The 1,153,433-nt window shown below is 46.3% G+C and overlaps 2 protein-coding genes across 4 annotated transcripts in view; one reads left to right on the top strand and one right to left on the bottom strand.

The window, feature by feature from the left end:
- WASHC4 (WASH complex subunit 4) overlaps nt 1–294,546 on the top strand; it is a 987,939-nt gene extending 693,393 nt beyond the window's left edge. Inside the window, exons 28-33 of the mRNA XM_085653223.1 lie at nt 12,718–12,804; nt 33,895–34,042; nt 82,774–82,870; nt 162,032–162,228; nt 218,112–218,205; nt 290,973–294,546. Of these exons, the coding sequence (XP_085509349.1) occupies nt 12,718–12,804; nt 33,895–34,042; nt 82,774–82,870; nt 162,032–162,228; nt 218,112–218,205; nt 290,973–291,043 (694 nt within the window). The 3' untranslated portion in view covers nt 291,044–294,546. The remainder of the gene's footprint in view (nt 1–12,717; nt 12,805–33,894; nt 34,043–82,773; nt 82,871–162,031; nt 162,229–218,111; nt 218,206–290,972) is intronic.
- A 58,382-nt stretch (nt 294,547–352,928) lies between these two features.
- On the bottom strand, nt 352,929–1,021,741 carry APPL2 (adaptor protein, phosphotyrosine interacting with PH domain and leucine zipper 2). 3 transcript variants are annotated; one of them, XM_085653220.1, is made up of 21 exons: nt 1,021,376–1,021,741; nt 962,471–962,569; nt 817,940–817,999; nt 737,466–737,537; nt 607,255–607,342; nt 604,898–604,939; nt 582,453–582,511; nt 557,365–557,511; nt 553,605–553,687; nt 526,771–526,929; nt 523,429–523,617; nt 483,572–483,614; nt 482,411–482,467; nt 482,228–482,316; nt 446,872–447,039; nt 446,663–446,715; nt 442,576–442,750; nt 407,922–407,958; nt 407,681–407,824; nt 406,576–406,623; nt 352,929–353,583 (listed from the first exon to the last, which is right to left on the bottom strand). In XM_085653220.1, the coding sequence occupies exons 1-21, from the start codon at nt 1,021,427–1,021,429 to the stop codon at nt 353,449–353,451; spliced, it is 2,001 nt and encodes a 666-aa protein (XP_085509346.1). In that variant the 5' UTR covers nt 1,021,430–1,021,741; the 3' UTR covers nt 352,929–353,448. The 3 variants fall into 3 exon arrangements, with proteins under 3 accessions (XP_085509346.1, XP_085509347.1, XP_085509348.1); XM_085653221.1 differs by having other exon boundaries at nt 604,898–604,936; nt 1,021,376–1,021,547; XM_085653222.1 differs by lacking the exon at nt 406,576–406,623 and having other exon boundaries at nt 1,021,376–1,021,663.
- Between the last annotated feature and the right edge of the window lie 131,692 nt (nt 1,021,742–1,153,433).

The raw sequence follows: 1,153,433 nt of genomic DNA, 5'->3' as shown, positions 1-1,153,433 counted from the left end.
ATTCATAAGAGTGTTTCTTTGTCTATCTACTTGTTCTGAGTTTACTCGGGTACCTTCCTCAAGTAATAGATTTTCTCGAGTTTTATTTGAATTCTCTCTACCTTTCTCTTCCTGTCTGAGTGCTTTTTCTGTACGTCTGTATGATTCTTTACGCCATAATTCAATGGCATCTTTCTGTGACTGTCTGGCTTTCTTTTTCCATAATTCTTCTTCTACTCTCATGATGCAATCTGCATCCCAGGTCCCTGCTGCGGGCCATCTCTGATTCTCTGGTAATTCTTTGGTGTAGTCCACCCATAAATCAAGAAATAATACGGCATCTAGGCCATGCTTATGATACATAAAGTATCCTGGAGTGTCCCTAGGTGGGATGGAAACAGCTTCTTCGAGTACCCCTTTTCTAGTTTTGATCTGTCTTAGTTTCGAAAAGAGCGGCATTTTTAAACCTTATTACTAGAACACACTTTATAAAACACAATAATGAACAGTCATTCACACCACAATGTATAGAACATATTAAAACATTTAACACTTAACATTTTTAACGAACAATGATAACTAATAGAAAACTAGTTACTGACATAATACTGACACTAAATAATACTTATTTATATGCAAGACATACTATATATACTGCTAAACAGTACAGATACACTGCTGAAACAGTGCAGACCGGACTTGTGTACCCAAACCCGTCTTGACCGGCACAGACTATGTGCACGTTAAATGCCTCCCCGGTAATGGTACTCACCGGGTAGCTCGGAACGGAAGGCCTCGGAACGGAACTGAAACTGGACCGGACTGGACTCGACTGGACTCGGAACTTCGGAACCTGGTGGGCCTCTGTATACCTCGGATCTTGCTCTCTCAGCTAGGCTCTGGTCGGGATACTTCGCACTTCTCACCGCCTCGTCTGGGTGTTGATCGCAGCCTCAGTCGCTCCCGCTTGGCCGGAGGGAGATACAGGAAATCCTGCAGATACGCGTTTTTGTCCTTTCAGCTGTGGCAGGAGACCGGGCCTGCAACGCACCGCCGGCGCGTGAGATGAGAAAGTGTCCCTATTCGGGCGCCAATTTATGTGGTAAATATTTAATTACCGGTACTATTTTTTATGCGGTAAAGTCTATTAAGAATAACTCAGTAAATATAAGAGGCAGAATCCGTGGTATTAGAGGTTTTTAAAAGGCTTTATTCCTATACAAAGGAATACAATTCGAATTGTAGGCTTTCTATTCCATCACCACGAAAGTTCAGGAAGGAAGGGGCATATATTATTGACAGATAAGCAGTTTTATAGAAAATACATTACATTGAGACAGATGCAAGAGGCGTAACAGCTGATAGTACAGATAAAAGGTGCATACGTCACTAACAAAGGCGTATACATGGGTGTAACTAAAATACGTCATTAAACATGATGTCACAAGTGGGTGGATCCATAGAAGAATCCTGCAATGTCAGCAGAAATATTTGGCAGAGATGCGCGCGCAGCCGCATGACGTGTGATTGACGTGCAACTAGAGGGTGAAGGGGACTTTGACATTTAGCTCTACATGTGGAGACAGAAGTCTGGGGGTTATGTCAACCTAATCCCAAATCATATCTAATATCCTATGTTTAAAGAACTGGGTTATCCAAAAGGAAAGGTCTCTAGGATAGAATCTATTCTATACTGACTGTTAGTACGTGTACAAGCGTCTAAGTGTCTACATGAGATGCGAGGGGGTAGGAATATTCCATGGTAACGGAGCTATGAATTACTTGCATGAGGACAGCGAGGCCTGGCCTCTTTGCACGGTAGCTGAAGGAATGTTTACCTAAACTACTAGACAGGAATGCATCGGATGAGGAGCGGAGTAGATAATCTTGAAGGTGAAATACAGTTTTTGGCAGGCAGTATGCTGGATCAGGCACCGTTAGCCGCGCAGGGAGTAGGACAAAGTTCATGGATACAGATGCAGGCTCAGACTGGAGCTTTCAGAGGCAGAAGGCAGGAAAAGGCTTGATGACAGAATTCAGGGCCTACTCGCCTGAATCTGTAAAATGTGGAAAGTGAACCACATAAAGTCGGTGGCCTTTCATACTTAGGAATGGAATATCTGACCCATTCATGGCGGATCTGAAAGAGGACATGTTGACGGTGGACGCACATATATTTGCGTCTTCAAAACTGGAGTAGGAGGGAACATACATGTACTTATAGCATGCACATGGAGCCGTTGGGGTCTACGATAGGGGACATAACTGATCACAAAATTCATATTTCCTCAAACTGCTGACCCACTAATCCTTCTAATGGGGACTATCCCCCCTCTTACCCCTTTCTCTGGACTCATGCACCCTCCCAGCTGGAGCAGTGCTGCCAGACACCAGAACAGGTGGTACGCTCATTACAGTATTCTCGCCCAGCTCACCTGACATTTTGGGATCCCCCTCAAGGGATGGCCTCCCGATACAGACTAGGCCCCCCCTCCAGGTATTCACTCACTTAACCAACCAGGTCCTGGGACTGGATCTCGGACACCTTGGAACTCAGCCTATCCCCACTCCGTCTTCTCAGAGACAGGACATGGGGCTCCTTGCCCATCCCACTACACTGGGACCTATCTGGGTTACTCCAAACCTCCCCTACCTCACCTGGTTGGGGAAAACATGAGCCACCTCCTTTAGGATCACTCCCAAAACCCTCATCAGACCCTCCTGAATCCACCAAAAGGTATGCCTCCAGTGCAAGCTCCCTGGGATGAGACAACTCACCCTCCACCGGGTGTTGGCATAGCTCTGGAAAACAGGGACTTAAAATATGCTCTCCAACATTTGAGTCACAGAGCCCCTCACATGTGCTAACCACGCTACACTTCACCTCACTATCCAGTGCCTCGTAAACGTACCTCACATCACCTTCCTGAGACTGGCAAGACAGTGTCTGACTGTTTCAGTCAGTTCAAAGGACTTTATTTCGATCACTAAAGATCATAAAAGTACAACATAGAGCATAAACACTTACAAACACGAATAAAACATTTAAAATACTAATTCGCGGTCCATTACAATAGCAGCACAATGAAACGATAAAAATTACATTCTCAGTAGGACCAGAGAAATTCATCATAAAAGTACTTTAAGAGCAACAATAAAACTCAATGAATATCTTAGGTAATATTAAAAAACACAGTCCACACAGAACAATACAAAATACACAATACAGTTTAACAAGACCCTGCAATACGGGGCTGCCTAAGGACTATCAAGAGAACACTTGGCACAACTGATCCACATTGCCATTAGAAACTTGGCTTTACAGAATACGATAATACTAGATTTGTCTGCAGTATTCTATACGCCTTCTTGTACTTGCTTACTCCCAAGTTTCTACATAGTGGGACAGAAAAATAAAACATGCTCAAGTGACTCCAGTCCCCCATGGCAACAGGTACAATTTACATCAACCCTGTCTCCTGCTTTGCACCATTTTTCTTTAAAAGTAGTTACAGGTAGGCAGCCATACCTAAACTGTAGGTATAGTTTCCTTGCTAAAGGAGGTACAATTTCATCAATCGTGTCCACAAATGATGATGTTGGTTTAAAATTAATAAAAGCAGCAGAAAGCGAACCTTTAATATTCATTATAAGATCAAACGCAACAATGCTCCAGTATACAGCTTTCAGGCTGGATTTGTTAATCTGACTCAAGGTTCCTGGTTGATTCCACTATACACCTAAGCTTAGCTTCTGTAACAAATTCTTAAGGATACGCAACCACAGAATCTTGTCCACACATGTTTGTGTCGTTAATTCACGGAGGCCCACCCAATAGTACTCAAGTGCGGTAGACCATATCCGGTGCCGGAACATAAGCATTCTAAGCTCAATTTTCTGAGAAATTCTTTCTGGCCTAGATCTAAGTAGAGTGGAATCAACGGGATGGACACCAGAAGATTCAGCCGAGATCTAAAAAAAAGTGTTCAATTACTGGCAAGTGACTGTATTTTGAGCAGCCCCAAAGCTCCACACTGTATATAACTGCACCAAGGGCTTTGACGTTATAAGTGTCTAGCGCTGGTGCCACCCTTCTAGATATAGTTTTCCTATGGATTTTCGCTATATTCGCTGTTTGTTGAATCAGGGATAGCTGTACCCTTTCCTTCTGTGTAACCCAACTGAAATTCTGTGTAAGTTTAATGCCAAGGTAGTCAAACTTGGTCACTAATTCTAGAGGGGTGACATCCACATACAACTGCTTCTTACGTTTAGTCTTTAGTCTGGGGGAAAAAAGCATACATTTAGTTTTGGATTATTTCGCTCCAGCCCCCGTTCCAGGAAAAATGCCTGAAAGTCGTTCAGCAACTGTTGGAGCCCCTGAGGCGACTTAGAAATAAGCAGTGTGTCGTAAGCAAAGAGGAGTGCAGGTACCCTTCGTCCTTCTATTTTTGGTGCATAACAACAATCCCTGCTCAAGAAATGTATAATATAATTTATATACAGGGTAGACCAGGTGGGTGCTAATACGCCCCCCTGTCTTACTCCTTTATCAATATGAATTTCCTCCTTTAACGCCCGTTTTCCCCCCACCTCACTAGTGCCAGGGTATCCGCATGTTGCCTTATTAAAATGCTCAGAAGGGCAGCTGGCACGCGCGTACCTTCTAGAACTTCCCATATTTTTACTCTGGGGACCATATCAAAAGCGAATCGCAGATCAACAAAGGAAACATACAAGTTGCCGTTGTTGATCATCACTTCCATCCAATAGATGCACATGAAACAGAAGATTTGATCTAAGGTATTCACTTGTGCTCTAAAACCTGCCTGCCACTCTCAAATAATATTCCCCTCACAAATCCAATCCTGGAGATGGGCAAGCACCTGTTTGCAGAAGATTTTCTGCAAAGAGTCTATGAGGCTGATAGGCCTGTAGTTCACTGGGAGTGCACGATCCCCCTTCTTAAAGATGGTAACTATTTCTGCCAGCTTCCATGATTAGGGGATTTCCATGCCCGAGAGGATACTATTAGAGAGCAAATTAACATATGGATCCCACATTTCTGGGTTTTCTCTGTATGGATTGTTGGGTATCCTATCAAGTCCTAGGGCACGTCCAGGAGCACAGGAATTGATTGCCTTTTCAGTCTCACTAAGCGAGAAGTGCAGCTTGTTAGGCTTAAATGGAACACCACTAACATGTAAGATGCCACTATCATTTGTCATCCTGCGCTTATCTGTATGCAGTTGACTAAAATGTGCTACCCACTCTTCTGGTTAAATACAAATATCGAGCACTGGTTTATTCCCATTTGAGACCACAGCTGCATTTGGTGTTCTTATTAGCCAGGGCATCATGCAGGTTCGACCATAGCGAATCTTCCCACTCTCTCATTACATTTGTAATCCCTTCCCTTTGGTGTGCTCTGAATTTGGCAATCTCTACTTGCGATCTAGTTTTGATAACAGCAAGGAGATCACCTTTAGCCACTATACAAGTGTTGTTGTACCAAGACTCAGGTTTTAGACAAGGTTTCTCTTTTCTTCTTGACTTATCCAAGACATCTCTTATTCCCCCCCCCCCCCCCCCAACATATCATGCGTTTGTGCCAACATGTAATTTCTCAGATCACTCAGGAGTTTGGACAGATGTTCATAGTCAGCAGTAACAATTCCCTTGATGGTATCAAGGGCTGCAGGGTTTTTAACTACCCAGTCCCACCTGATAGATCTAAGGTTATTTGTGGGCTGATGTAACGTCCTGGCTTTCTCTGGGTTGGGACAAACAGACGACGGACCAGAGAAATGGAGGTTTAAGGATGATTTAATAAACAGATAAACAACTACAGACAACAAAGAATACCGGTACTGGAATCACCAGTTAAAGTACGATACCCATTCACAGCTCGTCTAACCGTCCTCCGCATGCACACCGGACCCGGTATGCTCCAACGGAGGGCACAGTGCTAAGCAGTGGCCGACAATGCCACTCGACCGCTGTGAAGGGTAGTTCCAAGGTTGTGGAATCTACGGGGGGCACGTGGGAGTCACCCGGCCGGGCTCTCTACCACCTGGGAACAGCCGCTCTACCAGTATCCCCCAGAGTACTGCCACAACACAAAGACGCTGGGAACACCTCCTAGTGTGCGTCTCTTGTATCCGGGTTTAAGTGATGATACCCAAGGTGGCGCAGAGAATGGACGGGAGCAGCCGCTCTACCTATCCCAGTTCTCCTACGAGTGTCGATGGCTAAGACGCGGAAACACCTCCGGGATAGCGTCTTAGCTCTAAGCGTGTGTTTACCCAAGGAACGAGGGTTGGGAGCTTCGGCTCGCACCAACCTCGTTTTCTCCAAATTGTCAGGCCGTTGGGAGCTTCGGCTCTACCAACGGGACTTGTGCCCAATGACGTTGAATACGGCTCTCAGAACGGGACAGGACACGGGCAGGAAGCACACGCCAGCACCTCTCCTCCGCTCCTTAGAATGTTCCTTCCGCCGCTCAACTCACCAACGGGTCTGTGTACCTCAACCAGGTACTCCGGCAAAGATCAGAATATCCGACGCCGAGTCCCAGTGATCTTCTCCTTAAGTAGTACTCTCGGCGTTGTATAACCATGACTCTTGAGTTGCATAACATGAAAACTAGGCGTTACCCTTGGTGTTATGTAACCAGAACTCTTGAGTTGCATAACATGAAAACTAGGCGTTCCCCTTGGTGTTATGCAACCAGAACTCTTGAGTTGCATAACATGAAAACTAGGTGTTACCCTTGGTGTTATGTAACCAGAACTCTTGAGTTGCATAAGGCAGTTGTTGCCGGAGGGCATTCTGGGAGTTGTAGTCCGCTCTCCTCCAAGCGCACCAGGTTCACGGAAGTGGCATCGTGGGAGGGAATCCATGTGCGGGAGGGGATTCCTGACAGCTGAATTGCTCCAATATCACAGTTACACCTGCTCCCATGGTGTATGGTTGTTTTAATACATAATGTCAAACTAAGGGCGTTGTGATCGCTATCTACTCGGTCAATCACTTCCATGTCTATGATGGCAGGCCAAAGCTCAACTTGTACCAAAAAGTAGTCTGTGACTTTGCCCTTGCGATCCGAAGTACATCTGCCGTTAGTGACTCTAAGGTCATAATCGAGTGATAATGCCAGCAGCTGGCCTGCTTTTGGAGACCATCTTACTTTTGATAATTCTAACTGGGGTATGCCCCATTGGTTATCCATCTCAGAAGTCAAGTCGTGGAGCAGAAGCTATCGGTTCAAAAGTTGAGTTGAGATCTCCTGCCACCATGGTAATGTCTCTTGCCCCATATTTCAGAAGCAGTTGCTCAAGTTGGTAAATGGTGGCAGTTTCTCAATTTCACACCCTCTAATCTGTTGTAAACATTGAATATTTTTAAGGACAGGCCAGAGAGGAACAAAAGTCTGAGTGCTAAAATGTCCTTGGAGTCACAGGGCAGGATGCTAATATTACATTGAAGCGTAGTCTTAATCCAAATGCCCAGTCCACCTGAGGGCCCTCCATCTGTAGTCTTAGTTGCTTCAACACAAAAGGAAGTAAACTCATTTCTATAAAATGGTGTAAGACAGCAAGTTTCCTGAAATAGGCATGTATCGAAGAAGTCAATAAATTTACCACACTCGACGTCAGGCAGAAGTTTGACTATTCCTGCTACATTCCACGAAGCAATTCTTATCAATGAGTCCAAAGTTAATTCAGCATCCAGTGGTATGGAGTTAACTTTTAAGTTACTATCAATAGGCACAGTATCAATTTTTGATACCATCGGCACTTCCTGCCTATTCAAACAGTTGCTAGACTACCCTGAATTAAGCTTCCTAACCTTGGGGAATTCCTCTCCTTGAGGGAGGAGTGACAACAAATTCTCAGCCCACACGTCTTCAACTGCATATAGAGTGCGTGGGATCATAGGATCCAGTCACAGGTGATTCCTACTAACAGCACTAGTCTCTTCGCCTGGCCCCCTATCTGTCTTAACACACTGAGGTCTCAGGAGATCTGCAGGGCACAAAATTTAAGTTGGATGGTGGTATGTGCATTAGATATTGTGCGAGCTTCTATCGCAATTAGTTAATCCACCAGGTCATAACTTACAAAAGAAACCCAAATTAGATCTTGCATTGCAGCTGAGGTTGTGAGCCATTCCACATTTTGAATATTGCTCCTAATGATCGATTAGCAGTGTCTGGTTTCACAGAACCAGTGAATGACTTTATTTATCAGGTTCCCCTTGTCTTATCATAACTCAATAAGCAATTTTGGAACATGAACGAGATATACAGCTGCCCTAACAACACCCCCCTCAGGGCCCCATTTTTCGACCACCACAATCTAGCAAGGGGGGTAACGCAGGACCCCAGCCCCCCTCCACTGCTCCTCACTTACAACCCCAGACTCTTCAACTCACCTTCCTCCACACAACCTCTGAGGTGGCATCCATTCCTGACTATTTCATTATTTTGCATCACGGGTAGGTCTGTGGGGGGGGGGGGGCCCGGACACCTATGTTTAGAGGTGGACGGCACTGATCCGAAGGACTAGATGGAGAATTAACTATGCCACAGCTCGTCTCTGGTCTTCCCTCACCCACTCTCCCACCCTACAACAACAGATATGGGTTTTAGTATACCCCTCATCAGGGTTATCAACAGTATCAAAGAGGATTTTAACCTGCTCTTTTAAATCTTTAATGACCTCCATCAAGCTCCGAAACATCATAACAGTCTCAGTGTTCATGCAGTCTCTCCCTATAGGTGTGCATCTTTCTGTTTCAGTATCAACAATGTCCAATACAGAATATCTATTACTGCATTCTATTTTTGGAGTCTCACGGCTTACAGATAGACTTTCGCGGCAGGCGAGATTTGACGAGCCCTCATTCTCCTCGGGCATTGGCACAAGGGATTTCGAAAGCAGCTTTTCAGACATTTTGTGGATACGCTTTGGCGGTACACTGGAAGCGACTGTTGGGCTTAGATTAGATGGCCCAGAGTTGCATGAAATAATGTCAGTGCACTCTGACAAAAGCGAGTCAATTCTATAAAGTACATGACCATCCATTTTCCTGATAGACGTCTTTTTCCCCTTCAGTGCCCTAAGTGCCCCATACGTTTTCCCATGTCGCCAAGCCGATATATTAGCTCAAAGAAGAGGAAAAGGTATAGATGAGTAGATGAAAGAGAGGCAAACTAGGGTCCCAGATAATCTTAGAGTCACAGTACCTGGTCTGCCTGAATTACAGTCCTCTTAGCAGTCAGTATTCCTGTGCCAGCCCCAATTTGGGTGGCCCTGCCTCTTCCTGTCAATGATGGGTGCAGGACGGGCCCGCCCTTGGCCCGGGCTTCGCCTCAGCGCGTCCTGCGCCACGGGAGACAGTTGGCTCTTTTAAGCGCTTGTTGATCCCTCCCTCCAGGGAGCGCTGGCTTGTAGGGGATGCAGTCCCTAGAGAAAGATTGCGGGCAGCTGCAGCGGTTTGGGTCTCCCGCGGGAGACAGTTGGCACTTTTAAGCACTTGTTGAGCCTTCCTTCCTGGGAGCGCTGGCTTGTGGGGGATGGCTGTTTGTCATCCAACCCACACTCTTCTGGTAATCTCCACACACACGTACCAGGACTACTACCATGGGGGGGGCTACCCTCTCGCTGCACCTCTCATGTAGAACCAGTAGAGTGTCCCTCCCACTGTTAGTACTATGAACCCCTGTGCCAGTTCCCCAATCAACCTCAAGAACCCTGCGCACCACTGGAGCTACCTCATATCCTTGAACTCCCAGGTATGTGTCAACCCCCTCCTTCAAGTCAGGCGCCACATCTCTGGGTGTACGTACTTCTCTCTCAGCAATAGACATCACATTTTTGCTACCACCATCTGAGCTGGACTCTGCACTCATGGCTTCTATATCCAGCCCCGCCAAGCTTAGTTCCTGAGCAAAACACATTCCTAACTGTAACGTCCCTGTAACCTTTGTTTTTTTATAAGTGACTTTGTAAGATTTTTTAAAAAGTTTTTATTTCCTAACTATAATGTCCCTGTAACCTTAGGTTTTTCTGTTAATTGCTAAGGTTTTTTAAATTCTGTTTACAAACTGTAACCTTAGAGGTCTGTGAGTGACTGTATAGGCGTATGAGTGTGTGTGTGAGGTGGTGTGGAGATTTCTGAGTGGATGTGAGAGTGGCTGAGTGGGTCTGTGAGTGGATGTGTGAGTGATGGAGTGGGTATGAGAGTGTCTGAATGGGTTTGTGAGTGGGAATATGAATGTCTAAGTGCATCTGTGAGGGCATATATATATATATATTTTTTTTTTTTTTCTTTTCATTTTATGTCCAGTTTCGTGGATCCTCCGTGACTTTACATGGGGAGGTCGCCCTGAGCGTCGCAGCGGATCTGCAGATCCTAACACGTGGGAAAAATAATAGTTTAGGCCCGTTCTGTCGCCCATCATGGATCCCTCACAGGCCCCTATTTTGCACCCGTGGGGTCAGGGGTACTCCTACCCTGACCACTTCTATTGCATTTAATCTGAATTTTCACAGCCTGGGACCGTTACCTGATATCTACAATGATGGTCATAGCTTGCTACTCTGATTCTGGTCAGCCAGTCATATCATGGCTGTCAGTGCGAGGATTCGCATAGTGCCGTGAAGGAGCCACGATAGCTCCGTGTCCCTAAATATAAAAATGTGGTTTCCCTTTAATATCTCTCAACCTACTGAATGGATTTACACCAAATCACGAAAGCACTCTTTCTCAACCAAAATCTAGCGTTCTGACACATTTGGTATAATTCCATTCTGCAGTTTTGGCTGCAGTAGTGTGTATAATATCTATGGGAAATAACATTGGAAGCACACATTTTTTTAAACCCCCCCACCCCACCCCACCCCACACACCCCTTTTTCTCAGCCTCCACTTTACGGATCACCCTGAAACTTTACATGCACAACTAGAAACAGGAGGTCACTTTTTGGGGAAAATGTTGTGAAGATTTGAAAACAGTGACAGTTATAAGCAAACCAAAAACCCTTTTCCATTGAAAACTAGGTCCTAACTATAAACTACTAACTGTCGACTGGCAGTAGGAGATATATAGATATAGATATCCAGAGTCCAGTCGTAAGCATTTTTATTCTTTTGTGAAGGTGCAGTACTACGAGTCGTAACAAGGTGTCCCTCACAAGTCAATTGCAAAAACCTTGAAATTGTTTCATGAAGCTGCAGTTCCACCTTTTGTTAATAGAGGGCCAGCTCAAGTCAGAAGCAACTGCTTCAAATGACCTGCAACCAAATTGAGAGGATTTGGCTTTAATATATACATTTGCAACACACTTCTTATTTTAATCATCTGTGCTTGTTTTCCGTAGGAGTAATTATTTGCCAATCCTGGTTAATAATGAGTCAAAATACAGATTACATATCTTGATTTCTTTGTTTTTTCTTCTTCAAAGTTTGTGGTCACATCCTTCTATTTATAGGAACTTCTATGCACGGTTACGTACAAGTAGATTTAGATTTTTTTGACAGTCTTTATTTCAGTGGGTGTAAGCTTAATCTTTGAGTTGAGAGGAGTGTTTTCTGCATACTGGTAGCGCTGGTACAACATTCCAATAGGGGAGATGTACTTCTACAAGTAATTATTAAAGTGCTCTCTCAGGTGGTTGAAATGTCAATCACAACCTTTGGTGGTGTGACTACAACCCTCGGAATCTGCATATACATGCTAGCTACTTTAATGACTTGTGCTCATTTTCAGTTGGACAAATAAGTATACTAACGCTGGTTTATGGTGAGAAATTAACAGTGTAATTTATAATAAAGATCTTGAGAGTTCTGAAAATAGTTGATGTAACTCTACTACTCATTGAGACGTGTGTGTGTGTGTGTGTGTTTCTGTGTGTGTGTGTTAAAAAATTATATTTATTATATTGATATGAGTCCCTATTTATGTATGTGTTTTTTGTATGCTATTTTTTGCAAAACATGATGCTGGCATCACAGCTAAAGATGCCTTTAGGCCAGACCTAAAAAGGTCTCAATCAATTATTTGTTTAGACTGATCCTCGTCTGAGGGTATGAAAGAGATGTAAATGAAGAAAACTGTCTGTGAAAAGGGTTGGTGGCAATATTTGGTTCAATTTGTCACTTTCCTGGGTAGTTCACGGTTGCCACAGAGCCACACGGCGCCACCTAGTGGCATGCAGTCTGCCGCCTGGGCTATTCTAACGATGACTGATCTGCAGTTAGATAAGAGTATCCACCAGAAATGATTTACAGATTGGAAGTACCCTGTTCGTTTAGGCCACTTGGAGCTGGCTACCCAAAGCAAGCATCACTGCTGATATTAATGCTACATTTGTTTGTATGGTCGTTTAATTTAATAATGAAGTTAATTATTCAGGCAGTAAAAATACAAATGGTGTCTAATCTCAAAGCGTTTTTCCAAAAACATAAGGGAGCTTGACCCCCCAGCTCCCCAACATGACCCCACCCCCTCTATCATATGTTGGTTTGCAGACCCATGAAAAAAAAAAACCCATTATTTCGGATTTGATAAGTTGTAGTACTATTTGTGGGTGATATATTGCTGGAAGAGTGATGTTTGTTAGCTTTCTTCTTAAACACAATTTCATAAATTTATTGTGCCCATAGTAACGCTTTTAAACATTTTTGGGAATTAATAATGTAAATAAAAAAAATCTCTTTACTATTGCTCAGATTTGTCCCTGATCTTGAAGATATTGTCAATTTTGAAGAGCTGGTGAAAGAAGATGGACTTTCAGAAGAAACCTTGAATGCAGCAAGGTATAGTCTCTTTTTTACATTTATTTTTTATAAAACTATGTAATGCTATTCCTGAAATTCTAAAGTATTGTCACTTATTGGAAGAAAATGGATACAAGTAGAGAATCAGATTTTGTTTACCAGGCCTGCAACTATGGTTGTGTGAAAACCCAAAACTGACCTCAGAAAAGAAAATTACTGTATTGTGGATTTGACATTTAAATATACTTCTCAATTTCTGCTGCACCCATTGCACCCAAACCTCTTTAATACATTTGATTCATTGCATCTTGAGTCACCTGTGAGAGGATTCCCTAAATATACAGGTCTTAAAAATAATACAATGTTGGGCTTCCTCTTAATCATTGGGAACCTGGCACCAGCCCATCCACACCAATTCAACAATGTTGCTATAGGGTCTGGGGCACAGAGTTAGCACAGCAGTGCCCTCTACTTCACGCAGTCTTTCAAATGAGATTCCTTAACCAGTCCCTCCAGACGATTGAACATGGTACAGATCTCCAGGATGGCAATGCTGTGTTAACACAAGTGTTTCTGATGGCTACACCTTCCTATAGAGTATCCATCCTTATGAATTATTTTTCAGAGCTTCAGAAGGGTTCACAGCAATAGATCTCCAGCGATGCCATTCAGCTCCAGCTGCAGCTCCGCCATCGGACATAAGGAAGTATATTAAGCACCGGTCGGCACGATGACACCCATTACTGTTTTTCAACACCTTATTAATGCGGATTAGGAGAACTCTCTGTGTCTCACTAAACAAGATTCTTCAGCACTAGCCAGCATCTAGGTTAAACATCTCCTGCAACATGTAATGGTTTAAAGCCTTGTTGCGGATGCTGCAAAAAGATATCCCATGACAACTGAATGTGGTGTCTCAGATTGGAGCATGATGCAACAACTCGCAGTTCTTGTGCCTCCATGCACCGGAAGAACATCCGGGAGCATGATGCTAAATTGTTTCTATCTAAATCTCCCAAGTAATCTCCTTCATCCCAGGTAGGTCACCTGTCCAGGAAAGATGTCCTAGGGCTCAAAGGTTTGCCCAAAGTAGACTTTCAGCTTAGACTCGGATACCTTCACAGTGCATGAAAATGGTTATGGCCCTACAGAGAATGAGGAGCTGTAATCTGATAAACTCCTTTCCAAGTATAATGCTGATGCTGGCTTATGTCAGGGCTTACAAAATGTGAGTTGCTTGGATATCACACTACAAGGGGACATTTTTTATCATCCCGTCACAGCAAGACACCCCCATACCACCCTCCAACCCTATTTATGAAAGTAGGACCTAAAACAGCTAAAGTCATGGCATTGGCAATACCCTCCCTAGTGGTAAAGTCGAACTTGAAGACTTGAGATATTGCCACCCTCTTCTTCTGTGACAAAGCCCTTGATTATTTTCAATCCATCCCTGATGGATCCTGTTGTAGCAGGATGAAATAAATAGTTTTTGGGCCCAGCATTTTACTGACAGATGGCCAGACATCATAGGCCTGCTGTGAGTCATCCCATTTTTGTTATCCTCTCACTTGACACTAAGACGTCTGTTTGTCACAATGTCCTACTCGAAGAAGAACCCAAATTCCTGCCCTGCAGCACCTCCTGCTAAAGTCAAAGAAACTAGACTCTTTTGACAGAAAGGTCTTTGCTTCCTACAGCCTTGCGTTCTACACTGCCAATGCCTCCTGGGAAAATATGTTCATGCCATGTCGGAATTGGAAGCGCTTGCTGTGATCAGCTTGCCAGGTCACATGAAAAAGACATTTTCGAGGCATGTGACCTGTATATCACATGCTTTGCATACTCCTGCCATCTATTGTTGGGTCCGGATGTTTGCAAGTTGTTTTTCTTCGAAGAAGTCTTTCTAGTTACGAGGTAGGTGACTCCTCCTTTCGGTGATAGTGCGCTTTGGCATCGGCTCCATTGTGTTTTTTCCACCATCGGGTTCAGATGTGTATTGCTGCGCTCCGCTTCGAAACTGTTTCTTCAGGTTCCCTTTGGTGCGCATTCCACTCTACCCATGTTGGTATTGTTTCGAATGCGTATCCCACTTCTCTGCGTATCGTATCCGTCAATCCAAGATCTTTGGGAAGGCTGTCCGGCCTAACCGTGTCGGTCCACTTCACAGTTGATGGAACAGACTCTATTCAAATTCTGCCCTCGGTGCCACGCCAAGTATCCACACACCGACTCGCATGAAATGTGCAACGTGCACTTGTCTCTGGAGCACAAGGAACAGGACTGCGACTCGTGTAGATAGTTCTGAAATGCAAAGTTAAAACGTCGAATACACGCCAGACCTCTTCGGTGAAGGATCTGAGCACGAATTCAATGCACAAGGGGCCAAGGAAGTACAAGAAGAACTTGCCTCCATTCCAGAATCTGACTCCGAGATGGAAGAAGACCTGCCACAAGGTCAACATCCCGTGAGTACTGACCGCCCCTTCACCCAAACTCCAATTCAACTGAAACAAAAGTCTTCGGTCCCACCCCCGCCTGTGGGCCTCGGTTGGCACCGAAAAGATGTTTGACACCCCCCCTCTGGCTTGGCACCGAAACACGTCACTAAGCCTTCCAGCTCGGGATCGAGTCGGCCAAAGTCTGGCACAGAGCCTAAACCTTCAGGCTCGAAGCCTAAAACCGCTTCAGAGCCGAAATCACTGACTCCGAAAACTAAACCTCCATCTGCCCCAAAACCTTCCGCATCGAAAACTCATTACACAACGGCATCAAAGTCCTCGGTGTCGAAATCAAAAAATGTTCCTCCGAAGCTGCAGGATCTGATTTTCGACGCCCCAACACCCAAATCAGACCGAAAACGAAAGGAACTCTATATAAATCCAGATACAGGACGTGCCCTTACTAAACCACCTCAGAAATGCAAACCCGAGTCAGAGGACACATCTTATATTCCTTTCAAGAGGAAGAATGTAGGTACTAACCCCTCTCGTCCTCCTCCACGTTCCTCTGCACCACCTTCCCCACCATTGGAACATTTACTCATTACACCAACTAACTCTCCACCACCTGACGATGATGATGATGACGATGATAATGGAGCTGGGGGTACAATATTTTACCGATAGATCCCTGGAAGGATTACAACACTGATTCACCCACAGATAATGACCCAGATCTTTACCCTGCAGAGCCTTCTCCTGATGACAATGTAGGATATATAGAATTAATTGCTAGAGCTGCAGAATATTGTGGGGTACAGTTATACAAGGATTCTCTAGAGGAAGATTTCCTATTTGAAATGCTCAGTAGCACGCAAAGGGTTAGCCATACTACCTATGCTTAAAGGTATGATGAGGCATGGCGATGATAACTTTAAAGATCCAGTGCGTGCTCGCATTTTCACCCCCAGAATTGATAAAAGAAAATATATGCCTGCTCCCTTAAATCCAGTCTTTATTAAAGGACAGTTGCCACTAGACTCCTTAGTGGTCTCTAATGCCCGTAAACTGGCAAATTCACAGACTACAGGTGATGCTCTCCCTCCTGACAAAGAGTCAAAACTATTAGATGCCTCCAGTAAACGAGTAGCCGCCCAAGTAGCAAATCATTGGCGCATCACCAACACCCAAGCCCTGCTAGCCAGATATGATAGGGCACACTGGGACGAAATGGAGCGATTGCTACAACAACTCCCAGATGAGTACAAAGCAAAAGCCCAGGATTTAGTCCAGGAAGGGAAGCTCATATCCAATTCCTCAGTTAGATGCGATTTAGATGCTGCAGACACCGCAGCTAGAGAGATCAACACTTGTCTGTTATTAAGGAGTCATGCATGGTTGAGGATTTCTGGTTTCAGATCTGAAGTACAACAGTCTATTTTAAATATTCCTTTTGACAAGGAACACCACTTTGGACCCGAAGTAGATAAGTCATTAGAAAAAATGAAAAAAGACACAGAAGTAGCCAAGTCTATGGGAGCTCTGCAGTCTCCCTCTAATCTGGCCTTCTTTCCTCGCTCCTTCTATCGTGGAGGGTTGAAAACCATGTCCTCAGACAATACTGCTGCATCCTACAAAGTCAACAATCAATCTTCCTCTACAAGGGGCTTCTTTAGAGGAGGATACAGAGGCAACAACAACAAAGGTCAAGGCAGGGGTTCCACACCACGTAATTCCCCCTGCCCCAACAAGCAGTGACTTCCCCCGATCATTTAACACCTGTCGGGGGAGGTTTTCTACAATTCCTCCCCATTTGGCAATCTATCACCACAGACAAATGCGCACATCTGATAGAGACTACTAGCTGCAGATTCCTTCACGTAGAATTATCCCCAGGCGTGAGACTGGATCCAGAAACTTTTTGCCACAGCATCCCTGCGCGCCGGGGCGACATCACGCGACTCCGCCCAGGCGTCGTCCGCGTACGTGACATCAGCGAGGTCACATAAGACCCGCCCCAGCGCGCCCACATCAGTTTTTTCCTTTTCCACGTGCAACGCGGATCCGTTCCTTGCTACGGGCCTGTTTAGGGCCCCCTTTCTTCTGTATTTTCGTTTATTTTCCCCTTTTTTACTATTATGAATATTAGGTTTGAAGCAGTTTTGGATAGTGCTAATCTAGAGCGTAATCCACAAAAGTATTGCACTTAGAAAGAGCCCCAGAATTTTGATGAATAGGGTATATATCCAAAAGATTAAATTAAACTATGATTCTTTAACTTTGATATTTATATAGATTGAGTGATTTACAGTAGGATTCTTCTTTCTGTTTCTCTCTTTTTTCTATTATTTTATCTTGTTTTAAACAATCTAGTTACATGCCTAACTGACACTGATGTCATTTCATATGTACATCCATTTTCTGAGAGTCAGATCAAGATTTTGAATAGGTAGGCCCCAGGAATTTGAATTCTTTCTCATGAGGAAAGTCTTTATGCACTTTTTGGCCTTATATTGGTGACTGTGTGCCATTCACTTATCTTCTATGCAGTACACGCACTGTGGTGTCACTATGACTATTGCTATTTCTGTACTCTTAAGCTTAATGCAGGTTCTACTAGCAACAGGTTTTTTCATCCTCTCCATCTTTAATTTTTTCACTCCCCCTCCATCTCCCCTTTTCTTATCATAATTGTCACTTAAACAGTTTTTTGTATATAGACACACTAGAGATAGACTGTGTAAGGGCATGTTTGCCTGTAACTAACAGTTACATCTGGTGTAATACAGCCTGACAATAGCACTTGAAGCCTAGACTGTATCTTGTTCCTTTTAATTGATTTGTTTGTAGATCGGTCAACTCTAGATTGTAATTATGTCTTAAAATGTTTTTTTATGTAGTGAACCACAATGAGCGGATTCCTGACGAAGGCTTTGCCGAAACACGTTGTTTGTCACCCAACCGCTAATTATTTGTCCACATGTTTGTCATCTAACCGCCAACAATTTGTGATTCATGTATTTTGCTCATGTCTGTGTATGTTACCATTTGTGGTGATTTATTCGTCTTCATGTATTTTTTTTACATTTTTCATATATCCTTATAACAAATTGTGAATTTGTTTATTTAAAAAAAACAAGAAACAAGAAATAAATTCTTAAAAAGTGATTTATCCCAAAAAATATGTATTTTTGTTGCTTCATTACTGTTTTTATTTTTCAATTTATACGATTTTCCCTTGTCTAGAGTTGACTTGTTTTTTAGATCTAATACATCGTGCCCGGTGTCCTTCCTTCTTTTTCTTTAGGGCCCCCTTTCTTCCATTCTTTTTTGGTGGAACGGTGTGCCAATGCCTTCGGGCTTTAAAACTTGCACTTTTTGTGGGCGTCTTATGTCGGCGATGGACCCTCACCTCATTTGTATGTGATGTTGGGGGGAGGATCACGGCACCACAGATTGTGCGGCGTGCCAAAAGTTGAAGCCGAACTCGCGGCGGGAGCGCTGTATGAAACTTCTCTCAGCGCGTCTCTCCAGGTCGACGTCCTCCCCTTGGTCTGCTTTGGCGGACGGCTTAAGGTCCGTCCGTGGTCGTCATCCTCGCCTTTCTCCGATGTCATGTGAGCGTCGCTTCCTGATAGGTAAGTGTCGCAGTTCGTCCCCGGGAGCTGGTTTCCGGCCTACCGGGGGCGTGGACTCTCCGCGGGTGATGCGGCCCCGCTTGTCGTCCTATCCACCGTTTCCTGGTGTTGGGGCATCGAGAGTCCAGATGGAGACTTACGCGGAGGCTTTGCAGGCCTCGCTAGCGTCTCCTCCTCCTTCCCCTCCTGGGGTGTTGGCGGATCCCTCGCCCTGCGCAGGGCCCTCCGCGGCACCGCCGGTGGCTCCGGTCCCAGCGCCGACTGGGTCGGATCCAGGCTTGGAGGATGTGGTGCTGTTGGGGTGCGGCTCCTCTGGGGCACCTCCTTCAGGCCATGGCATCTCTGCCTCGCTGCAAACTCCTGCGGGGGTCCCTGTAGTGTCGCTTGAGGTCGCCGGGGCTCGGGTCGCATCCCCGAGCCCCTCTCGGTCCCTTAGCAGGGTGGTCCTGTCTAAGGCCGAGGTGACGCCGCTACGGCGCTGGCAGCAGCTGGCCCGTGCGGAGCCACACGGGTCGGTGGCCTCTCCTAGTCCCGCTCCGGGTCAAGGCTGAGGGCGGACCCCTCGTCCCTCTCCGGGCCCCTCTTGTACCTTCCCACAGGCGTCTGCCTCGTTGGAGGGTGAGTCGGAGGTTGTATCGTCTCTGGCGCCGCCACAGGGGTTGCCAGACGACCTTCGCCTCCTTCTGGGCCGCGGCCGGAGGAGGGCTTCGGGGCCCCCCCTGGGCCCGTCCCGTTCCCCCACACAGGTGGTTGCCTAGACGGGGCCCGGTGCGGCTCCAGCTCTACTCCAGTCCCCGCTCCGGTCTCCGGTGTGGGGTGACTTAGAGGTCCCTTGCCCGGTGACGCCGGATGGCGCTGGTCAAGCAACGGACTCTATGGCTCCGCACAGGGGTCGTACCACGGATTTGTCTTCAGACGCTCCTTCTCCGGAGGCAGGCTGCATATTGGTATCGTCCTCCCCGGAGACTGGTCGCCGTGTGGTGTCCTTCTCACCGGCGTCGAAGGGCGGTTCCCTGCCTATCCTAAGGCAGAGGTGTTCGTCGGAAGAGCGGCAGGTCCCTCATTCTTCGGCTCTTCCTGACTTCCAGGTCTGGCCCTTGCCCGCCCCGCTTGGCCTCGGGGACGGCCGTCTTAGTTTGCAGCCGTCGCCCACGGAGGAGCTGCTTTCTCCACCGCGGGGCCCTACGGATGCGGGTGCGGCCTTCACTCACGCGGTGTCCACGGCTGTGGGCATCCTATGCATGGCTGACCCGGTGGCTCACTTTCCGGCAGACCATCTGCTGGAGGTCCTCCACCAGGGCTCTGGTGGAAGGGAAATCTTGCTTCCCTTTGAAGGTTCGCTCCTTTCTGCCTTGACGGGGGCTTGGAGGTGTCCTACCTCCGGGGACCCGGTGCCTCTGCATCTTCTGCATCGGCACCTTCCAACGCCGCGTGACTCCGCGTGCCTGTCCATTCACCCCTCCGCCGCCAGCCCCCTTTTGCGGACTGTTTTTCCCTCCCTGCCGCCCCTGTTGGCTCCGCCGTCCAGAGAGGCCCGCTGGCTGGATACTTGGGGACGCAACATTTTCGCCTCGACCAGCGCGGCCCTGCAGGCCCTTAACACCTTGTGTGTGCTGGCTAGGGCCTCCTCCTGTTTGTGGGACTTGGCTGAGTCTCTGGGGTCTGCAGTGTCCCAGGAGTCTTCTCAGGTGGGTTTGCGGCATCATGCATTGGATGGCCGGGAGCTTGCGACGTTTATTCTCCGCTCCGCTCTGGACGTCTCCGAGGCGCTGGGCCGGGCCATGGCGTCCTCAGTCGATCTCCGTCGCCATGCTTGGCTTCTGAACGGCGTCTTCCCCGAAAATATTCGGGAGAGGCCCATTAATCTCCCATTTGATGGCAGTCTGTTGTTCCATGCCCCGGCCGACTCCGCCATCCAGAGGCTCTTGGCAGGGCTCCGTCCTCCTCCTCCGTGATTTCTGAGTTAGGGTTGCTTCTGGGCCTTCTTAGACCGGCTGTTATGGTTGAGGAGTATGTTTTTCTGGCCGTTTACGTCCTTCTTTGGGACTTTGGCATTGTTGGCTGCTGGACGGCCCTTTTGTTGTTGTGTGTGAGTTCTGCAGGAGTTGTTGCGCAGACTTGGCCCTGAGATTGGGCCTTCTGCTTTGCTTGGGCTGCTGTCAAGACTGCAGCGGGGGAGCTTTTTTCCCCGTGGTTCTTTTGTTTCTTCTTCTGCTGCGGAAGTTCTTCCAAAGAGGGTTCCCATATCTTGGGACTTCACATGTCCTATGTGGGGTTATGGTAGCTGCTTGCGCTCTGCTGGAGGGTTCTGTTCTCCATGGTGTTTACGTAGGTTGCTTTTGCTTCCTGAGGTCGTGTGCGCGACCACTCGTGGTGGTGGCCCGGGCCTCTCCTCCTCTCCCTGCTTCCGTTCTGCGGTCTGGGATGTCCCTGTGTTCTCCCTTGCCAGGCGTCTCCTACTCGGCCTTCCTGGGGCCTCGGGCTGTTCTTCTTGCTTCTGGCCTTGACTGCCGGCATTGTTCTGGCTGGCAGGCTGCTCTCCATCTGGAAGGGGCTCGCTTTCTTCTCCCTAGTTTCCTTGGGCCCTCTAGGCTTCTTCTTCCTGTCTTGGTATTCGGCGGAAGCTCTGTTGCCTTGTTGGGGAGTGGGGTGCTTCGGCCTCTCAGTCCTTGCCCTTGGTTCCTCTGCTGTGAGTGTACGAGCCTCTTTAGTCTTCTTTCCCTCATACGTCCCCTTGGGGTTGGTGGGGTTCTGCTTGTGGGGGTTCCCTTGGCCGGGCAGGGGCGAGGTTCTACCAGGTCCACATATCTGGTCCCCTGTGGGGCCCTCTGTTCTGCATTGGCCGGTGGAGTCCTTTCGCAGACCCTCCTTCCCTGGGGGTATTGCTAGGGTATCTATTCTACATGAAGGAATCTGCGGCTAGTACTCTCTATCAGATGTACGAGTTACTCACCTTCTGTAACGATGTATCTGGTAGAGACGATTCTAGCCGCAGATTCCTTCACGGCCCGCCCGTCCTCCCCTATTCTGCGAGGACCCTTGGGTTGGTCTTCGGTACTCGCCTCCCGGTGGGGGGCTGTGTCTCCTGTGAGTGCCTTCCTTGTTCTTGACGGGTGGCTCCTTCTGGGGGCGGTTCAATCCTCCTTTGGTTCTTTGGAGGATGGGCTTCCGGTGTGCTGGTAACCTGCTGTTCTGGCTACTCCAGGTTTGGGGGGGGGATTGCTTCTATCCTTGTCCTCCCTCCCCTCCCTTCCTTCCATTGCTATTCTCTGGTTTGAGGGTCCTCTGGTCATGTCTTGCCCTTGTCCTTGTGGGTGGTTGCCCTCTAGGTTGGGGTGGCTTGGAAGTGTGTTGTCCCTGTCTGTCTTGGGACTGGTCCCTTTCCTTGCTCAGGATGGGGGGTGGGTTGCCTACGTGTGCCATGACTTTTACGTAGGCTCTTGCCCCCGGGGCACAGGGATGGGAGGTTGTCTGTGCTGGCAGGGTGACTGTGCAGGTTCCTGCTTCTTCTTTCTTCTTTCCCTGCCCTTGGGTTCTGCGGTGTTGGCACTACTCTGGTGTTGTTTTTTCACAGTTTCTTTCCCTCAAACTTTTTCTGCTCTTCGCACACTGTTCCCATGCTTCCACAGTTTTTTATCTGGTGATTCCGCGTTATAATGCGGAAAAGTTCTCCGAAGAAAACTGATGTGGGCGCGCCGGGGCGGGTCTTATGTGACCTCGCTCACGTCAGGTACGCGGACAACGCCTGGGCTGAGTCGCATGATGTCGCCGCGCCCCCGGTGCGCAGGGATGCTGTGGCAAAAGGTTTCCGGATCCAGTCTCACGCCTGGGGATAATTCTACATGAAGGAATCTGCGGCTAGAATCGTCTCTACCAGATACATCGTTACCGAAGGTAAGTAACTCGTACGTCACTTCCAACGCCGACGATGCCACTTGAAGCCGAACGACATCACCTACCAGTGCGCAGAGGTACTGCTCATGAAAGTAGTTACTGGATCCGGTCTGACACCTGGAGCGAATTCTAAGTTTAGGAATCTGCGGCTAGATGGAGTCTCTACCAGATAAGGCATTACCGAAGTTACGTAACTTGTTCTTCTTTGCCTGCACAGATGTGGGCAGAGAAACGACTGGGTGTGGCCTCCCTCTCTCTTTATTAAAATATCGCCTCTCGGGGATGGGGGTCCCAGGGGCGTCGTGGAGGCTTGGGTCGAGGGACCAAGTCCCCCCTCCTCCTAAATTATGTAACCCACCAACAGGCTTGGAGGTCAGAGTATCCCTACCCTGGCACTTTATTTCTCTTTTTTAATGTCATTCTTTGAACTCTGGATTGGGTCCCGAGCAGTGACGGCTCCTCCGCTAAGGCGGAGAAGCGTCGCCCCACTGTTCAAAAGGAAAAATAAAATGATAATAAAGTATAGTTACTATCATTTTATTTGTCCTATTTAAGTCAGTGGATCTTGGGCGGGGCTGGCCAAAGCAGGGAGAGGAGTGGTGTGCACCCCTTAAGTGCGCATGACTGTTTGGCCGACACTCTCGGGCCAGCCAAACAGTCCTGCACACTTTGCATCTTCCCCATCAGGCTTGCTTTACACAGCCTGCTGAGGAACATGCAAAGCCTCCTAGTCCCCGTATGAAACCTGTGGTTCGGCGCTCATACCAATCACAACGCTGTGATTAGCTATGGGGAGCCTGGGGGCTTCCTGCTGCCAGCAGAGACAGGAAGAAGAGGACGAAGGAGAGGCGGCTGCCGGCTCAGGTAAGTGGTTTTTTTTTTTTTTTTATCATTTCGATCCTGTCCCACTACTACAGATCGGTAGCAGCTGCTACCGGTCCCGAGTCCTAAGATGGCTGACACCACATTGTTGTTTTTTTGTTTATTGGTTTTCGCACATAAAATACAATAATGTGGCGCCTACAAACAACGAGGGGCTGATGTACGGGTACAGTGGTTCCATAAGGGAATAATTCTAGGTTTCCCATATGGTATGCCTCTTGACGAATATGTGACTACAGAGGATACTATTTCTACCTAGACCATGATGTTTTTTTCCCCGTAATATTAGCGAACTTTATCCTGAGGTATCAAGATAGGACTCACGCTGACACCTATTTTCTTCTTACTCACTGACTTAGCGTGAGTTATAGAGATAGGACTCCTCATTGGCTCCGAAGAATGCCCCTAACCAGCATTGGAAATTGTAAGGGGAGAAACTTGCTGGCTTATGGCGGATAGTGATACCATTGTACCTGTATACCATACCCCCTGACACGGTCGTCATGGGGTGAAGGTAAAGTTGATGGTGCTTAGAAGTACTCCCCGATCAGAACTCAACATTCACACTCAAGCGAATTTGCAGCTTTTATTATAATGACGATATGTTATTTGCCCTGATGAAGTCTGTTGGTGTATTAACCGTAGAAGACGAAATACGTGTTAGCTAATGTGTGGAGAAAACTTCAAGTCTACAGATCACTATATGCAAATAAAGGATACCGGAACATTGAGCACAAAGTAAATTTGTATTGATTATTTGGGAATGCTTGAGATCTCTCGCTATGTTACGGACTTTGTTCTTTCTGAAGAAGACATGGTGGCTTTTCTTCATCTTGGAGCACCCAGTATATACTGTGACTAATCAATTGTATTGCCTTGCTTAATTTTGGTTTACTGAGTGTGCGCACCATATTATCCAGCCGCCATCACTTCTTCTTAATGTTCCCATTGACTAAGGGGTTAACTTTAGTTGTTATATCTCTTATCCTATATTGGGAGTGCTAGCCTTCACTCCGCCACAATCATACAGCTAGATACATGAGATGTTACAGCTGTTAGACAGAAAGGATTCTTCCTTTCCCTGAGGCCTTGCCAGAAAGAGCAGTACATGTGTGTACAAGGAAGAGTGCTTTCAGAAATTGAAAATATGTTGTGCTATAGCACCTCAATGATCTCTTCGGCTTACAAAGTAGACATACATTTCTTAACAATATAAGAATCTTATCTTGGAATTTGAATGTCATTCATTCTATTAACAAACTTTGCAGCATATTAAGAGAGCTTAGATTTATGATTCCAGAAGTCAGGTCCTCCTGGAAGTTCAATTGTCCAAATACAACTATGGACAACTTCTAAAACGTAGGTTTATAATTATGAGGCTATGCAACAAGAAATATCTCTGTAATGCAATGCTCTGCTTGCCAAAACTACATTTGGCAATGCCACAATATTAAATGTGAGACTAATAGGCGCAGGCCTTTTGCCACCGTTTCCAAATATTCTGCTTTTTGACAATTTGCAATGTATGTGCTCAAAATGCTGATGACCGAGATCTGATTCAACAGTTATTATTGGAACTTGCTGCCTGGGTAGGCCCCTAAATTCTATGTGGTAAGAGTAACTTAGGCAGTGAACATCGTAAGGAAACAACTGGTTTGACTAGGGCTTCAGAATTTAAAACTCACAAGCATCTTTACTCTACATCATGTTTCCCTATGGTCTTGTGGTTGCATGTCCAAGCTGCTTCCCCACTCATCCTGCTTTTACCTACTATTCTGTGTCTCATAAATTGTGCTTGAGGAAAGATATTTTCTTTGTAGCCCAGGATTACATTCCACACATATCAATTTAGTTATAGCCACAGGTTGTGCTTGGCCATTTCCACTTGTGCTGTGCATATCAAACAGTTATCTGAAAGCTCCATTCGCTTCTCACAGATAGACCTTCGATAGAAAACTTCTCACAGGCTCCAAATATCAAGAATACATGACTGAAGTAACCTTCAAGTCCCTTACAATAAATATTCAATCTGTATTCCCCGATATAGTGTGGGATTGTCAGAAGACCGTTATATGAGGGGGTCAATTCTTTGCTTCACAATTTCTATGAACAATATGGATAGATATTCAATAGATCAACTAAAATCATTTGGGCAATCATGGTCTTTCTTAAATAATAATTTATCATCCAAGAGATGCTCCTCAATCAGTTGACCTCTGTTAAAATGCTTCTAAAAGATTGTGGAACATAACAACCCATATGGCTAGTCAAAATCACCTCAAGTGTTTTGACAATAGTAAAAAAATGGGCAGCTTAAGAGCACAAAAACTAAAAGAGCTGCCAATGACCATATATAGGCTGTTCGGGATCCCTAAGGGAATATTGTACAGGATAGTGAATTTATTATTACTATATTTCGTGATAATTACACCAAACTTAGTCGGGTAAACCAAAGGGCCACTCCTTTACAAATTGCTTCTTATCTCTTCGTATTCTTATATTGAAAGATCTAATGTTGAAGGATTATCAATGTTACAGTGTCAAAGTTGAGATATAAAAAAGCTTTAAAAAGTTACTGAAAAATGATCACAAATACTAAAATTAAAGACATTTGCTGGATCTAATAGCTCACCCAGAAAACTCCTCCTGGGAGAATTTTATGATTGTCAGGTCCCTTTTGTCCCCTGACACACGTCAACAAAAAATACCTGTGTCACAAACTTTGGTTAATAATCTTTAAGATTTCTTCTATTAGAAGGTAGAGAACATCTGTACAGGCACAGATTCTTCTTTCCAGCCTCAGGTTGCACTTGTTCGAACCTATTGTGATTGAGTAGTGTTTACTGTCTTTAGTTGCATTACCCTAGCAGAATCCTAATCAGCCATTTCAAATGCCTGCTTGGGGTCCCCTTTGTTATGTCAGCGTACGTTCACCAAAAGGTCTCTTGGCGCTAAAGACTCTTTAGACTATTCATCCCCTGGAGTTCTAAAAATGATAAATCTCTGATTTAACAAAGTAATTAATCTGATCTTTGACCAATAGATCGAATTGGATTTAGTCCCTCTCTGTTGGAGAAAAGTTTGTGCTACTGCTGTGGAGAAAAAGAAAATGCAGATCCCACAATTATGAGTAATTGTAGCCCAATTTTCTTGCTCCCCGTTTTGGGGAAAATCATAGAAAAAGTGGTGAATTAACAGCTCACCCAGTGTACAGCGTTAAATGGGATTTTGCATTCGACACAATCTGGTTTTCGCCCCAGATTTAGTACTGAGGTTGCACTCTGAGAGGTCTCTGAGTTCAGGTTAGATGCAGGCAATAAAGCAGTTGACATAGTTTTGGATTTGTCTTCAGCTTTTGACATCGTATCTCATAATATCCTGTTGGAGTGTCTGGAGACAGTCTGGCTGAAGTGTAGAGCCAATTTATGGATAAAATCCTTTCTTTCAGATAGAGCTCAGGCGGCTTACCTCCCCCCTTTACCTCGGATTTTAAGGAATTAAGACCCAGTTTTTCTAAGAGCTCACCTCAATGCTCACTCTGTTTATCATCTAGATGGCACATTTGGCCAGGGTGGCAGAACAGTAGGGCTTTATTATAATATCATACACTGATGCAGCTCCACACCTGCTTTCTTCCCAGCAGGTAGATGTCGCAATGATGGAATGTTTCTAGCGTTCCCGTGCAACTGTAGCAAATTAGATACAACAGAGCTGTCTTAAGTTGAACTCCAGTAAATCATAAAAATCTAATATTTGAAAACGACTTTCTTTTTGATCTCCTGAGGCTATGGCCAAAAGACTTTGGAGATCCCCAAACTCCTGCTGTAGTGGTGAGATTCCTTTGAGTAAGATTTGATAAGGATCTCTCCTTTAAAACACAAATCCGGAGATTATTGCAACTTGTTTTGAGGTACTTAAATCTTAACAAAAGACTGTATAAATCTTACCTGTTTACACTAGGAAGCCTATTGTCCAGTCTCTGGTGACCTCCAGGTTGGATTATTCCAACTCGCTTTACCTAGGGATCCATTCAAGGTTGCTAAACAAACTACAGCTGGTGGAAGATGCTGCTGCCTGCGTTAATTTTAAATTGCTCAAGGAGACAGTCTATACAGCTTATACTAAAGAAGCTCTACTGCTTACTTGTGAATAAAAGGGTCAAGTTTAATACCATGTTGCTCACCTTAAGAGCCATCCACAAAAAGGAGCCTCTCTACTTTTGCAGGAGATTTAGCGAATATATTCTCAGGAGAGATTTGCGGTCTCTAATCAGGGGCTTCTTTCCATTCCCAGAGTGTGGCTGGCCAGGAGAGACGGTCGTACTTTTTCCCTTCTACCGGCAAAGCTATGAAATGGTCTGCCTAAAAAGCCAAGGGACACAAAGTCAGAAGTTCACTTCAAAAAAGAACTGAAGACCTTTAGTTATAGGGATGTTTATCCTCGGCAAGGATTTTGCCTGCCGCTCAAGGATTTTGCCTGCTTGGAAGCGGCAGGAAATTTACTTGGAAGCAGCTGTTCACACTTTATAAGTAGCATTTTTTTCAATCATTCAACACTAGAAACATCTATCACAAGCCAAGAATTAAGAAAGGCTATTTTTGCTTCCCCTGGAGGAAGGCCGATGGCTCATACGCCATTGCATCGGTTTTTTATAAGACATTGTATTGAACATTGCAAACACAAGGAGTTGACGGACGGAGCGCTGAAACTTTTTGGACACCCCCCCCCACCCCCCGTCACAGATCTGGGTTGAATCCATCATCGCTCTTTAGCTCACTTCGACACCGCAGTTCAGACCCAGCCATATGCAAATCAATCTTGACCCTGTTCATTATGGGAACAGTCCAGACCGAACTGCCAAACCAGGTCTTCCCTGGACCGGAAACAAGCATCCTGGGACCAGTTTGGGGGCAACACCCCTCATCAGGCAGGCTACCTTGAATCCAGTGGCAAAGTGAGTAAGGGACCCACGTCTTGGCATACTCTGCCAACCTGGGGCGAACAAAGCAAACACCAGGAGATGATGGACAGAGCGCTGAAACTTTTCAGATACCCTCCCCTCCCCCCATCACAGATCTGGGTTGAATCCATCATCGTTCTTTAGCTCACTTCGTCACCCCAGTTTAGACCCAGCCATATGAATCTATACTAATGAGCTTTAAAAGGTCTACTTGCCCCTTACAATCGCAAAAGCATTGTTGGCCCTGTATACCACGTATTGTTGGTGGGAGAGGCGAATAATCTTCAGCATATAGCCACCAGACTGACTTGGTCTGTTGGTGACGAGATGAAATAAAGAGCGTTAATCCTAAGTCATAAAGTGCTTAGGGCCAGATGTAGGTAAATTCAATTTAGCGAGTCCTTAATAGCGATTTTTACCGATTCGCTATTAAGGACTTGCTAAATTGAATGTAGGTAGGAATCGCTAAACTATTAACGATTCCTTAAAATTCCTCAGTAAAGAATCGCAAATTGAGATTCGTTAATAAGGAATACCTAACCATTTATTCCAATGAGCTAGGAGGCCCATAGGAATGAATGGGAAGATATTCACTATTCGCGATTCGGTATTAAGGAATCGCAAATAGCGGGAGCTATTTCAAGGGTGCCAGGGTGTCAAAAGGACACCCTGATGCACCCCTGAAATGTGCATGTGTGCACATGTGGTGCACATACATGCCCTAAGGGCATGAATGTGTGCCACTTGGCACTTTAAAAAAAGCAAAAAAGTGCTTTTTTACAGGAAATCGCTAATTACCACCAACTTGAAGTTGGTGGTAATTAGCGATTCCTTAAGCCTAAAGTGCACTTTCTTTTGTGCTACCTACATTGCATTTAAGGAATCGCAATTTGCAATTCCTTAAATGCAAGAGCAAAATAAAGAATCGCAAATTTTGCGATTCCTTATTTTGCTAGTAGGTTTAAACTCACCTACATTGCTCTCAGCCAAATACGCAGGCAATAAAGCAGTTGACATAGTTTTGGATTTGTCTTCAGCTTTTGACATCGTATCTCATAATATCCTGTTGGAGTGTCTGGAGACAGTCTGGCTGAAGTGTAGAGCCAATTTATGGATAAAATCCTTTCTTTCAGATAGAGCTCAGGCGGCTTACCTCCCCCCTTTACCTCGGATTTTAAGGAATTAAGACCCAGTTTTTCTAAGAGCTCACCTCAATGCTCACTCTGTTTATCATCTAGATGGCACATTTGGCCAGGGTGGCAGAACAGTAGGGCTTTATTATAATATCATACACTGATGCAGCTCCACACCTGCTTTCTTCCCAGCAGGTAGATGTCGCAATGATGGAATGTTTCTAGCGTTCCCGTGCAACTGTAGCAAATTAGATACAACAGAGCTGTCTTAAGTTGAACTCCAGTAAATCATAAAAATCTAATATTTGAAAACGACTTTCTTTTTGATCTCCTGAGGCTATGGCCAAAAGACTTTGGAGATCCCCAAACTCCTGCTGTAGTGGTGAGATTCCTTTGAGTAAGATTTGATAAGGATCTCTCCTTTAAAACACAAATCCGGAGATTATTGCAACTTGTTTTGAGGTACTTAAATCTTAACAAAAGACTGTATAAATCTTACCTGTTTACACTAGGAAGCCTATTGTCCAGTCTCTGGTGACCTCCAGGTTGGATTATTCCAACTCGCTTTACCTAGGGATCCATTCAAGGTTGCTAAACAAACTACAGCTGGTGGAAGATGCTGCTGCCTGCGTTAATTTTAAATTGCTCAAGGAGACAGTCTATACAGCTTATACTAAAGAAGCTCTACTGCTTACTTGTGAATAAAAGGGTCAAGTTTAATACCATGTTGCTCACCTTAAGAGCCATCCACAAAAAGGAGCCTCTCTACTTTTGCAGGAGATTTAGCGAATATATTCTCAGGAGAGATTTGCGGTCTCTAATCAGGGGCTTCTTTCCATTCCCAGAGTGTGGCTGGCCAGGAGAGACGGTCGTACTTTTTCCCTTCTACCGGCAAAGCTATGAAATGGTCTGCCTAAAAAGCCAAGGGACACAAAGTCAGAAGTTCACTTCAAAAAAGAACTGAAGACCTTTAGTTATAGGGATGTTTATCCTCGGCAAGGATTTTGCCTGCCGCTCAAGGATTTTGCCTGCTTGGAAGCGGCAGGAAATTTACTTGGAAGCAGCTGTTCACACTTTATAAGTAGCATTTTTTTCAATTATTCAACACTAGAAACATCTATCACAAGCCAAGAATTAAGAAAGGCTATTTTTGCTTCCCCTGGAGGAAGGCCGATGGCTCATACGCCATTGCATCGGTTTTTTATAAGACATTGTATTGAACATTGCAAACACAAGGAGTTGACGGACGGAGCGTTGAAACTTTTTGGACACCCCCCCCCCCCCCCCCCCACCCCCCGTCACAGATCTGGGTTGAATCCATCATCGCTCTTTAGCTCACTTCGACACCGCAGTTCAGACCCAGCCATATGCAAATCAATCTTGACCCTGTTCATTATGGGAACAGTCCAGACCGAACTGCCAAACCAGGTCTTCCCTGGACCGGAAACAAGCATCCTGGGACCAGTTTGGGGGCAACACCCCTCATCAGGCAGGCTACCTTGAATCCAGTGGCAAAGTGAGTAAGGGACCCACGTCTTGGCATACTCTGCCAACCTGGGGCGAACAAAGCAAACACCAGGAGATGATGGACAGAGCGCTGAAACTTTTCAGATACCCTCCCCTCCCCCCATCACAGATCTGGGTTGAATCCATCATCGTTCTTTAGCTCACTTCGTCACCCCAGTTTAGACCCAGCCATATGAATCTATACTAATGAGCTTTAAAAGGTCTACTTGCCCCTTACAATCGCAAAAGCATTGTTGGCCCTGTATACCACGTATTGTTGGTGGGAGAGGCGAATAATCTTCAGCATATAGCCACCAGACTGACTTGGTCTGTTGGTGACGAGATGAAATAAAGAGCGTTAATCCTAAGTCATAAAGTGCTTAGGGCCAGATGTAGGTAAATTCAATTTAGCGAGTCCTTAATAGCGATTTTTACCGATTCGCTATTAAGGACTTGCTAAATTGAATGTAGGTAGGAATCGCTAAACTATTAACGATTCCTTAAAATTCCTCAGTAAAGAATCGCAAATTGAGATTCGTTAATAAGGAATACCTAACCATTTATTCCAATGAGCTAGGAGGCCCATAGGAATGAATGGGAAGATATTCACTATTCGCGATTCGGTATTAAGGAATCGCAAATAGCGGGAGCTATTTCAAGGGTGCCAGGGTGTCAAAAGGACACCCTGATGCACCCCTGAAATGTGCATGTGTGCACATGTGGTGCACATACATGCCCTAAGGGCATGAATGTGTGCCACTTGGCACTTTAAAAAAAGCAAAAAAGTGCTTTTTTACAGGAAATCGCTAATTACCACCAACTTGAAGTTGGTGGTAATTAGCGATTCCTTAAGCCTAAAGTGCACTTTCTTTTGTGCTACCTACATTGCATTTAAGGAATCGCAATTTGCAATTCCTTAAATGCAAGAGCAAAATAAAGAATCGCAAATTTTGCGATTCCTTATTTTGCTAGTAGGTTTAAACTCACCTACATTGCTCTCAGCCAAATACCGATCGCAAACGCTGAAATTCTGCGAATTTCATCGTTGGCGATCAGTATTTGGTCACCTACATCTGGCCCTAAATGTGTTAAAATTAAGGATTCATCATTCAAAATGTATTAAGGATGTATACTGTACTCTGATGCCACATGTAATAACATGTGAAACAAGCAATACAATAAACAATAACATGAAAAGAGAAGTCGTAAAAGAATTATACAGGTGACATGGCATATACAAAAAGAGCCACTCCTCAAACTTAAAGTTTTAAACAACAATCAATAAAATAGGTGGTTACAACTTAATATTAAGTACAGCTTTTGACTTGGCCGGCCTATTGTGTGCCCATCTATTATGACGAGGCTGACCAAATGTGCACTGCTGCTGTATACAAAACTAGCACATCATCTGTCCTATCACAGATTTGGCTCAGCAGTTCTTACTGTTCTGTAACAGAGACATGGTTTCTTCAAAGTTGGTTATCTTATGTTGCCTACAGAATGGCAACAATAATTTATTGCGCTGTTCACCAGATTTTGAGCAAAACAGCATAAAATGCTTTATATTGTCAAATACACCCCCACCCCTTTCATATCAATTGCACAGTGCCTAACCTAATGTACATATACAGAAATACAGTGTACGGCACAGTTCTGGGGTGATCTCAGTTAAGCATGATTCGAATTCTAGGTTTGCTTTTAGGTATAAGTATCCTGACAGCAGCGACTTCCTTTGCTCATTTGATATAGCTGTTGTAGTTTTTTTTCCAGTAGCTATACTTTACAAGCTCAGCAGTAGACAATTCTTTAAGGTTGGGGTTACCCATAGTTCTATCAGCCCATTCTTCAACAATGTTTTGCCTACATGTTCAACCAGCTTGCATTTCCTGTGATGTGTCAATTCTGAAACAGTGGAAAAAGTATTTTTATATGCACCTGCATAAGGGTTCGCTTGTAGCCTGATCCACAGCATGACAGGTCCTAAATCGTATGTGTTAGAGATGCGATTCAAGCCTTAGTGCAGGTAGCTGGGTTCTCAGGCCCACTCTCAGGAGAGATCTCAAGAATCAGTGTTGCTGTCTCTGAATTTCAGTGGTTTTGATATACCCCTAAGTCCTCTTTTATTTTAAATCTGTAGGATAGCGCTTAGTGAGTCACCGCCTAATGTCTGCATGCGTCACCGCACCTGTGGTTTGGCACCATTTGCGAGCATTTTTCCCCTTTTGGCTGTGTGATTAGCCTTATTGTAAGTAGGTATTTTTTATAACTTATGACCCAAATGCTGATCCAGAATGACTTATAAATGTTTAAAAAAAAAATGTGGAAAAAAAAATCGTTTTATACTTGGTGTTCTTTTATTATTAAAAGTGACAGGAATTGTTAGAGAAAGAATAGTACTAATTCAAAACTTGCAAATTATGTTTTTGTTATTTGGTTTATGCAGCTTTGCTGCTATTTAGGCTACTAGGATAAAAATCCCTAGAGCCATAGATGTTGGCTTTTTTTTGCTTGAGAATTCTTAATTCGCAAATGCGCATCCTGGTCGCAATTTTCCTACTTTGACAGGGTCAGTACTTGTCATAGTCATATCCTGTTTATTAATGTCCTTCTTCTGATGTCAGTGAATAAACTTTGAAAGATACTGCTACTTAGCAAAATTAACTTTTTTTGTGCAGGCATTTGGACTCCGTCCTTGGTGATCTGACACGAAATTCTGCTGAAGGCACGGAATATTTTAAAATGCTTGTGGAAGTCTTTGCCTCTGAATTCCGAAGCATAAAAAACATGCACCTTCGCAACTTTTACAGCATTGTACCTCCACTGGTAAGCCCTTTTTCCCTTTAAACTACATAACAAATAACATGCCTATACTTTGTTACATGACCTAGGTGTGCAGTTGTCTATGAAGTTCTGGTTGTAATCACTTATTGCTAGAGATGAGATACCGTTTCTTCCTTGAAATATTGCCCACTTACTTGATAGACTTTCGTGGTGGCGGCTTCAGAAACCTGGATCATCTGTGGTTTATCAAAAGCACGTTTTACACATTGTAGCACAAACCTATTTCTTCCAGTGGTGTTATACTGTCCCTTCCAGTACCATGTTTATTTCACCTCCCTGTAACATCGCAGAAGAATGCCTTGACTCACTGCCCTTTAACTTAGGCTCTTATCAAATGCTGTTGCTTTGATTTTTCACTTTTTCTGAGACTTTTCAGTGTTCAAATAATGTACTGATTATGTAGTTCTTAAGTTAACGACTTAACCAGACTTTGTAATTGAGGAATCTAGTTGTGATTTTTTTTATAGCCTTGTCTCCTTAACCGTACCTCACTACTGTCGCTATAAAGGATTCACTAGAGACTCTTCATCCAGACGGTTGTCTTGTTCAAGATTCTGTGTTGTATGACAGTTTACTATGGTCAGTTTATAAAAATGATGAGCATATTACAAGATTGTCAGAATGGCTATTCACATTTTTTTAACATTTGAAGGCTTTCTCATGGATCTGAAGCCATAAGGGAATTTACCGGTGACTTGACGGTCCCATCTTCTTGTGCCGATGAATCTAAATCCATCATTTAGGTGTCTAAATCTTCCAGATTTCTGTGCAACCACTCTGATATACTATGGATTTTTGCTAAATACATGAATGATGGACACAAACGTGTTTGAGGTTATGAAAAGCAAGCAAAAGAGCAACAAAGTATATGACATTTTTTCTCTTGCCCTAAATGTGTAAAATTAAAGTACCTAGTGGAACAACTCCTGCTTAAATCTTGATTTGTAATATTGCATATTTCATATCTGTACATTTGTTTTATATTTACTTGTTTCTGTCTATATTTTGAGTGTCAGTACCTCAAAACTATTGTATTGTGGCATTTGAAGTTTTGTTAAGGTTCAACAAATGTGGACGCTGCAATCATGAGGAGCATGATTTATAAACCACATATGGGAAGCTGTATGTTTACTGGAGATAGATACACCAACGTTTTTATGATTTTACAGTGATGCTTTCTGGAAATGTTATGTCTTAATGCTCTTGCCTCTGTTTACTAGAGACAGAAGTGAATTTCTGTGCATGCACTCATGATTGTGAGGGAACATGACCGTGTGCCAAATCCTTTGTGATGATATGAAACTAGTGTGTGTGTTTCTGTTACTAAGTTTAAGCAATTTCTGTTGACAACTTCCATTGTTCATATACTATCACTAAAAACAAAAAAGGTGATGGGTGGAATGTTTGCAATAAGTAACCTCTGGCAATCGCGGAATGCTACCGCATGCGATTGCCAGTGGTTAGACTTATTGCAAGCATTCCTCCCATCACCTTTTGTGTGTTACACATCACCACCGTTATCCTGCTGCTTTGTCTCCATTACATCACATTCATCATCACTTTGTCAATTTAATCAACCAATGGCATTCTCCATTGGCAATGTTATGCAGCATATTATTAGTGTGGCTCACCTTATCGAATAAGTTAATTACCTTCGGTAAGCCTTATCTGGTAGAGACTCTATCTAGCCGCAGATTCCTCCTCTTAGAATATTCTCCAGGCGTCAGACTGGATCCAGACAAACTTGAGCAGTACCTCTGTGTGCCGGTAGGTGGTGCTGCTTGGCTCCATGTAGGCACCAGATGTGACGTGCACGGTGCCTATATAGGCACCACTCCAGCGTGATGGCATCTTTTCTTTAGGTGACTAATCTGAAAGATACTATTAGTTATAGATTCCTTACCTTAGAATTACCCCCAGGCTTGAGACTGGATCTGGAAAAAAAGTTCTCAGCAGTACCCCAGCGCGTTGGTAGGTGGCGTCGGCTGACTCCGGGTTCTACTTAAACACCACTCCTGCGCGCTGAGGTCCTTTCTTTCTATTTCTGCGCCAGCCAGCGCAGATCCGGAGAGAGCGGTACCCCTAGTCACTTTTTGACTATCTTTTTACTTTTGTTGACCTCTTTTTCTTCCGACGCCTGGTGCACGCACAGATGTCCTGTCCGCGACCCGGCTTCAAGCCCTGTGACTCCTGTCACAAACTGATGTCGGTTACAGACCTGCACCTTGTGTGCCTTTGGTGCCTGGAGCGTGACCAAGACTCAAGGTCGTGCTCCAACTGTCGGGCCTTGAACCAGAAGTCTTTGCTGGAGAGTTCCCGAAAGCTTCTAGAGGCCCGGCAGTCGGCTCCGCACCGCTCGAGGTCCCCGGCAAGAGGGAGGTCGCAGGACCGGTCGTGGAGTCCCCACCACCTTTCTTCGTCGAAGTATTCGTCTTCGGGTAAGTTGAAGCACAAGAAGCACTCCACCCCCCCACCCCCACACACAGTTCTGATGAAGAACCGTAGTGACTACCGAAAGGAGCACCTCGTGGGTTGAAACGTCGACGATATACCTAGGTCCAGACCAACCACGGCCCTGCATAACAAAAGAAGCATTAATAGCAACCAGGGCTCATGGTTATGGGGCTTGCCACTGAATCAATAACCTTGTCCTGTCCCCTGTACATAAATCCTGAACCACTCTGTATATATTGCACAAATTGTTTTTCCACTTGAGCACATATGTCACTTGAGCACCATATTTCATCCATTACAAACAGTCTCACACTGTAAAAAAATGTTTTGTAAAAAGAACATATTTGAATGAATCAATTCAGATAAAAATGCAAAGTGAATATGCATTCAATGTCTTTTCGTGATTATTTCCGATTAATGTATACATATGTATAGGCGTGGGCGATATACATGTCTTATGAATAGTTTGTTTGTGCGACACTTTGTGCATATATGAAACAACTCTTTAAGCACCCTACAGAACCCCTTTTCTTGATAAACTTTATACCCAGGTTCTGAGGGACACCAGGTCGCCCCTTTTTCTTTGTACACATTCAGACTACGGTGGACCTCCTGCATTCACTGGGGTTTACAGTCAACGTGCGTAGGTCGCACTTGATTCCCTCTCAGAAGCTCCTTTTCATCGGAGCAGTTCTGGACACAGCGCAGTTTCAGGCCTATCCTCCGGAACAGCGAGTCTAGGATATTTGGGCTATGATACCGATGGTCCAGCCTCTATCTCGGATTTCAGTGAGGATGACTCTGAGGCTGCTGGGCCTCATGGCCACCCTCATCCTGCTGGTGATCATGCCAGGTAACATATGCAGGCTCTGCAGTCGGACCTGAAGTTCCAGTGGGTGCAGATCTCAGCGGGGACTGCACAGCAGTTGCAGTGGTGTCTCACGAACCAGGATTGGGTCAACGGCAAATCCCTCTCCATTACCCAACAGAGTTCACAGTGGTGGCAGATGTGTCACTTCTGTGATGGGGCGGCCACATGTGAGAGGCGGAGATCAGAGGCCTCTGGTCTCTGGCGTAGTCCAGGCTCCACATCAACCTTCTGGACCTCCGGGGGATTCGTCTGGCACTAAAGGCATTCCTTCCTTCTGTCAAAAGAAGAGTAGTTCAGGTGTTCACAGACAACACATCCGCCATGTGGTACTGCAACAAACAGGGCAGAGTGGGGTCGTGGACACTTTGTCAAGAGGCCCTTTGACTCTGGAAGTGGCTGGAACATCAGGACATGTCCCTGGTGGTTCAACACCTGGCAGGTTCCCCGAACGCCAGGGTGGACGAACTCAGCCGCCGGTGCTTGATGGATCACGAATGGCGTCTTCACTCAGAGGTGGTGCAAGGTCTCTTTCAGCAGTGGGGAGAGCCTTGTTAGATCTATTCGCCACTGAAGAGTTGCGACCTGCTATACGCCTTTCCGTCCATACCACTTCTGCCCAGAGTGCTGAAGAAGATCAGGCGCGACCGGGCCCAAGTCATTCTTGTGGCTCTGGACTGGGCACGGAGAGTCAGGTATCCCGAGCTCGTGAACATGGCCATCGATCCTCCGATCAAACTGCCCCTTCGGAAGGATCTTCTGTCGCAGCAGCCGGGGACGGTCCTCCACCCGAACCTGCCGAGCCTCCACCTCCTTGCGTGGACATTGAGCGGCAACAATTGACAGCTTTTGACCTTCCTCCCGAAGTCTCTAATGTTATCTTGGCAGCCAGGCGTCCTCTACTAAAACAGTATCCGCCTGCAGATGGATCAAATTTGTGGCATGGTGCACAGCAAAGGCTGTGGATCCCCATTCTGAGGTTCTCCTCTTCCTGCTTTCTTTGGCTCACCAGGGCTCTGCTCTGGGCACACTAAAAGGCTATCTTTCAGCCATTTCGGCCTTTCTTCGCCTACCTGATCATCCTTCTTTTTTCAACTCTCTTATTGTAAATCGTTTTCTTAAGGGCATTACTCATCTGTTTCCTCCTATTCCTTTCGTAATTCCTCAATGGGACTTGAATCTTGTTCTGACTTATCTCATGTGCTATCCTTTTGAGCCGCTACATAATTGTCCTTTAAGGCTTCTGATGCTCAAATCTGCCTTTCTGGTTGCAATCACCTCTGCTCGCAGAGTGAGTTAATTCCAGGCTCTATTTTCTGAGCCTCCTTTCCTGGCTGTTCATCCAGACAAGGTTGTCTTTCGAACTTGACCTTCTTTTCTTCACTAAGTGGTTACCTCTTTCCACAAAGGACAGACCATCACTTTGCCCACCTTCTTCCCGCTCCACATCCTTCTGAAGAGGAGGAGAGGCTCCACCGTCTGGATCCAAAACGTGCGCTTTCATTTTATTTGGATCACACAAAACAATTCCGGGTGGATGACCAGCTCTCTGTTGGCTATGTGGGCGCCAAGAAAGGTCGGCCGTGCAAAAACTGACCATCTCTAGGTGGGTTGTTCTTTGCATTAAAACTTGCTATTCTTTGGCAAAGAAGGAACCTCCGGTAGGACTACACACCCATTCCCCCTGGGCAAAGGCAGCCACTACTGCTTTGGGAAGCGGTGTCTCCCTCAATGACATCTGTCAGGCAGATATGTGGGCATCACTGCACACATTTACTACACATTATTGCCCGGACAGTCGGGTCCGGAGAGACGGCTTCTTTGGCCATTCGGTTCTCCTGATTTTCTAGTGTGAACTTGGTTCGCAGACCCACCTCCTGTTTATCTATACTAAGGTAAGTAATCTATAACTAATAGTCTCTTTCAGATGAACAAGTTATTTACCTTTGGTAACGATATATCTGTAAGAGACATATATTAGTTGTAGATTCCTTACCGCCTCACTCATCATCCCTGTTCTGCGAACTGGCCTCTAGTGTTGGGGACTCCCTTTCAGGGCCCTAGTTTTGTGCACCAGTGGTGAGTATCTTGCATGACTCTGCGCTTCTGGCGTGGAATGTCGTGTAAAAGAACTGACATCCGCGCGCCGGGCGGCGTCTAAGTAGATACCGCGACTACGACGCCGACGACGAACTCGGGGTCAACAACCCTCACCTACCGACGCGCAGGGGTACTGCTGAGAAAAAATTCTCCGGATCCAGTCTGACGCCTGGGGGTAATTCCAAGGTCAGGAATCTGTAACTAATATAGGTCTCTTACAGAAGGTAAGTAACTTGTTCTTTACGCACTAGAGGCACGGAGCCATGTTAGAAGGCTGTGAGACCAGTGTGAAGATTCCAAGGGCATTCATGGACCTTTGTTGGTGGAAAAATCCAGTTGGCTAAATGGGGAGGATGAGAGGGTCTGTAAGGAATTTGCGGCTACTCTTTACCAGATAAGGCGTTACAAAGGTAAGTAACTTGTTAATCTGATAGAGACTTCAAGCTGCAGTTTCCTTACCTTAGAATAGATACCTCCCCTCAAAACTTCCCCATAGGTGGGTTTGCACACTGGCTCAGATCAAAAAGTCCTGGAGGACCTAACAACAGACCTGACTGTCAAGGCACATAGCAGCCTGACAGATGTCCAGGACAGGAACTCCAAGAGCTAACACAGTAGTCACAGCTTTGGCTCTAGTGGAATGAGCCCGCAAGCCCTCGGGGGGGGGGGGGGGGGGGGGGGGGGGGTTACTTTCTGGCTAATGTGTAGCAGATCTTTATGCAGAGTACAGTCTATCTAGAGATGGTCTATTTCTGCACTTCCTTCTCCTTCTTTGCTTTAGTAAACCCAGCGAAGAGCTGATCATCCACCCTGTGTTCTTTGGTACGATCAATATATAATGACAATGTTCTTTTCTTAACCAAGGGGTGGAGTCTCTCTTCTTCCTTGGAGAGAAGAGATGGAGCAAAGAAGGTCAGCAGTGTGGTGCTTTAACCAATGTTCAAAGGTGTCACCACCTTGGGTAGAAAAGGGGCACGGGTTCGGCGAACCAGTTTGTCTGGGAAGAAGCTTGTGTATGGAGGGTGAACAGAAAGAGCCTGTCACTTGTTGGCCCTCCTGGCTCATGTGATGGCCACCAAGAGGGCTATCTTGATGGTCAGAAGTTTTAGAAGGCCGCTATGCATGGGTTTAAAGGTGAAACATATCAAATAAATTAAAACTAAATTAAGATCTTATTGGGGCATAACAAAAGGTTTGGGGGGAAACGTGCCACACTGTGCAACATAACAGGGTGGGTTGGTCCAGCAACCACAAGAATGCTGAGATGGCTTAAAGATATCTTAACTGTGCCCAGAGCAAGTCCTTGCTGGGCTAAATGCAAAACAAAAAAACACTTCAGACAAAGGTGCAGAAAGTGGGTCTACATGTTCTTCAGTGCACCAAGCCACAAGCTTGTCCAAATGGCAGGCATATACAGTTTTTGTCGATGGATGCCTGGCTACCAAAATTACATTGCATACTTTGAGAGGTAAATAGGAATACTCTAAACCGCCGCACAATATCTACACATGAAGCCTTGAGCGTGTGCAGGTTCGGTTGTAGGACCCTGCCCTGTTGCTGCTATCCTGCCCTGTGGCAGCTGGTTCGGAGCGCCGATACTCTTGCTCCGGGATACCATAATCTTCGTGCCTAATCAGGAGCCACTAGGACGACTTGGGCCCAGTCTGTCCTGATCTTCAGAACTCAGATGAGGCATCGGTGGTAAGATGTACAGGAGTACTTGAGATTTATTGCATCTTTGAGAGAGCGTTGCCTTGAAAATTCCAGTGCATAGAAGTGGTGACACTGCCAATTCTCAGCAGTGATTAATAGATTTAACAAATGTTCTCCCGAGGCGCAGAAAAGACCTTGCACCACCTCTGCAAAGAGACGCCATTTGTGATCCGCACAGCATCGTCAACTGACTTTGTCTGCTCTGACATTCAGAGAGCCCACCAGGTGTTGTACGATCAGGAAAATGTCCTGACGTTTCAGCCATGTCCAGAGGCACAGGGCCTCATGGCACAGGGTCCATGACCCCACTCTACCCTGTTAATTGTAGTACCACATGGCATTTGTTTTGTCCGTGAACACCTGAATCAGCCTTTCCTTGATGTATGATGTAAGAGAGCAAGTCTTTCAATGCCAAGCAAATCTCTCTCTCCACTCCAACAAGTTCATGTGGAGTTGAGACTATGCTGGAGACCAGAGATATCTGATCTCCACCTCTCCCAGATGGCCGCTCCAACCCAGGAATGACATTTGTCACCACCGTGAGCTCTGCGTGGGGAAAGGAAAGGGGTCTGCTGCTGACTCAATCGCAGTTCATCAACCACCACTGCAGGTCTTTCACCCTGCCCTCCAATATCTGGAGCAGGCTGGAGAGATTCCCCTTGTTCTGCACCCACTGAAACTTCAGATTCCACTACAGAGCCCACATTGCCATTTAGCATGCTTCACCAGCCGTATGCAGAAGGCTATCAGACCGAGTCTTAGAGTCAGTCTTACCAAAATCCAGGCTGAAGCATCAGGATCATTGCCTGAATATCCTGTGCTCTCCGCTCCAGAGGATAGACGTGGAACTGCACTGTGTCCAGAATAGCTCTGATGAAAGGGAGCATCTGAGAGGGAGTCAGCTGTGACTTAGGCACATTTATAGTGGACCCCAGTGAATGCAGGAGGTCTGCCGTAGTCTGGAGGGGGTTGACAGCTACCTGAAGCGATCTCTCCTTCAATAGCTAGTCATCAAGGTGGGGAAAGAATGGAAACCCTGACCTCCACAGATGGGTTGCAACCACCGCCATCACATTCGTGAACACCCGAGGGATGCTGGTAAGGCCAGAGAGGAGCACAGCGAACTGAAAGCACTTGAGGCCCACCGTGAACCGCTGGTAACGTTTCTGAGCCGGCAGGATGTGGAAATAAGCGCATTGCAAGTCCAAAACTACCATCCAGGATTCAGGGCAGACGGGACTTGAGCCAATGTGAGCATTTTGAATTTCTCCTTTTGCAGGAAGTAGTTGAGGGGGTGCAGATCTATGAAAGGATGGCGGCATCTGTCCTCCTTTGGCACCTGGAAGTAGTAGGAATAGCAACCACAACCTCCTTTTGATGTCGGCACATTCTCAATGGGTCCTTTGACCAAAGAAGCCTGCGCTTTCTGGTGCAGCAGAGAGAGATGGTCCTCCGTCTGCCGATCTGAGGCAGGTGGCAGGGGCAGCAGGGTTTCTGTGAATGGTAGGGCATAACCTTGCCAAACAATTTGGAGCACCCACTTATCTGGAATTTTAGCTACAGGAAGCTGATTGTTTATGTAGTGTACTAATGAAGGGGTATACCATACAAAAAGGCCAGACTAGCCTCATTGGTTTACAGGGGCTTACTTTAATAATCCTAAGTGCTCTATTTGTGGTGGTGTGGTCGAGCAGTTTAGTCTTATCAGAGGAGTGTTGAATAGAAATCCGAGACCAATTTAGAAAAATAACACCGGTTTTTATATATTTTTAGACAGCAAGATCTTTGGAATCAGGTAAGTACTTTCAGAGATCGGATTTTTATAGTAAAATGCTCAAATAACAGTTTTGGAGGCATGAGCCTCAAATGCTGTAATGCTATCCTATGGGAAAAACCAACAATCCATACATATACTTGCAAGTTCTTCTTGAGGGTGCCTTCTGGGACTTAAAGTGCTTAGAGCCAAAGGTCCAAAATACCACCAGCAGTTCAGTTTTACCTGCCTTGGTGCGTCTGGGTGCAGATGTGCTGGTCGCCTTGAGCGCCACGCGTTAAAGTAAATGGCAGGGTACCTGTAAAAGAAAGGCTGCACGTGGGGACTTGGTGACTTGTCCAGCAGAGCCCAAAGGGAGGGGGGCTCGGCTCTTGGGGGTCTCTGGGGCAAGGGGACCCCATCGGTTTATGGGAACTCGAGCTGTGGGGCTTGGGTGCAGAGGTGTTTTGTCCACTGGTTCCCTTGATTGGAGGCTTTTCAATTGCAGAAATACTGGCGCTCGCTCGTACTGAAGGCATTTTGTTTAATTTGGCTACATTGCCCTACAATTATTTATGAAATGGTGTTCACAATTGTAGCAAAGAAGTATATTGACTATCAAATGATTGTATCTTCTGGTTGCATTGTATATTTTATAATTCTGTACCCTTTATAATTTACTATTTCTGATTAACATTAAATCATTTTTTGAATACATATCCCCGTGTTAAAAATGTTCCTTTAAAGATTTGTTCATATGTAAATAATTTGAATTGTTTTTGAAGAAATTGAATTGCAAGCCATTTGACAGAGTTGTCAAGGGTTGATTGGCTTCCCCACGTACTTTTGTTGCTTGGTTGTTAAAACACTGGACAGTCCTCCAAAGGCTTTGGGAGGGTGTTCAGCTTCTAGATGAGTCGGTCTTTGTGATGCCACGGTGCAAGCAGCCAGGCAGGGTTTCTGTTCTAATTTATTTATTTATTTATTTATTTTTTTTTTGAAAAGATTTTATTGTGCATAAAAAGGGGTTACAAACACGGGCCTACAACCACCAGGGCCGGCCGCTAGTAGTCGAAGTGTTCCAGCATATCATTAAACAATGACTGGCCCACAGGGGCTCCGCACTATCACAGTAGATCAAACTGCACATAAGAGAAATCAGAATACACACTTTTAGTATAAATAACAACAAAAAAAAGAAAAATACAAAAATACAAAAACAAGGCGAAACGACTTATGATGGGCGGCGAACACCAGCCGGGGGAGTCAACACCCAACCACCCGAGGGTGGTCAATAAAAGAAGACCCAGGAGGGAGGGGGGGGCCACGAGAGAACCAAATCTGTACTCCAAAGTACGAGATACACAAGGAACCCTCAAGGATCAGGGGGACGAGGCAACCCCGGACGTATCCACCAAAGGGGGAGCACAGATAGACCCACGATACGCGTTCCACTGTCCCCAAATTCTACCCCAAGCCCCCGGTTTACCACGAGCCACATACACCGTTTTCTCCCTGAACATGCACCAGTCCATGTTCTCCTTCCAGACGGACACGGTGGGAGGCCGCTGGGAACCCCAAAGCTGTGCAATATCTCTCTTTGCAATCATGTTCCCCAAGGCCGTCCACCGAGCCTGAGCCGCATTGCAGTCATTGGGCTCCCATACATTCAGCACACAACGACGCACCTCCGGCAGCAAAGCGACCCCGGTGACTCGTCTCATAATATCATGCACCCGGCGCCAGTATTCCGCCACCTCGCGGCATTCCCATAGGATATGGAGAAAGGTAGCAGTGAGCCCGCAGCCACGCTTACAGAGTCCGTCGTCTGAAAACCCCATCGAGACCAGGCGGGGGCCCGTCACATATACACGATGGAGAATCTTAAGCTGGACCAGGCGGAGACGGGCCGGGATGGCCACCTCCTTAGGGGATGACAGTGCAGTCTGCCAGTCCTCGTCGTCCAGCTCCACCCCATCTCCCGTCCATGCCTCCCGAAGACGCACCAAGAGGTCAGCCCGATTGTTTATCAGTTTTTTGTAAATCAGGGAGATAGTACTGTCGGGGACGTGACCATCGAGTATGCGGTCCTCGAGAGGCGAAGAAGAAGGGACCGTGGTCCCCTCCCCAAAGACCGAAAGCAGGGCGTGCCGAACCTGTGCATAACGGAAGAACTCTCTGTCACTAAGCTCATACTCGCGCTGAAGCGCCGCGAAGGATTTAACCGCACCTTTAACCCACAGGTCCCCCACTCTGCTGATGCCGATCGTATCCCAGCGCTCGAAGCCTTTCGTTGTCCAGAGGTTTCCCAAGCGGTCTGAGTCGAATAGAGGAGTGGCGCACGTTAAACGCTCACTCCAGCCCATCGCTACGTTAGCCGCCTTCCACACACGGACCGCAATCCTGGTAGGGCCCGTAAGGGCCCTACCAGCAGACCGCGAGTAAAGCGCTCTGTTATAGTTACCGCCGGGAAGCAGGAATTTATCCATCTCATATGCCGGGTTCAAACCAGGAGCGTACGTAGCATGATTAATGGCAGACAGCTGGGAGGCCCAATAGTACCGTCTAATATCAGGAAGCGCGATGCCCCCGTCATACCAGGAAAGAGTCAGCTTGGCCAAAGCGATACGCGATCGTCCGTCCCAAACCAGTCTCCTCTGCAAACTCTCCACCTCCCTAAAGTAGGCCGCAGGAATGACATCGAAGGAGTTCTGGAGTGCATAAAGGAATCTGGGAAGGGACATCATTTTAAACAGCGCCGCGCGACCAAGCTGGGACAAGGGCAGCTTACACCACCGAGCCGTATCTGCCCTCAAACGCCGGAGTGGAGACAGGAGATTCTGCTCATAGCGGACCGCCGGATCCAACGAAACGTACACCCCCAGGTATTTAAAGCCGGACTGAGATATTTGGAGCGGAAGCCGAGGCGGCAAGAGAGGAAGACCACCAGAGATAGGATACACACAAGATTTGGACCAGTTGATTATCAGACCCGAGTTTTTCCCGAAGGAAGTAAGGACATCAAAGAGAACATTGAGCGACTTCCGCGGTGAGGTGAGATACAAGAGAATATCATCCGCGTACAATGAAACCTGATCCTCGAAGCCCGGGGCCCACCGGAGCCCTCCAATCGAGGGCTCCCAACGGAGCCAGGCAGCGAGCGGTTCCAGGGCGAGAGCAAAGAGCAGCGGGGACAACGGGCACCCCTGCCTAGTTCCCCTCCCGAGAGCGAAAGGCCGAGAAACCCGCCCGTTGACAACCACCTGAGCCATTGGTCCAGCATAAAGGAGCTTCACCCAGCTAAGGAACCCCTCCCCAAAACCAAACTTCGCCAAGACGGCCCAAAGAAATGGCCATTCAATGGTATCAAAGGCCATCGTGGCATCTAGGGAAACCAATATGGTCGGTTCAGCGAAGTACTCAGCCCTAGCGAGGACGCCGTGCAGACGCCGTAAGTTGAGAGCGGTATTACGATGTGGGATGAAGCCACATTGATCCGGATGTATCAAGTCACATATGACGCTCAGCAGGCGATTGGCGAGGACCTTAGCAAGGATTTTGGGTTCGGCATTCAGCAGGGAAATAGGCCTATATGAGGCACAGCGGTCACGTGGCTTACCCTCCTTGGGAATCACCACTATAGTAGCCAGACGCTGGTCGTCAGGAAGGGAACCCCTCTCGAGCGATTCCTGAAACATATGACGGAGGAAAGGCGCGATTTTATCCGGGCGCAACTTATATAGTTCAATCGGCAGACCGTTGGGGCCCATAGCCTTGCCCGAGCGAAGGGAGCGAATCGCAGTAGCTATCTCTTCGACAGACAAAGGGGCATCCATCAGCTCGCGGTCCTCGACGGATAAGCCGGGCAGGGCAATATCCCGAAGCAGAAGACGAGAATCGTCCTCATCTCTATCAGACACCGGGGAGTACACTGCACGGAGGTGATCAGCAAAACACTCAACAATCTCACCAGGCTCAGTCACACACACTCCATCCGACACCCGAAGCTCCGGGACCACACGATTCACTCTCTCCTTCTTGTCCAACCAGGCAATCAGCTTACCCGCCTTGTCTCCGGCGTCATACAACCTACCCTGCTGCTCCCTATACATAGTCTTGGCAGCATCAGTGACGAGAGACTTATATTCAAACTGCTTCAGGCTGAGGGCATGCAGCCCATCCGGGGTGACACCCGCCTCCAAGGCTGCCTCCAGCCCCGAGATTTCAGTCTCCAGCGTCACAACCGCCTCTCTCTTAACCCTCTTGGCCTCCACTATCTGGGACAGGGCATGCCCGCGGAGCACTGCTTTGAAAGCTTCCCACAGGGACACCGAGGACAACACCGACCCCTCATTCTCGGAAAAATATTGATCAATCGACTTAATCAGGCTATCACGGATCTTGGGGTCTCGCAGGTACCAAGGGTTAATAGGAGCGATCCGCCCGGCGGACCGCGACCCGGTGTCAAAAAGTAACCACAGTGGGGAGTGATCAGAAATACCCCTGGCCAGGTGTTTGACCTCTCGAATCCGAGTAGCCTGGGCCGCGGGCATAAGGAAATAATCCAATCTGGAGAGACTCCCATGGGCCCCAGAGTGAAAGGTGTACTGACACTGTGTCGGATGCATTAACCTCCAACAGTCCACCAGACCGAAGGTCTCCAGGAGCCCGTCCAGCCACGCCTGGGCAGCCGGGAGGGTCCTGGGCGGATGACGGTCCAGGTCACCCGAGACAACCGAATTAAAGTCCCCACCCATAAGCAAAAGACTGTCTGGAAGCCCAAGCAACATACGACCCAAGTCTGAGAAGGTGGAGTTCTGGAGGCCCGGGGGAACATAGACCGAGATCAAGGAAACGGACTGCCCCTCCCACCTCCCAGTCAGAGCCACGTAGCGCCCTCTATCGTCTGGGACCACCCTGCTGATCTCCAACGGAAGTGAAGCTCGCAAGAGAATGCCCACCCCTCTCGAACCAGTGGTGAAACCAGAGTGGGCCACAAGTCGATATCCCCCCCTGTTCATAGCCCGACAAACATTGCCAACCAGATGCGTCTCCTGTAAGAACACCACATCAGGAGTCAGACGACGCAGATATTGCAGCACAACACCCCGTTTGATACGGTCCCCCAATCCATTGACGTTCCAAGACATCAATCTCAACCCGTCCCCCCCCCATCCCCTCCAGTAGATCAAGGGCCCCCTAGCAAAGAGCGCAACACCCAAGGATAAAACATAGCCAATACTTCGCCTTGAAAACAAAAAACACAAATCCAAACAACCCCACCCACCCACCAACCCCCCCCCAACTCCAACACCCCCCACCCTGCACCCCTGCGGTCCAAAAACCCCCCCCAACTTGCAGTGTGCCTGTCGCCCTACAAACCCCATTCTACGTAAAGACCCCGGAGGAGGGACGGGACCCGTCCCCGCCCGCCCCCCACACACAACATAATGAAACAAAATGCACAAAAGAAGTAGAACCCAGCCGAACAGTGCAACATGGCAGAGTCCGGGACCATAAGTCACTCCAAAGGAGACCCGCCACCCTCGGTACCGGCAGAGGGCCCAGTCCGGTCACCCCGGTCCGGTAGCGAATCCAGCCAGTCACTCGCAGTCGCAGGAGAGTCAAAAAAGGTAGTCCGATCTTCATGTTCCACTCGGAGCCTTGCGGGATAAAGCATAGAGTACTTGAGACCGAGGTCACGGAGACGCCGCTTCACCCCTGGAAGCCCATCCGCTGTTTCTGGACAAGTTTGGTGAAGTCCGGGAAAAAGTTAATGGACGAGGTCTCATGTCGGACCGGGCCATGGACCCGTGAGGCCTGCAGAATCGCGTCTCGGTCTCTGTAATGGAAAAGTCTCGCAACGATAGGCCTCGGGGGGGCCCCCGGTCGCGGCCGGCCACCTGGGACTCGATGGGCCCGCTCCACAGCGAAAAACTTACTCAGGCCAGCAGGAGCCAGATGTTCAAGGATGAGCTCCTCGACCAGGAGATCAACCGGGCGGTTATCGGAGGTCTCCGGAACGCCTATGACGCGGATGTTATTGCGGCGGGCCCGTCCCTCGAAGTCCTCCAGCCGCCGGGCCATCAGATCATTGGCCGACTTGAGATCGCCGAGAGTGGCCTGCAGGTCCGACACGTCCGTACCAAGGGAGGACGTCCGCACATCCAGCGATTGAACCCTCTCGTTGGTCTTAGAGAGATCCGCCCGGATTAGCGTAATGTCAATGGCCACCGTGTCGATTTTGCGGGCCAGGGCCTCGTACTGCGTAACGATGGTCTCTCTGATGCCCTTAATGGCGCTCATGATGTCCTGCAGGGACAGATCCGGAGAAACGGACGGGCCACCACTGGTGTCCTCCGGGGGGACAGTGGCCGTCCCGGGGGATCCTTTACCCTGAGTGTAGCGGTCCATGTTGTTCGTCTGGACCGGTCCCCCACGTAGGGATGTTTTGGTCTTACGCCTCTCGGGGTCTCCCTTGCCTCCCATGAGAACCTCGATTGCCGAAGGGGACCACCGAGGAAGCGTCGAGGTGGCACAGGCCAGGCAGACGCGTGTCGCACCACAGGCCGCAATATAGCGGAGTGAAGGGACCACCGTCGATGAGCACACTGGCAGCAGACGAAGCCACCGGCATCAAGCGAAGGCAAAGTGAAAGCCCAGTCGCACCAAGCAAGTCCACAGTCCAGCCCCTCAAAGACCAAAAGTGAAAACGAAAGTGATGTGACGGCTACTGGCACAGCCCCGCTGCCGTTGTTGATCAACTACTCCCCGGCTCCACAGATCACCCTCGCATCGGGCACAGCCGTCGGGTGGGCCTCAAAAATTCAAACCACCGTAACTCCGGATTGCCAGGTCCGATTTGATTTCCGAAAGGAGTTTAATGTTCAGCCAGCATTCGTCTTCCAGATTCCATCAACCAAATCAGGATAGAGTCAGGATAAATTCCGAGGAGCAGCTAGGGTCCGGGGAGCCCTGTGCTCACGCGACCATCTTGGATGCGCGCTAGGCTCCTCCCCTCTGTTCTAATTTTTAACGCCCTTTTTTGTGCTTCTTCTGTTCCCAGGTAGAGGAATCTGCATTCCTGGTGTCAGGGGGACCACTAATTACTGAATGTAGGGGTGTTTAGGGGAGTGTAGGGTAGCAGCTAATGGGCTACTTACCCCTAGGCTGGCTATACCCCTCTATATGACCACTTCCTGTGGAGAGTGAGCATAATCCTGACCCAGAGTTCCTAGTTTCACCAAATTCAGAATTGTGAAACCCTTTCTTGGCTGTCCACTTTAGGTGGCCTACCTTATGGGTGTGCCAAGCCTGAAAGTACAACATGCCTACTTACTATCTAAATTCACACCTGCTCTGGTGCCAAATGGGCTCCGAGGCGTGGTGGCATTCCCCAGGTCTGGTCATATCAAAGGCGGCAGAAACTTTGAAGCCTCTCGTCTTGACATGCTAATTCACTAGCCATCTTGCTGGATGTGCTGTGATCACCTTCTGCCGGAGCAGGCTTTGTTCCTGACCTCTGAGAGCGTGGACTCTCACCTACAGGGGGTCAGAAACTAGTCAGTGGTAGCAGGCTGAGAGATACCGGTCAGCCAATACACTAGAAGACTAGTAGGGTTTCAGAGGGCACCTCAAAGGTGCTCTCTGGGTGCATGCCACAATTAATCTGATATTGGCATCAGTATAGATTTATTGAGATGGGGTGTTTATTACCAAACACCATTATTTTCGTGAAGCCATTATGTAGCTGGGTAAATCGCAATGACCCAATGCCCAGTACCTAACTTAAGATGGCTTCCTGATCACTTGCAGTGGAACTAGGCATTACAAGGACACACCAGCTCATGCAGATGTGCCCTCACATGTAATATAACGCACCCTGCTTTAGGGATCAAAGACCTGCAGTAGGAGAGGCTTACATTTAATATTTGCAGTGTACAGCGGCATGGCACACAGGGAGTGTGCCATGTCGTGTTTTCAGAATGGTTTGCACCATTTAATGCATTCTGCAATGGCAGTCTGCTTGCAGTTTGTGTGTGGGGCCCTTAGGGTGGCATAATCATGCTGCAGCTTTTAGGAACCCAGTTTAGTACCCATTCCCTGGGTACCAAGGGTGCCATTTACCAGGGATTTACAAGGTTGCTAAAGTCCTTGCCAACTGGTTTACAATTGAACAAATGTACAGTTTTAGGAAAAGAACACTGGTACTGGAGCCAGGTTAGCAGACTTCAGTGCACTGTCAGCTTCTAGTTGTTCAATTGGAGCAAAAAGTGGGGGGACAGCTGCAAAGACAAGTCCAGCTTCCTACTCTAGCTGTCCATTGGGGCAGGTGGTGCAAGATCTTCAACAGTGTACTTGTGTTGTTGTGAGGGGATACTAAAGGGGTTTGGAGGCTGCAGTTGCGGGAGATAGTGGACTGGGCAAATATCTCACCTTGGGTCCCTAAAAGCTTGTGGGAGCTGTGCCTGCTGCCACAAAAGGACTGGGGAGTCTACTGGCCGTGGTGGCTGGGTGGAAAAGGACATGGCTGTTAGCCCATACCGTAACAGCAGTAGGAGCGAAAGGAAGAATGTGGCTGGCATGGGGCCATGGTGACTCTCTATGACTGGGCGATGGTCCATTTCAGCCAGGTGTGGTGGCTGAGCACCACCAATGAAGCTACAGGACCAAACGCCAGCGAATGTCGTGGATTTGTGACTGGAGTAGTCCTGTGCCTGCTGACAACAGTCTATGGCATGAGCTGGGAGTGACATGAGTAAGTGGACTGAGAAGACTGCCTTGCAGTGCACCAGTGCCCTGCCCTCTGATCCCCTGCTGCTCCTTCGACAACCGCTCTCGACTACATGGACTCCGTCTTGACTCCCACATGTATGGCCTATCACTACTCTGGCTGCATACTTCTGTACAACGCATCATTTCCATGGGGACCTCACCTTCCATTAAGGACTTACTAGTGACTGAAAAGACCTTGTCACATTACTGTCCGGCCGCAATGCGAAGAGTGGCAAGGTTGAGACTACAGGGCAGCCCTTCTCTCTGATTGCGCCGCCCAACTCGGCTATGGCCCTCGCCTCCTATTAACTGCTTACCAGCAGTGATGATTCTTTCACCTGTAGGCTCCTACCACCGGCTTGCAGCTCTTTATTTTACTGCTTCCTTCTGTGGATCTATAGGGCTACGATCACGGGGGCAGATATTTAGCCTGATCCATACTCTGAGGGTCCCATTGCTTAGTTGGTGCTTTTAGTGATATGTGCATACGCTATCTCACCTACCATCTTTCACAGTTGGTTTAGGTTTTAGTACCCGCTGATGCCCAACCAGTGTAGGTGTCTGGGGGATGTGCAGAGACACAAATCCCGGCGGGCTTAGGCCTCCTATACGACCCTAGAGCCTTAAAGTCTGTTCTCTGCCCCCTCCTACTCTTAGAGCAATGTGTTCAACAGGAAGGACTCACATCAGCTCTTAGGAATAGTTAGTACTGTTCATAAGGGGTCACCGCTTTGCTCCAGTGAGGGCATTCCCATTGCCCATAAGACAGTCAGATGGTCAGTTTGGGAAGACAAAGGTATCAAGACATTTGGAGATCTTCTTATTGGTAATATATATATATATTTAATCTTTATTTCGGCCAATTTGGCCATAAAAGATATACAAAAGAAACACATATGAAACATGTAAAACCATCAAGGAAAAATAATCAGGAAACACATCAGATAAAAGGCCATGCGATTAAAATTTTGACTTAAAATTAAGTGAGAGCCTGCGACTTTAGAATACGGGTGCGAATATACCAGACATTAGTAAGAAATTTGGCTAATGCGAACACAATTGGACCTGAAACGTCAGTTTTTAAAATTCTATACACCGGGAGGTACTCCCTAAAACCAAGGTTTCTAATAAGTGGTAGGAGCCAATATTTCCTGGCGGCCTTGTAAGTTGGACAAAACAAGACCACATGCAGATCGCTTTCCTCGGCACACACACATGCCGGGCATTGCTTGGTAGAGGGCGGTGTTGACCAGGAGCAGGTGTAAGATCGCAGAGGCAATGTGCCATATCTCCATTGGAGAAATAGCTTCCTGGCCAACACAGGAGACATAGCGTCCAGAACCCTCTCCAGCCTGTATGAGTCCTTGCTTTGCGCGAATACAAATGTTAATGACCCCTCATCCTTGCAGTCTAGGGCCATAGATAATTTCTGCTCGTGATAAGCATTGACCAAAGCTCTTCGTGGTATCCTTAGTGAGGCGTTAGCTCGATCCGACCACAGGTCGGGGAGCCCCAGTCTCACACAGGACTTTTTTATATATTTTATCCACGGGATCTGTAGAGCTTTAGGGTGGGTTAGAAACTCCCTCGGTTCCGCCCTATAAGAAGAAAGTTCTTCACTGCTCCATAGCCTTCGCCAGAAGACTATGGGTCTGAGACCTAGTTCATCTACTATTGGTCTCAGTCCCAGATCCATCCTCAGGGGGAGGAGCGGGGTGCTGGACGGGAGTGCTACTATCTGTCTAATGAAGTTGTTCTCAGTTATAGACAAGCTGCAGGAGGCTGTATGACCCCACAGTTCCGCCCCATACATCAGAGCTCCTCTAGCCTGTGCCTTGTATATCTGGATAAGCGGCCCCAACGGTCGATATGTGGAGCTTTTCATCAACCGAGCAATGCCGCCAGTGGTCTGCACTAATTTAAGATTAACCCTAGTCTGGTGAGTTCCCCAAGACATGGTTTCATTCAACGTTACACCTAGATATTCAAAGGTGGAGACTCTCTCTAAACGTGATGCTCCCAGTAGGGGGTTCGGGCGTGATCTTAGGGTTGGGTTCAGGACCATAAACTTGGTTTTGGTAGCATTAATTTCTAACCCCCTATCTGTGCAGAAAGCCACAAAAGAATCAAGGATCCTCTGTATCCCCATAGGGGTTTTGGACAGCAGCAGGGTGTCATCTGCAAACATGATTGCAGGCACCCTGCTGCCATTCAATTTTGGGGCGTCAGTGTATTCAGTTCCATTGAGATGGGCGATTACCCCGTTGACAAAGAGGCAGAACAGGGTAATACATTTCGTTCCTTTGAGATGCTTCAATCGGACTTTGCATTACCTCAGTCACAACTGTAGTGGTACTGGCAAATGCGACCGTGCCTGTGGGCTAAACTTGGGCGGGATCCCATTCACCTTTGTGGCTCACCCCTTTTTCTAGAATATTTCAGAAATTGTGTACTTAACCAGGGGCACCGTATCCAACATATGCCAGATCCTCATTAACAAAGCATACTTGCATAGTACACGGATGGCATCTAGAACTTACTGGCAGGTACGATTAGGGCTAGCCTACACAGGTGTAGACTGGAAGGAAATTATGGAATGCAATGACTATTCGCTTCGAGAAGCCCAATTAAAGTATTCCGATTTCAATATTCTACATACAATAAGTTGCATAGAGACTAAAACTGGGGCTTGTTGGCGGTGTCTATCATCAGAAGAGAGCAGCAAACCACTCAAAATACCGCACTTCCCCCTTGTCCCAATTATTAAACAATGTAGTCCTACTACTTCTACCAAATCAAAACACCCACTGCTCCCTAGGTGTGACCAAAACGTCAAATTGAATCCGAATTTCACAGTTGGTAGTGCACCGATTAGTTACAGTCCATTCAACAAAAGTCCAGTTCCAAATGGCATATATTCCAATTTGTCTTTGTTTTCTTTAGTGCTGACATGAGACAGCCAACGTGTTTCTTTTACCACATGTAAATTCCTCAGGACACTTAAAAATCTGTATTCGCCAATTGGGCAACTCGTTACTCAATTCTACCCATCGTTGGTTCGATCCCAGTCCCTTGTATACATCAGGTCCTCATATTCTGAACTGATCCCAATACATCAGTCAGTCATGGCCATTAAGCCCCAGTGGACAACTCCTCATTACATGTCCTCCAACATCCAGCTACCGAGGCATGCGATTTCACATTTGAGAAGCTTGCTGGTGGTGTAATGACAATGGTTGCGAACTCTATCATATACTATGGTCCTGCTCTACCCTGACCATCTATTGCTAATCAGTATGGAGGACACTTCATGCTCTATGCCCTTCAGAGACTCCGCCAAATTGGCCTTTCTACATGACTTTACTGCCATTGACAACACGTCTTCTCACTGGATAAGATGGATGTCAATAGCCCTCATGAATGCCAAGATATGTACTACTGTTAGCACACTGGCACTCAACACAGGTGCCCACACGCCAGGAGAGGTTCATTGAGCTTTACTGACTGGCCACTTATGAAAAACATATTTATAAGATCCATGATGAATTGCACCTGTTTGATAACATTTGGGGACTTTTCCTATGTCTTCAAGAACTTTAATGTGTTATGGTACTGGAGGCTCCTGTCCCACCTGCTCATCCAGGCTGTCAACTGGGACAATATAATCAACTCCACGTCATATATAGGGGGTACATTTGAGGGGCGAAAAATGGCCGAGATGGAAGAGTTACACTCATTTTCGTCTTAAGTCTGTGCAATAGTAGCCTCCGTCTATTCTGCGGATGTGAGCCATAGGGAAGGTAAAACCATAATATGTAATCACAAAGAGAGGTTTCCTAAACTGTGACTGCAATTACTGGTTTTAACAAGCTCATGTTTTGTTATTTTATTGTGTTATAACTGTCGATATGACCTAACAAGCATTTGTGTGCCGACGCTTTTTGTTTTTCTATTGCATGTCTGGTTATTTGTGATACTTTGCGATGGAATTACCTGTGACTGCTTGAAAAGTGAAGAAAGAAATGTTAAAAAAAGCACATCTCGCATGCTGGAGGTCAGGATTTCCACTTTCATCATCACAGGTTAATGATTTGCGTGGAAATTATGATCCTAAAAATGACCAAGCAAAGTTTCATACTCCTTCCTGTGATTCCTTTGTGTTCTTTTCTGTTCTTTGGATAGGCATACAGATAACTCTGATAAACCAAATCTTCCAGATAAAGAGTTCCATTGTGTTTGGCACAGAGTAGCAGCAAAACCTAACATTTCATTCTCGCTAATTTCCTTAGCCAAAGACCGCATAGTGGCTCACCATCCTGGATCATTTTAGATTCAACCAATTCATCATTCCCCTGTTGTGTTTTTTGAGGGTTTTATCCAACATATCCTGCTTCATCTAAATGTTATGGTCACTAAAGCAAACAAGTGGAAGATTGGAAAGAGAATGATGGATGCAGGGGTGTTGCTTGGCGCCTGGGAAGATGGCTGCGCCGTAACTCGGTGCTGCTACAGACATAAGACTCTTCCCTCATCTGTCCATTAATTGCACCCCCTTTGTGGGCAGCCACTACCCCCTGTGACGGGGAAAAGAACACTCATGGTGTAGGGCCCTGAAAAACAATGTGCTGCCCGTCCGTCCTCCAGTCTCAATCCCCCTCCCCCTGGGCCTAGCTGAAGCTGGTGGAAGCCACCCTGTCTAGGAGCACAGTTTGGCGGGGGAAGGGCTCTACATGCGGAAACTGACAGTGTCTGACTTTTGCCTGATAAAGATTCTCCCTCCCCCTCCTCAAGATCCCCCCTATCTCCATGCTGCCTGAGGCGCCTTAGGTCTTCTGAATAGCGAAGTGGTGGAGGCACTGTATTGGGGTGCGGCAGCACTGGTTGAGTGTTGGGGGCACTGTCACATGCAGCGAACCAGAGCCACAACAAGGATATTGCCCCCCATGACTGGGTGCCCCTGCAAAATTTGACGTATGACTACAGGAGACATGGTTTGGGGTCGAGGCCCAAAACAAATGCAACTGAACAAAATGGATAAATATGCCGTTGCAATACCAGCTCCGACTCCGGGGCCAGTGAAGGATGGGACTGGAGGGGCCACGTTGCTGGGGAAAGTGCTGCCCACCCGTGAGCCCTCATTGAGTGAGATGATAGCAGCGATCAGGGACTTGAAAGGCTTGAATAAACCCAAGATTGATACAGTTGCAGTGGATGGCACTCTCCTCTGATCGGACCTCCGGAAACTCTCGGACAAAATGTCCATAACTGTCTCCTTACAATCTACGACAAAAGTACTCAAAGGGAAACTACAACGCATGGAGAAAGAACACGCTCTCTTAGCAGCAGAGCTTGAAGATCAGGAACGCAGGGCAAGGAGAAATAATATCCATGTGGTGGGGTGCCAGAAATTGCAGAGACCAAGAGTAGAATTATTTTTGGCTGTCCTTATTACCTGTGCACTGGGACGATAAGCCTCTCCAACTTCTTCATCGAACGGATGCATTGGCGTCAATCCCTCCTCCCAAGCCTGTGGTCCCACCCAGGACCATTATTGCTAGAGTGTTCAATCACATAGGTCGCAACGCTATCCTGAAGGCCGCCCGAACGCAGGGAGGTGTGCACTATGAGAACACCACAATTCCTTTTTTCCTGGACCTCACACTAAATGTACAGAGGCAGCGGCACAGCTTTGAGGAAGTCAGAAAGACATTACAAATAATGGAAATATATGATGCTGTTCTTCACCAAACTTCGTATTATAGCAAAAGGGAAGGCCTGACACTTTGCGACACCTGAAAAAGCATGGGAGTGGTTGAAGGGCTAGCGCAACCCATAGGGAGAGCGGCGAAGGAATGCAGGAGATAAACACCAGCGGGGCAAGATCAGTGCCCCCGATGCAGAACACTGTGAGGAACAGTAGACCCAAGAAGGACTATGAGTAGGGGGTTGCTGGGCACAAAGGACGCAAACTCCTGGATGGAGTTGTCTCTGACTCCCTGGACACTGCAAAGATGGAACTGTTTGTATGTAAACTCTGGCAAGGGAGTTGAGCCTTGCCCTCTGAGGCGCCTTCGAGGGGTGCACTGAACTGAAGTGAACATATGGTCCACTGTTGTCCTACAGATGGGGCCAGAGGGCACTTTGGGGTTTAAAAAAGAAAAGAAGGATGTCAGAAATTTTGCTCAATATATGTTTCTTTTCTAGGCGGCTCAAGCCATACCTATTGCTTGTTTCTGACGTTATTGGGGCGATAGGTACTCTGCATATTGGGGTGGTGGGCAGATTTGAACCTGCCTTGGCGAGTGGCTGGGAGAGGGGAGTTGGCTTACTTTACATTTATGGTATTATTGTGTTTTCATATGGTTAGTCATTGTTGGTTAACAGTGCATACATGTCCGTCAGGGTTTGGGGGCCCGCGGCAATACTAATCTCTGACATTATGGCCAGTGGTGAGAGACAGTCACTCCATTTCTCATCGGTGCAACTGTCTAATGAGAAAAAGTTCAATTTTTTGATCTGGAACGTAAATGGGCTTGGGAGTAAAATCAAGAGGACTATGATAATGCAATACCTAAAGAGGAACTCCCCAGAGGTTATACTCCTGCAGGAGAAGCACCTTAAGAGCAATAAATACAAGGCGCTTGATAGGTATAGGTTTATACTGGTAGGACATGTGGGCTACACAATGGACTCGAGGGGGGGGGCGGGTATCCTGTTTAAAAAAATCCATGCACTTTGCAACGATCAATTTCTAGTCAGGATAAAATTCCATGGCCGGACCCCAGCGGGGATACAGTGCCGTGGGTTGATCCCTGGTATCTGAAAGACAAGGTCTGTAGAGACAAACCTTGGGAAGTAACCAAACATTATTTTTAGGAAAACGGGGACTGGGTGGCCTCAGCCTGTGAAGTATGGGAGTCATACAAGACAGTGATCAGAAGGCAGGCCCTCTCAATGATTCTTGGTAGGAAGAGGGAGAAGACAGCCTCTCTGCAGACGCTCTAGCATGATATATATGACCTTGAGCTCCGTCTCCTCACTCAGGACAACCTGGACCTCAAACACTGCCTTCTTCTTGAGCAGTCTGAGTTTCGAAAGATGGCAAAGCAGGCCGCGCTGGCCCATTCCTTGGCCACCCAGAGTTGATTGTACGACATGGGCAGCAAGGCTGATAAATTGCTAGCATGGTTGGAGAAAAGAGACCAGGGCAGGAACTGGGTACTAGAAATACACGACCACTTTGGGGTAACAAGACGTAGCAGCACTGAAATAGTAGGTGCATTTGTGACCTACTATGAGAAAATGTATTCCTCCTCCTCCACTATGACACCCGGGACTGCTCGGAGTTCCTTATAGACATCTATTTCCAACCCCTGTCTGAGGAGGACAGGGCAAACCTTGACAGAGCTCTCACTGCGGATGAAGTAGCTTTGGCACTGCGGGGATGGAAGTCAGGGAAGGCGGCAGGCCCAAATTGGCTCCCGGCCAAACTCTATAAAGGCATGGCCAGTAAGATAGTCAATCACCTCATAGAGATGTTCCATGGGGCCTTGGAGTAGGGGGGGCTACTGTTAGTTCTTTTTTTCAAAAAACAAAAGGAGAGAGTCAGGACAGTATGTGGGCCGTCCTTGTATCAATGTAATACTCAAAAAACCAACAGAGACGGGCCACTAGAGAGTGACTAGTTAACCTGAGTAGTGTCTAACACCACAGGAATTGTTTAAAAGAACCCTCACACAGCAACCTGGTTGGTGTCATGCTTCATCATTGGGTTCCCAGTCTGTTAGCCGAATGCTACCCAACTGTGCTACGACACCTGATTACAGTGGAGCAGTGTTTTGGTTTTTGTATCATGATGTTATGAGTGTGGTGACGTTAAAAATACCTCTGGGAAACTCACTATTCGATACTTTAATCCCAGTGGCCCAGGGTATGTTTAAAACAAGGTGAGATGGATAATATGTCAGAACTGCAAATAAGTGTCTGGATTATCCTTAGGACGACATGTTTCAGCAAAAACTTAGTGCTTTATTCAGGACCTCTCTATATGGTAATTAATGTGCAAAAGTGAAAAAGTGAGTGGTAAAAATTAAACCACGTGTGTAACACATTTTTGCACACTCACTAAGGCGTGCTTAGCATGTGGGGATGGACTAACCATGAGTAACGGTCCATCAGTAGTAAAATTCCTGTAGGGAGAAAAATAACAAGAACAAAACGACATGTAACATATAAAAACACTTGTTTGTTGATTGTTGTCACTTCCATACTAATCTCCCCCAAGTGGTGAAATTAACATTCAGTGTCACTCATACGTGTGAGACCATTCATACGAGCAATAGTACAGGTCATATAATTAAAAACAGTGCATGCTCTCGATGTTTGTGAGCATGCTTGCGATGTGGACAGGTGATAGGTTCATGCTGCACCGGTTGTCCATTGCAGCAGTGAAAAAGCGATGTATAGTCGCTAAAATAAACTAGCATGCTTGTTGCCAGAATCTGTGAGCATGCCAAAGTGAGGCGCTCATAATGAGCGTTGCGCTAAACTCGGTAGCGTGCTGAAAAACCGTCCGTAAAACAAAGGGGCCATGATGCTGGAAGATTAAGCAAACGGCCTGCTCGTTACGCGTGAACCAAAGCCGCATAGTATTTACGTAAATCATGGTATTTCCATGGCCATACGAGTCCAGGGCGGGAAGAGCTCCTACTAGGTACTCTAAAGGAAAGGTTTGAAAAAGCATCGATGAGCAAATTGTCCAGAGCAGGAGTGAAAATGTAGCTGCATGGGCCACTTTTGGGATCTGTAAGGAAAGTTCTTACTTGGTCTTGGTGCTCACCCACGTCTCAACCTACTGCGGCGTCCACTGGAACGAGACGATCTCGAGGGACTAGAACCAGCAGGTATAAGAACTAAGGCTGGGCGGGAGCGCTGGTAGTTAATTGGTGACACCTGCACTCAGTACACTTCAACGCTAACCTGCATTTGGCGCGTCGCACGTTGCGAGCAGGAGCCGTTGGGAATGTGAAAGCACGAAAAGACGTCGAGGTGTCAGTGTAAGAATCACTGTGGGAAGACTGGAAAGCTGACCTCTGTCACGTAGCAGGCGGTTAGGCACTAGTGGCATCTGCTGCCTATGAATAGAAAAATTAAAGCCCATAGCGCAAGGAGAGTATCCAGCCGGTAGTGTGCGAATTAAACTAGAAATTAAACGCAGAATAAATAACGTGCCGCTGTGGTGGGTGAGATTAAAAAAGGGCTGTTATCAAGTTCTGCGTGATGTATTAGTGAGCATGTTTGTCGTTACCAGCAAGACGCCTCCGTGTGATCTAGAGGTGCCTGAATCACCTCAAGATTGCCAAATTTATTTTGTGGGGGGGGCAGAAGGGCTGATGAGTTCAAGAGTTGGGAAGCTCAAGAGTTGGGAAGCCTAGCTACACACATAGTTGATAGTCTTTGATAAGGGCAAGGTGTTATAAAGGGTACTGTTAGTTCATGTGTTGATGTCTGTAGTGTCTATCTACTCAGACTGTTCCACAGGATATTATCATTCAAACCCCTGAGATGGGTAGATAACCGGTAAATCCAGCGTTGTTCTTTTTCTAACAGTTGTTGCTGGATGTTCCCACTCCTCGTTTTCAGATGTTCAATTATTACCCATTCCATATCATTCGTGGTGTGACCAGCTTCCAGAAAATGGTTCGAAATTCGTGTTGTGTTTCGTTTGCAACTAATCGTGCATCTATACTCACATACTTTACTTTTCGACTTGTCATGCCCACATACCTAAAACCACATGGAGATGTGATGAGGTAGATAGCGTTATCAGTGTGGGGAATTCCAGCCAGAGACAGACCCGTTTTCTGTTTCGAAGATTTGTTTATTCAGTCTTCTTTTTAAGGCAAAGCAAAAATCCAAGACGTAACATAAAGTTTAGGCCAGTCCATTTGATTTCACACTCCCTTGTCGTCAGGACTTTGGCAGTAAGCTCCCGGTGGTTGGTCCTTCGCTTCAGGTAGGTTGAAGAGGATACCGAATGTGAAATGAAAGAAAATAAAACAACCGTCACTCTGGACTCTAGTGCGTTCTCATCGTGCTGAGGGGGAAGGAGTGAGGGAAGAACACCCGAACCGTCACCAACGCCGTATACAAAAATGGTGATGTGAATAACCAACCAAAGAGAAAACACAACACTTTCGTTTCGGGAGGTTCTAGGGATTTAAAGCTCTCCTCCCTCCCCTAGGTTATGGCTGCTTTCTGGGGACCCCTTCTTAAACCAGCCCCGCACTCTAGAACGTACCTCTGGGAGCCACGCTCCCCTGTGAGCGTGGCTGGTGGTCTCGTGGTACCGGATCGGGTCCGGCTCCCGTTCTTGGTTCCTCCGTGGATGGCAGCTCTGGGGCTTCGGCGTCTCCTGTTCTTCGAGGTGTAACGAGGCTTGGTCGGCGTCTCCCTCTGATTCTGCGATTCCTCTCCAGCTCCTCCTGGTCTCACTGCTTCCGTGGTCCCAATACACAACGTCCTCCTCAGGTCCCGTACTGGTTAAAAAGTCCGCTTCCTCGTCCTCCGGTACTCTCATTGGTGCATGTGACCCGGTCACGTGAGATGGCTGCCCCTCCCGGAAGAGAAAGGGTGTTGAATTAAAGGGGCCGCTGCATTCCTGATTTAGCGTGTCCCATGGTGACTGTAAAAGAAGCACAGGCGAGACGTAAGGAGGCAGTTGGTAATCCTCCCCTTCGCTTAACGTGTCCCCGGTGAGCGTCTTCTGACACATCCCTCCCTTAGGCAGTTCCCGTTCAGGGAACTGAGACACACGGGACAGAAAGTCAGCATTTGCATTGCAACTCCCTTTCCGATGGCGAATTTCAAAGGAGTAGGGCTGAAGGGAGAGGAACCACCTAAGACCCCTAGCATTGTTCCCTTTGTTGCGACACAACCATTGGAGGGGGGCATGGTCAGTATACAGAAGAAAGGGAGATCCTTCCAGGTAGTATTTCATTTTATCAATCGCCAACTTGACCGCCAGGCACTCCTTCTCAATAGTGGGATCGTTGTTTTCTCCTGGGAACAATTTTGACTGATAAAGGCCACCTGTCGTTCCACCCCGTTTTCAGTCTCCTGAGAAAGTACAGCACCCAGACCTGTGTCAGAGGCATCGGTCTGGAGAATGAAGGGGCGTTTGAAATTAGGGGATATTAACACCGGGCTAGAGGTGATACTTTTTTACAACTCAGAGAAGGCCTGGAGGGCTTGGGAGGAAGGTGATAGGAGGTCCTTTTCGCTGATCCCCTTTCGGAGTAAGTCAGTTAGTGGTGCGGCTATTTGGGAATAGTGGGGGATGAACCTCCGATAATATCCAAGTAACCCCAGGAATGCTCGGATCCCTTTCTTTGTTGTGGGAAAAGGTGTGTTGGTGATGGCCTTAACTTTTTCCTGCTGGGGTTCTATGAGCCTATTGCCTAAGAGATATCCTAGATACCGGACTTTCTGGTATGCAACCTTGGGTTTCTTTGAATTAACATGCAATCCAGCAGTTTGGAGAGCCTGAAGGACACTTTGACAGTGTAACAGATGTTGTTCCCAGTTGGAGCTATAAATAATGATGTCATCGAGGTATGCTGATGCATACCCCTGATGTTCTCTTAATAGAATATCCATGAGGCGCTGAAAGGTGGCAGGTGCCCTATGCAGGCCAAATGGTAAGACTGTGAATTCGTAAAGGCCAGATGGTGTGGAGAAGGCTGTTTTATGTTGGAAAGGGGAACTTGCCAATAACCTTTGGTCAGATCCAAGGTCGTAATATATCTGGCATCTCCCAATCGTTCGACTAGTTCGTCCACTCGTGGCAAGGGGTAGGAATCAAACTGGGTGATGGAGTTTACTGCCCTAAAGTCTATGCAGAACCTTATGGTACCATCTGGTATCGGAACCAGGACAATAGGTGAGGACCATTCGCTTTTGGAGGGTTTTATGATTCCGGAAGCAAGCATGTTCTGTACTTCCTTCTCAACGGCTGCTCGTCGAGCAGCGGGAATCCTATACGGTCGTTGTCGTATGATCTTCCCAGGTATGGAAGGGATGGAATGCTCGACTAAGGAGGTCTGTCCAGGTTTGTCAGAGAAGATTTCAGCGAAGGAGGAAAGCAAGGAACCCAGGGACTCTCTCTCGTCTCTTGGTTGGTCCTCATTTATGTCAAGGTGGGACAGAGTAGTTTCTGCTGTTATTGAGACCAGGTTGGATTGTGGGAGAGGACCCAGCCACTTCTTCAACAGATTTATGTGAAAAATCTGTGTTTTAGTTTTAGAAAGGCGAAGTTTGTTTGTAGTGAGACCCAATTTCTCTATTATCTCATAGGCTCCTTTCCACTCGGACCGACCCTTAGGGATTGCGGCGGGTAGTAACACTAAAACCCAGTCATGGATTTGTAGAGGATGCCATTTTTTTCCTTTGTCATAGAACACCTGCTGCTTCCGCTGAGCTTTCTCCAGGTTGTTATGGGCGAACTCCCGTAATTTAGATAACCTTGTCCTCAATCCTCTTGAATATTCCAGTAAAGCATGGGTTTCCTCCGGTGTTTCATTTTCCCAAGCTTCCTTGGTCATCTTGAGGAGAGTACGAGGCTGTCGCCCGTACAGGAGTTCGAATGGAGAGCAACCCAGACTGCTCTGTTTTTGGCAGCAGATGACAAACCGTGCTAAAGGCAATAGCGCGTCCCAATCTGCCCCTTCGGCCGTCATCATCTTTTTAAGGGTAAATTTTTTCTGTACCGTTGTACCTCTCACATAACCCGTCTGTTTGGGGGTGGTAAACAGATGTTTTTATTTGGGTTATGTCTAGACTTTTGCATACCTTACCCATTAAACGTGAGACGAATGGTGTACCTTGATCCGTGAGGATCTCATGAGGAAACCCCACCCTCGAAAAGAGATCCATCAATTTTTCACAGATAGTCACGGTGTTCGGTGTTCTTAAAGGAAAAGCCTCAGCGTACCTGGTGGCATAATCGATAATGACAAGGGCATATTGGTTGCCCTTTCGGGATTTGGGTAAAGGAGCAATAAGGTCCATACCTATGCGATCAAATGGTTTCCCAATGATTGGAAGAGGCTGTAAAGGGACAGCGGGTGGTCTATAGGGGTTTTTCCGCTGGCATACTTCGCATTCCTGACAGTATTTAGTTATCTGGGCATGTATCCCAGGCCAATAAAAATGCTCTAAGATAGTCTGGCTGGTCTTCTGTGCCCCTGTATGGCCTGCTAGAAGATGGGCATGTGCGAAGAACATGACCTGTTCCCTAAAACTTTGGGGGACCAAAAGCTGCGTGGGGCCTGTTGGACTGCCTTTTTTATACAACAGATCGTTTTCTTTTAGAAACGCGGGATAGGTCGTAATAGGAAGGGCCGACTGTTGCCAGGTCATCTGGAGTGTAGGGTCATTTCTTTGGGCATAATGAAAGTTTTTATCCCCTTGCCATGGGGCCTGGGTGAGACAAACAGGGGTTTTGTGTGTATAGCCTTTTACTAAGGTATTTCATAAACTCTGGATAGTAGATTCCTAGTATGAGTTTCTCAGGTACATTCGGAAGGACCCCTACGATAGTTGGAAGTTCCCTCCCGTCGGGCATTCTGACTTTTACGGAAGCTGCTGGGTAGATTTTGACGTCTCCATGTACGCATCTAATGGGTATTTGGCGTTGGATTATGATATCTTTGGGTTTGACTAAGGAACTCTGGATGACAGATTGTCTGCACCCGGAGTCTAAGAGAGCCCTAATGTGCACCCCATCAATGACCAGACTTACATAAAATCCTGTGCCCATTTCTTCAGTGTACAGAACATGGCGTGGAAGATAGCTAACATGCATAGGTTCGTCAGTGTTCCGTTTCTGGGGACAGATGCGAGCTATATGTCCCCATGCCCCACATTCAAAACACTGAGGCCCTTTAGTGGTAGGCACTACGAGTTTGGAGGGATGTATTTTAGCCACTTCGAGCGGGGGTTTGCCAGTACTTTTCTTGTCTTGTTTGTTGGTTGGGGTTCGTGGCTTGTTCTCTCCTTCCCATATGGAGGTCCTCTAGAGTATGTAGCGGCCATTTCTATGGTTTGTTCCACCGAAAGGCCAGTGTGCTGTTTTAACCACCTCTGCGTGGGATGCGGTAGGACCTCTAAAAACTGTTCAAGGTAGGTTAATGACATTATCTCCTCTTTAGTGTGTTCTTGTGGTTTGAGCCACTTGTCCGCAGCTGTCTTCAGTTTATGAAAGGGAGTTTTGGGCGTATCTCTGGGGTTACCCTTCTCTTTTCTGAAACGCACCCGGTATGCTTCGGCATTAAGCCCCAGGTGATCCAGGATGACCTCCTTTATTTCTGTATAGCTAGTAGTGCCTGTAGGATTGGCTGCTTGATAAGCGGCCTGGGCTTCGTCCATTAGGCTTCGTCCATTAATAGGGGAGCCAAAAAGAAAGGCCACTTGTTTTCGGGCCAGCCTGATGCCCGGGCGGCCCGTTCAAAATTTATAAGAAAAGAGTCCGGGTCATCCCCTGCAACATACTTCTGTAGTACAATATTAGAAAAGGAGGTGAGGACCCCTGGCGTGGGTTTGACTCTTTGGTGGCTTCTTCTTGTTGGTCAGATAATTTATGTAACCCTTCCATTTGTTGGTTCATGGTTGTACTAAAACGTTCTCTATCCGCTTGTGCAGATGACGTGTCTTTCGAGAGCCCACTCAAGTTTTGATTGGCCGGCAGTAAGTTGTTGCAGGAGGTTCTCCATTTGGTCTTACAATGGACAGTATCCCACTTCTGACACCATGTGTGGAATTCCAGAGACAGACCCGTTTTCTGTTTCGAAGATTTGTTTATTCAGTCTTCTTTTTAAGGCAAAACAAAAATCCAAGACATAACATAAAGTTTAGGCCAGTCCATTTGATTTCACACTTCCTTGTCGTCAGGACTTCGGTAGTAAGCTCCCGGTGGTTGGTCCTTTGCTTCAGGTAGGTTGAACAGGATACCGAATGTGAAATGAAAGAAAATAAAACAACCGTCACTCTGGACTCTTTTGCGTTCTCATGTGCTAAGGGGGAAGGAGTGAGGGAAGAACACCCGAACCGTCACCAACGCCGTATACAAAAATGGTGATGTGAATAACCAACCAAAGAGAAAACACAAAACTTTTGTTTCGGGAGGTTCTAGGGATTTAAGGCTCTCCTCCCTCCCCTAGGTTATGGCTGCTTGCTGGGGACTCCTTCTTAAACCAGCCCGCACTCTAGAACGTACCTCTAGGAGCCACGCTCCCCTGTGAGCGTGGCTGGTGGTCTCGTGGTACCGATCGGGTCCGGCTCCCGTTCTTGGTTCCTCCGTGGATGGCAGCTCTGGGGCTTCGGCGTCTCCTGTTCTTTGAGGTGTAACGAGGCTTGGTCGGCGTCTCCCTCTGGTTATGCGATTCCTCTCCAGCTCCTCCTGGTCTCACAACTTCCGTGGTCCCAATACGAGACGTCCTCCTCAGGTCCCGTACTGGTTAAAAAGGCCGCTTCCTCGTCCTCCGGTACTCTCATTGGTGCATGTGACCCGGTCACGTGAGATGGCTGCCCCTCCCGGAAGAGAAAGGGTGTTGAATTAAAGGGGCCGCTGCAATCCTGATTTAGCGTGTCCCATAGTGACTGTAAAAGAAGCACAGGCGAGACGTAAGGAGGCAGTTGGTCATCCTCTCCTTCGCTTAACGTGTCCCCGGTGAGAGCGTCTTCTGACACTGTTACAATTAATATGTGTGCAGATTTGCCACACTTTCCCTGGTTCCAGGTTGAGAGTTTTTGTTGGTTTTGTTAATTGGCAAATACTGCAGTCACCGCAGGGGTAGTGTCCAGTGATCATTGGGAGGCCCCATGCATTGTGTATGGTGTTTGTTGACAACCTCACTTGTTGCGGTCCTGTGTGTACTAAACTGTCTTTTAGACTTCTGCCTCTCTTGTAGGAAAACATGGGTTTTTCCCATTGGTGGTTGCCAGTATTGAGTATGTGCCAGTGCTTCTGGACAATTTTAGCCACTTGGCATGAAACAGAGTTATATGAGGTCACGCAGGTCAGTGGTATTGTGGTTTCCTCCTTGGGTGTGCTTTCTACTAGGCTCTCTCTGTTTTGATTGCAAGCTCTCTTCCTTGCATGGTTTTCAAAAATACAGAATATTTTCAGTACCCTGTCAATAGACAGAGCGGGCCGCAAGAGTACGTCATCCGCTTGTCACGATTCGCTCCCTGCACTCTCGTGCCCACCACCATGGTGGAGTGCATAGTGAGACTTTCCTGTGTTCTAATATGCTTCAGACACTCCCCTGCATGCATATCCTGACTTTCAGGCATTTGGACACCATTTGGGAATTGACATCCATTCTCAATCCATGCCGGGTTTTGTGGAAGCCAGTCCGCTCATACTGCAAACTCCATTACCTATAATCCCCTGCTCACTGCTTTGTCTCCACCCCTGCAGGCCAAAGATGGGTGGAAGAATCCAGCTCACCTGTGGCTGGCGGCTGCTAGCCTGCTCACACCTGATGTGCATGAGTATTGTGAGCTATTTTAAGCCCCAGCTCCCTTTAGCCCAGGGTTGGTCATTGTAGCTGTGTTCCGGTTAGACCAACCCTTGTTTCCAGTTTGTCCTGAGCTTTTGGTATCCTTGTTTCCAGTGTTTCCTGAGCTTTAGTTATTTATTTATTCCTGATTTATAGCTATTCTTGTTTCTGGAACCAGCACTGCCTGCAGTGCTACCTTTACTCCTGAGCTTTAGTAATTTCCCTGTTCCTGAACCAGCACTGACTGCAGTTCTACCTTGACTCCTGAGCTTTAGTAATTTCCCTGTTCCTGAACTAGCATTGCCTGCAGTGCTACCTTGACTCCTAAAGCTTTAGTAATTCTCTGTTCCTGAACTAGCAGTGCCTGCAGTGCTACCTTGACTCCTGAGCTTTGGCTCAATTCTTGATCCTGCTCCAGCACTGCCTTCAATGCTACTTTGTTTTCTTGATTCCTGAACCTGCACTATTCTAGTATACCTTTGTAGCCTCCCCTTCTCTATATACTTTTCCAGCCCCTACCTTTCTTCTCATTTCCTTGGTTCCAGTTCCTAGTTTGCTGTCTTTCTATTCCTGCGGTTTGCTTCCAATTACCTTGTATGTTTGTTACTTGCTTTCTGCCACATGTGTCCTGTGATTTCCTTCCTTACCTCTTAAGTACTCCTCCTTGCTTGTCTATCGTGCTTGTGTTTAGTTCTACCCCCTTGCTGTTGCTGCCTTGCGTGTTCCTGTTTGATCGCCAGGATACATGGGCACAGCTGACAACCTAGGTGTTGTTTCTTGTTCACTGTGAGTATTGTCTTTGAGTTACATTTATAACATCACTATAGGTATCGGCTCCACAGACCCAGCCTTTGCATGCATATCCTATATGTGGTTATTGCAGTCAGTATCTGTAACAGCAATTGTGGGTGTGGAATTTGCTGAGCTTCAGTCTTACCGTGTGGAGCTCCTGAGTGCTTTACCCCACATTCCCTTTATTGTTAATGTTGTTTTATATATATGTCTTGCATATCCGTCCTGTGTGTAGTTTTTCTGAATGCTGAATCGTCTCTGAGGGCCTGTCCTTTCTGAGCCTTACCTTATTCTCTTGTACAGAGCTTCCTCTTTGGATTCCCTTTTTCCTTTGCCTCGCTGTGTGATCTTGGGCAGCTCTGTACCCAGTATCCTGCCTACTTTGTCTTCACTGGCACCAGTCGTTGCCAGAGTCCCTGACACATGCCAGAGTCCCGGACTGAGTCATGACACCGCTTATAAGGATATGCATTTTTCCCAGTCCCCCTGCCAACAACATCCTGTATCAGATGATCTTGGGGTACCCAGGATGCCAAGGGTTCAAGGGGTAAAATCATCGATAACGGCAGCACTGCCGTGTCCCTTTGTGAAGTTAGAAGTACCCTCACCCTTGCCATGGGTCGAACGTACAGGAGCTTGAACACAACCACAATATTTCAGGCCAAAGCGCAGAAGTTTGACAACTGCAAATAAGCATATCCCATCTATGCTATCAAATGCCATTTGTGCATCTAAGGACATCACCATCGCTGGGTTCGCGTCCATGCAAGCTACCACATCAATTGGGATGAATCTTGTATTTTCCCACAAAAGGGTGGTCTGCCTGTCTTGCACCTGAGGAATCATATCCCTCTAGCGTCGGAGGGCTTTACCTACTTAGGTAAAATATATATCACTTGGGAGAGTGCCGATTTTTTTTTAAAGGAACCTATATGGCCTTCTAGCCCAGTCCGCTGCCTCTGCCTTTGAGGCACAAGGCTGCCCTATACAAGATGAGGCCACTGCTGAGATTTTTAGATGCTCTTCAGAACACACCACTCCTGATACCTTGGGCCTTTTTCCACAGTGTACCTCATGAAGTCTGTCTGCTGCTGTGGGACGTTGGTGGGTCCCAGATAGCTCTTCATAAGAGTGTAAAACGGCAGTCTGGTCATTCCAGATCTACTCAAATACTATTGGGCTACCCAATTGATTGTAATAAACGACTGGGTGTATGCGGACCAACAAGAGCCAGTGATAAGAGTTGACATAGACTCAGTAGGACCAAGGGGTTATCTGGCTCTACTATATATGCGGAGAGACAGGCTACCCACTCACACTTGCAGAGTGGTGGATGTATGACCAGGGACAACAACATTTCTGGGATGGGCTTGGAAATTGACGGAGCAGACCCTCCTGTGGGACAGTAACTTTCTTAAGGAAGTGGGGATATTTAAGGGATTCTCTACATGGAGCCTCCTGTGCATAGACCATCTTGGACACTTAATGAGGGGGTCCACTCTCTTGTCGTTTGAGGCTTTACAAAACGAGTACATCCTGGCAGATATAAAGCACTACAGATATCTGCAGGTGACACATGCACTCAGAGTACATATGTAAGAGGAAGTGCCGGAGTCAGCATCTATGAGGAAAGACTTCTCTTAGATCTGATGCAGGAAAAGGCTGTGTCTCTCACCTTAAAGATCGAAAACAATACTTCTGATAGGCTAGGTGGACTGCGGGACAAGTGGAGTATAGATCTTGGAGATCTAGATGACGATGTGTTGCGGGCACCCGAGTGCATTGCCATTTGCACAGGGTTTAGACTTGTGCAGCTCTGTATACTACACAGATCCTACTACACTAGGATGTTGCTATACAAGATTAGGAAGGGAAACTCTGTCCTTTACTTCAAAGGCTGTGGGCAGGAGGGCCCCTTTCTCCGTACCATAGGGGTTGTTCAGCTATACAGGCATATTGGGTAACACAGGTGATGTCTGCGTTTAACGTTAGAGTCCCAATGGATGCCAAAGAGCTTTTCCTGCTCATACACGGGGACCTAGACTGCCCCAAATACACCAGGCAGTGGTTGGCGGTAGGCACGGGGTTGAAAAGCGGAATATTGCACAGACTTAGGGATCTCATTTGCCTCCAATAATTTGCTGATTGGGAGCAGGATATGGGCTGGTGCTGGCAGGCAGAGAAGGTGGTCTATCAGAGTTGGTGAAGCTGGAATGAATATCTCGGGCATGGTGGGCTTCAGACATCAGTGACATGGGATGGGCACATTGTCTGACCCAGGATGATGGCTGGGACTTTGTATATCTGTCGATCTCAATGACTTCCATTTCCTAGTGGTTTACCAACTACGTAAGAATGTGTGGTAAGTCAATGCCTCTCTTCTTTGCTGTACTATTGCACTGTTTGGTGTTGTTATGAAATAAATAAAACTTTTTTTTCCCCAAAGAACATGATAAATGCCTGGAAACTTTCTAGATGAGAGCTGTGAAACAATTGGCTACAACTGTTGTCACCTTGCTGCAAAAATACCAAAAGCTTCGAAGTAATTCTGCCTGCCAACAGTAGCGTTTCAGAGCACTTCACTTACTCCCATGGCTCTACCTCAGTCATACACACAATTTAGCTTGCTTTTTCAAGAGAGAAATGCATCTCAGAGTTAACCAAGTAACATCTCTAGAAAGCCACCACGTTTTGACAGTTGTGTGCGCCCCCTCCCAATTTATAAATCATGCTTGAAGGTGGCAGTAGGTGTATTCAGCTGGAAATTTAAAGGTGCGGTGATGGCGAAGAGGATTCCTCTACTTTCCAGGTGTGCCCTTGCAATTTTTGAGATCGTTTTGAGATATAAAAAATTGTGTAGAATAACAGTTGTAATGAGACACTTAGGAGGAATTGGGACACGCTTTAAGGTGGTAAATAAGTGTTCAGCTTAGATCTGGTCTCTTAGGAGGAATGGTGAGAAAACACTGCACTTCATGTACATCCCCACCTTCTTCTCATACATGCGAACAGCAGACGTTTTTGTTACGTCGTTCCAGATCTATAAGGCCCGGTAATAAAGGCTACACCACAGCCCTTATAAAATATTAAGTTGTGCCATTTGAAAGGGGAAATTATGCCTTTGCTAAGGGTACTACAGGTGACCCTATAATCTGTCAGAGTATAGCAGCAGAGTAGCGATTAGATTGATGTTGGTAATAGTATCCTGTCTCTCCACCTCAAATACAAAAATTACCCCTGTCCAGATAAAGATGCTTACTCGTAGTACCATACACACAAACAAGGCAAACAAAGTATTGTCACAGAGACCATGCTCAGAATGGAAGACTGCGATGCAACACTAAACTGAATGCATTCTGCAAACAAAAATGATAAACCTATTATTAACTAGGGGTGGGCGGAATTTGCAAAATTAACTTTCGCAAATTATCGCGAAAATGTTTAAAATTATCGCAAACAAGCGGAAATATCGCGAAGATGCGGAAGTTTTTTTCCGGCATGTTCGCGAGATTTTCTGCATGGTTGCGGGTCGTCAACTTACCCATGTGGTTGCTTGCGGGCGCGGCCATCTTGTTTTGAGTTGTCTCGCGGTGCATGATCGCGAGAAGAAAGACGTGATCGCGTGACGCATGAAGTCACTGCGGGCGCGAACTGTCGCGAGACAGCGCAAATGGCTAAAAACAATACAACATCTCATGGAGAACGCGACCGGATCAAGAAAACTTGTCGGCGAACGCAGGGATTCAGGTAAGGCGATCGCGCGCGAGAATGTATTATTTTACAGCGCGAGCAAGAAACAAATTATCGCCAAGCTGCGGAAACCGGAATTTTTGACATTTTCGCGCTCTCCGCGGAACGCGAAAATGTCAAATTATCGCAATTTCCGCAAACGGAATGAAATTTTCGCACAGGCCTATTATTAACATAAGCTCAAACTGTAAACCCTGAAAAGTGTGAAAATAAATACGTTAAAATTAAAGAACATGTATACAATAGATACTATTCAAATCTACGCTGTAATTTTTGAGGATATTTTTATACATAGACTGTAACCAAGACTTTAAGCTGTATTTTTCAAGAGCTTCCATTGCATGGATTATCCACTGCTCAGAAACCTACAGTTAAGTCTGCACTTTATAAAATAACGATAAATTAAATAAAAGAAAAACCAAGATGGCAAGACAACTAAACTACTGGGTATGTGGATGACCATGGAATATCATAAGCAATCCAATACCACTGCCCATATGCTGTGCCGGAGATATTGATCCCAGCTTCTATAATGATCTAGTATTTGGGACATTCTATGGCCCCAAGGGTAGTTGAGTCCTTCCCACAGAGCAAAGGATTTGTCTTTAATGCGGGTGCTATGAGTCCCACTAAAGGTCTGCACTGCAGCCCTCAGCCCTAGATTAATTTGTAAACGCATATATTACTAAGTATAGGAAGTAGGTGCTTTCTAAAAAAACCAAAGATAACCTCCAATTCTGCCTGAAGAAAGTCGGTGAACTAGAACTGGTAGTAACACAGCCCTCTTTGTAAGGCAGAAATCCCATCCACCATACAACCAGAGTGGTTTCAGCTTCATGAAGGACACAGCATATGGGCAATCGTTCTTCTGCACGAGCTACAGGCCCAGTCTATAAGCCTACACATCTGCTATAGGCAGGGCAGGAAGCCTCGACAAGATCGTACATTTGCCACTGCTTTTTCACCGAGCATCCTAATAGGTGTTTTTTTTGTGGGAAACCATGTACCCAGGGATCTCTATCAATTCTCTAAACCCAAAAGGATGTTCATGGGGAATCCAAGCAGGCGTTGACTGTTTGCCCCTTAATGCTTCTCAGTGCATATTGTTGTTTTGCAAGTGCCTTGAAGTGTAGCGGGCCATTAGTTTAGCAAGAGTGCCATAGGCCCTAATGCAAGCGGTGAAACTGGACCCCCATCCCCTTGGCTGGTAGTAAAAAAAACAGCTATAGTCGGGCAGTTGTCAGCCCCTAAGACTCCTAGGCCCCAGTGCCAGAGCACTTGCTGCACTATTGATGGCATTGCCTCTGTAGAGATCCACACAACAACATTGCATTTACCATGCTTTATGGATTTCAAGGACTAGCTGGATGTGAAATAGTCTCTTTGAGAATTTACTTTTCCGGTTTTAGGGACTTCATCTGTGCTGGTCGAATATGTGTGACCTTTAATTTTATAAGGAAGCAGTTTCCGGGCCTCCATTTTCCATGGGAGGGCGTCCTGCCTTTGACATTTATGCTACATGTTAAGGGCCGCCTTTCCTGTATTAGTTCTTGCTCATTTCTCTTCATGAAAAGCAGTTCTCACAGCTTTCAAAGACATGCTGATAGCCACATTGTATTTGTTCTGTGGCCACTCTCTTCACGATGCAACTGTAATACTTTAGGTGAATGCGTAACCACCTTCCTGTTCTGTTTGCCACGCTGTAAACCGTGAGTGCATTGTTATTGTTGGTCCACTTTTTCTTCTTTCGTTAACAGCACCACACGTCACACCCATATTCCGTTGCTATGTTACTTACATCTTCATTCATCATTTAGCAGGAGAAGAGTGAAGCGCGCACTGGTGGGCAGCACGGATCAAGCTATCAAACTGTGCCTATCTTGAGTTTGCATAGTTCGTAGTCCTGCTGTTGGGTGCCGAAATTGTTACGAAAGAGTGTTTGAACTTTCCTTTGCCTCATGTGCGTGACCGGCACGTTTTTCGTGTGAGCCAGGGCAATTGTCTCTTGTTGTGTAATTCCAATACCTCGGAGGTAAACCCTGCCATAATGATAGATTCCAGAAATGGTTTGTTAGAGTAGTGTTCATATGCCAAGGTCTCTCCCAGGTTAGTTCTTTTATGTGACACTACTTATTGGACGCCTGCGACACAGGGGACTTGCAGTTATTGCTTCTCTTTGCAGAATATTGAATTTGTAAAATGTTCAGATGCACGAAGTTTATGATGGATACATCTGCCTGTGGATTCCTCACTTTCTGAATATCCCCTGTGCCAGCATTCCACGGAAATGTTTCCTAGCTCCCCGTGCCGATTAGGTCATCTCAGCGTCATGGCTCCGCACGCGACTCCGCATGACGTCACCGGAGCAATAAGAAGACCACGTTGGCGTGATGACGTCAGTTCCCTTTTTTCCACGCTGTCGACGCTATCGTTTTTTTCTGGGACTCTCCTTACTTCGTCTTGATACTTTGTATTTTTGATTGTATCATTTCCTTATTTTGTCATGTCTGCTCCGAGGAAGTCAGGCTTTAAGCCCTGCAGAGAATGCGGTAAACGTATGTCAATTACTGACCCGCATGAGAATTGCCTTTGGTGTTTGTCTTCAGACCATGACGTTGAGGGATGCTCTTCGTGCAGGAAGATGAATCCAAAGGCGTTAAAGGAGCGAGAAGCCAAATTTTACATGGCCAAGGCAAAAAGGGGGCGAAAAAGGTCAAAGTCTAGGTCTTCGACGCCGCGCGACTCCAAGAAGAAGCATAAGAAGAAGAGGAGATCTGCTTCTCGACGTCGGTCGTCGAACTCTGTGGTGTCGAGGTCGCCTTCTCCTGCTCCTCGACGTCGAGAAAAGGACTTTGTTTCCCCTTCACCTTCAGAGTCTCCTCAGGTGACTCCGGCTCAATCTTCTTCCAATAAGGGGACTCCAGAGCAGGCGACGACGCCGAGATTCTCACCGACGAATCCGTCTGTTGATGAGGTTCCTTCGGCTCCGGCTGTTCCACCTGTGGCTCCAATGGCTCTGACTCCAGAGGTACCTCAATCGGATCCGGAACCGGCTTCTTACCCTCAGTATCTGACGCGGGTTCTGATCCATCGCATTTTCTTAATGCCATGTATGGTGTGTTCGCCAGATCCTCGTAACCCTCTGGATCACCTTCGGGTCCCATGGGTCCTTTGGCATATAATTTGGGTGTGCCTCATCAGTATCCTCAGGCACCCTTTATGGCGTTCATGCCAGCAACGTCGTCCTGGTCTTTTTCGGCTCTGAGGATGTCGACGCCGTATGGTCAGTCCCCGGCTCCATCTCAGATTCGATCGGCACCGGCTATGGTAGTGGAGCCACCTTCGATGCCGAAGATGCATTCGAGGAGAGAGTCGCAGAGGTTATTGAAAGAGGAGCAGTACCAGGCTGAAAAGAGGGAGGAAGTAGAGGTATATGACACAGAGGATGTGTTTGAGGACTTGTGTGAGGCAAGTAGGCTAGACACTTCTCCAGAGTGGGACTTTGTTCCTCAAAAGGCTTCCCCCTCTAAGATTGTTGCTCCATATCATACAGTTATTAGGAAGGCTGCAGAACCTTTGGACTTGCAGCTTCCCATGACGGAGTATAAGCCTAATCTTCTCACTGAAGTGCTTCACTCTCCATCTTCAGTGGTTGAGCCACTTTTACCATTTAATGATGCTCTGATTGAGCCAATACTTGATGTGTGGCGCAATCCTCTTTCAGCTCCTGCAGTTTCAAGATCAGTCTCAAGAAGGTATAGACCTGCTCCTGGAGATCCGGTTTTTCTTTCCTCTCACCCCTCTCCTGAAAGTCTGGTGATGCAGGCTTCTTTCTCGAAGCAGTCATCTGGGGCGTTTTTGCAGGCTCCTGCAGGCAGAGATTCTAAGAAGTTGGAGCAATATGCGAAAAAGGTATTTTCTTCGGCCAGTATGACACCAACGCCACTTGTCTCTTGGGCAAGTACATTCATGCTTTAATGGACTCTGCGAAACCGATTCTCCCTAAGCTATCTGAGGAGGACAAGGGGAATCTGAATGAGGTGTTGGTGCAGGCTCAAGCGGAAGCTCGCCAGGTTATCCAGTCTGGTCTGGATATAGCGGTGTCTGTTGCTAGAGTAATGGGCTCATCTATTGCGACAAGGAGGCATGCATGGTTAAAATCTTCTGGGTTCTCTCCGGACGTGCAGGCTGCTCTTATTGATTTGCCATTTGATGGTTCTAAGCTTTTTGGTGAAAAGGCAGACACTGCCCTGCAGAGATATAAGGACAGTAAGGCAATGGCGAGTTCTTTGGGTCTGCAGACTCAGTCAAGAGGCTATGGTTATAAAAGATACTGTGGCTTTGGGAAGTCTTCCGTTTGTGGGTCCAGACAGCCTCAGCAGCAGCAGAACCCATTGTATAGGAGCTACAGGGGTAAAGGCAGAGGTTGCCGTCGTGGAGCCGGACGTCAACCCTCTTCCTCCTCCTCCTCTACTTCCCCAACCCCTCCTGGTAATGCAGGAAAGCAGCCCTAGATCTGCCATCCTGGATCTTGTGGGTCCCGTGGGAGGTCGGCTTACCCATTTTCTACTGGATTGGAAATTAATCACTTCGGACCTTTGGGTTTTAGATCTTGTAGAAAATGGGTATGCCCTTCCCTTCAGGGAATTCCCTCCTCCTTACCCTCCTTGCCAGGGGTTTTGCACGGAGGATCATTTGCTTCTCCTTCAGAAGGAGGTTCTTACCCTGTTACAAAAGGGTGCGATAGAGGTGGTTCCGGAGCAGGAAAGGGGTCAGGGATGCTACTCCCGGTATTTCCTGATTCCCAAAAAGGATGTCAGGTTACGACCCATCCTGGATCTCAGAATTTTGAATCTGTTTCTCAAGCAGGAGAGATTCAAGATGCTTACCCTAGCGCAGGTTCTTCAGGTGCTGCAACAAGAGAACTGGATGGTGTCCATCGATTTGCAGGATGCGTATTTCCATATCCCAATCCTGAAGTCGCACAGGAAGTATCTCCATTTTATGGTTGGGTTGCAACACTACCAGTTTGCGGTCCTTCCATTTGGTCTTACTACCGCACCTTGAGTCTTCACCAAGGTGATGGCAGTGGTGGCTGCCCATCTCAGGAGGTCGGGATTCCAGTTTTCCCCTCCCTGGACGACTGGCTCCTGAAGGCAGAGACCCCAAAGATGGTGCTTCATCATCTGCAGGTTACAACCCAGCTATTGTACAAATTGGGTTTTTTGATAAACGTACCCAAGTCTCACCTGGTGCCCTCTCAGCGCAACCTATTCATGGGGGCAGTACTGGATACCCCTGTGTGTCGAGCATTCCCTCCTCCGCAAAGGATTCTTGACATTCAGGAAATGATTCCCTTGTTTTACAATGGAGCGGTTGTTTCGGTTCTGAAGGTCCTTTGCCTGCTCGATCTGTTCGCTTCCTGCATTCTGTTGTTCAACCATGCACGCTGGCACATGAGGGCGCTTCAGTGGTGTCCCCGCAGGCCGTGGTATCAACACAACAGAGATCTCAGGGAGTCAGTTAGGATCTCCAGAGAAGCTGCAGCGGATTTGTCTTGGTGGAGTGTGGAGGGCAACCTGTCTCAAGGAAAACCTCTTCATCTTCCCCCATCGGTGGCCACAGTGATAACGGATGCCTCTACCCTAGGGTGGGGTGCTCATCTGGGGGATCTGGAGATCAAGGGTCTTTTGGTCTCCAATGGAAAGGTTGCTTCACATCAACCTTCTGGAATTGTGGGCGATACATTTGGCGCTCAAGGCCTTTCTCCCTTCCATGCACGGTCAGTCGGTTCAAGTCCTGACGGACAACACTGCCGCGATGTGGTATGTCAACAAGCAGGGAGGAATAGGGTCGTATCGTCTCTGCAGAGAGGCATTGCAGCTCTGGTCCTGGGTTCAGGACCATCAGATTTGCTTGATGGCAAATCATCTGGCCGGGGTGTTGAATGTGCATGCGGACAGTCATCTGACACATGGGTCTGTGATCTTGCTAGCTTCTTCACTGAGAAGATCAAGGCCATCCAGGCCTCTTTTCCGGAGAGGTCTGGTGAGGGGGGGTGCAGCATTGGGGTGGGATCTGTTTCATCGTCCATGCCAGCTGTTGTGCTGGAGGAGTTCCCCGCTATCTCCAACGAAGCTTCCCTGATGCTGCTAACCAATCTTAAATCTGGTTCGCCATTGGACCCCTGCCCGGCCAAATTTTTGGCCAGGGTGGCATCGGTGGTGAACCCATTGGTTAAACCTCTCCTTAATGCCTCCTTGAGGGAGGGAAGGGTCCCATGCGCCTGGAAGAGGGCGATGGTGATCCCTCTCCTGAAGAAGCCTGGACTAGACGCCGAGGTGTTGGCCAACTATAGGCCAATCTCCCTTCTCCCGGCCCTAGCTAAGATCACGGAGAAGCATGTCCATGGCATCTTGTCTGGTTTCTTAGAAACCAACCATTTCCTGCATCCATCACAATCCGGGTTCCGTCCCAATTTAAGTACTGAGACGGCGCTGCTGGAGGTCTCGGAGGTCATCCGGGAGACGCTGGATGTAGGCGGCAAGGCCATGCTTGTCATGCTAGACCTGTCGGCGGCCTTTGACACCGTCCCCCATGAGGCGCTTCTCGCCAGGCTTTATGACATCGGTCTTAGGGGGACGGTGTTCAAATGGTTTACATCTTTTCTCGAGGGCCGCCGCCAAACAGTCTGGGTTTCCCAAAGCACCGCAGAGATGCCGCCATTGGGAGTCGGAGTTCCACAGGGATCTGTGTTGAACCCGACTCTTTTTAATATCTTTATGGCCCCTCTGGCGGCATTGGTGGAGGCTTTTGGGGCCCAGATTGTATCCTACGCAGATGACACTCAACTGCTCTTCACATGCGGGAAAGATCAGGCATTCGATGGAGAGTGTATTCGGGGCTGTCTGGGGATGGTCTTTGACTGGTTCCAGCGGAACAGCCTTAAGGCCAACTCCAGCAAGTCAGAGATCCCGTTCTTCGGATGCACCGCCGACCCTGAATGGCAGGTCTGATGGCCTATGGATATGAGTCCCCCTGCTCAGTCTTCTCTGGTCGCCAAAAACCTGGGAGTTAAGCTGGACAACAAGCTTACGTTAAGATCACATATCCTTGGTTTGGTCGGCACCTGTTTTGGCATTTTGAAGATGCTCCGCAAATTTCTACCATTGCTCTCTGAGGAGCACAGGCGGATCACTGTTCAGGCTCTAATAGGCTCTAGACTGGACTACACCAATGCCCTCTTTCTGGGGCTCCCGGACTACTTGGTCCAGCGCCTGCAGGTGGCGCAGAACGCTGCGGCTCGCGCTATTTTTGGACTCCATAGGCGAGCGGGAGCTTCGGGGCTGGTGCAGGCGCTGCATTGGTTGCCTATCCGGAAACGGATCATGTTTAAAACCTTGACCCTGATGCATAAAGCTCTGTTTGGCACAGGGGCAAAGTACTTGCAGCGGAGGTTTACTTTTTATCACCCAGCCCGCTCTCTAAGATCAGAAGCTCTATACCTGGCCTTGGTGCCACGTGTAAGGAAAGCCCGTACTGGGGGGCGTTCTTTTAGTTTGAAAGCCCCCCAGCTTTGGAACTCGCTGCCTCTGGTTCTACGGAGCACGTCTAATTTGCTTCTGTTTAGGAAGAGCCTTAAGACCTGGCTTTTTAATCTTTAGGTTTTTTCTTCTGACTTTTTCCGTTTTGTTTCCATGTTGTTATGTTATTCTCGCTGAGCTGCAAGTGAAAAGCGCCGGGACACTCTGTCGGAGTAGCCGTGCGCTATAGAAATTCTATATAACATAACATAACATAACAGTCTCAGTCGGCAGTTCTCCGCTGACCACGAGTGGAGGCTTCATCCGGAGGTAGTTCGACATGTCTTCCAGACGTGGGGAACTCCTCGGGTGGACCTGTTTGCCACTCTCGAGAGCGCGCACTGCCCGTCATTCTGCAGTCTCCAGTTTTCGACGCAGGGAGCATTGGGGGACGCGTTTCAGTTGAGTTGGAGCTCACAACTCCTTTACGTGTTTCCTCCCATACTCTTGATTCCTCAGGTTTTGTGGACGATTCGCCAAGACTGGGCCCAAGTTATATTGATCACCCGGACTGGCCAAGAAGGGTGTGGTACATGGACCTTCTTCACCTCTCGTCGTACCCTCCGCTCCGTCTCCCTCTCAGGGCAGAACTCCTCTTGCAGGGGCAGGTTCTACACCCCCACCTCCAAAGCCTTCACCTTCATGCCTGGAGATTGAACGGGGCAACCTGAATTCTTTTTCTCTCCCGCCTGACGTGGTGGATGTTATTTTATCGGCCAGGCGACACTCCACCAAGTCTATCTACCCCTACAGGTGGTCGAAATTTTTTAGATGGTGTGGAGAGAAATCTATTGATCCTCTGGAAGCGCATCTTTCTGATGTTCTTTGTTTTTCACTTCATTTGGCTCAGTAGGGATGTGCTGTGGCCACTGTTGAAGGATATTTGTCGACTTTGTCGGCTTTTCTTTGTTTGCCCGATCTGCCTTCTCTTTTTAAGTCTCCAATAGTCTTAAGGTTCATTAAGGGGCTTACGAACATGTTTTCGCCCACTCCTTTTATTAAGCCCCAGTAGGATTTAAAAATCTGGTGTTGACTTGTTTAATGGGTTCTACGTTCGAGCCTATGCATAGTTGTCCGTTGAGACTACTAACATTTAAAACGGTCTTTCTAGTGGCTATCACTTCGGCTAGTAGGGTGAGTGAGCTCCAGGCTTTGAGTTCAAAGCCTCCTTTTCTGACCATACATGCTGAAAGGGTGGTACTTAGGACCAGGGCTGCTTTTCTGCCTAAGGTGGTAACTCCTTTCCATCTAGGACAGTCCATTACCCTCCCTACTTTCTTCCCTCCCCCTCACCCTTCCAAGGAGGAGGAGAGGCTTCATCATTTGTATCCAAAGATTGCGATTAGCTTCTATTTGGATAGAACAAAGGACTTCCGTCAAGATGATCAGCTCTTTGTTGGATATGCTGGTCGTATGAAGGGCAAGGCAGTGCACAAGCGCACTTTATCCAGGTGGATCCTCTTTTGCAGCAAGATATGCTACTCCCTGGCTGGTAAGAAGCCTCCTGTAGGCATTTGAGCTCATTCCACCAGGGTTAAGTTGTCCACTTCTGCCTTGTCCAGGGGTGTTCCTGTATTGGACATCTGTAAAGCGCAACTTGGGCCTCCCTCCACACTTTCGCAAAGCATTACTTCTTGGATTCCGAGGTGAGGAGGGACGGCCATTTTGCGTGCTCTGTTTTGCAAGATTTTTTGGTATAGAAGGGTGGACACCCTCCTCCGGGGGTTGGACTGCTGTGGGATTCTATTCATAAGGTGAGGAATCCACAGGCAGATGTATCCATCAGAAGAACAAGTTACTTACCTTCGGTAACGCTTTTTCTGGTGGATACAGTATCTGCCTGTGGATTCCTCACTGACCGACCCACCTCCCCGTTGTCCACCCTTTTATACCTTAAAAGATGAGGTATTGGTTATTTGATGTTTTTGTGTACTCAAGACTTATTACCTCGATTTGTCCATTGGTGACTTATTTGAAATGTGAGCTTTCTTATTTCATTTTACACTGACTGTATTGGTGTGAATTCTGTGTACTATATATGCATTGTCTCTATGGTCGGTCCACCCGTTTTGCCTTGGTGGCACAGAAAAAATGGGTGGAACTGACGTCATCACGCCAACGTGGTCTTCTTATTGCTCCGGTGACGTCGTGCGGAGTCGCGTGCGGAGCCATGACACTGAGACGACCTCCTCGGCGCGGGGAGCTAGGAAACATTTCCGCGGAATGCTGGTGCAGGGGATACTCATAAGGTGAGGAATCCAGAGGCACAAACTGTATCCACCAGAAAAAGCGTTACCGAAGGTAAGTAACTTGTTTGTTAGTATCGACAGCTAACATTCTCATCACCTGTGTTTACATTGCAGACCCTGAACTTTGTGGAGCATTCGATTAGCTGCAAGGAGAAACTAAATAAAAAGAATAAAGTTGGTGCTGCTTTTACCGATGATGGGTTTGCGATGGGTAAGTTAATGGTAATACTTTAGCTGACCTATACGTGCCTCCCCCCCAATATTCTTATAAATGCATATACACACCAGAAATGGACCCGAATCATCAGTGTTCAGCTGAGATTTGCATATACATGCACAGTACATTATTGCCTCGCTTTATATATGCTCTGACCACCAAACTCATGCTAGCTTGTCTACAAGTCTGAATCTAGTAGATGCGTCTTTATTTACATGATGATTTGCAAGGGCGCGAAACTGAGCTCGTAAATTAATCATGTTTGCACTAAAAATACAGAAATGGAAACATAAACAGGCATTATAGCAATACATGATTCAATAGTCCATGCTGAGCAAACTATACATGTAAATAAATATTATACAGCTCTGGATATGGTGGACTCGGTTGGTCCCTTGTGGGCAGCCGACAAGCCTGTGCTTCGGGGTCTGGTCAAGGGCTACATTCAGGGTAGGGAGAAACAGAAGCTTGAACAGTTTACGACCTTGGAGCAGGGACATCTTAAGGATTTTGAGTGCCCTGGGCCTGGGCCCTGGGCCTAAAGTAATTTGTGTGGCCCAGTTTTGAATTTATGATACAATTTCAGCTTTTCCAAGCCTTTGGCCAGGTCACTGCCCGTACACAGACATACTGGTCCAAATTCTAAATGTGTTTACACCTAATCAAGGATAGTGACGTGTGTTTTCATTATTATAATACAGTAGCAGCTCAGTCATATAACTGCAAATAATCTTTGTGACCTCTCCCATTTCTCATATGTTAAGTTTTGTTTTGATCTAAAAGAACCTTTGTTCATGGATGCTGCATGGTGTTGAAAAACAAACCTTTCTCTACAAAATATTTCTTATAGATGACTATACATCAACCACATTAAAAATAAATTAAGGGAAAACGTTATTTAAACCAATTTGTTTAAGAATTATTCAAGGCCATAGACAAGGCTCACTGCAGAACAGAAATGGCTTTATCAGGGATCCCCCTTAGACCATGCTTTAAACGTCCCTGCCTTGGAGGCTCGAATCCTCACCCTGGAACGATGTGTGCGGTGGCAGCACTCCGCCAAACTTGACCATCAGTTGGCACGGGTGTGATCTTGCATTCGACAAATCTAGCTGGTGGAAGCTCGGAAATGCTGGATGGCATCAACCTAGAAGGTTTATAAACACAGGGACAAGTCAGGGAAACTACTTGACTGGTTGCCTCCAGGGTGGTTTACCTGATCAGAGTCCTGAGGGGTGATTGTATGAGCGGGGCTCTCTATTGCACAATTGTTTGCAGATTATTACTCCACTCTGTACGAACGCATGCCTAGGCCTCCCCGTGAGGTGGCGCACCCAGTGTTGGGTGCCATCCTGCTACCCTTGGTCCCCTTGTGTTTGGCCAGGGATCTTGACTAGCTACTCACTGTCGAGAAAATCTTGGAGGCGCAATGGGATATGGCTCCGGGAAAAACCCCAGGCCTGGATTGATTTCCTGTTGAGTATTATCGGAAATTATGGTGTTTCCTTCTCACCCATCTGCTAGTGAAGTATAAAAGGCGTTGGAGATGGGGACCTTCCCCGTAGGGGTTGGATTTGGCCATGATTGTGGTGATCCCTAAAGCTGGCCAGCTGTTTCACAACTGCACTTCATATAGATCCATTTCCCACGTACGTGAAGGTATTTGCCAAAGTTTTGGCTAATCGGCTGTGCCGTGTTCTGCCCTACTCGATCCATCCAGATCCATGTGGCTTGATGCCAGCCCGCGGTACCCGGCATTGTATGCGGAGTGTCCAGGTGGCCTTCTCCCAAGCTCACCATGTGAAGCGCTTCAGTCCTTCTCCTAGTGGATTTTGAGAAGGGCTTTGACACAGTTGATTGGTCCTTTTTGAGTGTGGTGTTGGAGAGGAATGGGGACCTATTTGTGTACTCTTGTTGGCCTTCTGTATGCCCACCCAGGTTCAGGTTAATTGAATTCTCCCCCACACCCACTTTCCCCATTCGTAAAGGTACCCAGCAGGGCTGTCCCCTCTCCCCCCTTATATTTGCCCTGGCCATTAAGCCTTTGGCACACCTTATTTGGTGTAACGCTTGTGTGCAGGGGTGGTAATTGGACGATGGCCCTGACGAGTGCATTGCGATGTACACGGAGTACATTTTTCTATTCTTAGGCAATCCACAGGCCTCAGGTTCACGATGCTTAGAAATACTGACACTTTATCAGGAGGCTTCCGGTCTCCGGGTGAATATGGCCAAATCCCTGTTGGTCCCCATTTCAGGTGATTAGGGCACCTGTTTTTGGCACTCTGCAATCCCTGTGCACTACCTATCCTTTCAGTACCTGAGCATCTCTATCACGCACCTACTGGACCTAGTGTGGAGCCTTAATTTGACCTCTCTGGTCACGAGTATGAGAAGGGATCTGCAAAGATGGAAGCGTCCCCCGCTTCATGTCTTGGGGAGGGAGGCCCTGTTTAAAATGATGAATTTGACCCGTTTTCTTTGTTTTCTCGAACTTTTCCCACCCACTTCCCAAGCATTGGTTCCATTCCTTCACTTTAACGATCCCCACTTTCCTGTGTGCGGGCGGTCGCCCCGTGTGACCTTTTTTAATCCCAGAAATCCCCTTATGATGGTGGGATGGGTACGACTGATTTGTATTATTCCTACCTGGCCTCTCAGGTGGTGGTGATGAACGATTGGTTTAACGGGGATGGGACGACCCGACCTACTGCATGGAACTGATTTTTCTAGGCATTGACGAACTCCTGGGCCTGCTCTACCGAACCCCAATTCACTGCTCCCTTCCAGAGAATACATGGGCGGTGCTGTTTTGCTAGAAGGTGGCACTTCACTTTGTGGGCTACGACCGTAGGTTTACGGAGATGACTCTCCTCTGGTAGGGGAGTTGGTTGCACCACACTGCAGGGTTGGAGGCTTTGTGAAATGGGATTGTATTGGCATTACTTACCTTGGGGATGTTTGGGCTGGTACTCCGGTAAAGGCGTGTGGGGACCTGCTGAAGCAGTATCCACTTTCTCGTACTCAGATTCACTAATACCTACAGTTGCAACATGCACTGTCTGCAATTATCCTCCCCGGCACTCTGGTCCCGGAATTCATCCTCATTGTGGATACATTGTTGATGGGGAAGCTACAGAAGGGAGCCAATTCCCAGCTGTACAGCTCCTTAGTCGTTAATGACCAGTACCATTTCACTGAGCTAAAACAGAGGTGGGAGGCGTGGGTGGGGGAGCTTGAAGATGCAGAGTGGCGCAAGGCTAGGATGGCCCCTCTGTAATTGGCTAACGCCACGCTGCGTCGACTGGTCCAACTTAAAACTTACACATTACTAATATGACCCTTATATGGCTTCACCAAACTAGTAGGATCCCTCTGGCCTATTCATTCTGGTGCTCTTGGCTGTATGCAGACTTCTTGCATATGGTGTAGTCCTACCTGAGATTGGTGCCTTACTGGGATGATGTAGGGAGGGAGCGCTCCTTGCTTCTGGGCTGGCCCCGAGATCTTACTCCCAGGGTTGCTTTGCTGGGACTATTGGAAGACGTGGACGAGCAAAGGATGGAACAAATCTTTATTGAGGTTGCAACGCTGGTCTCTAAGTGCGATATTGCCCACAAATTGAATTTCCCAAACCCCTTCGTGGATGAGTGGTGACGAGGGGTGTACTGATGCGCAGAACAGGAACAGTCTGTTTACGAAGTCTGGGGCTGCCCCCAGAAAAATGAGAAAATATGGGGCAAATGGTGGGACTACAACAGATAGGATGCCAGGAATGCCTGGGACTCGGTTGTGCTTTGTAAGGGTGATTGGGTGGGCGAGGGTCTGGTTGCATTGGTTGTCAGTGTATGCAAAAATCAATAAAAGTTGGTTATAAAAAATAATATTATGCATTTGATCTACTGACCATTGTACTCCATCTTTAGTGAACACTTGTAGCAGAGTGAGATAATAGACCTGTTTTACTTCAGAACAGTCTACCCTCACTACTGGGCAAGTACATTGATGTCTGTCTTTTCTCAATGTGATGCCAATCTAATTGCCACTCAAAAGAAAGGTTTTGCTCTCTTAAATAAATTACCCCTAACTCGCTCCAATACAAAGGACAATGTTTCAAAAACGAAGCCTGAAACAATCGTCATCTGCTGTGCATTAAGGGCCTTCTTATTTATAGAACACATTTACAGTGTGTTCTTTCCCCTAGAGACCATCTTTATTTGTAATTCATTTATATCATATGACACGTTTTGACCATTCACTACAAACAAAAAATCATTAAAAAAAATATAATGATAGGGCTTTTCTGAACCCTATGACACCAGTCATCTATTAGAAAAAGAGTCACAATGGATTCTTATTTAAATTGAATATGTAAGTACTCCCTTATTACAATATTCCACTCTATAGGGTCGAGTGGCTCTGCTTCCCAGTTTTGAATGATTTCCCCCTCCCTGCCCCTCCAGATTTTTTTTTTTCCCTTCTTTGCCAGCGCTCTGGAACTACCTCCCACCAATTATCTTTTTCCACCCACAAATTAGAGTTAACTGAAATGATATAGAGTTTACCTCTCTCTAAAAAGGCCCAGCTTCCGATTTTTGTGGTTACCTGGATGTTCCAAAAAGATCAACATTGTCTTCTCATTATGCCCATGGAGGCTTGCATGGCATCGCACAAATGATAACTGAATATTTTGTCTTATTTGATAGACTTCTAGCTGCAGATTCTTTACTTTAGAATTATCCCCAGACTGGATCTGGATATTTTTTGTGAGGAGTATCCTGCATGCCAGGTATGGGGTGTTTGGCTCCGCGTGGTATTGTCGGCGCTGGAAGTAGTGTGCATGGTGCCTTTACCATGGTGCCGCACCCCAGTGCGCTGACGTCCGTTCTTTTCTTTCCTCGCTAGCGCAGATCCAGAGGGCGCAACCACAAGTCATTTTTTGATTGCCTTTTTTGACATTTTGTCAGGTTTTTTTTTTTTTTTTTTAGGTCTTTCTCCTAGCTTCAAGTCCAGCGGCACCTGTCATCGACCGATGTCTGTGATGGACCTGCATCTTGTCTGCCTCTGGTGTATTGAGTGCGACCATAACTCGAAGACCTGTGTTGTCTGCCATGCCATGCACCCCAAGGCCTTGAGGGAGCGGTCCCTCAAGCGCTTTGCCACTCAGCGTGCGATGCAGCGGCTGTCTTGATTCTAGTCAAGAGGAGGGTCCTGGGATCAGTCGCAGAGCCATCTATCTTCAACGCAATCGAAGTTTAAGCGTTCGGGGAAGTCCCACAAGAAGAAACAGAGTAAGAAGTCTAAGAGGTCTTCGACTTCACCCCGTCCGTCAAAGCCATCCGGGACGAGCGAGCATCGTCATTTGAGTCCTGGGTCTGCTTTGAGCCTGGACCTGCCCAACACCACCCCATGTTTCCGGGAGCTGGGGCGACCCCTGCCCAACTCCGTGAAGTTTGAGGCCATGCACCTCACTTTTGGGTGGCCTGTCCCTGCTGGCACCCCTCAGGTTTGGGAGGGGCCCCTACTGGTTCCTGCCGGCAGGTCTGCCCGTGGTGCCAGCCATGCCCCTTGGATCCACAGATTGATCCAGACCGGCGCCGGTAGTATAACTTTAACCTTCCGCAACACTGGTGCCGATGTCAACGCTCCCGGCGCTGTCACTATTCCCAACCCTTACTCCAACATGGAAGAGGAGGAGTGTCACCCGACTGCGGCTATGACTAGAGCCTTCCCCTTCAGACTGGAGCCAGAGCCCCATTCCTACGGTTTGAAACTTGGGGAAGATTGGGAGGGGCCATTGGGCCCTTAAGAATGCCAGCTCCTAGACCCCAACACTGACTGGTGTGAGGAATTGGCAGACACCAGTGGACTGGACATCTCCCCAGATACTGGCATGGTCTCTTTTCTTACCATTTTGCTATGGTGGTGAGAAGACAGGCCGAGGTCTTGGGCCTTAATCCTCCCTCAGTGGCAGACAAGACTTACATTTTGACCGAGATGCTTCATCCGAAAGTGACCCCTTCAGACCTTCTTCTCCCATTTAAGGATGTCCTGATAGACGTACTGTTTGGGACCTGGTCCAAGCCTGGCACAGGGGCTTCTGTGATGGGACAATTACCCGCCGTCATCGCCCCGCCCCCGTGGCATCCCAGATTACTCCCATAACACCCTACCCCAGAGAGCCTGGTGTCCAGGCCTCTACTTGCCATTTAAATCTGGCACATTCCCAGATAGGGAATTCAAGAGGCTGGACACCTTAGGTAAGAAAATATTATCTGAAAGAAACTATTAGTTATAGATTCCTTACCTAAGAATTACCCCCAGGCATCAGACTGGATCCAGAGAATTTTTCTTCAGCAATACCTCTGCGCGTCGGTAGGTGGTGGCAGTCAACTCCACGTCTGTCTTGGTCGCCTGGTTGAAGTTGTGGTGCCTACTTAGGCGCCGCCCCTGCGCGCTGACGTCAGTTCTTGCTTTTTCCGCGCTAGCCTTGCGCAGATCCTGAGAGAGCTTATCCCTCAATCACTTTTTGACTAACCTTTTGTCAACGTCTTTTTTCGAGTTTCGGCTCCTGGTGCACAAGGGATGTCCCATCCTCAGACCAGATTCAAGCCTTGTGACTCCTGTCAAAAGCTGATGTCCGTCACGGATCCGCACCTCGTCTGCCTCTTGTGCCTGGAGCGCGCCCATGACCCGAATTCGTGCTCCGACTGTCAGGCCATAAATCTGAAGTCTTTGCGGGAGCAGTCCCAAAAGGTTTTGTAGGCCCGGCAGTTGGCTCTGCGTCGCTCCTGGTCTTGTTTGAGGGGAAGGTCTCGAGACCGGTCTCGGAGCCACCACACCTCGTCAAAGTCTTCGCACTAATCGGGTAAGTCGAAGCACAAGAAGAAGGCAAAGAAGCACAGTCGCTCTTCGCCTTCTCCCTGTCGGCTGGTCGGCCGACGCGACGAGGGAAACGGAGCGTCGTCACTCTAAGGCTCCATCTCCGGTGCCTGATTCAGGGACGACTCACCGCCTCCCTCTGTTTCTGGGAGTTGGGGTGTCCTCTGCCCAGCTTTGTGCATTTAACAAAGCTCTCCATTCCATTTTTGGGCAGCCTCACACCGCTGGTGCGCTTTCGGGCCCCACGGAGCCGGTCGGGGGCTTTGTGCTTTTGATGTCGACGGCTTCGGCTCTGGCACCACAGGGTCCCCATGGATCCAGGCCTGGACCCGATCGATGCCGGTCGACCTTTCACGGCCCTGATCCCGGCGATGACGTCTCTGGGGTCGGCTGTGCCCCCGGCCGACGCCATCCCCATCCCCATCCCCATCCCCAAGATGGACCCGGAGCCGGATCGACGTCAGCCGACGCCGGAGGGTACTTTTGTTCCCTTGTTCATCCCAAGTGTTCCCTATTACCCCGACGGGGGGTAATGAGGACTGGGAGGCGTGGCTGGACACTTTAGCAGACCAGCTGGAAGAGCCGGACTAGAGAGCCAAAATTGGGTGATGCCAGTGGTATGGATACCTCCCCAGACCTTGGCATGCTTTCTCCCCCTACCGTGGCTACGGAGGAGGAAGCGTCCTATGCAGTTGTGGTGCGTAGAGCAGCCAAGGCTTTGGGCAGGAGCTCCATACATGGTAGTCAGGGCTAACCTCCTGACAGAGGTGCTTCAACCGGCGGCAACTTCCTCTGAGACCCTCTTGCCCTTTAATGAAGCCCTCATGGACGTCCTTGTATGCCCTTAGTCCAGGCCAAGCATACTGGCTCCTGTGGAACGGACGATTGCCCGCCGGCTCCGGGTGATCCCATTTTCCTTTCCTAACACCTTCCCCTGAGAGCTTGGTGGTCTAAGCCTCTTCTTCCAAGGGTGCATACCCTTCCGCACCCCTGATAGGGAATCCAAGAAGCACCTTGGGAAACGTATGTTCTCTTCCTCCAGCTTGACGCTGTGGTCTGTGAATACGGCATGCCTCTTGGCCGCTATACACATACAGTCTGGGATACGGTTGCTCAGGTGCTACCTCAGTGTCCGGAGGAGGCCCGGGCAGTTCTCTCCCAGGCAGTGGCAGATGGGAGAGATGCAGCAAAATTCACAATTCGTTGTGGACTGGACACCGCCGATTCTCTGGGCAAAACAATTGCCATGTTGGTAGCCCTTCTGCGCTACGGCTGGCTGAGGATTTATGTTTTTTTGGGGGATGTCCAGGCAACCTTGCTGGACATGCCCTTTGATGGCCGTCGCCTTTTTGGTGACAAGGCGGATTTGGTGCTTGAGCGTTTTAAGGATTCTCGGATTGCGCCCATATCCTCAGGCCTCGCTGTTACTTCCCGCCCCCCACAGTCTGCCTTTCAGCCCTTTCGTGGCTACTGGTGGGGCACCCCTCTATGTCCGACCCAGTCCAGACACCGGCACACGCAAGCTGCCCAGCCTCTGCATGGCCGCGGACGTTGGACCCAGCGACGTGGGTCTAGGAACCAACGGGCAGGCCTGGTCATCCTTCCGCCACTGCAGTAGCCTCCAAACCCTCCTAGTCTGACCTTACAGAGCCATCAGCGGCCAGTGGGTGGCAGGATTTGTCATCACCTCCCTCACTGGCAATCCATCACGTCGGACACATGGGTTTTGCAGATAGTCCGAAGGGCCTACTCCCTCCCCTTCGAGACTACCCCTCCTTTCATGCCACCATCTCTCGATCACATGTCGGAGGATCATTTTGCGCTTCTCCGCCAGGAAGTTTCAGTTCTATTGGCCAAGGGAGCTATCGAGAGGGTACCTGCACCAGAAGTAGGTCATGGTTGCTATTCCCTCTACTTTCTTGTGCCCATGAAGGACAAAGGCATGCGTCCTATCTTTGACCAACAGGCCCTCAACCGCTTCCTCCGGAAGGAGAAGTTTAAAATGCTAACCTTGGCTCAGGTCCTGTCTGCCCTCGACCCTGGAGACTGGATGGTAGCGTTGGACTTGCAGGACGCTTATTTTCACATCCCCATCCTGCCAGCCCACAGGTGTTTCCTACGGTTCACGGTATGCCACGAGCATTTTCAGTTCACCGTGCTCCCCTTCGCCCTTACCAGTGCCCCATGGGCGTTCATGAAAGTGATGGCGGTGGTCGCAGCTCATCTGCGCAGATTGGGGATTCCAGTCTTCCCCCTATCTCAACGACTGGCCGTTGAAGCCGTGCTAGCCCCAGGCGGTCGTCTCCCACCTCCAGACTACGGCAGACCTCCTTAATTTGCTGGGGTTCACTATCAGCATGCCAAAGTCACACCTGACACCTTCTGTCGCTCCTTTTCATCGGAGCTGTTCTGGACACAGTGCAGTTTCGGGCTTATCCTCCCGAGCAGCGGGTCCAGGATATTCGGGATATGATAGCGATGTTTCAGCCTGTATCCCGGATTTCGGTGAGAATGACACTGAGGCTGCTGGGCCTCATGGCCTCCTGCATCCTGCTGGTAGATCAAGCCAGATGGCATAGGCGGGCTCTGCAGAAGAACCTGAAGTTCCAGTGGGCACAGCAACAGGGGAATCTTTCCGACTATGTCCAGATCTTGGCGGGGACTGCGCAACAACTGCAGTGGTGGTTAACGAACAGGACTGGGTCAGAGGCAGATCCCTCTCCCGATGCATCACTCCTGGGTTGGGGCAGCCACCTGTGGGAGGCGGAGATCGGAGGAGTCTGGTCTCCATATCAACCTGTTGTAGCTCCTGGCGATTCCCTTACCTCCCTCAAGGGGAAGGCAGTGCAGATGTTCACGAAAAACACCACCGCCATGTACTGCAACAAACAAAGCGGGTGGTGTCTTGGACCCTTTGTCAAGAGGCTCTTCGCCTTTGGACATTGCTGGAACATCAGGGCATAACCCTGGTGGTTCAACATCTGGTGGGTTCTCTGAACGCTAGGGCAAACTAAGCCGTTGGTGCCTGGTGGATCACGAATGGCGTCTTCACTCAGAGGTGGTGCAAGGTCTCTTTCAGCAGTGGGGAGAGCCTTGGTTAGATCTGTCCGCCACCGAAGAGAACACGCAAAGTCAGCAGTTCTGCTCGTTGGAGTTTCCAAGGTAGCACTTGCTTGGCGATTCTTTTCATCGCAAGTGGAGCTGCGGCCTCCTGTACGCTTTTCCGCCTGCAACACTTCTGCCCTGAGTTCTGAAGATGATCAGGCGCGACCGGGCCCAAGTTATTCTTGTGGTGCCAGACTGATCACGAAGAGTCTGGTACCCCGAGCATGGCCATCGATCCTCTGTTCAGACTGCCCCTTCGGGAGGACTTTCTGTCGCAGCAGCAGGGGACGGTCCTCCACCCGAACATATCCAGCCTCCACCTCCTTGCATGGAGATTGAGCAGTGGCAGTTGACAGCTTTTGACCTTCCTCCTGAAGTCTGTAATGTCATCTTGGCAGCCAGGCGTCCCTCCACTAAGACGGTATACGCCTGTTGATGGAACACGTTTCTGGCATGGTGCACAGCAAAGGCTCTGGGTCCCCTTTCTGCCCCTCTTTCTGAGGTTCTTTTATTCCTTCTTTCTTTGGCCCAGCAGGGCTCTTCTCTGGGCACTCATAAAGGCTACCTGGCAGACATTTTTGCTTTTCTTCAGCTGCCACATCAGCCCTCTTTGTTCAAGCCCCCTATTGTAAATTACTTCTTTAAAGGCATTTTTCACCTCTTTCCTCCTTCTCCTTTCATAATGCCTTAGTGGGACTTGAACCTTTCCTTGACTTATCTTATGTGTGCTCTTTTTAAGCCTCTTCACAACTGTCCTCTCAGGCTTCTCACTCTGAAGACTGCCTTTCTTGTTGCCATCACCTCTGCCCGCAGAGCGAGTGAACTTCAGGCCCTTTCTTCTAAGCCTCCTTTCCTTTCAGTCCATCCGGACTAGGTGGTGCTCTGAACGAGATCCTCTTTCTTGCCTAAAGTAGTCACTCCCTTTCACATCGGGCAGACTATTACTCTGCCCACCTTTTTCCCACCTTCGCACCCTTACAAGGAGGAGGAGAGGCTTCACTGTCTGGACCCAAAATGTGTGCTGTCCTTCTACCTGTCCTTTGTATCAAGATTTGTTACGCCTTGGCTAAAAAGGATCCTACTGTGGGGTTGCGTGCTCATTCCACTAGAGCTACGGCAGCAACCACTGCTTTGTCGCTGGGAGTTACACTCATCGATATCTGCCAGGCGGCCAAGTGGGCTTTTATGCACACGTTTACCAGACATTACTTGCTGGATAGTCAAGTCTGGGAGGACGGCTACTTTGCCCGTTTTGTCCCTCAGGATTTTCTGGTGTGAAGTTGGTTCATGGACTCTCCTCCGGGGATGGTATTGCTGGGGTATCTATTATAAGGTAAGGAATCTATAACTAATAGTCTCTTTCAGATGAACAAGTTACTTGAGGGCTGAACCATTATGTTTTTACTTGCTATTGTGCTTTTTCTTCCGTTTTAACGCTGCTAAAATTTGTATTTGATTTGTTTTATTTAAAAAAACGATCCTTTTTATCTGCTCCTTTGCACAGCTTTGAGGAACTACAGAATTGGGGGCAATTTCAACTCGTCTCCACTTCCGTTTGTAGGCTGCTAAAATTAGTAACTCTTGTGTTTTAAAAACGATCTTTATTTGCTCATTTGCACAACTTTGGGGAAGTTTGAACCACTTACGAGGTGAACTTTTCCCTCACTTCCGGCGCCTAGAGCTTGACGCCATTTTGTAGGTTTGGCGCTCTAGTCTCCTGGACCACTGACACTACTTAAATGCACGCTGCGCGTTCGCGCAGCGGGTGCGCCTAAGGCAAGCCCGTCTGCGCCCGTCAGCAGCTCGTCGGGAGACGGGGCCAGTCATGCTGCCCTTTTTGGGGTCGCTGATTCCTGCCTCCGGTCCTACTCTAGTGAGTATCTGTCATGGCCTTCGTTGCACAACGACATCATCCCCAGGCCACGACTACACTACATATCCCAGGACGCCCTTCTCGGCCGTCTCGGAGCACCAGGACCAGCTAGCCTCCTGATTGGGAGGCTATATAGCCCCGCCCATGTTGCGAAACGGGGCTTGACAATCGTTCCAGTTCTAGTTCCCCGCTCACGCCAGGCGGACGGTGTTCCCCGCCGGAGGTCGGGCGTGCTTCTATCTTCGCTAATCCGAGCATTTGGGTCGAGTCCCGGAAACTACGTGCCGTGTGAAGGTAAGACACCAGGCGGAAGGTGTGTTCCCGCCGGAGGTCGGGTGTCTTCAAAGGTACTTTGACCAAGCCTCCCGAACTGCTCAAAAGGGGCCACTCGCTCGGGCGAGAACCTCTTCATGTACTTTCCCTGACTTATCAGGGTTTCCCGTTTTTGTAGGTACTTAGGCCGGTGCACGGGTATTGGACCCGCCTTCTCGTGCTCTCCACGGAGCTTCCCCGATCGGAAACCCCATCGGCAGTACTCTTGGGATGCGCGTTATCGCTGTGAGGAAACAGCGAGAGAGTCAGCGCTTGCCTTAAACTAAGGGGGACTCTTCTACCTAGGTGCCCACCGTTATTAGGGGGATTCTCGGAGTACACCTCATCCCTTTAAGGTAGGAAAGGGGGGGATTGCCTTCCAATGCCACAAGCGTGTTTGTTCTGCAGGAAAGACTCTGTGAAGCCTACTCACCGTTTGTTTTGTCCTTTTCAGTTGGTGCAAAACGCCCGTGCGACAGGCCTGCCGATACCTGAATCATTCCTACATCACAACCCCACAGAATCCCGTGTTCCACCCTCTTTTCCCGGGGGGACGTCTGTTCATAGAGCAGTGTGACTCTCTCTGGGGCACGACGCGCCCTCGGAAAGTAGGGAATCTGCATCAGCCACCGTTCCTGCTGCCTTCTAGCCAGGTTAGTGGCACCACACCGTGTACTCCTCAACACGGTCACGACAGATTGTCAAGCCCACGTTGTTTAGGCAGCCCGGACGATGGACTCCAATATGGCTATGACCTCCTTGCTCGAGGGCCTGGCGGCACTGCAGCAAGAAGTGCACACATCACGGTTGGAAAACCAAGAATTAAGAAAGGAGCTGGGAACGCTCCGTAGGGAGGTCGCCTGTATTTCCCGCCAGGAAAAAGGAAAAGGGTCCTATATTAAAGACTGGACGCTTCCTCCTCCGCTCTCTACCACCTCACCAGCATCGGGGGGTGGGGCACAAGGACCAGGGACCTTTTCCATGCCCTCTTCAACAACTCCCCAAGACGGCTCCGTCCCCACCGTTCATGTCTTACAAACGCAAAGTATTCCTCTTCCTCCTCCAGAGAGATTCTTCGGGGATCCGAAGAAATTCGAGGTATTTTTGAACCAAAGTAGACTCCACTTTTTATGCAAACCAGCAATCTTCCGTGATGACGAGGCAAAAACCTCATTCATGATGTCTTACATGGGAGGGAATGCCGCTAGTTGGACCATTCCTCTGATGGCACGCAACGACCCCGTGCTTCACAACTTTCAAGACTTTTGTACAGAAATGAGAAAGTTGTTCGACCGCAAATCCCACATGATGTCGCTAGACCGAGAACTCCTGACTCTCCGGCAGGGATCCCAAGACTTGCTGACGTATATCACGTCCTTCAATCGCCTCGTGGTAGAAACAGAGTGGCCCTCAGAAAAAAGAACAACGTTATTCTTTCAAGGCTTAAGGGGCGAATTAAAGGACGTACTGTCTCAAGTTGTTCAGTTGCCCAACACTTGTGAGGAACTGATAGAACTCACGGTCCAATTGGACCATCGTTTACTAGAACGAAAAAACAAGAAAGGGAGAAACGAGGTACGTTTACCCCCAATACGCATGAAGGCCTTGTTGGATCTTCCTGCAAGACCAACCGATGGAACGGAACCCATGCAACTTGGAGGACTGCGAGGACCGCTAACGCTAGAAGAAAAAGAAAAACGTCCGCAGCAAAAACTCTGTTTATACTGTGGGAAGAGCGGCCACTTTATTCGAGAGTGCCGAGCAAGAGCCAACGCTTCAGAGAGACCAAACCCTTCCCTTAAACAAGCTGCAGCTCTCCTCCCTGTTTCGGAAAACTAGAGCGCCCAAGACCGCAGGAAACCACTGCCTTGGGTCAAGAGATAGAAAAGGTCTCAGCTTCCCTTGCTAACACCATCCAACCTTCGGTAGCACATTTGAACATGTGCGTTCTGCTACGGACCGGACCCACCACAACCGTGGAGGTGGCTGCACTCCTGGACTCAGGTGCCACCGGGAACTTCATCGACCAACACTATGCACGTTCCCTCGGAGTGTCGTACGCCAGAAAAGAGACTCCAGAAGTGGTCAAGGCAGTGGATGGGAAACCACTTACCTCTGGACCCGTACGATATCGCACGGTTCCTCTCCCCATGCAGGTGGGTAGGAATCACCACGAAACATTGCAATTCGATCTCATCGATGCCCCTCACTTCCGCCTCATCCTGAGGATGCCATGGCTCACCCTGCATGACCCTGTTATCAGATGGGCTGAAAGATCCGTTTCTCTTTGTCATGATCCGAATCGCCGCCGAGCCCCACATCGGGAGTTAAACACCAACTTCCAGAAGTCCAGGCGCCGGCCGGCAACCCGTGACCTCCGGAAGCGCATAAAGCGCGGATCCTCCCTGGAGGCGGGGCCGATGATTCCACTCATCTGGTCTGCGTCAGTGAACCCGGACGCGATCTCCGCTTCCAGCTTGCCCTTTGCATCCTGAGCACTCTCTGCTTCCCGCTTGACGGGGAACCCTTGAAGCTTTCACAACCTCCCTGGGCTCGGCACCACGGTGAAACGCTCACTCAGCGGGCTCCGCCCGCGAAGCCGACGACTCGTCTCCGCTTGACGCTCTGTCTACGGGCAGCGAGCGAACCTCCAAGCGACTCTTTTCTCCTCCTGGTGAGTTCCCCGGCGCTCCTCCACCCCAGGAATCCGGGCGTGACGTCGAAGCGCCGGGTTCCCTCACCGGGAATCTCTTCAAGTCATCCGCGTCAGGAACGGGAGAGACCCGTTCCGGCTCCTAGCGCTCCTCCGCCCAGGGATTCCGGGCGTGACGTAGTAGCGCCAGGAGCAGTGTTTGTTTGGCCTGAGGCTTCCCCGTGAAGGAACGGTAGAAGCCCGGGATATTTCCAGCGCTCCTCCGCCCTTGGGGGCACCGAGAGGCGTAGAGTGGCAGCGCCCCACCAGTCAACTACTAACCCCTTCTTGTCCCTTGGCTTTCCTTCCTGGCTACCCGTGACGCAACGAGGTAGACCCGGACTCCGCTCCGCCTTGTACCAGCCCCGCGAAGCGCTTCCCCCTCAGCGGGACGCCGCAGTTCAGGTGTCACACGGAGCTACATTGGAGGGAGGAAGGGAACCCAGGTCAGTGAGCGGAGGAACTCAGGCCCAGGGTGGTGGCAGAACCCTGAAGGACCGCCTTGGTGTAACCTGTCTCCTTCTCTCTTTTCAGGTCTCCTTCCCCGCTGTCCCTATCCTTCCTTCCCTCGCCCACCTGTCTTCCGAGTCCGAGGGTGTTATACATACGCCGGACTGGGGACAGATGGGGGGTGGACCCATACCTAGCATCAACGTCATCCCGAGGAGAGGATCACAGGGCAACATAACACTCTTACTTCAGAATACTGCAGAGAACACTGCCTCCAGAAATCCGAACCCACTGAAGAAGAGAATAGAACCGCGGCCGGGATGTTGGCAGAAGGATGTGAGGAGGCGACTTACTGTTGTGCTACAGTACTGCCGATAACATACCAGGAATACCTCTCCGTCTTTGACAAAGAAAAAGCCACACGTTTTTCCCCACACCGGTCGAACGATTGCCGGATAGACCTGCTTCCCGGAGCCAATATACCATGTAGTAGGGTGTATGCCCTAACCGAGCCGGAAACTCGATACTGGAAGACTTATCTGGATGAGAACCTAGCTTCTGGATTCATCCGGCATTCCTCGTCTCCAGCGTCGTCACCCCTTTTTTTTATATCGAAGAAGGACTGTGACGAATTACGGACTTGCATTGACTACAGAGCCCTAAATAAAATAACAGTAAAGAATCGTTACCCTCTGCCCCTCATTCCCGTCCTATTGGACCAATTGAAAGGAGCACGTGTTTTCACGAAATTAGACCTACGAGGGGCATACCACCTGGTTAGAGTTCAAGCTGGGGACGAGTGGAAGACTGCTTTCAGGACCAAATTTGGGCTGTATGAGTATCAAGTTATGCCTTTTGGACTATGCAACGCCCCCGCCGCTTTCCAATTCTTCATGGACTAAGTACTGCGGGGGTTGCTAGACACCATCTGCATAGTCTATATAGACGATATCCTCATATACTCCGAAACCCTCCAGGAACATGTGGTACATGTTAAAATCGTACTAGACAGACTCCGATTGCATTCCCTGTACGCTAAATTGGAGAAGTGTCTTTTTCATGTGACCGAAATAGCGTTTCTGGGATATGTCATTAATGCCCAGGGATTTCAGATGGACGCAGGAAAGGTAGAAGCCATCACTCTCTGGGAGGCTCCCAGGAATGTCAAGACAATTCAAAGCTTCCTTGGCTTTGCCAATTACTATAGACGCTTCATCAAGGACTTCTCACGAATTATCCATCCCATCATGCGTCTACTCCGAAAGAACACCTCCTTTGTATGGGATTCCGAAGCAGAACAAGCGTTTCAGGAACTGAAGAACCGTTTCACCCACGCTCCCATCTTACGGCACCCCGATCCTAGTCTGCCGTATCTACTGGAGATGGATGCATCACAATTCGCCTTAGGAGGAATCCTCTCTCAAAGACACCCTGACACGGGCCAAATACATCCGGTGGCCTATTACTCCAAAAAACTGAGTCCCAGCGAGATTAATTACTCGATCACTGACAAAGAACTCCTCGCCATCAAACGAGCCTTTGAAGAATGGCGACACTACCTTCAAGGGGCCAGTCACACCGTAGAAATCTACACCGATCATCGAAACCTGCTGTTCCTGAAGTCTGCTAAAGCACTCACGCCCAGACAGCTCCGATGGTCCTTGTTTTTTTCGGATTATGACTTTGTTATAAAATACCGACCGGGAGCCCAAAATGGAAAGGCTGATGCCCTGTCACGCCTTCCATTTCCACCGGATGACTCACCTGACGGGGTCATTGATAGTCCTCCCATCCTCTCGGGGGAAGTTTTTCAGCCGCAGTCTCTAGCCACTACCTTCTCGGAATCCTTTCTGACAGAACTAAAAGAAACCCACACACATCTCGATCAGCAAGGCTGGATCTCCGAACACCCTGAGATTCGAACCGCTCTCCCCGGCCTTCTGTACCACGACCAGAGATTATACCTCCCAGAAAAAGCCCATCAGGAACAAATACAAACCTGGGCCCACGATACAACAGTTGGAGGACACCTAGGAGAGAATAAAACCATCGCATACATAGAGCGTTCCTTTTGGTGGCCTACCATGAAAAACGATATCAAGGAATACATCAGGAACTGCTCAATTTGCGCCCAGAGCAAGACCAGCCATACGAAACCGACAGGATTGCTTCGTCCTATTCCAATACCCGCACGTCCATGGCACACGGTGTCGATGGACTTCATCGTGGAGATGCCCCCATGTGAAGGCTACACCACCGTTTTAGTGGTAGTCGATCATCTCACCAAGATGGGACACTTTATTCCCCTAAAGAGCTTACCTACATCTGCCGAACTAGCACTCGCCTTTCTCCAACATGTGGTGAAGGCTCATGGACTACCAAGGGTACTCATCACCGACAGGGGCTCCCAATTTACGTCCCGGTTTTGGACGGCCTTATGCACCACCATGGGAGTGGACACGAGACTCTCAACCAGTTATCATCCCCAAACCGACGGTAAGACGGAACGTCTTAACCAGACTCTTGAACAGTATCTGCGCTGCTTTCTCCTGCAAAACGCTATGGATTGGTTCCCGTTACTCTGGATAGCCGAATTTTCTTACAACAACGCAGATCATGCTACCCTTGGATGTTCCCCGTTTTTTTGCCTACATGGGTACCATCCTAACATGCTTCCGTTCGACTGGCCTGCTGAGACCAAGCACCCCACCATACAAGAACACCACGCTCATCTCCGACAAGTACTGAAAGAAGCGAAACAACAACTAAAAGATGCACAAGCCACGCACAAACTATATGCTGACAAAAAAAGAAACCAAGAACCTAGCTATCAGATTGGAGACAGGGTATGGTTAGCAACAAAACACCTACGTCTAAAGGGGGTCAGTAAACTAGGTCCAAAATACATAGGCCCGTATACCATTGAACGTGTGATAAATCCTGTAGCCATACGTCTGACTCTTCCCCCTTCCTGGAACATCCACCCAGTATTCCATGTTTCCTTAGTAAAGCCCTGTCCAGAAGATATGCGCCTACCCGTACATCCCCCTCCTGTAGACATCGAAGGACAAGCGGAATATGGAGTCCGAGAGCTCCTAGACTCCAGAACATTGAGAGGAAGGGTACAGTATCTAGTAGATTGGAAAGGATACGGGGTGGAGGATCGAACCTGGGAACCTCTTTCAAACTTGAACTGCCCTAGACTAATCAGGAAATTCCATACGAAGTATCCAGGAAAACCTGGCCAACCGCCGAGACGGCGGTCCTCAAGGGGGGGTTCTGTCATGACCTTCGTTGCACAACGACATCATCCCCAGGCCACGACTACACTACATATCCCAGGACGCCCTTCTCGGCCGTCTCGGAGCACCAGGACCAGCTAGCCTTCTGATTGGGAGGCTATATAACCCCGCCCATGCCACGAAACGGGGCTTGACAATCGTTCCAGTTCTAGTTCCCCGCTCACGCCAGGCGGACGGTGTTCCCCGCCGGAGGTCGGGCGTGCTTCTATCTTCGCTAATCCGAGCATTTGGGTCGACTCCCGGAAACTACGTGCCGTGTGAAGGTAAGACACCAGGCGGAAGGTGTGTCCCCGCCGGAGGTCGGGTGTCTTCAACGGTACTTTGACCAAGCCTCCCGAACTGCTCAAAAGGGGCCACTCGCTCGGGCGTGAACCTCTTCATGTACTTTCCCTGACTTATCAGGGTTTCCCGTTTTTCTAGGTACTTAGGCCAGTGCACGGGTATTGGACCCGCCTTCTCGTGCTCTCCACGGAGCTTCCCCGATCGGAAACCCCATCAGCAGTACTCTTGGGATGCGCGTTATCGCTGTGAGGAAACAGCAAGAGAGTCAGCGCTTGCCTTAAACTAAGGGGGACTTTTCTACCTAGGTGCCCACCGTTATTAGGGGGATTCTCGGAGTACACCTCATCCCTTTAAGGTAGGAAAGGGGGGGGGATTGCCTTCCAATGCCACAAGCGTGTTTGTTCTGCAGGAAAGACTCTGTGAAGCCTACTCACCGTTTGTTTTGTCCTTTTCAGTTGGTGCAAAACGCCCGTGCGACAGGCCTGCCGATACCTGAATCATTCCTACATCACAACCCCACAGAATCCCGTGTTCCACCCTCCTTTCCCGGGGGGACGTCTGTTCATAGAGCAGTGTGACTCTCTCTCTGGGGCACGACGCGCCCTCGGGAAGTAGGGAATCTGCATCAGCCACCGTTCCTGATGCCTTCTAGCCAGGTTAGTGGCACCACACCGTGTACTCCTCAACACGGTCACGACCGTATCTTAAACAGCTGCGCGAGTCATGTTGTAATTCTCTTTCCTCCCCTAACTTGGACGGGGCTCTGAACTTTGTGTGTGGGGATTGTGGTTTTCAACTAGTATTGGGTCCTACACCTTGCGCTAAATCGCTTACCGCCTCCACTATTTCAGCAGCGCTGCTTAATGTCCGCCCTCTGAAAAAGCATCATGCGGAGGTCTTCGAGCTTCTGGAGGACAACTCTTTGGACTTTTTCTTTGTCACGGAAACTTGGCTCGACAATACCTCCGATCCTATTGTACCTCTGGCTATCCCATTGGGGTATAAAATCTAGAGGCTAGACCGGACTACAGGGAGAGGTGGAGGGCTGGCAGTTATCTTCAAAGAGACGTGGGAGGTGGTTGAGTGTTCTCGGACGGATGTGAAGTTTTGGATTTCAGTATCCGCTGCTCTGCCCATTTCTCTTTGGGGGGCTCTCTGATTTATCGCCCGCCAGGCACGGCCCATACTTTTCTTCAGGCCTGTGTGGAGGCCGTTTCTTTGAGAGCCCTGCGTTTCTCCCACTATATGATCCTAGGTGACCTTAACATCCATTTGGACCTTTTAAACTCAAGAGACACAAGTGAGTTTCTTGATATCTGCCAATCCACACAGCTCTCACAATGGATCAATCAGCCTACCCATCTTGGGGGCCATATTCTTGATCCTATCCTTTCTAACTTTCCTATTTCAATCAAAGCGCCACTTGCGGTCTCGTGGTCCGACCATTATTTAATTGGTTTTTCATGGTCAGTGTCCTCGCCTAGCAATAGACCCAGCGTCGGCTCTAAACCAGCGTTTAAGAAAGCTGACCCTATCCTTTTTGCCAGGGCGCTTGAGGATAACAGGCCAGTCCTGCCTCAAGACCTCGATCAGTGTCTGGCTGCTTTTTCCAACTGGATTCTGTGCTCTATGGTGGCAATTGCCATACCAACCTCTGCTAGACAGTCACGGGAATCAACTTCTAAACCGTGGTTCTCGGAGGATCTGCGCCATCTTAAGCAGGGCTGCAAGAAGTTAGAGCGCTCTTGGCGCCTCAGCAACTACTGCCCGGCTGCTAAGGCGCAGCTCAGGCAGGCTCAGAAGAGGTATTATAAAGCTATCTCCTCTGCTAAAAGAGCGTTCTTTACCACCCGGATTGATCTGGCTCAGAACAATGCCAAGGAGATATTCGCTATTGTTTAAAGTTTTACGTCCCCGGTTGCGCAGAGTAGCGTCCTGCCGGCCTCTGTGGATTGGTGTGAGACGCTCTCTGCATTCTTTCGGGACAAGATTCTTAAGATACAAAGCTTCTTCCCTGGCCCGGTCGGCGCTGACGGGCCCTATGTTTCTTTGGACTCATCGGCTATTGGTCCGGTAGCTTTGCCCCCTATTCACTCCTTGTCTAAATTCTCCCCGGTGGATTTGTCGTGCTCCCTGAGAATCCTTCAAGGTCTTCAATCCGGCTCTCCGGACGATCCGTGCCCGGCAAGACTTTTGGCCGCGGTGGCTGAGACGGTGAATGTGGAGGTTAATTACATTATTAACCTGTCTTTGCAAGAAGCCAGGGTTCCCAGCCGTTGGAAGCAGGCTAAAATTCTTCCTTTATTGAAGAAACCTTCCCTCGACCCTTCTACCCCAGGCAACTACAGACCTATTTCTCTCCTTCCTGGCTTGTCTAAGGTTTGTGAGAAAATAGTGAATAAACAGCTGTCGGAGTTTGTCGAGAGTGGGGGACTTCTTCATCCTGCCCAATCTGGCTTCCGTCCCTCCTTTAGCACGGAAGGTGCTCTTGTGGAGGTCTCAGAATCTATCCGAGAGTGTCTGGACGCAGGCGGGAAGGCAGCCTTAGTGCTGCTTGACCTGTCGGCAGCCTTTGACACTGTCCCCCATTCTCTGTTGCTTGATAGACTGACGGAGATTGGGGTATCTGGCCTTGCCTGGGGCTGGATTAAATCCTTCTTGGTGGTATCCAGCAAGTCTGGATACCACCGGTGGCCTCTTCACCGAGACAGGTTGGCACGGGGGTCCCCCAGGGTTCCTCCCTTAGCCCCCTCCTGTTAAATATCTACCTCACGCCTCTGGTTTACCTGGCGGAGGGGTTGGGGGCTAAGGTCATTGCCTATGCCGATGACACTCAACTTCTGTGCACTTGGGATAAGCAGGGATCCTCGGTGGCTCTTGTGCAGAGATGTCTTTCCTCGGTTTTTGCGTGGATGGCTTCTGCTCATTTAAAATGCAACGAGGACAAATCGGAGGTTTTGATGTTCGGTAATTTCCCCTCAGGGTTTAGAGAGTTAATTTGGCCTCCCGAGTTTCCACCTCCGGCTTCTAGCAGCCAGACCGTGAAGAATCTGGGAGTTTATTTCGATTTTAATCTCTCCTTCTCTAGTCAGGTCAAACGTTTGTCAGGTTGCTGTTTTGGCCTACTCAGAATGCTGAGAAGATTTTTGCCGCTGCTTCCGCAAGCGGCTCGGGAATCGGTGGTTCGGGCGCTTATTCTGTCCCGCTTAGACTACGCTAATGCCCTCTATGCTGGGATTCCAGCCTATGCCCTTAACAAGCTGCAAGTGACCCAGAATGCGGCTGTTCGCTTGCTGGGTGGGCTGGGTCCTAGGCAGAACGTTCATGGCTATCGTCGTTCCCTCCATTGGCTTCCAGTGAAGGCTCGTGTTGCCTTTAAAACCCTCACCATAGCCCATCGTGCTCTGCATGGGCAAGGTCCTGGTTACCTACAGAAACGCTTCTCGTTCTACGTGCCGGGTCGCTCTTTGAGGTCCTCGGCACTTAGGCTAATGAAGATTCCTGTCTTTCAGCGGCACCGGTTAGGCGGCGCCTCTCTGGTCGTGGCTGCTGGCCGCGCTTGGAACACGCTCCCCCTATCACTACGTTCTATTGAAGATCTGGAGGTCTTTAAAAAACGGTTAAAAACGTATCTCTTCTCTTAATCCCCTCTTTTCTTTTGGTTCTTCCTTGACCGCGCCGGGACACTCTTTGAGTATCTGCGCGTGTAATAAATGTACATAACATAACATAACTTACCTTTGGTAACGATGTATCTGTAAGAGACATATATTAGTTACAGATTTCTTAACGCCCCACCCATCCTCCCCGCTGTGCGGACTGACTTCTAGGGTTAGGTACACCGCTCTAGGGCCATGTGTGGCGCACCAGTTGTCAGTGTCTTTATGGGTCTGCGCTTCTGGTGTGGAAAGTCATGTCAGAACTGACGTCAGCTTGCAGGGGCGGCATCTGATTGGGCACCGTGACATCATCCCAGTGACCATGACGACGGACGCGGACCTACCGACGTACAGGGGTATTGCAAAAATAAAATTCTCCGGATCCAGACTGACGCCTGGGGGTAATTCTAATGTAAGGAATCTATTACTAATATATGTCTCTTACAGATACATCGTTACTGAAGATAAGTAACTTGTTCTTTCTTCCACCAGCCTTGCACTGCAGTCCGCGAACATCACATGCCTTTTGTCCCGTTACTCCCGTGCACTGAGGGATTCGGTTGCGCAGGTCTTGCCCATGGTCCCAGAGGAGGCCCAGGCCATACTCTCCCAAGCTATTGCAGACTGGAGAGATGCAGCCAAGTTCACGATCAGATGTGGGCTAGACATGAGTGACTCGCTAGGCAGAGCGGTTTCTTCATTGGTGGCCTTATGGCGCCACGCCTGCCTGAGGATGACCAAGCTTTGCTTATGGACATGCTCCTTGATGGCTCCAGTCTCTTTGGAGACAAAGCAGACTCTGCGTTGGGGCTCTTAATGGATTGCAGAGCTACTGCCAGGTCCTGGAGCCTTTCCATGGCCCCGCCAACCCAGTCTGCTTTTCGCGGCCATGGATGTGACTTCCAGCCACGTCTTTACCCGCCCAGTCACCATGGCACATAAGCTCAGCCTCTGCATGGCCGAGGACGCGGTACCCCCGGACCGCGTGGGTTGAGCAGCCAGAGGTAGGGCCAGTCCACCATTCCCCTGGCAGTCACAGCTCCCAAACCTCTTTAGTGCACCCTATAACCCTCATGGGCAACCAGTGAAAGGCAGGATAATCCATGAACTGCTACACTCAAAGTAGATACTCCCTTCCCTTTGTGACTCTCCCTCCAACTATGCCACCCTATTGCGACTGGCTGACGGAGGATCATCTCTCCTTAACCCATCAGGAAATTGCAGCTAAGGGAGCCATAGAGAGGGTGCCAACGCCATAAGTAGGTTGTGGTTGTTATTCCAACTACTTTCTAGTGCCCAAAAAGGATGCAGGCCCTTGTCCTATCCTAGACCTGCACCTTCTAAATTTCTTCCTGAAAAAGGAGAATGGCAAAATCCTCACACTTGCTCAAGTTCTATCTGCCCTCAACCCAGGAGACTGGTTGGTAGCATTGGACTTGCAGGACGCATATTTCCACCCCCGTCTTGCCTGCCCACAGGTGTTACCTGTGGTTCATGGTGGCCACAAGCCGTTTCAATTTGCCTTGCTCCCTTTTGGCATTACCAGCGCCCCTCAGGTGTTCACCAAAGTGATAGCGGTGGTTGTAGCTCTTCTGCAGAGATCAGGGGTACCAGTCTTCCCCTATCTCGAAGACTGGCTGTTGAAGGCGGGCTCGACCCAGGCAGTCATCTCCCACCTCCAGACTATGACGGACCTCCTGCACTCGCTGGGGTTCACTAAAAATGTGCCAAAGTCACACCTTACTCCCTCTCAGACGCTCCCTTTCATTGGAGCTGTTCTGGACACGGGTCATTTACAGGCTTATCCTCTCGAATGGCAAGTGTCCAGGATATTCAGGCTATGATACCAATGTTACAGCCTCCATCCTAGGTATCGGTCAGACTGTCTATGAGGCTGTTGGGCCTCACGGCCTTCTGCATCCTGCTAGTGACACATGTCAGATGACATATGCGGGCTCTGAAGTGGGACCTGAAGTTTCAGTGGGCGTAGCATCAGGGGAATTTCTCCCACATGTTCCAAATCTTGGAGGGAACGGCAAGAGACCTGTAGTGGTGGCTAGCGAACCATGATTGGGTCAGAGGCACACCTCTCTCTGTTCCCCAACCAGATCTTACAATAGTCTTAGCTTTGGTGGGATGAGCTATTAAGTCTTCAGGAGGCTGCTTCTTTGTCAATGCGTAGCAGATCTTGATGCAGAGAACGACCCATCGAGAGATGGTCAGTTTCTGCACACCCTAACCCATCTTCGCACCAACATACCCAATGAAGAGTTGGTTGTCCACCCGGAACTCTCTTGTGTGGTCAAGGTAGAACAACAACTCTCTTTTTGGGTCTAGACAGTGGAGTCGCTCCTCTTCTTCATCGGGATGTGGAGAAAGTGGGCATGGTGACAGATTGGCACACGTGAAATGCTGTTACCACTTTTGGCAGGAAAGAGACCCTAGTGCGGAGCACCAATTTGTTACAAAAAACTGATAGGAAGGGAGGTTTGGATGATAAAGCCTGCAGCACACTCCCCCTCCTGGCCAATGTAATCACCACAAGAAAGGCTGTTTTGATGGTGAGCAGCCTGAGGGGACAATTGTGTTAAGGCTCAGAGGGAGCACACATCAGAATTGGGTGAACCAAATTAAGGTTCCACTTAGGCATAACGAAAGGGGAAGGTGGGAAGATATGTACAAGAATTTTTGAGAAATCTGTTAATAATCGGAGGTTTAAAAAAGGAGGGTTGGTCAGGCAGCTGAAAGAAGGCACACAAGGCAGAAAGTTACCCTTTCGGAGTGCCCAGAGCAGAGCCCTGCTGGGCATGAGTCAAAATAAAAATGAAAATGTCAGAACGGGAGGCAGAAAGAGGATTAATAGGCTTTTCTGTATAATATGATACAAACTTTTTCCATCTGCAGGCGTATACCGTCTTGGTGGAGAGACGCCTGGCTGCCAGAATAACATTACCGACTTCGGGACGAAGGTCAAAAGCTATCAACTGCTGCTGCTCAATCTCCAAGCAAGAAGACGAAGAGTTGACAGGTTTGGGTGGAGGATCCTCCCCTGCTGCTACGACAGAAGATCCTCCCAAAGGGGCAGCCTGACCGGAGGATCGATGCTCATGTTCCAAAGCTCAGAAAAGCACTCTCTCCATGCCCAGTCCGTAGCCACAAGGATGACTTGGGCCAGTTGTTCATGATCTTCTTGAGAACTCTGGGCAGGAGTGGTAGGGGCGAAATGGCATACAGGAGGCCTGAGCTCCACTCGAGACGAAAAGCGTCTAGGAGCGAGAGCCACCTTGGAAACTCAAGCATGTAAAACTGCTGACATTACATGTTCTCGGCAGAGGCAAACAGTGTTGTGTCTTTTAGGATTGTCCCATTGATGTATACCCCACTTTTACATACATTGTCCCATCCACACGACAATAACAATTCTAAACAGGTGACCTTCTACCCTGTAGGTTGCACCTGTCTCCTCGACACCAGGCTCTAAGTATTCTATCATAATCCCTGTACCTGACGTACATAAACATGGCCACAGGCACTGCAGATTTTTTATGTATAAGGGTCACCACTTTTATCATCCTTGGCCAAAAGCCAGCTGTGCATGATCACACTTGTTTAGAATAGAATCTGTGATTGTTTTCAAAACATGTATGATTGTTTTCAAAACAACCATGGTTGTTTTAAAAACATATCGATTCTAGAAAAAACCCTGGCGTGACCACTTTAGTATAAAAGACCCTCACTCCCCCCTACAAATTAGAGGAGAATTTCTTCCAGGGTGAGATGGGGGTCCCGCATGCCGAATCTCCGACATGCAGCGGTCTGACACCCTTTGAGGATTGTCATCCTGAACGCAGAGACGGGGTCATTCATTCTACACCATCAGGTGTAAGGGCTAGTTCATCCCTAGGGGTTTCTTAGCTACAGATACACATAGCTATACGCCTATGCACCTACACATCCAGGTTAGGCTAGGTACATTTAGGAAAATTACTTAGGGCGCGCATTTTAGGAATATGCAAGTGCTACTGGTTTTATCTGAACTGCTTCTGTTCATCTCATTAGCACTATGGTAGAAATGTATCTACTAGTCATGATATTGGTACTAGTAATCTCTTTCGTATGGTTCTGTCTCCTGATTGTCGCAGTTCATATGTTTTACACCAGGCTGTCGCTGGACCAATAAATACTTATTGAAACGTTCTAATCACCATCCTGTGTATTTTGAGAGGAAGCGAGCTCGAGTGTCTGAGCGAAACGTACTGTACTGTTTTCCACGATCCCTGAGGAATCAGGGTTGTCATGTTCAGTGGTTGCCAGAAACTTCCTACACCACTGTAAGATACAAGGGGGTGGTAGTGGCACAGTATAGCCAGCTGGTGTAACGGCTGACATATCCTGCGGGGGTGTCAGGAAGCAGTTGGGACACCTATCCCTCAGTTTAGGTCACCCAAAATGCACAGGTCCACCAGGAAAATACCCTGATGTTACAGCCATGTCCAGAGAAGCAGGGCCTCTGGACAAAGGCTTCACAACCCCACCCCACCCTGTTTGTTGCAGTGGTGGTGTTGTCCGTGAACATTTGTATCAGCCTTTCCTTGATGTGAGGCAGAAAGGCTTTTATTACCAATCGGATCACTCAGAGCACCAACAGGTTGATGTGGAGTTTGGATTCTGCTAGAGACCAGAGTCCTCTGATCTTCACCACTCCCAGATGGCCTCCCCATCCAAGGAGCGATGCAACTGTCACTGGTCCCTGCACATGTTTACATAACACTACTCTCTTGACAGTCTTGTATGTAGGCACAGGCCCTTTCCCTGTTCGGTCCTGCAGGACTTCCTCATGGGAAATTGGTCCGAGGACCCACCTCCGGGGATGATATTGCTTTGTTTATCTATTCAAAGGTAAGGAATCTGTGGCTAGATATCTCTATCAGATGAACAAGTTACTTACCTTCGGTAACACCTTATCTGGTAAAGGCAATATCTAGCTGCAGATTCCTTTCCGACTCAAATCCGTCCTGCTCTGCGGACAGGATTCTAGGGCCAAGGCTGATCCCTTTCATAATCGTGGTTTAGACACACCAGTGTCAGTGCACTTCATGGCTCCACGCTTCTAGAGTAGAAAGTTGTGAAAAGAAACTGAAGTCTGTGCGCCGAGGTGGGGCCTATATAGGTGATGTGGACGTCTCTTCTGGCATGGACTACACAGACGATGCTATGTGGAGCCACCCAACGGCACCTACCAGCACACAGGGGTACTGTTTACGAAAAATCCTCCAGATCCAGTCTGACACATGTGGAAATTCAAAGGTAAGGAATCTGTGGCTAGATATTGTCTCTACCATATAAGGTGTTATCGAAGGGAAGTAACTTGTTCATTAAACCTAGTGAAGTGCTAGAACTAGTGGTTGATCGGGAAACATCTGTTACATCGCGGTGTTCACAACACAATACCTATACAATGCGGGTATTACAACGCAAGTCATTACAATGACTTGCGCTGGATGGCGCTCTAAGCTAAGGAATAGTATGATTTGCTATTCCAACACCTTCCCTACTGTAACGTAGGCAGGAGTTGGAATAGTAAATCATACTATTCCTAAGTCCAGTGCCCTCCAGCGCAAGTCGTTGTAACGACTTGAGTTGTAATGCCTACGTTGTAAAGGTCTCACGGTGTAAACACCGCGATGTAACATCGTATATTCATGGTTGATCTGGTCATGGTTGGACACTTGTTCTGATAAACTGTTGAGCAGTGGGGTGAGGAAATCCTACATGCTTTCTCTGACACTAGAATCATGGGTTAGCATAGCTAGAAAGAACTTATCAGAGGAAAGGTGCTAACAGTCCATGACTTAGCAAAGGCCCAACTATTTCTTTACATTAATGCATGTTTATGCTCCTGATAAGGTAACACTATTTATTTATTTATTTACTTACTTTTACCTTCAGAGTGGTTTTACATAGTGTTCCCATTCGGACATGACACTAGAACTGGACCATATTTCCACCTGACAGATCTTGAGACCAAGTACTGAGGATGGATTTTCTGAACGCTGTAGGATAGTTTATTAACAGGAGCATTTAATATTCTCGCAAATACTTCGAGGAATTTGTGTTTTATTTTTTATACTGCAAGTTAAAAGGAATGTACCTAAATGGATTTCTAACAGAATGGATAGATACAGACTGAGGTTGTGAAACATTAAGTGACTGTGGCCAGTGCCTAATTTGTAAAATAATAAATGTGTGTGATTATTATTTTCTGAGGAGGCCACTGTCCACTGCCACCAGTAGCGTTGCCCACTTTCACCACTGGACCCAACCATTAGCATCTTCCCAAAACTATTAGTGCCCCCTCTAGATACCATCAAGATTTCTAGTTAGGGACCATAGTAGTGTGTCTGAAGGGGAGATTTACATTTTGCAAATGTTGTTCTGGTTGTTCACACGAAGGTTTAATTCTTAACCTGACTGCAGCAAGCAAAGCAAGTAAGCTCGCCTTCATTAAAGGAGGTTGGGTGGGTGGGATCTACACACAGAGAAAATTTTAAATGTTGAAGAAAAGCCAAACAGTGCATTTTATATCCTATTATTTTTTCAATAATTGTCAGTATTTTCATGGACATCTTCAAAATTAGGGAAGTTTCTGGGATATGTAAAGGGGTGTTTTGTACTTCGATGTTAAGTTTAGAGTCTCTGTGTTCCTCTAGTTTAAACAAAAGACTAAAGTTTTATTTATTGTAGGGGACGCGTTTGGTGACTAGCTCTGTTGTACCTTATAGTCAGCATGGCAGCGTTAGCGCAACACAGCTGCTTCTGGGAAAGACAGCCAAGCAATGGTAGCACAGAGGTCATTTCATTTATAAATCTGTTTATTGGCGTTTAACAAGGTTTACAGTACATTTTGAAGCCAGAGTAACTTACATTAGTATTTGTATCGTTGGTATTTACCCAGGCAGGTGTACATTAATTAATGATGGGTGGGTGCATCTCCGTGTCCCATACCAACATTGGAGGCCTCTCGACAGTGGCGGTAACTATAAAGTCCCTGTTGGTATCATGCCGCAGAGAGACCACCCCAATTGAAAAGTGCTACTACTCTCCCCTAGTGTGTCTCCATAAACAGTTAGCAAACCATGGAATAACGGGGCAGAACTTCAAGTGCCCAATCGAAACAACAACAATAGTATCGTCTATCCCTGTCTCTTAGTCCGTCCCCCCTTCCCGGTGCCCCTTATACAAACTGCTTTGCATACAGTGTCACATTTGCTTTTGCGCCCCACCTGGTCAGCTATGCCCTCGCTACAATACTCCATGCCTCTCATCTGGGCTAGCTGGTGTCTGACCCCTCTAGGGGAGCGCCCACATCGCGCTCCAGACAAATCACTGCAGGATCCCCATCTGATCGCATCACGGTCTGCAGAAGTGCCTCCCACTGATTTGCTATGGGCGTCTTCCTGAGGCCTAGTGTTTCTTCCCTCAAGAGAGCCGTGCCCTCCGCCTTAGCCCACACCAGAAAGGAACCCCGCCATGCCCGTATATGTGGTGGATCAGCTGCTTTTCAGCGTTTAGTGAGCAGCCGCTTTGCCACCACTAACCCCAGGTCGATAAACCGAGAGGTGACTTTCATAGATGGAGTTCTGTGGAAGAGGTGTAACAGGTAGGCTGGCCATTTGAACGGGATATTGCGACCTGTGCATGCGTGGAGCGCCTCTCGCACTGTCTGCCGGTATGAACACAGTGCGGGACAGCTCCACAACATATGGATCAGTCCGGCATCTAGTTCCGCTCAGCGAGGGCAGCCCGCATCCGTACGATGGAAGTATCTGTTGATGGATTCGGGCGTGAGGTACGCTCTGTGTAAGATGAAGAATTGTATTTGGCGGAAACGCATATTCCTAGGGATCTTCGGCGGGCCTTGCAGTGCCCTGTCCCATTCCCTGTCGGTCATGGGCCGGGCCAAGTCCGCCTCCCATTTACGACACAGCGGGGCCAGACTGATCGCCGCATGCGTACGCAGGGAGGCCGCAAACCACCGAACCAGGTGCCTCCCCCGTCCCATTACATGGAGGTATTGTATCGTAAGATGTTGTTCCGGTTCCTCCTTGAGATCTCCCCATCAGCTCGTAAGCGTCGCTATCAAAGACCGGTGACGAAGAAAGTGGCCAGGAGCCAGCCCTGTCTCCTCCGGTAGAGAGGCGAACGAGAGGAGGGCACCCTCCTGGTAAAGATCCCCCAGCGTTTGTATGTCTACCGCTCTCCAGTCCACAAGTTCTGAGGCACTAAGCACCCCCTGCCCCCCAGGAGAACCCTCGAGCGGTATGGCCGGGGCGTAAAGAGTCCGGGCCCGGGTGAGATAGAGACTACCGCGGTAGCATTAGTAGGCCACCACCACAAGGAGGGGCACAGGCCACAACACTTTCGCGGCCGGGTGGAATAGTTTGATGATGTCAGCTAAAGGGAGGGGGGGTGCTGCAGTCGCCGTGTCATCTCGCCCTCTATCTGCCAACCACCGGGCTATCCACTGTAACTGCGCTGCCAGGTAATAATGCTCAAAGCACGGCATCGCAAGTCCCCCTTGGTCAGTGGGGTGGTACAGCTTGGGCAACGCAACTCTGTGGCGTGCATTACCCCATATAAAGTCCTGAAGTGACCGCACAAGGGCTGCAAAGAAGGATGCCGGTATATAAGTGGGTAGGTTAGCGAAGTAGTACAGGAGTCGGAGTAAAATCACCATTTTGATTAAGGCGACTCGCCCCGTGACCGTGAGGGGGAGGGTACCCCAGAACCGCATCTGGGTCCTGGCTGCTGCCACAGCTCTGCCCAGATTGCCCTCCACGAGATCCGCCGGCTGACGATATATCTGGATACCCAGATAACGGAAGGTATCCGGCCGCCATTGGACCGGCACGCCCCCAAGATGGTAGTTCGGGTCCGGAGTGTCGGCTCGGAACGCGTAGAGGCAGGACTTAGCAGCATTCACCCGGAGGCCCGAGAGAGCAGCAAAGTCGAGTAGAATGCGCTCCAGTTCGGTCGGGATGTGAGCCACATCTCTGACGAAGACCAGAAGATCATCCGCATAAAGTGATACCTGATGAGTCTCATCACCCAGAGGGATGCCCTCAGTCAGCACCTTGCGGAGCGTGGCGGCGAGGGGCTCTATTGCCAGCGCAAACAGGAGGGGCGAGAGCGGGCTCCCCTGTCTGATGCCATGGCAAATCGGGACGGCGTCGGAAATGTACGGCCCGATTCTCACCCTCACCGTGGGGTCCCTGTAAAGGAGGGCTGCCAGCTGGAGGAACCCGAGGCCCAACCCGTAGTGCGACAATGCCGCCACCAGGGACCCCCACTCCAGACAGTCAAAAGCCTTTTCAAGGTCCAGAACCAGACAGCCCGCCCCAGGCCATTGCTGCACACTGTTGGTAGCCACCCGGAAAAACCGCCGCAAATTGAGGGAGGTGCTACGCTTAGGCACGAAGCCATTTTGGTCGCCGTGCACCGGCACCGGCGGCGCCAGCCGCTCCGTCAGCACCTTGGCCAAGATTTTGTAGTCCACATTAAGCAGGGCAAGGGGGCGGTATGACCCCAGGTTGGTGGGGTCCCGTCCGGGCTTGAGCAGAGATACCAAATAGGCCTCTCGCATGGAAGCGGGCAAGGTACGCTCTTCAAGAGCAGCAAGATAGAGAGCGTGTAGTTTGGGTACTAGTTACTCCCGATAGGTCTTGTAGTACTCCGCTGGGAGCCCATCAGGTCCCGGCGCCCTCCCAGAGGCCAAAGAGGTAACCGCCTCTCCGATCTCTTCCACGGTGAGGGGGCGCTCGAGCGACTCCCGATGCTCATCTGGGACTGTGGGCAGACAGGCAGCCTCCAGAAACCGATCCAGGTCCTTCGCCTCCCGACACCCCGCCGAACGGTACAGGGTCGCATAATGCTCCGTCATTGCCTTATGAATCTCCCACTGTGTGTATACCAGCGACCCGTCGGACCCAGAGAGTGGGAGCCCAACACCCTGTCGAGACGGACGTGAAGGTCGTGCACCGATTAGTACGAGTAGATGCGGTCGTCGGGGTGCAGGCTGCGCCACATATCAAATAAGGCCCAATGCGACAACCAGTCGGTAAGGGTCCTCGCGTTCGAAACCGCCTATGTGTTACGGAGAGGCGTAAAGGACCTATCTAGGTGTGTGTCAAGGACTGAGTTGAAGTCCCCGCCCAGTAGCCAGGGAAGACCCGCATATGGTGCCAGCACCATGGACAAGTGAGCAAGAAACAACGGCTGCTCAGCATTCGGGACATAGTAATATGTGTTGGCCATTAAGCCTCCCACGAGCCAAGGTGTATCGCCCTGCCGGTTCAGCTACTACATCTGTGCATGTAAACGGTGTGCCCGCCCTCACCCAGATCAGTGTGCCTCAGGCGTGTGCGGAATACGTGGTCCCGAAGAGCTGACCCCTCCAACGGGCACGCAGCCGCTCGAGCTCAGGCTGCGTCATGTGAGTCTCTTGGAGGAGGGCTATGGCCGTCTTATGCCGTTGCAGATAAGCAAAAATGGAAACGCGCTGGTGTGTGCATACCCTGTATGTTCCATGTGATTACGTCGGTGGTAGCCATCTAGAGCAATTAAGGGCTGCATGGGCAACGGGGCCGGGGTCTGATCGAACAGGGGAATATAGGCTCCAAGTGTCATGCCGGTGTGCTGCAACAAAAAACCGAACAAAAGAACTTTTGTGTACTGCTGAGCACACGTGATGAAGATCAATAACTGTGTAACCATCAGGGCAAATCCCCAAATGGGCATTCGTCCAAACTGCAAGCTAAACGCTTATGGAGTGAAACTAAGCCAGGTAATGGCTAACGGCTGCGCGGTGTGGCTGTAGCTAACGCAAGCTGCTCCCCCGCTGCGTTACCCCTGCATTCGCTATAGGTGCCTTCTGTGATGCAGGTGTTACTGAGTGTATGCGAGTAGCCTAACTGTGTCTATCTACACAGTCTGCCGCTGACCTCGCATAACGCATGACCCCCCCCCCCTGAGTAGGACTTCCCGCCACCCCACTCGTACGAGGCGACCCAGCGAACTTAACCGCGCCAGCCCACAGCACTGCACCACATCATACATGGGAACCTGTCAACCAACAGTCACCATGACACATTGTCCAACTCATGCCGACCCACGCACTAGCGGGCGCCGCCACCTCACTGCTCTTGGCTCACACAATGGGGTGTCACCAGCGGCATAACTTGATCTTCTGAGAGCATGGTGGACGGGGAAGACTATCTGCTGGTCTCGGGTTCGCTATGTCCGCAAACTTCCACTTCACCCTGGCTGCTCGTAGACCCTAGGGTTGCTACCGCCTCCAGGGCTCCCTGACGCTCCAGCCGTATCCTTTCCGGACTGGGTGCCACAACAGGGCCCGACCCCGCATCCCTGCGGGACTCCCTCCGCCGCCGCGGTCTCCTCTCCGGTCGTCCACCAGCTCCCGGGTCTGGGGGCCTCTGTCCTCCGCACTGCCCCGTCTCCTCCAGCCAGTCCCAGACATCGGATGGGGCGTCGAAAAAACGAGTCCCCTCCTTCGTGACCACCCTGAGACGCAACGGGAACAGCAGGGAATATGGGATCTCCAGGTCGCGCAGCTGGCGTTGCACTGCCAGATAGCTGCTCCTCCGCTTCTGCACTGTCGCCGTGTAGTCCGGAAAAAACATCACCTGCCCACTTCCAACTGTGATTGTGCCCAACTTCCTGGTCTCACGAAGCACCACGTCCCTGTCCTGGTAATTGAGGAGTCTGAAAAGGAAGGGTCGTGGCCGGGCCCCGGGCCTAGGCCTCCGTGCCGGGACCCTGTGCGCCCGCTCCACCACGAACTGCGGAGAGAGCACCCCCGGGGGAAGCATGTCCCGGAGCCACCCCTCAACAAACTGTTCCGGGTTCCGCCCCTCCTCGCCCTCCGGTAGTCCCACCACTCGAACATTGTTGCGCCGAGAGCGACCTTCCGCATCCTCGGCGCGGTCCTCCAAGGCATGGACACGGTCGATCAGGTCTTGCAGGGCTATAGTGTGATTACGCACCACAGGCTGGACATCCTGGAGCGTTTGGCGTTGTTGGGCAACTGATTCCGCCAACTTGCGGTGGTCCGCATGGAGGAGAGTGAAGTCCACTGTAACTTTGTCAATCCAGGACTCCAAGGAGGCCCTTGTCTGCTCCAAGGTGGAGCCAATCCTTTCCACTGCCGCCAGTACTGTGTCTATTTTTGCCGCAAGTGTTGCCGCCTGAGGCTCCACGCTTCTCTCGTGACGTCCCGGCACGGAACCCAGGCCGTCCGCCTGCGACCGGCCACCATACGACTTATTCCGCAGCCGGCCCATGACCAGCTGCTGTGCTGAAGGCATTCGCTGGCAACCCCGGCACCGGACGGGCGATCTGGGCCCAGGCTCCTGTCCCACCGTGGTATCGGAGAGTTGACACCACTTTCCCTCCTCTAGTGTGGGGAGGAGGGAGAAGGGAGGGGGAAGAGCTGGGACCCTCCCGAGAACGGCCACGGCCACCTTCCAGTAGATGCCGGCCGCCTCGTGCTATCCCCGCAGTGCACCAGTATCCCCCGCCGTGCACCTCTCCTCTGTCTTAACGTCTATGTCCCGCGTTGATCAGGTCTAACAATTGGTTACCTCCGCTGTCGGCATCCGCTGCTCCTGGGCCACTGGTAGGTGAGGGGCACCCCCTCGCCGCTATAGGCTCGGTATAGACAACAGCACGGCCCAGGCGGCACTCCAGTCCCAGCTATGCCAGGGCCCTCCACACTATTGTCGCCCGCAGGGATGCTCCCTATGCAAAGAGTCCCCGCTGGCCCGCCAGCTCCCGCAGCCCAGATCGCGTCTCTCCCGCCTCTTCCGTTCCGCTCTGTATACACACAGGCTTAGGCCACACCGCTATGCGCCGGTTCCTCAGGGGGCACGCAGCAAGCCCAGATGCTCTCCTCGTTGCAGCGCCAAGGCGGCTCCCCCCTCCTCCACAGCCGCTCACCCCACTGTCCTTGCCCTGTCTGGCCACTGTCCACTAACCAGGCCTCTGGCTGCAGGCCCCTCGAGTCCTGGGTCTCTGTTTCATTTCTGCAGGCGTTAGGGCAGTCCACCACTCCACAGTCCTCCGCATCTACCTCCGCCGGGCCTGCCACTTCACTGCAGCACGCAGGGAGGCCCGCCTCACTCCCCAGGCCGCCCCGCTGCGCCCCTCAGCCTCGCCAGTGTGCTGAGGTCGGGCCCTCGCGACTCACCCGGGCAGCTCCATCAGGCAGCCAGCCAGATCTCTTGTGGAGGCACTCCCAGCAGAAATACCGGACGGCACGCCGGGGGTATCGCTGCAGATCTGCTCCACAGCCGCGTCTCGACAGTGCGCGCTCCGTGTCACCGCCAGCAGGCAGCAGCCGCTTCCGAGTTCTCCCCGCATTCAGCGCTTGACCGATCTCATCTGACGGGCCGCAGCGTCTCTGGCAGGTCACCGTCTCTGTCACACCCCGCCACCACTTGCACCGGCCTCCGTGCTGGGAAAGCCAGTCGCCGTCCCGCCTCCGCTGCAGGGATCTCGGCCCGCGCGGCCCAGATGCCTCGTGGCAAGCCGCTGGCTGGAGATACACCCCCCCCCCCGCGGCCGGTCGCAGCTCACTGCCCGCTCCTCCTTCCTCACCGGCTCCAGCTTCAGCGCTGCATAACTGGAGCAGCGGGCGGTCACTTTCTCCGGACTTCTCCGTGGGGTGACAGGAAGTCAAGATGCCACGGCTGGCGGTGTCCGTGGTATTGAATAACTCAGCAGACAGGACAATTATCAGGATGATGGCACCGGGCGGCAGGAGCTTCACTCACTGGCGACCATCTTGCAAGCGCGCCACCTAGCGCCCCCATGGTAGCACAGAGGTCATGACATCTTTCCAGCAGATGCCTTGACTCAGAACCCGGGCTTCTTCTAAATTGTTCTTTAGAAAATACTCAGTGATTCAGGTTCGGGGTTTAACCTGGACTGGGAGGGACAAATATCCATAACCGACCCCTATGACATTTGATTGTGGTGTTTGGGTTCTGATCATCAGTTCAAGTCCTTTGAGTCATGTCAGAGATGAATCCCTAGGCTATCATGGAGCAGAAAGCCAATCTCTTTGTGACCAGGGCCAAGGATGGTAGCAGTAGGCATCATTCTAGGCCTCTTTCCAGATCTCTGGCGTCATCGGAGTTGACATCCTCCCACAAAGAACATAAGGAAAGGAGGAGGCATGGAACCAGACACAAGAGAGGTAGGTAACAAAGACATTTCTTTGACTCTTCTTTGGAGACAGATTTTGGTGTAATCAACTTCCCACAAGAGCCAACACCACTGGAGGTGTCAGCACCGCCACTGGCACCATAGCTGTACTTGGTCTTCCCAAAGCAGATCCTGTGCCATATTTAAGCATCTTGTTTGGCATTTTGTAGCATTCAGTGGCCCCCTTGGGAGTGACTTTGGGCTCCATAGGACCTCCGGGGATGCCATATTGGTGTCCATCCAGGCCGTTTCCTCCCAGCTCCCTTCTCCCTTTTTCTGTCTCTACAAATGGTGCCACTGACATCGCCTATGGCACCCACACCGCTTTCAGCATGACCTTTCCCATTGGTGTCACTGATTCTATCCCCTGCTACAGCTTCAGCACCTGATATAGTGAAGATACCGTCTGCACCAAAGCCCTCTTCAGGCTCCCAAACTTCCAGTTCAAAGGCTCAGGAGAGATTATCGGCATTTACTTGAAGAACATCAGCTGTTCATCAGTTATGTAGGCAGTAGGAAAGGAAGGTAGTACAACAGGACCATGGAATAGCTTTGGCATTAATATCTGCTATGGCAAGGCTCACAAAAAAGCCCCAGAGGGCATTTGCACACATTTCACAAGAGGCAAATCTTCCACTTCTACTCTGGCTTGTGTGGTTCCCGTTAGTAACATTTGCAGAAAGGCCACTTGGGCATCCGTTCACCCTTTAGCTAAGCACTACTGCTTGGGTTCGGAGGTGAGAAGAGATGGTCATTTTGCCTCTGTACTCCAGGACTTCCTAGTTTTAACAATCCTTTGAGATCCTCTATCCCAGATGTGGGTATTGCTGGGGAATTTGTGCAAGAGGTGTGGAATCTGCAGGTTGAGGTATCCATCAGAAGTAAAAGTTGCTTACTTTCTTTTGGTAACATTATTACTGGTGAATACTTCAGTTACCTGCAGATTCTTCACCGATCCCTTCCACCTCCCCTTTGATGGTGGATGGTTATGGGTCAAGCCATAATAAGATTCCAGTTTTCTGTTGTTGCCCTACAAGTCTTTCATGATGTCAGTCTCATCTTTCTGCTTCGGCAGTGTCGAAAATATTGATGAGATCCTGATGTTGTCATGATGGGTTGCTACATGGAGTCGAGGACGTCCAGGAGCATTATGTTCGAGGCATATGAGCTGCAGATTACACACTATGCATAGATCGCCATCTGGTGTTGGGCCCGGATGTTGCACTTGTTTTTGTCTTGGAAAGTCTTTGGAAGTCACGAGGTAGGTGACTCCTCCTTTGGATCATAGTGCGCATAGGCATCAGCTCCATCCTCAGATTGTTTTTTCCGCCATCGGGCTCGGATGTGTTCTCGCGCTCCAGTTCGGAACCGTTAACGGTTTTCTCTTTCGACGCGCAATCCTTCCTTTCTCGACGGTATTGTTTCGATCGCGTTTCCTCACTCCACGTGACCCTTCAACTTCGAAGTCTTCGATTCCGGTCATCGACGTAGGCCTTCGGGCCTACCTGGTTCTCATCTCCGGCTCATGGAAAGGACGCCATACAAAAAGTGTCCTCGATGTGGGTCGAAGTTTCCCCACACTGACCTAGATGAGGTGTGTAACCTCTGCCTCTCACCGGAGCACGAGGCCAGAGACTGTCCAGCTTGCGCCTCCTTCCGCTCCAAGAAAACGATCCGGTACCGACGAGCTAGAAGAACAATGGCTCGCTCGTCATCTTCGATCCCCAACGACATCTTCTAGGAAGGCGTCGATGTTCCGGAGCAAGTTCGGGTCGAAGAAGCCATCATCAGCGCCTCCAAAGCAGATGACTCCGACACCGAGGACATCACTCCAGCTCAAAGGGCAGTGAGTACAGACGTCAACCCCGACCCAAACCTCCCCTCGACACTATCAAAAAAGGCATCTGAAAGAAACACGTTAGTTAGATTCCTCACCTTAGAATATCCCCAGGCGCCAGACTGGATCCGGAAGATTTTTCGTCAGCAATACCCCTTGCGCGTCGCTAGGCGTCGTCTGCGGCTCCGCGTCCATCGTCGGCGTCGTGCGCCGGAATGACGTCGTCGGAGTACTTAGACGCCGCCCTCGCGCGCTGACGTCAGTTCTTCTTTTTTCCGCGCCAGTAAGCGCAGATCCGGGAGAGCTACCCCTTTAGTCAATTTTTGACTAACTTTTTTGACTCTTTTTGGTCAATTCTCGACTCTGGTGCCGGTAGGATGCCAGGTTTCAAGTCTTGCGATGACTGTCACCGACTGATGTCGGTGACCGACCATCACCGCCGGTGCCTGTACTGCTTGGGCCTCGACCACGACGCGGCGTCGTGCTCCGATTGTATGGCCCTGACCTCGAAAGCTAGGCGGGAGCGGTCCCGCAAGCTTCTCGAGCTTCGCCACTTGGCTCTGCGTCGCTCTCGATCCCGGGCCAGGAGGAGGTCCAAGGATCGGTCGCGGAGCCGCACTCGACATCGTCACTCGTCTGGCTCGAAGTCTAAGGGTAAGTCGAGGCACTCCAAGAAGTCCAAGAAGCGACACCGCTCTTCGGACTCCCCTCGCCGGTCCGGGTGGTTCCATCCCCGCGGCTCTGCGCAAGTCCCCATACCCGACGGTCCCTGGGACTGACGCGACGCCAGCGGAGTTCAGTGCCTTCCTCTCGGCCATGAGGAGCCTGGCCCCGCCGTCGACGCCCGCTGGCGCGCCTTCGGGCCCCGCGGACTCGACTGGGCGACCTCGCATGCCGGCGGCTCCGGCCCCGGCGCCGTTGGAGGCTCCGGCCCCGACGCCGCAGGTCCCCGACGGGCCCGAGCCTGGGCCCCCGTCGACGCCGGTCGACCTCGTTACGCCTCCTCCACCGGCGCCGACACCGATACCATCCCCGACGCCGGCTCCGGTCGACGTCGATCTCCGGTTCAGCCCCTGTCCGGTCCCGACGCCGATGCGGCGCCGCATCCGACGCCGCTAGAGACACATATTGTCTATCGACCGGCTCCGATCATTCCTCCTGTTTACCAGGAATCGGATGACGGGGGCGACTGGGAGGGGTCTGATGACCCTATGGCCCTTCAGAGCCAACTTGCGCACTTCGGAGGAGGGTGCAGCTTTTTCTGTGGTGCTGCGCAAGGCAGCCGAAGCCCTTGGGCTTGAGCTGCCTGCCGTGGCTGTGAGGACTAACATCCTCACTGAGGTGCTTCAGTCTGCCGCATGCTCCACTGAGCCTCTGCTGCCATTCAATGAGGCCCTCACTGACGTTCTGCAGGGCACCTGGTCCAAGCCCTCCACAGTCCCTCCTGTGGATAGGAACGTTGCCAGGCGCCACCGCCCTGCTCCGGGCGACCCCAGTTTTCTGTCCCAACACCCCACCCCCGAGAGTTTGGTTATCCAGGCCTCTACCTCCCAATCCTCCTTCCCGTCCGCTCCTCCGGACCGGGATTCCAAGAGACTGGAACAGTTTGGTAAGAAGCTGTTCTCTTCGCTCAGTTTGGGCCTGCGGTCTTTGAACACCGCCTGTCTCTTGGACCGTTATTCCCACTCTCTGTGGGATGCGGTGGAGGACGTGCTGCCACTGTGCCCGGAGGAGGCCCGGGCGCGGCTTTCCTCGGCCCTGGCCGATGGGAGAGATGCAGCGCGCCATGCTATCCGATGTGGACTCGACACTACGGACTCGCTGGGTAGGGCGATTTCTACCACGGTGGCGCTTCGACGTCACGCCTGGCTGCGGTCCACGTCTTTTTCAGGGGATGTCCAGAGCACCCTCATGGACATGCCTTTTGATGGCGCTCGCCTTTTTGGTGACAAAGCGGACAGTGCGCTGGCTCGCTTCAAGGACTCCCGGGCTACGGCCACGTCCTTGGGCCTATCGGCCCCGCGGCCACAAACTTCCGCTTTTCGCTCCTTTCGTGGCCAAGGAAGGGGCACCTCCTCACGTCCGCCTAGCCACCGGCCGCAGAACCAGCCTGCACGCGGTCGCGGATGTGGTTTCCGCCGAGGCGGTACCGGAGGACGACGCGGTCAGTCCACATCCACCCCGGCAGCATCCGCCTCAAAGCCTTCCTAGTCCGAGCTTTCAGGCCCATTCCACGCCAGTGGGCGGCAGAGTTCGCCATCACCTGCTCCACTGGCGTTCCATCACGTCGGACAGGTGGGTGCTGCAAATCGTCCGAAGGGGCTACTCCCTCCCCTTTGAGACGACCCCTCCAGCCATGCCACCGCAGCACCACCGTATCTCGGGGGATCATTTGAATCTTCTCCACGAGGAAGTTTCGGCCCTCTTGGCCAAGGGGGCCGTCGAGCGCGTTCCGAGCCCAGAAGTAGGTCGTGGTTGTTATTCCCACTACTTTCTGGTTCCCAAGAAGGGCAAAGGGGGCCTACGCCCTATCTTGGACCTCCGGAACGTCAATGCCTTCCTCCGAAAGGAACGGTTCAAAATGTTGACTTTGGCTCAGGTTCTAGCTGCCCTAGACCCTGGAGACTGTATGGTAGCGTTGGACTTGCAGGACGCATATTTCCACATCCCCGTCCTGCCGGCCCACCGGCGTTACCTGCGGTTCACGGTGGGTCAGGAGCACTTTCAGTTCACCGTGCTCCCCTTCGGCCTTACCAGTGCCCCTCGGGTGTTCACGAAAGTGATGGCGGTGGTCGCAGCTCATCTGCGCAGATCAGGGGTTCCAGTCTTCCCCTATCTCTACGATTGGTTGTTGAAGGCGGGCTCGCCCCAGGCAGTCGTCTCCCACCTCCAGACTACGGCGGATCTCCTGCATTTGCTGGGGTTTTCCATCAACGTGCCGAAGTCACACCTGAGCCCCTCTCAGAAGCTCCTCTTCATCGGAGCGGTTCTCGATTCGGCGCAGTTCCGGGTCCATCCACCGGAGCAGCGGGTCCGGGATATACAGGCCCTGATTCCCATCTTTCGGCCTCTATCCTGGGTTTCGGTCAGGCTAGTGTTGCGGCTTCTGGGGCTGATGGCCTCCTGCATCCTACTAGTGCATCACGCCAGGCGGCGCATGCGGGCTCTGCAGTGGGACCTGAAGTTTCAGTGGGCCCAGCATCACGGCAACCTGTCCGACCATGTCTTGATCTCGGAGGGCACTGCACAGCAGTTGCAGTGGTGGCTCACGGACCGCGATTGGGTCACGGGCAAGAGCCTCTCCCTACCCCTACCGGAGCATGTCGTAGTGACGGATGCGTCCCTCCTGGGATGGGGTGGCCATATGGGAGAGGCGGAGATCAGAGGCCTCTGGTCTCCGGCGGAGTCTCGCCTCCACATCAACTTGTTGGAGCTGCGAGTGATCCGACTTGCACTGAAAGCCTTCCTTCCCTCTGTCCGGGGAAGTGTCGTGCAGGTGTTCACGGACAACACCACCGCCATGTGGTATTGCAACAAACAGGGCGGGGTGGGGTCGTGGACCCTTTGTCAGGAGGCTCTGCGCCTCTGGACATGGCTGGAACACCAGGGCGTCACCCTGGTGGTTCAACATCTGGCGGGCTCTCTGAACGCCAGAGCAGACTAACTCAGCCGCCGGTGCATGATGGATCACGAATGGCGTCTGAACTCCGAGGTGGCGCAAGGTCTCTTTCAGCAGTGGGGAGAGCCTTGGTTAGATCTATTCGCCACCGACGAGAACGCGCAATGTCAGCAGTTCTGCGCGTTGGAATTTCCAAGGCGGCACTCGCTCGGCGACGCTTTTCGTCACGAGTGGAGTTACGGTCTGTTGTACGCCTTTCCGCCTATACCACTTCTGCCCAGAGTGCTGAAGAAGATCAAGCGCGACCGGGCCCAAGTCATCTTGGTGGCTCCGGATTGGGCACGAAGGTACTGGTATCCCGAGCTACTCAGTATGTTGACCGATCCTCCGATACATCTGCCCCTTCGGGAGGATCTTCTGTCGCAGCAGCAGGGGACGGTCCTCCACCCGAACCTGTCCAGCCTCTACCTCCATGCGTGGAGATTGAGCGGCAGCAGTTGATGCCATTTGACTTGCCTCCTGAAGTCTGTGATATCATTCTGGCAGCCAGGCGTCCCTCCACAAAGTCGGTATACGCCTGCCGGTGGAACAAATTTGTGGCATGGTGCACAGCAAAGGCTGTGGATCCCCTTTCCGCCCCTCTTTCTGAGGTTCTCCTCTTTCTTCTCTCTTTGACCCAGCAGGGCTCTGCCCTGGGCACCTTGAAAGGTTATCTTGCTGCTCTCTCTGCCTTCTTACGGCTTCCAGATCAGCCCTCTCTTTTCAAGTCCCCTGTAGTGTCACGCTTTCTTAAAGGCATTACTCACACGTTCCCTCCTGTCCCTTTCGTAATGCCTCAGTGGGACTTGAATCTTGTCTTGACATTCCTGATGTGCGCTCCCTTTGAGCCTCTTCACGATTGTCCTCTTCGTCTTCTAACTCTTAAAACTGCTTTCCTGGTAGCCATCACCTCGGCTAGACGGGTGAGTGAGCTCCAGGCTCTATCGTCCAAGCCTCCTTTACTATCTGTTCATCCGGACAAGGTTGTCCTTCGGCCTCGTCCTTCCTTTCTACCGAAAGTGGTGACCCCCTTTCATCTTGGGCAATCTGTCACCTTGCCCACCTTCTTTCCGCCTCCGCATCCTTCCAAAGAGGAAGAGCGGCTCCACCGTCTGGACCCAAAACGTGCGCTCTCCTTTTATTTGGACCGCACTAAACAGTTCCGAGTGGACGACCAGCTTTTCGTTGGCTACGAGCGGGGGCAAAGAAGGGAAAAGCTGTACACAAACGGACCATCTCCCGGTGGGTCGTTTTGTGTATAAAAATCTGTTATTCCTTGGCAAAAAAGGAACCGCCTGTTGGGCTGCGTGCCCATTCTACTCGGGCCACAGCGGCTACTACTGCTTTGGGACGGGGAGTCCCTTTGCAGGACATCTGTCAGGCGGCAGCGTGGGCTTCGCTGCACACGTTTGCCAGGCATTATTGCCTAGACAGCCAAGTCCGGAGGGATGGCTTCTTTGGCCGTTCTGTCCTCCAGGACTTTCTGGTGTGATCTTGGTTCGCAGACCCACCACCGGGGTTGGTATTGCTTGGGTATCTTGTAGGAGAGTAGGGTCTGCAATCCTATGATCACCCAGCTTTTTTGCTTTTGCTTCATTGGTTTACGACTTTCTCCGGCTGTGGGCCTGCCAATCAGACCCACAGCCTAGCTGTTCTCTCTCGAAATTAGCAAACATGTACGTTAGGTGCATCCACTAATTGGAACTGGGCCACCTTGTCAGTCCCTGTCTCAGCATACCACAGGTATCCAGGGCATCGGTGTACCCAGGGCCTACCAAGGGCCGAAGCATGTATTATGCCACCCCTGGAATGGCCGCCCAAATCTGACACAACTGGCTGCACGACAGCTGGGGCCACGTGGTGTAATCACCCGTTGCTGTAGGTGTAGTATTCCTACACCTAAACCCTAAAATGGACACATGGATTCCTATCAGTCACTCCTATAGCAGGCCTCATCAATCCTGAAGGCAGAGTGCAGGGAACCATGTGGGACGGTGCTCTGGCGCGAGCTGAGCCCGTCGACGGCTTGCGGAACCAAGTCCTAATAGCCGTTCCATGGTGACGCGGGCCAACTACTTTTAATGCATTATAATCCTTGCGGTTATTTGCTAACTTTGGCATCGCATCACCTATACATGTCGAGTAAGGTGTCATACGAATGGGAATACGAACCCCTCGCCAGTCCTGGTGACGGGGTTAGCATTCCCCCCTTTTAGAGGGACACGACATGGAAGTAACCTTGAACCCCGGTTAAAGTTGACTCAAGCCTCAGCATCACAAAATGGATGCTGCCACCAGACACAAGTCTGACCTCCTGCTGCTGGGGGACCTTCCAGCAAGGGGAGCTTGGACAAAGGGTTTCCTGTCGAGGGCGGTGTTAGCACCGTCCCAGACAGGGTTTGTGTATCCCAGGTAGGCAGGGCTGAAAGGAAGGTGATTGCAAGTGGCACCCCGGTGCTCACTGTGCATAGCCCGGCTCAAACCAGTTTCGGGGGCACACCAGCCCCTGAGCTGGCGCGAAGCCGGACAAAGGATAGGGGTGTAACCACCCCCTTCCTGGCTCCACCCATAGGTAGAACCTAGTCACGGGCCAGCCCCTTTTCTTAGAATAAAGGTAGGAGCGAGTCCCCTTCCCAAATTGGATAATCAGATAATCGGATAACTCCGAATCACGAACTACTTTCCACGAAAGGAACTCTTGACTATTTCTGAAGACTCTCCCTTGTGGCTAAGGAGTAGCCACCCTGCGCCAGCAGGCACCATCTAAGCGCTTGCGGTTTGCTGTAAGTCTCTCCTACGGATCAAGACTGCCCAGCTCGACGAGACCCGAGTTCCCTGCCATCTCTGACCTTTTACCTCCCTCATCAGCTCAGCTGAGAGTCGTAGGTGTGACGAGACCTGCGGGACCGGCTATCTTCAGAACCTGCACGACGCTTATCTAGCACGCCCACCGAGGGACCCTCGAGTGAGTGCACCTAGGGTTTGAGAAGCCCTAACCCTGAGCAGCTCCAGCATCGAAGTCTGCCTCCCCGAGATCTGCGTGGGGGCCCTTCCGCTCCTTGTTGCTCACCGCGTTGTTCGACCACTTGCCGACCGGCTTGTGGCCCTCTTCACGACGCACCACGATTGTTTCATCACTAGTCTGGTTGCTCCAGACTGGCTCTTGCTCCCCTTCAACAGAGGAGGACCACGGACCCTCCTGGTCCACTCCCGACGCCATCTTGACTCCCCCGCTTGGGTGGCCACTGCCAAGATCCGCTGCCCCTTCCTGGGCCCAGCATCATCGACAGCAGACACCTTCGTGGGACAGCTCGCCCTCCATCCTGGTCGCCGCCGCGCCTCCTGGTCCGAGGAACAGCCGAGTCCGACGTCACCCACTCACCTGGTCGAGGTGACTTCAGCCGGTACCCTCCTGGTACCCACACGATCGCTGGCTAGCGGTTGAGAACTGAGTCCCCTCTGCTTTCAGGTTTTCCTTCACCACCGATCCAGGCTTGGATCGCTCTGAACATCGTCACTGGTCGCCTGCCAGCAACTTCTTCTTTCGGGCTCCTGAGACTACACGAGGACTCCCGACATCTTGACGAACTTCACGCAGCCGCAGCCTCCGGGCTAGGTAACTCGAGCATCTCGGTGCTCCATCGCAGGTTCGCTTTACAAGTGTCCAGTTCCTTTTTCGTTTAGTCCCACTGATCGGATCGCTCCGGAATCAGTATCTCCAGACTCTAACCATTCGCATTTCACTGTTAGTGTAGATGGTTTCTCGTGCCCCTCGGGCATTTGTGTAAATTGTGCAACTGAAGTATTTTTCTAAGAGTTTTGTAGTGTGCTTAGCTCCCTGACTCATAAAGAGCCAGGGTAGTCTTGTTATAAATAAATATCCTTTTATTTTCATAACAACTTGTGTGGTGTCCTTTCACTTGGTGTTCAAGGGGTATATGTGATGGTAAACAGCTGGCTTAACACGCCCTCTAGAGTTTAGCCTAAAGACTGCTCGTATCCACGCTACTAGGATAGCTGGTCTAAAAGGTTGACTTACAACCAATCATCAATAAGGGTCGTTTGGAATGATACACAGTGATCACTAGAATAGTGAGCACTACATATCAGGCCAACTTCTCACATATCTATTCTAAGGTGAGGAATCTAACTAACGTGTTTCTTTCAGATGAACAAGTTACTTACCTTCGGTAACGATGTATCTGTAAGAAACATTAGTTAGTTAGATTCCTCACCGACCCACCCATCCTCCCCGTTCTGCGAACTGACATCTAGGGTTAAGGCTATCCCTTTCAGGGCCCTAGAATTTTTTGGCACCAGTGTCGGTCTCTTGCATGGCTCTGTGTTCCTGGCGCGGAAGGCTATGTACAAGAACTGACGTCAGCGCGCGAGGGCGGCGTCTAAGTACTCTGACGACGTCATTCTGACGCCGACGACGGACGCGGAGCCGCAGACGACGCCTAGCGACGCGCAAGGGGTATTGCTGACGAAAAATCTTCCGGATCCAGTCTGACGCCTGGGGATATTCTAAGGTGAGGAATCTAAATAACTAATGTTTCTTACAGATACATCGTTACCGAAGGTAAGTAACTTGTTCTTCGGTGCCACCTTCACCTTCGGGCCCAGGTGCACACCGAGACACTGCTTCCCATGCCCAGCCTTCGGGCCCGGTAAAGAAGCCTTCTAAGCCTTTAGGCGACTCGGGCTCGAGTCAGTCTACACTCGGTGCCGAAAAACATACTCAGGCACCGAAAAAGAAGACGTCCTCTTCCTCATCCACGCCGACCGCTGCTTCTAAGCACTCGGCGTCGAAGGCTAGCACCGGTTCCTTGGCACTGACAACACCCTCGAAGCCGACCAAAAAACGACCACCAAAGGGCCTCGACTCCCATTCTTCGAAGCCAAAGACATCGGAACCGAAAAAACAACAACAGGTTCCATCAGATAAAGACACTGCAAAACTGCACGGTTCCAAACCTAGAACTGCTACCGAGTCGGCTCCGAAAAAGCTTACGGCACCGAAGCCGTCGACTCCGAAGGATCTGCCTCCCACTGAAGAACTGTTTCGTCCAGATCCTACCCAAAAGACCTTTGTGAAGGATCCTAAGACTGGTCACTTAATGCTTACCATCAAGAAAAGAGCCCTAGAAATGCCTGCACTGGCACCACCACCGAAAAAGAGAGACTTTGCTACCTCTCCATTAACGATCCCTTCTCCTCTTCCTCCTCCTCCTCCTCCTCCACCACACTGCTCTCCTACACCATCACTTACCCCAGTAGATGATGATGATGATGACAACACCTCAGATGATGCAGGGGGAGGTGCGGACGATCAACCCCTTGGGGACCCTACCCCTACTGGCTCCCCAGACCCCTGGGATGATTACAGTGTCCCCGACGTCCCTTACACCCCACAAGATGACATCTATCCCTCCAGGCCTTCCCCTCCAGGGGACAATATCGGCTTCAACCAGCTCCTTCACAGAGCTGCCCAGTACCACGGGTTTGCCCTTCATACAGACCCAGTAGAGGAAGATTTTCTCATGGACACTTTCGATACCACACAAAAGGTCCACCTCAACTTTACCCATGCTTAAAGGAGTCATTAAGCATGCCCCAGAGATCTTTAAAGACCTAGTCAGGGCTCGAGTCATCAACCCGAGAATAGAAAAAAAGTATAAGGCTGCTCCTACTGATCCAGCATACATTAAAGGCCCCGCACCACTAGACTCCTTGGTAGTTTCTAATGCAAGGAAGAGAGCCAATTCCCAAACATCAGGTGACGCACCACCCCCCAGATAAAGAATCTAAACTCCTGGACGCCTCTGGCAAACGCACAGCATCACAGGCAGCAAACATATGGCGCATTGCTAATACCCAAGCGCTGTTAGCCAGGTCTGACAGGGCACATTATGATGAACTTAAGTCCATAATGCAGCACCTCCAGGACCGGTATAAAAACAGGGCCAATGAACTCATACAGGAAGGTAAAACCATCACTAACACCTCCATACGTTGTGCCTTAGATGCAGCAGATACCGCCTCAAAGGCAATAAACACCAGTGTCCTTTTGCGCAGGCATGCCTGGTTAAACATCTCAGGTTTTAAATCTGATGTCCAGAGTTCCATACTCAATCAGCCATTCGATGAGCAACACCTATTTGGCCCCAATATGGATGTATCACTTGAGAAAATGAAAAAGGATACAGACACAGCCAAATCTATGGGAGTCTTGCAGTTGCAAGCTCCCAGACGGTCCTTTCGTCACTCATCCTTCAGAAGCACCCCTAGAGGCTACTGCTCTGATGGCCCCTCCACTTCTTACAAACCTCCCACCCAATCCACCTTTACTAGAGGTTACCAAAGGGGTGGTTACAGGCGGAACAGCAGCAAAGGCAGAGGCAAAAACAACAACTCCCGCTCTGCCTCCACCCCCACCCCATGACTTCCATCCACTTCCCCCAGACCATTCCACTCCAGTCGGGGAAAGACTCCACCAATTCCTCCCTGCCTGGGCCAACATCACTTCAGACAGGTGGGTGCAAGAGATAATTCAATCAGGCTACTGTCTCTAACTAACATCTACCCCCCCAAACATACCACCCAAACAGCGTCCAATGTCACAAGAACATTTGTTACTGCTAAAGCAGGAGGTAATCTCCCTCCAACAAAAAAGTTCAATAGAACCAGTTCCCCTGCACCAACAAAACAAAGGAGTTTACTCCCTGTATTTTCTCATACCAAAAAAGGACGGCTCTCTAAGGCCTAGTCTAGACCTCAGACCCCTATACATACACTCTGACCATTTCCACATGGTCACACTCCAGCAGGTCCTTCCTCTGCTTTCACAGGGCGACTTCCTTGCTACCCTAGACCTCAAGGATGCCTATTTCCACATTCAAATTCACAACGCTCACAGGAAATATCTCAGATTCGTAGTGGACGGTCAGCATCAATTCAAAGTACTCTCATTCGGAGTCACCACAGCACCACGAGTGTTTACAAAGTGCCTAGCGGTGGTGGCAGCACACCTAAGAAGACAGTACATACACGTCTTCCCATATCTGGACGACTGGCTCATAAAAGCCAGCTCATACAATCAGTGTGTGCAACACACTCACGCCACTATTCAACAAGTTCACGACCTGGGGTTCACAGTAAACCACGCCAAGTCCCAGCTGCAACCGTCCCACACGCAACAATACCTCGGTCCCACAATAGACACCTCAAGGGCGCTAGCCTATCCCAGTCCCGCCAGGATAGCAAGCATGCAAACTCTTCTCACCAAACTCCAACCGCAACACTCTCTTCCAGCTTGAGTGTTCATGCAACTCATAGGGATGATGGCTTCTTGCATATTCATAGTGCCTCATGCAAGACTTCAGATGCGTCCTCTCCAAGAGTGCTTCGCACGCCAATGGAATCGGGCTCAAGGTCAGTTAACAGATCTGGTGTTGGTGGACAGTCATACTCATCTCTCTCTGCAGCGGTGGAACACCAAGAACCTTTCCAAAGGGGGACCGTTCCTAGAGCCGATTCCTCAAATACTTATGACGGACGCATCGCTCTCCGGCTGGGGAGCTCACCTACTACATCACACCATGCAGGGCAAGTGGACACCTCAACAAAAGTTACTCCACATTAACCATCTGGAGTTACTAGCCATATTCCTAGCCTTAAAAGCATTTCAAAAACACACATCAGGCAAGGCTGTCTTAGTCCGCACGGACAACATGACAGCCATGTACTACATACAAAAACCAGGCGGGACACACTCTCTGCAGCTCTCTCAGCTAGCACAGAACATATGGAGGTGGGCTATACCTCAGAACATTTTTATCCTAGCCCAACATGTCCCAGGAGTCCAAAACACCATAGCCGATCTGTTGAGCCGTCAAACACAACAGATCCACGAGTGGGAACTTCATCCGCAAGTTCTTCAACCGTTTTTTCAAATGTGGGGGCAACCATAGATAGACCTGTTTGCCACCCAATAAAACACCAAATGCCCAAGACTCGCCGCCAGATATCCTCACCCATTGTCCAAAGGCAATGCGATATGGATGAACTGGTCAGGCAAATTTGTGTACTCTTTTCCGCCTCTCCCACTCATTCCACTAGTGGTGCGCAAACTAGAGCAACATTCCTTAATGCTCATCCAACTTGGGCCAGACAACCGTGGTACACCATATTGCTGGAACTCTCTGTAGTTCCGCACCAGAAGTTACACCTCTCTCCACGCCTCTTAACCCAGAACCATAGAGAGATCCAACACCCGGACCCAGCTCAGCTCAACCTGGCGATCTGGCTCCTGAGGTCCTAGAATTCGGTTACCTTAACCTTCCCCCTGACTGTATGAACGTCATTAAAGAAGCTAGACGGCCTACCACTAGAGCATGCTATGCAGCCAAGTGGAAACGTTTTGTAATATATTGTCATAACAACACCAATCCCCTGGATGTGTCTATCCAACACATCATAGGCTACTTACTACACCTCCAAAGATGCAACTTAGCCTACACGTCTATTAGACTGCATCTTGCTGCCATAGCAGCATATCTACAAAATAGACAACATCTATCATTTTCCAGAGTACCTGCCATAAAAGCCTTTATGGAAGGCCTCAAAAGAATAATTCCCCCCAGAGTACCACCTTCACCTGTGTGGAATTTAAACATCGTTCTCACAAGACTAATGGGCCCTGCATTTGAACCTCTACATAAATGTGAGCTCCAATTCCTAACATGGAAAACTGCTTTCCTAGTAGCCATTACTTCTCTACGAAGAGTTAGCGAGATCCACTACAAGCACTAACCATTCAGGAACCCTTTCTGTAGATGCATCGTTATAAAGTTGTTCTCCGAACTAATCCTAAATTCCTCCCTAAAGTCATCTCTCCCTTCCACCTCAATCAATCTGTGGAGCTGCCCGTATTCTTCTCACAGCCACAAACAGTCGCAGAAAGAGCTCTTCATACCTTAGATGTCAAAAGAGCACTGCTTTACTACATCGAGAGAACTCAATCTTTTCGTAAGACTAAACAACTATTTGTGCCTTTCTCACCACCACACAAGGGCAACCCCATATCAAAATCTGGGATAGCTAGGTGGATTGTCAAATGCATACAAATTTGCTACCACAAAGCAAAACGTACATTATCTGTTCCTCCTAAAGCCCACTCTACACGAAAGATAGTGGCTTCAATGGCATTTTTAGGGAACATTCCCTTAGATGATATCTGCAGAGCAGCTACATGGTCTACACCGCACACATTCACAAAACACTATTGTGCAGATGTGCAAACTAAACAACCGGCTAGTGTGGGCCAGGCTGTACTCAAAACACTATTTCAAACTACTGCAACATATACTGGTGGTCGCCGCTAGGAGGGGCTACTGCTATACAATCTATGCATAGTGTGTAATCTGTAGCTTATATGCCTCGAACGGAATATGCTACTTACCAGTATGCATCTGTTCTTGGTATGTAGAGCTGCAGATTTACACACGCCTCCCCGGCTACCTTTATCTGTTCCAGTATTATCTTATTCAGATACAGCATACATGGGCATCTTTCCTGTTTCTTACCAAAAACTCCATAATTTCCCTGCTGGCGAAAAACAATCTGAGGATGGAGCCGATGCCCATGCGCACTATGATCCAAAGGAGGAGTCACCTACCTTGTGACTTCCAAAGACTTTCCAAGACAAAAACAAGTGCAACATCCGGGCCCAACACCAGATGGCGATCTATGCATAGTGTGTAGATCTGCAGCTCTACATGCCAAGAACAGATGCATACTGGTAAGTAGCATATTCCTTCCATCACCCCCTACTGTTGAGAAAGAGCTTTGCATAAGTTTTCCGGAACGGTTTGGCTCCTGGGGGAGTATTTAAGAGGTGAGGAATCTGTAGGTAGTATCCACCTGAAATATTTTTACCGAAGGTAAGTAATGTTTTCATGAGTAACTTACGATTGATATACTTTGGAAGAGGAGCTAAACAATAAGTTGAGACTTGTATTGAGCCCAAACCTCTCAAGACGGCAGCCAGTGATTTGTAAGTGGTGCATCTCCAACACAAATCACTTTTATTCTCAATACCTTTTAAGTGCCCAGTCTGCTGAAAACAGTTTCCTCATGGCATCATCTCCTGCAGCTACTTCAGATGTTAACCTGGATTTTGAAGTTGTGGGTCACCAAAGGATTTCCGGGTATTACATTATTGCCTGTCAAGTCACGTACCATCACCTCTGTTTCACTATGGAGGGACAATATTCTGCAATTTCCAAAGAAGTCAAGCTGATGGGGTGAAAATGATTACAATTCCATAAAATGTTATAGCTGGTATACAAGTAGGAATTCCTGCTGAATTGGCAATGCTTACCACGGATTTTGTGTACCTGGTAGCATGGTGCACTTGCTGGCAGTTGTCATGATTTGTGGAATCGTTTCATTATCTTTAATGGTGACTTTCTGGGGCTTTATCGCTACTGCTGTGTGAGGCTAGAGTCTACTACATCGGTGTATTTGACATAAGCAATCTGAGTGATGGCTCTAGTTTGTGAACTTACCAGAGCTGTCTAACCTTAGCTATCTCTCTATGGTCTTCTCATACAGGTTTAGATAATGAGATCCGTTTAACATCTCATTTTCCGAATTGTGAATGTTACTGAAAATCAAGCAGTGCGTTAATGGCTAATCCACACTTTTTTTACTGCCTATCGCTCTATTTTAAGAGCGAAATTACTGATGTTGATCATTTGCTGCAGTTTAGGTAACCTTTCTCCTTATACATTCCAGCGTTGCTTTTACTCGTTACTTTTAAATTGCACATCTTGGTATGTATTTTACCATTTTCAAATTACTGTATTACAGCTGATGCGGCTGAAAATATATGTGGCAAGATAGGGGAACATGATAGGACGTGGAAGTTAGATGTGAAGAAAGATGCAATATGTAGTTTGAATAATGAGAGGTGGTCATATAAAATGGCATACCAAAATTGTTTTAGCTGCCTGTAATACATATAGTTGTAAGGGAAATTAGATCAGAAAATGCACTTTTTGCTAGAATGTGCTGGGGTATTTCATGAGTGAACCTTCACAAATCTCTTCAAACAGTGTCTTTTTTGTAGACAATTAATTTCAAAATGGTTGTGTAACATACACAATAGGATTCAAAGTTTTAAAAATATATATATATTTCTCCAGGGGAAGAATCGACCTAAATTCCCCTAGGAGAAGGTGTGCTCACTCACTTCAGTTTGGGCCTCCTATTTAGAGACCCCCTCTTTAGAAGTTAGCCAGCCTACCCTGGTTGTGAATTCATTGAATGGGGTATGTGCTTGTGTGAAGACGTGAAGGCAGTAATTATTGTGTGCCATCCTCAAGGCCGGTGCTTCTTGATTTGACATTGTAGTAGATTCTCTCCTTTATAAAAAGATAATATAGAGGAGGAAGAAAGGGAGGGAGGCAGTGTGCAGAGCTGGGTGGAATCAGGTGTTATCTGTTTAGCGTATACGGTCTATGTTGAATATTTTCGCTACTGATTTCAGTTGTTGCAAATGGCTAATATATGTGGTCACACTTTACTCCGGGATGTGTTCCCAACAGGCGCAGTGCATTCGGGGTGCAGTTACAATAGTCACTCTTTGCACAGTGTCAGCAGGTCACAGTGGACACCGTTCAGTCGTTATGGGCATGCCAGGTTGCCATTAGTCTTTGATACATGATTACAGTAGGGCCACTTTTTGTTAGATGCAAGGGCCCAGTGGGTAAGCTTTAGATGTATGTTTCCTATTTAATCCAGGGTGGTGAGGCATCAAATCCTGAGGTGCCTGTGAAATGCGAGTATGGATTCCTAACCTTTCCAGCGGGTGGGTTGGTCAATATCATTGGAGCACTATTTCGTTTTCCGGTTCCCTTCTCTGGAAAGGGAACCACATTTCCAAATTCCATTGTAGAAATGGTGAATTGGGTGGACAGCCAGGTCAGAAAATTAAAAAAAGGTTTTGGGCAATTCTGTAGTGAACGTGGCTCATGCGAACTCTGAAAAGGTATTGAAGAAAAAAGGTCTTTTATTCAGGGATAATAGAACTCTAGGCCTTCAAAAGGTGAAGCTTTGAGATTCCACTGAAAGTGCAGAACGCAATGTTCGTGGTACTTTATGTGCAGCTCCCTTTCACTAATGTCGAACGTAGCAGATGGAGCTTTTAACTACAACAATATTACCCATTTTTCACCGATGTAAGGCTTTCACTGTGCTTCCAGTAGAAAGTTCACAAGATTTCTCGAGAGTGAAATTTCCACAATTTTTGCACGATCATGGGAGACCTCTCCCTCTCAAGCGAATCACCAATAGTATCCGGCGTAATTTTTTTTAATGCAAGACTTGCCCTTCATTTCAGTTTTCATGCAAGATAAAAATAAGTCGTTTCGCTCATTTTCTCAGAATCTTGAACATCACGAAGACCTGTATGATAGGTGATTCAACTTCGGATTAGGCACCATTTTTCCTGGGTGACTAGAATGACCTTTTATTTTTAAATCTATAACAGCAAAATGGTTGTTTTGAAGTGTTGACTTACAATATTATTCCCTCCCACCCAAAATATGTGCAGTCTTTCCATTAGTTTTAAATTTGAAATTCCAGCCAACTTTCTGGAAATGTTACCACACTCTAGATTTCATACTGTTTACAACCATTTTGCAGCGTTTTTGGCACTGTCAGTTCTACCTTGCATGCTGGTCCTAACATTTGCATTTAGAACAAGGGGCACAAAGTAACACTTAGGCAGGGCCTTTTACCACTTGCCGCAACAACTCAGTTGTTTTAACGCATATTTGGAAAACGATAACATAAAAGGCAACAGCTAAAGCATGCTATATGTTATAAAATTATCCACGAATTGTCATAACCAATGGCTGTGGCTTTGACTGCCTAGATCAGCGGTTTACAGCCTTTTTACTTCAGTGGACCCCACTTGATCATTACTGGAACCCCCACGGAATAATTATTAGAATCCCGGGATTCCCACTGCGTCATCACTGATGGCCTAACAATTTTTGATGATTTGATTAGCAAAGCAATACACCAAAAATACAGAAATAAGCATTTATTAAACAAAAACACAAATGAAAAAATATTTTACTTCACAAATATAAAACAAGCATTTGCAATGCATTAGGTCTCGCATTTGCGAGAGTTTGAGCTATTGGCATTATAAATGACAATACCTTTTATAAATGTGTTTTGAAAACCTGCAAGCGGTGCGTAAAGACACACTTTGTACTTATAGTCATTGCTTAGGAGAAGCAAGGCTGGTAGTAAAAGAGGCGCAGTTACTGCCAGCCTTGCTTCTCTTAAGCAACGACTATAAGTACAAGGTGCCTGTTTACAAACCGCTTGCAGGTTTTCAAAACGCATAAAATAAAAGGCATTGTCATTTACAATGCCAATAGCTCAAATGCGAGCCCTATTGCATTGCAAATGCTTGTTTTATATGCCACTCGGATCCTATTTCCTGCTTCTTCATTGGAGGCTCGCAGCTGGTTTTCTGGCTGAGTAATAACATTCTCTGGTATCTTTTCCAAATCGCTCGTTTGCTGCTTTCCTAGAGCCTGGATTCAATAGTGGTCGCACTGGGCACTCTCCTTGGGAAGCGCACCCTTCATGCTGGCGATCACAGTAAGCAACATCATTTCTGATTTTCGCTCATTTTCCCTGCCTCTATTTACTCTCCCTAAACTCAGTTGATTGTCAGAAACCCCTGCATGTTTTAAGGCAGATTAGCAACGACAAACGAATGAGCGCCAAAAAGATAAAAAGTGTCTGTGATTGTTGAAGCTATCTAAGACCAGTGTGCTGAAGAATCTCAGTTCTATGTGTGAGCTGCTTGTCCAGTCCGTGTTAATTCTTTGCAGTTTGTAGTACTACTCCTGGTTGTATAATGCAATTATCAGGATTACAAATCCCTTAATCCCGTTCCTGCCAAAAAATGAATGTGTCATTGGGTAATGTAACTGATGCTCATCTAAAGCGCTCCAATACATTTGGGTCGAGTTTGCGCTATATAAAACTGCCCAAAATAAAATAACATATAAAAGCAAATGAAAAACCAGGACTGGATGAATTATTCCCACTGGATCAGGGTAACACAGCTCCTGGTCTAGAGATATGTGGTAATGGAAAACGCTAGGATTTGCGGAGTTCGTGCTAAATGTGGTGGAGAATCTACCAGTCGATTTGCTTTCTCCTAGGCATAATATGTTTGACAATATTATAGGCGCATTTAGCTGTTCCCCAGTTATCAAAGCTTTTTCTGTTACCACCCCAGGCTCTAGGTGTATCCAATGCCAAAATGCCTTGCCTCAAATGCCATTTTTTTATGGCCAGGAGATGCTTAAGTATCGCTGTAGCAGCGGACAAACTGCGTAATGCAACACAAAGTTTAGGCGCGTGAAAAAGTTGCTAGCCCAAGATCACACAATTTGGTGTCCGAAAACCCAGTTTTAGAACTGCTTGCATCTTGCTTCCAAGTCAGTCAATTAGCTACTAAACATCATTTCTTCCCCTCATTTCAGGTTTCTACATGTTGGATGCGTGACGATCATTTTGAGTTGCTGGTTTTAATGGTAAACGTTATGCCAGAAGCACACAATGGATCGGATATTTCATAGCGCCGCGAGGCTGCAGATTGTGGAGGTGTGCTTTGCTGTATTATGGAAGTAGTGTACACGCTCTGACAGAGCAAACGCTGCATGTTTGTGGTTGAACAGTGGCAGGCGCATGCCATGGCTTTGTACTCGCAGTCCAAGGGGAGACAGTTCCCACAGCATTTACTGGGTCCTTTTGCGGCCTCAATAGTGAAATAGCGTTTGGCTATGGGGAAAGCTAAACTGCCATCAATAAACTAGAGGACAGACCCATAAGCAGATGGAAGACCAAATTCACATGTAATATTGTGGCAGAACGGTCTAAGTCGCTGGATTTAGGCTCCAGTCTCTCTGGAGGCAGGGGTTCGAATCCCACCGCTGCCAAAAGTCTTTTTTTTTCAAAGAAATATTGTTACATTAAATAGTGGGCTTACTTTACACTGAATACCTGAACTCACATTTCCTTTCAATGATTACAGACTTTAAGCACACGTTGAAGCCTCAGCTCCAATGTGTGTAACTGAGATATGAAGTGAAACAGAAACCTAACACTGTACAGTTGGTGACAACGTAGCCGCACAATCAGGCTAAGCATACGGCTTCCAGAAGTATATGAAAGCAGCGCCGTGCTGAAAGATATCACGGCGCCCGTGCACATAATTTAGACGCATGGTGGCAGCCTGTGAAGCGGGCAACATGGTAATAAGAAATGAGTAATGAAAGCGCTCGCCGTGCATTTTAAATTTATGAGCTGACGGCCTGAGAAGCATGCGCCTCGGTAATTAAAAAAAAAAAAAAAGTAGTCTCTATACGAAGCAGATACAAACCTACAGCGTAACTGAGCTGTAGTTGGTCCGTGCTGCTTGCCTTAAAACGGATGTGATGTTTCGGAACACCACCCAATAATGAGTCAGGACAGCAGAGCAACACCTGAATGAACCAATTCCAAGCGGCAGGCGGGATTACCCTCTATATTCTGTTAACTACAGGTCTTGCGACAGCGTCTAGGCTCGACCTAAAAAGAATAATAATTTCAATCAGAAGGTTGGAGCTTGTTTACATTTTTGCACTAGCACTGCTCCCTCGAATCAATCTGAGGATAGGAACTTAATTTTTGGCTACCAATGTCAAATTACTTCACATTTACAGAATGTTTTAAAATTACATGACATTTACAGAGTGTTTTAAAATTACTTCACATTTACAGGTTGTTTTAAAATTCTCTGTTTTAAATGTTGCGTCATTATTTATACTCACTTTATTAATCTGCTAATATTATTTAATTTTCTAAGCAGCCGTTGCTCCCTCGGTAGGCTTTGCGGACCCCTTGGGGTCCCTGGACCACAGGTTAAGTACTACTGGCCTGGATTGTTTCTGGTGCAATGGCTAACTGTTGATTAAGATCATTCACGCTATAAAAAAAAAACATTAGTGTGGCCTTTATTAAGCCCACAATGATGTATTAGAAACATATGCAACAAAAAACGAAAACATGCCACAGTGTATAATCTCTGTTATTGACGATACTTTAAAACAACCGTATGGAAAGCAGCACTAACAGAAACATTAACTCATATCATTATTATGCTATGTGCACCTTAAATATATCTGACAGCATCTTCGCCCCTAAAAATTTGTCCAATCTGCCCAATTCTTATTAGGGGAGAACAGACTTTATACACGTTCAAGGTTCAAGGCATACATGCGATCTATCCCGCCACTTATATTTGCCAGGCCAGAGTTAAGTCTATGGTAAAAACATAACATTGTTGGAAATAAGCATTCAGACTAATTAAAAGCAAAACATTAAACTGCATTGGCAATACAACGCTAACCTAGAATTCATTTTGCAAAGAAGAATGCTGCATACAGTTACACGTGACTGTGTCCAAAAGCAGCATACCTGTAACGTCTTTGCCACTTTTTAACCACAAAGGATGAATATAAAGTCTACCACTTTCATAGGCATTCACACTCTCGATGCCCATTGCCACTCCTGTGCACAGGTAAAGTGCCATGACGCAACATGTTGTGTTACTAACACATACTTGTCCTGTCGGCTGGTCTTAGATGAGACTGACGATCCCAACCCAGCCAATAGCTGAAGAGGGCTGACCCACTCCCACACTGTGTCTATGCTTTTCTCTGGGGTGACCCTACTTTACATAAACACTCCAGAAAACCGATAGCTAAAGAGAGCTGACACCTGCCCACTTTGTGAGTGTGATGGTACTGTTAATATGGTGCATTCATTTCATTTCATAAAGCTTTATTCGGTACATATCAAAAATTACCATAAAAGCACGAAATAACATGCATACGTAAGCAAGCAAAAATGCAGGGGTAATTAATTCATTTGACACACAAAATTTTAAAACATCATACTTTTCCTAACATCAATTGATTTGTATAAAAAGGTAGCAGTAAAAAAAGCAAACATCCGGATTATGCATATTAAAAAGTAGTTTCATAGCATCGTTAACAGTACGGACTCCATATTTTACAAGGATCGGTTTTAAATAAACCATGCGGAAATTCCTATAGAGGTTACATAGCAAAAGAAAGTGCAAAGTGCATTGTTTAGATTGACCGTCATAGGGACAAGGGCCAACCGGGTGTTTGTTAGGAGACGGGAAGGCCACCAAATGATGTACTAGCCTGAGCCTCAACCTAGTAAGGACAAATCTATGCGAGGGTCTGGTCACCTGACTTAAATATGGTTGAAATCCCTCGTTACCCACAAATGTATTATAAAACATGCAGGTGGACAGTAAACCATTGCCACTCACCCGCCTCTTTGCCTTGTAGTTCATGAATATGCTCTTCATCTCAAGTTTTGACATTGCTACGGCAGCATATGGGTCAACCAAAATATTTATATCAAAGATTTCCAGGAAACTGTATATTATGTATTTTAACCAAGGGATCTTAGAATGGTTATCCAGAGAGAGAGACAGTCGTTAATTACAGATCTAGTCAGGGCTGTCTCCTCCTTTTGCCAGATCGAGCGCCATGACATTAACGGTCTCAAAGATATCCAGTCTGACAGATAATTGATCCCTAATTCTCTGTGGGTTAAATCATTTGGGGCAGAATTTGGTAAACACAAAAGTTTTTTGAGAAAAATATTTTCCTCAATTTGCAGGCAGCCATTAGAACAGTGTCTCCAGACCCCAGCCCCATATAAGGCAATTGATACACATTGTGATTGATAAATCTGCAACATATCCCTGATGCGTCTGTCGCCTATCTTAGCCGCAAATCTAAAAACCCCATGGGCACTTTTGGCCATTTTGACCCGCACATTGGTAATTTCATGTGCCCAGGTTCGGTCTCTGGCATAGGTGATTTCCAGGTAACAGAATTTGTCAACTTGAAGCACTTTCTGTCCATCAATGAAAAAGGAGGGGATCTCCTGCGGCCACCCCCACAGATCATAGTATAAGTTTTAGTTTTGTTTATAAGCAGTTTCCTATCCCTGATAAAAACGGAGAACCTGTCAATCAAACGTTGGAGGCCGACGGGGGTCCTGGACAGTAACACTGCATCGTCCGCATATAACAATACCGGCACGTCAAGGCCATTGGCCTGTGGAGCATTGGCACTGATTGTTTTTAAAACTGTATCTACCTCATTGATAAAAAGTGTAAAAAGCAAGGGTGCAAGGACACAACCTTGTCTTATACCACTCCTAACCTTAAATTTAGGAGTGCATTCCCCATTTACGCCGTAGCGGACACTAGTTTGAAGGTTATCATACAGCCGGGCTAAAAAGAAAATGATGCCTTCCGGGGCTCCAAGTTCAAGTAGCTTTGCCAAAAGAATGGAGTGATCCACCAAGTCGAAAGCACTACTTAGATCTGCAAAGCAGAGGTAGAGAGAACCCTGTTTAGCCTGGGTATACTTCCCAATAAGCAAATCTAAGTTTAAACACTGATCTAGTGTTCCTTGCCCTCTCCTAAAGCCATACTGGGTGCTAGCCATGATACCTTTCTCCTCTGCCCATTCTTCCAGCCTTACCAGCAGTATCCTGCTCATAATTTTGACAGAGGAATCTAATAAGGAAATAGGGCGGTAATTTTTTGAATCCCCCCTATCCCCCTTCTTATAGATCGGGATTATAATGGATTCCCCCCAGGTCGATGGGACACCGTTGCTCACGGCAGCATTAAATACAATAGTTAACACGGGGCTCCACAGCATCGGGACAGTTTTATATACATCGATGGGAACCCCATCCGGCCCCTGGGCCTTCCCCCCCTTTGCTAGCACTAATGCCTTGTTCGACCTCGGCAATCGTGAAATCCAGAGGGACTATAGGCCAGGAACTATCATTAACACGGTGGGGGTTGTCAGACTTAAATATAGTGGAAAAGTGAGCTACCCATGCCTCACTGGAAACATTAGATGTAAGTTCAGGGGCCATATCATCTTTAAGAAAAGGGGAATTAACTGTTGCCCAAAATAACGCACAGTTAGAAGTTTCCGCCGCCTCTGTCAGCTTTTCCCAGGCCTCTTGTTGTAACTCTACCTTCCTGTGCTTAAGGGCTAATTTATAATCAGATCTCAGTTGGATTACCGCTTTCTTATCTCTCGGCCTAGCTGCTAAGGCCTGCTTTAGTTCGGTAAGCATTACAGTACAGGTGTGATCAAACCACCCCTTATTGTGAACAGTTTTTTTGATGCATTCTTTTAGAAACTACATTAGCCTGATGAAAGCAGTCTCTCGGCAAGCCAAAGTATGTTTATATGCCTATCAACTTTCGCCCAACAACATTCCTCGACGTTGTTAGTTATTTCACGTCATTCTTCTGGTTCTTTTTTGTCAGAAGCCGTGCGATGTGGCACCCTCACAAATGACAGGCACTCTGTATCGTCCAAGCGTCAGTCTGTTGCCCCTTGAGGTGCCTCACTAGGATTATATTGTGCTGCGGAGTGGGTATGAGGGAGAGGAGTACAGAGACTTCATGTGTTTAATGTTCTCTGTTTTTGAGTCTGTGTACTGGCTGCTCGCAGACAGGCAGGGATACTTCCCAGGGCCATTCAACAAGGGACAATCTGATAGAGACATCTTGCCGCAGATTCCTTAACTTAGAATAGCCTCAGGCGCCAGGCTGGATCCGGAAAAGTTTTCGCAGCAGCACCTCTGCGTCCCGGGGAATGGCGCGCACAACCCCCCACCCCCACCCCGCCCCCTGACGTCGTCCACGTACGTAACGTCAGCTAGGTCATATAAGTCCATCCCGGCGCGCTGACGTCAGTTTCCTTCTTTTCCACGTACAGTGCGGATCCGGAGTGAGCGGTTCCTCTGGCCTGTTTTCAGGGGAAACCACCTTTACAACGCAGTCATTACATCGCACTACCTTTACATAGCAGTCATTACATTGCAACATCCTTTACATCGCATGTCATTACAACGCAGCCATTACATCGCATGTCACTACAATGCATGTCATTACAACACATGTCACTACAACGCAGGCATTACATTGCAAGTCATTAAAATGCATACCATTACAACGCATAGTACCCTTACACTATCCAACACTTACCCTACTGTTGCACTCACTGGAGTTAGAATAGTAATTTTTACCCCTACACTATCCAACACTTACCCTACTGTTGCACTCACTACAGTTAGAATAGTAATTTTTACCCCTACACTATCCAACACTTACCCTGCTGTTGCACCCCCTGGAGTTAGAATAGTAATTTTTACCCCTACACTATCCAACACTTACCCTACTGTTGCACTCACTGGAGTTAGAATAGTAATTTTTACCCCTACACTATCCAACACTTACCCTACTGTTGCACTCACTGGAGTTAGAATAGTAATTATTACCCCTATACTATCCAACACTTACCTTAAATGCGATGTAATGGTATGCATTGTAATCATATGCATTGTAAAGGTATAATGCTATGTAATGGAATGCGTTGCAAAGGTAGTTTCTGAAAATGCGATGTACTGGCATGCGATGTAAAAGAATGCGCTGTAAAGGATGTTGCAATGTAAAAACTGCGTTGTAAAGGCATGCATTGTAAATTTATGCGTTGTAACGTCATACATTAGTTTTCAGGCCCTTTCGCGTCTGGAACAGTGTGCGATGCCTTTGGGCTTTAAATCTTGTGCTTCCTGTTCGCGGCAAATGTCCGCCATGGACCCACATCTTATCTGTATGTGGTGTCTGGGCGAGCACCACGACTCCACGGACTGCGATGCCTGCCAACACCTCAAGCCAAAGTCCCGACGGGAGCACCGGACGAAGCTCCTATCAGCACGGCTGTCCCGGTCGGAGTCGTCTCATCCCCCGGCCTCTTCAACGCAGTTCCGTCGTTGATCGCCCTCTGGGGCCCGGGGCCATCGTTCACCACTTCTAGATAAGTCGCGGCGCATGTCGCCGAGGTCCTCAACCTCACTTTCATCTGTTGTCATGGGCACTGGTTCCTGGAATATTCCGGACGTGCGCCCCAGACAATCGTCCCCTCCTCTCTCCGCCCTATTCGGGTGCGTGGGCGACTCAGGCCTGGACGGAGGCCTATGCCACGACTCTGCAGACCTCCCTTGGGTCCTCTCCCGTCCCTGGGGCATCCTCGGTGCCTCCGCTACCTGTGGGGTCCCCGACGGACTCGCCGGTGGGTTCGCCCCCGGCGTCAAATGAGCCCTTGCCCTCCAGGGACGTCGGAGATAATAGGGCACGGCCCGGCTGGGTCCCTCTCTACGATCCATATGGTGTCGTCAGGGTGCGGCCCGGCTGGGTCCCCCTCTGCGACCCATTGCACCCCTGCTGCACCGCATAGTCCCGTAGGGTTCCCTGTGGCATCGCAGGTGGTTGCTGGTGCTCAAAGCCTCGCTTTCTGCACGCCTCGGCCTTCTGGGCAGGCGCCCACCTGTCTGGAGCTGGGGTCGCTTCTTTCTTCAGAGTCGGGGCCTGTTGTGGTTGATGCTGAGTCAGCACCGGTGGCTTGCCTCCCCAGCGCCTTCTCCATCTTCAGACGGAGAGCTTGGAGCCTCCCCGGCTCCGCCTCCGCTACTTCCTTTAGAGTCGCAGCTGGTTGTTGTGGAGGATCCGTCGCCGCCGTTACGGCGCCGGAGGCTTGCACCCCCGGCGCCTTCTCCTTCTTCGGAAGGGGAGCTTGTCGTGGATTCGGCGCCGGACAGGAGTCGAGCCGGCGCTGGACAAATCTCGATTGACGCCGACGAAAGTCGTTTTGGTGCCGCATCGACGCCTGGTTGTTGCCTCTTCTCCGGATGCGTCCGGAGAGAGTTTGGCGTCAGCCTCACGCCCGGCAACGCCGGATGTATTCTTGCCTGTGCCTCCGTTAGAATATGTGGATCCGGCAGGATCCCCGCCTCCTCAAGAGTACCCGCAACCTGCTGGCTCCTTGCCTCCTCTTGAGCCTCATCAGGACCCCCATTCGTCAATGGGGCTCCCCTCACTTGGGCATTGGTCGCACCCTCACTGTCTTGGGAGGGTTAGCTTACAGCCCTCACCTACTGATGAGTTACTGTCCCCTCCTCGGAGGGCTACCACGGCTTGTGCGGCTTTTCTCAGAGTGGTCTCCTTGGCCACTTGGATTTTGAACATGCAACCCCCTTCGGCGCCCTTGTCTGTGGACCCTTTACTTGATGTCTTCACCATGGGGCAGGAAATGTGGAGCTGCTTCTGCCCTTTAAAGCTTCGATGCCCTTTTGGGTACCTGGGTTCGGCCAGCTTCCAGTGATCCGGTGGCTCGTTCGGTCTTGCACCGCCATCGTCCTGCTCCACATGCTCCGGTCTGCTTATTTGTACATCCAGATGTGCAGGGATTTGCTTTGCAAACTGCCTTCCCTCCCTTGCCCCAGCTAATGCTTCATCCCTCTCGGGAGTCCAGATGGCTTGAGTCATGGGGTCGGAACATCTTTGCCTCCACTAGTGCTGCACTACGGTCACTAAATACAGTGTGTATTCTTGCTCGGGCTACCTCTGCCCTGTGGGACTTGTGGTAAATAATTTAATTACCGGGACTTAATTTGATACAGAAACATAATAAAATAGCTCAGTAAATAAGAGGCAGAATCCGTGGTATTAGAGGTTCGGAATGGGCTTTATTCCAATGGTCGATTATAATCGGTTGCTCCAGGTTCCATCACCACGAAGGTTCAGGAAGTGAAGTACATACATTATTGATAATTATTCACTTTTATACAATAGGCATTACAGTGAGGCCAATGCAAGAGGCGTAACAATTGATAGCAAAGATAACATTTCACATGCGTAGCTGAAGGAGGCGTAATTGGGTGTAACAAGGAAAACGTCATTGGTTATGATGTCACATATGGGTGGACCTATGAAATAATTTCGCAATGTCAGCAAAAATACTTGGCAGGGATGCGCGCGCAGCAGTATGACGCATGATTGACGTGCGACTAGGGGGTGAAGGGGACTTGACATTTAACTCTACATGTGGCGACAGAAGTCTGGAGGGTCAAGTCAACCTAATCCCAAATCATATCTAACATCCTATGTTTAAAGAACTATGTTATCCAGAAGGGAGGTCTCTTAGAGTAGAATCTTATTCTATACTGACTATACTGACTGTTAGTGCGTGTACAAGCGTCTAAGTGTCTACACTAGATGCGAGGGCAGGAATCTTCCATAGTAACAGGGCTATGAATTACTTGCATGAAGACAGAGAAGCCGGGCCTTTGCTCGGTAGCTGGAAGAATGTTTATTGAAACTACTAGACAGGAATGCATCGGGCAGGGAACGGAGCAGATCATTTCGAAGGTAAAATACAGTTTCTTGGCAGGCAACAGGCTGATGTCAGGCTTCGTGAGCCGCGCAGGGAATGAGACAAAGTTCATGGTCACAGATGCAGGCTCAGACTGGAGCTTCAGAGGCAGAAAGCAAGAAAAGCTTGATGACAGAATCAGGGCCTACTTGCCTGGACTGTAAAATGGCATAAGTGAACCATATAAAGCCGGTGGCCTTTCATACTTAGGAATGGAATATCCGGCCTATTCATGGCGGATCTGAAAGAGGACATGTTGACGGTGGACGCACATGGGTTTGCGTCTTCATAACTGGAACTGGAGGGAGCATACATGTACTTGTGATTCATACATGAAACCGTTGGGGTCCAAGATAGGGGACATAACTGACCAGAAAAATCCATATTTCCACATTCCCTCCTTGTCCCCTACTTGCCCGTCAAGAGATATCAATCTTCATTAATCCGTTGATCTGTTCATATAGCATCATTTGTTCTTCTTTGTTCTTCTGGGACGAATGAAATCTTGGTGATGGGACACACGATGTGGCACACAGACCACAAATCGCTGGTCCACATTGTAGGCATAGACAGCAACTGAATAGTATGAGAAAGCCAATACCTAGGAAGGATAGGACCTTCCATCCAAAGGTAGATAATACATTCCAAAACCAACCGGACCAAGTCCAGGTGCCTGGATTCTGGTGTATCTGGCTTACAATCTTATGAAGGCGAGTTATGGCTTTATATACAGATGGCGAATTTTCTGGTATGCTTACACATAATTCACCTTTTACTGGAAATATTGACATAGCGGGCAAAATTGGAGTAGCTTCGGATTCGACATTTAGGATTATAAGATTAAGCGTAAAATTACCTAATCCATACACTTCATTTTCTAGATCAGTTCCTGTTCTCTGGGGAAATCCCTCCTTGTTAGGATAGCAGACCTTAAGTAAAACTAAATTCAAATTTCCCCATACCCAGTTATCTTGATAAACTGCAGAATTCGAATCTAGGGAATTGATTAAGCTAAACCATGCTCCACAGGAGCCGTTGTGTGTGAACGGGTATGGAAAGAGAGGTAGAATTCCTTTATAATTCTGATAGGGAGGGAGTCGGCCACATATCCAACAATTTGTAGCATTGCTAACCTGATGGGAATGATGTAACATACTAATAAACGTGTTATTGCGCAGCGCAAATCTATAAGACAACTCAAGCGGAGGTAATTCACTAAAAGAATGTTCAGCAGTAACATTATAAACGTGTCTAAAAATAGGATAATATATATGCAACAATATACTTGCAGTAATTATTAAAAGACTTAAGGAAAACAAAATTAATAACGTCACTGTACAATGACTACGCAGTGATTTACAGTACGCCTGTCGTTTCAACATTTTTCGGGTGCATTCTCTATTCAGGTCCAAGGGATACATGTCAGAGACAATTCAACCGCTTCACCTCGGAGAGGACTTAAACAATCAAATTGCTTGACTGATTGGATCTGAGTTTTAGTTTATAAAGTTCGGAATTACTCTTTTCAACAAAAGGAAGTTTTGAGTCAATGGGTGAAGACACACGAGGTGTGGTATTCACATCCGCTGGTAGTCCATGAAATTTCTTGATATGACTTGAATGAATCCAGCCTTTTCTGCCCTCGATCTTCACGGCTGTCCTTGTGGTGAGCAAGACCAATTTCGGTGACTTCCACCTAGGATCCAGCTGAGTCTTTCGATCAAAGTTCCTCACTAAAACGAAATCCCCCGGAATTACGTCATGGGGTTTCACCTCAGTGTTGTCAGGAAAAGCTGCAGCTACCTGTGAACGACAAGATTGTAGTGCAGACATCAAGGAAGCCAAATAATCTGTCAGCATATTACAGTCAATATCAGTTATTTTGCGTGGTATAGGTGTCCCCCACATATTTGGTGGTCTGCCAAAGATCACCTCATACGGGGATAGCCCTGTTCGAGAGTGTGCTACCATTCTTGTGTAAAAGAGTGCAACTGGTAACGCTACTACCCAGTCGACACCTTTCTGTCTGCATATTTTGGACAATCTAATTTTCAGGGTCTGATTATGTCTTTCTACGAGACCTGCTGCTTCGGGGTGTCGGACACAGTGGAATTTCCACTGATAGCCTAACAAAAGTGAAACGTGTTTCATTAATTCGGATGAGAACGGCTGGCCGTTATCTGAGTGAACAACACGTGGTAAACCGTATCGTGGGAAGAATTCTCGAACTAACTGTTTGGCAGTAGTCGGGGCCGTGTAATCTGAAACCGGGTATGTCTCTGTCCAACGGGAAAGAGCACAGACAACTACGAGAACATATTTGAATCCTCGACATCGTTCCATCTGGATATAATCCATCTGGAGGACTTCAAAAGGGTGATCAGGAGGCTGAAATCCACCCTGTTCTACGGGAACGCTTTTTCCTGGGTTGAACTGACAACAGATCATACAGGTACGAACTTTTTGTTTGGCTGCAGCTCGTAAATGTTTATTGAACCAAATGTGTTGAATGCTGTCTAGCATAGCTTTTTCTCCTAGATGTGCTGGACTATGTACAGTGTTAATTATAACCTGGACCATTGAATCAGGAAGGAACCACACAGACTTTTCCTTCATCAACCATCCTTGATCCGTTTGGATCCCTCCTAATTCAGTCCATTTCTTTATTTCGTCTGGTGTAGCATGTGTCTGTATATCAATTACGTCAAGAGTAGGATCTTTAACCGTCATACAATGTGTTGGCGTCAGGACTATTGTCTTTGTCATGTCGGATGTTTGAGTTTGAGCAGTCTGTTTAGCTGTTCTGTCAGCTAGATCATTGCCTTGAGAAATGATATCAGTAACTTTCGTATGAGCTTTACATTTCATAATTGATATTGCAGTGGGTAGATGTATTGCATCTAATAGAGCATGAATGAGGGGTCCGTGCTGAATGTGGGCACCGTGAGAAGTTAAATAACCTCTCTCTCGCCACAGCACGCCGAAGTCATGTACAACTCCGAATGCATAACGTGAATCAGTGTATATGTTGACTTTTTTATTTGTGGCTTGAATACAGGCTTGTGTCAGAGCGACAAGCTCTGCTGCTTGAGCGGACAAGGTATTTATGCAATTTGTTTCAATGATTTCAGTGTCTGTTGTGACTGCGTAAGCGGCCACTAGTTCTCCTGTACCTTTTCTCATACATGAACCATCTACATACAACGTCAGGTCTGGGTCTGACAATGGGACATCTGTCAAGTCTTGTCTGGGTTTCGTCGTGATTGTAATAATATCAATACAGTCATGAGCTAGTGGGTCTGTTCCATTTACAGGTAAAAGTGTGGCAGGATTCAATGTGTTACAACGTCTGATTTCTATATGTGGCTGAAACAGTGTTAGTTCGTACCCTGTAAGTCTTGCTATTGTCAAATGTTGTGTTTGCGTTCGATTCACAAGAACCTCCACTGCATGTGGTACTTGTACTGTCAATGGATGTCCTAACACTATGGCATCGCTTTGTCTGATTGCTAAAGCTGTCGCTGCCACTGATTTCAGGCACGCAGGCAGAGCCTGAGCTACGGGATCTAATGTACTAGAAAAATAAGCACACGGTTTGTGTGATCCTGCTTGTTCCTGTGTGAGTACTGACAAAGCAGTACCTTCTCGTTCTGTAACAAAGAGTGTAAAATGTTTTCTGTAACATGGTGTTGCTAAAACAGGTGCTTGGCATAGAGCTTTCTTTAAGCTTTCAAAAGCTTGTGTATGTTCCTGAGTCCAAGGCAGAACAGTCGATGTGGCTGCCTCCTGTGTTGTCAACTGAATGAGTGGTTTTGCTAGAAATGCATACTGAGGGATCCACTGCCTACAATATGAAGTGAGGCCTATAAAAGCCCGCACCTCCTTTTGTGTCTTGGGTATTGGCATGTTAGCTATTAACTGAATGCGGTCGGGTGTAAGCTGCCTTCCCTCCTTGGACAGCGAGTGTCCAAGATAAACAACTCGCTGGACACAGAATTGCAGCTTAGAAGGGGACACCTTGTGCCCCTTTTCGGCTAATAATCGTAAAACTGTCAGTGATGCTTTCTCACATTCGGATTCGCTTCTAGCGGTGATCAGCAGATCATCGACATATTGAAGCAAGGCAGTGTTAACTGGCATGTGGATACTGTCGAGTTCTCGTTTCAGTGCTTGGCTATAGATGCTGGGGCTTTCTGTAAATCCTTGAGGTGCGCGTGAGAATTTGAAGCTACGTCCATTTAAACTAAATCCGAACAAATATTGGCTTTCCGGATCTATTGGGACGCTGGAAAAGGCATTTTTGAGATCAATTACAGTAAAGAATGTTGCTTCGGAATCAATAGCTGTCAGTAATGACGAGATATCTGGGACCACAGGGAATTGTGGCACAATGCATTTGTTCAATTCGCGCAAATCAATGACCAATCGATATACTGGCGGGGCCTTCGGATCTGTTCGTTTAAGAATCGGAATTATCGGTGAATTACATACATTGGAGTCTGTTTCTACAACCACTCCTTGGGCAATGAGCTCGTCAATGATTTGTAGTAAAGCCACTACAGCATCTGGTGGTAACTTGTATTGTCGCATTCGTGGTAGTACCACTCCTGCCTTTAGTGTAACTCGATATGGTGTAATATTCATGCACCCAACATCAGTAGGGCTTTGTGCCCATAGATGTGTAGGTAAAGTCTGTAGTCGGGGATCCATGTCTCTAGACACATAGTGACCTTTAAAATCACGTAAAAACAATCTTACTCCTTCCGGAGAACAACATATTATAGCTCCTAGAGCTTTCAGTGTTTTTATACCTAACAAGTTTTCTGGACAGGATTTAGTGAGCAATAAATCTGTAGTTCGGGTCAAAGGTCCTATCGTAAGTGGAAGAGGCTGTGATACTTCATTAACAATAGGTTTTCCTGAAAAACCAAGGGAAATATTCTGTGAGCCTGAGAGGGGTGCCCCTGGAACTTCACTACGTTTTATTGTTGTTCGACTTGCCCCTGTATCGAGTAAAAAGTTTCTGTCTTGACCTAATAATTCACTATGTACATAAGGTCCTTCTTGGTCTACAGGGATCTCGATAAGGGGTAAGTCAACTTCCCTCTCTAGGCTGTTTCATGCATATCGTTGATAATCAGGATAGTCATACTGTGCGGTCTGGTACAGCTGTCGTGTCGTGGTTTGTGTGGCAGCAACAGGCAGCGCAGGTGCAGCTGGCACAAACTGTATAGACTGTTGCGGAGCTGGCATGGACTGTGCATGCTGCAAGGCTCCTTGTTCATTCTGATCCTGTCTAAGTGGCCGTGGTCTTTCTTTTGTAATACCTGTGGCGATATTACGCTTCAGGACTGGACAATCGTGTATATAATGACCTGGTTGTTTACAATAGTTGCATGTCCCTTTTACAGGTCCTGCTGAATCACCGGAATGTGTCGTACCCTTTTTATGTCCTTCAGCTGGAACTGTCTGGGAGACTAGCATTTTCATTTTTGTGTCTTTCATGCGTCTTTGTTCATCATCTTGTTCCTCTCTAATTCTATTGTGATGATACTGTAACATTTGTAACATTTGTGATGGGGTGTTACCTTGCCAGGTACTCTCGAATTTTAATACTCTATTCTTCACTTGGGGCAAGGAATTTTCAACTAATTTTGTCACAAACAGATGTGGGTATGATTCGCTACTTGCTTTTATGCCACTATTTATACCAAAACATTTTTCAAATCGTGCATAGAAATCACTAGTGTCTTCATCTTGCTTTTGTTTACAGGCTGAAATTGCACCCCAGTCTTCCTTTTTCGTGGTTAATAAACGTGGCAGTACCTGTACTAGTAAACCTGGTAGTGCTTTAGTTTTGTCCCCAAGCCCCGAACCTGGACCTCGGGCCTTTTCTTCATTTTCTAATGCTGTCCAGTCTATCTTTTGGTCTCGCCACCTCCCACTCTTTTTCCTTGAGTTTTTCATAAATGCCAGCAGGCATCAATACCTTTAATATGGTCATAATGTCGGGATAGGTATACTCTCCCATGAGTAACATGTCTTTAATTTCTCGGTGGAAACCCGCTGGGTCTTTGTCATGACTGGGTACCACTTTCTTCATTTCTAACAATTCTATTTTCGATATGGGCGTATATACAAATACACGTTTAAACTCATTGTCCTCGCCTTTTATTGGGTGTACTTCTCGTAAGGGATTCTGTCTGTCCATGTAATACGTGGTTCTTTCCTTAATGGGCAGTGAGACATGTTCTGGGCATATAAAAAGAATGTACTGCTTTCTTGATTCTAGTATTTCTTTAATTAGCTTAGTACCTGAACCTCTCCATCTATTCGTGAGTAATTCAGTCAATATATCAGGTAAGGGACCAGGGTCTGAATGTTGGCTTTTATATAGTATAAGAAGTTGTTGAATCATATAAATCCCAGCTAAACGCTGTTCATCTGGGGTGAGATTCAAAAATGTGTGTGCTACTGTATCATCATCATACTTTCCGGGACTGTCAACCCAATGAACGGCTGACCTGGCTAATTCTTGTTCATCCATAGAATCGAGAAAATGATAACCCCTTCGTTCTCGCAGTAATTTGTCAACGGCTTGGAACGACTGCTCGGGGGACCTTATATTTATTATAGGTGTTTGAAAATTCCTGTTATTTTCTAGACATATCGGACGTATCGGGTCAGTAAGACATCTAGTACTTTTACAAGATCTTCCTCTACCTACATAGGCTATGGTTTCTGACCGTCCTGTGGGCAGTCCTGATCCTTCCTCCTCATTTTGTTCAAACTGGTCTACCGCTAATCTCTCTTCGTGTAGGCGTTCTATTTCTTTACGGATCTTTCGGCACATGGCTATTATACAGTTTTGCTTATCATGTCTCCTTCTGATATATTCTGGCTCCATCTGGTAAGAATTTGCATTGCTTCCGGGTCTACCCCCGGTCGGTCTTGATTTCTGATCACACAATTTATGAGGAAACGTAACAGTTCCCCCTGTATTTCCACTTTCTGGTATTCCATAGCTCTGTTAATACATTCAGAATCTCGCCCTGTTTGGACAAAATGGTATATATTATCTAGATGCATAGTCATTCCTGGTAACTTCCCTAAATACACCGCGGCTCGTCTGATACGTAATGATGCCAGGGTCATTTCGTCCTCTTTTCCGGGCACAGGGTCATATCTACAATCTATAAGAAGTTCCTTAAGCGTACGGGCATTTATGAGTTTGGGGGTACGTGGATGTGCTGACTCTTGAAAGGTAAGTTTATTTATTCTGGGTGGCGTAGAAAAAATGTTGGTAGCACCTCCCGTAGCCCCATCTGGGGTATCGGGCGTGAAAGGATTCGTTGAACGCGATACAGCAACTATAGGTGTGGACACAGCTGTAGAAGCAGCTGTAGGAACAGATGTGGAAACAGATGTGCTTGCCGGGATTTGTGTCAGGATTTTGTGCTGTAGAGATACAGATACAGGATCTCGGCGTTGAACCTCCCCGGCCAACGGTCTATGTGGGGCGGGGTTAGCATACTCGGGAGCTGTGTCATCTAAATATGAGGAAAGAAAAACATCTTCTGCGGTTCTAGGATGCCCCTTGGGATGTACCTTTATTGGAAATAATGGGGGTGGCAAGTCTTTTGGTATCCCCGCAGTAGCCTTAGGTAATCCCTCGGCCAGAAGGGGATACATACCCTTCATAAGGGCATGTCTTTGTCTGTCTACTTGTTCTGATTTCACTCGTGCACCTTCTTCAATTAATAGATTTTCTCGGACTTCATTTGAATTCTCTTTACTCTTCTCTTCCTGTCTACGTGCTTTTTCTGTACGTCTATACGATTCTTTACGCCATAATTCAATGGCGTCTTTCTGTGATTGTCTAGCTTTCTTTTTCCATAATTCTTCCTCTACTTTCACGATGCACTCTGCATCCCAGGTCCCAGCCGCGGGCCACCTCTGACTTTCTGGTAATTCCTTAGTGTAGTCTACCCATAAATCAAGAAATAATATAGCGTCTAAGCCGTGTTTATGATACATGAAGTACCCTGGAGTGTCCCTAGGAGGAATAGGAACAGCTTCTTCGAGTACCCCTTTTCTAGTTGTGATCTGTCTTAATTTCGAAAAGAGCGGCATATTGAGAACTGATCTGATACTTGATCTTGAACAAACTTAATACAGTAATCACAATAATGAACAGTCATTCATACCACAATATGCAGAACGTACTAAAAACATTTAACATTTAACATTTAACTGAGCAACAATGATGATACGATCTAAGGAAACTTAATTACTGAACATAATACTCGGCATTAACTGAATTATTCTGAATTTATATACTAGATATACTAGATGTACTGCTAAACAGTACAGATACACTGCTGAAACAGTGCAGACCGGATTTGTGTACCCAAACCCGTCTGGACCGGCACAACTTATGTGCACGCCAGAACGCCTCCCCAGTAATGGTACTCACCGGGTAGCTCGGAACGGAAGGCCTCGGAAACTGAACTGAACTTGAACCGGACTGGACTCGACTCGAACACTTCGGAAACTGGACTCGACTCGGGACTTCGGAAACTGGTGGGCCTCTGTATACCTCGGATCTTGCTCTCTCAGCTAGGCTCTGGTCGGGATACTTCGCACTTCTCACCGCCTCGTCTGGGTGTTGATCGCAGCCTCAGTCGCCCCCGCTTGACCGGAGGGAGATACAGGAAATCCTGCTGGTACGCGTTGTTGTCCGTCCAGCTGTGGCAGGAGACCGGGCCTGCAACGCACCACCGGCGCGTGAGATGAGAAAGTGTCCCTGTTCGGGCGCCATTCATGTGGTAAATAATTTAATTACCGGGACTTAATTTGATACAGAAACATAATAAAATAGCTCAGTAAATAAGAGGCAGAATCCGTGGTATTAGAGGTTCGGAATGGGCTTTATTCCAATGGTCGATTATAATCGGTTGCTCCAGGTTCCATCACCACGAAGGTTCAGGAAGTGAAGTACATACATTATTGATAATTATTCACTTTTATACAATAGGCATTACAGTGAGGCCAATGCAAGAGGCGTAACAATTGATAGCAAAGATAACATTTCACATGCGTAGCTGAAGGAGGCGTAATTGGGTGTAACAAGGAAAACGTCATTGGTTATGATGTCACATATGGGTGGACCTATGAAATAATTTCGCAATGTCAGCAAAAATACTTGGCAGGGATGCGCGCGCAGCAGTATGACGCATGATTGACGTGCGACTAGGGGGTGAAGGGGACTTGACATTTAACTCTACATGTGGCGACAGAAGTCTGGAGGGTCAAGTCAACCTAATCCCAAATCATATCTAACATCCTATGTTTAAAGAACTATGTTATCCAGAAGGGAGGTCTCTTAGAGTAGAATCTTATTCTATACTGACTATACTGACTGTTAGTGCGTGTACAAGCGTCTAAGTGTCTACACTAGATGCGAGGGCAGGAATCTTCCATAGTAACAGGGCTATGAATTACTTGCATGAAGACAGAGAAGCCGGGCCTTTGCTCGGTAGCTGGAAGAATGTTTATTGAAACTACTAGACAGGAATGCATCGGGCAGGGAACGGAGCAGATAATTTCGAAGGTAAAATACAGTTTCTTGGCAGGCAACAGGCTGATGTCAGGCTTCGTGAGCCGCGCAGGGAATGAGACAAAGTTCATGGTCACAGATGCAGGCTCAGACTGGAGCTTCAGAGGCAGAAAGCAAGAAAAGCTTGATGACAGAATCAGGGCCTACTTGCCTGGACTGTAAAATGGCATAAGTGAACCATATAAAGCCGGTGGCCTTTCATACTTAGGAATGGAATATCCGGCCTATTCATGGCGGATCTGAAAGAGGACATGTTGACGGTGGACGCACATGGGTTTGCGTCTTCATAACTGGAACTGGAGGGAGCATACATGTACTTGTGATTCATACATGAAACCGTTGGGGTCCAAGATAGGGGACATAACTGACCAGAAAAATCCATATTTCCACAGACTCTGCAGAGTCTTTGCTCTCCACCAGCACTGAAAGCGCTCGTGTTGACCTCCTTCATCTTCTCTGGGATGGCCGTGACCTTGCTGAGTTTACAGTCCGCTCCGCCTTGGATACTGTTGATTCCTTAATCCGGGCTATGGCTGGTTCAGTCGCCTTGCGGCGCCATGCTTGGTTACGGGATAGCGACTTCCCGGAGAATATCTGGGAGAGATTTGTTGATTTACCCTTTGATGGGATTTTATTGTTTGATGCTCACCCCGACTCGGTTGTTCAGCGCCTCCTTGCGGGCCTTCGTGCCCCCCCCCCCCCCCGCCTTAGGCCTGTGTTCCTCCGCCGTTTATTCTGGGGTGGTACCTTTTCATTTAGCATCCTTTTGATGCTTCATGTGTTTTAGGCTGGTAGTAAGCCTCAGATCTTCCTTTCCCATGGTCGGGGTGATTATCCTTTCATTTAGCATCCTTTGGCTGCATTATGCGTTTTAAACTGGCAGTTAACCTACTGTGACAGTGACAACTGGGCCTAAGAGATCCCTTGGCCTCTATGCATCCTCTGGTGCTCTTATCTGCCGCTGTACGGTGCTCAATGTTATCTGCTGTTGTACGGTGCTCAATGTTGTGTGTTGGCGGCGTCTTCTATACGTCATGGGTCATCTTGCTTATTTGCTTCATTCTCCTCCTTGGGAGGTTTTTCGGGGTGTTCATCACGCTTTAAAGGCAGCTTCCGTCTGTCCTTACTGCATCAGGTGTGTTCCCCTACAACCATGTTGCATAGTCGTGGCTGCTTTACCCGTTTTTACCAAATATATGTATTTATGTATATATACAAGTTCCACGTGTACTCTTCTTCCTAACTCTACACCTCTCTTCGAGGCTGCAAGGTCTGGTCCGAAGTCTCAATTTTTCAGGGAGCTTTTCAGTGCTGCATGCGGAATTGCCAATAAGGCCCTTTTTGCATTCCACTTACTGGGGTGGTTTCCCGGTGTTAAACTGCTCCCTTCTTCGTGTTCAGTTATTGAACGATTTTCTCTTCTGGACAAGGGTTACTTTCCTTCCAGTCGGAGGGTGTGGTCTGAAATTCTGCGATTCTCCCTCCGTTTCTATGCCTTAGTACTTTATTGCCTCTGCTGCACCTTCCTTCGGATGTTCCTCCTTCTTTAAGTTCACCCTATATTATATCAGCTGGGCATGCGGGACGGCTCTTCTGATGTCAAAGTCCTAGGTCTACACCCTGCATATCTGTTTTTCGTATGTTGGTTCTCACCTTGGCCTTCCAGCTGCCTGGTCGAGCGGCCTCATGCTTATTTTTATTTTAGCTACGCCACCTTATGGTCTCTGTGGCTGTTTTATGCTTATTTTAGCTACGCCACCTTATGGTCTCTGTGGCTGTTTATGTGGTGGCCTGCATCAGCGTGCTTCAGATTGTTACTGTTCGCCCCTGTTCCCCCTTTTGGGACTGGGTGTGCACTTGGCATGTTTCTTGTCTCCGCCTGCAATTCTAAAAACATCGCTCATTTCTACTCTTGAACTTTGGTTCTTGGCTGTAGCCTCTCCGGCCTTCCTTCCATGGGCTAGCCTGGTAGGCTCTGGTTGCATCTCTTCATTTTTCTTCTCAACCTTTGGTCGGTGTTCACATAGTGCGCCATTAATCTGAGAGTGGTCCTTCTTCCTCTCTCTTTCTTTTGTTCTGGTATATGGCTGGTGCCGTTTCTACCTCTCATGCTTATACAGGTATGGTGTAGCGCCATTCTGGCGTTTTTGGGATGTCTTGCATCCTGTAATCTTTTGCTCTTCCGAGCTATTTGGGTTGCTGTCTGGCTGTTCTGCCACAGCCTTCCCCATTGTCCGTCACTCTGTTGCCGGCTCAAGTGCTTGGCGCTTTCTGATGTTTTGTCGCAGACCCACCTCCCCTTTGGGGTATGGCTGTGGTATCTATTCTAAGTTAAGGAATCTGCGGCTAGATGTCTCTATCAGATGTATGAGTTACTTACCTTCGGTAACGATGTATCTGGTAGAGACGTTGTCTAGCCGCAGATTCCTTAACGCCCACCCTGCCTCCCCGTTCTGCGAGGACCTTGCCAAGTGGGGTTCTCCGCTGGCCTCTTTCCGTTGCCATTGGTTTTTTTCTCACGGGTGCTCACATTGTTGCGTCCCTTTGAGAATTGCCATAATACAGCTGACTCCCTCTCAGGGGTTTCTTACCTGTAAAATCATGCCTTTTAATTAACCTTCACCAGGAGATTCATCTTCATTTTCTTTTCTTCTCCTGCTACCTTCCCTCCCTCCCGCCTTCTCTATTGGCTCAGGGTTCTGGTCTCCTCTACAGTCGTCTTCCTTGGGGATCTGTTGACGTCTGTTTCAGACTTCCATTACTATAGGGGCAGTGCCAATCTTTTCATACCTTCCTACGGTGGACCGTTGTTCTCTCTGTGCTCCCTTCTTGCTAGACGACACAGTTCTACATAGTAATAACAGTCTATTTCTGTCTGTAGTTCTACATGGTAATGTTTCTGTCTGTTGAGATATTCTTCCCTTGTTGCACTCGCAAAGGGTCTTCGCTTAGCTTGTGGGGTTCTTTCTCACAACTTTTTCACTTGTATGTAGGCAGTGTCTAATACTGTCTTTTACTATCGTGTCTTGCACCATCCTCCTTCTTTATTCACAGATTTTTCATCCCTCGCACACTGTTCCCATACCTTCACAGTTTGTTGTTGGCGGCTCCGCGTTGTACCGCGGAAATGTTTCTCCAAAGAAAACTGACGTCAACGCACCGGGAGGGACTTATATGACCACGCTGACGTCGCGTACGTGGACGACATCAGGGCGGGGTCGTGTGGCGCCGTCCCCCGCGCGCAGAGGTGCTGCTGCGAAAAGTTTTCCAGATCCAGCCTGACGCCTGGGGATATTCTAAGTTAAGGAATCTCCGGCTAGACAACGTCTGTACCAGATACATCGTCACCGAAGGTAAGTAACTCGTACTTCTGTGTCATAATTGCTCTACTGTGCTAAGCCTACATTATGTGCCGTGGCTATAGAAACGCTTTCAGCACAATTGAACAAAGAGACATTCGAGCCCTAGCAGTAAAGACGCGTTTGCTACTCGACTGTGTAAACCAGTGCCCCTTCATCAAGGACCCTGTCTAGAATTGCCTTGCCATTAAACCAGCTCCGATTATATACAGTATACAAATCAAAGTTGATTGTGTGAATGCAGTTTCATAAAAGGACTCTGTCCCTTAACTGCTGTGGTATATTCTATATATTGTTGAATAAAGTGTGACTTTATGTTTATGAATGGTGTAACAGGTAGATCACGTACACTGTTTTGCAGATCCCTTCAAGTTAGTGTGTTTTTTATTATTTTTATTTTCTTACTGTAGGTGTTGCTTACATTTTAAAGCTCTTAGATCAGTACCAGGAGTTTGACTCATTGCATTGGTTCCAGTCGGCACGAGAGAAGTATTTGAAGGAGAAAAAAGCAGTTGTTAAGCAACAAAATGTGCAATCTACTAACCAAGATGAAAAGTTACTCCAGACGATGAACCTTACTCAGAAGAGGTTGGATGTCTATTTACAGGTATTCTTAACTGTTGTATTGTTCAAATGCTTTTTTTCTCTTTCAATCTCTGTTATTATAGTGCATTTTTAAACTTTGGATGCTGATACAGTGAGCCAAACTGTTTCTCATACTGCTTCTTGCCCCATATCACAGTGCACATTTAAAAGTAGATAAAACTGCCCGAGAATCTGTTTTCAGCCATTCTAAAGGCAAAACGTGTGCAATGTATGATGTCTGACCTATTGATACATGCCACATGTTACCCTAATCCCAAGGGTTGCTGGTTAGTTTTCCATTCCACATAAACCTGGATTTGCAGAAAGAGCGAGCAATGGTGAGTACTTCTTTATCCAGGAGTGTATTAGTTAGGCCTTGGTTCCTATTCATAATACTTACTGTTGTTTCCCTTATCCCTTGATCTATTGTTGGTTCTCAGTGTTTTCCTTTAGGTATGACGTTAACCAAGACCTTTTGATTTTACTAAAATTATATGTGTAATATACTTACTTAAAGGGGCTTTCTGCCACTTCTCGTCACCCATTGGTCTGTTGTGTCATTCCCATTTTGCTTCTGCCTACTACAGCATTGGGCAGTGGGTCATACTACTAAAGCCTCTGGTTAGCGTCACTTTGAGTGACTGCATTTTGCTGTTTCAGAAGGTGGACATCCACACACAGTGTACTTCCCTTTAGTGCCAGTGTTGCCTGTCTCCTTCCAATGCTGTTGTGTATTCCTTTTGAAGTGGACTGCTGCTATTTCACATTATACCATATTGCATTCCTGGACTCGGTTTCACCAATGGTTTGTTGATAAACCTTGTCCAGGAAGAAAACAAACTTTATCATGTTTAATTTGCAGCACACTTGTAACAGTTTAATTTAGACAAAAGTGGAGTGTAGAGGACGTGGCCAAAATAGCGTCGGAGCAGTCACATAGTACGGAGCTCCGTGTGCGAACACTTTTAAAATAGCCAACAACTTGGGGGCGGAGCTTGCCGCGCTTGGAAATGGCCGCGATGTAAGCGAGCTCTCCTGACTACGCCGCAATCCTGCATTTATCCTGGATACCACACTGAGAACTCTCCCAAAAAACGGAGGAATCGTGTTGCTGAAGTACCTGCCGTGGTATATGGGCGCTCTGACTTCATCCGCGGTGCACTGGGTCGGAGCGAGAGGGACTGCGGACCCGGCCGGGTGGTGATGGCACGCTTGAGACTGCCTGCGTCGTGCCGCATCCTGCACGCAAGCCTGGGGCGCCGCTATCTGGGGCAGGCCTTCTGACGTGGCCGGAGCAGGGACCAATGTGCGGTGAGCGGACAGTGCCGAGCCGTGGGTACTGGTGGCCGCGGACGACGGACTACTATTTCGCCTCGCTGCACAGGCCTTGTGGTGCTCGAGAGAACGTGAGCGCCGCACTGGAGGTGGAGTGAGGCCCTGGCGCGAGATCGGAAGATTAAAGATCCTAGGAGGCACGATGTCGCGGCACATGGTAAGAGACTCCCGCCGGGATGCTGGCTTGACGCAGCCCCCCTTGTCCTGTTGCGCCCTACCTGTGCCGTCTAGCAAATAAGGGTAATATTGACTGGGGCCGGCATACATTGTGAGCGTCAGTCCCAAGACGCATGGTGGCTTTGAATCTGCCTGACACCAGCATCGCTTCTGGGAGAGGTCCATCTGGAAAATACTGGAGGAACAGCGCTATTGGTGAGGAGCGGCCATATGCGGCAGTCTCGATGGAATACTGGGAGGTGGAGATGTGGTTTGGCGACGGAGCGGTCCCAACAGAGCACACAGCAGTGCGCAGCGCATGCTAGTTACATGGGACGGCGCAAAAAGTGTGAAGCATTCCACTGATGGCGAGGGGGATCTATTAAGTGGCCACGCAACGGGTGCTGTATTTGACGCGCACCTGCAGGGTCTGCTGCACGTGGTCCTGCGCATGCTCTCCAAAGTGGATGACAAGTTGCGCCCTGACTGCTGTTCCACCCGGGGGATCACCCTGTGATATGAGGAAGAAGCCAATTCTGATGGGCGTATAAGTGCCTTCCCTTGTGGAAATATGGATTTTTATGATCAGTTATGTCCCCTATCTTGGACCCCAACGGTTTCATGTATAAATCACAAGTACATGTATGTTCCCTCCAGTTCCAGTTATGAAGACGCAAACACATGTGCGTCCACCGCCAACATGTCCTCTTTCAGATCCGCCATGAATGGGCCGGATAGTCTATTCCTAAGTATGAAAGGCCACCGGCTTTATATGGTTCATTTATGCCATTTTACAGTCCAGGCAAGTAGGCCCTGATTCTGCCATCAAGCCTTTTCTTGCCTTCTGCCTCTGAAAAGCTCCAGTCTGAGCTCGCATCTGTATCCATGAACTTTGTCTCATTCCCTGCGCAGCTAACGGTGCCTGACATCAGCCTGTTGCCTGCCAAAAACTGTATTTCACCTTCGAAATTATCTGCTCCGCTCCCTACCCAATGCATTCCTGTCTAGTAGTTTAAGTAAACATTCTTCCAGCTACCGAGCAAAAGGCCCGGCTTCTCTGTCTTTATACAAGTAATTCATAGCCCTGTTACTATGGAAGATTTCTGCCCCCGCATATTGTGTAGACACTTAGACGCTTGTACACGCACTAACAGTCAGTATAGTCAGTATAGAATAAGATTCTACTCTAAGAAGACCTCTCTTTTGGATAACATAGTTCTTTAAACATAGGATGTTAGATATGATTTGGGATTAGGTTGACTTGACCCTCCAGACTTCTGTCGCCACATGTAGAGCTAAATGTCAAGTCCCCTTCACCCCCTAGTTGCACGTCAATCACACGTCATGCTGCTGCGCACGCATTTCTGCCAAGTATTTCTGCTGACATTGCGAAATTCTTTCATGGAACCACCCTATTATGACATCATACCTGATGACGTTCTTTAGTTACACCCAGTTACACCCACTTTTGCTACGCATGTATGTTTTATCTTTACTATCAATTGTTACGCCTCCTGCATTTGCTTCACTGTAATGCCTATTGTATAAAAATGATTACTTGTCAATAAAGTAGCGTCTTCACTTCCTGAACCTTCGTGGTGATGGAATATGGAGCTCCTCAATTTAAATTGATTTTGGAATAAAGCCCGTTCCGAACCTCTAATACCACGGATTCTGCCTCTTATTTTACTGAGCTATTATTATAGATTTTCCGCATCAAATTAAGTTCCGGTAATTAAATTATTTACCACATAAATGGCGCCCGAATAGGGACACTTTCTCATCTCACGCGCCGGCGGTGCGTTGCAGGCCCGGTCTCCTGTCACAGCTGGACGGACAACAACGCGTACCCACAGGATTTCCTGTATCTCCCTCCTGCCGAGCGGGGGTAACTGAGGCTGCGATCAACACCCAGACGAGGCGGTGAGAAGTGCGAAGTATCCCGACCAGAGCCTAGCTGAGAGAGCAAGATCCGAGGTATACAGAGGCCCACCAGTTTCCGAAGTTTCCGAAGTTCCGAGTCGAGTCCAGTCCGGTTCAAGTTCAGTTCAGTTCCGAAGCCTTCCGTTCCGAGCTACCCGGTGAGTACCATTATCGGGGAGGCGTTCTGACGTGCACATAGGTTGTGCCGGTCAAGACGGGTTTGGGTACACAAATCCGGTCTGCACTGTTTCAGCAGTGTATCTGTACTGTTTAGCAGTATATCAAGTATGTCTAGTACATAATTCAAAATTACCTAGTTAGTATCGAGTATTATGCTTAGTGACTAGTTCCCTAAATGACCATCATTGTTTATTCATTAAATGTTAAATGTTAAAATGTTTTAAATACGTTCTGTATATTGTGGTGTGAATGACTGTTCATTATTGTGTTTTATGGTATTAAACGTGTTCAAAATTAGGTATCAGATCAGTTCTCAATATGCCGCTCTTTTCGAAATTAAGACAGATTAAAACTAGAAAAGGGGTACTCGAAGAAGCTGTTCCCATTCCTCCTAGGGACACTCCAGGGTACTTCATGTATCATAAACATGGCCTAGACGCCATATTATTTCTTGATCTATGGGTAGACTACACCAAGGAATTACCAGAAAGTCAGAGGTGGCCCGCAGCTGGGACCTGGGATGCAGATTGCATTATGAAAGTAGAAGAAGAATTATGGAAAAAGAAAGCTAGACAGTCACAGAAAGATGCCATTGAATTATGGCGTAAAGAATCATATAGACGCACAGAGAAAGCGCTCAGACAGGAAGAGAAAAGTAAGGAGAATTCAAATAAAGTTCGAGAAAGTGTATTAATTGAAGAAGGTACTCGAGTAAAGTCAGAACAAACAGACAGACAAAGAAATGCCCTTGTGAATGGTATGTATCCTCTTCTGGCCGAAGGATTACCTAAGGCTACTCCGGAGATACCAAAAGACTTGCCACCCCCATTGTTTCCGATAAAAGCACATCCCAAAGGCCATCCCAGATCCGCAGAAGATGTTTTTCTTTCCTCTTATTTAGACGACGCAGCTCCCGAGTATGCTAATACTGCGCCACATAGACCGTCTGCCGAGGGGGTTCAACGCCAAGACCCTCCTTCGTCTGTACCTCTGCAACAGCAAACTCCGACACAAGTTCCGGCAAGCACATCTGTTTCTACATCCGCATCCACACCTATGGTTGCTATATCCCGTTCAACGAATCCTTTCACATCCAGCACCCCAGGTGGTGCTACCGGAGGTACATCAAGCATTTTTTCTACGCCACCCAGAACAAATAAACTTTCCTTTCAAGAATTAGCCCACCAACGTACACCCAAACTAGTAACTCCCAACACGCTCAAGGAACTTCTAATAGATTGTAGATATGACCCTGTGCCCGGAAAAGGGGACGAAATGATGCTGGCATCATTACGTATCCGACGAGCTGCAATATACCTAGGAAAGCTACCAGGAATGACTGCACATTTAGAAAATATATATCACTTTGTTCAGTCAGGGCGAGACCCTGAGAGTATTAACAGAGCCATGGAGTACCAAAAGGTGGAAATACAGGGGGAACTGTTACGTTTCCTCATAAACTGTGTGATCAGAAATCAAGATCAACCAGGGGTAAATCCGGAAGAAATGCAAATTCTTACCACATGGGGTAAGAATATATCAGAGGGGAGACACGATAAACGATCATGTATAGTAGCTATGAGCAGAAAGATCCGCAAAGAAATAGAACGAATACACGAGGAAAGATTAGCAGTAGACGAACCAGAACAAACCGAGGACGAGGAAGAATTAGAACTGCCCACAGGACAGTTAGAAACCATGGCCTATGTAGGTAGAGGAAGATCTTGCAATAATACTAAATGCTTTACTGATCCGATATGTCCGATACGTCCAGATAATAACAGAAAATTCCAAACTCCTATAATAAATATAAGGTCCCCCGAACATTCATTCCAAGCCGCTGACAAATTACTCCGAGAACGAAGGGGTTATCATATACTCGATTCTATGGACGAACAAGAATTAGCCAGGTCAGCCGTACACTGGGTTGATAGTCCTGGAAAATATGGTGATGATACACTAGCACATACGTTTTTGAACCTCGCCCCAGATGAACAGCGTTTAGCTGGTATCTATATGATTCAACAACTCCTTATATTATATAAAAGCCAACACTCCGATCCTGGCCCCTTACCTGATATATTGACTGAATTACTCACGAATAAATGGAGAGGTTCCGGTACCAAGTTAATTAGAGAAATACTAGAATCTAGAAGGCAGTACATTCTTTTTGTATGTCCTGAACATGTCTCACTGCCCATCAAGGAAAGAACGACGTATTACATGGATAGACAAAATCCCTTACGCGAAGTGCACCCGATAAAGGGTGATGACAATGAGTTTAAACGTGTGTTTGTATACACACCCATATCTAAAATAGAACTATTAGAAATGAAGAAAGTGGTACCCAGTCATGACAAAGACCCAGCGGGTTTCCACCGTGAAATTAAAGATATGTTACTCATGGGAGAATATACCTACCCCGACATTATGACAATATTGAAGGTATTAATGCCTGCGGGCATTTACGAAAAACTCAAGGAAAAGGATTGGGAGGTGGGAGACCAGAAGATAGATTGGACAGCATTAGAAAACGAAGAAAAAGCTCGAGGTCCAGGTTCAGGGCTCGGGGACAAGATCAAAACACTACCAGGTCTACTAGTACAGGTACTGCCATGTTTATTAACTACGAAAAAGGAAGACTGGGGTGCAATCTCAGCCTGTAAACAAAAACCAGATGAAGACACTAGTGATTTCTATTCCCGATTTGAAAAATGTTTTGGTATAAATAGTGGAATAAAAGCAAGTAGCGAGTCGTATCCACATCTGTTTGTGACAAAATTGGTTGAAAATGCCTTGCCCCAAGTTAAGAATAGAGTATTGAAATTCGAGAGTACCTGGCAAGGTAACACTCCGTCACAAATGTTACAAATGCTACAGTACCATCACAATAGAATTAGAGAAGAACAAGAACATGAACATAGGCGCATGAAAGACACGAAAATGAAAATGCTAGTTTCCCAGACAGTTCCAGCTGACGGTCATAAGAAGGGTATAACACAGTCCAGTGTTTCAACAGGTCCTGTTAAAGGGACGTGCAACTATTGTAAACAGCCAGGTCATTATGTACACGATTGTCCCGTTTTAAAACATAATATCGCCATAGGTAACACAAAAGAAAGACCAAGACCACTTAGACAGGATCAGAATCAACAAGGAACCCCGCAGCATGCACAGTCCATGCCAGCTCCGCAACAGTCTATGCCAGCTCCACCACCGCAGCCTATTGCTGCCACACAAACAACGACCCGACAGATGTATCAGACCGCACAGTATGACTATCCTGATTATCAACGATACTCATGAAACAGCCTAGAGAGGGAAGTTGGCTTACCCCTTATTGAGGTCCCTGTAGATCAAGAAGGACCTTATGTACACAGTGAACTGTTAGGTCAAGATAGAAAATTCTTACTTGATACAGGGGCAAGCCGAACAACAATAAAACGTAGTGAAGTTCCAGGGGCACCCCTCTCAGGCTCACAGAATATTTCCCTTGGCTTTTCAGGAAAACCTATCATTAACGAAGTAACACAGCCTCTTCCACTTACGATCGGTCCCTTGACACGAACTACAGATTTATTACTTACTAAATCATGTCCAGAAAACTTGTTAGGCATAAAAACTTTGAAAGCTCTAGAAGCTATTATATGTTGTTCTCCGGAAGGAGTAAGATTGTTTTTACGTGATTTCAAAGGGCACTACGTGTCCCGAGACATGGATCACCGACTACAGACTTTACCCACACATTTATGGGCACAAGGCCCTACAGATGTTGGTTGCATGAACATTACACCATATCGAGTCACACTAAAGGCAGGAGTGGTACTTCCACGAATGCGACAATACAAGTTACCCCCAGATGCTGTAGTGGCTTTACTACAAATCATTGACGAGCTTATTACCCAAGGAGTGGTTGTGGAAACTGACTCCAATATATGTAATTCACCGATAATTCCGATTCTTAAACGAACCGATCCAACAGCCCCGCCAGTATATCGATTGGTTATTGATCTGCGCGAATTAAATAAATGCATAGTACCACAATACCCCGTAGTCCCAGACATTTCTTCATTACTGACAGCCATTGATTCCGAAGCAACATTCTTTACTGTAATTGATCTCAAGAATGCCTTCTTCAGCGTCCCAATAGATCCGGAAAGCCAATACTTGTTCGGATTTAGTTTAAATGGACGAAGCTTTAAATTCACACGCGCACCTCAAGGATTTACAGAAAGCCCCAGCATTTATAGCCAAGCACTGAAACGAGAACTCGACAGTATCCACATGCCAGTCAACACTGCCCTGCTTCAATACGTCGATGATCTGCTGATCACCGCTAGAAGCGAACCTGAATGTGAAAAAGCCTCACTGACGGTTTTACAATTTTTGGCCGAAAAGGGGCACAAGGTGTCCCCTTCTAAGCTGCAATTCTGTGTCCAGCGAGTTGTTTACCTTGGTCACTCGCTGTCCAAGGAGGGAAGGCAGCTTACACCAGATCGCATCCAGCTAATTGCTAATATGCCAATACCCAAGACACAAAAGGAGGTGCGGGCTTTCATAGGCCTCACTTCATATTGTAGGCAGTGGATCCCTCAGTATGCATTTCTAGCGAAACCACTCATTCAATTGACAACACAGGAGGCAGCCACATCGACTGTTCTCCCTTGGACTCAGGAACATACACAAGCTTTTGAAAGCCTAAAGAAAGCCTTATGCCAAGCACCTGTTTTAGCAACACCATGTTACAATAAACAGTTTACACTCTTCGTTACAGAACGCGAAGGTACTGCCTTGTCAGTACTCACACAGGAACAAGCAGGATCACACAAACCATGTGCTTATTTTTCTAGTACATTAGATCCCGTAGCTCAGGCTTTGCCTGCGTGCCTGAAATCAGTGGCAGCAACAGCTTTAGCAATCAGACAAAGCGATGCCATAGTATTAGGACATCCATTGACAGTACAAGTACTACATGCAGTAGAGGTTCTCTTGAACCGCACACAAACACAACACTTGACTATAGCACGACTTACTGGTTACGAATTAACATTGTTTCAGCCACATATAGAAATCAGACGTTGTAGTACATTGAATCCTGCCACATTGTTACCTCTAAATGGAACAGACCCACTTGCACATGATTGTATTGAAGTTATCACTATCACGACGAAACCCAGACAAGATTTGACAGACGTCCCATTGTCAGACCCAGACCTGACGTTGTATGTAGATGGTTCATGTATGAGAACAGGTACAGGAGAGCTAGTGGCCGCTTACGCAGTCACAACAGACACTGAAATCGTTGAAACAAATTGCATAAATACCTTGTCAGCTCAAGCCGCAGAGCTCATCGCTCTGACACAAGCCTGTATTCAAGCCACAAATAAAAAAGTCAACATATACACTGATTCACGTTATGCATTCGGAGTTGTACATGACTTCGGCGTGCTGTGGCGAGAGAGAGGTTATTTAACTTCTCACGGTGCCCACATTCAGCACGGACCCCTCATTCATGCCTTATTAGATGCAATACATCTACCCACTGCAATATCAATTATGAAATGTAAAGCTCATACGAAAGTTACTGATATCATTTCTCAAGGCAATGATCTAGCTGACAGAACAGCTAAACAGACTGCTCAAACTCAAACATCCGACATGACAAAGACAATAGTCCCGACACCAACACATTGCATGATGGTTAAGGATCCCGCTCTTGACGTAATCGACATACAGACACATGCTACACCAGATGAAATAAAGAAATGGACTGAATTAGGAGGGATCCAAACGGATCAAGGATGGATGACGAAGGAAAAATCTGTATGGTTCCTTCCTGATTCAATGGTCCAAGTCGTTATTAACACTGTACATAGTCCAGCGCATCTAGGAGAAAAAGCTATGCTAGACAGCATTCAACACATTTGGTTCAACAAACATTTACGAGCAGCAGCTAAACAAAAAGTTCGTACCTGTATGATCTGTTGTCAGTTTAACCCAGGTAAAAGCATTCCCGTAGAACAGGGTGGATTTCAGCCTCCTGATTACCCTTTTGAAGTCCTCCAGATGATTTATATCCAGATGGAACGATGTCGAGGATTCAAATATGTTCTTGTAGTTGTCTGTGCTCTTTCCCGTTGGACAGAGGCATACCCGGTTTCAGATTACACTGCCCCGACTACTGCCAAACAGTTAGTTCGAGAATTCTTCCCACGGTACGGTTTACCACGTGCTGTCTACTCAGATAACGGCCAGCCGTTCTCATCCGAACTAATGAAATACGTTTCACTTTTGTTAGGCTATCAGTGGAAATTTCACTGTGTCCGACACCCCGAGGCAGCAGGTCTCGTGGAACGACATAACCAGACCCTGAAAATTAGATTGTCCAAAATTTGTAGAGAGAAAGGTGTCGACTGGGTAGTAGCCTTACCCGTTGCACTCTTTTACATGAGAATGGTAGCACACTCTCGAACAGGGCTATCCCCTTATGAAGTGATCTTCGGTAGACCACCAAATATGTGGGGGACGCCTATACCACGCAAAATAACTGATATTGACTGTAATATGCTGACAGATTACTTGGCTTCCTTGATGTCTGCACTACAATCTTGTCGTTCACAGGTAGCTGCAGCCTTTCCCGACAACACCGAGGTGAAACCCCATGACGTAATTCCAGGAGACTTGGTGTTAGTGAGGAACTTTGATCGGAAGTCTCAGCTGGATCCTAGGTGGAAATCGCCTCAACTCGTATTGCTAACGACGAGGACAGCCGTGAAGATCGAAGGTCGAAAAGGCTGGATACATTCAAGTCATATCAAGAAATTTCATGGACTACCGTCAGACGTAACCGACACACCTTGCGTGTCTTCACCGATTGACTCAAAACTTCCTTTGGTTGAACTGAATAACCATGAACAATATAAACTAAAACTTCGGTCTAACAAGTCAGGCAATTTGATTGTTTAAGTCCTCTCCAAGGTGAATCGGTCGAATTTGTCTCTGCCATGTATCGCTTAGACCTGTATAGAGAAAGAAACAGAAGGATAAAGTTGAAACGACATGCGTACTGTAAATCACTGCGTAGTCATTGCACAGTGACGTTATTAATTTTGTTTTTCTTAAGTCTTTTAATAATTACTGCAAGTATATTGTTGCACACATATTATCCTATTTCTAGACATGTTTATAATGTTACTGCTGAACATTCTTTTAGTGAATTACCTCCGCATGAATTGTCCTATAGATTTGCGCTGCGCAATAACACGTTTATTAGTATGTTACATCATTCCCATCAGGTTAGCAATGCTACAAACTGTTGGATATGTGGCCGACTCCCTCCCTTTCAGAACTATAAAGGAATTCTGCCTCTCTTTCCATACCCGTTCACACACAACGGCTCCTGTGGAGCATGGTTTAGTTTAATTAATTCCCTAGATTCGAATTCTGCAGTTTACCAGAATAACTGGGTATGGGGAAATCTGAACTTAGTTTTACTCAAAGTCTGCCACCCCAACAAGGAGGGACTTCCCAAAAGAACAGGAACTGATCTAGAAAATGAAGTATATGGATTAGGTAATTTTACGCTTAATCTTATGATCCTGAATGTCGAATCCGAAGCTACTCCAATTTTACCCGCCATGTCAGTATTTCCAGTTAAAGGTGAATTATGTGTAAGAAAGAATGGTTCCATACATATGGGCCATAGTAGATGCACCACTGTAATAGAATTTAGTGATCAAGGCAAGTCTACATTTAGAGCTTCCCGCCATTCCTACTTCATATGTGGTCAGACGGCATATATACGTTTGCCTCTAGATTGGGATGGTACCTGCTACATCGGATTCCTTTTGCCACCTGTTTTCCTAGCTCCTCCTGATTATCACAGAAACACTCATTTAGTACACAATAGAGAAAGGAGAGATCTCCCAATAGTCGATTACACTGAGACCGCATGGGAAAAATACACAGATTTCAATAAAGGTCTCTTCCCCTATATAGGTACAGTTACCAATAGTAAGCTGATACGTAGATTAACCAGAACCCTTGAAGCAGTAGTGAACGAAACTATTTCCGCCTTAGGCAATTTAACAGAAGAGCAGTCTGCTATGCGGATTGTTGTGCTTCAAAATCGTCTTGTCCTTGACGTCATCCTGGCCGATAGGGGCGGAGCTTGTAGGGTCATCGGATCAAGTTGTTGCATTTTCATACCAGAAAATTCGCCATCTGTATAGAAAGCCATAACTCGTCTTCATAAGATTGTAAGCCAGATACACCAGAATCCAGGCACCTGGACTTGGTCCGGTTGGTTTTGGAGTGTATTATCTACCTTTGGATGGAAGGTCCTATCCTTCCTAGGTATTGGCTTCCTCATATTATTCAGTTGCTGTCTATGCCTACAATGTGGACCAGCGATCTGTGGTCTGTGTGCCACATCATGTATCCCACCACCAAGATTTCATTCATCACGGAAGAAGAAAGAAGAACAAATGATGCTATATGAACAGATCAACGGGTTGATGAAGATTGATATCTCTTGACGGGCAAGTAGGGGACAAGGAGGGAATGTGGAAATATGGATTTTTATGATCAGTTATGTCCCCTATCTTGGACCCCAACGGTTTCATGTATAAATCACAAGTACATGTATGTTCCCTCCAGTTCCAGTTATGAAGACGCAAACACATGTGCGTCCACCGCCAACATGTCCTCTTTCAGATCCGCCATGAATGGGCCGGATAGTCTATTCCTAAGTATGAAAGGCCACCGGCTTTATATGGTTCATTTATGCCATTTTACAGTCCAGGCAAGTAGGCCCTGATTCTGCCATCAAGCCTTTTCTTGCCTTCTGCCTCTGAAAAGCTCCAGTCTGAGCTCGCATCTGTATCCATGAACTTTGTCTCATTCCCTGCGCAGCTAACGGTGCCTGACATCAGCCTGTTGCCTGCCAAAAACTGTATTTCACCTTCGAAATTATCTGCTCCGCTCCCTACCCAATGCATTCCTGTCTAGTAGTTTAAGTAAACATTCTTCCAGCTACCGAGCAAAAGGCCCGGCTTCTCTGTCTTTATACAAGTAATTCATAGCCCTGTTACTATGGAAGATTTCTGCCCCCGCATATTGTGTAGACACTTAGACGCTTGTACACGCACTAACAGTTAGTATAGTCAGTATAGAATAAGATTCTACTCTAAGAAGACCTCTCTTTTGGATAACATAGTTCTTTAAACATAGGATGTTAGATATGATTTGGGATTAGGTTGACTTGACCCTCCAGACTTCTGTCGCCACATGTAGAGCTAAATGTCAAGTCCCCTTCACCCCCTAGTTGCACGTCAATCACACGTCATGCTGCTGCGCACGCATTTCTGCCAAGTATTTCTGCTGACATTGCGAAATTCTTTCATGGAACCACCCTATTATGACATCATACCTGATGACGTTCTTTAGTTACACCCAGTTACACCCACTTTTGCTACGCATGTATGTTTTATCTTTACTATCAATTGTTACGCCTCCTGCATTTGCTTCACTGTAATGCCTATTGTATAAAAATGATTACTTGTCAATAAAGTAGCGTCTTCACTTCCTGAACCTTCGTGGTGATGGAATATGGAGCTCCTCAATTTAAATTGATTTTGGAATAAAGCCCGTTCCGAACCTCTAATACCACGGATTCTGCCTCTTATTTTACTGAGCTATTATTATAGATTTTCCGCATCAAATTAAGTTCCGGTAATTAAATTATTTACCACACCCTGACGAGATCGTGCCTGCACCGGACCAGCTGCGCGCCTTTCTAAAGTCAACGGACCGAGCTGCGGAGCCACCTCCTACCTCCACCACTGATGCAGGGAATGTGCTGAGGTGCTGGACTAAAGTCGGTCCACCCCTGAACCCGCGCTGGGGCACGGCCTCTGGCCTGTACGAGGTGGCTTGTCCTTCTGTGTCTACAGCTATCTGGAGGCCCATACCGCTGCAATTGAGCCATTTCATTAATGCACTACACAGAGTAAGTGGCTGAGATGGGGAAACCGGATAAAAATCAGCCTAAGCTACACTTTGAACAGCGCCGGACGACGGAAGTTGTGGGTGCTGCGGCGCCGAACCCGAATCCCGCAAATGCTACTGTGTCAGGATCAGCCTCTACAGTGGATTTCCAGTCAATGTTCACCACAATACAGGCAACCCTGTCCAACATTGACGGGAAAATAGACTCCTTGACCTATCGGGTTGACCGTATGTCAGTAAGGCTGGACAAACATACAGAGTGAATAGATGTGGCGGAACGCCGAATATCTGAGGCAGAAGACTCGCAACATCAAATCGAACTGAAACAAACCAAAGCTGACAAAGCAATACAATCTCTGCTGGCGAAGACCGAGGACATAGAGGCCCGATCGCGCCGCTGTAATCTGCGCATAATGGGAGTGGCCGAGACGACACGGACAGGAAACATGGAGAGGTACATTGAAACACTCCTAACCACTCTCCTGGGCAGAGAGGTCTTCTCTGAGGTCTTCATTGTAGAACAAGCTCATAGATCTCTTGCACCTTCACCGATACCTGGAACACGACCTCGTCCCATAATCGCAAAGATACTAAATTATAGGGACAGAGATGCGGCCCTTCGTAAAGCTCGTGAGATAGGAACGCTAAATAATGAGGGAATGAATGACTCCATCTACCCGGACTTCACCTCGCAAGTACAAGAAGCACGCAAGAAATTTCTGGAAGTAAAGAAAAAATTAAGAGATATGAACATCCCCTATGCTATGCTGTATCCTGCTCGTCTGAAAATCACGGAAGATGGCAAAAGCACAATTTGCAACGACTCTAAGGAAGTACTAAAATACTTGCAGCTAAAACACCCTCAGACCCTGCGTCGTAAGTCTCCAAGGGGTAGGAGCGCTGAACAGGATCCCACCTCGGACGTAGAATTACAGCGTATGCCAAATTGACAAGGTGCTCATTATCCGGTGGTGAATGTATCGAACTCACAGAACTCATAGACTTTTTGTAAGTTATCCTGAGATCTTCCATGTTCAGCAAGATATGTAAGTGTGGTTATATGATTACTTATGTAACATCTCAATGTTTCATTATTCTGTTTTTATAACTTCTGAGACATGTTTACTTAATTTTCAGATCTCGGCTATTATATGATATCCCACGATGTTTAAATTACTATGGGGTTGCGGCGTGGTCCCCCAGCCACTAACCGGGTGGGGTAGTCAGCCAGTGGTAACCGTCCCCCCTGTGTATAACACAACCTTTATTTTTGGATCGTGTTTGAATTGTGGAAAGAACTGAGGGAAGGGACCTTTGCTAGCAGCTATGGGGACTTGACTTCGCCATATTTGGGATGGCGAAGTGGGTGGGGGGGGGGGCACGGGGTGGGAATTTGTTATGTTGACGGTCGTAAACATACCAGGACACCATACTCACACGCACAAATGCGTTGCACAACCCAGGATGACACACACGTGCGCCTACTGATTATGGTCAACACACGCAATGTTAGTTCGATAAGAACCAAATGGTAATATCAAGCACATATACGAAGACTAAAGCAACACCCTTGTAAATCATAACGTGGAATGTGAGGGGCCTAAACAATCCTAAGAAGATTAGGCAAGTCTTTGCCTATCTTGACAGGCACCATGTCGATATCACGCTGCTTCAAGAAACACATCTACTTAAGCATAAGGCAGATACACTAGGCAATAGGTGGGCAGAAGTAGCAGTATCTGCCACATATTCCTCATATGCTCGGGGGGTCACTACAATTATACGTAAAGGAACTAACTTTCTTCTGCACCAATCACTTATTGATCCACATGGTAGATATGTCATCGTCATAGGTGTCGTCAGAAGAACCAAGGTAGGCATCGTTAATGTATATGGTCCGAACACTGATGATGCTGCCTTCTTTATGCACCTCTGGGCACAGATCCGCGCACTACCAGATATGGAACTGATATGCGGAGGGGACATGAATGTAGCGCTGGATGACACGCGGGACAGATCTCAGAATACCACAGAACGACACGCGCGTGCAGCCTCCATTATTCTCAATGGCATGACGGAATTCCGCATGCTATATGTGTGGCGAACACGCAACCCGACAACTCGGGATAGCACTCATTCCTCTACAGTAAATAATAGCTGGCCGAGATTGGACTATTGGCTTCTCACAAGTCACGCTTCTACGTGGGCTATAGACATAACACATCTTCCCAAAACACTCTCTGATCATAAACCCGTCCTACTAGCATTAAGAATTCCGACTTACATACCTCCTCCATTTGTGTGGTGATTCAATGCAGCGGCGCTCCATGATCCCATATATAAAGACACAATACAAAAGGCGATAAAAGATTACTTCGCTAACAATGCAAAATCAGTAGACAGTGCAGGTACCTTGTGGGAAGCCTTTAAAGCTACGCTGAGGGGAGTCTGTATAAGCACGAGTGCGGGTATCCTGAAGGATATCAGAACACAACTGAAGATAAGTGAGGATCGCATAAGATGCCTAGAAGCAGAATATGACACATCCCATAGTGCACTCACCCTTAGTGACATACGGGAAGAACTGAATAGATACAATGCGTTGGCAGATGATGAAATAAAATACATCTCCCGACGCCAGGTAGCACGCAGATTGGGGGAGGGTGGAAGACCAGGCAGGGTGCTAGCCCAAAAGGTACGCGTGGAACGCAAACAGCAAACGGTTACCCAGATAGAGGACGACAACAGCGGACAATTACAGTATGACGCTCAGGGTATACTTAACACGTTTGTAGAAACATATCGGGATTTTTATAGGTCACAGTTCACGGCACAAACGGCTGGCATCTTAGAATATATTGAAGATATTGCCTTGGTATGGCTCTCTGACACACATCGGGAATACCTCGCCCAACCTATATCGGAGGAGGAGGTACTGACAGCAATCAAATCGCTACCTAATGGTAAATCGCCTGGTCCTGACTGATATACTGCGGAATTTTATGAAGCATTTCCAGACCTACTCATTCCACCATTGCTGGAGATCTATGATGAAGCCTATCATACCAAACTTCTCCCCCCTACGCTACGTGACGCGCTTATCGTGGCCCTTTTAAAGCCAGACAAAAACCCAGACAAGGCGGAATCGTATAGACCTCTCTCATTGATAAACACCGACGCGAAGATACTAGCCATGATTCTCGCCACAAGACTGCAGCCACTCATGCCCACAATAGTTTTACCTGACCAATCCGGCATTATACCAGCGCGCTCAACAGCACATAATCTACGCACTATATTTTCCCTACTACATCAGTTGAATCCGGAGCTGCAGGCTGTGGCGGTACTTCTGGATGCAGCTAAGGCCTTCGACTCTGTCGAGTGGCCTTATCTGTTTGCGATACTACGAGCAATAGGCTTACCGCCCAGGCTCATCAACTGGATCGCCCTATTATACAAACCCACCGCCCGTGTCAAGGTAAATATGCATATATCGGATACACTGGAAATACAGCGTGGTCTGCCCACTGTCCCCAATACTGTTCTCCATCGCCTTGGAACCGCTGGCTTGTAAAATACGTCAGAACTATGCGCATGCGGCATTGCGGTTCAGTCAGCGACCTATTATCATATCATTATACGCAGATGATATGGTACTATACCTGCGTAACCCGGAAGAGAATCTCTCACCAATACTGCGGGAGTATATAAAATATGGGCGCATCTCGGGACTACTAATTAACTGGAGTAAATCGGCTGTAATGCCACTAACGGCAAACACTAAAGCGCCGCAAATGGAATTTCCCCTTGTTTGGCATGACGATCCAGTTAGGTACCTAGGAATCTGGGTGCACCGAGATGCGGAATTAGTATTGAGGTATAATTATGGAGCCACAATAGACCGCATAGAAACACAAATAACCAGGTGGATCGCACTGCCTCTATCACTAGCTGACAGAATATCATTAATACAGATGGTACTGTTACCCAAACTATTATATCTTTTCATTAACATACCAATAAAACCACCAGCTCCAATTTTTAAACGAATACGATCCAATTTCAGCAGGCTGATATGGGCCGGGAAGCAAGCTCGCATCAGTCTTTGCACCATGTCTCTTCCGTATGAATCGGGAGGTTTTGCAGTCCCGGATATCCATTTATACTATTTATGCGCACAGGCACAATACGCACATTATTGGTTTCACCCGGTGAAATATTTGCCACACTTAGCAGTGGAAGATGGTGATGCAGATCCAATACCACTATCCAGCATAGTTACACACATTCGACATCACCTATCGCTGCGAGAAATAAATACAGTGCGGACGACATCGGAAGCCTGGCACAGCATTAGCCAAAAAGCAGGCAAAACCCCGATATATGCCCCAAATCTGCCACTGGCTCATCACCCTGCGCTATCAGTCACACAAGAAAAAAATAGCATGAAGATCCTAGAACAAATAGGAATAACACAGATGGGTGATCTGTACCCAGACGGCACTTTCATCTCATTAGATGACCTGTCCTACATTAGTTATCAGACTTTGCTATTCAGATTTATTTATCACAGATTGAGGGCAGCCATAAGGGAACTGTACCCCACATTCCCAGCGGAGCCCCCAACGTTACTGCCATTACAGACGTTGATAGCCACGCCCACTCACACTAACAATATATCAAGGCTATATAAGCTTGTTCAAGCGGAAATTGGGACACAAACGCATAAGGCCCGGGACAGCTGGAACAAACTTTTAGACTCACCCCTGACGGATGACGACTGGGCATCATGCTGTGCACTAATTACGCTTCTCACACCTAGTGGTAATCTCTGCATTATTCACTATAAGTATATTCATCAAGCCTACCACACTCCAGCCATATTACATAAATATGGGCTACGGGACGATGCACGATGTAAGAGATGTGGAGATGACCACGCAGACTTCGCACACCTAGCGTGGAATTGTGATTAGATAAAAAAATATTGAGAACTTGTGACTCATCATTTGGGTATGTTGATCTCATGTACATTATTATGCACACCACAGTCATGTTTATTGGGATTGAATATACCTGTGAAATCGACGAAAAAGAAATTAACTGCCATACTGCTGCTCTTGGCAAAACGTAGGGTAGCAATGAACTGGGACAGTAAACTAACCCCTACCTTGACGAATTGGATACAAGACGCTGTATGCTGCAGAGACAATTTTGTATTGTATGCTGTGGAACTGCCAACTATGTCGAAACCATCAGATATTTGGGAGCCACTTACAGTATACCTGCGTGACCACCCTAACTTACTCCAAGATAATCGCTGACTTGACTCTTGCATTGTATATATGATGTTGCTGTGCTGATGACCGTTCAATTGTGTGTTATTAGAAATGTGATTTATAGTTCCTCACAATGTATTATTCCTGCAAAATTGTCCTGGATGTGACGACTGTTATGAACGTTTATCAGGAAATTCAATTAAAAACAACAAAAAAAATAGCCAACAACTTACTTAGGCCCCTCACCAAGGGATGCAGTTGAAGCGGGATGGAAGCAGAGAGCCGTGCAGTGACACAAGGGGAGCCAGCGCAGATCCAGAGAGCAGTACCTCCAGTCACTTATTGACTGACTTTTTGGCGACTTTTGTCAAAATCGTTTTGAGTCTTCGACTCCTAGTGCACATTAGGGATGCCGGGGTTCAAGGCTTGCGGTTCCTGTAACCGCCTGATGTTGGTGACGGATCCGCACTGCGTGTGCCTATTCTGCCTGGAGCGCGGCCACGACCCCAAGTTGTGCTCTGACTGCCTGGCCATGAATCCGAAGTCTTTGCGGAAGGGGTCTCAAAAGGTTCTCGAGGCACAGCAGTCAGCTCTGCGCCGCTCGAGGTCCCGGTCGCGTAGGATGTCGAGGAACCGATCGCGGAGCCACCATCATTCTTCAGCCAGGTCTTCGCACTCGGTCTTCGACTGCTCCCCGTCCGTAGGCTGACACGACGGTGGATGCAGGTGGTGCCCCTCCCACAGCTCTGTGTGCGGAGCCGAACGGTCGACTCCAGGTTTCCCTCCCTTTCTGGGACCTGGAGCAACCCCAGCCCAGCTTTGTCAGTTTTACGAAGCGATGCACGCCATCTTTGGGCAGCCTGACTCCGCCGGCGCGCCTTCGGGCCCTCGGACTCGGCTGGAGGCCCTGGGCCTTCAACGCCGGCCTCGGCACCGCAGGGTCCCCTTGGATCCAGGCCTGGACACGGAACAGCGCCGCTTCCACCGGCACCACGTCCTCAGCTGACGCCAGTTGTGTCCCCAGCCGACGTCGACCCCAGCCTCCATACCGATGTGGACACGGAGCCAGACCGGCATCGACCGACGCCGGATCCGGTGCAGACTGGTACTTTTGTGCCCTTGTTCTACCCTGGCTCTTTTAGACCGGATTGGCAGCCAGTGGAGGGTGAGGAGGACTGGGAGTGGTCTGGAGACCCTTTAACTGACCTGTTAGACTATGAACCGGACTGGAGAGAGGAATTGGGGGAAGTCAGTGGTCTGGATACCTCTCCAGACTTTGGCATGTTGTCTCCTCCTACCGTGGCTACAGAGGAGGGAGCGTCTTACGCAGTGGTGTTGTGTAGGGCGGCCGAGGCCTCGAGCTACCTACAGTGGCATTCAGGACTAACCCCCTGACAGAGGTGCTCCAACCGGCAGCGAGCTCTTCGGAGTCCCTGCTGACGTTTAATGAAGCCCTAACAGACATCCTTTTGGGCACCTGGTCCAGGCCTAACACAGGAGCTCCTGTGGATAGGTTGATTGCCACGGGCGACCCCACTTTCTTCTCCCAACACCCCACCCCTGAGAGCTTGGTGGTCCAAGCCTCCACCTCCAAGGGCGCATTCCCTACCGCTTCACCTGATAGGGAATCCAAAAAGCTGGACCAGCTTGACAAGAAGATTTTTTTCTTCCTCCAGCTTGGGACTGCGGTCGGTAAACACCGCATTTGTGTTGGGCCGTTACACCCACTCCGTGTGGGATACGGTTGCGCAAGTGCTGCCTCAGTGTCTGGAGGAGGCCCGAGCCGTAATCTCTTGTGCAGTTGCCGAAGGGAGAGACGCAGCAAAGTTTACCATCCCCTGTGGGCTGGATATCGCCTACTCACTAAGTAGGACGATTTCCACGTTGGTTGAGGTTGACTGGTTTTTCAGGGGATGTCCAATCCGCCCTAATGGACATGCCCTTTGATGGCTGTCGCCTATTCCAAAGCAGACAACACGCTGGAGCGCTTTAAGGACTCTCGGGCTACGGCCAAGTCCTTGGCCCTCTCCACCTCCCGCCCTGCGCAGTCTGCTTTTTGCCCCTTTCGTGGCTACGTAAGGGTTGCCCTGCCAAGTCCCGCCCAAAGCCACAAGCCAGCGCAAGCTGTTCAGTCCATGCGCAGCCGAGGTCGTGGGAACCACCGCCGTGGTTCTGGGGGCCAGCAGGCGGGCTCGTCCACCACAGTCCCCTCTGCAGCAGCCTCCAAACCCTCCTAGTCTGATCTTTCAGGACCACCAATCGCCAGTGGGAAGCAGGATTCGCCTTCACCTCCCCCACTGGCGCACCATCAAGTCGGACAGGTGGGTTTTGCAAATAGTCCGAAGGGGCTACTCCCTCCCCTTCAAGACTACCCCTCCATCAATGCCACCCCAGTACTATTGCATGTCGGAGGATCATCTAGCCCGTCTCCAACAGGAAGTTTCGGCAATTTTGGCTAAGGGAGTATAAGCGAGTTCCTGTCCCAGAAGTAGGTTGTGGTTTCTATTCCCAATACTTTCTGGTGCCCAAGAAGGACAAAGGCCTGCGTCCTATCTTGGACCTCAGGAACGTGAACCACTTCCTCCTTTCAAAGTCTTGACGATAGCTCAGGTCCTGTCTGCCCTTGACTCTGGACACTGGATAGTAGCGTTGGACTTGCAGGACGCTTATTTTCACATCCCCGTCCTGCCGGCCCACCGGTGTTACCTGCAGTTCACGGTAGGCCACGTGCACTTTCAGTTTACCATGCTCCCCTGTGGCCTTACCAGCGCCTTCGGATGTTCACGAAAGTGATGTCAGTGGTTGCAACTCATCTGCGCAGATCGGGGTTTCCAGTCTTCCCCTATCTCGGCGACTGGCTGTTGAAGGCAGGCTCGCCCCAGGCTATCGACTCCCACCTCCAGACTACGGCCAACCTCCTGCATTCGCTGGGGTTTTCCATCAACGTACCGAAGTCACACCTAACTCACTCTCAGAAGCTCCTCTTTATCAGAGCGGTTCTGGACACAAAGCAGTTTCGGGTCTATCCTCCTGAACAGCAAGTCCGGGTTATTCGGGCTACGATTCCGATCTTTCAGCCTCTATCCCGGATTTCGGTCAGGATGACCCTCAGGCTACTGGGCCTGATGGCCTCCTGCATCCTGCTGGTGGACCATGCCAGATGGCATATGCGGGCTCTGCAGTGGGACCTGAAGTTCCAGTGGGCACAGCATCAGGGGAACCTACCAGATTGCGTTTTGCAAATAGTCCAAAGGGGCTACTCCCTCCCCCTAGCTCTATGCCACGTCTTTCGATTGCATGTTAGAGGATCATTTGGCACTTCTCCATCAGAAAGTTTCAGCTCTCTTGGCCAAGGGAGCTATTGAAAGGGTCCCTGTGCCAGAAGTAGGTCGTGGCTGCTATTCCCACTACTTTCTGGTGCCCAAGAAGGAAAAAGGCCTGCGTCCTATTTTAGACCTCAGGGCCCTCAACCGCTTCCTCCGGAAGGAGAAGTTCAAAATGCTCCCGTTGTCTGCCCGCGACCCTGGAGACTGGATGGTGGCTTTGGACTAGCAGGACGCCTATTTTTATATTCCCTTCCTGCCAACCCACAGACGATACCTGAGGTTCACGGTAGGTCACGAGCATTTTCAGTTCACCATGCTCCCTTTGGCCTTACCAGTGCCCCTCGGGTGTTCACAAAAGTGATGGCGGTGGTAGCAGCACATCTGCGCACATCAAGGGTTCCAGTCTTCCCTTATCCTTCTGACTGGCTGTTTAAGCCGGGCTCGCCCCAGGCTGTCATCTCCCACCTCCAGACTACGGAGGACCTCCTACATTCGCTGGGGTTCACTATCAACGTGCCGGAGTCACACTGGACTCCCTTTCAGTCGTTCCTTTTCATCAGGGCTGTTCTGGACACAGTGCAGTTTCGGGCATATCCTCCCGAACAGTGAGTCCAAGGCTGCTGTGCCTCATGGCCTCCTGCATCCTGCTGGTGGATCATGCCAGGTGGCATATGCGGGCTCAGCAGTGGGACCTGAAGTTCCAGTGGGCGCAGCATCGGGGGAATCTTTCCGACTACATCCAGATCTCGGAGGGAACTGTGCGACAATTGGGTCAGAGGCGGATCCCTCTCCTCTCCCTTCCCCAAACAGACCTCACGGTGGGAACCAATGCTTGACTCCTGGGATTGGGCGGCCACTTGAGGGAGGTGGACATCAGAAGAGTCTGATCTCCGGCAGAGTCCGGGCTCCATATCAACTTGTTGGAGCTGCAGGAGATTTGGTTGGCACTGAAGGCATTGCCTCCCTCCCTCCAGGGGAAGGCAGTACAGGTGTTCAGACACCACCACCGCCATGTGGTACTGCAACAAACAGGGCGGGTCGGGGTCATGGATCCCTTGTCAGGAGGCTCTTCTCCTTTGGACACGGCTGGAACATCAGGGCCTGACCCTGGTGGTTCAACACCTTGCAGGTTCTCTGAACGCCAGAGCAGACAAGCTCAGCCATCAGTGCCTGGTGGATCATGGATGGCGTCTTCACTCAGAGGTGGTGCAAGGTCTCTTTCAGCAGTGGGGAGAGCCTTGGTTAGATATGTTCGCCACCGAAGAGAACGTGCAATGTCAGCAGTTCTGTGCGTTGGAGTTTCCAAGGCGACACTCACTAAACGACGCTTTTCATCGCGAGTGGAGCTGCAGCCCCCTGTAAGCCTTTCCGCCTGTACCACTTCTGCCCCGAATGCTGAAGAAGATCAAGCACAACCGGACCCAAGTCATTCTTGTGGCTCCGGACTGGGCACAAAGAGTTTGGTACCTCGAGCTCCTGAGCATGGCCAACTCCAGGTGGGGAAGGCGAGGTGAAGCACAACTCTCATTTCCTGTAATCTTGCAGATGGGGGGACTTAGCCAACCAGGAAAAGGCTTATGCCCCCATCCCACCGGAGGGTAGCATAATAAGGGGTGTACCCACCCCAGGGAAGGGACCCATTGGTCATAACGTTTTTACCTACCTGTAACGCCCCTAAATCTAGTATTTAGGGGCACCCCTGAACCTTGCTTCCTCAGACAAGAATCTGCAACAAGAAAAGGAGGACCGAACAGCCTGGCCGAAGCTAACAAAAGGAAGACGCCCACTGACTTGGCCTCAGCCCTACCAGCCTGTCTCCACCTCGAACCTGCTCCTACAAAATCTCGGTGTGTCCTGCAGCCAGCGACCTCGAAAACCCTGGAGGACCTACCTGCCTTCAACCACAAAGACTGTGTCTCCCGTGAACACCGGATTTGTTCAAACAGACTCCAGTTCCGCAAGGATCCCCGGGTCTGCACCCGATGGTCTGAGTTTGAGTGGCCCAACACCAAGAGGAGGTTCCCCCCAGCAATCCCGACCCGAGATCCGACGACCCCTGACCTGCCTCAAGCCGACTTGCACAATTGATCGCCTAGAGCATGCGTATTCCCTACTCCATTACCTACACGATTCTGGACTCCGTATAGATTATACCCCCGAGTGCGGCTTAGAACTTCTAAAAAGATTTAAAAACATGCGCAAGCACTCCTCGCATTCGGCAATTATTGCACAGTCAAATAGTTCCCACCAATATTTTTACAAATTTCACCATCAACACACCGTTATTTACACCGCCCGAATCTACACTTGAGAAGTAATTGCCTCCCTTTCTCTACCCGCTAAAATATCCAAACTTTTCACATATGGCATGACACAGCAGTACCTCACACTTCACGAGGTTACTGATTCACAATTTTTGACACAATATACTAGTCATATGCCTTGACACAACTCCGATATTAAGAATTAACAATTAATATACGATGTGACCTAGAAAGCACCAGCACTTTATAAATATATGAATTCACGCAGTCACCCTGGCAAAAGAATCCCAAATCGTTCCTAGACTAATGCGAACCCTTCCTCCCTCTTCCTCGCGCTTGACCCGGTACCCGGATGCGGCCTCCTCATGAATGGAAACTGTAACTATAAATTCATTCTAATCGTCGATAACACTATACGCTCAAACATTATTTTCCTTGGGTTATGCATTACTGTCTCTAAAAATGTAAATAACAAAATCATGTAACCTACCTCTAATTTAATCTCACAATGTCATGCAAATACTTTTAAATGCCAAATTCTAATTGCATATCATACTACTATACGATCCGCAATTCCCCTTGTATTCTTTATATATATGAACGGTTATTTTTCTTAATGCAACTCATTTTTGTTCTCACCGGCTTATATTTATACCGGGCAATGTTTATGACTGTAATATGTACTTTCATTTGAAACTTGTGCTAATACTCGCCACTAATTATATTGACCTTTGTACTCTAAACTCTTACTATTTTATCACAATTACTTATTCTCTCCCTCCAACTCGACAAAACACTCTGTACCATATTATTATCTATTTCTCTGTGTCCCTCAATGACATCACATCTTGATTCTTTCTACCTTCCATACCTGCCGCACGCTTACTTTGACCCCTTCCTCAATTTACTATTTTTCTCTGTTCCCTCACTTACTAATTGCCGTTCAATGCTACGTGTCACTATAACTTTACTACTCTTCCCAAAATTCACCCTCACTATATATGTATATATTATACACATGCCTTATGACACCATGTACTTTTCCTACCTTGGGTTAACATTGTCTGTATACAGCCCTGAGGAAGCCCCAGGCCTGATGGCCGATTAGGGGGCGAAACACGTGTTGGCTGTGCCATCCTTTTTCTTGCAGCTACCCAAAAAAGAATAAAAAATACTTATCTCACCCGGATCTGCATGTCGCAATTGGAATTTATTCCCAAAAACTGAAACTAAAACTCTAGCCCGGACACACCTTTTCAAAACCAGTTTCATTTTAGGGGGAAAGGGGTATCTCCCCCTGTCTCTGGGCAAGAACCATTACTTGAAAGCTTCATGCTTATTAGATGATGAGTAAGGGATGAGGATCTCTTTCCCCTCACACTCTTTCAACTGCCTCAAGCCGACACCTGCAGCCTCAAACCATAAGGTCCCCCCAACTGCAATCAGAAGCTGGTAAGAAGACCCGAACCTAAACGGCACCCCTGCACCGACGCCCCACGGCCTTGGGTGGCCCAACCGACTGTGCCTAACCAACCCCCAACATCCCAACTTACCTCTCGAAGTGCCGCCCAGGGTTTAACAAGAGTGCATTCCTGACCCTGGGGGACCCCTGAGTCTACCACCAGGACCTCAACTCCCACTACGGGATACTTACCCTAAAAACAATAACACTATTTTCCTCCATAGGATAACATTGACTGTTTTTCTTGGAAAGGTTTCTAAGTGTGGAGTTTGAAAACCTAAAGAAATTCTTGAAAATTGTACTAACAAAAACGATTTTACTTACCTGTTTCCAGGAAATGTCACAGTGCAGTATCCAGGCACACTGCACTGTGTAAGAAAAATAATCTCAAAAGTAACTTCCCTGTAATTTTACAAAAAATCCTAATCAAGGTACATGTACTGCATTCTGAAAAACATTGCATTATAAGTAACACTTCTGTAATCAAATCAAAGTACATTTACAATTGCAATCCAAACTGTGTTACAAACTGTATATTTACTGCAAAGTACTTAGCACTTACCTGTGCCAGGCGTGCCTAGTTCTAGGGAATAAAATAACTAAAAGTATATTTTTATACAAAAACAATTGGTATGAAGTTCAGTCTTTGAGTGTGTGAATTAATTTGCTGACTGAGTGTGTACAACAAATTCTTAACACTGTCCTCTGATAAAGCCTTACTGCTCGACCACACTACCACAAATAGAGAGTGAGGTGCTATTTACTTTACCTCTGTCTACCTTTTGGGTTTCACTGGACTCTGTGCACACTTTACCTCACTTTGGTATAGTATATACAGAGCCAGCTTCCTACAGCAGCCATTTCTGCTTATCTTCGGCTACCGGATCAGCCCTCTTTGTTCAAGTCCCCTATTGTTAATAGGTTCTTCAAGGGCATTATTCACCTCTTTCCTCCATCTCCTTTCCTAATGCCTCAGCGGGACTTAAATCTGGTCTTGACTTAATTTATGTGTGCTCCCTTCGAGCCTCTTCACAACTGTCCGCTTAGGCTCCTTACTCTAAAGAATGCTTTTCTTCTTGCCTTCACCTCTGCTCGCAGAGTGAGGGCGCTTCAGGCTCTTTCTTCTGAGCCCCCTTTCTTCTCTGTGCATCCGGACAATGTGGTGCTTAGGACGAGACCCTCATTCCTTCCTAAAGTAGTTACTCCTTTTCACATGGGACAAACTATCACTGTCCACCTTTTTTCCACCTCCGCACCCTTCCAAGGAGGAGAGACTCCACGGTCTGGACCCAAAACGTGCGCTGTCCTTCTACCTCGACCGCACTAAAGATTTTCGGGTGGACAATCAACTCTTCGTTGGCCATGTGGGTGCCAGGAAAGGTCAGGCTGTCCAAATGTGTACCATCTCAAGATGGGTTGTCCTTTGTATAAAGATTTGTTTCACTTTAGCAAAAAAGGAACCTCCAGTGGGGCTGCGGGCGCATTTCTCTAGAGCTACGGTAGCAACTACTGCTTTGTCACGTTTAGTCCCACTTAACGACATCTGTCAGGCGGCCATGTGGGCATCTATGCACACGTTCACCAGACATTACTGCCTGGATAATCTGAAAGAAACACGTTAGTTAGATTCCTCACCTTAGAATATCCCCAGGCGTCAGACTGGATCCGGAAGATTTTTCTACAGCAATACCCCTTGCGCGTCGCTAGGCGTCGTCTGCGGCTCCGCGTCCGTCGTCGGCGTCGTGCGCCGGGATGACGTCGTCGGAGTACTTAGACGCCGCCCTCGCGCGCTGACGTCAGTTCTTCTTTTTTCCGCGCCAGTAAGCGCAGATCCGGGAGAGCTACCCCTTTTAGTCTTTTTTGACTAAATCTTTTTGATCATTTTTGATCCTTGTCTGTCGACATCTGGTGCCGGTAGGATGCCTGGGTTCAAGGCTTGTGAGGATTGTCATCGTCTGATGTCGGTGACCGATCACCACCGCCGGTGCCTCTACTGCTTAGGCCCCGACCACGACGCGGAGTCGTGCAACGACTGTCAGGCCCTGACTTCGAAGGCTAGGCGGGAGCGGTCCCGCAAGCTTCTCGAGCTTCGCCACTCGGCTCTGCGTCGTGCGCGATCCCGGTCCAGGAGGAGGTCCAAGGATCGCTCGCGGAGCCCTAGCCGACGCCATCGCTCGTCCGGCTCCAAGTCGTCGGGTAAGTCCAAACGCTCAAAGAAGTCCAAGAGGCGACATCGCTCTTCGGACTCCCCTCGCCGGTCGCGCGACTCGGCCGAGGGTCAGGGTGGTTCCACCCCCGCGGCTCCGGCGGAGCCGCAGGTGCCGCGTCCGCCCCCATACCTTCCGGTCCCTGGGGCTGACGCGGCGCCGGCGGAGATCAGTGCCTTCCTCTCGGCCATGAGGAGCCTGGTCCCACCGTCGACGCCCGCTGGCGCGCCTTCGGGCCCCGCGGACTCGACTGGGCGACCTCGCGTGCCGGCGGCTCCGGCCCCGGCGCCGTCGACGACTCCGGTCTCGACGCCGCAGGTCCCCGCGGGGCCCTTGCCTGGGTCCCAGTCGACGCCGGTTGACCTAGTCACTCCTCCACCGGCGCCGACGCCTGAACCACCGACGCCGTCACCGGCGCCGCCGACGCCGACGCCTGTGACGCCGACACCCCGGTTTAGCCCCCATCCGGACCCGACGCCGGCACGGCGTCCGCCGACGCCGCATCCGGCGCCGCTTGAGTCCTACCATCTCTACAGTCCGGTTCCGATCATTCCTCCTGTTTATCAGGAATCGGAAGAAGGGGGCGACTGGGAGGGGTTCGAGGACCCTCTGGCTGTTCAGTCACAGCTTTCTCAGGACTGGGCAGATGAACTGGGGGAGGCCAGTGGGCTGGACACCTCGCCAGACACTGGATTCACTTCTCCTCCGACCGTGGCTTCGGAGGAGGGTGCAGCATTTTCTGTGGTGCTGCGCAAGGCGGCCGAGGCCCTTGGGCTCGAGTTGCCTGCCGTGGCTGTGAGGACTAACATCCTCACTGAGGTGCTTCAAACCTCAGCAAGCTCCACTGAGCCTCTGCTGCCGTTCAACGAGGCCCTCACTGACGTTCTGCAGGGCACCTGGTCCAAGCCCTCCACAGTTCCTCCTGTGGATAGGAACGTTGCCAGGCGCCACCGCCCTGCTCCGGGCGACCCCAGTTTCCTGTCCCAACACCCCACCCCCGAGAGTCTGGTTATCCAGGCCTCTACTTCCCAATCCTCCTTCCCGACCGCTCCGCCGGATCGGGATTCCAAGAGACTCGAGCAGTTCGGCAAGAAACTGTTTTCGTCCCTTAGTTTGGGCCTGCGGTCCTTAAATACCGCCTGTCTCTTGGACCGTTATTCCCATTCCCTGTGGGATACGGTGGAGGACGTGCTGCCCCTGTGTCCGGAGGAGGTCCGGACGCGTCTTACCCAGGCTTTGGCCGATGGGAGGGATGCAGCACGGCACGCCATACGATGTGGGCTTGACACCACGGACTCGCTGGGTCGGGCGATTTCCACCACGGTGGCGCTCCGCAGCCACGCCTGGATGCGGTCCACGTCATTTTCCGGGGATGTCCAGACAACCCTCATGGACATGCCCTTTGATGGCACTCGCCTGTTTGGTGAGAAGGCGGACAGTGCGCTGAACCGCTTTAAGGACTCCCGGGCTACGGCCAAGTCCTTGGGCCTCGCGGCTCCGCGGGCGCACACCTCCGCTTTTCGCCCCTTTCGTGGCCAAGGAAGGGGCGCCTCCTCACGTCCGCAAAGCCACCAGCCGCAGAACCAACCTGCGCGCGGTCGCGGACGTGGCTTCCGCCGTGGCGGAAATGGAGGCCGACGTGGTCAGCCCACATCCACCCCGGCAGCATCCGCCTCAAAGCCTTCCTAGTCCGAGCTTTCAGGCCCATACCACGCCAGTGGGCGGCAGAGTTCGCCATCACCTGCTCCACTGGCGGTCCATAACATCGGACAGGTGGGTGCTGCAAATCGTCCGAAGGGGCTACTCCCTCCCCTTCGAGACGACCCCTCCAGCCATGCCACCGCAGCACCACCGTATCTCGGGGGATCATTTGGATCTTCTCCGCGAGGACGTTTCGGCTCTCTTGGCCAAGGGGGCCGTCGAGCGCGTTCCGAGTCCAGAAGTAGGTCGTGGTTGTTATTCCCACTACTTTCTGGTTCCCAAGAAGGGCAAGGGGGGCCTACGCCCTATCTTGGACCTCCGGAACGTCAATGCCTTCCTCCGAAAGGAAAGGTTCAAGATGCTAACGTTGGCTCAGGTTTTAGCTGCCCTAGACCCTGGAGACTGGATGGTAGCGTTGGACTTGCAGGACGCTTATTTCCACATCCCCGTCCTGCCGGCCCACCGGCGTTACCTGCGGTTCACGGTGGGCAAAGAGCACTTTCAGTTTACCGTGCTCCCCTTCGGCCTCACCAGTGCCCCTCGGGTGTTCACGAAAGTGATGGCGGTGGTCGCAGCTCATCTGCGCAGATCAGGGGTTCCAGTCTTCCCCTATCTCGACGACTGGTTGTTGAAGGCGGGCTCGCCCCAGGCAGTCGTCTCCCACCTCCAGACTACGGCGGATCTCCTGCATTTGCTGGGGTTTTCCATCAACGTGCCGAAGTCACACCTGAGTCCCTCTCAGAAGCTCCTCTTCATCGGAGCGGTTCTCGATTCGGCGCGGTTCTGGGTCCATCCACCGGAACAGCGGGTCCGGGATATACGGGCCCTGATTCCCATCTTTCGGCCTCTATCCCGGGTTTCGGTCAGGCTAGTGTTGCGGCTTCTGGGGCTGATGGCCTCCTGCATCCTACTAGTGCATCACGCCAGGCGGCGCATGCGGGCTCTGCAGTGGGACCTGAAGTTTCAGTGGGCCCAGCATCACGGCAACCTGTCCGACCATGTCTTGATCTCGGAGGGCACTGCACAACAGTTGCAGTGGTGGCTCACGGACCGCGAGTGGGTCAAGGGCAAGAGCCTCTCCCTTCCCCAACCAGAGCATGTCGTAGTGACGGATGCGTCCCTCCTGGGATGGGGTGGCCATATGGGAGAGGCGGAGATCAGAGGCCTCTGGTCTCCGGCGGAGTCTCGTCTCCACATCAACCTGTTGGAGTTGAGAGCGATCCGGCTTGCACTGAAAGCCTTCCTTCCCTCTGTCAGGGGAAGTGTCGTGCAGGTGTTCACGGACAACACCACCGCCATGTGGTATTGCAACAAACAGGGCGGGGTGGGGTCGTGGACCCTTTGTCAGGAGGCTCTGCGCCTCTGGACATGGCTGGAACACCAGGGCGTCACCCTGGTGGTTCAACATCTGGCGGGCTCTCTGAACGCCAGAGCAGACGAACTCAGCCGCCGGTGCATGATGGATCACGAATGGCGTCTGAACTCCGAAGTGGCGCAAGGCCTCTTTCAGCAGTGGGGAGAGCCTTGGTTAGATCTATTCGCCACCGAAGAGAACGCGCAATGTCAGCAGTTCTGCGCGTTGGAATTTCCAAGGCGGCACTCGCTCGGCGACGCTTTTCGTCACGAGTGGAGTTGCGGTCTGTTGTACGCCTTTCCGCCTAAACCACTTCTGCCCAGAGTGCTGAAGAAGATCAGGCACGACCGGGCCCAAGTCATCCTGGTGGCTCCGGATTGGGCACGAAGATACTGGTATCCCGAGCTACTCAGTCTGTTGACCGATCCCCCGATACGTCTGCCCCTTCGGGAGGATCTTCTGTCGCAGCAGCAGGGGACGGTCCTCCACCCGAACCTGTCCAGCCTCCACCTCCATGCGTGGAGATTGAGCGGCGGCAGTTGATGCCATTTGACTTGCCTCCTGAAGTCTGTGATATCATTCTGGCAGCCAGGCGTCCCTCCACAAAGTCGGTATACGCCTGCCGGTGGAATAAATTTGTGGCATGGTGCACAGCAAAGGCTGTGGATCCCCTTTCCGCCCCTCTTTCTGAGGTTCTCCTCTTCCTTCTTTCTCTGGCCCGGCAGGGCTCTGCCCTGGGCACCCTGAAAGGTTATCTTGCTGCCATCTCCGCCTTCTTGCGGCTTCCTGATCAGCCTTCTCTTTTCAAGTCCCCTGTGGTTACACGCTTTCTCAAAGGCATTACACACACGTTCCCTCCTGTCCCTTTTGTGATGCCTCAGTGGGACTTGAATCTGGTTTTGACATTCCTGATGTGCGCTCCCTTCGAGCCTCTTCACAATTGCCCTCTTCGTCTTCTAACTCTAAAGACTGCTTTTCTGGTAGCCATCACCTCGGCTAGACGGGTGAGTGAGCTCCAGGCTTTATCTTCAAAGCCTCCTTTTCTGTCTGTTCATCCGGACAAGGTTGTCCTTCGGCCTCGTCCCTCCTTTCTTCCTAAAGTGGTGACTCCATTTCACCTTGGGCAGTCTGTCACCTTGCCCACCTTCTTTCCGCCTCCGCATCCTTCCAAAGAGGAAGAGAGGCTCCACCGTCTGGACCCAAAACGTGCGCTCTCCTTTTATCTGGACCGCACAAAACAGTTCCGGGTGGACGACCAGCTTTTTGTTGGGTACGTGGGCGCTAAGAAGGGGAAAGCTGTGCACAAACGAACCATCTCTCGGTGGGTCGTTTTGTGTATAAAAATCTGCTATTCCTTGGCTAAAAAGGACCCTCCTGTTGGGCTGCGCGCCCATTCTACTCGGGCCACGGCGGCTACTACTGCCTTGGGACGGGGAGTCCCTTTGCAGGACATCTGTCAGGCGGCGACGTGGGCTTCGCTACACACGTTTGCCAGGCATTATTGCCTTGACAGCCAAGTCCGGAGGGATGGCTTCTTTGGCCGTTCTGTCCTCCAGGACTTTCTGGTGTGATCTTGGTTCGCAGACCCACCACCGGGGATGGTATTGCTTGGGTATCTATTCTAAGGTGAGGAATCTAACTAACGTGTTTCTTTCAGATGAACAAGTTACTTACCTTCGGTAACGATGTATCTGTAAGAAACATTAGTTAGTTAGATTCCTCACCGACCCTCCCATCCTCCCCGTTCTGCGAACTGACATCTAGGGTTAAGGTTATCCTTTTCAGGCCCCTAGATTTTATTTTTGGCACCAGTGTCGGTCTTTGCATGGCTCTGCGTTCCTGGCGCGGAAGGCTATGTACAAGAACTGACGTCAGCGCGCGAGGGCGGCGTCTAAGTACTCCGACGACGTCATCCCGGCGCACGACGCCGACGACGGACGCGGAGCCGCAGACGACGCCTAGCGACGCGCAAGGGGTATTGCTGACGAAAAATCTTCCGGATCCAGTCTGACGCCTGGGGATATTCTAAGGTGAGGAATCTAACTAACTAATGTTTCTTACAGATACATCGTTACCGAAGGTAAGTAACTTGTTCGTCAAGTCCGGAGGGACGGCTACTTTGCCCGTTCTGTCCTCCAAGACTTTCTGGTGTGAAGTTGGTTCCCAGACCCTTCTCCGGTCTGCTAACCAAGTTGGTATTGCTGGGGTATCTATTCTAAGGTAAGGAATCTATAACTAATAGTCTCTTTCAGATAAACAAATGACTTGCCTCCGGTAACGATGTATCTCTAAGAGACATTTATTAGTTATAGATTCCTTACTCCACCACCCATCCTCCCCGCTCTGCGAACTGACTAGGGATATGGATATTGCAGCCCCTAGCTGTGGTGCACCAGTGGTCGGTGTCCTTCATGGCTCTGTGTTTCTGGCATGGAAATCTTGTCAGAACTGGTGTCAGTGCACAGGGGCGTCATCTAAGTAGGCACCGCAATGTCATCCCGGCGACCACGATGCCGACGATGGACACGAAGTCGACCGACACCACCTTCCGATGCGCAGGGGTACTGCTAAGAGAAAAATTCTCCGGATCCAGTCTGACGCCTGGGGGTAATTCTAAGGTAAGGAATCTATAACTAATAAATATCTCTTACAGATAAACCATTACGGAAGGTAAGTAACTTCTTCAAAAACAGTAATGTTAAATGCAGCTTTACAAGTAAAAAAGATTCATCATTACTATTCCAAAGATATGAACCATGATGCAGCTACTCCTTTCTAATCAGGAATTTCAGCTTTAAAGTGTTTTAAAGAGTTCCCAAAACTAGTCTATGAAAGGAGTAGGCCTCACAGTAGTAAAAAAACAAATGTAGCTGTTTGTCACTACCAGACATGTAAAATGAAAAAGTACATGTCCTACTTTTTAGTTAACACAAGTTGTTGAATCACGCACTCCTTACTGTTCATTTACACCTAATTGTTTTGCCTTCATATGTTTATGGGCGTGCGTTGAGGTATCATCCCCTAAACCCGGGGCGTATCTAGTAACTTTGGTTGCACCTCCCTGCTGGGAAGTGTCCCTCAATGCGCACTGCAGTGAATCAAAAGATAATTACATTACTCAAATAATCCAAAAGAATCCAACGTTGCAGTCAGTACCTCTTTTTTATGTATTCTGCAAAAGTTCATACTCATTATTTTCATGAGGTCATTGTATTTTGTTAATAAATTCATGGTTGATTGTCCATATTGCTTTAAATACAGAATGTATTTAAAGCATACAATACAAAGTAATACAAAGTATTTAATACAGAATGTATTTAAAGCAACATGGACAATCAACCATGGATTTATGAACAAAATACAATGACCTCATGAAAATAATGAGTATGGACTTTTGCAAATACATTAAAAAGAGGTATTGACTGCAACTTTGGATTCTTTTGGATTATTTGAGTAATGTAGTTATCTTTTGATTCACGGCAGTGCACATTGAGGGACACTTCCCAGCAGGGTGGTGCAATCAAAGCTACTTTTTAGTTACTCAGCACACCATCCTTAGGGCTACATTTGGTCTACCTTCGGGGTATTTATGTGTAAAGCAAGGGGAGTTTAGGGCTCGGCAAGTGGATTTAAATGCCAAGTCGAAGTGACAGTAAACTGCAGGCCCACTAGTAGCACACTAGTAGCATTTAAATTACAGCCCCTGGGTATATGGTATACCACTTTACAAGGGACTTATAAGTAACCTACATATGGCAATCATGTATACACCAATGTCACCATGTTTAGGGGAGAAGCATATGCACTTTAGTTCTGGTCAGCAGTGATAAAGTGCACAAAGTCCTAAAGCCAACAAAAAGAGGATCAGAAAAATAGGAGAAAGTCAAAAGGTTTGCTTTGCCCCTTCAGAGAGGGTCATTTTCCAACAGTCTTCTAGAGGTCCCCAGCCTTTGTGGTTGAGGGAAAGCTACAGGAGCATACAGAGAAATTATCTGAGCTGTTGCAGGCAGTCCTGGCTATTAAAACCTCATTGGGCCCAAACATCGATATCCTGGTGGTGGACATGGGATTTCTATGGGAGGATCATAAGAAGCTGCGGGGTTGTGTCAGTGTTGCGGAATCCCCCTTGGTTATGGTGCACCCATCACTGACCAAGTGTCAAGCTCAGATTGCTAAACTGCAGGAAGAAGTTAGACAGCTACAGAGAAGGGTAAATGATGCAAAGGGCCATACATGCCACAATAATATTAAACTGGTGGCTCTCCCCCCAACAAATTGAAGACCCGAGTGTGGAGCTGAACTCCGAACACTGGTTAGCCACTCCAGTACTTGGGGGCAAGAAATCCACATGTTCGAGGCATGTGAGCTGCTTTGCATACTCCTGCCATCTATTGTTGGGTCCGGATGTTTACAAGGTGGTTTTCTTCAAAGAAGTCTATCTGATAGAGACGTCTAGCCGCAGATTCCTTAACGTAGAATATCCCCAGGCGTCAGACTGGATCCGGAAAACTTTTCCTGCAGCAGCACCTCTGCGTGCCAGGTGGCGGCGCCGTCCGGCTCTGCCCTGACGTTGTCCCCGGACATGACGTCAGTGGAGCCATATATGCCCCTCCCGGCGTGCTGACGTCAGTTTTCTTCTTTTCCGCGTTTGAACGCGGATCCTGGAAAACCAGCAGTTCCTTGGCCTGGTTTTTGGCCCTTCTCGACACCGTGTGTGTCAGGGGGTGGGGGGGGGGGGGGGGGGGGGAACAGTGTGCAATGCCCTCCGGCTATAAGGCTTGTGAAGCCGGTGCTCGTCTGATGTCTGGCACTGACCCGCACATCATATGTATGTGGTGCCTCGGCGTGCACCACGACTCCAAGGACTGTGACGCATGTCAACGGATGAAGCCAAAGTCCTTGAGGGAGCGGCGCATAAAATTGCTAGCCGCACGGCTGTTCGGTCCAGCTCCTTCCCGTCGCCGTTCTTCTCGGGATCGGGCTCGTTCCCGCGGTCGCTCCCGCTACCGCCGTGTAACACCAGGTAAGCGTAAGCACAGGCGTCGTTTATGGAGATCTTCTTCTACCCGTGCCGCTACTGGCCATTCCTCTCATGATGAGCCGGTTAAAGGCGTACAGCAACCTCCGTATCTACCCTTTCCGGGTGTTGGGGCAACACGTGCCAAAATGGAGGACTATTCTAAGCCACTCCAGGCTTGTTTTCAGTTGCTCCGTCTCCCTGGTGCATCTTCCAGTCCCTCAGAGGTAGAAGGCACTGTGGCCGGGTCATCGTCTGCAGACGTTTCCCCGGCACCGGCTGTGTGCGTCGACTCCGATTCCGGAGCCGACACGATGCCGACAAGCCAGGGCCCAGAGCATGGGCCTTCCCGTCGTTCAGCGCATAGCCCTGTAGGGCTCCCTGCACAGACGTGGGAGGTGGCGGTGGCAACGTGGGTCTCTGCGCCGGCGGTGCGGGCCTCGGTGCCGGGTACTGCCAGAGGCTTGGCACCGGCACCTTGTACTCTCTCCAGGGAGGTTGCCGGCGTCCTGGCAACTCCACTACGGCGCCGATCGACGTCGGTTCCGGCAATTCATGGGGCGGCTGCTGTGCTTGGCCTACAACCCTCTATGGTGCCTCTACTTTCTGATCCTTTATTGGATCTGCTCCATTTGGAGCCTTTTGAAGTAGAACCTTTGCTGCCCTTTGGGGACTCGCTATTTGACACCCTGCGTGGCACTTGGTCCAGACCCTCTTAGGGTGACCTGGTTGATCAGGCTATTGCCTGTAGGCACCACCCGGCACCAGGTGATCCTCTGTCTGTCTCTTCACCTGCCTGCTCAAGGCCTAGTTGTTCAAGCAGCTTTTGATTTGCACTCCTCACACTCTTTACCATTGTTACCTCCCACGAGAGAGTCTTGGTGGCTGAATGATTGTGGCCGCAGGCTTTTCGCCTCCGCTAGCGCAGGCCTCCGGGCTTTAAATACAGCCTGTGTGTTTGCACGCGCATCTGCCACTATTTGGGACTCAGTTGCTCATCTTCTACCCTCTATTCCAGAAGGGTCACGTACGGATTTGCTCCGCATTCTTCTGCATGGAAGATGCATGGCATAATTTTCCCTTCGGTCTTCCCTGGATGCAACTGACTCTATAGGACGGGTCATAGCTCGCGCTGTGGCTTTACGTCGCCATGCTTGGCTGCGCGACAGTCGCTTCCCTGATCCTATTCAGGATGCCCTCAGGGATCTTCCGTTCAATGGAGTGGATCTTTTTGACCGCCATGCAGATTCGGTGATCTCCCATATTTTGTCCGGCCTGCGATAACTCTGGATGCTGTGTTCTCGACGTTATTTTCCGGGACCCACCCTGATGCACAGGTTGGGTTTCGGAGCTGGTTACTGTTCACGGCTGGCTAGCCATTTCTCTGTTTGTTCAGCGCAGCTGGTTGGCTGCTTCCTTTCTTTTCAGTCCTCTGACTGTGTGCTTAGCCCAAGAGGACACCCATACTGGTTTGCCTTACCCTATGTGGGGTATTTGATGGCATTCGGTTCTACTGTTGTCTTGGTACGCTCCTATGGAGTCTCTGAGCAGAGGTCCTGCTCAAAGTCCCTTGTAACTTCCTACAGGATTCTTTGTATAACTTGCCTTATTGCAAGTCGGGTTGATCTGTCTGTATGACATCAGGATCTGGCGTGGGTCCCGTGCCGTGTACTGTGTATCTCGCACGTCTGGTGCATCGCCCGGTTGTGGCGGTTCTTTTGCAAACGGCACCCTGTTTGCCGCATTGCGGCCTGTTTCTTTTTGCCGCTATGCGACCTGCTTATTGTTGTTCCTTCTTGGTACACCTGCACCTTCTGGTCCTCCAAGCTACTGGGTTAGCAGAGGTTGTCTGTCATACGTGGGGCCGCTTATCCTATAGCAGTGTCCTTAATCCCTGCTTTTGGTGGCGGTTTATCCTATAGCAGTGTCCTTAATCCCTGCTTTTTCCGTATGGGGATTTCCAAGCTTTGCTTGGGGTTCATGCTGTACACACTCCGAGGGGTGTCTTTTCCTTGAATGTTCGTTCCTTCGATTCGGAAACCTTTACCTCTAGCCTCACTTTTGCCAGGGTTGTGCCTCGTTTTTCTCCCACTCTGTCTTGCGGGGGACTATTGTTGGATCACGTTCTCATTGTTTCAACGTTTTCCCTCCTGCTCTGGCTCCCCTCAGTGCTCTTACCAAACGGGTTCGTGCAGGCTCTCTCCTTCCTACTGTGTCCGTGGGTCCTGCACTGGTCTACTTATTCCACCAGTTCCTAAAGTGTCTGGCTGCCTGGTGCCCTTTTTAGGCTACTGCGCTCTTGCAGTTTGGTCCCTCTGGGCTGCTCTGCTACCCTACACGAAGTCCTTGCGTCCTTCATATGGCTCCAGTGTCCACACAACGTGCTTGGGTTCCTTCCTGTCTTCGCTCTGGTTGGTAGCATCCCACTGCTTGTAATCTGCCTTGCCATATTATGGCACCATCGCCTGGTCATGGCGTGTCTTCTAACTTCCGTGCTACCAGCATCTTGCGCCCAAAATTGGCATTTTGCCACTTATGTCGCTCCTGTCTTACTGGTGCCGGTTTCCACAGAGCTCCTTTTCACTATTCTATATCTGGGATATGGTTTCTTCTCCATGCTGGCGCTTTCTGGGTAAGAGGCAACCTATTGCCTCTGCTGTCCTACGTGCAGTTGCGGGTACAAGTTCCTCAGTGTTCTTTCACACTGTTTTCTTGGACGACCTGTACTTGTTTAGGCTTTTGTCGCCACTTCAGATCCTGGACATCTTTCCCACTCTGGGTAGGTTCATCTCCGTCTTTCAAGTCCTTAACTTTCACTTAGCCTCAACCCACTTTCCATAACTGGGTTCTTTCCTGCTGTTCGTGACAGCTTCTATTGCCTTTGCCTCCCACTGCTTCCGCTCCCTTTAGAGCGTCATGCTCTGGTGGTTACCTGCGCTCTGCCCTCCTTATGGTGTGAAGTCACCTTATGGATCCCTAAGTTCTTCTAGAACTTCATGGGATGCAGTCGCAGACCCGCCTCCTCTATGGGTATGGCTTTGGTATCTATTCTAAGTTAAGGAATCTGCAGCTAAACGTCTCTATCAGATGAACGATTTATTTACCTTCGGTAACAATGTATCTGGTAGAGACATAGTCTAGCCGCAGATTCCTGAACGCCAGCCCGTCCTCCCCATTCTGCGTGGACCTTTTCAGGTAGAGGCTTTTCTATACTCAACTTATACTCTCCTCCCTTGGGGTGGCTTGCCCTTTTGCAGGGTGATATACTCTCACTCCAACACAGACTGATTCATTCTGTTCATAGATCAGGTGTTCTTTCCAGTCCTTGGCCTGGATTTAGGGTGTGAAATCTATTCACGTTTTTTCCCACCATCCCGCTTTCCCCTTCTGCATTTCCTTGTGGTCTTTGCCACCTCAGTGGCCTTTCCTTCAGGTCTATTGGCTATGTACATTGTGGATCTTTGATTGGGATTGCGACGTCTCTTTCTGGTGACGTCTTGTGGTGAATTCTCCTTAATCTAGTGTTCCGGACCTGTTCCCCTTCACGGTTTTACTTTCAGGATGTGGACTTTCTATCCTCTGCCAGGCTGTTTTTCCACATCCTTGTCCCCCTTTAACGTTGATTGAGCCTTCGTTCTTGCGGGGTGGCTCTTCAGAGCACTGCTCTGTCTCACCTGTCAATTTCTTCTATTTTTTCATAATTTTTGCACACTATTCCCATATTCTCACAGTTTTTTTTGGTGATGGCTCCGCGTTCTGACGCGGAAAAGTTTCTCTGACGAAAATTGACGTCAGCGCACCGGCAGGGGCATATATGGCTCCACTGACGTCATGTCCAGGGACAACGTCCGAGCGGAGCTGGGCTGCTGCAGGAAAAGTTTTCCGGATCCAGTCTGACGCCTGGGGATATTCCAAGGTAAGGAATATGCGGCTAGACTATGTCTCTACCAGACACATTGTTACCGAAAGTAAGTAACTCGTTCTTCCAGTCACAAGGTAGGTGACTCCTCCTTTCGGTGATAGTGCGCATGGGCATCGACTCCATTGTTAGATTTTTTGTTTTCTGCCATCGGGTTCAGGCGTGAATTGCTGCTCCAGTTCGACATCGTTTCTAGGGTTCCCGTCAGTGTGCAATCCACTTACCCTCAACGGTATTGTTTTCGGTCACGTATTCCCTTTCTCCGCGTATCGTACCTAATACAAAAACACTTCTCAATCGGGAAACTCGTGGAAGGCCGTCGGGCCTACCCGCGTCGGTCCGCCTCGCAGTCGATGGAACGGACTCCATTCAAATTCTGCCCTCTGTGCCAGGTGAAGTTCCTGTACAGCGACTCACACAAGTGCTTATCTCCCGAGCACAACGAACAGGACTGTGACGTGTGTAAATCTTTCTGTTCGAAGAAAACACTCCGCGACCATCGGGCTTGACGTAGCGACATGCAGAGTCAGAACACCGGCTCCGTTCCGGACCTTTTCGGAGAAGATTCCGAACAAGAAACCGGCTATGCCATAGGGCCGAGGAAGAACAAGAGGAGCCTATTTCCGTCTCCGATGCGGACGAAGACATCCCGCAAGGTCAACGTATCGTGAGTACCAATCCTCCCTTGATCCAAAGTCCAACTCAGCCCACGAAAAAGGCTCCGGTTCCACCCCTGCCGTCGGGCCATTGTGGGCACTGAGAACATGTTATCAACGCTCGCCTTCGGGCTCGGCACCAAAACATATGTTAAAGCCTTCCTGCTCGGGATCGAGTCGCCCACACTCGGGACCCGAGCCGAATCCTTCGGGTCGAAACCGAAACCTGTCTCAGGCCCAACTCATTCGATGCCAAAACCGTCTTCGGAGCCAAAATCCTTGGCACCCAAGACACCGGCACCGAAAACCTCGGCACCAAAACATAAAGATGCTCCGATACCACCAAAGAAGCCCCGTTTTGACGTCCCGCCTTCAACACCGGACCCGAAACAAAAGGAACTTTACATTAATCCAAAAACTGGGCATACTGTTACCAAATTGCCACTTAAACGCAAATTCAAATCAGAGGAAGCTTATCACATTCATTTACAGAGGAAACAAGTTGGTACTAACCCTTCTCCTCCTCCGCCTCCATCACCTCCTGACCCAGAAGCACAGCATTTGCAAATTACTCCTTCTAATTCACCACCACCACATGCACCTGATGATCAGGATGATGAGGATGTGGATGGGGCAATGATCCTTCACCTGCAGACCCCTGGAAGGACTATAATACAGACTTTCCCACAGATAATGATCCTGACCTTTACCCTTCTAAACCTTCTCCACCAGATGACAACATGGGTTACATAGAGCTATTAAGCAGAGCTGCTGAATATCATGAGGTACAATTACATAAAGAATCCCTAGAGGAGGATTTCCTTTTTGAAACCTTTAGTAGTTCCCAAAGATCCACACACACTCCACATGCTCAACGGTATGTTAAGACATGTAGATGACCTATTTAAGGATCCTGTTCGTGCACATATTCTCACCCCCAGGATAAACAAAAAATATAAACTTGCACCATCAGACCCAGTTTTCATCGAGGGCCAGTTACCGTTAGACTCTTTAGCGGTTTCTAATGCCCGTAAACAGGCCAATTCTCAGACGTCAGGAGCTCCTCCACCTCCAGACAAAGTGTCTAAGCTGATAGACGCCTCTGGAAAGAGTGTAGACTCCCAAGCTGCAAATTACTGGCGCTAATACCCAAGCCCTTTTAGCCAGGTACAATAGGGTGCATTGGGACGAAATGGAGCAACTGCTCCAATTCCTGCCTGATGAGCATGAGTCCAAGACCTAGTGCAAGAGGGAAAGCTCATCTCTAATTCTTCCATTAGGTGTGCGTTAGATGTGGCTGACACTGCGGCTAGTGCCGGTAATACCAGTGTGCTACTAAGAAGACAAGCATGGTTAAGAATTTCAGGGTTTAAACCAGAAGTTCAAGCTTCTGTTCTTAACACACCATTTGACAAACAACACCTCTTTGGTCCTGTAGTAGACACGTCATCAGAGAAAATGAAAAAGGGCACAGACGTGGCTAAATCTATGGGAGCTCTACAGTCCCCTTCTAGTCCTGGTTCCTTTCGGCGCACCTTCTATCATGGGTGTTCCAAGAATATCTCTTCAGACACTGCCTCTACATAGTACAAAGGCAACAATCAGCCCTCTGCTTCTAGGGGTTCTTTAGAGGATGCTACAGAGGCAACAATGGCAAAGGTAGAGGTAGAGGTTCCAACACACGCTCCTCCCCCTCAAAGACAACACATTCATGTCTTCCTGTACTTGGACGACTGGTTCATCAGAGCCAGTATGTACCTAAAGTGTCTCCAGCACACTCACATAACACGGCAGTTACTGCACCAACTGGGGTTTACATCAATGTGTTGGTCGCATCTTCAACCTTCCAACACTCAAAACTATCTAGGAGCCACTTGAGATACTCGAAGAGCTCTAGCTTTCCCCAATGCAGCCAGAATTCACAATATTCAGGCTCTAATTCTTCAGTTTCAGCCCCCTCACTCACTACCAGCTCGAGTGTATATGCAGCTGCTGGGAATGATGGCTACTTGTATCGTGATTGTTACCAATGCCAGGCTTCACATGCGTCCCCTTCAAGAATGCTTAGCAAATCATTGGAACCAGTCGCAGGGTCTCTTAACCGATCAAGTTTCGGTAAACGGCCATACTCCTCGCTCTCTGCAGTGGTGGAACCCACACATTTTGTCAAAAGGACGGCCTTTCATAGACCCTGTTCCACAGACAATACTAACAGCAGACGCGTCGCTCACTGGTTGGGGAGCTCATCTCCAGAATCACAAAATTCAAGGCTTGTGGATTAAAAAGCAAAAAGCTCTCCCCATAAATCATCAAGAGCTGCTAGCAGTGTTTCTAGCGCTCAAAGCCTTTCAAATTCACCTCGTAGAAAAAGCTGTCCTAGTCCGCACGACAACATGAACGCTATGTATTATATACAAAAACAAGGGGGGGACACACTCTCCAACTGTCACGCCTAGCTCAAGACATTTGGAAATGGGCCTTGCACCACAAAACCTATCTCCTAGCAGAACACCTCCCAAGAGTAAACAATCAGATTGCCGACCTTCTCAGAAGACTGAGCCAGCAAATCCACGAGTGGAAGCTTCACTCTCAAGTTCTCCTTCCATATTTTCAAAGTTGGGGGTTTCCTCGAGTAGATCTTTTCGCCACACACAGAAACGCGAAATGCCCAAGCTTCGCCTCCAGGTATCCACACCCACTCTCCAAAGGCAATGCAATATGGATGAATTGGTAAGGGATATTTGCCTACGCTTTTCCACCTCTCCCACTTATTCCATCAGTGGTTCGGAAACTCAGGCAAACATCCCTCACACTGATTTTAGTAGCTCTCACATGGGCCGTCAACCCTGGTTCATGACCCTGTTGGAGCTATCAGTAGTTCCACATCAAATGCTGCATCTCGCATCCAGTTTTCTCACACAGAGCCATGGAGACATAAGACACCCAGATCCCACAGAACTCAACCTAGTGATCTCTTTCTGAATCTTCACCCAGACTGTATGAACATTATTGCAGAGGCCAGAAGACCTACTACAAGAGCTTGTTATGCAGCTAAATGGAAGCGTTTTGTTATCTATTGTAATAACATCAATCCTCTTGATACTTCCATACAAAATATCATATGTTATTTGTTGCACCTGCAGCGGTCAGAATTAGCTTACACCTCTATCCGCTTACATCTCGCTGTAATAGCTGCGTATCTACAAAATAGGCAACGCTTATCTCTCTTTAGAGTACCAGTTATCAAAGCTTTTATGGAAGGACTAAAAAGAGTTATACTAACAAGACTTCCACCTGCCCCAGTGTAGAATCTTAACATAGTCCTCGCACGATTAATGGGCTCACCTTTTGAACCCATGCATAAATGGGAACTGCAATTTCTCTCGTGGAAAATCGCTTTCCTCATTGCAATTACTTCACTGATGAGAGTGGGTGATCTACAGGCACTAACCATAAAGAACCTTTTTTCCAGCTTCACAAAGACAAAGTGGTTCTTCGTACCAGCCCTAAATTTCTACCTAAAGTAGTATCTGCCTTTCACATCCTTCGGTTGAGTTACCTGTGTTCTTTCCTCAACCAGATACAGTGGCAGGACGATCTCTACACACTTTAGATGTTAGAAGAGCCCTCTTATATTACATAGAAAGAACAAAGTCATTTCTTAGTACTAAACAACTTTTTGTTGCTCTTGCTCCACCTCACAAGGGCAATCCTATATCCAAATCGGGTATTGCTTGACGAATTGTTAAATGTATTCAGTCTTGTTATGCAAGAGCAAGGAGAACTTTAACAATACCCCCAGAGCGCATTCCACTCGCAAAATAGGGGCCACTATGTATTTCTTAGGAAACATCCCCATAGTTGTCATTTGTAAGGCTTCAACATGGTCTACAGCACACATATTCACCAAACATTATTGTGTAGATGTGATAGCAAGACAACAAGCTAATGTGGGCCAGGCAGTACTTAGAATACTTTTTCAGACAACTGCAACAGCTACAGGTTAGCCACCGCTTTGGGAGAATACTGCTGTGTAGTCTATGCAAAGCATGTGATCTACAGCTCACATGCCTCGAACGGATAACATTACTTGCCCAGTAAGCATCTGTTCTTGGCATGTAGAGCTGTAGATTCACTTGCACCCACCCGCCTCCCCGGGTACCTGTACCTGTTGCAGTTCTCTCTTACTTTATGTACATACGCATGGAAATCTCTATTCTACTCTTTCTAACGCCATTCTCGCCCTCTGTGGGAAACCAATCTAATAATGGAGTCAATGATCATGCGCACTATCACCAAAAGGAGGAGTCGCCTACCTCATGACTGAAAAGACTTCTATGAAGAAAAACAACTTGCTAACATCGGGACCCAACACATGATGGCAGTTGTATGCAAAGCATGTGAATCTACAGCTCTAAATGCCAAGAAAAGATGCTTACTGGGTAAGTAACTTTATCCTTTTCTTGGTTGAGAGAGAGCACAGGTTTCCCAATCATTGGCCACCGCCAGGTGTTCCTAACCATTAGGTTGTGGCGCAACTGTTCATTTACTGTTACTGGGACAATATAGTGTAGCTTGCTCACACATGGGGATCCTGGCTGGTAGAAAATTCCCAAGTGACAATTTTCCCAGACTACAGCGCTGAAATGCGGAGGAACTGAGAGTAGTTCATGGAGAGCAAGCTGCAGTTACGCAGGTCTAACAATAAGTATGCTCTGGTGTTCCCAGCACTGCTTTGTGTCGAGGATGGGAGCAAAACTATTTTCTTTCAGACACCGAGAGAGGCTTGGGACTGGATGAAAGCCAGGGGAGTGGCACCCCTTCGAATGGGACAAGAGATGGAGGCTGGCTACCGACGATGGGTGCTAGGCAGCCTGCCAGGAGAGCTTGCCACAAATCATCCAAGGAGCAGGCAGCTAGGGAAAGAGCACAAGTGGTGGCAGATATGGAGCGGAGAAACTCAACTGAGGTGGAGGTCATGGACTCACGGTCAGTGTCTACCAGTTCTCCTGCACGAGACTCCATTACTTAAGTAGTAAACACCCTAGATGTGGGATCTGCCATCCCCGCAATGACTGCCAACTTTGTGGTGTAACTTGTTGGATTTGATGTGTGTCCTCCCACCACCCTTGTTGGCGTGGGGTCCAGGAAGGCCGGCTCCAGGGTATTCTCATTAGTGAGTCCCTCAGGAGTCTGGTGCAGGGTATGGTCGCCTCTCATTTGGGTGGTGGATACCTTAATAGTGGGGATCATTCAAGGAGACACATTCATGTTCATTTCCCTGCAAGTTATTTACCTAATTAAGGCTTACACCACAGCTCCCCCAAAATTCAAGCAGAACAGTTCTCATGTATGTGTTTCAGGTGCAGATTGTTTGGCTGAGTAAGTTCCCGCTCTTAGCCTGGAGGTGGGAGTTTGTGAACCAGTTTCTTTAGGACATGGGGTGTGCAAAACAAAGGTTTGTTAATAAGAAACACGGATGATTCCGCTATTCACACGGGGGGCGGAGCCCGCCCACGGAACTCTAGAGATCCAATACTCTCATGACACATAACAAGTATAGCCTAGTGACTTGGAATGTACGGGGCATAGCCACTTACATGAAACTGCACAAAATGTACTCCTACTTTAGGCGCAGGCAGGTGCACGTTGCCTGTCTGCAAGAGACTCATTTAGGGGCTGGGGAGTTGCAAAAATTAGTTGAGAGATGGAAAGGATAAATGCACGGTACACATACACGGGATCTGCCAGGGGGATATTAATATGGATGGCTCCAGGAGTGCCATTTGGCACACAACACACTAAAGTAAACCTGAAGGTGGTGGTCGAGGGTGACTTAGATGGGGCCCCATTAGCCTTAGTGGTGATGTATGCTCCGAACACTTCCCATCCCCTTCCTACTTGTCCCTCACTCCTGCCCTTCTTACCTCGACTCAGGCACCAACCTATTGGTGCAGGGATTTCAATTGTGTCTTTGACCTACATTGGACAGTTCCAATCCCCCGGTGTCTGGAGCACAGGCAGCTCCCAACACTAGATTGCTACGCCAATGGGCCACACTCCCAAGTAAGGGACATATGGAGGGCACTACACCCACAGTTTGCAGAATACTCCCACTACTCAGGTGTACATGCGTTACACACTAGAATAGATATGATATTTGGTACAGCGGAGGCCCAACTTAAGGTCACAAGTCCTGAGTATTTGGATCGGACCTTGTCTGATCACAGCTCCTTACGTTTACCATTCAGTGGGGGCGCCGCAACTTTGCAATACCCCATTGGCGGCTTTCAACTGAGGCACTGGGTGACCCGATATTCCGGTATTGGATTGGAACTGTGATAGACCAGTATTCTGAGAGAATGTGGGAATGGCCTCTACCAGGGCTATGGAATGGGATGCATTTTTTCTAAGGGGAATCTGTGTGTCTGAGATTGTGGGGGGCAAATAAGGTGTTACATGGGGATCTTCTTAGGGAACATTGTTACCCGTGTATGTAGAATAGAACAAGTAGCATAAGGCATGGCAACTTGCATCAGTAGATAATGCAGGGTCTATGCTGGCATGGTTACAAAGAGAGGATAAACCGAGGAACCCGATAAGTGCTATTCACGCCCAAGACGGGTCGCTGGTGAACACACAGCAGGGAATTAATAATGTGTTTCATGCTTATTACAAGACCCTGTATGGTGCCTCCACAGAAGCTGACCGAGATACATTGACACATTATTTAGACCGTTTAATTCTGTCGTCTACCACTGTAAAAAGACCTGGACGCCCCAATCACTGTTCAAGAGATTAGACTGACCATCAAACACATATCAGAGGGTAAGATCCCTGGGACAGATGGCTTACCTGTGGAATTCTGATGCCTACACGGATAGATTAGCACAACGATCATTGAGAGTATTCACTGACGCTAGAGCTGAGGTCGCGCTACAACCCTCCATGAGTGAAGTGATGATTGTGGTGCTACCTAAACCTGGTAAAGACTCCCTCAATGTAGGCTCATATAGTCCATTATCGCTTCTTAATATGAAATATCAGCATCATTCCTGACACCCATAGCCCAGATGATCGTGAACTCTAATCAAAATGGGTTTATCCCAGGTAGGAACACCTTCCTAAATCTTAGACAGTTGTTCTGACTCATGGATTGAGATAAGCGCATGATGTTCAGTAATGGCTTGATATTGAAAAGGCTTTCTATAGGCTAAGCTGTTAATTTCTTTTTGTGGTACTGGACAGGACGGGGTGGGGCAGGAATTACAGAGATTGGTCTCCCTCTTGTAAACCAATCCCACAGCAACGATGCACAGGGGGCAGAGATCTTAGAGCCTATATCGTGTCAAAGGGCACAAGGCAGGGGTGCCCCTTTTCCCCCGTAATTTTCACCCTGGCCATGGAACCTATGGCGTGCATGTTGCGGTCTAAGGGCCCCCATTGGGGAATCACGGTTGGGCATCAAGTCCATAACATATCCCTAAATTCTGATAATGCCCTAATTTAGATGCCTCCAATGTCCAGTTGTTGATTGAGCTCTTCAATGAGTATGGCAGTCTCTCGGGCTAACTGCTACCTGCCTTCGGTGGAAGGTGGATGCGTTTAAGTACCTGGGGGTCACAGTGTATCATAACGAGCACAACCTTATAGAGGGAAATTTGGGGAAGGTGCTGATGGCAACGAGGTGGTTCCTACCTTTTTGGCTCCAGCTCCCATTATTGCCGATGGAGAGGATTGAAATATCTAAAATGTTGGTCCTACCCAGAATGCCATATTGTTTTGCGGCCCTACCGGTGTCATTATTGCCCACCTTCTTTCGGGAATTGCAGGGGACACTTGTTTCATTGACATGGAGAACAGGCAGGTTAGGAGTTGCTTTGACAAATCTTTATTCACTGCTGGAAGAGGGAGGTTAAGGCGCACCCAATTACCAATGGTATTATGCTGCTGCCCAGTGGCAGTGTATTCTGTCCTGAATCGCTAATATTCCCAGCTGGGAACAAACAGAGGTGAGAGGTGAACTGGGGAATACACCATTTTAGAATATCTGATGGGAGTGGTGCCAGGGGTTAAATCAGAGTACAGGCTGTTAAGAGTAGCAAAAGACGTCTGGAAAAAATGTGGTCACGTCAGCGGAGCCATATGAGCCACTCCCGGAGCGCTGACGTCTGTTTTCTTCTTTTCTGTGTCCCAACGCGGATCCAGAAAAACTAGCGATTCCTTGACCTGTTTTTTTCAGGCATTCTCGACGTCACGGAACAGTGTGCGATGCCTTCGGGCTTTAAGGTGTGTGAGACCAGTACGCGGCAACTGTCTGTCACGGATCCGCATGTGATATGTATGTGGTGCCTGGGAGTGCACCACGACTCCAAAGAGTGCGACGCCTGTCGGCAGATTAAACCAAAGTCCCTAAGGGAGCATCGTATGAAGCTGCTGGCCGCCCGGATGTCCGGTCCTGCGCCTTCACGCCGCATTCCTCACGGGGTCGTCCCGCGGACGTCGTTCGGAGACAGGTAAGCACAAGCATAAGTCATGGAGGTCGTCCTCCCGTAAACGTGACGCTGGGGCCCGCTGCTCTCTGTCTTTGCCAGGCACAGGCGCCCAGGAGTCGTCTCCCCCGTACCCACCCTTCCCGGGTGTCGGAGTGACAAGGACCCAGATGGAGGCTTATTCAAAGGCTCTCCAGTCTTTCTTTGGGTCACCCCCTCTCCCTGGTGCGCCTTCGGATCCCACAGAGGAGGAAGGCACTCATGTCAGGTCTTCGTCGGCGGATTCGTTCTCGGCGCAGGCTGTGTGCATCGACTCCGGTTCCGGAGTCGATACGATGTCGGGACACGGCCAGGAGGGGCATCCCAGCCATCTGTCCAGCCCACCCATCCAGTTGCTGCATAGCCCTGTGCGGCTTCCTGCGCTGACGTCGGCTGCGGCACTGAGTTCGAAGCCCTGTTGGCCTCTCTCCTCCCCTCAGGTGGAGGTTGAGTCGCCGTCGATCTGTGCCCAGATCGAGGCCCCTCTGGAAGTTCTCAACGTCGATGCGACGCCGTCTCGGCGTCGGTCGACGCCAGTGCCGGCGCCTACAGCTCCTCTGTTACAGGAGGATGAGATCCCTCTGGGCTCACCCTGCCCAGCGTCGTTTCGGTGCCCCTTGGTGCAGGTGCCTAGCGTTCCATGGCCTTTGGATCAACTCAGACTCCTCCACCTTTACTGTCTAGTGGACGAGTTCGCCTCCAACCGCCCCCGACCGATGGTTGTTGACGCCCCCCAGAATGGCGACAGAGGCTAGTACCACTTTCGCTAGGGCTGTTTGCAGGGCTGCAGATATTCTTCGCTTGCAGCCCCCTATGGTTTCCCTGCCCTCTGATCCTTTACTGGATCTCCTCCACATGGACCCTGTGGACGTGGAGTCTTTGCTGCCCCTTGGTCGGTCTTTGTTTGACATCCTGCTTGGTACCTGGGCACGGCCCTCCTCTGGTGACCCTGTTGATCGGGCCATTGCTCACCGGCATCGCCCGGCCCCAGACGATCCTGTCTGCTTGTCACTTCACGATAGTCGTTTTCCCGACAATGTTTTCGGCACGCTCTACGAGATCTGCCATTCAATGGCGTGGACCTTTTTAACTGTCATGCTGATTCAGCTATCTCCCGCCTCATGTCTGGTCTCCCATGATTTTCTGGCCCGTGCGGCCTGGCTTTCTCGTCCTTGTGGCCTCTCTTTTTCATATGTTGTATGACTTTGTGTTGCTTTTTCTTCATAGGCAGCGCTGCCTCGTTTGTTTTGGACCCTGGTTTCATGATGTAATACCCAGATGGTCTAGGCGGCTATTCTGCCATGTTTGCCTTTGTTTAGTACAGCTGGTTCTGCCTTAATTTCAGTCCTCTGTCTGTGAGCTTGTCTCAAGAGGAAGCCCCCTTGCCGGGGTTAAAACTTACCCTATGTGGGGTATTTGCTGGCTATTGTGTAGCTGCCTTCCTACAAGGAAGGCTTGGTATGCTCCTGTGGAGTATTCCTCACAGAGGTTCTTCTGTGGATCGGTCTGTCCTCTCTTTCTGCTGTTATGTGACCCACAGGTTGGCGTCGCTCTATTGCACTTTCAGTTAGGGTTGGGGTCCACGGTTGTCCGTAGTAGTTAGAAACATCGGTAGAGGTTCCCTACCGTGAGGCTTCTGCCTCGCCTGCTTTTCACAGGGGCGTTTTTCAGCTTCGCTGTGCTCCTCTTTGTCCATGTTGGCTGTTCTTCTTTTCGCCAGCCACTGTCCCTTGGGTCCGTTTGTTCTGTTCTGTTCCGTTCCGGCACAGTTCTTCCGCAGCGGGCGCTCTGCCATCGTATTGCGCCGGGGCAGAGCCGCTGCGCAGCACACTTCTTCAGTGTTTGCCCGAAGTGTGGGTGCACCCTGGTATGTTCGCTATCATGGGGTGCCTGCTTTCTTTCTTCCGCTTCTGCGGTGACTGGTACTACCCTCCACTCTCCGGGATGGGTAATACTTTCTTATACTTCAGCCCTGTCTGCACTTGTCTGTAGGCGGTGGCGTCTTCGCCATGTACGTCTATGCTGTACACTGCCTTGTGCCCACATTTTCTGGGCACTTCCCAAACAGGAGTTTTTCCTATTTCCCTGCTGCTTTCCGCGCAAGTGTTTTCCACGCTTCTGCTTTGGGTTCCTTCTGTAACACTCTTTGGGGAAGTGTTCTCTTCAGGATACTCGCTTTCTTGGGTGGTCTTGTCTGTACATCCCTAGGCCATTACGTTGGTCCTGACTGTAGGAGAGTAGGGTCTGCTTTCTATGTTCACCCCCACTTTTTGCTTTTGCTTTACTGGTTTTCGACTTAGATGTGGCTGTGGGCCTGCTAACCAGACCCACAGCCCTGCTGTTCTCTCTCTAAATTGATGCTATGTACTTTAGGTGCATAACCCATTTGGATAGGATCACCTTATTGGCCCCTGTACAGTGTACCTTAGGTACCCAGGGCATAGGTGTATCCTAGGCCTACCAGGGGCTGCAGCATGTATTGTGCCACCCCTGGCCTGGCCTTCCATTATGACACAACTGGCTGATCACTCAGCTGGGGCAAGGTTGTGTAATCACTCCTTGCTTAGGTGTAGTATTCCTATACCTAACTTACATATAGACACATGTGTACCTATCAGCCACTCCTATGGCAGGCCTTAACAATCCTGGAGGCAGAGTGCTTGGTAACATGTGAGATGGTGCTCTAGCATGAGCTGAGCCTGTCTGCAGCTTTCGGAACCATGTCCTTATAGCTGTTCTATGATATAGCCTACCATATACTCTTAAAGTGCCTTATAATCTTAAACGGTTATGGTAACTATGGTTTGGCTTTATCAAAACATGTCGTGTAAGGTGTCTAACACTTTGGAATAATACCCCCATCCCATTTCTGGGGATGAGGATATTATCCCTCCCTTCTAGAGGGAGAAGACATGTTGTAACCTACTTACCCGGTTAAAGTTAACCAGAGGCCCAGCATCACAAAATGGATGCTGCTGCCACAGTCACAAGTCTGACCTCCTGCTGCTGGGAGTGATCCCGGCAAGGGAGGCTTGGACAATAGGTTTCCTGCCTTGGGAGGTGCGAGCACCACCCCAGACAGGCCTTAGTGTATTGGGGCAGGGAGGGATGAAAAGAATGAGACATGCCTGGGGCACACAAGGTGTCCCGTGCATAGTCCAGTTCAAACCGGTGCTGGGGCACTCCAGCCCCAGTCCTGGCGCGAAACTGGACAAAGGGAAGGGGGTGTAACCACCCCCCTCCCAGGTCCCACCCATAAGGCGTGACCTAGCAGGTAACCCAGCCCCCCAGATTAGTATAAGAGTGGTAGCTGGGCCCCAGGAGATTAGATTATCCTGAACCTGCAACTTGAACAGAAACTCTGGACCTTCGACATTCGACGAAAGAAGAAGACTGAAGAATCTCCCTTGTGGCCAAGGAGTGGCTACCCTGTGCAAACAGGCACCATCAAGAGACTACCCTTTGCTTTGCTGAAGTTCTACGAGGGACCGACTACAGAGCCCGACCAGAGCCTTGACTTCCAGACTTCTCCGACCCTGATCCACATCCACAGCCGAGCTGAGATCCGTGGAGGCGACGAGAGACGTGGGACCGGCTACCTGGGAAAAGTGGCTAGTATCTTCAAGCGCAGCTTCTGAGGCACCCTCGAAGTTGTGCACCGGGGATTGAGAAGCCCCAACCCCAAGCACCATCTGCACCGAAGATCAGCCCCCCACACTCCACGAGTCCTGCGTGGGGCCCTTCTGCATTTTCCTGCTTGCCGCGTCTGTCCGGTTGCTTGCCCGTTGGCTAGTGGCCTTGGTGACGACGCATCCAGAAATCTTCACCGCTGTTTGGCTCCTCCAGACTGGCTCCCGCTTCCTTGCAAAAGAGAAGCACCCCAGACCTTCCTGGTCTGCACCAGAAACAAGTCCTCCGTTCTTCGTGGGTTCCGCTTGCCAAGGCTTGGTGAGTCCTAGTCCAACTTCGACGCCGCCGACAGCAAGAGCCTTCGTGGGACAGCTCGCCTCCTGGTCCTGGTCGTCCTCGACGTTCCCTGGTCCTCGTGGCTGCAGCGACAAGCTTCACCTTCACCTGCAATCTTCACGACATCGCCTGGTTCCTTCCTGGTTCCACGTGGTCACTGGCTAGTGACCTTGACTCTGTCCCTTCTGCTTGCAGGTCTCCTCTCTTCTTGATCCCAGCCTTGGGATCCACCGGACACTCTTCACTGACTGCCTGTCAGCAACTTTCCTTCAGGCATCCATAGAAGTCCACGACGAAACCCGACACAAGTTCACACCTATGCACCCGCAGCCTGTGGGCTAGGTAACTTGGGTACTTCGGTGCTCACAAGGGTAGTGACTATCCTAGGGTCTAGTTTCCAAGTCTCGACTCTCTAGCTGCTTTAGAAGTGTCCTTAAACTGTTAATTGCTAATAACTACTATTTCTATCGACTTTTACGCATTACGCGTGAGTGTTGCCACTCTGCACCTGAATCCCGTGGGCCTCCCACTTCCTAACTGTTGCTAGTGTAGTGTAGCCCCAAAGATTCCCTAGGCCTAGGCCTATCCTATTTCCGTGACAGTGGTCCTTATACCACTTACTTAGAATATGGTTTGCGTGGCCCCTAGGGCCTAACTGTATTACTTACCTGTGTGATTTAATGTATGCTTAAATAAGACTGTGTTGTACTTACCTCTAATCTCATAAAGAGTGCTGAGGGTTTGACTAGAATAAATACACTTTATTTTATATATATATCTGTTGTGGTGTCCTTTCATTTGGTATTCAAGGGATTATATATGGTATCACAGCTGGCTTCACATGCCATTCAGAGTTTAGCCTAAGCCTGCTCTTGTCCATGCTACCACTAGGATAGCTGGTCTATAAGGTTGACTTTACAACCAATCACCATAAGGGTATTTGGACTGATATAAGGTGTACACTAGAACTAGTGACATCATACATCAGGCCAACTTCTCACACTGACTGTTTTCACTTTCGTGTCCTGCTCCATCTCCTCATCTGTCTAGCGGGGGCATTCTGGACGGGTGGCTGATGTCCCTTACGGATCTGGACATTGTCCTGTCCGACTCTGCTTCAACCTGACCGTTGGTACTTATGGCGTACCCTAGTCTTGTATTATGCAACACATCCTTTTTAGATGTGCATCTTTCTTAAAATATATCTGCTCTGCGCTCTTCCCACAGCAGGGTCGCGCAGGCTACTTTCCTTGCTGCGGTGTCCGTGGTCTTCGCCCTGGTCTGCTCATGGTGCGAGCCCTTGTTGTGTGTCTGGCTTGCCAGAGGCCCCTTTTTACCGGTTGCCTGCCGGGTGATGCGTCCTTCACATCTGGGCTGCTCACGCTACCCTACATGGGGATTTCCCTATACTTAGTGTGGTTCTGGCATCCACACTCTATGCTTATGTGTATTCCTGTCTTCCACATGAATACCAGTCTTACTGTGGTCCTGTTCTGAGTGCTTCTGTTTGTTGCCGCTCAACCTCTCACATGTCTTTGTGAAGGTGTGACTGCGTACTGGATTGTCTTGTGTTTCTGGTAATGCCGGCACTTTCTGGCCATGGGTCGGCATCCTGCCAATGCTGCCCTCACAATCGACTGGCCAGAGTGGACAACTAGATATTTGTAGATTGCACTGGTGCCAAGAAGGGCAGGGTGATGACCAAACACATATTTTGTGTTGGGTCTGTATCAAAATTCGGTATGCCATGGCTATGAAAGAACCTCCAGAAAGCATTTGTTCTCATTTTACCAATGCCTTAGCTGCTTCCATGGCTTATTCCAGAGGCCTACCCATTTCTGACCGCTGCTGGGCAGCAATGTGGTCATCCTTGCATACTTTTTCAAAGCACTACTGCCTCACTGTCAAATGACGCCACCTACTGCATGCAGAGGTACTGCTCATGAAAAGAATTCCAGATTCAGCCTGACGCCATGGACAATTCTACAGTGAAAAATCTACAGCTAGATAGATTCTCCACCAGATAAGTCGTTACCGAAGGTAAGTAACTTGTTCTTCACTGTCATGTCTCTATAAGTTACTCCCTTAAACCTCAAATGTGAACCGGAAATACATTCAGGGACTGATGTCAGCATGCCAGTTAAAGTCTAATGCACCAGGGGGAACTCACGGCCAGATGCGGAGAGGCAGCTGGAGCGTGTGACATCACTGAGTAACATTGGAGAGTAGCTTTTGGGAAGAACATTTTCCATACTTGGAAGTTGTATTCATAAGGCGAGGATTCTACTGGGAGATTGTGTCCACCCAAAAATTATACTTACTGTATTTCCCTGTCCCTTCTGCCACAATGTAATGTAAACATAGAGGAGATAACCACTCTCACTCATATTTGATTTACTAAGAAACATGGCATACATGTTAAATTCTGTTTCAAATTCATCTTGCTATACTGTAGTCATTCCTCTGTTGCTCTAAATATTCAATGGACAACAACACCTAGTATATATGAATGTTAGACTGTATTGCATTTCAGTTTCTTCATGCAAAAGATTACAAAAATAACTATGTTCATAGAGACTATATATGCTCACAGAGTTGTTTTTCCTTATACCCTTGTTTAGGAATTTGAGCTTCTTTATTTCTCACTCAGTAGTGCCCGGATTTTCTTTAGAGCAGACAAAACCGCTGCAGAAGAGAACCAAGAAAAGAAAGAAGGTTGGTGGATTTAAGCTATTCTTTCATTTGGGAACTGTAAAATTTATTTACTGTTGCTTATAAATGGCCTCTCTAAATACAGTCAGCTGTTTTGAACATACTTGATGCTAGATAAAAAGTCTGAGCTCATAAGAACATAGCCTGAATTGCACAGAATTTGGTCCTTCGTCTGCTTCCACTAGGTTTTACATTTGCACAGTGCTACTTGAACCACTTTTTCCAGGTCTTTTTTCCTGGGGTGTTTGGGTAAGGAAACATTCATGCTTCACTTTTTCTTTTAGAGTGCATGGAGTGTATGTGCCTGTCTTGCTTTACACTTCCAAATAAAAGAAATATAGCACTCCCCTACAAAGGCACTCGGTAAAGCTAGAAAGCTCCACACTGAAGAAATGAGGCACACCAAAAGACAGTTTTCAGAATAAAGCTTGGGGTTTTATTAGTTCAACGCTCTCTAACAGAGAGGCTTTTCCAGATGTCAAATGAATCAGATAAAACAACATGCAAATATAAAATACTTCTATATATGTGCAAGCAAATAATAATGCAAATGCATGGGATAAAACACAAGCAGATAATTATGGAAAAACCCATGCAAATAATAAACACTTAAAAGTCAGATAATAATGAAACATTCACAAGCGAAATGCAAGGAAGTAAGACACAAGCAAATAATACATTTATAGGAGAATAACTATATATACGTTAAGAACAGAAATACTTCACAGGCCGGTCACTCAACACACATACAAAAACACATGTAGAAATAACTATATATCTATACATATATCTCAATATCAATGATCATCGAAAATACCTCACCAGCTGCAATATCTTCATCCTAGCCCACAGAAGACTGGGGGATCCCAAATTAGAGTCCCTGGGGGACAGGGGGTCAAGTGACTCCCTAAGCCAGGAAATGCAGCACTGAGCAGATGCGTCCACCTCTCAGGAGAGAACCCGGTTTACTAGCCAAGAAACCTCAGTTTTTATTATAATCTCGGTGCACGAGAAGGTTGGAAAAGACACCCCCTACAGCAAGGAAACCTGCTGGTGCTGGCCAAGTTCCTTTAAGCATTCCAAGGCAAATGATTTCTCACGCATTTTTCTCGTGCTCTCACACTACATGTTCCAGCCCCTTATCTTAGTGAAGCTCGTGAAAGTACAAAACATCTCAAGGATTGCAAAAAACACGCTCAAATAGGAAAACAATTCTGTGAGTAACCTGGGGCCTGCTTGTGTGTGTAGAACTCAAGCCAGACAGAGTCAGAATTCAAAATAGATTTAAAGCAAGCTAATTGTTAAAACTTAATTTCCCAATGTACAACATAATGCACATTTGTGCACCACTGCCTACAGCACTACAGACAGAGAAGCTCATTCCACACATTTATCTCTCATGCTTTCGGACGTACATCCCACATGTTCTGGTCCAGGCAAGGCTGTTTTGCTCTATGCTGAGGAAAAAGTAAGCCTCCCTACTCTAAAGCTATAATGAGACACAAAATAAAATCACAAGTCGAAATGCAGGTGCACAAAAAATGATGTTGTACATTCAAGATGGAGTAAATTAAAAAACATATAGTGAATTAAAACTATGGTAGTCAACTAAAACATTGGTAGTCAAAGATCATCATGTGATCCCAATACATGAGTGCATATAGCACTACAGTGCCCGAAGTCATCACCAATATGCCATGAAATTGCAAGTGCTGCCTTTACTTCTGCCTCAACACATTGCCATTGCATGCATTTTACAATAATTTGAGCAAAGGTGGTAAAGGTGTTCTTCACCCTTTGTTATCCTGGTAGGGAGGAACACTCTTAGTCAGCCTCTCCCACATACATACTTCAGGTTGCTCCAAAAATGATCAGCAGCACAATGGGTCCTAATTCAAGTTTCAGAATGGATCTCGTCTTTCCACACATTTATTGTCCCCCGAGTCCCTGTACAACAAATCCTCACATGTAGGACCTCAGTCATGCCATGTTAGCTTTATTATTATTATTTTTTTTTTTTTCAGAAGGATAAATTAGTCTGTAGTGATCTTTATTAAATACATTACTACAACCTAATGTTCCTTCAATAGCTAAAATACCCATTCCGAATTAGATAGAAATACTGAATATGAAAATTCACATTGTGGTCTATTTTATTTTAAATAAGGAATAATGCGGTCTACCATGGTCTTACTGAATACAATTTTCACAAGCTTGAAATGTCTACAATGGAAATGTAGTTCTACCCAAGTGTTTTTCTGATGACTACGTATAACAGAATGTTCTTCGTCTTTTAACTTTCCCAGGTGCCAAACTGGAGCCACAACTTTTTCATAGCAATAGCTCTGTTGCGTCAACAGGTGGCACCACTAGACTCCAGGGCATACTGGTTCCACCTCGGAAAGTGATGTCACAGACCATATGTAGGCACTACCCGAGCGTGATTGTCCGCTCCTTCTTTTCCGTGGCCTTCCACCTGTATTTGGGTTCCTCTCCCAACTTTGCCATTTTAACTGACGCCAGGATTATAGAAAAGACAGTGTACTAGGTAAATATCCCCTCCAAAAATTACAGTCTTTAAGCCATGTTGTGACTATAGGAAGCCGATGTAGGTCATGGATCCACATGATGGTCTGCCTGTGCTGTCTAGAGTCTGGACAAGAGTCGAAGTAATTGCAGCAGATGCACCCTTAAAGTGATCAAGGAGTGAAGCAGCATGTTCCTAAACACAAAAAGCAAGGTAGGACATGCTCCAGAGAACGGACATACCCTTGCTGCAAGTCACATGTTTGCTTCCGCTCCAAGGTGCTATCATCCGGGCAGTCAAGGACAAAGTTGATGGACAAGCACAAGAATTCCAAGGGCCCCTCGTCCCTGTCTTACCACTCCCGCTCCAGGGAGAAGTAAAAGCTCCCTTCTCTCACACCATCATGTGATTCAGAGGCCCTGTGAGCTCTGACTTCCCTCTGCCTTTGTCGAACCTACAGTCTTTCAAGGCATTAAGAAGGCCATGCTGCAACTTGTCAGGGCTATACTGGCTCACTGTTGAGTTCCTTTGGGCCCCATGGAGGCTCAGGGACCTCTAGTATGACTCCTCCCGGCAGGTCTGATCCTGGTACAGACTGACCCTGTAGGACCTTCACTTGGTTCCCACCACCCTATCGTTCACCAATTCCTGCTTTGGGCTCACACCTGCATAGATTCCAAAGCCCATTTCCAATTTCAAGCCGTTGTCTGCTTGTCTGGCTATGAGAGTACCAAAGTGCAGAGTCTAGTTTTAGATGACCTACAACCTCTCCTACGACACGAGTATTATTACAGTCTGGAAACCTTGTTGGGTGGGATCCAAACATTGATCAAGGGCTCTGAAATATTACGCATGATGAAGATGATGAGGATGAGTAGGTGGAGAATTTGCTTCCCATCATTACGCAGATGCTGGTCTATTCATAGATCTACAGCGTGCTAGTGACTTAAATTCCTCCCCTTAGACAAATATACACTCTACAACACGCCCACCTACTTAGGAGGCTGCCTCATTTGCTATAGTAAGCAGATGCAGAGCAGCATAGAGAGTGAGGAAACTTTACTAACAAAACTCTTGAAGCTTAAGACCTGTTACCTCCACTTATTTAAATCCGGTTTAGTTAATTAAAACCTTTACATGCACAGAAAATGATATTAGACAGACAGGCCATGTTTAAAAAAAAAAATCATTTTTACACATGTTAATTCTATTACAACATTTAGCTCGAGTATACCTAAATCAGATTATTAAAATTGGCCTACTATTGCCCTCCAAGACACATAGTCTGCAGTAAGGGCTTACCGACAGGTTCGGACTAAGGCATGATTAAATACCTTCTGCAACATGGTTACACAAAAACTTGAGTTTAATGGTGTTTGAATAACCAATATCAAGGTAAGATTGACGTTTATACCTATGTAATTGTTCATAAATTGCCAGGTTTAGGCATGCTTGGCAACAGTCGCTTTGCCTTCCAAAAGGGACAGGTTTCGAGCAACTTTGTTCACAAGTCTTTTAAACTTATTAGCTGACGTTTTTGTTGTCCAGAGTTTGCCAACCTGCAGTGAATGTAGGGATTTATCCACAAAACGTCTGAGGGTGACTCAGAGCTCGGAGTGCTAATTTATAGCCAAGTGCAGTGGACCAGAGAATTGGATACAGCCAATTTTAGTCTAAGGTACATCTTTAGAAAGGAGCACATTGTTGCCCAGGTTTGTTTTGTTAAACCAAACTCAAGTCACATTTGGGACTGAGAGGTGTAGTTTGGTAACTTGAATACTGTTCTATAGGCATTTGCTGTTAATGTATCCAAAAGCTAAGCTTTCTTTGCTCTTGTTATCTCTCAGCCACATGTGATGGTCGGGAGTAACTTCACCTTCATTATCTCCAATAGATGTAGAGGACTTCAAGGAATCTCTGGAGACCAACACTTGTCTTGCTCATTAAAGCAAATCGTCGGCATATAGTATGTTTGATAACAAGAAGTCCCAGAGTTTAGGTGGATGTGCGTATACCATGTCTAACTTTTTTGACAGTTCTGAAATTCATAGGTTGATCAGCAAGGGGGCAAGAACTCACCTTTTGCTTCAGATCTGAAGATATGTAAAATCTGAAAGAGACTATTAGTTATGGATTCCTTCCCTTAGAATTACCCCCTCGCGTCAGACTGGATCCAGATAATTTTTCTTCAGCAGTACCCCTGCGCATCGGTAGATGGTGTCGGTTGACTCAGTGTTCTTCGTTGGCGTCGTGATCACCGGAATGACTTTGTGGTATCTACTTAGACGCTGCCCCTGCCCACTGACGTCCGTTCTTTCTTTTTCCTTGCCAGCCAGCGCAGATCCGGAGAGAGCGCTACCCTTAGTGTTTTTTGACTAAAATTGTTTTGACTTTTTGTCGATTTCTTTTTTCGACTCCTGGTGCAAGCAAGGGATGTCACATGGATGGATCAGCTTCAAACCTTGTGACTCCTGTCACAAGTTGATGTCAGTCCCGGACCCACACCTCGTGTGCCTCTGGTGCGTGGAGCACAACCACAACCTGAAGTCGGGCTCCAACTGTCGGGCCAGGAACCCGAAGACTTTGCGGGAGTGGTCCCGAAAGCATCTCGAGGCCTGGAAGTCAGCACCGCGTGGCTCGAGGTCCCGGTTGAGAGGGAGGTCACGTGACCTGTCGCGGAGTCACCACCATCACTCCTCTTCGAAGTCTTCGTCTTCGCGCAAGTGGACGCACGAGAAGAAGGTGAAGAAACACCGTTGCTCTTCGCCTTCTCCCCGTCCATCAGCCGACGCGACGTGGGATGTGGAAGATAGTCGTTCGGCTCCGCCCATGGAGCCTGTTGGGTCGGCTCCGAGCTTCCTTCCCTTCTAGGGAGCCAGGGCAACCCCTGCCCAACTTCGTAGCTTTTACGAAGCCCTACACTCCATCTTTGGGCAGCCTCGACTCCGCTGGCGTGCCTTCAGGCCCCGCGCACACGGCTGGGGGTTATAGGCCTTCGATGCCAGCAGCTTCAGGTCCAGTTCCGCAGGGCCCCCAGGGATCCAGGCCTGGATCCGGATCCGCGCCGTTCGCTCTTAAGACACCTCCTCCAGTGCCGAATTCATTGATGACACCTCCTCCCTCTCCAACGCCGGTTGTGTCCCCAGCCGGCATCGACCCCGGTCCTCCCCTCGACATGGACATTGAGCTGGACCGGTGATGACCGACGCTGGTACCAGCGCCGATCGGTACTTTTGTACCTCTGTTCTATCCTTGCGTTTATTATCGCCCTGAGTGGCAGCCAAAGGAGGGTGAGGAGAACTGGGAGGGGTCTATTGACCCTCTAGCAGCTGGAAGAGCCAGACTGGAGAGAGGAACCGGGTGAGGCCAGTGGTCTGGATGCATCCCCAGACCTTGGTATGCTTTCTCATGGAAGAGGGAGCCTCCTACGCTGTGGTGTTGCGTAGGGCGGCTGAGGCCTTGGGCCTTGAGATACCTATGGTGGCAGTCAGGAGTAAACTCCTGACTGAGGTGCTTCAACCGGCAACAGCCTCTTCGGACCCCCTACTGCCGTTCAGTGAGGCCCTCACAGACATCCTTCTGGGCACCTGGTCCAAGCCCAGCACAGGGGCTCCTGAGGATAGGATGATTGCCCGACACCACCGCTGTACCCCGGGCGACCCAATTTTCGTCTCCCGACACCCTAACCCTGAGAGCTTGGTGGTCCAAGCCTCAACATCCAAAGGCACGTTCCCTACTGCACCCCCAGATAGGGAATCCAAGAAGCTGGATCATCTTGGGAAGAAGATGTTTTCTTCTGCCAGCTCAGGACTGCGGTCGGTGAACACCGCATGTCTCTTGGGCTGTTACATCCACTCTGTGTGGGACATTGTTGCGCAGATGCTGCCACACTGCCCGGAGGAGGCCCGAGCCGTACTCTCCTGTGCGGTCGCTGAAGAAAAGTTTGCAGCAAAGTTCACCATTTGTTGTGGGCCGGACACCGCCGACTGCTAGCAGGACGATTTCAACGTCGGTAGCCCTGAGACGCTATGCCTGGCTGAGGTCCACTGGCTTCTCAGGTGATGTCCAATCGATTCTTTGGGACATGCCCTTTGATGGCCATCGCTTGTTTGGGGACAAGACAGAGAATGCGCTCGAGCTCTTCAAGGACTTTAGGGCTGCAGCCAGATCCTTGGGCCTCGCTACCACCTCTCGCCCTGTGCAGTCTGCTTTTTTGCCCCTTTTGGCCCCACCACGTTCTGCTTAAAGCCGCAGGCCCGCACAGGTTGACCAGCCTCTGCGAGCCGGGGACGTGGGACCCACCGCTGTGGGTCTGGGGGCCTGCGAGTGGGCCTGTCCTCCAGTGTCCTCTCACAATGGAAAATATAGTTCCCAGGCAACGTATGAGACTAATAGTTCAAATTGATAAAGCACAGAAATGGAAAAACAAACAAATAATGCAATTCACAATTTTAATAAAAAAAGACATATAAAATCACATGTAATAAAATAACAATATGCAATAAAATTGAAATTTTCAATGATACAAATCAACAATATATGTTACACATAGTGGCAAAAAATAAGAAATCTTCACGACGCGCGTTTCGGCACAGAGTGCCTTCGTCAGGAGTAGCCACAACAGATTTATGTAGTTAGCAAGAGGTAGATCAATGACATGTATAAGTTTGGGGAAAATCTCGGCCAAAAATATTTTTTCCTTTCCTTTTTATTCCCCTCTTCTATTAGATGATTCCTGGTAGGGAAAGGGATATTTATTTGTTATCAAACCAATAGGTTGGTAATTTGATGTTCATGTGCCCGACCGTGACTTATCTTGTAGGAATATTTTTAATGGGAGAGATAAAATCTGCGACTCTTTGTGTGCAATTTATATCAGATGATATTCTGACATCTGCTTGGTTGCAGGGGAACGCGTAGATAATAAGCTCACGAGTGAAATGATAGCGGAACTGGGAGACACGCATACAATTATGCAGAAATGGTCTCACTGATCGGATAACAAAGTATCTCGATTGAAAAAGGTGCTTGAGCTCGCAAAAGGTCGGTATGATGTAGTCAAAATCTACGCGTTCCCCTGCAACCAAGCAGAGGTCAGAATATCATCTGATATAAATTGCACACAAAGAGTCGCAGATTTTATCTCTCCCATTAAAAATATTCCTACAAGATAAGTCACGGTCGGGCACATGAACATCAAATTACCAACCTATTGGTTTGATAACAAATAAATATCCCTTTCCCTACCAGGAATCATCTAATAGAAGAGGGGAATAAAAAGAGGAAAGGAAAAAATATTTTTGGCCGAGATTTTCCCCAAACTTATACATGTCATTGATCTACCTCTTGCTAACTACATAAATCTGTTGTGGCTACTCCTGACGAAGGCACTCTGTGCCGAAACGCGCGTCGTGAAGATTTCTTATTTTTTGCCACTATGTGTAACATATATTGTTGATTTGTATCATTGAAACTTTCAATTTTATTGCATATTGTTATTTTATTACATGTGATTTTATATGTCTTTTTTTATTAAAATTGTGAATTGCATTATTTGTTTGTTTTTCCATTTCTGTGCTTTATCAATTTGAACTATTAGTCTCATACGTTGCCTGGGAACTATATTTTCCATTGTGTTTATACCCTGTCCCAGGAATAAAATTATTCCACAGGGGGTCCTTGATACCCACATGCTCCAGTGTCCTCTCTGCAGCAGCCTCCAAACCTTCCTAGTCTGATCTTTCAGGGCCACCAGTTGCCAGTGGGTGGCAGGATCCACCATCACCTCCCCCACTGGCACAACATCACGTCAGACAGGTGGGTTTTTGCAGATCGTCCGAAGGGGCTACTCCCTCCCCTTCAAGACTACCCCTCCCTCCATGCCACCTGCATTCAGTCGCATGTTTGAGGATCACCTGGCCCTTTTCGTCAGGAAGTTGTGGCTCTCTTGGCCAAGGGCTCCATCGAGCGAGTCCCTGTGCCAGAAGTAGGTCGTGGCTGCTACTCCCACTACTTCCTGGTAACCAAGAAGAGCAAAGGCCTGCGTCCTAACTTAGACCTCAGGGACGTCAACCGCTTCTCTTGTAGGAGAAGTTCAAAATGTTGACATTGGCTCAGGTTCTGTCTGCCCTCTACCCTCTAGACTGGACGGTAGCGTTGGACTTGCCGGACGCTTATTTCAACATTCCCGTCTGCTGGCCCACAGGCGTTACCTACGGCTAATCGTAGGCCATGAGCATTTTCAGCTTACTGTGCTACCCTTTGGACTTACCAGCGCCCCTCGGGTGTTCACGAAAGTGATGGCGGTGGTCACAGCTCATCTACGCATATCAGGGGTTCCAGTCTTCCCCCTATCTTGACGACTGGTTGTCGAAGGCGAGCTCGCCCCAGGCTGTTGTCGCCCACCTCCAGACTACGGCGGACCTCCTGCATTCACTGGGGTTCACAGTCAGCGTGCCGAAGTCGCACCTGCACCCTTCTCAGAAGCTCCTTTTCATTAGAACGGTTCTGGACATAGCGCAGTTTCAGGCCTATCGTCCCAAACAGCGAGTCTAAGATATTCGGGCTATGAAACCGATGTTCCAGCCTCTATCCCGGATTTCGGTGAGAATGACCTGAGGCTGCTGGGCTTCATAGCCTCCTACATCCTGTTGGTGGATCATGCCAGATGGCATATGCGGGCAATGCAGTGAGACCTGAAGTTCTAGTGGGCGCAGCGTCAGGGGAATCTGTTAGATCTCGTCCAGATCTTGGCGGGGACTGCACATCAGTGGTGGCCACAAACCAGGATTGGGTCAACGGTAGATCCCTCACCCTTCCCCAACCAGATTTCACAGTGGCGACAGATGCGTCACTCACGGGATGGGGCGACCACATTGAAGAGGCGGAGATCCGAGGCCTCTGGTCTCCGGCGGAGTCTGGGCTCCACATCAACCTTCTGGAGCACCGGGCGATTTGTCCAGCACTGAATGCATTCCTTCCTTCTGTCAAAGGAAGAGTAGTGCAGATGTGCACAGACAACATTTCCGCCATGTGGTATTGCAACAAACAAGGCGGAGTGGGGTCGTGGACCCTCTGTCAGGAGGCCCTTCATCTCTGGAAGTTGCTGGAACACCAGGGCGTGTCCCTGGTGGTTTAACACCTGGCGGATTCCCTGAACGCCATGGCGGACAAACTCAGCCGCCGGTGCTTGATGGATCACGAATGGTGTCTTCATTCGGAGGTGGTGCGAGGTCTCTTTCAGCAGTGGGCAGAGCCTTGGTTAGATCTATTCGCCACCGAAGAGAATGCGCAATGTCAGCAGTTCTGCGCATTGGAATTTCCAAGGCGGCACTCGCTAGGCAACGCTTTTCGTCGCGAATGGAGTTGCGGTCTTCTATACGCCTTTCCGCCTATACCACTTCCGCCCAGAGTGCTGAAGAAGATCAAGCACGACCAAGCCCAAGTCATTCTTGTGGCTCCGGATTGGGTACGAAGAGTCTGGTATCTCGAGCTCTTTGAACATGGCCATCGGTCCTCCGATCAGACTGCCCCTTCGGGAGGATCTTCTGTCGCAGCAGCAGGGGACAGTCCTCCACCCGAACCTGTCCAGCCTCCACCTCCTTGCGTGGCGATTGAGCGGCGACAGTTGACAGCTTTCGACCTCCCTCCCGAAGTCTGTAACGTTATCTTGGCAGCCAGGCGTCCCTTCACCAAAATGGTATATGCCTGTAGATAGAACAAGTTTGGGCATGGTGCTCAGCAAAGGCTGTGGATCCCCATTCTGCTTCCCTTTCAGAGGTTCTCCTCTTTATTCTTTCTTTGGCCCAGCAGGGCTCTGCTCTGGGCACCCTTAAAGGCTATCTTTCGGCCATTTCAGCCTTTCTTCGGCTTCCTGACCAGCCTTCTGTTTTCAAATCGCCTATTGTAAATCGCTTCCTTAAGGGCATTGCTCACTTGTATCCTCCAATTCTCTTTGTAATGACTCAGTGGGACTTGAACCTGGTTCTGACCTATCTAATGTGCGCTCCTTTCGAGCCGCTACATAACTGTCCTCTCAGGCTTCTGCCAGTTAAAACTGCCTTTCTGGTTATCACCACCTTCTTCCTGCCCCGCATCCTTCTAAAGAGGAGGAGAGGCTTCTCCGTTTGGATCCAAAACGTGCGCTTCCATTCTATCTGGATCGCACAAAACAATTCCAGGAGGATGACCAGCTCTTTGTTGGCTATGTTGGCACCAAGAAAGGTCAGCCCGTGCAGAAACAAACCATCTCTTGATGGGTTATTATTTGCATCAAAATCTGCTTTTCCTTAGCAAAAAAGAAACCTACAGTGGGGTTGCCTGCCCATTCCACCACGGGGACGGCAGCCACTACTGCTTTGGGACGTGGAGTCACCCTTCATGACATCTGCCAGGCAACTTTGTGGGCTTCACTGCACACGTTTACCGAACACTACTGCCGGGACAGCCAAGTCCGGAGAGACTGCTTCCTTGGCCTTTCAGTTCTCCAGGACTTTCTGGTGTGAACTTAGTTTGAAGACCCACCTCCGGGGTTGGTATTGCTGGGGTATCTATTCTAAGGTGAGGAATCCATAACTAATTGTCTCTTTTAGATGAACAAGATACTTACCTTCGGTATGCATATATATTTGTATGAGACAGATTAGTAATCGATTCCTCACCGCCCAACACATCTTCCCCGTTCTGCGAACTGACTTCTAGGGTAAGGGACTGCCTTTCAGGGCCCTGGTTTCGTGCAACAGGGGTCAGTGTCTTGCATGGCTCTGCGCTTCTGGCGTGGAATGTCGTGTAAAGAACTGACATCAGCGCTCAGGGGCGTGTCTAAGTAGATACCGCAACGTCATTCAGGTGACCACGATGCCAATGACCAACATGGAGTCGACTGGCGCCACCTACCGACGCGCAGTGGTACTGCTGAAGGAAAATTCTCCGGATCCAGTCTGACGCCTGGGGGTAATTCTAAGGTGAGGAATTCATAACTAATCTATGTCTCTTACAGATACATCATTACCAAAGGTAAGTAGCTTGTTCTTCAGTGTGGGTAAGGTTTGTTCATTGGCTTTAGTATAGTTGATTTTGGGCTTACTTTGACACATGATTTCCTTGCCAATTGGGTTTCTTAAAATAGAGTAGGGTGTTTGTTTAGTAGAAATGGATTGCTTACCCTCTATTATTGGGTCCTGATGAATGGTAATTTGGGTTTGCAGGAAAACTTTGTACCCTGTATCGGTTGATGCAGCTGTGATGGGTGCTAAGTGGGAGATTCTTTGTAGGCACTTTATATCAGACTTCTTTGAAGCAGTGTCTTTTAGGATTGTGTGATAAGAATTTTCGCAGTAGCTCATGATCTTTATTTCCCATTCCCAAAATGTTGTTCTTGTACTGAAGACCAAAGTGGCCAGTTCTTGAGTTGCAAAGGTTACCAGTGAAGATTCTGACATCTGAGCCTCTCTTGGCTTCGGAAGTGGCCCGAGAAGTCTGTTTGTGAGATTGGTATCCCTTTTGAATATTTTTATCAGTTTCTCATGATTTAGTATGTTGTGAAGACCCTTGAACTGATACTGTGGCAAGAATAACAGTTTGTCTGTGCATATCTCAAATACAATAAAATCAAGTCTATATGTTTTTCCTGTTGTGTGCATAGTTTAGAAGAACGTAAATGCACCTCTGACTCGCTACTTGCACCCAGATCATTCATGCCATTGTCCTCATGCTAGTCTCAGTTTGAGTTAATTCGGTGTTATCTATGCTATGCTTGACTGTTTCATCTGTTCTTGGACCGCTTGAGATGGTAGTTGTATCTCTGTGTTATTCTGCATGAATAATCTAACGGGGTCCGAGATGTTGACGTCTATGGCTTGCGGCCCTGTTACTACTTTCCTGTTACCTTGCTGAGCATTTTCTTCTGTTGACCCTCTACCGTCCTTCACAATTGGTTTTTATTGAAGAGGGAAAGATCCTCTTATGCTCTTAACTCTTGGCCAGGACAGAGGTTCTAAATTCTAATTTACATTTTCTGAGTTTTTACTCTCTATCCTGGATTTCTGTCTTTGGATGCTCTAGTTCCTTCAACTTATATTATTTTCTGATTCTGTTAACTGTATTACCTTGGGAACTTGATGGTCTGTTAAATATCCCTTACATTGTATATTTACATTGGAGAAGCTCTGTGCTGATTCATCAGTGATCTTTCACTGGAACATTTACTTGTTGTTTCTCCTTTGATACGTCAGGATAAGTTTGGATATTAAGAGTATCCTTCTGATGAGTCCCTTGTTCAAGCTTATTGTTGCATAATAACAATTCTGGATGTACATGAGCAGTTACTCTTAGTGGGGGTGATTATTCCTTGAGTTTATCCTCAACTTTTGAATTTAGGTTGGTGCAGGTTTTTTAGAAAGGATTCTTGATTGCTAAACGGTCTGCCGCCAAATGTTCTTGTGGTGGCATTGTAAGCCTGAGTACTGAGGACATCACCTTTGGTGTCCTTAGCTCTTTGAATACCTTGTGTTGAGCTGTTTCTTTATATCTTCTACAAGGTTGTTGAGTAACTTAAGAAGTGTTCTCAACTTATCAGCTGCCAGAGAGCAGGGACACGGTATATCCAACATCAGTGTTTCTTTGTGCTTGTTCAGAAGTTTGGTATCTATTCCTGAGATAAAGACTGCTCATAATGTTTAAAAGATCAACCTGCAGATCTAGTCTACATGACAGTTCTAGCTGCAGATTTCTTACCTTAGAATTATCCCCATGCGTCAGACTTGACTTGGACGTTTTTCTTAAGCAGTACTCCTGTTCGCCGGTAGATAGTGTTGTTTGGCTTTTCATGGTGTCGTTCATGCCAGAAGTGATGTGCACCGTGCCTATATAGGCGCCACCAAAGCGCACACACATCAGTTATTTCTTTCTGCAGTTAGCGTAGATCCTTAGAGAGCTACCCCTAGTAATTTTTTGACTGAACGTTTTTGACTCTCCTGCTTCTCCTGGTGTGGCAGAATGTCAACTAGGAAGGCCTGCTTCAAGCCCTGCGGCACCTGTCATCTGACAGATGTTGGTGACCGACCTGCACCTTTGTTGGCATCTGGTACCTCGAGCGCGACCAGGACGCAAAGACCTTGAGAGAGTGCTTCTGCAGCTCCATGCCTTCCGACGCCACAACAGTCTCTATCCTGGTTGATGGGAAGGTCCAAGGATCTGGAGCGGAGCCCAAGATCATTCAAGGCTTGGCTTCACGGTTTTCAGGAGCCGGGGCGACCGCTGCCCCACTTTGTCAGTTGTTTCAGGCCATGCACATCATATTTGGGTGGCCCGTTCCTGCTGGCATTCCTTCAGACTCGTTGAATCCACAGATGGAATTGGACTGGTGCTGGTCATACAACCTCGACCTTCCCTAGCGCCGGTCCCGATGCTCTTGGTGTCCCCCAGTGGCACTGTTCTAATCCTCATCCCTGACTCCAACACGGGGCTGGAGGGGCGTCGTCGGGCTCCCACTGGAGCTATGTCTTCCAGGTTCGAGCCTGATACCTAGTCCTATGGACTAGGACTCTGGGAGGATTGGGAGGGGTCGCTGGACCCTGAAGAATACTAGCCCCTAGACCTTAACAGGGACTGGTGTGAGGAATTGGCGGACGTCAGCTTACTGGACAGCTCTTCAGATACTGGCATAGTCTCTCCTCCTTCTGTGGCTACAGAAGAGCGTTTTTTGCTATAGTGGTGAGAAGGGCATCCAAGGTCCTTGACCTTAGCCTGCCCTCAGTGGCAGGCAAGACGAAGGTGCTTCACTCTGAAGTTTCCACCACAGAACCTCTTCTCCCATTTAATGAGGCACTTACAGATGTCCAAGCCCAGCACAGGGTCTCCTGTGAACAGGACGATTGACAGCAGAAAACCACCTCGCCCCCTGCGATCCCATCTTCCTCACATGACCCCCTACCCTGAGAGCTTAGTGGTCCAAGTCTCTACCTCCCATGTAAATCCTGGTGCATTCCCTACTGCCCCACCGGATATGGAATCCGAGAGGCTGGACACCTTAGGCACTGAAGTCCGTGAACACCATGTGCCTTTTGGGCAGTTATTCACATGCTTTATGGGTTTCTGGCACGCAGGTGCTGGAGGCCCAGGCTGTTCTCTCCCAGGCTGCTGCCGATGGGAGAGATGCAGCTAAGTTCATGATCAGATGCAGACTGGATACCACCGCCTCTCTGGGCAGAGTTGTTTCCTTGATGTTGGCCTTACAATACCACACCTGGCTGAGGACAACTGTTTTTCAGGGGAAGTCCAATACTTGCTTATGTACATTCCCTTTTATGGCTCCTGTCTCTTCGGAGACAAGGTGTATTCAGCACTGGAGTGCTTTAATGACAGCAGGTTAACGACCAGGTTCCTTGGGCCTTTCCATGGCCCCTCACCACTCCCAATCCATCTTTTGCTCCTTTCATGGCCACGGGAGGGGTTCCCAGCTGTGTCTATACCTGCCCAGCCACCTTGGCATACAAGCTTCCCAGCCTTTGCGTGACTGAGGATACAATACTCACAGACCCCATGGGTCAGGCAGCCAGAGATCGGGCCAGTCTACCTACCCCCGAGCAGCCACAGCCTCCAAACCCTCATAGTCTGCCTTCTTACTATCATGGGCACTAAGTGGGAGGCAGGGAATTCCATCATCGGTCCCACTGAAGGTCTACACCTTCAGACTGATTGGTTCTTCAAATTTTCCGTAGAGGTTATTTTCTCTCCTTCATGACTCCCCCTCCACCCATGCCCCCCGCTTGCACCAGGCTGATGGAGGACCATCTCTCCTTGCGCTGTCAGGAAGTGACAGCTCTTTCGGCCGCGGGTGCCATAGAAAGGGTGCCGATGCCAACATTAGTTTGTGGTTGCTATTCCCAGTACTTTCTGGTGTCAAAGAAAGCCAGAGGCCTTGATCCTATCCTAGACCTGTGCCCTCTCAATTTCTTTCTCAAGGAGAAGTTTAAAGTACTTACGCTCGGGCGTGGCTTGCCGAGCCAAGGTGGTGGACGTACTCGAAGAGTGCTCCGGGACCCTTCCACCATCCGCCCGTAATCCTCGCCTAAAACGAGCCATCAGGACCTGCATCTCGCTCCTTACCCGGCATTGTGCTCCTGGCGGGGTGTCCGGGGGTGTGGACCGTCGCACCGGGACCTCCTGGGGCAGCGGATCGGCCCGCCGTGTGCCGCGGACAAAATGGCGGCTCCATTTCACTGATTGCAGCGCTGGCCGATCCTTGGAGCCCTCCACGGGAAGCGGTACCTGGCCCCGGGAGCTGAGGGGCTCTTCGAAACTGACCTCCGGGTCCGCTGTGGCCGACGGCCCGGATTGAAGCTGGGCTTTTCTTCCTGCCCCTCCCCGCTGACTTTTGTGTGCGGCTGCTCGGGCCCGGCCCTCCGGCGGCGCAGCCGCATCACCGCTTGTTGTGTCGGGGGGTGGGGGGAGAGGAGACGGACGCTGTCGCCCCCCCCACACACCAGTGTGACCCCGGAGCCCCAGAGCCGTGCTGTGACAAGCGGCGCTGCGGGTGACTCCTGAAGACAGCGCCAGTGCCTCGGCCCTCCGGTGGAGTGGCCGGGAGATCAGCCACCTTATCAGGCGGCAGGAGCCGCAGAGTGTGGCGGTGGGCCCTGAGGCGAGGAGAGGAGCCGCTGGCATCTGCTGGCCTGGGGAGTGACGCTCACCGGAGCGGGTGAGTCCTGGCGGCAGTGGGGTACAGGGACAGTTAATTGGGGGCCCCGCGCACACAGGAAGCCAGCAACAGGGGGGGGGCTGCCCTAAGCGGCCCCCCTCGTTACCTGGCCCGGCTGGTTCTCCCCCCCCTCCCCCCGGACTATAAGCTGTTGGAGCCCCCTCCCCTTCTGGGCTGGCGGGGACGTGATACCGCGCTTTGGGCCGTGCGGCGGCCCCTGGGCTGAGGTTGGCCCGGTACTCCATATCGGCCGCAGAACCGAGTGGCGGAGAGCATACTGCTGATCCTCTACCGCCTTGGTGGCCACGGGTTGGCTGTCCTTGCCCGGGTGACTGTGTTGGAGCAGGCATGACGGAGGGTCCTCCCTATCTTACTGCCACATCCTGATCCCCCCCCCCCCCCCGGCGGCATCAACAACTGGGAACCTGCTGTTGGGGCTTTCGGACGCACACACTGAGCGGCACCTATTTGGATGTCTGTGAGGACCTGCTGGTCCGCATTTGTGGTGCTGGGCAGTGGCCTTGGGCGGCAGCCCCCGCACCACCGCACCAAGGAATCTTGGCTCCGAAAGTGGGGCGGCTTGTTGTCTCTCCTATTACCGCCTGAGTTGTGGGGGCTGTGGCCTCGACCAGCGGGGCCCTACCTGTGGCCCTGGGGCCTGGACTCTATCCGTTTCACCCCCCCCCCCCCTCCCCCGAAGACCCACTTTGTCTGGGACAGCGGAATCGGCCGCACACACCGGGCGGCGGCGATCTGGTCCTAACTGTGCCTCGGCTTTGGTTGTCCCACCCGCTTGACTTTGGGCTGGCCACAGGGGCTCGCTGGTTCCCCCCACTGCAGGACCCACCTACAGGGTACCCAGGTGCTGCAGCTCCTCGGGGTGCCACCATGGGCAGGACAGACAGGTCGGCAAAGGCTCCTGCCACCCAAACCAAAATTGACCGTTTCACCACCTTGGAAGCAGGCGCAACTGGGGGAACCGCGGAACAGGAACCACCGCCCTAACGGATTTGTCTACTATCCTGCAAGCCATCCACGCCTCGCAAACCTCGGTGGAGGACAAGATCGTGGAGGTGCGCGTGGACATGACTCTTATCCGGCAAGATCTCCGAAACGCCAAAGCCCGGATCAAGGAAACTGAAACCCGTATCTCCACTGTGGAAGACGATGTACAGCAGCTCAAGGAGCAGGTGACCCGCCTTGAATCTCACACTCAGGAGCTGCACCGCCGGGCGGAGGACGCAGAGTACAGGTCCCGACGCATATAATCTCCACCTGGTGGGCTTCCCAGAGGGGGCAGAGAGTGGAGGGGTCCTCCATGCTTTCCCAAGCATTTTAGTTTGGTTGTTCACTCTTTGGTTTGTTGTTAGGGCGACAGATGCTTCCGTTCCTGAAGTGTAGGGTGGAGGATGGGGGTAGGGGTGGGGGTGCGGGACCGTTGTCCCGAGTTTTTTTCTCAATTTTGTGTTTTTTTGTTTTTAGTTCTATCACACCAGCACTCACGAAACACCCTGACGTACACCCGATAAGACAGAAAGAGCAGACCTCCCCTTTCAGACTTGTGGTCCCACCACCAACCCAAACGCCATGTCCGACACACCAGTAATAAATGCCCCCCTGCGCATCATGTCCTGAAATGTTAATGGTCTCCTGGACCGCTTTAAATGCATGTATGTCCTCAGATATGCACAGCGCCTAGAGGCGGACATCTTACTCTTACAAGAAACCCACCTGCTGGGTAATGGCTGCCCCTTCTTAACGCGGTACGGCTATGATTGGGTGTGGCACACAGGGTTTACAAGGGGTTCCCGAGGGGTGGCGATCCTGGTGAAACGCTCCCTTCCTCTGGTGACTGTCAAGACGACTCTTGATGCCCAGGGCACTTTCGTGGCCCTCAGTGGCACACTAAACGGCAACCCGCTTAATCTGGTGTCCCTTTATTCTCTCCCCTTGATGCTGACGACGACCCTAGCTAAGTCTGTTGACCTCCTGGCATCTCTGCCCCCTAGTCCTACATTCCTTGGGGGCGACTTTAATGCGATCTCATCACCCGACCTCGACACGACAGGCCCTCCGTCCCCTGGTAGAATTGCACAAGCCAAACAGCTGAGGTCTTGGTCCGAATCACTGGGTTTATGCGACACCTGGCGAATATGGCACCCTCACTCTAAACAATTCACACACACCTCAGCGGAACACCACTCACAGGCACGCATTGACGCCATCTTCGTTCCTTCAACGGACTGTCTTTTGATTCAGGACGTCTCGCTTCTTCTGAGAGGTATCTCTGACCACTCGCCAGTGATGATCCGTACAGGTGTCCCCCCCGCCTCTGTCCGGCAAACATGGAGGTTAAATGCCTGGTTTCTTCAAGACAAAGATTTCAGGAAGGTGGTGAAGCGGGAACTAAAACAGTACTTTCTCTCCAACGAGGGCTCCGTGTCCTCCCCAGGCACCCTATTGGAGGCGAGCAAGGCCACGATTAGGGGGGTCGCCAAGGGCCAACTCAAGCTCCAGCGACAAACCCAACTGGAACAGATTACCTCGCGGAAGGCGCAGGCCCTGTGCCTTGAACGTGCCTTGGCCCGATCCCCAGATGCTTCCGTCACGAGACTTCTGACCCGGCTCAGGTCGGCGATCAAGCAGCTGTTGCTGGACGCGGCCAAACTCCTTTGGCGCTCCTCCGTGGCCAGGGTGTGTGGATGGGGCGACAAGAACGGCTCGCTCCTTCACCGCCTGGCTACGTACCCAAGGGCGAACCGTATAATTCCAGAAATAACGGCACCAGATGGGTCACTGTGCCGTGCCCCAATGGAGATGGCGCAGGCCTTTGCCACTTACTACCGCCGGCTATACGAGGCCCGAACCCCAACCCTGTCCCTTATGGACCTGATGGTCATGGAGGGGGGCCGCCTTCCGTGTGTAGATGCCGCCGCTCAAGCTGATCTAGACCGTCCCATTTACCGTGAAGAAATTGGAGAAGCAATCGCTCTTGTTTCATCCGGCAAGACACCGGGCCCATATGGTCTTCCTCAAGAATACTATGCTCACTACCGGGATGTCCTCATCCCTCATCTTGATGCACTGTTTCGCGAAGCTGTGGAGAAGGGCTCCTTTCCTCAGGAGACGGACATAGCCACCATTGTGGTCCTTCCGAAATCCCAGCCCCCCTCTTCACAGTGCGCAGATTATCGCCCCATCTCCCTCATCAACACTAAGGTCAAACTGTTCGCCACCCTTCTTGCCCAGCGACTCAAACCCCACCTGTCTACGTTGGTCCATCCCGATCAATGTGGGTTTATGCCCTCTCGCGGCACCCGACACTGTCTTCGCAGACTGCACTCCGCCTTGGCCCATCGCCACCTCTCACCCCATACCTTGCGCTTCTCCTGGTAGACTTTGAGAAGACCTTCGACTCGGTGGACTGGGGCTTCTTTCAAGATGTTCTTGACATGATGGGACTTGGTCCCTGCTTTCGGGCCATGGTCAAGGTTCTGTACGCCCTCCCGAGGGCTCGTGTTCTGGTAAACAGTGTCCTGTCGGAGCCCTTCTCGGTCTGTAGAGGGACGAGGCAGGGTTGTCCCCTTTCCCCCCTGCTTTTTTCCTTAGTGATGGAGCCCTTGGCGTCTTTGATGCGGTCTTGCGATCGGATGCGGGGATGGGAATGGCCCAGCGCTGAACCGGATAAAATCGCCCTCTACGCGGACGACGTCCTCACCTATTTGGCAGATCCTGCCCGGTCTGGCCCCCATTGTCTTCGCATCTTGCAATCCTTTGAACAGGCCTCGGGCCTCCGTTTGAATCCCAACAAATCGGCCCTGGTTCCCCTTCACCTCTTCCGGGACTGCTTTGACTGGCAATCCGAAATACCTCTACGTCGTCAATCATTCAAGTACCTGGGGATCTGGGTGACATTGCTGCCCGAGCTCAGCTGGGCCCTCAATGTCACTCCACTGGTGAAGCGAGCCAAGGCAGACCTCCAGCGGTGGCAGTCGCTGCCCCTCAACCCCATGAGGAGGGTGGCCCTTTTTAAGATGATGGTGCTTCCCCGCTTCCTTTACATGTTTCAGAACACCCCTATGTGCGTTCCCAGGGCCTGGTTCTGTGAACTCGACGGTTTAGCCAGCAAGTTCTTGTGGGGGAAAGGTAGGTCCAGACTGGCGCTCAATACTTGCAGGATCACCTGGTTCGACGGGGGCTTGGGGATGACTCGCCTTTATCTATACTATTTAGCAACGCGACTTCTCCCCATAAATTACTGGTTCAACAGGGGTGGTCCGATCCGGCCTATAGGCTCGAACTAGGGGGGCTGGGCCTCGCCAGAATCCAATTCTTTCTATATGGGACCCCGATTCCTTCCTGTCTTCCGGAGGGGACTCGCTCGGAGTTACTGGCCTGGCGGGCAGCAGTGCGGCACACCAAATGGACACACACACTGACCCACTGTACTCCCCTGTTGCACGGGACCTGGCTCAAAGAAGTGACCGGGCTTCGGGGCTTTGAAGCTTGGGACCTCATAGGTATCACGCAGCCGGGAGACGTTTGGGTGGGGCATCACATGCGCTCCTTCGAAGATCTCCAAGCCAGATACTCGCTGCACCACTCGCAATTCTTTCGCTACCTCCAGCTACGGCATGCCCTACGCTCACACCTCACAACGGGTATGCGTTTGCCAGATCACAGCCCGCCTGAAGCCCAGATTATGTTTGGGGACCTGGGGAAAGGTGGCATTTTCCGCATTTACCGTGCACTGATTAACAACACCCCGACTTCCCTGGACTGACTGGGCACAATGGGAGGACTGGATCGGCCCCTTGGAGGAGGAGGACTGTTGTGACACCCTTAGGGCCCCCAGAACGGTCACCGCCTCCGCTAGGTTGCGCTTGGTGCAGCTCTATTACCTACCTGCTGCATAGCTCACCCCGGTACGCCTTCATCGCGCTGGGTTTAGTCCGTCCTCAGCCTGTATCAGGTGTGGCCATGACCCCACTGACTTCCTTCACATGGTTTGGGACTGCCCCCACCTGGGTTCTAGGGTGGGGGGTTCCCCACGACCCTAAGCACACGATCTTGGGCATCACTGATGGGCTGGACGGGTCACGCAACGAAAAACTGTTCTTCACTACAGCTATGGTGGTAGCTAAAAGAGACATTACGGCCTCCTGGAAATGCCCTGAACCCCCAAGTGTGAGGCGTTGGCGGACTGGGGTGGATTGGTGCGCCACACAGGAGAAAGTTTTGTATGTGGCACGTGGATGCTCTAAGAAATATCGCAGAATTTGGGGGAAGTGGCGGGGGGGGGGGTCTAATCGTGAAGGGTTTGACTGTTTACATCTCATTTTTGTTTTATTTATGTCTATACATTGGGTAACGAGAACTTGTGTATGTGATTCTCTATTATTGAAATACGGTGCTGAATGGCTGGTGCATTCCTTCTGTAAACTGAATAAAAATGTGTTTATCAAAAAAAAAAAAGTGCATACGCTCACTCAAGTCCTGTCTCCCCTGGACTAGGGAGACTGGATAGTAGGGTTGAACTTCTAGGATGCATATTTCCACATTCTGGTCTTACCTACCCACAGACGTTACCTGCAGTTCACGGTGGACCACAAGCACTTTCAGTTCACCATGCTCCCCTCTGGCCTTACCAGCGCCCCTCGGGTGTTCACCAAGATGATGGTGGTGGTTGCAGCTAAACTGTGGAGATCAGGGATGCCAGTCTTCCTCCTTTCTTGACGACTGGCTGTTTGAGACGGGCTCACCCCAGGCTGTCGTCTCCCACCTCCAGACTACAGCAGACCTCCTTCATTTGCTGGGGTTCAATAGCTACATGCCGAAGGCACGCCTGACTCCCTCTCAGACGCTGCCTTTCTTCGTAGCTGTTCTAGACTTGGTACAGTCCCGGGTTTATCCTGCCGAATGGCGAGTCCAGGATATTCAGGCTATGATTCTAATGTTTCAGCCTCCATCCTGGATTTCGGGGAGACTGACTCTGAGGCTGCCGGCCTTCATGGCCTCCTACATGTAACACTAGCCCACTGGCATATGCAGGCTCTGCAGTGGAACCTGAAGTTCAGTGGGCGCAGCATCAAGGGAATCTCTTTGGCATGGTCCAGGTCTCGGAGGGAACTGTTAAAGATCTGCAGTGGTGGTAAACAAACCACAATCGGGTCAGCAGCAGTCCCCTCTCCCTTCCCCAACCTGTTCTGACAGTGATGACAGATGCGTCACTCCTGGGATGGGGCAGTCATCTTGTGGCTCTGGACTGGGCTTAGAGAGATTGGTGTCGGAGCTGTTGACTGTTGCCTTCTTGGGTGGAGATTGAGCGGTGACAGTTGACTGCTTTCTACCTTCCGCCTGAAATCTGCACTGTTATCTTGGTAGCCAGGTGTCCCTCCACCAACACGATATATGTCTGCCGTTGGGACAAGTTTGTTGCAGGGTGTGCAGAAAAACAGGTTAACACCCTTTATTAGGTTCTTCTGTTATTCTTTCCTTTGCCCAGGAGGGCTCTGCCCTGGGCACCTTATAGGGCTACCTTTCTGCCATATTAGACTTTCTGTGGTTGCCTAACCAGCCATCCCTCTTCAAATCCCCTATTGTACATAGGATCTTGAAAGGTTTGCATGTCTGTTTCCTCCATCATGCCTCAGTGGGACCTTTTTCTAATCCTGACGACCCTGATGTGCGCTCCCTTTAAGCCCTTTCACATTTGTCCCCCTCAGGCTCCTTACATCAAGACTGCATTCCTGGTGGCAGTAACATCTGTCCGGAGAGTCAGTGAGCTTCAGGCTTTGTCATCCAAGCCTCCATACTTGAACATATACCCAGATAAGCTGGTCCTATGAACTAGAGCTTCCTTTCTGCCAAAAGTTGTCACTCCCATTCATGTAGGTCAGTCCGTCAACCTGCCTACTTTTTACACTCTGCCACATCCCTTTTCGGAAAAGGAGTGACTTCACCGACTGGACCCAAAAATAATGTTGTTGATCTACCTTGACTACACAAGAGAGTTTTGTGTGGATGACCAGCCCTTTGTGGCGTGTGTCAGAACTAATGAGGGGAAAGGCCATGCAGAAGTTGGCCATCCGGTTTACCGTGCACTGCATTAAAATCTGCTACTCATTGGCCAAGAAGCAACCACCTGAGGGCTTGCTCGCTCATTCCACCAGAGCCAAGGCTGCGACAACTGCATTAGCACACAAAGCCCCGGTCCTGGAAATCTGCCAAGCAACAACGTGGGCCTCTGTGTGCACATTAACAAAACACTACTGCCTGGACAGTCAGATCTGTCAGGATTGGCACTTTGACCATTCAGTCCTGCAGGACTTCTTGGTGTGAAATTGTATTGCAAATCCACCTCTGTGGATGTATTGTTTGGGTGTCTATTCTAAGGTAAGGAATCTGTAGCTATAAGTCTCTATCAGATGAGCAACTTATTTACTTTTGGTAAAGCCTTATCTGGTAGAGACTTTACCTGGACACAGATTCCTTACCAACCTGCCCATCCTTCCCACTCTGAGGACAGATTCCTAGGGACAGGGCTGTTCCCCTTCTAGGACGCTAGTTTTCCACACCAGTGGTCGGTATTCTTCGTGGCTCTGCGCTCCTGGCGTGGAAAGTCGTGAAAAGAAACTGACATCAGCACACTGGGGTGACGCCTATATAGGCACCACGCACGTCACTTCTGGCGCAGATCACGCTAACATCACCACCTACCGGCACTGCTCCCGAAAACGTTCCGGATCCAGTCTGAAGCCTGGAGATAATTCTAATGTAAGGAATCTGCAGCTAGATAGGGTCTCTACCAGATAAGACGTTACTGAAGGTAAGTAACTTGTTCTTCAGTACACTTCTGGACTTCTGGACCTGTAGGGAGGACTGTTGTGCTGCTGAAAGGAGTTGAACTCTGCTGGACTGCTGCCCTTGTCTACTACTACCTTGCTGAACTGCTAAATTGCTACCCTCCTCAGAGGGGTTGGACCTGAACCCAAGACTCCCAGAGTGTCCTCAAGGGCTAGTCTGCTGGCCTCTTGATCAGAGCCACAGGCACATAACAAGCTTCCCACCACATGAATCAGCACCTAGATCCAGCTGGAGAAAGCCTGTGAGCCTCAAGAGGTGCATTTCTCAGGTCTTGGATATTTGGTGTAGTCTGAGTGCAGCTGAATTGAAGTTTTTGGGCTCTTTGCAACCAAGAACGGGCTCGTTGGTGCCAAAAACGTGTCACTTGCACTGCCTGCCAACACAAAGTTCCGTCAACCCAGCCCTTCGCGCTACAACATTGACCGATTGTGGGGAGTACCATCGCATAGCTCCAGCCCGACTTTCAATAATAACAGGATATTCGTGCTACAGTAATGACAGTCTGTGACGCCAGGTCTTCTCTTCGCACTACTTCGATGACCGTCCACAATGCTTCCCTGCTTCTCGTGGCCCCCTTCCACCGCAAACTGGACTTTTTGCACTAGACTGAGAAGGTAACTATTCAGCAGGACTAACCTGGTCCCTGTTTCTGATCTGTGTTCCATGGCAGTCTGCCTGAACATGTGACTTTCACCCGATCCCGTATGACCAGATAGCCATGAGTGGCGTTTTTGGCTTTTTGGTGCTGTTTTCACTTAAATATTTAAAACTGCATTTCTCCGGTTCTACAGATTGGATTTTTGTTGTTGTGGTCTTGATTTATTTACTAAATATTGCTCTGTATTTCTAGATTGGTGTGGAGTTTTTCTTGTGTTGTGTTTTCACAATATTGCTGTGTGAAGTGATGCATAAATACTTTACACATTGCCTCTAAATTAAGCCTGACTGCTCTGTGCCAAGCTAGCAGAGGGTTGAGCACAGGTTAATTTGGGGTTTGCGTGAGCCTCACCATGAGGAGGATTGTGGTTACAGTTTGTGTTGGATTTCACCTCGCCCTATCAGTAACCCAATTTCTCACACTCTCCGATTAGGATCTCAGCAAAGACTGGTGAGAATCTGCAGTGGTGGCTCATAAGTGCCTACCAGACAAGCAGTAGGCACTTCTCCATCCCACCAGAAAGAGGTGGAGATCACAGGACTCAAGTCTCTAGTGGAAAGCCAGCTCCATATCAATTTTTCGAACATTCGGGCGATCCATCTGGCCCTAAAGCCTTCCTGACAGTTTTGTGCAGGTTGTCTTAGACATCAAGGTTGCAATGTGGTACACCAACAAGCAAGGCCAAGTGTGGTCCTGAATCCCTCGCCAAGTGTGTCCCTGGCCCCGTTGCCAGAATGCTCTATCCCTCTGGAGATGGCTGGGACAGCAGTACAGCTTCCATGTAGCCAATCACAGGTTTCCCTGAATGCCAGAACAGCCAAAGTGGTTAAACGTCCTTTGGCAGAGGATGGGTAGGTTTTTAACCCCAAGGGCATAGAGCATCTTCGAGCACTGAGAATTTGCCCTGGCTAAATCTGTTTGCCACCTTTGAGAATATGCCGTGTCCACAATTGTTTGCATTTGATGCTAGGCCAGGGTCCGTTTTCTTGCCTGGAGCAAGGCCCGAATCACTGACCCCTTACTAACCAGACTTACAGATGTTCATTTGTTTGTTTCATTAGCCCAGCAAGAACTCGTGGTGAGCACAATAAAAGGTTATTTGAGGCCCTTTGGCTTTTTGTATTAGCATGATTGATACTTAGGTCTTCAGTTGTCTTCTAAAAAGGTTTGACACATGTTTTCCCCAAAGTTGTTTGTTATGCCACTGTGGAACCTGAACTTGGTGTTAACATTCCTTATGCACATGTCCTTCAAGCCAATATACAGCTCTTCTTTACAACTCTTAACAATAAAAACTGCCTTTCTCATTGCTATTATGTCAGCACACCGTGCAAGTGAACTGCAAGCACTTTTGATGCAATGGCCCAACACCACTTTCTTTCTGAACATATTGGTACTAAGGACCAGGGCACCTTTCCTACTGCAGGTTGTGACTCTTTTCAATGTTGACCAAACAATTACTCTGCTAGTATTTTTTGCACTGCTTTAGCTTTTTAAAGAAGAGGAGCGACTTCATCAACTCGACCATAGGAGGGCACTTAAATGTTTCATCAATTGCACAAAAGGTCACCACGGGGATGATGTGTTCTTTGTGTGTTTCTCTGGGACAGAGAAAGGGAAGGTTGTGGCAAAGTCCACCGTCTTAAGTTAGATAGTCCCCTGAATCATAATCTGCTATGCACTGGCCAAGAAACAACTCTGGTAATGCCTCCAGGCCTACTCAGCTAGGGTCAAGGCACACGCAACAAAATTGGTGCAAGGGGGTACCTGTTTTAGACATCTGCCAGGTTTCAACGTGGGCATTGGTGCATACATTTATAAAGCACTACAGCTTAAAGAGTCTCGGCGGGTAGGAAGGTCACATTGATTCTGCAGGACTCTCTTGTCTGAGTCCACATCCCAGCCCCTCAAACGTAGGATGTACTACTATTGTATCTATCCTAAAGTTCAGGAATCTGTAGTTAGAAGTATCCATCAGAAGAGTATGTGACTTACCTTCTGTAGCACTCATTCTGGTTTGATTACCTCGTGCACGAAAGAGGTAATCTTGCAGTTGAATGAAAATGGGTGGCAAAAATGCCTTTCTAGGTGGAAGGTATTAACTTACTGAGAGAATATTCTGCTCCTTCATTGGCTCATCATCAGAATTCATAAACGGTAGAGTGCTTTCCATTGCATGGGTAGGATCCTGCAGAGCTGTGTAGTAAACATTAAAAACCTGTATATATATATTCATAGGAACTGGGGGCCTGTTCCTTTAAGACTGGTAAAAGTTTTAAATCAACCAATACTCATCTCCCCACTAGATCTGTTTCTGATATCTAGGGTTTTTGCATGACTTCCATGTCTCGCACGGACTGTTCCTCGATGAATCCTAGGGCAATCCAGAGCTGCAAATCCAAGCTCTACATAACCGAACATTGTCTGAAGGCGTGTTGGGGCTGGTCCCGGTCGCAGTCGAGGACCCATTCTCGAGGCTGTCCTTAAGAAAGGTCCTCTTCACATTCAAAGTTGTCCAGTAAGCCCAAATTAAAAAAAGAAACATAAGAAGTCAAAGCATGACTCTCCCTCATTCCACCACTTTAGTCATGATAAGCCGCATGTATGTCAAGGTGCCTTCTGATCTCAGTGTCGGTCTCTTCACTAGGACCTGATTCCACAGCTTATACCAGTGTTACCCAAATTCCTGGATCCATCGGTGATGCTGCAAGAAGTTGAAGCCTTCAAAGAAGCCATGTTGTGTATCTTTAGCACCCATCCTACTCCCTCTGTCCTTCCTTTGGGCCTCAAGGATCCAAGGAGGTCTCCAAGTGGTCTACGGATCTGTCCACAACACAATCTGTACCCCTTGAATTCATTGCCGAGCCCATCCCAATTCCGGGGCTGGTGTCCAACCAGACATTGAATCCGGCACCACGATCTCTGCTGGACCCTTGCACGTCATCGCTGTAGAAAGATCCCATTGCCTTATCCGCTCTGAAGTTAACCCAACACAACCTTGACCAAACACATACCCTCTGCAACTTCTGTTGCAGCTGATCCAGCGTCATTCTGACTCAGATAGAACTCTGCCTTTACCTAGAACACTCCATATTCCTTTTGCTTCAGAGTCAAAACAGTCAGTATGGTGAGGAAGATGGCAGGATGATGCATTCCATTATTATGATGAAGACAATCTTTACGTGGAACTTTAAGACGCAGTGGATTAGATACTTCCCTTAATGCTCTAGTCCTGGCCCCCTACACTGGGGAATTGGCTTTATTTGCTGTGGTGATCAGATGGGCTGCTGACGTTGTAGACCTCCAACTTAAGTCTGCTGAAGTTTAGACTAATGTCTAACAGATACTTGAACCAAGCCTGGCTGTTTCCCACTAGTCAAGAAAGAGATTGCCAGATTACACGGACCTGCACCTAGTGACGCTCCCTTCCTTATGCAATGTGTCAACTCAACCCAAACTCATTCTGTACTACGCTTCCTGATACGGGATCAAAATGTGTGGAGGCATTCGGGAAGTGGGTGTCCTCCTCATCCAACCTCGCCCTCGGTCCTGTAAATGCTGGGCGCCTTGTGGGATATGTTCAGCGAGATCTTGCCGACAGACCATTAAGAATTCTGCGCCAACCTTGTGTAAATTATCCAAGATTGGCAAGACACACTGAAGTACTTAATCCACTCGGGGCTGGACACCACTCACTGTTTGGGTACGGTAGTCTGGTGATTCAGCACCATGCTTGGATGAGAACCACAGGCTTTTCAAGTAGCATTTATGCATTGTAGGAAAGTGCCCTCTTTATGCATGGTTGCCCCCACTTTTTGCCAAACTGTTGATGTACTTTTACTGAGTATGCCCTGGGTTCCTCCCAACTAGGTATCCAGGGCCTATGTTCTTTCCCTAAACTGCATTGATACAAAACCCAGTTGGCACTCTTTGGCCACATGTCAGTCCCTTGTAAATGGTACCACAGGTACCAAGGGCACTGCGGCCAGGGAAGGCCTCTAAGGGCTGCAGCAGGTATTGTGTCTCCCTTAGAGGCCCTGTACCTTTACACTGACACACTGCCATTGCACGCTGCGTGTTTTGGTGCAAAACAAAGTGAAGAGTCGACATGGCGCACATCCCTGTGTGCCATGCCTACAACCCACTGCCCTGGCATAGGTCAGCCACCCCTCTAGCTGGGTGCACTATACCAGTGGTGAGGGTACATGTGCATGAGCCCTGTACCCCTACAGTGTCTAAACCAATTCTTAGACATTGTAAGTGCAATAATGCTATTAAGAGTATATGGTGCTGAGATGTTGTCAGTATGAACTCCACAGTACCATAATGGCATTACTGAAAACCGGGAAGTTTGGTATCAAACTTCTCAGCACGTTAAACGCACACTGATACCAGTGTGGGATTTGATGAAAGATGCACTCAGAGGGCATCTTAGAGATGCGCCCTGAAAAACGACCTAACTCTAGTGTCCTGGCTTAGTGGCTGCTCGCCAGCTGCCACCACATGACCTTTTTCTGGACTCCTGGTTCGAGAGCCTTCTGCTCTCAGGGGTCTAAAACAATGCACATCCTGGGACGAGGTGCCAAGTCTTCTCTCCCAGGATGGCAGGGTCCACAAAACGGAAACTTCAAAGGCTTGCCGCCTTTGTGAGCTACCCCAGCCCTTTGCTGCTTCCAGCAACTGGCTTCCATCGGTTCTGACCCCCAATTTGGGTAGGAGAATCAGCAGGAAAACCAAGTGAGGAAAGGAGGTGTGCCCACCTTTGCCAACCTCACCCCTCAGCACAACTCTCAGTCCCCACCTTCTTGCAGATGGGGGGACCCAGCCAACCAGAGAGAGACATATGCCCCCCTCCCACTGGAGGGTGGCAGAATAGCGGGTGTTCCATGAGCACCGGATTTGCTCACCCACAGACTCTGGCTCCGGTCAAATCCACAAGTCTGCACCCAATGCCCACGGCCGGAGTTCGAGTGGCCCTACACCACGAGGATGTCTCCCTGGCGATCCTGACCTGAGATCTGGTGATCCCTGACCTGTCTCGAATCTCCAATCGAAGCCTGCAGCCCCTTTCTGGAGGATTCCCCCCAACCGCGACCGGAGCTGGTAAGAAAAACCCAACGCCCAAAGACACCCCTGCACCTGACGTCCCATGGCCTTGGGTGGCCCAACTGACAATGCCCCAGCATCCCCAGGCATCCCAACTTACCTCTCCAACCAGTGGCCACGTCTAGACGATCTTCGTTCCCGAGCCTGCAGTCTTTGTTGCAACCGCAGAATCCCCATTGAAATCAACTAGACACCCGATGCCAAAACAGCACCCTGCACCCAGCTGCCCCTGCGCTGCTGCGGGTGTACTTTGGGTGCTAACTCGGATCCCCCTTTGCCCTGAGCCTAACACCAGGAGCTCTGCTGCCACAACCTTTTGGCCTGCTCGTAAGCAGCCACCAGCCGGAGGCCCCCCATTGGATAACATCGGGCCTCAGCACTCTGCACCTGGCTGCCCTAGTGCCGCTGAGGGTGTTTCAAGAGTGCATCCTTGACCCTGGGGGAACCCTGGAATACCAGCTCCCACAAATAAGTACTTACCTGCAAACCGTTAACTTCATTTCCTTCCATAGGATTGCATTGACTGCTTTTCTTGAAAATTGTTCCAAGTGTGCAGTTGGTTTGTATGAAACATTGAAAAACTGCATATCTACTAAATGTGAATTGCTTACCGTTTGTCTAGGAGACGTCTCTGTGTGATATCTAGGCATATCACACTGATTAGCAAAAGTAATTTGTAAAGTAATCTAAAAGGGAACGTACACAGTAATCTGAAAAGTAACGTACAAAGTAATCTGTAAAGTAACTAAAAAGCAATTTCAAACTGTTGACTTATTTATAATTCAACCAACTGCATTTGAACTGCATTCAACTGTAAAACACTGCATAAGTATTATTTCACTTACCTGTACCAGGTTTGGCTTGGTTCTAAAAATAAAATAAGTAAATAATATGTTTTATACAAACAAATTGGTCTGGGTTCAGTCTTTGAGTGTGTGACATCATTTCTTGCCTGAGTGTGTACAACAAATGCTAAACACTACCCTCTGATAAAGCCTTACTGCTCGCCCACACTACCACAAATAGAGAGTAAGGTGCTATCTACTTTTACCTCTGTCTACCTTTGGGGTTCCATTGGACTCTGGGCACAATATACCTCATTTTGGTATAGTATATACAGAGCTAGCTTACTACAGGCATTACTAATGGCCATGCCATGGTATTTATCTCTTCTAGAGATGAGGCAGACTTGGCCCCAAAGAAACCATAACCATAGCGTACTCCATCTGCTTTTCTGTGCCCGTGAAGCAGTATCCCCAACAGTTTAGCTAGCAATATTCCCAACAGTTTGTCCCTTTCAAGGATTCGGAATGGGCTTGATCCAAAGACAAGGCCAAGGTCCTCCCCCACAGCATAAAACATCCCCCCACAACGTCTACCGCCTTCCTTCCATTCCCCAGTTCTTTCAAAGATGGGGTCGGGGATGCAGTTGACAGCGTCCAGGCCCTTGGGCAATACACTGCTCTGTCCCCCACTACTGCCGCCAAACAACTTTAGCTTGCCCTCATTGGCACATGGCCATCCTGTTGGAGATAGTATAAGGTCTTACCTCCACATGTGGCAGAGTATCACATCCAACAGTTGAGTGCTTCAAATACTCCAGCAATGTTATGGCCTACCGTTCATTAGAACGATTTTCAAAGGGCCGTTTTTCCATTTTGCGGGGGTTCCAATCCACCTTGACACGCTAACACCAAATGATCCGGACCACTAAACGCACTGCTCTTGTAGACTGCATTGATGCCAGCACCAGCAGAGGCAAAAGATTTGTCTCCATTGTGAAGAATTTCACCTCACCGGGGGCTGCCTCCAACTCGATCACCCCCCCCCCCCCCCCCTTGATGGACTCTACAACAATCTCTCTTAAGTCTTCAACAACAAAACTACTGCCATTTACAGCAATTTCAACCCTCATCTGGACTTCCTGATTGTATCTAAAAAAATGCCTACATCATGAAGTCCATTCACTAGGGCCCCATCCGACTGCTGTCCCTCACCATGCCTTCTCCAAAGAACTGCAACTCATCAGCAACATACTCACACCCATTCTGAATGCCTCCTCCACAACCTTCCCAGTACTTGGAAACATGCATTTGTTCTCCCATTATTAAAATAACCCTTTGCGGACCCTTCAGTGCTTGTCAACTGCAGACCAATTTCCTTGCTACCATTTCTGGCCAAGGTCTTGGAGAACATTATCAACAGACGTCTCACTGAATACTTCAACTACCACCAACTCCTCAATACCATCCAGTCTGGTTTTAGATCCAACCACAGAACCGGAACACCCCTCATTGCTGTCACGAATAACTTCGGCATGACTCTGGACTGAGGAAACAAGGCGGTCTTCATCCTCCTATACCTCTCTGCAGCATTTACACGATCTCCGACCCAAACTTCACCAAAGCCTGCGCAACATCGAAATTAAAGGACACTCACTCTGATGGATCTGCTCTTTCCTGAGTTGGAGGATACTTTCAGCCTGGCCCCATACACCTTGTGTGCCCACAACCTCATCTGCAGAGTTCCTCAAAGATCCTCCCTAAGCCTGGCCCTCTTCAATGCATACATGATCCCTCTAACCAGCATCATCTGGTCTCCTAACATCAATGTCCTTCCCTATGCCGACCACACGCAACTCATTCCCTCCCTCATGGACAAGAAGCCCAGTACCCAGATCAAGTTCACTGCCTACATGACTTGAATCACCCACTGGATAAAAGCTAATGTCTACAGCAGAACACCGACAAGGCCATAATGATATCTTTGGGAAGAGCACTTGTCCATGAGACTCCACCTGGTGGCCAACAGAGTTAGGACCGACAAGAACCTCAGGATCGTCAACAACAGCAACTCAACATGGCTACCCAAGTCAAAGCCATCACCACCTCATGCTTCCGTACCCTGAAGCTGCTAAGTAAGATTTTCAAATGGATCCCAATCAGCTCCCGTAAAACCGCCAAGCACGCCCTGGTCACACGAAACCTGGACTACAGGAACACCCTATATGCCAGGATCAACACAAAACTCATCAGAAGGCTGCAGACTATTCAAAACTCGATGGCAAAAATCACTCTCAACCTCCCACATCGCACCCACTTCACACCAACCTGAAGAAGCTCCACTGGCTCCCCATACACGAAGAAACACAATTCAAACTCCTCATCCACACTTTCAAGGTACTACATAACACTGCCTTAGCATACCTCAGCAATCTCATCTGCTTTCACAGACCTTCCGGAGCTCTGCTCATCTAGACTCCTAATTGCACACATCCCACGCATACGGAAAACCAGATCCGGTTGGCAAACCTTCTCTTACATCGCTCATAAAGCATGGAACGACCTGCCAATACACATTAGAGCCTCCTCCTCAGTTCCTGAAATCAGCAAGAAGTTGAAGAGATGGCTTTTCATATAGTCCCTCTAGAACATAGATTTGACTAGACTGACACCTGCTCAGCACAAGGATACCCTCCCGGGTGATAATGCACTCCAAAAATAACATAACAAGGGAGTCCTAGAGAGAGTCCCTACATCAGAAGTAGGGGTGAGTGTTACTCACCTTATTTCCTGGTGCCGAAGAAGGACGGAGACTTCTGTCCTATTTTACACCTCCGTCTCTCAATTTCTTACTAAAAAGGAACACTTCAAGATGCTTGTATTGGCCCCAGTTCTCTCTGCCTTGGATCTAGAAGACTGGATTTTAGTGCTGGACCTACAGAATTCCTATTTTCACATCCATGTCTTGCAGTGCCACAGGTATTGGCTGCGGTTCAAGGTGGACCATGAGCATTTTCAGTTGGGGTGCTCCCCTTTGGCCTTACCACTGCTCCTTGGGTGTTCAAGAAAATGATGGCAGTGGTTCGAAGCACATCTTCGGTGATTGGGAATAACAGTCTTTCCATGACTCGATGACTGGCTGAGAAAGACAGAATCGTCACAGCCCATCCCGAGACAGTGCCGAACCTCCTAAAATCTTCAAAATTCTTGCAGAAGCTTCTGTTCATCAGAGCTGTTGTGGATACACCGCAATTTCAAGCCTCCCCTCCAGATAGATGAATCCAGGACATTTGGGCTGTGATCCCGATATTTAAGTCTCGGTTCTGTCTCTCAGTGAGAGGGGCTCTGACACTTCTTGGCCTCCTGCATCCTGCTAGTGGATTACACCAGATGGCACATGCACGCCCTGCAGTAGGATCTGGGGTCTCAGCGGGCTCTGCATCTAGGGAACATATCTGATCCATCCAGATTTTCAAGGAGACTGCAAAAGATCTGCAGCGATGGGATCTCTACAGCAGTTGGACCAGCAGCAGACCCTTCTCCCTTCTGAACCCAGAGCTGACAGTGGTGATTGATGTGCTGCTGTTGAGTTGAGGAGGTCATCTGGGAGAAGTGTTATGTTTGTTTGTATAACACACCCAAGTGGGTATCTACTATGCGCTTGGGCAAGGTGTGTGGTCCCAAGGTGCTTATTTGAAGAACCAGGTCTTCAGCCTCATACGGAATTCAGTAAGTGAGGAAGAGGCTCTGATGTGTTGAGATAGGGCTTCCCATGTCTTGGGTGCAATGTAGGAGAATGTGCGTTCTACAGTTTTGCCTTTGCGGATGCGAGTGAGGCAGAGCATATGTGTCTAGTGGGTTGGTGAAATTATATGCAGCTGTTCAGGTATTCTTGTCCTATTTCGTGTAGGGCTTTATATGTGTGCATGAGAAGTTTGAATAGGCTGTGCTTGCAAATGAAGAGCCAGTGAAGCTTCCTAGAGGAAAGTGTGATGTGGGTGTGGCCATGGAGTCTTGTGGCTACGTTCTGGATGGTCTGAAGACTATGTAGAAGTTGTTTGTAGATTCCAGCGTAGAGAGTGTTGTTGTAGTCCAGCCTACTGGTGATGAGTGCTTGTGTGACAGTCCGTCTCGCGTTCTGAGGCAACCATTTGAAGCTCTTTTGCAGCATGCATAGGATGTGGAAGCAGGAGATGCATACTTTGTTGACTTAAGCTTTCATGTTGAGCTTGTCATCCATGATGATCCCTAGATTTCTTGCGTGGTCTGTGGGTGTATGTGTTGGTCCTAGCTCCGACTGCCACCAAGTAAAATCACATGGGAAGGTCTTGTTGCTGAAGACCAGTTCTTCTGTCTTGTCGGAGTTGAGCTTCAGGCAGTTTGTTTGCATCAAGTGCAGATCACAAATTCTCTGGTCTCTGAGGAGTTGGCGGGCCACTCGCTTGGTGTTGAAGGCCTTACTACCATCCATCAAAGGGAGGGTGATCCTGGTGCTCACAGACAACACCACAGCTATGTTGTGATGCAACAAGCACGGCGGAGTAGGCTCCTGGTTTCTGTGCCAGGAGGCATTGCACCTCGGAAACTGACTAAGTCAGCAGGACATTTCTCTGGTTGTAAGCCACCAGGTGGGATCTTTAAACACCAGGGCAGATTAACTTTGCCAGAAATGCCTTGCAGATTACAAATGGCAACTATAACCATTGTTAGCACAGAGCATCTACCAGCAAAGGGTAGAGCCCAGGCTAGATCTCTTCTCTACCGCTATGTTAACAATTTTGCGCATTTGAGTTCCCAACGTGCATTCCACTTAGTGGAGCACAGGACTCCTGTGTACCTTCCTGCTGCTGTCTATATTGCTGAAGAAGGTCAGGAACGACCACTCCAAAGCCATCCTATTGGCTCTGGATTGGGCTAGGAGAGTGTGGTACCCGAAACGTCTGGCCAGTGCATCTGTTCTTTGATCAAGTTGCCGCTTTTAGAGGATAGTCTGTTGCAGCAGCAGGGATGGATCCTGCACTCAGGCGTGCACAATCTACGCCTTCATGCATGGAAATCGAGTGCCGACTGTCTCCGTTCCAAAGTAGTGCATGTCATTCTAGTGGCCAGACGTCTGTCTACAAACTAAGTCTACGCTGACTGAGACAAGAGTTTGGCTTGGTGCAATCCTGGCACACAAACCCATTACAAGCAAAGTTGTGGATCTTTTGCTTTTTCTGCTGTATTGAGCCCAGCAACGACATACTGTGAGCACAGTTAAAGCTTGCTTGTGAACCCTTGTGCCATTTTTGCGTTATCCTGACCAACCATCCTTGTTTAAATCACCTGTCGTGATGCAGTTCCTCTAAGGTCTGCACCATATGTTTCCACACAAACCTTTTGTAATGCCTCAGTGGGACCATAATTTGGTCTCACCTTCCTGATTTGCACTCTATTTTAACTGATGCACATCTGCCTTTTACGTGTCCTGATGCTCAAAACAGTCTTCCTCTTAGCATTAACTCAGATCATCTGTGAGTGAGCTCCAAGCTCTGTCTCCCACCATGCATCACTTTTTTTCCACACAAACTGGAGTTGGTAACTATGGCAGCATTGTTGCCAAAAGTTGTGACGCCCTTTCATGTTAGACAATCTAGCACCCTTTGACAATCTTTACTACACCTCACCACTCGGAAGAAGGACTCCATGCTTGGGCCCCAAAAAAGAGTTGAGCTTTTACTTCAATCATACCAAAGACCATTGGGTGACCAATCAGCTTTTTGTGGGGTTCAATGGGACACGAAAGGTTAAAGCAGTGCAGAAAAAGGACCGTATCAAGGGGGATAGTCCTGTGTAAAAGTTCTGCTGCGCATTGGCAAAGAAGCAGCCACCAGGAAAGCTGAGAGCTCATTTGACCGGAGCCAGGACTGCTACGACTGAGTTGGAACGCAGCGTAGCTGTTACGGACATCTATCAGTCTGCGACGTGGGCTTCACTCATTCGTTCACAAAACTACTACTGCCTTTTCAGGCCAGTCCAGCTAGAAGGGCACATTCCTCGATCAGTCCTGTAGGATTTTCTGGTTTGAGCCATCTCACAGACCCACCACATTGGGAGATACTGCTTTGGTCTGTAGTCACGGTGTGTGGAATCAGCAGTTACAGGTATCCACCAGAAGAAAAGTTACTTACCTTCAGTAATGCTCTTTCTGGTGCATACTCTATCTAATTGCAGATTCCCTGTCCTGTGGACTAGACTCAGTTCGCCATCCATAAAATGATTCCAGATTAGAGATCTACACACTGTCACATATGATCAGTTAATAAGTTCCGTGACTAATGGTACAGACAGAGTCAAGAGGGTGGCATATTTATGTGGCTCCAATATAACTTCCAGGGTGAGATGAAGCGGACACAGAGCTTAATGACACCACCTACCAGGTTGCAGAAGCATTGGTGAGAAAATTCTTCAAATCCAACCTGGGTTATTCACAAGGTGGGGAATCTGCGATTAGATAGACAATACACCACAAGCAGCATAATCAACGGAAAGTAATAATTTTATTTTGACCCACCTGTTCGGAACAAAAATCAAGAAAAAAGTGTGCCCCAGCACAGCTAAAAGGTTTCCTTTTTCGGAACCCAATGTGGGCATTGTGGAAAGTACGAAGATGATTCAAGGCATATATGTCCAACAGATCCCTGCAAGTCAAAATAGGCAAGTCACTCCCAACTCAAAACTTATACATAATATCTGTACCCTCCATCTTACATGCCAAACATGTACAGCATCAACAACCTAAAAAAATTAATTCCTTGATGGCTGCAGAAAGCTTAAACTTAAGATCAAAAATCTGAATTCCTTACACTTAATTACAGTTGCTCTGCTCACCCCTTGAAACTGAGTTGTTTACTCCCAAAATTGTGACCATTGTTAAATCATGAAGTTTCATCATTGGTACCTCCCTGAAGCTAGTGTCACAAATTGAGGACATGCCCAAATCAGCAATGCACCAACTTGAATCAAGTAGAAAAACCAAACATTGAATTCCAAACATTTCAAGATGGCTGTCCGGGCACTGGTATTTTCATGTGTTGGAAACTCTCTACTCAGTAGCTTTTCTAAAACATGTCTGTAAGGAAATGCCTCTTTTTGCATATCACCTCCAAAGTTTTAGACAGATGCTGCTGATTTCTCAACTCCGCAAGTGCCCTGAGGCCTGCCAACCAAACTTCAGCGCCAGAGCTTTTGATTCTTAAAAGTATATGTTTGATTGACTAAACTGGCAGAGCACTATAAAACTGCTAACTCGACTTTGCCATCTAAATTAATGGCAAAGCCCAAACTATATATATATATATATATATATATATATATATATATATATATATATATATATATATATATATATATATATATATATATATATATTATCTACTGGCGGTCGCCAGTAGATAGTTATAGTTACAACCTAGTTTCCATAGGAAATCTCAAAATTCTATTTTGAATAACTTTGGCGCCGGTTGACGAATCCTCACGAAATTTTCAAAACTAATGGGGCGTTCCGTTCAGCTCCTTCCCTGAAAGTCTCGGGGTGATTCGTTAAGCGGGCGCCGAGAAAAAGGGGGGGGTCCCAAAACGCGTTTTCCCCATGCATTTTTCCATAGGACCTTTAGACGCAGCTACAGCCCGAACGGCTGAACAGAATTACGTGGAATTTGGCAGAGAGGTAGCCATAAGGTCAAGGAAGTGCCTTTTGCAGGTCTGTTGTAAATCTGTTCAGTATTTCCTGAGAAAATAGCATTTAAAAGCATATCAATATCTATATGCGCGCACCGTGCGCGCACTGTGCGCGCACCCTGCCGTGCGCGAGCGCAATTCTGATTGGTTGTTAGATGTCGGTAAACATTCGAATCGGTCGAAATCAGGAAGTGTCGGCTGCCATTTTGTCTCTCGCAGTCTGAGGGGGTGAAAAACAAAGGTGGAGAACGTGAAAAGGGGGCAGAGTGGACAGTTCCTGACCCCCTAGCCTTGGTCATGGGGTCACAGAAGGACCCCCAAGGGAAAAAAAACAATTTTTTTATTTTTTTTTAATCGCGAGTTGCGCGCACCCTGCGCGCACTGCGTACCGTGGGCGCTCGGTGCGGGAAGCGCACCGAGTGTGTGAAACCATAGGTTTCACACACGTTATAGTTACGAATTAGCATTTAAAAAACCTTGCAAATTCACTTAAAAAACCATAGGTTTCACACATGTTATAGTTAGCTGGACATTTCACTCGTAAAAAACCAATGAAATTCCCCCGTTATAGTTACTGCAGGCAACTATAACTCACGCGACCGCAATCCTCTACTGATGACGTCAGATATTACATCACTGATGACATATGTGTCTTTCTGAAAAATAAATATTTGTAATATATGTATAGCTAAAGATTAATGGAAGAAGACTTGGGTAAATAAGTGTCTAAATACAGTGATGTAATATCTGACGTCATCAGCAGAGGATTGCGGTCGCGTGAGTTATAATTGCCTGCAGTAACTATAACGGGGGAATTTCATTGGTTTTTTACGAGTGAAATGTCCAGCTAACTATAACATGTGTGAAACCTATGGTTTTTTTAAGTGAATTTGCAAGGTTTTTTAAATGCTAATTCGTAACTATAACGTGTGTGAAACCTATGGTTTTTTCAGTGAATATATATATATATATATATATATATATATCTATATATCTATATCCTACTGGCAGTCGCCAGTAGGTAGTTAGAGTTAGAACCTAGTTTCCATAGGAAAAGCATTTTTTGATTTGCTAATAACTTTGGCGTCGTTTGACGAATCTTCGCGAAATTCTCTCAAGAAAAAGTCTATCCAGGTCAGCTCCTATCCTGAAAGTTTGGGGGTCATTCGTCAAGCGGGGCCTGAGAAAAAAGGGGGGTCCCAAAACGTGTTTTCCCCATGTTAATTTCCATACGAAATTTTGAGAGGGGCTATAGCCCGAACTGCTGAACGGAATTACCCCAAATTTGGCAAAAAGGTAGAGCTTGGTTTAGAAAGCGACCTTTTTTTTAAATGGTGTAAATCCGTTCAGTAGTTGCTGAGAAATAAAAAAAATAAAAGTTTCGATATCTAGGGCAGCGGTGGCTTCGCGACCCCTCCCGACCACGAGCTTCATTCTATTTGGCTGCCACGACGACGAGCTTCATTCTAATTGGCTGTTAACACTCCAAACCAGGAAGTGTTGGCAGCCATCTTGTGACTCTGTAGAAGCGAGTCACCAGAAAACAGAGAATCAAAGATATACAACAAGAGAAGGGGGCATGGTAGAAACCCCTTGACCCCCTAGGCCATCTCAGGGGGTCCCAGAAGGACCCGAAGGGCCAAACAAAGCATTTTAATATATATATTTTTTAAATTTCGACCGCATTTATTTTTACTGAGGCCTTCCGGGTGGGCTAGGTCCCGGTGTCATTTCTTAAAAAATATTAGTGGGGGCCTGCTGGGGCCTCCGGGGACCACCACCTCCCCAGGGCTTCACTGATGTTGAGAGGGGGGGCCGCGCGGCCCCGTCCTGGAGCCCCCCTTCCATAAAAAAATAAATATATATATATCCATCCATGCCCCGGGACATATGACTGTATGTTTGGTTACAATGGGGACTTGGATGGATTGAGTGCATATGGGAGACACATGCATAAACTTATTAATGAAGTAGCACAAATGAAGGCCGTATTTTGTGTCAAAGAACAACCATCAAACCTGTAACTTTTTTTTTTAATAATGAACATGTGGTCATGCTTCAGGGGATGGGGTCCCCGAGGCGAATGTAAATTAGTGAAAGTGGATGTTTAAAAAAAAAAAAAAATAGGAGTCGCGAATAGCGCGGGTCTCAGCGCGGCCCCCCGTGTGAAAGCGATGGGTGCGCGGCTCTCAGCACGGGCCCCCGTGTGAAAGCAATGGGTGCGCGGCTCTCAGCGTGGCCCCCGTGTGAAAGCGTTGGGTGCGCGGCTCCCAGCTCGCCCCCCGTGTGAATGCAATGGGTGCGTGGCTTTGCGTTGCGCTGGGTGCGCGACTCCAAGCAAGAAAAATATAGGTTTTAGGGACGTTATAGTTAGTTGGACATTTCACTCGTACAAAACCAGAGAAATTTGAACGTGGCGTTGAGTTGCACAGTTAGTGGCATCAGAAGTATTCAGCATGTGCGAAACCTGCGATGATGCGTCGTCCGGGCGGGCCGCACGGGTAGCATTGTCTTTTGTCTAGTGAATTCTGCCTTAATAAGGCTATGTGGCGATGACTTGTGGTGCAGTGAGTTAGTGGCACCTGAAGCAATGAGCGTATGTGCATTCTGCAATGATGCGCGGTCCGGGTGGGCCACACTGGTAGCAATGTCTTTTCTCTAATGAATTCTGCCTCAGTAAGGCCACGTGGCGGTGACTTGTGGTGCACTGAGTTTGTGGCACCTGAAGCACTCCGCGTGTGCCCACCCTGCGATGATGCTTGTCCGGGCAAGCCGCACTGGTAGCAATGTCTTTTGCCTTAATAAGGCCATGTTGTGTTGACTTGTGGTGCGCTGAGTTACTGGTACCTCTGGCGCTCAGCGTGTACGCAGCCTGCAATGATGCGTAGTCCGGGCGGGCCGCACTGGGAGCAATGTGTCTTGCCTACTAGACTGCGTCATCTGCATTTGCGACTCCATCTGAATTGTGAGCCCTGCTGTCCGCAGTGTAGTTCGAAGGCAGTAGTGAGTACAGACATAACTCTGCGGTGCTGTGCCGCTGTGTTCGCAGGGGGCCTGTGTCGAGGAGGCCCGAGTCATGGCGGCAGCCAAGTGGCAGGGTGAGGGCCGCTGCTCTGGCAGACGCGTTGGCCTTCACACAAGTGAACCACGCCTAGAGGCCCGGGCTATTTATTCAAACTTCTACGCTGGAGTGGCGTACGTTGGACCAGCCCACTGCGCTTCTGCTTACAGGGAACGACGACAAAGGTACATGACCGAGGTCTTCTGCACTGCCTGAGGTAACATGGTTGCGTCCACTGTCCACAACACTACAAGCACCAGCAGTATATGTACACATGGAGAGGTTTGTGCTCTGCATAGTGAGGTCTGTCCAGCACATCACCGTTACATTCGGTATTGTGTGCATTATTATTGATGGGTGACTTGCGTCCTTCACACATGTTTGGTTGTCACATCTCGCAACATTCAGCTATTGTGTGGCTGAGGGGCCATGCCGTTTTTGGAAGGTTCGCTGTCCTGTTGTGCGCCGCCCCAGTGGTAGTAGGGTGTGGGGTGGTCCGGGGGGGGAGTTCCTGAGGGTGGTGGCAGTGGGTTTTGTGGCCTTCTTGGTTGTGGGAGATGCATGATCAGTAGCTCTATGACATGTGTTGGTCTTCAGATGTGATTCTGGGCTGGGGTTCCTTTCACACTGTAGGTAGTCCTACTTTACACCAGTAAAAGGCAGATGTTACATTCCTGCTGCTAACGCAGCTTATTGCCTGTTTTTGGATCGCACCGCAGATTTGGCTGCTCATTGAAAATATCGGGAAGTGGTGTCTTCGTGTTATTTTTGCATAGGAACGCCTACTCTGCATATTATTAGCGTTAGTTGTTGCTCTTATTTGTTGGGAATTTTTTTTGCGGAAGCTATTGCTGGAAAACTGGCGATATATTGGCTGTTTTCACGAGGTTGAGAATGGAATGATAATTTTAAATCACTGAAAAAACTATAGGTTTAATGAACATTATAATTAGAAATTAGCATTTAATACACCTTAGAAATTCACTGAAAAAAACATAAGTTTCAGGCACGTTATAGTTAGCTGAACATTTCACTTGTACAAAACCATAGAAATTCATCCGTTATAGTTAGTTCAGCTAACTCGCGCCCCCGCAATGCACTGCTGATGACGTCACATATTACATAATTCATGACATGGTCAGTGAGATCACTAATGACATCATCCACGTGAAAATCACATACACCTCATCAGACCCTAATATAACCCTTGGTACACCCACACTAAAATGCAGACTATCATTTTCAAAACCATCTACACACCAATACCAGTTAATACATATCCACTCTTTCCATTCAAATCCATTCAGTAGCCAAAATCACTCGACCACCATTGACGTGCAGTCCAGATGACCAAGTCTCTATGCTCAAAAGTTGCATCCAAGATTCTTCATTGCTGAGTGTGGTGATCCCCACCCTTCCTTGGTTGAGGTAATTAATCTGAACCCATCTTTGCTTTCCTTGTAGCGCACTAGGCGCAGAGAGGTGCCGTCGTTCTTTCGGCAGACATCTTAGGTTGGCCCCACCATCTTTTTAATGTGTGTGTTTTACCTTTATCACGCTTTGTTTGGACTTTTTATTTTAATTCTGCTTATTTTCCTTGTACTCCATTCTAAGAGGGGAGCCTTCCTGATTGGATAGCTGCGCTGGCACTCCAGTTCTGCTTTTGTTGCACCCTCATTATCAACTTTTTGGAGGAGGTATAAATCTATGGAAGCTGCGCAGACGCGCTGGATTCTTCACTGCTGAGTGTGGTGATGCCACCCTGCCTTGGTTGAGGTCATTAATTTGAACCCTCCTTTGCTTTCCTTGCAGCACACTAGGCACTTGGAAGTGCCTTACTCCCTGTCCTAGTCGGCGGGCATCTTAGGACGCCCCACCAGCTCTTTAATGTGTTTGTTTTACATTTATCACAATTTGTTTGGATTTTTAATTTCCTGGTACTTCATTCTGGGAGGGGAGCCTTCCTGATTGGAGAAGAGCGCTGGGACTCCAGTTCTGCTTTCATTGCCTTCTCGTTATCGACGACTAGCCACGTCCTTTTGGAGGCGGGTTATAAATCTATGAACCGCTGGTGCACCAAAGGCAAGCCTGCCTGCGCCTATCCGCACCTGGACGGCGCCAGGGGCTAGGACCGCTGTCATTTCACTCCATGAGAGCTGAGCTACTCTAAATTGGAACTACTCTCGTTGGCCCCAGCAATTTTGGAACATTGCCACCATTCTCTCAATGCAACGTCCAGCCTCAGCTCTGAACCATCGAGCAGGGGCGTCGATGGGTCAGATGAGGGGAATAATATGAATCCTTACACCTCGTCTTTGGGACCCCATCGCCCTCTGCAGTGCCTCTAGGCCCCAAGGAGGTAAGTGGGGCGCTTCGGAGGATTTTCCCTCTGTGACGGTTGGGCCATCATATTCGATGGATCGACGCAGCTCGACGTCGGCTGGCGTTGCTTTGGCGCAGGCTCACACAGTTCTTCAAGATCTTTGCCTACGACGCCGGTCTTTGACCAACCGTCTCCGAAATTGACGTCAGCAGTGCCGGTCAAAGGCGCCTTTCCTCCCTCAGACGATGTGATGACGCCGCTTCGGCGTCATATGGGGTCGGATGCAGAGTTGGCTATGCAACCTGAGGGGATTGTACAGTTTGTGGCCCCTTTTTTTGAGGAAGAGGCTTTGGGAGGTCCACCTGTATCGACTGGGACAGGACATCATCTGTGCATTTCCAATACCAATGTGGTTCAGGTGGAGGAGAGCTCACTTATAGCTCTTGGTGAGGCTAGTGGGGTGGATTCTTCGCTGACCTTGGGGATGCATTCCCCCTAGTCTTGCCATGGAGGCAAGTTCCTCTTTTGCAGACATGCTGCGGAAAGTGGCTGCAGTTTTAGACTTGTCACTGCCCACGGTGCAGAGGTCTACAGACTTTGTTTGAAATCTTTTGCCAGGGACAGGCGGGAGAAGAGCCTGTTGTTCCATATAGTGAGGCACTATTTGACAATTTGTTAGGTGCTTGGGCCAAGCTTGAGTCAGGGGTCTCAGTGGACCGTGATATTGCACATAGGCATTTGCCTGCAACTGGAGACCCAGTTTGTTTGCGTAGACATCCTTCCACTAGTGGCTCATGCTGCAACGTCTTCTCAGGATGTAGATTCTAGTCCTAAGACTCCAGTGGGTAAGGATTCTAGGGTTTGTGATGCTTGTGGTAAGCACATTTGCTTCAGCCAGCTTAACATTGAGAGCCACCAACACGTCTTGTGTGCTGGGGCGTTTTCCTATGCTTTATAGTATTCTTTACAGAGCATGCTCCCATCTCTTCCGGATAACCGCCGTGCTGAGGTAGTCAACTTGATTAGAGATGGTCAGCAGGCTGTTAGGCTTACCATAAGGTGTGGCATGGACACAATGGATTCTGTGGGTCGGGCCATGGCATCTGCAGTGGCGCGAAGGCGTCGGGCTTGGTTGGCATCTTAAGGTTTTTCGGAAGCTGTCCTATCAGCTTTGGCTGACATACCATTTGATGTTGCCCGTCTTTTTGGGGATCAGGCAGATGCGGAATTAATATGCTTCCATGGAAGGCAGAGAACTGCAGAGTTGTTGTCCTACCTTTTATGTCACTGTGTTGCTTTGCTTGTCCTTAGGCTTGGGATATATGCTTTTGTTCATCAAGGAGTAGCCTTATTAGGTAGGACGTCATATATGTCCAGTTTTGGTTTCAGTACTTCCACATGTACTCTGGTGAGGAGCGGTGGTTATAACCTTCCTACCATTTTCTTTTTTATTTGTGTATTGATTTAAATAACTGAGGGAGGATCCCTTTGTTCCCTGGCCTCTGAGAATGAACTTCCTGCTCAATTGGCTGTCATTAAGGGAGATGACTTCCTGTATGGAGGCGGATCTGTCGCATGTTTCTTCGAAGCAGTTCAGTATGCAAGTTGCATGGCGTTCTTCTTCAGCGTTTTTTTAGAGACATATAGTTATGCCAGTTATAGGCTGGTGTATAGTGACTCTTTGGTTCTACTCTTAGATTAATTGGGTTCTTCAGCAAGTTGAAGTGTTGCTCTGGTTCAGAGTATATACTTGCATTATTTGAATGCTATTTACTTGTGAGTTCTTCCTTTATGGCAAAGGAGCAGTGTCTAGTGAAGGCATAAATATTCCATCAACTGCAGACAATTCCTATCCCTGCTCCATATTGTGGTGCTGTAAATTGGCAGCCAAAGATTTATTATGCATGGGTTGGGCCAACTTGTCTCAAGACCAATGTAAATTTGATGGCTTGTTGTCCTTGACCTCAGACAATATTTCCTAGGGTGTCAGGCCATTTTGATCTCCAACATGGCCACCAAACATCTATAAAAGTCTTGGGAGATACTTTAATGATAGGAGGATTTTTTGACTCTATGTTAAGTTTTTCTTCTTCCTATGATATTCTTGATATACATGGTTCTGTGTGATTGTCACTACCTGTCTTCTAAAGAGGATGTACCAGTTCTTTATAATACCATTTGACAGGCAGCTTTTTCTTACGGTAAGTCAACTTCGATGTTGTGTTGGTGGCGTAGAACCCTTTTTTCACTGGGTTGTGTATTTTTCACCGAACCTCTCATTTCAGAGTGTTTTTTTGTATACTGTGTATACATGATATAATGTGCTGTTGTGTTTCACATCGTTGTTGGACTTACAATCATTTTTGTCTTGTATCGCAGTTGTGGTTGTTGTTGACAAGTGCACTAATAGGTGCGCTACCATTTTCAAAATTATTGTAAAGAGCATTTTGGAACTTTTTCTCACTTCTAGTTAGTTATTAGGTATACAGAGTAGACATGGCTGTGTCTTATGTGGTATACATATTCTGCACACACAAAAAGAACAGAAAGAGGTTTTAATCAAAGATGCGGTTGATTCTCTCTTTTTCACTTGCCTTGGTGTTTTGAGCTTATCTGTGGCTCGAAGTTATGTTCAGTCTTTCAGACTATGGGCACTGAAGGCCCTTCAAGGGCAAGCGTAAAACGTCCTTGCGGTCTGGCAGTATTTATTAGCCAGTGAAGTTCTGTGTATTACTGGGCCAGTTGGAGTATCTTGTGACACATTTATGTTTGTATATATATTTGTGTCCATCCATTCATATTTGTGGCAAGATGTTATACAATTGGCGCATTCAATGAATATGAATGCATATTTTGTGCAAACAAAATTATTTATACTAAGGGGAGGAGGTGTTGTTCATCTTTCCTTTGGGGAAATGGGTTCTGAAAGTCCTTCTTTGGGATTTTATCAGCGCAATTCTTTCTCTAGTTTTCTTGATTGTCATGAACAATGCATATTACATGGCTTTTATCATACATTTGGCCCTTTTTGGTAATCAAGTTTTCTTTCCCCTTTGGGGGATAGGGGATAATGTCTGTTATCTGACTGATGGTTCTTTAGGGGTTTTTTCCCCTTTTTCTTCAAGGGGATTCTCTCGAACCTGTAAGGTTGTTTTTTATTTATATGTTCTGTGACAGTGATCATGGATTCTATTAAGATCCAAGCTCTTGTTCTGCTATTCCTATGTATATTTGGTCGGATGTTAGTTTTGACCGGCTGGTTCTCATTTAGAACTTTCGTAGGATTAATTTGCAGACTCTCATCCAGTGGGGTATAGCTGTGGTATTTAATTCAAAAGTTAGGGAATCTGCGGCTAGATGTCTCTATCAGATGTAAAAGTTAGATTTGACATCTGATAGAGACAGAATTTCTTTCAAGGCTCTATGCTTCGTTAATAGAATCCTCGATCAGAAAGGGCCCGTTATCTCTTCCCTCTGGTCAAACCATATCTTCCAACACGATGCTTGAGATCTTCAGGGACTGTTCAGACAGTGATCCCTAAATTCCGTAGTGTATGTCTAAGTAGCATTCCTTCAGTTTCTTAACTGCTAGACTCTGGCGTTTGCTTCCTTTAAATTAAACTAGAACCCTATGAAGTTCTATGCAGGAAAAATTTGAAAGCCTGGTTCTCCAGACAATCCTTAGGTCACTAGTTAGCACCTGTTGGCTCTTTCACCAGGCTCTCAGTTGGAAACCAGCGTGGCAACGCCTCGAATTGGAGTAACCCGGCGCTTTAGAAATCTCTACCATAATATAACGTAACATCCAAGTCCCCCAGACCTGGGAGAGTCATCAACGGGCAGTTTGATTATCCACGCTCGTTCCTGTGGTGTTTCTGCATCATATGTTGGATGATGCACTGGTGGCGATCCCACAGTCCAGTCCGTGTTTTCGCATCAGCCGAAGCTTGAGCCTGTGCGTGCAAGCAGGCAAGGAGGACGCCGATCTTCTCCCGGCTCACAGCTTATCAGGTTACCGCTTGCCGGTCCTTGATCCTCGGCCCCTGCTGACCTCTATACTGTTGTCGCTGAGCCTTGGGGGCGGCCAAGTGCAGAGCACAACCGAGTCTCACTACCCCCCCTCCGACCCCCCCATCAAACCGGTACTGGCTCCGTGTGCACTGCAAGGAGCTGCGATGAGCTGTTAGGGGGGCAGAGTTACCTGTGCCTGTGCCAGCACCGAGGACTGAGCAGTGTGGAGCTGAGACCAGGGGCAGGGCGGGGGCAGAGGCAACAAGCGGAGCGGAGTGGAGCCTGTGACGACGAGGAGGGAGAAAGGAAGGACGCAGGCAGACCAAAAGGTCCTAGGTTCAACCCAGCCAGCATCACAGTACTGCCCATTGCCTGTCTGCCACTCGGATATACCGGCATCGGATCTCTGTTGCACACTGCACTCTACTCCTACTTTTCGTGGTCGCCAGTGCTGGCCGTGTCTGGCGTTAGAGCGGAGTTGAGTCGAGGAAGAAGGAAGGAGCTCCTGCCGTAACATCATGCCCCGTTTGCCTCTGTTTGCCCCCGCTTAGCACTCGCTTCACCCCCCGCAGCTGCATTGCGGCCTCCAGGTTGTCCTAGCTGGCTGGTCGTTGGCGTCGTCAGGAGCTTGCTGACTGAATACGCCACAGGCGACCCCCGGGCTCTCTCCCGAGGTGGTGAGGAGGAGGAGAGGCGGTGGTGAGGTGGCAACCCGGGGGGGGGGGGGGCTGTGAGCTACATTGAGCCCTGTCCTGCCCCGCTTGACTAACTGCCGGCCCGAACCCCTGCTCTGGAGGGCAGGGAGCTGACTGCGGAGGGCAGGTAGGAAGCAGCTGACAACCACCGGATATACACTGGATAAAGATCGACAAAGACTGGAGAGCGCGAGGGACAACTGAGTACGAGCCATAGTGGCCAGCCCGCAGTACCACCAAGTGAGTGCCTTCAGCAATTTTGCGGTGGGAGCACGTCAGTCCCGGCGCAGCTAGCTCTATAATCTAAAAAATAAGAAAAAATTAATTCCCGAAGCCCGCATCCCCTAACTTTCTCCAGACCTTCCACGGTAGCAGAGTGCCTGGGAAGCCGGTCGCCTTCGCTCTCCACGCACGAACTCTTCTAAGTATGAGATCAGGGCGGGTAAGGAGAGCTCCAATAAAACCGGCAAAGAAAAAAAATATAAAAGCGATGGCTTCCCTCGACAGTCTAGTAGCATTAGATGAATACCCAGAACACTCTCAAACCAAGTCACCCGTGAACCCACGTGTAAGTTTTGAACCTGAGCCAGGACCTGAACCCAAACTCTGGCAGCCTACAGCCCAAGACCAGCCGGACAAAACCCACCTCCCTCATGCCATCGCAGGAGGAGCGGCCGCGAAGCAAGAACACCAGAAAAACAACTCACCAAAAGTAGGACCAATCGGCCCTCTAAACTCAAACTTAACGATTAAACAATCATCATTAAGAGACTATTTCAGGAGTATTGTCCCGTCGGCATCCTCAGAGAAAAATCCCATTCCAGTTGACTCACTCAAGGCTTGTTCTCCCACGAAAGCAGTCCCAACGTTGAACCAAATCCTGATCCAGCCCATGATCCATGCGATTGAAGGCGAACGCTCAACAGTGCTGATGGCCCTCCACACCCTGGACTGTTCAGACGCCCTGGAAGATAGCCAATCGCCAAACTCACCAAGTCATCCTCCCTTGGACTATCAGTCAGCCCAAAAAGTCCAGACCTTTTCCCGAGTTTACATTACTAGAGATATCATTCCACCAGTTGTACAGCCTCTTCAGTCCTCATGCCAGTTTTCCCCTCCAGCACTTAAGCTGGCAACAGTCACACCTCCAGACACCCTGAACAAGAGTGCCTGTGTCTTGATCCCCCAAGTCTTGCCCTACCCTGGGCCCCAATTCAACAATCTCAACCCCGAAAGTCTTGTAGAAAAGGCCGGCCAAGGCGACCTAACAAGCGCCCCAGAAGGGCTGAGCGAGAATGTTGCACTATCTCCTCTGGATTTCCTGTTTTTCTCAAATAAGTCTCAAAAACCCGCCGCTCAAACACCTTTGTTGTCACTTGACACCAATGGGCTCTGGTCCCAGCTACTGCAAACACTTCAAACATCGGCAGCCGCCTTAGCCTATCACTCAGATAAGATGGACATGCAAGTGCATCTTTTGAACACACTGGCAGTGTTCACCGCAGGATTCGACCAAAAAGCACAATCCCATGCTCAACTGGTCCAGTCGGTGTGCTGCTGTTCTCCAATCATTGACTCCTTATCATCTTTACCTGAATTTCTTTCTTTAATGTTATCAGAAATTAAGAATCTACCGTCGGCTGGAGAGCCAGACTCCGCGCCTTCAGTTTCAACTATAGCTGAGGATCCTACTGTCATTGAAAGTCAATTTCCATCGACTTCAACGCACCACACGGAGCCTGCAAACAGCAAAGCAACCCCAACTAATCCACTTGAACAACATAATGTACACAGGATGTCCAAACGGGAAAAAAAAAGACTACGGAAGAGCCGGAACAAACTTACAATAGAAACAAAAATCTCAACTATTAGTAGCCCCGCCAACATCAATGAAGCCCAAGCCCAAGGTCAGTTGCCTATTCTTGGAGGAAACCCGACCCCGGACCTAGCACCCCATGTGTCGCCCCCCCAACGTGATCACGCACACTTTACCATCCAGCAAACGGGGCACCCTCAAGCTCAAGAAACCCATCGACAGAAATCTAAGCAAGCAATGACCGACTCTAGCCAACTATTAACAACTGTGCCTATACCAGCAGTAGTGCAATTGGAATCAAAAACCCCTGTGACACTGTCGTCAGACTACTGCTCTAACAGTGCATTAACAGAGGCAGGCACCAACTACGACGTTTCGCAAACCACAGCTAAAGATACCGCTTATCAGAACCCCTTAAACGCATTAAGCGATCAACCAGTAATCTCAAAGAGTAAAAGGCCCCCCACTTTACCATCAATTATTAAATACTGTGAGGTGCCCTCTACACTGGCAGTAACTCGTACGATTAAGCAGGCTCCAACCGAAAATCCAAAGCAAACAAAACCCTCTGCAAGTGATGAAGTTTCCCTGCAGCCAATTACCAACTCAGGCACCTCATTACTGCTAGCCCCAGAGTACGTCTCGAGAGGCCCTCATGACATCTTAAATCGTGGGAACCTATTAAGACTCTTCAAATCACTCCCGGACTTGCGCGTTATACAGTCTAACAAAATAATTGCCATCAAATTTATCCCCTCACCAGGATCCATAGCAGGGGAATCAACGGAACTAACGCTTGGATCCATAGCAATCCGGGAATTGGTTCAGACAAAATCTGACCAATTTAAAAACTGGGGTATAATAATGTCAACGTCCAGCCCCCCCAATTGCCCATCAATCCTGGAAAATTTCCAGACTCTGTATGAAAGCGAATGTTCAGCTCCCTACTCAGTACTAAAAACAGCCAGAAGTCGTTCGCCTGCAGCAATCCAGGAGCACATTATAAATAAAGAAAACCATGAGAAGGCTGACTGGTCCTGGCTTCCGGGGACCCTACCAAGGAACCAGAAAGATTGAAACACCCCCATTTCTGATCTATTGATATGCTCCTGGAATATTAACGGTCTCAGTCATAAAATCCACTCAGCAGCAACCCTTGGATTTCTAAAGGAATACGACATTATTTTACTACAAGAAACCTGGGTAGTTGACAGCATCCCCATTGAAGGCTACCTTGAATACATATCTCCCGCATCGAGACAGTCCAAGTTTGGCAGGCCGAATGGGGGCATGGCAATATACGTGTCAACTAAATTATCTCAGCCCTCCAAACAGCTTAACTTCGAGGAAGAATGGCTCTCTGGAATTCTGCTGGGTAGTCAGCGCCCTGCTGACCAGTTGCTTCTCCTGAATGTCTATATATCTCCAAGCACTACCACAAAAAAATCAAAAATGGACCGTTTAATCAATATTGCTTGCAATTTACTCAGCGAGCACGGCAACATCCCTAGCATAATTACAGGAGATTTTAATACTAACTTCTTCTGCAACTCCCTTGATGAGCAGGAGACCGACCTTCTACCGTTCCCATTACATCTAGTCACACAATCAATCCCAGTAGGAAACAGACCGTCAAAACTAGGCGAGTATGCCGCCACTCATCTGGACAGCGTAGGCTACACCGTATTGAATGGTCGTTTTCTTACGGATAAGCCCCCAGCCTGGACACGATCAGATGGCCGAACTCTCTCCTTCTTGGACTTTTCATTGGGGAGTACAGAAATTCTCCCACTGATCGAGAGTTTTCATATTGCACCGCAAGGCGAAAGTGACCATCGACCACAAATTATATCTATTTCCATCAATGCCCTGCGCCACCAGGAGCTTGCTTATACTCATGCAGGCTCCTATACGGAGAACTTAAAACGAATGAAATGGTCCGATGAAGCGGCTCCACTCCTGATAGAAAAATTTAGAGTATTGCTATCCCTTCAATCAAACATCGATCTCTCTCCTGTCAGCCGCTGGACCAACTTTATCAACCAATTACTAGAAGCAGTCCCACTCAAGAGAAGCACTGAGCAGCACGTATTTCATCCATACATTTCACCAGCAACCAAAAAATTAAAGTTACTGAGAAATCGTGCCCTTCGGAGATCTAGGAAGAACCCAGGCAATAAAACCAATTTTAATGAATACAAGCAAGCCCAAGCAGCCTTTAAGGCCGCAGTGCGTAGGGAAAAACAAGTGGCTACTGATCAAGTTTGGCTAAAGCTCTATCACGAAAGTAAGAAATCTAATTCAAAGCGATTCTGGGCTCTGGTAAACAGGTCCCAGCATGGGGGAAATGGCTCCGGCAGCGCAAACATCAGTGCCGATGAATGGTCCAACTTTTTATCATCCAATTTTCAGAGCAATAATAACAAAGAAGACAGCCCTAAATTTCCCAACAAAGTTACCGCTAAGGTACCAACTTCGGAGGCCACAAAGTCTCTCCCCCCCCCCCCCCCTGGTCACAGCGTTTCACTCACCCAAGAAGAACCAACATCCGTGGACTGCGGGATTCCTAATGCGCCACCCTCTGAGCTCATAGAGACTACGGAAGAACTAAAGTACAAGCTCCTGCGCTTAATAAAGAGAGCCAGAGCGGATGGTGCACCCGGGCTAAATGGTCTCCCGCAGGCTCTATTTAAATCGGACGCCGAATTCTGGTCAGGCAATCTGACCTCATTGTTCTCCTACTGCAGGCTAAATAACACCATCCCGGAGTCCTGGAGAGGTGCTATCATCCACCCCATATACAAGACCGGGAAGAGAAGCGACCCTAGCAACTATCGAATGATAGCACTCCTAGACATAGAGTCTAAATACTATGCCAGCATTTTGTTGGAAGAGCTGCAGGCCTGGGCCAACGAAACAAAGCGCCTTCCTTTCAATCAGACTGTTTTTTTGGCTAACTCAGGTACAATAACGAATCTATTAACTTTGTCCGTCCTGATTGAGAAAGCGAAAGTCCAACAAACCCAACTCCACTGCTGCTTTGTAGATTTCAAAGCGGCTTTTGATCGAGTCCCCCGGGGTTTACTATGGCAAAAATAAAATCATGGGGCGTACCCCGGTCCCTGCTTCTTGCCATAGTCGAACTTCATTCTGGAACATGGATCAGAATCAAGCTGGGTGCAGGCTCCCACGTTTCAAGAACGATTAAGACAAGAAGTTGAGTAAAACAAGGCTGCGTGTTAGCTCCACTTCTATTCAACCTGTTTATATCAGACCTCTCGCTAACTCTTGACAGTGTCAACTGCCACCCACCCAAACTAGACGGAGTGCGCATCAGTAATCTTTTATACGCCGACGACCTGGTGCTGCTTGGCCACACGAAAGTGGGCCTGCAGAGGCTACTCGACGAGCTGCTTGACTATACCACAAGCAACTTCCTAGAGCTGAACTTATCCAAAACAAAAACAATTTCCTTTGGGAAACAAAAGAAGAGGGTGGCATTTCAACAAACTAAAAGTTGACTCAACATCTCAATACAAATACCTGGGGATAACCCTCGATTCCAGATGCTCTTTCGTTAAAGAGAAAGAAGCACTGAGGACCAAAGCCCTGGCAATAGAGGTCACTGCCGCTAAATTGTCCAAGAAGCTACTAGGCTCTAGTTTTTCGCCAATGCTGAAAGTAATGAAGGCAAAGATAACAAACGCACTGACATACGGCCATGAGATCATGATGGGCACCACAAATACTCTTTTAAACAAACTATCAATCAAAATTTTTAGACGTGCATTTTATCTACCAAAGTCAGCATCACCAACACAAGTCCGCCTTGAACTAGGTCTACTCGACCACCACGGCGTTTAAGTAGGCGCATTTATTAAGTTCTGCAACAGGCTATGTCAAGCTCGGGAGGGTTCCTTGGAAGCCATTCTCTGGCAAGAAATCCAGAAAACTCATGCCACCAACAAATATTGGCACCACCTGAACCACAGTTTACAACTGTTAGGTATCAAGGAATTCTGGGCATCAAATCCCTCGCAGTCGGCATTAAAAACAGTCATTAAGAAGAGCGTCAGGCTGTGGTCCTTTCACTTGGACAGGGCAACATTGTCAAAAAGGAAGCACGCCTGGGCAGTGATTATAAACTTCAAGCCAGGAATCGCATCGCCCTACTTGTAAAGAACGTCTGCACCAGAAAGTTCCTGGTTTTAAGGTTGGGCGAATGGCCTTTTTTGAAGAATTTACCACAATGGCGCCGCCCCAACTGCCAAACTCAATGTAGGCTGTGTGGTTACCATACCGAAGACATGGAACGCATAGTCTGCATATGTCCCGAACTGCTCACCGCAAGACGAATTCTACTGCGTGAAGAATGGATCAGGCTCGGAATCCGATCCTGCCGCCAAGCCATAATAGCTGCCTTAAATCCGGCCAACACGAAGTTGAACATCGGCCTAATTAAACTAGTCACAAAGGCACATAAACTGTTGCTAACCACTGGTGCCCCCAACTAACTTTCACTATGGCAGTGTGAAATCCCACCATCGGGTTTAGCAACTGCTATTGACTAACAATAATTTGCAGACTTTTAAACCCTTCTCCGAACTAAACCCGGTTTGCCATGATGCTCCGCAGAGTTTTAAGTAAAATGTTAATTTTGTTTTCATCTGTTATTTTATATAGTGTTTTCTCTTAATTTTATGTTATGCAGCAAGACTTTTTAAATTGTAAGGGTTTTAACTATCTAACGATAAAGTTTATATATATACACTAGCCTTCACCAAAGGGAACCGCTTAGACCAGTTGTTCTGTGACCACTAGACTTCTGCTGGACCAAAAAGGACTTAGAGGGACATTGGCCCCTGTGGCCACAACTGACCGACCTGGACCGTGGGCCGAGGAGTAACTCCAGGAAGACCCCCATCGACCGCTCAGCATCCTGTATCCCTTGCATTAGGACCACTCCATTGAAGTCAATGGACTTCGCCCATAGAGCCTGTAACTGGATTTGTGTACTACTCCTTAATGGCCACTCTGACCTCCCCCCTGCCGGATTTGGTCACCCTAATGCGGGCTTGAAAAGCCAAATTAAACTCTTTAAAAGTTATACAATTTTCCAAACTTTGCGGTTACCAAGGCATGTTTTCGCTTTTAAGTAAAACGGTATGATTTACTTTTCGCTTTAAAAATCTATATCTCCAGAACCCTCTGGTGTATTTTGTTCATTTTGGTGTCTAAAAGTTCATGAAAATAAGATCTAATTTTATAGATTGGTGTCCAATTTCTTTCTTGTTGTGTGACTTTCTTATTTTGTTGTTATTGTGCTTTTAAATGCTTTCTGCTTATTCCTTTGTTTAAGCCTGACTGTTTGAAGCCACAGATACCAAGTTGGTTTCATGAGTGTATTCCACGGTGAGGTCCACCACCAGACCATGTAATACACCACCATGTCCCACTCCTTGTAAGCTATTCTACAATAAGTAGCACGACTAGTATCTAATACAAAGAGGCTGACCATATCACCCCTGTTTTGGATTTTCCAATATTGTATTCCTGGAAATCTGCAATAGTACTTAAATGGCATACATCGCATATAAAACACTAACGGAAAGCTCCTCAGTCTACTTAATATTAGAACTGAAAATCTCAGAGGGGACAGTAAATGTGAGAAGCAAAAAGACCCTCAACTTGTAAGTGTCAGGTGTCAATAGAAAATCTACTATTGCCCAGGCATTCTATGAAAATCACGCAAAGACATAAAATAACCTCCTTCCACATATTTGACTGGTCTGTGATTTAAACTCTTCCAAGAGCTAAACATCACCTGAGCACTCGTTTCCATTCTTATTAAACATTCCGATACAGTAAGATTGTGTGGCCTTATGGTCTGTGTTTTTTCCACATTCCCCTTATCTGACGTTTCCCTTAATTCTTATCCAGACCTGATATTAGCTTACTAACCTAGCCCAATACACTGCCTCTCTAGCCTTCTTGTTGACTTGTGTTAGACCTGGCACCATTGGCGTGAGTCTCCCTTCCTTTTTTCGCTGTGTCTCCTCTGTTTTTGCTGGTTATAGATGCTCTGGGCGCTGTGCCACTGCCATTCAGTGCCACAGTGCGAATGCTCCCTTTGTAAAGATGACATATGAATTGGTACATCCATGATTGGCTTATTCAGTTTACCTGTTAGTCCCTAGTAGCGTGGCCGGTGTGTACCCAGGGCTGGTAAACCGAATGCTGCTGGTGGGTCTGCAGCACTGGTTTGTGCCACCCACAGAAGCAGCTTGTAAAGTGTGTCTCAGACCTGCCACTGCAGTGTCTGCGTGCAGTCCAGAACTGCCATCTTGGCTGTGAAGTGCACCCGCTTCCCAGCCCCTAAACCTTCCCTTGGCATCATGTAAGCCCCCCTTATGATAGGGCGCATTGTATGTGTAAGGTAGGACATGCCCTGTTGTATGTAGCATGTCCTAGTAGCGAATTACACCCAATTTCGTTTTTCACTACTGTAAGGCTACCTGTTCTCCATAGGCCAGAATGGGAGGTCTGGGCTATTACATCCTATAGTCCTAACTGACCCACAGAACATGGTAGAAAAACGAATCTAGTATGCCTGAGCTCAGAATATTAAAATACATCTTTTAGTGAAGGTTATTTTTATATTCTGTGTTTGAAACTACCACTTTTAGAGTATAGGCACTTTCTTGCCTAAGCCTTCCAGTTGCTCTGCTATTATGTGTATTGGCTGTCTGGTTTTGGAGGGACAGGGCAGGCTGAGTCAGACCGGGGTTGAATAGAGCGACCTGCCTAGGTGTGAGGGGAGGGGTAGCTCCTGCACTTGAATAGGGCTGTGCCTGGCAAGGTGAAAGCTGGCTCCACCTCCCACTGTGCGTCTGAGGCAGACCCCCTCTTTCTGAAAGGAAGGATGCAGCCTGATCAACAAAGTGCTCCAGGGCTGGGCAAAACTGGTTCTGGCTGGGTTCAGAGGCTTGGGACCCCTAAGAACAAAGACTTTGGGGGTATAAATATTTGTGCACAAACCCCTACAATTGGTATTGCTCCTGGATAACAAGAAGAACCTCTGTCCGTGTGGCTACAGGAATCTGCAAGAGAAGGACTGTCCTTGTGCCCTGTGTGCTGTTTCTGGGACTGGCCTGCAGCTGCTACCACTGGACTCCAAGAAGAGGAAAAGAACTTTGATTGGACTTTTATTTTTGCTACAGCAATCACCCAAGGGCTAGAAGAGAGCTAGCCTCCTGCTGGAGTCTCAGGCACATCAGACTCCACCATCAGCCTCCTGTTTCCTCCCAGCGAGGATTACTATCTGCAGGTGAGGCCCCTGTGTGTTCCAGGGCCTCTATTTCTACTGCTGAGAAGAGAGCGCTGAAAATCGTCGCTAACCCCCGTTAGCGAGCCGCTGCAGCAGGTGAGCGTGAGGAAAATCGCCGCTCCGCTGTCGCCGAGTGCTCGCTATCCCCAAGAAGATCGCATCATTTGTCAGCGGGCCCGAAAACGCCCGCTATCTGAAAATCATCGCAACAGGATCATCGCAGCGCGGACGCAGAAGCGTTCGCCATTTTCCCCGCATCGCATCCGGATCGTCGCTCCCTCGCGGAGCGCCATTTTCGTCAACGCAGCAAGATCGCACACGCAACAGGCCCGGTGCATCATCCTCCCTTTGCGGCAAGGATTTTATTGCATCACCGGATCAGCGTGAAGAAGTTTGTCGCTTTGTCCTGCCCGCAACCCAGCGCATCATCCTCCCTTGCGGTAAGGATTCAACGCATCGCTGGCTGGCGTGAGGAAATCTATCGCAACAACTCCTTAGCGACATTTTTGTTGCTTTGCTCCAGGAACCAGATACTTTGTGAGTAAAAGGGTCGCAGAGACCACTGCCTTGAACTAAACATCATTTTGTGCATCCTGAACTATTTTTCCTTGCAGCATTTCTAAAGTAATTATATTTTTATAGTATTGTGGATTTTTACTGTTATTGGTCTTGTGATTAAGTCTATATAAAAATACCTATTTTTCATAACTACTTGAGTGGTGTCCATTTGTAGTGTTCCTCATTATATTACTGTGTATGGTCATAAATGCTTCACACACTGCCTCTGAGATAAGCCTAGCTGCTCGTGCTACGTTACCACAGGGTTGAGCAGGGGTTGTCAAAGGGTGCAGGCTGCTTACTCTGACTTAGGAAGAAGGGTCCCTACTTGGACAGTGGCCAGCCATTGCCAACTAGAGACCCCCATTTCTAACAACTGGGCATTGCTTTTTCTTTACCATGGTACTCTCTAGACCCCTCTTTGTTTGACAGGTATGACACTGTATGTAATGTCCAACTCTGATATTAATATGTAAACTGGCAAGTTATGATACTGTATCTAGCATCTTTTTCTGTTCATCACTGCCAAATCTGATATTATGATAAGCAATACTATTTCTGCCTGGTAGTTGTTCACACTATGTAAAAATTAAACTGTGTATAAAGAACATTTTGCATGTCATGTACACTAGAAAGCCATTCAAATGCGATTAATAGTGCAAACAAAACATTATTTGCATATCAGTTTTATTTAGACCCTATTGTTTTTTGTAAAATTGTTTTCCTGTGTTATCAAGCACTGATAAAGTCCATGTGTCTGACTTATAACAAAGTGTCTGGATGCTTCCATTCATGCAGTCACTCATCCAGCAGTCACTCTTGCTCGCGTTAGTGCATCTATACATCTACCACCTGACTTTCTTGCATTCACCCACTCGCTCATCCACAGAGCCTAGTCAATGCTAGTCTGAGAAGGGCCTGAGAGTGCTGTTGGTAGTGTGAGACAGCTAGTGCGTGAGCGGTATGAGGGTGATCTTGGAAGTGTATGACAACTACTCTGAGGTATGAGAATGCTTTCTGTGGTATTTCACTGCTAGTATTTGAAGGGTGTGAGTGCAGTCTGTAGGGTTTGACTTTTAATCTTTGAGGGAGATTTTTTAGAGTATGCTTTCTGATGTGTAAGTGATCAGAATGCTGTGCGTAGGTTGAGCATTTCTGAGTTGCTGTAAGTGTGAGTGATTGCTGGTTTGGGAGAAATGTAATTGCTGTCAATAGGGTTTGGCTGTGCAGAAAAAATTTAGCTATGGCCAAAGGCAGCCATAGTAATAGCAGAGTGTTTCTTATGGATGTATCTAACTACAGATTCCTCACCTGCAGAATATTCCTCAAGCACCAGACTGCACCCGAGGTTTTTTTGCAGTACTCCTGCAGGATGGTAGTTGGCACAGTGCGGCTCCGCACCACCCCTAGAAATGATGGAGCAGAGCACCAAATTTCTTCAGACTTCAATATCTACTAAACACAGTCCAAAGTGCTTGAAAAAGATGTCCCCTCTTAAACTTACAGGCTTCAAACCATGCAGAGATTATCTGAAAAAGATCACAGTGACAGATCCAGAGGGGTGTCTCTTGTAATTGAACTCTGGTCACAAATTGAAGTTGTGTATCTGATAGAGACTCTCGTTGTAGATTCCTTACTGTTTGAATTTCCCCCAGGCACCAGTCTGGATCTGGAGATTTTTTCTTCAGCAGTTCCCCCGTGCGTCGTTAGGTGACATCGGTCGGCTCAACATCGGTCGTCTGCGTCGTGGTGGCCAGGATGACGTTGCCGGACCTACATATACGCCACCCATGCGTTCTGATGTAAGTTCTTTCCTTTTCTGCACCAGCCTAGTGCAGATCCGGAGAGAGCTACCCCTGGCCACTTTTTTGCTAACCTTATTGACTTTGTCGACGTCTTTTTCGAGTCTTAGACTCCTGGTGCGTACAAAATGTCCCAGCGAAGGACCGGCTTCAAGCCCTGTGGTTCCTGCCACTGGATGATGTCCGTGATGGATCCGCACCTCGTGTGCCTTTGGTGTCTGGAGCGCGACCACAACCCGAGGTTGTGCTCTGAGTGCTGGGACATGAACCTTTGCCGGAGCAATCTCGAAAGCTGCTGGAGGCCTGCGCTCGGATGTCACCAAACACAAGAAGAAATTGCAGCCCTCACATAAGTTTCAATCACTTTTCAACTCTAGGGCATGGACCGCTCCTGTTCCTGGGGTGGTTTCCACGAGAGGTCAATTTTGCGGTTGAAGTCCTCTGGTAAGTCAAAGTCTGAATATAAATGCATGGGAATGAAGCAGGACTTGACCCGATCCTGCCACTCTCAATCTAAAGAGAAGATGGAAGGGTGTAAATATGCTAGTGGGTCTTCCTCCTTGATCTCCAGTTGTGGAGTCAATTCCTTAGGTGGTCCTGTTGCACCCCGAATTCCTTGAGCCATCAGTGACTCCTCAAAAGATTTAAGCATTGCAGAAGGACATGTTGTGGATAGTCGTACTCTTCTGGGTTCCCCTGGTGTGTTTTCAGGTGGCGTGGTCCTCAGGGGCTGTCCATCACGTTATCGCTGGGGGGGGGGGGGGTCCATTCTTGGCATTGGCTGACCCCCTGATCCTGTCAGGGGCTCTGGACGGGCTCCGGCTCAAACTTCTACCCTAGCATTATGGCCTGCATTGGTCCCTCCCTTGTCAACGCCAGTTCTGACGTTGCGAGTTGAAGATTCGGTGCTCGGTCCAATGTCCGAACGTCAAATGACAGTAGCCTAATCTCGACCTATGTCATTCTACAAAATCATGCAAGTGTGGCTGATCACCCTACAGCTGGATTCCAATCCTAGTCCTCTTCTAGAACAGGCGTGCCCTCAGTGAGTCTTTTATCTTTTGATCTCAGATTCTGGTCAAAGCTTGCCACCACCTAGAGATGATGATTGTGGAGATGGGGATGATGCACCCACTCATCATGACGATGGTAAATTTTTCATGGACATACAAAAGGCAAGTGGGCTTGATTACTCCCCTGATACAGGGTTGAACTCGCCCTTTGACCCTCCAGTGGAAGAGATTGCTTCATTTGTAGTGGTAATTTGATAAGTAGATGAGTGCTTCGACCAACAGCTACCCTCCATTGAGGTTAAAACACATGTTCTTATGGAACTTGTGCAGCCTGGACCAGACACACCTGAGCCCTTGCTCTTTAATAAGGCCCTCACTGATACTTTAAGGATACCAGGTTGAAACCATGTTCTTGCCTACCTGTGATTAGGCAGATGGGCAGACGACACAGACCGGCCCCTGGCCACCCGGATTTCCTCAGAAAACACCCTACTCCTGAAAGTTTCGTTATTCAGGCTTCAATCAGCAAGGTGAACCCCCAACTCATTCCCTGCGATTCCCCCAGATAGGGAGTCAAAGAGGATTGAGGCATTTGAAAAATGAATACTCTGTCGGACAGCCTGGCATTGCAGCCAGTCACCGCAGTTGGTTTGTTGGCCATATACACACATGCCTTCTGGGACATGGCCAGCGAGATCTTGCTGGGGGTCCCTGAAGACCTTAGAGCATTACTATCTCAAACCAATTAGGACTGTCAGGATGTGGCCAAATACATGATTCGTGCTGGCCTTGATACTACTAATTGTCTAGGAAGGGCGATTGGCCCTAGTGTGGTGTTCCAAAGGATTCGCTGGAGAAGTACAGGCCTCTCTCATGGACATGCCTTTCAATAGCTCATGCCTGTTCAGTGAACAAGCCAACTCTGCTTTAGAATGCTTTAAGGAAAGTAGGACCACAGCACACTCTCTGGATCTCTTCACCCCTGCCAAACAGTTTCCTCACCAGTCACAGAAATTCAGAGGTTACTCTAGTGTGCTGGCTTATAGCCATTGTCAGTCTCCTCAACCTCTGCTGCAATCACCCAGTCCTTTCGAGGTTGGGGGCGAGGCTCAGGCAGACAACTTGCAGACCATCAAGGGCACCAGTCTTCCCAGACCCTTTCACCTACAGCAACAGCTGCTAAGCTGCTTTTGCTTGCATTAGTGGCCCGAAGACACCTGATTGGAGTCAGAAGCCAGCGTTTTCACCAAGGATGGTAATTCCTCATGTCTGACAGATGGGTCCTACAAATCGTTCAGCATGGCTATACCATACCCTTCATTTCTGATTTGTCTAAACTTTCCCCAACGTCGGAGCATATTTCCGGGGATCACCTGTCCTTCCTGTTTCAAGGATTTCTAGATTTGCTTTACAAAAGAGCTATTGAGAGGGTTCCAAACTTGGAATAATAGGGGGTTGCTCAGAGCTGGACTGGGAACACAAACCCGCCCTGACAATTCTGCCGACCAGCCCTTGGGTGGGGGCATATGCTAGCGAGAAGAAGCACACTGCATCCGCTTTAGTACTGCTGCTGGTTTTGTTACAGGGGGCCGATATTGCTGTAAAACTAGCCCCAGTAATAAAACAGGCCCCCTCTGCTTGAAAACCGACCCCCACCCTTCCGGCCCACCTGGAAAACGCCCGGTGCAAGCTACGGCCAGTCCGGCCCTGGGGTTGCTACGCTTGCTATTTCCTCATACCAAAGAAGAATGAAGGGCTTCAGCCTACCTTAGATCTTCGTCCTCTGAGTGCCTTCCTACGGAAGGATGAATTGAAAATGCTCACAGTGACCCAGGTTCTGTGAACAACTGGATGGTGTTTGTGCCCATTCTACAGTCCAACAGACGTTACCTGTGGTTCAAGGCATGCCAGCAGCATTTTCATTGTGCTGTACTCCCCTTCACTCTCACCAGCGCCCCTCCGGTATTGACAAAAGTTATGATAGTGATTGGAGATAGCACCTCTTCCAACCTTGATGTGACTGACTATTGAAGGCAGACTCGCCACAGTCAGTCGTAGACCATCTTCAGACAACAATGAACCCCCTGACATCATTTGGGCTTCTCAAGCTGAAGAGGCACCTGAACCCTTTGGATAGGCATCTTTTCATTGGAGCTGTCCTGGATACGATACAGTTCAGAGCCTTGCCTCCTTGCAACGCATCCTGGAAATGTGGTCTGTGATCCTTGTGTTTAATCCTCTGTCCTGGATCTCGGCAAGAGCAGCTCTCAGGCTTCTTCATCTGTTAGGCTTCTTCATCCTGCTTGTCTGCTATGCCAGATGGCATATGCAGGCTCTGCCCATTGCAGTTGGAATCAGAAGTTTCCGTGGGCCAAGCACCATGCCAACCTCTCAGACATGATGCAGGTTCAGGAGGTAACTGTACATCATCTGCAATGGTGGGTATGTGACCACAGCGACAGATTCCTCTCCCCACCCAGAGATGACAGTGGTGACAGCTGCATTACAGCTGGGTTTGGGAGGTTATCTGTGGGTGGTAGATATCAAGAACTCTGGTCTCTAGCAGAAATATAGCTCCATATCAGTTTGTTTGATTTGCCGGTAATTTGTCTGCTGCTGAAGGCCTTACTGCCATCCATCAAGGGAGGCTAGTACAGGTCCTCATGAACTACACCACTGCCGTGTGGTGCTGCATCAAGCAAGGCGGAGTGGGGTCCTGGGTCTGTGCCAAGATGCTCTGAGCCTCTGGAGCTGGCTGGAGCATCAGGGCATTTCCCTGACTGTTAACCTCCTGCCGGGATCCTTCAATTCCAGGGCTGATTAGCTCAGCCAGCGATGCCTCGCAGGTAATAAATGGCGTCTGCATACTGTGGTGGCACAGGCCATCTTACAACAGTTGGTAGGGGGACCCTGGTTAGATCTTTTAACCACATCAATGTGCAGTGTCAGACGATTTGCTTGTTGGGGTTTCAGCAAAGAGACTATAGGAGATGGGTTCCAGCTGGAATGGAACACAGGCCTACTCTACGCCTTCCTGCTCCAGCTTCTCCTGCCCCAAGTTTTGAAAAAAGCCAGGAATGACTGGCCCAAATCCTCCTAGTGACTCTGAAATTGGCCAGGAATGTGTGGTACCCTTAGCTTTTGGGCATCAGCAACTGCCCTCTGATCAGGCTACCACTTCGGGAGGATGTTAGATTGGAGCAGCAATGCAGGGCTCTGCACCCAAACCTGTTCAAACTACACCTCCATGCATGGAGATTGAGCAGCTGCAGTTGACTGCATTTAATCTACCATCAAAAGTTGTGAATGTCATCCTTGCTGTCAGGCATCTGTCTATGAAATCCAATCATGCAGGGCGCAGAAACAAATGTATTGTTTGCCTTTGGCCCAGCAAGACCTTGCAGTGGGCACTGTTAAAGGTTGTCAGCCCTTGCAGTTTATTAAAGGTTTGACACACGTTATCTTGGTCTTGACTTTTCTCACGTGTACTCCATTTGAACCGATGCACAGCTGCTTAACACATCTTCTGACCTTAAAGACTGTCTTCCTCATCGCAATCACTTCAGCTTGTCACTTGAGTGAACTCCAAGCTCGATCGCTGCACTAGCCGTACACCCCCTTTTTTCTGGAGAAACTGGTGCTGACAAGTCAGACGCCCTTCTTGCCAATAGTTGTACCTCAGTTCCACGTTGGACTCTTCTACCATTCTCTGCCCAACCTCACCCCTTAAAGAAGAGGAGGGGCTCCATCGGTAGGAACCCAAAAGAGCTCAGCTTTTACATCGATTGTGCCAAGGAACATTGGGTGGATGGTCAGTTTTTGTGGGGTTTTCCGAGGTGCAGACGAGCACTCTGTCAAGGCGGATAGTCCTCTGCATTAAAATCTGCTATGCACTGTTCTGATAACCAATTCGACCATGGCTAAGACTGCTATCACTGCGTTTGAACACGGAGTGTCTGTTCTTGATATCTGCCAGGCTGTGACGTGGATGTCAGTGCACATGTTCACGAAGTACTACACCCTTGATAGCCAGGTCTGATGAGTACATTTTGCTTGTTTGGTCCTGCAGGACTTTTATTCTGAGGCCCCTCCACTGACCCTCCACCTTGGGAAAGTACTGCTTTGGTGTCTATTCTAAATGTGAGGAATCTGCAGTTAGAAGTATCCATTAGTAGAACAAGTTACCTGCGATAATGCTTTTTCCGGTGGATGGTCTATCTAAATGCAGATTCCTCACCTCCCGTTCTTCGAAGTGGACTCTTTTTAACATCTAAAAAGGTCCCAAGTTAGGAATCTGTGCTCTGGTATCGAGGATTGTGTCAGGCTATGTGCGGAAAGAGTCAAGCAAGAAACTGACATCAGTGTACAGGGGTGGTGCAGGGCATTGGTAAAGGTTTTTGGATACATTCTGGGCCCTGGGGAATATTCTAAAGATGAGGAATCTGCAGTTAGAGTCAGGGGCGTAACACAGGCCCCCGCAGCCCCCGCGGTGCGGGGGGGCCCCGAGCTGCAGGGGGCCCCCTCAGCACATCCTCAAGCCCAAGAGCTCGTATTACATCCGGAGTGGGGTAGGGGCCCCTCCGTGTACGCGTACTTTCATTATGCCACTGGCTACGAGTTTATAAAAGTGAGCAAACCCTCCATGGGACATGAAGATGAAACCCATTAACAGTTTAAAGACTCGCCGTTTGTTATCCCTCACCTTACAGCGGTTATTGCAGGCGGCGCGAGGCCTTGGCCTACTGAGAGGAGATCGAGGCGGGAGGGAGGGAACTCTACAGGTGGGAGAGGGGTGCGCACAAAGCGCGGGAACGAAATGCAACCCCACAAGGTAACACATTTTTAGATAAACCATTTGAAGGCAGCGGACAACCAAGCCTATACCGTCTGCTCCTCGTACAAATCCGGCCACGAGGACTCCCGTTTTACCCCCCACTTCCCCAGTAATACTAGTGTTTGTTTCCTGGATCTCACTTAGCCATTCAGGGCCCTCCATGCCAGACGTTCTCCAGATCTCATTGGCTGTAGAAAGTACCTAGAAAGTTCAAAGGTGAAACTGCGGTTATTTCTCATGGCTGTGGATAAGAGGGCTGCAGCGTCAGGCAGGGTTGCCGTTGCTACGTATTTCACGCTGATCCTGGACAATATGCAGGGGAACAGAGCCCCCTGAGCCCTGATAATTGCTGTATATATACCCCAACAGCAGTCACATAGGGCCGCCTGCGCTGTGGGGCATTTGATGGCTGCCGCCCAATGTGAATTTAATAATGCTGAACCCGGCCCAGGGTGACTGCAGTGGACCTCGTTGGAGTCGTCCGTCACACTCACGGTAAGGTTCATTCAGCGGCCGCCAGGAAGACAGTACTCACAGGGACAGTCACCTGTTTGTGTAATTTGTGTTGGGGCAGCGCGTCAGAAAGGTATTATGTAAATGCATGTTATTTGGGTTCCATAGCTTGAGGCGTGCGTTTTGGAAAACTTTGTATTTTGAAGTCCATTAGATTGAGCCGACACTCTGTGGAGCAATGGAAATTGTGTCAGTGAGTGCACTTTGTCGAAAAACGGAAAGCTGTCTTTCTCCTGGTTTGTAAATCATGACAGATTAATTGGTGACGTAGAGACCTGTTTGCAAAGGTCGGTGTCAATTGTGGTGCGCTTTACGGCTACTATAAAGCAGCTGTTCACTTCTCCGCATGTTAGCATGTTTTCGCAATATCATTTTTTCGCCGCTTTCCTGCACACGATGTTGCTGTTTTTCGAGCATGTCTTTGTAAAAAAAAGCTTTGTTTCTAACCCCTCTGCTCATCAAGCCAAATACAGTGTTGTACAAATCACGATAAATAAGTGGTAACAACTTTAAAATATGTATGTTTCAAAGAATGAATGTATATAATATAAACTTTAGTTGTACACACTGCTAGAGATAATATGCTTTTGAACTTGAAAGGCACTCTGGGCCTTCACGAAAGTGCATTGTAGCTTATGTATAGCACAGGATATCTGTCACCCTCAGCCTGTGCCTGACAACACTAGAACTCTCCTTCAACACATGCTCTGAGTCCGGGACTCGGAGAGGCTGAGCAGGTGGTGTTTAGGACCGGCTCGCTGCTCACATTAGCCGAGCAGTGCCACTATGACCGTTCTGCATAGAGATCTCCTCACCACCAGCGTTGTGACTGGGGACAGACTGACTTGGCTAATGTACAGCAGCAGACAGAAGGTATTATTAAATTAAGGCTACCACAGTAATGTCACACTGATGAGGGTTAAATATACCTGTTGAAAGCATTTGACTGTACCAATGATACATTGCATATTCCCAAAGCTACGATCCATTTGCCAGGGCGCTAGGTTAGTTCCCTTAGATTTCAGGTGATTTGCAGCAAGTTTAAGATTTTCTTAGAGTTTCTTGTTGCTCAAATGGGTGTCATTTCTGATATTTATATATGTTTCCCTCGTCTTTACTGCTTGATTTTGCTCGCGAAAAAGTGTCACTCATAGTGGTTGAAATGTCACTCCATTACACTGACTTTATGAAAATTTCACACATAGCAATCTGAAACCTTGGCAGCTATGAAGCAGCTCTGAGACAAGAGCGCGCCAGCCACCCGCATACCAGTGAGGCCCCAAGGAGCCAACCTACCACTAAAACTTCCAGCGTCGCTCTAGTAGTAGGACGTGACGTCCCCTGCAGCGCACCGGCCAATTGTATCAAACAACCTGACTGGGCCCAGCCCAAAGTCAGGTTGTCTGAATCAGAGCTGCATGGCGCCGCAGAATAATCACATAAAGATACATTGTAGCACAGTGAGACTGCAAGCGGCGCCTTAGCTCTGCTGGGAGCCCACAACCCTATGGGAGCATTGCTCACAGGGCACTAGGCAGGGTGCTGCCACCTACCACTCACAGTGCCTTCCATAGCGCTTCACAGTGACAGCTGACATATCTGCAGAAATGCGTGACAATCCATTTCAGTGCGGTGATGCGGAGCACCACACTGAAATGAGTTAAGCGTTCGCATCACGCCTGATGCGTGATACTTGGCAGGATTGCACATTGCTAATTTTACTCGCTTCCTCAATGGCTTGTAGCATCCTTGCTACACTACTGTGTCTGGAGTCAGGGCCTCACTTCTGGTGGGTGGTTGTGGCGAGGTCTGTGTGCCCCACAGTGGATGCAAGGATGGGCTAGAATATCACTAGCAGCCCGGGCAGGATTTGGTTGGGCACCAGTTCTGGAACTTTTATCATATCTTTAGTCATTCTTCAAGCAAACCAGGAGGTGTGGTTGACTCTAAGGGTTGGGAGAGGGAGGGTTATTGATAAGATGAAGGGGCATTTTCAAAACACCATAATCCGCAACGAAGCGCCCCTGGAAGCTCTGATTCAGACATTTAGCTGGGAAGGGTAGTGCTCGTGAGTGTAACACAAGATTATCACAATAAACATCGATTTCCAGTCAGATGTTACTCTAATTCTTTATTAAACGTGAGAGTAAAAAACACACAGCTAACCTCTAGTCCATATGGTACCAGAGTTGGGACCCAACAAAGCTCAAACATAGCTCCTAGAAATGTGCTATTTGGCGCAGCATCACCTATAAAGGCCAATATAAAAATTCAGTCTTTGGTGGATGAGTTAGGTACTCGTTCTCATCTGCCTGGAAGGTGCCACCCCAGCAGATTCTAAGAGGTCCAGTGTTCCTGTACTTGCATTTAAGGGGTGTATGAATAAAAGTGCCAGTTTTACCAGGTGCAGTTCCACCCCCAGTGCAGCCACATATGGGTACACTGTTTAACCTGCTGATAGATGGTTGAAACTGTCAGAGCAGGAGGGCCAACTATCGGGGATTCACATGCATATTATACATTAGTTTCCGTTCCTGGGCCACTAACTCGTAATGTCTTTTAGCCCTGTCCAGTCCCTCGCAATTGCCTTTACTTAAAAGAAATGAAAGAAGGTGAGCTAAGATAGTGAAGTGGAAAGGCGGAGTCTGAAACCAATACCACCCCCACCACTCCCACACACAGTTCGAAATGTTTTTTTTTTTAGGGTCGAGCCTGGGCAGCGCATGCACTGCTCTGCGAGGCATGCTGTAGAGTATGGAGTTGAAGCTCTGCCCATATTTTTCATTGGCTTTAGTCAACGTCCTTCGTAAATTCTGGTTTCTGATTCGTTAATAGGCTTGTTAGTCCCTCCTTAGTACTGCCTTGTCTTAATGTGTAACCTCTCACGAGGACCGGTCCTTTTACTTCTGTTGTTACGCAGTATGTCTTATTTGGTCTGCAAGCACTATTTTCTTCAATGAGTTTCTCCTTCTGCAGGCACAACATGATTTCCTGCAACATTCAGTGCGCCATGCGTGCTTTCACTTTCCAAGCAGCCCGTACAATGGAGGCCGCTTCTTTGAGATGAAATAGGTCTTGCATTTACAAGAGTTTCAGCTATTGGCATTGCAAATGACAATGCCTTTTATTTATGTATTAATCATCAAAACAGATAAATAAGTCAATGTCATTTACAATGCCAATAGCTTAAACTCTTGCAAATGGAAGACCTTTCGCATTGCAAATGCTTGTTTTAAGTTTGGGTCATGCCACCAGTAGTCTCACGCAAAAGTGCTGACTGTCAATGAACTAGATTTATGCACATTCGGCACATATCACTGGCACCTAGCGCCATGTTGTCAGAAAAGCGCTCATCCAGCACCTTTCAAACAAACCCTTAAACACAAAGCCGCAAAGCAATTCTTAGTATTATGGAACACCTCCTGCTTCCTTCAGGGCCACTTAACTCAGGCTAGACCCTTTGCAGCAAGGGGTTCGTTTAGTTATCACTCACAAGACTTAGAACTTACCCTTATCCCAGCTAAACAACCCATTCTTTGAAGCAGAAGCTTCGCTAACCCTCATACGGTGGCTTGGGCCCCGCCACTGATGGGGGCACAACACAGGCCCCCGCAGCCCCCGCGGCACAGGGGTCCCCAAGCTCCAGGGGCCCCCTCACTTACTTCATCATGAATTGAATGGTGCACGGTGCGCAGTGCGCACGCCACCTTTAATAAATGAAATGGTGCGCAAGGCATGCATGCCTGGGCCCCCGCCGGGAGGCGGGCCTCAGAAGCTAATCTCTAATTAAATGGTGCATGCGCAGAGGCTTGCCCCGGTCTGCATGAATTAAATGGTGCACAACAACAACTGCTGCACACGCTGCAGAGCCAAGGAGAGGTGGGCAGACTCTGGGTGGGCTCCATTGCAGCAGGGCAGGTGGGCAGTGGCTGCGTTCGCTGCAGAGCCAAGGAGAGGTGGACATCCTCTGGGTGGGCTCCATTGCAGCAAGGCAGGTGGGCAGTGTCTGTGCTGGGTGCAGAGCCCCAGGGGAGGTGGGCAGTGCCTGTGCTGGGTGCAGAGCCCCAGAGGAGGTGGGCAGGGTCTGTGCTGGGTGCAGAGCCTCAGGTGAGGTGCACAGTGTCTGTGCTGGGTGCAGAGCCTCAGGGGAGGTGCGCAGTGTTTGTGCTGGGTGCAGTGCCTCAGGGAAGGTGGGCAGTGTCTGTGTTGCCTGCAGAGCCCGAGGGGAGGTGGGCAGTGTCTGTGCTGGGTGCAGAGCCCCAGGGGAGGTGGGCAGTGTCTGTGTTGCCTGCAGAGCCCCAGGGGAGGTGGTCAGTGTCTGTGTTGCCTGCAGAGCCCCAGGGGAGGTGGGCAGTGTCTGTGCTGGGTGTAGAGCCCCAGGGGAGTTGGGCAGTGTCTGTGCTGGGTGCAGAGCCCCAGGGGAGTTGGGCAGTGTCTGTGCTGGGTGCAGAGCCCCAGGGAAGGTGGGCAGTGTCTGTTCTGGGTGCAGAGCCCCAGGGGAGATGGGCTGTGTCTGTGTTGGGTGCAGAGCCCATGGGGAGGTGGGCAGTGTCTGTGTTGCCTGCAGAGCCCCAGGGGAGGTGGGTAGTACACAATACTAAGCACAGATTTTTAGCTTAGGTGTTTTTAGCCGTAATTACATCAAACACACACTTTGGAGAGACCCCCTATATTTTACATCCCACTTAAAGCCCCAGAAACAAAACCATGTCGCTGTCACCTCATGGCCTGGCACTGTGCATCATGTATGACTCATGACAACTTTCCAGATTGCCTATGTGCAGAGGCATAGTGAACCCTTCCCCACCGAACCCCGCCCCTTGCTTTAGGAACTACGGCGAAGTCCTTGATGGGTCTCTTCTGTCTGCAATTCTGCAGACAAAGCCTCAGCTCATAATTAATATGAAAAGGTGGGCAAGTGAGTAGGTGAAGGGATGGGTGGGTGGCTGGATGGATTAGTGAATGGGTGAATGGATGAATGAAAGTTTGAATAGATGAATGAAAGGTTGAATAGATGGATAATGAGAGGATGGATGGATGGATGGATGAGTGAGTGGAAGGATGGATGAGAGAAAAGGTAAATAGATGGATGTATGGGTAGATGGATGGATGAGTGAAAGGATGTATGGATGAGTGAAAGGGTGGATGATGAGTGGGTGGATGGATGAGTGAAATTATGGAGTGATGAATTGATAAGTGAAAGGGTGGATGGATGGATGAGTGAAAGGGTGGATGTAAGGATGGATGAGTGAGTGAAAGGGAGGGTAGATGGATAAAAGGATAGATAGATGAGTGAAGGAGTGAAAGGATAGATGGATGAGTGATAGGGTCAATGGCTGGATTAATGAGTGGATGAGTGGGTGGGTGGGTGGGTGGATGGGAGGGTGGAAGGAAGGATGGCTAAGTGAAAGGGTCGATGGAGAGAGAAAGGGAGGATGGATGGATGACAAAGGGTGAATGGGTGGAAGGATGAGACTGGGTGGATGTATGAGTAAGTGAAAGGGTGGCTGGATGGGTGAAAGGGTAAATGGCTGGATGGATGCGTGAATGGATGGATGGGTGGAAGAGTGGATAGATGAGTGTACAGATGGATAGGGTGAAAGGACGGATGGATGGATAATGGATGGATGAGTGAAAGGGTGGATGGCGGGAGGGATGGATGAGTGAAATGATAGATGGAAGGATACATGATGGATAGATTTGCAAATGGCTGAATATGTTTGGCTATGGATGGGCTTACTTATATACTATTGCATGACCTCCTCTGATGTGTCTGTAAAACTTACCTTTTGTTCCGAAGTTATGTCCTGAATTTTGACCTTGTTTCCTGAATTTTGACCCGTGGTAGGTGGTCGGCTGGGCCGCCGGTGGAGGGCCCCCCTCCATGTGCTTTGCAGGGGGGCCCCCTCAAGTTTCGTTACGCCACTGGTTAGAGTATCCACCCGAAAGAGCATTACCACAAGTACATGACATGTCACATGTGCATAGCTCTTCAGTGTACAGCAAGCTGAGCTTCTACAACTGAACCTCCAGTTTATGCCCAAGATACGAGGTTTACCTTACCTTGCTGTAGGCGTGGCTGCAGTGTCAGGAAACTGAGAACCGCTTATTTATCAAATCCAGGCCCCTCCCTGCTCACCCGCTGTAGAACTGTACAGACTTCCTTTGCAATTTGCCTGGAAATCATTTAATGTAAAAGGTTGTACCATCACCGAGACATTGTGCTTGTAAGTGTCTCTGTGTGTCAGTAGTGCGCGGATACCCGCACGGAACTCTGCCTGAGTGTATTTATTTACTCTGCCAATGTCAAGTTGTATCCCTAGTTACCGATGTGTAAGCATTATTTAAACACAAGGACGTCAGGTTTGTGCACACTAAATCTTTGCATTAGACACCTCACTTGACCTTTAAAATGCATGACCTTTGTTAATGGTTTCCTTCTCTTTTCGGCTGTTCGTAGATGAGGCGAATAAAAGCGGCGACGGGGACCTCTCCAGCATTTCAGCTTCAATGGATCACGGCGTGAAATGAAGGCATGTGCGCGCGGACGTCGGACACCGCATGTCCCACCCTCTTCCAGTTTAAAGGGACAGATTGCCAAGCTGCCTGTTAAATTGAGTCGTACAGTGTAAATACAGCTGTACCGATGCTCTCCTCGTTGAACACTGTGACCACCTCCTCCCCAAGCATTCTCTTACCCTGGCCAGACATGTCTTTTTCTGTTGATGTTTGTAAAACGTTTCAGGGCGCTTTCACCTTCAGGTAACCGAGGACTGGAGAGCTCAGGTCCCCTACGCTGCCTGTCCGTTTGTTAAGTCAGAAAACACAAGCCAAGTAGACACATTCCTGTGCTTTTTTTTATTTAACATGGATTTCAAGAGGCGTACATGGCAAGCACTACAAAGGGTTCAGAACTGCATCTGAAACACGCGTCCTGTTTACCTGCTGCATCTTCTGTGCTTTCGAGGAATAATGCATTTGTCTAGGTTTTTGAAGTTGTCTTCAGGATGGCCATAGCCACAGAAAGAATAACGTTTTAATGAGGTTGTGTTGCATACTGTGTTTTACCATCTGCGTGAAGGAAATCAGGTGCTCTGTGTCAGCTTTGCAATAAACCAACGCACGAAGCTCGTTCCACATGTTAGCAGCCGAAAACAGTCTGGCCAACCCACTAAATGAGGTCTCCCACACAATTTAAGAAATACGTACTCCGAGTTGATGAAAATACCCACAAAATCTGTACCTAATTCAAAGTAAAATGAGAATCCCCCATCAACTGTGTGACATAAGCTTAAAAAGTCTCTTTTGAGGTTGGAAGTTTGTCCCGGCATCAACGTTCTCTCCTTCCGGAAGCTTGTCTCGTGTGATACCAGCGGATGGCTTGCTCTGATTTCCTGCAAGCTATGACGTAATCAAGCCTGACTATGTGCCAGAACGGATCCGTTGCTATATCTTTTAAGAGCGCAGGATTACTGAATGCTGAGATACTCTCTCCTATCTGCAGGAGTTCTCACTAAAGTCAGGTGAGGCGCATCTGATGAAAAATGTGCGTTTACTAACATCGTTGCTATACCGCAGACGGGGAAACACATAGGCTTCACTTTAAAAATATAATATAAAAAAATGTCATTTTTGTGTCAATTCAAACCACATTAACAAAACCCAAGTGTGCCCATTCTCAAGCAGTAGCTCGGTCTCAGCTCTCCGGTTCATATCAGCATCTGGTATATCAGCCAGTTGTGATTAGTCCACGTGACTGTCTGCACATACAGTAGGCTAAATGGCTATTTAAGGGAGCAATAATGTGCCAAATACCAGGCATGGCTCAGTTTTTTACATTTCTCTTTGACCCTGCCAGCCTAAAAGATACCTTTGTTGACAAAATGCCCTGCTGACAAATGTTAGTGGATAGGGCTCTGTGTAAAAAAGCAGGGGTGGCTGCATGGGAATGCCAGTGTACCATCCATGGTACGCCCCTTGAGGCAAGGCAGCGCTAATGCTACTTTGCTTTACTTTACGGTTACTATCCAGTGCAAGTCAAGCTTTGCGCTGGAAAGTAAATCCCAAATAAACATTTTACACTGATTTGCATCCCTTTTGTGATACAGAATATTGGTAAATCTCCCTCCCCCTCCACCCCTAAGGTTTTGTTTGCAGTACTGAAGAATACTCAGCCAAAACAGTGGCTCCGATTTACAAATATGGTTGATCTTGAGTTCTCATCCTTAACTATGATCCACCTGAATGCTTTTCCTTAGTACCCAAGATATGACAGTAAAGAAGTGTTACCTTTTTATTTTTATTTTATAACTTCTTTAGAACAAGTGGGATTTTGTTTTTTAAAAAGAATGTTAGTTCTGCCTTCTCAGTGTCGGTACTTGATGAATTTTCATGATATATTCTTGTGTCTTTTTTGTTTCTTCCTTTTCGCATCAGCAACATTATCTCATGGGATTGAAAAGCAGAAAAGGAAGGGACCATTAAAGATGACAACGTGATTCAAATGTTGTGAGTGCTAGAAAAGTAATATTTCAGATGGGCATCCCTGTATAAACCCTGTGTCTGAGATAAGTGGCAAATCAAACTGTTGCCTGGTTGCCAGAGGTTCAGACACCGGTAAAGCTGCGAGTGCTCTGACAGCTTTCCCACGAGAGCCCGCACTGCCATGAGGAAGTGTGGCACCCATGTCTTAACTGGCTCAATGCCCTCTTTGCAAGTGCCCGTTCTGGATGCCTGTATCGTTCAGGGCAGGCTCCATTGAAGCTTCATCATTGTCCCTTTCATGTGTAGGGCTTCCAAGGAAAAAGCACTCTGCAGCAAACACCTAAAGGCAAGTGGCCGGCAGGCCATTTAGGGCCTGCCGCGTAAAACTATATCCAACATGGGGCAGTGCTTTTAACCCCAGTGTTCTCCAGGTACACTAGAAGCCAGTGGCAGATTTCCCAGAATGCGGTCCTCAGTGTAGATTAGTGAGAATGTGACTCAGATTTGTTCTGAATAGCATCCGTCCCAACCATATCTTGATAGTCTTTTTGAACGTTAGCTGTTCCTAAGGGTACATCTTGGAAGCCAAGCTGTACAGCACGCCTGTTCCTTTCCTCAGACTTATCCATGACTCTTTCAAATCAAGTACTTCAGGCGGAGCGCAGAGTATCGCAAACACATTTCATTTTATGTTATTCTGTCGTGTGATATCCAGAGTCTTCAATCCAGAGGGAAAATGCTGCAAATCTCCCGGCATTATCTCTGTCCTTTGAATTGCGTCAGGCCTCGCACGTAAACTCTTGTCCAAAGTGAACGGAAGCAGTTTACAAGCTCTGGCCGTGTTTCAGGGCTCGTCATCTGCTAAGAAACGAGGGGCTGTTGCCAGTTTAATGCCGCCTATTCTCACAATCTTGCTCTTTTTGGAGTAGTAGCAAATAGGTCATCATAATACAATAATAGTATCAGTTACAGCTTTTTATTGCTACTTTTCATGTTGTGCTATTTGGCAAATGTCAACAACCCCTAGGCAGGAAAGACATGTTTTGTTACTTAGTTTTTTCATAATTCCTTCGAGAAATGCAGAAATTGACACTCCCTCCCTTTCCACTTAAATCTAGACTGTTTCAAGTCCGTTCATACACTTTGCATTTATTCTGCACAGAGATGTGCTTAACATGAACAATATTACCATACTGTATATCATTTTTTGATTACTGGAAATAAGTTGAAGAATATAGATAATTTGTATGTATAATATTTAGAACTAATACATTTCTGCCTGTATAAATATATATATGTATAATGACAAAGTTCCTGCTAATTGGTTTGCCATTGAACTTCTTTCTTTTGAAGAAAAAGTAAACTTTTCATCTGAGAAGCATAGACAATTTGCCATTTTCTCAGGTATGATGGACCAAATGTAACAATATATATTATACAAACTACATCTTGCAAAAAAAAAAAAAAGTGTTACCTCAGTTTTCATTAGTTCTGTGGATAACACCATGTACATTAATACATTGTCAATAAATGTTATTGAAAACAATTTATCTACCTGTGTTGAACTGGTTTGAATAATTTTTTCTCTTTATTTAATGATTTCTGAACTGCAGGTAGTATGTTTGTGTTTAGATGTTCTAGTAGCACATTTTCATGTAAAGTAATGGTCTAAAGAAGGTTCACTGGTGAACAGATTTTCAAATCGTTCCATTAAAAAAATGCCTTCTTCCAGGCTAGCTCAGTTTTACCCACTGGTTTGCAAATGTAAAAAATACCTTCTTCCAGGCTAGCTCAGTTTTACCCACTGGGTTGCAAATGTAAAACTGGGTTGCTAATGTAAACAAGCATTTGCAATGCAATCGGTCTCGCCTTTGGGAACCTATATGTATTTAGCTATGTAGCACATTAGCCTGGGTGCTGAACATCTGCTGTTCTTTATAATGGCGGGAGAGTAAGCACCAAACTGCGTGACACGCCAGGTATGGGAACACATGCAGAGAACTAATGCCTTTCAGCGGGACATGGCACAGTCCAAAGCTCTGTTTTTAATATAAAATCAGGGCCTTTGGTGGTCATATCACTGAAAATACAAGATTTGAAGAAAAAAATGTGGCTACGGGTGCTCTTGGAAGACAATTTCTATGGACTGGAATCTAGAGCATGATAAAGTGATACTGGTATTTTACTGACCTCTGCTGGTCGTTTTCTATCAAGACTAATAGAGGCAGTTGAACAGAAAAAAAAAGTCCTTAAGCGGAAGCAGACAAATCCTAGGGCTGATCTCCAGAGCCCACATAGTACATACACATACAAGTATATAATAAGTACATACTAAAGTATATACAAGACGTCTCGAATGCTCGACCTAAACACACAAAGGGGAAAGAAGGAGGATGAGAAAGACTTCAGTACCGTCACAAAGGGAGACAGCGGATACCAGCAAGAGGAATAAACGAGCCAAGGGTGTCAGGTACTGGATTAAAGAGGCCTGGGGTGGTTTCAATTCTAGAGAGCCCTGGTATTCGGCCCGCCGAAATTTATTTAATAGGGCTTCCGAGCAGAGCTTTGGGCACCGGTACTCATTATTTGACAAATTAAGCACTGACGCATCTGACAAATACTTTTCCTTCGACGATGCACACAGCACTCATCCCACTGTGGCTCAGTGCTTTCCTATTCACATTCCACTCGCGGGCTCCTGCACCCCGCATGTAGAAGTGCTTCGGGCTCGTGCTCTGACCAACTTGCTCCTTTAATGGGCTGTAATGGAAGTGAAGTTCCTTGTGCGCTGCAGGGCTCAGGGTTTACTGCTCCGGTGTCCCGGTGGGAGAAACACAGAGCAGCTGAAGCACGAAGCAGGAAACGCGGAAATTACCCGAGAGCATAGCTGCCAAGGTTTTAGATTGCTATGTGTGACATTTTCATAATTTCTGTGTAATTATGAATGCCATTAGAACCACTATGAGTGACACTTTTCTCGCCAGCAAAATCAACTAATAAAAGATGAGGGAAACATAAATATCAGAAATCTGACCCATTTGAGCAAAGAGAAACTCGAAGATCTTAAAACTGCTGCAAATTCATGAAGTGTCTGAGTCATAATTACAACAAAATTATCAAAATATCATACATAGCAATCTGAAACCCTGGCAGATATGAAAGAGGGCGAGCATCACTTCACATGACATAACATTGAAGACCATGGCCATACTTCTGTTCTTGACACCGAGTCTTGTTTACTTAAATATTTCATAAAAGTGATAGGAAGTATGTGTTTTATTCTATTGCTATTTTATTGCTTCTCTTGTGCATTGCTGATCATATAATAAACTTGTGAATTTTGGTTGGCATAATGTATTGACTAGTAAGAATAAAAAGGCAGAAGCAATGCCAATTAGACAAAAATAAAAGAAAAAGGAGCATGGTAAAACAAGGAGAATAAAACAAATGACTTTTACCAGATGGTGTTTGTTGTCCAAGACGAGGCCATGCAAAAAATGAATGTGATGCGAAAAGGTTTTTGACTTGGAGTGGGATGAACTAAGTCGGTAAAGCGGTCACTGCAGGGGCCACCTTATTCATAAGCGAATGCTGTAAGCAGGAAAGTAAGATTTGTGAAGTAACTGCTAATATTAGCCTCAGATGTCACCACTAGGAAGAAAAAAAAAACGGACAGCTACAAAGCAGGTCGCACTGCTCCGCTAAGAATTAACACTAAAAGGAGCAAGGACTTGCGTTTATACTGCAGAACCACCTAACAGGGTGTGAGAGGCCCTAACACAGAGCCCAGCTGCCTTGGGGCCTATAGCGTACATTAATTAGAGTCAGCTGACTCGCGGACTCCGGCTGGCGCAGTTAGCAGTGTCATGACAGCATGATGCTGGGCAAGCCTCAGGAGAGGCTGGGAGATGCACACACAGGGGTCACAGCAGGCTGTATTATTTCAAAATGTAACACCAGTGAAGTGAGCAGTCCAGGGGTCTGGCGCACCGCAGCTACACAATTCACGTACTTTAACGAGTCAATAAACTAAGAGAACTGCATGTACTCTGTAGCAAAGAGAAACCTTTTTAGTCATGTTTTAAAACATACTTACTGCATATCTGCTATGCCGTGGGTTTTAGAGCAAGCTGCACACGGTTCACCCTGCAGCAGAGCCTCTCTTCCTCCTGCAGGGTACATCTTCTTGCCCACGCCGTGACCTGGGAAATGCCTGGGAGCCCCAAGAGATTGTCACATACAGGAGACTGGTCGGGCCAGGAGAGGTAGGGGACACGTTTGTACTCAGCAAGGAATGTTCGAGTACTTAAATCTCAGATTTTCTTTTATTAAATCCCGGATGTTTATTTTCCAGTGTAAAAAACACTTAAGCCGCTCTTTTTAACAAATGGATAAACCTTTCCTCTTGAAGCCATATCTTGATCGGAACAAGAGGACAATACTCCCTGGGGCGCACAATTGAAAATGTCTGAAATCAGTTCTTAAGTGTGTTGGATTGCTGAATTTTACTTAGCCCACATGTATGGAAATAGAGAATTTTCATATTCTGCAGCGTATATTGAAATGATGGTTCTGAGATGGACAGTTTGATTGTCTTGAAAATAAATTGCTGCAAAGTCATTTTGTTTGGAGCTCTGCCACCCTCTTGTGGGCTCTGTGGGCACTGACATTGGCGCGGCGAATAAGGGAAAGCCGGAGAGCATACATTTTCTTTCCTCTAATTGCTGAACCGCAGATATTGTCTCTTCTACAGGGTAGGTATATAATATCGTGACCCTAAAGCCCTGCGTGAAACAGATTAGAGTAATACCAACAAGCATTGGCAATGCAATAGGACTCGCATTTACACGAGACCTATTGCATTGTAAATAGCAATGCGTGCGGGTAACGAGGCATGAGAGGGGGGGCGGCGGTGAGAAGGCATCGGACTGCGGGAGGGGGGGCACAGAAAGAAAGTAGTCTGTGCTGTGAAGGGGCCAATATCCGTGGAAGGACACAAATGACTGACATGGCTGTTATGGGGAGGGACTAACAAGCTTAAAACCAATCAGAAGGCAGCATTTAGAACCTAAGCCAATGAAGAAGATGGGCCGGAGAGTGGGCGGAGCTTCCACAAAGCTTCCACCCTATAGTGTATACTGCATGCCTCGCAAAGCGATTGCAGCGCATTTGCGCTGCAACGCTAGGCGAGACCTAAAATGCCTTCTTCCAGGCTAGCTCAGTTTTACCCACTGGGTTGCAAATGTAAAAAAATGCCTTCTTCCGGGCTAGCTCAGTTTTGCCCACTGGGTAGTGAATGTAAAGTGGCAAGTTAAGAAAGGCAGTATTTTATCTGTTGGATTGTGAAATTAATTTAGCCAGTGCTCCAAAAAACGTAAAATACATTTAAATCACTCTCTTGCGTGAGCTAACTGTTTAAGTTACAAAAGCCAACCATTATTTAGATCAAATCAAAGGGATGTGCCCACGTTGAATACATAAATACTTCATTTTAAAATTACTAACTTTCTTGGAACATTGATAAGCAGCTCGTTCCTGTGGCTTCCCTGGTTTGAGTTGTGTTCCTAACTCAGCCACAAAACCAACCCGATTTTGCACAACATGCACTTGTTTTGGAATGGTTATTGCTATTCTACGATGCTTTTAATTTTCTAATTCTAGAAAAGTATTGACACTGGTATGCTTTATCTGCTTAGAAATTGGGTTAAAAATGGTATCATGGACTTTGCTTTTATTCTGTAGGTAAACTACTGATGAAATACAAAAATACCGTGCAATAGAGTCTTAGCCTGTCGTAGCAGACACCACAAAATGTGTATTAATCAAACATGGGCATGGTAAGAGGTGGTTATTTTTCGTTGAGTGCACAGGAGGGCCCGAACCCCAAGATAGGCGGGCCTTTGTAGGAGTCCAGAATCTGCATTTAGCGAGTAGTCAGATTTGCATGTAGAGTAGTATTATCAAGGAATTGCCTTGTACCATTCTCTGTTTAATGCAGCATTCTTTCTTACATAAGTGCAATAGTTCTCAGGGTTGATAGCTCCCACAACTCTATCATTGAATTCCAGGATACCATGTTATATATCCAAAGTTGGATGGATCTTAATCATCTTAAACTGAATCCTGGTAAGACAGAGTTAGTTCTTACTGGTGACAGCCATAAGCACTGGGGCCCCCACTACTGGCCCTCAGAGCTTGGCTCTCCTCCCGCCCCGTCAGCCAAAACTTTAGGAGTATTTCTGGACAGCGACCTCTCCCTGAAAACTCAGGTTGGAGCTGTGGTATCTAAGTGCTTTTTTCAAATGCGCAAAATCAGGAAAATTCACCATTTCCTCACTCATGACGCCTTGAACCAGGCCATGATTTCTACAGTTCTATCCCATCTAGATTACTCCAATTCTGTATACTTGGGCATGCCTCACTACTTGCTTAAGCGCCTACAGATAGTCCTGAACCAGGCAGCACGACTGATCTATCGTCAACCTAAATGGCACACCGCTACCCCGCTGTTGAGGAAACTACATTGGCTTCCAATATCACAGCGCTGTGCTTTCAAGACGGGTTGCCTCATTTTTAAATCCCTGCATGGCACCAGTCCTGAGTTCATTAATAGCATGATACTCAGGCACACTCCCACACGCGATTTAAGGTCCGCTCGTCTCTCACTTCTTGCTATCCCGGGTTTCAAACGGGTACGCCAAGGAGGTCGCAGATTTGCCACTCTTGCCCCCAAATTGTGGAATTCCTTTCCGCTCCAAATTCGATCATGCACCGACCTTCTCCAATTCAGGAAATCTTTGAAAACATGGCTATTCATACAGGGTTAGCTTCTGTCTTTTCTGTCAACCTTTTGAGCCTTAGCGCCATGAAGCCAATCAGCGTACGTGCGCTCTATAAATCCCTACTAACAATAGTAAATAGGTGGTAAATGCTTGAAATCATGTGTGCATGCGCTATTGTAAACATTAGCCATTAGTTATAGGTTACAATTGACAAAATGTTTTCATACAGAAAGTAAGCGGAGCAGCCTACCCAGGGCTCAGCATTAAATCAACCTGCAGAACAAATTCTAGAGAATTCTTTGCAAAAATAACAGATCATAAACATGTCATTTAGTTGGGTGTTAAAGTGCTCCCGACAGCACATTCTTCTACATAACGCACTCCTCACACAGCTCCAACAACTTACATTGACCTAGAAAGATATCAACGGAGCCACAGTAGTACTCAATCATACCATCAACATATACCATCATTCCGCAGTAAAGGTCCACCCAGAACAATCCCACTATGCTAATCCAGTGCTTCCAGTTAATTCACCAATTTATAAATCTGTTAGTCTTTGGGCAAACCGAATAACCCATTTAGCCTCTAAGCATCAGGCAAAATCTCTAGCCACACTAACAATCCACTAACACTTCTAATTATCAACCATCAAATATCCCAACACTGCTTGCACCATCTCACAACATCAGACCAGTTATCAGTGATATGTCGGTACCTAACCTGATTGATACTATGATACCATGCCAGCAGATCTATCTCATTCTAACGAAACAAAAAAAAGTGACTTACCATTTAATTAAAAAATATATACTAATAATTACATCCCCATTAATGAAATTAGATATTGACTGAACACCAAATTCAGATAAGTAGAGGAGGTGAATGAGTGGCCAGAAAGGGATTTTGCAGTGAAAACGAACCTATGAAAAAAAAAAAAAGCTTGATGTTGCTTTATTTGCTTGTGGTGCTATGTAGTACTACAAAAAGGATGAAGTGGTTATCTCACTGACCTTTCACACAAGGCAACTTGTTGCACTGCATTGTGTGAAAGGGAGAGAGTGAAATGCTCCATATCTACAAAGTTATTTCACGCTTTTGCTCTCTCATTTTGCTGGTGCACTTCAGGCAGCCAAGCGCCATTGCAGGCACCCGTGCAAAGGTACCTGAGTTACGGGCAGGATCCTTAGAGACATATCCTTTTGGGTGTGCTGCAGAATGCTGCACACATGGAAAAGGAAGTAATCAGGAGTAAAGAAGATATTTTCCTCATTACGTCTCTGTTGGGTACGCACACTTTTTAAATTTTTTTAAATTAAATCTGGATTTGCATCAAAATACATAGGTGGATGCACAGGAACGCATTTGCTCCACCCATGTAACGCCTACCAGACGCAAAGTAACGCAAGGCAGTGCTATGTATTAAATGAACCACACAAATCGACTTTGTGTGGCTTAGTTACTGCTAAAATGGCGCAACCCGACACAGAAGTTTAGTAAACCTGGGCCTCAGTTCAACACTCACTCAAATGTAATACACTATCTCCTCCTCTCGTTTGTTCGTTGTCTTTGAACAATACTGCATTGCCTCTTTGTTGTGTGTGGCTGTCTCTTTCAGATCCACACTTGTATAGTTACAAGAGTGAACTATAAAAGTTGCGGAAATGTGAGGGTTATTACTAGTTGTAATATTTGAAACAATATTATGAATCTACCAATGCCTTTCACACCACTGGTAGGACTATACCCACAGTGCTTGCCTGGTCTAGACAATTGTGATTTCACTGGTGCAGTCACAGATCAACCTGTAGCAGGGAGTATGGACCTGAAATCTGATGTCAGACCCTGCTCAAAGGGCCCAAGGCAGGCTAGACTTCAATCGTGGTGGTTGAGGTAATTTGCCAATGAGCCCATCCTACTATGGGCCTGCAAACTAGGCCAAATAGAACATTTCCACATTTGACTAATGGTAGGCAGGCAAGCAGTCAAAGGATTCTCAGGGAGGTAGTATGGGGGGAGCGTGCAAGATCTCCAAGCTTTACAGTCAACCAACAGACACAATAGCAAATTGTCGAGTCCAGTGCTTACCTTATGAATTAAAAGAAAGTACTTTAAACACACAACATAACACTACAGGGTTCAACATTTCCGCTGCATGGAACACTATGTTGTGTGTGTTACAGGGGTTGTCGACACCAGACGACCAGACGAATGTCCCAACTCTGGATGCATAGAGCATTATATGTGTGTAAATCTACGGCCCAAGCTCTGAATTGTTGTGCGGACAATGTCCCTCGTACCCCACACTGGACGGTCATTTCTCCTAGCAATCAGGCTGTGCACCCATAGGATAGTCGATGGGGATCTGCCTCTTTGTCAGCCGGCATCTGTATTCCCTCCCATACCTCTTTGCGGCCCCTGTTTCCCTTCCCACCCCCCTTCTCGATAGTTCCTCCCGCGTTAGGGGTTGTTTGTTATGAATTTGTTTGACTTACTGAACAGATTACTGTGATATGGCGGAGTTGTACCATAACGTGATTGTGCATCAATTTTGACAGAGGGAGGAGTCATATGACAGGTGGGAAATGCCCTATGTCAATACCAGTCATGCAAAAATGGATGTATGTATCTATGCCGTTGTACAGATGATTTGCGATTCAGACTTGTTACTCACCTACTGGCTCTGTATGATGTTATCAATGATGGTGTACCGTTGTTCACAACAAGAAAATCTTTATTACACAGATCAAACAAAAAAAATAACACTACAGGGTTCAATAGGAGGAATCTGACACATATCTGTAATCCTTTTTGCAATCTTCCTTAAGGCACTACACCCTTCGTTATACTCCCACCCTGATGGAGTTCTCCAGCACCTGTAATCCCTTTCACATAATTCGGGAAAAGGCTCAAATTAGGAACAGATGCAGTACTCTCATATCCTCTTTAAAGCATAGTTATGCCCAGTAGTTCAGTTTGCATTCATCTCCTTGTGATTAATTCTCAATTGTAATTCTCACAGTTTTTAAGCCTTGCGGTTATGTATGTGCTCTTCTTAAGGTTTGGGATGGCGTGGGATGGTCCTGCTCCTCCAGCTACCGCCTTGTTTGGAACTTAGCGACTTGACGATCTCAGCATGGTTGCTCCCATAGTATCTCTCATCTTCGGTAGTTGCAGCCCCCCAGATCAATTGCTGCCTGGATATTAATATGACAAGTACATATTCTGAGCTGATGTTTATCTTGTGGAGATCTTCCACAGTTACGGCCTCCAGTCTAGGGCTTCCACCTCAGCACTAATGGAGCATTCTGACTCAAATTGACAGCCCCTGTCTCTTAGTCACAGCAGACTGCTATCACTACGATTCTTGATATTTGCAGAAGTCTTGATGTGGTTCACAACCAGAACCGTTCAGAAAGACCAGGGGTCGCTCCTGGCTTCACGCCATTGCAGTTGCCCTCTCTGGCTATTCACCACACCAAGAACACAATCGGCTTCTCCTCTTGCACTCTTCCCAACAGCCAGGCACACCTACTGACACAGGGAAGAACCTCAGCTCTTCCAGTTAAAAGTGCAGACTTCAAGTGAAATTCCCTCACCACCAAACTCTGGCTGTCATGCAGACACTAGCCCTGGTCACACAGCATTCCTATGAGTAGTCAGGATTTCCAAATAGGGGATGGGAATACGTTGAACAAGGTTTCAGAACCGGTTTTGGTTAGTTCTCTTTCAAATGTCTTTTCTGGCTGTTCCTCAGACACAGCCTTTATGCTGGTTATTGTTCTCACTGCAGATAGTGATTCTGGCTCCAAGCAGGAGTATCCAACACAATACATCAAAGACGTGTGAGATCTCAGCACCTAGCTATCATCAGCCTCACTAAAAAAGTAATCCAAGACAGACATAGGGACTCACCCTGCCCAGAAAATGTCTCATCTTTAACAAGAGAAACATCCGTCCCATCCATCACCACTACTATATACCAAATGGCAGTGGTCAAGAAATAATAATCTGCAGTCTTTTGCTAAAATAAAAAGTTCCTCACACAATTGCCTTGGTCTCCACCTTCCAGTCACAGGAATGTAGTGAATACACTTTGTAGCAAAGTGCCTCTTTTGACATGGTTAACCCCCACTTCATGCCTGGATCATGATGTGATTTCGACCGAAAGTGCACTGGGTCCCTGCTAACCAGGTTACCAGTGCCAGAGCTCTTTCCCAAAACTGTACCCCAACTGGCACAATTTTAGCCACTATATAAGTCCCTAGTAAATGGTACTCATGATGCCTAGGGCCTTGATACTGAAGAGCATGCTCTAGAGCTGCAGCACAAATTGTGGCACCCTAGGGACCCCTCACCAAGATCATGCAAACTGCCATTGCAGGCTGCGTGTCTTGGTTCAGGCAAAACTGAAGTCAACATGGCACACATCCCTGTGTGCTATGCCCACAGACACTGCATGAGATATATGTAAGTCACCCTTACCCCGGCAGCCCTTTGGCAGGGTGCACTGTATCCGATTTTGGACATATCTGCATGAGCAGGTATAACCCGCAATATCATAGCCTATTATTGCATATTGTAAGAGTGCAAGGAAGCCATAGAGAGCACATGGGCTGGACACTTGTCATTACGAGTTCCCCAGCTCCATGATGGCTTCACTGTAACTTAAGATGTTTGGTACCAAGCATGTTATCTTGATAAATCCTCATTGATAGCAGTGTGGATTTATTAATAAATGCACACAGAGCGCCCCTTAGTGGTGTCCCCTGAAACCTACCAAACACTGGTGTTCTCTGATTACTCTTAGCTAGTTTGCCACCACCAGACATGTTTCTGACCTCATGGGATGAGAGCCTTCACTCTCAGAGGCCAGGAACAATGCCAGCTCTGAGCGGAGGTGTTTCACACCTCCTCTAGGCCGGAACGGCATCCAACGCAAGAAGCTTCAATGCAACCTAGGTGTCTCCAGCTAGTGGAGAATGCCAACACCCCTGGCCTGGTCCCCTTTTGATTGGAGGAAAGGCAGGAACATTTATAGATGAGGAGGTGGGCCCACATTCAGCCAGCACTAGCCCTAGGGTGAGGCAGGTGATGTGGACCCCACTTTTCAGATTCATCCATCTTTTGTTTGATGGAATTAGCCAATTAGAGTCAAGGTTGTGCTCAATCCTGCAAAGGATGTGGTCACATAGAGGGTGTTGACACCCTAAAGGTAGATAGCCCATTGGCTTCTACCTGTCTCCCCCGGTGGCACCCTTGGACCCTGAATTTTAGATTCGATGGACCTAAGAAGAAAACAGACAAAGCAGAGCTGCTGACCCGAGAGCGGAGTACCTGCTGCAGAATTTTGGCACAAGACCTGCCTACTGCTTCAAAGGACTGGCCCCCCCTTCTTCGTAGCATGCCAGCTATCAACAACCTCGGCACCCTGCCGCCCAGCCGAGTCCGGGACATTCCTCACAAACCACTGGCAGAATATTAACCCTGGCCTGCAGCTATCCCAAAGGTGAACCCCTACTAGCGACTGTATGATTTTATATTTCCTTATTTTTCTCCATAGACTTTCATTGTGCATACTTGCGCACAACAGTGAGTTATTTTAAGAACTTTGAAAATTCATGAATAAAAAAGTACTTGTGAACAAAGTTCTTGATCTTAAAAATTATATAAAAATCAGTGTTATTTTTGCAAATTGGTCTCAGATTTATTCTTGATTGTGTATCATTTATTGCCTCCATGAGTACAACAAATGCATAGCACTGCCCTCTGATAAGGCTAACTGCTTGCCCACACTACCCCAAATACTGTGTTAGTATTATCTACTATTATCTCTGTATACCACGGTTACTCCTAGTACGGCCCGCGGGCCGCCAGCGGCCCGGCAAGCCTTCCTTGGTGGCCCGCGGACCTTACAGACATCCTACCGGTGTTTAAAAATAAAAAAAAAAGTGTTGGCAAACACTGCCGGGTGCAGCAGCCCGGACTCTGAGACTCTGCTCTGTGGGGGCTGGGGGATTCCAGTGATTGTCAAAGTGGAGATGCAGGGGCCTAAGAGGTGAAATGCCACAAAGCTTATTAGCATGTAAATGGTCTTTTAAAGACCTGTAAAGTACTGGGGTGCGGCTGTGTGTGCGCGCTGGGAAGCTGACTGAGCCGGGGCTGAAGACTGACACACACACTGACACACACACGCGGTGAGATGACAGAGGGTGACGGAGGGAGGGAGAGGGAAACAGAGGGAGAGGGAGGGAAACAGAGGGTGACGGAGAGAGGGAGACAGAGAGGCACAGTCTGAGGGAGACAGAGAGGCGCAGTCTGGGGGAGACAGAGGGAGGGAAGACAGTGGGAGAGGAAGGGAGACAGAGAGAGGGAGGCAGGGGGAGACAGAGGGAGGGAGGGAGATGGAGGGTGACAGAGGGAGAGAGACAGAGGGAGAGAGACAGAGGCAAAGAGACAGAGGGAGAGAGACAGAGGGAGAGAGACAGGGAGAGATAAAGGGTGGGAGGCAGAGAGAGAGACGGAGGGAGGGAGGGAGGGAGGGAGGCAGAGGGAGGGGGAGGGAGAGGGAGGGAGACAGAGGGAGAGAGACAGAGGGAGACGGAGGGTGACAGAGGGAGGGAGGGAGACGGAGGGAGAGGGAGACGGAGAGAGACAGAGGGAGAAGGAAGGAGACACAGGGAGGGAGAGAGACAGGGAGAGATAGAGGGAAGGAGACAGATAGAGAGACAGAGGGAGGGAGAGGGAGAGAGACAGAGGGAGAGGGAGGGAGAGAGACAGAGGGAGAGGGAGGGAGACAGGGAGGGAGATGGAGGGTGACTGAGGGAGGGAGGGAGGGAGACAGAGGGAGAGAGACAGAGGGAGTCAGAGGGAGGGAGAGAGACAGGGAGAGATAGAGAGAAGGAGACAGGGAGAGATAGAGGGAAGGAGACAGAGAGACGGAGGGAAGGAGACAGAGAGACGGAGGGAGGGAGACGGAGGGAGGGAGACGGAGGGAGAGGGAGGGAGGGAGAGGGAGGGAGACGGGGAGGGAGACGGAGGGTGAGGGAGGGAGGGAGACAGAGGGAGACAGAGGGAGGGAGACAGGGAGGGAGGGAGATGGAGGGAGACGGAAGGAGGGAGAGGGAGGGAGGGAGACGGAGGGAGACAGAGGGAGACGGAGGGAGAGAGACAGAGGGAGACAGAGGGGGAGACAGAGAGGGAGGAGGGAGACAGAGAGGGAGGAAGGAGACAGTGAGAGGAGGGAGACAGAGGGAGGAGGGAGACCGAGAGAGAGAGACAGGGGGGTGAGAGCCAGAGTGAGGGGGAGGGAGGGAGGAGGAGAGAGGGAGGGAGAGGGAGGGGGAGAGAGGGGGGGAGAGGGAGGGGGAGAGAGGGGGGGAGAGAGAGGGTGGGAGAGAGGGAGGGAGAGGGGGAGGAAGAGGGAGGGGGACGGAGAGGGGAGGGAGGGGGAGATGGAGAGAGAGTGATGTGTGTATGCCGGGACTGGTGGCTCAGTGGACGAAGGCGTCTGCTGCAGGGACCGGTGTTCAACTTCATGGTAACAATTTATTTTTGCTTTAGCCCCGCCCCTCCCCCTCTGACCCCGCCCCCACTGGTGCGGCCCTCGGCCACAAACCACACTGTAAATTTGGCCCCCAAGAGAAAGTTTGTGAGTACCCATGCTGTATACCAATCTGGGTCTCACTGCATTCTCTGCACAATGTACTAAAACTAAGTACAATATATAGAGAGCGATCTTCCTACACACTTCATCTGTCTGGTGATCCTGTATCCACCCTCTATTTTGTGTCATGCTTAACGAAGGGCCATCTAAAATGGGTCCCACTGCTCACAGTACTCAGACTATCACCCTACACAGACCTTCTACATACATGTGTTTACCACTCATGGTACATACGTGCCAAGAATCTGGAGTTCACATAACAGTGGAACTGTAAATAAGAGGGGTCAGTAAACTACCTTCTTCCTGACACTGAGAAGGAGGCTTGGCCACACTAATGATTTACAAAGATCTCCATAGGCTGCCAGCACCACTTTGTGATTCAGCCAGTGCATGAACCCTAGGCCTGTCCTTGCTATGAGGGCACACTTTGTGTGCACCACCAGGAAATAGAACAGGTTCTGGACCTCACACTTCCAGGGACAGCCCTAGCTCTCTGCCTACATGCTAGTTTAGTGTGATGCCAGGACCATATAAAAGTTCAGGATACTAGTTTCATAAGCAACGGAGCACACAGAGCATTGGGTACAAGCCTGCTCACCATTTAGGGGGCATTTCCATCTCAACATGAAGCAATTCTGCCTTTGGATTTTCATGTACCTTGGCATGTCCCTTATGTTTATAGCTAGAGCCTCACCCTCAAAATTCCTTAAGGAAATGAGGTATCCAATGTGCAGTCCCTCTGATTGAGCAGGAAGAGCCAGTCTATACATGTTGCTTTCTCAGGCAGAGTTCTGAGAACAAACCTACAATGGGATGCAGAATACATTTAAACATCAGGCCTTTCAAATATACGTAACCTGGACAGGTAGGCTCCCCATTAGACATTAAGGCTTGGTCACTGACCGCACTCATAAAGGTTAGATAGAAGGGCACAACATATTTACATGGTTAGAAGACAATCTCCGACAGTAAACCAATAGTACACAGCCTGAATTCACACAAGTCCTCTACCTAACCAGAAAATAATGGAAGGAGACCTGGGACAAAAACAGCAGCAATAGATCAAATGGACTGTCCTGCAACAGGGAGGGTTCACAGTGTGCGATCCAGGACTGAGATAATGATAAAACGGCATCCAAACAACACGTACTGACACAACAGGCACACCTCATTTCCATGTTGGCAGTAAGTCCCACGATCAGACTAGACTGGAAACTTATGTGAGAAACTCAACCACAAGATACCAGACAGAGGGACATGGAGCATGTCTAAAACAAGAGCTTAAGACAGCAAAATCACACCAGACATACAAGCGCACATAAAAAGCATGTGATTTAAGTATGCAAGACCTAATCTACAATACAGCTGCCCTTCTGTGTGAGGCAACCCATCAAGAGGCATATGAATTCAGTCAGAGCTAATGGGTAATTTAAAACTGGATTTTGTGCCTCACTCTGAAGTATAATATATGCATTACCTGAATGAATGCCGTATCTACATAAAACCAGTATAAAACAAACAATGCAGACCGGATCAGTGATATCCAAGTGATCTACTGTTCGGAAGTTACGACTTACCGACTCTTCTTACTTTCATTCTATTCAAATTGCTATCTGTCAATTTACAAATCTGAATAAAACCATAATCATTATTTTCTCGCATACAATTGAAAGAGTGCTAAGTGGTGGCTGAAAATGGTGGATAATGCTCATTATAAAAGTGGCACAAATGTGTCGCATAGAAAAGTGCATTAACTTTATAAAACCTTCATATAGAATACTTCATTTAGTCTAGATTAGGGAGAACCTTGTGCTTAACCTCAAAAGTTACACTCACTCATCTAATTTCATTCAATCCCAATTTTCAAATACATGAATGATAACTATGTCCAAAATGAAGAACTACTTGATCACTGTGAAGAACAAAGAGTAAAGATGTTCTGTCTTAGTAAGTCTCAACACGCTACCCACTAAAGTGTACTAGAGAAGAAGAAAAAATGGCTCTCTAGTGCTGCCAGGAGAGGCCATAAGGCTCAATCTTCAATTCTGCCTCTGGACTTGATAACAGCAGAGTGAATTAGACACTAACCGGGGCAATTATGTCAGTTTGTGTTTTTTTTGCGCCCCACAGTGATCTGTGCTGAGAGAGCAAAGACAGTGGCAAATGCAGCAAATAAAATGCTTGCATATTTTGCAGTCTTATTAATCACAGCACTAACTAAGGGGAGACGGATTGGTGCTAAGGAATCTGTGGGAAGATTATGTATCCACCTGAAATATCACCAATGGTAAGTAACAACAACTTCTGATGAACACATCTTCCAGCAGATTCCTCACTCAGCCCCAAAGCAATACCTCACTTGGAGGTAGGGTGGAGCAGTGCCAATTTAACCAAGGATCATCATGCAACACAGTTCAGACAAAGTACCCACTGCTGCATGCCTGAGACATGAGGCAGTAGTGCTGGGCAAAACTATGCAAAGATTACCATGTAGACTTGAGGGTGATGTCAGCACCGAGACGCCTTTCGAAAGTGCTGTGGAGGAAACTATGCTTCTAACGGAGTGGCCATGAATCATTCCAGACTTGGCCATGTCATAACAGATCTTACTGTTGAGAATAGCCTAGTAAGAAATAATGTATTTGTTCACAAACTTGCCCTGCTTCATTTCGGCAAAGACCTGATCATCCACTTTGTTCTCATGAGTGCAGTCTATGCACTAAGACGCTGGTTGTCTGGGGTCCAAGTAATGAAGTTGTACAATTCTCTGGATATGCAGAAGGGAAGAAAGATGGAATGGTAACGGACTGAGCGATATGAAATATAGAAACCACCTTGGGTAATAAGAAGTCAGGTGAAACCAACTGATCCAGGTAGAAAACTGGAAAAGATGGATAAACAGATAAGTTCTGAAGGTCTCCGACCCTATGTGCCAAAGTCATTGTCAATAGCATAACTGTCTTCAGAGTAAGAAGTTGAACTAGGCAACTGTGCATCTCCACACACCAGAATGCCACCAAGCAAGTCAAAACAAGATTTAAATCCCATCGAAATATGGTAAACTGAGTGAGAGGAAAGAACTAGAGCAAACTTTTCAGAAAACATGCCGACAAGACTTAAGAGTTTGATGCCATCTAAATTGCACCACTGGATAAGCTTAAACCGGCATAGATGGATTTGGTGCCAGTCTTCCTGGCTGCCAACATGACGTGTGACTTCATCATGTAGACCAAACGACTTTCACCGCTCATTCTCCACACATGCAGACAAAGCATTTGGGTAATGAGGTGGAGGATCTGACCATTCAACTGCAGTAGCAGGTCCGCTCTGCACGAGAGGAAGGGCCAGCCGACTGTCAACAGATCTGTGTTCTATATTCTCTGAGCCCAGTCTAGTGCGATCAGAATCAACTGTGCTTGATCCTCCCAAACCTTCCTCAGTACTCTTTACAAATGTGGAATCAGCGGAAAAGCATACAGCAAGCCCTGATGCCTGTGTAAGATGAAGGCATCCCCAGAGAAATATTCAGAGGGATTCAGAGGGATGTGTATGGCACAAAACCGAGAATACTGCCATTATGGTCCTTGGTGAAAAAATCCACAAGTGGTATCTCCAATATGGAAACAATCACCTCCCTCATTTCGGGATGCAGCTCCCACTCATAGTCCTTCAGTGAAAGGCAACTGAAAGCATCTGCCCCACATTGAGGGAACCTGCTAGGTGAGCTGTTACCAAGAAAATTCCCCATTGCTGACAAAATCTAGATGGCTGGGTAGCCTTACCATGTAATATCACAACTGCCCACAGATATGTTCCTTGGATTCACAGTAATAAATCCTTAGCTCAGGCCTGGTAGAGTGGCAAAGAGCAGCCAGGCTTTACTAGAGGAACATATGCTAAGCATTTCAGCGTACCAAAACTGAAATGGCTCAAGAGAAATCCGACACCAATTTATAAAAATAGAGTGTATATTTATCCCAACTTAGACACCAAAACAAATGGAATAGCATACATATAACAGGAGTTATAGATGTTTGAAGCAATAATAAATCATTGCAGTAATATACATGGACAAAATAACATTGCGGTCAATGGCAAAAACCACTAGTGACAATCGATAACTTGCAGCTCGAGTTAAGTGGATCCCTTACAGGGTTAAAGTCATGCGGGCCCCAGGACCAGGCAACAGCAGTCAGATACATTTTATAGAGCTGTTCTTGGTACTGATTGGATACCGCAGGTCGTGCTGTTTTTGTCTGAAAGTGACTATTAGCTATGGATTAGAATTACCCCCAGGCGTCAGACTGGATCTGGAGAATATTTTCTTTAGCAGTACCCCTGCGCGTCAGTAGGTGGCGTTTCGACTTAGTGTTCGTCGTTGGCGTTGTGATCACCAGAATGACGTTGCAGTATCTACTTAGACGACCGCTCCTGCGCACTGACATCAGTTCTTTCTTTTTCCACGCCTGCCACTGCAGATCCGGAGAGAGCAGTACCTTTAGTAATTTTCTTTACTAGAGTTTTTTAAAACTTTTTTTTCCGATTCATTCGACTCCGGGTGCACGGAGGGATGTCACATCGATGGCCCGGCTTCAAACCTTGTGACTCCTGTCACAAATTGATGTCGGTTACGGACCCTCATCTCGGGTGCCTCTGGTGTCTGGAGTGCGACCACGAGCTGTAGTCGTGCTCCGACTATCAGGCCATGAACCCAAAGTCTTTGCGGGAGAGGTCCCGAATGCTTCTCGAGGCCCGGCAGTCAGCTCCACCCCGCTCAAGGTCCTGGTCGAGAGGGAGGTCGCAGGACCGGTCGCAGAGTCACCACCATCACTCCACTTCGAAGTCTTCGGGTAAATCGAAGCACAAGAAGAAGGTGAAGAAGCACCGTCGCTCTTCGCCTTCTCCCTGTCCGTCAGCCGACGTGGGGTGCGGAAGGTTGTCATTCCTTCGGCTCCGCCCGGTGAGTCTGTTGGGTCGGCTCCGAGCTTCCCACCCTTCCCGGGGAGCCGGAACGACCCCTGCCCCACTTTGTGCTTTTTATGAAGCCCACCACTCCATCTTTGGGCAGCCCGACTCTGCCACAGCGCATTCGGGGCCTGTGGACTCGGCTGAGGGTTCTAGGCCTTCAATGCCAGTCGCTCCGGCTCCGCAGGGCACCTAGGGATCCAGGCCTGCATCCGGATTGGCACAGGTCGACCTTACAACACCTCCTCCAGCACCCATTCCATTGAGGACACCACTGCCCCCTCTGACGCTGGTCGTGTCCCCAGCCGGCGTTGACCCTGGCCTACCCCTTGACATGGACATGGAGCCGGACCAGCGTTGTCCGACGCCGGTACTGGCACCAACTGGTGCTTTTGTACCTCTGTTCTATCCTGGCATTCCTTATTGCCTTGAGTGGCAGCCAGAAGAGGGTGAGGAGGATTGGGAGGGGTCTATTGACCGTCTGGCAGACCATCTTAAAGAGCCAGACTGGAGAGAGGAACTGGGTGAGGCCAGTGGTCTGGTTACATCCCTAGACCTTGGTATGCTTTCTCCCCCTACCGTGGCTACTGAGGAGGGAGCCTCCTACGCTGTGGTGTTGCTTAGGGTGGCTGAAGCCTTGGGCCTTGAGCTACCTATGGTGGCAGTCAGGACTAACCTCCTGACTGAGGTGCTTCAACCAGCAGCAGCCTCTTTGGAGCCCCTGCTGCCGTTCGATGAGGCCCTCACTGACATCCCTCTGGGCACTTGGTCCAAGCCCAGCACAGGGCCTCCTGTGGATAGGATGATTACCGCACACCTCACCCGGCCTCGGGCGATCCCATTTTTCTTTCGCAACATCCTACCCCTGAGAGCTTGGTGGTCCAAGCCTCAATGTCCAAAGGCGCGATCCCTACTGCTCCTCCAGATAGGGTATCCAAGAAGCTGGATCATCTTGGGAACAAGATGTTTTCTTCTGCCAGCTTAGGACTGCGATTGGTGAACACCCACTCTGTGTGGGACACAGTTGCGCAGGTGCTGCCACAGTGCCCGAAGAGGCCCGGGCCATACTCTCACATGTGGTCGAAGAAGGGCGGGATCCAGCAAAGTTCGCCATTCGCTGTGGGCTGGACACCGCCGACTCGCTAGTCAGGACGATTTCAACGTCAGTAGCCCTGAGTCACATTCATTATCTTTCTATTGTGAGGGTGACATACTTACGGGTGAGGTGCACCTTCATTAGACGTGAAGACATTTCTTCATTTGGGGTCATTTTTATTGATTATTTTTTGTTGCAGCTTGCAAATGGGTAAGGTGGGCTCAGGCAGTAGGTGGGCTTGCACTTAAGGTGCAGGCTTATCTAGCGTATATCATATGGCCAATAATTTATGATTGTGTTTCTATTACTCTACCTTTCTTTATCGGTTGGTCTCATGTATTCTAATTATCATTATGCCGCTTCCAATTGTGTACGGTTTTGTGACTTTATTTACTCACTGGCGGCCTTATCTACCTGGTGGGATTCTCAATACACCTAGTGTATCCATTCCGTAACTGTACCAACAACGATAGCAGATTGTGTTTTTTCTCAGCATCATACGACTGAGCCTCATGAGGTTTTATGCTCTTTGACTTATTGAGCACTGTAGCAGCTTGTATTATTGAAAATCTCTGCGGGGGTTTCAGACCTGGCCTTTTCTCCTGACTTATCTGTTTTTCTTGTTTCTTTGGGCCCACTATGTAAAATTTGGGCTTCGCCATGGATCGTTCCATCTCCTTCGCAATGGCATTTTCACACTCCTGTTTTCTTCCACATACAGGCATTCTCTACAGGCTATCAAACCAGCAGCCTAAACTTGAGGCCTTGGTATTTGAAAATTCACAAGCTTTGGTTTTGATGATTGGCGTACACATCTCCAACACAGGTGCTATACCCCTCATTTGAAGATGTTTGTGATCTGTTGGGATATGCTATTTGACATTTATTCTAAATAGGTATGTCAGATTAGTAATGATAACTCCTCACCTCACCTTTGCTTGATCACCATGCGAGGTTTAGGTTACTCACCCTCCCTATTTTGTTGTGTCCTTCCTCCTTTCTTTTGTCCCTTGATTTTTGTTTATTTATTTGCCGTATTTAGCCACAGTACAGTGGGTTATGCGTAACATAGGTATTATGTGGTCCCCAGCAGTTGCGCTCATGTGCTTCTTATGTTTTATGAGTATTCTAAGCAGTAGTTTGCTTTAAATATTTGGCTGTTCGTCTAATGCGTTCCAGTCCTTTTTCACTTACCACTGATTACAGCTTGTAGTGGGTTTGTTCTAGTCAGACGGGTCAATCCTTCAACACACTCTCCCCTTGCCAACTGGTCTTGCACCCCCTCCCCCTCTTGTTTTCCTCTTGCTTCCTTCGGCTATGAAGCCTCTGAAAGTATGGGTTTTTACTGTTACACTTTTCTTGTGCCGGTCACGTTTGCTAATGTGTGTTTTTAAAACTTGTCCTTGATATCTGTTGTATGTGCAATGTTATTTTGTGATTGGACATGTAAATTCCTTGTGAATTGTGTATTTTATGTGTATATGTGTCTACCATTTGTATATATTTATGTATTCATATATGTGTTATTCACAGCAGTGCCGAAGTTCAAGTTACAACTGAACGAAACGCGTTGGCTGGATGATGCAATGAACTTGAGTTAACTTAATAAAACAGATGACAAAAAAGAATATATTGCCGGACTCATTTTCTTAGTGTCGCTTGACAAGAAACGTTATTTCTTTTTTACATTTTATTTTACAGAGTTTTATATGGTGCAAACTTGACCTGAATCGGGTATCAGAGCGCTTTACATAGCACCAGTTGCATTACATGATAACACATTCATTTTTGTTAGGCACGGGGAGATTAAGTGATTTTCCCAGAATCACAGGATGTTCAGCGTCATTGCGGAGACTCAAACCCAGTTCCCCAGATTTGAGGCAACCGCCCTAGCCGTTAGGCCAACTCCTCTCCCCAATGGTGCACCATTCCAAATACCCTTCAGCTCTGAGACTGTTATATGGAAGGTAGGTTCGTTATCGACATTGCTAAGTTAGCATGAGCTTCGCTGCCATGAGGCTGCTTTTGCACATGATACTACATGCATTTATTTTGCAAGACCTTGTTTGTGCCTTTCACATGAGAACTGTCTGCTTTTCGCATTCTCTGCTATTCAGTCTGCACACGATGTACAAGGTTGATAAACAATACCCTTTGTTATTCTGTTCTGGTCAGTCCCTCGCACCTAGACATTAGATGACACACAGCTGCACTACTGAAAGTTGTGTGCTTTAATATAGCTGTGAAGCATGTTGCTCACACACCTGGAGAGAGACCTTTCCAGAGAGAAGAGCTGTGCTGGTCCTGAGATGTAAACCTTTCATCTAGGCCTTGAGGTATGGGGTCTGCTGACAAAGCTTCTTTTTTATAATAAATTATATCCTATCACCGGGAGGGTGGTTAGGTACTATAGCCCTTTTCCACTGTCTTTGTATAATGACATCCCCTTTTGTATTCTATGGCATTGTAACAATGCTGACGATATTGTGTTTATGCATTTTGCTGCTAGTAATGGCACGTGTACTGTACCATAGAGCACGTTAGTTAAAATAAACATTTTAAACCATACCGTGACTCTGATTACTCTTATTGTGGACAAGTGTGAGTGAGCGAAAGAGTTGTCTTGTTACCACGATTCCTTAGAGAGTGCTGTGTTCCGGGTTGTCTAATCATTGGTAGCTTCGCTATTAGTCAGAGAACGAATGAGACACTATAGCTAGTTGGTTTTCGGCCCTGAGGTGATAGGTTGGTACACCACTATACACTGAGGTCCTGGTTTCCTGCGCATAGTTCTGTATATGTGCAGAATCCCTGCAACATGGCGCCGCCAACGTTTGGTCTTGTTCTTATCGGCAAGACGCTTGACTAGTGCTTGTCCACAATCCCCTCACTTCTGTTTCCTGAGACAGTTGTGACGGTGTATCCTCCTATATTACATTTTATAGGTTTTTCAAGCTTGAATTTTAAAAGGTCTTTTTCTTTACTTGGTGTACTCACTATCGTGCTGCCACGCGTAAGTTGTCTTTCTCTGTCACACATACATGTCTCTTAAAGTTCCGCTCACAGCTTGGCAACACCAAATTTGGTTTAATGGCGCCCTTCCTCACCCCCATAACGCCGGTCTATTTGGGCCTCTTACCGATTGATGGGGCCACGTGGCCCGTTTTGGCTGGCTATACTCCACATCAGCGGTATGCCACTACTGCTACACTTGCGGAGCTTTGTGTATTACATACCTTGTTGATACGCATTCATAGGGCTGTTATTCACTTTGTTTCACGCAATTTCCAGGCGGGTCCGCCTGGAGCTGCTGCGCAACAGGCAGGGCCTGGGGCAGTGAGCATCAGTCCCGTTATGATTAATTCTGTAATGGGCAAGCGCCCCCAAAATAAGGACGAGTTTCCTTATTGGCTTGCCAAAAAATTTGGGCAGTTCGAGGCAGTCTTTCCCAATACAACACCTGTGGAAAAACACAGGATTCTGACAGTGAGCTTACCTAAAGATCTGGTTCCTGATTTAGCTGACTGTAATACTTGGGGTAAAGTATTTGCAGCGGTATATTCAATGTGCTTCGGCACCCCTTCCGTGACCGTACTCCTGTCAGTGATTAAGTGTGTTCAAGATGAGCACGGGGCGGAGGCGGCTGTAGAATTGGGTATGCGACTGGTGGGGGTGTTCGACGAAGTGGGTGATATGATCCTTGCTAATGTCAAGGGGGATGTCGTGAGCTTTCAGGTGGGTAACCGCCTCGAGGCCGTGACGGAAGTAGACAAGCCATGGAAATTACCGAAGATTATTGCAAAGGCTTACAAAACTATAGGGTGCAATAGTTTTGGGGGGTTAAACTCTTTTCTTAAGCGCAGGCGCAACCCCAAGCGCTGAAAACTCAATCAGATAAGGATGGGAAACCATTCTTTTCTTAAAAAGAACTGGAAGAATAAAAAGGGGCAGCAGCAACAGAAGCAGGGGTCACGTGCTGGTTCTCCGGCCCCTGACACTTCTGAACGTACTAATGATTTGCGCAACCACGTGAAACTTAAGTCACCCGATAGATTTCAAGTCCCTGAACAACGCTCTCCTTGTTCTTTACAGGACACATTGGGCTTACAACTCAGTGCTGGAGACCGACAAGGTCAAAGAACCAACGACGCAACAGGGAACGGATCAGCCTTGGCAGTTTGACATCAAGGCCAAATCAGAGGAGCTGCCTCGGTTTCGTCCACCATTTCCAAAGAAGAAAGTTGCTGCATTGACAGCGAGATATGCCTCAGACTGTGAGAACGCGACTGTTGGATTGGACTTTGCCGGTGACTCTGCTCGACAGCGCAGCGGACGTTACCATAGTGCGGGAGGCACTGCGTCCTTGTCTGGAGGCGTCAGCAACTAAAACTTTCATTACTGTAGAGACAGCAGACACCAGAGTTGCCCCCCATAGACTGTATAGCATAGTTTTCCACATTAAAGGTGACATTCAGCGTGTGATCACAGGGATTTTTTGGGAAAATCTGACCTCTTCTTACGACATTTTGTTGGCGAAGGCGGATTGGCCCCCACCTTTTGTTCTGGCCTCATCAGAGGGGAGGACGCGATACTTCCAAAATTTTGCGTTACATCCCAAAAGAGCATGCACAGGCTTTTGCATCTGAGTGGGCTTTGGCCCTTGCATAGGCAGTCTACCGTAACCAAGTGGGCTGGGTATAAAGATTCTCCGCCACATGAGATTCCATTGCGGTCTATGCCACAGCCTCAACCCCAATATCCCATCCAACAGGAAGCTGAAGGTCCCGTTTCTGATGTTCTAACTGAGTTGGAGTATCAAGGTGTGATTGAGATGTGTGTCACCAATAAATAATCCTCTTTTTACTGTATCCAAACCCAATGGGACTTATCGCATAGTGTTAGATTACCTGCATTTGAACTCTAATTGTCGTACTTTTGTGGTATAGAATAACCATAGCTCTGCACTTGTAGACAGTCGTGTTCGTAATATAAAACGACACTTGACATTTCTAATGGCTTCTATAGTCCTAACCTGTCCCATGAATGCAGTCAATGGACAGCATTTACGGCCAGCGGAAAACAGAAAGAATTTTGGCGTTTACCTATGAGGTATAAGAATAGCCCCGGGGTTTTCGCCGTGTGTGTAGTCTTTGTTAGACAGCATTGACCCAGATGCATACTCGTACGATGATGATATTTATCTGCCGGACGATGAACTATTGCCACATCTATGCTGTGTCGACCGCATCATACTTATGTTTGCGGAGTACGATTTCAAATGTAACTTTGCTAAATCACACATCGCTTGTTATGCGGTGCTTTTTTTGGGCTATGAGCTCAATAATGAAAGTGGGGGCTTAGCATCCCACTTTCTGGAGAAATGCGCACAATTGCAGTCTCCGTCTACTCTGAAGAAACTTCAGTCTTTGCTGGGATTTTTAAATTTGGGGTGGTCCTACATTACCGATTATGCCCAGCATATCAAGCCGCTTTATGCTTTGATACAACCTACATTTTCAAAAGCCAGCTGGCTCCCGGAACATTTAGCTATACTGCAATCTTTACAGTCTGATCTACTTGAATCTAAGTACTTGTTGACACGTGATAACCATACAAACCTGGTGATACGAATCGTGCCAGGTGCAGTGGGTTTCACATACTTGACGTGCAATGAAGGTGACACAGTATCTATTGCATACAAATCACATTTGTACACTTCAGCCGAAATGCGGTTTTCCACTGTTGAAAAGTTTTAACAGCTATGCAGATGGTGGTCCTGAAGGAACGCGCGCTTGCACAGGGGAAACACATTTTGGTGATTACACCTTTCCCTGGTTTAGAAGCAGTAACTAAGGCAAGTGCGCCAAACTCTAAAGCATTACATCCCCATTGGATACATTGGGCTACTTCTTTGACGTCTCCTGATGTCACATTTATCTCTGACCCTTCTCTTCAAACACAGGAGTTCTTGCAGTATGAACACATTAATCAACCTCCTCTGTCTTTGCTTCCTTTAGAGGAGTACAAATGTATTATTTACACCGATGGTTCTGCGTGACCGGCCACCAACGCTAAAAATGCTTATTCAGCGGCTTGTGATATCGTAGCTGGTACAATAGCAAATGGAGAATTCAAGTCTAATATAGTGCATACACAGGCGCTAGGAGACTGTACCGCCCAATTGGCTGAGCTGCGCGCTCTGGTTTGCAGATCCGAATGTGTCTACTCTCATTGTGTGTGATTCTTATTACTGTGTTCAGTCTTTCAATGACAACTTGTTCTTTTGGTCTCAAAATGATTATCGAGATTCTGAAGGCAGCTCTATAAAGCATAAACAGCTTTGGGTTCGATTGGCAGAACTTAAAACACGTCTCCCACTCACACAGTTTATCCATACTCTTGGCCATCAGCGTGTGGGAGCACATGCTGTTGGTAATTCTTTGGCTGATGAAGCGGCTAAATCTGCAGTTGCCACATGTTCCGTAGCAGCCGTTACAAGTCCATGACTAAGATTGATAATAAGATTTTGGCAGCAATTGCTGCTACTGCGGAGGGCACCAATTACCCACAGGGTTTCCCTCCAAAGTATTCTTATCAGTTAACTCCCGAACAAGTTCCTTTTGCTAGAATACCAGACGTTGGTGATCGGCTGATTCCCAATGCGGACAGCAGATACTCTTTGATCAAAGCCGCACACAAAGGCATCGCTTCAGCCCATGCCGGAGTGTCTGCAACAGTTTCTATCTTGCAGCAACGTTACTGGTGGCGTGGTTTATATAAACAGACCCGTAATTATGTACTTTCTTGTGACATCTGTCAGCAAATCAAGCCTTCTACGGTAGCACGTTCACCACAAACACAGCTATGTATTTCTAATCGGCCTTTTCGTTGTATATATCTTGATCACTGCGGTCCATTTTCTTCAGATACTGCATATAAATAAATTTTGGCTGCAGTTGATTCGTGCACTAGATTCCTTTGGGTTTGGCCACAACGCAGTGCTGACGCTTGAAATGTGATCAGGGTTTTGCGCGTCTTTCAAGGGATTGTTGCCTGTGGCACCTTTCATTCAGACCAAGGTCCAGCGTTTACCTCTAAGGCTTACAAGGATGCAATGAAGTCTTTGGGGGTGCTCTTGCAGTTTTCTTCTCCATACAGGCCTGAGGGCAATTCGATTGTGGAGCGAATGAACCCGTGACTTAAAGCAATCTTTGACAAAGGCATATTATCAAGAACGGAGTTAAAATGATCGCTGCTTTAGCGGCAGGAAACTGCAGCTAAAGCGGCGATAATGAGCTTGATAATATGCCCTTGAGAATTCCAATAGAAGCCCAGGTTCACACCAGAACATGGGCTTCTATTGGAATTCTCAAGGGCATATTATCAAGCCAATTATCGCCGCTTTTGCGGCAGTTTCCTGCTGCTAAAGTGGCGATAATTACAACGCTGTTCTTGATAATATGCCCCCTAGAGTCTTAGGTACTGCCAGGAACTGGCTGGCCCATTTGTATGGAGTTCAACGTGCACTTAATAATCTCCCTAGAAGACCTCTGGGTGGGAGTACCCCATACGAGATGCTCTTTGGCATCAAAATGTTTGTGCCAGACCTTGATGGTCTAAACGTTGCAGTGACTGCCGCCACCTTTCACGTAGATAATCATTCTACTATGTTACAGGACCTACAAGAGACCCATGCCAGTCTTGCAACTGAACATTTGCCCTCTGCCACTGATGCTGCACTGCTGATTCCGGTGGCTGGCTGGCTTCCGAAAGTTGGTGATCTGGTCCGAGAGAAGTTGGAGAACAAAAAATAATTTGGTCCCTCTTATCGTGCACCGGTTCCAGTCCTTGGCTTGGAGGGTACTCATACAGTCATTTTACCACCGCTTCCTGGCCGCAAAGACAACAGATACAGCTCAGTGGACAATGTCAAGTTACAACGTCTGGCCAATTTAGAATAGTGTGACGCCTACTGCCCCACAATTTCTAGGAATCCTGGGGTTGGCGCATCTTTCAACGCACCACACGACACTGTCATCGAGATGGATCCTATTGTTGACCATTTGCCTGTCCCTCCGGCTTCCTCCTGCAATGAGGAAGTTTAATATGCTTATCCCACAAGAGAGTCTTTGCATGGATTGCCCAACAATCCTATACACCATGGCAGCTTTTCTTATGACTCTTCCTCCACCTCCTCGATTTGTCGTACCAAATTGACTATTTTTGTCTCCTGGTTTAAACAGACTTACTTAGTCCTTCCTTGGACGTACATGTGGTTGATACTCATCTTGATTTTTCTCTTCATGTCAATTGGTTTCGTGACAGTGTTTTTCTTACGCATCGATGGTCATTACTTACCAGAGCGCTCTGCTGTGAACTTGGTTGATGGTATTTCGGCCCCCCATTCATCGTCCCACATCATAAAAAGTGATCGGATTCTTGTTAACATTTCAGCATTCCCATTGGCAGATGGCATCGTTTGGGATAAAGTGGATTTTGAAGTCCATGGTCCAGCGGAAGTCCTCAACGTGCCATACGTCTTTCGTGTCTCCATGGGTGATGTGGTAACTCAGGATATACGTTCAGATGACTGGGATGCGCATGCGATACAATCAATGATTTCAGATTTGAAGTATTATGCTGCTTTTAATGGTGATTATTTGTATTTAAAGTCTGCCAATTATGCCGAGTTGTTCTGTTATCAACATTATGGGCATCATTTCCTGCATAAGACAAATACTTATGACCTGTTTTAATTATACGCAATGGGAACATTGCCCTACACTAATAAAGGGGAGTTCAAAAACACTTAAAAATTAATTTACATACTTCAGAGATTTTGATAGGTCAACACCGGAGTCCTAATATTTTAAATTAAATATTTCTTCAACTCCCAAAGTCATGTTGACCCATACAAAATTAATCTATTCCAATTCTTTCAGATATGATCTGTCTGAACACGGTTATAATCACTGGAAGGCCAAAACTGATTTGAAATCTATCTGGGGTTCTAAAAACTGGCAGGTGCGGGGCACTGAAACCTTACATCATGCCTGCCTCATCCAAGTGCAAAATTTGTTTTTAAATGATTCAGTGTACCAAACAACTTGCTTTGGTTTGGTAACTGCAAAGAAGTTGAACTCCCCTGCCATTCCCTCTTTAGCTGAATATAATAATTGGCGCTCATACACAAACTATACCATTGATGTCTTACAAACTTTATTTCAAAATAACACTTTTAATGTCTCTGAAGCTGATCCTTTAGGTTGGCTGGTATGGCAAACTAATTCAAATGCCTGTCTGTTAAATTTTTATAACACTACTTCGGGTTATGCACAAGATAGACCCGACCCTCGATTTTCAGTTGCAGCACTCTCCACTATAGTCCGTTAAGCAACACTTATCGTTGTTGTACAGTAACATCAATTTGGCCGACTTTGTCTTGGGACCCAGGGTTCCTAGAACAAAGAGATTCATTTACGCAGCTTACAATGAAATATGGAAACTTTCACAGATTGAAGCAGCATCATGTATGCGGGAAATTGACCAAGCAAACTTAGAAAAGGTTCTTGCTGTTGTTGACAATAGTATTAACACACTGTCTTCCCGCATTTACACATTGGATAATATTGTTTTCGTCTGTTATTGATATTGTACAAGAAGATGTGTCTTTGTTCTACCATGGTCAAAATCAATTGCGTTCAGTGATGCAATTCGCATGGACTTTACAAACTCTGAAAATGGGAAAAGTACTATGGAATGATTTAAATGCGTCTGCTTTGTTTTTGCCATTTAATTTGACCGACAAACAGCAGTTTATGTCCATGAAGGCTGCAACCTACACTCTTCTACACATAGAAAAATTAGACCCTTTGCCTTTCTCTGTGGCGGAGACTGACTCTGCTGTTTGGCTAATTCATGGAGTTATATCTTTTTTTGAAAACAGATTTTATTTGTCAAAACATCGCGTATGAAGCAGAGCTCTGTGACCCAGAGGCTTCTGCCTCATCAATATACATCAATTGAATTTGACCATTTCCATGTATTTTCAGGAGAAGATGCAAAAGAAATACAAATAAAATAAAAACCCTAAAACTGTAACCCCCCCAACCCACCCCCCCGTGCACTGTCATCCATTCCAGAGCAACACATATCAATAACTGTCATTGTACAATTGTTAGATATCATCACCTACGAGGCAGCTGTCCTACCGAACATCTGCAGAAAAGAAAAGAAAAAATAATCAAAGAAGAAAGGAGAATAACAATGAAAATTGAAGAGGTCATTCCGGTCCCCGGCTCCGGTCCCCCTGTGCCAGCTCGAGCTCCAGGCCACGATAGTCTGCCCATCGCTTCCAGATCTTAAAGTGCTTTGGGGGGCACCCCCTGGCCACAAAGATTGGGGTCTCTAAACCCATACAGAAGTCCAGACCATTTTTCCAGGCAGTGACAGAGGGAGCAACCACTGCATCCACCCCCTAGCAATATCTCTTTTCGCCATGGTAAATCCCAGAAGCATGAGATGGCGCTTGTAAATGTTGCCCGATTCCTTCCATAACATACAGGAGGACCAGCTTCGATGAGTTGGGAAGGTCCCAGCCCAACACTTCAGAGAGACAGGCCAGCACCTCCCTCCAGAATTGAGCTAATGCGGAGCAGTGGAAGACAGTATGCAACAGGGTTCCGTCCTCGTGTTCACATCGGAAACACACTTGGGAGGCCACCAAACCCGCCCTCCAGAGCCTAACCCTGGTATAATATACCCGGTGCAAGTACTTGAACTGGATAAGTCGTAGGCTCATTGCGATGGCCGCTCCTCGCGGAGATGCCAAAGCCTCCGTCCAGTCTTCCTCCTCCATCTGACCAATGTCGCCCTCCCAAGTCTCCCTCAGATGCCGTAGCAATGTGAAACAATGTGTGACCAGTAAATTTTAGAGATCTTGTGGTCGTGGAGGTCCCCCATAAATACCTTGTCCTCCACCAGACTGAACTCTGCCAGTGACTCCAACCCCTCTAAGCTAGGGGAAATAGCATGTCGGAACTGTTTTCGGCATCTGGAAGTCTTTCTAGATATCCTGTAAGGATTTCAAAACCAGTCCCCGCATGACGTCGCCCAGGGTGGAGATCCCAATGTTATCCCAGTCGCGGAATCCAGACAGAGCCGCCAAGTGTGGTAGGCGGTTGTTATGCCAAAGAGGGGTTTCCCGGGTCAGTCTGTTCCACCAACCCATCCTCCGTAACGCCTGCCTCCAGATCTGGAAGACAGTCTGAGTGGCAGACGGTAGGGAGCGTCTCAATGGGGCAGAGTAGCGAAGTGTATGTAGGGTGTGTTTCCCCATGCATCATCGTTCGACAGTGTATGTCAGATCCGTCCTGTCCCCATACCACCACTCGTTCAGGACGAGCAAATGCGAGGCCATGTAATAAGACAAAATGTCTGAGGTCGCCAATCCCCCCACAGTACGTAGAGTGAAAGCAAGTCCGTATGGCCCCCCCTTGCCGCTCCACCATCCCAGAGAAAGTGACCCAGTGCTGCATTGACCGGACGGAACCACCTAGGGGGAATCTGGTACGGATGATTCTGCAGTTGATGCAGTAGGCGTGGGAGCGAAACCATCTTAAAAATGGCCGACCAGCCATAAATGGACAAGGGCATTATGAGACCAGGTCTTGATGTCTTCACGCACACGATCCCATACAGGCACCAAGTTCAGATCCCAAGACGTGGTGGGAGAATCCGACAGGAATACTCCCAGGTATTTCAATGAACCACCTGCACCGAAGATGCCCAGGAGCTGAGCGTGCCCCCACCACCCATGACCCAATGGGTGGACTTCCGAGGATTCATGGAGTTATATCCTTACCTTTCTCATTGTTTCAGTTCAGCTCTTGTACGAAACATTACCCACTAGGCTGCTTTGTACCCCTGGGTAGCGCTTTGTGCATGAATTGTGGTCTTTGCCCTTCACTTACAGATGTTTATGAGAGGAGAAGGAGGTATACCTAACAGGGAGGACTGTGATTCTACAGTAGGTCAGTCCCTTGTTTGTAAAAACATTAAGATGCACAGGGCTTGTAATGTGTTGGCTCCGAACTTTGCTTGTGTTTTAGAAGGTAATCCAATTCCCGCAATACCGCCCACATTTACAAACGGTAGTTATCTTATTTTAAATAACCAAGAATGCTGCGGTTTGCTAGCTGGAATCCCGTACTTTATAACGGTTTCACAGCCCTTGATTAGTTGTGAAAATTTGCTTTTTCCTCCCCCGCGTGGGAAGCTCGATAGCTCAATATGGCCTTCCACACCAACTTTGAAAACAGATTTCAACAAGTTGAGCAGACTAAAAGCGCTTTTATTCCAACAAAAAGTCCCCCTTACTTCAGCGTGAGAGACCTTCAATTTGCAGGTGGCTAGAACATCTAGCGAGATTCAGTCCCTTCTGAACACTAACCTCCCACAACATTTTGGGTAGCTAATACACCCCATTTTTAATGCGTCTGATACGCATGGCTTTGCACATTTTTTTTTAAGCTGTTGGCTCTGGCCTTGTAACTTCTTTTCAGACAATATTTGGAGTAATACCTACCTTCATTCATTCTATCTTTTTCAGCGTCTTTGGTGGATTCCCTTTATTACTGGCATTAGCTGCTGTAATCTTGCTTCTACTGTGCCTGCTGTGCAATGGCTGCTGTAGTACTGCACAGACCGGGCAATGCAATTGCTCCATGACCGTCTGCATGGATGCTTCGGTACATTACCACTGGCAACACTCAGCGTGACTTATGGGTTGTCCTGCTTTGCCTACTTCACTTGCATGCAACCAGTCTTTTCATGTTTACGATGTCCGTTTACATGGGCATTGGATTTGTGCCTATGCAATACATCATGTTCAGACCCGGATTTCGACCAGTTGATGGGTCCCTTAATGGCCCATGAGCAGCACTGTATTGGGATTGGCCTTTTGGCGCCTGTGGCTGCACTTGGGAGTCTTGGCTCAATGGGATATCTGTGAACTTGCACAGAATCTCCTACTTCAAAGTTACATCGAATATCACGCAAGTTATCCAGCGATGCTAATGGAGACACCCGACTGCGAGGAGCACACTTGTTCATTCAGATTGCTGAATTGAATGGCATCCCTTTTTTCTACCAATGACAATGATTTTCTTTTGGAGGGTGTTGCATTCGTATGCGCATACACTCTGATGGATTAACTTCGCTAATGCACCATAGGCATCTCGCAGGTTCTTAAGTTTCGGATGTATCTCTTCGGATTTTTTTTTCTCCCTAAATGTTTTTTTTTTTTCCCCCTCTCCATTTTTTTAAAAAACAATTAGAAACACTTTTGAACTCTGCTCGCACTTTTGAACTCTGTTTTCATCCTATGTCTAGATCCTATGGACTTGCCAGGAGGAGGGTGTTATATGGAGGGTAGGTTCACTGTTGACATTGCTAAGTTAGCATGAGCTTCGCTGCCATGAGGCTGCTTTTGCGCACAATACTACATGCCTTTATTTTGCAAGACCTTTTCGCGTTCTCTGCTGTTCTCTGGAGTTTAGTCTGCACACGATGTACAAGGTCGATAAACAATGCCCCTTGTTATTCTGTTATGGTCAGTCCCTCGCACCTAGACATTACATGACACACAGCTGCACCATAAAAGTTGTGTGCTTTAATATTGCAGCGAAGCATGTTGTTCACACACATTCGGAGAGAGACCTTTCCATAGAGAAGAGCTGTGCTGGTCCTGAGATGTAAACCTTTCATCTAGGCCTTGAGGTATGGGGTCTTCTGACAACGCCCAGAGGTCTTCTTTTTTTATAATAAACTATATCCTATCACGGGGAGGGTGGTTAGGTACTATAGCCCTTGTCCACTGCCTTTATATAGTGACATCCCCTTTTGTATACTATGGAATTGTAACAATGCTGATGATATTGTGTTTATGCATTTTGCTGCTAGTAATGGCACGTGTACTGAACCATAGAGCACGTTAGTTAAAAGACATTTTAAACTATACCGTGACTCTGATTACTCTTATTGTGTACAAGTATGAGTGAGTGAGCAAAAGAGTTGTGTTGGTACCGCGATTCCTGAGAGTCAGGAGTGTTGTGTTCTGGGTTGTCTAATCATTGGTAGCTTCACTATTAGTCACAGAACAAATGAGACACTATAGCTAGTCGGGTTTTGGGATTTTGAGCACTGAGGTGATAGTTTGGTACACCACTATACACCAAGGTCCTGGTTTCCTGCGCATAGTTCTGTATATGTGCAGAATCCCTGCAACAAAATACTATGCCTGGCTGAGGTCCACTGGCTTCTCGGGTGATGTCCAATCGACTCTTTTGGACATGCCCTTTGATGGCCGTCGCTTGTTTGGCGACAAGACGGACAATGCGCTTGAGCGTTTCAAGGACTCTAGGGCTATGGCTAGATCCTTGGGCCTCACTACTACCTCTCACCCCGCGCAGTCTGCTTTATGCCCCTTTCGTGGCTACGAAAGGGGTGCCCCACCACGTTCTGTCCAGAGCCACAGGCCTGCGCAGGCTGCCCAGCCTCTGCGGGGCCGGGGACGTGAGACCCACTGCTGTGGGTCTGCGGGCCAGTCCACCAGTGCCCCTCTGAAGCAGGGTCCAAACCTTCCTAGTCCGACCTTTCAGAGCCACCAGTTGCCAGTGGGCGGTAGGATCTGCCATCACCTCCCCCACTGGCACAACATCACGTCTGACAGAAAGTCCGAAGGGGCTACCTTCTTCCCTTCAAAACTACCCATCCCTCCATGCCACCAACACTCCATCGCATGTCGGAGCATCACTTGGCCTTTCTCCGTCAGGAAGTTGCTGCTCTCTTCGCCAAGGTAGCTATCGAGCGAGTCCATGTGCCAGAAGTAGGTCGTAGCTGCTACTCCCACTACTTTCTGGTGCGCAAGAAGGACAAAGGAAGGATAAGTTCAACATGTCAGGTTATGTCTGCCTCGACCCTGGAGACTGGATGGTAGCGTTGGACTTGCAGGATGCTTATTTTCACATCCCCGTCCTGACGGCCCACAGGCGTTACCTACGGTTCACGGTGGCCACAAGCATTTTTTAGTTCCAGCACCCCTCCGATGTTCACAAAAGTGATGGCGGTGGTCACATCTCATCTGCGCTGATCAGGGGGTCCAGTCTTCCCTTATCTCGACGACTGGTTGTTGAAGGAGAGCTCGCCCCATGCTGTCGTCGCCCACCTCCAGACTACGGTGGACCTCATGCATTCGCTGGAGTTCACAGTCAATGTGCCGAAGTCGCACCTGAACCCTTCTTTGAAGCTCCTTTTCATCGGAGCGGTTCAGAACACAGGGCAGTTTCGGGCCTATTCTCCCAAACAGCGAGTCTGGGCTATGCTACTGATGTTCCACCCTCTATTCCGGATTTCAGTGAGAATGACCCTGAGGCTGCTGGGCCTCATGGCATGGCATGCATCCTGCTGGTGGATCATGCGAGGAGGCATATGCGGACTCTGTAGTGGGACCTGAAGTTCCAGTGGGCACAGCATCAGGGGAATCTCTCTAAGGTCATCCAGATCTCAGCAGGGACTGCACAACAGTTTCAGTGGTGGCTCATGAACCAGGATTGGGTCAACTGCAGATCCCTTTCCCTTCCCCAACCAGATTTCACAGTGGTGACAGATGCATCATTCATGGGATGGGGCAGCCACATGGGAGAGGCAGAGTTTAGAGACCTCTCTTTTCTGTCAGAGTCCGGGCTCCACATCAATCAATCAATCAATCATGGAACTTATATCGCGCACTACTCACCCGTAAGGGTCTCAAGGCGCTTGGGGAAGGGGGTCTGCTACTGCTCGAACAGCCAGGTCTTGAGCTGTTTCCTGAAGGCCAGGTGGTCCTGGGTCATCCGCAGGTGGACGGGTAGGGAGTTCCAAGTCTTAGCTACCAGGTAGGAGAATGACCTTCCTCCAGCGGTGGCTCTCTGGATGCGAGGGACGACGGCGGTTAGCGGAACGTAGCCGGCGGGTGGGCGTGTAGAAGGTGAGGCGGCTGTTGAGGTACCCTGGGCCTAGGTCGTGGAGGGACTTGTGTGCGTGGGTGAGGAGTCTGAACGTGATCCTCTTGTTGACAGGGAGCCAGTGCAGGTCTCTCAGGTGGCACGAGATATGGCTGCGTCGGGGGACGTCCAGGATGAGTCGGGCGGAGGCGTTCTGGATACGCTGAAGTCTTTTCTGAAGCTTGGCTGTAGTACCGGCGTAGAGGGTGTTTCCGTAGTCTAGTCTGCTGGTGACGAGAGCGTGGGTGACCGTCTTCCTGGTCTCGGTCGGGATCCATCGGAAGATCTTTCGGAGCATGCGGAGGTTGTGGAAGCAAGCTGAGGAGACGGCGTTGACTTGTCTGGTCATCGATAGGGAGGAGTCCAGTATGACGCCCAAGTTGCGTGCGTAGGCCGTCGGTTCAGGTGCGGTGCCTAGTGCCGGGGGCCACCAGGAGTCGTCCCATGCGGAGGGTGATGGTCCCAGGATGAGGACTTCTGTCTTGTCCGTGTTCAGTTTCAGGCGGCTGATGTTCATCCATTCAGCGACGTCTGTCATCCCTTCGTGCAGGCTGGCTTTGGCGGTGTCGGGGTCTCTGGAGAGGGAGAGAATTAGCTGGGTGTCATCGGCGTAGGAAATGATGTTGAGGTTGTGTTGGCGTGCGATGGCAGCGAGGGGTTTCATGTAGATGTTGAAGAGAGTGGGGCTGAGCGACGATCCTTGCGGGACGCCGCAGATGACTTCGGTGGCCTCGGAGCGGAACAGAGGGAGGCGTACTCTCTGTGTTCTGCCGGAGAGGTATGAGATGATCCATTCCAGAGCCTTCCCTTGGATGCCGGTGTCGTTGAGGCGTTGGACTAGTGTGCGGTGGCAGACAGTGTCAAATGCTGCGGAGAGGTCTAGGAGGATGAGTGCCGCTGTTTCGCCGTTGTCGAGCAGGGCTCGGATGTCGTCGGTGGCTGCGATGAGGGCGGTCTCGGTGCTGTGGTTGGCTCTGAATCCGGACTGTGATGGGTCGAGGGATCCGTTCGTCTCGAGGAAGGCTGCCAGTTGCTTGTTGACGACCTTCTCGATGACTTTGGCGGGGAAAGGAAGGAGCGAGATGGGGCGGAAGTTCTTGAGGTCGGTCGGGTCCGCTGTTGGTTTCTTCAGCAGAGCGCTGAGTTCGGCGTGCTTCCAGCTCTCCGGGAAGGTTGCTGTGTTGAAGGAGGTGTTGATGATGTCTCGGAGGTGGGGTGCGATGGTAGAGGCTGCCTTGTTGAAGACATGATGGGGGCACGGGTCGGTCGGAGATCCGGAGTGGATGGTGTTCATCATGCGTGACGTGTCTTCGGGGGTCACCTCGGTCCATGTCTGGAGGGTGGCGGCGGGGTGCGAAGGTACGACCGATGGGTGCGGGGTGAAATGTCGAAGCTGTTGTGGATGTTGGCGATCTTGCGGTGGAAGTACGAGGCGAGGGAGTCGCAGAGGTCCTGTGAGGGAGTGATGTCGTTGTTGCCGGTGCTGGGGTTGGAGAACTCCTTGACGATGTTGAAGAGCTCCTTGCTGTCATGGGCGTTCTTGTCCAGTCGTTCCCGCAGAGATTTCTTCTTGGTGGTGCGGATGAGCTGGTGATGTCTGCGAGTGGCGAGTTTGAGTGCTGTTCTGTTGTCGGCGGTCTTGTTGAGGAGCCAGGCCTTCTCGAGGGTGCGGCAGGCCTTCTTGGAGTCCTTAAGTTCGTCGGTGAACCAGGGGGCCTTCTTGCTTCTGGGCCTGGTGAGGGGGTTCTTCAGTGGCGCGAGGTCGTCGGCACAGGAGGTCAGCCACTGCGTGAGGTCGAGGGCAGCTGTGTTAGGGTCCGTGGTCCTGACAGGTGGGCTCTGGCTGACGGAGGTGGCGAGCTGGTCGTCGGTGATCTTGCTCCAGTTTCTGTGGGGAGCCTGCTTCGGGTGATGGTGGACCGTGTTCTTTCTGTAGCTGAAATGGACGCAGCTGTGGTCGGTCCAGTGAAGTCCGGTGGAGTGGCTGAAGGTGACGTGCTTGCTGGACGAGAAGAGTGGGTCGAGCGTGTGGCCGGCGAAGTGGGTGGGGGTGTTGACCAGTTGCTGAAGTCCGAGGTTGGCGAGGTTATCCAGCAGGGCGGTGGTGTTGCGGTCATTGTTGTTCTCCAGGTGGAAGTTGAGGTCCCCGAGGAGGATGTAGTCGGCGGAGGGGAGGGCGTGAGGGCTGATGAAGTCGGCGATGTCTTCGCAGAACTGTGCGCGTGGTCCCGGGGGTCTGTAGATGAGGGTGCCTCTGAGGGTAGTCTTGGGGTCGGTGTGGATCTGGAAGTGCAGGTATTCGGCGGCGTCGAATACGTCGATGGAGTCAGTCGAGATGCGAATGGTGCTCTTGTGTACGATGGCGATGCCTCCTCCGGTCTGGTTGACGCGATCCTTCCTGATGATCTTGTAGCCGTCCGGGATGGCTATGGCGATGTCGGGGGCTGAAGAGTCGTTCATCCAGGTTTCCGTGAGGAAGGCGACGTCTGGAGATGCGGTGTCGAGGAGGTTCCAGAGTTCCACGGCGTGTCTGTGGACGGAGCGGGTGTTGAGCAGGATGCACTTGAGGTGGTTGCTGTTGTCCGTCTTGGTGGGCGTGGTGCTTGTTTGGAGGCAAGAGAAGTTGCAGGATCGGCAGGCGAAGGGTCCATGGGTGCGTCGCGGGGACGCACCCTGGAGCTCTGGGCGATTCATCTAGCACGGAAGGCATTCCTTCCTTCTGTCAAAGGAAGAGTAGTGCAGGTGTTCACAGACAACACTTCTGCCATGTGGTATTGCAACAAACCGGATGCGAAGTGTGGTCGTGGACCCTCCGTCAGGAGGTCCTTCGTCTCTGGAAGTGGCTGGAACATCACTTTGCCACTGGATTCAAGATAGCCTGGCTGATGAGGGTTATGAACCAGAAACCGGTCCCAGGATGCTTGTTTCCAGGGAAGACATGGCTTGGCAGTTCGGGCTGGACCGTTCCCATGATGCACAGGGTCAGACTGATTTGAATATGGTCATGTCTGAACTGGGGTGGTGGAGTAAGCTAAAGAATGATGATGGATTAAACCCAGATCAGTTGACTGGGGGTGAGTGAGTGATTTTCTCTAACGCTCCGTCCATCATCCCCATTGGTATCGCTTGGAACATCAGGGCATGTCCCTGGTGGTTCAGCACCTGACAGCTTCCCTGAACGCCAGGGCGGACGAATTCAGCCGCTGGTGCTTGATGGATCACGAATGGAGTCTTCACTCGGAGGGGGTGCAAGGTCTCTTGCAGCAGTGGGGAGAGCCTTGTTTAGATCTATTTGCCACCGAAGAGAAAGCGTAATGTCAGAAGTTCTGCGTGTTGGAATCTCCAAGGCGGCACTTGCTATTCTACGCTTTTCGTCGCGAGTGGAGTTGTGGTCTTCTATACACCTTTATGCCTATACCACTTCTGCCCAGAGTGCTGAAGAAGATCAAGCGTGACCGGGCCCACGTAATTCTTGTGGCTCCGGACTGGGCGCGAAGAGTCTGGTATACTGAGCTCTTAAACATGGCCATAGATCTGACTTAGGAGGATCTTTTGTCGCAGCAGCAGGGGACGGTCCTCCACCCGAACTTGTCCAGCCTCCACCTCCTTGCATGGAGACTGAGCGGCGACAGTTGACAGCCTTCGACCTTCCTCCTGAAGTCTGTAATGTTATCTTGGCAGCCAGACGCCCCTCTACTAAAACAGTAAACACCTGAAGATGGAACAAATTTGTGGCATGGTGCGCAGCAAAGGCTGTGGATTCCCTTTCTGCCCCCATTTCTAAGGTTCTCCTCTTCCTGCTTTCTTTGGCCCAGCAGGGCTCTGCTCTGGGAAACCTCAAGGGCTATCTTTCGACCATTTGGCCCTTTCTTCGCCTTCCTGATCAGCCTTCTCTTTTCAAATCTCCTATTGTAAATTGTTTCTTTAGGGATTTACTCACCTGTTTCCTCCTATTCCTTTCGTAATGCCCCAGTGGGACTTGAACTTTGTTCTGACTTACCTTATTGGCACTCCTTTTGAGCCGCTACATAATTGTCCTCTTAGACTCTTGACCTTAAAGACTGCTTTTCTGGTGGCCATCACCTCTGCTCGCAGGGTGAGTGAGCTTCAGGCTCTTGCTTCTAAACCTCCTGTCCTTGCTGTTCATCCGGACAAGGTTGTCCTTTGAACTAGACCTTCCCAAAGTCATTACCTCTTTCCACATAGGACAGACCATCACTTTACCCATCTACTTTCCGCCCCCGCATCCTTCTAAAGAGGAGGAGAGGCTCCACCGTCAGGATCCAAAAAGTGCACGATCATTTTATCTGGATTGCACAAAACAATTCCGGGTGGATGATCAGCTCTTTGTTGGGTATGTGGCCGCCTAGAAAGGTTGGGCAGTGCAAAAATGAACCATCTCTCAATGGGTCATTCTTAGCATTCAAATTTGTTATTCCCTGGCGAAAAAGGAACCTCCAGTAGGGTTGCGCGCCCATTCCACCAGGGCGACGGCAGCCACTACTGCTTTGGGATGTGGAGTCCCTCTACATGACAGCTGCCAGGCAGCTACGTGGGCTTCATTGCACACATTCACTAAACACTACTGCCTCGATAGCCAAGTCCGGAGAGACGGCTTCTTTGGCCGCTCCGTTCTTTAGGACTTTCTGGTGTGAACGTGGTTCACAAACCCACCTCCGGGGTTGGTATTGCTGGGGTATCTATAAGGAATCCATAACTAATAGTCTCTTTCAGATGAACAAGTTACTTACCTTCTGTAACGATATATCTGTAAGAGACATATTCGTTATGGATTCCTTACCGCACCACCCATCCTCCCCGTTCTGCGAACTGACTTCTAGAATAAGGGACTCCCTTTTAGGGCTCTAGTTTTGTGCACCAGTGGTCAGTGTCTTGCATGACTCTGCGTTTCTGGCGTGGGATGTCGTGTAAAGAACTGATGTCAGAGCGCAGGGGCGGCGTTGAAGTAGATACCGCTACGTCATTCTAGCGATCACAACCTCAATGATGGACGCGGAGTCGACTGACTCCACCTACGGACGCTCAGGGGTACTGCTGAAGAATTTTTTTTTACGGATCCAGTCTGACGCCTGAGGGTTATTCTAAGGTAAGGAATCCATAACTAATGTACGTCTCTTACAGTTATATTTGTTACCAAAGGTAAGTAACTTGTTCACCGGTAACATGGTGCTGCAAGAAATAGAATGCTAAAACACAACAGATACACAGCTGCTGACATCAGATGATGGTTGTAAAGTGTTCCCTGTAGTTGCAGCGTCGAGTGTGGGGGTTGGTTATTGGATTGGCCACCAACAAGCCTTGGCAGCCTTAACCACTGCGAAAAGCTTCTGAAACTTTACTAGGTCCATGGGAGTAATGTAGCGGCCTGAACCATCAGGGCAGGCTAGACTACAACTCCCACAATGCACTAGACCAGCTGGATATGGGCGATCCCACGGAGGGCCCAGTGATTCTTTGGATCCGGTGAGCGTTTTTACCTGCAGTTTGCAGGGGACTAGTGCCACTAGTCCAGGGGAGACTGAGGGTGCTTCCGGCTTCTACAAGAGTCTCTCTCTTCAGAAGTGTTGGGTTTTAGCCAAATAGTTCACTCAGTTTGATGTCTGTTGCCTCAGACACAAAGTATCCCTCTTTTGCTTATGTGCTGTGGACAAAGTCCTGTTGTCTGTGACACGGGACTCCTCTTTGAAGTAAGTTATTCAGAACTGAGGTTTTGGCGTCAGGGGTGACACTTAAATCCGAGATTTAGGGGTGTGGGAGCTAGTAGCTAATAGGCAGCAAGTCCCTGCTAGTCCGCGCCTGAGGTGACCGCATCCAGGGGTGTAGGTCACCTTTTCCACACAGAACCCTCTATTCTGCCACTCCTAAAGTTAGCAGAAATCAAATTGTAGTGTACAGACCAGGCTACTCACCCTGTAAGGTGTGGCCAGCCTTCTGGGGTTGTACAGCTCCCCGCATAGCTAATTTCCTGGGTGCAATTGTGCCTGGGGCAGGAGGAGGGCTGTTTCCTCCACTGGGAGTCAGCCTTGTTGCATGTCAGAGACAGTGCGGCCTTAGAAGCTCACCACCTTGATGCGCCACTTTATTAGCCTGCTTGTGAGGGGGGAGGTGTGACCCCCTTCCTCCCCAAGCCTTTGTTCCTGACTGCCTGGCAGGAGGTCAGAATCCTGTCTTGGAAGACGGTGTAGCTGGGGCAACCTCTAGGGTCGCCACCTGGCATGCATGCCAGGGCACGAGAATCAGGTGTGAGAGGCACAATGTTTGACACCAAATACAACATATTTAAGTGGTACCATAATGGTGCTGCCAAGCTCGAGAGTGCCAGGTCGGCAGCCCATGTTATCTTATAGACCGCTAACACTTATAGTGGTTTCCAATGGGGAACACCACTATAGAGACATGTAGGCTTGCACTTATACGTCCTCACCTTTAATATACTGCCCCCTGCACTGAGAAGTCCTACCTTAGAGGTGTCTGACATATATTATAGGCAGTGCACTTGAACAAGTCAAGCTTGAGCCGTTTGCACTGCTTCTGCAGGCTGCAATGGCAGGCCTGCGGTCAGTAGGTTGCTTGGGTCACCCAGGATGGCACAAAACCGTGCTGCAGCCCTGGGGACCCCTTAACCACCTATGCCCTGGGTACCCCTGGTACCATATACTAGGGACTTCTAAGGGGGTAAGGTCTCTGTCAATTGGGATTGCCAATTCAAACATAACAGTTTTTGGGAGAGAGCACTGGCACTGAAGCCTAGTTAGCAGGTTTCAGTGCACTGCCAGAGTCAAAAACCATCATCTAGTAGTTCAAATGGGGACAAAACATGGGGAACGGAGGGCATCTGCAGGGCAAAACGTGGGGACGGAGGGCATCTGCAAAGAGCCCTGTTTTCCTACAGTGCTCACCGAGATGGAAGGGACGAACTCCTTCATAGTTTAACTGAACATTCCCAGCATATTTATGTGCAGATGCTTCTGTTTCTTGGACCATGATCAAAGGCCCCATGTCACCATGTTGCACAGATAGGTACCCCTGCCAAGCAGAAAGGTGTCTATGATCTAAGTTGGTGGAGCCTGCGGAGGACTAATGAGATGATGCACCAAAAGGCTGGAGACATCCACCCACCAGTGCTGATCCAGATGAGAACAGTGCAAGAGCTAAACCCAAGTCCAGAGACTCTCCTGAAGCTGGAGCCATTGAGACCACATTTACTACTGAAGCACCTGAATTCATTATATGGTGTAAGGCACCAACTGAATGCACAAGGAAATGAGGCCAATCATACACAAGACCTGCAGAACTGGAGACAGAGTCTAAGTCAAGAATATTGGAATCATCTAATGAATATCCACTATTCTCTGAGGAGGAAAAGCCTTCATGCAGGTCATATTCAGTACTGCCCCATGACGTTTAGCCTGTGTGGGGCAAGAGAGGTGGGGATCTTTGGGCACTGATGGTAAAGCCCAATTCATGGACGACAGTCATTTTCTGATGAAGGAGATACCTGACCAGCACCGGGGACTGAAATTTCACTAGCCCGCTGTCCAAGTACAGAAATACCTGGACTCTGGACCATCACATTTGAAGCCACCAACATTTCGTATACATTTGGGAGAATTGTCAGCCAAAACAGTATAATTTTCAACTATTAATCCTGAGATCCCACTATGAGCCTCTGGTAATGTCTCTGAGTGGGAAGACTTGGAAAATGGAGATAGGTGTCCTGCAAAACCAAGCACATCCAGTGACGTAGCAAGGTCTGGTGGTACCCGGTGCGGATCATTTCTAGTCACCCCCCCCCCCCCCATTGAAATTATTGAAAGAAGGAAAAATAAGATACTTAAAGCTTTGCCTTTCTGTTTTGTTTTTTTAAAATAATTATTTTTATTTGAAACATAGGGCATCAACAATTCGCATGATCTTTACAACATTATTTCCTGGCCGCACCAATACATTTTTACCTGTATGAAAGCAATACCTGGACACAACTCCAGTGAACTTCCAACAACATTCCCTCCTACCGCCCCCATCCCCTGTCCTCCAACATCTCTAATCTGACCTTTGTACATTGTCTAATCCTGGTGGGTCACAAATATACCCTCTGAATTTATTCCAATCTCTCCAGACTCTTGCCCATTTCTGGGGGCACCCCCGATGCACATACACCGCCCTTTCTGCTACCATGGCTTCATCCATGTCCTTACACCAGTCTCGCAGTGTAGGTACCTCATTCGATCCCCACCTCCTTGCAATATTTCTTTTAGCAACCACGGTTCCCATCGTTACCCAGTCCTGCACTGGGTGGGTTAGATCAGTCGGCTCCCATATGTTTAATAAGCATTCTTTCGGTTCTGGAAGCACTGATTCCGCCACGGTTTGTGACATAGTCCTCATTATCTTGATCCAATGTGCCCTAATTTTCGGACATTCCCATATCGTGTGATAGAAGGTGCCCTCTTCCCCACAATCCCTCAGACAAAATTGGTGTGCTGCCATTCCTATTTTAAAGAGGGTCACTCTAGTGTAATATGTACGATGAAGTACTTTCAATTGTATCAACCGCAGGCGTGCCGGTATTGCCACCTCTCGAGGGGATGACAGCGCCTCCTGCCACTCTCCATCATCCAACTCGCCCAGGTCTACGACCCATTTCCGTTTAAGTGCCAACATAGGGTCCAGCAAATTGTTCACTAGCTTACGATAGGTGAATGAGGTGGCCCTTTTATGCATATATTCAGTTAATAATCTATCCTCCAAGGGTGTGGCCTCAGCCAGGATGGTACCTGCAGGTATAGTTGCCTGTAGCGCGTGTCTCACCTGCATATATCTGTATAATTCCGACGCAGCAAGTTTATACTTGGCCTGCAAGTGTTCAAACTGTATTACCGCGCCCTTTTTCCAGAGATCCCCCACCGTGGATATGCCTATCACATCCCATTTATCAAAGATTTACTATTCTTCAGTCGTCCAAGACGCTGAGATGTCCAGAGTGGTGTCATTTGCGTAATAACCCCTCTCCAACCCAACCTGGTATGTGCCTCGTACCATATATGAACCGTGTTTGCTGTTGGCCCAATCAGCTGTTTGGATTTTGCTCTATTATACAGCACCGCCATGACTCCATCTTCTCCTAGGCCCTGCCTATCCGCCTGAAACGCTGGGTCATTATGAGGAGCGTGCAGCCAGCTATTAATTACTTTCAATTGGGCCGCCCAGTAATATAACTGTATATTAGGGAGGGCTATACCCCCGTCATACCAGCCTCTGACCAACTTTTCCTGTCCAATGCGCGCCGGTTTATTCCCCCAGATCAGCCCTGAAACCTCCGACGCGATTGCTTTAAAATAGCTTAGTGCCTTTCTGTTTTTTAATTTGCTGCACACCACTCGTTTTAAATATTATTTTTTCAAAAAAAAGTGTCGTGATCCTAAAAATTTCTTTTTTTATTTTAAAAACACATATTGCCATTTTGCCACCCCCCGCACCCACTGCACCCCCCTTCCTACGCCGCTGGGCACATCTACTAATCTCACTTATTCAGGGATAGCAAGTCTTAGTTCAGGACACCATTTTAAACTTGTCCTGTTAGATAAACAAGTTCAGAAGGCAAAGATTATAATGCTCTTTACCCTGACTCTGATGTTTCACATCACAATAGACTTCATTGACCTCAGTAGCAATTGGTCTGCAGCCTCATCATACACCTAGCAAGTGACTACTGAACAGAAGCTAATGAGTGAAAGGAAAACAAAGGCACAGAAGAATGGAGGCTCAATAGTAGGGTACAAAAGGGAGACGGAGACTACCAATCAGCACCTTATTGCTAGTAGCCAGAACAAATGACTGCCGCAAAGCAGGGCGTAATGAAAGCCCCCATGCTAATGCCATGATAAGGCAAGTCATTTACTGTCTATAAGGCAGACAATACAATTCTGGATACACTCATGAGATAGTGATGCAGCAATGACTTACCTGGTACATCTGCAATTTTAGGGCACCTCAGCCATAAAAGTGAATTGCAAGTGATAATTAACATGCCCATCACATTTAAAGTTACAATTGAAAGTTGTGCATCTTTTGCTAAACACTTGGGCCCAGGTTTATTAAGGTTTTGCGATGCTCTTGTGCCAAGCAAGGGGACGCAAAACCTAGAATGAGATTTACCAAGCCATGCAAGGACATTCTTTGTAGCCTTACATGGTTGGGTAACTCTAGATTAATGCAAGGCAGCGCAAATTGCTGCCATGTGTTAGTCCATGTGGTGAGGGCGTTACATAGGTGGAGCGTGGGTGTTCCTACGCATCCACACATGTATTCTGACGCATTCCAAGATTTACAGACACTGATAGAACTGGGAATGCGTCAACATTGTACGCCTGTATCCCAGAAGGGCAACAAGAAAAAGTATCTTTATTTCTCCCCGTTGTTTTGCAGCACTCTTAGAAAGAGGATAACTCCATTAAGGATTGGTTTTGTGCAGTACGGTGTCCCTTCCTGCTCAAAAATGGTCCTGCCTGCAACACAGGCACCCTTGCACCAGGCAGCCACAAGTGCGCCCAGGCAAGGGGAGAGCAGGAATGTGCCATATCGTGATAGATACAGAGCATTCCTGCCCTCTCCCTTTCACCCTGCATGTTGTGTTAAGAAAATAAATGACAAATAGGACCCCAAGTCCTTACGCTATTCAGATATTAAAATATCCTTATCATACAGGGAAGCTAGGAAGCCATGTATGAACATATGTCTCTAACTTTCATATTGCAGAATACTTGTTACCACTATGCTGGAAACAGATAAAAGGAAAAGTACGCTTTCAGCTTAAGTACATTTTTCTTTCCCTGAAAATTCGCAACTATTTGTTGATTAGGCCATATATATGGCAATATGAATATTTATTGCATTGTTGGAATTCACTAGGGGAGTGTTAGAATCATTCTGTATTTTAACAACATTAGAAATCCAGAAGCCAGCTTTGGTAGTGACTTACATTATAAAGTTTGCAATTCACTTGTAATAAATCATAAGTTGCACATGCTTTTTTTTTGCATTACATTCACCACATTTCTGAAATATATCTGCAATGAGAAACCCTTTTTCATAGAACTCGCAACAGGCCTAATTTTTAGGAGGGTTGAGTGGAAGTGCAATTACATATTATAAGGATTAATACACCTCACACCATCACTTGTTAGGGTATTGCGAGAATCCTCAGAGTCCTCTTATCTTCTAAAGGAACCCAGCTTCATTTCAATAATATAAAAGAGCTCGCTGCAGCTGGTTCCAAGAGCTGGCTTAGGATGTTGGGGAGCCTTTTAGGTCCCTGAGCCTCAGGTCATGAGCCAGCAGACTGGCCCTTGGAGTACCTCTATGGTCCTGGATTCAAGATGAAATTGCAAATCCAGTTCTCCTTCCTCAGGCAAGAGGGCAGCATGTCAGCACAACAGTTCCTGTAGAGCAACACTCCAGCAGAGTGTGCAGTCCTTGTAGCAGCACAGCAGACCTTCTCCCTGGCAGAGTATCCACAGGTCCAGAAGTGTACTGAAGAGTTGGTGTCTGAGTTCCAGTATTGATACACAGTTGTGCCTTTGAAGTGGGGAGAAGCTTCTAGAGGCATGCCTTTGAAGTGCACCGGTGCCTTGTCTCCAGACTAACTACAGGGGGTCTGCAGAAAACAAAATAAATCAAATGCAGCGGACAAAAAGTAGACTGCACCTGACCGGTAGTTCCAACTGGTACCTTTAAACATGCATAATGACAAATGTGTGCATACACTACAAGCACCCGCTGCTCGGTGTATAAACGAAACTAAAATGTTTCCAAACTGCAATGAAAATGTAGAGATGCACCACAACAATAATCAACCATCAGAATTATGATTCTTGTCTTTTTATATTGTTCCTGTTTCCATTTCTTTTTATAATAAAGTTTCCTGTATAAACAGAGATGACAGCCAATTTGTTTCATCCATTAGATGGACTTCTTCCATGCAAATGTAAATTCAGATGTATCAGAGACACCTTAATGCGGATTCGTATTGGGTCCCCGCAGTGGTATAGTTCATAAGTATTCCCAATATAGACCACTTGACAGTAATTCAAATAATATCATCCACAACTAGGCTAAATATCTGATACAATAGTTGCAACCCAAGTGGAGTTGTGCCAACAAGGTAATGAAAAAAGGGACCAGTAGGTCCTATAAGCCACTTCAATTGGTGCTTAAGCCGCCGACATCAATCTGCTGCATGCCCATGCCGTAGTGTCATGACTCCACTAGGGTTGCAACTATTGTATCAGATATTCAGCCTAGTTGTGGATAGTATTATTTGAATTACTGTCAAGTTAAAATATTGTGACAACTTATGACCACTGACGGGATATGCAGCCCTTTGTGAGGAGTTAGGACGCAGCCTATTCAAGTGTAAGTAGGGCTGTGTCCAGCTCCTTCCTCCCATCCTGCCAGTGAAGGCCCATCCAGTTCCACCTAAGCTCCCCATTGTGTGTGGCTGTCTACGAGGAATCTGAAAAGAGGGTTCCCTTTTGAGCAACCGTCTTGCACAAACACTAAATTATAAGACTCTTTTGTTGTATAAATTAGTGTTTTGTGCATTTTCATTGCCTCTTGATAAGCAAATTTATATCCCACTCAAGATGGCTGCACAAAAGAGAACCCTCTTTTCAGATTTATATCTATTTTGTCCGGGTCTGGTGGCTCAGTGGACTAATACGGCCACTGTAGGAGCCTATTTTTGACTTCATTGTCGCAGGTTCAAATCCCACTCAGCCTTTCATCCTTCTGAGGTTGATAAAATGAGTACCGTTGGGTAACAACAAACAAATGTTATTCAGCACCAAGATGCCCACGGATGAATATGTACTTTACAGATACATGTCCCGTTTGGGGTGCCTCTACCTGTTTTGGGCTGTCTAGGAGGAATACACAAAGCCCAACTGTCACCCACACCCAGTCATGTGACTCAGAAACAGGCTGCTGGCACCAAATGGCTAAGGCAAGAAAATGCTAACTTCTAAAAGTGGCATTTTCAGAATTGCAATTTTAAATCTGACCTCACTATAAGTTAGGATTTTAAACTGTGATTCCAGAGACACCAACCATGGCTTACCTGTTCCCATAGGGAAATTGCAGCTATAACAATGTAGTAACGTAGCTCCAGTGTTATCCTATGGGAGAGGTAGGCCTTGCAGTAGTGAAAAACACATTTTAAGAGTTTTTCACTATTAAAAGTACATGTCCAACCTTTTTAATAAACTGCACTCAGCCCTCTGGACTATCCATTGCCCACCCTAGGGATGACTTATATGTATTAAAAAGGAAGATTGGAGCCTGGCAAAATGTATACTTTGCCAAGACAACATGGCACTTTAAAACCGACACACACTGGCGGCAATGGCAGGCCTGAGACAAGTTTGAAGTGCTACTTAAATGTATGGCACAGTCAGTGCTGCAGGCCCACTTTGGGTAAAAGCCAAACTAATATGTTTTAAGGCGAGAGCACAAGCACCTAAGCTCTGGTTACCAGTGGTAAAGTGCACAGAGTCCTAAGACCAACAAAAACTAATTCAACAAACATGGAGGCAGAAAGTCTGGGGATGGCTCTGCAGAAAAGGCCAAGTCCAACAATTAGGTTTTAAAAATATGTGCAGGGGGGCGGAGTCAAGTTGGCGACGGAGTAGGACGCTCTCATCGGTCCCTCCGGCGCCAGATCGGCACAGCGTTGAATTGCGGCCTCCCGGGGACCCCTGAGACCTGCATGGGGTAGCGCTGGGGCTCCTGTGTTGGCGGAGGGAGTTTTGCGTCGCCGCCGACCCCCCCCCCCGTGGCGCTGGAGGTCCCGTCCGGGTTGAGGCCTGTGACGCGGCTGGTGAGGGAGCCGGGGCCTCGCCTGCAACGCGAGGCCGGAGCCGCGGAGCCCGGCCTCCCATTGGAGGCGGAGCCGACTACCGGAGGTGGCGACGAGGTGTGAGCGCCCAGCGCACGGGTGCCTTGTCCTGCAGGCGGCCTCGGAGGTGAACTTTTTGGAGCGTTGGCCCCGCTCCGGCAGAGGGGGCGAGGCCCGAGGAGATCCCCAGGCGGAAGCACTGCAGCGCCGAGGATCGAGCCTGCCAGCCAGCCCTGGTGAAGCGACGTGTGGGGCCCGAACCCCTCTGGACTTCCGAGAGGTGATGAGCGGATGGGGCGGTGGAGGCACTGCGGCCGCTGTGGGCCGGGTCTGACGGCGCCGATGGGGGCCTGGGGCGTGGGAGCTTGAAGAGTGCTCCGCCCGTGGTGGTGCTGGAGAGACGGCGGACTTGCGGAGCGAGTGGGGCCTGCTCTGGCCACGGGGATAGCTCGGGGAGCCACGACTCGTGGGGCTTCCCCCCGGACACAGGCGATTCTGGTGTGGGCCCGGGGAGCTGTGTTGGGGGCCCAGTGTGGGGGCGGTCGTCCTGAGGGCCACAACTGGCGAACACTGTGAGAACGCATTGGCCCGATACCCTCGCTGTTGGACCGTGTCCCCGATGCGGTGAGTGACCTGAGGCCTGTAGTAGCGGAAGCGAGTGCAGCATCGCCCTACGGCCGACGGAGTGGCCATTTGCTGGGATCTCTGGCCTCGTCGGCGCCTGCCTGCGCCTACCCCCCCCCCCACGCTTGGTACGGACTGGGTTCTGGGGTCCTGTCCGGGGCACGGTTAGCCCCGCTCGCAGAGTCTCGCAGTAAGGCGGCGCCAGTGGTGGTGCTGGGAAGCTGGGCGACGTGTTGCTATCCCCGACCGGAACGCGATGTCTGGCAAAACCCGAGGGGGTAAGACCGGACGGGATGGTCCGCAGCGGGGTACCACCCCTACGACGCCACCGGGCGCTAGTGCCTCTACCAAGCCTCCTGACGATGATGCGCCTGTCACCAAGGCGTTTATGCTGGGACTGTTCAACGCCATCAAGGATGATATCACCAGCCTCCGCTCCCGGTGGCCTCCGACCTGCGGGAGGTGCGTCGCGATGTGGACAGTGTCGGAGAGAGGGTGGCAACCCTGGAAGAGCACGATTTGGGACTCGCCGGCGATGTGCATCAGCTCCAGCAGGATGTCCTGCGCCTCACGGAACAGAATTTGGACCTCCAAGCCCATGCGGAGGACTTAGAAAACCGGTCCCGGCGGAACAACATTCGCATACGCGCGGTGCCATGGGATGGAGAGGCTGGAGACCTGAGGGGTTACGTGGAGGGCCTGTTCTTGCAGATCCTGGGAGAGGACGATCTCCGCGAGATCCGGATGGACAGGGTGCACCGCGTGGGGCTGCCGAGAGGATCGGGGGCTCCCCCCCTCGACATTCTGTGTGCGTTCATGACTACCAGCTGAAAGAGCGAGAGGGCTTCCGTCGCTGGTGTACCGGGACCACCGCCCCCAGCTGTTTCAGGACCTGGCGGCGTCGACACTGCAGAAGCGCCGTGACTTTCGCCCCGTGACGTCCTTTCTGCGGGACCAGAATATCTCCTACTCGTGGTGTCATCCATTTCGGCTTATTTTCCGGTGGCGCAACAGGCTGGTTCAGGTCCGCTCTCTACGGGCTGCTAAAGATCTTCTTGGTTTGGACGACGGGTCCCCCCCGGTGGAGGGGGGACTCGCAGACGAGGCGGCGACGGCGCTCCTCCTCCTGGCAGCGAGTGGGGCGCCCTTTGGGACCGGACCCTGAGACCAGCGTTCAGGAGCGGGGTGCCGCGGTTGCTTCGGTGGCAAATGTTACTGAGGCTGCCTCGCGGGACTCTTCTTCAGCTGCCTAGACCCTCGGGAGGCCTCGACTTGCAGGTCGCCGGAGGGCCATCCTCCTCTCAAGTACCACGGGCGATTGATGTACTTTGTGGGGAGACACCCTGGACCTGTTCTTTGGAGAAGTGAGGGCGAAGGCTCCGCTTCATGGACATGGGGGATACCCACCGTGGTCCCTAGTTTGGGGTTGTTGGGTTTTTGCTTTTGTTTCCGTTTTTCTCTCATGAGGTCCTGGTTGATGTGGTCCCCGGAGTGGGTGGGGGTGGGGGGGGGGTTGGTTCGGTGTTGGGGAAAGGGGGGGTCCAGTGGTGGCGGCTGGGGGGGCGTGTGCGAGTTGTGCGGGGGTTGTGTGCTGTGTGGGGGATGGGAGCAGTCCTGGGGTGAGGGAGGGTGTGCGACCTGGCCCCAGACAGGGGAATGGGAGGCGGAAGTGGCTGGGGTTCACGTCCTATTTGTTACGGCAAGGCGCGGCGCGAAGACTGGTGGGAGAGTCGGCTGGGATGTATGACAACCTCGGAACTGGCCTGGAGGCTCCCTGGGCTGGGATTCGAGGGCAAAGGTTCCGTGAGGCGCTGCTGGTCCGGATTTGGAGAGGGGAGTCTGCTTGCGCTGGACGATGGGTGAGGGGGCTGGGGTGTGAGTGGGGGGATCTGATGGAGAAGAGTGAGGGGAGCAATACAGGATGCCTGTTACCTTAGGTACTTGGAATGTGAAGGGGCTGAACTCTCCCCAGAAACGCCAAAAAGTCTGGAAATACATCCTGGATCATCACCTGGATGTGGTGGGGCTTCAGGAGACGCACCTATCCCGGCGGGACGAGTCACGCCTCAAACACCGGCAATTCCCTCTTATCTATAGGTCTTCGGCGGCGTCGAAGCACAGGGGAGTAGCCCTGATGTTTCGCTCGACCCTTCAGTTTCAGCCTCTGGGGGTGCGGGGCGATAAGGAGGGCAGATGGCTCATTGTTAAAGGAGTGCTTCTCGGCAGGACTTGCACGTTTCTAGTATTGTATGCTCCAAATGCTGGGCAAAATCGGTTCCTTTTGGAACTGCTGCGCTCAGTGGAGGATTTTGTGGAGGGCGGATTCTTTATCTTGGGTGATTTCAATCTGGTCTGGGACAGGGACCTGGACTGTTCTCACCAGCGGAGAGCCGAGGCCGGCCTCTTCTCTGAGGAGGCACGTCAGCGGTTGGGGGAGCTCGGTTTATTGGACGGGTGGCGATCTCTACATCCCGTCTCCAGTGATTATACTTTCTTTTCCCACGTGCACAACTCTTACTCCCGCCTTGACCATGTCTTTTATAGCCAGTCGCTCCAGGGGTCCCTGAGGGAAGCAAAAATGTTTCCCCTCTCCGTCTCCGATCATAGCTTACTGGCGCTGGGCCTCCAGTGGGCACCGGAGGGGACGGTGCCGCGACCATGGTTCTTCCCGGCGTCACTGGTACGGGACGAGTCTTCTTGCGTGGCCCTCCGGAAGGCAATTCGGGACTTCTTTCAGCTCAACCCAGTGCGGGACACCTCGAATTTCACAACCTGGGACGCCTTTAAGGCGTCGGTCCGGGGTAGTTGCTTGGCCCTTAATGCGGCGCTTAACCGGCAGCGGAGGGTGGAACGGGAGGCGCTGGAGAAGGAGCTTCTAATATCGGAGCAAGCGCATAAGGCTAACCCGTCCAGACAGACGTTGCGCTCCCTTACTGCTCTTAGGGGCAAGCTACGGGCCCACTATAATAACAGAGCGGAGTTTACTCTCCTGAAGCTCCGCCATCTTTCTTACTCCCAGGGAAATAAGGTGGGGAGGCACTTGGCTCGTCAACTGCGCCGTAAGCGGGAGAGGGAGTACATAGGGGGGTGCGGGATCCCGCTGGCCTGCTGCAGCACGACGATGCGACCAAGGCAGAACTCTTCGGGAACTTCTATGCGACATTATACTCGGGGGACGCCCTGGACCCTACGGCTCAGGAGGACTATCTGCGCGCTCTTCCGCTCCCCCGCGTGTCTTCCGAGTGGAATGAGCTACTCTCTGCCCCTATTACTAGGGAGGAAGTACTGGATGCCATTAAATCCTTGAAGCCCAACAAGGCACCTGGTGCGGACGGGTTCACTGCCCTTTTCTATCAGACCTTTGCGGGAGATGTCTGTGAGTTCCTGGTTGGCCTGTTTAACGATATGGCTAACTCGGGGGTGTCCTCAGCCTCCATGGCGGAGGCGGTCATATCGGTGATCCCCAAACCCGGCAAGGATCCCTCTGTCTGCTCGTCCTTTAGGCCGATAGCCCTGCTCAATATAGATGCTAAACTCTACTCTTCTATTCTGGCGTCGCACTTACAGGACTTGATGCCGGTACTGATTCACCCTGACCAATCAGGTTTCATCAAAGGGCGGCAGACTCATGATAACACCAGAAGGGTGGTCCATCTTATCGAGAAGGCTAACCGATTCCGCATCCCTGCGGTGCTGGTTGGGCTGGATGCCGAGAAGGCGTTTGACCGGGTGGACTGGCAGTTTATGTTCCGAACCCTCCAAGCTTTTGGATTCTCAGACAGGGTTGTGACCATGCTTAAGGCCAACTATAGCAGCCCCAGATCTAGAGTCGCGGTTAATGGGTATATGTCCCCCTTTTTCCCGCACTCGCGGGGTACGCGGCAAGGCTGCCCCCTTTCCCCTTTGTTGTTTGCCTTGAGTATCGAACCTCTAGCAGTGGCAATCCGGGAACACCCGGATATTCGGGGACTGCCCTTCACAGGGGAGCAACATAAGATCTCTGTTCGCGGACGACGTCCTCCTCTCCCTTGCAGATCCGGCACACTCTCTACCCCATGTGCAGACGGCCTTGGCGCAATTCAACGGGGTGGCGGGGTTTCGGATCAATTATGGCAAATCTTACATCCTCAATCTCACGCTATCATCGGCGGAGGTGGACCGGCTTCGACCGCTCACGCCCCTATCGTGGTCCCACTCCTCCCTATTGTATCTAGGGGTCCGCTTGACCCCCACGGTAGGCAAACTGTACGCGGCTAACTTCCCACCACTCCTGGCGAGTATCCAGGCTGACTTGCAGCGCTGGAAGCCGCTGTTTATCTCCTGGCTGGGCAGGATCCATGCGCTCCAGATGTCGCTCCTACCAAAGCTCCTATATCTCTTTCAGGCTCTCCCTATTGTCCTTGACGGGGACTTTTTTCGACGCGTAAAGACTCTCATGCTCCACTTCGTGTGCCAGGGGGGCAGGGCTCGTTTTTCCTTTACCACTCTTCGGCGACCGCGGACGGAGGGGGGGGTGGACCTTCCTGACATGCATCTCTACTATAAAGCTGCGCAATTGAGGGTCTTGGTGGAGTGGACCCAGCCACTTTTGGAGAAGCATTGGCTGCACACGGATAGGAGTGTTTCGGGTCGCACGATCTGGGACTTAGTGTGGAAACCTAAGGGGGACAGGCCCAAGAATGCTTACCTTAGCACCCCCACTGGCACCTACCTTAGCACCCCACTGGCACCGTCCTTAAGATCTGGGATACGGTCTCGGGAGACGACCGCTGGACTACTTTCCCATCGCCCTTCACTCCCATCCATTTTAATCCGGCTTTTCTGCCTGCGCTTCGGGAGGGCCCCTTTGACGCTTGGAGGGAGGGAGGATGCCTAGCCCTCACGCATTTGTTCCACGGCACTGCCCCGCTGACTTTCCCGAATTGTGGACGAGACTATGGGGTTGCCGAGACGGAGAGGTTTCGTCATGGCCAACTGCTACACTGGGCCCTGTCCCCGGCGGTTCGGGAGGCGACGACTCGGCCGCCTACCCCCTTTGAAGCCTTTCTATCCCGCACTTCCACTATGCGTGGGGCTATCTCTTTCATTTATAGCCATCTCCTGACCACAGCTGTCTCGCCCAGGCCGCGGTATATGGGTCAATGGGAGGGCCTTGTGGGGCGTGACATCACGGATGAGGAGTGGTCCCACCTGTGGCAAGACCTAGCCAGATTTAATCACTCGATGGATCTTCGGGAGGCACATATTAAAACTATGATGGATTGGTACCTCTCCCCTGCTAAGCTTCATCGTATTTTCCCTGGCTCCTCAGATAGATGTTGGCGGGGCTGTGGCCTGTTGGGGGACTTCCGCCATATCTGGTGGGACTGCCCGGTTATACGCCCCTATTGGGAAGAGATTTTATCCCATATTAAGGACATCCTGGGGTATCCGATCAAGAACTCTCTGGAGCATGTGCTGTTGGGCCTTCGGGAGCCGCTTTTGGAACATCAGACACGGGCAGACAAGAAGATCTTTTGGCTCTGTATAGGAGCGGCTAACGTCACCCTGGCGGCGGCCTGGAAAAAGAGGGAGGCCCCAGCGATTTCATTGTGGCATGCAAGATTATGGAAGTTGTTGAGCATGGAGCGTATGGCGGATATATTTCTAGGGGACTTCAAAAACGTTGTTTTCCGTTAGGGGCCGTTGGTGCGCTTCCTTTCTCGAGGGCTTCCGGCTGCTGTATGCCCGCCGTCGATCCGAGCCCTCCATCTGTTTCAAGTGTGACTCTCATTAGACGCCTGCTGTGGTGTGGATGTGTGCTGCCACCACTGGAGGGTGTGGGGGAGGGGGGGCGGTTGGGAAGGGGGGGGAAGTTCTATTGGTTTCCCTTTTTTAGTTTTGGTTGAATGTTGCGCCAGTCTTCAATGGCAAGAGGGGAGAGCCTACATTTATGGGTTTGGCTGGTCCGACCCCGGTAATTGCAGGTTGTTGAGTGCTCTGGCTGGGTGGCCTTCAAACGCCTGTATAGCCTCTGGGCTGACGACCTGGACTTGGTCCCGCTTCATCTCCGTTAGATTGTTGCCTAGCTGGGACGGACTCCAGGACTGTTACTAGTCATAGCGGCCCCCCTCCGCTTGTGCATCTCATCTCAACTCATTCTGATAGGGAGGTGAAAAGCATTCAAGTGGTTGGGAAATGGATGTTATCTTCTGCCAGGTTGGCGGCAAAGTCCGTTAATGCAGGCTGCCTCTTAGGCTGTGGTATACACACACTCTTTGGGAAATGGCTAGCAAAGCAGTGCACAGCCAGACTGTGAGAGGCAGTGATCACACATTTTCTTCCAGGGTGGCAGACCATTACATCCGCCTTACATAATGCCTCTCCTGCCCAAAGTTTTTAAGATTAGGAATTACTAGGCTCAAGTCATCCTAGTGGCTCTTTATTGAGTGAGAAGAGTGTGGTACCCAACACTTTTTGGCATGAGCATTTGTCCTCCAATCAGACTACCGCTTTGGGAGGATCTTCTGTTACAGGAGCAGGGCAGGAGTCTGCACCCAAGCCTGCGTAATCTACACCTCCATGCGTGGAAATTGAGCTGTGGCTGTTTGATCTACCTCATGAGGTTGTGGTTATCATCCTGCCATTCAAGTGTTCATCTACAAAACATATTTACACAGTAGCTGGGACAAATTTGTATACTGGTGTGGAGTATGTAATACAGATAAGTCAAACGGTTTGATGTTTAGTGGTTTGTTTTATCTTTGGCTTATGTCAGGCTTTTTGGGCTGATCACCGTCTGCTCCAGAAATACAGTTATTTCTTTTTTAAGAACCCTCATCCACTTTAATAGTGGCATGCTTCATCATCAGATCTCATCCTGGTCTCTAAAAATCACATATTCCAGGGAGCACCTTGAATAGTAGTATGTATTTTTCTTTAGCCTAAGCCCAGTCTTCAGACCTTCCACCTTGAGAAGGTACTTCTTCAATATCCATTCTTAAAGTGAGGAATCTGTAGTATCCATCAGAAGAACATGTTACTTAACTTTGATAATACTCTCTCTTATGGATACTCAAACCGAAGATTCTTCACTGCCCTCCCTTCCCCGGTACTTTGAAGTGGTCGATTTTTACCCTCTTTAAAGGTCCCAAATTAGAGATCTGCATACAGGTACCTCCAATTATTTTGTGCTCAGTGTCTGGGAGTACAGGTGGAGTCAAGCAAGAAATGGGTGTCATCTTGCAAGGGTGGGGCCTATGTGTGACTCTGCTTCATCATTTTCACAGTCAGAACTAGGTTAACGCAGAGCTCCACAACACCATTTAGTGGTGCACAGAAGCACTGCTGAAAAAATATTCGGATCCAGTCTGGTGCCTGGGAAATATTCTAAAGGTGTGAAATCTGCGGTTAGATAGAGTATCCACCACAAAGAGTGTTACCAAAAGTAAGAACTTATTCATCTATAGCTTGTGAAGTCTACCAGCAGAATCAGTGCATTTTGTTTGTGTATCAAACCTTGAAAATTCTACGCACTAATTAAAGTCATTAAAAAATTATTAGAGTTTAAACCCATATTTAAAGTACAAACGGTTAACAAGTCCAGTTCTAATATTACTGTAGACATTGAACTGGGTATTTGAGTTTGGTTCTACAAGTGATACTTTGAACTTTTGAGCTGGATTAAGTGACTTACATTGGTAAATTTAAAAAAAGAGACTGATTTAAATCTTATACATTCTCTTAAGGAAATTCAAAAGTATATGGGACTGCGGCTCTAACAAGTTGGCCAGTTACTTAGGCAGCAATGTTAAGGAATAATAAACATACTATGAAGGTTAAAGAAAACAACAAAATTGTGGCAGGTCAGAGAACTTTAAATGAATCTGACTGGTAAGAAATGCTCCTAAACATGAAGCCCTGCAAACATACCCTGAAGCAAACAGTCTGAAATAACCTGATATATGATCCAGATATCGTGCAACCATGTGGTACAAACAGAATTGGAACATAAAGGTCAAGGTCCGCTCAAATTAAACAGCGATCCATTCAAACCAGAAAACCACATATTTGCATTGTTCGCTCCACATATCAACCTACTGCTTCAGTCTAGTTGAAAGTGCTTGTGGTAGTAAAGAAAAACATATGAAGAATGTTTGGGGACAAAGTCCTTCTGGCAGACCTTCAAGCAAACCTATGACGCTCTAGATAGAGCAGGACAACGTATAGTTGCCAGAATTATTACTCGGTGCGGAGAGCCCATAGCTGAGACTTAGATGGTGTATTGTAACATTCAAGCAGCAAGAAACATTTGTTGGAATCTGAAATTCATACTAGGTGCCATTCTACTCTAACACTCAGCATCATATTTCCGGGTTTTCCCAGCAAGTGCAGTACTTTTTTCCAGAGGCACACATGGCTAAAAACGTTTCAAATGTAGGACACAACGCTGTGAACATAAGTGAAGGAACCAGGAGAATGGTACACTGTACTAGCACCCTTGAAGACTAATAACTGACTCCAATGTGCATACAGACAAAGAACTTCAGCAAAGACTTTAAAGATATTCACCTAAAGTCAGCACACACAAAGCCCAACCACAATTGTGTAAATACCTGTAATAACAATACCTAATTTCCTGGGACAAAGCCATTCAGAATTTAATTTGGTGGAAATAGGCATGGAAAGTCAAGCTGGAAGCTTCCCCTCGAATCCTTCACTTTATTGGATTGTTTTATTTTGTGCCGACTGGATCACAAACTTGTTTGTGGAATATAAAAGAAAAAGTGAGGACAGAGGACTCCTCCAAAATAGGAAAAACTTCAAAAGCTGGTTGATCTCATAAAAGCGACAATAAGGAAATGTGATGACAAAACTGTTTTATGAAGGCAGAAAAGTGCATGTCCAAGGGTAGATGTAAGAAAGTTAGTAACAAATTACATGGCACAAAAAAAACGATAACAGACTTCACTTTGACTGCAAAGGCATTATGTGGCCTGCAACCGAAACAAAGCCCCCACAACACAACACAGTTATGATGATGAGAAAACAGACAGGACATCTCTCAGACTGGAAGAAGTGATGGTGGGTAGGCACACATCCCTCTAGAACCCCTAACAAACTGAACAGTCTCTCAATTAGAAAATATTTAACTATATCAAACTAGAAAACTGAATGATTTGGTTCGGGTCACATGCCCTTTTTTAAAAGGTAATTATGATAGGCTCTTTAACAAATGTGCACAGAGAAAAGAAGTAAATTAACTGCTATTTAATTCACTTCAAACTTTTTGTGCATGTAGAAATTTGAAAGAAAGTACTACCAGCACTCCCAAAATCGTGTAAACACACTAAGTCCAATATTAAGGCATAAGCGACAAATGCTATGCTTCGGACTCGACTGCTTCCGCTCCTTCATTGGCGCTGTCTTTGTCTTCCATGTGATTATTTAGCAGCATGAATTTCCCATCATTGGTAAGTGGAATGGACATCATCAACTGAGCTAAAGCATCTGGATTCTGAAATAAAAAGGGCTTGTGGTTATTAGAATAAGCCATACAGTGTGAAGGCAAAGCAAGATTGCCTGACCCTCTCGTTTGTGTAATTCATTGTTGAATATGTGACATAAAATTGATGCATTCTTTTAAGGACTGCCTGCTGGCACCAGGTGGGTCAAGACTTGGAGAATGCAGGCACTTCACATGATTTTATTTTATAGATCCTCTGTTTAACACACTTTCTATACCATAGTTATCAAACGGTCTCAATACGTCTGGAATGGAAGTTCCCAGATATAGGGGAAGATATACGAATTTATAACACAATGCAACACAGCAACCAACGTCATTGCACTAGGAGGAGAGAGCAGGACAGCTACACATCTACCGCTGCTCTCTTCCTCAGCACAAGTGCTCTTTTAGACTGCCTTACACCTCACGCACCTTTGCTCCATAGTGATGTCTAGCATACATTTTGTACTGATGGGGCACTTCCAGTACAAAAAAATTAAAAAAGGTCTCCAAGTTAACACCGGCCTCAAGGGGATATTTTTGGTGTAAAGCCAAACCTGCAAATTTTAGTAGGGAGGGCTTTGCATAAAAAACAGTGGGTGGTAGCTTGGGAATACACCAGTGGCGGCTGGCACAGATAAGAGCGGCGAGGTAAGGGGGAAAAAGTCAACAGACAACGGGGTAAGTAAAACGAAATAAAAAAATAAATAAAACCACTTACCTTGCGCTCACCACTTTGCCAATTTGATGCGGCAAGCGCAAGGTAAGTGTTTTTTATTAATTTCATTTTATCTACCCAGTCGTCTGTTGACCCCTCTCCTCCACGCCCTGCCCAACCGCTCTTACCTGTGCCAGCCGCCACTGGAATACACATGTACTGCCCGTGGGGCAGCCCCATGATGCAAAGTACCGTAAAGATGCCAAACCTGTCAATAAAACAATTTGAGTTTTATTTATAGATTCACGTTCATGCAACTTCTTTTCCCTAATGATAATAACTTGGTAAAGTCCGTAAAGATATTTCAAACTGCTGCTGGGAAACCCACAATTTCTCGTTTCGGATCTGCCATCAGGACCATTGTAGGGTTTGCTGTAGGGTTTGTTGCACCTATAGAGTTGCTCACTGCCCATTCCCTTTTGATTTTGGTGAAGATGGGAATTTTGCCTGTGATAATGGATAACCATGCGGCATAACTAAGTTACAGGGAAGTAACATTCTTTTGAAGCACAATATAGTATACGGATTAAAATCATCACATCAAGCAGCAACAATTATCAGTCCTGAGAAGGTGGTAGACATCAAAAGGTAGATCCCAAGAGATGGCTTAAGGTGCTCCGGCCCACTTGTGTAGCTCTACGTGTACCACAAGGCAAACAACATTGTTTCTGAAAGTCATGTACAGATTTAACCAGCTTTATGTATTTCAAAAGCAGAGATTGCCCCAGATTGAAGGAGATGTAGCAGTACCTCTTGTATAATGTGTACCTTTTAGTTTTTTTACTTAGGCGCAACCTGCATATCAGCACATTATAGTACTTAATTATTCCTGGCTTTAAAATAGCATTTTTCTACACAGAGTTTAGTCGACGAACAGCAGAATAGATTTTGATTCCTCTATGCGGGTGCAATGGCTACTGTGACAGTCACTTAAAATTGAAATAGTTTCACAATCCATCTGTCTGGGGGAAGAGCAGTGGATTTAGTAAGTTGACTAAAACTAAATACTACTCCCACGTTGGAACTTAACTGTAAACTATGCTCCCAAATTCCACCCAAAGCAAGCACTTGCAGTAATCTAAATAAATTACAAGAAAGAGATCCGACGATAAGACTCCCCTCGCCACTAAGTGTGATTTAGAGCCAGTGTGATGCTCTTGTGGGGATCCTGGCCATGGAAATCTGATAGAGACATCTAGCCGCAGATTCTTTAACTTAGAATATCCCCAGGCGTCAGACTGGATCCGGAAAACTCCCTCCCCAGCAGTACATCTGCACCCCGGGGGATGGCGACGTCCGGCTGCGTCATGACGTCATTCACAGAAGTGATTTCAATGGAGCCCATAAGTCCTGATCAGCGCACTGACATCAGTTTTCTTCTTTTTCGCATCCCAACGCGGATCCGGGAGAAGCGGTTCCTCTGGCCGGTTTTGTTTTCAGCCTTCACAATCCCTTTTCGCGTCTGGAACAGTGTGCCGATGCCTGCGGGCTTCAAGTCGTGTGCGTCCCGTTTGCTGCAGCTGTCAGCGACGGATCCACACGAGATCTGTATGTGGTGCTTGGGCGAGCACCACGACTCTGCCGAGTGCAATGCCTGCCGGCAGCTGAAGCCGCTCGCCCGCCTCAGGTAAGCACCAGAAGAAATCGCGGAGGTTGCCGACCTTGCCCAAGCATATTGGGGGCCTGCTGCTCCCGGTCTTCACCAGACACGGGCCCTCAGGAGTCCCGGCTTACCCACCGTTTCCTGTTGATGGGGCGACTTGGAACCAGATGGAGGCCTATTCCAGGGCTCTGCAGGCCATCTTTGGGTCACCCCCTCTCCCTGGCGCGCCTTCGGGCCCCACAGTGGGGGTAGGGACTCAGGTCGGGGGTTCGCCCTCGGCACCGACCGAGTGCCCCGACTCCGGTTCCGGGGTCGCTGCGACTTCAGGACACGGCCCAGAGGGGCATCCCACTCTGACATCTAGCCCTCCTGCAGCATCTTTGCACAGCCCTGCGGGGCTCGCTGCGTCATTGCTGGATACGGCTGCAGCGTGGAGCTCAACTCCAAGTCGACGTCGTTCCTTCCCACAGGTTTCTACCTTGGTGGAGGTCGAGTCGACGCCGGTCCGACACCGGGCGGACGAGTTCCCTTCGCGGTCGTCGACGTCCATCCGAAGCCGTCTCGACGTCGGTCGACGCTGGTTCCGTCCCCGACTGTTTCTCTGCTGGTAGAGGACGTGACCCCAGTGGGTTCTCCACCCCTAGGGCTTTTTCACTGCTCCACGAAGCAGGGGCCCATGGGCCACTTGCCGGTCATCATTCTGCGGTGCCTCTGTCGTTGGGTGGACGGATTAGCCTGCAGCTGTCCCCAATGGATGACTTGCTCTCTCCACCTCGGCTAGCGCAATGTTTGCAAGGGCGGATTACAGGGCTGCGGATATCTTGCAGATGCAGCCGCCCTCTGTCTCCCTGCCTTCGGATCCTTTGTTGGATCTTCTCCCCAGGGCACGTGCAGCCCTTGTTGCCTTTTGGCGGGTCAGTGCATGATGTCCTCCTGGTGACTTGGGCCAGGCCCTCATCGGGGGACCCCGTAAGTCGTGCTATCGCACATCGCCATTGGCCGGCTCCAGATGACACTGCCTGTTTGTCCCTCCATTCTAGGGCTCAAGGACTTGTGGTCCAGGCAGCTCTCCCTTCCTCTCCTCCTCCGTTGCTTCCTCCCACTCAGGAGTCTAGGTGGTTGGAGTTGTGCGGCTGCAATGTCTTTGTGTCCACCAGCTCAGGGCTTCAGTCCCTGGACACGACCTGCGTTTTTGATCGGGCTAATTTGGCCCTTTGGGACTCAGTCGAGCAACTCCTTCCCTATTTGCCAGTGGGCCCTCGTGCTGACCTGGCCCAGTTTTTTCGGGCTGGCCGCGACATGGTGCAGATTTCCATCCGGTCGGCCATGGACCCCACTGACTCTGTGGGTCGAGCTATGGCTAGGTCAGTTGCTCTGCATCGCCATGAGTGGCTACACAGTGGCAGTTTCCCCGAGAATGTTTCGGGAGCAACTCTGGGATCTGCCCTTTGATCTGGTTTTCTATGACTACCAGGTTTTTTGTCCTCTTGGTGAACTTGTGTTTTGGTATGCAATATTGTAACTGCTTTTATGATTTCCGTCTCTGGGTTCAAAACAATATTTACCAGATGGCCTGTATGGTTGTTCAGCTGTGTTTTTACTTCCTTTGGTTCAGCTGGGCCAGCTGTTTATACGGTTCTTTTTGTCCCCTGCCTATGAGCTTGCCTCAATGGGTATCCCTTGCCTAGGGATGTGACATACCCAATGTGGGGTATTCGTTCGCTATTATATAGCTGCTTTCCTTGCCAGGTAGTTTTGGAGTCTCCCGTGGAGTTCTCTTCATTTCTTTTCTGTCCCTCTGGGGACTTTTCCTCTTGGTTCGGCTGTGGGCCTCTCCCTTCGTTCCATACTCCCTGCTGGGGTGGAACGCCTCCTCACGGACTGGTGTGGCCCTCTCCTGGAGCTTCTGTGTTGCGGTCTACAGTTATTCCGTTGCACTCTCATGCGGTGTATTGTTGGGGTTCTGCTGTGTCCGGCTCGCCCCCGGGGGTTTCACGTTCTCATGTCTTGCATTTGGCTCATCTTTCCACCTTCGTTATGCCCCTGGCACTGTTGACTGTCCTGGACGCGAGTACGCTTCCATGTGGGCGCTTTGTTCCATTCCGCTCCAGATTGGTTCTTTGTGACATTATGGCCAGTGCTTCAGACTTTAGAACAGAACTAGCCAGGTTCAAATCTCAGCTTTGGCTCAACTTCTTTCTGTGTTCTAGGCAGGCACCACATGTGGGTCCACACTGGGTGTGTGCGCTACCACGGCGGACCCATAGTATTCCTTTAGCCAATAGCTTGGCTGTGTTATCTTCCTGTGGTGTTGTCTTTTTCCCTGGTGTTGGGAATGACTTGGGCGCACCCTGTCTGGGGTCTGCCTAAGGGCAGTGTAGTTTTCACCAGGGCGGATCTCTGCTGCGTATTAACTTGTGCCCTTGCTTCCCTCTCCCCGGCCGGGGCTCCAGTTCTTCTGTTTGTTGCTGCACACGGCTCAGGTGTTTCTCCTCCTGCCCTCTGCTGCGCTTTCAGTGGACGTATTCTGTCTCCGGAGTGTGTGTGTGTATGTGTGACTGTGTCTGTGTGTCTGTGTGTCTGTGTCTGTGTGTCTGTGTGTATATATACACATTCATATGAAGGAGGGGCTGGACTACTTAAAGCCATCCAAGCGGTCGGAACAGCAATTTTAACACTTGGCATTTGAAAAAGGAAGAAGTTATTTCCGAAGCGCGCCATGCCACAGAAGTGAATAAAGCTGCTTACCTTGCTCCGCTGTGTCCCTTTCATCTTTTCGAGGAGAAGATGTTGTGTTCATTGTTTGCGTGTTTTTTCCATTGGCACGCAGGAGGGACCCTTCCGCTAAGCGTTCTCAGCATAAAGGGCAACAGTGGCAACACTATTGAAAATATCCAAGGGATCGGCAGCTGTGATCCGCCACCCGACCATGAGGAAAGTGAAATTGCTGTCAATGACAGTCCTGCATTGTAAGGAGAGGCATGGATACTGTGCCGGTGCCTCCGGTTCTGCCCGTAGTGGGAAAGTGTGGCTTGAAGTAGGGGCAAGTAAGGCAGTTCATATGAAGGAGTGGCTGGACTACTTAAAGCCATCCAAGCAGTCCGAACAGCAATTTTAACACTTGGCATTTGAAAAAGGAAGAAGTTATTTCCGAAACGCGTCATGCCACAGTTAAGTGAATAAAGCTGCTTACCTTGCTCCGCTGTGTCCCTTTCATCTTTTCGAGAAGGAGAAGATTTTGTGTGTATATATATATATATATATATATATATATATATATATATATATATATATATATATATATATATATATATATATATATATATAGATATACTTTTTAAGATGTTCCATATCTGAGTGTTACTGACTCCTTCTTTGTAAATGTGGTGGTCAGTATCACAGCCTGTATCGCGGTGGCTCGGTCTTTCCTTCCCCGGTTGTTGGGGGGAGGGGGGAGGGGGGGGGCGGGGGGGGTTTGGTGTCGCCTCCATTAGTGGGTGGACTTGTACGTCCAGCTACATTTCACATCGGTGCCATTGGTACCTTTTGGGGTACTTCCTATTCTCTAGAGTTACTCTTCCGGTTTCCCCTTGGTTGGCACTTTCTTGAATTTTTCATATATTTCTCTGTTGTGTACGCACATGAGAGGTCAAGCAACACTATTGAAAATATCCAAGGGATCGGCAGCTGTGATCCGCCACCCGACCCATGAGGAAAGTGAAATTGCTGTCAATGACAGTCCTGCATTGTAAGGAGAGGCATGGATACTGTGCCGGTGCCTCCGGTTCTGCCCGTAGTGGGAAAGTGTGAGTTGAAGTAGGGGCAAGTAAGGCAGTTCATATGAAGGAGGGGCTGGACTACTTAAAGCCATCCAAGCAGTCCGAACAGCAATTTTAACACTTGGCATTTGAAAAAGGAAGAAGTTATTTCCGAAACGCGTCATGCCACAGTTAATTGAATAAAGCTGCTTACCTTGCTCCGCTGTGTCCCTTTCATCTTTTCGAGAAGGAGAAGATTTTGTGTATATATATATATATATATATATATATATATATTATCTACTGGCGGTCGCCAGTAGATAGTTATAGTTAGGACCTTGTTTCCATAGGAAATCCGCAACATTCTATTTGGAATAACTTTGGCGCCGGTCGACGAATCCTCGCGAAATTTTCAAAATAGGTGGGGCGCTATGCTCCGCTCCTACCCTGAAAGTCTCGGGGGGATTCGTCAAGCGGGGGCTGAGATAAAAGGGGGGTCCCAAAACGCGTTTTTCCCATGCATTTTTCCATAGGACCTTTAGACACAGCTACAGCCCGAACGGCTGAACAGAGTTACTTGAAATTTTGCAGAGAGGTAGTCCTCAGGTCAAGGAAGTGCCTTTTGTAGGTCTGGTGTAAATCTGTTCAGTAGTTCCTGAGAAAATAGCATTTAAATCAATATATATATATCTGAGCCAGCTTACGGTGCGCTTACGGTAAGCTTACCGTACGCGTACGGTGCCGTGCGCGAGCGCGATTCTGATTGGCTGTTAGATCGTAGTAAACATTCGAATCGTTCGAAACCAGGAAGCGGCGGCAGCCATTTTCTCTCTCGCACTCTGAGGGGGGGGAGGAAAAACAAAGGCAAAAAACATGTAAAGGGACTGTTTAGACAGCTCCTAACCACCTAGCCTTGATTAATGTGTCCCCAAAGATCCCCCAAGGCCAAAAAAAACGTACAAATTCAGTGAAAAAAACATAGGTTTCACACACGTTATAGTTAGGAATTAGCATTTAAAAAACCTTGCAAATTCAGTGAAAAAACCATAGGTTTCACACATGTTATAGTTAGCTGGACATTTTACTGATAAAAAACCAATGAAATTCCCCCGTTATAGTTAGTGCAGGCAACTATAACTCACGCGACCGCAATCCTCTGCTGATGACATATGTGTCTTTATGAAAAAAAAATATTTTTAATATATGTATAGCTAAAATTTAATGGAAGAAGACATGGGCAAATAAGTGTCTAAATACAGTATTAGCATCAGCAGAGGATTGCGGTCGCGTGAGTTATAGTTGCCTGCACTAACTATAACGGGGGAATTTCATTGGTTTTTTATCAGTAAAATGTCCAGCTAACTATAACATGTGTGAAACCTATGGTTTTTTCACTGAATATATATATATATATATATATACATATATATATACTTTTTAAGACGTTCTATATCTGAGTGGTACTGACTCCTTCTTTGTAAATGTGGTGGTCAGTATCACAGCCTGTATCGCGGTGGCTCGGTCTTTCCTTCCCCGGTTTGGGGGGGAGGGGGGGGGGTGTCGCCTCCATTAGTGGGTGGACTTGTACGTCCAGCTACATTTCACATCGGTGCCATTGGTACCTCTTGGGGTACTTCCTATTCTCTAGAGTTACTCTTCCGGTTTCCCCTTGGTTGTCACTTTCTTGAATTTTTCATATATTTCTCTGTTGTGTACGCACATGAGAGGGCAAGCATGCAAGGTTTTCCTGCTGTGGTTTCTGAGGATTGTCCCAGGGTTCCTCTCAGTTTTTCTCTCTTTCCCTCTCTCCCTTCCTCATCGGAGATAGCTTTGGTATGTCTGGCTTGCCGGTGACCAATGGTCATTGAACCTGTGGGTGCGGTTGGCTGGTTGACTACCTGGTGATACGCCCGTCTTCTCTGTCCACGCGCACATGCTATTGCTGTTACGTTTCTTTCTTTTTTTTTTTGTCCTCATTCACCTCAGAAAAAGAGAAAAATTTAATTTTTTTCTGCCCTTATCGTATGTTAGGATTACCAACCTCTAACGGGCATACTCCAATAAACACCAACCTTTCTGCGGCTGTGTCTCATACCCGGTATTATACCGGTACTGCAAGAAAAAACGGTGAAGGCCCTGAAGCAGTGCAGGAGTGTTAGCCGGTGTAATCATTGGACGTGAACTAATACTAGTATCGTAAATATAACCCCAACCATTACTTCATTCTCCTTCCAGCCAAACAATTAATAGATTCCAGAAAGCCTTCTTTTTAGACATATTCCCTGAAAGATCCATTCGAGACATATATATTAGGGATTCCAACCAATCCGAATGCTGTGGAGTTATGTTGCTTACCCATTTACAGCAGAACTCACAAGATGATGGACGGAATGTTGCACATTGGCAAAACATTCACCCCCAGTCACAGATCTGGGTTTAATCCATCGTTATTTTGCTCACCACGCCACCCCAGTTCAGACATAGCCTTATGCAAATCAGTCTTGACCCTGTGCCTCATGGGAACAGTCCAGCCCAAACTGCCAAGCCATGTCTTCCCTGGACCGGAATCAAGCATCCTAGGACCGGTTTCGGGGTTTCACCCCTCTTCAGCCAGGATAGCTTGACTCCAGTGGCGTAGTGAGCACGGGACCCACGTCTGGGCATACCCTTCCCACATAGGGTGAACAGCAGAACTCACAAGATGATGGACGGAATGTTGCACATTGGCAAAACATTCACCCCCAGTCACAGATCTGGGTTTAATCCATCGTTATTTTGCTCACCACGCCACCCCAGTTCAGACATAGCCTTATGCAAATCAGTCTTGACCCTGTGCCTCATGGGAACAGTCCAGCCCGAACTGCCACGCCATGTCTTCCCTGGACCGGAATCAAGCATCCTAGGATCGGTTTCGGGGTTTCACCCCTCTTCAGCCAGGATAGCTTGACTCCAGTGGCGTAGTGAGCACGGGACCCACGTCTGGGCATACCCTTCCCACATAGGGTGTACAGCAGAACTCACAAGATGATGGACGGAATGTGGCACATTGGCAAAACATTCACCCCCAGTCACAGATCTGGGTTTAATCCATCGTTATTTTGCTCACCACGCCACCCCAGTTCAGACATAGCCTTATGCAAATCAGTCTTGACCCTGTGCCTCATGGGAACAGTCCAGCCCGAACTGCCAAGCCATGTCTTCCCTGGACCGGAATCAATCATCCTAGGACCGGTTTCGGGGTTTCACCCCTCTTCAGCCAGGATAGCTTGACTCCAGTGGCGTAGTGAGCACGGGACCCACGTCTGGGCATACCCTTCCCACATAGGGTGAACAGCAGAACTCACAAGATGATGGACGGAATGTTGCACATTGACAAAACATTCACCCCCAGTGACAGATCTGGGTTTAATCCATCGTTATTTTGCTCACCACGCCACCCCAGTTCAGACATAGCCTTATATAAATCAGTCTTGACCCTGTGCCTCATGGGAACAGTCCAGCCCGAACTGCCAAGCCATGTCTTCCCTGGACCGGAATCAAGCATCCTAGGACCGGTTTCGGGGTTTCACCCCTCTTCAGCCAGGATAGCTTGACTCCAGTGGCGTAGTGAGCACGGGACCCACGTCTGGGCATACCCTTCCCACATAGGGTGTACAGCAGAACTCACAAGATGATGGACGGAATGTTGCACATTGGCAAAACATTCACCCCCAGTCACAGATCTGGGTTTAATCCATCGTTATTTTGCTCACCACACCACCCCAGTTCAGACATAGCCTTATGCAAATCAGTCTTTACCCTGTGCCTCATGGGAACAGTCCAGCCCGAACTGCCAAGCCATGTCTTCCCTGGACCGGAATCAAGCATCCTAGGACCGGTTTCGGGGTTTCACCCCTCTTCAGCCAGGATAGCTTGACTCCAGTGGCATAGTGAGCACGGGACCCACGTCTGGGCATACCCTTCCCACATAGGGTGAACAGCAGAACTCACAAGATGATGGACGGAATGTTGCACATTGAGCAGCATTCCGTCCATCATCTTGTGTAGCGCGAAGCAAGACTTTAAAAAGAAGGGCAAAAAACAAAAGAAGAGAGGGGATTATATAGAGCCTAAAATTAAGATCACACCATCTTTACGCTCTTTTTTTTAAAAAAGTCCAGCCTTCAGTACTTGCCCTAAAAAGACCTTCGCAACCTGCATTAGTAGATTTAAAATTAACGTCCAGTACAATTGCAGCGACTAGGGCTAGCATGGCTACTAATTCTACCCCCATTGTTATGAAGAGTGGTGTGGAGAATGGTATAAATTCAGGGCAGGGGAGCCCCAAGGGGGATGTTGTGAATAAGGACCTCACAAATTCTGAAATACCTGAACCTCCTCACGAGGTGATTAACCCTACTGACACCCTAAATATAGGCTATGGGGGTCATTTTATTGGCGATAATCATGTCGAAAATGGGCCAGATACTAGTATCTTGTGTATTACAAGCCCAGACATATATTCATCAATCAGTATAGCTCCTAGCAGTAGAGATCTGGATATTCAGTCATGCGCACCTCTGGTCAACTCGTTAGAGACAATGATGGGGAGCTTATCGGCGGAAATAAGGAGCGGATTTGCAAAGTCAGAGGCAAACCAGCGTGAGATTCGCGGGTTTTGTGAATCTCTGGAGAAGAAATTAGATACATTAGCAGACAGGACAGAGATCCTGGAGGGCACAGTAGAGGAGCTAAAAAAGGACCTCGTCAACAATAAAATGGAACTCCAAGCATTGCGCAAAGAGGAACAGGGGCTTTTGGAGAAGGTTGAGCAGTTGGAGAATAACTCAAGAAAAAACAATCTGAGTATACTTAACGTTCCAGAAGGAAAAGAGAGGGAAGACCTAAAAACATATGTAGTTGCTCTCATAAAAGCAGCAGTTGAGGTGGAGGAGAGCGAGATGGAGATTGCATAAGACATTCACAGAATACATAGGGACCCCGGGGAGAACAAAGGCAAGGAAGATCTTGATAAACTTCCATACGTATGCTCTTAAAGAAAAAATATTGATAGCCGCGCTAAAACTCAAAACCCTAAAGGGTCCTGATTTTTCTTTTGAAATACGATCAGATCTATCACGAGCCACATTAGATACAGTGGGAACTTGGGAGGCGCATGGATGACTTTAAAAAAGTGGGGGCAACTGTACAGCTCAAATTCCCAGCCTCTCTATGAGTTATGTTTAATAACAAAATGTATATGGTTAGGAGCATAAGATAGGCAGAGGACTTGCTAGGAAGTATTAAGGGGGGAAATGGAGATGGAGGGAGTAGGGGAGGAAACTAAAAAAAAAAAATGATAGATTCTTAAGCACTCATACTGAATATACACTATAAGCACACATATAGGAGGCGATTCCCTCTCTCTTTTTTCTTTTTTTCTTTTTCTTTGCCAAAAGTTAGGCATTTCTTACGCTGTTACGTTTCTTTGAGCTTGTGCATTGTGTGGTGTGATTCTCACGGTACACAATGTCTGCTCTGTGTATTCTTGCAATCCACATCTATGTATCTCCTGGTAGTCGTCGTTTGTAGGTCTCGGCATGGTGACCTCTACCCCGACATCTCATTTTTTGGCACCTGCTATTGTGCCACTCAAATTGTGTGTTCTGACTCTGTCCTTTCGCTGGGACTTTGTCTCTTGCGGATCCTGGGATCCTATACTCAGTTTCCCTTCTTTTTGTAGACGTTTATGGCATTCTGCCATTGTGCACTGCCCTTTCTGGTTCTGTGATTTAGTTTTGTCCCTGTCCGGCCAACAGTGGACCCGTACCGTCCTCTGGCGGATTATGGCATCTTGCTTATTCTCCACCCTGAGCTTCATGGTCTGGGACCAGCTACACAGGCATTGCTGACCTTTGTGGGTCTGGGGTCAGCCACACTGGCATTGCTGCCCCAACCTTGTTTCAGGCAATGTTCTTGACAGACTACTTCCCTTGGGAACTTGAGGGTTTTCAGTCGCAGACCTTCCTCCGATGGGTATAGTTTTGGTATCTATTCTAAGTTAAGGAATCTGCGGCTAGATGTCTCTAACAGATAAATGAGTTACTTACCTTAGGTAACGATGTATCTGGTAGAGACACAGTCTAGCCGCAGATTCCTTAACACCGGCCCATCCTCCCCGTTCTGCCAGGACTTTTCCAGGTTGGGTTCTACCCATTTGCCTCCTTGCGGATGGACTTGGTCTTCCTGAGGGGTGCTCTAGTTCACCTACCTCCGGGGCAGGATGTGTTCTTCTGTTTTCACACATTGGCTCTCCACCCATTCTAGTTCTGGGGCGGCTAGATTATGTGCCCTTCAGTGCTCCTCCACCCGGGTTCTCCCGGTGTGGAGATTCTCATGTTCTTCTACCCCCCTCCGCCCTCGTCTGTTTCTCCTCCTTACTTTGGGGTCTCCTTGTCTATGCTGCAGTCAATTGGGTTGAGGTTCTCTTTGACTATACTACAGTTCATAGGTCATTATGGTGGTGTGGTGCACATTCTCTGTTGTTGCACACTGGTGGTCACTTGCCTTGAGTCATGTTGTTCTAATATTATTATCCTTTACAGTCACATCCTGTGGTTGCAAACTGTCTTTCAGCCAGTTCCATCCTGTGGTTGCACACTGTCCTTCATTGTCAGGCCAGTCATTTTGTCAACATGATGATGTTTTCTCATCATTCTATGATTTCTTGTCATTGTTGTTTACAAGATTTTTGCTCTTTTTTGTCACATTGTTCCCATACTCTCACAGTTTTTGTAGTGGCTCCGCGTTGTGGCGCGGAAACGTTTCACAGTAGAAAATTGACATCAGCGCGCCAGGGGGGACTTATATGGATCCAGTGACGTCACTTCCGTGGACGACGTCAAGACGGAGCTGGAAGACGCCGTCTCCCGGCGGGCAGAGGTACTGCTGGGGAGGAAGTTTTCCAGATCCAGTCTCACGCCTGTGGATATTCTAAGTGACTGAAAGTAAGTAACTCTTTCATTTGCACGATCTTTATATATTAAACTCATCTGTTTTGCTCCCCATTATTCAAGCTTTCCTTTTGTTTGTTGTAATATGGTGTTGCCTCACATTTAGCTTTGTCAGTCACATACACTATATTTTTCCAAACCTACACCGACAACAGATTAACACAAATCTGCCCTCTGAACCTATCCTTCAAAACCCCCATGACAGCTGCTTCTATCAATTAGAAAGGGATGCAAATCATTTGGCCCCAACTCAAGGGAGCGAACACAAGGCTCCTCTTTCTAACACTTGAAGGTAGTTTGATTTTTACCAAGTTGCATCCCTCCTCTTTCTTGCCGAAACATTCCCACTTCTTCCTGGATTTTCAAAATGGGAGGTTCATGAGTTATGTGGCAAAGCCCTCATGCCCAGGAATCACTGCTTTGATTGGGAATAGATTTCATCAAATACATACATTTAAAACCGAGCATGCAACTTTCTTCACTCTAGTGAGCTGTTGACTCCTGCTTAGACTATATATTGTTGAGGTGGAGTTTCCTTAATTTGACCATTTGAGCCTAACTACAAGTGATAAGTAATGTTTTTGTTGCAGAAGGTTTTGAATTAAATCAATGTTTTACCACTGCTGCATTAGGCCAAGAATGTAAATTTAACAAATAAGGCATTTTTTGAACATCTTTTTACCAGTGTTTCAGAAGGGGGCTTTAGTTTCCCCTTATCCCAGAAGGTATCAGACAGCATAACGTTTCTGACAGAAAGATATTGCATTAAATAAACTCATTTGAGCTAATAAAGAATAATTGGCCGTGGGTCATGTTCCTCTAGATCATGAGTACTCACAAACATTTTCCCAGAAGCCATAAAGTTTGGTTTGTGATGTGACAAGGGCCATATTGGTGGGTTTGTTGTTAAGGTGGGTGTAGGGAAAGCGAAGCATATATATCTAGTGTTTGAATTGCACACTTAGAAACTACTAGGTTGCAATAAATCTCGGCTTCTCCATTTAACCAAATTGTGCGATCCGAGGCAAGTGTTTCATTTCACCTTACACATCCTTTTTCCATTATTACATATGAGGACCTCGGAATACATTACTTCACAATGTGGACTGTACAACCTTCTGTGTTTGATTTAATAAACTATAATGTTGTTCATGTATAGTAGAAACCCAGGCCACCCAAAGATTTCCCATTTCAACTGACTTGCGTCTTAGTTGACTATTGACATTGTTTTCAGGGTGTTGGGGGAGAATGCATGTTTCTAAATTCATATTTGGAACTATCTCATTTAAAAAACAATACTTCTCAATGCACTGATATAATCTGATGTACTAAGGTGACCTGGTACTGCATGTTAATGAAATACACTTTTTCAGTTCTGAACAGACTTGTATGCTTTTGCTCCAATAAACTAAAGGTGTTTCTAAAGTTAAGCAGTGCAGGACTCCCTAGTTACTTTCTTTCTTTCTTGAACTTCAATTACCCTTTACATAAATACTTGCTTGTTTTTAAACGTTAGTGCTCAGTCAAGTACACAGCAGCCAAGTGTCCCTGGCCGTACTTTGAGCATCACTGCTCTAGATTTTCTTGCTGATTGGCTCACAAATATTTGAGAGTATAAAAGTCCCAGCTACAATCAAACACTCAGTAAAAATAAAAATATACAGTCTGTTGAAACAGGTGTAGGTTTTCCTCTTTAATAGGGATGAGCCACTTTGGAGGAACTAATCTATCAATAATTAGAGTCATATGCTATGTTGAGAAGGTAAGTTGAAGTTGGGAATTTTTCTATTAAGGCAGTTGTGGTGAGACCATTCAAGTTCAAACTTTGATTTCTTAAAGTTTAAAACAAGCAATTGAGTCAATTAAATAACTACAATCTACTTAGTGATCTCCTAACCAGATTATGAGCAATTGTGAGAGGGTTTCCAAACACTCCATCATTATTGCTCCCTTTTAAATCCAATCTACTCTGTTTCTGTTCTATAAAAACTATTGTGGGTGGAAAGTCCTCTCGGAAATGATTTTGCCAAACAATATTTAGATGGACTGAAGACTTGGGTTCACCAATCAGTACTCCAATGTGAGGAAAATATATAGTGTTATACCTAAATCCAAAGTTTATTTAGAATTGAGCTATATCCAGCAGAGAGTTATTTTTCAGTTATATTGGTTACCAGTGAAAATGCAAGGCTTGGATTTTCAGCTATGGAAATTTGCTGCAACTGTAACTTGCTCCTCGAATCCCAACAGCATATATATTGGATCAGTCAGAAGGTAGTCCCTCTTTCGTCTGAAATAAATAGTGTGTGTGCAATTGATAGTGGATGCCTATCTTTCCTATTTGAAGTTACAAGGAGAATTTAATTTGGGTAATATATTCAGCTGAAGTACATGAGTCACATGTCTTTCCTACATTGATATCTCTTACCAAATCACTATGTCAGTTCGTCAGCTTTAGCCAGCACTTTCCTGACCTCCGCTACTCCTCACTTGGAGCCTGATTTAGATCGTGATGGATGGGTTACTCCGTCACAACGGTGACAGATATCCCATCCACCGAAATATAAATCCCCTGTCCGCCAAGATCTAATTCAGGCCCTAAGTAACTTTTTGCGTTTAGGAATAATACGTGATTTCACTATGCAGCGTCCTAAACATCAGTTCTGCTCCTATAGCTATCCTCAGCTCACTAAGTTTTTTGTTGACAACTGGCAGTGGACCACTCTCTAGATCAGATGTTCACACCTAAATTTCACACTTAACTGTTTCTAAAACACAGACTTTGTCTGATCACCTCTCCACCACTTAAAACCCCAACCTTCATCCCCTACCACAGACCTTACATAACCAGGTTTACAGCTGTGTGGATAGCTCAATGAGTTTGAGGCTCACTGTTCCAACAAGCAGTAATTGGAAGGCCACAAGTTTGAATCCAAGCAATGCCAATTCATCCTTCCTTCCTTCTAAAGTCAAATAAATTAAAAAAGAATAGATTGCGTGACAGTAACTCCTCTTTGTTCCAGTTAATGTAATAATATGAAGCTCTAAATAAAAATAAGTTTTTATTATGGGGTAACGATCCTATATATTCAATGCTGGAAATAATTAAACACAGTAAGTGTAGTTTAAAGTAACTTGTTTGCTTAGTTTTACTCAATGGTTTTTGTATTTTTTTTATGTTTTCCCTGCAGATAATACCTCTTTTTCTGCGAGAATTAAAAAAAAAATTCTTCAGATCGTTACATATTGTTTCGAGAATTTGGACTGCCTTTGCCAATGATGAACCATTAATGAGTGTAACTTCTTCAGAAAGCCAGACTTTGTTAGTGCTCTTTCTGAATGAGGCATCTCCTAATGTAGGCCGTCTGGCTAGCTCTAAGAATTTCGCATCATTGCACTGCATTATGTCTAAAGCACGTTTTTTCAGCGGGACTGTCCACAGCTGCTGTTCATTCTAAGATCTGGGGAGGTGGAGCCTGTCCGTATATAAGATGGCTGACTTAGAAAGGGTGCTGCACTGTTACTCCCTTGTGGCATGTACACTTTCACAGTGTCTTGATTTGTTACACCTGCTCTAAGTGTTGCATTGGAAACGTTCCCTGAATTCACCTGTTCTACTCGGATTTAAGCCCACACCGCCACCTTCACTGCAACATTGCCTCCTGCACACCTGTGCCCAGGATCTAATAAAATCCGTCTGAATCATTTTGGTTTTTATAATCCACTTACTGGGAGCTTCTGAGGTATCTTGTAGGCTCCAGCTGGAAGGTGCTAGTGATGACTTGCCTCGAGGCTGGTCCTTGGTAAGCCGCCTTTCACTGATTCGTCTTTCCCGAACAGCGGAGTTGGAATAGACTATCTAAGACTCAATCACTGACTAGCGCTGGCTTTTGAGAAATACTTAGATGTACCGTCACACGACTCTGGATGGAAAGCCATCACTGTGGTTCTGGTAGTGCTTTTGCTTATGAGACGCTAGTGGGTATCATGGATTTGGTCATGTGCACCTCTCTGATTATCTGACACGCATGGCCTGTAACGACATGGAGATCGCCATTCTTCCTTAATGTGTGAATTTCTTGATTGCTGCATCACTGCCTGGTCTCATACATGTGGTATTGTTGGACTTGGCCCTTTTTTCAGGGTCATCCCAGAACCTTTTGCCTTCCTTCTGTATTTTTTCTGACCCGTTGTTGGTGGATTTATGACTCTGGGCACTTTATTACTGCTGATCAGTGCTAAAGTGCATGTGTTTCTCTATTGTAAACTTGGGAAGATTGGTCTACACCTGTTTGACATATTTCATTAACTATCAGTCCCTTGTACAGCGGTGTACCACATAATCTGAAAGAAACACAGAATTTCGAATTACCCCCAGGCGTCGGATCCGTGTCCGTCGTTGGCGTCGTGGTCGCTGAGATGACGTCGCAGCAGCTACTTAGACGCCGCCCTCGCACGCTGACATTGGTTCTTTCTTTTCCGCGCCAGCAAGCGCAGATCCGGAGAGAGCGGTACCCCCAGTCATTTTTTGACTACGTTTTTTTAGGCTTTTAAGTCTCTTCTTTTCGAGTCAATTGACTCCTGGTGCCATAGGGATGCCCAGCTTCAATTCTTGAGGGGACTGTCATCGTATGAGGTCGGTGACGGACCCGCACCACATGTATCTCTACTGCCTGGGGCGCTATCTCGACCCCAAGTAGTGCCCTGACTGTTGGGCCATGGCGCTGAAGAGTTTGCGGGAGCGGTCCCGAAAGTTGCTTGAAGTCTGGCAGTCGGATCCGTGCCGCTCAAGGTCCTGGTCCCATGGGAGGTTGAGGGACCGGTCACGGAGCCATCACCATCGTTCGTCGGGATCGAAGTCTTCGCACTCGGGGTCAGGTAAGACGAAGCATCACAAGAAGCCGAAGAAGCATCATCGTTCACTGACTTCCCCTCACGCGACATGGCTGAGGGTGCGGGTGGTGCCTCCCCCTGCGGCTCCGGCAGTGCCTACTGTGTCGCCTTCGGCCTACCCGCCCTTCCCGGGTCCGTCGGCGAATCCGGCCCAGCTGCAGGAATTTCTGTCAGCCATGGCCAGCCTCTTTGGGCCGTCGGGGTTCTCGCCCTTCACTGTCAGTGGCTCCATCATCGCTGTTGGCTTCGGCACAACAGGGCCCCCAGAATCCATGCCTGGATCCAGGTCGATGCCTGTTGACCTCGTGACACCTCCACCGGCGTCGGCCTCACAGGCACCACCTCCAACGTCACCCGTGGCACCGGATGACGTCGTCCCTGGTCTCTGCCCCAATGTGGACACAGAGCCGGTGGTGGATTTCTATCCCTATGTCCAGCCTTCTTATTTTAAGCCAGTTCATCAGCCTTCGGAGGAAGGGGAGGACTGGGAGGGGTCTGAGGACCCTCTCACAGCTCAGTGTGAGTATGACCCGGACTGGGCAGAGGAGCTGGGGGATGCCAGTGGTATTGACACCTCTCCTGACCTTGGCATGCTAACTCCTCCTACAGTGGCTACGGAGGAGGGTGCTAGTTACACAGCGGTCTACACCTCCAACTCTTTACAGTGGCCGTCAGGACTAACCTCCTGACAGAAGTGCTTCAGCTGGCGGCTACCTCTGTGGAGCCACTGCTGCCTTTTAATGAAGCACTTTCTGACGTTCTTTTGGGCACATGGTCCAGGCCCAACACAGGGGCTCTTGTGGATAGGCACGTGGCCCGACGCCATTGCCCGGCCCCGGGCGACCCCCTTTTCCTCTCCCAACACCCACCCCTGAGAGCTTGGTTGTCCAAGCATCTAAGTCCCAAAGCGCCTGGCCACCACTGCCTCCAAACCTTCCTAGTCCGGTTTTTCAGGCCCATCAAAAGCCAGTGGGCCGCAGGATTTGCCATCACCTCCCCCACTGTTGCACCATCACTACGGACAGGAGGGTTTTACAAATAGTCCGAAGGGGCTACTCCCTCCCCTTAGAGACGACCCCTCCAGCCATGCCACCCCAGTACCACCGCATGTCGGGGGATCACTTGGCACTTCTTCAACATGAAGTTGTGGCCCTCTTGGCCAAGGGGGCCATCGAGCGCGTTCTTGCCCCAGAAGTAGGTCGTGGTTGTTATTCCCACTACTTTCTGCTGCCCAAGAAGGACAAGGGCCTGCGTCCTATCTTAGCAAAATATATGAGCAAAATGTAAAGAGCAATAAATACCTGGACAAGGAAATAAGAAGTAACATTTAGTCCATAACCAGGATATTGGATAGCTGTGCAAGCGTGGTTGGCCTGGGGAAGTGGGGGGGAGGTATGGGGGTAGGGTGTAGCCGGGGCGGGAGAAGGGAGAGGGGATAGCATGTAGGAGTATGCAGTGGATATATGAGAACTGGTAGAAGGAGAATGGAGGTATGTGTGAGGTAGAGGGGAGGGGTTAGTAGGTCAGGTACAATGCGGTGAGAAACATAGCTCCATAATGGGCAGGTTGTGGGACGCCTGTAAGGTGACGAGATTAAGGACCCCAGTAATTGAGGAGAAGGTGTCACCTGAGATCTTTTTGAAGCTGAAATATGAGAGGTAGCAACGTAGATGTTTGGGGAGTGCTTTCCAGATGGTAGGCGCATTACCGGAGAAAGACTGGGTAGATTTCTTGTTTATCAAGGGCGGTACCAGTATGAGAGCATTGGTGCTCCTCATTTCTCTCGAGCAGCCCGCTTTGTGAAGTTTATGTGAGATACAGTGGGGTTTGAAGATGCAAGGCTTTATGCGTAATGCACGCATTCTTGTAGATGGATCTGCCTTTGAAAGGAAGCCATTGGAGATCTATGAGGATGGGGGAGATGTGATCAAACCTCTTGCAATCGGAAATAACCCTGGCCGCGAGGTTCAGGACAGACTTGATTGGGGCTAGGTGGACTTTAGGTGTTTCGAAGAGTAAGGCGTTACCGTAGTCTAATCTGGAGAGTACTAATGATTGAACAGCATACACAAGTCATCAACAGGAATGAAGGGTTTGATTTTCTTGAGGTGAAGTAGGGAAAAGAGAGCGCCTTTAGCTGCGTTTTTTATGTGGGGAGAAAGGCTGATGTTTTGGTCAATGCTTATTCCTAGGGATTTGACTGAGCTAGAGGTGGCCAAGGAGCAGTTGAGAGCTTTGAGGTCGGAGAGCCAGTGTTGAATGGGGAGCCGGTTGTTTTTAGGGGCGAAGATAATGACTTCAGTTTTTTTGGGATTGAGTTTCAGGTGATTGTGATGGAACCATTGTTGACTCTTAGTCAGGGTATCATTGAGGTGCAGAATGTCAGCAAAGTTGGGTATCGTCCACATAGAGGTGGTAGTTGACACCTGCTTTCTTTAGAATGAGGGTGAGGGGCTCCATAAAGAGGTTAAATAAAGAAGGAGAGAGAATAGACCCCTGGGGAACACCCAAGGAGACAGGCATAGGTTTAGAGAGGCAATCCCTGATTTTAATTTGTTGGGTTCTGTGCTGAAAGAAGGAAGTGAACCATTCGAAAACAGGACCATTGAAGCCAAACCAATCTTTGAGGGTGTTGAGTAAGGCAGAGTGGCTGACAGTATCCAAAGCAGCAGAGAGGTCAAGAAGAATAAGAAGGGAAGCCTCCCCCTGTCTAGGGAGTGATGGATATCATCCACAATGTTGAGCATTGCAGTTTCTGTACTACAGCCCTTTCGGAAGCCTGACTGTAATGCGTCCAAAAGGTTGAATGAGTCAATGTGTTTGTCCAGTTGGAGCAAAATGCATTTTTCGAGGGCCTTGGAAAGAAGAGGCAGGTTAGAGATAGGACGCAAATTGTTAAGGTCGTTAGGGTCAGCAGTAGCATTTTGGAGGATGGGAGAGATTTGGCCAAGCTGGAGGGAAACAGGGACACAACCAGTGGCCAAGGAGGAGTTGATGATGGTAGTCCAATAAGGTGTAATGATATGCTTTAAATCTTGAACGAGGTTGGCGGGAAGCAGGTCAAAGGTATGAGAAGAGGGTTTAAGCTTAGTGATAATGTTGCGGACTTCACGCTCGGTAACAGGGCTAAAGTAAAGCCAAGAAGCGTTATTTTTGAGTTGTGGACTGGGGAGGAAGTGTTCCAGGGGGGCGACGGTGTGCGGGAGAAGAACAGGGTCTGGAGGGGGCAAAGGAGAAAAAGGCGACTTTGGTGGGAGGACATGGGGGGGTGAGGAGCTCTGTGGTGGGGGATTTAACGCAAAGGATAGATCAATCTTGGCAATTTTCTCAAAAAGAAATTTGCAATTTCTCCACCTCTTTTGGTAGTGGCAAGCAATTTGGGGGGGGGGGGGCAGAAGCGGTTTGATTTTTGATAATGTTGATTAGTACCCTAGGTCTATTCTTAGCTCGGTCGAGTTGAGCGCGAAAGAAGGAGGCCTTTTCATTGTGGATGTGTTTTTTTAAATTACCCCTAGCGGTTCTGAGGAGGGCAAGGTTTGGGGGAGAGGGATGTTGTCTCCATGTGCGTTCGGTCATCCTAAGCGCGCGTCTCTCATTGTTGAGATCAGCAATTAAACCAGGATTTTGCGGGGATGTTTCTTTGTGGTTTTAATTTGGCAGGAGCAATTTGGTCAAGGACCGCGATGATGGATTTGTTGTAGTATTCAGTGAGATCATTAGCATTTTGTGAGTGAGGTGGAAGTTGAAATTTCGCTTTGAGTTTAGACTCTAAATCGCCTGGAGGGATAAGGTGAAGGTTTCTGGTTAATTTCTTATGTTTGATGTTTTTGGGGGAGGTGTAACGCTGTTGATCGTGAAGAGGATAAGGTGATGGTCCGACCAATCAATAGGGACAATGCACGAAAGGGAAGCCAAATCTTTGCTAGAAATGATGGCATCAAGAGTTGCTCCTTTGTCATGTGTTGGGGAATGGCAAAGTGGAATCAAGTCTATAACGTCGAGGATACTAACCGAGGGATCATTCTTATTGTTCCAGTGAATATTGAAGTCTCCAAGGAAGATGTTTTTGGAGTTGGAAATCGAGGCTTGGGAAAGTAGGTGAGACAGTTCCTCTACAAAGGGTCACCAGGGGGATGGTAAATGTGTAGCCGAATAGCAGGGGCCCCCTGAACTTTAAGTTCGGCTACCATGTATTCGCAAGTGGTTTGATCGGAGTTCTTAACAAGGGAGAGTGGGAGTTCATCTTTTAATTATGGCTAAGCCCCCCCGGTTTTGTCAAGCCTATCTTTTCTGAGGATAGAGTTACCCGGGGGGAGAGCATGTCAAGAATAGATGAAGAGTGAGCCTTGAGCCAGGTTTCCGTAAGAAAGGCGATGTCGATGGCTTCACTGAGGATAGTCTCTGCGATTTCTGTAGCATGTCGTGCAGCCAATCGACAGTTGACCAGCATGCAGTTGAGGGGTTTGTGGTTGGTCTCAGGGGATTATCCAGAGTGGATAGTGGTGAGGTGTGGGGGAGGCCTGGGCGAGCCGGGGGAGGCAGGAGTGCAGCTTATTTCCAGGATCACTGGAATAGTGGAGTGAAGAGAAGGAGGATCCGTAGTTGCTGTGAGTTGCGGAGGAGGCCTGGGCGAGCCAGTGGAGTTAGGGCAGAGGCTTCTCCCCAGGGTCACCGGAATAGTGGAGTGAGGCATGCGAGAGTCAACAGTCAAGGTGCTGGGGGAGTAGGAACTATTTAGCTCCTCAGGGTCCGGGGAGGAGCGATGGGTCGGTGCTTGGGATGGGCTAAGGAGGTAATTATCAGGGAGTCCCTCGGATGGGATGCCATAAGGGGTGGTACATCTTTGTGGGGGGAAAGAAGTGTTGGTATGAGCGTCGCTGATTGAGATGGGATGATTGGCAGGTTTAGTTTGAGAGAGGGCATTAAAGTCTTTCCTGAGAGATGAAAGTTCCAACGTCAAGATGGAGAGGTGGAGTTCAATGTTAAGAAGCGATTGGGTTAAAAACGTGGACGGTAAGGAGGCAGGGGGGTCTGTGGAGAGAAGGGGATGTTCCACATTAGTCAGGGCGAGAGGAATGGGAGGTGGACGTGGAGGGAACCCAGGAGGCAGGAAGTGTGGGGTGTTCCAGATGCTGGGCTGAGGAAGGATTGTAGTGTGAGCACCCACATGCCCAGAGGCCAGAAGGTTGCTATGGGAAGAAGAAGGTGAAAGGGGCAAGTGAAAAGAGGTGCACTCATCTCTTTGAGGTTGGGGGTCATTAAATAGGACGGGATTGGTATCCCTCGTGGGGCGGTAGGGGTCACGGTCTGAGGGGACTTAGTGTTTAGGGGGGTCGAAGTAGGGGGATCAGACAGCGGGGGTGGGAGGACTGAGAGGTAAGAAGGGAGAGGGGGATGATGAAAGATCAGGAGAAGATGGCGAGTGAGGAAAGGGGAGAAAGGCTTTGGGTGGCCAAATAAGAAGAGGGAGAGTCAAGCGAGAGAGAGGATGCTACAGGGGTGGTGGGATCAGAGGTCTGGGATTGGGAGACTTCGAAGTTAGCAGTAGAGCCAGTTAGAGGTGGAGTTGGTGTCAGAAGAAGTGAAGTTGGGAGGACTTCCTGTGATTGTGAGGCTGTAGAAATATGAGCAGGGGAGGTTAGTAGATCATATAGGGTGCTGAAGTGGTGCTCAAAGATGGTGAGGTGGTTTTCAGAGGCTTGGATGAGGATATTTCCAGATTTAAAAATAGAGATGTCAATTTCGCCTGAGAAAGTGGGGGAAGGAGTGGTGGACAGCTTCCAGCCATACGGGATTTTGCAAGATTTCTTTATGGGGAGGTGGTGGAGGAAGATACTTTTCCATTTTGAGGGGCGTCTGGAGTAAAAGATGTAGTTCGTTTTGATAATGGATGTGAGGCTTAGGTAATTGTCAACAAATAAGGTTTCTTGGTGACGAATTAATAGTTTATGTTTCAGGTACCTCTTGGCATTTTTAGAGAGGTTGTGAGGGTAAAGGATGGTCCAAGAGTTGGAGCCAAACCTAGTGATTAGTGTGTCCGGTGTAGTGAGGGTGTGATTGGGGGGAGGCATGGTAATACCACTAGGATGATCGAATGTGCGGGTAGGAGATTTGCGGGATGCGAAATGGAGGGGGAGAGTGGGAGAGGTGGGTAGGAGAAAAGTCTGTGAATGTGAAAAATAGGTCCCAAAGCTGGGGCAAGGGCCTTGTATTGCAGTGGTTTGAGACAGAGAGGTGTTGTAATACGGAGGGAAATCCATAGGGAGCGACCTTAGTTTGAGTCAGCACGATAGAGAAGGCGAGGGTGACATAGTGATGGACCGGGAGGGGGACCACACAATAGAGATAAATGGGAAGAAGATGTGAAGAGTAAGAGAGAGAACAGAATAATGTTGAGGGGCAGAGTGCTGTGTGCAATTATGTGGATAATAAAATAGAGTCTAGATGAGGAAGATCAGTTTGGGCGTGTGAGGGACAATAAACCCAGGAAAGTCGGGTCACAATTCAAATAAAATACAGTTTAGACTAGCAACAGGCGAAATCACATTTGAGATAAATGGCATCAAGATGAGGTAGATGAGTTAGGGTGCAACTAGCGCAAAAGGATTATAAATACCAAGGGCAAAGTAGCAGGTAACAATACATTGGAGAGGTAAGCGCAACAAAAAGAGGAGGGTCCGTTGGGAAACACTGATCGCCAAAAGGTTAAAAAAAGACAATACAGGTGGGGAAATTATTACAGATTGTCAAGCAACAGGCAAGGAGACCCTATAAAACAAAACTGAAGCATCACATTGAGGTAGATAAAAATAAAAGGGGGGGGGGGGGACATTTCACATGATGTAGAAAACATCATGGAGCAATCTGAATAAAATAAAACAGGAGATTCTTTAGCAGCAAGAAGAGAAACATTTGTGATAAAAACAATTACCCTATGAGGTAGTTCAGTTTTAATGCAATAGGTTAGAGACGTCTGGTTGGAAATGTGCATAGGAATTTGTCGAGCCGTCGGGAGTGAAGCCCATAAATAAATTAGCATGAAAAACATTATGGGGGAAGAATTAGTCCAAGGGAAAGTGTATGGAACTCAAGACCCTCAGAGCTAAAATGCACAACGTGAGAGGAGGGAAGGCTGGAGCGGCGTTTGAAGTGAAGCATGTCCTGTCAATCCAAAGTGTAGGCTCATATAGTGGGGGTGGGAAATTTTGATGCATCAAAAGAAAAATAAAGATAGTATCTTGTAGCAGATCAGGCAGCGTGACTTACCTTAAAGTGGTAGTGAGCTCCGTTCCAAGATGGCCCCCATAGGAGTGAAAAGGGGCAAGTCCTTTTTCACTTTCACCTCTATGACCGGATTAGTGTTTCAAGGCGGTGGGCAGCGTCACATATCCTGATAGAAATTTACAAAATGGCGGTCCAACCTCCCAACAAAATGGGAGCCCCGCTGAGAGGCCCTCTGTCCAGTCATGGCCCTCTGTATAGGCCCAAATCCGCCACACAAAAAAGCATCCACTGTACCAACCTCGGGCTACCCAAGAGATGCACAGGCATCAACCCTACACCGCTGGTCTGATTCGTCTCGGCCGGTCCCGAAAGCAGCCTCAGCTCAGGGTGTACAGCTCCAGCCCATCTCGCCTCGAAGAGAAGCCAGCACAAACGGGACCTCCGGCCTCCTGCATCCTGCTGGTCGATCATGCCAGATGGCATATGCGGGCTCTGCAGTGGGACCTGAAGTTCCAGGGGGCGCAGCATCAGAGGAACCTGTCCGAGTCTGTCCAGATCTCGGAGGGCACTGAAAGACAGTTGCAGTGGTGGCTCACAAACCGGCATTGGGTCAATGGCAGATCCCTCTCCCTTCCCCAACCGGAGCACACAGTGGTGACGGATGCGTCCCTCCTGGGATGGGGCAGCCACATGGGAGAGGTGAAGATCAGAGGCCTCTGGTCTCCGGCGGAGTCCCGGCACCATATCAACCTTCTAGAGCTTTGGGCGATCCGACTTGCACTGAAAGCATTCCTTCCCTCTGTCAAGGGGAGAGTAGTGCAGGTGTTCACGGACAACACCACCGCCATGTGGTACTGCAACAAACAGGGAGGGGTGGGGTCTTGGACCCTATGTCAGGAGGCTCTGCGGCTCTGGACTTGGCTGAAACATCAGGGGATATCCCTGGTGGTTCAACACCTGGCAGGTTCACTGAACGCCAGGGCGGACGAACTCAGCCGCAGGTGCATGATGGATCACAAATGGCGTCTTCACTCGGACGTGGCACAAGGTCTCTTTCAGCAGTGGGGAGAGCCTTGGTTAGATCTATTCGCCACCAAAGAGAACGCGCAATGTCAGCAGTTCTGCGCATTGGAATTTCCAAGGCGGCACTCGCTCGGCGACGCTTTTCGTCGCGAGTGGAGTTGCAGTCTGTTGTACGCCTTTCCACCAATACCACTGCTGCCCAGAGTGCTGAAGAAGATCAGGCACGACCGGGCCCAAGTCATTCTTGTGGCTCCGGACTGGGCTCGAAGACTATGGTATCCCGAGCTACTCAGTATGACCATCGATCCCCTGATCCGACTGCCTCTTCGGGAGGATATTCTGTCGCAGCAGCAGGGGATGGTCCAGTCTCCACCCCCTTGCATGGAGATTGAGCGGCGGCAGCTGATTCCTTTTGACTTGCCTCCTGAAGTTTGTAATGTCATTCTGGCGGACAGGCGGCCCTCCACTAAGTTGGTAAATGCATGCAGGTGGAACAAGTTTGTGACATGGTGCACAGCAGAGGCTGTGGATCCCGTTTCTGCCCCTCTTTCGGACGTCCTTTTGTTCCTTCTTTCTTTGGCCCAGCAGGGCTCTGCTCTGGGCACTATAAAGGGCTACCTTTCTGCTATTTCAGCCTTTCTCAGGCTCCCTGATCAGCCCTCTCTTTTCAAGTCCCCTGTTGTAAATAGATTCCTCAAAGGCATTACTCACCTTTTCCCTCCTATTCCTTTTGTGATGCCACAGTGGGACTTAAACCTGGTTCTTACATACTTGATGTGCGCTCCCTTTGAGCCTCTTCACAACTGTCCTCTATGTCTGTTGACTCTAAAGACTGCTTTCCTGGTTGCCTTCACCTCCGCTAGGCGAGTGAGTGAACTCCAGACTCTTTCTTGTAAACCTCCTTTCCTGTCAGTCTATCCGGACAAGATTGTGCTCAGAACCCGTCCATCCTTTCTGCCAAAAGTTGTCTCTGCTTTTCACATCGGGCAGACTATCACTTTGCCCACCTTCTTTCCACCCCTGCATGCTTCTAGAGAGGAAGAGAGGCTCCACCATTTGGACCCAAAATGTACGCTCTCCTTTTACCTAAATTGCACACAACAGTTCCGGGTGGATGACCAACTCTTTGTTGGCTACGGTGGCGCCAAGAAAGGTCAAGCCGTACACAAGCGGACTATCTTCCGGTGGGTCATCTTGTGTATTAAAGCCTGTAACTCTTTGGCTAAAAAGGCCTCCTTTGGGGATGCGCGCCCTTTCCACCAGGGTGACTGCTGCCACTACGGCATTGGGACGTGGTGTTCCCTTACAAGACATCTGTCAGGCAGCTACGTTGGTATCGCTGCACACGTTTACAAGACACTACTGCCTGGACAGCCAAGTCTAGAGAGACGGCTTCTTTGGCCGTTCAGTTCTCTGAGACTTCCTGGTGTGATCTTGGTTCGCAGATCCTCAACCGAGGTTAGTATTGCTGGGGTATCTATTCTAAGGTAAGGAATCTATCACTATGTGTTTCTTTCAGATGAACAAGTTACTTACCTTCGGTACCGATATATCTGTAAGAAACAGTAGTGATAGATTCCTTACTGCCCCACCCATCCTCCCCGTTCTGCGAACTGATTTCTAGGGTTAAGGTCATCCCTTTCAGGGCCCTAGTTTCAAGGCACCAGTGGTCAGTATCTTGCATGGTTCTGCGTTCCTGGCACGTAAAGTCGTGTACAGAACTGATGTCCAACCGCGAGGGCGGCGTTTAAGTAGCTGCCGCGACGTCATCTCGGCAACCACGTCGCCAACGACGGACGCGGAGCTGCACAGTGCCACCTCCCGACACGCAGGGGTACTGCTGACAAAAACTTTCCGGATCCAGTCTGACGCCTGGGGGTAATTCTAAGGTAAGGAATCTATCACTACTAATGTTTCTTACAGATATATCGTTACCGAAGGTAAGTAACTTGTTCACCAGGGCCAGTAAATTAAATGCTACTGGTGGGCTTGCAGCGCTGCTTGTGCCACCCAACGAAGTAGCCTTTCAAACCTGTCTCAGGCCTCTGCCGGGCCTGCGTGAGCAGTTTACTGCCGCTGTGACGTGGCATATTAAGTGGTTGCCAGGTCTGCAACTCCCCTTTCACCGCATATCAGTCACTCCTAAGTTAGGCCCTAGCTAGCCCTATGGGCAGGGCCCGGTGTAGGTAAAAGGTAGGACATGTGCCTTAACTGTGTTGCATATTCTGGTAGTGACAAACAGCCTATTTGGTTTCTCACTGCTGTGAGGCTGTCCTCTCATAGGTCTGCATTGGGAATTCCCTGATATGTGCTTCAGTGGTAATTCCTAACATGAGAGGGGTAAAGTAACCATGTGTGGTATGTTTAGAATAGTAGTGATAAATCTGGCCGATTGGTGAAAGCAGATTTTAAAAAAAACATTTTATTGATTTCATACAATATCATGCCATATGATAGCATTGATACAAACATTACGCAGGCAAGTCATTAGGTAACATATTAGCATGATTATGCGTGCTTCTACAAGTTACTTTCTACCCATTATTACTGTTAAAGTAGGATAATAACTTCTTGTTATCAATTTGTGAATTTTGTGATATACTTGCTGAGCATCTTCCATTAACAATTGCTAACAAAACAATCCCAAACATCCCACCCCCCTCCTTCCTGCCTTGCTCAGCCTCGCTCACTTGATTCAATCTCTGGATTCAGTCTAAACTTGCTTTATACGATGTATTGGGGTCTAATATGTAGTGCGACAGCTCAACACACTAGGTTCTTATCAAAGGCAGAACAGGGGAGGAGAATCCAGCCTCTTTGGCTAATGAGGGGTGTATATTCTCTGTATTTTATGCTTTAGAGAGTTCAACTGACTTGAGTGCCTCTACCATTATATCCCATTCCATCGAGATCAGTGTCTTCCTCAGACCCCGGTATTCCTCCCTCCTAATTCCTGCACTTTCTGCTCTGCTCCAACGTATTGCCTCTTCATGCCATGTGTGGATGGTTGGGGGGGGAGATTGATTTCCATCTCATGGTAATGGAACGCTTTGCTACAAGCAGAACCAGGTCCGCAAATCAAAGCTGTAACTTTTGCGCCTTAGGGTGATGGCAAAGGCCCAGTATGCAGCATTCTATTGTGTCCCAGTTAGGTATTCCTGTAATATCTCTTATTATCTGTATGATCTCGGTCCAGTACCCTCTTAGATGTGCACATGTCCAGAGCTAGTGAAAGCAGATTTTTTATTACTATTTTAGAAATGCCACTTTTAGAAGTGGGCATTTTTGTGTGCTATGTGTCTTTGTGCCCTGCCTGATGTGTATTGACCATCTGGTTCTGACTGACAGGAGAGAGGGGATGTGCATTCACTCCAGCCAGTCCCTGGGGGGTTGAGGTGTGTCCTGCCCTGCCTGGGGACTCAGCGCTAGGCTGAATAGGCCTTGTCTGCATTTGGAGTGGTGGGAGGAGTTGCACCTGCACCTGAAAAGGGCTGTGCCTGCCTTACACAATGATGGCTCTGCCCCCTGTGGTGTGTCTGGAGCCAAGGCTTACACTGTGAATGGGGGGTGTTGTGCACTTGTAAAGATATTTTAAAGTGCCCTCAGAACTGGTTTGGACTGGGCTCAGAGCCCTGTTCCAGGGGAGAACAAAGACATTTGGACTATAAGTACTGGGGCTGTGACCCCATGTTTGGTGAACTGAAGAAGAACACACTGCGAGGGCTGTACCTGGCCAGAGGACTGCTAGGAGGAACCGCCGTGGGACTCAGCTACTGCCTGCTGAGTGGTTAAAGGGACTGCCCTCTGCTGGGAGGCCCTGCGTGCTGGCCTGCCTGTGCCCTGGTCTCTAGTCCTCTGCTAGAGGAACTGCAGTGCTGGGGAGCGCTTCACATGTCCTGCATTCGCTCATAGTGAGGTACAGGTGAGGTACCCTGTATGCTTGATTGCAGAGAGGAGCGCTTAACTTTTGCCAAAGAGCGCATGGTGAGCGCCGGATTTCCGTAAAGGGAGAAAAGGGAAGCAGCCCAGTTTTCCCTGAAAGCGCCCGGTGAGAGCTGTACTTGGCAGTGCTCCTCACCACAAGAGGCGTGTAGAGAGCTGGAATCACTGCGGCATCTCCCAAGGCGGCCCAGATTTGGAGCAGTTGCCTAGCAACCGGCTGTAGGAGAAGGTGGCCCCGCCCAGTGCTCCAGAGCACGAGGGCTCCACTGGAAGACGCAGGGACTGCTGGGCCTCCGGAGAGGCAGACACCTTGCCCGAACGGAGATGTGCCTTTGCTCCCGAGGCCCAAGCCAGGAGGGACAGCAGGAGAGCTTCCCCCTTTGGCATTTCTTGAACCGGCAGCTGCCCCGCACGCTCGCAGGCAGCTGCCCTTCGTTAAGCCTTGGATAGGCAGGAGACCAAGTGAGATCTTCCGCCCTTCCAGCATTGCGTGCGCTCCCCTCCCTCCCCCACAGTGGTGGCCTACCTGGGGTGGGCGGATACTGGCTGCATTTCATGCCACCTGGCCGGTCCCGAGTGGCCAAAAGTGGAACGGCTGCCAAGAACTACCATAATTTCACTAGATGGAGCACAGAGGCTTGTGCATCGTAAGTGGAAACCCTAAGGTACGGCATTACCTACAATAGGCCCGCACATACACTGTGGCCTGGAATGTCAAAGAAATAGGGTGATTCCTGTGTGTCGCTTCCTAATCTAATGGCTGCAGCTTATGTCCCGATGTTAGGATAAATTACATTTATGCCTTGTGGTGACAGGAAAATTAGTATTATTGCAAGATCTGCCTATTATACAAAGTGATGGTGTTTTGCATAAAGTCTGCCTATTTGTAATGGTGGTGACCCGATTGGCCAAGTGGTTTATGTAATCCCTGTAATGTCATGACGAGTGCCTAGAGGCACAGTATTATATGTGATTGGGAACTAATGTGTTTTTATGGATAATACAAAGGATATTTTTAATAACATTGTGTGGAGTTTCTTTTGTGGGGTGCCTAGGGTGTCATTGCTCTGTGTGTTGCGTAAACACTTTACACATTGCCTCTGGGATAAGCCTACCTGCTCTGCCAAGCTACCAAGGGGGTGAGCAGGGTTTACCTTCAGTGTATAACTCCCTTGCCCTGACTAAAGTGGCAGGTTCTGCCTAGCTTAGGTGCATACCCTAGCCAACCAGAAACCCCAATTCTAACAGGTATCAACAGCCTAACTTTGCTCTTTTGTTCCTCATGTCCAGGGTGATTTGATATTATTAGACACAGCTAAGTGACTTAAGGCTAAGATTGCTCTGCCAATGATTTATTGGAGTGGGCATTCCTATGGCTGGGGGATTCTTGATCTTCTACATGCTATCTGGACTGTTTTATTATGCTCCTCCTATGTTCCTGCTTAAGGTCTAAATATGACTGCATTTATGCTTTCTGTTGCTCATCAGTGACTTGCTGTAGACTTTAGTGCCACAAATAATAGTTTCAGATATGTTGCTCCCTCCCCTGGTGGTGACTGGTCTACTATGTCAGGGAGCAAGGCCTTCAGGCAATTATCTTTCTGCAAAGTGCTCTCTAGCAAGAAACAAACCTCACACTCCATCTCTACTGCCATGGCTATCGCTATGTTACAATTAGACAACTCAACTAAACAGCATCAAATCATCCTTTGCTACTGTACAAGATACTACTGTTAAAACTAATAAGGAACCTGAACCAATGCATGTTGAAACTGCACTGTTCAAAACAGAAATATATAGGATGGAGAGGCGCTTTGATATTATGAGGAGAAAGTGTTCAATTCTCCTAATAGGGGGACTAATTTGTGGAATCTTCAAACGAAAGTTACTGACTTGAAAGATGGGAGAAGAAGGGACAATGTGTGTGTGTTTAGAGTTCCGGAATCAGGAGATGGAGATAACCAGGCGATACTTCTTTATACATTCCTCCCGATACTCTTGGGATTGGAATTCTCCCCGCACTTAGAATTCCAGAGGGAACATAAGACGGAGAAAACAACATAATATTGAGTCTTTGCAATCACTGATCTACTAGGGCATAAGCATGTACAATGAGTCATCCAGAAATGTAAGAAATATGTTTCTTACCAATATAAGGGACATAAGATTTATTTTGTGGTTGATAAGATTGCATAAGCCATCAAATCAATGTCTAAAGGGAAAGTTCCAGGAGAATTTGTAGAAAATTACAGCTGCCATGCATGTCCTTCTACTAGAGAAGATCTTCTGTGAGGTGGCAAAAACTAGTGGCCTCCATGCTGAACTTCATGCTCAATGGAGCCTACCTATCTCTAATCCCCAAACTAGGTAGAGACCTGTTGCTTCACGTCAGTTACAGACCGATGTCCTTGCTTAGCTATGATAATAAAATACGAGTCAAACTACTGGCTATGAGGCTGTGAAATGCTATCCCATTGCTCACATAACATTATCAAATGGCTTTTGTGCCACAAAGATCATCCATAAATGGCATACAAATCCTTCATACCTCCTGTGTGAAATTAGACATGACGACGATGAAAGGATGGCACTCTACTGCGATGCAGAGGTGGCATTTGTTTAGGTAGAATGGCATTATCTGTTACATTCATCAGAAAGAGATGGTCTAGGACACAACCACATAAACAAGGACAAATGACTCTGCCAGGACCCCAAAGCACAAGTGAATTATTACTATTTTCGGTAAACGGAAGAGGCATGGGGTAGGGGTTTTACCTATCAACACTGCTTGTTCTTTTGCCATTGGAACCATTAGACACAGTGATCAGATGCTCAGCAGAGATGAAGTTAATCAACACTGTAGCTGGAGACTTTATATTGATATATGCTAGTGATATTTTGCTAATAATATCTAACCCCGAGACTTTCTTCCTGCATTAATGGGGACCATCTCAAAATACTCCCTCTTGTCTGGGTCCACAATGTACACTTCCACTACCTCAGGTGGGCCATGCCTTCCACATATTGAACCCTACAAAGAGGCTCAACAACAGTCCCAGATGATGTACCACTATATTACTGAACTGGAATTACAAGACTGGGTGCTCTTTGGAAGTTACCTTCAGAATGATACTTGCGGTCCACAAGTTTTGTATAGAAAAAAACCCTTGCGAGATTCTGATAACCCGATACATTAGGGAATGTCACTGATGTGGTCATCTGTATATAAATCATTAGTACTGAAAGAGCTCCTAATGGCTTCTTGCCTCTTAGTGCCCCCTGTGGAATAATTCAGAACTACTGGTAAGAACAGGGGCATTTTGTTGGCTGTTCAGGTCCTTGAAAGTAGTGATTGTAATCATTCTTTCTCTGAATATAGAGCTGCATTCCAAATTAACCGAAAATAACAGCGGCAATACTTACAATTGCAGAATTTTCTACTTAGAAAAATAGGGAAAATTTGTGGTTTGCCATGCAAGGCTGTCTTCAGCATGTAATTCCAGGCCTCTCCAAAACATTAGCCAATTGCACTCAAAACCCATAGGGAAACTACTTAAGGATAAGTGGCATACATGTCTTCAGAGGGACTACACTGCGGAAGAAAGTTTGAACCTGCTGAAAACACTTAAAGGGTCTATGAGAGGCCGCTCTAAAATTCAGTTTTTTCCAAATTGTGCAGGACTGGCAGTTGATTCCCCTATCAGCTTCACAGAACACACTTGGCCCCTACCACCTGCAGCTGAATGTGCGGCTAACAAGATGGAGACACGGTCCATATTGTTTGCTCATGTCCCTTTCTATGCTTCTTTGGCAATCTCTATGGCACACTGTGAAAGACAGAATTAATTTAAACTTTACTGTATCCCTCGTGTTGCCAAGACAAGTCATATGTTGCAAAGACACAAGTCATTAAACAGTGGATTGAGTCTGCCTTCGCAGCGGCAAAGATATGTATATTCTGTAGATGTAAGATACAAACTCTATCTATAAATGCTGAATGGATAAAAGAGACATCAGCTATGGCATCTTATGAATAGGTGATTTACAGGTTAAATAATCAGCTTTATTTGATTATATCTAGGGCTCATTTTTCTCAGATAAATGAGGACAAGACCCATATCTTGATAATGGTGTTCAACCTACAAATACTTAATGCCAGGGCCAAGGACAGAGCGTCATACATGCTCTAACTTTGTGTTCTGCCCTCTGTTACTTATTACTGAACTGAATTATCTTCGTATGAATTTGTATCTCATTCTCTGTTTATCATTGGCTTACACTTGTTGGTCATGCATATATTTACTGATCTATCTTACCATTGTAACTTGTTCCTTATGACAGGATACCTCTGTTTAACTCAAAACATTGCTTCAAATGTCTCTGATATATTTACTATCTATAATTAATTTTTGTTTTACACAAATATTGCTGAGAGGATTGTTATGTTTGAGTTGTCTTACTCTCCTTTCGTGTTCTATCTAGTCGTGGGATTCTGACTGCACTGAGATTCATTTTCTTTGTCTGCTACATAGATGATCTATATACACTTTAGTAGTATAAGTCCAATAAAATTATTCAACTATTCTGAGATCTGGGTGGGGCACATAAGCCAACCATTTTAAATCCTTGTTCTCTAATGCAGAATCTGTCTAACCACCATACACAAGGGTGTATGAAAATAAGACACAAGTTCAACATGGTTTAACTGGTAACAACTAGTAGTGAGCAAAATAATTCGTCAAAATGAGAAACTGACAAAATCTATCCATTTTCCTAGTTTACTTCTGTAGCAAAATGGTGCAATAAAAGCATCAAAACATTTTTTAACTTCTTTTTATTGTTTTTTATTGTTATAGGCACAGATATTTCCAGTAGCACTGATAGTGCAATATATTGTGAGCATTAGCATAGTTTGACGCAACACACTTCCACCTAACGATCCATCCACAGTGGGATTTACAGCTACTGTATCTCCGTCACCAGTGGTATTCTCTCAGTCCAGAAGGTTTAATGTCCTAATAGGTCTGATTTCTGCTCACGTCTTCGAGTTCAAAATGTTAATTCCATGATTCCCAAATCTTGTGGAACACCACTGCCCTCCATATAACATCTTTTCTTCCTCCATGCAATAAAGCATTCTGGTTTGCAGATGTGCCGGCCAATTTTTCCTCTGCAGGGGCAGAAGGTAGCAGGCAGCAGGAGAGCATAGTAGAAAAGCAGTTCTTCCAGAGCAACTGTCCAGCAGAGTGGCAGTCCGTGTAGCAGCACAGCAGTCTGTCGTACTTTAATCTCTGGCACCGCGTAGGGGACAGGGCCCTACCCCTGTCTATCCTGGTATTGGCGAACCACAAATGATTAATGCGGTATGTACGAGTGCTTTATATATCGTTCTAGCTATGAATGCACTGTGTACACGTTATTCTGCTTCACTACGCGGGTTCCATTTTGGAAGCGGTGGCCATCTTGTCATTGCCCTCACATAGGCTATAATGGAGCAAACACGGGCCTCACAGTATATGTGCTTTCCCGTGACTTCTCTGTGACCTGGGCAGCTGGCTCTGCTGCCCCAGGTCAAACTGGTCTCACGAGCTCCCCTTCCTCCGTCCACCTGTGATTAGCATCAGGGTTTGACCCATCATAAAACCCTTTCATTCTACACGAGCTTCCGGCTAATCTCTTTCACACCTGACTGTTCCTGCTTTATGACTTGTTTCCCAAAACAGGAGCTGCCCGTGTTTTATTGGGGCCTATTGATATCAAATGTGGGATCTGAACCTTACTGTGTAAATCATTGTGGGCTGGCCGAACTGGAATGTGGGATGGTCATCATGACTCTGCCTTTTCTTTGTAATGTACACTTGTATATTGCCGTATCATAAAACCTAGGAATGTATGCTTGAGGCATGGAAAAGTGTATTTAAGATGAAGTCCGTTTCTATGATTTTCAGCAGTCTCCTGAGAACATACACGCTGTTGTACTTCTAGGATACCTGTAATTGGTCTGCAGCCAATAAATGAATCTTTGACTTCACCTAGAAGACTCTGTGTTTCTGTAGGTCTGGAACAGGGTGAACCCAGAAGTCATAGGGTGTGTGCCCCTGCACCGCTGGGACTAAAATACCCAGTACTTCAGTTTGGCGCCCAACTCGGGACGATTTCAGCGGTACCGGTCCAAGCCAGAGGTTCGTGAGGAGCTTCGTGTGGAAATTCTGGAGGAAGGCCGCCACTTCATCGACCCCTGCATGTCGACGTGGTCCGAAAGTCTTTTCTGCGAGGTTCTCTGCGTCCCGACGGCTACGAAGGACTGCTGCCCTGATTAATCGACCTGTTTTGGACCCTTGACGAGTTTTGAGAGAGCGAAACAATCGAGAGAGTCTTCTGGTGACGCCATCGATCAGCAATATTCAGTTAAGTATAAGTGGAGCGTCTCCCATTTGTTTGGTATCCCTCGGGATCGTTTTGATTTGGAAATTTGGAGTTTGCAAACGCCAAAGCCAGAGGACTCGTGTATTCACGAGACTATCGTAATCGATAATCCTCTGACGTTTAGATCTAGACTAGTGAGCGAAGATGCCTGGTTCTAGAATATTTGGTAGAATATTTTGTTTGGGTTGTGGAAGAGATTTCCAGCTGGAGGAATCCTGTCCGGTTCCTCCGGTTGGAACTCCAACTTATGAGCTCTATGTAAAACATGGCGTAGGCCCTATTGCATATAACGAAGTGTGGATCCACTACACCAGAAAAGACGGTGTTTTAAAATGGCCCCAAAATGGTAGTTTCGATACCGATATTTTAGATAATTTGGAAATTAAATTGTTTAAAAAGAAAGCCCGGCCGGCGATGTTTGATTCTTTCCGCTTATGGCGAAAGGAAGCCAAACAGAAGGAAATTAAGCTAGCGAAAAAGAATAAAAGAGAGAAAGGTATGACAGTAATGCAAGCAGCTGTACAATTCAAAGACAATGAGGAGGAGCAGATGAATGAGCAATTGCACAGGCAGCGTAAGTTAGGGATCGACAAATGTTACCCAGCTTTACCGCACTCTAAACAGAATGAGTTAGAAGAAAAGGAGAAAGATCCCCTGATGTCGCATTTGTTGAGTTCGCCACCCCCGTATGCTCAAAATGCCACGGCGCCTCCCCAGCTTGTGAATATGCCACCTCCAGTCAATATACTGCAAGCCTTGCCGCTACCGCCAGCTGCTTTGCAGCCGGCTCCTATCCCTATAGCGCAGCCTTCTCAAGGGCCGCCAGTTGTGTTTCCAACTGCCCCCGCGCTTCCTGCGACTTTGCCTAGCATGTTGACTGCCTCCCCTGATACTCTTCCTTGCACCACTCCAGTACCTGTTTCTGCATCCTCTTTTCTCCCCTCTGTTTATCCCCCTGTTTTCGCCTCAGCTTCTCCTTCAGCGCGACAGCGCTTAGCTAATGTGGTTACTACATTAATGTCTCCTCTCTTTGAGTCATCTGGTGCGACTCCTGGTTTACAGCGTAAGCAATTGCGCAGTCAATTGCCTAACCCCGATGAGAAAAAGGTAATAGATCGCATGGCGCGTAGATGGATTGTTTTCCCTTCACTGTATGATGTGGAATCAGTTGTCAACGTTTTCCATCAATGGGATGCCCCAAAACAGAGATATGTGTTTGAGAAGATGTGCGAAATTCTCTGTGAAGAATTGGAGGATAGTGGTAAAGACCCGAGCCCGCAGGAGTTGTGTAGAGTGAAGTTCGATTTTGGAACTGGTACAATTGTGGACCGCGAGGTAGATAAAGCAGTTGCGGTTGTATTATCCTTCAGGAATGATGATTGTCAACAGTCATTGTTTGAACAAGATGTCCTTGTGGGGAAGAAGGTAAAAGCGCGACAATACCCCATGAGAGAAGTTCCCCCGGTATGGAAGGAAGCAGTTGCAGCTGACGCCGGTGCCGGTATCGCTGCTGTGCCAGCGCATTTCCAGCGTGTTTGGGTGCATGTTCCATGGAAGCGTTCTGAGGTGATAGCGCTTAAGCAGACATTGCCTGATCCCCGTAAAAACCCTGCAGGATATTATAAAGAGTTGTCACAGACGGCAGGGTCATGCGTTATGAATCTGGCCGACATAGACATGTTGTTTGGTAATGTTGTTCCACAGCCCCTATGGGGATCAATTCGTAATGCAGATCACGATGCAGAACTAGGTGCTACATGGGCTGATATTATTGCCGCTGACGCTAGACAAACTGGTGGCGCAAAACCTGAGCCTTTAATAGCAGAACTCCCTGGTAGAATCATCACGTATATGAAGACAATAATGCCCGCGATGCGCGTAAATTGGGACAAGCTATCTGCATGCAAGCAGAAGAAAGATGAGACAGTGTCAGACTTCTTTACCAGGTTTGAAGAAACGTTTATTGACCACAGTGGGCAAGATATGAGTACTGAGGGTGGCCAACGGTTATTTGTGGATAAATTTGTGCAGAATTTACTTCCTGACCTGTGTAAAAAGTTAAAAGATTCAGAAAGTTCTTGGGCTGTTTCTTCTTCAGCGCAAATACTGGCTACTGCACAGTATTATGAAAACAGAGATAAAGACGAGAAAGATAGAACAGAAAAGAAAACGAAAGAACTAAAAACAAAGGTCCTTTTACAGCAGGCCTATCCGCCACGTGGAGGTCAGAATAATTATAGGCAACCCCAAGGTGTCTATCACCAACCCCAACAATTTCAGAACAATCAGCAAATGAATGGGTATTATCAACCACGTGTCCCTGTAGGTCCCAACCAATGTTCATACTGCAAAGAGGAAGGTCATTTTAAATATAGTTGCCCTAAATTAATGCAGCGGAACGGTAATGCTTATGGCGCAAGAGGTAGGGGTGGTCAGCAAGCTCCTAGAGGCAGAGGGCGTGCAAATGCTCCCCAGAACGCGCGTCCTCTGCCGCCTCAAAATACCATCAATAGTTTTGACCAGCAAGCTAACGCGACTAGTAATACAGTGCAGTACTACAATAATGATTATTATGCAGAGGACGGCGATGCAGAAAATAACGGTTACTAGGACAGCCGTAGACGGAGAGAGGGAGTTGTTTCAGTGCCAGTGGATCAAAGCGGACCGTATGTTGAGGTGACTACAGCAAATGTAACGGAGCCCTTTCTGCTAGACACTGGTGCTGCAAAGAGTTCAATCATGCATTCAAAACTCCCTGGCGCACCTTTGTCTGGCGATATAAATGTTTCAGTAGGTTTTTCTGGCGCCCCAGTTAGGAACCCGATTTCTAGTCCCATGTCACTTTCTATTGGACCTTGCGAGCTGAAAGCACCCCTGATTCTGACAACAGGTTGTGGTGAGAATTTGCTGGGATTAGATTTGTTGAAAAGATTGCATGCTACACTGTATTGTTCACCGTCAGGGGTACAACTTACATTAGGCAGGAAAGTGATTTCCCCGATGTACTTGTCTAAAAATACAATGCCGCCTGAATTGTCATCCCTTCCGGATGCCCTTTGGGCTACTGGTCCCAATGATGTGGGCCTCTTGGAGATACCGCCATACGTGGTAACTCTAAAGGCTAATGTCAGACTGCCACGTATTCCACAGTACAAGATCTCTAATGAAGGCCAGAAAGCATTGTTAGACATTGTCAGCGACTTGATTAATAAGGGTGTGATTGAAGAGACAAGAGGCAACGTTTGCAATAGTCCGATTTTACCTGTTTTAAAACGAACGGACCCTTCACAGCCACCTGTTTACAGATTTGTGATTGATCTTAGAGAGGTTAATAAGATTGTTGTGCCACAGTTTCCAGTTGTCCCTGATATAACTGCCTTGTTAATGATGATTCCAGCCTCTGCTGCATGGTTTTCAGTGATCGATTTAAAGAATGCTTTCTTTAGCATCCCAATTGCAGAAGAGAGCAGAGACATTTTTGGCTTTAGTCTAGGAGGCCGAAGCTTCCGCTTCAAACGCGCTCCCCAGGGCTACTGTGAGAGTCCATCCATATACAGTCAAGCTTTGAAAGCGCAGCTTGATGCACTTGTTTTACCTAGTGGCGCTATCCTGATTCAATACGTGGACGATTTACTAATCGCCGCGGATACTGAAAAGATCTGCAAAGAAGCCACATTGTCATTGTTGCGCCATTTATCTGCTTTCCATCATAAAGTGTCTCTCTCCAAGCTGCAATATTGTCGACAAGAAGTGACCTACTTAGGTCATCTCTTATCGAAGGAGGGAAGGAAACTGACCCCAGAAAGAATTCAAGCCATTGCGCAGTTGAGTGTGCCAAGAACACAGAGAGAAGTGCGTGCTTTCTTGGGCATTACCTCATACTGTAGGCACTGGATCCCAAATTTTTCCTTATTGGCAAAACCTTTGCTAGCCTTAACATGCAAAGACACACCGAATCCTATCCCATGGTCTGAAGAGTGCCAGAAAAGTTTTGTGGAATTGCAATGCATTGTGCTCAGCTCCTGTGTTGGGTACTCCTGACTACAGCAAGCCTTTTACGTTGTATGTTCACGAGAAAGATGGATGTGCGTTGTCAGTGTTAACACAGCCCTTTGGCGACAGACCGCGCCCATGCGCATATTTTTCATCCACCTTGGACCCTGTAGCGAGGGCATTGCCAAGCTGTCTGAGAGCGACAGCTGCTGCAGCTATGTCTATCCGACAATCTGCTGGTCTGGTAATGGACAACACATTGATCGTTATGGTTCCACATGCTGTAGACACATTATTAAACAGAACCAAGACACAACACTTGACTAGTGCGCGATTATCAGGCTATGAGCTCACACTGTTAGCAAACCACATACACATAAAGAGATGCAATACGCTGAATCCAGCTACGTTATTGCCACATCCAGCAGACCTAGATGAGAATGAGCAACATGACTGTCTGTTCAGAACAGAAGAAGAGACGAAAGGGAGAGTAGATTTAAAAGATACTCCCCTGACTGAGTGTGATGGTACTTTATGGGTGGATGGTTCGTGTTTCAAGCTCCCTAATGGTGATACGACTGCTGCATATGCTATCACGACTTTACACACGGTTGTGGAAATTGCACGAGTGCCACATAATTCGGCCCAAGCAGCGAAATTAATCGCCCTCACGAGAGCGTGCGTGTTGTCTGAAGGAATGAGAGTGAATATTTACACAGATAGCCAGTACGCCTTTGGCGTGGCTCATAATTTTGGGCGACTGTGGAAAGAGCGTGGGTTTCTGACGTCGCATGGAGCTAAAATTCAGAATGGCAAGTTGGTGAATGATCTCCTTGAGTCACTGACCCTACCGTTGCAAGTTGCGATCATGAAATGCAGTGCGCACAGGAAAGTTACAGATGATGTTGGACATGGGAATGCGTTTGCTGATGAGACCGCGAAAGAAACAGCCCAGAATGTGAAGACTAGAATGTATGTTGCAGGCCCCGCAAGATGGGTTGATGATGTTGGAATGTGTGAGAACACAATAGAGAGTGTGAAGTCGCTTCAAGCTGAGGCCACAGAGAAAGAGTTAAGCAAGTGGAGAGAAAGTATGGGTAAGTTGGATGAGAATGGTTGCTGGATTGATCTGACAGAACATAGGCGATGGTTGTTACCTGACGCATATGTGCTCCCAGTGGTTACTATGGCACATGGAATGGCACATATCAGTACGAAAGGAATTTGTAAGTTGTTGGCTCCTGTATGGCAGAATGCTGGAATTCCCAAATGTGCAGAGAATGTGGTCAAGAATTGCATGGTATGCTTGAAGTACAACCCTGGTAGGGGAACCCCAACTCCAGCTGGTCACTTTGCACCCCCATCATGTCCATTCGAAGTCTTGCAGCTGGACTTTATTCACATGGAAAGATGCAACAACCTGAAATATGTACTGGTGGTTGTTTGTGCTTTCTCAAAATGGATAGAGGCCTATCCTCTGAAAGATAACACTGCCCTATCCACAGCCAAAGCCCTTGTGAAAGAATTTTTCCCCAGGTTTGGGATGCCAAGAATGGTGTGGTGTGATAATGGAAGTGAGTTCGTGGGTAAAGTGATGAAGAATGTATGTGAAGGTTTAGGCATAAAGCAAAAGTTCCACGCTGCAAATCACCCCCAATCAGCTGGACTAGTAGAGCGCTACAATGGAGCCTTAAAGCTCAGGCTGGCCAAAATTCAGGCGAGCACCGGTCTTAAATGGCCTGACGCTCTGCCTTTAGCACTCCTGTCCACCAGAATGACCATACACTCACGAGTGGGACTTAGTCCCTATGAGGTCGTCTTTGGCCGCCCGGCTAATGTATGGGGCGTGCCAAGACCGGCGAAATTTAGTGAGATTGAGCATCCAGTACTACTCGATTACCTGTATGATTTGACTGTTAAACTGCGTGTTTTGCACCAACAGGTACATGATACTCTTCCTCAAGCTTCTGAAACTCCTGGACACCCTATCGACCCTGGCACATGGGTGTTGATTAGAAACTTCCAGCGCAAGAGCAACGACGAGCCTCGCTGGATCGGCCCTCACCTTGTGCTTTTATCAACGAGATCAGCGGTGCGAGTAAAAGGGAAGAAACACTGGATCCATGGCACCCACTGCAAAGTAGTCCCCTTGCCTTTGCCATATGACCGGTGGGTCCAGGAGGGTATCGCCGACTCTGAGGCAGACATTGTACCTCGTTTTGTACCATTCAGTAACGCACGCATAAGAGACACAGTTTCAGACCAAGAGAGTGACAATATTCTGCAAGAAGCTGTGCCACCATCAAGTCGACTGGACACCACTGAGCCTGAACTTTTGTTCCAAGACCAAACAGCACCTGACCGCTATAATTTGAGACCAAGGCCCATGGACAAATAAAGATTTCTTTACTATTCCCTTTTTGACATCTTTGGCTCTCCCATCTGAAGGACTTTCTTGATTTTTGTTTTTCGAACCACCATCCGGGTTCAGCCGCAGGGTCGCGGTGCCAAGACTTTGGGGTACAGGCCGAAGACGTTAGGTCAACGGTTCTGGTTGGTCTAGGGCGTTTCCCTGGACTGACAGGCGTACTCCTTAGCAGAAGAAACTCATCCGCCGCGAGCGGCCCGATTAGAGGATGGAGTTTTTTAAGATGGAGAGACCCGTTGAGGAAATGAACTTTAAAGCAAGGATGTGTAGAATTGTAAAAAGTAAATGTTTTGTATTTTTGTGTCTATTTACACTGTGTAGTATAATAATGTTCATCGTAGGATTTGTGTTTTTCTCCTCTCAAAAGACCATTGCGCCCACTGTACAGCCTATACCTCTTTCTACTGCCTCCTCTCACTCTTTTCACCCTCTGCCTGAGCACGAACAGACCAGACGATCAGAGTTTGTAAATAACTCGTTTATCCAGCTCTTGCACCAGCACCAACTAGTAATGAATACGACCAATTGCTGGGTGTGTGGGTTAATGCCACATACCATTAACAAGGGTATTCCTTATTTGGTGCTGCCTTTTAGTTACAATGGATCGTCATGGGCATTCCAGACCATGTTCCTCTATGCTCTAGATGCTTACTCCCCGCGACAACCGCGTTCCATCAGACCTGGTACAAATAATAAAGCCTTAGTGAGAGGAATTGCCGATATGAGTAGAGATATTGATGCATACTCATCCATTCCCAAAGAAGAATTGTGACCTTATGTAGGATGGAACGCGACGGGGTATAGTATTAGTTTGGGTGAAAGACAGCGCAAAATCTCATCCCCAATCTGGGTCGTACCCCACATAGGTCGGTTCTGCTTACAGGGCAATGGTCAGAATCCTAGAGCTCAACTGGGGAGAAGTGACTGTACTGAAACGTACACTTTCCCGTCACAGTTCTCACCTGCGTTTTAGCTGTCAAGGGCACATATTTAATCTGCAATGACCGAGCATATACATGGTTGCCCCCTGATTTCTCGGGCACATGTTATATTGCGAACTTGCTACCGCCTACATTTACTGCTGCCTCTGATTATCACAAGACCAGAGTTGTGAGAGGTGTCATTAGTAAGGAGGATACTGCCGGTCAAGAAGCGGGAGACTTCTTTTTGGGTTTCCTGCCGTTTTGGGGACCTATGGTGAATAGTAGGAACCTGAGACAACTGACACGTGTGGTTGAATCCACTGTAAATGTAACGGCTGGTGCCCTTGGTAATCTGACCGCTGAGCTCCAAGCGGATCGCCTTGTGACTTTGCAGAACCGCATGGTTCTAGACGTTATTCTTGCAGACCGCGGTGGGGTATGTAAGGTTATCCAATCCAGTTGCTGCATTTTCATACCAGATAACACTCCAACAGTCTATCAAGCCATCTCCAAACTCCATAAAATATCTGAATCCATACACGTGGATAAGGGAGACTGGTCACTGGTGGGGTGGTTCTGGGAATTGATATCTGCCTGGGGTTGGAAAGTTCTGATGGTCATTGGAATGATCTTAGCCATTCTTTTCCTGTTCTGTCTGTGCATACAGTGTGCTCCTGCGATATGTGGCCTCTGTGCTACTTTATGTGTGAGGAAACCTGTATCGAGGGACGAGCTAAGTAATAGGATGATGCTACAGCAACATCTCCATGACTTTGTGAACATCGACCTGGACTCGGATTAAGATGAGTATAGTGATTGCCTATGTAAGGGCAAAAGGAGGGTCTGTCGTACTTTAATCTCTGGCACCGCGTAGGTGACAGGGCCCTACCCCTGTCTATCCTGGTATTGGCGAACCACAAATGATTAATGCGGTATGTACGAGTGCTTTATATATCGTTCTAGCTATGAATGCACTGTGTACACGTTATTCTGCTTCACTACGCGGGTTCCATTTTGGAAGCGGTGGCCATCTTGTCATTGCCCTCACATAGGCTATAATGGAGCAAACACGGGCCTCACAGTATATGTGCTTTCCCGTGACTTCTCTGTGACCTGGGCAGCTGGCTCTGCTGCCCCAGGTCAAACTGGTCTCACGAGCTCCCCTTCCTCCGTCCACCTGTGATTAGCATCAGGGTTTGACCCATCATAAAACCCTTTCATTCTACACGAGCTTCCGGCTAATCTCTTTCACACCTGACTGTTCCTGCTTTATGACTTGTTTCCCAAAACAGGAGCTGCCCGTGTTTTATTGGGGCCTATTGATATCAAATGTGGGATCTGAACCTTACTGTGTAAATCATTGTGGGCTGGCCGAACTGGAATGTGGGATGGTCATCATGACTCTGCCTTTTCTTTGTAATGTACACTTGTATATTGCCGTATCATAAAACCTAGGAATGTATGCTTGAGGCAGGGAAAAGTGTATTTAAGATGAAGTCCGTTTCTATGATTTTCAGCAGTCTCCTGAGAACATACACGCTGTTGTACTTCTAGGATACCTGTAATTGGTCGGCAGCCAATAAATGAATCTTTGACTTCACCTAGAAGACTCTGTGTTTCTGTAGGTCTGGAACAGGGTGAACCCAGAAGTCATAGGGTGTGTGCCCCTGCACCGCTGGGACTAAAATACCCAGTACTTCAAGTCCTCCTTCCTTGCAGAGTTTCTTTACAGGTCCAGAAGTGTCTGATTTGGTGGGATCAGAGACCCAGTACTGATACCCAGTTGTGCCTTTGAAGTGGAGGTGACTTCAAAAAGGACCTTTGAAGTGCACAGAGGTCCTTCTTTCCCAACCCTGGACCCAATCTCACTACAGGGGGGTAATCAACTCTTTATATGGGTACAAGACACTGTCCATTCAGGTGTGTCAGCTACTCCCTCACATCCTGCCCAGGATGAACCATCCAGATGCAGATGGGCACTCATTCATATCTACCCTTCCTTGTGTGACTGTCTACAGGAAATTCACAAAGCCAAGCTGTCACTCACACCAGACGTGTATTTTCAGACCACTTGCAGGCACACAGAGCAGAGAAATGCCATCTTTCTAAAAGTGGCATTGCTAAAATAGTAATGTTAAATCCAACTTTGCCAGCAAAGAGGATTTATAATTGTCATTCCACTGATATAAAACATGAAAGAATGTAATAAGGAATTCCCAGTGTTAACCTATGAGAGGGGGTGGCCTCACAGTAGTGAAACAATAATTTAGGTGCCTTTCGCTACCGGGACATGCAAAACCTAAAAGTACATGTTCTACCTTTTAGTCACACCGCACCCTGCCCTATGGACTACCCAAGGGCCTACTTTAGGGGTGACTTATATGTACTAAAAGAGGGGTTTAAGGCTTGGCAAGGGGTTTTAAATGACAAGCTGACATGGCTGTGTGAACTGCACACACACTGCAGTGGCAGGCCTGAGACATGTTTTAAAGGGCTACTTTTGTGGTTGGCATGATCAGTGGTGCAGGCCCACTAGTAGCAATTAATTTACAAGCCCTAGTCACAGGTAGTGCACTCAACTAGGGACTTACAGATAAATGAAATATAGCATTTCTGGATATATCAACGAAACCATGTTTAGGGGAGAAGCACATGTACTTTAGCACTAGTTAGCAGTGGTAAAGTTCTAAGAGTCCTAACGCCAATAAAAAGAATACAGCACAAAGGGGAGGTAAGCAGGCAAAGCGTTTGGGAGAAGACCACCCTAAGGCTGTCAGGTCTAACAAGTGTCTCCCCGCCCCCGCCCCCAGCTGAAAGTGAGGAAAGTTTCCCAACGTCTAGGAACTTCTCCTCACCAAGGCAGAAGAACCGAGAAAGACCATCAGCTTTTGTAAGGTCTTCCCCAGGTCTCTGTTCCTCCCTAAAGGCCAGGGAGATTGACCACCTCAACAATTTTGGATTCTCACTCCTTATTTGCATTAGCCACCTGATGGGCCTATGGTCTGTCTGCATAACAATAAGGAAACCCAAAGATCCACCGGACCTGGGTCAATTACAGTACAAAAATAGCTGGTCACAGTGGAAGGAAAACATTCATTCTAATCACATCACCCAAAATAAAAACGTTATTCAAATAGATCTGACATTCTAGCCTATTTATATCAGAATTTACATAATGAAAACAATCTGTACAATTGCAAGAAGGTGCTCCAAGGGGAAGTGAACGTATTCTGCTTGGAAATGTGTTTGTGTGAGGGCTTCAAAAAGTGAAGTTGGGAAATTCACAATATTTACATTCTATTTACAACAACCTGTCCAGTCATCTTATTGGCTGCAGCTGAATAAAGATACACAATAATGAAGAGATACAGTAAATCAATTACTGTTATCCATGTGTAAATGCAAGTACAGTACAGGTACACAATTAGGAAAAGTCGACGTTTCAACCCCAATGGTATGTGGAGGAACAATGAGTCCTTAAAATGGGGTCTTCATCAGGGCGGGAGGAGTGACCTATGGGTTATTTAAAGTAAAGATAACAAATTACTAAGGGTGACAGATAAGATTTGATGTATACGATACGTGGGTTGACAATAAATGTTCATCTTGTTTCCACAGCAGTTGGTCAGTGGAATTGATCACATAGATTGGCCCGTAGGCTCCTGGGTCAGAGAAACAAGTTTTCTCAAATGAGTTGGAGATTTACATAACATGCTGAAAATTAATGAAAAGCACGTCAGCATTGAGGACATGGACAAAGTTAATTCAGCCCAAGAAGGCATGTGGAAATTGAGTACTTACTAAGGATGTGGGTCAAACAATGAATGAATGAGCCCTGTGACATCGACAGGGAATTTGTTCAAGATTTGAAAGTAGCCGTATGCACAGGAATGGAGTAAATCAGGTAAAATTTAAGAACAGGACAAAAACAGCATCAGAGGCCATAGTGGGCTCGTAAGGGCTTAAACATAGAAATTAACAAGGGTCAGCGAATAAATCTATGGGTTTAGCCAGCCAGCGGAATGTAGGAATTACCTTCGTACTCTGCTGAAGAATCCAGCCATGTGTCACGTGTAGCTGATCAGACCACGTCAACAAATAGCCAGCAGGAAAGGTCAGTGTGCACGCGGCGGTGCTCACGTCGGGAGCACAGTGACTAAATGATAGCACTAGTGACCCAATGCGGTCATCAGTGTGTAACCGCGTGAATACCCGTAGGCAAATGGAATTTACATGACAGTGGGTCCTTCTTAACAGGGCATGTAAAACTTTAAGGATGCATCAAAAACCAAAAAGGGGATTTAATTCACCAAGCCATAGAGTCACTGTAATTGATAGCCACTTTCTGGCATCTTGTGGTGGTTATCTATGTAACAAATTATTGTGCCATATATAATCCAACATAGTGCATCACAGTGACTTGTCTGTACAATCACATTTGGGACAAAATATAATTGAACGCAGAATAATCTAAGGAATGAGTAAGGACCTCAAACATTCGGATAGAGTGAAGACAAATTGGAATAGGATTACGATATCTCCAGTTACAATAGTTACAAATATCCATACTATGTTTGAAGAAATTGTGATACCACTGATCAATATAACCAAATTATATGTAGTTCTGTGATATATATAACATTGTTGAATGACATATAATCATGAGGCATTATAATTATACAGAAATATCAATGATAAACATGATGGGATTCAATCATTGTTAAGGCAGGACATCTGCCTAGCGGTCTCATCTAGTTCATTCAGACTATTATGGATAGTATCCAACATGTACATCCACTTGCACTCACGCACACTGAGGATTACATTTATGGCTCCCCCCCACCCTGGGCCTATTGTGACCATTTCAGGGACTAACCATTTAGGACGCTCTGGCGGATGGTTGAGTGCTTAGAAGTGTTCAACTAATGGGGTGCCTGGGACGTTGCATCTCACCCTGCTACAATGTTCCAAAATACACACCTTATCTTTCTAGTGTGTTTGTCCAATGTACATTAGATTACATGGACAGATGATAGCGTTAATTACGTCAGTAGTATTGCAATTGGTATGAGTTTTTAGCTGTAGGGTATGTTGTTTGTAACTAAATTGTCTTGTCTCAATGGTAATGTTGCAAGCCTTATAACGGCTACACTTCAAGTGTCCTACGATCTCTTGTAAGCTCCATAATGATCAAATTGAGGGTTGTGTGGGGGGTTTCCAAAAGGGAACGAACTACATGATCTCTGACACTTCTGCCTTTTTTAAAAGAGTGCATAGGTGGTTCACTCCGTTCAAGATCATCTGAGATCAATTTCCAATGATTATTCACAATACATCTGATGTCATTGCTTCGAGTACAGTAGGTGGTGACACACATCATTTTGTTCATGGGGTCACTGGTACGTGGTTTGGGTGTTAATAAGGGTTCCCTTGGGATAAACGAAGCCCTCTTACGTGCTCATTTTAGAAGTTTTTTAGGGTATACCCTCTCTGATAGGCGAAGAAGCAATCCTTCAGATTCTTCTAAGTAGTCATTCTTGTGTGAGCAGTTCCTTTGTATCCTTAGAAATTGCCCGAACTGCAAATTATCTCTCAAACCTCTTGGGTGATGACTGCTGTATCTTAAGAGTGTGTTTTTTTCTATATTTTTTCTGAAGAGGGTTGTATAAAGGAGAATTGAGATTGTAAATAGAATGTAAATATTTTGAATGTCCCAACTTTACTTTTTGAAACCCTCGCACGAGCAAAATTCATTTCCAAGCACAATACTTTCACTTCCCCTTGGAGCACCTTCTTACAATTGTACAGATTGTTTTCAATATGCCTATATAAATATGCTAGAATTTCAGATCTATTTGAATAATGTGTTAAATTTGTGTGATGGGATTAGAATGAACTTTTTCCTTCCACTGTGACCAGCTATTTTTGTACTATGGTCTGTCTGCATCAGGAAATGAGTCCCATGCAGGTATGGTCTCAACTTCTTCAGTGCCCAGACCACAGCAAAGGCTTCCCTTTCATTAACACTCCACCTCTGTTGCCTGGGAAGTAACCTCCTGGAGATGAAGGCTATAGGTTGGTCTAGGCCCTCTTAAAATTTTGAAAGTACTGCTTCTGTGGCATCTGTCTGCTGAACAATACATTTCCTGGTAAAGTCAGGAACCTGGAGCACAGGGGCTCTGCACATGGCCTGCCTTAGGGAGTCACATACATTTTGGTAACACTCTTTCTTAGGGATACCCTTACCGAAGATTCTTCGCTGCCCTCCAATCCCCTGTACTTTGAAGTGGTCTAGTTTTAACATCTTTAAAGGTCCCAAATTAGAGATCTGCATACTGGTACCTCCAATTGTTTTGTGCTCAGTGTCTGGGAGTACGGGTAGAGTCAAGCAAGAAACGGATATCAGCTTGTAATGGTGGCGCCGATTCATCTTTTTCAGGGTCGGAACTAGGTTAATGTGGATCCCCACAACGCTGACGTTTATGTTGTCAAACAAATGCACATTTTTACAGAGAAAATTTAAAGCTGTACAACAGTCTGTGTCCACTTCATGGGTACACAGGTGGGTAGTCCGTGGGGTGAGGGAAAACAGAGAAAAGTACAGCCCCAGCAACTGGTGGAATTCCCTCTGCTGTTCAGACGTCAGAGTGGGGAAAAGGTTCACACTTTCTACTGACCTATCTTTCTTCTTGGAGGCTAAGAGGTCGAGGAGAGGTTCACTCTCCTTCCCCCCCCCCTCAATCGGTCACCAGCAGCATGGTGAGCTCAGACCTCTCAAAGTGTGGTTTGAGACGGTTGATGTCAAGTTCTCGGTCGGGTACCTGGGGGGTCTTGAGGTCCACAGATAGGTAACCTCCCCCTTCCTCTTAACTATCTCATAGGGCCCAGTCCAGCGGTCTTGGAGGGCCCTGGGCCCCATAGCAACACAGCAGTCCTTCTTCCTGGCAGAGATTCTTTATAGATCCAGAAGTGTCAGAGACCCAGTACTTTTACCCAGTTGTGCAGTGGAGATTACTTCAAAGAGGGGCTTTGAAGTGCACAGAGATCCTCCCTTCCCAGCCCTGGGTCCAGGTGCACTACAGGGGGGCTAAATCAACTCTTTGTATGGGGACAGGACACTGCCCATTCAGTTATACGTGTCAGCTCCTCCCTTCTATCCTGCCCAGCATTAGCCATCAGGACGCAGATAGGCACACCTACCCTTTATTTGTGTGTCACTGTCTAGAAGAAATGCTGTCACCCACCCCAGATGTGTATTGGAGACAGGCTGTAGGCACACAGAGCTTTAAGAGCAGAGAAATACCATCTTTCTAAAAATGGTATTTCTACAATAGTAATGTTAAATCCATCTTTGTCAGCAATGAGGATTTATCATTACCATTCAAATGATATAAAACATGACAGAGCTACTCCTTCTCAATCAGGAATTACAACTTAAAAGTGTAATTAGGAATTTCCAAGGTTAACCTATGAGAGAGATAAGCCTCACAGTTGTGAAAAACAAATGTAAATGCCTTTCACTACCTGAAAATGCAAAACTTAAAAGTACATGTCCTACCTTTTAGTTACACAGCACCCTGACCTATGGCAATCTAGGGCCTACCTTAGGGGTGACCTATATGTAATGAAAGGGAAGTGTAAGGATTGCCAAGGGTTTTTAAAATGCCAAGCCGACATGGCAGTGTAAACTGCACATACCCTGCAGTGGCAGGCATGAGACATGTTTGAAAGGGCAACTTGTGGGGGTGGCACAATCAGTGCTGCAGGACAAATAGTAGCAATTCATTTACCGGCCCTGGACACAGGTAGTGCCCTCTACTAGGGACTTGCAGATACATTAAATATACTAATTGCAGATAAGTCAGTGAAACCATATTTAAGGGAGATGCGTATGCACTTTAGCACTGGTTAACAGTGGTAAAGTGCTCTGAGTCCTAAGGCCAACAAAAATAATACAGCAAAAAATGGAGGTAAGCAGGCAAAAGGTGTGGTGGAAGATCACCCTAAGGCTGTCAGGTCTAACAGCCACCTTGTACTGGTGGGTCTCATTATGCTCCAATAATCTCTCATTAATTCCCATTTGAATACAGTACATCTTAGTGTAAAGAAGGTCAGTTTATGTCTTGGTCGAGCTATGTATTTCAACACCCCGAGTCTAACATATTGCAGTGTCATAGGAAACTGCCCCTCAATTCTTAACAACTCTTCTTCCACTGCCCTGAATCTCTTCATCTTTCTTCAGGACTAAATGGTGTATTGGAAAGTTCCTTCCTCCGTTTTGAATTTGAGCCACTCTCCACGTGAAATGAATCCCATCATATATATCTTACTTCTGTTTTATTGTGTCCTGTGCAAAATTGTGAGTTGTATCAACCTAAAAGTGGCAGAAAGAACTCAATTTCATTCTAGAGGCAAACCAGTAAAAGGGTCAGATTTTGGGCATTTTATGCAGTTCGTGTGGCTCTATCTGGCCATTAACCCCTTCGCTGCTGCGGACATTCCGCTGCAGCGCTGGGGGGGGGCAGGGGGGCAGCGCGGCGGGCCTGTGCTCATGACGGAGCCGCTCCGTCATGAGCCACAGTTGAGCTGTGCTCATGACGGAACGGTTCCGTCATGACTCCGCCCATTTGCGTTGTCGCCCCGCACAGGCGGGGAAACAGCGCCGCGCAGGCGGAGCGGCCGCCGACAGGATTGTCATGACGGAACCGTTCCGTCATGAGCACACGGCAACCGTGGCTCATGACGGAACGGTTCCGTCATGAGCAGGGAAGGGGTTAAAATTTAGATCAAGGGAAAGCAGACATGCTCTAATATCCTACCTGCAAACAGGATTGTTTGTAGGCAATTTGTGATTAATTTATGGCTGCTTTCTTAGTCCCCGTCTTTTTTTTCAACCTGTCCATGGCAGGCAGAAGCAGATCGTGAAATTTCAGGGATTTGCATTCCAATCAGATATGAGGAAATAATTTAGCCAGAGCTAGTATACTACTTACAATTGTCAACAATGTGACTGTTGGCATTGGACAGCTGTTCTATGTTTACTAAACAAAGACAGAGACATACAATTTTCAACATTACCTTTTGAGCTTGGGTTAATTCTTTCCCCAAGTTGATTGCATAACAAATCTGCAGAGGGAATATTAAGAAATACATTTAATGGGTACAGTAATAGCAACTAGCCTACCACCTCACTATATCGAGGAGAGTTGTGATGTTGTGCAATCCTCTTCTTACATAATTACAGTTTTAATATATTGCACAATTTTACTCTGGATATAATATTGTGTTTGTATACAAGTAGGAATAAGCACCCTTAACAATGTGACCAGAACCTTTGCAGAATCACCTTTTAGACAATAAAACACTAAGAATGCAGTAATCAGAACGACTGTACTTGGAAACACTATATATCATTGTTTTAACCTGGTTTATGGCAAGCAAAAACACAATTTGTTATCTTTAACAATCCTCATTTGCGCACATGCGGTAACAATCTTCATTCTGAATTTCCGATCCAAAAACGTCCAAAAGTTCCATATGTATTATAACTTAGCAGGTTATCGGGAAGAGTGTAGTTTTGTGATCTTAAATTTCACATCATAGATCAGAAAATACATTTATGAAGGTGGAAACAACAGTATATGATTGTTTCTGCACCATAGATTTATGGTTCGGGCTGGACAAGGGCCTTTCTAAGTGGGTGACTGTGGATAAGTTATCAGGTATTGACGTACCTCATACAGGTAGTTTTACCACTACAGAAATGCATGTAGATGTATAGCTGTGAAAGAGGGTATTATGTGGCTCTTAAGGACAACAAATGAAAGGGTATAAATCAGATATAATGGGGTACAGGGGTAGATGGATGAAAAAAAGTTTGTTGTAAGGTAGATTTTTCAGAGGACATTTAAATGCCGCTCCTTCTACTTCCTCAACTGTGATCTGAAATCTTTTGATAAGAAGTTGTGGGGTATGGATGTGAATAGAGCAGATGCCTAAGATCTGGGCAAACTTACTGTTCAGAGGTGTAAAAATGGCCAAATGAGTGATATACATCTTGGTGTCAAGCATAGTTAATCTGGCATAGGATTTTCTGCAGCAGTTTACTTTCTAAGTGCATAAATATGTATTTCAAGTTAATGCTGATAAACGGGGAAATAAATTTATTTAATTATTCGGATACCTTTTCTCCATCTGTGTTGCTTTCCAATACATAAGCGCTGAAAGAGTTCTCCTCTTCGTAAGAGTCAGGATCCCGAACCACAAATCCAATTAACCTTTTGTTATCTTGATGGGCAGTAAATTGAGTAATATTTTCGAGTTCATACTGAAAACATGAAAGATACATTTAACATTTTCTTAAAAAATCATCAAATTCTAAATTTTGGGATATTAATTGCAATCATAAAAATGAGATTACTCACGCATGCTCTTGTAACTTGAGTCTGAGGGTCTATCAACCTGTAATAATAATACAAACAATTAGGTAGTTTGAATTTTTATCAAATAATTTAGTTGCCTGTCTGCTCATCAAATTATCAGATGGATCACAAGCATCCCTAATGATTAGGATGCATTGAAAGAATTGTAGTTCGTAAATCGCATTAGCAGCACAGGAAAAGATCCTCTGAAGGTAAGCTGAGAGCCTAGAGTGTAGTGAGCTTGAATATCATGCTTAAATAATGGTCATAAGTACAGTAATGGGAACCAGCCTACCGCCTCACTGTATCGAGGAGAGTTGTCATGTTGTGCAATCCCCTTAAATAATGATCATTTTAATATATTGCACAATTTTTCTCTGGATATAATAATGTGTTTGTATGCAAAAAGGAATTAGCACTCTTAGAAATATGATCAAGCCTAGTCCGTAATTAACGCAGATTTCCCTTACAAGTATTGGAATGGAATGGGGTAATATTTTCACCCTTAAAGAAATGAAAGGCGCTGGCATGTGTGCAGCGTCCCTGTTAATCAACACAATATGGCAACAAGATTCCTCTTACTCCGGTTATTACACTAAATGCATGCCCATGATCCACTAAGTCATGTATGAAACAGTTCATATTTGCACACTATCGGTCTGATTCACAAAGGTAAGCTTACATTTTAGTGTAAGATTATGATGTTTTGGGGGCGTGGTCTGAGGCGTCAAGATGGCGGACGCACTCTAAGAGTGCTCTGGACCCTCCGTCATCCGACTGGCATCCGCCCGTCCTCAGCTGCAACCTACGTTCTACAGACGAGGAACTTGATCCTCTGCACTGTCCACTCCGCTCCGATCTACTCCCCAGATCTTCAAAATGGCGGCCCTGGCTGCTCACCGTGCTTAAAAGGACGTTCCCCTGCCTGGCGGCTGTGCCTGCTCAAGCCCGCCATCGGAACCCTCAGCAAAGACGCCTTCCTCCCGGGACCCCCGGGGACCCTCCGGTGTTGGGGCGGCATGAGGTGACCGCGGGAGTCTGCACTGCTGTCTGCAGTGGCCTGCGCTGGTGCCCGGCTGCGCTGAGCGGACTGCGACCAAGTGAAGCCCGTTGCGCCTCGACTGTTACCTCCGGACAGCGGCGCTCCTGTCTGTCCTGACCTGTTGCCGATACGCTGCCTGGTGAGTCGGCGGGGGTGGGGCTCGTCGGGACCGTTATTCGCGGCTTGGAACTGCCACAGTGACCAGGAGGGAGTCACGCATCACCCCCTGAGGCTGCTGTGTTCTCCCCCTGAGGAACCTCACTGGCGAAGTGGAGCGGCTGCTGTGGGACCGCCTAAACTTCAGCAACTGCCCTCGGGCCCTGTACAGACGGTGAGTGGGGGTATCAGCCACTAAGTTGGGTGGCGGCCGGGGTTACAGGGCAGTGCTTTGCCCCCCATTTCCTCGTCCCCTGAGGGTGCCTCCGGTGGTGTTGAGGTGGGGGCCCTTCTGGACGACTTCGCCTGGCTATCCCGCGCCGCCTTATTGGCCAAATCAGACTGGTTGGGGGCGGCTGCCCTCCCTGAGGCCCTAGATTCTGGGGGTGTCCTGCCCGAGGTGGTGGCCCTGGTGGCTGAGGTGCTGGGGGGTAGGGTTCGGCCACCGGGTTGGGTGGCGGGTGCAGGCAGAGTAAGGACATCGGCCCCCCCTCCCGTGGCACGCTTCTTTCTGGGGGCGCCGTCACGAATCCACAGGCCTCGGACTGAATCGCCTTGTACTGGCCCCCCCTACACCTAACTGAGTCCCCCATCTGCCGCTGTTGTACTGGAGGGCCGCGAAGGCCTCCTCTTTGATGCTGGGCCCGCCGGCCCCTGGGTTCGCTGGACCCCCGGGGCTGCAACGGGCGTTCCATACCGACCGCGGCCCGCCACTTGACTGCGGCTGCTCTCGTTGAGGAGGCCTGGGTCCGGCTGAGGTTGTTGTGAGGGGGGCACGGTGCCCTCTCCATCCTTGATCGTACTCTGCCCCATCTGCTCTGGACAGTTGGTGTGGGCCAGGGGCTCCGCTGCGGGCGTTGGCCCCTTCCGGGGCCCCTCACTGCTCTGGGCTGTTCCATCGGAGGTGAAGTCATCTGCTTCAGACTTTGGGGACGGGCTGGAGACGGGTGGTGGTGGTTGGTGTCTGGCCGGCCTGGCCACCCTTCGCTGAGGAGCTCTGCCTGACCTCGAGGGTGGTTCCGAGACAACTCACTTCTGCCCCCACCGGGGACCCGAGGGGTTGGGTTTGGACGCCTGGGCCCGAGCATTGACGGCCTAGGTGTCTGGGGGACCCCCCTCCCGCACTTGCTCCCCAACAGATCAGCCACCCACCCCGAGATGGGCAGAAACCGCCCCGTCCAGAACCCGGTCCCTCCAACCCAAACGAAAATGAATCAATTTACCACGTCGGACCGGGACACGGGAGGCAAACCGCCTGGCATGCCGGGTGCCGCCGGGGGATATCTGTCCACCATCCTTCAGGTGATAAGCACCTCTCAGGCCTCAATAGAAACTAAGATCGGCGAGGTGAGGGTGGATGTGGCTCTCATTCACCAGGAGCTGCGCAATGCCACAGCACGAGTCACGGAGGCGGAATCCCGTATCTCCACGGCGGAGGACGACATCAGCCAACTTAAGACCCAGGTGGCCCATCTCCAGACCCAGACCTCGAAGCTCCACAGTAGGGCAGAGGACGCCGAAAATAGATCAAGGAGGAATAACCTGCGTCTCCTGGGGTTTCCCGAGGGAGTGGAGCAAGGCCACGCCGACATGCTTGTGGAGACCTGGGTGCGCTCTTGGATGCCCAAAGATAACTTGTCACCATGGTTTGCTGTTGAACGGACTCACCGCTCCCGGGCGCCCAGGCCTCCACTTGGGGCCCCTGCCCGATCCATAATCTTGAGGGTCCTCAACTTTCAAGACAGAGATGCCATCCTTGGGGCAGCCAGGGCACAGGGGCCACTGCAGCAAGATCATGGTTTTCCCGAATTACACCAGGGAGGTGCAGGCCCAGCATCGGACCTATGATGAGGTCAAACAGAAGCTTCGCAACATGGGTCTCTGATACGGTCTCCTCTTCCTAGCCCGGCTCAAGGTCATCTTCCAAAATAAGACTCTTTTCTTTGATAACCCTCAGGCGGCGTGGATCTGGCTCACGGAGGAAAGGCCTCTTCTGCCCCGGCCGGCTTCCTCCCCCACCCAACGGGCTCCTCAACAGCCGCACTCGACCCTCCCCAAACCCCAGCGGTGCCGGACGAGGTCCCGCAGGAAGACCGACCGCCGTGGGGAGGCATCCCGCTCTCCGGGTGCGACGTCCCAGCACCCTCCATCCCGAGCCTCGGCCCGAGGTTCCAACACTCCCAGCCCGACCACCTCACTGATTGACTTCAGTGACTGCCCGGGTCCCTCGGACAATTTGCGCCACGCCATTTCCGACTGACCTGTCTAGGATCCCGATGATCCGAGGAACCGGAGAATCTGAGGTCACCTGAATGATAGCACACGGCGAGAGCGCTTTCTCATAACCCTATGAGGCGCCCAAAAGGCGTTGGTCTTCGAACTTCCCGCAAGGGGGGTGATCTACTCTCCTCGAAACCAACGGTTTCATGAACTACTCCCTCCTTCACTCCCTGGACTCAATTTGCATTCCTTGTGTTTATTTGCCCAATGCGTAGTTGCAGCTGTTCACGATTCTCTTATCTGATCACATGGAGGGGGGTCCATCTCTGCCACAGACATGTTCCGCTAATCGTTCTAGCTTAGCGACCAGACTTCTTGTTGTTTAATTTGTTTTCCTTTTCAGGGTGACAGATGCTTCACTTTAGGAAGTGTAGGGTGGGGGGAGTTGGGGGGCAAGGGGTCGGGGGAGACCGTTGTCTCTAGTTCGTTTGTTGTTTTTAGCCGCCCACGGGCCGCTGTTCTCTGTTCCTTCTGGTAGCCACACATGCATGCACGCCACTGGCGATGACACAAGTCTCATCTCGACGCACACCTCCTGCCCAGAAGGCCCGGCTAAGGGAACATGTTCCCACCGGGACCTGACACTGGCTGCGCTTGCACCTCCTCTTCCCTATACCACCCACCACGATGGCGTCCATCCTACCTAGGCCCCTCCACGTTCTTTCGTGGAATGTCAACGGCCTGCTGGATCACATAAAACGCACTGCTGTCCTTCGAAGCGCCCAACGGTATGCACCAGATATCCTGTTCCTGCAGGAAACACATCTCCTGGGCTCAGAATGTAATTTCCTCACCCGGTATGGGTTCGACAGGGTCTGGCACTCCGGAAAGGGCTGCCCTTCACCCTGACACAAGCCGACACAGACGCACAAGGCCGCTATGTGGCCCTGACGGGTAGGATTGAGGGACACCCCATTAATCTTCTATGCACATATATCCCTCCCGCGGTCATGGCCCCTGCCCTCAGCTGCCTCACACTGGTGCTTTCCTCCTTCCCACAAGGCCTGACGGTACTAGGAGTTAACTTCAATGCCATCTTACAGCCCTCAAGCGACACGACGGGTACCCCATCGGCGGCCGGCCTTGCTTCTGCAAAACGCCTATCTGACTGGTCCTCGGCCCTGGGTCTCTACGATGCCTGGAGGGTGTGGAATCCTCGCAAAGTCCAGTTTACCCACACATTGGCGGCTCACCATACCCACTCTCGTATCAATCTGTTTCTACTATCTGCCGAGAACTGCCAATTGATGTCCAGGTCCACAATCTTACCCAGGGGTGTCTCAGACCACTGCCCTGTATCCCTTCGCTTCGGACACCGCCCCGGCAGCGTCAGCGGGGTATGGCAAATTAATGCCTGGTTCCTGCAGGACGCAGACGTCACAGAGTCCCTCGGGCAGGAACTGCAGCAATATTTTTTGACGAATGCGGGCTCAGTCCCCTCACCGGGCACGCTGTGGGAGGCCAGCTAGGGGTCTGGTCCACGCAAAACGCCTGGAACAATCCACCCGACTCATGCAGCTGGAGGCCCAGGTGGCGCAGCTGGAGAAGGCCCAGGCTACCAGTGATAGCGATGACTCCGCCCGACAGCTTACACTGATCCGAGAAGAAATTTGCCAGATCTCGCTGGAGTCCGCTAAAATGCTTTGGCGCTCTTCGGTTGCGCGCGTGTACGGATGGGGTGATAAAAATGGCAAACTTCTCCACAACCTGGTGTCCTACCCCAGAGCCAATCACATTATTCCCGAGATTCGGATGGAACCGGAGCCCACCACACTACCACCCACGACATTGCCCAGATGTCGCAGACTACTACACAGCCCACCCTCCCCGGACCTCATTGGCGGCTTTGCTGTCTGAGACTGGGACTCAGCTGCCCTGCTTCTCCCAGACGGACTCCGAGTCCCTGGAATGGCCTTTCACCCGGCAGAGATACACGGGGCTATCTCACTGTTGCGCTCCGGCAAAACGCCTGGGCCCGACGGTTACCCCCAAGAATACTACGCGGCCTACTGAGACACTTTGGTCCCGCACGTACAAAGCCTGTTTAAGCACGTAGTCGAGGTGGGAGCCTTCCCACCAGAGACCAATGTGGCCACTATTGTAGTCCTCCCAAAGACGCAGCCGCCCTCCCTCGTGTGTACGGACTACCGTCCCATCTCCCTTATCAATACGGAAGTAAAACTCTTCGCCACCGTGGTGGCCCAACGGCTACGTCCCCACTTACAAGAACTGGTGCACCCCGATCAATGCGGCTTCATGCCTGCCCGGGGGACCCGGCACTGCATACGCCGTCTCCATCTTGCCCTTACGCATCACCATCTCCTCACCCCGTATCTTGCACTGCTTTTCATAAACTTTGAAAAAGCATTTGATACAGTGGACTGGGGCTACCTGGGGGACGTGTTGGAGAGGATGGGCTTCGGCTTCCCTTTCCGACGCCTCATCCGGGTCCTTTACTCTGCCCCCAAGGCGAGGGTCCTCATCAACGGCGTGGTTTCTGAGGCGTTCCCCATCTGGAGGGGCACCCGCCAGGGCTGCCCGCTCTCGCCGTTTCTATTTGCACTAGCAATGGAACCCCTAGCTTCCCTCATCCATCAGGACCCCCTCATCCGCGGCTGGGCCTGGGATCTGCACCAGATCGACAAAATTGCCCTGTACGCTGATGACGTCCTCCTTTTCCTGGCAGACCCGGAGAGCTCTGGCCCGCGATGCCTGGACGCCCTTTCGGCTTTTGAACGGGTCTCTGGCCTCAGTCTCAGCCCGGCGAAGTCCACCCTAGTTCCCTTGCACTCCTCCCGGGCGTGCTTCGACTGGCAGACGACCATCCCCCTGCGGAGGCAATCCTTCAAGTACCTGGGGGTGTGGGTGGCCCTCCTCCTGGAGCTCGAGTGGGCCTTGAACATCACGCCCCTGGTCACTAAAGCCAAGGCGGACCTCAGAAGATGGCAGACCCTTCCCCTTAATCCCCTCGGTAGGAGTGCCCTTTTCAAAATGATGCTCCTCCCCCACTTCCTATACATCTTACAAAATGTGACCACTCATCTCCCCGGTGGCTGGTTTTGGGAGTTGGCTGGCGTCCTCACCCGCTTTTTATGGGGAGGAGGCAGACCGCGTGTGTCCCTAGCGCATTGCCTTATGATGGAGGAATGGGGGTGACCAATCTCCACCTCTACTATCTGGCCATGAGGCTGATCGTGATCCACGACTGGTTCGCGGGCGGCTGGTCCAACCCGGCGTACCGAGTGGAGCTTCGGTCGACGGATTTTGCGCAACTCCAGGCCTACCTGTATGGGAGCCCTGTCCCACTGGCTCTCCCCCCTATCACTAGAACGGTGGTCATGGCATGGCGAACCGCCCTACGGTACGTTAAATGGAATCGGAAACTCACCAGACAGACCCCCTCTGTGGAGTGGGGCCTGGCTAGAGGAGGTCTCGTCCCTCCAGAACTCCCGCAAATGGGACCACATCGGGATCTCGCTGCTTGGGGACGTTTGGGTGGGGGACCATGTCAGATCGTTTGCAGACCTACAACACCGCCACTCCCTCCACTCCTCCCAATTCTACAAATATTTGCAATTGAGGCACGCCCTCCAGGCCCACATTCCGGCCCCCACCTCCTTCCCCGAATTTAGTCCCCTGGAGGCCCAAGTGATGATGGGGCACCTGGGCAGAGGGGGGTGTCACAGATTTACCGCTCCTTGGTGACCAACAGTCCCGCGTCCTTAGACTCGCTACGAGCCCGGTGGGAGGGGTGGCTGGGTCCCCTGGAAGTCTAGTCCAAGTCTATTACCTCCACTCGGCATACCTCACCCTGGCACGCATGTTCAGCGCCCGCCTGCGGTCCTCCCCAGCGTGTCCACGCTGCAGCCACGCCCCAGCCGATTTCTACCACATGGTGTGGCAATGCCCCGCTATTGCGCCGTTCTGGGCAGGGGTGGAACGTGAACTTACACAAGCCCTAGGGTGGGAGGTCCCTCACGACCCGCTACGCCTGATCCTGGGAGTGTTTGATGGCCTTGATGGATCACGGGCCCACAAGTGCTTTCTGAGCACGGCAGTTGCGGTGGCAAATCGTGATATCACTGCGCTTTGGTCCCAGGCCAGGCCGCCCACCATGAGGTGCTGGAGGAAGGGGGTGGACTGGTGTGGTACCTAAGAGGAGCCCCTCTTCGAGGCCCGTGGTTGCCCAGAACTCTTTGGCAAAATATGGGGCAAATGGTTTAATTTATCGCCAGTGTGAAGGGTCCAAATGGTCGTGTATGTGGTGAGCAACGGGCGGGGGCAGGGTTTCACCCACAAGTGTCGAATGAGTCTACATCATATCCCATTTAATATAATGTATCTGTATGACGTGTCTGATTGCTACCAATGTTTTTTTGATCTGCAAAAATTTAATAAACTTGATTATCAAAAAAGATTATGATGTTTTACTATTCACAAACCCATTTTACTAGTAGTATCTTTAGAACTGCAGAGTTTCCACAATGAGTGCTGCCCACAGTCTCGGAGGAGGCCCGAGCCACACTGACCCAGGCTATTGCCGATGGCAGAGACACAGCAAAGTTCACCCATCGCTACAGACTGGATCGACCGATTCACTAGGCAGAGCGATTGTGTAGTCAGTGGCACTCAGATGCCACACCTTGCTGAGATTAACTGGTTTTTCAGGGGATGACTAAACATCCCTATGGACATTCTGCAATAAGGAAGATTCCGTGATGGAGCACTATACAGAGAACCAGGCCACTACCCGGTTGCTAGGTTTCTCCATGGCCCCACGTCAACCCTATTCTGTCTTTCACCTCTTCAATGGCTATGGTAGAGCCTACCGGATGTGTGCATTCCCGTCCAGCCACCAAAGCAGACAGACAGGCTCCCCAGTCCTTTTGTGACCATGGATACATCTCCCACAAAGGGCAGGAGGATCCGACATCACCAGCCCCACTGGCAGGTCATAACATTTCCCAAGTGAGTATTTAAAATTGTACAGTGGAGTTACTCTATCCCTTTCTTGGAAACTCCACCACCAGTGCTACCGTCCTCAAACTGGCTATTAGAGGACCACCTCTCCCTGGTCCGTCAGGAAGTACAGGCTCTTTTGGTGAAAAGAGCTACTGAGAGAGTGCCCACATCAGATTTAAGTTGTGATTGCTATCTGCACTACGTCTAGTGCCCAAGAAGTAAAGAACCCTCCACCCTATTTTAGACCAGCATCCCCTCAGATTCTATTTTTTTAATTTTTATTTTTAAAACCATTTTTATTAGCCTTTTTCAAAAGAAACACAAAAAGGTAAGTAGATCATAACAGGAGCCATACATTCCATTGTGTTACAGTGGTTTAATTGGTGCATTCTTCGTCAAGGAGAGCTTGTCCTTATTATCAAGCTTTTACTCCAGAACATTCTACCAGGTCTAATTACAAACATCCTGCTAGTTGCTAAATGTATAAACTTGAACAGTTAACATGTTCCCCCTCAACCCCCAGGGTCATGTTAGTCTTGAAATGTCAGTCCCAGTGTCTCTATCTATGTAGTCTATATGTTCCTATCATTCTCACATGTCGGTGACCCTCTGCAGGCACCTGCCCCCAATAAGGTGTCAGCTCTGGGCAGTCCCAGATCATATGAAGAAAGTAAGCGTCTACATATCTCCATCTCGGGCAAGAGGAGGATCGATCCGGGAATATTTTAAGAAGCACTTGTGGGGTCAGATCAGTTTGGTGTACTATGTTTTATTGTGTACGTTTAAATCTAGCATTGGATCCAATCTGTTTAACCCCCTCGTGTACTCTGCTCCACATTAGGGGTTCCTCTGATGTAGGGTCCCATTTAGCCTGGACTGGGAGGGGACCGGCGGGGAGGTCTCCCCTGAGTGGGTTATAGATATGGGAAACCAGTCTGCGTCCTCCCGCGAGGGTGGTTATTGCTTGTAGGTTTGCCAGAAATGTCGGCCAATGCTCACGGTCCACTGCAGAAATTTTTGCGTACTGCAAGTGTTGCCCCTTGCCAAGCTCAAACATATTTTCCACCTCTTTCCAAGTCAGGAACTGTTGGGCTGCATATAAATCTCCCATCGTTTGACAACCTCCCTCCTTCCATTTGACAATGCACATATTTTGTCCTATTTTTTGAAGGGCTGCACTACCCACAGCGGGGCCTCGCAGGCATAAGGGGCCTTTTTTACTACCTTTTTTTTCTGCCTTCCATACCACAGCCACGTGTCGAATGATGTACCGGAAATGCTCCAGTACTCGGGCCCCCAGCATGAGAAGTTCAGGGAGCGCAATTTCATGATGTGCACCCGCTTGCAACTGTTTCTCCCAATTATCCCGGTCATCCAACCAATGCACCGCGTGTTGGAGTTGCGATGCCACATAGTAAAGCCCCAGCTGAGAGACCTCAAGTCCTCCCTGCTCCCATTGCCTCTGTAGTGTATCTAGTTTGACTTGTTTCCTCTTTGATCCCCACATCAGCAACACCAATAGACGTTCCAGCCGTTGGAAATATGTGCGCGGGATTCGATAAAGTGAATTCTGCATGACATACAAACAGTGTGGCAAGATCACCATCTTGGAAAGCGCCACCCTACCCATCAGTGATAGTGACAGAAAGCCACAGATCTCTGGATACCTCCCACACATATTCCCATGTTACTCTCCAAGAAGGCTGATTGCGAGTGTACTAACTTAATCCCTAGATATCTCACCTTGTTGCCCACCCAGTACATCCCCACCTGTGGCAGCTCATGCCCCCCCCTTTCCAGCCAGAATTTCCATAGGGAAGAGTTTCGATTTCCCTGGGTTGAGTTGCAGTCCCGACACCTCCCCAAACCTCGCTAGCGCCGGTACCGCTTCTTCAGGTTGTCAGAGATATACTAGTGTGTCATCTGCATAAATAGACACCATTTGGTTGGTATCTCCCAGCTGGATACCCCACTGCTCCATTCGTGTCCAGAGGGTGATTGCTAAGGGTTCCATCGCAATGGCGGATTTTAGCGGGGACAAGGGGCATCCCTGCCGGGTACCCTTTTGTAGCATAAAGCTATCCGACACCTGACCACGAAGACGTACCGTGGCCGTGGGTCTAGTATACAAAGTTTTTATCCACACAATATATGAATCGCCTAGTTCCATCTTTTGGAGCACCGCCCACATATAACTCCATTCCAGAGTCGAAGTGCTGTTTTATGTCCCATAGGCCCAGTGCCCAGTTTTCTGCTTCCACGTGCGGTGCATGCCAGACATGCGTAGCCTGCGTAAATTGTGAGTAGTGTTCTGTCCCGGATAAACCAGGCCTCATCCGGGTGGTTCAGCCGGGACATGTATGGTAGGAGACGAGCTGCCATTATGCCGCTTAAAAGTTTTGCATCAATATTCAGGAGAGAGATGGGCCTGTAGGCCCCCAAGGAGAGTGGGTCCCTGTCCGGCTTAGGGATCATAGACACCATTGCTTCCAGTATAGTCTTGGGGAGTTCCCCACGATCCAAGGCTTCATTATATACCTCAAGGAGGCGTGTAGCCAGTTGCGGGACAAATTGTTTACAAAACTATGCCGGAAGACCGTCGCTCCTGGGGCACCTCTACGACCTCACTTTTTTAATGGATTCGAGCACTTTCTCCCTCGAAATCAGTATCCCCAGAGCCTCTGCATCCTCCTCTCCTAAAGTGGGGAATGTCATGCCCTCAAGGAACCCCCATACGGAGTTCGCACAAACCAGAGAGTACGTAGCGCACGTGTTTAAGTGAGTCGCGAATTCCTTCAGGATTGCATCCTGGGTATGTACCGTATTTACATCACCGCCTCTCACTCGTACAATAGGTGCTTGCTCTGTTTCTGTCCATAGTAGTCACGCAAGGAGCACCCTCGACCTGTCCCCTTCCATGAGCAGTTTTTGCCTATCTGTGGTGTACACAATTTTTTCCAGTCTTGTCCAGGCCTCTTGTAACTCCACCCAAACTTGTGTCCAATTGGCCAACTGGACAGGTGTCTTATACATATTGTTATCTAATCTCTTGAGTTGCTTCTCCAGGGTTGTGATATCATCGCTCAACTGTCTCCCCACTCCATATGTGGTCCTCATACACCCCCCCCCCCATAGGACCACCTTCATGGCCTCCCATTCTGTGGATCTAGGAGTCGTTGACCCCCAATTATCTGTAAAGTAGTGTCGCAGTGCCTCTTCAATAGTGTGTGCAATGGGGGTGGGGGGGTCAGTGAGAGCCTCAGCTGCGAGTCACCAGAGTGGAATGGCCGGTCGACCAGGCCCGCTTTTAAGATTGAGCAGTAGCAGTGCGTGGTCCGAGAGGTAGCGAGGTAAGTACGATATTCCCTCCGCGTTGGCAGACAGACCAGCTGTTAGGCAGCAATGATCTATACAGGTAAATGTGCGGGCCGCCGGGGTATACCAGGAGAATTCTTTTTTTGCGGAATAATGGGCCCGACATGCGTCCATGAGCTGCATGCCCTGCATTATCGTGACTAATGACCTCAACTTGCGAGGCTTGGTGTTATCTATGGGAGGGGTTAAGAGACTGCCTGTCCAGCACAGCGTTGAAGATGCAGTTGAAGTCCCCGAAAAGGATAACTTCGGCTCCATGTATGCAGTCGCCGCTTTTAAAATCGCTGGGAAAAAAGTCATGACAGTCCGAGTTAGGGGCATAAACATTAACTATGCAGATTTCCTTGCCCTCTCATCTCTCATGCAAGATAACAAACCTCCCATCCGGGTCCAGGGCATGATGTAAGTTTTGGAAAGAGACCCCAGGTGCCACCCACACCGGAGCCCCCTTCTCTCAGCTTCTTCGAGACGGAGAAATAGAAGATGCTCAAGTTGGCTCAGGTTCTGTCTGCCCTTGATACTGGATGCTAGCGCTGGGCTTGCAGGACATTTGCTTCCACATTGCCCTATTACCTGCCCATCGGCATTACCTCCAGTTTACGGTGCGCCACGAGCATTTTCAGGTCGCTGTGCTGCCTTTTGGCTTCACCTGCGCCACTTGGGTGTTCACCAAAGTGATGCCGGTGGTTGCAGCACAACTTCTCCTATCTCGATGACTGGCTGTTGAAGGCGGGCTCATCCCAGGCAGTTGTGTCCCACCTCCAGACTACAGCAGACCTTCTGCATTTCCTGGGGTTCACTATCAACATGCATAAGTCACATCTAGCTCCCTCTCAGACACTCCCTTTCATCAAAGCCATTTTGGACACAGTGCAGCTTCAGGCCTATGCTGAGGAGCGGCAAATCCAGGATATTTGGCTATTATTTTGATGTTTCAGCCTCTATCCTGTATTTCGGTGGGACTGATTCTGAGGCTGCTGGACGTCATGGCCTCCTACATCCTGCTGGTACACATGCCCAGTTGAATATAAGGGCTCAACAGTGGGACCTTAAGTCCCAGTAGGTGCAGTAACAGGGCAACCTCTCCAACTGGTGCAGATTTCAGAAGGAACTGCAAAAGATCTGCATTGGTGGCTGATGAACTGCAATTGGGTCAGCTGCCGACCCCTCTCCCTTCCTGACTGTAGTGACAGATGCATTACTCCTGGGCTGAGCCAGCCATCTAGAACAGGTGGACATCAGAGGACTCTGCTCTCTGGTGGAGTCTCGGCTCCATATCAACCTGTTGGAGTTGAGAGTGATTCACCTGGCATTGGAAGCCTTTCTTCCTCAATCAAGGGAAGGTTGGTTCAAGTATTCACAGACAACACCACCGCTATGTGGGATTGCAACAAACAGTGTGGGGGGTTGTGGACCCTGTGTCAAGAGTCCCTGCTTCTCTGGACATGGCTGGAACATCAGGACATATTCCTGGTGGCTTAACATCTGGTGGATACTCAGAGTGGACACACTTAGCCGTTGATGCCTAGTGGATAATAAATTACGTCCCCATCTAGAGGTAGTGCAAGGTCTCTTCAGTAAATTGGCGCTAACCTTGGTTAGATCTATTGGCCAACGCCAAAAATGCACAATTTTACTACTTCTGTGCACTGGAGTTTCTAAGGTGACTCTTGCTTGGAGATGCTTTCCATTTTAAGTGGAGCTCAGGCCTCCTGTACTCCTTTCTGTCATTACCACTCCTGACGAGATTTCTCAAGACGATCAGAAACGACTGGGTCCAAGTCATTCTTCTAGCTACGGATTTGGCATGGAGAGTATGGTATCACAAACTCTTGAGCATAAGCATTGGTCCTCTGACCAGGCTGCCCATTTGGGGGGGAAGGGATCTACTGTCACAACAACAGGGCAGGGTCCTGCACCCAAACCTGCACATGCACTGCCTGCATGCATTGAGATTGAGTGGCAGCAGTTGACAGTTTCCGACCTATCTGCCAAAGTCTGCATTGTTATTCTGGCAGCCCGGTGCCCCTCAACCAAGATAGTATGCCCTTGCCATTGGGAAATATCTGTGGCTTAGTGTGCTACCAAAAATGCTGATGCCTTTTCTGCCCCTTTGTCAGAGGTTTTGTGATTTTTTCTCTTGTCGGCAATGCTTTTGGCACTGTTAAAGGGTATAATTTGGTCATATTGGTGTTCTTGCAGTTGCCAGATCAGCCCTTCTTGTTTAGGTCACCTGTTGTGACTCATTTTCTAGAAGGACTACAAGATGTGTTCCCTCCAAAACCCTTCATCATGCCCCAATGAACTTGAACCTAGTCTTGACCTTCCTGATGTGCTTGCCCTTTGAGCCTATGCACAATTGCCCTTTAAGATGTTTGACCATTAAAACCACTTTCCTTATGCCCATTACATTGGCCAGGTGAGTTACACAACTTTTTTCCCCGGACACACTGGTTTTGAGAACATGTGCCTCTTCCGTTCCAAAAGTGGCAACATATTTTCATGTAGGCCAGACCATCACACTGCTTGCTTTCTTTGCTTTGCATCAACCTTCCAAAGAGGAGAGTCTCCAACGCCTGGATCCAGAAAAAGCATTATCATTCTAGATCGATCATTCCAAAGAGTTCCAGATTGACAATCAACTCTTCATTGGGCTTGTCAGAGCAAAGAAAGGAAAGGCCATCCAGAAATGGACCATCTCAAGATGGATTGTGCTCTGCATTAAAATGTGCTACGCACTGGACAAGAAGCAACCCCCTGAATGTTTGCATGCTCATTCCACCAGAGCCAAGACTGAAGCCACTGTATTAGCTTGCTGAGTCCCTGACCTGGACATCTGTCAGGCTGCAAAATGGGCACCTCTGCACACATTTACCAAGCACTACTGCCTGGACTGTCAGGTCTGTTCATGACAGGCACTTTGCCTGTTTGGTCCACCAGGACTTTCTGGTCTCAATCTGTTTGCAGACTCAACTCCGAGGAGGTATTGCTGGGGTATCTATTCTAAGGTAAGTAATCTGTGGCTAGGATTCTCTGTCAGATGAACAAATTTCTTACCTTTGTTAATGCCTTATCCGGTGAAACTCTATCTAGCCAGAGATTTCTTACCAGCCCTCCCATCCTCCATGTTCTGCAAATGGATTTCTCTACATAAGGTAACCCTTGTACGTCTTTAGTGTCTGCACACTGGTCCATCAGCACTATGTCTTGGCTCCCTTCTTCTGAAGCGGAAATGTCCCCAAAAACAAAAGAGGCACCTATGTAAGCACCACGCACATCACTTTCAGCGTAGACAATGCCAACATGGAACATAATATCGCCACCTGTCGGGTGTGCAGAGGTACTGCTAAAACTTTTCCAGATCCAGTTTGATGCATGGGAAATATTCTAAGGTAAGGAATCTGCAGTTAGATAGAGTCTCTTGCAGATAAGGCGCTACGGAGGGTAAGAAGATTGTTCATCAGTGCTATCTTAGAGTAAGAATCTAAGGGTTGATAAGTAAGAAACTTATTTTACCACGCAAGCACAGCAGGTAGCAGATTGTGCCTAAAGAGGGGAATATTATCAGTGGGAACTGTGATCATAGAGTAACTGTTAGAACTGGGAGTCTCTAGTTGGCAGAGGTAGGTACCTTTGACCAAATAGGGACCCTTGCTTCTAGTCAGGGTAAGGGGGTACACTCCTGAAATAACCCCTGCTCACCCCCTTGGTAGCTTGGCAAGAGCAGACAGGCTCATCTCAGAGGCCGTGTGTAAAGCATTTGTGAACACATACAGTAACCCAGTGACAACACTTCAGATAGACACCACACAAGTTGTAGTATAAAAATAGGTATTTTTATATAGACTTAACACAAGACCACAAACGACAAAAATCCACAATACTGTACTTTAAAAATGGTAGAATTAGCTTAGTTCTCTTTAGATGTAAAATGCGACACTTTCAGTTCAATGTACCTTTGGATGTGTAACCCTATACAACGAAAGTGTTGCAGGGAAGGTGATGCATCGGTTCCTTACACGCAAGAACAGCGTAGGGGATGCGTCGGTTCTTCTCGGTGTGGGGAGGTGATGCGTCTGTTTCTTACTGCGCTTCCGTGGTGATGCGACAGGCAGCGCCGTGATGCGATGAAGATCCGGTGCAATGAACACAAATTGCGTCTTCTCCTTGATGCGACACGATTCTTCTGAACCGCGACAGGCCCTGCGACACGCTTCCCGGTAATGCGGCGGCATCTGATGCAACGCCGATCCCTTTCTCTGGCGATGCGAGGTGCTTCAGCAACGATGCGACAACTGCAGCGGCGACACACTTTCCCAGCAATGCGACAATAGCGGCTGCGGCAGTGACCCGCTTCTCCGATGATGCGGCGGCGTCTGGTGCAACATCGATCCTCTTCTCCGGCGATGCGAGGCGCTTTCGCGTTGTGAAGAGACAGCGGCAGTTCGGCGACACACTTCTTCGACAATCGCGCTTCCAGCTCCTTGCGACATGCAGTCCCTCAGAAAGCCCAACACAACTGCAGGCACTTCCAAAAAACTCTTGGGGAGCTGGTGGGTGAAGTCTGTTGTCCCTGAGACTTCAGCAGGAGGCAAGCTCCATCTCAAGCCCTTGGAGATACTTCACAAGTTGAATGAAAGTAGCACAAAGTCCCTTCTCCTCTCTTTGGCAGTCAGGCAACCACTGCAGGCCAACCCCTCACGCTTAGGGAGAGTCTCTCCTCAATCTCTCCTCAGCAAAGGTGGTTTCTTGTTTCCCAAAAGTGATCTAAAGTTCTGAGGTCTGGGTCCCCCTTTTTATACACAGTTTCTCTTTGTTCTCTAAAGGAAGAGAGGCCTTTGCCTAGTCCAAGCCAGTTCTGGTCAGACCTGGAGCACTTTGTTGACAAGACTCCTTCTTTCCTTTCACAGTGCAGGCCAGGAAGATCAGACGCACCACAGGAGGTGGGGCCAGCATTGTGGAGGGAAGGCACAGCCCTATTCAGGTCCCAGGTGCAACTCCTCCCTCCCATCTGCATGCAGATCTCTCTATGCTGCCCTGTGCTGACTCACCCTGTCTCCTGGAATCCCCCAGCGCCTGTAACTCAAACTCCAGACAAGGAATACACAACCTAGCAGAGGCAGGCTTGGATGGTTAGACAAGAAAATACCTACTTTCTAAAAGTGGTATTTTCAAACACAGAATGTTAAAACCAACTCCAATAAAAGACGCATTTTATCATTCTGAGTTCAGGCATACTAAACTCGAATTTCTCCCTAGTTCCCCGAGTCAGTTAGGATTATAAGATGTAATAATCAAACTGCCCATTCTGGCCTATGGGGAACAGGTAGCCTTGCAATAGTGAAAAACGAAAATGGCTGTAATTCACTATTAGGACATGCCACACACATCAGGGCTTGTCCCACCTTTTACCTACAATACACCCTGCCCATGGGCCTACCATATGGGTGACTAATATGCAGAAAAGGGAAGGTTTATGGACTGGCATGTGGGTGCACTTGCCCAGGCAACATGGCAGTACCAGACTGCACATAGGATCAGCAATGGCAGACCTAAGACACACTTTACAGGCTGCTTCTGTGGGTGGCACAACCAGTGCTGCAAGCCCACCAGCAGCATTTGGATTTACAAGCCCTGGGCACACTCAGTGCACTGTACTAGGGTCTGACAAGTAAACCAAACCAACCAATCATGGAATCACTAATCCATACATCAATTTACCATAGGGAGCACTTGCACTGTGGCACTGGACAGCAGTGGCACAATGCCCAAAGCATCTAACACCAGCAAAAACACATGAGGCAATAGCAAAAAATGGAAAGGAGACCCACGCCAAGGTGCGAGGTCTAACAGTAACTGACTGAACGAGGGTTAAACCCTTCATATCTGAAAGAGACAGTTAGTTATAGATTCCTTACCTTAGAATTTCCCCCAGGCGTCAGACTGGATCTGAAGATTTTTTGCTAGCAGTACCACTGCACGTCGGTAGGTGGTGTCGGTCGATTCCGCGTCCGTCGTCTGCATCGTGGTCGCTGGGATGACGTCAGGGTTCCTACTTAGATGCCGCCCCGGCACGCTGATGTCAGTTCTTTCTTATTACACGCCAGCCTAGCGCAGATCGGGAGAGCGCTACCCCCTTTAGTCACTTTTTGACAAAGCTTTTTTCGACTTCTTTTCGTGTCCTTGACTCCTGGTGCGCAAGGGATGTCCCATCGTCAGACCAACTTCAAACCCTGCGAGGCCTGTCACAAACTGATGTCTGTGACGGACCCACACCTCGTGTGCTTTTGGTGTCTGGAGCGTGACCACGACCTGAAGTCGTGCTCCGACTGCCAGGCCATCAATCCAAAGTCTTTGCGGGAGCGGTCCAGAAAGCTCTTGGAGGCCGGGCAGTCGGCTTCACGTCACACCTAGTCTCATTTGAGGGGAAGGTCTCAAGACCACTCGCAGAGCCATCACACCACGTCCAAGACTTTGCAATCTTCAGGTATGTTGAAGCACAAGATGAAGACGAAGATGCACCGGCGCTCTTCACCTTCTCCCCGGTCTGCTGACACGACGTGGGATCCGGAGCATCGTCGGTCAACAGCTATGTCTACGGAGCCTCCTTCAGGGACGACTCGGCACCTCCCTCCATTTCCGTGACCTGGGGCATCCCTTGCCCTGCTTTGTGCATTTTACAAAGCCCTTCAGGGTGGCTTTTGGCAGTCTGACTCCGCTGGTGCGCCTTCGGGCCCCGCGGACCCGGTCGGGGTCCTGGGTCTTCGAGACCAGCAACCCAGGCCCCGGGGCCAGAGGGGCCCCGAGGATCCAGGCCTGGATCCGGATCGATGTTGGTCGGCCTTACTTGACCTTCCCTGGTGACGTTGCCCCCCCCCCCGAGCTGGACCCAGAGCCAGACCAACGTCAGTCGATACCAGAGGGTACTTTTGTTCCCTTGCTTATCCCTGGTGTTCCCTATCACCCAGAGGGTGGTGATGAGGACTGGGAGGGGTCATCAGATCCTTTAGCATACCAGCTTGAAGACCCGGACTGGAGAGAGGAACTGGGTGACGCCAGCGGCCTGGACACTTCCCCAGACGTTGGCATGCTTTCTACCCCTACCATGGCTACGGAGGAGGGAGTGTCCTACGCTGTGGTGGTGCGTAGGGCAGCAGAGGCCTGCAGCCTAGAGCTCCCTTCAGTGGTGGTCAGGACTAATCTCCTGACAGAGGTGCTTCAGCCTACGGCAACCTCCTCTCAACCCCATCTCCCCTTCAATGAACCCTTCACTGATGTCCTTCTGGGCACCTGGTCCAAGCCCAGCACAGGGGCTCCTGTGGAAAGGACGATTGCCCGCCGCCACTGCCTGGCCCCAGGTGACCCAGTTTTTCTCACCCAACACACTTCACCGAGAGCTTGGTGATCCAAGCCTCTTCATCTCAGGGTGCATTCCCTTCTGCTCCCCTAGACAGGGAATCCAAGAAGCTGGACCATGTTTGGAAGCACATGTTCTTTTCCTGCAGCTTGGCACTGCGGTCCGTGAATATCGCGTGCCTCTTGAGCGGATACTCCCATACAGTCTGGGATACAGTTGTTTAAGTGCTGCCTCAGTGCCTGGAGGAGGCCCAGGCCGTTCTCTCTCAAGCGTTGGCAGATGGGAGAGACGCAGCAAAATTCACGATTCTATGTGGACTGGATACCACTGACTCACTGGACTGAACGGTTGCCACGTTGGTAGCCCTTCGGCGCTACACCTGGTTGAGAACATCTAGCATTTTGGGGGATGTCCAGGCAACCCTGCTGGACATGCCCTTCGATGACCGTCACCTTTTTGGTGACAAGGCAGACTTGGCGCTGGAGTGCTTCAAGGATTCTCGAGCTACGGCCAGATCCTTGGGCCTCGCTGCGTCCTCCCTTCCACCACAGTCTGCCTTTTGCCCCTTGCGTGGCTGTGGAAGGGACACACCACCACGTACGGCCCAGTCTAGCCACCAGTTCACGCAAGCTGCCCAGCCTCTGCTTAGCTGCGGACGTGGGACCCAGCCACCTCGTGGGTCTAGGAGCCAGTGGGCGGGCCAGTTCACCCTATTCCACCCTGCAGCAGCCTGCAAACCTTCTTATTCTGACCTTTCAGGGCCATCAACAGCCAGTGGGTGGCAGGATTCACCATCACCTCCCCCACTGGCAAACCATCACGTCAGACAGGTGGGTTTGGCAGATAGTTTAAAGAGACTAGTCCCACCATTTTGAGACTACCCCTCCCTCCATGCCACCGTCTGTTGATCGCATGTCAGAGGATCATTTGGCGCTTCTCTGCCAGGAAGTTTCAGCTCTCTAGTCCAAGGGAGTTATCGAAAGGGTCCCTGTGCCAGAAGTAGGCCGTGGCTGCTACTCCCGCTACTTTCTGGTGCCCAAGAAGGACAAAGGCCTGCTTCCTATCATAGGCCTCAGGGCCCTCAACCACTTCCTCCGGAAGGCGAAGTTCAAAATGTGTTGGCTCAGGTCCTGTCAGCCCTCGACCCTGTAGACTGGATGGTGGCATTAGACTTGCAGGATGCCTACTTCCATATCCCCGTCCTGCCAGCTCACAGATGCTACCTACAGTTCACGGTAGGCCAAGAGCATTTTCAGTTCACCGTGCCCCCCTTTGGCCTTACCAGTGCCCCCCGGTTGTTCACGAAGGTGATGGCAGTGGTTGCAGCTCATCTGCGCCCATCAGAGGTTCCAGTCTTCCCCTATCTCAACAGGCTGTTGAAGGTGGGCTCACCCAAGGCAGTTGTCTCCCACCTCCAGACTACGGCAGACCTCCTGCACTTGGTGGACTTCACTATAAATGTGCCAAAGTCACACCTGACTCCCTCTCAGTCGCTCCCTTTCATTGGAGCTGTTCGGACACAGTGTACTTTCGGGCTTATTCTACCAAGCAGCGAGTCTGGGATATTCGGGCTATGATACCGATGTTTCAGCCTCTGTCCCGGATTTTGGTGAGAATGACCATGAGGCTGCTGGGCCTCATGCATCCTGCTAAGTGGCATATGCGGGCTCTGCAGTGGGACCTGCAGTTCCAGTGGTCGCATTATCAGGGGAATATTTTGGACTACATCCAGATCTCGGAGGGAACTGTACAACAACTGCAGCGGTGGTTAACGGACCAGGATTGGGTGAGAGGCAGATCCCTCTTCCTTCCCCAACCAGATCTAACATTGGTGACTGATGAGTCACTCCTGGGATGGGGCGCCTATCTGGGAGAGGCAGAGATCAGAGGAGCCTGGTCTTCGGCGCTCCATATCAACCTGTTGGAGCTCCGGGCAATCCACCTGGCAATGAAGGCCGTCCTTCCCACCCTCAAGGGGGAGGCAGTGCAGGTGTTCACAACCACCACCATGTGGTACTGCAATAAACAGGGCGGGTGGGGTGGGGTCATAGACCCTATGTCAAGAGGCTCTTTGGCTTTGGACATTGCTGGAACATTAGGGTATGACCCTCGTGGTTCAACTCCTGGCAGGTTCTCTGAACGCCAGGGCAGACGAACTCAACCGTCGGTGCCTGGTAGATCACGAACGGAGTCTTTACTCAGAGGTGGTGCACGGTCTCTTTCAGCGGTTGGGAGAGCCTCAGTTCGCTCTGTTCGCCACCGAAGAGAACGCGCAATGTCAGCAGTTTTGCACGTTGGAGTTTCCATGGAGTCACTCGCTTGGCTACGCTTTTTGTCGCGAGTGGAATTGCGCCCTCCTGTATGCTTTTCCACTTGTACCACTTCTGCCCCGATTTCTGAAGAAGATCAAGCGCGACCAGGCCCAAGTGATCACAGAGCTCCTGAGCATGGCCATCGATCCTCCAATCAGACTGCCCCTTCAAGAGGATCTTCTGTCGTAGCAACAGGGGACGGTCCTCCTCCCGAACCTGTCCAGCCTCGACCCCCTTACGTGGAGCTTGAGTGGCAACAGTTGACAGCTTTTGACCTTCCGCCCGAAGTCTGTAACGTCATCTTGGCAGCCAGGTATCACTCCACTGATTGTACACGCCTGTCGATGGAACAAATTTGTGGCATGGTGTACAGCAAGGGCTGTGGATCCCCTCTCTGCCCCTCTTTCTGAGGTTCTCTTGTTCATTCTTTCTTTGGCCCAGCAGGGCTCTGCTGTGGGCAGCCATTTCTGCTTTCCTTCGGCTACCAGATCAGCCCTCTTTATTCAAGTCCCCTATTTTAAATAGATTCTTTATGGGCATTATTCACCTCTTTACTCCATCTCAATTCATAATGCCCCAGTGAGACTTGAACCTCGTCTTGAATTACCTTATGTGTGCTCCTTTTGAGCCTTCTAGGCTCCTGACTCTGAAGACTGCCTTTCTTGTAGCCATCACCTCTGCTCGCAGAGTGAGTGAGCTTCAGGCACTTTCTTCTCTGTGCATCCAGACAAAGTGGTGCTTAGGACGAGACCCTTGTTCCTTCCTCAAGTAGTTACACCTTTTCACTTAGGACAGACTATCACTCTGCCCACCTCTGCACCCTTCCAAGGAGGAGGAGAGACTTCACTGTCTGGACCCAAAACATGCGCTGTCCTTCTACCTTGACCGCATAAAAGATTTCTGGGTCGACAATCAACTCTTCGTTGGCTATGTGGGTGCAAAAAAAGGTCAGGCTGTCGAAAAGCGTACCATCTCAAGATGGGTTGTCCTTTGTATAACAATTTGTTACACTTTAACGAAAAAGGAACCTCCAGTGGGGCTGCATGCTCATTCCACTAGGGCTACGGCAGACACTTCTGCTTTGTCACGTGGCGTCCCACTTATTGACATCGGCCAGGTGGCAACGTGGGCATCTATGCACACGTTCACCCGACATTACTGCCTGGATAGTAAAGTCCGGAGGGACGGCTATTTTGCCTGTTCTGTCCGCCAGGACTTTCTGGTGTGAACTAGTTTGCAGACCCTCCTCTGGGGTTGGTATTGCTGGAGTATCTATTCTGAGGTAAGGAATCTATTAACTAACTGTCTCTTTCAGATGAACAGGTTACCTAACTTCGGTAACAATGCATCTGTGAGAGACCTAGATCTGAAAGAAACAAGTAGTGATAGATTCCTTACCTTAGAATTACCCCCAGATGTAATACTGGATCCGGAACGTTTTCGTCAGATGCCCGGCTTTAAGAACTGTGGGACTGTCACCGCATGATGTCGGTGACAGACCCACACTGCGTGTGTCTCTACTGCCTGGGCCACGGTGCCGAAGTCTTTGCGGGAGCGGTCCCGAAAGTTGCTGGAAGTCTGGCAGTCGGCTCTGCGCCGCTCAAGGTCCTGGTCCCGTCGGAGGTCGAGGGACCGGTCGCGGAGCAGTCACCATCGTTCATCTGGATCTAAGTCTTCGCACTCAGGGTCAGGTAAGTCGAAGCATTCCAAAAAGAAGTCAAAGAAGCATCGTCACGCCCCGACTTCCCCTCGCCCGTCGCGGGTGCGGGTGCTGCCACCCCCGCGGCTCTGGCGGAGCCTGCGATGTCACCACCGGCCTACTCGCCCTTTCCCGGTCCATCGGCGACGCCTGCTCAGGTGCAAGAGTTTCTTGCTGCCATGGCTCGACTCTTTGGGCCATCTAGCCCCGCCGGTGCGCCTACGGGCCCCGCGGGTCTGACTGTAGGTCCTGTCCTTCCATCACCGGTTGCACCAGCCCCGGCGTCGACCTTATAACACCTCCACCGACGTCGAACCCACCGGACGACGTCATCCCCAGTTTCAGCCCTGAACCGGACACGGTGCCGGATCGGCGTCGCTCGGCGCCGATTCCGACGCCAATGGGGCCCTTTTCCCCTATGTCCATCCTCCTTATTTTCAGCCTGTTTCACAGACTTCGGAGGAAGGGGAGGACCCTCTCACACAACAGTGTGAATTATGATCTGGACTGGGCAGAGGATTTGGAGGTTGCCAGTGGTCTTGACACCTCACCTGTCCTTGGCATGCTGTCTCCTCCTACCGTGGCTACGGAGGAGGGAGCCAGTTATGCATTGGTAGTACGTAGGGCAGCCGAGGTCCTCCACCTCGAACTCCCTACAGTGGCCGTCAGGACTAACCTCCTGACAGAAGTGCTTCAGCTGGCGGCGAGCTCTTCGGAGCCCTTGCTGCCGTTTAATGATGGACTTTCTGACGTCCTTTTGGGCACTTGGTCCAGGCCCAACACATGGGCTCCTGTGGACAGGAACGTGGCCCAATGCCATCGCCCGACTCCGGACGACCCCCTCTTTCTCTCCCAACACCCCACTCTCGAGAGCTTGGTTGTCCAAGCCTCTAATTCCCAAAGTGCGTTCCCTTCCGCACCTCCGGATAGGGAATCCAAGAAGCTGGAAAAAAGAGCTGTTTTTATCTGCCAGCTTAGGGCTGCAGTCGGTGAACCCCGCATGCCTCTTGGGCCGTTATCCCCACTCTCTCTGGAATACGGTTGCGCATGTGCTGCCCAACTGTCTGGAGGAGGCACGGACAGTACTCTCCAAAGCTGTTGCAGCTGGGAGAGACGCAGCGAAGTTCACTATTCATTGTGGGCTCGATACCGCCAACTCGTTGGGCAGGGCGATTTCCACGACGGTGGCGCTTCGGTGCCACGCCTAGCTGAGAACAACTGGCTTCTCAGGGGATGTCCAGAACACCTTGATGGACATGCCCTTTGATGGCATTCGCCTTTTTGGCAATAAAGCGGATAGTGCGTTGGAGCGCTTTAAGGACTCACGGGGTATGGCCAAGTCCTTGGGCCTGTCGGCAACTCGCCCTCCTCCGCCTTCCGCTCCTTTTGTGGCCACGGAAGGGGTGCCCCAACAGTTTGTTCCAGAGCCACAGGCCTGCGCAGCAACATCCTCAGGGCGGCCGCAGACGTGGGAACCGTCTAGGCGGTTCTGGGGGCCAGCAGGCAGGTCAGTCCACCTCCACCCCCGCAGCATGCACTGCAAAGCCTTCCTAGTCCGACCTTTCAGGCCCATCAAAAGCGGCAGGATTCGCCATCATGTCCCCCACTGGAGCAACATCACATTGGACAAGTGGGTGCTGCAAATTGTCCGAAGGGGCTACTCCCTCCCCTTCGAGACTTCCCCTCCAGCCATGTCACCTCAGTACCACCACATGTCGGGGGACCATCTTGTGCTTCTTCAACAGGAAGTCACGGTCTTCTTGGCCAAGGGGGCCATCGAGCACGTTCCTGGGCCAGAAGTAGGTGGTGGTTGTTATTTCCACTATTTTCTGGTCCCCAAGAAGGACAAAGGCCAGTGGCCTATCTTAGACCTTCGGAACGTTAATCACTTCCTCTGGAAGGAGGAGTTCAAGATGCTCACACTTGCTCAAGTCTTGTCTGCCCTAGACCCTCAAGACTGGATGGTAGCGTTGGACTTGCAGGACGCTTACTTTCATATCCCCGTCCTGCCGGCCCACCGGCATTACCTGCGGTTCACGGTAGGCCACGAGCACTTTCAGTTCACTGTGCTCCCCTTTGGCCTTACCAGCAGCCCTCGGGTGTTCATGAAAGTGATGGCGGTGGTCGCAGCTCATCTGCGCAGATCAGGGGTTCCGGTCTTCCCCTATCTCGACGACTGGTTGTTGAAGGCGGGCTCGCCCCAGGCAGTCTTCTCCCACCTCCAGACTACGGCCGACCTCCTGCATTTGCTGGAGTTCTCCTTCAATGTGCGGAAGTCGCACCCGATTCCCTCTCAGAAGCTCCTCTTCATCGGAGAGGGTCTGGATTCTGCGCAGTTTCGGGTTTATCCTCCCGAGCAGTGAGTCCGGGATTTTCACGGCTATGATTCCGATCTTTCAGCCTCTATCCCGGGTTTCGGTCAGGATGACCCTCCGGCTACTGGGCCTGATGGCCTCCTGCATCCTGTTGGTGGATCATGCCAGATGGCATATGCGGGCTCTACAGGGGGACCGGAAGTTCCAGTGGGCACAGCATCAGGGCAACCTGTCCGATCACGTCCAGATCTCGTAGGGCACTGCACAACAATTGCAGTGGTAGCTTATAAATGTGATTGGGTCAATGGCAGATCCCTCTCCCTTCCCCAACCGGAACACACAGTGGTGACGAACGCGTCCCTTCTGGGATGGGGCGGCCACATGGGAGAGGTGGAGATCAAAGGACTCTGGTCTCTGGCAGAGTCCCGGCTCCATATCAACCTTCTGGAGCTTCGGGCGATCTGACTTCCACTGAAGGCATTCCTTCCCTCTGTCAAGGGGAGAGTAGTGCAGGAGTTCACAGACAACACCACCGCCATGTGGTACTGTAACAAACAGGGCGGGATGAGGTCGTGCACCCTATGTCAGGAGGTTCTGCGTCTCTGGATATGGCTGGAACATCAGGGCATTTCCCTGGTGGTACAACACCTGGCAGGTTCTCTGAACGCCAGGGCGAACAAACTCAGCCGCCAGTGCATGATGGATCACGAATGGCGCCTGCACTCAGACGTGGTTCAAGGTCTCTTTCAGCAGTGGGGAGAGCCTTGGTTAGATCTATTCGCCACCGAAGAGAACGTGCAATGTCATCAGTTCTGCGCATTGGAATTTCCAAGGCGGCACTCGCTATGCAACGCTTTTCATTGCGAGTGGAGTTGCGGTCTACTATACGCCTTTCCGCCTATACCACTTCTACCCAGAGTGCTGAAGAAGATCAAGCGCGCCCGGGCCCAAGTCATTCTTGTGGCTCCAGACTGGGCTCGAAGAGTATGGTATCCCGAGCTACTCAGCATGGCTATCGATCCCCCGATCCAACTGCCTCTTTGGGAGGATCTTCTGTCGCAGCAACAGGGTACGGTCTTCCACCCGAACCTGTCCAGCCTCAACCTCCTTGCGTGGAGATTTAGCGGCGGCAGTTGACGTCTTTTGACCTGCCTCCCGAAGTTTGTTATGTAATCTTGGCAGCCAGGCGTCCCTCCACTAAGACGGTATACGCCTGCAGCTGGAATAAGTTTGTGGCATGGTGCACAGCAAAGGCTGTGGATCCCCTTTCTGCCCCCTTTCAGAGGTCCTTCTATTCCTCCTTTCTCTGGCCTAGCAGGGCTCTGCTCTGGGCACTATCAAGGGCTATCTCTCGGCCATTTCAGCCTTTTTACGGCTTCCAGATCAGCCTTCCCTTTTCAAGTCCCCTGTTGTAAATAGATTCTTGAAAGGCATTACTCATCTTTTCCCTCCTGTTCCATTCATAATGCCTCAGTGGGACTGGAACCTGGTTCTGACATATCTAGTGTGTGCTCCCTTCGAGCCACTTCACAACTGTCCTCTTCGTCTTCTCACTTTAAGGACTGCTTTCCTGGTTGCCATCACCTCTGCCAGAATAGTAAGTGAGCTTCAGGCTCTTTCTTCTTAACCTCCTTTCTAGGTCTCGCCTGTTCCAGTGCATGCGCTGGTCTGGCGAGACTTTTTAAGAGGGATCCAAAAAGTGCTACCAGGCTCGCCTAAAGCTACAGTGCATGTGCACGGGCGCGCGCGCCCGATTACTTTCGCTTTGATGTTTGATCGCGATCACTTTCGCGGCCGCACGGCCGCTTTGCATAGCCAATAGGTCTCGCTTTTGGGACTTTATAAGTATTTAGTTATGCAACTGTTGCATGGCTAAACACTTATAAGGTCTCAAAGGCGAGACCTATTGGCTATGCCAATGCTTGTTTCTGTGTTCGTCAGGACAGAGTTGTTCTAAGCACTTGTCCATCTTTTCTGCCAAAGGTTGTCACTGCCTTTCACATCGGGCAAACCATCACTTTGCCCACCTTTTTTCCACCTCCGCATCCCTCGAAAGAGGAAGAGAGGCTCCACCGTCTGGACCCGAAACGTGCGCTCTCATTCTACCTGAACCGCACTCAACAGTTCCGGGTGGATGACCAGCTCTTTATTAGCTCGGTGGGTCGTTCTGTGCATAAAGGCTTGTTATTCTTTAGCTAAAAAGGAGCCTCCGGTGGGGCTGCGCGCTCATTCTACCAGGGCGACAGCAGCCACTACTGCTTTGGGATGGGGAGTTTCCTTGCATGACATCTGTCAGGCGACTACGTGGGCCTCGCTGAACACATTTACCAAGCATTATTGGCTGGACAGCCAAGTCCGGAGAGACGACTTTTTTGGCTGTTCTGTTCTCCAGGATTTTCTGGTGTGATCTTGGTTCGCAGACCCACCACCGGAGTTGGTATTGCTGAGGTATCTATTCTAAGTTAAGGAATCTATCACTACATGTTTCTTTCTGATGCACAAGTTACTTCCCTTCGGTAACGATATATCTGTAGGAAACATTAGAAGGGATAGATTCCTTACCACCCCACCCATCCTCCCCGTTCTGCGAACTGATTTCTAAGGTTAAGGTCATCCCATTCACGGCCCTAGTTTCATGGCACCAGTGGTGAGTTTCTTGCATGGCTCTGCATTCCTGGCGCGGAATGTCGTGTACAGAACTGACGTCAGCGCGCGTGGGCGCGTCTAAGTAGCTCCAGCAACGTCATCTTGGCGCTACCGACGCCAACAATGCACGCGGAGCCGCACGACGACGCCTACAGACGCGCAGGGGTACTGCTGACGAAAACTTTCCAGATCCAGTCTGATGCCTGGGGGTAATTCTAAGGTAAGAAATCTATCACTACTAATGTTTCTTACAAATATATCGTTACCGAAGGTAAGTAGCTTGTGCGTTAGTTATAGATTCCTTACCGCCCCACCCATCCTTCCCGCTCTATGAACTGACATCTAGGGATAGGGACTCCCTCACAGGGCCCTTGTTGTGGCACACCAGTGGTCAGTGTCTTTCATGGCTCTGCGCTTCTGCTGTAGAAAGTCATGTTAGAACTGACATCAGTGTGCAGGGACGGCGTCTAAGAGGCACCGCAACTTCATTCCGGCGACCACGGCGCCGGACATGGAGTCGACCGACGCCGCCTACTGATGCGCAGGGGTACTGCTAAAAAAAATCTCCAGATGCAGCCTGACGCCTGGGTGAAATTCTATGGTAAGGAATCTATAACTAACCTATGTCTCTTACAGATACATCATTACGGAAGGTAAGTAACTTGTTCTTCAGCACCACTCAGGACTCTCTCCTAGTGAGGGAAGGACATACTGCAAGAAGAAGGGTTAAATTACAGCCATTTCGATCATCTCATGTTCTTGTTTGTTGTGTCAAGTTTTCACTGCTGTAATATTTTTTCTTTTTTTGAAAATTGGTGAAATCCTTCCCACTGCAGCACTTCATTCTCCATTCACAATAGAATTTTAATTTAGTTCCAAGTTTACTGATAGGGCCTATTAATTTATGAACTTTAAATGTACAGACTGGTAAGACTTCATTCCGATTCAGAATACTTCCAGTAGACCAGTGTGGCAAGTGTTTTGTGTGCAGCCTTCTTCGCTGTCTTTATACCTAATGCGGTGTTGGATTCGTCCTTAAACTTTAGGATTGAACAGCCATTCTGTTTTCCTTTTCCAAATCGGCATAGACAGCATCACCTCAGGCCAAAAAATTGTATTTCATCTCGGGCGGAGAAGCAGTTTGTAGGCTGATCTATGGTCAGCATGTGTTGTAAGCTATCCCAACAGACGATCATGTGCTGGATTGTGCTATGTATCAGGTTGTGCTGCAAATTGGCATTAAAGAATGACCTGTGACAGCAATGGCAACATCTGACATTTCTTACACACACAATGATTCAGGGCAGATGCAAACCTGGACCACGTTTCAGAAGATGTTACTGGTTGTGGAATCACAGACATGAGATACATTGCTTTTTGGCGTTGCTGTTGTAAAATGTTTGGTTTAGTGGTGGTCTCATATTTTTGACTTATTACAGTGTAGAATTCCTAGACGGATGATCTATTGGAAAATTCCATTTAAAGAACTTATTATAGTTTGTTAGCGCTTCTTCTGTTTTTGTAGAAATATTTATACAGATTAGTCGTCACTGCTCAGCCTGCCCTGATTTTCTGGGATTTTAATTGGGATAAGTTTTAATATATTTTGGAAATGTTGTTTCATATGCTACCTTTATCCTTTACCTCTGTAGCATGAGTAATTGTGGAATGTTTGTCGTGGCTACTTTATGCACCAATAGTGTCACTTCTATTGACAAAACCCACACCTCTCTGCAGTTGATCCTATGCCACCCGGCCTGATAGTTCGCAACAGGCATCTGTACCTGCTTTTTGAGCCCTCGGGCGCTTTGGTCCTACAGAAGTGGCTGCAGAGACTTGGGAAGGCTTTTCTGTATTACACATTATGCCCTCATTTGCATTACAGATCATGCCTTCATTTGCATGGAGGCGTGGCCCCTGGCAAATGAGGAAACACTTTGCTTCTGTACCCGTGTGGAATTACAAACATGGTCACAGAGGCAAATAAGCTGTCAATGGGTGCACTCACTTCGAATTTGTATTCTTGTGTGTTCTAAGTGCTCCCCTTACCTCATTCTCTGCTGGTCCTGCCCCGATACTGTGAGGGTGTGTCAGTATCGTTAGGACTTCCGGACACCTAGAGGCGCCATTTTGGAAGTGCGCGCTCTAGTTGTTCGGGCTGCAGACGCATAAATATGCGCACTGCACGGGCGTGCCAAAGGGGCGCCTAAGGCAAGCCCGTCTGCATTCCGGTAGCGGCCAGCGCCAGGCATGCTGCCTGTTTCATTTCTCCACATGAGGCCCCGGTATGGTACAGCCGTAACGAGCTGCTGTTGCTTAGGCCTTCCCGTGCAAACCAGATACTAGATGGGAGGTGTGCTTTCATCAGCCGAGAGTTTGTCAAGGGTGCAAGTTCCACCTTGGCTCACACCTGGGGGGGTTGGGCAATCGATTGGCAATCCCTCTGCTGCTAAATTGGGGCCTACCATTAGAGCTGGCTTGATAAACAGCCACTCGTTGGTGAAACATCATCAGGACATATTTGACCTCATCTTGGATAATCAGTTTGACCTTTTGTTCATTACCGAGACCTGGTTGAATGCCTCCTGCAATTCAATAGTACATATGGCCATCCCAGAGGGATATAAAATCTCCCGCACTGACTGTCATAATGGCAGAGGGGGTGGTATTGCCAATGTGTACAGAGATACCTGGGAGTTCATTCTGGGGAAGAACATAATACTGGGCGAGGGTGAATTTCTGGATTTTACTATTGTTTTTTCGGCTCAATCCACGCTGGGAGGGACCCTAGTCTACAGGCCCCCTGGTTCTGCTGGGTCCTTTATTAGTGGATTAGAAGAAGTGATCGTCCCTCATGCTTTGCACTTTTCGCAATATCTCTTTCTGTGGGATCTTAACATCCATCTGTACCAGATGGTTTTAGGGAACACCAGTGACCTCATGGACTCTTTGAATTTGGCACAGCTCACCCAGTGGGTTAGCTTACCCCACCCATAGTGGCGGCCACATCCTAGACCCCATTTGCTCCAATTTTCCTGTCACTATCGAGGACCCGCTTCCGGTCCCCTGGTCGGACCATTGTTTATCCTGTTTTACGTGGGCTGTGGAAGGAAGCTCCACGGATCACCATTCTAGACCTAGCCCTGCCACCGCAAAAATCGATTCAGTTGCCTTTGGCCTCGTCTTGAAATACTCAAGACCCGTTTCCCAAGCCCCCCCCCCCCCCCCCCCCGATTTGAGATCGGCTCTGGCCTGCTTCATTGATTGCATCATGCGGGCAGTGGACAGTCTCTCACCACCCTCGCGTCGCATCCGACGCAGGGATTCCCCCTCTAAACCCTGGTTCTCAGCTGACTTGAAAATACTTAAGCAACACTGTGAAAAACTGGAACACTGCTGGCGTAAGGACTACTGTCCAGAGGCCAAGAAGACACTTAGAGAAGCCCAGAAAAGATACTATACAGCCATTAGAGAGGCCAAAGGCTTATATTATGCTGAGCGGATTGAGTCAGCCAGTAACAATTCAAGGGAAATCTTTTCCATCGTGCAGAGCTTTATGGCCCGAAGGCAGAGACCTCTAAACTCCCTACATCAGTTGCTTGGTGCGAAAAGCTTTCTAACTTTTTCATCAATAAGGTTCGGGCCATCCAGGCAACATTCACAAGCTAGAGCTCGCTTAGGCTGGACGCGGCACCCTCTGCTGAGGTATTAGCTTCTGCCTCTATGTTGAAAGTCTTCTCCCCCATCGACTTGTCAGAATCCCTGAAAATCCTGAAGTCCATGAAATCCGGGTCACCATCGGACACAGGCGAAGATCCTCCCACTGCTAAAAAAAACATCGCCGAACCCTGGGGATCTAGGGAATTATCGCCCTATTTTCCTGCTCTCCTGTGTGGTGAAAATCTGCGAGAAGGCAGTTAACAAACAGCTCCCTGATTTTGTGGAAGGTGCTAGCCTACTCTATCTGGCGCAATCTGGTTTTAGAACTGTCTACAGCACTGAGTACGCCTTAGTAGAAGTCTCTGAAGCTATTCGAGACTGTTTGGACTCTGGTGGAAGTGCGGCCCTCATAATGCTGGACCTGTCGGTGGCATTTGATACTATTCCCCATTCGCTGCTTCTGGCCCGGCTGGTGGACATAGGTATCTCTGGGCTGGCTTGGAGGTGGCTGAAATCCTTCCTAGAGGGACAGGTCTGGCTCCCGCCTTTCTCGTCCCCGCCTCAATCTGTGACCACTGGAGTGCCGCTGGGGTCCTCTCTGAGCCCCCTGCTCTTTAATATCTACGTCACCCCTCTGGTCCAGTTGGTGGAAGAGCAGGGTGCCAAGATCGTTGCTTATGCCGATGATACTCAACTTTTGTTCACCTGGGGTAAATCGGAGTTCTCTACTGTGAAGGCGAACGAGTGTCTGATAGCTGTTTTTCAATGGCTTTGTGCTGCTCAGCTCAAATGTAATGAGGATAAGTCAAAAATCCTTCTGTACGGAAAATCACCCCCCCCCCCCTCTCCCCCGCCCTCCGGTTCAGAGAATCTATCTGGCCGCCTGACTAACCTATGCCATCATCCTCCAGCCTTCCAGTAAAAAATCTGGGTGTTTGGTTCGACGAGCAGTTGTCCTTCTCGACCCAAATGAAAAAATTGGCCGGGAACTGCTTTGGGGTATTAAAGTCCTTTAAGAAATTCCTTCCACCGCTTCCGAGGACAGAAAAGGAAACAGTGACCCGGGCACTGATCCTTTCTCGCGTCGACTATGCCAATGGTTTGTATATGAGCCTTCCTGATTATACTCTCAGAAAACTGTAGGTGGTCCACAATGAGGCAACTAGGCTTCTGTTCAACATTCCCATTAGAAAGAGCGTCAAGCAACATCTGCGAATGCTGCACTGGCTACCTGTCGCAAATCATGTTAAGTTCAAGGCCCTGGTCATAGCGCATCGTGCTCTGCATGCTGGTGGGCCTGAATACCTCAGGGAGTGCTTTGCTTTTTACACACCTGCCAATCACTTGAGGTCGGCATCTCAGCTGCTTGCACAGATACCCCGTGTGCGCCTACAAAAATGGGGGGCAGGTCCCTGGCCGTTGTGGCAGCCACGGCCTGGAATTCTCTGCCCTTTTCTCTGCGTAGCATTCAGGATCTGGGGCAGTTTAAGAAACAGCTCAAAACTTTTCTGTTTTAATTGCTTCTGCCACCTGCACCTCACAGGCTCGCGCCGGGACACTCCCAGGAGTAGTTGCGCGCGTTATAAAACTCAGTAACATAACATAACTTACTGTGCGCTAGAAAAAAGGGGGTGAGCAGTCAGTGCACCCCTGAGAATGTAGGGAAGGTGGTCCCATTAACCCCAACTATCCCCCAGCATCCCTCTGCACACAAATGCAGTCACTCACAGTAGCTGCCTGCCAGATGCCAAATGCATAGTGAGCTGCTGACTGCACAGTGAAAGGTGGACCAGTGGCTTCAAAGAGTCAATCCATCTTTCACTAATGCGTTGCCCCCTTCGCAGGTGCGAGTTTGAAGCTGCCCTGGGGACAGTGCATCCATTGTGGCAGGGTGCACTGACTCAGTTAATAGTGTGCTGCGGTGTAGGGCAGAGTAGGGCAGTATTTCCTACCTTTAATAATGGCCCTGTTGTTACTATATAGCTAGCAAATGTTTACAGGATTCAGTCTGGCACCTTAGGGTATTTAAGATAAATTAATTGTGACGTTATAGATTCACTACCTAAAAAATGCATTATTGAAGGTAAATAATTTGCCCTTTCAAAGCATTCAGACGTGATTGCAGCCCTTCCCCCAAGATGCTACAGATACCCTTTGCTAGGATAGGTTTTGTTATCTCTCTTAAAGCAAGCCGGTAACCCATGATCCCATGCATAAGAACTCCGACCTTAATAGACAATAACACTAACAAACATTTTACGCTCCCCTTCCTTGAAACTAGAAGATATGTAGCCTTCTTGTTGCCCAATTTTAGACTATTAGAGTCCAGCAATGGTGATCCTGAGTCGGTGAAAGAGGAACAGAAACAGCTTTTGGCAGATCAGAATATTAAGGAACTCAGCTATTTATAGTAACCAAAAAAAGAACAGATCAGAGAATATTTCTAGTTAGGCTTAAAAAGATAATGAGCATTGCGGTATACAAAATAGGAATGTGGAGCTGGGCCACGGTGCATGGAAGGAAAACACTTCGACTTTTTACTTCACTACATTTAGCTTGGCCCATTTTGTGTCACTTTACTTAAGAGTGTTATTCAAAAATATTGGGAATGGAAGAGCTAGACTGAAGATCAAAAGCGTAACTGATGATCAGACACAGAAACTTGAATAATTTGAATGAATGCATGCAAATTTCCATATTTTCAAAACAATAACTTGATTTTAAGAGATCAGGCTATAAATTCAGATTAATATGAGGTCTTCTAGAATGCATCAGCACAGGATATTGCCATGAAACAAAAGAAATCAACACTCAGAATGTAAGTTGGTAATAGTACATAGTTATTTTTGTTACCTCAGTGTTTTGCTGGTGACCATTAGATGGGATTCTGTTGTGCGAAAGATATTATGGATGGCTCTTGCTGCCAAAACCTGTCTCATAGCTTCATAAATGACCTTTACAGATGCATCTGATTTAACAGCCATAGACCCCAAAAAGTTTACTAGAAACATCTGTTGCAAGAGCAACCCTGAAAAACAAGGAGAATTGTTCAGAAGGCACACATCAGATTTTTATTGGTAAACAAGAACCTACAAAATGTGGATTTTAATGTACGATATGTAGCCATTAATTAGAGGAACATGTTTCTTCTTGGTTCCTTTAAAATCTTGAATTGCTTCCTCCCACTGGCTATCACTCCCTCACATATCTCCTCCCTAATCTAAGATTATCACTACACCACAGAACTAATAAATTCCATTATTTCACTGAACAACAAAAGCTGCTTAGTAATAAAAAGGTATGACACCATGGCACAACTTTTCCTTCATCAGAGGACATCTCTGCACTACATAGCACTCTCCTTATCTGAAAGCTATCATGCTACAAAATAACTCCTACCTAATCCGGTGTCATCATACTACAAAATAAACCCTATTTCATCCAGTGACACAAGATACCAATGCAGTACTCTCCTTACTCTAAGGCTTTCAGACCACAATATAGCACCCATTTAATTCCCAGGATATCATTGCACATTTTCAAACCTTCCTTAATGAAAGCATTCCCCTGCACCACATACCGCCTCAATTCATTGGAGGATATCTCATCACCACATCACCTACACCTTTATCCAGGATGTAGCTGAACCACAAACTCCCAAATTTTTGTACTAAACTATTCCACCATAGCATGTCCTTCTTTCTAATCCCTGGGTATTACTACACAGCATAACATCCTCCCGAATCAGTGGAGTAAAAAAATAAAATAGGGACTTTGCTTCAGTGAATAGAGATGAGGCAATCTCATTTACCAGCATTTCAATCAACCAAACACAGAAGGAGAGCTGGTGAGGTGCTGATGACAGAGGCAGTAGTTATGCATTTGAGGGGTCAGTTTAGCATGCCTTGAAGATCTGCCATACCATTTGTCCACTTTTGAATTTCCCCAGGCGTCAGACTGGAGCTGGAAGATTTTTCGTGGGCAGTATGGTAGGTGGCATCAATCGGCCGGAAGTGACTTCGCTGTACTTATATAGGCACCATACAGTTGCGCTGAAGTCAGTTTTTTTCTTTCTGCGCCTGCCAGCGCTGATCCAGAGAAGTCCACGATCCGCGGCGTAGCGGAATTCGTGAGCATGGTCGAGGCTAAGCAGGAAGTAGCACTTACTGATTAGCCAGTAGAAAGTACTCCAGTTGAGTAGAGGTATTGCACAAAACGGTGGCATCTTCTTGGATAAATATGCTGGGCAGGATTCATTCTGGCACAATGCTCCTGTCATAAAAATTAAACCTCAACAGGAAGCACTTACAGATATAAATAATGCAGGTGCCCGAGTTAAAGCTCAAATTCGGTAACGCATTAATCAGCCCAAAATAATCGTGAGTTCGGTCGAGGTTGGGCAGGTGTGCTTTGTCTCCATATCTACCATCAAAAATTAGCCATGATGCTTGTTGGAGGTCTTTACATCCATGACTTTCTCGAGCGCAATCCCCGTGTAGTTCCTGTTACCAGGAGGTTCTTTCTCCTTATCTGCTGCTCAGATTGTGCTCTGACCCTTTATAAACAAGAGGCATGTGAACTCGCATAGAAGCCCTGCCCGTTTGGCCCAGCCCCATATACACTAGCGGTATGCAGCGTCTTCCCACCCTTTCCCCACTATGATGGATGACAGCTTACTCAAAGGACCCCTGCGCTGTTCCGGCCGTTGGCAAAGTTACAGTTGTAGTGTAACGGGTGGAACAAGCAATTCCGCGAGCTCGCGGAATTCCCCGTGCCTGTGAAGATTTGTTGCCGTTTCGCAGAACTTTGTGTAGCGCGACTACGCAAATTCCGCCCACCCCATCTCTCATCAACCAATGTTGGTGACGGACCTACCCCTCGTGTGTCTTTGGTATCTTAAGTGCGACCATGACACCAAGTTGAGTTCCGATTGCTGGGCCATGGCACAGAAGGCTTTGAGTGAGAAGTTCCTGAAGCTTCCAACAGCTGGCCTGGCATGCAACTCCATGGAAGTTGAGATTCAGGTTGAGGGGAATGTCCCGGGATCATTCGCAGAGCTCAAAGTCATCCTTGTCCCATTCAAAGTCCTCGGGACACTCAGGTAGGTGACAAAAAAATAAGTGCAAAAAGGTGAAGCGCTCTGACTCGTCCATCGGCTGATGAGATGAGGGAGGCTCGACATTCTAGGCCTTGTCCCCCGGAACCTGGGCCAACTCCATGCCTCCCCTAAATTCCTCAAATACCTCCCTCCAACCATCTACCCCCTGTGCCTTTGTCTCAGAATCGTAGATTCATTTCACAATTGCCGGATTGAAATCATATGCAAGCTCTAAGCCCGATTTGCAACTCGCAGCTTTCCTAGCTCTGTCTTCATAGGTACCTAAATTGCTTCAAAACATTGAGCACAGGCGGCCTTATGGGGGAATTCAATTGTATTAAATCCTGGGATGGCACAGTTTCCACTGCCCCTCATATTTCTTGAAAACGTGGTGCTTTATTTTACGGATCACAGGACAGGATTTTGACTCTCTATATCCACGTCAGAAGAGCGAATAAAAGGGAAACCCAGGAGGTTCAAAATAGTTTGTTTAACCATTATTAGAATGTGGGATCTTTTCTTGCATGAAGTGAAGCTGGTATGGTAATTTTGATGGGGGGCCAGCAGAATCTCCTCGACGTACGGCACCAATGCTGCTTCTGTTACTGATTGTATGTTGTCGAAAATATTGTTCCAAAACTCAGACAGGACATGTGTTATAGTTAACTTCCCACTGAAACTTCTCCAGCTTGTGTTGTATGGGGGCCAGTCACGTATATGTAGGCATGCCATCTGTATGTGATCTTAAGAAGTGTTTCCCTGATCTGCTCGTGTATTTGGCAACGGTGTTTCAGCTACACTGTATCTCAACTCATTTTCCTTGTCATAATATGGTCCTTTGGTATCCAAGAATTTTTCATAGGGGCCTACTGGACAGTGAGTGGCCAATAAAAAGACATTGTTTATTGGTCTCAGCAGGGACCGTTCCAAGAGTTGGTGAAGATGAGCGGCCTAGTAGTATCACAGCAGAGAAGTCACCCATAACCCCCTACACTTGGGCTATCTGAACACTGACACCAAGCTACTTAGACTCTCTTTACCCTCCTTTATATATCTTAAGCAGAAACCCTACTGTTTCACAATATCCATCTTGTAGCACTTTTGGGAGAACTGACATCTTCTCTGCAGCCAAACGTTTGACCCCAGAGACCATGCAGGTTCTGCCAACTTTTTCAAAATGCGTTAACTGCTCCGAACAGAACCGTAACATTCTATGCTATGAAGTCCTCGACAATCGATGACACGTTAATGCCCAAATATTGTGTGCAGTTGGAACACCTAACGGTGGGTCAATGGCTAAAGGTATGGGAGAAAATTGGTGGGAGCAGTGGAAATCCTGATGACTTTCTCACCCGATCACCACCCTATATAACTGTCTGGTAATAATCCTGATGTTCACAACCAGATATCTGCAGCAGTAAGTGCACAAAGCATTCTATGGCCCAGTCCGCCATATTAAATGTATTTTTCTTCTTTGTGATTTCGCAAGTGTATCTTACAAACTTCGTGGTCTCGAGGTATCAATACCAAAATCAGTTTGTATAGCCTGGTCACCAGACTTCTAGTACCTGTATTTGCAACCAACATAAATGCAGAAGTTGCTCTTTACGTTGTCAATAAGGTGCAAAGCTCGCTACTCTTGCGCATTAAGAACAATCTCGCAGCTATCATGGAGGCATTTTTTTGTTTTAAACTAAAACATTTTGTATATTTTAATATAAAAAAAATCAACAACAAAAAAATCAAACATGTAACTGAACATGGCACTCGTTAAAAATGAATCTTTACTGTAGTAGCCTTAACTATTATTATGGCACATAATATAGCTAATAAAATAATCACCGTCTTCTTCAGGTATCTTCTGATCTTCAGATTCCCCAAATGGATTAGTACGTCTATTTGAACATTAAAGAAATAACAATTTAGCTTGATTTAGCCAAATATTTATTGAGTGCAGAAAAATTTCAAATGATAGCATTTTTGTCATTTATGCAAATTTTATGTTATAGCAGAGTTTCCACATTTTTTGTGAACATATATTCCCCTCTTACCTGCTACCTCTGTTGTGATCCAGGAATTCAGATGGAGGAAGGACAATATCAAACTGAATGGGTGTCCCCGGCGCTATTAACTGCCCAGAATCCAGCTCATCCAAGGGCTCCCGTCCTGCTTTCTCATCCTTTTCCAATTCCATGCGTCTTTCACTGCAGGTACTTGCACTAGAATAAAGCAAAAGGTGTCTCATACTGAAAAAAGGATAGGTAGAACTTGATTATGTTCCCAATTCAATGGGCTTCTTTGGATACATTTGATAGAAATGAAATATGTGATGACATTAATAATGTCACTCATAGAAAGTGGTGTATAAGGCCAGAGGATGTCTCCCCCGCCCCCAAAGGACAAACACATGTGGGGTCCGTGGACAGGTGCATCGCACTTATATATGACGTTTACTATTTCTGTTATTTCTGGCTGCCTTTTTGGGAAAGCGGTAGAACACCTTTGATAAACTTTGGGGAGAGATACGTGACATAGTATGATCTATGGGGCCTTATGACTGTACTATGATATACCTGTACATTTACTCTAACACTGCAAGTGGTTACCTCCCTGACTTTTACTCACCACTCGATTTATGTCTAATTGTCACTCATGAATGCCAGGTTTGATTTTGTTTATGCAGAAAAACTATAAAAACACCTGGAAAAAAGATAATGCCATTCATTATTTCACCTATGAAGTCACTGATGACATAAAAATTGCATAGTTCCCTTTCTCTTATTAGGCTGGCTGAGTAACAAACTAGGCAGAAATATTTGTAGGTTGACTACAATGCAACGCAAATGCGGTGAACAACCTTTAACAAAGTCATTGTTAAAATGAGAAAAACATGACATTTGCAAACTCATCAACAGTGATGTAGTTATGGTAAACAAATAGGAAAGGTACATTTGTATGCTGTTTTTAAACTTGCATTGGTGCGCTTGCTGATAATATGGCATCATCAATTGATAGGTTTTACTTTATAAATCTAAAATAAAGCTGCGACAGCAATAGTACACAACTTCCAATGAAGGCTGTTCAGAGCATTTTAATGCTTGAACTAAATTAACCAAAAATATACCAACAAGCACTGGCAATGCCGGTAGGTCTGGCTTATAACTGAAAGTGACTCCAATTATGGATGAGTTTACACACTCAATACCTCATCATACATGCATTGTGTCACTCATCCTCGCCCTCATGCATCCATTTACCCACCATTTGACCCATTCTCGCATTTACGTGCTTACCAATCTACAATACAAAATACACACAAAAACTCCTAAGCATATGTACGATCAATTTAAAGAAGATAAAAATGATTTTGCTATGTAAATGAGGTAGGCATGCGCTTGCCATAGTTTTTTTTTAATTAACGATAATAGTAAGTAGCCATCTTGGAATGGGATTGTGCTCAGTGCATTATTGTTTTAACGATGAAAAACGTCCCCACATTTAAAATCAATGTGCCAGCCATCTTGTAATAGTACAACAATGATACACTATACAATTCCAAGATGGCCACCCAGTAAATATCGCACTGAGTGGTCCTTTTTGAATGGTATTGTGCAGTGTGTTATTGTACTACTAGTCCAAGATGGCGGGCATGTTGCTTCCAAATATGGAGGCAATCTGGAATGAGAAAAAAATGATAAACTATGGACAATTCCATGCCAAGACAGCTAGCCAGTTTAGAAGGAATGACTGCAGCACACTCCACAAGATATGTGAAGCAAGAAAATGGCTGCATAGGTACAGTCTCAGGCGGTTCAGGGGATCTAAAATAAATTAATAAAGTAGAAGCAAACAAATGAAAAGAAAAAGAAAAACTATGGAAAACTAAATCAGCGCCCCCTCAGTCTAGGCACTGAAGCCCACTTTTTCAGGTGCATGTGCACATCTGATCATATTAAATGCTGCCACTCTCCAGAGTTATGGAGCCACTGGCTGATGTATGCTGACTAATTGTCCCATGCTATATGGTGTCATGAGCATAAACAGAATATAAAAGACCCTCTTTGTATATGTATGCCATTTTTTAAATTAATTTTGGGTCCATGAATCAAGCAGACAGCCAAGGTGGCCAGGATAGATCTAAAAAGTAGCTGAAAACACATTCAGCCAAATACCATGGATTAAATTACAAGTGTGCACATATATGCAGTTCCCAAAACAATATCCAACACTCCTAAAAGGCTAAAAGGGGCATCTGAAAGAAACACGTTAGTTAGATTCCTCACCTTAGAATATTCCCAGGCGTCAGACTGGATCCGGAAGATTTTTCGTCAGCAATACCCCTTGCGCGTCGCTAGGCGTCGTCTGCGGCTCCGCGTCCGTCGTCGGCGTCGTGCGCCGGAATGACGTCAGAGTACTTAGACGCCGCCCTCGCGCGCTGACGTCAGTTCTTCTTTTTTCCGCGCCAGTAAGCGCAGATCCGGGAGAGCTACCCCTTTAGTCAATTTTTGACTAACTTTTTGATCCTTTTTGATCCTGTCAATCGACACCGGTGCCGGTAGGATGCCTGGGTTTAAAGCCTGTACGGACTGTAGCCGATTGATGTCGGTTACGGACCATCACCGCCGGTGCCTGTACTGCTTGGGCCTCGACCACGACGCGGAGTCGTGCTCGGACTGTAAGGCCCTGACCTCGAAGGCTAGATGGGAGCGGTCCCGTAAGCGTCTCGCGATTCGCCACTCGGCTCCGCGTGCCTCTCGATCCCGGTCCAGGAGGAGGTCCAAGGATCGGTCGCGGAGCCGCAGCCGACGTCACCATCGGTCGTCGGGATCAAAGTCTTCGGGTAAGTCGAAGCATTCCAAGAAGTCCAAGAGGCGACATCGCTCTTCGGACTCCCCTCGCCGGTCACGCGACTCGGTCGAGGGTCAGGGTGGTTCCACCCCCGCGGCTCCGGCGGAGCCGCAGGCGCCGCGTCCGTCCCCATACCCTCCGGTCCCTGGGACTAACGCGACGCCGGCGGAAGTCAGTGCCTTCCTCTCGGCCATGAGGAACCTGGCTCCGCCGTCGGCGCCCGCTGGTGCGCCTTCGGGCCCCGCGGACCCGACTGGGCTGCCTTGCCAGCCGGCGGCTCCGGCCCCGGCGCCGTTGACGGCTCCGGCCTCGACGCCGCAAGCGCCCGAGGGACCCGTTCTCGAGTCCCCGTCGACGCCGGTCAACCTGGTCACGCCTCCTCCACCGGCGTCGACTCCAGTTCCACCCCCGACGCCGACGTCGACCCCGCTCGACGTCGTGCCCCAGTTCAGTCCCGCTCCGGGCCCGGCGTCGATGGACGCCGAGATCGACGCCGCTAGAGACACATTTTGTCTACCGCCCGGCTCCGTTACTTTCTCCTCTACACCAGGAGTCGGATGATGGGGACTACTGGGAGGGATCCGAGGATCCTATGGCCGATCAGGCCCAACTGTCCCAGGACTGGGCAGATGAACTGGGGGAGGCCAGTGGTCTGGATACCTCACCAGACACTGGATTCATCTCTCCTCCGACTGTGGCTTCGGAGGAGGGTGCTGCTTTCTCCGTGGTGCTGCGCAAGGCGGCCGCAGCCCTTGGGCTCGAGCTACCTGCCGTGGCTGTGAGGACGAACGTCCTCACTGAGGTGCTTCAGTCTGCAGCAAGCTCCACTGAGCCTCTGCTGCCATTCAATGAGGCCCTCACTGACGTTCTACAGGGCACCTGGTCCAAGCCCTCCACAGTTCCTCCTGTGGACAGGAACGTTGCCAGGCGCCACCGCCCTGCTCCGGGCGACCCCAGTTTTCTGTCCCAACACCCTACCCCTGAGAGCCTGGTTATCCAGGCCTCCACCTCCCAATCCTCCTTCCCGACCGCCCCGCGATTCCAAGAGACTGGAGCAGTTTGGCAAGAAACTGTTCTCTTCCCTTAGTTTGGGCCTGCGGTCTTTGAACACCGCTTGTCTCTTGGACCGTTATTCCCACTCTCTGTGGGATGCGGTGGAGGACGCGCTGCCCCTGTGTCCGGAGGAGGTCCAGACACGACTTACCCAGGCTCTGGCCGATGGGAGGGATGCCGCGCGACATGCTATACGTTGTGGGCTTGACACCACGGACTCGCTGGGTAGGGCCATTTCCACCACTGTGGCGCTTCGATGTCACGCCTGGCTGCGGTCCACGTCGTTTTCCGGCGATGTCCAGAGCACTCTCATGGACATGCCGTTTGATGGCACTCGCCTGTTTGGCGAGAAGGCGGACAGTGCGCTGAACCGCTTTAAGGACTCCCGGGCTACGGCCAAGTCCTTGGGCCTCTCGGCCCCGCGGTCGCAATCTTCCGCTTTTCGCCCCTTTCGTGGCCAAGGAAGGGGTGCCTCCTCACGTGTGCCTAGCCACCAGCCGCAGAACCAACCTGCGCGCGGTCGCGGACATGGTTTCCGCCGAGGCGGATCTGGAGGACGACGAGGTCAGCCCACATCCACCCCAGCAGCATCCGCCTCAAAGCCTTCCTAGTCCGAGCTTTCAGGCCCATTCCACGCCAGTGGGCGGCAGAGTTCGCCATCACCTGCTCCACTGGCGGTCCATCACATCGGACAGGTGGGTGCTGCAAATCGTCCGAAGGGGCTACTCCCTCCCCTTCGAGACGACCCCTCCAGCCATGCCACCGCAGCACCACCGTATCTCGGGGGATCATTTGCATCTTCTCCACGAGGAAGTTTCCGCCCTCTTGGCCAAGGGGGCCGTAGAGCGCGTTCCGAGCCCAGAAGTAGGTCGTGGTTGTTATTCCCACTACTTTCTGGTTCCCAAGAAGGGCAAAGGGGGCCTACGCCCTATCTTGGACCTTCGGAACGTCAATGCCTTCCTCCGGAAGGAACGGTTCAAGATGTTGACTTTGGCTCAGGTTCTAGCTGCCCTAGACCCCGGAGACTGGATGGTAGCGTTGGACTTGCAGGACGCTTATTTCCACATCCCCGTCCTGCCGGCCCACCGGCATTACCTGCGGTTCACGGTGGGCCAAGAGCACTTTCAGTTTACCGTGCTCCCCTTCGGCCTCACCAGTGCCCCTCGGGTGTTCACGAAAGTGATGGCGGTGGTCGCAGCTCATCTGCGCAGATCAGGGGTTCCAGTCTTCCCCTATCTCGACGACTGGTTGTTGAAGGCGGGCTCGCCCCAGACAGTCGTCTCCCACCTCCAGACTACGGCGGATCTCCTGCATTTGCTGGGGTTTTCCATCAACGTGCCGAAGTCACACCTGAGTCCCTCTCAGAAGCTCCTCTTCATCGGAGCGGTTCTCGATTCGGCGCAGTTCCAGGTCTATCCACCGGAACAGCGGGTCCGGGATATACAGGCCCCGATTCCCATCTTTCGGCCTCTATCCTGGGTTTCGGTCAGGCTAGTGTTGCGGCTTCTGGGGCTGATGGCCTCCTGCATCCTACTAGTGCATCACGCCAGGCGGCGCAAGCGGGCTCTGCAGTGGGACCTGAAGTTTTAGTGGGCCCAGCATCACGACAACCTGTCCGACCATGTCTTGATCTCGGAGGGCACTGCACAGCAGTTGCAGTGGTGGCTCACGGACCGCGATTGGGTCATGGGCAGGAGCCTCTCCCTTCCCCAACCGGAGCATGTCGTAGTGACGGATGCGTCCCTCCTGGGATGGGGTGGCCATATGGGAGAGGCGGAGATCAGAGGCCTCTGGTCTCCGGCGGAGTCTCGTCTCCACATCAACCTGTTGGAGTTGAGAGCGATCCGACTTGCACTGAAAGCCTTCCTTCCCTCTGTCAGGGGCAGTGTCGTGCAGGTGTTCACAGACAACACCACCGCCATGTGGTATTGCAACAAACAGGGCGGGGTGGGGTCGTGGACCCTTTGTCAGGAGGCTCTGCGCCTCTGGACGTAGCTGGAACACCAGGGCGTCACCCTAGTGGTTCAACATCTGGCGGGCTCTCTGAACGCCAGAGTGGACGAACTCAGCCGCCGGTGCATGATGGATCACGAATGGCGTCTGAACTCCGAAGTGGCGCAAGGTCTATTTCAGCAGTGGGGAGAGCCTTGGTTAGATCTATTCGCCACCGAAGAGAACGCGCAATGTCAGCAGTTCTGCGCGTTGGAATTTCCAAGGCGGCACTCGCTCGGCGACGCTTTTCGTCACGAGTGGAGTTGCGGTCTGTTGTACGCCTTTCCGCCTATACCACTTCTGCCCAGAGTGCTGAAGAAGATCAGGCACGACCGGGCCCAAGTCATCTTGGTGGCTCCGGATTGGGCACGAAGATACTGGTATCCCGAGCTACTCAGTATGTTGACCGATCCTCCGATACGTCTGCCCCTTCGGGAGGATCTTCTGTCGCAGCAGCAGGGGACGGTCCTCCACCCGAACCTGTCCAGCCTCCACCTCCATTCGTGGAGATTGAGCGGCGGCAGTTGATGCCATTTGACTTGCCTCCTGAAGTCTGTGATATCATTCTGGCAGCCAGGCGTCCCTCCACAAAGTCGGTATACGCCTGCCGGTGGAACAAATTTGTGGCATGGTGCACAGCAAAGGCTGTGGATCCCCTTTCCGCCCCTCTTTCTGAGGTTCTCCTCTTTCTTCTTTCTTTGGCCCGGCAGGGCTCTGCCCTGGGCACCCTGAAAGGTTATCTTGCTGCTATCTCTGCCTTCTTGCGGCTTCCTGATCAGCCTTCTCTTTTCAAGTCCCCTGTGGTTACACGCTTTCTCAAAGGCATTACTCACACGTTCCCTCCTGTCCCTTTTGTAATGCCTCAGTGGGACTTGAATCTGGTCTTGACATTCCTGATGTGCGCTCCCTTCGAGCCTCTTCACAATTGTCCTCTTCGTCTTCTGACTCTTAAGACTGCTTTTCTGGTAGCCATCACCTCGGCTAGACGGGTGAGTGAGCTCCAGGCTTTATCTTCAAAGCCTCCTTTTCTGTCTGTTCATCCGGACAAGGTTGTCCTTCGGCCTCGTCCCTCCTTTCTTCCGAAAGTAGTGACTCCATTTCATCTTGGGCAGTCTGTCACCTTGCCCACCTTCTTTCCGCCTCCGCATCCTTCCAAAGAGGAAGAGAGGCTCCACCGTCTGGACCCAAAACGTGCGCTCTCCTTTTATTTGGACCGCACAAAGCAGTTCCGGGTGGACGACCAACTTTTCGTTGGATACGTGGGTGCTAAGAAGGGGAAAGCTGTGCACAAACGGACCATCTCTCGGTGGGTCGTTTTGTGCATCAAAATTTGTTACTCTTTGGCAAAAAAGGACCCTCCTGTTGGGCTGCGCGCCCATTCTACTCGGGCCACAGCGGCTACTACTGCCTTGGGACGGGGAGTCCCTTTGCAGGACATCTGTCAGGCGGCGACGTGGGCTTCGCTACACACGTTTGCCAGGCATTATTGCCTTGACAGCCAAGTCCGGAGGGATGGCTTCTTTGGCCGTTCTGTCCTCCAGGACTTTCTGGTGTGATCTTGGTTCGCAGACCCACCACCGGGGATGGTATTGCTTGGGTATCTATTCTAAGGTGAGGAATCTAACTAACGTGTTTCTTTCAGATGAACAAGTTACTTACCTTCGGTAACGATGTATCTGTAAGAAACATTAGTTAGTTAGATTCCTCACCGACCCACCCATCCTCCCCGTTCTGCGAACTGACATCTAGGGTTAAGGTTATCCTTTTCAGGCCCCTAGATTTTATTTTTGGCACCAGTGTCGGTCTTTGCATGGCTCTGCGTTCCTGGCGCGGAAGGCTATGTACAAGAACTGACGTCAGCGCGCGAGGGCGGCGTCTAAGTACTCCGACGACGTCATTCCGGCGCACGACGCCGACGACGGACGCGGAGCCGCAGACGACGCCTAGCGACGCGCAAGGGGTATTGCTGACGAAAAATCTTCCGGATCCAGTCTGACGCCTGGGGATATTCTAAGGTGAGGAATCTAACTAACTAATGTTTCTTACAGATACATCGTTACCGAAGGTAAGTAACTTGTTCTACAAGACAAATCACAGTGCAAATATTCTAACCCATAGTTTGCGAGAAGGGGTAACCTACTTCAAAATCCTTGCCAACTGAGCTGATCTGTAAGACTCCAAGTAACAAAATACCCATCTACTGGCTTTAACACAGCATAATAACAATGCACACATAAATACCCACTGACCTATTTAACTGTATGTAAGTCAGGCCTAGTGCCTTTCTCTTAACTTTTCAAAATAAACAGATCAACCCTATGGTATCGGACATTATTACCACACTGAATATAGCCTTTATCATTGGCGTGTCACCATAATCAACTTAGACCTACTTTACTGACCATAAGCCTTTACATAAGACAACCATCATACATACAGTAATGAAAATAAAATGATGTATAAAATTAAAGCTTGTAATGCATTATAGAATCTTCTAAAAGTTCTCACACTGTGAAACGTCTACCCCCAGGGTTTGTTCAAGGGAGTAATTAACATCCAAATCTTCATTCTTAATATTAACTTATTTAGAAGGAAATCCTAGACAAGGACACACTCAATACCTTCAGGGATATAGAGCCCCTTCCCATCTCTTACAGTTGAAACATATAGAAATGGATTGGAGGCTTCAAGTGTATTCCATAGTCAAAAAGGTGCTTTTATTATGTCAATTCATAGGAATGTTGGAATGAGATGAATCACACTACACAAGCAACTAACCTAAGTTTTACACATGTACAATAACTGTCATTTCATCAGGGCTTATACCAATCCAATTGTAATGGTAGCATCTGGTAACCAATTTCATATGCCGATCGTTACAGTTGGATCAATGTTTTTGGTAGGCATGATATGACCCCGAGCAGCTTGTCAAGAGATGTGTTATTGAGTAACTACCAATTAGATAATATTGATTCAATGCTGCCATTATAATTGGATATAAAAACATACAGTCATTGTTATGAACTATCAAGTGAAAAAATGTAATTGATAATTCCTGAATTTTGAAATTACATCATCAAATGGTGGACACTTCAAAAATCTCTAATTTGTACTATGCCCTGTTAAAGCAGCACCATTGGCTACTTGCTTTTCTATTGTGATGTTATATTATATAAATGTATACACCGCATAGCTACTCCCAAGAGTGTCCCAGCGCTAAACAAACATAACTCAGTCCCAAAGTTTTTATGAATTGATATAATAAAAAACATTATTTTGACTATGAAATACTTTTGAAGTCTCTAATTCACGTCCGCTGCAGGTAAGAGCGGCGGGGCCGCCAGGGGGGTGGGGGAGGATTCCGAGAGACGACCACAAGGGAAAATTAAATAAATAATTTTCCCTCGTGGTCATCTTCGAGATACCACCCCAGCCAGCCCCACCACCCTTACCTGCAGCAGCTGCTAATTCATCTCTATCACACCAAAACACTGTGAGATTCCATTTAATTAAATACATGGTTACATGCTTCAGTACAGTGTAATAGTAATCCTCTTTCAAAGGCCTATTGGCTTTAACAGATGATTTGTATAACAAATAAGTCAGGCCTGCTGCCTTTGTCATTAGTTTTCATAATATACAGATCAGTCCTATGGCATCTGATGTAATGTTTGCCAATAAATGAATCATGTTCCATAGCCATTGCTTGTAACCGTAACCAACTTGGGCCTACTGCATTAGGCATAAGATTTTTCACAACGCATCCTTCAAGCATAGTCATAAACTTAAGAAAATGTACAAAAAGTCAGTGCACAAACCAATAAACAATCCCCCCTAAGTGTGTCTACAAGGATTATCGCAGTTCAAATATTCTACCCCCAGCGTTTGTCAGCAGGAGATAACCAACACCAAAATCCTTGCCTATTAAGGTGGTCTGAGATAACAAAATGCCTGTGCACAGGCCTTACCACAGTGCAAAAACAACCCACCCTGGAAGGTCTATTGCTTTTAACAAATACTTTTTACAACACGTAAGTCAGGCCTCCTGACGTAAGGGGTCAGACCTATGGTATCTGACATAACATTTCCTAAACTAATCCCGCATATAGCCATTACCACGGACTCGTCATCAGTAACAACGTAGGCCTACTGTATTTAGCATATGTTTTCCACAAGGCAGTCATGAATCGTACAGTCATAAAATTGAAACTGTAAAAAAGAATACAGTTGGCATAACAATACACAGCTCCCTCAATGAAGGGATGACAAGCATGGTCCACCCGAGAGCCTCGCCTACTACAGAAATCTGAGAGATTCCATGTCACCAAATTCCCGACTACAGTCTTTAACCCGGTTTACAACAAACCACCTTAAACAACTATTGACTATAACATATGCTCAGCAAAATAATTATGTCAGCCACCGGTCTTTGTCGTAACATTCAAACTAAAAAATACCAAAGCGAGGGCATCTGACAAAGCATTATTGGTTCATCACGATAAACACCCAAAGAGTACTGAACTGAGCTTCAGCTCTCCAAAGGCATCCACTGCAATAAAAACACCCCCATTGCTACTTGTCCTAGATAACATTAACACGGTCACTTTAGGAATATTGTAGAAATGTCCAAGGCTTCCAGGTTAGCCTATAACACTGACGGGTCCATTGCACAAAACGCGGTTTTAAAAGCTATCAATGTACAATATAGTGCTGGCATACTTTTGCTGAAGGCAAGGCTGTACCAGATTGTAAATTCAACAAGTTCGGAAGATTGAATGCTGGGAAAATAACAGCTTTTTCATAGTCCTGTCTTAAAGATGGTGATACCAGACCCTGACTAGAACCTTCTTCCCAAGGCTTAACATAGCGAGAAGCTCATTAAGTAACAGAATGCGCACAGGAATGGAATGTGTGTTGCCTTTCAAAACTCATTGGCACGAATATACTTTATCACAAAATGATGCGAGAACGCGCGAGAATAACTAACTTTAACAGGTATTTTTTCTCCTGAATGCAATAGTTTGCTTGCCTGCAGAGCGTGTGTATTGTGCACAATAGCTAACAAAGGGCAGTGGGTTCATGGCTCCAAGGACTGCAGAGGAGGTGAAGGAGAAACCTATGGATGGAAATGTTATCATCGACATTTTGAAGGGCGTTAGAAGAAGTCACGGTAATAAATTCTTCCTCTTGCAGTAGAGTATGCATTGCACACTGGGTGTACAAACATATAATATTTTCACACACTTAGTTGCTTCATTGCAAGTGTTCAAATGTGAGGGTGTAAATACATTCCCAAACAAAAGAACACTTGTATTATTCTGCTCCATGTCTCAGTCAGGTCTACAAAAATGTAGGCTTTACAAAAGGGACAGAGAATAACTTAGTTTCAAACCGTGAAAGTTTATTAAAGGTCAGTGGTTTACAGAAGGCACAAACCAGGTCAGGTTCAATTAAAAATCAAAAAGAGTATGCCTTTACTGATATGCGATTCAAATTAAATCTAAATCTTATCAATTAAAAATCAAAAAGAGTATGCCTTTACTGATATGCGATTCAAATTAAATCTAAATCTTATCAATTAAAAATCAAAAAGAGTATGCCTTTACTGATATGCGATTCAAATTAAATCTAAATCTTATAAACCAGATGACCACCCAGCACAGCGGCACCTCAAAGAGACGTCAGTCTTTTCTCCGAGAGAGCACTTCAGGATCTCCTACTCTGCTCTGTTCTCATCTTCTCAACTAAAACGCATACTCTTTAACACTCCAACATGCAGTCCTCATAAGACTGTCCAATGAGGTTCAAGCAAAATGATAGATTTACATACATAGGGTCTGAAAGTTTCTCACAATACAAGCTCCCATCTGCATCCATCAAACTTAAACTATCTGTGACAGATTAACATACATCGGTTAGTCTGTGCGCTTCAGCTGTCTTCTGAAATGCACTGCTCATTAAATGATTCACTGATTATCAAAAGAAAGGAAAATATTTCTTCACTTGGGAACGAAATGGAAAGTACATTGTGTTCGATAATTGGAGCTCCAGGTTACCTAGAAATGAAGTGTTCGCTAAATGTCTCCCTCTGGTGCTTCTGGGGATCACTGGGAAGGTAAGTGGCAATAGGTAAGTAGAGATTTACTATTCCTAACTCCACATCTACGTACCTTGTAGGTATATATCGTCAAGGTACATATATGTGGAGTTATATATAGTAAAAGTTAACTTGCCTATAATAACTTACCTTTACAGTATTTTTGTCCTCGATATTCTTGACAGAATATTCTGCCCCACAACATTGTTTGTTCCAATATTCTGTGAGTGATCCCCAGAAGCACCAGAGAGAGAAATTTGGTGAGTAAAAATAAAATAAACGCGTATCTTCTCGCCGCGTCTCTCCTCCGTAGTCCTACCTTGCTCTGCCTTACCGGAAGCACGCCCAGGCAACCAGTCAGCCAATCACAATGCTGCCTCAGCAGCGTTGTGTTTGGTCCGAGCGCCGTGTTTCGGCGCTCAGACGCGGACTAGGGGCCTGGGCATGTTCTCCATGTCGGCTGTAATGCAGCCTGCATGGAGGACATGCGAAGTGCAAAAGACTTTTGGCCAGCCTGAGATTGTTTGTGTGATAGGCCTCACATAATGACTTCATGGACTTCGACCCTGCTTGTGGATTTAAAGACTTAAACATAAACACATCATTTTACGGCATATCAATATTCGAAAAAATAAATTCAAAGAATGATTTTGAAAATAAAACAGTATCGTGATTGTACTGCAAGAAAAAGTATTAGTGAGAGTCAAGTGGTAATAGGTGACACCTGGGGCTGTAGAAGCAAGAAGATTCAGGCAAATATGACACCCATGACTATGGAATACTCCTTTAGCCATCTAAAATAAACATTGCGCCATCTTTGTGTAATATTTTAATTTTAAATCAGTGTTGGTCATCTAAATAGGTATGGAAGATCTAATCTCCGTTGAAACATGCTTTATAGGGCAAGGGTGGCTTCTCTGTTATTGTGGAGGAGCGTCACTCCACTGAAAAATAAAATGATGATAAAACTATTTTATCATATTATTTTTCTTACTGCGAACCAAGGTAAGGGCAGGACCATCCTGACGAGCGTCGCGTCAGAGTAGGGAGGAGTGTTTGGCAGTGGTAAGTGCACACGTCAGTTTGGCCAGCCGTCTTAGGCCAGTCAAACAGACATACGCACTTAAGTTTCTCCAGCCCAGCTGGGTTGCACGGCCAGTTTGGAAAAAAGCCACAGGCTCCATGTACCTGAGTGGGCGTCAAAGTCAGCCAATCACAGAGCTGCTCTCATGCTGGTATATGGTATTACCAGCATGAGAGCAGCACCGTGATTCTGTGCAGCATGACCAGCATCGGGAGAGGAGCACCGAAGCAGCCACAGGGGAAGGTAAGTGTTTTTATTTATTTCCGCTCACACCCCGCGTTCGTGTTGCCCCACCACCCCAAAATTAGAGAAGCCACCACTAATATAGGAGAGTTAAGATTCACTAATAGGCCCACTATTAATTAAATATGGCAATGCCGAAACTACTAATATAATTTTTCCAACCTTTCTGTGTGGTTGACCCCATGTTCTTTCTCGAGTCATATGAAAAAGAAAGAAAAAAATTGAATCTACTAGTTGACACTACTGTGCAAATCAGCAAAACTTTTAGTTCCCTTCAATGTAAGTCAATTACTTCATGTTAGACTTTAGGATAAAGTAACCTACAACTTTGATCTTAAAGGAAATCTACTCTTCAGCTGAAAACAAATGGGTACCTTATAACTTCGTCTAGTTACCTAAAATGCAAAACATGAATCTTCATACATATGGATGGATGTCACTTGACTTAATTGTGTTCAATTCTTTAGCTGTGGTAATATCGGTCATGGGGGGTTTTCAAAAACATTTAGCTGTTTTTCTGCTTCATAAGCTTTTAAATCAGTATAATTTTTAATGCAGTAGATCCACTCTGCATCTTCAGTTTGGCACTCTCTGTCTCTTTGCTCTTCTGACTTCTCGTTGTTCACGGTCACTGGCACTCTGGTTTGCTCTAGTTCTTTCCTGATCATATCTCGAATGCGTTCTTCTGTTACTACATTTTCCAGTCCCACTACTTTTCAGTCATGACTTTTTCTTCCACACTCAACCATCCGAAGTGCTTGGTCCCTCTTCCAATTCGTGGTGCACATTCTCGTTCCTACCTGCTTGATTTATCATGGTTTTTCTCAGCTCATTGACCACAGACTGTATGCTAGCCCCAACTTGACTTTGGGACCTTTGCATACAGTCTCCTCCTCCCTCTGAACATCCATTCTGGACTTGAGTTTGACTCTGTGAATCAGTGGTTGTTATCAGCACTTCTTCACCAGCTTGTCTAACTCTCTTTGTAAGGGAGGCATGAATCCACACTTACAGTGTTTGTCACAAGTGTCACTGAGAAAGGTCTCTTCCAAAGTGGTTCAAGGCATGTTTTCCTCATACATTTCTTCACCAACACCCAATCGTCTGGAGTGAGGTTATGGCATATACACAAACTGACAGAATTCTCATGGCTCTCCCCAATGACACTTCATGGTGGAAAAATTCGGTCTTTCATTTGGAAGTGCTTTGAAAGCTCCTCAGAACAAGGGAAAGAGCACTGGGCCATTTCAAAAAGGTAGATGTGCACACTTTTGCAATCTTGGATTTCAGAGTGCCATTAATTTGTTTCACTATGTCTGATGCTTCTCATCTGTAATTGCAGTGGAACCTGAGGCTGATTTCCAAAGCACACAGCTATTTCATAATTTAATTCTTAAAATACGTGTACCTGACTCCCGAGAAACTGGTAGTCCAAAACGAGGAATTAATTCCCTCAATAATAGCTTGGCAACAGTGAAGCCGTCACACCTCCTGGTCGGGTATGCTTCAGCATAATGGTAGAAGGGACAAACTATCAATCAAATGTTGTAAAGACTATTGCATATCGTCATCTCAAAGTCCAATTGCATTCAATTAAATGGACAATCGGACTTCCCTAGGTCACTCATAGTTACAACTTTTCTTTTGCCCCCCAATTAACTTCAAGCAAGTGATGCACCTTTCACACAAACTATCAGCAGTAACAAAGAAATGAGGATTTTACCTATAATTTGAAAGGTGTAGACCATGATGTCACTTTCGGTGTGTATGTGTCAATAGAGGTGTTTGGCCATCCCTCCAAACCCAAATAGCACTCTTATTCTTTACACATCCAGACCTCATCCACTTTCCCTTCTTTGCTTTAGATACTTCATTCTGTATTTCTCTTAATCCTTCATAAGAATGTACAGTTTTTAGCAACATGTTTTAAACAGTCATTGTCAAGATCACATTGTTCATCTTGATTACATGTACAGGACTCAAGAGCCCAATACCTGGCTATTTTATTTGCATAGCAATTTCAGGAGTTAACAAAATTACATCCACTTTTGTGTGCTGAACAGTTTGACTGAGTTCTCTCTAGGCAGCTGCCTAACAAATCCAGGACAAATCTTCTGTTCTTGTTAGGAAACCCCTCTGTGACCACAACTGTCTGATGTTATGGACTACACCAAGCCATATTGACTGCCAGTGTAAATGGTGACACTCAAATTATTAGAAATACATCATGCTCTAGTCAGAGCAATCAGTTCAGCCACTCGAGAGGACGTTACATTGCACAATTGGAGGCTACACAACACCAATTATGGTGCCAACATCATATGCTGCTTTCAGAATTCCTTTTCTATCGTTGTAAACAAGGCCCAACCAAAACAAGGTAACATCAAGACCTTCCAACTGGGCAGCACGAATGTCAAGTCTTGGCTTGGATCACAACTCACAACTCAGTAACATCAGGGCATTTATGGTCAACTTCATTATTGTCTGGGTACGCCCCTCTCGCTCAAGGCAAAAAGAACAACACTCTTATCATAATCAGCCATTCCTAGTGCTGGCGCTACTGAGTTTCTCTGAGTTCTAGGAAGGCGCTTATGCATTCATTGTTCGAGGGGAGCGAATCATTTACATCATTTGTGTGTAAGACTGTGTGGAGGCTTAGCCATTAGGGTAAAGTCAAGAATCTGCCAGTAGCCCACCAATCCTAAGAGCATCCTGACGTCTCTCTGTGTCGTGGGAGGATTGGTCTGCAGAACTGTCAAGATAAGTTCTTTGGACATTCCCATAGCTCCTTTCACAATGTGGTTTGTAGGAAGCTGGCTCTGTATATACTACACCAAAGTAAGGTATAGTGTGCACAGAGTCCAGTGGATCCCCGGAGGTATAGCCGAGGCTAAAGTAGATAATACCTTACTCTCTTTTGTGGTAGTGTGGTTGAGCAGTCAGGCTTTTCAGGAGGGTAGTTTTAAGCATTTGTTGAACACACTCAAGCAAGAAATTATGTCACACACTCAAAGACTGAATCCAGACCAATTGTTTTTATAAAAAGTTATTTTGTTGTTTTACTTCTAGAAACAAGATTTGCTTAGTAGCAGGTAAGTTAAACTATTCATACAATGTTACTTTCAAAAGACAGTGAATGCTGTTTTCGTAGGAACATTTAGATTACTTTTGCAGTTAGAAGAACAATTTGTAAACTGTTCAAAAACACTTTAAATTACTGTTCGATTACTTTTGGAATACTTCTCTAGTTTAGCCTGAAACATACTCCAAACACAGTCTAAGCAACACAGGACATTAGTAAGCAGGTTAACTCATTTACAGGGGCTACGTTAATTTTGTTGCAGTACAAGATACAAGATTTTTCAGAGAAAGCCCACCAGATAGTCCTATGGAGAAAAACTAAGTGTTAAGTTTGCAGGTAGGTAAACGGTTTTGAAAAGGGAGTTTTGGGGGGTAGAACCATGGTTCAGGTTGGCACTCAAAGTGCACCACCAGCGGCACAAGGGCAGCCGGATGCAGGGTGCCAATGTTAGCCAATGGGGCCAGGGAGCACCTCGATGGGGGCTGCTCACTGGAAGGCCACTCGGCCTTGGGAGCCAAGTTCCTAGGGTTAAAGTCAGGGCATAGGGGGTCCCAGTTAAGCACCAAGTCCACACCACCAGTAACGCAGGGGCGGCCTGGTGCAGGGTGCTTAGGAGGTGTCGCGAGCCCAATGAAATCCTATGGAGGTAGCCGGTTTTGGATTTTGGCTGCAGACTCGGTCCAGGAAGTCTTCCCGGAGGAACCAACAGCTGGGCAGGTAAGTTGAAGGGCTCGGAGAAGTATGTGCACCTCAGGTCCTCTTCTCCAGAGTGCAGGGCGCCCGGATGCAGGGGTGCCTTTTGAGGTTGGTTTTCACCTTACCGTACTACTCGCAGTTTGGGGGGGGGGACGTCTACATGCAGAGGCTGCAGGTGACGACAGACAGTCCTGGAGTGGTCAACCCACTGTGGACTCAGACTCTGGAGCGCTGGAAGACCTCGCTGGAACCGGTGGGCCACTTCGACTCGGGCCATAGGCGATGGGTGCAGTGGTGGTTCCATGCATCGAGTTTCTTCATGGACAGCAGGCTCAGAGTCTTTCTTTGGAGTTTCTTTTGAACAGAGCTACTGTTCACAGTTCGGGTCTTTGTTGAAGGCAGTCAGTCTTCCCAGGAGTTCTGGAGGTCACAGTCTGCAGGACAAGTCCACTTTTGGTGCAAGATCTCTGGAAACTGCAGACGGGCCAGTAGGGCCAAGTCAGTTCTTCTCTACAGTCTCCTCTGCTGTGCGACTTCTTTCATCCTTCTTCTTCGTAGGTTGCAAGAATCTAGAGTCATGGGTTCAGCGCTGCCCCGTAAATACTGTATTTAGGGGGCGTTTTAGGTATCTCGAGGGAGTAGCCAATGGACTACTTACCTCAGGGTGACTACACCCTTGATGAGCTCACCCCACGTGAGGGAGCGAGCACATTTCCTAACCCTGATTGGGGAATGCCCTCCATCAGCAAGATGGTAGGTACTGAGGAGAGGGCTTCACCTAGCTTCTCCCTCCTGAGGGTTGGCAGAAGTGAGCACACCTCCCAGGCCTGCTAACTTTTACCACCTGTCTTACAGCCAAAATCTGGGGAGAAGACAGGAGGGGAGCCTCTTCCTGCTGGCAGGAGGGGCGGGGTCGCAGTGCAAAGGTGGCAGGATCTTTGAAGCTGCTCAGCCCCTTCTGACCTGGGGTACGAGTTAGGACCTCCGCCCAGGAACAGATTTGTTTCTTGACCCAGAAAGCGAGGGCTCCCACCTCAGGGGTCCAGAAATCTGTCTTGTGGTGGCAGGCTGGTGCTTACCAGTCAGGGAACCCATCAGAGGCTGGTTTGGTTTAGGGGTCTTCGCTGTAAGGGAGCCCTGAGTGCAAGGGTTAATAAATCTGACACTGGAGTCAGTGCAGGATTATTATTCTGAGATGTTTGATACCAAACATCCCAGTAAAGCTATTATGGTGCTGTCAAACTCATAATGACAAGTTTGAATGAATGAATGAAAGGAGACTTGTAAACGCGCGACTTAGCCCGAAGGCATCAAGGCGCCTAACCAAAACAGTTCAAAAGTAAGGCAGATCATGTCTAAGCGTAGGCATTGGCGAATAACCATGTCTTAAGGGCCTTCCTAAAAGCCTGCGCAGAAGGAAGAGATTTAATCTCCAAGGGCAGAGTGTTCCACAGCTTAGGAGCAAGAGTTGAAAAGGCTCTGCCTCCCCACTTAGCTTTACGTATCCTGGGAACTAAAAGCAAGAACTTGTTGGACGACCGGAGGGTTCTAGAAGGTGTATAAGGGACCAACAGATCCTTCAGGCCTCCAGACCGATTAGTGGCCAGGGCTCTGTAAATCAGAGAAGGCAGCATAGGTCGCCTACAAGTCATACAAAACTCCGCTGCCAGACTGGTGCTAAGAAGACCCAGGAGAGCCAACTCAAAAAAAGCACTGGATGCGCTTCATTGGTTACCTGTAAAGAAACGGGTGCGCTACAAGTGTCTCCTCTTCTGTCACCGCATCGTCTGGGACAGATCACCGACATATCTCAGAGACTTAATCAGCAGATATGAACCTACCAGGTCCCTTCGATCAGAGGGCGCCGGACTGCTGAAAGTGCCTAGAACTAAGAAGGCTAGAATGGGCGGACGCTCATTTGCACTCCAAGCAGCCCAACAGTGGAATAAACTCCCCTGTGCAATGAGACTGGAGAGCAACGAAACGCGGTTTAGGTCCCTGCTCAAAACTCATCTTTACTCATCTTAATCCGGTCGGTCTGTATGCTGAGTTCTTGGTTAGTGTTAGCGCGGGGACACGCCGTGATGGCGTTACTGTGCGCTCTACAAACTCGATATTATTATTATTATTATTAGAGTCAGGGACTTAAAGGATATCCTGGCCTCAATTGGGAGCCAGTGTAGGGTCCTTCTTGCCGTGTGAGCAGAGGCCCGTTTGGGCAGGTCCAAAACCAGTCTAGCGGCAGCATTCTGCACCATTTGGAGACGGGTTACCAGGCTATTGTTAATGCCTAAATAAAGAGCATTACAGTAGTCGAGTCTGGAACCTATCAGTGCCAGGACAATTTGTTTCCTGGCCTGGAAAGACAAATAGTGCCTAATCTTCCGTAGGATGTTTATGAGGCCCCAGCAGGTGGAGATGGTCCTCTTTACCTGTTGATCCATCCTCAGGAGGGGGTCGATCAAGACACCTAAGTTTTTGGCCAGAGTCGTCGGTGAGGGGCACACCCCCATAGTGGAAGGCCACCAATCAGCCGACCAAAAATCCTCCTTTCCCCCAAACACCAGAATCTCTGTCTTTTCTCCATTAAGCTTCAATGAATTACAGACCATCCATTGAGCGACTGCCTTCATACAGTTTTTAAAATTAGAGGCAGCCAGGATAGCAGGTTGGGTAAAAGACAGCAGAATCTGTGTATCGTCGGCATAAGAGATTACCTCCATCCCAAAGGATCTAATAAGCCTGGCAAGTGGGGTGACATAGATGTTAAAAAGGGTCGGACTTAATGCCGACCCCTGAGGGACCCCACAATGCACAGGAAGGGATGGAGACAAAAACTCCCCCAGCTTTACTCTCTGTTCCCTCTGATTCAGGAAGGATGCCAGCAAACTAAGTGCCGTTCCTTCCACCCCTATCTCTCTCAGCCTTGATGTTAGAACTGCGGGAGACAGGGTATCGAACGCAGCCGAGAGATCCAACAGGATAAGGAGAGTGGTCAGTCCCTTGTCAACCCTGGTGCGGATGGTGTCAAGCACGATGGTAAGGGCAGATTCGGTGCTGTGTTCTCTCCTGAAACCGTGCTGCGAATGGTCTAACCTATCATGGGTTTCCAGAAAGTCGACAAGATGCTTATTTAGATGAATTTCCAGCATCTTGGCGGGAGCTGGGAGCAACGAAATGGGGCGAAAGTTTTTAAGCACACCCGGATCAAGTGTGGATTTTTTTAACAGAGGTTTGACCACCGCTTTCTTCCACTGAGGGGGGAAGGTCCCTTCCTTCATTGCCCCATTCATCACACCCAATAAGGGCGGGAGAAGACAATCCTTGCACTGTTTAAGAAGTTTAAGAGGGCAGGGGTCTAAAGGGGACCCCGACCTAACCTTGGCCAGGAGAACTTCAAGATCCAGTAGGGAGAGGGGTGGAAAACTGGACAGACTTCCAAGGGACACCTCCTCAGGTAGAGGTAACAAGGTAATAAGAGAACCTGTGGAAGTGGATAGAGTCGCCTTTTGTAGCTCTAACGCTGAGTGAATATCCACAATCTTGGTGTTGAAAAATTGTGCAATATCATTACATAGCTGTTGTGAGCTAACCACCGGGTCTGGCATCTTTAATGAGATGAGCGTGTCAACGATTTTGAAGAGGTCTTTGGGTGAAGAAAGAGAGGAGGTAAGAGAAGTGAAATATTCTTGTTTGGTTTTTATTACCTCCTTCTTGTATGTCTTCAAAAGAATTTTATGTCTGTCCCTCTCACGCCAGTCCCAACTAGACCGCCAAAGACGTTCCTGTCTCCGTAATCCCTGCCTAAGCAGTCTTAATGATTCAGAGAACCAGGGGGCCGAGGGAGTTCTTCTGGCAGAATAGCACAGAGTGGCCGGTGCAAGTTCATCAAGGGCTGTTGTAAAGCCGTTCTCCAGCCTCTCCACTGCCGAAGTTACGTCCTCCCCAGGGGTAATCAGTAGCCCTGTGAGTTTAGGAGCGAGTAGGTTGTTAGTTAGATTTTTTAAATTACGTCTCCGTTCAAATTTACTAGACTTATTTCCCCTATTGCTGGACGAGGAGGTCGTTAAGACCAAGGGAATCGCATAGTGGTCGGACCATGAGAGGGGAAAAGGCATTTCAGTGACCAACCGAGTGTCGTTGGAGAATACCCCATTGAGCGTATGGCCGGCCGTGTGGGTGGGTCCTTTGACTAACTGTATCAGCCCACACCCAGAGAAGGTATCCAGAAGAGATTGAGTTTCAGGTGAATCCACATTCTCCAAATGAAAGTTTACATCCCCCAAGACAGTGAAATGGTCACAACCAAAATGTGACTCTAAGATCTTAAGCATTTGACTGCAAAAATCAGTTTTGGTCCCTGGGGGTCTGTAGATGAGAAGGCCCTTAAACGGCACTCCGTATGCACCATTAATAGAGAATTGGAGAGCCTGAAAAGACTCCTGGAGGTCATCTAAAGGAATAATATGGCAGGACAAATGGTCCCTGTGAAGAATGCCAATCCCTCCCCCCATCCGACCCATTCTATCCATTCTCACTAAATTGTAGCCATCCGGGACTGCCTCCACAAGATCGGGACCTGAGGAATCCTTTACCCAGGTTTCAGTTATAAAGACCCAGTCCGGGACTCTAGTCAATACGAAATCCTTAAAGGCGAGGTTATTTTTAATTAAGGACCTCGCATTTAAGAGGAAACCCGTGTTGCTCCTCACCTTAGGATCGAGTTTAGGCCTCGGAACAGCAGCTGCAAGGGTCGATCCCTGGACAGGGGAGCCGAAGCAGTGACAGTTGGGAGAAGTCAGAAATCCCTCTGGGACATACCCGTGATGGCAAGGGAGTTTGGGCGGTTTTAAAACAGTAAAATCCTGCCTCGTATATACTATCCTCGGGTTCTCCCGAACGATGTGATCTATCCTAGCGCCATCCAGCCCGTCCTTAGCGCGGACGGGCGCAGACGGGCTGGACTCTGGCGTGACTCCGGCGGGAGTACGGCGAACCCGCTGCGCGAGCCCGCTGCGCGTCAGCATGGCGGAGATATATAGGGCTCTAATCAGGAACCACCTGCGAGCTGGAGCGCTACGTCGCGAGAGTTACTGCCAGCCTCCCCTATCCAAGATGGCGCCTAAAATACAGTAACGGGCGCCTAACGCGCTGGGGATGACCCTCTTAAGCAGCGGTGAGGGCCCGATTTAACGTGCAGGTAAGAGTGACAAATTAAAATCAGGGAAGAATGAGCGAACAGAACGTAACACAAATGGAAAACGGGTAATTTTAAAATTATAGTCCGCAACTACGCTTAAAAATTAGCAGCCTTAGAAGTTTCCAGACCATATACTCTTTTATGGCTTTACTGCACTTCTAATATTTAAGAATGGACTTAGATATTATAGGGGCCTATCTGCTAAAGCTGATAGGTCCTCACATGAGGTATAGTGCACCTTGCCTTAAGGGTGACCTACCTATGCCACATGCAGTGCTGGGTAGGCATGGCACATAGAGATGTGTGCCATGTCGACTCTTCACTTTTAGCTGCACCAAAACACGCAGGCTGCAATGGCAGTGGTGTATGTTTGTGGTGAGAGGTCTCGAGGGGGTCATAATAAAAGCTGCAGCCCTTAAAGGCCTGTCTCTAGCTACCATGCCCTTGGTACCATAGGTACCCCTTACAAGGGACTTACAGGGAGGCCAGAAAGGTACCAATATTGGTAACAATGGTACAGTTTAAGCAAAAGAACACAGGCCCTAGGAACATGATTGGCAGGGACCCTGGACACACTCAGTCAAAGTGCATCAGAAATCTGGCAAAAAGTGGAGGGGGGTTACTGCAACAGAAAGCCGCTTTCCTTAAGTGTCTCAAATAGAGAACCTCCCTCTGGCAGTATTATAGTTTTGGAGGGGACACAGTGTGCCTGTTCTCTGCCAGGGGATTCAACAAGGCAACTGTGCCTTGCTTACCGGCCTCTTGGGTTACTGACGCCACCAATAGGTTGCCATTGTACTGCACCAGAATCAAATAGCAAGGCAACGTTAGGGTCTCCAGGTTTTTCTTCAGTATCTGATTAAAGATTGAAGGACTCTCTATGTGCCCTTATGGGACCCACACCAATCAAGGATTTTACCTAAATATTGGAAATTGAAAAGAAATTGGTTATCCCTATGTAAGTGAATCGAAAAGATTTTTTGACACAGATCAATGACCAAGAACCACTTGGCATTACATGGAAGATGGAAGAGAATCATGACAAGATTCAGTACCACGGAACAACATGGGACTACAATTTGATTTCACATTTCTGAGATCCTGTTCTATCCTCCATTTCTTATTTGGTTTCTGCAAACCCATCACTGAATGGCAAGAACTCCTTAGCATTTGTTTCATGATACCCTATTCTAGCATATCTTTGATAGAAAAGTCCCAGGTTTCATCATTCATAATACATCTTAAGTTGGGAGGTAAGCCTGCCTTCGTTAGGACTGGAACAACCCAACTGTTGCTTCTCATGATTTCAACTTAAAGCCAGAGCTTGAAAAATCATAAAAATGTTACTAGACCTTATTCTAGTAACTTGAATAATCTATTCGACCTAACTGTACTGTGCTTGACCCGTGAAATGGTCTAAAATTGTGTGATCCTAGGCAAATATTTTGTCTTATGGAGCTGCCTTTTTCTTCATTATCACCTAAGAGAGCACCTTCAAATATGCAAGTTCACCATTTCTATTGTACACATATTTACTCTTTATTTACTATACTAAACGTTTGCTCCATTCATAATAAGAAACAAGCCCACATTTATGGTACACATGATCCCTGGCTGGCCTCTTAGTTCACTAATTGCACTGTCATCTGGGCAGTATCAGGAATATTTCCCTGCTGATGTTTAAAAAGTTACTTTTCATAAATATATTACTAAAGCATGATGTGGTAGTGCACTGTCATTTACAGGTAGCACATTTTCCATTTAAATGGCCACAAATATTTACTGATAAAACTATACAGCGCATAAACAATGTTTGGAAATTGGGTTTCAGCAAAAATATTTAAAACTGCCACATCACCAAGTAAAGTGTTCTGATTTGTTTTGATCCTATAAAAATCCTTTTTTTCACCACAGAAATACAAAAATGTGTCTTCATAATTAGTGAGTGAAATATTTAAACAATTCACTTATTAGCTATTTCAGTATTGATTTCCACAAAAAGCCTGAAATCTTACAGCCTTTCATTTCACATGCTTTGTACAACGCAATTCTCACACAGTTTACTTTACAGAATCCTCTAGCTTCAGTTACAGAAAGAAATGTAAATGTAGGAAGACAAAATTAATTTTGACCTCTGTCTCTGAAAGCTGAGCACATGTGACAAGATAACAAGTTTTAAAGTCATCTTTAGTGCTCATTCACTTTGTGAGCAAGCAGAGCACCTGTTGTCAGCTTGCAATAACAGGCGAGTAGACCCTAAAAATAGCTCGTCCTGATTAAATCTAGCTCACCATAGTGAGTGGGCAAGTGGATTTTTCAAGCTCTGTAAAGTCTACATCTTAATTGTGTGTCGCAAGTTCTACAACATCTGGTATGCAATATAACACACTAATCAATTTGTGCAATAGAACACACAAATCAATTTGAAGATTAAATCCTGCTCAACAGATTGACAGGACTTGAGACACATTTACAAACTGGTTATCAGTTTCAAGGGAACCTATTTTTACAGGGACCTTAGCCAAAACTGGGTTCCGTACTTTGTCTGCATTTGACTTGTTTTATCAAGAGCAGCCAGTTAGGGACCTCTACTGTTTTTACAGTAGAGCAGGTATCTCCAGTATCAATTAGAAGTTATATTGGCTGGATACACACATCTCCATCTACATATGGCCCACTCTGGTGTACCTCTAGAACTGTGCCAAGCACACAATCCTCCTCCCCGCTCAGGCATCGTCATTGTGATTGATCAGTGAGACTGTCAAAAACGTGTCCGCAGTTACGAAAGGATTCTGCTGAATCTTGGATTCAACCTGTACATTATGTTTCACATGTTTCTTTGTATCATTGAGGCTTCTGGCACACTAACAGTATATGACTTTTGAATTTACATATTCTGCATTGGCATTGCATTCATGTTTGGCATTTGAATATCATTTTGCACTCGATTTGGATTCAGCCTGCATTCTCTCTTCCAGTGGCCCAATATGACAAGCAGTGGTTTTCTTCAACATGTTTATGCCTATCCCTATATTCAAGTCAGATCCCTTAGCCTCTACCTTGCAAACCAAAATTCAGTTTGTGCCAGCTGGCCACCATCTCGAAGCCCAACTGTCTGCATTGTTGCATCAACAATGGGAACAGAAGGCTACCTTGAATCTGCCATATATGAAACATTCTGACATCCTTTTTGAGCCAACTTAGTCTATGCCAACATGAGTTTCTCCTTAATCTTCCTCTGCTTTGTTTGCAAATTGTCACTGCAATATGTCGTATATCTAATGATCTCATTCATTGACTTTGACTGCCAACAAGTCAGATTCTGCTCAATATGGGAATTTATTTCTGGCTGCAAACAGTGTACGAACTGAGAAAAGAACCCACTAAGATTCTCCCTCTCTTGATTTCAAAGCTTCTATTCTGTCTGAAAACTTGCATCCACCTCTCATAAGAAACATGTTCTTACTCATTGAACTCGAGTGATTCTTTTTATTTTGAGACAATTCAACTCTTTCTCTGGCACCCCAATTTTCAAATGAGCAGTTACCTAGTTATGCTTGTTCATGAAAGTAGGATAAGGTGCATTCACCTGAGCCTCTCTCTGTGGCTCATCATCCGGCCAACTCACACCCATTTTGCACTGTGCTCACAAATGCTAGGGGACCACAATTTCCTGAAATCTATTCAAGTGAACCCAAAACACGTTTGAGATTCTCACAATCCTTTCCTCCTCAGTGTACCATTTGTCAGAATTCTACCTCAACTTCAGAAACAGATCTGTGCGTGAAAAAAAGATCAGTCACTATAGGGCACGTGAATGTATGCAGCTCTGTGCACCTCTATCAATAGAAACTTGCAAGCATCTGAGTCACTAACACCAGTTCTGTCTTCTCACCCTACTCTGCCCCCTCTTTTTTTGATCTTCCTCTTCCCTTCATGCTTTGACCATTGGTTCTTATATTTTTGTACTGTCTCCCACTTTCTAATACATTCCACCAACTCATTAACATACATAATCCCAATCCTTAGCTTCACGCTGAATAAAATAAACAATCAATCAGTAATGATAACACAGAGATCTTCTTCTTTGTCTTAAATTCCCTGTGCCCAGCCAACACGTGTTTCAAAATTGGGGGGATTACCCTGATACTTCTTCAGGGCTGTCTGGCTGACCTACGCTGGTGTGACAAGAAGTGGACCCGGCTGTGTAAGCAAGTATCCTCTGCCACGTGCAGTTTCATACAATTTATATGGTCTCCCGTGATCAGGGTGACCATCTTTAAAATATTGTACATGTTATTCGGTAAATTCCCTGGTGTTCCCTGGTGTTGGGTGTATTCATATGCTCCTCCTTTACTTGTGTACAGGACTAACCATGACTAGTGTGATCAGCTTCTGTGCATAAAGGATCCACTGAACAATAATCCCAGTTAATTAAATCTCATAATAGAAGTTTAATAAGCATCATCTTTTGTGTGGCCTTTGCACCTCAGTCCGGCACCTCAATCTTTAACAGACAAATCGGATGCTAGTTGAATATATCTATCCTGGGCTCTCGGATTTCAACAAATTCAATAACCTAACTCAACTTTGAACAATAAACACATGATTTACAATAAAAAGACACTGATAAACATGGAATAACTTTAAAATCTTCAAAGCAAACACGAGGAGATGATAGACGGAGCGCTGAAACTTTTCAGATACTCACTCCCAATCACAGATCTGGGTTGAATCCATCATCATTCTTTAGCTCACTTCGCCACCCCAGTTCAGACCCAGCTATATGCAAATCAGTCTTGACCCTGTGCCTCATGCGAACAGTCCAGTCCGAACTGCCAAGCCAGGTCTTCCCTGGACCGGAAACAAGCATCCTGGGACTGGTTTTGGGATAACACCCCTCATCAGCCATGCTAGCTTGAAGCCAGTGAGCAAGGGACCCACGTCTGGGCATACCCTGCCAACTTAGGGCGAACAACGCAAACACAAGGAAATGATGGAAAGAGCACTGAAACGTTTCAGGCACTCACCACCAGTCACAGATCTGGGTTGAATTCATCATCTTTCTTTAGCTCACTTGGCCACACCAGTTTAGACCCACCTTCAAACCAAGGTCATTTTAGACACAACTGGATACTGCAACTCAGAATTATCACAAATCCTCAAAATCGCAAACACCACAACACTCAACAACTCACAATCAAAACTGCATAACCAAAATGGAATATCCTATTCATACTCCCACTCCTAGAATACTGGAACACCGTTAATAATGCAAATGGAACTACGGATAATCAAGAACGCAAAATGAATTGGGACAAAACCTTATGTGTGGGAATGACCTTTAAATCATCCAGGCCCCGTCGGTAACCATACTCTGCTACCAGATTTGTTAGCACTTTTCTGTGTGTTTAATTGAAACCTATAAATAGCTATTGGATGGATCAGGAACAGTGTTAATCCCTCAAGACGTTTCGCATTCCACGGTTGAGCCTGATCAACAAAACAATATATTCAATATTATGTGAAGCACATTAGGTTACAAAAAAAGGATGGATAATAATTTTGTTTAATACCATTAAGGTTTATTAAATGTTAGTGGATTACAGTAGGGAAAAATCAAGCTAGCATCAATGAATGGTCAAAATGTGTATGCTTTGATTAATATGCACTTCAAATTAAATCAAAATTTTATGAGCCAGAGACAAAACATGGGGTTCCCCCCAAAAAAAGGACAAGGAAAAGTCAGTCCTCTCTCTGAGAGTACTTTAAAATCTCCTAATCTACTGTGCTATATTCTCTTAATCGCAACTGAAACGCATATGCTTTAACATTGTACACACCCACATGCAGTCCTCATTAAACTGTCCAATCAGGTTAAAGCGAAATTATACAATTACATGCTTGATAAGGTCTCATGTTTTCCCATAATATAAGCCTGTCTCTGCATCTTTCAAATGTGCAATATCTGTAACAGGATAATATACACAGACTAGTCTGTACACTGATGGTGTCTTCTTGAAAACATTCCACGATTATCACAAAGAAAACATTCCTTCACATGGGAAAGAAGGAAAAGACAAACAGCTTACTTAGAAATGAAATGCTCATGTGTCACGAAACAAGATGACAAACAATATAAGCCATTTTAACATTTTGGACTACCTTAGCTATTGTCAATCTAAACATGAATAACATGCAAATGTGGTAAATGATATTCAGATTTCAATGCCATTATCTTGAAGAACCTGGACATGTGACTGATGGAGTGGGAATACTTAAGTGTGCTTTTGGTTGAGGGCTGACCATAAAATCTCTACTGTGACTGCTATAGCACGGTCTAAGTGTAGCTTGCATAGTAGAAATAACAATCAAAAATACTATGCATGTGGAAAGTGTTCCCAAATCCATTTTTATTTCTGCCCTCTAAAAACAGTTTCTCCTGGCTACCAGCACTGTTAACACAAGAATAAAAAAAAAAAAAGAATGATTAGCAAGGACGACAAGCAATGCAAATATCAACGGTTGTAATGGGGAACGTGTGGGTCTGTGGATTGTATTACTGGGGCAGCAAAGGCCTTCTCTATTTCACATAGAATTTTTGACTTTATAATGTTATCTTTGGCACCCAGCAGTAAAGATCATTGTGGTTTAATTTTGTAATATACGTCTTTAAAACAGGCTGCACTCAATGTATTTTTCATTCATTAAAAGTGTTTGAAAGAATGTATTGACTTCTTAAACATGAGCTTAGAATTTTTATGCTGCGTTGGCTTTTTAATTTTTCTGATTAGTCTACCCTTTTGTTACTCACATTCAACATTCTTTGTGAGACCCACCTTCCCTTTACATTTCTGAAACTGCATTGTGTTGAGCTACACATTCAAAACGATTAGTATATTTTTATTTTTTATCTCATTAAAGGGAGAGGTTTAATTTTGTTAACTAGAGATACCCCATTAAAATGACTTATTTTCTTTTCCTCTTTTTAAGGTTGAAGCCTGGTTTGCTATTGACATCTTGGGGACCTTCAGATACTTTCCCTGGGAATGCATTCCACCCATAGCTTACCATTAGCTTTGTGGTTTGCAACTCACACTTGCTCGCTTTCTATTTGCTGGCTCTATTTATTTTACGCTGTCCAGCTTGAGTTCGTTCTTTCCATTGCCCAAACCCTATTTACTGTATTCTGCCACCAGTACTGGATTTCCGTAAACAGGCCTTTAAATCTTATTTTTATCTTTTCACATTTGCTGTGCATTTGAAGGCCGAGATCTGATGTCAGGCTCTGTCTTCCAGAGAGCTTGGTGCTTACTTTTCTTTCTCGGACTTCAGACTTCAAAGTGAGAGAATTTATGTGACAATCACGCTGGCTGCTGGGGGGTGTGTGCTTGAGGAAGACTGTACTATGTGTTTTTTTGTCCAGAAAACAACACAAATAAAATGTCTATAAATGAAGTGTGCAGATTTTGCAGAATATATCAGAATTAGAAAAGCAAAAATGAAGCACATTTTTGTGTCATTCTGAAAAGCGGTGGAAAAAAATATTTCGATACAAACAAAACTAATCATTACACTAGGTGGTGACATTTCCACACATTATCGTTTGTGCGCTGTATACTTTTATCAGTATGTGTGTGCAAATGTAATGGTCAATTCAATTGAAGATTTGTTGTCTGTAATGGCAGTGCACTACCACACCATACATACTCTTATTAATAAACAACTGACAGGCTATATTGAGGAAAATAATATCCTGGACTCCTCTCACTTTGGTTTTAGGTTGGAACACAGCACAGAAATGGCCTTGGTTGCCGTGACAGATTAGAGGTTCTCTGGATGCTAACATCCCCACTCTGCTGGTGTTATTAGTCATCAGCAGCTTTTGATACTGTTTCTCATGATAAGCTGTTGTTCAAGTAAAATGAGATAGGGATATATGGAACGGCTTTAAAATGGTTTCAGGATTTCCTGTCTAATAGATATCAGGTGATTTCATTGGGTACTTTAAGTCACGTACAATGGTGGTTTATAAAGGTGCACCCTAGGGTTCTTGCCTGAGCCCTACCTTGTTAAACATATATGTAGCCCTGTTAGCCAACATCAGATCTTTCGAGTTTGAAATCCTGTTCTACGCTGATGACATGCAACTGGTTATTTCTTTTGACAACATTGTGGACAAAGTGAAAGAATGCTTTTCAAATGGGTTGAAGGTGGTGGCATAGTGGATGTCCGAGAACTATTTCCAGCTAAACGCTGAAAAGAAAGAGGTCATGCCCTTTGGGAAAGCCCAAAAACTTTGGACTCCCAATTGGTGGCCTCCTGGTTTAGGTAGTGCCCCGACTCCCAGTCAAGTTGTAAAAAATCTAGGCATTAAATTAGATCAAGCCTTGACAATAAAAGAGCAGATCCTATCTACAGCGGGCACCTGCTTTTGCATGTTGCGGCTTTTAAAGAAAGCCTTGCCTTTTCTTCCGCTGGCAGCTAGAAAGACCCTGGTACAGGCTCTCGTTGTCAGCCTGCCTGACTATGGTAATGCTTTTGGCTGCTGCCAATGAGACATTACTCTCTAAACTACAGGTTGTGCAGAATAGTGTTGTAAGGCTCATCTGTAATCTTCCTCCAAGATCTGCACTTCTTCTTCTCTCTTAAAAGCACTAGACTGGTTACCAGTCAGAAAGAGAATTATATTCAAGATCTGCTGCCTCACCCACAGAGCACTAAAGAGGAAAGGACCAAGATACTTACACCATAAGGTTAAACGTCATCTTCCTATTAAAAATAAGCAATCCAAGGACAAAGAGATGCTCTCTATTCCCTGCAGCCAGTGTTGAAGGTGTTGAGGCACATCCTCATCCTACTTGGCCCCTACTTATTAGAATTGTTTGCTCATGCACATTCTAATCTGTTCTGATTATATCAAATTTAAGGAACGTTTTAAAACGTTCTTATTTTAATTTCTGCATTTCTGTTCCTGCTACAGTGTTCTCTTGCAGCGCCAACACTCCACTTCACTCTACTCTACACTACTCCACACTACATAAGTGCACTCTACTCTGCTTCAATCTACGCCACTTCACTCAATGCCTCTCCACTCCGCGCCATTGCACTTTATCCCACACTGCCCTACTATGCACCACTGCACTATTTGCCACTGCAGTCTACACCACTCCACTTTATGACACTCTACTCTGCAACACTGCACTCAATGCCATTAACTCTACGCCAATGTACTCTACTCTGTAACATTCCATTCTACGTCACTCTAATCTTCTCTTCTCTCTACTCCGCTCTACTGTACACAATCTTCACTACGCCACTCCACTCTCCACCACTCCACTCAGCGCACTTCACTCTACGCCAATGCACTCTACACCACTTTACTCCAAACCAATGCACTTTATGCCACTGCATTCTACGCTGACCTACTCTGCACCAATGCACTCTACGCCTTTGTACTCAATGTCACTGCACTATACGCCTCTTTATTCTACTATGCACCACTGCACTCTATGCACTGCTCTCTATGCCATTCTACTCTAAACCACGCTACACCACTGCACTCTACCATATACCACTGCACTTTATGACAGTGTACTCTGCAACACTGCACTCTGTGCCACTGCAATATACTCTGGACCACTCTACGCTACTCTACTCTACCTCACTTCACTCTACACCACTTTACTCAAAACCAATGCACTCTATGCCACTGCATGCTATACCAATCTACTCTGCACTACTGCACTCTAAGCCATTGTATTCAATGTCACTGCACTCTGCCCCTCTTTATTCTACACTGCACCACTTTACTCTATGCCATTGCTCTCTACGCCACTATACTTTAAAGGACGCTACACCACTGCACTCTACCCCACTCAGCCATATACAACTGCACTCTACGACAGTTTACTCTGCAACACTGCACTCTGCTACTGCCATCTACTCTGCGCCACTCTACTCTACACCATTTTACTCAATGCCAACATATTCTATGCCACTGCACTCTACACCAATCTATTCTGCATCACTGCACTGTATGCTACTATACTGTACTCTATGCCACTCTACAACATTTCACTCTGTCACTTTACTCTGCACCCCTCTACAACACTGCACTCTACATCCTACACCAATGTACTTCTTGCCATTCTACACAACTGCACTCTATGACACTCTACACTGCACTCTATGCCACTGCACCACTCAACTCTGCAAAACCCTACTGCATTCTACGCCAATGCACTCTATGCCACTACAATCCACTGTGCACAACTACACTCTTTAACACGGCATCCTAAACCTCTTCACTTTACACCCCCCTTCTCTGCACCACTCTACTATGCCACTATACTCTGCAACACTGCACTCTATGCCACTCCACTCTGCACCACTCTGCTCCATGCCACTACTCTATGCAACTGCACTCTACCCTGCATCACTCCACGTCACTTCACTGTACTCTTAAAAAATCTATTCTACAGCGGTGCACTCTATGCCACTGAACTCTAAGACACTCCACTATATGATGCATCACTCTATGCCACTCTACACCACTGCACCAATGCACTCAACACCAATTTACTCAAAACCAATACACCATACACCACTGCACTCTATGTCAACTACTGAGCAGTCTACGCCAATACACTCTACTCAGCAATACTCTATTCCACTGCACTTTACGCCACTACAAGCTATGCCACTTTACACCATTGCACCATTAGTCAATGCACTCTCAGCCACTTTATACTACTCTCCACCACTGTAATCCATGCCATTGCTTTCTGTACCACTCTACTCTGCGCAACTGCCCTCTACTCTGCACCAAGCCACTCTACCGCACACCACTCCACTCTGAAACAATCTAATCTACACCACTCCACTCTAAACCAATGCCCTCTATACCACTGCACTCTACGCCAACTATTTTGCACCACTGCACTCTACCCCACTATACTCTACAACACTCAATGCCACTGCATGCTACAACACTCTACTCTGTGCAACCCTGCTCTGTGCAACTCTATGCCATGCACTCTCTGACACTCTACTCTGCAAGACGGCACTCTCTGCCACTGAACTCAATGGCACTCTACTCTGTGCCACTGCACTCTATGCCATTGCACAATACGTTACTGAACACTAAAAAAACTCTACACCAGTACACTTCACTCCACACCAATCTATTCTACTCTGCACCACTGTACTCTACTCCACTGCTCTCTACAACACTACTCAGCAAGATTGCACTGTCTGCCACTGAGCTCAATGTCACTCTTCTCTGCACCACTTTCTAAACCACTGAATGCTATACCACTCTACACCATTGTGCTCTATGTCACTGCACTCTACGTCACTCTATTCTACTGTGCAATACTGTAAGAGTACTGTAGAGTGGTGCAGAGAGCAGTTGCGTAGAGAACTGCTCTCTGCACCACTCTAATCTGCACCACCCAACTCTATGCCACTACACTCTGCATCACTCCACACCACTCTATTCTATTCTGCACCACTGCACTCTACTTTACACCTCTGTACTCTACCTTGAACCACTCCACTCTACTTCACTCTACTCATACAATCTACTCTACACCACTGCAATCTGCACTGCACCACTCTGCTCTACGCCACTCTGCTCTACCCTCACGGATCTGTATGCCAATGCACTCTACACCCCTTTACTGAAAACCAATGCACTCTATGCCCATCTACTCTGCACCAAAGTACTTCATGCCACTTCACTCTATTTTATGAAATTCCACTCTGACTTTCTACTCCACTCTACAACATTACACCACTCAACAACCCTCTACGCAACTCCCTCTATGCCACTTTACTCCACTCTAATCTATGACACTCTACGCCACTCCAGTCTATGCCACTTCACTCCATTCTACACTACTCGACTCTACATCACACTATGCTATTCTACTCTCCGACACTACTCCACGCCACTCTACGAAAATCTTCTCCACTCTATGTTAGTCTACTTTACAACACTCTATGCAACACCCTCTATGCCACTCATCTCTACGACACTCTATGCCACTCCAGTCTACATCTCTCTACTCCTCTTTGACCTTCTACTCCACTCTAAGCCACTCAAAACTACTCCCCTCTACGCCCTTCCACTCTATGACACTCTACTCCCTCCACGACACAACTCTACACCTCTTTATGAATCTGATACTCCACTCTCCTTTGCCACACTAACTTTTAGCCATATTGAAGAGCAGCCACGCTGGTGTACAACATGGTTAAAACATATTGTCAAAGCCAATACCTCTTACATAGGCGAGACCTATTGGCTTTGCCAATACTTGTTTTTTTTTTACATTTTCCAGTCAAAGGATTTTACTGGATACAGTGAAATGTGGTGCTGTTTTTCACTGAGAGATCTGATTGCCAATAACAAAACATTTACGTGATCCTATACCAGTTAGTGCAAACGAGCTCGTTAGTGATGTTTGTTTTTCAAATACATTTTGGCAAGGAGATCTAAAGAAAAAATAAATGCATATGCCCCATTAAATCAGATTTTTATCCGTAGCACAGAAATGGTTGCTACAGAACTCCGCAAACACTACTGATCAACAAGATACCTTTATGTACAACATATATGAAAAACAAAATATTTACATAAGCGAGTTTTCTTTAGGCCCCAAAAGGGGTGTGGAAAGAGCTGTATAAATACCAAAACAATACAAGACGGAGAGAGAGAGGACGTCTACCTCGTTCACGTTATTTCTGTCTGCAACATTTTTAAAACAGTAACTTGAATTTACCAACAAACATAAACAATACTAGTAAGGCCTAAAAGTCGATGATGCACCCCTGCGCTCCGTCCAGCCAACGTATCTAAGGGGTTAACACAGGTCCTTTCACTACCTCTGTCGCAGGGGGGCCAAACATTCAGATACCACTTATTCAGCCAATAACTCTCTGTGAGATGTGGAGACTCAGTGGTCCCTCCATCACATTCTGCAGAGAGGCAAGTGATCACAAATTGGGAATCATTGATGCTTCAATGACAGTAATTTGTAATAGACTAACCTGCAGGGAATACACATCAGCGTGGTACAAAACTCCTGCACAAAAACGTGCCTTACCTGGTTGTCACAGTCTCGTGGCGCTTCTCAAAGCTTGTGACCGGTGTCACCGCCTCCTGGGCCGTCTGATTTAACTTGATGGCAACTGCCTAAGACAAGAAAACCCACATAGGTCACTCTTTCAAGTGATGGAATCTGTTTGTAGAGCAACCAGCATTACAGGAAAAGTGCAGAAGTAGTTACCTCGGGATTGTCTGTCAAGTAGATCTGCCTTGAAATGTTATTGATTGTGCATATCCACTGCAGAGAAAAATAAATGGATTACAACTCACACCAATACAATAAAACGTTTCAAAATAAAAAAAACACCAATGCACTAAAGCACAGTAAAGATGCCTCCACATTTCGAAAATAGAAACGAAATAAATATAAAGGCATTTAATTGTGTAGGATAAATAGCTTACAGATGCTTTGGTGGTTTTGTGGGCTACTGAGCTTTTTTTGTGGCCGCTATAAGGGCTGGCCTTTGCTCGGATAGCCCATGGGCAAAATCAAATTTCGAGCCCTCTTACCTTTCACCAAAAGCACAGACATTTGTTGGGACATCAGGACTGGACCTCAGTGTGCCACAGGTGAGGGACTAGTTTGCCCATGTCAAAGGGTGGCTCTGGCAGCTATAAAATGCCCTATAAAAATGTGAAGCTTATGTCGAGGGCATTAAGCGATTTAGGTTCGCCCAGGAAGTCAAAGCAAGTGATATGCATCAATTGTTGCAGGATACGTGCCACTATCTTTCAAAGCCCTGGGATCTAGTTCCAGGGATCATGTCCCACCCTCAATGAAGGAATTGACAACAAACCTAGGACCATGCAACACTTTGAAACAAAGGTTTGCATTCATCAACACTCTTAGCCATGGGTTTGACTTCCAGTGTTGAAGACCATAAGATAGATCAAGCTAAGAATATAGCACACAACAATGGAGGTCATGAAAGATTCTTGGCGAAGCATATGGAATTCAAATCTGGGGGCTCAGTGATACTGCCAGCCAAGAATCTAGGACTAAATTTAAAGAACCATCTGACGCCCTCTGCAGTGGTGACAAAGCAACGTTTTCAGCCAGAACACTATAATCCAGGGCTTTGGGTCATATGGCACACTCCTGAGCATCCGGCATCTAAAGCTGGAATTAAGTGATACCCTGCGAAAGATCTGAAGTCCAAGCATCACCTTTGTCCGAGTAACTGCTACCGAATGCTAGGGGGATGGGACTGTTTCAGCTATTGAGCTGGCATAGAACACTGAAGCTTATGCTACATTCTCATGCAAGGGAAAGCAACTTCTACTAATATGCTATCTATGAAACGTATGGTCAAAACTTTTTTATGAATCATATAGTGATTACCTCTTCATATTCTTTTTTTCCTTCTGCTTGAAGAATTGTGTTCCTTTAATTTAGAAAAATAAATATATAGTGATGTTATTCAAATCAAAGTTAACACATTGACATGCAAATACTGGTGACAGATTATAACAATAAATTGGTTCGAACATTTCAATGACCTCAGCGAGAGTCTGCTGTAGGACCTTTGTGAGTATTGGATACACAATCCGTTACCTTTGCGACTTCTGTTGCGTGTGTGTGTTTTGACCTGTGTGTTTGCTTTTTGACCTTTAACATGTGTGGCTGCTGTGTGATCTTTGACCTGCCCGATGCATGTATGAACTTTAGCTTGTGATGTACAAGTAACTGTAGGCATACTAAGGGACAGATGTGATAAAAGACAGATCACAAGAAGTGGTCGCAAATTGCGCTGATATTTTGCGACCTATCTATGTCTTTGTTATGTCACCCATGTACTAATACGTCCCATTGCAAAATCTACAGTCTCACAGGGTCACCGAATGACTAATATTAATAATGCAGGTCACTATTTACAACCCTCTCTAATGGCCTACACAACACCAGCAATAGTGGCTTGTAACAGCAGTCAACTATCCCTGTGTTTGCATTTCCAAACATTTTTTTTTTCATTAAGAAAGAAGCAATCCTTGTTCCTTAAAGGAACTAGTGATGATTTAAAGAAAAAAATCCCATTTGGGAAACCTTTGATGGACCACTGCCTAGAGTCTTTTCTGGCTCGCAAAATGGGATTGACACATATCTAAAAGCCATTTTGCAAACTGCATGGTTTGCTATCGCAAAATGGCTTTGTACATCTAGCCCTTAGTTCTCAGTTTGGCATTTTGTCTGCAAAGTAATGCGGCCAATCTCATGACGTGGAAGAAAAATATATTAAAAAATGACTTGTCTTTTTGGTACATCTGTTGTCACAGAAGAACATGGAACCGTTTGCTTGGTCCCAGCAGACACACGTTGTGCAAGGAGGGCAGATTCTCAATTCTCAAATGAAAAAATAGCTATTCTGGAACATAAAAGTGCAAGAGTTCCAATTCTTAATGAAATTGATGGGTTTTGTTAAAGGAGCCAGACGCAAATTTCTGCTTTGGAAGGAAATCTTGTCTTGCAGACCGCAGAATACCAAGAAGCAAAAGATCTTCACTGAAACTCCCAAACCTGTTTTTTGTACGGGAGATTTATGCAGCTTTATAAAGCTAGAGGTAGGATTGTGTATCCTTACTTAAAATCCCTTTTGGTCAAGGCATTGAGTTAGTTGTTGAACTGTGTCTCTCTTTGACACTAGGTAGCACTTAGGAGGCACTTGGTTTAGGCTGTACATGTGAGGTAGATACTTGGCAGAAAGAACAGTGAGGACGGCCTGACTGTATGCCATTACTTCTCTTAGTATGGGTACTTTATCCCATATATGCCCATAGAGTATATGCTTCACCTGGAGGCCAAAGGACTGTCTGCGTAAGGAAAGGTGACCACCGACGTCAAAAACATCTCACAAACGAAAAGAAAGGAAAATAAATACTTGATTCAGCTGGAGGTTTCATTTCGAGTTTGGGCAAAACACAGTGCTCAAAACCGGTGTATATTGTGGCAGTCCACAGGCTCCTTTTTGAAGTGAGGTTCATGGATTGAGATAGGGAAGGGAGCTCTTTCAGTGTTCTGTGTCCTGAGGAGAACCCTCAAAGAAAAGGGCCAGGGTTCGAAACGCGCCAACAGCTTCTTTTACGGCCAAATAAGTGCTTAATACATGTGTTACCACTGTTTGCTCTCTATTAAGAATGGTTGAAAAGCTCTGAAAAGAATATTGTATGTGAGCTCAGTTGGGTCACTATTTGGCGATCGCTCCTGCCGCTACATTTGCATTTTTCGTAGTCAGGGGCACTATGGTATTCTTGCAGTTTCAAATGTACAGAACCCGAGCTTATAAAATTATATTTTTTTTGTTATGTGGTGAATATGTATAATTTATGTGTGATGTAATTTACATGTTTGTAGATATATGTTTGCATTTTGAAATTGTGTGATTCCTGTGTATGGTGAAAAAGCAATGAAATTCTAAAAAAGTAGTCAGGTTCTTAAAAAAAAACGTTTTAAAAAAAACATACTTTGTACTTTATAATAAAAAACTGATTTTTTTCAATTTATCATATTAATTGAGTTGTGTGGTCATAAAATGAATGGGTGATTGAATGAGAATCAGTATTGGCATTTTTTCTGTTGTGCTGTAGTTTTGGCCCAGCCTTACTGATTATAGGCCAAACCCTTTCTTGGTATGAGATATATAGTATGCTGTGGCATATACATTTTAGAGAGTTTTTTGGTGGCATGGGGATTTGGTGGGGGTGGGGTTGTGGGGGAGGGAGAGAGAGAGAAGAGTGAGAGAGAGAGAGAGAGTGTGAGAGAGTGTGAGAGAGAGAGAGTGAGGTCAAACTTAGTATGGTGTAGATCTGAAGCCTGACAGAAAAGCTCTGTGAGGCGGTGTCCACTGAATTTGAGAATGATGAGCTTAGAAAATAAGATGAAAGATAAGCAGCAAACGGGGACTGAGAATGAAGTCTGGAAGTAGCAGAGCAGAAGACAGTTTCTACCCACAAGAATCTTTATGGGAATAGTTCCGGGGTGGAATTTTATTTGAGTGAATCTACTTGGAGGATCTCCCTCATGCTAGTCTGGAGTTTTGGTCCAGAAATAGACTACCAACCATTACATTAAGAAACAAATCAAGAGTTTGGGCGTATGGTTTGACCATAATCTTACTTTCACAGTGCAAGCACGCAAAGTTGCTGCTAGCTGCTATGGCCTTCTCAGAATGATAAGGAAGATTCTTCCTCTTCTTCCGTTTGAAGCCAGGCGGATGCTGGTCCAAGCTCTTATTCTATCTCGGCTGGATTATGCGAATGCAGTTTACCTGGGGGCGCCACAAGGAACTACAAAGATCTTACAGACTGTCCAGAACTGTGCGGCTCGTCTTTTAATGCATGTCCCGAAATGTTGTTCTGCTAAAACAGCTCTCTCCCGGTTGCATTGGCTTCCGGTTCAGGAAAGAATCAGGTTTAAGGCAATGTGTATTATTCACAGGTCTATTGCTGGGATTGGCCCTCCTATTATCCAGCCTATGGTACAATTATACCGCACCAATAGAACCCTGAGATCCAATAATAAACAACTTCTCGTAGTTCCTAGGATTAAACGGGCACGGACGGGAGGCCGGCGGTTCCCATACAATGCAGCTAAGGTCTGGAACCAGCTTCCAGACCCTGTCCGTCTTGAACCTGACTTTCTCAGGTTCAGGAAGCAGTTGAAGACCTTTCTCTTTCCATGATCAGTGGTGAATGATTAGATGCCACAGAAAGCGCTGGGATGCCCTCGGGTAGCCATGCGCTATATAATTGTGTTTTCATTCATTCATACAGCAATGTGATGCTGCAAGGTAAGAGGTAACTCCTTTAAAATAATGTAAGGGTGGATCAACGGGAACCTTTGTTTAAGCAACATTTTTAGAAGGTATAACCACCACAGTGGCTTACTGTCATGCCAGCTGGTCAGAATGAACGACACAATGCAGAACGGGACCCAGTTAAGTCAACTTGGTATTTCCCAAGTACCTGAAACTAGGTATTTGGCAGGATGTGAGTGATGTCGTACTTTTACAAAACAGATAAAGGTGAGTGAATTTTCCTCTACAGAGAGAAGGCCATTCTCAGAAAACTCCATTAAAGTTCAAATGAAGCACTGGTAACTTACTGCAGCATTTCAATGAACTCCACCATTGCCCTGAAGAGGTTAGAATTACGGTCTACATTTGGGTTGAAGATCCACACCTTGATCCAGTCAACCACATGCTCGAAGTCTTGACTGGCTTTGGCCAATCCCAAATAGTCATTGGTCACACGCACAGGGCAAACCAGTCTAGATCTTATATCTTCTTCACCTGTGAGATAATATTTTATATAAACCTCAATCTGATACCACAGAATCTTGGTCTTTAGGGCCGGATTTAGAGTTTAGAGTACAGGCCATGATTTCTCCATCATGGAGGAACTGATCGGTCCTTCAAGCTGATGGAATATCGTCCACCATGTGTAACGTTTGTGTGCAAGGACCGCTGTCCATCATGATGGAGTAGGTCCTGATAGTCAATACGGTAATCAGTTTCCCTGTCAACCATTGACTGATAAAACTCCATCAACGCTGGTATGGTGTTCATCTGTCTGCCATATTTAGAGTTGTTCATTTTCAGAGTGGGACAAGGAAACATCAGAACGGAGTACAGCAATGTCTGACATGATTTCAGACAGCAGACATGTTTGTCATGTTGACAGATCTATCAACACAAACACTAATGCTGTATATTAACTTACCAATTACACCTGCACCTCGCACTACGAAAGGTACTACTTTAACCACACAAACAATTTACCACTCTCAACTCACACCAGCAGCACACACACACATTTCAGTAGTTTTTCTTTTTTTCTCACCAAAATGTCTGTTAGCAGAGTTGTTTGGAACCCTAGTCCATACAACAACCATGAGGCAGAGAGGGAAACCGGGGAACAAAATAATGGATAAGATCATGCTGTCTCCAATAAGAGGCTTTCGCAGGAAGACATATACAGGTGCTGGAATGATCTGCAGGGAAGAGTATGTTTTTTTCCTTTCAGGGCACACCAAGATGCCCTGGCAACTGGTGATGTTTCATTGAGTCCCCTCGACCTCATGCTCTGGGAAGAAAAGTTGTTGACCACAATGAAGGCATTGTGGAAATTCCTGGAGGAGTGGAGACTGGTATGTTCGAAAACTTAACACTAACCAATTCACCCTGTCTGCACTATGGCACTCAGATTCTCTAACGCAAATCTTTACTAATGGCAATCTATTAACACAACTTTTAAGCATGATGTCTGTCACTACTACAAAATACATTAACTATTCACTAACTACCATCTTGCATTGGATGAATGACTCATTGAGAGTAAATGGTTTGAAAATCGAAGTTCTACTGCCATAATTCTCCTTGTACTTCGGCCTTCTAGTCCTCCTTGCCAGAAGATACTCCTACTCCCGCTGAAAAAATACATAGTTGACGGCAAATCTCAAATCAAGGCTGTTACTGCCACCTGCTCTACCAACTGAAGAATCTTGAAAGGCTCCTTCCTTAAACCACTTACGGTCAATGTCTCCATGAACTCGAGAAGAGACTATGCAAATGCCTACTATCTCGGTGTTTGGGTAACATGCAGACTGCAATGGTGCAAAACATGGCAGTCAGGCTGGTTCAGATCTTAAAAAGGCAAAACAGGACCTTGGAGGCTTGTTGACCCCTGACTCACGGTCACCAAACTCGTTCAGTTTAAGACTCTGTGCCTCTGCTGATGAGACTTTTACACAGCAAGCCCCACATTCCTTAACAACCAGCTTCCATTAACATTTTTCCTGACCCTTCCTCCGGTCCAATCAGCTTTTTATTTGACTGGTCCATGTCACGTTAGGGCTAAGTTGGGAGGCCAAGCCTTTTCTGTCACGTTCCCCTTTTCGTGGAATTATATTCCCATTCATTTAAGTCAGGTAGAGAATTATCTTTAATTTGGGATATCATCAAAAAAATATTTCATCTGAGCCTCTGGCTGTTTTCTATCAATTTCTTTCAATGGTGGGGTGCACAGAGAATTGTTTGGGTCTGAATTCTGGATCTGAATATAGGACAATCTCCTCCGAAAGCCACCTTGCTAGCCGGTGAGCAGAAAAAACAAAGCTGGAACATACCCTCCCCAAGAGGGGAAAAAAGCCAGTGGCAGAAAAACCTCCAGAAACTTGCCTAACATCAACAGCGTTAGGTGCCAGCAAGATGATGGGAATTTAGTGAAAAGTGAACTAAAAAAAAACAGACTAAGGTTCAGGAGATTTGCGATGCACTATGATTTTTAGCATGCTTAAGTAAGGAAATAAGACCTGGAAGGAAAGTTAGGGCCCAAGAAGGCCATTCTCCCATGCCAGTTTAGAAAGTAACTATAATTTCCTATGGAACTGTGGCTATAATGGACTGGTTTGTGACTAGGAAGTCCTGCCCTCTCACAGCACCACCATTTCCTGTGACAATTCCTCCCCACTGCTCAGAGGAGTATGCAGGCCCTCAGAATACTCCTGCGCCACCTCCCTGGACTAGAATCTCCTTAAAACCGCACCACAAACATGAGGAGAAGAGAGACCTAACTGTAAATTAATCAGATGGTGCGTCCAACATTACAGAAATATTACTCACCAATGAAGAAAGTTGTTTTCAGATTGCTAAGTTTTAAAGACTTTCATACATCAACTGTAAACTGATAACGTATCTAAACCTACTTAAACATATTATTTTCCTTATTAGAGCTTCCATTCTAATAGTAATATGTTTTGCTTTCTTGCTTCCCTAATACTATGTACTCTATCATTTTTGTAATTCCTCTACTGTTTAAAAGTATGCTGATTTCATTACATGAGAAGTGCTTTTATTTTTGCCCTATTTTCCCTGTTCTATCTTATTATTATTCAAATGTTTTCAGCACATTGCTATTATATTATATTGTGAACCTGCTGTACTTATTAAACTTTTCTTTTAAAAATTATTAAAAGGAAGAAGGTGGTGTGGTTCTAGAGGTAGCTTATAAAATTACATTGTTGGATAGAACATGGTATGCTCATCCTTTGTTATCTGCTTATTACTCTACAGCAAGCAGGCCTCTTGAAATGCTAATAATAGGAATTCTCGCAGGCATTTGCAGATGAATAGACACTGATGCCTAGTTATATTAGGTTTCAGATAGCAAAACAATGTAAGAACATGTACATACCAATTTGTACAAATAGGGGTACCCCTAATAATGTTTCCTATATCAGGATCTACATAACATGTGAAAAGCCATATAGGAAACATAGTAAGTAGTGGACTGTATAGTTACCATAAACAATTATATAGCCACCAAAAGATTATTTGATGTCAAAAACACATTTTTTTATTTTTTATTTTATTCATTCATCAGTTTTTGATATAAAAATTTGTGTTTCTTTTATATTTTCCTCATATTTTATAAAAAGACAATTTGCAATGATATATGCATTACATTAAAACAACTATTGTTCTGTGCATTTCCGACCAGTTATCACAGTTGCACTGGTTTCTCTAATAATGCTAATCTCCTAGATTTGGTAACTCTTCTATCTGAATTAGTGCACATATATAATCAATCAGATGAGATCACATGACAGTTGAATCAATCGTTTTGGTACACTATATACATTGTTCAGTGCAAACCATGTCGCTTTTATTCTTTTCAAAATTAATTATTCTTTTACGTTAAGTTAAAAAAATACATAGATACAAATAAAGAGAATCATATGTCATGGCTAAGGGTGTTATACTACGCGTGTTTCGGCCTTGTGGCTACCATCAGGTAGCCATGTGTAATATGAAACCTTAGATAAGGTTTATGGGTTCACTGATGTTGAAACTATTCGTTATTATAGTTTACTTTGGTCTAGCAACTCCAATTCTGAATCTTCAGGAGTTACCGGTAAACAGAAAACCATCGGAATATAGATTGATATTTTCTCTTTATAGTTTAAAATGAAGTTCCCATAAAAAAGGGGAATGGCGAGTAAATAGCTATGCGTCTCTCACGCGGTCCCTTTAGGTATCGACCATCTCTCATATTCTCCAAGTCGTGGGAGCGCGTTGCATTCATGCTTCGTCAATCCGGCGGTTCACCCAAACTGAAGTAAGCGGCAAAACATTGCCGTAACGTTAGTGACCGAAAACGGTGGGAGCTTTGATTGATTATATATGTGCACTAATTCAGATTGAAGAGTCACCATATCTAAGAGATTAGCATTATTAGACAAACCAGTGCAACTGTGATAACTGGTCGGAAATGCAGAGAACAATAGTAGTTTTAATGTAATGCATATATCATTGCCAATTGTCTTTTTATAAAATATAAGGAAAATATAAAAGAAAAAAAGAAACATTTTTATATAAAAAAAATAATGAATGAATAAAATAAAAAAATAAATAAAAAATGTGTTTTTGACATCAAATAATCTTTGGGTGGGCTGTAAGGGCAGGAGTTCTGACTCACCCAGCTCCAAAATGGAAGGCCACAGGGGGGAGCGCCGTTTGTTACAGTGAAACATGGGCACCTCCTGCATGCTACATCAAAATGTCAGATTTATCAACTTTGCTATTAATTTTCATTGACCTCAGAAGAATAAAAGACCGAGGGCCTGATTTAGGCTATGGAGTACCTGTTTTTAGATTTGCCTGCCAGCCCAGCAGACCGCTCTAATTATGACAGGAACCACGAGAAGGCAATTCCTGTCAATGAGTTAAACGTTTGACAGTCTGCTTCTCAAAGATGATGCCTGCCTGTCGAACTTTTAAAAGTTTTTGTTTCTTCAAAAACAAAATCCCAAAGCGGGATTTTGTTATTAAAATAACCCCAAAATTATAGACCCCCTCATCATGGAAGCTTGCTTCCATTATCAGGGGTACATTTAAATGTTTTTTTACTGTCCCTTACTGCCATGTTTTTCACAGCAGTAAGGGAGAGTAAAACTCACCATTCAATGGCCCACTCGAAATTGGGCAGGAGGTCGAATGGCTAAACCTCTGGCAGCCCTACTCCATCCGGCCAGTGGAGGAGTATATCAGTGACGGAGACGGAGCAATCTCCATTGCTGAAATACGTAAGGTCCGCCCGATCAGGCGAGCGACCTTCAGTTTGGCGTAGAGGATACTCAATCACCATTGCGACAGAGTGCTCCCTCTGTCAAATTCTAAACTGGCCCCTTAGTTCCTTCAGGATGCAATCCTCTAAGATTCAGGACATAGGCATTTTCTGCTAACAAATATTGAACTCTTTTACCAGATTAATCATATCAAACTGAGGAACTTCTTTACCTTCCTGCGCAATGATGTCTAAATGGCATTTTTAGATCATGCCTACTAGACAACGCATGCGCTGTTTGTTGCAAGGTATATTGTGGCTTACCAAGAAGATGGAAGGGCTTGAAGCCCCTCCCTTTGCTGACCATTGATTGTCTTTCATTGTCATTTGCCTGATCCTTTTTCGTGTCTCAGTTAGTCAATCTTGTGTTGGTCCCTCCCATGAAACATTGCCTCTTTACAATCTATTTGATTCGATGATCCACTGGCATTGCTGCTTACACTGCTTGCTTTTCAATCACTACTTTTTTCTTTTGTGTGAAGTACTTCATTACAGTGCCAGTCTCCAAGCCATCTCACTTGTGTATGCTTCTCCCTCTGCATTTCGTGTTGCTCTCTGTTGCCCGACTGCTTCTCCCTGCACCCTCCCTTTTTCATTTGCCTGTGTGCTGCTTTTTCATTCATTCCCCCAACCACGCCATCCATGTTGCTTTCCTTTACTCAGCAGTTAGTTTGTCATCTCTTCCAGTGCTTTCCACCATTGCTTTGCACCTCCAGCCATTTCTCGTGATATTTCACTGTTTGACCTCTAAAGACCAGCGGGTGCTGTTTTCATGTGCAGAATCATAAACGGTAGGGGGCTTAATCCTTTGAATGTTTGAGAGACATATGTCGCTGGAGGCTGACATCCAGGTGTCACCTTTTGCTGCATCAATCAACTGTGGTGCCACCCTTGCAGGGGCAGACAGGCCCAGGGCAAAAAACAGAACCGAGGAGTAGGCACTTCAAAGAGCCTGACACCACCAACACAAATTTTCAAAGGGCCAGGCACTAAAAGCCCACTTATTGTTCAGAGCAATGACAAGATCACCACGACTTGAGCTACTGGAACCAGGACGAGAAATCGAGGTCTGCTGGTCGCCCAGCTGGGCAGAGAGGCACTGCCAAGACCAGTATGCCTTGTGAGGAGGAGAGCCTAAAGGGAGCGAGGAACTTCAAGGATCCGATATGAGGTCAAAGGTCCATCAGTGTCTACTACGGTGTGAGACTACTGCAGGTCACCTAGGGACATTTGCCTGTACATTGTGGGCGGTCACCTAGAGACATATTCTTTTGTGTTTTTGGGGAGCATTATATAGTGCCCACTCAGTCCGAAGGTATCAGAATGCTTTACATGAGCACCAGTTGCATTAGAGACGGACACAATCATTTTGTTAGGCACGTTGAGATTAGGTGATTTGCCCAGAATCATAGGATGTTAAGTGTCACTGCAGACCCTAGAACCCAGTTCCCCAGCTTCAAGGTCAACCGCTCTAGCCGTTAAGCAACATCCCCTCCACAACTGTTGTGTAGATTATTTCACTATGATAGATTTGAACTGTTGTATGTAATCAATACTTGTTTTTCCATAAAACTCCATATTGGGCTGGGCCAAATTAATTGGGGTTGCTCAAGGGTGCATTGAGTTGTGTGTTCACACCAATACTGACACTTTACGTCCCACTCAAAAGCTTTGTACTGCTTGAACCTATCCAAGACTGAGAGTCAAGTGCTTATGGGGTAGTAAGTAGCCCAGTTGCACAGAGCTCATATTGGGCTAAGCCACAGGACAGCAGGAGTAAAAAACACCCCAAACACCACAGGGAGGCCCAGTGTCCCCTGCCTGCCTTGTGTTCCTCTGAAAGGCATTCTGATAATGTGCTTTCAGAAATCTGAATAAGTGTACAGTTCCAAAGTCAGCTCTCAAAATATTTGCAAATATTTTTATGATTGTCTACCTGTCTTGGCATATTTGATTCAACCCCTTCGAGCACAAGTAGCATTTTTTCTTGTCATCTCATAATTTATGGATTTTATGGTTTCCTTCAAGAATTTACACTTGATGATTTCAGTATATTGAAATTGTGTTGCTGCTGATCCCTAAACATTTTCCATTTAAACCATATAATACCTTCCTATTACCTAAATTATATACCACATAAGAAATGCAAAAGGACAAGCTTCAACAAAATATTTGAGATGTAACACTGACACAGCCAATATAGGTCCTGTGTTGGCACTGTGACTCACCCTGAACCTCTGTTGGGAAGGGGTGGGGGAGTTATAAAAATAAAATCTGTTAAACCAAATCTATCACCAGGCTCACTAAATTTTAGGAATTCTCAAGGGCATTACAATACAACCATTTGGAGCATTCATTTGCTCTTGCATCTCCACACTTATGCTTATGGCAATCCCTGGGAGATTAGAGTACCAACCTCCCCCAGTCAATAAGTGATTTAGTGAGTATGTAGGGTTTTTTACGATAGAAACTGCATTGTGAGAAATTGGGTTGATGATTGAGGGGGGTGGAACCCTACTCAACCAACAGCCACAATCCCTGTCAGGGTGAACCACAAAAAGTCACTAAATTAACCTGTGCATCACCCTCTGGTAGCTTGAAACAAAAGCAGTCAGGCTTAACTTAGAGGCAAGTATCTATGCAGCAATTAAACAGTAATAAAGTGGAAACAACACAAGAAAATTCCAACACTAGTTTAGAAAACTAGAGTACATTTTAATAAACTATTTGACACCAAAATGACAAGAATACAATAATTAGAACCAGAGGTATGAATTTAAAATTTTTTAAGTGTTAAGCAGTGCATAACGTCAACAGTAGGCATCTTGTGCGAGACCAGGGCAAGGTCGAACATTATGGCCGACTGTGATGGAGTGCAGGTCAGATACACAAAGAGAATTGGGTCCAGTCTCTGCTTACCTTCAGACTTAGAAAACTCTTAGAAGAAAACAATGTCTGATAAGGTAAAGTTCAGTGGGGCGAGGCAGCTGACAGTGTCTGAAGATTAGGAGGTGGTGTCATCAGGGAGCCGCTGAATGAAGTTACAGTGAGGATTTATACATTCAGACTGAGGGCCTAATTTACGGGTTACGCCGATCAGCGGTGAAAGATATCCCGTCCACCGAAATATAAATATCATTATATCCTATGGATTTAATGGCAGATGGGATATCTGTCACCATTGTGAAAGAGTAACCCGTCCGACAAGATCTAAATCAGGCCCTTAGACTCTTATGGAAATCAAAACTCTCTTGTGTGACAAAGATGCTGGCTGTAACTGACGAAGGCTCTGTGAGGCAGGATACCGTTTCTGCAAGGAGGCGCTGAAAAGGATTTGCTGCTGCAGAGAAGAACATTGCGGGTGCTGCAGTCAAGTCAGACTGACTGTCGATGCGCCTTGGGTGTATCAGCGAACATGTAGGTCCCGGTCTCCTCTCAGTTCTCGGAGCAACTTTGGCAGAACATATTAGCTAAATTTTGGATTTGGGTATCTGGGCACCTTTTGCACCACTTCCAAAGGTCCAGGACTGGAGGAGCACCAATTGGAGGGACAGGACTCACTCACTCAGGCTGGGTCCAAGTGCGGGTTCAAGATGGGTAGAGCCTTTTTTGTCTCTGAGGTTTAAGTCAGGAAGCCGGCCACTTAGCCCTTAGAGTCACTCAAGAAATGTTCAGTTCAAGATGGAAAGCAAGTCTCAAGTAGCAGGGCAGTTCTCTGATGGCATAGGGCAGGCTTCAGGTAGCAGGGCAGTCCTCTGAAATACAGAGAGTCCTTCTGCAGGTCAGGAAGTGAATTGAAGAGTGGGTCCTAGATCCCTATTTCCTGGGGCCCACTTTGAAATGGAAGAAAGTTCTCGAGTCCCCTCCTCCCCCTCCCAGAATTCTCTGGAATTTCCTGCCTCCGTGCCCTGGTCCCAGTTTGCCTGCAGTCACAAAACGTTAGTGTGAAGGTCTTTGTGTGTGAGCTGAGGCATTGTTTTGAAGTGCAAATAGGGTTGCAAACAGCTCTTGTCTTGAATTGCCCAACCTGCCAAAACTGAGTCCTATATTGTGTGGCTGTCTAGAAGGAGTACACAAAGGCCAACAGCCAAATACACCTAGCCATGTGACCCAAGAAACAGACTGCAGGCACCAAATGGCTAGGATAAGGAAATGCAAACTTTCTAAAAGTGGCATTTTCAGATTAGTGACTTAAAATCTGATTTTACCTTTAAAGACTATTTTGAATTACAATCCCTTAGACACCAAACGCAACATTTATACCTACTCCTGTACAAACGTTATCACTTATTAAATGTAAGCACACCTATACATGCTTCTCTTTTCCGGCAGCTGGTCTACTTGAAGCAGAAGCATTAGGATTCTGCCTGGCACTGAATGCCAAGTAGTCTGTTGGAAGCATTTTGATGTATAGACTACCAGGACCAGCGGACCCCTTTTTGAACTATCTCAATGAGGCAGTTTCTCATGCACTACTGCACTTTTCGAAGTGTATCAATCATTTTTAACAAACATTGGGACTCCCCCGTTGATAAAGAATGATCAGCCTAAAGGATACTATATCCCCTCTAGGTCTCCTCCAATGCATTTATAAACCCACTCACATCAGTGGCCATGTTATAGATTTAATTTTCTCTAATAAAAGTTTAAGCATGTCCAACTCACTCCCAGTACTGTGTACAGACCACTACCTGATTCAATTTAGCCAGCATTCATCCCTTTTTGGAAGCCGAGACCATCTTCCCTGCTCTAGACCTTTCTCCAGGATCACTCAGAATAGCCTGCTGAGTACCCTTAAAACGACGGGCAAAATTCCTGGGGTCAGTAGAGTCAATTGCACAGGTGATCAACTATACGTACTGCAGTGGAAAAATTGCACCACTCCCAGAATGAATACCAGGCAGAACAACGATCTCCTGCCCCTGGTTATATGACACCCTGAAACAGCAGAATAAAATATGAAAAACAATTGAAAGAAGCTGCCGGAAAAATTAACATACTGAGGATTGAGTCGCATATAAAATGGCGCTTAAGAATTATTCACCCTTATTCATTCCAAAAAATGGATTTTTATGAAGGGAGAACTGAAAGGGCAGAAAATAAACAACAAGAAATGTTTAAACTAGCAAAAGGTTTCTCAGATCTGGCTGCCTGCCACTTAAGTAAGGTTCCTTTGGCCAAGTGGTGTTTACGACTGCTCAGCTTCTTCCAAAATAAAATAGAGGACATTCAGAAAAGTCTATCTAAAACAGGAATTTCAGATGCCGGATCTCGGTCTCCAACTTTTATTTCGATTTCCATGGACTACTCCAAGGTGGCCACTTTAAAGCTGATGTCAGGCTCCCTTTCTAATCCCTGACCCCCGTATATCCTAGTATCCTAGCCCTACTTGTGGACGCCATCAATCCAGTTTTGAATTCCATGCTAAATAGGTCACTAGCATCTGGCATTGTCCTCACATGTTGGAAACAGGCCAAAGTCCTGCCCCTTCTAAAAAAAAACACAACAACAAAAACAACACTGATCCCAATGTTCCGGGCAATGAATGAGAGCCTCAGCCCAATGATATTTAACATCTATATGACCCCATTGCCTGCACAGGTCAAATCTTTTGAAGCCAAGATAATATCATATGAAGATGACACTCAGCTGATGTTCTCCTTTCGGAAAGGAGAGATGCCACTAAACACGGTCTATTGGCTTTCTTTCTTTGAATGGAAACTAATCAAAGCAAATCCAATACCAATGAGATAGAGGTTCCTAGCCTTGGCTATAATTTCAACTTCAACCTGCAAGCATACTGGCTAAATGAGGCTTCTCTGCCCATCCTGCCAGTGTAGCCAGTAAAAACCCTATGAGTTAAGTTAATCAAACAGATGTCTATGCACAACCAAATCAACACGGTAGTTGGCACGTGTTCTGATCTGTTGCGCTCTGCAAAATAGTTTTTGCATCTCCTTTCTGTACCAGTGAGAACAACAGTGGTGCTGGCACTGATTCTGTCCAGGCTGGACTATGCCAACGTCCTTTCTGCAGGTCTCCTCCAAAATTTGTAGAGGAAACTGCAAACAGTTCAAAATGCAACCACTCACCTGAATTTCCTAAGCCGAGCAAGTCTTGCCCCATTTGAGTAACCTGCATTGGCTCCTTGTGAATAAGAGGATCCTATTTAAAACCATTTTCCTAATGCACAGACGAAGGAATCATTCTGGTCCGGCTTATTTGTCATCCAGGATACCAGTGCTGGACTGGCCACACCGAGCATCTGGCGTTTCCGCTGGAGGAATGGGGGGCAGTTTTGCAGCGGTGGAGGTGGTATTGTTAGTAGAGGCAGGTTTTGCAGTGGTGCTGCAATATCGGCCACCAGTAACAAAAGCAGAAGTGCATCACACTTGTGCCCCCCTCTCCCACCTCCTGGGGCAGGTTCAACAAAATTGACAGGGCTGCTTTGAGCTCCCAGACCGTCCCTGCAAGATACGCCACTACTCACTCAAGAGAACCCTGTGCTCATCCTGCAGCCCTTTGGCCAGAACTACTAGGGTCCAGCTAACAAAATCAGGAGGCAGGTCCTTCTCCCTCCTTGGATCACTGGCCTGGAATAGGCTCCGAGTAGAACTGTGACAAATTGAAGGCAAGAGGCCTTTCATAAAGAAACTTAGGAGTTAGCTTTCACTTTAGTCTCTCAATAATCCTTTCTTTTTCCCGCTCTCTGTATAACACCGGGACTTTCTTCGGAGCAGCCGTGCGCTTAACAAATCCCTGAATTCATTCATTCATACGGTTACCCTATGTTATCATATGAGTCATAGGCTTGACAGTAGTGAAAAACAAATTTGTGGATTTCTCACTACCAGGACATATAAAACTTAAAAGTGCATTTTCAACTTTTTAATTGCAACGCACCCTGCCATATGGACCATTTAGGGCCTACCTTAGGGGTGACCTATAAGGATTAAAAAGGGAGTTTTAGGCCTGGGAATGAGTTTATGTCCGGTCAAATTAGCAGTTTAAAACTGCATTCAGGCTGCAATGTAGCCCTGGGGCATGTTTTAGGGGGCTACTTAAGTGGGTGTCATAAATAAGTGCTGCAGGCATACTAGTAGCATTTAACTTGCCAGCCCTGGGTATATGGGATACCACTTTACCAGGACTTATAAGTAAAATAAATATGCTAATCATGTATAAGCCAATTTTACAATCTTTTAAGGAGTAAGCACAAGCACTTCAGCACTGGTTAACAGTAGTAAAGTGCACAGAGTCCTAAGCTCAACAAAAACCAATTCAGCTAAACAGGAGGGGAGAAGGCAAAGCGTTTGGGAGAAGGCAAAGCGTTTGGGGGAATACAACACTACGGCTAACAGGTCTAACAGCAACCGAAGATCACTACAAACTGTAAAGCCACTGGCTTGTACTTTAACAATGAGGTTTGAAGCCTTACCAGCCTTTGTGTTAAAATTGTACCCTGAGAACAAGGCATAAAATGTCAAAGTCGCAAAACCACATCTTCCCACAGTTATGGAAAGTAAGCATCACCCAACACTCGTGGAAACCAAAAGAGAATCCCCCAACATATGATGCAATGAGGAACCCTTGTACAGATTACAACAAGCACAAAGAAATCCATCCCAGAGTAAGTGTGAAAAAGAAAGGAAAATTCCAACATCGTCATCTAAGCAAGAATTAAACCATTGGTGAATAAATAGTGCACTAACAAAATAAAACTACACGAGAACAACTCTGCCTAATCATGACAGTCAATCTATAATAAAGCAAAACAAAATCGTGAAGGAGTCAATTATATATGCAGGAATAACACGCCAAACAATCTTTCCATCAAAATAGACCAAGTGAGTCCAGGAATAAGGAAATACCTTTATAGCTGGATCCAAGATCAGTAACATCTAAGGCAAAGAAGAAGAAAAGGATGGAGGGGGAAGTGTTAAAGTATAAGAGACGGCTCCGAGGAACCAAAACAAATTAAAAAAAGGAAACAATTAGAAAAAGGAGATGCAAATAAGGCAATAGCCTATAGTCTTACCCCAAAGCCGGTGATAATTCCAACCCAGTAGGGTATTATAAATCAATTAATAAGTACTGGAAGGAAGAAACAAATGCTAAGTTGAAGGCAGCAGCCACGAAAGATCAATAAATTCTGTCTCCAAATACAATGAATAGCACAATAATTAAAGAAAAAGTGGTAGGTATCTCACCGATAAGGTGAAGAGTTAAAAAATCAGTCTTGTCAGTAAAAAATCTTGAGCTGCGGTATTACCCTACAATCTAAAACAGAGAGAGTACCAGTATGAATAATAATCAAACAGTGCTCCAGCACAAAAATAAAACCTAAGTAAAAGAATAAACGAAAAAATCATCAAAAAATATATATAATATGTGTACACCTCACCTATTCAAAATGTTGATCACGGTCTAGACGCCAGTACGAACCCATAAAGGGAAAATCCTCCCAAATATCACAATAACCTGATAGGTGTAACAAGAAAAGTAAAACGAATACAATTAGGTTAGTGCACCTGTGTGGCGTGTGACCAATAGTTCATGAGTTACACGGAAAGGGTAGAGACTTACGTATTTTAAAGGTAATGCTCCATATTAATCCTGTGGAAACACGTGTGTGTGCTTCCCGAAAGTCTGTAAAGTTAAACAGATGGCAAAAAACAAAATAAAGTATCACCACAGAGACCGACAGTATTATACGGTGTCCTAGCAAGTCAAATGCCGGGGTATCAAGCCCGAAAAAGATAAATTAAAACTTACTAGACTCAAAGGCAATCTCGGCGTCCTGGCGTCTACGATTCAAACCGGGAGTGAGAAAGCCACCACCCGGAAGTATATAAAAGGAAATACGTCATTCAAACCACTAGACCGCGACAATTACAAAGTCTGTTTGCGTATGGCCCAAAGTGAGGAAATTGTTAGTAAAACGTAACCATGGTGTTACGCACAACAAACATCAAACACCCTCACAAACTACTGTCAGGATTGCCTGAAATAAAAATAAAAAATATATAATATTAAGTAAGCCACTTGAAGCTGATAATTCAAAGTACTCACAATTGGTACACGTGAAACAAGGCAAACCGGAGCAACTGAAAAAACACAAATGCGCGCCTTTGCACAATGCATTGGTGTGCAGTGCTGCCAACTATCCAAGTAATCAATTCAATAGAACCCAAATTAAAGGTTAAACAACCAGTCTGAGAGTACGGAGACGTGTGTAATCTCACAATACCACAATGACAAGTAGAAAGAAAAGGGAGAAGAAAGAAAAAAGAAAAAGTCAGGTGTAGACAGTGATTCAAAATGTAGATATACTTAAAAAATATTAATTAGTGAAAAGTCAGCTCATAAGTAATAATATCATGCACATCTAAATACAGTATAAATCTAAATACACTATATCACAAAAAACAAACACAAGGACATGAGTATCTATTCAGATAAAGGAGCAACATGGATAATCAGACAAAAAAAGGGGGAGGTGTGGTGCGACACAAGTAGAAAATATGGCACAACATGTCCACCACACACTTGTACAAAGACACTCTTGTTAAAAGTTAAAAAACATTGAAGTGACATAATCAGAAGACATAACTATACAGTTACAAGTACAAAATACTTATTTGTTCTGACACGAGTCAGAGGCATCACAGTACGCAATCAAGTTCATTAAATTCTCACATCAATTGACAGGATTCAAAGCAAACCACAATATACGGATTTAAAGCATATGTTCAAAAATATGGTGGCAGGAAGCAGGAAGTCTAAAACCCATAATCTGAAATGTTAATGCAAATGTGGCCCTACTGAGAAATTGTCTGAATATGTGGACCTGTTTCCGGGTCCTTTGGTACGTAATTTAGCAAGTTACATCCAAGATTCTAAACAAATTTTGAGTCTGCTTGCAGACTTAGATTGGCAGCCGGGAATGATCCTAGCTACGCTCTACGTGGTATCACTTTATACCAGTATCCAACCCGAACTGGGACTTCAAGCTGTGACACGACTGCTCAATAATAGGCCTGCTGCCCAATGGCTTCACAATGAAATGCTAACAACTATGATGCATCTCATTTTGCACAATAACTTCTTTCGGTTTGACAACAAGTGGTATAAACAGATCAGGGGTGTTGCAATGGGATCAAAATTCTCCCCTTCTTTTGCATGTCTCTTTATGGGCGGTCTTGAGAATGAGTGGATTTGGGGCAACAAGGGAGCAGCATGAGTAGATCACATCATTTTCTGGGGTAGGTATATTGACGATTGCCTTTTATGTTGGTCAGGTACTCAAACAGAATTGGAACAGTTCAGTCATTACCTCAATACCAATGATTTTGGCATGCAATGCACTATGGAGTTCAGCAATATTAGTATCAATTTTCTCGATATTGAACTGTACATCAAGGATGACCAACTTAACAGTCGTCTTTTTCGGAAAAGCACTTCTTGCAACTTTATCTTGCATGCAGAAAGCCACCATCCTATACATCAAATGAGATCTATACCTTCTGGTGAATACATTAGAGCCAGACGTAACTGCAGTGAAGAGATTGAATTTCGAAATTGTATCAAGGACATGAAAACAAGATGTCAGAGGAGGGGGTATGTTGCGGCCCATCTCAACAGAGCAGAGAACAGAGTCTCTTGAATGAGAAGGGAAGACACCTTATTAAATAGGGACAAACACAGAGCCAGTGACCAGATGATTCGCATGGTCACAGATTTTAACGAGCTAAGTCATACCCTATGTAAAAGTTTGAAGAAAACACCGGGGCTTACTTTTGGCTGACAGCTCCTTGGCAGGCTGCATTACCAATCACCCACATATCACTTTCAGAAGGGGCAGGACACTACGCACTAGACTCAGCCCGACGGGTCCTAAGACTGGTAGAACAGAGACTTGGTTCACCGCCCACACCACTGGCTTCCACAAATGTGGATCCTGTGGTGTTTGCAGGTGGGCCAAACATAAGGTCAGAACCTTTAATGGTTATAACAACAAAACCTATGAGATCAAATCCAATATCAATTGTACGACTAGGTTTGTGATTTATGTAATTGAATGCAAATGTGGCAAGCAACATGTGGGTAGCACCATAAGACCTTTAAAAGAGAGAATTGGTGAGCATGTCAGGGCACTTCATCAGCAAGATGTGAGGTATCCAGTAGCCAGCCATGCAGCTGTTTGCACGGCGCACGGCCCACGTAAGGAATTCAGTTTCTTTGGAATCGAACGTATAGACCCTAGTCTGCGGGGTGGCAACAGGGAATTGCATCTAAGAAGAACAGAAGCAATGAGGATCATGCGCTTACACGCAGTTGAACATGGTCTTAACTGTGATTCAGAGATGCAATATGTTTTGGGGGATTAGGTACCCTGAGCATTGGGCGCTTATGTGGTTGCTCTATGATTTTACTCTAGTATATTTCTTGGCATTACTATATGTTTGAACATTGGGAGCCATATGGATCGATTTAGTGTCACTTAAGAATATTGGTCAGACACTCCTTATTTCCAGCCCGTCTAATGTGGGATATATGCTGTGAATATTTATACTGACCATCACTTGTAATTATACCATCTGTTTTTTGACATTTTCAATGTACTGGAATAGAATATATTACAATGCTGCCGTTTGATCCTTTTACATATGACCACATTTGCATTAACATTTCAGATTATGGGTCTTAGACTTCCTGCTTCCTGCCACCATATTTTTGAACATATGCTTTGAATCCGTATATTGTGGTCTGCTTTGAATCATGTCAATTGATGTGGGAATTTTATGAACGTGATTGCGTACTGTGATGCCTCTGACTCATGTCAGAACAAATAAGTATTTTGTACTTGTAACTGTATAGTTATGTCTTTTGATTATGTCACTTCAATGTTTTTTAACTTTTAACAAGAGTGTCTTTGTACAAGTGTGTGGTGGACATGTTGTGCCATATTTTTAACTTGTGTCGCACCTCACCTCCACCTTTTTTGTCTGATTATCCATGTTGCTCATACTCATGTCCTTGTGTTTGTTTTTTGTGATATAGTGTAATTTTTTTAGATTTATACTGTATTTAGATTTGCTTGATATTATTACTTATGAGCTGACTTTTTACTAATTAATATTTTTTAAGTATATCTACATTTTGATTCACTGTCTACACCTGACTTTCTTTTTTCTCCCTTTTCTCTCTGCTTGTCATTGTGGTATTGTGAGATTACACACGTCTCCGTACTCTCAGACTGGTTGTTTAACCTTTAATTTGGGTTCTACTGAATTGATTTCTTGAATAGTTGGCAGCACGCACACCTGAGCATTGTGCATAGGCACGCATTTGCGTTTTTTCAGGTGCTCCGGTTTGCCTTGTTTTACGTGTACCAATTGTCCGTACTTTGAATAATCAGCTTCAAGTGGCCTACTTAATATTATATTATTATTTATTTTTTTATTTCAGGCAATCCTGACAGTAGTTTGTGAGGGTGTTTGATTTTTGCTGTGCGTAACACCATGGTTACGTTTTACTAGCAATTTCCTCACTTTGGGCCATACGCAAACAGACTTTGTAATTGTCGCTGTCTAGTGGTTTGAATGACGCATTTCTTTTTCAAATTTTTATTTTCTTGTGAAAAACAAACTCAAAGAACACATACAACAATCCGATTGAACTGGCATCAAAGTGACAAATCATGGAATCAATGACAGTCAATAGCAAGACCCCCCATCCCCTCCCTTGGCCTCCTGCTCCCCCTACCCGTACCCCCCTTCCTAGAATAAGCCCCCTAACCATTTCCCCCACACCCTGCGGAACTTTTTGGGACATCCCCGTGCAGCATACGTCTGTTCTTGTGTGGCACACCAGTCCACGCCCCTTCTCCATTTAGCACATTTGGGTGGATCAGTCTGTTTCCAGGCGGATGCGATATCCCTTTTAGCCACTACCAGAGCAGTAGTTAGGAAATATTTTTCATTGCGGGAGCCATCCAAACCATCCGTTATCCCCAGCAAAGCCATTTTGGGGTCATGGGGGACCTCCCACCCCAGGACTTCTGTTAATTCAAGTTTACTCTCACCCCAGTAGCTCCCCAAGCGCGGACAATTCCAGACCATATGGAAGAAGTCCGCCGGGTCTACCCCACAGCAGGCGCATGAAGCATCCGGGGAAAGGCCTGCATGATAGAGGCGCGCCAGGGTCAGGTAGGCAGCGTGCAGGTAATAAAGCTGTATGAGCCGCAGTCTAGCCGATGTGGTAATCGTCCTGGGGGCCATAAGGGCGTCCCTCCAGTCAGCTTCATCCAATGGACCCACCCACGTCTCCCAGCGCTGCCTCAGTCCATCCCAGTTCAACGGGGTACGATAAATACAGGAAATTCCTCCCTTCCCAAGATGCCCCAGCATCACCTGAGCCGACGTATTTCCTTTTATATACTTCCGGGTGGTGGCTTTCTCACTCCCGGTTTGAATCGTAGACGCCAGGACGCCGAGATTGCCTTTGTGTATAGTAAGTTTTAATTTACCTTTTTCGGGCTTGATACCCCGGCATTTGACTTGCTAGGACGCCGTATAATACTGTCGGTCTCTGTGGTGATACTTTATTTTGTTTTTTGCCATCTGTTTAACTTTACAGATTTTCGGGAAGCACGCACATGTGTGTCCACAGGATTAATATGGAGCATTACCTTTAAGATACACAAGTCTCTACCCTTTCCGTGTAACACATGGACTATTGGTCACACGCCACACAGGTGCACTAACCTAATTGTATTCGTTTTACTTTTCTTGTTACACCTATCAGGTTATTGTGACATTTGGGAGGATTTTCCCTTTATGGGTCCGTACTGGCGTCTAGACCGTGATCAACATTTTGAATAGGTGAGGTGTACACATATTATATATATTTTTTGATGAATTTGTCATTTATTCTGGTACTTTGGCTTTATTTTTGTGCTGGAGCACTGTTTGATTATTATTCATACTGGTACTCGCTCTGTTTTAGATTGTTGGATAATACCGCAGCTCAAGGTTTTTTTACTGACAAGACTGATTGTTGAACTATTCACCTTATCGGTGAGATACCTACCACTTTTTCTTTAATTATTGTGCTATTCATTGTATTTGGAGACAGAATTTATTTATCTTTCGTGGCTGCTGCCTTCAACTTATCATTTGTTTCTTCCTTCCAGTACTTATTAATTGATTTATCATACCCTACCGGGTTGGAATTATCACTGGCTCTGGGGTAAGACTATAGGCTATTGCCTTATTTGCATCTCCTTTTTCTAATTTTTTACTTTTTAAAAATTTGTTTTGGTTCCTCTGAGCCGTCTCTTATACTTTAACACTTCCCCCTCCATCCTTTTCTTCTTCTCTGCCTTAGACGTTACTGATCTTGGATCCAGCTATAAAGGTATTTCCTTATTCCTGGACTCACTTGGTCTATTTTGATAGAAAGCTTGTTTGGCGTGTTATTCCTGCATATGTAATTGACTCCTTCACGATTTTGTTTTGTTTTATTTTAGATTGACTGTCATGATTAGGCAGAGTTGTTTTCGTGTAGTTTTATTTTGTTAGTGCACTATTTATTCACCAGTGGTTTAATTCTTGCTTAGATGAGGATGTTGGAATGTTCCTTTCTTTTTCACACTTACTCTGGGATGGATTTCTTTATGTTTGTTGTAATCTGCTCAAGGGTTCCTCATTGCACCATATGTTGGGGGATTCTCTTTTGGTTTCCACGAGTGCTTACTTTCCATAACTGTGGGACGATGTGGTTTTGCGACTTTGACATTTTATGCCTTGTTCTCAGGTTATTTTTTGTATCGTTCCCAGCCCTGAAGAGTCAGAGATTACTGTTTCTCTGATGAAACACGTGTCGGCTGGCTGTGTGCTTTTCATATGATGACCAATTAAAGAAATTAAAGACTTCTATGTTGGATTGTTTCCATTTCGCATTCAAGACACACTTACATTTTGTATTTTAATACTGTATAAGTGCACTGGATTATTGTTAGATGTACATGTGTTAGGATTCTCCTTCACAGATTAAGGGGTTTTAGGGTCTCCCCTTCCCTGTTGCACCATACCAAATTGCTTCTGTTCAAATATCAATACGTGAATATAGGCTGAGTGCCATTACTTCCTGTCCACGAAAACCCTCTCCTTTGTATGTGTTAAAATTGTACTTAGCTGGTAAAGACTTCACTCCAGTCAGTAAAGGGAATTTCAGTGATTCCCTTCCTCTCTAAAACTGTGCCAATAGCAAGGTTTGCTATGTTTGTCAACGTGAAAATGCCTGTCAAGGATTTTTAAGATTAGGATTTATCTTTTCCAGCATTTATTTCACCAAGTCATAGTTTGTGCTCTTACTTAATGTTAGTGCTTCTTTCGAGATTTATTTTGCTTAAAAATTAAAGAGAGCTTCGGCAATGGATTGTGGGAAGACTTACTCTTTTACTAAGGCTGTGTTGAAGGAGTGGGGCCAGGAATAGTGGAAGGATTTCAATGCAACAGCACTGGCCATTTTTGTGTGCAATACATGCTGATTTAGATGGATAGCCTCTACTATGATCACTTTGAAAACAATGTGGGGACTAAATTAATTCCAAAGTAGATCATCTTGTAGTGTTAATGGGCATCCATGGCAGTCCCTTAGGAACTATCTCTGTGGGATTCATAAAGTGATGTCAAATTCAGCAGCCTACAGGTTGAATGCATACAGCAAATAACCCACCTTTAGTGCAGTAAAATGTGCCCCAAATTGTCCTCTTGAAGCATTCGATGGTGAGGAAGAGTTTGAATCAGGTTTATACTAGTTCTGAGACCAGCCTTTGATTTCTTTCCAGTCAAAATATCTTCCCGTAAAATCAAAGGTTCCTTTCTCTCCATGGGGCATGAATCGACTCACAGCATCAGTAGTTTCATCTCTTGCCCCAGAATCTTTTGCCAGACTAAATAAGTGCAATGGAGGAGGTAAGTCAGAGTGTGTCAGCTTCATGTGGTTTCCTGTGTATTTATGTAGCATATCCTCCAGTAGTACATGTTTATAACTTACAGTGAGACTCATAGTGGAAGTGTCATTGGTCATCGGCTCCAGTAGTCTTATTTGGATATTGTTGGACATGACCCTATTTGCAGGGTTATCCCCAAACGTTTTGCTTCTTCCTCCTATTTTTTCCTGACTTTTTTTTGGTGACTATAGGACTCTGGGCATTTTGCCACTGCTAATCAGTGCTAAAGTACATATGCTCTCTGTGTAACTTATGAACATAATTGGTTCTCCATGATTGGCATATTTGACTTACTGTTAAGTCCCTAGTAAAGTGCAATGAGTGTGCCGGGGTCTGTAAATCAAATGCTATTAGTCGGCCTTCAGCGCTGATTGTGCTGGCGACATGAGTAGCCCTGAAAAGGTACCTCAGACCTGCCACTCTAGTGTCTGCGCACAGGTTTAAACTGCATAAACAACAATTGATGGACCGAATGCAGAACAATGTCATACATTCACCCCAGTACATAGATCAGGGCCTAAATCCATCATTTTTTTGCTCACCATGCCATTCCAGTTTGAACCCAGCCATATGCAAATCAGTCTTAACCCTGTGCCCAATGGGAACAGTTTAGCCCGAACTGCCAGGTCAGGTCCTCCCTGGACTGGAAACAAGCATCCGAGGACCGGTTTCGGGGTTTCACCCCTCATCAGCCACGATAAGCTTGACTCCAGTGGCATGGAGAGCACAGGACCCATGTCTGGGCATACCCGTCCCACTCGGTGTGACAAATGCAAAAACAACAATTGATGGACCGAATGCAGAACAATGTCATACATTGACCCCAGGACATAGATCTGGGCCTAAATCCATCGTTTTTTTGCTCACCATGTCATTCCAGTTTGAACCTAGCAATATGCAAATCAGTCTTGACCCTGTGCCCAATAGGAACAGTCCAGCCCGAACTGCCAGGTCAGGTCCTCCCTGGACTGGAAACAAGCATCCTATGATCGGTTTCAGGGTTTCACCCCTCTTCAGCCAGGATAGCTTGACTCCAGTGCCATGTCGACCTGGCAAGTCCACCCACTACATTACAACATTAAATGACATTCATTAAACACAAAACCAAACAGAATATTTTTTTGACTTTACATTAATTTGAAACACATATTACAGATATCATATTAGCTCTGGTTCTGTAATTTCTAGAGCCATTCTCTCTTTTAATCTAAAACAAAACACTGCCCTTTAAGCGGAAGTTACAACTTAATGTGAGGTCCAAAAACAAAAAAATGTTTGGTTTTGTGTTTAATGAATGTCATTTAATGTTGGTAGGTTGTGTCACTATGTGGTGTTATGTTTTGTTAAATTGATGTTACACTTGATGAGTAATATATTTTGAAAATTTTTCGACCAACTCATATAAAATAACAATAAGAAGTAAATGATAAAATAAAAAATTTATGGTCATATTAAGAGAACAGTGTGATCACGATGTGAGTTGTTTAATTGGTATCAGTACTGGCATGCATGATGTTGTGTGACTTTTAGAAAGTAGCCATTTTCTTGTTTAACCATTCTGTGTGCCTCTGCCTGTTTGTGGACTGACTGTCTAGTTTTGGAGTGACAGGGACTGGATATGTGCATTCACTGTAGACACCCACGGGACAGGGGGGGTTGAGGTGTGCCTGGCCCTTCCTGGATGACTCAGAGCTGAATTGAACAGGGCTTGGCTGCATTTAGGGTAGTGGGAGGCGTTTTCATTACACCTGAATAGGGTGTGTTTCTAATGCACAATGCTGTCTCCACCCCCTGAGGTCATACAGCACCAGTGAGGACAAAACTTGTTTGGACTGGGCTCAGAGACCCTTGCACAAAGAGAACAAAGACATTTTGAGGTATAAGTATTACACCTAAAACCCCATAACTTTAGATCACTTCTGGACTCAAGAGGAACCTTTGCCAAGGAGAAGAGCTGCAGAGCTGTGAGGAGGAGTACTGCACTTGGCTGTGTGGGGTTGTCTTGCAGTTGTTGTATCTGCCAAGGAAGGGACAAAGACTGGAACTTTGCTGTGAATCTGCTTGAAGATCTCCATGGGCCTGTGTGTGCTGGCCTCCTGTTCTGAAGTCTCAGGGGCACAAGACTTTGTCCCCAGCCCCTTTTGAACTATTTCAAATGTGGTGCCTCTGGTGGTTGTTCCTGCAGTTGGGAGCTTGAAGAACCTTGAAGAAATCAATGCATTGCTCTTCTTTCCTGACGCAACACTGCCGTGCGAGAATAATCTTCACAAATTGGTGCGCCGCTGACGCATCACCTGTCGCAGCTGCAAGAACTGACGCATTGTCGGATCGCGGCTGAAGAATACCACACCGCCACCGCTTGTCACTGCCGCAGCGATCGCCGACGTGTCCCAGATTTACACACATCGCAACTGTGTGGCAAGTTTTCCCGATGCATCACCCACGGACCAGAACCGTCTTGGAGTTGACGCATCACTTTCCCCTACAGACTGGATTCGATGCATCACTTTTTCTGGGTGCAGTAGAACTGTTGCATCGCCTCCCCAAGGTCTCAGGAAGATACGCATCTCTTTGTTTCTCAACATTTAACATCTCTGCGGCTGTTTGGCCTTGTGAATTGTTGATGCATCTACAGGTACTTTGTGTAGAATCATGCATCCATAGTTTTCTATAGTCCCAGCTACTTGAAACCTTTGAAAAGTCATATTCTTATTACATGTATGTTGGATTTTAGTTGTTTAGGTCTTGTTTGGTTTAGATAAAGATACCTTATTTTTCTAAACTGACGTGGGCCCATTTGTGTTGTTATCACTGTATTACTGTGTGTTTTGAGTACAAGTACTTTACAAATGTTCTTTGAGATAAGCCTGTCTGCTCATGTCAAGCTACCCAGGGGGTGAGCAGAGGTTATCTAAAGTGTGTATCCCACTTACTCTGTCTAGAAGCAAGGGTCCCTATTAGGACAAATGTACCTGCCTCTGCCAACTAGAGACCCCCATTTCTAACAGATATGGATTTGAATTTGCTTTTTTCCCCCTTTGTTTTACCTTTGTGCTATCAGGTTTTAGGGGATATTATGGGTCACTATAGGCTGGGGACATTAGAGGTAGACGCTGTGAGTGAGGAAAATGTGAGGAAAGCCTGAAAAAAGCTTGAGTTCAAGTGCAAAATCTACTGCTTCTAAGTTTAACTCACATCAGCAAGCTTCTGTTAACTCTGCTCCCCGGAGGTATCTCAATTCTTTGATGGCGATGATAAAGTCTCTGCCAAGTTTATAGATACATTTATGGACAGATTTGTTGGTGCTGTGAAGACACTCTTGTCACCAATTCATGAACGCTTTGGAGCTATAGAACAGAAATTGCTGTTGTATAAGGTATTCATGCATCCTGCCCCTGAAACACATTTAAGCAGCTGTTCATCTGTTGGCTGTTGACTGGGGAAGTGTCAGGTGATGCCATGGCCTCTAATTCTGGGGATAGGGTAAAATCGGGTGTGGGGGCTTTGAAGAGTGTCCCACAGGTTTCCATTAAGTTATTCCCATTAGTCTATTTCTACAGGCATCTCCGGATTGTCTGTCAATTCCCAAGCACACATTATCCCTTTGCCCCAATCCCAACTAAAAATCACCATGCATATTATCTAGCCTTTCTGATAAAGACCGGCAATCCTTGGATCAGCTTGCTTGTTCACGACACTCCACCCATACGGAAAAGTATGGAGGATTTGATCTGCATAATTAATCCCGCCACCAATCTCCAGAGTAGTATTCCTGTGGCAAAGTTGACATGGGTCTCTTACCCAACCTACAATTGCCCAGTATCATCTGGCTCCAACAATGAAGACTCAAAATGTGCCTATGGATTCTGCTGCTAATTTTACAAAACAAAATCTGACCGATTATTTAAGGGACTTCCCAGATTATCCTGTTCCTCTTCTATTAAGTTCCATTAATCAACACATTACATCACCAGCAATTTTGTTAGCCAACATTTTAATGGAATAAATAATATTTCTATTCATGAATACGATAACTTGTCCCATACTGCTAGCTATATACAAATTATTTCATGTAATGTGGCTGGACTCAGGAGTTAATTTTCATCCACAGATGGGCATAGTTTAGTTACATCTGCTCCGATAATGTACATACATGAATTTTGGGCTGTGGATGACATTCATATTGAGGGATTCTTGTCAGTGGTTACTGCAGAGACTCCTTCCAGTTCTGAAATGGCTAGAGTGCGGCTTAGAATTTTTTTTTCCTACAGTGCTGTTAGTGGATAACAATAAGACATTTATGGGTTCCCTACATTACCAATTTGTTCTCCTATCTTTCAAGAATTGTATAACTTCATTATTGTTAGTTTCTGTAGCATTATCTTCGATTTCCTAGTGTGCCAATCGCCAAACTGGAGGATGATCTGATTTCATTTATTTTTCCAAAGATGACTTGATACACACTCCTCTGGATTGGAGATTTTAATATTCCTAAATGCTTTGAATAGTATATTATTCAAATATAATCTAACACTTTTGGAAGACAAAAGTAATGCCAAGTTTACATCATATGTTTATTGGCAGGAAGCAAAACCTACTATTGATCACATTATACTATCAACAAATGGCATTTCTGACCTGGTAAATCTTGTATTGAAACCTAACTCTGTTCGTGATCGTAACCCACTGATTGGCACTCTATGGCTCAAAACTAGCTCGCATATTGATTATAACATCATAAGTAGCATTGACGTAACAAGATCAAATGGGTCACAACTTAAATGGACTGGTATTGAACCTAGTCACTTCACCAAAAGAATAATTTATACTAATAAGCAGAACCTTGAGTCTTGTTTATCTGAGACAGCTAATCATAGGGACATTCAAATAGCTTCTGGGAACATTACAAACTCCATTAATGCCCTACTTTCACATGGTGTCAGACATAGTAAGATGGCCCAGTTGGACTGGTTTGACTATTCTTGCTCATGGACATTAAAAAAGCTTCCCTAGCCCTAAACGGATCCCCAGGAGACCATACCCTGGTCACAATCCTTAGGATATGATGCAAGGAGGCCTGGCTGCCAGGAAAAAAGTGCTACAAGATAAGGTCTGGTCTAAGTTTGAAGACGCTGCAGCAACAAATAATTGTGTTTTATTCTGGCAGACGATTAACCCTTTTTTGAAATACAACACAGCTCCTGATTTAGACTCAGTCAGTCAAATTCACTTTATTCGGGTATTTAAAACCATAAAAACATGCTACAAAAAACACATTAAATATTACAATTGCACAAACACCATCAGGATACAAGGAAAATATATTGTGATCATATAAAAGACAAGTCATATTATAAAAGTTAAAATTTATCATGGTTAAAAATGATCTAATTCATAGTAATCCCTCTTTTTTTCTTTATTCTGACTGCTGCTGTCAGAAAACTAGCAATATTAAAAACTTCCCAAACATTAGTCAGCATCTGTAGATACATAAAAGCAGATCTAGCTTGTAGAAATCCGTTGCCCCTTAACATAGGTAAAACGAACCGATTTCGGATATGGATAAAGTGCTCGCAGAATAAAACAAAGTGCAATGAGTCCAGAGTCGAAAAATTATCACACGTACAACAGCTCCTTAATCTTTTTCCATCCCTTTGGTTCTGCAAGAAGTAGATGTAATTGATTCAAACAAAATCTTACTAAAAGGAAATGATGGTGCTGATTTGTAACTATATTTAAATAGAGTTCCATGGTAGTTGAGGTGGATAACAGTTGGTGTGTCCGCACCAATGGTTTTTTTAATTCCCTTGCCTCCCTATCTATCTGTGAAACCTGCAAAAACATATTTTTAGCCCAAGTCAAATCTGCCTTTATAATTTTTTTCTGGGGAGTTAAACAGCTCTGGTCTTCCTAGATAAGCAGAAAGCTTTTTTGGGTAACTCAGCCAGGGGATACTGCTTGCATGATCAAGCGCTAAACAATCGCGAATAATAATACAATTCATCTCTAACTCTCTCTAACTCCAGGTTTGTCCAAATGCCTATCCACTTCAATAAAGGTGCCATGCTGATTAGATCAGCCACAAACCTAACCCAGTTTCTTGGTGGATTATAAAAGAAGATGTTGACTGTGGGACAGATACGTTTCTAAGGAATTTATTTTCAACTATTTGGATGTGCCTAGCTTCTCTGTATCCCCATAGGTCAGATCCATAACATGCTATGGTGATACATTTGGCCCTATATATGTTTAACATTGCTTGCATTGGCGTTGCCCCCAATCTACGGGCAAAGTCAAGGACAGCTAAGGTGGATCTAGCCATTACATTTCTTTTAGCTTTCATTTGTGGTATACACGTACCCCTTTCATCAAATAAAACCCCTAATATGTGAACTAATTCACCCGTGATATTACATTGTTTTCACAGAAAAGAGTCTTTGGTTTCCTAGGCTTAAGCCCTAAAATCATAGTGTGAGACTTCGAAAAATTAACATCAAGATCTAATGACTTCATAAAATCGGCAAAGGTAATTAAAAGATGCTGTAGGCCGATTGTAGTTCTAGCTATCAAGGCGGCATCATCCGCGTATAGGAGAGCTGGAATTAGCCGCTCTCACCCCCATTAAAACTGAATTCAGATTATTAATATATAGAGTGAATAGAAGTGGTGCTAAAATGCATCCCTGTCTTACACCTTTAACAATACGGATGCCTCTTGTAAGGTTGCCTTTTTGGTTAAATCTCACTGTGGCTGTAAGATCCTTGTGTAAATCTGCTAGAAAATCTACGATATCCCTATCCAGACCAAGTTCTAATAACAGGTGCCATAGTTTTGATCTGTTTACTCGATCAAAGGCAGAAGAGAGGTCCATAAAAGCCAGATGGAGTGAACCTTTCTTCGCAATCGTACATTTCCCGGCCAGTAGAAATAAATTTAAACACTGGTCCATAGTTTCTCTCCCTTTCCTAAACCCATACTCTAAGTTTGAGAGGATGTTAGAGTTGTTTAACCAATCAGTGAGTTTACCCTTGAGAACTCTTCCTAGAACTTTCACTGCAGAATCAATCAGTGAGATAGGCCTAAAACATCGAGGGTCTCCTCTATTTCCCTTTTTGAAGACCGGAACAATAACTGACTGGGACTGGCAGGGTAAACGTACAGGCCAAAGAAAAGACATTTGCAAATAAATTAGACCATAATGATACATTAGTTTTAAAAAGATCCGCAGGGGACACCATCCGGACCAAGTGCTTTATTACTTGACATCTGGTCAATGGCTGCCGCTACTTCCTTAGCAGTAAACACTAAAGTATAATTCTCCACAACATATGGTGTGTTTTGGGGTCCATTATCCCCTTGATCTCCATATATATGTTTGAAATGGTTAAGTCACTCCTCTTCGGGAATATTACAGTTCAATAGAACGGTTTATTAACAACGTTCCAAAACTTGGCACTATTCTTAATTACTACATCAACGGAAAGTAACTCGTTCCAGGGCCCCTCTTTGATTTCTAATTTATGAGTATGTACCGCTAATTTATAATTTTTCCGGAGAGTGGCAATAAGGGGTTTATCTTGTGGTTTATGTTTCAAAGCAACCATCAACTTCTGGTGAGCTTTGGTGCACTTATGGTCAAACCATCTCTCACCTTACAAGTAAATGTTAGAGCTCCAACCACTTGTTCGCATATTTCAGCGTAAGCCGTGAGGGTCTTGTTATCCCTTGTCCTAGAATCAAGGCAGAGCTCTATCTCCAATCCCACTTTAGCAACTAGCTCATTACAGAACTCCTCAGGAATGACCTTACACCCTTTAAGTCTACGACCCTGATCTTTTAATGTAATAGTTAGATTAGAGGCACGTCTATTTGACTCAAGATTGCGCCCTATTCCTCCAGCCAAAATCAGATGTATGGGATTGTGATCACTAAACTGTGACCACACAGCCGTATAATCTTTAACTTAGGCTTCCAGGGCAGAGTTAATAAAGATATAATTAACAGTTGTGTTCGATCCCCTACCTTTAAAAGAAGGTACAGCAACCTTCCCAATCAATTTGATTTAGACTCAAATGTACCAATTCAAGTGTAAGTGGACCAATTTTTTTAGCATCTTTAGTCCATCACATAATTTAGACCACTCAGATAGGGACTCAATCCAAATATGTCCAGTTGTTAGTGGGAATCAGTCATTAATGATCGCTCTAGACAAAGTTGTAGGGGGGGTTGTTTAAAGTGCTAGTGGCAAAGCAGCAGGACCGGATGGAGTACAGGGTGATATGTATAAACACCTGCTGGATTGTTGGTTTCCTATTCTGACTCAAGTACTGAATGCAGCTGTACGTGGATATAGTCTGATAACCTGGGTAGAGTCACTTGTTATTCTGATTTTTAAAAGAGAAGCTAAAAGTGATCCTAAATGGTTCTGCCACAGTTCCGTTGTGGACTCTTCCACCAAGATCCTGGGTAGAGTGATCTTGGAAAGATTAAAACACTGGGCTGAGGTCAATAGGGTCCTCACAGAGTCACAAAAAAGGTTCAGCAGGGGTCTGGGATGGTAGAGCAGTGTGTTAACTTGTATCTTCTTATAGGGGAAACATACGAGGGCTACGACCGGCTATATATATTTATGTTTTGATGACATGACCCGTCCAGCACTTTTGATTTGGTGAGTCATTCAATGTTGTGGCAAACCATGTCTTCTATGGGTGCACCGTTAGAAACAGTGCCAATATTATTGCAGTTATATAGGAATTTATCAACTAGGGTGCGCAATGGGCCAAATAGGAAGTGCTCTACATTGTTCAAAATACGACGAGGAGTTAGGCAGGGCTGCGTGCTAGCGCTATTTTTGTTTTCTTTATTTATAAATGGCGTGGATAGTTTGCTTCAAGATGTGGCCACTGACTCCACACAAGTGGAAGAATGGGCAGTCCCTTTCCTCTTTATGCTGAGATCGCTGTTGTCAAGAACTGCAAATGGCCTGCAAATAATAATATGGGTTTGAGATTTTACAGAATCAATCTTTCTTCTGCTATTACTTGGCCTACCACAATCTACAGTAGCCTATATAGCACACAGGGAATTGGGTAGGCAACATTTGCAAGACCTATTAGTGATACAACTCGTCTAGTTGTGGCACTCTATCTGAGGGTAAAGAGGAGACCAAGTTCACAAAAGCAATTATAAGCGTTTGTTTAGGATTAGACAACACACTGAGAATCCTGTGGCTCCTGTATACCTCCAGAGAGATGGCCAAGTTTAATCATCCTCCATTGTTAGATAAACCAGAATGTATAACATATTTTAGCAAGAGAGAAATAAATATTTTACTTCAAGAAAAATGTTGATCCTGGATGTGCCAAAGACATTAGACCATCAGTTTGAAGTTAGCTTTCTGTGGCACAAAATGAGGGCTTGCAGAGGTGTCTTATAATTATATCGAACATCATTTTGCCTGACACATTTACTACTGGGTACAGCTCATGTAGTGGCATCCTTTCCGAAAATGAAACAATAAGTAGCTGCAGCTGTAAAATGTCCATGTGAAGCAAGATTGATTCGAGGCACAATGCACTTAATTTTATTTTGTAGTTTCTACACTGAAATTAGGAAATTTTACCTAAAACCTATGTTTTTAGCCAACAATATCAGGCACTACAATGAAGCCTATTTAGATTTACGTTAGCTGGAGGATCCAAGCACACATTTCAGAGTTGCTTCCTTTATATAAAAAGCCATTCCTATGAAGACACATCTTGATTATATGTATTAAACCTCTCCCTATGGGATCATATATGGTTCCGCAACAGCCTAAATTTATTAAAACCTTGGAATTAGCACCCCACTGTGGGGCAGTGGCCAGGTAGTGTAGCCATAATGTTCCATGACTGTATGTGGTAGTAGTGGACCCTAATGGGCAAATTACCTCACCTCACAAGCTGACTTTTTATGAATCACTTAGTGAGAAACATTCCCAGACTAATTGAAATATAGAGGTGCTTTCGCAGTTCTGACACCCTACAACCATAGGAGACTATTGTCCATTAGATACCTAATGTGAAACCAATGCGCATTCAAATAGTAACCCACAACATCGATATTGCATTCATCACAGAAACTTGGTTGAATGAATCCTCCTTACCAATCATTACCATGCTTGTGCCCCCGTGTTTTCAATCATAAACAAAGACAGAAAGAACCATCGTGGCTGGGGTTTTGCAATCATCCACAAGAGCAACATCTCCATAACCGAAATTGACTCCATCTCCTACAATACAGTTGAATATCTATCCTTCACCATTAAGACAAAGGACAACAAAACGGTATACTACCATCTCCTCTACCTTCAGCCAGGCAACGGGGAACAACCTTTACAACGCAACTTTTACAACGCACTACCATTACAACGAAACTATTACAACGCAAAATCTCAGGAGCACCAACACTCTTCTCATTCCCCTGAAAACTCACAAACAAAAAACCTTATCTCGCTCCTTCTCTGGAAATGCGCCTAAAATTTGGAACTCCATCCCAGTCCATATCAGGACTAATCCCTCCTTCTTAAACTTCAAAAGTCAGCTCAATGACCTCTTCCTCAACCCATCTCATCTGAATGGAGAGCTGCCTCACAAAGTGACAGAGCTCCTCTACCAAAGGAATCCTGCCCAGCGTAGAACATAGACACTTCAATAAGAAGGCTTTTCATCGCCTGCCTTTTGACTCGCTCCTAGTACCGCATTCAGGCCTGAACAAGATTCGACACTAGAGAATGCTGTTTATTGTAATACTGTATAACCAATTGCATCACGATAAATGTAAAGTGCTCTGATACCTTCGGGTCTGGCTAGCGCTATATAAAACTCTTAAATAAATAAACTGCATTCAGCAACTTCATAAACAATTACTACAGCCATGAAAAATCATGGATATTTATAAGCATGAGTACAATATTATTATTAGGAAGCATATAAAGCGCAATGGTTGCTCCAACCGGAGTGGCCCTGCGCTAGGACATAGATGAACCCCAGCGACCCTCCCAAGCTAACCACCATCCAGCGCGGACATCCACACAGAGATGGCACCCTGCTACTTTAGCCCTCCCGGGGGGTAACGGAAAAGCCAGGTTTTCAGTTTCTTGCGGAACAGAGACTCTGACTCAGATGTCCTCAGATCCACAGGGAGCTCATTCCATGCCTTGGCTGCCAGGAAACCAAAGGATCTCCCACCAGCCCGCGCCTTCCGCACCCTGGGCACAATCAATCTAGCACTGCCCAACAATCTCAGATTACGAGCAGGCTGGTAGGCCGTCAGGAGGGGGAGAAGAAAACGCGGCCCCCTTTTCCTAAGAATCCTATGACTAAAGCAAAGGGCCTTAAAGGTGATCCTGGCCCGGAGAGGGAGCCAATGCAGTTCCTTCAAAGCTTCTCCCACCAAATCCCTCCTAGGTATATTCAGGATAAGCCAGGCCGCGGCATTTTAGACTTTCTGCAAGATGTTAAGATTTTTTGCAGTCACCCCTAGATACAGGACATTGCAATAGCCAAGGCGAGATGTGACCAGAGCCTGTACAATAGTTCTTTTAGCATCCAGGGGGAGGAGGTCCAGAATCTTACATAGCATCTTTAAAATGCCAGAACAAGTACCGGCCACAACAGATATTTCCACAGAGAAGGAAAGATTTTCGTTGAACCACACTCCCAAATTTTTCAGCTTGGCTTTCGGTACTGGACTAGGTCCTAGTGCTTCTGGCCACCAATGCTGCGACCAGAGAGAGGGCTGTTTCCAACCACCATCACCTCTATCTTCCCTGCATTTAACTGGAGGCAACTCAGTCTCATCCAGTCCATAAGCTCCCCCAGGCAAGTTTTGAAATCGGAAGCCCTTCCAGATTCCTTCTGTTCAAGGGTCACAACTAGCTGAGTGTCATATTCAATAATCCTTGTAGAAAGACATGTACATAAATTTCCCTAGTGAACAATAACAACACAAAATCCAATTGTTATACTCCAAGCTTTTCACTGTTGGTTTATTCTGTATATTGACACTTCCAACACAGGTCAGCCTCCACGTGTTTCGTCTTAAAATAATTTTTTAAGGCTAGAATATAAGTACAATAGATGTATTCTTTGTATTATTTGGTGTCGATACACAAATGGTGGCTAAAGTATAGATATTCTTAGTATTTACAAATAAAGTTTGGTCACAGGAAGGTAAAAATAAATATAGATTAAAGAGAAAAAGCATATGTAGACCTGTAGCCCAAGATTTGACACCAAGTGACATGGATTTCTAAAAAGATTTCAGTAATCACAGAAATACGCTTTCACCAAAGAAGTGGCCGAGATATCAAGGTGCATCCGCCCCATTGTTGCAGTATAAATAGTATAATTATATACCCAGCAATTCTAGATCTCGGATCCTAATGGTTTTGAGTGTTGCAGAAAAACACCATGAACGTCCGGGTATAACAGCTGAAGGAATATGCTAGTCCAAGTTTCTGAGACTATGAGAATGAAAGGAAATCCGCTATAAATATAAATAAAGGTAAGACCATTGAGGCCCAAAGAGAGCACCTGTAAATGCTGCAATGTAATGGTTCACTCACTTCAAAGTCAATAACGAGTATTAATCATGAATCCAACTGTACATATGCAGTATCCTTGGCCTATTTATTTAAATTCAAGTTTCTGGAATAGTAAGGAAAATTCACTGTAAAGCCGAAGGTGCAACCATAAGAACGCGGGAAACGCTACTGTCAGCAATTGACTTACTTCAGAATAAAAAGACAAATAGATCATAGTTCCCAGTTCCAGTTCATGTTCCAATCCACATAGAATTATATACAACCACAATCTGATATCTACAAGAAAGTAAAAACAATATCTTGTATCAAGGAGCCATCACAGCATTTACACGCGAAACAAATGTTGGCTGACCTGTACTGGAAGTGTCAATATAAAGAATACAGAACAAACCAACAGTGAAAAGCTTGGAGTATAACAATTGGATTTTGTGTTATTATTGTTCACTAGGGAAATTTATGTACATGTCTTTCTACAAGGATTATTGAATACTGTACTCATGCTTTTAAATATCCATGACTTTTCATGGCAGTACTAATTGTCTATGAGGATGCTGAATGCAGTTCTATTTGAAAGTGTAGCCATAATGTTTCAATTACATAAAGGTATTAATATAATGACGAAAGACTTGTGGATTTTAAAGCCACATTATTTATCTCTGAAAGTCACGTATTAGTAGGTTTACCACTTTGTTTGATATTAACATAGTGGACCCTAGTTAGAGGTTTTTGTTTTATAGAGTCTAGTAGTAAACCTGTCTGGTTTTTATAACTCCAAGTCTATATGAAAGTTATGGGGTCAACTTAGTATGGAATCACATTTGTAGACACTAAGTTTCAATCAGACGCATTTAAACAAATTCATTTGCATCAGTACTTAAAGACCCTTTGGGAATGGTTTAAATGTACTAAATTGCATTAGCACTTTACAGTGAGTTGGCTGGTCTTACATCCTGGTACTGTAGTTTTATATTGCTAGCTTTCTGCATTTTATTGACAATGAATTTTGAAATGTCTTATGAACCATGTGATATTCATCATTTACTGGCAGTTATTTTAGTTTTTAAATTTTTGTATACTTTTATATTTTGATATTTTGTACACTTTATTTCTGATGAGCTTTGAAATGTTTTAACGAATCATGCTATATTCTGCATTTATTGTTAGTGTTATATGCAAGACGTAATGTTATTATGATGAGGTATTTTTGTACACTACAGATTTGTTATGTGGGCGTTTATGGTTGTACTTCAAAACCGTTTAAAGATTGGATGGATTGAGTCTGAAGGAAATAAAATGCAAATGAGAAGGTACTGCAGGTCTAAAACTGGGATTCACAACTTGAAGGTCCATAAGCCCAGTGTTTATGGTCTTTTAGGCCAAAAGACACAGAGACAGATTATAGACAAAAGTAGAGTGATCTATATTTCTTAAGGAAGGGAGATCCATTCTGCTTTTTTTTAACAGTAGATGTGGATGATTTTCTAGAATCATTTTGGATTTTTTTTGTTCCTTTTTTTCCAAGTTTCAGTTATCATGGAAATCGTGACAGGCTTGCAACTAGGTGGCCTGGACCCGTAAATTTAGGATGACACAGCTGTCCTTGGAATGGCTGGGCATCTGGCTTGATGTTGACAACAACTAACGATTGATCCACATAAGGAGAGTTAAATAATAAAAAATAGGTATATGTTGTGAAAGGGGTTTATTTACATTGAGTGACTCAGCTCTATAACTCTTCCTCTTATGCATCTAACTTTTTCCTCAAGTGCACATTGTCACCACTACTTTGAAAGTGGTGCCAGTTTCAATATTTCTGAATGGTGCTCTACAATGTAAAGGCATACACTCAACAACGATGAAGGTGGCGCTTGATGCTAAACTATGCATCACCGACCTTTGCGTTTGTCCATTAATAAAATCCATTCTGCTGACTATTTTCCAGTTGGGGGTTAGAATGTGTTTATTTCTCTTGTAATTTGTTAACTGCAGGATTAGAGTTCTACTCGTTAAACTAAACCTGGCCAGGAGAAATATATTTCTCCTAAACAGTTTGAAGGACTAAAAAACGCTTCTTGATTGCAAGGGGACAAGCAGTGAAATACCACAAGATGAAATATGAAGGAGAGCCTAGAATGATGATTAAATAGAGAAATATAGATCAAATAGGTATATGCTATAATTTCAGCAACCTTATGTATAAAAACTATCAATTAAGAACATGTAAATTATGTGTTTAAAATCAGAAACAAAGCCCACCCACTTAAGTAGAGTGTAACACTCATAGTTTTTCTTTGCATCTGTGTTTTGGCTGTAAAGTGCTAGCATCACTGATGATCTAGGCTGACAAAATGGTAGGTTTGCTTCAACTAAAGCTCAGATATTTAGAATAGCAACTGGCAGCAACTATGAGACCTGTAACAGAACATTTCTAAATGAATACATCTTTCAAATAAAAAAATGATAGAAGCCATACGATTTGCCTGTTGGAGAGGTGATTTGAAAACAGTAGCGCCGGTCCTCACAGTCCACTGCCATAACTGAACAGTTGTCCAGATCCAGAATCAAACCACCTGCCACCGCACCACGTGGCTGACACATCAAATTGCCCCCTTGTGTGAAGAAATACAATCGCTCCCAGGATGTGGTCACCAGGCCTGTTTTACTGAAAAATACAAACCAATAAATTCTGTAGTACCACATAGGATAGAAATCAATCTATGACGGGCATGCTTCCAGAAGAATTAAGTATCAGCCTATTAAAACAATCATTATTTAATTGTTCCTGGATGCAAGCACAGTGAGTGGCACTTTTTCATTGGTCAGTTGTTCGGCCACCCAACAGTACTATTGTTTGTTTTCTCAGTTAATTGTGAAATGTGTATTCCAGTAGAATGGTAGCACGAGGTAAAGCTGAGAGCCCTCTTATACCATAGTCAATACCTACTTGGCAGTGCCCTCCCTCTTGGATACTTATGTCGAATTCGAGATGAAGAACTGTGAATAATGGGGATGTTTTTCACAGAAGGGTTCGGAGTGACATCAGATAGAAAACGAGAGCAAAGCATCCCTATAATTCACAGTTTATCCATTAATTATATATGTTATATATGGCTCCTAACTCATTTGCCAATGATTGCAAAACATATGCGGGCAAGTGGGGTAATAGTGGAACCTCAATTCTTTTCTTTAAACCTAAAAAACTGGCATCCTTCAACCCTTCTCACCACCCTCAACATAAATCCCCCCCTTAAAAAATAAATACCTGGCCTCCTGCCATCCACACCATACCCTCTGGAAATAATCCTCACATGCCCAGAACCCAATCTAAAACAAAATACCCAGCCACGTGCCTCCTACCCCAACTACCCTCTGTGCCCTCCCACCGACTCACTTCCGAAAGCTGCAGTCTGTGCTCTCACATTGAGGGGGGAGAGCTAGCACCATGCTGACAGTGGCTCTCTGAGAGCATCTTGTCAGTGCTGGTTGTTTTATTCTGTCAGTGTGCATATTCAGAGACTTGACAAGGGAGAAGCGAGAAGGCTGATGGTGCAGACACTGCACCACCAGAATTCTCTGGCACCTTGAGGTCTGTGGAGGCCCAATATAGGCTGAACAAGGGGGGGTGAGGCTGCCAACTGCCTTTCTGCCACCACACTCAGGTCTCTGCAGCCCCAGGGAAGGAGATAGAACAATGAGAAAGCGAGCGCTACCTCTTGTAGAATCACAACAATGGGTGAACACTTTTGAAACCCATTGTTGTTATATCATGTATCAATCTTATGGCTTGCCTCAGGTACTAGGACTGAATCCCCTGGGTAGATGTCAACCTACCACTCAGAATGCAGCATTTTGGTAGTGTGCAGGTTTCAGAAATATAATTTCAGTTACCAAAAAAGACTAACAAAACCTGGGGTGTTTGGATCTTCAAGTGGAGTAATGGAAGGATATGAGATTTTGCAGACACCACTTTGGATGGTCAATGAAACATCCAAGGGTGTTACAAGTTCCTAAGAGTTTGTGGAGGCTGTTGAAGGACTATGGTAGAGGCGTTACTCTGATCAGTCTGTTGTCCTCATTATAGTAAATGGCTACCCCCTATCTCCTTATGGCAAAGATGTGTTAACACTGAGGACAGAAAGTTTACACTTGATAAACTGCATCAGGAAAGGAAATATGTTTAGATGGTATTGTACTGGCAATGTAAGCCACCACATGACCAAATATATGAATTCTAGTTTGTCTTTCAAATGTGGGCTGCAGAAAAATGTACTCTGTTCCACTTCCACAGAGGAATGCCATTCTTCCCCTTGCATGTTCTGGCAAAAAATGACCATGATTAATTGTATGTAGTCAAACTAGTCTATCTAGGAGAGTGTGTAAACAGTATGTCTTCTTTCCAAACTCTGGCCTCTTTTGGGTTCTGGTTTATGGTGTGCTCGTACGGGGCATTTTGTATAAACAAATGCGTTTTCTGGATGTCTATTGAAAGTCTTGGGTTATGCTAGATAGAGTTGTGTGATATGGAAGAGTGCAGCCATATGGAAAATGGAAAAAATACAGACATCCTGTATTTCAGAATTTACGGAAGAGAGAATGAATAGGGGCTATATTCCGCATTAGAATGAAGTTCCTATTTAGTGCTGCTCTTGAGGGTAGAGGTGACATCTGCCATAAGTTAGCTTAACCTTAATGACTCTTGACTATTATATGCTTAGGATCTTGGTGGGTACATAAGAAACTTCTTGCAAAACCAGTAGATTTTGAAGTTTCTGACATTTTGCCATGGACTGTAGAAAAAGATTTGATTTGAACTGAGAGGATACTGTTTTGAGACACTGACAGAGATGTCATTCACTAAACCTCAATTTGTCTTGGTTGGAATATAAGCCCTACATACAGAACCACGATGCTTCAAAGAAAGCACACGTGTACTTAACTTGTAAAATACATATCACACATAATTTAGCAAGCTACTTTTAGGGATCCCAGCCATCATAAAATTGAACAGAGATTCTCTTTGATCTTCTTCTGGAAGATCACAAGTAAATATGCAATACAGTTCCATATCTGCAACCTGTAGATAAGGATTGTAAGCAAGTCAGCTCATTTAACAGGTATGCTGGAATATTGGTATGGGTATGGTAAAACAATACAGTACTTTACATACTGAAAGAAGGGTCATGGAGCTCTGCCCTTGGCCGTCTGATTTATGTGGCAGACACAACACATAACTGATTTTCAGCCCAGACAGCAGTCATGCGAAGTTCATCTTGAGATGCTTTTAACATGCTTTCAATGTATTTTGAATAATTGGGTGTTTTCCACAGTCTTAAAATTAGTGTCACAGAAACCTAATTAAGATTTGAAATAGTGTTATGGTTTTTTGTCAATCTTATTGCTGATTGTCTGTTCAAAGCAAACTCAACTCTTGCTAATGGAAATAAATAATATATGCATAAGTAATCTCTATCATTGTCTTCTAAACAAGACAGAAATACATCTGAAACACGTGGCGCTCACGCATGCCTTCTTAGACTAGATTGCGGCCAAGTACTCATCTGAGCTACAGTGTCCTTCTCGTGACCTAGGATGATAGGATATGTGCTACTCCTGAGAAAGACTTTGATCCTTTGAGAATAAGTTTGACACATGAACATCACCCTTGGAAAAAGTAACCATTGTATAATCATACCCTTATTTTGGTTGTTTCCTTACATGTTCATTTGAAAGGATCTGTTCTTCGCAGCATCAAAATGTTCAGGTACTACACACATTTCTTTCATCCAGATAATGATGATACGAATAGCCTTCTTACCTTCTAATATTAAGGTAGCCAGCTTTTTGAATGAGGTTCCTGTTAATAACAGCAGAGGCAGCATCGAAATCGGGCGTGTAGACTGATTCACTGCCTGAAAGCAAGTCTTGCTGGGACACTCGCATGGCTTCAGCTTCAGCATCAAGTTCTAGCTGTATGCTGAAAACACATCAAAGAAAAATGTGCACTAGATATAGAAAGAGGCATGCAATATCCAAATACTATCAAAGTAAATACAAAGTAAATACAAAGTAAATACAAAGTAAATACATGAATAAATTAAGTATGTAGAGAAGATACTCCGGAGACATAAAGATGAAGCGTGGCTAGAAGGACAGCACATGTGTGTGTGATCCCTTTCTTAAAGCAAGGGAATGATTTTCTAGACTACTTCATAGTATGGACCAGGCTTGCGTAGGCAGATCTTTACTGATGACAACTGGAAATAATCCAGATACACCACTGAATTCACGGGAGTTATGGGAGAGACAAAGGAAGCACACAGACCTTCATTGTCAAGAGAGGAGCAGGATGCATCCCTTTGCTCTAAAGCACAGGTTACTGGTTTCCAGTAGCGGTGGACCTGGCTCCAGGCCAGTCACACTGAATATCCAGCTCCACGCTTTGCAGACGCTAAGGTTCTGTTGGACCATATGGGTTGGTCTTCAGCTATATGTCATCCATACACGATTTGGCCAAAAACAAACTATCTGAAGTACAGAAAATGAAAGCTGTATTATTCCAAGAGAAAAAGCGTAATTTGAGGTGGGATCTTTCTGGCAGCATGATTGTAATAATAAAACAATTCTGTAATTTGTCAAAACCACTGTAAAGAGAGGGAAGAAAAGCCAATGACTGGAGGAATTTTAAATGATAAGAAGACATACACTGAAAGCAGTGGTTCAAAGTAGATATGGGAATTATGTTATTCATGGGGCTTTATTTTTTAAAAACCACAAGGCAACAAATGTGTGTGTGGGAGGAACTGAGATGAAACGCCTGTTCTACTAAACTCTGCAGAATTCATGTAAGGAGCAAACATCTCAGACTAAGAAACAAATATCCAAATTCCTTATAATCTATGCAGAGGTACAGATGATTTGGTGCCCTGTTCAGCCTTGAAATGGAAGCATCAACCTCTGCTCCTAATTTAAACCAGTGAGAAAAGGCTAAATGATCTAACAGACCTATGAGTGGAGTTTAGGATCATGAACCATGCATTTACAATTGTTGGGTGCACCATCAACTCTTATAAGAAATGAATTTAAGCCTTGGAAATTTTTAAATGACGATGAACTTTATGCATCTACAGGATGGCATTGTCAGATGTTCAGCAAAGGCGTTCATAGGGAGGAAAGCCAGCATTTGAAATTCAGAGGTGGATTTGGGGGGACTCTGCAGATGCCCTCTTGCTAAGGACCCACTATAACCACGTCACTGGCCCATGAGTTGAGCCACTGTTCGTGCTAAAAAAAATCGGTTCTTTCCTTTTCTTACTGATACATTTTATTAATAACATTCTCGGGCATTAAAAAGCTCTTTACTTACACACATTTTTGTTGGGAGAGGGACGAGGACAGATCGTTACTACATCTTGGTATAAATAGTCAGCCTATGCTTGCCCTACCTATGAGTGCAAATACGCATTCATGGCATGAACCTGAGATAAGGGTAGAATATAGCACCAAGGATAATGTAGCCAGTCTGTGTAGCTCTGCACAACTGATTGCACTGAAATGCACACTATTGCAAAAAACACTTGACATCATACAAATGCCAACGTGTTGAAAATTCTTGCCATGTAAAGTATAAAACTAAAGTATTGGTGCCCTCTAAAATCTCTGCAGCCTCTACATAGGCAGCACCCTAAAGCGAGGTTCCATATTTTAACTGGATGCAGCAACATCATCTAACATGCCCTATTCGTTACTTTCCCTGGGGTTGGGTATTCAGTTGTAGTTTGTTCGCTTTGAGGTCAAGGTCTTCAGAGTTTCACATTACTAAGCACTTTCTGTATTTGGTCGGTAGATATCTGTGAAGTACCTATAATCGAATACCAAAAAGGCAGTGAGATGAGGCCCCGCTACTTCCACATCAGCAGGGTGTTCTTGGGGCATACCTTTCTGTGACAGTGAAGTACCACCTGGGCCATGCTTAATTTTTCTTTGTTAAGCTGTTTCAACTTGAACCCTATTACTTTTTTATTTAAATAAGAAGTTTTACAGTATGTTATGCCTTTCTTTTTTTCATGGCTATTTTGTCTTTCTAAAATTAGACCTGTCTCCCACCCCTTGCCTCCATCCATCCTTTGCAATAGGCCTACACAAACCAATTTTGAACTAATTGAAATCACTCAACAATTTGTTTTAACAATCAACATCGTCTGCAGATTTGTAGTTTGGTTTTGGGCATGGTTTGATGTCTGATTAGGGGGCCTACTGCTCTTCAAAGGGATTTAGCTGTTTTTTTTAAAAAAGATGGAAGGTTTGGAAGAGGGGGGCTTCTAAATGTAAGAGCAAATCCAGTAATTTGTGTATTGCAAACTGAGGCTTCTGACTCAGACACACAAAGCATTCGATCATTCTCCTCTAGAACTCACGAGGAGAAAACTGGAGAATTAAGTTTGAAAAATTCTTGACCCTCACTGATTGAAAGTAACATAAGCATTTCAATCCACCCATTTTGTACTGAATAAGTGAGTTCAAGTGTAGCACAAATGGAGAATGCCATGACAAGGCAGACAGGCACATGTTCAAATCTGCACTAAGACGCTACCACCAAATGATCTATACCACTAAAAGTGTCACTCTGCCGGACCGTATCCATGCCAGCACCAATAGAAGTAAAGACATTTTCGCCATTGTCAAATATTTCACCTCACCTCACCACACCTTCAACTCCAACAGGACCTCTGCAACAAACTAATTTCTTCAGAAACAAAATCATTGTTGTTTACAGCAACTTCAACCCGCAACAAGACCCGACAGACTTCGCCAAACACTGCCCAATTTCATCAAAAGAACCAATGCCAAATAATTGACCCATCGTCACCCCAGAGGTAACTGCCGCCACCATGAACTCCATCCATTCAAAGGCCCTATCGGACCCCTGTCCCCACTATATCTATTCTAGAGGACTGCAACTCATTAGCGCCATGCTCACACCCATTCTGAATACCTCCACCTCTTCCTCCGCAACATTGCCACACTCTTAGAAACATGCAACTGTCCTACATTGCTGAAGAAACCCTCTGGGGACCCTTCAAATCTCGCCAACTACAGACCGGTATCCCTGCTACCATTTCTTAGAGAAAATCAGTCAGTCAATAACTTTATTCGATATATAAAATAACATAAAAGTATAAAACATTATAAAAACAATGTTTAAAATAAGAATCCCCTGCAGCGGCAGGGTTCCCATATATACAAGGAGAAATTTTAACAATGTCTAAAACAACATAATTCATAAGCCCCAGAAAAAGGAATATTCTACAATGAGTGCAATATAGAAAGAGGACAAATACAGCAACAGTAGACGACTTTAAGTAGGGCTGAGGACTGGGGCAGGGGCAAGGAACGCTGGAACTCGGCTCAATAACTAGCACTTCTTGAGTAACCTCTGTCTAATCCTCCAGGCCCCCCCCCCCAAGAACTTAGCAGTCCCACAGATTACTTAGAGAAAATCATTAACAGACACCTCGCTGAATTCAGCAACCATCAACTCCTCAAAACCCTTCAGTCTGCTTTCAGACCCACCCACAGCATGGAAACTACCCTAATCACTGACGGATAATATCTGCATAACCCTGGACAGAGGAGATATGGCGGTCCTCATCCTCCTGTACCTCTCCACAGCATCTGACACAGTCTCCAACCCCATCCTCATCCTATGCCTACACATCATTGACATCCAAGGATACACACTCCAATGTATCTGCTCCTTCCTAACTGGAAGGACCCAGTCAGTCAGCCTGGCACCCTCAACCTCCTCTGCGGAGTTCCACAACAATCCTCCCTGAGCCCAATCGCATTCAATGCATACATTATGCCTCTAGCCAGCATCATCCACTCTCACTACATCAACGTCCTCTCCTACACCAGAAACATGCTACCTTTTCTCTCCCTCAAGGAATAAAACACACAGTACCCGGATCAAGTTCAATGTCTGCATGACTAAAATTCCCCACTGGATGAAGACCAGCTGAACACCCACAAGACCATAATCAGGAACTTCTGGGACTTCACCTAGTGGCCAACAGAGCTAGGACCTACACCCATCCCCACAACCACCACCTATGCCAAGAACCTCTGGATCTATGGGGAAGATGGAATGCTTTGGGGGGGGGGGGGCTCTGCAAACCCCCAAGGATGGAGCATGACCAGGACCTCATGCAGTGTGAGTGAATATGAATATAGTTCAGTGGGTCTCTGTACAAATATGTATGAGCAATGGATAGAGGTTGAATGTAACGGTGCAGGCATACTCCTTAATGATTATAATTGTGCAATAATTGTATGTGTAAAGTTGTCATCAATAAAACGTTTTTTTTTAAAAAAAGAACCTCTGGATCATTATCGCTCTACAAATCTACATAACTGAGTTATGCAGGGACAAAGATTGCAGTGGTTGCTTGTGTTCCAATTCCATGGTCTAGAAGTTTAGGCTGTGCCAACTGGAACCACATATAGGATAATTTTCATGATGTTGGTCTCCTTCCATAATGGCACAGATGGGATAAAAACAATGGACTATGCCTTGATTAATTATGGATACGGGCCCTTTCTTATCTGATGGAATGGTTGATGTAAAAGATCATGAGAAACCACCTGTGCCTTCCACAACTGTATCCATGCAAACCGAATCCCCAAAAGAGGGGACGGAGAGAAGGCGCTTTCATGACCATCTCTTGGCACTCAATTTTGGCGACACGTTCTTGGGTTACATATGTCATGTTTTTAAATTCATTAGGAACATCCCAAGACAGATATAAACTCTCATTGCATTTATTGCTATCATAGTTACAGGCCAAGATGTATTCATGGTGAAAGGTTGTTCCGACAGGACACTGGTCATAAGACTGGTTTGATCAGTCTACATGTAGCAAAACTACTATTCAATAGGTCACACAAGTGAAGGTCGGTTTCATTAGTAGGTGCAATTAGAAACAATGCCAAATGCATGCAATGTTAAAAGTTATATAGTTTTTTTAAGGGTATGCGTCTCTGACAAAATAAATGTAGATATAGCTGTGAGAACAACTGGCAGTCTGAAGTTAAGACAATCCCCCAAAATCCTCTTTCTGTACTAACACTGCCTCAAATCCCCTTCACTAGTGTTTGTGACTTTCACTGGACAGCAGTCATGAAGGTTGGGGCAGGTAGAAGGGATCTAATTTGATTCACCAAGGTGTTGGAATGCAGTCATGCACGGGTGTGCACTGAACCAAAAGAATCCATACAGGCTATAAAGCATAACTGTCATCATGTTCCTGAGATTCCATGTGAGAAATTCTAATCATGCCTCTCTGACATATCAAAAACCTAAACTTGTGGCTTTCACAATTCGTTTGAGCAACCATGACACAAGATGTAGTAAAAGCTTTAACTTCAGATCAAATGCTTGTAGATTTTGTTTGTTGGGGAGTTATTCAGTGAAACAGAAACTGTGGTCAATTATTTCTCTATGATTGGAGATTAAGGCAATGCACAGTTTTTGAGCCACTATAAGAGACTAGCCATACTGGGGTGAAAAACAACATGCTCCTCTTAGCAACTAAAATGATGTGAGATCGTTTAATTGTACTCAAGAGACTTTTCATATGGACAAATTCAAAGCGTGAGTGATTTATGCATGCTTCTTGGGATTTGAGTAAAGGATTGCAGAACACAGTGTAGCTCACTTCCCAACTATACTCAAGTGTAGAATTCTATGAATACTATTTCATCCTAGTCATATGCACTTACATAAGTATCCTTTAGCTCAGAGGTTCGTAACCTGTGGTCCGGGGACCCCTGGTGGTCTGCGAAGCCTAATCAGGGGGTCCATGATTGCTTAGAAAATTAAATAATATTAAGAGATAAATAAAATGTACATGAAAGAAGAAGCAAAATATACAATTTAATATTTTAAAACGTTATGTAAACGTGAAGAAAACTGAAATTGGAAGCTAAAAATTAAGTTAGTATCCCCAGGTTAATTTGTGGGAGCAGTGCAAGTGTTTCAAAGAGAATATAGCATGGACGATGCATGGCCTCAACTGTATTTAGAAAAGCTCCAACCCTCCTATTAAAATTAAAATATTGCTTTTTTAAATTTGTTTGTGGATTACATAAAATGCATAAAAAGTTGTGTATTTGTTTGATAAATTCTTTTTTCTGTATATTTTATATATTGTTTTGGCATTCAAATCATCAAAAATGCTTAGGACGGGGTCTCAGGCTTCTGGTAATTACTCACTAGGGGTCCATGGATTCAATAAAGATTTAGTGGGGGTCCCTGGGTTCCAGTAATGATTAGGTGGGAGTCCACACAAGTCAAAAGGTTACGAACTTCTGCTCTAGTTCAACTATCCACAGTATGTGATTCCATAACCAATTGCTAACAAAGCAGCTCAACAGTAAGCTATTCCATGATTCATCACCTCCCACATACATAAAGCTTGTGGCCTCTTAGAAGCTGACTAATTGACAAAATTATGTTGTATCTTTTTTTTTTTAAGTTCCAAAACCTTTATTATCACCTGACACAGTCATACATCTCACGCCTACAACCTCACGGGCCGGCTCCAGATAACATTTCCCCACACATTTCACCATCCTATACACAGCCATGTGGCCGACAACCCGGAGGTCCGGCGGCAAATACCTGTTGATCAAACATAACAGTAAAACTGTAAAATGCACCATGAACCCCGGGCAACGAGCTGAGCACCATGTCCATTAGGCGCAGCTGCTGTGTGCGCTACCTGCAATTCGGAGGTGCAAGTGTCCAGGAGCAGCACCCCCTGCAGCAGTCCACTAGCATCGCACTCCTGAGGGGCAGACAATCAGACCCCCCCTAGTTGACCTTTACAGCCCCTGAGTCAGCAACCACCTGTAACTGGGTCTCCCCCGCCGCGGAGGCGGTATATGCCGCCAAGTACTCTTTAAACGGGTCCCAAATGTCCCTAGCTCTGCTAGTTAATGGTTGCGTCTCAGCGTAGATAGCACTCTGCTCCTGGCAGTACAAAAGATCCCCTATCCATTCCTTAAATTTCGGTGCGCGCCCTCTGCCCCACCGGCATGCAACTCTCCGCTTCGCCAACAGTAGTGCAATGTTCCCCAATTTGCGAGTCAGCTTAGGTATCGATACCGTGTAGCCCAACAGCATCATAAGCGGATCTGACTCCACCGTATCCCCCAACATAGCCGTCAATGCTGTATGCACCTGCACCCAGTAATCTGCCACTCTCGGACACAACCACGCCAAGTGCAAGAAATCTGCTCCTTCCGCCTGGCACCTCTCACACCTGTCATTGTCCGAAAGTCGAAATCTAAGCTTTTTAACTGGCGTGTAATACATTCTCTGTAAGAACTTGTAATGGATAATACGCAGTCGGCTACTGGAGGAAATCTGGGAGGTGAGCTCACAACAATACGTCCATTGCTCCTCCGTTATGTCCCTGCCTAGCTCGATTCTCCACTGCTGGAGTGCCCTACAGTCCAAACTTCCGCTGTGCGCCCGAATACTGCTGTATAGTTGAGAGACTAAATGCCTACCATCCGTAGACGTAAGCAGGACTTGTAGAGGCCTCACTAGGACGGGTTCCTCCGGGAAGCGCGGTAATATCTTCCGCAGCCCCTGCCGCAGCCGGACATAGTAAAAGACATCCAGCGGAGTAGGCTGATATCCCCCAAACAACTGCTCTTTCGTCTTGAACCGACCACTAGCGAAGAGGTCGCCCCAATGCCGAATTTTTATTCTAGCGCACAGCCCCTGGAACCCTCCTTCCTGCAACAGCGACAAGTCCGGGTGATAAACTAGCGGCAACGTCGGAGCATACATAAAGCTAAGCGCCAGACGACGTAGTATACGCTGCCACGCATCTACCGTGCATGGCACCGTAGTGAATGGCGTGTCAAGTGCGCTGATTGGGCCCTGAAGAATACCCGTCAATGGTAGGGGTCGGGATAGCCAGTCCTCCACCGCCAGCTGCGGCAGGAATGGCGCAGGTGCAAACCAATGATAAGCAAAGTGGGCCTGCGCACTCAAATAATACTCCAGAAAATCAGGTACATCAAACCCGACAGAATCGTACGGCCGAGTTATAATCGACCATGCCAGTCGAGGCTGCTTACCAGCCCAGAACAGCCGCAATAATTCGGAACGCAATGTTCTAAAGAAATACGCACCCGGATAGTACGGGATGTTCTGGAAAAAATATAAAAAGCGAGGTAATACCACCATCTTGATCAGCGAGGCCCTGCCCGCCATGGTAAGCGGCAGAGACACCCAGCGAGTAACATCCTCTGCCAGCTTAGTTATGGCGGTACTATAATTCAGCCGCAACGTCTCCTCCCGGACCTTTGAGATCTGGACCCCCAAATATCTGAGATCCGACTCACACCAGTCCAGCGGGTAGTCCAGAGGAAAGCGGCCCACTGCAGGCGTCAGGGGAAAAAATTGCGACTTCTTCCAGTTTATTTGGATGCCCGACAGGCGCCCAAACACCAAAAATTCTCGGAGCAACGGATTAAGGTTAACCTGCGGATCCACCACATACAACGTTAAGTCATCAGCATAGAGAGACACATCAATCTGCCGTTGGTAACATTTAAAGGCACTCTGCTTATGCAATTGTCGGATACGGCACGCCAGAGGTTCGATCGCAATAGCGAATAGCAATGGGGAGAGCGGGCACCCCTGCCTGGTACCCCTAGTCAGCAGAAACGAGTCGGACACCTCACCATTAATTAGCACTCTCGCTTTCGGGTCGGTATAGAGCAATTTGATCCATGCAACAAATATTTTGGGGAAGCCCATCCTGTACAAGATGGCAAACAGGTAGTTCCACTCAACCGAGTCAAATGCCTTGGTGGCATCAAGAAATACAGCCGCTACTGGCAGTTCCGGCGCTATTGTATTGATCAAGGAAAAAAGCGTACGCAAATTGCTAGCAGTCGAGCGACCCGGGACAAACCCCGACTGATCTGGAAGGGCAATTTTCGTCATAAGCAGGGAGAGCCTAGTGGCCAGCACCTTCGCCAGAATCTTTGCGTCACAATTGATTAGAGAGAGCGGCCTATATGAATCACACTCCGCTGGGTCTTTTCCTGGCTTCAACAGTGAGGTGATCAGTACCTCCCTCATTGTCCCTGGCAGCACTCCCACCTCCAGTGCTTCCTCATACACCTCCCGAAGCACCGGAGCCATGACATCAATATAGCATTTATAGAATTTAGCTTGGAGGCCATCAAGCCCTGCCACCTTACCATTACTCAGAGACATAATCGCCTCCCGTATCTCATCCAGTTCAAATGGAGCTCCGAGAAATTCCCGATGGTCGTCGCTTAACCAACATAACGCCACATCATCCAGAAAGTCCCCATACACCGCCTCCCCACCACTGCAGGCTTCATATAACTCCTCATAATGCGCAGTAAATTGACCCAATATTCCCTTCGTATCTTGATGTAGGGTCCCTCCCTGCTCTCTGATCTCTAATATATGTGTGGGTCCCCGTGCATGCCTAGTAATCTCCGCTAAGGCGCGACCTGGTCTCTCTCCTTCGCAATATCGGCGGGCTTGCCAATATCGGCCCCTGAATTTGGACTACCTATCTGCTTCCTGCTCATACAGCGTGAGTCGTTCTCGGAATTCCTTATGGATCGGCCCCATCGGTTCCTGGGCCATCCTAGTTTCCAGCTCCGCTAGTTCCGACTCTAATTTGATGAGCGAGCCTTGTATTGCTTTTAGGACACCAAAGCTCTTAGATATGTAATACCCCCTGACCGTCACCTTAAACGACTCCCATATGGTCTCAACACTGTCCACCGACCCCTTGTTGCGGGGAAAAAACTCAGCTATCTCGTCCCCCAATTCCGCCTGAAACACCGGATCCAATAGTGCCGTGGGTTGCATACGCCACCTGGGTGCTGCCCTACCGTATCCCGGGAGCGCCACCTGTACCAATACCGGACAGTGATCCGAATATGACCTCGGTAAGTGCGCCACTCGACCTAAATCCACCGCCAAGCCAGTAGACAGAAAGCAGTAATCCAGCCTGGCCCAAGAGTTGGCATATGTTGTGAAGTGCGTCCCCTCCCGGACCCCAGGATGCACCAACCGCCAACTATCTACGAGTCCCCCTTCTGCCACTATTCCCGCCATGGCATCCCTCGCTCCCTTATTGTATTGCGGGCTACCATCCGACCTATCGAGCCCCGAGGTCATTGTGAGATTAAAATCCCCCCCCCACATATGATATGCATGGAACCCATGTTCAGTATCTTGCCCCATAGCATGGTGAAGAAGGCAGGCGAATCCACATTTGGCCCATAGCAGTTTACGATTGTGACCGTATCAGTACCAAGTCTGCCCCACAACAAGACAAATCTCCCCTCCTTATCCGTAAGGTCACCTAGCATCACAAACGGCACCGCTTTCTTGATCAGTATCGCCGTGCCCCTTGCATACCCTGAATACGAGGAGAAGCTCCGCACTGCCGCCCATTTGCTGGCAAAAGTGTAAGTGGCCCGGGGACTAAGATGCGTCTCCTGTAACAATGCGATTTGCACCTTATGCTGTTCCAGATAAGCCACCACCCTCCTACATTTCCTTGCGTCATTTAACCCCCGGACATTCCAGGTTGCGACAGTGACGTTTGACTTACGCGCTTTGTCATCCATGTGTCGTTAACCTCCCAAGATCCAAAGCAGTCACCCATATCTGCATGCCATGCCCGCCCCGGGTGCCTACCGCCCAACAATAGTCCCCCTCTACCCCATCAGATCGAATATTCAGAAGTGGCCCTGTCGGTAGCGTATCACACTCCAGCCCACACCCTCCTCCATAGACAAAAAACCCACCCCCGGTACTATGCTCTCTCGCCCGTTCTGGAACTACAAACATACAAATCATAGCAACAACCCGTGTTCCCACCCTCCTCCCACTGAAGCAAACCCCAACCTGCCAGTCCTGTATCCCCCCCTTCCCGCCCACAATTGCCCCAAACATCAGGGCAAGTACATTCCCCAAACCCCAAACATATACTAGGGTATTTCCCATCAGGAAGCGAACCTAGGTGGCACCACCAGTTCCCTCCCCAGAAACGCCAGCCCGGTCACACATTGTGCAGTCCAGCTCGGCGAAACGAGGAGGCGTCCGGCGCTAGAACTGGATCCACCTGGGTCCCACAATAAGCAAATCACTGCCTCCCTTATCAGCAACCAACACTGTACCACATCCCTTGCAAACTTAAAAGGATTCTCCTGCTGTGCAGCGCCCCACAACACACCGCCACCCCACCATGCTCGCAGCCATGTAGCCCCCAGGCCTAACCAGCCCCCAGCGCAATGTCTCACAGCTGGCAACCCCAGTCCCAGTTCTCGGGCAACCCCCTCATCTGCACATGTGGTCTAATATGCCAGCTATGGTCACCCCACTCACAATTCACCGTCCACCAGCTCCTCACGCCGGGGGTCCTCGTCGTTCCCAGCTCCAGCCTCTGATCTGCGGGAGCGCTTGTACTGTTTGATGAAGTCCTCCACCAACTGAGGATTCGTGAAGAACTTCTGCCTCCCCTGGTATGTGACCCGCAGGCGCGCCGGGTAAAGCAGTGCGTAATCCAGTTGCAGGTCTCGTAGTTTCGCCTTAACTGCTATAAATTTCCGACGTTCCTCCTGCACCATCGGTGTGAAATCTGGATACAGCGTGAAGGAGTTGCCATCATAGGATAACGTGCGTGTACTCCGTGCGGCCCTCAAGGCGGCGTCCCGGTCGCGATAATTGAGCATCCGGGCGATGATCGGCCGGGGCGTCGCTCCCGGCTTTGGTCTGGGGCCCAGGGCTCGGTGCGCCCTCTCCACAATAAATTGGGGAGAAAAAACATCCGATCCAATCGCCGCTGCCAACATCTTCTCCACGTAGTCCTCCATTTTGCCCACATTCGTCGACTCCGGAATACCTACGATGCGTACATTATTCCGCCTACTTCGCGCTTCCAAATCCTCATTCTTAGCAGCGATGAGGCGCAGCAGATTGTCCATTCTGGATAACTGTGAGGTGTGCTGTGTCACCGTATCCTCAGTGTCCGATATCCGCTGTTCCGCCCCCGTTATCCGTTCCTCTTGGACGTCCAACTTCTGCACCACCGCATCCATACGGGACGACATTCTGTCCACTTTATCAGCAATCGTCGCAAACCCCGGACGCATCTCTCGCAAGACATCTTGTAAATTGGGCGCCGTATCTGCCGAACCTCCTGCCGGCACCGGCGGTTCTGCCAGACCACGAGTCTCTTCCACAACCTTGAGCGGCTTCTTACTAGCCTCAAACGTGAGTTTGGGCTGTCTCGCATCCGTCCTGCCCATTCTGACCTCCGGTCAGTTCGCTCCGCCAACAGCAGTAGACGACCCCCCTGGACCAGAAGCAGCGCCGATGCTCACTCCGCACTTCCCTGGAGTTGCTGTCCCTCTTCACACCGCAAGTCCAAGCTGTCAGTATACCCAAGCGCAGTGTAGTAGTCCAGTCACCACCAGCTTCATCCTCCACGCACTCTCACCGTTCTCCACAGTCGGCCGGCAGCCGCGCCAGCATATCAGGGAAGCAAGCCACGCGCAGTCCGTGCCGCCGTCCTGTACAGCACCCCCGACCTCCACTGCGATCACCAGCGAGGCAACACGCGACGCAGCACTCACCCCAACTCAGTCCAGATGTCGCTCGACTCCCCCACAGCAGGCCGCCACCGAGCACCCCCGGGAAACGGCGAAAATAGCGCTCTACCAAAGCGGAGGGGGGGGGGGGGTAGGACTCCCCGTCAAAGAGCACCTCCAGCTCCTTCAGCAAAACCCCGATCTGTCCCGCTCCGCCGCCATCGCCAAGGCGCCGTGTCCCTCGGAGGTGTCGTTCCCGGTCCTAGCGTCGACGGCCTGTAGCCGTTATCGCAACCCCGGCCTCTCCTACCAGCTTGATCCGGCAAGGCAGCCCCGCTCGTCTATGCCACTCGCGCGCCGCCACCAGCGAGGTGTCGTTCTCCGGCACCGGCCGTCCGTCAACCGCGGCCAGTACCCTCTGGTCCCCTCACCAAGCCTCCTCTCTCAATTTCGGTACCCAGGTGTCCCAAATAAGGATAATTTAGCGGATTATAACCGCCGGACAGCGGGAGCCCTACACGAAGGCTTCCATTCACCAGTGCGCCACCTAGCGCCCTCAATTATGTTGTATCTTTCAAACACATAATGAGAAACCTGTACATTGCAAAATAGTGTATTGCAAGGGTTTTCATAAATACATGATTGTCACATAAAATGTTTGAAACTCTGAGACTGCAGCTCTTTTGCAATTATCAGATCAATCAAATATAGGATACAGTTAATTTATTTTTTTGAAACGCAAACAATTTTTGAGAGGCTTTCTACATAATCATCTGAGGTGGAATGAAACTAAATACATTAGTAGATGTAGCAAAATAATACTGATGTAATTGTGGATACAATCGGCTTTGTCCAAGCAGAATACATTTAATGGCCAAGCCACTTGATTGCAAAATGGACTTCCTGCCACTTAAAAGATTACATGGCTTTTTTGGATTTTTCTAATTTCTCGAATCCTTCTTCCCTACTCTGCTCTCATGGGCAATCCTTTTTTCTAAGATTTCCAATACACTTCTTTAGATTCAGAGGCCCAAAAGCTGAGCTCATTCTAATCATTCCTCTCTGGAACATTTTACCATTGTTTTAGGCTAGTCTTGACACTTGTGTAGATTTTACTGTTTAGCTTTCTCCCTTTCTACATCTTGCTCAAGATTCAGTGGGCATTCCTTGATACTCTCTAAAAATGATCTTTGCGGTTTGGAAGGTATCCAATCTTGGCTTGAAAGCCATCCAATCTTGGCGGTCAATCTCAGAACATCTCGGAGAAGTCAAAAGTCCCAAGAAATATCTATAAATTATCGAACAGCATGACTGCAGTAGGCCTACTGGTGTATAGAATGAAGTTCTGACCTCTTCAGTTTAGTGGTGAAATAATCAGCACACTGCCTATTGTTCCCCAAGCCCTATGGTAGGTCTTATAAGACTATCAACGTAATCAGATCTGACACATCTTTGAATTTCCCCAAAGGAACAATAGCAGACCACTCTTTATGAAATATTTCATGAAGGGCATTTGTTTAATTAATTCCTCTCCTTCTACAATACACCAATGTTTTAGTCTCAATTTCAGTTCTATTTTTTTCTCGTCTTGACCAGCAAATAACCTTTTTGCCTTTTAAAGCACTGCCGGCTCACCTCACCACATTATTTGTCTAAGAGTCATTTCACAAGGTTTTGCACATGTCAAAACATTGGATCTCTGTAACATACAACCATGAATGGGTATTTGTTTTGTATTTTTCTATGTATTTGTCTATCTACTAAAACTCAAATTACTATATACATGTTTTCTCTAAAAAAAAATTATGCTGCAAAAATGGCTTAATGAATAATAATAGGTTAATTTACCTTTAAAGAATTATTGCACATCTCAACTTCTTATTTCCATCAGAAAACCTCATGCCCTAAATAAGCTAGATGGGTCTTGGCAATAACAAATGAAAACAACTGATTTTTCAGCACCCACTTTTCCAGAAAGGGAATTACTTATAAAGATTCTTCCTGTAGAGCTAGATTTTAATGTAGCCTCACAGCAACTGATTGGTTTTCACATTGTGCTTTTCAATCATTGTATTGAGCATGCGGCCAGTAACTATCTTTAAACAGTGAAACTAACATAACCGGAGTATACTATCTGCACACAAGGTGATGATTTATTTTTTTGAATTGCAGTGATGTAAATCACAATTTTATCAAATACACATATACGAATAAAACACATCTGAAACATGTTCAACCAAGCTTAAACATGCTTCTATTTTCAGCTGCATGTAATCTAAGAATGACCTAGTAAGAATGATTCATGTTAGCAAGAATCTCTAGTAGAAATAGTGTTAAATATCTGCTATTTATGTTTCATTAAGTTAGAGGGCTTGATTTTATTACCTATTGCACATCTGACACTTAATGAGTTACCACTGTCCACTGATCAGACATTTCTCCCTACATTCCAAGGTAGTTGAGCATTTGTATATCTGGTTAAGTAGATTAAAACATTGAGACAGTATATTATTTTCTGGAGTTTCATTAATATAATTATCACTGTAGTTAGAATAGCCATCAGTTTTGTAAACTGGTTATTTATCCAGATGAACGCACTATAGAACACGCATTTACTAAATGCTTAATGCAAGACCTATTGCATTGTAAATGTTTATGGTTAAAACTGAGCGCGGTGCCACTTCAAGAACACAGCTAGTGTGGATGCTTTCGCATTTAGGGGAGAACAGGCTATTTATTGTTCGAAAGCAGAAGCAGATTAAGGACTTGATTGCAGCTCCTCATAGGGGCACATTTGGGTGATAAACATCACTGGCATGAAGACTAACTAGCCTGCTAAGTTTAAAAACAGATTCGAGATAGGGGAGGAATTAAGCCATCGGTGAATCTAATGTTTTTACCAAACACTTCAGCCTCATCTTAGATTGCACTGATGCACAAGGCGGCCATTAGATCTAGCGGACCCAGTACCAATCTTTTGTCACCTTTCTTGCCCCTTATCAAGCCCTTCAGGAAACAAAACCTTGGAAAGCATTCAATTAATAACGAGATCAGTCTATATTATCTGAACGAGAAACGGGACTTGCAGGCTCTGTTTGGAGAAGGCTGTTTCTCTGTATGCTGCAGCATGGGCATCTTATCAGTAACAGTGGCGGTGCGTCCATTAGGGTGCTTGGGCATTCTCCCACATGGCCGCCACGGCCACGCCATCATCGGAGGCGCATCGGGCTTACACTTAACTTAATCGAATTCCGCGCTGGCCGGTCACCGGGCCACGCCCAAGGCAGTCAGGACGCTCAGGGGGCGTGGGGCAGCAGGGTTTGACTGACAAGTTAGTTCTAGCGCAGCAGGCAACAGCAAGGCAAGAGTGCGCAGGTTCTGTTTTGGGCTGGTAATTCTTTCAACATGCCCGAACATGCACACACGCCTGCACATTAGGAGAGCGAGGGTTGCTTCATGCCGCAGCCCCCGGTCTCCTAATGAGTGGGGAGTATCCCTGCTCAAGTCTATTCTGGCGCTGCTGGAGCAATATCTGGATTGGCTGAGAGGCACGCGTTTGCGAGGCTTCTCCGGCGTAGTCCTGAGGCATTGGGTGCCGCGCGTGGATGGCACACTGGTGGTATGATGACCAATCACTGTGGCTCATGTGAAAGCCATGCAGACCGTGGTTGGCCAATTTCTAAGTTACTGATGACGACCGTGACGTTGTAGCAGACCGCCAGGCCACACACACCTTGTGTTCAGTGCCTACTGCTCGCTCGTGCTCGGGTCACCTCAGCTCAGCCTTGATTTGATGATTGATTTATTTGATCAATCGCTCATCAGTCACGACGTTGACGAACTAGCTGCGATATGCGAAGATAATCAGTAAGTTTGTTCATGTTGAAATTGTAAATAAATAACTTATAAGTTCAGGTTGACGTTTGGTCGGCGACGCGTCGCGTTTATTGGCAGTGGCACCTGGAGGCTGGAAGCTGCTGAAGTGTACTGTAACATTATAACTTCAATGTCTGAGTTTATTGAAAATATTTAGAGGCAGTTCGGATTATGTTCAGTGCTTTATTTTTAAAGTGCGACGTTGCATGCAGTAAGAAAGCCTACGCACAGTTGAGACAGGATGTACAAAATAGAAACATTTAGGATGCCACAGATGCAGAAATTACTAGATTCCCCAAACAGTGAATGTTACTGACATCCTACAATAATCGCAAACGGGAAAATTCTGTTTTATTTCTGCATGTCAAAGACTCTCTGCCTTCGGGGAGGGACACTTACAGCCAGCCCTTCACCTACTTTTATAGCGAACTGATGCAAATTCACATAACTTTCTGGGGAAAATAACTGCAGTTTTCAGCTAAATAAAGTAAAACCATCTATTTTAGGTGTGGTTTATCTTTCATTTGCTGCCTTCTTCTGGATGCACAACCAGCACTCCCGCTTGGAAGTTCTGCACCCACAGAGTGCCACTAGTGTGTTGTGACAAAAGTATAATATGAAAATGGATTTCCATCCATGTAAAATTAGTGAATTGGCAAAGCCGTACACAGACTACTGTAAATATTGTCCCAAGAATGTAGTTGTCATTTCAGATGTGGCCAGAGGGCTAGACCCCTCAGGCCAGGCATGGAGCTTAAGAACCACCCACACTAATACATGCCAGGACACATATCCCCGCACTGGATGGAGGGATCAGGCAGAGAAGTCAAAATAAGGAAGGAAGGATCATGGTTAGCCGGGGAATCGCAGGCATGTGTTTCCTGCTGCAATGCTGTGGAGGCATCCATAAGTGTGCGGCTGTGAGCAGTACAGAGATATGAACGAGAAGTGCCAAATGTCTGCCCCTCCCAATGCCCCTCCCAATTTCCACTACAGCAGCTTAGAAATCTGTAGGGTTCTACTGCGCTATGAGGTGCACCAGATTGGTCATCACCAGTTGACACAACAGCTGGCTGTATCTGGTATTCATGAAAAAGTGAGCCACGTAGTAGGAGTGGGAGCACCAGGGAACCCAAAGCACCCAAGTGAGGAAGCCAAGCCTTGGACTTGAGGTGAAGGAGCAGGCCTAAAGGAAGCTTTGAGCATCAAACACATGTGGGTACAGGGTGCCTACCATATCAGAAACCGTGGCTACAGCAGGCCTGCTGACCACCATCATCAGTGACACTGTGGTCATATGTACATGGTTGTATGTGCCTCCATCCCTTTACTAGCCCCTCAGAATTTTGGACTAGATTTTGCTGGGTGGCACAGTATCTGAAAGTGAATGCAAGGGTGAAATATTGCTCTGTAACCCAGATAACTTTCTTCTCCCAGGATCACTAGCATGACAACTGATGGCTTCCTTTCACCCGATGTGAGTCAGAGTTGCATTTTAGGATGTAGTCTTTTTTCCTTTAATTAATTTTCAGTAAAACAAGTCTCTGCACCTTTTAATGTTTTGTTTATTATATACAGGTGCCTCTGACAAATAGGAAAACGTGATAGTTACCTTTCAATAGTCTGTCAACTATTACAACTTAATACATGCAAGGGCATCAACAATAAATTGCAGAGGGAAGCAATTTGTCATCATTCAAAAATTCTTGAGCCCTTCAAATGTTTTTCATTAGACCCACCCTTAGTCCCGCCTCTAGCCCCGCCTCCTTGCCACGCCCCCAGCTCGATCTGATGAGTACCTTCACTTTTTTTCCCCCATTTAAAGCTCTGCTCTGAAGGGCAGAAACACAGCTCGTCAATGCGTGTGGCCCTGACCAGCCCTTAAGGCCTTCAAAACAAACACAGGAGTGGGCCCGTTCTGCCCGTTTGCTGTCGGTTCGAATGTATCTGAACACTGATGCAGTACCTTGTGCTGCCAGCAGGGGTGTAGCTATTGTTAGTGCAGCAGCAGCGCGACCTTTGAGGGTGAGGGCCTATTTGTGTCACTTTTATCACCCAAGAGAACGCTAGAGGGCTATGTTCCTTACTTATACTGAGGACCATGGCACCCTTGCTACGCCACTGTCTGCCTGTACAGAGCTGGTTGCTGGTTCGGAGGGTTGCGGGGATGGGGGGGGGGGGCATATTGGTTTCCTCTCAGGCCTAGCTAGACCTTCACAAAGTAACATGCTGCACCCACTGAATTACTGTCCATTGATTGCAAAATGTTTCCCCTGTGGAAAACCTCTTGTCTGTTCCTTTCAGACTGAACTCATATTTCAAGGGGAAAATCATCAGTGCCAGCTCTAAATATTTAAACGTGCCCCAATGAAAGATGCCCAGGGCAAAGACCTTGATGGCCTGCTTTTTTACATTACAATTCCAAAGGAAATCACAAAAGAGGTCGGCCTTTCAGTAGGTAATGAAATCCGCCACCTACAGCACACTAATCTGGCATAAAACCAAAAGAATGCTGAGGAGGATATGAGCCCTCACACCGGGGAGAAGAAAGGTGCGCCACTAAAATCAGTTGCGGGCACCGGGCGGGATGTCGCCCTTAATGGATTTTGCAAAAGACTATCTTTTAAAATGCATGTCTGAGACAAAATACCTCTTCGAGGGCACAGGGGCTAAGAACAGAATTAAAGAAGTGGCGCCAACCTTATCAACTGCACCAATCACCCGATATTAGCAGAAGTTTAACATCACTTTAAAAAGAAAGCAATTGACCTTCCGGGAAAGTACATGAGTAAATGTGTAGCAATACACTGATTTATACTGTCTACCCTCAGGCAAATAACTTTCTCTTAAGCACGTGCACTGGAACATTTTCTTTATTTACCTAGTGAGATAAGTGGGGAAAAAAACCTTCAGTACCTGGAGAATTAAAATGTTCAGGCTTGTCATATCAGTGTCTGTTTTCAATTTCATGCAGGGCGAATAATTATAACCGTGTTTAAATTGAGCGCAGAAGAAAGATGGGCTCAAGTGCAAATTAATTTCAGATTATCACAACAAAGACAATCAAACCTCAAAAAGCCTGCCAGGGAGAGGCTTCGCAATGGTCCCTATAGTCCCTTCCCGCCCCCAACTTACAACAAAAGCATTTCAGCTCAAATTAAGCTAATGATCCAAACGCTGCACTTGTGTCTACCATTTTCCTATGCCTCGTGAAAGTACTATTTACAAACGGAAAAAAAAAGCGAAAGCAAGGCACGTTCTGTGGAAATGGTAACCTGACCCATGGTGACCTGACCCACGAGGATTGCAGCTGCCACCCTGCACACCGCTTCTTGCTCCCAAGAGCAAAACGCAGTGGGAGTGAACATTGGAAAGGAGATGGGACATGCACCCACCTTTGGCCATTTGCGTGCTTTCATTATTGAAAGACACACGCAAAGGCCAATCCAATGTGTGGGAGGAGTCAGACCCACACGGAGAAGCCGGAGAAGCCTCAAGAAGCCTCGCAGAGCAGCGCATGCGCGCTGGCTCAGGCTTGACCTAAAAAGGGTTGTGATCCTTACACCTAGCTAAAGGGAACATACTAATGGCCTTAGGCCTCTACCATTACATATTATATACTCTCCTTGTTTAATTTTTTGGGATATTTTATGATTTCATCTTTAGATGTCAATAGGGCTCAAAGGTCTGATTTTATCGTGTTAGTCCACCCCCGAAGTGAAAACACCACAGCATTATACATTCCCAAAGACATTCAAACCCAGTCATGTGCAATGTTATAGTAGATGTCAGCCTAAAATCCTTCTATTTCCAATATAACTGACGTAAACACCTAATACACTCAACACTTTCTTTGCTCACTTCTTATTATGAAATATGAACAACTCATGGAGGCAATCACAGGATTGTTTATAAGCATATCAATCTATTTTAAATGCTTGGCAGAGAATAACTTTAATTAGCCTTTCCATCTGGGTGTGACCATGAGGTACACTACCAATATTGTGTGGTCTGATTTACTAAATCGACAAAATACAGGTTGACCGATGAAAAATGTTTGTAACTAAAACATACTGTTGCAATTATGCTTCAAACAACTGTTCAGTTTGTTCCTTGTTGATGATCTTGCTATTTTGATCTGAGCGTTTGAGTTCACTAGTAGTTGATATATTTGTCAAAAAGGACAGTCATTGAAACTCAACCCCATACCAGTATGTGTTTTTAAAGAAACACATGTTAAAATGTAAACATTTTTCAGAAATGTATGACTTGTAAATTGCTACAATATATTTTAATACTGCTGTTGAACTCACAGATCTCCAGCTGGTTTTCAGTATTTTTAATCAAATTCTCAAAAATAAATGGACGATATTGTGGAGAAGGACAAATACTCTATTTGTATTCTTGATGTGTAAGTTTACACATTTGAATAATCTGCTTACAGCATTTCCCATCTAGCCAACAGCATGCACTTCCTCTCATATCCTAAATAGTCCATATACACCATCACCTCTAAAAACTGCCAATAAAGCCATTCCTTACTATACCAGCCCAAACAGCTCTTCATCTCTACAATAGCCAACAGATACCCATCTTAACAGCCCATATAGCCATTAATTCTCGAATCTCCCCAATATCCCACACATCATATCAAGCCTTAAAAAGGCATACACATGTTCTCAGCACTCCAGCTGCCACATTTTATACAATAGCAGGTGCCTACTCATATCACATTTATCCCACACAGACACTCTTCTCTCTCCAAAAGTCTCAAGATGTTCATCTTGTCAACTGTCCACACATTACCTTGTCAAACAGCCAACAAAGTTGAAAATCCTACATACTCACCTCTCCCACGTACTCCTCTCTTTCCAGTAACCCACAAATCCACCCATCTCTTTAACAGCCAACACATCCACTAATTACTCTAATGGCATGCATATCTTTTTACCCCTCCAATAGACTGCACACACCTCTCTAATAGCCATATACCCAACAGCACCATCAACAACACCAAGCCTACCTCTCCGCCTACACCACCCTGCTCATAGAATCCTACTATGGTCATCCGTCAAAGCCCTCTCTCACTGACCAACCTCCACTGGCTCCCATTGCAGAATGGCACAATCTTCAAAACCAGCTGCATCATTTACAAAGCCATCATGATCACCATCCCTGGCTATCCTTCAGACTAGCTCACCATCTCTGTTAGCTCTAAGCAGACCCACAGTCAGTTCACCACCAGCCTGGAAAATAAGAAGGGTGAAAAACAAAAAACACGAGGAAGAAGGAAGGGCTTTTCAATCTGTGCACCATGGATCTGGAACAACATCCTCTTAGCCACCAGACCCAAGTAAGTTGAAGTTGTATCATTTTAACAAACACTATATCACAATGAGTTAACCACAGACTTGTGCTCCCATCCCATCTACCTCTCGTCTCACACTTTGACTGCATTCTTGACTTTGATATTGTACAGAATTCTTCAGCTTGTTTGCTAGGTTCACGCTATAAAAATATCACAAATCTACATTCACCTTTCACATAGCCAACACATCCTACGAAATCTCCAATAGTCCCCATAATCACTAAACCTTAACTAGCCGACAACTCCTCAGCCCTCCAATATTCCACAATCCAATCATTCCTGTAAGAAGCCAGATGTCTTTGTAGAATTATTTCCTCTTACAAACCTTCTCACAGCATTATACTTGGAACCATTCCTCACTAAAATTGCCATTTTGGTTTGAACATAAAATTAAACAAAATATCTTTATTGAATCCCTAGATCCATATAAAACAGTCTATTTATGAGCAGGCTATGGCATTTGACAAAATGCTGGGAATTGTACAAAATTATTATACAAGATTAGAAAGGTTAACTTTATTAAACTACTCTAAAGCAAAAAGCATGGGTACAAATTAATAGACAGGCGAGAGGTGCGGACCAGAGAGCAATGGAGTTGGACACGTAGATCTAAGCTCCAGTGCTGAATGCTCGCCAATGGCATAATCCTGGAGGCCCATTACACCCCAACAGTCGTATAGTGGCCAGAGACAATGGTGATGCGGTGAGAGACAGCAGAGTATAAGCGAAGTGGAGACCACATGGCCTTGCGGATGCACTAGTGGTGGCGATTCCGCCCGCCACCACCAAGTGGGGAAGCCATTAGATAGCCATGAGGATGCTCGATACACACTGTAATACCGACAGGGTGCCTCAGTGGTGACCCAGAAAGGTGAGTGTGGGGAACACACCATGTGCCCCTGTGATGAGCTGGACCCCCCCTTTCTTTCACATCAGATACATGAATGGGGCAGCAGTGGAGGGTCAGGGGGGTGGGCGCAACCTAATGTGAGCCTCTGGGAGCATCTCCACTTGAGAAGTCGAAGTCATGAGGGTGAGCGCCTGAGACCCCAGTGGTCACCTAAGCCGAGTGCAACACACATCTACTGGGGGGTGAGAGGACCAATCTAGATCCCCAGTTGAGTGGCTGCGGGGGGCCCTGTGGCAATGGCCCTGGTGCCTAGTCTGGCTACAATGGTATGACCCAAGCACAGCAGGAAGGGCACAACAAAGGAGAGGCCATGGTAGAGGGCCAGACCAAGATAAACCTGGAAGATCACACTGCCAAAATCCTGGTGGCAATCAATGACACAAAGACACATTGGAAGAGAAGATGGATGCAGTGATGCTGGATGTGATACTATTATGCCCTGACCACAAGAAACTGTCCAATAGGCTGCCCACAATGGAGTCAACAGTGATGCAGCTATGGCCCACATCACAGACCATGAGACCAAACTTCACTAACTGCAAAAAGAGGTGGAATTTCTCACAGCTAAGCTAGATAACACCAATGGGTGACCTCGGTGCAACAACGTGCAACTAGTGGGTGTTCCAGATAAGGTTATGGGGACCTGCACTCATTCTTTGTGGAGCAATGGTTGTCACCGACGGTGCTGTGGGAAAGGTCTCGACCCTCTTCATGGTTGAATGTGACCACATGGTCCTGGGGAGACTGCCAGTACCAGGTTTGCCACTAAGGCTAATTGTGGCATGCTTGGTCAACATCAAAGACAACATCCTACAAGTGGCAGGGTTCCTTGGGCCCTGGCAATTTGAGAGGAGCCCAGTGAGCATCTACCCAGACTATACCAATGCATTGCAGCACCAAAGCAAAAAAGTTTGGCATTCCAAAAACATTTGAGACACCTCAACTTGAGATATGCACTGTTTTTTCTGACCCGCTTTGAGGCACGATCAGGATGGAGGCGTATTACTTCGAGGCAGCCACGGTGGTGTGGGAATGGCTGGAGATGCATGGTCACCAGATGCCGGTGGCATGGGACGAGGAGATCGCCTCTGGCTGGCAGGAACAGATGTTGAGACATCACTGGCACAGACCATCCACGGTGACCCCCACAAAGGACGAAGTAGAGGTGGAGAGGGCGATAGTAGTGGAGGAGCTGAAGTGGGGCCGCCTCTAGCATTCGCAAAATCATTGGGTAGCCCTAGACAGGGACTCAGGGAAATTGGACGAGGGCACTGCAGCCCCAGGAAAAGAGGGCAAGACCTCTGACCTACCGGTGGCCACCCCTTTGACAGAGGACGAGCTCCTGTGAAAGCTGGGACTGGTGGGGGAGGGAGTGTTAGGGCCCGATACAGCGAGGAGTAGCAACAACCAACTTGCCATTGTCGGGAGACCAGAAACAATGCCGGCGAGGCCTGGCCCCAGCCCAACTACATTTGTGACACTTGATTACGTTTGGTAATGTACGTTTGATGTTGGGATAGGTGGCAGCTCGAGCATTGGGTGGGTACTTCTACACTCACAGCACAAGGTGGCGGAGAGGTAGGTTAGGAAAGGGGTGGTGGAGTTGGTTGGTAACTCTCCAAGAGGGTATGGGCGTTGGACAGGGCAATACCGGATGGTCTCTGAGAATGGCGCATACTACATCACATTTGGTAGGAAAAGACCTTTCCCTTACTATTTTATCATGTACTGTAAACAGGCTAAGCAATAAATTGAAGAGAGGGGTGCTGATCAAGTACCTGACGTGCCACTCCCCAGAATTGAATTTACTGCAAGAGATTTACCTGTTTGGCAACAGCAGTGGGTTTCTAGACAGAGTCAGATACAAGACCTTAGTGTATGCAAGCTCCTCCACGGTCGAGGGGACCCAGGATTCTTGCTTGGGAATCCCTACAGTTTAAGTGATGAAGGCGTGGTTAGACCTCATGGGGTGCTGGATGGCAGTAGGGGGCACGTGGAATGGGGAAGAGTCTGATGGTGGCTTCATGGTACCTGCTGCCGGGACTCCAGTGGGTCAGTCTGGGGAAGATGAGACTGGATTACTGAGGTCCTTTGAAGACCAGAGGGAGCCATACCTCATGTCAGACCGAAGGTCTAAGAATCCCGAAGGATCTTGTGATATTCCGATGCTAACAGCTGACCTGCGCAGGGTGGCGGGACACAGACAATAGGATATCAGGGAATCTCAAAATCAGACGACCTCCTGAGTGAGGCAGGGTGGCTATCCTTCGAGGAACTACAGAAGCAGTATAACTTGACTGGAGGCCAATTCCTATGCTACCTGCAGGTCTTGTCTATCCTGGCCCACCTGATTGACCAAGCGCCCTTGCAGACATGCCACATCTCAGATTTACTCTACACTTCTTAATAACGGTCAACCTCCCCTGCACGCATTGAGGGAGAAGTGTGAGGGCAACATGGGCAGACTCGAAAACAATGAATGGGTGACAGTGTGTAGATAGCCCAGGAAAATCCCTAGTCTAGCTGGGTTTAGGCTGGTCCGGTTGAAATTAGTACATAGAGCATACTTTACACAGACAGGCTATATGCGATGGGATAGAAATGATCAGTGCCAGGGAGGGTGCCGCTAGCAGGCTATGTTGATACACACGATCTGGGACTACACAAGCTTGAGGGAATTCTGGTTGGGCATACAACACAGGATTTCAAGGGTCACTGGGGTCTCCATGGCATCAGCTCCCCCGGCTAATTTCGCTCAGTATTTTGGGGGCGACATGACCCTGAAGAGGTGTGCACACCTTTTGTGAAACATGGCCCCAGCAAAGGCCAAAAGAGATCCTTCTGAATTAGGGAAGAGCACAGGTCTCGACTGCAAAGGAATAGGCAGCCAACATGGAGTGGTCTAAACAAGCCAAAGAACCCATCTACCAGGAAAGGGGAAGCACTCAGAAGTTTGTGAAAATGTAGGATCAATGGCAGGGTCAGGATAAAGAGTTAGTTGGAGGTGTCCATATACCAGGAGCCGGTCTGTATGCCCAAACCCGGCGTCTCCATGGCACAGAGGGGCAAATGGGAGGCCTACACCAGAGAGCATCGAAGGAGAGGAGAGGTGTGGCTCACTGGTTAGAGGCGGCAGATCCGCAAGCAGAGAATCGGCCAGGGACCAGGGTTCAATTCCCGACGCGGCAGGGTCGTGGACCAGGGTCAAAACGGACTCGATAATTCTCGCCTCGGTACCTACTCTAACCAGGAACACACTCGGCAACTCTGGGCATTAGCTTGCCTCATCTCCACAACGGCCCCCCACATTCGCCGGGGATGCCTGGTTTCACCTTGGAGAAACCCAGGAGGGACCATCTCACAGGGATAGCCAGGACGGGTTCCCCAGCGGTCTACAGCGCCACGACGCCTCAGGGCAGCAGTGCGCTTTACAAGACACATACATTTACAGGTGACAGAGGGTGGGGGATTGGCATCCGGAATCTAGAAGCCAGGTCACTCTGTTATTGTAGACTTTTCAATTATATCTGTAATGTTCATTTAACGCAGCTCCCCGGGTTATTGTTGCTTTATAATATATGCTCAATAAAAATATATTTAAAGATCAGTCTTGACACTTGAACCATCGATGTTAGGCAATGTTCAAGGGTCCTCATTCAACTCAAACCAATACCACTGAAGTATAAACCGATATAGACATCACAAACGCTAGACAACGCCCCTGCAGTGCTTTGACCTATTCAGCTAATTCAGACCTGAAACCCGTCACATTAGACAGTAGTTAACAACATGAACTACTTCGAAAGGTTGACTTCTACTTTTATTTTACCTTTGAATCATGTTTGATACAGATGGTAAAACACTATCCATCCTTTTAGAAAAGATTTCCGCTCCCTTCTTGAAAAACTGGATCTGCAAAAAAGTAAACACATTGTTAAAGGGGTTGATGAATCTTTATTTCACAAATTGGCTGATGGGCAACGTTGATTAATCTGAAGCCACATGCTCACACCGGCAGTTTATTACCAATTGCTATGAGCTGAAGCATATCAGTTAAGAAAGTAAACTACGCAGATGCGAATGGCAAATTAACAGAATCGTGTGTTCTCGGATAGTGAAATAATTTCTTGGAATTCAAGGGTATATGATGTTACAAGTGTATTGGGAGTGCAGTATGCATGATGGCTTGAAATATTATTTCAAGTTATTAAATATGCTGGGCAAACAAACTGCTGCTTAGGCCTTATAAGAAAACGTGTTGTAACTTGACAATTATAATACGATCAATTAGAAAAAATAGATACATAAAAGGATACAAAGAACAACAAACGAGGCAGAAGGCAACTATGCACAATCTGTACTAAACGTGCCCTGGGATCACTTGTCCTGGCAATAACATCACCATTCTGGCTTATCAAACGATATAATTTAACAATGTCCGCCTAGATACTGGAATGAGTGGGCGGGTCCATGGACAGAATTATGGTGAAAACACGTAACTAATTAGGTTGCTTACCCTCCTCCACAACTTGGTTTTCGTCACAGAATCATAACATCAGATACATCAAATTGCAAGTATTAACCAACGATACCAGTGAAGCCTAGGCACGCTGGAAAGACATGGCGGTGCTGTTACCCAATATATCCCACTTGGGTTTCACCCCAAATAGTAGGTCTAGACAACAATGCTTAAACAATGTGAAGAGATTAGATCAGGTATCAACTCTCCTGATAGCCAGGGCAGTGGAATATTCGAAAGAGGCCACCACTGTAATCTTCTCTTGCAACATATATACCACAATAGTTGCAGGAATAGCCTTCTTTACCCGCTCTATAGTTCCCCTGAGTTGAGTTCCTACTACCATCAATGGGCTACTTTCACCAACCTGACGTGCTATAAGTTGGATATTCATACTCCTGTTTATGCTCAAGCTGGCCAAGCATTTTCTATCGGTATTTTTCAGGTGCAACAAAAAAAAAGCTTGTTTCGTCCGAGCGAATTGGAAGAAGAAAGGATATTTGAAGAGGGCATTTTTAGACTCATTTTAAGCATTTTGGTTAATAAATATATCCGAAGGCTATCACCGTCACTATATAAAATTACAGAAAGATCCCATGGAGGCTGTCTTGGTCAAATCCAATCCTACTTGTGGTAGTAGGTTTGGAACTTCTAGTACTGGGAAGTTCTGTGGAGAATCAATGGTCCATCACCATCCTAATGGTGCCTGCTCCTTCAGTGTGCTCCTGCTACAACTGAGCCAGCTAATCCAGATCAAACGTTGCTTATTCTTTGTTGTGTCCACACAGGATACTTAAAAGTAAATTGTAAAAATGTGAATGGGTGTTTTTCTGTTTTAGACTGTTACTCTCCATATGCACAACGGGAGGACACATGGTAGGTGGTGCCATTGCTCTCCCATATACCACAAATCTCAGAACAAAGCTGCGTTCAAACAAGTTTGTTATGAGTAAATCAGTACAAGTTCTCCCCCATTGAAAATAATGTGGACTCTTGCAGACCATGACACTCTTTCTGCTATATGAGTGGAAGACAACTGCTCTGGTAACGGTTAGTTGAAAAGTGCTCTCGTATTGTGGATCCTATTTAAAGGGCAAGTAGTTATCCAGAGAACTAAAGGTAAACACAAGCAAACAGATAAATGCACCTGTAGATCATATGCCACAACAAGACCCTCGTATGACGCACCATGTTTGAAATCAGAGATCTGCATCATTAAATGCTGAGAAGAATCGCACGGAGCATCCAACTCAAACAATGTATAAAATGCTTTAAAATAGGGTTTCACAACTCCTAAAACTTGAATGAAGATTAGTTGTAGTCAAGGTTAGGTAAGTAAAATACCTTCATGAGTGAAAACTCATGATGCATCACCAGGCAGACTCACTTGGCTTTAATCTATGTTGTCCTTAAGGTACGAGAGACTGCAGAACCTGCTGCAACATGACAGACTTCAATAGTGACTTGTACACCGGGGTGTGGTCTTGTACACAACGCGCTGGACTGGTTACGTATGTGAATGGGTAATAGTAGGGCATTATGTAGGCTTTGAGCAACATCAATGTTTAGCATGTGGACCCTTTTAGAGGGAGAATGCACATCTGGATTAGAGCTAGTGTGTCTCTCTGTTTAGTATGGAAGAGTTATGGTTGAAATTCTTTGAGTTGGATCTCTAATGCCTAAATTAGGGAGTTACGACTTAGGCCAACTCCAGGCTCTGTTCAATTTGTGCTGGACTCCTATGCGACAAATTGTAGGCCCTAGTCTCAAAGATAAATTCAATCTTAAACATACATTTGTGACCCATCTACCTGCTTTAAACCTGCTAGAAATTTGGAATGGGATTCCCGTTAGATGTAAACCGTTTGCGGGTACAGAGATCTCCGCAGGTAGAGTTGGGTACTGGGTTTGAGAAGCTAGTATTTACATACGGATAAGGTGGGATTGGTGCATGCCTCTGTTTCACTAGTTAACATCGGAAATAGGTTGGGGCATGTAGAGAAGCCTAATAGCATACTTCAGTCCTATACTTCTAAGTGAGGAATAGATTTGTGAAATGGTCTCTCATTTTATGATTAGCAAGAAGGAAGGTTAAATGAGAGGGGCTTTGAATGTAGTGGCAGAAATAATCCAGTGTGTTAATTTTGGTGCCTTTCATGTGTGAACATCAGTTTGTGATTGTGGTGCACTTTCAACCATTGAAGGCAGAAGTGAAAATGTTGTGGGACCTTGTAGTTGAAGGCAGCAGGCTACGCCACTGATTGGGTGGATGGTTTGTGTACAGAAACGGATCTTGCATGGACATTGGACCTCATTATACTACTGCAGGCACAGATGCCAGATACGCCCACACAGTGACAGATGTAGTCTCACAGTGAATGAGCCAACTGGGCATAAGAGTCAGGAAAAATACTTCTAAAAATTAGTACAAACAGTTAGAGGAGTCTGTGCAGGCCGATAAGGTGACTTACAAGCTGTAAAAAAGTAATGGGTCCTCATAAATTCATGCAAAGAGATCACTTTGGGCCTAGTGGTGTGCCTCCTTCAGTTAAGTCTTTGGGTGCCTCTCATGGAGTGAAGTCTTGAGTGATCACCCAAAAGCTGCCATAAGGAGCATTAATCGATTATTTATGTGGAAGAGGTGTGGGGCAGCGGCCAGGGCAACTGACTCTGGAACCCAGGGGCTCACGGTTCGATCCCCGGTGCCGGCGGCAGATCAGCCCAGCACCATGTGGCTCTGGGCAATAGCTCACTTAATCTTCCCGACTGCCCCCGGCGCCTTGACACATTCGGTTAATTGTTTGCGCTTTACAAATACTGGACATTTATATGTGCAGGAAAAGGTTGGGAAAAGTAAGGGTGATTATTCACAAACACTGGTGTTAGAAAGCAGAGAGTATATGTAAACATTACTCTTAATCTTCAAATATATTTCTTCGTAGCTAGAAATGAGTACATTTTAATCAGAAACATTGAACACTGTAAAATGCATGCAGAAACTGGGGTATAAGTTTAAGATATGTCTGGGCGATGTTGCACTGCTCTGTCTGTCAGCAAGGGGTGCACATACCTGCCCTTGGGTGTAACCCAGCATCGGTTCCATCATTGCTATTCTCTTCCTGTACTGCAGAGCGTTGAGCGCACAATAGTGTTGTAGGGAAGAAAGATGCTGTTTTCTTCTTGCATTCGCCACCTCCTTTGCAATCTCTGCCTTCAGCTGTATGAAAAGTAGTGGAAGATGTTAAGTTATACAAAGTGTTTTACAGCAACACAATCCAAGGAAGATGATGTATCGAGTGCGCTGTTTTCAACAGGTCGAATCACGAAATCACAGAATTTTTTAACAATTCATATTTTATGCCCTAGGCTGACAAAAGGATGGGCTGCTGAAGGGACATTTCAAACAAACAGTAAGTTGAAAAGGGCGAGAAGTCCAAGCTGTTTGTGCTTCCATATAATGTCTGAAAAGCCTGTTTCACTAGACTTCCGACAACACAGAAACTTTGGCATATTGCTAGGTCCAAACGTGGCATTCCGAGTGCACTGCCAGTCAGGATCTCCCACTTAGACAAACTGACAGACGGAATTATACTGTCAAAAGAGTAAAGGTAGACCTGCAGACCTATTAGCCAGCGTGTTATAGCCCGTTAGGACTGGGCAAACTAAATAGATGGGGTGATTTTCTTCTGGCTTCAATCTAAATTAAATTTGATAATGCAAAGTCATGTGTATTTAAGGATCCAAGGCTTTACATCTAAATGTATACCAACGAGGTTGTGCAGAGGAGTCTGACAGTGTAGTGCTTTGTGTGCTTAGCTAGGGTTCAATTATTTTCTTTTCATAATTATTATCGAAGTCTGCGCATCTCGAGAATCATATACCCTTCAAATTTAACTGGAGCCGCCCCTGAAAATCCCCCCATTCAGGAGTCTACAACATTACTTCTCAGGCTTCCTCCCAAAGGTATAGCTTTGGAATTCTCTCCAAACAAGGCTGGTGCCTCCAATAGTATCCCTCTGAAAAATCATTTTCTTAAAAAAAAATATTTGAGAGTCTAAAAGACCAAGTATTGCATTCCTTGCCACTGTTGAGTACACACAAATAGTTGAAGTGAAATGCAACTGAGGATGTTTGCTAGGTATATTTTACCACCCTCCACTTCTCCACCAGAGCCATATGCCTTTAGGAGGGACGCGACTTCCTTTGCCTACCCCGTCTTCCAGCAGCGTATGTCTCACTGACTCTCCATCACGATCAGTCCTTGACTCACTGGACAACCACAGACAGGATCATGATAATCTATCCTCTCTCCATCCCATCCCTTCAACTACTATTGATATCACCCTGCAGAGGTTGAGGCATCCTTCATTTTGTCCTACTCCAGCTCTGCACACTACCTTCTGATGGATACATCTGTCTGTGCATTCCTCATCTTTTGAATACCCCCACGCCAGCATTTCCACGGAAATTCTTTCCTAGCTCTCCCACGTCGACGAGGATGTCATAATAGCATGGCTCAGCTCGCAACTCCGTATGACCATCAGAGCCATAAGAAGACCTCGTTGGCGTCCTGACGTCAGTTCCCTTTTTTCTGCGCCGTCGACGCATAAAGGTTTTTCTAGGAACTCTCCATTTTCTTGGTGATTACTTTGTTTCCTCAAAGTTTTCAGTTATGGCTACTTCTAAGAAGTCCAGATTTAAGCCCTGCAGGGAGTGTGGCGGTCACATGTCGATAACTGATCCCCACGATGATTACCTTTGGTGTTTGTCTTCCGACCATGACGTCGAAGGGTGTCGAAGCTGCAGGAAGATGAATCCGAAAGCTCTTAAAGAACGTGAAGCTAAATTCTTCATGGCTAAAGCAAAAAAGGAGAAGAGGGGGCGAAAACGTGCAAAGTTGTCGTCTTCTCACACTTCAAAGTCAAGAAAACACAAGAAGTTGAAGAAGAGGCATGGTTCTCAGCGCCGTTCATCGAAGAACAAGGCATCAAGGTCGCCTTCTCCGGCTCAGCGGCTACGGAGGAAAGACTTTGTGTCTCCATCTCCTTCTCCACGGGCGACACTGATTCATTCTCCGGCTCCGAGGTCGCCGGCGTCGTGGGGCTCTTCAACGCCTAAAGGATGTCCGTCGCCCAGGAATTCTCCGTCTAATCCTGTTCATGTGGCTTCACCTGTGCGGGCACCGGCTCCGCAAATTCCAGTTAAGCCTCAGGTGATACCTGTTCAGGAAGGTACGGATCCATAGCGGTACAAAAGGGGGTGGTGATGGACGGAGCATCAGAATCAATCCAACACTCACACCCAGTCAACAGATCTGGGTTTGATCCATCACCGTTCTTTAGCCCACTCTGCCACCCCAGTTCAGACATGGCCATATGCAAATCAGTCTGACCCTGTGCCTCATGGGAACAGTCCAGCCCGAACTGCCAAGCCTTGCCTTCCCTGGACCCAGGAACGGATCCATATCCTGGTCCTGGAACGGATCCTACGCATTTTTTAAATGCGATGTTTGGCATGTTTGCCAGGGCCTCCAATCCAACTGGTGCGCCTTCGGGCCCCGTGGGACCATTGACCTTTAATTTGGATGTACCTCATCAGTATGCCCAGACGCCCTTTGTGCCATTCATGCCGATGACTCCGGCTTGGCATTTTCCGGTGCCAAGGTCTTCCACTCCGGTTCCTCAGACTTCTTCGGCTGTCTAGTTGGCGCTGTTTCGGATTTGATCGACGCCGAGGATTGATTCTGAAGGTCCTCCATCGACGCCGATGCCGACGTCAGCGGCACCGTGTCTGGCACCGCCGATGCCGATCCTGAAGCAGCGCTCTAGGAGGGATGCGCAGAGGCTGCTTGAAGAGGAGGAATATAGACAGGAACAGGAGGAGGGAGAAATTGTCGACTGTTGACCAATTTGAAGGTCTACAGGAGGCCAGTGGGTTGTATACTTTCCCTGAGTATGAACTCATCTCCAAAGGCTGGGATATCACAGGATGTTGCTCCTTATCATGTTGTTGTGAGGAAAGCAGCTGAGTTACTTAACCTACAGTTACCTTCAGCTGAGATAAATTTAACTTTCTAACTGAGGTTCTTAATACATCTTATTCAGTTTCTGAGCCTCTTCTGCCCTTCAATGAGTCCTTGACAGAACCTATTGTGGAAGTCTAGCAAAGACTCTTGACTGCATCAGCCGTTTCCCGGTCTATTGTGAGAAGGTACAAGCCAGCTCCTGGGGATCCGGCGTTTCTTTCATCTCATCCATCACCTGAAAGCTTGGTGGTCCAAGCTTCTTGTTCAAAACAATCATCTGGTTCCTTAGCTAGCATCCCGGGGGATAGGAATTCTAAAAAAATGGAGCAGACTAAGAAAGTATTTTTATCTGCAAGTATGGTATTAAAATCCACTAATGCTACCTGTTTACTTGGGAGATATACCCATGCTCTTATGGACTCTGTCACACAGCTAGCCCCAAAGCTGCCTGAGGATGATCGGGTTAATTTCCTGGAGGCACTTTCTGACTCTCAGGCCGCGTCTCGTCAAGTTATACACTCAGGTTTGGACACGGCTGACTCGGTGGCACGTGTAATGGGGTCTTCTGTGGCAAAAAGAAGACAAGATTGGCTTAGGTCATCTGGATTTTCTCCTGATGTTCAGACAACCCTGTTGGATTTGCCCTTTGATGGTACGAGACTGTTTGGCACTAAGGCAGATTCTGCCTTGCAACGCTTTAAGGATAGTAGAGTGACTGTAAGATCTCTGGGCCTTCAAACGCAGTCTATAGGATACGGCTACAAGCAGTAGGGCAGCTTCCTTTCGTGGCCGCCAACAACCTCAGCAGAGCCAGCAGCAGATCCCTTTGTACAAATCGTACAGGGGTAAAAATAGGGGCCGTCTTAGTGGAGCCGCTCGGCAGCAGTCCTCCTCCTCCTCCTCCTCTTCTCCCCCCCCCCACCGTTGGTGCCTCAGGAAAGCAACAATAGATCTCCCATCTTAGAGCATGTTGGTCCTGATGGGGGTTGGGTGTCCCACTTTCTACAAGATTGGAAATCGATTACTTTAGACCGTTGGGTTTTAAATCTTGTGGAGAATGGGTACACTCTCCCTTTTTAGGTCGAGCCTATAGCAGCGCGCATGCGCTGCTTTAGGAAAACGACCTCTTGGAGCTCACCAGCACTTCGCGCACGAGAGAGCAAGCTCGTGCTCGAAGTCCTGACATTCCATTGGCCTTTGCGTGTGTCTTCCTTAAAAGACAGCATGCAAGTGGGTAAGGCGGGCACATGTCCCGCCTTTCCCAGCCAATGTAACCGCCCACGGCCTAAGGCTTGCGGTCATGTGCACGTGCCACATCTGTTTTCAATTATCCTGCCCAGACGCGGGCGCGATGATTGAAAACAAATGGGCTGCTTACTCTCCAGCGCACGCGCACCACTCATTTTTAGGGGAGGTAGGGCGCGCTCTCGTAAAGCACAATCCACTGTTTAGTGTTTATAGAGGAGTGTCAAACTTCTGCGGCATGAATACGGGTACTTTGGACAAGCCGCCTTTACCATGATCTGGGTTGTCTGGAATACAATATTCTCACACACCCCTCCCCACCCTCCACCTTGCCTCGAGCTCATAGCGGCAGACAGATCAAATACAGAATGCTGCATGTCAGAGTTTTAGAAAAAGTTCCTGTGGAAGAGAGGTCCTGAAAGACTGACTTGACGGCAGATAACGGACAGGCCCACCTATGCCGATCCGCTCCCGGCCGCCCCTGACTGCGCTTTCATGACCAGTCCATCCCTCCTTCATTGTCAGGAGCAGTTTTCTCGGACGGGGCTCAAGGCGTGCAGAGGGTTCTCAACGCCCACCAGGACATCACTCCTGCCAGGGTGTCTGCCATGCCTTCCAATGAGGGACCACTTGGGTTGTTTTTTCATAATAATAATAATAAAATATTTACATGGCGTTTGTAAGTGCGGTCTTGCAGCGTTGTGAACAAGCATTAAAAAATGTGTTCTCTCATACACTCCCGAAGTTCGGACAGGAAACAGACTGAACAATGCCAAAAAAAAAAAAACCGGGTCTGTAGAAAGTACTGTATAATGTAATTGATCAAAGGCAAAAGCATTTACTTTAAAAGAAGAAATATTTATTCCTATTCGAAAACTATTCCATGTTTACCTGCTTCATTGTTACCGAGTCAATGGAGGACGCAGCTCTATGTTGGGTCGGGTGGATTCATGCAAAGAATGATGAAAGGGTTAACAGAGTGCCTTGTTCCGTGCTATCCAACTTAGTCTACTTACAGTATTAGTAGTAACCTAGTTTCCTTCTAAACAGTGGGGTGACTTCATAGGTCTACGCTGTAAATAGATGTCAGCTATACGCATCTTCATCTGTTTTCCCAACCCAAACGTCCCTCGTTCGGACTGGGGTTCTCCGGGACTGGCCACTGTGGTGCCCTCTATAGGTTAAGTCTCAGCAGCGGCTTCTACTTGCCCATATGGGGTGTATGGTTCAAGTGAATTGTGGCAGTGATGCATGCTCGCCTGGGTGCCACTGATTGCTACAACAGGGCAGTGCCCAGATGGGTGTGTGGGCCACTAGTGACCTCAAAAGGTAATAATGGATGGCTCTGTGGGGGCCATCGCCATGATCTCTATGACAAAACCTAAAGAATCTGACTTTGTTGCCTTTTATACTGGTTGCAGCACGAGTACTTTTTTTTGGGTGTGCTTTAGCAAGAATAACTTAATTGCTATTCACTGTTGTTCACCAAACTTTGCCAGGTCTCCAAACATTTTAACCTTATCTCTTCTGTTTCTGTGCTACTTGATTTTCAGCATTCAAGTTTTAAAATGTTAATGCCTATTACACGTTTGCAAAGAAATAAAAATTAATCATTGCAGGCTTGCCACTGACTTTGCCGATGCTATTTTAAAATGCTTTTTATTATCAGGTTTTAATTTTCGATACTTGGAATATGCATCATTATGCACTCGCGTCCTAGCAGCCGAGGAGGAAGCTGAACTTGAGCAAAGGGGGGCCCTTTAAATTCCTCTGGTCAAGAAGCAAGAGCTGCGGCTAGACAATGGCTCTATTTACTGGAGAGTGCCGCGCCCCACCTGGGGATCTGAAGTAACCGAAGTTCGGCATACATTAGTGAATGGCCATTTTCGCAAGCCCATCTCTTATCGGGGCCCCGCCATTACTAAACTGCCTGACAGTTCACTCTTGGTTTACAGGCATGTTCGCCAGGCTACGTGTGGGGGGGGGGGGGGGTGGGGGGGAGTTGCCAATTCCAGAAAGCTGATGTTTTCAAAGATGCACCAAAGCAGTTAGTCAGTCACAAGATAAAGTGATGACTTCTGGGCTGATGGATTCTTACCTTTATAAGTTAGTAAAATCCAATCGCTTTCAAAAACCTTTAACTCCGGTGCCCAGTAATCTAGGACTTGTAATGCAGTGCACATTCTGTTTATCCAAAAAATAAAAACTTTTAGCAGGTCAGTAGCATACCTGCCAACGTGCACAAAAATCTCAAGTGTGTGGAGGGGGGGGGCCTCGTGCCGATTAGTACCTAAGTGGCACTTTTGCCCCCACCCTGCCCACAACCCCCTCCTCCAAAAACAAACAAGCATTGGCGTAGCCAATAGGTCTCACCTTTGGGACCTTATAAGTGTTTAGTTATCCAGCACAATATCCTTGGTGCAACAACATCAAGTGCTGCATGGCTAAACATTTATAAGGTCCCAAAGGTGAGACCTATTGGCTATGCCAATGCTTGTTTAGAGTTTCCTCCTCCTTACCCTCCTCGCCAGGGTTGGTGTTCAGAGGGCCATTTGCTGCTTTTGCAGCAGGAGGTTCTTGCCTTGCTACAGAAAGGTGCAATAGAGGTGGTTCCAGAGCAGGAAAGGGGTCAGGGGTGCTACTCCCGGTATTTCCTGATCCCCATAAATGATGGTCGGTTGAGACCGATCCTGGATCTCAGGATTTTGAATCTTTACCTCAGACAGGAAAAGTTCAAAATGTTGACCTTGGCTCAGGTTTTTATGGCGCTGCAACAAGAAGACTGGATGGTGCCCATCGATCTGCAAGATGCGTATTTTCATCTTCCCATCCTGAAGTCGCATCGGAAGTACCTCCAGTTCATGGTAGTATCGCAGCACTACCAGTTTGCGGTCCTTTTGTTCGGTCTGACTTCCGCACCTCGAGTCTTTACGAAGGTGATGGCGATGGTGGCAGCACATCTCAGAAGGTGAGGGGCTCTTGTTTTCCCCTACCTGGACGACTGACTGTTGAAAGCAGAGTCTTCGGAGTTGGTTTTGCGCCATTTGCATGCAACAACGCAACTGTTGTTCAACTTGGGTTTCTCAATAAATGTACCCAAATCTCACCTGGTGACTTCTCAGCTCAGCCTGTTCATAGGGGCAATTCTGGACACTACTGTGTGTTGAGCATTCCCGCCTCCGCAGAAGATTCTCGACATTCAGGAGATGATCCCTCTGTTTCACAATGGAGCAGTTGTTCCAGTCCTGAAGGTTGTACGCCTGCTCGGTCTGTTCGCTTCCTGCATACTGTTGGTCGGTCATGCATGCTGGCACATGAGGGCACTCCAGTGGTGCCTCCGCAGGCAGTGGTATCAACACAATGGCGATCTCGGGGCGAAGGTCAGAATCTCCAGAGACGCTGCAGCGGAGCTGACTTGGAGGGGTGTGCAGGGAAATCTGTCTCAGGGAAAGCCCTTTCAACCTCCTCTGCCGGTGGCCACAGTGATCACTGATGCCTCCACTTTAGGGTGGGGGGCTCATCTGGGGGATCTGGAGGTCAAAGGTCTTAGGTCTCCAGAGTAAAGGTTGCTTCACATCAACCTTCTGGAATTGCGAGTGATACGTTTGGCACTAAAGGCTTTCCTTCCTTCCCTTTGCGGTCAGTCAGTTCAGGTCCTGACGGACAACACTACCGCAATGTGGTACATCAACAAGCAGGGGGGTGTAGGGCCGTATCGCCTCTGTCGAGAGGCTCTGCGACTCTGGTCCAGGGCTCAGGGACATAAGATTTGTGTGTTTGCAAATCATCTAGCTGAATGTTGGTGCAGACAGGCTCAGTCGGCATTACTCGGCCGATCACAAGTGTCGGCTTCATCAGGAGGTGGTCCATCACATCTTCGAGATGTGGGGATTCCCTCGGTTGGACCTGTTTGCCACTCACGAGAATGCGCACTGTCCGTTGTTCTGCAGTCTCCAATATCCAATGCAGGGAGCGCTGGGGGACGCGTTTCAACTGGATTGGAGCTTGCAACTCCTTTACGTGTTTTCTCCCATACCAATGATTCCTCGGGTTCTGAGGAAGATTTGCCAAGATCGGGTCCAAGTCATATTGATCTGTCTGGATTGGCCAAGAAGGGTGTGGTACACAGATCTTCTTCACCTCTCATCGCACCCACCGCTCCGTCTCACTTTCAGGGCAGACCTCCTCTCACAATCGCAGGGGCAGGTTCTACACCCCCACCTCCAGAGCCTGCACCTTCATGCCTGGAGATTGAACGGGGCAACCCAAGTTCCTTATCTCGCCCGCCGGATGTGGTGGATGTCACTTTATCATCCAGGAGGCACTCCACCCACTCTGTGTATTCCTCCAGGTGGTCCAAATTTGTAAAGTGGTGTGGAGAGAGGACCACTGATCCTTTAAAGGCTCATTTGTCTGACGTACTGAGTTTCTCTCTTTCCTTGGCCCAGCAGGGGTGTGCTGTGGCTACAGTTAAAGGTTATTTGTCGGCTTTTATTTGTGTGCCAGATCAGCCATCTTTATTCAAATCTCCGCTTGTTATGAGGTTCATTAAGGGCCTTACAAATAAGTTTTCTCCCACTCCTTTCATTATGCCTCAGTGGGATTTGAATCTTGTTCTTACTTTTCTAATGGATTCTCCATTTGAGCCTCTTCCTTTGAGGCTTCTCTCTTTTAAGATGGCTTTCTTTTTTTTTTTTTTTTTTTTTGTTGAAAAACCTTTATTGACATTTCAATCATTAACAAGTATGGGCCTACAACCCCCCGGGGCCGGCCGCTAAGCAATCAGAACAATAAGATCAAATGTAAACACAGGCGGCACCTCGGAGAGCAGAATCTTCATGCTAATATAGTCCGGCCAGTGAGCCGCGCAGGTAGGACACCAGGAGAAAAAGGGTTTTTCATTTTATAATGGAACAAGACAGTAGGATCAGGTGCCAAACAATTTCCCAACAGCGACAAGGGGCAGGCAGAATAATAGACGTAAGCAATAAACAGCAATCTATTGGATCAATGGCGCAGACACAGGGAATTCCGGATGGGGAAGAATATCAAAAACAGTTGCGCCTGCAGGCCCCCGTACCTAACGCCCAGAGAACACCCCGGAAACTGTGGCACACATGAAGAGGCGACGATTCACAACAAAGGAGGTGTACCGCGCTGATCCCAGAAAAGAAAAAACAAGAAGAAGCGGAGAAGAAAAAGGAGGCCATGGAAAAAGAGATAAAGACTAAAGAGTCCCCTCCCCCAACCCCCCACCCTGCACCTCTGCAAATGAGTATGGCCCCCCCCCCCAGCAGTGTGCCTGTCGCCCTGGAACTAGACCCGAAATATAGAAGAAACAGGGAAAAAGGAGTAAGAAAGAACCCCACCAGACGGGGGGGTGGAGAAAGTATAATAAACTGGAGGAGGGCCCACAAAACATACCCCCGGCTTCTCCCTCCCGCACGGTGAGGTTTCCCCACAGCAAACAATAAGCAGCACCAAATCGACCATATCAAAAAAAGGGGCTGGGGAGCATTATGCACCAAATATGCTAATAGCTATGTCCTGAGAGTACGCAACCACGAGTCCGCCCGTCTACTAGATGACCACCCCCGAAGGATCAGCCTCATCCTTGACCACTCTTTGCAATTCTGCCCATGTCTACCCCTCGACCCAGCACCATGTCCGATGTTCCAAGGTAAAGGAGTGTCCAAAAACAACCGGGAAGCGACGCACACAGGTGGGGTGGAAGTCTCTGAGTACCAACACAGTCCGCATCATGGAGGGACGTCTTTCCCAGTGCTGCCCCAGGATCTGCACTGCACACAAGGTCCAGGAAGGCTGAATCAGCCAAAGTAGACAAATGTTGCTGGAATTGTCCCTGGGTCGCCGGAGGCCGTGCACGGGACGAGGCCACCACCTTCCACTCAGGTCCAATACCTCCGGAACAGATCAAACCCTCAGTTAGCCGATCACACGATAGCATACTGTCCGGAGTGTCCGGCTGTGCACTAATCGCAGGGGTGGCCGCGACATTATCCTCCCGTGTGCAGTGTGGGAAGTCCCTGTGTACCTGCGGACCAGCATGCCGCCACTGTCCCAACGCTGATGCCACACCATCGAGCTTACTCCCCAAGACCCCGACGCCACGAGCCAAGGAGAAATGAAGGGCACCAAGGGCCTCTAGGAGGTCGCCGTACCCCAGCACAGCTCTCTGCGATCGCTCCGCCACACTCCCAAAAGTCACACACTCCCAATCCTGCTGCGACCCAGTGGACAGGATGGTAGGCTGCATCGCAACAAGATGGCCGCCGGGAAGGCCCGACTCGTATTGGGGCCGGGACCCAGGGGCAAGCGCCTCGAGGTCCACGTCGCTGGAGACAGGGGTCCGGGGGCAGGCACAAATTCAGCCGTTGCGTGGACACGGGCAACAGTCGTCCCCACCACGGACCAGCTCCCGCGAAAATCCGGGAGCAGCCCGCAAGGATCAGGGCGAGCCAGGGGCGGCGTCCGGGCAGCTCACCGTCAAAGGCAGGGGCAAGCACCGAAGAATCTGAGAATTGCACCCCCGGGCATGCCCTCGGTCCGCTACGCTCAGCAGTGGGAGCGACCACGGCGAAATGCAGGCCGAGGGTAGCACCGCTCCGGTGGACCGACTCCACCCAGTCACCACAGGCCGCTGTTGTTGAACTGCCACCCGGCCAAGGCGTCCACTCGAGGTCCCGGCTCCGGGGCTGCACGGGCCGCAAAGTTCAACTGCAGATTTCTCCGGCGGTACAGCAGCCAGAAACCTCGGAGTCACACGATCGGTTGCCACTCTCATTCACAAACACGATCTCATAGCGCAGACTGAGGATCTCGTGCAGGATATCCGTGCGGGATGCGGAGGTTCACGGAGCCGGGAATCTACGCTGCCGTCCCGGTCGCCATCTTGGCTCCTCCCCCCTAAGATGGCTTTCTTGATTGCCATTACCTCGGCCAGGAGGGTAAGTGAGCTTCAGGCGCTTAGTTCTAAACCTCTGTTCTTGACCATTCATGCAGATAAGTTGGTTCTTAGGAAATGGGCTGCTTTCCTTCCTAAGGTGGTTACTCCTTTTCATTTGGGACAGTCCATTACCTTATCTACCTTGTATCCTCCCCCTTCCAAGGAGGAGGAGAGACTTTATTGTTTGGATCCTTAAAGAGCTGTCAGCTTTTATTTGGAGAGAACAAAGGATCTGAGACTGGATGATCAGCTCTTTGTGGGCTACGTTGGGCGAATGAAAGGCATGGTTGTGCACATGCGGACTCTCTCGAGGTGGATCATTTTGTGCATCAAGATCTGCTTGGCCAAGAAGGGCCCGACTGAAGGTATCAGAGCTCATTCTACCAGAGCTAAGTCTTCTTCTTCTGCTTTGGCTAGAGGTGCTCCTGTTATTGATATTTGTAAAGCAGCAACTTGGGCCTCCCTCCATACTTTTGCAAAGCATTACTACTTGGATTTGGAGGTTAGGAGGGACTGCCATTTTGCACGCTCTGTGCTGCAAGATTTTTTGGTCTAGTCAGGTGGACACCCTCCTCCGGGAGAGGTACAGCTTTGGGATTCTATTCAAAACGTGAGATATCCACAGGCAGATGTATCCATCAGAAGAACATGTTACTTACCTTCGGTAACGCTTTTTCTGGTGGATACAGTATCTGCCTGTGGATTCCTCACTGTTCCACCCGGCTCCCTGTTGTCCACCTGTGTCTACCAAAAAATGCTTTGACTGTTTGACATGAATGTTTTTAATATGTCTTTTTAATGCTTATACTTTAATAGTGGACAGTGCTTGGTCTGTTGCCCTATTCTTCCATGTTTTTATTGGTTTTGCATTTGTATATATATTTGGTATACTGTGTATACGTGTGAAAATGGGTCGGTCTGCCCGTTTGCCTTGAAGGCACGGAAAAAATGGGCGGAACTGACGTCAGCACGCCGATGAGGTCTTCTAATGGCTCCAATGACGTTATGCGGAGTCGCTAGCGGAGCCGTGCTATTATGACGTCCTCGGCGACGTGGGAGAGCTAGGAAAGAATTTCCGAAGAATGCTGGCGCAGGGGGTATTCAAAAGGTGAGGAATCCACAGGCAGATACTGTATCCACCAGAAAAAGCGTTACCGAAGGTAAGTAACTTGTTCATCTCTGCAAATGCACACTTACACTACTCGGTAAAGCTAGCATGTGAGGCAGAGGCACAAGCTCATCCTGCTTTATGTTATTATGACGATGGAATTGCCGAGAATAACGAGCAACATACAATGAAATTATTTCCCTTATTTAATCAGAGCCAGGGTGCAATAGCAGATTCAACCTGCATTCAAAGCGTTTCCGCTGATTGGGAGAGGTCAACGGGATTTGAACATACATGTAAGTTTGTAGAAAATAATGAAGACAACGTTTATCACCTTTCTGGGGAGCACAACATTTAGAGTAAAACCATCAAAAATATGTTATTCTAGGTGTTTCCCTTTGTCAGGTAATACTGATGCTAGCTGTTCGCTCAAAAAGGTCCAAGGTTCAGATGAAAGTGTTCCTGTTCAAAGGCTGTAATCAATAGGGTTTTAAAAAGCAAACCAGTTGTACGTGACCAGTCCACACAAACTCAAGCTTTTCTAACAAACTATATGACATTCTGATTTTATCAATGATATGTGTAATGCATCCTTATATTATTGGGACACATAACTGATTAAAATCCAGGGTGTAAGTGTGGGCAGAGTAGATTTTGATTTTATCCTACTTGATAAGTAAGTGGGCAAGAAACATGTTATAATCCGTTATCAGAAATGAGTATGGCATCTGAGACATCAGCTACGGACTCTTGGACTCCTGGCTTTGTAAATGATCATCTTCTAGCACTAGGACTCTTCTTTAGATAACTCCTTAGACACAAAGATGGGTTGCTCAAAGATTATAATTTATCATGCAAATGAATGAAAGAACCTTTATTAGTTTAAAAAATATGGCGGTTCCAAAGGAAATGTAAAATAATTAATCATAAAACCAGAGTATATTTCCAGTGATACTGAAGACATACTAAATTGATTTAACATCCTGCACTTGTTGCCAATTATATCTGAATTAATCTCTTTAAAATCTGAGTATATTGTCTTGATCTAGTTCAGACCAATTGGAGGCAAGTTTGGTTTACATGTTTTTATTGTCTGAATGTCACATTTTAATTATTTTGCTCTATATGGCTATCATCGGGTTATCACATTGTCAGTGTCATTCCCATGATCTTAACCATTATCAATTTCGAAAACTTTCTATTTTCTATATTGTTTTCAGATTTATTGTATGCTTCTTTACATGATCGTCGCTTTTATCTCAAGAAACATTAATCTTCAAACGGAACCTTATATATATTAGGGTAGACCGCTTTCCCCCATTTCAATGTTTTACGGCTTGGCGAGCTGAGCTGGGCTATCCATCATTCCTCTTCAAATAAGCAACTATTTGTCCCCTGGAGAGCCATCAGCTTCACTTTCACTAGTGTGAGCAACATCAAGGGGGAACGTCAAGTTGTGTAGGGAATTAGACAGATGTTCCTATTACTGAGGTGTACCATTAAATATTGGGGTCTGCTGACAGTGCAGTGCTTTTATTCATGGCACTGTGGAACATGATAACGCTTTGTCCCAGGACTCAATATAGCAACCTTAACAGTTCCTCTCTGCCTCTCCATACTGTTGCTTCCATTTTTCAATACAGGGTGTGGGGTGGTAATTTTCCAACTCATGGAAATACTTTGTCTTGTGAGTGTAAGCACAAGGTCTATGAATTTGTTACCCATAGTGATCTTTCTGGGTCTTGGCATTAGACTAACAAGACACACTTCCGGTTTCAGCAGGTCCTCTCTTACGGTAACTTCAGCTACTATCTCAGTTATTTTCCAATATCAAACCAATCCCACATTATGTGGTAAAACCCTGCCTCCTACTGAAACGCAGAGTTTGGGTTTGTAATATTTTCACTATTTTCTGGGATGCAAAATATATGTCCTGTGGAGGTAATTAAATTAAATTAGCTTTAGGCATGCATTTCTGGATACTTTGAACGTGAATTTAAATTTTAAATCCAAGTCATTATCTGTGAATTCTTTTCCTAAATCTGTCTCCCATTTTCACCTCAATTGTGACTATGGTTGTTTTAAACTGTCTAGTAGCGCTTTATAAAGAAGTGTTACTGCCTTCTTTCTGGCTCCCATTCTGAGCATTTTGGACAATGTTTGGGGTGCAAGGAAACAGCAAATCCCCTGTCAATTCAGTGGCCTATATTTCTAGTTTATATACAATTGGATATTCTACTCATTTAAATGTACAGTGCAGACAGTGCGAGGATACATATATATCAACACATGATAGCGAAATTGCTAACCTTATAGATTTTAATAGACAAAGAGTGCCAGCATCACTCAGTAGATGTAGCACATTGAGTACGCCATGTCCTCATGCACACCCTTGTTCTGTTTTTAAGGGAGCTCAGAAATACTGGGGATCCTGATCCACACCACTATTTAACATACCATTCCTGAATGCACAAATGCCAAATTCTTAGAGAGAATATATTTTAAATCCACTGCACAGGAAAGGAGACAGGTCTGATCCTAATAAATATCAACCAGTCACCCTTCTAGATGTAGATGCTAAATTATATTCCCAAATCCTAATACAAACTTTAGAGGACTGAGATGGCACTTTGGGATTAAAGGCATTTTCTCAAACAGGTTTTCACCCCAACATACTACAATGTGGTTGCACTGGTCTATCAATCAAAGTACATACTGAATGATAATGTTTATGTTAGACTGATTACAGTTTAGCATTTGCAGATCACAGTTTGCTTTGGTTCAATTTCAAAGAAGACAAACTATTAATTTGATAATAATATCAAAACAAAAACCCTGATATATGGAAAGCAAATTTTCAGTCACGGCGTTTGTGAGGCTTGTTATGAGATAGGACACCAATATATAATTATCTTTGGTTTGGATGCTGGATACTAGTCCCTCTTTCTATTACATAGCTTTAATTAAAAAAAGGCTCCTCACTAAAATTTGCTTTTTCTTAGTTGTTTCACAGGATGCTTTAAGTAGATGCATAACCTATAGTGAAGATCCTAAAGGTACTTGCTTATGACCATGAGGCATTTCCGTACAAGATGGGAACTGATATTCATATTTTACAATGTAATATGTAAAGAAAAGTTATTTACTTACCGCAATATCCCATGCAATCCAATTAGAATTTGAATTTGATTTGACTAGACACGAACTGGGCTACAAGGCAGATATTTAAAATATTTTTACCAAATCCCTGGCTTCTTCAAATCTGTTTTGTGACACAATATTTATCTGGAAAAGTACAATCGTAAAAATCCATGATTTGATTGGTTTAACACCGCCACTGAGAACCTGGAATAGAATTATGCATGGATCAGAACACTACATATTAGGCTTTTAAGTCTCTCGTCAAGGTCCAAAATGAATATAGCATCTTCTATTAAGGACCTCGAAGACTGAGAAATTTAGATATGCTTGTTAACTGGTACCCTCATACAATGTGTTAACACAACAAAGATATTTCAAAGAGCCACGGAATTTCTTTCATGAACATAATATGTGACTAAGTTTTCTACTTTTTAGATTTAAACAATCGGGCACTGCTGGCGGTAGTTTATGTAAATATAAGAACATTTCATTGGAAAACATTGTATGTCTTGTTGACAGAATGCCAATACTTACTTCATAGGCATTTTATAGAGAATAACACTGATGCTTATAAAGCAGCAATGGAGTTCTTTCTTAACACATAATGTTCAAGCACTGAGTAGATCCTCATAAAATGTCAGTTTGGCTTCTAAAAAAATGATTTGCACGCTTTGATTTTTAAAACTGTTCCACTCTTTTACACATGATTACGGGCGGACTTCGTCACATTTGACTGTTAAATATGTAACCACTGATCATATGGATTGCAGAATATTTTACTTTTGTGTACTTGTTTTATAATGTTATCAAGGTGTTTAAGGTGCAGCTGTTTAAAGCTGTACTGTTGATCGTTTAAGTATGCGACAAATTTAACACCATGATTTTATACATGCAATCATGTGAAGTTTTTATACCTGTTAATATGGTTTTAAGTAACCATCAATAAAGATGTATATATTTAATTTATTCATTTCTGGAGACCTTTCATGCAGTAGTAGTTTAATGTGACTTTTCAATCTTTGTTCCCTTTAGTTATCAGTCATGGATCATCCAGGCAGCCCTAGAACACAATAAAAAGGCTTTCTATCTATTTCTACTGTTCCAATTATGCACAGACAAGTGCTGAAAATAGGCTTTGGGGACTGCTTATTTTTGTACCGTCTGGGATATCAATATAATGAGCTGGCACCCTAATTGCAAGACTGGAAGTTTGATGCAGAATGAGCACAATATTTATTTCCTCCACCCTCAATCCTTGGACCCTGAATAATGACATGAAACAATAGTTTAACTTGTATCTGAAACCCTATCCCAGCCCTCAATAACATTGTGAGTAACTTCAACTGTGTCTGGAAATGCACCCTGCATTCAGATAACTCACTCCTCATTCTCGCCTTCACTTTCACACTCATCCTGCACTCACAGGGATCCCAATGTACTCACAATGATCACCATGCACTCACACCACCCACTGAACCTGCACTCACAGTGACCACACTGCCCTTATGCCACTCGCCATGAACTCACACCGTTCTCCCTCCACTTACCCTGCGGTCACATGAGCACACCGCTCACTCTGCACTCATAGTGATCACTCTGCACTCACAAAGCTCTTGCGCTGTTCACCCTGCGCCTCACCCTGCAGTCACAGGAGCACACTACTCTCCCTGCTCATGTGACACTTCACTTACCTGTCCCCCTCTATTCTCACTCTGCAATCTTACTCAAACAAGCCCATCACAAACCATACATTCATTTGTCCCACTCTGCACTTACATCTGCACCCAAATTCAAATGGTCACCTCACTCAGTCCTCTCACCCTACTCTCACACTGTTGCATCGCTCACCGTGCACTCACATGGGCACTCCAGTCACCCACACAGCGCAGAGGGCTAAAGTGCCTGCTACAAAGAACGTGTACCATGTAGAGAACAAGAAATGAGTATTCGTAAACTACGGGTAACCCTATAGAAAAGTGAAATGTTAGTCAGAAAGGGGCTATAGAGAGATGAGGTGCATTGTTGGCGAATGGTAGTGAGGGAATTCATGGAGGAGGAGGAAATGGGAGAGGGGGTGCACAAAAAGACTGTTGCACCGTGCCCGACCAGTGTTAGGGCCAGCCCTGGCTGGGAGTCTTAGCCCCCAGAAGTACAGGAGATCAGGAGAGATGCCAGGGAGTGCATTGGATATATAAAGCTACAAAATACTGCAATTTGCTGATGAAACAGCCCTTTTTCACTGTTGCCTTTTGCCTCGTGGTTGCTGAATTTAACATCTGGTTGCTGATGTTCGCCTCGCTCTTCAATCCTTCCCCCTCAAGGTTATCCTGGTTTGTACCCTCGCAGCTACTGCATTTCACTGCAAGGAATTTACAATGGTTGTTTCCGTCCTGAAGATTCCATTCTCTGGCAGGTAAGAGTGAAGAGCTTTTTGTATTATTTTTGTAAAGCCTCTCTCCTCTCCCCTTCGTCCCACTATTAGTGGGAACGTTGGATTTGGCATTAATGCCATAGATGCTCACTTTGGTTCTGGGGACCCGGGTTCGAGTCCTGGCATCAGCTCAACATCATGTGATCCTGGGCAAAATCACTTAATTTACCAGTGACTTACGAAAAATGAATTTTACCTTGATTAAAGTGTCTGGTGCTTGTTTAACATGTTCCAATCCCTAGAGCTGAGTCCACAAGCCTAGTATAACAAGTATTATGAAGTATGCCTACCATCTGTCCTCACTTCTTTCGTAGACCATATTTAAATGCTTTCTTGTGCGGCTATATCTGAAGCTTTGGAAGGAGATATTCTTCATAAGCCAACTATGCTAACAATTTGACTCTTGATGCTGCTACAGAATAAAGATGTACAGATCCTCTTGAATCACTTATATCAATTGTGTATGATGGAATGTCCCCTAGGCCTTCTTGAAAAACTGTGGCTGGCCTCCTACTGGCATGGCAACACCTGGCCATACTCCACATAATCATGGATTTTTCAATTATGTCAGAAAGTATGTTTGGTGGAACCCCTTTTTCTGATAGCTTGTTTAGGGTCAAGGATGTGGCACAGCAGCCAGAGCTGCTGACTGTGAAGCTGGGGAACCAGGTTCAATTCTTGGTGTCTGCTCAACATCCTGTGATTCTGGGCAAATCACTTAATCTCCCTGTGCTTACAAAAAATGAATGTGTGCTTGTGTGATGTAAAAGATGCTCCTGTAAAGTGCTCCAATACTTTTGGGTCATTACTCGCTATAAAAAACTACAAAAAATATATTACAAATTTTGTGAGCACTCCCGTTTTCAGGTACTGCTCAAGACTGGAAGTGGAGCACAACCAAAGGATGGCAGAAGCAAGAATCCTTCCGCACACTGACTGTCTCTGTGGCGACCAACAGGCACACCCCTCACCTGTGTTTGGGAGTGTTTTTACTAATCTATCCTAAATTTGTGTTTTATGTGGAAAATAAAGCACCAATGTAATTTTTTGTGCTAATTAATTCTTGGAGACTTTTCATTTGAACTTTATAATAACCACAAGCACTACAAAAACGTCAGTTTACTAAACACTCTTACTTTATTTAATATGATTTGCCCTAAATGACCTGGGCACTGCAGGAGGGAATGGCCATTAATGATGCAGAGTACCAGCTTCCAGAACTATTTTGTCAGGTGGTGGTGGGGCTCGACGCGTAAAAAGGTTTAGATGGGGGGCTCAGCCGACAAAAGTTTGAAGACCTCTGCCTTAGACCTACCCACCTCATGTTGTCGTAACTGTCTTGTCTGTCACCTACTGATCTAAAATCCACCCACAGGATGTAGATTTAAATCAAATACATTACACTGGATACAGCCTTATAATCCTCTCACCCCCATTTTACAGGACCATATTTAATTTTGCTTTCTTGATTTACACTTCATAAAGGAGAGTACAACTCTTTTGCTCCAACTTTGATAGACTACTTCAATTTAGCTCTTGCTCGCGAAAATGCATTATTTTTGCCTTTTCCACCTCACTAGATGGAACGGTTACAAACAACTAACTGGAAGAGAAGGTTATTCAATGTAAGGGGAAAAAATCATTTGGTTTATGTGATCTCATCAGTAAATCGAATGCTAGCTCATCTGACTTCTTGTACCCCTCTACAACAAACAGATATCTTTGTAGGCCTGGTTCATGGTTTAGAACACTTCAAAGATAAATAAGTACTGTGAACCAATGTACTCTTCCTAATACTGGACTACTGTGTATTTTCTCTCCCCACTGGCGCTAAGAAACTAGCACATTTTGGGCGACTTCCAGTTTAAAACCTAACCTGTAGGTAAGGACAACATACTGAATGCTTTAGCAGTACAATTTCATGAATGGCACTTCTTACTACTGTTTCCAGGTTGGAATTTTCAGAACAAAGAAATCTAAATTAATTGTGTTGAGATCAAAATATGTATGTGCATGCTAGATTGATGAGGATCAGCTCTGAAAACAGGCTTGCTTCCGTAGTTTGAGACCTAGGGAGGGTTTGACAACTAATTTTGCACCCTATGTACAATTCCTGTGCGAAAAGAAACACAAATTGCAGACATTTATACCAGCAGCTGAGATTTACTGTCAAAGAAAATACACACGCACAGCAGGTTTTCTGCAGTAGAAATTCATGGTTAAAGGTAGGAACATGGGTGTTCCCAGAGGATTGCTATTGACTATGGGAAGATAGTCAACAAGCACAAAGTTATTTTGTGTTTTCACAAATCTTCCCAATAAAATATGGAATAATAATCCTAATGAGATGGAATGCTTCATTGGGGTGTAGGATAAAGCATTTCTTCATCAAAAACATTTTTATGGTGTAGAAATTAATGAATAACACAGTTTAATATGGTACTCCACATTTCTATCGCACTTAATCCTATTTGATTTTAAACAATTTGCGGGGTTTAAGTATTTGGCAACATAACTATTTGGGGAAATCTATAAATTGCATAGATTTTAATATCTTTTACTGGTGATTTTCCTGCACACGTAAAAATATTTGCATGTACTTCAAGTAGGGGAGGAATCCTACAGTGAACTCTCCAATTCTTGAACACCGAGCAGCAGTGTTCAATTAATGTTGAGTTAAAACTACACAGATTGTGCAATAGCACAGCCATAGAGACATACAATATACCATTGGTATAGCTAGCATGCAGTCGTGCTGATACCTCTTGTTTGGGTCTTGACAAAACCACGTATGTATAAATGGTACAACTCAACAAAATTGTTTTTAAATGATAAACTAATACTTATCGAAAAATAACGAAATGGTTACTCACCTGTAGGAGTAGTTTTGCAGCTTCATGAATTTTCTGGATTTACATGCTGTGCATTATTCCACCATCTCCATCTAGTGGTTTGCTCCAAAACTCTCCCCGTGTATAGTAGTCCTTTCTTGTTTTCCTCTTTTTTTCGGTTGTTGTTTGACGTTAATGGTCCCCACCATTTGGTGCTTGTTCCAACCTCCTCTGACGTCAGACACCCTACCTGGAAGTCCCCACTCTAGGTCACGATTCTTTTTTTTTTTTTTGGATGTTTGTATATTTAAATTTGTTTTGCAACCGGAATCTTTTCGGGATTCACATGCTGTGCATTGATTTTGTAGCGTTTTTTCATAGTGGTGGTTGAGTTGGAGATGAGATTGAGCATGTAAACAGCTGTTTCAGTGCTCTCTGTCCCACTTGTGCTTCTCCGTTTTCCTTTACATCAAGGTAATAATGCTTTGTGAATATGTGCAATGATGACCATGTGGCTGCCATACATATGTTGTTAATTGGAGCATTAGCTAGGAAGGCTACTGTCACCCCCTTCTTTGTCGAATGTGCCCTTGGTTTTGTTTCTTGCAGCTTGCCAGCTCTATTGTGACACATTTGAATTGTCTGAGTTATCCATCTTGTGAAGGTGTTCTTTGTAACTGGCTCTCCTTTGTTATAGTCTGTGAATTATACAAATAGGTGCTTTCCTTTCCTGATTGATTTTGAGTTTTTCTTTGTAAGACATTATCGCCCTGCGGGAGTCCACTGTGTGTAATGCTCCTTTTGCTTGAGTGTTTGGCTCTTGGAAAAAACTTGGTATCTGAATAGCTTGATTTTTGTGAAAGTGGGATATGACCTTTGGAAGGAAGCATGGATGAGTCTTCATGACTACCCCGTCTTTGTGTATTTGCATGTACGGTTCCTGTATGGTGGGTGTTTGTAGCTCGCTTAGCGTTATCATGGCAGTTAGGAACATGGTTTTCAGTGTGATTACTTTCAAGATGGCCTTCTCTCATCCACTGTGTCAGTACCACGCTAAGGTTTCACATGGGTTTAGACGCACCTATTGGTGGTGCTATACTTTTTGCTCCCTCCAGAAAGCTTTTGATTACTGGATTGGTGAAAAAGCTACCTAAACATCCCCTTGTGTAGGCTACTATCGCTGCCAGATGTACTTTTAACAACGCATGAGTTAGGCCTTCTCTTAACAGGTGTGTAAGGTATCTGATAACTGTAGTTTACACGTGGCCTCTCTTGAAGCAGACCAGATCCCTGGCACCATTGTTTGAATCTTTTCTCATTTGGCTGTGTAACATTTCCTAGTTGTTGGTCTTCCCTGAGGATTTCCATAGCTTTTTCTAGCAGTGCCAGCTGACCAATTTCTGTGTCTTCAGGAGCCATGCTGTTAGACTCACGTGTGTTTGGTTCTGGGAGAAGAACTTTGCCTCTTTGCATGGAGAGAAGGTCTTATGACACTGGCAGTTTCTGTATGTTGTGTACCAGATCCGACTACCAAATTTGTCTTACCCGCTGGAGGGCTACGAGTACGAGTGTCATCCGTGACCACTTGCATTTGTTGATCACCACTGAGAGCAGTGGGATCAGATAAAAGTGTAAGCAAATTTCCCTGACCAGTCTATCGAAGGCACATTCCCTTGTTAGAGAGGGTATGGAAACCTGGATGCAAAGTATTGGCATTTTGCATTTTCTGGTGTTGCAAGCAGGTCTTTTTCTGGAGTTCCCCACCTTTTGAACACTTTCTCTATCACCATCTGATTCAGCTCCCACTCATGTGAGTTGGGTGCTGGTCTGCTCAATTTATCTTGTTATCGGTCTCTGAATGGCCCATCTCCATATCTGTTGTGCTAGTCTTGAGAGGGGAAAGGATTATGTTCCCCCTCGTTTGCTGAGGTAGAACATTGTTGTATTGTCCATTTAAATTAGTATTGATTTGTTCCACAATTGTTTCTGAAAGGTTTTTAAGGCTAGGAAAACTGTAGATGTATGTGTTGTACTGATTCTTGTGGATTCCATACCCCACTGATTTTGAACTTCTCCATATGAGCTCCCCATCCCCATTTGTGAGGCGTCCGTAGTGATGGTAATTGCTGGAGCTGGCATCATGAAGGATCTACCTGCCATTACATTTGCTCTGTTCCACCATCTCCTTTCTTCCTGTACTATCTGCGTGATAACCACTAGATCTTCCCAGCTACCCATCGTCTGTGACTATTGATTTTGAATCCAATCCTGCATCGGTCTCATGTTTAGCCTCAGATGTGGAATCTGTGGGATGCAGGAAGCCATCATTTCTAATTATCTCAACCACAATGCTCACTGGCATAAATTAACCATTATGGTAGCAAAGATATTCTTGTGTTCTGGGCAGGACTCTTTTTCCGCATGGAAATAACCTTCCTAGTACTGTGTTTATTCTTGCTCCCAAAAAGAGTTTCTCCTGTTCTGCAGTATTGTGAATCCCAATCTGTGCAATGTTGTCATCACTGTTTTTATGCTGTCTCTGCACTTGTGTTCGGAACTTGCTCTCACCAGCAAGTCATCTAAGTAGAGGTATACATGTACTTATTTCCTTTCATCTCAAGTAAGCGGCTACGGCCACCAGGCACTTCGTGAATACTCTGGGAGCTGACGTTACGCCAAAGAGCAGCACTCTGAATCAGTAACCTGTTTTGTTTATTATGAAGGTCGGAACTTCTTGTGGCTTTGATTCACTGGAATGTGCAGATAGCCACCCTTTAAGTTTTTTCACCAACCTAGCCATATAATTCCCTTGTCGGAGTTGAGGTACAATTTCCTGTAGAGTTGTCATTTTGAACCTCTCTGTTCTTATAAACTTGTTTAGGCAGCAGAAGTCTAGTATGGGGTGAAGTGATTTGTCTGGTTTCAGTATGTTGAGTAGACTCCTTGATTGATCTCTTTTTGGGGTTACTTTTCTATTGCCTGTTTTTGTAGCAGCTCTTTTGCTTCTTTTTTAAGATATGTCATCTCTTTCTTAGTGTGGGTGATGTGCATTGGTTCCAGCGTTGGTGGGTGTTTTTCAAATACTATGCAATAGCCGTGGTGAATTATGTTGAGAATCTATGGGTCCGATGTGACATCCCTCACTCCACTCCTGGAGGAACTCTCCTATTCATCCCCTCCACAGGTGTTGTGTGCAGGTGGAAGCTCAATTTTAACAAATCACTTGTTTGTTTATGCCGCTCCTCTTGACGGCTGGCCTCTGCCCCTTGCATGCCCATGAAAGGTCTGTCTCTGCGGAGAGTGGAATTACCACTGCAGTATTGCTGTTTGTGCCTAGCCCATCTGGTTTGGTGTAATGACATGGTTTGAAACTGTCCACTTGCTGTTGGTCTTCTGATGGGGGAGGTTTCCCTTCTCTCATGGCTCCCCAAACTATATGGCCCCCATCGATTTGGCCGTCTTGTTTTGATTTATTGCAGTGTGTCATCTACTGCATTTCCGAAAGGGTGTGCTCCATTAAAAGGGGTATTGATGTTTGCCTGCACCTCATTTTTTAACCCCAAAATTCTTAGCCACGCATGGCACCTTAGGGACGTTCCTATTACAAGTTGTCTCCCTGCTGTGTCTGCAGCATTCAATGCGGACTTTAAGCACGTGTTGGGTATGTTCCTTCCCTATTTTGCAAGGACACTTGCCCTCTTCTGGTACTTTTCTGGCAGGTGTCTCATTAACTCGGTCATCTCCTCCCAATTCTGATGGGTATATCTGTTAAGCAGGGCACTGGAGTTTGCCATGCGCCATTTTGTTGCTGCTCCCCTTTCGAATTTTCTTCCCATCAAATCTATCCTTTTTTTTACTATCTGGAGGTGGACCGGGTGTAGCTGTAATATTTGCTCTATTTCTGGAAGTGGCTGAAAAAAAGAATCTGAAGAAGGTGACCAAGAGTGGGATTTCCGGGAAGGGCTCCTGATGTCAGAGGAGACTGGAACAAGCACCAGATGGTGGGGGATGTTGACGCCCAACAACAAAAAAAAAAAAAGGAAAACAAGAAAGGACTACTATACAAGGAGACCGTTCCGGACACAACCACTAGATGGCGGAATAATGCAAAGCATGTGACTCCAGAAAAGATTCATGCTGGAAAACATCTTATATAGTATGTGTGGTCAATTGTAGCCTCCACGCCCAAAAAATGTAAAATTTCAGAAGATCAATGAAGAGCGTGCCATCTGAATACAACATGGCTAACTTTTTCTGAATAGTCATTGGCCTATGTACATACATGCCACTATCAGGACAATGATACAATAAATGTGATCAAAAGTTTAATCTTCAACTATTTCACAAGTGTTTAAAAAATATAAAGTAAAAAGAAATCTTAATAATAGGAATATTTAAGTTCAGGTTTACCTTTTCATTCTCTCTTCTTTTTGGCAGCCGGCTGTACTTTGCCATTGATATGTCATGCTCTAAAAACAAGAATCATTGATAGTTACATTTTACATGCACGTTGACATTGTATATAGCATAAATACTAAACTATTCTTCGTAAGGTAGCAATCACATTTTTCAGCTACACAGTTTCTTTTTGTTAATTTTCTCCATCCGAGCCAGTGTAGTCGGAGGAAAAATAAATTTTGTGCGAGCACTAAGTCAAACAACGAGTTTGAACATGCACAAAATATATTGTCTGAACATACAAAGTGATACAGACTGCCATGCACACCTATCTGCTCCGAATAGAAAGATACAAGTTCACCATCGCAGATGCCAATAACTGCGATACTTGCTCTTTAAACCCTGTATTTGTCAAGGCTGCACTCAAGAGTGATGTGGGTGAAAGTACAGGGCCTGATCATATTAACAGGCCCAGTCACTCCTCTAAATGCTCACACCTCACCTATGTACAGATAACATCTCCAACAATCACTGCCTTATCCTCCCTCTGGCTGCAGGTCTTGTTTCTGAAATTTTAACCACGCATAAAGACTTGTGGCCAACCATTTGATGGTGTAAGTGCAGTCATATTTATAGGCCCTGCCCTTCATGTCTGGGCAATGGATACAAGATAAAAATGAGGGTTTTATACAACCGGACGAAAGCAAAAACCACTGCTAGTGGTATAAGTACATTCAAATTATTTTGTATTTTTAGATAGGATATATCCGAAGCTTATGGAGAAGAAGAGAATTGTTAGTACTTGTACTGCAATCTATTCAGGTTGAGAAATCCACCTGGTGTACAAGTCAGTATCACTATAATAACAAATACCATACCATGGCTCTGAGAAGGCTAAATCTGAAGGTAAGTGCTGTAAATCAGGACTAGAATCAAAAGGCCACCATATGTGTCCGATAACATATCAGATATCAAAGAGGTTTAATAATATGATATGGACACAAATGGAGTCAGTGAATTGTATGGGGACAGAAAGGTGAAGTCACTGATCAGTGGGCGTATGAAAGACAGGTGCTAAGGATGTAAAAAACATCTTAGAAGGTCAAGTAGTGCCTGCCTAATAAGGATGCCATTTATTTCAACCAAATCATTATGCAGTCACTACTGTCATTAAAGCAGCTGGTTTATTAAATCAGTACAAATGCAATGCTTTTTATTACTCTCAATGGTAACTATATACTCCTTTCACCCATGAACAACTTTCAAATAAAAGGATGCACCCTATGTTTCTAAATTGAACATGTAATAAATAACCTGGTTATCCAGACTAGATCTCATGCTGCACATGCGTTGGCTGGTGGTCAAACATTTTGTAGAACAGTCTTGATGGAGCATGATGTTTGTAAATAAAATCTGCTTGGGAAAATCCACTCGTGTGTGTTTTAATAAATTACTAATGTGTGTGAAAAACCAAAAGTTACTAAAAACATGAGGACCTAAATGTACGACCAAAAAATGTGCAGAGCTGCACGAGTCCTGTTGGAGTCAGATTAACACGTAGTATAAATATTCCTATTTAGGGTTATGAATAAGTTCTTATGTTGCTTGAACTGCGGAATATTCAAGCACAAACACAAAAATGGTCTTTTATTCTTCATGAAAGTAGAGTAGGCGTAAAAATGTAGAAATAATTTTCTTATCTATGTCTTTCTTTGCCAAAACATGCAGGCTTCAGCAAATGTATTAGTTAGGGGATGTGCTTCTGTGCTCCTTTATTTTACCGCACGTTATTTCCTGATGTCCTTGTGAAGAATAACATTTACATCCTTAGAGAGAGGAGAATAGTAGGACTCTTTCCTGTCTAGGTGAAGATTTAGAATGAAACTGTTGCAAATGTAGTTACAAAATATGTAATTGTAGTTTTACGCTTCCTCTCTAGGAAGTTATACAAGTTGGACAAAGACTGTATAGTGAAATTTGTAAAGTCATCATCAGGAGATGTTTTCCTTCCCTAGTTCTGACCAATTAGAGTGGCTTGTAGGATTTAGGAGAGTTTCTAACCTAGTGCAACAAAGTTGCAAAGTCAGTATAAAGATGCTGGTGAGAAAATTATCATCAGCTCGTTCACATTCTGGTGACCTGTCCTGCGTCTGTGGTATGCTGTATGCTGTGCTGATTCCTGATCTGGCTGGCAAACCCGACTGTGGAAACTCTTTCTCTAGAGTCTTTGCACATCATCGTCTGGTGATGCTGCCTACGCTATTCTCCTATGGCTGTGGAGATAGTTTTCTTAACTAATTGCACGTTGTGCATTAGTTTTCTCTAATTTACTGAGAGGTAATTGAACTGTGATTTACCCTGATGTTTCCTTGTTCTCTCTCTCCCTCCCTTGTTTCTCACCTGATATTTTGGTGATCTCCGAGTTACTCTACCTGTGATAACTGTGATGATATGTTTACCCGTGACACAATAAGCAAAGTGTTTTTCTTATGATTTGTATTTGTGTATGACCATTCATATTTCTTGAACTAATACTAAAAAGGTTTCTTCGAAAGAATAGTGTCTGTCATTATTTCCTGAGTCATGATTCATTGGTTATATTATTGATGTATTTGTGGTGTAATTTATGGTATAGCGGTTTCTTCATTACAGGTCCTCATGAAGGAATAGTTCTCTGATTTCTCTACTTAGTCCCTTTTAGCTCTACCAAAGATCCATTGGAGGACCTTTGATATTGCGAATGGTAATAAAATGATTTTTTTTAACATAATTTTATTGATTTTCAAAGCTTACATGTACCATACAGTGGTGCAGTATTGCATAAAATCTCAACATTCATCTGGCATCATTACATACAACATGCTACAACAGTTCCTGCTCGCTGTTCTACATTATCATATTTGATTTACTTTTATGTTATCCATTTTTCAGTTCCTCTACGACTTGACCATTGATAATCCAGATCAACACTGAAGTGGTATCATGTTAACTTTCGGCCTCTGTACTACGCTCCTGTAACTGGTTAACGCACCGTCTTATCGCAACAAATGGTGTACAAACCCACAACTGTACTTTCCCTGCTCCCACCCTCTAGTCCTGCATACATACAAAACCTCCAGGTTCGGTCATCAGCACTAACATGATTGTATCCTATATCCTGTACATTGCACTCTGCTTATGTCTAGGTCCGTGTCGGTCCGAGTCTTCGTTTCAGTCACCTCCTTGTGTGTTGATAGCAGTGATATCAAAGGCTATATCCAAGGATCTACACGCTTCCAGCATGACATCCCAGTCCATCGCAATCGGAGTCTTCCGTAACCCTCTCGCCTCCTCCCGCCTCAACTCAGCACTCTCTGCACCCCCCCGCCCCCCCAGTGCACCAATTCCTTGTGCCATGCATGTGTAGTGGGCAATGTCTCTGACTTCCACCGCATGGTGATCGCCCGTTCTGCCAGCAGGAGCGCCAGGTTCTCAAACCTCTATTGCACTTTATAATTGGAAGTACCTTTCCTTAGCCCCAGGATACAGCCCTCAACTGTAGCAGGTATCTCCCTGTGTGTGATCTCAACGGTAATAAAATGATAATGACTCATGGGCCCATCATTATAGTATTTATGCTTCCTTAGGAATGGTAAAGATTGGTGTGGGATATTTTATGTATGTGAATTTTCCCACTGCTTCCGCTGCATCAGTCTATATAATCCAAATTGATTATTAATAATATCAAATATAATATTTCTTAGGATTCAAAAGAAATGTGTCTTATTCTGGAAAGTAAACAATTATTGGTGTATTTTGGGCTCTTGCTTGAGTCATTTCACACTGTGTGACTCATAAAGATCATAACTTTCATCAACCTACAAAACAAACCCAGATCAATTTTTCATTTAAACTTGACATAAAAGGTGATCTAAATCAATTCCTTTTATAGGCTCATTCCATTAGCTCAAATTCTGGAGGATATATATAAACAACTTATACACCCACCACAGAGAAACAGAAGAAATGTTAACTACAGACGTTTAAATGTGACACCATAGATTACAAAGTAGAGATCCTGTATAATTAGTAAGAATACTATAAAACCGTAGGAGGAGCTCACACAAGGGTTGCACATCCTTCTCTGAGGTGAAAAGTGCGAATAGTAAGCAGTGGTTATATAAGAAGAAAAATCGGAGAGGCAAACCAAGATTGAATTAATGAAAAGGAGAAAAAGAAATAACATAAAGGTGCTCACAAGACAAAGATAATGATGGGAGAATCAACGATAGCTTGGTACAATAAACAAAATGTTAAGTACTACTGTCTGATGAACAATGAAGCACTTCCAGGGGCCCTTTTTAAGATCCTCGCATGAAAGTAAAGGGACCACCGGCAGAGAAAGAAAATTGAGACACAGGACAAGAAAACCATAATAACCAATTCTTAAGAGGTAACCAAATTTGAAGAAATGTTTTTCAAAAGGAACCTCAAATGTACCTGCAACTTCAACAACATGTTTTAAAGCAACAATTTAAGTTTAGATTCATGCCTCGCCTCTTAAAATCAAAACATTTGTTTCTCAACCATAGGAAACTAAAACATGGACCCTGATTCAGATTCCAGCATTCATAATAAATTCTGAAAGAAGTTGAGTTTCGAAGCACTAACCAGTCAAAGCATAAGAGGCTACAATCGATCCATCACTATACGAGTAACAAAGAAGAGAGGTGTAGCTGTTATAATGGACATTTAAGCAAAGTCAATGAACACAATCACAATGATTCCACTTACTTACCACTACAGATTGATCGAACAAGTGAACATTAAAATATCTACAAATGCATTCCAAATGAGGCACAGTTAACAGTCCTCATAAAAATCCCCAAAAATGTATCAGACCCTTCAGGCAGGCTGATCATTTCAAGAACTACTAGATAAATATGTATGAGGATCTTTTGTTAGTGCAGGTCTGTCCGACATACACTCAAGATACAGCCAACTTTTGTTTTTTTTAAATTTACAAGCAATACAAAGTGATGCCGGTCAAGAAATCTATCTCTGCACTCTGGATGTTTCACTCCTATATACTCTACTCGGCACAATGAAGTAGTGGAACCATTTGGATTTCCTTCTCCTTGCAAGAGAAACACCAGATGGGAACAAGACATTTCTGTTAAAAACATTTGTATCACATTTTGTGCTACATTTATTTCAAACCACAACATGGTTTCTACCTACAGGCATAAGTAACATTGATAGGTTCAACAACTACACCGGAGTATGAAAATATCTTCAAGCACAGATCTGAAAAGTAATATACTTTGAACAACATTGACTGGAGCAAAGGATTGAGGGCATTTTTGAGATTTATAGTTGATACATTTTTCTAATTTTGCAAAGTAACAAACAAGGCTACCTAGAGAAAAATCATACATGAAAGGATAATATTTAAGGTGATTGATAAAACATTACAGTTCTTAAATGTACTAATCAGGATAAGGAAAGGAAGGAACCTGGCAAACTACTTTACATACCAACTGAAAAACTCCTTCATGCAATGAGCTCCATCCAATGAATCTTAAAGTCATCCCCCCTACTCTCGACTTCTGAGAATCAAAACAATAGTATCACACCAATTAAACCAGGACTAAATGATACATAAATTGAAAAGACAGTCTATTGAAACTTTAGTCTGTGCACAAGTGAGAGTAAGAACACAAGCCTGAAGGACATTTTTTAAAAAGACACCTTATGCCACTAAGGGGAAAACCACTCCTGCCCCACAAAAGTAGAAGTAGTTCATTCTCAAATATTAGGCTACGTGTGGTTCACAACAATGTATATACTTAATAAACAGCAGAATGCATATACCTAATAAAATGACCCTGTGGTAAAGGTTGCATGGGGGAAACTGTTCCAAAAGTAAAAACTTGGATTAGCGAGCATAAAGGCAATAAAACAAATATTGAATATGAAGGCACTACTTGCTGCACCTTGGACCAAGTCAAGTAAGGTTCCAGATTCATAAAGCAAAGAATGAAGAGGCAATAAATCCAGTCATATGCCTCTAACAAACGACATTTCTAGGTTATCAAACTAAGCTCAATGTACCCGTCAGGCCTCAATGATAAACTGGAACCTGAAATACCTTTCATGAGCTTGTCATGTTTGAATTCTGTAGATGTACAAGACAATTATTAACAGAATCATTAGCTCCTTGTGATAACAGTTGTGTTCCCTGTAGGTTTTCTTTATTACTGTGGGTTAGTTGAAAGACATTCTAAAAATAACTTCTAGCAACAAAGTGCACATTATAACAAAGTGTATTTATACAAGAGTACCTCACAACACATTGTTTTCCAATTCACCTTCCATTATAGGAACACATTTGCTTTCATGATCCAAGTAGATTTTATGATTGCTGGCAATTCTCTAATAAAGGGCAGATGTTGTCTTTTTTCTATTCGTTTTCAACTGCCCACTGGGGTCCTTCACAATATTTTTGGGAACTGATTTTGAGGTTGCCGAACTGAAAGATTGAATGCTTTCACACATATAGCGAATGCTTTATGCTTATAGTTATGTTTTTATATTGCAAATACTGCAACAAAGCTGATAGTGGGTGATTACCTTTTTCATTTGACCTGGACTAGAGAACTTTTTTTCACCTTCTTCCCATTTTAAATAGTCTTTACTTCTGTTATTTCATAAACTACAATGTGCTAGCTGTATCAACGTGAGGTGGAGAGCTGTGATGACGATTAACTTGAGTGGACACAGCCTACACTGTCTTTGAGCTAAGAGTAACTTCCTAAACAATCATAAGGGAATAGTAATACCCAAAAACAAATATACACCATTAATTATATGTTGTCAACAAAACTGATGAGCTGAATCTGGCAGACTTTAGTCAAATTTAGGAGATCATACTTTCCAAGAAAATTATTTAAAAACCATTGGTTGAAGTAAGTAAAGGAAGTTCCAAGGATGATATTTTTCCTGAGTGCAGTGCAAAGATATGAGAGCAATAAGATTTGTAGATGGCATTTGTAGTTAGTGGTACAGGAGATGCAAGAGGCATTACTTAGGCTGACGGAGATTCCTGCAGTAATAAGATTGAACACAGCAATTAATTCATTGGTATACCTTATGTGGTATATAATCCATAGATGATTCTTCCAGTAAAACTGCTTCACAATATATTATGAAAGAGATATAGGGAGCCGGTGCCGATTTGCTAAGGATATCAAATAAAGCAGGGATATCACCAACATACATTATAGCAATTATAAATGTAAAAAATGCCTGGGGAATTATAAGTTGAGTTGAAAATATGTTGAACTCACTTTGGCTATAGAAGTGAGTCTTGCATAAGCAAAACTGAGTTGTCTATGAGACTGAACTAACGAAATGCGGCTATATTCAAACACTTATTGCTTTAAATCACTTTGTATGTCAAGTTTAAATAACAGGTTGATCTTTGTTTCCTTAATAGGTTGACTGAATGTTGAGCTCTTTTTTATTTTTTTTGTTCTTTTCATTAGTTTTCAGGTTACATAGAAAAAAACCACCAACAATAGGAATACCTGTGCTGCAGCAAACCCAAACACCACAATACCCAGAAGAAGTAGCAAAAGTATTTTGCATAAGACGTAAATCTCAGATGATAGAGACTCTGCGTATGTTAACCATTCACCCCATACCTTATGGTGCTTTTCTGGGCACCTCCTGGATTTATACACAAATCTCTCTGCTGCAGTATCATAGACCATCCCACGGCCTATTCAATAAATGGCGGGGCTAGTCTTGAGAGCCAGTGTCAGGCCATGTCACTTTTTGCAATGATGAGGCCCAGCCCAGCCAGGCATCTGGTATGACGACTCATCCCTCCCCTTTAGCGTCCAGCAGGCCCAAGAGGACTAACTTCGGGTCTGGAGGGACTGTTCTGCTTACTTTCTGGGCTTTCTGGGAAAAAGTGCAAATTTGTTTCCAGTATGCTTGGATAACCAATTGTTCACAGACCATGTGGAAGAAGGTTCCCGCTGGGAGTTGGCACTGCCAGCATAGCAGTGGTAGGTTTCCCTCATCCTGGGTAACCATAAGGGACTGTAGTATATCCCATGGAGGTATTTCAACTGGATGAGGTGAAATGTTGTCAAAATGGCAAATGTCCTACGGGCCGTTTCGGCTTCCACCCATTCATCTTCATTCAAGGGGCCCAAATCTCGCTCCCACCTCTCCATCAGTGTGGTCATGGGGTCTGGAGTGTAATAAACTAATACGTGATAGAAGCAAGAGATGCCCTTTCTGACTAGTCATGATCTCAGCAGGTGTGCCTCATGAGGGTTATATTGGAGAAATGGTTCTGAAGGCTTCAAGGCCATGTCGCAGCTGTAAACAGTGATAAAACTGTGTCGTGTGCACAGTGTGTCCACAAGGTGTTGAAACGTGCACATACATGTGCCCGTCCAGACGTACCCCACAGACGAGATGCCTATAGAGTCCCATACCCGGAAGCCCTCTAAGGTGGCTGTTTGGCTAAGCCAAGACCCGACCCAAAGCGGAGCCATTGCCATCGGCACCCCATGCCACCAGAAACACTGCAGCGTCTGATGTCAATCAAGCAGAGTCGACTGGGTGGTGGGCAGCAGAGTTGCAGGGAGGTTATGTCTATAGAGAAGGCTGAGTGTGTCGTGTTGCTCCAACTCGCTGAGTTCCACCACTATGGAGGGGTTGTCTCGGCCTGCAAAAAAACAGTCAGTGGTTGGGAGGATGTGGCTGGCCCAGTAATATTGCTGGGGGTCTGAGAATCTCATTCAACCATCGCATGGATTTGACACTCATTTAAGGAAGAACATTTGTGACTGGCCCCCAGCCCCTAAAAAGCACGCCACATCTGATTGTAGTGTGCGGAAGAAGGTGGTGGGATGGGGGTAAGGGTAGTTCTGCAAGGTGTAGAGAGGCCCCTTACCAGCCACGTTGAGCGGGAGTGTTGCTCAGTGGGCCATAACCCTCCTGCCCCTGGCAGCTAGAGGAGTCACATTGAGGTCTCCGTGTTGGGAGAAAGCAACATGCATCCCTAAATATTAAAAGTGGCCTGAGGAGCATTGGAGCAGGGTTGTGGCCCTGATGCCCTTGTGAGAGCCTCAGAGGGATAGGTGGATCCCTCCATTGAGTAGGTGGATTTGGGCCAGAGGCCTCGCCGTAAATCTGTAGCATGTGTAAGAGAAGTGGAATAGAGGTCTCGGGATCGCTTTTATAGACCAGTATGTCATTCACGCAGAGCAAGACTTGAGCTTTGCATCCATCGGGACAGCAAAATCCACTGAGTTGCGCTTCTCGCCGGATATATTTCGCCAGAGGTTCAAGGGCAAATAAAAGGGCCTGAAAGGGGCAGCCTTGTCTTGAATCTCGTGCCACAGGAATAATCTGTGAGGTTATTCCATTCACACATACTATTTCCCACGGCCTGGAGTACAGCGTCCAGACCCAGCAACAGAAGAGGGGACACAGTTCATGTGCTCCAAAAGGCAGAACAGGAATCGCCATCGAACCAATCCGAAGGCATTCTCAAAGTCGAGATGAGGGCTCGACGGTCTGCGCTGTCCTTGGTGCAATCGCTTTATATACCCGTCAGAGACAATGGTGCGTGCTGTGTCCTGGCAAGAACCCGTTCTCATCAGGGCGAATTAGGGAGGTGATGACTTTCACCAGCCAGCTTGCCAACACTTTGGCTATGATTTTAGTGTCCCCGTTTAAGATGGAAATACGTCTAGAAGACCCGCAGTCTCCAGGGGATTTCTACATTTTGAGAATATCAGAGATATTGGCCCCCAAGAGATCGTATGGGAGCTTACCCACCTTCAACAACTCCTCATATATTGCAAGCAAGGGAGCGGTTAAGAGGGAAGCATATTTTTTTACAGACTTCCAGCAGAAAGCCGTTGGGTCCAGGTGACTTCCCGGTGGGGAGTGCCCCAAAGGCATCCTCAATTTCCACTGTTGTGATGTTCTCCTACAGTCTTTGTCGAACATGGAAGGAGCAAGTTCTCCATGATGGAATTGAGGTGTTCAGCTTCGGACACCCGGTGGCTGACATAGAGGCATATCTTGAAAATTCATCGACAATCAGTTGAGGGTCCGACACCTCCCAGCCCACCTCTGTCATCAGAACAGGAACCAGGCAGAAGGCTAAGTCCCTGCTTGCCAGCCAGTGTATGAGTTTTCTGGCCTTGTGCCCCATCTCGTAATTCCTGCCCTGTGAGGCAAGGTGTGCGAAGGTTGCCATGTCCAGTTTCTTCTGGCAAAGTGCCAACCTACTCGGGTCCTTCGTGTGTCTCAGCTGGGCAGTAGGATTTGCAGCATGTGCCTCCTCCGCCAAGCTCGGTTTGTGTTCGAGGGACACAATCTGCAGGTCTAGGCAGCTGTCTGATAAGATGTTATCTTGCCACAGAGGTTTGCCTTCAGCGCCTCCCATAGTGTGGCAGGGGAATTGACCAAGTGTGTATTGGTGTCAAAGTAGTTGGAGATATGTATCTGGAGGAATTCTGTTAAGTCAGCATCTGTCAGGGGTGTAAACGGAGGTAATTACTTAAGTGGAAGCCTTCCATATCACCTTCCACAAGGCAAAGCAGCCCAGGGCATCGCAATGGGATCTCGTGAGCAGCAGGGGAAGCAGTTTGTGCAGTAGGATGGTTGTGCCCTGGGAGGTGTTAGTATAGCCGGCATGGTAAACCCGGGTGTAACCCCCTCGCTGTAGAACTGGCCAGTGATTGCTTAGCATGTGGTTCTCCTGCAGTAGCATCTCAACAGGTAAGTGGCATTTAAGGTACTGGACCACAGCCCCTCGTTTGATTTATTAGTGAGGTCATTGACATTCTAGGAGAGGGCGGTGACCAAATCAACAGAGTCCGTCATGGGAGATAAGCTCTAAAGAAGCAGGCAAGGGGGATTGGGTGGGAATTGCAGAGAGCAACTGAAAGAAAAAGCAGAACAGAAAACAAAACCGCTGTAACATTAGAACACCTCCATTTAACTCCCACCCCACACTTCCACCCGGAAGTAACGGTCACCAAGCTACACAACAACCAGTAACTAGGTGGAAAATCAGTCAAAAGAAACCCCCTGATGAAAGGATATAGCAGTGCTGGTGGTAACAAATGAGGAAAGGAGACAGTGAAGGTCGCCAGGTATGGCCTGACAACAGCTGGAGGGCCCGGGCATCCAGGAAGCCACAAGCTGAGGGGGGCAACATGGACCGAAGGGAGGGGAAGGGTGCCCCACTCCTGCTTGGGGCCTGAAGAGCAGCCCCTTCTGGAGTTCTGGTGGCCCTGTCAGGTTGATCTCATGCACTTCCTGATGGGAGCCAATATTTCTCCCCCCCACATCAGTTGAGTCCCATAGGGGTGGAGCGGTGCACTTAAGTGGAAGTTGTTCCATAGCCCAGGTAAGGGCCTTCTCGAAGAACCAGGATATGGAGTCATTGAGCACTTCGAGTCACGTCGGGAAAAGGAGCCAGTAGCGAATCCTACTGGACCTAAGCTGTTGTTTGACTCAGCCATAGGTTCTGACAATTGCTGCATCACATGGGTGTAGTCTGGGAAGACCATTACATGGCTTCCCTGAAAGTGAAGCTCCTTTGCTCTCTGGGATTCTCATAGTATAGTGTCCCAGCCACTGTAGTTCAGGAATTTGGCTATCATAGGGCAGGGCAGGCTGCTGCGTGAGGGAGCAGTGTGCTCTATCTACTACAAAGCAAGCTGACAAGAAAGAGGTGGGCATCCAGGTCAGCCAAGTTTCCAGGAATTGCTCTAGAGATTGCCCCTCTGCTGCCACAGAATACTCCACAAAGCAAAGGTTGCAGCACCCGGCACAGCCTGTAGCATACTCAGCACAGGATTCCAGTACTGCTGACATCATCGAAAGGAGCTGAACTGTCAACTTGAGTTCCTTGACCGTGTCCTTCGATTTAGAAATCCAGCCTTCCGTCTCCATGACCCTTTCCGCTACTCCCCTAAGGTCCTGGCGCAAGAAGGAGACTTCCACTCCCATCTCGACAATCTTTGGAGGCAAGGCAGGCTGGTCCAGCAGGCCCGAGGCTCCATGAGGAGCCAAGGTGGGCGCTGTGTAGCAGTCGATCTTGGTCTGCGACTGGGAGGTCGAGGGTTTGTCTTGGCCCATGATGGCCATGGGAAATAGAGGACGTGAATTCAGCCAGCAAGTAAGCCTCAGGTGCACCTACAGTTAAGTGGGAGAGGGGAGAAGGTAATCCCGAAGGGGCCCCCCCGCAGGAGGGGGGGAGAAGAGGAAAAGGAATGTGCTCCCCTGAAGTCAGATGGTAGGCCACCAGAAGACTAAGGTTTCTCTTCACTGGTGACCCAATCACCAGGGTCCTGTGTAGTGCAGAGTAGAGGAAAAGATGGGCAACAAGGCGGCACATGCCACGTGCAGGCCTTGAAGGATTGCGCTCACCCCATGCTCACCCCATCCCAGCCCACTTAAACCTCCCCTCCAAATCCAGGGGTGAGGCAGCGCAAGCAGCCAGGCTACAGTTCCTTTGGTGTGGGAGTAAAAAGATTGGAGGGAAGAGTAAGAATGGCGTGGCAGCGTCTCCCAGGGGTTCCAGAGGCACAGGGCTCCCCATGGGCCGGTTCGAATAAGACCAGTTCAAGAGAGAGTTGACGACAAGGTCTGTGGCTGGCTTGTTTTGATGGAGCCCCAGGGGGTGGGCGTAGGACCAGTTTTGGCCCTCAGGCCACTTCAAGGGAGGGAGAGGGAGCCAGGCCTATGAAAAGTCCACCGGGGCTGCGGGCGCACCCTGCTCCCCCAACCAAAAACTGATGTGTTCCCCCATATGTCCTGCGGCCTAATGTCTTGAGTGAGCCTCCCCCAGGGCCGGGCCTCAGTACTCAAAGAGTCGGGAGTGGTGGTCGCTGCAACCGAGGCCCACGTCATTATGGAGCGCGGAGTCCTGGGCTGCCGCACAGCATTGGCTTTGCAGCCCCCGCCAATCAAGCGGACGGCAATGATCTGACTTGTCTGGCCTGGCAGGCTGCATCTGCCTCCTCACAGTACCTGCTGGTGCCCGGCGCAATTGACTCTTCTTGCGGCCCCTGGCAGTAAGGGTATGCCCGGAAACCAATTTCAGTGCCCCCGCAGTGCGGCCTCACCTCAACTCCCCTGGGGACCCCCCTCCAGTAGCATTCTCCAGTCTCAGGCGGTCGAACAAGGGGGCTTTGAGGCCTGCCCTCCCCGTATCTTCTGCATGGCCTCATACACCCGGCCTGATGGAGGCCTCCGGTGCGGATCACTGCTGCGTACTCGGTTGCACCGGAAATCGGGCATAGGATGCTCTCCCGGACGTGGGAGGAGTAGCAGGAAGAAGCCTGAAAACCCTGCAAGCACCAAGGATTCCGCCCGATTCTGCTGCATGATTGTCGGGAGCTCAGCAAAGGGCGTCCACCATTTTGGACCAATCGCCCCCAAATGCTGAGGTCTTGAAATGAAATATATAGCAAAATGCACTGAATATAGGTCCAAAAAAACAACAATACATGTTTGCATTTTAAATGATAAGATAGATTTTGTTGATCACTCAGATATTATATTCAGAATTTTCAGTAACCATGGTTGGATTTTATATATCAGTCTGCGTGCAAGGTGAGATCTGGTCAGGATAACCAGGTTATTTACTGTATGGGTCTTCTGCTTCTTCAGCTAGGCCTAGAGATATCCTAGACTGGCTAGGATAGCAGGTACTGGAGCTACCCTGAAAAAGCTGCAGCAGTGTCCACTCCCAGTGAAGCAATTAAGAAACTTAATTCTCACTGTCAGTTAAGGTATAACACACATTAATTTAGGGAGACACCTAAAGTCTAATGGCTATCCAAAATGTAAGTAAATTCAAAAACATTATCAAGTTACGTACATTCTAAGCACTAGTCTTCTGCAAAGAGAACCTTGCAAAGATGTGGTTTTAGAAAGAGGTGGGGAGAAGGGTGTGTGTGAAAACGGTTTTAAAATAAATAGTACCATCACTGAGACTGCAAACGGTTACGCTAGTTGAGTGAATAACATCACAGAAAAACGCCATAATAATACTAAAGACAGGGAATGTAAGTGTCATGATTAAACAAGCATTGGCATAGCCAATAGGTCTCGCCTTTGGGACCTTATAATTGTTTAGCCATGCAACAGTTGCATTACTAAATACTTATAAGGTCCCAAAAGCGAGACCTATTGGCTATGCAAAGCGGCCGTGAAAGTGAAAGTGATCGCGATCAAACATCAAAGCGGCCGCAAAGTGAAAAGTAATCGCGGTAAAGCGCGGCGCGCGTGTCCGCGCACATGCACTGTAGCTCTAGGCTGGCCTGGTAGCACTTTTTGGAGCCCTCTCAATAAGTCTCGCCAGACCAGGGCATGCGCGGGGTCAGGCGAGACCTAAAAAAGGGTGAATTCTTGATACTGCTAAGAATCGAACAACGAAATTGATACAGAAGTATATTTTGATTGTTAGGAACGGCAGGAAAGAGGTGAGATGAGCAAAGTAACACTGAAACAAATATAACATCTATGTTACGCAAGTAGCCAAATTATTTAAATGGAAGGACGATTTGCAGTTGTGAGATTGTGAGGATGAAAGGAAAACAGGCAAAAAGTAAAAGAAGAAAATCCGGGATCTGTTTAGTTGTCACTATACACAATATTGATAATACCAAAGATATGCTGCACGTCTCTTGAGAGTGTAAATGGGAAGAGAACGAAATCTCTCGTCTAATCTGAGATAATTAACAAAAGCACTAGGAGTTTCTTTACTCCTCCTCATTAAATGTAACTATCATCATGCTCTGGTGTGAAGAAGATTTTTCTTTACCTTTAACACCGACTATTTTTCAAAGCTTCCATCAGAATACACAGTGGTGTTTAAAAGCATGTAATATAGAAGGGGGGTCAGAGTAGTGAATGTGTGTGGCAAAGCGATGCTGTATACACGGTGAACAGGTGCACAGTTAATTCAAGCATATACTTCAATACAATAATATATTTTCTGTCCTAAACCCGAATAGGACTCCATTTCCTGACGCAACATCTTTAAAACATGACCTTCCAAAAAACTTTTATGTGGAGTCTTCAAATATGAACCTATATCTCTGAGAACAAATGAAGAACACAACATGTTCGGTGAGCTGGGATTCAACTAAATAGTTGAAGGTCCCATTCGCACAGTCAGTCACCTAATAGATTTGATCCAAACACAATACATAACTCTGGTGCAAACCCCGCTGCCCCCCGCTATTGACATATCAAACACAGCCCCGGTTTCCATAGTGATCCTAGCGCTTATCCTAACCTGTTTAGAGTGATGAACAAAGTAACCAGGGCTGATGCTCAAGGCCCTAGAGCAAAGGTTGAGTAATAACGTGAGGTGAAAAAACCTATAGATTATGTTGATGGTGCTCCACCTCAACAGAGTCAAAACACTATTAATATCACTGTGGCGTATGCACACTGGAACATGCTATCAACAGTTTGGTACAAGAGGACTGAAACCCCACTCTTCCACAATAGCTACCTTACATCACACCTTAGCATGTCTGCACTCCTCAGCAGCTCGACTGCAAGATTAGAGTCTTCACCCAGTTTTAGATCTAATCCCAGAACCTCACACTGAGGGACTCCTCCCTGTGCTCACTCCTCACATCACTGAGATCCTGGTTGTGTCTCTTGTTACGGGAGTAACTCCTACGAAAAACAGGGTCACCACATTGACCCTCATTAAAAGTGGCCCAGTGACATCAATACAGGCCATTGTGAGTTGGACACAGGTCACCTTGGAATGAGAAATTAATGGCCGAATGAGTAACTCCAGGTTGAATTCGCCCGCAAATTCCTCACTTGTCACTGGATTTTCACACAGAGACTCTGGTTGCTAAAAGCAGATGAAATAACAGATCTGCAGGAACGCTGTGAAACTCATAATTCTAATGGGGCCAGTAACTTGTTACTGGCCTCATCAGACTGAAGACTCGTAATGAGCACCAATTAAGGTTTCAACTTCAGAAGTGGGGGTCTACTGTGTTTAGACGTATAGGTGAGGCCGACAAGTGAAAAAAGTGTGTGAATAGGGCTCTCATTCCGCAATTTCCCCATTCAACAAAATTGATACATTTATTTTCACACAACATCGTTAATTTCTTAAGGGGTCCATTTGTAGAACTTTGAAAATATTCGGCCATGTGTCTACTAATCGATATCCATTTACTACTGATCTTTAACTTTGAGATTAGTTGCTTTCTTAGGATGTATGCAAAATGCCATCGTTCAAAAGTAAATAAACTGTGCCATTTCATTCAATTATAAAACAAACCAGTATTAATATTATTATTACTATTATGATTATTAATAATAACAATGGATATTGATATAGCTTATAAAGTGCATGAATGCCTGAGGGCATCTTGGCGCTAGTGTACGCAAGATTCGCGGCAAGGAAATACAAATAGGGGAATGCAAAGATTTAAGTGGTTTCCTGAAACAGGTCAAATTGGACTGATTTTTTAGATGCAAAGGCAGTTTGTTCCAGGGTTTACGTGTAGAGTACAGAAAGATTGTGCCACCCCAAGAAACTATGATGCATAAGGGAATTATCACAGTTTTCGATGTAGCAGATCGAAGAGCTCTACTGGATGTTTACCATAGGAATTTCTTCCTCAGGTAGTAAGGACCTGTATTAGAAAGATTTGTATGCCATACAAAGTGCCTTAAAGGCTACTCTCTTCTTGACCAAAGACCAGTGGAGCTCTACTAATGTTTCAGAAACAGATTTGAATTTAGCTATTCTCCTAAGGAGAGGGCAGCTGCATTCTGTAATATTTGAAGTTTGTTCATAGACCGTTGTTGAATACCCAGATAAAGGGTGTTACAGTAATCTAACCTGGAAAGTATCAGCACAGTGAATAATGTTTTCTGAAGGTGAAAAGAGATAAATGGAAGGATTTTTCTCAAAGTTCTTAATAAGACGGAACAAGAGGATGAGAGCTAATTGATTTGATCTGCAAATGTAAGATTTGCATCAGAGATCACTCCTAAATTCCTAGCTATTAGGACGGGAGAGGAAAGGGGCCCAGATGTTTCGGCCACCAAGATGGGGTTCTAAAAAGAAATATCTTTACCAAAAAGGAGATCCTCGGTTTTCCCGAATTAAATTTGAGGCAGTTGACTCTCATCCAACAGATGTTGAAGCACTGCGAAAAATCCCCAGCATCGCTGGAAATCGACACCACAAGTTGGGGGTCATCAGCATAGGAAATTGTTGAAAAGCTGAAGTAGCGGATGAGCCTAACTAGGGGAACAACATACATATGGAAGAGCATAGGGCTCAGCGATGACCCCTGAGGGACACCAAAGGGCAATGAGAACGAATTGGACGTGAATTCTCCAAAGGAGAGAGACTGCTCTCTGTTGGTGAGAAAAGAGCTAAGCAGATCTAACTCCGCTCCACCAATTCCTATCTTACCTAGATGATCTATAAGAATGGAGTGTTAATAGTATCAATATTATCACCATTGCTGCTTTTGACACTGTGTCCCATTCAATTCTATTACAGCGTTTGGAAGAGGTCGGTGTACATGGTCTAGCCAGCAAGTGGTTGAAATCCTTTCTGTCTGACAAATCGCAAGCTGTTCACCTTTCTCCATAAACATCTAATAACAAATGTTTGTGACATGGTGTCCCACAGGGGTTGGCCATTAGAGCCACCCATTTCGATATATGTATTTCCCCACTAGAGAACATATTGGGGCATTCATTCATTGTGTCTTAAGCTGACGACACTCAGTTGATGCTCTCTTTCCACTAGGTGGATGAAGTGTTGGTTGGGAGATTTCAAGGTTGTCAGAGTGCAGTGGCAATTTGAATGAAGAGAAGCTGCTTAATTCAGTCCTACACTAGAGATACACAGACATGACCGAAGGACCATGAGGAACCCCCTGCCCCATCCACCACTGTGAGGAACCGGAGGATACAATTTGACCAAGAGCTTTCCTTTAAACCCCAGATCCAAGCCATCACGGCTTCTCGTTTTACCCTACTAAAATCCTTAAAGAAGACTTTAATTTTGCTTCGAACCCATACTCACAAGACAATAGTACACACCCTAGAAACCTCTAGATTACACTAAGCAAATGCTCTTTATCTAGAGGTTCCAGCTGGCCTCATCAACAAGAGACAGATGGCTCAGAATGCTGCCGCAAGTCCGAGTCTCAATCTGCTTAGACAGTACTCCATCTCTCCATATATGGGGAAACTTTATTAGCTGCCTGTGGACAAATGATTACACTTAAGGCCTTGCTCATTCCTTATGGAGCTGTCCTAAATAATGTACTCATAGGGGGGAGTCACTGGTCACTTTCAGCCCAGGAAAGGGTGACCATTTGGTGAGCCTGAAGATGTCTAAAGATTATAGGAAACCTGGAATTTTGATGTTTAATGGATCACCCACATGCAAGTTAAAATCTCCTGTTTATATGATAATATTGAATTCCAAGCATTTTGACTACACTTGTAATAATATCTGGAACAGAACCAGAGGTCATAAAAACACAGCAAATGTGATAGAATGCACCATTGAGAAATGTATTGTAGAGAGTTACAAATCACAATATGAAGTGTATTCACATGGGATATCTCTCAGAAGCCATTTCTTTTTTCAGATTCAGACCCCACCGTTTACCCTATTGACATGGGATATATAGCGATATAGCTATTACTATTTAACAAACACTTTGTCTAAATATACTTAAATTTAAAATGGACAATGTGGTATGCTTATGTGCCAGAGACAGACAAACATGAGGCTTATTGTTTGTGTACATCATTATATTTAGTTAGGCTGGAAATTGGACTTTCTACAGAGAAATCATGTTTGAGGGTTATATTTAGTAGCAGGCGTGCAAGAGAACTGCATCATCTTTTTCCACAGGATAATTCAAATGTGCTGGTGATGAGAACAATAATACGAACCTGTTACTATCATGGACTATAATAACATGACCATATTTATGTATTACCAACTCCGCTTACGCATGAATTTTAAAAAGCTCTCTCACACCGGATACATGCCGCTGTGGAAGAGGACTGACTGGTCCATCTACAGTGGGGAAAAAACTTCTCCCCGTTCCCAATTCCTACTGAAAAGATTCTATATTTGCAGGCATAAATGGATGAAGTATATATGCTAAAATGTTAGCATATTTATGAAAGAGACTGGATGAATGCACTTCAAGTTATTGGAGCCGGGTGCATGTGGAAAGCTTCAGTTAAAATAAAGTCATTTAACTTCATTTTTTACTCTGAGTGCGAGTGGCAGGGACCAAATGCCGTGTAGTAAGCTCCGGATAACAAATTGATTTCTAACTGTTGATGTATTGAACCTTTGGAAACGTTTTTTTCGATTTTAAAGGGAAAACACGGATAACAAACAAAGATTCTGGAAATAAAAGGAATAAAAAAGGGACGAGGATTAGGGAAGGGATTAGGAGGTACCCAGGATACATTATTGGCAGTTTAGTCTTGTTTGGAGTACAGTTAGGTGCATTTGTTGTTACATTTTGCATAGTAGGCACAATATAGAAGTTTGATCATAGCTAATCTGGAAGGTTTTACTGCATGCATTAGGGTTACCGGGTTTTAACACGAGGTTTTTGATTATTTTATTTTAAATGAGGCTTAATTCTCTTCCATATGCACACACATGTATAGCACACTGAACTATTCAAAAACAGAAGCATTAAACTGGTGATAATGACACATATCCAAAGCTTGTGAGATAGATTCATTTTGTTTCCAGAGTTCAGCAATCCTTCTGCCTTTTACAAATGTAGGGCTTCTACTAAACTATATTGCAGTTGCATGCCCTGCAATTAGCAAAATCACAGCGTTTACACCTGCAAAATGACATTTTTAGCATTTGCTAAACACGTTTTGCCATTTGGGAAAGGAATACTGAAAGGCAAAAAAATATTTTCTCACTAATTCGGAATCTCAGTTAGGATGGGGCATGAATGGGGCACCCCCTCCTAACAAAGATTCCGTATGAAACGAGTTATTGGTTGCAAACCACTGGAATGGAATGCTACAGGAGGTGGTAGCAGATTCAGAAAGGAGAATCTGCCCAGCTTCCCAGCTGGGTGGTCTCAGGGGGAACAGGCAATGGATCTCGGGACCACTGCCTGTTCCACCGGTCTCTTCGGATAGGGGAAATGTTTATGTTTTTTAAGGCAGCACTCATTCTGTTAAGGAGCATTGGTTGCCTTAAAAATAAAAAAGGCTCCTGTTTGGAAACGCAAATGCCTGACACAAGCATCGTGGTCTGCTCTTCATTGCAGGCCAGCAGCATCCAAGTGCTTTAAGTGAAGTCAAAAGTAGCAACCTGCATAATTAATATTCGCATTGTGCGATTTGTTTTGACTGGAGATTTTTTGATTACACCTTTTAATACATAGGCACTTTTCAAAATTAAAGACTGGTTGCAAAAAGCCACTGCACAACATGCAACCACGTTTGGCGACCATCCTTTTGTTCATCGGGCCCTTCGAGTTGCAACAAGATGTTGTGCAATGTCAGATGTGAAGTGTTAGCCCAGTTCAGCGTGTAGTACAGAATTAAACAGAAGCAGATGTTACAGAGAAGAGCGACTTCCCCTATAAACCAGGATGAATTGATTGATAAATAGCAAGTGTACAACTCCGAATCGATTGCACTTCACCAATAAAATGGGTCATTGAGCAAAAACACTCACTGTTGTCATCTGTCTGTTGATTTTATCAGGTCATGAATATAAATACCAGCAATGTCAGCCCAGCCTTCCATCCTTCTGAGGTCAGTTAATTTAGCATCATTAAATGAGGAAATAGAGAGGTTTCCTATTTACAGTGCTTAGAAACAGGAGAAATGTGACATGAAGCTCGATACATAGAAACATATGTTATTATGATTGTAAGACAAGCCTGGATTCTAATAGCCTATACAACTTTGGGGCCACACCCCCCTAACTTTGCTGCTACACACTACATACACACATACGTCTAGGTTACACAGCCTTAAGTTATAGCCATAATGAAAAGTGACTTAGCACCTTTTCAACAAAGTATTATTGAGTATAAGAGGATGGAAGTTTGGAACCCAAGCGGGACTCTAGCAGGGGTGAAGGCTCTTGAAATCGGAGCTTTGAGTGGGCCACAGATGGAATCAATCCAGTTCACAAATACTACAGCCATGGACAGGAAAGACTCGGCGGGGTTACAGTGCCACTGCCTACCCACTGGGTCACTTTAGAGCTGACATAATTGCATCCAAGCCCGGAACAGGCCCTCCAGCCTGTTGCGGAGATATCAACAGAGCAGCAGGTGTAGTGGCACTGTGGACCCAGTGGTGGCTCCTTCACTAGGGCGGAGGAGCGTCACCCCACTGTGTTCTCGTAGTGCGAGAAAGCCAAAACATAAAATGGTAATAACTTTTAGTTATTACCCTTTTATCTTTCTTTGCGCATTGTGGGAGGGCAGGTGGGCGGGGCTACTCTGCTCTCCGAGCAGGGCAGGGCAGGGCAGGGTAGGGCAGGAGTGGTCTGCCCACTCCTGAGTGCGCATAGACTGTTTGGTCCGCACTCTTGGGCCGCCCAAACCAGTCATGCGCACTCTGCCCATCTCCATGCAGGCTGCATTGCAGACTGCATGGAGAACATGCCATCCCCTACAGCCCCTGGCTGGGCGGCGGCCCGACCAATCACAATGCTCCACTTGAGCGTTGTGATTGACTTAGGCGAGGGAGCCTGGCTGCCTGCTTCCTGTCAGAGGCAGGAGAGCAGGAGCAGTGAAGACGCGGGACCTGGGCCCGGGGAAAGGTAGGTTTAAATTAATATTATTTTTTCTTATTGATCCCCCCGCACGACCCCGCCTCCCAACACGACCCTCCCCCTCCCAGCACGACCCCCACCTTCCAGTGCGACCCCGTGCCTGCCTCCCCACCCGCGATCCCTGCCGGCCGCTACTGTGTGCATCCACAGATGCCCACTGAAACCTAACTATTGATGTATTTTGTTACTGAAAAAGCAGCCATAGAGGCCGGTTTCCTTGCTTGTTCTAGTGCCGATGGCACCGTTGCTACGCCATTGGCGGCCACTCAGGGATTCTTGGAGAAGGGAGTAATACTTTCAGATGTGTTGTAACATGTTTCGATGCAGGGTTCTCACACTCTTTTTCTTTGTCTCTCTCCCTTCATTAGAATCCCTTACAGTAGCAGTATGGGGGACAAACCCAGAAGCAGCGCAGAGTCCATTAAAACTCAAACATTCACATCAGAACTTGACAAGGCAATCCCTGGAATGACGAGGCTTGCCGAAAACAAATGACCATGAGCAAAGGGAAATGATGTCAGTGGACCAAGGCTTACTGCACAAGGAAGGCAGAGACTGGACTTACCGTTACTAGCCAGTACGAACACGTCCTTCAAAGTGCTAACTTCTGAGGGAGAAACAAAAATAGTTTTAGTGATCTTGGATAATAAAGACTGAACTTGTGTTTTTTTAGCCGCATAGATCAGATACTCTTGTTCATACCGTTCATTACACAGGGAGCTCTCCTGCAATACAACTCCGCATCGGCTCTCGAGAAAGCTTTAGTGAAAAAGCAAATTCGATCCTCGAAACACGGACTGTCATTTATTTACAAGGAGCTTAACCCATTTTGCATCTGTAGGAAAACGTATTAAAAATGCTATATGCTTTTCAAGGCCGGCTGGTAACTTATTGCCCTACCATGCGAACATGAATATTGATTTGCAGGATTTGCTTCACCTTACCATTAGAGTAATACATTTTTGGACATCCTTTATTAATAGGAGGATTAAAACTACAAGTGTTACTACAGAGAGGGACCAATGAAAACCTTTAGATTCATTCTATTCATTTCAACTTAACAAGTATTTTGTTCTAGAAATTCTAATTATGAAACTTCCAAATTGTATGCACTTTTCTTTTACTTCCCGATCCCACTTGAGTTCTTCAAATTGAACATAATAAATATTCTTATAAATAGGTATGTATCTTTAAGAATGTCATGTTTGTATTAATTGAAAATCAATACAAGAAAAACATATTTAATGCCTATAATCCAATGATGTATTTTTCAAGAGTTATCCTTCCCAAGAATTCACGACGCTACAACAAATCTCCTGAAGGGAAGGGACAAGATAGCTGTGCAAGTTATCCCAAGCACATGTCTTAAAAAATTCACGGAAACCTTAAATTGTCTTTTCCTTTTAGAAACACAGACAATTTAAACCAGATGCTAATGGTTCTCTTTTCAGGGAGGATACTCCAATGCTAAAGTACAAGAAGGTGGAACAAGGAGCTGGGCTTTAATGCTAGAACAGGTGTGAAACAAGGACTACTGAAAATGCGCAGCTCAAATGATACTTTCCAGCTGTAATGCAAAGGCTTTGTGCTTACGCATTGATCTTTCTCTCACCAGAACTATATATGGGTTTCTGAACTGAAACCTTTCTTTTTTTAATCCAAATTCTATCTAGAATAGGGAGTTTCTTTATGGGACATGCTTATTGTATTATTACTAATTTGACTATGATCTCAACACACATTCTATTCTTTCTTAAAATTAATAACTAATAACTAAATAGATGAAAACTTAAAAGATGTAAAACATTTTTTTTTTTAACTCAAACTAAATCTCTTTTTTGACTCAATAATAAATCTTTAACAATGTATTGTCTATGTAGCTTTTTGCTCCTCATTTTCCTTCGTAAACCATCAAAGGTCCATACGACCAGCGGTGAGGGTTATTTAATGATTTCACCCGAATATTGAGATACAGGAGCCCCCAATCCCTCAGAGTCTTTAATGCATACTTTGGAGGGACTTATAAGTATTAAAAAGGAAGGCTTACGCCTGGCAAAAGGTTTATTTTGCCTGGTGGAAATAGCAGTTTATAACTGAAATACAGACTGTAGCGGCAGGCCTGAGACATATTTTGCAGTGCTACTTTAGTGGGTGGCGCAATGGGCGCTTCTGCCCACCACTAGTATTTAGTCTGCAGGCCCTGGTTACACGTGGTACCATTTAATAGAGACTTGTTATATGTGCCAATTGGGTCTAGGCCAATTTTACCATGTTTGAGGGAGAGAGCGCTATCACTTGTTAGTAGAGGTAAGTGCACAGAGTCCTAATGCCAACAAAAACGAATTCAGCAGAAACAGGGGATGAAGGAAAAACGTTTGTTGGAACTTTGCCTTGACATATTAAAGAATACATTTCTCAGGTTTCCCATATCCGATTTTAGTCACCTGTAAATCTTTTTGGCTTGAATTGTTCTTGATTATTCGAATTTGGTTTGGGTATTTTATTGTGCGATGTTCTCGACTTCAAATCTGTTTAATACTTCCTGAACTTAGTAAGCATTTATCTATGAAATTCCCTGCTGCTTGTTCTATTACTTCCACGGTTTGAGCAGAGATTATCTTAGACCGCGTTGTGGCTAACGAGGGTGTGTTTATTAGTTGGTAGGGATACCTCCTCTACTCTTAAATTAACAAAACAATTTCTAATAAGGGCAAGTTGAGAAAAAAACATATGTGAAGCTCTACCAACTGTGCAGATTTTAAAAGCACTAAGCACAATTTTGGATGCCCTTTCACTCAACTCATTGCTTTAAAAAACTGATTACATAAAGCAGCTGCAAAAATAAGTATGATATTGTTTTTATTCTATGAAACAAGCACCGAAATTACATGACTGTGATCAAAGAATGTAAAATATTTTTACCTGTAAGATCTTTTTCTCGAAACTGTATTATTGGGAGGACCATTGTATCTGCTAGCTGTTTTGCAAGCTCGGTGTGAAGAATGTTAAGCTGTAATAAAAAACAATTTCAAATAAAAAATGAGCGCGTAGTAGAAGATCTTCACATTATATATATAATGGCTCTCTTCATTCTTCACAAATACCACATGCCAATCCACATTGGACCAGAGTCTACTAACATTACAACGAGTGGAAATAAAATGGTCAAATAGCCTGACTGTTGGATGGGAACCTGGGGGATTTTAGGAAGTAATCATTACTAGTCCAAACTCTTGGTGACATGAGGAATGTGGTGGGGATCCAAAGTTGATAAATGGTGGTTTCAGCCTAAAACCAGTTCATGCATTCACATTTCACATCGTTATTAGGCTTATATAGCTAGTTGACTGATGAATGTAGGCCAGGGATGGGGGAGCAATATTTTATTTAGCAAGAGCAACCATCACTTTTTAGCTTCAAAAATTCTAAAGAAAATGTCAGAATAACATACTATGTTATAGACAATGTGACTTGACATATATCTCTTAAGTATGGCAACAAACAGGTTTAATTGCCAGGCAAGATCTGTCGACACAACATACGGTAAAAAACATATATGATACAGAAAAAGGCTTTGAGTCAGCCCTCTTCTGCCATTGGCTTGTATGGATGACCTTCCTTTAGTTATTAGTTGCTGGGTTGTCTGTCAGGTTTTGGCATCAGACCAGGACATTTCACAGATGTGTACATTGTTTCTGGTAGTTGAACCTTAAATTGGCAATAAGTTAAAAGTAGTGTTTTTATCTTTATTTGCATTCAAGACTAAGTATTCCAATCAAGTTGCCAGTCGAATTCATCCGGTGCCCAGGTATTCCTCATATGCTAGTCATGGCATCATATCCCCAAATATCACTTATTAAAAGACAATATATCCCATAATGTGCCCATGTATTCACCAAATTAATAATGTTTTGCAATCTATGCCTTGGTGTGCCATTTATCTCTAGCCCATTTGCCTTTGATATATGATTTTGATGGTGGAATGCTGAACACATTATTGTACTCTATAGTGTAAGGGGTTGGGGATACATCTTCCATCTCTGCAAAATGTTATGTTATGTTACATCTATTTGTACAGCAAACAACTCGCCAGGAACAGTATCCTCGTGCTGAAGCAGGAGCTGTATGGTGCAAGCCAGGTTCAGAGCTAAGTGAAGAGCATAGGTCTTTAATTTCTTGTGGACGTCAAGAACTGAGGAGGTTCTGTTGTGCAGCCAGTGAAGCTCTGTGTGGTGGGGGGTGATGTGAGTGTGGGGTGGGGTGGGAGGTGAGCTGGAGCCTGACTGCAGAGTTTTGGATGGTCTGGAGGCTTATGTTCAGTTGAGCATTGATTCCAGTATACAGCGTGTTGCAGTAGTTCAGCTTGCTGGTAATGAGGGTTTGGATGACTGTTCTGAGACTGTTTGTGGGGAGCCATTCGAAGATATTCTTGAGCACTTTAAGTGTGTGAACGCAGGAGACAGAGACTGCATTCACTTGGCCAGTCATGGTGAGTTGGCATCCTATAGCTAATCCGAGGATGAGTCCCAGAGTGAGGTGTCTTTACTGAAGGTTACTACTTCCGACTAGTCTGAGTTGTTGAGGAAGTGGTTGTGAGTGAGGTGAGTGGCTAGGCATTTGCTTATCATATTTTCAATGACTTTTGCCATCTTTTCCACGCTTGTGTGCCATGTTGGAGCAGGTCTTTGAACTTCATGCACCTCAAACGACATCTCACACATACAACAAACCACACCCTTCCAACCACACCTCCAAAAGGGCACCTGGGATCAGATGAGAATGTTAACACCATACAGCCTCATCTGGGGTATGAAGCACTATACAAATGCTCCAATACAATACAATCTAAGCATTGACCATAGACAATAGACCAAAAAAATGTAGCACCTTCATAACCTGAGTCAATCACATTGTTTTCTTTGGGCCAAATAAACTTCTACAGAAGATTCCCTGTGTCTTCTGTTTCTCAGATTTGTGACTACAATGAGAAAAGATTACTCTGAACTCAAATGTATACAATGAATTCCCAAACAGCGAAACAATCATCCAGTACAGCATAAACACTTAGTATGTTGCCTCCCTTAAGTAAAATTATACCCAAATTAAAAAGGAAGAAGAAAGGAGATTGGCTCTTATTTTTTTATGTAGGAAATACAATAAGAAAATAATTAAACAGAACACAAAACTAGAATAAATTGTAAAGAAATAATCACCATCCCTGAAAGCAATAATGTTTAGAAGTCTGCTTCATGATCAATTGACCATCAACCTTTCATGTTTAACCCAAATCCTGCACAACTATTGTCAAGGTGATCTGTGGATTAAGTTCTGAGTTGAGGCTGTGAAAATCAGCCTAGTGTTGTGGATGGAGATGCTATAGAGGTGTTGAGAAATAGGTAAATTAGATGTTTTATAGTTTTATAAGTGAGTTCAAATACGGTTTAAGATCAGTGTATATTGAGAGGAAAAGTGTACTTAACTCTGTGACACACAGAGAAAAATGTAATTCCCTGTCACTTGAATGCCACACCGAGTCCAAAGCATGCCATGCCATATTTTCAAACTGGTCACTGATTATACACATGAGTTTAAATTGGATTAATTGTTTTTGCAGACATATAATGTGGATATTCTGCATTCCAGGCAGGTTCGTATCACTTTTGGACCTACTTTGGAACCATCAAATGGATCAAAGGCTTGTATCCTAATCATAACAGTGGTAAACTCAGAGTTTCTCCCTTTTATCTAGACACCATGTTAGAAATGGGATTCATGGTTGACTGAGGTATTCACCCAGACCAGCCAGCAACCACCACTCTAGTCAGGATACACACTAAAAGATAACTTGTGCTCACCTTCTGGTAGCTTGGCACAGGGCAGTAAGGCTTATCTAAAGAGGCAATGTGCAAAGTATTTGTGCAACACACACACAGTAACACAGTGGATACGCCACAAAAAGACTCCACACAGATTTATGAAAAGAAGACCAAGACGACAAAAAATCCAATGTATAGAAGTTAAGATATTGAATTTTAAAAGAATAAGTGCAATAAAGCGCTTAGAAGCAAGTAGTGCCTAAAAGGTTACTTTAGGTCGTGCTGGACTAGGGCAAAGGCAAAGGTCGGGCTGACCTTGAGGAAGTGCATGCAGGCCACAGGACCCACGCAGGCCCCGGTGAACAAGGTGCCTTTTCTGATCGCAAACAACGAGATGCGTGGTTCTTCACCCTTCGCATTGAAGGCACTGCGTCAGTTCCGAAAGACAGGTGCCAGAGTCAACAGATGAGCAAGGTGCTGGATTCTTCCATGCAGTCAAGGGGGTGCGTTGATCTCACCAAGATGCAGTGATGGCTCAATCTCTGAAGGCAAAGAGGTGGTTACAACGCGATGAGCGGATGTTGCAAACTGGTGGATACACCGGTTCTGTTACACACAGACAGGAGATGCGTTGAAATTCATTTTGCAAATATCTGGACAACTTCCACTGAGCCAGGCAGAGGAGGAGGGGAAGATACTTTGATATCCATGAGTCTCAAGCAACAGGAGGCCAAGCCAACAAGCCCTTGGAGATCACTTGGAGGGAATGCAGAGTCCAGCTCTCCTTCAGCAGAGTCAGAGAGAAGCAGGGCAACACAAGTGAAAAGCAGGCCTTCCAGGTCTGCAGGACAAAGAGGAGTCCTTTAAACAGCACAGCAGTCCTTCTGACAGAGGTTCAGTTTAAGATCAATAAGAGTCTGATTTTAGGGGGGTCAGAGACCCAATACTTATGCCCAAGAGTGCCTTTGATGTGGGGGTGACTTCAAAGCAGCTCTCTGAAGTCCACAGTCATCCCTTTCAACCCAGTCTTGTCTGCCAGGCTAACTGTGGAGGGTAATCAGTCCTGTGTGTGAGGACAGGGCACTGCCAATTCAAGTGAGGTAATAGCCCCTCACTTCCATTCTGCCCAGGCAAGGCCATCAGAATGCAGATGTATGTAGATGGCTACTTAGACACACCTATCCTGCCTGTGTTGCATTTGTCTAGAGAGAATGCACAAAGGTGATCGGTCACCCATTCCCGACGTGTACTGAAGACAGGCTGTCAGGCACACAGTGCAGTAACTGCAGAGAAATGTCCACTTTCTAAAAGTGGCATTTCTAAAACAGTAATATTAAAATCCAACTTCACCAGTGAGTAGGATTTATCATTCCCATTTCTAACATATGAATCAGGAAAAAGCTATTCCTCTCTGATCCGGAATTACAGCTTAAAAGTGTATTAAGGAATTCCCAATGCTAGCATGTGAGAGGAGTAGGCCTCACAATAGTGAAAAATGAAATTGTCACTCCCAGGAACATGTAAAACATAAAAGGTACATGTCCTACCTTTTACTTACATAGCACCCTCCCCTTAGGGTTACTTAGGGCCTACCTTAGGGCTGACGTATGGGTTATAAAAAGGGAGTTTGAGGCTTGGCAAGCAGTTTTAAATGCCAAGTCGAAGTGGAAGTAAACTGCACACACAGGCACTGCAGTGGCAGACTTGAGAAAGGCCACTTATGTGGGTGACACAATTAATGCTTCAGGCCCACTAGTAGCATTTGAAGTACAGGCCCTGGGTATATAGTATACCACTTTACAAGGTACTACCAGTAGACCAAATATGCCAATCAGGTATACACCAGTCATGTTTAGGGGACAAGCACATGCACTTTACCACTGGTTAGCAGTGGTAAAGTGCTCAGAGTCCTATGGCTAACAAAAAGAATCAGCAACAACAAGAGGTAAAAGGCAACAAGCCTGGCAAAAGACCACCCTAAGGATGCCAGGTCCAACACCGAATTTGGGCCCTTCCACTATTTTCTCTCTGTTCGTCAGAAATGTGGGTATTTATTTTGACTCGGTCCTCACTTTTAGTCCACAAACTAGCACACACAAAGATTCAACTCGTTAATGAAGAAACATGCATTTCCTCCAAAGTGACCATTGATTTTAGCTTGTATGTACCCTTGTCATGGCCTGATTGGACCATTGTAATGTGATCTACATCAGCCTCCTAAGAGAAATGATTGCCAGACAGCAAATATTGTAAAATCAAGCAGCCGGACTGCGCCTCCAACTATGGAAATATGACCATGTCAAGTCAACCCTGAAAGCCACCAATGGCTCTCCATTGATTCCAAGATCAAGTTCAAAAGAATTTGCATTGTTACGTTATATTATTTCCACTTGATATAGCACACGAATCATACCCAAAGGTATATCTCAGCACTACGCCACCACAGAAACACATCAGCCTAAAACAGCCAGGTCTTCAGAAGTCTTTTTTTTTTTTTAATTTGGCAAAGTCAGAGCTGCAACAGAAATGGTACGGAAGTTGATTCCAGGTAGATGGGACGGTAAAGGAAAAAGCTCTCCCACCAAATCTGGAAGTACGAATGTGGGGAATGATCAGGAGTGCCTTATTGTTTGATCAAACCATTCGTGCAGGACAGTAACACCACAGTTTGCCCTTCAGGTAGGCAGGGGCTCCACCAATCAGAGGTTTGTGGGTGAGGCAGATCTTGAAAACGATGCACTTACTGACCAGAAGCCAGTGTTAGGCTCTCAGTAACGGCACCAATGGGAAGAATGCTGGGAGATTACAGACCAGGCATGCAGCCGTGTTTTGCACAACCTGGAGTTTGGCCAATAAGGTATCAATCATTCATGGTCAAGAGCAAAGCATTGCCGTAGTTTATGACTAAGGCCTGAACCAGAGTCTACCTTGCAGAGGATGGTAACCAAGGTAAGACTTTCCTCAGTAGCTGCAAGGTTGCCAAGCATGCCCCGCAGGTAGCTGAGATGTGATCCTTCATGGATAAGCCTGATATAATTTAACACCTAGATTTTCATGACAAGCCTGGGGGAGGGGCCTCCCCCAACTCTGAATGCCACCAGTCTGGGGCCCAGAAGTCCTAAGCTTTGCCAAACAGTACCACCTTTGTTTTCCACTGTTGAGTTGAAGATAATTCACAGTCATCCAGGCAGTGATCCAACTCATACAGTCCATGAATTGGGGCTTTACCCCGTCAGAATCCTGACCAGATGAGATGCTCAGCTGTGTGTCATCCACATATGACATTACATTGAAGCCGCATGATTTAACAATCTGGGCGGGGGGGGGGGGGGGGCTATGTAGATGTTAAACAACGTCGGGCTCAACAAAGAGCCCTGAGGGACCCCTTTGGCTATCGAGATGGAGCGGGCCTTAAAAGGCCCTGCATGGTCATTTGAGTGTGGCTAACTAAGAAGTCCGCAATCCATAGTAAGGCATTGCCCTCAACACCGATCTCACGCAGTCTGCACAGCAGTATGTCATGAGAAACAGTGTCAAAGGCTTCTGACAGGTCCAGCAGCACTAGCATGGCAGGAGAACCCGCATCTAAAGACAGGAGGATGGTGTCAGAAAACTGCCACCAGTCCGGTCTCAATGCTGTGGCCGGATCTGCATTATGCACAAGTATATGTTAATGCCCATTATGCGCAAAGTATATGGTAAGATGTTCTGGTTATCTAGAAAAACTTATGTCACTATGATCCTGCCAGAAACATGAGCTCTTTCCCAGCTTACCTTAGCAAACATTTAGGAAACTCTGGTATAGCGGAAAATCATTGGAGGCCCTGAATCCAGAGGCATAGAACAGACTCAGCCATCATCTCTGGTCGAAAGCTGATTATCTTTGGTCCAGGAAACTCCTGAAATGTGACCTTTTTGAAACCCGAGTAAAAAGTTTAGTTTTAAGGAATTTCTTGAACCAAAGATAACCCTACATCTTAATAGGAGTAGTCTCAGTATGGTGCCTTAAATTCACCCTACACATTATGGTGGACTCTAAATCTCTTGCACAATAAATCATGTAGCTTCCTGTTTTTCTCAGCTCTCTGAAGCGGCTTTAGTGACGCGTAGGGCTTTATAAAACTCCTAAATCAATAAATAAATGAGTGTCAACCTAGACGGTCCATATTTGATGATAGAGAAGGTACTCTCTGCCATAAAAAATAACTTTTCTGTAGTAAATGAATAAAGCAAAATGTCAAAAGATTAACACTGTCATTTGAAGCTTTATAAAAAAATATTTCTGCAATCTATTAAATGTTTGAACTCCACTTGTGAGCTATTCAGGGTGGTGAAGTCTCTTTCCTCATTAAGCATTGTTTCAGCATCCACTATTCCAACAGAGGAAGGGTGCAACATGCTGGTGTACTTTTTTTCGCATAAGTTTGCCAACATTTACAATTTGTTTTTGGCTGAAGCTAGAGACGCCCCTAGGTGACTATAGGGTTCGAACGGTCAGAGGACTGTACTAGGTTGTATAGTTTCAGACCAATTGATGCAGAAGAATTAACTGCAGTATATGAGTCAGTAAAATCAGGCCACTGGATCCAGCTTATCTTGGATTGATCGTATGGTTTTGCTGCTTCCACTTTTCACTAAAATCATGGTAAAAGCCGTCAATGAACAGATCCCGGCTTTTATAGAGAGCAATGACATGCTTCATAGAACTCAATCTGGGTTCCGACCCACATATAGTACTGAGTCGGCCCTATTGTTAGCGACAGACTAAGTGTGCCAAATTCTGGGCGCTGGCTACTCAGCAGTGCTATTGATGTTGGATCTTAGTGCTGCATTTGATTCAGTGTGTCACAACATTCTGTAGGGAGACTCAGCAGTTGTGGGATAGCACGCATAGCCTTGTGATCGATTGAGTCCTTTCTGCAAGGACGCAACTTTCATGTGGTACAGAAGCCTCATCAGTCAAGGATGCTCCCATTGAAACAAGGGATGTCACAGGGTTCCTCATTGAGCCCAACCTTGTTTAACGTGAATGTTCACCAGTTGGCAGAGGTAATTGAGGGCTTTAGGTTCTCGTTTGTGACACATGCTGATGACACTCAGCCTACTATAAGTCTGTCAAAAAATACTACCTAGACAGCTGTGTCTCTAAGCCTCTGCCTGGCAGAAGTCGTGAAGTGGATGGACCTAAACTGTTTGAAACTTAATGCAGGAAAAACAGAGGTCATTTGGTGGCCCAAGGAGCTGGGCCCTGTTCCAGAAGCGAAACCCAAGATCAATATATCGGGATTTTGGGTGGATGATAAATTGTCCTTGGACAACCAAACCTTGGCGATGGCGGGAAAGTGCTTTGGACTTCTGAAAATGTTGAGAAAAGTTATGTGCGTCCAGAATCCAGGAAAACAGTGGTTCAGGCTATGATAGTGGCACAGCAGGGAAGCTGCTGGCTATAGTGCCCAGAGAGAAGAAAGCATGGATGGGCGGAATTTCTTTAGGCTTCTTAGCACCTAAACTGTGGAATTCTCTGCCCTTAATACTTCGGCAGGCCCAGTAAGAGGAAATGTGCAGAAAAAAACCGTAAAACATGGTTCTTCAGTTCAGGATTTAGAGGGGATTGAGGACTGTTCATTGGCGGGTGGGCTTCGGTACCGAGCACTGGAACACCTCAAATGAGGTAGCTATGCAATGCAGCAATGTAATTATTTTTATTATTATTATTAATATATTCAACTGGTGACAGTAAATGTGTGCCTACAAGGAATTTCTTCAAATGAGGGGCCATGCTCAATTATTTCTGGCAGGGACGTCAGACAAATTTTCATTGCAGGTAAAATAGAAACCCAACAGATCTTCAGGATTTAACAAACCAAAGGAGTTAACTAACAATATATGCATTTGTAAACTGAATCCGGAGACAGAAAACTTCTTGCTACAAAAGTATTCATACTACCCACCTCACAATTTTCACGGAATGTCTCCATATCCTGTTGCACAGGTTGCAGACAAAACAAGAACGGCTACATGTGGAGGAAGACTGACCAACCTTGGGTTCGTTCACTTGGAAGCAGACTACAGTCTCTGCCGCCTCTTCTCAAAGTTTCCGAGCTTCGGGATTTCGGAATACCAGGATCCCTAACATTCAAACATATGTTGTGATGCAGAAAGCCAGCAAAGCCCAGACAGATGCCCTGCTCCATTATTTATATGGGATGGCCCTGCTTCCATCTATTACCCTGGCTAACATTTTAGTCGATAAAAGAAGGACCACTTCCTTTAAAAAATGTCCCTCTCAGCAACAAAGCAGACATTCACGCCAAAACAGGGCTCAACAAGGATTTATGGCCATTTGAAAAAAACAAACCCTGCTTTGCCAGGAAGAATTTTATTTGAAATCCTGAGTTGCAAACTCAAGCCAAATGTCACATTTTGGATTTATCATGACCGGATGGCTTACAGCTACTCATCTGCTCATCCATCTCTACAGGTGTGCGATGACCTACCATTGGTTACTCTAAAAGGACTACACTAACAAGCATGATCTCATACCCAAGAGAATAGAACAGCTAAAACCTTTTCCAGCCCTCATAGTATCCCTGATCTGCCCTCATTCTACAATGAATAAAACTGGTCATCAGCTCTGTCTCATTCAGTCAGATCCCACAAGATGTAATTTATGTCAATGTCTCACTACAAAAAAAATAAACCTAATGCAGAGTTGGAGAATCTGTCTGACTGGTCACAGAAATCTCATATTTGAGAAACAAATCCTCCAAATTAGGGTGTCAGCACATTTGGAACATAATTTCATCTTTACTGATAACCGCTTGTTTACCATCTCCAAAATGGGGCTGAAGCACCCCTACTGACAATCCAAACATCTCACCTTCAGGGATCACGGCAACAAGTAATCTCGCCACACCTTTATGTACTGTGGATCATAACGCTCGTACCTCTGTGGAATTAGTCTAACAGACCTAATCCTTTCGTCTACATCTAGCACATCACATGATCAAACAAAGGAGTCCGGTTTGACCTGCAGTGGTCTCTTGCACTGTGCCCCCAAGAACTGGATAGTTCTTTTTTTGTTTCTCAAATGTTATTCTAATATTTTCATACGAAATTACAGAATCACAAAGGGAAGCACTACCATAACGTAAATCGTTGTCATACCTCTGTCAGAAAGTATCCTCAAACCAGATTATTTACTTTAACTTTCACCCTCACGCTAGAAAACAATGAACTATCTCCATAGCTCCATCCACAAATCTTAACATTTTAGTAGGAAAGGGGAAAACAGAAGAACGGGAAATTAAAACTCTGCCCTAAATATTATGGATGGGTGAAATATTTGAAGGCCAAATTTCGAAACGTGAAATTCGCTAATTTTTTAGGTCAAGTCGGGGAAGCGCTAGCACTGCTCTGTGAGGCATGCTGTAATCTAGACTGTGGCTTGAGACACCTACCATCTTATCCATTCGTTCCTGTTCATGCCCTTCATAAATGCATGCATTTGGTTGGTCATCATGCTTAATTGGTCCCGCCTTTTTGTGTTTCAAATCTCCCCAGGAGACTGCCACTTTTACTCGTGGTCTTACCCTTTTTTTTTATATAGGTTCCGTTATTTGCACTATTTTTTTTCTTGTTTGCCACAGCTTGTGTGTGTATCAGCACAGCGCCCGCTTCACGGACACTGTGCTTCATGTTTCGGTCAGCATTTGAATCGTCGGTGTAATTATTGTTTTACTTAGGAGGTCGTGCGCTTTTTAACGACTTGCCAGCTTTCATTTTCGCCATTGCATCTTGTATCTTGCTCGTGGCAGCCTGCTCGCTCTGTGCCGTCTCTCCCTGCACCCCGTCGAGATCGCTGCTTGTATTCTAAGTGATTTGTCCAAAATCACAGGATATTGAGCTGATGCCGGGACTCAAACTCCCGAGTTGGCAGCCCTGACCACAAGCCCTTCACAGCATGTTTGATGTAGTTTCATTGCTATTTTTTAAAAGTTGCCACATGGAGACATTTATAAGCTCAAATGCTGTTCCAGTCACATTGCGTGCCGTCTATCCCCACCCCATCACTGCTTTCATTTTCACCATTGTGTCTCGTTTCCTGCTCGCTCTGTGCCGTCTCTCCCTACCCCTTCACCTCGCACCCACCACCCTCCGAGATTGCTGCTTGTATTTTAAGTGATTTGCCCAAAAACACAGGACAATGCTTTCATTTTCTCCATTGCATCTTGTTTCCTGCTTGTGGCGGCCTGCTCGCCCTGTGCTGTCTCTTTCTACCCCTTCAGCCCGCCCCCACCACAACTCCGAGATCGCTGCTTGTATTTTATTTTTTGATAAACAAGTTTTTATTGTTTTGAACAGTACAACAACAGAAACAGTCTGGTATTCCGAAGCAGTACCACACAGCAATACATTAGAAAGCACACCCCGTTCCCCCCCGCCCCCAGAAGCCCCCCCCCCACCCTCCCAACCGCCCCACTAAAGTATGTTGCCTAGCCATTTCCCCCAAACTTTACGGTATTTCTTGGGGCAACCTCGTGCCCGATAGAGAGTCCGCTCCTGCGCCACGCACCAGTCCACCCCAGCACCCCACTTAGCCACACTTGGCGGCAGCGGTTGTTTCCATGCCGCTGCAATGTCGCGCTTGGCCACCATCAAGGCCGTCATGAGAAACAGCTGCTCTGAACGCGTGCCATCCAAGCCATCTGTGATGCCCAGCAGGGAGTGTCGGGGGTCGTGCGGCACCTCCCACCCCAGGACCTCCGTAAGGTCGGTCTCAATGCCTCTCCAGAACCCCTCCAGGTCAGGGCAGGACCACACCATATGCAGGAAGTCTGCCGGCTCGGAACCACATCGGGGGCAGGCCGCGTCCCCGGAGAGGCCCGCACGGTGAAGGCGAGCCGGCGTGAGGTAAGCCGCGTGGAGATAATACATTTGGATGAGTCGCAGCTTAGCGGAGGCCGTCACCAAGCGGGGGGCCATAAGGGCGTCCCGCCAATCGGCCTCATCCAGGGGGCCCACCCACCCCTCCCAGCGCTCCTTAAGGCCCGCAAGGGATGTAGGGGTGCAGTTGACGAGGGAGCGGTAAATCCTGGAAATGCCCCCCCTCCCCAGGTTGCCCAGCAGGACCTGAGCCTCCGGCGGGCTGTGATCTGGCAGCCGGACGTCCAGCGGGGTGTAGGTGCGTATGGCGTGGCGCAGCTGGAGGTACCTATAGAATTGAGAGGAGTGGAGGGAAAAACGCGCCTGCAGCTCTGAAAAGGAACACATCCGCCCTCCCCGCCAGATGTCCCCCAGCTGGGAAATGCCAATGAGGTCCCATGATTTGAAGCCTTCCAGCTTTGTGACCTCCCGCAACCACGTCCCGTGCCACAGGGGAGTGACCCGGGTCAACCGTCCCGTCCATCGGGTGAGGCGGAGCGCCGCTCGCCAGGACAGGAATACAGCCCTGGTGATGTCCGGGCAAGAAGCAGGGATGGGGGCGCCGTACAGGCGATCTTGGATATCGGAGAAACCCAAGCCGTTAAGTTCCACCCTGTAGGCCGGGTCGGACCAACCCCCCCCAAACCAGTCGTGAATGACCAGAAGGCGGGTGGCCATATAGTAGAGGTAGAGATCAGACATGCCCAGGCCCCCGTCAAAGGTGGGTATGCGGCACGTCGACAGAGCCAGCCGCCGCCTCCCCTCGCCCCAGAGAAATCTCGTCGCCATCCCGTCCAGTTCGCGGAACCACGGTCGCGGAAAGGAGAGGGGGGTGTTTTGCAACACATATAAAAACCTGGGAAGGATCATCATTTTGTAGAGGGCGACCCTCCCTAGCGGGTTGAGGGGCAGCTGTTGCCATCGCGCCAAGTCTACCTTGGCTCTCTTGACCAGGGGGGCGACGTTGAGCGCCCAGCTCAGCTCCGGGAGGAGGGAGACTCAGATGCCCAGATATTGAAATGATAAGCGGCACAGAGGGATGGTCTCCTGCCAGTCAAAGCATTCCCTGGATGGGTGCAATGGAACCAGGACCGACTTCCGCGGGTTGAGGGAGAGACCCGACGCCCGGCCGAAACGGCTCAGAATGGATAGTGCACGTGGCCCGGAGCGCGCTGGGTCCCCAAGGTACAGTAGTACATCATCCGCATAGAGGGCGATTTTGTCGGCTTCCAGGCCAGGCCATTCCCAACCCCGAAGGAGGGGGTCAGATCTAATCAGGGCGGCCAGAGGTTCCATCGCCAGAGCGAAGAGAAGGGGCGACAGTGGGCAACCCTGCCTCGTCCCCCGGCCGATCCGAAAGGGCCTTGACAACGCACCGTTAACCAAAACTCTGGCACGGGGCTGGGCATAGAGGACTCGCACCATCCCCACGAACCGAGGGCCAAAGCCCATGCGGGTCAGGACGTCGAAGAGGTAGATCCACCCCACCGAATCGAAAGCCTTTTCGAAGTCGACGAGGAGTAGAGCGAGGTACGGGGTCAGACGATGGCGGTGGGCCAAGGCCACGTGGAGACGGCGCAGACAGTGGCGCGTGCCCCGAGCGGGCATGAAGCCACATTGATCCGGGTGGACCAAGGTCGACAACATGGGCCTCAGCCGTTGGGCCAGGACCGCCGCATAGAGCTTCACATCGGTGTTGATGAGCGAAATTGGGCGGTAGGCAGCTCTATCGGTGGACGGCGGCGTGGATTTGGGCAAAACCACAATCGTGGCCAGGTCAGTCTCCGGGGGGAAGGAACCCCTCTCAAGCGCCTCCGCGTAGTGAGCTCTCAGCCGCGGGACCAGGGTGTCCCTATAGGCCGCAAAGAATTCCTGGGGAAAGCCGTCCGGTCCTGGTGTCTTCCCCGCTGACGTGCGCCCGATTGCCTCCCCGATTTCTTCGACGGAGATGGGGGCTTCCAGGCTCTCCATTTCGTCCGGCCGAAGCCGGGCCAGGCAGGCGTTCCCGGACGCGAGCAGGGCGTCCAGAGAAAGGTCTGTTGCACGCGGTCGGTAGAGCTGAGAATAGAACTGGGCAAATGCCGCCGCCATCGCCACGGAGGAGGACTGGAGCACCCCCGAAGAGTCGGTAATCGCCGGAATGATGCGCGACGCCCTGGGGTAAGTGGCCAGTCGGTGCAACAGTGCGCCGTTCTTGTCACCCCAGCCATACACCCTCGCTACCGAGGACTGCCAAAGAAGCTTGGCCGCCTCGAGGGACCGCTGACAAATCTCCTGACGAAGGAGCCGCAGCTGTCGGTCCACCGCCGGGTCTTCATGCTCGGAGAGTGACTGCTCCAGCTGCAACGCCCGGGCTTCGCAAGCAGTAAGCTGCCGCAGCTGTGTCTGGCGGTGCCGCACCACATGTGCCTTGGCCGTCCCCCTGATGGTTGCCTTGCAAGCCTCCCAGAGGGTGCCCGCCGACGAAACCGAGCCCTCGTTGGCACCATAATACTGAGTAAGCTCAGTGCTAACCGCCTCACGCAAGGTCTTGTCCTGGAGGAACCAGGCGCTGAACCTCCACACCGGCCTAGCCGCGTGAGGCGGGGGGCCCAGACCCAGGAGGACTGGCGAGTGGTCCGAAATGCCCCTGGGAAGGATGCGGACATCCTGGACGCTTCCGCACTCGGTGGGAGGGACAAAAATCACATCAATACGGGCGTGAGAGTGGTGAGCGGCTGAAGTGTGGGTGTATTGACGATCGTGAGGATGCCAAAGCCTCCAGGCGTCACAGAGGCCCTGGGCCTCAGCCCATCCCGCCAGTTGTCTCGCTCGTGCAGCGCGGGAGTCCGAAATCGGTCCCGACGAATCCAGCTGTGGGGCCAAGACCGCGTTAAAGTCTCCCCCAAGCACAATAGCGCCCACGGGGAGAGATTCCAACAACGAGGCGGCGTGGGATAAAGCCTGCGACAATCCCGAGGGAGGCACATAGAGCGAAAGGAAGCTGACCGGGCGACCCTCCAGCGTACCACAAATAACAATCCCGATTCCATGGGGCGCACGGGCCACCCTCTGAAGGACAAAGGGGAAGGAACGACGCAGCAGGACCGCCACCCCGCGGGAACCACGGGAAAACCCCGAGTGCCACACCCGGTCGTACCCATAACGCGCCAAGAATGGGCATTTTTCCCCAAGGAGATGGGTCTCCTGAAGGAGGAGGACGTCGGCCCCAACGCGTTGAGCATACTTAAGGACCGCCGTGCGCTTAAGCCTATCCAGCAGGCCGTTCACATTCCAGGACAGGATCCGCAGCTGCGCCCTGGGAGCTACGTCAGCCATGGATACAACGGGCGCATTGGGACGCCGCAGGATCGGAGCCACCCCGGGGGTGCCAGGAGGACATCATGCCGCGTTGGTGCGCAGGGGGGAAAGGAGGAGCGCCCAGGTCCCATGGGGAGGGCAGGAGACAGGCAAACGGGGGGGACGAGGGGCGCCAGGCTGGGAGCGGGTGGCAGCAGACCGTGTGTGTGAGCCAGCGTGGAGCGCTGCAGTAACGACCGCGGGAGGCAGCTAAGGGGTGCCAAGACGGGAGCGGGCGGCAGCAGATCGTGTGTGTGAGCCAGCGCGGAGCTGTGCAGTAACGCTCGCAAGAAGCTGCGGTGCAGCGCACCCAGGAAGAACCAGATCCAAACTAAAAGAACCACCCTCCCTAGGAGGAACATCCAACAAAACCCACCCCTCAACCCCCAACCCCCCACCCTACACTTCGAGAACTGAAGCATCTGTCGCCCTAACTTCAACAACTATTACAAAAGCCCCAAGCGAAGCGCTCGGGTGTCAAGAGCGTGGTGGACCCCTCCAGAGGTACGGATGCAAGTGTTCCGGCCTAGACTACTACACATGAGCGGAGATCCGCTGAGTTCAGGTCCGTGGTGGAGGCCCCAGCCGCGGGACCGGGCCGCCAGAGCTGCTGCCAATACAGATGACCACCCAAAGTCAAATGGCCGGGCTGCGGGAAAGATCAGAAAGGTCCACAGGCGCGATGAGGGGGGTCAGGGAAGGGTCCGGCGGGCGCGGCGACCGGCTGCGGAGGCCCCCAGCCGCCTGAGAGGATGTCCCGGATGAGGCAGACGAGTCCCTCGGCCTCCTGCCCGACATGCTCGTGGAGCGAGGCCCAGCTGCCAACCCCCCCCGGGGCCGCCGGGACTGTGTGCGCCTCCTGCGGCGTGGGCGAGGGGGCCTGGCTGTATCCAGATCCGAAGGCCTCCGAGCTGGGGACGCCCGCCCAGATTGGCGCAGGGGTCGTTCCTCAGTGAGCCAAGTCCAGGCCGCCCGGGGAGTGTCGAAAAACAGGGTCTTATCCTGAAAGACCACGCGGAGGCGGGCCGGGAATTGAAGTTGGTAGCGAAGACCCAAGGAACGCATCTTGTGTTTCACCTCCAGGTATGAGCGGCGTTGCTCCTGAACTTCCCGGGTGTAGTCGGGGAAAACCATGATGGTGTGGTTATTGAAGGACAAAGGAGACTGCACCCGCGCCTCCTTCAGAATAGCGTCTCTGTCTCTGAAGTTGAGGATCCGCAGGATGAAGGGGCGCGGCGGGGCCCCCACCGGAGGCTTGGCGGCCAACGACCGGTGCGCTCTTTCCACTACGAACCAGGTGGACAAGCTGGCCGCTGGCATCCAGGACTTAAACCACTTCTCCAGAAAGTCGTCGGTGCGGCCAGATTCGACCCCCTCCGGAAAGCCCACCAGGCGGAGGTTGTTGCGGCGGGCCCGGTTTTCAGCATCCTCCGCCCGCCGGTGCAGCTCCTTGGAATGGGTCGTGAGCTCCCGGACCTGATCTTGGAGCTGTCGGATGTCGTCCTCCGCAGTCGAAATTCGGGACTCCGTCTCGGTGATGCGGGCCGTGGCGTTGCGGAGATCCTGTCGTAGGAGCGCCACGTCCACCTTCACTTCCCCGACCATCCCCTCCAAGGATGTGCGGGAGGCGGTGATGGCCTGCAGAATGGTGGCAAGGTCCGCGCCGGGAGTCGGCGCCGCCTCCCCCCCAACACCCGGGGGATCGGAGGTCGTGAAACGATCAATCTTGGTCTGGTGGGGCGCGGCTGCCGACTTGGCACCCCTGTCCTTGCCCATGACTGCCCTCGGGGCGCGCGCGTCGGTACCCAGGCGCTGTGTGGCTCGCCGTCCCAATGTCCCAACAGCCAGCCGGTGCGGATTCGAGGGGCAGGAGTGATGCCCTCCCCCCGCTGCGAGGGGCCAAGAGACCACCAGGGGTGCCGCAGCCCCGTGTAAGGGTGATCCAGCGTGGTCCAGTCCCACCGTCGTCTCAAGCGCAGGGCCCGTGTCCAATCAAGCCCCCACAGCGGGCTCCCGGGCACACTCCGGCGGCGCTCCCCGTCACGAGTGTCAACCAAACCCCCCCCAAGGAGGGGGAAGGAAATAGGGGGCCCTCTCTGCCCCGCAGAGGCCGACTCTCACAGGCGGTGACGGGGGAGGGGAGCGCAGGGACCCTCGAGTGGCGATGGGCCCCCACCGCCAACCGCCTATGCCAGTACCTGTTGTGGGCCCTCCACAAGGTCTCCGCCTGGGCGCTGTCTGAGCCAGTGCTCGGCCGCCCCGAGGAAGGAATCCAGGCCTGGCCCCACAGGGCCGCTCACGCAGGTGCGCGCCTCTCTCCGCAGATCGGCAGTGTCTCGGGGTCCCCGCAGGTCTCAGGCGTCCCGTGGGCACAGCATGCACCCCTCCGAACCGGGATCAGGATTCGGCAGCTCCGGGCAGGACCGGGACCCTCCTCTGCAGGTCCCGCACTGTAGGACCGGCCGCCGCCAGCCACACGGCCCGTGCCTCCCTTGGGCGCCGCGGCCTCGCGTAGCCCCCAGCGCCGGCCTCAGACACAGCCAGCCGCGTCCCCTGCGGCCGCTCAACGACAGTCGGCAGAACTCGGGCCAGGGAGCAGGTAAACGGCCCAGAGTGTCACCGATTGTAGTGCCCCGGTCCCGCAGCAGATAGGGACCTCCGGGGCGCTGCTAGGTCAGCGGAACACGGATAAGTCCGGATGCGAGGGGTCGAGCATCGGGAGCCTCACATCAGTGCGGCCATCTTGCAGTGCGCCACCTGGGAAGCCAAGCTGCTTGTATTTTAAGTGATTTGCTCAAATCACAGGACACCGCTTGCTCATCATCAACTCGGCACCCTGAAAGCTCCAGGGCTGCACAGTATGCTGCATTACTAAATCCTTCTAAGGTCCCAGAGGCAAGACCTATTGCATTTTAAATGCTTGTTTCACCTGTGGAGAATAATCAGAGTTGCTCAACATGTGGAAAACGCAGTTGCTTTTAGGAACTGCACAATGTATTTACCTTCATCGTAATTAAATGAAGGAAAATATTTTGCCCAGGCCACTGCCAGCGTTCTTGTAAGCAACTTCCCCAGAAGGGGAATCTGCTCCTGTCTGCAGGTTCCTCTTGGTACTCTATGAGGAAAGCACCACACACAGGATCCCCTGGCAGGTAACTTACTTTGATGGACTGTCAAGAACCAGACAGTATAATTAACCTATGCAATTACCATTAAGGTAATTACATTGTGGCGATCCTGGCTCTTAGGCTAGCACAAGACCTCTTCATACCATGCATTCCTCAGTGAATGCACCTTTAAAACTGAAGCTGCACATTATAAACATGAAAAACCATGCCCAAACTTCTAAAAACAGAACACACCTAATCCAAAAGCTACTCCCCAATCTCTAATGTGCTTCCATCTGGCACTAAGTACCACATCAGCCCTCTTCTGGTTTTGTTCTTTTAATTTTAGGCAAAAATGTCTGTCCAGTTTCTCCTTCTGGAAATACAAATGCGTTTCTACTGTGTGTCACTTGTAGATGTGTTGAATGTATGATAGACACCTAGCTGCTTGGACTGAGGGGATCCTGCCCTGATGTCAAGCATTTCCTTCGGCTTATGCCGGCCCTCTGTGCCAGGGTCGGAGATGAGCAGTATCCTCTGGCTGATGTAGGTTCAGAGGAGCAGAAGGCCTTTGTTCAGAACATCCTGCCTGCTGATTCTCGGGGGGCTAGCCATGACAGCCTGGAGCCCGGCTCTGGCTGGGATCTTGGCCCCAATGAAAGTAGAGCCAGTGAAGAGCCAGGCCACTGGCTTCCCTCGCTCTTCGTCATGCAGGGAAATAAACAAGCAGCATCCTGCAAATTGAAGGGCCAGTCGCAGCACAGTATGAGCAGGACTATAGTGAAAACACTACACATTTCTACTACCCCAGAACTTGTATGTATCCCATGTCATCACTGTGCGATTGACGAGGTGTGTCTTTAAATGGTTTGGCTCCTTTATTTGTCTCTATGCCAGATCCCTGGTTCTGCTCGCTGTATGAATTTTGTGGCTTGGCAACATCACCGCTGAACTGGTGCTGGGAGATTCAGGAGCCAGGACCTTGGCTTCACATGATTTTAAGTTGCCTGGGAGGGGTCCACAGCGGTAGAGCCATGGTTCCGGCTACCCTGACCCAAAATGAGGGCTTTTTTAACACAATGCCTAAAATGGAAGCCATTCTGTGCAAGATCTTTAGTGACACTGATCATCTCCTATGCAGACATGGTATGTTGCCACTCGCACAGGGTCGTCAGCCACAATTAAGGCTACTTTACAGACAGAGGTGGCACACTGCCTGCCACTAAGCAGGATCTCCGAGGGTCAGGAGAAAGGTCATCGGGGCACAGGCTGCTCCTGACCTGTTCTGCAATTCATGGCGTCTAATCAGCTCAGTCAAGTTGTCTCAAACAGCACCGATTTGCCACCGGAGTCCACAATACCCACCGTGAGGCTCTTCAATTGCGCATAGAGCACGCGCGTCCCTCTCTCAATCACACCAGGCGCTATATTACAGAAACTTTAAACTGTTCTTAAACCAGCTGGACGATCCATTTTAAATCACTTTTTCTGATTGTATAATATGTAATTACACAATCCAGTAACACTTTTCTGTTACGTTATCTAATAAGAGGCGCAAAATAAAGTGCAAAACAGTTTGCTTTAATTTTCTATTACAAAAGTTTGTTCATCTAGTACTCACTTAAAACGATTTATAAGCAATTCTCTGATATAGGGATTAACAATCCCAATTTTTTTTTTTACATTTTCCACCAGTATAAAAACGATATATGGACTAGATCAGTTTGCACCGCTCACTATTGCCGAAGCAGCAAATGGCGAGTATGAGTTTGCACTGCTTTTGTGCACCAGCGCACATTTTCTATAACGAGGCAACTGATTTAGAGTCTGGGGGTCAGTTTCGACAATAAGATGTCTTAACACCCAGTGAACAATGCAGGCAAAGCAGCATTCTTTAGCCACTGCCCCCCACCCCTTGAGATCTTCATTATGCTTTGCATCCTCCCTATAATATTGCTGCCTTTCCAGATTGCCTGGTTCTGGTGGTTCAGTGAAGTAAATGCATCTACTATAAGGCTCACTCTTTGACTCTGTGCTCATAGTTCGCAATAAAGCTGGGGCCACTCAGTTTTCAGATCGCTAGAATGAGTATCATAGCGTTGGATAACAATAACCATATTAATCAGTGGCGGCTGGTGATATTTTAAAGTTGCGGGCGTAAAAGTTTGGGATGAATCGCAAAGCAGGCAAGCACGATAAACAAGGAGGACTCGTAGGGTTGGGCCCTCCAGGATACTATCAGACTGAAGACTAAGAAGTGTAGAAAAAAAAAAACAAGACAGCAGGCCTTTTCCATCTCTGCACCTATTATCTGGAACATCATCCTCATATCCATTAACCACACCCCAACAATGCTGCAATGTAGGAAAGATTTGAAGACACACCTTTAAAGAATATTAGAACATTGGAATGTGGAGCACTCCATTGTAGACAATGGAGTGTTCCGTGCTTCTACGGGCCGGTAAAGGCCCGCAGAGCAACATTCCAATGTTTTAAAAAAGCCTCTCGAAGCTCGAGGGGATTTAAATCTCCTCCAGCTTCGAGAAGCCTTTGTTTAATTTGTTAAAACATTCTGCCCTCTAGTGGCAGAATGTTCTAATAGCCTTATAGCCCTTCGTAGCAGGGCTATACCGCTATTAAAGTCCCGCTGCTTTTGTTAAAGTCCCTCGCCTTCGGCTCGGGCCTTTAACGCTGCAGCGGGCCTTTAATAGCCGCTATGAGGCTATAGTGAATCACAATGCAAGAAAATAAATCACTAACCAGCTACCACTCCTAGCACTCGTTGACAGCATGCTTGCCTTTACCTTGTTCAAAACTCCTCCGCCTTTTTTGGCCAGACTCTTGCTTTGCAAATAGTACAGATACACATGACCTGCAGTCTGCATGTAGCTCCTTGATGCCAGTAAATAGAACACTGTGCTACATTAGAAGGATTGCAATTTATGAACTGGAACAACATCATTGCAGTGTCAAAAGCAGTAGTCCACTTACCTTCCTAAATAAAATACAAATCTTTGTTCTGCATGATAGACAATGTGCTTTGCACCAGACACATTAGCCCTCCGTGCTACCTTATGCGCCAAAACCGTTGCTGGACAGAACACAGACCTCTCCCAGAACTGAATTAACGACCAGAGTTGTCTTACCACTCTTAATTCCTGCATACTTTCTTGTCACACAAAGACCTCTAGAGCACGTGCCTTAACCATCATAACTAACAATGTATTTCCTCTTTACCTCCCAATTCGTATTACAGACGTTCATGCTAGGTTTTAGGACAGTAAGCTGGAATTCAGAGATTTTCTCGCTTTAGTTTCGTTATGGGTATGAGACGCTGTACAAATAGTGCATACCAAACAATACTATACAATGTAATTGGCATGAGTTGGCAGTCGAATACATCACAAGCAAACCTTATAGCCATTCGACTTACTGATCCTCCTGATCATGGACTTTACAGCCCAAGCCTTCGTGGCTGCACATGCATCTCGCCACATCCTATACACAGCTATGCAGCACCTCCCACATGAAAATAAAACTGCCAAAGGGACCTTGCAGTGTGTGACTTGTATGTGAAGTAGCATTGGCAGTGGTTCCATAACTGGTGCACTTCAGTCACTTCACTGGCTCCCAGCAGACCGGAGGGTTAGGTTCACATTCCCATGGGCTATTTACATGGAGCATGGACCTCTGGCTATGAATAACCTCCAGGGTTGGCGTCCACTTCAAGCTTGGCCAGAACATTAGATCCACCACAACACAGTCCCCCTGAGAGAGTGGGATCAAGAAAAACATCTTATAGGGGAGGTTGACAGGTTGCCTGTGTCACTCTTTCTCCTAAACTATTCAGTCTGCAGTAAAATCATACTAACAAAGGCGAGAATGCTGATGCTAGGCACTATTGCACAATAAATACATTTTGAGAGGTCAAATATCCTCCTGACAATTACCAAAAAAAGAAGAACTCTCAGTCCACAACAAAGGACACTCTTTAGCAATCTCTTGTGTTTTCTACAGCTGTGAACATGATTTATAAACCAACATACGTTGAAGTTTATACAGTAACTACTAAGGCTAGTCTTCCATTGCATAAACCTCTATTTCCAGTATCCACTTTCCCAGCAGACACTTGTGTCTGGTAGCCAAACAATCTGTCAGCAGTAGTGTGAACTTATGTCCAATGCGGCTGCTGACTCCTGGGAAGTGGGCTGAGCAAGAAAACATGCCTGACTCAGGATGTGTGGCTGGTGCTCCGGATGGTCCATAATTCCTTAGACAAACACAACATGCCAGGAGTTTCTTTTACTCCACTGAAGCGAATTATATGTGCGGCTATGTAGATAATGCTGATGTGATGTCCTGCCTCTTTGCCTAGCAATGTGTTATGATTCACTCGCAGTGTTTCTGCTCAGCAATTGTCACAAACTCATTTATCGACTGCTGAGGGGTCACCAGTCTAGGTCCAGAAAGACAGAGGTTACTGACACAGGAAGCACAAGTGTAGTATATCTAGTTTGTGGCGGGTATGAGAAAATAAGTGGATTGGTTTTGTTTCCCATTTGTCGTGTATATGTAAATAAAGGTATCTGGGCATGGCTTCCAGTCTGCGCTGCCCTTGTGAATGTAGGTGCATCACAAGTAGTGTGTCCTCTTTCTCGTGTGAAAGAAAATCAAGGGGTGCGAATAGTGTTTACTGTTCGTGCTCAGCATGCCAATCCGAGGGCAGTGGAGCGTTCTGGTTTGTGTATTACTCAAAGTGCTTTGGTAGTCTGTTGTTTCTTTAATAATCAAGTTGTTCCATCTGTACCACACTGCACAAACATGAACCAAATGCCACTGTAATGATGACAATTATTTTCAAGTAGCTGGTTGGCAAGTGTAGGACTAACATTGTGTCACTAACAAACTCTTATGAAAACGACGAAATGTAAAGCAAATAAACTAAGTCAGCACACAGGACGCCTCTTGGCAAGAAACCCGCATCAACCCCCAGAATATTGGCAAATTCAGGGGTCAAATGGTGAAACATTGACGTGAAGCTGAAGGGTCACTTTGTTATTCTTAACATCACTATGTTCTGTAGTCAGCAGTAAATTACTATTACATCAAGAACACAACACACACAAATCATTGACATTCAAGACCCCACACACATTAGTGAAAACACTGCCCGGGGTCTGTCAGAACAGTGGGGCTGCTGAAAGGACAGTCGGTCTGGTCTTCATGCTCTCACACACAGCCTTTTCTCCCACCCTCCTACCCGGTGCCCATGCAGCCACCTCTCAGTCTCATTTGATGGCTAACAGCTTGTGGAGAAGGTATGTGGCAGCCACCAGCAGCACAGCTCCGGTCAGCACAGCCCTGACATGGTGCTTCTGGAATTCTGCTCTGGGAAGGTGACGCAACTGACGATGTCCCAATGGAAGAAAGAGGTGGCGTACTGCTGCTCTGCCGCACCTCCACTCCGTGCCAGCTCAGCGACAGTGGGCTCTGGTTCCCGGCTCTAGTTCAGATCCAGCAGGCACGAGAAGGGCAAGGAGTAGAAGCCCTCCCCCAGTGCATGCTGCTGCTGGCACCCACCAGCATCAGACATACCAGGCTGTAGCCAATCAGGACGCTGCTTCTGCTGTTACAGCAGCGCCTGGATTGGCTGGGGCAGGGAAAGGCAATGCTCATTACTGAGCCCGAAGGCTGCAGCTATGAGTTATCCCGTGCTTCAGTATACGCAGGGGGAAGACTCTGAGCCGGCCTCTAGTGTGCATGTCAGGCTGGCCGGAGAGAGGCCGCCGTCCAACCTGACATGCGCACTTGGGCGTATTTGACAGTGTCCCCTGTGTCCTGTCTGTCAATAATATGCCCCCGACCCTCCCCCTCAGGCTGGCACTGGATGATTCTCACAGAACCTGCCCGCCTTACGCCCTATAATAAAACTGGCCCAGAGCAGAAATGCCTAAAACGTCCTAAAATGTTTAGGACTTTAGTTGCATTTCATCGGGGAGATAGGAGGACAAAAATATCAGGGGGACAACTCCCCAACGCCTTAAGGGATGCACCACCCCTGATATTGTCAATAGCGCCAAGAAATCCCCTGTGAATGCGCGCTCTATAGCTACATCACCAGTAGTGTAGCTGCCATCCAGCAAAGCCTTCCAGTCAAAATATTGGCCAGCCACCACACGAGGCAGAACTATGCTGCCTGCACGTTTTTATGTTTAAGACATACTGAACACATCATCCATTTTGAACTGCTACTCATCCAGTCCAATTACAAGGTAAGCAGACAGCGGAGTACAAAATGGCTTGTAAAGTACACAAAGCTGTGAACAGCTTTGTACCTGTCCATCAAAGCACAGGCGTGCTTCGTGTTTCAGTAGGAGCCCTAGACATGTGATGAATGTTCAAGCAGGGTAATGTGCAGTGGCATGACTTTTATATAGCAAACCATGTGAACAAGTTAAATGGACAAACCTGGGGTCCAGGGTGAGTCCCTCTCCCAAGAAAGAAAGGAAAAAAAGATTGGCAAATGATGCATTTTAAAGCAAATGAATGTAGCGCTAAGGCAAGCCTTTTAAAGAAGTGAGAACTTATAGTCTTGAAACATTAAACACATCAAGAACTGCCCCATATCTTCCTGCATTAATATGTTCAACAGTTAGTGCAATGAGTAAATTGTACAGCATGACATCTTTAGCGCTTTAAAATGTATGCTTGCCCAGTGTCTTGCACTGCATGCAGCATTAACTTTGGAAAAATATGAGCTAACCAGACTTCGAGAGCCACCCACAGCTACTGGTTGCAACCAGTCATATAGAAATATGTGCAGACAGGTCTTTAAATGGGATGAAAAAAGTGTGGACTCTCTATAAGGGAACATGACAAATACATTTCTGTGATTTCCACAGTGTGCCACCTGACCGGTATTTTGGTTTCTCTCTGAGGTGTAACTGTCTCCCGCTGAATGACACAACAATTGACATACACCTAAAGCCTGTCAGTACGATTGGCTTTGTCAATGGGTGTTAGCTGTTTAAGCTAAATGAGTAACAACAATGATTTGTCATACATAATTAACATTGGAAATGTTTCAATTCTGAAACTGTGAGTCTGTGAATTAAATAGCATTGAGGCCTGTGGAAGGAGTTTTGGCCTACAGTTATGTGTGCTTTGTGTTAGATATGTACCCTCTTTTTCTCTGCATATCTTGTCCATCTGCACATCTTCAACCACCTCTCTTCTTCAGCATTCTCTTTTCACTCTTCCCCGAATGCACTTCCTTGCACCTGTCACTTCTCTGCCCCAAACACGTACTGCACTCCCTCAAATTTAAGCACTGTAATTTCTCTTTATTTTGCCTGTCAAATATTTTGACATCTGTGTACCCCCTTCACACACATATCCACAGAATTTCAGTTACAAATGGAATACATAAACATTGTTCTGTGTACTCTGTAGAGAGGCCAGCCCACTGACCAGCACTTTGGCTTCAGCCTTAGCGCCTGCGCACTCAATCATCAAAGCCCCTCATAAACACCTTACATGGCTCAAGCCTCAAAGTATGCACAGAAAAAAATACAGATAAACAACAACATTATAAAACAGCTAACTCTTGGTGAATGCAGGATTAAGTAAATCATGTGAAATAAGAGAGGAACTAAATCGCTGAAATACATTCCCTTAATGTTTTTATCATTGTTTGCAAGTCAATCCATGTTTTTGGCATCAGTGTTAACTTATGGGCATGAAGACACATCCAGTTATAATGTCATACATTAGCGAACTGTCCACTGTAAGCACAAATTAATCGCCTTGCTTGACTCGAATATTTGGATCAATTTCGCATGGGAACAAGAACCCTTCTGGTTATTTGGATCCATTTCACGGGGAACAAATGCAGCAGCTCGACTTCTACTGGAGCTAGCAATCTGCAGCGAGGGTCTGGGGTGTTACAGTTGGGGAGGTTAGCGAGATAAGGGGCTCAGCACAATATACATAACACAACATTAGCATGCAAACACTTACCATTACAGAGAACACGGCACCCGATCAGATAGACGTACTTGCATCCACTCTCACATATGACGAAAGGGGGGGGGGATCTATGCCTTTGAATGACTGACGTCTAAAATGAAATCACGCAGGGATGAAGTCTCCGACGTCCGAAACCAGGACGCTGATTGCATCACTAGCCTACAGAGAGCATACAATCATAGACCACAATGGCAATGATGGGCTTTAAAACAGACACCTGCGTCGTGCATAACAGTTCAGAAAGTTGATTTAGTGCCAGGCTTCAGTCTCCTGCTTCAGAGCAGGCAGCCTGAAACAAACAGCCCATACTTAAATACATCGATTTATTTAGAGAGATGATCGATTGTATCTCTAAATAAATCAATCTATTTAATATGTTTTTATGTAAATGTGTAGGAATTTTAGAGGGGCGCAGCCCCTGAGCCCTAATGGAGAAACTGCCCCTGGCTAATGTGTGAGAAGATCAGAGGCAAATGCACCTCATGAAAAATATGGCATTAAAAAGGTACTGTTGGCTAAAGGAAGACTTAATTTTAAGAAGTATCATCATTGTACAAAACGCATAAAGTTCCTGCTCTGAAAGGAACTGCAAGTATTCAAAAAATGACTAAATCATTTCTGCTTGAAAAAAACATAAAAGCAGTGATTCAGAGAACCAGATTCAACCACCAATGCTTGTCAAGTCAAAAGGAACTTATGCCAACAGTGTGTCAACAACATTTAAACTCAAAAGTGGGTGGGGCTCCTTCACAAGGAACAGGTGCAGAAAACCGCATTCTTTCTCTGAATGCTTCACTGTGCAAACAGGTCTCCTCTGAAGTCTTTCTTTACAACCCAGGGGCAGTTAAATGAATGCAGGTGTGAGTGAGACAAGGTAAGAACAGCCCCTCACTGATGGGTATCCCAGGCAATCAGTTTCCTCTTTATATCATTCTGACACAAATCGTCGCAGCGTGTGTGCTATTATGGCCAGGGCTGATCACCGTGGAAATGGGGAACAAGCCTCGACATAGGCTCAACATCTCGTAATTCAGTGCAAATCACTTAATCTCTCCATGCCTACCTAAATTCATTGTAATTGCATCTATATAGCGCTTACTACCCCTGACAAGGCACCAAAGCACTTTTCAGCGAGTAGCACACTACTCCGGAACCCAAAAAGGATTAGTGGTGAATTAGTATAGGGAACTATGAGTTAATTTGAGCGGAGGACATGTGACTCTGTTAGTTGGATTGAAAAGGATAATGGAGGGATAAAAGAGGGCAGAATCTAGAAAATGTTTATTGGGAGATTATAGTAGGAGGAGGAGGTGTGGGATGAGTAAAGGAGAGATGGTAGAGGGAAGAAACTAGAAATGGATTAGGGAGATCATAGTAGTAAAATTAGATTTGGGGTGAATCAAGGAGGGAAGACCCTAGAAAGGGCTATTTTGGAGATCATAGTAGTAGAATGAGGTTTGGGATGAGTTAGAGAGTGGAGGTAGAAGATATATAGAGAGAGGTACAGGGTGAAACATATGGTAGTGCATTGGAGAGACTCAAAACATTTTTTATTTTTTTATTTGACAGTAGAAGAACATAAAAAATGTATTACAGTAGGTGTAAAGTGATAAATATATAGATACACAAGTACTGCAAAAATAAATAAAATAAAGCTTCTTTTCTCGCAACCGAACAGGGTATGTCCTGATCGCTTTTATAACCGTGATGTTTGTTGTATAACCTGTTCATGTAACTTTACCATCATTGCTTAGACACTAACAGCTGTAGAGATTGGTTCAAATTCCCCACCCCCTTCGAGACAGTTACTTCTCCTGAGGTAGATTAGACTGTTACAAGCGAAGGACTCCGCTCGGCTCGACCACCAAATGAGCCCACAAAAAGGCAGCAAAAACGTGACGTGGCAAGTTACACCCTGTTTGACCTTTCCCCGCATTTCAATATTCATGTTTTATCCGTTTTGTACTCAATATCCTCTTAGAAAAGACACTACGAATGTAATAATTCTTCAAATACTTAACGACGTTTGACAATGACATTTTCTAGCTCTGGGGTCCGTTTAAGCGGGATTCCGCGATTATTGAAGAGATTGCTGCAGTGAATCTTCCAGGGCACGTGACCTGTCCATGCTCTTCCACGCGCCAGCCGCGTGCCACCTCTACAGACTACATCGTAAACAGTGCACCGTACACGTTTACTGGTCTGTTTTAAGCTCTCCGGTTAAGAGGCACAGACTACATTAGCATCCAAATTGCCTCGTTTTATAAGATGTTTTTACCGTCTCTTCAACTCTCTGCAGCATCAGCCGGAGAGCCCTGCCCGATCACTGGCCTCACGGTTCAGGAGTGTTCAATGCGTTGGGAAATACAGGGCCTAGTGCAATGGAAATACAGGGCCTAGTGGAATGGAAATACAGGGCCTAGTGCAATGGAAATACAAGGCCCAGTGCAATGGAAATACAGGGCCCAGTGCAATGGAAATACAAGGCCCAGTGCAATGGAAATACAGGGCCGAGTGCAATGGAAATACAGGGCCGAGTGCAATGGAAATACAGGGCCGAGTGCAATGGAAATACAGGGCCGAGTGCAATGGAAATACAGGGCCGAGTGCAATGGAAATACAGGGCCGAGTGCAATGGAAATACAGGGCCGAGTGCAATGGAAATACAGGGCCGAGTGGAATGGAAATACAGGGCCTAGTGGAATGGAAATACAGGGCCTAGTGCAATGGAAATACAGGGCCTAGTGCAATGGAAATACAGGGCCGAGTGCAATGGAAATACAGTGCCTAGTGCAATGGAAATACAGGGCCAAGTGCAATGGAAATACAGGGCCTAGTGAAATGGAAATACAGGGCCTAGTGCAATGGAAATACAGTGCCTAGTGTCATGGAAATACAGGGCCTAGTGTCATGGAAATACAGGGCCTAATGTCATAGAAATACAGGGCCTAGTGTCATGGAGCCCTCACCCACACTAGTAACAGAGTGCCTGTCTGATATCCTGCTAAGAGAGATGAAGGGCTTTATCCTGATAATATGCTTTGTTTATGGTTAAATATATACCAATAATATTGAATGGGGTTGGCTCTGCAAGCCATAACTACAGCTCGGTTCTAGAATAAGCAATGCATTAAAAAAAACTTTATTTATTGATTTTCAAAGGAAACAGTACAGAAAAAAGGCAAAAGGCGGCACGATACAATATATAGTAACTTAATGGCACCTGGGTTACATCATTTCTTCACCATATAACCTAAGGTAATAAAGCATGGATGGAAATGGGCACATTTCCGGTACAATGAGCCAGGCGGACATGTGAACGTATTACTCAGGGAATGGGGGGGGGGGGGGGGCAACAGTAGTGCGATCAGTAGGGGCCAGTGAGTTGCTGCTTGGGAAGTCAGGTGAGGGGCTGACCTCGGCGGTTGTGCGATGTAAGTAGATAATGAGGGGAGCCCAGATGTCAGGGGGACGACTAGCAGCAGGCATCAGAATAAGCAATGCTTCACTAAACCACTTAAGGTGGACGCCAGGTGAGCGCGGAAACCGATGATCTAAAGAAGCCAGCATGCTTGGTCCATTTCTATATCACCTACCAGTAGAGATCAACAGTTTCAGCCAAAACACTCAGCCACCACCTCCCTCGAGTAGGACCACTGCAGGGAAAAGGGCCTGTCGGATGGTAAAGAGAAAGCAGCCAGGAATGGATGAACAAGAAAAGAGGTAAGACGCCAAGGTTTAGGGCGGTGTGGTTTGCAGGACGGAGACGGTTGTTTCCCCTGTTAAATTAAACTTTGAGGAACAGGCCACGAGGAAAACGACACCTGCTATCCGAAATAGATTAAAACACACAAAATCATTACATGTATCCCGTTTAAATGTATTAATGTGTTTTTCTCTGTTCTTAAACTGTTGCCCGATTCCTGTCTGGAAAGAAGTGCATTAGTCTAGAACTGTATGTTCAATTTTTGGCCATAGTTGTCTTCATTTCCTTACTTTTTAAGTTTGGCTTGCCAGTGCAAGACCTTATTTGATGGATAGAATATAGCTTTAAGAAGCACTACTAAAAGAGGGGCTTGGCCTCACCCACCTAATGATTCCCCTAACCATAGCACAGTGAGCATGATACCCACGTCGGGTACACCCATCGTTATAGGTCATTAATTCAAGCGTTCCATCCATCTTCTTGTTGCCCGTTTACACTCGAAGAACTACGGGTATGCCCAGATGTTGATCTCATGCTCACTGTGCCATAGGACTTAGGCTATACCTCACTGATGAGACTTAAGTAGGTCAAACATGGCCAGGGGTTGCTTGTAGTCCCACCTGGAAGGAGCCCTGCCAGGCAGTTTGGGACGGACTGTTCCCATGAGCAGTGTAGGTACTGATATGCATAAGGGGGGGCCTTTGTCTAGAGTGGCATGATTGTAAAAAAACAATGGTGGCTGAGATTAATGGAAGCATTCCATCCATCAGATTGTTGGGAAGCTGATGCTCAACTCAACAGGCCCGAGTTGTTTATGGTGAGAAGCCAATGACGCTATAGGTCAGATATGTTTATTATGAAAATAAGGCCTGACTTTATTGTGATATCCATACGTTATAAACGGTGGGCAAAGGGTGGATCGCTGTTATATGGTGTTAAATCCTGTAGATAGATATTTTGTTTCATGGAATCTTGCAGATAACCATAATAGGCAAGGGTTTTGATAATGCCGCTGGAGAACTCGGAGGACTAAAAAATTTGCACGGAGATCACAATGCTTATTTGGCCTTCTCAGATGGAGTTGTATATTGTTTTGCCTACCGTACTTTTGCACAAAGCACTTATGCTTAATACAGTAGGCCCTTGTTGGTTATGGTTGCAAGCCAATGATATAGGCTTTAGGCCTGATGGGTTAATTTTGACAATGTATGTCAGATGCCATAGCCTGATCATATTATGTAAATTATGACAAAACCACTAGACCTCTCTTATTTATTGTGCAAATCATAAATTGAAGCCAGTAGGTCTTCAAAAATAGATTATGATCCTTTAGTAAAAGCTGTATACACACATTTCATTAAATATAATCTCACAGATTACTGTGCTAGGCAAGGATTTTGGGGTTATTTACCTCTACTGACAAAACCTGGCAGTAGAAGATTTGCTGTGTGAGAATCCATGTAAGGCCTTTTTAGGAAGGGTGGGATACTGTTTTTTCAACTGTAATTTGGTAAGTATCTATATTTTATGACTGTATACATAATGATTATGATTTTGGAAGAATGATTGGTTCATTTAGGAATGTATCTCACATACTACAGGTTTTATGAGAAAATACCGAAAGGAAGGAGGCATAATTGATTTATAGTGAAACACATATATTAAGGGCTTTAATGTTGGATTACTAGTGTACTATATTAAAGACTATAGACGGGTATTTTGTTACATGGAATCTCAGAGATTATCATAGCAGGCAAGCGTTTTAGAATTGCTAACCCCTCTGACAAAACCAGGGGCTAGAACACTTTCACCGTGATTATCCTGGCATGGCCTTTGAGAATGCTTGGTTATTGATTTCCCAACTGTAATTTTGATCATATTTGTAATTTATGTGTAGTATTCAAATACTTTTATATCTGGCATGGCAGCTTTTGCTGTCTGTCAGAATTATGGAATACAAATTAATAAAAGAAAATACACACACATATGACATTCAAACAATTTTTCTGCCCATGACTACAAACAGCATGTGGCAATATGTCAGAGCAATTCAGTCATTGGCTCTCTGGATCATATGTACACATGGACCTAAATTTGAGTGTGCCTCAGTACCAGGACTGGCGAGCCAGTCCTTAGGTTTCCAATAATCTCCTTTAATAGGTCCCCTTTTGTTTGTTTCCTTATATGTTTTTTTACACCTAGCAGCTCCTTAAGCAATGCTGCAGGGCCACTTACTTGCTTTCCATTACATTTGCAGTGCCAAAGATGCCTACATTATGCCAAGGATGCCCACCATTATGTCAAGGCCAAAACTGTGCCTACTTTAATGCTACAAACCACCCCATCATGCCAGTCAGACAATATTACTCAAAGAATGTCCATGATTATGTGATATATGAACATGATTAGGACAAGAAACGCACAATATGGAAAGTTTTGCCGCCCTTATGCCATGGTCAGTGCATGAATGCCCAGCAAATGTCAGGAGTTACCACTATTATGCCAGTGCCAATCTTTTGTCAGGAATACACATATTTTGAAAGAAATGGACCCCTGTTATAGGAGAAGCCATATACATTTTGTATTGTAGGACACTAGGAATGGGTTTGACAGTGAGACAAGGACACAACATCAGCCACATACATAACACATACACAGAAGTGCAAATATGCGCAAAGAAGCTTTTAAACACATACTACATGCATGCATACACCACTCCTACTTTCTGAAACAATGTCTTTTTTAGTCTCCACTCATTGTCCACCTTCTGATCTCATTGGCTACAGACCTGTTAATTCACTGTTATCACATACTTCCACTCTGTGTCCAGCAGTCCCACACTTTAGCGACTCCACTCTGGCTATTTCATGCCCTTCTTTTCAGTCCAAGTTTTCAGAGGTGCTGTACGATCAATAGAGTGGGGTTTCTAAATTCACCATTCTCCATGTGACTTTGCTAAAGTGAGAGTGGAGAACAGTGGTCTTGTTGCACATACTGTAGGCTGTTACAGTGTAAGCCTCTAGTCATATAATTGGTTTGGCTAGCTCAAAGGATATGGGGATGTGTAGAGCTGCTATCTTCAAAACGGCTATACCATCTGAGTTACATACTATGCTGGCTGCACCTCAGGGAGCTACTCCCAGGGTGCTGGCGAGGTACCAGCAGCTCTTGAGCTCCCCTTTGGAGACCTAGAATATCACTGTTTTCCCATTCCAAGATTGGTAACATATTACTTCTAATAATAGCTTTCTTATTCATATATTCATTCATTCATTTAAATGTTTGAAGGGCATAATAGCTTTAGGCTTTAAAATGACTATGAAGTAAATTCTCAAGTTATTTCTCCCACCGGACATCATTAGTTACTAGGTTTGTTTTTCTCAAACTAAATGGTTTAAATAGTTTAAAATAGCTGTTAATTTCCCTAGCAGGGAACAAAAAACAGGTTTGATGCTCCCAGTATGAAACCAGAGAGACTTGTAAAAAAGGACAGCCTGTGGACAATACTGAACCCTCATAAAATGGCACACATTTGGTTCAAAAGATTAGGCATGTAGAAATCCTTTAAAATGCCCTATATGATATATTTTCATATTTACATTATTTTGCATTTACTACAATACTATTGGCCTGTGCAATTATCTTGTTATATTTATTCCAAACTAAAATTGGCCTTCAATAAAGCCTTAACAATAACATTGTGGATTTCTTGCATTGGTGCATTTCAGGGAGAAACACTGCTATCGTTCACAAAAATAAACCAAAATGCCTGTCAGTCTTTGACAGGTTTGGTATGTGCCCAATATACATTTTCTCCATGTAGGTATGAGAGAAAGCATGGGACAAAAATTGCACTTTACTTCCACTTAAGCTGGTAAATTGGGTCATGCCTGAGCTTGCCTTAGTGCCACGAAGGATCTACTGAGACCTGTTCACTGATCACTGTGAAAACGTCATAGCATGCAAGTGCTGAGGTTTCCGTCTGTTGTCTCTTATTTCATCTTTAGGTTCTCCACATCATCACTTTCAGTGGCTTATGGACAGTCTTAATCGTCTGAGCCCTCTCCTGCTTCTCTGCCACGAGGAGTCAGTTGGTGAGGACGTGTCCCGTACATTGGGACTGTTTCACAAAGGCTTTTCAGTACAATAAGTGGTACTAGAGGAGAACTCTTCTACACACTCTTGCATGCCTTTTAAATCCGCCCCGAAACTCCCAACTTCCCATTAGTAAAAGTGTAAAGAGGACCCACTCATTTTTTAAAAATACTTTTTCTAAATGAATATTCCCTGAATATTTTAGGGCCAGTTCATGAAGGCATGTCTGAGTAGTAGGACTACCACTTTACGTGCTTCCAAATGGCTTTGTAAATGAGCAACACTTTGTGGCTCTGATCTCTGCCACCCCTGGAGCTTAACAGTGGTGACTTTAGTTATGTAATGTCCCATAATGTGATTTACTGACAACCTTAAAAGACACAGATATAGCCTAGCAATCTGGTTGTCTGTTTCCATTCATCTGGTGCATGATGGAGTGTACTGGGTCTGCCTTCCATCATGTAGACTATAGCAAAAGAGGTACCATAGTAGAATGTATAGTTGAGGATTGAGTCCAAAAGCGTATTCTAGTAAGCAGCCATTCATTGATTGATTGCACCATGACTCTTTCCGATAGGTCGCAACAGCATGCAATCCATGGAGATCAGCACCACCGTCCCTTTCATAGGTATGGGAAATCAAAGCAAAGCCAGAATGGTGACTTTCAAGATCATGGTTTTAATGTTGTACCTTGCACCCAAAGGTTCTGGTAACTGATGTCTGATTACCAAAACCCGTGAATTCAATATCTTTGCAAACATTTATTAGAGATGCAAGAGAATAACATTGGAAAGACTGGAGAGAAGTTGAGATCCTTCCACTGATAAACTGCTGGAACAGTATCTCTCAAATTTTCCTGCAAGTGAAACTAATGGAATACAGAACCCATGCATTAGAGATGGTTTGTTGTCTCAGGACCAGCCTGTCCCATGCAGGTAAGAGCGGTGGGGTTGGGTGGGGTGGGGGGATTTCGACAGATGACAACGAGGGAAATATAATGATTTTAATTTTCCCTTGTGGTCGTCTGTTGAATCCCCCCCCCCCCCAAAAAAAACCTGGCCCCACCGCTCTTACCTGCACGGGCCGCGGCTGCTCAGGACGTTGTGCAATGTAACTTCTGGAGCCCCAACTCTTTCCAGGAAAGGAACAATATAGCCAATCTGACATTCAGAATGGTGCTAATGAACTACAGGCATACAGTTTTTAAAGGGACAGCTTTGATTGCTTGAAAGAAAAGTCAGGCCAGTCTAGGGTTTCAAACACAAGCCACAAGGAGTGAAGACATGGGCTGAAGAACAGACTAATGATTTTTCGACCAGAGACTGAGCGATAAGGTGTCTTAGTAATGTTTAATGGAAGAGCATCCATGACTCAGGTGCACCTTGACCCATCTACAGAAAGACAGAGGCCCACTACTGAGGAACACATTTTCCCTACTCTCAGAAGGCTGCATTGGTTCTCACGTTGACGTTTAAGAGTTTTCCAGTTTATCTTAAATCCAGGATGAAGATATACACCCCTAGTAGACCTCTCTGTTACAGAAGAAATAAATGCCCTGGTCTTTTATAAGATGCACAACAAGGGTCGGAAGGATGTCATACGTTGCACCTGTGAAACTCACTTCATTAACATATATGCACAACAGCAGATCTTCTTTCCATTTGGAGATTAGTGAAACGGTGTCTGTTCTGGATCCTGCTAGCTTCTCCAGGTGCCTGTGGGTTTGTTGCGCTATAATGTTTGTGTGACGACACCTTAAAAATAAGAACTAGTGGCATGAGTGTTGCCAGCCCCATGTCATTCTGTTAAGACTACCAAATATAAAAAAAATCCACATATTACAGTTAGGGCCCCAGACCTAAATAGAACGTTTTCCAGATCATATAGAACCGGCCTTTGAAGTCACTGTTTCCATGCGGCGTTCTAAAAAGGATAACAGCTGGGACACGTGACCCGCCCCAGCCTGCAGGCAAGCAGTTGTTTTAATGCACTCTCGTTTGCCAAATACAGATGTCAAACGTGTTCATGTTAGATCCTTAGCCAAGGTGCAAATAAACATTACGTGTACTGTGTAAACATTTATTTCTATCCTCGGCCACTTGCCATCGCACGACACCCCCGTGAGTACACACAACATACTAGAGAAGGGAGCGGCCCATGAGAAGTTAATAATTGTCAACTACCTGTTGGAGATCTTGGCAGTATGCATCTACTTTATGGATTTACACTGGGTCTGCTCCCCAAATGAGATTCCCATCTCGTCATAGACCCCACGAGTGACATGCTTAGGACATCTGAGTCCTTAACAAATCCACAATTAGGGGCCAGATGTAGGTAAATATGAAAAACCGTTTCTTAATAGCAAATTTTACCGATTCGCTATTAAGAAATCGGTATTTCCTATGTAGGTAAAGATTCAGTAAAAAATACCGAATCCTTAATACTCCTTATTACCAAATCGGTAATTGAGATTCGGTAATAAGGAATACCTACCCATTCATTTCTATGGGCTTGGAGGCCCATAGGAATGAATGTGAAGACATTCACTATTAGCGATTCGGTATTACCGAATCGCTAATAACGGGAGCACTTTCGAGGGTGCCAGGGTGTCAAAAGGACACCCTGTTGCACCCCTGAAATATGCATGTGTGTACATGTGGCACATATACATGCCCTAAGGGCATGAATGTGTGCCACATGGCACTTAACAAAAAGGAAATCGGTAATTACCATCAACTTGAAGTTGGTGGTAATTACCGAATTCTTAAGGCTCAAAAGCACTCTTTAATGTGCTTCCTACATTGCATTTAAGGATTCGGTATTACCGATTCCTTGCATGCAAGAGCAATAAGGAATTGGTATTTACCGATTCCTTATTTACCGACTCCTTACCTACATTAGGAATGGCTAAATACCGGTCAGTAACGCTGAAATTTACCGAATTTCGGCGTTGCCGACCGGTATTTTGCCACCTACATCTGGCCCAAAATCTTTTGTAAAATCAAACTGGTGCACCAGTATAGCATCACCTTGAAATGACTTCTGATGTTGAAAGATTATGAAATAGCCATTAAAAGAACAATTAGGTTTGAGAATAGTTATCCATAGGAACTCTTTGGTTGAAAAATATGTCAACATCTCCAGTATGGTCCCTCTCACAGTAGGGGCATACTTAAGTAATCCAGTCGCAGTTGCATTTTAGGATAATAGTGCACTGAGTTGTTCTGCAAATGTGTTTAAGGAGAAACGAGAACATTTACGACAAGCCATCTAATTATAGGGGGATAAAAACTAAAATATTAAAGAACTGAGAAGACACAATATATATGCCTAGCAAAAAAATAACCCTATCCACATTTTTGAAGAGTAAATTTTGGTAAATTAAAGGGCTAGCTTTTTAAAAAAAGAACAATGAATGCTTTAACCCCTGTCATAAATCCCTCGTGTGGGGCGAGGGAATATCTTGGTTGACAGCAATGGCGAGTGGAGTCTGAACCGCACATTTTTCTTCTTATCTTCTTCGATATTTTGTTCGTTTTATTCAATAATGTCATGCTCACGAAAGGTTTTTGCTTATCAAAAAACATTTCAAAATTAATCATCTGTTTTAAGTACATACTTCTTCCTCCAGAGTTTAAATAGGAAATATGCCATGCCCGCGCCCTCAACAAATTTATATAGGAAAGAAGCCATCAGGATAGACTGGGACAAAAAATAGGCCGGGCAGCAAAATTCAAGTGGCCCTCGTTTAGTGAATTAGATCTATAAAAGTCGCCCATGTTTTCAAATTGGTAGTGGCGTAGCTAGTCTTACTGCCACCCGGGGTGGCCCCTAAGTTTGCCGCCCGGTGCAGGTAAGTGGCAGGGGTGGTGGCCAACTTGTCCGCTGGGGGTGGTGGCATCCAACAGATGACTTGTTCTCGGGGGCAGGGGATGGTGGTAGTCGACAGACACAGCTTTCTCAGCGCTGCTGCCCCCAAAAAGAGTGGAGCCCGGGGCGGACCACCAGCCCAGCTACACCATTGCAAATTGGGGCAGTTTGAACTTCTAAAGACACGCTGTATAAGCTTGCTGCATGCACTGTTTGCTTTAAGATCATGGAAATCAACAGTAATAAAGGGCTCGGTAGACCATAAAACAGGCCCACAAACAGCCCAAAAACTGCCCACACGCTCACCTGTCAGACCAGCCCACTGGGCACTGCCAGATTGCCCTGTAGGCCAGTCCGACCTAGGATGCCTTGGATACGAGAAAACACAGTGCATGTATTTACTTCAGCAGGAGATAAAGTCCTGGGGTTGATACTCATGGTTCTGGGACGAGACAGTCACGTATTTGGTGTGCAGGTTACCTAAACTGAGCAGGTACGTGACTCATGTGATCAGCTACTCCCTGAACCCCTCCTCCGCCCCTTAATGTTTTTATTTATTCTTGAACCAATTATGCTTTTCAAATCTTTCCTAAAGCAGGTTTTTCCTTCATTGCAATTGTACTTATGATACTAAGATGAACACTGCAACAAGCAACAAAATGATCCTTTCACTTACATGTTAATGACGAAGTATGAATACAGTGGTATTAGAGATGGCCTCCTAAAAGACCATAAATTGGTCCCGACACTGTAAATAAACAAGCAACTGATAAGTCAATGGGTTCGACTTGTAATTGGAAGTGCTTCTTCACTAAATTGTGAGTTAGTGTCTGGATGGATGAGTGGGTGAATCGGAGAATGATTCATGGTTAGAGAACACATGGATGAGTGATGTGAGGTCCAGAGCGTACTCTGTGACCTTGAGAGGTGCACTCAGTGTGCTCTCATAGTTGGCATAGGCCTACTGTCTATTCTCTGGGTGAATTATATAAAGTGGTGGTTGTCTGCAGCACACTCATTTCTATGGTCAATAATGTGGAATGTTGGAAATGGCAATCTTTTGTGTGGTATTTGTTTTTGCTGAAACCCATTTTGTTGGCTTTAGGATGCTGCACACTTTTACTCCTGCTAAACAGTGGTAATGTGCTTGTGCTGTTCCTTCCAAATGTGTAACATTGACATACTCTTAATTAGCACATTTAATTTATTAATAATTCCATGTATATGGAACTAAGGGTGTCTAGGGCCTGTAAATTAAATGCTACAAGTGAGCTGCAGCACTCATTTTGGCACCTATTTTGCCATACTGTGCATAACATTTCTACAGGCCTGCCCTTGCAGCGTGTGTTCAGTTTTAACCTACCATTTCCACTGGACAAAATTAACCTTTTACCAAGTCTAAACATTACTTTTTAATATTTATAAGTCACCACTAAGGTAGGCCCTAACAGCTCATAGGGCATGGTGCATGGTATTTAAAAGGTAGGACATGTATATTTCCTGTTTTACATGTCCTGGCAGGGAACCCCCCCCCCCCGACGTTGTTTGTAACTGCAGCAAGGCTAACTGTCCGATAGACTGACACTGGTTTATCTTTTTACATTTCATAAGTGCTAAATTCTGTTTAGGAATAAGTAGAGTGATGCTTCTTCTACACATTTTAATTGTAACTGAAAATCCTCTTTAGTGGTAAAGTCAGATCTTAAATTACTATTTTAGAAATGCCACTTTTAGAAAGTTGTCAGTTTTCTGCCTAAGCCAAATGTGTCTTTCCGACTGTGTCACTTGACTGTTAATAGCACCTCCTGTGATGTGTATTCCTCCCAGAACGTGAACAGGGTCTGGGTGTGGAGATGAGGGTCCTCCTGACATGGTAGCTGGGAAAGAAGGGTAGCCTGGGGCTGTACCCAGTCCCCCCTGACTTCGGAAGAAGCCTACCCTGTCACTGGTAGTTGCAGCTCACACCTGGGCCAACCAGCCCTTTGTTTCACTAGACAAACTGGAGCTAAACACAGGGGACGTGATGAACTGACCAGAACCAGTTTAAGGGTTGGGCAAAGGTGTGCCCCCCACCCCCTACCCATAGGGTGGTACTGGGTATGAAAGTTGCATTCCCAGAACCGGAACACAGTACACTCCAGAACCTGAGAAGATTCAGAAAGAATGCCCTGCTGTCTGATGGAGGAAGACTGTACCTGCTTGCTTTGAACCCAGATTCCCAGAAGTGACTCCATGGTTCAGCTGTCTGAGTTCCAGGTTGAGATAAAGGGACCCAACAAGCTTCCAGAATCCCTTCCTTCTTTCCAATTGACCGGACCTAACTGGAACTGAGCTGGTCCCCTTTTCTAACCACTGTAGGAGTGAGTCCTGACCCCCAAATGCAGTCTTCAAGGTCCAGGACCATTGTCAGGAGTCAGAGTGTACTTCTCCCTGTCTAAATGAAGAATTCACCGGATATAACACAAAGAAACACAAAGCGACAAAGCCCCACACAGCCACAAGCTTCTGATTGAAGGCTTCACCGGATCAGACACGGAACGAGGCAGAACCCTGCGGAGTCACGCCACACAGATCCTGATTCCTGACTGAACGCTTCACCGGATTTGACACAAAACAACACAGAGCTCTATAGGGATGCACCACTCCTCACTGAAGACACCACTGAATCCAACACTGAGTGACGCAGGGCCCCATAGAGCCTCACTGCACAGCTGAAAGCCTCACCGGATCTGATGCAGAGCAATGCAAAGTTCTGCAAACCAATGTTGCGCAGACCTTGCAGCAAAGCCAGAAGGTAAAACCTCCAATGGGACCAACCTGGTTCTTTAACCAGCACACGCTCCATCGTAGTAGGGCTGACCTTGTGACTATGTCCCAGTACGGCACAGCCAGATATCCACAGTTGGCACTTCGCACCTTTCTGTGCTATTTGTACCCAAAAACGCTAAAAACTCATAACTCCTTTTTTCCTGATTGGATCTTTATCGTTTTGGCATTATTTTATTTATTAAAATTTACTCCATCTTTCTAAGTTGGTTTGGGATTGTTCTTATGTTGTGTTTTCACTTTATTGCTATTTAAGCAGTGTATAAATACCTTACACATTGCCTATAGGTTAAGCCTCACTGCTTTGTGTCAAGCGATCAGAGGGTTAAGCACAGATTTATTTAGTGACTTATGTGGTTCACCATGACAAGGATTGTGTTTATTCTTAGAAGTGGGTTCTCATCCCCTTCAACAAATAATCCAATACTTTGCAGACAATTGTTTTCTCTGTCGTGGAAAGGATGGTCTACTGACCACTCTTGTGTAAAGTTCTGCTGTTATATGAAACCCAGATCCTTATGGTGACATTCTGTGCGCATGTCGATTGCATGTATGTGCCATCACTGGATATCACATGTACAGTAGTAGGACTCTGGGTCGGTAAGAATCCGAATACTGTCATCAGTGGGATCCATTTTGAATTAATCTTTGCGTAACATAGCTCAAGATACAAGCTGGATAGTTACCTTACACAGTGGTATATTCACTGTCTTCCTGTGTATGGAGGACGAAGACCCGGGCACTGATGTGATGGAGGCAGTGCTCCCATTAGAAATCCCCATTGTTAGCAAAGGACTGCTGATTAGTTCTTCCTGAGCACTGCTATTTGATGGATAGAAGGGGAGGGGTGGGATTTTCGGTTGTTTAAGGTGATGAAGTTCAGAAGCAGGTTCTGTCCTATGGTTTGTCCTGTATTACTGCTTCAGAAAGTCTGAAGACAACCAGGTGCAAGGATGTCACACTCCCTTTGTTTTAAATACTCCTGCATGGAGCCAGCATCATTGGTACCTGCTGTGAGAACCATAACCTACCACAAAGAACAGCCATAAAATTACAATTGAAAGAGAAATATTGTAATTCCATTCTTCAAACCTCCCCTCTCTGAAAAATCTGAACAACAGTGGAACTCAAACCACCCCACTTTTTTTTCCAGTTTCATGTTCTTTATGACCAAGGAAGGGAGTGATCTCTTCAGTACTTGAAAGTCTGTTGTGTGACCGTGGCAAGTGTCTGAATGCCAAACAATTTCCAAGAAGAGAAGGGGACTTCATCTGAGAACTGCACATTTTGCTGTAGGAGCTATGGGTATGCTTTGAAACTAGAAGCCTGTCTGCTGGCGGAGGGTGGGGGGGGGGGGGGGGGGGTTGAGGACGAAGAAGCATGCCTGCTTCTGCAGGCAGAAAGACTGGCAAGTTGGAGAAGCCTAGCATGTTCCCGGCATGGGGAAAAGCCATATTAAGCAAGTGACTAAAGGGAACGAAGGCAATGGTGACTCGAGTGTGGAAGGGCCCCCGTCCCATTCTCCCTGAAAAGTTGTTCTCATGAAATCCATCAAGATTTCTACAAATTCCAAGTATTGTGTGAGTTCAGGAGTCTGCCAAAACTGAATGACTAGCATTGCTGATGCTGAAGCTGGAACACATCGTTGCCCTGATTGGCCCGGAGCATGCAGATTCTGAAAAAATCCACACGGTCAAGATCAGCCCAGTAGCAGCACATGCCATCACAGTGTCTGCACACAGCCAGGGAGGCCATTACAGTTAAAGACGAGAGCTGCTGTGAGAGCCACGTCACAGAAATCTTTCAGCTATCACGTTCAAAGTGACGCAACAACCATGGCTCCCACAGTTCAAGAGCAGCCAGCGGAGAAGTACGACACCTGCATGTATCTATCCCACACCACCCTAACCTGCTACAACAGAATGCAGGTAACTGTGGTACTTAAATATGTGAATGGAATGAAGGTCTGAGTAGCAGACTGCGCTCTGAAGAATACATTTACGACTTTTACCAGGTAACTGCAAGGAGCTGAGAGCAAACTAAACGTTTGGGTACTTCAGTGCTTGGGTGACTTGAGTGAACTTCGCCTGTAACTAATCAGTCCCTTATCCCCAGTTACAAGCCAGAGACTATGGACCTTGGGGAACTTTATTAGGGCACAGAAGGGCATAGTACCTCAAGGAGGATTGCAAACAGGATTACAGCCATGTGTCTGATTCCCGTAATTGTGTTGCAATTATCCAGTGTGATTAAAGTACTTTCTTTTAATTCAAAAAGCACCACTAGGCTGGATAATCGGTTATTGTGTCTGTTGGTTGACCAATGGGTCCTGAGCTCTTGGCCCCACCACTACTGCTCTGAGAAGACTTTGATTGCTTGCCCTCACTGCTCTGAAAGTCAGGTATGAAAAGGGTGTACTAGGCTCAGTTTGAAGAGCCACAGTAGGACGCACCACAGTACACCAGCGGCAAACCATCATGGTTGGGGCTCATGGCCCCAGTCAGACATGTTATCATACAAACAGGGTCTGATAGAGAGAGATTGTTGAAGCTCTTCTCTACAAGAAGCGGCTAAAACTGGGCAGTGGTTGAGATGAGAATGTTTAGATTCGATTTTGTTTCTCATGAACAGAATGTTGATTTAACTGTGCATAATAGTAAAGGTGTGTACAGTGATTTGAACATGAGACACAGCGGTTTGGCCCTGGCATTTGGGTCACATTGTAGCCAATGATGGGAGTCGCAGGGAGAGCCTCATAGCTGCCGCAGCCTCTGCTGGCTCTCCAACCAGCACCCTTTGTCATGCCGGAGGACGTTGGCCATGTTTTGTTACAGTGGATGCCCTAGTGCCCACACGGAACTGACTGTCTTCCTTTGCTGCAGCCATTTGTAATATGGAAAAGTGCATGGGAAAACATGTTTTGGGACCCCCCCCTCCTTTTTCTCAACCCGTGCTTGACCGATCACCCCCAAAACATTCCATGACGGAGCTGAAGTGGATGCTAAGTGTTTTTGGAAATGTAGGAGAGTAGGGTCTGCAATCCTATGATCACCCAGATTTTTTGCTTTTGCTTCATTGGTTTACGACTTTCTCCGGCTGTGGGCCTGCCAATCAGACCCACAGCCTAGCTGTTCTCTCTCGAAATTAACACACATGTACATTAGGTGCATCCACTAATTGGAACTGGGCCGCCTTGTCAGTCCCTGTCTCAGCATACCACAGGTATCCAGGGCATCGGTGTACCCAGGGCCTACCAGGGGCTGAAGCATGTATTATGCCACCCCCGGAATGGCCGCCCAAATCTGACACAACTGGCTGCACGACAGCTGGGGCCACGTGGTGTAATCACCCGTTGCTGTAGGTGTAGTATTCCTACACCTAAACCCTAAAATGGACACATGGATTCCTATCAGTCACTCCTATAGCAGGCCTTAACAATCCTGAAGGCAGAGTGCAGGGAATCATGTGGGACGGTGCTCTGGCGCGAGCTGAGCCCGTCGACGGCTTGCGGAACCAAGTCCTAATAGCCGTTCCATGGTGACGCGGGCCAACTACTTTTAATGCATTATAATCCTTGCGGTTATTTGCTAACTTTGGCATCGCATCACCTATACATGTCGAGTAAGGTGTCATACGAAGGGGAATACGAACCCCTCGCCAGTCCTGGTGACGGGGTTAGCATTCCCCCCTTTTAGAGGGACGCGACATGGAAGTAACCTTGAACCCCGGTTAAAGTTGACTCAAGCCTCAGCATCACAAAATGGATGCTGCCACCAGACACAAGTCTGACCTCCTGCTGCTGGGTGACCTTCCAGCGAAGGGAGCTTGGACAAAGGGTTTCCTGTCGAGGGCGGTGTTAGCACCATCCCAGACAGGGTTTGTGTATCCCAGGTAGGCAGGGCTGAAAGGAAGGTGATTGCCAGTGGCACCCCGGTGCTCACTGTGCATAGCCCGGCTCCAACCAGTTTCGGGGGCACACCAGCCCCTGAGCTGGCGCGAAGCCGGACAAAGGATAGGGGTGTAACCACCCCCCTCCTGGCTCCACCCATAGGTAGAACCTAGTCACGGGCCAGCCCCTTTTTCTTAGAATAAAGGTAGGAGCGAGTCCCCTTCCCAAATTGGATAATCAGATAATCGGATAACTCCGAATCACGAACCACTTTCCACGAAAGGAACTCTTGACTATTTCTGAAGACTCTCCCTTGTGGCTAAGGAGTAGCCACCCTGCACCAGCAGGCACCACCTAAGCGCTTGCGGTTTGCTGTAAGTCTCTCCTACGGATCAAGACTGCCCAGCTCGACGAGACCCGAGTTCCCTGCCATCTCTGACCTTTTACCTGCCTCATCAGCCCAGCTGAGAGCCGTAGGTGTGACGAGACTGCGGGACCGGCCATCTTCAGAACCTGCACGACGCTTATCTAGCACGCCCACCGAGGGACCCTCGAGTGAGTGCACCTAGGGTTTGAGAAGCCCTAACCCTGAGCAGCTCCAGCATCGAAGTCTGCCTCCCCAGCATCTCCGAGATCTGCGTGGGGGCCCTTCCGCTCCTTGCTGTTCACTGCGTTGTCCGACCACTTGCCGACCGGCTTGTGGCCCTCTACACGACGCGCCAAGATTGTTTTCATCACCGGTCTGGTTGCTCCAGACTGGCTCTTGCTTCCCTCCAACAGAGGAGTACCACGGACCCTCCTGGTCCACTCCCGACGCCATCGTGACTTCCCCGCTTGGGTTGCCACTGCCAAGATCCGCTGCCCCTTCCTGGGCTCAGCATCATCGACAGCAGACACCTTCGTGGGACAGCTCGCCCTCCATCCTGGTCGCCGCCGCGCCTCCTGGTCCGAGGAACAGCCGAGTCCGACGTCACCCACTCACCTGGTCGAGGTGACTTCAGCCGGTACCCTCCTGGTACCCACACGATCGCTGGCTAGCGGTTAAGAACTGAGTCCCCTCTGCTTTCAGGTTTCCTTCATCACCGATCCAGGCTTGGATCTCGCTGAATATCGACACTGGTCGCCTGCCAGCAACTTCTTCTTTCAGGCTCCTGAGACTACACGAGGACTCCCGACATCTTGCCGAACTTCACGCAGCCGCAGCCGCTGGGCTAGGTAACTTGAGCATTTCAGTGCTCCATCGCAGGTTCGCTCTACAAGTGTCTAGTTCCTTTTTTTCGTTTAGTCCCACTGATCGGAACACTCCGGAATCAGTACCTCCAGACTCTATCCATTCGCATTTCCCTGTAAGTGTAGATGGTTTCCCGTGCCCCTCGGGCATTTGTGTAAATTGTGCAACCAGTAGTATTTTCCTAAGAGTTTTGTATTGTGCTTAGCTCCCTGACTCATAAAGAGCCAGGGTAGTCTTGTTATAAATAAATATCCTTTTATTTTCATAACAACTTGTGTGGTGTCCTTTCACTTGGTGTTCAAGGGGTATATGTGATGGTAAACAGCTGGCTTAACACGCCCTCTAGAGTTTAGCCTAAAGACTGCTCGTATCCACGCTACTAGGATAGCTGGTCAAAAAGGTTGACTTACAACCAATCATCAATAAGGGTCGTTTGGAATGATACACAGTGATCACTAGAATAGTGAGCACTACATATCAGGCCAACTTCTCACATTGGTGAGCAGCGGTTGGGATTTGAGCTTGCTGTTGTTTTACCACACACGTATCCTAAGAATATCGCAGTGAAAGATCACATAAGTACCCAGGTACATATAACTTAACTTAGAATACTCCGAGTTCTACTGAACCGGCTGTTGTAGTGTAACAGGGCTTAGCACACCCTGACTACAACTCTTAGCAAGGGATCAGTAGGTAAACCCATAGTGTAGGTAGGTGCAACACTTACACCTCACTAGAAAAGCATGTCGGTCCACGGAGAGTCTGCAGGGACTCCCTTAGTGGTCAGTGACCCTCCACAGGTCGTGTCACGATATGCAACTCTTAGCTTCAAGGAGATGCGACAACTGTGTGCCTCCAGGAAGCTAAACCAGGGTTCTAACCCTACCATCGCAATACTGATAGGTCTCTTAGAGGCGTACGATGCTAGGAGGTCCTCTAACACAGGTCCCCCCAGTGCAGATGGGAACATGCCTCCCTTAGAGGGAACCCTCGGTGACCCAGACCTCGACCTCCACACAGAGGAGGAGGACGAGGACGAGTTATCGGGAGACGAGGCAGACAAAGGTCCAGTGGTAGTCGGCAGGCTTACAAGGACCAACTTAAGCAGGCATGAGAATGGAACTGGGGGAGCCCCGGGCCCACGCTCAAGCAGGCTTAACCTTGGGAACGGACGAGCTAGGTCTCTCTCCAGAGGCTCTGGCAGATCGGTTCATACACATGTCTCTCAGGCACCTTCTCAGAGAGGAATGACTTCCCCTCAGAGGAGGGAGCACGAAGCGAAGATGCGGGAGGTCAATCTGAGGATCGAGCGGGAAGAACTTGCCCTCGCCAAAGAAAGACTTGCCTTAGCCCGAGAGCAGAAATTAAGTGGGTTAGATCCCACTGGTGGCAGCATTCTCAATAGAGAGAAAGACAGGGGTATAGACACTAGACACCTGAGTAAAATAGTGCCCCCCTTTAAACAAGGGGACGACATCCACAAGTGGATAACTGCCTTGGAGAGGGCCTGCACTGTCCAGTGCGTCCCCCCAAGCCAGTGGGCAGCTATACTGTGGCTTTCCTTTGAAGGTAAAGGAAGGGACAAGCTCCTCACTACAAGAGCTGAGGATGCTAACAACTACCAAGTCCTGAAGAACACACTGATTGATGGGTTCGGCTTAACCACGGAACAGTACCGGGTGCTGTTCCGGGACACCCAGAAAATTCAGTCTCAGGATTGGGCTGACTTTGTCGATTGTGCCACTAAGGCTTTGGAAGGCTGGTTGCTGGGTAGCAAGGTTACTGATTACACAGGATTGTACAATCTTATCATGCGAGAACAGATTTTAAACAACTGTCAGAACCAATTGTTGCATCAGCACCTTGTCGACTCGGATCTGACCTCTCCCCAAGAATTGGGAAAGAAGGCAGACAGATGGGTCAGAACAAGGGTCAAGCAGAACCAGAATCAGAACCAGGGTGGTCAGAAGAAAGCAGACCAAAAGGGTAACAAGAACGAACAAAATGACCAGAAGTCTTCGACAGGTCCCCAACAAACCAAAGAGGGTGGGGGTCAGGCTTCACAGAAGAAGAAGACTCAAGAAGGCCAGTCAAAAAGGTGGTGCCAATACTGTAAAAGTAAGACTCACTGGTTTAGTGAGTGCACCAAGAAAGGAGGGCAAACTCCTACCACTGCAGCCCCTAAGGCACCTGCGCCCCCTAGTACAGTCAGCAGTGGTAGTGCGCCTCCCAAGGCATTAGTTGGGTTAACCTTGGGAACCGAGGGGAGTGACGACTTAGTCGGCACGCTCACTCAGGCCGTCCTTGTCTGTACAGGGGATATGGATATGTCCCCTGATGCCAGTCCCAATACTTTGGGCAAATACAGGCAGACACCTTTGATAAATGGAAAAGTGGCTCAGGCCTACAGGGACACGTGTGCCAGTGTCACCATGGTGACGCCTAACTTCGTGGACCCTGGACAGATCATGCTAGGTACCAGTTACCTAGTGACCAATGCCAGCAACGTCACTACCAATCACAGTATGGCAGTTGTTGATTTCTCCTGGGGAGGGGTAAGTGGCCCGAAAAAGGTTGTGGTTAGTTCAGACCTCCCCGTAGAATGTCTGTTGGGCAATGATTTGGAAACGTCACAATGGTCAGAAGTGGAGCAGAGGACTCACATGGAAATGTTAGGTTTGCCAGCACATGTCCTTGCTGTGACCAGGTCACAGGCCAAGAGATGCCCCACTGAACAGGTGCTGGATCCTGGAAGAACGGACCAGACACTTTCCAAGAAAAGGAGCAGTAAGGGTAAGGCTTCGCCTTCCCCCTTGCCCCAGGTCGTGGATCAAGTCTCCGAGGAGGCTGACCTTAAAGAACTGAGGGAAACTGAGCCGCAAGAGCTTGAACCTGGTCAGGTTGAGTTTCTGGGCTCAGGGGGACCCTCCAGGGAAGACCTGGGGAAGGCACAGTTAGACTGCCCCTCACTTGAACCCCTCAGACAGCAGGCCGCTGCTGAGGCTGCAGGGAACGCCACAGGTACCCACAAAGTGTACTGGGACGATGGACTCCTGTACTCTGAGGCAAGAGACCCCAAACCTGGTGCGACCAGGAGGCTGGTCATCCCCTTGTCTCTGAGAGGTTTCCTTCTCACCTTGGCCCACGAGATTCCCCTTGCAGGTCACTTAGGCCAGAATAAGACTTGGGACAGAATTGTTCCACACTTTCACTGGCCCCACATGTCCGAAGATACGAAGGAGTTTTGCCGCTCCTGTGTCACTTGCCAAGCCAGTGGTAAGTCAGGTGGCACAACAAAGGCCCCCCTCATACCACTACCCGTGGTGGGGGTACCCTTTGAACGAGTGGGGATCGACATTGTCGGACCAATGGAACCCCAGACAGCATCAGGGCACAAGTTTATACTGGTGGTGGTGGACCACGCCACCAGGTATCCTGAAGCTATTCCCCTTAGGACCACTACAGCACCTGTGGTGGCACGGGCCCTACTTGGAGTGTTCTCCAGAGTGGGCTTCCCTAAGGAGGTCGTCTCAGACAGAGGTGCAAACTTCATGTCGGGATATCTGACTGCTATGTGGAAGGAATGTGGTGTCAACTACAAGTTCACCACACCCTATCACCCACAATGCAATGGGCTGGTTGAGAGATTCAACCGGACCCTAAAAGGGATGATTCACGGACTACCTGAAAAGCTTCGGCGGAGATGGGATGTCCTGATACCCTGCCTCTTGTTCGCCTACAGAGAGGTCCCGCAGAAGGGGGTTGGCTACAGCCCTTTTGAGCTTCTGTTCGGACATCCTGTAAGGGGACCCCTTTGTTTGGTAAAGGAAGGATGGGAGAGACCTCTCAGAAAGCCGGCATCAAACATTGTGGACTATGTGCTCGGTCTCCGCTCGCGGATGGCGGAGTACATGGAGAAGGCGTCTAAAAACCTTGAGGCGAGCCAAGAATTACAGAAAGCTTGGCACGACCAAAAGGCTGTCCTAACTGTGTATCAGCCTGGACAGAAGGTGTGGGTGCTGGAGCCGGTGGCCCCAGCAGCACTCAAAGACAAATGGTCTGGGCCCCACACGATCATTGAGCAAAAGGGAGAGGTCACCTACTTGGTAGACCTGGGAACTCCCCGGAGCCCCCACAGGGTGCTCCATGTAAACAGGCTCAAGGCATATGTCGACAGGGAGGGCATGGGCTTGCTCATGGCCACAGATGAGGGACAGGAGGAGGAGAGTGACCCTCTCCCAGACCTGCTCTCTCAGAACCCTGACGATGGATCAGTAGATGGTGTTGTCTTTTGTGGCAGCCTCTCTGGACATCAACAAGAGGATTGTAAACAGGTTCTTCAATCCTTTCGACATATGTTCTCTCTGACACCCAGTCAGACCAAGTGGTGTACCCATGAGGTCGACACTGGGGACAGTCTGCCCGTAAAGAGTAAAATCTACCGGCAACCTGATCATGTCAGAGACTGCATCAAGACAGAGGTGCGGAAAATGTTGGAGCTGGGAGTCATTGAACCCTCGGACAGCCCCTGGGCTAGTCCCGTAGTGCTCGTGCCGAAACCTCACACCCAGGGCGGTAAGAAAGAGATGAGGTTTTGCGTGGACTACAGAGGTCTCAATGCGGTCACTAAGACCGACGCCCACCCGATACCAAGAGCAGACGAACTTATCGACCGGTTGGCCTCGGCCAACTACTTAAGTACGTTTGACCTGACAGCTGGGTATTGGCAAATCAGGTTAGCTGAGGAGGCCAAGCCCAAAACAGCATTTTCTACCCCGGGTGGGCATTATCAGTTCGTGGTAATGCCCTTTGGTTTGAAAAATGCACCTGCCACCTTCCAAAGGCTGGTGAATCGAGTTCTCACTGGGTTGGACGACTTCTGTGCGGCGTATCTGGACGATATCGCTGTCTTTAGCTCCACCTGGGAGGATCACCTGGTCCACCTGAGGAAAGTGTTAGAGGCCCTGCAGAAGGCAGGCCTCACTATCAAGGCCACCAAGTGCCAGATAGGGCAGACACAGGTTGTATACCTGGGCCACCTTGTAGGTGGAGGCCAGGTTCAACCATTGGAGAGCAAAATACAGGCCATCCAGGACTGGGCTCCTCCAACCACCCAGACTCAGGTTCGAGCTTTCTTGGGCCTGACTGGTTATTACCGGAAATTTGTCAGAAATTATGGATCCATTGTGACCCCGCTAAACGACCTGACAAGTAAAAAGATGCCAAAAAAAGTTCAGTGGACAGCAAGCTGTCAGAAGGCATTCGATGACCTCAAGCAGGCCATGTGCACAGCACCTATCCTAAAGAGTCCAGACTACTCCAAACCATTCATTGTCCAAACAGACGCTTCGGAGCTGGGTGTGGGAGCTGTTCTATCGCAACTGAATTTTGATGGTCATGACCAGCCCATAGCTTTTATTAGCAGGAGGCTGACCCCCAGAGAGAAGAATTGGTCAGCTATTGAGAGGGAGGCCTTTGCTGTGGTTTGGGCCCTGAAGAAGTTGAGGCCATACTTGTTTGGCACTCACTTCAAGATTCAGACCGACCATAAGCCCCTCTTGTGGCTAAATCAAATGAAGGGTGAAAACCCCAAACTACTTAGGTGGTCCATTTCCCTACAGGGGATGGACTTCACAGTGGAGCATAGACCTGGCACTGATCATGGCAATGCAGATGGGCTCTCCAGGTATTTCCACTTAGAGCAAGAAGACTCACCTGGTCAAGGTTAGCTTATTGTCCCAAAGTTTGGGGGGGGGTCATGTAGGAGAGTAGGGTCTGCAATCCTATGATCACCCAGATTTTTTGCTTTTGCTTCATTGGTTTACGACTTTCTCCGGCTGTGGGCCTGCCAATCAGACCCACAGCCTAGCTGTTCTCTCTCGAAATTAACACACATGTACATTAGGTGCATCCACTAATTGGAACTGGGCCGCCTTGTCAGTCCCTGTCTCAGCATACCACAGGTATCCAGGGCATCGGTGTACCCAGGGCCTACCAGGGGCTGAAGCATGTATTATGCCACCCCCGGAATGGCCGCCCAAATCTGACACAACTGGCTGCACGACAGCTGGGGCCACGTGGTGTAATCACCCGTTGCTGTAGGTGTAGTATTCCTACACCTAAACCCTAAAATGGACACATGGATTCCTATCAGTCACTCCTATAGCAGGCCTTAACAATCCTGAAGGCAGAGTGCAGGGAATCATGTGGGACGGTGCTCTGGCGCGAGCTGAGCCCGTCGACGGCTTGCGGAACCAAGTCCTAATAGCCGTTCCATGGTGACGCGGGCCAACTACTTTTAATGCATTATAATCCTTGCGGTTATTTGCTAACTTTGGCATCGCATCACCTATACATGTCGAGTAAGGTGTCATACGAAGGGGAATACGAACCCCTCGCCAGTCCTGGTGACGGGGTTAGCATTCCCCCCTTTTAGAGGGACGCGACATGGAAGTAACCTTGAACCCCGGTTAAAGTTGACTCAAGCCTCAGCATCACAAAATGGATGCTGCCACCAGACACAAGTCTGACCTCCTGCTGCTGGGTGACCTTCCAGCGAAGGGAGCTTGGACAAAGGGTTTCCTGTCGAGGGCGGTGTTAGCACCATCCCAGACAGGGTTTGTGTATCCCAGGTAGGCAGGGCTGAAAGGAAGGTGATTGCCAGTGGCACCCCGGTGCTCACTGTGCATAGCCCGGCTCCAACCAGTTTCGGGGGCACACCAGCCCCTGAGCTGGCGCGAAGCCGGACAAAGGATAGGGGTGTAACCACCCCCCTCCTGGCTCCACCCATAGGTAGAACCTAGTCACGGGCCAGCCCCTTTTTCTTAGAATAAAGGTAGGAGCGAGTCCCCTTCCCAAATTGGATAATCAGATAATCGGATAACTCCGAATCACGAACCACTTTCCACGAAAGGAACTCTTGACTATTTCTGAAGACTCTCCCTTGTGGCTAAGGAGTAGCCACCCTGCACCAGCAGGCACCACCTAAGCGCTTGCGGTTTGCTGTAAGTCTCTCCTACGGATCAAGACTGCCCAGCTCGACGAGACCCGAGTTCCCTGCCATCTCTGACCTTTTACCTGCCTCATCAGCCCAGCTGAGAGCCGTAGGTGTGACGAGACTGCGGGACCGGCCATCTTCAGAACCTGCACGACGCTTATCTAGCACGCCCACCGAGGGACCCTCGAGTGAGTGCACCTAGGGTTTGAGAAGCCCTAACCCTGAGCAGCTCCAGCATCGAAGTCTGCCTCCCCAGCATCTCCGAGATCTGCGTGGGGGCCCTTCCGCTCCTTGCTGTTCACTGCGTTGTCCGACCACTTGCCGACCGGCTTGTGGCCCTCTACACGACGCGCCAAGATTGTTTTCATCACCGGTCTGGTTGCTCCAGACTGGCTCTTGCTTCCCTCCAACAGAGGAGTACCACGGACCCTCCTGGTCCACTCCCGACGCCATCGTGACTTCCCCGCTTGGGTTGCCACTGCCAAGATCCGCTGCCCCTTCCTGGGCTCAGCATCATCGACAGCAGACACCTTCGTGGGACAGCTCGCCCTCCATCCTGGTCGCCGCCGCGCCTCCTGGTCCGAGGAACAGCCGAGTCCGACGTCACCCACTCACCTGGTCGAGGTGACTTCAGCCGGTACCCTCCTGGTACCCACACGATCGCTGGCTAGCGGTTAAGAACTGAGTCTCCTCTGCTTTCAGGTTTCCTTCATCACCGATCCAGGCTTGGATCTCGCTGAATATCGACACTGGTCGCCTGCCAGCAACTTCTTCTTTCAGGCTCCTGAGACTACACGAGGACTCCCGACATCTTGCCGAACTTCACGCAGCCGCAGCCGCTGGGCTAGGTAACTTGAGCATTTCAGTGCTCCATCGCAGGTTCGCTCTACAAGTGTCTAGTTCCTTTTTTTCGTTTAGTCCCACTGATCGGAACACTCCGGAATCAGTACCTCCAGACTCTATCCATTCGCATTTCCCTGTAAGTGTAGATGGTTTCCCGTGCCCCTCGGGCATTTGTGTAAATTGTGCAACCAGTAGTATTTTCCTAAGAGTTTTGTATTGTGCTTAGCTCCCTGACTCATAAAGAGCCAGGGTAGTCTTGTTATAAATAAATATCCTTTTATTTTCATAACAACTTGTGTGGTGTCCTTTCACTTGGTGTTCAAGGGGTATATGTGATGGTAAACAGCTGGCTTAACACGCCCTCTAGAGTTTAGCCTAAAGACTGCTCGTATCCACGCTACTAGGATAGCTGGTCAAAAAGGTTGACTTACAACCAATCATCAATAAGGGTCGTTTGGAATGATACACAGTGATCACTAGAATAGTGAGCACTACATATCAGGCCAACTTCTCACAGGAAAGTTTTGTTAAGATTCATTAAACGGCACCAAAGTTATAAGTGAACCAAAAAATTTCAATTTCCTACGGAAATGTAGTCCTAATTAGGCCTGGGTGGAGTTCGCGGGGTTCTGCTACTCGCAAAGTGCCAGAAAAAATTCACTGCCCTCTGCTGAGTTCTGCAAGCGGCGGAGTGAGGTAAGTCGTGCTACTCGCACTGGTTTTTAGCGGCGGAAGTTTGTCCCATGCTGTAAAATGAGCATGAACATCACCACACGCAAGAGGTTGCAGCTTCTTTCTGTCACTCAAGTAGATGCGGCAGCTTCCTCAAAGCGAGCAGCAGGTTTGTCAACGAAAGCAGTAGCGACCTGCCACGACCGCCCACGTTGAGAAATCTTGCCGTAGTCAGTCTAGCGCCCAATTTTCTTTGATCGTGCTCGCCAACTTAACATTGGCGAACCCCGAGGGAGGAAAAACTCTGAACCCAGCCACTAAGCAGAGTTTTTTGGGAACTCCAAACATGTGGAGCGGAATTTTGTGCCCAGACATAGTCCTAAATATAGCCACTAGTCTAGTATGGTGAGATATAAATATATATATCTTGCGCCCCCGCCATGCACATTGTTATCAATTAGGTCATTTCAGTTATCAGTAATGTAATCAATGATGTCACAAAACATGTCATGAGTCTTGTAATATGTGAACTCATATGTAACTCCATGGCGAGGGTGCAAGTTATAGATACTTTAGAGAACGAGTTATAGTTAATTGAGAGAACTAATTTCAGTGGTTTTGTTGATTTAAAATGGAATGTGTTAACTGACATTTTCACGTAAATATAGCGTCTCTTTAACCTTTATTTTTTTCAGAGAATTTCTATTTTTTTTTACAGAAAAGTAAGATATCACCATACCCAACTATAGTGTCACTTTAACCTTTGTGTTTTTACAGTGAATTTCTAGGATTTTTTTTTAGAATGTAAAATTATTGTCTGTTACCATGCGTAATGCCAAGCCCACGCGGGCAGCCAACCCCCCGTGACACCAAAGTCCTTTGGCCATTCAGTGCATGGGGTTGGCTGCAGACAGCCAGCCCCATGCCACACACTGCTAACGACCATGCACGGCGTGGGGTTGTCCGCAGGGTCTTGCCTGGGGCCATGCCCTGCGCCCATTGCCTGTGTGCAATGGTAAATTGGGTACAAGGGCTCGTGACCACATCCAGTGCAGGTCAAGCCCTGCGCCCAAACCCCGTGTGCAGTCGTGAGTGGGCAAAGGCTGTGCACAGCTGATTATGTGATTTTTCCATATAAATGTAGCCATTTTAAGAAATGCAGACCTACTGACTTTGTCAAAGTGTCAGATGATCAAAATATAAAGAGAGTATTTGCTTTATGAAGTGGGTCAGCATATTAACATATGTAAAACAGACCTATTGTCTTTGTCAAAAGATCACAAATAATTACAATAAAATATATATTTCATTAATTCACAAAGTGCAATGTTTAATATAAGTGATTGACATAAAAAAGTATTGCAGTTGTATTAAAAAGTCTTTCTTTTAACATTTTCAGCCCACAAAATGCAACCATAAAAACAACCAAAAGAGGGCCCTGCTGAAGAGTACAGAGCTGCAGTTCAGAGTGCTTTATAAAAATATGGCAAGCTGTCATGGGATCATTGTTTTATTACCCTAGGAGGCTCTTTGTTTTTTTTGTGTTGCTGGGGGTGCAGCTGCAGTTCCTGCAGCCACCAAGCATATATATGTGCTTGGTGGTGCCCTACCCCTTATAAGGGCACCACCATACTCAGAAAAAGGTGGCCATTATGGGGCGCTCCTTTCTCAGAGCAGTGAATAATAAATGAGTGGCTCCTACTGTTTATTTATTATTGATTATTCATTTTTCTGTTTTAAAAGAAAATTGTTTCTGGGTGTCCTGGTGCCCACCTGGGACACCCACAAGTTTACTTTCTGTTGGCAGCCCTGGAAGGTGGGAGTACCAATGCGGGGCCCACCTCCTCCCTGCAAGCAGACGCATGGGCCCTCCCGGGGAGGCACCACCACAGAATAATTTTTTGGGATCTGTGTGTGGAGCCCCAGGGTCCCCACTGCCTCCCTGCAAGTGGCCTCACTGGTTGTGCAGGAGCCGGTAACATGCTTTCCTTTATAATATAAAAAAGTTGTTAAAAAAGTAGGTTGCCCTAATGGGAGCAGGTTTTTTTGCTCCAGCCAGGTGGGAGAAATTCTAAATTTCCCTGCCCGCGAGCGTGTGGGCAGGGAGAAACTTTTAAACTCCCACCCAGGAGGAAGCAGCTTTCTGCTCCTGCCGGGTAGGAACATATTAGATTTTCCTTCCTGCACTCTTGCAGGCAGGGAAAGGACACTGTCCCGAGGAGTTGGGGTTACTGGAGCACCACCACAGAGCAAACCTAAGAGGATTGGGTCATCAGAGCCAAAGTATGGCTCAGGGAGGATTCTCCAAATCCCCTCCCCTAAATTAACAACTCAGCCCTGGGGGCTGTGTTTCCGGAACCTCTTAGAAGCTTGGGGGGAGGAGGCTGCATGCCTCCCCTTATTTTAATGCACAGCCTCAGAGATGGGTGCTCCAAGAAAGGGCCACAAACCACTTCCCTTCATTTTAAACTTGGCCCCAGTGGACGGCGTCCTCAGGGCTGCACGCTCCCCTCCCCGTAATAAATAAATTGTCCGGAGTTGGGGTCCCTGAGGCCTAGAAATGGCCCAGGGAGGGAGGCCGCACAGCCCTGTTCCCTTATTGAATATTCTGCATCCCTCCACTCCACTCCAACCCATCCCACCCCCCCGCCCGGAGCCCGGGCTTAACCCAGGGGGGTTTTGTTTGAAAATCGCTTGTTTTTTCGTTTTTTATTTCAACGAAGATTTGTGGATCCACCACAACTCAGGGGTAACATTCTTTTTATTAAATTGCATTTTTGTACCAAGTCGTGTCCCTCCGGGGCACCCCCACAACTGGCCTGGGGGGCAAGGGATCCCTACCCTGCCCTCTTGCATGCTTATACGTTTTTTAAGGACAGAGGACAGAGTCTTGAGTTCTAAAATGGATTCCTTAACATCTTTGTTGATGTGGAGTGATCCAATTGGATCTTATCTCTAGATCTGCCAGCTCTGCTGATCCTCGGCGGCGTGAAAGATTTCTACATTTTTTTTAACCTTAAATTTTAAAAAACTGCTGATCTGAATTACAGCAAATCACAAAAGGACCAAGATCTAGATTTCTGCTAAATTTGGTGTAATTTCGTTCAGTCATTTTAGTGTGACTATGTCTAATTTTCCTATTGAAAAATTAAAGGGGAAAACATGTTTACAAACTCCCTTTTTCTCGGCCCCCGCTTGACAAATCACCCACGAAACTTTCCAGGAAGGAGCTACAGTGTCAGAACATTTTGGGGGGGAAAGTTTTCTGAAGATTCACCTAACGGCGCCAAAGCTATAAGCAAGCCCCAAAATGATTTTTCTACTGAAATGTGGTCCTAACTAGAACTACCCAGTGGCAACCACCACGAGGTAAATATATATATTTTCATGTTTGGTACTTTTATTGCACAAAATGCCATATTTCACAGGGAACTGGAAAATATTTCAGTTTCCTATGAAATATGGATTTCATCCTGATAATGACATCCCCCAAGCCACTCTGCAGGGTTTTAAAAATTGTCAGGGTGTAAAAACATTGGGTTACTGGTGGACTGGGGTGTGAGCCCTGGCCAAGCAGCAACCACAATCCTAGTCAGGGTAAGGCACAATCAAACCCCAAATTTATGTGAGCTCAACAACCTGGTAGGTTGTCACAGAGAAGTCAGGCTTAAGACAGAGGCAATGTGTAAAGTGTTTGTGCAACACTTCAAACAGTAATAAAGTGAAAACACCACACTAACAGGCACCCACACCAGGTTAGAAAAATAGACTGTTTTTAAATAGATAAAACAAGGTCAAAATGACAAACATTCCATTAGTAGAACCAGAAAGTTTAACATTTTGGTAACGATATCACCAAAAGGCACAAGCGCCAACTGTGGATACCTGGTCATGCTAGACCCGGACAAAGTCACAAGTTCAGGCTGACCGTAAGGAAGTGCAGGCTGACTACAGGAACCCAGTTGACTACAGGGACCCGATGAACAAAGTGCCTTTGTACAGCAGAGGAAATGTGTCGGTTCTGCTGGATCCACAGAGGTTGGTAAGCACCTTGAGCCCAATTCCAAGGGTCCAGGACTGGGGTGATACCAACTGGGAGGGTAGACTCACAGATGGCGAAGTCCAGGTGCAGATGCAAGGTTGTTGGAAGCTTATCATGTCCCTGAGGCTTCAGATCAACATAACAGCCTGCTAGTCCCTGGAGTCACTGTGGGTTCTGGGTTGAAGAGATGCGTATCCTGTCCTCCTTACCCAGGCAAGAGGGCAGAAGTCCATCAGTTATCCACAGGTCTAGAAGTGTATTGAAGTGGTGGTGTCAGATGCTCCGTTTTATATATCGAGTTGTACTTTAAAGTGGTGAGAAGCTTCTAGGGGCTTTCCTTTGAAGTGCACTGGTGCACAGCCTTCCTGGCTCTGGCTCCAGACTAACTCCAGGGGAATGCAGCCCTTTGTGTGGAGACAGGACACAACCTATTCAAGTGTAAGTGGGGATGGCCCAGGTTCTCTATCCCAAACTTGCCAATAATGGCACATCTGGTCACACCTAAGCTCTCCATTGTCGGTGGCTATCTAGGAGGAATACACAAAGCCAACTGTCACCACACTCAGTCATGTGACCTACAGACAGGCTGCAGGCATCAAATGGCAGAGTCAAGAAAAATTGCATCTTTTTAAAAGAGGCATTTTCAGAATTGCAAATTAAACTCCGACTTCACCATAAAGTTAGGATTTTAAATTGTGATTCCAGAGATGCCAAGCATGAAGGGGTTACCCATTTCCATCTGGAAACTCCACTTCTAAAATGTAATTATCTTTTGGAAGAGGTAAGCCTTGCTGTAGTGAAAAGCCAGGACATGTAAAACTTAAAAGTATGTGTCCAACTTTTTTTAATACACTGCACTCCGCCCCTGGGGCTGTCCAGGGTCTACGTTAGGGATGGCTTATGTGTTAAAAAGGAATGCTTGGGATTGGCGAAAGGTTTATTTTGCCAGGATGAAATAGCAATTGAAAACTGCACGCACAGGCTTGCAACGGTAGGTCTTAGACATGTTTAGAGTGCTTCTTAAGTGGGAGGCACAATGACTGCTGCAGGCTCACTAGCTGCATTTAATCTACAGACCATGGCCACAGGTAGTGCCACTGTACTAGGGACTTACAAGTAGATTAAAGATGCCAGTTGGGTGTAGGCCAATGTTACCATGTTTTAGGGAAGGAGCACCATATTTTTAACACTGGTTAGCAGTAGTACAGTGTGCAGTGTCCTAAGGCCAGCAAAAACAAAGTCAGAAAAAACAGGAGGTCTGAAGGCAAAATGTTAGGGTGAAACCACGCCAAGGATGCCAGGTCTAACACAGGGCAACTAGAATTAAGAGGTACAAATGACCACATTATGGAGCAAAAATGTTAAGCACGCAGCATATTCTCTGGCAGTTCTATTTTCCATTTGAGCTAGAAACACAGTTTTTGGTGAACTCTGCAAATGTGGCAAATTATGAGGCAAGTGAGATCAATCCATAATGATGCGGCAAATTCTGCATCCAGAGTCACATAAACCACGGTCTTCAACATTGGCTATTTGTTTTTTACCAAATATTTGTTCAAAGAACGTAAACACCAGTTAAACATTCTAATTCCAATCAATGGCCATAGTTAGATGCGCTTTGAAGAAAACAACTTTGTCAATGTGAATATCCCAAAATAAATATGCAATATAAAAATACATATTGGTTACCATCTGTAACATGATTCTATGTTGCCATCTTAGAGTGCAGGTGACATTTACAGACTAATAGGCCGAAGTCACCAAAACTCCTTGATAGCAATATTGGACCATATTACGCAGATACCCATTATGTATCCTATGTAATATATATCTCAAATCAATACCCTTTCAGGCATAGAGTGACGCATACATTATGCAAAAAAGGATGCAGAGAAATCTGGGTAGTTCTCACATTTAGGTGGAAAGCAGCTCTTGTATATAGCACTCTCGACACCTGCTCCCCTCAAACGTTTGCTTTTCTATAAAAGTCTTTGGGCATATGATTAGCACAGTGCCATCCACGCAGACATAGAAGGGGACAAAGTCTTTTGCCATTTCTACAGCAAAGTCTTTAAGCATAGGACTAGCACAGTGCTGTCCATGCTGAGCTGTAAAATGACAAAAGCCAATTACCACTCCAGGCACAGTATTACAATGTTGTCCCTTTCTATCACGGCGTGGATGGCACTGTACTAATCCTATGCTTAAAGACTGATAGAAAAGCAGACATTTGAGGTGAGCAGAGTTCTCTGCTTTTTTTGTTTGCATAATTTATACAGCACTCTATGCCTGAAAGGGTATTGTTTTGATGCATACTGGGTACTCCCTTGAGTCTGGACAAAGCTATACCTCTCTGTAGATCTATAAGTAGAGCGAAACACTGTGTCATTGGTTGCTTTTACTCATTTCAGGTTGGCTTGGTTGATATTTCACCAATTCAAAGCTGTAATACTGTGCCTGGAGTGGTAATTTGCTTTTGTGATTTTACAGCTCGGCATGGTTCGGCCCTTAGTCGTGTTGACAGGTTCTATGGGAATTAACATTGCAAACACACCCTTTTTTCAACCCCATTTTTGTCAGCCCCCGCTTAACGAATCTCCCCTAAACTTTCAGTGTGCAACAAGAATCATTAGAGCACATTTTTGATAAATTTCGTGAAGATTCGTCAAATGGCGTCAAAGTTAAAATTAAGTCAAAAAACGCTTTTCCTATGGAAACATGGGCCTAACTATAACCACCTGTGCATTAGAGAGAGGTACTGAGACTTGAGAGGATTGTGGCAGCTTTCTCAGCAACCCCAGATGAATTTCGATTTTTATCTCTACTGATAAAGGATAATATCAAGAAACACATGTGTCTAGAGATTCACACTCAATTAAGTGTTTAAAGCGAACTGCATATACTATAATGCTAAGGGGTGAACTGTGCTGGGAGGTGAAGCAGTGTGCTTCTGCTCCCATCCCCCTTCTGTTTGAAAAGGCTCCTTTGAGCTGATGAACTTTTGGAGATGCACCTGTGCGCCAGAGAGAGGTACTGAGACCTGAGAGGATTGTGGCAGTTTTCTCAGCAACCCCAGATGAAATTTGTTTTTCATCTCTACTGATGAAGGATAATATCCAGAAACACATGTGTTTAGAGATTCACAGCACTAACCTGCACCAACTTTGGTGAAACACCAGCAAAAACTCAAGTAAGTGTTTAAAATGAACTGCATTTACCATAATGCTAAGGGGTGAACTGTGCTTGGAGGTGGAGCAGTGTGCTCTCATCCCCTTCTCTATAACTACCTACTAGAGACCACCAGTAGGAGATTATATATGTGTATATATATATATATATATATATATATATATATATATATATATCCTACTGGCGGTCGCCAGTAGGTAGTTATAGTTCGGACCTATTTTCCATAGGAAATCCGCAACATTCTATTCCCAATAACTTTGGCGCCGGTTGACGAATCTTCGCGAAATTTTCCAAACTTTTGGCCAGCTCCGATCCGCTCCTATCCTGAAAGTCTCGGGGTGATTCGTCAAGCGGGGGCCGAGAAAAAAGGGGGGTCCCAAAATGTGTTTTCCACATGCAATTTTCCATAGGAACATTTAGTCGCACCCACAGCCCGAACTGCTGAACGGAATTACACTAAATTTGGCAAAAAGGTAGCCCTTGGTTCAGAGTCATGCCTTTTGGTTAAATGGTGTAAATCGGTTCAGTAATTCCTGAGAAAATCAAAAGTAAAATCACATATCTATGGGCGCAGTGGATCCGCGCACCCAGCAGAGCACAAGCTGTATGCTAATTGGCTGTCAACACTCCAAACCAGGAAGTGTTGGCAGCCATCTTGTGCCTCAGTAGAACCGTGGCACAAGAAAACAGAAGAAAAAACGCGCAGAACGCAAAAAGGGGGCAGGATAGAAACACCCTGACCCCCTAGGCCTGCTCAGGGGGTCCCACAAGGGCAATTTTTTAATAAAAATGCAAAAAACATTTGGCAAATTCCGCGCTGGGATCCTGCCGATAGAAGAAAAAAAACAAAGTGCGGGCTCCCGCGCTTCGTTGCTAATTAGCCCCTGGGGGGCCAAGTCCCAGGGGCATGCACAAAAAAAGTGTGGGGGGCCAATCCCCCATACACTGCCCCGGGGACTGCCACCATCCGGGGCAAACTATGAATAATTGCGGGGGGCTCTAAGGCCCCCAGAGCCCCGGGCACCACCACCCCGGGGCTTTTTTGGGGGGGATAAAATACCCTGTGTGGGGGGCTCAAGCCCCCCCCACACGCCCCGGGGACCGCCACCTCCTCGGGGCTCTAAATATTTAAATTGGGGGGTCTGTGACGGACCCCCCAGGGACCACCACCCCCGGGGCTTTGAAAATGTTGGGAGGGGGGCTGCACGGCCCCCCTCCTGGAGCCCTTGATGGCCCTGGGGACCACCACCCCCCAGGGCCGGCTCCTGCAGTGTCCCAGGGTGCCCACCCCCGGGACACTGCTGTTTGCTATGGCAGGGCGGGAGCCTCACGGCTTCCGCCCTGTCATAGCAAACTGGAAGGGAGAAACTTGCTCTCTCTTCCAAATACCAAAGCAAATTGCTTTTCCACAGTGGGAGCTGCATCTTAGCAGCTCCCCATGTGGAAAAGCAATGCCGGCTCCCGCAGGACGCGGCGATCTGGCTGGGACCGTGGGGACATTGGGGTTCCCCACACAGTCCCCAACGAGGAGGCCAGGCCCTGGGGGATGGGGTCCCCGGGGCCAGAAGTGGCCAAGGAGGGGGGCCACGCAGCCCCCCTCCCCCATATTATTATTATTATTTTTTTAACGGAAAGGAAGGGCCCCAGGGGATGGGGTCCCAGGGGCAATAAATGGCCTTAGGAGGGGGCCATGCAGCCCCCCTCCAAAATAATATTATTTAAAAAAGCCCATGCCCTGGGGTATGGGGTCCCCGGGGCCCGGAATTGGGCACGGGAGGGGGGCCCACGCGGCCCCCTTCCCGGTAGTAATTTTTTGGGGGAGACATTGGGGGTCAGGCCCTGGAGGGATGGGGTCCCCAGGGCCACAAAAAAGAAGGGGAGCTACACAGTCCCCCTACCAAAAAAATTAATTTAAAAAAAAGGACGCAATCCTGCCTAGGCCCCGCCCCCTCATGGAACCACTCTGCAAACGCGCCCTGTGGCGCGTTTTAGATTGGGGAATTAAATCCCGTCCAATACTGGGGGTCCCTGGGGGCCAACTAGCCTACCAGGAACCTCCAGGTGGGGCCACGGAGCTTCGTTGCAAAGAGGGTTTCTGAGGCCACGCCCCTCTTTACCCCACTCTGCAACGCAGCTCCGTGGCGCTTACTGGAGGTACCTGGTGAGCTAGTTGGACCCCAGGAACCCTCAGGATTCAAGGGGAGTTAATCCCCCAACTTAAAACGCGCCACTTGGCGCGTTTGCACAGTGGTGAAGGGAGTGGGCAGGGCCTGAGTTGACATGTGTGCAAACACACCCTGTCAACTCAGGACACGCCCCCTTCCTTCACCATTGTGCAAACGCGCCTGTGACGAGTTGTAAGTTGGAGAATTAATTCTCTTTCAATACTGAGGGTCCCTGAGGGCCAACTATCCAAAGAGGTATCTCCAGTATGCGCCAGGGAGCTGCGGTGCAGACAGGTGTTGAGGCCATGCCCCTTTTTACACCTCTCTGCAACGCAATTCTGTGTCGCTTACTGGAGGTACCTAGTGGGCTAGTTTGACCCTAGGGACCCTTTCGATTCAAGGGGACTTAATCTCTCAACTTAGAACAGCCACAGGGCGCGTTTACACAGTGGTGAAGGGAGGGGACGGGGCCTGAGGTGACGTCTGCAAACACGCCCTGTGGCGCGTTTTAAGTTGGGGAAATAATTCCCCTTCAATCCTGAGGGACCCTGGTGGCCAACTAGCCCACCAGTTGCTGCCAGTTAGCGCCACTGTGCTGCGTTGCAGACAGGTGGTGCAGGCTGTGCCCCTTTTTACACCTCTCTGCAATGGCGCTTACTGAACGTAGCTAGTGGGCTAATTTCCCACTAGGGACACTCGGGATTCAAGGGGACTTATTCTCCCAACTTAAACCGGCCACAAGGCGTGTTTACACAGTGGCGAAGGAAGGGGACGGGGCCTGAGGTGACATGTGCAAACGCCCAATGGCGCATTTTCAGTTGGGGAAATAATTCCCCTTCAATCCCGAGGGACCCTGGGGGCTAACTAGCCCACCAGGTGCTTGCAGTAAGTGCCACTGCGCTGCGTTGCAGAGAGGTGGTCCAGGTCGTTGCACTTTTTACACCTCTCTGCAACGCAGCACTGTGGCACTTACTGGAGGTACCTAGTCTGCTAGTTGGACCCTAGGGACCCTCAGGATTCAAATGAACTTAATCTCCCAAGTTAAAATGGCCACAAGACGTGTTTACACAGTGGTGAAGGGAGGGAACGGGCCTGAGGTGATGTGTGCAAACACGCCCTGTGGCGTGTTTTAAGTTGGGGAAATAATTCCCCTTCAATCGTGAGGGCTCCGGGGGTCCAACTAGCCCACCAGGTGCTTCCAGTAAGCACCACGGAGCTGCGTTGCAGAGAGGTGGACTAGGCCGTATCCCTTTTTACACCTCTCAGCAACACAGCTATGTGGCGCTTACTGGAGGTGCCTAGTGGGCTAGTTGGACCCTCAGGATTCTAGCGGACTTTATCCCCCAAATTAAAACAGCAGTGGGCGTGTTTGCACATGTCAGCTCAGCCCCCTCCTTCACTTCACCAGTGTGCAAACACGCCATGTGGTGCATTTTAAGAGGTAGTTTAAATCCCCCTGCCCTATTATATACTAGGGGCTTACAGAGGAGGTCTTGCTAATCACAGGGGGACCCCAACACATAGTGTTCCCTAGTGTATGTAGGTATTTTCACTGTATTCTAAGTGTCTTAACATAGCGCTGGCTCTAGGGCTGGTTAGTCAGACTCCGTTACCACCAGTATCCGTCTGAAAAAAGTTGAGGGTACAGGATGATTTTGCAACAAGGCTTCTTTCTGCTCCTCTGTTTGTTCTTTCTGCACGTTTTCCTTCTTCCTGTACTTTTCATCGTCTTTGAGTGTGTTTTCTCTTCTTTCTTCACATGTCCCATCTCTGTAGGCATATTTAGAAGTTATCATTTAAAAAACCTTTGAAAGTCTCTGAAAAAACCATGGGTTTCAGGCACGTTATAGTTAGGAAATGGCATTTAAAAACCTTAGAAATTCACTGAAAAACCATAGGTTTCAGGGGCGTTATAGTTCGCTGGACATTGCACTCGTACAAAACCCGTGAAATTCCCCGTTATAGTTAGTTCAGCTAACTATAACTAGCGCCCGCAATGTACTGCTGATGACGTCACATATTACATCACTCATGACATGGACAGTGACATCACTGATGACATCATCCTTGTGATAGAGTGGCGGACCTCCTCTCACCCTAATATAACCTTTGATACACACATTCAAAAATAGAAACTAACATTTTCTAAACAATGGTCATACCAATACCAGTTACAACAACATATTCAGTAATTCTAAGATCTACATACACATACACACATTCACCAACAGTTCTATATAGTCACTCATAAATGTACTCACTCATCATATGTACTCATACACCTATACATCCTGTTACACACCGCCACTCATCCATAGAGTTACTCACACACATAGTCACTCATGCTAATAAAGAATCAAACATCCATTTACTTGCATATACAGTTATACACACACCAGCACACTCACTTCTACAGAAAGTTACACATACTTACTCTTTTAAACAATCCCTTATAGAAACACATACTTATTCATACAGGAACTCTTCAAATCTCTCACTCTCACATATACTCACTTATATACAGCAATACTCACATATACTAGTTTAAAACATATGTAGTTACTTATAAAGACACTATGGAGACAGTCATTCACTCACTCACACACCCATACAGTCCTGCACACATACTGTCTTCAACACATACAGTGACGCACTCATTCATGCATCTATGCACTAAGTAATATCCTCCACTGAACCATACAGACACTCAGACACTCATACTGATACTCGAAAAACCAAGTAATACCCATATAGACACTCATGTAGCTTCTCACCAACCCATGCAGCCACTTATACACAAAGTGAGAGACTGATATAGATATTTACATATTTAAACATTACTCAGTAACCCATGTATTCACTAAGATACACTTAATCAGTTTGTTATACAATCAATTTTACAAATAAAAAAACCATCCATTTATACACTTATATATCCATTTATTCTTCCATCGACCTTGAGATATACATATATAAAACATATTTAATTTTCAGAAAAACACACATTCACTGGATGACGTCATCAGTGACGTCATCAGTGATGTCATTTGAGATATCATGAGTGATGTCATGAGTGGTGTCATGAGCGATGTCACTGACCATGTCATGAGTGATGTAATATGTGACGTCATCAGCAGTGCATTGCGGGAGCGCGAGTTATAGTTAGCTGAACGAACTATAACAGGGGAATTTCACGGGTTTTGTACGAGTGCAATGTCCAGCTAACTATAACGCCCCTGAAACCTATGGTTTTTTCAGTGAATATATATATCTGATGGACCATCACGATAGATCTAGGCTGCATGTGTCAGTGAGAACAATATGTGGTCTTGGAGGTACCTATACTTCCATTCCAGCATTAGGTCCCCTTTACCAGTACTGTGACAGGTTCTCCTAATATTGTGTTGACGTGCTGGAGCGGCGCTTGCAGCTTTCCTAAAGCTGTGCAACTGTGCACCGACTTGTTCACAAGCGGACAAACATTAAAGCCATAACTCGAGTGTGACAAAATGGAGACTACCACACCTCATGCCTTCTGTGATAATCACCACGTCTTCCCTGAGCTTAGACTTAGGAGCAGATATGGATGATTTAGCAACACAGGCATCATGTGCTGTAATCCTCCCTGTTCTTCTGCGGATAATTCTCCTGTTTTAGGGTTCCTCCAATTTATGTCCTGCACACAACACTTCAATAAGCAATGATGTTCATTAACCTGAGATAGGTTATCTTTGAGCACTGAACATTTCTGCATATACCTCGAAGTGGCTCCATGTTAAAACAGAATAAAGGATGCCTCTCGCTGCCTTCCAGTACGCGGATCATGCTGCTGTTGTTGTCTAGAGCATCCTTGCTTATGCTGCTCATATCTCCATGAAGTGCCAATGTGTGGACACAGATGAATTGCGCTTCTTGTGCAAGGTAGTGCTATCTCAAGGATTGATTCCTTTTACGTATTAAGGAGTCTTAGTTAATCAGGCAGGATCCTGAATGCCCCTTATCATAGAGTAAAGTACTGTTCAAGTCAACCACCGAGGTATTTCATCTTGCCTCTATTCTAGGAAACACGCCCATTAAACAAAAAAAAAAACATGTTGCAAAGCTACAGAGAAAAGCCTATGTCTGCCACAATTTATCAGAGCGATTTCTGGAGAAATAGGGTCTTAACACTCTTCAATTCATAGAAAATCAATTAACGAACGGTTACTTTGCTTACTAGGTTCTACTCCTGCTTTCTTAACCCGTCAAGAGGTCGGTTAATCCGATCTTCCGGATGTTATCGCACTCTTCACACTGAAAAAAATATATTTCTGCATGGACCAATCTGGCCCAGTCTTTGAGTTTTGAGAGTTCTACCAATTCCTTGGCTTAAATACATAAAGACAGCTTTTTGTGCTTCAGGCCGTACTAAAATGTTTAATTAGCCAATATCCTTAACTAAGAAAGACACTGACTAGACCAATCAAGCCTTTTTACCCATAAAATCGCATTAAAGGGAAGGCTTATAACTATCTAAATATAGCGTCTGTAATTATATTATTTAAAGATAGTACCTCACTCTAGGCCTTACCTCAATTGTTTTACTAATAGTGAGCATGGTTACTTTTTAACAAGGTTCTGGCTAAAGTTATTATATAATTTCTTGGTGGTGCTAAAAGAGAGGAACCCAGATAGTTACAGCTCCCCTGTGGTTGCGAGGCTCTGTCTCCACAGAGCACTTTGCACTTTATTATGATTTTTAAAGTGAGAGACGTAGAAATGTTATTAAACCGCTGTTGAAAGGTTTGGGTTTTAATCAGGTACGACCTACTCGGGTGTTTCTGCACCTGCTGCTCGATGAACACTCATTTTTATTGTGCATTTTTATAAAAGAGGCTGCCAGTTTTAGACAAAGGTTGGAGGTGTTAAAATGAAAAATACAAGAGTATGATTTAGATGTCATAACCTCTCGGGTATGGTTATATTGGGTAACCTGTGGGTGATATTTATGTTTTTTGACTGTGATGAACTCGTTAGGTATTTTTTTGTTCAATCTGACTTTAGTTTTTTTTAATGTTATTTTTAGATTCATTTTTATTAATGATGGTTTGCTGTGTATTTTTACTATTGTACTCTTGTGGACTGTTGCAATTTGAAATAAAGATATGGCGATGATGTTGAATCACACTATAAACAACACAATGGCTGAATGGGGCTGATCCATTCTCCCACTCAACAGATATTGTCCTTTGGGATGATCTATTCTAAAATGTTAATGACATTTCCCTAAAACAACAGCAGAAGAAAGATGACCCAATGGTCCCTCTATATGTAGCATTTATTTTATTAATTAGCTAAGCTTTTCTAGTTTTTTTTTTAATCAGACTTAAAATGGCATACCAGGGAGACGTGTACACAATTTCTGTTAATAATGTAATCCTTCGAGATAAAATACATTAGCTGCCAATAGCTCATTCTGTTTGTTCGTACCATGTGCACTGAAACAAATTCTGAAAAAACATACAATAGGGCTATAATACATGAGATTCTGCAATCCCTGTATAAACGCCCAGTGACCTGTGACGCACCCCATCGCCAATACAACAAAATACATACATACACCAATTTCTGAAAATACATCAGAAATCAACTGCAATTAATTATTACAGTCGAGTTCTGACGTCACAATGCCTGATGCCAGAGCCAGCAGCCAAGGTGAAAGACAGGTCAGGTCACGGGTGATTCAGTGGAGGAAAATTGTAGTCTATTGTCTTTTGTGAATGTTTATTAAAATTACATTTGAACCTGAGCACAGTCATGTGACCAAGATGCAGCAGTGTTGAAAAGTGTCAGGTCTCTTGGTTGGCACAAATAAGATTAAAATTAATTCATCTATAAATCTGGAGTAGCTCATGTCTATTGTTACCAAATTGTGGCTTTCTTTTTAACATTTACAGAAGACATTTGGGAATGGTGCACACTTTTTCCTCTTCCTGATGCCATAGTGAGAGATAAAATTTGATATATATCAGAAGAAATTACAGAGGACAATTCATAGTTGCACCACCACGTTTATTTTCATCTTATAGTGGCTGCATGTTAAAATCCCTTCTTTACTGACGCGTTTCGGCGATGGTGCCTTAATCATAGATGAACAGTGATCACACCCAGGTGTTTTAAATACTTTCTGTCACGTGACCACAGGACACAAAAATACAAGTCCCAAGATGCCTCAGTATTGTCTTTCATATATCGTTCTACTTTGGTGCAATTTCAATACTGCTTAATAGCGTTACTTCAGCACATGTAAAACACATTTCTTATTTAGTGCATCCAAGTTCTTAAAGTACATTGGCCAAGTGCAATTTATAAGATGCAGTCCGGGCATACCTCTGTCGACATACATGCTGCCTCAATTGAAATGTCTGTAACGCGGGGAGACTGGAATTGCCAGGGAAAGGAAACCTCTCCCTTCTCCCTTTCTCACCTCCAGAGTGAAAAGTGTCCGGTTAATCCTTTGTTTTTTCATGGAAGCAAGCGGGTCATGCCCCCTAATTAAACACTGCAAACTGTTCTCCATTGTCGTGGGCCCCCAAGCCGGCAGGGCAGCCTCTGTTAACGGTGATGGAACATCCTGGTAAGTATACACCAAAAGAAATTACAGAGGCCAATTCACAGTTGCGCCACCAAGTTTATTTTCATTTTATAGTGGCTGCATGTTAAAATCCCTCCTTTGCTGACGTGTTTCGGCGATGGTGCCTTAATCATAGGTATAGAGATGAACAGTGATCACACCCAGGTGTTTTAAATACTTTCTGCCACGTTACCACAGGACACAGAAATACAAGTCCCAGGATGTCTCAGTATTGTCTTTCATATATCGTTCTACTTTGGTGCAATTTCAATACTGCTTAATAGCATTACTTCAGCACATGTAAAACAAATTTCTTATTTAGTGCATCCAAGTTCTATATATAGCCCAACACAGCTGCAACGATCTTCACAACTCATTCGAAATGAATATACAACATAGCCGATACTCTATTTAAAAAAAGCGTATGTTTTATTCCACACACAGCAACCAAAAATAGAAACCCAGTGCGTTTCGAAGTTCACGCACTCCTTGGTCACGGGTTAGGCAAATGCTGACTTCCTGCTACATTTAAAGTGACAGACTGTGTTATAATAAACATAAAGAAAATACTTTGTAATGTTCTGTCAGTCAGTCAGTCAAAATCCTTTATTCGATATTTAAAAAATATCATAAAAGTGCAATATACAGTTAAAAACATTTCAATACATTACATTTTGCATAAACATTTAGGGAAGCAATTGCATCAAGGCAATCAAAATGACCCTCTAGTGTGTCTCAATCTTATTGCCACTCTAATGAAATTCATAATGCAAGCTAACGTCAGTGGATTCTCGACCTTTTGCAAGTATAAAAGAGCAATTTTGGCATGTCTAAACTTCATTTGTTTTAAAAACTTTACTAAAAAGCGGCGTCTGGGTACTGAATAAAAAGGGCAAAGTAATACAAAATGAAGGGTATCCTGCGGAGACCTATTGTCGCAGCCACAGGTACCCTTCTGCTCAACCGTGGCCGTAAAGCCGGGCGGGTCAGCCAAGAGGTGATGTAAAAGGTTGAGCCTAAAACGAGTAATTAAAAATCTATCTTGTGCATTATATAGTAAGGCAAGGTATAGTTCTAGACCTTCAGCTGACTTAACTGAACTATAAATACGGACTGTGGACTTACTTTCTTCTGAGGCGGCTCTGCGTGCAATCTCCTTTGCCAGAAAGATTCTTTTGATGTTAGTTTTATCCTCGGGGGTGATTGTTGTGGGTTCAGTAAAGAGATGCTCACAGTCTAATCCAGTCAAAGCGCCCTTTACATAACTCAACCATGGGATATCCATCCCCTTGTCTCTACCCATGCAATCTCTAATTATTTGCCTACTCAGGCCAGCCTCACTATTAGTCCAAATTCTTAACCAGGCCATGAGTGGTCTAACATTAATCAGGTCCTCCATATATACCCTGCCCAATTCTGCATGTGTAATGTAAGCTGAAGTGCTTTGTGGGATTTGTAATGTTCTGTCAAAATTACGAAAGGATAGCAGCAATTTATACATTACATCATGGTGGCATATTGTCAAGTAACATCTTTTGTCAACTTAATAAATCAAGTGTCTGTTACAAAATATCAACTCAATCAACCACACATGACATTCATATGGTCGCGTCTAGTATCTCAGTATATTTTTACAATGTTGCGAGAAAGCACACATCGATATATAAATCATGTTTAACCAAATGCGTAACTTAATATTCAAGCGTGACTCATAAAATAGTCAGACAAGGGAGGAAACAAGGTGGTGTGGCCTGTTACAATGTACCTTGAGGAAGGCATGACACAACTTAACGATGTAGAACGATATGAGAAATCATCCACAGAATGTTACGACAAAAACAATAGAGAGAATGAAAGGAAGATTAGTGAGTCGAGAAAACAGGGTATTTTAGAACTTGAGGAATTTCAATTTCTAAAATGCAAATTTCCCAAAATACTGGTACGCTATTTGTTGCCCAAATTACCTAAAGATTCCAGGAATCCACCAGGGAGACCAATAGTCTCCTCTAAGGGGAGTATGTTGGAAAACACGTCTAAGTACATGGATCATTTGCTTCGACGCCTTGTACATGCTCTCCCTTCCTACATAAGGGATATTACCGATTTTCAAAGATGCATTAAAGATTTGGCATGGGAAAAGGAGTACCTTCTCTAAAGTCTAGATGTTAATAGCCTCTATACTTGCATACCCCATCATTTGGGAATTGATGTGTGCAGGCATTTTTTGAAGGGGAGATCCATATCCTACATGCTTCACACTGAAATGATCATAGAAATGAACATTATTTGTCTCACGAGTAACTTCTTTTTGTTTAATGGTACCATCTTCAGGCAAATCCAAGGAACGGCGATGGGCACCTGCTTCGCCCCCAGTTTTGCAGAGTTGTCACCCTCACTCGTTGATTAAAAGCATTCCGTATGGCGAACTTATGTGCGCCAGGCGTAATTGCAGCACCAGTGAAGGATTTAACAATGAAATCCAACTTATGTCAAAGATATTCAGCGAACGAGGCTATAACAAAAAAATCATTCATAGGGCCATTGATAAGGTAATAAACCTTAACAGAAACGACTTATGTCCCAAAGTAAAAGAAATTTCTGAACACAAAATCAGGTTCATCAGAAGATACAGTAATCAAGCTCTGAACCTTAAAAAAAAAAGTCTAAAAAAAACATAGGAACGTGCTAAAACTTGATCCTGATTTAGCTTTAGCAATCAGCGAGAATCCAGGGGTCACATTTAGAAATGCTCGTTCATTACAAGACCGCTTATGTCACTCTTTGTTGCAGACTGATAAACCTAGGAATACCATAAAAGGTTTTTACACATGTGGTCAATGCAAGGCGTGTAAGTTCAGTAGCAACTTTAAGTCAACCAAACTGTCTACTGACCAACAACCTTTTTTAATTGAAAAACATTTGACATGTAATTCAGAATATGTCATTTATGCCCTGATATGCCTGTGCAAATTGGCCTATATAGGCAGTACCATCCATAGAAGAAAAAAACGCATTTTGGAGCACATGCGGGCCATTCGAAATTGACAAACAGGACCCAGTGGCACGCCATTTTAAGGCTCATCATTCACAGAATTGCAATCTACTTAAGTTTGTTGTACTTAATACTGTACCAAAACGCGAGCGAGGGGGTGATCGAGTCATTGAATTGAGGAGACTTGAGTCCAAAATGATAATTAAATTTAATACTATGCTTCCTAATGGATTGAATATGGATGAGGAGATGGCGATACATTTGGGGTGAAATGATGTCTTTTACTGCATAACTTCCTTTTCTTCAGTATAGGCTAGTGCCTTTTTAATGTTGTGTGTTGTACAGTATTGTTTAATTAATGCTCTGTTTCTTTGTTTGTTACAGACGAAAATGGATGGAGAAGCAGAAGAGCTGATATATCTTTAATTTGTGGCTATGTTATGAAGATACATTGTCCGTATATATTATGATACTTTCCTGGGGCTGTATTTTCGATTTTGAAACAGATTGTTCTTTTATTTTTTTTTGTAACTGCGAGGGTGGTGACTGAAACCCTAATCGGACTATGCCTTGACGCTGTGGCACGATAGCCCACATGGGCGGAATTGGAGTTAACATTGCATTGGCTTGATCAGTATTTTTTGCTATAAAGTTTGCGTCAGTTTCAAGTTAAGCCATGCCCACTGGGGCTTTAATATGGATCAGCTTCATGCGCTATACCCGTGTTGCTGTGAGAATGCGCGTAAGCGATACTAAACCTGAAAACTTTATTGAAAAATGCCGAAATGACATTATTAGCGTACAGCACTAGTGCTACTATGCGTTTGATTCTAGAGTGAGTCACGCTTGAATATTAAGTTACGCATTTGGTTAAACATGATTTATATATCGATGTATGCTTTCTAACAACATTGGGAAAATATACTGAGATACTAGACATGACCACATGAAAGTCGTGTGAAGTTGATTTAATGGATATTTTGTAACGGACAATTGATTTATTAATTTGACAAAAGATGTTACTTGACAATATGCCACAATGATGTAATGTATAAATTGCTGCTATCCTTTCATAATTTTGACAAAACATTACAAAGTATTTTCTTCATGTTTACTATAACCACCTGCCTTTCACTTTAAATGTGGCAGCAGTCAACATTTGCCTAACCCGTGACCAAGGAGTGCGTGAACTCCGAAACGCGTTGCGTTTCTATTTTTGGTTGCCATGTGTGGATTAAAACATACGCTTTTTTTAAATAGAGTATCGGCTCTGTTGTATCTTCATTGCGAATGAGTTGTATAGATTGTTGCAGATGTGTTAGGATAATTGAGGTTCACTACCTTGCCGGATACTCCTCATTATCAGAGGCTCGAGCTAATACGACTTTCCTGCTGGATATATATATATATATATATATATATATATATATATATTCACTGAAAAAACCATAGGTTTCAGGCCTGATATAGTTAGGAATTAGCATTTAAAAAACCTTAGAAATTCACTGAAAAAACAATAGGTTTTAGGGGTGTTATAGTTAGCTGGACATTTCACTCGAACAAAACCATTGAAATTCCTCGGCTATAGTTAGCTGTACTAACTACATCTCACGCACCCGCAATCCACTGCTGATGATGTCACATATTAAATCATTCATGACTTGGTCAGTGACATCACTGAGGACATCACTGATGAGATCATCCAGTGAATGTGGTTTGGTTCGTTATTTAAATATGTATTATATATATATAGCAATTTGCATTGAAGAATGAGTGGATATATAAATATAAATTTCGGATGGAGGATTTAGTAGCAGTGTGATTGACTGTTTACTTGACTAATTTATAGTGTCTCACTAAATATATTGGATAGTGACTAAACTTTGTGAATATCTGTATCACTTTGTCAGGTGTTGTGTAAACTGATGCACCAGTTGGTTACTAGCTACGTGAAAGTCTATATTAGTTATTGATTAGTTAACTGAGTATTTGTATGGGAGAGTGAATGTGTGTGTGGTTCGGTGGGGGGTGTGTGACTGCCCAAAGATGTGTGAATAGTTGATTCAGAAGGTATATGAAGTTAAGACTGCATGTTATAACAGTTGTTTGGATGAGTGAATATCTTTATGGGTGTGGCGATGAGCAAATATATCTCTCAATGGTACATGTCCAACAAACTAGAAAAATAAAAGCCAGTGTATGTGTCAGTTGTTGTATATAAATAAGTATACACAAGACTCAGTGATTGTATGAGTGACTGTATGGATAACTGTATAGTTGTAATTGTGATTTTATAACACACTAAGTATGAGTTATTATCTATATGAATAGATGAAGTGGTATTTTTATAAGTGTATAGCTGAGTAAAAGTACGTATGATCCATTGTTTGCATAAGTGAGTAGGATGACTTCGTAAGTGATTAGGATGTGTGCTGGTGTGTAATGTCGATATAGGTGTATAAGTATATTTGATAGTGTTCTATTGATCATTGACAGCATGTATGAGTGAATCTATAGGTAAGTGATTAGATGTGTGTGTAGATCTAGGAATCACTGAGTGGGTGTTAAAAAACTTGTATTGGTGTGTCAATGGTTTTAAATCTGGCACTGTATTTTACAGTGAGTGATGAAAGGTTATACTAGTGTATGATGAGGTGTATCTGATTGTCACGTGGATGATGTCATCAGTGATGTAATCAGTGATGTCATTTGAGATGTCATCAGTGATGTCACTGACCATGTCATGAATGATGTAATATGTGACATCATCAGCAGTGGATTGCGGGCGCGCGAGATGTAGTTAGTACAGCTAACTATATCGGAGGAATTTCAATGATTTCGTTCGAGTGAAATGTCCAGCTAACTATAACACCCCTAAAACCTATTGTTTTTTTAGTGGATTTCTAAGGTTTTTTAAATGCTAATTCCTAACTATATCAGGCCTGAAACCTATTGTTTTTTCAGTGAATTTCAAAGGTTTTGTAAATGACAATTTTTAATATATTAATTGTTATACTGATTTTTTTGATACCGATTTACTACATTTTTTAAACTATTTATTGTTAGATATTTTATTTTTTAATTACATTATAATTCCATTATACATTACAATACAAAATATACTTTCTCAGAATGAATTACTTTAGTTTAAATACTTTGCAAATAGGCAATAGAATTTTAAGTACAGTAGTTACAGTTGTTGCAATGGGCAACACAATTTCAAACACACTGCAACATTGAGCTCAATGGGAATTTCTAGTCAAATGCAATTAGTTACTTTATGGATTACTTTTCTAACCACAGGACTGGATCCTAGATTCAGTCCTTGGACATCTCCTGTAAACAGTTGAGTAAAAGCGTGTTGGTTACAGTAGTGATTTTTAAGGAATATTATTGTATTTTAAAAGTAGACACTTAGAAACTATTCTGCTGAAAACCACACAATCGATTCCTATGGAAGGAAATTCAAGTTACTGGTAAGTACGCTTAGAATTACTTTTCAGGGTCAGTGCTGGGCTAAAAGATGCAGCCCTGGGTTCTCTCCTGATAACAGGTGAGTAAATCGGAATTTGTAGTTCGTCTGATTTTAGAGGAATATTTGTACGTTTCAAAAATGGACACTTAGAAACTTTTTTGGTGAAAACCACACAATGGATTCCTATGGAAGGAAATACAAGTTACTGGTAAGTACGCTTAGAATTACTTTCCAGGGTCAGTGCTGGGCTAAAAGATGCAGCCCTGGGTTCTCTCCTGATAACAGGTGAGTAAATCGGAATTCGTAGTTCGTCTGATTTTAGAGGAATATTTGTACGTTTCAAAAATGGACACTTAGAAACTTTTCTGGTGAAAACCACAGAATGGATTCCTATGGAAGGAAATACAAGTTACTGGTAAATACGCTTAGAATTACTTTTCAGGGTTAGTGCTGGGCTAAAAGATGCAGCCCTGGGTTCTCTCCTGATAACAGGTGAGTAAATCGGAATTCGTAGTTCGTCTGATTTTAGAGGAATATTTGTACGTTTCAAAATTGGACACTTAGAAACTTTTCTGGTGAAAACCACACAATGGATTCCTATGGAAGGAAATACAAGTTACTGGTAAGTACGCTTAGAATTACTTTTCAGGGTCAGTGCTGGGCTAAAAGATGCAGCACTGGGTTCTCTCCTGATAACAGGTGAGTAAATCGGAATTCGTAGTTCGGCTGATTTTAGAGGAATATTTGTACAATGGTGAAGGAAGGGTGCGGGGCCTGAGGTGACATGTGCAAACACGCCCTGTGGCACTTTTTAAGTTGGGGAATTAATTCCTCTTCAATCCTGCGGTCCCCTGGGGCCAACTAGCCCACCAGGTACCTCCAGTATGCGCCAGGGAGCTGTGTTGCTGAGAGGTGTTCAGAGGCCACGCCCCTTTTTACACCTCTCCGCAACGCAGCTCCGTGGCGCTTACTGGAGGTACCTGATGGGCTAGTTGGCCCTTAGGGGACCTCTGGATTGAAGAGGAATTAATTCCCCAACTTAAAACGCGCCACAGGGCGTGTTTGCACACATATCACCTCAGGCCCGCCCCCTACCTTCACCACTGTGCAAACGCGCCCTTTGGAGCGTTTTAAGGTGGGAGATTAAGTCCCCTTGAATCCTGAGGTCCCCTGGCGGCCAACTAGCCCACCAGGTACCTCCAGTAAGCACCACGGAGCTACGTTGCAGAGGTGTAAAAAGGGGCGTGGCCTCTGAACACCTCTCTGCAACACAGCTCCCTGGCACATACTGGAAGTACCTGGTGGGCTAGTTGGCCCCCAGGGACCCCCAGTATTCAAGGGGAATTAGATCCCCCTCTGCAAATGCACCAGGGGGCGCGTTTGCAGAGTGGTGTAAGGAGGGGGCGTGGCCTCCGGCCCGAACCCGTCTTTTTTTTTTTTAGAAAGGGGGCTATGTAGCCCCCCTTCTTTTTCTAATTTATTGGACCTGGGGACCCCATCCCCCAGGGCCTGCCCCCAATGGTTTTTTAATAAAAGAAAAACAAAAATCGGGAAGGGGGCAGCGTGGCCCCCCTCCCGAGGCCATAATTGTGGAGAAGTGTGGCTCACTGGTTAGAGTAGGCAGACCTGGAAGCAGAGGTCAGCCTGGGACCAGGGTTCAATTCCCGGCTTGGCTGGGTCTTGAGTCCATAAATTGTCCATGGACTTGATAATTCTCGCTCCAGTGCATACTCGATTCATGGGTTCACACTCTGCGACTCTGGGCAATAGCTTGCTTAATCTCCACAATGGCCCCTCGCGGCGGGATGCCTGGCTTTCACCTTGTAGATGCCCTGCTGGGTTATCTCACAGGGGAATACCAGGACGGGTTCCCTAAGCAAGCGCTTAGAGACCGGTTGGTGATTTGCGCTATATAAAATATCTGTACATTTACATTTACATAATTTTCCCCGGGGACCCCATTCCCCGGGGCATGGCCCTTTTTTATTTTGGAGGGGGCTGCCTTGCCCCCCTCCTGTGGCCCCTTTTGGGCCCCGGGGACCCCATCCCCTGGGGCCGTTTTTTTAATTTTTAGGAGGGGGGCGCGTGGCCCCCCTCCCGGACCACTACTGGCCACGGGGACCCCATCCCCCGGGGCCTGGCCACCTTGTTGGGGACCATGGTGGGGTCCCCAATCCCCCCACGGTCCCAGCTGGCTCCCCGCCTCCTGCGGGAGCCGACATTGCTTTTCCACATGGGGAGCAGATAACATGCTGCTCTCCATGTGGAAAAGCAATCTGCTTTGCTTCATTGAAGCGAGAGCAGGTTTTCCTGCTTTTGCTTCAATGAAGCAAAGCAGTTTGCAATGGCAGGGTGGGAGCCGCGAGGCTCCCGCCCTGTCATTGCAAACTACAGTGTCCCGGGGGTGGGCACCCCGGGACACTGCAGGAGCCGGCCCTGGGGTGTGGCGGTCCCCAGGGCCATCATTGGCTCCAGGGGGGGGCCGCGCGGCCCCCCTCCCACTTAATTCAAAGCCCCGGGGAGGTGGCAGTCCCCAGGGCGTGTGGGGGGGGGGGCTCGAAAATAAAAAACATTTTGGGGCCTTGGGGGTCCTTGTGGGACCCCCTGAGCAGGCCTAGGGGGTCAGGGTGTTTCTACCCTGCCCCCTTGTCACATTTTGCACCTTTTTTGGGGGGTTTTCTTGTGCCTCGGTTCTACCGAGGCACAAGATGGCTGCCAACACTTCCTGATTCAGAGTGGTGGCAGCCAATTAGCATTCAGCTCATGCTCGGGAGGGTGCGGGGAGGGTGCGCAGATCCTCCAAGGTCATAGATTTATCTATCTTTTTAACTCTTATTTTCTCAGGAACTGCTGAACAGATTTACACCATTTAAGCAAAAGGCACGAGTCTGAACTGAGGACTACCTCTTTGCCAAATTTGGTGTAATTCCGTTCAGCAGTTCGGGCTGCAGCTGCATCAACAGGTCCTATGGGAAAATGCATGGGAAAAACGCGTTTTGGGACCCCCCTTTTTTCTCGGCCCCCGCTTGACGAATCACAGTGAACTGTTCAGGATAGGAGTGGACCGGAGCTAGCCAAAAGTTTGGAAAATTTTGCGAAGATTCGTCAATCGGTGGCAACGTTATTCCAAATAGAATATTGCGGATTTCCTATGGAAAATAGGTCCTAACTATATCTATCTACTGGTGACCGCCAGTAGGTAATATATATATATATATATATATATATATACAATCTACTGGTGGTCGCCAGTAGATAGATCTAGTTAGGACCTATTTTCCATAGGAAATCCGCAACATTCTATTTGGAATAACGTTGTCACCGATTGACGAATCTTCGCGAAATAGGCATAACTGATGACTTCCCGTGTTCTATGGGGGTGAGGCAAGGATGTATCCTGGCGCCCTTTCTATTCACGTTATATATTAATGGCTTAGATAGGGCGCTTGGAGACTTGGGGGTAGACTGCCCACGCACTGGGAGGAGAAGTGTACCTGTCCTCTTATATGCGGACGACGCGGTCCTCCTGTCACGCACAGGAAGGGGTCTGCAGTCTCTCATTGATGGATTCGTTAGTTTCATGGCGGATTTAGATTTAACACCTAATCTTACCAAATCATATGTCATGGAAACAGGGAAAAGTCTGTCTAAGAAATTCATTTTCACAATAGGGGCCCATAAACTAGAAAAAGTAAAGGTTTTTAATTATTTAGGAATTTTATTTGACAAGCACCTTAATTTTAAAACACTGATTTTGGACAAATGTAGCCAACAAACTAGTACGATGGGTTCAATTATGAACTGTGCCACAAGATTAGGTCGCTGGTCACCAAATGAAATCCTGCACCTGTACAGTTCGGTCTGTTGTGCCAAGACCATGTATGGGAGTGAGGTAAGGGGCTTTAGAGATTCATCCCCAATTCAAACAGAAGAAAACAAGTTCCTCAGAAGGCTCCTGCAAGTACCCCAAAGCACGCCTGCCCACATAGTTCATGAGGAGCTTGGCATCACATATATTAACGAGAAGTTAAGTTTCAAACCTGTCACTTGCTGGATAAAAATATGGACGAATCCCGAGGCAAGTCTAAGTAGACAAATACTCGCGGACTGCACTGCTGGGGATAAAGGTCATCGGATACCCTGGCTTAAACATGTTAGGGACACCGTGAGTTGGTTGGGTTACGTAAACTTTTTTGAAGAGCCTTCCACACTCTCCGTCAGAGACAAGGGCGTTATAAAATCTGAATTTTTACGGCGCTTAGCTTGTGATAGGGAGGAAAGAGAATTGATGAAAGTTTCAGTAAGAGCCCACCTGTTAACAAGATCATCGCCGGGATTGGAATTTTATCTCTCCAACATATATAATAGATGTGATAGATTTTTAATGACTAGATTTAGACTGAATCTTCTGCATCATATTTTATCAATCCCGGCCGGGTTCACAGCAGACATTGACACAAAAGGACCCTGCGGCTGCGATCAGAGATCTCCGCAAGATACTCTTCATTTCGTCTTACTGTGTCCCTTTTATGCGCTCCCTAGGTCATTGTTTTTTTTTTTTTTGAAAAATTTTATTGTGCAGAAAGAAGGGTACAAGCACGGGCCTACAACCGCCTGGGCCGGCCGCTAGTAGGTAAAAAGTTCAAACAGTGCAAACACAATGACTGGCCCACCGGGGCTCCGCACCCTACAGAAGCTCAGACTGCACATAAAGGAAAATCAGGATACACCCTTTTAACATAAATCACAACTTAAAACAAAAAGCGAGGCAAGAAGACATGAGATGGGCGTCGGACCACAGCAGGGGCACTTCCAGACCCGACCACCAAATGGCAGTCAAGAATAAGGGGAACTAAGAGGTAGGGGGGGGGAGAAACGGGAATACCAAATCTATACTCAGATGTGCCAGATAAGTAAGGAACCATCCAGGATCAGGGGGACAAGGCTACCTCAGACGTTTCCACCAGGGGGGGAGCACAAATACTTCCACGATACACATTCCACTGCCCCCAAATTCTACTCCAAGCCCCGGGTTTACCACGAGCCACATACACAGTCTTTTCCCTGAACATGCACCAGTCCATGTTCTCCTTCCAGACAGACACGGTGGGGGGCCGCTGCGAACCCCAAAGCTGCGCTATGTCCCTCTTTGCTATCATGTTCCCCAGGGCCGCCCACCGAGTCTGGGCCGCGTTATAGTCATTGGGCTCCCACACATTCAGGACACAGCGACGCACCTCCGGCAACAGCGTGACCCCGGTGACTCGCCTCATAACCTCATGCACCTGACGCCAGTATTCCACCACCTCGCGGCACTCCCACAGGATGTGGAGAAAGGTGGCACTAAGCCCACAGCCACGCTTACAGAGCCCGTCCTCAGAAAACCCCATCGAGACCAATCGGGGACCCGTCACGTAAACGCGATGGAGAATCTTAAGCTGGACCAAACGGAGACGGGCCGGGATGGCAACCTCCTTAGGAGATGACAGCGCGGACTGCCAGTCCTCGTCGTCCAACTCAACCCCATCCCCCGTCCATGCCTCCCGTAGACGCACCAAGAGGTCAGCCCGATTATTTATCAATTTTTTATAGATCAAAGAGATAGTACTATCGGGAACGTGACCGTCGAGTATGCGGTCCTCAAGGGGCGAAGAAACAGGGACCGTGGTCCCTTCCCCAAAAACCGAGAGCAGGGCATGCCGAACCTGAGCGTAGCGGAAAAACTCCCTCTCACTAAGCTCATATTCGCTCCGGAGCGCCGCGAAGGTCTTGACCGCGCCTTTAACCCACAGATCCCCCACTCTGCTAATGCCGATCGTGTCCCAGTGCTCAAAGCCTTTCGTCGTCCAGAGGCTCCCCAGACGGTCTGAGGCGAACAAGGGAGTAGCACACGTTAAACGCTCACTCCAGCCCATCGCTACATTCGCCGCCTTCCACACCCGTACCGCAATCCTAGTAGGGCCCGTGAGGGTCCTACCAGCCGATCGGGAGTAAAGCGCTCTGTTATAATTACCGCCGGGAAGCAGGAATTTATCCATCTCATACGCCGGATTCAGACCAGGAGCATACGTGGCATGGTTAATTGCCGTCAGTTGGGAGGCCCAATAGTACCGTCTAATGTCAGGAAGCGCGATGCCCCCGTCATACCAGGGGAGAGTAAGCTTTGCCAGAGCGATACGCGCCCGCCCGTCCCAAACCAGTCTCCTCTGCAGACTCTCCACCTCCCGAAAGTATGCCACCGGAATGACATCAAAGAAGTTCTGAAGTACGTAAAGAAATCTGGGAAGGGACATCATTTTAAACAGGGCCGCGCGACCAAGCGGAGACAGGGGCAACTTACACCACCGAGCCGTATCCACCCTCAAACGTCGGAGTGGAGACAGGAGGTTCTGCTCATAGCGGACCGCCGGGTCCAACGAAACATATACCCCCAGGTACTTAAAGCCGGATGAAGACGTTTGGATAGGAAGTAGAGGCGGCAAAAGGGGAGGGCCACCAGAGATAGGGTACACGCAAGATTTGGACCAGTTAATTATCAAACCCGAGTTTCTCCCAAAGGAAGTAAGGACATCAAAGAGAACATTAAGCGACTGTCGCGGCGAGGTGAGGTACAAAAGAATATCATCCGCGTACAGCGAGACCCGATCCTCGAAGCCCGGGGCCCACCGGATCCCTCTGATCGAGGGCTCCCAGCGGAGCCAGGCGGCGAGCGGTTCCAAGGCAAGAGCAAAAAGCAGAGGGGACAACGGGCACCCCTGCCTAGTGCCCCTCCCGAGAGCAAAAGGCTGAGAAGCCCGCCCATTGACAACCACCTGAGCCATTGGTCCAGCGTAAAGAAGCTTCACCCAGCTAATAAATCCCTCCCCAAAGCCAAACTTTTCCAAGACAGCCCAGAGGAATGGCCACTCAATGGTATCAAAGGCCATCGTGGCGTCTAAGGAAACCAATACGGCTGGCTCAGAAAAGTACTCCGCCCTAGCTAGGACGCCATGCAGACGCCGCAGATTAAGGGCGGTATTACGGTGGGGGATGAAGCCGCATTGATCCGGATGAATCAGATCACAGATAACGCTCAGCAAGCGGTTGGCAAGGACTTTAGCAAGGATTTTGGGTTCTGCGTTTAAGAGGGAGATAGGCCTATACGAAGCACAGCGGTCACGTGGTTTACCCTCCTTGGGAATCACGACTATAGTCGCCAGACGCTGGTCGGCGGGAAGGGAACCCCTCTCGATCGACTCCTGAAACATACGACGAAGGAAAGGCGCGATTTTATCCGGGCGTAGTTTATATAGTTCGATCGGCAGGCCATTGGGGCCCATGGCTTTGCCCGAGCGAAGGGAGCTAATCGCAGTAGCAATCTCATCAACGGACAAGGGGGCATCCAACTGCTCACGGTCCTCGACGGATATGCCGGGCAGGGCAATGTCCCGTAGTAGAAGACGAGAGTCGTCTTCATCTCTATCAGACACCGGGGAATACACCGCCCGGAGGTGGTCAGCAAAACATTCCACAATCTCGCCAGGCTCAGTCACACACACTCCATCCGCAACCCGGAGCTCTGGGACCACACGATTCACTCTCTACTTCCTATCCAGCCAAGCAATCAATTTACCAGCCTTGTCCCCGGCATCATACAACCTGCCCTGCTGCTCCCTATACATGGTCTTGGCAGCGTCAGTGACAAGGGACTTGTACTCGAACTGCTTCAGGCTGAGGGCATGTAGCCCATCCGGGGTGACACCCGTCTCCAAGGCCGCCTCCAACCCCAAGATGTCGGTCTCCAGCTTCACCACCGCCTCCATCTTAACCTTCTTAGCCGCCACTATCTGAGATAGGGCCTGCCCATGGAGTACTGCCTTAAAAGCTTCCCACAGGGACACTGCGGACAACACCGACCCATCATTCTCATGGAAGTATTGGTCAATCGACTTGACCAGGCTATCGCGGATCGTGGGGTTCCGCAGGTACCAAGGGTTAATAGGAGCGATCCGCCCAGCAGACCGCGTCCCAGTGTCAAAAAGCAACCACAGTGGGGAATGATCAGAGATACCCCGGGCCAGGTGCTTAACCTCTCGAATCCGGGCAGTCTGGGCCGCGGGCATAAGAAAGTAATCCAATCTGGAGAGACTCCCATGTGCCCCAGAGTGAAAGGTGTACTGACACTGTGTAGGATGCATTAACCTCCAGCAATCTACCAGACCGAAGGTCTCCAAGAAGCCGCCAAGCCACGCCTGGGCAGCAGGGAGGGCCCTGGGCGGGTGGCGATCCCGGTCGCCCGAGACTACCGAATTGAAATCCCCACCCATAATCAGAAGACTATCAGGAAGCTCAAGCAGCATTCGACCCAAGTCTGAAAAGGTGGAGTTCTGGAGGCCCGGGGGAACATAGACAGAGACCAAGGAAAGGGACTGCCCCTCCCACCGCCCAGTCAAAGCCACATAGCGCCCTCTATCGTCCGGGACTATCCTGGTGATCTCCAGCGGAAATGAAGAACGCAGGAGAATGCCTACCCCTCTAGAGCCAGTGGTGAAACCAGAATGGGCAACGAGTCGGTAAGCTCCCCTGTTCATGGCATGACAAACGTTACCCACCAGATGCGTCTCCTGTAAAAACACCACATCAGGAGACATACGTCGCAAATACTGCAGCACAACACCCCGTTTGATACGATCCCCCAATCCATTGACGTTCCATGACATCAACCTCAACCCGTCCCCCCCCATCCCCTCCAATAGATCAAGGGTCTCTCAGCAGATAGCGCAACGCCCAAAACTGGAACAGAACAAAGACCTCGTATTAAAAACAAAACACACAAATCAAAACCCCCCAACCCCCCCCCACTTCCAACTCCCCCCACCCTGCACCCCTGCGACCCAAAAAACCACCCCAACTTGCAGTGTGCCTGTCGCCCCATAAACCCCATTCTACGGAAAGACCCCGGAGGAGGAGAGGGACCCGTCCCCGACCGCCCCCCACATAGATCATAATGAAACAAAATGCAAAAAAGAAGTTGAACCCAGCCGAACAGTACAAAATGGCAAAGTCAAGGACCAAAGTCACTCCGAGGGAGACCCGCCACCCTCGGTACCAGCAAAGGGCCCAGGCCGGTCCCCGCGGCCCGGCAGCGAGTCAAGCCAGTCACTCACAGTCGCGGGAGAGTCAAAAAAGGTAGTCCGATCGTCGTGTTCCACTCGGAGCCTAGCAGGAAAAAGCATGGGGTACTTGAGACCCAGGTCGCGGAGGCGACGCTTCACCCCCTGGAAGCCCATCCTCTGTTTCTGGACAAGTTGGGTGAAGTCCGGGAAAAAGTTAATAGACGCATTCTCATGGCGGACCGGGCCATGGGCCCGCGAGGCCTGCAAAATCACATCTCGGTCTCTATAGAAGAAAAGTTTGGCAACAATAGGCCTCGGGGGGGCCCCCGGCCGCGGCCGACCGCCCGGAACTCGATGGGCCCGCTCCACGGCAAAGAACTTACTCAGGCCAGCGGGGGCAAGCTGCTTGAGGATGAGCTCCTCCACCATGAGATCCACCGGGTGGTTGTCGGAGGTCTCCGGGACGCCTATGACGCGAATGTTATTGCGGCGGGCCCGTCCCTCAAAGTCCTCCAGCCGCCGGGCCATCAGATCGTTGGCCGACTTGAGGTCGCCGAGAGTGGCCCGCTGGTCCGACACATCCGCAGCCAGGGTGGACGTCCGCACGTCAAGCGATTGAACCCTCTCGTTGGTCTTAGAGAGATCCGCCCGAATCAGTGCGACATCAATAGCCACCGTGTCGATTTTACGGGCCAAGGCCTCATATTGCGTAGCAATGGTCTCCTTGATGCCGTTAATGGCGCCCATAATGTCCTGCAGGGACAGATCCGAAGAGACGGACGGGCCACCACCAGCGTCGTCCGGGGGGGCACCGGCCGCTCCAGGGGACCCTCTTCCTTGAGTATAGCGGTCCATGTTGTTCGTCTGGACCGGTCCCCCGCGGAGGGATGTCTTAGTCTTACGCCCCTCGGGGCCCCCCCTGCCACCCATGAGAACCACGCTCACCAACGGGGACCACCGGCCAAGCGTCAAGGGGGGCACCGGCAACTCAGTCAGGAGCCGCACCAGAGACCGTGATGAGGCCGGGCGAGAAAACCAAAGTCAACGGGCACACTGGAGCCGGCGGAGACAAGGGCATCCAGCAGAGATAAACACCCAGCCGCTCCAAGCAGTTACGATTTCCAGCCCCTCAGGGATCCAAAAGTGAAACCGAAAGTAATGGAGCGGCCACTGGCACAGATCCACTGCCGCTGTTGTTCAATTACGCCCCGGCTCCACAGTTCACCCTCGCACCGGGCACAGCCATCGATGGGGCCTCGAAAGTTCAAACCACCGTAGATCAGGATTCCCAGGTCCGATTCGATTTCTGAAAGAAGATCAACGTTCAGCCAGAATTCGCCTTCCAGATTCCATCAGCCAAGTCAGGATAAAGTCAGGATAAATTCCGAGGAGCAGCGAGGGTCCGGGGAGCCCTGTGCTCACGCGACCATCTTGGATGCGCGCTAGGCTCCTCCTCTCTAGGTCATTGTTTTTAAAAACTATTTTAAGACGCTCCAAAATAAACTAGGCTAAGGTGGCACTCTTATTTTTGAAACTATCCTCTGATCCATTCACGTTGTTCAGCACTGTAAATTTCTTAAGATTGGCTGTAAAACTAAGGAATACTAGAAGTGAGGATTAGTCTCCTCGGGCCCATGGGGCGTATAGGTGTTCGATGCGATTACATTGCCTTGGTTTACAGCCTCTACTAGATATGTATATGATGAATGCTTTTCTCTCTAGCAAATCCCTGTTGCAGATTTATGCATCCGCTTAATATTGTTGCAAGGCGGGCCCACTGATATTAGGGAATCTCATGCTGTTTAGATGAGTCTGGGTCAGCATATTTTATTCGTTTTAAAGCAAAAAGCCTTTAAGTCTAAGATAGCTTAGTGATGTAATATGCGTATCTACAGCAGTCGTGAATATTTTATTGTTCTTAATAATGTGTATAGTGAATATAAAATGTAAGATGTTATTGGTTTTTATGTCATGCTCTTTTATGGATATTTTTATACCCGAATAAAGACTTATTGAATTGACTTGAGTCAGGGACTGACACTAAAGAGCAGTCGTGAAATATGTAGATTGTGTGCAGTTCCCTTATCACTTCCAGTGTAGTGAATGAGTTTTGGTAAACTCCTAGGGATACTGGTGCTTGTCTAGAATTACACTGTGCGTCTTTGTGCATTTGGGAACCACTGTGAAAGAAGCGTTTGGTAACATTGTGTATTTGCTGACAGAAAATTGTTTTAAAACCTGCCATGTTGTCAAGTTATAGTAGCATTAGAAGCCAGTCTTTGCTTATGCGTTGATTAAATTAGTCAGGCATTGACACTAAAGTGCAGTCGTGAAATATGTAGATTGTGTGCAGTTCCCTTACCACTTGCACTGTAGTGAATGAGTTTTGGTAAACTCATAGGGATAGTGGTGCTTGTCTAGAATCACATTGTGAGTTAGTGTGTATTTGGGATCACTGTGAGAGAAGCATTTGGTAACATCATGTATTTGCTGACAGATAACTGGTTTAAAACCTGTCATGTTGTGAAGTTTTAGTAGGATTAGAATCCAGTCTTTGCTTATGCGTTGATTAAATGAGTCATGCTTTGACACTGATGTGGTGTACTTAAATATGTAGATTGTGTGCAGTACCATTAACTCTTCCAGAGTAGTCAATGAATTTTGGTAAACTCCTAGGATAGTGTTGCTTGTCTAAAATCACACTGTGAGTCTGTGTGCATTTGGGTAAGGATTGTGAGAGAAGCATTTGGTAACATCGTGTATTTGCGGACATATACCTGTTTTAAAACCGGTCATGTTGTGAAGTTTTAGTAGCATTAGAAGCCAGTATTTGCTTATGCTTTTATTATAGGAGTCAGGCTTTGACATAAAAGTGCAGTCCTGAAATATGAAGATTGTGTGCAGTTTGCTTACCACTTCCACACCTTCAATTCCCTAGTCAGTATCCATACACTTCCAGGAAACATCCTGTCACTTCCTTTGCAGTCCTCTAGAGACCCATTCAACAGCATGTACTAATCCATTGACTGTGCCAAAACTCAAACACTTATAAATTCACCTAGACACTCTCTTTCCAGTACTCTAATGATTCAGTCACTGCCTAAGTATTCATGCACTGAGCCAGGTCTTAGCACATGGACTACGTCAAACCCATATCCACTATGCATGCAGTCCTCTAACCCACACACTTGTCTTTCACACCTTCAATTCCCCAGTCAGTATCCGTTCACTTCCAGCAAACACCCTGTCACTGCTGTTGCACTCCTCTAGTGACCCATTCAGCATCATGTACTAATCCATTCACAGCGCCAAACCCTAATAAATTCACCCAGGCACTCTCCTTGCAGTACTCTAATCATTCAGTCAGTACCCAAGTACTCAACCAGTGACCCAGGCCTTAGTATATGGACTGTTTCAAACCCTTATCCACTATGCATGCAGTCCTCTAACCACCTACACAATTGTCTTTCTCACATTCAATTCCCTAATCAGTATCCATACACTTCCAGGAAATACCCTGTCACTCCCTTTGCAGTCCTCTAGTGACCCATTCAGCACCATGTACTAATCCATTCACTGTGCTAAAACCCAAACACTTATAAATTCACCGAGATGCTATCTTTGCAGTACTCTAATCATTCAGTCAGTGCCTAAGTATTCATACACTGAGCCAGGCCTTAGCACATGGACTGCTTCAAACCCCTATGCACTATGCATGCAGTCTTCTAACCACCTAGACACTTGTCTTTCACACTTTCAATTTCCTAGTCAGTATCCATACAGTCCAGCACTTGACACTGCCTTTGCACTCCTCTAGCGACCCATTCAGTACCAAGTACTAATCCATTCCCTGTGTGAAAAGCCTAGGCACTCTCCTTGCTGTACACTAATCATTCAGTCAGTACCCAAGTAGTCATGCAGTGAGCCAGGCCTTCGCACATGGACTGCTTTAAATGCCTATGCAGTATGGATGCAGTCCTCTAATCACCTACACAGTTGTGTTTCACACCTTCAATTCCCTAGTTAGTATTCATACTCTTCTAGCAAACACCCTGTCACTCACCCAGTGTGTCTCCTTATAGTACTGTAATCATTTAGTCAGTTAGCATGTAGTCTTTTGGTGAGGTAGGCTTTAGGGCATGAACTGCTTCAAAGTAGTATGCACTATGCATGTAGTGTTTTAACGATCGTCACACTTGTGGTTCAGGGCTATAGTTTCTTAGTCAGTTTTAATATAAAATGTGTTTGTACAGTAATGGAATAGTATAAATTTGAAAGTTATTAATATACATTTATTTGTGATTCTTTTTTACAGATACAGAACAGGAGTGTTTCTCATCTGTTTGCACTCTTGTCGTGCAAGATTGTTTGGTTGAAGGGTCCTTAGGTGTTTCATCATACTTGCTGTGCCGCACAAGTATTTTTTGTTAGGATCCCCTCGTAACAGAACTCTTTGGCAAATCTTGCGAGTGAAGAAGGTGGCATTGGTCTTTGTTTGCTCCTTGGAAAAAGTAAAAAATTTCCTCACCACTGAAGAAAAACGTTGTTGGTGTGGTGCCTTCTGCAAAACATTTTCTTCAGATTCAGTAAATATTTTAAAGCGGCAACATTTACAGTTTTTGTAAGTTAAACTTATACAATTTTGTTAGCTGTATGCATTTTATATATCTGTGATTTGTTTCTTGTGGTATTTTGTTGAGAATACCATGTTGTTGTTTTTTTAACAATCTTTCTTATTTTCCAGGTCTGTCGTCGACAACCATTTCCCCCACAGTAGTGTTCCGCCTTGTTGTTTTTTGTTATTGTTGTTACATTTTGTTTATTGTTCATATATATGTTAATTAAAAAATAAAGTTTGAAAAAAAATGTATAACGTTTTTGGTTGTTCTCTTAACTGCTGTGTGACTCTTTCTTGTTCTTATTAGTGTTATTTGATGGAATCAACCATGGTGTTAAATTTTGGGGCACTTATCGCTGGAATACTGGTGATATCTGCAGTTTGCACCAACTTCTGAATAGTGTGTTAGATTTATCTCAACTTTACTTCCGTTAAAGTGCTGATAATGAAATGGAGAGTAGCCGTTCCCGTGCAAAAAGACACGAGGTGCACCTTTGCGATTTATTCTAAATACTAAAATCCTGTATTGAATTGCACTGAGGTATTGGCTGCACTTACAGTGTACACACAAAATCTATTAAGAAATCTCATTGTATTTATATTGATTGGGAATAGTGCGTCAGGTGCTGGATCTTGACGAGATACACTGCTCAGTTCGTATATTGTTGTGCACACGAAAAAAATCAAATCACAACTTTCACACCAATTGCAATGCGAAACAAATTCCGGCGATAAGACACGTTAGCACCAGGGATTTTACACCTGCTTTCTTCTGGTGTTAAGCAGGACAACTACCTGCACCATGAAAGGGAACACAGCCAAGAGCCACACCAGAACACCCACAGGTGCCATAGGGTCAATGAGCATGATACAGGGATACCCATGAGGGCCAGAAGACTCATCTCAACAACTCCAGGACCGCCAATGCCCCCCAAACCCACATCTTAGTAAGTGTGTCCCTGTGGGCATTGTCTTAGCAGGATAGGCACGAGCCCTGTGACATCACAGTGTGCTGTCACCTCAGCGTTGGCAGTGAGCCTGGATGTGTAGCTACGTACGCATCCTCCTGCATGCACAACTGGCGTGTGCTGGTCTGTTGTTCACAGGTCAATGCAGGGGTGTGCCTATCTGGCAAGGGGAACAGGGTGTCTCGGACATGTCCGTGTACAGGAAGTGCGGTAAGTGTGTCTCTGTGTTCTGGTGTGGCCTGTTACAAGAGCCGCAGCAGACGATGTTGTAAAGTGGCATGCACCACCTCCAAACGGCACTGTGATGTTGTAGTTGGAATGTAGCAGGACATGCGCAAATAGGCATTACAATGGCATGCCGTACGAGTGCACGAGATACAACAGCTCACCGTACAAAAGTGTGGGGGCTCGTGGGAGGGAGGAGCAGCCGGTTGGCAAGATAACACACAGTGAACTCGACCATGTGCCACATGCTGGGCATCTCATCCATGATGACCATGGTGGCAGACATCCCACAACACCAACGACTGGCCTTTGTACACATCCTGTATGAATGCAGCGTGGTTTTCACTTCTATGCTCGTTCAGTGGTGTGATGTTGGCAGGTTGTGTGACTTGTGCTCCTTGTTGGTGTGTTTCATTTTGGCCATTGTTAGTCTATATGTGTGTTGTACTTAATTGTGCATGTGTGCCATTCTGTCCATCTCCCTCCCTCCCCCCACTCCCTGCTTCTTCCTCTTCCTAGTGCTGTTGTGTCTATCATTTTGTTGCTGCACACATAAATACATGTAAAGAATAAATTAGAATAGTTCCTTGATTCTTTTAGGTTTCAAAACTTCTCTATTGGTTTCTTTTTAATTTCCCATATGAACCGTTTTTTTTAATATTCAACAACACATAGAAGTCAGAAGTGCAACGTATTCTATCAACACACTTTCTAGAACATTCTACAATACGTGCAGGTTAAAAGTTCATCAATTTTTTAAAACTTTACGATATTTTATTGTAACATTTTCTTGAACATTTAACGACACGTGCAGGTTAAAAGTTGACGATTGTTTTAAGTTCGAACAGTGCCTTCCAAATGCAAGTAGCAGGTGTGGTTGAGCTGAGCAAATTTTATCCTATGATATATACTCCACGTTGAAACTGCTTTTTCTTAACCAATCACAAAGATGCTTTTCCACAAAACTAATGTGCACCCTACTTTTAAAAAAGAATGCTTTTCATGATATCTTCAGAGATAAGTTTTAGATAGGAATTAGCATTTAAAAAACCTTTGAAATTCACTGAAAAAACCATATGTTTCATGCACGTTATAGTTAGGAATTGGCATTTAAAAAACCTTTGAAATTCACTGAAAAAACCAAAGGTTTCAGGGGCGTTATAGTTAGGACTTGGCATTTAAAAAACCTTAGAAATTCACTGAAAAAACCATAGGTTTCAGGGGTGGTATAGTTAGCTGGACATTTCCCTCGTACAAAACCCTAGAAATTCCCCTGTTATAGTTAGTTCAGCTAACTATAACTCGCGCCCCCGCAATGTACTGCTGATGGCGTCACATATTACATCACTCATGACATGGTCAGTGACATCTCAAATGTCACCTATGATTTTTTCAGTGAATTTCTAAGGTTTTTTAAATGCCAATTCCTAACTTTAACGTCTGTAAAACCTATGGTTTTTTCAGTGAATTTCCAAGGTTTATTAAATGTTAATTTCATATTTTAATATTTATAAAACCTATATTTTTCCTATTTCTTTTGTAATATTTTGGAAATCTATTATCCTTTTTTTTTAATTTGAAAAATATGTAATGTTTTATATCTTCAAAGAAAAGTATGTATATTTTTTTTGTGTGTGTTTTTTTTAGAAAACTGAAGTCCCATACCAGTGGTGTACCAAGCTCCATCAGCACACGAATCCTATCCGCCATATTGCTAAACTAGTAAAGGATGCGCATTTCGTATCCGACGGGTTCATGGCACCGCGTCCCGCGTAACATCATATACGTATGTGGTCTCGCCAGCTGCTACTTTGATATCCAACGGGTACGCAGTACCAAGCCGCGCCTTACGTCATGTACGTATGGGGTCACGCCCGCTGAACGTTGCGTATGCGACGAGTGCACGCTGCCAGGCCCTGTGTTACATCATAGACGTATGGTGTTGCGCCGGGAATGCCTTTCCCTCATTTTTTTTCCGTCTTAAAACTATATCTAAATAAGTTTAAAGTGTATATGAGAACAAGCGATAATCTAAAATATTTTAAACATTTATATATTTCTAACTGTAATAAACTTATATTATGGACAGAGCGCACTGGAGCAATGTCTTTTGCCTACAGGATTGCGTGATCTACAATAGCGACTCGATCTGAATTGTGAACACTGCTGTCTGCAGTGTAAATTGAAGGCAGTAGTGAGCACAGTCTTCCATGAATACTTTTTCTCACTTCCTCTTCACAAAATACAACATAAATTACACAAAACTCTGCAATAAATAGATGAAAACAATTCAAAATTGCGATCTCTGCTGTCCACTGTGTACACTGTTATTCAGTGTTCTTTACCACTACCAAGAAGAATTTTGTCATTGGACTAAACCTATAAGTCATCTTAAAAAACTTCTTTAAGCAAGTATACTAAAAGGCTATTGTGTATATTTCAATAGACGGTGTAGTTAGTTGCTTACTGGATTCTGTAATTAAACAATCACCACTCGATCTGAATCGTGAGCCCTGCTGACCGCAGTGTAGGCCAGAGGCAGTGGTCATTAACGCCTCACAGCCATGTGCCGTTGGATTCGGAAGCACGCAGTTGGTTGCACCTGATCGGAGGGGGTACACACAAATCATCACAGACTAACTTCTGACATCCTCAATCACAGAATCAAGACCCCGTTTCACTGTTCCTACCTATTGTACCATAGTGTACTCCACCGACTGCAGTCAGCAAAGCCCAATAATTATGTGCAGCAGTTAGCTACGGAAGCACAGAGTCTGATGCACCTCAACGGAGGGAGTTCTGTCAAAACCAAGCAGCAAGTAATATCCGACATCGTTCATTCTGGGATCAAGACACCGTTCCACTGTTGGGACCTAGAGTTGCTTGCACCTGGTCGAAGGGAGTACCTTCATATCCACTCTCAGATGTAGTTTTAACATCGTCCATTGTGGGATCAAGACACCGTTCCACTGTTGGTACCTGTTGGACTACTATGTTAGTAGTATACAGAGCACTCTACGGGGCTGGGCCTCAGCCTGGGCACTGTCTGCCTGTGTCGCGGTAGCCAGCGTTGATCTCAGGAGCCTTCCCAGCTCGCAGACCTCAGCCCAGGAGCTTCCGCCGGCACGTGATGGGCCCTCTTTCACATACGACGGTGTCGAAAGGTGAACCGTGGGGAATATGTGCGTCGCAGCGGCCATGACGGTTTCTGGGTAGCAGCAGGCTGAGAGCATTATTCCCGCAGTCACCTTCGCTCACAGCGACAGCCTTGTGGCGGTGTAAGCTGCACAGACCTGACAGACATGTTCGCCATTCCGGAAGAGAACCACACCCAGAGAAACATGCCTTTTATTCTTACCCCTACGCTAGCCTTGCGTATGCCGAGCCAGCCCACTACGCTAAAGATTTGGGGGGGGGGGCACGTACATGCTATGTTTTCGTAAACTTCCCTACTGACTGCACTATCATGGTTGCGTCCACTGTCGACTTCACTCACTAGACCATCAGTGTATGTTGACATGTACATGTCTGTGCTCTGCATACGCGCATCCCCTCAACACTTTGCATTGTATACTTTTATAATCGAGAATCACTTGCCACCTTCGCACATACTTTGCTCCCATCTCTCCCCACATTCTGCATTGTGTTGCAGAGGTGCCATGCCATGTTTGGTTTGTGTACATGGCTAGCCACGGTTCCCTTAGTACTTAGTGTTGTTGTGTCTGCTAGGTGTACATGTTTGTCATGTTGTATGTGATTATATAAAGTAGCGCATTTATTCACGAGCAGTGGTTTATCCCATTTACGTATGTATCGCTGTCTTAAAGAGGACACCGAAGTTTTTCTCACAGGTGAAAAATGGGACCACAATGGCAATCATTCATTACTATGCAAGAATATCCAACTGCACGACGCTTCTAAGCTTACTGTCCCCAATCTTGCGTGCTTTCTTAAAAGCACGCCAACTCCCACAATCAGACCAACATTCACACAGCTTTCTAACGGCAGTTATCTAGTTCTTAATAACATGGACTGCTACACAATGTGAGCTGGCATACCGTATGTCCTTACTGTTTCAAACCAGATAACTTCCTCTAGCAATCTCTATTCCCACCCACACAAAGTAACTCCCAAAGTTCAACTTGGCCTTCAATACCTACTTTGAAAACAGACTTTATTAAACGGAAAGCGCTTTTGTTTCAAACAGAAGTGTCCCTCACTACTCCAAAAGTAATTTATAGACTGCAGATAGCAAGAACTTCAAGTAAAATACACTCCCTTTTAAATACGAACCTCCCATTACACTTTGTGAATTGATACACAATTTTCAACACATCTGACATTTAAGGTCTGGCACACTTTTTTAACATTGTCTCCTCCGGCCTTCTCACAGGCTTTCAAACTGTTTTTAGTCTAATACCAGACTTCATTCATTCGATCATCTCTGGAATAACAGCAACAGTGCCCATAATTCTCGCTCTGTTTGCGGCCATCCTACTACTATTTTAGCTTGTTAAAAATGGCTACGCTCCCTGTGGAAACAAGCATGTCCGACAGAATATGCCTCTACGCGAAGCTACATCAATACAGTAAAAAAATGGAACAACATTTCGGCTGCCTGCCTCTATTATCGGAGCCAGCTACAACATGACATTTATTTACACATATACAATCTGCGTGCAACCATCTTTTTATTGCAAAACTTGCCCAATCGACTGGCGAATGGATCTATGCCTTGCTAACATCCCAGCAAACACTCCCGATATCCAGCAGGTAATGGAGTATCTTGAAAACCATTAACTTGATTGTTTGGGCAGTGGAGCAATGGCGGATGCAACACAAAAAGGTATCCTGGCGGAATGGGATTTCTGTGCAGCCGCGAAAGGTCTCCTGCAACGTGCGACCTTTGTCAACATCGCAGATTGCCTGCCAATTCAAATTGCCGCTCCAACATTCGAGGAACATTACTGTCCCTTCGAGGATATGAATAGGACCGCTTCGCTTTCCCCACACAATGGCAACAATCGCCTCTTGGAACATTATGCATCTCAAGCCGCTGAAGAACTTCCGGACTGCAATCTCCAAGACTTGTAAGAAATTCACTTTATTCTTGGATTGATTTTTTGCAACTTTTGACTTTTTCCTATTACATTTTTTAATACACTTCAATTGAACTATTTTCATATAATAACTTTCTAAGTATGCTTAGGCATTTGAACTCTGTTCTCATTATTGGCTCTTACGTCTCCACACTAACCAGGGATGGATGATGTATGGCCTATGCAAATACGCTATTTACTTGCTAAATTAGCCTAAACCCGGCATCCATTTTGAAACCATATCTATTCTTTGTACACACGTCTCTCTGCCTGCCTCTTATCCACGAAGCCCTTTCACACAAATTAGCTCATCCTCAGCCTCTGCTCATGAACTGGCGATCAAGATAAAAAAACACAGCATTGTTTAGGAACTGGTTGGCACAGTGTGGTAATCGTATCCTACCTTTATTTTCATTCTACAATTTACAGTCATTCATGTCTAATAGGTATTGTTTATGTCACATGGAACTGTAACATGTAATGTGGAATTGACTGATGCAGAAGCTTAGCTTTGAATACAGCAGAAGCGGTTGGAGTTTGCCTCAGCTGGATGCCTTACCTCTTGCACCAGTGGGTCCATTTATGGAACTTAAATAAAGACACTTTTTATATAAATTGCAGACTCCATCGCTGTATCCCACACAGCCACTTTCTTAAACAAAGTGACCTATTTACATTACATGCACTTTGTTATCTGCATAGTACACATTCTTAGCAGCAGGTATTTTAACCCACTGAGCGACCTTTGGATGAGTCAAAACTTCCACTAGACATTTTAATTGATGCCTGAAAATTGCTGGAGGCCAGGAACACGCAGGTGCTTTAAAATATTTAATATACTTGCAAAAAATGACGTCTCCACCCCAAGTCAGTGCCCGGTGTGGTGGCACCAATCTGGAGCCGGCCTTGGGCACAGCTTTCAGCCAAAGGGTTTGTCTGCATGGAGAAACTTCTGCCATTCCCTGAATCCAACTCTTCATACAAGAACAACACCCTCATTATATGTATAGTCAGCTGCATGCAGCAAAGCCTGGCAGCAGCCTTGGCCTATCTCCATGCACAGCTCACAATCTGGCAGCCAACTACTGCTGTGTATAACTTTTAGGAGGCTTGGCAGCGGCAAGCGCGCTACTCACCCGTCCAGGTGCTGGAGGGGGGGGGGGGTGCAGCTCTGAGTCAGCCGAAGAGCCAGGTCTTGAAGCTCTTCCTGAAGGTGTGCAGAGTGGTGGAGTGTCCGATGTTGATCAGGATCTCGTTCCAGGCCTTTGCCGTGATGTAGGAGAAGGCTCTTCCACCCGCTCTGGTCCTGCGGATGCGTGGGGTTTCTGCGAGGTCGGCGGAGTGGAGGTTTCTCTTGGGTATGTGGAAGGAGACTCTGTTGTTGAGGTATTTGGGTCCGGTGTTGTGCAGGATTTGCAGGCATGGGCGATTAGCTTGAAGGTTACTCATTTTTCGACAGGGAGCCAGTGAAGGTCTCGCAGGTGTTGGGTGATGTGTTCATGCCGAGGGATGCCGAGGACGAGTCTGGTCTCAGTGTTCTGTATGGTCTGGAGTTTGCGTAGCAGGGATTTGTTGATTCCAGCGTAGAGGGTGTTTCTGTAGTCCAGTCTGCTTGTTATGAGTGCGTGGGTGACTGTCTTTCTGGATTTTGGGGGGGGTCCATTTGAAGGTCTTGTGAAGGATGCGGAGGGTGTTGAAGCAGGTTGAGGCAATGGCGTTGATCTGGCGGGTTATGGTGAGGGAGGAGTTGAGTATGATGCCGAGGTTCTGGGCGTGGTCCGTGGGGGTGTAGGGTTTGCCGAGGGCAGTCTGCCACCAGGTGTTGTCCCAGGCTGAGGGGGTGGGTCTGGGGATGAGGACTTCTGTCTTCTCCGAGTCGAGCTTCAGACAGTTCCTGCTCATCCAGGATGTGACGTCTTGCATTCCTTCCTGGAAGCCGAGTCTGGTGGCGTCTGGTTCCTTCATGAGGGAGAGGATGAGCTAGGTGTCGTCAGCGTAGAATACTATGCTGAGTCCATGCTGTCTGACGATGGCGGCGAGGGGGGCTATGCAGATGTTGAAGAGCGTGGGACTGAGCGATGATCCTAGGGGTACTCCGCAGTTGATTTCTGTGGGTTCGGAGAGGAAGGGCGGGAGTCTGGTCCTTTGGGTTCTGCCGATGAGGAAGGTGCGGAGCCAGTCGATGGCGGTTCCCTTTATGTCGGCGTCGGGGAGTCTGGCTGTGGGAGTGCGGTGGGAGACGGTGTCGAAGGCTGTGGAGAGGTCTAGTAGGATCAGGGCCGCGGTGTGGCCTTGGTCGAGGAGCGTGCGGATGTGATCTGTGGTGGTGAGGAGGGTGGTCTTAGTGCTGTGGTTGCTGCGGAATCCGGATTGGGAATGATCAAGGATGGCATTCTCCTTGATTAAATTTGTCAGCTGGGCATTGAGGATCAGGGAGGAGGCATGAGCCTGAGCTTCATCAGGTCTGGCCGGAAATAAGGCCAGAGCAGCCCTTTTGTGGACTGCACCCTTGCAACCTGACGGCCACAACATTAGAGCTTTCTGTTTGACCGCCATAACATTTTAATTTCACCAAATGATACTTCAGCTATGTTTCAAAGAGCTGGGCAAAATATGTGGCAGATGCCCTGCGCTACCCTCCTTTGTAATGTTCACTTCAACTACTTCCCACATCTACAAATGTGGCAACAAGCATGTTGCAGAGGAACTAAAACACAGCTGTGGCATTCTTTAGATGCTGTGTGTTTTCGAGGGCCTTTCTAAAATTCCAGGCTACAAAGCTGCTGTTACCCAAATGAACTAAGGCAGCTGCAGCATGTTTTTGGAGCGTTATGGCAGAGGAAATGAAAGATGTTCTCCCCCATAGTTACACTGCGCCCCTCCGTGACAGGAGCCCTACTCCAGGATTTACGCTATTTATGATATTCAGTGGCAGAAATTGGGAGAGAATACTTGCCCCATCAATACAACCTCAGCCCTAGAAGACACGGCTGGACTGGCCTTTCTGCCACTCCACAGGTTCAGGGACTACTTTCAGAGCATGTGCACCTACCTGCCAAGGCCCAACCATGAAAGCTCCCATGGCCCCATTCTAGTCGCGACCTCCTGAGTTGTGAAGAATGTTTCAATATTTTCACCAGGGCTGATTTTGGTTTCCACTCTGGCCCTGCTTAAGCAACATATATTTGTCAAGGTGTCATAAAATTGTACTTCATCATAAGGCAGCAACGCGGCACAGTATGGAGGGTGTCTGAAATCATGGAATCCGGAGAACCTTCTTTCCGGCATTGCTGTAGCTTCCTGCACAGCCAGTTTTCTGTGCCAAACATTTTACCAGAATCCACTGGATTGTCCACCCAGTTGGGGTCTTCAGGATCCTGAGCAAAATGATGCAGTCAGATCACCACAGATCGCGCAGTGTGGCCCGCTCATACGCTGCACCTAGGATGTCTACCCCCAACCAATTGCAGGTCAGACTATCAAGGTCAATAACATCAACATGCACTGGCATCGACTCCCGAATTTGGACTATCAAAGAACCGGCAAAGCAGGCATACATATAGATGTACTAATTTAAGACTACTTCTACTAACCCCGTCAATATTTTGCAAGTTGATATTATTCAGTTAATGTAGGTGCAGCTCGATATAAAAATACTGAGTATTTTGGTAGCACACCACCACCACGGCTATTTAAACCCGGAGACTTTTACTTTGTTCTCGAGAGTATGTTGCCCCAGAGCCAATGACCACAGAGTCACAGTGTTACAGTGTTGCTATTCTGCTTTTCCATCTCTTTTTAGGTCTGATTTGACAGCAGAGCTAGTTGCAAGACATTGTGTTACCAATTCATTCAAATATACATAGAGTGGGCTTTGCCTACATCCAGAAGAGTATTACTCCCTCACTATATTTTATTGGCCATTTTGGTGTATCATTCCATCTTCCGGTAAGTGCTTCCATTGGAGTGCACGATGGAATAAGTTACATCTGAAAAGTACACCATTGTTATCCTATTTTCCACATTTGATTATTTATATCCTACGTGTATTCTATAAGGAAATTGATCCTTTTTGATACGTTTTTTCCCAGCATGAGTGATGGCACTAGAGCAGGGTTTGATAGACAGCAATTATGAATGTCTGTGGTTACCTTCATTGCCATATATAATACACAGCTATTTGGTAATGCTGGATACCTGTAGCTAGCACCCTTGACTCCGTAAACTTTCCTGTTGCTGCTATTCCACAGACCTGTCTACAGGTCCGTATTCCTGTAATGTTGCACTCTCAGACAACTTTTTATTTCTAGTAGTCTTGCTGTTTTTATGTCTGAGTTTTGACAGGGCAGTTACAGGACAATGCAGCAAGTCCAAAAGCACGACGTGTAAAGCACACGTCGTGCTTTTGGACTTGTTGCATATCTTCTCTTAATGGAACGCGGCTGGTGGCTGATTGTGAGCCATTGTGAAAGTATGTTTGATAATTGCAGCACATGACGGTGCTGCAATTAACAAATATACTTTCACAAGTGGTTACAAACAGCCCGCAGCCACGACCCATTAGGAAATAAGTGCCAGGAGCCACAAGACAATGAATGTGCCCCCAAACAGGAAATTACAGTTTACGCGCCGCTCGCATTTTAAAAGCGGCGGCGTGAAGGCTCTTACAGGATGTGTGCGCGCTTCCCTCGGGACACTGCGCGCACGGGGGTCAGTGAGGTGCGCGCGCGCACCTTGAAGGGAACACTGCCTCCACCCCCACCACCTCAATGATGGGGCACAATTTGTCATGGGCCATGCAGTCAAATGATGCAGATCAATCCATGAAGGCCATATAGAGGTGGACATTGTTTAGCTATAGAATATTTTGCTGCTATTAAGGCTAAATTGGAGCATTGATCGACCATGCCCCTACCCTTCCGAAATCTATACTGGAATTCTCCAAGTATCTCATTTCTAGACACCCACTCTTCCAGTCTATTTAATAATAACCGTCCAATTAGTTTAGTCGTACTATCTTTTGAAGAGGTAAGACGTTAGTTTGCAGGATTTGATCCTTCTCCTTTTTCAAATACTGGACTGATAAAAGATTTCTTCCATGAAGGAAGAGGTCCTGATTTACTTATTGTATTAAAAACTAAAGTGAGTAGAGGAGTCCAAATCAATTTATTGGCAAGAAAAAATATCCAAAGGTACCCCGTCTGGGCCTGCTGCATCTAGGCTTGATGATTGTGACAAAGCAAGGTCTATCTCTCCATTTTAAAGCTCATTCGGAGAAATTCCATTGAATCTGTGTACTGCTCACCACTAAGCTCTTTCTTTAAAAAAATCCTCTCTAAGTGATTAACCCAAGTATCCTCATCTATATAAGTGTCCAACAAGGGCCCACCCTCATTTTGCAGAAGGGGGGTGTTAATCACTTTTCAAACGGCTTTACTATCATTGTTATGAGATGCTGACCTTAATTTATCCCACGCCTCATCTCTCAATTGTTTTTTCCTGTTTTCTCTTGATGTTTTATATATAGCCATAAGGGATTTGATTTGTTCCTTATTCCTAGGCTTCGCTGTTAGAGCTTTACGGAGATTAGCGGAAGCTCAACAGATGTCTTCCTTTTATAGAGCTGGGCTAATTGCTGAAGTAACCCCAGGAAGACATCTGTTGAGTACCTTTTAGATCTCTCTGGCTCTTAATTTCTAACTGACAAATTATTAGAATGTTATTTACAGCATTTCCATATGTTGAGTGAGTAAAGTGATCAACTGATTCATCAATATCAATTAGCCCACATATTCGCGGATCGTTTCTCCTGCAGCTATTGATATTAAAATCCCCAACCCATATAAGGTGGACCGGTTTTGGGTGGTCAAAAATAAAATCCTCCAAAATCCTTTCTAGGTCCAATAATACTAAGAGAAGTCTGTAAAAATTATTGTTATAGAATTTTATCATCATTAGGTCAGTGCTAGTCTTGTATTTTACCAACAGGATGTGAAAATAAGGCAAATTATTTATAAAGGTCACCACTTTAATCGTGGCTGTATTCGCTATCCAAGTTGGTATTCCTCCCTTAGCTCTTCCTTGTTTTATAGCAATCATTGTTATATTTGTTATCAATATACCCCGCTATATTCCATGAGAGTAAAGTGTATTTAGGAATAATCGGAGCCCCTGAGTTACCTCTTTGGTCAACACAACTGGGGGAAGTCGCGGACAGATTAAAACTATTTTCTGACATTTGTAAAGCAGAGCCCACAATCAGAAAATTCATATTTTTAGGTTAATTTCCTTTAAGCGCCCACAGCTTTGAGTTGCCGGATGACTGACTAGACAGCGTCAGTCAGTCGCCCATATCCATATTTTCTAAGGCCAAAAATCTTTTTGATATGGGGATATCTGGTTTCTCCATCATAATTGGCCAATTTCTTATGGAAATCCCCTCTATGCCATATCACAGCCACTCTTTAGGTGCAACAAGGGTCACAATGTGCCTTAAAATTACCTTAATAGGGTCATTACTCTGACCTCTGATGTTGAAGCTGTGAGGCAACATTGGAGCCATTCCTCAATGAATATCTACTTTTATATATGCTGCACAGCAGCCACGCTCCTCTACAACACAGCTTAATGACATTGGCAAAGCCAATAACTCTGGCTCAACACTTGTAAGGTCCAAAAGGCAAGACCTATTGGCTATGTTAATGCTTGTTTTACATTTGAAGCTGTCTGTTTAGTGCCTGGGAAGAATAATCATATGGTGCTTGCATTTTTGTGAACTGTTCTATACTCGGTTGACGTGGAATAGGTATACAGAATAATAGTCTGATATTTTCTAGTGAAATCATTATTTTCTGAATGGCTCTCCGACGAGCCCAATTTCTGCTGTATGACCAAGGGCCCTTACTGTCCAACGGCCGTGCCCCCGTTCGGTATTCGGTGATCTTCCAGAGGGGGTTTCCTATTTCTGCCATGACACAGGCACCGGCATTGGGGGCAGTGCCGCCATCCAAAATGGCATACTATGAAGCAGCTTCCAGAATGTGAGCGCCAGTATCATCCTCTACGGGGAGGGGGGCCTCTACAGATGCAGTCCCCACAGTGCTTAGTATAATAACTCAGGCCCTTATATGATTCTGGGGGGCCTCCCCTCCAGCACCTGCCACGTTGGAGGATGTAAAATGTGGACTCCGGCTTGAAAGGTGCCTGAAGCGCCACACGTTAATGCCAAAAGCATGTCAACCATAGGTAATGGTGCCTTTTTCCTCCATGCTCAGCTCAACAGCACACTATGTTAGGGGCCTCCAGCTGGGGTTTGTGAAACATGGCCAGGTCCACCCCCAGGAGCCCAACTTCAGGTGTACCAAGCACTACAGCAAATAATCAGCCACCATCAAAGCACCACACTCAATGGGTTATGCCTCCACACGAGCCCCTCATGTTCTGTGTTCCGGCAGGATGATATGCGAGGTCTCTGAGGTTCCTTGGTGCTTCCCCCTCACAGCTCCCGGAGCCGGCCTCAAAACATGCGCTCCTCGCGTCCCGTCGGAACTGCGGTCACAAGGCAGGAGTGACTCACTGGCAGTGCAGCGTTTGGCCAGCAGCACACACAAGGTTATCTACACCACAACTAGAAAGTCCAAATTTGGTCAGCAGATAGTTATTTTTATGGGGTGCATTCTGACTTTGATTGGGGATGATGGATCCTTCAAACCTAAAAACATTTTAAGGTTTTTTGTGTTTAGCCAGTTGTTATAGGTGATCCATAATTATTATTCACATTTGATCTTTCCATTGACACGCCTCCTTTAAAGGATTAACCATTTCTCTGGACCTCTTCTTGTCAATCTGCATTTCAACCTCTGAAAGAACAATTTACTACAGGATCCATTGTAACGCAATTGAATCTTGATTTGGCCTGTAAAATGGAAGCAGATGCCTTCAATAGGGAAGTTGGAGCTGTTCTCTTACAAAGAGATCACACTATACATCAGCTACATCCCCATAGGTTTTCTGTAACAAAAATTAAATATATATGAGAAGTACTACAAATTCTTTGAGAAAGTGCTCCTAGCAATTAATGAAAGAGACATTTATGGAATAGAGGCACTATTTCAAGGGTGCACAATCAAACAGCCATTTATGAAACGGAGGCACTACTTGAAGGGAGCACAACAGTTTATAACTGTTCTTACAGACCGTAAGAACTTTGAATTCTTGAAAACAGCTAGTGACAAGCCTTTGCTAACTCTGTCTTCACAGTCACTTTCAAACCGGTTCACAGAACAGTAAAGCTGATGTCTTATCAGGAATCCACATGACAACAGGAGAGAAAATAGAAGGAATTATTCCATTTTATTTTACATGACAATGTGTTACCCATAATACACAAACATGTTCAGGACTTTGAAAAGTTCCTTTCGCAAGTCTATCAGAATATTGATAGGCCAGCTTTTTTCAACAGTGATGCTTTCCATGCAGTCCATGACCGTATATACTTTCAAGAATGCTGGGTGTGGCTCCCTCTAGTAGAAATACAACCACTCCTGGAATGGTGCCTTGATGGATACAGTACTGGGCATTTTGGTGTATGCAAGACCCATGAGTTAAAGTTATTATACCCCTGGAGGGAACTACTAACAAGAGATGTAACAGACTAAGTGAACACTTGTATAGTTTGTACATGGTCCAGACCCATGACCCAAAGACCTCCAGGGATGTGTGGTCTGCACCTCACTCATGTTGTTTTATCACAGGCCTTCCTTTTCAAGATGGATAAATGACTATATGGGATATGACAGATCTCTGCATTAATATGGCCAATGTTGTATCTTTGAATGTTCTTCTAACTGCCAGGACACTTTCAAACTTGTTTGTCCTACACATCTTCAATGCACATGGATTAGCAGGCACAATAGGATCCGAAGAGGAGTTTAATTCCTCTCTAGCTTCTGGAGAGAGATCCACAGATTGTTCGGAATTCAATTATGGTATTCATCTGCTTATCATCCACAGAGTGTTGGACAATTAAAAGAAACAATTGGAGATTCAAGCAATATCACCATTGTTTATATACACTAAATGACCAGAACTGAACTGGTCTACTACCACTGGCTGTATTTGTGTATAATAACAACTCATTCAGCTATCAGAAGATCTTCAATTTTTATAACTTCCGTTCCATCCATGAACCATCCCTGTATCAGTGCCTTCATATTCTCCTTTTCCAGCCGCCAGTGTTTTAGCGGAATCTCTCAAAAGTGGATATGACAAAATGACTTCTTTGTTATAGAAGTTAAAGAAGATGGAAACTATTTTCTGACCACCATTGGTGAAATTCACCCATTTTCAACCTTGGAAACTGTTTGGTTATCAGCGACCAACTTGAAGCTGTTAGTGGTCTCCTACAAGCTAAACTCCAAACAGATAAGCCCATACAAGGTGGAAAGACTCATTAATCCTGTTTCAAAGCGCTTAGACTTAACCTTATACCTCAAATGCCAAACGGTCTTCTGTGTACTGTTGTATTACGCTTTAGGTGTCCGTATATAGGTTTTCATGATACATGTCTTTATATAGGCACAATTCGCATTGCCCTTATATAGGCATAAGATCTCAGTCCTTATTTAGGCATTAGCCATGCTATCCAAATACAGGCATGGTCACCTACATCCGTCCACCCCAACGTCACAACGAGTTCTTAGAAACCAGACCCATAAGCTCTTGGGAGTTCCCCTGGCACAAGATTATTGATTTCGCCAAGAACTCATTTATTATGCATGAACCGCTATTCCTTAAGGGTTTATTCCCAACGTCTTACTCTGCCTGACTTAACGTCAATGCTAACATTCCATGGCACCTACCGGGTATAAATATACCCTCCCTTGCCCAAACAAGTAGGAGGAGACCTCGACTTTAGGGGAGCCCGTGTCCCGGCCTGACGCACTGACAAGAGACTCTGTCATCCCTGCTTGCGGAGAATCCAGCTTCCAGTGTTCTGACTCCCTTCGCAGGGTGTTAGAGTTTAAGACCCGGAAAGAGATTTCCACCTCTCTCATTCTCAAGGTATGAAGCTGACTAGAACCTAGAGGGACTCTTGGCATACTAAACTTAGCATACCATACTATAGCATACATCACCTACTTCTTACCTTGTACTACACTTAGGTTAGGTACCCTCGGGTAGAACTAGTTAGAGAAGCATCTTAGGAGTACTCACATTTTTAGCTCATGTTATTTATGTATATGAATATATGTGTCATAGCTAAAAGATAATGCTAGCGCAGTATTATTTCTTTCTACTGCTTACGCTGTACATAATATATCTCGCATACTGTCTTGTGATTTTAACAGCTCATATCTCTTACACGAGAAACAAGACTGTTCAATAAATCCTTTTATTGAAACGCCCATCTATTCTTTCTGTGTAACTCTGAAGAAACTAAGCGTGCATGATTAGCTGAGTGAAACTGTTATCTGTTGTTTCCACGATTCTCAAAGTTGTCATGTTTATGCGGTTGCCAGAAACCAATCCCTTCTTGTTTACAAGGAGCTTCTAGTGGCCTCTGAGTTAGCTGGTAAAAATTAATTAAGTTTAATATACTCGATAGGGGCATACTGTCCTCAGTCCTATGCCAAATCTATAGGGTATATTATTCCAATGTGCAGAGCCAATTAGGGAAATAGGAACTACACTACATGGCGCCCAACATTTGGTAAGGCACTAATTTAACACTAGATACTGAGTAACTCAGTTGTGCTTTTCTCAGAGACCCTTACTCACATACTCCATAAGACGACTGGAGTGGGTAGGGTGAAGTATCCGCCAAAGCTGAATAAGACAAAAATCCTATATATTAGCTGTTTGGTTTGTTCAACTTTGAAGGATACAGTGTTCCAAAATATTGTGCACCTTATCTTAGTTTCCTTGAAACTTGTTCTACATTTTTCAAAAACAATGTCCCTGAATGGGGATACTAACACAGAGAATGGTGTAGCTGCGGCTGATCCAGTCGTAACAGCTTTTCATTTTACAGGTTTAAGTGAAACCAATGAGGGTGTTATAAACATCCCATCAATCTTAAGGAGAGCCATCACTCTAAAACGTATAAAACACGGCCTAACACCAAGAGGTGGCAGAGCAGTTTTCGTGATAGAGGCACACGAATGCTTTCAGACAGAGGTATTCTATTCATGGACTGTATTACCAGAATCGAATCCAGTAACAAAAGTATTTCACTTCTGTAAAGAAGATGAACCAACTTAGGAATATATTTATTTCGAGGATATTGAAATTCCACTCTCATACCAGGAGCATAATCTCTGGTTTAAAGGCGCCCTAAAACATCACAAACATTACCAGGCTCGGTCCACTAGGTAGACCAGGAGTAACATGGCCGATTCTAGCAGGCTACACATCTCATCCCGACATCGAAGAAATGTCAGATGAAGAATTACTTACTCAACTACAAGAGTTAATAAAAATTTACAGACAATTAGTCCAATATATCATGCGGACTTTGACAGTCCAACCACCAATAACCATTCCAAATCAAACCACTCAACAAGGGTATACATTAACAATGACTCCACAGACTTTACATGCAGTCATGGGTAAAATGCCCACAACACGTGAACAAATTCCATTCTGAATAGCTCAAAAAATTACTCAAATCGAAGCAGTATTTCCAAAAATGAAGAAACGCAGAATCCTAACAATCTGTTTGCTAATGGGGATCACACCACAACTGGAAGACTGCACCACTTGGGGCACAGTCTTTGCTGCCATCTATACTAAAACACATGGTGTTCCGTCAATTGCAGTAATACCAGATGTCCTGAAACAAATTCAAAACGAATACAGGGCAGAGCCTGCTCTGAATTTAGGTATGAAATTACTGAAAAAAATATTGTTGAGACCTGGTCGAAGTTTATCTAATATTAAAGGGGAGGCAGCATCAGTGGCATTCCGCCAACACTTAAGGGAATTTGATGTAACAGAACATCAACATGAACAACCCAGAATAATAGAAAAATCTTATGCAGAATTAGGAAGAGACAGTTTGGGTGGAAAACCTTTGAAGCCCAAACTGTCTGAAGGTCCTGAGAAGGACTCTAATATTCAAAATCCTACATCTTCTAAAAAGAAGTGGGAAACTAATAAACAAAATCAAAAAGAGACACGTTCTCAATCCCCAGGTAGGTCTCCTCAAAAGGAGCCCTCTGAAAGGAGGTATTACCTCAGGAATAGGGATACTTTAAGAAAACCTGGCAGTTATCAAGAAACTGATACACGATCCTCTCGTACCTTTCAGATATCGTCACAGACATCAGAAAGAAGAGGACGGTCAGATCACGAAGAACGCGGAAGTCAAAAGACGATCAACACGCTCAGAAACATAAATCAAAACCTCAATTCACCAAAAAGAAGGTAGCAGGTCTGAATATCAGACATGCCGAGAATACTGAGAATACAGCTGAAGAACAGAGAATGGGTTCAGACAATGCAGGACAGTGCAGCAGAAGTAACAATAGCTCGCCAGAACCTGAAGGAACTTCTGTAGATAGTGGACTTGAATGAGTACATCACAGTAGAGACTGTAGACACCGGGGTTAGTACTCCACAAAAGTTATATGAAATAACACTCCAGATGGGGGAGACATACCAAGACAAGTGAAAGCACTCTTTTGGGAGAAACTTTCAAGGGGTTATGATATACTTTTAGCAGAACAGGACTGGCCACCAATATTTGTCAGGGAGTACCCACATGGCGAGGACATCATTATGCCAGCCTTCTCCAACCATATTCCAATTCACCTAAAATATAATTATGCCAGGAAATGGGCAGTAGCCCAGGCCCCAGCATTATACAAAGATCATGTAGGATGGAATGAGGACTCACCTCACCACAAAATACAGCTAAAATAAAATTACCCTACTGCACAAAGGCTAAAGCAAGAAGCTAAAAAACAGGTCAGGGAGATCTTAGATCAACTTGAATACCAAGGGGTGATTGAAACATGCACCTCCTCAATGAACAATTCTTTGTTTCCTGTATCCAAACCAGACAATACATATTGTCTAGTTTTGGAATACAGACACTTAAACACTTGTTCCAAAACATTTGCAATGCAAAATGCACATAGTAAAGCATTAATGAATAACATTGTGCGTAAAAAATATAAAACCACATTGGACATTTCAAATGGTTTCTTTTGTCAAAACATAGCACCTGAAAGCAGGTACTTAACAACTTTCTCAATAATAGGGACACAACATCAATTTTGTTGACTCCCACAAGGGTTCAAAACAGCCCAGGGTTATTCTCAGCAAGGGTAACAGAGTTACTACAAATTTATGATAACAAGGCATTGTCAAACGTTGATGACATCTGACAGACGATGACCTACTGGGCTTCGCCTCTGAGGGCTATAAATTCAACTTTAAAAAATCAAGAATTGCTCATCACAATGTCCTTTTCCTAGGATATGAGCTTTCAAGTGAAGGCAAAAGCTTGGCAGCTAACTTTTCAGAAACGTGTGCGCTGTTCTAACCTCCAAAAACGCTGAAAAACTTACAATCCATCTTGGGTTTCTTAAATTTTGGAAGAACTTACATTCTAAATTACGCAGAAAGGGTTAAACCTCTCTACGAATTAATCAAACCTGATTTTTCAACAAAACATTGGACACAGGAACACACAGACACCCTGCGTTCACTCCAAGCTAACACGTTAGCAACAAATCACTTACAAACACGCGTAAATAAACGCAATTTAGTGATCAGAATAATTTCGTGTCAATGCGGATTCACCTATTTAACATTTAATGAGGGTGAAAAATTACCAATAGCATACAAATCACACTTGTATACACAAGCAGAAATGCGCTTCACTTCAACAGAAAAGATACTGACAGCAGTTCAAACCGCTGTAGCAAAAGAAAGAGCTCTAGCACAGAGGAAACGCATTATTGTCGTGACTCCTGTACCAGCCTTAGAGGCGGTTACAAAAGCGAGCATTCCAAATGCAAAAGCTTTACTTCCTAGATGGATACAATGGGTTAATTCTCTTGCTGCAACAAATGTTGAATATATTTTTGATCCTGATTTAAAAACACACGTTCCTGCAATATGAACATGAATGTCCTCTGCCCACTGAAATTCTGCCTCTCGATCAGTACTAATTTATAATTTATACTGACCGATCAGCACAACCTGCTACAGAGAGTAAGCAAGATTACAGTGCAGCGTGCGCAATCGTTAAAGGTTGCATGCGCGATGGTAACTGCCAACGAATGGTTACTAAAACTCAATCTCTAGGAGATTGTACAGCTCAGCGAGCTGAACTACAAGCATTCAAACTGGCACTTGAGAATACAGATCGCGAATTCCCCACGCTTATAGTGTGTGATTCCTTTTACAGTGTCCAGTCATATAATGAATATTTACAGAATTGGCTTCAAAACGGAATTTAAAGATGCAAAAGGTGGCACAATAAAGCATTAAACGCTTTGGGAACAAGTAGTGCAGTTGAGAAACTAACTACCAAAAGCCCACGCGATACACACGCTGAGTCATCAGCGTGATGGCGTTCACGTTGCGGGGAATTCATTGGCTGATGAAGCCGCAAAGGGGGCTGTTTAGACAGCTTCTGTAGCTGCGATCACTCGTTCAAAAACAAGAATAGACATTGAGATATTGTTGGCTGTCAATGCTTCAAGCAAAGGCAGTGGTGCAGCGTTACCAAAGCAATTTCCACTCAAGTACTCATATGTAATCGATGCGAACAACGTTCCTTTTGCTCTAATCCCTGGAGTGGGGGAATAGGGTCAGTCCAAACATGGAACGTAGAGCAGCTTTGATTTATGAAGCACATCTTGGGATGGGTCTGTCACATCAGGGGATCTCTAAAACTATATTAACATTAAAAGACATGTGCTGGTGGCCTGGAATGAATACACTGATTCACATCTTCATTGATGACTGCAGAGACTGCAATAGACAGCGTAGTGCAGAACGCCATCAGACACCAGACTATGAAGTAGCCTGCTCAGTACAGATACCATTGTTAGACAGAATTTGCTATCTATGCGCAGGCATCCTTAATGACAAATGCAATCCCACAAACACTAACTCAAGGTTCCTATGGATGTGGCCTCAGTGTTCAACTGACGCTCGAACTGCTGTAAAAGATTTGCGAGTCTTTATCGGCACATACGCAATTGGCACACTACATTCTGACCAGGGCCCTGCGTTTAGCTCTCGGGCTTACAAGGAAGCCATGGCCAGTTTGGGCGTATCATTGCGGTACTCCTCTCTGTTTCATCCTGAGGGAAATTCTTTTGTGGAAAGGAAAAGCCGAGACATAAAGCAGTCTATAACAGCTAGAGTATTAGGTTTGGGTGATGGGTGGGTCAAACATCGTTATGGGGTCCAATGCTCATTAAATAATTTGCCAAGAAGTTCTCTAGGCGGGTCACTCTATATGAGGTCCTATTTGGGACAAGAATGTGGGTTCCTGATCTCAAATGTAAAGGCACAGTGGTGGAAAATAAACCCTTTGATATCAAAGATCATTTGGCTGTTTTACAGAAGCTAAATGAACTAAGATCGAAACAAAGCAACGTGTTCCTGAAGCCAACTACCACTGGGGAAAAACCGGCAGTCCCAGCAAGGACTGTCTGGATCCCAAAAGTTGGGGATCTAGTCAGAGAGAAGACTGCCGACAAGAAGGAATTTGGTCCTTCTTACAGACAACCAGTATCTGTCCTAGCCGTCCACAGAACAAGAACAGTACTTCTGCCGACCCCTGCTGGAAAAAAGGAGAAAAGATTTGTGTCAATCGACCATAACAAACCACACTATGTGGCCTATACTAAATAGCAGGCCTTGTGAACTCCGGTCTAGTAGCAGATGCCCTCCTCTCGCTACTATCCAAGAGGTTCAGACTGAAGGACTCATAACCATCGAGAATTCAGCAGTAAGAGATGGAAGGACTAACAATGCTATGGAACTTATCCCTCTTGAAACTCAAGTAACAGTTCGTTCAGATACACCTGTCTACACAAACGTAACACGAGATCAACTGATTCCAGCGATTTCGATCAATCCTGATGCAATTACAACAATTGACCGAATTGCTTCTGGCAACTTCATTAACTTTGATACGTTTTCTGAGGATCCAAGTGAGCCTGAAACGACGCCAGCCCTAAAAACTTTCAAACATCAAGTACAAGAATTTTTTCGTTTTCTGAAAGACACTATCTAGTTTCACTATGGACTATTTCTGGAATATTTTCTTTCTGCTTTGGCTATCTTTGATAATGACTCTTAGCGTACTTATGAATGGCAGATACATTCGCTTGGACACTGAAAGTAAAAATGTGAACTTACTTTTAAAACCACACCAATCTTCCCATCGTGAAGCAAGAGATTTGTCAGCAGTGAGCATCACTGCCGTTCCTATACAGGATGGAATAGTTTAGGACAAAAACGTTTTTGACATATTCGGCACAACGGAACTTTTGAAGATACCACATTTATTTAAGATTTCAGTAAGTGACTTTAGTACTTTTTCTGATGATTGGGACTTTGAGACTGTTAGTAACATGATGTCTGATCTAGACAGGTCTGCTGCGTTCTCGAACAATGAAAACTTAGAGGGTTCATCAGACTACGAACAGCTTTATTGTTACACCCACTATGGTCACCATTTCTTGCATAGATCAGCAACACCTAGAAATGTATTTATGTTTAACCAATTGGAACATTGTCCTACACCACCAAAGGGTAGTTCAAAAACATTTGCAAATAAGTTTCCATATTTTTCAGGGTACAATACATCTGATCCAGAAACATTTTTCTATAGAAATGTAAACAATACAGGACAGAAAAATATGTTAACTACTACAAAATAGATTCATTCTGCAGCCTTATTGCCCAACTGTATGGACAAGGATTTGACTTTTGGAAAGACACAACTGATACAAAATCTGTCTGGGGTTATAAAGATTGGCAAGTGCAGGGGATAGAAGTTTTGTTTTGAGCCTGTATCATCCCTCAGCAAATAATGATTTTGAATGACACTGTGCAACAAACATCTTGCCTTAGATTAGACAGGATCAAAGACATGAACACACCTTCTGTACCAACACCTGCAAGTAATAGCACTACACAGGGAGCGGTCACAGTAGACACAATACTACAAACCAACAGATCAGATCCTGATTGGGAAAAATGGTTGCTCTGGCCCACAGACACAAACATCTGTCAAGAAAGATTCCTGAATAGAATACAGGGCTTTACTATCCATAGGCCAGACCCACGTTATGTTCAACGACAGCATCCAGGGGTAGTAACAACATACAGAGTTGGAAAATTGTGCCTGGACTGGTTACAAGAATCTACACTCGAGGATGTGAAACAACACTTACCTTTACTTAAAGAAGACGCGGACCTTTGGGATTTCTTGCTAAGACCGAGAAAACCGCGTCAAAAATATTTCATATATGCTGGCATTTATGCTGCTTATAATTAAATATGGAAGGTTTCACAGGCGGAGGCCGCAGAAAGAATACGTGAGCTTGATCGTATTAATCTTTCTCTGTGGTCGACAATGGGTTAACAACTTTGTCATCCAGAATATATTCACTGGACAACATTGTATCCTCTGCTATTGACATACTAGAACAAAATGTAGCCATGTTACAACAAGGCCAATCTCAGTTACGTTTGATTATGTTATTAGGCTGGCCGCTGCAATCCTTGCGTGCAGGCTATGTGCCTTGGCGTTTTTTCAACATGTTGTCTCTGTTATCAGAATACATTTTCATGGATAAACAGGTCGAACTGGCAAAAAGGGGAGCAAAGTATACAGTGCTGAGCATTGAAAAACTGGAAACATTACCATTTACGGTAGCAGAAAAACCAGCTTCAGAATGGCTTATCCATGGCAAAATAACTGTGCATGTCTCTACTTTTCATTTTCAGTATTGCCTCAAACAAATGCAAGCAGGAAAATATGAAAGGTTGGGTAAAGAATACATTAAGACATCCTGGGTTTTACCTTACGAATTCAGATGTTGGAGTGGGGATTGTGAAGTGTTTCTAAGCAGTACACACTGTGAAAATGCACTGAGCGTATCTCTCATATACCAGGACATTTCTTTACACGGGGCTTGTAATGGTTCTGTGGCAAACTTGTCCTGCCACCTGCAGGGTACACCAGCTACTTTGATTAATCCAGCGTTTGGCCAACTTTCTAACGGGAGTTACCTCATGTTGAATGATCAAAGTTGCTGTGGCATGTTGCCAGGAATTCCATATCTGGTAACGGTTAGCTCCAGGGTTACTTGTTGTATGCAAGTATTGTTCCCCCAAATAGACACAGTAAGGGAGTCGCCTCTATGGCCTTCATGGAATGTTTCTTTTATACGTTTTAATACTTTAAGCAGAATGAAATCCATGCTTTTGCAACAAACCATGCCTTAGACCTCGGCCAAAGAAACCTAGGATCTAAAAATTGCAAGGACTTCGGCTGAGATACAGGCTCTAATACGTACAAACTGCCCTATACATTTCATAGAAATGATGAGAAGTATCTTAAAAATGTCTGATACGAGCGGGATTGTACATGTATTTAAGACCATATGTTCAGGACTGTTAACACCTTTTCAGGCAGTCCTCGGAATCATTCCAAACTTCGTGCATTCGGTGTTTGGTGGTCTGCCATTAGTTCTAGCACACATTGCAGGAATCCTGTTTCTATTCCTACTGCTACGCTATGGCAAGCCTTTCCACCAGCGTCACTCCCAGCAACTTGGAGAAATCTCTCCTAGAACGGAAGTGCCGTGAGCGCATAGTGCAACTTTTGGGCCTACCTCGTCTACGGGAACTTAATACAACATGGTTTCTGTCATTTAGCCCAATCTGGCAAGATTGCATCTTACCTGTTATACGCTGCCTGCTTTGCGGTGAAGAATGTGTGCTAGACATATGTCTAACACTCCCATCAGTCATGCCAACGAATATCGATACTCTGCTGGACCCAACAACGGCCCATACTCTGTGTTGTCCCCAGAGGATACCAATCTTGATGACGGCATTCGCTGAGATCTTACAGACACTTCCTGCTGCCTCTGAGTTACGAGATGGATCAACAGGCACACAGGTAACAACGGACGCGAACATTGCTGCGGCATCCCATGCTGAAGGCGATGCTTCACATCTCTGTGCAGTTAACCTTCTAAATGATGTGTTCCAACTGTCACCGACATCGGTAGACGATCTTTTGTCTACAAGAGTTGATGATTTCATGTTTTCTCCAGACCCATACACTGACTTTGATTCGGCTCACAGTGTACCAGGAAAGCAATGAATTTGGCCTCCATATTTTCATAACAGAACAGATCTTGGAACTCTTCCTAAAATTGACTTTTTTCTAAATTTAAAAATACATGGCAAATCAATCTGCTTACAGTAGAACTATTCATATCGAACGGACTTCTTTGAATACTTCCAGGGACAGATTGTCACCTTATTTACCACTTTTTCATTTAGTACCATGTTATGAAATGGCTTTTGTTTTTGCATAATTATCAACCATTTCGTCATATGTATATATTTCTATTCATTCCTATTGCATTTATTTCCGATATATGCTTAGAATGAAAAACTGCTTTAAAATGTACAGTACCTTTTCATTACATGTTCAGCTACAGGTTTTTTTTAAAACTTCTTTTAGTATGCTTTTACAATTGTTTTTAGCAACATGTGGTACTCAGTTTACTGTTTTGCATTGTTATGTTTAGCATTTAGCATTATCGTTCATTCGAATGTGGAGTGGGTTTTGTATTCCACTTTAGGTGTCCGTATATAGGTTTTCATGATACATGTCCTTATATAGGCACAATTTGCATTGCCCTTACATAGGCATAAGATCCCAGTCCTTATTTAGGCGTTAGCCATGCTATCCAAATACAGGCATGGTCACCTACATCCGTCCGTCACAACAAGTTCTTAGAAACTAGACCCTTAAGCTCTTGGGAGTTCCACTAGCACAGGATTATTGATTTCTCCAAGAACTCATTTATTATGCATGAACCGCTATTCCTTAAGTGTTCATTCCCGACGTCTTCCTCTGCCAGAATTTACATCAATGCTAACATTCCAAGGCACCTACCGGGTATAAATATACCTTCTCTTGCCCAAACAAGTAGGAGGAGACCTGTGTCCTGGCCTGACGCACTGACAAGAGACGCTGTCATCCCTACTCGCAGAGAATCCAGCTTCCAGTGTTCTGACTCCCGTTGCGGGGTGTTAGAGTTCGAGACCCGGAAAGAGATTCCCACCTCTCTCATTCTCAAGGTATGGAGATGACTAGAACTAAACTTAGCATATCATACTATAGCCTACCATACTATAGAATACATCACCTACTTCTTACCTTGTACAACACATAGGTTAGGTACACTGGAGTAGAACTAGTTAGAGAAGCATCTTATGAGTACTCTGATTTTTAGCTCATGTTATTTATGTATATGAATATATGTGTCATAGCAAAAAGATAATGCTAGCGCAGAATTATTTCTTTCTACCCCTTACGCTGTACATAATATATCTCGCATACTGTCTTGTGATTTTAACAGCTCATATCTCTTACACGAGAAACAAGACTGTTCAATAAAGTCTTTTATTGAAACGCCGGTCTACTCTTTCTGTGTAACTCTGAAAAAACTAAGCATGCACGATTAGCTGAGTGAAACCGTTATCTGTTGTTTCCACGATTGTGAGAGTGTTCCGATTCTACAGGGAAACAACGTTGTCATGTTTATGCGGTTGCCAGAAACTAATCCCTTCTTGTTTACAAGGAGTTTCTAGTGGCCTCTGAGTTAGCTGGTACAAATTAATTAAGTTTAATATACTCAATAGGGGCATACTGACCTCAGTCCTATGCCAAATCTATGGGGTATATGATTCCAATGCACAGAGGCTATTAGGGAAATAGGAACTACACTACAGTACGTCTTCCTAAACCTGTTTATGAATGCAAATGCCTTTTGCACATTCCTGAAAAGGTTTCTCCAGTAAAAGTGGAACAAAATGAAGGACATGACGTCCAACCAATTACTGATTTCAGATGTTGGGGATGGGGTGTGTAGTTCTTGGGGGGTTGAAAGGTGTATGGGCTGGAAGACCAGTCCTGAGATACATGAAATCATGCTTATGCTAGATTGGTCAGTGCTTTGTATAAATTGTACCCAGAGTCAGAAGGCCTTGCTGGTAGTAATTAAACTGTTGGGTCTAAGCATTAGTATGCTTGTCCTAGTCCTACCATCATCCCCTCGCTTATTGCAGAAAACATACAAACACTCACCTACAAGGCCTGATTACAGGGAAAGGTGTGGCATTTGAAAACTGCAGCAGCGTAGAAAGCGCAATGGAGACTGTGGCCATTGGAGCACGGGGAGGGTGGCAGTCCACAAAGTAAGAGGCTCCAGGATACACCAACGGCAAGCAGTGAGCTAAAATCCACTGGCAAGTAAACTCTGCTCTTATAGTAAGTACCCTCTCTCACACAGACCCATCCAACAAAACTGAACAAATTAGTAACCAGGGAAAGGCAAAACATACAATCACAAAAGGGCGGAGGCTCAGCAACTTTCTTAGAACAAGAGATTGGCTAAGTCTGCTCCTGTTGACCAAACCTGCTCCTGCCTTCCTGCTTCAACTGTTTAGGTATGTAGACAATGTACTAGCCAAGCTCTAGTTCTTTCCTTACTCCCCTTCTTCTTTAAGGAGAGCTCCCTTGACTCCTGTTCTTTCTTGCTTTGGATACCTCCCCTGGCCCCCATTATTCTGACTCGTACCCACTTCTGATTTCCTGAAGTCCTTGCGGTTTGCCTCTGACTGATTACACGAGTTGCACTTATGGAACTTACAAGCAATCTCTAGAGGAATTCATCACCAACTGGGATACAGATTATCAGCATCAGTGCATTCTGGATCAGTTAGCTTACTTGGAAAGTCTGGCAGTGGGGAGGGATACATTACCAATAACTCCACATTCTATTATAGCAAGATTTTATTCATTATTTGCCTGGTCCCTTTTCAGCTCACTTGGTCTCACCTCTATCTGTTTCTCTACTCATCGGGGGGGCTCCCTGCTGTCTAGTCTGATATAGTTGCAACCAGTGTCCCTCAAGGATCATTGTGGTCTGCAAATATATGGCTCCAGAACAGAATCTTCCAGTTTGTTCCCAACAACAAGCTATGGAACCTGGCAAAGCTCATATGATTTGTGTTTTTCTTCAATCACTCAGCTGCATTCACAACTTAAAGCCAAATACCTGGAATGACTTTGGCCTAAACACCAATGCAAACAAAGTTGCCAAAGATTAAACTTTCTCCGGCTCTGTGCTTTCCTGTCAAAACCCAACAACTTCACTGAGACTGCGATCCAACCCTCCTGGAACACACTGCGCCTACAGGCTGCTGCATTGCGTCACTGAAAACTTCGGGCTTCCATTATCAAGACTAAGCCCCAAGGTAAATCCTCCAACTGGGTCGAACCTGGTCCCTGTATCTCACCCACGCTCCTTCGCGGTCTGCCTCAAATTGAGCCTAGGCCCCAGCCTACTGCGCCCAGTTGACCACAGCGCTTTTAGGCACTATTATTATTAAAACGTTTAAAAATGTGTATCTCTGGTTCCTCTTATTGTATTTTTGTCATTTTGGTGGCATTTTATTCTTTGAAACTCACTCTAATGTTCTGAATTTGTTTGGGATTGTTCTTGTATTGTGTTTTGATACTCGATACTTTACACATTGCCTCTTAGTTAAGCTTACTTGCTCTATGCCATAGGTACCATGGGATTGAGCTATGGTTAATTTAATTTACTGACTTTAGTGGTTCTCCTGACAAGGATTGTGTTTGTTGCTTAAGGTGAGTAGTCCACTAATAATAATGGGGTTGCCCTGTGTCACTCAGAACCTGGGTCTATGATAGTTCCGGAATTGTGTGATGGAGTGAAAAAAAAAATAATTGGGCTCAATTGATGTCCCAGCATGTATATTTTAAGAGCTAGCACCATGTTAAATTTGAGACTAACCAAAAGTATCGAACCTGATCAATGGAAAACTGAGGTAGTGTCTCCTCTTTTGAAGAAACACAACACTGACCCCAGTGACAGCAAAAACTATCGAACGATCTCTCTACTCCCCAGGGTTTTTGAAAGACTGATTACAAGGCAGCTGTCAAGTTAGATGGAGACGCACAACATCCTCGAACAAAGGCAATCAGGATTTTGCCCACATCATGGTACAGCGGTGGTACTGTGTACATTGCTTGAGGCCATCAGGTAAATCTGGATGTAGTGACAGTGATATTCTGCTCCGCCGGTGGATTCGCAGAGTTTTGTCCACTACGTGTTATGCTTCTAATGTAAAGTTCAGGCAAAGCTTCACCAACCGCTGTGTGGCAGAGTTTTTTTCAAACACAGCTTGCAAAAGTTGGCATGCGCGAGAGAGAATTAACTTCCCCTAGTGCAATTTTCAGGCACTAGAATGGCAACCGGGCAGATTTTCTCAAACCAGGCAGGTGAAGGCAATTGCGACCGTTAGCAGTAATAAAAGCTAGCTCTCGAGTAGAAAATTTACTTAAGCTGCAGCAAAGAAGCAGCGTCTTCTGATGCACAGCATGGTTCTGCTCGCGCTGATTTTGCAGTGCGGGACAAGCTCCCAGTGCTAATAATCTGTACAAAGTGTCAATTCTGCCCACTCACGGAACTCCACAGAATCACTGTGGAATTCTGTAGAGTGAAACTCCACAAGTTCTGCCCAGCCCTAGTTTTGATACCTCATTCCAGGTAAATTGGTCGAGGGGATATGTCTCCAAATGTTTTATATAAACAGAATTTGTGTTAGTTTCAAAACATATAACACACAACATGACCTAGGCACAACAAAACAATGATTCTAGGGCATATGAAATACATCTCCACATTCCACCCGTACATATACATTATGACCATTTACCCCATACTTTTGTATGCTTTTTGAAGCAACTCCTGGCCTCGTATACAGCCTTCACATGCATTGCACACCAGTCCTTTGCTTGTCACTACGATTCTAGCAGGGGTGGAGAGGGCAGCCGCCATCCTTTAGCAATATCTCTTTTTGCCAATGAAACTCAGATCCCCACCAGGAGCCTATCCCCTCCAGTATCACACACCCCTTCCAGGACCCCCAACAGAACAGGCAAAGGAGAGGTGTCAATGGGCCTCCCTACCACCCTGGCCAGGACCTCAGTGACACTGTCCCCAGTACCTGGAGAACACTGGACAGTCCCACACCATATGGTAAAAGTGAGCAGAGGTCTCTGAGCAGCGCCAACATGCTGGTGACTTTAGTGTGCCTGTGTGCCAGAGACACTTGGGTGTCTTGTATTTCATATGCAAGTAGTTGAGCAGTACAAGTCGAAGACTGGATGATTGTAACCTGTGTTTTGGGTGCCATGCGAGCATCTCACGAATCGGACATCTCCAGGGGCCCTAATCACTATTCCTATCGAGCTCCAAAGGAAACAAACAGATCATGGCAGTGGATTATGAGGGATTTATTTAGGCCCCATGAGGACCTGAAGCTTCAGGGAGCTGCCGTCAGGAATGTTCCCCATTGATCCATGGTGCTGCTCTAGTATGTGTCGCAACTGCAGATGTCTATACAATTGAGACTTTTGAAGACTCAACTCTTCCTGCAGCATCTGAAATTAATTGAGGTGATCCCCCTGCCAGATATCTCCCACTCTGGAGGTCCTAATATTATCCCACGCATCAAACACTTCCAGGGAAAAAGTCTGCTGCAGCCACTCTCCCACCCATAGCGGGGGGGTGCTCTGCGTAATCCTTCAGTCCCATCCCAACCATCGCAGTGCCTTAAGCCAAGTCCCAGGCACCACTCTAGGGGGCTCAGGGAGGGAAGATGGAGTAGGAGCAACATACAGCAGCCCTTCGATTTTGTGTAGCTCCATCCCAGCCACCTCTAGCCGAAAAGCCAGCTCCCCCCACTCTCCACCCAACCACTCGTGGACTACCAGTAGCTGCGCTGCCCAGTAATACAGACACATCCGCCAGACCCCCATCTAATGTGGATTGGGTACATTTACAATACACAATGCGGGTGGTTTATCCTGCTATAGAAAGGCTTGGGTTTTGGCTTGCAGCTGGCTCTACTAGAGCAGTGGTAAACTCAAAGGATAATTCTGTTAAACAGAGCAGACGGGGGAGGGTGATTATTTTAAATAATGCAGTGCAGCCCAGGATATTACGTAGCAATTTCACCCAGAGTTTAAGATCCTATGTCAAGTGGGACAGCAAAGGGCAAACATTCAAGCTACTTGTAAGACCTGGATCCATGGCGACATACATGCCTAAGTATCAGAAGCTCAATCTATGCACCGCAGCCAGAAACAACCATTCTGCCTCTATCTGCGGCCCACTCAACGGGACCAAAACTTATTTAGGCAAGTTAATGATAAGCCCCAAAGTCTCCCCATACAGCCCAAGAATCTGCAGCACCCTAGGAATAGTGAGCGACAGGCACGTGATATAAAAGAGAACATCGTCCACTCATAGTGCGGTATTGTCTTCTGTTGCCACCCCCAATCGAAGCCCCACACCTGGGCATCACAGCAAACACACTTAGCCAGTGTCTCGATCACCAGCATACAAAAAGAGTTGAGACATGGGGTATCCTAGATGGGTGCCCCGACCAATTACAAATGGAGTAGACAATGCACCATTGACTCACACCTGAGCTCTATTGTTTGAGTACAGTATCCGCACAAACGTTTGGAATCAAGGACCGAGCCCCACCTTGATCAGCCCCTCTTCCATGAAGTTCCAGCTCACCGAATCAAAGATTTTCTCAAAGTCCAACAGAAGGAGCACTATAGGGTCCCCTAGTTGAGAGAGCCACGTGAGTGGCAAGTGGACCAGTCATAGGAAGATTGTAAGTAATCGGTTCACTAACACCTTTGTGAATATCTGCACCTTGGAGTTAATAAGCGAAATCGAGTGATAAGACGCACATAGGTCTATAGGTTGGTCCAGTTTAGGGAGGACCACTATGGTTGCTAGAGCTAATTCAGGGGGGAAATGTCCCTTATCAACTGCCTCCTGATAGGATACAACAAGATGCAGCATCAAGTGGGCCTGAAAGCACTTGTAAAACTCTATAGGGGACACATCTGGGCCCGGAGTGTTCCCCAAGTTCATATCACGAAGGGCCAGGACGATAATCCGCTGGTTCTGGGGGGCGATCCAGGTCCACTATCGCTTGTGGTGATTATGGGCACCAGGATGTTGATCACCAGAGGGCAAGTGGCCTCCCAGAGAGGCCACTTCCTAGGCGCATACAGTGTTTCGTAGAATATTGCGAACGCCGCTGCTATGTCCTCAGCCTTTTCTGCCACCACTCCCAATTCAGTTTGAATACAGGGAACCACCATAGAGGTTATCTCCCTCGTCGCCAACCAGTACAGGAGTTTCTCTGACTTGTACCCTCATTTGTACATCCTACGAGTTGAAGCCATCCAACATTGGTGGGCCTCATCAACTGTCCGCTGTTGGCGCAACCTTCGTGTCAGTGCCAGGAAGTGCAATTCCGCACCATCCATATGATCATAGCTTTGCATTCCAAACCCACTATAGTGGATTCCAGCTCAGTGATCTACTGCCGTCGAGCCTGCTCCTGCCCTTATGAGAAGCAAGGCTGGCAGTAAAAGAGGCACAGTTCCTGCCAGCCTTGCTTCTTGTAAGTACAAAATGTGTGTTTACGCACCGCTTGCAGGTTTTCAAAACATAAAAAAAAAAGCATTGTCATTTGCAATTCCAATAGCTCAAACTCTCGTAAATGCTAGACCTATTGCATTGCAAATAATTGTTGTATTAGCCAAGATTCCTGAAACTGAGCAGAGGGGAGAAAAAAGACTGGTCCCTGGCAATTTTATCATCCAATCAGACAATCACTATATGGGTATGCTTTCCTCACCTGTTGGCAATGTCAAACTTTGTGGGCCTCACTTAAGGCACAAGATGTATCAATAGCCAATTCCTGCTTTTACTTGCTTCCAACCCTCAGAAAAGTGCTTCATTTTTTCCAAGAATCTTGCATGCCCTGGTTAAATCTACATGTGTGACTTCCAAAATGGATTATTGTATGGGACATTATCTGAGCATCTGTGAAGGATATGCCCAGAAATAAGTCCTGTGCTCACTAGGCCCAGAAGACGCCTATTGCAATGGCGCTGCCCACTGTGGCCTCCATGGCTGCCCTCCACTACTGTCTACTGCAATCGCATTCATGACCTAAACTCTTTGCATTAAGTGCTAGCTCGCTCAGGACTGAGCTTTGCTGCACACATTGGGTTTGTAAAAACACCAAGAAAGTGAGCAAATCCTGTTTCATTATGAAACCTTGTGCACATTCGGGCGCAATTCAAGTGCAGGGCGTCTCAAAAAGCATAAGTTACTAAAGAAAGGTTATGATGTAGAAGACCATTCGATGTCCAGGAAGATAATGCAAGAGTTACAAATCCTGAGCTCTCCTGCATGGGCACCTGGCAAAACCCAATTTAATATATGAATGTGCAGTAACACTACAACTAATACTTTAAAATATCTATGTATGTCTTATTTCTAAAGTGTGAAATGAACCTAAAGGCAATGGAGCACTGTACAGGGGGAAAGAATTGTGCAAAGTGATGGGAGAGGTATCTGGGTTTTGGACTCCGAATGCATTGTGATGTAGTATTCTTTAAAGAGGTGAGTCGACAACCTTTTCCCAAATTGGAGCAGTGTTGGGGCACTCATGATGGAGATAGGTGTGTTGTTCCAAATAATGGGAGTATTGTGGGAAATGGCCTGCTGCCTGCTTTTTTTATTTTTTACATTTCTTATTCTACAGTCTGATGGTGTCCTGGGTTCGGGTGTACTGAGACTCACCGGGTACTGGTTGTTGTGATGGCTTTGTAATTGATGCAGCTGGTTTTGAAGATGACACAGGTCAGCAAGGGGAGTCACCGAAGTTCCATCAGTATGATGGTGATGCAGTCATATTTCTTTAGGTCCAAATGTTATTCAATAATAGAGAGTGAACCAAGGCGTTTGTGTGCAATTAAAAACTACAAAATGTGTCCAAACACAGTTGTATGCACTGCAGTACTTTTGCATTGTGGCTTTATTTGATTTGAGGGCAACAAAAACAAGGTGATGGATGGAATGCTTGAATTAACAGTCATTGTCAATTGCTTAGGACCGCCTCCTCATCCATCATTTTCACCTACCATGCCACTTCAGTTTGGACAGAGCAATATGCAAATCAGTCTTGTCTCTGCCCCAATGGGAAACATCCAGCCCAAATTGGAAGGCCTGGTCCTCCCCGAATCAGAACACAAGCAACCCAGGACCGGTTTCACCCTTATTAGGGTTCATCAGTCAGGTATAGCTGGGTTCAAATGGCACGGTGAGAACAGAATCCACGCGTGGGCATACCAGTCACACTTAGGGTGTCAACTGCAAAAACAACAAAGTGCTGGATGGAATGTTTCAATTATCCTCAGCCTTTAGCAATTGCTAAGGGCTGATAGCAATCTTATTTTAAATTTTTTTTTTAAACCTAGAAATTCACTGAAAAACAAAAGGTTAAAGTGAGATTACAGTTAGGAGTTTTAATAACATGATAATATCTAACTCTTCATTAAAAAAAACTTGGAAATTCACTTTAAAAAGTAAAGTTAAAGGGACGTAGTGGTTAGATGAAATGTCAGTTAAAACATAACATTTTAAACTAACAAAACCACTGAAATTCACCAGTTGTAGTCATCTCAAATAACAAGCTCGCGCCCTGGCAAAGCGCAGCTTGTACCCTCACATATTATATCACTCATGACATGTTTAGTGACTGCAAAGATAATATCCTAATCACATCTGAAAATGCATCATTTATAACAACACTGTGCAGTTAGGTGCTGAAACAAGATAAGAACAAATGTTTTAAAACCAAAACACCCTGAAATTCACCAATTAAAGTTTATTGCACGAAGTATAACTTGTGCACCCGTCATGCACAGCTTATGAGCTCATGAATTATGACATGTTGAAAGACATTATTGATAACATCACTATGACATCTCAAATGACATCATCGATATTACTCCATAAGCCCATACATCATTAAAGAAAAAAAGTTATAAAGGGCCTATAGATATATGCAGCATAGAGTTTCTCTGTGTACATGTGTGGGTGCATAGAAAGGAAATAGCGTAAGCTCTGGAGAGAAGTGTGGTTTTGCATGTTAAAAGTTATACAGTGCCCCATTTACAAACCAGTAAAGTGTGGGTGCAAGTAATACTCAATGCTAATCGAGTTAATGGCTGAGTGTATATGGGTTGCAGAGGCATGTTTCTAAGTAGGCTGTTTCTTAAAGTCAAAGCGTGTCGTAAAAAAACTGTGAAAAAAGTCATAGCTTCTATTCATAATTTATTATCCACCAGTATCTTAAACCAAGACGCACTTTTTTAAAACCTCTATTAAGAGTTTTAAACATTAGAAAGTGTCAACCTGCATTATGTCAACTACTTCTTTTAAAGGATGAATTCCCTCGTTTTATGGTTTATAAGTACATTTCCACTGCAGTTCGGCGCCGCAACATCATTAGAAAATGAATTCCTGGGTATTGATTGATTTTAGCCAACATAATTTTTTGGTAAAAAAATATTTTGTGTGAAATAATGTCTTACTTTGCTCTTTTATGGCTATTATTTAGCCGAATAAAGATTTTTTTAAATGAAATATCCACCAGTTGATGTCTAAGCACTTGTTCATTATAAATAGTTGTTAGATGCTGCTACTGACAAATTCCATGTATAGCTAACAAAATATTTTTGGTGGAGGTTTATTTGCATAGCTTTGCCAAAGATTTTGAGGCACTGCAAACTACTGAATAATGAAGACTGTAAAGGTTAACCACTTGGTGTAACTCACACTGGGGTTGTAAACCGGGCTATAAGTTTGTATTCCATTGTGCTCATTTTAGGAATGTGTTTATTGTATTTTACTAACTTACAGAGGTTTGTCTTGAGTGCCTGGTAGAAGATATCTTATCAGTGGTAAATGTGGGTCATGTGAAATCTTTCCAAGGGTTATTCAGGTAAGGTGAATAGAGTACTTCATCTTTTTGGAGTGGCGCTCAAGTTTTAAAACACAAGTCACAACATTGAAGTTTATGGAGGAATTTTGTTTGTTAGGGTGAATATCTTAACCCCTTCGCTGCTGCGGACATTCCGCTGCAGCGCTGGGGGGGGCAGGGGGGAGCGCGGTGGGCCTGTGCTCATGACGGAGCCGCTCCGTCATGAGCCACTGTTGAGCTGTGCTCATGACAGAACGGTTCCGTCATGACTCCGCCCATTTGCGTTGTCCCCCCGCACAGGCGGGGAAACAGCGCCGCGTAGGCGGAGCGGCCGCCAACGGTCGTGTCATGACGGAACCGTTCCGTCATGAGCACACGGCAACCGTGGCTCATGACGGAACGGTTCCGTCATGAGCGGGGAAGGGGTTAAAAAGAGGGTAACATCCACCAAATGAGGGATACTTCTTAGATACGCTATGTTTACAGCTGGGGGTCAAAGGTTATGTTCATTATCACTTTATTGGTGATAGAAAATTTGTCACAGGTATAGAGCGTGGAATTACTTTAAGACCACTAACCTTACAGAACACTGTCACAATTGCAGGATGGTTTAATCAGTGATGTCATAAATAATGTTATCTGAGATGTCATCAATTATGTCATTTAACATATCATGCATGATATAATATGTGAGGTCAGAAGCAGTGCATGATGGGGCAGAAATTATAGTTACTTAACTAAAATAGAACTGGTGAAATTTATGGGATTTTATTTTTTTCAACATTTGCTTTTTATTCCATTTCCTCACTTAACCTAATCCTTTGGCTTTTATTCTATTAATTTCTGTCTCTTTCAAACACATCTTTAGATCGTTTTACCATACCTAACTATACCATCACATTAAAATGTTTTTTTCAGTGAATTTCTGTGTTTTTGTGATAATATTTTAAGTTGAGCATATGCCCAACCCCCTCTGGCAACCTACGCCCAACTCCCCAGGGAGTCACCAACCTCCACTGCATACTAACTTTGATACTGTGCAGTGCGGGTTGGCTGCAGGGCCTGGCCACAGGCTTGGCCCTTCACCCAATGCCCTGGGAGTGGCCAATCCATGCTATACATGGCCTTTGGCCATGCGCATTTGGATTGTCCACAGGCTAGGTCATGCGCCCAACCCACTGCAGGCACCACATCCCCAAAGGCACCAAACACCATACTGCTCACACCCCTCAGCAGTGTGGGTTGGTGCTGTGCTCAACTCACTGCAGGCAGCACACTCTATGGCATGCACAATGGAGGTAGGTCACAGTGTCTGGTCTATGACTAGATCCTTGTAATTTATGTGTTTGTTTTATCACAACAATACTGGTACTGATATTGCGGTATCACAGGGGATGCCGTACTGGGTACTTTAGGGTAGTTCCACTGTACTCGTGACCCAAAATATATATTTTTTAAATTTAACTTGAAAAAGGGTCCCTAGGTTTCAAGGTATTACCACCCAGCCCCCGTAAACGGGCTATATTTTCTTTCCATACTCATGGACCAAGACCCCGAGTCCGGTCATGGCAGCTGCACCATTTTATTTAGTGTTGCAGCCAGCCAAAAAGATCATTCAGTACTGTGGTACGCAAAAGACCAATTGGAGGAAAAGCCCTCTTAGCCAATCAAAAGGCCCAACTTAAAAAGAAAAGTTGGTACCGCAGGACTAAAAAACAAACAAAAAAAAACCAGATGAAAAGAATTACACCAAATTTGGTAAAAAACTTCGAACTTTACTCAGAAAGTGTGCTTCTTATTTGGTGCATATCAATTCAGTCATTTTCAACAAATCCCTGATTTAAGAAGTTCTTGGGGAGATCATGAAGAGTTTAAAAAAAATAATAAGTAAAGGTATAAAAAGTACATTTGGATGTAACTTTAAAAAATGGAGCCGTCTGATTGGCCCACGGAATTTTTTCCCCGCTTGATCTCGCATTACCAAGTGATTTTTTGGGCTGCCACAGCTCTTAACAAAACATTTTCAAAGCCATTTCCCGGACTCAGGAACTCGCTGCCACTGATTACATATGAAATGTGACCAGCATCTTGAAATGAGAAGTAAGGTGAACTCCACCGTTCCAGATCATTGCCAACACTGTTTCCATTCCTGGAGTTTTCCGTGATAACTTAATGCATATTGACTGTTGTAGTCCTGCTGTGCTCCCTTTGCGCTAACTAGACTAACACCCTTGAAAACAATGATTTGTAGGTGAAAAGTTAAGGATCGTAGACTATGTCCATATTGATCTGGAGAGAGATGGCCACTTTAGTGAGGAGGCTTCTGTGCCCAAGTGAACACAATTAACAGATGTCATTGGCCATCCTTGAATGTTAGTCACCAAATGCAAACCCTTAGACTATTTCTTAACTCCAAATATTCCTGTGTGATCTATCAAAAGTGCATTTGCATCTGTAGCAATAGTTCTAGAACAAATCCAACGCCATGAACCAGGGGACATCTCCCCTAAATGCATCTCTACCACAGTTTACAATTGCAACCCGCTTTAACCCTTTAAGAATACTGACTCATTTGACGGAAAAGAAAGTCTGCAAGTTAAATACTTGCTGCTGAGAGATGCGTGCGACCTAAAGACTACAGTTTCCAAACGTTCACAGTTTACTCTGCTTTTATTCAAACAAAATCAATCAATGAGCTCCACTGAGGTGAAGAATGTAAAAAAAACTATTGTTTACAGAAAAATACAACGACTGCAAACCGTGGTAGCAAGGACTTCTACAACAGTAACTCTACACTCAGTACTTTTTACTAGCATTTGAAACAAAAATCTATTTATCACTACCGCATTACAACCTATATAATTGCCAATACAGACAGCCTGTGAACCTTCTGTAGTGATGGTTAATGAATCAAGGTATTCAGTCCGAGTGGTAGCTTATAACATTTATTCCAGGTACTTCACAGATTACACTTAATCTCAAAGTATCCAAATGGTAAATATCCAGGTGCTTGCAACCCATTCATTTCTCGTAGAATGGAGGTGTACCTCCATTTAAACAACTTCTGCTAGTCCACATTCACTTTACAAAAAAAATGACTTAACATGATAAAGCATGTCACTTACCTCGTCCACTACTTTTGCAAAATACTGAAGGGTAGAATTAACTTCGGCATCTCCTCTTCCAAGTGCAAAATTCTGTAAGTAGAACATATTAGTAAAAACACAGTTCTTCCAAAGAAACAGTTGCCAGACTAGAACTACGTTGTGGATTCGGTAAAGATCTATCAAAGTTCAAATATAGTAAATTACTGATTATGCCTAAAAGGATTTGCGCCCTCCATGCTGTTGAACCTAATTTGATGTACACTGTAATAATCAGATGATATTGTCGTAGATATTGTACCTGTTGTAATCTCCTCTCTTGGTACATTCCGGACCCCCCCTCCTCCCTGTCCCAGTTGGTACAGTCTTGTCCTTTGTGTGCCAACATTCCACAGCGCACTCCAGCTGACTGGAACCTGTGGTGGTGTGAAGACGAATAAAGAAGTGTTCCACGCTTACCTGCACTTTGTCTTCATTTTAACACTGGCGACTGAAGTAAACACAGGATTCACAACAGGTGGATTCCAGGTAGATTTATTCCATCAGAGAGGACAACTTAAACAACCACACAGGACAAACTCTAACTGCTAATGAACAGTCAACCCATCATGGAACCTAGAACCCCAGTGATACAATAACACTCCATCATAGAACGTAACCACAGATAACATGGACACTACACACCTTCCCCCCCAAAAAAAAACAAAAAAAACACACAAAAAAAACTAAAACATAACAAAATCATTCATTTTAACAGGTGGTTTCTTCACCCGAGAACTTTTCCTTGGAACTGGTGGAATGTGAACCTCAACAGGAGAAGTAACAAGTTGGTTCTCTACAGGGACTACATTCGATGTAGCAGAGGAACATTGAGTCAAACAAGGTTCAACAGCATTTCCAACATTATCCAAATTGGCAATGTTTGAAGAAGGAAACACCCCTTCAAACTCAGAATTAGAACCATTCAATGTATCCAGAAAATTTTGAAAGTCCCCATTCTCCTCAGTATCCACAGACTTCCTTACCGGAGAGACAGGTGACTCATCACAAACATTTTTGGATCTAAATATGGATATCCGTCTGAAATTCCATATTTTGCCACCATGTACCCTAACAGCTCTGCTGAAAACTTCTATTACCTTCACCGGGTCAGACCATTTAGACCAACGTTTGTCAATGCCACCCAATTTAACACGAACAAAATCACCCACTTTGATTTTACAATCCTTTGAGGAATTGTTGTTCCTCGCATTTTGCATCCTATCTTGGTATTTTTGAATCCGCTCTCTAACCATTTTGAGATCCACCATGGAATCAGGACACTTGTTATTCTTCAGCCAACATGGCATGAGCTTTGAGGACGGCTTCCTTCCCCTTAACATCTCAAATGGAGAACAACCTGTAACAGAATGAGGGGACATCCGATATGTGTGCAAAGTGGCCCGTAAAGCCTTCCTCCAATCAATATTACTTTTAATAGCTAGCTGTATAGATTCCTTTACAACCCTATTGAAACGCTCAACCTGACCATTAGCCATTGGATTATAGTTAGAAACCCTTTTATGCGTGACCCCACATTTATTTAGAAACATTTCAAATTCATGACTAATAAATTGTGGCCCATTATCAGAAACCAATTCAGATGGAATACCTTCTCTACTAAAGATGTTGTCCAAGAATTCTATGACATGGTTAGAGGTTATTTTGTCTACTACCTTGACTTCAGGCCACTTCGAAAAATAATCCACTAAAACCACCGCAAAGACCTGTTTAGCAGAAGAAAAATTCAAAGGGCCAATAATATCAATCCCTAATTTGCTCCAGGGACACAAGGAATACTCAATAGGTGAGATCCCCACAGATAAAGGCTTGACCGATTTGTCACTCTTGGAACATTGCATACAATCTCTAACCCACCTGTCCACCATACCATCCATGCTAGGCCACCAATAAAATTCTCTCAAACGACGTTTGGTGGAAGACATTCCTAATTGTCCTTCATGTGACAATTTTACTAACTGTTCTCTAACACCTTGAGGTGGAACAATCTTATCACCTCTAATTACAAATCCATGCAAAAACATAAGTTCATCATTCACTTTCCAAAACGAACTCAAGTCACCGCTCAACTTCCTTTCTTCCGGCCATCCTCCTTGTAAGTACTTTACAACATTTTGTAAAACATCATCTTCCAACATTGCCTTAAACCAAATCTCCTCCGAGATGGCACTCGAACTTACACTTTCCCTCACATCTTCCATAGTATAAGCTACGTCACATTCCTCAGAGGTAATACTTACACCAGAACACTCATCTAAAGACAACCGAGACATGCAATCCGCATGAACATTCAAACGGCCAGGAATATATACAACTGAACACTGATATTCCTGCAGTTTAGCAGCTAACCTAGCTAAACGAGCAGTCAAAGTTCTACCACCACCAGCCGCTAACATGTTTATCAGAGGTTTATGGTCAGTCCTTAATTGAAACTTTGTCCCCCATAAGAATTGCCTAAAATGCTGCGCAGCCCAGGTACACGCAAGTAATTCCTTTTCAATGGTAGAGTAATTAACCTCCGCTCCTTTTAAAGTTCTAGAGGCATACGAAACAACATACTCCTCCCCAAATTTCTTTTGTAAAAGCACAGCGCCTAAACCAGTGTTACTAGCGTCTACTGCTACTATACATTCCCCACCAATAGTAAAAGGTCTCAAAAACGGAGCCACACAAATCTCATTTTTAAGTGTTTCAAAAACTAACTTTTGCTCACTTCCCCAGATAAATTTAGCGTTTTTCTTCAGTAAATTGCGCAACGGAAACACTTTTGAGGCATAATTCTTAACAAACTTACTGTAAAATTCCATTAAACCTAAAAATGACAACAATTGATCTTTAGAAGTAGGAGACGGAGCCTTAGTAATACTAGCTACATGATCCATTTTTGGTTTGATACCCTCTCTTGAAATCTCGTGGCCTAAATATTCCACATTATCTTTTCTGAATTTGCATTTGGAAAGCTTAAGCGTTAAACCTTTGCACTGTATGTTATTCAACACCTTTTTTAGATTGCAATCATGGTCTTCAAAGTCTTTCCCAAAAATCAGAATATCATCCTGAAAGGCTATGGCACCAGGGCAACCTTCCAGGACATCCTTCATGATTCTCTGAAAGACCGAAGCGGCACTAGCCAAACCAAATGGCATCCTCTTATATTGAAACATGCCTTCCGGAGTAATGAAAGCTGTCAAACATTTGGATTGTTCATGTAACACAATCTGGTGGTATGCGCTCGCCAAATCAACTGTGGAAAACACACACGCACCAGATAAAGTTGATATCAATTCATGAATGTTGGGTAAAGGATGTCTATCAATCCAAATCTCCTTATTTAAGCTACGGAGATCAACACACAGCCTAAGATCTCCGTTGCCTTTAAGGGAAAGAACCACCGGAGAAACCCATGGAGATGATTCTATAGGTTCTATAACATTCCTTGACACTAGATCCTTCAACATGTCTTTTAACTTGTCACGATATGCTAAGGGAACATTACGGACCCTATGTCTCACAGGAATAGCAGAATCCTTAAGTATTATTTTGTGTTTAAAGTTTGCATATTCCCCAAGTTGATCACTGAACACTTTAGGAAACATTTTTTTAATGTCATCCACACAATCCCCACTAAAAATACTGTATACCGGTGGAGTCGCATTGGGATCTAATTTTATGCCCAATTCTTGTTGATGGGGCCACCCAAGTATAGATACCCCTTCAGTTGCTACATATAGTTTCCCTTTAGTAGACTTCCCTTTAAAAGACAAATCTGTCCAAAAATAACCTTCAAGTGCAATTTTGTGCCCTGAATAACTACCAGGTTTAATATCTGGAGGTAATAATACTCTGTTCTCCCATAGTTTTATGAAAAGATCCCTACCAATAATGGAGTACCACGCACACGAATCTATCATCATCATGACTTCTTTTCCATCTATTAGTATGGATCCAGATGGAAACCCTTTACAATTGTTTTCAGAAACACAAGCAATGCAATTAAATTCATTAAACTCTGTAGCGATCTCCTCTTCATCACAGGTAATACAATTGACTTTTTGTTGGGACCTACACATTTTTCCAAAAATGTGTAAATGGCTTTTTACATTTAATACAAATTTTAGTCCATGCTGGACATCCCTTATAGTTACCAACATGTTCAAAACTGCCACACCTATAGCAGATCACAGGATTCCTCCTGTTGCTAAATTTATTGTCCTTGAAATTTGGATCCCTTCTAAAAAAAACTGAAGGAGTTTTCTTCTGAAAAACCTGAGGCTTCACAACTGAAACTTCAGCTACAGGATCTTGTGCTTTAACGTTGACAATTGAAGGTTGACCTCTGATCTCACTTACAAACTTCTCTGATTGTTCTATGCCTTTAGCGATATTGACCACGGCATTCAAAGAAGATTCAGTGCCCAACCATAACCTCTCTTGTATCTTTTTACTTTTTGTTTTCATCATTATCTGGTCTCTAAGCACTTGCTCGTAATTGATGGTATCAAATGCACACGAACCAGCAAGAGAACGTAAGGCTGACACATAGTTTTCAATGGATTCATCCTCCTTTTGAGCACGGGAATAAAATTTAAATCTTTCCATCACAATGTTTATTTTCTTCCCGAATCTGGTGCTCATCTTTTTAACTGCTACCTCAAACACATTTACACCCTCAGTGCTCTCGAGAGGAGGTAAATTATCAAATTCTTTGATCCCTTGACCACCTAGACAGTGTCTTAACAAATCCAATTTCCTTTTTGGGGAACAACCTTCCTCCTCTAAAACCTCAACGTAAGCTAAAAACATAGGATACCATAAATCCCATTCCATTTTAGGATCTCCAGCTGTAGGCAAGAAATGTGGTGGCGCCGAAATGTTAGACATACTAATAAAACTTCTAGTTGCTTTTACACAAATAAAAATATGCGTAATAAAATTGCTTAGAGTCTTGTTCTTCTTTTTTTTTAAAAAAAAAATGAATTTGATTAAGGAAAAAGAAGAAGAAAAAAAAATGAAGAATATAAATTTGAATAAAAATGAGAAACGGGACTTCTCTCTTTTTTTTAAAAAATAAAGCAAAATTGTATAAGACAGGTAATGTTGCTTGTTAAACGAATAAAGTTGTCAAAATTAAACACAGTATCCGAAACTAGACCAATCCAAGATGGCGGCTAAAAACGCGTGACATCATCACGCTCCCAGCATGCTTTGCTGACTTGGAATCTTCCGTGAGAAGGAAAGCGCGTAATCCAGAAGATGCAAATTCCAGATAAGAACGCTGCGGCTAGAGCTAGCTCGAGCGGGTGAGTGTAGTTCTTTATATTTCTTTTTGAACATAAGAACGTAACCGCTACAATCTCCGCAGCCTATACACGCCAGTATTTCCGTCAAAAATAATTCCTAATTTGGTGAAACACACTGCCGCAGGCGCGATCAAAGCGCAGGATGATTCCACACACTGCCGCAGGCGCGATCAAGGCGCAAGTCGATTTCACACACTGCCGCAGGCGCAATCAAAGCGCAAAACAGTTTCACACCGTACAGACCACAAAGAGGATGTGAAAGCACAAGTATCAACTACTCCACAACGCCACTTCAAAAACGATCGAACAGCCGCAGGTGCAATCAGAAGCACATAGCATTAATACCTTGAAAGCGTCTTCAATAGTGAACGCTGTCCTCCTCTGACTCCCAGTCGTCGCCAGTGTGAAGTAAACACAGGATTCACAACAGGTGGATTCCAGGTAGATTTATTCCATCAGAGAGGACAACTTAAACAACCACACAGGACAAACTCTAACTGCTAATGAACAGTCAACCCATCATGGAACCTAGAACCCCAGTGATACAATAACACTCCATCATAGAACGTAACCACAGATAACATGGACACTACAGCGACGATTCACCGTGTGGGGACGGTTCACCACCACACCCCCAATGCTTACTCCAGATCAGCTGTCCAGAGTACATCTACTGTGAGTGAGCGCTACGTTGTCTTCTGCAACCTGTAGCTGCCTTTTCTGCTTACTGTACTTTTAAGGGGTCTTGATTTGGCAGTTGACTGGTCTGTCACTGAGGCTCTCCGCCGCTGTCAAGCAGCATCCGCGGTGTGTGGAATCCTTTTGATGTGGAGCCCTGTTATTTATAGCCCTGCGGTCTGCCACGGTTTTACACACACTGATTCCACACGTCCCCGTGTGTTATCTGGGGTGCTTCGTTTAGCACGGCATTGTGGCTGGAGAGAGGGTGCTTCTGCCTGTCTTCATTTGGGGCGCCTGTGACGCACTAGCTCTGCGGCGGAAGGTGGAAAGCAGACTGCTGTGTACGAGTAAACGTTCGCCGCCAGGAGCGTTGCGCTTCACTAGGATCAGCAGACTCCTCATCGGTTGTCCTTCGACTGCCGCTGCGTGGGCTTCCGGAGGTGTGTCAGCGCTGGAGCGGCCCCAGCGGGTGTTCATGTGAGAGGAGGTGGCAAAAATGTACTCCTGCCTCACGCCTGTTTCAGCCTTCCTCTCGCTGACGGGCACAGCTGATCTTTCCAGCCGAAATACGTCCTCCTCACGCCTTCCGTGATTCTCCCCATCTGCGGCAGCTGAGGGCGACATCTGTCGGCGCAAGCCACTCCTTCCTCTGAGCCAATCCAGAGTTAACCCTTTCCTGGGTTAACGCTCGTTTTACTTTTTACCTTCGCTGATGAGCACAGCTATTCTTCAGGTGACACGATGGGGGGAGCCTGACAAGGGGTGGAGAGGTTTACACACGTCCGGAAGAGGAGTTCTACTCAAGCTCTCATAGCTTTCTTGGCTCGCTGATGGGCACAGCTGATTTCGTTCCTTTGGTCTGCCTGTCAATGCACGCTGATGGGCACAGCTTCTCAGTATTATTCACGCTGATGGGCACAGCGGAGCTTTCAACAGCATCTGCCTGTCATTTTCACGCTGACAGGCACAGCTATACCTTCTTCATTGTCTGCCTGCCATTTTCATGCTGACAAGCACAGCGCTATGCTCTTCTTTTAATTTTTGGTACTTTTCTGTACTATTTCAGAATATTTCTGCTCCTGGTGAGGTATTCCTCTTTTCTGCAGCATATTGTTGGACTTCACGATGTGCTCAGTTGTTGCTGTTTAGGGTGGGATTTTCTGTGCACTTTACAGGTATTTTCATTGGTTACCTATCCTTTAGGAGCATAGTTTGGTAGTGTTATTAACTTCACTCCATAGTCATACATGACTGTTTGCTGTATGTTGTACATTTGAACCTACCCATCATATATTATACATTTTAACCTATCTAATCCTCTTTTCTATTAGTCAAACTACTATTGTTACACAGTTCATACATGGCAGCTGCTAACATGTCGCAACCCCCACCTTTCCTTAACAAGGAGGGAGAACCTTTATTGCCATGGAAGCAATGGTTTGGATTATTAGAATCTTACCTAATTGCTATCGGTGGGGAGAAATGTTCTCATTTACGTAAACTACGCACCCTATTGCACAACTTGGGCATTGAGGGCCGAAAAGTTTATGATGATATTTCTGTCAATGCAGATGGAGAAAGTGATAGGGATGAGAATGTATATTTGGTGGCTGTAAACAAATTAGAAAAACACTTCAGCAAGAAAATAAATGTGGTGTTAGAGAGGCATAAGTTCTTTTCAAGGACACAGGGGAAAAGTGAAAAAGTTAAACCATTCATTGCTGCTTTAAAGGGCCTAGCGAACACATGTGAGTTTGAGTCTCTTCAAGAGTCCCTAATTAGGGACCAGTTGGTTAGATGCACTAACAATCCCAAGATCCAGGAGAGGCTTCTGGTGGCCAACCCTGACCTCAAGGATGCCATAGACATAGCAGTGGGGATTGAGCACACAGCTGATTGTATGGTTGCAATGAAAGGAGAAGCGGGCAAATCCACGGAGGTTAATGCCATAAACAAACATGATAATAGTAAAGAAAACAAAATTAATAAGCCGGCTAACACGTTCCCCCCGGTACCAAACTCAAGTGTTATAGGTGTGGGAGCCCAAGCCATCTTACCAACAACCCCATTTGCCAAGCCCGTTCTGTCATCTGCCACAAGTGTGGGAAAAGGGTACATTTGTCCAGGGTTTGTAATGATCAGCGCTCTAAATCTGTGTTGTCTATTGTACCAGAATCGTCTAGTGAGTCTAAGTTAATTTTCCAACTGAAAGATACTAACGATTCGGCCAAATTTCCGTCTTGCACATCACCCTAGACAATAAACCTGTTACTGTCTTTGCTGACTCATGTTCCCCATACACCCTTGTTGATGCCAAGATATTGTCCCAACTTTTTCCCTCATGGCAAGAAACCGTACATCCCCCCGACATCCAACCGGGAGCTTATAATGGGGATCCCATACCCTTGTTGGGCATGACCACCATGGATATTGGGTGCAAGGGCAGGAACACAGTAGGTAAGATTTACGTCACCCAGAAAGGATCTAACTTGTTAGGGTGGAAACACCAGAGGGAACTGGGCATCAAACTTGATCCTAACAGTCCTTATCAAGTTTTATTGGTGGATCCTTCACTTGAGGGGGATAGAAGTATGCAACGAATTCCCCAAAGTTTTTTCTTAAGATTTGGGTTTACTTAAGGACCACCAACATTCCATAAAGTTAAAGTCTAACGCCAAGCCAGTAGCACACAAAGTCAGACCCATACCATACATGATGCAGGCCCCTCTTCGCAGTGAACTCGACAGATTATGGTCTTTAGGGGTTATTGAACCCACTGAGTGCTCACAGTGGTTGGCCCCCATTGTTCTCACCACCAAAGCTTCTAGTAAAGAAATCAGGCTGTGTTTGGACCTCAGGAACCTCAATGAGAACATCTGGGTGGATAGGCACCCTCTGCCCCGCATACACGAGGTTCTCACCCTCATCAAAGGTGCCAGTTGTTTCAGCGTCCTGGATTTGTCCTCTGCCTACCACCAGGTAGAGCTGCACCCAAACTCACGCCACTTAACCTTGTTTGTTACTCCCCTGGGTGCATTCCAATTCCTGCGCATGCCATTTGGGTTGGCCTCTGCTGCCTTCCAGAGGGTAATGCAGCACGTTTTAAAAGACCTTCCCAGAACCCTCTGTTTCCAGGATGATATTCTCATATACAGGAAGGACCAGGAAGAACATAATTCCACTCTCAAAATGATGCTATCCAATTTGGGTAAAGCTGGCCTCACTCTCAAAAAGGAAAAATGTCGTATTGGAGTGGGATCCGTTGAATACCTTGGGCACACCATTTCAGAGGATGGAATCAGACCCAAATTAGACCTGGTAGAGGCCATTCGAAACACTGCTGCCCCCACCTGCGTTCAAGAGCTCAAGTCATTGTTGGGTCTATCCGAATTCTACGCCAAATTTGTGAAAAATGATGCTTCCATAGTTGAACCCCTGCGGGGTCTACTCAAATCCAGAACTCCCTTTGTATGGTCTGACAACTACCACGATGCCTTTGAGGCTGTAAAAGGATGTATCATTTCTGCCCCTTCTCTGGGAAGATTCGACTCCACGAAACCCACGATTCTTTGCATTGATGCCAGTAACAAAGGCCTAGGAGCCAGCCTCACCCAAGTTGATGACGGTAAAGAACAAATCGTCGCATTTGCCTCCCGTGCCCTTAAGGGAGCAGAATGTAACTACTCTGTAGTGGAAAGAGAGGCACTTGCCTGCTATTGGGCAATCAAACATTTTCGGTTTTTCCTGTGGGGCATTCCATTTATTGTAAAGACTGACCACAAACCTATCATGTTTGCGTTTACTATAAAAGGGTCAAATAGCACCACCCCCAGAATAGCCAGATGGACCCTAGGGCTTGAAGGGTACAATTTCAGTGTTAAATACTTGCCAGGTTCACAAAACATTGTTGCTGATTTCCTATCCCGTTCACCACCAGTGGGTGAATGCAATACTGTTTCTGATGATTGTGATGATGTCATACTCCAACTTACATGTTTGAACAAGGAAGAATGGGACAGTGCGGTACAAGCTGATTCTGAAATGGGGTCAAAGAGTTAATCAGAAATGGCTGGCCTACTACTAAAAGTGTTGTCGGGCAAACCTGTGTCAATACTGGGACATAAGACTAGAGTTGAATATTCAAGAAGGTATTGTTTGCCGTGGGGAGAAAGTGGTTCCTCCAGAGAATCTCAGAGAGAGAATAGTAGAACTGGCTCACGTTGGTCATTTGGGGCGTAGCCTCACCAAGAACAAAATTCGCTTGGACTACTGGTGGCCAGGCATGGATGCTATGACTGAGAATGTGGTGAAGAACTGTTTAGATTGTAGCCGCAGTGACAAGAATAATCAAACCCGCAAACCACCACTGTCCCCAGTGGAGGTTCCAGACAGGCCTTGGACCAAATTGGCACTGGACATAATTGGTCCTCTGAACATGAAAAGTTTAAATGAACGGTTCATTTTAGAGTTAGTGGACTACCACACTCGTTGAATGGTGTATAAATGTGTACATCAGATTGACACGAAAGTACTCACACATTTCTTGGAAGGGTTTTTTTTTTATGTGGGCCAGTCACTTTGGTCACTGAAAATGGGGTGCAATTCACTTCTGAAAACATGAAAGAGTTTCTGGCATACAGAGGCATCAACCATCACAAGACAGCATTGTATTGTCCCTGTGCAAATGGGCTTGTAGAGCGGATCAATCGCATGGTCAAAGAATGCCTTCAGAGGGCAGAAGTTATGGGGACACCGGTCAACTCTGCCTTAATAGAAACTATTTGGGCATATCGCTCCACTCCTAATAGTCTAACAGGAATTTCCCCTTTCACCTCTCTCAAAGGGAGGGTCCCTAAAACAAGACTGTCTCCTCCAGGGTTAAAAAGGAAAAGCACGTGCATAGTCAACTACAATGAAATTTCAAGAAGGTTGAATGAACATCAGACCAAATACAAAGACAGATATGACCTAACCACGCACGTCAAATCCCAATTGTTCAAAGAAGGAGAATGGGTCAGTGCGGACCTGCCCAAACCACGCAGAAGAGAAGCGTCCAGGTTCTCAGAGCTTTTCAGAATATCCAAAGTGGGGAAAAATGTGGTCCAACTTGAAAATGGACAACCCTGGAGCATGGACAGAATCGTTAACCACAATCAAAGGGGTAACGCTGACCTCAACTCTGGCCCTGGGAGTGAATCAGTTTTGCCCATACCTAGGAGATCTTTGAGAACCAAGTCTACTCCTGTGTGGGTCAGGGATTATTGTGTAAAATGATAGTTTTGTATATATCACTGTCTTTCTGGTTCTTCCCCGCTCTGTTTCCTGTCTCTTTCTTCCAACTCTGTTCCCTCCCTCCTCTTCTTCCTTTATTCTTCCTGGGCACGGAGGTGTGTTGTAATCTCCTCTCTTGGTACATTCTGGACCCCCCTCCTCCTCCCTGTCCCAGTTGGTACGGTCCTGTCCTTTGTGTGCCAACATTCCACAGCGCACTCCAGCTGACTGTAACCTGTGGTGGTGTGAAGACGAGTAAAGAAGTGTTCCACGTGTACCTGCACTTTGTCTTCATTTTAACAGTACTCTCAAAAAAAGAAATCAAAAAGAAGGTGAAGCCATGATTTCCTGGGCAAGTCAATACCCCATTTAGGTTTTACCTGTTGGAAATGCTACACTAAATTACAATATCCTTTCATCTGAACTAAAGAGGGGAAGACAGAGTGTCATGTGTGCCTGCCACAACCACAGATGCCCTCCTCCAACACTGTTGGAAAGCTAATGGGTGTGTGGACAGTCACAGCCTTCTGAGCAAAGATGTCTATAGATCCGAGATTTTATGGTGTGGCTAGACTGCACAGCTGGCGCCGGACAATGGGGTGAGCATCACTAGACCTTTCCTTTGACTCGACCCACATGTTGGCAGCCAGGAGTACATGTTTTGATTGGGCAGAAGTTGTCCGATATTAAACCAGGCAGTTATGTGAGCATCCCTAGAGAGGGGCATTGGCTCGCTCACATGTGGGAAGCAAAGAGTCCATGTTTTGATTGGGCAGAAGTTGCTTGCTTCCACAAAAAAAGTGCTAGCCCTCTAGCTGCAGTGATCATTTTGATTATTTATCCAGCTACCTAAACTTGAACATTCATGGGCACACACAACACTGGAATGCTATTAAAGTGTCTTGGAGAACTAGATAATTTGTGGGAGGAGGGCAGTTATTAACCTACAAGGATTTTTAGGTCTGGCTTGGCAGTGCAACTATCTCCTGACCTTTTAACCAACACCAATATTATTCTACATTTCTTTGCTTCCACATAAATGCATATCTAGTCCCATGCTATTCGCTTGTAATATTTCACATGACCACACCAAATTTCTTTAAAGTCAGACCTGTTGGAATTGACAATGATAGTTAATCTTGGCTTGGAGGTGGCACTAGCCATCTGACTTCCAAAATGACTGCTGTGAATTTAAGAGATGCCTCAGTATCCTTTGAAGGGCCAAGTATGGCAATGGATCTTTAACAAGAAAAGAGTATGCATTTCCTCATTTCATTATCTGATGGAAAGGAATTGGCAATGATGATGTTTATGGCCAATCACAGATTGTAATTTACAACTGGTACTTTATAATCTTCATTAAACAATCCTGGCATAATGTCAAAACTTGATGCCCAGAACACTCAAACCACACACTTCCTTGCTTGGCATGCCTGCGTTGTGCATGGGCAGGCCTACAAAGTGACCCACTTTGTGGTCACGTATGACATCTTCAAGTACTGGTTCCAGAAGGGGTAGGCACATTGGGGTCCGATTGAAAAATCTTTACAAAACATTCCAAAAGAAAAAAATGTATGGCCACCTCAGCTCCATCCTGTAAAGTTTTGGGGTGATCTGTCAAGATGAGGCCTAGAAAAAACGGGGATCCCATGCATATTCCATAGACTACTTTAGGCAGTGTTATAGCAAAAACTGCTGAATGGAATTACACCACACTTGGCATAAAGCTAGATCTTGGTTATCAGTTTAGGCTTTTTGTGATTTGGTGTGAATCCGTTCAGTAGTTGTTGTGAAATTAAGGGACAAAAATAATTGTATATCTAGACGGTTGGATCCGTGAGAGGCTTCGAGAGACTCTCACAGGAGCGCCAATTTGAAATTGGAGCACTTTGATTGGCCCAGGGAATTTTATTTCCCATGGACCATTTAGCTCCCGCGAGAGTCAGACTCCTGCAGGAGGGGGCCCTCTGACTGTCTGCCAGCAACTTGAGAAACATTATGCTGGTAGCCATTACAGGATGCGGGGACTTTGCTCCCTGTCCTGAAATTAAAAATTAAAAATAGGCATCAAAAACGATTAAAAAAGAATCACCCAAAAATGCTGTGATCCCGCAAGACTCTTGCGGGATCAGGAAAATAAAATTGTGGCCGGCCTTCATTTAGTATGTTAATCCCCCTGGGGTTGTATTCATGAAGAGGAGGGGGGCTGCGTATCCCCCCTTTCTGAGCCTCAAGAGTCCCTAAGGAGCCCACCCTTAGGCCAAAATGTGCTCATATGGGAACCTCCAGAGGCCCCCAGGGCTGAAATGTGTTGATGTGGGGAGGGGCCCGAGTGTCTCCCTCTCTGAGACTTGAAAGGTCCAGGGATCCCACTTCCATCTCCGAAGTTACTTTATATGGGGAGGGGGGTCACCCAGACCATCTTACCAAGCCTCAAAAGGCCCACATGATCCCACCCCAGGGTCAAAGCTTAAGAAAATGGGAAGGGGGCCACAGGGCCTCCCTCCCTGAGCCTCAAAAGGCCCCGGGAAGCCCACTCCTGGGCCCGATTACTTTAAAGGAGGGGGACCACCAGGCCTCTTGCACCCCATCCACGGCCCGCTCAGTAGCTATGTCCCGGGAAGCCCACCCCGGTGCATTATGGTTTTCCTGCCCACAGTGGCGCAGGTGGGGAAACCTGTATTTGCTCTCACTTGGCAGGAGCAGTCTGAATTTTCAACCAAGTGGGAGCAAACATCAAGTCTGCTACCAGCAGGCGGGAGCTTTGAAAATGCTTCTGCCCGCTGGGAGCAGACTTTTAATCTGTTTGGCTGCCCACAGTGAAGCAGGTAAGAAAACTGATCAAAATGTTGCTATCGCCCCACAGGGAGCAGCATTAGGTGCTGCTTTTTGCAGGCAGGAGCAATGTGGAGCTCCAGCTGTTTGCAGGAGGCTGACTAGGGTGTTGGAGAGCCATCTTTAAGTTCGAGGACCCCGGGGGATGGGGTACCCAGGGCTAAAATCTGCCCAGGGAGTGGACACACATTCCCCCTCCAAATAAAATTCACACAGACCCCAGTGGATGGCATCCCCAGGGCCAATGACTGCCTTGGGAGGGGGCCTCGTGCAGATTTGTGTATATATAGGAAAGCTAAGGATCCACGGACCCTCCCAATCTTGTGCTGAGACCAGATTGGCTGGCAACACTTCAAAAGAAAGAGTTGGCAGCCATCTTGGAACTAAGCTTGATCAACAGCCGAGCCCCAGAATTTTTTTAAAAAAAACTATTTAAAAAAACGAAGAAAAGGGGTCAGGGTTGGAAGAACCTGACCCCCTAGGCCTCTTGGGGAATCCCAGAGGGACTTTGCCAGGGCAAAATAACAGTTTTTAAAAAAAAGGATTTCGGCGGGAGCTGCGCTAGACCCATGGGTCCAGATGAAAAGGTTAAAAAAAATAAACGCTTGGCTTCCGTGCTTCTATACTTATTTGCCCCAGGGTGGGCCAGGTCCTGGGTGCATTTGCAAATAAAGGAGGGGGGTGCACCGACCTCCTCTCTTGGGGCTAATAAATGCCCCGGGGACCACCACCTCCCCGGGGCTCATGCATTGTTATGGGGCGCCTCTCGGATCCCACGGGCCAGGGGCAGGCTCTACAAACAAGAAAGTAGGGTGGGGCATTCGGCCCCCTCCTGGAGCCATGGATGACCTTGGAGACTGCCACCACCCAAGGCCGGCTCCTGCTATGTACCTGGGAGCCCACCCCTGGGACATAGCTGTTTGCTGTGGCTTGGCGGGAGCTTTACCTCTTGCGCACAACCTCTGGCCAGATCCTGTGGCCAAACCCTACTATGCACGGCTGTGGTTTGGGGTGCAGTGCCCGGCCAGAGGGCAGGCCCTGCGGACAACTCCCTACTGTGCACAGCCAAAGTGATGTAATCAATAATCTCATTTAATATGTCATGAGCGATGTAATATATAAGGTCAGAAGCAGTACATGCCAGAGCCTCAAGTTATAGTTAGCTCAGTAAACTATAACTGGTGAATTTCAGTGCTTTCTGGTTCTTAGTTTTTATCTTATTTCAACACCTAACTATGACTTCACTTTAACCTTTGTTTTTTTCAATGAATTTAAATGTATGTTTTTTACATAAGGAAAGATCTTATTACAATACCACCGACACTCTGAATCTCTTAATCTGTTCACCTAAACTTGGGAATTACCCAGAGTTCCCTGCTTCCTTTTTTGCATAATCTATGCAGCACTCTAAGCCTGAAAGGGTATTTTCTTGACTTGAACTGGGTGCTCCCTTATGTCTGGACAAAGCTATGCCTCTCATAATAATCAGAGTGAAATATGTCAGGGTTTACTTTTATTTATTCCAGGTTGGCTTGGATGTTTTTTTACCAACCAAAGCTGTAATACCGTGCCTAGAGTAATAAAAGGCTTTTGTCATTTTTAGGTAGAGCCCAGAGTCAACGTGCATGCACTGCACTATGAGGCATTCTGTAATCCCTCTATGGGCTTTGAACACATTGAATGAATGAATTATTGATGCACATTTGTAGAGCGCACAGCTACTCAGCAAGAGTTTCCCAGTGCTCATAGTCTCTGCCTAACATACCAGACTGCCACCCTTAGCCTTTGAAAAATTGTAAGTTTTAAAAAGTTTCTTAAACGCCGCCAAGTCAGCTGTAGATCTGAGAGAAGGTGTGAGTCGATTCCAGGCTTGAGCTCCCAAGAGCCTGAAAGCTCTTTGCCCAGACCGGGTTGGGCATATTCTGGGGACACAGGCCAGGTCCATGGAGGATGACCTCAGAGTTCTGGCTAGCAAGTAGTTGCTAACTCTTGTCCTGAGATAACCAGTGCCCCGTCCATGAAGGGCGTTGAAGAACAGAACCAGGGCCTTAAATCTGATACTTTTGCTTATAGGGAGCCAGTGTAATGCCTTTAGGTGCAGGGGCATGTGAGTCCTGGGCTTGAGCCTAAGGACCAGTCTGCTGCAGCATTTTGTACCACTTGGAGGCACTGGAGAAGATACTTCACCATTTTTTCATTGGTTGCTAGGTTTCGGTGCCTGTCGCTGCTCCCAGATGCCTGTTTTCATTGCAGCTATGTTAATGAGATGTGTAAAGTGCATGGCTGCCCCAGCAACCGGGCTTCCCAGCACTAGGACCAGAAACAACATCGCAGGGTGAAGACAGGGGGGCAGAGGCGAGCCCGGAAAGAGACAGGTTTTTATGGCCTTTCTAAAAGCCACATGATTCTGAATGCTCCTGATGGTCACAGGGAGGGTGTTCCAAAAGGCCGATGCCATTGCCCTTAAGGAGCGACCCCCTGCTCTTGCGACTCGGGGAACACATGCCAGGTGCAGATCCACGAAGCGCAGCTTACGGTGCGGAATATACGGCTAAAGAAAAAAAAGAAATCAGACAAGATAGGAGGCGCTTGATGGGTGAAGACTTTAAGGGCTATATACAAGGTCCTGAAATGTATTCTCTTGTCCACCAGCAGCCAGTGTAATTTAGGAACGAGTTTTGACGCTGAACAGAATTTAGGGAAAGCAAAGAGAGTACCCTCTGCAGATGATGCATCCAAGATTTAATAGCACCCAGATACAGAGAATTGCAATGATTCAATCTGGACAGAATCGTAGATTGGATAATGATCTGGAGTGTTTGTGGGTCATAAAAACCCTATTGGAGGCTTAAGTTCATGAAGATGCCCAAAACAAACCCCTGCCATTGCTTTTGTCTGTGCTTCAAAGGACAAGGCGTTATCAACCCAAGCGCCCAGATTTTTCACAGCCTCCTTGGGCAAGGTAGAGGACCAAAGTGCGTCAGGCCACCACTGGTCAAACCATAAGTGAGAGACAGTGAATGAACATGTTTATTTGGGTCGGATATTTTCATTGAACCTCCAAAATAGTTCCCATTTTCAGCATCTCGGGCGGAAGGCCAATTCTCATATTAGGGCACTACAGAGATTTTTTTTATTTTTTATTTATTTATTTTGCATTTCAAAACCTTTGTTCACTAACAATACACTAAACAAAGGACACTTTCCTGCTGTTATGACATCACATTGACAATAACTCCTTGTACACTTGCATTCCAAGGCGATACAGCATGGTAGACAAGCAGTGCTCCATATCATATCGGTCTCATTCTGCACCCTCCGACAAGCCGTGAGTTTAGAAAGCAGTATACCCTCAATCTCGGGTTATCACTATAGCCTTATAGCCCGCCGTAGCGGGCTATACCGGCTATTAAAGGCCTGCTGCATCGTTAAAGGCCCGAGCCGAAGGCGAGGGCCTTTAACAAAGCAGCGGGACTTTAATAGCCGGTATAGCCCTGCTACGAAGGGCTATAAGGCTATTAGAACATTCTGCCACTAGAGGGCAGAATGTTCTAACAAATTAAACAAAGTCTTCAGGGAGCGCGAGGGGATTGAAATCCTCTCAGGCTCCCTGAAGCCTTTGTTCACAGCCAGAGCTGTGAACAAAGAAACATTGGAATGTTGGTGCTCCGGGCTTATACCAGCCATTATAAGCCTGGAGCACTCCATTGTTTTCAATGGAGCTTCCAACGTTCCAATGTTCTAATAAGGCTTACAGAATCCCACACAACCCCACACCTCAAGTGGTCTCTCTATGAAGCAACAGTCCCCACCCAGGCACGCTACAGAGTTACAACACTACGGGGTTGGGTACACTAATGTCTTGACATTCTCCCTCAGCCACCCCTTTGCCCCCGTCTTTAGCAGCTTTATGTGTATTATACAGTGCCCAAAAGTTCTATTGCGAGGAGGGAGGATGTCACTATAGTACACCGTTTGGGTGCAACAAAACAGCATATCAGAAGCCCATTGTGCAGTCGTAGGAAGCGGTCCTTTTGACCAACAAATCGCCACGCTGAGCTTGGCCATCAACATCCCCATGTCCACTAACCTGCGTATCCCTTTGGGCAAAGGTTTAGAGTAACCCAACAACACCAGAGCCAGCTCCGGTTCAAGTGCTTGCCCTGTCATCGCCGCTATTTCCGAAAATACACATTCCCAAAACTTCGCAAACCCCGGGCAATACCATGCCAAATGCATGAAGTCGGCCACCTGCTCACTGCAATGCTCGCACCTCGATTCCTCCCTCAGACCATACCTGCGAAGCCTTTCCGGGGTGTAGTAAACTCTAATGAGATATTTGAAGTGTATCAGACGGCGTCTACCATAAAGGGAAACTCGTTTCGCATTAAGGCAGCAGTACGACCACGTAGCATCATCAATTTCCCTATTCAGATCTCTTTGCCATGCCAAACGGGCCTTTGTAAAATAATTCTCTCTATATGACATAGTGTGTTTGTAAATTTTAGAGACTAGTCCTGCTGGTGCATCGATTTTTATAACTAAGGAAAGGGCGGTAAGCTCCGGTGGTTGAGCCAAATCACTCCCCAATAGCTGAAGCAATGCATGTCTGGTTCTATGAAATTGAAACTTGGTGAGAAGTGTGGGCGTATTGTCCCCTGCAGTCATGGTATCCCTATTTTTCGCTGTGCCTCCCTCAAATAAATTGTTACACGCTACTCTACCTGTACTATAATAAAGCCCTCCTCACACACTACCACTCCCAGAATGCATCATCAAGGCAGTTAGCGTTGTGTACCAACCCTAAATCTCTCTCAGAGAGATCATTGGTCGAAGAGATCACATTGGTTCGAAGAGCTTGTTTAAATGGCAGCACTGCCTTGCAATCAGCGCTTGGCTTACGAAGCTCTTGTGAACCTAGCTGGATTCCTGTCTCCCTGGATATTGCCTTGTTACCCTGTCTCTCTGGATATCATCTGGATATCGCCTTGTTACCCTGTCTCTCTGGATATCATCTGGATATCGCCTCGTTACCCTGTCTCCCTGGATATATTACTGAAGAAATTCCTGCCTTGCTTGAAGAACCGTAAGTGCCGAAGGAGTGTCTGGAACCCCTCCCCTCTCGTGAGCTCAGGAGACGCGAGCTTGCATTTGACTTCAAGCTCGCCACTCATTCACATCTTCCGTACCTGGTTTGCCTCTGCTGCAAGGATCCTTCATACCGGAGGGTCTTACACCGCACGGAGTCTTCAGCAGCTGCTGCCACGGGTACGTTACACGCGCTGCTCGCGTGTTCCTTTTTTTTCTTTGATTTTTTGAATTCACTTATTCGGGACCTGTTGCAACCTCGCTACCGCCTTCCAGCTCACAGCTGATATTAATAACCCTGAAGCTTCTCTGGAGTAAGCGTGCCTCAATTGAACTTTGCAGAGTTGTAAAATTGCTTGCCCTTTCTTTTTCCTAAAACAAAGTCCAAGAATTATTGGAGGACTCTTTGTGTTGTGCATTTTCAGCCTTCCTTAAAGAGACAAGAACCGTGTTTCCTTAAAGAGACAAGAACCGTGTTTCTTTGCTGCATGGAATCTTCGAACTTTATTGACATTTCCTGTTAGTCTTCGCCTACAGTACTCAGGAGTAGAGTACTACTGCTGGAAACATAAGCCTCTTCCTGCTCTGCTCTCAAGGAGGCTGGGGAGGTACACAAGCTTTATAGATTTAGCATAGGTATACATTTGGTGTAGTATGCCCCACTTGGTGTAACCGAGTATTCTGTCTTCTCTTCCCGTTTATTGTTTTGTCTCTCCGGCAGCACTGCCTTTTCCTTACCTTCACCTGCGCTGTGAGAGATTACTGCCTTCCTGGTGGGTTCCCCCCCGAAGTCCTTTTCCTGGTCCCGGATCTTCCTTGGAGTACTATTCATCTTCCAGTTAGTTAATCTTCCTGTAGATGTTTAAACTCTAGGGGAGATTGGAGATCCTGTTCATCGCTCCCGTGGATGTTGGCAATCGTCTTGGGCCCTTACAAGTAAGATTGGCGCAAGAGTGACATAAATCACCTATAGTACTAGCCCCAATGGAGTTAAGTGCACGAACAACGCCCCCATCTCTACACGGCGGCAACCAGTGGCACCATTCCAGGGGAGCTGTAGGTGAATACAGGATAGCCCCAGCTTGCAACTTTAGGAGGCGATGCCAGGCATGGGTGGTCACATTGATCGAGTCCAGAATGCCAGTCCTTTTGGTCTGGTGGTGAAAAAAGCAGCATGGGCAAGGTGCGGGGGGTAGCAACCTCCCGCTCAATGCGCAGATGAGGGATGTCTGGCGAACCGTGTATCCAGAGGTAAGCATGTGCACTCTGCGCTGCTCTATAATAAAGATCTAAATCAGGTGCCCCCAGCCCCCCCATATGGTAAGGTAACGTGAGAATTTGCCACTTAACCCTCGGTTGTTTGCCCGCCCATGCCAATTTGACCATCATTGTTGTGAGCCTCTTAAAAAATATACTTGGGAGGACCATTGGGATCATTGGGATGATTATTGTTCAGTTATACAATCTTAGATTGAATGACTCAACCCCTAAGAATGACCGGAATTTCCAAAGTAGGGATTCGAAGGGCCTTTTGAAAAATGCAACGGTATTCCCAGTATTTGTGCCCACTGAGAGCTGTGATATACATAAGACTGTGAAAAAGAATTATGCAATATACTGTGATAAAATAACCACCAGGCTGGACCAAGTCGCCCCGGTTAAAAACCACAAAAAACTTGGCAGAATGTCAGCCTGGTGTTTCAATGAAAAACGTAGAACTTTGAAGCTTGGCTGCAAGCAAGCGGAAAGGAAATGGCGTAGAGCTTATACAGAGGGGGAAAAAACCTCCTGGAGGATAGCTATAGCGGAATATAAAAAATTAATCCTGGTAGCAAAGACAGAGTACTTTGCAAATTCTATCCTGAAAGCACAAAACAGTACTAGGAATGTCTTTAGGATAGTAGATACTTTGATCAATCCAGAATACTCAAAGAATGAGATTGTGCCCAGTCAGGAACTATGTGACAGACTGGCAATCTTCTTTGAGGATAAGATCAGCAATATTATCGATGGCCTAAATTCGGGTAGTATGCCCAAGGAATCACCTTCTGCTAGACGTGCTGGGGTGGAGAAATCTTACTCCCTAGACCATTTTGACACGCTTTCTGCAAAGGATTTCTAGAAAACGGCCATGGGAGTATCCACAGGGTCTCCTTTGGATCCACTGTCACATAAAATCTGGAAGGAGCTGGCCCCTGAACTGTTCCCAGCATTACGGCAAATCTGTAACCAATCTTAGATGAATGGCTCTGTACCGGCCTGCTGGAAACAGGCGTTGGTGAATCCGCTTTTGAAAAAAGCGTCACTCAACCAAGCCTGTTTAAAGAACTACAGACCCATCTCTCTTCTACCATATCCAGTTAAAATTTTGGAATGAGTGGTCAGCAAAGCACTCTCCCAGTTCTTAGAAACAGATAATATTCTAGACAAGGTGCAATTTGGATTTCGTCCAGGACATGGGATGGAGACTGCCCTGGTGACATTTATGGATGACCTACGGATGCGTGCAGACAGGGGACAGTCAGCCATATTGGTTCTCCTTGACCTGTCTGCCGCATTTGATAGGTTAACCATGGGATTCTCCTGTCCAGGCTTGAAGAGGTGGGAGTGGTGGGCACTGCCCTCAAGAGGTTCTATTCATATTTATCCAATAGACAACAAGCAGTAGCCCTCCCCCTTTTCGGCCCAAGTTCTCGAACATACTGCATGGTGTCCCGCAAGGATCGGCAATTCGCCCCATCCTATTTAACGTTTATATGAGCCCTCTACCTGTCATCATTAGATCTCATAATGTTAATTTAGTGAAATATGCAGACGACACCCAGCTCATCCTGTCTTTAGAGGTTGAGCAATCAGTGTCCCTAGCAGATTTTCATGCATGTCTGCAGGACATAGCAACCTGGCTTAGGGAGAACTCTCTTCAATTTGACTCTGAGAAGACATTCTACACTGTGCAGTAGGTAGAATCCCCCCTACACTTCCGTCTGATTTCTGGCCAACACCCTCTACTACTTCACTGGCTCCCAGTAATGCTGTACGCAATCTGGAAGTTCTGTTTGATAACAAACTGACATTAGAAAAACATGTCAACAAAACAGTTGGAAGTTGCTTTACTTTGATTAGAGCATTTCGGAAAATGTTTTCTATAGAGGCCAGAACGCTGATAGTTCGGAGCACTATTCTCAGCAGACTGGATTACTGTAATGCTCTGTTACTAAACTCTCCACAATATCTGATTGAGAGATTACATAGAATACAGACCATGGCGGCCAAAATAGCACTACGGCGACCACGCCGTTCCTCCGCCTCCCAGGCACTCTCAGATTTGCACTGGTTGCCAGTCTCGCAGAGGATACAATTTAAGGCACTGTGCATAATGTTCAAGACCCTGCATGGACATGGGCCCAAATCCTTGCAGGAGAAACTTACAATGTATGCCCCCCACCCGAGCGCTTCGCTCCGCATCGGCTAATCTGGTGAGTGTGCACAGAGTCAAGAAAGTTAAATCAGGAGGCAGGGCCTTTTGCACGGCAGCTTCCTGCCTTTGGAATAAACTTCCACCTGATATTAGACAAATAGATAATATCCTGCAGTTCAGAAAAAGAATAAAAACCTGGCTCTATCCCAGAGTATGCTCTCTGGCATCCTGCTAATTTTCTCCGGGCAGGGGGCACAGTCTTTCCGCATTCAGCTATACACCGTATCATAGCGCCAGGTTACCCGTAGGGTGTCAGTTGCGCTTTATAAGCAATGATAATAATAATTGTGAAAAGAAACAAAAAACGAGGGAGTATCACCATCTTCATTATAGAGATTCTGCCTAGGAGGGACAACGGCAAACAAATCCAGCTATCCACCTCATATTCCAACTTACAAACCAGCATGCCGTAATTTTGAGTGCACCGGAATACCAAGATATCTTATCGAATCTGTCGTCCACTGCAGTGGATAATCAGGGTCAAATTGAGTCGTGGACGGAGTGAAAGGAAATATAATGGACTTCGACCGATTAACTCGCAGCCCTGAAACCCCCCCAAAGCAAACTATTTCTCGCAATACTGATGAGAGATGCAGCTCGGGATCGCGAACATAAAGTAACATGTCATCCGCGTATGTTGAAACTATAAGTTCGTAGCCTGGAACACGAATACCTCTATATCTATGATATTCGCGCAGTGCACAGGCTAAGGGTTCAGCCACCAAAGCATAAAGGATCGGGGACAGCAGGCAGCCCTGTTGCGTACCCTTCGTGATACGTATAGAGTCCGTTACCAGGTCGCCGATTTTTATCTGGGCCGTGAGCGAACTATGGAGTACCCCTAGCAACTGCAGGAAGACCTCCCCTAGCCCCATCCGCAACAGAACCTAGATCATGAAGGGCCATTCGACAGAGTCGAAGGCCTTCTCCATACTGAGAAACACCACAACTGCTGGAATGTCCAGCGGCAAAGTGAGCAAGGGACTCACGTCTAAGCATACCCAGCCAACTTATGGCGAACAAAGCAGTACAAAAGGGGGTGGTGATGGACGGAGCATCAGAACCAATCAAACACTCACACCCAGTCAACAGATTTGGGTTTGATCCATCACCGTTCTTTAGCCCACTCTGCCACCCCAGTTCAGACATGGCCATATGCAAATCAGTCTGACCCTGTGCCTCATGGGAAAATATATATATTATCTACTGGCGATCGCCAGTAGATAGTTATAGTTAGGACCGTGTTTCCATAGGAAATCTGAAAATTCTATTTTGAATAACTGTGGCGCCTGTTGACGAATCCTCGCGAATTTTTCAAAATAGGTGGGGCGCTCCGCTCCGCTCCTACCCTGAAAGTCTCGTGGTGATTAGTCAAGCGGGGGCCGAGAAAAAAGGGGGGTCCCAAAACGAGTTTTCCCCATGCATTTTTCCATAGGGACCTTTAGTCCAAGGTACAGCCCGAACGGCTGAACAGAATTACTTGAAATTTGGCAGAGAGGTAGTCCTCAGGTCAGGGATGTGCCTTTTGAATATCTGGAGTCAATCTGTTCAGTAGTTCCTGAGAAAATTTCAGTTAAAAGTACATATATATCTATAAGCGCGCACCGTGCGCGCACGGTGACGTGCGCGAGCGCAATTCTGATTGGTTGTTAGATGTCAGTAAACATTCGAATCGGTCGAAATCAGGAAGTGTCGGCCGCCATTTTGTCTTTCGCAGTCTGAGGCAGTGAAAAACAAAGGTGGAGAACGTGAAAAGGGGGCAGGGTGGACAGTTCCTGACCCCCTAGCCTTTGTCAGGGGGTCACTGAAGGACCCCCAAGGGCGAAAAAAACATTTATTTTTTTGATGAAAAAGCGCGGGGTGCGCGCACGGCACGCACAACGCATCGTGGGCGCGCGAAGCGCACCGAGTGCCCACAGAGCGCGCACGGTGCGCGCACGGTGAAAAACCTGAAAAAAAAAAAATATTAATAAATACATAACTTAGCATTTTAAAAAACGTACAAATTCGCTTAAAAAACCATAGGTTTCACACACGTTCTAGTTAGGAAGTAGCATTTAAAAAACCTTGCAAATTCACTTAAAAAACCATAGGTTTCACACATGTTATAGTTAGCTGGACATTTCCCTCGTAAAAAACCAATGAAATTCCCCCGTTATAGTTAGTGCAGGCAACTATAACTCACGCGACCGCAATCCTCTGCTGATGACGTCAGATATTACATCACTGATTACATATGTGTCTTTCTGAAAAATAAATATTTGTAATATATGTATAGCTAAAGATTAATGGAAGAAGACATGGGTAAATAGGTGTCTAAATACAGTGATGTAATATCTGACGTCATCAGCAGAGGATTGCGGTCGCGTGAGTTATAGTTGCCTGCACTAACTATAACGGGGGAATTTCATTGGTTTTTTACGAGGGAAATGTCCAGCTAACTATAACATGTGTGAAACCTATGGTTTTTTAAGTGAATATATATATATCCCAATACCACAATGCAACGAGCGGACACGCCCAGGTGGTGAGATTGAATAAAGTGGTATCTGGGAGAGGCGGTATTCTGCTGTTCCAATTTTGGCCAAGAAACCTGTGAACAAGGGCGCAAGGCGCCAGAAACGCGTAAGGAGTTGTAATTCTTGGCAGTGAACTTTCTGTGCATCGGCTGTCTCGGAGTAAAGCTGCCTGGCGGAAATAAAGTATTACACAAAGTGTTTGGCTCTCCCAAGTCTGGTGCTTCTCGTGTGGATATAAATTGCGGCCTGCCCGGGTCGCGGAAGAGCCCCCCACGTATACAGCGGTGTCCAGCTGGTTATCAAACTCAGCAAGATGGAGCTTTGTGGTTTCTGCAAATCAAGGATTAATAACAGCTCTGCCGAAACCGCTGACAGACACAAGAACCCCACGAAGGGAATTAAATTTTAAATATGGAAATAAGCAGCCATAACGACTAAAGATTTACCTTGCTAAAGAACTCCCAATACCACAATGCAACGAGCGGACACGCCCAGGTGGTGAGATTGAATAAAGTGGTATCTGGGAGAGGCGGTATTCTGCTGTTCCAATTTTGGCCAAGAAACCTGTGAACAAGGGCGCAAGGCGCCAGAAACGCGTAAGGAGTTGTAATTCTTGGCAGTGAACTTTCTGTGCATCGGCTGTCTCGGAGCAAAGCTGCCTGGCGGAAATAAAGTATTACACAAAGTGTTTGGCTCTCCCAAGTTTGGTGCTTCTCGTGTGGATATATATATATATATATATATATATATATATATATACACATATATATACAAATATATATATATCCTACTGACAATATGCAGTAGGTAGTCATAGTTAGGACCAAAGTTTCCCTAGGAAAAGTATTTTTTTTGCTATCACTTTACGCATCTCCACAAAATTTTCACACAACTTTCCCTTTTTAGTTCAGCTGCTGTGTTGAAATTGTTGGGGTGATCAATCAAGCAGGGGTTGAAAAAAGGGGGGTCCCAAAACACATTTTCCCCATGTTGTCTATGGGGATTTTTTTTTTTTTTTAGCACGCCGGAACTGCTGAACGGAATTACACCAAATTAGGCGTAAGCTAGATGTTGGTCCAGAAAGCGTGCTTTTTAGATCGAGCCTAGCGCTCTGCCAGGCATGCTGTAGTAGGGTATGTTGTGGAAGTGCTGTGGAAGCCTCGCCCACTCTAAACCCGTATTTGTAATTGGCTGGTATCAATGTCCTTGGTAAACGCTGGCTTCCTATTTATTATGAGGCTTGTTAGTCCTGCCTCGGTAACGCCCTGTCTCCATATGTTGCCGCCTATAAGGACTGGACCTTTTACTTCGCTCCTAACACGACATACTTTATCTAGTGGGTGAGCACTATTTAATTTATTGACAATGACGGCTGTCCTACTGCAGGCACAACGTGCTTTGATGCCTTCTTTACTCCCCCTCCCTCCCGTTGTTCGTGCCTTCTTCCCCCTCCTGTTGTCCGTGCCTTTAAATAAACCCCCCCGCCGTCCCTCCCGTTGTCGTCATGCCTACCGTGCCTTCACACTCACGTTGTCTGTGCCAGCCCCCGTTGTCCGGGATCACTACCATTTGCAAATCAATAGGTCTTGCGTAAATGCGAGTCCTATTGTTGCTCGTTTTAATTCTTTTTATCGCTTCCACTGTTTTGTATTTGGGGTCATAGGTCAGGCGCAGGTGCAGGTGCTGTAAAAGCGAGATTGAAGTTGTACGCCTTGTGTGTTTTTGAGTGTGAACCAGGGGGCACTTCACACCCTGCTGACACTCTTATTTTACCCCTGGGCCTGTCTGGACTGCCACAGGCCCGGGTTAATTTGAAGCAGTCTAGTTCCCTCCCCCTGAAATGCTATCGGGCTGGGGGAGAGAGGGTGTGGATGAACATGACAGAGGAGGAAAACTAAAATGAACACCTAGAATTTCTAACTCAAGTCTCAGTAAACTCATGAACCTTCTCAAAACTATATGAAAGTCTTTAGAAAGTTGCAATTGAGATGCCCCCCGGAGAGGGAGAGGTAGGGGGTGGGGTAAAGAACCAGGTGGATGCCAGGGCGGGGTGCGGGGCTACCTCATTCAGTGCAGTCCCTCCCGAGTGAGACAAGTCTTAGAGGGAGCCCTGGTCTCCCCGGAGAGCCCCTGTCACCCTCAGACAGACATAGCCCCCCCCAAACCCTTAGGGAGTTCACCTCTCCGTTGGGCAGTGAAAGACACTTCCTCATTCAGTGCAATCACATCTGAGTGAGCTCCAGACTCATAGGGAACCCTGGTCACCACAGGGAGGCCCGTTCTCCACAAGGGGCCCCAATCTCCACAGGGGGCCGCTCTCACCCTCAGACAGCCTCAGGCCCCCTAAATACTTAGGGGGCTCACATATCCCGTGGGCAGTGTAAGATGCTTCTTCATTTAGTGTGATCACACCTGAGTGAGCCCCAGATTCATAGGGAGCCCCGGTCTCCACAGAGAGCCCCTGGCTCAGCTAAAGTGGGGCACCCCCACCCCAAAAGTCTTGCAGGTAGCCCCGATCTCCACAGAGATCCCCTTGTCTACTTCAGAGGGCCTCCAGTCTGCACAAGCCTCGCACCAGGAATCTCTCTAAACATAGGGAATGTCATATAGCCAGAGCTGCCGACTGTGAGCTAGGACATCAGGTTTGAATCTCAGCGTTGACTCAACATTCTGTGATTCTGGGCAACTCACCTAATCTCCCCATATATACAAGCAAAACAAATGACTGTGACTGTTGCTTGTGCAAAACAACAATGTAATTGAGGGAGGGAAAACAGGAGACCAAGATAAGAAAAAGAGCGTTATTATTATGCAAGTAGTTATAACAGCACTACATTACAGATGGATTAAAATAGCCAAAAAAACACCAATTGTGTACTGACCGTGCTCGGTGTGAGTGATAACTGCAGTGACACAAGTGATAAGTACACAGCGTGAAGTGGCGCATAACAAATAAAGACAAACAATAGTCACAATCAAATAATATATACACAACAAATGATTTGTTTTTGAGAATTTGATCCTGTGGTGGCCATAAATTACACTGGAATGTCGATGGCGTTTCGACCTTGTTCAATAAAGGTCATCAGCAGGACAATGGCTACAGCTTTTAAGTAGTGCTGGAGGCACGTAGGTACGTAGTTAATAAATCCAAGGAATCGCAAAGGTCACTGAAAAGCGATCGCTATCAATGAATGTTGCTGGCAAGCAAATTGGGAAATGGCATCAGCGCAAGTGAGGAACAGGAACGCTGTCCATAAATTAACCGATGCAGCGTAATGGCCGTAAGTCCGGGGGTCAGTTTAACAGATGGATCAAGATATCAGCTGCTCCAGTTTATGACACGAGGGTAACTAATGAAAAATCGGTATAGAAGGAGATTATTATAAATTAGAAATCGGCAACAGGAAAAATCACTGCCACAATCGCACGAACAGGAATTAATCACCAGAAAGGGTAAACCATGGTTTGCCATGCTTTCGGAAGCTCAACGAGAGGTCGCTGATGCCCTGCATTTCTAAAAGGTACTGTTTGCTGGTCTTCCCGACACTGTAGCTTGCCCGCGACACCGCGGTCAGCCAGAACTGTTTGGATTTGTTTGATCACGACGTGGTACTGTATTGTGGATTTATATCCTTTTTGTTTTTTTCTTAAGTATATAAAAATATTGGATATTTTTCTAAACTGGTGTGGTGTACCTTTTGTCCCTTTTGTAGTGCTTACACTGTATTACTGTTGGTTATGTGCAAATGCTTTACACACTGCCTCTATGATCAGCTCGTTCCAAGCTTCCAAGGGGGGTGAGCAGGGGTTATTTTAGGAGTGTAACTCCCTTACCCTGACTAGAGTGGTGGTTTCTGCACGACTTTGGCACATGCCCTAGCCGACCAAAAATCCCATTTCTAACAGTCGGATGAAGAGAGAGAAAGTCTAGTATGTGGAAGAAAGAGGCCTGAGGCAGGATCAAGACCAAGCAACCCCAAAATTTGACAAAAAATGCTGGATCAGCCCTAAAAAGCACCACGTCACATATTGTTATTATAATAATTGTCCTCTGTGGACTCTGAGTGAGGCACAGTGGTGTTGTTGACCCCTAGGGAAGACTTTCTCAGTTCAGGAGAATTTGTGCTGTCTTCAAGGTAGGAATAAAAGGAACACACCTCTTATTCCAAAACGTTGCATATATGATGCGATTAAAGGACAGATTAAGATGTTTATTTGCCAAGTTCCGCTATGTGATACACGAGTCCTTCACCAAATCAGGGTTTTTATCTTTACTAATGGTATCTTAATTGTATAGACGCGTAGACCACACATGTAGAGGTAAAGGCAGAACTACAAGTCCCACCATGCAAAAGTCCTGCATGGGGTTGTATTCAAGATGGTGACACACAACAGCTTCTTTGATGTGAGCGAAAGACTTTTTACAAGTTAGTTTCGTCCCCTGCATTTTGTTTGCAAAAAAAAAAACGAATGTCTGAAAATAGATCCTTCAATGATCCTATTTTGTCGCGAGGGAAGATAGAAAAACATACACATTTACTGTGAAAAAACCACCAACAAAGTTATGTCTCGAATTTACCTTCCAGCTAATCCGTTCATATCTTAAATGTTAAAATAAACGCTTGCTGCGGACATCTACTTTTATCTGAGGATAACGAGTTGAATTTACACACAACTAATTTAGCCTTTCGCCTTTTAAGGCAAGTTAATTCCCTTCCATTAAATTGAGTGCTATTTCTTAGGGCAATGGCCGAGCAGGAAGCAGTGGACACCAGTGTCATTCAACAGGCCCAAGTTGCGCTCTCAGTGTGTATATGCGGTAATATATACGGTAATCCGATTACACGCTACATCGCGCTTTTCTTCAAAGTAGGCCTAAGTAATCCCGCCCTACTGGCAGTAAACAAGTAAAATACATGAAGGAGACCGATTTTCACCATTCTATTAAGTTCTGCCATTTCAGCTCAATTCAGCCATTTTCTTGCCCCTACTGCCTGAAAAAATCCAACAGTTATTAATAAAAATACCAGCCAGTGTAGCGCTGCATGAAAATACTGGGCGCTGCACTGCGCTGAACAATCGGGAGAAAATTATGCAACGTCGTACTTACTGATCTTGTGTTCTAATGCTGTTAGCACAACAATGCTGTGTTAGCACAACACTGAAGAAATGTGAGAGGGCAGAGAGTAGTGTCTTCCATGAGATTTATACTCAAAGCGCACCAGGGCACAAGTCATAAACAAGCATTTGTAATAGGTCTCGCATTTAAGTGAGTTTAAGCTATTGGCCTTGTAAATGACAATACCTTTTATTTATGTTTTTAAAACAAAAACATAAATAAAGGGCATTGTCATTTACAATGCCAATAGCTCAAACTTGCGTAAATGCGAGACCTATTGCATTGCAAATGCTTGTTGTGATTTGGATAAATCCGTTCAGTAGTTTCGGAGGAAATAAAGCTTAAAAAATACACATATCTGGGGATGTGAGTCCTTGCGGATCCTACTAAAATTTGATTGGCTGCCAACACTTCCTGGTTGAAGTGTTGGCAGCCAATCAAATTTGTGTAGGATTCTTTGGACTCCGCTTGATGCCGAATAAATTTGATAGGCTGCCAACACTTCAACCAGGAAGTGTTGGCAGCCTTCTTGGGACTCTGCTTCATGCCGAGTCCCAGAAAACAAGTAAAAAAATATAGAAAAGGGGGCAGGATAAGAATACCCTGACACCCCAGATACAGTGGGGTGTGTCCCACAGGGACACCCCGTGGTTTAAAAGCGTAGCTTTTTTAATGTTGCTGTGGACACGCGGGTGGGTCCGTGAATTAGCGGCAATTTTAAAAAAAAAGACGTGCAGCCTCATGAGCATCTTTTATCTAAAGTCCCCGGGTGGGGCAAACCCAGGGGGCATGGTAAAAATAAAGGAGGGGTGTATGGGGCCCCCTCCTCAGGCTATTCAAATTAAATGTTATAATTATATGCGGGGGAACCTCCTGGCTCCCCCAGGAACAGCCACCTTCCCGGGGAAGAAATGTTATAATAATATAAGGCCCTATGGCCTCACCCGCAGCCCCGGGGATCGCCACCTCCCGAGGCACATGCATTCATTATTTTCCCAAAAACAATGTGGGGAAGGCCCAGGGCCACCCTTGCAGCTCCGGGTACCGCCATCTCCTTGGGGCTTAATTCACAAAGGAGGGGGGGGCGCTCCATGAGCCCAATATGTCCCTGGGGACTGCCACCCCCTAGGGAATCTCCGACGATGTCCCTGGGTGCCCACCTTCAGGACTTTGCACTTGTCTAGACCCTGCTCCCACCAAACCATAGCAAACTCTGATTTCAGGAAGCGAGAGCAAAAATGCTCTCGCTTGCTGAAAGCACAGCAGTGTGTTTCCCTGCCCGCTGTGAAGCGAGTAGGGAAACAGACACTTTGCTTTAGGACCCAGGGAGCAACTCCCAAAGCAATGCCAGGCACCGCGAGGGGCCTTTGTCGGGATCGTACTTCTGATTAATGGAAGAACAAAATATCCACGGGAGCGAAGATGTGCCTTTACTCTCCCATAAGGTAAAGCTACTCCAAGCCGCTGAATCAACAAGGACAGTAGCTAATACTCCCAGGGAGAGAAGAGGCGACAGATGGACCACCAGGGGAAGATTGCTTAAGTCTAGTATCCCAATACTGCAGATACCAGAAAATAATAAAGAAAGAAAAAAGAGCAAGATTAAAGACTTCTGCCCTGAACTCTTTTTAAAAGAGAGCAAAATAATTAATAAATTATTAAAGGTGTCAGCAATAGATTTTGTGTACCATCACATACTCACTGGGAGGTGGGAAAGAACAAAGTCCAATTCTGAAGCCTCGTAACATAACACAAAGTGAAAGGCAAATCAAAAAGAACAGCTCTATAATATTGCAGAGCGATTAAGCTACCTTTCTGTAGCACAAGGTGAAGGCATACGTCTGTCTTGAGGAGATTCACCAAGTTGTTTTCTTCCAGGATAAAAAAATATCTTTAGAGTCTTTGGATTATTAGAAAAAGGAAAATAATTAAAAAAAGGCAGTTCGAGAGTTACCAGCTCAAGTACTCTCTAGACTGTGACTATCAGATTTTCTAAACACACGACCAACAAAACAAGCATTGGCATAGCCAATAGGTATCGCCTTTGGGACCTTATAAGTGTTTAGCCATGCAACAGTTGCATAACTAAATACTTATAAGGTCCCAAAAGCGAGACCTGTTGGCTATGCAAAGCGGCCGCGAAAGTGAAAGTAATCGCGGTAAAGCGCGGCGCGCGCGGCCGCGCACATGCACTGTAGCTCTAGGCTGGCCTGGTAGCACTTTTTGGAGCCCTCTCAATAAGTCTCGCCAGACCAGCGCATGCGCTGGGTCAGGCGAGACCTAAAAAGGCAAAACAGGAGTGGCGTGGGCCTCCGTCGACAAAGCCAAGAGGTGCTTGACCGGGACAGCGTGCCTCGAGTTAATGTCCAATAATTGAGGCACAGCACGGAGGGGAAGTCTGAAGAGTAAGCGCGTCCTCGCGCTAATGTGAAATCCAAAAGCTGAAATAACAGCGGTGTCCATATGGAAACAGAAGTAATCCACTGCATGAGTTGGGAACAGCAGTCTCTAATGAAGCAGCGCGAAATAACTCAGCCGATTAAATATGTGCTTTACTGACGTGAAGCATGGTGGGAATTACTTGGAACAGGGACGAAACTGAGAGGGCTGCGAGGAAACAAACAGGAATGCCAGTTATCATTGGAAATCCAATGAACGCATCCAGGTCAGGGGGGCTTGGTCCTTACAGGAAGAGTAAGCCAAGCACCTGGTTTAGTGGGCCGGCTTCTTTTATACACCCAGAGTCACCTGACAAGAGACCTCAGTGTAATATGTAATGGCACACAAGGAAAAGACACCAACACTCAAAGAAAGTGCATTATGGGAGATAAAACAGACAGGGTGCAAGTAGCTTGCCATGTAACAGCCTTCAAGCTCCCTCACGATACCCAACAAGAAGGTCTGGCCCCGGAGGATGGGGTCCCCGAAGCCCAAAATATTTTTCTTAAAAATATGTTAAAAAAATATTTAACAACCACCAAAAACCTCTGGCAAGTCGCTGGAGGCCACGCCCCCTTCAGCACCACTCTGCAAACGCGCCTCCTGGTGCAGTGGTGGTTGGGGAATGAAATTCCCTTGAAAGCCGAGGGTCTTTGCGGGCTATCAAGCCCTCTTGTTACCTCCAGTAAGTCTTAGACAGCGGGATTGCTGAGAGGACTTGGAGGCCACGCCCCCTTTCTCTACCACTACGCTAACATGCCTCCTGGCATGCTACTGGTGGAGAATAAATTCCACTTTACTCCTGAGGGCCTCAGGACGAAACTGGACTACCTCCCCCAACCAGTAGTGCTCCAAGAGGAGAGTCTACAGAGTAGTAGAGAAAGGGGGCGTGGCCTTTGCCAGGAAAGTCCACTTTACTCCTGAGGGACCTTGGGGGCCAGGAGGCCCTCCTGGTACTTCATGTAAGTCCTACACAGCAGGATTCCTGAGAGCTGGTTGGAGTTCCAGACCCCCTTCTCCCCAGTCTGCAAATGCGATTACTAGTAAAAAAAAAAAGACAACATAGAAATTCACTGCAAAAAACAAAGGTTACAGGTGAGTACTGTTGTAGGTCTGTGAATGGGTATGTCAGTAGTGTACTGGTGTGTGAGTGTTTAATGGGGTTGTGTGTAGGTGTGTGAGTGTTTCTGTGGATGATGTTGTAAGAAAGTGGGTTTATGTTGCAGTAACCCCCCCCCCCTTTTTTGCGTAATAGCTGATGCACTTTTCCTTGTTGTGCCCTGGGCTCCTGCCAATCAGGTGCCCAGGGCCTGTGTTCCTTCCCTAAAAATTGCCTAACAGCCAACACCCAAATTGGCAAACCCTGGACACATGTCAGCCCCTGGTAAATGGTACCCTAGGTACCCAGGGACTGCCTCTAAGGGCTGCAGCACTCATTGTGCCACCCTTAGAGGCCCTGTACCCCAACACACACACTGCTCTTGCAGGCTGAGTGTCTGGATACAAGACAAAACAGAGAGTCGACATGGCACACATCCCTGTGTGCCATGCCCACGACCTACACTGCCCTGGCATACATCAGCCACCCCTCTAGCTGGGTGCCCTATGCCAGTGGTGTGGGCACAGGTGCCCTGTGCCCCTACAGTACCCAGGTCCATTCCAGGGTCCTGTAAGTGCAGTGCTGCCATCTAAGAGTATATGGTGCTGGGAGCTTGTCAAACACGAACTCCACAGCACCATAATGGCAGCACTGAAGACTGAGAGGTTTGGTATCGAACTCCTCAGCACATTAAATCCACACTGATGCCAGTGTGGGATTTAATGTACCAAGCACCACCGAGGGCATCTTAGAGTGGCCCCCTGAAACCTAAACCTACAATCCACGTCTGTTCTGAGGCTGCCTAGGCTGCCACGCAGCATACATGTTGCTGGACACCTGGGTAGGAGAGCGCCTGCTCTCCTGGGTCTTAAACAATGCACATCCTGGGCGAGGTGCTAAATCTCCTCCCCCAGGATGGGCAGGGGGAAGCTTCAAAGGCATGCCGCCTCTGTGAGCTTCCCCAGGCCACTGCAACCCCCCACTCGGGCGGGAAGCTTGGCCGGAAACCCCAAATAAGGACAGGGGATGTGCCAGCCTGCCAACCCCACCCCTCAGGTGGGGGAGGCGAGGTGAAGCACATCTCCGGGCTCTCGCCATCTTGAAGATGGAAAGCCCTGCCCAATCAGGACTAGGCTACTGCCCCCCTTCCACAGGAGAGAGGCAGGATAGGGGGTGTACCCACTCCAGGACAGGGACCCATTGGCCCCTGCCCTTCACCTACCTGTAACACCCCTAAATCTAGTATTTAGGGGCACCCTGAACCTTCCTTCCCCAGATTCCAGATTCCAAAATCCAAAGAAGAGCTAGAAGAAAGAAGACCTGCCCTGCAGCAGCTAAGAAGAGGAAGACACAAACTGCTTTGGCCCCAGCCCTACCGGCCTGTCGACCCTCGTACCTGCTCCTGCTCCAACCCGGCATCTCTTGTGGCCAGAAACCTCCCAAACCCCGGAAGACCTGGCTACTTTTTGACTCTAAGCTCCCCTGGGACTCCCATGACTAGAGGCTCTACTCAAAATCTACTTCCAATCCCTGGCACCAGCCCAGAACCGCGAACCCAGCGCACTCTGCACCAGCCAAACCTGGCCTGTGCCGGAGTGAACAAAGACCACGAGGACGACCCCACGGCGACTGTGACCCAGAGTCCGGCACCCAAGGACCTCCCTCGACACTCCTGAAGAAGCCTGCAGCCTCAGAACAAGGTACCCCCCCAAACCGCGATCAACAGAGGGTAAGATTTCCTGACACCAAAAGGCACCCCTGCACCCGGCGTACCGCGGCCCCCTGTGCCCAATGCCGGGGTACCTACCTATCCTCCAACTACCCAACTTACCTCTCAAAGTGGTGGTGGCACCTGAAGAATCCTCGTCCCCGAGCTTGCAGTCTTTTTCTAAACCGGAGATTTCCCATTGAAATCAATTGAGCGCCCGAAGGCTCAAAAGCACCCTGCACCCAGCAGCCCGAGTGGCCCTGGCAGTGCCTGGCAGTGCAACCTCTACACCTATCTACTACACCTATCTACTTCCTCACTTGCCCTGAGTAAGTGACCAGGAGCCCAGCTCCCACAGCCGCGTGGCCTGCTAGTCAGCAGCCACCAACCAAGGCCCCCCTATCCCTCATAGGATAACATTGGGCCTAACTCTCTCTGCACCAGGCCGCCCTACTGCCGCTGGGAGTAAACCAACTGTACCTACCTGACCCTGGGGGACCCCTGAGTCTATGCCTAGAACCTCAACTCTGCCAGTCGAGTACTTACCTTTAAACCGATAACTCAATTTTCTTCATAGGGTAACATTGACTGGCTTTTTCCTGAAATTTCTTCTAAGTGTGGACTTTTCAAAACTAAAAATATTCACCAAAAATCAGCTGAGTAATGAAAACGAAAATACTCACCTGCTCTTAGGTGACCTCCCAGTGCTGGATCTTGGTGCCCAGCACTGACTCTGAAAACTACTTACAACTGTACTTACCAGTAACCCAATTTTCTCCCATAGGAAATCATTGACTGTTTTTCTGTGAAATTTCTTCTAAGTGTCAATTTCTGCAATCTTTAAATATTCTTTAAAAATCGTATAATATCTGAAAACGTAATTACTTACCTGTTTTGGATAAAGGTTCCAGTACTGAGTCTAGGCACCCAGTACTGGTTTACAAAAGTAACGAGAACATACTATACCTGTAACTTGAATTTTCTGCCATAGGGAATCATTGACTGTTTTCTATGAAATATTTTCTGTGTCAACTTTTAAAATAGCAAAATATTGTCTAAAAATCATCACAGTAATTAAGTCGACTTTTATCACTTGATTCCAAGTACTGACCATGGAATGAATCTAGGATCCAGTCCTGGAATTCCAAAAGAAATCCTAAAAGTAATCTGTGGCAAATAACATGAAACTTCCATTGAACTCAATGCATTATTGTGTTTAAAATAGTGTTGCCTATTGCAACCACTTGTAACTGTTTACAAAAGTCAATTGCATATTGCAAAAGTATTTATATAAAGCATCTCATTCTGATAAAGTATATTTTAATTCCAATTGTTGGTTCTAAAATAAAACAAGCATATATTTTTTATATATAAACCATTGGCCTAGAGTTCAGTTATTGAGTGTGTGAGACCATTTGCTGACTGAGTGTGTACAACAAATGCTTTACACTGTCCTCTGATACTGCCTTACTGCTCGACCAAGCTACCACTTTAGAGAGTAAAGTTATATCTAACTTTAGCCTCTGCCAAGCCTCTGGGGACTGTGGACTCTGTACACCCTGTACCTATTTGGGAACAGTATATACAGAGACACTTTCTCACAGATGTCATCAGTGATGTCACTGACAATGTAATGAGTGATGTATTAAGAAGTGCGTTCCAGGGGAGTAAGTTATAGTTAACTCTGTTAACTATAACTGACTAATCTCCCTGTAACCTTTGTTTTTTTTCCATTTGAAATATATATATAATCTTTAAGTAAGTTGTGTGTCATCAATGTCTGGCAATGGGGTTACTTATTTGATGTGCTGCCTTGCTATGATATGGGAGGCCGTTTTTATGCGGATGATTAAACTGCTCTATACTGCACCCCTACCTAGAGAGCGACATCCACATCCAACGCACTTTCAATAGAGAGAGGCACTTGCTAAGGATGTCCTCTCTCCCCATTACTCTTTTATTTGGCCATAGAATCACTTGCTTCGACAATCCGGGCTCATGGGCCTGTCTGGGGCATCCCACTGGGAGATGAAACCCCTATCATATCGCTGTACGCTGACCGCTTCCTCATATATCTTAGCGATGTGAGATCGACACCTGACACCCTATCAGAGACACTCAGGGAATTTGCCACCCTATCTGGGCTACGGGTTAATTTGCCCAAATCATGCTTCTTTCCTTTTGTTCCTTTGTATCCTTATCCTGCACTTGTGATTAATGGAGTGCCAGTCAAATGGCAACCCGCCATGTGTCGTTATTTAAGAGTCTGTAGATACCATCAACCAGCTGACTTACTGGAGGGTAATCTAACACCGGCGACAACTGCCCTCTGATCCCAAATGTCATTATGGTGCACTCTTCCACTCTCCGTCACGGGCGGGTGGCATTACTCAAAATGGTAGCCTTACCTAGACTGCCCTACTTCTTCAGCAACTTACCCTTATATATCGCACCCATCTTTTTCAGGGCACTAAAGGGGCTTATCCGGGAGTTCATTTGGAACATATCTTGAAGCAGGGTGGCACTAGTCAAATGATATCTTCCCACTGAGCAGGATGGACTTGATTTGCCCAACATGGATCAGTATTATCTTGCTTCCCAGCTCCAGTGGGTTGCCAGGTGGATGGCGGGGCCTGGACCCTTACGGCACGGTTTCATCTTTTCCACCCCTCTATGTGCAAGAGATTGCCAGAACCTCTCCTACTAGACATTGCCTACAAATAATACTGCTGTAGTTTATACCTTACACCATCTATAACACAACATGTGCTTTCGCTACCCATATTAGGCACATCCAGGGGCAATGTTACTACCTCGTCAGTGGAAGTGGCGACCTGGCTCACTGCTGGGCTATAGTCCCTAGAAGACTTTTATTGGAACAGCACATTTTTGCCCTATAACACACTGGTTGAGGAGGAGGGACTGCACTCAAACTGTTCCTACTCCATACCTCACAATACGCGGCACTCAGTGGCAAGTGGGGAGACATGCAGAGGAAGCCACCCACACACCTAACAATCCAGTATCTTCACGCTCTGGGAACAGGGAGGCACCTCACATGATGGTTCACAGCATCCCTCTGCCAAAACTCTGCAACCACACTTACTGAGGAGACACCAGGAGAGGGTGCTCTCCCGACCCTGCACAGATAACGAATGGGCCTCCATATTGGAGGGCCCAAAACAGGTTTCCCGGAACGCGTGCTTCTGCCTGATCCAATACTATATCTCTCAACAGGCCTATCTTACGCCAACGAAAATGAACAAATACTGCTGGTGAACGGGCGCATGCTGCGCTTGATGCCACTTATTAGATGTGGATCTCCTTCACATGTTATGGTCATGCCCTAGGCTACGTGTTTATTGTCATTACTACATTAACCACGTGCACGGGCTGCACGAACCTACACACATAGGAGGTTTGCCTTTTAGGACTCATTCACAGGGGCAAGCTATATACAGTTGCATCTCGATTTTTACACCTCGGATTGATAGTGACCAAACTTTTAATCACCTGGCAATGGAAATTGCCTAAGCCACCCCCATTGCTGGGGCAGCGTCAGTCACTGCTGGTATGAGCCCAGACAGAGTACTGAGCTATGCAGGGAACATATCATGGGACTCCGCAGGGTACCTACTACCACCCACTGGGACGCCATAACGCACCACTTCTGGGAGGAGAACACCCCCGAATCGGGACAGGAGAACATGATGGTGGGGGAGGGTGAGCTGACCAGCGATACGGAGAAGCGCTGAGGCGCTATTGCTAACATAGTCTCATTTTGATCACATAAGTACTGCATTAGACATGAATGGGAAACCTGCACAGAGATATCACCTCTTTATAAATGCTAAGAACTGATGCGGGGTGGCGGGGAACCGGGGTGAGACACGTTGAGTTGAGTGACATTATTTCATAATGCTTTTAGTTTTACCTTTCTCTTCAGCTATTGTGATGCACACGTATGTCATTGGATTACAACAAGCCTTCGTTCCTGCAAGGATTACAGTCAACGAACTGTGAGAGGTAAATATAGGTTGACTAAGTAATGCACTCCACAGAAATTTCAATGTGACCTTTATCAGTTATGTGCACTCATGTATCTTGCATTTGATACTGTGAACGGAGGTCTTTCCCTTTGTATTTCTGTGAATCAGAATTGTTATTCTTCCCGATTACTTGGAAGTAGAGTTCACATGAAAATCAATAAAATAAAAATTAAAATAAAAGATTTAAACATCAATGTCTGGCAAAAGAATATTATGACATCATGAATCCCCAGAGTAAGATGACCATCCTGCACCATACAAACTCTCTCCATCCTGTGCACGTCCCATTTAAAATGAGCCAATAAATCATCGACACACATTTGCCTCAAATAGCATAACAAAAAGGCCCATGACTGTCCAACACCATCAACCTCCACAAAGCACACAGCACATGCTACACACAACGTACTCTATGCAACTCCCACAACTCGGAATGCATTACAATTAATTCAACCACATTACTTAGACCCATACCATTATTTAGGGATACAAATATTTCAGACATTGCACCCCGACTTCAACTTTTAAGGTCAAGAAATAAGTAGTTCGAAACTAAATGTAAAAGTAAAAATAAAATAATCAGATTGAATAACGAATCATATACATATATTAACTAATATTTGTCTGGGTTAGAGCTGCCCATTTTTTAAATTCTATTGCATGTAATCATTTGTTAGGGTCCGGTATTATGTAGTTCAATTTTAATGAATGTACTTAAAAATTATTCAACTCTTAGGGCCTCATTAAGATGTCGGGCGGATCACCACCGACAGGCTGTTAGTGGCAGTCCGTCTGACATCTGAGGCTGTGGTCCGACCGCCGCATATTGATGTGGCTCTGACAATCTCAAGTAGCCTGTCGGGTCGTTGGTTGGACTGTAATCCCTACAATGGGGGCGGCGGCACCGCTGTAGGGATTAAGAGATGTCCCTTTTCCCTCGGTCTTTACCTGGCGGTCCGACAGCCAGGTAAAGGCAGACGGAAAGGCATTTGGGGGCCCCTAGCAGGGCCCCGTACTTACACGGTGCCTTTTTTCATTGTGGTTTGTGCTGCGGTCCTTTTCCGGGCTGCAGCACAAGCCGTAATGGAAAAAGGCATTTTTCCGACGACTATGAGGCGGTCGCATTGCAATCAGGTAGATGGAACTGTCTACTACATGTCGGGCAGTTCCATTCCTGCGACTATGGCGTATAGCATTAAATATTTAACATTTTCTAGTGTCAGAATTCATTTTACCTACGTTTTAAAGTTAATTTGTCCAACAATTCTGTTTATTGTGGTCCACCATGTACATAACACAGCTTTTCCCCCTACAAACCAGCAGTGGGCAGAGAGTACAATAGAGAGCCAGTAGTACACAGCTGTATGCCCACAACCCGGAGGACGGCAGTGATGCAGGGACCATTTATCAATGAACTAATTATAAAGGGCTAAATAACGTAAAGCCCTCCCTCCCACCTCCTTCGCACCACAAAACAAATAGTTGCGACCTTTAGGGACCCCAGGCAAGTGTCCCATAATGCCAGGAGGGTTTATCCCACCTCAGCTTCTTGCGAGGGGAGCAAGCGTAAGATCTGCAGATATTTGGTGAAGGTCACTTCCCTAAATTCTACGGAGAAAATTTGAATGAAGGGGGCCTACAGATCAGAGTATACGGCTGTTCTGCCCTCCTCTGTGAGAGATAGTTGCTCCATTGCTAAGGTATACCAGAGCTTATATAGCTAGGAAGTATGGTCTGGGATGCTCTCAGATCCCCAAAGCGTGAGGATCACTTGGCACACAGCATTTAACGCTAAGGCAATCTGGCGACACGCAGCAAATGCAACGGGAAGGTCAGAGGGTTCAGGAGCCCAAGAAAAGTGAACGCGTGGTGTCAAACACTAAATCGTTGTTATCTATGACATGCTCCCGGAATCTAGACAGTTTAGGGCAATGTCACAGGAGATGGAGAAGATAACCCATCTGCCCACAGCCCGTCCAGCACTTCTCAGACCGACCCTTATTGCATCTGTGAATGCATGCTGGTGTGAGTTACCAGTAGGAGGCTATTTTGTAGACCACCTCCGTACCAGCCATGTGGTGTGCTGTATGGTGTATTCTATAATAGATATCGTTCCATTCTTTCGAGGAAAGAGAGCGCCCCAATTCCTCCTCCTAGCGTAACTGGCTTTGGCTTTACATGCAGAACCATTGTCGGAAAGCAGAGCGTAGAGTTCAGAGATAAGGCACTTATCGCCCTCCTTACAGACCGGCCATTTCTCGAAAATAGTAAGTGGGCTGGAAGCCCCCGACTTATATAGCGGAGAGGTCACCCAGTGCTGCAGCTGCAGATCAGAAAACACATTGGATGCGGGGCGCGAGTAGTCCTGCTGAAGTTGGCCAAAGAGGATAATCCGAGAGGGGTCGAAAAGGGAGCCCACCCTTGCTTGTGCCAGCAGCTGAACACTTCCGAGCCGCAACCAGGGGGGGGGAATCAGGATTATCAGCAATCTGTGACATTGAGGAAGGGAACGTCGTCAGGCCCAGCCTGAGAGCAACTCAGTCCCATACTTCCATAGTTGTAGCCGTCACCGGTGAGGAGTACAACCCCCAAGCTCTGTGTTTGTGAGAAAACCATGCTTCTCGCCAGATATTCACACCAGCAACAGTTCTGGTCCATGAAGGACCAGTGCTTTTCAGAGAGTGGTCTATTCCACTCGACAAGAAAGCAGAGTTGCGTGGCTTGGAAATATCGAGTGATCAAAGGGAGCCCTAAGCCCCCCTGCCCCTTGGGCCGGGAGAGATGTTTATAATAAGTCGCAGTCCCTTCCCACCCCAAACAAATTTATTGATAGCAAGTTGCAAGGAGTGCAGCACTGAGGGTGAAGTAGTCAGCGGTAAGGTCTGGAAGATATAGAGAATACGCGGAAGTACTGTCATTTGAACTGTGGCAATGTGGCCTGACCGCGACAGCTGCAAACGACTCAAATAGGAGATAGACTTACTCGTCTGGTCCAGGAAGGACCCATAGTTTGCCACTGACGTCTTTGCTATAGTACAAACAAGCTGGTTTCCCAGATACGAAATGGCTTCTGCCTACAAGCCAAAGGAAATTGGGCACGGAGTGCCGCCTCAGGTGGGGGAGTAACGGACAGGTTTGGAATCTGAGCCTTTTTAAGGTAGACTGTGAATTCTGAGACCTCTCTGAATAGTCATAGCTCGTCAAGTAGGGATGGCAAGGATGCAATGGGGTCTGCCAGCAAGAGGATGACATCATCAGCTTACAGGCTGATAATGTTAGTGTCAGCACTGAAACGAATACCAAATATCTGAGAGTTGTCTCTAATTGACTGTGCCATTACCTCCATGTAGAGTTCGAAAAGTAGTGGGGAGAGAGAGCATCCCTGACGGGTACCACGAGCTATTGGAAACGTAGCGGATGACGTCCCATTGACCCAAAAGGAGGCGCTATAAATACAGAAGATTCACTTGATGGATGTGTCCCAAAGCCAAAGTGGCAGAGAGTTTCAAGCATTCAGAGCCAGTGGTTGCAGTCAAATGCCTTCTCCAAGTCGATGGAGAGGAAAAGCACCTCTTTTCGTAACCTCCGGATGATTTCAAGTAGGTGCAACAGCCTTTTAGTGTTGTTCCCGATTTGCCTCGTGGGGATAAAGCCGGCTTGTTCGGGATCGACCAGCCCTGGTATTGACAGGAAGCCAGGCCTCGGGCAAAGAGTTTGGCGTTTATTTTGAGAAGGGAGGTGGGTCGATACGACCCACAGTCTCCAGGATTCTTCGATGGCTTAATGTCATGGATATGAACGCCTCCATCATCGAGTCCGTCAACGCGCCCGAGTTGAGGAAAAAAATAGAGAGGCAAGTAAGAAGGGGAGCTAGTTCCTGACAGAAATTTTTCTAAAATTGGGCTTAAACCCCGTCCAGGCCCTGTGCAATTTCCGCAACCACCTTATCAACGCGTATTGGCTGATCCATTTGAGACTCGAGAGCCGCTGGCAATCGAGTTAAGGGATCCCCACAGATAGAGTCTCAGGCCAACCCGAGGGCCATCAGAGTCAGAGTAAAGGGCACTATAGAACTATTTGAAGGTTGCAGCAATTTCCTCATCCGTGTGCACCTCCTCCCCCTTTGCCGTCCAAATCGAGCTCACTAAACCAGACAGGGTCTTGTTGCGTAGCCTATGAGCCAGCATGTGCCCGCAGCGGTCACTCCTCAGGTCGAATTTTTGTTTGAGCCGGAAAAGGTTGTACTCTGCTCTATCCAAATCCATATGCTTCTAAAGAGGCCTAGTTTGCTCAAGGTATTACCAGACCTTGGGGGCCCTTCGTTCGCTTATGAATCGCCTCTAACTCAAAGACCGCTTGCTCCAAGTCCTGCCACTTCTCCCGGCAAGCTTCGATTTTCCACCGCCGAGATAGCGATGAATTCATCCCTTACTACCAGCTTCAGCACCTCCCACAACGATGATGAGGAAGTGCCCTCTATGTCATTGGTGCAGAGGTAGTCCATGAGCAACGTGCACACTACGGTATTCGTGGCTGGGGATTGCAACAATGCTTTGCGCAATCACCACCCGGAGGCACGGGGTTGACCAAATCTTAAAATCATAGAGAGATCGTGGAGTGTCCGAATGCTAGCACCTCCAACCCACGGGTATGATGAGGGGTACGTAGGAAAATGGTCAATGCGTGCATACGATTTAAGCGTCGAGTAGAAAGTGTAGTACCTCGAAGGAGGGTGCAGGTGATGGCAGATATCACAGAGCCCCCATTTGACAGCCAACGGAGGCCTTCAGAGGTGAAAGCACCTGCTTGTGAAGAGTGCTGGGTGGAGTAATCCAGCATGGATCCATGACCAAATCAAAATTCCCCCTTATCAACATTACCACATCTGGGGTCTCAAGGGCCGCTGCGAGTGCATTAAGAATAAAAGGTTCCTATCGCTCATTCGGGGCATAAGTATTGGCCAGGGTGAAATGAAGGGAGCACAACTACTAGAAGACGCACCTTTACTTCAGCTATCCTGGATATTAGCTTGCTGTTTCATTTCTGGGAAAAAAGGATAGCTATCACGTTCCTCTTAGTGGGGCCCGCAGACCAAATCTGGCGGGGAAACCAGCGTGAGCGCATATGAGCCGTGTCCTTAGGGATCATGTGAGTCTCTTTGAGAAAACATATGTCCCCTCCCAATTGCTCCAAGAGAGACAGTACTGCTGCGCACTTCACAGGATTGTTTAACCCATGAACATTAGGACTAAGTATCTTTAGTTCCTGAGGCATGGGTCATGTGTAAAGTGGGTTGTGCAGCGCTCCTCAGATTAAGGAGTATTAAAAAAACACAAGCAGACCATGCAGCTGGGGATTGCGAAAGCGCTTCTGATGGGACAAGCTGTGGGCAACTGGTGAGGAAGAATGACAAAGAACAAAAATCAAAAAAAAAAAAAAACACAAACACAAATCAACAACAATCAGCACAACCTGTGGTGACATCAGTCCGTCACGGTCAGAAAACTGGTACGGGACGTAGGCTGGTCGAGGCATAGGCAGGCAGTCCAGACTCCAACATCAGGCGACACATCTCCCAAAGGAGAGGGTAGAAGAAGGAATTACTGCCACCTGTCTTTCTTTAACCAAGGTGCCTGTGTCTGGTTTATGCCCCCTGGAGGTTCCTTTCTTCTTGTGCCAGCGATGCTGGCTACCACCTTTAGTGACCGGGGAGTCAGAACTCCCCTCCACAGCCTCCTCTTCTTTGAGGCCCACAACCTCAAGAGCCTCCCTAAGGGATCGCAATTGCCACAGCCTGCCCTCATAGCAGAAGATGAGACAAAAAAGGGTGCCCCCATGAGTAAGATATCCCTTTCTCTCAGAGGAACGCCATGACAGCGTGGTAGTCTCTTCGCTTTTGGAGGGTAATCACGGACAAGTCCTGATAGAGCACTGGAGCATGGCCCCTGACCTGGACCGGATGGGCCTCCCTAGCCCGACAAAGGATCGATTCCTTGAGTTGAAAGTCGTGTACACACACGAGTGGTGAAGTGAGCTAAAGAACAATGATGAGGTCAACCCAGATCTGTGACTGGGGTTGAGTGTCTGAAAAGTTTCAGTGCTGCGTCCATCATCTCCTTGTGTTGTTTTGTTTGCTTTGTTCGCCCTAAGTTGGCAGGGTATGCACAGACGTGGGTTCCTTGCTCACTTTGCCACTGGATTCAAGCTGCCTGGCTGATGAGGGGTATTACCCCAAAACCGGTCCCAGGATGCTCGTTTCCAGTCCACGGAAGACCTGGCTTCGCAGTTCAGGCTGGACTGTTCCCATGAGGCACAGGGTCAAGACTGATTTTCATACAGCCGAGTCTGAACTGGGATGGTGATGTGAGCTAAAGAACGATGATGGGTTCAACTCAGATCTGTAACTATGGGTGAGTGTCTGAAAAGTTTCAGCGCTCCGACCATCATCTCCTTGTGTTTGCTTTAGGCACCCCTCACGGGAATCAGCTGTAGGATGTCTCCAGACGATCGTGGGGTCCGACTTGGGAAGTTCTAACGACCCCTAGGGAAGGTTGCCGGCCAGGAATGTCCGGGGTGCAACTGTGCAGCTAGGCCACCAGCCCACTCGTCTGCATACACTGGGCAGGCTGGTATCTCCAACGGAGGTGCAGAAGGCAAGCTCTCCCTGCGGGCCCTAGTCCTGCCTGCTCCACATGAAGACAAAGATGCGTTCCCACACTTCCAGGCCCCCTGCACCACAGCGCACCAGGGACCATTCACATACAGTCAGGGGGCTAGCTCCCCACATACACCCCTCTGACACCGGGAGCATGCAACGTCGCACCCTTGCATCAGCCCTCTGGGGACAGAGCAACAGAAAGTCCGGCATTGGCCATTCGTGGTAGGCCAGCGCTACCAGAGGAGTCCCTGCGCAGTGCCATCCTCGTACGCCGCAGAGCCAGCAAACAGAAGGGGATGTAGCAACGTTCCGGCAGCGCAGTGTGTCTCAGCTCCCTTTCGGCTGGTGACTTCAAGCAGTCCTCCAATCCCCTTCCAGGTCAAGTGCACTCACACCTGGGTGTGCAGGCAGTTCCAGGGGACACTAAGACATCTCACAGGCCCCTCCCACTATTGGCTACTGCCAGAGACACTCGCTGCAGTCTCCCTCCTCAGTCGACACAGCCGGGGCCCATTTCATAACTAGGTCGCACCAGGGACGCCTTTGCTGCCTCTTACTCAGTGGGGTCGCCCAACTTGGGGACCCCGCCGGCTCTGCACCACTTGTGAGAGGTGTTGGGGGAGTAAAAAAACTGCCTCCACGTCATTGCCCCTGCGATATACGGGTACTGCAGGGCTGCGACCTACCTCATGTCCCACATTGCCGGCATCCAGGTCTTCCTGTCGCCCTGCTGGTGCGGCCATCCTCCAAGCTTTTCAGGCTCTTGATGCCGTCCCCACAGCTGCCTCGGGGTGCAGGCGCAGGCACGACTCCTGCACAGCATTGGCTCCCCTTCCCCCCCCCCCCCCAACACCCCTGGCAGCCACTGTCCAACTCAGGGCACAAGTCCTAAAAAAAAGAAGTGGGGGAACTAACCTAGTTAGACAGTATGCAAGTGACATCACGGCGTGCAAAATCACGGCGCGCGACATCACACATGGCATCACTGGAATCGACATCATAGAAAGTGGCATCACAAGCCACAGCTTTAAAGGAAGTGGCATCACAAGAAGTGACATCAGATCTAAAGCCCTCATATATATGTTTAGCTGGTCTATCATGCGTTTGAGCCCAGTGCGAGGACAATGGCATAGTGAGCTTTGGAAGATGATATGTGACTTATTCACCCTGCTGTCCCCCAGTTTTATGTAACACATCTTGTTCATTCATTTACAAACGATTATAATTTATTGTACATGTAGTAGGCACATGTTGATGTAAAACGCTCTGGCAATCTTCGTTGGGATGAGTAGGGCTATACAAGAAAATGTAGTAATTATTAAATTATTTCAATGTCTCCTAAGGGGAAGTAAGCTCTATATAAATGCAATTTGTTTTTTGTAAATACTTGGAAAGACCAACACATCTGACATTCTTACAGTGCATGCATATCTCCTAAACAGAGTCTGAACAAAGTGAAAAGCTGCCTCTCTTAAGGTTGTGTGAAGTGCTAACAAGGTGTGAGCCTTTGTTTCCCCTCCACTTCATTTGCATGAGGTGTGAGGCTCCGGACTGCTCCCAGCAAAGAGACTTAATGTGACGGATCCTTTCCCCCGGTCCCCAATCCCTCACGCCCACCACCCGGACTACCTACTCTCCAGAGCTATCCCTTCCAGGACTCACAAATCCGAAGGATCTCCAAAGCGTCCGTGACAACGGAGTCCCCACCCCTCTCTCTCTTTCAGGGTCCAATCAGGAGTGACGATGGAGCGGAAGGAGTCGCCCGGTCCCCCGGAAGTCCCGCCTACCTACAACCGGACGCCCACAGAAAAGGCGGATCCGAAGAGACTGGAGTGGTCGGAAGACTGGTGGAGTCCCACAGAGGAAGCTGAAGAGCGGCCGTAACTCGGAGGAGAGTTACGGCGGAGCGCGTGAGTACCTCCCACCATACCCTCAGTCGGTTAAAGTACTCTATGTACATACGTAATCTTCCCTTGTATATAACGTCTCTCTCTTCACCATCCCGTCCCGCCACCTTGTAAATTGTGTACAGCACCCTACACCGTGTACATAGCTTGGTCTCACGAACCTTTCCGAGCACTCTTCCTGTACCAACCCCTTGCCTTTCCCCTTCTTACCCCTTTTCCCACACAGTCTGCTTTCTCCTCTTCACCTTTTGGTAACGGGGCCAGCGTCTTCATCTGAGTCCCAGCAGGACTAACGGCTCCTCTTTCTTTCTCTTCCGATCCTCCGAGGAGCACCTGCCCTGTCTACTGTCGCCGGTTGCAACCAAGAACGGAGACGTCCCTGAAGTACCGACCCCGACGACCCGACCGCGACGAGGGATTCTTCCACAGCTACCTCTAAACCCTCCACCCGTGTAAACAGAACTTCTGTTCAATAAAACAACACTATAGCCCACTATATCTGGCCTCCTCGTCTGACTTTCCGGCCCGCAATACCCACATGCCGACAGGTGGTGTCAGAAGTGGGATTTGCTGGAGACATGGAGGCCGTACTGCAAAGGATGGCTACCTCCCAAGAACAATTAGGGACATTGATGGAGCGCTTCCTGAAAACCGCCGAAAACGACCGTGGACAGCTCCACGATGTCCTGAAAGGCCAGGGAGACACCCACAAACAAGCCATGGGAAAATTGACTACGGCCCTCGAGCAACAGAGACCCACAACCTCATTGCCCTCGGTGGTCCTCCAGAAGTTCGTGCCGGGAGAAGATCCGGATTTCTTCTTTACGAATTTTGAGAGGTTAGCGCAGGCTGCGTCATGGCCTGTCGACCGTTGGGGCCATTACCTGGGCCCATTACTGACTGGTGACTTACAAGCCGCTTACCAGCAAGCCAACGTGCAAGGCACCACTCCGTACGCGGATATCAAGACGTGCATATTGGAACGATTGGGCATCGATGCAGAGGCCTACCGGGTGAGGTTACGTCAGGTCAAAGAAAGACCACAGGAGACTCCCCGAGCCCTATCGTTCCGAATCAAGGATCTGACTTCTCGGTGGCTGAAACCCGAAACGTCCACTAAGGAGGAGATCCTAGAAAAGATCCACCTAGAACAATTTCTCTCCTCTCTACACCCTGGTACCCAACGGTGGGTACGTCAACATGCCCGTCTAACCTTGGATACCGCCGTGGAAATAGCAAGTGCTTACAGTCGAGCACAGGAGACCCCACGAGGCAAGGAGGAACATCCCCAGAAACCCCCTCTCACCACCGGCATCAGACCTCTCCGCCCTCTTCTACCTAAAAGACCCGTGATGACCCATTTGTTTCCCACACCGATGCCCACGCGACCTACCAACCCTGGGCCCCAATGTTACGGGTGCGGAGGCTTTGGTTACATCGCTCGCATGTGCCCCCACAAAGAAGAACCCATGGAGATTGGCCTGGCCAGGAACTACGTTTGTTCCGTCCCCGGTTCTGAACCGCCTTCCTTCCACCGACCCGTGACCATAAACGGACAAACCCTCACAGCTTTGGCAGACTCTGGATGTCGACAGAGTGTTCTCCGGCCCCAGGCCATGCAGACCCCAGTCGAACCTCCCTCAGGAACGGTCGCCATTCAATGTGTGCACGGCGATACGAGGAGATATCCCACCACCCAAGTCCAAGTCCAACATCCAAAGGATCCGGGAACCACCCTCACCGTAGGGCTTATTCCCTCACTTCCCGAAGAAGCCATATTGGGGAGTGACTATCCCGGATTAACCGGGCTTCTTCAGGACTCAACGGATTCCCTCAACCAATGGTGGGAAGAAGCACCCTTTCCTCAGGGACCATCCTCTCCAACAACTCAACCCAAGCTCCTGAAAACCAAAGCACAGAAAAAGAAGGAGAAAAGGGACTATGTCGACGTCTTCCCAGCGATCCCGGACGAACATCCATGGCAGACAGACCAAGAATTCCGAGCAGCCCAACAAGAAGACCCCGTTTTGCAGGAAGCCTGGGCTAAGGCGTTGGAAAACGAGGATCCTCTTACCGTAGGTCCCTACTTCTACAAAAAACAGGGGCTATTATACCGAAAGGGAGGGGCGCAACAAAAGGCCCAACTGTTGATCCCCGGCCCTTTCCGCGAGAAGGTCCTGTTTCTCGCTCATAGCCATCTTCTGGGCAGACATTTTGGTGACGAAAAAACCAGCCAAACCATTCTAGAGAGATTCTACTGGCCCGGGGTCCACCAACAAGTAAAAACATACTGCCGGGAGTGCCCGGTGTGTCAAAAAAACAGCAGGTATCGACCCCCTCGGGTACCCCTACAACCTCTCACTATCATTGACATCCCGTTTAGTAGAGTAGGGATGGACATCATAGGCCCCTTGTTGCCCTCTCGTAGCGGCTGTCGATATGCCCTGGTCCTCGTAGACTACGCCACACGCTTCCCGGAAGCTTTTCCCCTACGACAACCCACTACCCAGAACATAGCGAAAGCCCTCATCTCCGTATTTTCCCGAGTAGGATTTCCCCGAGAGATCCTAACCGATCAGGGCACCCCCTTTGTATCCGCCTTAATGAAACAGGTCTGTTCACAACTGGGGATCAAACAAATCCGAACTTCGGCTTACCACCCACAGACAGACGGGCTGGTAGAGCGTTACAATGCCACCTTGAAACAAACACTGAAGAAGTTATTGGGGTTGGAAGCCAAAAGGTGGGAAGATATGTTGCCCTTAGCGTTGTTCGCTATACGTTGCAAAACCCAGAGTAGCACTGGCTATTCACCCTATGAGTTGCTATATGGCCGGCCCCCACGTACCCTGTTAGACATGGCCCAGGAAGCCTGGGAAGCCGAACCCAACCGCACTCGCCCCCTCCCAGAGTACATATCCAACCTGCAAACCCACTTGGCAATGATGAGAGACATCGTCCACCAAAACCTGGAAAATGCCCAGAATAAACAGAAAATACAGTATGACAAGGGGACAAAAACCCGGAACTTCTCCGTCGGGGATTTGGTACTGTTGATGATGCCATCCTCTGATCATAAACTCCTAGGGCAGTGGCAGGGCCCGTATGCCGTGCTTCGACTGGTAACCCCTGTCACTTATGAGATAGAACTGGATCCTACACGAGCCACCAAACAGATCTTTCACGTGAATCTGCTAAAAAAAAATGGGAAGGCCCCCGGCCCGTCCTCTCTACCAGCTTAGAACAGGTACCCCTTTCCTTTGCCCCCTGTATAGACTCGGGGCTACCCCCCCAACACTGTCACAACCTCAAAAATCGCCTATACCCCTTATGTCACGTGTTCTCCTCGGTACCGGGTCATACGACCATCACCGAACACACTATACCCACAATACCCGGGAAGGTGGTCAGACAAAGGCCATACCGAGTTCCTGAAGCCCGTCGGGCAGTTATAAAAGAAGAAACCGAACTAATGCTGCAGATGGGCATAATAGAACCCTCAGTAAGCGACTGGAACTCTCCAATCGTCCTCGTTCCCAAACCCGACGGATCAGTCAGATTTTGCATTGACTTTCGGGAGGTCAACAAAATTTCATCCTTTGACACGTATCCCCTGCCGCGCGTCGACGAGATGATCGAACGCATAGGGAAGGCACAATTCATCTCCACACTAGACCTCTGTAAAGGGTATTGGCAGATACCCCTCAGGCAAGAGGACAGGAAGAAAACAGCGTTTTCCACCCCTGAGGGGTTGTACCAGTTCCTTGTTCTCCCGTTCGGCCTTCACGGGGCCCCCGCCACCTTTCAACGGGCCATGAACCACGTCTTAAGACCCCACACCCAGTATGCGGGGGCATACCTAGACGACATAATCATCTATAGTGATAGCTGGGAACAACACTTGGACCACCTGCACAAGGTCATCACCTCCCTGGGGTCATATGGCTTCACGATCAATCCCGCCAAAACCACCCTGGCTGCACAAACAGTACAATATCTGGGATACCTCCTGGGGGAGGGCCTCATCCGACCCCAATCCACCAAAACCGAAGCCATCCGTTCCCTCCCCTTCCCGAAAACGAAAAAAGACCTCCGTGCGTTCCTAGGCCTCCTAGGGTATTATCGGAGGTTTGTACCCAATTTTTCACAAAGAGCAGCCCCTCTCACAGACCTGTTAAAAAACTCCGCAGCCACGGAGACATTGCTCCAAAACCCTTGTTATGGGAGGCCTTTTCCGACCTCAAACGTGCTTTGACCTCTGGTCCCGTGCTTGTGAGCCCTGATTACACACGACCCTTCCTTTTGCAGACTGACGCCTCAGAACAGGGGTTGGGGGCAGTATTATCCCAAAAGGACCTGTTTGGTAACGAGAAACCCATTCTCTACCTCAGCCGGAAGTTATTTCCCCGAGAACGCAATTACGCTGTGGTAGAAAAAGAAGCCCTGGCTATTAAGTGGGCAGTGGAAAGTCTCCGCTACTACTTAGAGGGTCGTGAATTCACCATATACACCGACCATGCCCCTCTGGAATGGATGGCCCAAAACAAAGGACACAACGACCGGGTCCTTCGCTGGTTCCTTGCCCTACAACCCTATCGCTTCACCACAGTACACCGAAAAGGGGCAGACCAAGGGAACGCGGACTACCTGTCCCGTTATCCCGTGTCCTCAACCAGTACACGAAAGACACCTAGGGGAAGGGGATGTGAGGGATCCTTTCCCCCGGTCCCCAATCCCTCACGCCCACCACCCGGACTGCCTACTCTCCAGAGCTATCCCTTCCAGGACTCACAAATCCGAAGGATCTCCAAAGCGTCCGTGACAACGGAGTCCCCACCCCTCTCTCTCTTTCAGGGTCCAATCAGGAGTGACGATGGAGCGGAAGGAGTCGCCCGGTCCCCCGGAAGTCCCGCCTACCTACAACCGGACGCCCACAGAAAAGGCGGATCCGAAGAGACTGGAGTGGTCGGAAGACTGGTGGAGTCCCACGGAGGAAGCTGAAGAGCGGCCGTAACTCGGAGGAGAGTTACGGCGGAGCGCGTGAGTACCTCCCACCATACCCTCAGTCGGTTAAAGTACTCTATGTACATACGTAATCTTCCCTTGTATATAACGTCTCTCTCTTCACCATCCCGTCCCGCCACCTTGTAAATTGTGTACAGCACCCTACACCGTGTACATCGCTTGGTCTCACGAACCTTTCCGAGCACTCTTCCTGTACCAACCCCTTGCCTTTCCCCTTCTTACCCCTTTTCCCACACAGTCTGCTTTCTCCTCTTCACCTTTTGGTAACGGGGCCAGCGTCTTCATCTGAGTCCCAGCAGGACTAACGGCTCCTCTTTCTTTCTCTTCCGATCCTCCGAGGAGCACCTGCCCTGTCTACTGTCGCCGGTTGCAACCAAGAACGGAGACGTCCCTGAAGTACCGACCCCGACGACCCGACCCCGACGACCGCGACGAGGGATTCTTCCACAGCTACCTCTAAACCCTCCACCCGTGTAAACAGAACTTCTGTTCAATAAAACAACACTATAGCCCACTATATCTGGCCTCCTCGTCTGACTTTCCGGCCCGCAATACCCACACGCCGACACTTAAACAAAATGAGGTCTGTTGACCCCTAAAATTCGGCCTTTGTTCTGAACCCAGCAGGAGTGTAAAATAAGAAAGCCCCGTCCCCGCCTGTACGTTGTTGCTTGTTGCAGATGGAAAGCAGACAACGTGCAGGCACTGCTGAAGTCGAAGTCTGGTAATATACGATCTGATGTGAGCAGTTTGACAATACAAGATGTACACGACACGAGATTACTTTTGTCACTTACTGAGAATGAAGAAGATCCAGTGACTGTCTCTAAATTATTAGAAGATTTGGAAGTTAGTCGTAATTTGAGTACTAGTAGTGGGCTCAAACCTAAATCCAAGTGGACCCCTCAACTATCGGCGGGTAATATGATTGATGCATTTTACAAAGCTGTGAATTATGATTTAGATCGAGTTATTGACAGAGGGCGGAAAAAGAGTTTGGGTGGGTCATGTGACAACCTGACAAGGACCGAGAGACTGGCTTTGAAAGAACGGACTAATAATCAGGATTTGATAATACGTATGGCAGACAAGGGTGGGAACATCGTTGTTATGAAAAAAAAGGGACTATAATGATGAAATCCTCTCACAACTTAATAATGATACGTATTATGAGTGTCTGTCATGCAATCCACTTGAAGAACTGACAAGTATGATTAATAGAAAACCTTAAGGAGTGGTACGACCAAACACTAATTGATTATGATGAGTACGTTTATCTATTAGTTGAATAACCTAGATCACCCTGTATGTACAGTTTACCTAAAATCCAAAAGAACAGAAAGAGACAGATAATGTTGGGGATAGGGGGACCTACGGAGAGACTCTCGCAATTTATAGATACGTTTCTGAGACCTTATGTCCAGAATTTACCTTCATATATACAGGATACGAACCATGTTTTAAATATCATGAGTGACATCTCATGGGAATCAGGAATGATTATGGCTACATTAGCTGTAGTATCCTTAGATACTAATATTCATCATCATTTAGGATTGAAGGCATTAAAGACTTTTTTGAATAAGCGACCGGCAGAATACTATGATCATACTATGATGTTATTGGAAATGACGAAGATAATATTGCAAAACAATGTATTCTTATTTGATAGCAAATGGTATAGGCAACAACTTGGGATTGCCATGGGTTCCAGATTCGCTCCGTCTTTTGCCAACCTGTTTATGGGTTGGTTTGAGGCGGAGTGGATCTGGGGCCCCATGGGCAGTAAATGGATTGATAACATCTATTATTGGGGACGGTTCATAGACGACTGTCTCCTTATTTGGACTGAAACTAGCAGTGAACTTGAGGATTTCTTTATTTATTTGAATGATAATGATTTGTATTTGAGTTTTACTATGCATTATGATGGCAATCGCATTATCTTCGTAGATGTGGAGTTGTTTGTTAATAAAGATAAACTGTGTAGTGGAATGTACTGCAAAGAGACTAGTTGTAATGCATTATTACACACAGAATTGACGCCATACCTTATGGCGAGATGCTAAGGGCCAGAAGAAATTGTTCAGAGCAGAAGGATTTTGAGACCAATTTGGAGGACATGGTTCATAGATTCGCAGTTAGAGGATATGACCGCAAAGTGATTAACAATGCTAAGAGGAGGGCACAAAATCTCAGCAGAGATTTTACTTGAGACTAAAAATACTGACAAAAAGAATAAAGTCACAGATAAGGTTAGATTGATTACTAATTATAACAGCGAAAGCCATAAATTGTACTCAGTACTCAATAAGTACTGGCATCTTCTGAGAGCAGGCAAAGATATTATGCCGTTTTTGAATGATAGACCTAGTGGGACTTTTAGAAAAGGGTTAACTCTAGCAAATATTGCCAGTCCTAGCTATCCAAGAAAACAATATAATTTGGACTGGCTTAGTAATCACATGAGAGGTTTTTATAAATGTGGACGATGTAGCTCGTGCAGGTGGGCTATGAATAAAGTAACAACTTTGAATTACAATGACACGGGGACATACAAGCTTAACATGTTTATCAATTGTGATATCTATTAGGTTATATATGTTATTGTGTGTATCTGTAAGAAGATCTATGACCTTCGACCCAGTCCTGAGGCGGAAGCCGGGAGCTGGAGGTACTCTAAAGTTTTTTAAAAAACTGTTAATTCTTTTATTTCCTGCTTTGTGTGGTGTCACTGTTTTCTGTGTTTTAAGAGTACAAACACTCACCTAAGCGCCTCATTGAACCAACGCACAGCTGCCCTCGAGCTGACACTCCCACCTGCGCCTTCAGCTGCCGCCAATCTCCCAGGCGTGCGCGCTGACTCCGCCCCTTCAGGCCACGCCCCCTGCTGGCAATACTTAAACCGCTGACTTCCAGCGGCAACGATCAAACCTTCGACCCAGTCCTGAGGCGGAAGCCGGGAGCTGGAGGTACTCTAAAGTTTTTTAAAAAACTGTTAATTCTTTTATTTCCTGCTTTGTGTGGTGTCACTGTTTTCTGTGTTTTAAGAGTACAAACACTCACCTAAGCGCCTCATTGAACCAACGCACAGCTGCCCTCGAGCTGACACGCCCACCTGCGCCTTCAGCTGCCGCCAATCTCCCAGGCGTGCGCGCTGACTCCGCCCCCTTCAGGCCACGCCCCCTGCTGGCAATACTTAAACCGCTGACTTCCAGCGGCAACGATCAAACCTTCGACCCAGTCCTGAGGCGGAAGCCGGGAGCTGGAGGTACTCTAAAGTTTTTTAAAAAAAACTGTTAATTCTTTTATTTCCTGCTTTGTGTGGTGTCACTGTTTTCTGTGTTTTAAGAGTACAAACACTCACCTAAGCGCCTCATTGAACCAACGCACAGCTGCCCTCGAGCTGACACGCCCACCTGCGCCTTCAGCTGCCGCCAATCTCCCAGGCGTGCGCGCTGACTCCGCCCCCTTCAGGCCACGCCCCCTGCTGGCAATACTTAAACCGCTGACTTCCAGCGGCAACGATCAAACCTTCGACCCAGTCCTGAGGCGGAAGCCGGGAGCTGGAGGTACTCTAAAGTTTTTTAAAAAACTGTTAATTCTTTTATTTCCTGCTTTGTGTGGTGTCACTGTTTTCTGTGTTTTAAGAGTACAAACACTCACCTAAGCGCCTCATTGAACCACGCACAGCTGCCCTCGAGCTGACACGCCCACCTGCGCCTTCAGCTGCCGCCAATCTCCCAGGCGTGCGCGCTGACTCCGCCCCCTTCAGGCCACGCCCCCTGCTGGCAATACTTAAACCGCTGACTTCCAGCGGCAACGATCAAACCTTCGACCCAGTCCTGAGGCGGAAGCCGGGAGCTGGAGGTACTCTAAAGTTTTTTTAAAAAACTGTTAATTCTTTTATTTCCTGCTTTGTGTGGTGTCACTGTTTTCTGTGTTTTAAGAGTACAAACACTCACCTAAGCGCCTCATTGAACCAACGCACAGCTGCCCTCGAGCTGACACGCCCACCTGCGCCTTCAGCTGCCGCCAATCTCCCAGGCGTGCGCGCTGACTCCGCCCCCTTCAGGCCACGCCCCCTGCTGGCAATACTTAAACCGCTGACTTCCAGCGGCAACGATCAAACCTTCGACCCAGTCCTGAGGCGGAAGCCGGGAGCTGGAGGTACTCTAAAGTTTTTTAAAAAAAACTGTTAATTCTTTTATTTCCTGCTTTGTGTGGTGTCACTGTTTTCTGTGTTTTAAGAGTACAAACACTCACCTAAGCGCCTCATTGAACCAACGCACAGCTGCCCTCGAGCTGACACGCCCACCTGCGCCTTCAGCTGCCGCCAATCTCCCAGGCGTGCGCGCTGACTCCGCCCCCTTCAGGCCACGCCCCCTGCTGGCAATACTTAAACCGCTGACTTCCAGCGGCAACGATCAAACCTTCGACCCAGTCCTGAGGCGGAAGCCGGGAGCTGGAGGTACTCTAAAGTTTTTTAAAAAACTGTTAATTCTTTTATTTCCTGCTTTGTGTGGTGTCACTGTTTTCTGTGTTTTAAGAGTACAAACACTCACCTAAGCGCCTCATTGAACCACGCACAGCTGCCCTCGAGCTGACACGCCCACCTGCGCCTTCAGCTGCCGCCAATCTCCCAGGCGTGCGCGCTGACTCCGCCCCCTTCAGGCCACGCCCCCTGCTGGCAATACTTAAACCGCTGACTTCCAGCGGCAACGATCAAACCTTCGACCCAGTCCTGAGGCGGAAGCCGGGAGCTGGAGGTACTCTAAAGTTTTTTTAAAAAACTGTTAATTCTTTTATTTCCTGCTTTGTGTGGTGTCACTGTTTTCTGTGTTTTAAGAGTACAAACACTCACCTAAGCGCCTCATTGAACCAACGCACAGCTGCCCTCGAGCTGACACGCCCACCTGCGCCTTCAGCTGCCGCCAATCTCCCAGGCGTGCGCGCTGACTCCGCCCCCTTCAGGCCACGCCCCCTGCTGGCAATACTTAAACCGCTGACTTCCAGCGGCAACGATCAAACCTTCGACCCAGTCCTGAGGCGGAAGCCGGGAGCTGGAGGTACTCTAAAGTTTTTTAAAAAAAACTGTTAATTCTTTTATTTCCTGCTTTGTGTGGTGTCACTGTTTTCTGTGTTTTAAGAGTACAAACACTCACCTAAGCGCCTCATTGAACCAACGCACAGCTGCCCTCGAGCTGACACGCCCACCTGCGCCTTCAGCTGCCGCCAATCTCCCAGGCGTGCGCGCTGACTCCGCCCCCTTCAGGCCACGCCCCCTGCTGGCAATACTTAAACCGCTGACTTCCAGCGGCAACGATCAAACCTTCGACCCAGTCCTGAGGCGGAAGCCGGGAGCTGGAGGTACTCTAAAGTTTTTTAAAAAACTGTTAATTCTTTTATTTCCTGCTTTGTGTGGTGTCACTGTTTTCTGTGTTTTAAGAGTACAAACACTCACCTAAGCGCCTCATTGAACCACGCACAGCTGCCCTCGAGCTGACACGCCCACCTGCGCCTTCAGCTGCCGCCAATCTCCCAGGCGTGCGCGCTGACTCCGCCCCCTTCAGGCCACGCCCCCTCCCTCCCTTGATATGTGCCTGTATAGGAAGCGCAGCGGACGAGCGCAGCGGGAGCGCCGTTTGCGCGCCGAAGGCGCGCCTAAGGCAAGCCCGTCTGCGCCCGTCATCGCCAAGTCATCGCCTCTCGCCAGACCCCCTGGCCAAATACCATCACCATTTCTTGCCTATGATAGTAAGACGCTCCATAGCTGGAACCCCGGAAGATCCTGTGTAAACATTACGGGTAAGCCCGGTCTTACCTGCCTGCAATGCCATACCTGCAGTTTCTCCACCACCAAACCCCACGCCGTCCGACAGTTTTTAGGTTCGGACAAAATCACCTCCATCACGATACTCCACCTCAATGTCAGATCACTAGTTAAACACCACCTAGAGGTTAACACTCTAATACTGGATGAAAACCCAGATATCCTCTTCCTCTGCGAAACATGGCTTCGCGATGACACCTCCACTATTCCCAATCTTACTCTACCAGACGACTACCGGATGTCGGCCATTAACAGAGAGGATAGAGGAGGCGGTCTCGCTATAATCCACAAAAAAACGCTCTCCTGTTCTTTTGTCAAGGAAAATCTGGTTGATTCTGAATGCGCCAACTTCAAAATCACCATAACTCCCAACTTCACCGTGTCGGGTCTCTACATCTACCGCCCACCTGGCCCCTCTTCAAAATTCATTGAGGCCCTCCTTGACTCAATAACCTCTTTAATCACCAAAAACCCCAATTTCACCATTCTGGGAGACCTTAATCTCCACTTTGATCTACTTAATGACTCCACGATCAAAACGCTCCTCGCAGATCTCTCTGCACTACAACTCAACCCCCTCATCTTCACTTCTACTCACTTAGCCGGCCACATCCTAGACCCAGTCTTCTCCAACTTAGAAGAACTCACCTCAGAGCCACCCCTTCCTATGGGATGGACAGATCATTCCCTTATTAAATTAGCCATCCCGGTCTACAAGAGCAGGCACAACACGGCACCGACCAGCCGTTTAAAAAGACCGTGGCATAAACTGTCTCATGATGACCTACACAAGACATTAGGGGATTTTCACCCTGACTCTAACGCTGACATCAACACTAATTACAGCACGTTTCACGAGTGGATCACGAGCGGACTAGACAGTCTTATCCCTGCTAAATGGACAAAAGGTCGTAACTCGCCATCGAACCCCTGGTACAACGACACACTCAAAAAACTACGAAAAGAGTGTAAAAAGGCAGAACGCCTTTGGCGTAGGGAATACAATAAAGAAGAAAAAAGTAAATACCTTCTGCTACAAAAAATGTATCATAAAGCCATCCGTGCTGCACGGACCGCCTTCTACGCCGACAAAATTGAAACTAGTCCCACCCCCGCGAAAGAAATTTTCAAACTCGTACAAGAACTACAGAGCAGTAAAACACCCCCCCCTATGATCTCCTCTGAGCAACAGTGCGAAGAACTTGCTAAATTCTTCGTTGACAAAGTGCAGAAAATTTATACTTCCTTCCCCCAGCATGACCCTAATACCATTAGCTACCCCTCCGTTTCTCTTAGCTACTCGACTTTGACCTACATCCCAGAAATCTCCAAAGACACTCTTATTATACTCTGCAATAAAGTCAAGTCTGGCTCCCCCGCAGACCCTATGCGCCCGGCCCAATTCCTTGACTCAATCAACTTCTTTCTACCAGCGCTAACCGCCATCCTGAACCTCTCCTTTACTTCAGCGTGTGTACCATCTGCCTGGAAGCAAGCGTGGGTTTCCCCTATCATCAAGAAACCCACCTTAGATCCATCTAAACCGGAGAACTTTCGCCCAATCTCCCTGCTTCCATGGCTTTCCAAACTCGCTGAAGCACATGTTAACAGCGCTCTATCCCAACATACGGTCAATAACAACATTCTGGACCCATCACAAAATGGGTTCAGACCAGGCCATAGTACTGAGTCTGCTCTTTTAGCCACCACAGAGCACCTCCGGACGATCTTGGATGCCGGTCAAGGTGCTGCGCTGATCCTCCTGGATCTCAGCGCGGCCTTTGACACGGTATCCCATGTCATCCTTCTTAAACGTCTGGAAACCTTTGGAGTAACGGGCCATGCCTTGGAGTGGTTCAGATCCTTCCTCAAAAACAGGTCCTTCCGAGTCTCTGCCCCCCCCTTTCTATCTAAACCCCACCCTATTGAACAGGGTGTCCCACAGGGCTCTGCGCTAAGCCCCTCTCTTTTTAATCTTTATGTTCAGCCACTAGCGGCAGTAGCCAAAGAATGGGGCTTGACATTGGTATCGTACGCTGACGATACACAACTGGCCATTGCCCTTTCAGACGGACCTTCCAACCTTTCCTCTAATTTTAAAAACGGACTCTCTGCGGTCGCCCAATGGATGACCACAAACTGTTTACAACTCAACGGCGGAAAAACAGAGGTGCTTCTCCTTGGCAAAAACACCAGCCTTTGGAATGAGCACTGGTGGCCATCCTCCCTCGGTACCATCCCTCCCCCCAAAACCCTAGTGAAAAACTTGGGTGTCTGGATGGACGACTCACTCAACTTTCGAGCTCACACCAAGAAAGTTGCCGGCACCTGCATTGGCTTACTGAGAAGCCTTAGCCATATACTAAATTTCTTTGACGCAAAGACCCGCCAACTCATCATCCAAGCCACCATCCTCTCGCGTCTGGACTATGCCAATGTACTCCTTCTTGGCGTCAACAAATGTGAGTTAGCACGACTCCAACGCGTGCAGAACTCGGCCGCTAGAACTCTGGTTGGCCTTCCCCGCAGATGCTCAGCCAGAGCAACCATCAGGAAACTGCATTGGCTTCCGGTTGACTCCAGAATCAAGTTTAAGACCCTCATCATGACCTTCAAAATTCTCAAACTTAACACTCCCCCTCTGCTTCAACCCCTTCTCACTCCCTATGCGCCGTCACGGAACCTGAGATCTTCCAACCAAAACCTTCTCTGCGTCCCACGCATAAAACTCTGCCGCATGGGCGGACGCTCCTTCAGGTTCCTGGGAGCCAAGATGTGGAACGAACTACCACATCATATTCGCGAGATAGACAACCTATCTGCTTTCCGGAAGGCAGTGAAAACTCTTTTATTCCCTTGCCCGTAAACTTTCCTCCGTCCTCGGACCCTCTAGCTCAGGATCGGATCTGGGTTTCAGCGCCGGGACGCCTCATTGCCGGGGCAGCTGTTGCGCTTCACCAAAACAATAAGATAAGATAAGATAAGATAAGCACTATTAGACGATTATGCGACAGGGTGACGGAACATTTTAGGGCTTTAAAAAATGGAGACACCTGTTATCCTATTGCGGCTCATGCAGTACAAAATTATCAAGACAAAAATAAAAATAAATTTAGCTTCAATTGTATAGAACATGTGAAAATGGATAGGAGAGATGGTAATAGACAATTACAATTGAGGGGTAAAGAAGTGATTTGGATAATGAAAATGAAACCAGTAGAAATGGGAATGAATATAGATAGTGAATTACCGTACTTTTTTGGACAATGAAGTGCCATGAATATATGTTAGAAGAAATTTAGCTTGAGAATACCAGTAAATTTGGAGAAATTCACAATGTTTTGTATAAGTTATTAAAATTAACCCATTGTTTTTTTAATTTTAATTATTGAGATGCCAGTTTTCATGTATTTTCTGAGGAGTTTTTTTTATCATGTAGACTATACAATTCTTTGAAGATGTTAATGCCCTGAAAGATGCTGAGTGAAACCTTTAAGGGCAGAGTTGAATATGTATTTTACAAACTTTTAGAACATGTTGCTTTTGGTTCAAATAATTATACTTATGAAGGGCAACATTTCTGACTCTAATATGTCAATGTAATGTGTACTTAGGATATATTTATGGTAGACGTACAGTTTTGACTTTCAGGTACTGTACGCGTGACGGATCAGTACTTACAATTATCAGGCGGAGTAAGAATGCAAGAAAATAATTGTAGTATTTATATCGATATTGCAGATTATACAAAACTGTGTAGAGTTTACACGTGAGAATTCCTACATGATATTAGTTTCGTAAGCTGTTATAAATGTTGGAGAACTATATGTTAATTTACTACTGCCCTCACTAAGAATGAATTACTGTTTCGATACAATCTTTCTACTTCCTTTCCCTTTTGTTTTCTTCTTTTTAATATTTTTCTTTACTAACGCGGTGGAGGCTTCTCTCTCTCTAAACTACTATCATCTCGTAACGTTCAGACATTTAACTTTACCACAGAATTAAGTTTATTGATAATGGATTGAAAGATTTGATCGTGGACATATACAAGATCGATGATTTGTAATATTGAGAATTATTAGAATATGTATTTTCATTACGTAGTATTCGTACGTATGAGTATGGTGTTAGAATTAGGCCTTTGGTACTTTAAATAGTATTTTATGGTACATTATCCATTTTAAGATCGCAGATTTATTTTGGTAGACGAAAGACGGGCTTAGTGGTGATTGTAAAACTTTATTGCTAATTGTGTACAGTGACATTATGGGACATAATGGACTAAGTGATAATCGGTAGACGATTTGGTTTATTTTACTTTGGGTGAGTATACACTCACGACGTATACTTGATACGATATGATTCCGATATGATTGTTGTAACACGAGTTGAATATTGAATGTATTAGATTACACTTTCTATTAATTTAAAGCAGGTTTCGTTTTTAGACTTAGAATTTGGATTGTTACTAGCTGATTTTGGTTATTGACAATAGTACAGTAATAACGAGAGCTCTGTTTGTCAGGTAACGTACTTAATGCACATTCTAAGATGGCGCCCATTACTTTTCGAAATATTTGACAGTGAAAACATGGCGCCTAAATATACTTGGCACGATATGACGTGGATAGGATTGTTAATATACAAATTGAATATTGATTATATTGGATGATAATTTATATTAATTTAAAGCAGGTTTTGCGATTTAAAATTTGGGGTTGCTAGTAGTTGATTTTGGTTTTCCGACAGAACTACAGCGCAAACGAGAGCTCTGTTTGTCAGGTAACGTGCTAATTGCACATTCTAAGATGGCACCCGTCATATTGACAGTGACAATATGGCGCCCAAGTAGAACGCCAGTTTCCTGTCACGTTTGTGAGGCTTACGTCGGTGAGTGGGGGACTGGTATCTTTTGCAGACGTTTTACTAGCTAAAGAATAGTGATTACTTAACTTACCAATTTTGGGTCTCTTTTATAGACCAATACACGTGGGATTTGGAGACTGTTTGAAGACTAAGAATATTGGAGTTGTGGATACGAAGGAAGGAGGGTGAGATTACCTTTCAACTTATTGAACGGATAGAACATCTGGGATATATTCTTTCGAAGTCTCTGTATGCAATTATGTAAGAAACACAACATGAATTAGTGTTTGTTAAGGAAATGGCATTTTTAATGTTTTTTTTGTAATATTGGGAGCTGCTGTATATTTAATCAGTACTTCTGATGCTTCTGTTACTTTCAGAGACCGAAACTCTCTACCGAATGGATATTCTTTCAAGTGGGATTATTGCTTGTGAAAATAATATTGATAAACTGCTGAGCTTTTACAAAGGAGGATTCAGACTATATTAACAGAGAAAGGGTAAATGTTACACATGGCTTATTACTTTGAATGTGAACATGATTTCTTTATACTTGTGGGTGTCAGATTATTAGGATATCCTACAGGAGTGGCTTTGTTAATGTCGGATACAACAACAGCTTAGTTTTTCAAGAGAACACATACATACTTACTTGTTACGATCTTTACGCATAACAGAATATCTTTGTGGGTTTCATACTATCATGATATCCCACAGTGTCTGCTTTCCTAATTTTGGATATGTGGACGGTTCCTTATTTTCAGAGATTTAGAGGCACATACATATTATCTGTTATGATCTCTACGTATAACAGAATAAGCAGGGGTTAGAACTTGTGATGGGGGGGATTATTTGTTTTTGATAAGAGGTCTTCTTATTAGGTTTACCGCATCGGATGTATGATTTTGATTTTACAGATAGAGAGTTGTGCGTTTGATATCGATACGGACGAATTTATAATTTTTGTACCTTGGAATCTGAATTTCAGGTGATTTTACGCATATAATTTCAAAACTATTTTTAACAAATAAATTTCAGTTTTGCTCTTGGGCTTTCACAATTCTGGGTGTTGAAACAGGAGATATCTGGTGCTATGACTTTTAGAGCTTTCCTTGGGACTTTACTCTATGTCACACTGGGTGATGGTTTACTATGAATTCATGAGTGCTCTTCTGTCGTTTTTCATTAACTAGGCAAGGACTAAGAGAATGAGATGTATTTGTACCAGTGTGTAAGATACAATATATTTTTTTCTTTGCTTATACTTTGCTTATTTGGGTTTGCAGCCCTTAAGTAGTCAAGGATGCTTGATCTAGCATGAAGAAACACGTGTTGGCTGCTTAGAATTTGGTTTATATTGAAGAAATACTTAATTGAATGTTTTGGATGTACGGACAAGAGAAGTCTGCTGTACCAACTGAAGAATACTTGATTTAAAGACAAGAAGAATACATTTATGGACATTGAAATCTTTTTTGTGGATCATGTACATTTTGTGTGCTCGGGGAGGATTTTTCTTTAGATTTGTTATCCGCACATGTGGGTAGGGGTAGGGTTGTGTAGGTAACCAACCCTTCTTCCCCTGCGAGCACCGTTAGATACGAATTGTAATTTGATACTCTGACCCAGATGTGTAGTTGAGCGCCCTTTCGTTTTCCTGGTTACCTAGTTTTCAGTTAGCGAAGGTGTCCCGGGGTTTGGAAATTACACCGGGACGAGTTCAGCACATTATTCAATGGGGCCCAAATTCTTGGTTGGGAGGACGGCGTTAACCCTGTGAAAATAGTGGGTCGACACCATCCACCGACGTGTACCCCAGACGCGTGCCCTGGTCCCACTGCACATAGGTCAAGCGGCCGCAGGCCCCCTTCAGCGCGGCCACCCCACAACTACGCAGCCGACAGGCCTCAGCTCCGGGCCACAATCCAAGGAATCCACAAATACAGGCTGGCCCTCACAGCAGTGGGGGAAGGGGGACTATGTCCAGTGTGACTTACTGGCGCTGGGGAGACTGCGTAACTGCGCTAGCTGCTGCAGTTTCTTGGCAGAGTCAGAGTGACCAGAAGGAACTTCTCATCAAACGACCTTCTTGGCCACGCCCCCCCTTAAAGTTGATTTATTTAGTAATGCTACAGATAAATATTAACCCCTGTAAGGTAAATGGTTAGGTTAGCAGTTAGAGCAGAAGGGATGTTGCTAAAGTAAAGCATATAGTAATATTAGTGAAGTAAAGGGCATTTTATTTTTAGGGACGCAATGGGTGAGGTAATGTAAAGTAGATGAAACTGAGTTTAAAGAAATTATATTCATTTACTCAGCTACCAATGTCCACTGACCCATCCTAAATAACCAAAACACAGTCTTAAATGTGTTTTACATTACTGTCTGTTACAATAGAGAGGAATTTTGAAAATTCACATTTATGTATCACTCACAAGTTACCTTTCAGCATTTTATATTACTATCATTAACAAGGTGCCTTTCACCATATTAATTAATAAGCCAGCAAAATGGTTCAGCGAAAGAGTAATCACAAATGACATCATCATTTGTATGACTTAATTGTTACAAGACTGAATGATTCCAGCGTGGCCAGCTCAGCACTTCATTCTTTGAAGGTTGATGGGTTCATTAAATTCGATAATACCAACACATTTTTAACAATACAGTAGCAAAATATAAACTGTGGTAGTAATCGTTATAAAAAAAAATCTTATTTTGGTATACATTTCTGTACATCCTATAGAAATACCAAAACTCTTGGCTTTGCCATTTGCTGTTAGAAGGCCCTTGTCTTGGCATTCACCCGCTTTTTTAAGCACCTTCATTCATGTCAGATGAGGGAACACAGATACTGGCGATGTGATGATCTTGTCAGTGTTATATCGCACCACTGATATTCCTATATATTGTTCTGTCAGGAGGGCACTGCCAGTTTGAAGCCATCTCCTTCAGCTACGGGGTATTTACCAAGGTTACAACAGGGATAGAGACCCATCTCAGAAAAACAGGAACAGGTACGTATGGCCCAATACCCAGATGAATCTCTGTTGAAAGTGGGTGGCACTTTGGAAGTAATTGATGCATGAATGTCTATCTAATGCAAAGAATGAGGTTAGCATTGATCTTTAGTAAGTCATCTGCTTTACACCCATAGTTCATCAGTTATGAACATGGTGCAAAACGATGCCTTTCCTTCGACTGTGAGGGTGAGGAACATTCTAAAAATATCAGTGCTTTTTTGTAAGTACGTGGCTAATTTGGCTAGTTGGTCTCGTCACATCTATCATCTTCCTATCTTGCTCATCTGACAGACTGATGAGGTCCCTTCACAGGAAAATAGTACTCATTGGTACGAGCTCTGGTTCGCACTGTCAGTTGCAGTTTCATTTTTAGCACAACTAAGATACTGGTGGACGATCCTCAAAGGAGAATCTTCTCAGAAGGAAACCATAGAGGCGGGCATGCCGTCACAAGGTTATGGTCAGCAGCGGCTCAGTGGTTTAGAGTACTCATCAGGAGATTCTCTCCATCAATGGGGGACAGTTGTGGCAGAAACAATAACTGCACATTAATGTGCTGGATTTAAGAGCAGTCCTCCTGGCGCTAGGGGCTTCCCTTCAGCATATTTGAATACTCTGAATTTAGGTTGGAACTGAAAATGTGATGGTCATGTACTATGTGAAGAAGAGGAATAATGTGAGGTCTGAACCTCTGTGTGAGTAGGTCTTGGAGACTGGTGTGAGATATTATGGTACTTTGGTTTATGGCTCACTTGGAGGGGATGGGCAATTTACACAGTCTTTCTCAGCTACTTGACCGATTGTAACAATAATTGGGAGTTAAGTAAGGAGTGCTTCCCCATATGGTTTCTTCAGATATGTCTAATTGCCTTTGGGGTCAATCGCAAGTGCAGATATTTTTGGTTGGAGTGCTATTTTTCAGGTGAAGATGGTGTGCACTTCACTGGGACTACATTTTCAGTTTCTACATATATTGAAAATTCCTGCTAATTTTTGTATGAATTGGAAACTCGAGATTCACGTATCAAACATGATACTGATAACTGCAGACTGGGTAAGTCGAACCTCCAGTGTCATTTACCGGCACCCCATTCTTTGTCCCTAAATTGTATCTTTTAGATAGAATAGTTTCTGGCTCAGCAATGTAGCAAGGCCTTGAGCCCCATGCTGGGCTCCTGTGCCTTCTAATCCTAGCTGTCATGATTGCTTCTGCAGATGGTGATGGAAGCTGCATCCTGAATTTGTCTGATATGCTACCACCGTCTGCTGGTGGACAAGATAGTCCAATAGTGTGCTGCAGAATACATTTTACTCTTTTGTGTTCTCAAATTCTTTCACCTCAATACCTACCCTCTATAAACGATGTGATCGAAATTGTCAGTGGCAATTCATTTTACCAGGTACATCAGTGATCTTCGACATTGATGACTTGGAATTTTTTATACTACCATTACTCCTACTAGGAGAGTGTGCAAATCTTCATGTTCTGTGCATAGGGCTCCTGTTTCTGTCATTCATGACTTACTCGGTTGCAAAGTGAGATGAGCCATTTTTCCTCCTTAAGACTGAGACCAATATTCACATATTCAAAGCTTTAGTTTCGTGCTCTATTTTTTTTATACTACTCACTTTTCAAGAATTGGAAAAGATTTGTGCACCTAGCCCTCTCTCTCTTTCTTAACTTAACACCTAGCCTTAATACTTCAGTATTCCCTTCATGATTTATTTGCCCATTTTCAGACTCCTGATATATTTTCCAAGACGTTTTTTGTCTTCCAAAATGCTTTTTCTTATGTTATGATGTCACCCATTTGGAACTATCCAAATTGATGAGGCAAGGAATGACAGCCTGACGGGATATCTCAAAATGATCAGTAACCCCCATCCTCCATGCTGACCAGCCAATGACCATATTGCTGCTACACATTTGCTTTCACTATAGAATGGTTGATTCTGTGTTTATTTGAAATGTCATGTTATCCAAACAAAGTTTTTTTGTTATTGTGATTATTGAAGTGCCTGAACTGATTCTTGGTGGTGTATTATAAATGTCTTACTTTTTTACACCCACTTGTACTTTGTGTTTGCCCTGCTCCTTCCTGAGTTTCTCCCCTTGTCCCTTCTGAGTTTCTGCCTTGCTGTGTCCAGGGCAGCAACCACTTTGTTATTCCTTTTATTTCATTCATACTCAGAAGTCTTACTGGGGTCGTATGAAAATGCACAAAGGTTCCATTCAGTATTTAGTGAAAGCCTTAATGTAGGACGTGCCAGAAACCTATGGAAGGCGCACCAAAAGCAAGCCTGTCTGGGCGCTTCTCACCAGTATGCTGCCAGCTGCCACCACCACTACCCTTGCCTAAATTCAATCAGGCAAGGGCTCTTAGACGGACTATACAGCTCAAAACGTATGAGCATTTGCGGCTTCCCAGTGGCCTCTCCTTGCTTCTCAAATTAAAACCCTAGTTGCAGAAAGTCTCTAATATCCTGCCTCTTCACCCCACTTTTCTTCCTCTGCACCTATCACTTCTGGAGCACAACACAATTTGAATGCTTTTTTTCTAAATGTACACTCTGTGATAAAACACGATACTGAAATAGAGGAGCTTATCAGTGAAAATATGAATAATATACTTTGCTTTGCATGCATAAAGGTGGCTTACTAAAGATTGTGCCCCTGTATTAGAAAGATTAGTTCCCACGACTAACGTTTTCTTGGTGACTAGCGAAATTTTCATGCTGGGGCAGTGTAGCAATTATGCATTTTCAATAATCTTGAAATCTCTGAGAATTAGCCCCGCTTATCTTTTTTAGGGGGCAGTCTTGATCGTCTCTTTAAATTTTATAAAGACAATTATGCAAATTGCTCCTTTCTTCAGGCCTCTATATACGTCTCTCCCCAAGTAGAAGGACCATTCACACCTCTTTTGCCAATTCATGTTCACGTCTTGTGTTTTAGCAATCTTAATCTTTGGCTTGAAGCTTCTATGGGAGCAGCAGAATCTTTTTTCAAAATCACATCTCAGCTAGCAAAATCGGCCATTTACTTGATCCTATTTTTGCTCCCGGAAATGTCATCAATACTTTAAATTTCTACCCAAGTATCAGTTCTGACCACTTTGTAATTCCTTGCAGCGTTTTAGTGAATATTGCACCTGTAAACAGCAGCTTTAATCAATTTGCTCCCACAAATGGAAACAGCAAAACGTACCAGATTTTCAATAACTGGTAATCATTAACCTATGAAATTGCACACCTAACAATTCCCTCGCTGAATTTAATCTCTCCGTCATTACCTCTGTTTTCACAAAAATAATCGATCTTTACAACAAAGGTGAATTACTAATTCTACCTTGCAGAAACTAAACCCTTGCTTTATGACGATCTTAGTATCTCTACAGATTGACACTTACTTGTAGGGTTTAAAGAAGCTGGAGGAAGAATTACCCTACAGATTTATTCCTCAATTATAAACAAAAAACAACAAGAAAATTGAGCGGTCATAACATTTGCAAATAAACAATCTGCACCAATGCGCATCACTTGTTCTTCCAATCTAGCTCAGAAACTCTTCAGGTTAGTAACTGAATTTATTAACACTCGCTAGTTACATTATTCTCTCATCCCCTTATAAAAACTGCATAAGGACATATTTTTCTTTCATGAGAAAGTGGCTTCCAATTGTTCGAGATTAGAATTATACAATCTGCCTCGTCCTGTCAACCTCCTATTTTGTGCCTGGCCCCTCATCAGCCAATTTATTTGAATCCTCCTCTCTTACGGCTCAAGAACTGAACACTTTACTTAATTTTTCTCACCTATGGCTCTATGTCCTACACGTTTCAAGAAAGATGTGGGAGCTAAAATTGCACACCACCTTTGCACTTTATTTGGTAGATCCTTGGCATCTAGCATTTTCGCTAGTGTCCGGAAGAATGCCACTGTGTCACAGCTACTACAGTAAACAACATCTGGATCCCTTAGCCCTAGCTAATTTAGTAATGCCCATTCCTACTTCCCTATCTAGATAACCTACAAGAAAGGGTAGGTGTAAAAAAGCAGCTGCAGAATTTTATGGAGACTGTTGATAGCCTTGAATATGCACAAGTTCACTTCTGTCCTGGTCGAACCACAGAACTCACGGTCCTCGCCGCGCTGGACGACCTTCACACAGAAGTCATAGTGGCAGTGTGGAGACTCTGATTTTGGTTGATGTGTACACCAGCTTTGCCACCACCAACCATCATCTGCTCCTCCTCCTACAGTGGCTTTATGACAATGGCTGCAGAGAAAAAACGCTTGATTGGTTCTGTTTTTTAATTGAATAGATCTCAAAGAGCTGTCAAGTCACAACTTTCTTCTTCCCTCATGTGACCTCAAATGGGGTGTTCCCCAAGAAGCCAGCTTGTCACCTTTGCTTTTAATTATCTGTATGCACAACTCTAGCCTACTAATTGTGTTCTCTTGGTGACAAGTTTTAAATGTATTCTGACGATCCACAGCTTGTTTAACCTGACACAGTAGAATTCACCCTCTTCTCTTCTTATTTCCAGCCCAGCTTCACTTTGATAGTGAATGTCTGCAAGCTTTTTAAAACTGAATACATCTATAAATGAGGACCTCCTGATAAAATTCTTCTCATCTTATTATAACGTGATTAAAGGTCCTGTATTATGGGCCCCTCAACCTTGATCTGTTCCTAACAGAGTGGCATCACTTTAGAACCCAAGGTGGCTCCGGAAACCAATGCTTGCTTTTATCACTTGAAAATCCTCTGCCACATTCTACATTTTCTCCATCTCCAGTTTCACATTAGGGTGGTGAATGCTTTCAAAAAGCCACATTGGTCTATGCAACAGTGCCTATTTCTTTTGAAAAATCCCTTAACCATCTGCGGCTTATCCTAAACTCTACTGCTAGATTGCTCACCGGACACAATAAATGGAAGTCCTTCTCTCACACAGTACTGCATCTTTGACTCCCAATCAGGAAATGTATTCATTTTAAATTCTTAAATATTGTCCATAAAGGGGTCCACTCTACCTGGTCTCATTCTCAGGCCTCCGAATTTAACTGGTATATCTCTTACTATGCCTTAAAAGTTGTGAGCCAATACTTGCTGCAGATTCTGAAATCGCGCAAAGTATGTTCTGGAGGTAAGCCTTCTCTGTCAGAGCTGTCAAGTTTTGGGAAATCCTCCCTCTTCATCTTTGTTCTGAACCCTTCCTCACGATTATCAGAAAGGAGTAAACAACATGGCTCTTTAAGCAGCTACTCGTCCCTCAGGTCATAATTGGGATTGCTGCTCTTAGCACCAATACATTCTTAATAAATCACTCATATGGTATCATTCCCAAAAACAATTACTGTTCAAAGCCAGAAACACACTTCCAGGCTGCCTACCTTATCGAGGGAACGCGAATCCTCCCTGCCGCCGCCGCCACAGCTGATCTCACGAGCGGCCGCAGTGTGCAGAGGGGAGGGGAGGAGGAGACAACTACATTCCCCAAGCTCCTTCGCGCCGGAAGCCCGCCAGCACCATCCACGCCAGCGCCTGGAGGCGCATATATTCTCGGACCACCCCGGCAGAGCGGGTGTCCGTTCAAAGCCAGAAACACACTTCCAGGCTGCCTACCTTATCGAGGGAACGCGAATCCTCCCTGCCGCCGCCACAGCTGATCTCACGAGCGGCCGCAGTGTGCAGAGGGGAGGGGAGGAGGAGACAACTACATTCCCCAAGCTCCTTCGCGCCGGAAGCCCGCCAGCACCATCCACGCCAGCGCCTGGAGGCGCATATATTCTCGGACCACCCCGGCAGAGCGGGTGTCCGTTCAAAGCCAGAAACACACTTCCAGGCTGCCTACCTTATCGAGGGAACGCGAATCCTCCCTGCCGCCGCCGCCACAGCTGATCTCACGAGCGGCCGCAGTGTGCAGAGGGGAGGGGAGGAGGAGACAACTACATTCCCCAAGCTCCTTCGCGCCGGAAGCCCGCCAGCACCATCCACGCCAGCGCCTGGAGGCGCATATATTCTCGGACCACCCCGGCAGAGCGGGTGTCCGTTCAAAGCCAGAAACACACTTCCAGGCTGCCTACCTTATCGAGGGAACGCGAATCCTCCCTGCCGCCGCCGCCACAGCTGATCTCACGAGCGGCCGCAGTGTGCAGAGGGGAGGGGAGGAGGAGACAACTACATTCCCCAAGCTCCTTCGCGCCGGAAGCCCGCCAGCACCATCCACGCCAGCGCCTGGAGGCGCATATATTCTCGGACCACCCCGGCAGAGCGGGTGTCCGTTCAAAGCCAGAAACACACTTCCAGGCTGCCTACCTTATCGAGGGAACGCGAATCCTCCCTGCCGCCGCCGCCACAGCTGATCTCACGAGCGGCCGCAGTGTGCAGAGGGGAGGGGAGGAGGAGACAACTACATTCCCCAAGCTCCTTCGCGCCGGAAGCCCGCCAGCACCATCCACGCCAGCGCCTGGAGGCGCATATATTCTCGGACCACCCCGGCAGAGCGGGTGTCCGTTCAAAGCCAGAAACACACTTCCAGGCTGCCTACCTTATCGAGGGAACGCGAATCCTCCCTGCCGCCGCCGCCACAGCTGATCTCACGAGCGGCCGCAGTGTGCAGAGGGGAGGGGAGGAGGAGACAACTACATTCCCCAAGCTCCTTCGCGCCGGAAGCCCGCCAGCACCATCCACGCCAGCGCCTGGAGGCGCATATATTCTCGGACCACCCCGGCAGAGCGGGTGTCCGTTCAAAGCCAGAAACACACTTCCAGGCTGCCTACCTTATCGAGGGAACGCGAATCCTCCCTGCCGCCGCCGCCACAGCTGATCTCACGAGCGGCCGCAGTGTGCAGAGGGGAGGGGAGGAGGAGACAACTACATTCCCCAAGCTCCTTCGCGCCGGAAGCCCGCCAGCACCATCCACGCCAGCGCCTGGAGGCGCATATATTCTCGGACCACCCCGGCAGAGCGGGTGTCCGTTCAAAGCCAGAAACACACTTCCAGGCTGCCTACCTTATCGAGGGAACGCGAATCCTCCCTGCCGCCGCCGCCACAGCTGATCTCACGAGCGGCCGCAGTGTGCAGAGGGGAGGGGAGGAGGAGACAACTACATTCCCCAAGCTCCTTCGCGCCGGAAGCCCGCCAGCACCATCCACGCCAGCGCCTGGAGGCGCATATATTCTCGGACCACCCCCGCGACGCGGGACGCGCGCGGGCGTAGCCGGGCTAAGCCCGGGCAAAGGGCGGGCCCTCTTAGGCCCTCAGAGGCCCGAGGAGACTGGACTGGGCCAGGGACGTTGGTCGTTTCGTCGGATAAACTTCGGACATTGTAAGCACACCATTGTTAATACTTATTATTATTCGGACAGTTAGGCAATAGTGTTATATGTAGATGTGGGTTAATTTTACATACACAACAGATATTATTATCCCCCATCCATTGCCGTAATAGGAATTCTATTGACTAACCATTACAAATGCTATGGTAATTAGTTAAATAAGTATAAAAAAATTCGTCATTATCCATTCGTGTTCAGCTACCTAGACCATATTGATATAATGTCACGTGAAACCAGAAGTAGTAAAGCTATGTCAGGTAGTTCCAAACTAACTGGAACCTTAGATGATTTTATAGTTCGTACAAATACACTGATAGATCAGGGTATTGTCCTTATGGAAAGGAGGGTCTCCCAAGATCTTGCCCAAGCAAAAAGGTCCTCAATGGGCCATATTGCTACAGCTCGCACCCCAACGCGAACCCTTGAGAATATTTCTACCAATTCTAATACACGGCATATTAATGCAGAGGTTCACGGTATTACAATGGCACTCTCCGATACTCAAGATTGTAATACTCCTGATCCACAGGGTTTGGCTATTATAGAAAGCATCTCGCTAGCCCCTCAGTCAGAAAACCAGACAGCAAACAATAATATCTCAAGAAAAGGGATAAGGGAGGGAGCAATTCCCAAAAAAATAACAAGTAGACGATTAAATAAAAAATATCCCGCTACTAAATCTACCAAGGCTTCTAAGTCAGGAAAGTGCAAAGAAAATAATATATCTAATGCAAGAGGGTCAAGGGAAGGCAAGGGCCAAGAACCGGGGAAAGGAGGAGTTGCCCCTAAGACACTACCTATGAACATTGTAGATGACAGCTTTTTAGATAACTCCTTAGCTGACATTTTATCTGTTAATCTATCAGCTGAAAGTATAGGCACAAATATAGGGAATGAAGATTCCCTTATATTGACCTTGTCAAAAATATTTAAGACCTTGCTCATTCCTATAGAAGAAAGACTAATCGGGATAGAAAAACAACTTATAGAACTGAGGAAAGAGAAAAAAGATGAATATACTAGCAATCAAAAAAAGGTAACTCAGGTTCCAGCCCCTATTAGTAATGTACAGGTATCAAAAATACTTGACAATGACATAGAAAAGGAAAGGAATACAGCCCTAAAGGTCTCTACCAACAATCCTATCATTATTGACGTAGATGAAAATAGTGCAAAGTCCATAATGACACGTGAAACAGCTAAAAAGTTGGCTCCTTGTAGTATCCCTACAAACAATAACGACATCACGCACACAGAAAAGCGCAGGAATATTAATTTACCTCCTGAAGCATGTGATTATGTAGTTATTCTAACTGGGGTTCCGGAATTAGGCTCATCAGTCTTAGAACCTTATGTGGCGCTTAAAAACAAAGTGTCACATTGGCTGAATAACAATCATCCATTACCACCAACAATAAGAAGCAATATCTTAATGGTAGAGAGGGTCCCCTGGGTAGGCCATAATAGGAAAAAAATACAAGGGGACTGTGTGATTGTATCATTTGAGGACCCTCGGTCAGTAGGACATATCTGTTCGGGAGTCCCAAGGAACAATGGTTCATTGATTGTAGCAAGACCCCTGGCTTATTTTTATCCACCAACGGAACACCAAGATAATGCATGGAGCTGGTTAAGGGACTCAAATCCAGATAGGGGTGGAATTGGGTGTGAATTTTTCGGGAACACATATCTTAAAAGATGGGAAAGGGAGGGGGATGATGGCTGGACTTTAATACAACGTAGGGCAGGGAGGCCCCAACATGCCAACTCTCAGTATCACAGAGAATGGATGGGCCCACAGTACACTCAACCTTTAATTTCTTGTTACAATAGGTTTAGTGGACTGGAGGGCATTGATTGACTCCCAATACATGGGGAAGGACACAAATCCACACCCTGTCCATTTGTTTCACCCGTAAATTCACCCGTGGCTTTAATAAGTCCCCTTAGGACACCTGATTATTCAAATGGTTCACTTCAATTACTATCAACTGGTATACAGGGGGGAAATACTATATCTAAAAAAAAACCCTTGGAAGCTCCTGAACCCACACCCAAAGTGGAACAAACAAAGCATCAAGAGGCAAACGATCCTAATAGCAATAGGTCAGGAATACCGAGAAGATTAGGTAAATCTTCATCGGCTGCTAGCTGCAGCTCAAATCAAGGCCCTTCTATGGCCAGGATTGTTTCATGGAACGTTGCAGGAGTGGGTTCAAAAACAAGTGACCCCGAATGGAACCTTTATATAAACTCCTTTGAAATATGTGTTCTACAAGAAACATGGGCTACGACAGCTAGGCATAGGGTTGGATATAGAACGTATCAGTTGGAAGCAGTTCCATCAGTAAGAGGTCGTCCATCAGGAGGGCTAATAATATGGGTTAGTGTGTCCATTAATATAGCCATACAGCAATTAAGAACCGATTCCTTAGATATACTCGGTTTAAAAATGGTTACCATTGATAATCGGATGATCCATCTCTTTAATATATATAATCGACCATGCCCATCATATAAGGAGTCACCATGTATTGACAAATTAGAATCAATACTGGATACGCTGGACCCGGAAGCAAGCACGACAATATGTGGGGATATGAACTGCAACTTTGAACCCATTGTCGGAATGAATAAATTGTATGAGGATGAAGATAATGCTAATGGCATACCATCCTTATCTAGTAATGGGACAGTTGCAGGTTCTACCCTAGCTTTCCAAATTACAAGGGTACTGGTAAGTCATGGACTGAGGGCATGTAATGGGCGTTTTCCTTCTGATAGTCCCAAGGTACCTACTTTCACGAGACGTAATTGCCAAAGTTTAATTGATTATGTTATTATTTCCATGGACTTATGGCCATATACAAAAGACTTGATGGTCAAAGATAGATTTGATAGTGATCACCATTCCTTGGAAGTTAGCTTTGCAAAGAGCTTAATACTGGGTCTGGAAGTAGATGAGGGAGGACACCAACCTGTCCCAGATAATGTTATATTAAGTAATAATCGTCGGTCCGTTAAATGGGCATACATACTGGGACAAGAAGATCTAGTGGCAAATATTTATAATTGCCTTACTAATGTATTTGACATCTATAATCCCTCCGAAAGCGAACCCGGTTTATTTCTTAAATTACATAAAGAGTTCTTTAATGAACTATTAGAACTCATGACTAGAAGACCAAAAAAAGGAATGGGTGCTGTGAAGCTGCAGCCTACAGGTAAACCATGGTTCAACAAAGAATGCCGAACAGCAAAATCAGCTTTGATAGATTCGGTCAAAAGTAAAAATGCTATGGTAATTAAAGAAAATAGGAAATTATATAATAAGGTGCTGACCAATGCAAAGTGTTCATGGGATGAGGAATTATGGTCTGGTATGCTGATGGCAGCTAAAATGAAGGACCAAAAGCTATTTTGGGAAACAGTGGCTAAGGGTAACCAAAGAGAGAAAGGTTCGAGAGAAGTTTATCTTGATGAAGCAACCTGGATAGACCATTTTACGAACCTGTACGCCGCCCAAGGGACTGCTAATGCAGTGCAGGAAGATCATGCTGTGTTGCTTACAGAGGCTGAATCTACACGTATAGTTTTTGATTTGGTGGAAACAAAAATAGCTATCAACTCTGTCAAATATGGGAAAGCTCCTGGGCTGGACAAAGTACCAGGTGATCTGTTCAAGCATGAACTAGATGTCTGGGTTCCTTACCTTAATCATCTGTGCAACATTGTTGCTGCTGGGGAGACAATTCCGGACACATGGAACGGGGCGGAAATTATTACTATTTTTAAAAAGGGCGATAGAAGCAATCCTGCTAACTATCGTCCCATAAGTCTTTTAGATATTACCCAAAAAATGTATGCTAGGCATATACCAAACCGCATAAATACCTGGTTGGAAGAAGAACAAATTTTAACGAAATATCAGGCAGGTTTCAGAGTAAAAACAGGAACCATTGACCAAGTCCTAAGGCTCTGTTGTCTGTATTGGAAATACGTTGTTATTCGTAAAGGTCATTTGTATGTGGCATTCGTAGACTTACGGGCCGCATTTGACCTTATACCGCGAGACCTTTTATGGGAATCATTGAAATCCCAGGGGATCCCGCTAGGTCTACTAAAATTGGTTATTGGACTACATATGGACAACTATGCAAAGGTGAGGTGGGGTCCTACTGGGGAACTCACAAAAGCTATCCCCATAAAAAGAGGAGTACGCCAGGGGTGTGTACTGGCGCCAACCCTATTCTCCCTGTTTGTTAACGATATACCATCTTACATGGAGTGTAGTGATAACGACGCTCCAAGACTAGGGGGTGAACGGGTTTCTTCCCTTTTGTTTGCAGATGACACCATTCTCATTTCCCAAACACCACGGGGCCTTCAAAATCTGTTAAATAGATTCCAGTCGTACTGTTCCTTGAAGGGCCTAGAAATCAATACTAAAAAAACGAAATACATGGCACTGAGCCCACATAGGAACTTCAAGAAAAATTTAATGTTAAATGGCCAGAAGCTTGATTATGTGCAGAATTTTATATATTTAGGTGTCTCTATAGACTCTTCCTTAGCTTGGAGATCGCAGCTAGAAAAGAATAAGATCATCTTCAAACAAAACTGTCTACCAATTCTTAAGAGACACAAAGAATGCTTGAATAAGGCAGTGACCCCTGCGTTAGAGATTTTCAAGTACAAAGTCCAATCAGCAGTATTATATGGGGCGGAATTATGGGGTCCTGTATGTAGACATACATTTGAAAACCTTGAGAACAAGTTTCTTAGGGGGTTGATAAAAATACCTACAAATACCCCTTTAACACCACTTCTTTTGGATCTAAACCTGAAACGAACAGATCAACATGCAATATTGAGACCATTATTGCTGTGGGTTAGATTGTGGACGACCCCAGAACTACTCAATTACAAGAACGGCCTGAAAGAAGTTATGGATCTTGATAATTGTAACAAAGTTTATTGGTTCAAGCATGTAAGAATTTGGTTAGGCACAATTGGATTAGCCCATTTTTGGAATGATCCTGAGGCTATGAATTCGTGCTCCAAGAAAATTGTTAAATCATCTTTCTGGTCATATGTGAGCAACGAATTAGTATATGCAAGAATTCATGGACCGCTAACTGAAAACTTCCTATTGTTTAAGGATGTCGCATCTTTTGAACCATTTTTAGACGAGATCCATCCGCCTTTATCAAAAACCTTGTACCTAAAATTTAGATATGGTACCCTTAGAACTAAGGCCCTTGAAAAAAGCTGGGCGAAATCAGGAAGTGATCTCTGTATTTCATGTACTCATGGTACTAAGGAAGATGATTTACACATACTTCTATTCTGCTCCAGCTATGTAATACCAAGGAAAAAGTGGATAGTACCACTCTGCCATAAAATAGGTTCTAGATCCTACAAGGAGGCTGGCAGAATTTTAAAAACTGACACCAGCCAGGTGATAGTTTTTGGAGTTAGTAGGTTTCTTCTCGCTGCTAATTTTATTAGAATAAAGTTGGGTCTACATTTTTAAAGAAAAAGATAAATCGAGGAGATACATTATTTGATATTTTCAAAAAGACCATGATATTAAAACATGTAATTGTTGCTTTATTATCCAACTAGGTATATGTGGTTGTTGCTTTTTATGAATTTCATATGAATTTTTAAGAATTCTTTTTATATAAAAAATGTCCTAGCGGTTACTGATTTAATACTATTTTAATAGTTTTTAAATTATATTTATTGTTAAATTGTATTTTTAACCTTGTAAACTTTCCGCCCGGGTAAAATGTGTTTGACAAAGATTATGAAATTAGATATTGTATACACGGATGCTATGGATATATACGAATAGGTTAGCTTATTTGACTTTTTTTTTACTGCTTTTTTTTTTATTATTTTTTCTGTGCTAGCAAATGTTAAAATGTAAGATAACAAATGTTTTTATTGCTCTTTTATGACACAAATGCGTCGAAATAAAGATTTAAATGAATTACTCACTGTGTTTCACCAGAAGTCTTCCCCACGTGCCTAGAAGCCAAAACTCTAAAAGGCTAGACTCAATCTTGCAATTAGTAACACATATAACTTCATCTTACTAACAGTGCCAGTACTATATGTAAAAAGCAATTTTAAGTACACAGAGTGTGGAGTATGGTTTATTTGCATTAGGACGTACCTGTTGCTCATAAGCAAGAAGCTGCTTGGAAAGTTGCTGTGTTGCTAAGCACATCTCATTCTGTTAAAAGAGAAAGAAACAGTTAAATTGTAACAAACTAATTAAAATGTGTACAACGTAAAGTGGCAAATGAAAGTACAACAAAGTATGCAGTCCTTCAAGTACAAACACCAGTCCTAACTAATTTTAGACCAATTTTCCTTGTTTCCCACCTAGATAAATTACTGGAAAAGTAAGGTACTAGCAGCACCGCACATTTGTGGAACTGAATGAAATCCTGGACCCTGCGCAAGCTGTCTTCAGCCCTGGTTGATCAAACACACAAAAGTTGACGGAAGGAATGCTTGCAATTAGTCTAACCACTTGCTCCTTTAACATTCCAACCCATGGATCTGTGGCCCACCATGCCACCTTAGTTTGGACCCACCCTTAGGCAAATCCGTCTTTTTCCTCTTCCAATAGGAACAGCCCCGCTCGAAATCCTAGGCCAGGCCCTCCCTGAACCAGAATAGAAGCAACTCAAGACTAGTTTTGCCTTGATTGGGGCTCCGTTCTTTTGCCCACCATCCCACCTCAGTTTGGACCTAGCCATATACAGTGCTGACCCTGATTCGATAGGAACAGTCCAGCCCGAACTGCCAGCTTCTACCTGAACCAGCACATAAGCAACTCAAGACCGGTATTGACTGTTTAGTGTTCTAAAAAAGGGTTTGGCTTTGTTTTAGTGGCACAGTGAGGTCAGGACTCATATCTGAGCATATTCTTTCCACTTAGGGTGCTATATCAAACACACAAAAGGTGCGATTGCCATTAGTTAGACAAATTGCAAGCATTTCTCCCATCACCTTTTGTATGTTTTGTCTGGATTACTTTAGTTTGTAACTAGCTAGAAACAAGATTTGAGGACTCAATTTAAAAGTAATTACAAATCCAACCTAATGGTCAAGTCAGATTTTAAGTTACTGTTTTGAATATGCCACTATTAGAAAGTTTGCATTTTTGTGTGTTTTTGTGTCAAGGGCTTGTGCTATTTCTATGTTAGGGATCCACACGCATGCTCAGCAAGTCTGTGCTGCATATGACGATGGTATTATCAATGATGTCATCAATGATGTCATGAGTGAAGTAACAAGTGAGGTCATAAGCACTGCATGGCAAGGACGTAAGTTATAGGTCACTCAGTAAACTGGTACAATTCTGTGGGATTGTCTTCTTAGTTTTTATATTATTACAAGGCTTAACTGTAATGTCACTTTAACCTTTGGATTTTTCAATTAATTTCTTGGTGTTTTAATCTAATGGAAACTTTCATATTATTACCATAGATAACTATTACGTCACTTTAACCTTTGTTTTTATCAGTGATTTTTCAACAGTTTTCTTTGCGTAAACTTCGATTCTATTACCATACTATACTGTAACAAAATTTTAACCTTGGATTTTTTTTCTGTGATTTTCTGTGGTTTTTTCAAATCATATTTTTGGTCGTATTCACCCAACTCCCTCACTGAGCATAATTTTTGCCTGTGTGCAGTAGAGGGTTGGACAGAGGTCCTAACCTGCATCCAGGCCCTAAGCACAAACCCCTGTGGGAGACCATCACCTGCTATGCATGGTCTGGAGTTGGCTGCAGGGCTTAGCCTACGACCAGGCCCTGCACCAGACCGCCGCAGGCAGCCATCCCTATGCTTACACACGACTGGTCGGTCCAGTGGAACTGAAGCGGCCAATCAGAAAACTCTATTTTTTTTTCCATTTGCAGTATTTCAGGAGTACCGCAGTACTACCCAGGACCAACTGTCCAGACACAAGTAACTAAACAGTTAAACAGATTTACACCAAATCACAAAAAACATACTGTGACGGGACACTACGGTCGGATCAGGGGGCACAAGGGGGTACGGACTGGTGGACCCCGGTATCGCGTGTTCCTAACGTTCTCCCCTCTCAACAGGACGAGTGGGCATCGGATACTGAAGACCAGCTACTATTAGCCGATGCGGTGCCCTTTAACTGGGACGATCTGGGATCACAAGCCCCTCCCCTAGACGACGTCACGCAGCCCGGGACTCCAAAAGGAGGAGGAACCAGGAAGTGGACGGACGGCGATTCCAGGAGGAAGGACGGAGACGAACGGAGAGGCGAAGGAAACGAGGACACGGACTAGGTCAGAGAACAAGAGCAGGCGGAGACCGGAGGAGAGAGAGTCGAGAGGACCAGCGGCTACGGACCCCACGAAGCGCCCGGCACGTTCCCAGGGGAGGAGCGTGGCTTGGACAGGTACGGGACCGGGTAGCGGGTTGGATGGGAAGGCGGGAGTACCCGCGTTAACCGAACGTCCTTAGTTTAATGATATTCCCCCCTATACTTTAAGTTATAAACCCCTCACCGTTACTGACACTCTAGTCGACGTTTCTGTTGCACACACTGAAGGTGATTCCTCACTCCCGGTCCCTGGTGGTAGTTGATGCGCCTGTAGAGATCGAGACTAATCTCGTCCCTTGTCTTTCTCTTCTTCTGGGCCATACCGGGAGCCAACCTCGTGACCAGAGAAAGGGCCGACAGAGGGAACCAGACCACCCGAGAGGCCCACGGAGGTCTAGACACCACGGATCCCGCCACCTTTGCGAGGGAAAGGCTAACCAGCTGGACTAAAAGAAAACTCGTATCAATAAAACCACATATACCAAGACCTTGTGTAGCGTCCCTCCTTGACACCCCGTCACACATACATTCTGAGTAAAGATCTAGTTTAAATTCTGTTCAGCCGTTTTAGCTTCTTAAAATTTCTATGGGAAATTTCATGTTGAAAAACATTTTGGGACTTCATTTTACTCGCCCTACTTGATCACCCCAACATTTTCCTGGAAGGATTCTAGTTGGATGAACTTTCTTTTTTGGAAAGTGTTCTGAAGATTCATCAAAAGGCACCAAAGCAAAAAACATGACTTTTTCTATTCTCAAATATTCGTACACCTCATATGTAGGAGCAGAGACACTAGCACAACGGTTAGAGCATGTCCCCATACCTCACATGCATCACCCAATACTTGCCATGAAGGACACTAACTCACGAATGCCAAAAACAGAATTTCCAGGAATTTGAAGCAAACTGGAGGGGGAGGGGCGGGGGGCAGGAGAGGGAGAGAGAGAGGGAGAGAGAGAGAGAGGGGGAGAGAGAGGGGGAGAGAGAGGGGGAGAGAGAGAGAGAGAGAGGGTGAGAGAGGGGGATAGAAAGAGAGAGGGTTAGAGAGGGGGATAGAAAGAGAGAGGGTGAGAGAGGGAGAGGGAGAGGGAGAGGGAGAGGGAGAGGGAGAGGGAGAGGGAGAGGGAGAGAGAGAGAGAGAGATATAGCCTGAGGATCACCTGAATCGAGACAAGAAATGGTATTCCCCTCTGGGCTCTATCCAAAGATAGAGCCCAGATGGAAAGGCTTGCATTAAAAGTATCCTACTTTTATTAGATTAGTTCTGGCATGCATTATCTTACTGTACATCAGTGGCCTTCTCTTAAGCTGTTTCTTTCCCTTTCATCCCAAGGGACCTTCTTTTGACCACATACTGTTATTGTGATGTGTTGAGTTCTTTTATGCCTCCGGAAAATGTTTAGGGTGATAGGGACATATATTGTTTTTCTATGTCTGAACGCTTCTAAAGTGAGGTTACCTAGCTTGAACTAATTTGTACCTTCAGGCCCTGTAAAGACCTCAATAGTGGAGTTATGTGAACATGGAGAACAATCTGGCAGCAGAGAGTAGCACAGCCTTCACAGATGCAAAGATGCTTCGGGGTGCTCCGATGAAAAGGGCATTTCCACTGTCAATTAAGGAATTTACCACAACCTGAACTGTAGCACGTAACTCTTTTTCAGTTAATGATTGTGTCTTTTTAAGGTGAACGGGGCAGGTCTGACTGATTTTACAGTGTGCTCAATGTGTGTCTTCAAAAGAGGCTTAAAAAGCCAAGTGATCTGACTTCTTCGGGACGTTTGGGAGAAAATGCACCCATTTTTATTTTCTCATGCGAAGTTGTATGAAACTTCAGTTGGTGCTCTTCAGCAAAAAATATGAATTCAGTCTTTTCTAAGTTTGACATTTAGTTTCAGTGTCATGAACCGAGTTATGGAGCCAATGATGTGGCAAAGGATGACGACAATATTCCTCCAATCTCGCATCTAAAGAGAGAAGGGAATGCAAAAAGATGGTAGTCTCACAGCCACAATGAGTTCTGGGGAAATGGGGGTAGGGAAATCGAGAGAAATACTTGATATGGCACACAGGTTTGTTCTAAATTTCGCACTCATCAATCACCTAGCTACGAGCTACTGCTAATTATCATATATTGATTCAATGGTTCATATACTGTGCCCGTGTGGTTGAACTTCGAGGAGTTCCCTATGTTTGCTTACCTGATGCTCTGGTCAAGGGCAATGTGATGACGCCTATGACCAAGGAGCACCAGCAGCTAACACATGAGTGGAATGCCAAATAGAATAGAAGCACTACTTATTAATTGGGGAACAAATCCTTCAAAGACTAAGGAGATAGAAGAAAACCAAGAGAGAGAGGGAAGGAAAATAAAGCAAAAGTCTAGGAAAACTTAATACAACTAAAATCTGAGGGAAGGCCAACAACCAAAGAAGCTTCGATGCAGCTTCTTCAGTTCAGCTGACTCAAAGTAAGCTCACCTGGAAGCACTGATATGGCACCTACTGTTCTTCTATTGGTCTTTCACCTGCTCCTAATCTGGAAACGCCCTACACGTTTTGCCTCCCCAGCCACAACAGGCCTGGCTTCAACTTTCTCCACTCTCTTAGTACTTGTTGTTATATTCTTTGTTTTCCTACCAACTTTTACCATTCTACTGCTTTCCTTAGTTGTCTTTGCTGTTATCGTGTGTTCCTTTCCCCTCAACCCTCTTCCTGCTCTCATATGTGTCCTTGGAATGTTGAGGTGCTGTCACTTTTGACAGGACAGCTTTGTCAGTTGAACTGAGAGTGTAATGATGGAACAATAAAGCTTAGCTGGTATTTTTATCGGAGTAGTCTTCATTTTTTTTTCTCAACTCTAGCACTTAGTCTCTCTGTAGGGGATGGCTCTCTACCACCACCCCTCTTTATTGGTGTCAGGCACTGTTCCTACCCTGTACCTACTAGGGAGCAATGTCCTGAGGTGTCCATCTTTATACATATGGATGCTGTATCAATACATTATGAATACCGAGACAGCCATTTTCTGTGGTACCCATCAAAAACAGATTGTTTTATTGATGTGCCAGGCAGCTTCTCACTTTCAGCTAAGGTGAGGTATCCATCCACCGCTTAATTTCCCTGCATTACATTTGCTGGAGTTCCAGAAGTGACTGAGGTGTCTGAGTCCTGCTTCCTGCTTGCACAACTTCCTGCTGTTCATGAGGCAAAACAGCTCCCATGTCATCTCCTCTAAAGTGGCATGTCTCTTTTGAACTGCATTGTTATAGTGGTGTTTCACCTTATATTTCAACCGTCACTTGTGTCTTCCCTCCAGTCTGCCTCTCAGTCTGTGCTTCTTTTTCCGGACACAGCTCTCTCACAGAGCTCCAAGTGTACCCTTCACTCTAAGTGCTGAAAAACTCTTTACAGTTCAATTGTGTGGGCAGTCTGCCCCTCAATGCTTAGTATAGGCTGAAGGAGTCCTCAGGAGCTGTTCTTCAACTGATGCTTAACCCCTGTTCTTTGCCAACTCATGCACCACTGTTGCTACCATAGCTGCTAAAACAGCACTTTCTATTAGAATAATTTAGATAAAAGTTAATGAGAATCTTTAAGACCAAAAAATATGTGGTGGCAAGGGACCTGAAGCACAACTTGATGTCTATCAAATGACATTTAAAAAGTTGGAGGAACAGCCTAAATAGAATCCTTGAGAGAGACATTCTTTGGCATGGCACAAAGTAGGAACAAAAGAGTATTGATATATGTTGCTGTGCTCAGATGTCTGTCCTGCACTTGCAGTGTTGACCCACTTGCTCATTTTCTCATTCGTGACCAGCTAGTTTGTTGTACAAACAATCCAGACATTCAGGAAAAGCTATTAGCCAAAAATACGGATTTGACGGAAGGAACTGACATACCAAAAAGTTTGGAACATCCATCGGACTGTGCAAACTAAATGAAAATTTCCACAGACACGGTCAGCGTCATCCAAAAATTCAAAAATGTAGAATCACCATACGCTAATAAAGATAATCCCCATCCTTTAGTACATTCCTTGACACGATCTGCTTAATATAAGGACACGTGCAAATGCTACATAATTGGCAGAGCCAATCACTTAGCCAATAACTCTTGCTGTCAAGCCAAAAAAGGAAATTGCAGCTAATGTGGCATGAAAGGTCATTTCACGAGAGTTTGCAAGGAGCAGGCAACCAGGAATGGTTACTGTGGCAGAAGAAAAGAAGAAGCTTGTTTTCCAATTTGTGGAAAACAATCACAAACTAACTCTACCGAGCTGTGAAATTTTGTTGGACAACAAGTATGCAACTGTCTTTGAAGATTCATGTTCTCCTTTCACCCTGTCAACCAACAAAATATTTGTTCAAAAGTTTGGGCAGAGTAATTGCAGGCTTGTGTGTCCAGATATCAACCAAAGAGTAGGGCTCATTTAACAGAGATACCATTCCTCTAGAAGGGATTATAAAAATGTGCATATCTTTCTAGCGTATGTCCACAGTAGGAAACAAATGTATGTGTCTGAGAAGGGATCCCATTTCATAGTCTGGCAACACCAGAAAGAACTTAGAACTAAATTTGATCTTGTGGCCCAGTTCTTTTGGTGGAAACCTCGGTTTATGGTAACTATGTTTGCAATGAATTTCCTGAGGTATTTTCAGAAAAGCTAGGTTTATTAAATAACTATTAACACTATATAAAAATGAATGTTATACTAAGCCAATTGTGCACAACATTAGCCCTTTTCCCACCTCATGCAGGCTCCACCATAGGAAGAACTGGACAAACTTTTACTACAAGGTATTACACAACCCATCGAGAATTCAGAGTAGCTTGCCTCAATTGTAGAGGCCACCAAAGCTAATAGGAAAGAAGTTCGGATCTGTATAGATCTATGTGACCTCACTTACATTAGTCATAGAGTTAATCAGAGCCCACCAGGCAGACTACAAGAAGAGGTGTAATGTAAAATACAATGAGAAGGTTCCCCAGGTGAAAGCAGAAGACTGGATATTGGTAAAAAAAAAAAACACTGAGTGAGGAAGGGAGACATCGGTTCCTTTTCCAAAGCTCTCAAAGTGTGGAGTGCAGGACGAAATGTTATAACCACTCCACAAGGAATTTTCAACTTGCTTGTTAAAGTGGTGACAAAATGAACAAAAGGTGCTGATCTTTGTGCATCTCCAGGATAAAAAAAGCACCTTGGCAACACAATTTTGTAATGTGATGACTCTATCCCATTCCTCCTTCCCTTAGGATTTAATAATCCAGGTACTCGCGAAACCCCAAAAGCAGCATAAAGAAAATAGAGAATGCTGTTAGATTCCACAAAGGGAAAGCGTCATTTAAAAACTAGTTGCTCTAGAATTGTGGAAGAGGGAGATGGGTTGTTTGGTGGTAAAGTTGGCTTCTTTAGGAGAGATTTTACCATTGCAGCTTTACACTCGTGGCACACTGCATTGTTTTAAAGATAGATTAAACATAGAGGCAATTCTATCAGCCAAAACACAGATTAGGAGCTTCATGAATTTGGTGAGACAGATATCATTTGGGAAGCCAGAGGACCTGGGTAGAGTTAGGTGTGGATTACTTATTTCGTGGATATCTCTCCAAAACAAGAGAATCTATTTCGGGGATTGGGAAGAGGGGAGAGTACATCAGTGAAATGTTCTTTTTCCATTTCAGAATGTATTTGTATAATCATCTCAAGCTTGGTTGCAAACAATTTAGAAAGCTGGTCACATAATTCATACGATGAAGGGAGCAGGATTTGAGAATGGGTGGGAGATCACTGATTACATAAATCAGTTCTCGCATCTTGTTGGGGGCTTGAGAAATGAATTGCATGTAATAGTTGTGTTTTGTCAATCGTATTTGATGTTTGTAGTTGAGAGTGCTTGAATAATTGTTTTTCTTTTGTAGGTGTTTTTTTAAGTTTGCGCTGTTTTAAAGATCTGCAAACTAATAGTTTGAGGATGACTATCTGAGGGATGGACCAGTGTTGTTCCGGGGATGGGCATTAATAACATTTTGTGGTCTTGACTAGAAGAAAAGTGACCAGTAGGACGGTCATAACCTAGATGATGCTTGCTACTGCACTGTTGATTTCTACTACCAATTTACTGCCTGGAGTCAGGTGAGGCAGAAGAAAGGATGGGCTATTAGATGAACATGTGAGAGGTGGAGTGATTTCCAGTTTCCTGTTTTAAGAAAAGTTTTTCATGAATTTAACATTTTTAGTTTGTGATACCTTTTGGCTAAAAGGAATGGCTACATTGTCAATTCATGAAGATAGGCTACTTTCTAGGGTAGTTTATAAAGGTAAGACAAACATACTATTTAAAAGATGGTCTTACTGGCAAGTTGGAGACTCATTTAAAAGAATGAAGTTTTAGATTTCAAAGTCTTTGCTAAAACTGAATGAAACAGTTTACTTCCTGTGAAACTGCATGTTAGTGTCACCAGGAATGATGATGTGCTCCTTCTTTAGAGTGAAATTCCTGATCATTTTGACTAGTGTCAAGGACATCATTTTTGGGGGCAGGCTGTAAATAAGGAGACTTACTAATACAAAGCCTATTTTGAATTCACCTGCAGATACATTGCCTGAAATTTGAGGATCTTCTTTTTTTCTAACTGACTTTTGTAAAGGATGATTATTCCGCCACTTGTTTAATAGGTACAATTAAAGCTAACCATGGAAAAATTGGGAGGTAGAAGTTCATCTAGTGGATTATATGTTCTTGTACTCAGATTTCCGTGAGACAACATCATTCCAAGTTGTGGATTTCGCAGGGGTCAGCAATTTCAACACAATGTTTAGCAGCTGACCTAACATTACACAAGATTGCTTTAGTAAACACTACGATTGTGGGTTGTAACAAAACTGAATACAGACTAGTAAAAATGAACGAGCAGAAGAGGGACATTTGTCCAATTTAGAAGCAAGTTCGGTTCATCTGTGGGATTTCATTAAGAGCTGAGGAAAGACTGAGGATTTCGGGGGGTCATACTACAGAAAATAATTCCCTGAAACGATCCTGCTGTATAATGAAGGGAACGTAGGGAAGGTCTGCAGGTACCTGTGGGTTGAGGCGCTATGGTGATTGTTGCTGAGACCAAGTATGGAATTCGAGAGGCAGCAATGAGGGTGGCATTTGATACAGATGGACTTGCTATTGGCGTAACTTTGGCGTGCTGGTGTTCCAGCCGCATACCATCCTCCGCGAAATGGGGAAGTGGGGTGTGGCACCTTGGAGGTGATTTCCAGCACCCTCTTCCAATCCATGTCAGACAATGGCATCCCCAAGTCATCTTACCAGCGCTGTTGCATCAGGTGAAACAGAATAAAATGATGAGTGCTGGGGAAACAGCAAGAAAGAGCTACCATCACTGAATGTGTACGTTTACTAGAGAAAGAATAAAAACACGTGTCATTCTTGTGTAGCCGGAACAGGCAAAACAGAGCCCAACTAATTTGTGAAGGGCAACAATTGGAATTTCAAAATAATAGAACGTAACGAATAAAACAGGCCACACCTGTATGTGCTTCAGAGCAGAGAGCTACATGAAGACTCAGTTTGCAGAAGACCAGTTGCCGAACAAAGGGGAAGAAATTAAATGGATGTGTAATCACAAAAATCTCTTGCAAAATTTAAACCAACAGTGTGCTAAACATGTGTAAATCCTTATTTTTATTTTTTGTAACCGAATTAAATATTAATGATGGGAACCACATGCCACTAAAGAGTGCAGATTCCTGCGCCGAGTAGCAAACTAAATCAATCTAATGTAAAAACTACACAATAGACAAAAAACTCGAATTTAGGAATGCCTCAGAAAAAGAATTCCATATGAAGCACCTCTATGACAAAAAAAAAACAGGTTACTAGCAATTCAGCAATTTAAAGCACAAATCACTTGTCCAGGTGAACAAGTATAGTATCCAGTTCCAGAAATGTATGATGGGCTACACGAATCAGGGCAAGGCGGTAGAAAATAATAGAAGGAACTAGAGCTTACCTTACCACCACAGTGAAAGCAAAGAAAAGAAAAAAACAATATCGTACATATATGTACAAGCATATGGCTTGTAAATGTATAAAGATTGTATAGACACAATAGTGGATTTAGAGCGTGAAACAACTCAGTACCACCTATACAATCAAAGAGTGAACAATGATTGTACAGTCCTATTATTTATGTTCGGACCAGTATTAGCGAAGATTAGCCAATCAATCCATCGACATTCCAGGAGCATCAAAGTCCGAAAAATGTTAGTTACTTTTTCAGTACTATGGACTTGCTCAATCACTTGCCACTTGATTTGCCATTCTGGGCGACCCACTTGTTGATAGTGTTCCACCAGGGGTGCCTTTGTGATGTCACAGCGTATTTGGCTTCGATGCTGTAAGATCCTGCAGCGAATGTGATGCATAGTCATACCAACGTAAATTTAGCCACAGGGGCACCATGAGGCATAAATAACATTTTGAGAGTTACAATTAGTATGGCAAGCCACGGTTAAATGTACATTTAGGTGTTGAAACACTTTAGTATCAAATGTAAATGCACAAACACTACATGTTCTACAATTGAAATGTCCCTGTATCGGATTCAGTCCTAAATACTGGGAAAGGTAGTTAGTTGCTATGGGGTCACGTGGGCATGATGCTTTCACCAGATGGTCTCCTCAGTTCCTGCCTCTCTTAAACTAGAACACTGGGGCAGCCAAATCAGTCTCCACAGATCTGAGAATATTCCAATGTAGTCAAAACCAGCATTTGTAGCCAGTTACTGACTGGTATAAATTGGGTGAAAAAAGTCAACCTACATTCTGAGGGGATAATAGACTATCCCGATGTGAATACCAAGCTCTTTTACGTGCCCTAGTGAAAAGGCGTTTTGGGTACCCTCATTCCAACAATCGAAGGATGTCCGACTGTAGAAAGAAATCTTTTTTCTATCTACTATTACGACGAATTTGAAGGAAGCGGACAAGTTATCCCTTAGGCTGCATGCATAGAAACTGGAATATTGCAAGGTTGAGTTTTTCTCTATCGGTTTACGGAACAGGGACACATAGATGAGTCGCTGATCGTGCTTTACCAACAGGTCTAGGAAATCTATCTCCCTTAGCCTGGATGAGATAGTAAACTGAACATGGGGATTATTTTGGGTAAGCCACTGAAAGAATAGATGTAGTTCAGAGGCTGATCCTGACCAAATAAAAAAAAAACATCATTGATGTAACGTTTCCAAGTTGTTACATTTGCAAGGAACCTGCTGCTGTCATTAAGAAGAAACCTCTTCTCAAAATCATACATACAGAGAATGGCCGAATCCAGAACAAAACAAGCATTTGCAATGCAATAGGTCTCGCATCTATGAGAGTTTGAGCTACTGCCATTGTAAATGACAATGCCTTTAATTCATGTGTTGTTTTTAAAACAGATTAATAAAAGGCATTTTCATTTACAATGCCAATAACTTAAACTCGCGTAAATGCCAAACCTAATGCATTGAATATATGCGTTCGAGTTATTTATTTTTAGGTAAGTTGTCTTTTTTCTCCCGTATAGGTGCCATTTTGTTGGTATTGCTACTTTTGACAGCCTTTGGGCCTTGTTGAACAAACAGTATAAAGGTAACAAAAATATTAGATAGACTTTTGATGCAGAATCTCGGATTAAGTTATCGGAGTACTTCCACACCCTCCGACCTAAAATGTGGACTAAAACATCGTCACAGATTTTATGTTTTTAAGAGTGGAAGCGAAGCAAAGTCACTATCGGTGACAAAGGACTGGCCTGGAATTAGACACTTAGAGATTCAACCTCCTGTGATGTAACCTACCCCAACAAATACAGTAAAGAATCATTTCACGGTTTACCACCGTTATAAAAATAGAAAGCAGTGTTTACTCACAGGGACCAGGCAGGCAGAATTTAATGCAGTCTAGAATATTTTTCAATTGTACTAATAAAATCCAAAGTAGGAGTTGTTCTAGGGTTGGTTGCACACACTTAGTCAACACGGCAAACGTGCCACTTTCTCCTGACCACTTCAGGAAAGAAGAAGTGTGCATGAAAATTGCTGAAGGGCAAACGGAATAAAGGCAAGAACTAGGCAGCAAGCATTCATTCATGAGTTTCACTTTCAATTCACACTAAATATCAAGAGAACAGTCAATTAACAGTTCTTTCCGGAAGATTTTCAAACAAAAAATAAAAATATATACAACCTCAAAAATGCAGAAATGAACATGTTGGTTAAACAAAGAACTACATCCGTAGAATAATCCTTTAGATACAGTGTTTGGCGATTTGTATATGGCTGGGTTCCTTCCCAAGGATAAATTAACTGAACAAATTATGAAATGCATATCCTAAGGTACAAAAGTCCTTGCCCCAGTTCTTAAGAAGCAGTTCCTACGCAATCTGATTTTGATTGCAGTCAGTAGTACCGCCACTACAAGTACTTCCACTACTAAGCTCCATCAGAATCATGCAAACGCAAGAACATGCCCCTCTCTTTATGCACAATAATGCAAGCTGGCTGAAGATGGCGCACTTTGGTATTATTTGTTCGCTACCATCAGAAAAACGTGTCACCTTCAAATTTGCTGTTTAACTCTCCAAGCCGTTCACAGAGGGCTTCCTTCATACTTCGAAGACAAACGGCACACATCTGGAGCCCAAAGAGAAACAAGAGGGGTATAAACTATTTCAAGCTGTTTCTACAGCTAAAAAAAGCAAAACTGCAGGAATTGCCTTTTTGCGACTTGCACCCAAATTTTGGAATCAAATGCCAGAGGACTTAAGAAGCACCCCTAACACACTTACCTTCCACAAAAAGCTCTGGAAGTGCGTGTTCACAGGAAGTGGCTGGCACAACAGCGACTCGTGCACACACGCATTTCTTACGTACTGAGGACATCCCGAGCTGAGCATGCGTGCTGGCAACCTTGCCTGGGACATGAGCGGGGCATGGAGCACGCGGCAGGAAGTGTCCGGGGCGCTTGTGAGCTGATGGAGCCCTGCGTGTTGCAGCCCGCGTGAAGGAGCCCACCCCGCAGAGAGAAGTCCGGCGGGAGCCCACCTCGCCTTCGTGAATGCCGCTTCAGGATTTGAGGCAGGGCTCCTGTGAGCATGACGGAGCCCCGCGTGTTGCTGTGCCAGTGACCGGGTGAAGAGGCCCCCCTGCCATTGGGAGAACAGCCGGGGAGCAGCGAAGAGTCCCAACAAGAGCTGGTGAGTGGGGTTGAGTGGGAGGCATGCAGCAGACAAAGGGTGCCCCGCATGGATAGGACATGTGCACGCATATAGTGCGAGCACTACGCGTGCACATCTCCTGTCTGTTAAGTGTAAGCTGGCGCGTGTTAACGGGTGCATTCACAAACTCCAGTTGCCTCTGCGCGTGCCCATCTCCTGTCTCCCTTCCGAAGCAAGTCCGTAATAATATAACTCGCTAGCGGCAGCGCTTTGCGCTGCGTCGCCAGGCGAGACCTACAAAGCGCCCGTTAAACTCCCATGATTTGCAAGTAATATTTACCACAGAATTTTAAAACATTTTTTGCATTGCAGTGCTCAATAGGTCAATGATAAATTCTGTGGGAACTGACATTAGGAGAAGGACGAGTATCAAACAAGTTTCTTATTACAGCCAATGCCTCCTGTTGGGGAATGTTTATGTAAAGGGACTTGATGTTCCATGTGACCAAAATTTGTTGTGGATCGTCAAATCACTAATGTAAGTAGATGTTTGAGAGACAAATGGTGTTATGAAGTAATTAATGTACTGTATTGACCGAGAGGCAGGAACTTAAGAGACCATCTGGTGAAGGCATCACACCCTATGGCCCCATACCGACCAAACAAATTTCCCAGTATTTTGGACTGAATAGGATACAGGGACATTTCTAATGTAGAAAGTGTAGTGTTTGTGAATTTAGATGGGAAACTAAAGTATTTCAACACCTGAATGTACATTTCACCTTGACTTGCCATACTAATTGTAACTCTGAAAACGTTATTTATTCCATATGATGTCCCTGTCGCACATTTTACATTGGCATGACTACTCAATACACTCATTGCTCCTATCAGGCCATTCTGTGAGCATCAGGGGGCCTCACTGGGCCCATGGCAGCCTGGAGGTGTGTCACTGGATGAGAGGGGCATATGCAGTGGCTGCATCCTCACGGCATGGAGGATAGCTCCGCCCCACACTTCTTGACTGAGTTGAGCTATACCTCCGATCAGCAATCAGTCATCTATTTTGTAGATAATGAGCTCATGAAACAGAAGTAGAGAGGTCAAGACATACTGACTTATCTAATACATTTCAACAGGTTGGATGTTGAGTTCAGCTGACCATAAGAGAAAATCATGTCCAGTGTTCTAGTGTTCCACAGGGGCCTTCCCACGTCATTATGTTGCTCGACACCTAGTGCAATTGAAAATATGGCGCTCATATAACGGTACTGAAATTGGACTATGCAGCGTGTTTAATAAAGATGTTAATTTAGTGCTTCTTACACTTCAATCGCATGTGCTTCATTAATTCTCTTACATTACAGTGTCTTGGTGAAAACGCTGTAAGAAACACCCAACAAACATTAGACATGCCTTTTAGCATTCCTAAATGTAAAGAAATAATTATAAAAATGAATTCTTTATTTTTTATGAACATTAGGTCCAGGCTAGGTAGGAAGGGCAAATGTGCTGACAGATGACTTACACGAAAAATCTTATGGCATTTGCCAAACGATTAAAAAAGAAATTTAGTCCAGTCGCCTGAAACTGACATTAAAATCCTGGCTTCAGCAGTGTGATTTTGGGAAAATCTCCTTTTCCTGAGCCTTAAATTCTACATATGTGCTTTGTACTATATACATTATGCCGATGTGGTGTTTCAACCATTTCACCTACTCTCTAAATACTAATTTCACGTGTGATCTACTCACCTTACTTTACTATGTACAGCATTTGCAGTAAAGAAGCTTCATTCATAAATAAGAACAAAATGCCTGTTAACACCAGTGAAAAGTAACCCGATCACAGTGCTGTGCTATCAGCCTCTTTCTGCCTTTTTTCCATTGCCAATTGTTAATTTTCTGGGGTAGCTTTTCAGTGAGGACTTGTGCTCCCCTTTAAAACTACAAATCCAAAATGCACCATTTTCCCCACCAAACACTCTTTTAAAGTAGTGAGCTTGCAGACTGCACCCACCTACTCACTCAGTGGCACAGAGATATATAGGATGTAACTGCTAAAAAAGTGGAAGTCCGAGCTGAGGGAGATTGAAATTTTTGAAAAAAATGAGCATGGTCAAAGACTGAATATGAGAAAATGGGTATCATGCAGTATAAAATATGTCTCTTGATCCAGAGTTTTCTAGGCCCACATACGTGGGTTTCGCTACTCACTCTAGGTCCTCCTATGGACCTTGTTCGTACGCACTGAGAGGAGAGAGAGTTAGCGGTGCATATTCAGTTAACAGTGCAACCATTTAGCTACACAATGAGGACCAGGAATCAGTAGCCAAAGTTAAGACCATTTTTAAAGATTAAAAATCAAATTAAGGTAAATCACTCTCAAGACAATACTGTACAAATACAAAATAGCCACAGGGAGGCCTAGCCTCGTAAAGAAATTTAAGCGAACAAGGATTACACAGACCAATAATCTGTGGCAGCAATGCAAAACAACAACATTATTATACGATGCTCAGAAAACAATCTCTGCCAGTCTTGACTATACATTAGCAATCTAAATCTCCCAAGCACAGACTAGGGCACAAGAGTACTCAGAGTTCAGGGATCAAGCAACTCTACAGAAAACAACAACAGGGATCAGACACAAAAGTATAAGTATCCCTCTCAAAAGCATTTTCGGAAGCTCGGTCAAGAGTCTTCAATGAATCTGAAATAAAGGTCAGTCTGAAGCACTCCTCAGGGGAAGTAACTGGGCATTATGGAAATTGTCTCTAAAAGTCTATTTAAGGGAAACTGGGTCTAGGGAAATGGTTTGGGTCAAAGTTCAATGAGTGCGCCACATAGAGTCTGCAGCAAGGGCTAAGCAAAACGTTCTGCAGGCAGTCTGCAAGGAAGTCTGAAATTATCTCTCCTACCTTCGGCCAGGGCAACGATAAGTTATAATCCATAGAGCTCGTGGTAATTCTCCTTTTCTTTTGTTACCAATAACAGTCTATTGAATTTGTTTCATCCTCTGTGGAGATTCACATAGTACACTTCTGCAACATTACAGAATATTCCCATGCTAGATCTGGGAACAGCGTCTCAGTCCCACGCTCAGGCTTTAGTGCAACTGTCCATTGTTGACCACAGGTTTCCCATGTGCCTGTACATAAATTCCATTCCCAGAATTGTATCTACTGCTGTTACTAGAAATTTATCAATTCCTAAATGGAACTATGTGTGAACACCTAACGAAGAAAGAGCCAGCAGAAACACCACTTCAACAGTTTCATGAAAAGCAATAAGGAAAAATGCAGCCCTTAGGAGTCATACAAATATAAGACATTAATTCAATAGTGCACATTTTACATGTTTGCACTTAAACATATACAAATATAATTTTCTTATGTACTTTTAGTTCAATAGTGTGCATGGACATTTTTCTAAAGCCCCGTGTCCTGTGCTTAATACTATTGCTCCAGGAACACGTTGGCACTGTGTATTAGTCCTATTCTGATACTCATCCCTGCCCAGCTAAAGATCCAGAACTTATTTGTGCTTGAGAGGCTTCTGGGGATTTGCTTTGAGATTCCTGCCCAAACAGATGTTGAGAATTTCCTTTGTAGGTCCCACCAATAGACAGCATTTAGCTTTCTGTTGTCAAAGACCTACTGTATACAATGCCAATACTTACCATTGGCTTTGTGGCAGCCTATTGCTTATCACTGGCTTTCCTACCTCTGCTTGTGTTTGTCCCTCCCATGGAACATGGATTCTTTACCATCCTTCCAAGGCTCACATTAGGGAACTACTTTTTCTTCTTTATTGAGTGAGAGCAAATTCTCATTCTCATTTTCTCTCTCTCTCTCACTCACTCATATTCCTGCCGGTGTTGTTCCCCACACACACCTTCCAGATAATCTGTAAAAGCACAGCAATAGATATGTCTTTGTGATGTTTGACTTTATAGGATTCGTTTTTGATCTCCTGCCTTCCACATGTAGCATAAAAGTTTAGGCGATAACTGCAGAAGTGTGACTGGAAAAATGCCTATTTGCCCATAAATTTGTTTTTAGGGCTGCTGCGGAGCACAAAATGGCTGAAGCATTTGTTCCAGTTCATAGATGTGTGGAAAGAATATGGCAAGCATTTTCCTTTGGATCTGGACACCTTCATCATAAGCTAGTATGTTCTTTTGAGTAAATGCAACTACCTCTTTGCAATCTTTTAAAATTGGATCACGTAAAATACGCTTTTCAAATTCTGTTCAGAGTTAACTCTGTGAAATTTGATTAATAAATCACGCTATGCAAAAAGATTGAAAATATTGAATTTTATTATCAATATAGAGATACCTTAAGATATGCATTTGCTTTTCATTCAATATTTACCACTCATAGTATGAGGCCAAAACCTACTGGCTTTGTCAATGCTTGTTAGAAATGAGATCTTTGATCCTTGTGCTATTCATCGCAACATATTGCATTCTATACCTACTTGAAGGGTTTTGGTTCAGCCTCCATCAGACTTTAGCTTAAGTTGCTACAGAACCTTTAGCCATTGCTTTGACACATTGTCATTCACATCTTAGATTTGCCCAAAGGACTATTTTAGGCTCTGTTTTTTTCTCTTGGCTGTTTGGGTGTGTCTTTCCACCTTCATTTATGTGCATGAGGGACTGTTATACCATAGAAATCACTGAGTGGTTATGTAGCACTAAACAGTGAGCACCAACAAAAGCATCGGAAAAATTGATATTACAGTAAATAACCTTTGGCAAAGCCAATAGGTCTGACCATTGAACCTGGCTGAATATTTGTTAAATTTTTATTGCAAGCATATGCCCCAAAAATAAAAAAAAGAAGAAAAAAAAGAAAACATGGCAACTATATCTGGTAGCCATATTCTTACAAATTAAAAGAACATGACCATTATATACATTTTGAAGAGGACAGTAGAGGTGGTTCCTAGTATTTATATGACAGAAAAATAAAATTCTTATTAGTGAGAAAAACAAATTGCCTTTAATTTAATGTAACCTGAAGACATAGTTAAAATATACAAAGATAACTTAAGGAAACAAAAAAGATAAAGAATGGAAAAATGACTGGTAGATGGTGGCATTTATATTGAAATGTATTGATGTGTAGGCCCTGGGGCCGCTGTTGTACCATATATACAATTTGAATAAAAATGTGTTTTCAACAAAAAAAATGGATAAAAGCTAAAGATGCTATAGTACAGTATCTGTCCACCAGCCCATGCACTTTGTTTGCAGCTGTAAACATGAGAGAACACTAAACCTGAGAAATTAAATGTTAGTAGCCTCAGAAACTGTGATTTAAGTAAACCAGGCTAACTTAGCTTCTGTCATCAATCTTTAACATAATGGTGTATTACACCACGTGATTACCATTGCCATTTTACTCTCTGCTAGAATAAAGAATCACTAGACTTTACAGAGCAAGCTAAAGACTTTGGTGAATGTCTTGACTTTCAAGGTTGAATTTAGTAATCCTAGACTGAATAACCTACTATGCAACAGTTGTGTCCCCGTGTGACCAACGCTATGAGCACAACATCCCATGTAGTACAACAGTGAGAAAATCCTCAAACGTACTTTGTTGCAAATGTTTCTCTTTGCTTGATTTCTATTGGTCATGAACCTGAGAACCATGTACTAAGGAAGTGAATGTATGAACCTCTTGTTTTGCATCCTATTGTGCATTGGAACTCACCTGAGATCATGAATCTATGTACTCTGGGTTTAGCACTCTCACTGAGTTTCTATTTGCTTAACTGCAATTAGTGCCTTTAGTACTTTAATCATTTTCTAAGTGAATCTTCAAACATCTGTGTCTGTCATTCTTAATGATTCTAATATGATTAAGAGATAAAGCACTATTGAATTTCCTTTACAGGAGAGAGAGGTCCATTGGGGAGCACCAAAGTCAGTATAGGGACTACACCCCTCCAAATCCCAAAAAAATCAGCGCACACAAGGGTAAAACAAAGTGTTGGTTTACGTGGCGACACATGATCAGGCATAATGCGGTCACTCAAGTTCAAGAGAGCCAACTGGGACTGGGCTACCCATTGTGCCACTTTCGCATATTCCCAATAGGGTTGGGGTGTGCCTCCATAACAGGATAGGAGGCCATGACCCAGCCATATAAACCTTCATGCCCTAAATGTATTTGCACTGCCCTGCAAAGTGGGTCTGGTTTGAAAATATTGCAAGGTCTGATTTTGGGTTCCAGTCTAGCCCTGGATTCAAAGACTTGAGTGGACTTATCATGGCCTCATACCCTTTTCAGTAAGCAGTGCTAGGCAGTTACAAAATGAGAATGACAGCTGAACACACAAAAGGAGGAAGACAGCCTTCAATCTATGCATATATGTATGCATTTGTATTTATGATTTATTTGTTGCATGTTGCTGAGAGAGCTGAAAAAGCAGTCTCTAGCACAGACCTAAAGAAAAGTTGTTCATTTTCGGTAGCATGCATTTTTCAGATGCTTTTGTTTGTGCTTTAATTAAATAGACTTGATTTTTGTTCAGTGGGTGCATGCCATACAAATGACAAAAAATTATTGTTTTTTTGCTAATGCTTTTAAAATTGTGCTTTTCCCAAATGTTTCATTTCTGTGACACAATTTAAGTGATATTGTTTATTTTGTATATACAGTATTTTTAATTTGATTTCACAATGTGTATTTTACAGCTACTAAGGTTGTGTGTGTTTACTGATAAGATCATACAGTCTACAGTTGTCACTTCAGTGTGAATTTTACTGTTGAACCATTTTAGTCCGAAAAAAAGTATTTCCTTTCTACAAGCTAGTACTCATTATAGACATCCACTGTCTGCTGACGAACGTTTCAATACATGACTGTCTTATATAAAAGTTAACAGATAAAGGAAAAGACCAAGGGTACAGGTCTATGCGAAACAAGCATTGGCAAATGCAATACATTTCGCCTATATCATTAATAATGATCTGCTGTATGCAGACAAGCACGGGAAATGTGAAAATACAGACCAATACAGGAAATGTGCTTCTGCAAGCTAGAGCAAGAGAAGCCCTCATGCATGACAGAGCAGGAGATGACAATATGCATGCAGGAGCAGAAGCTGTGCAAAGGCCCCAGTACACATTGGAGCCTGCCAGCCTGGTGTTTGCATAGATTTACAGAGCCGTGCTCTCTTGTGCCAGGTCAGCCTGTGAGAAATCACGGTGCCACTGAAGCTGGGAGGAGGAAGGGGACTGGGCCCCTCATGCTTAACGCAAGGTGTATAATGTGCCACTTAGCGTGTAGTACAGCAGCACGGTTTGAGTCTCGCTGTCTGCTCAACATCCTGTGATTCTGGGCAAATAATCTCCCAATCATTTTTTTTTTAAATGAAATTGTCCTTGTGTAATGTAAGTGGTGCGCATGCAAGGCACCTTAACACCGTCGAGTCGAGTTTGTGCCACATGGAAGCATCAAAAACATTTATTAAATACAAATAAAGGGTCCTGAATAGAGGTTAAATCTAGAAAAACAAGGGAACCCAATATTCTGTATACGATTCAGCTTAATTTGTGATGCACACAGACAAGTGGCCTTACATTCCAGACTGAATGCACGGAAATTAGGCCTCAGTGCCTCCATGAGTTTAGTAGTGCACAATCATCATTGGGGGGCAGTGCACTGCTTTGGCCTGTGTCCTTGTACTTTTGCACCTGCTGCACTAGTGACAGCTACACACCTGACAGACAGCTTCTGTTGTTTTGTGTTACATCACACACACACAAAGAACTGAATCGCTTCGAGGCAAGCGTCTCAGGAGGAGACCGTCAGACCAGATGAGGAGGGAAAAGACATCCAAGACTTCTGTGGGGCTTCGAGAGGGGACAGAATATTGTATACAGACCAACAGGTGATGGGAGCTCTATATGTTTTCTTGTGTTAATTGAGTGTAACATGCAGCCTTCAAGCTCATCATACTGTAGGTGTGGTCCTCGGGAAAAGACTAGGTATGCAGAGGATGTGAACAGAGATGTGAAGAAAGATCCAATGTGAGTGTGTGACATGTAGATTCCACACCAGGCATGACCTTTCTAAAGCAGCAGACCTTTTTGTAATCTCTGTATCGGCCATCAGCAGCCTTCAGTCTGTTTTACTGCCATTACTTTTCCAGTATATTCTCGTCCCTCAAGTTCCAACTGAGGACTCCTAAGCAGTGAGCACGCACCAGTCTGTGGCTTTCTCACCGACCGCATCAAAGCAAACATTCTGAATCGCACCAGAATTCATGAGAACTCTCAGGAAGGTGAGGCTGCCAACAGTGTGAGAAAACGTGCGCTCCATCTGCGATAAAAAGGAGTCCGCTGCCAGACGTAGCGACTACGTACCTTGAGGGGCATCTTGGAGCTGATGTTTAATGTCACCCAACTCGATAAACAGCAAATGGGCCCAATATAAGAAGGCGAACTCCATTATAAAAGCACTGCCCCTGTTCTGGAGCCAGAGATAGCGACGCTTATATTAAACAAGGTATATATAATATGAGCCATGTAAGGGTGCACAGAGGCAGCATGTGGCATTCTCAAGCATAACCAATGTTCATTAAATGTATTGACACAAAAGCTGGAAATTACATGAACTGCAAAATATGTTAACACAATTTGACATTTCCAACTTCGAGTACTGTAAAAACACATGGACTATACAAGGGCTCCAGTTGTCACGAAATGCACCCTCGGTGAAGAATGTATTGACGGTTTTATCACGGTAACAATGAAGACACCATCTTGCAACCTGCAGTAGCCTGCTCTTATATTAGCGCCAATACAGCGCTTTCCATTTCAGCAGGAAAAATGCCTGGGTTTGTGCTGGAGAGCAACATAACAAATCACAAACAGGCAAAGATGGCAGGAGGTGTTGCGGGAAATTGGGGGGTTGTCAGCAACACAGAGAGGTAGATGGTGGGTGGGAGTGCAAAGAAGCAACTCGGGCAAAGAAGCAACCCAGGCAAACCAGCACACAAACAAAGGCTGGGAAAGTTAAATAAAGGCAAAGTGAATTAATGAAAGTGGTGGAGAAAGTAAGAAATTTAGCAGTGTGTGGTGGCATGAAAATAATTCTTCAACTGTGTCGCCAAAAGTACGCAAACATAAGTTAAAAGGAGTCTGATCCCAGGGCGCAGCAGATGAAAATGAATAATTGGGCCACAGAATACTGATAAGAGAAGCACACAGAAATACAACGCCACAGCCAATAAAAATGAAGGAAAATTAAAGTGACAAGCACAAGGCTAAATAAGAAGTGAAAGCAGGATAGAAGAACCTTTTAAGATATATTGAATATAATAGATTTTACAAGCACAGTACAAGCGCTATGCAGGCAAAGCCTAAAAGAGCCAATGAATTAACAGACAACAGAGGAAAATAAAACACCAGGAAACGTAAAATATTCAGACATTTGAAGTGTTATTATATCTAATTATTACACACATAACATATTAAAGGATGTGGTTTCTTTTTCTGAATAGCTATTTTTTCACAAATTAGTTATTTAGTGACATCCTTAATAGATTAAGTTGATGCTCTTTGACACATCTCCTGATCATTTGGCACAAATACAGTTTCATCTCAGATCAGATTAGACATAGGAACGTTCTCAATCTTCCTCTAATTAAACAGCAGCTTGCCCTTGCTCGGTTTTAATCGTGCAGCACACATGCTTTGCCATCTACATTTTTGTTTCACGGTATCATGATATTTATAAAACGCAACCCTAACATGTACCTACATTTCTTCCAGTACACACTGACAGTGAAACACTTATTGTGAAGATGTTATGTGTCCATGTGGCATTAGGGTGATATCTGTTCCATAGAAATTAAAAATGAAAACGACAAAAATTGATGTATCTGTTTTAAAGTAGACCAGATATAGAATTCAATTAGGGGCAAATCAGAATATGGCTGTGGTGTAAAAGGAACTATATTTGAATGTATTTTAGGGGGCCTTCTGATGATTAGGCATGCTGTGGTGAAAGGAGGGACTTTTGTCTGCTGCATGAGGTGCAGAGGAATGAATGTATACTGTAAAAGGTGGGCCGCTACAAAACTCTGTCAAGAAGCTAAATCTGATGTAGAAAGTGTTCTCCATCCATGGTTCACTAGCCCGCCCATGCACCACACCGAAGAAGAATCAAGTGATCTCTGAGTATATCACCTGACAAGAATCTGATCCTGCAAGAGCACATCAGCACCACTATCACAGGAGCGAACTACCAAATGAACATTTTAAGGAAATTAAAACCCTTCCTCCCTCAGGATGACTTCAAATCAGCGGTCCGAGCCCTGGTTATTCCAAGGTTTGACTATGGAAGTGCAACTCTTTGTGGCCTTCCTAGATCCAAGTTCGCACCTCTAAGGGCCTCTCTCAATGCTGCTGCCAGGCTCATCATAGGATCAGAAAGAACCAATCACATCTCCCCGGATCTTAACACTCTAAACTGGCTTCCATATGAGGCACGGATACAGTTAAAAATTAGTTGTATAACCGATAAAGCACTACATTACAACACCACAAGGTACGCGGAACAATAACTAAAATTATCTGGTGGATGCAGATGCTCTAGAAGCACCAGCACCTTGTAACTAAAACCATAAAAATTACATAAAAAGAAAACTTGCAATAGAGTCTTCTTGGGCATTGCCCGAGAATTTGGAACTCCTACCACCTGAAATCAGACTGATTCCCTTAACAGCATCTTTCAAAAAGGAAGTTAAATTACTGCTTAGCAACAAATTCCGGCCCGAGAATTTGGAACTCCTACCACCTGAAATCAGACTGATTCCCTTAACAGCATCTTTCAAAAAGGAAGTTAAATTACTGCTCAGCAACAAATTCCTGCCTTAGGTCATACAATTTGTTTCAAGATTGACCCATGATTATTAGTAGACTATCCGACCACTACTATTATTTTGTTGACCTGTCCTAGAGTTATTACCTTCCACAACTCGTGAACTCGCGCAACTGTACTTCTTTTGATTTTGTTATTGTTTGGTTTCCTGATTTTCTTATTTCTGATCATTTGTAAAGCGCTCTGATACCCTCACGGGTCATGTTCACGCTATATAAAACCCGATTACAATAAAGTATAAAAAAAAAGATAAGAGTGTCACAAGTGAGAGCACATTTTTTACAAAAATCCATAAATGTAGTAAAATTGGAGCTGAGCACTATAAATAAAATAGAATTATTGGCGAGTGTTCAAATGTTTCACAATAAGTATTCGCACATTTGCTTTGGGACAGTAACAATAACAATAGTAGAAGCAAAGTGAGCGTCTAATCACAGTAGCTACAAGCTTTGCAATGCCCCCCGGGGCTAAATAATTGCAACGTGATACAAACAAAGTAACTAAAACGTAAATCTGTAGGCGTCCTACAATCCTCTGAACATGTGCGACCTGAAGGTTCACCATTAGAGAGGTCTGCTGTCACGCTCGCTGCATTGCTCGGCTGTACGGGTTAATCACTTCCTGCCTGGCATCGAGCACGCGCTTGGTGACAAAGGCCTACATTTACCTAGCACACGTGCGTTTACGCAAGGCCACGTGCACTACAGAGCCGGCAGGGATCTTACCCCACCGCTCCACGCTGTGCACAGTGGGAAGCGAAAGGCCTTTCTTCGGCGTGTTTTTGCTTCTGCGCTAGTTCAATTCTTATCAGAATTGATGCGCAGTCTATCCAGACAAAAACATGCAACACCAATTATCCATAAGGATCGGAGGAGAAGGTTTATTCATGTACAAATCTGTCACGTGCAGATGAACAAATGAAAGCTACCGATGTAGTGGTACACTGTTTTAAAATGTACATAATTGAAGTACACTTACGGATATTTTTCTAGTAGCTGAAAAATGAAAATAAAGAAAGGCATGCTAAAATATATACACAAAGGAAGGTAAATGTGTAAGTACTATAGGCTCGTTAAGTTCGCTATGAGGCGGGTCCATTGTACAGAAGATTGAACTCGTTTTACAAATAGAGAATAGAGGAAAAATGTCCCGTTGTGAAGGCTCTATCCTGTCAAGTTTCAACATGACAGTGCTCCTTAGCAGAAAATCACAGAAAAGGCAGTAAGAAAAAATATAAAATTCAATTTTTAAAGCCAGTTCCATGCCTGTTAATTAAATTGCTTTCCTATAACAGCTGCTAACTATCCCAGATTTTGCGAAGCATAAAAAAATACCTCCCTCCCTTTTCGGCCGACCCTCTCAAAAAACCGGGAGATGAGCTTCAATTAACTGAAATCTGCCGGGACAGCTGCCGGAAAACCGGGACTGTCCGGGCAAATCCGGGATGCCTGGTCACCCTAAATTTAATGTACATTTTGTTTCCTTCCCTATGACATGTCCCTCTTCCACCACTACTTTTTTTTCTTCTTTGGTATAAACTACAGTTTCCTTGACTATCTATACCTGTTACATAATAGACTCGTTTGTCTGATTGCACCCTAACACTGCACTGAGTTCATATGCCTCTTGAGCAGGTAGCTGGGTCACCATAGCAAAGAAGAAAAACCTGGGTGAATTCCTTTTTCATGTGATCTTTCTCTTCATTTTGGAACAGCTGAATTCTATGTCAGGACTGGAGGCGATGATTATGCTCCATCTTTCTTTAATACAAATTAGCAGCACTTCAAAGTTAAACAAAACTTACTGTTCCCATGAACCACAGGGAACATAATACAAAAACAATAGAGCGTCCACGGCTAGACAATCCGACATCCATGCACCAATCACAGGGCTCCTGGGGGTATGTAGTCCTCTGTCCTTATCCATTCCTCCTCTTTCTTTAATGCTGCAGCCAGATAAGTGCTTTCATTTATCCTTCCCTAGTAATTTTGTCGTGGGGAATGTTGAGTCATATTGTAATGTGTTAATATACTTTTTGTTGCCTAGAACGCGCTTCGCGCGTGCCGCACGCGGATTGTTATCTCTACAGATCGGCTTTATGCATTCTAAACGCGTTTGCATTTCGTAACGCGTTTCCTGTCAGCTTTTCTGTGTTTTCGCTTTCCGGCATTAACATAATGCTTTTTGCCCAGGAATAATATTTTTTCCTTCGTGTGCCTTGCGAGGGAGCCGCTACTCGGTCTTCCCTCGCCCGGCAGTGGGAGCGTTCTCACTCCCTAACGGCCGGTGATTGTGGTGCCCAGGCTCGCAGTGCTCCTCCTGCCGCTAGAGGGCGCCTGGTGCGCGCCTCATCGACGAAACGTCTGGCATTCCGCGCATTCATCGCACGCTTTTCCATGCCTGAGACGTTTCGCCGAGGAGCCTGCCCTGCCAGTGATGCCCGTGTGGTCTGTTTTTCTGCCCTGAGGCAGTGTTTATTTGAACGCCCCCCCCCCCTGTGCATAATCGAACGCTCGCATAGCGCGAGTCTGTATCTGCCATTAGGCAGCAAGTCTCTCGGCGATTCAAATCGCCTAGGGGGTGGGGTCTGTACCTCTCTAGGCCTCAATAACGCTCTGGTGGAGAGTCAGTATTGGGACCCATATATTGTTGGCAGGGTGCCCTAAGTTTATCATCGCACCAGGGCTGTGGGTCCCGGGGCTTTGTTCCCTTCATAACGCGAGCACTGCCCGCACTTCATTTAGGCTGACACCCAGCCCCCTTCATACAGAGGTTACCCTCTCTGCCCCCACTTACCTGCTTGAAGCCCTTGGCTATACATGGAGTCGTACGACGAGGAGGCTTATCAGCAGGACGGTCAGTGGGAGGAGGATCCCCTCATGGCCCTGCAATGGGATGAGGACTTTTATGATGCGGTGGATGATTCTATCCACAAGGCGGTAGAGCAGGCCATGGGGCCCTTGGAGGATCGCCTATCCCGTAGAATAGAGCAGGCGTTAGCCAAGGCGCAGAACCTACCTCCGCCCTCCCCCGTTTCCGATGGTACTCTTGCTGATACTCAGCCCCCTCCCTCTAAACGGCCTAAAGATGCTGGGGTGGATATAGATGCCTTCGCTCGCCTTAAGCAGGCGTTCTTAGCGAGCAACTCCATGCCGGCGACTCCCGCACCATCAGGGGATGTAGCTGATGATGCTGACGACGAGGCAGGCCCATCCCGTCCCTGGCGGCCGTCCCGTCCAGAACCGACTAACGAGGCGCAGAATCTTTGCGCCAACATGTTGGATCCCGACGATATTTTGCATCCCCGCTCCTCAGACTGGGCTCCCTCAGAGAAAGTTGCACAGTATGTCGCCAGCAGAATCCGTCGGCCGTTAGAGGCCACAGCCAGAAGCTGTCTTAGGGCGGAATGCCCCCGGCCTTCTCTGGAGGACAAGGTGGCTGCTACACCAGAGATAGATCACCGCATGGCGACATTCTTGCAAAAGTTTGTCAAGGACCCCAAGCGGGGTATTGACAGATCCTGGCGGGCTTGCCAGGATAAGCTTCTTGATGTACTTGGGCCTGCCATAAAGATTCTTGAAATGGCCGAAGAGGCCAAACTATCAGGCTCACTGATTTCTCCCGATACCCTCTCTGCTTGGGCCCAGCGCGTGGTGGTGTTCCTAGGGAACGCCAACTGTGCACTTTCTACAGAGAGATGCCGAAGCTTACTCATCAAGGTGGACCCCAAACTTGGTGACCTAGCCGACTCGGAGGCGGGCTCCGAGGCCCAGGGAGGTCTCTTCGGAGAACCCTTTATTAAGGAATTGGGTACATTTGTGAATACTTTCACCTCGTTAGACAGGGCCCAGTCTTCCATCAGGAAAGTTTCCATCCCCGTGTTTTCCGGGGGGCCGGACGAGGCAGGGGCCGCTCGTCTGGCCGTCCTAATCAGGGCAGAAGGCAAGGGTAATGGCAACTACCAGGATCAAGCCAGATTCGGAAACTTCTACCCGACCAGAGGTCGCCGAGGGAAAAACAGAGGCGGTCGGGGCAGTGGAGCCTCCAACTCGTCCGGTGAGTGTTCTCCCTTCTTCCCTTCTAAAAGTAGGGGGCCGTCTAGTGCATTTTTTCCAGGCCTGGACTTCTGTCACGGGGGACGCGTGGGTGCTGCAGACGATCTGAGGGTTTCACATTGAGTTCCACGGGGAGCCTTCCCAGGCGGTTCCCCCTCGCCCTCTCTCTTTTCCGGCTGCCGACATGGCACTTGTCGACCAGGTGGTCTCCGCCTTATTGGACAAGCATGCGATCGTCGAGGCGCTCCCACATCCCAGAGGTTTCCTCAGCAATATTTTCTTGGTCGACAAGGCCGACGGGACGCAGCGTCCATTCATCAATCTGAGGGAGTTCAACGCGTGGCTGGTATACTGCCACTTCAAGATGGTGGGCATCCATCTCTTGCGAGATCTCCTCAGGCCTGGCGATTGGATGGCGTGCCTGGACCTCAAGGACGCTTACCTGACGATTCCGATTTTTCCTCCTCACAGGAGATTTTTGCAGTTCATTTGGCGGGACACAGTGTACGAGTTCACCACCCTCCCGTTCGGTCTTTCGTCCGTCCCTTGGTGCTTCACCAAGGTTCTTCGGCCCGCGATCGAACGCTTGAGGGCGTCTGGCATGCGCATGATCGTCTACCTAGACGACATCCTGATTATGGCCCAATGTCCTCGGGTTTTGTCGACTCACCTTCAAACGGCGGTCGATCTTCTTCAGGGTTTAGGCTTCATTATCAACGAAGCAAAATCTGTCCTGGTTCCGGCCCAGCAAGTGGTATTCCTAGGTTTCGTGATCGACTCAGTGGCATCCACCCTCAGCCTACCTTCTCGCAAGATGACCAAGATCCATCACGAGATCAGGAGATCCCTTGCACAGTCGCGCCCGCATCTTCGGTCTCCTCTCAGCCTCCATACAAGCGATTTTTCCGGCCCCGTTGCACTACAGAGCCCTGCAACGCCTCAAGGCCCGTCACCTCTGCAGGGGCCTCTCGTACTCCCAGAAAGTCGTCCTTTCGGACGAGGCCAAGGAGGAACTGCAGTGGTGGCTTGCCAATATGGAAGCCTGGAATGGGCAGCGATCTTCGGTTCCGTGCCCGATATCGTTATCGAGTCCGACGCCAGCAGGTCCGGATGGGGCGCACGGTGTGGCGAATTTACTACCGGAGGTGTGTGGTCACCACAAGAGCAGCAGCTTCACATCAACTGTCTAGAACTGTTGGCGGGATCCTTCGAGATCAAGTGCTGGACCAAGGACTCGGTCCGTTCTTGCGTCCTCCTCAAGATGGACAACGTCTCTGCAGTGCGTTACATCAACCACCTGGGGGGGACTCGCTCTCGAGCGCTCTCCGACCTGGCGGCGAATTTTTGGCAGTATTGCCTCGACCATCACGTTTCCGTCATGGCGGAATATCTCCCGGGCCGCAACAACCAAGTGGCGGATTTTCACTCGTGGCATGTTCAGGACGTGAGCCGGTGGAAACTACATCCGGGTGTGTTTGTGGACCTCCAGAGCATCTGGGGCCCGTTTTCAGTGGACCTGTTCGCATCCCGCTTGGATTTCCAGCTGCCCCGGTTCTTCAGTTGGCGGCCGGATCCACTGGCGGCGAGCACGGATGCCTTTCTCCAGGATTGGAGGGAGGAGACGGGTTATGCCTTCCCCCCATTTGCCATGCTAACGAGAGTTTCAGCGCAGGTGCGTCGCCAGGGGGCGGACATTGTACTAATATCTCCGATTTGGAGATCTCAAGTTTTGGTTTTTAAAACATAAATAAAAGGTATTGTCATTTACAATGCCAAAAGCTTAAACTCGTCTAAATGCGAGACCTATTGCATTGCAAATGCTTGTTGGAGGGAGGCGAACTCAGTGAGGGGGTATTTTATGGCGCACATGAAGTGCTTGAGTTCACATGAGCTGCATACCGAGGGCAGGGGTGGGATGCAGGCAGGACATCCCCGGCTCCTTTGTGCCTTTCTGCTGGCCAGAGTCACCCTGTGAGCAGACAATAAGCATTCTGTGCTGCGGGCCACTGGCTGGGCCCGGAGCCAGTCAGGTAACTGACCGGGAATGCGTGGCCTGCAACAGCAGCACTCCCCTGCCTCAAAGGGGACCACTAATTAAAGGCAGAGGGAGGGGGCCCGGGACATCTTCACTTCTCTCTGGGCGTCAATGGGGCAGGAATGTGAAGACACTGGGCGGGGAAGCCGATCACAGAGGAGGACAGCGGTGTAAATGGAAGGGGCCGAGGGAAGGGGGGGGAGAGAGACAGCCGCACTCGTAAAATAAATAAATAAATAAATACAAAGCAATGGGGGAGAGCTCTGCAGGCAGGAAAAAAGTTATTTGCAATGCAATAGGTCTCGCACTTAAATGCAAGACCTATGCCGTTATTGTCCACGCATAGCATGCTCAATGTAAGCAGAGCACGTCGTGCCTACAGGAGAAACTCATTAAAGTCAATAGTGCTCAGAGACTAAAGAAGCGGGACCATGTAACATCCGAAGTAAAAGGGCTAGTGGCCATGGACGGTAACAAATGGATTCAAGGCGGTAACAAGGCGGGACTACCAAGCCTCATTATGGATCGGAAGCCCGCATTTACCATGGACAATGACACCATCCAATGAAAAATATGGGCAGAGAGTAGGCGAGGTCTACACACCATACTCTACTACTGCATGCCTCGCAGAGTGAGCAGCGCATGCGTGCTGTAACGCTAAGCTCGACCTAAAAATCAGTGTGGAGCTGTCAATAACGTATAGACTCGAACAACTGTATTTTCAATCTCAACCGAATTTAGGAGTTCTGTGATACTATGTACTTACTTATTCTATGAACAGTCTTCCAGGAGTCTAGTCTATGACATGGACATCAGTAAAAAGTACATCTCTGTGTCTAAACTCCATACTTTTATGCCTTCACTGTAAAGCTGCAATATGGGTAGTTTGAAGGAGGCATGAAGAAAGTGATTAGAGAGGGAGAGGATTATACATTTAAATCCTTGAGAGAAAATAGTGCAAGATAAAGGAGCAGTACACATTTTAAATATTTACTTCAGAGGGGGTTAATCTTGCTAAAGTGTGATGTAAAATTATTTCTTCCAATGCTATATGTTAGCGACTGAAACAACCACCAGGGAGTGAATAGGTGTTGTGTTACTGTTTGGCTACTTCTTCTATGAATCAAACTTCCAGGAATTTAATCTAGGATCTGGACATGTCAGTATATAGCAAATCAGAATCACTATTACCATGTACTGTGATATTTTCATTTTAATACTGCAGCATGGATTCCTACAAAATATATGTCAAAATGTGTGCATTATAAAGATAGGTGTTTGGCTCATGACCCATGTAAATGACAAATATATTTTCCGTTTGTTTTACTGTAGCTGATTTTTCAGCATGCTGATATTCATTTTGGCTACATTGTAAATCTCAAGAAGATTACATAAATGATGCTTTGGAGGTATTTTGCAGGAATTATTTTATTTCTTCTAACTGGAAATTAAGGTATCAAATTATTTGGTGGTTCCAAAATTTAGAGGCATGGAATGGCAGAGCCATTATTTTAAACATAATAGATCTGGTTATAGGGTCAGATGTCAGTAAAAGCCACAATGTTGGTGGTTAATTCAGAATGACAGAAGGCTGGTTGAAAGATCTGGGCTGCGCAGTCAACAAAAACCAGTTGAACCTGAAACCAGTGAAATGTTAATACAAGAGTTAGCAAGGGTGACAGACTTGCTGTTTGATCTTGATTAATGCCCTCTTTCCTTGAACATTTCATTATGGACTTGCCAGCAGTTTAAAGGTCCCCATCTTTGAAGTTGCTTTGTAACTATGTGTAGGCAAGTCAGGAACCTGATTAGAGGTTTTATTATGTAGAGGCAGGCGTGTTAAAGAGCTAAGAAAAGTTTGACAGAGATAGGAAGAAAGAGAAAGGAGAAGCTAATATACATAAATAATTTGGATTAGAGGTGCCACATGAAAGAGCAGTAAGCATTTAAAGTATTAACGTTTATCAAAGTAAGTTGTAATATTTATTCCCATGCTATAATTGCCATGAAGCTCTAATGAAAAAAGACAGTCACCTTTAGATCCTTGAAAAAAGTCCTCAGCCACAAATTTCGACCAACTTTACCTGACCTAACCCAAAAACTGTCAAACAATGTTGACAGACACATCAAGAACCTTTGACCTAAACTCCATTTTCTAGGCCTTCTTTCAACCTAAAGAATCCATCTGCACCAAGAAGGTCAAACCAAAACCCAGTGTAACAAATTACACAAGAAACCTAGATGCCAGTCAATGCTTAATAAGAGAATTGGGAAGATGTAGATTGCCACACGTTTCCCCCCTGAAGTATTTTGCAGCTCTCAAAACTGCACCCCCCCCACAATACTTCATCAGCAAATCTAACATCAATTACAATATCCGCAAAGCATTAGTCATAAACTACTTCAACCAACTGACATCCTAAGTTTAACTAGCATTACCACGTATTTGTCAGCAATAATGCCAAAATAATTGACAACAATGTCCTTTCAAACTCTATACTCATGCCAAACACAAAACCCCCACTTGAACCCTTCTTTTACACATGGCGCACCTTCCATCATCTCTCCATGTATAATGCAGTCTGCATACTGACAGCCATAAAAACAGAGCACTGTGAGAAGTACATACTGCCTTCTTTCTTAGGAAATAGTTTCCTAATTGGTCTGGCTCCCTACCTGGATATCAACAACATCTCCCTCCTAACTTCACTTATAATCAGCCAAATCCTTCTCTTACTAAAATAACCCTTGCTTGGACTTCACCAAGTAAAGCCTAGTCAACAACCCTCCTTTGCTCATCAAGGGGCCTTCAACTCCACTGACTGAAATAAACTCATTACATTATACATTCCATCCCTGCTGCTGTACAGAAATGGTGAACATCTAATTTGTGAAAAATGCCCAAAGGTCACAGACATTGAAACCCCTCGCAATGCTTCATCTTGATCTGACACAGGCCTTCAATATAGCCAAGTACCTCTACTCAATGCTTTTTTCATCCACGTGATCATTACATATACAGTGCGTACAATGGAGTCTTCCATATCAATCAACACCAGTCCCCATAAATAGTGAGTCTCACAATGGTCCAATAATGTCCCAATGAACTTCAAGAATATGCTGGTGGCACACAACTGTACTTTAATGTGCTCCAGCCTGCGGCATAGACTGGTTAAGACGCTTCGTGAAACTTATTCAAACCTAGATGTCAGCAGATTTTTGGGGGATACAAAACAATTAATAAATGGCCCTGCACAGACTACCACCCACTTAATCAGTAACCCTATTGATTGACAGTCTTCACATATCTATATACATTTGTGGGAAACAGAAATAGTTCTAAAACTATCCTATATTATATTCATCACATGATTCTATTATTCAAAATTGATTTATTTATCTGGATGTCAGCAGTCTAAGATCAATATTGAGATCAATCCTCATAAATGTTGGCAATTTCCTACTGCAGAAGGCTTTTTATCAATTGGTTAGCGTTACCCTTCCTTGTTCACCAATTCAGAGAACCTATGTTCCATATCATGCATGCTTTTTATCCAATTAGAATTGGAAGAAGCACATTCAAACAGCTTGGTTTAAGCTAAGGACCAAACTCTTCAAGCTACCACTTCTGCTCCATCCTGGAAGTTCTTATCTTCGCAAACTAGGAGGGTTGTATGTCGGAACCACACATGCATTAATCACACCTGCCTTAACGCGGTCCGAGCAACAAATGCGTCTTTACAACACATTCCGTTACCAGGCAAGTCGTTACGACCACTTGCCTCAGGGAAAGCGATGGAGTTGGAATAGTATAATTTGCTATTCCAACTCCAGTCTGTGCAACAGCAAGGAAAGTGTTGAACTAAAAGCTCAACATCAATCCAAACATGCTTTCCTTAAAGAAAGTCAACAAAACGACTTGCGTGGTAAAGGAATGCATTAGTTCGGCCATAGTGTTAAAGCACAGCATGTTTCGAGCCGCAGTGAAAAGGCATTTTCCTACTGTGAAAGATGCAACATCCTGCTAGCAAACCTCCTAAACTTTACCTTTGACATCTAAAAACTATCTTCCATATCACTGGCCAATGGACGAGCGACAGTAAAAGCCCACCCTGAACGATGTTTATTGGCTGCTTCTCCTGCAATGTATTAGTTTCAAAGCTCTTTGCATCATTTACAATTCATCGATGCTGGCAACCTAAACTAATGTTCTTTCTGGCAACAACTACAGTGCAGTCAACACAAACCTGATAAAACTGAAATCTTTAGAGTAAAAAACAAATCTGCCTCCTACTACACCATCATGTTCTACGATTTGCTCATTCAAATCTGACTGTCCCTCACACTGTTGTTCTTAAGGAAAGTACTAAATACAATGCTATGACCTACCTCTCACCCTCTTTCATAATGAGTCCATGCCACTCTTCCTCTTTTGGCTCCCTGTTGTAGGTGTAAATATGTATGCACCTTACCCTTGAACTTCTCTTACTTGACGTCCTTTTGTAAAGGTCTTTTTGTGCTTCTTTAATCACCACTTACTATGCCCTCAGCTAGCATCAGACTGAAAGGGGCATTTTAACCAGTTCTTGCCCCCAAGATCGACCGGTGGATATAAGAGGTCTTTAAAGGAACTAGATTTGATGTCAATGTTTATAAACAAATTAATCGACCGAGTGCAACCATGACACCAGAGGCATTTATTAAGGGAGAGAGGCTTTCTGCAAGATTAACAGGGTTTATTACATCTTTTCAGTTTTCTATTTAAAGTCCGATTGAGCACAGGCATTAAACTTGTTTAAGAAGTAGCTTGCAATCTTGACATAAAACTCAGATTTCCCATGCTCTCAAAGACAATTAGGTGACCCTGATCACACCTTCCCAGATACCACATTGCCCCAATTAATGGCATCCTAGGCATCACAGCATGGTTCCTTTAGTTACTATAGGCACACGCACACTGACCGTCGCCAGTCCAAACCATCTTCAAAATCAGCAACATTTTCTACAAACCCTTGGTGACTAGAACTCCTACCAGAAGCAAGAAACAATGTTCACAAATAACTCATTTTATACACCATCATCAATAGATCAAGCAAAAATTACTTGCAATTGGTTAAGTCAAAATAATATTCAAACAATTTTTAAGAAAAGAACCTAAAATATGTTCCATCACAGCAACAATTAATTACCATATCTAATAATTGTAATTTAATACTAAATTGAAGCCCAGGAAGAAAATATTATTTACTTCAGCCGAAGTAAATATGATTTATTTCTTATTCATCAGATGCAAAGTTTAAATTTTATTATTACACTACAAGCACAATATAGTGAAAAGGTGAAGAAGTGAGTCCCAGTGAAGTGATTAAAAACAACTTATCAACACATCAACTGAATAGTGATGAATTATCACTTCTCAACAAAGGCCTATCCTATGGCTTGACAGAATCTACGGATTTCTTCAAACTCCAAACCGAACTACACACATTTTTCAGGACACTAAGACTCAGAGTGTTCTTTAGTAATAAGGATGCACTCCCTAATGATTCATTAAGATCATTTATGAGACCTAAATCCGTGTTTATTCCGTCCAATAACATGATGCCCCTGAAATCATAGCCTTTGAGAAGGGAGTGCTGGGAGACATTCTGAAATTGAAGAATAAAAAAGCCTACACTCCATATAATATCACTAAATCAGAGCGAGAGGCACTAATTACCTTGAAGAATGATGAGTCCATCATTCTAAAACCAGCAGACATAGGAGGCGGAATTGTTATCCAAAAGAGAACCAGATATGAAGCAGAAATAGAGAGATAAGTGAGTAACATTTGCCACTATAAAAAAACTACAACGAGATCCTGTGACACAGATCCAAGTACGGATACTTGAAGTAACAAAAAAAAGGAGTGGATGAAGGTTTTCTGAGTAAACAAGAATTTGATTACCTAAATAAAGAATTTCCAAGGAACCCTGTGTTGTACACTCTGCCAAAAGTTCATAAAGATGTTACTAATCCACCAGGCAGACCTATTCTCTCTGGATGTGGCTCAGTCCTAGAACCTCTAGGAAATTACATCAATAGCTACATCAAAGATTATGTGCCTGTACTACCTGCGTATGTCAGAGATAGTACATACATGATTAACCTGGTGGAAGGTATGAATTACAATCCCACCAACGAGATGCTGATAACCATGGACATAGAATCATTATATACAAATATACCTCAAATAGAGAGTATTGATATCATCAGATCTGTCCTAAATACTCGTCCAGCTCCCGTGAGGGTTCCCACTGAATTCATTGTTGACCTTCTTGAAATTGCATTAACTATGAATTACTTCAAATTTAATACTACTTATTACCAACAATGCTCAGGAACATCTATGGGCATGATTTTTGCACCAAATCTGGCCAATCTCTATGTTGGTGCTCTTGAAGAAAAACACATCAATAATAGTACCAATCCATTTATCAACAATATAAGATGCTGGAAGCGCTATATTGATGATATTTTCTTTATATGGACAGGTATGGAAGAAGATTTGGTACTATTTGTCACCTATTTACAGGAGTGTCAAAATGCACTGACATTTACTTACAGTAAGGACAGAGAGAGGATTCCATTTTTTGATCTGAAAATCAGACATTATAACAACCAACTTAATGTGACTCTCTATCATAAACCCACAGATAGAAACACTCTATTACAATACAACAGTTTCCATCCTAGAGCCCTGAAGGAGAGGTTACCCTATGGACAATTTCTAAGACTTCGACGAAATTGTACTGAGAAAATTGATTTCTTTCAAGAGGCGAACATACTGAGTACCAGACTGCGCGAAAGAGGAAATCACAAAAGATTGGTTAAAACCTCTATGAAAAGGGCATGGTTCAGCCCACGTGAAACACTTCTCCAGAAAACAATTAAAGCTCCAACTTCTCAGACAGTCTGTGTAACCACTTTTTGGCCAATGAGTTCGCAAGTCCAAAAGATCATCAAAAGACACTGGCCAACCCTAAACACCCTTAATGTCTGCCAAGATCTACCTCTTTTTTCCTTTAGAAAAGGTAAAAACATAAGAGACCATCTGGATCATTCAGATACCAGTATTACCAAAATGAAAACTACTATCTATGATCTTTGGTCTCTTCCTCCAGTAACAGGTCACTATAAATGTGGTAGTTGTGTCGCCTGTAGGTTTACCATGGAAACCAAATCCTTTTCGCATGGCAACATAAACTTAACGCTACGCAATTTCTCTAACTGTTTGACATCCAATGTCATCTACTGTATTTGGTGCCCTTGTGACCTGATCTATATTGGTCAGACTACTCAACCAGTGAAAGCACGCATTTGCCAACACCGAAGTAGAATTCGTTGTTTGGTAGATAATGCTCCTCTGGTAGACCACTACAAAGAGAAAGCACATTCAGCAGATGATATAAAATGGCAAGTGATAGAAAAAGCCAGGCTACCTCCTAGAGGGGGTGACCTCTCCTTAATTTTGCAATCCTTAGAATGTAAATGGATTGATAAATGTGTATCTACACAGAGAGGCTTGAACAGCCTAGAAGAATGGCGTAGGTTCATTAGCCTTCACTGATGTACACTATATCACTTTCTATTAGCCAGGGCTCTGACTAGTAGTAGATATTTGACTCTATTAAAAATGTATTGAACAGGCTTTATTAGAAGTTATTAGAGTGTATTTAAATAGCAGATCGGCATTCTATTTCTTCCCCGCTCTAGAGTCAACCACTGTATATATTGGCACGTTTGATGTTTTTAAAAATGTTGTACTATAAGTGCTCATGTTGTTTATTTATATACATGAGTAATTTTGTTATTCAAATATGAAGGGAACTGATGATGAATTGCCTAACAAGCTCACGTATAACATGTATATACATGTATGACATGTTTCTTTAGAATATATTGACACAACCTTAATGATGTTTACAAACATAAGTATATGATGGATAATCAAATGTATTTATGTGCTCACTAAAATTTGAATTATCTGTATACACCTTTGTGTTTCTTGATCTATGTTAACTTATGGCATCACTCCGAATAATAATTATGATTACAAGAATTGTTTCATATGAAGAATGGTACTCTGGCCATTCCAAGATGGCCGCTTGATGATCTTTCTCGTCGGCTCACTTTGCATATGTGCGACTAACACGGAAATTCACTTATACACCTCCGGTTAGCTAGTAGTCTCTAAGTAAAATAGGGACCCTCTACTGAGAAATCCGAGATGCTTAGTAAGTACTCTCACACTTCACCCTTAGCATATTCATTCCTCCATCAAGAACTTATAGTATTAATCTTGTGTGTCAATTCAGTTTGTCACTCTTTAGACTGTCTTTCGTGATTAATTCTATAGCGCTAACTTTGATGCATATGTAACGTTTTTATTCTTTCCACCTTGTGACTTCACGAAATATTCCAGATGAAAGAATGGTATTTTGACCATTCCAAGATGGCCGCTTGATGATCCTCCTTGCCGGCTTCCTTTGTGCATGTGTGGTAACACGGAAACTCTAGATATATGCTACCGGGTAACAGTAGTCTCTAAGTCTATCAGGGACCCTCCACTGAGATATCCGACCGGCTGATGCTTAAGTAAGTACTCGCACACTTCACCTGTAGCATGTCCATCCTTCCCTTGTCAAGAACTCGAAGTAATTATTCTTACGTGTCATTTCAGTTCGTCACCCCTTGTATCCTGCCTCTCATGATGAATCCGATAAATTAAGGAGAAGCGCTAACTTTAATGTGTAAGTGGCGTCTTTATTCAATTCCCCCTTTCAGTAACATGCACTGTGACACCGTTAATTGTGAGTAGGTGTTGACTACCCTGACTCTTCATTAATTATTATGTTTAATGTTTGTTTCTTTCAGTGTATGAATCACCATACGCTTATTACATAATCCATATTGTATCTTCAGAGTTACGCCAACTCTAATGCGTAAGTGGCGTTCACTTCGTTTTTCTTTGCTTATTATTGCGATAGGATGATATGATAAATTGATATCGCTCAATCCTTGACCCAGTTTGAATTGTCCTGTATACTACTATGTACCTATGAGTGGCTTTTCTTTCTATATTCCGCTTGAGGTCACATTTTGGTTGTGCCCAAGACAGTGTGCAGTTATATATATATGGTCCTCCTTATAAGACACGCTATTATTGACAGAGTATGAGGCGTCATTACAAGCTTGATGGTTACCCATTAGTAATGTGCTATTATAATTCACTTATAAAACCTCATTATAAGATAACATTTCTACTATGCGCAGCAGCAGTTACATATACGTGGCATTCATAAGAGATGTGCCATTATTGCCGTACTGTGAGATATCATGCATCAAATTAGTATCAGTGAATATGCCAGTCTTGATAGAACTTAGGAGACCATACTCTTGTGTTCCACCACGTGCTGCTATAGTTTTTTATATTTAAATTGTTTTCTAATTAGACACTCAGAATCCGTCTTAAGATAGACATTGGACTTCATTATGAGCAATTAATCAGTTAATGTTAGTTTCTTTTATCAGGTTGGTGTGCATGAATCAATGCGTGTACAAATAGAAACTTACCTTGTTTCTTATGTGTAGGCCCTGAATTAAATCGGTTAAAATACGGCCGAAGCCCTGCATCGTCCAGAGGATCCTGTTCCCAGCTGTGGGCACAACACTTAGAGCCATATATACAAATTTATAGGTAAGCCATTAAGCGCCCGAGCCCATTCATATCACAAATTCACTACTCGCACTGATTTCCTTTTCATATTAGTCACCAGATAAGCTGTCCTGAAGAGACCCCATAACCAGAGTGGGTCAAAACGCCGTCGACATTACAAAGAGAGGGCGAGAAAGATTCATCGTATTACTGGAAGCTCCTATTTGTTGTTTTTAATGACCTTCTCTCAATTTCACTGAAATTCACTTTTTAGGCTAAGATCACTTCACTGGGTTTAGCTACTTCACCTTTTCACTATATTGTGCTTGTAGTGTAATAATAAAATTTAAACTTTGCATCTGATGAATAAGAAATAAATCATATTTACTTCGGCTGAAGTAAATAATATTTTCATCCTGGGCTTCAATTGTGTATTAAATTACAATTATTAGATATGGTAATTAATTGTTGCCGTGATTGAACATGTTTTATATTCTTATCTTAAAAATTTTTGAATATTATTGTGACCTAACCAATTGCAAGTAATTTTTGCTTGATCTATTGATAATGGTGTATAAAATGAGTTCCTTGTGAACATTGTTTCTTGCTTCTTGCAAATACCCAGTTCACAAGGACATATGGGTCGCTCTTATTTTTTGAAATATAGAACTCCTACCAGGCAGACAAGTTCACTTCCTTGGTGGCTCCCGGCACACCATGAACTAAGGCCACTATCAGATTGGAGAAGAAGTGGAAAAAATAAAGAAAAATGCAATAGGCTTTCTCCATTTATGCACCCAGAGTCTGGAACAATAACTCCGTATCCATTAGGACTGCCCCAAACATGCTTAATTTAGAAAAAAGCTAACGGCACACATCTTCAAGGAGCACTACATTGTGACAAAGATATACATTCCATTTCCAGTCTCTGAACCCAGAAACCCCAACATTCACCACTGACTATAGCTTTGCCTTTAGTCCTATGCATCGTGCCTACACCTTTCGGCAAGTTCTTTGATGAACAAATAACTAGTCACATCTCGCACATGTAACGCTGTGGGGTAGTGGGGCGGGAGCGGGGTGGGTGGGTGGCTAGTGGAATTCGACATACGACGGTAAAGGTGAAAGTAAACAAATAAATAAATAAAACGACTTACCTTGTGCGCACTGCATTGCCGACTCAATGTGCCCCCTTGCAAGCAATAGCAAGTGAATCAGTTACCTGAACATATTTTATAATGCTATGTCATGTTGTTGTCATTCAAGTGTACCTTGTGCCATTAGAATGGCCTCAAAGTGCTGTGGGTGGTTTGTCAGAGCCTGTACATTCACGTGCTAGTTTCCATCACTGGTCAGAGTCTGAATGATGGTATAATCTCAGCATCGTCTTCTAGTCTGCCTATAGTTGGGTGGCAGTGTTACGTTTGATGAGCCAGGTTGTGTGATTTTGGAGTTGAGGTTTCTGTTATGGGGAATTTAGAAGATGCTCATGCATCTCTTAGGCAAGTAACATGCCAGACCAGTTGATAGGACAGAGCCTACATCTGCACCTCTTGGTAGGTAACATGAGCCGATATCTCTTGTTGCTGAAAGGGTCGGCATTTGTGCGACTATTGCATGGCTACCAAACAGCATGCGCCATGAAGACCACGAAAAATATTTAACTGGCAGTCCATGGCTTTAGATTTAATTTCAGGAATGTCCTACGTAGAGAAGAGTTTTCCCTCAGGAAAACGACCAAGTCTCTTTCATGATTGGGAACTTTATCAAACTTTCTTACTTCCAGGTCCTAGCAGGGCCAATCTACTTATAAATAGTCCCTTTAATGTCACGCAGGATCAGCTGCTAGCATTCTGCGCAGGACTGGGTCCTTTGTGCTCACAACAAAACAGAGGGGCGTAGAAATGTATTCATCGTTTAAAACACTGCGCTGCTAGGTTTGTATGTAACCACACAACAAATCCTGTGTGCGAAAATATTTCTGCGGTTATGCGTTTTTAGCGTGAATTGTTCTGGTCATGAGATTAGTGGAATTCACTTGGACTGCACAAAGGTTATACTCCACGCCCAAAGAAGAACAAACGACTACTTGCCGGCGAAGGTTAAACAACAGAATTACGAGCAGCAACATCGGCTATACCGGCCACATGTACTCTACAGCAGTATCGCATGCTATCATTTATTTTACAAGCCGCACAAAATCAACATCTTTCCCTGCAAACACAGAACATCAAACAAAATGTGCTGCAACCTAACCTTCTGTGGACTTCCGCCATCAAAGGTGAGTCTTGATGTCATGTTACTGTAGACGCGGTTCGCACAAAGGAAGGATCATTTTACATTTGTATGTTGAGGTGTTTGAGTACGGATAGCTACTGGGGGATATTACTTTAAAAAAAACTACCTTTCTTTAGAATGCTTGAGATGCCACAACCCACTGGTTTTCAGCACAGTGGAATATGTCCTAAATGACATGAAATCACCATGGGCCAGATGTACCAAGTAATTCAATTGTCACAAAGGCTCCAATTCTGCATTTGTGACAGGAAAAATATTTTTTTCTAATCCCATTTTAATAGTGGGAAAACATTTTATCCCAAAAATGGGATTCCCAATGGATACCAATGTGGTACCTGGAAGGCGCATGTTGTAGGCGTCTCTTTCAAATATTAAATCAGTACATGTATTAATGTTTGGTAACCGAAACTCAGTCACAAATCATTGAAAGTTTATCAGCACCTCAATGGAGCAGTTAATGCATTTGTAAAGTGGAAGGAGTCTCTAGTTCCGCTATGTAAATGTAAAAAAATTGTTGAAAAGTAGAAAGTGATCAAAGGGACCACTGGCAACTCATAAGCAAACTAAAGAAAAAAGGTTTTCTCTTTTATTTTTTTAAACAGCCGTTTCCCTTGATACAAATTTGCTGTATGTAAAAACATTTTTTTAATTTGAAATCAATCAAAGACATGGTGGTCTGCCGACCCCAGCCGGCTCCATGCCGTCTATGGCCTCCAAATATAGAAAGTCGCAAATTGCGAACTAGCTCATTAATATTCAAGAGTAGGTCAGATTGTGACCGACAACAATTAGAAATTTTAAGAACCAATCTATTAATAAATAGGTCACCTCTTAAAATTCTTTACCGGCTGCAAAAATATTGGTGACAAATGTCAAACAGTATTTTGAGACCAGTAAGTAGTACATTTGGCCCCATATTTCCAAATAGAAACAAAACAAAAACGTATTTATTGGATCTTTAGCAGTTTTATACTGGGTATGTACACATAGCGGATGGAACCTCAAAACATAACCTGGCCAGTGTCTCATTTAATTGCAGGCATGGTCATGAAATCTATCGCTTACTTGGTTATCATCTTTAAGAATGATTCTTCACACGTACTGGTAAAGTTTATGACTCTTCTTTGAATTAATCATTATTCTGTTGACTTGTGCGTGACTTCGCATCACAGTGGGCTGGAATCCACGATGGAGTTCCACCACCAGGCATGTCAGTCATTCAGAATCCTTGAACTGCGACCGCTCATCATCGGGTCAACAGTACTACATTTTCTGGTACTTCTGCTTCTAGGACACTTCTTGGTATCACTGTAGTCCATCAGCTGTTTGGCAATCCATTTTTGGAACAATCAGATATTATGGCACAGTAATCTTGAGGCAATTGGCACAGACACAGGTAGGCAGTGTTACTTCATTGACTTAATAACACCAAGAATGAGCTGAACATTTACTGAAAACTGTGTGTTTTTTATGATCTATTTTGGTTCTCAAGATTAGTCGGTGTTGAGCACTACAGCACAGAAGTTGAGCCACGTGGTACTGGGCTGTCTCTGCCTCCAGATAATGCTTTATACTAAGGAAGATGTAGTAAGTTCACCTTCTAAACTACGACCAAGGAAAAAACTGAATACCTTACCTCACTCACTGTCCTCAAGAGTCCGATGTCCTAGTACATTGTCACTGTCACCCAGAGTGTATATTCCAACTCCATGCTATTAATAGCAGAACATGCTGTGCTAATCTGGCCAGCTAGTGTCGGACTCTACTTCCGTGGTACACAACAAACTTCCTCATAAAACGTACCATGCTGATGTCAGCTTCAACAGAGCCATGAGGACATACATATCGACACACGTCAAGCACATCTTAGTTTTAGGACCTCGAATTAACCGAATTCAATATATTTCCCCTCTGCCCTGCCTCCCACACAATTCTGTTCTGCATATTTATTTCAATAAGAAGTTGGGCACTGTGTCTCTTCCTGACGTCTGCTGTTTTTACCATTTTAAAACTGGAAGGTATGCAATGATAAAGCAGCCATCAAAGCTTATCGTGAATAAATATTAATGCGTTTTTGAACAGGCATCTGACCACCCGTTACCCTTGAGTGTGGATTTTACTGTCCGAACCTCATTGAACGCAGATGTCAGGAACACCATAAACCTATCTAAGAAGCTCTTCTACTCATTTTTGCAATTTTTGAGATTTCGTTTTGCAAAGACTTTCTTTGGAAACCATGTTTTTGTTTATAGGAGCTCTTTAAAAAGTCGAACCATAGCTGTGTTAAAAGGGTTTCACCACGGGATCCAGCCATCATCCCATTATCACCTGACTCAGCACAATGTGCTATCAACAATTCGGTTTTTCTATTCACAGATCACAATGGCTCAGGTGTCTCATGCATGACTATTGCATCTGCAAGCAAATATGGCTTTCAAATGTTCAAGTGGCCAATGGCTTTACTGAAATGTAGAAAACGTACAAGTGTCGTGCAATTCACGCGGTCGACGAGTTGTATCAGAAGCCTGTGGTACTTAGGACCAGTCTTGTCCGATTAGTCACACTTATTACTTGACCCCACCCAATAAATTGGCTCCTACAAAACAGGCACAAAATAAGTTCCTGCAAGATTTGTAGCTTGTGAGACGCAAGGACGTTAACCCTTAAAGTGCCAGAGGTCTTCCCAATATTTCGCTACTCTAGCTCCATTATACAGTTCAAACACGTGTATTTCCTTTGACTTTCCATGTACACAACTGTATCTTTGATTTAGTGGTGCATATAGATGGGTTATGGTTTAAAAATAGTTTAGCAATATTGTATTATGGTTCTTAGGAAAAAAATATATGTATTCTGTAATGCTACAGTAATGTTGCCCTGAATAATCCAAGTCTGACACATATTTTCTCATATGAAAAATTTATGACTATCACTCATAATCTAGCACTTTGTTTTGCTGTTAAATAGTGACCATTGGGAAACGTATCAACAGATTAATCTGATCATGCCAATCAGAGGAATCTGCCTGTAAGCACACCGCCCAAGGTATCACTTTAAAAAATATCACAAAGTCAAATGACATAATTAATACATCATAAGGCAATGAATGAATAATGATGGTCATGTAGACAGCAAACAATTATGCAAAACATTTATATAAAACTTTTAAAAAAAGAAGTAGACATATATTAAATAATCGTCAAATGAACATATTCGTAAAGTGCAAAGCGTGGGGGTGAGCACATCGCCTAAAATGTGATGAAAAACAAGTAAAAACAGAAACACACTACATGAACATATTAAATCCAGAGTGGTGAGTTGATTTTTGGTGCACATAATTCAGATGTTACACCCTGCATTAATTTATATTCCATATGTCTTTGTTGGCGTACAGGTTAATGGCCTTTTGACACAGACACGGCTGAAGGGTCATCATCAGGATGAGGAAGGATTGATTTGAGCAAGGAAGGGGTCTGTGTTAAGTGTACTTCCAGCATAACATTCAAGCAATGCACCGATCAAAGATGAGCAAGCAACTCATACCACACAATAGGGGTCTCAAATAAAAGCACAAAACATGGCTTTACTTAGTTCTCGAAGATCCTGATTTACACTACATTTGGAAGAAACACATCTCTTGACCCAAGACCAGTTTTGACTGAGACACAGAATGTATCCACAACACTACTGTGCATCTGCTTGAACAAAAACAAGTGTTACTGTTTTCCACATGCACAGCATGAAATGGGAGATTTCTAAGATAATTTGAGACCATGAGGGGCGCTGCGTGAAAATCCCACTAATGCTGAGCACAAACAGTATTACTCTAGGTATTAACCTAACCCACCCAACACGATGATAGATTCCTAGCTACCACTGTTGAGATGCTACTGAAGGGACTTCAAAGAGAAGTCATCATATAAAGAGATCTCAACTTGGTCTGGAATCGCCCGGTGATTAGATCAAGAGGAGTGGAGGGAAAATCAAGAGTGATCTCTACAGGTACACAAATCAAATTCAAAGAGTGGGGGCTAGTAGGCTCATGAAGGACACTACACCCAGATAGTAAAGACTAAATATTTTATTTACAAGTCCATAAGATATTCTCATAAATACACTATCTATTTCTAACCCAGGGCCTCCTTCACTCCTTACAACACCCTGAGATATAATTGATCTTGAACTGTGACCGTACGCATATCCAGAGGGACTGGGAAGCATTGAGAAAGTCAATTGCAAACGTTGGAGGATGAATATTACGTAGAATATTTTGAACAAAACTATATAGGAGTCACCTCAGTGGACACCCAATGGGACGTCTTTAAGAAACAAGTTAGAGAAACAGCAATATCAATTTCTGCCAGTGCATAACGAGAGTCAAAACTACAAGAATCTAAACTCATAACAGCGTTAAACAAGCATTGGCAAAGCTAATAGGTCTCACCTATGCAAGATCTCTCAGCTTTGTCAATGTTTTTAGCCAGTAGGTATCACCTTTGGGATCTTTTGAGTTTGCAAGTATTCTGCATTGACTGGCAGTGTTTTTTTTTTGTTGTGAATATTTTCTCTTTTTACTGTCAGCCAAACGAGGCCCCAGTTTACCAAAGAAGCACAAAACTATGCCACACAAGTCCTCTTTGCAGCACGTGTACCCTTAAAACTCGTATCTCCCAAATATTCATGGCCCATGGCAGGATTTTAAGTGGGATTAAAACACAGGGGGCGTGGTTTAAACACACATAGGGTAAAAATCTGTGCTTAGCATAGTGTGCCGCACGACTTGTATTTTGCTGTTTCTGTAATTGCAACCATATATGATACAACAAGTAAAATCATACCTAGTCAGGACTTTTGGCTTTGTCAATGATTGTTAGTTGCTTAAGATAAATAAGCAGCAACTATGGCTTGTATATATGATATTGAAAAAGTTTCCACTTAAAGCCCTGGTGACACCACGACAATGTTGCTGCTCCTGAGTTTCAAAAAGAGAAGGGAAATCCAGAAAGAAAATGATTCTCTTTAAAGGATTTCCCTTCCCCTACAACGCTCACCTGGCATGACGTCACTTCACTAGTGAGAAGTGAGCAGTGTGAGCATGCGCACATAGATGTGCCTGCTGTCCAAGAAAAAACGGACCGCCTGTGCTAGGGCATAAAACAGAGCCAGATAGAGACCAGTTTCGAGGCCCCCTTTAAAAAAACGCCGGTGCTCAGACCCGCTGAGACCAGGCCCACTTAAAGCCCTGGCCCATGGGCTGACCAGGGTGCCCTAAAATATGACTGGACCCCTGAACTACAGGGGCCTGCTTTACACACCTGCATATAATTTAACCGGTGCAAGGTAGTAAGAGGTCTCATCAAATTTCTCACGTGGCAGAGTGTGCACTGAAAACATTTCAGCCTCCGATATGCCCCGGGTCTATCTCGAAGGGGGTATCAATGGGGCATCTTCTGAGAACACTCACAGGTGGGCGAATGGTTGAAGTACCACGTTTGGGGTAGCCCCGCCAAGACTACAAATACAAAAACTCACAATTCAATACACTTTAGCATAGAGTGAAACTAAAGGGCCGTGCACTGAGTAAGTCAACATAATAAAGTTTCTCTCAGATCGCACTGGCGGTATTTCAGCAACTCCTGCCTGAGCCTGTAAAAGCGTTCAGTGATGTCAATCCACTGGTCGTCCTCTAATGTTTGCCTTTTTTATCTCAGAAAACGGGTAACAATGCTCTCAAACGCAAGAAAGAACTAGGTCTGCCCCAAAACACTAACTGGGTCAGGGAACCCAAGAAAGTTGTCCAAATACAAAACAAAAGATGATCCCTGCTGCACTAAACAATATCATTACTAAAAAAAAACAAGCAGTATTACAAAGGAGGCAAGGGAGGCGTGTGGACAAAATAGGAATGAACCCGCATGCATGCACGAAGGGAGGGGGCAAGCGAAGCGAGTGTGAAGGGTGAAGCGATACAACGCAGGAGGGCTGGGGTGAGGGACGGGAATAACTTTCTAAAGAAATATTGCATTAAAGCAGGGACTAGCTCCGTTACTAATTGAGCAAGTGATAACGTTTGCTGCCTCAAGGATCAACAAGAATAACAAGCAGATGTAGCTTATCGGCAACAGCTTTTCAATACGGCTGCCGCCGAGCGTTGCATTACGTGTTAACTGCGACGAACAAAAACAAGTAGATTGTAAGGCTGCCCGGGGTGGGGGTTGCGCAGCGGCCCGCCCCCTTGAGGGCGGCCGCCTTAGTGCCACAGGAAGGCACAGGGGTGGGAGGTCTTGTCCCTGGGCTTGACCTAGGGAGACCCCAGTCAGGTAGCTGCTTCCGGCGGGGAGGAGCCATGAGGGGGGTACATATTCGGTCCCCGCCCCCTCCTCGCCCTCTTGTCCGCTCGTTTTGCCGTTTTGTGGATTCGTCGTAGTGCGCACTCAGCCTCCTTTCAGCCTTTGCGGTGAGTCTTGCCGGTCACCTTCCTCTCGCCCCGGCCCTGTCCCTGGGCAGTACCAGGAGACGGGGCCCTGTGGTCGGTGTACCACGGGCGGGGGGAGGGCAGTGCGCGGAGGGCTGGCTGTGTTGCGTTGTTGTGGGGTGAGCAAGTGGCCTGTGTGGGCAGTCTCGGCTCTTCCTCCCACCGACGGGGTGTGTTATTATGTTTAGTCGATCATGCGTTACCTCGTCATTCCGAGGGGCCTTGTTCTCGGAAAGTGGGCCTAGCTGACCGCTTCCTCCTGCAAGGCTCCTGGCGACCTCGTTAGCTGGCCTACCTCCCCCCCACCCTGGTCTCAAGGGTGGGAGCGACTGTACCCTGCTACACCCGACGCTGGCTCCTCCTCGGCGGGGACCGTAGTTTATACAGGGCGCACGTCCGTGGACCTGGGGAACTGGGTTCGAGTTTGGGTAACGACGCTCTACAGCACGTGGGCTGTCCCGGGTGAGCGGGTCCCTTGCCTCGGTGGGATAGGAGTGGGCCTGCGGGTTGGTCGGACTCCCTTGAATGGGGACCTCGGTTTGAGTGCCTGCTATCCGCTGTTACCTCCTGGGACCTGGGCCTCACATCTACTGAGTCACTGTGGCCTGAGTGGTTATGGCCGAGACTCTGTGACTCTAGGTTACAGTTTTCTATTCCACCAGAGTCGTGTTGAGGATGTTGCCCGCATGGCCCTAAAACTGCCGACGGTGGTGCAGCAATCCAGGGGCGAGCCTCGGGCTCGAGCGCACTCCCTGCGACTCTGGCCATTGCAAGTTACCCCCTCGTGTCTGATTATGAAATGCCATGCCGCGCTCATGCCAGCGATCCTCTCCCTCACGTCGTCCGTGCAAGATTACTGGGTCTGAGACTCGCCGTCTCGAGGCTACAGTCCTCTTCCCATTCATTCTTTCAATTTTGCTAATGCGATCCTGGCCATTTGCAGTTACCTTCCCGTGCCCGAACATTTATGCACGTGACGCGCTCATGCACAGCGCTCCCATCTCCATGTCGTTTCAGCGCTAGATACACATGGTCGTAGAATCCTAGTCTCGAGGTTACAGCTTCCTTCCTTTGATCCTTTTATTCAGATCTCCTCTGAGGGTTTGGTCCGTCGGCTTATTCTGCCGACTCCGGTGCTCACTAACATCGTTGTATTCGGGCCAATTCAAATAATCACCTCGTGCCGGAATATTTAATGTTATGCCGGGCTCTCGGGAGAGGATGTGGTTCACCAGCTTAAACTGCCGACTTTGGTGTAGGAGACCAGGGTTCGAGCCTCGAGGTTTCATTTACATCCTGTGATTCTGTGATTGTCATGTATACTGCAGAGGTTTGGATGCGTGGAAGACGTGGATTGGCCGTCGCGCTCGGCTGAAGACGGGGGAGCGTTCCGTGGTGGGGCTGCCTCGACTGCGGTTTCTTGGTTTCAAGTGTGGTAGGAGTAGCCTTGGATGGGCACGGCAGTCGGTCGGGCACGTACTGGATGAAACGCTGCCCTGCATAATAGATAGGACTGTGCATGGTGCACAAGCGTTTCAGTTAAGGTCTGAGACTCTGTTCAGGTAGATCTCTTTTGGTAGTGCCTGCTCCGGGACACCCGGGCCCGCGTTACCGTCCCCCCCCCCCCCCCCCCCCCCCCCTCGCCTAGAGACCCTTACGGGTGATGGTTCGCGTTCGTGGCTTTGTGGCAGAGCTGCCGTCCTTGGGTCTGAGGTATCACGGTTCGAGTCCGGGCTTTTAATTTCTCGGTGGTCAAGTGGTAAGGCGTCGATCTCATAATCTCGTAAACCAGAGATCACGGGTTCGGACCTCGTCCGAGCCTCTTATTGGATTATTTTGGACTCGGCAAGTGGTACATTGGCGCCACTTGAGCGCTTTGGCTGGCGCATGCCGGGCGTTTCTATACGCCTGTCGGGGGTCGGTAGTGATTAGGTGCGAAAGGGAGCAGTCAGGGCACCCGGGTCTGTGCGGCCCCTTCCCCCGTAATCCCCTCGAGGCAGTGGCATGTGTCCTGGGAGGGTTGGTGGTCCGCCGGAAGCGAGCCTGCTGTCGGGTGTAGGAACTTGTAGATCGCGGATCGACTACGGGGAGAGGAGTTGGCAACGGACAGGGCGCTCGAGCTCGGACCTGGGTTCAAGTTCGTTTTTGACGCTGAACTTCTTAACTTCTTGTGATTCTGGGCAAATCTCAATCTCCCTGTGCCCGACAAAATAAATAAATAATGTGCGTCCCCATGTAATGCAACTGGTGCTTTGTAAGGCGCCCTGATACCTGATTGGACTCTGGCAAGCTAGCACTGTGTAAAACTCTGCAATATTAGATAAATAATAATGTGCAAGTCTTCATCTATCCTACATGCTTTATAAAAGTTGGAATAACCTTCCATTGCGTCAGTGGCCTGGGCAATCCTCCCCCCCCGTCTCGTTTTCGGCTGTGGTGTGCCATGCTCAGTGGTCGACTGGGTGGCAGGCACCCCGGGTCGTGCCGCGGGGCCGCGCTCCGTCCGCTACACTACCACCTCCCCAGGCCGGCAACCTTTTAACTTACCAGGAGCAGATGGTACAGGGTAGGTTTTCGGGGCTCACGTGCAGCAGCCTACATCGGGCAGGCGTAGGCGCCCAAGCCTTGTGTCTCTTTCATGCTATCCGGGGTAGCAAAATTTTCCTCGCCTGGACAGTTTGCACTTCGGCGCCCGGGTGCTGCCTCCGCTCTGAGGGGGAGAGTCTGCGGCAAGGGCCAGGCCTATCCCCCGAGACGGCCAGAGAGGAGGTAGTCTGTTAGCTAGATGGGCCACTTTGGTGCAGGAACCAGGGTCGAACCTCGGGTCCCGTTCACTGACGGTGATTCTGAGGATCTCACTTTCCTCTCTTGCATGAATGTGTTAGGTATATACTGTGCTCAGGTAAGCGCTTCACTCTTCTGGGGCGAGTTTGCGCCGCCGATTTGGTGCTGGAACCAGGGTTCTAGCCTCGGGGTTGCGTTCACATACGGTGAGTCTGGGCAACTCACTTAATCTCCCCGTGCCTGAAAGTGCAATGTATGAACTGTGCCCATGTAAACACTCCTACTTTAGGGTCGAGTCGCGCTGTCGATATTGGTGCGGAATTACATTGAGCCTAATCAGCATAGAGCAGGACACAAACCACATGATTTCCGGCAACTAATAATAATTTTCTAGGGATACCCAATGAAACTTGTTTATTGGGCGGAAAATAACAGAGTTCAAACATTTACCTACTGAAACTTATGCTTTCCATGCACAACTAGCTAGTGCATGGCCCATTACGATATGCTGGAGAGAACCAGGCCCGAAGTCTCAGCGCATTCTCAATATGCAGTGATTCTGGGCAAATCACTTAATCTCCCCGTGACAAAAAAGAAATGAGTGTGTCCTTGGTGTAGCGTTATTTGGTGCACAGGGTGTATAGACCAATGCAATAATCCTGCATCAGTTGTAATTTGGACTTCAGCCCGCCTGAAAGAGATTGTTTATTTGTGGTTACAATGCAGGATATGGTTTAGCTTGGTTGAAGACTGTTTAGATATCACCATCCTATTATGGAGAGGAGCATAGTTGAGTAGACTGCCTTAAGTCTTTAGTTTTGACTAGGCACTATTTAAGAACTCTGCTTCATGTGTGTGAGATGATTTTCATCTGGCAAGGAAATATATGGAAAGGGCTTTAGGGGACAACATATTCTGATTGGCACGAAGTAGAAATGACTTTTAGGAGGAAGGTAGGGGTCATGTTTAACATTGCCTTGTTTTTGGTGTAATGTGATATATGGCTTAATGAAACATAGGGGCTGCATCACACAATTTGGTACTGAAGTAGTCACAACGCAGCACAAACTGTGAACTGCAGCTATATGCAGGGGCTTGAGTTGGAAAGCATTCGTGTAATAGCTCATTGTTATGATCCCTGGGAGAATCCAAAATATTTGGAGAGGAAACCTTGTACAAACTTCCATAAATTCCTATATACTGGGAGAGTGAGGAAAGAAGTAGGGGAAGAACTTTGTCTATATGCAGCAAGAGCTGCTAAGAGCCATGAGTTGAACTTCATTAATACAAAACATGGCCTCGCTCTTCTCTTTTGGGACCTTTAGTGAATCACCTGACCGCTTGGCAAACTTGATGCACAGCTTCTTCTATTTGCATGTGGAAGATGGCCGGATGCTCTTGGGGTTAAACGTTGACTTTATGTCTCAACACTTTTCCTTTAATTAAGGAACTGTTTAAGTCTACAGTGCCTCTCTTCTAAATTATTGTGCTGGTGGTGAATGGACAATAAATATGCCTTTACAACTTGTTTTATCACGTGTGCTGTGCATTCAAAGACAGGTCATATGTCCCTGGTTGCGGTTTGGGTTTGCGGTGGTTGATTTGCCTTCCTCCCATGCATTGTCAGGTAATGGCATCGTTGCTTGTCTTAGAGATTGGGTGACGTTGCTTGAGTTCTGGTTACCTGGTCGTTCTTTGGGGCTCCTGAGGGTATGATGACCTACCGGCAAGGAACAGCTAGGGTGGTTTACGTGTGCTTCAGCAATCAGTTAAAAAAAAAAAAAAAAAAAAAAAAAAAAAAAGGCTACGGGGGCCCTGGCTCACACGGTAGTGGGCAAAGATCACACACGCCACAGGTGCCGAGGCCTGTTCTGATGCCTGGCGTTGTGCTCCCAGGTTACTTCTGAAGGGCCAGGCCTTCAGATGCTGAAAGGATGTCCGTGGTTATTTACTTGATTGTTAAACGATGGGTTATTTCCGGGGTCTCCGCTGGTGTAGAGCGTTAGGTGCTTGTTGTCCTTCCATCGGGCCGGTTTGATGCGGGATGGTGGTTTTTTGGGCACAGCCACGTGGTGGGTTTTTCTGTGTGACTGGGGTTAGCTTTCCGTTAATCTCCCTATGTGTCGCACACGGTTGCAAGACAGGGGGGTCGGTTTGATGCGGGATGAAGGTTTTGGGGCAGATCACAGGCTGCTTCCTCTTGCTGTGTTTGTTCTTCTAGGTGTGGTAGGGTCAAGTGACGGAGGAGAGCAATCATCTTGTGGTATATCTGGGCATGATAGAACGCCAGGCAAGATTGTAGCGTAGGCAGATAGTGGCACTTATCAGGGAAGGAATGTTGGTCTCAATGGCATGCCGCCATGCAAGGGGACCAGGTACCTAGGTCACGTACATCAGGCTGTGACAGGTGAACAGGGACCATGTGTACTAGAATATCAGGAGTGGTTCCCACCACGGTCGGGCAGAAGGGGAGCTGTCATCTTGATGCTCGATGGACACCCTTACTCCATCACACCCATTGTAAGCTGAGGATGCCTGTTGACGCTGTTAGACCTGCTATTAGTTAGTACACTCACTGTTGTGCCTTGGCTCGGTTTGTCTCGCATCAGGGCCAGTTGGGGTTACTGGCGAATTTTTTGCTCTAAGGCCGAGGCGGGCGCTTCTAGAACAGGGCAAGATTGGTTAGGCCAGGCAGCATGACAAAGGTCTTCTCGGCACTGGCAGAACGGTACAGGCTGCGAAGTAGAGCCTTTGCAGAACTTAGATTTGTCGACATCCGGCTAGGGAATGTTTAGCAGCAGGAAGGTATTGAACCATGGTGAGCAATTGGTTTTGGGTTCGTGCGCAACAGGAGCAAGGGAATTGCGTTCTGTTCCATCAGGGTACGGGGACAGTCTATACCACCAGTTACTGTAGAGCTGCCATTTTCGCGCTGGGCTGGGGTGTCAATATCTTCCAACTTTACAGCCAGACTCTGAGCAGGCAAAGGCATATTTGTGATGGTGCAACGGGCACTCAACAGTAGAGTTAGATGTGTCATCATACCCCGATATAACGGTAGTGATGAAACATAGGTTGTGGCTACACACGACCAGGCACTCTAGGGCAGCTGGGGCGGGGGTGTGCCAGTGCCAAGAGGGTGCGGGTTGCCTGGGTAGGGCTGCTGGCTTGAAGGGAGCACTACTCGGATCGCCACAAGGGCACGTTTGTGTCATAGAAGGCTGAATTGATACTTTTATGGCATGGTGCCAGTTGCTCTAGTTATGCGCATGTTGCTTGGCAGTGTCAGAAACATTCAGAACGCAATGCTGGTGGTTAGCCTGTTGTCATGCTGTTCAGAGGTACTTTAGCTCAGGCATGGCCATGCAGGGGTTATAGGCCGGGGGGCCTGCCCTGGGATTCGGTTAACAGGCAGGTGAAGCAGCAGAACGTGGAGGGGCTTGGGTTGGACCTCTGGATACTAGGGCGGAGCCGGGTTGCTCACTTGGTAGCCCTCCCTTGAGTTCGATGAAACAGGTACCTTTGATGCAAGTATTAGTACCGGGTAACTTCTCCCGCCCTTCAGCACTGGCTGGCAGCTATGCAGGTTGTGGAAGTGGCCTTCCAACAGGGGCGTATGGTCCATATGATCGAGGGAAACACCGGGGTAACACTTTTGGGCTCTATTCCGCAGGAGAACATTTGGCTTTCCCAGTATTCAATTAGAGAAGCATTTTACAAGTTTCTCTCCTCTGTGGTCACCCTGACCTGTCCCTCCCTGGTATACTAGCAAATTTTGGGAGGGCAAGGCTTACAGTTGATGGGGAATGATGGAATGCGATGGGCGTACTCCAACGGAGTGAAAGAGGAAGCAAGGCGGGCTTGTCATCTCTTACCACCTCCCGCATGGGCACTGCCAGGCAGGAGTGTCTTGTCAAAGGGATTGTTCTATAGCCATGCAAAGGCAACCTTGGACCATCGCTTAGTTTGGTGTAGGTCATTTCAGACAAATCCATGGGAAAGTTTAAAAGGACGGGGGAATTCGTCCTGTTGGTACACGCTGGCCGCCGGCCCGGTTGGGCGTAGACTTGTTTGGCTGGACCTGGGAGAAGCCCGGTACCGGTATGCTGTAGGTATAAAGGCCTACCGGGAGCCATGCGCAGTGGCGCAGAGCAAAGAGGTCTTGGCTTCATCAGGCATGGTCTTATACACGCCAAGTCCACAGGGTGCCTGGAGGGAGATGGAAGTGCACCTTTCTAGTTTAGGTATGGATGTTTTCCGACTGGACCTAGGGGAAGCTTTGGCTGCAGCAGGTTGTAAGTACATAGGTCTACCTTGGTGGGGGGCCCTGGTAGTGACGGTGGCCACTCCCAAGGCTGTGGAGGAGTTACAGGGCGATCCAGGGTCTGCACATACCAAGGGGTATAGCATGCAGCAGCACCGTGTGGTGCTAAGCCAGGATACCCAGGGATCTTTTAGCGTGTCCACTGGAAGACCTACGGCGCCCCGCTACCGACAGGCGGTTGTGGGTCTGAGCAACCGGGGGCTGCCATGTATGCTCCGCCCACCCATCACGGGGGGGCGTGGTGAAGCATGTGGACTGGAGGTCCACGGATGGGAGGGGTGGACCCTCCCAACATTTGGTGGTCACCAATTGGCGCTGCCATGGTGACCCTAGGCTTATCAGACGGGCAGGCGCCATGGGGCTGGCCTGCCCTGGGATCGCCCGTAAGATAACCCACCGTGTTTGAATATTTATTATGCTAATAAACCTGCAGCAATATTTCTCCACTTACATTCAGTGTCGTGTGTTTTATTATGATTATGTACTGATGTATGATATGATAACGGTTGCCGATATTGGCACTATGTAAGGCTGCCCGGGGTGGGGGTTGCGCAGCGGCCCGCCCCCTTGAGGGCGGCCGCCTTAGTGCCACAGGAAGGCACAGGGGTGGGAGGTCTTGTCCCTGGGCTTGACCTAGGGAGACCCCAGTCAGGTAGCTGCTTCCGGCGGGGAGGAGCCATGAGGGGGGTACATATTCGGTCCCCGCCCCCTCCTCGCCCTCTTGTCCGCTCGTTTTGCCTTACCCGCCCATCCGCTTACCCGGCATCAGGAGGGACAAGAAGGGGGGGGGAAGGTTTTTCTAACAACTTTCACTTTTGTGTTGCAGGAGGAGTTACAGGGCGATCCAGGGTCTGCACATACCAAGGGGTATAGCATGCAGCAGCACCGTGTGGTGCTAAGCCAGGATACCCAGGGATCTTTTAGCGTGTCCACTGGAAGACCTACGGCGCCCCGCTACCGACAGGCGGTTGTGGGTCTGAGCAACCGGGGGCTGCCATGTATGCTCCGCCCACCCATCACGGGGGGGCGTGGTGAAGCATGTGGACTGGAGGTCCACGGATGGGAGGGGTGGACCCTCCCAACATTTGGTGGTCACCAATTGGCGCTGCCATGGTGACCCTAGGCTTATCAGACGGGCAGGCGCCATGGGGCTGGCCTGCCCTGGGATCGCCCGTAAGATAACCCACCGTGTTTGAATATTTATTATGCTAATAAACCTGCAGCAATATTTCTCCACTTACATTCAGTGTCGTGTGTTTTATTATGATTATGTACTGATGTATGATATGATAACGGTTGCCGATATTGGCACTATGTAACCTGACCCACGAGAAATGCAGCTGCCACCCTGCGTGCCGCTGCTCACTCCCACAGGCAAAACGCCGTGTGAGTGAACATTAGAAAAGAGGTGGAACATGTACCCGCCTTTAGCCATTTGCGTGCTTTCATTATTGAAAGACACATGCAAAAGCCAACCCAATGCGTGGAGGAGTCAGACCTACACAGAGCAGTTACAAGAAGCCTCGCAGAGCAGGGCATGTGCGTTGCGCAAGGCTCGACCTAAAAACTATAGAAGCTCAGGCTAAACAAACTAAAACAAGAGAAACAATTAGGCACCAAATAGCAAGTTTGAGAGGCCAACATAACTAATAAAGCAGAACTGACAATGCTGAAACTAGGACAATTGTTTTATGATGAAGCCAATACGATGGGGACAATCCTACCAAAGAGAGTACTGTTTCAAAGAGCTAACACATATAGCATTGATTAAAGGCCTAAACTTGGCTTGCCAGTTAAGGAGGGGGACAAACAGAAAGCCTTTTGAGACATCTGCAGATGTTTATACTCACAAAGGGATGTGAATATTGCGGAGATAAATGCATAGTTAGACTCAATTTCCCAAACACTCATACCCACAATTTGGGCCGGTGAAATAGACCATGAAATTCAAGTGGTTGAGGTTACCAAAGCAATAATTTGGATGCAATCAAATAAATCTCTACGGCCAGATGGAAGCCAATTATCCTTCTACAAACTCTTATTCACACAAATTAAAAGCCATCTGGCCAATCTCTTTAATCATTTTGCAGCAACAGAAAGGATCACTACTACTCTGGCAGAAGCAATCATTGCTTAAATCCTAAACCTTGGGAAGAAACCAACTGATTGCACCTCATCCAGACCCATCACACTGTTAAATTCAACTGTGAAAATATTTCCAAAAATCCTCACAAACAGGTTTGACACTTGGGTTCCCTAACTTATCGGCTCTGACCTAGACTGCTCCATCTAAGAAAGACAAGGTCCTAATAACATTCGCCATTTAGCACCCATCATAGAAAAGGCAACTGGGAAAAATGTACCAGTGATCATGTTCAGCCGCTATGGGCGAGTGGTGGAGCACACATCAATAAACAAGTCTTATTGGGTCCCAGGAAAAATAAGTTGCGTGCTAATCTCATACATTACTATTATACAGCACATCTCAATGGGCAGTGAAAGTGTCAGACAAAAAATATCTCTCTATGGACTAAACCATAGCGAGTAGATCTTGCTTGGCTAACCTGAAACTGAAGACCACACAACAACTACCTCTCCACACAAACCAAAACTGATTTCGATTGTAAGAAATGTGTTGTTAGTTGATTGGGGTGTGAGCCCTGGTCAAGCAGCACCCATACTTATTGTCAGGGTGAAGCACAAGACAAACTCAAATAAATCTGCGCTCAACCCACTGGTAGCTTGGCACAGAGCAGTCAGTCTTAACTTCGAGGCAATGTGTAAAGCATTTGTGCAACACTTCAAACAGTAATAAAGTGAAAACACCACACAAAATGGATTCCACACCAAGTTACACAAATAAGAGTCAAATGTAAGAAATAAAATTGCCAAAAACAACAAAATGCCAATCAGTGGAACCATAGATATGCATTTTTAGGGATTTCAGTGAAAAATAGCATCAAAGGGCACAAAGTGCCAACTGTGGTTATCTGGTTGTGCTGGACTGGAACAAAGCCAAAAGTTCAGGCCAACCATGATGGAGAGCGGGCCAGCTTAAGGGACCAAGTTAGGCATGCTGAACAAAAACCCTTAAATTCTGTTGAGTGGTCTGCGTGCAGTTGCTTTGCAAGGCTTTGCTTCGTCCGGTGGCGGTTTCGAGCAAGCTGTGCAGCAAGGCATTGCGGGGCTTGACGCTGCTTTGCATTGGTTCCGGGGAGCTGTTCACAAAGCTTGGCAGGGCTTTTTATCGGTTCCAATGAGCTGACAGCTGTGCGGCGCTCGATTCCAATAAGGATGGTATCTGTGCGGTGAGGCTTTGTGGGGCTTCGCATCAATTTGCATCGGATCCGAAAAGGACCACAGCTGGGCTTGGCAAAGCACCTGTTAGTCCCACTTCCAAGAGTCCTGAACTTGGGTGGCACCACGTAGGAGAGAAGGACTCACAGATGGCAAGTCAAGGTGCTGGGTTTAAGATTTTTGGAAGTCTGCTATATCCCTGAGGCTTCTTATCAGGAGGTCATACAACTAGCCCCTGGAGTTACTCTGGGTTCTGGATTCAGAGTTGCAGGTACAGTCCTTCTCACCCAGGCAAGATGGCAAAAGGTCAGCCCAGCAGGGCAGCAGTCCTTTCAGCAGAACAGCAGTCATTCTTCCTGGCAGAGTATCCAAAGGTCCAGAAGTGTACTGGAGAGGTGGTTTCGGAGGTCTAATATTTATCCTTGGTGCCCTTACTCTGGAAGGTGGGAGAAACTTCGAGAAATTCCCTTTGAAGTCCCCAGAAATCCTTCCATCCCTGTTCTGGCTAACTACAGAGAGTATGCAGCCCTTTGTGTGGAGGCAGGACACAGCCATTTTAAGTGTAAGTAGGGCGGTGCCAAGCGCCTCCCTCCTATCCTGCCAGTGATGGACCATCCAGGCACACGTAAGCTCCCTATTGTGTGACTGTCTAAGAGGAATACACAAAGCCAAACTGCCAACTACACCCAGTCATGTGACCCAGAGACAAGCTGCAGGCACTAAATGGCTAAGGCAGGAAAATGCCAACTTTCTTAAAGTGGCATTTTCCAAATTTTATTTTAAAATCAGTCTGCACCACAAATTAAGAGTTTTCATTACAATTCCAAAGACACCAAACATTAACTGGTTACCTGCTCCCATGTGGAAATTACAGCTTATTAAAAGTATTACAGTAACTCCAATGTTATCCTACAGGAGAGGTAGGCCTAGCAGTTGTAAAACAATTAATTTAAGATTTTTCTCTACCAGGACATGTAAAACGTAAAAGTACATGTCCTACTTTTTTAACACATTGCAACCGGCACTCTGGGCTGTCTAGGGCTTACCCTAGGAGTGACCTATATGTATTAAAAAGAAAGTTTGAGCCTGGCAGATGGTTTACCTTGCCAGGTCAACATGGCAGTTTAAAACTACACACACGGGCAGCAATGGCAGACTTAGACACATTTAGAGTGCTACTTAAGTGGGAGGCATAATCAGTGGTGCAGGCCACTAGTGACATGTAATTTACAGGCTCTGGGTAGAGGTAGTACCACTTTACGAGGGACTTACAAGAAATTAAATATGCCAGTTGGGGATATTCCAATCCTACCATGTTTTAGGGAGAGGGCACAAGTACTTTAGCACTGGTTAGCAGTGGTAAAGCATACAGAGTCCTAAGGCCAACGAAAACAAATATAGGAACAATAGGAGTGAAGGAAAAAGGTTGGGTGATGACTCTGCAGAAAGGGACAACTCCAACACAGATGTACAGGATAAGCTTCAGCTTAAAAAATAGAGATATCTGGATGGTTGCTCCTGCATGACTCTTGCGGTAATTGAGATAATAAAAAAAATAAAATGTTCTCATTGGCCAAAAGTGCTTTTTTTGCCCCATTGATGGTCTTGCTCTTACGGGAGCCCAACGGTCCTGAGGGAGCTCAAGCTGTGATTGGTCAGCCGCAACCTGAACATAAATGCTGTGGCCGCCATTACAAGACTCAGTTTTGACCCTGTATCCTGTAAAAATAAAAAGGTATACGGTGTCAGGGTCAAGATACATGACCCCCCCAGATCCTGTGGGAGGGTGGGTGGGGGGGCCTTGACACAAATCAAATGAAAAATGTTTTCATGTAAAGACGGGAGCAGTATATGGTACTTTCTATTGGTGCATCCTAGTTCATTTACGATAAATCTGTAGCCAAATTGCCTTGCAGAATGGGAGACCCCTCACCTGTTCATATCACAAAATGATTTCATAAATCAAGGCTAAAATAAGTGAAGTCAATATGAATCTGAAAATTCTATTTGGTGATGTAGAAATAATTCCTTTATTGATTCCAAATCCCATATTGAATGAGCGATTCTTCAAGAACAGAATCGCTCCTATTCGATTAAACCAGCCAACACGCGTTTCGCCTCTTTTTTGGCTTACAAGCCTGGGGCTTTTTCAATGCGTACGACGTCAATATAATGTAGATATTTCCATCCTAAACAGTATTCAAAAAGTGCTGTCAATTTTATCTCCGCGGTTTCGTTTATCTGATAACTGTGGTCCGCTTGGGATTCTTTTTCCAGTCAAATCGCAACAGTAACCCGGTTGTGATTTAACTGTTCCCTATTTTCATGCCTCAGGTCTTACGTTACTCCCGTGGGACCAATCGAGACCTCCCATGGGGCACGCAGGACTGTCACAGAACCCAGTGTGGACTTTCTTGTGGTTCCTCAAGAGTACAACGGTACAGCCCAAAAATGAAAGAAAATGAAAAAGAGACAAAAATGAAAAACCTGGAATTGGGATCTGTGGGGGTTGACCACCTGTGTGGTGGTGGGACAGATGCGGGTGATGGGGAAAAAAGCCCTCTCAGCCACTCCAAACGCTCTATTTCATAAACAAAATTGCAGTACAAATGGAGTCCTACAGGACTCCTGAAGGGCCAAATGTGAGGATATCACTAAGTTTAACCTTCATTTTTCAGAAACTACTGAACGGATTTACATCAAATCACAAAAAGCATGCTTTCTGGAGAAAGATGTTGCTTTCTGCCAAATTAGGTTTAATTTTTTTGAGCTATTTTATATGCATCAGCGTCTAAAACTCCGATTTGAAACTGTATGGCAAAAGTGCATTTTGGGTCATCCCCCCCATTTTGTTCAGCCCCCGCTTAACAGATCACCCCAAAGCTTTTCATAAAGCTGCTTAAGTGGATGAACTAACTTTATTTTTTTGGGAAGCTTTGTGATGATTTGTTAAATGACACAAACATTGTTAGCAAAACAAAATGAAAGCTCTTACTGAACTATAACTACATAGTGGCGACCATCACTTTGTAATAGATACATTATATATACATACAAACAGTTTGCATAACATTCAAATTAAATAATTAAAAAATCTTCTGTTATGTTTTGTTCAGGGCCATTGTAATTATGTGGTGGATGAGGACCAAATTATGTGGCAGAGAATTATGCGACAAGAGAAATTATGAGGCATAATAAGGCACATTTTGTGAGGCTATTACTTCATTATTTTGCCATTTTTTACACCTGAAACACTGTCTGGGAAAGGATTTCAGCTTATTAGTACCAATTTATCACCCAAATACAGCAATAAGCAATTGAGAGACAAGTCAGTCTTTGCAAAGGGCCTTCCCGTGAGCAGGAATAAGTGTTTCAAAGTTTTAATAACTTTAAATCCGTTTGAGCTAGAAGCAACATTATTTTTGTTAAAATCTGCAGATTATGAATTATGTGGCAAATGTGGGAAATCCATAATTGTGCAAAAACAAGCTGCATAATCGCATACTTCCAGTGGCCCTGGTTATGGTATGTTGGTTTGTAAAGCAAGCTATGACCCAGGAGGACATCCAGGAGCTGTGCAGATGAGAGCCGGAAGTGGCTATTCTTAACGCGGTACTCAAGAAGTGAGGAGGAGACTCTGATGAAGTAATGGCAGATCGTTTCAAGCTTTAGGAGCAATATAAAAGGCTTGAATGCCGGATCTGGTTTTCCGAATGTGTGAGATGTGTGGGATGGAGTATTTAATAAAAAACTAAATTTGTATTTCAAGAAGTAAAACTGTGAAATAGAGGACTTAAAATTTACCTGTGATGAAAGACTCTCAATGTAGAGCCAGCAAGAAAAGTACTATACCAAGCTGGACTGTAAGAAAGGTTGGATTCAACAAGAAGTAATTGCCTTCAATGATGGTATGGGACAAACATTACATGAATTGTCCAAAACAGTGGTTCCCCAATGGCCAAACTAGTAATGGAATATTAAGATTTAAAACAATAAGGATTTGAATTCAATCCAGCAATGGGTTCAGGTCATCAGTAAGTGGAGCTGTGATAGCAAATTACCTTCCCAATCTGTCACTTTCCACCCCGTTCTGAACTCAGCTTGCCGGGTGCGCAGAAGTAGAGCTCATCATTCACTCATATGCTAGGCAGCACCGAAGGAGTGTCCAGGAAAGATGTCCTCGATACAACACCAACAACGTCAGCAGATGAAACTGCACAAGCCAAGTAATTCATGTTGATGCTGACAAGTTCTCAGCACCAGTAGTGGCCGGCATGGGGCGGTGCCGGGGAGTAAAGGTTTTTAAAAAAAGGATAAAAAAACACTTACCTGATGCCGCGCCTCTCTATGTCTCTGTTCCCATCTCACCCATGGGACCGGAACAGGAAACACGCACCCAGTCTCCCCTGAGCCATTCAACGCTCCAATGCAGCATTGTGATTGGTAAGCACCCAGGCTCCCCCAATCACAATGCTGTAATGCAGCGTTGTGTTTGGTCTGAGTGTCGTGGTTCGGCGCTCAGCTAGGGAATGGGAGCCTGGGCATGTTCTACACGCAGGCTGTAATGCGCACTTGGAGTGGGCGAACCACTCCTCCCCATGCTCCTGTCATCGGAGCAGCCCCGCTAGCAAACCTGCCACTGAAGATAATGGGGTAACCCAGTAACCCTCAGAACCTGGGTATATATGTAAAACAAAAACAGTGGTTCTGTTGGGAGTCACGTAAGCTTAGTTTCTAATGTACTTAATACAAGTCATAAATATTTCACTAATCATTCAATGAAAGGAACTAAGCACACACATAACAAAATGAATTCCTTTTTACTCTTTGTATACATCAAGAAAATATATATACACGGCTGTCCAAAGAAAATAATAAAGCACGTGGACAGTGAAGCAATTAGTGACTGATCGTGTTTAGTGACATGGTCCTGTACAAAAATAACATATATAACACATATTTACACAGATGGACGAAATTTTACAAAAGAAGTCCAACATCAGATACATAGACCACAACAGGATATAGTATTCCTTGTTCTTTTTGTGGGGTTGTGTGGACAAGTTGAACTAGCAACGTCCACGTTTCGACCCTAAGATGTACTGCAGATTTGTAAACATCTAAGGCGGGTCTTCATCAGGACAGGTAGGGATATGACAGCCTGTAAATTCAAAAGTTGAATCAGAACTATGTGTGTGTTTATAAGTAAAATTAAGGCGTCGAAATTTTTGAAGAAAGGACAAATGGCGGCAGTCTGCTCACCTGGTGACAAGGAAGTAAATTGAATGGATTCCCTGTATCTTATTCGTGGAGGTGTCAGTCGACACCCCTCAGGATCGTCTGTTCTGTAACAGATAAAGGAAAACGAGGTGCCAGTTAGGCTTCCATCAATGTGCACCTATGCAGTGTTATATGGTAAGAGGGAGAAGGGGGGCGGTTTGGGGTTTGCAGTATGCACATACCTTTGCAATTACTTGTAAAAAATGTAAACATTTGTCATCACCAGCCGGTGGAATAGGGTTGGGTGCCGCCGTAGCGATCGCCAAGAACTGTGGAGGAAAGGAGGGCATGAATTTAGCAACTAGGGAAGGAGGCTAATGCGCATATAAACCATTGAATGACATGCAAAAGACCGAAACCTGTGTTGGGCGAGCCATTGTTCTAGTGATCACAGGCGAGGGGGAGTGAGTTAAAAACGCGCAAGGTATTTAAATGCGGGCGCCAGCGCATCCACGTAATGATACCTGTAAGCGGCCATTATAAACCTGCCAGACCCGTGGAGTTAGGACAATGGGGGAAATTAGGCGTAGCACATTGTGCTTTACTGTTAACAATGGAATGAGAACGGTCAGCGCTAGATCGCGGTATTGGTATGAGTCACGGTGCCTCAAGGAGCTTTAACCAAAAGATGTGCTTCGTATAAATTAACCGTGGTGCCTCTAATCCTGCACAAAGTGATGCAAGTTATTAGGGAATGATATTATTATGAGAGATCGCACGAAACAGATAAGCATGGTGGCGAGTCTATTGTGAGCGGCAAAAGGGGCCGTGCTGTACCTTAATAAAATGCCTCGAACTGAAACCAAGTGCCTCGTAGGGGATGGAAGCACTCCTAGTCAAGGGGCGGGGGAGCTTACTTGAAGAAATCAGGAAAAGACGTCCTCGTCCGTCTGTAGCTTGAAACTAATGACAGCGAGTGAACGTGATCATTCTGTATTTGACGTATCATTGCGGGGCATGTACGTGTGAGTTGGCACATGCGGGTTAACGTTACAGCCTCTTGTTTTTTTCTGCAAAACATGGTGGGTAATCCATAGAAAGGACTGGATGCGGCCTAAACATGGCTTGTATTAAACACCGTGGTGGATGAAAAGAAGGGGGGGGGGGTGAAGAGCTCAATGGAGCATAACACCGGGCTGATCCTGTGTGCGATGTTAAAATATATATAAAAATATATATACAAAGCCAATGGGGAGATATATTACACTTGTTACAGGCATGTGTTTGGAGTTGGTACTGGACCGGCAGACTACACAGGGTGTCGTATTTACAGTGATGCATGATTGCTAGTGAGTTTAGGTCCATTACAAATATGGTTGGTACACATGTATTTCTCTTTCCATTCCGAGTTACATGTTCATTTCTAGCGTATATGGATACCGAATAAATTGGAGATATACAATTGTGCGTCGATACATCTAATTGAGCATATTGAAGTGGTGTGATGTTTACATGTGTAATGTTTTTGTACTCAAAGTGTCAAGTGCAACAGTTACAGCTTATCGATCTATTACATATTACAATGTACATCTATAATCGGATATTTCAAACCGGATCATGCAAAATTCAGGTTCTAGAGAACGCAAAAGATTTCACACACATCAGATACACGGGAGTGTTTGAATATATCGAGAAGTGAAGCATCAAAATGGAGACATCTCGTAATCTGCTCATTTGTATGTATGTCTCTTCATGCTCTTTGAGACCATGGCTAACAGCCTCAAGAGTGTGTATCCAACGACACTCTTTGTAATTGAGGGAGGTGGAGATGTCTCCTCCCCTTGGGTGTAGGGTGATTTTTTCAATGACCCACCATTCCAGATGTTCATGGGTGTGTCCTGCACTTGTGTAGTGTTCTGCTAGGGGTGCCCATTGGGTCTTACATTTCAGTCTACTGTGGTGTTGCAGAATCCTGTTCTTTACTTTCTGCGTTGTCTGACCCACATAGATCAGTTAACATGGGTATCTAATAGCGTAAAACACATTCTGACTGTTACAGTTTGTAAACTGAGCGAGGGCATGTGTCTTTCCACGGTGTGTGAACGTAGTGCCAGAGATAGTGTACTGGCAAGCCTTGCAGTGGCTACATCTGTGGTGCCCTATTATGGGTGGCAAACTGAGTTGTGATCTGATATCATGTACTGATGGTGGTTCTAAGTATGAGGATACTACATAGTCCTTAATATTTTTGGCCCGTTTGAATGAGAACATAGGTGCTTCTGTCATGCAGATTTCAGATCCCACCAAGTCCCAGTATTTTTTAATCACCTTTTTTATTTCATTGCTTCTAGTATTGAATGACATCACGCATATTAGCTTGTCCATTTTTTCATCTCTTGGTTGTACTTCCAGTAGTGTCTCACGTGGTCTATACCAAGCCCTTTTTCTGGCTCTGTTGAGGAGTCCCTTCGGGTAACCTCTTTCTCTTAGTTTGGTAATTAGCATGTCGGTTTCTTTGAAGTAGTCCTTTCGTCTAGTGCAATTACGACGTAATCGCAAAAATTGTCTGTATGGCAAGTTATCCCTGAGGTTCCTTGGATGGTGGGAATTGTACTGTAACAAGGTGTTTCGGTCTGTGGGTTTTTTATACAGATTCATAACTATTCTTCCATCTTCTACTTCTAGTGTGAGATCCAGAAATGGTATTGAGTCACTATTATGGGCCATAGTGAATTGAATGTCCTGGCAGCGAGAATTCAGCCATGAAAGAAATGCCGTTAATTGGTCTACTGTGCCGGTCCACAGCATTAAAATGTCATCGATATATCGCTTCCATGCGGTGATGTTGTTAATGCAGAGGTTTTGGTCAGAGTAGATGTTTCGGTCCTCGAAGTAGTCCATGTATAGATTCGCCAGGCTGGGCGCGAACCCAGCCCCCATAGCTACTCCTCTGCATTGGTAGAAGAATGCGTTTTGAAAGACAAAGTAGTTTTTTGTCATTGCAATTTGTAGTAGTTGTAGTAAGAATTCGGTGGGAATCCATTGGGATGTAGGGCGAGTCTCCAATATGTTCCTGATAACTTAGATGGCCTCCTCTTGCGGTATGCTGGTATACAGCGAGCACACATCAAGCGTAACAAGTAGCAGAAAAACATAAATGATAACCTTGAGTTATTATTATTTTATATTTCCTTTCTTTTACTGCTTTAGGGCAGAGTGGCGACACTCCTCTGCCTTAGCGGTAGAATTGCCGCTGTTCGACACAGGTCTTTCCTACATACGTGGTGTTCTCCCCGCTCTCACAGGATAAGACCTTACTTCAGTCTGCAGTTAAAGACAATTGAGCCATTGGAAATCATTGCTGAACTGTTTGATGTTGGAAATGTGTGTTTGGCAGACCAGCGTAGACCACGATACAGTGTAAAAGCTTAATAGGGGGACGGCTTTCCCTAAAATACCCTCCATTCTCCATATTTATTAGGAATGCTACGAATCGCTGGGCAATGATTAAACATATCACTGAATCTATTAATTGGTAGCCTAAATGACAGGGGGCCATACCAAATCAAATTAACTTTAGTGCTATGACAATTTATACCAGCAGAACTGAGGTTAATAAATGGCACAAAATAACAGTACAAATGTTGAAGAAAGCAGGAGATATAGCATTCTACTTTTCAATGTTGACAAAAAAGTACAAACATATTGCAAGAATTCCTCCTGGCAGGATAGGAATTGAAGAGTAAATAAAGACTTTTAAATACCGTCTAGCTCTGCGACCAAAAAACCCATGAGGCAAATCCAAGATATCCTTAAAGCATCTTAGCTCATCCTATGGTAGTGTGGGCCAAGACCTACTTATTGATTTTAAAACAACTAAAAAACCAATATAATTAAAATAAATGAGAATGTAAGGTCCAAATCAAGTTTATTCAAATCATAAAATTACTCTCAGCCAATCAGGTGGGGTGGGGGCGGAGTCAGCTCCAACTCCGGTGCACAGAAAAGAACGGCCTCAGCGCGAACGCGCAGCGGACGTGCGCAGTGGGCGTGCCACTGGCGCGCCAAAGGCGCGCCTAAGACAAGCCCATCTGCACCCGTCCGCAGCCGGCCGGGACCAGGGGCCAGCCATTATGCCAAAAATATTACTTACACCATAACAGAACTTAAATCCCTAGCCCTACGGGATATACAACCAGTAAAACGTGGCCTGTCAACAATTACTAGATGAACTTGGCCTCCTCCAATCTGGTCAGTCATCTGAGTTCGGCAAAAATAGAGATTCTGGTCAAATCCCCAGCTAGATTACTCCACCTAACAGCCTAAGCACAACACGCTCTGTAAAAGAACTAAGCATACTGTACTTAAACACCCGGTCTGCAGTAAAGCATAAGTTAGAATTGTTCAACCTACTCGACACTGACTCACCCGATATATTGTTCATGTCTGAAACATGGCTGACAGAAGAAGTCACGCCTTACGTTTTAGCTGCGCTGCCAGATAACTATTATATGCTATCCGCAAATAGAACAACAGGGGAAAAAAGGGGGGGGGGGTGGCAGCCGCTATAAAACAAAGAATTATCCGCCATCAATGTCTCTCCACTGGAGATACAATTAGTGGATAGCCTAGTCTTCAAGCTAGACTTTACCAACAGCACCATGATATGTGTGCGAGTGTACAGACCTCCAATAGCTATGCCTAACTTCCCAAAAACCTTTGCAAATTGTATCGCATCCCTGAGAATTGACTTCTCCAAAGTCCTGGTCATTGGTGACCTTAATTATTGGGCAAATGAAGAAACAGGGGGGAAGAGTGCCAGGGAATAGACCGACGCCTTACAAAGCCTGAATTTTTCACAACACATTCAAGCGCCAACATACAACAAAGGTCACACTCTTGACCAAGCATGGTCGATCAATCTGACACTCCAAAATTTAGAAATACAACCATGTATATGGTCTGACCATTATATAAATCAGGTTTGCAATAGGTGACATCTACAAGTCCAGAACAGCACCTTCTCGAAAGATCTTATAGAGAAACTGGCACCACATTAACTTGGAAGCATTATGTGACACCTTAAAACAGAAACCTCCTAAAAGTAAGGATAATGTAGACAATCTGGAGCGAGAAATTGCAGACTGGCAAAGGAAGGCTATCAACTCTCATGCTCCCCATAAACCTCAAACCTCACGCGTTAGGGAACATGAAGCACCTAAATGGTTTACAGAAGATTAGCCAATCTCCAAACTCGTCAGGCAGAGCGGAAATGGCATAACTCCTTCTCACCTGAATCCAAAGAACACTATAAAATTAATCTCAGGAAATACAAACACGCCATAATGGAGGAAAAAAAAAATTCTTCTCCAACAAGGTGTTGAACTCAACTAATAAAACCAAAGATATCTTCAACACAGTAAAGGAAATATCTAACCCCGATCTGCAATGACCTAAGCAATTTCTTCATTGAAAAAATAGAGAAAATTCAGGAATCCATAGATACCAAACATCAGGAGGTGGAAAATTGTGTTGTAAATACCAACACTGACATCCTGACTACCTTCCCGTGCATAGGCCAAGACCAACTCTTGGAGTACCTAAACATAATAAAATTGGGCTCCCCAAACGATGTCTGTCCACCTGAAGTACAAAAATCCATCTGCAAAGCATTTCCAAAGATCACCCTCACTCTTTTCAGTTCCACAAGCTTTCAAAGAAGCAGTGATTATTCCACTTCAGAAAAAACAGGGAGTTGATCCCCAGAGGCTGGATAATTATAGACCAATATCCCTCCACCCTTCTCGGCTAAGGTGTTGGAGACACACATAACAAAGACTCTCAGCTCCTTTATTGAAAAACAAACTTCCTAGACCCACATCAGGCCGGTTTCCGTGCAACCCACTCCTCGGAGTCCATTATTCTATCTAGAATGGATGATCTAAGGGGGAAGGCAGATGTAGACAACACTCAAGCATTGATTCTCCTAGACCTGTCTGCAGCCTTTGACACCGTCAACCACAACATCTTGGTGGACCGTCTGGCTGCAGCAGGTCTCAGTGGCACGGCCCTGAAATGGTTTCAATTATTTCTTGCGGATAGAAAACAGTCAGTTTGGCTCTCTCCGTACAAATCGGGCACAGTAAACTTGAAATGTGGAGTACCACAGGGCTCATCCCTATCCCCATATCTTTTCAATAAATATATCCACCCTCTTATTGTTGCATTACAGCAGATGGGAGTGAAAATCTACAACTATGCTGACGATACGCAGCTAGTCTTCCCCATCAATAAATCTACAGAGTCCCAGGAATTTCTCAAAAAATCATGCTGTTCATCATGAAATGGATGAACAAAAAGCAACTAAAACTCAATGCCAAAAAAAATGATATTATTATCCCCAAGAATAAACTCCAGCATTGGACTCCCGCCCACTGGCCCTCCGAGTTAGGCCCGCCTCCGGCACTAAAAAACTCGATAAAAAGCCTAGCATACACATTGACTCAGACCTAAACATGAACACCCAGATTGAAACAGTCACCTCCGCTTGCTTTCTCCAACTGCGGAAACTGAGGAAAATCAGAAGATTTTTCAGCAGTGAGGCATGTATCCAAATTGTCATCTCTTTGATTCTGTCAAGAATGGATTTTGCTAACTCTATATACCTAGGTCTTCAGCGCAATCAGATACATCGTCTGCAGCTAATACAAAATCAGGCAGCCAGAATTATATTCCAACAAGGCAAACAATGTCACATCAAGCCGCTGCTAAAAGAGTTGCACTGGCTTCCAGTGGAGCAACGCTCCAAGTTTAAAGCCGGCTCTATTCTTTTTAAAGCCTTGCATGGGACTGGCCCCTAGTACATTTCATCAAAAATCCATAAGTACATTCCCCACCATACTTTAAGATCTATGCACGTGATCTACTTAGAGGTCCCAGTTTTTAGACGCAAACAAACAGGAGGCTCACGCTTCTCAATATTTAGACCGAAACTCTGGAATGCACTTCTGCCCCCATTGAGACTCGAGTCCGACCTCTTTCATTTTAGCAAGATGTTGAACACCTGGCTCTTCACCCAAGCTTACAGCTAGACCTGGACCATCCTTACCAGTAACTCTTTTTGGAAAGTAACTCCTCCAGCGCCAAGAAACCTGTTAGTGAACGAGCGCTATATAAATTCCTATTAACATAACATAACATTAACTAAAAGCACCATCGGAAATTTGGGAAACACTATGAAGAAATATTGAGAAAAATATGTACCATTGTCTAACAAAAACCATGCAGGCCTAAGGAAAAGCCGTCAAATTTATAAAAGCTTCTAATTGCACACACAGATCACTTCAGTAGAACCAGGCTGAAATCTTAGGCCAGTGTATTGGTCATAGAAAAAATTGCAGAGCTGTATTCCTCGTAAAGTGCAGTTGTCTTAGGTAATATCCAGTGAGGTATGGAGGAAGATGGACAGGGTGAGGGAAAGATCATAGGGATGACTCATCAGAAACGCTAAAAAAGATCCAGATGAAAGTAAGATGGTTCTGGCGACTGTTGTAGGTCACAAAGTTGTCTAATGTGCTGGCCAGTTTACCCTCATTTGGTTTTCCTGGTCTACACTTTTTGGATCATGAATATCTTCAAGTTTTTATTGCACTCTAGAACAACCCAGATTTTCTAGAATTGCCAGTGCACCCTCAGCATACAAGCCTCTTACATGGTGCCCAAACAGAAAGACACCCGTTTATTTCTAAATATCATCTCTTTATGCAAGCAATAGGCAAGGTAAGGAGCATTCTATGTTTTCTGGACTTAGAACGTTTGCGGCATTTCCTATTCATGCCTCACTACCTTTCTTTTCACTTTGTAAGTATTATCAAATTGATTATTTGAACTTAATCTTTTTGGTCATGATGATCAAATTATAAATGTTGTAACACATTTGTGTGTTAAAAATAAAGTTAATATACAACAGCTATGCAATATTTTATTACTAAACAGGCAGCCACAAGTGTAGTTACCTTACAGACAACAGGGTCATGATTTGAATGGTGCAGCAGGAGCAGTAGCAGCACAGGGCCCAAAAGTTGTCAGAACTCCTCTAAACATATAATATTACTATATTTGACTACTAAACAGGCAGTCACAATTGCAGTTACCTTTGAAGAGCTAGGGTCATGATTTCAATAGTGCAGAAGGTGTAGTGGCACCGGGACCAATAGCTCCAGGCACCCTACTAAACAATGCTTATTGCTATATTTTATTCTTGAACAGGCAACCACAAGTGCGGTTACCTTACAGACAACAGGGCCATGATTTAAATGGTGCAGTAGCACCGGGCCCAAAAGTTGTCAGAACTACTCTAAACACATAATATTGCCATATTTAACTACTAAACAGGCAGTCACAATTGCAGTTACCTTGCACTTAAAAGTGACTTGATTTTAAATGGTGCCGCAGGTGCAGTGGCTCTGGGGCCATGCAGTGGCTCTAGGGCCAAAAGCTCTAGGGACCCCAATAAACCCAAATGATTACTACATTTTGCTACTTAACAAGACAGTCACACATGCATTTATCTAGCAGGCAACAGGGTCAGGATTTGAATGGTGCAGTAGGTGCAGTTGCACCAGGACCAACACCTCTAGGAACCCCACTAAACACCTAATATTGCTATATTTTACCACTAAACAGGCAGTCACAAGTGCAGTTACCTTGCAGACAACATGGTCATGATTTGAATGGTGCAGCAGGTGCAATTGCACAGGGCCCACAAGTTGTCAGAACTCCTCTAAACAGCTTATATTGCTATATTTTGCTACTATACAGGCAGACACAATTGCATTTTTTCTTTCAGTCAAAAGAGGCCTGATTTGAATGGTGCAGCAGGTGCATTGGTGCTGGGGCCAAAAGCTTTAGGACCCCATTACACACCTAATATTGCTAAATTTTACTACTAAACAGGCAGCCACAAGTGCAGTTATCTAGCAGGAATGGTTAGCAAAAAACACTATGGATTTAGGTCCAGATCTCTGTACTGGGGTGAATGTTTGATTTATTCATACACACGCAGCTTTCTCTTTACAAAATATTTAATTTTAAAAAGGGCTTAAAAACACACGCTCACAGTAGAACTATGCCTTTAGGCTGCAACAAGCACGAAACAAAAAAATATATAGTGCCCTAGGAATAACACATAAGCACTTAAGTGGAAAGATAACAGGAGTTAGGTGCTGCTGCGTGGGAGGGAACAAATGACAGCAAGGAGGGACAAAGAGGAAAGATTAACCACTAGCAAACAAGCGTTTTTAATGGGCAAGCAAAGTAACAAATAAAAAGTCAGTGGGCAGGCTGTAAGCCCAGAAAGTATATACAAGATGTCTCAAAGTGACAGCGTAAGTGCTGCCTAGGCTCGCCTCAAAAATGGAGCTAAATGGAAAGAAGAGTTAACCGTTTTCAATTAACGTCATTGGGCCAATAGTTAACAAGAAATTCAATGTAAATCAATGTAAATCTAACGGAAACCGTGGAAAAGTCAGAAAACAAGCTAAATGATAACGCAAGTCTTTTAGTGCCAGACTGTTGGGTTTTGACAATTGGACTTTCTTAAAATATCGGAGTTCAAGCCTCTCAGGTAACTGGCATCTCAAGTCTGTATTTAGGTATAGCTGGAGATAGCTTCGGAGAGCCTTTTCAAAAAGGCAAACACTTAAGTGGGAGCAAGAGCTCTCTGGTGGACACCGCAGGGCGGGAGGTTGCCAGACACAATTAACAGTTTTCCAGGGTCCTGAATCTCTTTAATGCATGACTTGCATAGATTATAACTGAATGTGGGAGCTCTCAGTGAGAAGGGTTTGTGAGATCGAAAGGTTTTGAACACGGTGAAGAGTCGGTGATGGGTGGTAAAGTATCTGTCAAGTGAAGCCAGAGCTTTGTCCCAGATTAGCCCAGTAGACAAAACATCAGACTTGGAAGTTTACAGATTTGGAATTAAGTCATGTAATGTAAGAGGGGAGTACACTCTGAAATGTTTCATGCTGGTCAATTTAGGACTATGCCTCATCACCAGCAATCAACAGCAATTATGTACATCCTGGCACATGAGGCTTTCAACAGCAGGGAAAGAAGGCACAAACAGCAGGCAAAGAAACTAACTGGTTATCAGTAGTAAACCGGGAAACTGTTCTGATAGCTAATTGTGTCTAGGGCACACTACGATAAATGAAAATTACTCTTTTGTGAAGTCTGTAAAACTGCTTCAAGATTTGTGGGCAATACTTTTTATATCTAAATGCGGTCTCTCTATTGGTCAATTTCCAAATCTTTTGGGCACCAATATTTGTGTATTGCAAAGGGTTATGGTCACTAATTAGCAGTTTCTGATGTTTTAGGATGGTATACATTTGTAATCGATATTTCTCAAATGGATATTGTTGACTGGTTTCCAAGGGTATGATCACATTTTTTTGTTTTTCCAGAGTTTTATATAGTGCGAACTTGACCCGAATCGGGTAACAGAGCACTTACATAGCACCAGTTACAGTCACCTTGGTATGACGTATTTCATGTTGAAAACAGTTTTCCAAAGGCTTTGGACCAGGGGCCTATATTATTCTCTCCTCTTTATTTATGGTGTTCAGTCCAAAATCTTTGACATTTCTTATGTGGCCTGGGTATAATGCCACCCTCTAGCTCTGTTGGTTAAATGCTCTGTTCAGTTTAATCCTCTTTCTTTTAATTGAGTTGCGCAATCCTGTATTCCTGTATGTGAGGGGTAACTAGGCATTTACCTTTAAAGGGAGCTGCTCTCCGTGTTCCTCCATGCTCCTTTTAACTAATAATGACTTTTATGTCTTTTATGTTTTATATTAGCCTTAAAGAATGTTCTTCTTTTCTTGGGACTTTGTCTATCCCCAGCCAATGAAATTAAATCTGATTTTTGTTTTCCATGTTAAACTTGTATTTTGCTGATGTCCACTAGCCTTTGATGTAGTTTTGTAATCCCTTTTCCACAATGGCTGGGCACTGTTTATCCACTTACTCCAGTTCTTTTGCTGCCAGTTTTTGGTTTATCTTTTCCCTGATTCTGGGCACATTTTAGGCAGCTCAGTCTGTTTTTACATTTTAATTTTTAGCTACTGAGCTGAGATTACTTTTTCTATATTATTTTTACACAGCCTTCTCAATGAATTCCCAAAGATTTATTTCAAGCTCTAAAGTTTTTCCAAAGCAATAGTGAAGTCAATCATCATTTTGCAATCTTGGCTACAGACAGCTTTAGCTGTCTGTTTGCCTGCCAATCATATTGTTTCCATTATACATACAGCTAGCTTTGTGTCAGGTCCTTGCGGATGATTAAATTGCTTTGCGTCTATCTCTGTTATCTACTCCTAATTTAATGGCTTTTTTCCCTGTTTTTGTCCTGCCCAGTGTCCTGCTTGGTTGACGTTTTGACGCAATCATGGCAGCCATATTGGACATTAAATCCACCTTAGGCCCCAAAACTGACTCGCTCTGTTCTGAGTTGGGCCTCGTACAAGAGGATTAAAAACATTTAAAAGAACTGGTAGAAAACTCCAAATCAGCTCTGGCATCTCCGAGACCCACAGTAAAGGAAACAGAGGAACAGCTTAAGCTATTACAAAAGGAGGTGGGATACCTACGCAACAGGGTGGAGGACCAGGAGGGCAGATCATGTAGAAACAACGTCCGTATAGTAGGACCCCCAAAACGAGCGGAGGGCCAAAATATGGAACTGTACTTGGAACAGTGGTTCGCAGACATGATTATGCAAGGCAAGCACTCTAAATTTTTATCAGTGGAGAGAGCCCACAGGATACCCGGAGGTCCTCTTCGCCCAGGGACCCCACCCTGTCCGATAGTGGCCCGCCTTTTCAATTCTCGTGACAGAGATCACATCCTTCAGGTCACATGAGCACGTGGACCGTTGACACTCGAAAATGCCACAGTCCATTTTTACGCGGACTATACCTTGGCGGTACAACAATGGAGATCCTCCTTCCTCGCTATAAAGAAAAGCCTGCGCGAACACAGCGTAAAATATGCATTGCAATTCCCGGCTACTCTGCAAATTCAACTGTGGGAGGGTAGGCAGAAACAGAAGCGAGGAGGCATTATAGGGTTAATAGTGGATCTTTTATTAAGATGGTTCACTGGTTAATCCAAACAAAATATTCAGATGTGGGTTATTTCCACATTAGAGTGCACGGTTCATTGTAAGAGTTCATAGGATATACAGTTGCTTCACTGTGTCTCTCTCTCTCTCTCTTCTTCTTCTAGGTGCTATATGTCGTCAAGGTGGTGTCCCGGATAGCTTGCGGGGGAGTGAAACAACGCAAAAGAAAAGAAGCGGTAAGTATGGCTATTAGGGTTCAAGCTATCCTTTCACCACACCCAAGTGGTAGAATGTGTGAAACAGTGGTGTAAGAAAAGAAAAACAGAGAAAGAAGCAATGGCAGGCATATGCCTATGGGTAGGCTAGGCAGACTCTCTCTCACGTTTCCTTTATTCCCTTTTCTTTATCTAGCTTCTTAACGTGGTGATGGAAGCCTCTTTCATGAAAATATGAGAAAAGAAACCAGGGATGTTCAGGGTGGTGAGGACAAAAGTGCGCAAAAAAAACCGTGGGTAAAAAGGGTTCACAAACAATGAAAAAATTATTATATACAGTATGTCCTAGAAGCGGACCTCTATTGCATTCATTCTCCCTTTCGCGTTTTATTCAAATATCAGCTCCCCCCTAATCCTTTCGCCCGCATCACATATTGCGTGAGGCCCCAACTCTCCAGAGTTGCGGTGGACTGCTCGCCTCCTCCGGGAACCACCACTCCTCGGACCAGCTGTCGGTAGGTTCCTCGTCTTCCGCGTCCATGATGGGGCTGTCCTTGCTCATGGAATCTCGTTGGTTGTCTCCTTTTGCCACGACCGCAGCATCCTCCTTTTCCCCCCCAAGTTGGTTCCCTTGTCGGTACACCTCCTTTCAGCGCCCTTTCTGGAAATCGGCGTCTTTTCCCTGGTTCCTATTGTCCCTCGTTGTTGTTCTGGACTCTATTTCTCCTCCCTTTCTCCTTTCCGATTGGCCCAGAGCAACCACTTCCTGGTCATGTGGTTGATCCGGTCTTCAGAACGCTGTGTCCCCGCCCTGTGGGAGCGAGGGAGTGTCCGTTTTTAGTGTTTGTTGCTGTAGTTCTCGGTTCTCATTGTCGTCATCAAGCCAAAGGACGCATGGAGACCATGAAGGTGGAGTGGGAGGTGAGTAAAGGGGTACCGGGGGGGTTTTGCATGGTTCCTCACATCAACATAACGTCAAGATCAACTTTTGTACTACACCTGAAGCTGCATGGGATTGGATGGTGCAAAATGGCCTGGCTAGCACTAAGGATTTGGCCACTGTCCCCCAGGGACCAAGGCAGACGCAGAGGCGCACTCTGTGTCTGGAGCTGAGGGGGAGAGAGCACAAGCAGTGCAGAATGCAGGTCGCTATGCTGCACTTCAATCCGCCGCTTTCTTTGGCTTGGAGTCGGACATTACACCGGAAGACACCCCTTCTTTGACAGATTCACAGAGGGCAGCCCTGGAAGTGGATGGCCCGGACATCACACCCCGAATGGCAGATAACCTTATGTAACAGGGATTATACAGGTTTGCTAATGTTTTGTATAATTCCAAGTGCTGCTGGGTCCCTGGATCAGCGCAGCTAAATGGGACACGCTGGGCACAGACTAAGAACTTATGCAGGCGGGCATACCAAAACTATTTGTAGACTACTCACTTTACCAATCACTTCAAGTGGCTGTTACAGATTTAGTATTTGTTGATTATAGCAATATCCCGTGTTAGATATGAAAAACTTTATTTTCCTTTTTTTTCTCTTATATATATTTACATTCTTATTTAGTCTTGCAATGCAGCTAAGAGCGGATGGCTGGCTGCCCGTTGGTTCTAGGGCCTGGGAGGGGAAGTTGGGGAATGTTTTCAGTTAAAATGTTTAATCCTGGTCCATACATGTACTCTGTCAACAGGGTCATAGTTAAACACACTTAAGAGGCGCAACATGTATACACATGCGCAAGCTTGGTGGACACATGTTTGCAAAGGCGTGGCTCAATGATTAGAGCGGCAGACCCTGATGCAGAGGTCTAGCCCGGGACCAGGGTTCAATTCCCCACCTCGGCGGGTCTTGGGCTCAAAATTCCACGGACCTGATAATTCTCGCCTTGGTGCCATTCCAATCATGGAGTCCCACTCTGCAACTCTGGGCAATAGCTTGCTTAATCTCCACAACGGCCCCCACAACGCTAAGGATGCCTGGCCTCCACCTTGGGGGTGCCCAGGAGTGGACGCCTCACAGGGAAAGCCAGGATGGGTTCCACAGCGGTATTCGTACAAGCGCCTTGAGACCCTTGCGGGTGAGTAGTGCGCTATACAAGTATCAATTTACAATTTACAAAGGCGGAACATAGACTTATACATTTTCTACACATGTAGATAATATTACACTCCTAACTTAGAACGTGCAAGGGTTGGCGGGTTGTGCAAAATGCCACTGAGTGTATCAATGCCGGAGGAGAAGAGGTGTCACCATTGCGCTTCTACAAGAAAAGCATGTGAATACACAGATAATTACATCCATGCGCAAAAGGTGGAGGGGCACGGTGGTAGGAACCACATATTCGAGCTATGCGAGGAACCTTGATATGGGTGGCACCAGGGACACTACTTGAAATACAATCTATCCGCACTGATCCGAATGGCCACTACACAATCCTAGAGGGGATATTAAATGGACAACCAATAGCACTGGTTTCCTTATACGCTCCTAATTCAGGTCGGGCCCAGTTCTTACCATCGCTTAAACCGGCGCTACTGCAAAATCCTAATGTACACAGGATTTGGGGTGGGGACTTCAACTGCACTCCCACCATTACACTGGACCGCTCACGCCCACCAATACAGGACACCCAGACTATTGCCCTCTCACAACACTTAAGAACCTGGTCCTTTAGGACACACTTATAGGACGTATTGCAGGATTTGCACCCTACACTCAGTGACTACTCCCATTACTCTGGTCTGCATGACCTCCATACTAGAATAGATCTGATATACTGTTCATCAGAAGCCCTGCCAATGATATCATTTGCTGACTATCTCTCCCGCACACTTTCGGAACACAATCCCCTACAAATAGGTTGGACGTTCGGGCCAAACGGATCCAGTGTTCCAACGTGGCGCATTCCTCTAGAGGCACTCAAAGATGCACCACTGCGCGATTCACTCACACAAACGGTTACAACATATTTTTCAGATAATGAAGGTACGCCATCTAACGTTGGTCTTACGGGGACATATGATAAAAGCGGGATATGGGAAACGCATGACACAGAGGAACTAGAGGCTCAGGAGGAAGAAATATGGAATCAATAACAACAATTATTCACAAATTCACAGGCAGCACCAACACTAGCTCAGGTCTGACTTTCCTACAAAGAGACACTAGAAAAGCTATGTGGCGTGGATTATAAAAGATATCTGGTGAAAAAGCATGCAGAGGGCGAAAAGGCCGGCAGAACTCTAGCCTGGTTATTAAAGACAGACATGACCCATACACCAATTACCACCGTATATAACTCAGCGGGCCGTCTAGTCAACACACAAGCTGAGAAAGTCAGCCTTTCAAAAGTACTATGCAACCCTATATAGTGTCTCCCCATCACAATTGGGGACAGATACGCTGACATTTTTAGAGCGCATAACACGCCCCGAAATCCCGCTCATCCACTACGAAACTCTAGAAGCCCCCATCTCAATTGATGAAATAACAGTGGCCCTGCAGCAGTTAGCAAGAGGGAAAACCCCAGGGGCAGATGGCTGGCCTCTGGAATTTTACGTCACTTGTAGCACACACATAGTCCCGCGCCTACATTGTGTATATACGAATGCATACGAGAAAGGTACACTACCATCCTTGATGCAAGAAGCTGTACTGGTGGTGCTCCTCAAACCTGGCACATATCCACAACAAATGGGATCTTACCGTCCATTGTCACTATTTAATACAAGATAGTGTGCAAGGTCCAGTCTAATAGATTGACAGAGGTCACACAACTGCTGTTACATTCGGATCAAAACAGATTCATACCGAGCAGAAACACTAGTCTTAATTTATGAAGCCTCTTCTGATTACTAGAATGGGCACGCACATTGGGGGAACTGGCATGGATAACCTCCTAAGATATTGAATCGATTCTACACTATGTGAATTTGAGACACTTGTGAGTAATTATGGTATATCCCCTGGATCTTTCCTATTATATACATTACTAACACAACAGTTATCCCAGACATGGGGTACGAGACAAGCTGCGCCGAAAACCTCTGACATACTTCAAATGCTCCTGACGCACGGCAATGGTAGGAGAGCAATTACTATGCTATATAACACATTAAAACTGGATACCACGACCCTTATGGGTCCCCTCAGGGACTATTATGATACCACACTCAAGACCACATTAACCAACAAATAATGGGCGCAGGGTTTATCGTACCCCAAAATAATATCAATCAACGCTTGAATAAAATTCACACAATTTAACTATTTACACCATACCTACTTAACCCCACAAAGACTAGCGAAGATGTTCGAGGGCTCCCATACCATCTGTCCCCGCTGCTGTGGCACCAGAGCCACGTTCCTACACATGGTGTGGGACTGTTCAAATATACAAACATATTTGCATGAGGTGAAAACCACTCTCTCAGAAGCTACCAACACATCAGTGATAGCACAAGGGCTACACTTCTTTTTAGGAATTACCAAGCGCACCTCCGGGAGGAAAAATTTCAATACATTTATGGACATGGCACTTGGACTAGCCAAACGTAGACTGGCCATGACGTGGAAATCGAGCAACCGTACAGTACAGACACATGGCTCACAGACCTTAAGACAGCGTTAATAGCAAAATACTCACAACTACAGGATACTGCGCATACACAAAATATAGGCGCTAATTCCCAGAGTGGCAGAAATACTTAACGTATGTAGAATCGAAACTCCACCAATACAGACACAATAGCATCGCTCCACAGAACTGACTCCCCTCGGCAACATCCCACCATAGACCTCCCTCTCAACCAACCCCAATCAGGGCTATCTCAACCAACTTCAATCAAGTCTTTCACAGTTAGTAACTTCGACACCTCAACCATGTGCACCTCCCCCCCATGCACACGCACAAATACAACTGATCAAAGGCCTTACGCTCCCTCCCAAATGCAGTTATCTTAAGATCTAGCAACCCCTCCCATGCACACACCGTTGTATCCATCAGGTGATCCACCACGCTATACATCATAACGTATTGTGCACGTAAGGGTAAATTACACAATAGGGACAGTTTCAGAAATGCATAGGGCATATACTGTTAATAAATAAAGTTGTTTCTATGTTTTATTGTTCTCACAGAGCAATATGGACACAGTAGGTCCGCAATATGTTAGCACATACCTGCATATATCCTATGATTGAGCAAGTCGGAATCACTAAACTAAATGTCATACTTCAATGCATGGACATCCTCAAACTGCTCTGCTATACACATATGTTAAATTCAAAATCAATACACATTACGTGGAAAAAAAGTGAGGATAATTTTAAGAACTCTAAGGAACATTAATTTGAGTCCTACATTTGGTGGGGTTGGGGTTGTTAGCTCCTTTAATGACAGGTATATATGTTGGGTCATTCAGTAACTCATTTGTATAGTGTGTCATTCTGTGACGGGCGTCTATGTTGCATCATTTAAGGACGTGCCTATGTTGGGTCATCCAATTTCGATCACAGTGGTTTATTTAACGATTGGTATGTATACTGGGTTATCCAATTTCGGACATGGTGGCTAATTCCATGGCAGGGATTTTATTGGGTCATGAAGAGGCAGGCACATGTTGTTGACATTAAGTGATGGACATGTCATGTTCTCCAGTAAAGAGGTTTTGTGTTCTTCTGTGGGCTTAATTTTCTAGTGGGAAGAACTATTTGAAATGTATTTTGTGTTCTCTAGTTTGAAATTGTTTAGATGCACAGGTTCCAATGTCTTAAGCTTGATATATCTCTTCTTTCTGGCATGTGCAATATTTTCGTTAAATTGCTGCCAAAAGGGCATGTTCTTCTTTCGAATTATTTAGCTTTTAAACTAATAGATGGGATCACAGACACTCTGTAACTAGGGATTCCAGGTTGTTACTTACATAGCCACCATGTGGCCAGTCCTAGCTTTGTAGTCACCAGCACTTTGAATCCTGGGATTTATAGTTGCATTCCTGTAACAGGAAAATTTTAATCACAAATCCCATAATGCAAAGTGCTACTGACTAAAACAATTAGTATCCAAAAGAAACAAGGCCTGCTGAATCTACCAGGAGCGCTAGACGGAATATACAGAAAAACCAACAATGGCTTAAAGTAGTATCTTTTTAACTAATTCGGCCACACATTTTAGGGCTCTTTACTTAGGAGTTAGCAATCAATATCAGAGATTAAATTACAGAATACTTCAAGCTTCATCAAGTACACGTTGAATCATAGAAATAATATACGGTAAACTTTGCCACAATACAAACCGTGCTCAATTCTAAACGGATAACTTAGTGAAAATTAAACAATCGGCATTAAAGCGTATATGTAAAAAAGGCAGGTGAGCAATGAATTAAATGGTGCTGGGACATAATTCATTCATCTGCAGTAATCCAGTTAAATTTTCTAGACATCAAGTCCATGTTGTGAGTGCGGCTATGCGTGATATTCCATAGATTCGCGTGTGACAATTTCACGAGTGACACTTCTTCGAGGGTAGAACCAAGCAGATATGTCCATCAAAAAGATTCAATTCAGAAATTGTTCAGAAATTGCAAGATAGGAGTTTAGATTGAGCTGAAAGAGGACTCCCATCCTTACACTAAAGGAAATTAAAATACCTAACTTGTTATGCAACATTCTCTTTCATACGACATACACAGCCAGATATGTGCACCAGTGGCCTGCAGAGCTCGTCAAGTCACTGGGAAACAGCATCTTCTCAGAATTTGCGGCTATGTCTCTCTGTTCATTGAGTCAGTGGTAACCGACTGATGAGTCAGTGGTAACCGACTGATGCCTCTGTACTCAAGCGTCAGCAGCACAACTTTCCCGACCTGAGAGAGGTCTGCAGCTAAGAGATTCCTGGTCACTTGCAACCAAAGAATGATCCCATGCTCGCATCAGGGCAGTATCAGCCTCACCCCCTGACTTCTACAGCGGCTCGTTAGCCAGCCCAGCCAGGTACTAAGAGCAGATGAGGTTCATGTAAGTTACATGATGTAACCATGACAACCGGGCTTCTCCTCGACCTCAGGCACCCAGCAGCTGTCAGGTCAAAGTGCACTGAGCAAAAAACCTCTAGATGATGATACGGTGCAAGAAATGCTGTGAGAGGTCAGTCGAAGTCAAAAAGAAACAGAATGCCTAGCATTAGGTTTCAGTGTGGGATGCTCTAACAAGCATCTATATGGGTGAGACTAACTTAGGATGAGTGACACTTAGTGGGCTGAACACCCTCCTAGCAACCGAGCAAGAAATCCAAATAGGGTTGTAAATAACCAAAACCATTTGCTCCCAAAAATGGTACTAGCAAGCTGAGCGTTGGTTAATTCTTGCGTTGTCAAAAGGCCCCACAAGTGTACCGAGGCACAGGACCACCACAAATTATGAACTAACTATAAGCCTGCTTGAATCAGGAAGTACAGTTAAGATCCACCGTGATCACCAGTGTCCTCTTAGCAGCATTTCACAAGTTACAGACCAAAAAAGCAAGCCCAGGTTTTATGCGTCACGTCTGCCATGTAAACTCCTGGCAGCTGTGTTTGCATCAACAAGACACAAAGTTTATAGTAATTCTCTTTCACTTTACACATTATTATCATGCGAGTTGCTACACTTACTGCAATTTAGGCAACTCGAGCAAAGATTACACTTTCCAGATTTGTAATGAGGGGGACTGGAGATATGGTGGCAAGCCAACATGGAAAAATCTAGTAGCTGTGTCTATAAATGTTCTTTTGTAGTATAAATAAAGATCTGCACTGGAAGCGGGGCCATGTTATGCGCATCACCATAAGCCACTCTTGGATTTTCATTTAACAATATGCTGCACTCAGACAGCTTTTACTTTAATGTTGTTATAGGTATGGGCCTACAATTCTCTGAATGCAAAACACTGTTGGTGAAATAAAAAAAAAAAATCAGGAACTGGCTGACGGAAACATGCATAATGAGGCCACTTAATAGTTATGTAAAATACGAAGCTGACAAACAAGAAACCAGTTAACCTCGTTCTTTTAGCGGCATCCGTATGTTAAACGGTAAGCATGATACAAATTGGATGTTAAAGCAAATGTTTCCCCTGCTCATCAACCTGTTGCAGGGATTCTACTCTGGGCAACAGAACTATGCTTCGAACCATAAAACAGCAGTATATAGGGACTGAGTCACCATGCCACCTCAGTGCCCACAAGTCAGAGTCCGACTAGTTATACCACCTCACTTGCCCTATTAACCTTACCAGATAAACAAGTCAATTGGCACCCCCAGAACACAACACTCACGAACCTCTCAGGGATCGCCGTAACAGGATACAGCCTTTCATTCTCTCACTAGTACTTGTCCACAATAAGATAACCAGGAGACAAGAAGAAAGGTTTGAATATTTATTCAAACTATCATGCTCTGAAATACAGTATATGAGCCACAATTAGAAAACAAATGTACAATAAAAATACTATCAGCATGGTTAGTAATCCATATACCATGAAAAGAGCTGTCATTTCATATGACAGAGTGGCCTAACACCCCACTCTCCTGTTATTAAAGCTAAGTGATTATATGAAAGATCTCTTTATTTATGTATTTTTTTTATTATAAAACAAATCACTGGAATACACAGCTATACGCCTACAACCCTGGGGCCGTCGGCTCAGCCATATTATTCATACTACACAGCTTTATAGCCCACATCCCGGAGGCTGATGAAGTACTGGGAATTTTAAGCCCAGCGGTGCAGGGGAACACACCCTAAGACTTCGGGTTCTTCCTGTTTCAGACCTACAGAAACACAGAGTCTTCTGGGTGAAGTCAGAGATCAGTTTATTGGCTGCAGACCAATTACAGGTATCCGAGAAGTACAACAGCATGTATGTTCTCAGGAGACTACTTAAACTTACAGAAACGGGCTTCTCCTTAAATACAAAATATCATGCTTCAGGCACACATTCCTTGTTTTACGATATGGTCATTCACATGAATACATTACAAACGAAAAGGCAGAGTCATGATGACCATCCCACATTCCAGTTAAGCCAGCCCATAATTATTTACCCAGCAAGGCTCAGATCCCACATTAGATATCAACAGGCCCCAATAAACACGAACATCTCCTGTTTGGGAAACAAGCCATAAAGCAGGAAGAGTCAGGTGTGAAAGGGATTAGCTGAAGGCTTGTGTGGGATGAAAAGGCTTTATGGTGTGTCAAACCCTGATGCTAATCACAGGTGGCCGTAGGACGGGGAGCTCGTGAGACCGGACTGACCTGGGGCAGCGGAGCTAAGCTGCCCAGGTCACAGAGAAGTCAAAGGAAGGCACATGTGTTCTAGAGGCCCGTATTTGCTCGTAATAGGTAGCCTATGTGAGGGCAACCATAAGATGGCCACCGCTCTAAGATGGAACCCACGAAGTCAATTTATAATAACGTATACATAGTGCATTTATCAATGAAACGTTATATAAAGCACTTGTACATACCGCATTGACCATTCGCGGTTCGCTAATACCGGGATAGACAGGGGTAGGGCCCTGCCTCCCACGCGGTCCCAAATTTCAAAGTACCACAGACCCTCCTTTTGCCCTAACATAGGCAATAACTATACTCACATCAATCCGAGTCTAGGTCAATATTCATGAAGTCATGGAGATGTTGCTGTAGCATCATCCTATTACTTAGCTCGTCCCTCGATACAGGTTTCCTTACACATAATGTAGCACAGAGGCCACATATTGCAGGAGCACACTGTATGCACAGACAGAACAGGAAAAGGATGGCTAAGATCATTCCAATGACCATCAGAATCTTCCAACCCCAGGCAGATATCAGTTCCCAGAACCACCCCACCAGTGACCAATCTCCTTTATCCACGTGTATGGATTCAGATATTTTAGGCAGTTTGGAGATGGCTTGATAAACCGTTGGAGCGTTATCTGGTATGAAAATGCAACAGCTAGATTGGATAACCTTACATACCCCACCGTGGTCTGCAAGTATAACGTCTAGAACCATGCGGTTCTGCAAAGTCATGAGGCGATCCGCTTGGAGCTCAGCTGTCAAATTACCAAGGGCACCAGCCGTCACATTGACAGTGGATTCAACCACACAAGTCAGTTGTCTCAGGTTCCTACTATTAACCATAGGTCCCCAAAACGGCAGGAAACCCAAAAAGAAGTCTCCCGCTTCCTGACCGGCAGTATCCTCCTTACTAATCACGCCTCTCACAACTCTGGTCTTGTGATAGTCAGAGGCAGCAGTAAATGTCGGCGGTAGCAGATTTGCAATATAACATGTGCCCGAGAAGTCAGGGGGCAACCAAGTATATGCTCGGTCATTGCAGACAAAATATGTACCTTTGGCAGCCAAAAACGCAGGGGAAAACTGCGATGGAAAAGTGTACGTTTCAGTACAGTCACTTCTCCCCAGTTGAGCTCTTGGATTTTGACCATTACCTTGTAAACAGAACCGACCTATGTGGGGTACGACCCAAATTGGGGATGAAATTTTACGCTGTCTTTCACTCAGACTAATACTATACCCCGTCGCGTTCCAACCTACATAAGCTCTCAATTCATCTTTGGGAATAGATGAGTATGCATCGATATATCTGCTCATATCGGCAACTCCTTTCATTAAAGCTTTATTATTTGTGCTAGGTCTGATGGAACGCGGTTGTCGCGGGGAGTAGGTATCTAGTGCAAAGAGAAACATGGTCTGCCCATGACGATCTATTGTAACTAAACGGCAGCACTAGATAAGGAATACCCTTGTTAATGGTATGTGGCATTAACCCACACACCCAGCAATTGGTTGTATTCAGGACTAGTTGGTGCTGGTGCAGGAGCTGAATAAACGAGTTGTTTACAAACTCTGATCGTCTAGCTTGTTCATGTTCAGGCAGAGGGTGAAAAGAGTGTGAGGAGACAGTAGGAGGAGGTATAGGCTGTACAGTGGGTGCAATGGGCTCTTGAGAGGAGAAGAATACAAATCCTACGGTAAACACAATCATACTACATAGTATAAACAGACATAATAATACAAAACGTTTGCTCTTCATTATTTTACATATTTTTGCTTTAAAGTTCATTTCCTCAGCGAGTCTCTCCATCTTGAAAAACTCCATCCTCTAATCGTGCCGCTCGCGGCGGGTGAGTATCTTCCGCTAAGGAGTACGCCTGTCGGTCCAGGGAACGCCCTAGACCAACCAGAACCATTGACCTAACGTCTTTGGCCTGTACCCCAAAGTCTTGGCACCGCAACCCTGCAGCTGAACCCGGATGGTGGTTCGAAAAACAAAAATCAAGAAAGTCCTTCAGATGGGAGAGCTATGGTATCAAAAACAAAAAGGTACGGAAAAGAATATTTATTTGTCCATAGGCCTTGGTCTTAAGTGATAGCGGAAACAGACAGGTACTGTCTGATCTTGAAACAAGAGGTCAGGCTCTGTGGTGTCCAATCGAATTGACGGTGGCACAGCTTCTTGCAAAATATCGTCACTTTCTTGTGCTGAAGCTGTGCCTCTTACGCGTGCATCACTGAACGGCACAAAACGAGGTACAGTGTCTGTTTCAGAGTCAGCGATACCCTCCTGGACCCACTGGTCATACGGTAGAGGCAAAGGAATCCTCTTGATGTGGGCGCCGTGGATCCAATTCTTTTTACCCTTTACTCGAACAGCTGATCTTGTAGACAGAAGTACGAGGTGAGGGCCAATCCAACGGGGCTCATCGTTGCTCTTCCACTGGAAATTCTTGATGAGCACCCACGTGCCAGGGTCGATAGGGTGTCCTGGAGCCTCAGAGGCCTGGGGGAGAGTATCATGCACCTGTTGGTGTAAAACACGCAATTTAGCCGTCAATTCATACAAGTAATCAAGCAGTACTGGATGTTCGATTTCGCTGAATTTCGTCGGTCTTGGCACACCCCATACATTGGCCGGGCGGCCAAAAATTATTTCATATGGGCTAAGTCCCACTCGTGAGTGTACGGTCATTCTGGTGGACAGGAGCGCTAGAGGCAGAGCGTCAGGCCATTTAAGACCGGAGCTCGCCTGGATTTTGGCCAGCTTGAGTTTTAGAGCGCCATTGTAGCGCTCTACTAATCCAGCTGATTGGGGGTGATTTGCAGCGTGGAACTTTTGCTTTGTCCCTAACCCCTCACACACATTCTTCATCACTCGACCCACAAACTCACTCCCATTATCACTCCACACCATTCTCGGCATTCCAAACCTAGGAAAAAATTCCTTCACAAGGGCTTTGGCTGTGGATAAAGCAGTGTTGTCCTTTAGGGGATATGCATCTATCCATTTTGAAAAAGCGCAAACAACAATCAATACATAGTTCAAGTTGTTGCACCTTTCCATGTGGATAAAATCTAGCTGCAAAACTTCAAATGGATATGATGGAGGCGCAAAATGACCAGCTGGAGTTGGGGTTCCTCTACCAGGGTTGTATTTCAAACATACCATACAATTCTTGACCACATTCTCTGCACACTTGGGAATTCCAGCATTCTGCCATACTGGAGCCAACAACTTACAGATTCCTTTCATACTGATATGTGCCATTCCATGTGCCATAGTAACCACTGGAAGCACATATGCATCAGGTAACAACCATCGCCTATGTTCTGACAGATCAATCCAACAACCATTCTCATCCAATTTACCCGTACTTTCTCTCCAGTTGCTCAACTCTTTTTCTGTGGCTTCAGCTTGAAGGGACTTCACACTCTCTATTGTGTTTTCACACATTCCAACATCACCAACCCATCTTGCAGGGCCTGCAACATACATTCGAGTCTTCACATCTTTTGCTGTTTCTTTCGCGGTTTCATCAGCAAACGCATTACCACGACCAACATCATCAGTGACTTTCTTGTGCGCACTGCATTTCATAATCGCAACTTGTAACGGTAGGGTCAGCGACTCAAGGAGATCATTCACCAACTTGCCATTCTGAATTTTAGCTCCATGCAAAGTCAGGAACCCACGTTCTTTCCACAATCGCCCAAAACTATGAGCCACGCCAAAGGCGTACTGGCTGTCGGTATATATGTTCACTTTCATTCCTTCAGACAACACGCATGCTCTTGTAAGGGCAATTAATTCTGCTGCTTGAGCCGAATTATGTGGCACACACGCAGTTTCCACAATCGTGTGCAAAGTCGTGATAGCATATGCAGCAGTCGTATCACCATTCGGAAGCTTGAAGCACGAACCATCCACCCATAAGGTACCATCACACTCAGTCAGGGGAGTATCTTTGAGATCCACTCTCCCTTTCGTCTCTTCTTCTGTTATGAACAGACAATCATGTTGCTCAATCTCATCTAGGTCTGCTGGAATTGGTAATAGTGTAGCTGGATTCAACGTGTTGCATCTCTTTATGTGTATATGATTTGCTAACAGTGTCAACTCATATCCGGATAATCGCGCACTAGTTAAGTGCTGTGTCTTGGTCCTGTTTAACAATGTGTCCACAGCATGTGGAACCATAACAATCAATGTATTGTCCATTACTAGTCGAGCAGACTGCCGAATAGACATAGCTGCGGCGGCTGTGGCTCTCAGACAACTTGGCAATGCCCTCGCTACCGGGTCCAAGGTTGACGAAAAATATGCGCATGGACGCGGTCTGTCGCCAAAAGGCTGTGTTAACACTGATAATGCGCAACCATCTTTTTCATGAACATACAATGTAAAAGGCTTGCTGTAGTCAGGGGTACCCAACACAGGAGCTGAACATAATGCATTACGCAATTCCCAAAAACTTTTCTGACACTCTTCAGACCATGGGATAGGATTCGGTGTGTCTTTACATGTTAATGCTAACAAGGGTTTTGCCAGCAAGGAGAAATTTGGTATCCAGTGCCTACAGTATGAAGTAATGCCCAAGAAAGCACGCACTTCTCTCTGTGTTCTAGGCACACTCAACTGTGCAATGGCTTGAATTCTTTCTGGGGTCAGTTTCCTTCCCTCCTTCGATAAGAGATGACCTAAGTAGGTCACTTCTTGTCGACAATATTGCAATTTTGAGAGGGACACTTTGTGATGAAAGGCAGACAAATGACGCAACAATGACAATGTAGCTTCTTTGCAAATCTTTTCAGTATCCGCGGCGATTAGTAAATCGTCAACATACTGAATAAGGATAGCGCCACTGGGTAAAACCAGTGCATCAAGCTGCGCTTTTAAAGCTTGACTGTATATTGATGGACTTTCACAGTAGCCCTGGGGAGCGCGTTTAAAGCGGAAGCTGCGACCTCCTAAACTGAAGCCAAAAATGTCTCTGCTCTCCTCTGCAATTGGGATGCTAAAGAAAGCATTCTTTAAATCGATCACTGAGAACCATGCAGCGGAGGCTGGAATCATAGTTAACAAAGCAGTTATATCAGGGACAACTGGAAACTGTGGCACAACAATCTTATTTACCTCTCTAAGATCAATCACAAATCTGTAAACAGGTGGCTGTGAAGGGTCCGTTCGTTTTAAGACAGGTAAAACAGGACTATTGCAAACGTTGCCTCTTGTCTCTTCAATTACACCCTTTTTAATCAAATCGCTGACAATTGCTAACAACGCTTTCTGACCTTCATTGGAGATCTTATACTGGGGAATGCGTGGCAATCTGACATTGGCTTTTAAAGTGACCACATATGGCGGTATTTCCAAGAGACCCACATCATTGGGACCAGTAGCCCAAAGGACATCCGGGAGGGATGACAATTCAGGTGGCATTGCATTCTTAGACAAATACATCGGGGAAATCACTTTCTTACCTAATGTAAGTTATACTCCTGAGGGAGAAAAATATAGCGTTGCTTGCAATCTTTTTAACAAATCTAATCCTAGCAGATTTTCACCACAACCTGTCGTTAGGATGAGGGGTGCTTTTAGCTCACAAGGTCCAACAGAAAGTGATATAGGACTAGAAATCGGGTTCCTAACTGGGGTGCCAGAAAAACCTACTGAAACATTCATTTCGCCAGACAAAGGCGCGCCAGGGAGTTTTGAATGCATGATTGAACTCTTTGCAGCACCAGTGTCTAGCAGAAAGGGCTCTGTTACACCCGCTGTAGTCACTTTAACATATGGTCCGCTCTGATCCACTGGCACTGAAACAACTCCCTCTCTCTGTCTACGGCTGTCCTAGTAATCATTACCTTCCACATTGTCGTCCTCTGCATAATAATCATTATTATAGTACTGAGCTGTATTACCAGTTGCATTGGCTTGCTGATCAAAGCTATTTATCGTATTTTGAGGCGGAAGAGGACGCGCGTTCTGGGGAACATTTCCACGCCCTCTACCTCTAGGAGCTTGCTGACCACCTCTACCTCTTGCGCCATACGCATTACTGTTACGCTGCATTAATTTAGGACAACTATACTTGAAATGACCTTCCTCTCTGCAATATGAACATTGATTGGGACCTACAGGGATGCGTGGTTGATAATACCCATTCATTTGTTGATTATTCTGAAATTGTTGGGGTTGCTGATAGACACCTTGGGTTTGCCTATAATTATTCTGTCCTCCACGTGGCGGATAAGCCTGCTGCAAGAGGACCTTCATTTTCAGTTCTTTCGTTTTCTTATCTGTTCTATCTTTCTCGTCTTTATCTCTATTTTCATAATACTGTGCAGTAGCCAGTATTTGCGCTGAAGAGGAAACAGCCCAAGAACTTTCGCAATCTTTTAATTTCTTACACAACTCGGGAAGTAGATTCTGTACAAATTTATCAACAAATAACCGTTGGCCACCTTCAGTGCTCATGTCTTGACCACTGTGGTCGATAAACGTTTCTTCAAACCTGGTAAAGAAATCGGACACGGTCTCATCTTTCTTCTGCTTACATGCGGATAGTTTATCCCAATTTACGCGCATCGCGGGCATTAAAGTTTTCATGTAGGTAATAATTCTACCAGGGAGTTCTGCTACCAAAGGATCAGGCTTCGCGCCGCCAACTTGTCCAGCGTCTGCAGCAATGATATTAGCCCATGTGTTACCCAATTCTGCAGCGTGATCTACATTACGAATGGATCCCCATAAAGGCTGTGGAACCACATTCCCAAACAGCATATCTATGTCAGCCAGATTCATTACACACGATTCTGCAGTTCGTGATAACTCCTTATAATATCCAGTAGGGTTTTTACGGGGGTCAGGCAATGTCTGCTTAAGTGCTAACACCTCAGAACGCTTCCATGGAACATGTACCCAAACACGCTGAAAATATGGCTGAACAGGTGGGTTAGCAGCCAAATCACCAGGTCTCCAAACTGGAGGAACCTCACGCATTGGATATTGGCGTGCTTTTACCTTCTTCCCCACAGAGAATTCCTGTTCGAACAAGGATTGCTGACAATCGCCATTTCTGAAGGACAGTAAAGTCGCAACTGCTTTATCTACATTGGGACCCACAATTGTACCTTTTTCAAAATCAAATCGCACTCAACACAATTCCTGTGGGTTTGGGTTTGCACCATTATCCTCCAATTCCTCACAGAGGAATTCACACATTTTATCAAAGACATACCTCTGTTTTGGGGCATCCCATTGGTGAAAAACGTTAACAACTGATTCCACATTATAGAGTGAAGGGAAACCAATCCACCTACGCGCCAGATGATCTAACACCTCTTTCTTGTCAGGACCAGGCAGCTGACTACGCAATTGCTTATGTTGCAAACCAGGAGTCACACTAGATGACCCAAAGAGAGGCGACATTAAACTAGTAACTACATTAGCTAGTCGCTGTCGTGCTGAAGGAGAAGTTGAGGCGAAAACGGGGGGATAGACAGAGGGAAGAAAAACGGATTCAGATACAGGTACCGGGGTAGTGCAAGAAGGAGTGCCAGGGGAGGCAGCTGACATACTAGGCAAAGTCGTAGGAAGCGCGGGGGCAACAGGTAACAAAACTGGCAGCTCTTGAGAGGGCTGCACTGCAGGGATAGGAGCCAGCTGAGGAGGAGCTGGCAGCTGTGGGAAGGCTTGCGGCACATTAACTGGAGGCTGCGCGTTTACAAGCTGTGGAGGTGCTGTGGCATTTTGCGCATACGGGGGTGGCGAACTTAGCAAATGGGACATTAGGGAATCTTTCTCTTTCTCTTCTGTCTCATCTTGCACAAGGGGTGACAAAACAGGGTAACATTTATCGATCCCTAGTTTGCGCTGTCTATGTAGCTGTTCATTCATTTGTTCCTCGTCATTATCTTTAAATTGCACAGCTGCTTGCATCACTGACATACCTCTTTCTCTCTTAATCCTTTTCGCTAGCTTAATTTCCTTCTGATTGGCTTCCTTTCGCCATAGGCGGAAAGAATCAAACATCGCCCGCCGGGCTTTCTTTTTAAACAATTTCACTTCCAAATTATCTAAGATATCTGTATCGAAACTACCATTTTGGGGCCATTTTAAAACACCGTCCTTTCTGGTGTATCGGATCCATACTTCATTATATGTAATGGGGCCCACACCATGTTTTACATAAAGCTCATAGGTTGGAGTTCCAATTGGAGGAACCGGACATGAATCCTCTAACTGGAAATCCCTTCCACAACCCAAACAAAACAATCTTCCAAATACACTAGCACCAGGCATCTTCGCTCACTAGTCTAGTTTCAAACTTCAAAGGATTATTGATTACGATAGTCTCGTGAATACACGAGTCCTCTGGCTTTGGCGCTTGCAAGCTCCAAATCAAAGCGATCCCGAAGGATTCCAAAAATCCCGAAGGATACCAAACAAACTGGGAGACGCTCCACTTATACTTAACTGAATATCGATGATCGATGGCGTCACCAGAAGACTCTCTCGATTGTTTCGCTCTACCAAAATCGTCAAGGGTCCAAAACAGGGCGATTAATCAGAGCAGCAGTCCTTCGTAGCCGTCGGGACGCGGAGAACCTCGCAGAAAAGACTTTCGGACCACGTCGACATGCAGGGGTCGATGAAGTGGCGGCCTTCCTCCGGAATTTCCACACGAAGCTCCTCACGAACCTCTGGCTTGGACCGGTACCGCTGAAATCGTCCCGAGTTGGGCGCCAACTGAAGTACTGGGAATTTTAAGCCCAGCGGTGCAGGGGAACACACCCTAAGACTTCGGGTTCTTCCTGTTTCAGACCTACAGAAACACAGAGTCTTCTGGGTGAAGTCAGAGATCAGTTTATTGGCTGCAGACCAATTACAGGTATCCGAGAAGTACAACAGCATGTATGTTCTCAGGAGACTGCTTAAACTTACAGAAACTGGCTTCTCCTTAAATACAAAATATCATGCTTCAGGCACACATTCCTTGTTTTACGATATGGTCATTCACATGTATACATTACAAACGAAAAGGCAGAGTCATGATGACCATCCCACATTCCAGTTAAGCCAGCCCATAATTATTTACCAAGCAAGGCTCAGATCCCACATCAGATATCAACAGGCCCCAATAAACACGAACATCTCCTGTTTGGGAAACAAGCCATAAAGCAGGAAGAGTCAGGTGTGAAAGAGATTAGCTGGAGGCTTGTGTGGGATGAAAAGGCTTTATGGTGTGTCAAACCCTGATGCTAATCACAGGTGGCCGTAGGACGGGGAGCTCGTGAGACCGGACTGACCTGGGGCAGCGGAGCCAAGCTGCCCAGGTCACAGAGAAGTCAAAGGAAGGCATATGTGTTCTAGAGGCCCGTATTTGCTCGTAATAGGTAGCCTATGTGAGGGCAACCATAAGATGGCCACCGCTCTAAGATGGAACCCACGAAGTCAATGTATAATAACGTATACATAGTGCATTTATCAATGAAACGTTATATAAAGCACTTGTACATACCGCATTGACCATTCGCGGTTCGCTAATACCGGGATAGACAGGGGTAGGGCCCTGCCTCCCACGCGGTCCCAAATTTCAAAGTACCACACTGAGCAGCGTCACATTATGAAATTATGACTTTCAACATCATGTCATATGCGTGTGCTGCGCAACAGCGCTTAAACAATCTTATTCCTACCCTACAACGAACAACGAGATGTCAGCACTACACAACACCCATTCCCACCAACTGAACGTCCCAGATGTCATCTAACAACCCACCCCAGTCGTCAATGCCATATGTCCGACTAGGCACCATTCCCTACCCCATAGGCCGATTATGTCCAAGGGCCTAACTAAGCAGTACTCACTACAAAACTGGAATGTTAGAACCAACTGCCGGCTCTATCGTCGCTTGCACTGTAGAACCCTCTCCTTTGCTATTCAAATATGTAGTGTATAACCCCCAGAAATTCTTCGGTCTATTCCTAGGGGGGAGCAGCTCACTAAAGTTCTCTGATTGCGTATAACAATAAAGTACGTCGTGCGACCACTGCGACACTGTGGGCAGGGGACCCCTCGGCCAACACATTGCTACTCTGCGTTTTGCTATCAGTAACCCCATGTCTACTAATTGGCGGATAGCCCTCGATAATGCTTTGGAATGACCCAGCAGTGCCATAGCCGAATCAGGGGGGATCTCCAGGTCTACTATTTTGCTCAACTCAAGAAATATCTTTCCCCAGTACCGGGCAATGCCCGGGCAATTCCATGCCAGGTGTATGAAATGAATGACATCTGTCACATGACGCCTCTTCTCTAAGCCCGTATCTATTAGTCTCTCCGGTGTGTAGTAAACTCTATTGATGTATTTGAAGTGTATGAGTCTGTTTACCGTGCAATGAGATCCGTTTTGTGTTGTTGCAGCTGTAATACCACATGGCGTCATCTATCAGTATGTCCAAATCGCGTTGCCAGGCTAGTCTGGCCCTCGTGTACTGGCTTGCTCTATGGGACATAGCCATCCTGTATATGTTGGAAACAATTTTGCGGGGGACTTAGTTTTAATTAGGTATGTCAATTCCTGTATTTCTGGAGGTGCGATCAGATCATCCCCAAGTTGTTGGTGCATTGCCCTACGCACTCTATGGAACTGGAATCTCTGCAATACCATAGGAGATGCAGCAGAGACCGCGACCTCGTCCCACTTCTTTGCAACGCCTCCCAAGAACAGATCCCCTGCTTTGTGCAGATCTAGCGCTTGCGATGCTTGCATGAGCCCACCGTCTCTACAGGGGACCAGCCAGACCATCCAGTTAATTGGCATTTCTGGAGAATGTAACAGTGCCCCCGCTTGCTGCTGTAGTAAGCAGTGCCAAGCATGCCGTGGTGAGTTGAGAGAGTCTAATATTCCTGTCCTGCGATCTACCGGCTCAAGAATAACTGCTGGAAGCGGGACAGGGTCGGCAATAACTTTTCAAACCTAAGGAATGGAATGTCGTCCGAGCCATGACTCCAACAGTGCGCCTGCGCTCCCTGTGCTGCTCTATAGTACAACTCAAGGTCGGGTGTGCCAAGGCCTCCCAGTTGGTATGGCAGCGTGAGCACCCTCCACTGCACACGTGCCTGCTTGCCAGCCCAAGCCAGTTTTATTAATGATTTAGTCAATCTTGCGAAAAAGGAGCGTGGCAGCACTATCGGAATATTTACGAATAAAAATAGGAACCTGGGCAACAGCACCATCTTCATAATAGAGATTCTGCCCATTAGAGACAGCGGTAGTCTAATCCACGTCTCAATGTCTTCCTCTAGATTGGTTACAGCTGTACCATAGTTCTTGCGAAACACGAGTTCCGAGTCTGTGTGTAACCTGATGCCAAGGTACCTGACCGAGTCATCAGTCCATTGCAGGGGGCATTCCATCTCGAAGTTCGTAGTGACCGGGGTGAGTGGGAAGGCTATGGATTTTGACCAGTTGACCCGTAATCCAGACAATGCCCCGAAGTGCACCACCTCTCTGAGGACCGGCGAGAGGTTGTTTTCTGGATCTCTAACATAGAGCAATGTGTCGTCCGCGTACGTTGAAATCACGATACTATAAGTAGGGAATTGTACACCTCAATGACTGTGATATTCTCGAAGAGCGCATGCCAAAGGTTTGGCAATTAGGGCGTATAGTGTCGGTGACAAGGGGCATCCCTGAGGGGTTCCCCTAGAGAAAGCTATGGCATCCGTGACTAGATTCTCCAGCCTTATGCGAGCCGATGGGGCATTGTACAGCACTCCAATAAGTTGCAGAAAGACGGGGCCGAGCCCCATTCATGTAAGCACGTGCCACATATAAGGCCACTCTACCGAGTCAAACGCTTTTTCTGAAACTAAAAACACCGCCATAGCTTTCGTGTCCCATCGAACATGTTGTTTAGTTCCAAATACTGTACGTAAATTGTAAGTGAGGTTCCTGTCCGGTATGAACCCCGCCTGTTCCGGTGCTAGCAGGGTCAGACGGTTGGCCAAGACTTTTGCATAGAGCTTGGTGTCCACATTTAGAAGGGAAAGCGGCCGGTACGAGCTGCACTCCTCAGGGAGTTTACCTGGCTTGGGAATAGCGACTAATTTGCTTCTCTAATAGATTGTGACATCACACCCGTCACGCACTTATCATCAAATAACGTGGAAATGTGGGGGAGCAGTATATCAATGAAGGACTTATAGAAGTTGACAGTTAGGCCGTCTGTACCCGGAGCAGTAGCTGACCGCATCCCCATCAATGTCTCCAATATCTAATCTTTTTCAATGGGCAACATTAGGAACTCTCTCCGTGCATTAGATAGGAAAGGGAATTTAATGTGTTCCAAGTAGTCTGCCATTTCGTCTTCCATGTCTGACGAGCGTGAAGTGTACAGTTCCATGTAGTATTGTTTAAATCTATTCGCAATGTCGATTTCATCAGTAAGCAAGTCGCCCCCTTCTGATCGGATTGCCGTGATCGATGTTTTACTGTGTTTGGCTTTTAACATGTGGGCCAGGACCGAACCCAGTCGGTCCCCCTCATCATAGATACGCGGAGTGGCGTATTTGCCCATATTTTTCACTTCACTATCCGCTGCTTCCTGATAGTCCCGTAATAAGTCCTTCAGGTCCTTCAGGTCCTTCAGGTCGCTTTCAACATTCTCGCCATCCCTCGCTAACTGACGGGACGCCAGTACACCTATGTCCCGCTCCAATGACGACAACCTCTGCCTAATGGATCGGAGTACCCCCGAGTGTTTTGCCATGGCCACCCCCCGTATATACACCTAAAGATCTCTGGGTTTACTGGCAGACCCCGTACCTCAACATATACAGATGGTCGCTCTACATCTCAGTGGGCGCAATGCTCTTGTCCCAGAGCTCTCATTCCATGTGGCTCATGTACTCATCTATATGCTAGGACATGTATGTGCCTAAACAACACCTGCAAATCCCAGGAAAAGAACAGAATGCGAAAACATATGCAGGTTCCATGTGAAAGTACAATGTGGCACAAAGACAAGCGCGTTTATATAGTAATGTGTGCAAAAGAAAACGAGGCCTACAACATGCACAGTTAGGCTAAGATAGGAGAAACTACAATGGGCCATGCAAGAAACACACAACACCCTCCCCTTGGTCAGGATAATAGCACCAAAGAGATAATAAGTAGCACTAGTATACTCTGTAGGTAAACACACTCAAAGCATTTTGTACAGCAATGTAAACAAAATAAAATAAAATGGACACCAAAATTTAGAAGCAAATGGAAATTTAGAAAAAATTGCCAAATCAAGGTGCTTTGGTGGAGTCCATAATGTTACTCGGTATTTCATAGGCCAAAGACTCTATCAAGGAAGGCTACTCCACACATAATGATTGGTCAACTGCCCAAGTTACGAGCTCCAAAGAACAAACATGCCCTTTGGTCTCAGCCAATGCAAAGGCAATTACCGGGTAACCTGCATTCATGTTAATAGAGCCTGTTTCTTCTGATCCATGTGCCAATGCACAGATCTCCTCGTATGTTAAAGGCTCAAACCTTGCATTGTGCAGAAGTCGCAAGCCCAAACGACAATTCTGAAAATGGGTTGCTAAGGGACTCATTAGCAGTCCAAAGTCCAAGGCGGCGGGTGTCTGTGGAGCCAGTAATATGTCCAATGCCTATTCAAACAGACACCAGATGCAGTGGAACATGGGTTTTACGCAGGTAAACCAGGCAGGCCAAAATGTCAAAGACCAATCAAAATCCAGTCCTTGTAGTAGGGGCATTCCAAAGATACGATTCATGCACTCATGTAGTTTTGGAGCAAAGCCAGTTCCAGAGAGCCTGCTAAAGGAGCATCCATTGTGGAGAAGCAGGAAAAGGAGGAGAATGCTGCAAATAAGGAATAACAGCCACGGAAATCCTCAGAGTACATTAGAAAAAAGGCAGTGGATAAAAGCCAGGATTACTCCAAAGATAGCCTGAAAAGAACTAACAAGGCCAGAGCCTACCACCTTAAAAAGTGGGCAAGGCTGGTAGTACTAGAGGCGTTAAAAATTTGATGCACCAATTTCCCGAAATGCAGAGGAAGGTTAGCATTTAACAATGACTGTATTTCACTAGAGGTTCTAGCCAACAGCAATTCGAAGGTCTCGCAAGCATATGCAATAGCTACTTCTTGTTGAAACAATAACTTTTTGAGTCTGCTCAGCCTGTTAAAGTCTGCCTTCAAAGTTGCAATGAAAGGCCACAGTGAGCCATCTACAATCCCATGCAGAGGGGTAAACAGGGCACTGTTGCAACAAGTGACTAACTGGAAAATGGACAAAATATGCGGGACACCAGTCCGCATTCCGCAACACGCTTGATCACTAAGCATTAGATAGTTCACATTAGAGAGTACCATAATGAAGGAGGTCATTGCGGAAACCGAGACGCCTTTTAAAAACAAGCTAAATTGGCCATTGAAGTGCTACTTGAGCCATACATTTTTACGTGTTTACAAATAAGTGAATGCCTGACAGTAGAGTTGAATTCTTCACCAGTGATAAAAACTTCCTTGTCGCTACGAACACAACGCTAGGCAAAGGGGAGTGACCATACTACATGTATGTAACTGCTACATAGAGGGTTGTATCTACCTACAGGGAAATGTTTCATGCAAGATGTGAACTGAAATGTCAAAATAGGCAGTGAAACAACTCTGAGAATTAGCCACACCGTCGAAAGGCACTTCAGCTATAGTGAATGGGAGCTATCCTAATTATTCTAAAATGCAGCATTGTATAGGTAGCGTCTTTCATGGCCATCAATTACTATTTGCGTGTTATATTAAAAGATGTAAACAAATCAGTACAGTTTAAGCAATACCATGCCCATTTTTAAGTATTGTGTAAGTGATAGATATGAGATGACAGCGTATTAATACTATTATCAACAATAGCAAGCACTTTATCGAATTTATCTTAGATCAGTTTGTCTTAAGTGGCCAGCAACTTCCATCTGGAATAATTTCCAATTTTTTTACAAGTAGCATATATAAATCTTTTAGAACTGGGGGATTGTGGACCGAAGAGAAAATCTGATAGATCCGTGTCCTTAGACAAGAGAGAAAGATGTTTTGCTGCAGGCAGTGTGGAAACTTCCAATCACTGTTGACATAATTATCCTACCTTTTAAGTGGTAATACTACCAGAATGTGTTGGCTGTTAATATCGTGGCTCAGGTCTGTTTGATTTAAATCCAGATGTGGAATTGAGGACACAAGAATGAAAACCATTGATGTTTACTGGCCACAATAACCACCCACCAGGACTCAAAAAAGAAGAATTAAATATACTGTTCTGGACCATGCTTTTTAATTGTTCTTATGTGTAATTTGTAAAATCCTGCCAATTTTCAAAATGGGCAATAGAGAAAATGGTCGGGGCATTAATTTCTTTAATTTTCGCCAATCCTAGACAAGTAGTCTTCTGGATCGTTTCATTCAAGAAAATCATTTGTGTGGGGATTAAACAGGCTCGAAATAAAGTTTCCGTGCCTTTTGACCCTTTTGACCCTTGACCCTCGGGTAGGTCACTTCCCCACCGCTACAGCTCCGCCTGTCTGCCCGCCTTCCTGCCTGCTCTGCTTCCAGGTTAGCGCTCCGACCACTCGCCGCCTGCCTTGAGACCCCTTCTCTCTTCTGTACCCCGTGTGCCAGGTTCGCCCCATTGTCTCATTTCCACTGTACCCCGTGTGCCTGTATCTCCCTCTCTCTTTTGTACCCCGTGTGCCAGGTTCGCCCCATTAGTTCGTTTCCACTGTACCCCGTGTGCCTGTATCTCCCTCTCTCTTTTGTACCCCGTGTGCCAGGTTCGCCCCATTGGTTCATTTCCACTGTACCCCGTGTGCCTGTTTCTCCCCCTCTCTTTTGTACCCCATGTGCCAGTTCGCCCCCTTGCTTCCCCTGCTGTGCCCCGTACGCCTAGCGGACTGCCCCGGCCAGCGCTCGCTGCCTTCGTGCCGTTTTCCTGCCGCTGCTTCCCGTGCGGCCCCGCCCCCCGCCCCGATTGGTTATTCCCTCCCGCCTCCCAGCTGACCCCTCCTCCCCTCCCTCCCTCTTATGGCGACCGCTGCACGGCGGAGTCAGTAACCCTTGACCCTCGGGTAGGTCACTTCCCCACCGCTACAGCTCCGCCTGTCTGCCCGCCTTCCTGCCTGCTCCCAGGTTAGCGCTCCGACCACTCGCCGCCTGCCTTGAGACCCCTTCTCTCTTCTGTACCCCGTGTGCCAGGTTCGCCCCATTGTCTCATTTCCACTGTACCCCGTGTGCCTGTATCTCCCTCTCTCTTTTGTACCCCGTGTGCCAGGTTCGCCCCATTGGTTCATTTCCACTGTACCCCATGTGCCTGTATCTCCCTCTCTCTTTTGTACCCCGTGTGCCAGGTTCGCCCCATTGGTTCATTTCCACTGTACCCCGTGTGCCTGTTTCTCCCCCTCTCTTTTGTACCCTGTGTGCCAGTTCGCCCCCTTGCTTCCCCTGCTGTGCCCCATACGCCTAGCGGACTGCCCCGTCCAGCGCTCGCTGCCTTCGCGCCGTTTTCCCGCCGCTGCTTCCCATGCGGCCCCGCCCCCCGCCCCGATTGGTTATTCCCTCCCGCCTCCCAGCTGACCCCTCCTCCCCTCCCTCCCTCTTATGGCGACCGCTGCGCGGCCATGCCGCTGGCACGCCGAAGGCGCGCCAAAGGCAAGCCCGTCTGTGCCTGTCCCCGCCTGGACCGTGCCCAGCGCCAGTACCCCTGGTCCCCGAGAACACCAGCCAACACGACGGACGTACGACCCCACCACCCTCAACGCACTCAACCCCGGCCGGAACCCCACCTGCTACCGATCCACCCCGAGACGCAACCACGGACCTTTCACCTTCCAAGACTGCAAATTCACCTGTCTCCGGACCTGCACCGCTCCAGCCAAGCCAGACACCAGCAACAACCACCTCAAATGCATCCTGCTCAACACCCGCTCCGCCCACCGTCACGCCATCGAACTCTGGAACCTCCTCGACACAACATCGCCAGACGTCGCCGTCCTCACAGAAACCTGGATGAACGCCTCCTCAGCGCCCGACATCGCCATAGCCATCCCGGACGGATACAAGATCACCCGGAGGGACCGGCTCAACCAGACGGGAGGAGGCATCGCCATCGTACACAAGAACACCATCCGCATCTCGACCAACTCCGACGAAACCTTCACCGCCGCCGAACACCTCCACTTCCAGATACACACCAACCCCAAGACCACCCTCAGAGGCACCCTCGTCTACAGACCCCTAGGACCCCGCACACAATTCAGCGACGCCATCGCAGACTTCATCAGCCCGCACGCCCTTCCCTCCGTTGACTACATCCTCCTAGGGGACCTCAACTTCCACCTGGAGGACAACAATGACAGAAACACCACCACCCTGCTGGACAACCTCGCCAACCTCGGACTCAAACAACTGGTGAACACCCCCACCCACTACGCCGGCCACACGCTTGACCCAGTCTTCTCATCCAGCAAGCACATCTCCTTCAGCCACTCCACCGAACTCCACTGGACTGACCACAGCTGCGTCCACTTCAGCTTCAGAAGAACCACGACCCACCACCACCCGCAACAGGTCCCTCGCCGGAGCTGGAGCAAGATCACCGCCGAGCAGCTCACAACCTCCCTCAGCCAGAACCCTCCCACCAGCACAACGGACCCCAACGAAGCAGCCAGCAACCTCACCAAATGGCTGACCTCATGCGCCGATGACCTCGCACCACTAAAGAACCCTACTGTTCGGCGGCTCGACCTAACTACAGACAACAGGACCGCCCTCAAGCACGCCACCTGCAAACACCATCAGCTGATCCGCGCCACCAAGAAGACAGCACTCAAAGAGCGACTGGACAACAACGCCCATGACAGCAAGGAACTCTTCAGCATCGTCAAAGAGTTCTCCAACCCCTGCGCCGGAAACAACGACATCACTCCCTCGCAAGACCTCTGTAACTCACTCGCCTCGTTCTTCCACCGCAAGATCGCCGACATACACAACAGCTTCAACGCACAGACCACGCACCCTACCACCGAACCAACGCCCGCCACCAACACCCTCTGCAACTGGACCCCAATCAGCACCGAAGACACCACCCGCACTATGAACACCATCCACTCCGGATCCCCTACCGACCCCTGCCCCACCACGTCTTCAACGAGGCAGACGCCATCATCGCACCCCATCTCCGGGACATCATCAACACCTCCTTCCACACCGCCACCTTCCCAGAGAGCTGGAAGCACGCCGAGCTCAGCGCCCTCCTGAAGAAACCAACGGCGGACCCCACCGACCTCAAGAACTACCGTCCCATCTCGCTCCTTCCTTTTCCTGCCAAAGTCATCGAGAAGACCGTCAACAGACAGCTCGCCACCTTCCTCGAGACGAACGGCTCGCAGCCATCGCACGCCAACACAACCTCAACATCATTTCCTACGCCGACAACACCCAACTGATCCTCTCCCTCACCAACGACCCCGCCACCGCCAGAGCCAACCTACACGAAGGAATGAAAGACGTCGCCGAAACTTTATTCCAAACAACTCCATCAGACACTGGAACGGCAGAAATGTTAACGAGGGACAAGTCTCTTTAGGCAATAAAGAATGGGGGGGACCAACACCCCGTTGACCAGTTCTGTAACAGAATGTTCCGGGAAGTAATGCCCATTGATCAATAGGAAGAACACAGTCACAAATCCAATCTACATGAACAAGATAACCAAGGAAAGTAAGATCCAAACATATATACAAGGAGGGACTAGATAAGTGTGTTTTAACCAGGAAATGATAACACAATTCCATGTTGGAGGCGTGTACACAGCTGTCGAACTGTCAGAAGAAAAATGATCTTGATCCATATAGTACCCGGAGGTACTCATCTGACACACAGGAGGATGCGACTCAGCAGTAGGATTTAGAAAGGCCAACTCGGATTGGCTCGACAATGGTGGATCATTATAAATTGGCATCTTCTGTAGAAGATGTAATATTGGAAACAATCAATGTGTCAGGAAAATTGTTGATGGAGGACTCAGCCTCTCCCTTCCTCAGACGGGGAGTAGCAGCATCGACGCTGCTCACAAGCTGGAGCGAAAAGTCTTGTAGAAAAGAATGGCTATCCCCTGGCATACTATTGAGTATCGGCCACATGGTGTAGTTTGACATGTTCAATGGAGTAAAGCACTTGTATTTAGATCCAGGAAATGGTGGCAAAATCACATTTCATGTACCTTGAAGGCCAAGGACCAGAATAGGAGCGTACATTGGGCCAAATTCTTTTTTGGTAGCCACTTTTTTCGAACCAGATCTCCAATTTTTGGAAGCCAGCCGGTAACTGGAAGAGCAACTGCAGAAGCAGATGGTTGAGTTGCAGGCCTATGTTTGCTTGATTTAGCGTCACAGGACTCTTTTAGGTCCTGTAAGACAGCACAATGGTTATCTACGTAATAGGTTGCGGCGGCCGCCACAACGTCTGAGCCTTCAAGGTCTGGAACATACATCTTGATGCCAAAAAGCACTTCATATGGGGTCGGCCCACCCAAAGATCTTTTAGGGAGGTTATTTAAAGCTCATTGAACCCCATATAGATGGTTCGATCAACCACACCCTGTATCTAATACTCTAGCCGTTTAGGACTGCTTTAAGTCTTCATTCATTCTCTCCACAACTGAATTACCCTTGGGTCTATACGGAGAAGAAAAATGCACCTGCACACCCATGGACTTCATCGAATCACAGTATGCTTTAGAAGCGAAAGCTGTACCTTGGTCTGAGTGGAATGCACAACAGGAATATGTCCACATAAAGACTTGGAATTCTTTAATAACAGTTCGAGCATCAGCCGTGCGCTGTGGCCAAACCCAGAGGAACCTAGAGCAAGAATCAACTGCAACCAAAATATATTTGAACGCAGTATTAGAAATGAGAGGACCACAGTGATCTAAGTAAATACATCCAAACAGTTGGTTGGAAATAAATAATTGTGTCTGCAGTAGACGAGACACAGTAGAACATTTAATCTGTTGACATATGTCACAACATAAAACTTATTTTCTGGTTTGTTGATATAAACCTTGCCACCATTATCTTTGCTGTAAGAGTGAAATGGTGGTAGCCACACTGGCATGCGAATTAGCTATACCTTCATGTGCCGTCACAATTAAATCATGTCTGCGGTCTGCATTGGGAATCATGCGATCCCCAACGGCAGGAATAGCTACAAAAGGAAAATTCTGGTCATTTAAATGATAGGAATATTTAGAAGGGAAACCCTTCAGTAAAGGGGTGCCGTTTTTAATAGCATTCACAGCAGCCAAATTATAGTTGTCGATACGAGTGTTAGAGCATGTTATCGCTGCTACTGTAGCAACTGCAGATTTTGTGGCTTCATCAGCCAAAGACTTCCCCATCGCGTGTGCACCCACACATTGATGGCTCAGTGTATGTAGAACATAAGTGTATGTGGCAATCTATCCTTAAGATCTGCCATCTTAACCCACTTGGAATCTCTGTAATAATTTTGTTTCCAAAAATATTAATGATCAATAAAAGATTGAACGCAATAATACGAATCACACAATGAGTAAGGGGAATTTTCAAGTGCAAGAAGCAAAGCCTTCAATTCAGCTAATTGCGCAGTACAGTCCCCAACAGATTGTCAGCGAGTAAAATGAGGAATAAAAACGCAGTCTGAGATGTTACTCAGAACAATAGCGCATGCTGCAGAATATTGCTGCTTAGAACCTATAGCCAGTTGTGCAGATCTATCAGTACACATGATGGCCTTATATCGGTGAAGAGGGAGAATAGAAGGAGCCAAAGGATAAACCTGTACGTTTTGCAAAAATTCCTGAGTTTGCAAAGAAGGGCCAAAGACAAAATATACATCCACAGCTGTTAAGGACATAGCCCATTGTACACAATAAGGGTGGGGGCTTTCCAATTAGGAACTCCGGCTTTCGTAACAGCCTCTAAGGCTGGTATAGGAGACGCAACAATAATGTGTTTACCTTGAGCAAGTGGCCATTCCTTCTGGATGGCCATCTGCACAGCGTTGTGTCTCCCTTTTCAGTTGCCACGTACGCTCCTTGTCTGCGTTCAGATCGCCCTCCTCTGTCCTACTGTTGGTCAGACGATTCCTGAAAGGAACCAGGAGAACGGGGATGAGGAATCTGATACCTATTGGGAATTTTTATTTTTGTGCGATCACAAAAATCGTATCGTCTTTCAGATGAGTCTGGGGGTGGAGTACCTCAGCGTTGTCTAGGTTTCTGTTGTTGTCATCCCATGGTTTCTTTGGAAACTCACACGCTAGCCCGGCATCCTTGTCAGAACTTGTCTTGCCTAGAGATGGAATTGCAGGTCTGGTTCCAAAATGACTGCATCCTAAAGACGTATACATATTAGCAATAATGAGAGGCAAATCATGTTTGCAGTCAGCTACTGCCACTGCGGCAAGTTGCTGGTGTAGGACCAAAAATGCTGCTTCACCTTTAACATTAGAAATATTAATTTCAGAGACAACAGGGAATTTGCCCAAATCGAGGGCAGGACCTGCCCAATGCCCATTCTGCATCTGTTTGAGGATGTTAGGTACAACGGCCATCAATGGAGTGACATGACATATAATGTAAACTGTGGCAAAAATTGTCCCCCAAATGTTGCAGTCCACAATAGTGGGAACCAGACCATTGGGTAAGCAAATAGTAAGAATCCAGTGCTTTTCTTGTGATCCCGGCAAATACAGCTTTGAGTTTATCTATTTTATGGGCAATCCAAAAGTTGATTTCTTCACGATTAGTGGGTCGTTTGCCCATAACTGAATTAACAACTACATGACGAAATATGGGTCCAGCAGGCTGAAGGCCAATCCTGGCAGGACCATCTAGCAAAGTATGAGAAATTAATTGCGCAAGACATCTAAATAGGCCGACTAGAATATTATATACAGAACCTGTCTGAACCAAATTGAGTGCATTAAAATCGGAATATGGAGTACAACCCGCTAATGGCGGCCATGTGGCACCATCATTACTTGAGGGTCCCATTCGAACATTTCCAAGGACATGGGGAAGGGTGCCATTAAATGAAGTTTGGTGTTCCTAAACTGTAAGTGGAATTTCTACAAGTCCATATGGACGATATGCAGCAGGTGCCGAGGCACTGTATAGTTATGTAAAGTATTATCATTAGTGTCCACAGCAGGAAAAGTGACACATGAACAACCTCAAAGTGGAACGCAGCATCCGCTTCAACCACAACAAGCATTGGCATAGCCAATAGGTCTCGCCTTTGAGACCTTATAAGTGTTTAACCAACCACAGTTAATGTTGTTGCACCAAGGATATTGTGCTGCATAACTAAATACTTATACGGTCCCAAAAGCGAGACCTATTGGCTATGCCAATGCTTGTTTGATTTGATTATAGTTTCGGAGCATGGGTACTGGACCTTTATCAGCTCCTAGTCCCCCCCTCTTTTTCTTTGATAATATATACAACTACACCAACCAGGCCCTCCTAAGAGAGTCGTTACAAGGAGCACCACAGTGCAAATCTTCTACCCCCAGGATTGACAATGGATGTAATCAACATCAAAATTCTTGCTGACTACAGTAATCTGTGAGACTCCATGTAAGAAAATGTCTGTCTACACACAGTAACACACTGTGACTTAATTCACTCATAAAAGCCCACAGGCAATGGTTTTCACAGTATGTTAGTCCCACTGCCTTTGTTGTCAGTTTTCATAATAAACAGATCAGACCTATTGCATCTGACATAACGTTTCCCAATGAAGCGGCATACTCCATTTATCATTTGGTCATCACGGTAACCAGCTCAGGCCTACTAAATCAAGCATAAGCTTTCTCCCAAAGCAACCATCAGGCAAACAGCATCTGAGGGGGTAACCAACACCAAAACTGATGCTTTCTAAATTAATCCGTGAAATTCCATACAACAAAATACCAGCCTACAGTAAGAACAATCACCCTCAAATTTTCGAATGGCTTTAATAAACGCATTTCACAAAAAGTCTTACGCCTACCTTTGTTGTAAGTTTTCATAATGAACAGATCAAATCTACGGTATCTGATAATGTCTCCCAAAGATGAACTCAGGCGTGCAGGCTTGATCATTCGCTTGTCACCATACCCAACTGAGGCCCCCAGTATTACACACAGGTAGGCAGTCATCAAGCCAAGCTATAAAATGACAAGTGTATACAAACTTACAGTTGTGAAACAATATACAGCCCCTCGGAAACGGGCCTCATTGGATCATTACACTGCAAATCTTTATCTTCAAGTGTTTGTGAAAGGGTGACAAACACCAAAACCCTTGCCTACTGCGGTAATCTGCGAGATTCCAACAGACAACGTTTCAGTCTATAGCCTTTAACACAGTGTAACACCAATGTACCCTTAACAGCCTATTCGCTTTAACATATGATTCTCACAGTAAAGTGGTCAGGCTTACAGCCTTTGTCATAACGTTTCATAATAACCTATGGGACCAACGGCATTCAACATAACGTTTTCCAATGAACCAAGCAAGCCTTCATCATTGGCGCATCACCATAACAAACTCAGGCCTTCTGAATCTTGTATAACCTTTCCCACAAGCAGCCCTCTGGCACACACTCAGAAAGTTATAAATATACACAAAAACAGCTGGCAAAACAACACTGACCCCCCCCCCCCCCCCCCCTTGTGAGGATTAAATAGGATTGTCAAAGTACACATCTTCTACCCCACAGGGTTTGTCAGAGCAGGAAAAAAGGGGGGAAAATGTAACACCAAAACCAGTCTCTCCTGCAGTAACCTGTGAGGATCCATGTGTAATAATATCTGTCTCCAGAGGTTAACACAATGCAATAATATTTCACGCTTAGAGGCCTACTGGCTATAAAATATGATATGAGTCAGGTATATTGTGTTTGCCATAAGTTTTCATATAGAATATTACACCAATGGTCTCTGGCATAACTTTTTCCAATGATCCAATCAAGCCCCTGGCGTTCATCACCTGCCTGTCAGGGCTACTGTGTTCCACATACGCTTTCCCGCAAGCCAAGTATCTGTATGCAGTCAAAAAATTACAACTGCCTACAAAATGACAGTAGGATATACAACACTTTCACAAACAGACTAACAAGGATTCCCAAAGTGTAAATCTTCTACCCCAAGAGTCTGTCACAGAAGGGTAACAAAAGCCCTTGTCTACTATGGTAATCAGTGATATTTCCTGTAACAAAATACCAGTTACAAGCTTAAAGAAAGTATAATGAGAATCTACCTGTAAGTGCCTATTGGCTGTAACACATGCTTTTCACAGTAAGTAAATTTGGACTACTGCCTTTTTAGAAACTTTTATTAAAGCCATGATTGATGGACTGTCACCATAACTAAATCGGTCTTGTAACGATGTATTCATGAAATAAACATATTGACTACAAAGGATGAAACAGTATTCATGAATTTGATAAGGACTTCAAGTAGCATAAAGCATTACGGTTATCAAAGCTGTAAGCAAAAATGCACTAAACATGCCAAAAAGCAGTGCCATCATTTGAATAGCGATACAAATGTCCTTCTGATACAACAATCAGAGTACACGGACACAGACATGAATGCTGTGGCTTGCTCAAAGCAGCTTACTGTAAGCAGAACACTATTAGTGAACCAAGAGGCAAATATGGATGGTCTCTCATTTTATTTCGGTTTTATTCAAGTATTTATAATGACTCACGCAGCGCAGCATTGGTTAGTGGTCGACAACCCTTATCCAAGTTACGCCCACTGTGAGGAAAGTATTTGGCGCGGATCAAACTTCATGACCATACCTAGGCAAAACACCAATATTTTTGTAAAAACACCTCCAGATGGGAGAGCAGAAACAAATACTGGGAAGAAGAAGGGAGATCGGGGTATTCAAGATAATGGGTAAATAATCCGACCACTACCACTTTATCAACTTCATAGTCCCATTTGTTACTTCGTGACAAGGCAGGTCTTCATCAAGATCCCTATGCCTAGGTAAGATACACCAGCAGACAGCACTGCACCAACAACCTTTATTGCTTTACCAGCAGAAGAAAAAGGAAAAGCTCTCTCAAGAAACAGTAACACCACCAAGCACACTGGTACTGAACAATCTAATTTCCCTCACTCATGTCAAGCCTTTAGTGGGAAACAAAGGTGGACGTGAAGGATGTCAGCGAGGAAGCTCCACCAAAATCTGTCTAAGTGGTGCCTAGTAGAACCAAACTGAACATGACTCAGAATTGGCAACCACGCTGCGCTGCCCGTATGCAAGGGTAATCCATGATTTCTTTTAACGGCCAACAGTCATGGTGGAGGATTTGATAACCATCTTAGCAACGCCAAAACTGATAAAAAGGTAGTAACACACACACAATCATCAGTAGGGATCCTTGAGAAAGCAAACTGACAGCCCCAAACACGTTCCGTAACTGTGACTTTGCATTTTCATCAGAAGACAGCTAAAGAAGGAAGAATAACTCTTGTGCCAGAAGGTAGAGACAACCTGTGGAAGAAACCCTGGACCAACAACAAGATCATATGATCTGGAAAACCCTCAAGTGGGGTCACACCAGAAAACACATAACACAAAATGCAGCACTTACTTAGCCAGTGAGCAACAACTACGAGAAATAAAACGAGGGACAAAAAAATGATCACGCACCTCCAGTAATGTCTAAGGTCTCAAAGAGATGCTTGTAGAGCTGAGCTGCAGATCATATACATTAGGGTACAACAAGGCAAATTCCTGGAATCGTGTCAAAGTAGGAACTGAAGTGAGAGATCGCCACACCAACAGCCCCCTTAGGCCAGTAGAAAGACCCATCATAAACAACTGGCAGTTAGACTTAGTACACTTGAGGGGATGTTCACAATTATTCTATCAAAGTGTTTTGCACTAGGTTACTCAAATTTTGTTCTGTTTTTTGGAGTCACGCTGTTAATTGTTGCAACTTAGGTTTTAAATTCATTGTTCTGCACAGGAAAATGGATAGGTCACTTTAATTTAGCCGATCAATTTGGTGCCTGTATGGCTGCTGGCCTAGTTGCTGTGAGTAATTATAGTATTGCATTTCTTGGGTCAAATTGTATACAGCCTCATCAGCTTCACTTTAATAACAAGCGGCCGTGCGGCCGCGAAAGTGAAAATGATCGCGATCAAACATCAAAGCGAAAGCGAAAGTAATCGCGGTAAAGCGCGGCGCGCGCACCCGCGCACATGCACGGTAGCTCTAGGCTGGCCTGGTAGCACTTTTTGGAGCCCTCTCAATACGTCTTGCCAGACCAGCGCATGCGCTGGGTCAGGCGAGACCCAAAAATGACAAGAGCTTCCACATTAGGGGGGCTCCATGTTGAAGCAAGGCAATTAACAGCAATAGCTACTGGCTGAGCCATAGCTACCCAGAAAACGATTCAAAGTGTAGCACAAACCGGGCAAAACACTTAATATTCAAGCTTGAAAAACCAACAGAAGTAGGTATTGCCTAATAACTGTGGAGGAGTACTCCCAACCACCAAGGACGTCTCCGGGAAAAGGTGCTAGGGTATTGTGGACAACCACAAGCACTACTCTGGGCTCACACAAGTAAGTAGCAGACCAAACGTTGGTGGTGCCATGTTGCTGGGATTCTGCTCTGGAACAGAATAATTTGTTTGAAGAGTTTTATATAGCGCTGGCTAGACCCGGAGGTATCAGAGCGCTTTACATGAGGATCAGTGTGTTACAGGTTAAATAAGTTACATCAGTTACAATTACAAGTATAGGCATAGGAGAAAGACATGAGAGTGCAAAATTAAAAAAGTTATAAGCGCGTTGCATAGACAAGACTAACATCTTAAGGGGAATGGAAGGAAGAGGTGGAGAGGAAAAATGGGGGGAAAGGAAAATAGATAGAGTAAGGCAGACCAGAAGGGGGAAAGTACTTCAGGAGGAATAAAGCATTTAAAGCAGTCAATGTTAAAGATAGACAAAGCCGTGAGGAACAGTTTGAAACAATGTCCGAAGTCCGGCTGGGTAGGTGACGGCCGAGGGGATGAACCATAGCCAAACTCCTCTATAGCTGCATAGGACAGCTCAAGAAAAGGGCAAGGATACGTATCAAGCCAGGAAGATCGGGCATGGAGACGAGATTCTTAAGTGGATGCCAAAACTGAGAGTAAGCAAGTCGGACAAAACAAGAGAGGGTCCGTTTCTAGAGCAACAGAAAAGATGGAAAACAAGACCAAGGAGTAAAGCTGGAGAAGGGGGAAAGAAAAGGGCAAGGATATGTATTAAGCCAGGAAGATCGGGCATGAAGAAGAGATTTTTAAGTGGATGCCAAAACTGAGAGTAAGCAAGTCGGACAAAACAGGAGAGGGTCCAGGTATCGGTAACAATCTAATCCAGTTTACAGAGCTGGGACAGGTAAAGGTAGGGTTGGAAAGGGGTGCCTAACCAAGTCTAACCAGAAGAGATAAGTGTAGCAGGCTCTGATGGGTCGATGAAGGGCATAGGTCGATCCGGTGGCAACGGGCATCGTGAGGACAGTCGAAACAGCAAAATGGAGGAACCAGTGTCACGGACCCAGAGAGCTAGGCAAACAAGATGGCAGGTATTAAGGGCAAACCAAAAATCCGATCAAGAAAATCCAATTCAAGAAAATCCAATATAGAACCAACCCCAAAGGTTAAGCTGCATGTGGAAAGTAGCAGATGGGTCTCAAAGTAGGTAAGATGTTGTTTTAATTCAAACGATGTCTTTCATCAGTACAAAGAGCGCCAGCCGATAAGTGTTTCGTCAACAGTAGAACAACTGTGACTCTTCAGGGCACATTGAGCAATGTCACGAAAAATGATGGAATGCCGTCGGGATCAAAAAGTGAAGCAGTCTCCCATGGGTCGGTACGACCAGGAAACCAATGGGCTGTATATGTCGGTGCAAGGTAGGAGATCTGTCTTCCGAAGTGCGGGACTACTGTTGACGAAACACGTGTCGGCTGGCGCTCTTTGTACTGATGAAAGACATCGTTTGAATTAAAACAACATCTTTCCATTGTTCATTTAACTCTGTTATTTTTTCTATGATCTCATTAATAATATTGTCACGTGTGCACAGGATTTGCTTATAATTGTTCTGGTATGGGCTTCTGCCGACACCTTATACAGGGGTTTTGGGTATTCCCCTGACCTGTTTGCACCGTTAAGCATTGGTTCTTTGTTCTTCTGACTTCATCTGTCCGTTTATCTGCCTTAGCGCCATTTATCCTGTCTCTAAAACCCTTTCTGGTCTATCAAAGTAGGTAAGGTTGAAGGTCGCCGATCTCTCCCAGGAAATCCATGGTAGGGGAGACAGCGCGGTCACTCAGGAGACAGATTCAGGAGGAGGCAGCTGCAGGGTCAGGAGGACGAGCAACTCCGCAAAAAAGGAAAGCAAGCTCGAAACCCAAAACAAGGCGGCACATGCAGGGGCTGGCCGGGCACTGGAGAACCGCGCTCGCGCTCGGTTCCTTCTCATCAACGGTGTCGTTGCAGGGGGGGCCTCTCATGTCTTAGAATTTGGCAGGACGGCCTAGCGGGCGAAGGAGGGGCCTACCACTTGGCAAGGCGCCGCGGCTTGCACAGTGTTGTCCGCTTGCTACTCCTTACTGCATCAGCCAATGTTACGGTGCAGGGTTCAGGGGCCCCTTATGCTCTCCTATCTGCTGTTTTGTGCCCTACACCTTCCACTATTCAGTTCCAGTGCTGTGACCCGCCTTTATTGCTCTTACTTGTGGCCTGCTCGTTCTGGTCCGCCACTGTTTATTACTGGGAATGGAATTTACCAGCTCAGTGGCCGTGTCATTGACCAGGCACCCTGCTTCTGTTGCTGGATCGCACTCGATCCCCAGGGTCTCTCTGGCCTTTGCTTTCTGCAGTTGCACTGGCGTCCTCCCTCACTCTCCTCCGGTCCAGGGGATTCAGCGCCTAAGCACGCTCAACAGACTACTTCTTGCTTGATTGCCAACCTCGCTCCCATACACTACTTCCCTGGGGCCCCCCGGATTGACCCGCAGTCCAGTTCCAGCCTCACTGCCCGTTGTCTATTTAGGGGTCTCTCCACTCCCCCGCTCTTTTTTTCCTGGTGGCTCCAGGTCTTCCAGCTTCCCCCACTGATGGATTGCACTTGGCCACTGCCCAGGGGCCTTAGGGGCTGCGCTCCACGCTCATCTCTCCGGCACTAGTGCCATCTTGTCACCCCTCGCAATGCCTCTGTGCGAGATCTACACCTGCCACTTTGCAGTCTTCCAGTGCTTTTCTGGCGCTCTGGCTATCGCCGCCCCTGTATCCCTGCACTCCTCACCTCAACACACTGCAGGCATGTTCCTCCTAAGTTGTCCTCCTCTAGCCCGTGCACTGCTTCCCGGGGCTCCATTGACCGGCCCGCAGTCCGGTTCCGTTCCCGCTGACTGCTCTCCGCCTAAGGGTCTCTCCGTACCTCCCTCTCTCGGTGTCTCCGAGGCTTCTGGTCTCTCCCGTATACCTCGCCGACGGATCACACTTAGTCCCTGCTCAGGAACCTCATGGGGCTGCACTCCGGATTCACCTCCCAATGCTTGGAACCATAGAACATCAGTATGTAGGGACTAAGTCACCATACCACCTCAGTGTCCATGAGTCCGAGTCTCACTAACTATAGTGCCTCACTTGCCCTCCTAACCTTACCAGGAAAAAAAGTGAATTGGCACCCCAGAACACAACACTCTCGACCCTCTCTGGGAATGCGGTAACAGGACACACCATTTAGCTCTCTCATTCATACTTGTCCACAATAAGATAACCAGGAGACACAAAGAAAGTTAAGAATATTTATTCAAACTATCCTGCTCTGAAATGCAGTATACATTCCGCAATTAGAAAACAAAAGTATGATAAAAATACTGTCAGCATGGTTAGTAATCCCTATACCATGAAAAGAGTTTCATTTTATAGGACAGAATGACCTAACCCCCCTTCCCTGCTAAAGCTAAGTGATTATATGAAATATCTCTAGGATTACTGGCAGATCCTGTAGGAAAGTGGGTTTCTGTTGCAGTAACCCCCCCCAATTTTTGCCAGACTACTGATGTGCTTGTTCTTGGTGTGCCTTGGGTCCCTGCCAATCAGGTACCCAGGGCCTGTGCTCTTTCCCCAAAAACAAACCCAATTGGCATCTCTGGCCACATGTCATCCCCTGGTAAATGGTACCACAGGTACCCAGGACCCTGTGACCAGAGAAGGCCTCTAAGGGCTGCAGCACTTATTCTGCCACCCCCATGAGGCCCTGTACCCTGACACTCACACAGTGCCTTTGCAGTCTGAGTGCCTTGGTGCAGAACAAAGTGAAGAGTTGAAATGGCACACATCCCTGTGTGCCATGCCCAATAACCACTGCCCTGGCATACATCAGTCACCCCTCTAGCTGGGTGCCCTATGCCAGTGGTGAGGGTACAGGAGCATGAGCCCTGTACCCCTACAGTGCCAAAGTCCATTCCTGGGCACTGTAAGTGCAGTGCTGCCATTAAGAGTATATGGTGCTGGGTGGTTGTCATTACGAACTCCACAGCACCATAATGGCTACACTGAAGACTGGGAAGGTTGGTATCAAACTTCTCAGCATATTAAACCCACACTGATGCCAGTGTGGGATTTAATGTAAAATGCATGACAGAGGGCATCTTAGAGATGCCCCCTAAAACTCGACCAACTTCCAGTGACCTGACTGAGTGGCTGCGCAGGCTGCCATCACCAGACATGTTTCTGGACCCCTGGGCCGCGAGCTTGCTGCTCTCGGGGGCCTGAAACAATGCTCATCCTGGGACGAGGTGCCAAGCCTCTTCCCCCAGGATGGGAAGGGTTCACGAGGGAGAAGCTTCAAAGGCATGCTCCCTTTGTGAGCCTCTGCAGACCATTTGCTGCTTTCAGCAACTGGTCCCCACTGGTTCTACCCCCCCCCACTTTGGGTGGGAGAACCGGCAGGAAAAACAAGTGAGGAAGAGAGGTGTGCCCACCTCTGCCAACTCCACCCGTAAGGTGGGGGAGGCGAGGTGAAGCACAACCTCGTGTCCCCGCCATCTTGAAGATGGGGGGACCCAGCCAACCAGGGACAGGCTCCTGCCCCCCTCCCACTGGAGAGTTGCAGAATAGGGGGTGTACCCACCCCAGGGAAGGGAGCCATTGGTCCCTGCCCTTTACCTACCTGTAACGCCCCTAAATTTAGTATTTAGGGGCACCCTGAACCTTCCTTCCTCAGATCCAGCAACCACAAGAAAAAGAAGAGAAGAAGGACGAGAAGCCGTGCAGAGCTAACAAGAGGACGACGCCCACTGACTTGGCCCCAGCCCTACAGGCCTGTCTCCCCTCGAACCTGCTCCTGCAAAACCCCGGGGTGTCCAGCGGAGAGCAACCTCAAAAACCCCGGAGAAACTGCCTGCCTTCACTTTCCAAGTTGTTTCTCCAGTGAACACTGGATGTGTGTGTTTGAACTGCAGCTTCTGGTGCGAGCCAGGACCCGTGAATCTAGCCCACTCTGCACCCTCCAAACCCGGCCCGAGCTCGAGTGGAAACATACTACGAGGAGGTCCCCCTGGCAATCCTGACCCGAGATCCGGTGACCCCTGACCTGCCTCAAGCCTCCTGACGACGCCTGCAGACTCAATCCAGAGGACCCCCCTACTGCGACCAGAGCGGGTAAGAAAATCTGACATCCCAAGGCACCCCTGCACCCTACGCCCCATGGCCTTGTGTGCCCAACCCAGCAGTGCCTAACCAACCCTCTATATCCCAACTTACCCCTCGAAGTGGTGGTTGCTCCTGGAGGATCCTCGTCCCCGAGCCTGCAGTGTTTCTTTGTCCCGGAGAATCTCCGTTGAAATCAACAGGGCCACCGACCTCAAAACAGCACGCTGCACCGGGCCGCCCTAGTGCCACTGAGGGTGACCCTTCTGTGCGAACTTGGTCCCCAACTTGCCCTGAGCATAACCCTTGGAGCTTTGCTCCTACAACCCTGTGGCCTGCTTGCCAGCAGCCACCAACCGGAGCCCCCCTATCCTCCATAGGATAACATTGGGCCTCAACACTCTGCACCCGGCCGCCCTAGTGCCACTGGGGGTGCAACAACAGTGCAGACCCCTGAGTCTAACCCCAGAACCCTAACTCAAAAGACCGATTACTTACCTCGAAATCGATAACTTGTTTTTCCTCATAGAATAACATTGACACTTTTTCTCCTAAGAGTCAACTTTTGAAAACTAAGAATATTCCTTAAAAATCACACAAATGACCAAAACGCATTTTATCAACTGTTTTCAGGAAATGGCCCAGTGCTGAATCTAGGTATCCAGCACTGAGTAAGAAAAGTAACGTTAAAGTAACTTACCTGTGAATTGAATTTCCTTCCATAGGATAACATTGGTGATTCTATGTGAAAAAGTTTCTAAGTGTCAACTTTTGAAATACAAGAATATTCTTTAAAAATCATACAACTGACTAAAACACATTTACTCAACTGTTTTCAGGAAATGTCCCGGTGCTGAATCTAGGATCCAGCACTGTGTTAGTAAAAGCAATCCGAAAAGTAATTTAATTGCATTTTACTGAAAAAGCCTATTGATTCCTATGTACTGAGTCGATTAAGTTTGTGCATTGCATTGCATTGCAACCCCTGTAAACTTGAATTAGTACAAAGTCCTACTATATTTTGAAAGTATTCAACAACAGCATCTTGTAGCTGAAAAGTATTTATATGCTTACCTGTACCAGGTTTGCTTGGTTCTAGAAATAAAACAACAGTATATTTTTTATCCAAAAACAATTGGCCTAGAGTTCAGTTCTTGAGTGTGTGAATTCATTTGCTGACTGAGTGGGTACATCAAATGCTTACCACTGTCTTCTGATACTGGCTTACTGCTCAACCAAGCTACCACTTTAGAGAGTAGGGTTCTATCTAACTTTAACCTCTACCTACCTCTGGAGACTCTTGGACTCTATACACATTGTACCTCACTTTGGTGCAGTATATATAGAGCCAGTTCCTTACAGACCCCATACCTCAGCATACACAGATGAATGCTCTACATCTCAGCGGACGCAGTGCTCTTGTCCCAGAACTCTCGTTACGTGTGTGTTTGTGGCTCATGTACTCATCTATATGCTAGGACGTGTGTGTACATAAACAGCTGCATTCTTGTGTTATGTCTAGGTGCTAGTGCCTGGCCAGAAAGAATAACAAGGGACATTGTTGTTTGACCTTCTTGGTGGTGCACAGACTAAATCCCAAGAAAAGATCAGAACACGAAAACTTGTTAACGGGGTGTAACACACAAAACACCCCCGAACACTGAAGCAACACCCCTGGTGAGGAATGGTCCAAAGCATGCCAATGGCATATTTATGAACTATATAGGACCTCAGTCAGACAAAGATCAGCCACCAATAGGTAAAATCTGCTAGATTACCACTTCCTGAAATACTACACCTGTGATAAATGCTTTAACACCATTGACACCATTGATAATGACATTGTCAGTAATCCCTGCTACATGAAATTCCTGGTGAAAAATCGTGGTAATTACCACTAAAAATAAAAACAGCTCTCACTTTCTCTTACATAATGTCATAACTAGCTTCCAACTATTTAGTTGTAAATTAGATGCAGTCAACAAACATGCCGGAAAAACATCACAGCTGCATGTTGGCAGGAATGTAATACTTCAAGAGATCCAAAAGCAGCAACACCACCACAGCGACTGCCTGGGAGGTAGTGTTCCTGCTGGAGCAGTATTGTAGCGCCAATAGTAACTTTTCTGAAAGAGTGCCCGGAGCAGCTACGTCTAACTTAAGGTGATCTTCAATTATCAACCAGCAAAGAAATGACCATACACCGCTGGCCGACGGGATCCTATTCTTTCTTGAAAGAACACATTGGTGTTCCTCCAGTGGAACTGTACTGATAATAAAGGACAGATATCAAAATTATATTAGACTGGAGGTATGAAAAATATAAAATCTGTGACGTTAATAAATAGAACGATAACACAACCATTAAACACAGCAGCAGTGTATTGGCCACAAAATTAACCAAGGTGTGTTTACATCACCCACATACAATCACGTGATAAGAACATTTTCTTCATGTTTCATTTCGTCACAGGACAGGAGCGCCTGCGCCCTTCACCCACCATTCTAGCTTTGGCACTGGTGGCATCCAGTGCAACAACATTTGTGGCACTGACCCCCAACACACCTAAAACCTCCATCTCCACGAATTCCCTCACTACCACGCTCCACCAGTGTCCCTCATCTCTTCATATGCCCAATCTCACGCATTTCATTTGTTTTGTAGCGCTACTCATGACAGTGTAGGGTGTTAGAGCATTTTACATCACACACATTTTACAGAGCCAATGAATCATGTATTTGTAAATCAGTCTATGGGAAATGTTACGCAAGACAATAAGGATTACTAGGTGCAGGAGTGTTTGGTCTGGAGATGCACAAACTCAGGATTTAAAACGTACCACAATCTTACTAATAAGATTGTATTGCTACCCAAATTAAGCCTTTTTAGAAACATTAGGATAAAGGAAGACTATGGGGAAAAAAGATAACATTCTAACCTATTTCATGCAGTTTGCATGCAGCTCTTTGATCACAGTTCAGCAGTCACTGTGCAATATTAGGGCTTTAACGTATGAATGGCAAGTAACATAAGAGTCTATGTGGCAAAAGCACTAACCTACTGAGTGATTCACATAAAACACAGTTCGGTGATTTGCATGGTGCAAGTTCTTTGCAACAGGTATATACCCTCTGCGCTACTTTGGCATGAATGGAACCTGCCACTAGACAAAAGATCTCTTTCCAACAGGAACGGTTATGTCCTTTAGGATGATTCCATCATGTACATACCAATTACATTTTGCCCCATCCACACATCCACATGACATATCTGTTCTACACAGGTGACCTTTTACCCAGTAGCTTACTTCTGTCCATTCGACACCAGGCTCGCGGTACCCTATCTTACTCCCTGTACCGGACGTACATAAACATGTCCCCAGGCACGGCACATTTATTCTGTACAAGGGTCACCACTTTTTCCATCCATGGCCAAACAGCCAGCTGTGCATGAGTGTTTTTGTTTAGAAAAGGATTAGCAAAGGATTAGTGGATGCTTTAAAAACATATCGATTCTGGAAGAAACCCTGGAGTGACCACTTTAGTATAAAAGATCCTCACTCCCCCTTACAAAGCAGAGGAGAATTCCTTCCAGGCTGCACTGAGACTCTGCAGGCTGATCCTTCGACAGACAGACACCGGCCATCCCTTGAGGGGTGCCATCCTCGACACAGAGACTGGGTCCTTCATTTAGAATCATCAGGTGAGGAGTTTGCACTTCCCTAGGGGATTCTTGGCTCTATTAGGATATATCCTAGCACTTACATACACATACTACACCTACATATCTAGGCTAGGTACATTTAGGTAGGCTACGCATGGTAGGTGTACGCAATTTTTTTTGTTTAAATCTGTTTTTATTGTTTTAAACGAAAACATTCTTTGGCAGTGGACATGACAGATAAACAGGAATTCGTAAGCATGTGCAGGTGATTACCCCGTACTGGGGCCAGTAACTACTGTATCTTAATATGTATTCAAACCATGCTGTAATCGCTTCCCACTTCAGAGCCAACTGCGGTATCTGTGGCAGTTCTGGTGCAGTCCCATAAGAAGTGACAGGAGTAACCATGCATCAACCAAAGCTCTGTGCCTGTAAGCATATGCCGCCCACCCCGTTCAGGTATTTAAAACAGACAAGTTACCCACAATTCCCAACAGTTATTCATAACAAGAAAAATAACAATGGCAGCATGAACTATGTATGCATACGTGTTACTCCCCCGTCCACCATTAACTCCCCACCCTTCCATCCCCCCCGGGAGCGCTTGTGTGTGCCTCAGCCGTGACCACCCCTGTGCGATTATTGGCGCCGAAGCGTTGAGCGAGAGTAGGCAGGGGCATATCATCCCGGCAGTAGAGTAGCCCACGGTCCGCCCTCACTCGCGCCGACACTGTCAACCACCTCCAATGGCCCCGCGCAACCCTCCGCGCCTAGGCGTCTAAGCTCCCCCAGTAACTGCCCCCAGCGGTCCGCCATGGGTTCCCTCCGCAGGCCCAGCGTTTCCTCCCTCCGGATAGCAGTCCCCTCCGCCCCGGCCCATGCCTGAAATGAGGCGCTCCAAGCCTGCACGTGTGGCGATTCATGTGCTTTCCACCGCCTCGTGATAAGACGTTTTGCTACTACTAGCCCCAGGTCTAGGAATCGGGACGTCACCTTATCCTTACGTGATCTTTTAAAGTGGTGCAGAATGTGTTCAGGCCAGTCGAATGGGATAGTACGACCCACACTCCCCAGCAACAGCCCACTGACCACTATCCAATAGGCGCCCAGCCTCGGACAGCTCCACAACATATGTAAGAAACCCGCCCCCGGTTCTCTGCATCTAGGGCACACTGCGTCGGTGCGATGAAAGTACCTGTTAATCAACTCTGGTGTGAGGTATGCCCTGTGCACGATAAATAACTGAATTTGGCAGAACCGCATGTTTCTGGGTATACGTACTGGACCCTTGAGTATCCTTTCCCACTCCTTGTCCGCCAGCAGCCTCCCCAAGTCTAAGTCCAATTTTGCGCGGAGTTGGTCCAAACTGATTGACGACAGCTCCCTTAGTGAAGCCGCAAACCAGCGGATCAGGTGCCCTCCTCTCCCCATGACATGTAAATATTGCATGGTTTGGTGCTTGCTGGGTTCCGTGGTCATATCCCCCCATTTGGCGGTCATGCTCGCTATCAGTGAGCGGTGTGTCAGGAACCCACCGGGCGGGAGCCCGTCCTCCGATGCCAGGGTCTCGTACGGTATGTACTGCTCGATTTTTCCGGTCTTATTGTGTTGAAGGGTGATTTAGGTGACTTCAGTCTCTTTCCATTCAAGTCTAAGGGTTAGGGTAGTGAATGGAGCCTATTTATTAGGCACTTCGACATGATTCTGTGCTCTTCCCCATAGATCAGGGCTTGCACATATAGCCTAGGGGATAGATTCGTTAGTATTAGGGATAACCTGTCCTGTAGTGAGGGTATTTCATGGAGCCGTGCTGAATGCAGGCCTGGTAGGCCTTAAACGGGAGAGACGCCATCTTTCCTCCTGCTCTGGCAGCTTGGATGTTTCTAGGTCATAGGCAGTGTTTTAGTTAGGAGGTGTTATTCGCTTGGAGAGAACCGGTTCAGGCCGGCCCTTATCGAAGGATTGTATTTTTCTTCATGCCGAAGACACTACATCAGTCCGGCCGGCTGGGAACGTGTCCTTGGCACGGGGAGGTACAAGAATTTGGTGGGCGGCAGGTTACGGGCTGGAATTTTCCATGAGGAAATGCACGTCTATATTAGTAAAAGTTTGAGGCAGATACTGGCACTTGCTTCTAGTCCATAGGCGGCACCTGGCCGTTAGTAGTAAAGCTGCTACTTATTCCAGGGAAGACAGATGACAAACTTGGAGGTGGAGAAAAACCGAGAAATAGATATTCCAAAGAGAAGAGTAGCCGATGAGGAAGAGGTCCCAGTGACTCGGAGAGGGAGACGGGAGTAAACCCGTGATTACGGAGGTGTGACTTCCAGGCGAAGCCGAGGCGCAGACGAGAAGGGAACCTAGATGACCATTGAGTGCAGGCTACATACGACCAAGGTGATGTCAACCCCTTACTATTAGAGTGTACAACTTAATCTTTCACTTTTCTTTGCAGGTTATGTGATATGTATTATGTTCCGTGAGTGTGCATGTAATAACTAAATAAAGTATTCAGTTTGTAGTAAAGCAATATGTGCTACGTGTTCTTGTGTAAGAGGGTAACCTATTCTTCTAGTCAGCTGTGACTTGACATGAACAGATGTTAATCCTGATCAGGTAGGTGGTAACTGAGTAAGGGAGAAAGGAGCCCTTCGAACTAGGGAACAAGTTGTGCTCAACTAGCTGTCTTTGTGTGATCTGATATATATAGTAACACTGATGTCGTGGTAATTATAGGATGAACTCGTGCTAAGGCTGCCGTCTGGGCAGGAAGTCCTGGGTCCGTTTGGGACCGCGAGGCTGTGACTGCCGTCTGGGCAGGGAGTCTGTGGCTGCCGTCTGGGCAGGAAGTCCTGGGTCCGTTTGGGACCGCGAGGCTGTGCTAAGGCTGCCGTCTGGGCAGGAAGTCCTGGGTCCGTTTGGGACCGCGAGGCTGTGGCTGCCGTCTGGGCAGGAAGTCCTGGGTCCGTTTGGGACCGCGAGGCTGTGGCTGCCGTCTGGGCAGGAAGTCCTGGGTCCGTTTGGGACCGCGAGGCTGTGGCTGCCGTCTGGGCAGGAAGTCCTGGGTCCGTTTGGGGCCGCGAGGCTGTGGCTGCCGTCTGGGCAGGAAGTCCTGGGTCCATTTGGGACCGCGAGGCTGTGACTGCCGTCTGGGCAGGAAGTCTGTGGCTGCCGTCTGGGCAGGAAGTCCTGGGTCCGTTTGGGACCGCGAGGCTGTGACTTGTAGGTCTTGGTATATATAGTAGGAATTCCCTGTCCTTAGGTGGTACATATATGTGGTTATTTAGGTGTAAATAGGCCCTAGGGAGGGGGTAACGTTCTGGTTTGGGTTAGAGAGGCTCTGCTGAGCGGGTTCTATCTGATCCGAAGACCCAAGCAGAACATTTGGCGTCACGAACCGTTTACGAAACCTGTGTGCGTTGTGGTTGTCTTGTGTTTGCTTTCGGCGCGTGCGTGGTTTTGTTTGCATTTTATTTTTGTATATTTCTGTGTATAGTTTTTATTTTTCTTCCTTCTTTTCTTTTTCTTCTTTTCTTCTTTTTCCTTTTTCACGATGTTTTCTAAAAAGTCTAAATCTACTTTTAAGTTGCCCGTTGATATTCCCAGATGGGATTCAACGCCTTATGAAGCCTTGGCCCGTGAGTGGGCTGATTCTACTGGTTTGAGTGAGAATTGGAATTCTTCTTTGGAGCTGGCAGAGCCGGCTAATGTGATTGCTTGTTTGCAGAAGGCACCCGTATCGAAGGGTGAGGAGATTCCCATTTTGGGGCGCAGAGGTTGGATTCTTTTGTCTGCATACAGGATTTTGCATGAGAGATTGTTGAAGTTACAGATATCTCTTAAAGATGTGGAAGCGCACTTTGTTGAGATTCAGAATTCTCATACTTTGTTGCAGTGTCAAAATAAGTTGCTTGCTGATAAACTTGAGACTTACCAAACTATTGCCGAACGGGCGGCTGTGCGAATTGCTCGTTATAAATACAAGAACAGGCGCGGTCGGGTTTCGACGCGAAAGGTGCGTCTGGTCGTGGCGACAGCCGGGCTGGATTGGAATCCTGATGAATGGGATGGTAATATCTGGAACTCGACTGATTCTTGTTCCTCGGGTGAGGAGTCTGCCAAGCGCGAGTCTTCTCGCTCCCGCCATGATTGTAAGTCTGCTTCTCGCACCTTTGATGGTGCACCCCGTGATTACGCTCGTTCTTCGAGTGGGATCAATGCTTCTTACACTGATTGTCCCTCTACGAGTACTGATCGGGCTCCTTGTGATGCTCGTCCCGCGGTTTCTGCGCATCCAGTTTTCCGTCGGAAGTTGCAGCAGTCTCCCAATGCTCCGCAGGGTATTTCTTTGGACTGTTAAGAAGACTTTACTCAGCAGGAAATTAGTGATATTTTGCAGCGATTTCGGCAGCGAGCTGGTGAATCCTTGCTCACATGGATGGTGCGCCTTTATGAACTGGGCGCTGCTGGTATTATGTTGGATACTGGCGATTGTTTAAAGTTCTGTTCCTTGAGTTTGGATTCTACTGTGCAGGATCATTTTCGTAACTATAATGGTGTTGGTCAGATTTCTTTACTCCAATTGGCGACTGAGGGTTGTAATGTAAAATATCCTACTGAATCTGACTGGCCTGTGAATGACAAGCCGTGGTATACTTTGCGTGATGCTGCTCAACGTCTCAAAGAGGAGGTGATGAAAACGGCGATTTTTCTGGGTACTGCTGACAGGTTGCTTGATGGTTCATTGACATCTTCTGTGCGGAACCGTATCATTCGATCTTCCCCTGTTGCCTATAAGCAGGTCATGATGACTTTATTGATTAATCAGACTGGTAACGTGTTGTCTACGGTTTTGGAATCGGTGCGCCAACTCGGTGAGTTGGGTGAGTGGTTTAAACCTGAACGTCAGTCCCGGCCTGACACTCGTACTCCTGGTGAAAATAAACTTACTAGACGTGATATCTTTTCTGGTCTTCTGGCTGATGGTGTGCGGAGGGAGGACATTGATGGTGAGACTACCGCTCGTTTGTGGGAGTTGTTTCGCAAACGTGGCTTGGATCGAAAGGAGGGTGCCCGGCGTGTTCGGACAACTGAGTGTGATCGTGGTGGTTCTGACGGTAGCGGTGATGACGACCGCCGTGGGCGCTCTGTTCGTCGTGATGATCGTCGTTCTGCACGTGATGTGTCCCCCCGTCGAGAGAGAGACGGGGAGAGAGAGGGGGAAAGAGAAAGGGGGAGAAATGACTGTGTTTACAGCAGACGTAGAGATGATAGGGATCAATCCCCTGAGTTGAGGAGGAGAGAGGATCGTCACAGTTTGGTCGATCGTAACCCGCAGTACAATGCAGAAGATACGAATCCGTTCCGTACTGGGAATGGATATGAACAGGAGGTACCGATACCTAAGAAGCGTGAGAGTCTTTATCCTGATTTATCCTGGTATACAGAATGCAGTAAGAATGATTAGGAAAGAGGTCAAGCTCCGGTACACAGATGGGCCCACAGAGATAATAGACCCTATGTAGATATTGACATTTATTGGAGACATCGTAATATCCAAAGGGCCCGAGCATTGGTAGATACAGGAGCGGAGGCCACTCTTATTCATGGAAAATCGAAGAAGTTTAAAGGTCAGCCTTTTACTATTACCGGATTAGGTGGAAAAGAAACCCCTGCAGTTCAAACTTTGCTTGAAATGAGAATAGGTAGAATTCCTAGAAAAGAGTATTCTGTACTAGTAGTGCCACTTCTAGAATTCATAATTGGGATTGATATTTTGAGAGGAATGACTTTGCATCTAGATGACGGATGTTACCAATTTGGAACAACGCATTATATATCGTCCAGACCTATACGGGTTGGTCGTTTAAGAATGCCCCCCATACAAGTTCCCCATGCGACAAAAGTGGTTTGTCAGAAGCAGTATCGTATTCCAGGTGGTCATGAGGAGATTAGTACCACTATTCAGGAGTTAGTGGATGCAGGAGTCATAACCCCAGTTACTTCTGCTTGGAATAATCCTGTTTGGCCGGTGCGTAAGAGTGATAACTCTTGGCGCATGACCGTTGATTATCGAGAATTGAACAAGCACACACCCTCTTTGACTGTTGCAGTACCGGATGTTATTACACTAATTGAGAGAATCCAAAAGCATCCAGGTACATGGTACGCGTCCATTGATATTGCTAATGCTTTCTTTTCAATTCCGATTGCCCCAGAGTGTCAGGAACAATTCAGTTTTACGTGGAACGGGCGTCAGATGACGTTTAGAAGTCTTCCCCAGGGCTATGTGCATAGTCCTACGATATGTCACCGGCTGGTGGCAGAGCATTTGGCTGAGGTACCGGTTCATCCCCAAATTCAGATATGTCATTATATTGATGATGTTTTGATCCAAGGCGAAACACAAGAGGAAGTTCAGACCCAATTAGACAGAGTCATTGAGTGCCTGCGTGAGAAAGGTTGGGAAATCAACCCAGATAAATTGCAAGGTCCGTCCCAGGCTGTAAAATTTTTGGGTATTAATTGGCATGAAGGGCACCGTGAAGTGATCCCTCAGGTTAAACAGAAGATTCTTGATTTTGCAGTTCCTAGAAATAGGAAAGAAGCCCAGAGCTTCATTGGTCTGTTTGGCTTTTGGCGCCAGCATATTCCTCATTTGAGTCAAATATTGGCCCCCTTGTACCGGGTCACGCGTAAAAAGAATGCATTTGAATGGGATAAACCACAGCAAGATGCGTTTAGTCTGGCAAAAGAGGCAATTCAACATGCTCTGGATTTATGGCCTGTACGTGATGGTGACGTGGATTTGAATGTGTCTGTACAGGGCCTTTATGCAAATTGGAGTTTGTGGCAGAAACAAGGCAGGAGTAAAGTACCGTTAGGTTTTTGGACCAAAAAGTTACCTGATGCTGGTGAGCGTTACACACCCTTTGAGAAACAGTTACTTGCTTGTTATTGGGCTCTGGTGGATACCGAGCAATTGACTTTGGGACATGATATAGTTTTGCGACCTGAGATTCCTATCATGCAGTGGGTTCTGAGTTCGCCGAAATCTCACCGAATTGGACACGCTCAAGAGGCGAGTGTGATTAAATGGAAATGGTACATACAAGACAGGGCACGTGTGGGCCCGAAAGGAGTTGCTTCTTTACATGAGCAGGTGGCGCGAGCGCCATCGACTGAGACTGAGAGTGAATGTTCCGTACCTTTAGCACAGGAGTCTCCTGTCAAGTGGGGTAAGCCTTTTGATGATTTGTCCGCAGCGGAAAGAAACCATGTTTGGTTCACTGATGGTTCAGCGAGGTTTATAGGGATGACACGGCACTGGAAGGCGGTGTCCTATAATCCGATCACACAAAAATTGTTGAACACAACTGGTGAAGGTAAAAGCAGCCAATTTGCCGAGCTTTACGCTGTTTACCAAGTTTTGAAACAAGAGTTACCTGGTACATGTCATATTTTCACTGATTCTTGGTCTACTGCCAATGGACTGGCTGTTTGGTTGCCAACTTGGCATTCCCATAATTGGAAGTTACATTCCAAAGAATTATGGGGAAAAGAGTTATGGCAAGAAATTTGGGAGATGCTCCCACAGAGTACTGTTACAATCTTCCATGTGGACGCTCACACCCCGATAGATTCTCTTGACAAATTTTTTCATAACATTGCAGATGAGAAGTCTAAAATTGCTGAGGCAGTGGTGGACAGGCAAGATTCTGATATTGCGGGATTGGCGAAATGGGCACACCAGAAGGCAGGACATTTTGGAGAGAAGGCCACTAGCAGGTGGGCTGCTGATCGAGGAATTTATATTCCCTTAGATTTGATCAAAAATGTTATTTTACACTGCCCCGTTTGTCAGCATATCAGACGGCGTAAGGTGCCCCAAATTGTTAAAGGTCATTTACATCGCGGCAAACTGCCCGCTCAAATTTGGCAGATCGATTACATTGGTCCACTTCCCATGAGTAGGAATTGTCAATATGTTTGCACTATTGTTGATACATACAGTGGCCTGCTGGTAGCCCTTCCCTGTAAGCAAGCTACCCAATTGAATACCATTAAAACATTAGAATTAATTATGATGTACTATGGTGTGCCATTCCAAATTCAATCTGACAATGCATCCCATTTTCGTGGAAGATTGGTACAGGAATTCTGTGTGGAAAACAATATTGACTGGGTATTTCATATACCTTATTATCCACAGGCCTCGGGTCTTGTGGAGAGATTGAATGGTCTGCTAAAGGACCAGCTGCGTAAGTTAACGGATGACAAGTATAAAAATTGGCGAGATTTTTTGCCCCAAGCACTATTGATTTTGAATAATCGTCCTTTTTTAAATGCTGAATCTCCACTTATGCGTTTGTTTCCCCCGAATACTGAGGCTATGCCTAATGAAATCAGAGAAACTGTGATGTATTGGGAAATTACTCCCGGAGCTTTGGCTCCATGTAGAGCGACCCCAGGGTCGGCAGGTTTAGACTTGCATGCTATGGATGACATTGTTATAAAAAGTAGAGATCGAGTCATCATAGAGACAGGTGTTGGTGTTCAGATACCACCTGGAAATTTCAGATTGATCGCCCCTAGATCGGGGCTGGCTGTAAAAGGCATTCAGGTGCTTGGAGGAATTATCGACAGTGATTATCAGGGAGAGATTAAGGTGCTCCTGCTAAATAGCAGTGAGGTTGACTTACTGATACATCGCACTGACCGAGTGGCTCAATTACTCATAATGCCTGTTTTCAGTGGCGTATTAATGAAAGGCACTGCTCCAACGTTGCTAACTGTACGTGGCCAGAAAGGTTTTGGCTCCACGGATAATCCTGGGGCCAGAGTTTGGGTGCAGTCGCCTAAGAATCCCCCTGAACAAGCAGAGGTCATTGCCACCGGTCAGGATAATACCATTTTGGTTATGAGACCAGGGAAAGATAGCTGGGAAGCGGTCCCGGCTGATAAATGTTATTTACGAGAATGATTAATGCCTGTATTTGGTTCTCTTTCAGATCATTCTTTGGATTGTTGCTGCAGGATGTGTCGGAGCCGGACTGTTTTCGGACTGGTACGACGAGAAAGGAGGGATCCTATCAACCCGGGATGAACTGGGAACCAGAGTGTTGCGTTCCTTCGCTGCATGGGATTCATCATCGAACTTTTGGACCGCACTCGCTAAGAGGGTGACTGACGCCCCTCACTTCTGTTTGACACCGATGAGATCTGTTCATGACATTCTGGCGACCTGCCTGGTTGCTGTCCCCGCCTCATTGGAAACTTTAACTCATATTTTTAATGTCTCGAAGGCCCGTCCCAATATTCTCCTGGGTGATTTTGCTACCCATGTATATTGCCCCCTATGTATTGAATTGCCGAACGAGCAAACGCCCATCCAGTCCCAAATACTTACTTATAATATCACACAAGGTGATTTGTGCTTCTTTCTTACGTGTAATCCTAGTGCGATCTCTGAATGTCTGCGCCTAAAACTAAAAGGCGCCACTTCGTTTAGAACCCACGAACGGACCTTGTGCTTTCAAAGGACACCGGCCACATGTGTTTCAGTTCAGAACAATATGACTTGTAATAGTTTGGTAGTTACCCCCAGTCACTATCGCACGATGTTACTACCTGCCGGATGGCTTTTCTCATGGGGTAATACTTCCTGGCCATTTGTCCCTGCAAACATTTCCGGAGGCCCTTGTGCCATTACAAGACTCAGTTTGTTGATGTTCGCATCGCATCCGAATGCCAACTCTCGTGTGCTTTGAGATACTGTAATGTTACAGGAGGATTGTGACCCATCTTTGCATTTATATTCCAAGTCTGAATACCTTAGCTTAGCTGTTTCAATTATTGGTGTTCCTGCTTTGGCGGTTTATAATGCCAAATCTATTGGGAAAATGGCCTGCTGGATGGTGAAATCTATTAATCATACTTCTACAATTTTGTCTGACATGCTATTAGACGCCCAGGGTGAACGTAGGGCCATTTTGCAAAATAGAGCAGCCATTGATTATCTTTTGCTTAAACATGGACATGATTGCTCGGACTTTGAAGGTCTCTGTTGTTTTAACTTGTCTGACCATACACAATCCATTCGTGCTCACATCGACAAGTTGCGTGACTTAACAGAAGAAGTTAGAAAACACATTGACCAGGGCTGGTTTGACTGGCTCTTTAATTGGTTACCTGATATACACTTGCTACGCCAAATATTAGGTGGTATTTTGATTGCTGTTGCTGTTTTGATTTCTATCTGTTGCTTTATTCAGTGTATTCCTTCATTATTTCAATTCTGCACACTTGGTACTAGACATAGATCTGTTAGCTTTGTTTCATATTATTCTTCCACAGATGTTAGCTCCATTTAATGAATGTATAATAGACTGAAGTCAAGGGTGAAATGTACTGCTCGATTTTTCCGGTCTTATTGTGTTGAAGGGTGATTTAGGTGACTTCAGTCTCTTTCCATTCAAGTCTAAGGGTTAGGGTAGTGAATGGAGCCTATTTATTAGGCACTTCGACATGATTCTGTGCTCTTCCCCATAGATCAGGGCTTGCACATATAGCCTAGGGGATAGATTCGTTAGTATTAGGGATAACCTGTCCTGTAGTGAGGGTATTTCATGGAGCCGTGCTGAATGCAGGCCTGGTAGGCCTTAAACGGGAGATACTCCATCTTTCCTCCTGCTCTGGCAGCTTGGATGTTTCTAGGTCATAGGCAGTGTTTTAGTTAGGAGGTGTTATTCGCTTGGAGAGAACCGGTTCAGGCCGGCCCTTATCGAAGGATTGTATTTTTCTTCATGCCGAAGACACTACATCAGTCCGGCCGGCTGGGAACGTGTCCTTGGCACGGGGAGGTACAAGAATTTGGTGGGCGGCAGGTTACGGGCTGGAATTTTCCATGAGGAAATGCACGTCTATATTAGTAAAAGTTTGAGGCAGATACTGGCACTTGCTTCTAGTCCATAGGCGGCACCTGGCCGTTAGTAGTAAAGCTGCTACTTATTCCAGGGAAGACAGATGACAAACTTGGAGGTGGAGAAAAACCGAGAAATAGATATTCCAAAGAGAAGAGTAGCCGATGAGGAAGAGGTCCCAGTGACTCGGAGAGGGAGACGGGAGTAAACCCGTGATTACGGAGGTGTGACTTCCAGGCGAAGCCGAGGCGCAGACGAGAAGGGAACCTAGATGACCATTGAGTGCAGGCTACATACGACCAAGGTGATGTCAACCCCTTACTATTAGAGTGTACAACTTAATCTTTCACTTTTCTTTGCAGGTTATGTGATATGTATTATGTTCCGTGAGTGTGCATGTAATAACTAAATAAAGTATTCAGTTTGTAGTAAAGCAATATGTGCTACGTGTTCTTGTGTAAGAGGGTAACCTATTCTTCTAGTCAGCTGTGACTTGACATGAACAGATGTTAATCCTGATCAGGTAGGTGGTAACTGAGTAAGGGAGAAAGGAGCCCTTCGAACTAGGGAACAAGTTGTGCTCAACTAGCTGTCTTTGTGTGATCTGATATATATAGTAACACTGATGTCGTGGTAATTATAGGATGAACTCGTGCTAAGGCTGCCGTCTGGGCAGGAAGTCCTGGGTCCGTTTGGGACCGCGAGGCTGTGACTGCCGTCTGGGCAGGGAGTCTGTGGCTGCCGTCTGGGCAGGAAGTCCTGGGTCCGTTTGGGACCGCGAGGCTGTGCTAAGGCTGCCGTCTGGGCAGGAAGTCCTGGGTCCGTTTGGGACCGCGAGGCTGTGGCTGCCGTCTGGGCAGGAAGTCCTGGGTCCGTTTGGGACCGCGAGGCTGTGGCTGCCGTCTGGGCAGGAAGTCCTGGGTCCGTTTGGGACCGCGAGGCTGTGGCTGCCGTCTGGGCAGGAAGTCCTGGGTCCGTTTGGGGCCGCGAGGCTGTGGCTGCCGTCTGGGCAGGAAGTCCTGGGTCCATTTGGGACCGCGAGGCTGTGACTGCCGTCTGGGCAGGAAGTCTGTGGCTGCCGTCTGGGCAGGAAGTCCTGGGTCCGTTTGGGACCGCGAGGCTGTGACTTGTAGGTCTTGGTATATATAGTAGGAATTCCCTGTCCTTAGGTGGTACATATATGTGGTTATTTAGGTGTAAATAGGCCCTAGGGAGGGGGTAACGTTCTGGTTTGGGTTAGAGAGGCTCTGCTGAGCGGGTTCTATCTGATCCGAAGACCCAAGCAGAACATTTGGCGTCACGAACCGTTTACGAAACCTGTGTGCGTTGTGGTTGTCTTGTGTTTGCTTTCGGCGCGTGCGTGGTTTTGTTTGCATTTTATTTTTGTATATTTCTGTGTATAGTTTTTATTTTTCTTCCTTCTTTTCTTTTTCTTCTTTTCTTCTTTTTCCTTTTTCACGATGTTTTCTAAAAAGTCTAAATCTACTTTTAAGTTGCCCGTTGATATTCCCAGATGGGATTCAACGCCTTATGAAGCCTTGGCCCGTGAGTGGGCTGATTCTACTGGTTTGAGTGAGAATTGGAATTCTTCTTTGGAGCTGGCAGAGCCGGCTAATGTGATTGCTTGTTTGCAGAAGGCACCCGTATCGAAGGGTGAGGAGATTCCCATTTTGGGGCGCAGAGGTTGGATTCTTTTGTCTGCATACAGGATTTTGCATGAGAGATTGTTGAAGTTACAGATATCTCTTAAAGATGTGGAAGCGCACTTTGTTGAGATTCAGAATTCTCATACTTTGTTGCAGTGTCAAAATAAGTTGCTTGCTGATAAACTTGAGACTTACCAAACTATTGCCGAACGGGCGGCTGTGCGAATTGCTCGTTATAAATACAAGAACAGGCGCGGTCGGGTTTCGACGCGAAAGGTGCGTCTGGTCGTGGCGACAGCCGGGCTGGATTGGAATCCTGATGAATGGGATGGTAATATCTGGAACTCGACTGATTCTTGTTCCTCGGGTGAGGAGTCTGCCAAGCGCGAGTCTTCTCGCTCCCGCCATGATTGTAAGTCTGCTTCTCGCACCTTTGATGGTGCACCCCGTGATTACGCTCGTTCTTCGAGTGGGATCAATGCTTCTTACACTGATTGTCCCTCTACGAGTACTGATCGGGCTCCTTGTGATGCTCGTCCCGCGGTTTCTGCGCATCCAGTTTTCCGTCGGAAGTTGCAGCAGTCTCCCAATGCTCCGCAGGGTATTTCTTTGGACTGTTAAGAAGACTTTACTCAGCAGGAAATTAGTGATATTTTGCAGCGATTTCGGCAGCGAGCTGGTGAGTCCTTGCTCACATGGATGGTGCGCCTTTATGAACTGGGCGCTGCTGGTATTATGTTGGATACTGGCGATTGTTTAAAGTTCTGTTCCTTGAGTTTGGATTCTACTGTGCAGGATCATTTTCGTAACTATAATGGTGTTGGTCAGATTTCTTTACTCCAATTGGCGACTGAGGGTTGTAATGTAAAATATCCTACTGAATCTGACTGGCCTGTGAATGACAAGCCGTGGTATACTTTGCGTGATGCTGCTCAACGTCTCAAAGAGGAGGTGATGAAAACGGCGATTTTTCTGGGTACTGCTGACAGGTTGCTTGATGGTTCATTGACATCTTCTGTGCGGAACCGTATCATTCGATCTTCCCCTGTTGCCTATAAGCAGGTCATGATGACTTTATTGATTAATCAGACTGGTAACGTGTTGTCTACGGTTTTGGAATCGGTGCGCCAACTCGGTGAGTTGGGTGAGTGGTTTAAACCTGAACGTCAGTCCCGGCCTGACACTCGTACTCCTGGTGAAAATAAACTTACTAGACGTGATATCTTTTCTGGTCTTCTGGCTGATGGTGTGCGGAGGGAGGACATTGATGGTGAGACTACCGCTCGTTTGTGGGAGTTGTTTCGCAAACGTGGCTTGGATCGAAAGGAGGGTGCCCGGCGTGTTCGGACAACTGAGTGTGATCGTGGTGGTTCTGACGGTAGCGGTGATGACGACCGCCGTGGGCGCTCTGTTCGTCGTGATGATCGTCGTTCTGCACGTGATGTGTCCCCCCGTCGAGAGAGAGACGGGGAGAGAGAGGGGGAAAGAGAAAGGGGGAGAAATGACTGTGTTTACAGCAGACGTAGAGATGATAGGGATCAATCCCCTGAGTTGAGGAGGAGAGAGGATCGTCACAGTTTGGTCGATCGTAACCCGCAGTACAATGCAGAAGATACGAATCCGTTCCGTACTGGGAATGGATATGAACAGGAGGTACCGATACCTAAGAAGCGTGAGAGTCTTTATCCTGATTTATCCTGGTATACAGAATGCAGTAAGAATGATTAGGAAAGAGGTCAAGCTCCGGTACACAGATGGGCCCACAGAGATAATAGACCCTATGTAGATATTGACATTTATTGGAGACATCGTAATATCCAAAGGGCCCGAGCATTGGTAGATACAGGAGCGGAGGCCACTCTTATTCATGGAAAATCGAAGAAGTTTAAAGGTCAGCCTTTTACTATTACCGGATTAGGTGGAAAAGAAACCCCTGCAGTTCAAACTTTGCTTGAAATGAGAATAGGTAGAATTCCTAGAAAAGAGTATTCTGTACTAGTAGTGCCACTTCTAGAATTCATAATTGGGATTGATATTTTGAGAGGAATGACTTTGCATCTAGATGACGGATGTTACCAATTTGGAACAACGCATTATATATCGTCCAGACCTATACGGGTTGGTCGTTTAAGAATGCCCCCCATACAAGTTCCCCATGCGACAAAAGTGGTTTGTCAGAAGCAGTATCGTATTCCAGGTGGTCATGAGGAGATTAGTACCACTATTCAGGAGTTAGTGGATGCAGGAGTCATAACCCCAGTTACTTCTGCTTGGAATAATCCTGTTTGGCCGGTGCGTAAGAGTGATAACTCTTGGCGCATGACCGTTGATTATCGAGAATTGAACAAGCACACACCCTCTTTGACTGTTGCAGTACCGGATGTTATTACACTAATTGAGAGAATCCAAAAGCATCCAGGTACATGGTACGCGTCCATTGATATTGCTAATGCTTTCTTTTCAATTCCGATTGCCCCAGAGTGTCAGGAACAATTCAGTTTTACGTGGAACGGGCGTCAGATGACGTTTAGAAGTCTTCCCCAGGGCTATGTGCATAGTCCTACGATATGTCACCGGCTGGTGGCAGAGCATTTGGCTGAGGTACCGGTTCATCCCCAAATTCAGATATGTCATTATATTGATGATGTTTTGATCCAAGGCGAAACACAAGAGGAAGTTCAGACCCAATTAGACAGTCATTGAGTGCCTGCGTGAGAAAGGTTGGGAAATCAACCCAGATAAATTGCAAGGTCCGTCCCAGGCTGTAAAATTTTTGGGTATTAATTGGCATGAAGGGCACCGTGAAGTGATCCCTCAGGTTAAACAGAAGATTCTTGATTTTGCAGTTCCTAGAAATAGGAAAGAAGCCCAGAGCTTCATTGGTCTGTTTGGCTTTTGGCGCCAGCATATTCCTCATTTGAGTCAAATATTGGCCCCCTTGTACCGGGTCACGCGTAAAAAGAATGCATTTGAATGGGATAAACCACAGCAAGATGCGTTTAGTCTGGCAAAAGAGGCAATTCAACATGCTCTGGATTTATGGCCTGTACGTGATGGTGACGTGGATTTGAATGTGTCTGTACAGGGCCTTTATGCAAATTGGAGTTTGTGGCAGAAACAAGGCAGGAGTAAAGTACCGTTAGGTTTTTGGACCAAAAAGTTACCTGATGCTGGTGAGCGTTACACACCCTTTGAGAAACAGTTACTTGCTTGTTATTGGGCTCTGGTGGATACCGAGCAATTGACTTTGGGACATGATATAGTTTTGCGACCTGAGATTCCTATCATGCAGTGGGTTCTGAGTTCGCCGAAATCTCACCGAATTGGACACGCTCAAGAGGCGAGTGTGATTAAATGGAAATGGTACATACAAGACAGGGCACGTGTGGGCCCGAAAGGAGTTGCTTCTTTACATGAGCAGGTGGCGCGAGCGCCATCGACTGAGACTGAGAGTGAATGTTCCGTACCTTTAGCACAGGAGTCTCCTGTCAAGTGGGGTAAGCCTTTTGATGATTTGTCCGCAGCGGAAAGAAACCATGTTTGGTTCACTGATGGTTCAGCGAGGTTTATAGGGATGACACGGCACTGGAAGGCGGTGTCCTATAATCCGATCACACAAAAATTGTTGAACACAACTGGTGAAGGTAAAAGCAGCCAATTTGCCGAGCTTTACGCTGTTTACCAAGTTTTGAAACAAGAGTTACCTGGTACATGTCATATTTTCACTGATTCTTGGTCTACTGCCAATGGACTGGCTGTTTGGTTGCCAACTTGGCATTCCCATAATTGGAAGTTACATTCCAAAGAATTATGGGGAAAAGAGTTATGGCAAGAAATTTGGGAGATGCTCCCACAGAGTACTGTTACAATCTTCCATGTGGACGCTCACACCCCGATAGATTCTCTTGACAAATTTTTTCATAACATTGCAGATGAGAAGTCTAAAATTGCTGAGGCAGTGGTGGACAGGCAAGATTCTGATATTGCGGGATTGGCGAAATGGGCACACCAGAAGGCAGGACATTTTGGAGAGAAGGCCACTAGCAGGTGGGCTGCTGATCGAGGAATTTATATTCCCTTAGATTTGATCAAAAATGTTATTTTACACTGCCCCGTTTGTCAGCATATCAGACGGCGTAAGGTGCCCCAAATTGTTAAAGGTCATTTACATCGCGGCAAACTGCCCGCTCAAATTTGGCAGATCGATTACATTGGTCCACTTCCCATGAGTAGGAATTGTCAATATGTTTGCACTATTGTTGATACATACAGTGGCCTGCTGGTAGCCCTTCCCTGTAAGCAAGCTACCCAATTGAATACCATTAAAACATTAGAATTAATTATGATGTACTATGGTGTGCCATTCCAAATTCAATCTGACAATGCATCCCATTTTCGTGGAAGATTGGTACAGGAATTCTGTGTGGAAAACAATATTGACTGGGTATTTCATATACCTTATTATCCACAGGCCTCGGGTCTTGTGGAGAGATTGAATGGTCTGCTAAAGGACCAGCTGCGTAAGTTAACGGATGACAAGTATAAAAATTGGCGAGATTTTTTGCCCCAAGCACTATTGATTTTGAATAATCGTCCTTTTTTAAATGCTGAATCTCCACTTATGCGTTTGTTTCCCCCGAATACTGAGGCTATGCCTAATGAAATCAGAGAAACTGTGATGTATTGGGAAATTACTCCCGGAGCTTTGGCTCCATGTAGAGCGACCCCAGGGTCGGCAGGTTTAGACTTGCATGCTATGGATGACATTGTTATAAAAAGTAGAGATCGAGTCATCATAGAGACAGGTGTTGGTGTTCAGATACCACCTGGAAATTTCGGATTGATCGCCCCTAGATCGGGGCTGGCTGTAAAAGGCATTCAGGTGCTTGGAGGAATTATCGACAGTGATTATCAGGGAGAGATTAAGGTGCTCCTGCTAAATAGCAGTGAGGTTGACTTACTGATACATCGCACTGACCGAGTGGCTCAATTACTCATAATGCCTGTTTTCAGTGGCGTATTAATGAAAGGCACTGCTCCAACGTTGCTAACTGTACGTGGCCAGAAAGGTTTTGGCTCCACGGATAATCCTGGGGCCAGAGTTTGGGTGCAGTCGCCTAAGAATCCCCCTGAACAAGCAGAGGTCATTGCCACCGGTCAGGATAATACCATTTTGGTTATGAGACCAGGGAAAGATAGCTGGGAAGCGGTCCCGGCTGATAAATGTTATTTACGAGAATGATTAATGCCTGTATTTGGTTCTCTTTCAGATCATTCTTTGGATTGTTGCTGCAGGATGTGTCGGAGCCGGACTGTTTTCGGACTGGTACGACGAGAAAGGAGGGATCCTATCAACCCGGGATGAACTGGGAACCAGAGTGTTGCGTTCCTTCGCTGCATGGGATTCATCATCGAACTTTTGGACCGCACTCGCTAAGAGGGTGACTGACGCCCCTCACTTCTGTTTGACACCGATGAGATCTGTTCATGACATTCTGGCGACCTGCCTGGTTGCTGTCCCCGCCTCATTGGAAACTTTAACTCATATTTTTAATGTCTCGAAGGCCCGTCCCAATATTCTCCTGGGTGATTTTGCTACCCATGTATATTGCCCCCTATGTATTGAATTGCCGAACGAGCAAACGCCCATCCAGTCCCAAATACTTACTTATAATATCACACAAGGTGATTTGTGCTTCTTTCTTACGTGTAATCCTAGTGCGATCTCTGAATGTCTGCGCCTAAAACTAAAAGGCGCCACTTCGTTTACAACCCACGAACGGACTTTGTGCTTTCAAAGGACACCGGCCACATGTGTTTCAGTTCAGAACAATATGACTTGTAATAGTTTGGTAGTTACCCCCAGTCACTATCGCACGATGTTACTACCTGCCGGATGGCTTTTCTCATGGGGTAATACTTCCTGGCCATTTGTCCCTGCAAACATTTCCGGAGGCCCTTGTGCCATTACAAGACTCAGTTTGTTGATGTTCGCATCGCATCCGAATGCCAACTCTCGTGTGCTTCGAGATACTGTAATGTTACAGGAGGATTGTGACCCATCTTTGCATTTATATTCCAAGTCTGAATACCTTAGCTTAGCTGTTTCAATTATTGGTGTTCCTGCTTTGGCGGTTTATAATGCCAAATCTATTGGGAAAATGGCCTGCTGGATGGTGAAATCTATTAATCATACTTCTACAATTTTGTCTGACATGCTATTAGACGCCCAGGGTGAACGTAGGGCCATTTTGCAAAATAGAGCAGCCATTGATTATCTTTTGCTTAAACATGGACATGATTGCTCGGACTTTGAAGGTCTCTGTTGTTTTAACTTGTCTGACCATACACAATCCATTCGTGCTCACATCGACAAGTTGCGTGACTTAACAGAAGAAGTTAGAAAACACATTGACCAGGGCTGGTTTGACTGGCTCTTTAATTGGTTACCTGATATACACTTGCTACGCCAAATATTAGGTGGTATTTTGATTGCTGTTGCTGTTTTGATTTCTATCTGTTGCTTTCTTCAGTGTATTCCTTCATTATTTCAATTCTGCACACTTGGTACTAGACATAGATCTGTTAGCTTTGTTTCATATTATTCTTCCACAGATGTTAGCTCCATTTAATGAATGTATAATAGACTGAAGTCAAGGGTGAAATGTACTGCTCGATTTTTCCGGTCTTATTGTGTTGAAGGGTGATTTAGGTGACTTCAGTCTCTTTCCATTCAAGTCTAAGGGTTAGGGTAGTGAATGGAGCCTATTTATTAGGCACTTCGACATGATTCTGTGCTCTTCCCCATAGATCAGGGCTTGCACATATAGCCTAGGGGATAGATTCGTTAGTATTAGGGATAACCTGTCCTGTAGTGAGGGTATTTCATGGAGCCGTGCTGAATGCAGGCCTGGTAGGCCTTAAACGGGAGATACTCCATCTTTCCTCCTGCTCTGGCAGCTTGGATGTTTCTAGGTCATAGGCAGTGTTTTAGTTAGGAGGTGTTATTCGCTTGGAGAGAACCGGTTCAGGCCGGCCCTTATCGAAGGATTGTATTTTTCTTCATGCCGAAGACACTACATCAGTCCGGCCGGCTGGGAACGTGTCCTTGGCACGGGGAGGTACAAGAATTTGGTGGGCGGCAGGTTACGGGCTGGAATTTTCCATGAGGAAATGCACGTCTATATTAGTAAAAGTTTGAGGCAGATACTGGCACTTGCTTCTAGTCCATAGGCGGCACCTGGCCGTTAGTAGTAAAGCTGCTACTTATTCCAGGGAAGACAGATGACAAACTTGGAGGTGGAGAAAAACCGAGAAATAGATATTCCAAAGAGAAGAGAGTAGCCGATGAGGAAGAGGTCCCAGTGACTCGGAGAGGGAGACGGGAGTAAACCCGTGATTACGGAGGTGTGACTTCCAGGCGAAGCCGAGGCGCAGACGAGAAGGGAACCTAGATGACCATTGAGTGCAGGCTACATACGACCAAGGTGATGTCAACCCCTTACTATTAGAGTGTACAACTTAATCTTTCACTTTTCTTTGCAGGTTATGTGATATGTATTATGTTCCGTGAGTGTGCATGTAATAACTAAATAAAGTATTCAGTTTGTAGTAAAGCAATATGTGCTACGTGTTCTTGTGTAAGAGGGTAACCTATTCTTCTAGTCAGCTGTGACTTGACATGAACAGATGTTAATCCTGATCAGGTAGGTGGTAACTGAGTAAGGGAGAAAGGAGCCCTTCGAACTAGGGAACAAGTTGTGCTCAACTAGCTGTCTTTGTGTGATCTGATATATATAGTAACACTGATGTTGTGGTAATTATAGGATGAACTCGTGCTAAGGCTGCCGTCTGGGCAGGAAGTCCTGGGTCCGTTTGGGACCGCGAGGCTGTGACTGCCGTCTGGGCAGGGAGTCTGTGGCTGCCGTCTGGGCAGGAAGTCCTGGGTCCGTTTGGGACCGCGAGGCTGTGCTAAGGCTGCCGTCTGGGCAGGAAGTCCTGGGTCCGTTTGGGACCGCGAGGCTGTGGCTGCCGTCTGGGCAGGAAGTCCTGGGTCCGTTTGGGACCGCGAGGCTGTGACTGCCGTCTGGGCAGGGAGTCTGTGGCTGCCGTCTGGGCAGGAAGTCCTGGGTCCGTTTGGGACCGCGAGGCTGTGCTAAGGCTGCCGTCTGGGCAGGAAGTCCTGGGTCCGTTTGGGACCGCGAGGCTGTGGCTGCCGTCTGGGCAGGAAGTCCTGGGTCCGTTTGGGACCGCAAGGCTGTGGCTGCCGTCTGGGCAGGAAGTCCTGGGTCCGTTTGGGGCCGCGAGGCTGTGGCTGCCGTCTGGGCAGGAAGTCCTGGGTCCATTTGGGACCGCGAGGCTGTGACTGCCGTCTGGGCAGGAAGTCTGTGGCTGCCGTCTGGGCAGGAAGTCCTGGGTCCGTTTGGGACCGCGAGGCTGTGACTTGTAGGTCTTGGTATATATAGTAGGAATTCCCTGTCCTTAGGTGGTACATATATGTGGTTATTTAGGTGTAAATAGGCCCTAGGGAGGGGGTAACGTTCTGGTTTGGGTTAGAGAGGCTCTGCTGAGCGGGTTCTATCTGATCCGAAGACCCAAGCAGAACACGGTATAAGCTCGCCCTTCCGGTACAAATCCCCCAGCGTGCGCACATCAGCTTCCCACCAATCCACCAGTGCGGGGCCGCGAGCACTCCTCCCCCACCAGGGGAGCCCTCCATTTGGATGACCTCAGTTTAGGTCATCCAAAATGCGCAGTTCCTGGGGGTCCTAGGAACTACACAACAGAACCTTTATCACCAGAGTTATGGAGACATTTTTATTGTTGTTTGAAACATGCTGGACATATAAGGAACTCTGCAGCAGGTGTTTTTAAACCTGTGTTATTCCTAAACACATCGCCTTCCCCCCAGGCTAGTGACAGGTGAGGCTGCACCGGTAGCACCACCCTAGAGCCTACCCAGTCACCCACTTGCTACTCCTAGCCCAGGTGAGCAGGAAACAAGCAGTTTCCTTCCTGGTAGACAAAGTGCACAAGTGATGCCCTAGCTTGAGGGAGTCAGCATGCCTTTATTTCAACGATCATTTTCTTTTAGCTCGTGCGTTGCAAAAAAGACAATCGTGCGACTGATGGTCTCATGGAAGGAGTGTGGCACAAGCTCATCTGTAGAATATTCCTGGAGCTGCTACTAGCTCTGCCTAATGTGGGACACAGTAACTGGTCATGCAAGGCTCAGGTACATGGCATATGCTCCTTTTCCAGGCCCCCTCGTTCAATTTGCATTACAGTATTTGGGTTCTTGCTGCTAGTCCAGAAATTACATCTGTTAGGCAAGACTTTAATCCATCTCTCAGGCTTGTTAGTCAAAGAGGAACAGTTTGAGCACCCACTCTTACAGTTATGTGTTACGCATTACTACTGACTCCCCAAAATCTATACTTTCTATCAGCAGTGAAGCAAGGGTGACATGGCCCCTGGTGCAAGCAAGGAACATGGATATAATTTGGGACCATTGAGCCCCTAGCACACCTTAGGGCCCAAATGCTACTGCACCTGCACTACTCTCTCTCCTGAATATATTCTTATAACATCAGTCAGGTCAATACCAAGAGCAAGTAGTGAGAAGGGCCACCGCGGTGCCAGGAGAGAAAACAGCAGGTAAACATTGAATGGATAATATTTTATCATTCTAATACTTTTCCTTTAAAAAGTCAAGCATGAAAGTACACAAACGTCTAACAATAAGCTAGGACTCCCAAAATTTAGCATTGAATTGCAGTACTTTCCCTCTTCATCAGATTTTAACCGATGCTTAGATTAACACCACCAAAGAAAATACAATCTAAAAAAATAACATTAATGTCTTGGAAAATAAGAAAACAGGAGATTGCTTCACCTTAGCCATGCCAATTGTGATATCAAGTGAAAGGAGTGGCGTCCAAGGCCCATTGGTGAAGAATGTGACCCAACATTTTGGGAGAATACTGGAGGAGAGACTATGAAAAGAAATGGAGGAGCTCACTGGTGGAGTTACAGGTTTCAGAGTGATGAAAAGATGGCATGAATGGAAGCAAGCAACCCACCTTAGGTTCTTTACAGGAGAGAGTAGAAACGCATGAAAATATCACAAAATATCAGGGGCATATAACTACATGGATTTCAAGGTGTGGAAATAAGTACTGCCACCACAGTATGCGAAGACATGGTGGATGGAATGGTATTAGCAGCCCAACCTGCATGAATTATTTACACCTCCCTCATAACTGCACTCTGGGTGTTCAGAGGCTGAACAGGCCACGTTTCTTTGCTGATATTCATCAGAAAAAGTTACCTGAGCTCCATACACGCGCTGCATAGCCTGCAGTAATTGGTTTGTATATTCTGTTAGCGTTCCTGCATCTTCTTCAAACACACTAAGTAAGGAGCGAGTCTGTAAAACAGAAAAACAAATATATGCTGATTATTTACAGAAAAAAAGAAATTCCCTTTTGAAGTCATAAAATAAACTAATTCACTTGAATTAAAAAACATATTTGAATTACAGATTGGAAACAATGCTTGTTTACAAAAAGAAGTGTTTCCTTCTTCATATAGATTCAATGTCTTTGTCTTTCTCCATAATCATCTTCTTCCACCTTCTTGGTATTAGGGGTCTGGGACTTCTGTAATCGTTTTGTAGCATTTCTGTGATGTAACCTCCAGAAAAGGATGCAGTAGCCAGGTAAAGCCCCAGAGAATTTGTAAATTAATAACACAGCTTCCTTTGTCAGGTGGTTGAAGAGTTCCTTTTCCACGTTGGGCTCGTTTCTAGGTCATGTATACAGGATTTAAATAATGTCACGGATCACTGGAGCCCCTGGCCAGTTGAGTCAGGAAGGAGGCCTTGGTGAGAGGCTTTAGATGGAGGGAGACATCGAATAATTTATATAATTCTAAGGCTGGCAGTGGAGCCCTGGATGCAATTCCCTGGAATCTTCTGATTGGTGCTGGATCACAGCTTTTCTTTTATGTACATGAGGGATCCATAATAATCTACTATGGAGCATAACACACAGATACTAAAATCTGAGAATTCACTCTCCAAAATCGTTTAAACAAGCTTGGTCATTGGGCAACGAACAATTTGAGTGAATTCTCAGATTTGAGTATCCACAGATAGGTATGGTATGCCCAAACTGACATAGGGTGTATATGAAGGGGGAAATATTGCCCTTCCTGACATAAATAATTATTACTGGGCCTATCAACTGACTGTGATTAGGGAATTAGCCTTTGGCCTCCTGGCGCAACCATTCTTGAGGGTAGACACCCACGCAATGGTGCCAAGAGGGTACCTGGCTGCATTATACCATATGAAATTACAAGAAACATTGCCACAACATAGGCAAATGCCTTTGAAAATCTGAGACAAGGCCACACAACATCACAAATGGGGTGGGGTTATAATAAAAAAAAAAAAGGAAGTAGGAAGACTTGAGGGATTTCACAAATGGGGTAAAATAAGTACAAGTAAAATAGGGGCGAGCGGAGGACGGACCCGTGAAAAGCAAACGGGACCAGATATTCTCACATGATAACACTTGATATTGTGAAATATTGTAAAATGCTGCCTTTTGTATACTTAAATATTATTCACTTGCTTTGTTTAACAATCTAAATAGTTCAAACAAAAACCATGTCACAGATGAAGACATTGAAGTAGATGTGTGTTAGGGCTATTCACTATCACGCCCTCATTTTCTCTATTAGTGAAAGCCTTTCACCAGTATCGGTGATCTTTTTTTCTGTTTATCTTTGTTAACTCGGTTTACTGCTTGGGGCCAGTAAAAAGACTGCTTAGGTTACTTACAACTCATCCTGGAGAAACACAATTGAAGGCCTTGATCTAATGCTCATGCCACACATTCACAAAATATATAAAACCATAGTTAAAAACTGTGTTATGTTTATAGCTCAAACACGTAAAACCACAAACATTTGCCAGTACTGGTGCACCGTAACTCATGACATTGCCCTTTGGTGCTCCTTTTATCTGTTTCTGTGTAACTGTGGCAAAATAGGTGTTTTGAGCATTGTGAATGCCGTGAGTTATGGTATGTTTCGTGTGCATTCATAATCATAACTGGTGAATCTCAGTGGTTTTATGCATTTGCGCCAGAACCATAACTCATTTTTAACTGTGTTTTTTCAGTAAATTGCATTTTTTTATGATGTACTTAACTGCCAACCCAGCTGCTCGTGGCCTTTGGACTGGAACTCTAAAGTTCAGACTATCGGTACTCTCAGCCCTATTATTTAGCACATAGGTTTCCTGTACAATAATGTCATCCTTGGATTTTATCCATTTTCCAGCTTCTTCCTACAGCTACTCTTTCCCTAGCAAGGCCTTTAAGGCCCATCAGCCTCGTAATGGGCAATCAGGATGTCAATTTCACACCTCAGCTCGCTTTGTGGTATGCACAATGTCCAGCTGTCACCCACCCTGACATGTATTTAGAGACAGGAATAGGCACAGAATGGTTAAAGTAAGAAAAATACAACTTATAAAAGTAGTGTTTTCAGACTTGCAATTTAAAATCCAACTTCACCATGAGTTGTGAGTTCAAATTGGGAGCCCGGAGACACCAAAGTCAAAATGTGTTTCTTGTCCCAATTGGAAATTACAGTTCTAAAAGGAATAAGGTATCCCAATGCTAATCTATGGGCTAGATAGGCCTTGCAATAGTGAAAATCTTTTCCCTATCTGGACATGTAAAACTTAAAAGTATATGTCCAGCTTTTTAAATACATGACACCCTGCGTGGGGCCATCTAGGGCCTACCGTAGGGGTAACGTATATTAAGGAGGAGGGTTTGGCCCTGGCAAATTGCCAGGTCGACAGGTCAGTTTAAAACTTCACACACAGGCTCTGCATTGGCAAGCCTGAGACATGTTTAAAGGTATATAGAATGGGTGGCACATTCAGTCCTGCAGGCCCATTAGTAGCATTAATTTACAGCACCTGGGCACATGTCCAGGGACTTATAAGTATATTAAATATGGCAATTGTGGATACGCCAATGTTATCATGTTTTTAGGGACAGAGCACCTGCACTTTAGTACTGCTCAGCAGGTAAAGTGCCCAGAATCCTAAAGCCAACAAAAATGAAGACAGAAAAATATGAGGTCAGAAGGCAAAAATGTCAGGGATAACTACTCCAAGGATGGCAGGTCTAACACACATGCATTTTACAAACTTGTAGTTTAACTGGGTGTGTTCACCATTCAGACTTGAATTCGTGCTCATCTGAACATGCCTACCTTCAATTCTTGAGGAATGGTAGTAGAAGCAATGTGTGAGCTTCTGGAAGCTCTGGGAAGGTGCACAGAATGTTTTAATATTGTTTCATTTTTATAGACACAAAGTTGACAGGTTTTGGTTTACCATATCTGTTCCCCTTATGGGATTATGCCTTTGGTAGAGAAATCACCCAATGTGTGAGATAAAGGCATCCGTTTGAGATATTCAGAAAAATGAGAACCCAAGTAAGCTTGCGGTCTATTCTGATTGTATATATCACCAACCAGGCATTTTATAGCAAATTCATATTTTTTTTCTTGTAGATGGAATCCTAATTTTACTGTCTTGTTTACAATTGTTCTAAATTCTGCCCATAAATTAATTGGATTGTTTTCAATGCTTCCTTTAAATGATTGTGCCATATTTTGTTTGACTTTGATCTAGTTATTTCTTGTCAAATTGCATTACTGTTTTTTACTTGTTTTTTTCTATCTTGAACACATTGTTTAAAATTGTGGATTCACAAATCTTATTTTCCTCCACTATCATATAATTCCTACCTGGCAATCAAATCTGCTTCACCTCTGGGGGAAATGCAGGTGACACATTACACCCATTATTATATAAGATCTTAAAAACTCTCTGCTCATCTTAGATCAATGTAAAGTGTACATCATTTCAAATTACTACCCACTCTAGGCTTTACCACTATAATAACAAACATGAGCAATATGTAACAAGAGCAGTTGTACTTCTCTTTACTTAAATATTAGTTGCTCATTTCCAAGAAAGTCAAGAAACTTGGGGTGCACAGGGTTTTAAAATGCTGTTCCTATGTTATGAACATATAACTTGGAAAACTCCACCTCAATGGAGCTACCTTGAATACAATGCTCTTGATTTCCTGACATCCAGAGACATAAATCTGAAACAAGGCACTCCTACAGAAGAATATCAACTCCCATTGAGTCAGCTTGAATAATATGAAAGCTTTTAGGACAATACTTCACAATTTATGGCCTAGACCAGATACTTCCTGAAACAAACTTAATGTTCATTTTTTGTTGTCGAGTGATAGAGCAGCCTGTATGGTTCTTGATACTTTGGACTTGACACTGAAAATACAAGGAACTTTTCCACTTCTTATACCTTCAATAGTTCTGCTTTCTTAAACATTAGATGGAAGCAAACACAAGGAAAACATACTATGCTTGCAAAGTAAAAAGCCTTTTATAAATAAAAAAAAACGTCTTGAATAGAACTAGTGAACCCCACTTTCACACAGTGTCCGAAAAAGAGGATGGTTTATGACTGGTATAACATATCAGGTCTTTTCTCTAAATACTGTATCAGTCAGTGGTTACGGTGAAGTATCCATTGCAGTCCTATCATTACTATCATTATCACTGGTATTCCAGGACATTAGATATTCTTGCACTCCAATTAGATAACAAAGTCCTTCCCTTTGGACGTTTGGGTCACTGTCTGTAGCTGGGCTAAGCTATGAAGTTTTACAACAAGAACTGGTTGTTGATTTGGAATAATCACACACAACATCCAGTAACAGACATTGTTATAAAAGATATGTTGTTTTTACACGTTGGTAAAGTTGAGCAGTTAAAATGAAGAACAACAAGACAAAGCAGATGTTACTTGCACATTTTAGGGCCATAACATGGCACAAGCAGGTTTGTAAGACTATGTGATAAGGTGTTATAATGTATACATATATAACATATAAATTACACAGGAGACTGTGAACAATGAAATTCTGCTGAGAAGATATGCATGTTCTCTGAAACCCTTGTAATCCTTTGACTTTCAACTAACAAAAGATTCCCGATTATATGCTAAAAATGCAGCATGAATTCTATGACAGGTCTGCCCTTTGTCCTTGTTATTCAGTGGCCTTGACAACAAGGAGGGACATCTCAGGTGGTTTGAGCTAGGTATCAGAGAATGTGCGAAAACTCCTGCTAACGCAAATTTAATTATTTGCCAAATGCTTTATTAAAAATACAAATGTCCAAAATTCACATTCAAAATAAAGTATGCTTAATGCAAAATTTGTAGTAGGCAAACACACCTAGAACGTATAGGCCTGTAACTTAGTAAAGAAGCCTTGAGTTTAATTAAGTTGACATATGTAATGACACCATGTTTGATATGGAGGTCCATTAATACTGAAATGCTTGTTTTTCACTTTAAAAGTTATTTTTCTTCTCTTTGCAGCAGGTTTTTCCTTTTTGAAAGCTACTGATTATTAGTTGATGAATAGAAATGTGTTGTATTAGACCACTGATAGCGAGGTTCACACCACAAAACATGTAGATGACAGGGAGGATGATTCATGGGAAGACAATATTACAAACAAGAAAGGATGTGCCTGCAACATTCCGGACCAGAGACGTTTTAATGCATGGGCAAAATGGGTGCTGGCCCAGGGCCCCAGCCTTTAGAGGGGTGCCCCTGATATCACTGTTCTGCTCAGTCTTGCACTGATGACCTTGAATAATTCTTTAATGTGGGTGATGTGTGAGAGTCTCTTCCAGACATTTGGCACATATTAGGTTTATGTTTCATGCAACAACCATAAAAAGGTTTCCTTTAGATCAAAACAGGACCTCACATATGAGAACTGGAGGGTGTCACAGAGATTATTTGCAGAAATATTAGTGAGCTGCTGCTGCTGTGGTTCATTATTGAAAACACGTCACTATCCCTGAATATTAGATGGAAACACATTTAGAATTTGTATGTGTGTGCCTGGGCACTGTCGTCAGTGAGTTAGTCAAAGAGGGCATGAAAGAGCTGAAATTGGATCATAAATTCAAAGCTGTTCCGAACAGTGGCCCCCAAGTTACGTTTTTACAGAATCCTTAAGATGCCCCTGCCAAGGACACATGGTTGAAAGAGGATTGTACTCTGGTGAGAAGATGGGGAGTAGACCTGTTCCCAAGAGTATGTTGAACGAGCATGATGAAATCTTATTGGTCAACAAGAAGAAAAAAACATTTATGTTGCAACAACAAAAAACATTTATGTTGCAACATAGAAAATGTGTGTTTATATTAGTGCGTGTTCCTAGACTAGTTTAGCAGATTCTTCCACCCTTCAAAGCAGAGCAGACTGTTTGACTGAGAGCAACATCTGTACTGAGTTTCCTGAACATCCCTTAATAAGAAGTCTTAGTTTATTCCTTGGTTTGCTATTATTTGAGCTTTATGCTTATGCTCCACTCTCTCTTCAGAAACTCTTTATGGGTTTTCTAAACTGACACCTTTAAAACCTTTTCGCATTTAATCACAAAGTTAGCTTAGAATAAGGAAGTTTCTTAATGGAACATGCTTGTTAGCTTTTACTATATTAATGCTTGTTTTGATTTACTGAATTGATTCATCTTATTACTAAATATTGATTGATTGATTGATTGATTGTTAACCTTTACTGATTTTTTTGGGGAGAATAATACATTAATAGAACAAATTGAAAAACAAAAAGATTTAAAATAAAACCCTTGAACTCAAGTTACCTCTTTTTATTGACTGAACTAAAGTGACATTAATTGATAATGATTTATGTTGACATTAAACTTTGTAGTCTCAGCTGAAAACAAAGATCCATCAACCTGATGTGCTCGGTGTTCTTGGTAAGGAGAACATGACAGCGGACACCCGTGCTCCAGCACTCCCCAATCCTCGAGAAACGAACCACCCAAAAGGAAACTAAGATGCCAATGCACAAAAAGTTGCTATTATGGTTAAAAGAGCTAACTTTGAAGTTCTAATGTTCAAGTAACTGGAGCAATAGGAGGTAAGGTGGCAGGTTTAAGGTTTAGAAGGGAGGTCTAACTGGTTCCAGAGTCAATATTCAAATAGCACAGCTACTAGTGCTGGAAACGATGTCGCACCGGACATGGTCCAAAGACAATACTACATTTAACTTTATAGCTTTGTGCTCTCTGTTATATTTTCTTTTCTGTTTGTCTACTCAATAGTTGTTTTCCTGTTTTGATGTACTATTGTCACTGTTTATCCATTTATTAAAGAACCATATGCTAAACCTTCTTGCAGAACGCTTATGCAAGTTTACTGATCAAAGAAAATTATTCTTGTTTTTCATTTTGCAATACAACCAGTAAGTTTGAATTTTCTGATATTATTAGTTATATCTATAGGCCAATGAATGTGGACCTGTAAGTAAAGCCAATTCTAATGATGTGAATGCCATTGAGTGGTCTGTGAATTTGGAGATTAGAAGTGAAATGCTTTGTGTAACTAGACAATGACATTGCAGTCATTTCAACAATTTAGCGTGTCCCATTTCAATTCCCGTTTTCATAACTTTTAGATTTATGTCTAATAGTGGACAGCCAGTGATTCTTAAGTTTTTTACCAAAAGAGGAATGTGGATATGTTGCTTTAATTTTAGTATAACCTCTTACATAGCTTTTCAATGTTTGTTTTACGTTTCAAACCAGTCGTCGCAGTAAAACCTCTCACATACCACACACCCAGTTTTTCAGCTGCTACAGTGGGGGCTACTACAGAGTTCATAAGTGTTCGGCTGCAGGAGTAAATCTGTTGTTTTCTATTAAGATGCTTTCTCAGATGTTCTCAAATGGAAGAATACAAAAAAGGATTCTTTGAGTAATCTTGGTGTAATCTCCAACCCAGTCCCCCAATAAGTCAATAACACCTGTAGCAGTGACCCCCACAAGTTTGTAAACACGATGAGCGACTAATAGTATCTTTAGTAGGAGAAGTCGGGGTGCAGCCTTGTCTCTTCCTGGTGCTGATGGGCGCAGGATGGGCTGCCCTAGGCCTGGGCTTTGCCCGGGCATGTCCCGCACCGTGGGAGATCTGCAGCGCTATAAGCGTATCACAGCAGGTGGCTAGTGGCATGCCCCTCCTCTGTCTAAGGCAGCTGGTCCTTGAAGACCTGTGGCAGGGGGCAGTATGACCAGCCGCATCACTCGGAAGAATGTATTTTCACAATACTTTGATTTGGACAATCTTAGTTCTACAATTGATTGTAACGTTATGAGAAAATCCTATTGTGTCCTCTAATAATCTTTTTTTTACAATTCATATTTTGCCCTTGTTGAAGCATGGAGCCTTAGGTTCCTGGATGATGGAGACTGTTTTCATATATCTTTGTTTATCACTCAGAAAGATTTAACATAATCAAACATTGGGTGCTTGAACTCTTCCTACCCACTTGCATAAGCAAATTGCAAAAAGTCCCAAAGTGGGTTCCATCTTTTATATCCGAGTGAAGGATTTGGTCAAGAAGTAATTTTCCGAGTTTGACACTGTGTGCTTTGATGTGACTGAGATGGTCGATATGGTTACTCTCATTGTTCTTTCAAACATAGGAGGTGTACATGCATCTCCAGCCACCCACACATTAAGGAAACCCAAATCTATGCTAAAGTCTCATATCTGGCTTATGTCCCTATCTGAGAAGTTAAGTGCCATGGGGGACTGAATATGTTTATTAATTACCAAATTGAATATTTCACAACACTACCTGGGTAACAAACACCTTTCAGCATTTAGAAAGGTCAGAAACTGTTTTATTCAGCTCTATATAAAAAGATTCCATTATCAATATTCCAACTAGGTTTCTGGACAATTGTTCAGCCACTCTTAGATATCACCACAGCAGAGTATTTGGTCAGGTATTGCAGGTATTTTGTTTTTTGTTACAAAAAAACAAAATGAATGTCTAACCATATAGTTGTTTGAAAAACTCCTCTGAGGTCTTGTGTTTATTCATGTCTTCTCAAATCCTATCCTCTTTCAAATCAGGCTTTCACTCCACAACACATCTCATTTCTAGTGACTTTGTATGTTAACATCCCCCTTCAATGTTATCCCACGTGTCCATTTAAAGCAAGCTTGCTCTGCTGCATAGCTTTGAAAGGTCTTAAATATGAAATTTTAATGTGGACATTGCTTAGTGTTAAACATGCAAACATGAACAATTGCCTCCTTTCCTTTAGAACGCCTCCTTTTTAAGGATCTGTGCAAGGCGTGATAACCCTCTCCCACGCGCTAGCCATTTTTCTTTTTATGGCTGAAGAATAAATCTTCATTTTCTACCACTGCCCTATATTCACTGTTGGTTTTCCTTTCATCTTTGAACTTACTGTACTCTACTAATATTGAATTTTACAGTTTATGATTATGGTAAGGTGAAGGAGTACTGTTTGAATGGTTTAAATAAATAAAATGACCAACTAATTTCCAGACTCGGAAAGCATGTTTAACCTCAGCTATTGATTAGTGAAAGGTAAATAATATTTATTCCAATTGTGGATCCACCACTCATGTTTAGTAGGGTGTAAAACATATGTAGTGCGAGTAGGCTAAAAGCATAGGATCTCAAGGGACTGCTTCAGACTTTCTAATGTAAAGTACAAAATTACTCTTCTCTCTAAAACATGAAACGTGGTAAGCAGTTGGATCACTTTATCACTTGCATTCTGTCCTGGTGTAAACAAAGCACATTCCTTTTCGATGGTGGTGAATGGCTTTCTATTTCAACATTGGAGGACAAATCAACACTTTTAGTGATAATACTGTATTTTCGATTATTCCTCAACTCCAAAACAGTCTTAGGAGCCAGTCATTAGTGTGATTTACACGATTACAGCATGACAACACAACAACAAATCCAATTGTTTGGATATCTGCAAAGGTCTGAAAGGTTTTAAACAGTTTTGAAAATCCGAGATGATTGCCGTATCACAGTTGTGAGGTTAAACCATTCAGTGGCTGCATTAGAAACTACGTTTTGATGTCCTGTGTTCCTTTATTGCAGGAAGTAGTGATCAAAGGTCAACATCTTGGCTGCACAAACTCAAATCTCCAGAGTGATACTGATAACCAGGGAAAGGATTTATTCTCTCACCGATATGCTTTGATGTGATTAAAGTTCAAGGTGGGAATATTGCTAGTGCTTGCAATAACAATTAACCTACTTATCACTCGTCAAAAGAATGTTGTTTTCATGAAGGTAACGTTGAAAATAAGCTCAATTAGATAGAGAAAAATACCTAAAAAATAATGGAAAATTGATAACATTCTAGGAAGATCCTTCATATCCCTTATGCAATTTTAGGGCCCTGCCCGTCTGTATGTTAGCTATTTATAGACTTTATTTTAGTGGAAGATCCGCATATTCTGTTCTAAGGCCTACAGACTAAAAATATGTCAGAGTAAAAAGCTATGGGCCAGAGGTCTAAAGCCATTTGTGGTTGCAAACCTTGGGAATCGCAAAAGCACAGGTTAGCGAATGCAGAATGTTTTTTGGGTATGTACTAAACTCATAATGTGATTCTACAAAGGATTACCGACTTGCAAAATGGGCTAAGAAATACCGAAACGCAATTTGGAAGGGTTGTGTTTAAGGCCTCACTTCCAATTTGCGATTTGGCAAGCATCGTATCGTCCGTGGCTGTAATTCTGTTTGCGAGCCAATGAAAAAGTTACCATTGGGACCTCTTCTCTTTCACAAATGTTGGAAAAAGTTTGGGGATAGGCAGTGCTGTACCGGACTACTGCCAACCCTTACAGAGACTTCAAAAAAGAGAGCTTTTTAAAATCAGCTTTGTTTCCTATAAGGAGTAAGGACTACATGTACAAAACATTTTTTTACTTTATTGAATGGTTATCACAGATCTGATGGTCTGCACACACTGGCAGGCCGCCAGGCCTTTGATGGACTCCGACAGGAGTGAGTTGACCTACCTCATGCTAATTAATCAGATATGGGAAATTGCAATCCACTCCAAATGCTTATTTTGCGAACAGACATTTCATTATATTAGATCCGTTTGCAAAATAAGATTTAATTTGCAAAAAGTTGGTGCTCAATTTGTGACTGCTTTTAATTTTTCACATGAACTCAGCTCCCGAATGTCAACAGATCCCACAAATGATTTCCAGCTTTTACATCCCAGACAATATAATTTTTAAAATTCTAATCTTGAAATGACAGATAAATTACTGTACAGAACTGTACTAAATGTTGGAAGCAAACCGAAGACGTCCATGTGCATATGAAATTTGGTTCCAGTCTACTTCGCTACTTTTACATCATGCTGCTACAAAAAAGTAACATATGCTTTTTATATTCACCCCTTTTACGCACACCTCTTCAAATACCATTAAAGAGTCTGAATAAATTAATCAATAGGCACAAACATTCAAGTATCAACCATATTTAGATTCAATTGTGTGAGTTTCAAGCGTGTTCACCTAACAGAGCAAAACTTATCAGGAAAAACAAAAAAAACTCTAAAGGCCAATTAACATGTTTGGCGATGGAGGGGAGGCGCAGAGTTACTGTTCCAGCACAATATTACAACCCTACATGCCAGTATACCCTCGCGGGTGATAGTGCATTTTACAAATAAACTTAAAATACACCACCCAATTACATGTAAAACAGGGCAGACTTATGAACGTCCAGTCATTCTAGGTCGAATCACACAGTTACCCCTATGCCAGCTAACGTTTTCCTTTACTCCCTGCTTTGAGGACCCCAGACCTGCCATGTCTGTGTATAACTCGAATTACTTACCACCTTCTATGAGCAGGTGTTAAATGTGAGTGGTTCAGGGGAAGAGTAGTTAGGTGGTATTTTGTGGTATTTTGGGGGAAATGTGGAGGCACACTTGTGTGGTTGGGGGTAGCACTGGCTGCCCCTTCGTACTGCACCAGACCGGAGAATTTGGACTAACAGGGGTTGCAATGTCAACTCCCCCAGTAGTACTTGCAGGGGATGGGTACGGGATGGTCAGTGCCTCTGCCCACAGCCTCTACCGTCACCAGTCTACTCCTGCAAATGTTACCGGGTGCAGATTCACTCCTGGTAAGGTTAGGTTCAGCGTTTGCGCACCCATCCTGCTAATTCCAGATCCAGGACACCGGCCCACTCAAAATCAGGAGGAACAGTAAGGCTTCCACCCTCTAAAAAGAGATGCCACTCCAGCTAGCTCCTGATTTGGACTTATCTGATCTATCCATTAACATGGAGGTTTTAGTGTTCTTGCGAGAAAGCCAAATAATTTTGTGTTTACAGACATTTGTAAAACAGAGCTATTAATTTTGAAACCAATATACCAGCCACAGTTTTTGCATAAATAAAACATTCTATTCAAAAACGGTGTTTAGAACATTGATGTTGGTAGGTAGAGAATCAATTTTGAGTTGTTTACATAGTTAGTGGAAACAGCAGTTTAAATCTTGTTAAATTGCACTAATGTATGAATTTTATTGATGAAGACAAACATATCACAAAACAAACTTAAAACCTAAAGGAACATAGAATACATGTAAAAGGCTCAAAACTTGCTTATTTACTTGAGAACGGATGATTATCTATCTTGAGTTTCTTGTTGCAGCAAATGTCCTCTTCCTGCAATTTTGAATTCTTGGAGTTAATCAGTGGCCCGAATGATAGGTGGTAAGGCAGTGAAATAAAGTGCGCTTTACAGGCAGAAATTTCAGAAACTGGAGACACAATGGGTGGTTTAGGTGATTTTGGAAGTTTTTGGTTAGTGGATTTAAGGTTCCTACTTTGTGTGTGGCATGGTAAGATATTGGTAAGAGAGCCAGGTTGGTTATTGATTTTAACACTAAGATGAGCTATTTGTAAAAGGCTCTATTGTTGCGGATGAGCAAAGTGCCTGTAGGGGGGAGATCGCGTGTGCTTATGAAGGGGGAATAAAGTCGAGGCAGTAAAGTGTAGAACCTTGTCAAGAGGTGCACAGAAATTGTTGGGGAGGCTAAACAGAAGACTACTGTAGTAGCCAAATCAATTGAAGACTAGTGAGTTAGTTATTGTTTAGGCCGCATCAGTAAGTGGGTCTTCCTAATGCTAGGTAACTGAAAACGTGATACGGTGATATTGTTGGTGATGAAAGCTTCCATCCTCACAGTCACAGATGGACAAAAGAGTACAGCAAGGTTTCTAACCGATGAGGCAAAAATCAGTGATTTGGGGTAAATAGGATGAATTTAGTCGCAGGTGTGGGTGCAGTGGTGAAAGAAAAACATAAGACTTCAGTTTGGGAGTGGTTTTGCATGAGCGACTAATGCCATCCAGTGTCAAATGGTTATGAGGTTCGGAGATGTGTGTCTGCATGGAAAAAGTGCCTGGGAGTAATAAGGAAGTAGGAATGAGAAGAATATTTGGGTGCTATCTGCGTACTGGTGACATGAGAAGCCTATAGAGGACATGATGTTACAGAGAAAGATATTGCATCGTGAGAAAAGAAGGTGAATGGCTGACACTTATGGGAAACCCACTGGAAGTGGGATGAGTGTAGATATCTTTCAGTCTAAAGGGACCCTAAAAGAGTGGCTGAAGAGAGAGGAGGTAAACCAAGAGTGAACAAGGCAAGTAATGCACAGTAGTGGCAGCTGTTGAACTTAGACAGTGGTGTGGCGCAACATCATTCCTTGAATTTTAGCATGCTAGTGAGCCCAATCTACATTAATGGGGCAGAGTACTTCCACAAAGAAATTTTAGAAAAAAACAGTAACAAGTGTCACATCTTATGGCGCAATGTCCACAAAAATTGGGTAAAATAACCAAATTCTGAAGACACACTAATGAAATATTAAAAACCTTTTGTCATATTCCATGTAAGCTTTATCTTCGGCAGCTTTATTTTTTCCCTTTTTTACCACAAACCTTCTTTTTCATATCCCTGAATGAGGTGGATGAGGTTTGAAATCCAGAAAGCACAAGTTTCCAGGAGTAAAGTGATCTCCAGGGGACCCATAGGAGACTGGGGTTTTGCTCTATAGCCAACATCTTAATTTCTGCTGTGGGAAAAGTAGAGCCAGTCTACAGTTATTCCACTCTTGATGCTCCCAACAATCAACATGTCTGGCGCAACAATCAGCTTTGTACATGCAATGTCTCTACAGTAGACTCTACAGATCGCCCCCCTCAGATAAACATGCAGTGCGTTCATGCGAACTTGCACATGTACTTTACTCATTGGCACGCCCTCATTATATGTGGCTCGCCTCACAGGTGATAATATTTCGACCCAGGTGCCATCATTTATGGCATCTATTACTTCTTTAAAAAAATGTAAAGCGTCAGTTCTATGACAGCAATAATGTACAAGAGACTAAAGCCATTTGCCACACGCTGCCTGCTTTTCTGCTGTCTGCTCGGTCCAGGAGAGACCGCAACGCCTGGGTCTTCACTGTGTCAAGGGGGGTCCAGATGGACACCAAGTCAGAACTTCCACAGGAACGAAGACCTAGTCCCCAAACTTTCAGAAAACTACTCTCAGAGAAAGACAGAATAACCTCCTCTTAAGTTATTGTTCGCTAAAAGTGAGGGGAATAACCAATGAGTGACCACCACTCTTCCCCTAAGGTTCGTAGCAGACAGCATTGGTAGTTGATCGTGAGAATGCTGAAAGGAAATACAGGTGAGGTTTAAGATTGTTCAAATAGAAAGACACAAAGCTTTTATAACATTAATGCATGTTCACTCTCCCCCTGTAGTTCACTTACTGATGGCGTGTCTCGGTGCGGCACAAAGCAAGGGTCCTCCTAAGAAGGTAGTCCAGATCACCAACTTATTCTTTAGGTTTTACAAGTCAGCGTTGATGAGTTTATATGATAGACTCCACGGTTGAGCAAAGAAGGACTTGCTCACATTCACAATCATACACACTCGAATCAGGGGAAGTGCGAAGGACCCGGAAGGTGTATTGGAGAGGGCTTGGGACCCAAGGAATGTAAAATAGCGTGGCGTGTTGGCCGGCTCAATAGCGAGGTGAGCAGATCAATCACGAACACGATTGGATAGGAAAACTAATGAAGACAATTCTTGCTGACCGGCTCTGAAGGGGCAATGAAAGAGCGGAGCAGTCAAGAACTTGCCCTGAATCACAATGGCGGTGCCGCGCTGACCGGCTCCTCTCGAATTTACGAAGAGCGGAGCAGACACGAACACCTTTGAATCAGGTTTTACCGTTTGTTCAGCGCTGTCAGTAATCCCTGACGACGGGAGCGGAGCAGTGGTGACTTCCCCTCACCCCAGGCAACGCGCTGCGCTGGCCGGCTCAGAGGGTAGGAAGACAGTGGAGCAGCAACAATCGCCTACCTGAGAAAGGGAGCACACCACACTGGCCGGCTCCGGTCTTGCAACGGAAGGCAACGGAGCAAACGCCCAAGGTGGGTTTTACAGGAGTGTGGGGAGCCGCGACACTGCTTCGTGGTTGCGGACAAACTGCAGCGTGGACCGGCTCCGGGGGAGCAAAAAGGACAGGAACAGCGTCAATCTCAAGATAGGATGCCTCAGGATGAATATCAAAAAAACGAAGCAGGAACAGGGTGGGAGCAAACCAGTAGCTCAGGGATTCAAAAGCGACTTGCTAGGAATAGGGGGCGTGGTCACCAGTCGAAAGACGGATCAGTAAGCCAAGCACTGATTCGTGTATGAGATGTCTTTTTAATGAAGTTAGGGGACGTCTCTAAAGTGCTTCATTGCGTGGGTGTCTGGGGATCCTCTCAAAAGTGTGAGTTTTCCAGAGCGAATAAGGGAGTGGAACATGCCTTAAGGTTTCAACTCGACTTCAAGACTCCTTGTCAGGAAAGGGAATCCTAATACACTGCTCCCGCCTGCGCTCAAAACTACGCGGCTAGAGGGAACTACATCACCCAGCATTCCTGACGTGGCGCACGAACATCCCCGTCACTGGGAAGCCCCAGGAGGCGCTTCAAAAGAGGATGTGGGCTCCCGCAGCACAGGACAAGCGCGGGCGGGCTCGTCTGCGCCCCTCAAAGACCGGAGGAGACTGGGCTGGGCGCCCCCCCTGAGATCTGCACCAACAGAAGGTACAGTGGATGGTTTTCCTATTTATATATCATCCATAAGACACCTCGGACATTAGCACGGAATCCTTGTTCACTATATCCCTGCCACAGCAACTTAATACCAAGATCAACAAGCGAGAGGGGAAGGGAAAGGGTGTGCAGCCGGGTGGGAGTATTATGGGGACACTTGATCAATTTTTAACTAGGGCTACTTCTGTACTTGAACACGAGATAGTAAGGACAGAACGAGGCCTATCTCTGGAGCCTTTTTCCCTCAAAAGATCCTCTCTGGGGGGCATGGTTCCCCTCACCAACCAAGATTGGGGATGAAGCACTGACCAAGTGATCGAAATAGTACCAGACACAGTCCCCGAAATACCCACTGTACTGACACCTTTTGAGTCTGAGCCCCAGCTAGAGCCCAATCCGCACAATTCAAAGAGTTTCCACCAGGGCAACAGGAATGATTAAAACCTTGGGCTCGGCATTATTCCCTGACCCTGCTGGGAGGGGGGCGGGGGGGGGGCCACAGAGACTTCAACCTGCAAGGTCGAGCAGAAGAGGGGGGGGGGGAGGACACAGTAGACACAGATCCAAGAGTCCCAAGTTACGTGGAAACACCGAACTCCGCCACTCCCCAAGCCCCTTGTCCGGCCACAAACGAGGCTATGTGGCAGAGACTGGAAGCTTTGGTCTCTACTATGTTAAACCCCATCACACTGAGATTGAGCCGGATTGAAGATAAAATAAATGGCCTTGAATCCCAGGCTAAGTCAAATTTTCGTACAATAGAGGCATTACTAATTAGAACCAGGCCAATGCCACCGCCAAATGAAAAACTCCAGATCACCAAAGAGATAAGCAAATCAGCCCCAATTGCGAAACCGTCTAAATCCACAAGGATGAAGTCTGTACCCCAAAATATGTCACTCTTCACAGATACCAACTCAGCCAATAGTACGGATGAAAATAACATCATGATAGCTGATACATCCGGCGAATTTGCCCAAATCTCCACGAGCCCATCCCACAAGCCCATCCTACGCCGACAAATCTAACAAAGCGGCTGACGTAAATAATCCACCAATGGACAATACTGACTGTGTAACTACCGGGCAGAATAGAATACCATCGGGAAGGAAGGCTTAGAAGTGAACAGGAAGTATGAAAGATCGGACCGAGGTTCACTAAAGACTGGTACTCAGACTCTGCATCTGCCACCGGCGGCTGCTCCCTTGGCGGTGGTACTGGGAAATGTGCCACTATTGCAGGAGGGTCAGGCTGAATCCACAGTCCAATTAATGACTAAAGCTATGCATTGGGTGTACCAAAAGCTGAAGATAGTGGGGGTTTGGGACGGGGACATATAAAGCCAAATGATTATGGTTAGGAGAGTGACCTGGATAGGGCCTACAAGGAAAGAAATGGGGGGAGACTGTGTGGTTTAAAATTTTAATAATGGTTTTATAGTAAAATTTCTCTTGGACATTCTGGGTACCGACTTAGACAGAAACCCCAATAATATTACTGTGTTACCACTGGGCCTTTTCTACAGACCATCCTTCGAACAACTAACAGGGAGCCTCCACCAACGTATGGAGAGACAGACCTGGGCGGCCTCAAGATGTTTACCCAGGCTAATCAACGCAAGTTGTGAAAATAGATTTGCCCCTCTCTCTGATTTAGAAGCCTGCGACTGACTACAGCCAGCACAATTATACCATATAGAGAGTAGTGTAAGCCAGGCTCCAACAGCCCCCGATACTGGTGATAGTCTACTGCTAATACTACTAAATCAAACAGAGTAGAGGGAGCCAGTCCATCCTGGTCCCTACCATTGGTGATAGCCCACAGTCATTAAATAGACAATAGGGGACGCAAAAAAGCGGCTTTCAAAGCAGCTCTTTGGAATATATTGGGAAATGACTCAAAACAGTGTGATAATAACTGGTTAAACACACGGCAAAAACACGGACGTCTAGTGTCAGTCTCCCCCGGATGCTGCCTGGGGTGGCTGAAGTAAAGGGGATGGAATTGAGCATCCCACCTACTCCGCAGGGAATTAGTAATCAGGAGGGCATTGACTCCCCAAATGGTGATCCAGTAAGCCAAACATTAGCTATTGCATCATGGAACATTGCGGGCCTACAATATAAGATCGCATCCTCAGACTGGTTGTCATTTATAGAGGGGCATGATATTTGGGCCTTTCAGGAAACATGGACACAGAATCCTATTTTTTGCCCAGGTTACCTAAACTTTGCAAAACCCGCCACTGCTGGTCAAAAGGGGAGACCCTCTGGGGGGCTTACTATCTGGGTAAGACAAAACCCAGGATATAGGGTTGAAGAAATACCAACGGATAGCCCTGACATCTTGGCTATCATACTATGCTCACAACATGACTTAGATATAATAGTGATCAATGTTTACGCAAGAGGGATGGCGGGCGGGCAACTCTCAAATACTGTCTCCCTATTAGATACCCTTATTGAGAACCTTAGGGGGAATAACTATATGGTAATCACAGGCGACTTTAACTGTACCTTTGAGCCCCTAGGTTACGAAGATGGCAGCCTTAGTAGTGACGAGGATTACCGTTGGGGTATTCCATTACTAACTTTACCCCCGATAAAAAAAATGGACAGAGGCTGCATTCCAGCTAAAAAACCTGTGTCTGGGGCGGGGTATTAGGGCTGCAAATGGAAGGACTATCGGATAGTGAGGGCCAGCATACCTATAATAACGGGCTAAGAAGCCGTCGAATTGACTACTTTCTCATTAATGTGGAGTTATGGTCCCGACTCATCGATCTGTCACTCCAACAGAGAATTGAGAGTGATCATAACCCCTTACTGCTAACTTTACCATAAAAGGGTTTGGATATTCGGACGGAGCAGACTGAGATAGTGACTGCAGATGTAATTTTGACAAATGACATGCGAAGGGTAAAATGGGCAACATTAATGGAAAATGACAACACCCTAGAGCAGGTGAGGATTGCGGTGGAAAACACACTATTAGCTATTTCAGCATGTGATACCCAGGAAGACAGTGACACTGTGATTACAAAGGTGCATGAAGAGCTTTTTGTCAAGCTCAAATGTTTTTTCATTAAGACTAAAAAACCTAGAAGCCGAGTAGTCAAAAAGTCAGCTAAATGGTACAACAAGGACTGTAGAGCTGCGTATAGGCATCTGTCTCAGGCTATAAGGGGGAAAGCAATAGAGAAGTTTAAAATCGCACGGACCGCATATAAAAAAGCCCAATATGTAGCTAAAAAGGAGCTTGATGAACAAAGATGGAATGAACTCCTGCAAGCAAGTATCGGGAAAAACATGCAGAAATTCTGTCAGACAGTAAAATGGGGCAGTGGTGAAATTAGGCAAACCCCGGTTAACAATGTTGCACCAGAACAGTGGGTTTCCCATTTCCAGGCACAATTTGCCGCCCCGCCAGACAACCCCAATACTAATTTTGAAATAGTTCCTGAGACGACGTTGACCTTTGGGATCGGGGAGGTCGAAATCGCCCTGGAAGCAACCCAAATCGGAAGGGCTCCCGGTCCGAATTGTATCCCGGCCGATCTATTGAGACATGATAAGCTAACTGGCTCAAATATATTCATATATTAGCAAATGCTATAGCCAGAGGGGCTCCTACCCCTGATTCTTGGCACGGCGCCGAAATTATACCAATTTATAAAAAGGGGACCGCACCTGTCCAAGCAATTATAGGCCAATAAGCTTAAGAAATACGATGCAAAAGATCCTGGTCAGGCTCGCGCTGAGTCGAATTAACACATGGATAGGCGAATGTGACATTCTATCAACATTAAAAGCTGGCTTTCACCCCCATGTTAGCACTAAAGATCAAGTTTTTAGATTTATGATGATTTATTGGAGTAGCATAATTTTAGCCGGGGGAACTATATACGCAGCCTTTATAGATTTAAAATCTGCGTTTGATTTAGTCCCATGCAATAAATTATGGGAATCATTAAAGGAAGCAGGGATGCCTTCAGAACTTCTCTTTTAATTGTCAAATTGCATGAGTCAAACTACGCTCAGGTCCGGTGAAGATCACAGGGAAAGGTTACGGAACGGTTCCCAGTAAGTAAAGGGGTACGACAAGGGTGTGTCCTGGCACCCACCCTCTTTTCACTGTTCATTAATAGGGTTGTTACTTATTTCTCTACATATCTTACACATGCACCTTCACTTGCTGGCTCAAATGTACCATTACTAATTTTTGCAGATGATAACCTAATTCTATCCAAGACACAAATAGGTCTGCAACAAGCCTTGGATAGATTTACGGTCTTCTGCAAAGACCATGATCTAGTAGTTAATGTAGATAAAACGAAATTCATGTTCTTACACAGACATAAAACAGTGAAAGGGAGAGTAGTCATGGATAATGCCCTATTGGAACAAACTGATACTTTCACATATCTGGGGGTTACCCTGGGAAAGAGGTTAAATTGGAAACCCCAGATAGACCTATTGGCTCTTAAGCATGCTCAACTCGCAGGTGTCCTACTAAAAGAGCATTGACTCTCACAAACCAAGCCGGTAGGCCCTGCAATAACGATTTATAATGCGAAGACCAGGGCCTCAATACTATACGGTGCCGAGCTCTGGGGCTTTGAAAATGTAACACCTCTAGCCACAGCTCAGAACAAGTTCATGAGATCGTTAACAGGTCTCCCACAATCCACTCCTCTTAAACCCCTCTTTTTAGATTTGGGTTGTACTGCACTAGAGGAGTTAGCTAGTTACAAGCCCATAGCGTATTGGAGAAGGCTCTGGACTACGCCGGAGCTGTTACCCTATGCAAATGCATTGAAATATGTAAGAGAAATTGATTTGTCAGGCAAAATTAAATGGCTACAAAAGATAAAGGGTACGCTGGTCGATATGGGGCTCAGCCATCTGTGGGAGGATCCAGTAGGTAGCATGTTCCCATAAAAAAAAAAGATTACAAGGAAGCTTATTGGAAAATGGCTAACATCAAGTTGATGGCACACATACAAAACACCTCCCTTACTGGTATTTTTGTGGAGCACAAGTTTGAAACAAGGTTTGAAGCATATTGGAACTTTATTACTATACCATGTGACAGGAAATTGTACCATAAATTTAGAGTAGGCTCACTACCCATAAAATCTTTATCGTCAAAATCGCACAATGCAAAAGACACCAAATGCCCCTCATGCCAAACGATGGATGAGTCTATACTGCACATACTGTTTGTATGCCCAGCATACAAACGCCCCAGAGATAAATGGTTAAAGCCGATTTGCTCCAATCTTGGCACAAGATCAAGCATAATTGCATTCCGCATCTTAAAAACAAATTTGCAGGAAGACATAGTAATAGCAACAGCTAAGGTTTTGAGCTGGATGTGGGACATTCGAAAAAACAATATGAAGAAACTAGGTGTCATGAATGTCAACCCTGTTTGTAATAATTAAGTGATTATATTTACTGTAAACTGGGGAGGTTTGGAGCTGCACTAAACTTGAGTCTCATTGGCACTCTAGGTCTGTTCTTACCAGCTGTTGAGATCATGAATATCTCCATATCTAAGGCTGCTAATTTATATTAGGGATTACTAGTGCAATACCATGAAATGCCAAACGCTATTTAATATTTTTAACATTTTAAGATTTTTTTTATTTTTAAACACTTTTTATTGATATTTCAAGAGCATATTACAACAATCTTCGGCATTGCTTATAATGAGGATCTTTCCAGAAATACATGTATATTCACTCAATATCTGACTTAGTAATGCATTGATATGACAGTATCTTGGATCATTCCTCCGAGTCAGGGCCTCATCAAGGACCCCAACACTGCCCACCCCTCCACCGGCCGTCCCCCAACTTCTTCAGTCACTTACTTCTGAATCTGAGTTTTCCTTCGGGGGTTCGCATATATTCCCTCGGTAATTGTTCCATCCCCCCCATATCTGAGTCCATTTTTGGGGGCATCCCCTATGTACATACACTGCCTTTTTAGCAATCATTGTGGTATCCATGTCCCTACACCACTGGGGGAGGGTAGGGGGCTGTCGGGATCCCCATCTCTGTGCTACGTTTCGCTTTGCCATCATCATGCCCAATGTTACCCATGTTTGTGCTGTATGGTTAAGATCTGTGGGCTCCCATATGTTAAGGAGACATCTCCTTGGCTCTGGGAGAGTCGTGATTTTCGTGACCTGAGAGAGTGTACGCATTACCGCCCTCCAATATTGGACAATTACGGGGCACATCCATAGGGTGCATTTTAAGATTTTTAACTTAACTTTTTTACTATTTGTAATATTACAGTATGTAATCAGTGGTAATTAATGTTTTGTATTTTATTGTGTCTTTAGTGATTGAAAATATCGAAATAAACACTACTTTGACCTTTGACAAGAGACTTCTCTACAGATTTCAGAATTTAGGTGCAAGTTTGCGTTTTGCTGAGCGTCCTACTATAGCACAGGACGATCCCCTGATCTACTCACGCTAACTGCAACTAATCGATCGAGCTCACTTCTGAACAAATAGCACATTTTTAAAATAAAAGATGCCTTTCTGTTTGTATGTTGCATTAACCATCCAGCACCTGGGCTTCACTCATCAATTCTGTCTTTGCTCTACAACACCCCAGCGCCACCCCGACCCTTTGGCCGGCTTTTGAGTGATCATTGTAAATTGCAACCGGAACTTTCCACGCCCGGCCTGCAGTCACTCGTGCAAACACAATAGCAGCTGGAGTCACCGGCTGACTTCTGTTATTTACAGCACATTGAAACACATTATTATTGTGTATGCTGCTGCAGAAAGAATGTATGATTTGCATACTTGTGTTCCCTGTTGCATAAAATTAATGGAAAGATTAGACTTCACGATTCTCTTGCACTACAGAAGTGTAAGAGTTAGGCTAATAGGATATTCGGCTGCTTAAACGGTGCAAGGAGGTATCTCCAAAGGTAACGCACTAGAACAAGGCCGGGGCTTTGTATACTATGCTGTGCAACATAGGCAGGTCTTATCTTCCTGTATCACACACTATTAGAAGGGAGAGACTCACTATATCTTGCAGTGTGACTGACATTCCTAAGGAATTATTTCCCTGTACAACGCAGTATGCCAAGTACAAGCGTCACTGAAGATCCTGATGTGCATTTCATTTGTAGTTCACGTATTTGTATATGGCTTCATTTCTTTGAAAATGAGCTGCATAAAAGGCAAGTTGGATTTTGTTGTGAAATGCAGTGGAGCTAGAGTGCCACAAAATAACCCTCCTCCTTGCTCCTTAAAGTTTGAAAACAGCCTTGCGCTTTAGGATTACATTGTTGCTTATACACGGAGCACAAAGGAAATCCAACGTTGGAGAGGGGATAAGGTCAACTCACTGGAGATGCCTCTCTTCTGTAACATTTTGTTGCTCAGCCTCTATATCACACGGGGTCAAACGTTGAAATTATAAGGATCCAATAAGTGTTGGGGACACAAGGAAAGGAAAGAGCAGAAACTTCCAAACGAGAATAACCACTCCCTTCTATTCAGTGGCTACTTTCCTGCGGTCTCAATGAGATTCCATAGAAGGTAGAAGAGTGAATTCATGCAGAAGACTGCTTGTACAAGCCAGCGACAAGCTCTGTGAGCTGCAAAGCAAGAACAAAATAAGGACAAAACTGCAGCAAACAGCTAAAGAATGGGTGTTTTGGATCACCAACAGATAAACAGATAGCATTGGTCAACCTTGTTGGAGAATGAACACATCTTTCTAAAGCCGTCAGCATGAATATTTCCTTTCGCTCATACAAAGACCTGAGATGAGCAACTCCTTTGCCCAAATCCCAAGGAAGAAGACTTACTCATTCATGATGATGTACCTATCTCCCTGTGGACCCAGGATGTGCTACAGCGCTACAGTAACGCAGCAGTAACGCAGCAGTGGTGCTGATGAGACGGCGACAACTGCTGTGGCAACAACGGAACGCAGTCTGAAACGTACTCGGGACAACGCGCAGGAGAGCGCAGGAGAAAGCACAACACACAACTGTCTGACAAGCGATCACACCACTCGGGACAACATGCAGGAGAGTGCACAACGCAGAATAGTCAGACAAGCGATCACACCATTTGCCTCATGCACTCTGCCCTGCTCGTCACAGCCGCTGAACTATTCTCCAAACCTCACAGGCTCAATGAGGTCAGGAAGAACCAGATTGGCCATGCCACCCAGGACAGGGGGAGACAAGGAAAGAAACAAAACCCCAGTGCTCAGCACAGTGCTGAATCAAAACTCATTGCAACAGATCAGGACCAAAGGCAGACAACAGCACGGACGGGACCTACCAGCGCCACATGCTCCAACCAACCCAAGATTTACACAACGTTTAACTTCCTAAGGAATGCAGGCTCAGTCATTTATTCCAGCAACGCAGCTCTTAAAGGCCTGCAATCTCCGCTGCTACCCCTACAGTCGCATGCATTTGCCCCAAACACACCGCCCTCAGACGAAGGTAGGGCATTGCAGCAACAAGATCAGCAATTACAGCTCAAACCTCAATCTCCAATGCACTCAAGGGGGCGCTAGCGGCAGGCTTCACATCCCCTGTGGTTCCCGTGGGAGCACCCGTGAATTCAGGCGTCTCCCCAATAAAAACTAGCCAACAGGGCTGCATACAGGGGACTCCTACCGTGGAACACAAGTCCCAAAAAACCTTTGCGCCACTACTACAACTTGGCGCCAGGGATGGGGACTGGGCCCCCAAATAATCAAGGATGTGAGCGACACCATAGAAGCCTCAAGGAGAGCAAACGGGGAACAAATCATTGAAATCAACTCCAGCCCCACAATTAATATGAAGACCAGCATCCATAGCACCCCCATCAAAAGAACCCACTCAGCAAGCACAAAATCACCAACAACCCCACTACTCTTCGCCCAAGGGAGTGCGCTTATTCAACAAGGAGGATCACGTGCAGGGATACCGGACCCAAATCAGAAAGAGAATGAGAGGGCGATTATCTCCTACTTAAACACACAAGAATGGGAAGACATGCTTGCCAACTACTCACCAGATCAGGTACAAAGGGTGCACCCTCCCCAAGAGCTTTCCCAGAACCCACTTCCCACAGTCCGGACCAAAAATGGTCCAAAAGGAGAGTGCGCAAACAAAGGAAGAAACTGCTGGCACCTGGATTTCCCTATTAAACGCAATACAACTGGCTATCGAAGCACTGCAATTTCAGTCAGAAAAGATGGAGATCCAGCTAACATTACTGAACACATTGGCAGTCTTCGCTGCAGGCATCGACGAAAAACTGGGAAACCTGAATGGCCTGATAAAGAGAGCGCAATCCAACACGCACCTTAGCTGCAACTGTGACCAGATTGTTGATATATTATCCACCCTGCCCTCAATGCTAAGTAGCATGATAAAGGACATCAAAGGCATGACAGCAGGAAACGCAATAAAAGGCCAGGTCAACCACAACATCGTGGGGTGAACAATCAATGTTCCACCAATCAGTAAGATGCATACAGGTATCTCTAATGCAAACACTGAGAAGATAGGATCAATCAATCAATCAATCAATCAATCAGTGACATTCATAGAGCGCGCTACTCACCCGTGAGGGTCTCAAGGCGCTGAAGGGGGGGGGGGGGGGGGTGCGCTACTGCTCGAATAGCCAGGTCTTGAGGCGTTTCCTGAAGGTGAGATGGTCCTGGGTCAGTCGTAGGTGTGCGGGGAGGGAGTTCCATGTCTTGGCTGCCGGGTAGAACGATCTTCCTCCGGTGGTGGTTCTGCGGATCCGTGGGACGGTGGCGAGGGCAAGGCTGGCGGAGCAGAGCTGGCGGGTGGGGGTGTAGAACGAGAGGCGGTTGTTGAGGTATTCGGGGCCCATGTTGTGGAGCGCTTTGTGTGCGTGGGTGAGCAGCCTGAACGTGATCCTCTTGTTGACGGGGAGCCAGTGCAGGTTTCTCAGGAGGGCGGATATGTGGCTGTGGCGAGGGATGTCGAGGATGAGTCGTGCGGAGGTGTTCTGTATGCGCTGAAGACGTTTCTGAAGTTTGGCTGTGGTTCCTGCGTATAGGGCGTTCCCGTAGTCCAGTCGGCTGGTGACGAGGGCCTGGGTGACCGTCTTTCTGGTTTCGGTGGGGATCCACCGGAAGATCTTTCGGAGCATGCGCAGGGTGTTGAAACAGGAGGACGAGACTGCGTTGACTTGCTTGGTCATCGTGAGGAAGGAGTCCAGGATGAATCCCAGGTTGCGTGCGTGGTCCGTGGGTGTCGGTGCGGTGCCCAGCGCCGTGGGCCACCAGGTGTCGTCCCAGGCGGATGGGGATTGTTCGAGGATGAGGACCTCCGTCTTGTCCGAGTTGAGCTTCAGACGGCTGTGCTTCATCCATTCTGCGACATCTTTCATTCCGTCCTGGAGGTTGGTTTTGGCGGTGGATGGGTCTTTGGTGAGGGAGAGCATCAGTTGGGTGTCGTCGGCGTAGGAGATGATGTTGATGTTGCGTTTGTGGGTGATGGTGGCGAGGGGGCTCATGTAGATATTGAAGAGGGTTGGGCTGAGTGAGGAGCCTTGGGATATGCCGCAGATGATCTTGGTGGCCGCGGAGCGGAAGGGAGGGAGGCGGACTCTCTGGGTTCTGTCGGAGAGGAACGATGTGATCCAGTCCAGGGCCTTTCCTTGGATCCCAGTGTTGTAGAGGCGGGTTATTAGGGTGCGGTGGCAGACTGTATCAAAGGCTGCCGAGAGGTCCAGGAGGATGAGAGCGGCTGTCTCTCCGTTGTCCATCAGGGTCCTGATGTCATCTGTGGCTGCGATAAGGGCGGTCTCGTGCTGTGGTTGGCACGAAATCCGGACTGGGATGGGTCGAGCGAGTGGTTTGCTTCGAGGAATGCAGTCAGCTGTTTATTGACGGTCTTCTCGATGACTTTAGCCGGGAAGGGGAGAAGAGAGATGGGGCGGAAGTTCTTGAGGTCTTTGGGGTCCGCGGTGGGTTTAGTCAGAAGGGCGTTGATTTCTGCGTGTTTCCAGCTTTCAGGGAAGGTGCCTGACGTGAAGGAGCTGTTTATGACGTTCGAGGTGGGGTGCGATGATGGTGTCGGCTTTGTTGAAGATATGATGAGGGCATGGGTCGGAGGGGGAGCCAGAGTGGATGGTGTTCATGACGTGGGTGGTGTCTTCAGTGCTGATGGGGGTCCATGCGCTGAGGGTGGTGGTGGGGGTCGTTGGTTTGGTGGCTGGAGGCAGAGTCTGGGGTCCGAAGCTGTCGTGTATACTGCGATCTTGCGGTGGAAGAATGTGGCGAGGGTGTTGCAGAGGTCTTGCGACGGTGTGATGTCGTTGTTGCTGGCGCTGGGGTTGGAGAGCTCTTTGACGATGCTGAAAAATTCCTTGCTGTTGTGGGGGGTTGTTGTCCAGCCGCTCTTTGAACGATGTCCTTTTGGTGGTGCGGATCATCTGGTGGTATTCGCGGGTGGCGCTCTTGAGGGCTGTCATGTTTTCTGATGTCCGTTTGTGGCGCCAAGCTTTTTCGAGGGTTCGGCATGATTTCTTTGTGACTTTGAGGGCGTCTGTGAACCATGAGGTTTTTCTGTTGCCAGTCTTGCCTGGGGGTTTCTTCAGTGGAGCGAGGTCGTCGGCGCAGTTGGTGATCCACTGTGCGAGATTGTGTGCTGCGTCGTTGGTGTCAGGGGTGTCGACAGGTGGGTTCTGGCTCAGCGATGTTGTCAGCTGGTCTGTGGTGACTTTGCTCCAGCATCTGCAGCGTGTGGTGGTGGGATGTAGTCTTCTTTAAGGTGAAGTGGATGCAGCTGTGGTCGGTCCAGTGTAGTCCGGTGGAGTGGCTGAAGGAGACGTGGTTGCTGGCAGAGAAGATGGGGTCGAGCGTGTGGCCAGCGAGGTGGGTGGGCGTGCCCACCAGTTGCTTGAGTCCGAGGTTGGCGAGGTTGTCAAGCAGGGTGGTGGTGTTGTTGTCGTTGTTTTTCTCCAGGTGGAAGTTCAGGTCCCCTAGGAGGATGTACTCTGGTGAGGCTAGGGCGTGCGGGCTGATGAAGTCGGCGATGGTTTTGCTGAATTGTGTCCGTGGGCCCGGGGGTCTGTAGATGAGCGTTCCTCTGAGGGTGGTCTGGGGGTCGGTGTGGATCTGAAGTGTAGGTGTTCGGCGGCGGTGAGAGTGTCTTCGGCGTTGGTCGTGACGCTGATGGTGTTCCTGTAGATGATGCGATTCCTCCTCCAGTTTTGTTGACGCGGTCCTTCCGGGTGATTTTGTAGCCATCCGGGATGGCTATGGCGATGTCGGGGGCCGAGAAGGCATTCATCCAGGTTTCCGTGAGGAAGGCGACGTCTGGTGCTGTTGTATCAAGGAGTTCCCAGAGTTCGACGGCGTATTTGTGGTCAGAGCGGGTGTTGAGGAGGATGCACTTGAGGTGGTTGTTGTTATTGTTGCTGTGTTCGGTGGGCGGGGTGCAGGTTCGGAGGCAGGTGAATTTGCAGGCTTGGCAGGTGAAGGGTCCGTGGGTGCGCTTCGGGGTGGCTCGGTGGCAGGCGGCAGGTCGTCCGGTGTTGAGTGCGATGAGGGTGGCGGTGTCGTATCTCAGTCGGGTGCCGTGGCATCGGCTGGGGCCAGGGGTTCTGGCGCCGGGCGCGGACGGGCGCAGACGGGCTTGCCTTCGGTAGCGGAGGATCACTAAAACCAAATGCTAAGCAACACCGCCAACAGAAAAGGGAAGAGCGCAACCAAAAGCTCCCCACAAACGCAACGGCTTACTTCTCCATCTTCTCAGGTTCACACAACAAACGGGACACTAACTTAGGTGACTCAAGTATTCTAAATCACGCACAATCGCCTCCAACCATCTCCAAATATTCCCCGGAACAAGGAGATGCCCCAAAACAGACACCCGCTGCCAGGGTACACGCAGAAACTGGAGAAAAAATGGACAAGGTCCCCCATCCGGGGCCAGCACTGAATACAAAGAAGAAAAAAAACAAGTTATCACAACCATCCCCCTAATAACAAAACCCGACGACAGAGACCACAGTCAACAGACTGCCAAGATCTGAGGGGGGAGACAAGGGACTTATCCAATAAACCTGTACACCTGCAACAGTTAAGTGGAGAGACGGGCAACTCTGGGGCCCCAAGGCTGACTGAAACAAAGCAAAAAGTCACTAATACGAACTCAAATAACAGGCCCAGAAGAGAAGGTACTGGAACAGCAGACAGGCCAAACCGGGAGCCATTGCTCAGAGAGCTTAAATGGCCTATCATATCAACCAATGATAGCCCCAGCTGGAGGCCCCCGGACAAAGGGGCTCAGGACGGGGGGCAAGACATAAACCAAACATCCCTTATGTTGATAACATCGAAGGTAAACTCAAGGAACTCTATGGCAGAAGCACCAAGTATTCAAGAGGAAACATTTAAAAGAAGCAACTAGCTGCATACTTTAATCCAAACCGATGGCCACAGCAAACCTACGGCTGCCGGCAACACAAACATCAAGAACCAGGCAGCAAGAAATAGAGGCTTTGGTATTTTACCCCCTATACACTTCCATGGGCCATCAGGATACATTAAATCGAGGTAATATCCTAAGATTAATGAAGGCAATTCCAAATCTTGCCGGCATAAGGTCAAAGGATCTACTCCCCATAGAGTTCATACATACTGCCAATCCTCAAAGTCCAGAGGCCACAAAGACAACGTGGACCACAAGCAAAACTGCAGAACTGGGCACATTCCAAAACTAGGGCATTGAGATCGCCCCCTTCCAAAAACCAGCCAACCCATTTCCACTACTAAGAAATGCAAGCCCTGGACCAAAAACACACCATGCACACTCAAACTGTGTACTTAGAGGCTCTCGGGGCGATCTCTACAACAGAGTGCTAGCAGCCAGTGGGACCGACAAGAAATACCATCAAGGGCAGTCGCCTCCTCAAGCCAAGGATTCAATAGGGAAGCATTATCCTGGATTGTAATTATACGCACAGAGGAGGATTGACGTTACAAGACAAAGCTCACAGTATGGCAAAGAGGTCCCCTTTTAGACTATGTTCGAGGAACATCAATGGCTTAGCAACAAACAAAAGAGGACCCAGATTTCCTGAATTATGTTACAACCTTCGATATAATCATGTTCCAAGAAACCTGGCTCACGGATCATCAGTACATTGAGGGTTATATGTGCTTTGCTACATCAGCAACAAGGAACGGTAGATTCGGTCATTGCTCTGGGGGGCTGGCCACTTACGTTTCCACGACGAGCATACCTTCAGTAACTCTCATGGGCTCGGCATCAACTGCAACAATAGCAGTTACAATTATTATCTCCCTCAAGGACGAAGAAACGGACATGTGCCTAATCAACTCGTATGTCCATCCCAAACGTAAAGCGAAAGACAAAAAAAAAAAAAAAACTTACTGCCCAAGTGGCAAAGTTTGCTGCTACAGAGATGGAAAATCCAACGTTTATCTTGACAGGGGACCGAAACCAATATCTCATTGGCTCAGCAGAAGGAGAGGAGGTATCTATTCAAACTGGAACCCACAATATCCCCACACAATGCGCCCCACTTCATGGAAAGAAGAAATGCTGTAAAAGCCGCCTTCTTGATGTTCTAGAACACCTAAATCTTTGAGCACTAAACAGAAGATTTCCGGATGACTCTCCTCCAGTCGATTCATTTTATTCTGCAACAACAAGCTCTCTACTGGACTACACCTTCGCAAGCCTCTCTCTGTTCCCATACATTCTTGGGTTCAGAATGGGGAACAAGGGCGATAGTGACCATCGCCCTCAGGAACTTCAAGTAATAGCCACTGCACCTAGATCAATTAGGTCAGATTCAACCTTGGGGACTATTTTAACCTCCAACTTAAGAAGGATCAAATGCACAACAAATAACATACATTTTCAAGCCGAAGCTGCAATCCAACTTTTTAACTCTCAGGCACTCAGTCTAGAAGATCAAATTGCCCACTGGGGACAGTTTACCGCCACACTCCTAGAACAAAACGCAGTTACTTTCTCCGTAAAAGACAACTTCCAGAAATCGTGTGGAAAAAACTAAATTCTGAAAGACCAAAGAGTACAGCTTAAGTCCCTCACAAAATCAATAACCTTAACTCTGCGTAGGCTGAGAAGACTCGCAGGGAATGCCAGCGCACAATTATTCTTGAAGGACCAAAGGGCAGCACTAAAAAGACTGAAATGGAACATCAACAGAGATCATGAGAATGCAACTTGGTCAAAACTCCTACACGACAGAAATTCTAACAGTGCCCGCTTCTGGAAAACCATGAATGGGATTATCCGCCCACATCATAAGGGCATTGTGTCACACATTTCGGAAGCAAACTGGGTAAAATTTCTTACTACCCACTTCAACAACCAAACGGAAAGCACCGGAGCACAAACTTTTAACAGCTGGACACCAGAAGAACAAACTGGAGCATGCACAACTGAGACGAGGGAGCAGGAGCTTCCAGCCACAGAAAACATACTATCAGGCGCAGCCAGCTGCCCCCTGTCACTCCTAATTAAAACGCAGATTGCCAAAGGGAGAAAAGAAGGGGCTTCGGGACCGAACAGCATTCCACCGGCCCTGTTCAAAGCAAAGACGGAGGACTGGGCGGACATTCTGCAACCTCTCTCTGGAAGTCAGGCTGTTAAACAGAATACTGGAATCTTGGAAGGGCTCGACAATAGTGCAAATCTATAAAAAAAGGAGATAAGACCGAGCCTAACAACTACCGCCTAGTAGCTCTGATAGATAATATAGCGAAATACTTTGCGGGCATCATACTAGAGAAGCTCACATCCTGGGCTGAGGCGAATCAGATAATACAGTTGAAACAGACCGGCTTTCGCAAAATGGCCAGCACATCAACAAATATCCTCACAATCTCTCTACTAATCGACGCAGCAAAAGCCTCTGAATTACCTTTACACCTATGTTACATTGACTTTAGTGCTGCCTTCGACAATGTAGAGAGGGGCAGACTGTGGGGGAAACTGGCGCGATGGGACATACCACAGCCTATCTTAAACATTCTGTCACTTCTACACACAGATACCTGGGTGCAAGTGGAAACTAGGTGGCAGCACCCACCTCTCCTCGAAAGTTCCCACAACAAAAGGACTGAAACAGGGCTGTGTGCTCGCACCAATCCTGTTCAATCTATTCATGGCTTGACCTTCCAAAGGCACGTGATGCCTGTAATTCCCATTCACCCAAGATAGGAGGAAAATCATCGACCAACCTTATGTACGCAGACAACGCAGTCCTGCTTAGTCACACTTTCATTGGGCTCCAACATCTACTGACGGAAATGCAGAACTACGCTACAGAAAACAACTTAAAAATAAATCTGAGTAAGACCCGGAAAATGTCAATAAACAACAAAAAAAACCTCCAGAGGAAATGGTTCCTGGGCGGCATTAAACTTGACCCAGCTCATGAGTACAAGTACCTAGGAGTCATAATCGACAAGGAAGGGTAGGGTCGTTTAAGCACCACAAAGAGGAAATAAGAAGGAAAGGACTGTTGATAGCTCCATCGATGAAAAACCTTGCAAATAAATTGATGGGGCGGACTTTGACCCCGCTTCTGAAGGTAGTCCAGGCTAAACTACTCCCCTCGATTGCCTATGGCAGTGAGGCAATGCGGGGAAGAGACGCTAAGGATCTGGACAACACACCGGTCAAAGCATATAGAACTATGTTCTGCCTTCCGCCCTACACATCACCTGCTCAAATAAGGTTGGAGTTCGATCTTCTACACTATAAACACGTTAAATCATTTGCTGTGGCACGACATACAGCATAGGGAGCTATCCCAAGCTAGAAGCTACCTTCCGTTAGCCCTGGAATCTCCCAAACTCATGGGACTTTGGGACATGCAACTCGGCTATTTAAACTTTAAAAAACTAGTCTGGAAGACCATAAAATAAATGTCCTTGGTGGAGGACTAGGCAAGCTTCTCAAACAGATTTCATGCCTGAATGACCCTTAACTCCTACAAAGCACTTGCCCTACAAACATTCTTCAATCAGGGATATCCTAAGGCCATAAAAATGAACTTTTTAAGGCACAGACTGGGGATTTTTCCGTGTGCTCAGCATCTTCCACCATGGCTGGTGACAACAGTACAAAACATGTGTGGGCTGTGTAACACCAAGCAGGGCGACATTTTACAACTAATCTGCTTATGCAAGGAAATGCATCAAGAACGGCAACAGCTCCTAAAAGATCCTCTTAAACAGAAAGGCAGCCGTACCAGGAGGCAAGCAGTGCTGGCTTGCTTAAACCCAGAAAATATTCAATTGAACTGCAGATTGGTAAAATTCCTTATGCTGGCTGAACAAAAAATGCCCAAAATACCAACATTTGAAATATCATTCATAAAGCAATGATGCCGCAGGCTGTCATGCAGACGGGAAGAGGCCTCTGCCTGACCACACTAAGGACAGACCACCAGCAGAACAGTGATAACCTTGCAACAAGTCGAGACAATTCAAACAATATACTTAATCCGATTTTTGTAAATGGGCAAGCACGGCTGGAGCAAAAAATCCGAGACTGCACCCTATAGCATCCAGCGAGCTAATGACATTCATCAATGCCATTATTTATTCATTCTGTTTTTAAATTGTAAAGAATGTTTCTACCTTTGGGTTTTAACTGGTTTTACCTGAAGATTTTTTCTTTTATAATTACAACGATCAAAAAGGCAGCTGATGGTGGATGATATCATACTGAATGTTTGTCTAAATCTCTATTCTTTTAAGTGTTAATATTGCAATGGTTTTAGTTAACAATGCAAAAATAAAGAAACTGAAACGGATATTTGCACAGTCTAACACAAAATCGACAGGAGTGATCAAGTCATTTTCTGATTCTTTTGAAAGAACCTCTAATACATTCCGTGAAGCTTCCAGGGGGATACTTGTGTACAGGGTCACTACATCCATAGTCATTAGTATTTCAGTATCTGAAGTGCATTTCATACCCTCGAGGATGTTCAGTATGTCCTTCCTATCCTTCAAATATAATGGGATTGGTGACATGGGGGGCCTAAAAAAATGGTCTGAATTTAAATAGAGTTTCCAATATCGACCAAATACCTGACACAATTGGTCTTCCTGGTGATGGGTGTTTCCCTTTTTTGTATTTTTGGCAAAATGTAAAAGTATGAGACATTTGGGTTCTTTTCCTGTAAAACTTCTGCCTCCTGTTGTGTTGTCCAATTTATTTCTGCTTCATTGTTGATCATGAACTGTAGGTCTTCCATGATATCCCTTGTTGGATCCTTTTCTAATATCCTGTAGTTCCTAATGCCATTTAGAAGTTTAAGGCATTCTACTCTATATGTTTCTTTGGGTAGTACCAAAATAGCACCTCCTTTATCAGAAGGTTTTATTATGATTGTATAAAGCTGAGACATCTCTTCTCTGCCTCTTGCTCTCTTTTGCTTAAGTTGCTAAAAGGTGTGATTGTTCAAGTTCTTCAATTGGTCAATGTCATGCGTCATTGCCTGTTCAAATGCCAATAATTCATATGGCATACTACTTAAAAGGTGTGAAGAATACAGATTTGTTTTCTTAATCCTGCATTTGTCTCTTGTTCTTATTCCACTTTTCAGAAAGAAATAGCCTGATTCGCCAGGAAAATTCAGCTTGTTCCCTCCGAAAGTTGAAAATATCTGGTTTTAAGGTGGTGACAAAGCTTAGAACTTTATTAAGCAGTTGAATCTGAAATACGTGGATGTATGGTCACTCAACTGTAATATTCCATTCATGGCTTGTTTGTTACTGGCTGGGGGTGAGTCTCTTTCTCCGGTTGATGTTGGTTGACCTACTGTTCTTTCGGATCTCTTTTCCATCCACTCCCTCGTCCTCTACCTAAAAAGGAATTGGTGCTTGGAACCAGTGAAAGTCAGGTTGAGTTAAGGGATGGGGTTGCTTTACATAAGGATTCCACCCACAAAAATGGTGGAGGATACGGTTTTGGGATATATTGTCTCAGGAATCTTTGTTCTCTACATGATTGTTTGACCCAGCCCCATGGTTTTTTATACTCCGTGTCATGGTCATTGGAATCAAAAGATGAAACGGCAGTCCAAGAGCTGTTTGTATGATGTTTTTAGTTGGTAATCTGGTTTGGAATATTGAAAAGTACCATCAACAGAGAATCTCATTTGATCTTTTTGTAAATGTCAATATTTTAGACTGGGTCAGAAAATTCTTGAATTCAGTGATCGTTTTATTGACTTCATCTACTTTTTCATTAAAGATTGTCACTGATACTTGTGTCTCGCTAATTTAGAATTTGACTATTAGCTCATTTGAGGGTTTCTTCGCTGTTTGAATACATTTTTTTCAAGTCTTTATATGATTTTTATTCTTAGAAAGAGAGCCTTTTTGTAGGCTTTCTCTTATGTCCATTCTCTGCAATGTCTTTTTTTTAAAAATATATTTATTTATTGGAATTTCCAAAGCGATACAATATATATCACATACAACAAAACAACTCAGTATATAGTTGCCAAATATACTACAGTGCAAAACACACATTTCCAGCTTATGTCATCATGTGTCCAACAAAGCGATGTGCCCCACGTGCTCAGGACCAGCGCTTATGTAGAAGTAAACCTTTAAATTGCTGTTTGAATAATTAGCACTAACCAGTCTCTGGTACATTTCCAAGCGATGAGTGACCAACTATTCCTAAATTTGGATTTATTTATGACTATGAGACTCTTGAAACCCCACTCCCTCTAATATATTCCATCATAGCGGCTCCCTGAGTTTTATGTCTGTCAACGATTCCCAATCAATTATGATTGAGGTTGTTTGTGTTAATCCTGTTGCCATACTTATATGGGTAGAAGATTTAAGTCGTTACTTGATTGGTTATGGATTATTATTCTTAGATCTCTTAGAGCTAGAAGTGCTCTTCTAACATGGGTAACCAACATGGGAAGAGATAGGCAGTAAAGGTGCCATTACTTATGGCATAGGTCAAGTGTGAGACTGAAGTAAGGAGAAGATAAAATGTACTAAACAGCAGGATACGGTTGTGGCCATCAGCTTGTTTAGGCATACTGGGGTTGATACACTATATAAGGGTCACCCTATTACTGATATAGGACCCTGTGCGAGACTAAAGATTAATTTTTCTAAATGGATTTGACACTTAAAACCTAACAAATAAACTGAACATATATATTTTCAGTTCATTATGCAAACAGATGTCACAGGCTCAAGTCGACGGTCTATTTCACCTCTCTGGTTTTTCTGCTGCCTCCCCTCAAAAGAACATAATGATAAGCACCTTCCATTAAATTCTCCTTTAACAACACGATACTCCTCATCATTTTTTGTAAATGCTCTCATTGAGACATTGCCAAACAAAAGTACTAGTATCCTTTAGCCTCAGTCTACTCAAAAAACAATAAAGTACCAAACTTCTTGGAGGATTCTTTGAGCTACCTGACATCGGTCTAATCAATAATAATAAAGGACTTTCTGCCCTTTCCCTCCTTTGAGGTACAGTATAGAAAGTACCTGGGCGAACGTTTTGTGCCTTATGTAAAGCTATGCTGATTTCCTATGTGTAAGTGAACACGTCACAATGTCAGCGTGCCGAGTCACAGTAATTCAAAGCATTTTAAAATCCAGCCACCGAATGCTTCAATTGTTTGGCGACCGGCAGACAAGGAACCATATAAGTGTGCACATAGGCACATCCCCTTGACGAAGTAAGTGGGGTGTGGGAGGCTGTAATAATTGTATTCAGTTGGTTAATGATTCTTTGACTTTAAACCTACTAGGGCTGATTACAAGGACACTAACCTTTCAAGAAGTAAGCAGGACAAAAAGCATCTTAATAACCATGCAGAACGGGGAGAGCACCTCATGATAAAACAAACCCACTTGGGTCAATCACAGAGGATTTATCTAGCAACTACGAAGTATAAAAATACAGCACGCTGGCATATTCCAGTAATAAAGCAAGTGGAGTACTAGACGGCTTGAGAAACATATGCAATTGGGTTGCTGTTTATAGAATGCAACCTCTTTTGAGCTAAGAGAGTTTCATCTCACATTTTGAACTCAAGAGTAACCATCCCTCACATTTCTCGTATGCCAGCATGTCTTTTATTGTGTTTGTTAAAACAAGAGAAGTACCCCCGAGTACTTGCTTGGGCGTTTGTCATACATGTCTAAGTGTTTTGTTACCTCCAGTAAACCCCATAGGATGAAATATACTGAAATGGGGTTATGCTTTGATCAAATGGAGAGAAGAATAACTTTTCATCTGAGCATTTGTGTACAATTACCGGCATATTTTTTTAATGGATATTGCCGGATGGCCTGATAATGACACACCAAAAAGATCACTGTATTTCCTCTATTTTCGATTCCTGTTCCCTTTAACCTTAAGTGTGTGGCTTCAAGGGAATTGTCTCCCTGACCTTACCTGTAGAATGCAGAACCACCCTGAGTTTACGGTAAGTGATGTGAATGATAACACTGACTTGGATGTGAATGTACACACATGCTTGCTCATGAGTGAAGTGTGTTTGCAGTGGTCTTGCAGTGCTTTACACCATGCTCAAAACCTCACAATGTTAGTTAAACAGAGATTAAGAAGGGTTTTTCTGCTCTTTAAGATTATTCAGCAAGTGCAGAAAGAGTTATGGAGCATCTACACATTTTGGGTGAGTGCCCTACTTACATGATTAAGTAACCTCATGGTTCCCCCTGTTTTTCCCCTCTGTAAGAATATTTATATTTCATTATTCTCTTAAAGAAGAGATCAAAGTAGGTGAGAGCAGAAGGCCTCATTATAATCGCATGGTAGGAATGTGTAGCTAGGCAGGGATTATAAAAGCCCAGATGAAGGCCGGAGACTGGGATGGGCTTTCCAAATGGCCAAAACATGTTCACATAATCAGACGGTTGGATGAGCCATTATATCTCATCTAATACCCAGTATTGACAATATTGTAATCATATCTAGGGTATCCCACAATAAAGGATAATGTATGGGTACGCCCCAGGTAATTGTTTTCTCTTTTCTGGAGCTCTGCTATAATCCAGCTTACATTTATTTAAGAACTGTCAGTAATGGTTGAGTTTGTCACAATGGTATTTACCAACCCCAGTGTGAAAAATCGCCTATGATGAATCATGCCACGATAAGTTGTAGGTGAGGGGATTTTCTCAAATCTTTTGGGATTCCCGCGTAATCAAAACATCTATTCGCCTGGTAATTTGTAAGTGTGTTTATGTTCGGATATGGAGGACACGACCAGGTTGTTTTCCTCTCTTTCTCCTGTTGTGTATCCAGAAACTAACTGCATCACTGAAATAAAGGGGCTCAATCATATTTGTATGTAGTAGAGATTACCCATGACAACTCAGTGAGGATGCCCATTAGTCCCACCTTTTGCATAATGGTGAATACTGAAGAAGGATGCAGAGAGGTCCAGGGTTATAAGTGCAGCTGCACCAATTCTGCCCACAGTCATCTTAAATGCATGCCAGATGGAACCATGGGGGACTTAAGAACCAAGTTGGGATGGAATACCACTTGTTAAACCAATAATTCATTTAATTTAGTTTAATAAATTTGGAAAGTTTTGATAGGAAATCTGTCATAAGCAATTAGTATATAATTTCTTGGCATGCATTCAACATCTAATCCTTATTTTTTGAGTCATTCAACATGTTAAGCAGTTAGTATGCAATACATATTTGCTACCAGTAAGAACACATATGCATTACACTGTCGCTACCTCCTTCACCACACAGCGCAGTGGGAGAAGAGTAGCATACGTATAGGGGCACGATTACAAAAAGGTGCACTAAAAGAGGATTTAGGAAACTTGATTGATAAATAAGGAAGAGATGGCATCAGCTTTGATAAGCTCTGTGGCTGGGCTCCCACAACAGTCTTGTACCTAAATAAATCAAAGCAGTTGTGAGATGAATCCTTGGTTTCCATTGATGGCAAGGCACAAGAAGCAGGCTTTCATGTGATACATTAAATAGTGTAAAAACTACACTTTAGCCAAGAAATAAACCTGATAAAGTTCCCAAATTAATTTAGGAAATAAGAAATAAATAGTTTAAGTGGATCAGGAGTTATGGCTTTCAAAAGGTAAAGTCAGAAGTGTCCATCAAACACAATGGGATACCTAAAATCAATGTTTTCCAACACTATGTGCCAGACTGAGACCTAGACACTTTTCGCTGCTAACCACAATGTTGCAAGGGTTGCGGTAGGTGTAGTGCTTCACTCCAGTCAACTATTGTAACCTCAGTCATAAAAACATTTTCAAACCTCCGAATTCTTCTGAGAGGCAAGGCTGGATGCTGAAGCAGAACAGCGCTCTGCAAGGTTGTTACCTTCTTTTGGCAAAGTCACTATAGTATTGAACTTCACACTCAAAACCTTTAAGCGGTGCAAACCTGGAGAATGTGATCATCAAAATACAGTTTTTGGGTAGACTTGACTTCTTGTCCCGATACTCTGTAAGTTGAGACATTTCCTAGTCTCCACTTCATCATCAGTTGAATAGCTTCTCTATTTATGCACCAATTGTACCCACATTTTCCGGAACTACTCCTGGGGTACCAAGCCACACATTTCAGTGTGAAACCGATTTCTCAATCACTCTCTTCAGGACTACACCCAAAAGCCAAGTTCTTCCTACATTTCTACAGGTCAGCGGAGTGTAGTATGTTCCTTGGGACTCTTCTTCCCAGCCCTGGGGAGAGGAATCAGCAAAAACAGACACTCCTAGATAAAGCTTGGAACTCCACTTTGTTGTTGTGGCCTGCAAGGGGCTTGTCAGGTCCTTCATGTTTGAGCAATCACTCTGCACTGGCCTCACAGAAGAAAGAAGAGAATCAGGAACAGCAATAGCTAGTAACATAAGCAAGATTACCAGCGGATTGTTGTAGCACATTGCCAGAGTATGATGGAGGAATGAATCCAGAAGAGGTGAGGAACGTAGGTAAATAAGAACTAGCAGAACGAACATAACGCAGGAAATCCTGAGGGAAACACTGGTGAACTAGTCTTCTAAGCATTTGGCTGCATTAATAGTTGTGAATCAATGACTGGTGTTTGTTAAATCTTTTTGTAGTGCAGTGAGACAACATACAGCTGATGGCTTTGAAGTTCAGTTGACTGACACTGAAAAAAGAACTCAGCACATTATGCACTCAAAAAACTGACGACCACCCAGCTCCTACCTCCGTAGTATCCACCAAAGAAAATATAGCGGCAATGCGAACAGGCTGCTGTCGAACTTAATCCCAAACCAAGGAGACCCAGCAACTGAAGACACAGCAGGGTGCAACGTGAGGCAATCTGGAAACAGGTCGAATGGAGCAGCTAATGAAGGAAGCTCTGCTCCAGATTCATCATAAGTGCTGTACCCCACCACAGAGCACAATAGGAAAGTGGTACCTGGTCAGAAGGCTGCTAATCCAGCTCCCTGAAGCTCTAACTGCTACAAACCAATAAATTCCCACAATCTTACATCATCATAAAAGGCACAATATAATTGAACCGACCAAACCTTTAGTTTACCAACAGTGAATGGGATGGTGGGCCAATATACTTAACTGACATCAACCAAGAAAACAATGCTGGAGTAAAAAGCAATAAAAAAGCAGAGGGGGATAGAATTGATAATAACAGAAAACCTATGTGAGGCAGTTTTTTTTCTCTTAACTCTCCTCTCTTAATCAAACCCTGCTCATCCCCCTGAAAGAATCACCAAGCACAGTGGGTGAATGGAGATACAATATAGAGGGTAGATCCTGGAATAGGTAGACTCAATGACACCAAAGAAGCACACTCAACAAGGAGTAACCAGCTTCTTCACATCACCGACCTTGCCTGTGAGGGCCTCATATCTTACAACAGTCTCTCAGTGAAACGCAAACATTGGCACACACTAAAGAAGACTGCTTGTTAGCCCTCAGTTTTTTAAAAACGACCTAAGAGATGAGATTAAAGTTGACATGCTGAATAGTCTGGTTGACCAGAGTTTTTCTAGATTAGCAGAAGCTGAAGGAAAGGTTCAAATATTAGAAAACAGTGATTCCAACCTTAAAATAGCAATCTCTCTATTGCAACTGTGAATGAAAGCTACAACCCTAAAATGTAAAGACATAGAAAATAGATCTAGGCGTAAATACATTAGTAGCAAGACCTTGATGCCTTCTTGAGGGGCCTCTTCTCATCCATAGTGGACGATGAACTCCAGGAAGATTATATAGGTAGAGCACACAGAGTGGGGCCTAAGCTCCTGGGAGAGATGATAAAACCTAGAGATGTACTCGCTACGCTCCTCAACTTTGAAGGAAAAGACAAAATTCTTCTTGCAGCTTTGAAAAAAGAGATAATTTCCTTTTAAGATTACTTCTGCCAACTATACTAAGACACAGCACCAGTCACACTTCTAAGGTGACAGCTTTTCTAAATCCATTACCAACATGCTATGCGAAGACAACATCAGACATAGCTTGACATACTCTTTGGCATCACCTTTAAATTCTTAAGTAAAACCCACCATTTTGCTGACAGATGAAGTAGCTGCCTTTTGAATATTCAACTACCAGAATCTGAAGCAGACGCGGACTCCCATGAATGTCCCATCAGAGGACCCCAAGAAACAGTGGCGTTCTATGTTAAAATTGATGGACACTAATATTGTGATAACAAAAATATCCTGTGACAGAATCTTGCAGGTATTAACATTAATATTTTTTAAGACAATATAAATAAACAAAGGATTTAATATTATTTAACTTAATATCACTGTACAGAAAATCTTTTTTATGTTTTTGGTCATTTTTAATTAATTTGTTTATTATTGCTTGTGATTATTTTATTGTAAACTATTTGCAATTACCTCTTGGTATGTTTTTTGGTTTGATAACATATTTAAAGAATTATATTTTATTAAAGTAGCATTTGTATTAGTGGGCTGTTGGGCTTGTAAAGGAGAAGTGTGGGAAGCGTTTTAAAATATACATTTTATAAACTTAATTTTTATTTTTTTTATTAGTTAATTCAATTTTTGTATATGTAATTATTGTTAAGAATGTTTTAGTATTTTATTGAATTATTTTTATATTATTAAATAATATTTCTCTGTAATGTTTGGGTTCCTAGATTATTGGTTTTAGATTATAATTATTTGTGGTTTGTTCAGACTCTGGGGGCAAGATGGGAAGCAATATGTTTTTAAATGAATAATATAATTAGTTAATTTCTTTAATAAATATGTATTTTTTTCTTTTGGGAAATAATTGAATATATGTTTGTTTTAAAACATTTAAAATATATTTTTTTAGTTTTTGATAACTACTGTTTATTATTTTATGTTTATTATGTTTGATAAACGATATAAATTAATTAGATTTTTCTTTATCATGGCTTGGTGGCTTTGTAGGAAAGTATGGTGCTACGTTTTTTTCAATACATTTTAAATGTATTTCTTAATTATTTATAGGTAAAATAATTCCTTAATTGTGTATATTCAATTTCAATATTTGATATTTAGCTTGTATATTTTGCTGTATGTTGTTTACAGAGATTATATATAACTACATAGATTTCTAATAAGTCACTTTTAAATGTTATGTTTATTGTTGTGCACTGTATAGTTATTTATAATTTTAACATTTTTATAAATTAATCTTTTTATGTGATTAATACAGATATTAATTTTATGTTTTTCATTAGTTATATATTCATTTTAATTAAATAACAAATGGAATATTTTTCAAAATATTTGTTTTATAAATATTTGAGGTATAGACCTTGTAATTTTATCTTTCTTTCAATTATTGATAATTGGGAATAGGAAATGTGATTTTTTTTTTTACTAACCCTTTTCTATTGTTGGTCAAGTAGAATTGGGAATAAAACATATCATAGCTACAAAGTCCAAAACATTTTCTACTGTTCTTTTGGTTGGAATGGAAATACTGTATTTCACTCTTTGGAAGTCCAACACCTTCCCTATTGTTACATATATTTTTTAGTGGAAATAGAAAATATTACTTCTCCATTATCTAACACTTTCCCTGCTGTTGCTTAGTTTGGAGTGTGAATAAGTAAATCCAACCCCTCCAAAGTCAAACACTTTAATTACCGTGGCACATTTTGGAGTGGAAATAGCGCATTTCCCCTTTCCAAAGTAAGAATGGGGTTGGAATAATGTATTTGACTCCTGCAAAGTTTAACTCTTTCAATACTGTTGTTTAGTATGGAGTCGGAAAAGTAAATTGTATTCCTCTAAAGTCTAGCACTTTTCCTAAAATTGTTTATGTTGTAGTGGGAATAGATTGGAGGTGGAATAGCAAATATTGTTCTATTGATATCCAAGCTGCATTTATTTTGGTATAATTTTATTTATAGTAGTATTATTTAGTATTGTTTTTATTTTCTTTGCATTTGTTTTAGTACAAGTACATACACATATATATATGAAATATATTTTATTTTTTTATTTTTTAGTTTGTACATTTCATTTTATATTTGTTATTTTTTGTGGTCTACTGTTTAAGTAATATCTTCAGCAATAAATATGTACATTTAATTCCATTTAATAATATCTTTCCATTTTATTTATATATTACTTTATTTTCTGTTTACATTTTAAAGTTGATACTGTTCAAGCGGTCATTTGTGCTATCAAAGATTTGGGGTTCAGTACTTTTAAAGTTACATTTCTGTTCTTTCTTAACTAATTATATTATTACATTGTCTGCTATATATAACTTAAATATAATATTTTTTAAGTTATTGAGTTCAATTCAATTCAAAAAAACTTTATTCGATCATTGATTAATAATCATAAAAGTACATACATACATAAGCATTAAAACATGAGGATATAGCAGGTTTTAAGTTAATCACATATCGAAAAAAAGAGTGCTTTTCCTCAGACGTATCGATTTTAAAATATATACAGCAGTAAAAAAACAGATGCCCTGTGAATTAAGTCCAAATAAAAGCCCCATGGCCGAAACAATATTGAATACATTATATTTTTAAGAAGCGGTTTCAGATATACTTTTCGAAGGTGGAGATAAAGAGGGCATAACAATAAAAAAAATGCTCCGTACTTTGCTTTGTGGTCCCATCACACGGACAGGGGGCAGTAGTATAAGTCTTCATTACAGGGTACGCAACAAGCAAATGAACAATCCCCATCCGTAGTCTTGTCAATACATATTGGTGGGATCGAATAGTAACCATTTTAAGGTATCCTGAGAGCCCCATTTCTTCCTTAGTGTGTCTGTCGTAAAAAACATGTGAGGAGAACAGAGCAGAAGCTGCGTTACGCTTCACCATGCTATCCCTCAGAAATTCATATTTAATCTCACTCTTCGGGATATCTAAAACACAAGAAGGGTTATCACGCACCGTGAGATTAAAAACATCATTAAATGTTCGGGTAATATAGTTAAGCCAGGGGATGCAGGAACATTTGTCCATGTAAAGACAATCTAAAATAATCTTTCTTGTAAAACCAGTCTGTTCCTTGGCCCATATAGATCTCCATACTAACAGGGGTCTTAATCTGATCAAGTCAGATAGAAATTCTAGACCAACCTCCTGATGGATCAGCTTTGTTGAGGCAGAAGATGGTAAACACAGGAGTTTTTTGACAAATTTGTTTTCCTCAACCTGGAGCATGCTGTTATTACAATGGCCCCACACTCCTGAACCATATAGGGCCAGAGCAACACATGTATGGCGATAGAAGTACAACATGTCTGGTATCCGTCTTGAGCCTAGCTTGGATGCAAACCTGAATATGCCAAAAGAACACTTGGCCATTTTGGCTCTTACATTAATCATTTCAGGTGTCCACATCCCCCTACTATTAAAAGTGATGCCCAGATAACAGAATTTGTCCACCACTTTTATAGTTTGGTCCATAACTGTGAAGGACCTTAGGTTTTTAATTTTCTTCCCACAGGGCATTATAAAAGTTTTTGAATTATTATTTTTTAATTTTCTCCCATTAATAAAATCTGCAAATTTATTCATAAGTTTTTGCAACCCTAGAGGGATTTGTGAGAGCAGAACCGCGTCATCCGCATAAAGCAGGATTGGGATGGACAGGCCGCCAGCAGTCGGTGCATCTGCACTGGTGGACCGTAGTTCCGACTCGATTGCATTAATAAAAAGGGAGAAAAGAAGAGGTGCAAGGACGCATCCCTGCCTAATTCCGGAACCTATTTTAACACTGGGTGTGCACTCCCCCGATTGCCCGTATCGTATCTTAGCTGTCAGATTCCTATAAAGTTGGGCCAAGAAATAGATGATATCCTGTGGAGCTCCCATGTCCAACAAGGTTGACCACAGTTATTGAGTTAAGTTAAAGGATTTAAAATATATATACTCACCTTACCTCTGCGATGTCAATATTTTGTCCACTACATTTTTCTTAGTCATTATTTGTGTACTTTACATTGACATTTTTTTGTCCTCAATATATCAATATTATTTACCTTGATATTATGTAATAAAAGCAAAATAGTGCATCACTAACCTTCGAAGACAAGAGCACCGAAGCGACAAGAGGAGAAAAGAAGACTAGAGTTCAACAGAAAGGAAAATTTAACCTTTCAAGAAAGTCCTGTTTGCCCAAAAACCTAAAATGAGGACTTCATTGACTTGTCATGTTGACCCATTAACATTCCTGGTACTCTTTCAACTTACTGGAGAAAACAGAGGTAATGAGATGGGTCAGATGTGAATACTGATGGGAAAGAGGAAAGCTGGTTTTGCTATGTACGCAATATTACCAAGCTTGCGGGAAAATCTCACCAGCACTTTCCCATAGGTAACACATGATTAGGGAAACCAAACCCTCGTACAGACACAGGGCTTGGCACTTCCCCTAGCAGATTGACACCCGCAGTGCAAAACTGTGGCCCAACTGAGTTCAGGCCCAACAGATGATACTTCAAGTCCCCACATACTGCACTGGTTAGCTTTGCCAGTTTTTGTTTATTTGAAATCAATATTTTTCTTGCGTTATTCTGAGCAAAGTTGTTTTTGTTTATAGAAAACCACTTTGATCTGCACCAGCGGTTGTTAATGTTTTTACCTTTGGCACTGCCTCGCTGGTTGAGAGCCGGCACAAGAGTGCTAATGTCATAATCAGCCCCTAAGAGCCTTATTACGAGTACAGCATCTTGAGATCGCCATACCCATGGTGGCGGTCCAACCACCGCAACCTAGGCGGTCTGACCGCCTGATTACAAGTTTGGTGGTCGGACCACCACCAGCCCAACACCTAGGATCCCAACGGTGCAGCTGAGTCGAAGACGGTGATGAATGGCAGCGTTGCCGAGGCAGGCATCGCCCTCTGCATTACAACTTCCTGTTTGTGCAGTCTTTTCATGGCGGCAACCCTGCCATGAAAAGGATGGTGGAAAGGGAAGGAAGGGGCCCCAAACAGGGCCCTGGGCAATTTAGCCCAGGGGGGTAGTGTATGGAGGCACATGTTGTGCCCCCGTTCTCCATGTGCCTTCGTGCATGCAGTGTGTGCCATGCACGATTTGGTGCAAGGCACACATTACATGGAGGCGCAGAATGCGCTGCACCGTGGCGGCATCTACTTTGGCACTTTTTAATGGTCAAGCCATGCGGCCACAGTGAGACCACCGAACTTGGACCAACCGGTCCGGTGGGCCACTAGTAATGTGCCGGTCTGAACACCTCAGGCATTGCGGTGTTCACCCGACCGCGGCATCGGCGGACGGGTTGCTGATGTCGTAATGAGGCCCTAAGCAGAATCCTAGACTCCAGAAAATCGCTATCTTTTTTTTGCTTCTGCATGCTTTCTTTTTATCTGTGTTTCACTTGAGGCCATGCTGTATTCTATTTGCTGTACTAGGTTGCTCTCAGGAACCAAGCTAAAGATACCAACTTTTTGCCTTGAATTTCCAATTCCTTCACATTTACAAAACGTTTTTAAATGTTCAGTTTTACAATTTGCTTCTTTATGTATCTGCTAATATTATGTAATTTGGTAAACAGTCTTGGACCCCCAGAGGTCCACAGACCACAGGTTAAGAAATACTGATCTACACCACTCAGTTCTCAGAGATGAACTCATCCAAAAAGTAAAGACATCTAAACGTACTGCTCCTCCACCAGCACCAGCCATAATCTTCACACATCAATATGAAGGTTAACTAAGTCTCTCCGAATTGTAAAGGCCTAAACAAGAGAACTAAAGTATGGCAATATTTATTGAGAGGACAATAGGAGCTATAGCCAAGAAGTTCACATGAAAAACTCAGAACACACGCATCAACACATCATACCCTCTAGTGTCTCACTTCTCTTCGAAAACAAAATATAATGCAATGGCATGTTTTTTTTTTTTTACTAGCCCCTTAATTTAAAAGCTATTGATCACAAAGCGAGCAGAAAGGCAGGTATGTTATGTTTTTAGTTATCCTACAGAATAAAAGCATTACTACAGCTACAATATATGTTCCGAAAACTGGTGAGGACGCTTTCCTTATCTCATTTCTTAATGCAGTATGGTGGTAGGCACAATAAGTCTCACTGGCGATTTTAACTCAACGTGGGAAGCCTCACCTAGATAGTTCAGGGAACACAGCTTCCTACTCAGGTGCTTTTTTGAAAAAAACTGAAGAATCTGCTTAATGCTATGGAATTGAAGGGCTCCTGTTGAGAACATCACTTGCAACACAGTAAATTATACATTCTTCTCACAAATCTTTAGAACCTACACTAGTATTGATTACACTCTGGTAAACCACTTCCTTATGCCCTAAATATATGACACCAAACAACATCCATTTTCTATATTGGACCATTGCCCCTGGAGTTGACTCTGTCCTGGAATATAAGATTAACTCCACTGTACAATACATTTTCCATTTGGCAGTGCTTAGAGCTCCAGTATTGAAAACAGAAATAAACACATCAGAGGATACTATTATTGCCTGCACTTGGGATGCCTTCAATGTAGTCATTAGGGATAAATATATTAGAGCACTAGGTAATAAAAAAGCTAAGGCATATGGAGCGAATGCTACTAGGGAAAAGAATTTGCACAGACCAAAAGAAAAAAATAAAGAGAACGCAAGAAAAATCTTCCAGTACACGCTTATGTCAGTGAGGGGCAAATTGAATGCTATTACTACAAACTAGGGGTAACTTACACTACTTACCCCCAAAAGAACCACTTAAGATCAGGTGGGCACACACTTAGCTAAACAACGTAAACATAAATTAGAGCAAAACTATACAGAAGATATATGTGATTTTACATGGCAACTTGCTGTTACTAAACACAACAAATAGAACATGTCCATGGGATTTACACCACTCTTCAGAGGGACAACAATTAATTTACCTAAAGTGTGTTAACCTTACACAACTCTTAGCGGAGTAAAGAGGCGCTCCAAAGTCTTCAATCATAGATAATAAGCTGCCTACAGCCATGAAAACACTCAAGCTACATGAGGCACTAAAGACAGATAGATTCATGGCCAACTTTTACAAACTATATGCTTTGGAATTAGTACATCACCTAACTAAACTTTTCAACTCCATAATCAAGGCTGGGCACAGTGCGCTTCATATAAAAGTGGATGCCAACATAGACAAAATAAATTTAGCTTTAATAGTGGAGCCATTACTCCCCACACTGAATCATCCAGATCGATCAGGTTTTATACAGGGCAGAGAGAGACATTATAGGGGTAGTCCACCTGGTCAAGAAGGCAAAAATAAATTTGGCAACATCAACCCCCATAAAGGTGGACTGCTGCTTTCTAGTGAGAACCATTCAAAGCTTTGGGTTTGGCCCTACTTTCATTTTGATGGCTATGGCCATCTATCAGACCCCTAACTTCGAGAATAAATGTAAATAGGAGCTACTTAAGTCACTTCTACCTTGTGCAAGGGACACAACATGGATGTCCCCTCTCCCCACTTAGCTCTATGCTGAGAGAAAAAATATTTACAATGAGGATCAAAATGGATGGGGACACAAGGGGAATCCCCTTTGAGCAATAAAAACACAAAATTACCTTATTTATAGATGACATCTTGCTCTCCTTCACTTTTTCAACTACTGTGTTAATGCAGCTGCAAATTTACTTAAAAGAATGTATTTGAAGCAGTGGCTGGATTAAAAATACATATCAACACACCTGAAATACTCAATCTTACCATGCCCCAAGGTTAATGAATACACTAGCTAGTCCAATGTCCTTTAAATGGATGAGCAAATCTATCAAGTATGTGGGCAGAATTTTCATACTGAACCAAGCAGATGTCTTTAAAGCCAGCTACCCACTTCTACTCTCCTCCCTATGAGATGATTTCTATTGATGGTTCCCCTCCTTCTGGTGTGGATGGGGAGAATAAACACATTTAAAATGATCAACCTGCCAATGATCCTTTACCTATTTCATGATATTCCAGTTTTGCTCCACAAAGATTTTTTTACAGAATTCAAGACCTTGTCAGAACACTTACTTTTTTGACAGCAGCTTAGACCCAGACTTGCCTACAAAATATGCACTTAGGGCATGATTGCAAGTTTGGTGGTCTGACCGCCTGAACACTGTGGCCACAGTCTCTAGAAGACTACAACGCCAGCATTCTTCCGACTGCCGTATTACGGGTTTACTGCTGTGCCCGCTGAGATCTAGTGGCGGTGGTGATTACTTTTCCATATGTATTGATGCTTGTGTGAGCATTTCAACTGCATGTGTGCCAGATGCACACATATGCATGATAGCTGTGAAAAACACCACCTACTCATTGCCGGACTCTGGCCCATATGTGGGCAGTCCAGGCAATGAGTATATGGTACAAAAAAAAGGACACCCCTGTATATCGATGCAAACAGGGTCATAATCCTCGGGGTGCAGATGCTGCTGTGAAGGGAGGATCTGAAGAAACGGATCCATGTCAAACTCGGACCTAAAGAACAGGAAAGGGGTGAGTACGCAACCCAAATCCTTCTGTGAGCATGGGGAAAGGGCGGGCCGGATACACAGACGCAGAGGCTGGATGTAATGAGCAATCTTTAGAGTATTTATTTAAGTCAACAGATTCATGGGGTGAATTATCTACAATGGGCTCCTTTCTTCCTTTCGTGACTTCTCTCTTCCTTCTGCTTCTTTGGGGTTGTTCTTCGCGATGACACTCTTCTCCGGGGTAGCGGTTCCTGTCAGCAGTGTGGGCTTGCGGAGGTTCGTGCAGTGGGGAGAGATAAGAAGAGGAGCCGTCAGCTAGTTCCTTTATGGTTTAGTTATACCAGTCACCTCACCCGGGTAGTGCACACAACAGCAGGATACGTGAAGCTGAGCGCCAAAGAGGGATCTTCGGGAAGGAGGGATGTAAGACCTAGAGGTCGCTAAGGGCTTAGCTATATGGGGCTGTGAATACCCCGACGATATGGAAAGAAAACAAAAGGGAGGTGGTGTAAGACGGTGGGGAGTGTGAATCCGGGTTTGTCGTGATCTGTGCCCTCGTGTTTAGATAATGTCCCCGCTCCCTACTTCACCCCCGGTGCCCTGCAACCACCCGCCGCCCCTTTCTCCCTTTTCTCCCTTCAGGGATGCGGCCGCTCTCCAGCGTCCTCTGGTGGGCTCCATCAATCCTCACTCCACTCGTCCTCGGCTTCAGGTCCGTCCGCGTCCTCCTCTCGCTCGTGGTTTTCTCCCGCTTCTATTTCTCTTCGTCTTGTAGGCTCCTTTTCCTTTGTCTCTCCTCCGGCAGTGTCGCGCTCTTCCACAGGTGTCCTTGGCGTTTTCTCTAGTCTCCGGCTTCCTGTTCCGAGGTCAGTGGTGACGACTTCCGCTGTACTCAGCCTCGGGAGTGGCTCCTGGAGACACATGATACGGGGGCGGGGTTATCGGGGTCGGAGGTGGTTCGTACTGTTTCGGTAAGGAGTGTGGATAATCCCCCGGCTGGTACCCTCGACGTACAGGTATCGTACTGTCGCGCCTATGCGCCGTCTCACACCTTCATTTTTGCTGACTTGAAGCTGGTGGTCCCAACGCCACGGTCATCTTGTCAAAAAACGGACTTGTAATATGGAAACTCCCCTGTACTGCCCTATAGCAGGTGTCTTCTATGACCGTGACCCCGGCAGTCTGCGGTGTGCTGGCGTTGTCGGTGGCTCAGCCGTGGTCTTTCCAAATGGAATCTGCCCATTTCGTTATACAGCGGTCGACTGCCGGTACGTCGGTTCATGGACTGCCAAACTCGTACTAAGGCCCTTAATCAAATTAGCAGGGGGATAACCCTTTCAGATTTTGGCCTGTTTTTAAAAGCTGTTAAGCTCCGAATGGTCACTCCACGAACCAGGCAAGCACTGTGTAGTGACTGAGTCCAGACGTTTGGAGGATTTTAAGATGTTTATTGGTAGTTAGTTCCAGGTAATCCAGATCAATCCATAAATGATGACAAGACCAGTACATAGAACAATAGTAGGCCCATGGTAAACCCCACCAGGAGCAGCTTGTCTCTTGCTCAGCCCTTCCCAACTGACTCGCTGGCTCCCAACATTCTGTGATACCTCATAAACTGAACATTCCACTGGCTGAGTGGGAGATCACATGCATAAATACAAAGCCAGGATATAACATATCCCCTTTTCTTCCATATAAAACAAATATATTGCTTCAAGTGAAAAGATAAAGTAAAGAAAAAAGACAAAGAGTAAGTCGGAAACACTGTACACCAATGGAAAAACAAAAAAACCACAAGAAGATGCAAAACATAAATGAAAATGACAAAAGTGAGAAGACCATCCTCCCTTCTAGCACAATAACAGAAACAATAAGAAAAAACGTCAATGACTACCCCAAGATATACCTGCTGGCCAGGCATGTATAAAAAGAGACAATCGAAATCAGACGGTAACAGTTAGAAGGAGAAGAAAACCTCCAGTGAACGAAAGAATAACACCATTAAAGAAAAACAGAGAAAAACACAGAACGAAAGAATCCAGAATCCACAAATGACATCAGTAAAAGATATCACAAGGAAAACTGGGGTATAACAGGAAAAAGTGAGAAGATAAACAAATGAATCACTCACACTTCCCATTAAATAACAATTTCAAAAACAAGAATATAGATGTTGAATACCAATTGAAATTTCGAAAACAAAGCACATTAAATTTGAGAAAAACAACAGATGGTATTCAGACCAGATACCCTGTGAAGGTAACATAACAAAATAGACAAGTGGTGAACAGGTGCAGACTGTGCACTAAACAGATGAGCATAAAACCCAATAAACACACCACATAAAAATAATTGTGCACTGTTGAAAAGAAACAAAATTCTAATGCAACCCCCAATATTGGGTAAAACAATTAATGTAGTGCACTATTGAGAAAAATGACATACCTCATGTAAGGGTTAAATGTCGTAGACTGCAGTGATGGGACTGTAACCCAAACTACTCACCTCGAGTGGAGGTCAATTGTTGTGCACTAAACAGGAATGTAACCCATTTAAAAACACACCCCATGTAGAGGCAGACACCTTGTGCACCGTACAGATAGGACTGAGACTTATGCATAAAACTTACGAAAAAAACAGCAAACTACACATGAGAATTATGCATACCGTGAGCAGATGGGACATAAACCCATTGCTGGCAAATGGGACTAAAACCCATTGCGAACCTAGTGTTGGCAGACAAAAAGCATGCAAACAGTGAAATATAGACCGATTATGGACTACCTACGGTCCATGAACAAAATTGAGACAAATGCCACCATGCAATAACATCTGAAACAAAACGTAACCATAGAGCAGCACAAGTACAGAAATGGTAAACGATATAAACATAAAAGAATGAAGAAACTTGATATTGTGCACATGAAGACAAACAGGCAGTCTTAAACAAGGTGTGCCTGTCACCGGAGTGAAGAGAAACACAGGTTTGCAAAGAAACCATGAAACGACGATCATGTGCCAGACGACTCATAACTTGTGGACTTGTGGAACATCCTCCAACCTTCAACCTTTCCACCACGGAATAGTTTCTTGGAACAGTCACTTTCCACCGCATAGTACCAACACTACCTCAAAACTTGTTGAAAGTACTTACGGTTGCAGGCTCACATAGAGACATCAATGACAGAAGGAGGACACCAAACAATGAAAACGGTCTTCATCCCTCGCCGTCCCTCATCGTTGCAAGTCTTTGAAACTTTATTGAAACGCACACACAAAAACGACGTGGTTGGCAAAATATGCGGGGCAAAGAATAGAACAAAAGGAACTTCCAGCCAACCACAAAATGGCGGCACGTCGAGCACGCCGCGCCGGGTGGATCACAGCACGCTGAAGCAGCAGCTCGACAATCAGCAAGAGCGCAGAACCAAATGCACGAAGACGACTTCACAGACGACACGTCACAGAAATCCATGGAGCTAGCAGAGCGCGTGTTATTCAGGTAAGAATGCGCTGAGTAAAGAGAAGACACGCGCCTCAATTTAAAAGTTTGAACGCTGCGAAGCAAACTGCCATGGTGTTAACGCAGTGCGCAACAGCATGAAACCTGAATACGAAATGTAAAAAAAACAAGGAACACACAGTCACGCTCAACACGATGTTCGTAGAGAACTGGGGCACTTGGCAGCAAAAAAAAAACAAGTCCTTGCTCACAGACATATGCACAAATGCTAATCAAAACGCTGGTACTCACGTAACGCAATGCACGGCCAGGTCCTCAGTATCAAAAAGTGTCCCATTGAATTTCAGACCACAGAGACAAATAGCCGGGTGATCAGGCCGACTACGTCTTGATGGGAGAAGAAACTGAAGAGGCTTGCAGAGAGTGTAAAACTAGTTTAGGATGCACATATGAAAATCCTTGGTTGTCATAAACTGAACATTCCACTGGCTGAGTGGGAGATCACATGCATAAATACAAAGCCAGGATATAACACACTGGATTCATATAGATAAACCTATTGTAGGAAGAACAATCTGGGATTTGATATGAATACTCAAGGCTGACAGGCCCCTAATCGCACATTTCAATTAATCCACTAAAACCACACTAGATATTTGGGACAAGGCACTCTTCTCCAATCACATTCACCTCCCCACAAACTCCAGCCCACCAAACATCCATAGAACAACCAACTCTTCTATGTTTTGTAATTGTAGATCCTGAGAACCATCTTTATCCTATGGAAATATCTTTCTTGCCAACTGGGGCAGCATCCCCAGTGAGCAATGTTTAAGTTATGAAAAGAAGCTCTAAATCAATATTGAAGATGAGTGCATCTTTGTAGACTTTGACTGCCAGAGAGAAACTTATTTGAGGGTGAGGCAATATAGGAGAGGAGGGTGAAAACCAGGGATCGAATGTGAGAGGCAAGAATAAATGAGGTGGGAATGGAAAAGTGAAGTTGAGGGTTTTGGTTAAGAGGAAGGGGAAAAGAAGTAGAAGGAGAGAATGAAAGGAAGAATGAGAAATTATAATGGGTAGGAGGGATGGGATGGGGGTGGTCAGGATAATAAGGAGTAAGATGAGTTGAGCTCGGCTTGAGTAACCTCTTTGGGGAATATGGGCTAGGTAAAAAGGGCGAAGAAGAATTGGGTCCTTTGGATGAATTGCTCAATAGTTCAAGATAGAAAATGGCTAGTGGGCGATGTATTGCCAACTTGTTGTCAGGTTAGGAAAGGATAAATGGGGGGCAATGGTTTATGATCTGAAGTGACCGCTGACATTGTCACTGCGTATTTGATGTAATGCTGCCAAACCACAAGGGTGAAGGTAGATCTTTTCAACAAAAGTTAATAGGGGAGGATAGCACAATTTTCACAATATCCAAAAGATAGGACATATATCTGATTAAATGTGCTAAACCCCTGCCATTGAGGGCATCTCATTTTTTTTATTCCCTCTTGCTGGATATACTGCTTAATCACACTCCCCAATTGAACAGAAATTAAAAGTACAGATAAACTAATTTCACACCAGATAACCCTAGCCAGCAAATGCAATTGTCTTCTTAGTTCTCATATCACACTAACAAACCCTGGCTTCCTATGCCCACTCAGCATTTAGTTTGTTAGTACCAATTTGTTATAACAAACGGGTTAAGGCATGGTGCAATGTCTGGGGTGTAGCTTTGGAAGGAGTGCTTGGTGTTCAACAACCTACATTCTTGGCTTGGTAGTTGGGCCAGGGGCCCTGAGTCGAGTCTGCTTTCTCTGCGTCGGTTTTATTGTATCCTTAGCCAAGAATGAAAGACAAAACAGTAACCTTTAATATAAAAGGGAGACAGAGAGAGGTACCCATTTGGTGGCTGAATTTCGAAATGTGAAACCAAATAGCCTAGAATCAATACCTGCTTGCCTCCTTGTCCAAATTGCGTGATCCAAAGCAAACATTTTATTTCACAGCGCCTCTTCTTTCTTTATTATCATATATAAGCACCCTTTTAAAAACTTTAGTTCAGGATGTGCGCTGCACAAGCACCTCTTATGTTTGATTTAATAGACTACAATGTTGCTCCATCTATAATACGAATTTAGGTAACGTTTAGAGTTTATATGACTACTGACTTGCCTCTTAGTTCACTAATGGAATTGTCGTGGGGGCTAAGCCACATAAGTTGCTAACAAGCATTTGCAATGCAATCAGTCTCGCCTTTCAGACCTCATATGTATTTACCTATGCAGCACATTAGCCTGGTTGCTGAAACATCTGTTCTTGAACATGGAGGGAACGTGTGCACCAAACTATGTGACACGGCAGGTATGGGAACACATGGAGAGAAATATTGCTTTTCAGTGGGAAATGGTATAGTCCAAAGCCCTGTTTTTAATATAAAATCAGGGTCTTCGGAGGTCATATCACTGAAAATACAAGATTTGAAAAAAGAATTATTGTCTACGGGTGCTCGTGGAAGACAATTGCTATGGACTGGAATCTAGGGAATGCTAACGTTATTCTGGTATTTTACTGACCTCTGCTGGTCGTTTTCTATCAATAAAGTCAAATAGAGGCAGTTGCCAGAAAAATAAAAAAAATAAAGTCCCTCAGCAGAAAGCAATTCTGGTATTTTACTGACCTCTTCTGGTCGTTTTCTATCAAGACAATTAAATATAGGCAGTTGAACAGAAAAAAAAAGTCCCTACGCGGAAACAGACAAGTCCTAGGGCTGATCTCCAGAGCCCACAAAGTACATACACATATAAGAATATACTAAAGTATATACAAGAGGTATAGAATGCTCGACCTAAAAACTATCACTTTTTTAATAAATGTCTGTTTATGCAGTGATATATTCTGATGTATTATAGTGAAACACGTCTGTGTGTTAAAGAAAGGCACTTTACATTTTTTTTATGATTTTATCATATTTTGTTTTTTCGACGATAAACATGCAATATGTTTTCATGGCAAGGCTCTTGCACGGAATCTTGCAGCAAGGCAGGGCCCTGCTTGACTCTAACCCGGCTCGCCCTATTATTTTGCCAGTGGGCCACTTCTATTCAAGGCTCTGGCTTAGTATATGTGGTCGCCAATCACTTGATAAAATGGTTTGTAAAAGGGGAGGACTACAAAAATGAAGCCCAGCCCACATGCACCAGTTTGAGAACTCTACCATCATGGCTTCTTGTACCAGATTAAAAGAAAAGTGTGTGCAGTGAAAATACATTGAAAATAAGTGATCCTAGGGTAGGGACTCCAGGCTGTTGTGTTGTACATGACCTCAGTCATGCGTTCCGAGGGAGAACTGCCCAGCACAGGTGGCAAGGACAGGGACATAGCTTGAGCTGGGGAGTGACAATCCTTAAACGCATTCTTGGTTCGGTATTTGGGTATTGAGGCTCTGAGTCAGATCTGTTATGTTTGTGTCTGTTTTCAAGTCGTGCTCATTTCCCTAAGAGGTTTCAACTTGTTCCTTTGTTGGATCAGCATCTTAACATTATACAGATTCCAGTTTACCCAAAAAGTAGTAAATCTGCACCCATAGAAATACTCTTTGAATGGGTGCAAATGTACTACTTTTTGAAATTCACAAACATTGGAACCGGTAGGCTTGGAAAGCTGTACCAGTCTCAGGTTTCCAGGCATACTACTGGCAGTAAAAACACCAAAAAGGTGATGGGATAAACGCTGGCAAATGTTCTAACCAGAGGCAATTGCTTGGAGTAACATTGCAACACATTGTTTTTTCCCCACTGTGCCCCCCTCCTACAGAGATGCCCACCTAATGCAAATCATGACTGACTTTGTTCTTCATAGTAACAGTCCATCCCAAACATTGGTCATCGCACCCCTTTACCCTGCAGCCCACTGCTTTTCAGTTGAGGAATTTGAGATTTGCATCCCCTGAATCTCACTGACTAAGCTACACCACAGTGCAAAGTCAGCAATTGCCCAAGGTTCCCTGGATAAGTGAACATCCCCTCTATTTCACCTATTTTCGAATTTCAACCAGTTTCCCTCTTCACTGTCTACCTCGATCTCTGACACCGTCTTTCACTTGTTGGTATCCACTTAAGGATTTTTTGAGCCCCAAGCAAAAGATATTTCAATTGTCTTTTGTTACCTAATGTTTGGTGTATAATTAAGTTTTGTTCTGCATCCTGTGGGCCTGAATTGGCAGAAAGTACGTAATAAAATTCGAAGTTGTTCCGAACAGGGTCCCCCAGAATATGTCTTTACCCGAGTCCCAAATCCTGAAGATGACTGCTGAGTTCTTAGTGATCAGAAGAACAAATACAAATATTTTTCGGATTAGTGTGAACCAGCCACGGCTGTTTTGATATCCCTCTTTGGATGAGAGAACGGGCATCCAAGCACAACCCGCTTCCACAAGAGGTGGGTAGGGACAAGGCTGGCCCCCTTGAGTGTTTACTTTTCGCCAGGGTGTAAGGCTAGTGGTAACAACTTCCCAGCAAAAAAAAATGTGTTGCTGTTGTGTATTGAAAATACAAACGTTTACATTTTTGCTACCAGCAGTTAAACTCCAGCTGAGGGACTGCTCTCGGAGAGTTAAAATAAATAAATAAATAAATAAAAAGTTGTGGCTGGGAGAGTCACCTAACCTCCTTCCCCGGGGACCTGAAAAACAAAGCGCTTTCATCCCCCACGGACCACACCAGCCCGGATACATTGCAGAGTAGCCAGCAGAGGCCATGTTTTCGGATGTGAAAGTACAATGATATTTTTTTTAATGCGTGGGACAACTACGCAGCAACTCTGTGACATTGCGTGCCAAGGGTCTGCAGTCACCCCACCACAAGCTAGTAACTATGTTCGTCTATATCTATATAGTCAACGTGTTCCCCCTCTCTGGATCGAGGTACAGACAGTTTCGCATTCAATGTGCTCTGAAGGAGTCTCTCAGAGGAGGGGGGAGAGTACACCCTCCGCTTGTCCTCAACGCCCCCTCCCTGGGCACCCCCTAACAAGGTCTCGCTTTGTGTTCCTCCCAACCGCACTGTCCTGTGGAGACACCGAGACAGCAGAAACAGACTTGCATATTTACATATACTTTTCAAACAAAACGCAGCTGTCCACCCCCGCACTCCAACGTGAAGCCCACGAGCTCCTCTGACTGGTCCGAGCTGACGCGATCGGGAGTTCTGCGGGGTCTGGGAGAGGAGGGTGTTGCGGGGTCTGGGAGAGGAGGGTGTTCGGGGTCTGGGAGAGGAGGGTGTTGGGGGTCGTCTGGGAGAGGAGGGTGTTGGGGACTCTGCACAGACAGACAGCAACCTCCCTAGCTGCCGGGAGAATGGCTTGCTTGTTTATCCGCAGTCTGGAAGACTAGTTAATATGCACGTTTGTTAATAGAAGGGGGCTCTTGTTGGTCGGCTGTATCTTTGAAATGCCCAGCCGAGGCTCTTGTGTGGAAGGAGGGCTGTCAGTGGCCCTCCTGGCAGGGCCCTTTGGGCAGTCCTGCATACTACAGAACCTGTTACACACGTATAGGGGTGGGAAAGGGGGGTTCGGGTACCTGCGGGCTGTCCTGCAAAGCCTCTTCCAGAAGCAGTCTGTCCACGGCCGGCATGTTGGACTGGAGCTCCCGATGCTGCTGAATAATTGAATTCACCTCCCCGTCGCTCCTCCGGCTCCACTGACACGTATTGTTTTGGCGCTGTTCTGATCGCCCTCTAGTCAGCAGCAGAGAGCTGCCGAGACTCACTTTTCCTGTTTAACCGGCCCTTCCATAAAACTCTGCTCGCACTGACTGGCATCTCACAGTATTCGGTTACTTATGAGTACTTGTTCCTTTCATACCTTCCAGCTACTTCTATGTTAGTCGGATACTTCACTAAGCGGGATAAACAGCAGCAAAATGAAAAAGATACACACAACAAACAAAAACTACAATCCCCAGAAGACAACGGACATCTCAAATACCCAACCAATCGGGATCAATCGTTCCCACATACTGTCAGAGGATACTTCCTCGCAACTCTCCCCCAGCTTTTGTCTCAAACTATAGGTGCCCTGGTCTGCGGAGCTATCTTATACCGTGGGGGCAGTAAGATGCTATTATCAGTGAGGCGATGCGCTATTTATACCCGTTGCAAAATGCTGTGCGATCTATTGTAAACTAATAAAGAACGCGTTATTTAGAGCATTTCGATCATTCCTTAAACCCTATCCCATTGCTCAGACATAGAAGGCTGTATTTACTCACATTGGGTATTTGTTGTCACACCGTTACAAAAACTCAGTTTCCCCAGGGAATTTCCGTTCTCCAATTTGTAAATTATCAGATAATGTTACCTTATACATAGTCAATCAGCCATATAGATAGTAGTGCCGAAACATGTCAAAATGTTCTTTGTACCCAAGAGATTCAGCTCATATTAGGTGTCTTTCAAGTTTCAAGCAGACCAGAGATTTTTACAAGGTGCAGCCATGAGCCTCATACCACCTTCCCAGGAGCATGTGTGGGCTTCAGTGACATAACCAGACCTTAATTTCTTAAATTGTGGGAATTGGGGCATGTATAAAACTGCAAGCACAGGGGAGGAAGCTGCCTCAGAGCCATTATGAGAATATGACAAACCAAATTGTACATTTTAAAAATATTGGATGAACCCAATAGGATTAGATCAAAAATGTTTTTGTGGATTTGGTACTTGTATAGGCTATTGACAGAGATCCTTGAAAAGGTGATTTCGTTCAGTGACAACTAAGCTGTAGATTCTACAGGTTTCAATGCAATCCGACCTAGCGCTTCAGCGTCCCACATAGTGGTTGGAAGTGCTATTGAATGCTACAATGAAGTACAACCCTTAGCTCTGTACCCATTGCTCTACATAAACAACCCTGTACCCTTAGTCCTTCCCCTTTAACCTGTGTTCACAACACTGTACCCTTAGACCTGCACCCTTTGTCCTGTAGCTGTAATCACTCACGCTGCATCCTTAGCCCTGTGTCCATAACCCTGTACCCTTAACCCTATATTCTGTACACATAACACTTAGGTCTTTTATTCATGATCCTCTACCCATAGCTGTACAGAAATATCTATTTACTACTAACAACGTAGTGACAATCCGATATCCTATAATCACACACCATAACCCTGTATCCTATATCTTATATTGTTGTCCCTGTACCCATAACTATTTACCTTTAAACTATTAACCTTTTACATGTAACCCGTACCTTTACCTGGTAGCCATAAACATGCACCATACAGTCACAACCATGCACCCTTAACACAGTATCTTGTACATTTAGCCCTGTACTAGGTACACATAACCCTGCACCCTTAACCGTCTATCCTCATCAATGTATTTTTTAGTCAGTCATATTATCTCTCTATGCAAACCCTTGCTCTTGTACAATTAGGCTCAAACCATTAACCCTCTAACCTTAACTCCCGACTGTGTAGCCAGAGCCCTTTGTCCATAACTACTGATTGTCCAGAAAGAAACAACATGGTTATCCAACCACTTTTTTTTGTTTTTTACATTTAGTGGCTCAAAAGAAAGAGTGTGAAAACTTACAAAACTAGATTTGGTCAACCTAGGTGAATTTCGGAACACATTGCCTACCTCTCTGACCTTTGTGTATGCAGGAAAGCAGGTTCTGCTTTCATGGTCACCCCCACTTTTTGCTGGTGTTATTATGTTTTACTGACTAGTCTGACTGGGATTCTGCTAATCAGGACCCCAGTCTTTGTGCTCCTTTCCTAAATTAGATATGGTGAGTACTTAGGTACACTCCAGATTGGCTACTGGTGTACCCTTGTAAGTCCCTGGTATATGGTACTATCGTACCCAGGGCATAGGTACACCAGGGGTCTTCCATGGGCCGAAGCATGTATAATGCCACCCATGAGAGACCACTCAAATTGTGACTACAGGCCTGCCATTGCAGTTTGTGTAAGCTGGTGCCAGCACCACTTACGACAGATATATAAGTTTCCTTATATCTGAGATCACTGTACTTAAAACCTATAAGTCACCCATAAGGCAGGCCTTTCAATCCTGAAGGCAGGGTGCTCGGTTCTAAGTGTGAGGGTGCCCCTGCATGAGCAGGACACCCCTACGACCCTCTGAGTCCATAGTGCCATTATTGGCAACACCCCCACCCACAGTCTGAGCATGCATGAATAAATAAATACACAAGACAACTTTTGTTATGGGAAAATATGCTGCAGGTTTATTCCATACAAAAGTGTGCTACACCTTTGGGTGATCCTCCTCCGGCTCACGTGACACGTTGGTCCCTAATTACTCACGCCCTTTTCAGGGCAGAGCGTAGCAGGGCAAACCCCCGGTTAGTCAGGCCCCCAACAGCCCGGAGAGGACTAACGGGGCGCCGTTGTGGTTTTCCAGGAACCTGCCCTGAGGAACCTGGTCTTTGGCTCTGGCACCCCTATTGTGCTACGCAGAGATACCCCTACTGTACCCGTCTGCTGCAGAGGTACCCTTACTGTACGTGTCTGCTTCCAGATTGTCCTGTAACTCCGCCACAGCTCTAGAAGCGGCCCCCGTCGCCGCCACAGCCCCCCACCAAAACAGCTCATTTCTCATCTGCAACCTGCTTTCTAGGGTCTCCTGCATGCCCAGTGGAACGTGTCCATGCCCATCCGTGACAAATGCACCCCGTGTTTTTCAACTTAACTTAAGGCGTACCCCTGAATGGCCCGTGCCACCAGGACGGCTGTCTTCTCACTAGCCACCTTTCATTTCCAGGGCCCCCTGCAAGGTCAAGGGAACAAATCCATTCCCAATGGTGACAATGAACCCCATTTTTAATCAAAATAGCCCTTAACATTAGCCTGAATCAGCTCATGTCTGATGAAACCCAGACCCCTCGGGTCTGCGAACTTACGCCATGAACTGTTCACTCTGTCAGGGATGATCAACGGCCTCCTCTGACTTAGCCCCGTGCCACACTCTGGGGGGAATAATCTCAGACCACCAGAACTCACATTTACCCATGTATTTGCTGCACTCCCCTAAGTCAGCTTTCATGGCTTGTAAGAGTGACCTCCTCCCCATGGCAATGAGTTCGATGCCCCCTAGGTGTATCAATAAGGAATTGGGGGGGGGGCGGGCCAATCTCTGAGCAAGGGTGTACCCCTGCACTTGCCATGCATCCCTTATTCCTTATGGGAATTACGCCTGCTCAGCTCCATCTGTGGTGAAAACCTCTAGGCATATCAGCTAGTTAACCTGTCTGCTTTAATAAAGTGCGCACTGTCTGTAGTGTGGTGCCTAACTTCCAGAATTGACTAAGTCCTACCTTCCCCACATTATTCCCCGATAGGGAGTTAGGGGGGTTCACACTGCCCACCCTGTGCAGCCCAAGCAGAGGAAATTTTCCTGCCCCGTTAAATTTTTATTTTTGTTGAATCCTGGACGTGCCAAATGTTCTTTTTACCTAGTAGCCTTTTGTGCTTGACACCCTGTTATCCCATTTATTGGAACAGCAGCACACTATGTTGGCTGACAGCGTCCCCACCCAGCGTGGCTAATATAGCTAACCGGGCGGGGCATTAGAGCTTAACTGCAGCAACATGCCACCTACCCTTGGTTCTGGGGTGCCCTTACTTTGCCCCGTTGACCAGACAATTGCACAGACCCCTTTGATTGCTAAATCCTGGTGAATACCTTATTGGTCTCCAATCTGGTTTGAAACAATATATGTATTGTGCCCACTGTTGGGGACACCTCACCCTTTTGTGTAGTGCTAACTTATGCAGCCCACCCCGCTTGCTTAACTGCCGTCGGAAAAAGATGCCAGTACCAGCAAACCATCTCTGCTCTATGATGCTTAAACCCGCAAAAGTGTCGGAATCCCAGATTCCCAATCTCATGTTAGCTGCAGTACGCCTTCAGTGGATCCGTTGGGAGATACCACAAACCGCATTGGTCCTGAGAACCTTAAAAAGCACCCAATTTCCACCTGGGCGTACCTCTAAATGAGACTGGCTCCACACAGCTGTAAGGCCAGAGACACACACATTAAACCTATTTACTGGTTTTTGCCACTTGGCACCCTTCTGGTTGAAACTCAGTTTCTGTAAAGCGCGCGTGCCTCCAGGGTATGATGTGGCTGAATAACCGGTGCATGTTAGCCACTTGCTGACACTATGTATCGCTAACTGCCCTACTTGGATCGATGTAATGCTGAATGCTTCCTAAGGACTGTAGACTTGCTGCTCCAACCCAATTTGACCCCAAAACTTTGGGACAACCTTAGTAACCATGCCCTTCATGGTACATCTACCCCAGCGTTGACTATCTGCGTATTTGGGACACAGGTCGCTGAAGATGCCCCTTCCAGATCTAGCCCATGGAAGGATAACCCAGGGGCAGACAAGTCTGTGGGAACCGGAAGGAAACAATATGTGCAAGTAACTGCCCATGTCTGGATATAGGGAATGCCAAATGGTCTACAATACCTTGTCGTCATTTGTCCTCTAACGCCGTGTTTACCAAACATTTTGCAGTCCACTTGTTAGATAACAACTACCACAACCCGCCTGCTGCCCTGGCTAAAGCGCGGGTGAATATGCCTTAACTGAGGCGACCAGTGATCTGCCCTTGTTTGCAGAGGGCACATTTTAGCTGCATCGACCCGACATAGCAAGACGCAACGAGATTGCGAGCCCCACTCCCACACAACTAAAATTAAACATAGTCCATCAGGGGTAGAGGCCTTGCCTTTGCCCTCTGTGGTATGACCTGGAATGCTCAGACAGGGCGTCATGAGGTCACACATTCAGGTGTACCTGTTCCTCTTGTGCTGCACTCGCTGGGGGATTAGTATGCTCCTCGCCTACTTGCTCAGAATTAGTGATGGTCCCTCGAGGGGTGAAAGGTCAGGGCCTTATCCCTGAAGCTTGTCCATCTAGAATTCTACAGGAAATCTACTGCATTGCTTTGTAGAGCTGTTCCTGGTTCCACTATGAATGATGGTCTGCCATAAAGGACCACCCAGACCAGCAGAGTGACCCACAGACCGCATTGTACACTTATTTGGCAGGTGTGTGGATCCACTGTGATATCCTCCTTGAGTCAAATTTACCCCTAGGCAAAACCTCTGGTCCTTTGATGCAACAATAGCTCCAAACCCCACAATACTGTGGTCACAGGAAACCCCTGCCTGAAGTCTGCACCCAGTGCGGCGACACCACTCTATGGCCCGCCCCGTCTACCCCCATGAGGCTGTGTAGTGTGCCCGGCTAAGCCATTGCGTTGCTTTCCATTCATGCGCAAAATCGCTATCCCAACCGGTATTACTCTGGCTCCAACTCAATTGCCAGCACATAACCACTGGAACTGCCCCAAATGGGGGGGGGGGCAATATGGCAGCAACAGGAGAAGGCAAGGCAAACCACAAGTTTGAACCCTATGAAGCATCCCTGAAATAATCCCCGCTGAAGGAGGGTGCGGGATGTCACCGATCAAGCAAAGGGGGTGGGACTGGCCCGAGTCTCCGTGCCCAGAACTCCCCCCCCCCACCCAAGACAATTCACCAAAGTTATTGCTCTCAGAGACCTGAGCACAGAAAGTCGCACTGGCCAGTCCTTAGACCAAAGGACCACTAACCCCAAACAAGGTGCCCACACCACAACAACTCCGAAATTGCCCTTATGGTCCCCCCGCATTCACAAAACCAGACTGCTGGGGGTGCACACCACAAACTTCACCAACCACAGGAGACAGGACGGGCCGTGCTCATGCGCAAACTGCACGACAACCTACCATCCACACGTGGCACACCTCACTTGCCAATTTACCCCAAACCTCTGGGGTTGCAGCAAGCAAGGACTATTGATTTTGACAATGGTTGTTGGTCGCCTATGGTAAATAAGCAACAACTATGGCTTTGTTGTAAGAGTATTGACCAGGTAAGTACTACACAATTGACACTACACTTACAAGCCAGTCTCATTTGCTTTCCCAATGCTAGTTGGATGTTTAAGCTAATTAAGGTCCAACATGGCTTTGGTGGAGTAGCATAGTGAAAATGCTACGATCTGAAAAGGTGGGACTGTGAAAGAAGTGAAGTGACTCATCGCTCAACTGGCCCTGATCTCACAGGATGCAATTACTGATGCTGCCTGCACGCAGCGAAGTGCGGCTCAGCAAGGCGCAGAGTCTACAACAACCGAGCACCCCAACACCTGTGATCCTGGGCAGGGATCCGGTCATTCGAACTCAGGCATAAACAAAGGGGGCTTTAGTTAAACAGCGCCCCTCACTCCTGCCACTCAGACTCTCAGAACTTCGCAATCAAACGCCAGCAAAGCTGACAGCATGAGGTGAGAGGCGACTACCCCTCTCAGCGAGTAAAAGTCTACAGGGGAAGAGACTAACCACTCTGCCCTAACGAGCCCACTCACTTACCGGCAATTCAGAAACTCGTCCTGCCTAACTGAAAAAAGCTGGGCATGACCCAGTATCAAACTTAAAGGGGGTACTAAGGGTGTATCCCATATTGGCAACTCATCCCTTCTATCCGAAAGATGAGTCAGTAACAAAACACCAAGCCAAGAGACTTAAATAAGCTGTACCAAATAATAGAACATTCTCCTCTCTCGCCGAGACTGCATAGACAAAGAAGGTTAACACACCCCATTCCCATATTTCTCCTCCATTTTACAGTAATGTTTGATGCAGTGTTACCAGGAAGCCTAGTGCATATGGCACCCCAAAAGGCTCCTCTTTGTGAAAGAACATCAACAACGCTCTTCCTTACATGGCATCGCATAATCTGCCCTCATGCAACCTTTACCGAAAGATGAACTGACTGCCGCCGCCAGCACTAGAGCCTCGACTTGGAGGGGTCTGGACACCCAATGCAAAAGTCTGTTGCTCTGAGCTACAGCTCATGCTTCCGCTAACCCTGCCGCATGTGCATCTTCCTGCAAAAGGAATGGCTCCAGTAATCAACTTAAAAGGCAGAGTGCACCACACGGCCAAGCATGTATTAATGCTTGAGACCTAGTTTAACCTTCCCCTTTGCTTGACAAATTTGAACTGCCACTGTCGCTCTGGTGAGTCTGCCGCCCCCTGTTTCTGCAGGTGGGGAAACAGTGCCTGTAAACCACCGTGGGACATGAATTCCCTCCTTTACACATCCTGGACACATATACCAACCCAGACAGTGAACCGCTAACCACATGTGAGGTGGATCCAGCAGTGGTGAATGATCTTACCACCCCCTTCTAATAAAATATCTGCCCCACACACCAGGCACTTAACTCTCCTCACTGGGGCCCACGAACATCCCTAAACCCGAAACCACTCACCACGTGAGTCTTAGGTACAGGGAGGCCATGCTTGGAAAACTTTGAAATTCCTAGGTTGCAAACAATCTAGCGCCGATCCCCCTCGGAGCACACGAGGGGCAATGAAACATGGATATTTGGTGATCTCCTGCTCTTTGCAGGCAGCAAACGAAAATTGCGTGTTCAATTACATTCAGTTGGGCACCCCATAAGTGGTGCCCCTTCTGATGGTGTACGCCAGCTGCCCTGCGCTTGTGCCACCTGTGAACCTCCGTTCTCTGCCACCCCTCCTACCAACCGGCAATGCATGCTGCGCCGAATGCAGCATGGGCGCAGACCTTGCGTGTGCCGCACCTACCTACCCACTCTACTCGCCGCCCGCCGGGCAGGTATTGCACTGCCCCACGGTTGTCCAAGTGGCCCTGCGGCCACTCGTTAGTCCAAGTGGATCCTGTGCGACTGGACCCTGTAGAAGTCTTCTGGGGAGGTAAACAACAACATGCAATTATCCCTGGAGAGGCACCCTGAAATAATGCCCCCCCCCCACCGCAAAGGACCCCGCTCCTGCGCGCACCAGCTGCACAGCTGAGGCCTCGCGCTGCTGGATGCCCCTCCAAGCACTTGCTGGTCAGCAGGGTGGGAGCGCCAGACCTTATAGCTCACCTTGCGCAGGGCCACCTGGGCATGGAAAATGCAAACCTGTCTTAACAAATTGCAGTGCTAGACCATCCCAGCTGATCGGTACCCTGTGCTTCCGATGGGGCCCACAAAGTCAAACGCACAACTGGACTTAACAACCTGCGTCAGTGGTGTAATGCAACAGTGCCCGCCCAACTACCAACCGAGACACTCCTATAAGTGTGACAATTGAGACTGCTCAAGGCCCCCACAGCTCTGGGAATGGCTTTGGAGCATGCGCTAGTTGTTTTCAATGTATATGTAATAAACAAACAACTGTTGAGTTACTTCTTCAAATTACACAACAAATTACACAAACAGCACCACCCTGTGGCCAACGACATAAACACTGGTGTCCGTGCGAGGCGCTAGAAACAACCAGCTCCGATTCAGCGCTGTAGTAACCTCAATCATTTTCTTTTGCACCACGCCTCCAATGAATAGCTTCGATGCTTTAAAGACCACACTGCCCCACCATTATTCTTGCACAGCATTACTGTCAAATGATATTAACGAAATCATGCCCTTGCATTACAGTTGCCTATTCTACTCAGGTTGCCGCCCTCGACAATCAAATGCACACCGTCTGCGAGGTGGCCCCCATTATCACCAGCATGTACATTTGCCTAACTTTGTAACCTGTACCTTCGTTATTGGTAGCGCCTCCCTGTAACCATTTGTGCTACCTTGTACCTGAGACATGAGGATGCGAGAAGTATTGTGACTGCGTTCATACAACACACATTATAGGAACGCTTCTAATAGCCGTTAGCCCAATGGTAACAACGATCTTATGTCGGCCTTACGCTGCCTTTGTCTGCGTAAATTGGTACAACCCTAACCTGAACACCAACATGCCACGGAACATGAGTGATTACCCAAACATCGTATGCGAGGCGGCCACCACTACTGCCGCCTATACATCTTAGGTCGGTCAAGGGGACTGATCTACAAATCTCCAGTATCAGGACTACTACAGGGACTTCTATTTCGAAATATACAAAGTTTCTGGCAAGTAAAGGGATCTAACCGCGACCGTGGCGTCATTAGCACCACGATCTAACCAACTGTGCTACCCGGACGAGACGAGAGCAGCACGGGTTTTCAAACATGCAACGTGAGAGACTAAGGGTCTCTGAAAGAGCGTTGCTTGACTAACAGCATTGATGAACATAGCACTGAATGACAAATGAGTCCTACAACTCCTCAAATTCAAACAAGAAATCTGAACACTATACCGGTATAAATCAATCATTATCAATCTAAAACCCGGTAGCAAAACGCACCCATAGCGATTGCTCGTGTGCAGCGTGGATTGTTCCTAAAAGTAAAACAACAACTGTAGGCGAGGCTACACATCACTGTGAGCCTACTGCCACTACTTTTGGCAGTGATCAATTTACCCAACACATTGTGTCTGGATAATGCGGAGCAGGCAGCGCTGCAAAAGAAACTGCCCTTAAAACTCATTCCCACTGATTTTACTGGAAGAGGATGAGGCTGACATCTCTGTTTCACATGATCGGAAACCGCCCAGGACGGCGCGACCTATCCAACCCGACCCCTGTGCTCTTCCCGGTACAGGTTCCCAACTCGCCCCAGCCCCGAACAGGCAACCCCTGTGCCCAAGCCCTGCCGGGACCAGCATGCGGGCTAGCGCCTGACCCAGGCCGCATCCAACACGGCTGTAAATTTGGGGCGTTAAACCCCCAATCCGTCGTCCTTACCCTGATCCCGCACCACCGCGCACTCGCGGCCTTTGCCGTGGCTGCAACGGTGACCATGCTGCAGGAGACCCAGCCGAGTCCCGGGGCAGGGGGCAAAACAAGGGAGGGGGGCTGCAACTAGCCACTCACCGACTACCGGCCTGCCTATCCTGCGAAAGAGATGCGACCACGACGACCTGGACCAGATGCGACCACAACGGCGTGTCTGGCGCCAGAGAGGCAGAGGGAGGTATAAGTACCCTCCCCCGACCTTTGTGCACCAGAAGTGATGCGCCCAACACGCCAAGGCGAAAGACTCCTTCCCTGAGTCCAACCCCAGGACCAGGAGGGGTGGCGTTTGTGCCAAAAAGGCACTAAAGGGCTGGCAGCCGCATTCTCCCGGGTTGTAAGTGCATCAGCCATTACGATACAAGAGTGGCCATGCGTCCTTACGTGATGCCTATCTCTAAACTAACCCTGTCATGTTTGGTATCAAACATGTTGGAATCAGACCTCATGGTGTGGGAGGTATGATTCCATGCACTGTAAAGCTCCTCCGGGGGGCTCTCAGTGCAAACTATGGCTGCTGCTGACCAGGGACACGGTTCTGCCCTCCTGCTGCTGAGCCAAGCTCGAGCAGGGGAAGGCAGGACGATAGGTTTTCTGTCACAGGGATGTGTGACCACCTCCCAGACAGGAATTAGTGTATTGGGACAGGGTGGGGGCGCTTGCCAGAGCCACCAGACTGTTTTGAAGAGCACATTTGGTGCCCTCCATGCATACTCCAGTTGAAAACAGTTCAGGTAGCCGTTGGCTCCCGCTCTGTGGCGAAACTGCACAAAGGACATGGGAGTATCCTCCCCAATGTCCAGCCCCTCCTCTGGGAGGGACCCTGAATCGAACTCCAAGTCTGCTGCATCATCTGTGCCTGTGCTCCACACAGGTCCTTCACAAGGCCTGTGAACATCCAAGACACCCGAAGGAATCTCCCTTGGAGTGAAGGGGTCACCCGCCTGAATCTGCAGGCACCGCAACAAAGCTGACCGGTCTCCTGTTCCTGAGCCCCTATGGACTCCGAAAGGTTCAGCAACAAAGGTGGTGGTTATGCAACTTCCTCAAGGCCTGCCCTGTCTTCACAGCAAGTTTCAAGTCAGTATCCCTAGTTGAAACCTCTGGAGCAGTACCCCTGTGATCTGCGTCGACTTACTGTTGCCAAGGCTTGTTGACTCTCTCCTTCAGAAATCTTAGGGTTCCAAGAAGCTCCAGCCTCAAGCATCTCCTTCAGCCAAGGTCTTTGCCTGCACCACATTCTCTGCACTGTGGGCCTTTATCCTCTGGTGAGCTGCTTGAGGTCCTCTTGCGACTCCTGTGCCTCCGGTCTGTGGGTCCTCTTGAGGGTCTTCTTTAGTTCCTGCTTGCATGGGGCCTGCTCTGACTTACCTACTCGTGGTGAGTCACTTGGACCTTGGGGATCCCGACACTGCATCTTTTTTTCTATGACTACGTTGGTTGCCGCTGTCAAGGCTTGTTGATGCCCCTGCCGGACGCTGATCCCTTGGCTCCTGACATCCGACGTGGGACAGCTCGTGAATGGCTCCTGGTCTTCCACAGCATCGCCTGGTCTACACAGATGCAATTTCAAGGTCACCGTCAAACCTCCTGCATCCCCGACATCAGTAGGCTTTGTCTTCCGTGCCTCCTGGTCACTCCTGAGTGGCCTAGACTCTGTCCCCTCTGCTTCCAGGTACTTCTCATCTTGAATCTACCTTTGGGTTCCACCGTACTTTTTCACCTCCTTCTTCAGCGGCATCTCTTCTGAAGTCCTCCTTTGTGGTCTACAGCAGTTTCCTACGTCACTTCACACCTATGCACCCAGCTTCCCTGGTGTAGGTATCCTGGTTCCCGGGATATCCACGGGTGGGGTGACTATCCATCCTTCCATCTTCCACTGGGTTTCTTCAGGGTCCGCTGAGAAGGGTACTACTTTGTTAAAACTTCAACCGCGATGTACACATTGACTTGCATTGAGTACACGGTCGTGTTCCCACACTGCACACGGCCTCCGTGGGGTTGGTAGATACTCACTTTGGGTCCCCAAATCTTTTACAGCTTTTGGGCCCAGTTTCGACTTAAGTCGTGGTTCGCATTCCACTATTTTAGTATATGGTTTGGTCTCCCCTTAGAGACCACTGTGTATTTGTGCTACGTACGTGTTCTATTTCCACAGTATTTCTGTGTATTGTGTTTATATCTCTGGGTAGGAGATAGCAATGTGTTAGTGAGTGTTTATAATAAATGAATATTTTTATAACTGCACTGAGCGGTTCTTTTTCACTAAACCTGCACCATAAGATTAAGTACTGATAAAACAAGCTGTTTTACACTTCTTCTGGACTAAGCCTGAATGCTGCTATCCACAGCTACCACTTAGAGAGCTTTCTAAGGTTGTCTAAGACCACTAAAATCACCATAAGGGTTGTCTGGATTAGTGCAGGGTGCTACACTTACATAAGTGAGCACCATATACTAAGCCAGCCTCTTACAGTGTATATATGCTGGAATGCCCCTGTGGGCTGAACTATGTGGGCAGTATTTTTCCTAAAAAACAGAGGGTGTTTGGAGTAAATGAGAGCCATTAGTAATTATGATCAGATATATTCTGTTGCTAGGAATTTGGCAAAAGGTCACAATCAGGGTCCGGTATTATTAACCTTTTTTGGAATTGACAGGGTATTCCAATGCAGAAGGGGAGGAGATAGAGAGAAACTCTCACACAAACTGGATTCTTGTAACATCATCACTATGGGTGCTATGGAACCAGGAGGCCTTAATAAGGATGAAGAGTTGGTAGCCCACCTCATAGACTGAACTAAATGCATTACCCTCTTGGAAATTTAGGAATTTATAATTATATTCTTAGAAAATTGTAATAGGCATATTATGGAGCTGAGTATCTAATTTAATTTGAAAATGTGTTCCTGTATTGCTAAATTATATGTATTTTATTGTCAAATTTATATTGTAAGCCTTTCAATGTTTCCATTATCTTCTGGTTTCTGTTGTAAAATGGGTTCCACCCATTTAAAACAACCATATTTATTTGCTTTTTTGACCAACTGGTTTTGGACTTTTTACTGTGTATGAGTCTCATTTCATGTGTCTCACTGAAAGTAATCACACAGTAAATGGTCTATGCGTGTTTACCGCCAGTATCTGCATTTTAAGATAAGGTCACTGTGGCTCAGCTAGGGTAAGGGGCGCTTGGCTGGTTACATGTGTGTGAGAGTACTGTAATGTGCAGCCTGGTAACTGTGCACAGGTAAACTGGTGCAGTTGGAACTCTACAGGATTACATTTAGACCTGTGATAAGCCTTATAATATTAGCGGATACTCATAGGGAAAGTCAGTATGATTTGCTGTTTTGTCTGCAATGATACTTTATCATACACATAAGGGGAAATATCCCTTAGAGTATAGTTTTGGTTCCCTTTTGTCTATAAAGTTTATGGGGTGAAACGTGTGGCAAGATGGATTATGTAATTCCCAAGTGTCAGAAATTCCCAATGCCATACCCTATGTGATTTGCCATCATCCGCTGGGGCCCTTTGTTAGTCACTTTGCAGTATATTCCCGGTGAAAGCCACGGTAGCAAAGGGTTTTTCAATGCATTGGTGTTGTTTTTACCTACGCTTGTTTATGGTGTTTACATAAGGTTGTTCATGCTTGGTAATGAATGCCACGCACACTGTGTCCCACGCGTCAACATTTTTGTCTTGGAACCTTCAAGTTTGCTGGCGGGCTCCAGGATCACGTCGCTCGCAACGGCTTCATTCCCGTTGCCAATCAGCTTCTTGGATCATGCGCACTGCAAAGGTTTTCTGATTGGCTATAGAAGGCCACGCCCCTCTTAATGCCTTGCTTGGCTTTCTTCCTGGTCTCTTGCTGACACTGATGACGCTTGGCCTTCTGCTGCTGATTGGCTGCTTCTCCTGCTTCTTGATAGGCCGCTTGCAACTTCCAATGAGCGGGCTTCAACATCTCATTATAAATCTACATCTTGTGAAATACGGGGTTCCGCTTTAATGCTGCAGTCATATGTAGCTTGTGAGACATTTTATGATTTGTGTTTACATTTTCTTTTATATTGAACAGTCTTGGGCCTGGCCATCCCAATGTCTTGGTCCCACTCCCACTGAGAGAGGAAGAAATCTGGGGGTCATAGTTGACAATCATGTAAGCCTAAAATTCCAGATCTCTGCCGTAGTCAAAAATTTGTGCTGGATCCCTCGAATGTTGAAGAAATTTATTAAACTGTTACCCTGGGATGCTCAAAAAACTGTGGTCCAGGCACTGATCATATCCAGACTGGACTACACAAATGTGCTAGATATAGGACTCCAAGACTGCTTGACACATAGACTACAAAAAGTTCAGAACATGGCCATATGACTATTATTTAAGCTACCAAAACACACCTCAATCACTCACTACTGTAAACAGGTACACTGTTTACCAGTGAAGAAAAGGATCATCTTCAAAGCATTAACAGTGGCACAATTGACCTTCTATAAAACAGTACCCGCCTATTTGCTAGGTAGACTGACCAACTACTGCCCGCAAAGAGCACTGCGTTCACAGTCATCTCAGTTTCTATCCATCCCAGGCACAAAAAAGAAAAGGTGGAGTGGCTCAGCCAGCTCACTGTTGGCGGGCAAACTATGTAATTATCTTTCTTTTCCTCTCAGATGCCTACCAAACATAAAGTTGTTACGTAAGCAACTCAAAACCCATCTGTTTGAAGAGTAGTTGGTATCGGACCTCAATATCAGCCACTTGCCTAGCGCCGGAACACTCATGAGGATGCGGAGCGCTCTATAAATTTCTTCATTCATTCATTTATTTATTCATTCATTCATTCTTGCGAGTATTGCTACTTGTTAAATACTGCTGATGCATATGAGATGTGCATGCCTTTGTGCCATTACTTGTTGCAGCACAAACGCTTATGTGCCCATCTTGTTAAACGCCAGTGTGAGCGTTTAGAACTAGAGAGCCTTCATTCTTCCAATTTGGCTACAGAGTCAACTTTCTGCGTTGTTGCATTTTACTTTAACGGTGTGGAGAGAGCTTATACGCTCATTAAGTGATTAATCCTACGAGTGAGTGCTGAACAAATAGTGTCTCTGTTTAACCACACATAGAAGTCCATAGGAGTCAGACAGTTGGAAAGCAGCCCTTGCATTCCGAAGAACTGGGAACCGGGCTGGACCAGGTGGCAAGAAATAGCTGTGTCTCGCTCTCTCTCACTCGTCCAATTCCCCTTCACTTTTGGGACACCTACCAGGACTGCTGTTCCATCCAGCAGTGGTGAGAGATGTTCCAAAAGGTCAGGGGGGTCTTCATCGGCCCACCTGGTTTTCAGGTGAGTGGTCTCAACACCAAGATGCTATATGTACATCTTATGGGTCTTCCAGAATTGTCATATTTCTCTGGTCCAGCTCAGGATCAGAGCCCAGGAATGTTGTCACCCTGCTGGACCAAGCTAATTGCATTACTCCTCAGCAGAGGGAACAAAGGCCTCCCCACACAAAAGGAGTAAATAACAATGCTTCCGCCAGCCCTTGAGCAGGAAGGAGTTGGGAAGAAATTCTGCATCTGTTGATTAGCTTTCACAGTGTGCAAGGGCTGGGGGCTGGCCATGCCGACTGAACAAAGGAGGGAGCCAAGACAACTGGAGACAAAACAGGAGAGGGCTGCTATTTGAAGCTTTGGTGGGAAAGGCCCTGGTAGTGATGTCAGCAAGGGGCAGAACTGAGGCTCTCGAGGAGATATCACCAGTGACTCCTGGATGACACAGTCTTGAACTTTCCTAGCATGCTGTGTAGGAGGGTTGGCAAAAAGGGTAGAGAGGTGATGTGACTTGCTAGAATTGGTAACGGGGGCTTGACTGACACCCCCTTTATAAACCTTTGCTCAAGAGAAAGAAAGGGCTGTTTGTGCTTTTTGCAGCTGCACCCTGGAACTGCAGCAGCTGACAAAGGGTAGAGAGGTGATGTGGCATGCTAGAATTGGCAAGGGGGGCCTGACTGCCACCCCTATTAATACCCTTGCTCAAGGGCAAGAAAGGGTTGTTTGTGCTTTATGTAACAGGACCCTGGAACTGCTGCAGCCATGAACACCCGGAAGGAGAAACCCCTGATGCCCCAAAGGACTAAGGACTCTCCCCAGTTGACCCCAGGACCAGTGGGTCTCTCCACGGGCCAGTGAGGTTGCCCCCCTTACATTCCCTGAGGACCAGTTGGGGAAAACCCTGGACTTTTGTGCCAGGAGACAAAGACAAGGAGGGAAGCTGTGGCCGGAAGCTAGTGGAACCAGCTCCCTGCAAAGTACATTGCTGTTAAGGCCAAACGGCCTGCTAGAACTCCTCCTATTGACTAGAGACTACCATCAAGAGTAAAATGAGCCCAGGATCATCCAAATCGGACCAATGGGTCGTGAGGTTTGGCCTTTTGAAGGCTGCCGACTTTTGACCTTTCCTGAGCGATGGAGCACTTGGTTCTCTGCTGTATTTCCAGGAAAGACCCCCGAGGTGTGCCAGGATCCAAGTGGTAAGGGCAAACTCCTTAATTTCTTAGTTTAGGGGGAGAGGGCATGCGTGGGCCCCCTCCTCCATGGATAGATTTCCCCTTGTAGTATTGTAGGTGTTTTGGACTAACCCACCTGCAATCAGTGCAAAGGCGGGTTAGGCAAACCACACCTCTGGTAGCCTGAACTGTAGTTCAGCCCACAGGTGACATAGCAAATTTAATAAACAGCAGGCCTATCTAGGCTGGTCCATGTATTGTATACTACTACACAAAAGAGGGCCATTTTGAGTTTGACACTTTTGAAAAGGCGCTTCTTGTCTGCTATTTTCAGTTTGAAATTTTTGAAAAGATTGAAATTGTGATATTTGTCATTATGGTTCATCAGATGTATTTTTCTTCTTTTTTCTTTATTTAAGTATGCCTGGTATGCATGTTGTGTCTGTGTATAGTGAGGTTGTTATTTTTGTGTTTATTGTGTATCATGTTCTGGTGGGGCTGTTTTTGTGATTGTTATGTAGACAAACTATTGGAATTGTTATAATTGAATGTACATAGATATAACTTTTCCTTAAAACTATTTTGATAAAATAAATTAAGATGAAAATATTTTCTGTGGGACAATGATGTTTTCAATTATCCTTGGATGTATCACATATTAATTATTGAATAGGGGGAGGTTTGTTGTTATTGTTTGGTCCATGTATTGAACCACACACTGTGTCCAGGTCGTCTTTAGTGACAAAGCTGCACATGCAGCAACGCTACACTGGCGATAAGGAGGGTGAGCCGCAGCCCTCTTTGCCTTCTCCTGCCACTATCCTCACAGCCGACCAGCGCCGCACAGCTAGGTACCCCTGAAACATGTGTGCAAGCCACTGAAGCCCAGAGCCAAGGAGGCGACCGTGCCGCAATCCAGAACATCGCAGGACAGGCGCACACCACGCCTCATGAAGGGAATGTCAGTTCTGAAGCCATGGCCCATGGGCATGCTCTGCTTCCTTCACCTCTGCTCCAAGGTGCTGCACACATCCGCTGCCAGCGTGAAGAGTCCCACCACATACCACCAGCATGAGGGGCATTTCAGGTGCACTCCCAGCACCAGCAGGCCCACCAGGTGATCACTTTCTATTCGCCCTTCTTCATCATTGGTAGCCTTCCCAACAAGACACAAATGGCTGCCTGCAGCACCTCGCAGTTGGAGCCATTGCCCTAAACTCAAAGAGAGCATATGTCCTGATGCTAGGCACTACAGCACGGCAACCATCCTCACACTGCCATCTTCTTCACACCAGCCACTAAAATCTGGACAGCCTTGACCCCATCCCATCATGACAAGAGCATCATCTTGCAGGTACCACTTAGCGATCTTCATCTCCCACAGCATCGGACTGGGAACACAAACCAGCTCTTGTAATGGATTTGGACTAGCCGCGGTGGGGGGGCGGGGGGGTATATGGAAAACACTGCAAAACCCTCGCCCGATAACAAAAATGCACCCCCCCCGGGACCAAAACTTCCCCACCGGGGAAACACCCAGTCCAGCCCTGATCTCCCACCACCCTGGTCTAGTGGCTCTGCTGTCACTCACTAAATGCAGTTGGGCAAACTCAGCATTGCATCCTTCCCGTCCATTGAAGCTTTCGCACTCATCGGGCCCCCACCCACACAAGAAGCAAGATGGAAACTGTGGGTTGACCGCCTGGAAACGTACTTTGAGGTTCTTGCATTGAAGATGGCAGGAAACACTTGCTACTTCTCCACTTAGCGGGAGTGGACATATTTAAAATATCCAAAACCTGGGATCGCCACCAGGGGAAACTCTAATGACCAACGACGACAGAAAATAATTGGGCTGTATCCTTTTTGTGACAATCCTTGACTTACCATCACCTTTCTTTGGGGTACTTGGGACTTAACATTCATAAGGCTCGTAGGTCTCCGGTAAGGCGGGATTCGATTGATCCTCACATTAGACATTTGCCACCGAGGCATGGTTAAACAAACTGGGCTTCCGGATACTTGATCTGTTGCTATAGTAACTCATGACAAATATAATGGAACGGGTGTGGGGTTGGCACACGTCCTACAAGTTTTTGTGGCACTGTGCAATGTTGGGGAGGCCGGAGGTTCCGATTCCGCCATGCAGGGAGGCATTGAGGGGGGATACTTACTGTTTGTAGGGTGGGAGGGAATTCAGCCAGTAAAGGAAAATGTTAAATTCACTTATGATTGCATCAGGATACAGTTTGTCCCATATAGCGACGTCAAGGGGGGAAGGTCTGTTCTAACTAAGTTTTTCAAAGTTTTGATAAGGTGGATACGACAGGTTGTTATAATGCCGCTGAACTGCTTGTACCCACTGTAGGAGAGTAGGATCTGCACTTATGTTGCCCCCACTTTTTTCTGATGTATACACTGGTTTCTGGCTATAGTCAGGCTGGGTCCCTGCTAATCAGGGCCCCAGTCTCTCTGTTCTCTCTAAACGACTTGGTGTACATATTAGATGCACTTGTGATTGGATACTGTGGTACCTTATGAGCCCCTAGTATATGGTACCTTAGGTACCTAGGGCATAGGTACTTCACAGGCCTACCAGGGGCTGCAGCATGTATTATGCCACCCCTGGGAAGCAGACTCCATCTGACACCACAGGCCTGCTACTGCAGCCTGTGTGAGGTAGTGTTAGCACTCCTCACTGAGATATAGGTTTCTATATCTCACCATACAGCCACCCCTATGGCAGGCCCTATCAATCCTGAGGGCAGGGTGCGTGGTTTACAATGTGAGGGGGTGCCTCTGCCTGAGCAGGGCCCCTCTGAAGCTACCAGAGTCTATTCTCTATGGCTGTTTGTGGATGCGGTTAAACCATATACTCTTAAGTGCATTAAAATGCTAACTTTGGAATGACTGCATCAAAACATGTTGTGTTTGGTGTCAAACAACTTGGAATCATACCCCCACATCAGTCCATGATGTAGGAGCATGATCCCACCCTTCTAGAGGGGACGACATGTAAAACGGTAGAAATCCTATAGAGCCCTGGCATCACAAAATGGATGCCACCCGTACAGACACTGGGCTGCCCTCCTGCTGCTGACTGAAACTCGCAGTGGAGGAAGCCCAACAAAAGGCATCCTGTCACAGGGAGGTGTCACCACCTTCCAGACAGGATTTAGTGTATTGGAGCTGGGTGGGTGCACTCCTAAAGTGCTTTGAAGGCCTGCACTGGGGGAGCAGTAGGCTCCTCTGTGCATATGCCAGCTCAAACCGGTTCAGGGGCTACCTGTCCCTGCTCTGGCGCGAAACTGGACAAAGGGAAGTGGGTGTAACCACCCCCTCCCCTGACCCTCCTAGAGGAGTGCTCATAGAGCTAGTCCCTCCCCTATCTTCACTATAAGATAGCAAGCTTTGCCATTGCAAATCAGATAACCCTGCACGACGCTCTACAAAGAAGAATCCTGCCCCTTCGATGTTCCACTACCTTTGGAAGACAGAAGAATCTCCCGTGGAGTCAAGGAGTGACTCCCTTGCTTGGCAGGCAACAAAAACCTTAATCAACGCTTGCAAACTTTCCCGCTCCCGCCGGAGTTCGAAGTCCCTGCTGCCCCGGAAGTAGATTTCCTGACTTCTCGACGGCCGTTGTGAGTCCCCAGCAAAGCTGTGGTGAGTGGACCCCACGAGTGACGAGGAACAGCAATACTATTGTCGAGTGCAAACCCTTCACGACGTCCTACGGACTTGTGCATTGGACCATTTGTGGACCAAGCCTCCAGCAGGTTTTGCAGGGAAAATCAGAGGCGTACCCCATCCCGAGTGACCGTGGGCTCCTGTGAAGCATTTCCTGAAGAGGCATCTTTGCGATCACTTGCCCGTTGGCTAGTGGGTCCCCCGAAGACTTTCCTATCAACTCAAAGGGCTCCCCTGGTTGCTCCAGGCCTGCCCTCACTTACCCTTGCTGGGTGACTCCCTGTAGGAGAGTAGGGTCTGCTATCCTATGGTCACCCCAAATTTTTGCTTTTTGCTTCACTGGTTTTTGACATATTGAGGCTGTGGGCCTGCCAATCAGACCCCCAGCCTGCTGTTCTCTCTACTAAATTTACACTATGCACCCTAGGTGCATAACCAATTGGAAGTGGATCACCCTGTCAGCCCCTGTACCAGTGTACACTAGGTACCCAGGGCATTGGTGTACCCAAGGCCTGCCAGGGGCTGAAGCATGTATTATGCCACCCCAGGCTTGGCCTAACAATTTGACACAACTGGCTGATCACTCAGCTGGGGTAAGTTGGTGTAATCACCTCTTACTTAGGTGTAGTATACCTATACCTAACCTTAAATGGGACACCTGGTAACCTATAAGTCACTCCTATGGCAGGCCTTAACAATCCTGAAGGCAGAGTGCTTGGTTCCATGTGAGATGGTGCTCTGGCATGAGCTGAGCCTGTCTGCAGTGGTCGGAACCCCTTCTTTCTACTGTTTCCAGATATCGTCATACCATATACTCTTAAGTGCATTATGAACCCCGCGGTTAAATGCTATCTTTGGTTTGGCTTTATCAAAACATGTCGAGTAAGGTGTCATACGAATTGGAATACTAACCCCTCGCCAATTCTGGCGACGGGGTTAGCATTCCACCCTTCTAGAGGGACACGACATGTACAGTACCTGAAACCCGGGTAAAATCAGACATAGCCTCAGCTCCACAAAATGGATGCTGCCACCACAGACACAAGTCTGCCCTCCTGCTGCTGGGAGTCCTTCCAGCTTGGGAGGTGTGGACAAAGGGTTTCCTGCCAGGGGAGGTGCGTGCACCACCCCAGACAGGATTTTGTGTATTGGTCAGGTAGGGCTTGAAAGAAACCAGACATGCCTGTGGCTCACAAGGAGCCTCGGTGCATATGCCAGTTCAATCCGGTCCTGGGGCACACCAGTCCCGGGCCTGGGGCGAGCTGGACAAAGGATTGGGGGTGTAACCACCCCCCTTTCCTGGTCCCACCCTTAGGGAGGGACCTAGCAGGTAGTCCGGCCCCTAGAATCCGCTTAAAGGTAGCAGCTGTGTCCTAAGACTTCAGACATCCTGGAATCAACTTGAAACTAAGAAGAAGACGGGAACTTCGACATTCTGCTGCACAGAAGACTGAAGGAAATCTCCCCTGTGGTCAGGGAGTGACCACCTTGCTAACGCAAGCACCATCCAGCGAATCAACGTCTGCTTTGCCGCCGCCTCCCGCCGGAGCCCGAGCCCAGAGACTGACAAGACCTGGACCTCCAGACCTCTCACCGCCCGATCCACAGTCCCTGAAAAGAGGAGGCACCGAGACACGTGGAGCCAGCCATCTTGGAACGACCACGACAAGCTGCAAGCGCAACAACCGAGGCTCCCTCCAAGTTGTGCTTTGGGATCTGAGAAGCCCAACCCTCGAGCAGCATCTGCACCAAAGGTGAGCCCTCCAGCATCTCCACGATCTGCGTGGGGCCCTTCTGCATTTTGCCACTCGACGCGCCTAACCGGTTGCTGGCCCGCTGGCTAGTGGCCATCTTGGCGACGAACTTCAAGAAATACACTGCTGGTCTGGTTGCTCCAGACTGGCCCTTGCTCCCCTCCAAAGGAGCAGTCCCTCTGACCTTGCTGGTCAGAACAATCAGCTTATCTTGTTCTCCACAACAATTGCTTTTGCCAAGGCTTGTTTGCTTCGATCAAGTCGCCAATACCGCCGACAGCGAGAGCCTGCGTCGGACAGCTCGTGAACCGACTCCTGGATGTCGTCGACCTCCAGGGACCACGTGGCTGCAGAGACAAGCTACACCTTTCTTCCTGTTTACACCCGACATTGCCTGGTACCCACCTGGTGCCACGCTGGTCACTGGCTAGTGACTGTGAACACTGTCCCCTCTGCTTACAGGTCTTCTACAACACCGATCCACTCTTGGATCCACCGCATCTCTCCCGGACCGACCGCCTGCAGCATCTTTGTCTTCAGGCTCCACGGAACAGATAGAAGAAACCCGACGCACTTCGACACCTATGCACCCGCTTCCTGTGGGTGAGGTAAAGTTGGCACTCCGGTGCCCAAGTCTAGAGTATCATCTCTAGTGTCTGTGTTTCCAATATTGAGTTCCTAGTCCATCCGGAAGATCCTTTTTGCAGTAACTTTGTACTTTTTACGCACCCATTGAAACCTATGGGAGCACGCGTGTGACTATTTGCTCTGCACACGCCACCCGTGGACCTCCTGGTCACTAACTGAAGTTAGCTCCTTGTAGGCCCAGCGATTCTAGAGGCCCTAGGCCTTTTCCCTTTTCTGTTCGTGGTACTTATACCACTATTTTAGTATATGGTTTGAGCGGCCACCAGGGCCTATCCATATAAAGTGCAACTTCTGTGTATTCTACTGTAATCTTGTTTGACGATTTGTGCTCCTGTGCTCATAAAGAGACTAGGGGTTACTTTGAGAAATAAATACATATATATTTTGAATATATATCTGTGTGGTGTCCTTTCATTGGTATAAAAGGGGGTTGCATTTGGTAAAACAGCTGGCTTAACACGCTTCACGAGTTTAGCCTCAAAGACTGCTTAGCCTACGCTACCACTAGGGCAGCTAGTCCGAAAAGGTTGACTTACAACCACACCATAAGGGTTGCTTGGCATGGTACAAGGTGATCACTTTAACTAGTGAGCATCATACACCAGGCCAACTTCTCACATTGGTGAGCAGCGGTTGGATTTGAGCTTGCTGTGTTTTACCATTGTAATCTCTTGGTTACCAATTGAAAGATCACATAGGTACCTATAGGTACATATAAAACAAGATTAGATATACTTAAGTTCTACTGAACTTAGTTGTTGTAGAGCAAAGGGAGTAGCACACCCTGACTACAACTACTAGATAGGTTTAGTAGGTAAACCCAAGTGTAGGTAGATTGCAACACATCCACCCACACTTAAGAGCAATGGCTGGGGCAGAGGGGTCCACTGTACCCATCTCTGTTGAGAGTGACCCCCAGAGGGCACCATCCATCTTTGCTACCCTTAATCAAAATGAGCTCAGGCAGTTGGCAAATATCAGGGGCCTTAAACAGTCCAAGAATCCTACTTCTGCTGAACTCAGGGAGCTTTTACAGGCTGATGAAGATCAGAAAGCTCTCAGGAAAGCCTCCCAGTTAGGCCCCTTAGGGACAGGAACAGGAGGCCCCCCTTCTGAAGTTGCTACTGAAGTACCCCTTTCCAATAGCCATCCCTTAGATGAGAATCATACTACAGAGGAGGAAAGTGGTGAGGATACAGAAAGTAGTGAGGATGAAGGGAGAACTAGCCCAGTGCCAAGTGTTATACTTGGCCCAGCTAAACTAAGGCTATTGGGGACTGACAATGGGATCATCCCATTGGATCTCCCCAGTGGACTTAACCAGGGGCTTGGGAGGCAAAGGAATCGCTCAGGTGACTCTAATGCTTCTCATGCCTCTAGAGGCTCTCAAGGTCACTCCAGGAAAAGGATGACCACCCCTCAGAGGAGGGAACATGAGGCCAGAATGCAGGAAGCCCAGCTGAGGATCAGGAAGCAGGAGCTAGAAGTAGCCCTGATGGAAGAGAAACTGAACAAGGCTAGGCAACCTAGAGAGAGTGGGTCTATACCCACTGGTGGCAGCATTGTCCCTAAGGACAAAGATAGGGTCTTTGATAATAGGAACCTGTCTAAGGTTGTGCCCCCCTACAAAAGTGGGGACGACATCCACAAATTGATGACTGCTCTTGAGAGAGCCTGCAAAGTGCAGCAGGTTCCTGAAGACCAGTGGGCAGCAATCCTCTGGCTCTCCTTTGAAAGAAGAGGCAGAGACAGACTCCTCACTACTAGAGAAGAGGATGTCAGAAATTACAGAGTCGTGAAGAGTGTCCTAGTTGATGGGTTAGGCTTAACCACTGAACAGTACAGGTTAATGTTCAGAGACACCCAGAAGACACAGACTCAGGACTGGTCTGAATACATTGAATGTGCCACTAAGGCTTTGGAGGGTTGGTTGCTGGGAAGTAAGGTATCTGATTATACAGGATTGTACAATTTGATGATGAGAGAACAGATTTTAAATAACTGTCAAAACCAGCAACTGCATCAACACTTGGTTGACTCTGATCTGACCTCTCCCCAAGAATTGGGAAAGAAGGCAGACAAATGGGTCAGAACCAGGGTTAAGCAAAAGAACCAGAACCAGGGCCAAGGGGGTGATCAGAAGAAAACAGACCAAAAGGGTGGAGATCAGAAATCTAAAGACCAGAAGTCTTCAACAGGGCCCCAAACTACTGCTAAGGAGGGTGGGTCCCAACAACAATCCAAGGGAAAGAAGAAAGAAGGTCAAAAGAAACCCTGGTGCAATCATTGCAAGCATACAACTCACTGGACTAGTGATTGTAAGAAGGGTGGGGCCCCCAACACTGTTGCCCCTAAGGCACCTGCTCCCAGTACTACTGTTAGCAGTGTTGGTCCCCAGACAAAGGGTGTAGTGGGAATCACTATGGGAACTGAAGGAGATTCTGACTTAGACAGAACCCTGACACAGGCAGTCTTGATCTGTGATGGGGACATTGCCTTGTCCCTGACTGTGAGCCCCAGTAACCTGGGCAAGTACAGACAGACTCCTTTAATTAATGAAAAAGTGGCTCAAGCCTACAGGGACACATGTGCCAGTGTCACTATGGTGACACCAGGCTTTGTGGACCCTGGACAGTACATACCAGGTGAGAATTACCTGGTGACCAATGCCAGCAATGCCACTACTTCACATAGTGTGGCAGTTGTTAACTTCTCATGGGGAGGGGTAACTGGCCTCAAAAGGGTTGTGGTTAGTGCAGACCTCCCAGTAGAATGTTTGTTGGGCAATGACCTAGAGAGTTCTCTATGGTCAGAAGTGGAGTACAGGACTCATGCAGAGATGTTAGGTATATTATCACATGTCCTTGCTGTGACCAGGTCACAGGCCAAAAAGTGCCTCACTGAACCTCAGGTCTTGGATCCTGGAACAATGGACCAAGCACCTACCAAGAAGAAGAACAGGAGGGTCAAGGCTGTGCCTTCCCCCCTGCCTCAGAGTGATGATCAACCTTCCCAGGAAGCTGATCTAGAGGACCCTGAAGGAACTGTCCCTGAAGAGCTTGAACCTGATCAGGTTGAGTTTCTGGGGACAGGGGGACCTTCGAGGGCTGACTTGAGGCAGGCTCAGTTATCCTGTCCCTCTCTTGAACCCCTCAGACAGCTGGCTGCTGCTGAGGCTGCTGGGAATGCTCAAGGTACCCATAAAGTGTATTGGGATGAAGGGCTCCTTTATTCAGAGGCTAGAGACCCCAAGCCTGGTGCTACCAGGAGGTTGGTTATACCTCTGCAATTTAGGGGCTTCCTTCTTACCTTGGCCCATGATATTCCTTTAGCAGGACACTTAGGCCAGAACAAGACCTGGGACAGGCTTGTCCCCCACTTTCACTGGCCTCACATGAATGAAGATACAAAGGAGTTTTGTCGCTCCTGTGTGACCTGCCAAGCCAGTGGCAAATCAGGTGGCACAACAAAGGCCCCCCTAATACCACTACCTGTGGTGGGGGTCCCCTTTGAAAGAGTGGGAATAGATATAGTGGGTCCAATGGATCCTCCCACTGCATCTGGGCACAGATTTATACTGGTGGTAGTGGATCATGCCACCAGGTATCCAGAGGCAATTCCCCTTAGGACCACTACAGCTCCTGTTGTGGCCAGGGCCCTGCTGGGAGTATTCTCCAGAGTGGGGTTTCCTAAGGAGGTAGTTTCTGACAGAGGTACCAACTTCATGTCAGGATACTTGACAGCTATGTGGAAGCAATGTGGTGTCAACTACAAGTTCACCACCCCTTATCACCCACAATGCAATGGGCTTGTTGAGAGATTCAACAAGACCCTAAAGGGTATGATCAAAGGATTACCTGAAAAGCTCAGGCGAAGATGGGACATCCTTCTACCCTGCCTTCTGTTTGCTTACAGAGAGGTCCCACAAAAGGGGGTTACAGCCCCTTTGAATTGTTGTTTGGGCACCCTGTAAGAGGCCCACTGTGTTTAGTGAAGGAAGGATGGGAGTTACCTCTCAAAAAGCCTAAGCAAGACATAGTGGACTATGTACTTGGTCTCCGCTCCAGGATGGCTGAGTATATGGAGAAGGCATCCAAAAACCTTGAGGCAAGCCAGGCCTTACAGAACGCTTGGCATGACCAAAAGGCTGTCTTGGTTGAGTTTCAGCCAGGACAGAAGGTATGGGTGTTGGAGCCAGTGGCCCCAGCAGCACTCCAAGACAAATGGTCTGGACCCCATACAATCCTGGAAAAGAAGGGAGAGGTCACCTACTTGGTAGACCTAGGAACTCCCAGGAGTCCCCACAGGGTACTCCATGTTAACAGGTTAAAAGCATATGTTGACAGGGCAGACATGGGCTTGCTCATGGCTACAGATGAGGGACAGGAGGAAGAGAGTGACCCTCTCCCAGACCTGTTGTCTCAGAACCCTGAAGATGGCTCAGTTGAAGGAGTGACCCTTGGAGGCAACCTCACTGCCCATCAGCAGACTGAATGTAGACAAGTTCTACAATCATTTCAACATCTGTTTTCCCTAATACCTAGCCAAACTGACTGGTGTACCCATGTGGTGGACACTGGTGACAGTCTGCCTGTAAAGAACAAGCTCTACAGACAACCTGACCACGTCAGGGACTGTATAAAGGCTGAGGTACATAAAATGCTGGAATTAGGTGTCATTGAACCCTCAGAGAGCCCCTGGGCTAGCCCAGTGGTTCTGGTCCCCAAACCTCACACCAAAGATGGCAAGAGACAGATGAGGTTCTGTGTGGATTACAGAGGACTCAATGCTGTCACCAGGACAGATGCACACCCTATTCCAAGGGCAGATGAGCTCATAGACAAACTAGCTTCTGCAAAGTTTTTGAGCACATTTGACTTGACAGCTGGCTATTGGCAAATCAGATTAGCTGAGGAGTCTAAGGCCAAAACAGCATTCTCAACCCCAGGTGGGCACTACCAGTTTGTGGTGATGCCCTTTGGTCTGAAGAATGCACCTGCCACCTTCCAAAGGCTGGTGAACCAAGTCCTTACTGGGTTGGATGACTTTTGCGCAGCAGATCTTGATGACATTGCTGTCTTTAGCTCCACCTGGGAGGATCACCTGATCCACCTGAAGAAGGCTCTTGAGGCTCTGCAAAGGGCAGGCCTCACTATCAAGGCTACTAAGTGCCAGATAGGGCAGAGTAAGGTTGTGTATTTGGGCCACCTTGTAGGTGGAGGCCAAGTTCAACCACTGGAGAGTAAGATTCAATCCATCAAGGACTGGTCCCCACCAACCACCCAGACTCAAGTTCGAGCTTTCTTGGGCTTGACTGGGTACTACAGGAAGTTTGTTAAGAACTATGGGTCCATTGTGACTCCTCTTAATGATCTGACATCCAAGAAGATGCCCAAAAAGGTTCAGTGGACAGTAAGCTGTCAAAAGGCATTTGATGACCTGAAGGAGGCCATGTGCTCTGCACCTATCCTGAAAAGTCCTGACTACTCCAAAGAGTTTATTGTCCAAACAGATGCTTCTGAGTTGGGTGTGGGAGCTGTGCTGTCACAACTTAATGTAGATGGTCAAGACCAACCCATTGCTTTTATTAGCAGAAGGTTGACCCCCAGAGAGAAGAATTGGTCAGCTATTGAGAGGGAGGCCTTTGCTGTGGTGTGGGCCCTGAAGAAGCAGAGGCCATACTTGTTTGGCACTCACTTCAAGATTCAGACCGACCATAAGCCCCTCTTGTGGCTAAATCAGATGAAGGGTGAAAACCCCAAACTGCTTAGGTGGTCCATTTCCCTACAGGGGATGGACTTTACAGTGGAGCACCGGCCAGGTACTGACCATGGGAATGCAGATGGTCTCTCCAGGTACTTCCACTTAGGACATGAAGACGAGACTGGTCAAGGCTAGTTTAATGTCCCTGCGTTTGGGGGGGGGTTGTGTAGGAGAGTAGGGTCTGCTATCCTATGGTCACCCCAAATTTTTGCTTTTTGCTTCACTGGTTTTTGACATATTGAGGCTGTGGGCCTGCCAATCAGACCCCCAGCCTGCTGTTCTCTCTACTAAATTTACACTATGCACCCTAGGTGCATAACCAATTGGAAGTGGATCACCCTGTCAGCCCCTGTACCAGTGTACACTAGGTACCCAGGGCATTGGTGTACCCAAGGCCTGCCAGGGGCTGAAGCATGTATTATGCCACCCCAGGCTTGGCCTAACAATTTGACACAACTGGCTGATCACTCAGCTGGGGTAAGTTGGTGTAATCACCTCTTACTTAGGTGTAGTATACCTATACCTAACCTTAAATGGGACACCTGGTAACCTATAAGTCACTCCTATGGCAGGCCTTAACAATCCTGAAGGCAGAGTGCTTGGTTCCATGTGAGATGGTGCTCTGGCATGAGCTGAGCCTGTCTGCAGTGGTCGGAACCCCTTCCTTCTACTGTTTCCAGATATCGTCATACTATATACTCTTAAGTGCATTATGAACCTCGCGGTTAAATGCTATCTTTGGTTTGGCTTTATCAAAACATGTCGAGTAAGGTGTCATACGAATTGGAATACTAACCCCTCGCCAATTCTGGCGACGGGGTTAGCATTCCACCCTTCTAGAGGGACACGACATGTACAGTACCTGAAACCCGGGTAAAATCAGACATAGCCTCAGCTCCACAAAATGGATGCTGCCACCACAGACACAAGTCTGCCCTCCTGATGCTGGGAGTCCTTCCAGCTTGGGAGGTGTGGACAAAGGGTTTCCTGCCAGGGGAGGTGCGTGCACCACCCCAGACAGGATTTTGTGTATTGGTCAGGTAGGTCTTGAAAGAAACCAGACATGCCTGTGGCTCACAAGGAGCCTCGGTGCATATGCCAGTTCAATCCGGTCCTGGGGCACACCAGTCCCGGGCCTGGGGCGAGCTGGACAAAGGATTGGGGGTGTAACCACCCCCCTTCCTGGTCCCACCCTTAGGGAGGGACCTAGCAGGTAGTCCGGCCCCTAGAATCCGCTTAAAGGTAGGAGCTGTGTCCTAAGACTTCAGACATCCTGGAATCAACTTGAAACTAAGAAGAAGACGGGAACTTCGACATTCTGCTGCACAGAAGACTGAAGGAAATCTCCCCTGTGGTCAGGGAGTGACCACCTTGCTAACGCAAGCACCATCCAGCGAATCAACGTCTGCTTTGCCGCCGCCTCCCGCCGGAGCCCGAGCCCAGAGACTGACAAGACCTGGACCTCCAGACCTCTCACCGCCCGATCCACAGTCCCTGAAAAGAGGAGACCCGTGGAGGCACCGAGACACGTGGAGCCAGCCATCTTGGAACGACCACGACAAGCTGCAAGCGCAACAACCGAGGCTCCCTCCAAGTTGTGCTTTGGGATCTGAGAAGCCCAACCCTCGAGCAGCATCTGCACCAAAGGTGAGCCCTCCAGCATCTCCACGATCTGCGTGGGGCCCTTCTGCATTTTGCCACTCGACGCGCCTAACCGGTTGCTGGCCCGCTGGCTAGTGGCCATCTTGGCGACGAACTTCAAGAAATACACCGCTGGTCTGGTTGCTCCAGACTGGCCCTTGCTCCCCTCCAAAGGAGCAGTCCCTCTGACCTTGCTGGTCAGAACAATCAGCTTATCGTGTTGTCCACAACAATTGCTTTTGCCAAGGCTTGTTTGCTTCGATCAAGTCGCCGACACCGCCGACAGCGAGAGCCTGCGTCGGACAGCTCGTGAACCGACTCCTGGACGTCGTCGACCTGCAGGGACCACGTGGCTGCAGAGACAAGCTACACCTTTCTTCCTGTTTACACCCGACATTGCCTGGTACCCACCTGGTGCCACGCTGGTCACTGGCTAGTGACTGTGAACACTGTCCCCTCTGCTTACAGGTCTTCTACAACACCGATCCACTCTTGGATCCACCGCATCTCTCCCGGACCGACCGCCTGCAGCATCTTTGTCTTCAGGCTCCACGGAACAGATAGAAGAAACCCGATGCACTTCGACACCTATGCACCCGCTTCCTGTGGGTGAGGTAAAGTTGGCACTCCGGTGCCCAAGTGTAGAGTATCATCTCTAGTGCCTGTGTTTCCAATCTTGAGTTCCTAGTCCATCCGGAAGATCCTTTTTGCAGTAACTTTGTACTTTTTACGCACCCATTGAAACCTATGGGAGCACGCGTGTGACTATTTGCTCTGCACACGCCACCCGTGGACCTCCTGGTCACTAACTGAAGTTAGCTCCTTGTAGGCCCAGCGATTCTAGAGGCCCTAGGCCTTTTCCCTTTTCTGTTCGTGGTACTTATACCACTATTTTAGTATATGGTTTGAGCGGCCACCAGGGCCTATCCATATAAAGTGCAACTTATGTGTATTCTACTGTAATCTTGTTTGACGATTTGTGCTCCTGTGCTCATAAAGAGACTAGGGGTTACTTTGAGAAATAAATACATATATATTTTGAATATATATCTGTGTGGTGTCCTTTCATTGGTATAAAAGGGGGTTGCATTTGGTAAAACAGCTGGCTTAACACGCTTCACGAGTTTAGCCTCAAAGACTGCTTAGCCTACGCTACCACTAGGGCAGCTAGTCCGAAAAGGTTGACTTACAACCACACCATAAGGGTTGCTTGGCATGGTACAAGGTGATCACTTTAACTAGTGAGCATCATATACCAGGCCAACTTCTCACACTCCCTCAAACCTTGCTGGTCTGCACCATTGACTTTCTTCAGTCTACACAAGACTTGCATTTGCCAAGGCCTGTTGGCTCCAATCCGGGTGCCGACACCGCCATCAGCTGCAGACGTTGTGGGACACTCCAAATCCAGCCGCTGGTCATCCTCGATCTCTCCTGGACCTCGTGAGCGAAGAGTCAAAACACCATCGATGACCCGACATCCGTGGTCAGCCATCTTCCTGGCCACCGGTCACTGACAAGTGACTTTGAACACTGTCCCTTCAATTTTCAGGTCGACTCCATCTTGAATCCACCTTTGGATTCCACCGGACACTTCTTCAGTCGATGCAAGCAGCAAGTCTTCTTTGGTCTCCATAGAAAACAGCAAAGCGACCCGACACCAAAAGACACCTAGGCACCTGGCTTCCCTGGGTGAGGTAACTCGTGCACTCCGGTGCCCTAGTGTGTGTTGGCCCTCAAAGTACTTACCTTGTAAGTGGATTGCTTGTAGACTTCCTCGAAGTACCCTAGAACTTTAAAAATCCAACCGCAACTTGCACCATTATAATCAATAGGGCCTGTTACTTACCTCCTAACACTGCAGTAGTGAAGCCCCAGCGATCCCCCAGGCCCTAGGCCTTGTCATTTTGCAAGTCAACATTCTTATACCATTTTTTTAGTATATGGTCTGGTACGCCCCTAGGGCTCCAGCCATATTTGTGCTTAATTTATTGTGAAACGTTGACATTTGAATGTGTACCTGGCTTCTAATCTCATAAAGAGATTAGTAGAGTGTGTCTAGTAATAAATACATATATATTTGATATATATACCTGTGTGGTGTCCTTTCATTTGGTAATTCAAGAGATTATAAGGTAAAACCACCTGCTTTAGATTCCTCTGAGACTTAGCCTGAAGGCTGCTCTCCACAGCTCCCACTAGGATAGCTTTCTTTAAAAGGTTGTCTTAAACCTATCTACCATAAGAGTCGAATAGGACTGGTGCAAGGTGGCCACTATAACTAGTGACCAGCATATGCCAGGCCAACTTCTTACACCCACAGATACTACGTACGCACTAGACACAATAGCTGATATAGGAGCAGCTTGCCTAAAACGTGATGCATCCGAGTGGTCTCCCCTGAGACACCTAATTAACACACTACACACCTATAGGGCTACCACTACCAATCGGATTTAAATTACTGTCCTGGAATGTGAACGGGCTGGGAGATAAATTAAAACGGGGAATTGTGCTTCAGTATATTAAAAGGCATTTGCCGGACGTGATTTTGCTCCAAGAAATGCACTTGCTGGGTAACACATGCCAGGCTCTTACACACTGGAGGTTCAAACTGGTGGCGCACTCTGCGTTTGTTTCTGGATCTCGGGGGGTGGGGATACTGACCAGGAATACTTTTCAGATGACGATGGATCATACATGGACAAATAATCTGGGCAGGTTCGTGGCTGTCTCAGGGTATTGGGAGGGGCGGACGTTAAATTTAGTCTCTGTGTACATTCCACCCGGCCTTCAAAGATCTGGGTGATCTCTTACTCTCCCTGCCTGAGGGGAGACTTATGATTGGGCGATTTCAACTCTATTGACTCAGATCCATAACTTCTTGGATGCATTGGGACTCATTAACACCTGGAGGGCGCTCCACCCCACATAGCAACAATATACGTTTTATTCCGGGGCCCACCGCAGCATGTCTAGGATAGACTTTATTATTACACTGGCGGGCCAACAGGGATACGTCAAAGAGGTTAACCACCTTGCAAGGGGAATATTGGATCATTCGCCCCTCTGGGCCCGGGTGGAGGTGGGGGAGCTATAAAGAGGGAGGACAGCCCCTATCAACCCCTGGTACCTTAAGATCCCAAAGATACGTGACATGATTGTAAGCGACACAGAACACTACTTTAATGAAAATGAAAACTCTGTAGACTCGGCACGGGTGATGTGGGAGGCCTACAAGACAGTAATAAGAGGGACAGCTGTCTTCCTGATCGCCGATACTAAGAAAGAGAAGCAGAGGGAACTAGTGTGACTAGAAACTGAAATTTTGGATCTGGAAGGGAAAATTCACGAGGCTAACGCTGAAGAGGCACGACATGCATTGAGACTCAAAACGAAAGCTTACTTAACGGTGGCCACTTACACTGCCAGGGCTCAACATAGAGCTACACTTTACGAAGTGGGCGACAAGGCTGGCAAGCTGCTTGCAGGGCTTGATCGTAGAGAACAGGCCAACAGGGTAGTAGTGAAACTCACGACAGAGACCAGTCGCACGATCAAGGACCCGCAAGAAATTGAGAATGCGTTCGGAGATCACTACAGCGGTGTATACACGTCACAGACGACATACACAGAAGCAGAAGCACTTCCATTATTGCAAGACATTCCCTTGCTGACACTCACAGATGACGAACAACTTGAATTGGAAAAAGACTTAGAAAGCTCGGAGATAGAAAAAGCCATCCAGGACTTGGGTGCGGGTAAGGCATCGAGTCCTAATGGACTGCCTGATGAATTGTATAATCTCGCCCCAAGTAAAATCACGCCACATCTGTCCAACATGTTCCACGAAAGCTGCGAGGTAGGATCGCTCTCCAAAGTCCAGAGGTTGGCAACTATAGTGATCATCCATAAGAGTGACAAACCCAAACATCTATGCTCCTCTTACAGGCCGATTTCATTGTTAAATGCAGAGGCCAAGGTACTGGGCAAACTACTTGCGACCCGTTTGTTGACTGTTATCGCTAGACTCGTACACCCTGACCAGTCTGGCTTTATGCTAGCCAGAAATACCTCTCTTAACCTGCGGAGACTAAATGGGGTGCTCAATAGGGCCAATGCGATACGAGAAGATGCAGTGGTGGTATCGCTTGGTGTCCCATGGTGTTCGACACTATTGAATGGCCATATATGTTCGCAGTATTGAGAAAAATAGGGTTCGGCCCGGGCTTCCTGCGTTGGATACACCTCCTATATGCAAAGCCATTGGCTCAAATAGTGGTTAATAACCGAGCATCCCCAACATTCATGCTCGGCAGAGGCACCCGATAGGGCTGCCCCCTCTCCCCACTACTTTTCGCCCTTATGTTGGAAGCCTTGGCGATGTGGATAAGGAAGGACCTGATTATCAGAGGGTTAAGATGTGCTGAGGATTGGGAGGACCGCATTTCGCTGTATGCCGACGATATCTTACTATACCTGGCATCGCCGACAGCCTCCCTGAACAGACTACTCCATATTTTTATAGTCTTTGGTAAGTTCTCAGGTTATACAATTAACTGGTCCAAGTCTGTCCTATATGTCCTCAGTGGTAACTCGCCAATCTTACCCAGGGGGTTCACTATTGCTGAAGTCACATCAGGATTTAAGTACCTGGGGATTCACGTGTCCAAAGACCCGACCATTATTTACGACCGAAACCTCCTCCCACCATTGCATAGACTCAGGAGTGATGTTGTGCATTGGAAGACTCTGCCACTGTCCCTGTTGGGGTGTGCAGCCCTATTTAAAATGATGTCCCTTCCACGTTTCCTCTATGCCTTGCAGAGCACACCACACCCAGTGAGACCAGAATATTTTAAATCCATCGACTGTGCTCTGAGAGAACTCCTATGGGAGGGGAAAACATTTGGATATCTGTTCAAAAGTTAACGAGAGGCTGGTATGACAGGGAAATCGTTCTCCCTGATATAAAAAGATAATACGGGGAGGCACAACTCGCTGCAGTGAACCAATGTATGTACAGGCCGCAGGGCGATCCGGGATTTAATGTGGACAGGTGGTTACTCCCTGGGGGAGGTTTTATTGGTGCACTTTATGGCAACCACTCTAAATTGAAACTGACGGGACCCACTGGACATGCAGTCCAGGTGTGGCGGACTACGATTCACTAAAGGCTTTGACAGGTGGGACTTGATAGGTATTTCTATGGTCAGAGACCTGTGGAGGGCGGGGGAGTTAATTTCCTTTACCCAGCTGAAGGAAGATTACGATTTAGCTGATACAGAACGCTTCAGGTACCTGCAGATTATGACCTTCAGGCGGCAGTACCAAAGGGAGAGACTCCACCAGAGTCATCCCTTCTAGAGGACAGGATACTAGATGGACACATTCCCGAGAAGGCAATTTCACTAATCTACAGAAAGATTGTTAACAACATTCCTGACCCCCTACCTTGACTTAGAACCAAATGGGATAATGACGTAGCGGGACTGGATGACGGGGAATGGCTTGAGGCTCTCGCCTCTCCTAGGGTAACAGCTATCTCTTCCAGGCTCAGACTCGTACAACTTATGATACTTCACAGAATCTATCTTTCCGAGTCGACGCTCGTGAAGATGGTGTACAGGACTGACGCAGCCTGCACAATGAGGTGTGGACAAGATGTTCATACACATGCTCTGGGAATGTCAAGCCATCCAGGAATATTGGGCGGGGGTGGCGAGTTGTATGGAAGAAGTAATGGGTGTCACGATTGACTGCAATATAAAACTGTGCCTTCCAAATATCTGGGGCCCCACTGATTTAAACACCAAGGAGAAAATATGGGTGTCCTTAGGGATGATGATCGCAAAGCGGAATATTGGAAGGTTGTGGGGGTACAAGAACAGCCGACTTTGAGACTTTGGGAAAATTATATGGATCATTGTATGTTTACAGAAAAGACAGTGTATGAATCAAGAGGCCGCCCCAATAAGTGGACACAAATATGGAACAAATGGAACGGTTACAGGGGAGAGATCTGTGAATCGCCATTGGCTAGACAAAGGCACGAGTCAGAGTAGTGAGATCCCATATTAATGGTGTTATGCTTTACGCTTGTTGGTGAGTTGTGGATTTGGGGGAGCATTACCGATGGCTGTACCCCAGACAAACATGCTTGTATGATGTTTTTTATCTGTGTCACCTTGTTCTTAATAAAACATTTTTTTTTTAAAAAATCAATATCCAAAACCGTCAACAAAACAGGACCGCCTGAGTCCAGCTTCAAGGAGAACTCTTAGGAGACCTTCTTAACAAGGGGACCTCAATCAACCTCATGGTCACCAAACTACATCAAACCTTGCTAACATCCCCAATCTGCACCCCACAAAATTAACAGTCTTTGCTTTCAGAAATAGCACCCCTTTACTGCTGGCAGAAGTATACCACACCACGATACTCCACCACAACAGCTTTCAGGATCCAAGTGTTTTTCAAAAAGGGATCTAAGGTGCAAATACCCTTGCACCCTGACATAGCGCTAGATAACTACGTTCTAAACTCATGTTGGACTGAGATGGTACGAAAGGTTAAACTTCGGAATCCCCACCACCGCAAAAGGTTTCCAGACATCATCAAAGAGGTCCTGGCAGAGCTGCCAGGGGTGCTAAATGTCAGCGATGACATCCTCGTCCATGCCTTAATATTAGAGAGACAACTCACTCACCTGAGGGCTTTATTTGACCAGTTAATAGACCACGGTTTGACACCCCACTAGGAGAAATGTGAATTTCTCCGGCATAAGTTTCTTCTGCTACCAATTTTCAGCAGAGTCATTCCTGACCCTGAAAGGTGAAGGACATCCAGGAAGCCCCCACGTCTACATCCACCTCAGGTGTCAGGAGTTTCTACTGAATGGGTACATATTGTGGCTGCTTTATCCAAAGCCCGGCTAACCTCACTGTGCCTCTGAGGGAGGTTTCCAAAACCTCCCCTCCCTGGGTATGGGGAAACAAACCACAGCAAGCTTTCCAGAACACAAAAAGGCACTCTCTCCATAGACAACTCTTGCATACTTCGACCCCCAAAAGGAATCCAAGCTGGCGGTGGATGCCAGCCGCACAGGACTGGGTGCTGTCATGTCACAATGTTAAAGTTATGGAGAGTGGGCTCCCATAGCTTATACAAGCAGAGCTTTAACACCTACTGAACAAAGAAATTCACTAATCAAAAAGGAGGCCATTGCGGTCCACTTCTATCGATATGGGCATCCATTTAAATTCCACATGGACCATAAACCACTCATTGCTTTTCAGAGGGTCCAACTCCAAACTACCGCCCGGATTGGAAAGTGGATTCTACAGCACCGAATATCAGCCCAGCTCTCACAACCTGGCAGAATTTCTATCACGGCATGCCAGACCTGCTACTTCCGCGGAAGGAGAAGCTACCCACGGCACCGTAGAGTATGTGAGGTGGTGCTAGAGCAGACCAAACTGCTCCTGATGTCTGTTGTGGTATGCAGAAGCTACCCTTAAAGATGACTCTCTGTAGTTGACTGGCAACTGGAGTCCCCTACTAGGCCACTCTGCTCATCGCATGATTAGCCCTCGAATCGCACCATCACGTATGGCAGGAATTGACGGTCACAGAAGAAGGGTGACTCATGTGAAAGAGACCAAACTAGTCCTTCATCAAAGCCTCAGACACCAGACATTCCTACTGGCCCACAGGGCACATCAAGGAGTAGTGAACATCACAAGCTGACTCCAGAGTAAAGTCTAGTTCCCTGGTTTAGACCATTTCATAGAGAAAGCTATGCAAAACTTGGCGGCCGATAATCCTGATCCTCCATCCCCTGTTATTAACAAAGGATGGACCCTATGCCCCTTGCAAAGAACTAGTGCTGACTTTGGTAGCGTCCCAGATGGCAGCCACATGCTGATTGTCATTGATGACTTCTCTAAGTATCCTTAAGTAGAGAAAGTAGCGTTCACATCAGCCACAGAAGTCATACCGAAATCTGAAAAGAACATGGCAACACACATGGCCCTATAGGTGAGATGAGGACTGACAATGGGTCACTTTTTAACGGCAAAGTATCTCCAATCCTGAAACACTAAGCATAGGTGCATCATGCCATGTTGCCGGCAGGCAAATGGAGAGGTTGAGAGATTCATTCAAATAATAAACAATATCACCCATATCCCTGAAGCAGAGAGAACATGCATAGAAAACCCCAACTATACATTCCGCAAGAATACAGAGTAACTTCCTATGCCATCACAGGAGTCTCACCTAGTCTTGGATGATCCATTAATGACACCATTGCCCACCACCAAATCTGGTGGACCACCCAGAAACCTAAAACCATGAGGAGACCCGGCAAAAACACTGCAACGGCCATGACAGTCAAAAGAGGCGAAAAAAGCATCGGGAAATATGGGCTAGAGAACAAGTGCTTGTTGAAGATCACCACCCAGGATGCAAGTTCTGCCTCCCATTCAAGTTCCACCCCTGGGTGGTGTAAAAGAGACAATGATCACCACACGTCAGGGAACAGAAATGCTCACCTGGAATGTCTCACATTTTAAAAGGTTTCTGATACCCTAGGGATTCAGGACTCTGCTGTTTTCACACGAGCCTGATGACTCTGTGGAGTACGCAGTCCCTGGATCACTTGCACTTGACTTCGCATCTCCCCATACTGGGACAGACATGTTGCCACTCCAAGGAGAGAACCATCAGCTCAGCCGTACAGAGGACAGTGACCAACGGTTGCAGCATCTGAGCCAATGCTGTGGCTCAGAAAGGTACTTTTTGAGATCCAATAAGTTATGTTCCATGTGTCTTTAAATCTACATAGTTCCTTGATAGAATGAAGAAGGATGAAGTTGCAGTGTTCCAAGGATCAGTTGCATATGATCTGCTGTGGGGTCCTGTACACTAAGACATGTCTCCTGTTATCTACAATAAAGAAATCAGCCATCTCTGGAATAAATGTCTTTTTTTCATACGTGACGAGGATGGAATTTGAACCCATGTGTGAAAAGAAAAATGAACTAGCATAATATTTTGCTATACTTAAGAATGACCTCAACTGTTTCTTGTTGGTTGGGCACGGAGCAGTCTCTATATCCTCCAGCAATTCTAATGTATGTAGGACTGTGAGTGAATATAGTTCAACCAGTAGTTCAAATAATTATGCAAACCATTTCTGTGGTCGTAAACGGCCCAACCGGGCCGTTACCAACCGCAAAAATGCTTTTACATGTGTACAAAACACAAATTGCTATGATCCCTATGATGGCTCTGATTCTACAGCAGGAGCGGAGGCGAGGATTATGCATTACTTTCCTCACTTTATTCAAACAGCAAGTTAAAAGACACAGTGTAAAAAACAAACACAAGACCACAACTCCCATGAAGCTCGGGAGTAACCGTGGCAACCAGTAGTCCAATCAAAACCACGAAGGGTCCCATAAACGGTAGCAGTCTCCGTAGTCCTTCCTCTTTCTTCACTGCTGGCCCGTCAGTTAAGTCCCTTCTCTCCTTACTGTGGGTTTGGGTCTTGGCTGCATGGGCTTTGTGTAGTTTTTCATTATAATTGATTGCCTGATTCTGTTCGTTTTCCTACGATATTGTAGCGGACTGCTCTCTGACTGAGAGTCGCGCGGTAGGCTTCGGCTCGAGCGCGTGTATTTTTTAATACGGAGCGGGTCCGCTAGGTGGCGCTGTTTCGCGCTTCTAGCGCAACGCTCCGCTTCAGGCGCCAGTGAAGCGCCGCGTGTGAGGCTTCTGCCTCGGTGTTTAGAACTTTCTACCCCTCGCCTGACACCGCTTTCGCGGTAGGATTGACGGGCATAGCCCTACGATTTAATTTAACGAGCTGACTCCTCCACGTGTAGTGAAAGTCATCAGAGGAGTATCAGCTACGGGGCACCGGCAAGGGGAGAGCCCCCTTAATTTAGTTGGGGCGTTTCTGAATTTGGTGCCCTCACCTCCTTTTATCATGCATGCTCAGAGGGAGCACGACTATACCCCATCATTATCCTCTGAAGAGGACCGGCTATCCCAGGTGCCTAGACCTGCAGAGGTGGACAGGCTCCTCTCTTCGGCCATCGCCCAGGCGCTTGCCCCTCTGCAGGAGAGCGTTAACCGTCTGTCCGCCCATGTGTTCAGAGGCACAGGCATCTTGGGGGACGGGGAGGCCGGGCCTAGTGGGGCGCCTGTTGCTATCCCGCGCAAGGCCCATAAGCGTGACGCGGGGCACCTTGAAGGCTTCAGCCGTCTGGCGGAAGCCTTTCAGAAAAGTGCGCGCACGCTTCGTGATGCACCCTACCGGGAGGAGGTTGTACCCGGAGAAAACGGCAACGAAGGCGCCACAGATTACGACCCTGAAGAGGGGTTTCCCGAATTGGGGGAGGTGGAATTGGAGGATGATGGGGATTCCTCGGATGGGGACCAGGAGCAGGACAGATCTTGGCGTCCTCAGTCTTCTGCATCTTCAGTAGGAGAGGGGGAAGGTCCCTCAAGTGATATGTTTAATCCCATGTGCATTTATAGACCCCGGTCCACGGAATGGGTTCCCGACAAAAAGGTGGCTGACTATGTGGCCGACAAAATTAGGCGTCCGCTCAATAAAGAGGTTAGAGCCCGTCTGCGGTCGGAATGTCCCAGACCCTCCCTGCCCAATGGCGTCACTTTGACCCCCTATATTGATCCCAGATTGTGCACCTTCTTTGCTAAGTATATGAAAGATCCCAAGAAAGGATAGCTAGATCATGGCGGGCTTGCCAGGACAAGCTCTTAGATGTAGTGGGCCCTTTGACTAAGGTGATAGAATTAGCGGAGAGGTCCCGTATTTCTGGGGAACCCCTTTCGGCAGACGAGGTTACGGGCTGGGCGCAGCGGGCGATGTGCCTGCTAGGCAATGCAAATTGCGCCCTCTCGGCCGAACGTCGCCGTTCCTTACTGCTAAAGATAGACCCCAAACTTGGGGAGCTCTCTTCCTCAGAGGCAGGCCCGATAGCCCAGGGTTCCCTGTTTGGTGATCCTTTTGTCAAAGAGTTAGGTAGGTTTGTGGCCACCTTTTCAGCCCTTGACAAGGCGTAAGCCTCGATGAAGAAAATTTTCCCTGGGAAGGTTTTCGGTGGGGCCGGACGAGGCAGGGGTTGCTCCTCCGGCCGGCAATCGCAGCAAGGCCCTAAAAGAGCCCAGGCCAAGCGTAATAATGGATGGCAGGACGGTCGCCAAGGGACCTTCTACCCCTCCCGGGGCGGCAGAGGAAAGAACAACCGAGGCCGGGGAGGCGCCCACAACAACACCGGAGGATACAGCGGTAAGCGTACCTTTGTTAACCTCGGTTCGGTTGGGAGGGAGAATCGCCCTGTTCTATCACAGGTGGGCGGAGATTACTCACGATCCCTGGGTACTGGAGACTGTCAGGGGGTTTCACATAGAGTTCTACGGAACCCCGGTTCAAGGGGCCAGGCCCAGGCCCTTGGTGTTTTCTTCGCAGGACGAGTCTCTCATAGACCGGGAGGTTCAGGAGCTTTTATCAAAAGGGGCCATCGGTCCTTCAGATCTTCACCCCACGGGGTTTCTGAGCAACATTTTCCTGGTGGAAAAAAAGGACAAGGGTTACCGTCCCGTTATCAATCTCAGGGACTTCAATGAGTGGCTAGTCAATCGCCACTTCAAGATGGAGGGGATCCATCTTCTCAGAGACCTCTTGTTGCAGGACGATTGGCTGGTGCGTCTGGACCTCAAGGACGCCTACCTCTCGGTCCCCATTTTTCCTCCGCACCGCAGGTTCCTCCAGTTTCGGTGGCGGACACAGGTTTTCGAGTTTCTGACCCTTCCCTTCGGCCTGTCTTCGGCTCCGTGGTGCTTTACGAAGCTCCTCAAGCCAGTGATGGAGCACCTCCAGACTCTGGGCATTCGATTGATCATTTATTTGGACGATATCCTGATAATGGATCAGTCCAGGACACATCTTCTCTCCCACCTACAGACTGTAGTCTCCCTCCTCCAGAGCTTGGGGTTTACCATCAATCAAGTAAAGTCGGACCTAATCCCGCAGCAATGCATGACCTTTTTGGGGTTCAGGATAGACTCCAGAACGGCGACCCTACATCTCCCGGAGCAGAAGATCGGGAAGATCAAGAAGGAATTGAGGAAGGTCCTGCGGAGGGACAGGATCTCCTTGCGGCAGTTGGCCAGGATTGTCGGCCTGTTATCTTCATCGATTCAGGCCATTTTCCCGGGCCCCCTGCACTACCGTGCCCTCCAGAGACTGAAGGCGTCCCATCTAAGGAGGGGCCTTACCTACTCCCAGTTGATCTCTCTGAATCAGGAATCCAGAGGGGAATTCCAGTGGTGGATTGACCACATGGGGGCGTGGAATGGCCGAGCGATCTTTGGGTCGCAGCCGGATCTGGTTATAGAATCGGACGCCAGTCGCCTCGGTTGGGGAGCCCGTTGCGGCTCAACCTCAGTGGGGGGCAGGTGGACGGAAGAGGAGCTTTCCCTGCATATAAACTGTTTGGAACTTCTGGCGGGGTCCTTTGCTATTCGATCCTTCACGACGGACAGAGTGTCTTGTTGTGTGCTCCTCCGGATGAACAACACGACGGCGGTGCAATACATCAACCGCCTGGGCGGTACGCGGTCGAGGGTCCTGGTGGACCTAGCCAAGGACTTCTGGCATTATTGCCTTCAGCGTCAGATTTCGGTGACGGCCGAATACCTCCCGGGAGCTCAGAACTCGATAGCGGACTGGAACTCCAGGCATTTCCGGGACGCCAGCGATTGGAGACTGGATGCGACAGTCTTCAGCTCTCTGATGCACTCCTGGGGTCCTTGCCAAGTGGATCTCTTCGCTTCCAGGTGGAACGCCCAGCTTCCCAGGTACTTCAGCTGGAAACCGGATCCCGGAGCAGCAGCGGTGGACGCCTTTCTCCAGAACTGGTCTTCGATAACAGCTTATGCCTTTCCGCCATTCTTGTTCATCCAGAGAGTGGCGGCCCAGGTTCGGCGGCAGACAGCCTCTCTGATCCTGGTGACTCCGATTTGGCGCTCTCAAACGTGGTTCCCTTCTCTGCTAGAGCTGAGCTGGGACCTTCCTATTCGTCTGCCTGTATTCAACGGGGTCTTGGTGGACCCCCTGGGCAATCCTCATCCCCTGGTGCTTCAGGGCCATCTTCAGCTTATGGCATGGAGGATTTCAGGTGACGTTGGTCGGACGGAACTCTTTCGCGCGAGGCTGAATTCCTCATCCAACAGGCATGGGCCCCGGCGACCATCAAAAGGTACAGATCAGCTTGGAGGCGATGGGTACGTTGGTGTATGGCGAAACACCTGGATCCCGTGGGCTCCAGAGTTTCGGACATCATCAATTTCTTAACAGAGCTCTTTCAGGAAGGGCTGGCTTATTGTACCATCAACTCTTTTAGAACGGCTATTTCGGCGGGCCATGTGCCCATTGACAACATCCCGGTGGGAGAACATCCCTGGGTGTGTAAACTCTTGAAGGGCATTAGAATTTCTCGGCCCCCTGAGCCCCGTTATACAGGCCTCTGGGATGTCAACCTGGTTTTACGTTTACTGATGTCCTGGCAAGACAATCAGTACCTGTCTAGAAAGGAGATATCAGCGAAACTAGCTATGTTGTTATGCCTTATTTCATGCAAGAGGGCGTCAGATGTTAGAGCTTTGGATCTCACAGCACGGATCTTTACCCCGGAAGGGGTCACTTTTACCATCTCCAGGAGAACCAAGACGAGTACGAGGTCAGTATCTTATCCTGCTTTTCCAGACTCCCCGAAATTGTGTGTAGTGAGATGTCTCAAGGCCTATGAGGATATGACATTGGAGGTACGGCCTCCGGGAGAACGGCAACTTCTGATTGCCATTAAAAAAACGTTTAAGGCGGTATCTTCCCCGACCATTGCCAGATGGGTCAGGTGGATTATGACTGAGGCCGGTATTGACACTGCTGAGTTTGGCGCACACTCTACCAGGGGAGCAATGGCTTCTAAGGCCATTCAGGTAGGGGGTAGATTGGAGGACATTATGAATGCGGCGGATTGGTCTTCAGATTCAACTTTTAAAAAGTTCTACTTTAAACCAATCCATGAAGCGGCCGCTTTGGTGGTAAGGAGGCTTTGAACATGCATAATCCTCGCCTCCGCTCCTGCTGTAGAATAAGAAATTTCCTAGTTAGCACGAAGGAAAGTTTCAATTCTAATAAGGAGACGGAGGCGAGGATTATCCCACCCGGGCATGTTTCTCTTATGCCTTCCCACCCTTTGTGAATTCCGATCAGCGATCTATGAATGGTGTGATTCAGAGTTGCGTATCAAGGAAGTATCTTTTGAGACTTTTTATTGTCAATGATTATTGCTAATGTTCAATACTTGGTTTTGCATCTGATTGGATATTATATCACGCTGTGGCATTCTCGTATTATATATCTGTTTATGATTGTTTTCGCAAAGTTTGCAAGTGCATTGATAACTTATGTAGCATATGGACCTTGATGACTGTCAGGGTTTGGTAGCAGACTTCACTATTTTGTATTTGTCATCCTAGGTTCCGACTCCAAGGCGGAATAGAACCCACAGGGCTTAACTTCCTGCAGCAGAGAAAGAGGAAGGACTACGGAGACTGCTACTGTTTATGGGACCCTTCGTGGTTTTGATTGGACTACTGGTTGCCACGGTTACTCCCGTGCTTCATGGGAGTTGTGGTCTTGTGTTTGTTTTTTACACTGTGTCTTTTAACTTGCTGTTTGAATAAAGTGAGGAAAGTAATGCATAATCCTCGCCTCCGTCTCCTTATTAGAATTGAAACTTTCCTTCGTGCTAACTAGGAAATTTCTTATTCCTGATGTGTCGCAAACTGCGGCCTACCTCATTAATATTCATGAGGTAGGTCATTACCGGCCCACTAAGAATCGCTATTTCAAAGATGTACATTTTCTTATATCAGAAATTGCGATTTTCTATTTGCGATTCAGTAAGAATTGCAACTAGTAAATCGTAATGCTAGAATTTTGTACATGTGGCTCCGTATGCAGTGTATTCAAAGAATTGTAACAAAATAAGGAATATTCCCATAGAACAAGAAATTAAGGAGAAAAATTAATGTTACAGATGTGGGGGTGTTAAATATCTTGCTTCTTCAGCGAGTTGTCCAGCTGGTAAAGCAAGACATTATGGGCCCAATTCACAGAATTAACTTAAGACTAAATCCTAAACTTACTACTTTGTGGTATTCACAGAATGCACTTACTACTTTTGGTATTCACAGACTGCACTTACTACTTTTGCTATTCACAGAATGGATTTACGACTACTAACTTTACGTCCGCACTCGGGCCGGAAATTCCAGCCCGGAGGTGGAGCTTCCGGCCCGGAGGCGGGGCTTCCGGCCCGGAGGTGGGGATTCCGGCCAGTGGCGGAGATTTAGCCATGGCCGAAATCACCTCCGGGCCGGAAGCTCCGCCTCCGGGACGGAAACTCCGCCTCTGGCCCGGAAGCCCCGCCTCCGGGCCAGAAGCTCCGCCTCCGTGCCGGAATTTCCTGCCCGAGTGCGGACGTAAAGTTAGTAGTCGTAAATCCATTCTGTGAATACCAAAAGTAGTAAGTGCATTCTGTGAATACCACAAAGTAGTAAGTTTAGGATTTAGTCTTAAGTTAATTCTGTGAATCGGGCCCAATCATTGTAAAAAGCTAGGACATTTTTCACACGCATGCAAGCTAAAAGTGGTGATGAAAGTAGCAAGACCATACATAAAGGAAACAGATGTGTAAAATTGGTAGAAGATGACTCTAGTGAAGAAGATGAAGTTTTTATTGTGAATGAGGATGCAGAAGTCATGACAGTGACAATGTGAATGATTGGTGATGCAGAATATTGAGTGTTTTAGAGCCATACAATCTGCATAAATGTTGTGTGTCTATTAATGGAGAGGTAGGCAAACTCCTGTTCTCCTTATGCATTAATTGATTGGGAAGCATGGAGACTGCTTAGAGGTGGGAAATTAAATGAACCAGATATTAGCCTTGTTGGGTATGCTGGTCTGAAGTTACCAATAGTAGGCTGTTTTGACACTGATCTACAATACACAGGGAGGTATACCCAGGGAAGAGTGGTGCAGAAGAAAAGATTGCTACTTGGATGGAGAAAGCAGAAGCATTTGGGTATTTCACTAGACCCAAATCATCCACTGCAAGTCTTAGTGACAAAGGTAATGGAAGTGGACTAATGAAGCAGAGAATTTCCAGAATTATTCAGTAATATTTTACTGAATACTTTAGGAAGACTGAAGAGATTTCCTCATCGTATTTTTTCAAACAAGTATCTATACTTAGAGTCCACAAAGTGAGGGGAGTGCCCTTGTATTTGAGGGGCGTGTTAAAAGCAGAGTTGGGGGCGTAGCTACGAGCGACAAGATGGCTTGGCACTCTAAGAGTGCTCCGGACCGGCCCCTGGTTGGTGGCGCAGAGCTATGTACGTTAATGTGCCTTGTTTGCAGTCAATAAATAAATTTAAATAAAAAAAGAGTGCTCCGGACACCTCCATCATCCGCTCGCATCCTACCTGAGATTGAGGAGCCGTGGGTATCCCTAGCCATACCACGTTACTCCAGAGATGCCTGGTGGTGCTTCGACCCTTTAGGACGGCTGATAACGAAGGCAGGTGCTGAAAACCTGCAACGCCGCTCATGCACAAGATGGCGGCACCCAGGAGAGAGGTAGATGAAGGCCGACCGCGTTCAGCAGCCGCGATCCCTGTGCACAGTTGAGTGGCTGCTGGGGCCGTGGCTGGTCCACAGCATCGTCCTTGCTATGGGGTTGAAGGAGGGTTCCCGACCGGCTGCTGGCCTTCCACCACCTTGGACAAGATGGTGGCTCCTGGGAGAGAGGTGGATGCCGGCCGACCGCACTGAGCTGCTTAGATTCCCGTGTGCTTCCAAGTGACTAATGAAGCCGTGACTGGTCTGTCCCGGCCTTGTCCTCACCCAGAAGCTGTAGGAAAGTCCCACAACTGGCTGCGGGCTCTGCAGTGCCTCAGAGGCTGGTTCTGCCTAGCTGGCTGGGGCCCTCTGACAGAGACAGGCACGCGGAGGAACCCATGAGGTGACAACTGGAGGCCACACTCTGGGGACATATGATCTGTGGCCGGCACCCCACCAGGTGAGGAGGTGAGAGGTCAGGAGGAAGGCTGAGCTGGGAGCCTGCTGCTATGAGGGAGAGTGGACCCTAAGAGATACTGACGACCTTGGTCTCTGGCCCAATGGGCGGCACAGGAGCTATGACAGCATTACAGAGGTGATAATCTGGGAGAGGGGGAGGCTGGGTGAAGCTCCCCCGCCCTCTGGGCTCCCCTGGCCCCTTAGGCTCCAAATCCGGATAACGCTGACTGGAGGCAGACATTCGAAGTGGGGCCTGGTGGAGGGGGCAGAGCCCCAGGATCCAGTAAAAGAATACAGGCCCGTTGCCACAGCGGGACCCGAAGAAGAGGATTGCTGGATGCGGCGGTGGCGGCGGCGGACGTGGTGTAGGCTATCCCGAATAGGGGGTCCCGCTCGATGCCAGGAATGCATGCACTGAATATCGATGCAAGTCAGGGCAGGGGAGCCTCACCAACGTCATAACTGCAAAGGGATTGACCCTTAAACTGTGTAGACACCAACATCGGGTCCCCAACCTGGGGGTTAGGCTTGGCGAAGTGACACAGCTGGTGGAAGTGGTGCGACTTAGACAGCGGGACAGTCCTGCAAAACTGGGGCTAAGACCCCACCCACACTTGTCTGGGTTCTTCCCTCCGTTGGCCTTGTCCTAGAGAGAGGATATTGAATGGAGTCCTGGGAGGGCATGGAGGAGTGAAATGGGCGGTGGCCTGAGACATCCCTGGACCTCAGGTCTTCACAGGTACCAGTTAGACTGACCTCCCTCGCTTGTGATGGGCTTGGTGAGTGTACGACTAGCCATGGGCAAAGGCAGAGCAGTAAAGCCACCTCCCTCCCAAACCCGCATAGAGCAGTACAATTTTTTTTTTAAACAGACTTTTATTGGGTTACAAACCATAATACATTCAATCCCCTTGCCCGTTACCCAGCCCTTCAGATAAATCATTGCGTAGGGCAGTACTCAGTCCACTAAACTGAACACAACGGTACAGCTTTCATCCCAACGACATCTGTGCTGTAATGTAGTCCATCCACAGGAATGATCCATTACCATGGTACATTGCAACCAGAATACCCCCCGCCCCTTCCCCCATCAACCCCCCCCAACATATCCCCCCACCCTAACCGCCCATCCAAGCATGCTGCCAGTGTCTACCATAATTACGTGCATAACAAAGCCTCCCGTGCCACTTGTCGGATCCTCCTCCCGCGGAACTCAGCAGAAATTGCATCAAGAGCATAGGGGAAAGCCTGTTACAAAAAAGGGGGGGTTCTCAAGGGACCCGAGCCACATCCCCCTCCACCGGATCCCCCCCATCGTCTACAGCCGAGCGCCTGAACAGTTCCAGGAGTGCCACCCATGCCCGGGCCAATTCTTGCGACTTCTCATTTCCACTACGTCTAGCCAGACATAATCTATAATTCCCCTCGCTGCCCGCCTATTTCTCCATTTCCCTATTCCAGCGCAAGAAATTAGGCCCCTGCCTCACCTTCCAATGGGAAGTAATCTCCCGCTTGGCCAGGACCAGCCCCAGGTCAATAAACCTGCTGGTGACCCTAGTCTTGGCAGTGTGCGGGAACCAATGCAGCAAGCAGACCCCCGGGCCCACCTCCAATTCCCTCTCTGTCACAGTCAGCAGTACAGACGTCACTTCCCGCCAAAATTTTGCCACCTGTGGACAGTCCCAGAACATGTGAAGAAAAGTCGCCCCAACATGGTCACATCGGGGGCAAACATCTGACCCCCCAAAGTACTCAGCTATTTTGCTAGGCGTGAGGTATGCCCTATGGAATACATAAAACTGGATGAGTTGGAAACGCGCATTCCGTGAACATTTCCAAGGTCGCTTCGTAATTTCTTCCCAGTTTTTATCCGCAATGGATGCCCCCAGATCCTCCTCCCACTTGAGTCGCAATGCAGCCAGGGGCTGATGCATATCACCAGTAATCTGCCGGTAAAGGCAGGTCACTGCCTTAAAAGTGCCCGCCGCCAACACTACATACTGACAGGCCAGGGATGTGTCCGGTTCCACCAGCCCCCGCCGCCAGTGCTTCCTGATAGCCGCAGTCAGAGCTGCATGCAAGAGGAAGTCCCCCCGCGGGAGGTCATGACGCTCCCTAAAGTCGTCAAAAGGGAGTAGATTACCGTCCTCATAAAGGTCACCCAGCGCCATGACTCCCGCTCGCATAGAGCAGTACAATATGGGCAATTCTGGCACTGATGGTGCAGCTCAACCTAAGACCCCTCTACCGGAGGGAAATCTCGTCACTATCCTTCAAGCTACACACACCTTGCAGAACACTGTTCAAACCAAGATAGGAGAGGTGAGTGTAGACATGGCCCTCATCAGAAAGGATCTCTGCTATGCCACAGCCAGAATCTTGGAGGCTGAATCCCGCCTGTCCACCATGGAAGACGACGTTGCGACAATGAGGGGACAGGTATCACTGCTCCTATCCCACACATCCGAATTCCATAGGCAGGCAGAAGATGCTGAAAATCATTCCCGTCAGAACAATCTTCGTTTTGGGGGCATCCCGGAACGAGCTCTAAACAGGCCCGCATCACCCGGGGCACCGCGCACAGGGGCAGTACAAGCAAATAACTTGCAGGAACCGAATTGGTTTCCTTAGCTCACTGGCACCCCGAGGAGGCCCGGCACTACGCTAACAAGGTACAGATACTACAGATCTGACCTTACACTGCAAGGGTGGTGAGTACACCTCTCTGATGGGAGCCATAATGCGCTCCTATTGATACACCTCGGTCCTGACGAAATCCTCTAGAGTGTCCACGAGGCTGAAACATGTTGACCCTAACAGTGCGGTAGATTCGTAACTAGATCTACAAAAGCATCCCTATCGTTTTTAATTTCCCACATCACAACTTCTCGAATAAATACCTGTGATAAAAGTGGTGTAGGGCATTTTAAATCACTACACAAGAGCACGAGCGCACCCTCTTTTTTCTTTTTCATTCCTGACCACTACTGACCAACCAGTAAGTCTTCCTCCAGGTGGAGGTCAGCGCATTTACAAAGAAAAAGATCCAATGATGATGCTGAAACAGTACACTTAGGCGGAGAATCAAGATATACCGGCGACGGCCTGTGTACTTGTATGAGGGTTTTTTATGACGGTTCCCACACGAACAAAGACCCTGGTCATACAGGACAAGTGGTCCATTCTCCCCGTTCTTTGATTGTGGCATCCCAGAAGGAACAGAGCCCGCGCCGGCCGCAGCCTTCATGGACACCTGGATCAAGGCATGGATGCCCTCTGACCGTTTCCCACCATGGTTTGTTGTTGAGCGGGCCCATCATACCCTCATGCCTATACCAGCGCCAGAAGCCCTGCACAGGCCAATCATAGCACGTGTCCTCAAATTTAAGGACAGAGATTCCATTCTGCAGGAGGCCCGATCCCACCCTAACCTCAAATGTCAGGGCAGCAAGGTGATGATTTTCCCTGATTACACTAGAGAGGTACAGACTCAGCGACAATCCTACAACATGATCAAGCAAAAACTGCAGGCTCTCAACCTCCCATACCGGCTCCTGTTCCCAGCCCGACTCAGTGATTCTCAACAACAAAAGCAACTTTTTTGGCTCCCCTAAGGCAGCATGGGCCTGGGCAACAGAGGAGCATTCTCTCACCCTATGAAGCACTGCTTCCTTGTCCCCCACACGGGCGCATCCTAGTATCTCAACGGACGGAGCTGCTAAACTTCAGAGGAGACGCACCCATTCCCATCGAGGATGCAACACCCGAAGAAAGGCTTCTTCATCGCCTGGAGCGGCCACAAGGAGAACATCAAGATCCCACGTAGATGCGGGCCGCACAGTCTCTTGCAGGAGCTTGAGCCAGCCGAGGGGACACCTCGGGATGATCTTTGACCCCCCCCTCCTGCAGATTGATTTTGAACACGGATCTTTCCCAAGGTCCGGCAATTTGAGGTGAGGCTCCCGGAAGTAGCAGACTAGACCTCACGCCTGCCTCAACAAAAATAGACAATCCCAGACTCATGAAACTCTCCAAATCCTTCAACATTGAGGGGACCACCACTCCATTCTCAAATGACTCTGGTTACTTTTGTTTTTGTTTTCACTGTTAGGTCGACAGATGCTTTGGGGGAAGAAGTATGGGGAGGGGGTTGGTTAGGGGATTGTTTGGCAATTTTTTTTCATGTTATTGTCTTTTCTCCAGTTGTCCACAGCACTTGACACAACACTTCCATACCATCCACCCACAGACCGCATAAAATGGACTTGCCACTGCTCCCATGTCAGGGATCTGAAACCTAAGGGCCCACAGGTTCCCCAGATAAGCAATTGCATTTTCTCCATCAATAGCAACTATGGTGTCATCCCACTTTGACCTGGAACCCCTCGACATCCTTTTATGGAATGTCAACAGGTTCTTAGACCTGCCAAGGGTATGATAGGTTATTAATGCTGGATTCACAAGAGGCTCTCAAGGTGTGGCAATCCTTCTAGGCTGCTCCTTTCCTTTTGTGGTCACCCAGGACATTTCAGATCCATAGGGATGCTTTCTGGCTCTCACAGGTAAGATGGGGGGACAGACTCTCAATCGGGTCTTGGTTTATGTATCCCCGGCAGTCATCGCGCCCTCTCTCCGTGACCTTGCAGTTTTGCTGTCATCCCTCCCACAGGGACTGACGGTGATCGGGGTGACTTTAATGCAGTCATGAACCCTGCCTGCGACGCTACCCTTACCGACGTGCGGCACCAAGCAGCTCTCAGATTGGGCCTTTAAGTGTGGCTTATGCGATTTGTGGAGAACACAGAATCCCCGTCCATGCCGATACACTCACCACTCCGCTGCACATCATACCCACTTGCGCATTGATTTGATAGTTATTCCCGCCCCTGAATGTCGCACGGTCGAGTGTATTCAAATGCTCGGCCAAGGAGTCTCTGACCATTCACCCCTAGTCCTTCGCCTGGGAGGCCCCTCGGGTGCGCTGCGCCCTGTATGGCAACTCAACACCTGGTTCCTTAAGAATAGGAAATATAGAAAGGCATTAAACTTAGAGCTTAGGCAATACTTCCAATGAGGGCACGGTCAGTTCACCTGGTACGCTGTGGGTGGCTGGTAAGGCCACTCTCAGAGGCTTCACTAAAGGATATTTCAAAAAGAAATATCTGGCCCAAGAAGAGCGCCTTTCTCAACTGGAGGCCCACACCCACTGGCTTGAACACGCCATGGGCGCAACCGATGGGAACACCTAATCCCGCCAGCTTGAGCTCAAGCGCGAAGAAATTCGTACGTCTCCCTAGAATCGACTAAGAAAATGTGGAGGTCTTCTACAGCCCGAGTTTACAGCTGGGGAGACAAAAATGGCAAGCTCCTGTACTGGCTGGCATCTCACCCTCTGGTCAATCATGCACTCAGCACGCATCTGCTGCCATTGTGCAGACCTTTGCTATATATTATAGGTGCCTTTACTCAAAGGCCTCGATCCTAGACTCAGGGCCTAATTCTAATTTCTTTGGAGACATACCGCTCCCACAGCTGCTGGAAACTGGCATCCAACTGCTTGATCAACCAGAAGAGATAGACCTAGCCATCTCGGCGATAGTGACAGAAAAGACCCCAGGCCCTGACGGCTATCCAAAGGAGTATTATTTAGCGTTCAAGGATATCTTGATACCACAGCTTCATGCTCTATATGCAGAAGCAGTGCAGAGAGGAGCTTTTCCGACGGACGTCGATGTAGACACGATCATGGTCATCCCTAAGGCGCACTCTCCCTCATTCTTCTGCTTGGAATACCGTCCGATCTCACTCAACACTGAGGCTTAAATCAATGCCGTCTTTAACAAGTACTCACCACCTTAATACACCCTGATCAGTGTGGATTCATGCCCCATCATAGTATGAGGCATTGTCTGCGGTGTCTGCACGTGGCACTGGCCCACTGTCCCCTCCTCCCACCTTACCTGGCCTTGCTACTGATAGACTTCGAGAAAGCCTTCGATATGGTGGACTGGTGATACTTGGTAGCTGTGCTGGTCAGGGTAGGCTTTGGCCCATACTTCCAAGGGCTTGTGTGAGTGTTATACTCCAACCCGTCGGCTCGAGTCATGATCAATGGGGTCCTCTCAGAGGACTTCCCCGTACAACAAGGAACAAGACAGGGCTGCCTCCTATATCCCCCTTCTTTTCGCCCTAGTGATAGAACCACTAGCCCAACTGATCAGATGTGATGCCCATGTCTAGAGATGGCACTGGAATGTCTCCCATGAAGATTGTATTGCTCTCTATGCAGACAATGTTCTTTTGTTTATGGCAGAACCCGCTCGTTTGTCCCTGTTGTTTCTGTATCCTACAACTCTTTGGGGAAGCGTCAGGTCTAAGACTCAACCTGGCCAAATAATTTCTGGTGCCCTTACACGTCTCTCGTGAATGTGTGGCATGGCAATCTGATATCCTGATTAGACGCCTCAGTTTTCGCTACCTGAAGATCTGGGTGGCACTTCATCCGGAACTCACCTGGTCCCTCAACCCCACCCCGTTACTAATGAAAACGAACAAGGATCTCTGTAAATGGCAGACCCTCCCTTTGAATCTGCTGGGGAAAATTGCCTTGTACAAGATGATAGTACTCTTCTGATTCCTGCATGTTCTGCAAAATCTGCCCATCCATCTCCCATGCCACAGGTTTTATGCCATAGGCAAAATGGCCACAACGTTCCTCTGAGGTAATTCGAGGCCACTGATGGCTCTGACCCCGTATGATAGTGGGATGGGGATGCCCAACCTTTTCCTTTATTATAATGCAATGCACCTCCTAATGATCAATGAATGGTTCTCTGGGGTACGGTCGGGCCCTGCCTACCAGCTAGAATTGAGAAACCTGGGGTTTTCAAGCAATCCTCTACGGTTTGCCAATTCCCCACACTATCCCAGCAGTGACTAGAGTGATCCTCCTTGAGTGGCGCTCTGCGCTGCGTTACACCCACTGGGATGCTAAACTCAGACTTAAAACACCTTTGTGGCGTGGCACATAGATGGGGGAAGTTGTTATGAATCGCAATGTACCCCAATATAGGCATGGGTAGTCTCCTAACCTTTTACCTACATTTACCCTGCCATTGCACTACATAACGGTTTTTAGTGCTGACCTGTTTAGGTGCTGCATAAATGTCGTGTGGTTTTCCCCGAAAACTAGCCTAATTTATTATGCATGAAGATTCTCAGAATCACAGCAGCACTACCATCTCTGCATAATAACTGTGTATAAGGTTCATCACCATCGTCATCCTCGGCCAACATGACACAGCAAGGTAGAACCCCTGAGGGTACTTTTTTTGGGTATATAAGTGCCATATCTTTGTTGGGGCAAGCAGAGAAGAAAGGCTTCCATGCTGACACACTGAGGTTCGTGCATGTAGATACTCAAGCACGCAATGGTCTGACATCCCTTGCGGGGTGTCCGTTCGAGGCCAAGACGTGGTCCTTCACTCTCTCACACCAGGTAATCAGGTTGGTTCTTTCCTATGGGGATTTTTGGTTCTACACCTACATACATGCTAGGTACATTTTGATACATCTAGTTAGGGTTAGCATTGTAGGAGTACGTATTTTTCCTGCCATGTATCTATATACCTGCATATATCTCTTGTTTTAGCACTATGGTAGAAATGTACCATCCATTTACTCTTTTGGTGCTTTTAATCATTTATATCTGTTTCCGTCTTCTTATGGTTGTTGCAGCACACATATTTGACACTAGAATGACGCTGGCTTACTAAATGCTTATTGAAAATGTCCCCTTAGTTTATTCTGTGTATGTCTCTGAAACAAAGTGAGGATGAGTGACTGAGCGAAAAGTACCGTACGGTTTCCACGATCCCTGAGGGATTAGGGTTGCCGTGTTCGAGATTTGCCTGAAACAATTTTCTCCTCGGTAAGAGGGGTTCATAGTGGCACTGTGAGCTATCTGGTATACAGGAAAACACTTTCGGTGGGAGTGTCTGGAATCAGTCTAGACACCAGTCCCACAGTTTATGTTGTTTAAACGCGCAGATCCTATATAAATTTATAGGAACTATACAACATGGCGCCACCAACGTTGGTTTCCTTCTATTTAATGGTCAACTCTGAGTAGTTCAATCATGCTTTCTCAGAGATCCCTACTCACATACACCCAGAGACATTTGGGGTAGGAAGGGATCAATACGCCACAGATGAGTAGGCATATCCTATGTATTGGCTTTAGGTTTATTCAAGCTAGAAGGATAATAGTTCCCTATTGTGCATAAAACCTTATCTCAGTTTCCTTGAAACTCTTTTCAACAAAGTCTGTCGAAGAGGACGCTGCGGCAGCATTACTTCCGAATGCAACAGGGGAACAAGGAGGTGCTATAAACATTTCAGAAAATGTCAGAACTGCCCTTACTTTAAAATTACAAAAAACACACAACTGCCAAAACTGACCCGCTTTCAAACACTCCGCTTCATTTCACACACTTTAATCAATAACAGTGGTTACTAAGTTAATAAATAACCCATCAGTTTATTATTTTAATTAAAAATCTATACACAAGGAGACGCGCGAGCGCGCGATCCAAGATGGCCGCCGCGTAAGAGTCTACGCGCGTTTTCGGCCCGTTTTTGACATTTTAAACGCCGATTCCTGTCAGAAAAATGCCCTGGAGGAGGTCGCTGTGAATATAAAGCTCTCACCTGCACTGTGAAGCAATTTCAAGCATCTCTGCACGGCGGAAGTGGGTTTTTTCGCTGCCTGGTTCCTGCTCCCTGCTCAGCATTCAGGTACAGCCAGACTTTCAGTCAAGGGGGCGGAGCAAGCTTGTAGGAAAGGGCCTGGCTTGGGCCTAACCACTCCCCCAGCCCATTTTAGCTGCTGCACCAGTCATTCCTTGGTGTTTTACACAGCTTTCATTTCCTCCTTCATTATTTTGTGTCTGCAATTATATTTTTGACTCTTTTTACTTCAAAATGGAAAATAAGAGTTCTGTTACTAAAAGGAAGCAGCAAGTTTCTCCTCCTCCTGCTAAATCAAAAGTAGTGGAGTCTTCTGAACCTTCACTGTCTTTAATATTGGAGGAAATTCAGGCGCTTCGAGTCAATACAGATACTATTGCCTCTGAAGTAAAAAATGTGCGTAAAGATATGGCCAGCCTTTCAATGAAAATATCAGATAATTCCATCAAAATAAACGATAATAAGGTCAAACTTGACTCATTTACTCCACTGGTGGCAAAAATTTCTCCTATGTGCTCAACATTATTGGATTTGGAGAATCGTAACAGACAATATAATTTACGCATATTTAATCTTCCTGAAAATGTTGAGGGGGATAACTGCAGATTATATTTGGAGAATTTATTACCTGGTCTTCTACAAATTAAATTCTCAGAAAGGTTTGAAATTGATAAAGCCCACAGGACTCCCTCACACAGGAACCCTCAACACACAAAACCGCGACAAATGATTTTTAAAGTTCTTCGACACCACCATTTGGTTCTAATCAGAAAAGCAGCTAGAGAAATCCCTTCTTTGATGGTCAATGGGAATAAAATATTTATTCATCAAGACTATGCCAAAGAAACTGTTTCAATTCGCAAAGAATTCACTGCTCTTCGCCCGCAACTTCGCAGTTTAGGCTATAAATATGGTCTTTTTGATCCATCGACGATGCGCATTTGGAAGGATAATTTTTCGAAATCTTTTCAACGTCCAGAAGATTTGAAGCATTTTTTGGATCAACAGTCTCTGCACTCTATGGATACCAATGACTCTGCTACTTGATTTTTGCCGGTTGTGTTTTTCTTTCTGACACAGTTATGAAATTTCTCTTTATTGGGCTCCAGCGGTTTCGGTCATGCTTGTACAGCGTGTGTGCGTTTCACATTTCACATTTATGTCTCCTGTTTGTCTTTTTTCCATGTTTTTTCATTTTCTCCTTTCCTTCTTCTTTTTATGGAGCTACCTGTTTCTCATTTTCTTGATCCTCTTTTATCTTTCATTTCTTATACTCTTTTTTCCTTTCTTCTGTTATGGCTAATATCCATGATATTAAAGTAATTTCATTAAATGTTAAAGGTTTGTGCCATCCAGTTAAACGTACAAAAATTTTAGATTACCTTGGTAGTTGCAAAGCTGATGTTTGTTTTATACAAGAGACTCATATAGATGATAAAATTTTAGATTATATGCAGAAGAAATGGGTAGATACTATTGTCTCTTCTCCTGCCAATGGTAAACAAAATGGTGTAGCTATTCTCTTTGCAAAAAAGCTACACTGTCAAATTTTGAGTAAATCTTCTGATAAGGATGGTAGATATATACTCGTTAAAATTAAAGTTCATGACTCAGTTCTATTTTTATTAAATGTTTATGGTCCTACCGCAGATGATCATATTTTTTGGTCTAATCTTACAACAGAGGTTCTAAAGATTGGTAATGTTCCTTTAATTGTCGGAGGTGATTTTAATGTCATTTTTGACCCCTTATTAGATAGATCATCTCTTACCAAGTTTCGCCCTTCTAAGGTATATTTTGCTTTCAAATCATTTATTCAAACCACTAAATAAGTTGACATTTGGAGGTTACATTTTCCTACAGAAAAATGTTACACATTTTTTTCTAACCCTCATAATTCCCATTCTAAAATTGATTGCTTATTGGTTTCCAGGCACCTAATTGGTTCAATAACTGCTCCTAATATTGGTAACATTGATATCTCAGACCATGCGATGATTTCTTTGGTTTTGAACTTGGAGTCAACTTATACTAAACAATCTAGATGGCGAATGAACACTGGTGTAATTCTGAATGAGTATAACAAGCCCAAACTTTTAACTGCTATTCAAGAATATTTCATACTTAATCCGGAAGGGTCTACTTCTATGATAAATAGATGGGATGCTTTCAAAGCTTATATTAGGGGCGTAACAATATCTATTATGGCTCATGAAAATAAAACCTTTCATGCTACTGTGAAAAACTTACAAAAGCAAATTGCGGAATTTGAACGACTTTTTATTACTTCCAACAATCCTCAATATAAATTTAAACTACAAAAATTACGTTATGAATTTAATTCAATCCTTAGCAAAAGGGCAGGTATTCAAATTTCTAATGCTAAAGCTAGATTTAGTTTTAATGCCAATAGATCCGGTAAACTATTAGCTAATTATTTGCGCATAAAAAAAGATAAAACTCAAATCAACTCAATTCTTGGTCCTCATGGTAATATTGCTCTCTCTCACAATGAAATTGTTAATGAATTTATGAATTTCTACTCGGCATTATATAATAAACCAGATTTTCTGGAAGTTTCCTTATTTGACTCCTTTTTAAAATCATGTAAATTACCCAAGATTTCACAATCTAATCAAATTAAAGAAGCATTTTTAAAACATAGGCTTGGAATCTTACCAGCCACACCCCACTTACAACCCTGGCTGAGAAAAGATTGTGGGCCCACATGTAGGCTGTGTGGCTCAGGGAAAGAAGATATGGAACACCTGATATGCTCCTGCAAAAAGCTAAAAGAGGAAAGAGTAGCTCTCCTGAAAACCACCTTCAACGAACTTAACATACGTACCCGGAGACAAGCAGTCATTGCATGCTTTGACCCAAGACTTTTACATCTGAATGGTCTGTTGGTAAAATTTCTGAAACTAGTTAAGCTCAAACAACCTAAAACAGATGAAGGTGTACAGAAAAACAAGGAATTATGAACATTTCTTGAACTTTTATTTTTTTAACCCATTTTCCTTTTAAGACTGCTCTCAAATTTAAAAATTGATGAAATATGTACTTACTATGATCTTGTAATGGTTTTAATTAATCAGAAACAATACATTTTACTTACTTACTTACAATCTAATCAAATTAGACTTGATGCTCCTATTACCAAAGATGAAATCCTATCAGCTATAAAATCTCTTAAAAAGAACAAATCTCCGGGTCCTGATGGGATCCCTGCGGAATTCTACAAAAAATTTCAGTCACATCTTTTACCATTTTTCCACCAACTTTTTACGTTTTTTGGATCCACTGGAACTACTTCTGGTTCTTTTACAGAAGCTTTAATTATTGTACTCCCAAAACCAGATGAAGATCCCACCAGAGTGTCTAATTACCGTCCCATATCTTTAATTAACCAAGACTGTAAATTATATGCTAAAATACTTGCTACTAGATTGGGCCCCATATTAGATTCTATTATACACCCTGACCAATCTGGTTTTATGAAGAATAGATACTCTGCTAATAATACGAGAACTTTGCTACATATTATTGAACAAAGTCCCACTTTATCAATGCCATCTGGAATTTTAGCCTTAGATGCTGAAAAAGTATTCGATAAACTCCATTGGCAATTTTTATTCCATATGTTGTCCTCATTTAATTTTGGAGATTCCTTTATTCGTATGATTTCAGCTTTATATTTTGCCCCTACTGCTCGTCTATTTATTAATGGCCAAATTTCAACTCAATTTTCGCTTTTTAGAGGTACAAGACAAGGTTGTCCTCTTTCTCCGCTCTTATTTTTAATTGGCATTGAACCTTTTCTTAACCTAATCAGAAATTGTGACCATATTAAAGGAATCACTATTAAGGATGTTACTGTTAAGACACTTGCCTATGCGGATGATGTGCTTTTATTTGTTAGTGACCCTATATCTTCTTTTCCCTCATTAATGGATATTATAACAAAGTATTCTGCAGTTTCTGGATACACTTTAAATACTAACAAAACTGAATTCTTTCCCTTAAATGTTTATTGCACTCCTGATATGCTTCCCATGCAGGAAATTATTTGGCAAAAGAATAAGTTAAAATATCTTGGAATTTTATTTTCCTCTTCCATCAAATCGACAATTAATTTAAATTGTGATTTTATCCTAAACTATATTAAGGACAAAACGTCTAAATGGTTTGCATTACATCTTTCATGGTGGGTGTGAACGACCACAGAGGCAAAGGACTACTTGATGCGGAAAAGAGGCTTTATTAAACCCAACAGAGGACAGAAATAGCAGGATGAAGCTTTCCCGTAGGTCCAAGTGGTCCCTTCTCTCCGTCGATGGTCCCTCTGGGTTCTCGGTCCTTCCAACGGTTGTCCCGTGGGCTGGCGTCTCCAGGCGTCCCCTCGGAGAAAGAAAAGGACAGGCGGTTAGGATAACCTGTGTCGTGGCCTACTCTTGCCCTGTACTGCCTACAGCTACTCAGGGATACTTCTCCCTAGGTGTAGTTGGGTTCTTGCACTGTCAAGGGTATACTCCCCTTTCCTTCCTGGGCCCTTCCTTCAGGGTTTCCCAATTGGCTCTGTCTGCCTCCCCGTGTCTTTTCCCCCCCCCCTTGGGGCTGTCACTCAATTCAGGGTTCGGGGTCGGGGTGTTGAGGGTCTCCTGAGTTCTCCCATACGTCCCAGGTGCCACAACCCACCCTGCTACAGACCGGAGAAGCCCGCCTCCCTTGTCCACCACCCAATCACCGATTTCCCTGTGTTTCCCACTACTCGCCTGAAACCGGAGCCCGCTGACAGGGACCCGGTCGCCTCGTCCAGCGCGTCCTCCTCGGGGCTCGCCTGCGCCCTCGTGTCCGCTTCCTCTCCTCATCCGCTGGGCGTCTGGGTGCCGACCTCCTCTTCGTTCTTCTCCGTCCCGATGCTTTGGTCTCCCTCGTCTGCTTCCTCATTCTGCGTCACGCCGTCTCCTGTGGATTTCTCCGTCTCCTCGCCTCCACACCCACCTCCTTCCTTTTCCGGGTTTACATACTTTTGGAGGCTCCGCCCCCTTTCTGGCGGCAGCGTCAGCACCAGTTGGGACGTGGGAGCGCCCCCGGGGCACTCTGGATGCGGATCAGCTGCTGGGCTGTCACAGTGCATCCCCTCCCGGCATGGCCGCTCGGGCCATGAGGACTCCTGGCAGCGGGAGAGGAAGTCCACGTTGATCTGCTGACGACCCGACCGGTGGGCCACCTGAAAGGAAAAAGGTTGGAGTGCTAAGAACCATCGCAGAACACGGGGGTTGGTGTCCTTGTGTGTTGCCAGCCATACTAGAGGGGCGTGATCAGTCAATAGGGTAAAAGGGCGACCCAGGAGGTAGTACTGCAGCGCTTGTACCGCCCACCGGATCGCCAAACATTCCTTCTCCACCGTGGAATAGTGCGCCTCCCGGGGAAGGAGTTTGCGGCTCAGGTAGACAATGGGATGGGAATCCCCTGAGGCGGCAACCTGAGAAAGGACCGCTCCCAAGCCCCTGTCAGAGGCGTCCGTTTGGAGTGTAAACGGGCGGGTGAAGTCCGGACAGATCAGGAGGGGATCGTTACATAACCGGGTTTTCAGGGTGTTGAAACTGCGGTTCTGCTCGAGTTTCCATGTATGGATTGTGTTGGGTTGTGTCTTTTTTAGCATGTCCGTGAGAGGGGCGGCCTCTTCGGAGAACCGGGGGATGAAACGACGATAGTACCCCACAAGCCCCAAGAACGCCCGGATACCTCGTTTCGTAGTTGGTCTGCTCAGGGCTTGGATGGCATGTACCTTATCCACTTGTGGTCTGATATGTCCTTGGTGTACGTGGTAACCCAGGAATTTTATGTTGTCTGTGGCAATCATGCATTTGTCCGGGTTGGTAGTGAGCCCGGCGTCCCGAAGAACACTGAGAACAGCCTCGATATGTGTTAGGTGTCCTTCCCAGGTTGTGCTAAAGATGACTATGTCGTCAAGATAGGCGGTTGCATACTCCTGGTGAGGTTTTAGCACTACGTCCATCAACCGCTGAAAGGTGGCAGGGGCTCCGTGCAACCCAAAGGGAAGCACCCGGAAGTGGTATAAACCCGAAGGGGTGGCGAAGGCTGTTTTTTCACGGGCGTCTGGTGCTAGGGCTATCTGCCAGTAGCCCTTTGTTAGGTCCAGCGTTGTCATGTATCGTGCTGTTCCCAAGCGGTCGAGCATTTCGTCGACCCGGGGCATTGGATAGGAATCAAATTGGGATACGGCGTTTAAGCGCCGATAATCGATGCAGAAGCGGACAGTGCCGTTGGGTTTGGGCACCAATACGATGGGTGAGCACCAAGGGCTACATGAGGGCTGAATAATACCCGCCGAGAGCATGTCCTGCACTTCTGATTCTACGATCTGTCGCCTGGCCTCTGGGATGCGATAGGGTCGTTGTCTTATCGGTGTTGCCCCATCAGTCCGTATCTCGTGGTGTACGAGTGTTGTCCTCCCGGGCTTGGTGGAGAACACTTCCTGATAGCGCCGAAGGAGTCGTAGGAGGGCCTGGTTCTGCTCGGGGTTTAAGTGGGGTCCCTTGGGTATGGTGTTGAGGACCGGCGTATCGCCCAGGGAGGGAAAGGGTATGTCCAACGGTGTGCTGTCCGTGACGAGTAGGGCGGGGGCTGGCTTACGTGGGCCTTCTGTGTTATCTACCCACAGTTTTAATAGGTTAACATGGTAAATCTGCCCTTTTTCGCCGCTGTGTGGGACGGCTACTCTGTAGGTGACTGGTGTGATTTGGGCAAGGACTGAGTACGGACCTTGCCAACGAGCCAAGAGCTTGTTATCTGAGGAGGGCAGAAGGAGCAGAACTTTATCCCCCACGTTGAAGTGTCTAAGTGTGGTGTTCCGGTCATAGACCGTTTTTTGCCTGTGCTGAGCCCCGTCGAGGTTGTCCCTCACTTGGCTCCAGAGAGTCGATAAACGGGCTTTTAGCTGCGTGGTGTACGCGAGGAGAGGTTTTCCCTCGTCTTCTTCCTCCTCCCACTGTTCGGCTGCCATATCCACCAGGGTTCTAGGCTTTCTCCCGAACACCAATTCGAATGGGCTGAATCCTGTAGAGGATTGTGTGTGTGTTCGTATGGCAAACAAGGTTAAAGGTAGCTGTCTATCCCAGTCTCTTCCTGTCTCGGAAATGGTTTTCCTTAGGATGAGCTTTACCGTCTGGTTATACCTCTCAACGAGGCCATCCGTCTGGGGGTGATAGACGGAGGTGCGGATCTGGCGCACCCCCAGTAGGGTACATATCTGGGCCATCAGGCGGGACATGAAGGGCGTTTCCTGGTCGGTGAGGAGTTCCCGGGGAAACCCCACACGGCTAAAGAAGGTAATCATGGCTTGGGCTACGCTACTGGTGGTCATGCTTGTGAGAGGGATGGCCTCTGGGTAGCGGGTCGCGTAGTCGACTAAAACTAGGATATACCTATAGCCTCGTGCTGACGCGAGCAAGGGGCCTACCAGGTCCATGCCAACACGGGAGAAGGGTACATCAATGATTGGAAGGGGCTGTAGTGGAGCTTTGGGGATATGAGGAGGATTGGTCATTTGACAGGTGGGACAAGCAGTACAATATCTCCTAATGTCAGAAAAAACCCCAGGCCAGTAGAACCGCCGCAATAGGTATTCCTCAGTTTTCTCCCTCCCATAGTGGCCCCCTCCGGCTTGGTTGTGGGCCAAATAGAGCACCTGGTCACGAAACGAAACAGGGACCAGGAGCTGCCTGACTGTTTCTCCGGTTTTTGTAACAATTCTGTATAACAGTCCTTTTCTGATAATAAAAGAAGGGCCTACCTGATTCTCTTCGCCGGCTGCTGCTCGGGCCCAGGCCTGTCCCAACGCCGGGTCTTCTCTTTGCTCAGCCCTAAAGCTGAGTGGTGGTCGGGGAGGTGTATCGGCGCCTAGGGAGGAGGAAGAGGCTGTGTTAGACAGACCGTTCAGGACCATAAGCCTACTCTGTTCTCGTTTTTCTTTGCGGGTTTTCTTTGTTTTACACCTACCCGCCTGTAACTCGGTGTTATACAGAGGGGCGTCTTGTAGCCAGCCTCGGGTGTCTTTCTCTGTGATGGCTCTCGTGAGCAGGGAGGGGAAATGCGCGTAGTCAGTCCCTATGATCATCTCCTCCACCATCTGTGGGATGGCTCCCACCTTAATCCCTTCCTTGGTTTCACCCTGGCCGAGACATACCTCCGCGACGGGGTAGTTTTTCTGATCCCCATGGACACAAGTGATGGAGACGGTCTCTCCCGTCCGCCACTGGTAGGGTTGTATCCGTTCGCTGGAGATGACCGAATGTCTACATCCTGAGTCTATAAGGACCTTGGTGTCTACGTCATTGATTCGTAGGATCAGGTGGTATGCCTTTTTCCCGTCCCCTGCCCAGAGTATCCTCCCCTTTGTGTACCCCACGTCCATGGGTTCAGTGCTGCCCTGTTTCTGTGGACAATTGCGGGAGATGTGACCCCATTCCGCACAATGGAAACATTGGGGCCCCTGTAGTCCTTCTTTAGGGGTTGGACGGGGCAAGAACCGGGGGTCGATAAGGGGACGAGGGGCAGGAGTGGAGGGACTAGGGGGGTTTGCTCTCCAGCGATGGACGAGAGCGGTCGGGAGCCGGGGTGTGAAGGATCTCGCTTCAGGGTTCCTTTGATGCGCACAGGCAAGTTCGATGGCAGAGGCCGCCGTAAGGTTGGGGTGTTGCCGGACCCAGAGCCGGGTGGGTGTCGGGAGTCCCTCTATGAACTGTTCAAGGAGTATTTTATCCATGACGTCGTCCATGCTGGAGGAGTGAGGCTGTAGCCACCTAGTCCCGAGGTCTTGGATGCGATAGTAGAAAGCCCGGGGATTGTCCTGTGCTTGCCACTTTTCCCTCCGAAACCGGGCACGATAGTGTTCCGGGTCGCACCCTAATCTCTCCAGGATCGTTTTCTTTATTGTGTCGTAGGGTGTTTGGCCTCCAGGGTTAGCAGCCTGATACGCCGTCTGTAAGTCCCCGGACAACAAAGGGGCGACGTACTGGCCCCACCTTTCCACACGCCATTGGGCAGTACTGGCTACTCGCTCGAAGTTTGTAAAAAAGAAGTCCGGGTCTTCTCCTGCCCGGTACTTCTGCAGGACAGAGCTTGGGACATTGGGATGCACTTTGGTGCTTGCAATGGTCTCCGTTAGTTTCTGGATGGCTGTGTCCTGGACAGCTTGATTTTGCACCATGAGACCGGCCTGGGTTTGGAGCGCCTCCTGTAGGTGTTCTCTGTCGCGTCTGGCTTCCGTGGACTGGGCCTCCATCACCAGTTGTAAGTGTCGCTGTCCTTCTGCCAACTGCGTTAGCATCTCGTCCAATCCGATGGGTTGCGTCATGGCGTATGGGTAGGAGCGATCCCACTTTTGACACCACTGTGAACGACCACAGAGGCAAAGGACTACTTGATGCGGAAAAGAGGCTTTATTAAACCCAACAGAGGACAGAAATAGCAGGATGAAGCTTTCCCGTAGGTCCAAGTGGTCCCTTCTCTCCGTCGATGGTCCCTCTGGGTTCTCGGTCCTTCCAACGGTTGTCCCGTGGGCTGGCGTCTCCAGGCGTCCCCTCGGAGAAAGAAAAGGACAGGCGGTTAGGATAACCTGTGTCGTGGCCTACTCTTGCCCTGTACTGCCTACAGCTACTCAGGGATACTTCACCCTAGGTGTAGTTGGGTTCTTGCACTGTCAAGGGTATACTCCCCTTTCCTTCCTGGGCCCTTCCTTCAGGGTTTCCCAATTGGCTCTGTCTGCCTCCCCGCGTCTTTCCCCCCCCTTGGGGCTGTCACTCAATTCAGGGTTCGGGGTCGGGGTGTTGAGGGTCTCCTGTGTTCTCCCGTACGTCCCAGGTGCCACAACCCACCCTGCTACAGACCGTAGAAGCCCGCCTCCCTTGTCCACCACCCAATCACCGATTTCCCTGTGTTTCCCACTACTCGCCTGAAACCGGAGCCCGCTGACAGGGACCCGGTCGCCTCGTCCAGCGCGTCCTCCTCGGGGCTCGCCTGCGCCCTCGTGTCCGCTTCCTCTCGGCGTCCGCTGGGCGTCTGGGTGCCGACCTCCTCTTCGTTCTTCTCCGTCCCGATGCTTTGGTCTCCCTCGTCTGCTTCCTCGTTCTCCGTCACGCCGTCTCCTGTGGATTTCTCCGTCTCCTCGCCTCCACACCCACCTCCTTCCTTTTCCGAGTTTACATACGCTTGGAGGCTCCGCCCCCTTTCTGGCGTCAGCACCAGTCGGGACGTGGGAGCGCCCCCGGGGCACTCTGGATGCGGATCGGCTGCTGGGCTGTCACAGTGGGGTAGGATGGATTCTCTTAAAATGACTATAGCTCCTAAAATATTCTATACCCTTGCCATGGTTCCTACTCAATTTCCATTAAAGTTTTATAAAGATGTTGATAAACTTTTGTCAAAATTTTTATGGAACAACAAACTTCCTCGTATTTCTTATAAAAAATTAAAAGTTCCTAAACGTAATGCTGGATTTGGTATCCCGGACTTTTTTCTTTATCATAAAGCTTTTATTTTAAAACAAAGTTCATTATGGTTTAATTGCTCCTTTTTGAATAATTCTCCTACGTGGCTTCGTATTGAGAAATCAATTGCAAATCCATTTCCTTTACCTACTTTGGTGTCCATGCATAATAATGCTCCATTTATTCAAAAGTCAGTTACTATTAAATCCACTAAAATGTTATTTAATGATCTTGATTTAATTTTTCTTTTTCCCATGAATAACACTGTTGAATTATCATTATGGTATAGTAATGTTATTAAATTGCACAGGAAAGTTCATTTCTGGTTCTCATGGATTAAGGCTGGCATTTTTTACCTTAAAGATGTCTATTCCAATAATACGTTTATTTCTTTTGAAACATTGCAAACAAGTTTTGGTTTATTTAAATCTCATCTTGTTAAGTATCAATATTTGTGCAATTCAATTTTAGACTCCTTTCCTAATGCCATTCCTGCTAATGTTACAGCTGACTTAGCAATTTATATTCAAACAGTTTCAAAATCATCTCATGGGGTTTCTATTTTATATAAAAAATTATCTGATACTTTAGGTAGCAATATAGAGATGATTTCCACTTTTTGGAATAATGAACTTTCTCTTTCCTTGTCCACTGACACATGGAAAGATATTTGGCTTAATAGTATATCTGGGTGGTTGCCTGTTTCGATCTACCAAACTAATTCTTATATTCTTTATAATCGTTTATGGACTCACGTTTGTTCCAAGCTAAACTTCTCCCCTCTCCTGATTGTTGACATTGTAAATCACACCCTGGCTCATTACAACACATGCTTTTTGATTGCCCATTGGTTTTTAAATTTTGGTCTGAAGTTTGGGATATCATTAAGAAGATTTTTAAATTTCAAATTGATCTTTCCTATCAGTTAATAATCTGTAAATCTGCTATTCTTCTACAAAATTTACATGATTTAGAGAGTAAGCTTTTTAATTTTCTTATTTCGGCTGCTTTAAAATCCATTACTTTTTGTTGGAAAGATGTCTCTGTATTATCTGTTAATGCTTGGTGGTCATGGGTTATTCTTTCTAGAAGAGGTGCTCAATTATCTGTGAAGGGGATCACTCATAATATTTTCTCTTATCAATCTTTTTGTTTACCTGTTGATGCACATTTATCCATTTAATGTTGTATGAATAATTTTAATTCAAATTTGAACTTACTATGATTAGTCTTATTATGGCTTATAGTAGCTCTGTTTGCATTTTCTACGTTAATTGTTATATTTGTTCTTTCCCTCCCCCTCCTCCTACCCTCCCTTTTGGTATTTTTTGATTATGTATTTTCTCATTACCTAAGATAAAAAAAATGTTTCTCTCTATGAGGTTGATTATGATGATATACAATGTTATTTAGGTATTATTGCTTAATCATAATATTTTATGTCCTGTCTATTTTTTTAGTTGTATTTGAACAAAAATTCAATAAAATATTTTGAACACAAAAAAAAATCTATACACAAATTATCAAACTGTATTTGTCCATCCCACCCACATTAATACATACATAGCAATAAATACAAAATATAAAGTGTATCACATTAAGACATACACAACAAACATTAAATCAATCAATTCTTATGTCAACATAAATTAGATGCATCAATACATCAGTTCATATTTCAAACAAAATCAGGAGCAAACTCACAGGGCAAATACTTTATACTCATAATTGAGTCTAGAACAATCCTAATGCTCTCTAATTATTGGGACATTGGACCCTTATTGGAGCAAAATTGTACCCCAGGTGCATATTTCAAAAGTTCCTCATACAGCACTCCCTATGTTATACCAATGCTCATAAATGGATAATAATTTCCATTAGCAGTGGGTCCACTGTAAATGGTTGACGCGTTTCAAACCCCCAATCCCCGTTAATGGGGCTCTCCTCAGGACATTGAACTGATGTCCATTCTACAGAAAAAAAACATACAAATACAAATAACTTATTTTGAATAAGATTATTCAGGGGAACCAATTACTAGTAACCTGTAGCAACAAACTCACTACACCAAAGATTACCTCAGGTGGCTCGTGGTCTAGGCGCAAAACCTCATTATTTAGGATCAAGGAACTACTGCACACTTTTTTGTTCATTAATTCTCAACAATCCCTACATTTTGGCAGAACATACATTTTAGATTACCCAGAAAAAGTAAACCCTTTCTACGACTTATTTAGACCGGATTTTTCAGTTCGACATTGGACCCAGGAACACATGATATCCTTCGTTCCTTACAGGCTGACATGATAGCTTCCAAACACCTACACACAAGTGTAAATACCACAAATTTAGTGATCTGTGTGATCGCGGGTCAATCAGTTTACACTTACCTAACCTTCAATGAAGGTGAAACAGTGCCCACAGCATACAAATCACACTTGCACACAAACGCTGAAATGCGTTTTGCTTCTACAGAAAAAATTCTGACAGCAGTACAGACTGCCGTAGTGAGAGAAAGAGCACTGGCTCAGGGCAAACAAATAATAGTCATAATTCCAGTACTGGCCTTAGAGGCTGTTACAAAGGCAAGCATTCCAAATGCTAAAGCTTTACATCCACGATGGATACAATGGGCTAATTCGCTCACTGCAACAGATGTAGACTACAAATTTGATGCTACATTAAAAACACAAGCATTCCTGCAATACGAACAAGAATATCCCCCCCGAATTAAATAATGCCTCTAGATCAGTATGAATACATTATTTACACTGACAGTTCTGCTCAGCCTGCCATAGGAAGTAAACAGCAATACAGCGCAGCTTGTGCGATTCTAAAAGGACGTATGCGGGAAGGCAAGTTCTATCCTAGCAGTACCAAGACGCAGTCTCTGGGAGACTGCACAGTACAGCAGGCAGAAATAAAAGCCCTATTACTGTCACTAATAAATACGGATTGGGAATTCCCCACACTTATAGTGTGATTCATTTTACTGTGTCCAGTCCTACAATGAATATCTCCACTACTGGGGTCAGAATGGGTTTAAAGGCTCAAAAGGTTCCACAATAAAGCACAAATTGCTTATGGAACAAGTGGCAGAGCGGAAAAAGACTTGTCGAGAGCTCACGTGATACACAAGCTGAGTCATCAACGTGATGCCGTTCAAGTTGAAGGGAATTCATTGGCTAATGAAGCTGCCAAGGCTACAGTGTGAACTGCTACCATAGCTGCAATCACTCGTTCTAGCACGAGAATAGACAGACAGATAATGGTAGCTGTCATTGCTTCACGAAAAACAGCTCAGCCGTGCCAAAAGGCTTTCCAGTCAAGTACTCCTGCAAGTTAGATGGGCAAAATATTCCATATGCTCAAATTCCAGGAGTGGGGGATAGAGTAATACCAAACATGGATTCCAGATTAGGTTTAATTCTAGCTGCACACAAGGGTCTGGGTTCAACACATGCAGGGATTACTGCGACAGTTTCACCACTTAAACAACACTATTGGTGGCCAGGTTTAACGAAACAGACAAAAGCATTTGTGCTTAAGTGTGACATCTGTCAGCAGATTAAAGGTTCCACCATAGCACTTCCACCACAAACACCACAACTAATATCAGACAGACATCCCACTTGTGTCTATTTGGACTACTGCGGCCCCTTACAATCTGATGGGGCTTACAAATATATTGTGGCAGTGGATTCATGCTCTAGATTGCTGAGGGTTTGGCCCCAGTGCTCGGCTGACGCCCAAACTGTTATAAAAGATTTGCGAGTCTTCATAGGAACATACGCAGTTGGCACATTACATTCTGACCATGGCCCCGCGTTTAGCTCTCGGGCTTACAAGGAAGCCATGGGAAGTTTGGGTGTTGCATTGCGGTACTCATCTCCATATCATCCTGCGGGAAATGCGATAGTGGATAGGAAAAACCGGGATATAAAGCAATCTTTAACAGCGAGGGTATTAGGCTCGGGTGGCAGTTGGGTCACCTATATGGGGTCCAGAGGGTACTTAATAACATTCCAAGAAGTTCCCTAGGAGGCTGTACTTCTTACGAGGTCCTATTTGGGACGAGAATGTGGGTATCTGACCTCGATTGTGGCAGCACAGTGGCAGATGAAAAACAATTTGACATCAACAACCGTTTAGCTGATTTACAGGAACTCAATGAATTCCGGAAATTACAAAGCAACGTCCAAGTAAAACGCACCGCCACTGGGGAAGTAAAATCAGTCTCTGCAAGACCTGCCTGGGTCCCAAAAGTCGAGGGATCTGGTTAGAGAAAAGATTGTGGACAAGAAAGAATTTGGGACACCTTACAGAATGCCTGTACATGTCCTGGCTGTCGAAGGAACAAGAACAGTACTTCTTCCCCCTCTTGCCGGCAGGAAAGAAAAGAGATTCATCTCCATTGATCTGATCAAACCACACTATATGGCCGATACAGAATAGCAGGCGATGTGGGTTCCTGGGTAGCCGCCGAGCTCCTCTCGCTACCATACACGAGGTTCAGACAGAAAGACTGATAACATTTGAAAGTCTTCTATACGAAGTAAAGGAGTTACCAATAATGAAATGGAACTCGTTCCTATTGAAAATGAACATCAGAGAACAAATGAAACACAGATATCAATTTGGTATACAACCGACATCTACATCAATATGCCTCTACAGGGAACACCTGCAAGTTCAATAAAACCTGCTAAGCTACCAAAGATAGATCGAACTGCATCTGGCTATTTCATCGATTTTTATACTTTTTCTCTGGATCCAAGTGAACCTGAGTCACCGCCAGCTCCAGTTTCCCACAAAGAATAACTTCATGATTTCTACCTTTGGCTAAAAAAGACATACCTAGTTTCAACATGGCTACAGCTCTGGATAGCAACTGGCATACTGTTCCTACACTTCTGGATAGGTTTAGTGACTGTCTTTCTCTTGCTCGTGAAAGGACACTATCTCCCAGAATGCTCTGCAGTATCACATGTGAACTTGGTACTGAGATCTAATACGTCATCTCATCGTGAACAGAGACCTGTCCTTTGTGAACATTACAGCAGTTCCAGTTCCTGAAGAAATAGTTTCAGGCAGAGTTTCATATGATGTATTTGGTCCCACTGAACTTTTGAAAATATTGCATGCATTGAAAATTTCTTTAAATGATATCATCACCTCCAGTACATACTCTGACGATTGGGCCTTTGAAACTATAAATAGATTTAGAACCGTCTGCAGCATTTTCGAAAAATGAAATTTTGCTGATTCATCTGATTTTGACACCATGTATTGTTACCATAAAACAAGTGCACCACTTAATGTTTTCACATACCAACAATGGAAACATTTCCCAACACCACCGCAAGGTAGTTCACAGACATTTGCACAAACGTTTGCTTATTTTTCTGGGTTTAATACATCAGATCCATGCTCATTTTATTATAAGCTTGCACCTACATCTGCAAGGAAAAATATGCTTACTAACACAAAATAGATATACTCCTTTGTTGCCCAACTGTCTGAACAGGGTTTCGACTTCTGGAAAGACACTACATATCTAGTCACAGTAAGTTCAAGGGTTACTTGTTGTATGCAAGTATTGTTTCCACGACCCACACAGTCAGGGAGGTGCCGTTATGGCCTTCGTTGAATGTTTCCTTTATACGGGTTAATACTCTGAGCTAAATGAAAGCCAAGCTTTTACAGAAAGATGTGCGCTTAACCTCAGCATGAGAGACTTTTGATCTTCAGGACAAGGTCATCAGCTGAGATAAAGGTAGTGGTATGAACTAACTGCCCTTTCAAGTTTGGAGAAATGGTTCAGCGTATCTTTAACATGTCTGATACGAAGGGTATAGTACACCTATTTAAGACCATTCGTTCTGGACTGTTAAGCACCATTCAGACAGTCTTTGAAATGATTCCAGCTTTTATACACTCCGTATTTGGAAGGATTTTGGGAGGGCTTCCGCTAATCTTACTACTGGTAGTGGGAATCCTGATTGAAATTTTTCTGCTACGCAATGGACATCCCAGTCACCAAGGAGATGGAAAAAACGCTCTTGGAGAAACGTTAGACTGACCGCAAGGGACTCCAACTTCGGGAGCTAAGCGAGCCTTCGTTCCTATCAATACAACCAGTCTGAATTGACTGTTTTACCTGTTCTCTGCTGCTTGCTTTGCAGACAAGAATGCATGTCGGATCTCTGTCTAACACTTCCATCAGTTGTGCCACCGGAATTGGATGTATTGTTGGACCCGTTAAAGCCATTACACGACACCCAGCAGGACTCCCAACAGGACCACCTCCATCCTTACCTGTCCGTCGGTACTTCAGACTGGCCAACGAGCTGTCTGGGAGGTGTCGGCAGGAAGGCGAGGGGTCCTTATATATCCGCTGTAATTGGGATAATCGGTTTCAATTGAAATCAGGTGCGGATGCATCCAAATTCGCCAAACAGCCGCCGGACGAAAGGAGCATGCGCGTAATTGAAACACACGTCTCAGAGCATGCGCGCTGTAAAAGGCAGAGGGTGCAGATGTAGACGGCCAGTGTCGCTGGCGAACGCGTGCATGTCAAAGAGGCACCCGCATCGACCACTACACTGCGTGAAATAAAATACTCGAGCACTGCAATCATTCCTCAGGCTTTCAACTGCAGCTAGTAGGAGGGACTTCCTGGCAACTTAGAATTGGGGAACCACACTCCTTGTGCCTAAACTTTGTTTCTTCAACTAGCCAGGCTGCCTACATGTTTGGGAACAATTCAGTAACACATTATCTTTTTGAACCCCACTCGCAATGATAAAAAAACTACAATTTTGTCTTCAATCATGTCACACCAGATCAAGACAGTTTTTTTGCAATCATCTCTCTACTTACCTGCAATGACGTACTCATGGGTTTTCTTGAGGTCCCTGACGTTTGAGTTTTTTAGGTTTTACAAACTGTTTAAAGGTATATGTGTAGAGTCTGAATCAGATAAGTATTAATATGCAACTTGTCTGTTTTCCTCCACATTTAAACAGAGCGGTGCCTCCATCTTCGAGCAGTCAGCCGGGTGAGGTGAGGCGGTTCCCCCACAAAAGGCTGGGTGAGTTTCCAATATAGTCTATATACTATTGTGTTGGCAACATCATTTTATTTTCTTTTTTTTAAAATGGCAGTGCAGAATTGGCACTGCTGAATAGTGGCCATTATGCTGTTTTTTTGTGTAAAATGTCCTTTCCTGAAGGTTGACTTTTTGAATTCTCTCTTTAGGGAAGAAGACATTGTTCTTGCGTCCAAGCACGAGATTGCTTGTCCGGTAGGGTGGCCATTGCCACTATCTTATCTGACGTTCACACTTTTTATTGTATATCTTTTGCTTTTCACATCTCACAAGCAACACACTCTTTTTGCAGTAGCATCTTAATTGTATCTATCCTGTTTTTTGGTCCTGACGAAAGCCGGGTCAGGTGACCATTCCGGCTGAAACATGTCGACCACATTATAACTGAGCCAGGAAATAGTCTATTTTGTTAAAGACTATAGGTTTTTTAGATATGAAACTTGGTTAATTTTCAATAAACATATTTTTTGCCCAAGTATTCATTTTTAATTTCACATTCACACCAGAGCACTGCACATCACTTGAGTCCCCGGTCTTGGGTACAAACCCTGGCAGGAGTACTTTCTTCCGGGAATCACCGGCCTGTGCACCTAGCAGAGCCTCTTTTGGCCCGCGATTGTGGGTCCAGACTGCGATTCCCCAGAGTTTCAGATGACGATGCTCCGCCAGAAAGGGTGGGCTGATGGACTCTTAACTCCTGTTGGGGGTTGTCCCGACTACCGGAGGGATCCCATGCACTCTCTCACAGCAGTCATTGGTTTACTATTCCTTTCTCTATGGACTTTGCACCTTCTGTTAGTTTGTTATAGTGTTCTGAAGGGATTGGAGGTGTAGTAGTCCTTAAACTAATTGTCCCTTTTGACCCCTTTATAAAGTGAGTTTTTTGGTGATTAGAGCAGCCACGGCTGCGGGTCTTGTTCAGCCTCTAGGAATCTCTAGTAGTCTTATTCCGCTCCCTATCGTCTTTGACCTCGAGTATCCCCTCCCATGATGGCTGACTTTGCAGGTCTAGCTTTTGATGATGAAATCTTGAGTAATATACTGTCAGACAATCCCAGTATCCTTGATTCCCTACCAGAAATGACTGGGAATCCCAAGGATGACTGGGCGACCCTACTCAATCTTAGAAAAATACAATCACGTACAGCAGTCCATGGCTTAGTCATGGCTGAATATTTACGAGGGAAGTGTGCCCCTACTGGTTTGATTGTTACCAATGCACCGAGATTGTTTCTCACTGATAAACAATTTATACGAGACTGGTCACTTATCGCCTGGCGGTGTACACGTGACTGGCTAATTCTAATTATCAGCACGGCGAAACGCCAGGCTGATGCCATCCTCATTGAAATTCAAACTTTAGAAGGGCAAACAAAACTACTATTACATCAGCTCTCTTCAAGAAACAAATGGATGAGACCAACAAGACTAATAAAGAATACAGAGACAACATCTTGATTAATAAAATAGACAAGTTCAAGAAAGATCTGGCCCGTTTTTCTTGGGAGAAAATCTACCCGTATACGAGTGACACTTATGTGGCCCCACCATTTAATAACAAAGGGAGACGTTACGGGTCTAACTATTCATCATCTGGGTCCGAGTTCGGATCTGATGATTCTGACTCTTCTACAACAGGGGCCCCCCAAGGGAGTGGGAGAGGACAGTCCCGCAGAAATAATAGGAGGCGCGGAACCCAACGTTTTTATTCCAACCAAGGCCAATGGTGGCCACCGGCTCCATGGGGCTTTCAACCACCCCCTTTTCCACCACACATGCAAACCTATCCACCACAACAGCAATTCTATCCAAATCAGTCTTTTTTAGATCAGGGACAAGGTCGCACCAGAGGCAGACGGAGAGGCACTCCTACGGTCCACTGGCAAATGGACCAGACTTTCCCGAACACACGGAGCAGGAGGGGCAATCAACAACCAACAACCAATCCGACCAGCGAGTGAATGACCTCGTGGTCAATCTCAGCTCCATAGTCCTCACGACAAATGAACAGAGCGTCCTCAACAGAGGGTTGGGTTTTGTGCCCACATATTCAGGCGATCCATTTGCATTAAGATGCGAACTTGAAATTTTTTTAGAAAAATACGGCTTCACTTTTTCTTTAAGAACAAAGAGTTGGCCGATAATGTCTCCCCCAGTGATGATACCAACATTGTGAACACTGGACTACGCCCCAAAAGCAATTTTACACCTCTGCCCCATCAGGTCCCTTCGCAAGTTTCCACCTTTGAGAAGGCAGTAACCTATGACATGATGTCACTATGTGACACACGGCCCACTAGTTATTGCAATTTCTCCAAAAAGGATAGAATTGCTCTTCAGAACCTGATCAAAGATACGTCTGTCATCATCAAGCCGGCGGACAAAGGTGGTGCGACGGTTCTGCAAGACACTGCTGTCTACCGGACCGAATGCCTCAGACAGCTATCGGATGCCAAATCCTATCGGGTTTTGGAATCAGATCCTACTTCTAGACTTACTCTAGAGATCCAACAGCTGGTTGAGGAAGGGGAGGCAGAGGGATGGATAACGCCACACGAGGCCAGATTTTTGGTAACTAACAACCCTGTGATGCCTTATTTCTACTGCCTCCCTAAAATCCACAAACAACAACGACCGCCTCCTGGACGACCCATTATATCTGGGATCGGCTCATTACTTGAGCCGTTGTCCAAATTTGTGGATGTGTTTTTGCGGCCCATGGTCATTGAGATGCCGACCTATCTCAAAGACACGTCTGATGTTTTGCGGATCTTGCCTGAGATTGAATATAATATTGACACTGACCTTTTGGTCAGCTTTGACGTGGAGTCACTTTATACGTGTATTCCACAACTAGAGACTCTTGACTCCATCAGAGGACTATTGGAAGCACGTGTGTTTGACAGTATGACCCCTGTCACTTTTATCCTGGAGTGTGCCAGACTGGCCATGACTGAGAACTTTTTCAGATTTGAGGACCAGATCTTTCTCCAGACGTCTGGCACCTCCATGGGCAGTGTTTTTGCGCCCAGCCTCGCCAACCTGTATGTTCATCTATTTGAACAAAATGATGTACTCAACCAGAGCAACCCATATCGTCATCATTTGGTGCTGTGGAAGAGATACATAGATGACATACTGGTGGTGTGGCGGGGCACTAGCCAGGAGGTTCTTTCTTTTCATACCTGGCTCAATCAACAGAATGCCTTTCTGAATTTTACCATCGAATTTAACCAACAACGGTTAGCCTTCCTAGATATTTCCATTTTTGTCTATGAGAACTCGCTACATTCTAAACTATACAAGAAACCTATGTCAAAGAATTCTCTCTTATCCTTCAACAGCTATCATCCCAAAGCCCTTAGGGAAAATCTTCCGGTGGGCCAGTTCCTGCGGATCCGCAGGAACTGCTCCACTAAAGAGCTTTTCGATAAACATGCTAGAGAACTAGCCACACAACTTCAGTCACGACAGTACCCCAAGCGCCTGGTGCGACAAGCATGGAAACGAGCATCGAACAACAATCGAGATGCTCTATTAGACGTCAGCACGTCTAGGACCCCCAGTGATAGACTCACCTTTGTCACTACTTTCTGTACCCTGTCCAATCGTATACAGAAAACGATGTGGAAACACTGGCATATATTAAATGTAGCATCTGAAAATATCTTGCCCCCTCTGTTCGCATTTAAGAAGGGTCCAAGCTTACGCAACAGTTTAGTCCACACACGGCCGCTGTCGCATCCTACACGTGGGGCCAACACCCTGTGGTCACTACCTCCAGTTCGAGGCCACTTTCCATGTTGCTCATGCAGTGTCTGCCCTCAGACCATCAAGACCACATCAGTGGACTTAGGGACAGGCCGCCCCTGGATACTACACAATCACACAAATTGTAACTCGGAATGTGTGATCTACAGAATCACGTGCCCTTGCGCTTTGCACTACATAGGGTACACCACACGTAAAGTTAAGCTCCGCATCAGCGAGCATGAAAGCACCATTCGGTGCATGAAACAGTCCACCTGTTTGACTGATCATTTCCTGGCCAAAAAACACAAGGCCGATGACTTAAGATGGCTTGTGCTGGAACGTCCATTCATTCCCCAACACATAACAGACATTTCCAAGTTCTTATTTTCCAGAGAACAAAGGTGGATTTTCAAATTGAAGACAGACACACAAGGCTTAAATGACAGTATACCGTGGGCCTCTATCTGAAGCTTAAGGGTCATATCCTCTATTTGAAGATTGCTGAGATGTAAACGTTTTCGAGAGTTCTTTGACTCTTGGTATTCGTAATGAGTAATAAGATATTTGACCCTACACGGCATTTGCCCCAAAGTTTTTTGAACCACTCTTAAAAGACACCTCTATGCTGAGGTATCTGGTTGGTCGACGCTGTGTTTGCCAGTATGCTGCAAAAAATGCCTTTTGCTTTTTGTTCAGTACAAGTGAAGCCCAGAAATGTGTCTGGGAATACCCAGTGCACTACTAGAAAACACTATCCAGTGTGAATCAAAACTTTACAAAACTTTGTGTAACAATATATATCACATTTAAGCATCTTTCAAAAAATGAGTCCAAAGTTATTCTTGGTATCAAACTGAATCAAAACAAAGTCATATGAATTGCACGACAAATCTTCTTTATTGTCGAAAAATGACCATGTTCATAGTTGCTGTAGCATAAATCCACATCAACAGGTGATCAAAACAATCAAAACGCTGTGCGAATTTCCCAATGCATTTCGGGCTGATAAAGCAAAGCCCTTCATCAGGGGAATCTGTAATGTATAAACGATAATAATCTATATACATGACATAATGCTATATCCACATAATGATCTTAACAATATGGGTCATAAGGGGACAGGACTATCGAGTTGTCAGCAGGAGAAGAAATGGTAATGAAAGGGAAAAAAATAAAAAGAAAAAGGAAGAAAAAAAGAAGAAAAACGAACCCATGTGGAACAAGTAGTCAGACTTGTGTTCAAAAGCTAAACAAATATCATCGTGAGTGTACCATCACCACGAGCCGTGATTACTACCATTCCCGAGGTCAAGAAACAAGCTAACATACCAATGCACGATCAGCAAGTAAGTGTCTTGTGGAATAGACATCAGACAAACATCCAACACGTTATAAAGCCTGAGAAATGAAATGAGCATCACGTAAAAAATCAAATCGTCTATAAGTGAAATAGCCGTCACCAGGTAGCATGCTAAAGCCTTACCACGTTCTTAAATTATCGGGCACGACTATGTCGAACCGATTCCAGAGGGACTTTAACAAATAGCTGAAAAAATATATAAAAACCACATCAAATGCCTCATAAGGCTAAAATCCATCGTCAAGTGGCGAAACAAGTGTACATGCATTATACAAGCGCTTACCCTTCGCGGTGAAGCGGAAGTCTCAACACCCGTTACGTCGGCTTTCGCAAGTGGAAGACGGGAGTCTCGTATATTTAAAGAGCATGCGCATTTGGAAAAAGAAACACCCGAGTGAAAAGAGGACTAAATAACGAACGGTGGTGGCCATGATAGGGAGTGCATTGGTTGTTGAAATGCATAAAGATGAAAGAAGTAAAGCAAACAAGTAAAAGATGAACAATATCAGGCAATGTCATTGCAAAACAAACTGCATAATTAACATAGCTGGACAACCACAGTATCAGAAGTGTCCATAATGGCAAAAGGAATGTATTGAAAAAAGGTGAAAACATACTGAAAGAAAACAGTGAAAAAATAATTAAAAAATAAACAGAATTCAGAACAACATTTGTTAAGAGTACCAGGCAGAGAGAGCAAAAAAATTACCAGTCAGAGAAACATCATAATTACAAAGTGCGCAGACTACTACAAAAAGCATGATAGTTCAAATTTATCATTCAACCCCATCGGGGAAAGTGTCTGCAGAAACCATATCCAATGTGCCTCGCGTTGTGCAAGCATTTTAGACATATTCCTTCCAGGAAGAGCCTCAATGATTTCAAGAACTCCAAATCTGAGCTGAGCTATAGTGTGTTTAGCTGTTGTCCAATGTTGTGCGAGCGGAGAACTGGTGGTTTTGGTTCGTATCCGACTCTTATGTTCAGTGATTCTAGTGCGGAGAGCACGTTCAGTTTTTCCAACATAACACAAATCACAGGGACATTTAATTATGTACACTACATGATGACTATTGCAGTTCGCACTGAAAACCAAATTAATCGTTTTTCCAGTGCGAGGATGCGGTACACTTTTACCTACCATTACATTACTGCAATGGGAACAATTCATGCATTTGGTCATGCCTTTATAAACCAGCTTGGTTTTGTTACTGGACTTGTTCAAAATTTCTTTTAAATTCATCGACCTTTTGTAAGCGAACAGTGGAACATCAGCAAATAAACCTTGAAAATCAGGCTCACATTTAATTAAATCCCATCTTTGCAATATACTTTTTTTTAAGAAATGGGAATCAGTGGAATAGGTGGAAACAAAAACTTCTCTCTTTTTGTCAGTGGACGGTGTTTTCTTTTTTAGTAAGTCTTCGCGACTCAATGATGAGGCCCTTGTGGCTGCCTGATCTACAATGTGTATAGGATATCCCCTATCCAAAAACTTTTGTTTAGAGGCTTCAATTGCCTGCATGCCAACCACTGGATCAGAATTAATGCGTTTTATCCTCAAAAATTGAGAATAAGGAAGGTGGCGTTTGAGTGGCCATGGATGGAAACTTTGGAAAAGCAATGAATTATTGCGGTCTGTTGATTTAGTGAACACTGTAGTATTAACAGAGGAACCAGACAAAGTGATTTGTACATCCAGAAATGCTATACTTGAAGATTCAATCGAATGTGTGAATTGGATGCGAGGATTTATGTGATTGAGTGAAAGAATTTGAGTTTCAAGGCTACTACGTGACCCATTCCAGATAATAAATATATCGTCGATATATCGGCGATATACAATGAGACTTGACGACCAAGCATTATCAGCTAGAATGTGTTCAGTTTCAAATTTGAACATAAAAATGTTCGCGTAGCTGGGAGCCCCGGAAAAACCCATTGATGTGCCATTGGATTGAAGAAAAAAATGACCCTTCCACTGAAAATAGCTGTGAAACAGGCAAAAGTTCAAAATTTCAATCAAAAAAATTTTGTTGGCTCTGACATCCTCTTGGCGCAATAAAGCCCATTCAATGGCATCAATGCCGTCCATATGCGGGATTGAAGTGTACAAAGACACAACATCTATTGTGCATAACCACAATTGTTCAGTCAATGGAATATTAGTATCCCGAAGAATAGTCAGTAGATGAGTCGTATCTTGCACATATGTCGGGCAACTTTGCACTATGGGTTGCAAAAAAGTATCGAGATAATGACCAAGAGGGTCATGGATAGAGCCGCACCCCGAGACGATGGGCCTCAAGGGGGGGTCATTGAGATTTTTATGAATTTTTGGGAGCATGTATAAACTCGGTCTACGTGGAAATCGAGTGAACAAATACTCTTTGGTTTTTGAAGTTATCCATTTCATTTCCATTGCATGTGAGAGAATAGAATCCAAAGTGTTCAAAAATTCATCCGTGGGATCTGAATCTAGTGGTAAGTATGTGGACCGATCTTGCAACATCTGGTCAATCTTAAATTCATATTTACAACGGTCCATGGCTGTGTTTGCCAGTATGCTGCAAAAAATGCCTTTTGCTTTTTGTTAACACTTTCTTTTTCAATCTGAGTGGAACTTTGCTGTAGGTTGTGTGTCTGGACTCTGTATGTCTTTTTGCAAGAGCTCTCTTAAGATGTGTAAGTTCCTTGGTGGCCAAGCCTTCTGCTCTCATTCTATCTGCCCTTATATTTAATTAGATACATCACTCGATATTAGGTAGTTGCATAACTGCATATGCTGTTGGATCTACTGACGCGACGGCAGACCCTGCAGGCTACATTGAACTTACAATTACGTGGTTTGGCATTTTTCCCAGAAGAGTGCATAGTTCTATCACCACCGTCAATAGCCACTGCACCAGCCTGTGCGTTCTGGTATGAAGTCCCTAAGCTATGAAGGGTTCTTTACTCGAAACCAGTAGAGACAAACATTCTGTAATAAATTGTCGAGTTTTATACACCTCAGCCAGTGATTTAAGGCTTATGTCATGCCCTGCAATTTTACTCCTTGCACATGCATTCGCGCTTATGCTCTAGGAATGATTGCAGTGCTCGAGTATTTTATTTCACGCAGTGTAGTGGTCGATGCGGGCGCCTCTTTGACACGCACGCCTTCGCCAGCGACACTGGCCGTCTACATCTGCGCCCTCTGTCTTTTACAGCGCGCACGCTCTGAGACGTGTGTTTCAATTACGCGCATGCTCCTTTCGTCCGGCGGCTGTTTGGCGAATTTGGATGCATCCACACCTGATTTCAATTGAAACCGATTATCCCAATTACAGCGGATATATAAGGACCCCTCCCCTTCCTGCCGACACCTCCCAGACAGCTCGTTGGCCAGTCTGAAGTACCGACGGACAGGTAAGGATGGAGGTGGTCCTGTTGGGGGTCCTTCTGGGCGTCGTGCAGTGGCTTTCAACTGCAGCTAGTAGGAGGGTCTTCCTGGCAACTTAGAATTGGGGAACCACACTCCTTGTGCCTAAACTTTGTTTCTTCAACTAGCCAGGCTGCCTACATGTTTGGGAACAATTCAGTAACACATTATCTTTTTGAACCCCACTCGCAATGATAAAAAAACTACAGTTGTGTCTTCAATCATGTCACACCAGATCAAGACAGTTTTTTTGCAATCATCTCTCTACTTACCTGCAATGACGTACTCATGGGTTTTCTTGTGGTCCCTGACGTTTGAGTTTTTTAGGTTTTACAAACTGTTTAAAGGTATATGTGTAGAGTCTGAATCAGATATGTATCAATATGCAACTTGTCTGTTTTCCTCCACATTCAAACAGAGCGGTGCCTCCATCTCCGAGCAGTCAACCGGGTGAGGTGAGGCGGTTCCCCCACAAAAGGCTGGGTGAGTTTCCAATATAGTCTATATACTATTGTGTTGGCAACATCATTTGTTTTTTTTTTTTTGTAAAAATGGCAGTGCAGAATTGGCACTGCTGAATAGTGGCCAGTATGCTGTTTTTTGTGTAAAATGTCCTTTCCTGACGGTTGACTTTTTGAATTCTCTCTTTAGGGAAGAAGTTCTTGCGTCCAAGCACGAGATTGCTTGTCCGGTAGGGTGGCCATTGCCACTATCTTATCTGACGTTCACACTTTTTATTGTATATCTTTTGCTTTTCACATCTCACAAGCAACACACTCTTTTTGCAGTAGCATCTTAATTGTATCTATCCTGGTTTTTGGTCCTGAAGAAAGCCGGGTCAGGTGACCATTCCGGCTGAAACATGTCGACCACATCATAACTGAGCCAGGAAATAGTCTATTTTGTTAAAGACTATAGGTTTTTTAGATATGAAACTTGGTTAATTTTCAATAAACATATTTTTTGCCCAAGTATTCATTTTTAATTTCACATTCACACCAGAGCACTGCACATCACTTGAGTCCCCGGTCTTGGGTACAAACCCTGGCAGGAGTACTTTCTTCCGGGAATCACCGGCCTGTGCACCTAGCAGAGCCTCTTTTGGCCCGGGTCCAGACAGTTTGGATTGCGGGTCCAGACTGCGATTCCCCAGAGTTTCAGATGGCGATGCTCCGCCAGTAAGGTTGGGCTGGTGGACTCTTAACTCCTGTTGGGGGTTGTCCCGACTACCGGAGGGATCCCATGCACTCTCTCACAGCAGTCATTGGTTTACTATTCCTTTCTCTATGGACTTTGCACCTTCTGTTAGTTTGTTATAGGATTCTTGGCTTTACACCTACATATATGCTAGGTACATTTCGATACATCTAGTTAGGGTTAGTATTGTAGGAGTACGTATTGTTCCTCTCATGTATCTATATACCTGTAAATATCTCTTGTTTTAGCACTATGGTAGACATCTACCTTCCATTTACTCTTTTGGTGCATATAATAATTTGTATCTGTTTCTGTCTTATGGTTGTTGCAGCACACATATTTTTGCACTACAATGACGCTGGCTCAATAAATGCTTATTGAAAATGTTCCCATCGTTTATTCTGTGTATCTCTCTGAGACAAAGTGAGCACGAGTGACTGAGCGAAAAGTACCGTAGTGTTTCCACGATCCCTGAGATATCAGGGTTGTCATGTTTGAGAGTTGCCCTAAACAATTTTCTCCCTGGTAAGAGGAGTTCATAGTGGCACTGTTAGCTCGCTGGTATACAGGCGAACATATCCGGTGCGGGTGTCTGGAATCAGTCTAGACACCAGGCCCACAAATTATGTTATCTAAATGTGCAGATCCTATATAGATTTATAGGAACTACACAACAAAGTGGCGACACTAGAAGACTGGTCGGATGCCCTTATGGCCCCCGTGTGATCACTATCTCAGCAAGTCTGAGGCTGATCCAACTCTACTATGTCCACTGTGCATATCTCACCCCGACCAGGCTACACCAAGGGGGATACCTCCAGACATGGTGCCAGACAGAAATTATCTGTCACTACTTCATGAGGAATTCCTTCTCTCATGACAACATTTTGCAAGAAACATCCTGTGTTCTCACTTCATTCACTATCTTCACTTCTTGCCATTTTGAAAAATAATCCACCAAAACACTGGGGAACCTACTCTTAATGTATCCAAAACCATAAGTCCCACAAATGTCTAGACCTACTTTTTCCATAGTCCATTTGTATATTTGATTGATACAACAGGTGACTCTCTTACCGCCAAAGATTTGGCACTGACAATCAATACAACCCTGCCCTGTCACAGCGATACAAGACTTTGAGTTAGCTGGCCCAAGCGGAAGATCTGAACCACTGTCATAATGTACTAATTTCTGTTGATGAGTCTTTTGTTTTACCCTTTTGTTTCTGTTTGACCCTCCTTCTCCAAATGTTGTAACAAGTAAGAAATCTGTCTGTTTTATTTTATGATAAGGGAAGAATGTAGCATCCATGGATGTTTTGGACTAGCCCACCTGCGATCAGTTGAAAAGGGGGGTTAGGCAAACCACACCTCCCCATGCCTGAACTGAAGTTCAACCCACGGGTATGTACTGAATTTAATAAATAGCTGTTCCATCTAGGTGGTCCAAGCATTGAACCACACACTGTGTCCATGGCGTCTTTAGTAACAAAGCTGTGCCCGGGGGCCACCATCTTCCTGGGGGCAGACACCAGAAATAGACCGGGTTCCCAACTCCAGGCCCTAGCACACTAAAAGAAAATGGGGGAGCGCCATTGCAGTGCCCTTGCCCCTAGTCCCTGTGCCCGTGCCTGGGGGTAGCAGGTCAGCCACCGCAAGACACTGCACTCTTCTCGCACATTGTGGGCACGGAAAAGAAGACTGCCTGTTCCAGCACTTGGGGAGGATGAAGCCGGCTGCAGGGGGAGCGGGCCGAACCATGTAGGAGTGAGCTCCCCATGTGGCCTCAAAAGTTTGAAGGACAGGGGTGTCTGGGCACCCCCAAGAAAAGGAGAAAAATGCAAAAGAAAACCTGCACAGCTCTCGCTGACACAGCGGAAGATCTGCTGGTAAAATATTCACTGCTGTTTTTAAAGTAGCACCGCATAATGCCTCAGGAGAGGCAAATCTGCCTATTTCTTTTGCCTTGTGGTGGCCCCAGGAGGACAGGGGCGCCACAAACAAATTCAGAAAGTATTGTTGGAGGTTGTAGGAGTTACAGCAGCCTCCAGAAGTTATCTTTGATAACTGACCCTACGTTTTTGGGGTCAAGGAATCCAGGACCCCTCCACGATTCGCACATATATTTTCAAAGCGCACCTGAGGATGGAGTTTGTGTTCTACAGGTGGGAGTGCAATGTTCTGTAGGGGTTTTGTCTATGGCTACATTATGTGGAGCCTGAAGGAGTATGAAGAAAACACACAGAACAGGGTGTTGTGTTCATTATTAAATTCTTTATGGGTGTAATTATGTTGACAGTGAATATTGATCAAAATTGATTTGTTTTTTTGGCAATATTTATTGCATTTACCAATGGTTATTATTGGTTATTGCATTACACACAAAATATGGTGTTTTTAACATGTGGGTTGTTCTTTTAATATGGTGAACCCTTGACACAACCAATAGGCTTTCATTATATGTTGTGATGCCCCTTGATGGAGCCAATAGGCCTATTTATCTGAAGTCATACCCCCTATATTGTGGTGTGCTATCTGGTATAGGTGGGAGGTACTGTGCTTTGGGGGGTCATGTCCTTTTAGGGGTCAAATGTGATTGCAGACTGTCATCTAAGGTATTTTTAATCTGCTTTATGTTAATATTTGTAAATTAATGTGTAGTATTTTGCAGTGTGTATGTAATAAATATACTTTTTTTTCTGAAGAAAAAGCACTGACTGGACAAAAATGTATCGAGTGTTAATATTGCATGCTAGCGAATGGTGATTATTAGCCTACACCACCTCCTCTTAGTAGGCTCTGGACTTCCCATCTTCGCTACCCTGCGAGAGACGCTACAATGGGGTGTTTGGTTGCCAGCAGGGCCGGACTGGCTACCAGGCGTTTTGGGTGCTGCCAAGCTGGGGGTTGATTTCACTGCATGGGGGCTGATTTCGTTGATGGGGACCTGCATGTGCTTCTAAATAAACAAAGCAAAATGAATGGTTTTAAGCACACGCAGGTCCCCATCAACTAAATCAGCCCCCAGCTTGGCAGCACACTAAAACGCCCGGTAGCCAGTCTGACCCTGGTTCCCAGAAAGGGGAAGTTTTGGACCGATTACTTGTGCTGGCCTCACATCCTGCACAACTAATAGCCCAATTTCCTACAGTTTCATTTCTAATTTCTTTATCCCCCCCACCCTATTTGTTTCATCCTTTCACTCCTCTCTGGTTGGATCAAGTATTAAGCTCAGTGGGGTGACAAGATGTAGATTAGTATATAATGCAGGACATGATCTGATTTTTGCAATCTCCATCATGTGGCTGACTTAGGTGACATTACTGATGTTGCAGAGGGCGATAGGTGCTGCTTAAGTTGAGTAGCACTCACAACTCTGCAGGGGTAACAGCTAGGCATCCACAGTACTTCCTCTGGTCAAACAGTAAGATTTTCTGATCCTTCTAAGAGGTTGGGGTGAGCGATCGCTCAGGTTCTGATCCTCAGTCGGGGCTCAGGCATTTACAGGTTACAGCAGTGTCCTCTCCTCTCAACGATGGCAGAACCAGGCTATGTTCCTTCACAGTGGCCCCCTCAGGCATACAGGGTGACCGTCCTTACTGTGTGCACCGAAGACATCCCGATCAGCACAGCAGTTCCTTGTCACTGGTGCCTCCTCTGATATATGGGGTCACCGACTTCACTTCGCATGCAGGCTACTGCCCGATCTGCGTGGCAGTGAATCAGTCTTCATGGCAGCTGCAACTTTGGCATATGGGGTAGCCGACTTTACTCTACACATGGGATATGGCCCGATTGGCACGACAGTCATGCAATCTTCTTGGTTGTCCACTCTGGCAATTGGCATTACCAACTTTACTCTGCATATCGCTAACTTCACGTCTGCCCTCTCTGGCATATGGGGTCACTGACTTGAATCTGCACATGGTCGATGACCCAACTGGTGCAGCAGCCTTCTCCTCACACCTCGCTATGTGGATGAAACCACCAGTATTCCCTACTGGGCCCACTCCCTCCCAGTGGACTCCTCTTCCTCACAGGGCATACTGGTCTTGGCAAGCAGGCAGGCATTGATGCTCCAAGCTCCAAGCGCAGGTTTTCTTGGATTTCCCTGGGGGATAGCAGGAGGCCTCAATGTGAGTGAGGAATTGGCAGTACATCTAGATGAGTAAAGTACAAGAATCTGTTCAGTGTTCCCCCATCCGAGTCACTGATAAAGAACTACACCAAAGGTATAGTAGTTCCTTTTTAAATTAATAGGAGAATTATGTCATTTTTTATACATGGTTATCTTCAGTTCTTTTTGAATGATGTTAAGTTCCCTGGGTGAACAGGGGATAGATGATGTCTACATTACTCTAGCTAAGCCCATTATTGATACAATCCTAGTCATAGATGGGGGCTTGTAATATGAAAGATGTAAACAGTGGGAAGCTGGAAGGATTTATGGCATTTGTAATATGAGGAAGTATTTTGCCCACTAGGGCTTCAATCAAGTGCAAAATGATCAGCCCCAAGGGATGACAGTATATCCATATATAGATAATCAATAAGGAGAACGAAGGATGCAGCCTCCTTCCCCAGGCCGATTTCGTTCCCGGGGACCCCATTACTCAGGGTCCAGCTGTTTTTCAAAAGGCGAGGGGGCATGTGGCTCCCCTCGCCAGGCCAATTTCAGTCTCAGGATCACCATCCTCCGGAGACCAGCTGTTTTTAAAAGGGGAGGGCCCCTCGGCCCCCCTCCCTGGGCAGAATTCAGGCCCTGGGACCCCATTCCCCAGGGCTCGTCTGTTTTTAAAAAAGGGGATGGGGACGCACGCCCCCTTGCAAGGCCATTTTTGGGTTGCAGGGCCCTCATTGCCCAGCGCTCCCCTGTGTCTCCAATTATAGCGTTGTGGGTGCCCTGGGTGGGCACCAGGGCACCCATGGCTATAATCTACCCGGGGAGGGGGGCCGTGTGCCCCCCTCGCCTGTGAATATGGTGCCAGGTCCCGGGGCAGTGGGCACCCGGGGGTAGAATTTGCCCGGGAAAGGGGGCCACCTGCCCCGATCCCTGAAAATAATGCGCCGGGACCTAAGGGATGGTTTTCCCGGGGGACAAAAGTTTGGATCAATGCGGTTGACACCAACCTCAAATTTACGGCGCATACCAGCAACGTGAGGGTGGAATTCCTAGACGTGTGGATCGAACACCAAAATGCCCATCTATTGGTTTCCCTTTACACCAAACCCACGGCTAGAAATACTTTTCTACATTTTATTAGTTTCTACCCCCATGCCAGAAGGACAGCATTCCGTTTAGTCAATTTCTTCGGCTCTGAAGGAACTGTACTACCATAAAGGATTTTATGATCTAAGCCGAAATCCTTAGAGACAAATTTATCAGGAGGGGATACCCCATTAAACTTATCAAAGACTCTCTTAAGAGAGCTAGATATTATGACCATTATGCTATGTTCAGACCTAAGCACAAAGAACAACTTGAAAAACTTGTGTGTGTAACCAAGCATTCGAATTTCGATAATAAGGTGCGCCAAATCATCAACTCACAATGGCACCTGTTGAACATTGATGAACATGAACAGAAACTGCCCAGGCCCCTTTTTGCTTTTAAGAGGAATAGTAACCTTAGGAACCTCCTAGTGAGGGCCAAGAGGTCAGATCACAACAGATTTTGTCAAAAATCCATCACGGGGTGAACCTGTTAAAGGAAACCACAAATGTGGCTCCTGGCAAGCGTGCCCCAAAGCCATCGTGAGTGATAATATCAGAATCAATGAGAGGACGGTATTTCTCAAGGAGATGACAAATTGTGTGTCATCCAATATCCTCTGTCCCTGTAAGTTGGCCTATGTAGGCGAGACTGGAAGGGAATGCAGATAAAGGATTGGTGAACACAAATCGAACATCTGATTGTCTAAACAGGCTGCTCTTCTAGTCAGCTATTGGGGAGAGGCCAACCATACAGAGGAAGACCTCAGGTGGTCGATCTTGGAAAAAGTCCTACCCCAACTGGGAAGGGACACTGCGGCCATCCGCAGAAAAAGAGAAGTGTTCTGGATTTTACCTCTGAAAACCAAAGACAAAGGTCTGAATGAACTCTTACCGTGGGAGAATGCCATTCTGGAATAGTCTGGGTCCCTACTGTTCATTCATCTGCTGCGTGCCCACCGCGACCTTTGCCTTTTTTCCGCTCTGCTATATTGTCCGATGGGTTTTTCCACCCCCTTTCACTCCCCTCGCGTTGTTTCTTCTGCGACTTACTCTGGTATTTTTTACCTTATTCGTTATCTTTTTATTTTGATTTTTTATTTCTTTTTTTGTTGTGTATTCTTTATGGTCCATTGTATTACTCTAGAGGTATGCGCCCTATCTCTTCATGTATGGTGCTATGGCTATTAGCTTTTTTTGTCTCTATCATCTTTTTTCACTCCCGGTTCATTTTATGACGTCGTTACCGCTCCCTGGTCGCTGTGGTTTCTTTTTTCGATTTGCAGATTATATTATTTAGTCCTGAGTTTTGAGTGTTTACCTTGCCTTTACAGGTCTCCTATTCCAGACTCGGGTTTTATTGCGTCATGATCATTTTCATATTTGGTCGTTCAGCACTATTGTCGATATACATGTAATTGAGTCTATTCCAATATGGCGAGACACACGTGGTCTCCTCTCCATTACTACTTTGATTCCGGCGTGGGGGGGTGGGGGGAGAGTTTACATCTAACCTGATGCTCGGACATCACCCGAGGAGCGTGGACTCTTGTTTAAAGTCGGGCTTCCGTATTCACTTTTCTGCGACCCGGGAATACTGCTATCACCCCATCGGCCCCCCTGTACCAGCCGGGGGTGCTGGACGGGATTTGAAAACTTTTTGCACCTGAACGTAGGGTAAATTATGCTGCGTGCTTATTGTCTCACCCCTCCCGCTCCGTTCAGTTTGCCAGTCCGGCCTATATTTAACCTCATATTAGGTCCTGCGTCAGGGCTGTATTTCAAATGCAGTCTTTGTAATCTGCCGAGGATAGGCGTTCCATGTACTCTTTGCTAGGCGTGGGTAGCATGTTTCTCTCTCATCACCCTGACCCCAGCGGGTGCATCCCTGTCAGGCGGCCCAGTGCTTAATTATGTAGTAGGCCCGTCCACGGCGTTATGTTTCTTTGGTAGCCTTTGGTACCGGCACTGGGCTGGCGTTTGACAGATTTCCTGCCTCGCATTGGACGCAGGTTTCCCCCATGGTTCTTTGGCATTAGCGAGTACATCCCTGCCTCATGGCACCAGCACCAGCCTACTCTTTAAGGGGCCTAGTTGTCCCTCATCTCTGCTGCCCCACCCTCCCTGGACCTTGCCTGCAGCGTAGGGCCTGCCGCATTACGATCAGCCCATATAACCAGTGGGTTGGGACTGTGCTTCTTTTTCCTTGCATTCCAGGTCCTTCAGGTTCCTATCCATTCATTATTAGCCTACTTGTACTTCATTTCCACCCTGGAGAAAGCCAGCGACCTCCACGCTGCATCTTCTGTGTCCCCGGACCCTCTAGTGCTTTATTGGGGGTTTTGTTCCGGAGGACTTATTAGACATTATTTCCACCCGACCCAGGGCCCTGTTAATGCACCCCTGCGGTAAGTCCCTACCTTGCCCTTCGTGCATTTGACTAACTTAAGGTACACCCCCTAGACCTCTCTGACCGCAGATTATCCATCTTTGTTCTGCTCTCCCCAGGCTCTGGCCTCGAGCCTCCTTATCGTCTTATGAACAGTGACGTTGTTCGCCATCTTTTTGTGGTTCTTACCAGGTCTAGGGTGGTGAGTGACTCTTCTTTAGTTGTGGTAACCCCTGGGTAGAGTTCTATCACCGACTCAAGTAATGTGTGGGCATGCTTACCATTAGCACTTGTTTCTCTCTTTGGCACGGGTGTCTGTGATACAGGTGTTTTTGTGTCTATCTCTACCACCCTATGGCTACATTGGCTTTTACACCTTTTGTGCGTTTTCTAGTGTGCACGTTTTCTTTTACCCTATTTCTGTAAACACACTTAGCCACTATAAACCTGTGCCTTCTCTCTTTAAGCTGTGCTGATTATTAGTTGTGCATATTGATGGCACACAGTATTTTTGTAGTGCATTATATAGAGTGTTCTTATTTTTTGTTTTCCCAGACGCTTCCTTCCTCTCTTGTCTGTATTTGACCATTGCGCCCTGAAGAAGGTGAAGATCCATATCGGGGTCACCCACCAAAACGTGCGTCGACGCTGGAGCTTCTTTATTAATCTGTTTTCTCCCCCCCCCCCCCAAATTTACAAATATGCCAATAAGAAATTGAATTTCAATCATGAATTGTTGTATGTTAAAAAAGGGGGGGTTCTTGTCTCTATGTATACATTGATACTCTGAAAACTCGGAACCCTTATTTTGTAGGACGTATGAGTATGTATGAGTATGTGTGAGTATGTATTTGCTTGTATGAACGATTGCTTGTGTGTGGTGTAGGATGCACTTGGGTAATCTATGGTGTATTATATACCTTGTTTTCATATAATTGCAATGTTATATTTATTGAATATATTTGATACTTTTTGTACATAATGTATTTGGTTATTATATTTTGGTAGGCCAGTGTCTCATGTATGCGGCACTTATACTAGTGACCATTAGTACTTTGGATTATTTACACAGGCAGAGAAATTTTCTTCTGATTGTATTTCTGAGTTTCCCCTGTTTTCTCTGCCTGTGATAGTTTCTGGGGCCCCCTTCTGTGTGAGTGGTTGCCCTGGGGAGGGGGGAGCCACATGCTCCCGCAAAAAATATGCCAGGCCCCAGGGGAAGGGGTACCGGGGCCAAAAGTGGCCTGTGTGGGGGGGGCCACGTGCCCCCTCAATTTAATTTTAATTAGTGGCCCTAGGGGATGGGATCACCAGGGCCTGTCAAGGCTCAGAGAGGGGGGCTGAGCGGCCCCACCTCCCTTTATTTTTAAAAACAGCCCTTCGAGATGGGGTCAAGAAGCCTTAGAAGGCTCAGGAGGGGGCCGTGCAGCCCCCCTAAGGCTTTAAATTTAATAGTGGCCCTGGGGGATGGGATCTGCCGAGTGTTGGTGCAAAGCTGTATTTCTGCCTGTGACTAAGGACCAAGGAAGGTCTGAAATGCTTAAGGCTAAAAGAAAGGAACTTCAGTGCCAAATGTCCTTTTTTAGCCTCATTAAACCCATTACCTACCTGGGAGTGCGTCTATAAAATTTGTAGACAAAATTGGTTTAGATATATACATATATATAATTTTCGTTTTTTAAAAATATATGACAATGCTCGTAAATTTCTGCGCCTATCAAATCCCCAGGTACAATACCAAAGAAATCACGTCAGACCCAATTTGTGTGCGATAACATTCAAAACAAGTATGGGACAATTCTTCCGGTTGTACAGGATATCATGAGAATGTGATGTTATTAATTACCTTTTTAGTGCGAAGAAAAAGGACACCAATCATGCACTGTGAAATTATGTTTCAAAAGAAAGAAAAAAGAATCCTTATTTTGTTGCCATTGTGTATTGAAATATAAATGCCCCGATTTGTTTTTATATATCAAAAACACAAGAGCAATCCATATGTCCATGTGAACTGGGTAATATCTAGTCAACTAGAAATAATTGCTCACAAGGAAACTCATTTTAAAGAATAATATTTTTTGACTTGTTGCAAACACATGATTTGTTTGTAATTAGCCTAAAGGAGAAGCAAATACAATCTAGAGGTTTAAATTAATTCCCACATTGCAGTGTTTACCGAATGCTTGTTAATGAAGTAGCCCAGAAAATGTATTAGCTATTACTCGCTTCAGCCGAAGTGAGTGCCTTTTTATTTGAACATGCAAAAGAGACTTAATAAAAACAACTGCTCACATAACACAACATATATTGATAATGCTTGCACAACTATAGAAAAATTACAGAAAAGGTGACTTGGGTGACCCCAGTGAAGTGACCATAACTAACACATAATAAAAACACAAGTGACTGTATTAAAAACAGGTCATCGGAATAGGAAGGATGTCTTTGTGATTCTGATTCAATGTTTCAGATCATGGACCAGAGTCTGTTTTAGTGCTTTAAAAACTAGCCTCATTGATTGCCGACGATGTTTCGACCCCGCTAGGGATATGGGATGGAGAATTCTGGGGACTGTAAGTGGGATATTGTGTTAGTGAGGTTTTTTAGAGAGGTATGTAAGGGCTACTGAAGGAGAGATAAGTATGAAAGGTACTAATGACAGGAGCTTAGGTACCAGTAGGTGAGCCTGAAGAGACCCCCATATCCACAGTGGGGGTCTCTTCAGGCTTACCTGAAGAAACCCTTGCTGCACAAATTGCAGAGATTCATAAATCCCTGTGAAAATTGGTTTAAAAAACCAAGCTCAGCCTCCCGTGCTTGCTTGCATTTGAGCTCCCGGGTGGGCCAGATCCCGGGCGCTTATTATTATATATACTATGGGGAGGGGACACACGTGACCCGCTTCCTCATGGCCAATCTTAGCCCCAGGGACCACCAATTTCCCGGGGCAGTCAATTGTTATTTTTTTATTGGAGGGGGGCTGGGCCCCCCCCAAGGCTCTTGAGAGCCCGGGACCCCCACCTCCCCAGGGCTTTATTAATAAGTTGGAGAGGGACCATGCAGAACCCCCTCCAATGCCCTTAAGGGCCCCGGGGACCACCACCTCCTAAGGGCCACAAATAAAATTTAAAGCAGTCCCCCTCAAGGGCTGTTTTTGACCCCGGGTACCACCACCTCCCCGGGGCAACCCTGTAATGAGAAAGGAGGGGGCTGTGTGGCAAGCTACCTATGGTTTCATAGATGGTAGAATCCACTGGACCACCCAGAGGGCATCATCATTACATAATTTTACATTTATGCTTCCTGAGTAGGTCAGAGGGGAAGGTGCTTTAAGCCTGGGTGGTTTTGGCAATGCCGCTCTACTTTTTAGTTTTTTTCAGCATATTTTTTCTTTGTACAGCTATTGCCCGTGAAATCCAACCCACAGTGTTAATAAAAGGGCAGGCTGCTGGGAGTTTACATGTGGGTTCAATAGTGACTATCAGCATACTTTTCTGACCCTTGACGTACGGTATCTCTCTGGCCCTCACTGGAACTCATAGCTTTGCGCTTGCTTGTGTTATACTTTTTAGTGGATCTGAAGTGAATATTTTAACCTTTCGTTCCCTTCTATTTTCTAAATTTTAGCAAACATCTGCAAAGAGCAAATTATACTGCCATGTCATGAAGTTGCACTGTTTATTATGATAGACAGATTTTTTTTTTCATTGTAAGAAGCTTAGTAGTCAACTGTGGGGAGTCACTTTAATTGTCTTATCACAAATTTGCACTGATTAACATGGTATATTTGTTTACGCACATGGCATCAGCATGACGCATCTTAAGTTCTGCATGCTCCAAGTTTTTATTTGTCTTTTATTCTACATGAATTGGCTACAATGTCACTATTACAATGTTATTGTTTGTCTTCAATTTATATTACAATATTTTTTAAATATATGCAATGTACTGCTGTTTTTTAATGCATTTGGCACTTAAATGAACTTGATTGTCTAAGTGAAGTAATTTTTTATTTGAATAAATTGAAGAGCGGCTACGCGGACCCCCCTCCATTGCACATAAGGGCCCCAGGGACCACCACCTCCTCTTAGCCACAAATTCAATTTAAAGTGGGAGGGGGGCCATGTGGTCCCACTCTCGGGCCTTTTTCGGCCCTGGGGACTACCACCTCCCAGGGCAGCTGTGCAATGAGAAAGAAGAGGGGGCTCTTTATGTCTCAGGGTGCCCACCCCTGGGACATAGCTGTTTGTTCTCGCTTGGAGGGAGCATTGATAGTTGCTGCCAAGCAAGAGCAAACAGTAAGTCCGCTCCCAGTGGGGGGGGTGCATGAAAATAGCTTCCTCTCGCAGAGAGCGGACTTATCATCTGTTTTTCTGAAAACAGATGATAAAAAGTGCCCCAACAAGCAGGGAGCGGCATTTTTTGCTGCTCCCTATGTGTGGGAGAAATGCAGCTCTCACTGGAGCCGGAGAGGTGGCAGGGACTCCTGGGGCACTGGGGTTCCCCCCACGGTTCCCAACACTGCAAACTGGGTGGGCTCCAGGGTACCGAGCATCAAGAGGCTGGGCCCCGGGAGATGGGGTCCAGGGATGGTCAGCCATAGGAAAGGGGGGCCACAGCCTCCACTTTTCTATGAATGCTTTCTGGACTTGTCATGTGAGAGCAGAGTCCGTGGTTCTCCCTTTAAATTACTACGAGTATGCAAATATACAGTTCTGTCCATTTGGTCCCATCCCATACACCTTAGAAGTATGCAAAGGTGTTCCCGCCTTTTGCCAGTATGATGGACAGCTTACCAAAAGGCCCCCCAGCGTGTTTCCCGCCAATTTTAGTGACACAATCTTGATGCCACAGAATACAAAGACATCTCCATCAAACAACAAAGCACTTACTACATATAGTTAAGAGGAAATACCCTTGTTTGATGGAGATTTACATGTTTGTAGTCTTGTTGTCTTCTCTATAGGAGGATTCATGTTATTACAGTTTCTGGATGAAGTCACAGAGGAACAATCACATTGCAGAAACACACAAAAGGTCACTGGACACATTTCTTTGTGGTCCAATACAGAGCTGTAGTGTAGAATATGTACTAGACATTTACCCAACGATGTAGCACTTACTAATTAACCAGTAGAATGTACTCCAGTTAGGCAGACATTTGGTGCAGAACTGTGGACTCTTGTTGGCTAAAGCGGCCGGTGAAGTTCTGTCTGGCCCAGTCACTCACACAGCTGCTGATACACCCACGGAGACACACAGACACCCACTCACATGCCTATTCAGCCACTCCCACATCCACTTACAGACCCACACAACCACTCACACACCCATACAGTCACTCACACACCCACTCATACACCCACATAACCACTCAGATACCTGCTCCTACACCATACAGCCACTCACATACCCACAAAAATTCTAACACACACACACCCATACAGCCACTCACACACACTCTTAAAGATGCATACAGCCACTCACACACCCACTCAAGACCTTCACAGCCACTCACAAACCAACTCACAAATCCACAAAGTTACTCACAGACCCATTCGGCCACTCACACACCCATCCAGCCAGTCACACAACCATATAGCCACTCAGAAACCCACTCACCGACCTATACATACACTCACACACCCATTCTCAAAGGTTATGGGTTACGGTTAGGAAATAACATTTTTAAAAGCCTTTGAAATTCACACTCATTCACCGACCCATACAGCTACTCATACACCCCCTCACAGACCCATCCAGCCATTCACACACCCATTCAGCCACTCACACATCCACTCACCGACCTATACAGCAACTCACACACCCATTCTCAAAGGTTTTGGGTTACACTTACAGGGATGGTATAGTTAGGAGATAACATTAAAAAAAAACCTTAGAAATTTACTGAAAAAATCCAAAGGTTGCAGGGACATTATAGCTAGGTATGATTTTACTTGTGCAAAACCGCAAAAATTCAGCAGTTATAGTGTCATGGGTTCTGACTGGATTGTCCCATGAGGTGGGCCACGATATTCCACCCAAAAAACCCACTTGGGCCGACCGCACTCAGCGGTGTCGCAATTTGCTCCATGAGATGGTCCCTGAGGAACCATTCAGTGAAGAAGGGTGGGCAGAGACAGAGGACACATCAGGGTAGCGTATGAGTTCTGACCGATACAAGAAGGTGCCCAAGCACAAGATTTCCAAAGGTGCTATGAAACACTAATAGTGCACACAAGCCTCTGAAGACGCTGTGATAAGAACAGTGCACATAGTTGTCATGAGAAACTTGAGTGAATGTAGCAAGAGTGTTTGTCATGAGATACCTAATTGAATGCTGGGAAAAACGTAAAGTTGGCACATTATTAGCTTGCAAGCATGGAGAACATTTAATAGAGGTCATAAATCTGCTTATGAGGGGTCTGAGTGAACCAAAGGCCTTTGTGAACTTAAGTTCAAAGGAGCTTCAAGCTGTGCATCGCTTTGCAACTATGCATTGACGCTGTACAGCCTCTGCTAAAAAGTGAGTGTGGTGTGCATGAGTCTGGAACCCATGTTAGTGCGAAGGAGCATCAGAGTACAAGGTAGAGTGCAAGAGGGGGCTGAACATGCTGATAAAGTCCAGGAACAGCTGGAGGCGGTGATCCACTACACACCATAGGCTGTCTTTGTAATTTTGTCTCAACCCCCATGCCCTTTGGTGCATTTTCTGCTGAATAGTATAGCTGTTCGCCTTGGAAACTGTTTGAAGTGGAGGTCTCTTGTTGGCAGAGGTAGGTACCTTTGTCCCAACAAGGACCCTTGCTTTTATTTAGGGTAAGATGGTCACACACTTTAGATAACCTCTGGTTAGCATGAAACGAGCAGACATGCTTATCCCAAAGGCATTGTATAAAATATTTGTACTCAGAACACACAGTAATACAGTGATAACACCACAAATGGACACCACACTAGTTTAGAAAAATAAAGTATCTTTATCTAAAGTCAACGAGACCAAAACGACAAAATCAAACATGCATGTAATAAGAATATGACTTTAAAAAGGTTTCAAACAACTTGGGCCATAGAAAACTATGGATGCATGGTTTCTCACAAGGTAGCTGTACATGCGTCAACATTCACAAGGCAAAATAGCTGCAGAGATGGGAAGTGTTGAGAAACAAAGAGATGTGTCAGTTCCTGAGACCTTGGCAAGGCGATGCAACAGTTCTGCTACACGCAGGAGAAGTGATGCATCGAATCCGATCTGTAGGGGGAAGTGATGCGTCGACTCTAAGATGATTCTGGTCCACGGTTGATGTGTCGGGAAAACTTGCCGCACAGGTATGATGCGTGGAAATCCGGGATACTTTGGCGATCAATGCAGCGGCACCGAGTGTCGGTTTCTTCAGCCGCGATCCCTCGATGTGTTGATTCATGTAGCCACGACCGGTGCTGCGTCAGTTCTGCAGCCTCGCGGTGGGGCGATGCATGGAGATTCTTCTCGCATGGCGGTGCTGTGTCTGGAAAAACAGCCGCAAGAAGAGCGATGCATCGATTTCTTCAGTTTGACTTATCTTCCAGCTCCCAATTGAAAGAACAACCTCCAGAGGCCCACAGCTGGAATAGGCACCTCCTGGCAGGCCAGAACTCTCAGCAGCAGAGTTCAGGGGAGCTGGGGGTGAAGTATTTGTGTCCCTGAGACTTCAGAACAGGAGGCCAGTACACACAGGCTCTCGGAGATCTTCTTCAAGCAGGTTCAAAGCAAAGTTCCAGTCTTTGTCCTCTCCTTGGCAGCAACTGCGGGCCAACCCCACACAGTACACTGAAAAGGGGCAGTACTCCTCATCACAGCTCTTCAGCTCTTCTCCTTGGCAAGGTTCCTCTTGAGTCCAGAAGTGATCTAAAGTTCTAGGAATTTTTGTTGTAAGACTTATACCCCAAAATGTCTTTGTTTTATTTGTGCAAGGGTCTCTGAGCCCAATCCAAACCAGTTCTGTCCTCACTGGTGCAGTATGACCACAGGGGGTGGAGACAGCATTGTGCAAGGGAGACAGGCCCTATTCCGGTGCAAGGAAATCTCCTTCCACCACTCTAAATGCAGCCAAGCCCCATTCAGCTCAGCTCTGAGTCATCCAGGAAGGGCCAGGCACACTTCAACGCCCCCAGAGGCTGTCTACAGTGAATGAACATCCCCACCCCCTGTCACTCCAAAACCAAACAGTCAATCCACAAACAGGCAGAGGCACACAGGATGGTTAAACAAGAAAATGCCTACTTTCTAAAAGTTGCATTTTCAAACACACAATTTAAAAACCATCTATACTAAAAGATGTGTTAATAAATACTGAGTTCAGAGAGCCTAAACGTGATTCCTCGATCTTGTCCCAATGGGAAGTTATGCTTGTAAGATGTTACAAAGTATTTCCCATTCTGTCTTATGAGAGAGATAGCCTTTCAATAGTGAAAAACGAAATTGGCAGTATGTCACTATCAGGACATGTCACATATACCAGTACATGTTCTACCTTTCACACACACACTGCACCCTGCCCATATGGGTACCTTGGGCCTACCATAGGGGTGCCTTACATATAAGAAAAGGGGCGGTCAGGGCCTGACAAGTGGGTGCACTTGCCAAGTCAACATGGCATTTAACAGTGGCGGGTCTGAGATATCTTTTCAGAGCTACTCGTGGATGGCACAATCAGTGCTGCAGGGTCACTAGTAGAATTCGATTAACAGGCCCTGGCACACTAAGTTCACTTTACTAGGCACTTACCAGTAAATCAAATATGCTAATCAGGGAGAACCAATGGTAATCATAATTTACACTGGGAGTACTTGCACTTTGACACTGATCAGCAGTGGCAAAGTGCCCAAAGCATCAAAGCTAGCAAAAACTAAATCCAGCACAGCATCAAAAATACAGGAGGTAGAGGCAAAAAGTTAGGGAAAACCATGCCAAAGATACCAAGTCTAGCAGAGATCATAATTGGGAGTGTTCAAACTGTCCTCGGCATCGGTCTCGTTGGGCCCAGATCCACCAGGTTAGTATATGTGTGTGTTTGGCGTTTGACATATGGTTAACTGAGCTAACTATAATTTACACCCTGCAATGCACTGCTTGTGACCTTACATATTATATCACTCATGACAGGTGCGATGCTTGGAAATCTGGATGCACTGGAGGTCGAGGCGGCAAAAAGGCGCTGCATTGATTCTTTCAGCCGCAGACCGTTGATGCGTCGATTCTTTCAGCCACTGTTAAGACCCTGGTCTAAAGTCCAAAGGTACAATACACATATAGGAACACCTCAGCCCCCCGCCCTCTGTGTGCCTGTGTATGAATGTGCAGGTGAATGAATGATAACTGAATTAGTGCCATATGGGGCTACAAATTCCGGGAAACCTCCAGGGCACTCCCAGTTTGCCGCCAAAATCCCGCAATTAGGGTATAAAAAAACTGCCCTTGGATTGTCAGAGGCTTGACAATCCGAGTCGGCGTCGGATACTGGCATTACCTGTTCCTTCTATTCTGGATAGAGTGAGATGAGAGGTGCACCTCTGACACCCTCCTCCCTCCTGCGTTCAGGAGAGCGAATGACCTTCTGGCTTCTCATGCCTTCCACTGAGGCGTCTCGTTGTGACTTCACGTGTGCTCTGGTGAGTCAGCCACGACCAGACTTTCGGTGCTCCCAGAGGTGCACCTCAGCAACTTCTCCTCCTGCTTGCGCTATGGGAAGCAAGCCGCTATTAGGCTTCCTGTGCTCCCGGAAGCGCAAGAATCTCTTCAGCCAAATTGGCAAAGTGCACGCTCAGGAGAGAAGATCACCGACTCACTTTCCTGTTTTTGCTCGCCTATGGTAGCGAGCCCTATTCTTTATTCGCAGTGCGCTGGAGCACAATTCTACCTATGATGATTTTGCAGGGAATGTTCTAAACGCGCAGGAGTGCAAACCGTTCTCTAAATTATCATCTGGACCTTCCTTCACGGTCTGGAGAGCTAGCCTGCTGCAGACTGGTTTACGTCTACGCCGATTCAAGGTGCTTGGAGCTACGCCACAGCTAAGTACTATTGGCTCTTGTTTCCTTACTTTTTGACACATTGGTGTTAACCTGCCTTTTGTACTTTTGGTTGTTCATGTATGGCCGTTCCTCTACTCTGCTCTTGCCCTTATCATGACAATATCCCAAGGTTGTTTGCTGTGTGTGGGGAATGTGAATATGTCTTGTTAAATCGGCACATACTGACACACTGTGATTGAACGCACTCCGTTTAGGCATGTGTTTGTTTTGTCTTACTGCAGAACACATTTGCCTAGTTACCTATTCCAGGGAGAATAGGACGGTGTCTGCCTTAACTCAGGGGACAACGCTGTCAACTCCTTCACAGCTGTTTCTTTCTTTGATATTTTATCCCTTTTTTCCCTTTCCCTACGTGGTGTCTTTTGAATGAGCCGTGCATCCTTCACTCCTAGGAGACACTATCAGGGGGAAAAGGTTACCTTGCAACGTACATCGCCCTTGGTGGTCGCTTGCTTCAGGTTAGTGTTTATCAATCTGACTTCCTGACAGATTGTCAAGCCTACGTAGTCCTGACAGCCTGGGCGATGGATACCAATACAGTGCTCCCCTCTATCCTAGAAACTATGACGACATTGCGGATCGAGGTTGATGCTTTTTGCAATGAAAACCTAGACTTACACAATGAATTAGTTTATGTACGGAGAGAATCAGCAGGATTGTCTAGGAAAGGAAAAACCAACACCCATGGGAGATCCTAAATTAAAGTTTGGACACTAACTCCTTCTCTGCAGACCTCAGCACCTAACACGGTACACACAGAACAGGCACAGGGTGGGGGACACCCGGGTTCGTGTCACTTTCCACTCCACTTCACTTCCCGCAGGTGCCACTGCCATGCAAGTGGTTCAACCTGTACAAATTCCCTTAGCACCCCCCAAATGTTTCTGTGGGGATCCAAAGAAATTTTGGATTTTTCTAAGTCAGTGCAGGTTGCATTTCCTATGTAAGCCCTCCGTATTCCATAGCAACCAGGCTAAAACAGCTTTCATTACGTCCTACCTAGAAGGGAACGCTGGTAGCTGGTCGATACCCTTATAGAAAAGGATGATCCTATTCTCTATCACTTCCCTGATTTTTGCACCGAAATGCATAAGCTCTTTGATAGAAAGGCACATCTATAATCATTAGATAGAGAACTCACAGCGCTGAAGCAAGGATCGCAGGATTTGCTCACTTATATTACCACCTTTAACAGACTCCTTGTAGAGACGGACTGGCCCACGGAAAAAAGAACCTCTCTATTTTATCAAGGGTTACGGGGGAGCTAAAGGATGTCTTATCTCAGGTGGTGCATTAGCCCAGTGCTGTGAGGCCTTAATAGACCTAACTGTGCAACTAGACCATCGGCTCCAAGAAAGGAGAGGGAATAGGTCAAGAACCGAAGCCAGATACTTCATATCCCGTCCAAAACCTGTCAAGGAAGAGCACACACAAGTAAATGAAGGGGTAATACCCATGAAGGTGACCGGACTAAAAGGTCCTCTCAGTCAGGATGAGCAAGAGAAGAGACACAGACTAAAACTATGTATGTACTGTGGCAAGGCCAGGCACTTTATCAAAGACTGTAAAGTCAGAACCCGACCCACTGAGAACCCCACTACAGGTAAGAATTCCCGGTGTGGCCTTTTCCACGGCAGACTCAGAAAACTGAAAAAGACTCGAGCAAGAAGGAGATCCCTTGTTCGAGATCAAAGGAAATTGCGGTCTCTTCAGTAGTAGCTTACACTATACAGACATCGGTAGCTCATATGAACGTTTATGTCACAATATGGTTACCTAAGGGCGTTTAGCTGGAGGTACATGCTTTGTTGGATTAAGGGGCCACCGGTAATTTTATCGACCAAAGTTATGCCCAGGAAATAGGGGTCCCTTGTGTCAGAAAAGACATTCCATAACCAGTAAAAGCAGTAGACGGTACCGCATTGACGTCTGGGCCAGTGTGCTACCACAGGCCATACTAACGCAAGTGGGGGATAACCATTACAAACGATTCCAGTTTGACTTAATAGATGCCCCCCATTTTCGTTTCATATTGGGCATGCCGTGGCTAACGCATCACGACCCATGTGTAAAATGGTCGGCCAGTACTGTCACAATGGACTCTTCTTTTGTCAGGAACACTGCACCAGGGAAAGGATGTTCCAGCAAGGTGCCTTCGACACACCAGCTCGCTTGTTGTCTACTGGATGCAACGAGAAGTCCCTGTGTTGTGTTACCAGGTTGCCTGAAGAGTATATGCCCTATTGCTCTATGTTTAGTAAACAAGAAGCCGGTCAACTACCTCCTCGCAGGGACTATGACTGTAGGATCGACTTGATCCCAGGTGCTACTATTCCTTGCAGTTAGGTATATATGCCCTCTCCGAACCAGAAACCGTGCATCTCAGACAATACTTGGATGAGAATTTGGCCTCGGGGTTCATTCGTCACTCCTCCTCTCCTGCCTCCTCTCCACTTTTTTTCATACCAAAGAAAGAGGGAGATCTGAGGGCTGGCATCGACTACAGGGTGATCAACAGGGTTACCATTAAGAACAGTTACCCGCCGCGCCTTATCCCTGCGTTACTAGACCAACTGAAAGGGGCCAAGATATTCATGAAGCTGGATCTCCGAGGGGTCCTACCACTTGGTTAGAGTGAAACAAGGAGATGACTGGAAGACAGCATTTCGGACAAAATTCTGATTGTTCGAATACCAGGTGATGCCCTTTGGGTTGTGCAACGTGCCTGCTGCATTCCAGTACTTTATGGACGATGTATTGAGAGGCCTATTGGATGTCTTCTGCATTGTGTATATTGACGACATCCTTATTTATTCCTCAACCCGGAAAGAACATGTATTACATGTAAATGCAGTGTTAGACAGACTAGCACAAACTTCTTTGTTCGCCAAACTGGGAAAATACCTGTTCCATGTCTCTGAAATCAAATTCCTGGGGTACATCATTAATCCCGGCGGGCTGAAGATGGATGTCAGCAAGATCCGTGCCACTACTCAATTGGAAGCTCCCAGTTGTGTGAAAGCATTGCAAAGCTTTTTGGGTGTTGCTAACTTTTATAGAAGGTCTGTAAAGGACTTACCAGGGATCATCGAAACCCATAAACCGTACGTATGGACTATCGAAGCAGAGCAGGCCTTTCAAGAATTAAAAGATCGCTTCACACATGCCCCTGTCTAATGACATCTCACAATAAGAAGGGGGATAATATAACCGCATGAAAGTAGATGAGTGCATGAAGGTAGATGAGTGTGTGGGAATGCACCAAAATTATAGTTCTACGCGGCGGTGAGGGAGAGACGGATTTCGAAGAGTGACAGCTGACCTCGCAAGCAAGAGTGCTAATAGGGAGCTGTTCTCACTCCCCCGCCATTTCGAGTTAAAAAATTTAATAAACTCGGTTCCTCTCCAAGAGTGAGGGACTCTATTAAAGGTGACCTCCCCTCTACCACTGGATTTGAAAGAGGGAGGGTGAGCACCCAGGGATCACAGTGGTGAGAGTCCTGAGGGAAGCCGGGGTATCAGTTTTTTGCTGGCTGAAACATGTCGACACCTCTGCAGAGTGGAGGGGTTGGCGTCTCATTATAAGCTCCCCAACCTAGCATCCACGGTTTAATTTTTAAACCTGGACAGGGTACCTAATATTAAAATTACGATAAGGATTCCCTGATACCAGTTTTATATCACTTTTTCTGCACCATTTTCTCAACTGTGATCTTACACTTTACATTCTGTGTTGTATTGTCTCCCCCCCCTATTGCTCCACCTCCAGCGTTGGGCTGACGCGGAGGTGTGCTAGCAGCCCTATGATGAAGCATGACACAGCTTGCTGTGTGTGAGGGCAGTTTTATAATGTTGGTGCATTCCCACACACTCATCTACCTTCATGCCGTTATATTATCCCTCTTCTTTTTGTGAGGTTTAATCACTGAGCAGGAGGTCGAAGAGGGATTCTTATCCTCTCACCCTTCTGTATCTTGTGTGTTTTCCTGTCTAATGACACCCAGATGTGAAACTACCTTTTGTGGTGGAAACCGACCCATCTCAGTTCACATTAGGGGAAGTCCTGTCCCAGAGACATCCAGGTACAGGGCGGCTACATCCGGTGGCATACTACTCCAAACAGCTGACTCCATGTGAAACCATTTGCAACATCACCGATAAGGAGCTCTTAGCAATAAAGAGGATTTGTGAGGAATATAGGCAATATATGCTAGGTGCTCAACACACAATCAAAATCTATATTGACCATCGTAATTCACTGTTTCTAAAAACCTCAAGAACCCGACAACTACGGTGGTCTGTTCTTCTCAGATTACGATTTTGTCATTAGATACAGACCATGCCCCCAAAACGGCAATGGTGATACCCTCTCCAGACCCAACCACCTCACAGGGAGCAGCCTTCCATTGTCAGAGGAGCTGCCCAGAATCCTCCAAAAAGCATCCTTTCCCGAAGTCTAAAAGGAGATTGCTTTGATTACCACCAATGATTTCTTGGAGGACCTAAGAACACAGACCAAAGAGGTGGATCAGCAGCAGTGGCTGGGTGAGGACCCGGAACACCGCATCCAGAAGGATAACCTGGTATACCAGGAGAAGCAGCTATACATCCCCATGAGTCCTTTGCAGCACCAGATATTGAATTGGATTCATGATTCTACCTGAGGAGGACATTTGGGGATCTGTAAGACTATCCAGGCCAAGAAGCAATACTTCTGGTGGCCTTTGCTTCAATCAGATACCACAAACTAAATCATAGAGTGTGTAATATGTGCACCTGGAAAAGCCAGTCATCAAAAACCTGTCAGACTGCTGCGCCCCATACCCATACCTCCCTGTCCCTGGCACACTGTGTCTATGGACTTCATAGTAGAACTACCTCCAAGCCAGGGACACAACACTATACTCGTGATCATTTAACCAAGATAGGACACTTTATCTCGATGGCAAAACTAGCTACCTCCGTGGAACTGGCTCAGATATTCCTCCAACATGTAGATCGCATTCACAGCATACCCGCCGTACTTATTAACAACAGGGGTTCTCAATTCACCTCAAGCTTTTGGCAAGCGTTATGCGAGACCTTGAAGGTGGATGTTCGTCTTTCCACCAGTTTCCATCCACAGACGGATGGGAAAATGGAAAGACTTAACCAAACCGTGGAACAATACCTACGATGTTTCACACTGCAGTATGAAGACGAATAGGGCACGTTGTTGTGGATGGCTGAATTCCCTTATAATAACGCTGAGCACTCCACCCTTGGGTGTTCCCCGTTCTACTCTCTAAACGGACACCATCCCAACATGTTACCTTTTGAATGGCCAGTTAAGTCCAATCATCTGGCCATCCAGGAACACCACGCTCATCTACGAGCCTTGCTTCAAAGCGCAAAACAACACTTAGCGAAGGCATGCGAAGCAGGGAAACACCAAGCAGACAAAAAATGTAGTAGGGAACCTTCCTATAAAGTGGGGGATCTGGTGTGGTTGAGTACAATGATAAGACAAGCGTTATTTCCCTTGGGAGTAACGTCCCCAACTTTGCACTCCTTGGGTGTGTTTCAATAAAGTTCCGTACAAATATTGTCAAAGATTTCTTTACTTTATTTCATTTCGTTAATTTCTTTGCTTAATTTCATTCATTGAGGTTGATGTCATACTATTGCATTCATAGTATGAATGTCGCATTTGTTCCGCCCAATGCATTTCGGGCTAAGCCCTTCTCCAGGGGACTTACATTCTGAAAGTACAAGAATGATGTATATAGTAATATTGAAAAAAACTATTAAAGATGTCATTAAACGAGGTATCAATAAGGTGTAAAAGTGAGTACAAACCATCTACAGTTAAAGGGGAACACTAGACTGAAACTCAGATACATTGGCACTTATGTCATTGAAAAAATTGATTAATCCAGTGGCATGAGGTTATCTCTCCCTTCCCCTGGCATATTCACCCAGTGTTCCATGTATCCCTGTTACGTCCCTGTCTTGCTCAGGCCCGGCTTTCTCTCAAACCACTATCTATGGACATAGAGGGGGGAGGAAGAATACGAGTTTAAATGTAGCCTAGATTCTAGACATTCCATAACCAGTAAAAGCAGTAGACGGTACCGCATTGACGTCTGGGCCAGTGTGCTACCACAGGCCATACTAACGCAAGTGGGGGATAACCATTACAAACGATTCCAGTTTGACTTAATAGATGCCCCCCATTTTCGTTTCATATTGGGCATGCCGTGGCTAACGCATCACGACCCATGTGTAAAATGGTCGGCCAGTACTGTCACAATGGACTCTTCTTTTGTCAGGAACACTGCACCAGGGAAAGGATGTTCCAGCAAGGTGCCTTCGACACACCAGCTCGCTTGTTGTCTACTGGATGCAACGAGAAGTCCCTGTGTTGTGTTACCAGGTTGCCTGAAGAGTAAATGCCCTATTGCTCTATGTTTAGTAAACAAGAAGCCGGTCAACTACCTCCTCGCAGGGACTATGACTGTAGGATCGACTTGATCCCAGGTGCTACTATTCCTTGCAGTTAGGTATATATGCCCTCTCCGAACCAGAAACCGTGCATCTCAGACAATACTTGGATGAGAATTTGGCCTCGGGGTTCATTCGTCACTCCTCCTCTCCTGCCTCCTCTCCACTTTTTTTCATACCAAAGAAAGAGGGAGATCTGAGGGCTGGCATCGACTACAGGGTGATCAACAGGGTTACCATTAAGAACAGTTACCCGCCGCGCCTTATCCCTGCGTTACTAGACCAACTGAAAGGGGCCAAGATATTCATGAAGCTGGATCTCCGAGGGGTCCTACCACTTGGTTAGAGTGAAACAAGGAGATGACTGGAAGACAGCATTTCGGACAAAATTCTGATTGTTCGAATACCAGGTGATGCCCTTTGGGTTGTGCAACGTGCCTGCTGCATTCCAGTACTTTATGGACGATGTATTGAGAGGCCTATTGGATGTCTTCTGCATTGTGTATATTGACGACATCCTTATTTATTCCTCAACCCGGAAAGAACATGTATTACATGTAAAGGCAGTGTTAGACAGACTAGCACAAAATTCTTTGTTCGCCAAACTGGGAAAATACCTGTTCCATGTCTCTGAAATCAAATTCCTGGGGTACATCATTAATCCCGGCGGGCTGAAGATGGATGTCAGCAAGATCCGTGCCACTACTCAATTGGAAGCTCCCAGTTGTGTGAAAGCATTGCAAAGCTTTTTGGGTGTTGCTAACTTTTATAGAAGGTTTGTAAAGGACTTACCAGGGATCATCGAAACCCATAAACCGTACGTATGGACTATCGAAGCAGAGCAGGCCTTTCAAGAATTAAAAGATCGCTTCACACATGCCCCTGTCTAATGACATCTCACAATAAGAAGGGGGATAATATAACCGCATGAAAGTAGATGAGTGCATGAAGGTAGATGAGTGTGTAGGAATGCACCAAAATTATAGTTCTACGCGGCGGTGAGGGAGAGACGGATTTCGAAGAGTGACAGCTGACCTCGCAAGCAAGAGTGCTAATAGGGAGCTGTTCTCACTCCCCCGCCATTTCGAGTTAAAAAATTTAATAAACTCGGTTCCTCTCCAAGAGTGAGGGACTCTATTAAAGGTGACCTCCCCTCTACCACTGGATTTGAAAGAGGGAGGGTGAGCACCCAGGGATCACAGTGGTGAGAGTCCTGAGGGAAGCCGGGTATCAGTTTTTTGCTGGCTGAAACATGTCGACACCTCTGCAGAGTGGAGGGGTTGGCGTCTCATTATAAGCTCCCCAACCTAGCATCCACGGTTTAATTTTTAAACCTGGACAGGGTACCTAATATTAAAATTACGATAAGGATTCCCTGATACCAGTTTTATATCACTTTTTCTGCACCATTTTCTCAACTGTGATCTTACACTTTACATTCTGTGTTGTATTGTCTCCCCCCCCTATTGCTCCACCTCCAGCGTTGGGCTGACGCGGAGGTGTGCTAGCAGCCCTATGATGAAGCATGACACAGCTTGCTGTGTGTGAGGGCAGTTTTATAATGTTGGTGCATTCCCACACACTCATCTACCTTCATGCCGTTATATTATCCCTCTTCTTTTTGTGAGGTTTAATCACTGAGCAGGAGGTCGAAGAGGGATTCTTATCCTCTCACCCTTCTGTATCTTGTGTGTTTTCCTGTCTAATGACACCCAGATGTGAAACTACCTTTTGTGGTGGAAACCGACCCATCTCAGTTCACATTAGGGGGAGTCCTGTCCCAGAGACATCCAGGTACAGGGCGGCTACATCCGGTGGCATACTACTCCAAACAGCTGACTCCATGTGAAACCATTTGCAACATCACCGATAAGGAGCTCTTAGCAATAAAGAGGATTTGTGAGGAATATAGGCAATATATGCTAGGTGCTCAACACACAATCAAAATCTATATTGACCATCGTAATTCACTGTTTCTAAAAACCTCAAGAACCCGACAACTACGGTGGTCTGTTCTTCTCAGATTACGATTTTGTCATTAGATACAGACCATGCCCCCAAAACGGCAATGGTGATACCCTCTCCAGACCCAACCACCTCACAGGGAGCAGCCTTCCATTGTCAGAGGAGCTGCCCAGAATCCTCCAAAAAGCATCCTTTCCCGAAGTCTAAAAGGAGATTGCTTTGATTACCACCAATGATTTCTTGGAGGACCTAAGAACACAGACCAAAGAGGTGGATCAGCAGCAGTGGCTGGGTGAGGACCCGGAACACCGCACCCAGAAGGATAACCTGGTATACCAGGAGAAGCAGCTATACATCCCCATGAGTCCTTTGCAGCACCAGATATTGAATTGGATTCATGATTCTACCTGAGGAGGACATTTGGGGATCTGTAAGACTATCCAGGCCAAGAAGCAATACTTCTGGTGGCCTTTGCTTCAATCAGATACCACAAACTAAATCATAGAGTGTGTAATATGTGCACCTGGAAAAGCCAGTCATCAAAAACCTGTCAGACTGCTGCGCCCCATACCCATACCTCCCTGTCCCTGGCACACTGTGTCTATGGACTTCATAGTAGAACTACCTCCAAGCCAGGGACACAACACTATACTCGTGATCATTTAACCAAGATAGGACACTTTATCTCGATGGCAAAACTAGCTACCTCCGTGGAACTGGCTCAGATATTCCTCCAACATGTAGATCGCATTCACAGCATACCCGCCGTACTTATTAACAACAGGGGTTCTCAATTCACCTCAAGCTTTTGGCAAGCGTTATGCGAGACCTTGAAGGTGGATGTTCGTCTTTCCACCAGTTTCCATCCACAGACGGATGGGAAAATGGAAAGACTTAACCAAACCCTGGAACAATACCTACGATGTTTCACACTGCAGTATGAAGACGAATAGGGCACGTTGTTGTGGATGGCTGAATTCCCTTATAATAACGCTGAGCACTCCACCCTTGGGTGTTCCCCGTTCTACTCTCTAAACGGACACCATCCCAACATGTTACCTTTTGAATGGCCAGTTAAGTCCAATCATCTGGCCATCCAGGAACACCACGCTCATCTACGAGCCTTGCTTCAAAGCGCAAAACAACACTTAGCGAAGGCATGCGAAGCAGGGAAACACCAAGCAGACAAAAAATGTAGTAGGGAACCTTCCTATAAAGTGGGGGATCTGGTGTGGTTGAGTACAATGATAAGACAAGCGTTATTTCCCTTGGGAGTAACGTCCCCAACTTTGCACTCCTTGGGTGTGTTTCAATAAAGTTCCGTACAAATATTGTCAAAGATTTCTTTACTTTATTTCATTTCGTTAATTTCTTTGCTTAATTTCATTCATTGAGGTTGATGTCATACTATTGCATTCATAGTATGAATGTCGCATTTGTTCCGCCCAATGCATTTCGGGCTAAGCCCTTCTCCAGGGGACTTACATTCTGAAAGTACAAGAATGATGTATATAGTAATATTGAAAAAAACTATTAAAGATGTCATTAAACGAGGTATCAATAAGGTGTAAAAGTGAGTACAAACCATCTACAGTTAAAGGGGAACACTAGACTGAAACTCAGATACATTGGCACTTATGTCATTGAAAAAATTGATTAATCCAGTGGCATGAGGTTATCTCTCCCTTCCCCTGGCATATTCACCCAGTGTTCCATGTATCCCTGTTACGTCCCTGTCTTGCTCAGGCCCGGCTTTCTCTCAAACCACTATCTATGGACATAGAGGGGGGAGGAAGAATACGAGTTTAAATGTAGCCTAGATTCTAGACATTCCATAACCAGTAAAAGCAGTAGACGGTACCGCATTGACGTCTGGGCCAGTGTGCTACCACAGGCCATACTAACGCAAGTGGGGGATAACCATTACAAACGATTCCAGTTTGACTTAATAGATGCCCCCCATTTTCGTTTCATATTGGGCATGCCGTGGCTAACGCATCACGACCCATGTGTAAAATGGTCGGCCAGTACTGTCACAATGGACTCTTCTTTTGTCAGGAACACTGCACCAGGGAAAGGATGTTCCAGCAAGGTGCCTTCGACACACCAGCTCGCTTGTTGTCTACTGGATGCAACGAGAAGTCCCTGTGTTGTGTTACCAGGTTGCCTGAAGAGTAAATGCCCTATTGCTCTATGTTTAGTAAACAAGAAGCCGGTCAACTACCTCCTCGCAGGGACTATGACTGTAGGATCGACTTGATCCCAGGTGCTACTATTCCTTGCAGTTAGGTATATATGCCCTCTCCGAACCAGAAACCGTGCATCTCAGACAATACTTGGATGAGAATTTGGCCTCGGGGTTCATTCGTCACTCCTCCTCTCCTGCCTCCTCTCCACTTTTTTTCATACCAAAGAAAGAGGGAGATCTGAGGGCTGGCATCGACTACAGGGTGATCAACAGGGTTACCATTAAGAACAGTTACCCGCCGCGCCTTATCCCTGCGTTACTAGACCAACTGAAAGGGGCCAAGATATTCATGAAGCTGGATCTCCGAGGGGTCCTACCACTTGGTTAGAGTGAAACAAGGAGATGACCGGAAGACAGCATTTCGGACAAAATTCTGATTGTTCGAATACCAGGTGATGCCCTTTGGGTTGTGCAACGTGCCTGCTGCATTCCAGTACTTTATGGACGATGTATTGAGAGGCCTATTGGATGTCTTCTGCATTGTGTATATTGACGACATCCTTATTTATTCCTCAACCCGGAAAGAACATGTATTACATGTAAAGGCAGTGTTAGACAGACTAGCACAAAATTCTTTGTTCGCCAAACTGGGAAAATACCTGTTCCATGTCTCTGAAATCAAATTCCTGGGGTACATCATTAATCCCGGCGGGCTGAAGATGGATGTCAGCAAGATCCGTGCCACTACTCAATTGGAAGCTCCCAGTTGTGTGAAAGCATTGCAAAGCTTTTTGGGTGTTGCTAACTTTTATAGAAGGTTTGTAAAGGACTTACCAGGGATCATCGAAACCCATAAACCGTACGTATGGACTATCGAAGCAGAGCAGGCCTTTCAAGAATTAAAAGATCGCTTCACACATGCCCCTGTCTAATGACATCTCACAATAAGAAGGGGGATAATATAACCGCATGAAAGTAGATGAGTGCATGAAGGTAGATGAGTGTGTAGGAATGCACCAAAATTATAGTTCTACGCGGCGGTGAGGGAGAGACGGATTTCGAAGAGTGACAGCTGACCTCGCAAGCAAGAGTGCTAATAGGGAGCTGTTCTCACTCCCCCGCCATTTCGAGTTAAAAAATTTAATAAACTCGGTTCCTCTCCAAGAGTGAGGGACTCTATTAAAGGTGACCTCCCCTCTACCACTGGATTTGAAAGAGGGAGGGTGAGCACCCAGGGATCACAGTGGTGAGAGTCCTGAGGGAAGCCGGGTATCAGTTTTTTGCTGGCTGAAACATGTCGACACCTCTGCAGAGTGGAGGGGTTGGCGTCTCATTATAAGCTCCCCAACCTAGCATCCACGGTTTAATTTTTAAACCTGGACAGGGTACCTAATATTAAAATTACGATAAGGATTCCCTGATACCAGTTTTATATCACTTTTTCTGCACCATTTTCTCAACTGTGATCTTACACTTTACATTCTGTGTTGTATTGTCTCCCCCCCCTATTGCTCCACCTCCAGCGTTGGGCTGACGCGGAGGTGTGCTAGCAGCCCTATGATGAAGCATGACACAGCTTGCTGTGTGTGAGGGCAGTTTTATAATGTTGGTGCATTCCCACACACTCATCTACCTTCATGCCGTTATATTATCCCTCTTCTTTTTGTGAGGTTTAATCACTGAGCAGGAGGTCGAAGAGGGATTCTTATCCTCTCACCCTTCTGTATCTTGTGTGTTTTCCTGTCTAATGACACCCAGATGTGAAACTACCTTTTGTGGTGGAAACCGACCCATCTCAGTTCACATTAGGGGGAGTCCTGTCCCAGAGACATCCAGGTACAGGGCGGCTACATCCGGTGGCATACTACTCCAAACAGCTGACTCCATGTGAAACCATTTGCAACATCACCGATAAGGAGCTCTTAGCAATAAAGAGGATTTGTGAGGAATATAGGCAATATATGCTAGGTGCTCAACACACAATCAAAATCTATATTGACCATCGTAATTCACTGTTTCTAAAAACCTCAAGAACCCGACAACTACGGTGGTCTGTTCTTCTCAGATTACGATTTTGTCATTAGATACAGACCATGCCCCCAAAACGGCAATGGTGATACCCTCTCCAGACCCAACCACCTCACAGGGAGCAGCCTTCCATTGTCAGAGGAGCTGCCCAGAATCCTCCAAAAAGCATCCTTTCCCGAAGTCTAAAAGGAGATTGCTTTGATTACCACCAATGATTTCTTGGAGGACCTAAGAACACAGACCAAAGAGGTGGATCAGCAGCAGTGGCTGGGTGAGGACCCGGAACACCGCACCCAGAAGGATAACCTGGTATACCAGGAGAAGCAGCTATACATCCCCATGAGTCCTTTGCAGCACCAGATATTGAATTGGATTCATGATTCTACCTGAGGAGGACATTTGGGGATCTGTAAGACTATCCAGGCCAAGAAGCAATACTTCTGGTGGCCTTTGCTTCAATCAGATACCACAAACTAAATCATAGAGTGTGTAATATGTGCACCTGGAAAAGCCAGTCATCAAAAACCTGTCAGACTGCTGCGCCCCATACCCATACCTCCCTGTCCCTGGCACACTGTGTCTATGGACTTCATAGTAGAACTACCTCCAAGCCAGGGACACAACACTATACTCGTGATCATTTAACCAAGATAGGACACTTTATCTCGATGGCAAAACTAGCTACCTCCGTGGAACTGGCTCAGATATTCCTCCAACATGTAGATCGCATTCACAGCATACCCGCCGTACTTATTAACAACAGGGGTTCTCAATTCACCTCAAGCTTTTGGCAAGCGTTATGCGAGACCTTGAAGGTGGATGTTCGTCTTTCCACCAGTTTCCATCCACAGACGGATGGGAAAATGGAAAGACTTAACCAAACCCTGGAACAATACCTACGATGTTTCACACTGCAGTATGAAGACGAATAGGGCACGTTGTTGTGGATGGCTGAATTCCCTTATAATAACGCTGAGCACTCCACCCTTGGGTGTTCCCCGTTCTACTCTCTAAACGGACACCATCCCAACATGTTACCTTTTGAATGGCCAGTTAAGTCCAATCATCTGGCCATCCAGGAACACCACGCTCATCTACGAGCCTTGCTTCAAAGCGCAAAACAACACTTAGCGAAGGCATGCGAAGCAGGGAAACACCAAGCAGACAAAAAATGTAGTAGGGATCCTTCCTATAACGTGGGGGATCTGGTGTGGTTGAGTACAATGATAAGACAAGCGTTATTTCCCTTGGGAGTAACGTCCCCAACTTTGCACTCCTTGGGTGTGTTTCAATAAAGTTCCGTACAAATATTGTCAAAGATTTCTTTACTTTATTTCATTTCGTTAATTTCTTTGCTTAATTTCATTCATTTAGATTGATGTCATACTATTGCATTCATAGTATGAATGTCGCATTTGTTCCGCCCAATGCATTTCGGGCTAAGCCCTTCTTCAGGGGTCTTACATTCTGAAAGTACAAGAATGATGTATATAGTAATATTGAAAAAAACTATTAAAGATGTCATTAAACGAGGTATCAATAAGGTGTAAAAGTGAGTACAAACCATCTACAGTTAAAGGGGAACACTAGACTGAAACTCAGATACATTGGCACTTATGTCATTGAAAAAATTGATTAATCCAGTGGCATGAGGTTATCTCTCCCTTCCCCTGGCATATTCACCCAGTGTTCCATGTATCCCTGTTACGTCCCTGTCTTGCTCAGGCCCGGCTTTCTCTCAAACCACTATCTATGGACATAGAGGGGGGAGGAAGAATACGAGTTTAAATGTAGCCTAGATTCTAAGCTAGTGAGAGGACAGGTACTTTATCTGGTAGACTGGAAGGGCTTCGGACCAGAGGATAGCACTTGGGAACCAAAGCGCAATCTCCATTGACCGGTTCTCCTTAGGCGTTTCCACGCACAGTATCCCTCCAAACCTGGAAGACCACTGCCATGATGGTCGATGCGGGGGGATTCTGTTACGACCCTGATCAAAAGTCCAAAAGTACAATACACATATAGGAACACCCCTCTGTGTGCCTGTGTGTGAACGTGCAGGCGAGTGTATGATTACTGAATTAGTGCCATATGGGACTACACATCCCAGAAAACCTCCAGGGCACTCCCAGCTTGCTGCCAAAATCCTGCAGTTAGGGTTTAAAAGACTCCGCCCTCAGATTGTTAGATGCTTTATAATCCGAGTCGGTGTCGGATACAGGCATTACCTGTTTCTTCTATTCCGGATAAAGCGAGATGAGAGGTGAACCACTGACACCCTCCTCCCACCTGCGCTCAGGAGAGCGAACAGCCTTCTGGCTTCTCACGCCCTCCACGGAGGCATCTCTCCGTAACTTCGACTGCACTCTGGTGAGTCAACCACGACCAGACTCCCGACAGTCCCAGAGGCGCACATCAGCAACTTCTCCTCCTACCTACGCTCGGGGAGCAAGCCGCTCTCAGGCTTCCTGTGCTCCTGGAAGCACAAAGTCTCTCCGGACAAATTAGCAAAGTGCACCCTCAGGAGAGCAGAGCACCGACTCTATTTCTATTGTTTTCACTCGCCTATGGTAGCGAGCCATATTCTTTATTCACAGTATTGGGCAGTTCATTTCAATGCGCAGCAGCATGAATACTTTCCTTTTTTTGCTGATTTTATGGGCAATTTTGTATCGCACTAGAGCACCATTCTACCTTTGACGATCTTGCGGGTAATGTTCTAAGCGTGCAGAAGCGCAAACCGTTCTCTACATTATCCTCTGGACCTTCCTTCACGCTACGAGAGCTAGCCTGCTGCAGACTGGTTTACGTCTACGCCAAGGCAAGGTCCTTGGAGCTACACCACAGCTAAGTACTATTGCTCTTGTTTCCTTTCTTTTTGACACATTGGTGTTAACCTGCCTTTTGTACTTTTGGTTGTTCATGTAAGGCTGTTCCTCTACTCTTCTCTTGCCCTTATCATGACGATATCCCAAGGTTTCTTGCTGTGTGTGAGGAATGTGAGTATGTCTTGTTAAATCGGCACATACTGACACACAGTGATTGAAGTCACTCTGTTTATACACGTGTTTGTTTTGTCTTACTGCAAAACACATTTGCCAAGTTACCTGTCCCAGGGAGAATAGGTCTTTGTCTGCCTTACCTCGGGGGATGACGCTGTCAACTCCTTCACAGCTGTTTCTTTCTTTGGTATTTTATCCCTTTTTTCCCTTTCCCCTAAGTGGTCTCTTTTGAATGAGCTGTGGATCCTTCACTCCCAGGAGACATAATCGGGGGAAAAGGTTACTTCGCATCGTACATCGCCCCCGCTGGTCACTTGCTTCAGGTTAGTGGTTATCGATCTGACTTCCTGACAGCCACATAGCTGGGCCTGTGTCAGAATCAGTGCGGTGGTCTTGGACGTCAGAGACTTAGTGCACTGGACTCGGGCTGTGGTGGTTCTTCGGGCCGTCAACAGTTGCTGTATCGATTTCTTTGGCCGCATGGCGGCAGTGCATGGAAACTTCTAACGCAGTGCTTAATTTGTAAAATTGTAAGTGCCAGGGCTCTGACCAGGACCAGGAGGCTACCTGCAGTACCCATCGCCCTTGGCATTGCTGCCAAAACCACTACTAACCATCTCTCTCGCATTTAATGCGACAGTTCAGATTATTCCAGGTCCCCAAAGCTAAAGGAATGGCTGGGGAGGCAGGTATTAGCAATTTTAATATACATTGTAGTCCTAAACTACCGTTGTTCTGCTCATCTCTAAATTAGATGAGCAGCGCCACCATGTGGTGGGCTGTTCTAAGTATGATGTTGACAATTAGGTGCCAGTGCCGAGCACCGGACACCAATTAAGTGCCGGTGCTGAGCACCGGAAAGCCCCAGCTCAAATTAAGCACTGTTCTAAAGCACGGTGGTGCTTCGTTGGAAAAACAGCGCTGGAAGGGCGATGTGTCGATTTTGCATTTTTTTGCAACAGGCACAACCCCCAAGGGCTCAGAACTGGAATAGGCATGACTTGACAGGTCAGAACTTCCAGCATTGGAGTTCAGGGATGCTGCCGCTGATGTCTTTGATGGCCCTGAGACTTCCAACAGGAGGCAAGCACACACAAGCCCTTGGAGAACCTTAAAAAAGCAGGATTCAAAAGCAAAGCAACACACAGCAAAGGGGCAGTACTACTCCTGACAGCTCTTTTTTTGGCAGTGTCCTCAATCCAGAAATGTTCTCAAAATGTCAGATAACTGGTCCAATGCTTACACCCTGTTTATCCTTTGAAGTAAACATACTTCAAATGAAAGTCTTTGTTGGCCACAAGATCCTGCCTTTGCTTGGCTCCAGACAGACTACAGGGGAGCAGAGACAGTATTATGAGAGGCCAGGCACAGCCCTATTCAGGTGTCAGTGACAACTCCTCCCAGCACTCTAGCTCACAAAGACCCATCAGCCTGGCGATGGGCCATCAGGAGAGGCAGGGCATACATCAGCTCCATTTGTGTGACAGTGTACAGTGAATGAACAAACAACCCAGATGTAAGTCTAAACCAGACGTTCAATCCACAGGCAGGCAGAGGTACAGGATGGTAAAGCAAGAAAATGCCCACTTTCTAAAAGTTAATTTTCAAGAGACGAGGGATCCCAATGGATCTGAGAGGGACCTCGGGTGCGAGTAATTATGAAGGAACAGTGGTCCCTTACAAAACAGAAAAGTGGAGCAGAGCAACACAGTGATATAATAAAGACAGTGTCATATAATTCCTATCGGAGAATAAACATTTTTATTTTACATCATAAAAAACATGGGAAAATCACAAAAGAAAGTGGGATAGTATCGAGAAATAGAGTTAGAAGAGCTCAGGCATAAACAAACAAACATAGCCAAGATGCAATTAACAGTTAGGCCAAAAACATAGTAAAAGCACCATTGCACCAGTATACAGTAGTGCTATTGAGCGATTCCTTGTCACGATGCTAAAGTTGACGGTGTTCCGATCCCTTAGAAAATAGTGGGATCAGCCTCAAAGCAAGGATGTGTGTTGCCTGAGAAGTATGTCTGCTTATCAAGCAGAAATTATGATGGGTAAGGCCCTAATGGTCCAAGGGAGGTCAGTAATCATCCATGTAGTAACGGAGGGCCAGGCGATGTTAGGAAAAGGAGGGATGTGCCCGTGGCATAATGGGTGTCTGATGCCAGACAACAATCAAAATAGTACGGGAGGTGGCGGAGGTGTCCAACAACTAACTGGATCTGTATGCCGATTTGGTAAGGGTAACCAAGGGCTGCCTGAATATGTATGCAATGGTAAATACCCGGGATGCAGAAGCCAATTGGAGCGTGCCTATGTAGGAATGATAAGGACCAGCGGTATAGCCGGCGGGCAAGTCCATGCAGCGCGGGCTTATGGACATCCGACGAGAAGTGCCCTTTCTAAAAGTGGCATTTTCAAACACACAATTTAAAAAACAACTTCACTAAAAGATGCACTTTTAAAATCTGAGCTCAGGGAGCCCAAACCTCGAATTTCTAGCTCTTCCCAATTGAAAGTTACACTTGTAAAATGTTACAAGGCAGCTCCAATGATAACCTACTGGAGAGCTAGTCCTATTTCACTATCATGACATGTAAAACACACCAGTAGATATCCTACCTTTCGGATACACTGAATCTTGCTCATGGGGGTACCTTAGGCCTACCCTAAGGGTGTCTTACATACAGTTTTGGGCGTACAGTGTAGAGGTCGAACCAGTGGGCCACAGCTGCAGAGCCGGGGTCGGAGCAGTGCGTCACTGATGTCGGTGGCGCAGTGCTTGAGGCTCCCACATTTGCGGTTCTTTAGAGGTGCTGTGGCATCGTCAGAGTCTGTGCTGTAAGTCACAGTAGTTGCATTGTGCAGGGACCACGGCTTCGGTGCAGGTAGAGGCACGGTGTCAAAGTTGCAGACAGGTGCTGATTCCAAAGTCGTCAGAAGTTAGTTTCTTCTTGTAGCATAGACACTTGCTTCCAAGGGCCCAGGTAAAGGATTTAGCACCAGTTGGCAAGTAGGACTGTGAGCAGAAGAGTCCAGAGGCTAGCGGTGAGCAAAGCAAGCAGCAAAATGGCAGTCCCTCCTGGCGGCACAACAGATCTTCTTCCTGGCAGAATGTCCTCAGTCCAGAAGTGTTGTGAGTGTATGGTGTCAGAGGTTTAGTACAAATATCCAATTTGGCCTTTGAAGTAGGGAAATTTCAAAGAAAGGTTTTTGTCGTGCACAAGATATTGCCCTTCATTGCCCTACCTCCAGACACATTACATGGGGTGGCAACTTCTTTGGGTGAGGACAGGCACGGCCCTATTCAGGTGCAAGTGTCAGCTCCTTCACCACTCTAGCTCAGGAATGGTCATCAACTTGGTGAAGGGCCATCAGGATATGCGGCCACACCTCACTCTCCAGTGTGAGTGACTGTCTAGAGTGAATTCACAAAGCCCAACTGTCATCCAACCTAGACGTGTATTGTAGGCAGAGGCACTGAATGGTTAAGTAAGAACATGGCAACTTTCTAAAAGTGGTGTTTCCAGACTGGCAATTTGAAAACTAACTTCACTATAAGATGGGTTTTTAAAATGTGAGTCCAGAGACACCAAAGTCCAAGTTTCTATTTGTCACGACTGGCAGATACTCTTGTAAGATGTTACAAAGCCACTCCAATGCTAACCTATGGGAGAGATAGGCCTTGCCATAGTGAAAACAGATTTAGCAGTTGATCACTACCAGCAAATGTAAAACTCACCCATACATGTCCTTCCTTTTTAAATACACTGCACCCCGCCAATGGGGTTACTGAGGGCCTACCAAAGGGATACCTTACACATAAAGTAGGAGTAGGTTTGAGCTTGGCATATAGGTGGACTTGCTAGATCATCATGGAAGTTTAAAACCGCCCACTCAAGCTGTGCGGTGGCGGGCCTGGGACATTTCTGAAGGACTATACATGTTGGTGGCACAATCCATGCTGCGTTCCACTAATAGCATTTGAGTAACATGCCCTGGGCACACGTAGTGCACTGTACTAAGGGCTTACTAGTAAATCAAATACACCAATCACGGAAAAACCAAATACCATTCCATTCTAGACACAGGGCACATGGACTTTAGCACTAGTCAACAGTGGTAAAGTGCCCAGAGTCCTAAAACCAGCAAAACCAAAGTTCAGCACACAGTAAAAAAAAAAAAAGGTCAGAAGCAAAAGAGACAGGGGAACCACGTCAAAAGATGCCAAGTCTAACAGTATTACTTCATTATTTTTGTCATTTTTATCATGTTATTACTCTCTGGGCACTGGTTTCATGTCATTAGTACTAGTCTGACACCAAAATACAGCAATAAGAAACAGAAAGATGACTTGTCAACCTTTGCGAAGGGCTTTTCACTGTGCAGCAACAAGTGCTGCTGTTTTTTTGTAACTTTCAATCCGATTGAGTTAAAAGCAACAGATTGCTCATGTGGCAAATGTGGCAAATGCAGAGTCTGCAAAATCACATAATTCCAGTGGCCCCGACTAAGAAGCTTGTCAGGCCTCAAATGTACCCTATGTGTTGGCTAGATTCTTATTTAACATGGAGCAAAATTATAGTCTATTGGATCAAACACAAGAGGTGTTGTACAGCACAGACCCTGACTGCACATATCTGAATATGCTCTCATGTTATCCTGAACAAAATGAGGGTTGGTGAAAAAAGGCAGTGCCTAGGGTCACACAATTTGATCATGCAAGGAAGCCGGGGTTGATCCTAGATTTTCCAGTTTCTCATTGTGCAATTCGGCCACTACATAGGTATCTCTTTAGGACATTAAAACTTACTACATTGTCTTTAATTATTGGGGGAGAAGACTAGACCTGGGTGACAGGCAGGGTCCACATTATATTTTTGGCATTGACGATGTGGATGTAAGAGGGACAGAACCAGCAAGAAGAGGCTGGAAAAAAGGAGAGGTTGGTGCAAAGAGGGCAGAACCAGTAAAAAAATAGTTGAGGCAAGAGAAGGTGAGAAGCTGGGTGCAAAGATGAGAGGAAAGGAGTAGAGCCTTGAGGGGAATGATGGATGAAAGTGTGGCACAATCAGAGTGAGATGGTAAGATGCTTGGGGAGAGATGAGAGGTGAAGAGGAGATAATGCAAGGGTGAAGTGGATATAAGAGAGGACTGAACCAGCAAGAGTGGGTAATAGGTTGGGTAAGAGTTGATGTGAAAAGTAGAGCAAGGGAGAAAGGTGGTTATAAGTGGGCAGAATCAGCAAAAGAAAAGGCTGGAGAAGTGGTAAAAATGTAATTGAACCAGTGTCTGTAGTTAAGTCCGTTGAGCCTTCTGTCAAAGTTTGCAATTTCATATCTCTTTATTTTCCATGTAAACAATTGTCTTAGTTTAGAGGCGCATGTGTCATCCTTCCCAAACGGTTGTGATCTTGAACCATCCTCAATGTATCTGCTGAATTTTAGCCAGCTCTCTTTGTGCTGTATTACTTCTCTTGACATTTCTATTAAATCTCACTCCTATGGGGACCGTTTCCTGCACATGCCCTAACCAAAGATCTAGAGATCACAGCTCCTACCCTGAACTCCCTTTGCAATGTCTTGCTTTCCTCGTCATAAGCTTCTACCAATGTAAAAACTAAAAAGATGTGGTTGCTTCTTTGCTCAAAAAATCTTTCAGCAGGCTCAAAACTTCTCCACATCTCCTGACATCTCTTTGCTACCTTTTTCTCGAAAGTCCCAGAATATTTTTCGGTAAAAGGAAAAAAGCAGATGTATATTGTGAGACCTTTTCTCTGGGTTAGGGACAATAGATTATTAATTGGCAGCATCTGTTTAGGATACTGTTGTTTATGATTGCTGTTTCTGAACTGACTCATTTCATTTGGATAAGTTATTCCTTTTAGAAATTTATCTCTCCAAAGGTGGCAATAGCGAGCAGTCAAAGCTAACTCCAGGGAGGGATAAACGTATTGGAACTCAAATACAGTACATCATATTAATCATACCCGATTAGCACCTTATCGAGCCAGCTCTTTTAAAAGGGACTGATTTAGAGCAGGTGGTAATTGAATGAAACACCAAAAAATGTGTTCTATGACAAATAGTCCCCCCAATACCCAACAAACGACGTATGATTTCTCTGTGTATACAAAGTGTCCTGCAAATTAATAATGCACAATTGCACACCCTGCAGAGCTTTAGTGCTACAAGGCCCAAGGAAGGGGCTAGGTTCAGGTTGGAAGGGCAAAGATTCCGGAGTTGATTGACAGGTTATGGCCTGGACACTTGGTGAATTGTTTTTTTTAATTACTTTGGATAAACTGGGCTCCTTGCCTAGGCTGGCTTGCCTGCTGGTGCACAGCCCAAAAGGCTGCTATGGCTTTAAGGATGGTGAGCACAGAGTCAGTCTGATTTTTTTTGCAAATCTAGCCGGCTCATTGTCAATTGCAGAATGACAATTCGCTGGCCTAGGCAAGCACACTATGTCTGCCTCCTCCTACAAAAAATAATCTCAACCCCAGGGGGTGACAGTGAGGCCCAGGGAAATGGCTGCTTTTCCAGAGCACAGTTAGAATTGACCTCCTGTAGGAGGTGAGGAAAAGAGGTGGAGGGAATATAAAGGACATAGGTGCTGCAGCAGAGGAGAGCAGTGTGAAGCGAGAGAGGCATTCCATAGAGTACATCAATGCACATGCATTGATCTGCTAAAGACTAAGCCTATGCAAGTGGGTAACCAGTAGGTCCAAGAAGGCAAATCTTGCATTGGAGGTTGAAAGACCAAAAGTGTTTGGTTAGGTACCTGGGGAGTAAACTGGAATGACTTGTGTGTGTTGGAAGTTGTCTTGAATTGAATTATTTCTTTAACCAAAATCCTATGGATTACCCAAGGGACAGGCTCAATTTTTTTATTGCTTCTTAAGCTAAATACGAGTTAGGCAGCATGATGCTGGTCCCTATGCAGTTTGGCAAATGACTTCTCTGATATCAGGGATATGTGATATACATTTGTTTAAACTTTAAGTCTCTGGTATTACTTTATGGTTTAATTATTTTATTATGCACCGCTGAAAGGCAAAAATCGCACAACAAAGGCCACACTGGCCCTACGGCAATACTGATCAGTGCATTATTTAGCCAAGAACAACAAACAGGAACAAATACAATCCCACTCACCACCCAAGGATACAAAAGGGGGAAGAAAAAGAGCTGAAAAGCAAAAGAAAACCACCCTCCACCCCACCCGGTCCATACCAGCGCGGTAGCACTGTGTCAGGTGGCTTAGCGGTCCTGAAGGCTAGTTTGCCTGCGTAGGAGTAGCTGGCATCGTAAAGCATAACAGGCGAAGATTCCTCAGACAATACAGCTCCTGGAATTCCTGCGCAAGCAGAGAGAGAAACGGCTGCCATAAGTCACTGAAGGAGGAGTCCTTCCCCGCTAGTGTAAGGGAGATTTTGTCCGTGCCTAGTACATGCCACTGCTGTTGGTACCAACCGGCGTGAACAGGAATGCGGGGGGTTCTCCAGTGAATTAAAATGTTCTGGACCGCTGTGCCCAGAGCTATAGCTATCTGTTTTCCTCTCCTAGATTTCAAGGGGTAAGTGATCGGGTTGGGCACCCCCAGGAGAACATAGGCTGGAAACCTAGGGATTTCAGTGTCAAGGTGCTTGTCCACATCATCTAAAATGTGAGTCCAATAGGTTTGAAGGTATTCGCAGTCCCATAATAAGTGGACTAGTGTGCCCCTTTTCCCACAGCCTCGCCAGCTGTCCGGACTTTGAGTCGGGTCAGTTTGGTGGAGCCTCACCGGGGTATAATACCAGTGATAAACTAACTTAGTAAGTGTCTCAGAGAGGCCTATGTGTGTTGCTGTGTGGCACGCTCGGTAGCAAGAACCCTCCCATTCTGCAAGGCTAAGGGAACCTCCCAGATCGCTCTCCCAGTGCGCACGTCCCGCGTGGTAAGTGTGGGTGTATTTGGACAGGAGCATCTTGTATAGGTCAAAGATTAGCTTCCTGTCCGAAGACCGCGTGATAAGCCAGCGTTCGAATGTGGTGAGCAGCCTAGTAGCCTGAGAGCGGTTGTCAGGGTGCATAGCCCAATGTCGGACTTGCAAATAATGCATGCGTTCGGATTCCGGGAGACCGTAGTCTGCCCGGAGCTGCGAAAAGGGGATGATGTCACCCTTTGCGAACAATAAGCCTAATGCACGACACCCGGCTTCACGCCACAAGCGATAGGGCTGCTGGCCCACCCCTGGGCCAAAGTCAGGATTGTCCACCAATGGAGTGAGTGGGCATGGGAAAGTTGTCAGACTATGACGCACATTGGTCCGGTCCCAGACTGTGAGAATCGAGCGAGTCACCTCGGAGGCGTAGAGATTGGGGGGGGGGGGCAGTGGTTTTTCGAGAGGAAGCGTATTTTCATGAGAGACGTGCCTTCCGCAGCTCGGTCTTGGAAGAGCCAGTGTTTCTCCGATTCAGCCTGGCTCCACTCAACCAAATACCGGTGTTGCGTGGAGTAGAAGTAAAGCGTGAGGTCTGGGATCCCTAGGCCGCCTTCGTGAGGCAGGAGAAATCCAACTGTCCGCATAAGCCAAGGTTTGCGCCCTTGCCAAATAAAATGAGAAAGATCCAACTGTACCCTGTAGTGCCATCCAGTTGGAGGCGGCAGGGGAAGCGTCTGGAATAGATAAAGAATTTTGGGGAGTATTGTCATCTTGATGACTTTCATGCGCCCCAGCAATGAGATCTGATGGTGTTTCCATCTCTGTAACTCAGCGCGGATGTGAGAGTGAAGGATGGAATAGTTAGAGGTACGCATGGCCTGGCAAAGTTGGAGCCAGGTGTCAGGGGCGGCCTTAGGCATGTGCAAGCTGTGCACCTGCACAGGGCCACCAAACCCCAGGGGCCACCACGAGGAATCGGATACAATACATATTCGTGGCGGCCCCTGGCAGGGATTTGGCGCATGAACGACTGAGGCGTGCTAAATCCAATGTGATGCACGCTGAATGGTTGTTCTTATATTATTTTCCTTTCTAACCCAGTCTCGTCTTTGTGTGGGGTCGGCCTTGTTTCGGGCGCTTCTGGTAGGCCTTGTGCTTGTTTAGAACTTTTTTTCCAGGAGAATCGAGCTTGTTTTATTAGTCCAGATCTGGCACCTCCGGAGGCTCGCATGCGCGCGCATGCGCAGTGCCCGCGAGTCCTGCAGCGAAGGGGTTACAGAAGCACCACGCATCACTGACGGCAGGAGGGGTGGCAGCACCCGTGCCCGGGGTGCAGCGAGCAGCACCGAGACCGGCCGATGCCATGCACCGGCGCGCCTAGAGACCCTGGGCAAAAAAGGCTGCCTTGCAGAGGATAGCATGCCAGTGTGCAACCTTTGGTGCCAGCTGCGAGGTGAGCAGCCCGAGGGTCAGGGCATGGGGAGGGGGAGTGAGGAGGTCAGCATGTGCCACTGCAGAGTGAACCCGAGGGAAGGTGAGCCATTGGACGAGGGTGTGGGGAGCCCTGGGGAGGAGGGCAGATCAGGCGTAGGAATGTATCCCAGCCCGTGGGGGTGAGGAGCCGGGGGCGTGGGGAAGGTTGGGTGAGGATGTTATTGTAGATGGTGTGTGCTTTAGGTCTGGGTGGAGGTAAGCCATGTGAGGTGGCGAGCTGGAGGTATTCTGGTGGTCATGGGAAGGGAGGGCATGATGAATCGTGAGAGAGAGCCTCTCTCTCACGATTCATCTCTGAGAGGGCGCGGGTCGGAGAGGTGGTCACCGTGCGCCAGGGGTAGGGAGTGGTACAGATCGGCGCTGTATGTTGAGGGAAGAGTGAGTGAGGAGTGCAGGGGCGGTGTTTACTTGTGGCTGAGGGGAGGCATGGTGACTTTTGGAGGTGTAACTTGGGAGGCACGGTAGTATTGGGGGAAGAGGAGAGCAGGGTACGAGGTGTTAGACGTAATGTTAAGGATTCATTAAAATGATTACAATTACTTATCAACAATCATGAAAACAGAGTATGAAGCTGATACTTGTGATCTAATGAGTGGATCTGCCTGCACAAATCTTTTAAAACATCGAGTGTTTGAATGTACTTGGCATTTGGTTATGTCTGTTTATATGGTGTTGAGGCAGACATGAAATGCAAGCACCTATGGATGGACGCCTGGAATAGGATGGCAGTGCCTACCCATGTTAACTCAATCTAATGCCCTTTTGCAGAGACCTTGGTTGGAGACTGGCTTCTTGATCATTTCTTTAATTACATTCCAGTGCTTGTCATGTGACTAGCAGAGAAAACTAGTTTAACTAGTCCTCAGTTTGCAATTGGTGAAGCAGCCTTCTCTGTCCATACTAGGGGCGTAGTTACCATTGGTTCAGCAAGTACAGTGGTACTGAGACCCAAAACCCTCAGGGGCCCATTGAACCCTGATAATTGCTATATTTTACTTCCTGAGCAGCAGCCAAAGGGGCCATTTTCCTTGCTTACGCCACGGCCCATGGGGTCGTTGGTACGCTGTGCTAGTGATTCGTACGTCTGCTTGAAAGTTGTCTCCTGACTGGATGTTCCTTGCACATTCATTTTGCTTCAGTGAACCTCTAGTGCCTTTTCATAGCCTTAGGACTCACTGTAATTAATCCTTGTTTAATAGGTGCTCTGAAAGCGAGCAGAACTGGTTGCTGGAATATGGCACTATACAAGAAACCTTAATTAAATATATTGTATTTTGTCTTTTGACAATGTGGTAAAGTGGACGAGTCTTTGGTTACCTGTCGGCTGTCTTCAGGATCAGTTAGTGACGTACTGAGACAGGTCTCTGTGAGCCATGATTTCAAGGTAGCTTACTCTCTTCCTGCTAAGGTCACTTCCCAAATAGATCATGAACTATTCTCCAGGCTCTACTGTTCTCAGTGGACTGAGAAAACAGACCTTGTATGCCAAGTCACATGATCTACCCTATAGTTTTATAACACTCTTCAAATAAACCTTCCATATGTGGCTAGTCCTCATAATGTGTCATACATGTAGTGGGAAGGGTAATTACTATCAATCAGTCAGGGTTTGTAAAGCTCAGCTGCTTCACACATAAGGGTCTCGAGGCGGTGTGGGATTCATGCTGCTGGATCATGCTGCTTGTTGGTTGAACAGCGAGGTCTTGTGGTCCTTCCTGAACTGCTGGAGCGATGGTGAGGCTCTGAGGTGCAGGGGGAGGGTTTTCAGGTCTTCACTGCCAGGTGGGAGAAGTAGCGGCCTCCACTGTTTTATCAGCGGCTGCATTGGGTGGCTGCTAGGGAGATGGTTCTGGAACATATTTTCCTGGTAGGTTGGTGGAAATTCACTCGCTCATTAGGGTATGCTGGTCCTTCATTGTGTAGTCCGGGAATACATGGCTTGGCAGTTCGGGCTGGACTGTTCCCATGAGGCACAGGGTCAAGGCTGATTTGCATATGTCCATGTCTGAACTGGGGTGGTGTGGTGAGCAAAAAAACGATGGATTTAGGCCCAGATCTCTGTACTGGGGTGAATGTATGACATTGTTCTGCATTCTGTCCATCAACTGTTGTTTTTGCAAGAAAATAAAAATGACACATCAAAATCTTTCAGCAGCCGCCACTGCTGATTGTCTTCTTTTTTTCGCCTACCCACTGCTAGCCTCGCCCGCTGCATTGCAAGCAAAATGAAGAGAATTCGAGTACACGAATCTGGTTATTCGAAACGAAAGAGAAAGGTGGCTCAGCAGGCTTTCGTAGCGTCACAGGAAGGATCAATCCTGAACTTTATCACCCAAGGGAAACCTAAAGATGGAGAATCCTCTGGCCAGAGTACTGCTGATGCACTCGGTAAAACAGGCGCTGACGACCATAAAGAAGAACAAAAAAATGATGATATCCATGAGCAGAATGATACTCATGAGCAGACCAATGAAAATGAACAAGGTGACTCTGAAATTGATACAAACATGCAGCAATTACCAACTCAGGATGAGGATTATTACAAAAGACCCTCAGACAGAGAAACGGAAACATCATTCATCGATCCATCAACATCTGCCATTCTGAAGGAGGTTCAGAGTTTACAGACGGATGATGCTGGTATTGAAAAGGAAGCCAAAGAGCAAGACCATGTTACAGACCCGTGTTCTGAATATGATTTATGTGATTGGAGGGATCCTGCTTTGTGGCCGAACTCTCTTACGGACGCGCAACGTGTTTTTCTTGTTGAAAGGGGTCCCTCCAGAGACCCAGATTCTAAAACAAAGTATCCAAGTGATGAGCACTCAAAAAGTAAACGTCGTTTTTCTGTTACCATGTTACTGGTCATCTAACGCCTTTTTTGGACGTTTTATTAAAACACCTTCCTGAGCTCCGCCCCGCCCGGACCTCCTCTTCCGGGGCCCCCTACCTGCGCTCCCTGCACAGGGCCACCATGAGCCTAGAGCCGCCCCTGCAGGTGTATACCCAGATAGAGAACGGTGTCCTTGGGCCACTGCAGGGGATAACGGGCCCGCAGGGTGTCTAGCTCCTGGGATGACAGGGAGAGGTTCAACGATGTAGATTTGGTTAAGTTAACCTTGAATCCGGAAGCGCCGGCAAAAGCATCCAGTTCCTCCAAAAAGGGACCTAACACCTGCTCAGGATTCTCCAGGGTGACGAGCACATCGTCCGCATAAAGGCTTATGGAGTGTGTATCACCTCCAAAGCGAATGCCTGTGATCTGAGGGCAATCTCTAACTCTCTGAGCTATAGGCTCCATATAGAGGGCGAAGAGCAGGGGCGACAGGGGGCATTCCTGCCTTGTGCCCCTATCGATAGGGAAGGGGGTGGAGGTGTGCCCATTGACCCGTACCGTAGCATTGGGGAACCTGTTACAGTTAAGAATATGCATCCGCGCCTTTTCCCCAAATCCGAAATGGACCAGCGTCTGTTCAAGATACGGCCAGTGCACGCTATCGAATGCCTTCACCGCATCGATGGTGAGGAGCATGTATTTCCCTGAGACGCAGGAGGCCTTCTCTATGAGGTGCGCAACACACTTCGTGTTGTCACTGGTCTGTCGCTGAGGGATAAATCCGGCCTGGTCAGGGTCTACTAATCCCTACATATAGGGAGCAAGTCTGTTTGCTAATATGCCAGTATAAAGCTTCAGATCTACGTTCAGAAGTGAAATTGGCCGACATGACTCGCTCTCTGATTTGTCCTTCCCTGGCTTAGGGATAACAACAATTGCCGCTTCCAGCATGGAGGCGGGGATGGCCTCAGCAGTTGCGAAAGAATTAAAAAGCCGGGTGAGCAAGGGGGCGAGAGTCGTGCAGAACTTCTTATAAAAGGCTGCGGTGTAGCCGTCAGGGCCCGGTGATTTGCCCAGTTTCAAGCGGGAGATGGCCGAAATAACCTCCTCCGATCTAATCTCCCTCTCCATATGAGCCGCTTGAGATGGTGTCAGGGTGGGGAGACGGGCCTGTGCTAGATATGCCTCAATTGCAGCGCCATCTAGGGGCTGTGCATCATAAAGTTGGGCATAGAAGTTACGGAAGGTCTCGGTAATGGCCGCATCTTCCAACCGAGGTTCCCCCGCTTTGTCTCTAATTTCCCAGACACCCTAACGCATTCGCACCTCCCTGAGTCTATGTGCCAGGAGGCCACCGTACCTGTCCCCCCCACGTAAAGAGAATGCCGTAGCCGCATTGCTGCATATTCTGCCTTGTCTTGATATATGGCTGTCAGTTGTGCTCGGGCAGCCGTCAGTTGCCGCCATATGTGGGGTGCTCCGGTGTGTTGGTGCATCTGCTCCAACTCTCGCACTTTCTGCGTAAGGTCATCCCTCTTTCTTTTACGGTCCACGTTATCTGCGGAGGAGATAGCGATGACTTCCAACCTCGATGACTGCTTTGAGAGCCTCCCACCGTGTAGAGATGGCAGTGTCAGGGTTGTCGTTATGGGCAAGGAAGTCCTCCAGGGCTCTCTGCAGTTGGGCCACTGTGTCAGGTCTATGCAGTAGAGCATCTCGGAAGCGCCAATGTCGGACTGGACGGTGAATATGTGGGAGGGCTATAACCACCTCAATCGGGGCGTGATCAGAAAGGGTAGCAGTCAGAATGTCAGTAGAGAGCATAGCGTCACGCAGCGTCTTAGATCCTAGGAAATAATCCAACCTAGAATAGGTTTTATGGGCGTTAGAATAGTATGAAAAGGCTCGCGACCGAGGGTGTTGGTGTCTCCAGAGGTCTGTAAGATCTAGGTCATGTAATCTGGTGAGGCCTGTGGGTGAAAGGGAGCCCGCCTGACTTGTGCGTTGTGCTGACCTGTCTAGGTCGCTGTCGAACACTAGGTTGAGATCCCCCCCATCAGAATGTGACGGTCCGGGGTAGCCGTGACTTCAGTGAGTGCTTCATGTAAAAACAGTTCCTGATCCTCATTAGGTGCATAAATGGACCCCCAACAAGAAACTGGTAAGTGAGCACTCTGCCCTTTATCTCCGCCCCTTTCTGTAGTACCTTCCCCTGGAAAGCCCTCGAAACCAAAATTGCCACCCCAGCTGTTTTGTTTAGCTTGGAAGAAAAGAATTGAGTCGGGAAACATGGGACCTAAAATGATGGCAGTCCTTAGTGAGGAGGTGTGTCTCTTGGAGAAGGCAAATGTCAGCCTTCGTGCTCTCTAGATAGGAGAGGTGTGTTCTGCGTTTAATGGGGTTATTATGCCCTCTCACGTTGAGCGTGAGTATCTTAACGGAAGTCCCTCGCATTTAATGGCCAAGAGTCAGTGGAAGCCAAGCAAGAGCTGCAAGACAGCCAGAGCCCCAGAACTCCAGTGCCAGTGAAAAAAGATGATGGTGCCCCCTGGACTGGGTACCCCCCAGAAAGAAAGAATAAATAACGAAAAAGATCAGAGAAGGGAACGGAACAGAAACCCGCCAGGTACAAATTCAGTAAATGAAGGCATAACAGGTGCCAAGGAGAGTCTTGAGTTCAGTCATTAGTCCGTCATCCAGGGATGAACAGTAAATGGGCTTCACAGGGATATAAAGTGGCCAATGGAAACCTCCCCCCCCCAACCCAAACAGCGATAAAACATATAAAGGATACGGCGTAGTGTCTAGATTCAGTCACCGGACGATTGCTTTGCCAAATTCCCCGGTAGGGCCGCCAGGGAGGCCTGCTGCTCCTTCTTGACCACCAGGGGGTCCGGCCGTTGAGTGCCCCGCCGCTGCTGGCGCTGCAGCCTCC

Source organism: Triturus cristatus, chromosome 4_1, assembly GCF_964204655.1.
Source record: "Triturus cristatus chromosome 4_1, aTriCri1.1, whole genome shotgun sequence".
Lineage (NCBI taxonomy): Eukaryota > Metazoa > Chordata > Amphibia > Caudata > Salamandridae > Triturus > Triturus cristatus.
The sequence above is the reverse complement of the archived record's forward strand: the minus strand, read 5'-3'. Positions and strand labels throughout refer to the sequence as shown.

Excerpts from the sequence above, each read along its gene's own strand:
- APPL2 (XM_085653220.1), bottom strand. The coding sequence starts at position 1,021,429 with ATGCCGGCCGTGGACAGACTGCTTCTGGAAGAGGCTTTGCAGGACAGC. Across the intron at positions 582,512-604,897 it reads GTTCGTACTGGCTAGTAACG|AGCATGACATATCAATGGCA; the intron begins GTAAGTCCAGTC and ends TCTTGTTTTTAG. Across the intron at positions 523,618-526,770 it reads GGCTACCTTAATATTAGAAG|TAAAACAGGCCTGGTGACCA; the intron begins GTAAGAAGGCTA and ends TGTATTTTTCAG.